Genomic DNA, 964,907 nt, shown 5'->3' on the forward strand with positions numbered 1-964,907 from the left:
TACACCCCATGACCTAGAGAGCCGTCTGACCTTCTCTTGACCAAGACGTCGAGGAAAGGTAATTTACCCTCCGTTTCAGTCTCCATAGTGAATTTGATGTTGGGGTGTATGGAGTTTAGATGCGTAAGGAAGTCAAGGAGTTTATCCATACCATGTGGCCAGATGACGAACGTGTCCACGTAACGAAAAAGCAAGTAGGTTTCCATTCGGATAACGACAGGGCTTCCTCCTCGAAGTTCTCCATGTACAAATTCACTACCACCAGTGAGAGTGGGCTACCCATGGCGACTCTCTCCGCTTGTTCGTAGTATTCTCCATTAAAAAGAAAATACGTGGAAGTCAAGACATGCCTAAAAAGTTCAGTGGTCTTCTCGTCAAACTTCTGACTGATCAATTCTAGTGATTCTCGGAGGGGTACCCTCGTAAACAAGGAAACGACGTCAAAACTCACCATGATATCTGACTCATCCAACCTGAAGCTATCAAGGCGTTTAACAAAATCCACGGAATTACGGATGTGATGAGGCCATTTACCCACATAAGGACTTAATATTCCCGTCAGGTATTTGGCCAACAAATATGTAGGTGCCCTGATGTTGCCGACAATGGGGCGTAAAGGTACCCCCTCTTTGTGAACCTCCGGGAGTCCATATAGTCTAGGCGGTACGGGACCTTGGGATAACAATTTCTTAGCGTCACCCTCCGGTAAATCTGCGTCCTTGAGAAGCGACCTCGTCTTGTTCTCCAGCTTCTTTGTGGGGTCAACGCTGATCTTCCGGTAGGAATAGTCATTTAGCAGGCTCTGCATCTTATCAGTGTAGTCCTTATGGGAGACAACAACTATAGCATTGCCTTTGTCAGCCGGTAAGACAACAATTTCAGAGCGCTCCCTCAGATCACGAATGGCCGCCCTCTCTTTACTGGTGATATCTGACTTCATCGGCTTGGATTTCGTCAACGCACGACAACTTTCACGACGTATTTCCTCTACTGATTCAGGCGGAAGTCGAGCTGCAACCTGTTCAACAGCACTAACAATTTCTGCGACCGGAGTGAACTTCGGGGTGGGAGCGAAGTTGAGACCTTTCTGCAAAACCGAGACCGCATCATCACTCAACACCATGCCACTCAAATTGATGACAGTCTTGCACGGAACCTGCAGAGATGGTTTGTCAAAGAGACGTGAGAACTTAGCTGTTTGACGTCCCGTTGCCTTCTTATGGGCGGAATCAGCTGCAACCCAGGTGGCACCATCAATCCAATCCCAGGAAAAAGAAGTGAAATTACTAGCCAGTTGCAAATGTAGTTTGAGTAATTCCTGTGAGATAAACTCAAGGCTCCGGCGGGTGAATTGCACTATCTCACGTACTAATACGAGGCTGGCTCGTTTCTTGATTCTCTTAGCTGCTGCAGAATCGATGTGATGCATAACCTTAGCAAAATTTGGAACAACATTCGCGGAACGACATCTCTTTAGAAAGGCAAGAGTACTTAGCAAACGACATCTACGGTGACGCAACTTTTCAAATTTCTTCATGCTGCGGTACATCTCCTGCCCGTAAAGTTGTATGATGTGATTCTTGAGTTTCTCCCGGCGTATTTGATAATCAAAATATATCCACGGGTGTACTTCCGGTCTACAGTGTCCGAGCACAATATTTCGGCGATCATACATGTCGCCATCACCTTATCTGCGTGTATTCCATATACAGGCGCACTCTCGGGGAAAATCGCCCGCATTTTGAAGAAACACCGGGTCGGTACTGTGTTTTGTCCTCCGAATAAAACTCGTGCACTGGTGGGGAGCTCCAAAGATGAACTCGGTTTGAGGAAGGCCGGCGTGTACCAGATTCCGTGTCAATGCGGCAAGTCGTATATCGGTCAGACGATGCATACCGTCGAGGATCGATGCCGTGAACACCAGAGGCACATTCGACTGATGTATCCGAGCAAGTTGGCGGTCGCTGAACATTGTTTGTCGGAAAATCACGCTATGGAGTATGAACGCACGAGGATTCTGGTACAGACGTCGAGATACTGGGACAGTGTTGTTAGAGAGCCCATCGAAATTCGCACCAAAGACGACCTCATAAACCGTGACTGTGGCTATAATCTTAGCAAGGCTTGGGAACCAGCGATTGGGTTAATCAAGAGTAAATCGAGCAAACGTATAGTTGCGACGACCACGGCGGACAGAGCCATCACACCGACGTCATCTCAGACGCCGTCGCAATCTGTTCCACCGCGCGATCGTGGCGCGGGGCGCGGACAGTGGAGGAAGCGCGCCGCGGGCGGAGGGTATTTAAATCGGCCGCCGTCGCGACCGAACCCAATTCCCTCTGAGCAGCCGTAGCGTACGGATCTCCGTGCCGGCACGATCACAAGAGCTCAGTCCGTCAGTTCACCTGATAATGGCGACATGTATGATCGCCGAAATATTGTGCCCGTTGGACACTGTAGACCGGCAGTACACCCGTGGATATTTTGATTATCATTTTTTTTTCAACATAATCTCCGTCCAATGAGACGGCCTTACTTTACCTATCTGGGATGGTCGGCGTAGCCGGTTAGGGTGGCTGAGTGGTTCTAGGCGCTACAGTCTGGAACCGCGCGACCGCTGCGGTCGCAGGTTTGAATCCTGCCACGGGCATGGATGTGTGTGATGTCCTTAGGTTAGTTAGGTTAAAGTAGTTCTAAGTTCTAGGGGACTGATGACCTCAGAAGTTATGTCCCATAGTGCTCAGAGCCATTTGAACCATTTGAAGGGTCGGAGTCGGAACCAACATCTTGCTGTATCAATAACATACCCATCATCCACGAGGGACTGATGACCCTGTAGTTTGGTCCCTTTATCCCTCAAACCAACCTATCAATCATCCATACACTGCTTCCCGTGGAGTGCATCCTTCATTGGGAAAAACAGATGGAAGTTGGAAGGCACGAGATGCGGTCTGATGGGTGGATGACGAAGAACAGTCCAGTGAAGCTTTGTGAGCTCCTCTCGGGTGTACAGACTTGTGTGAGGCATTTCGTTGTCACAGAGGAGAAGTTAGTTTCATGTTTGTGGCGACGAGCACGCTGAAGCTGTTTCTTCAATTTCCTAGGGTGCACAATACACTTCAGAGTTAGTTGGGAGGACAACAAACAGTATAACCCCTTCAGAGCTCCAGAAGACCGTCACCATTACTTTACCAGCCAACTTTTCTTCAGAGGGGAGTTGGTGTGGCGCCACTCCATGAATGTTATTTTGCTTCCTGTTCGAAGTGATAAAAACATGTTTCGTCCCTTGTGATGAAGTTCTAAAAAGATTATCACGATCAACGACGTAACGCGCAAGCATCTCCACAGAGATGGTCAGTCCTTCGTTAGTTAGCGAGGAACCCAACAGACACACGCCTTTGAGTAGTCCAAGTGGAGGGTGAGCGTGGTGGCACTACCAACAGAAACGTCCAGCTGAGCAGCGAGGTGTTCGACTGTGATCCGTCGAGAACCGCGAATGAGAGTGTCCGCACGTTCCAGCAGCGCGGGAGTCACAGCGGTGTGTGGCCGGCCGGCACGCGAGAGATCGGACAAGTTTGTGCTACCTTTGTGCGATGTAGGCTGTCTCGCTCAACGACTCACTGTGCTTTAGTTCACTGCCAGGTCTCCGTAGACATTCTGCAAGCGCTTATGAATATTGCGATACTCTTTTTTTTCCAAAAGGGACTCAATGACAGCTCTCTACTTGGAACGCACCTCGTTTACAGACACCATTTTGAAGGCTACGTATAGCGCAGTCACCTATTGGAACTACATGAAACCATAGGGCCTGAAGCGGGAATATTCCACGATATCCCACTACAAATACGAAATTTTTAAAACAGAAACTGGCCGAGAAAGAAAACGAGTTGCATTACTTACTGAACGCCTCTCGTATGTGCCGCTATGCGCAATGGCTTGTAACCTTCCCGTATATAAAAATTTCCTGTACAAAATTGACTGAGAATTGAAACTGATAAATTTTTGACGTAAGTAGCGCTACGTCATGGCCCTGTGAAATCAACCTGAATAAACTGAAAAATTCTTACCGCATAATGGTGTCGCTGGGTAACGCTATCTATATATCTGCTCCTAAATGGCACAGCTTAGTGCAATCCTGGCCTATCTACTACTACTAAACAGCATTTGTCTGAGATTTGCATTATCAGAAAAAAACTGACTTTGCTTGTTGACACAGCTGCATAGCTGGTCCTCTGATTATTAAACAACACATGACTATGATCTGGGAAAATTTATAAAATATTTAAATTCAAGTAAATGACTGGTAAAAAATTATGTTCTGAAAAACCTTATTATTGAAAGCATTTCTGCAAACCATTACATAAAAAATTGAACATTACAAGTCTGACTTAATTAGTGCTGACAAATCATAAAAAGACTGAAACAAATTCATATTAACATCTCAGACAACAAATTTAAGTACGCGCATGGCGATGAAGAACAATAAAGTTTACTTTTCACTACATGGCAATGAACTGCACTGCAGCAGCGTGTGATGTTACAAAATAGAAGTGATGTTGTTATTCGATGGAAAGTTGGAAATTGAGATTTAACTAACTGTTTTATCAATCACAATTGGCGTAAGAATCATGGATTGACCATTGTCATAAAATATTGCATTATGAGATGTGAATAGTTTTTACTTGCGGTTTCGCGTGGCTTGAGGCAGTCACAACTAGCGTGCTATTGATTAAGAAGGTGCGTTAGCGTCTTTCTAATTACTTCATGATCGTAGATACGATCATACCCGGTTGTGAAGTTATTGTTATGACAAAAAAATTTCCTAAGGGACCAGAAAGTTCTTAAGGGCGCAAAAACAACTGTAACATCACACAAAAGGGAAATTCGATATTAAAGCTGATGCAAGAAGACGATAAAACAGTTTTCTTTTTATCAATGTAACACGCACATTGGACTGCTGATCTTGGAGTCTGTAATATTAGCAAAATGCATAATTAAAATGAAAATAATACTGAGGAGATAATAGAAATGAGCACTGCTAAATGATTCAGTATTCCCAGAACAAATATTTATTATAACTAAAACATATATCGTACCTTAAGCTTAATACAACAATGACGGTAGATTTTTATGTCCATATCATGTCCATTGAGCGTTCTTTTATATAGCCATTGTCCTCTTGAGTCGCTCGTGCTTCGTCACGGTAAGTTACAACAGTTCTTCTTCCTACACTTCACTCAAAACTTAGACGGAACACGTTTTTAGTTATTTAGTAAAAATAATTAGATCAGACCGCCACAAATCTGCGTCCGTCTTACTTGAGAAAAACAGTACAAGTCCTTTTAGCGCTCAAGGCTTCATTTGTTCTCCAGCGAACAAAATAGTGAAGGATCGCATATCCATCCGTACTTTTCTGTTTATATTGCCGCCCAAAGACGACGAATTACATTATCTAGAAAATTCCACCGTCGCCATGCGACGCCTTATTATATATTAATCATTCTTTATAAACAAGTATTTGCCTTCTGGCTGAATTTGCTGTTTTAATTAAGCCAAAAATAGCGAATATCACAAGCGGCGACTGCTACTGCTCTTACATGGCTACCAACTGTACTGTAGCGGTGAGCTACTACGACTTCTGCTCTGTAGGAGCGAGCGATTATTACTGCTGCCAACACTGCTCTGACCTGCGATTCTATTGCAGCAGAGATGTTTTATATCGCAGGCAGCGCGTGAGCAATTGATCGAAATTACATTTGCTCCAGTAGGATAGTGAACATTAAACATCTTACATAATGAACCCCTTACAGGCTTCTGCGAGGTACCCAGTTCCAAATGTTAACTGACTTCGCCTGTAAATCATTTGATCGTTTACCTGGCGCCAAACGTCGTCGGTCGCTAAGCGAAACAGCGGCACAGTCAGAATTTGTTTGAATTAAGGTTCGTGACGGTCTGTCTGTTTTTGGAATCTAGTTTTAAGTTTCGTGATCAGCTAGTATCCCTACACAGTCCGTTTGCCTACCATATTTCAGCACGTTTCTGTAAAGTTTATGTTTGTGCTTCAGTGTTAAACCCGTTTAGACACCCTAGTTCGCTCATTCCTTCCTACCGTTTGACGTGCTGTTACGTTTCCACCTACGTACGATACGCAAAACGTCGATCAGGGTTTCCCTGCCAGTGGTTCGTGACGTTTTACTACGTGCCATAGCTCTTAGGATGTTGTTGCGAAATTTTATTGCATTCAAAGGTCTAAATCTTTAAAGTTTATCATACGAAGTATGTTACATTTCGACGCGATCTATCCTGGTGGGCGCCAATCTGCGAGTGTTTGCTGATAACGCTGTAGTGTATGGGGAAATGTAAGAATTGAGTGACTATAGGACAGTACAGGATAACTTGGACAGAGTTTTTATTTGGAGCGATTTAATGCGGATGAGTAGCAAAAACAATAACGTAATACTTGAATACATAATTAGCAGTGTGCTGCTTGATACAATGGTATCGTTCAAGTGCGCAAAGTTGCAAAGCGACATGAACTCGCTAGAGCATCCATTCCTGAGTACTGCTCCAGTGTTTGGTATCCACACTAAGTCGGATCAAAGACAATTATCGAAGTAATTCAACGAGGTGCTGGTAGATTTGTTAGCAGTAGGTTCGATCAGCTCGCTAGTGTTACGGAAATGTTCCGTGGCTCAAATGAGGACCAATGGAGAGAAGAAGACCTTCTTTTCGAGAAACACTATTGAGAATGTTTGGAGAAACGGCATCAACGTACATTTTGCACAAGAACTGGGAAGATAAGATAAGAGGAATCAGTGCCCGTGCGAAAGCAAATATACAGTCGTTTTCCCTCGCTCCATTTCCTAGTGTAACAGAAAAAGGAGTGACTTGCAGTGGTTCACGGTACCTACCGCTATTCATTATACGGTATTTTGTGGGGAATGTATGCAGATGTAGACGCAAATAGAAATTTCGAAACAACCTGAACCGGTCATCTCTTAAAATGCGAAGTAAATTTCATATCTACTTGTCGTTAATTAGAACGACAGTAATAGTATGGAGCACTGGTCTCCTTTCTCAACTCACTGTATATGTGTGTGGGTGTGTACCTGTGGGTGGGTGTGACTAGGGCTTCCCGTAGGGGACACTAGTCACCTGGTGCAAGTCTTTTTAGTTGACGCCACTTCGGCAATCTGCGTGACAACGAGGATGAAATGATGATGAAGACAACACGACATCTAGTTTCCGAGTGGGGAAAATTTCCGAACCAGTCGGGAAAAGAACCCGGGCTCCCGCATAGCATTCTACCAGTCTGACAACCTTTTCTTTCTCAAGAAACCACACGTAAAAAAAAGCGCCATAAAGGCAGAAAATTGTGACAAAATGATCAGGTACGCACTCCGGTAATGAATGAAAATAACTGACTTGTAACATTATGCCAAATAAAGGAACATCGGAATCTCCATTTCTCCAACAAAGGAGGGCCAGTCGTCTTCTGGAATCCCCAGTTCGTAAGGGTTCGTTCGCGTATACCACCCAGTTATGGAGGCAGACGACTCACTTAGTGAAAAGAAGGGTAAGGGCGCCTTGGTTACTTGGTTGGGTTCAGTGTACACACTGGTAAGAGGGGAGTTTCAGTTGTTATCTGCGACAATATCCGCCATGTTAATGTGGGAGAAACCGAGAGGTAAAATCAGAAGAGTGAGCTGATACGGATGAACAGCAGAAACGCAAATGTTCTCAGTGTGTGTCGTATCGAATAGGATTCCATGTCAGGCACTTCCCGGCTGGTTAGCCCGATGGTAGCAGACGAAATCAACTGGTGCGCTCAACGTTAGGCCTCTCGTGGTCTCGTCGAGGTTTCCAGAGATACATTTGTATCAGGCCTGCTGTAAAGATGTTCTTACCACCTTCCGCTCTTGCGAACTCATCAACCAGCAGTTTTACAGGCTTCGGAAATCTGAGTAAAGGCATTCAAGCACGGGGTCCCTACACTGGCAAGGGAGTAGTGTTAACAGTCAGCACCATCCCCTTCAAACGCCAAGGAGGAGGAGTTTAGTGTTTATGTCCCGTCGACAACCTTGTCATTAGAGACGGAGCACAGGTTCGGATTAGGGAAGGATGGGGAAGGAAATCGGCCGTGCCCTTTCAAAGGAACCATTCCGGCCTTAGCCTGAAGTAATCTAGGGAAATCACGGAAAACCTAAATCAGGATGGCTGGACGCGGGGTTGAACCACCGTCCTCCCGAATGCGAGTCCAGTGTGCTAACCACTGCGCCACCTCGCTCGGTCTTCAAGCACCGAACAGAGGACAAATGTTGATATTATGTTTTCCCAAAAGGGCAAAAAATCCCGACTCGCAGAGACACATGAAGGGAGAAGAGTGCACTTCGAATGGTTCCGTGATATTCTCGGAAATCCGTCACGCAGAGTTGGCCGGCTGCCTCCACCTCAGAAGAATGTGGAGAAGAGAGAACCTAGTCTACAAAATTACGTACTTTTTGAACAGGCAGTACTTTCGGCATCAGTAAAAGTGCGCAAAACCGTTGACGATCGATTTTAGGTCAGTGAAACAGAACATTGCATTTTTGCGTCTTGCTTCTCCGCATTTAGTACTGGCAGTACTGTTACAAAGCAATAATATAATATGGACAGATGTAGAATTTTCTCGAAGTCCTCTCCAGCCAGCACCAAGCCAAGCCACCGCAAGCCCGTGCCGCAACGACGACAAACCGGCAGAACGCCGACATTGCGGAAAGCAAATACTGACTCACTTCGCACCAGCGAGAGGTTGAATGGTAAACTCTATAACATGTACTCGGCGACGAGAGGGGTCACGTCGTTGAAACAGTAGCGCTTGATTTCTTAAGAGAGAATAAAGGCCTCACAAGAACACCAACCACCCCGCCGATATGGCGGAAAGGCGACAAGCTGAAAGCCTCGTATCGCGTTGAACATAACGTTTGGGATTTAATAAATGAATGTTATGTTAGACAGGAAGTCCCTTTGACGTTATTACTATCACCATGAGGGTTGAAATTACGAGATACAAGGACAATTTTCTTTCTCCACAACCTCGTCACTATCCGGCGGCTTATTCTACGAATATGAAATCTGAGGCAATTAGAACTGGCTGTTAAATAACGAGAAAGCTTTCTTTACCTTTTTGGTGTCTTTATTTTCCTTTCGAACACTACTAATTGCGATCGCCAAAATTATACCTGTATATGCTATTTTTATGTTTTAAATACGACAGAAGCCGCAGTTATAATTAATCACACTACGCTTCCATAAAAGAACAGTCGGAGACAAACGTCATGCGTGTGTGAGTTTTGTGTGTATGATTGTAAGAGTGTCCTTTCTGAAGAAGGCTTTGGCTGAAAATTTATATGAACACTTTTTTCATCGTGCCTGCCTTTTGCTCGGCGTGTGAGTAGCAATCTATCCGTTTCATAGTATAGTTACGCCCTCATGAGGTTTGTTGTAAATATTCCACTGCCCTTCAACAGGAACGGTGATGTACGTAATTATAATACCAGAAAAAAGTGTCATTCATTACGCCACATCAAGGCTGTCTATAACACAAACGGCCGGCCGAAGTGGACGAGCGGTTCTAGGCGCTTCACTGGAACCGTGCGACCGCTATGGTCGCAGGTTCGAATCCTGCCTCGGGAACGGATGAGTGTGATGTCCTTAGGTTAGTTAGGTTTAAGTAGTTCTAAGTTCTAGGGGACTGATGACCTCAGATGTTAAGTCCCGTAGTGCTCAGAGACATTTGAACAATTTTGTCCAGAAACAAGAGTTCACAGTGCAGCAACCAAAAGTTTTGATCAATTACCCCCTGATATATAAAATGCCTGACACACAGCAAAGTAAAATTTGAAACTAAGTTGAAAGAGTTTCATAACTCCTCCTAATCCGCGTATGATTGTCTATTACTGTATGTGTACATGGTGATAGCTAACAATTACTAAATAACATCTGTTTGTCTTTAATTAAAAAACGTAAAAACTAATAAATGATCAGTATGGAGGCATATTTACAAAAAAGTTGTTGTCACTATATAATGACTTGTGCCACATCATTTACTATTTAGCGTTATAATGATACATAGAACATGAAACTAAGTAACTATCTACTGGTATTTCACAAAGAACGGTATGGAGTTATATACTTTGAACACCTCAAAATGAAATTCGAAAATAAAGTCAAGCAGATGATCGATGTAAACGTAAATTACAATTGTGCTATGTTTGATTATTCCTGAAAAACTGACAGAGTTACCGACGAGAAATATTCCGGAAAAAGAAGCAAGTAGGCTTCTATTGGAAAGGTAGACCTACATCTTACACAGGTTTGGCTATCATTACTAGAAAGTTGCTACCATACACGTTAAAGCAAATTATTAGTTTTAATGGCTCTTAACCGTTTGAGACCATTATCTTAATCACATTTATTGCATTCCACAATGGTAGAAGATGTTTAAAAATTATCTCTATTTTATCCTGTAAGTTGCTTTCATTGGCTACACACTGAATGCCGCACAGTAGGTAAGATTTTAAAGTGAAAAGATGGCTAAACTATAGTGAGACTAATGCACTGACAGTCTAATAAAACAAGAACTGTGTTCTGCATGCAGGTATACATCTACGTAGTTCTGTTTCTCTGATATTTTAATAAAAACATGGAGGTAAAAAGAAGCAAGGTGACACTACGGACTTGCGGTGTACGCTGTTATGAAGTGTGAGTGGGAAAGGCCTGTCGTCACTTTAAGTAGCTCAAAACATTAGCAGACTACAGTTTACGATTGCTTCTTGTTCATTATTTCAGTCGTATGCTCGCAACAATTGTTTTAAAAACTAAAAATTATAGAGCTTATACGAATAACGTATTATCAGGAAGGCACTTTCGAGCGTTTTTCTGTTGAATGAGTATTTCATCTAGAAATACGGCACATTTGGTCTCGTTAATATAACATGTTTTTGTAGATATATTTCGAATAACTAAGAAGAGACGAATGTGATGTGAAAAGGATGCTTTCGTAATGCATTTTATTGCACTTTTTCTATGTTTGTATTGACAGCAAATGAAGCTGTTTTGCTTACTGGTATTACTTCTTGTTCACGTTTGCAAAAAACTTATCTAAGCGTCCTTTGTTAGCCCGTAGAAGTGTGCAATGAAGAAAGAAGCAGGGCGTGCTATCGTGCCCATGTCAACAAAGTTTACAAATATTGAAATGTCAAAGAAACAGAAGTGCATGCAGATTGAGTTCTTATTTTATTAAATTGTCAGTTCATTTGTCTCACTGTAATTTACACATCTTCTTACGTTGAAATCTTGACTATGATGCGCCACTCAGTGCGTGGCCAATAATAGCAATTTATAGGACAAAACAAATGATATAACATTTTAAACGCCTTCCAGCATTACGGAATGCTGTAAATGTGATTAAGGGAATGGTCTCAAACACTTAAGATCTCTTTAAGCGGATGTTTTCCTTTAACATGTATGGGTGTAATTTTTTAAATGATGGCCTAACCTTTGTAACATGTAGGCCTACCTTTCCAATAGTAGCCTGTTTGCTCCTATTCTCGGAATATTTTTCGCCAGTAACTGTCAGCTTTTCAGTGATAACCAAATAAGCACAACTGAAATGTACGTCTACTTTGACTTTTGAATTTCATTTTGAGTTTTTCAAAGTATAGAGCCCTAAACCACGCATTGTGATGTACCAATAGTCAGTTGGTTAGTCTGATGTTCCCTGTATGATTTACACGATAAATCGTAATAATGTGGAACGAGTCAGTATGTACTGACATGAATATTTTTTATAAATATGCCTCCATCCATGCGTATCATTTATTAGTTATTTAATTAAAGGCAGGCAGAAGTTAATCAGTAATTTTTACCCATTAAAGGCAGGCAGAAGTTAATCAGTAATTTTTACCCATTACCATTGACAAATTACATTAATAGACAACTTTTTGTGAAATAGGAGGAGTTATCAAAGGGAAACGTTTTCAGTTTAGTATCAGATTTTACTTTGCTGTGTGTCAGACATTTTATATATCAAGGGGTAAGTAATCAAAATTTTTGATTGCTGCATTGTGATCCTCTGTTTGTTCTACAGACAACCTTAATGTGGCATAATGAATGTCATTTTTTTCTTCTGAAACTGTAATTATGTACATTATTGTTGCTGTTGAGGCGCAGTAGTATATTTACAACAAACTTCATGAGGGAATAACTATACTGTGAAACGGATAGAATGCTACTCACACGCCGAGCAGTAGGCAGGCACGACGATAAGAATGTTCACATAAATTTTCACCTAAAGCTTTCTTCACAAAAGAAGAAAAGCACACATACACATCCATACAACCATATACACAGAACTCACTCAGACATAAGGCCGCTGTTCTAGCCAGAATCTTTTTTGAAGGGGGAGGAGATGTGAACAGTGAATATAATTATCGGCGAGAGCAATTTAGGGCATTAGATGCTGCCCCAACAATCAGCGCAGTTACGTAGCCATGTGTTATGCGACGGCGAGACTGTTGATGTCGCAGCGTTTGTGATCTGTTGTTCAAATGTGTGTGAAATCTTACAGGACTTAACTGCTAATGTCATCAGCCTCTAAGCTTACACACTACTTAACTTAAATTATCCTAAGGACAAACACACACGCCCACGCCCGAGGGAGGACTCGAACCTCCGCCGGGACCAGCCGCACAGTCCATGACTGCAGCGCCCTAGACCGCTCGGCTAATCCCGCGCGGCATTTGCGATGTGGAAGGCAATGAAAACCACAGGAAAGAAGACAGAGAATGAATACTGAGAAAAGTACGGCAAATATAAAGTCATATGAGAGTAATAAAACCATTACAATAAAAGTAAACACTGCAATAATAACTCGTATATACAGTACTGGCCATTACAATTGCTACACCTCGAAGATGACGTGCTACAGACGCGAAGTTTAACCGACGGGAAGAAGCTGCTGTGATATGCAAATGATTAGCTTTCCAGAGCAGAATACCCGTTTATCATCTGCATATATTCCTGGTGTAGCAATTTTAATGGACAGTAGTGTATTTCCAATCTTATGCAATTCAAAGAGTAGCCTAAGTTAGCTGTAATGTTTTCGATACTCAATATAATACACTCCTGGAAATTGAAATAACAACACCGTGAATTCATTGTCCCAGGAAGGGGAAACTTTATTGACACATTCCTGGGGTCAGATACATCACATGATCACACTGACAGAACCACAGGCACATAGACACAGGCAACAGAGCATGCACAATGTCGGCACTAGTACAGTGTATATCCACCTTTCGCAGCAATGCAGGCTGCTATTCTCCCATGGAGACGATCGTAGAGATGCTGGATGTAGTCCTGTGGAACGGCTTGCCATGCCATTTCCACCTGGCGCCTCAGTTGGACCAGCGTTGGTGCTGGACGTGCAGACCGCGTGAGACGACGCTTCATCCAGTCCCAAACATGCTCAATGGGGGACAGATCCGGAGATCTTGCTGGCCAGGGTTTGTTGACTTGCACCTTCTAGAGCACGTTGGGTGGCACGGGATACATGCGGACGTGCATTGTCCTGTTGGAACAGCAAGTTCCCTTGCCGGTCTAGGAATGGTAGAACGATGGGTTCGATGACAGTTTGGATGTACCGTGCACTATTCAGTGTCCCCTCGACGATCACCAGTGGTGTACGGCCAGTGTAGGAGATCGCTCCCCACACCATGATGCCGGGTGTTGGCCCTGTGTGCCTCGGTCGTATGCAGTCCTGATTGTGGCGCTCACCTGCACGGCGCCAAACACGCATACGACCATCACTGGCACCAAGGCAGAAGCGACTCTCATCGCTGAAGACGACACGTCTCCATTCGTCCCTCCATTCACGCCTGTCGCGACACCACTGGAGGCGGGCTGCACGATGTTGGGGCGTGAGCGGAAGACGGCCTAACGGTGTGTGGGACCGTAGCCCAGCTTCATGGAGACGGTTGCGAATGGTCCTCGCCGATACCCCAGGAGCAACAGTGTCCCTAATTTGCTGGGAAGTGGCGGTGCGGTCCCCTACGGCACTGCGTAGGATCCTACGGTCTTGGCGTGCATCCGTGCGTCGCTGCGGTCCGGTCCCAGGTCGACGGGCACGTGCACCTTCCGCCGACCACTGGCGACAACATCGATGTACTGTGGAGACCTCACGCCCCACGTGTTGAGCAATTCGGCGGTACGTCCACCCGGCCTCCCGCATGCCCACTATACGCCCTCGCTCAAAGTCCGTCAACTGCACATACGGTTCACGTCCACGCTGTCGCGGCGTGCTACCAGTTTTAAAGACTGCGATGGAGCTCCGTATGCCACGGCAAACTGGCTGACACTGACGGCGGCGGTGCACAAATGCTGCGCAGCTAGCGCCATTCGACGGCCAACACCGCGGTTCCTGGTGTGTCCGCTGTGCCCTGCGTGTGATCATTGCTTGTACAGCCCTCTCGCAGTGTCCGGAGCAAGTATGGTGGGTCTGACACACCGGTGTCAATGTGTTCTTTTTTCCATTTCCAGGAGTGTATTTGATCAATGTAACGGTGAGTTGTGACACACTCCTTACACCATTTATTTGTTTATTTATTTACTTTCGCAGGTTATTTGTCCATTTTGGCGATTTTCGTGGCTGCAGGTGACATTATTGCTGTTCGTAGGCACGGTGCCGTCGCAGCCAGTGCAGTTTGAGTGCTGGAATCGAAACAGCACTTGCTCCTGCACTGGCTGCTCGCACCTGCCGACGAACCTACCACCGGGTGTGACTAGAATCGACATGATCGGAGACGGTGTCAGTCCCTTCTATTTTCCCACCAACGTCTTGCCCCAGTACGCTAATGTCAAATCAGTCTTTGTCATCAACTACAGTATGGCAGCTGTCCGCTCTGGAGACCTTTCCTCCTTTGTGAATGCGATGGTGATCGGTCTATCAAACAACAGGTGAGTACCACTGATTCATCTTATATAGTAATTTCACCAGAGTAGATACCTGTCAAGCCCCTCTAGGATTTGTCACTGCCTCAACTCTGTCACACAGTTTACTTCACATCACTCATTTGCAATGAATGTGGATGGTGCTGTTTGCCGTTTCATGGATGCTGAATTTGAAAATGAAATCAATTTTTGGCTATAGGTCTCAGTTTTCTTGGGCAGTTTCAATATTCAGTAGTTTAAATTGCTCAAAAATATCCAGACATCTACAAAGAACATAAACCTCAGTCCAAAAATGTATATCCAGGAAATAAATGTCGTTTATCAGCAATTCCGATGAGTGACTTTTTTCGCTATAAATGAGTGGCGCTGATTCATAGATTCCCAGGAGACTTAGTCTGAAAGTAATACTTTTCCACAGCATGAGCAAATTTAATTCTGCTCCGATTTGTCATGCAGTCAGTCTCAAGGAGACACATGACAGTTTTAAGCTATTGCTCACGGTTAAACAGAATGAGAAATACAAATGGCATACATCTATAAATCTCCGGTTAATGGCAATTCTTTTCTGTATTCAAAACACTGTTGCTTTCTGTGCGTGTAGGACAGCGGAGACACAAATAAATACCATTATGGGACATATGGCCTACTAGGGAGGATCTTCTTTCAAGACAGAAGAATGTGGTGAACGTACCTCTTGCTCACCCCAGAAACGAGTGTCTACCTCCACTGCACATTAAGTTGAGTCTTGTCAACAGCTATGTGTGTGCTGTGGACAAAACTTCATGTGCATTCATATACATGCGAGAGGAATTTCCAACGATTTGTGGAGTTAAAACGAAGGACCGCGCGGGATTAGCCGAGCGGTCAGGAGCGTTGCAGTCATGGACTGTGCGGCAGGTCCCGGCGGAGGTTCGAGTCCTCCCTCGGGCATGGGTGTGTGTGTTTGTCCTTAGGATAATTTAGGTTAAGTAGTGTGTAAGCTTAGGGACTGATGACCGTAGCAGTTAAGTCTCATAAGATATCACATACATTTGAACATTTTTTAAAACGAAGGAATAAAATGTGAGACCACGAATCAAAGAATGAATGTGGGGGAAACATTTCCTTGGCTTCTTGAGAGATTTTTAAGGAATGGTATGGTCATCTTTCACAAGCGTCTGTAAAAACTGAGATCAGAAGTCTTCATGCACTGTAACATGTTACTTAAAGTGCACTTCTGGAATGATCATTTGGATTTTTTCTCGGATAACATTGCGCTGTTCGTGACGAAACTGGAGAAAATTTCCACAAGGAGATTTCTCAAATGGAAAGTCGTTACCAGTCAAATAGAATATCAAAATGTTGTCCGACTATTGCTGGTCATTAAGAAGCGATTTTGCTGAGGCAAAGTGCCACAGGAAAAGGCAAGCAAGTATTTTAGGTTCGATTCTTTAGTTTCATTTAGTCTGTTATTCTAGCCATAGATGCACAAATAAAATTAAACTTAAACGGTTAATAATTATGATTTTACCTTAATAATAGAGCTGTAATTTTTCCCGACATTTTAATATTTTAGTTTATGTTAAATAATTATTCAAATAGGAGGAAAACTGTATCTTGAGCCAGTTGGTAATCACCATAGTGATGGCCCAAGGGGCATTCTAATAGAAATTTACAATATGGAAATATAGATTAACCGTATAGAAATTCTAAGTAGGATCAAAATAATAAAAGTAATTTGTTGTTCTTAAATGGTTGGTAATATGATTTTTAGACCTATTTTGTTAACCGGAAAAGTTACTTTCATATGTGTTTATTTGGATGTTCAGTCTTTTAGCCCCATGTTTACATTCAATAAAATCTATTCATAAGATAGGATTTGTCCAATTATTTTAAGCTGTTGCTCATGGTACAAGACCACATTGTACCCCGAGCCAAATATGCCTTTTTTAAAGATTACCTTTCAGACACTGCCTTAAATAAATCATGTATTGCGATTCATTTGATGTGAAATAAGGCAGGTAATGAAATGGTTAAATAAGCACATCAAAAACTCAGTTATTTTGTCTGCTAAGACCGGCCGAAGCACGTGCTCGAGGTACTAGTCGTTCCTCTATATTGTTCTTGTAGCAGAATGGAAGATCATTTTTGTCGACCAGTGGTACCCTCTCCAAGTGTTTCTATTTTAGCTAACAAGTTTCTCTCTCTCGTGAAACATGTAGGACATCGGCGTAAATCGGGCACATCTCAAAAACTAGTAAATAGACAGTCTACTGTATCTCCTACCCTCAGCAACGCGCCTATAGAGACGGATCCGTCTGAGTAGGCAATACTGTGCAAACGAGGACGTTGGAAATTCTGCTATCGTAAAAAGTTACACAAATGAGAGATTAGTAGCCACTTTTACATATTTCTTGTTATTATGAACATAAGAGAAATTACGTTGATATAAGTGTCAGTGCACGTGAGATAAGGTAAATGGTGTAAAATGTGTAGCACTGCTGGTAGCAGACACGGCTGGGTTGTAGGCCAGCAGGAACAGGAAAAACTGGGTGCAGATTACCAGATCACAAGTTTTGTGAAACTAAGCTCTGGTCTTAGCCAGGTGACGGAAACATTGAAACAAAAGTATGGGGACTTCAATGAATAGGATCAGGTATTGAGGGAGCTGGAAGCAGCCCGGCTAAAAACGAAAAATGTAGTGTTCGGCACGACCTGGACAAGATAGGAGCGGCTGCGAATCGTGGATTTTGGTGAGGTACTGTGAAGCCATGAACAGCCCAGAGTTAACTCTTCTGTAAAGTGGTTGAACATGTAGCTGAGAGGACTTCTTCAGATGGATGCAAAATCTCATATTTGTGCTGTTACAGCAATTGGTATACGAAGATGGGATATGCTTCTCAAGGCTTACACCTGAATACAAGGGGTAATGACGAGTTAGCAAATCTGTTAACAGAAAACATAATTGGAGCCACCAGCACAGAATGGTAAATAACTGTGGTTACTGGGATCAGGTAAGAAACAGACATTAGCTCAAATTCAGAAATCAGACAGAAACACATAGAGCATCATACCTGAGGACAAGCAACTTGTTCATCCAGTGAACCCATAGGGCTCGACAGCAGAGGTGCAGTTGTGACGTGTACACAGCTTTCAGTGTTGGAAGGACTATGTGAGAGAATTTCCAGATAGTTTTGTTGAATGATTATGATGTCAATCATCACCCGAGAAACAATCTAATTAAACTGCAATCACCATTACATAATCAATTCCCTTCACCAAGGCTTACCAAATATACTGAAATATGTCTGATGCAAATCAGTATATTTAAAGGATTATCTATGAAAATTTGAAATAATGCTGTTTTGTACTGTGTTCTACGACGTGTCTGTTATGTGAAGAAATTTCGTTCAGTTTGTGTGAATGGTGTAAGAAAATGTCATGTTTTAAGCATTTATTTAAAGATTATCATTACTGTAATGATTTTGTATCATAATAATGCATTACTTATTATTTTAATTTAACAAAATACATGCATGTGAAACAGTAATTTAAAAAATGGATGCAAAACGTAAAATAACAATTTGAAACATAAAACAAATATAAGTAAAGTTAATAACTAGAATAGTGATAAATGTTTAGCTATCTTAATTAGGTGTAATGAAAACACTCTGACAGCACGCTGTGTACAGCTTATTTTCCAAAAGTCATATTTCAGAAACCAGCTTTATTACACAATGACTTATGTAGCTTGAAACCCTCTTTTAGTTATGTTGTAAGAAAAGATTTTGTTTTTCAAAATTAATTGCTGGTGGTGGAGTATTTCACAAAATTTCAAATTCTTACAATATTCGATTAATCAGTTGTAAAGAACATTAATTGCACATTAACACTGATATAAGAAAGGTTTTTTGTTTATCATCGTTTCGAAGAGTCTCCTTCCGAAGATGATATGGCACATTACCTTCCAGGGTGTGTTTTACGCCTTAAGAGTAAAACTATACACAAACAAAAAATTACGTTTCATTATTTTACTCCCTCTACACACCCGCCAATCTAAATCTTTTATTGGCACTTTGGAACGTTCCCTTGTCAGTAGGTTTTCGTATTTTGGACGTGTGTTGTTGAAACTCAAGTATTCTTACGATGAGTTTAAAATGAACAGATTGTTTTCTAAAAGCGCCCACTTATTTATTATGTATAACAGAGAACGTTAGACTTTCTTAATGTTTCAACACAGTGTGAAGAAGAATAGAACTTTCTGCAGTAAATGGTTTGTGGTTTAACAAAGAATGAAGATTATTTTGTTTGTATTGCATGTTATTTGACGGTGAAGGATTGTGAACAACAGGTAGCTGTAAGGATCTAGAACATTTCAGTGTACGAATTAAGAAATATAAGGAAAGCAGACTAAATTTAGCTTGACAGCATTAGCCTTCCTACCCAGATTGGTTCAGTGTATGATATATTAGTTTACAAATATAATGAATTACCTACGAAGACTGGGCAGGTATCAAACAGAGTAGCAGGGTGCATAACGTTTTGTGTACCTAATCAGTTAGCACCAGCAGGGCTTCACAGCCAGTGCGCTCTACGAGCAGATCATGAGCTTAGACGTGCGAGAAGCGGGTACTGTACCACGTCCATCGTGACGGGGACCGGGGTGGAGGGCCGTGTGGAGACTCGTGTAAACGAGGAAATCGATCCTGAGGGAAATACCTGGAGGACTCTAGACTGTCTGTGTACTCCGTGTCGCTATGCAGATCAGTTACTTCAAGCTGCAGATCAGCGCGAATTGGCCACTGGAAGCTTTTTTTCATTTTTCCCATTCAGTTGCGCTACGAATCGTGACTTATTTTCCAACATTCCTGGCGCTCACTTTGTAGACTCGGAAAACGCGAGCAGTACCACGGCAACACATTATTAATGATGTGTTGTTGTTGTTGTGGTCTTCAGTCCTAAGACTGGTTTGATGCAGCTCTCCATGCTACTCTATCCTGTGCAAGCTTCTTCATCTCCCAGTACTTACTGCAACCTACATACTTCTGAATCTGCTTAGTGCATTCATCTCTTGGTCTCCCTCTACGATTTTTACCCTCCACGCTGCCCTCCAATGCTAAATTTGTGATCCCTTGATGCCTCAAAACATGTCATACCAACCGGTCCCTTCTTTTTGTCAGGTTGTGCTACAAACTCCTCTTCTCCCCAATTCTATTCAATACCTCCTCATTAGTTATGTGATCTACCCATCTAATCTTCAGCGTTCTTCTGTAGCACCACATTTCGAAAGCTTCTATTTTCTTCTTGTCCAAACTATTTATTGTCCATGTTTCACTTCCATACATGGCTACACTCCATGCAAATACTTTCAGAAACGACTTCCTGACACTTAAATCTATACTCGATGTTAACAAATTTCTCTTCTTCAGAAACGCTTTCCTTGCCATTGCCAGTCTACATTTTATATCCTCTCTACTTCGACCTTCATCAGTTATTTTACTCCCTAAATAGCAAAACTCCTTTATTACTTTAAGTGTCTCATTTCCTAATCTAATTCCCTTAGCATCACCCGATTTAATTTGACTACATTCCATTATCCTCGTTTTGCTTTTGTTGATGTTCATCTTATATCCTCCTTTCAAGACACTGTCCATTCCGTTCAACTGCTCTTCCAAGTCCTTTGCTGTCTCTGACAGAATTACAATGTCATCAGCGAACCTCAAAGTTTTTATTTCTTCTCCGTGAATTTTAATACCTACTCCAAATTTTTCCTTTGTTTCTTTTACTGCTTGCTCAATATACAGATTGAATAACATTGGGGAGAGGCTACAACCCTGTCTCACTCCCTTCCCAACCACTGCTTCCCTTTCATGCCCCTCGACTCTTATAACTGCCATCTGGTTTCTGTACAAATTGTAAATAGCCTTTCGCTCCCTGTATTTTACCACTGCCACCTTCAGAATTTGAAAGAGAGTATTCCAGTTAACATTGTCACAAGCTTTCTCCAAGTCTACAAATGCTAGAAACGTAGGTTTGCCTTTTCTTAATCTTTCTTCTAAGATAAGTCGTAAGGTTAGTATCGCCTCACGTGTTCCAACATTTCTACGGAATCCAAACTGATCTTCCCCAAGGTCCGCTTGTACCAGTTTTTCCATTCGTCTGTAAAGAATTTGCGTTAATATTTTGCAGCTGTGACTTATTAAACTGATAGTTCGGTAATTTTCACATCTATCAACACCTGCTTTCTTTGGGATTGGAATTATTATATTCTTCTTGAAATCTGAGGGTATTTCACCTGTCTCATACATCTTGCTCACCAGATGGTAGAGTTTTGTCATGACTGGCTCTCCCAAGGCCGTCAGTAGTTCTAATGGAATGTTGTCTACTCCCGAGGCCTTGTTTCGACACAGGTCTATCAGTGTTCTGTCAAATTCTTCACGCAGTATCTTATCTCCCATTTCATCTTCATCTACATCCTCTTCCATTTCCATAATATTGTCCTCAAGTACATCGCCCTTGTATAAACCCTCTATATACTCATTCCACCTTTCTGCCTTCCCTTCTTTGCTTAGAACTGGGTTTCCATCTGAGCTCTTGATATTCATACAAGTGGTTCTCTTTTCTCGAAAGGTCTCTTTAATTTTCCTGTAGGCAGGATCTATCTTACCTATAGTGAGACAAGCCTCTACATCCTTACATTTGACCTGTAGCCATCCCTGCTTAGCCATTTTGCACTTCCTGTCAATCTCATTTTTGAGACGTTTGTATTCCTTTTTGCCTGCTTCATTTACTGCATTTTTGTATTTTCTCCTTTCATCAATTAAATTCAGTGTTTCTTCTGTTACCCAAGGATTTCTATTAGCCCTCGTCTTTTTACCTACATGATCCTCTGCTGCCTTCACTACTTCATCCCTCAGAGCTACCCATTCTACTGTATTTCTTTCCCCCTTTCCTGTCAATTGTTCCCCTAAGCTCTCCCTGAAACTCTCTACAACCTCTGGTTTAGTCAGTTTATCCAGGTCCCATCTCCTTAAACTCCCACCTCTTTGCAGTTTCTTCAGTTTTAATCTACAGTTCATAACCAATAGATAGTGGTCAGAGTCCACATCTGCCCCTGGAAAAGTCTTACAATTTAAAACCTGGTTCCTAAATCTCTGTCTTACCATTATATAATCTATCTGATACCTTTTAGTATCTCCAGGATTCTTCCATGTATACAACCTTCTTTTATGATTTTTGAACCAAGTGTTAGCTATGATTAAGTTATGCTCTGTGCAAAATTCTACCAGACGGCCTCCTCTTTCATTTTTCCCCCCAATCCATATCCACCTACTATGTTTCCTTCTCTTCCTTTTCCTACTCTCGAATTCCAGTCACCCATGACTATTAAATTTTCGTCTCCCTTCACTACCTGAATAATTTCTTTTATCGCATCATACATTTCATCAATTTCTTCATCATCTGCAGAGCTAGTTGGCATATAAACTTGTACTGCTTTAGTAGGCGTCGGCTTCGTGTCTATCTTGGCTACAATTACGCGTTCACTATGCTGTTTGTAGTAGCTTACCCGCACTCCTATTTTCTTATTCATTATTAAACCTACTCCTGCATTACCCCTTTTTGATTTTGTATTTATAACCCTGTATTCACCTGACCAGACGTCTTGTTCCTCCTGCCACCGAACTTCACTAATTCCCACTATATCTAACTTTAACCTATCCATTTCCCTTTTTAAATTTTCTAACCTACCTGCCCAATTAAGGGACCTGACATTCCACGGACCGATAGGATCCGTAGAACGCCAGTTTTCTTTCTCCTGATAATGACGTCGCCGCTGGGAGATCCGAATGGGGGACTACTTTACCTCCGGAATATTTTACCCAAGAGGACGCCATCATCATTTAACCATACAGTAAAGCTTCATGCCCTCGGTAAAAATTACGGCTGTAGTTTCCCCTTGCTTTCAGCCGTTCGCAGTACCAGCACAGCAAGGCTGTTTTGGTTAGTGTTACAAGGCCAGATCAGTCAATCATTTAGACTGTTGCCCCTGCAACTACTGAAAAGGCTGCTGCCCCTCTTCAGGAACCCCGCGTTTGTCTGGCCTCTCAACAGATCCCCCTACGGTACGGCCATCTGTATCGCTGAGGCACGCACGCCTCCCCACCAACGGCAAGGTCCATGGTTCATGGGGGGGGGGGAGATTAATAATATATATATATATATATATATATATATATATATATATATATATATATATAATATAGAGCATCATTTACATGGCAGACTAACTATCGCTTATAAAATCATGAAATCACTCAGCAGACAAGAAGATGATCTTATGCATGCTAATAGTATAGGAGAGAACGAATGGATACCTCACTATAAAAAATTATGGTACGATGATGCTCTAATTCAGACGTTATATGAACTAAATGACACAAAAGGCCTGGCCGACATTGATATAAGACAACTGACGGGATCTCTAAAAGCTAGAACAAAATAGGAAAATCAATGCTTTAGATGGTATTAATATGGAACTGTGGAAATATGAAGGGTTATTCCTACGTCTAAGACTTCTTCACATATTTAACAAATGCTGGGGAAATAAGAAGGTACCAAAACGTTGACTGAGCGCCAAAGTAATACCTGTTTTTGAAAAGGGCGGTAAAAATAAATGTATAACTATCGAGGTATAAGGCTCCTGGATTCAGCCTATAAATTATATGTCAAAATCCTGAATACAAAATTCAAAAATGTCGTGGAAAAGTTAATCTCTGAAGAACAATCAGGTTTTAGAAAAGAACGATAAACTTTTGACAGTGAGTTTACTCTGCAACAAGTTACAGAAATGAGGCGAGTTTGTTAGTGGAACCCTTCTTGCTTTTGTGGATTTTGAGAAAGCATTCGATAACGTGAATAGAGAAATGCTATGGGATACCATGGCTGAATGAGGTTACCGACGTCACCTCATAAATGCTTTTAAGAGTCTACAGAAAAACACCAAAATTGTTATAGCTACGGGAAATATTACAACAAAGCCAACGAACGCAAGCAAAGGGGGACGACAAAGATGTTTTTCTCCAACACGCTTCAGTATATATGTAGATGAAGTTTTAAGCAAATGGAAGATGTTGAACATAAATGGAGTTCTTTTAGAACGTGATGGTAAACTGAATGTAATTTTATATGCATATAACCTAACTCGGATTACAAGCAATGGAGATGAACTTCAGATACGAGTCTATTAAGTTGCAGCAAATAGCCTCACATTACAACCTAACTTTGTCGGTAGATAAAACGGGAGTGATGGAATTTGAGGGCAGAGAATCAGCAAGATAGTCCCGAATAATAAGATCTCGGAGCAAGTAAAACATTTTAAATATCTAGGATGCGAAATCACTTACAAACCTAACCATGACGTGGACCAAAAATTAAGAACATTTACATCCATGTGTGGAACAACCGTAAAAAGTTAGCTGAATAAAGCCAGAAAAAAAATCAAGTTTATGTTTTATAGCCGGCCGATGTGGCCGTGCGGTTAAAGGCGCTGCAGTCTGGAACCGCAAGACCGCTACGGTCGCAGGTTCGAATCCTGCCTCGGGCATGGATGTTTGTAATGTCCTTAGGTTAGTTAGGTTTAACTAGTTCTAAGTTCTAGGGGACTAATGACCTCAGCAGTTGAGTCCCATAGTGCTCAGAGCCATTTGAACCATTTTTTTTGTTTTATAAAACAACAGCAGTATCAACCCTTAACAGGCTCAAGAAATGAGATTTCTAAGGAGAGTAGAAGGTTGTAAAAGAGAGGATTGAAAAAGAAATGAAGGTATAAGGAAATAGGAATATGTAACCTAAACGAGATCATAAAGGGAAATAGGAGAAAATGGAAGGGACATGTAGATCGTGTGGGTGGTGAAAGATTGCCGGTAAACGCTCTAAATTGCAAATGCACTTGAAGAAGGAGTTCAGGGAGACTTTACAAGAGGTTGAACCGTAACAGCGATTTGCCTAATACATGAAGTGAGGAAGAAGAAGAAGAAGAAGAACAAGGAGAAGGAGAAGAAAAAAAAATTACTCGATAATTCTATATTTTCTATACTGTCTTTGACGCTGCTAAGATTGTCACATCTGTCTGTGTGACTGTGATAACTTTCACAAAGCGCTAAAGAATATACAACAAATTCATAAGAAATATTTTGCAAGCTGGCTTTGAACGTTATATGTCAGAGCCTGTGTGGGATGTTTGATTGTGATGTTTGACAACGGCACCATGCGTAAATGTTTGACCTGAGGTGGTCATAAACGTTGAGGTATAACTGCCAAGTACTCTTTTATTAAATCACAGACGATGAAAGGGCGCAAGGACTATATTAAAACCAGCACAGTTTTATAGCTCATCCGAACGGCACACTCACTTCATTTTTCTTCCTCTTCTTTCCTCTTTTCAGGGAGCTTCCTTTTAAGTTCCAAAACTTTTTGATCTTTCACTTTTTCTATTTCTGTATTCTTTGACTTGGTAAGACAAGTAATGCTTGTCTAAATTAGATTTACTGAAAGTGTTCAGCGTCTCATGATACATTAAACATTTTCTTTATCCATCTTCTTGTGTAAAAAGATGATACCTCGCACTGCGAAGTGAAATGCGAAGTCATTGTCGGGGTTACACAATGGCGACTCGTCATTGCTGCTCTTAGATGCCACCGCTGTCAGAAACGACCTTCCCCTGTTTCGCAGTTGTCGCTTCTACCGCGTCGTCGCTAACACACGGCGCATGCGCATTTACCTCGCTCCTCACCACGCAGCAACTTGTCTGCTCGCGAGTAAGACGGTGAACAGGAGCGAGTGCTTACTCTCGAAATCAGCGAGTTGTTAAGCCTTGCGCTAAGGGCTCCCAATGAAAAACTTCAAGAGGCTGTAGATGGTGTCTTTAGGGAGGAACAAATCGAGGATAGAAACCAGTGTCCGAAAGCGTCATCCAACGATGCTACAGAGCGTCAAAGTTATAGGCCCAGGCGCCTGCCAATAGGCAACCCCTTCGGCATCAAACGGGTCTTGTACGCTGACGGGTCGTAGGCGGAACGTCTCGCAACTTTGTTTGTTATTCAGTGACGGTGACTAATTGCCACGATCGTCAGTTGAGAACTGCTGCGTAGAAAGGCCTTGTCTCCTATGAATACGATGCTCTGTTGCCTCGCCGCTTTCGGACATCGATTTCCAACCTCAGTTCGTTTTTCTCCTGGAACCCTCTAAAGAACGTCATCGATGAGAACAGGCAAATACAGTATAGTTTTTTGCATCATACATGATACGCCTCATAGAAGAAAACATGCACATGAGGCTGTTTTATTACATTTAGTGAATTTAAGAGATAATTCTGGCGACTACAAGTTAAGGTGTCATCTGGAAATCTGTCACCGCAATGCTGTTTACTCATCACAGAAAATACAAAATGAATTAATAAACTTTGCGAGAATACAGGCACTGATATTAAAAAAGCAATGTCTTACTGTCTTGGCTGATGAGACAGCGAACTTAGCTGGGAAGGAACAGTTGTCAATAGACATGTCGTTCTACGGCGAAAGAATCCAGAAAGAATTTGTGAGTTTTGTAGATCTAAAGTCACAAGATGCCTCATCAGTCGCCGAAGCAACTAACAGTTTATTGGTCAGTAACAATCTTTCAGCAGACAACTTGTGTAGCATTTGCCTTCGACAGTTGGTTTACAGTGGCAAATAGAGAGAGCGGTGTAAAAGCTGTTTCAAGAAAGAAATGTTATCTTCCCTCATTCGTTCATTACTCAAGCCACAAACGCAACCTTGTTGTGAACGATACAAACGCATGGCCGAGAATTACGAAATAATTGCCCCCGTAAAAGACACGATAGAATTTTTTAGGGAATTAGCTACTAGTCGGAAGTACACTCCCAATTTATCACAAATGTGCGAGACGATATGGTCTGAAAAATACAAACCAGTCGGACTATTTGCTCAACAGTTCCCAGAGGTTGGGAGAGCTCCGGAAAAATTTTCTACGAAGGTATATTATACAGTGAGAAAATCTGCGCGCCATTTGCATTCGGTTATTGCAATGTCATTGTTCATGTTAGTGTACTGTTTCACGTTTTCCTTGTAAGCAAAAATTCAGAAGCAATCTGCCAAAAGGAAATGACAGCGAACACTGGCAACGTTCACGCTTAGTACCATATATCAAATTACTCATGTCATTTAATTATTCGATATTCAACAGAAAATACTCCAGCTTTTGCTACAAATAAGCTACGTCCCTCGAATATGAAGAAAACTACGTGCAGATCTGTTTAAAAATTTTACGATTTGTATGATATTGGCGGAGAATTAGACCTATGCTACAGATGGGGGGGAAAAGTATATACCTGAAGCTAAATTAACAGATATAGAAGTCACTGACGTGTTTAACGAAATCTTTTTCCCCTTGAATAAAAAAAAGCAGTAAGAATTTTGGTACTATTCCATTGAGAATACCATCATTTTTATTAGTACACTTCAAAGTGTAAAGACTTGGCTTTAGCAGTACTGTGAGAGAAGGAGGGTCACTGTTTAGTGTCTGATGAGTGTACATCGAAATTATGTAAACGTAAACTGTGACATGTTAGAAAAGAAAATAACTGACAAATTTGTGGCAAATCCAATCTAGTGTCACTACCTAAATTAGACTCAGGGGTCTACAGAGCTGGAAAGTTACTTTTGTAAAGCTGGAGGAACCGATGGATGTCTGTTAGCTTAAGGCAATTCTAGATTTAAATACCTAGAGCCCGTGTGATCTGCACAGTGTAATTTACTGGGGCATTCTGCCCCTTACGATGAGTCTGTGGCACTTGTTTGTTGTGCGTGTCGTCTTGTTGGCTATAAGGTGAGGCGATAAGTGAAGTCTTGGTAGCTCTTGATGAGGCATCAGAAATAAGTGGGGTAGTATTATTTACTAAGAAGTGTACTGTTCTTGTCACTGTTGGATTGTTGTTGTTGAATTCGTAAATATTAGTAAGAGTGATTCAGTGGCGAAATCAGAGACACAATGTGTCACCGGTGGGTAAGCTATGGAATCGTTAACTGATCAGGTAGCACATTAAAGGATAGAGAATATATTTGTCAGCAATAAGCTAGCAGAGAAAGATGAATAGTTGGGGTTGTTGTGAACCCTGTTTCACTCTTTTCCAGAATGTCGTCCGAGAGTATGGAGGATCCCTCGTCGTCACCTAACTTAGGGCGTTTGTCGGACAAACAGTTGCTGCAAATAGCAAGATTGCGCCTGTCAGGAGAAGCGAATACATTTGTACGTTGCAGGGAGGCAGTGGACAACACATAAACGTTTGAGCAACTCAGGCAAGGATTGATACAGAGATATAACAAGTAGAATAGTGCGCGGCTTTTTTCTTGAGCAGTCAAGTCTGATTTCTAAGAGCCTTATGAAGAGAGGGTTTTGCGGACAGAATTGGAAAACTTAATGTGATAGGTATGAGCTGACACAGAGTGATTAGGTAAACAAGGTGTTGGTACATAAAGCTGAGAAAATGACGCTTGAGGCTTTCCTGAGGAGCTTAGCGCCAGAAATGTCTGGGAGGGTGCGCACTGGTGCATCTGGGGATCTGTATCTCTCAGTTAGGCCAGCAATCGAATTTGAGGAGTCTGATGCTGTGACGGGGTTAAGAGATCGACGAAATATGTTTGCGGCGAATGTACGATGTTTAATTGTGGACGTTCAGGGCATGTGCAGAGGCAATGCCACCAGCCATGGAATAATATGGCTGATATGAACTATCAGTGGCTTTGTTGGAATGACGGTAGTGGTGGTATGAACCAGTAGCAGTATTATAGGAGTAATGGTAGGAGTGGTCTGGGTGAGACGGATACCCCAGAACCGCCGAAAGGCGTTCTCAGTAAAAGCAAATGCAATAAATACACTACTGGCCGTTAAAATTGCTACACCAAGAAGAAATGCAGATGATAAACGGGTATTCATTGGACTAATATATTATACTATAACTGACATGTGATTACATTTTCACGCAATTTCGGTAGTTAGATCCCGAGAAATCAGTACCCAGAACAACCACCTCTGGCCGTAATAACGGCCTTCATACGCCTGGGCATTGAGTCAAACAGAGCTTGGATGGCGCGTACAGGTACAGCTGCCCATGCAGCTTCAACACGATAGCTCAGTTCATTAAGATTAGTGACTGGCGTATTGTGACGAGCCAGTTACTCGGCCACCATTGACCAGAAGTTTTCAGTTGGTGAGATATCTGGAGAATGTGCTGGCCAGGGCAGCAATCGAACATTTTCCGTATCCAGAAAGGCCCGTACAGGACCTGTAACGTGGGGTCGTGCATTATCCTATTGAAATGTAGGGTTTCGCAGGGATCGAATGAAGGGTAGAGCCACGGGTTGTAACAGATTTAAAATCTAACGTGCACTGTTCAAAGTGCTGTCATTACGAACAAGAGGTGACCGAGACGTGTAACCAATGGCACCCCATACCATCACGCTGGGTGATACGTCAGTATGACGATGACGAATACACGGTTCCAATGTGCGTTCACCGCGATGTCACCAAACACGGATGCGACCATCATGATGCTGTAAACAGAACCTGGATTCATCCGAAAAAATGCGTTTTGCCATTCGCGCACCCAGGTTCGTCGTTGAGTACACCATCGCAGGCGCTCCTGTCTGTGATGCAGCGTCAAAGATAACCGCAGCCATAGTCTCCGAGCTGATAGTCCATGCTGCTGCAAGCGTCGTCGAACTGTTCGTGCAGGTGGTTGTTGTCTTGCAAACGTCCCCATCTGTTGACTCAGGGATCGAGACGTGGCTGCACGATCCGTTACAGCCATGCGGATGAGATGCCTGTCATCTCCACTTCTAGTGATACGAAGCCGTTGTGATCCACCACGGCGTTCCGTATTACCCTCCTGAACCCACCGAGTCCATATTCTGCTAACAGTCATTGGATCTCGACGAGCGCGAGAAGCAATGTCGCGATTCGATAAACTGCAATCGCGATAGGCTACAATCCGACCTTTATCAAAGTCGGAAACGTGATGGTACGCATTTCCCCTCCTTGCACGAGGGATAACAACGTTTCACCAGGCAACGCTGGTCAACTGCAGTTTTTGTATGAGAAATCGGTTGGAAACTTTCCTCATGTCAGCATGTTGTAGGTGTCGCCACCGGCGCCAACCTTGTGTGAATGCTATGAAAAACTAATCATTTGCATATCACAGCACTTCTTCCTGTCGGTTAAATTTCGCGTCTGTAGCACGTCATCTTTGTGGTGTAGCAATTTTAATGAACAGTAATGTAGGTGGTGTGAGATTTTCAAGTACCAGGGACAAGCAAGAAGTTACAGTCTTTCCTGGCCCCATGAAGTATTGCAGGAAATTTGTAAGAAGGTTTGCAAAAAAAAAAAATGGCTCTGAGCACTATGGGACTCAACATCTTAGGTCATAAGTCCCCTAGAACTTAGAACTACTTGAAACTAACTAACCTAAGGACATCACACACACCCATGCCCGAGGCAGGATTCGAACCTGCGACCGTAGCAGTCCCGCGGTTCCGGACTGCAGCGCCAGAACCGCTAGACCACCGCAGCCGGCAAGAAGGTTTGCAGATAGAACACTACTGCTTATACTATTACTAAGGAAAGGTATCCAATTTGTGTGGTCTGAGCACTGTCAGAAGCGTTTGTCGATTTAAGGTAAGCACTGACGTCGAGTCCAGTGTTGGTGTCCCCAGATTTTCGAAAGGAATTTATATTATCTTATGAAGCATCAAGCCATACTCTTGAGTCCATTTTGAGCCTGGAAGTCGATAGAACAGAACACTATTGCCTTTACGCCGAGACAACCGAATGGAGCTGATAGAAATTATTCTGTGACAGAGAGAGAGATGCTTATCCTGGTGCACAGAGTAACATAGTTCTGGTGTAACATTGAGATGGTACCAATACCAGACGAGCAGACAATCCCAATCGCACAAACGTCGTTGAATAGATGGGTGTCGAAATTTGGGCTGCTAGAAACAGTAATAACAATCCAGTGACGGACTTCATAATGAGCCTAATTGAGTGAAGAAATTAAGAATTAGTCCACCTCATCCTCAGTCAAATGGAAGGATGCAGTAGGTTCATTGGATGACTGGAAGGATGCTTAGTTATTATGTGAAGTCTGAGCATAAGGATTCGGACAAGTATTTATCTTTTGTGGCCAGTGTGCGTATTACGAAAATAAATACCAGCACTGAAGTGTCTCCATTTGAGGTGGTGTAAGGTAAGAAGATGCCATCGCCATTTTGAGTTTGGAGAGCGCCTTGGTGAGAAACATACGCATGCTTCGAATACATACGCTTGGCGCTATCTTTCCTTTTCCTATAAAGGGAAGGACATGATACGGTTCAAATGGTTCAAATGGCTCTGAGCACTATGGGACTTGACATCTGAGGTCATCAGTCTCCTAGAACTTAGAACTACTTAACCTAACTAACCTAACGACGTCACACACATCTATACCCGAGGCAGGATTCGAACCTGCGTCCGTAGCAGTCGCGCGGTTCCAAACTGAGGCGCCTAGAACCGGTCGGCCACACAGGCCGGCGGACATGATAAGGTGCCAGCACTGGTTCTCGTGATAGCTGTGCCTGCGTTGCTAATTTTTGCTCTCCAACTACTGTAGTTTCTGAATTTAGGGAAGTCCACTTACGATAAACAGGCTCTTCTAATAGGGAAAAGTGATTTTTAGTATCATATTTTAAGTACGAGTACCTTCTCCTTCATCTGAATGATTGAAAATTCGTCATCCTCCCAGATAAATAAGATTTTACAGAACTGATGGTATAATCAAACGAAACAGTTTTAGGCGTGAGTCACTTACTTCGCCACTACGCTGTTCGATGGTTCATACCGTCATTCTCAGGTGGAGAACTTATGGTGTCAACGATCGAAACCCGTAGTGCCAAAATAAGCAAGTGACTGACGCAGACAGCTGTTCTATTTGTATTTATCAACAGTTTCAACCGTCAAATGCCGTCCTTCATGGATGAAGTATTCACTGGTGGTATAGCCTACCAGTGGACAGTAGCATATCTAATCAAAAGATTACAGAAATTTGTATTTAATAATTCGACTGGGGAGAAATCGGTTACGGAGTTCGTCAATGAAGCGCGTTATCTTTAGTGTGACTCGTGTTTTGTTCACAGCTACCTTCCTTGCACCTACGTTTGTGCACTATTTTTTCTCACATATATAAATGACCTTCCATCAAACGCGTAATCAACAGATATTTTTTCAGATGATACTAGTATTTTAATCAATCCAAGCAAACGTACAGCAACAAACTAAACAGTGAATAATGTATCATAAGGTATTATTGCGTTGTTTTCTGCAAATGGACTGTCTCACTTTCACATACACAGTACATATTCAGTTCTCCACGCTTAATTAGTCCCAAATTATCTTTTTTTTCTTTTTTTGGCGAGTGAGGTGGCGTTGTGGTTAGCAAACTGGGCTCGGATTCGGGCGGACGACGGTTCAAACGCCCGTCCGGCCATCCAGATTTAGGTTTTCCATGATTTCCTTAAATCGTTTCAAGCAAATCCCGGGACGCTTCCTTTGAAAGGCCACGGCCGATTCCCTTTCCTATCCTTGACACAATCAGAGCTTTTCCTCCACCTCTAATGACCTTGATTTCCATAGGACATTAAACCCGGTCTTCCTTCCTTCCTTCCGAATTACCTTTAACAGTGCCAATGAGTCCACCAGCTTTGGGTCGTGGACGGGACGAAGTCATAATCTTAAATATTTTTAAAATTCGCTCGATTATGGAGGATATGCTCCAACCATGTGGAAAGAAAGCAACTGTTTCACGTCCTTCTTCCTGTGCTTCGGGGGATGGTGCACACTCCAAGGCACAGCAGTAGGTTCTACCGATCTTCTTCGCCATCTCCATCTTCACTCCTAGAGGTGCTTTGTCGGGTGATCCACAGAGGTCTTTGCAATGGTGGGACTTGTCACGTAAGCACACCCACGTAACAACATCTTTAGATTCCATAAATTTTCGATATGCGTAGCAGCTGTAATATAAAAAGGCCTGCCCTTGGTGATTGTAACAACTTCCAAACTGATAGCGACACTAGAACACCGCTTATCAAGCGCGCTACACGTTAGTGTGTCGTGATACACGTCAGGTGTGTAGCGAGATTTTGAATGTCTTCTAATCTTACGCACATAAAATATATAGATCCCATGATGTTTACAAACAAATGCCAGAGAGAACTGCATTAACTAATTATTTAATATGAAAGAAAATAAGCCGCGCGGCATTAGCCGAGCGGTCTAGGGCGCTGCAGTCATGGACTGTGCGGCTGGTCCCGGCGGATGTTCGAGTCCTCCCTTGGGCATGGGTGTCTGTGTTTGTCCTTAGGATAATTTAGGTTACGTAATGTGTAAGCTTAGGGACTGATGACCTTAGGAGTTAAGTCCTATAAGATTTCACACACACAAAGAAAATAATCTGATTTTTATTTCTTTGAAACTTGTGTGAAAGTTCATGGTGCAAGGGTAAAGAAGAGGGTAAGTTTGGGAGAGCTGAACCACTTTTGTCCTTCAGCATAAAATTTGTGTGTTTTTCAACTTTTTTGACTTCTGGCAGCATGTTCGTATAGAGTGACACATAAATTTAAGTATAATATACAGGGTGAGTCTCTAAGTACTGCCACCAAGAATAACTCCGAAAGTATGATTAGAGCTGAAAAGTTTGTGGAACAAAAGTTGCATGGGACAACGAGGGCAATAATATGACGTTGGTTTTTTGTTGCAAGGTGGGGTCGCTTCAGAGATATGAACTTTGTTTTTTTAAATGGGATGCTATAGTTTGGCACTTATTTTCTGATAGCGGCAATCGAGACGAATCCAATGATGAGTAACAGTAAGGTCTTTGAAGGTCAACGGAGGTCAAAAAGGTGGCATGAAGGTCCATTTACAGAAGCTGTTCGAATTGATGACCATTGCTATCAATGCAGTGCTTCAATCTTCTTATTGTCGACTGAGTGTTATTCCTTATCACTTCGGCACTTATCGAAGCATATGCTCTAACAATTCACTCTCGAATATCTTCAGGTGTAGTTGGAACGACTTTATAAATAATGTCTTTTACGAATCCCCTCAATAAAAAATCCAGACGTGTCAAGTCTGGCGAACGAGCCGGCCACGACACATCTCCTCCGCGTCCAATCCAACGATTTGGGAATTGTCTCTGCAACTGATTTCTAGACATCAGCGAAACTTGTACCGGACACCCATCGTGTTGATACCACAATCTGTTCCTTGTTCCTATAGATATTTCTTCCAATAACAGACCTAATATTTCCTACCATTAAGATTTCCTGCGATGAAATAGGGGCCTGTAATTCTGTCCTCCAGAATCACTCACCATACATTCGCCGACTACGGGTTTTGGTGTCCAACTTGCTGCAGCCAACATGGATTTTCAGTTTCCCAAAAACGCATGTTACGCATGTTGGTTTGGCATAAGAGCCAACGCCGTGTTACTAGAGGAGGCCGAAATGCACGCGTTTTAGCTCACGCAGGCTGGCGTGAGGAGGGAAGAACTATACTGACGTGAGGTCTGGAACATGACAAGGAATTAGAATTCAGAATGCGGACGTAAGTAGTTTGATACTTAACTTAAATCCATTAATGATGAACGTCGCTCTTGACGGTACATGATTTACAATACTGTCTGTTCAGAATTCATTCTAATTACTGAATATGGCGCCTTGCTAGGTGGTAGCAAATGACGTAGCTGAAGGCTATGCTAAACTATCGTCTCGGCAAATGAGAACGTAAGTAAACAGTGAACCATCACTAGCAAGTCGGCTGTACAAATGGGGCGAGTGCTAGGGAGTCTCTCTAGACTAGACCTGCCGTGTGGCGGCGCTCGGTCTGCAATCACTGATAGTGGCGACACGCGGGTCCGACGTACACTAATGGACCGCGGCCGATTTATAGGCTAACACCTAGCAAGTGTGGTGTCTGGCGGTGACACCACAACGCAAATTAACATTTCCATGGTTCATGAATGTAGTCTCGTCAGTAAATAAAATCAAATTAATAAATATGTCATCCCTCTGAATCTGAAGTTGAGCCCATCGGCAGAATTCAATGCGACGCATACAATCCGTATCAGTTAATTCTTGGTGGAGACTGATACGGTAAGGATGATATTTATGGCGATGCAGAACATGAACAACATAACTCTGTCTCATGCTAGATTCCCTTGCGATTTCATCTACATCTACGTGATTACTCTACAACTCACAATAAAGTGCCTGGCAGAGGTTTCAATGAACCACCTTCAAGCTGTCTCTCTACCGTTCCACTCTAGAACAGCGCGCGGGAAAAACGAGCACTTAAATTTTTCCGTGCGAGCCCTGATTTCTCTTATTTTATCGTGATAAACATATCTCCGTATGTAGGTGGGTGCCAACAAAATGTTTCCGCAGTCGGAGGGGAAAACTGGTGATTGAAATTTCATGAGAAGATCCCGTCGCTACGATAAACGCCTTTGTTTTAATGATTGCCATTCCAATTCACGTATCATGTCTGTGGCACTATCTCCCCTATTTCGCGATAAAACAAAACGAGCCGCCCTTCTTTGAATTTTTTCGATGTCATCCGTCAGTCCCAACCGATGCGAATGCCACACCGCACAGCAATACTCCAGAATATGGCGGACAAATGTAGTGTAAGCAGTCTCTTTAGTAGATCTGTTGCACCTTCTAAGTGTTCTGCCAATGAATCACAGTCTTTGATTTGCTCTACCCACAACATTATCCACGTGATCGTGCCAATTTAGGTTATTTGTAATTGTAATTGTAAAGTATTTAGTTGAATTTACAGTCTTCAGATTTGTGTGACTTATCGCGTAATCCAAATTTAGCTGATTTCTTCTAGTATTCATACGAATAACTTCACACTTTTCTTTATTCAGGGTCAACTGCCAATTTTCGCACCACTCAGATATCGTATCTAAAGCATTTTACAATTCGTTTTGGTCATCTGATGACTTTACATGACGGCAAATGACAGCATCGTCTGCAAATAATCTAAGAGGGCTACTCAGATTGCCTCCCTTAGGGAACGCCGGATATTACTTCTGTTTTACTCGACGACTTTCTGTCTATTACTACGAACTGCGACCTTTCTGACAGGAAATCACGAATCCAGTCGCATAACTGATGCGATTTTCCAAAGGCAAACAGTTTGGTTAGAAGTCGCTTGTGAGGAAGGATGTCGAAAGCCTTCTGGAAATCTAAAAATATAAAATGAATTTGACATCCCCTGTCGAAAGCACTCATTACTTCATGAGTATAAAGAGCTAGTTGTCTTTCGCAAGAACGATGTTTCCTGAATCCGTGCTGACTATGTGTCAATAAATCGTTTCCCTCGAGGTAATTCATAATGTTCGAACACAGTATATGTTCCAAAACCCTACTGCAAATCGACGTTTGTGATATGGGCCTGTAATTCAGCAGATTACTCGTTTCCCTTTTTGGGTATTGGTGTGACTTGAGCAATTTTCCAGTGCTTAGGTACGGGACTTCCTGTAAGCGGGCAGTTTTATATAATTACTAAATATGGAGCTATTGCGTCAGCATACTCTGAAAGGAAACTGACTGGTATACAATCTGAACCGGAATCCTTGCCTTTATTAAGTGATTTAAGCTGCTTTGCTACACCGAGGATATATACTTCTATGTTTCTCATCTTGGCAGTTGTTCTTGATTGGAATTCAGGAATATTTACTTCGTCTTCTTTGGTGAACGAGTATCGGAAAACCGTGTTTAATAACTCTGCTTTAGTGGCACTGTCATCAGTGACTTCACCGCTGTTATCGCGCAGTGAAGGTATTGACTGCGTCTTTCAACTGGTGTGCTTTATATATGACCAGAATCCTTTTGGGTTTTCTGCCAGATTCCGAGACAGGGTTTCGTTGTGGAAATTATTAAAAGCATCTCGCACTGATGCACGCTCTATATTTCGAACTTCTGCAAACCTTTGCCAGCCTTGGGGATTTTGCGTTCTTTTAAATTTGGCAAGCTTTTCTCGCTGCTTCTGCAACAGCGATCTGACCCCTTTTGTGTACCATGGGGGATCAGTACCAACATTTGTTAATTTATGTGGTACATATCTCTCAACTGATGTCGATACTACTTCTTTGAACTCATCCCACATATTTTCTACGCTTATGTGATCATATCGGAAGGAGTGGAGATGGTCTCTCAAAAAGGCGTTAAGAGCATTTTATCAGCTTTTTAAATAGATGTACTTTGCATTTTTTTTAAAGGTGGTGGGTGTTTAGATATTCAGCCTAACAGCAACTGCTTTGTGATCGCTAACCCCTGTGTTCGTCATGATACTCCCTATTTGTCCAGGATTATTTGTTGCTAAGAGGTCAAGTATGCTTTCGCAACCATTTACGCTTCGAGTGGGCTCATGAACTATTTGTTCAAAACAATTTTCTGAGAAAGCATTGAGTACAATTCCAGATGACGTTTTATGCCTGCAGCCTGCTTTAAACGTATAATTTTTCCAGGATATCGAGGGTAGATAGAAGTCGCCACCGACTATAATTGTATGAGAGAGGTAACTATTTAAAATGAGACTCAAGTTTTCTTTGAACTGTTCAGCAACTATATATTCCGAATCGGGGAGTAGGTAAAAACGATCCAATTAATAATTTAGTCTGACTATCAAGTATAGCCTCTACCCATATTATTTCGCAGGAAATATCTAATTCAGTTTCACTACAAAGCAAACTACCTCAGACAGCAATAAATACTCCACCACAAACTGTATTTAATCTATCCTTTCTGAAAACTGTTACGAAGTTTGAAAAAAATTCGGATGAACTTATTTTCGGCTTTAGCCAGCTCTCCGTACCTACACTACTGGCCATTAAAATTGCTACACCAAGAAGAAATGCAAATGATAAACGGATATTCATTGGACAAATATATTATACTAGAACTGACATTTTCACGTAATTTGTGTGCATAGATCCTGAGAAGTCAGTACCCAGAACAACCGCCTCTGGCCATAATAACGGCGTTGATACGCCTGGGCATTGAGTCAAATAGAGCTTGGATGGTGTGTACAGGTACAGCTGCACATGCAGCTGCAACACGATACCACAGTTCATCAAGAGTAGTGACGCGTATTGTGACGAGCCAGTAGCTAGGCCACCATTGACCAGACGTTTTCAGTTGGTGAGAGATCTGGAGAATGTGCTGGCCAGGGCAGCAGTCGAACATTTTCTGTATCCAGGAAGGCCCGTGCAGGACCTGCAACAGGCGATCGTGCATTATCACGCTGAAATGTAGGGTTTCACAGGGATCGAATGAAGGGTCGTAACACATATTAAATGTAACGTCCACTGTTAAAAGTGCCGTCAATGCGAACAAGAGGTGACCGGGACGTGTAACCAATGGCACCCCATACCATCACGCCTGGTGATACGCCAGTATGGCGATGACGAATACACGCTTCCAATGTGCGTTCACCGCGATGTCACCAAACACGGATGCGACCATCATGATGCTGTAAACAGAACCTGGATTCATCCGAAAAAATGACGTTTTGCCATTCGTGCACCCAGGTTCGTCGTCGAGTACACCATCGCAGGCGCTCCTGTCTGTGATGCAACGTCAAGGGTAACCGCAGAAATGGTCTCCGAGGTCATAGTCCATGCTGCTGCAAACGTCGTCGAACTGTTCGTGCAGATGGTTGTTGTCTTGCAAACGTCTCCATCTGTTGACTCAGGGATCGAGACGTGGCTGCACGATCCGTTACAGCCATGTGGATAAGATGCCTGTCATCTCGACTGCTAGTGATACGAGGCCGTTGGGATCCAGCACGGCGTTCCGTATTACCCCTCCTGAACCCACCGATTCCATATTCTGCTAACAGTCATTGGATCTCGACCAACGCGAGCAGCAGTGTCGCGATACGATAAACCGCAATCGCGACAGGCTACAATCCGATCTTTATAAAAGTCGGATAAGTGATGATACACATTTCTCTCCTTACACGAGGCATCACAATAACGTTTCACCAGGCAACGCCGGTCAACTGCTGTTTGTGTATGAGAAATCGGTTGGAAATTTTCCTCACGTCAGCACGCTGTAGGTGTCGCCACCGGCGCCGACCTTGTGTGGATGCTCTGAAAAGCTAATCATTTGCATAAAACAGCATCTTCTTCCTGTCGGTTAAATTGCGCGTCTGTAGCACGTCATCTTCGTGATGTAGCAATTTTAATGGCCAGTAGTGTAAAAACACTGCATCAGTATTTCGTAAAATAACCTTTAATACTAAAATTATGTGACTATACGATAAAACTTTCTGTCTTGCCAAAACAGAGAATTTGATTTTTCTTCAGAACTAACACAAAAATAACAGTAACACTTCTGCACCGCATTTGTTCACACATTAAAGAGTTTCTCACAAGCAGCAGGCGCTGCTCGCTAGAGTCGCATTTGTGAAGTACGATACAGCTCCGTCTCACCCAATGATCCAACTTTCCCCGGATTTACGCTACATAAAAATGTTTATTAGCTAAGACATTAATCGATGCCAGTGGTCACTATACCATACTGTGACTGTGTCCTCAACTTGATGAAAAGGATCCTTTCATAGAGCAGGGTTATTAATTATTAAATGCGCAGCCGCGCAACACTTGACCAGCGCAGACGCATCTATCTGTGTTAACTACGCGGGAGTGACCTCTCAAGTCACTTAAGCAGCCAAAACGTATACAGGTTGCGTCAAAAAAATGTATACACACTTTGAAGCGTCGTAGAAAATTTATTTCCAGTTCTACAACGTTAAATTTCTGGAAATGGAAAGCTTAAAGTCCAACTGGAAAAATAAATGTACTTTGCAAATGTGATTAATGTTCAAACTCGTGGCCTTCAGCATCAATACATTTCTGAGTACGAGTCACCACTGATTCCGTACATCGTACCAAAGTGTCCAATGAGATTTCTGCGCACACCGCCTGAATCTCATTCTAAAGTGTGTCGAGGTTACGTGGTTTACGTTTGTACACCTCATCTTTTACTGTGCCCCATAAGAAGAAATCCAGCGGCGTGAGGTTTTGAGAGCGTGCGGGAAACTCGATTGGTCTCCTGTGTCCTATCCACTGGCCTATCACATTGTGATCCAGGTATGCTCGTACATCCCTATGATAGTGCGGCGGGGCACCATCTTGTTGGAAATAAAACTCATCATTACCGTATAATACACGAATGGCAGGGAATATGGAGTCAGCAAGCATTGTTAGGTACGTTTCTCCAGTAACAGTACCTTCAAAGCGGGAAGGCCCAATGAGTCCCCTTGCAGACAAACCACACCACACATTTACACCAGGCTAATTCGCAGCCTTTTCAACTGTAATGTGAAGATTATCTTCAGCCCAGTACACACAATTGTGCCTATTGACAGTTCCATTGAGTTTGAATTGGGCTTCATCTGACCAAATTATGCTACCCATAAATCCCAGTTCACGTCACACCATCTCCTTTTAACCCATTCGCAAAATTCTAACCTTCGATCTGGATCGTTGTCACTTAGCTGTTGCACCAGCCTTGGAATGTACACACGAAACTTGCCTTTCTTCAGAATGCGTAGCACACTACCAGCACTTACATTACTCTTACATGCCGCTTGCCTTGAAGATTTTTGAGGCGAACGCTGAAACAGTTCCAAGACCGCAGTTGTGGAATCATCACTTGTAGCTGTACGAGGTCGTACTGATCGACCTTTATGCACATCACACACTGTTCCACGAAATTCGAATTTGTCTCGTAGACGTGTAATTGTTAACCTTGAAGGTGGTTCTGTACCATACTCACTTCTTCACTGTCTTCGAACCGCAGCTACATTCTCAAACTTCCAGTACCACTAAATTATCTGCTTCCACGCTTCAAAGCTTAAACGCACGTCCGCCATGTTACTTCCTTGCCACTGCTGCCACCTGCTGAAGAAACACAACGTTACTTTCTCACAGATATTTAACCTTGTAGAACGGGAAATAAATTGTCTATGACAGTTCAAAGTGTGTATACATTTTTTTATGCACCCTGTATATCCGTATTAATCAGGCGGGAGCGACCGCTGAAGGCAATTAGCTGTGTGTAGCTTTAACTTTACTACTCGCAGCCGCTATGGCGTTACATATTGTTATGCAGCGTAAAGCGTCCGCAAGTCTCTGGTGTCCGCAAGTCACGGCGTCACCTTCTTGCCAATGACGAGCCTCGCTTCATGGAGTTATTTGAGTGTTTAGAATGGTGGGTCGTGACTGATTGGCTCCCCAATAGTGGCTGCTTCTACGCTAATAGCTACAAACAACTTTCTGAGGAGGGAAACCACAGCTCAGAGACAATTGAAAAATCAAGAACCATGTGGTGTTTCCAAAAGCCACATAGCTGTATGAAGGTGCTTTATTCGCAGCTTCCGGTTTCACGTCAGTATAGACGCATCTTCAGGTTTATCTGGAAAAAATATATAAATGACAGTGTGAAACATTTGAAATAGTAGAAATACAAAGCCACAGTGTTGACATTCGGCAAGAATCAATGACGAGTATTCCCAATGTAGATGGACAATTACGGAGTCCCAGCTTTCTGGAAGTTAATCACGTTAAAAACCAAACCACAACGGTGAGTTGTCATAATAAAACTGAATATGCCAAAAACCCAAAAAGATGCTTGTAAAAATGTACACAGCGTGAGCGCTGAGTGGGCCAGGCCAAGTAGAAGACGGAGAAAAATTAATATTAAATGGAACATTACTGTGAACAGGGACAAAATGCCTAAAAGTAAGTAACACTTAGGAAAAGTATTATAAGTACACGGAGGATATTAACCTGGTAACCTACGAGGGTCACTCCAAAAGAAAAACACACTCTATTTTTGTAAAAATACTGTTTTCATTCGGCATGTGTGAAAGTTTTACAGTGTGTAGATACATCCTTCCCACTTGTTTTCAAACTTAGTTCAACCTGTTCCCGTGAGTGGTGCTGTCACAGCATGTCTTCAAGATGACTGCTACACTTGACGATCGTCCGAACGAACGTGCTGTCATAGATTTCCTGTGCTGTGAGAACGAGACAGTCGGGAACATCCACAAGAGGTTGAAAAAGGTGTATGGAGATGCTGCTGTCCATCGCAGTACAGTTAGTCGGTGGGAAAGCAGGTTATGTGATGAAAGCGGCCACGGCAATATTGAGGATTGTTCTCGCAGCGGCTGGTCTCGTACTGCACACACTCCAGACAATGTGCAGAGAGTTAACGAATTGGTGACTGCTGACAGAGGCATCACAGTTAACGAATTGTCGTGCTACATTGGGATATGGGAAGGAAGTGTTTGCAGAATACTGAAAGTGTTGGTGTTAAAAAAGGTTTGTGCCAGGTGGGTTCCCAGGATGTTGACGGTGGCTCACAAAGAAACAAGAAAAACGGTATGCAGCGAACTTTTGGAACAGTACGAGAATGGTGGAGATGAATTTCTTGGAAGAATTGTGACAGGTGATGAAACATGGCTCCATCATTTTTCACTAGAGATGAAGAGGCAATCGATGGAGTGGCATCATGCAAATTCTCCCAAGAAAAAAATTCAAAACCACACTTTCTGCAGGAAAAGTTATGGCTACGGTGTTTTTCGATTCTGAAGGACTCTTGCTTGTGGACATCATGCCAAGTGGAATCACCATAAATTCTGATGCATATGTGACGACACTGAAGAAACTTCAAGCTCGACTGAGTCGTGTTCGACCACATCGGCAAAAGCAAGATGTTTTGCTGTTGCACGACAATGCACGGTCACATGACAGTCAAAAAACCATGGAAGCGATCATAAAACCCGGATGGACAACACTGAAACACCCACCTTACAGTCCTGACCTGGCTTGGTGTGACTATCATCTCTTTGGGAAACTGAAAGACTTTCTTTGTGAACAAGGTTTGAAGATGATGACTCCCTTGTGCACGCTGCCAAACAGTGTCTCCAACAGGTTGGTCCAGAATTTTACCATGTGGGTGTACAGGCGCTGGTTCCAAGATTGCGTAAGGCAGTTGAGAGGGATGGAAATTATGTGGAGAAATGAAAATATTGTTCCTAAAGGATGTATCTACACACTGTAAAGCTTTCAAACATGTAGAATAAAAGATGGATTTTTTTTAAAAAATGCTGTGCATTTCTTTTGGAGTGACCCTCGTATATTTTATATTTCCTCCATTCTAGACGTTTTGATTCCATACTGGAGTATTATTTTTGGGATAATCTTTCCCGACTTCTCATAATACTTTTCTTAGACGTTAGCTGTTTTTAAGCATTTTGTCCCTGTTCACAGTAATGTTTTATTCATTAATAGTTTTTCCCTTGCCTTTTTCTCGACCTGGCTCATTCAGCAGTCATGCTGAGTACATTTTTAAAATAATCTCTTGGAGGTTCTGAATTTTCATTAGTTAAAACTTCCGGGCTGAGAGGCCGTGGTCGATCTGTAAAACTTCTTTTTCCAGACGTTTTGTTGCCAACTACGGCAACATCTTCTGAGGTGAGTCAACGTCTGGCTGCCAGGCCGTGGAGGTCCCGTTTATGTAGAGCGCATAGAGGGCACCACCACACGTCGCATGGGGCTAACTGTAAGTCTGTCTCTGTCTAAAGTCATTATCCTCGATTGAAGGTAATCGATTGTCACATCGTTGGTACAAAGTCGACCGCCATATCTTGTCTAACTTTAAGCCTTCTTCTTTTCTGTTTAAATTATTGTGGTGTTTCTGAATCTCTATAGCTTCCTTATACGTATGTGCATGATAATGCTATGTCCTGGCTAGTACGCTCGTGTCACTAAATTTTATTTCATGATCACCCTCTTTAAAAACAGGTTCCGCTACAGCTGATTTGTCGGCATGTCCTAGTCGACAATTTCTTTTATGTTCGGTTAAGCGGGTATACACAGTTCTTTTTGTTGTTCCAATATAAACCTTCCCACAACTATACGGAGTTTTATTACGATAACCACCATTGTGGTTTGACTTTTAACGTAGATAACTTCCCTAAGGCTGGGACTCCGTAATTGTCCATCTACATTATGGAACTGTAACCATTGAGAGCACTCGTCATTGGTTCTTGCTAAATGCCATCACTATGGTTTCGTATTTCTACAGTTTCAAAAATTTCACACCCTCATTTGTATTTTTTACAGTTAAACCTGAAGATGGGTCTATACGTGAAACCAGTGGCTGCGAATAATGCGGCTTTTGGGAGCGCCTCGTCGTTCTTAACTTTTTAATTGTTGTAATTTTTATGATAATTTGAATGGTTATTGGGATTGAGTATTGTCATTGTTATTCAAACGTTACTAGGAATCGCCTGTGGCCGGTGGCGAATTGGATGCTTCTCTTGTTTCGAAAGAGCCGCGTGGGTGGCTTTCGGTTTGCACCAGGTTGCCGGATGCTTGCTCAGTGGTTTAGAGAGTTCCCCGTGCGTATACTGTGCCAGCGTTCTGAGTCTTTGAGTCTCCAGTTCGTTACATACCGTGTGTGGCTTTTCGATGGACGCTTTGTTCAACCACTTAGGAAGACTTGATGCTACGCTTGTATAGTGTCGGCATTCTTACCCAGAGTGCTTTCCCAGTCGTTGAATATCGGAAGTCTCAAAGCCAGCTCTGGCTTTTAGTAATTCTGCCCGCGGCATTACTGAGAATGCTATTCATGCATCTACTCATCGAATAGTACAAGTCTTAAGTATTAGTAATGATACTTCTTTGGGATCTCTCCAAGGCCTTCGATTGTGTAGATCGTGGTATTCTCTAAGAAAAACTCAAGTTTTATGGAGTTGATGGTCTTACACACAGTCACTCTTAATCAAACTTGACAAACAGAATGAAAAAGGTTGCGCTGAATAACCGAGACAATGTTGGAAAGACAGAAAATTTTAGTGAGTGGGATACAATCGCGAAGGGAGTCCCACTTGATTCAATTTTGAGTCCACTCCTATTCCTTATATATGTGAATGACTTTCCACTTAACATTCAACAAGCAAAATTGATACCTTGTACAAACTATATTAGTGTAATAATAAATACCATCAGAGAGAAAGCAACAGCGGAATTAGCAAATGAAATTCTCCAAAGAATTATGAAATGGTTCTCTGAAGATGGACTCTCCCTAAATTTTGAAAGAACATACTACATTCAGTTCTGTACGTTACAGTCATACCTACAACTGATCAAGCAGATGTCAGTAAGCAGGGTAGAAAGCTTCAAATTTTTCTTTGTTCATATTGATGGAAACGTGATCGGGAAGAAGCATATTACTGAGTTTCTCAAAAAATTAAGTTCAGTTACTTTTGGTCTTCGTATTGCTAATCTTGGAAACAAGCGTATCAACCACCTGACATGTTTTGCATATTTCCACTCAATAATGTCGGACGGAATAACTTCATGTGGTAGCTCATCACTTAGGAAGAAAGTATTGCTTGCACAAAATCGAGCAATAAGAATAATATGTGCTGTTCACCCACTGATGTCATGTGTGTACCTCTTCAAGCAGCTTTGTATTTTAATTGCGCCGTCACAATATATATTTTCACTAATGAAATTCGTCATAAATAATACATCACAATTTGAGAAGAACAGTGATGTATGCACCTACAACAGATGAGGGAAAAATGACTTTTATTACCTACTAGCTGACCCGACAGACTTCGTCCTGTCAAAAAGATTTGTAATATGGCAGTTTTTTTGCCTACGTATTTAAAAAAATTCTCCTGAACAGAACCGTCACCCTGGTGATAGGGCGTTGTGAATAAAAAATAATTAAATAAAAGATATATAAGGATTTAAAAGTAAGTAATCGCTTTATTGTTAATCATGTGAATCATAATTATTATTATTATCATTGTAGTGCTTTGTGGTATACGATGTTTTTTGTTTGATTACCTGGCACATAGATAAACAAATCTGATGGTTTTCCAACACGGGAACAGGCAACATACAATTGACCATGTGAGAAACATGGGTTTTCTAGATTAATACCACAAACACTTAATGATTGCCCCTGGGACTTGTTTATAGTCACAGCAAAAGCAAGCCGCACTGGAAACTGTAGTCGTTTAAACTCAAATGGCACATCAGTCGGAATCATTGGGATGCGCGGTATGAGAACATCTTCTCCTTTATACTTTCCTTTGAGTATAGTTGCTTCTATCACATTGTTTAGTAATTTTTTTATCGCTAACCGTGTACCGTTGCAAAGACGCGGTTGGTTGATATTTCGCAACATTATAACCACCGATCCAACCTTTAATTGAAGATTGTGAGGTGGCAATCCTGGCAAATCCAGCGAGTTTAAAAATTCCGGTGGATAGTTGACTACATCATCTTGATTAGTAGCCGAATCAACTGATTTATATATCCTCAATTCGCCTGTAATTTGTTCTTGAATTTTGAAATTCAATTCATTTACATCTATGTTTTTTGCAGCCAGTATAGCTCGTTCGCTCAACCAATCATGGTTTCTGTAATTTTGAGAAACATCTGGAAACACCTTCTGAATAAGTTCATCTTTTGATCGAGTTAACTGACAAAAACTTTGAGGAAAGTTAATGCAGCCAGTCAACATGTCTATAGGAAATTTGCCATTACCAATGTCAATGAGTTGTTTAGAGAATATGTTTCCAGATTGGTCATTTCGCAACTCGACACGCATATTCTTGCTTAAATGAAGTACTTTGACATGTTTCCACAAATTGGAGGACTTTAGACATGCATTGAGTTCATCAGCTGGCGTTGATCGTGGAATCACTGGCAATGTTTGACGAAAATCTCCTGCTAATAAAATCATTGCACCACCAAATCGGTTATTATTGCTCCGTAGATCTTTTAAGGTTCTGTCTAAAGCCTCCAAAGATTTTTTATGTGCCATCGTGCATTCATCCCAAACAATCAATTTACATTGCTGCAAAACCTTTGCCATTGCAGAGTTCTTCGAAACGTTGCAGGTTGGAGTTTCATTGCTTTGCATATTTAATGGCACTTTTGGTGCTGAATGGGTGTTCGACCACCTTCAAGCAAAGTTGCTGCGATTCCCGACGAAACGAGTGCAAGTGCAATTTTATTTTGTGAGCGAATTGTTGCTAATATTAATGAAATCAAAAAAGTTTTTCCTGTACCACCAGGTGCATCTAAGAAGTAAATCCCTCCAGTTTCATCATTTGTTACTTTCATAAGAGTTTCAAATACATACTTCTGTTGTTCAGTTAACAGTGGAAGATTTGTTTGAATTAATTCTTTCAAAGCGTTGAGATCATACAGTTTTTCTCGATGCAACTCTTGGTTAAAAGCGTCATGCATTGGACGATTGGGCGCGGTCAGGCCTAATTGAATTAATAGTTTGTTTGACATTATCAAGCACATGTCCTCAATTGAAATCAATGCTTCATTGTAAATTTCTTCACTGATTTGTATATTTGGATTTCCCATTCTATTCCGTATTTGATACAAAATATCATCACACATATAATCTTTGTACTTGATCCACAAATCAATTGGGTTTGATGGGAAGCATGTAGATATGATTATAGAAAACAATGTTCGTATTTGATGAGCGTGTGATGATATTACAGCATCATTGAGAGTTTGCTCCCAATGAGCGTCATTTTCAAGCAATTGCAAACGTTGACAGGCTTCTCTGTAGGATCCACACAATTCACCATGAACAGTTCGTAACTGTTGGAATGATGTTGGGCCACGTACATCGACTAATAGCAGTCGTAAATAAAAACATTCATCATTGCTTGGATGTACTGAATAAATCCGGCCAATCGCATCGGTGGAATATACATCTGTATATCCTGGAACTGGTTTTCCTTGTTTCCGTCGTATAAATCTCCTTGAGGATTGATTCCAGGTATAATATTTTGGCATTTCAGAATATAGCAATGTTTGTGCGAAATGATCGTTTTGGCATGTCTCAAAAAAACTGGTTAATGTAGTAGATGGTGGCTGAGCAGCTCTTTCTACTGCGTTCTGTGCTGTAAAATACACTCTTTGTCCATTTTCTAAATGCACAGCTAAGTGAACAACAGAAGGGTGTCTCTCACGAATAGGAAAAGAAAATATTCGCCAAACTGCTTCATTACTACTGACATAGCGGCCCATTTGGTTTTGGGTAACTTCATCATTGGAATTCTCTGCACCAATTCCAATCACAGCCATATCACTCCCTTTGGTTACATATTTGCAAATGTATTTAATAGATTTCACTGAATGGCAAGATTCAACGTTGATGTGTGCTTTGAATGTCTTTGATAAAATGGGTGAATATGGAACAATCCAACGATTATCTATTTCAATATCTTGTTGATTTAATTTGACAATTGTTGATTTTCCATTGTCTGCTGTCGATCTGCGACGATACAATGGATAACCGTCATTACCAGTAATTGTTTCCGATATTAATGTCCGTGGATATCGTTTTGAACATTTACCATCCATCATACACGGTGAATTTTGATTAAGAGTTCCACAGGGACCATGTATCATGTTTTTGATAACTACCTCATGCAATCCAGGATCTACTTGTACATTAGGGATTTCAGCTGATATCACTGCATCAACTTCATTTGGCCTTATCTTTTCAACCAACCAAATCAAAATGTGTGCATGTGGCAATCCTCGTTTCTGCCACTCCACAGAATACATCCAGCAGCGTGTCTCACCAAACACATTATGTTTTACGATGAAATCCATTAAAGATTTCAACTTTTGTCTAAAGACTCTGGCTGTAATATCATGACGATCAATGGGTGATTGCCCAGGGAATAACTCCTGCTTGATTTCTATCCATTGCAGATTGCATGTAAATGTGATGAACAAATCTGCTGTACCATAATGACGAACATACGACATGGCATCTTGAGCATATTCGTGCATATGCCGAGGGCTTCCGATGTATGTTGCTGGAAGAATAGTCATCCGACCGACATTCTGTGCATTTCCATCAGTATTAATCGCATCTCGAAGGTGAATATACTCTTCAGATCGGAGTTTGGTTTGATTCAACCTGATGAATGTTAATCTCTCCGTTTCAATTTTTACATACATGTCAACAACATATTTGTGATATAATCGCCGACATTTCAATATGTGATTTTCTTCATTTTCCCGAATCATTAGGCGGTATGAATAATAGTTCATTGAACTGACTTTTTTGTTGGTTTCAGAACCTGTAAATAGATTTTCTTTTAATAACATTCAAATATAAAATTAAAATACATAATATAATGACTGAGATATTATCGCCATAGCTAAATTAATATTTTAGTTACCTGTAATGGGATTTATCATTTTTATTGAGAAATCGTAGCCATCTTCACCTTGCCAAAATATAATGGGATATTGCAGTGCATCATATGAGCGGTGTGTTTCCTTTATACGTTGTAATTGATCATTCCGACGATGTAAAACAATATCACGGGATTCCAAGTTTTCTCCAACTACAACGATAGCAACTTCATCAATAGTTGGTGCATTAAAACGTCTTGTATGTTGACCTGCAGGTGTTTTATCAGCTCTGATTACAATTTTGTGATTATCGGGTGGCATCAGATCCAGGGCAGTTTTAAACAATATAATCAATTGATTGTGTTGATGAAATAAAGTTTGTAATTGTTCTACAATAGACCTCTTTACTAAATTGTTATGTGCACAACGCAGATCAATTTCTTGTGGTGAATTGCCCATAAAATAAATTTGCAGGAATTTGTTGTCGCTATCTGACACAAGTAACAGTGAACCTGCTCTGTGATATATTTGCCCTTGTATCTGTAAATAAAATAAAATATTATGGTGTGGTATAAATTAATGGATTGTCAGTGATCAAACTTAAATAATATTTGATCTTAAAAAGTATATATTTAGTTTGAACTAATATCTATCAAATATAAAATATAATAAAAGTGTCACTGAAACTGAATCACCATATAATATGATGACTAAGTGATATATAAGTGATTAAGAAATTGAAGATTAGTGACACATCTTAACTTTTGTGACAGAAAATTTTGTTCGCTAAAATAATTATGAGTAACTGCTATAATACATACCTTGAAAGTTGGCATAAAATTTTCCCGAACTACATTTGTTGCCCCAAATGAAGTCATTTGAAAGCAATTGTTATATTGTTGGATATGTGTCAAAAAGTGTATAGAATCTGTTCCTATTCCTGAAACCAATGAGTACAATGGTTCTGGTGGTGGGTCCAATGGTATCAATTTCACTTTACCATTTGCGCAACACAATCCATTGGCTTCGTTTTTGTATTTTAATGCCTTACAGTGTGAGCAAACCGAGTTCATAGAACCAATAACAACACATTGGTAGTTACTGTAGTCAATTGACACATCGTAACTGAAAGCAGCTCGATTCAAACTTGCGCGATTATTAGTTGAATGTCGCGCTCGCGCTTCACGCGTTTGTGATATCCGAATTCTTTCACGTTCATTTCCGTCGTCACGTTCTTGTGCCGTACGATTAGATCGGTAATTAGCTTGGTTTGTAGCATTTCTGGTTCTTCTACCTAAATTGCTTCGTCTTATAGGAGGCATATCAAATATAAATTAGTTTTTCACTAATCACGAACTAAACAAACACTAACTAAGTAAACACTCTGCACAAAACACGAATTTGTTTCGTGTATCAGTTGACAAAAGCAAACTCAGTAGATTAGGTCACAGACAACATTTATTTTTTTTTAATTTTATATGACTTGAAGTCAAATCCTTTTAAGCCGTACGAATTGTAACGCGATTTTTGTTTGACTGATGTAATGACGTGGAAACTGATGCATTTTATCTCGCGTGCCGAAACTAATACAAAAGAAACGCGAGTTTCGGAACGCGACATTAAACTTCTCCAACTATGTATTCTGTGCTCCAACGCACACACGCACATTGTTTTGATAGATATGATCTTTGACGTTAGGAACACACCCACATTGCTTAGACAACAGTGAGTGCTTGTAATTTAATATGAACTTTATACCATAGCAATAAAGCTCAAATTGACTACGTTTTAGTTACAAATCATTTGTATAGGAAAAAGAAAAGGGCTATTTTTAGGGTTTTTCCAGCAATAATTCTAATTTTTCTCGCCGTAAAAACCATCCTTGAACTTCAACGAACATTTTAAAAAAAGATTTGGCCAAATTGGTCGAGGCGTTGTTGAGTTATGCGCTTACCAACACATTTTGCGATTCATTTTTATATTATAGATTGTTAAAGCTGCCAGTGGTTCAGGGAGGAGTTCAATTTGCAGCAATAAAATTTTTTGATCATTTGCCCAGTAACATAAAATGTCTGACGAGTGACGAAGCAAGTTTTAAATCTAATTTAAAATTATGTCTTCTCGAAAACTTCTTCTATCATATTCCATGACGAAGTTCTGCTTGTAAACTGGCAACGATTAAAAAAAAAGGCCCTGTTTTTAATTGTTGTTGCATGAGAAGCAATAAAATCATAATATGTTCACTAATGTTAACAGTAATCATGTATACAAGTCCTGTAAACTGTCTCGTTCCACATAATTTCGATAAAAGAATCGTTCAAATGATCTATGTAACTAACTAACTGAACTACCATTTCATCACCACTCTCTTGTATTGGATGACACACTGGAGATGCCGCTTTCTAAATATAGAATACTCGTTCAGTTTTAAATTTAACGGATGTTTGTTGGCATTAAGTCAAAGCTCATTACTTGCTATTTAATGTAGGCCCCATTTATTTACGAAAAGTACAGGGTGATTCAAAAAGAATACCACAACTTTAAAAATGTGTACTTAATGAAAGAAACATAATATAACCTTCTGTTATACATCATTACAAAGAGAATTTAAAAAGGTTTTTTTCCACTCAAAAACAAGTTCAGAGATGTTCAATATGGCCCCCTCTAGACACTCGAGCAATATCAACCCGATACTCCAACTCGTTCCACACTCTCTGTAGCATATCAGGCGTAACAGTTTGGATAGCTGCTGTTATTTCTCGTTACAAATCATCAATGGTGGCTGGGAGAGGTGGCCGAAACACCATATCCTTAACATACCCCCATAAGAAAAAATCGCAGGGGGTAAGATCAGGGCTTCTTGGAGGCCAGTGATGAAGTGCTCTGTCACGGGCTGCCCATTCTCTGTAAACTGTTTATACCAACGTTTAACACACCACCTATCAGGAGGTTTAACACCATACTTCGTTCGAAATGCACGCTGAACAACTGTCGTCGATTCACTTCTGCCGTACTCAATAACACAAAAAACTTTCTGCTGAGCGGTCGCCGTCATAGCATCAACTGACGCTGACGCCTAGTCAACAGCGCCTCAAGCGAACAAATGTACAACTAAATGAAACTTTATAGCTCCCTTAATTCGCCGACAGACAGTGCTTAGCTCTGCCTTTTGTCGTTGCAGAGTTTTAAATTCCTAAAGTTGTGGTATTCTTTTCGAATCACCCTGTAATATCGTCGAAGTGGCGCCCATCATTTCGGATGCACAATTCAAGTCTCTTCTCCAAATCTCCATCACACGGACCAATGTCACTGCAGGGATGGCAGCAATTTCTTGAATGACTGCGTTCTTCAGTTGGTACAAATTTCGCTGTTTGCGGTTACGAACACTACTCTAGAGGTAACGCTAACGCTGTGAAGTCTGTTTGGAAATTTGGGAGGCCAAGGAACATTGCCAAAACGTCAGATAATCTGTCTAGGAAACGAGTTTCGAAGAACTGCCGCTGAAGCGTTAGTAATGTGTGATGTAGCACCATCCTGCTGGCGCCAAACATCTTTGAAAGGGATTCTTCGTCTTCTCAGACATGATTTCAAGAACGTTTCAAGCATATGAATATATAGAGCCGAATTAACGGTGACTGTGGCCTCATTTTGTTCTAAAATAGATGGTTCAGTAATGGTAAAAGAGCAAGAGCACACCGGACTGAATTTTTATGTGTGTAAAGGACGCTGGTGAGAAAGATGTGAATGCTCAGGAGCCCAATAACGCTGGCTCTTTTTACTGACGGTCACATTTAAAGGAAAATGAGCTTCATCTCTCATCAATAAAATCACATTATCACTCTAAATCACTTGCATTTTGCAAGAAAAGTCTCCGCGTATAGCAAAATCAGTTGGCTTCAGTTGTTGCACATTAAGAAGTGTGTATGGATGGAATTTTAACGTGCGAAAATGCAAAATTCTTCTAACCAACTCACAATTAATTGCTAGCTACCAACCTGGGCTGCTGACTGTAACTACCCTTGCCATTGCAACATTTCCTGGCATCGTTACACTGCGTCTTGGCCCTGCTCGCTTCTTATCCATTATTTTCTCAGTTGTTCGGAAATGATCCACTCATCTGAGGATTATGTTACGACTCGTAAAACTCCGTGTCCGCCGAAATTGAACTGTACACAAAACACTCACTGTGTAGCCGTAACAGACTCAACTCGTCTGTCTTCCGTGTGTCACCATGTATATGGCATAATGCCAGAACCCCATCTCAATACGAGTGTAAAGCGCACGAGCTTTGAGTTCCCTCTGAAGAGAAATTCAACTTTTGATAGTTGTATACTAGGCTCCTGCCGGCCTGCCCAGTTCCTGGCAAAGGACAAGATTGTGTCCTTTTCGCCGTTTACACACAGGATACTGTTCCAAAAGTTGCACTAGGTGCCTACGTTGCGCTGTTTAAACGCCGTATCCAGCTGACATTGCTAAAGTATATGAAGAACTTTCGCGCCGCACATACTAGCCAGCTCTGCATTATGCGAGGGCTATTCATAAATTAACCTCCGACTGGCTGTTTAAAAAAAGAGGAAGCCGATAAACTGACGGAAAAAATCCCAACACCAAGAAATCTTTAATGCTTAGTAATGAAATTTTGGTAATGTGTTTGTCTTGGTAACGTACGAGGGTCACTCCAAAATAAATCCACACTTTTTTAAAAAAAAATCCATCTTTTATTCTACATGTTTGAAAGCTTTACAGTGTGTAGATGTATCCATTAGCAACAATTTTTTTCATTTCTCTACATAATTTCCATCCCTCTCAAATGCCTTACGCAATCTTGGAACCAGCGCCGCACGGTAAAATTGTGGACCAACCTGTTGGCGCCACTGTTTGGCAGCGTGCACAAGGGAATCATCACCTTCAAACCTTGTTCCACGAAGAGAGTCTTTCAGTTTCTCAAAGAGATAATAGTCACATCAAGCCAGGTCAGAACTGTAAGGTGGGTGTTTCAGTGTTGTCCATCCGAGTTTTGTGATCTCTTCCATGGTTTTTGACTGACATGTGACCGTGCATTGTCGTGCAACAGCAAAACATCTTGCTTTTGCCGATGTGGTCGAACACGACTCAGCGGAGCTTGAAGTTTCTTCAGTGTCGTCACATATGCATCAGTATTTATGGTGGTTGCACTTGGCATGATGAGCACAAGAAAGAGTCCTCGGAATCGAATAACACTGTAGCCATAACTTTTCCAGCAGAAAGTGTGGTTTTGAATTTTTTTTCTTGGGTGAATTTGCATGATGCTGCTCCATTTATTGCCTCTTCATCTCTGGTGAAAAATGATGGAGCCATATTTCATCACCTGTCACAATTCTTCCAAGAAATTCATCTCCACCATTCTCATACTGTTTCAAAAGTTCGCTGCATATCGTTTTTCTTGTTTCTTTGTGAGCCACTGTCAACAACCTGGGAACCCACCTGGCGCAAACCTTTTTTAGTTCCAACACTTCCAGTATTCTGCAAACACTTCCTTTCTCTACCCCAACGTAGCGTGACAGTTCGTTCACTGTGATGTGTCTGTCAGCAGTCACCAATTCGTTAACTCTCTGCACATTGTCTGGAGTGTGTGCAGTACGATTCCTGCCGCTGCGAGGACAATCCTCAATGTTGCCGTACCCTCATTCATCACGTAACCTGCTTGCCCACCGACTAACTGTACTGCGATGTACAGCAGCATCTCCATACACCTTTTTGAACCTATTGTTGATGTTTCCCACTGTCTCGTTTTTACAGCACAGGAAATCTATGACAGCACGTTGCTTCTGGCGAACGTCAAGTATAGCAGCCATCTTGAAGACATGCTGTAACGGCGCCACTCACGCAAGCAGGTTGAACTAAGTTTGAAAACAAGCGGGAAGGATGTATCTACACACTGTAAAACTTTCACACATGCAAAAAGAAAACTGTATTTTTACAAAAATAGTGTGCATTTCTTTTGGAGTGACCCTCGTATGTAAGTGATTCAGACTGCAAGTTCGCAGGTTAATGTACACTCGAGAAATGGCACTGCAAACGTGAAATGCTGGCTCAAACTGGTGTAACCCCCCAGAACGTTGAATGAAGGCATGCAAACGTGCGTGCATCGAGTCGTACATGTGCCGGATGTCAGTTTGTTGGGGGGGGAGGGAGGGGGGTGGGGAAGTACCATGCCTGTTGCAGTTTGTCGGTCAATACAGGGACGTTTAATGCTGGTTGTGGACAACGCTGGAATTCTCGTCCGATCGTGTCCCATACGTGCTCCATTATCTGGTGATCGAGCAGGCCAAGGCAACATGTCGACATGCCGTGGATCATGTTGGGTTATTACTGCAGAATGTTGGCGAGTGTTATCCTGTTGGAAAACACACCCTGGAATGTTGTTCATGAATGGCGGCACAACAGATCATGTCAACAGACTGATGTACAAATTTGCATTCAGGGTGCGTGGGATAACCAGGAGAATGCTCCTGCTGTCATATGAAATCGCATCTCAGACCGTAACTCCATTGTATGTCCAGTGCGTTGGCACGCAGACAGGTTGGTTGCAAGCCTTACCACCTACGTTCCTTCTAACCAGCACACGGCCACCACTGGCATCGAGACAGAACCAGTTTTTATCAGAAAACACAACAGACCTCCATCCTGCCCTCCAGTGAGCTCTCACTTGACAATAAATCGCAAATGGCGGTGGTTCATGGTCAGTGCGGGTCGAACTGCTGCAGCAAACAGTGACGCACCACAGCCCCGTGCCGAGCACAATCGCCTTTCCCCTGAGTAGCGTCGCGTGCACAGAGCATATGCTGTGTCGTCACGTGGCCGTCCGGAGCCTGGACTACTAGCGGCCATACGCTCCGTGACCACCGCTGCCCGCTGTGGTGTACAGTGGCTTCACTTCTATCAAGTCGGTGAGCTGATGTTAATGGCCCCTCTGTCGCCTTAAAGGCATTCTTGATTGACGTCACCTCACCGTGTCCAATCTCAGAGTTAAATAACGCTCACGACCATTGCAGCATTTATTTAAAGCAAACCTGGTGGCTGCTATCGCCATTCCTATGCGATGGCGCGAAATTTGAATAGAAGTCATCTTTCACATGTAGAAAAACACCTACCAACTATCGTTTATTACCCACAACTTCTTCTTCGTGTAGGGATTTTTTTCCGTCTGAGTATTTTTAGCGTCCCGTACCTCGATCAGTGAAAACAAAGTTGCGGCCATTTATATCAGATATTTAAATACTCGCAAATTCACCCATCAAAACGTATAGGCTACTTGCCGTTGGAATAATCAAGGAATTTGGCAAGAAATAAGGTTTCACATTACAAGTAACGGAAAAAAATCCGAAAATTATTTTTTTAATTGTATCATACATTGATAATTTTTTTTGTCATTTGTTATCAGATTGCCTGTCCGTCCGCCTGTTAAGATACCTTTTTCTGAGGAACATGTAGACGTATGATGCTTAACTTATTTCGGTTCCTAAGGTCTATGGCCCTTGGCGGTGTAAGAGACTTAACATTCTAAACCAAAACAATTAAAAGATATGGCCATGGCCAAACATTTGTCGGGCCATTTAGTTCCATAATTCCCCTCAACCAATAAATCAATAATCCGCAATATGGTGTCACCCACTGTCTTGAAGGAGAATGATTCCTTCGGTAATCATTCCGCTCCATTTGTTTTGGACTGACTTCTGCAGGTTTCTCACGAAAAACCTTTGACTTCACAGTATTCTCTCGGAATAATCTCAGGAAGTTTGTTATCTGAATTCCTTTACGGTCCCAAAAAACTGTGTGAGCGACGTGTGGGTACTATTCTGTCATTTTGCGCAACGGATTAATCTGAGATGTACCCTTTACCCTGTGGCTCCTGCAAGATGCAATTTCCACCCCCACACTACTACAGAAGTCAGACAGACGCTCCTAACGTTCTAAAGAGAAATGCATGAAAAACTTTCAGCAATAAATATCTTCTGGAGTCGTCCGCTGTAAGGAAATGACACAAAAATTCTCAAAATTTCGTACACAACTTGTGGGATACTTGGGTGCTGGAGTAGTGCTAGTTAGTGAAAAAAAATGAAACTAACGAAAGTTATTATTTATTTTGCAAAAATTCTGAGCAATCACAATGGCACTTTTAGTTCTGAATTGAACAAGTTATATCCTGGTTTTTTTCGGAATGTGAAGCTACCTCTCAAGGATAGGATGTGCTAATGAAATTTCTATACAAAGTTTAAGATGGTTGTTGACTTGGCAGAATGGCTGAGAGGCACGCCTACTCAACTTGAATAATTATCCTTTAGAAAGTTGCTAGGTACGGTCGAGGCTGTTGTATGTGAAATGCAGTGAAGTGTACGGTTGTGGAGTAAATATGGGGCTCGCAATAGCTGTAGCGCACAATACCGTAAGCTGCGATGACTGCTGTCTGCGCCGCTCGCTATTGACAAATAAGATAACTCTCGTTCTATCTGGATTGACCTTCGCCAATCAAACTCTCCCTACGCCTTGATGAAGTCAAGGACTCCTATTCGCCCCTAGTCTAACTATTGGGGTGGTACACTGGTCAGATAACCAGTCCACTGCGATGCCATTCAAAAATTCGCTCGCAGGCGTTAACTACAACTCTGTCCATTCACACCACACAATAAGTGTGGCGGCCAACACAGTGAACAACGCTTAATCGCAAGGACTCAGTATAGAGTTAATGCCTCCGAGCGTACACGCTCTCGTTACGTGTTCTCGCTCCAAGAGCGACAACGGAACGGCCCCTCTCAACGCCAGACGTGAAGGGGTATATCCTTCGGTCTCTTCCATTACTCCTTCAGCTCAAGGCGTCAGGAATATCGTATGCCAATCAGCATTGCTCTTCTAAAACGGGAGAATGACGTTTCGCTTAAGGCGACCAGTCCGGAAATCTGTAGCATCGGCGTTTGCTGTCTCCCTGCGAAAACCTCTGAAACTGCATGCTATGTTTGTAAAGAATGCGTAGGCTGGGCACTCCCACGCAATGTAGGGGAATTTGCTTTTAAGCTGAACACGGGGTCGTTCTCCCTTTCACTTGGGCAAACGCTGTCTGCTCTATGGCCGATCACTGGCCGACGTAGATAGGTTGACTCCAGGGGGGCGCAGAAAGCTATGCGCAGAAAGCAACGTGTTTTCTCAGTTGTGCGCATGACGTCACGGTGGAAACAGCTGTGCCAAACAGTATACAGTTCGAATTGTGTGTGATTGTTTTTCTTGTGTTGTTTTGTGTTTGAAGGAGTATTTTGATTGAATTCTTTCTTCTGAGGTACTCAGTCAACAGCGGAAACATTCGGAATTCGGGAGTGTTAACAGTTTTTGCTGTAACTGATATTTGATTCGGAACTGAAATAGTTAGCGATAGTGGACAGCGGAATCAACATTGTGTTCGCCAGCTCTATAGTTTATGGTTCGTCCTGTGAAATTCGTATTGGAGAATCTACAAGTGAGTGAGAAAATTAATTTTTACAATGCCAGGCTGTGCTGTAACGGGCTGTTTTTCCTACAACTGGAGCACAAAGGGAACTGACGTAATGTATCACAGTTTCCCGCGTAATGAAACATTACAAAATCCATGGTTGTCGAAATGTTGAGGGAAAGACAATGTAAATGTTGCGCATGCAAGAATATGTTCTCGCCATTTCGCAGAAACAGATTGCTTAAGGGATTTACAGTCTGAATTGCTTAATTTGCCCCGAAAAAGAATGCTCAAGCCAGATGCAGTTCCTTCGCGCAATTTGCCGTGCAGTAGTGCGACTGTCAATGTGTCACCCGCAACAGAAGACAGAACCAAACGGTATAAGAAACGAGAACTGCATAAGAAATCTCTGGAAACTCTGGAAAACCTGTCACCAAATAAGAAACATCATAATAAGAGCACATGTACAGATGACAGGTTTTTTTTTGAGACACAGATAAAGTTACTTTGATGAATACTATAGCGGCTTTAGAAAGAAGGAATGCTGTTCTTACAAACAAGTGTGTGCAACTTCGAGCTCTTAAGTAAATTCATTTCAATGCGATTAAATGAATAGTTTCTGATTTATTTGAGCCGAGGTTTCGAATTTCAAGTGTGTGTCAGTGTGGTTGTGATCTGACATTTTACCGATGTGTGAGGCATAAGCTGCGAAAGAATATAACTCATCAGTTTTAACTGTAATATTTTAGCAGCAGAAAAGCAGTTTAGACATCTCATTTCTGGTATAAACAAAATCTTCCGCCAAAAACTTGACGTAAACGCGCATGCCGTGTCGTCTGCTTGTGAGCGCTTGCTTCCACGCTGACGTCACTAGGCCAGCCAATGGCAGAGCAGAGCGCTTACTGCCCAACCTTGTTATTTAGTAACCTTGGTTGACTCGTCCTCTGAAGGGACCGGCCTCCTGGCCTGTGGTTTGCCTCTCCCAAACTAAAAGCTTTTGTGATCGCCGTGTCTCGAATGTGTGTGTGTACGCCAGACTCGAGTATTTCAACCTCGTTGCGCACTAGCGATTTACTTGTTATTTGCATATCGTTTACACGAATTCATACAACATTGACTTTATCTTATCGAGTTTGGGTTCGAATGAAGCGTCTTGATGAGCGGAATATGATTGTGAGGGCGGAATATGTAAGCAATGAAGGCCAGGAGACCACGACGTCTTACATACCTCCCTCCTTCTGACAAAATTTTTGTCTGGGGTTTGTCAATGCCAAGGGAAACATTGACAAAGTCACGCAAAAATTGTTCTTTTAGATTTTCCAATAAACTTTTCTCAGCCATTCTTAACAAATTTTTCTAATGATTTCTTTTATGTCTTTGTTTATTTGAGTGATCTGACTATCAATTCTGGCGGTCCCTTCTTCCATCTGGTTTTAACCTGTTGGATCTGTGTCTTAATAGCCTGATTATCCTGTTTCAATTCCTGATACTGTTCTGTCATCTGTGTATTCTGTTTTGTTACCTGTGTATTGATATCCTGATTCTGTTTCGTCATACTAGCGTTCATTTTTTGTAACATCTCCATGATCGCGTCCTGTCCTGTAACACTACCTTCTGCTGAACTATGTATTCTCGATCTATTGTTTTCTGCTCGGTCAGTTGCACTAGTTCATCAGTCACATCTAAATGTCTTCCTCGACCAGTTTTGTCTTATGCAACTGTGCGACCAACCTCGAATTTTCTGCACGCCTCCCTCACAACAGCATCATTCGTAACTGCTCCTTGCACATGACTCAATCGATAATGAATCTCGGAGGCATTGACTACTTCTGCCGCAGGAAGTAAATGACAGTACGTATCTGGAAACTGGCAGGGCAAGCAATAACGCCGTCCATTTTAATCACTAGCAGTTTACGCACTGATGAACGCCACAGAGAACGGACTGATAAACATGACTTTCAAACTCTTCTTTTCCAGCCATGCGAATGCTACGAATTTATAAGTCGGAGATTACTCTCTGAATAGCCCCCGTAAGAAATCTTATGCTTTTTGCTGCTTCTAGTGTACAGTGAGTGTATTCTCAGTATCCTTGATTGCTCTGCTTCATTATTAATTAAGAAATGTCCTTCCTTCTTTTTTTACAGGCTGAAATATATTGACGAATATATCATCTATTCCAACAAGAAACTGAAGCGGCTGGTCCTGAATGACAACCCAGAACTCCAGCTGGTTCCTATTCGTAGTGAGTCGTTGACAGACCTCTACCTGCAGAACTCTGGACTCAGCAGCTTCGACCCACAACTGCTGCAGCATCTTCCGGATAGGGGAAATCTGTATATCACCGCCAGGGACAAACTGCACTGTTCTCAGGAAACTAAGAACATCCGCATCCACTACCCAGGTTTCAAAGCGTACTGCAACGCCAAAACAAACGCCACTGAAAACAGCACTACCACCACCACTGAAAACAAAGCACCCTCAAATGCCAACTCTTCTACAATCTTGTACATATTACTTGCTGTAGTACTTGTCGCAATTCCGGCAGTTATATTTGTAGTTAAACGGCGGACTACCTACAACCGACTGGACCTGGGAACCGAAGAAGCAGGAGGTATCCATCGCGTACCCCACTTATATAATAAAAAACTCCAAATACATTATATCATAGAACGTGGACGTACTTGTAATATCACTCGTGAACGTATCACAGATTCAGGTAGCATGATAATTTTTATACAGCTATTACAACGTCTAACGGTTTTTTGGAAATCTATTACATATCCCCAAATGGGGAAAATATTAATAACGCAGTCATCACGGCTTTCTCCATTTCAGAGTTCATAGAATTCTTCAGTTGTAGGTATTCTAGCTGCTACATAACACGTAAGTTTTCGTACATAGAAACATATACACTAGTGGCCATTAAAATTGCTACATCACGAAGATAACGTGCTACAGACGCGAAATTTAACCGACAGGAAGAAAATGCTCTGATATGCAAATGAATAGCTTTTCAGCGCATTTGCACAAGGTTGGCGCCGGTGGTGACACCTACAACGTGCTGACATGAGGAGAGTTTCCAACAGATTTCTCATACATAAACAGCAGTTGACCGGCGTTGCCTGGTGAAACGTTGCTATTCCTCGTGTAAGGAGGAGAAATGCGTACAATCACGTTTCCGACTTTGATAATGGTCGGATTGTAGCCTATCGCGACTGCGGTCTATCGTAGTGCGACATTGCTGCTCGCGTTGATCGAGATACAATGACTGTTAGAAGAATATGGAATCTGTGGGTTCAGGAGGGTAACACGGAACGCCGTGCTGGATCCCAACGGCCTCGTGTCACTAGCAGTCGAAATGACAGGCATCTTATCAGCATGGCTGTAGCAGATCGTGCAGCCACGTCTCGATCCCTGAGTCAAAAGATGGGGACGTTTGCAAGACAACAACCATCTGCACGAACACTTCGACGACGTTTGCAGGAGCATGGACTATCAGCTCGGAGACCATGGCTGCGGTTACCCTTGACGCTGCACCACAGACAGGAGCGCCTGCGATGGTGTACTCATCAACGACGAACCTGGGTGCACGAATGGCAAAACGCATTTTTTCGGATGAATCCAGGTTCTGTTTACAGCTTCATATTTGGCGACATCGCGGTGAACGCACATTGGTAGAGTGTATTCGTCATCGCCATACTGGCGTATCACCCGGCGTGATGGTATTGGGTGCCATTGCTTAGACGTCTCGGTCACCTCTTGTTCGCATTGACGGCACTTTGAACAGTGGACGCTACATTTCAGATGTGTTACGACCCGTGGCTCTATCCTCCATTCGATCCCTGCGAAATCCTACATTTCAGCAGGGTAATGCACGACCGCATGTTGTAGGTCCTGTACGGGCCTTGCTGGATGCAGAAAATGTTCGACTGCTGCCCTGGCCAGCACATTCTCCAGATCTCTCACCAACTGAAAACGTCTGGTCAATGGTGGCCGAGCAACTGGCTCGTCACAATACGCCAGTCACTACTCTTGATGAACTGTGGTATCGTGCTGAAGCTGCATGGGCGGCTGTACCTGTACCCGCCGTCCAAGCTCTGTTTGACTCAATGCCCAGGCGTATCAAGGCCGTTATTACGGCCAGAGGTGGTTGTTCTGGGTACTGATTTCTCAGGATCTATGCACCCAGATTGTGTGAAAAGGTAATCACATGTCAGTTCTAGTATAATATAATCGTCCAATGGATACCCGTTTATCATCTGCATTTCTTCTCGGTGAAGCAATTTTAATGGCCAGTAGTGTAGGCGCATATTACTGGTTTTATTAATTTCAAGCATACAAAGTATCTGAGACTATACAAGTTTAGCATTTTAAAGTAATCGTCTCGTATATGAGTTCACGGAAAAGAAACTGTAGTTTTTTATAGCAAGCGAGATACAATTTTCACTTTGTTTTATATCAACTGTATCATTATAGAAAGTTAATTATGCACTGTAACTTCCAGAGACCAGAATAATTTAAAATGAAGCAGGAGATTATTATTTATTGTCTGCACCACACCATTAGGTCAAGGTCCTATCGGAAAAAGCCGGAATGAAGACCGTGGATCGTGGATGAGGTCTTCAACATTTCAAATTAACATTTATGTCAGACTAATTTTTTCTTTATATTTTTAATGTGAATCCAACTTACAATTGGAGTATAGCTTTTAAAATAACACACTAAGATCAGTTGGTTCGCAACAATGATTTCAGTTTGTGAAAACGAGAGAATAAAATACGAGGGGCGTTCAGTAATTAATGAAACCCTATTTTTTACAGCAAATTTTACATCGTATCATTCCCCACTCTTTTGGGTACAAAACGCTATTTTCTACATAACCTCCGTTCAAGACGACGGCCTTACGCCACCTTACTGGGACGGCCTGTATGCCCACATGGCACCACTCAGGTGGTAGACGTCGGGGCCAGAGCAGTAAATTCCCCGTCATCCACGCACTGCTTCCCGCAGAGTACATCCTTCAACACGACAAACAGGTCGAAGTCAGAACATGCGAGATCCGGACTGTAGGGTGCACGAGGAAGAACGGTTGTGATGAGACGACAGACGCCTTGTCCAACGACTCACGGTGCTTTTGTTCACTACCAAGTCTCCGCAGACATTCTCCAAGAACCGTTGAATACCTGGGTTTGTCTAGTTTTCCGCCAAAAGAATGTCTATGACAGTTCCCTGATTGGAACGCCCCTCCGTTATGGACGACATTTTGAAGGCTACTTACAGCGCCACCACATATCAGAACTTCATGAAACAGTAGGGGCTGAAGAGCATATACATGGAATTTATTCGCAGTTGCGAATGTGGCAACCATCAGTTAGCTAATGGAATGATGACACTGAACATTGGTGCCGGCCCGGGACTGGAACCCAGAATTCCCGCTTATCGCGAGTGGTCGCATATCATCAAACTATCCGAGGAAGACTCACGACCAACCCGTAACCTCCATATGTCGTCAACAATGCGCCTACAACCTGCACTCGTACAATTATTGTGTACAGGGTGGTCCATTGATCGTGACCAGGCCAAATATCTCACGAAATAAGCGTCAAACGAAAAAACTATAAAGAACGAAACTCGTCTAGCTTGAAGGGGGAAACCAGATGGCGCTATGGTTGGCCCGCTAGATGGCGCTGTCATAGATCAAACGGATATCAACGTTTTTTTTTTTAAATAGGAACCCCCATTTTTTATTACATATCCGTGTAGTACGTAAAGAAAAATGAATGTTTTACTTGGACCACTTTTGTCGCTTTGTGATAGGTGGCGCTGTAATAGTCACAAAGGTATGGCTCACAATTTTAGACGAACAGTTGGTAACAGAAACGTTTTTTAAATTAAAATACAGAACGTAGACACGTTTGAACATTTTATTTCGGTTGTTCCAATGTGATACATGTACCTTTGTGACCATACCATTTCTGAGAACGCATGCTGTTACAGCGTGATTGCCTGTAAATACCACATTATTCCAATAAATGCTCAAAATGATGTCCGTCAACCTCAATGCATTTGGAAATACGTGTAACGACATTCCTCTCAACAGCGAGTAGTTCGCCTTCCGTAATGTTCGCACATGCTTTGACAATGCGCTGACGCATGTTGTCAGGCGTTGTCGGTGGATCACGATAGCATATGTCTTTCAACTTTCCCCACAGAAAGAAATTTGGGGACGTCAGATCCGGTGAACGTGCAGGCCATGGTATGGTACTTCCACGATCATTCCACCTGTCATGAAATATGCTATTCAATACCGCTTCAACCGCACGCGAGCTATGTGCCGGACATCGATCATGCTGGAAGTACATCGCCATTCTGTCATGCAGTGAAACCTCTTGTAGTAACATCGGTAGAACATTACGTAGGAAATCAGCATACATTGCACCATTTAGATTGCCATCGATAAGATGGGGCCAGTTATCCTTCCTCCCATAATGCCACTCCATACATTAACCCGCCAAGGTCGCTGATGTTCCACTTGTCGCAGCCATCGTGGATTTTCCGTTGCCAAATAGTGCATATTAATCCGGTTTACTTTACCGCTGTTGGTGAATGACGCTTCGTCGCTAAATAGAATGCGTGCAAAAAATCTGTCATCGTCCCGTAATTTCTCTTGTGTGCCCAGTGTCAGAACTGTACACGAAGTTGAAAATCGTCGCCATGCAATTCCTGGTGCATAGAAATATGATACGGGTGCAATCGATGTTGATGTGGCATTCTCAACACCGACGTTTTGAGATTCGCGATTCTCGGGCAATTTGTCTGCTACTGATGTGCGGATTAGCCGCGACAGCAGCTGAAACACCTGCTTGGGCATCATCATCTGTTGTAGGTCGTGGTTGACGTTTCACATGTGGCTGAACACTTCCTGTTTCCTTAAATAACGTAACTATCCGGCGAACGGTCCGGACTCTTGGATGATGTAGTCCAGGATACTGAGCAGCATACATAGCACGCGCCCGTTGGGCATTTTGATCCAAATAGCCATACATCAACACGATATCGACCTTTTCCGCAATTGGCAAACGGTCCATTTTAACACGGGTAATGTATTATGAAGCAAATACCATCCGCGCTGGCGGAATGTTACGTGATACCTCGTACTTTATGTTTGTAACTATTACAACCCCTTCTATCACAAAGCGAAAAAAGTTGTCCAACTAAAACATTCATATTTCTTTACGTACTACACGAATATATAATAAAAAATGGTGGTTCCTATTTAAAAATCGCCGTTGATATCCGTTTGACCTATAACAGCGCCATCCAGTGGGCCAACCATAGCGCCATCTGGTTTCCCCCTTCAAGCTAGACGAGTTTCGTTCTTTGTAGTTTTTTCGTTTCATGCTTATTTCGTGAGATATTTGGCTTGGTCACTATCAATGTACCACCCTGTCTGTATATTCACGTACAGGGGAGACATTATAATTGAACGCCGCTTGCCCAGTGTCAGCACATAAATACGATATTGCCGTATTCTGAAGAACATTGGTACTGCAATATCGATGTGGGAATATTTCTTGATGTCTCATAAAATATCCCGCCTTTTATCAACCGAAACTGTTGTATTACTTACTGAACGCCTCTCGTACACACACATGTGTTATTTTCTTAGTTTTTATTTTACTTTATTTTATTTTTTTTACAGTCGTTCATATTTCTTATAATGAAAACGACGAGAATTTAGTTAATGCAGAGTTATTTACTCGAGTGAACAGTGGCTGGTGCAAAATACGCGACAATGTTGAACAAATTAGTAGGAAGTTGAGATTGTAGTACCTACAGGGTGACAATTATTTAAAAACATGAAAAAAACGTAAATTAATTACAAAGTACGGCGTGCACACACTTTATTCAACATGTAAACGTCACTACAAATTTAGGTTATGAGAGATTTTATATTTCTGCCATCACTGGCGATTATGTGGCGCAGACGAATAGCGAAATTCTGCATGACCCGTTGAAGTACGGGAACATCGATGCTTTCGGTGATCTCCGGAATGGCTGTTTTCAGCTCAGCAATGGTTCTGGGGTTACTGGTGTACTCCTTGTCTTTGACATAGACCCACAAAAAGGAGTCGCACGTCTTCAGATCCGGAGAGTATGGCTGCCAATCGAGGCCCATGCCATTGGCCTCTAGGTACCCCAGAGCCAGAATGCGGTCCCATAAGTGCTCCTCCAGGACCTCAAACACTCTCCTGCTTCGATAGGGTCGAACTCCATTTTGCATGAACCACATCTTGTCGAAATCAGTGTTACTTCCAAATCAAAAAATGGTTCTAATGGCTCTGAGCACTATGGGACTTAACTTCTGTGGTCGTCAGTCCCCTAGAACTTAGAACTACTTAAATCTAACTAACCTAGGAACATCACACACATCCATGCCCGAGGCAGGATTCGAACCTGCAAGCGCAGCGGTCGCACGGTTCAAGACTGGAGAGCCTAGAACCGCTCGGCCAACGTACCGTTCGGTATTCACCGTGTCATCAAGAAATATCGCGCCGATTACTCCGTGACTGGACATTGCACACAACACAGTCACCCGTTGAGCGTGGAGAGACTTCTCGATCGCGAAATGTGGATTCTCAGTCCCCCAAATGCGCCAATTTTGCTTATTAACGAACCCATCCAAATGAAAGTGAGCTTCGTCGCTAATCCAAACCATATTCACATCAAAGTCTTTTTCGTCAGTTCTGTGGACAATAGTGTTGCGGAAACACAACCGCTATTCCATGGCCCTGGGGGTTAATGGTTGATGGGTTTGAGTTTTGTGAGGGAAGGGATGCAGATCGTCCACAGAAATTTGTCGCAGTGTCTCCAGGTTGATTCCCGCTAGTTGTGCAGCTCGTCTGATCGATTTCCATGCGCTGGTTTGAAACACAGTGCGTGTCTTCTCGATGTTTTCAGGCGTTTCCACCCTTTTTTGGACGATCGAAATTGCCAACACTGTCACCACGAACATTACCCCTTCTCTGAAACTTGCGAATCAAACTCTTGATTGTTAGCACACTAGGACCGGTTGTCTTGAGCTTGAACTCGGTGTTAAACTTCCTTTGAGCCGCAGTTGGGCTTTTATTGCTCAATAGTAGGCCTTCACGAGCGCTATAGGCCAAGGGACATATTCACGTGCAAATGGCCGACAACAGCAAGGCGTGTGCGCACGTGCACGCTAATTTCCATCATGCCCCGCGGCCAACCGTGCAGTTTGAACGTCCTAACGCAAACCGTTCAAAAGTTATGACGATTTTATTTCATACCCTGTATGTTGGAGATTGCGGTCTGTTGCAGTTGTGTGTAGTGGTGTGAGGAAAGATCATAAGGGGGAACCCTCAATGTTGACCAGTAGCAACTCGTCAGACAAGCAATCAGCACATCAGATAGGATACAGGTAACATTCGTAAATACGGACGAATAACGCACAAAATCTACACACACGCAGATATACATATTTTAAAGAATTAAATACTATAAGTGAAATTAAATGAAAATAGAAGTGGAGAAGAAGCACACAGCCTTCGACAAACGATTCAACGGAACATAAGTTATTGTTTCATATCATTTTGTTAAACGAGCAGATCACTGACTCTCTTCTACTAACTCGTGGTGTACTTTTGCCACTGATAGTGCTTCTTAGTTGTCCATAAATATAATATACGCATTCATTCAGCGTCCTTGTGGAGATCAGTTATACATCTTATACACTGTTCGTTTCGAATCAACAGTTGGCAACTCTCGCATAGTTGGTCATTAATGATCCGTCTCGGCAGTGATCGTCAAACTGCGGCCGGCAGGCCGCATGCGCCCCGAATCAAGCATTCTTGCAGCAGACGGTTCACAGCCATATATTATATCAATACTCATCTAGCAACTAACAGCTGGAACGTCAACTAACGTTAAGAACCGCGGCCACTGCGGGTTAGAGCGTGTGAGAGGATCAATGTTTTATTCTTTGTCCGCCAGTACTGACAACTCACGGCCGTGCGCGACTCGTACCCATCATCCACTACGCCATAAATTTTGACACAGAAGTAACACGGATTCGCGAATGCGCATTACGGAGGTTGTTATCTTCAAATGCGGTACTTATTCTTAGCAGGAAATATGAAATTACACTCCTGGAAATGGAAAAAAGAACACATTGACACCGGTGTGTCAGACCCACCATACTTGCTCCGGACACTGCGAGAGGGCTGTACAAGCAATGATCACACGCACGGCACAGCGGACACACCAGGAACCGCGGTGTTGGCCGTCGAATGGCGCTAGCTGCGCAGCATTTGTGCACCGCCGCAGTCAGTGTCAGCCAGTTTGCCGTGGCATACGGAGCTCCATCGCAGTCTTTAACACTGGTAGCATGCCGCGACAGCGTGGACGTGAACCGTATGTGCAGTTGACGGACTTTGAGCGACGGCGTATAGTGGGCATGCGGGAGGCCGGGTGGACGTACCGCCGAATTGCTCAACACGTGGGGCGTCAGGTCTCCACAGTACATCGATGTTGTTGCCAGTGGTCGGCGGAAGGTGCACGTGCCCGTCGACCTGGGACCGGACCGCAGCGACGCACGGATGCACGCCAAGACCGTAGGATCCTACGCAGTGCCGTAGGGGACCGCACCGCCACTTCCCAGCAAATTAGGGACACTGTTGCTCCTGGGGTATCGGCGAGGACCATTCGCAACCGTCTCCATGAAGCTGGGCTACGGTCCCGCACACCGTTAGGCCGTCTTCCGCTCACGCCCCAACATCGTGCAGCCCGCCTCCAGTGGTGTCGCGACAGGCGTGAATGGAGGGACGAATGGAGACGTGTCGTCTTCAGCGATGAGAGTCGCTTCTGCCTTGGTGCTAATGATGGTCGTATGCGTGTTTGGCGCCGTGCAGGTGAGCGCCACAATCAGGACTGCATACGACCGATGCACACAGGGCCAACACCCGGCATCATGGTGTGGGGAGCGATCTCCTACACTGGCCGTACACCACTGGTGATCGTCGAGGGGACACTGAATAGTGCACGGTACATCCAAACCGTCATCGAACCCATCGTTCTACCATTCCTAGACCGGCAAGGGAACTTGCTGTTCCAACAGGACAATGCACGTCCGCATATATCCCGTGCCACCCAACGTGCTCTAGAAGGTGGAAGTCAACTACCCTGGCCAGCAAGATCTCCGGATCTGTCCCCCATTGAGCATGTTTGGGACTGGATGAAGCGTCGTCTCACGCGGTCTGCACGTCCAGCACGAACGCTGGTCCAACTGAGGCGCCAGGTGGAAATGGCATGGCAAGCCGTTCCACAGGACTACATCCAACATCTCTACGATCGTCTCCATGGGAGAATAGCAGCCTGCATTGCTGCGAAAGGTGGATATACACTGTACTAGTGCCGACATTGTGCATGCTCTGTTGCCTGTGTCCATGTGCCTGTGGTTCTGTCAGTGTGATCATGTGATGTATCTGACCCCAGGAATGTGTCAATAAAGTTTCCCCTTCCTGGGACAATGAATTCACGGTGTTCTTATTTCAATTTCCAGGAGTGTATATTGATGATGTTGTAATACAACGCAGTGAGTGGAAGAAAAATGACATTCAAGACATTTAGTGAACATTTGTGATTACCTCTCATACTGCGTAATGCATTTAAATATAAGTGCAGTTATTAATCAATTAATCGTCAGTTCGCACAGGCAGCCTAGAACATTTCGTCAGACGCTAACAGTGTCACAACTTTGGTGTCGCTGATGAGGGCGACACTCTGAAAACAGAGAACAGTCGACGTGAAATGTTGCGAATTGTGCAGACATTTAGCGATCAGTGCTTGGGGGCCAGAGGTCAACTAATCGCGCCCTCACTGGTTGTGGGCTCAGAACACTCTAATTTATGTAGGTTACCAGTTATTAACAACATGGATACACAAGAGGCGCGAGGTGCCACCTCATCACATCAGTATTTGTTCATGAGCAAAAACGTTTGACGACTCTAGACTCTGGACTCTTGTATTCTTGTATTGTTACTCTGGTTAGTTAAACCAGAGTTGCCACACGTCCAGTCCGCCCAACTACGGGGGACAGGCTTCCACGTGGCTGACGCCACCATTTTTTGTGTGTTCACATAATGTTCGGAACGTCACACGCATAGAGAGGTTCAAATGGTTCAAATGGCTGTGAGCACTATGGGACTTAACTGCTGAGTCATCAGTCCCCTATAACTTAGAACTACTTAAACCTAACTAACCTAAGGACAACACACACATCCATGCCCGAGGCAGGATTCGAACCTGCGACCGTAGTGGCAGCGCGGCTCCAGACTGTAGCGCCTAGAACCGCTCGGCCACTCCGGCCGGCGCATAGAGAGGTTCCAGTTCATTAAATGTTACATGGTAAGAGGCAAACACAGTTCTCAGCAGGCGCAAAATGGTTCAAATGGCTCTGAGCACTATGGGACTCAACTGCTGAGGTCATTAGTCCCCTAGAACTTAGAACTAGTTAAACCTAACTAACCTAAGGACATCACAAACATCCATGCCCGAGTCAGGATTCGAACCTGCGACCGTAGCGGTCTTGCGGTTCCAGACTGCAGCGCCTTTAACCGCACGGCCACTTCGGCCGGCTCAGCAGGCGCAAGTTAAGACTGTTTTCGTCAGATCATCTGCATCTGCTGAAATATTGTTTTTCACAGGAACAAACTTCCACTTATACTTGTTTTTATTTACAGACACTGTTCGTAGCTCAACAGTTATGTTACTGCTTGGTTTTAAGACTGCAACCGAGCCTCACATCCTGCTCAACGAACAAATGTCCGCCCCCGGTAGCTGAATGGTCAGCGTGACGGATTGTCAAGCCTCTGGGCCCGGGTTCGATTCCCGGCTGTGTCGGGGAATTTTCTCCACTCAGGGACTAGGTGTTGCACTGTCCTCATTATCATCATATCATCCTCATCGACTGCAGGTCGCCGAAGTGGCGTCAAATTGGAAGACCGACACCCGGCGAACGGTCTGCCCGACGGGGGGCCCTAGCTGTACGATTAAAAAAAAAAAATTTTAAAAAACCGAACAAATGGCACATACCTATGGTTTACTCTACTGACATAATCGAATACGTCGTACCTCTGCTCAAAGGCTCAACTCACATTCACACCTTTGACTGATATCGTTAGGGGCACATGCCATACATATTATAGGCAGAATGAGGTGGAACTGATACCATTGCTTGTTCCCGTAATAGTTATTAGTTCTTACATGTATACTTGAAACAGAGCCAGTATTAATAAAACGAAAAAAGTTAAAATAAAGCGAAAAAATAAAATTAAAAAAATAAAGAGAGAACTCTAACACTGGAAATTCCACCCTACATATGAGATACATTTCGAGCAAATTACTGTCTTCAAATCTCGTAGGCAAACAATCCGTTACCAATAGGTCTCAGAACATAAACACTAGAAACTGAAAGGAAAAAGCCAATCGAATATGTCAATACTTATAGTAGTCGTCATGTAAATTCCTTAAAAATTGCATCATTTAACCATCTACTCGAAGTCTTTGAAGCATTTCGTTACCATTTGAAGGCAAAAATATACTTGTGTCCATGACATCTAAAACATTAAAAATGCAAAGCAGAAACACACCTTAAGAACTACATTCTCCAATAAATAACATCGTAAGGGTGTTCTGGACATATTTGAATACGGTGTCAATTAACAGGAAATTCAGCTCATTCAGTAGTTTTTGAACATGTCGACAATTTATGGATAATTCACGTTATTCTGATACTTTTGAACATGCCACCAGTTAACGCAAATTCATATCATTTGGGTACTTTTGAGCACAACCGTAGTTTACACAAAAATTCAGGTCGTTTGGATGCATTTGAATATGGATGCCGATTTACACAAATCCAGGTAGTTTGTATGATTTTGAACATGAGAATAAGTTATGCAAAATTCATGTCAGATACTTTCGAACGTGGCGCTAATTTATGCAAAATTCAGATTGCTTGAAAACTTTTGAATGTAGTGCCGGTTTATGTACAATTCGGGTCGTTCCAATATTTCTGAACGTGGCACAAAATTCTAGTCCTGCAGACACTTTTGAACATGGTGTGAATTTACAAAAATTCAAATCAGTTGGGTACTTTTGAGAATGGCCTTAATTTACGCAAAATTCGGGTCATTCGGGTACTTTCGAAGTTCGAACCAGTTTATGCAAAATTCACGTCATTTGTATACTTCTGAACATAGCAATAATTTACGCAAAATTCATGTCGTTCGGATACTTTTGAACACAGCACCAATTTACAAAAAAATCTTATCATACAATGCTTTTGAAAGTAGCGCTAGCTTACGCAAAATACAGATCTTTCGGGTACTCTTGAACATTGGACCAAATTAAGCAAAATTCATGTGGTTGAAGGTAGCGTCAGTTTACGAAAAATTCACATCGTTCGGATATTTCTGAACATGGCCTAAAATTCATATCATTTGGATGCTTTTGAACAGGGTGTGAATTTACTCAAATTCGAATCATTGGAATCTTTGGTACATAACGCTGATTTACATAAAATTCATGTCGTTCAGATGCTTTTAAAAAGACTGCCAATTTACGAAACACTCTGATGATATGAGTAGTTGAATAAAATGCTGAATTATACAGTTCGTTTGTTCAGATATTTTCGAACATGGCGCCAATTTCCTCAAAATTCGCATCATGCAGATGAAGGTGGCACTAACGTATGTAAAATTCAGGTCGTTCGTATATTTTTGAATATACCATAAAAGACAGATTGTTCAGATATTTTTCAACATAGCCAATATGGTAGCCGTATACTGATTGTTTCATTCTGATGATGGGTAAAATACTGAGATGTGATTCGTTGTTTCATTTAAATGGCTGGTAAAATACTAGGCTGTGATTGGGAAAGCAAAATGTATATGTGCGCGTGTGTGTGTGTGTGTGTGTGTGTGTGTGTGAGAGAGAGAGAGAGAGAGAGAGAGAGAGAGAGAGAGAGAGTGCCAGAGTGTGAGTTTGTGCTTATTTTAACGTATTTTTGATAAGGCGATTCTGTGAATATGGAACGAAATTGCTGATGACGAGGCGGAAGTTTTGCTAACGTAACTGTTTCTCGCCCTACTGCCGGTTCAGCATCTCGCCCCTGCATCTAGGCAACCTGATTGTGTGATTTCATGCATTCGCTATTGAGCCTCGCATGTGCCAACACCAGCATTCAGAGTCTGTTGCTGTGGCCTGAATAGTAGGCATTCATACTACTTACGCTCCACACCGGTGATGTATGTGTATTTATAGCCATAAATATGGTAATTCGATGCCTTTGTTAGTAATCTATCTGGGAGCAAAGGTCGCGAAACTTCTTTTTCTCGTGCCTTTGTCCCACATCGGCGCAGGGCTGGTAGAATTACTATCTGATTTTGGGTGGTTAGTTTTCAAGGGGTGGCCGGATGCCCTTCCTATTGCCACCCCGTTACCCTCTGGGACCGAATACGCGTACCGCAACTGTCTATGTATAGTGTTCCTCAGAATGTGAAAACATCAAAGTTTCCTGAATGTTTGCTAATCGTGTAACTGGGGCGAAACCTGGACAGCAGCGTAGTATTCACCTAGTTGGATGTGGAAGGCCGCCTAAACGCTACACCGAGGCTGGCCAGCCTCTTCGTCAATCCACCGAGAGGGTTCGATCCGGGACCGGTGCACTATCCCATTCTTGAAGCAGCGCTTTGTCACTCACATCTATCTTCGAGGGTCAAGCAGTGGTCACCAAGATTTTAAGACGAAACTTGGAAATAGTTCCGTGTAAATTTAATGTTTTTTTATGATGTTAGTGAAGATTTCAACTTAACAGCAATTGACTGGGAGACAGGTGGTAGGGGCAGGGAATGTTGCGAAGTTGTTCTTATTCGAAAATTACCTTGAGTAGAGAACCGACACATGAATGTAACGTCTTAGATTTCCTGGCCACAAACAAATCTCCACTTTTTGAACGTACATTGAAGAGCTAAAGAAACTGGTACAACTGCCTAATATCGTGTAGGGCCCCCGTGAGCACACAGAACTGCCGCAACACGAGATGGCATCGACTCGACTAATATCTGAAGTCGTGCTGGAGGGAATTGACACCATGAATCCTGCCGGCCTGTCTATAAATCCGTAAGAGTACGAGGCGGTGGAGATCTCTTCTGAACAGCACGTTGAAAGGCATCCCGGATACACTCAATAATGTTATTATCTGGCGAGTTTGGTGGCCATTGGAAGTGTTTAAACTCAGAAGAGTGTTCCTGGAGCCACTCTGTAGCAATTATGGACGTGCAAGTTGTCCCATTGTCCTGCTCGAACTGCCCAAGTCCGTCGGAATGCAGAATGGACATGAATGGATGCAGGTGATCAGACAGGATACTTACGTACGTGTCACCTGTCAGAGTCGCATCTAGACGTATGAGGGGTCATATATCAGTTCGACTGCACACGCCCTACACTATTAGAAAGCCTCCACCAGCTTGAGCTGACACGTAGCGTCCATTGTCTCCATACCCGTACACGTTCATCCAGTCGATACAATTTAAAACAAGGCTTTTCCGACCAGGCAAGATGTTTCCAGTCATCAACAGTCCAATATCGGCGTTGACGGGCCCATGCGAGGCGTAAATCTTTGTTTCGTGCAGTCATTAAGTCCGAAAGCCCATATCGATGATGTTTCGTTGAAAGATTGACACGCTGACACTTGTTGATGGCCCCGCATTGAAATCTGCAGCAATTTGGGGAAGGGTTGCACTTCTGTCACGTTGAACGATTCTCTTTAGTCGTCATTGGTCCCGTTCTTGCGGGATCTTTTCCCGGCTGCAGCGATGTCGAAGGTCTGATGTTTTACCGGATTCCTGATATTCATGGTACACTCGTGGAATGGTCTTATGGAAAAATCCTCACTTCATCGCTACCTGGGAGATGCCGTGTCCCATCGCTCGTGCGCCGACTGTAACACCTCGTTCAAACTCACTTAAATCCTGATAACCTGCCATTGTAGCAGCAGTAACCGATTTAACAACTGCGCCAGACACTTGTCTTATATAGGCGGTGCCTACCGCAGCGCCGTGTTCTGCCTGTCTACATATCTTTGTACTTGAAGATCTCCCTATACACTAGACTCTCGCTAATACGGCCATTCCTGGCACATATGGGTGCCAGATTAGCGGAAGTGCCGGATTATTTTGTGTCTGAAATTTATTTTACTCATTTTTGTTTTGTTTTTTATTTCTTTTGAAAACATAGGGGATATAGTGTACTGTACTTTATTAAACCGAAGGATACAATTTTAAAACATAGGGGATATTCTTTAATAAATCCAAAAATACATTAATTTTCAAAGAAAACTTAGTCCTCGAGTGTATACTGTACATAATTATACACTCATATCACTCACTATGAAACATGTCCCTAGTTTTTAACTGTCGCAATGAGGATACGCGACGGTGGCGTGCTTTTTCACGCAACCGCTTTACAAGCATTGCATTGGTACTGCGCGTATCTGGATGTTGCATAATGTACTCCAGGAAGACCTCGGCAGCTTCACCACCAGCAGTGTGAGAAATCTTCATGCTCTCTCCTCCTGTGTCCTCTTCTTCATCACTTTCATCATAACTTTCTCGCACGCTTTTGATTATGTCTTCATCTGTTAAGGTTTGGTCCATGTCACAGTTTTCGTTATTCAACCACTTAGTAACATCTTCATCATCAATTTATTCTCCTTCTGGAAGGTTGTGGAACATGTCAGTGTAGAAAGTAATTGATAATTCCGAACTGACTGGCTACATCGCTGTCGCACGCTATTGGATCCAATTCGGCATCAAAGGATGGCCACAATTTTCTTCATGTCCTCATTATGGTAGCTCTCTCCACTTTATCCCATGCTTCGGCTGCTTGGAAAACAACATCAAGTATGTTAATTTCTTTCCACGCCTTCAGCATAGTGTCGATATAGTGGTTTTCACTTTCGTTCAGCAAGGAGACGAGAAGTGAATGTCGATAATGACGTTTAATTGGTTGCAAAACTACCTGGTCCATGGGCCGAATTAGGGCTGTCACTTTGGGTGGGAGAAAGAGTGCTTGCATACCATCGGATTTTGGAGAAACATCTGAAGGATGACTGGGAGCATTGGCAATTATAAGGACAGCTTTCAGTGGAAGCTTTTTCTTCTTTAGCTCTTTGCTCACTGCTGGTACCAATGTTTCATGGAACCACCGAGAGAATATTTGTCTGTCCATCCACGTTTTCTTCTGCGGGAAATACTGCGCTGGTAGAGTACATGTATTTATGTCAGTGTGTTGAAAACAACGTGGATTTTGGGATTTTCCAATCACCACAAGCGGTAGTTTATGACTGCCATTTGCATTAAAACATACCATTAATGTTACGCGCTGTTTCTGTTGCTTGTAACGACGAGCTACCTTCTCGTTCTTGGCAGCTAATGTTTTTGAAGGAAGCACCTTGTAAAAGAGTCCTGTTTCATCAGCGTTACACAGGGCACAAGCATTTAAATCTTCTTCCTCTATTATCTTCCGCATCTTGTTTAAAAACTCATCAGCATCCTTATCGTTGGCTGAGCGACTTTCCCAGGTGACTGTCAGCTGCCGAATGCCATGTCGTTTTTTCCAGTTTGATAGCCAACCTTTGCTCGCTACAAACAAATTACTATCGCCAAGTTGTTTGTTAAATGCAGCTGCTTTTTCCTTTATAATCGGGCCAATGACTGGAATTCCTTTACTGCATTGTTGTACGAACCATCTACAAACAGCTACGTCCAGTTCTTCATTCTCACTCTTTCGCATAACGTTTCGTTTTCCCAACTCACTCGCGCCCGGGTTCCTGGGTGCGATTCCCGGCGGCGTCAGGAATTTTCTCTGCCTCGTGATGACTGGATGTTGTGTGATGTCCTTAGGTTAGTTAGGTTTAAGTAGTTGTAAGTTCTAGGAGACTGATGACCATAGATTTTAAGTCCCATAGTGGTCAGAGTCATTTGAACCATTTTTTAACCCAACTCACTATCCATTTGTGTTGAGTACTGTCGAATAACATCTTCTTTCTTCCTGATGTCATAAATAGTTGCTCGTCCGACACTGAACTCAGCAGCAATGGCTTTCTGCGAAGAACCTGAGTTTAACTTATCTAAAATTTAGAGTTTCTGCTTGAGGTCTAGCGTAACGTGTTTCCTTTTAGAAGACATGATTCCGAATTGTAAAGAAAGCTACAATTTCAAATACAGTATATAAAGCATTGTTTAACTGAGCATTTTTTCCGCACGGTAATTCATTGTGCACGTGTTTTTGGATGTTAGCCTGATTACTGAGAGGCCGGAATACTGAGGGCCGGATTAGCAAGAGTACCAGTTTCTTTGGCGCTTCAGTGTATAACGTAGAACAGGGGATCATACAGCTGTTTTAGCATCACTAACTATGGGCGTAAATCAGAATCTAAAGAAATGTAGGAAAATATTTCTGCTTAATAAGTGCTTACCTGAAACATTCATCTCTGAGACTGAAAATGTTGAGTATCAGTCTACAAGGTTCGAGAGTATCGTAAAATACTACACAGATATACGACATTCACAGTTTTTAAGATACGGGAGAGACTCGGCCTTGGTTCAACAGCCGCGTTAAAAGCGGCTCCGAAAGCAAAGAGAGTTTCAGCGAAGATCTAAACATAGGCTAAGCCTCGTAGACAAACAAAAACTGAACAAAGTAAAAAATTACGTAAGGTAAGACCTGCGTGAAGCGCTTAACGAATTCGAAAGGAAAATTTTATCTACGGAACTCTAATATTTATTAAGTTAGTTAACGGATCAAAGCCATCTGACCAGACACTATGTGACAATAACGGCATCAAAACGGGGGATGACAGAAGGGCGAAATAATGTATTCCTTTTTCCAAAATTGTCTCACTGAGGAAGACCTTACCCCAGTTCCTTCTTTCAGTCGTCGACAAACGTCAAAATGACTTACGCTGAAGTTAGTGTCCGCTGGATAGAAAATCACTGAACGGACTAAAGACGACAAGATCTGACTGGATATCTATTCCCAACTGACTAGCTCTACACAATCGAGTCTCTATAGCCTACGCTATGATGTCAGAGGTAAATGACGCACGGCAATTCCAGGTATCAATCTAGCTTCCAGTGACTGTTCCCGACGATTTGTTGTGACGTCTGCCAGGACTTCAGTTATCTCCTATTTGTTGGAGCCGCTCGAACAATCCCCTCGTCCTCTGGTGGTGTGGTCCCCCTGGAAGAATCCGTAACTATTCCCTTTTGCAATGTTGACCTGAGTCCATCTCGTCACTAAGCATACTGCAGTCATTGTGTGTCCGATTGTTCCCTTTGCCTCCTCGATCTTTCTCAATATCAGCAAGATGGCGGCAAGCTTCACTTGTACGTCCTTAGGGCGAGCTGAGTTGCGATCTCTACCTGAAAGTTCCAGTAACGGTATACACACCCTACAGCAAACACACACTCGCAACATTCCTTACTTATACGAAAGGCGTTTCTCTGCACTAAATATAAGGTCGCAGAACGATTAAATTTTAATCGAAAAACCCCAAGGACGTGAAAATACCCTAAATTTAGTTTAGTAGCGTTCGATCAAGATGTTCATCAAGGATTTCCGTGACTGTGAGTCAGAATGCTTTTAGGAGAAGGACAAGGATCGAAGAGTCACCTGCTATCACTCTTATAAAGGCGTCTAGGATATTACTGAAAGAGGGAGAGAGAGATGTGTACACTCTGAATCCAGCTCTGATCAGTCTACATGAGATTTCGACGCTAGTTGAGTGGTCACACATGAGGATACCTCCTAAAGGCTTTCAGTGTGTTTCAGAGTTCACCCAACCGCGCAGTGTACTCAGGGAAAAATTGCTATCTGATACTAACAGGAATGTCTTTAACTGACTTCCTCTTGAGTATACCATCAAATGCTAACATCATAACCAGAGTGCCCAGTAAGAGATCATGATAAGCTTCTTATTTTTGTTGACTGTAGATAAAATATATAGCTTCATCAAACCATTCAATAATTTATAAGTACATTGTACACTATAATGGATACATGTGATGTAGCTGAGGAAAGTAGTAACTTAGGTATTAAACTCTAAATTTTTGGTGGCAGTCTTAACGAGAACTTAAACAGACAAGAAACGTTTCGTCAAGCAGTCTTTGCCTCGAGAATAGTTCTTATTTTTGTGGACAAGTGTGTTATTAACTTTTTGCTTCGCTTCCTTCCACTGATTCTGTGGGACACGTTGTTTTGTGTAAGATTTCACTTGCTCATGCAGCTTTCACAGTTATCAAGAAAGTAATTACAACAATGAGTGGAGCTCATACCGGCCCATATTATAAATATTTTCACGTGCCATCGTAAACGGTAATAATACCCTCGCAGTTTACTCTCACATGAAATTTGTTATTAACAAATCATCCGTTTAAGAGAACAGTAGCTATATTCACAAGTACAATTCTACAAGAAAAGGATAGTTTCTTCTATCTGAATTTTGGTTAAAAGCGTTATTAACTACATGTCTTGGCAGTCGATCCACAGATACGTATAAGACGGTTAAAAGCCAATATAAAATAGCGCAAACTCAAAGTAAACCCATATTTGATTGACAGATCCTTCTAAAACATAGTAGTTAGCTAGAAATGGCTAGTAACAACTTAGCGCAAGATATTTTATATTTTGTGTGTGTTGAAACGAAACCAGCTCCCATAGTGATATTACTGAAACAATTAGTTAATGGAGCTTATCTTTCAGAGCAGGCAGCTATGTTTAAATTATAATTAATTTGTTGTTGTCTGACGTTCGACTCTTCATCATTATATGCACAGATATCCTCACTGCATACAGACAAGCGGCCCATTCACTCTGTATTCTCTACCGTCTTATCAACATGCACTGTCCCCCATATCTCTCTCTTCGATCTTAACGCTCTTGTTCGACCAACGTGGCAGAAACAGCTGTCCCTGTTAGAAGAAAATCGTTTCTGTCCCACTCCATCGTTCAGCCACTTTCTCGAAGTCCTTCTCAACAGCAGGAATCCGACTGTGGAATAACCCCCCACCTTATATTAGAAAACTTGTAACACCTCCAGCTTCAGAATAAAGTTAATCATTTATCTACTAAAGCAACAGTGATGATTAACATTGTCCCTGTACACACTAAATGGCGCTGTACATCCTTCTTTCCAACCAGATCTTCCTCATTGCCCACCATTCTTAGCTGGTGCTTAATTTTCTTTTCCTCACAACTCCCTATAGCAGTAAAAGTCTATTTTTTTACACCTGTAATTTCTTTTTATGTCTGCCACTATCATTATTGTTATTATTGTCATTATTGTTATAATTATGATTAGTATTATCACGGTTAGTGACAACAGCTTCAGTAGTACAAAAACTGCCAGTTTAAACATTGTAAGTTCATAGTAATACATACACACATTGTCACTATAGACACTCAAATCATTTTAATAATATTTGTCGCATTAAAATTGTTATTTCTTAGATAACTATGACGTAAAAAAGGTGCTGCAATTGTGAAACCTTGGCCAAAGGAGACGACATGATGACCCTAATCAGGTCAGTTTAAGAAAAAAAATAAAAAAAAATTCAGTTAATGAATGCGGATACATAACATCTGTTGGCCTGATATTAATAACTGTCCAGGTTTTTAACAGTCGCTTGAGTAAAACAGAGTTTATTTTTTTTCTGTTTATTCAGTCCAAAAAAAAAATCAAAAATTTTTCCTAAAACAGCATATGGAAGCATGTGCGACGGAAGTAGAGTTTCATAATAAATGCTTCATAACAGTAAGCGTATATCGAGCACCTACAGGTAATTTTAATCTGTTCACAAATCACCTTGAACAACTTCAGGCCTATTTAAGAACAAAAAATAAAGAAATCATGTTTGCAGGTGACTTGAATGCAGATTTTCTTAAAAACGCTCCCAGCAAGAACCTATCAGAGTCAGTATCACTATCATTCGACTTAATTACTACGGTATACTTCCCACCTAGGGCAGCTAATTGCTCGCAAACAGCCATTCGTAATATCTTTATAGAAAGATCTAATAAACAAAATTATATTACAAAACCAATAATCATTGGCCTCTGGAGACTGTGACATGTAGTTTATTTCGTCGAATTTAAATACTGAACAGAATGTAAAATGTCTTGAATCTGAATTCATGCGGATGCTCAGTAAGCCGAAAATTGCTTATTTCAGGGCACTTCTCAAAAACATAACATCATGAATACGTTTCCGAAGTTTGCAAGAGTCGACAAGTGCGAGAATTATCGCACAGTCAGCTTAACAGCCAATGCATCCAAGTTGATGACATGAATAATGTTCAGGACAATGGAAAAGGAAATTAAAGATGTGTGAGGTGACGACAAGTTTGGCTTCAGGAAAGGTAAAGGCACCAGAGAGGCAGATCTCATGTTGCGGCTGATAATGGAAACACGCCTGAAGAAAAATCAAGACACTTTCATAGGATTTGCCGCCATGGGAAAAGCGTTCTACATGTAAAATGTTGCAAGATGTTCGAATTTCCGCGAAAAATGCGGGTAAGCTATAGAGAAAGACGGGTAATATATACACATCAAAAAAAGTTTTGCATCAACCCGGTTCCCAGAACTCCTGAAGACAGACGCTGACTGTGGATATTGTATCACAGACACAGTCTGTCTGACTGTTCAGAGATGTCACTAAACCCGCCCAAAGATGTAAACAATATCCACGAGCAGCGCCTATTAGACGGAGGGGGTCCGACAGCCGATCAGTTCCAGTCATTACACCAGGAAAGAGATACACGGCTCGTGTTGTCTGTAGTTCAACCATGCCTAGACGGTCAATACCGCGGTTCGATCGCATCCGCATTGTTACCCAACAAGGAAAGTGTCCAGGCATCTCAGAGTGAACCAAAGCGATGTTGTTCGGACATGGAGGAGATGCAGAGAGACAGGAACGGTCGATGACATGCCTTGCTCAGGCCGCCCAAGGGCTACTACTGCAATGGATGACCGCTATCTAAGGATTATGGCTCAGAGGAACCCTGACAGCAACGCCACCATGTTGAATAATGCTTTACGTGCAGCCACAGGACATCGTGTTACGACTCAAGCTGTGAGCAATAGGTTGTTGAATAATTCTTTTCGTGCTGTCACAGGACGTCGTGTTATGACTCACACTATGCGTAATAGGCTGCATGATGCGCAACATCACTCCCGACGTCCATGGCGAGGTCCATCTTTGCATCCACGACACCATGCAGAACGGTACAGATGGGCCCAACAACATGCTGAATGGACCGCTCAGGATTGGCGTCACGCTCTCTTCACCGATGGCTGTCGCAAATGTCATTAACCAGACAATCGTCGGAGATGTGTTTGGAGGCAATCCGGTCAGTCTGAACGCCTTAGACACTCTGTCCAGCGAGTGCAGCAAGGTGGAGGTTCCCTGCTGTTTTGGGGTGGCATTATGTGGGGCCGAAGTACGCCGATGGTGGTCATGGAAGACGCCGTAACTGCTGTACTATACGTGAGTGCCGTCCTCCGACGGCAGCATATTGGCGAGGCATTCGTCTTCATGGACGACAGTTCGCGCCCCATCTTGCATATGACTTACTTCAGGATAACGACATCGCTCGACTAGAGTGGCCAGCATGTTCTCCAGACATGAACCCTATCGAACATGCCTGGGATGGACTGAAAAGGGCTTTTTATGGACAACGTGACTCACCAACCACTCTGAGGGATCTACGCCGAATCGCCGTTGAGGAGTAGGGCAATCTGGACCAACAGTGTCTTAATGAACTTGTGGATAGTATGACACGACGAATGCAGGCATGCATCAATGCATGAGGACGTGCTACTGGGAATTAGAGGTACCGGTGTGTGCAGCAGTCTGGAGCACCACATCTGAAGATCTCGCTGTATGGTGGTACAACATGCAATGTGTGATTTCCATGAGCAGTGAAAGGGCAGAAATGATGTTGATGTTGACCTCTATTCCAATTTTCTATACAAGTTCCGGAACTCTCGGAACAGCACGTGATGCAAAACTTTTTTGATGTGTGTAGAATATGCACAATAACCAAGAGGGAGGTACAAGAGTGGAAGACCAAGAACCAATGCTCGGATTAAGAAGAATGTAAGATTGGGCTGTCGTCCCTACGGTTCAGTTTGTACATCGAAGAAGCAATGACGGAAATGAAACAAAGTTTTAAGAGTGGGATAAAAATTCACGCTGAAGGGATATCAGTGAGAAGATTCGCTAATGACATTGTTATCCTGGGTGAAAGTGAAGAAGAATTACAGGATGTACTGAACGGAATGGAAAGTCTAATGAGACCAGAATACAGACTTGGAGTAAATCGAAGAATGATGAAAGTAATGAGAAGTAGCGGAAATGAAAACCTCGAGAAATTTAACATCAGGACTAGTGATCACAATGTAGATTAAATTAAGGAATTCTGCTACCCAGGCAGCAAAATAATCCATGGCGGACGGAGCAGCAAGGACGCGAAAAGCAGACTAGCTGTGGAACAAAATGGATTCTTTGTCAAGGGAAGTTTACTGGTGTCTAACATAGGTTTTAATTGGAGGAAGAAATTTCTGAGACTGTACGTCTGGGACACAGTACTGTACGGTAATCAAACATGGTCGGTAGGAAAACCGGTACAGAAGAGAATAAAAGCGTTTGAGAAAACGGTGCTGTAGAAGAATGTTGAAAATTAGATGGAATTATAAGGTAAGGAATGTGTAAGTTCTACGCAGAATTGTCGAAGAAAGGAATATATGGAAAACACTGACAAGCAGAAAGCACATGATGATAGGGCATCTGTTAAGAAATCAGGGAATAACTTCGATGGTGCTAGAGGGAGCTGTAGAGGACAAAAACTGTAGAGCAAGGCAGAGATTGGAATACATCTAAAAAATAATTTAGGACGTAAGTTGCAAGTGTTACTCTGAGTTGAAGAGGTTGGCACAGGCGAGGAATTCGCGGCGGGTGACATCATACCAGTCAGAAGACTGATGACAAAAAATGGTGCTTCGACGGATTTCTACTTTCGTGATTCGTTGTAAAATAGGACGACATATTGGAAGGTATATGTATATCAAAGTGCATATCAAAGGGGAAATAGCATCCAAGCGTTGTTTGTGGTATGTGATCTTAATAAACTGCAATAGGGTAGACGGGAGAAAGAATTTTTAATTGGAATCCAAGATGGCTTATTAAAGATCAGTAGGAAGAATAAAATTCAGGTTGGATTCAGGGATTTGGGTCAGGGTGTCTGCTGATTTCCCTCTGAATTAAGAGGAGGAGGCTTTAGCGTAAGAATGGAAGGGCTATGTGTTGGTGAGTGAGCACCAGCTGAGCAACCTCTCTGAGGTAGAGAGGGAAAGTGGTGTGTAGCGTTATATGTTTGAGAGAAAAACTACGGTAATTGCAAAATATTGTGCCAACTGTCACTTCGACCCGTGGTGATGGATGGTATTTCGTCGCTATTATTTGGCCAGCAAGAGGAGGAGACATGGTGCCGGCAAATTCCTGATTATGGACAGATGTGTTAATGTGACTGATAAAACACCAGACATTTCAGCAGAATCTAATGGAATGTAGGCATGTGACGCGGTCCATGGTAATCCGGCCGTGTGATGCTTGTGCCTCGGTCGGGATGAATAGCTACATGTAGACAGCGGATTTCTTCCGCGCACTTATTATTGTCTTACCTTTGTCGTCCATAAAAAATTTTAAAAAAGCACAACAGTATCAGCACTTTCACAGTAGACGTCCACAGCATACAGGGCCATACTTGGCAGTTCTTGACAGGTCAGTAAACGAATCCATTGGGACTTTTCCCAGGTCAAAACGCTCGCTGCCAGAACAAGCGAGATTATATCTTCAGGACAGGGTGTCAGATGGGTTGCAGAATAATTACAAGACGTAGCCGAGCGGTCTAGGGCGCTGCAGCCATGGACTGTGCTGCTGGTCCCGGCGGAGGTTCGAGTCCTCCCTCGGGCGTGGATGTGTGTGTTTGTCCTTAGGATAATTTAGGCTAAGTAGTGTGTAAGCTTAGGGACTGATGCCCTTAGCAGTAAAGTCCCATAAGATTTCACACACATTTGAACGTTTTGAACTTACAAGATTTGTTGCATTATACAGTATCCAAAATATGTGAATAGAAATAAGTCTGAAATCTGAGTTACATAATGGAAATGGTAACAAAACCGGTAATTTTCTTTCAGTACAACAAACCAGTTAATAGCGGATGCATTATTTCCATCACTCTTTTGAGACGTTACTGTAGTTCATTGGTACTGTAAGGGAAACACACCACATGAATCACTGCGTGATAGATGCAAGTGGTGTTTCTATTTTTCCACAATATTTTCAGAATGCCACACTTGTTGATTTCCGGTTAGACTGTTCATAGCGAAAATGTCAACGAAAATAACGAAATATTTCACCAGTGTCCATTCTCTATCGCTTTTGTCGGTCACTAAATGGTTTCCAGTAATTTTCTCATGTGAATCTATTCTCTTTCAGTTATATCTACAGCATTTTGTATGTAAAATTGTCTTGCACTGGAGAGAAATTAAATCAGACTTTGTTGCAGACGTGAACTAACCGTTGATACTAGAAGTGTGAGAGAGTTCTGTAGTTCTCTGGACTGCAGGTACATTCTTTTGTTATTTTTTTTTATTTTGTGTTTCAGGTGGAATGCGGCCAGCCGTCATCGGTGTTCGGTGGCGGGTTACGGATAATGTATAGTGCGTGATGGCGGGTACTGCTGTATGCTGTTAATGAAATGTGAGTAAAGATAATAAATCGGTAATTTTGGTAGTGATGTTCGAATACTTTTGTGGGTACTTCATACTGTGTATGTAATCCAAAGAGAGATATTTTTTCATTTAATTTCCCTCTTTTTGTCTCGTAGTGGAGAGAAATTAAATCATACTTGGATGTAGTATCGATTTCCATTTGGACATGAATTTTTTTAATTTTATGCATTTCGTATTGCATCAAGGCTATATCTCTTAGATTGAACAGCTATGGTGTTAATGTTAATACAATATACATAAAGTTCATATAAAATTAATTGCATTCATTCCTGATTAGGAAAGTCTTAGATTAAGTCGATAAGATAGTGTTATCCATGTGAATAGAATAACTTTAAAAAAAAACACTTGGATGAATTACACATGAAAGAAAAAAGGTAATTTTTATAAACAGAATATATATCCTAAGTTTAAGACTGAAATAGACAGAAAAGTTTTCTAAATATTTGCAAGCAGTTGGCTATAAGTGGATATCTATTGTTTCCATCCAGGAGACTGCATCCTCAGACACCTCATGTAGGCTGTACAGAGTGCCAACATATTTCCATAGAGGACATTCTGTGACTATGTTGTGTGTTATTTGTCCGCAGTCATACTTGGCAAGTGTAGGAGGGCTGTGTAGTATATTCTTTATCATTGTGTGTTTCAGGTGGGCTGTTGCGACCCTTGGTCTGCCTCCTGTGGTGGTTTTAGAATACTGTATTGTACATGGTGATGGGTATTTCATACTATTTATGAAATGCAAATAAAGGTAAAAAATGGATAAACCTGGCGACGACCTTCGAATAGCGTGGTGCATTCTATATACTGTTTATGTAACACACATAAAGATTAAAGAATCTGACTTAACATCCCTCTCCATCTCTCGTTATTTTTTATTTCCGTTAGCATTGTTCTCCATGTGTCTTGTATTGCGTAAAACCCACTTGAAACCAGCAAAATCAACGATACAGAGTAAAAAAGCCTGGCTATTTCACTGAAGAAACCTCTTTAAAAATGTGACATGTTAATAGGGAACGAGAAACCTTGTTGATTTGTTGTACCCACAGGAAGAATGTTTTCTTGTAGAATATACAATCACTGAGGATGCTGGATGTAGCCTCAACTCTGAGATGAAGACGGGATATCGTGGCAGGCCACGACATAGCTGAGAGAAGACAGTACAGTTCAAGAATAACAGGAAATAAAAGTTAAATGTTCGTTGGTGAGCGCATCAACTGAGAGCGGCTGGACCGATTAGGCTAATTTTAAAAAAAATAGTCATATGAAGATTTTTAGGGGAAGGCAAATTGGGAAAGTTGCCCGAAAAATTTAAAAATATGGGAAAACCTGAAAATGCTTTTTTCTATGAGATTTTTGTATGAACTCTAGATCATAATTCACGATTTGAACAATGGAAAAGCGTAATTCTTTCTTTGTTTTCTTCGTTATGGTCATGGAAACGTTTTGAGGAAAAAGTCCAGGACAATTCCAAAGGAAAATTGGAAAATTTGGACAAACTGCAAAAATTATAATTTTTGTAGGCACTCTCGATCATAACTAACGACAGGAATGACGTATTTGGTTGAGGTTTTTTGTTGTGTTTGTTATACTCCCGGGGTGCAAATAACTCAACTGAATGTTTTCATTTGGGAAAAATAATGGAGAGTCTGGAGAAAAACCTATAAAAACGAAATCCAGCCTGAATTAAAACAAAATTACGATTATTTTTACTTTTGTGTTGTTTAACAATCTGTCCAACAAATGTAGTTATGTTATCTCCATTCCATTGCCACTTTATATCGCTACTACTGGGAGGTTCCTACCCCATTCTATGGCCTATTAGATGAGTGGCTTGCCAATCGAGTGCTTTTATTATTCGTGCATCAGAAATATATTCATGTTTACCTCAACGGAATGGATAACGCATCTGACTGAGAGCTATTGCACATTTATGATGGACTCACTCCAGCCTGAAAAGGCCACATTTGCTTCCTGTCGTATATATTTTATCTAAAGCTTGGACAACCCAGCAAGATAATGTTAAAATTATGTTAAAATACCTCAACAAAATAGCTCAACAAAATAGCTACCCACAACTCAATAATCGAGACCACTATTTGTCTCATATATCTCCACTTTTATTACAATAAATTCTTTCATGCTAATGTTGCAAAATTTCTTGCATTACACTTAAACACAATAGTAAAACAAGTGATTCTCCACCCAATGGGCATGATATAACATTAGCATTTTACTATTCTATGGTCTCGTAATGTTTCTATGTATTGCTACTGTACACTTTCTGGATTGGTAAGGAATCTTTTGCTACTTCACTCTCTCCCACACTCTCGTAATCTCATTCATTAGCAACATAACGAATGTACTGACTTTCGCGCTGTACTGGAAAAAACCATGCTTGACCCACGAAATTCGCTACTGTCTCATGCAAATCACACAGATTAAATACACATAATAAATCACACTGGCAATATAAAACACATCTCTAAAAACAAAATGTTTGGATTTGTACTCGTTCTGCTTTCCCACATCAAACAATAGTCACCCCAGATACACACGTCACTGACCCACGTAATAATTTTCCTACCACAAACTGTGGATGATTTATGTACATCTCCCTGTGCAATGCAACCCTCATGGAGTTGCCGGGTAGATGGCTGACTCATCTTAATTCTCTCAGAGTATCTAAATATCATGCTGGCGTCACACGAATGTACCTCATAATGGAAGTTGGAAGTTTCGGTACCTTAGTTATCTCACACACGGATCCTCAACTGAGTGCTAGGACAAGCACTTCTAATTCTTTTTATTGTCTCATATTCTGATTGAGACTCACACTGTACTTGTCTCTAATTCAAGTTCTGCACACGGAAATCTTAATTTCAACTAGGATTTACACACGTAAGTATTTCATCTTAATACTACTACACGCTGGTATTTCGTCTTATGATTACAACACGTGGTTTCTTTGTTACTTCCGAAGAATCCTATGTTCCCCATGAATTTTTACCTGCCTATCTTTTTCAGAACAATTTACATCAGCCTCCCACCAAAAGTTTCTGAAAAGAGAAATTGGTAGTTCATCTGCTCCTAGATATTCTACATGCATATCATTTTCATTTAACTTTGTTTTTCTGGAGCACACATAGAGCACGTCTTCACACCTCAGGAACCAGTGACAGAGTGCTGGAACATGGCCGTTCATCCGGTCATCCCGCACTTCCGCAGAAGTGGGGGAGGACCTTGCCACCGTATTGGTCAGCCACATTCCAGGCCCTCTGGTGGTCTGGTATGCTTCCTCTCTTTGATTCGGCCAAAGGTGACCAGAGAACCGTCTCAAAGATGATTATAGAATCTACCTTCACCATCTGTGGTCAGCAGACGACGAGGAATTCATTCATTTCACAAACATTACCAAACTGTATTCAGGGATCTATTTTAAGGAAGTGTACATCTGAATAATTAAACATACAAATTGCCCTTCTTTCCTACATTGGTAACTGGCTTCGGAATATTAAATAAAATGGTGTTATTCTACAAAAAACTCTGTTCTGACAAGAACAACAAAGTATATTGTTGTACATCTTTTCTATGTCAGGCAGTACTGTACCCTTTCACTACAGGTACAAAAGTCGTTTGACAACTCACTGTCAAATTGTGAATAAAGACAATCAGTGGCGAAAAATTGTTTCAGTTGTTTCTTTTCACCTGAATTGTGATTGTTTTCTAAGATAATCGTAATCAATAAATGAATTAGTTACCTTCATTTTGTGTGAAACAAATTAACATGCTTAGCTGCGAAATAATGTGGGTTTTGGAGTGATAAACTGTTGTACAGTAACAACAAAGTGAATCAACTGTCCACTTTCAGTTGAATTGTGATTATCCGCTTTGCACATTGTGTAACAGTCGATGTAACTGAACTGAACTGACACAATTTAATCGCACTGCAATACCACCAATAAGACGGAGCAATTTAGGTCGGTACAAACCAAACTAATGTCTGATCTAAGTGAACTGCCCAATGGGAAGGGCGAACTGAAATTGAACGGAATCGATTAACTCAAATATGTTCGGCAAGTACACAAAAAGACATAGAAAACGCAAACGAAAATGATGTCCATTGAACGAGACAACATCGCCAAGTAGAAACCAATAGGTGACAATGAATTTCAATAATCGTGAAGAAGACAAACAAATATTGAACTGAAAACTCATCGGGCAGCATCCGTTACAACGTCACAATCGATTACAGTGCAGACCACTGCGCTCCTACTGGATCGATGGTCGTTGTATGGCCACGCTATAAGGCACTGAAATACGGAAACGAAACCCCTGGATTGTGATGCGCAAGTGGTAAAGTCAAACTGGCCCCATTGGTCCCGCCTGCAGAATCAGTGCGCTCATTAGTTTCTGAACCAGGAACAAATTCCACACATTTCCTAACACAAACCCATAAATACAACAGTTGCTTCCAGATGATTTCACCTGGCGCAACAAATGTCGTTCTGGACAGTTTCATGCCCACTTTCAAGGTAACTGCAACGCAATTACATTTCAGATCATTCGACACCCGCACAACACACATTCACATCATTCGACACTACCACACAACATTCTAATTCGACGACAACATTATTAACATTATTATATCATATATATTACCATTTTTATATTATCTATATACACAAAAATTTATTGCTATTCGTTGCTAAGCGCATCAGATGAAAACAGCTGGAATAATTTAGCTACTATTTTTAATGCTCTGAATCGTTCAAATAACGTTTTTTGGAAGTGTTAATATGAAAATTCGAAAAGTCGGGAAAATCTGGAAGTGCTTTTTTCTTTGGAATTTCTGTGTAAAATCACGACCATAATCTCAGTTAAAACAAAGAATATACGTGATTTTTTTGTTTCATTCGTTATCGTCCTGGAAAAGTTTCCGGGGAAAAAATTCGGGTCAGTTACAAAGAAATTCGGAAAACTGGAATAAACTGCAAAAATCATAATTTGTGTATGAATACTCGATCATAACCGACTGTAGGAACAACGTATGTTGTTGATTCTCTTTTGTTTTGTTCGTTATGCTCAGAGGAGGGAAATAACTCAGTTGAGTGGTTCCAATTGGAAACAAAAATCTGGAAGATCTGGAGAAAAGGATTCCAGCCCAAATTAAAATAAAATAACATCTGTTTCTATCTTGTGTTGTTTCGCGACCTGTCCAACAAATGTAGTTATTTTACTTCTATATCAATTCCAATTTAACTACCTACTACGTGCCGAAATGTCGTTTGACAGCTTGTTATCAAATTATGAATCAAACCAATCGGTTCTATGGTGACGAAAATTTGATTCAGATGTTTATTTTCAGTTGAACTGTGCTTCTGTTGTAGGTTCATCGCAATCGTTTCATGAAATAAATTAAGTTACATTGTTTTACCTCAAATAAGTTTACACACTTACCTATTAAATACTGTGAATTTTCAGTTTAACTCGCTACTACATGTGCAAATGTCGTTTGACAGCTAATTGTCAAACTGTGAATCAAACCATTCGGTTACATAGTGACGAAAATTTGATTCAGTAGTTTATATTCAGTTTAACTGTGCTTCAGCTCATCACAATCGTTTCATAAAATGAACAAAGTTTCCACACTGTCCTGCAAAATACTGTAAGATAAAAACAGTAACCAGCCTGCTTAAAGTATGTAATATTACTATATTGGTATAAACTTTTATATATTTTTAAAAATGATTTGTGTGGACAACAACGTGATGTTTCATTTTCTTGCTTGCAGACGGTTTTTACAGAAAACAGGAAAGTTGTATTTCTGGCTTATCGGTCTAAGATTAGAGTACTAGAACAGAATCTGGTTTTGCATTAAAAATGAACAAGGCTCAAGTTAAGAGAGGGAGGGAGGAAGAGGAGATGAACAGAAGAAATAGACATAAAGTGCGAAACGGAGAGAGAGGGGTCAAGAGGAGATGGATTCTGATGTGCATCCAATACCCATTCACATTACAAACTCGTGATTTCTTTTTGTTTTCCAATGACTAGATTGAACCACAGCAATGCATGATTGGGCATAGCCAGTATATTATATATTTACCTTTACAGATTCAAGGGAAATTCACCACAAGAAGTAGATCAGCGTTGTGCACACAACAGTTCGGTGAAAAGATCAGTTGTGGAACGACTGTAAACTTTTTTCAACAAGACTGTGCATTCATTGTATCGTTCAAAATCGAACTGGACTGCATGCCATCTGATAATCAAAAAACTGGAATCAGAGCCGACAGGCGCCTGATGGAAAACACGCAAGACGTTTCAATGCACCAAAAATTGATGAAGTCGCTACTGTCATCATTGATGAAATTTTGGAATTCCGTGATATCATTCTACATTGGTGGAACCAACAGCTCAAGCATGCGTCTGAAACGCACTAAGCACTTGTTACAATACCCCATCATATTTTGGCAAGATGAAGGTGATTATCATTTCTTGCTTCGAGATACCATCAATGCTGACAGACATGCACAGAATGTCGACTGAATGACGATTCTCCCAGCAACGTACACAGTTATGAATATGTTGAAGACGTCCAATCTGTAGTGGACAGAAATTCAATAAGAGTTATTCCCTGGCCAGTCATCCATCGATCGCCACATCACTGCGAAAGTCTCCAAACAAGAATTGAAATCACTGATGTATTTCACTGTGGAGCATCGCGTTTTCGATGAAATACGCTCCTGGATGTATTCAGTGAAGAGACAGAAATACGGATTGTCGCACGCACATATTCTCATTTAGTTGATTTAGAAGACAATACCGAATGAAATCGATTATCAGCGGAAATTCCCGATTAAGAGGATTCAGGCTTGCATGAGGTAGTTACTAAAACGTGATACATGGCTCCTGTGGAACATTAAATAACAATTCTCCCGGTTTGGTGGACGGAAATGATCGAAGCGTTATCCACGGGGGTTAGCTGCAGAAACAATTTCCGAAAATGACTGATAATCACTATTTCGTCGCCGATCGACTTCTTGTACTCCATACCAATATTATAAATGCGAAAGCAACTCTGTTATGCTTTCACGCCTAAACCGCTGAAACGAGTATGGTGAAATTTGGTATGGAGATAGTGTGAAAGCTGAGGAAGAATATAGGCTACTCTAGAAACAGTGTAGTACAAGATATTTATTGATTAGAAGAATATAACGCGAAATACGGAACAATAATTACTCTTTGAAAAAGTTATTTGCTCTTTGACTCTGGATCTTTATCACATTCGTGAATATGCTTTCATTATTTTATTTGTTCCACATAATATGATTAAACGTAATTAATACTGCACTTATACAATACTCAACATGTTTAATCCATAGTTCTAATACCAGTCACAAGTCCTTCGCATTTTAGGCGTTGATAGTGACGCGTCTCTTAAAACTTCTGAGGGGCTTGAAGACGGTTGGCATTCGTCCCACGCTAGATGAGAAGAACCCTAGGTCATAGTGACGTAACGCTACGTCATCGTGACGTAAATAACCCAAATCGACTACATGAGTACGTGTATCGATCTTTGTAGTTGTACCACAGAGGTTGCACCGATAAGGTGAAAGCTAATTGTAAATAGATTTGTACAAACGAAGTGACAGCAGTTGTGTGGTATGCTCATCCCAGTTAAATTACTTATTAAGCTGTAATCTCAACAATTTTGGATGTTATTGTGTGTTTCTTGATGTAATGAATGTCTGAACGAAGGAACCATAACAATAACGAAAGTAAAAAAAAAACGAGTAGTCATTTAAAAAAAAATCAATTAAGTGTGCATAAATCATGTGCATAGAAACATGAAACAGAGAGAAATTAAAGTGTTTCGTATTTTTATAAAAGCCAATGGATTGCACATAATTCTTCTGGGCAGAAACGTTAAACTGAGAAATTAATGTGGTTCCGAAGATAATTCCGAATGTTGCTGGAATTTTAATTTTGCCTTCATGTAGCAGATCAACTCAGAAAATTTTGCTCTTCAGAAATAAATTATTGCTGATGATTACAATGTATTGACCTGTTATAATATATTTCATTATTTTTTTTATGCGTTGTATACTGTGAAAAAAAATAACATACAAGTCACATTAACCAGCATTTTAAGCAACTGAAAGCAGTGAACGCTGTCGCCATTTTCAGCTACTTATCGTATACTTATACCATGTCTATTGAGAGAATAAACAAACACAGTATTTCACCATCGCACATGAAACATCACTTAGTGCTGCAAAAAACAGTGGGCAGTTGAGGTTATTTTGTCAAGTAGCTCACCCATTGTGACAGTCAGTGTTCAACATCATTTGGCAACTACTAAGAAACTTACTTTTTTATACTTTATACTGCTTAAACATTAAAATGTGAGTAACAAGTATACACGAAATATCATTGTTTTTTCACAGTATGCATCGTATAAACAAAAATAACGAGATGTGTTATAGACAGGTTACATTATACATTATAATCATCAGCAATAATTTATTTCTGAAGAGCAAAATTTTCTGAGTTGATCTGCAACATGAAGGGAAAATTAAAATTCCAGCAACATTCGGAATTATCTTTGGAACCACATTAATTTCTCGGGTTAACGTTTCTGCCCAGTAGAATTATGTACAAACCATTAACTCTTATAAAAATACGAAACACTTTAATTTCTCCCTATTTCATGTTTCTATCCACATTATTTATGCACAATTAATCGGAGTTTAAAAAAAATGACTACTCGCGTTTTTTTTTACTTTCGTTGTGGTTATGGTTCCTTCGTTCAGATATTCGTCATGTTCTTGAAATAAACAATAACATCCCACATTCTTGGGATTAGAGCTTAATAATTATTTCATGTTTCTGTCTACACTATCATGCACGATTCATGGTTTTTTTTTATGACTACAAGCTTTTTCTGACTTTCGTTATGTTCATGAAATACGCAACAAAATCCCAATTTTTTTATTACAGCTCAATAATTAATTGTTTCATGTTTCTGTCCACATGATTTATGAACTATTCATCGGATTTTTAAAAAAATGACTGCAAGCGTTTCTTTTTTTTACTTTCGTTATGGTTTCTTCGTTCAGACATTCGTTATGTTCAAGAAACACACAGTAACATCCAAAATTGTTACGATTTCAGCTTAATAACTAATTCAACTGGGCTGAACATACCACACAACTGCTGTAACTTCGTTTCTACACATGTATTTACCTTTACCTTTCACGTTACCGTGCAGCCCCTGCGGCATAACTGCAAAGATCGATATACGTACTCATGAAGTCGATTTAGGTTTATTTACTTCACCATGACGTAGCGTTACGTCACTATGACGTATAGTTCTCCTCACCTAGCGTGAGATGAACGCTACCCCTTGGAGTCTCACAACAACGACGTAGTTTATATCTATACGACAGACAGAAAAATATTCATCTACATGTAGAAAAAGAGAGACTTTTATTTAGGTTGCATTTTATTATGATATACGAGCGCAGCCGTGGGTAACAGACGGAAACGTGAGGGCAGCTGACGTCATAGCACGTACAAATGTCATAAAATTCTCGCTACACCGAACTGCATATTATTTATTTTCATTCCTCGTCAGTTTAATGCTATTTAATAATTTTAGGAAGTCCACATTTTATTTTAGAGCCGTCACCATCACTCATAACTGATCTTCGGAAAATAGTCAGCAGCTCGTGGTCTCGTGGTTAACGTTGCTGATTCTTGGTGGCAGGGTCCCGGATTCGATTCCCACGTCGCTCGGATTTCACCGTCCCATGTGTGTGTATCATATTTTTACCATCATCGACGCGCAAGTCGCCGAATCGGCGTCAGATAAAAAAGATTCGCATCAAGCGGGCTAACATGCCAGTCGAGGTCTCCTATCTAATAAAACAGTACGCATATTTCATCTCATTTAACTGGCATGCTAGCGCAGCTGTGGGTAACAGTTAGTGGCAGATACATTTCCGAAGTAAATCAGCAAGAGTTTGCTGTTGATACTTGCTCTCAAAGACATTAAAAGCGAGTATTAACGTCAAATCTTGCCATTCCGTGAAATTCGTCAAATACATGTGCAAGTATGTCACGAAAGCAAGGAACATGACTGTGATTGGAATTAGAGCATAGAGTTCGGACGATGTCAGTATCGGATTGGCCGTTTTGTTAGCACTAATGCAGCTACGTGGCACTTATCTTCATTCGCCATTCATGAATAACATCGCCCTGTTGTTCACTTTGTCATACAGCTGGAACTTTTGTCATACAGCTGGAGAATGCTCCAAGAGTATATTTCACTGCGGAGAAAGCTTTGTAACGAGCCGGTAGACCGCCGTGTGCAACACTGACCAAGTGGCTTTTTTTTCCGCCAGAACGCTGCTATAACCCGAATATTAAACTTGGAATCAATTGTTAAATAAATTTCAACGACGGAAAGAAAGGAAATGCAGGTCCAGGTTATCCAGATGTATTTTCCACCGATGCATTAGGTCGAATTTTTACAACCCATACAACTAACGACGAGTATTCCTATTTGAGTTTACTACTGTTCAACATACATGGCCCAACGTGTAGAACTGTTAATGGTAAATTATGTGGCACATGTGGAGAAGTCTGTCAACGTTTGTGAGTGCTAGAGATCGACGCTCATTGGGATTACACTCTCGGAGATGCTATGATTTTGTGAAATGCTCATCAAATACGAACATTGTGTTCCATTATTACCTCAACATGCTTCTCATCGAAACCGATTGATTGGTGGGCCAAATACAACGATGAAACGTCTGATGATATTAGCATCAGATGCATATTGTGATATCAAACTCAGATTTGCAACTGAGTGATGAAATTCACAACGAGGCATTGGTATTGAGGACTTGCGCATGATTACTTCAGCTAGGCACGACTGCGCCCGATCGTTCGATACACGACGCATTTAATGAGCTGAAACGATAAAAACAATATGACTTCTATGCAACGAGAGACTCAGTCTGTACGAACAAAAATATGCGGACGACACTCTTTTGAAAATTGTGAAAGATTGAACTAGAAGGATTTTCTTCTTGGGCGCTCCCAGTGGAACTGGAAAAACTTTTTTGATCGCATTGGTTTTGGTAACGATTTGCTAGCAGAATGAAATTTCGCTTGCACTTGCTTCATTAGGAATTGCAGCAACGTTTTTAGAAAGCGGTCGAATACCTCACTCACGAGTTGCCAGTGAAACTCCAAGTTCAACCTTTCGAAGATCAGTGCGATGGTCACGGTTTTGCAACAATGCAAAATGATTGTTCACGATGAATGTACGATGGTGCATAAAAAGTCTTTGGAGGCATTAGACTGAACATCGCAAGATCTACGAAATAATCGAAACCGATTTGGTGATGCGATGATTATGTTGGCAGATCATTGTACCCAACCACTCCCGGCAATCCAACGGTCAACGACAGCTTTCCGGAAACTTTCTGGAAACAAGTAAATACACTCAAATAGAATATGAACATGCGTGTCGAGTTGCAAAACGATCAATATGGAGAAGTATTTTCAAAACAATTGCTTGACATTGGCAATAGGAAAAAGACTGAACTCATTCGAAATGTAAATAAAACACTTTGAGATTCATCGTGATTTCAAATGTAATGGAGAAAAATAAATCATTTGGTTGACATGAAATTCTGACTTAATTCAACTGAGACTTAAATTCTGGAACTAAACCGCCTGACTCCAAGACGATAACACCCCTGGAAAATCGCACATTTCCAGCATTTCAGCGTTGTAATACGGATAGAATCAATCTCGCATTCGAAATTTCTGGCGTACTGCTACCCATGGACACGATCATTAATAGATACAATTATCACTCGAATTATATATACTTTTTAAATTTCTACTTTGTTTACACGTTTCCAATAACTTTTCACAAATTCACAAAATGATCAGAATCAACTTATTACAATTTGGACGGAACAACGTCTGCCAGGTCAGCTAGTAAACAAATAGAATAAAATAACAGTCTACATGTTAAAAATAAAGTTTCCCTCACAGAAACACGCACACGTATTTCACCCGATCATAAGGAAACTGTCGAAACTGTAATCCTCATACCAGAACTCGCATCTAGTAATCTCTTGTCCCACTTTCAGATTACTGGAATTGTCTGAATAGAACCGGAAGAGAGATGATAAAGTTTCCACAAGGTAAGGAAAGATGGTGAGCAGCATCAGTCGAAAGGACGATGATTCAAACAAAGTCCGTTCTTTCTGAGTGTATTAAGTTTAACACACGTTGGTATATCTACGAACTATCATTCAGTTCAAAATTCTGGAGAGGACTTCATTTCTTCCAGCTTGCAGCAGATTACAGCTGATGTTAGGTTCACCAAGTAATTAATTACGTATTCCTCAATTCAGGTGTATGATGCACGGTGGAGGGCATTTGCACCAGTATTGCTGACTTTCTGCGCTGTTCAGGACAGGGAAAAATGACTCTCTATTTGCTTCTATATGTACCATAATTTCTCGGATCTTATTCTAATGACTTCTACAAGAGATATTCGACGGTCACAGCATTATAGTGGCACAGTTTTCTTCGAATACAGCTTCTCTAAATTTTCTCATCAGGATTTCGAGAGAACACCATCACCTTTCTTGGAAGGATTTCTAATTTGTTGTGAATGTAGTAACTTAATACTACTATTAATTCAGCACCTACATATACAGTAGCATAAAGCTGCTACAGTTTGTATAAAGCATAGTTTGTAGATGTACGTCTTGGATCACCTCTCAAACCTCTGGATCGATTTCATCCAACTTTGGAACAGAAAGAACAGGTCTCATGAGTATTAGCACCGTGTGGCCTATAACCTCCTAGCTCCAACAGGAACGGAGATGCAGGCAAATCTTGTTTTTTTTCCAGTTCAGGGCATACAAGCTATGTGCATGGGATGTTTATTGTGTGGGAACAGTATTGGTCTGCCACATCAATGTGTTTGCCTGGCAACCTTCTTGTCATGACTAAGAAAAGTTTTTGTTGGCCCTGACATGTAGGATGCCCTTTATTGTTGTAGTAGTATAGGCCTGATTCATCGACCTGCTTAGAACCGCAGCCTATATGTCAGGGGCAAATAAATGATTTCAAGCCTCTGATGTGTAGTGTGCCCTGCATATCAGGCTCGTGGTTTAGTGGCTAGTGTTGCTGCCTCTGGATCATGGGCTGCCAGGTTCAGTTACCAGGTGGGTTGGGGATTTTCTCTGCCAAGAGACTGGGTGTTTGTGTTGTCCTCGTCGTTCGTGACAGTGTCAGAATTGGACTGTGAAAAATTGGGACTTTGTACGAGCACTGATGATCGCACAGTTGAGTGCCCCACAAACCAAACATCATCATCATCCCTGCATATAAGGTGTGTTGTGGGAGTAGTAGTGGCCTGCTTTACTGAAATGTATTGCAGAGTCAATGAGCTTTGCTGGGAACAAGTGGAGATGGATAGACTAGGGCTGGACAAAGCGAGGGGGAGGTGGAAATGGACAGAGAAAGAGGAGGAGAGGGAGATCCATGGGGCAGGTGAAAGATGTAGAGGGGTAGTGGGCAGGTGGAAACAGAAGAGAGAGAGGCCGAGATGGAAAGAGAGAGTTGGAGGGTGATGTGGTGCCGCGCGGGATTAGCCGAGCGGTCTCAGGCGCTGCAGTCATGGACTGTGCGGCTGCTCCCGGCGGAGGTTCGAGTCCTCCCTCGGGCATGGGTGTGTGTGTTTGTTCTTAGGATAATTTAGGTTAAGTAATGTGTAAGGTTAGGGACTGATGACCTTAGCAATTAAGTCCCATAAAATTTCACACACATTTGAACATTTTTGTTTGTTTGTTTGTGTGGTCAGAAGGATGAGATAAGAAGATATGGTAAGAGAGAGAGGCTGAAGTAAATGGACAAAGAGAGAAGGAGGAGGCGATGAAGAGACAGAGAGACTGGGTAGGAGGAGATAGACAGATAGTGGGAGGCTGAGGTGGACAAATATAGGAAGGAGAGGTGATAGCAGAGAGGGGGAAGAGGAGGTATGTTCAATATATGTGTTGAACACATACATGGACGAAGTCAGTGGGAAATGGCTAGTAGTTCTGTGAAGATAGTCATTGTATACTTACTCCTTTTGCACTTGCGTTATGTGAGCGTCACTATAACAGAGATTCGGCAGCACTGTAGGAAATAAGAAATAGCATTTATAAGGAGTATGTTACTAAACTAATCACACTGGGTATAATCTTATGCATGGTATTAAAGTCCTAAACCTAATTCAGTGACATCTAAATAACTTTGTTGTCTCTTGGCGGTCCATGATATGGTCGCTATAACTGAATGTGTAGCGGGCAGTAAGACGAAAAACGAGACTGACGGAAAGAAAATGAAGGAGGCTGTTTGTTATTTCAAAAGTAATCACCACAACTTGAAAGGTGTTTGTCGATTCTTTTGTTGACGATTTCGTAACACTGCGGCAAGGAGAGATGAGCTACAGAGTCGTGTGGCAACTGTTGTCATAGGGAAGCTGGGCACGGGCAGAAATGATAAGCGAACAAATTAGCACAGTAAACACGAGCTTTACTTAACTTGTATTTCTCCAACTGTACAAAGACTCATAGTATAGAAAGAAACAGTGTCCATTTACCACAAGGTCAATCGACATCTACGTCTACATGGATACTCTGCAAAACACATTTAAGTGCCCGGCAGAGGCTTCATCGAACCACCTTCGCAATTCTCTATTATTCAAATCTCGTACAGCGCGCGGAAAGAATGAACGCCTATATCTTTCCGTACGAGCTCTGATTTCCCTCATTTTATCGTGGTGACCGTTCCTCCCTATGTAGGTCGGTGTCAACAAAATATTTTCGCATTCGGAGGAGAAAGTTGGTGATTGGAATTTTGTGAGAAGATTCCGTCACAACGAAAAACGCCTTTCTTTTAACGATTTCCAGCCCAAATCCTGTATCATTTCTGTGACACTCTCTCCCACAGCCGGCTGGTGTGGCCATGCGGTTTTAGGCGCTTCAGTCTGGAACCGCGTGACCGCTACGATCGCAGGTTCGAATCCTGCCTCGGGCATGGATGTGTGTGATGTTCTTAGGTTAGTTAGGTTTAAGTAGTTCTAAGTTCTAGGGGACTGATGACCACAGATGTTAAGTCCAATGGTGCTCAGAGCCATTTGAACCATTTTTTTGTCTCCCATATTTCGCGATAATACAAAACGCGCTGCCTTTCTTTGAACCTTTTCGATGTACTCCGTCAGTCCTATCTAGTAAGCATCCCACACCGCGCAGCAGTATTCTAAAAGAGGACGGAAAAGCGTAGTGTAGGCAGTCTCCTTCGTTGGTCTGTTGCATTTTCTAAGTGTCCTGCCAATAAAACGCAGTCTTTGGTTAGCCTTCCCCACAACATTTTCTACGTGTTCCTTCCAATTTAAGTTGTTCGTAATTGTAATTCCTAGGTATTTAGTTAAATTTACCGCTTTTAGATTGGACTGATTTATCGTGTAACCGAAGTTTAACGAGTTCCTTTTAGCACTCATGTGGATGACCTCATTCTTTCCGTTATTTAGATTCAACTGTCACTTTTCGCACCATTCAGATATTTTTTCTAAATCGTTTTGCAGTTTGTTTTGATTTTCGGATGACTTTATTAGTCGATAAACGACAACGTCATCTGAAAACAACCGAAGACGGCTGCTCAGATTGTCTCCCAAATGGTTTATACAGATAAGGAACAGCAAATGGCCTATAACACTACCTTGGGGAAAGCCAGAAATCACTTCTGTTTTACTCGATCACTTTCCGTCAGTTACTACGAACTGTGATCTCTATAACAGGAAATCACAAATCCAGTCACATAACTGAGACGATATTCCATAAGCCCGCAATTTCAATAAGAGCCGCTTGTGTGGTACAGTGTCAAAAGCCTTCTGGAAATCCAGAAATACGGACTCGATTTGAAATCCTTGTCAATAGCACTCAACACTTCATGTGAATAAAGAGCTAGTTGTTTTTCACAGGAACGATGTTTTCTAAACCCATGTAGACTGTGTGTCAATAGACAGTTTTCTTAGAGGTAATTTATAATGTTTGAACACAATATATGTTCCAAAATCCTGCTACATATCGACGTTAACGATATGGGCCTGTAATTTAGTGGATTACTCATACTACCTTTGTTGAATATTGGTGTGACCTGCGCAACTTTCCAGTCTTTGGGTACGGATCTTTCGTCGAGCGGACGGTTGTATATGATTGTTAAGTATGGAGCTAATGCATCAGCATAGTCCTAAAGGAACCCAGTTGGTATACATTCTGGACCAGAAGACTTGCTTTTATTAAGTAATTTAAGTTAATTCACTACTCCGAGGATATTTATTCCTACTTTACTTATGTTGGCAGCTGTTCTTGATTCGAATTCTGGAATATTTACTTCGTCTTCTTCTGTGAAGGCATTTCGGAAGACTGTGTTTAGTAACTCTGTTTTGGTAGCACTGTCTTCGGTAGTATCTCCATAGCTATCGCGCAGAGAAGGCATTGATTGTTTCTTGCCGCTAACATACGTCACATACGACCAGAATGTCTTTGGATTTTCTGTCAGGTTTCGAGAAAACGTTTCGTTGTGGTACTGTTATAGGCATCTCACATTGAAGTCCGCGCTAAATTTCGAGCTTCTGTAAAAGATCGCCAATCTTGGGGACTTTGCGCCTGTTTAAATTTGGCACGTTTGTTTCGTTGTTTCTGCAACAGTGTTCTATTCCGTTTTGTGTACCAAGGAGGATCAGCTCCGTCGTTTGTTAATTTATTTGGTATAAATCTCTCAAGTGCTGCTGATACTATTTCTTTGAATTCAAGGCACATCTGGTATACACTTACATTATTAATTTGGAACGAGTGGAAATTGTCTCTCAGGAAGGCGTCAAGGTAATTTTTGTCTGGTTTTTTGAATAGGTAAATTTTTCGCTTCTTTTTCGGGGATTTGGGGATTACAGTATTCAATCTCACTACGACGACCCTGTGTTCACTAATCCCTGAATCGGTTTTGATGCTCGTTATTAACTCAGGATTATTTCTTGCTAAGAGGTCAAGTGCGTTTTCACAACCGTTTACTATTCGCGTGGGCTCAGGCATCAGAATGTGGCTGCCTGTAGCAGTCATGAACTATGAAGTCGGAGCTGCAACTTGGTAGTATCTGGATACTTTTCTCTGGTGGAGGCTCCAAGAGCAAGTGGGCAGTGTAATTGCCGCTAGTCATCCTATATTGCGCCGACAGAGGTGCTTTTAGTCCAGAGCTGATGGAGGTGTGGCTCAGTGGGTACACACCATTGAGTCTGCTGGATACCACACATACATGGACGAAGTCAGTGGGAAATGGCTAGTAGTTCTGTGAAGATAGTCATTGTACACTTACTCCTTTTGCACTTGTGTGTGAGCGGCACTATAACAGAGATCAGTGTCTGATGGAAACCTGAAATTCCATTGCCCACTTAAAGATGCTGGTATGGTGGTATCAATGTGTGATACCACAGTTTCAGCTATCCTTTTTTCGATTACATATTTTGCATATCAATTACAGGACCGTTCTTCAGTAAATTTTCCTACTGCTCGTTGGTCGATTTCCATATCCCTCTGCGACATGCGAAATACTTAGGTTTCACTAGCGACGATCTTTGGAGTGAGTTTATCACCAAATGAACGTCTTGAACTTGGGGTGACACGTGAGCGTGTTGTGTTTGACGGAATGTGAACAAGCAGTTGTAATGTGGCAGTCAGCCTGTTGTTGTCAAATAAGAGTAGTCCTAACTGGGCTTGCCATGTAGTGCAGTGCGTGTTACTGAAAGCCAGTCAGCGCTGAGCAGTGTTGTGCGTAGAGAGCGTGTTATTGTGAATTAGTGCATTCATGGCGGTTAGTACTGTTTCTATCAGACAAGCTTTGGTCTGATAATTCTTTTACCACTCAGCGTGATACTGGTATTGATGTTTAGAGTGGCTGCAATATGAGTTTTAGAGAGCAAGCTATTTAATTGATTTTGCCAAGCACATTGTGCTCCTCTCTACGTATCCTGCTCAGCTATCTGAGGTAATGTCCTGCTGCTTTCATTTTCTTACGGTTTGGGTTGTATCTAATGGCAGTGTGACTTATTATATTTTCTTATGAAAGACGGAACAGAGCTACTGTTAGGCTGAGTTCAGTATTCAGCATTTGTGACGTCTGCATCCAATATTTAACCGGAGAGAGGGAGTTATAAACTCATTGTTTTCATTCACTAAACAGAAGGGAAATATTTCTGTATTTTTCTTAATATTGCCGATTCAGGAATCGAGCTAAATATAAGTGTATTAAGTGTAGCAGATGCTACGTGTTTTATTAATTTATGCAAGGGTTTGTTGTAATAATTATTCTGATAAACCAGAAATTTTTTTGAATTTTCCAGTTTCTGTACCTCGGTCAGACTAATGCTCCCATCTCATACGTTTTCCAAAGAAAAAAACCAACGACACACCACGAAGAAATTATTGGCGTAAAGCGGTAGACACTTTGTTTTCTGAAACTGTAATCATCCGTTTGTCTGTAAATGTACATCATATTTACCGATTTCCGTCCCATTTGAATAACTGCTTCGTGGTGTGCCATTATTATTTTTTTTTTTTTTTTTTTTTTTGTCTCGACGTATATTTTCGCCCCGTGGGAATGAGTGCTGTAATGCTCGCCATTTCGAATCATATTTCTTTTACACTTCGCCACTTGTTGTGGCGTCACTGGCAGAAACTCTTGTGCCTTTAGGAAGACCGATGCCTGAGGCATACAAAAACTTCTAGCGTCATACCTTGACAAGAGTTTTTCCCGAGAACCGGAGAAAATACTGATCCTACGATAAATCGTCAAGCAGGTCGAGGGCCTCTATATTTTTTTTAAAATTTCATTTTGTTCGTTGTCATTTGTTGTATCTGATCGGGGCGGACGTCCTAAGACACCCTTTTAAGTTCGTTGTTGATCTATCAACTCAGTTTTTTTTATTACAGGGGGCGGCTAACCCTCTAACCAAGCACGCTGACCTACCGTGCCGGCTATATACAGTCAGTCGTTGACCTGTCTGCTGCGGCAATAGAAGACAAGGAAAGGACTGCCGAAGTTTTGAATCTCACCTTTAAGAAATGAATCACAAAGGAGGATCGTACGAATACCGTCGTTTGACCGTAGCACTAACTCCCGTATGGGGGACGCAGTAAAAAGCATCCTTGGCGTAGAGAAGCAGCTCAAATAGTTGAAAACAAACAATTCACTAGGTCCGGAATGAATCTCATTTCGACTTTATAGAGACTGCTCTACGACACTGGACACTCACTTACTTGCATTTATCACTAATCTCTCGCCCAGCGGAAAGTTCCAAGCGACTGGAAAAAAGCGCCGATGGCTCTTTTATGTGAGAAAAGTAAATGAACGGACCCGAAAAATTACAGACCAATACCCCTAACATCGGTCTGATGCATAATTCTGGAACTTTTTTTCTGAGTTCGAATATAACAAATTTCCTTCAGACGGAAGAGCTTATGACCACAAATCAGCACGGATTTAAAAAGCATCGCTCGTGCGAAAATCAACTTGCCCTTTCCTCACACGACATCCTGGGAAGGACGGATGAAGGACAACATCCAGATATCTTATCCTCAGATTTCCGTAAAGCGTTTGACACGGTACCCCATTGCAGATTGCTAACGAAAGTACGTCATATGGAAAATATTTCCAGATATGTGAGTGTCTCGAAGACTTCTTAAGAGACAGAACACAGTATGTTGTCCTCGACGGCGAGTGTTCATCAGAGACTCGTAGGTATCGTCAGGTGTGCTCGAGGGAAGTGTGATAGGGCCGCTAATATTCTCTATACACGTAAATGATCCGGCGAACAGGGTGAGGAGAAATCTGCGGCTGTTTGTGGCGATGCTGTGGTCTGCAGGAGGGAGTCGTCGTTGAGTGACTTTAGCAGGATATAGGATGACTCATACAGGATTTCTAATTGGTGTGATGTGGCAGTTAGTTCTAAATGTAGAAAAGTGTATGTTAATGCAAATGTGGAGGAAAAACAATCTCTTAACACTCGAGTACGGCATTGGTAGCGTGCTGCATGACACATTCACGTCGATTAAATATCTAGACATAACGTTGAAAAGTGATATGAAATGGAACGAACTTGGAAGGTCACTTGTAGAGCAGGCGCATAGTCGACTTAGGTTTATTGGGAGAATTTTATGAAAGTGTGGTTCATCCGTAAGGAGGCCGCATATAATCACTCGTGCGACCTATTCTTGGGTACTGCTCGAGTGTCTGGGATCCGTACAGCTGGGATTAAAGGAAGAGATGGTTCAAATGGTTCAAATGGCTCTGAGCACTATGGGACTTAACTTCTGAGGTCATTAGTCCCCTAGAACTTAGAACTACTTAAACCTAAGGACATCACACACATCCATGCTCGAGGCAGGATTCGAACCAGCGACCGCAGCGGTCGCGCGGTTCCAGACTGTAGCGCCTAAAACCGCTCGGCCACCCCGGCCGGCGAAGAGATGGAAGTAATTCAGAGACAAGGGGCTAGATTTGTTGCCGGTGAGTTCGATCGAGACGCAAATATTACGAAGGTGTTTCTTGCACTCAAATGGGAAGACGACGTTCTTTCCGCGAAAAACTGTTGATAGAGTTTGGAGATCTGGCGTTTTAAGATGACAGCCGAACTACTCTACAGTCGCCAAAGTGTATTTCGCTTAAGGGCCACGAAGAAAAGAGGAATTAGGGGTCGTACGGAGACATAGACACTCGTTTTCCCATCGCTGTATTTGCGAGTGGAACAGGAAAGGAAACGACCAGTAGTGGTACCAGGCACCTTTGTATCGTCACGTGTTGAAGGTACTCGCCACGGTACTCCTCGAACACCCGATAGGTCGCGCAGTTTCCGAAACGCTCCTGCCGAACCTCCAGCCAATCACAATCAAACTCAGATAGACCGCGCACCTTCCTCATTCTATACGTGGTCAGCATTCTCACTGATATGACATTCACCATTCGGTGGCTTGCGGGTTATGTATGTATACATGAATATGGCTCTAAGCACTATGGGACTTAACAACTGAGGTCACCAGTCCCCTAGACTTAGAACTACTTAAACCTAACTAATCTACGGACATCACACATCCATGCCAGAGGCAGGATTCGAAACTGCGACCGTAGCAGCAGCGCGGCTACGGACTGAAGCGCCTAGGACCGCTCGGCCACCGTGGCCGGCTACATGAATATGCAGGTGTGGAGGTTTGTCACGATTGACGGATAGTATTTGTTGTATTTACCAAATGAGTTTGGTATCGAATATACGCTGATCAGCCAAAACATTAAGACCACCAAACTACTATCGATATAAATCCGTCCAGGCGATAGCAGCGTCACCTGACGACGAATGAATGCTAGTAAGACACACGCACGGTCCATGTCGTATCAGTGAGAGTGTTGACCGTGTATAGAATGAAGAAGGCTCGCGATCTATCTTTGATTGTGATAGGCCGGAGGCTCGGCAGGAGCGTTTCGGAAATTGCGCGACCTGTCGGGTGTTCGAGGAGTACCGTGGTGAGTACCTTGAACACGTGACGAAAACAAGGTGAATCCACGTCCAGGCGTCGAGGGGTTGGGCGGCCATCCCTCATTACAGATGTCGGACATCATAGGCCGGGCAGACTGGTAAAACAGGACAGGCAGCGAACTGTAGCAGAACTAACATCAGACTTAAGGGGCTCCGGAACGCCCTATACTTGCAATGTTAAAATAACGCTTATAAATTACATATTTCCTCACAAAGTATTTGAGGTAGGAAGTTGAACTTTTTACAGATTATTTATTGGAATATGGGCTACAACTTAACACAGGGATTTTACAAAATTTTAGTTCAGTTATTAAAGATGATTTTTTCTTTCAATTGTAATGAAAATTCACAACATTTTTTTGCAATTTTTTATTTATATATTCAAAAATATACAGTTTTTTGGAAAAAGGCTGTGTTAAATTATGCAGAAGGTACTGTGTAACATTTACTGAAAGTTTGAAACAAATATGTTTGGAAGATCCTTAGAAAACATGTAATTAGTATGAGAAAATAAAAGTTTTGGGAATCGAGCGACAAAGATTATTTTTAGTGCATTCCAGGTCCATAGGATGGATTATCTTCATCCTCTGCAAACTCCTCCTCCAGCTTCCTCTTGTTCCTCCTCCTGTTTACTCTTGCTTGTATTTCTAGACTCTTTACAGCCCTGTCTGCAGCCCGAAGGCGTTCCTTGTCTAAAGCAAGCATCGCTCGTTGTTGTGTTCGTAGATTTTGCTACCATTTTCTTCAGTTGCAGTTACTGCAACACTGTTCCAAAAGGTGGTCATGTATGAACACTTATCACATTTCAGTTGTATTTCACTAGCAAGTCCTACGTGCTTTATTATGGAGAGTTCCAGACCAACTTCACTACAATGAATACATCTTACACGGTTTGAAAAAATTCCTTTGAGAACCGACACATCAAATATTTCATTCACATCCGATTCGCCCATAAAACATTCATAGTTTTCACTCATTGAACCAAGCTTCTTCTGTGAAGTATTTTCTTTCCCACTTTGACTGCTATGGGCAGGTGTACTTGAGAGGTTAGGTTCACTCACTTGGTTATCGTCTTTATTGTTTACAGTAATAACACATACCTTTGGCTTTCCAACATTTCTCCTTTTCCTAAAAGCCTTCAGAGGATTTCTAATAACTTTACTTTTACTCATTATTATACCTCAACAAAACAGAGACTCCAGAAACAGAATTAATTACGAATATTTTCGAGATAACGACAGAGTAAATAAACATGAAACAATCGACAGTCACACCAGCGATATATATTGAACCATCGCAGGTTAGCCACAACACATACTGTAGCACACATCACTAAAATGTACCTGATGAACACGGACGTTAATAATAACACCATTTGACAGCAGTTTAACAGCGCCACAGTGGGTCACCCCCATGTAGAACACATTTTAAAAAAAATTTAAAAATAGTTGTAGTCTTCGGAATTGAATAAATTATATATCTATTAAAAGGTAATAGTCTGCAGATTCAGAAAACGCAAAAAAGTAAAAATTGAACTTTTCATGATTTTGAGCCTTTCCGGAGCCCCTTAAATGCTAGGCAGAGAACAAGTGTGTCTGAACACACTGTGCATCGACCACTTTTACGATGGGCCTCCTCAGCCATTGTTAACACCACAGCATCGGCAGCTAGGACTGCAATGACCACGTGACCATCGGCACTAGACTTTGGCGCAATGGGAGAGTGTTGCATGGTCTGATGAATCCCTTCTTCGTGATGCTGATAGGTGGGCGCAAATTCGTCGTCTTCCAGGCAACAACTCCTTGACACCTGCACTGCGGGACGGAGGCAAACTGGCGGCAGCTCCATTATGCTCTGGGAAACATTCGTGTGAATATCCATGGGTCCAGTGGAGTTCGCGCAAGGCACCATGAGGCCAAGGAGTGTTGCACACCCCTTCTCGACGGCAGTGGCATTTCTCAGATAGATAATGCGCCATGTCACAAGGCCAGGAGTGTGATGGAGGGGCTCGAGGAGCACAGTGACAAGATCCAATTGACGCTGGCTCCCCAACAAGCCAGATCTGAACCTGATCGAATACATGTCGGACGTGACTGAACGTGGTATCAGAGCTCATGGCCCACCTCTCCCCGAATTTACGGGAATTAGGGGACTTGTGTGTGCAGATGTGGTGCCGACTCCTTCCAGCGACCGACCAAGGCCTCATTACTTGCATGCCACAACGCTTCGCCATTGTTATTGTGGTGTGCGTACTGTAAGACCTTCGGTACACACACCATCAGATTATTTGACTTGTCGCTCTAACGAATTAGGCGAGTGTCAGCAATATGTCTCGTGGTCTTATCGTGGCGTGTTTTTCTTCTGCCGTTAGGTCAGACGATAGAAATGCCACTTGTACGCTTAGAGTAGCAGATTGAAAGGGACCAACTTTAAACAGAACTTGATTAATTTTCACACACATTTATTAAAACAATAACAAGCATAAAAATTACTTAACTTGATTCTGGATGCTATTTACAATTGACAATCTAAAGTTGCTTTGCTCTTGGTACGTTAATCTTATTCTCACATATCTCTGATACTTGACCTAGTGTCTATACATTTATCTTCGTGGCTTTGTACAGGAATATGATAATCTTATTAGGCGCAGACTGAAACTTGATTATAGACTAATGCAGACTAATGCAGACTGACGCAGACTCACTAATCGGAGGTCTGTACACTCGTTATAATACCTCGCGCGTTCAGGTATCACTGCGCGAGTGTGATCCGCGAGGAGAAAAGGTTCTACGTTAGCAGCAATCTCATTGGCTGCGTTACATATTAATACGCGGATCGGCGGAAGCAGAATTTGGTCCGTCTCGAAGACAGCACCATCTCGTAGGGCGGAGACGGACGAGCGCTGCGCCTGCGCTGTTGTTCTTAGTGGGGCGCGCTCTAGTGGGAAAGTTGTGTACGCGCTGACTACGTGGAACTATGTACCCAACAGTTATACATGCCAAAGGTAGACGTACCAGCTACTAGGTGCGTGGTCATAATGTTCTGGCTGTGCCTCCAAAGTCATATTGTAATTTTGTAGTAATGAGGTTAAAGCTTGTTTCTGTTCAGTTAAACTGCATAGTATACACACTGAAGCGCCAAAGTAAATGCTATAGGCATGCGTATTCAAATACAGAGATAGGTAAACAGGCAGAATATGGCGCTGCGGTCGACAACACCTGTAGAAGACAAGTGTCTGGTGCAGTTGTTAGATCGGTTACTGCTGCTACAATGGCATGAAATCAACATCTAAGTGAGTTTAAACGTGCGTTCAAAAAAATGGTTCAAATGGCTCTAAGCAGTATGGGACTTAACATCTTAGGTCATCAGTCCCCTAGACTTAGAACTACTTAAACCTAGCTAACCTAAGAACATCACACAAGTCCGTGCCCAAGGTAGGATTCGAACCTGCGACCGTAGCAGCAGCGAGGTTCCAGAATGAAGCACTTAGAACCGCTCGGCCACAGCGGCCGGCAATGTTAAGTTTATGGCAGAAACATGGGCTATATATACAAATGCAAACAACATAATTACATTCGAATTCAGAAAAAAGTTCCATAATTATGCATCAAACCGATGTTAGGGGTATTGGTCTGTAATTTTGGAGGGCGGGAGGGGGGGGGGGGTGTTCCGTTCAAATGGCTCTGAGCACTATGGAACGTAACATCTGAGGTCATCATCCCCTAGACTAAGAACTACTTAAACCTAACTAACCTAAGAACAGCACACACGTCCGTGCCCGAGGCAGGATTCGAATATGCGACCGTAGCAGCAGCGCGGTTCCGGACTGAAGCGCCTAGAACAGCTCGGCCACAATGGCCGGCTTTAAACGTGGGGTTTGAAACATAACAGTCTAATTGAAACCTATTTAAACACGTAAATTTTAACCAGAAACAGTAATTTCTGAGACAGAGGTGTATGGAAACATGCACTTGTGAAAAATTTACAAAGAAAATAATTATGGAATCTTAATTACACTAATGTGTCGAAGTGAGTTAATTGGTAGAAACATTTTGTATGATATGAATCTACTGTAATTAGTAAATATAACAAGTGTATTGTTAACATTTGATACCTAAACGTTTATATATACTACAATTACGATGACACTAGAATTCACTGATGTGTTAAATATATAAGAGTCAAGGTAATCATTGAAATGTGTCATTTGTTTTAGGATGAGAGTTTTAATTGTTAATTAATCAAAATATGTTTCTAAACAATGCCGAGGATTGTTCGGGATTGGTGGTGGTGGTGGTGGTTAGTGTTTAACGTCCCGTCGACATCGAGGTCATTAGAGACGGAGCGCAAGCTCGGGTTAGGGAAGGATTGGGAAGGAAATCGGCCGTGCCCTTTCAAAGGAACCATCCCGGCATTTGCCTGAAACGATTTAGGGAAATCACGGAAAACCTAAATCAAGATGGCCGGAGACGGGATTGAACCGTCGTCCTCCCGAATGCGAGTCCAGTGTGCTAACCACTGCGCCACCTCGCTCGGTGTTCGGGATTGTTAAGAAAGTATAAATAGTTACAGCCATGTTAGCAATTTAGGTCAGTACATTGAGTTTATTTAGACAGAAGGCATGTAGCCTGTTGACCTTGATTTATTTCATTATTGTAAGTATGTTACAACTTATTTCAGATTTGTCAAGATGCCTTTATGTGGTTTCAGATTGTAATAAATTTTTAGCTGAAACACAACACGATATTGAATTTTAATTTTACTTTTCCGAAGTTGGAATTTTTACAGTGACTGAGAATCTAGGACTTCTGCTGCGACAGATTGCCAGCTACGCTGACTAAAATCAACAATGTATAGTCTGCGCACAAGCAACGGGACACAACATATCTGAGGTAGCGATGAAGTGCGGATTTCCCCGTACGACCATTTCACGAGTGCACCGTGAATGTCAGAAGTCCGGTGAAACATCAAATTTCCAAGATCGCTGCGGCCGGAAAAATATCCTGCAAGAAGAGGGCCAACGACGACTGAAGAGAAACGTTCAACGTGACAGGAGTGCACCTCTTCCGCAAATTGATGCAGATTTCAATGGTGGATAATCAACAAGCGTCAGCTTGAGAACTACTCAAAGAAACAACATCGATATGGGCTTTTGGAGCCGAAGGCCCACCAATATATCCCTGATGACTGCTCAACATAAAGCTTTCCGCCTTGCCTAGGCCCGTCAACACAGACATTGGACTACTGATGACTGGAAACATGTTTCCTGGTAGGACGAGTCTCCTTTCAAATTGTATCAAGTGGATAGACGCGTAAGGGTACGGAGAAAACCTCATGAATCCATGGAGCCTGCATGTAAGCAAGGGGACTGTTCAAGCTGATGGAGTCTCTGTAATAGTATGGGGCGTGTGCAGTTGGACTGATATGGGCCTACTGATACATCTGACTTCCATCGCAAATTGGTAGCTGACATTGATCAGAAATCGGTAGCTAAGGTAGAACATTCAAAATTTCTGGGTGTATGCATTGATGAGGGGTTGAACTGGAAAAAACACACTGAAGATCTCCTGAAACGTTTGAGTTCAGCTACTTATGCTATTAGGATCATTGCAAATTTTGGTGATATACATCTTAGTAAATTAGCTTACCACGCCTTTTTTCATTCTCTGCTTTCGTGTGGCATCATATTATGGGGCAACTCATCATTGAGTAAAAGAGTGTTCATTGCACAAAAGTGTGTAATCAGAATAATTGCTGGAGCTCATTCAAGATCATCCTTCAGACACTCATTTAAAGAACTAGAGATCTTCACTGTAGCCTCACAATATATATATTCACTTATGAAATATGTTATTAACAGTCCGAACGAATTCAAAAGTAATAACAGTGTACGTGGCTACAACACTAGGAGAAAGGATGATCTTCACTACTGAAGGTTAAATCTAACTTTGGCTCAGAAGGGGGTAAATTATGCTGCCACAAAAGTCTTTGGTCACTTACCTAATAGCATCAAAACTCTGACAGATAGCCATACAGCATTTAAAAGGAAATTCAAAGAAGTCCTTCTACTCATTAGACGAATTTTTGGATGTAGTAAGTGGGTAATTTCCCCAACCCCCACCACAAAAAAAAAATTAAAAATATTAAGTGTCATGTAATATTTTGTATAATGTAATATCTCGTATATACACCTTTTATTAACTCGACACGTTCCACATCATTACGAAGAGTCGTATTCATGATCTATGAAACAAGTACCAATCTAATCTCTAATCTAATCTAGATATGACTCTGGCAGGTGACACGTACGTAAGCATCTTGTCTGATCACGTGCATCCATTCATGTCCATTGTGCATGCCGACGGACTTGGGCAGTTCCAGCAGGACAATGCGACACCCCACACGTCCAGAATTGCTACATAATGGCTCCATGAACTCTCTTCTGAGTTTACACACTTCCGCTGGCCACCAAACTCCCCAGACATGAACATTTTTGAGCGTATGTGGGATACCTTGGAACGTGCTGTTCAGAAGAGATCTCACTCTTACGGATTTATGGGCAGCCCCGCAGGCTTCATGCTGTCAGTTCCCTCCAGCACTACTTCAGACATTAGTCGAGTCCATGACACGTCGAGTTGCGATATTTCTAAGTGCTCGCGGGGTCCTACACGATATTAGGCAGGTGCATCAGTTTCTTCCTCCCCCCCCCCCCCCCACACCCCATGAACCATGGACCTTGCCGTTGGCGGGGAGGCTTGCGTGCGTCAGCGATACAGATAGCCGTACCGTAGGTGCAACCACAACGGAGAGGTGTCTGTTGAGAGGCCAGAAAAACGTGTGGTTCCTGAAGAGGGCCAGCGGACTTTTCAGTAATTGCAGGGGCATCAGTCTGGATGATTAACTGATCTGGCATTGTAACACTAACCAAAACAGCCTTGCTGTGCTGGTACTGCGAATGGCTGAAAGCAAGGGGAAACTACAGCCGTAGTTTTTCCCGAGGGCATGCAGCTTTACTGTATGGTTAAATGATGATGGCGTTCTCTTGGGTAAAATATTCCGGAGGTAAAATAGTCCCCAATTCGGATCTCCGGGCGAGGACTACTCAAGAGGACGTCGTTATCAGGAGAAAGAAAACTGGCGTTCGACTGATCGGAGCGTGGAATGTCATATCCCTTAATCGGGCAGGTAGGTTAGAAAATTTGAAAAGGGAAATGGATAGGTTAAAGTTATATATAGTGGGAATTAGTGAAGTTCGGAGGAACAAGACGTCTGGTCAGGTGAATACAGGGTTATAAATACAAAATCAAAAAGGGGTAATGCAGGAGTAGGTTTAATAATGAATAAAAAAATAGGAGTACGGGTAAGCTACTAGAAACAGCATAGCGAACGCGTAATTGTAGCCAAGATAGACACGAAGCCGACGCCTACTACTGTAGTACAAGTTTATATGCCAACTAGCTCTGCAGATGATGAAGAAATTGATGAAATTTATGATGAGATAAAAGAAATTATTCAGATAGTGAAGCGAGACGAAAATTTAATACTCATGGTTGACTGGAATTCGTCATTAGGGAAAGGAAGAGAAGGAAACGTAGTAGGTGAATATGGATTGGGGGTAAGAAACGAAGGAGGAAGCCCCATGGTAGAATTTTGCACAGAGCATAACTTAATCGTAGCTAACACTTGGTTCAAGAATCATGAAAGAACGTTGTATACATGGAAGAATCCTGGAGATACTAGAAGGTATCAGATAGATTACACAGAGGGGTCCAAAAAAGATGTATCCACTGTTTAAAAGTCCATAACGTGCAAACTAATTGACGGAATTGTCTAATTTTTGGTGAAAGTGTAGCTTAAAGTAGGAGTTCGAAATAGTCACCATTAAAACCTACACACAAACGATGCTGTCGAACTGCAGCACGAACTACTGACTGCAACGTGTTCAGTTGGATATTTGCCCATGAATCTACGATGGATTCTCGAAGTTCATGCAATGTGCGTGGCTTTTGTCGATAAACGACATCCTTTAATGTTCCCCACAGGTAAAAGTCCAGAGGAGTTAGGTCTGGGGAACGTGGTGGATACTCCACAGCACCTCTACGGCCTATCCATCTTTCTGGTAGATTTTCGTCGAGATACGCCCTAACACGATATTGGTAGTGGGCTGGGGCACCATATTGTTGAAAGTAAACTCTTCCGTCTCCATACAAGTCTCGGATGGCAGGTAAAATGGATATCTGAAGCATCTGAAGGTACACCTCACCGGTAACTGTGCCGTCAAAGAAGAATGGCCCAATCAAGCCCCGGTAAGACAACCCACACCAGACATTTACTCCTGGCAAATTCACGGCTTTGTCTACATGGACTTTCGGATTTTCGGCGACCCAGTAGATGCAATTTTGGCGATTTACTGCATTATTGGGTTTGAACTGTGCCTCATCAGACCACACAATCAACTCTGCAAACTCTTCATCGTTGCGCACCATGTTAGTAAACCACTCGCAGCACTCTATTCCACGATCTGGGTCCTCCTCTTTCATTGCGTGTAGCAGTCGGGGGATGTAGGACTTCCACTTTGCTGTCTTCAAAATTCGCCGAACACTTCAGCGACTCACTCCAGTTCCACGGGCACACTGTCTCACAGACTTTTGTGGTGAGCGAGTGAATTGTTGTAACATACGACGGGAGTTAGCTGGACTTGTTACTGTTGCGGGTCGTCCAGATCGTTGTTTGTTTACATCTTTAACATAGCCTTCTCATTCAAATTTGACTCGAATGCGAAGAATCGTTAAACGTCTCGGTGGCTCTGTTTGATACTCATTTCGCCATTGCCGTTGAACGTCATTAATGTTTTCGTACTTAAAATAACACTTCAAAACTGACTTCCTTTCATCGAATGTAACCCTTAAGCCAGCCATGTTTACTCGAGTAACCAGGTGCAACTAAGAACAAAACACTGACTATCTGGCGACTGTCATCTGACAAACAAAACAACGCAATAAAACGGGGTGTGTGGCGATTGCCAGAACTACAAACTATTACACTACCAAAGATGAGACAACTCCGTCAATTAGTTTGCCAGTTATGGAATTTTAAACAGTGGATACATTTTTTGGAACCCTCTGTATAATCGTAAGACAGAAATTTAGGAACCAGGTTTTAAATTGTAAGACATTTCCAATGGCAGTTGTGGACTCTGACCACAATCTATTTGTTATGAACTGTAGATTAAAACTGAAGAAACTGCAAAAAGGTGTGAATTTAAGGAGATAGGACCTGGATAAACTGACTAAACCAGAGGTTGTACTGAGTTTCAGGGAGAGCATAAAGGAACAATTGACAGGAATGGGGGAAAGAAATACAGTAGAAGAAGAATGGTTAGCTCTGAGGGATGAAGTAATGAAGGCAGCAGAGGATCAAGTAGGTAAAAAGACGAGGGCTAGTAGAAATCCTTGGGTAACAGAAGAAATATTGAATTTAATTGATGAGAGGAGAAAATATAAAAATGCAGTAAATGAAGCAGACAAAAAGGAATACAAACGTCTCAAAAATGAGATCGACAGGAAGTGGAAAATGGCTAAGCAGAGATGGCTAGAGGACAAATGTAAGGATGTAGAGGCTTATCTCATTAGGGGTAAGATAGATACTGCCTACAGGAAAATCAAAGAGACCTTTGGAGAAAAGACAACCACTTGTATGAATATCAAGAGATCAGATGGAAACCCAGTTCTAAGCAAAGAAGGGAAAGCAGAAAGGTGGAAGAAGTATATAGAGGGCCTATAAAAGGGCGATGTACTTGAGGAAAATATTATCGAAATGGAAGAGGATGTAGATGAAGATGAAATGGGAGATACGATACTGCGTGAAGAGTTTGATAGAGCACTGAAAGACCTAAGTCGAAACAAGGCCCCGGGAGTAGACAACATTCCATTAGAACTACTGACGGCCTTGGGAGAGCCAGTCCTGACAAAACTCTACCATCTGGTGAGCAAGATGTATGAAACAGGCGAAATTCCCTCAGACTTCAAGAAGAATATAATGATTCCAATCCCAAAGAAAGCAGGTGTTGACAGATGTGAAACTTACCGAACCATCAGTTTAATAAGTCACGGCTGCAACATAATAACGCTAATTCTTTACAGACGAATGGAAAAACTGGTAGCAGCCGACCTCAGGGAAGGTCAGTTTGGATTCCGTAGAAATATTGGAACACTTGAGGCAATATTGACGCTACGACTTATCTTTGAAGATAGATTAAGGAAAGGCAAACCTACGTTACTAGCATTTGTAGACTTAGAGAAAGCGTTTGACAACGTTGACTGGAATACTCTCTTTCAAATTCTGAAGGTGGCAAGAGTAAAATACGGGGAGCGAAAGGCTATTTACAATTTGTACAGAAACCAGATGGCAGTTATAAGAGTCAAGGGACATGAAAGGGAAGCAGTGGTTGGGAAGGGAGTGAGACAGGGTTGTAGCCTCTCCTCGATATTATTCAATCTGTGTATTGAGCAAGCAGTAAAGGAAACAAAAGAAAAATTCGGAGTAGGTATTAAAATCCATGGAGAAGAAATAAAAACTTTTTGGTTCACCGATGACATTGTAATTATGTCAGAGACAGCAAAGGACTTGGAAGAGCAGTTCAATGGAATGGACAGTGTCTTGAAAGGAGGATATAAGATGAACATCAACAGTAGCAAAACGAGGATAATGGAATGTAGTCGAATTAAGTCGGGTGATGCTGAGGGAATTAGATTAGGAAATGAGACGCTTAAAGTAGTAAATGAGGTCTGCTATTTGGGGAGCAAAATAACTGATGATGGTCGAAGTAGAGAGGATATAAAATGTAGACTGGCAATGGCAAGGAAAGCGTTTCTGAAGAAGAGAAATTTGTTAACATCGAGTATTGAGTCGTTTCTGAAAGTATTTGTATGGAGTGTAGCCATGTATGGAAGTGAAACATGGACGATAAATAGTTTAGACAAGAAGAGAATAGAAGCTTTCGAAATGTGGTGCTACAGAAGAATGGGTAGATCACATAACTAATGAGGAGGTATTGAATAGGATTGGGGAGAAGAGGAGTTTGTGGCACAACTTGACTGGAAGAAAGGATCGGTTGGTAGGACATGTTCTGAGGCATCAAGGGATCACCAGTTTAGTATTGGAGGGCAGCGTGGAGGGTAAAAATCGTAGAGGGAGACCAAGAGATGAATACACTAAGCAGATTCAGAAGGATATAGGTTGCGGTAGGTACTGGGAGATGAAGAAGCTTGTACAGGATAGAGTAGCATGGAGAGCTGCATCAAACCAGTCTCAGGATGAAGACCACAACAACAACATCAGTTTCTTTTACTCTTCAATGTATTCAGAAGATATGACGTCATAAACATTGACATGCGTAAAACCAGACTACCCTCATGGTGTTGTTGACAATGAGAGAACTTCCAACGAACTTTGCACACAATTCCAAATTTTTTCGTACCTTTTCTCGTTTACGTGATTAAGTCAAATATTGAACACAGTAACTCCTTTGTTAGGCAATCAAAAGTTTGAAACTGCTTTTTACATGGGAGTTCGACTCTTTAAAGAATCGCGGGCTTGCTGTTGACCGCACACTGGCATGAACAGTGACACAACTCTAAATTGCAGTACTTGCGAAAAATCGACTCAAAGGAATTTTAAAAAATCCAAACTCCGTCCGTACAGGCCATGGAGGCCTACCGGTACCAACCTGCCGCTGTGTCATCGTTAGCCCACAGGCGTCACTGGATGCGGATATGGAGGGGCATGTGGTCAGCACACCGGTCTCCCGGCCGTATGTCAGTTCCCGAGGCCGGAGCCGCTACTTCTCAAGCAAGTAGCTCCTCAGTTTGCCTCACAAGGACTGAGTGCATCCCGTTTGCCAGCAGCGCTTGGCAGACCGGATGGTCACCCATCCAAGTGCTAGCCCAGCCTGAGAGCGCTTAACTTCGGTAATCTGACGGGAACCGCTCTTACCACAGCGGCAAGGCCATTGGCTAAAGGCATTAAGTCTATTAAACGTGTGTTGAAGTAGTATAAGCTATCTTTAAATTTGAAGTAAGTACTGTTGACAGTAATTTCCATTATATTTTTCGTGCACGTTGGGGCAGTATACAGGTATTTTTGAATGACAAACTAAAAAGTGGCCTTCCGATGTGTGTCACTATTCTTGGCGGGGTGCGATATGTCTCAAAGTCTGTGTCTTGCTTGAATTTTAGTCCATTCATCACAAAATCTAGATGATTCTTCCTCGTTCTTTCTTCCCTAATACCTTTTCTATCAATATGGTGGTCAAGAAATCGTTGTGACGTAGCGTGTGGACAAAGAATTTTATTTTCCTCTTTTAGGTGGCAATTATCAACTCCCTTGTTTCATCTAAGTCCTACATAACAACCTGTTTCCATTTTTTGCCTCTCTGGCTTATTTTGAGCATCCTTCTCCACATCCACATTTCCATAGCTTCCTGACGTTGTACATCGTGTTTCATCAGGACCCATGTTTCCCAACGATAAACTGCATTGATGAATTTCATTTCTAGTTTTCATACTTTGTACCTACTTGTAAAAGTTGTTTCTTGCTACTGAAGGAATGTTTAGCGAGTCAGTTCTCCTTCTGATTTCTGAGGTGCACATATTGTCTTGATTGGTAATGCTGCCTAAGTAGCAGAAGTGACTGCTTTATTGCATTGTTATATCATCTGTCTTGACGTTTGTGTCTCTTTATTGGATTTTTTGTCAGTTATTATTTTCGTTTTTCAAGTGTTCATATTCAATTTTCCGCCCTTTATTGCTGCTGGTTAATTTCTAAACAATTCCCACTTGTAAGGCTTAAGATGGCTATTTTTTGATGATGTTATTGGATGTGTTAATATTCGTAAATCGAAATGATATATTTGACGAATTATGGCCGGAGAAGCAGTTGTTAGGCAACAGTATCTGTGTCTGCGATGGCAGCACTGTGGAGTCTTTGACAACCAGTAGTGGATAGCTGCGATGTGCAGCAGGCAGATTTTGCTTTTGTTGAGTGTACAGTCTAATACATGGACGCATTTTTGGAACTATTGAGTTACAGATTTATTTCGACGAGGAATGATGACTCAGAACAATCGTTGCATAGCATACGGACATGAAAAGGTTTTGAAATGAAGAACAAGGTATTATTTGACGAGGTCAAAAGTGCATTTTTATTTTTGTAGTCTTGCGTTGTTGGTCCACTTCATCCTCGTCACAGTTGAATTTTTGATAATTATTCTACTGATTGATCTTCTGACTTAATTTACTGTACCGTGGAAGTCATTAGATTAAATGAATTTTCATATTATAGTCTATAATTGTAATCTTAAATAAGTTCCTTCTTAACTGAAGTTTCATAACATAACGATTGAATCATGTTTTTCACTGGCATTCTGTATCAAGATTATGAACCCAATTTCCCTGGGCCAACTGTAGTTAGTATTTAGCAGTATTTTTTAACCTGTTGTGGAGTCTTGCTGTGTTGCTGTTTCTGTCAGTACCTCATTTTACAGGTGAGATTCACAATATGTACACTATGTGATCAAAATTATCCGGACACCCCTAAAAACATACTTTTTCATTTTAGGTGGATAGTGCTGCCACCTACTGTCAGGTACTCCATATCCGCGACCTCAGTTGTCATTAGACATCGTGAGAGAGCAGAAAGGAGCGCTCCGCGGAACGCACGGACTTCCACGTGGTCAGGTGATTGGGTGTCACTTGTGTCATACGTCTGTACGCGATTTCCACACTCCTAAGCACCCCTAGGTCCACTGTTTCTGATGTGATAGTGAAGTGGAAGTGTGAAGGGACACGTAGAGCACAAAAGCGTACAGGCCGACCTCGTCTGTTGATTGACAGAGACTGCCGGGCGACAGTTGAAGACGGTCGTAATATATAATACGCAGACATCTATCCAGACCATCACACAGGAATTCCAAACTGTATCAGGATCCACTGTAAGTACTATGACAGTCAGGTGGGAAGTCAGAAAACTTGGATTTCATGGTCGAACGGCTTTTCATAAGCCACACATCACGCCGGTGAATGCCAAACGATGCCTCGCTTGGTATAAGGAGCGTAAACATTGGACAATTGAACAGTGGAAAAACGTTGTGTTGAGTGATGTATCACGGTACACATTGTGGCGGTCCGATGGCAGGATGTGGGTATGGCGAATGACCGGTGAACGTCATCTGCCTGCGTGTGTAGTGCCAACAGTAAAATTCGGAGGCGGTAGTGTTATGGTGTGGTTCTGTTTTTCATGGAGGGGGCTTGCACCCCTTGTTGTTTTGCGTGGCACTATCACAGCACAGGCCAACATTGAGGTTTTAAGCATATTCTTGCTTCCCGCTGTTGAAGAGCAATTCCGGGATGGCGACTGAACCTTTCAACACGATCGATCACCTGTTCATAATGCGTGGCCTTTGGGATGTTTTGGAACGCCAAATTCGTCGCAGGCCTCGCCGACCAACCTCGATACCTCTTCTCAGTGCAGTACTCCGTGAATAACGAGCTGCCATTACCCAAGAAACCTTACAGCACCTGATTGAAAGTATGCCTCCGAGAATGGAAGCTGTGATCAAGACTAAGGGTGGGCCAACACCATACTGAATTCCAGCATTACCGATGGAGATCTCCACGATCTTGTAAGTCATTTTCAGCCAGGTGTCCGGATACTTTTGATCATGTAGTGCAGTTGTTTCGTTTCCTTTGCGCAATGTAGGTGCTGTCAGTTTCTTTATTTTACCAGGGCCATATGTCAGCGAAGAAATTTTCGTGTGTTTCAGGTTACGTTCCTATACAGGTCGACATTACAGTTTTTTATATATAGTTATGATTTTCGAACAGCTCGCACTGATAAAGTCTACTGAGCGTGAAATTATTGGTTTGCTTATTTATTTGCTTGTGAATGAGATCGGTTTTCAAGCACACACGATTCTTTTGAATTTCATGTAAATGATGTAGCTTTGAGCTCAGGAGCACATTTAGGCTGTCGGTTCAAATTTCCAGATTTGTATTTACGATAACATACAAAAAAGTAAAGGCTACTCACTTACAAGACTCACCACAGTTTCAGCCTAGAAGTTTGTGGATTCTAAATACAGCTCTGCCTCATCGGGAAAAAGCTACTGATAAACATTTCTTCCACCACCAGGAGTCGAACCGTTTAACTCAGGATAGATGGCCACGCAACTAACGCAAGTTAGCTACCCAACCCATGGAGACATAGCAGAAATAACATGATGTAGCGTCTGACTTGAAATACTTCAGGCGACAAGGTCAGTGCTGAACGGATGTCTCCACTCCCAGAGAGTGTAGCACAGCAATGCAGGCTGTTTGATAACTCTAGATTGATGGCAGGTTGGCGGCGAATTTTCTTGGTGTTACCTCTCGCTTAAGATACGTACGCCAACATGACTTTGCTGGAGAGCGTCTTTATGGGAAGAAAATGATTGCACAATTGTGTTCTATGTCTGCTAAGGAAGTCATGCGTTAGACTACCAGATGGAGTTCTACATCGCTAATGACTTTGTCGTCGATGGAATGTTAAATCCTAGCCTTCCATCTCTTTTTCTTTTCTTTTACTAAATAATTTGTTGCAGAAGTGGAAGGCCACATGTAGCTAAGGCGTACGGCCGTCTCGCTAAAACCTGTCACTGACAAAAGTTTCCCGTCAGTGTAGTGGCATTGGCGCAGTCACTATTGCACAACATCGCGTAGCAGCACCAGAGGCTGAGATTATGTAATCCTCGCGTGGTAGCAGCTTCCACTCTTTATTGGCGCCCGCAGAGCGTGTCAGCCGACTGCTAGGACCACATTCGGCCGGTTAGCGCGGAAGATACTTCTACGAACAGGTAGGTCGTAGCTTTATCGCGAGAGAGTGTGCTCGTATTTTCGGCCAATCTTTGTATTTTGTATGGAAGGCAGTGTAAGTGGTACGGCTGACTTGCCGCCGAAACTGGTGTTAACAACCTACGGTTTTTCAAGTATACCTGGAGATAACTGGTTGTAATTATTTTACTGCACCGCATACTTAGAACTGTCGAATGCAGAGGGAAAACACTGTGGCTTTAGCGACTACTACACAGCTTTGATTAGTGTAGTTGCCAGTATATCTACGGGAAATTACATCGGTTTTTATTTCTTGTCGCGATGGCTGTTTCGCCGCTGCTTTTCGGTCATGCCAGATGTGAGCCTTATAAGAAATTGTGGGAATAGATTCGCCAACTCTTCTTTGTCGCTACTTCGCACAGTTCTCATCCAGCTACAGAAAGAGACAATTGTAATACTCACCACGGGATAAGTATCGGTGGATAAACAAGACCTGTCAAGGCTTGATGAAAAAGCATTCGGTTTTAATCGTCATGGAGACTGTAGTAGACTAAGGAACACGCTGCATGTGGACTTAAATGCATCAGTCGCAAAGGAAAGCTGCCACTTTCTGCGTTAGAAGAGAAGGAAAACATTATGAACTTTCAATATCGAAGATATATGCTCTCCAGGAGTTGGTACGTATTCGAGCTATACGGCGCGCACTGCAGTGCAAAATGAAGTCATGGAATGATTTCAACATTCATTTGCTCGAATACTGTCCCTAATCTTACGCTTTACACAAGTTAATTTAGTTTTCAAAACGCATGTTTTTCAACATTTGTTAGGGCCTACATGTTACTATGTATCACCTTTTTCTACGCCGAAGAACATTAGAAATTAGAAGGCGTGAAACATCAATTAACATGACGGGATGTGATATAGATAGCGTCAAAGTTGAATATGTATTTATAGTATATTTCTTAGTTCTGCACTTTGAGCGGAATTATTACTGGATGTTTTTTGCTATTTATTTTTGTTGATATTCTAGGGCATTTATTTAATCGATCTGACCTTTTTTCACTTTTGGATTTTCAATTTTCATTGATAATCTATTATTGTTAAGTGAACGAAATTATTTTTGTGATTATTTTCTAACTTCTGTTCCTAACTAGTTGGATGCGCAGAACTTAATGATATGGTACTGTAATCGTAGATCGCTAAATCAAAAAGGCGCATCAAAGTTCAGAAACTATTTATAAGATACTGATGAAATACCCTTACCTTTCAGGCTTAAAATAATTTACTTCCAAAATATTGACAGGGTAACTAATGAACGCGTGAGACACAATAATTTTTTTGTATTTCCTGCTAAACTTTTCAAAAATGGTAGTTTCAGAATGTTGCTCCCCCTTTGTAAAATTTCTGCGGACGACCATGTGCAGTACGTAAGGTCTGGTCCGCAGGGAAGAGGACATCACACTATGCTAGCCAGGCATTCTCTGGATCTGCTAACGCAATACGTCTTTAGTGCCCACTTTTAAACCACTGTCTTTGCTGTGCAATTTTCTGTGCACATCGTACGTATTTGTTACTGGATAACGGGTAATCCACGATAATCGAAGCATCGTTTCGTTACTACTTGAAACGTTTCGCTAATCGCATGTTTTCTCACCCGGAAGCAGTTCGTGCCCTACTCGGGCCAACTCGTGTAGTTTGCGTATTCCTCTAAATCGTTATTCTCAGCGGACTCAGGGTAACGGAAACGCTCACTCGTCCACCTACTTCCGCGCATGCTCCGTAACGACTCTGTAGTTCCGTATTGCATCAGTTTCTTATTCTCAGCGAAATAAGTCAGTGACACTGAGCACGTAATACATTTGTCAGTAGCCACTTTTTCTTTCCCGTGCGCAATTTGTGTCCGACTCGGGCAGAATTTGCAGTATTCGTATTGACGTATCTCTAACAGCATGAATTCCGAAAACGTGGATCATGTTATATACAACTCACACTTTTCTCCCATGAATCCTAAAAGCTGTGGATCATGGTAGTAAGATAACTATATGAGGGCGTACCGAAAAGTAATACTTCTGAATTTCTAACTCAAAACTCTTGAAACTTTTTAAATGGAACAGACCATTAATGTTCTACATCTCTATTCTTCATGTCTACATATATATTTCTCAACGTAGTTACCCAGGCGACGAACACATTACTCCAAACGAGAGACCGATTTGTTGACACTATCACTGTACAAAGTCTGTCTTCTTTGACGGAGTAACAACCTCGGCTCTCATCACTAACGAAGTGATGTCCCGTAAGGTGGTCTTTAAGTTTTCGGAACAATTGAAAATCGTGTGTGGCCAAGCTGGTGCTGTATGCAGGATGTCTGATGACAGTGAACCAAAGGCATCAGATTGTTGTAGATGTTACAGCGTTCGTGTCTGGTCTAGCATTGCCATATTAAAGGAGAGGGTGTTCCATATGTGGACAAACTCTTCGAACTCGATTACACTACTCTGTTTCTCACGCACTGCCATAGTTATACACTGTCATGTTACATGCTATAATTCGGAGTCCTCTAACGGCAGAGGGTTGCAAATATCTAAGCATGAAGAATATACAATGAAGGGCCAAAGAATCTGGTACAGGTATGCATATTCAAATACAGAGACATGTAAACAGGCAGAATACAGCGCTGCGGTCGGCAACACCTATGTAAGACAAGTGTCTGACGCAGCTGTTAGATCGGTCACAGCTGCCACAATGGCAGTTTACCAATATTTAAGTAAGTTTGAACGTGGCGTTCTAGTCGGCGCACGAGCAATGAGACATAGCATCTCTGAGGTAGCGATGAAGTGGACATTTTCCCGTACGACCATTTCACGAGTGTACCCTGAATATCGGGAATCCGGTAAAACATCAAATCTCCGACATCGCTGTGGCCGGAAAAAGATCCTGCAAGAACGGGACCAACGACGACTGAAGAGAATCGTTCAACTTGACAGAAGTGCAACCCTTCCGCAAATTGCTACAGTTTTCAATGTGGGACCATCAACAAGAGTCAGCGTGCGAAACGTTCAACGAAACATCATCGATATGGTCTTTCACAGCCGAAGGCCAACTCGTGTACCCTTGATGACTGCACGATACAAAGCTTTATGCGTCGCCTGGGCTCGTCAGCACCGACGGAGGACTGTTGAAGACTGCAAACATGTTGTCTGGTCGGACGAGTCTCGATTCAAATTGTATCGGGCGCATGGACGTGTGCAGGTATGGAAACAACCACATGAATCCACGGATCCTGCATGTGAGCAAGGGGGCTGTTCAAGCTGGTGGAGGCTCTGTAATGGCGTGGGACTGCAGCGATATGGGACCCCTGATGCGTCTAGATACGACCCTGACAGGTGACACGTGCGCAAGCATCCTGTCTGACCACCTGCATCCAGTCATTTCCATTTTTGAATTCCGATGGACTAGGGCAATTCCAGCAGGACAAACTGACACCCCACAAATCCAGAATTGCTACAGAATTACCCCAGGATTACTCTTCTGAGCTTAAACACTTCTGCTGGCCACTGACCATTATCGAGTATCTTGGGATGCCTTGCAACGTGCTGTTCAGAAGAGATCTCCACCCGCTTGTACTCTTACGGATTTATGGACAGCCCTGCAGGATTCATGGTGTGAATTCCCTCCAGCACTACTTCAGACATTAGTCAAGTCCATGCTACGTCGTGTTGCGGCACCTCTGCGTGCTCTCGACAGCCGTACAAAAGATGGCTCTGAGCCCTATGGGACTTAACACCTATGGTCATCAGTCCCCTAGAACTTAGAACTACTTAAACCTAACTAACCTAAGGACATCACGCAACAGCCCTACACCATATTAGGTGCATCAGTTTGTTTGGCTCTTCATTGTAGATGTGGAATGTTAATACAGTTGTTTCATTTAAAAAGACTTCAGAGTAATCACATAAAAATTCGGATGCATTACTTTTTGAGCGAGCCTTGGCAGTATTTCTCTATTTCCGAAAAGCATTTGACTCTGTACCACACACATGTTTGTTATCGAAAGCACGATCTTATCGGTTATCGAGTGAAATTTGTGACTAGACTGAGGGTTTCTTGGTAGGGAGGGCGCAAGATGTTCTCTTGAATGCAGAGCCATCGACAGGTTTAAAAATAATGTTGGCTGTGCCGCAGGGAGGTGTTTTGGGACCGTTGCTCTCATGTTGTGTTTTAATGACCATGCAGACCCGTGGGAGAGTGTCTCACAGATGCTGAAGAAATTGAACTTGCAGTCACCTGAAGATAGACGCAAACTATCCAGAGGAAGCCTACTAAATAACAACCGCAGGTTTTTGCAGATAATGACGTTATCTATAGTGACCTACCGTCCGAAAGGAGCTGAAAAATGTTCAGTCGGAGACTGATAAGATTTCAAAGTGGTGCAAAGATTGGGAAATTACTTTAAATATTCAGAAATGCAGAATTGTACACTTCAAAAAGCGAGAAAACGTATTATCCTACGACTAAAGTATCAGCGATTCACAGTTGAAAGCCGGCCGGAGTGGCCAAGCGGTTCTAGGCGCTACAGTCTGGAACCGCGCGACCGCTACAGTCGCAGGTTCGAATCCTGCCTCGGGCATGAATGCGTCTGATGTCCTTAGGTTAGTTAGGTTTAAGTAGTTCTAAGTTGTCGCGGACTGATGACCTCAGCAGTTAAGTCCCATAGTGCTCAGAGCCATTTGAACCATTTGAACCACAATTGAAATCGGCCAACTCATACAGGTATCTGGGTGTAACACTTTGTACAGATATGAAATAGAACGATCACGCAGGCTCAGCACAGATAATGCAAGTGCCACACTCCAGTTTGTTGGCAGAATACTAGGGAAATGCAACGAGTCTACAAAAGATGTCCCTTACGAATCGCTCGTGCGACCCATCCCAAAATTTTGCTGCAGTGTGTGGAACCTCTATCAAATAGGTCTATCAATGGATATTGAACGTATACAGGCAAGTGCTGCACGAATAGTCACAGGTTTGTTTGATCCGTGAGAGTGCCACGGAGATACTGAATAAACGGAACTTGCAGAAACTTGAAGATAGATGCGTACTCTGCAGAGAAAGCCTACCTACAAGAATTCAAGAACGAGCTTTAAATGCATCGCTCCCGTAGGGGTCGTGAGGACAAGATTAGATTAATTACTACACGCACAGAGATAATTAGACAATTCTCCTTCCGCGCACATACGTCAGTGGAACGGGAAGAAGTCCTAATATCGGTACAAGGGGAACTGCCCTCTGCCACGCACTTCGCAGTAGTTTTCAGAGTATGACATAGAAGCACGTGTAGATCCTCCAATTTCTTACTCCCAAATGGATTTCGTAGATAGCGTTAGTGACTTGAGTAGGAACTGTGTCTCATTAGTTTGACCTAACGGCATCCTGTTTTATTTTTTAATTTTTACGAATGCATAAGATCAAATTTGGATTTGAGATGAGTGGAGAGACTATTTTACAATAATTCGTTGTATTATTCGTATGAGTCCATATGGTAGCTGTTCAGGGGATAGTGGGTGGGTACACTTTATCTTTGTGTAATGCAGTCGTCGTGGAGCGGAAAAGAAGAAAACGTTTTTTCAAAGAAGGGCCACGAAACGAAGAAAAATGTGATTTATGTCGACAGTTACATCCAAACAGATACCAGGCCGCGTGTTGTGCAATGAGGAATCCCTTCCAAAAAAAGTCAGAACAGATAAACTTCTGAGGCTTCGTAAAAATACGTAGAATGTGGTACGGTAAAAAACGACGTAGTCCTGAAATTTACTGTAAAAGATCTGCAGTATTTTTCTGTTGTGTAGCATTCAGGTATTGCTGAATTACATCACAGAACCTGGCATCCAGTTACACAATACCATCGTGATACTGGTTCACTTTATACTGAGTTGATGTCGATATGGCATTTTCCGCCACTTTATTTTAACAAATCGTACCAAAACGGTGCATTGTTTGGATGTCTTAATGCACCCGCGGCTAGAGACAGTTTTTTTTCCGTCGTACGCAAGCTACGATACGATAACCACCTCACAGGGCAGTTTATCTTAAGAACTATGAACTATCATATCTGATATCAAAAAATAATTTTAACTGCGGTAGTTGATATCGCAAAATAATAGTCTGGCTCAAATTTATCTGCAACTCCCGCTCCGCCAACTCTCGCGGTATTCATTTGTCAACAAACATCAAAGAGCTCCTTACCCAACGGCAACGGTATGTTTAACTTGCTTTGTACGTTATGACGTCCAATTACGAATGCAACGAGGAACGTATCCTTTGTAACGGTTACATGTCTCTACAACACCGAATACATTGTTACTTTTACAGCCCTAGACGGCGGCCCCTCAGCCTCTGTACAGAAAATGTTTTACTTTCTTCCTTACTTTGTGAGACTCGTGATTCGTCTTAGTTTTCAGTGCTGAGAATATGGGAGTCTGATGATTTCGTGTATTCTATATGGTAGGGCAGCCAAATTATTTTCGGGGAAAACCGGGATACTATCAGCTGGGCTCGAATGGTTTCCCGTCCTTCTCCCAAAAGTACCCAGGTTTCTCATTTTTTTTAATTTTTAGTATTAGTGTTCTGTTAAGCCGCTGATCGCCTACTTTCTATTAGTAGAAACGATAAAAACGAGTTTATTTATTATAAGTCTCAGCAGCCTATATTTCCTACAAAAAAATCACATATCCACTTTACAGATATTAAATGCACCATACATACAATTATGATGTATCCCAGCACCTCATCGTCGTCGTTATCACTTATCACCATTTTCATTACGCAAACTCTCTAACTCGAGTCCAAATAAACAGTCTGTTTATTTTACTTGTTAAATATATGTGTTTCAAGTTGTATCTAGTACTGTTGTAAATTCTTTATGTTTCAAGGTTGATATTTGTCTTCCGTCTACGTATCTGGCCACCAGTTTTTTGTAAGTCATCTACAAACTGTGGAGAAATAATAAATTATGGTCTCTCTATGTGACTTGAAGAAAATGTTGGCCTCCCAGACTCCAATGAAGAATGTTACTTTAAAGAACAGAAATTTCTGAATTGTACGTTGTTACCACGCACATCACTTTTCCGTTTTATAGTGAGGTCGGTAACACTCTTAAAGTTTCTTAAGTCCTCAACGTCTACTTTACAGACTGTAATGCTGAAACCACGAGTTAACCACCAGGTTATGTTGGGGGCACTCCTTCAAGATATCCCTCCTTCAAGAGCTTCTAGCTTTCATTAAGAAATGGGCTTCTGTATAGCCGCTGGACGTTCATACAGCAATGACAATTGGAGCTTTGGGCCCTTGTGAAAGTGAATATCAGAGAAATCGGCGCGAGACGGCTTTCCGCAAATTTTATATACGCAGCGCAGGGCTACACCACTGACAAAGCTGGTTCACCGTAAGATCAACAGATGTCAGGAGCATGCATACGCGAAACAATCTCAAAATCGACAGATGTGTGGTTTAGACCCTTCTGGTTTCCAGTGTCTCAAATTTATTGTGATTTTTCAAAATATTATAGCCATGGAATTTTTACTAAAATAAAATTAACGTAAGCTTTAAATATTACTAAGGTCTTGTAGATGGGAAAAGGTAATTTTTCATTGTTCCCAGCTCTCTTGATCATGTCTATTCTTTGAGACGTAGTGGCAAAATTACAGCCGATTTAGTTGTTGTACAGGTTCTGTAGGATGGCTTGCAAGAAGAGATTCCATTTCCATTCTGTTCCTTCGATCAGTCCATTGGATATTTATGAATGTAAATATTCTTTCTACTTTGGCGCTGTGGGAAGGTATTGCAAACAAATACCTTGCAATGGTTATCATCTCAGAGTGCTTCTAAAGATGGCCGAAGCTTTTAAAAAAACTGACTCACTTCTCATGACACTGCAATGGTGCTTTGTTTTCTTCATTTCACTTGTGAAGATTTTTTCAACCAAATTTGTGAGTGTAACGAATTGATCAAAGAGAATATGAGTCATCGATTTAAATTTTTTCCCCTTCAAATATCTTTTCAACACTTTCCCATTCTGGCATTCTCTTCAGTTACACCCAATCAAAGACTGTCAATAGTCTAATAGTGAATAAGAGAGGTGCTATACTTGTTCACTTGGTCTATACAAGAGTCGTACAGTTTGCCAATTTCTTTTAAGTCCTTTCCTGCTGACTGTTACTTCTGTTCTTAAGAGAACGTTTTTAACATTAAAATAAAAGAACTGCTGCTGGTTTCTCTTAGTTACAGGAGAATTTTTCACGAAGTCTTTTACCCCTCTTACATTTCTCGTGTTTCCCTCAGTTTCTTTTATTCCATGCTACAAAATGCTAAGATGGTTGTGAATTAACCGTAAGTCTTCTTCATTTAAGGGAGTCCTGAAAATTTTAACCATTATTTTGGGGGCTTTGTATTGATTTAGGGTAAAATCTTTTAAGATTTCAAACAGCCTTATGACTCGTTCAACTGCTAGAAATAATGTTAACCAGCGAGTTTCTGAGTGACACATTACATTCATACAGGATGTTCGGAAATTCCAGTTACAGACTTCTAGGACTTGTAGAGCGGAGTGAGTAGGTAATATCTGGAATAGGAACCCACGTCTGAGAAAGTCATCCAACGGCGAAGATATAGGCACTGGCGCCTGTAAATGTATCCATATACAGATTGATTCCGTTTTGATGTTAAAAACTCTCTAGGATGATGGAGAAGGATAAACGTATCAATTTGAGGTAAGGGTCCCTGTACCAGAAACGACCGAGTCGGAAGTTATAAGCGAAAACCTTTCTGTTGCCTGTGACAGTGGAATACATCTACTGGTACAATTGTTGCTAAGATTGTTAGCTAGGCAGCTTTCAAGGGTGGTGTTATGGACCGAAACGAGGAAAAAATGTTCAGTAAACATGGGCTCCAAAATGCATACCTAAGGAGCTCTGAGCACTTGCTCATCTTCTCTACTGTCAAACACATCTCTATTAAACAAGTGCTCATAGCTCTTAGGGTATGCGCTTTAGAGCCCGTATTTACTAGACATTTTTTTCTTGTTTTGGTCCATACTATCAAATCTGAAAGTTGCCTACCTCAAAATCTTAGCAACAACATTACCAGTAGATGCATTCCACTGTCAGAAGTATCAGAACGCTTTTCACTTATAACTTTAGACTCGTTCATTTGTGGTACAGGGTACCTTACCTCAAATTGACACTTTTATCCTTTTCCATCGTCCTAGAAAGTTTCTAACATCATCACGGAATCAGCCGGTATGTAGATGCATTTACAGGCGCCAGCGCCTGTAACTTTCACGCTCTGCAGTGGCGCTGGATGACGTTGCCAACATCGATTCCTATTCAAAATATTATGTACTCACTCACCTCTACAATTCATAGAATTCTGTAACGGCAATTTCCAACACCTTGCATATTCAGTCCCTACATAATCGCGAGAGTCCTTAAACAAACCTCTCTGTTCTAACTGTGTATATAGAAAAATACGAGAATATCTTCACAGTGGTAGTTTCAACATCACAGCTCAAACAATCAGCCTATGTCTGCATCCAGTTGCGTAAAACTTGTAGAGGACAGCCTGTCCCCTCTACGTGTTAAAGCAGTATTTCTTTAATTTGTTAAATACGTTGCATTCATCTTACCTCTTTAACCCTTTCAGACCCTACTTTTTTCTGGCGGAAGGAAAATTTTTATTTATGTGGTAATGCTCTTAGATGACTTTTTAAAGAATTTATATGCAAGTTTTATACAAAATTCTGTGCCTGTTTTCAAAACATATTTCGCACACTTGACTTTATTATATTGACCAAAATAACTAATTTCGAAATTTTCTCTACTGTAGTAATTAGTAAAATATTCATTCAATAATTATCATGCAAAATAACAATAACAATATTGGATTGTACGATGTAATATATCGAACCAACCACAACTGTGTATACTGTTGTTCATCATTTGCTACACTGTCTTGCTGATATTTTCACAATGAAGCCCAACAGTTGGCAGCACTTGCACAGGATGGAAAGATTGAACACTCACAAATGTATGCTTCAGGTTAACATTGGTAAAAAGTACTTCTGCTGCAGCCAGGACACAGTAAAATTTAATGTACACAATTGTAGCCAGAGGGTCTGAAAGGGTTAACCCACCAAAGTTGGTGTTCATATTATCTACACAAAATTCCAAACATTTATTTTCTTCAATATCAAACATTTCAACAGTATTCATGAGAAATGTAGTAGTTTCGTCAAATGTTTCATTTGGGGGGGAACACACCTTCAAAACTGAATTCCTTCACTAATATCGAACAACTGAACAACAAACCGAAATATTTTAGTATCTTTATGATTGCTGACATTAGTGGATATTCCGTAGAAAGAAGGCTTTTTTAATGTTCTCAGCGCTTTCTTTCAAACTCCGGGGTGCAAGATCTCCTCTTATTAGGACTGACACTTTAATTCTTTCCGACCTAAACTTTTTTGCAGTAGAAGAATCATAAAACATAACGCCATTAACCTTACTAATAAAGTCAGTACATGTCAAGGTCTGACGATGTTTTAACGTACGACAGGCTAGTGTAAGTTCGGCTGCTCGAAGTTTAGTGCCTTCACATAACTGAGGTTTTACAAAAAAATGTTGTAGAATTTTACTATAGCTCGTTGCATTAAATCTGTTAATGTGTTTCTTTGACTTGGCGTGACCAACTAAGTCAGAACACCGCCCCATGACTCATACTAGTAAAACAGTTGTATACCGAAAGCTCTGCTTCGTAATCAAAGTGACCTATCTTGATAACATTCCTCTCTTTACAATAAGTGTCACTGAATTTGCAGGTTCGTTTCGGCATTGCGTGTTGAAATCCAGTGGCAACAATAAGACTAGTATGAGGTGCCACCGTTACAGCTTGTCTGACATAATATCAAGAACTATGGTATTCTGATAATGACTGTCGTAATCGGCACGACAGTCGGACTGTTTTCATAACTCTTCTCAAGTTGCATTGCCTGCAACTGTTACAACAGTACGACGACACTCCAGCCACACTACCGCTTGAAATAAATAACTGTTTCACTGTATCAATATTGACATTGTGGGGCTATGGAGATTCGTGAAAATAACGTAAAATGCATTAATTTTTGGTGTCGTATACCGATTAATCGAGCGAACTCTCAAAAAAACTCATAGAATTTCATAAAGTACACAATAAGACAAAAAAAGGACGACGACGCAACATGATGGAATTCTCCGGATGGGAAGGAAATCAGTACATGTGATGTTAATATACGGACAAATAAACGATTAAAATTCCAGAAAAATTGAATGATTCATTAAGGATCGCCATGATTTAGTGCAAGAGCTTCAAAAATTGAGCTTGTCAATAACGCGTTGGTCCACCTGTGCCCCTTATGCAAGTAGCTAAACGGTTCAAATGGCTCTGAGCACTAGGGGACTTAACTTCTGAGGTCATCAGTCCCCTAGAACTTAGAACTACTTAAACCTAACTAACCTAAGTACATCACACACATCCATGCCCGAGGCAGGATTCGAACCTGCGACCGTAGCGGTCGCGCGGTTCCAGACTGTAGCGCCTAGAACCACTCGGCCACCTAGGCCGGCTGCAAGGAGCTATTCCGCTTGGGATTGATCGATAGAGTTGCTAGATGTCGTCCTCAGGGATATGGTTCCAAACAACCTCCAATTAGCGTGTTAGATCGTCAAAATCCCCAACCGGTTGGAGGACCCTGTCCATAATGCCCCAAACGTTCTCCATTGGTTAGAGATCCGGCGACGTTTCTGGCCAAGGTACCATTTGGGAATCTCGAAGCCAAATAGAAGAAACTCTCGTCCAGTGCAGGTAGGCACCGTTGAGCTGTAACGGTGCACCAAAGGGAGTACTGCAAAGAAAAGAAGTGGTACCCCAGACCATCACCTCTGGTTGTCGGGCCATATGAGTGGCGGCAGTCTGCTTGGTAACTTGGTATCCCATTACTGTCAAGGGCGTCTGCGGACCGGTCTCCACTACACATATACACACATACACACACACACACACACACACACACACACACACACAAAGTCTGTGAGGAGGAAAAGCTCGGACTCGGTCAGGAGAATCGAACTTGGAACCCCTCGAGCTAACTTCAGCGACGCTAACCACTAGACCCTCGATAGAGTCGTAGTGATACCCTTAGCACTCGCCATGGTTATTAGACTGATAGTCAAGCCATATGGATTGACTAAACAGAGCTGCAACGTTTGCTCTGGTACCTGGATTCGGCTAGTGTTTTACACAAGTGTGAGCAGCTGTTGAACCTAGTGGGCGGCGACTTTTGACGTGTTGCGAGATGTTGAAAATAGATCTGTGACAGTTTTCACTTATTCCTCTATCGCCTCGATAGTGATACACTGGCCTTCGAGCACCAAGGCCACAACTTCTCTTGCGATCCGCAGTTTTTCGTTGAGAGATGCTGTGCCACTTCGTTATTCATATTTGTCTGCCCACACTCTAGCTTCTAAGCCTACGTAACCACCCTCATATACAGAATGATGGTTTAATGTTACACACCGAGCGAGGTAGCGTAGTGGTTAGCACACTGGACTCGCATTCGGGAGGACGACGGTTCAATCCCGCATCAGGCCATTTTGATTTAGGTTTTCCTGATTTTCTTAAATCGCTTCAGGTAAATGCCGGGATGGTTACTTTGAAATGGCACGCTGACTTCCTTCCCCATTCTTCCCTAATCCCATGACACCGATGACCTCGTTGTCTGGTCTCTTCCACCAAATCAACCCAATCTCATCGGCGTGGCGATAGTCCACTTCCGTCTATATCAGCATCAATTATTACAGCGTTGTTCCGCTTCAAACGCAGAAAACGAACTATCGCTTGATACTCGGCTTTATCAATGCACGGCTTGTTTTGGCTCCCCTAGTGGCAAGAAACAAAATTTCTGCGCAGGAATTTGAAAATCTACCAGGATTGCAGACTTACAGCTGCAGACAAACAAAAAATTAATTACGTAATTTTTCCGAGGCGATGTTTGAAATTTTTGTGACTACTCCTAGAATTTTCTGATATTAATTCTGTATGTTACCCTTTCCTTCACCCACCTTCTTTTTTATTAGACTTTACTAGATGAGAGTCCGGAGTTGCCGGAATATGCATTTATTTCAGTCTTCTATTAGTGTACCTCCTTCTTCCACTCCTCTCTGTCAATCTCCTTCTTCCCCTCCTCCCCACTGGCCACCTTCTCCATCCATATCCCTCTACACCTCCTCCTCATGCCACTCTCATTGTTCATCCCCTTTTAATTCGCCCCCCCCCCCTACTCACTCTCTATCTGCTCATCCCCATTCTCTATTTCCATCTGCTTCGTTTTCCCCTATCGATCTCCTCGACTCCCCTCCGTCTGTCCATTTCCCCTTCCCCTGTCTCTGTCCATCACCTCCTTCCCCCCTGCTTGTGTCCACCTCCTCTTTCCCCCTCTCTCTCTGCCCACCTCCTCCATCCCTTCCCTCTCCACGTTATCACCCCCACACCAATAGAATGAAAAAGGTTTGCATTTGTAATATAGTAAATTACTATCATTATCGTTTCAGATCTGAAGATGGTTCTAGAGAAACCGAAACCGGTCATGTGAATAAACATTTTTGCAATCAAGATGGATTATAATTAACATTGTATGCCCATGGTTCCTTTGACTAAAAAGCCGTAGATATCGACCATCTTGTGCACCTGTTGAACTTGTGTGGCCTGTGCTGTGTAAGTTCTCTTAGAATCGATTTCGTGTCCACACCACATCACCTTGACTCCGGTGTACACATCGAGCAACTTTCCTGGTAAGACAGCTTTCTACGAGTAACGTGAGGATACGGATCCGTTCATTGGTCACGACTGTCCTTCGTGGCATGATGGATATAAACTCTACTGTTCACAGATGTCTCTAATGTATCCCTAGTGGTTCTCCACTTCCAGCTGAAATACTGGAATCCATTCGAGCGGTGTGTTCTACCTGTAGGTAGTGACACACTGTATGTGTGTTTACAAACATCAGGAATGTCCTTCCAATCGGTACAAGAACAGTCACAATAGCATCACACCTGCTCTATACATAGGAATGGGGCAACACTATTATTGATATGTGTAGTCTGTTTAGGATATGTTGCTCTTGTAACGGAGACTCAAGACTGATAGCTGGATCCCTCATCCTGATTTGTGTGTTTATTATGGTCCCTATGATTTCATATGAATGTAATAAATGAACGAAGTAAGTAAGTAAATAAATACCATATGAAGATACCAAGAGAACTGAAAGTCGAGGAACAAAACTAAGTGCCATGTGTAGTTATGTGGGATTTTTCTGTGAAGCGATTGCTCGCGATTATATGTAATTTTTCCAAACGGCATGATTCTGTTGCAGCGACAGCCATGCTTCGACTTGTTGGATGTATGCTGACACTGGTTGCTGGTGCATCGGCCGCCAAGATTCTCATCATCGCTCCAACACCGTCCTTCAGTCATCAGCTGCCATTCCACATACTGTCCAAAGCGCTGCTTCAAAGGGACCATGTTATTACCTTCATTACCACCGATCCAATGGAGGTATGGCCAAATAAACATAATTTAAAAATAAAGGGATGTCCATATACACTGATGAGCCAAAATATTATGACCACCTGTTTAATAGCGTGTTGGTCCACTTTTCAAACAGAATACAGCAGCGATTCTGCTTGGCGTGTATTCGAGAAGTCCCCGGTAAGTTCACGGAGGTATGCGACACCGTATGACACAGCTCGGATCAGGCCATTCCCATAAATTACAAGTCACTGTGTGCGCAGCTGACTCCCGATATGTGTTCCAGCGGGTACAGATCAGAAGTATTTGCTTGCCAAGACATGGATGTCAGTTTACTATCATGCCCTTCAAACCACTGCAGCACGATTCTGGCCTTGTTAAACGAACAGTTTTCCTGCTGGAAGACTGTAATATTTCTGGCTTAATCAGTCATCATATTAGGCTCAAAGAAGCTGTTCCCAGAGCAGTGGAGATGCAAGAAGTATATAGATGACGAAATGTGGTGTGAGGTACCTGTGACAGATGTTAGATTCGGATCCATTCCCGTGAGAAAGACTGCCTGCGTAAAGCTACTGCTCTGTGATTGGCTGCTGTGTTCAGAGCAAGGGCGCTAAAACTTTAAAGTATAGTTATTATTATTAGTTAAACTACTCATTGGAATGACTTCACTTTTTAATATAAATATCTCTCAACAGCTGAATATCAATCAGTCATTTCAGAATTATTAAAAACAAAAGACTGACGACATTGCAGACGAAGCACTTCGGAAGCGTTCGGGTCACGCCTTTTCTGGTTTGGCGCACGAAGTGTTTCGGGCTGTTCGTCACTCTGGATACGGCAGTCGAGGAGAACAGACATGTTGTCTGTCGTAGGACGTGTTTCCAATTTTTTATTTAAGTTCCTGTTCGTCACTCTGGATTAGGCAGTCGAGAAGAACAGACATGTTGTCTGTCGCAGGATGTGTTTGCCAGTATTCAGTATTAAACGTTTCACTACGGTAGTCATGAGGTACAGACACGTGCCACAAATAGTGTCAAGATACATTTTCGTAAACATTGTGTTTGATTATGTACTTTGCTGTATCAGAAGGTATGGAATTAAGATCATGTAGTCTTCTCGTGTAGCTATATTAAAATACGCTAGTGACATCCCAAAGAAGTGACACATTATTTCAGAACAGAACCTCGCTAAAAGTCAAGATACAGAACCTACGACCTACGAGCTGTTTTCTCCGCTGGGGACGTCAACTTGAAGACAGCAGGTTAGTGAACTATAACAGAACCTTCGTATTCCACACAGGTCAGTGGAAACAACTAGGCGCCTCACGTGTATAGCATGCAGAGAACAAATGTGCTCAGTGACACGTCGTCGTCCGCAGCTCGTGGTCGTGCGGTAGCGTTCTCGCTTCCCGCGCCCCGGTTCCCGGGTTCGATTCCCGGCGGGGTCAGGGATTTTCTCTGCCTCGTGATGACTGGGTGTTGTGTGATGTCCTTAGGTTAATTGGGTTTAAGTTGCTCTAAATTCTAGGGGACTGATGACCATAGATGTTAAGTCCCATAGTGCTCAGAGCCATTTGAACCTCCTCTCTTTCTCTGAAAGCTTGTTCCATTGGTAACACATGCTTCACTGAACTCATCTCCACCTGAAAGGAGCCAGCGAATAAAAAGTGACAGAAAGAGTGAAATTAGATACGCGCTGCCTACTCTTGTTGAACTGCGGTAGGCTTCTGTAGACAATCGAAAGCAAGCGAAGACTACAGTGGTTTTCCTAGTAGCTTTGGTCAGTTAAGACTGTAACCGAGTTATCCGTATGTTATGTGTGTTGCATACCAATTGGGCGTTGCCTAATTTCGATCACTTCGTTTGCGTATGCAGTCAGTCTCTTACTAGGTTCCCCTAGAAACCAGAATCGGTTAACCACCTAGAATTTTTTTACATATAAATTACTTTTTACTCCAATTCGATTAAGTACTTAAATTATCGTTCCAAATTTCTCTTTGGTTTCCCTCACAGTTTACTCAGTCTACAGATTGAACAAAAATTTGGACAGTCTACGACTCTGCTTCATTCCCTCCTCAGTAACTGCTTCCCTTTTCATGTCCTTCGAGCTCCTTTTTTTTTTTAATTTTTTTTAGGCATCAGGCTTCTGATGCCTTAACAGATTTCCTATCATCTTGTCCCTTTTTCTTGTCAGCCTTTTCCACTTATCCCTTTCCTTCCCATTCCGCGCAGAACCTCGTCTTTCCTTACCGTAATTGGTCCATCTAATTTTCAACATTCGTCTGTAGCACCACATCTCAAACGCTTCGATTACCTTCTCTTCCGGTTTTTCCACTGGTCATGTTTCACTACCATACAATGCTGTGCTCCAAACGTACATTCTCAGAAAATTTTTCCTCAAATTAAGGCCTGTGTCTGATACTAATAGACTTTCTTGTCCAGGAATACCTTTTTTGCCAGTGCGTCTAATTTTGATGTCATCGTTGCTCCGTCCATCATTGGTTATTTTGTTGCCTAGGCGGTAGAAATCATTAACTTTATCTCTTTCTTGACCATAAATCCTGATGTTAAGTTTCTTGCTGTTCTCATTTCTCCTAGTTCTCATTACTTTCGTTTTTGTTCGGTTTACTCTCAACCGATATTCTGTATGCATTAAAGTTTTCATTCCATTCAGCAGATCACGTAATTCTTCTTCTCTTTTACTGTAGCAATGTCATCAGCGAATCGTATCATTGATATCCTTTCACCTTGAATTTCCATCGACGTACAAGTCGCCGAAGTGGCGTCAAATCGAAAGACTTGCACCCGGCGAACGGTTTACCCGACGGGAAGCTCCAGCCACACGGCATTTACATTTATTTCTTTCTCTGTCCATTTCCTCCTTCTCCTCTGTCTGTTCATCTTCTCCTCTTCCATCTCTCTGCTTGTCTCATCCTCCTCCTGTCTCTGTCCATCTCCGCCTCTTTCCGTTATCCCGTTCATCTCCTTCTCTCCCCCCCCCCCCTCTCTCCATTTCCCCTCCCCTAGCTCTTCTCCTCCCATCTGTGCCTATCTCCTCCTTCCTCCTCGCTGTCTGTCCATCTCTTCGTCCTCCCTTCTCTCTGCACGGGATCACACTCACCTTAACAGCTGACTGGTGGTTCTTATGCCTACAGTATTTATTTCCAGATTGTAACTAATACATGTAGCAAATTTGATTGAATTCGTTCCAGGGGTGGCTTTGGTCACATACACACATATGAAACATATCTCACATGCATTTAACATATTTCACACATATTTATACATATTTCACATGTATATCCAGCGAATTTCGCCCTGCAGTTTCATTTTCACACAGTTTATTGTTTATAACGTCGTATCTCATGCACGCCCGCATCTCGTGGTCGTGCGGTAGCGTTCTCGCTTCCCACGCCCGGGTTCCCGGGTTCGATTCCCGGCGGGGTCAGGGATTTTCTCTGCCTCGTGATGGCTGGGTGTTGTGTGCTGTCCTTAGGTTAGTTAGGTTTAAGTAGTTCTAAGTTCTAGGGGACTTATGACCACAGCAGTTGAGTCCCATAGTGCTCAGAGCCATTTGAACCATTTTATCTCATGAACTATGAGCTGTACAGTGATATAAATTTGCAGGTACATTCAGAGGTACTGGTGCCTATGCCTTTGAAATATCTGTGGATACAGTCAGTAGAAAAGTAGTAATAAATTAAAATGTCAGACACGAGGCGGCAGTTTCTCATTCAGTGTTTATGATACCATAACTATGTGTCGTACTGTGATATATTTTGATATATTTCTCTAGTACATTCAGCAGAAAATGGGGATAAAATCTGTGAAAAGTATTGCGAATAGAGTTCATGCCAACGAAGTAATAAGCGATGTGGTAGTTTTCCATGCAGTCAATTTTTGACCCCATATATCCTGAACTAAGTGTTGCACAATGATGTAATTTTTCTGGTATTCGGTGATATATGTAAATATTGCTGCAAAATGTGTCACAAATAAAGTTAGTAGTAAAGAAGTAATAAATTAAAACGTCAAGCTTCGTGTGACAAACTTTTTTCCTTTCATCATTTTGTGGGGGTCGTCAGCGAGAGAAAGTTTCGTAAGGGTTTGAAATTATGTTTAAAGATCTTTGTAATTCTCCAAGTGATCTCATTCTCAAGTACTGGATAACTGAAGTATGGGTATTCTCATGTCGTGGGCTACACAGTTTCCCCACCCCCAAACCCTCCCACGCCCAACCCCCACCCCCACCCCTTTGATAGGCAGGTGGCTCCTACCCCACAGTGATTGTTTCCAGACACTAAATGATATGTGTGCTAACTTAGGTTGAAATCGGTGCAGTGGTTTAGGAGATGTGGGATATAAATCTACAGGGTGGTCCATTGACAGTCACCAGGCCAAATATCTCACAAATTAGCATCAAACGAAAGAACTACAAAGAACGAAACTCGTCTAGCTTGAAGGGGGAAACCAGATGGCGCTATGGTTGGCCCGCTAGATGGCACTGCCTTAAAAATGGTTCAAATGGCTCTGAGCACTATGGGACTTAACATCTATGGTCATCAGTCCCATAGAACTTAGAGCTACTTAAACCTAACTAACCTAAGGACATCACACAACACCCAGTCATCACGAGGCAGAGAAAATCCCTGACCCTGCCGGGAATCGAACCTGGGAACCCGGGCGTGGGAAGCGAGAACGCTACCGCACGACCACGAGCTACGGACGGCACTGCATTAGGTGAAACGGATATCAGCTGTGTTTTTTTTAAATAGGAACCCCCATTTTTTTTACATATTCGTGTAGTACGTAAAGAATTATTAATGTTTTAGTTGGACCAATTTTTTTGCTTTGTGATAGATGGCCCTGTAATAGTCACTAACGTATAAGTACGGTATCACGTAACATTCCGCCAATGCGGACGGTATTTGCTTCGTGATACATTACCCGTGTTAAAATGGACCATTTACCAATTGCGGAAAAGGTCGATATCGTGTTGATTCGTGTAGTACGTAAAGAATTATGAATGTTTTAGTTGGACCAATTTTTTTGCTTTGTGATAGATGGCCCTGTAATAGTCACTAACGTATAAGTACGGTATCACGTAACATTCCGCCAATGCGGACGGTATTTGCTTCGTGATACATTACCCGTGTTAAAATGGACCATTTACCAATTGCGGAAAAGGTCGATATCGTGTTGATGTATGGCTATTGTGATCAAAATGCCCAACGGACGTGTGCTATGTATGCTGCTCGGTATCCTGGACTACATCATCCAAGTGTACGGACCGTTCCCCGGATAGTTACGTTATTTAATGAAACAGGAAGTGTTCAGCCACATGTGAAACGTCAACCACGACCTGCATCAAATGATGATGCCCAAATAGGTGTTTTAGCTACTGTCGCGGCTAATCCGCACATCAGTAGCAGACAAATTGCGCGGGAATCGGGAATCTCAAAAACGTCGGTGTTGAGAATGCTACATCAACATCGATTACACCTGTACCATATTTCTATGCACCAGGAACTGCATGGCGATGACTTTGAACGTCGTGTACAGTTCTGCCAATGAGCACAAGAGAAATTACGGGACGATGACAGATTTTTTGCACGCGTTCTATTTAGCGACGAAGCGTCATTCACCAACAGCGGTAACGTAAACCGGCATGATATGCACTATTGGGCAACGGAAAATCCACGATGGCTGCGACAAGTGCATCATCAGCGACCTTGACGGGTTAATGTATGGAGCGGCATTATGGGAGGAAGGTTAATTGGGCCCCATTTTATCGATGAAAATCTAAATGGTGCAATATATTCTGATTTCCTACGTAATGTTCTACCGACGTTACTACAGGATGTTTCACTGCATGACAGAATGGCGATGTACTTGATGGATGTCCGGCACATAGCTCGCGTGCGGTTGAAGCGGTATTGAATAGCATATTTCATGACAGTTGGATTGGTCGTCGAAGCATCACACCACGGCCCGCACGTTCACCGGATTTGACGTCCCCGGATTTCCTTCCGTGGGGAAAGTTGAAGAATATTTGCTATCGTGGTCCACCGACAACGCCCGACAACATGCGTCAGCGCATTGTCAATGCACGTGCGAACAATACGGAAGGCGAACTACTCGCTGTTGAGAGGAATGTCGTTACACGTATTGCCAAATGGGTTGAGGTTGACGGACATCATTTTGAGCATTTATTGGAATAATGTGGTATTTACAGGTAATCACGTTGTAATAGAATGCGTTCTCGGAAATGATAAGTTCACAAAAGTACATGTATCACATTGGAACAACCGAAATAAAATGTTCAAACGTACCTACGTTCTGTATTTTAATTTAAAAAACCTACCTGTTACCAACTGTTCGTCTAAAATTGTGAGCCGCATGTTTGCGACTATTACAGCGCCATCTATCACAAAGCGCAAAAAGTGATCCAACTAAAACATTCCTATTTCTTTACGTACTACACGAATATGTAATAAAAAATGGGGGTTCCTATTTAAAAAAAACGCAGTTGATATCCGTTTTATCTATGGCAGCGTTATCTACCATGCCAACCATAGCGCCATTTGGTTTCACTCTTCAAGCTAGAAAGTTTCGTTGTTTGAAGTTTTTTCGATTGACGCTTATTTCGTGAGATATTGGGCCCGGTCACGATCAATGGACCACCCTGTATATTTACATATGTACATCCATCACCCATTTTCTATAATTTGTGTGGATTTGTAACACATCTATTTCAAATTTTGTCATTCATTTGCACTACCATATTTCTGGAAGAGTTCTGCCTGCAGGACGCCTTTCTTGCCTGTGATGTGTCAATGTACCGTTGTGGCCAACATTACTGACATTCAGTGCGACCAATGATCAGTGCTCGCTTATTTGATACATATATGCTGCTTGTTTGGTGCATACGTTAAAACAGGCACATATCGACTGTAAATATATGGAATAAATGGCATTGCTAATTCCTTATTTCTAGGTACCACGTTTCTAGGCTCCTAATGAAATTGCTTGTCTGTAGAGTATCGTCTGAGTTGTACATTGTTTAGCTGTTTAAGAACTTGGCGGCATTGAGTTGCAAGAAATAAAGAAGTTCTGTCTGTCACCCTTCTCCTGCCATAGAATTAAATTAGCTTCAGCTGGTAATCTGCTGCTCCCTGAACCGTGGAGGCAGCGTCTCCTGTCTCTTACGTCAGGGATTTCTGCTGCAGTGATAAATAAATAAATAAATTGATTAATGAATGGAACAAGGAGAGACAACAGAGCAGTAACAGACAAAAAAATGTTCAAATGTGTGTGAAAACTTATGGGACTTAATTGCTAAGGTCATCAGTCCCTAAGCTTACACAGTACTTAACCTAAATTATCCCAAGGACAAACACACACACCCATGCCCGAGGGAGAACTCTAACCTCCGCCGGGACCAACCGCACAGTCCATGACTGCAGCGCCTTAGACTGCTCGTCTGATCAAACGCGGACAGTAACAGACTGACAATAGCAGTTAAATATGATATATTATTAACGAAACACAGAAATGCGAGGCATTCTCGTCAGATAAAGTGGGAATTTGGTAGCCCACAATTTTGGACTACATGATGACACGCAGGCTTGCTGTGGGGTAGCCAAATGTACATGAAAAGACACAGAAACACATTGCAAGCCATGATCCCTTGTCCAGTACCTAGAAAGAAAATGAGAAAATCGGAGAATAACTTTGAGAATTTAGAATCGAGAGCTATAGTAATGAGCCACGAGTGAAGACGTAAAACTACCATGGGCTACCGTAGACTACCACAAATAAGCGTAGACTACGGTAATTTTCCTAGTACTGGTCAGTAAAAATCGTAACCGCGTTACCTACATATTAGGTGTGTTCCGTGCCTATTGGGCGTTACTTCATTTTGATTGCTTTGTTGGCGTATGCTATCAGTGGCTTAGTATATTTCCCCGTAGACTGGAAGCGGTGAACCGTCTACAAACTGAGTGAGGATACACATCAAGGGCTGCGCGACTTAAGGAACATTTTTGTTCTATGTACTCGTAATTATCCTCCTGAGTGTTACATAAAAATAAACAGTATTTCTTATAAAATGGAAATTCCTTATTCTTAATTCCGGTTTTATTCGAAAATTGATACGGTGAAGCAGAGGGATGGTGCAGTAAAAATTACAAAAAAATACAGCTTTACCTCACAGCACCAGAAAACGCAATGTCCTCAAAAAGGGGTAAAATATAAAAAGACAATCTCAAAACAAAAACAGGTGAAACATCGCTTCCGTACATCGTCAAGAGCTTATAAAACATATTTCTGATGTTCATAAATAGCTTTTGCACCTCTCAATAACAACAGAAAACTTTTTCCTTTGATCGTGACGAAAAACGTTCTATTGAGTACAAATTGACGTCAACAATAATATAGAATTTTTGTGTTTGTGAATGCAGACTGTACTTTCAACAAAAGTAATTGCTTTGGTTACATAAAAGCACAGAAGCTACAAGATAAACTAATTTTTACTACTTGTAAAATCCAATTTATGTTTGGTAAGGAGATAAAATACACAATGAACTAACACTGAACGATGTGCGGTTCTAATTATGTGCAAGGCAAACAAACAAACAAACAATATACAAAGAGAAATCGTCGACTCCCAGTTCCTCTTTTACACTTTGATTTACTATCTTTATATATATAGCTAAAGGCTACCTAGCCAATGACCTTCGACTGTGCGAATGCGCACAGGTTGCCCGAACTCTTACGGGAATCATCACCTTAGTGTGCGCGAGTAATGAGTGGATGGGCAAATATCTATTAGGTTCATAAAGTATGTAGATTTTGGACAGTTGGGAATGTGGGTCTCACGGGAAGCGTGCAAGGGATAAGTCCCTGCATTCGCGCTATTCACCAGTGTCCTCGGTGGCTCAGATGCATAGTCACCATGGTGTAGTGGTTATGATACTAGACTATTGCATGGAGGCTTGTGAGTTTAAAACTAACCTGAACTGTAAAATTAGACGCCGACGAGCACCGTCTTACGCGCCCCCTCAAACGAAACGTATGGCTCCTCATCCAACGAATCCTGAGCTTTTACCTCCGTGCCCCGCCAACGATGGTAACCCCAGAATTCTTGTTGTTGCCCCAGACATTTCACTACCCTCTTGCTAAGCACCATACACTCATCTGGTTTCGAGGACAGGCTTTAGAATACCTCTTTTAGAGTGGTCCGCGTACAGTCCTTGACTTCTGGTACGAAGTTGTGACCGCGCATAGCACCCTCACCCGAAAACCATCTTACCGACAAACTTTCGCCGGTTATTTCCGCAGCGTCTTCCTTGACCCCCCTCAAAGTTGGTGTGTACCATACCTCCCTGTCACATGATGCAACCACCCTTATCCCAGTTCTCATGCATCGACCAAAAAAAAAAAAAAAAAAAAAGGACAGAATACGTTATATTTTGTTGTATTTCTTTTTTTTCTAATATTTTTGTTTAACTAACCATCATTTGTGTATGTTTAAATGGTACCTTGAAGAACTGTTGCTGCTAGTTTGTTCGATAAAGATTATTGCACCAAAAAAAAATTAAAAAGAAAGGAAGAAGACAGAATATGTTATATTTTATTGTATTTAATGTTTTTCTAATATTCTTTTGTTTAACTAACAGTCATTTGTATATGTTTGAATGGTACCTTGAAGAACTGTTGCATTGTGTATATATATGTAATGTTTGTTTGTTCAATACAAAGCACTACGTCTTCAGGCCACAAGTGGCCCATCGGGACCATCCGACTGCCGTGTCATCCTCAGATGAAGATGCGGATAGGAGGGGCGTGTGGTCAGCACATCGCTCTCCCGATCATTATGATGGTTTTCTTTGACCGGAGCCGCTACTATTCGGTCGAGTAGCTCCTGAGTTGGCATCACGAGGCTGAGTGCACCCCGAAAAATGGCAACAGCTCATGGCGGCCCAGATGGTCACGAATCCAAGTGCCAGCCACGCCCGACAGCGCTTAACCTCGGTGATCTGACGGGAACCGGTGTATCCACTTTCTTCAATAAAGATAACTGAAAAAAAGGTGAATAGAGCGTCTGCCATGTAAGCAGGAGATCCCAGGTTCGAGTCCCGGTCGGGGCACACGTTTTCAGCTGTTCCCATCGAGGTACATCAACACCACCACTCGCCAGCTGAGGGTTTCAATTAATTATCATTTACTCTTATTTATGTTTTGTCCGTAGCAAAACTACCACTAGCCTTATCATTTAGTATGTTATTTATGTAGTGTACCAAAACTACCTAACCGTAGCTCTGGCAGAGTGCAACTCTGGCTATGGGTAATCACGAATTGTGAACACGCAGGCAGGGGCAGCGCGACAAAGATTACCACTATAGCATGTTAGATAATGGGAAGTTAATTCCTCGCAGTGAAAATCATATATTTACAGTTTGAACATGGACGGATGTGCTACGAACATTCTACCGCGAACGTCTTGACTAAATCTCGACGTGGCTGGGCATGGTTGCCTCCAAGGTGGTGGAAAGCAATACGTGCGTCACGAAAAAGGCATTAACCACAGTTCGGGTATTTTGCTAGCCACTAAGTCATGGCTACAAAGAGCAGAAAGAGAAGGAATTGAGACGGAGAGGATATCTCACAGCAGTTTTCTTACATCGGGTGCCGCACAGAAGTGTGCTTCCTCAGAGAGCGAAAAGTTCCTATGGTCAGTTTAACTGGGGGCAGACATGCCAGTTGTCGCTTAGGTTTTCTGCTGACAAGCAATTTGACCCGCCCACGCGCTGGTTGGTGGTCCTTGAGTGGCACCAGCTGTCCGACTACGGGAAGGGTTGGTGTCCCTCAGCGGAGCTGTTGTCTTGGCTTGAATTTTAAACTAGTGGCCACTGGCACTTCTGCAGATCTAAGCCATCTTGAGTATTTTATGGATTAAATTATTGGTGATGACGAAAACTGCTCCACCCCCGCCATTCGATAGTCCGCTCAGGAACCATGGACCTTGCCTTTGGCGGGGTGACTTCCTTGCCTTACTTTTATGGACAGCCACACCGTATTCGTAACCACAACAGAGGAATATCTGTTGAGAGGCTTGACAAACGTCTGGTTCCTGAAGTGGGGCAGTAGCCTTTCCAGCAGTTGCAGGGTCTACAGTCTGGATGATTGACTGATCTGGTCTTATAACATCAATCAAAATGGCCTTGCTGCACTGGTACTGCGACAGGCTGAACACGAGGGAACGCTATAGCCCTAATTTTTCCCGAGGACATAGAGCCGTACTGTACGATGACGGCATGCCCTTGGGTAAAATATTCCAGAGGTAGAACTGCCCCCCATTGGGATCTCTGGCTGGGGACTACTCTGGAAGATGTTATCAGGTGAAACAAAACTGAAGTTCGACGGATCAGATCGTGAAATGTTAGATCCCTTAATCTGACAGGTGGGTTATAAAATGTAAAAAGGGAATGGAGAGGCTGAATTAGGTAGAACTGGAATTGGTGAAGTTCGCTGGCAAGAAGAACAGGACTTCTGGTGAGGTGAATATAGGGTTACAAGTACAAAATCAAATACGGCTAACGCAGGAGTAGGTTCTCATATTGAGTAAAAAACAGAATATGGGTAAGCTGCTATGAACAGTATAATTAGCGCATTAGCATAGCCAAGATGGACACAAAGCCCGCACCCACCACAATGGTACAAGTTTACATGCCGACTAACTCCGCAGAGATGAAGAACTGAAGAAGTGTATGATGAGACAAAAGATGTTATTCAGATAGTTGTTGTTGTCGTGGTCTTCGGTCGAAGACTGGCTTGATGCCGCTCTCCATGCTACTCTATCCTGTGCGAACCCCTTCATCTCCGAGTAACTACTGCAACCTACATATTTCTGGATCTGCTTACAGTATTCATCTGTTGGTCTCCCTCTACGATCCCCCCCCCCCCCCCCGGCTCCCTTCGCCACACACTCAATACTAAAATGGTGATCCCTTGATCTTTCAGAATATGTCGTATCAACCGATCCCTCCTTCTGGTTAACTGGTGCCACAACATTTTTCCCCCCAGTTATATTCAGTACTTCCTCGTTAGTTACGTAATCGATCTCTCTAATCTTCAGCATTCTTCTGAAGTACCACATTACAAAAGCTTCCATTCACTTTTTATCTAAACTGTTTCTCATCCGTGTTTCACTTCCATTCTTGGCTACAGAAAGGAATTCCCGACACTTAAATGCATATCCGATGTTAACAAATTTCTCTTCTTCAGAAATGTTTTCTTGCCATTGTTAGTATATGTTTTATATCCTCTCTACTTTGGTCATCATTAGCTATATTTCTGCCCAAATAGCAAAACTCATGTACTAATTTAAGTTTCTTGTTTCTAATCTGATCCCCTTAGCATTACCTAATTTAATTCGATTACATTCCGTTATCCTTGTTTTTGTAGACGTTCATCGTGTATCCTCCTTTCAATACACTGTCCAAACTTTCCAGCTGCTCTTCCAAGTCCTTTGCTGTCTCTGACATAACTACAGTGTTATCAGCAAACCTCAAAGTTTTTATTTCTTCTTCTTGTACTTTAAATGTTACTCCAAATTTTTCTTTAGTTACCTTTACAGCTTGATCAAAGTAGATACTGAATAACATCGGAGATATGCTACAACCCTGTCTCGCTCCCTTTCCAACCACTGCCTCCCTTTCATACCCCTCGACTCCTATAATTGCCGTCTGGTTTCTGCACAAGTTATAAATAGCCTTTCGCTCCCTGTATTTTATCCCTGCTACCTTCAGGATTTCAAAGACAGCATTCTACTCAACATTGTCAAAAGCTTTCTCTAAGTCTACAAATGCTATAAATGTAAATTGTAGATTTGCTTTCCTTAACCTCTCTTCTAAGATAAGTCGTAGGGCCAGTAACGCCTGCGTGTTCCTACATTTCTCCGGAACCCAAACTTATCTTCCCCAAGGTCGGCTTCTACCAATTTTTCCATTCTTCTGTAAATAATTCTTGTTAGTATTTCGCAACCATGACTTGTTAAACTGTTATTTCGGTAATTTTGACACGTGTCAGCAACTGATTTCTTTGGAAATAGAATTACTACATTCTTCTTGAAGTGTGAGGGTATTTCACCTGTTTCATACATCTTGCACACTAGATGGAAAAGTTTTGTCACGGCTGGCTCTGCCAAGGGTATCCGAAGTTCTGACGGAATAACATCTACTCCTGGGGACTTGTTTCGGCTTAGATCTTTGAGATCTTTGTCGAATTCTTAGCGCTGTATCATATCTCCCATCTCATCTTCATCTACGACCATTTCCCTTTCCATAATATTGCATTCAAGTTCATCTCCCTTGTATAAACCCTCTACATACTTCACCTTTCAGCTTTTCCTTCATTGTTTAGGACTGTTTTACCGTCTAAGCTCTTGATATTCATAAAGCTGCTTCTGTTTTTCCCAAAGAACTCTTTAATATTGCTGTAGGCTATATCTATCTTTCTTTTAGTGAAATGCGCTTCTAAATCCTTTCATTTACCGTATTCCTGCTTAGCAATTTTTCACTTCCTGTCACACAATTTTTTAAACATTTGTATACCCTTTGGTCTACTTCATTTGTTGCATTTTTAAATTTTCCCCTGTCGTCAATTAAATTCAATATATCTTGTGTTATCCAAAGATTTCTTGTAGACCTTGTCTGTTTACTTATCTGCTCCTCTGCTGCGTTCACTATTTCATCTCTTAATGCTATCCATTCTCCTTCTACTATATTCCTTTCCCCTGTTCTAATCAACCGTTGCCTAATGCTCCCTAATGATGTACACCCTGTGCTTCCTACCATTCAACTCGTAATTTCATAAGAAATCCCAATATGTGATTGGCAACGTGGTTATAGTTTCCTTTTCCTCTCTCTTTCTCTCTCTCTCTCTTTGTAATGAGACCAGATTGGACAACTTCTGAGACTTCGCCACGTGCACTAAACATCCTCGAAAACTTTCTGAGTTACAGCTGGATTCATGATTTCTTGTCAGATAGCTCACAGTTGATACTAACTGACCTAAAGTCATCTAATGAATTAGTAGTGACATCAGGGTCTCCCCAGGGCCCTCTGCTATTCTTAATCTATAAAAACTATTTATGAGACAATATGAGCAATCATCTTAGAATGTTTGCAAACTATGCTATCCTTTATCACCTAGTAAAGTCATTAGCAGAGCAAAACGAACTGCAAAATGATTTAGACAGGATATCTGTATGGTGCCAAATGTGGCTGCAGACCCTAGACATAAAAAACTGTGACCTCCTCCACAACAGTATTGAAAAATCCATTAAATTTCTCTTACACAATAACTCACGCAGATTTAAAGGTTCTCGAATTAGCTAAGTACCTATGGATTCCAATTACGACCAACTTAAAGTGGAAGTTAGAATATGTTGTGGGGAAGGCGAACCGAAGTCTATTGGCAGAACACTTAGTACACGCAACAAATCTGCTAGGGATTGCCAACACTACGCTTTTCCGTCCTCTTTTGGAGTATTTCAGCGTGGTATGGGATTATTTACCTGGTACGACTGAGGGAGGACATCAAGAAATTTCGAAGAAGTGTAGATCGTTTCGTATTGTCGCGAAGTAGGGAAGCATGTGTCACGGAAATGATACGCGACTTGGGATGACAATTATTGAAACGAAGGCGTTTTCGTTGCAGTGAGATGTTTTCATTAAATTTCAATCACAATTTTTTTCCTCCCACTTCGTAAATATGTTATTAACTCCCACATGCGTAGGGAGAAATGACCATCGTGATAAAATAATAGAACTCGGCGCTCACACGGAGAGGCGTAAATGTTCTGAAACTGGTGCTATGGGCTCTCTATCAAACACTTATGTGTGGATTACAGAGTATTCATATATATGCAGAAGCATTGTTCCCAGCATGAAACTGGTTGCTTCTGTATGATATTTTCCCCACTATCATGGCTGAAAATGCTCGTAATGAGTTTGATTGACCGTATGCCTAATTATGACGAATTAACGCTTCATTATTTATCTTCACAGTCGCCAAATGTCAGTATTACCGAGCAACTACTGTTTGTATTAGAAAACCAATTAATGGATCAGGACTATCTGGATCTTCCCAGGATTTATTTATTTACGTATTTACTTTTATGGAATAGTGCGAAGTTCCACTTTCCACTTACCATTATTGGGATTTATGTCCTAATTGTCCCTAACAGGATTTTAGCTGGTTTTAGATAGAAGTTAAATCGATGTTAATGTTAATGTTTTGCCATGTATGGAACACATTATACGTGCAGAGCAGCTATGTACGTAAATGAATGGAAAGGGAACACACTTCTCGCAGAATGCAACACACCATGTCGTACAAATGAAAGTGGTCAGTTGCTGTGTACAACCTACTTCATAAGTCATTGGAAGTGTTGGGGGTTACAGTTCATCAGCCGCACACATCTACGGCGAGCTGCCCGACGGTTGCATAGCCTTGCCTGTGAATTTGTTTCCGGCAACATGGACCCCTAGCCTTCGTAGCTACCGATGATATTTTAAGAATCGTCCCTACTATTATAGGGTGTCATGTGGGGTTTCCGCAAATGTTCCCGAACTCTGTATATAGCGAACTTGTACTTTGGAGGCTGTGGCTGTTTGGATAAGGGCTTTTCAGGATTTCACCACCTGTAATGTTAATCTCCCTCCCGAAAGTGGAGTGCCTCGGAACATATTGTCTGCATTCCTTTCTCAGTTCCCTTGTTCTTTCCTAATCTTGGACGACTCCAATGCCCATAACTCTTTGTAGTGTGGGACTACGATCACTAGCCGTGGTTAAGACATCAGAAAATTACTGGCAGATCTCTACCTCTGCCTCTTGAATACTGGTGACTCCACATACTTCAGTGTGGTACGTGGGGCTTACTTGAGCATTCGTCTTTCTATTTGCAGCCCTGGTCTTCTCCCACCCTCGCAACGGAAGGTCCACTACTGCTTGTGTGGTATCGACCGCTTCCCAATCTTCCTGTCCCTCCCTCAGAGTCGCTACCCTGGGCATCTACGTACATGGGCTGTCCATAATGCCAAATGAGATGCTTTCACCTCCATAGTCGTTCCGAGCTCCATGCTAAATGGAGGCATTTACGAGGCAGTCCAGAATGCAACGGCGCCTATTTTATCGGTAGCCGACTTAGTGATCCGCTATTCTTTGGGACTCACCCATCGGAAGGTAGTACCTTGGTGGACCTCGGAAATCGCAGAGGCTATTAGAAATCATAGGTGAGCTCTCCAACGCCATAAGCGGCATACACCAATCGAGAACCTCACTGGCTTAAACACGTCCATGCCCGAGTCTGCCACTTAATAAAACGACAGAAGAAAGAATGCTGGGAATGGTGTGTTTCAACCATTGGACCACGTTTTCCTCCTTCGCAGGTTTGGTCGGTGATCAGATGCCTCTATGGAAACCATTCTTCTGCAGGTGTTCTTGGTGTTTCATTGAAGAGTGTTGTTTTCACTGAGCCAGCTGTGGTATCCAAACATTTTACTCTGCATTGTGCTCGAGTCTCTGCATCTGAAAACTATCAATCTGCCTTTTGTGCCCTTAAACAATGGATTGAACGATTGCACTCATCTTTCACTACATGCCACGTGGAGCCCTACAATGCTCCATACAATGGGTATGAATTCTTCAATACCCTAGCGCTTTGCCCTGATCAGCCCCTGTACCAGTCTACATCCACAACAAAATGCTCAAATATCTATCAGTGGATTGTCCACATCATCTCCTCACCATTTTCAACCATATATGGAGCGAGGATGAGCTCCAATCTCAATTGAGAGCATTACCGTCCCAGTACTGAAACCAGATTTGCCTTCCCTAGAGATGGACACCTATCGCACAATTAAAAATCTCTCCAATGTTATCGGCAAGTTGCTCGTACACATGGAGAGCTGGTGGCTGTGTTGGCACCTTGAGTATTGGGGTCTTCTGGCTCTGTCCCAGGGCGGTTTTCGCCAAGGCCTTTTCACTGCTGGTTTGCCTGGAGTCTGCCATCTGGACATTCCTTGACCAACATCAACACCATATTGCTGTCTTCTTAGACCTAGGAAAGGCTTCTGAAATCATATGGCAACACCACATAGTCACTACCTCACATGAGTGGGGTCTCTGGGACCTGCTTCCGATTTTTATCCATTCTTGTTACGTTGCACTTCCTGTGTTCGAATTGTTGCTTCCCACAGTACCCCATCTCACCTTCTATATGACAGAGAATTGGGCTTTGTAAAGCTCTGCATAAATGCCCCTCTCCTTTCAGAGGCCATTAATGGTATAACAGCAGCTGTGGGGTCTTCAGTATCACTCTCCTTGTATACCAACGATTTTTGCTTTTACTCTTGCTCCTCTAGTATGAGTGTTGCTGAATGCTGACAGTAGGTCACCATTCGAAAGATCCAATCGTGGGTTCTCATCCATGGCTTTCAGTTTTCCGCCGCCGAGACTCTTGTCACGCACTTCTGTCGCCATTGTACTATTCATCCACAACCAGAACTTTACCTCGATGACCACTCAGTGGGGTGGAGACTTATCGCATTTTGGGACTGGTCTTCCATGCTCAGATGATGTGCCTTCCCCTTGTCTGCCAGCTGCCTCAGTAACACTAGGTGGGGTGCAGACTGCACTACCCTTCTGCAGCTTTACAAAGCCCTGATCCTGTCCTGTCTTGATTATGGGACTCTGGCCTGTGGTTCTGGTTCGGAATTGCCCTCAGCACTGTGGACGCCGGATCTTATACACCACAGTGGGGTCCAATTTGCAACAGGAACCTTTGGAACTAGCCCTGTGAACAACCTGTTCACAGACACTGGGATCCCTCCACAATAGATCAGGTGCCAACAACAGCTACTCAATTATGCTGCACATGATCACAGTTCCCCTAAGCATTCAAACTAATGTGCCCTTTTCCCTAGTAGGAAGATTCACTTCCCACAATGGAGACCCAGAACTGGGTCACAAATGCAGTTCGACTGAAGTGTCTCATCCCTGAACTCCAGCTTCCCCCACTGTCGCCTCTTGTCAGGGAGCGATCATGTATGCATTCATGGCTTGTGCCCCAACATTGAATCTGTCTCGATTTGTCCTTTGGACCGAAAGCTTCAGCTGACCCCATGGTATTTCGGCAACTGTTCCTGGCTGACCTCGATGTGTTTCTCGGTCCAGAAGTGGTATACACTGATGGCTCAATGACTGATGGACGAAAAAGTTTCATATATATACATGCAAGGTTCAGTGAATTATGTTCCTTGCCAAATGGATGCAGTGTCTTCACTACTGAATCAGTAGCAAACAAAGAAGCCCTCAGCCAGGCTCATTCTTGCATTGGCGAAAAGCTTCTAATCTGCAGTGACTCCCTCAGCAGCCTTCAGGCTATAGACCAGTGCTGCCCTCGTCAACCATTAGTCGCGAGTATCCAGGATCTTCTTTCTGACCTCCATCAACCTGGATGGGCACTTGTCTCTGTTTGGACCTCTGGACATTGCATGACTACACTGTTCTTACAGTTTGATTTGAAAGGCTACAGGTGACTGTTAGTTTTTGCCTTGACAAGAGTAACTTTCACTTGTTAGCCTTACACTTTTCTACCAGGCGCATGAGTCTGCTAAATTGATTCAGCCTTTTGACAGTGGTCGTTATTGTTAGCCTGCACTGGAGGTTACCAGTTTTATCATAATCTAAATGAAACTTGAATGCTGAATTAATTTAATGAAATAGTGGCCCTGTCATTATTATAATCAATTATTGATGGGTGATTAATCTTTTTCTTGCTGGAGCAGCAATACTATACACACTCCTCCATGTGTAGCACTGTCTCAGGTAACGATCTTGGCAGATTCTAGCATGTGATAATCCCGTTCGCTGGTCATACCACAGACAAGTTTGACTCACCTATATAGCAGTGCACGCAAGATCAAACTTAAGGCAGCAGATCTGATACGAATAAGATTGCTCTTGGCACTGCGAATTGTTCAAGATGGCTGAGGTCTAAACTGATGGTTCAGCTAAGACTTCGACACAGGTTCCCTGGTCAAGACAAATGACACTGCAAAGTCACGCTCAGGGCCAGTGTCCCAAGAGCAACACACTTACCAGAAGACTCAAGACCAGAACCTCCTCTCTAGACCAGAGTCTGAATCAGAAGACCTCGTTTCTCCGCTCCTCCCTTACCATAAAACCTCGGTAAACTCGAAACAACTCACTCAACAGCACCCACAAGGGTTTTGTGCCAATCACAAGTCTCCACGAGCTCCATATCTCCCCTCTAATTAGTCTGCTCTACCCTCCAGCCAATCCAAATCAAATTTAATAATATTCTTTTCCCTGCTGGAGAAACAGCCAATCCCTGTATCGTAAATTCCTGTCCAGTAAAGAGAAGACATTATATTCCTAACTTGTTTTTCCACGACCACTTTAGCCAGCGAGTTTTGAATTTTCGTTTAAGCCTAAAATGAACAGCCCATTGATCACAGGGATCATCTGGATGGGCTGAAAGTTACAGCATGTCCGACCAGAGGCCTCAGCTAAACTAAGAGAAATGGTTTTGTGCCCAACATAAACCATCCCAGGTCTGCCAAAAATGATGCGTTCCATTCTAAAATTCTTCCAAAGGCCTGAGGCTTCCCAAAAACTCGGCAGGCTGAGGGACGACACCACCTGATGACTCTCTCGATAGCGTCTGGTATAAGGTGAACATGGAAACTCGCAAATTTGAATGGCCGCCATCCCTTTACACAATGTGCGTTTGTTGAACAGTCGAAATGCTTGTAAGGGCAACCTACTTCTCTCCAGCGTCCATGAGCCTGCTGTGGCCGGAGGCACCTAACAGGTAGATCCAAATAGGCAGTTTCTTCTGCCTCCACGGCCGAAAACATTGTCTGCACAATGGTGCGAGAAATTCTTGGGACCAGCGTTCTGTCCCCAGTAAGTGCTTTGAGATGTTCTCCTCCCCAAGACTTCACGTGACTTCCAAGCCCCAGATGTCCACTGCAAGATTTACTGTTAAATAACTAACTACTCTGCTTCTTCTCAACTCCAGAAAATACTATTTGAAGGAGAGTCACCATAAAGCTCCTGTATGCGTTAACAGTGTACATGCTCCCATCAATGCTGCTCATGTTCATAACTTCCTGTTGTCTCACAAAAATGATGTGTAGGGTGTAATAACAAAATTAAAGAGTAGCCTAGAATGTGAAAATAAGTGAGAGAGTGACTCTTCCTCTTTCAACATGTTAGGATCTCAGGGAATGAACATGCGAAATGCTTAGCAATGTTGGCTACGAGGATGCCGATTTTGGAATTGGGGGTCCCAGAACTGGACTTTCGCTGGAATCGACACAGTCAATTGTTGGATTTCTGGAACTCAGAATGATTCGTCCTGGACTTCTCAATCAAACTGAGGGCGATAAAGGAGACCACAACTATGTGGCATTCTTCCCTTCATGATTCTTGCAAAGAATCCACTGTCCTTTGTTGGCTATACGTTGGCTACACTTGGCTGACATACAGCCACATTCTCCTATGTGGTCTACCTTACCACTACTGCAGTGCTCACCTGATGGTGGTCCACATCTAGTGACTGCCCAAATGTGGCTGCTTTGTGACGATCTACATCTACATCATACTCTGCAAGTCACCTAATGATGTGTGGCGGGGGTACTTTCGGTACCACTATCTGATCCCTCCAACACTGTTCCCCTCACGAATAGTGCGTGGGAAGAATGATTGTCGGTAAGCCTCTGTATTGGCTCTAATTTCTCGAATTTTTTCCTCGTGGTTAATACGCAAAATGTGTATGGGAGGAAGTAATATGTTGTCCTACTCCTGAAAAGAGCTGTCCCGAAATTTCAATAGTAAATCTCTCCGTGATGCACAACGCCTCTCTTGTAACGTCTGCCAGTTGAGTTTGTTTAGCCTCTCCATAAACGCTTTCTCGCCAGCTAAACGATCCCATGACGAAACGTGCCGCACTGTTTTGGATCTTCTCTTTCTCCTCTATCGGGTCCACTTGACAGGGATCCCAGATAGATGAACAATGCTCAAGAATTGGGCGAACAAGCGCCTTATAAGCCACTTCATTCGTGGGGATATCTTAAACTTCCTGACATGATACATCTGGTGCTAGCGGATGACGCCAGAGCGGCTGTCCTGGTTTCACTATTCACCCACGAAGGTGGTTTCCAGTCGTCTATGTGAGGTAGGGCACTTTGGCCTCACTGACCGTCTGTGAGGCACTCCTCGCCTGCTCTGGCCCAGTGTCCGATGGTGGCCCTTGCTCAGTTGCCTGCCACCTTTTTATTCTACTTGTCCTTTATATTCATAGTCTAGGCTACTCTTTAAAGTTTGCCGTTTTTAATGTTTTATCTTTCCTCAATATTTAGCAACTTGTTTCTGTTGGTCGTTTCCTTGGGATAACGGACAGTGTGATGGTGCTGGTGGGGTGCAGAGGATGCGTCTCCCACCGCATACCATGCTCTTCTGAGGACCTCCAACTGCACTCTGAGCAGAGCGCCCCCCCCCCCCCCCCGCTCCCTCTCACTCCCTTACTACTTCTCCCTGATTTTGTCTCTGTCTTATTGCTTCTTGCTTACAATCGGACTTCCCAGGATCTGCCTTTTGTATCCTCCTTCTGAGGGTTAGCCCTGGTTCGATGCATATAGGATAAAGGGACTGACGACCTTGCAGTTTGGTCTCTTTGACTCCAGGAACCAACCAACCATCCAAACAATCTTGCTGGTGAAGTCAGTGTTTTTAAGTGTAAGTGACTAGTCAATTAGGCAAGCACCTTCAGGTATGGAGGGCAGTAGATTAGATTAGATCAAATGTGCTGTCAGATGCACTGGCAAATAGTGAGGAGATCGTCAAGGATGTAGAACATATCACAAAACGAGAACACACTATAGATATTTACAAAGAAAAGAGGTACACCAACGTTCCTTTCGCATAGACTAAGGGAAATTTTCGTTTTATATTGATGAATGTCATCTCTCTATGAGGCTTTACAGTCTGAATATTGACTCATTCGTTGTAAATTGGAAGAAAATGATGATGAAAGGTGTATATGAACAACAGTTTGGTTAATGCGAGACGATGTTGTCGACCCAGTGCATTTTTCTACATCCATGATATTATGCACCTTTGATGACGACTTTAAAGAAACTTGGTTTGTGCAGGAGCGTGCTGATCTCCTGAATTTGTCGGTAACGTTATCTTCTTCGTAAAGACAAGGTTAAAAATGCCCCAGGAAGCCCAGTTTAGATTCATTACATATTCCAGCGACGTGTTTCGCTTTTCTTCATATCTCTTGAATACCGTATAATTATTCACAGCTAAAAGATAGTTGCTGGCACTTTAAAAAGCTACCGATAAAGTAACATTTTTCACTTGTCAAAGACGAAAAGTTCTTGCGAACACCTAAAAAACTCTTCCCAACACTAAATAGTGAAATTATTTGTAGCAGGACAGTAACCAGCCAACTTATCACTTCAATTCTAATAAAATCGATAGTATTTTTATTAAGAAAATAATGTTTCTTGTGTGGATATGTTATTGTGGAATGGTCCCAAATTCTCTTGCATTGGCATCTTAAGAGGAATGTGTTTATGGGAGGAAGTACAGAGGTGGGGACAGAAGTCGTCGCTGTCAATACGTACGGCCATGCAATGGCTTGCTATTGTTTAAAATGAATTGTCATTGCTGCTTACATACTCATAGGGGTGTCCCTACGAACGTCTTTAAAAATGTATCCGCCCATGACTTGGGTTTTACACATACAATCACGTGGAGTCACAAATGTGTAATGCAAACTGTTTTCAGTTAGCAGCTAACCACGTAGTGTACTGGTCGTCCATCAAAGATGTTCTCTGCAAATGGGGATGAAACACAAGTATTTTCTGTAGAATTCATGAAACATCATGATAACAAGGAAAAAAATTTTTAAGAAGTGGAAATTAATAGTTTTTCCACTGTACGCTGTCTATGATCTTGGATTGGTTTTGCAGTTTATATTATATTATGCAAGTGTGCCGCCATCGTACGCTTATTAACTTATATGGATATAGTTCTGGCGATACCGGTCATGACCTTTTTCTTCTGTGCGGATGCACACGTATTCCCCGAACTCTTACGGGACTTGGTAAGAATGTCTTCCACGAGTAATGAGTGTGTTGGGGTAGGACACTACGAATGTAGTGTGTGGACATACAAGGTGAGAATGTGAGTCTCGCGTGAGGCGTGCGCGAAATAGTCCCTGCAGTCCCACTATTATCTGTGCCCTCGGGGCTCCGATGGATAGAGCGTTTGCCATGTAAGCAGGAGATCCCGGGTTCGTGTCCCGGTCGGGGCACACATTTTCACCTGTCCCCGTTGATCTATATCAACGCCCGTACGCAGCTGACGGTTTTAATATAGTTCTAATATCGTACACTCAAGTGGCAAAAGTCACGGTATACCCCCTATTGTCGTGTCGGACTTCCTTTTGCCCGATATACTGCAGCAGCTCGATGTGGCGTGGACTCAACAAGTCCTCTGCAGAAATATTGTGCCATGCTGCCTCTATAGCCGTCCATATCTACGAAAGTTTTGTTGGTGCAGGATTTTGTGCACGAACTGACCTCTCGATTTCGTTTCATAAATGTTCGATGATATTCACGTCGGGCGACCCGGGTAGCCAAATCATTCGCTCGAATTGTCCAGAAAGTTCTTCATACCAGTCGCGAACATTTGTGGCCCGGCGACATGGCACATTATCATCCATAAATGTCCCATAGCTGTTTGGGAACATCAAGTCCATGAATGGCTGCAAATGGTCCATTTGCAGTCAATGATCGGTTCAGTTGGAGCAGAGGACCCATTCCACTCCATGTAAACACAGTCCACGCCATTATGGAGCCACCACAAGCTTGTACATTGCCTTGTTGACAACTTGCGTCCATCAACCGCACTCGCATCCTACGATCAGCCCTTATCAACTGAAATCCGGACTCATTTGGCCAGGCTTTCCAGTCACCTAGGGACCAACTGGTAAGGTCACTAGTCTAGTAGAGGTGCTGCAGGCAATGTCGCCCTGTTAACAAAGACACTCGAGTCTGTCGATTGCTGCCATAACCCTGTAACACCCAATTTCGCTGCGCTGCCCTAAAGCGTACGTTCTTCGTACGTCCCACATTGATTTCTGCCATTATTTCATGCAGTGTTACTTTTCTGCAACCACTGACAACTCTACGGAAATTGTCTTGGTCATTAAGTGAAGACCATCGGCCACTGGGCAGTCCGTGGTGAGAGGTAATGCCTGAAATTTGGTATTCTCGGAACACTATTGACACTGTGGATCTCGGAATATTGAATTCCCTAACGATTTCCAAAATGGAATGTCGCGTGCGTCTAGATCCAATTCTCATTCCGCGTTCAAAGTCTGTTACTTTCCATTGTGCGGTCATAATCGCGTCGGAAACTTTTTTCGCATGAATCACCTGAATACAAATGACAGCTCCGCCAGCGAACTGTTCTTTTATACCTAGTGTACGTGATACTGCCGCCATATGTATATTTTGACATCGCTATCCTATGACTTTTGATACCTCAGTGTATACCAATATACTAAGCTGCAATTCGACATTAGATATAGCTTTTATTTTTCTGTAATTGTACTGCTCATTTGTTACACGTTCCATAAATCAATCGAACGATTATTTTATCGAAATGATGTGGAATACAGAATAGGTCCATACAACTAGTTTTAACATTACGGTACTTTTTTTCGTCCTACTCATGCGTCTCTTCTTAAAAAAATTGGGTTTTAGGCAGGATGCGCGGTATTAAGTAAAAATGTACACTAATTGTAGAAACTAAATATAGTGCATTTTCTTGAAATCTAAGGAGAGTCTTTTTCAGAGAACCTGTCAATAATTCTTTGAAAAACATCTTTAACAATTTTTCCTGTTGGCTTATTGGGATTACTTTAAAATTCTAAAAAAAAAAATTGTTACTGGTATTTAGAATCATGAGTTGCGACAACGCACATAACACTGCTGATGTTCTTATAATAAATATCTTATAAAAATACACGCGCGCGTTCGCGTATATATATATATATATATATATATACGACGTCCAAGTACGCAGAGGAGCAAACATTGATTCAGACCATTACCTAACTAGAATTAAAATCAAGTTTACAGCACGAAGAAGTCATCAGAAGAAAACAGAAATACAGAAATATGACACCAAGAAGATTAAAGAATCTAAAGTAAAAGAAGAATGGGAGAAGGAAAAGGCAAACACATGGGAAGAATTTCATTCTAAAATCACGCGAATAGCTAAGGAAACTATTCCCTTGAAAAAGATATTCAAACACCCTTGGTGGGATTCAGACTGTGAAAATGCATTGGAAAGGAGAAAAAAGGCATTTCAAGAATATAACAGTAAAAAATCACAAGAAAGTCTACATTTATTTAACGAGGTTAGAAAACAGGTTTCAAAATCTATTAGGCAAGCAAAAAGGAAGTACACAAAGGCACAACTGGATGCCATAGAAGAAAATTTCCAAAACTATAATACAAGAGACTTCTATAGAACTTTCGCAGATAAAATACGAGGATATATCCCTCAAAATTTATGTTTCAGAAAACCAGATGGTAAATTAGCCCTAACAAACCAGGAAAACTGTCAAGTATTGGCTCAATATTTTTCTAACCTACTAAATTGCCCAGAACCTAGTTTAAGGTTTCCCAAAGAAATCAGTGCCAACGCTCAACCGGATTCATTACCACCAACACAGGAAGAAATCAAATGTCACATTAAAAACTTAAAAAATAATAGAACATCTGGCGAAGATGGCATTGTTGCAGAGCTATTAAAAAACCTAGGACCAACGACGTTGCAAGAGCTCACAAAAATAATAACAAAAATATGGGAAACAGAAAAATTACCAGAGGATTGGAAATGTGCCCTTATTCACCCGTTACATAAAAAAGGAGACAGAACAAATGTCAATAACTACAGGGGAATCTCACTTTTACAAGTCACCTACAAAATTCTCTCAACATGCCTGCTGAAAAGAACACAAGAGCAGCTGGAACGCCAAATAGGTGATTATCAAGCAGGCTTACTCCCCGGTCGCTCATGCATAGAACAAATATTTAATTTAAAGACAATATTAAAACACAAAGCAATTAGAAATGCCCCCATAATTTGTACATTTGTAGATTTTAAGAAAGCCTATGACTCAATTGACCGGCAATCTTTGTTTAACATTTTAGAGGAACTTGGACTTGACTCCAAAACACTAAGGCTTATCAAAGAATCACTGACAGACACTGTATCTAAAGTTAAATTCAGGGGAGAAATCTCTGAACCTTTTCTCATAAAAACTGGAGTACATCAAGGTGACGGGCTATCTCCACTTCTGTTTAATATAGTCCTGGATAAAGTCATTAAGAAATGGGAAAAAGAATTAAAAAATCAATCCTACTGGAAACCAATCCATCTTGGTAGAACCAAAGACAACGTGGAGATATCTTGTTTAGCATTCGCGGACGACTTGGCCATACTTGCAGATGATGAAGAAATCGCCACCAAACAAATAGAGATCCTTAAGGAATGCGCGGATAAAGTAGGTTTACAAATTTCGTTTCAAAAGACAGAATTTTTCTGTACGAAATTCCATATACACAGTTTGAACACAAAATATGGAAAAATAAATAGAGTAAAACATTTTAAATACCTAGGTGAAATTTTGGAGCCAACCGGAGGAGAGAAAGTTGCACAGAAGATCAGACAACAGAAAATGAAGAGAGCATATGGTATGACACATGAAATATACAATAAAAAATGCATCTCCTCGAACACAAAAATCAGACACTACTGCGCAGTAATTAAGCCAGCAGCACTATATGCTAGTGAAACGCTCACACTCCACACAAAATGTGATTTAGAAAAAATACTAAAAGAAGAACGCAAAATTATGAGAAAGATTTTAGGTCCAAAATTAACAGAAGAAGGATACCGGATACAATCAAGAAGAACCACAGAAACTATATCAAACCTGGCAGCAGACATAAGAAGGCGAAGATTAAAATTTTATGGACATGTCACTAGACTTCCCCCCACACGACTCACCAACAGAATTCTCACTTACATAGAAAAAGTCAAATCAACAACACCATGGATTAGCCAAGTAAAATTAGATTTACAAAAAGCAAATATTGAACTTAAAGATGTCAAAGATAGAAAAACTTTTAAAAATAAGGTGGAAAAGTGGATTGTATTGTCGGAGAAGGAAGCACTAAAGAGACCAGGAACAAAATGGACAGAAGGAAGAAAAAGAAAACATGGAGAACGAATGAAAGAAGTATGGAAGAAACGACGTCAGAAAGCTTTGCGTGATCCTTCTGGGTCCATTCGCGATAAGTAAGTGTATATATATATATATATATATATATATATATATATATATATATATATACATATATATGTGTGTGTGTGTGTGTGTGTGTGTGTGTGTGTGTACGTACCATTCTATCGGACTTCGTCGAAATTTGAAGCGATGTAATTTTTGTTATCCATATTGTAACTATTTTAGGTATTTTTCCACTTAAATGCATTTTAAATTTATTTTGCCTTACTCAACTTGTAATCTCTTGATGAGCTATTGATATAAAGGGCCCATCAAAACCTTGTCTTTCCTTCTTGATACTCTTCCCGACCCATACACCTATAAACTGTGAAATATTGTAGTAATGGCGTTGAAGCTTGTTTCTATTCAGTTAAATTGCACACTATATACACTGAAGCGCCAAAGAAACTGGTATAGGCATGCGTATTCAAATACACAGATATGTAAACAGGCAGAATTCGGCGCTGCGGTCGGCAACGCCTTTATAAGACAAGTGTCTGGCGCAGTTGTTAGATCGGTTACTGCTTCCACAATGGCAGGTTACCAAAATTTAAGTGAATTTGAACGTGGTGTTACAGTCGGCGTACGAGCGATGGGACACATAATCTCCCAGGTAGCGATGAAGTGAGGACTTTCCCGTGCGACCATTTCACGAGTGTACGATGAATATCAGGAATCCGGTAAACCATCAAATTTCCGACAAGGCTGCGGCCGGAAAAAGATCCTGCAAGAACGGGACCAACGACGAGTGAAGAGAATCGTTCACCGCGACAGAAGTGCAGCCCTTCCGCAAATTGCTGCAGATTTCAATGCTGGGCCATCAACAAGTGTCAGCATGCGAACTATTCAACGGAACATCATGGATATGAGCTTCCGGGACCAAAGGCCCGCTCGTGTACCCTTTATGACTGCACGACACTAAGCTTTAAGCCTCGCCTGGGTCTGTCAACACCGACATTGGACTGTTGTTGACTGGAAACATGTTGCCTGGTCGGACAAGTCTCGTTTCAAATTGTATCGAGCGGGTGGACGTGTACGGGTTCGGAGAAAACGTCATGAATCCATGGACCCTGCATGTCAGCAGAGGACTGCTCAGCCGGCCGAAGTGGCCGAGCGGTTCTAGGCGCTTCAGTCTGGAACCGCGCGACCGCTACGGTCCCAGGTTCGAATCCTGCCTCGGGCATGGATGTGTGTGATGTCTTTAGGTTAGTTAGGTTTAAGTAGTTCTAAGTTCTAGGAGACTGATGACCTCAGAAGTTAAGTCCCATAGTGCTCAGAGCCATTTGACCCATTTGGCTATGTAATGGTGTGGAGCGTGCGCAGTTGGAGTGATATGGGTCCCCTGATACGACACTGACAGGTGACAGCTACGTAAGCATCCTGTCCGATCGCCTGTATCTACTCCTGTCCATTGTGCATTCCGGCGGGCTTGGGCAATTCCAGCAGGACAATGCGACACCCCACGCATCCAGAATTGCTACAGAGTGGCTCCAGGAACTCACTTCTGAGTTTAAACACTGTTGCTGGCCACCAAACTCCCTAGACATGAACATTATTGAGCATATCTGGAATGACTTGCAAGGTGCTCCTCAGAGGAGATCTCCACCCCTGCGTACTCTTACGGATTTATGGGTAGCTCTGCAGGATTCATGGTGTCAATTCCCTCTAGAAGTACAGACATTATTGGAGTCCATGCCACGTCGTCTTGCGGCACTTCTGGGTGCTCGCGGGGGCCCTACACAATATTTGGCTCTTCAGTGTACATTGCAATAGGCCCTTGGAATACACTCGCAGTTAGTTTTATGCCTGAAGACTTCTGTTAATTGAGAATGTCGTGCTCTGTGTTTTTTTTTTTTTTTTTTTTTTTTTTTTTGCTAGAAACTCATCAGCCAGTCACACTGCTGGTCTGACATTACGCTCACTCTTATTTTTTTCATTAGGCGACAGTGCCGAATTGTATCGAAGTGTTCCAGAAGTCAAGGAACACATCATCAACATGGGCATCGGTATCTCCTGCTTTCTGGGTCTCGTTGACGAACAGTGTGACCTGGGTTTTACACCATAGCTGTTTTCGGAACTTATGTTGATTCCTGCAGACGAGATTTACTGCTCCAGAAATGTGCGTGCATAAAGCGTGTTCCAGAATTCTACAACAGACCTATATATTTGTGCATCTGTTCGACGACCTTTCTTATAAATTGAAATGACGTCTGCTCTTTTCCAATCATCAGCAACACTTCGCTCCTCCAGAGACTTGCGGTACACTGCTGTTACAAGGGCGGAAAGTCCCTTTGCATGCTCTGTGTACAAGGGCTAGTGTTTTTAACCCCCTATTGATTGCGGAATTAAGAACAGAGTGAAAATCCGGTGAAGCTATGCGCAGTGTGTTACGCAGTGCCTGTAGAATGCTCGCCAATCGCGTCTTATTACTATTTTCAGTTCTGAGTGCACAGTAAACTCGTGAGTATGTTTATAAAATCGTGTCTTCCACCAAGTATGAAATCCTGCTGAGGGCTTTCGTTGGATTTCATGCAGTTCATATACCGTAACTGCGACGTGTTTCCTTCATCATGACATTTCTTGGCCCCTTACTGCAAGAAGGTACTGCGGTTACGATGGGAACTGTTTGGGCACCTACCCTGCAGGCCGCATTTGGCTCCCTCTGATTTTCATCTCTTCGCTCTCACGAGCCGCTGGCATGGACAACGACATTTAGACGAAAGTAGGGAATTGGCGGAAATCACAGGTTCTTCTATGGGAAGAAGACTGGAAAATTGGTACCTCACTACGACAAGTGACTAAGTTGGAGCGGCGATTATGTGGAGAAGTAGCTGGCAGATGTAGCTAAATGTTGCAAATAAAATATTATTGATTTCCACTGTGAATTCCAATTCTGCGACTGATCGGAGACAAAAACAGAGAATTATCCCTCTTAGAACTGTATTGGCATCCCATCATGTCCAGTGACCTGCCCTTTGTTGAGCGATTTCAGTTGCTTGTCTACACCATGGTCACTTATTCCAATTTCTGCCCGTTTATGTACGTGCGGTGTTTTAAAGAAGGAACTACAGCCTGACCTTTCTTTGGCGAACAGTTGCGCAAAAAGACGTTTAGTATTTCGGCGTTCTATCTGTCATTCCACCTTTCGATGCCATTAAGTTCAAAGAGTCTCTAGATGTATGGCTTCGACCCGTTTACCGCTTTAAGGTAAGACCAAACCTTCGGATATTATTTGAAGTCGGTAGATGCAATTTTACGTTTGAATTCGTTTACGCTTCACGCATGGCGCACCTTGCGTTAATTTTGGCTGCGTTCAGCTTTTATTTGTCTGTTAGGGTTTGGCTACTTTTACATTTACTTTAGTAGCAGATTTCGAAAACGGCTGTCGAACCACGAAGGGTCTTTCCCAACCCCACAACTATGCTCGGAACATACAGACAACCATAGGATGGAATTCTAAACGGTACTGTCAGTGTAAGGAAGACTGAAGGTAGCGTTGAGATGAGGAGATAGGATAAATGAGAAGATGTAGATAAGATCTAAGGGAGAGGAACGCATTTCGTCACAATTTAGTTCTGTCAACGCGTTATGCGTCACAGAGTGGTTTACCCTCCAATTTCCGAAAGCGTGCGTTCTAGAAGATTAAGGAAACGTGTTTTAACCTCCTTCCTCTGCCACTCGACATACACCTTGTGAAATGACAATGGCTGTAAATTTAAAGATCTCATATAGAAACATAACGATAGTCTATTTCCCGCGTGCCTTTCCCGGTTTGGGGAAGCGTATAATACCATTTACTTGTGGGGTGTATGCCAGATCATCTTACAGAAGCTGATTCAAACATCTGGTTGTACTAACTATTGCTTCACAATTTATTTATTCCTAAATGGAATTTGCCGTAAGTAATATTGTATGGTAGTCATGTCATGTCAATTTAGTTTTTGTATGATATCGATGTACACGTCAGAGAGAGAGCAATTTACGTTAATGTTCAACAATCTTTGGTCTTGTTGTGGCGCGGTCTTTACCTCTGCGCAGTCTGATACTTTTTTAGTTGAAGTGTAGTAGGTAATGGACGTATTTAGTACTGTTGTGTGGACTTGTTATTGTATCTGTTAGATGAAGAAATGACAGCAAGGATGAATATGATGCATATATTGGAAAGTGAAAAGAATATAAATTTTGAATAATGTTATTATTTTTTAAGAGAAGTAGTTTGAGGTAAGACTGTAGCACTGCGCAGCTAGGAATGATTATGGTCAGCTAGTCGACTTGCTTAGAGCTGAGAGAAAGACTATCCTACTTCCCTGACTGATGCGTTAACATATTAACTGACTAAGCTGTCTGGTTTTTACAGAAATTATCTGTGAACATTGTACCCTTATATAAATCGTTGTTGACTTTGTTAAGCGTAATATTGTTCACACCAATGTTATACGTAAAGATCACGCGAAGTTTTACTCTGTATTTTTGAATTCATACTTCATTCTGAAATCGTTGTCTTGGAATATCATTTCATAGGAATAGTTACTCTCCCCACCCCACTTTTTGTCATTACGCATTACCACATGCAACTGTTTGAATACGTATTTAGAAAGAGAAGTATAACTTAGACGCAGCCTGCTTGCTGTTTGTTGTTGTGTTTTCGAGGAATTTGCAACAATTTTGTCAAGATGCGAGGTAAGTAGAAATTTTGATTAGGGGCAGATAATTGTCTTACTTGAGTAGCGCATTTAACATAAAGTCAAGTTGCATTCAGATCAGTTACAATTCAGTTTATATCAGATTCTGTTTACTCAAAGTGTAGCATACTTGTGCAAATTGGATAATAGTTTGTGGGTACATGGTTTTTGATAATGCATAGATTTTATAAGCGGGAGATAAAGTTGGGCTAAATTTCAGACAGAAACAAAATATTGTGGCGAGGTTACAATATACCTGTCTTTCAAGCCAATAAATCAGGTCACAGAATCAATAGCAGGAATAAGGGAGCAAAGTGAAACTCCTTAATTGTGGACGTATCAGTTTCTCTCTACGTTTGTTGTTGTCAACCGAAAACAGTACTGACGACGGTGTCCTCTTCTTAGTTTGTGTCCGTAGCGTGAAGCAAGAGATCTGAAAGTGATCCAGTATTCCTACTTATTTTACATTAGGACGGTAGATTTCTGAACTGTATCTACACGGTCCAGTGGTTACGGCTTAAGTTCGACGTCGACGTCCAATAACCACCTTCTGGTGGCAGGTGGCAGCACTAGCAGTGGAGGGCATATAAAGCGTCTCGGGAGTCCACAGAGAACAGTGCAGTCGTTGTCGTAGTGCGAAAACGCAGCGATTTATCAGACGTCCAAAAGGTCATAATCATTGGCTTTCGGGCCAAAGATGGAAGCATATCCGAAACGACTAAGTCTGTAAACTAGTTCGCGTGCCGCCTTGATTAACGTGCACCGTGAGATATAAAACTTTCCCGGCGTACATATTGTTCCACAAAATTTCGGGCGAACTGCGTGATGTTTGCAACTTCCTGTCACAATATTTCGGCGCAGAGTCTTCTGGCCATCTTCAGGTGATACTGGCGAACACTCCCTGAGTTCTGGTATTTAAGGCCCCTCCGGCACATGCGTGGTGGATTCACCTGTCGTTCCGCGTGCGCTGCTTGAGCGCGTTCGAGTCTGCTGCGTCGCGCGACCTCCGTGGTGAAAACTCGCCGCATCGATGTCAATTCGAGTGTCATCCTGCGGTTCCATCACAGACCTACGCCGGCTACGGAGGACACGAAATTTTTCGACAGTTGGATTCCATGCCGAATTCAACTGGTAACCGCTGTCATGATTAATAAGAGACTCATTGTCAGATAGCCGTATTTCCATGGATTCGTTAATAACAGAACTCCAAAAGTTAGATGTATGGGCCACAATTTTTGTCTCATTGTAATTCATAGCATGACCTGTGGAAATACAGTGTTCTGCGATGGCAGACTTACAAGGCTGAAGAAGGCGAGTATGCCGCTGATGTTCTAGAATGCGATCCTGCACAGTACGCGTCGTTTGCTATATATAAAATTTGCCGCATTATTAATGAATCCGTGGAAATACGGCTGTCTGACAATGAGTCTCTTATTAATCGTGACGGCGGTTAGCAGTTGAATTCGGCATGGAATCCAATTGTCGAAAAACTTCGTGTCCTCAGTAGCCGGCATAGGTCTGTGATGGAACCACAGGAAGACAATCGAATTGACATCGATGCGGCGAGTTTTCACCACGGAGGGCACGCGACGCAGCAGAATCGAACGCGCTCAAGTAGTGCACGCGGAACGACAAGTGAATCCACCACGCATGTGCCGGAGGGGAACAAAATTCCAGAGCTCAGGGAGTGTTCGCCAGTATCACCTGAAGATGGCGAGAAGACTCTGCGCCGAAATATTGTGGCAGGAAGTTGCAAACTGTGGTGTGCGTACTGTAAAACCTTCGGTACACACACCATCAGATTATTTGACTTGTCGCTCTAACGAAGTAGGCGAGTGTCAGCAATATGTCTCGTGGACTTATCGTGGCGTGTTTATCTTCTGCCGTTAGGTCAGACGATAGAAATGCCACTTGCACGCTTAGAGTAGCAGATTGACGGTGACCAACTTTAAACAGAATTTGATTAATTTTCACACACATTTATTAAAATAATAAAAAGCATAGACATTACGTAACTTGATTCTGGATGCTGTTTACAATTGACAATCTGAAGTACCTTTGGTCTTGGTACGTTAGTCATATTCTCACATATCTCTGATACTTGACAAAGTGTCTATTCATTTATCTTCATGGCTATGTACAGGAATATGGTAATCTTATTAGGCGCAGACTGAAACTTGACTATAGACTGGGACAGACAAATGCAGAGTGGTACAGACCGGTGCAGACAAATGCAGACTGACTAATCGGAGGTCTGTACACTCGTTTAATACCTCACGCGTTCAGGTATCACTGCGCGAGTGTGATCCACAGGGAGAAAAGGTTCTAAGTTAGCAGTGATCTCATTGGCTGCGTTACATATGAATACCCGGATCGGCGGAAGCAGAATTTGGTCCGTCTCTAAGGCAGCGCCATCTCGTAGTGCAGAGACGGACGAGTGCTGCACCTGCGCTGTTGTGCTTAGCGGGGCTTGCTCTAGTGGGAAAGTTGTGTACTCGCTGACTATGTGGAACTATGTACACAACACAAACATCCTGCAGTTCGCCCGAAATTTTGTGGAACAACGTGCACCGTGTATGGCAAAATAGTGCTGTCCAGAACTGGCACCGAGGCAACAGTCGTGCAGTACAGGCCATGGATGAAATTTGTGGCGGATGGCTGTGGAGATGTGTACAGGTAAATAGAGGAGCAATTATTGAGCAACTAACCTGCCAGATGAACCAAAGGGCAACCAACAGTGTGTCCTCGACGACCGTGAACATTGTTGCGTATGGGCGTCCGCAACAGGCTCCTGATTAAAGCATCCACACTCTCTGCCTCTCATCACGACGAAGGCTGGAACTGGCGCGCCAGTAACACAGCTGGACGTGTAGTGAGGGCGATAGGGACCTTTTCGGATGAATCACGTTTTACACTCCAATGGACAGACGGCGGATCAGTTGGCATACACAGCTAGAAACATCTGAAAGCAAACATCCTGCAGAAATCGTCGGAGGGATCCTGGTCGAAGAAGGGAGCCGTTATAGTCTGAGGATTGTTTTCGTGGCCTCCCTGGGTGATCTTGCCATTCTGCAAGGCACAATGGATCAAAAATAGGCTGCATTTATTCTTGGGACCAGGTCCACCCCTATATGCCATTTCTTTTCTTCCTGTGGAACGATGTCATCTACCAGCACGACAATGCACGTGTCATACAGCTCGCAGTGTACGTGGGTTGTTCAAAGAGCACCGGGAAGCGTTTACTATACTTCCCTGGCCACCAAACTCCCAGAATTTAAAACTAACCAAGAGTCCGTGGGACAATCTATATCGAGATGTTCCGCCATGGGTCCTCAACCGAGAAACCCAGCACATCTACCCACACCAATGGAGTCGGTACCTTCTATAACCTCACAGACGCTCTTCCTGCAGTTCTCGCACCGGTCCACGCTGCAAATAATGGTTTTTAGACATGTGACAGGTGGTCACATTTATATGACCGGACATTCTCCCTTCAACATCGTGTAGTATCCTGCAGTAGGCATTGTAAAATACACTCTATATAATTGTTTCTCCTAACACGTCTCACATCCTTAAGTATCTCAAAACTATTGGTCAAAGGAACGAACAGTGCATCTTAAGTCGAGGCGTGAATATGGCTATTGCTGAAGACAATAAATTTCAACTGATATTGAAAATTACTTTTACACATTCAGAGAAATAAGAAACGATTCATCATGCATTTTAAAGCTACATTTCTTTTTAACTGTTGTCAACTGTACTATAGTTGCTGGGTCTGGTTGGTTCAAATAGCTCTGAGCACTATGGGACTTAACTTCTGAGGTCATCAGTCCCCTAGAACTTAGAACTACTTAAACCTAACTAACCTAAGGACATCACACACATCCATGCCCGAGGCAGGATTCGAACCTGCGACCGTAGCGGTCGCTCGGTTCCAGACTGTAGCGCCTAGAACCGCTAGGCCACAGCGGCCAGCCTGCTGGGTCTGGTTATAGGATAGTGCTTATATTACGAACATATGTGTTTGTGTTTCAGATACGCCATGAGAACTTCACTCAGATTGATGTTTCCGTCTCGTATATCTTCAACAGGAAGACATATAATTTCGTCAAGTTGTATGAGAATCCACCAACAGTCTCAGTTCAAATGCTGACCGAAACCGCCAATGCCCACAGTGAGCGGCAGTTAAGTGAAGCCGCAGTTCAGCAGCTGATAAGGTAAGCTTCTTTGCCTGAAAACTAAGTATAAATTTAAGCAAAAATGCAGTGCCAGTCCAACCTAAAGTATCGTTTGTTTTTGGAGAACGTCAAAAGTAAAAATAAGTTCCACATTCAAGCAATGAATGTTGAGGACATCTTCTTGAATGCAAATTGGCACCCTAGGCAAATGCGTAGTGGAAGAGGGGAACTACATATACAGGGCTATTACAAATGATTGAAGCGATTTCATAAATTCACTGTAGCTCCATTCATTGACATATGGTCACGACACACTACAGATACGTAGAAAAACTCATAAAGTTTTGTTCGGCTGAAGCCGCACTTCAGGTTTCTGCCGCCAGAGCGCTCGAGAGCGCAGTGAGACAAAATGGCGACAGGAGCCGAGAAAGCGTATGTCGTGCTTGAAATGCACTCACATCAATCAGTCATAACAGTGCAACGACACTTCAGGACGAAGTTCTACAAAGATCCACCAACTGCTAACTCCATTCGGCGATGGTATGCGCAGTTTAAAGCTTCTGGATGCCTCTGTAAGGGGAAATCAACGGGACGGCCTGCAGTGAGCGAAGAAACGGTTGAACGCGTGCGGGCAAGTTTCACTCGTAGCCCGCGGAAGTCGACGAATAAAGCAAGCAGGGAGCTAAACGTACCACAGCCGACGGTTTGGAAAATCTTACGGAAAAGGCTAAAGCAGAAGCCTTACCGTTTACAATTGCTACAAGCCCTGACACCCGATGACAAAGTCAAACGCTTTGAATTTTCGGCGCGGTTGCAACAGCTCATGGAAGAGGATGCGTTCAGTGCGAAACTTGTTTTCAGTGATGAAGCAACCGACTTAACCCCATGCGATTACTTTCTGTGGGGTTATGTGAAAGATTCAGTGTTTAAACCTCCTCTACCAAGAAACGTGCCAGAACTGCGAGCTCGCATCAACGATGCTTTCGAACTCGTTGATGGGGACATGCTGCGCCGAGTGTGGGAGGAACTTCATTATCGGCTTGATGTCTGCCGAATCACTAAAGGGGCACATATCGAATATTCGTGAATACCCAAAAAAACTTTTTGAGTTTTTGTATGTGTGTGCAAAGCATTGTGAAAATATCTCAAATAATAAAGTTATTGTAGAGCTGTGAAATCGCTTCAATCATTTGTAATATCAGGACAGTGAACTGTGGCTATATTGACCGTAAGGCTCGTCTTAGAAGATAGGTCAACAAATGAGAAACCTGCCTTTATATCATCTGTAGATTTGGAGATAGCTTTTGACAATGTTGACTGAAATACACTCTTTAAATTTCTGAAGGTAGCAGGCATAAAACACTGGGAGCTAAAGGTTATTTAAAACGTGTAAAGACATCACTTGGCAACTGTATGAGTCGAAGTGGACGAAGGGGAAGCAGTGGTTGAGAAGGTAGTGAGAAATGGTTGTAACCTGTGCCCAGTGTTATCCAAGCAAGCTATTAAGGAAAGCAAGGAGATATTTAGAAAGGGAATTAAAGTTCAGGGAGAGGAAATAAAAATTGAGATATGCCGATGACATTGTAATTCTCTCAGAGACAGCAAAGCACTCGGAAGTGCAGCTGAACGGAATGGGTAGTGTTGAACATTAACAAAAGCAAAACTATGGTAAGGGAATGTTGTCGAAATAAATCAGGCGATGCTGAGAGAATTACATTATGAATGAGACACTAAAAGTAGGAGATCAGCTGTGCTACTTGGACAGTAAAATAACTGATGATGACCAAAGTAGAGTGGATACCAGATGAGAAATGGCAATGTCGAAAAAGCGTTTCTGAAGAAGAAAAATTTGCTAACATCGAGTTTTATATGTGTTAGGAAGTCTTTTTTGATGGCATTTGTCTAGAGTACAGCCATGTACGAAACTGAAACGTGGATGATAAGCAGTTCAGCCAAGAAAGGACTAGAAGCTCTTGAAATATGGTGTTACAAAAAAACGCTGAAATTAGGTGTGCAGATAACGTAACCAATGAGGAGATACTGAATAGAATTTTGAGAAAAGGAGTTTATATCCTAACATGATTAAGAGAAGGGATCGGTTTATATAACACATGCTGAGACAACAAGGAATCTAATTACCAATTCAATATTGGAGGAAAGTGTGGGCGGTAAAAATTACAGAGGAGACCAAGAGATGAGTGGATGCACGTCCAGATGGTTTAGTTTAGTAATGTCACGTTCCTTAGATCATTTTCACTATTATTTTATTGATATGATGTGGAACAAGTAAGATTACAAGATATATATGCACACATGAATAGTGCTATAATTAATATTACTGAAAGTTTTAGTTCTTTACATGCAACTACATTTAGAGGTACATTTTTTTACTAGTTTTGAAACAGAAACTCGTCCATGGAATAGAAGGAATTGTCCAAAAGAAATGATTTTAAGCTAAATTTAAAACTTGATCTGCTACCTGGCAGACACTTTATGTTGTTGGGCAAATGATCAAAGATTTTTGTTTTGTTGAATAATGTATTCCTTTTTGAGCAACTGACAACTTTAGTAACGGATAGTAAAGGTCATTTTTCCATCTAGTGTTGTACGTATGAGCATCACTGTTTTCTGCGAATTGAGATTAATTATTTATAACAAATTTCATTAGCAAATATATGTACTCTGATGGTGCAGTTAAAATACCTAACTCCTTGAAAAGGTGCCTACATGACGTCCTTGGGTGAACACCACTCACTATTCTCACTGCTCTCTTTTGTGCAATCAATACTTTATGTCTAAGTGGTGAGTTACCCCAGAAAACTATTCCATAAGACATTATTGAGTGGAAATATGCTAAGTACGTCAGGAGTCTGATCTGTTTATTACCAAGACTAGCGATTATACGAAGACCAAAAGAAGCTGAACTTAATTGTTTGAGAAGCTCAGTAATATGCTTCTTTCAGTTCAAGTTGTCATCAATGTGAACACCCAAAAATTTGGAGGAATGTACCCTGTTAACTGAGCCCTGTTCATATACTACATCAATTGTCGGTATGACTATTCGGTGTACAGAACTGGATATAGTGAGTTTTTTCAAAATTAAGGGAGAGTCCATTTTCTGAGAACCATTTAATAATTACTTGAAAAACATCCTTAACAATATCTTCAACTGCTTTTTCTGGAGTGGGATTTATTATAACACTCGTCTCATGTGCAAAAAGTATTTGTTCTTCTTGCTGAACGTTAAGTGAGAGGCAATTCACATGAATAAGGAACAGCAGAGGACCCAAAATTGAACCCTGTGAGACTCCCTTTGTGACAACTCCCCATTCACTAGAATTTACCACCCTCCCAACATTATTTGAGTTATTCAGCACAACTTTTTGCTTTCTGTTCGTTAAGTATGATTCAAACGAGCTGTGTGTGTGGCCTTCAATTCCATAAAACCTGAGTTTTTTTAAGAGTGTAACATAATCCACACTGTCAAATGCATTGGAAAGATCACAAAACATATCAACTGGTGATAATTTGTTATTTAGAGCTTGTACTATTTAATGGGTAAATGTGTGGAAAGATCACAAAAAATACCAACTGGCGATAATTTGTTATTTAGGGCTTGTACTATTTGATGGGTAAATGTGTAGATAGCATTCTCAGTCGAGTAACCCTTCCAGGATCCGAACTGTGACATGCTGAGTAAATTACTTTCACTTAAATGTGAGACTACTCTTCAATACATAACTTTTTCGAATATTTTAGAAAATGTAGTCAGCAATGAGATTGGTCTATAATTATTTAAGTCACTCTTGTCCCCTTTCTTATGATGAGGTTTGACAACTGCGTGTATCAATCTGTCTGGAAAAATTCCCCATGCCAGTGAAGCATTACATATATCACTAAGGACTCCACTTATTAAATTAGAAAAACACTTGAAAATTCTGTTAGAGACTCCATCGACACTGCATGAGCTCTGGTTTTTCGGTATATTTATTATTCCCTTGATTTTAGTGGCGAATGTTGATGCTATTCTAAAGGCCTAAAGTCCTAGGGAATGATATTTTTAACATATTTTTTGCTTCTTCAACTGAACCATTTAATCCTATTTTTGCTGCTACATTCAGAAAGTGATTATTAAAAATAATTGCAACTTGTTAGTTACCACTCACAACACCATCATTTCCCTTTATTGCTATGGTATGCTGTGCACTGTCAGGTTGCCCCATCTACTGTTTGACAATATTCCATATAGTTTTAATCTTATTATCCTCATTATTAATTTCTGTCAGAACACATAAGCTTCTCGACTTCTTAATGACTTCCCTTAAAAATATTACAATATATTTTGTAGTAAGCAACTAACGTCGGGTCCTGACTTATTCTGGCCTGTACATATATTTCCTTCTTTCTCTTACACTATATCTTAATTTCCTTAGTAATCCATGGCTTACTTGACTTTGTAATGGCTTTTTTGGGTAAGGTTTCAGGAAACCAGCTCTCAAATATTGAAACAAATTTACGGTGGAACTAAGAGTAAGAGAAGGGGTCGGTTTATATGATACATGCTTAGACGTCAAGGAATCTAATTACCAGTTCAATATTGGAGGAAAGGTTGGGTGGTAAAAATTACAGAGGAGGCCAAGAGACAAGTGCATTAAGCAAGTCCAGATGGGTGTGGGTTGCATTAGTGATTTGGAAATGAAAAGGCTTCCACAGGGTTGAATAGCATGGAGAACTGCATCAAGCCAATCTTCGGACTGAAGACCACAACAACAACAATAATCGAGTTATGTTCAATAAAGATTGGTACTTACTATTTTCTAAAAATTTTACTTCAGAAGTTTCCTAATTCGCACTTTTTTATCTTCAGTATATTCTCCACCCATTGTGTTTGTCCCATCACCGTTATACTCCTGGAAGATGTGAGGAAGACCTTACATTGCACGCACTTCAAACTACATCTAAATCCTTCACTTGTAGGTTTCCAATATGAAAATGATGTCACCTATGGTCATTTTTCGCAGTGGGATAGAGGCAAAAGGTCACTCGATGCTAGGTCTGAAATGGAAGGTAAATGAGGTACTATACAAATGCGTTTTTTGCTCAAAACCACTAACACAGTTTGGGCAATGAGAGATCTGGCACCATCATGATGAAGCTTCAAACGCCCAAGAAGTTCTTTACTCTTCTTTGAAATATGATCCTTCATCAGTTAGCTCCAGTCCTGTCCGCAGTACGCTGCAGCGTCTATAGCACCTCTTGGAACTGTAGGAGTGTATGCCATGCCTTCGTAGCTGCAGAATGTGATGACTATTGCCCAGCTCTTAGAGTTATGTCCATGCACCTTTATTTGGAGGTGGTTGGCCACATTGCACACAGTCTGTGCTACTCTGTTTCATTTCTGGGTCACAACTATACACCCACGTTTCATCTGCAGAGATGATACTTTGCCTCCCTGCATCACCTTCATTTTCAAAACATTATTTTCAATAGTGGCACTATCAACATGATTTTGCCTTTGCTGCAGAATTAATCGTAGTATCTAGCATGTTCAACCCTGGACATGTGCAAATGTTCCTATAAAAGCATGTGAATAATTCCAATCGATTTCCTCAAAATTCATGCAAGCTGTCTGATAATCAGAAGTGGATCACTGTAAGTAATGGCTTCCCTAGTATTGATTGTTGTCTCTGTTAAGGCCGTAATAGGTGCCACTTGTCCTCGAGCAATTCGCAACTTTCCTGGCTGTATTGCAATGTCTTGTGCCAAGGAAAACAGGCTTGACGAGAGAGCATAGCAGACCAGCTGTCTTCACTTCATCATTGTTCAGGCGAACACAACATTTTATCGTGTAACGCTGCTCACGAAATGCCGAGACGTAATGAAGTTTGTAGACGCCAAAAATGCATAGCCACTTCCATTCACTTCTGCAACTTAACTGAGAGAGCAGAAGGAACAATACTTTGAGAATATGCAAAGTGTAACGCGTAGTTTTCTCAGGCGGCAGTACATGGCTGCCCTATTCACTGCAAGCTTTTCCGCGTTACCGGTAAACCCTATTGAGCATCCCTCGTATAAGGGATACGTCTGGATCAATTTGGCTAGTGTTGTGTAGCGTATTGTTGTTCCACTAAGGACCACCGAGACGAACGACCTCATCTGAAGTGTTAATCACTGACAACAGCGAGTCACATACACCAGTATTATATGTCTCAATTTCAAATTTCCAGTATTTAATGTTAAACTTAACTACTGGTTGCTTATTTAATTGCGTGAAACTTTAACTGGGTAAGTACTTAATATAGTAGTCCAGGGTGTATACGACCCGGGACAACCGGGAGATCCGGGAAAAACCCGGGAATTTTTTCATCCGGAAGAAAACCGGGAAAAACCCGGAAATTTTTTAGAATTCCGGGAATTTTTTGGTTTTAATCTTCAGTTACATTTTTATAAGTTTCACTGGTAAGAAACAATACTGTAATAAAGGATATTCATGTATCCCCTCACTACGGAATAATACTGCAGCAATTAAACATGGACGAGAGCAAAAAAAAATAAATAAATAAATAAAATAAAACTTAAGTTGCAAGTGAAATGCGCCATATACAATAATAAAATACAATGGTCAAAAAAAAAAGTCTGCCAACACCAAAATGTGTTAGAGGATTAGGATGATTATGCAATGCTTCATAACAACAAATTGCCTCCGATGAGTGTGAATCACAACTGTTTACATTAGATGCATTTGAGCAGTTGCGAGCGGGCTCATGGGCATGCGCAGTTGAGTCGTGCATGTGTAGTACCTTCTCCCGCTACAGAAGTGTTGCTGTTAGCTGTATAAGCAGTAGCATAAAGCAGCAAATTCATATGCTTGAGCAAAAAAAACCTTGTTTCACAAAGCGCCAAGTATCCAGCGCTCGTTGGTCTGTCGATTACTCATATGATTTTGAAAAGCATCCCTGTTGATTTTGAAACATATTCTAAGTTGATATCTGAATGAATCATAAACTGATTTTTGAATGTGTGCATCGTGTACGTGATGACTCTGCCAAGGGAATCCCCGTTGCATCTAGAAATAAACTTTCCTGCAGAGAGAAGGAGACGGGGCTATAGGAGCTGAGCGGACTAAAGCCAAATGGGTTAATGCCAATCGCTGTTTATGTGGTTGACTGGGTTAGCGAATGCTCAGCGTTGTTATAACTGCCAGCGAAATCCATAGATTCAGACTACCAGAATGGAAATAAACGACTAACGGGAATAACAGGTAAGAAAGATTATGTATTATCTTCTCGGTGTATCCAAGAAAACGAAATTTTGACAGAAAACTTTTGGCCAGACCGCTACACTAGTTAGGGCCAGTTGTACAGTCCCCGGAAGCAGCTGCCTAAGTTCTACTCTGGAAGTAGCGCGGAAAACGCGTTGTACGAACAGGTAATAACGCCTAACCGGAAAATAAACGTGGGATAATTAAATCGTTGATTGTGTCAGGGTTAGTGAAGTTAACCAAAAAAAAAAAAGTTTTGACACTGGCACGAATAGTTATAGAATTAGTGATGACAAGATTGTTAGAACGAGGAAGGAGAAGAAAGGGGGATTCACACAAATTATGGAAGAATATGACGATTCCAAATTTATATAAAGATTTCGTACTACTACTTTTCGATCTCATGCTTGAGAAGCTGGAGCGTATGAATGAAATGTAAAACTATTTCAGAATCTGAAGCTTTTTCCTTGTAGTATGCCTAATGAGCATTAGATATTGGTACTTTGTGACTTATATTCTGTCGTGTTATAAAAATGACAGTTTGTGCCAAAACAGTCTCGTTTATTTGGTGTGTGTTACAATTGCTGCAACGTTAGACCGACCTATTTCGTTTTATCTAGTAGGCAGTGACAAAATACACGTAATCAGCTCGAGAAACCACATCATTTTTGTCGGTCTGCTAAAGAAGTTTCGCTTTTATTAATTTTTTCCATTAAGGCAGTCAATTTATTTGAAACGAAGTGTTTAATTCCACACTATTGGCTAGTTTCAAGTGTTCGCTGCATTTCAGAAGTGGATGTTTTCATCTTCTATCACCTATGGCATTATGCCATAATAAAGAACCAAACATAAGAAAACAGTACTGCTACTCCAAGAAAATTTACATACTAATCTGCACTTTAAGCCGAATTATGCAGTTAAGTATGGTTCACGAAATTCCGATGCTTTTGGAGTATCCTCTGATGTCTTGTTTCTTTTATGACGTAATGTAAGATCTTTTAATGTTTTACACGTACGAACATACGGGCCTCCTGCATCATCGTAGCTGCACAAGTGCGGTGACGCCTGATATTTGGCGCTCTCTGGCAAGTACTGAAACGAACCCATTTCTAACAGGTCGCGGGAAAATATTGCGAATGGTTGTTTGAAAAGCGTTACTTTCAAAGTAAATTTCCTTTGACGCAAGATGAACTATATGTGAGAAAGTACGATGAATATCTTAAATCACAGAACGTTTGACTGTCATTTAAAAATCAACTCTTTGAGGACGGCCATTTTGAAAAATTTCGAGTCCAGATCAGACATTTATGTCGTTATTAAATATTTTACTGGCACATTTGTGTGATGTATCTTAAAGTGTAACGCGCCCAAAAAGATTAACATTATATGTGAAAGCTTAGCTTCTCTTGCAGCTTATTAATCTTCGAGACCAATATTATACGTGAAAGCTTTGTTTTCTTGTAGCAAAACTATGTATATTAATTTAAACGATTAACTTTCCCTATTTGTGTGCACGCGCTACTTAACAGCGATATTGCCATTGGCTGACTACATCACGAAAATATGCAGTGTACATGTTTCTGCATATCAAAGATCTTTCCAAAACGTGTTTTATTATTTTAAGGGGTGTAGGACGTCAAACGGGCCGACTTGGAGCAGGAGAGGCACCACAGGACATTTTAATTTCCACTGTCAATACTTTTACAAGTAAATTCATAAAACTTTGTCAGCATGATCAGGAAGGATTCAGGATTCACATTCGTAGCAGTGGAAGTTCAAAAATATAACAAAATAATTTTTTTACATGTGAAATTTCATCATTTTTTCACTTACTATTGGCTGCATTTGTTGCTATAGGTACACTTTTCTTCATAAGTAAGAGAGAGACCGTTCGATGAATTTCGCACAGCATACAAACCATACTTTGCATTACAAATACCTTCTTTAATCATCATCCAAGAAGAAGATATACTTGGAAAATGCCTGGTGACATTAACAGATATCAAATTGACTTCATATTAGTGAAGCAAAGATTTAAAAACCAAGTTAAGGACTGCAGATCATATCCAGGCTGTGATGTGGAAAGTGACCACATACTCGTTGTGATGACGACTGAACTAAAATTCAAGAACATTAAAAAAAGAAGTACATGTAAATGGGATTTGACAAACCTGAAAAACAAAAATACACTGAAGCACTATTAACTAGAAACAGACAAGAACACAAATACATAGGGCTGCAATGACATCCAAAGCAGGTGGGAAAAAATAAAAACTGGTATTTTAGAAGCAGCAGAAGAAGTAATAGGAAAAGAAAGGACAGAGAAAAGGAAGGAATGGATCACTAATGACCTACTAAATATGATGGAAGAAAGAAGGAAATTAAAAAATTCTGTGAAGAAGGAAGACCAAGAGAAATACAAGAGTCTGAAAAACAGAATCAACAGAGAGGCAAAACAACCAAGAGAAAAATACCTTGATGATCTCTGTATTTCAGTTGAGGACAACATGAGGAAGGGAGATATCGACAAGGCCTATAAATGTGTGAGACATTGCTTTGGAAACAGAAAAAACAAGTGTAGGGCTGTGATGGATGAAAATGGCAATATGTTGGATGAAGATGATGAAGTTGCAAGAAGTTGGAAACAATATGTAGGAAAACTGTACAGCGGACCAGACATGTCTGAAAATATCATGGAAGAAGGAACAGAAGTAGATGCGCACAACATAGGTGAACCTATATTAAAGGAAGAGTTTGAACTAGCTCTGAAAAAATTGAAAAACAACAAATCGCCTGGTATTGACAATATCCCAGCTGAACTTCTGAAATCTGGAGGAGCAAAACTGAATCAGGAGTTGTATAATCTTGTTTTCAACATGTACGAGCAGGGTAAAATTCCTACAGACTGAGAAAAACATTATGATCCCCATTCCAAAGAAGGCAAATGCTACAAGATGTGAAAATTATAGGACGCTCAGCCTAGTAACGCACGCCTCTAAAATATTAACCTCAATTATCCTAAAACGCGTAGAACAAAAAGTCGAAGCTACACTCTCCGAAGACCAGTTTGGATTCCGGAAAGATAGAGGAACCAGAGAAGCAATATTTGCTCTAAAACTAATAATAGAGAAACGACTAGATAAGAAGCTGAAAACATACATAGCTTTCGTAGATGTAGAGAAAGCCTCTGATAATGTTAAATGGGATAAGATGTTTGAGGTACTCAAAAAAGTAGGAATAGACCATAAAGATAGAAAAATGATATGAAACCTGTACAAAAACGAGACAGCAGTTATCCGTGGACGGACAAAACAAGAAGAGGGGCAGATACGGAAAGGTGTCCGACAAGGTTGCGTACTATCCCCTGTTATCTTTAACGTATACATTGAAGACGGGCTGAAAAAAGTAAGAAAAAATTCACAGACAGGTGTAGTAATTCATGGCCAACGAATAGATATGATAAGATATGCCGATGATATAGCTGTCCTGGCTGAAAGTGAAGAAGATCTTGTAGTCCTACTGAATAGAATGGATAAAGTTATGGGTGAAGAATATAATATGAGAATTAATAAAGCGAAAACAAAAGTAATGGCATGCGACAAAAAAGATCAAGTGAAAGTCCAAGTTCATGTAGGCAATGAACTGCTTGAACAAGTTGATAAATTTACTTATCTGGGAAGTAATATTACCAGGGATGGAAGGAGCAAGGCAGAAGTGAGAAGTAGAATAGCTCAAGCAAAGGCTGCTTTTAACAAGAAGAAAAACATATTAAAATCTAAGAGCATCAGCCTTGAAATCAGGAAAAGATTTTTGAAATCATATGTGTGAAGTGTGGCACGCTATGGGTGTGAAATATGGACTCTCGGGACAGAGGAAGACCAGAAGCTAAATTCTTTTGAAATGTGGTGCTATAGACGCATGCTCAAAATAAAATGCATCGACAAGGGCACAAACGAAGTGTCCGCAGCTCGTGGTCGTGCGGTAGCGTTCTCGCTTCCCACGCTCGGGTTCCCAGGTTCGATTCCCGGCGGGGTTAGGGATTTTCTCTGCCTCGTGATGACTGGGTGTTGTGTGCTGCCCTTAGGTTAGTTAGGTTTAAGTAGTTCTAAGTTCTAGGGGACTGATGACCATAGATGTTAAGTCCCATAGTGCTCAGAGCCATTTGAACCATTTGAACCACAAACGAAGTGGTTCTGGAAAGAGCAGGCGAGAAGAGAAGCTTCTGGAGTTTCAATGTTAAAAGAAGAGTGCAATTTACAGGCCATCTATTAAGACATAAAGGACTCCTGAACACAATCATAGAGGGATATGTCGAGGGAAAAAGACCAAGAGGAAGACCACGACTGAGGTTCATGGATCAAATCGTGAAAGATGTGGGATGTAACACCTATAAATAAATGAAGAGAAAAGCTGAAAGACGCACAGAATGGAGACAAGCTGCCATTGTAGCTGTTGCAAGCCAATCCTTGGATTGACCACTACAGAAGACAAACCATACTTACAGGTGTCTGAAACTCTAGAATCTATTTAATTTATGAAAAAATGAATGAGCTGATACGTTTTAAACTTTATGCTTAGAAAAAAAATCAAATTTTGTAGTTAAGTATCTCATTTTTTACCACAGTTTTTAAAAGATTTGGAAAATTCTAGAGTTTCATACACCTGTAAGTATGGTTTGTATGCTGTGCAAAATTCATCAAAGAATCTCTCTTACTTGTGAAGAAAAATGTACCTATACCAATAAATGCAGCCATCAGTAAGTGAAAAAAATGATGAAATTTCATATCTAAAAAAGAATTTATTTTGTTATGTTTTTGCACTTCCACTGTTATGAGTGTGAATCCTTCCTGGTCATGCTGACAAAGTTTTATGAATTTATTTGTAAAAGTATAGACAGTAGAAAATAAAATGTCCTGTGGTGCCTCTCCTGCTACAAGTCGGCCTGTTTGACGTCCTACCCCCCTTAATTGAGTTTCGTTTTTTAAGGGCCGGGAAATTCTACATCGGTGTATAGAACCATAACCATTCAAAGGATTGATAAGTTTTACAGTTCCGAGGAAAAGTATACTATCACATAACACGGAAAAAGTATATTATCGTCCGGGAGGAAGTATTTTTAACCGGGAAATCCGGGATTTTTTTTTTCTTGTCCACGTGTACACCCTGAGTACACTTTAAGATAGAAAAAAAGACGCACCAAGAAGGAATTATCTAAATGCGACGGAAGTCGGTAGATGTGGTGTACATATAAAGACAAGCAAATGCTTGCAGTTTCAGAAAAAATTGATAATTTATTGAAGAGAAAGAGCTTCACGAATTGAACAAATTAATAATGCGTTGCTTCACCTCTAGTCCTAATGCATTGATTGGCGGAGTTGGATGTCCTCCTGAGGGATGTCGTGCCAAATTCTGTCCAAATGGCGAGTTACATCATCAAAATACTTAACCAGAAGGAGGGCCCTGCTTATAATGCACCAAACGTTCTCAAATTGGGAGAGGTGCAGCGACCTTGCTGGCTAAGGTAGGGTGTGTTAAGCATGGAGACAAGCAGCAGAAACTCTCACTGAGTGCTAGTGGGAATTATGTTGCTGAAATGTAAGCCCAGCATGGCTTGCCATGAAGGGCAACAAAACGGGCAGTAGAATATCGTCGACGGACCGTTGTGCTGTAAGGATGCACTGGATGACAACCAGAGGAGTCCTGCTACGAAATGAAATGGCATCCCGGACTATTACTCCTGGTTGTTGGGCCGTATGGCAGGCGAAATTCAGGTTAGTATCCCACCGCTGTAAGGTGCGTCTTCAGACACGTCTTCACTGGTCATATGGGCTCAGTTCCAAGCGGGATTCATCACAGAAGACAGTTCTGTTCCAGTCAGTGAGATTCCAGGCCGAAGCCCAGGACACAGGTCGGATACCAGCCTGACTATCGCCCACTGCATGGCCCGACAACCAGAAGTGATGGTCTGGAGTGTCATTTCAATTCATTTGGCTGTAATCCGCGGGATCCTGTAACACAGCGGTAAGCTGACATATTCTACAACCCACTTTGTTGCCCCTCATGCTAAGCCATACTGAGCATGCATTTCAGCAAGATAATGCCCGCCCGCACAAGCCGAGAGTTTCTTCTGCTTGTCCTCACGATTGCCAAACTTTGTCTTGGCTGACAAGATCATTGGATCAATTTGGAAATGAGAAGGTTTGAAGCATTATGGGCAGGGCCCTCCAATCAGCTCGGATTTTTTCGTCACGAGCTGATCTTTGGGATCACAGAATAGCACTCGAATCCATGACTGCGATACTGTAGCGAATCTATGCTGAAGAGCCAACACCGTGTTACTAGAGGAGGCCGAAATGCACGCGTTTTAGCTCACGCAGGCTGGCGTAAGGAGGGAAGGACTATACTGACGTGAGGTCTGGAACATGACAAGGAATTAGAATTCAGAAGGCGGACGTAATTAGTGTGGTTCTTAACTTTAATCCATTAATGATGAACGTCGCTCTTGACGGTACATGATTCACAATATTGTCTGTTCAGAATTCATTCTAATTACTGAATATGGCGCCTTGCTAGGTCGTAGCAAATGACGTAGCTGAAGGCTATGCTAAACTATCGTCTCGGCAAATGAGAGCGTAAGTAGACAGTGAACCATCGCTAGCAAAGTCGGCAAAGTACAACTGGGGCGAGTGCTAGGGAGTCTCTCTAGACCTGCCGTGTGGCGGCGCTCGGTCTGCAATCACTGATAGTGGCGACACGCGGGTCCTATGTATACTAACGGACCGCGGCCGATTTAAAGGCTACCACCTAGCAAGTGTGGTGTCTGGCGGTGACACCACACTATGTCCTAGGTGCTCCGGCACGGTCTATGAACTAGACAAAGATGTAGTCAAGATGATGGCATTCACCTGATGAGCTTCATGCTGCTTGCCGCCAACCATCTGCCGGTGGAGAAACTAACTAAGTACCAACCAGTGGCGGATAGATAGGGCGGGGGGGGGGGGGGGGGGAGGAGTCGCGGGGCGTGCACCCTTTCCCCAGCCCCCGACCCCCCCCCCCTTCCGCGGGGCCTCCCGCATTGACACCCGCGCCGCCCGCGCCAGTCACCCCGCACACTACTAGTTAGTTTCTTTCAGCAGCCGACTCGACTGAATCGAGTTATCGAGTAGTTGTACTTTCCTATGTAGCACGCGCGTCCGCGTCATCGCATTTTATACGTTCCTGTCTGGCACAGAGATAGCTAACACACACCTACGAGAAAAGTCGCGACCATTCTAGTGATCTCGATACGTTATTCTGTCTGTCATTTGTTCGAGAAAAGTCGCGAATATTCTACTGCTTTCTTGTACAGAGTACAATGGAGGAGGATCGATTTAATGGTTTAGCTCTGTTGAACACTCACACTGACACTGATTGTCTAGCTGAAGATGTAATTAACCGATTCGCCAGGAAGAGCAAGCGCATAGAATTCATCATTTAAAGAAGAGAACCACAATTGTAACAATTATATCATCAGATGTCACTGTCTTATATATGTGTATAATCAGAATGAAATTTTCACTCTACAGCGGAGTGTGCGCTGATATGAAACTTCCTGGCAGATTAAAACTGTGTGCCGGACCGAGACTTGAACTCGGGCCTTTGCCTTTGCGGGCAAGTGCTCTACCGACTGAGCTACCCAAGCACACCTCACGCCCCGTCCTCACAGCTTTAATTCCGCCAGTACCTCGTCTCCTACCTTCCAAACTTCACAGAAGCTCTCCTGTGAACCCTGCAGAACTAGCACTCCTGGAAGAAAGGATATTGCGAAGACATGGCTTAGCCCCAGCCTGGGGGCAAAGGCCCGAGTTCAAGTCTCGGTCCGGCACACAGTTTTAATCTGCCAGGAAGTTTCACGTGTATAATCAGTTTAAATAGATCTTTCCTAACCTTTGCCTGTGATTTGATGATGATTTTTTTTTTTTTTTTTTTTTTTTTTTTTTTTTTTTTTTTTTTTTTTTTTTTACAGTGTAAGTAAAGGTAGCTCAAGATATCTTTAGCGCGTCCTCCTTGAGGGTTTTCTGTATCCGTCACTACTACCAACAACACCACATCACAGAGTGCTGCCAATACCGGACTTCCGCGCGGAAGCCAGCAGCAGGGACTCTTGGGATCCACATTCCTCTTCAACACTCAGGTGGCTTCGGGTGCTGTAACCTACCAGGGGTAGGTAGCAGATCATCCGACGACACGGCTACCGACACCAAGTACGCATCGGATGGGCCACATGTGTCATCGTAGAATTCTGAGTCGGACCGAATACACTCCAGTAGCCAGCCCGAAAGAGCCCTGCCTGTTCGCCGGCAGCCGGCCGCGGAGTCAGGGTCACTGACATCTGCTGGGCGCGCAACCGCTCAGCTGATTCGACCGACGTCAGTTACACTGAAGCGCCAAAGGAACTGGTACGCGCATGCGTGTTCAAATACAGAGATATGTGCCGTGGTCGGGAACGCCTATATAAGACAAGTGTCTGGCACAGTTGTTATATCGGTTACTGCTGCTGCGATGGAAGGTTATTTGATGTGAGTTTGAACGTGGCGTTATAGGCGGCGCACGAGCGATGGGACACAGAATCTCCGAGGTAGCAATGAAGTGGGGATTTTCCCGCACGACCATTTCACGAGTGTACCGTGAATATGATGAATCCGGTAAAACATCAAATCTCTGACATCGCTGCGGGCGGAAAAAGATCTGCAAGAACGGGATCAACGACGACTGAAGAGAATAGCTCAACGTATCAGAAATGTAACCCCTCCGCATATTGTTGCAGAATCAGTGCTGGGCCACCAACAAGTGTCAGCGTGCGAACCATTCAACGAAACATCATCGATATGGGCTTTCGGAGCCGAAGGCGCACTCGTGTACGCTTGATGACTGCACGACACAAAGCTTTATGCCTCTCTTGGGCCTTTCAACGCCGACTTTGGACTGTTGATGACTGAAACATGTTGTCTGGTCGGACGAGTTTCGTTTCAAATTGTATCGAGCGGATGGACGTGTACGGGTATGGAGACAACCTCATGAATCCAAGGAACCTGCGTGTCAGCAGGGGACTGTTCAGGCTGGTTGAGGCCCTGTAATGGTGTGGAGCGTATGTACGAGGTGTGGCTAGAAAAAAACCGGACTAGTACTGGTGAAACAATAAAACGAATGCAATAAGGCTGAAAGTCGCGTGGCCTGTCACGTGACTCTCGCTCCGCCTACTGCTCGAGTTTCATCTGCCTCCTGCACTCAGTCTGCCCGTGGCGTCTGTTTTAAGTAGTTGACGTTTTGTCTGTGCGTCGGAAAATGTTGAGTGTACAGAAAGAACAGCGTGTTAACATCAAATTTTGTTTCAAACTAGGAAAATCTGCAAGTGAAACGTTTGTAATGCTACAACAAGTGTACGGCGATGATTGTTTATCGCGAACACAAGTGTTTGAGTGGTTTAAACGATTTAAAGATGGCCGCGAAGACACCAGTGATGACAATCGCACTGGCAGACCATTGTCAGCAAAAACTGATGCAAACATTGAAAAAATCGGTAAACTTGTTCGACAAGATCGCCGTTTAACAATCAGAGCAGTGTCTGAGTTAGCAGGAGTTGACAAGGAAAGTGTTAGCCAGATTCTTCATGAAAGTTTCAATATGAACAAAGTGTGTTCAAAAATGGTTCCAAAGTGTCTCACAATTGAACAGAAGGAACGCCGAAGAATGATTTGTTCTGACATCCTGGAAAACATTGAAAGTGATCCCACCTTCTTACAAAATGTTATTACTTGCGATGAATCGTGGTTTTTTACTTACGATCCCGAAACTAAACGCCAATCGATGCATTGGAAAACTCCTGGTTCTCCACGACAAAAAAAGCACGAATGTCAAAATCGAAATTCAAGGCAATGATGATTGTTTTTTTTTTGACATCAAAGGGATTGTGCACATTGATTGGGTACCAGAGGGACAAACAGTGAATCAGCATTACTACATTAGCGTCCTGGCTACCCTACGTGAGCGAGTACGGAGAAAACGGAACGATTTGTCGAGAAAAAAGTCATGGATCCTTCACCAAGACAATGCCCCAGCTCACAGTGCGTTGTCAGTGAAGACGTTTTTGGCAAAACACAACATTCCCATCTTAGATCATCCACCCTACTCACCTGATTTGGCCCCCTGTGACTTTTTTCTTTTCCCTAAAGTCAAGTCAGCTTTGAAAGGAACTAGATTTGAGACTGTTGAAGCAATAAAAGAAAAAGCGACGGAAGTAATGTATGGACTTACCGAAAATGATCTGCAGCATTGCTATGAACAGTGCAAAATTCGTATGGAGCGGTGTAGAGACCGAGGAGGAGAGTACATTGAAGGAGATAACATGAAATTGTAAATAATTGTAAATAAATGCTTTTTCCAGCATCAGTCCGGTTTTTTTCTAGCCGCACCTCGTATTTGAAGAAATTTGTGACCCATGATGCGTCTAGATACGACTCTGACAGGTGACATGTACGTAACCATCCGGCCTCATCTCCTGTATCCATCCACGTCCATTGTGCATTCCGACGGGCTTGGGCAATTCCAGCAGGGCAATGCGACACCTTAAATGTCCAGAATTGCTACAGAGTGGCTGCACGATCAGTCTCCTGAGGTTAAACGCTTCCGCTGCCCACCAAACTCTCCAGATATGAGCATCATTGAGCGTATCGGGGATGCCTTGCAACGTGCTGTTTAGAGGAGATCTCCACCCCCTCGTACTCTTACAGATTTATGGACATCGCTGCAGGATTCGTTGTGTTCATTACCTCCAGCTCTACTTCAGACATTAATCGAGTCCATGTCACGTCGTGCTGCGACACTTCTGCGTGCTCGAGGGAGTGCTACACGATAGTAGGCAGGTGTACCCGTTTCTTTGGCTCTTCAGTGTATATCTGCTTGTGCAACAGCTAAAGTTGAAAATGTATATTTATGACGTTTCTCAGCGTTCTTTCCGCTGGAACATACTGTAAGGATCTTTATTATTAATTAAAATTTGTAAACAAACACCATATTACGTTAACAAGTGCAGACTATACGGAATTAATAGCAAAATGAAACTCAAGAGTAGAAATTGGCTACATCCAGGAAACAAGAATGTAGTGTAATCTTCTCGGCGACCTTGTTTTGACCTTTCGTCATGTAGAATGCGTTGTAGTTTCTTTGGTCTACCAAGATGACGACAGCTGGGTTCAGAAGGTGTACGCATATATTCCTGGTTCGAAGAATGTTCTGGAAAATCTATGTGGCTGTGAAGTTACCTTACAGGAGTATAGATTATTCCATGACCTTACTGGTGAACTGTGGGACAACAGTACCTTGCTGCAAAAACATTCGGGGCAGTCTGCTGGCCGTCTTCGGGCGTATGCAGGCGAACGTACGCTGAGCTTCCCTATATAATACCCCACTGGAGCAGTATGGGGTGACTACTTGTCACTGCGCATGCATGGCATGAGCACATATGCTTCTGATGCAGCTGCGTGCGCTGCTCCGAGCCCCTTCTGTGATGAACGCTAGTCTCATCTACAGGGTGTTCGGAAGTTCCCGTTACAAACTTCTAAGACTTGTAGAAGAGAGTGAGTACATAATATTTTGCACAGGAGCCCATGGCCGGGAATGTACAGGGTGGAGGGCTTACGTCGTCTGGTCGAGACTGTATAACAAATAGGTTCCTTTCGCAGTATGCAGATGCATTAGCTCCATACTTAACAATCATATACAACCGTTCGCTCGACGAAAGATCCGTACCCAAAGCCTGGAAAGTTGCGCAGGTCACACCTATATTCAACAAAGGTAGTATGAGTAATCCACTAAATTACAAGCCCATATCGTTAACGTCGATGTGTATCACGATTTTAGAACATATATTGTGTTCGAACATTATGAATTACATCGAAGAAAACTGTCTATTGACACACAGTCAACATGGGTTTAGAAAACATATTTCCTGTGAAACACAACTAGCTCTTTATTCACATAAAGTGTTGAGTGCTATTGACAAGGGATTTCAGATGGATTCCGTATTTCTGTATTTCCGGAAGGCTTTTGACACTGTACCTCAGAAGCGGCTCGTAGTGAAATTGCGTGCTTAAGGAATATCGTCTCAGTTATGTGACTGGATTTGTGATTTCCTGTCAGAGAGGTCACAGTTCGTAGTAATTGACGGGAAGTCGTCGAGTAAAACAGAAGTGATTTCTGGCGTTCCCCAAGGTAGTGTTATATGCCCTTTGCTGTTCCTTCTCTATATAAACGACTTGGGAGACAATCTGAGGAGCTGTCTTCGGTTGTTTGCAAATGACTCTGTCGTTTATCGACTAGTAAAGTCATCAGAAGATCAAAACAAACTGCAAAACGATTTAGAAAAAAATATCTAAATGGAGCGAAAAGTGGCAGTTGGCCCTGAATAACGAAAAGTGTGAAGTCACCCACATGAGTGCTAAAGGGAACTCGTTAAACTTCTGTTACACGATAAATCAGTCTAATCTAAAAGCCGTAAATTCCACTAAATACCTAGGTATTACAATTACGAACAACTTAAATTGGAAGGAACACATATAAAATGTTGTGGGGAAGGCTAATCAAGGACTGCGCTTTATTGGCAGGACACTTAGAAAATGTAACAGACCTACTAAGGAGACCGTGTACACCACGCTTGTCCGTCCTCTTTTAGAATACTGCTGCGACGTGTGGGATCCTTACCAGATAGGACTGACGGAGTACATCGAAAAAGTTCAAAGAAACGCAGCACGTTTTGTATTATCGCGAAAAATGGGAGTGTCACAGAAATGATACAGGATTTGCGCTGGAAATCGTTAAAAGAAAGGCGTTTATCGTTGCGACGGAATATTCTCACGAAATTCCAATCACTAACTTTCTCCTCCGAATGCGAAAATATTTTGTTGACACCGAACTATATAGGGGGGAACGATCACCACAATAAAATAAGGGAAATCAGAGCTCGTACGGAAAGATACAGGTGTTCATTCTTTCCGCGCGCTATACGAGATTGGAATAATAGAGAATTGTGAAGGTGGTTGGATGAACCCTCTGCCAGGCACTTAAATGTGATTTGCAGAGTATCCATGTAGATGTAGATGTAGATGTAGACGTACGTCAAATCTGGAAACCGCCGTCACATTCGTTCCATTATACAGAGTATCTCAACAGTCATGGTCAATATTGAGGGATATGTCCGGAATGATCCTTCGAAGCAAAAACGTCAAGGTGGAGGAGGTAGTGCGGACCGAAGCAGGAAAAAATTGTCTAGAAAACATGGGCTCTAAAAGGCATCCCTTAGGGCTATGAGCACTTGTTCAGTACAACAAACGTGTTTCGCAGTATCGAAGATGAACAAGTACTCATAACTCTTAACGTATGCACTTTAGAGCCGCGTGGTTTGAGGCGTCATGTCATGGACTTCGCGGCCCCTCCCGCTGGAAATTCGAGTCCTCCCTAGGGCACCGGTGTGTGTGTTGTTCTTAGCATAAGTTAATTTAAGTAGTGTGTAAGTCTAGGGACCGATGACCTCGGCAGTTTGGTCCCTTAGGAATTCGTACACATTTGAACATTTGCAGTTTAGAGACCATTTCAACTGCAAATTTTGAAATGTAACCGCCAATTACTTTGTCGCGCAAAGTTGTAGGTATCCGACTGTACTTGCATCATCATCAATAGTATCCTAGATCAGCAAGTTCAATGCTCGTATTGCGTCAGTTAAACAGCTGATCACATCTGCGTATAAAATGAACGATCGGGAGGTTTTGTCACTGTGTTGCAACGGAACACTATCCCAGTGAAACAAAGTAATTAGAAATACAGATAAACTGGTTATGATTATACGTAGGGCGTCGTCTAACCAGGAAGAAACAAGAAAATTCTAGGTACTGAAATTCAAATCAAATCTGAATACAATAGATATTTATTCGCTCAAATAACTGAACAAAAAATACACGAAATGACGAAGAATTCGCCGCTATTTAAACCAGTACAAAAACACGTACAACATTTGAGGGGGAGCTCTGTAGAATCTCAACTGAAATTACAAAATCTCCCTAACACAGTGTGAAGGTACCAATTTACCTGGAACACTCAGGTCTGCAGGGAGAAACGCAAAAAGCTTTCCTAATATGAACACCTCGCAAATGCAAAATTAACAAGTACAGGACTCAGACAAAAATACAGCTAATCAAAAGACACATGTTGCGTAGTAAAATCTGAAAAATTGTCACCTCTTCGGAAAGTGGATTACGCTTCCATGAAAAAGAGTGGCCCTTACAACTCTCCGAACTCAGCAAGCGTGCGCCTAACCCCGCCAGTGAGCACAGGGTTAGGACGGGCGAGACAGCTGTAGGAAAACGGTGCCCCGGGTAACCTCGAGTGCGTTAGAGGGCGTCAACCGACAAGGGCCTCCAGTTATGTTCTGTCAAACGAAAGGATTTTCGAACATTACTGGTTTCGAACATTATGAATTATCTTGAAGAAACCGATTTATTGATGAATAGTTACCACGATTTCAGAAAATATTGTTCTCGAAACTTCCTGGCAGATTAAAACTGTGTGCTGGACCGAGACTCGAACTCGGGATCTTTGCCTTTCGCGGGCAAGTGATATAGTGTAGAGCTCTTGCCCGCGACATGCAACGGTCCCGATTTCGACTCTCTGTTCGGCACACAGTTTTAATCTGTCAGGAAGTTTCATATCAGCGCACACTCCGCTGCAGAGTGAAAATCTCATTCTGTAATATTGTTCTTGTAAAACAAGTACGTCAAGTTATCCTTCATCAAATCTGACTCCCCACTGACTCCCCACTTCTTGAAAAATTCTACGTGGCAGAGAGGACTCGCAACCATTGCCAAAGTGACCAGTGAGAATATTCGCTTCATGTATTTGAATACAGGGGAAACCTGCACAAATTTTTCATTCTTGACTTACAGAACGAATCTTAACATGCTAGAGGTTGGTACCGACTGCTGGGCATGTTCCTCTTATTGTACCACACCTTGTCGGCAAAACATGGTGGCGAACAAGGCACATTTAACTGGATAACAAAATCTGGAGTGAAAGGCAACGAATTTTCTCACACCGGATGAGCAGAGCCACGGCGGTCCGTTCTTAAATATGCGTAGAGGGAGGTGAATCGTCACGCTCGTTGATACACTAGAGTCTTTCAGTGCCTTAGCGGCAGACTGCCTTCAAACGGGCAATCCATTGGCATTTGCTGACGAAAGTGTGGAGCAGGGGCTTATCGCACCCGACTTTTGCAAACTGCAGTGCCCTGGGGACCATATCCCTTCTCTAAAGCAGTGTGACTAACCTCCAGTGGTCGAGTCAGATCACAGTACACCATACCCGAGGCCAGTCGTTTCTAACAAGATAACGCGAAACCTTCTTCCTGAGTTGGAAAGCGTTATACTCTCCTGAAAAACAGCCAAGAAATAAGCGCAAAAATAATCAGATATCTCACAGCGATATGTGACTGTCACGTCACAATTTTTATCTTGTTTTGGATCATACTACCGCCTTTCAGTACATGGAAAGGACGAGACTGCTGAAGAAGAAATTTGTTTCGTGATTTTGAAGATGAAATAGTGCTCATTGTTCTTAAGATCTGCATTTTGGAGCTCATGTTTGCTAGACGTTTTTGCTTCAAAGTTTCGTTCCTGTAATACCCCTGGATATTGGCCAATTCCTCCTGGGACACCCTGTATATATGAATCACTCGAAATACGACTGTCTTAGGCCATGATCAACCCGGCCGGCAGTTGCCAGTTACATAATGCATGGAATCCAGTTACAGGAAACCTTAGTACTCTGCGTAGACGGCATCGTTCAGTGATTTTATCGTGTGAAGACGATTGGTGTGTTATCGAAAGAGTGAACTTTCACCACAGAGGGCACTCAGAGCAGTGGACAGAATTACAGCAGAAGCATATGCGCTTAAGAAACGCATGTGCAGTGACAACTTGGTACACCACGCATTTGCCTGTGGAATATTAAACAAGAGAGCTCAGTGAGCTTTCGCCAGTATACACCTTAAGATGGCCAGAAGACTCTACGCCGAAACATTGTGACAGCGAGTTACTGACATCTCTGAATAACTGGAGTGAAATGAATGGAAAGGAAATGGAATAGGAGAGAGAAAGGAAGGAAATAAGACTTCCAGCCGCACGGGGCCTTGAGGCCTGCAACGGCGAGAGTAGAAAATTTGTGCCGAACCGGGAATTGACCGTGGATGCCCCGCTACTCTAGACCGGCTGCCGTAACCGCCTGCGCCATCGGGACAGGGCTTCCGTCAGACCCAAAAGTCCCAACCTCCCGTTCAAATTTATGATTCCTGTAGAACCTCAGACGTTGGTTGTGCATCTGCACTGAAACTTTTTCATCAAACAGCCGTAGCGCCCACAGAATCTGAAACGGTACAGTAGTTTCCGCTCCATAAGCAGCAGGTTTCGCTGCTCACTCGCACCGGGAAATACAAACGGGTGCAACAGAACCCATGTGGACGGGTGGAAAGAAATGTGTCAGGCTTCACAATACGTATTTATATGTGTCGTGTATTATGCATTTCTTGTACGTGAATGTGAATCTGGACATGAACTTTCCTAATCCTCCTCACACCTTTCCATAAAGCGTGGCCAAATCTTAGTTGGGAAGTAGTTCCATAGTATAGTAGTGCCAACCTTACTCCTGGGCAGGGGTTCAGAGAGACAGCACAGGCACGTCAAAGTCAAAGACGTTCCAGTGTCACAAGATTTGGGGTGGAGAGGTTGGTCACGGCCAAGTGGTTCGACCATCCCCTCCACCGGTGCCCAGGAAGACCTGTGGGTGCCCGCGATATTCTGGGAGTGTTACAGAAGATGGGTAAGTGAGCAGACATGCCCTCAGTGCGTTTGTCTCGATGTTCACGCGTGGAAGAGAGGTGTTTGAATATTTGTAATAATTCTTTTATTTCCAGCTTCGGATTGTCTAAGGAAACGAATGTTCTCGTTTAATTTCGGAAATTTGACCCCCTGTGTTAATGTATCTGGTCCCCAGTTTGCCCATTATCCTCATCACATAGTGGATGTCCCATGTAAAGTATTGGGAGACTTTGGTGGTATACATTTGGCCAATGCAATTCCGTCATTCCCGTAGAAATGTGCGTGCAGATTAGTATATAATATACCCGAGCTATAAGTTGTAAAATTATAATATCTTTAACCACAACAATTGCTGCAATCGCTGTAAAGTCGAGTGATAATGTTTAAAATAAATAGGTAATCAATTGTCATCAATCTTTAACATACCCCAAAAATCACATAGGAGTCAAGTTAAAGAAATTCATTTAAAATAAAAGATATAGAATGCAGGGATCCACACATCAGCGTGTGAGCCCTCGAGCCCCTTACCTAGTATCGAACAGAAAGGGCACGTCCTCTAGGTAGCGCTCTCAAGCTCCCCTCCCAAGTTATCCGTTGCTAAATTTTCATTCAGCACTTGACGACATCAACTTTCATCTGGCGTCCCTAGGCAAGGAGGTTTGACGGTAATCTTTCAAACCTACGAGGGGTGTTCAGTAAGAAATGCAACACATTTTTCTCGGCCAGTTTTGGTTGAAAGAAATGTGGAATTTGCTGTGGGCAGCGTGGAATATTCCCGCTTCGACTTTATAGTTTCACGAAGTTCCATTGGGTGGCGGCGCATATTTAACCTTCAAAATGTCAACTGTAAGCAGGGAGCTGTCATTGAGCTGATTTTGGTACCAAATCAGAGCATCGCCGGTATTCACTAGAGCTCGCAGAACGTCTACGTAGAGCTAACACTGAATAAAACTTGGTCAGTCGTTGGACGAGGCATCTGTCATCATCGCAATAAGATCGCACAAACCTGTCCGATCCCCAGGATGCCGGCCGGCCGCACTCTGCTGTGACTCCTGCAATGTTGGGACGTGCGGACACTCTCATTCGAGGTGCCACAAAATTAATGCAAATGTACTTTTCTTCTTCATGATAGCCTGCCGTTGTGGCCGAGCGGTTCTAGGCGCTTCAGTCCGGAACCGCGCTGCTGCTACGGTCGCAGGTTCGAATCCTGCCTTGGGCATGGATGTGTGTGATGTCCGTAGGTTAGTTAGGTTTAAGTAGTTCTAAGTCTATGGGACTGATGACCTCAGACCCATAGTGCTCAGAGCGATTTGAACCATTTTTCTCCATGATAACGCAAGGCCTCACACAAGTCTGCACACACCCCGAGAGGAGTTCACAAAACTTCATTGGACTATTCTTCCTCATCCACCCCACAGCCTGGATCTCACTCTTTCCGACTTCCATCTAGTTGGCCCAATGAAGGATCCAATCTGCTGGAAGCAATACGTGGATGATGGGGACGTTGTTGGTGCAGCAAGACGTTGGCTCCGACGTCGACCAGCAGGTTGGTAGCTTGTGGGCATACAGGCTCTCCCAGTAAGGTGGGGTAGGGACGTCGCATTGAATGGGAATTATGTTGAAAAATAGGATTTTGTAGCTAAAACAGATGGAAATAATGTGGTGTATTGGAATCCAGAATAAAACCAACCGGCTTTCAGAAAAAAATGTACTGCATTACTTATTGAATGCCCCTCGCACTGATGACATCTGGCAGTTCGTCCGAAATTTCATGGAATGATTCCTGTGACTATTTGTAACAGTGGGTGAAATGTATCAATATCCATATAGTTTGGCTGCTCTATGGGATCTAATCTTCAATGAGTTCCTTCAGATGGGCATGACATACCTGAAGAAACTTGTGGACTCTCTTCCTCAACGAATTGAGGCCATTCAATAATGGCTAGAGGACTGTTGCACCGTATTAGCGTGATGTCTCATAGAGGTGACTAGTTTTTTGTCGAGTGTACATTCAGTCGTGAGTTTGTTGTGGTACTGATTTTGAACAACTGGTGGCTGGATTTCAGATCTGGTGAGAAGTTCGACTTGGTGGTGGTGGAGCGCCTGGGCTACTTCGCCTACTTTGGTCTAGTGCACAAGGTGGGGTCCCCACCACTGGTGGGTGTGCTGACCCTGTCGCCGCCGTTGTCGGTGTACCACAGCCACGGCAACCCCGTCAACCCGGCCTACATGCCCGACATGTGGCTCGGCTTCTCCGACCACATGGACTTCTGGCAGCGGCTGTACAACACCTACTTCTACCTGAGGCTGATGTACCAGTGGTTCTTTGAAATAGCTCCCATGCAGGAGGTGATCATGCGAAAATACGTCGGTCCGGATCCCCCGCCAGTCCACGAGACGGACAAGAATTTTAGTCTCCTGCTCATCAACAACCACTTCATCATGAACTATCCTCGGCCTCACCTTCCGAATATCATCGAACTGACAGGCATTCATGTCGCTACTGAACAAAAGCCATTGCCACAGGTAGGCACATTACAGAGTCTTAAAATTTTGGCTCAGTGTGGAACCGCGAGACTGCTACGGTCGCAGGTTCGAATCCTGTCCTTAGGTTACTTAGGTTTAAGTAGTTCTAAGTTCTAGGGGACTGATGACCTCAGATGTTAAGTCTCTTAGTGCTCAGAGCCATTTGATTTTTTCTTAAAATTTTGTTCTTGGAGGTACCTTACGTATCGTCTATGCAACCAGTTGAAGGCAGTTAGTTTGCTGCCATAAGCGTTTCGCTTCATTTGTTTGGGAAGCATCGTCAGTGGCCTGTAATACATGTTGCCTTTTTTTTACATACAATAAACGTATTATGTAGTAGATATAATATGCTGGTATATTACATTTTGTTGTGCCTTTCTCTTGTTTTTTTAGGTTAAAATTAACTTTTGTAGCACAAAGTTCGTAATGTGAACTTACCGTTCGGTGTTACGATTTCCTGCGCTGTTAACTCATGTGTGTGGTCTTGGAGATGTATTCGTCATTTTCCATATTCCAGCTGGCCGATTTCTGGCGTTCTTTCACCCACTGCATATATCACTTGTACTTTCGATTTTGTGATCAACATATGTGTGTTTTCTGTGTGTGTGTGTGTGTGTTGCCAACGGTGTTGTGTCTTTGTCTTTCTTTTGTTTTTGTTGTGGTTTGATTTTTTTTGTCATCTGTTGTGTGTGTGTGTTTATGTCTGTGTGGGGGGGGGGGAGGGGGGAGAGGGAGACATGGGAGAAGGAGAATCATTAATTATATCCTGGTTACATTTCGGTTTGTTATTTTTTTTAATCATATGGGACTTAACTGCTATGGTCATCAGTCCCTAAGCTTACACACTACTTAACCTAAATTGTCCTAAGGACAAACACACACACCCATGCCCGAGGGAGGACTCGAACCCCCGCCGGGACCAGCCGCACAGTCCATGACTGCAGCGCCTAAGACCGCTCGGCTAATCCCGTGCGGCTAGGTTCGTTATTGTTTTGGTGGCTAGCTAATCAGAGAGTTATTGCTTATATTTTGTCATTTGATTTTGTGACTGATGCCTTTTTTCTAGCTCTAAAGAAAATTTGTATTTATCTAAAGTTTAGCACGCATAGTACTTACAAGATAAACAGGGTGTCCCAGGAGGAACTGTCAGTATTCAGGGATATGACAGGAACCTTTATAGCAAAAATCTTCATAGGGACATACGTATTGTTCCGAATAGTTTCCAAGGTAGAACGCATTTAATCTACATTTGTTTTGGACTAGTGGTGAGGACGTAAGTGTGTTAACCACCTAACCTATCTGACGTTTTTTCTAGTCCAACCTACATCGTTGCTTGACACCTCTTCGCTCGGGATGTCTTTCTACCATTAAATTAGCCCGTTGGAAGTGCAGTAGTCCACGGTGTCTTGTGAATGACATAATGTGAGGTGTTGAGGGAGTAACAAGGAGAAGAATCGGTTAAAAGTGTTTGTACGAGTATATGCCTTAGCTAAAATGCCACACATGTACACTAATGAAGAATATGCAGATATGGCGCTATTTTTACGGCTTCTGCGACGGTAGTGCTCCTCCTGCTGTTGAAAACCACAGTCGGCGCTTTCCGAAACGTCGTATTCCTGACCGCAGAGTGTTTACCAGAGTTTTCAGCACACTGTGTGAAACAGGTATTCTTCCAAGTTCCCATGTTTCTTCACAACGTGTGATTCAACAACCTGTGCAGGAACAGCAACTCATTTTTGAAATCGTGCGATGTAATCCCACTATCAGCACACGGCGACTTTCTGCACGTGTCAGTGCCCCACGAACACGTGTATGGGAGAACATTACATGCGGAAAATTTGTGCTCATTTCACACAGAGCGCATCCATGATCTTCACATTGTCGACAGTGCCACTCGGCTTGAATTCTGTCACTGGTTAAATGACAATCGTACTTCGCTTCCGTTAATAATATTTAGAGATGAAGCCACGTTTACACAGAATGGAATAAACAACACAGGTAATAATCCTCTATGGTGGCAGGAAAATCCACACGCTACAGTGGAGACCAACTTACAAGATCGTTCTTCGATCAGTGTTGATCCGAATAAGTTGATAGGTCCAGCAATTTTAGAAGAACGAACGACGGGACAGAATTACTTGCCTTCTCTGAAAAATTCGTTTGTTGAACATCTTGAGGACGTTCCATTGGCCAGGCATTACTTTCAGCATTACGAAGCAACTCTACATTTTACCAGACGTGGTAGGGAACACCTCAACTGCACTTACCTAATGATTGTCTTTCTCGTGGTAGTACAATTAGCTGACAGCCAAGATCTCAAGACCTTAAGCCATTAGATTTCTGTTTATGGGGCTGGATGAAGTATGAGGTGCACAAACGGAAATCAGTACGCGAGAGGAACTATTTGGTAGCGTCATGGACGATGCTGCGATCATTAGCGAACGTGTAGAGGCAATCAGAACAATACAATATGTTCCACCAAGAGCACACAAATGCGTTTAAGTTGAAGGTGAGATATTCTAACACTTATCGTTAACTGTAAAACAGTTGTAATACGACGTTTGGTTCGAGGAGCACTCAATTGCGCCGTCATCAACGCCCATACGAAATAGCAATTTTTACGCAGTCCAAGTTTTACAAATCCAATCTAGTCACAGTCACGAATGGTAATGATGATGATGAGATGATGATGACAACACAAACACTCAGTCCCCGGGCAGAGAAATATCCCCAATCCGGCCGGGAATCGAACCCAGGGCACCGTGATCCAGAGGCAGCAACGCTAGCCACTAGACTACGAGCTGCTGGCAACCTTTGTAGTACGACGTATACGATAATACTTATAGGTGAATGTGTTAAAAATACGTATTTTTCAGTTTATACTTCACCTTCATGTTGTGTGTTTACTAACATATGTAAACCTGACAATGTATTGAATACTACCGAAAAGAATAAAAATGCACATTAAACGTGTTCTATCTGAGAGATATTCGGAACAGGGCATATGTTCATATGAAAGTTTTTGCTTCAAATGATTGTTCCTGTCACATCACCTAATATTGACCATTCCTCCTGGGACGCCGTGTTGAGGAAAAAGAGAAGTTGCAGCTATTCATTCAAGGCACACAGGTGTTGGAACGAAGAACTCCATTGGATCACCAGCTTATGCTCTTAGCTCACATTCTTCAACAAGGTGACTGATGGCCTTGGAGATCGACAGTCGCAGTTCTAGTGTTGGATGTTTTACCCATTCCTGTAGGTTATCTGCAAAAAATACGTGCCCTGTGCGAATTCTGTTTAAACTTTGCCATATATGACGATAGAGTTCAAAACCACCGGTTATTTCTGGCGGATCTATATGATCACGTAGATAGCAAAGAGCGTTTTCATGCGACAGTTCTAACCATTTGGTACTGAGACTGAGTCTGTGGACCGAGCGAGGTGGCGCAGTGGCCAGCACACTGGACTCGCATTCGGGAGGACGACGGTTCAATCCCGCGTCCGGCCATCCTGATTTAGGTTTTCCATGTTTTCCCCAAATCGCTCCAGGCAAATGCCGGGATGCTTCCTTTGAAAGGGCACCGCCGACTTCCTTCCTCTTCGTTCCCTAATCCGACGAGACCGATGACCTCGCTGTCTGGTCTCCTCCCCCAAAAACAACCCAACCCAACTGAGTCTGTCGCTAACCAGCTGTACAGCAAAGCGCTATCGTAGCTTTTGGGGCAGTGACCAATTTTCTGCCAGCTGGGTATGATCTGGTGGAAGGAACAGTTAGGGATAATTGATGATTTTATTTCTTTATGAGTTCTCCCTGTCTGTACAGAAGGAACGGAGCTATGTGGCTGAGTGCTGCAAACCAGTAGAGTGGAGTAGATAGGCCTGGTGCACCCAGTAACCATCCTCAGTGGGGTGTCCCACTGAAACCTCCCTGATTTCAAGGACCCAGGAGATAAAAACCATAGTATATACGACCATGATAAATGCACCCCATTGTAGAGCATCTCAAAGAATTTATATTCCCGCGTCAGAAGTGCCAAGTATCGTCGCCAGAGTGCAGCATGGTCTCACGAAGTGAGAATGACGACTCCACGGCAGCGTGCGCAAGCAGTAGTGTGGTTTGCAGAAACAAAATCGCCGATTACTGTGCAAAGAAATTATCGTCGTGCGTATGAATGTGATCCACCTGATGTGAAAACAATTAAGGAATGGTATAGGAAGCTTCTGGCAACAGGAAGTGTTCTGAAACATTCTGGCAGTGCTCGTTACGGAGTTTCAGAAGAGACAGTGGAGGATATCAGACAAACGTTTCTCAGAAGCGCACGTAAGTCAATTGGTCAAGCGTTAAGGCAACTTGATGTACTTCGATCAGCATTGCATCGTGTAGTTCACCAGCGTCTTCGTATGTGTGCTTACAAAGTGCAAGTTCTGCAACATCTGACGCCGAACGACAAACCACGCCGACAACAATTTGCTGCGGATATGCTGCAGCTATTGATATGGATGCCAGCTTCCTGGAAAGATGTTTATTCTCAGATTAGGCAACCTTCTTCACCTATGAGGAAGGGTTAATAGGCATAATGTTCGGATTTGGGGTTCGCAAAATCCGCACATTGTCATTGATCATGTTCGTGATAGCCCTAAACTAAACGTCTGATGTGGGATAATGCACGTCAGGACTCTTGGACCGTTCTTCTTTGCGGAACAATCAGTGAATGGGTCAGTGTATCTGGACACGTTGGAGTAGTCTGTGTATCCTCAGATATGAGACTTGCAACCCAACATCATTTTTCAACAACATGGAGCTCCGGCGCATTGGTCAACGGCTGTTCGCAATTTCCTTGATCGGAAATTTCCAATCGTTGGATCGTACACGGAGGACCCATTGCCTGGCCACCACGTTCACCCGAATTTACGCCGCTTGATTTATTTATGTGGGGATTTGTGTATGTGACCAAAGTGGTAGACATTCCTACGTTGCGACATCGTATCACTAATGCGATTGCAACAATAACAGAGCAAATGTTACAAAGAACTTGGCAGGAAACTGAATATAGACTCAATATTCTTCATGCTACAGATGGTTTACATGTAGTGGTGTATTGATGATAAATAAATAAATTCTTTGGGGTGCTCTACAATGTGGTGCATTTTTCATTGTCGTATCTACTGTGCTTTTTTTTTCCTGGATCTTGATTTGAGTGGGAAACCTGTATTTAACTGGACGTGTACCGTTTTAGAGTAAGTGCTATTCAACCGAATTGGTACAGAGCATTCAGCTACGGAGTAACCGGCCTCAGTGCTGAAGTCTGTAATGTGTTTGCTGATGCTCCATATGTAGTGTTACTAAACTTCTGAATAATGTTACTAAGGGTTCTTTTCTTGGAGCTTTGTTTGAAAGTCTGAAGTCACTCGTAGATATTTATGGTTTTTTTTTTGTGTCTGAGCGGTTTTTATTAAAATAAAGTACACGCTGACGATTTTCATATATGTTATTTAGATGAAAGCAACTTGTTTCAGTCTTGTTTATATTTGATGTAAGACCCATTTCTTGAAGTACTCTGTCGGAGTGGGCAAACCTTCTGTTAAAAGTGGTCTCGGTGCCTTCATATTCTTTGTGTTGGGCAAGAAAAGAAACTCAGGTTGCTCTCTATAAAAGCCTGTTGTTTCGCTCTTTTTTTCATGTCACTTAGAGCATTTGGTAATTCTTTACTGGTAAGAGGCAGGAAATTGTATGTTAAGCAGTGCATCTTTATTTAGTTTGTTAAACTTCCTTTTTTTTAATTTTGTGTGTACGTTGTTCATCTCGTGGTGGTCTAGAGAGAGATTTAATTCTGAGGGCTATCTGGCAACCTGAACGTCGGCATAGGCGGTAGCAAGATATACTGGTTAATTATCAACCACTACTGCACAAACAACTATAGAATTACGTCTGATGAGACAAAAATGTTGTCCCATTCGTCCATCTTCTAGGACTTACGTTTTTATTTTTATTTATTTATTCCATTCCATTGTAGATTGTTACTTATAATTTAAACACAGGCTGTACTGATTCTTACACAAATTGTCCAGTATACATTAATACTTAATATTATCCTACACAATACTACCTCCCATCACCAAAACGATTTCTACCATTAATAATAATAATAACAATAGTCAAAAATAATCTAAAAAATCCTATTTTGCAAAAAACTGCACCTACTACCAGATCTGTGTCTACTACTTTACAATAACTACAATTTTTGCCTGTCACATTCCACAATCGCTCCATTGCTCCCCCGGTCCACAGATAGGCCCTACCGGTTCCTTGGGTGCTGTGGAGGGCGTTTTGGTTGTATCTGCCTCTTACACTGTTTGCTGGCTCACTGGTTGCAGGGAAGGATTGCCCTGCTCCAAGAGAGCATTGTTGTTACTGGTAAGGTGTGCAGCCGCAATCCGATTTACGTCACATCGGTTCTTGTTCCGTGTGTGGCGGGACATGGCCCACTGCTGCGTTTCTCTCTGGTGTTGTTATGATGGCTGCACTTACGGTGATGGCAGTTCTTTTGCCGCTATTGTTGACCTCAGCTGCCTTGGCAGCGTTGCTTTGCCATCTTCTGCCGCAACCTCTCGTAATGCAGTAGACGGGGGGTTGACTGACAAGATAAAGCGCCGCCCAAGCCTTTCTTGAAACAGCATCGGCAGTGTTGTCCAAGATCTGTTACTCTGTCTCGCAACGCAATATCTTCTTGACACCGTGTCTTCCGTGCCGATTCACTTGCTGCCGATCAGTATCAGCAGCATCGGTATAAGTAAACATCCCCGGGTACTATGTTCTGGTGTACACTTTTGACTACTGGCATACTCGGAGGTCTGTCTTCTACCAGTTCGCTTCCCAGTAGGCGTCGTAGAGCACATGACTAGTCAGGATCCGTGTCAGGCCTCTTGAGGCTTTTAGGTGCTTCTATACTAGTCTCTGTTTCATATTTGGCTTAAACAGTAAGTCCTCTCATTGTTTCGGCATCCTTTCATCGTTTCCTCCATAGGTGCAGGATTGATTTTAAATTTGCTGCTTGCTTGTGGCCAGTGTTCCTATTAAGTTAAGCATTCCGTAACACTGTATTTTCTTCGGCCAACACGTCGCCGCTTTTTTTGGTATCTGGAGATCAAGTGGACACATTTCAAGTTTTACTTGCAAAGCCTCAACTGACACAGTGATGTTCTGGGATTATGCAATCCAGGAATCGTTACGATCAAATATCGCAGCAACAGTTTTAATCAGATCAGAAGCTTCACCTTTAGTTTTGCATGGACGCGGATGTTTCAGTGCAGACAGGCTGCGGAGGACTATGGCTCAACTAACACCCTTCCATCGCAGGCAAGGAGTGAGGCGGCTCAGTGGTACGACACTGGGATCTACACTACTGGCCATTAAAATTGTACACCACGAAGATGACGTGCTACAGACGCGAAATTTAACCGACAGGAAGATGATGCTGTGATATGCAAATGATTAGCTTTTCAGAGCATTCACACAAGATTGGCGCCGGTGGCGACACCTACAACGTGCTGACATGAGGAAAGTTTCCAACCGATTTCTCATACACAAACAGCAGTTGACCGCCGTTGCTTGGTGAAACGTTCTTGAGATACCTCGTGTAAGGAGGAGAAACGCGCACCATCACGTTTCCGACTTTGATAAAGGTCGGATTGTAGCCTATCGCGATTGCGGTTTATCGTACCGCGGCACTGCTGCTCGCGTTGGTCGAGATCCAATGACTGTTAGCAGAATATGGAATCGGTGGGTTCAGAAGGGTAATACGGAACGCCGTGCTGGATCCCAACGGCCTCGTATCACTAGCAGTCGAGATGAGAGGCATCTTATCCGCATGGCTGTAACGGATCGTGCAGCCACGTCTCGATCCCTGAGTGAACAGATGGGGACGTTTGCAAGACAACAGCCATCTGCATGAACAGTTCGACGACGTTTGCAGCAGCATGGACTATCAGCTCGGAGACCCTTGTCGCTCCATCACAGACAGGAGCGCCTGCGATGGTGTACCCAACGACGAACCTGGGTACACGAATGGCAAAACGTCATTTTTTCGGATGAATCCAGGTTCTGTTTGCAGCATCATAATGTTCGCATCCGTGTTTGGCGACATCGCGTGTATTCGTCATCGCCATACTGGCGTATCGCCAGGCGTGATGGTATGGGGTGCCATTGGGTACACGTCTCGGTCACCTGTTATTCGCATTGACGACACTTTGAACAGTGGACGTTACATTTCAGTTACGTTACGACCCGAGGCTCTACCCTTCATTCGATCCTTGCGAAACCCTACATTTCATCAGGATAATTCACGACCGCATGTTGCAGGTCCTGTACGGGCATTTCTGGATACAAGAAATGTTCGACTGCTGCCCTGGCCAGCACATTCTCCAGATCTCTCACCAACAGAAAACATCTGGTCAATGGTTCGTCACAATACGCCAGCCACTACTCTTGATGAACTGTGGTATCGTGTTGAAGCTGCATGGGCAGCTGTACCTGTACACGCCATCCAAGCTCTGTTTGACTCAATGCCCAGGAGTGTCAAGGACGATATTACGGCCAGAGGTGGTTGTCTTGGGTACTGATTTCTCAGGATCTATGCACCGAAATTGCGTGAAAATGTAATCACATGTCAGTTCTAGTATAATAGATTTGTCCAATGAATACCCGTTTATCATCTGCATTTCTTCTTGGTGTAGCAATTTTAATGGCCAGTAGTGTAAGTCAGATGGACGGTGATTCCGGCTCCTGTCTGTCCACTCAGATTTATGTAGCTCATGGTTTCCTTAGATCGGGATGTTACTTCTGAAAGGGGCCGATTCCCTTCCATATCATGCCCTAATCTGAGTTTGTGTCCCAGCTTTAATGACGGAACATGAAACCCTGATTTTCTCCCCTTCCTTCTTCGATAGACATCCTCGGTGTCACGAAGCAGCTTAAATCCGGTCCAGACTGTATACCAGTCAGGTGCCTCTCAGAGTATGCTGATAAAATGGCCCCATATTTAGCAATTACATACAACCGTTCGCTCACAGAAGGATCCGTACCTAAAGACTGGAAGTCAAGTCACACCAATACCGAAAAAGGGAAGTAGGAGTAATCCGTTGAATTACAGGACCATATCACTGACGTCGATTTGCAGTAGGGTTTTGGAACATATACTGTATTCGAACATTATGAAGTACCTCGAAGAAAACGATTTATTGACACGTAGTCAGAATGGATTCATAAAACATCGTTCTTGCGAAACACAACTAGCTCTTTATACTCGTGAATTAACGAGTGCTATGGATAGGGGATGTCAAATAGATTCCATATTTTTAGATTTCCAGAAGGCTTTCGACACCGTTCCTCACAAGCGTCTTCTAACCACACTGCGTGCCTATGGAATATCGCCTTAGTTGTGCGACTGGATTCGTGATTTCCTGTCAGGAAGGTCACAGTTCGTAGTAATAGACGGAAAGTCATCGAGTAAAATAGAAATAATATCCAGCGTTCCCCAAGGAAGTGTTATCGGCCCTCTATTGTTCCTGATCTCTATTAACTACATAGGAGACAATCTCAGTAGCCGTCTTAGATTGCTTGCAGATGATGCTGTCATTTACCGTTTTGTAAAGTCACCAGATGATCAAAACGACTTGCAAAATGATTTAGATAAGATGTCTGTATGGTGCGAAAAGTGGCAGTTGACCCTGAATAAAGGGAAGTGTGACGTTATTCACATGAGTACTAAAAGAAATCCGCTTAATTTCGATTACGCGACAAGTCACTCAAATCTGACATCTTTAAATTCAACTAAATACTTACAAATACCCTAAATTGGAACGATCACACAGATAATAATGTGGATAGAGCCAACCAAAGACTGCGATTCATTGGCAAAACACTTAGAAGGTGCAACAGGCCTAGTACAGAGACTGCTTACACCGCGCCAGTCCGCCCAATTTTGGAGTATTGCTGTGCGGTGTGGGATACGCATCAGATGGGACTGACGGATGACATCGCAAAAGTACAAAGATGGGCGGTTCGTTTTGTATTATCGCGAGGTAGGGGAGATAGTGCCACAGACATGATACGTGAATTGGAGTGGCAATCATTAAAACAAAGGCGTTTTTCGTTGCGACGGGATCTTCTCATGAAATTTCAGTCACCTGTTTTCTCCTCCTATTGCCAAAACATTCTGTTGGCACCCACCTACATAGGGAGAAATGATCATCACGATAAAATAAGAGAAATCAGGGCTCGCACAGAAAAACTTAAGTGCTAGTTTTACCCGCGTGCCGTTCGAGAGTGGAACGTTAGAGAGACGGCATGAAGGTGGTTCATTTAACCCTCTGCCAGGCACTTTATTGTGAATAGCATAGTAATCACGTAGATTTAGATGTAGATGTTCGATCGCAGACATCGACATAGCCTTTGTTAAACTATGAAAATCTTTTGCCTTTCGCATGACGTTGCCACCGGGCAATTTTGTCGACTGTTACATGTGAAATACACTCTGAGAAAAAAAAGCGAAGCACCATGAAAGAATTATCCGAATGCGATGGTAATCAGTAGATATGCCGCACGTGCCAAAACAAACAAATTATTACAATTTTAGAAAAAAAATGAATTATTTATGCAACAGAAAGAGCTTCACAAATTGAGCAAGTCAGTAACGCACTGGTCCGCCTCTGAGCCTTGGCATTAATTGACAGAGTTGTTGGATGTCCTCCCGATGGCTTTCATGCCAAATTCTGACCAATTGCCGCATTATATCGTCAAAATCCCGAGCTGGTTAGAGGGTCGTGCCCATAACGCTCCAAACTTTCTCAACTGGGGAGAGATCTGGCGACCTTGCTGGCCTAGGCATGGTCTGGCAAGCACCAAGACCAACAATAGAAACTCTTTCCGTGTGCAGGCGGGCACTATTATACTTAAATGTAAACCCAGAATGGCTTTCCAAGACGGGCAACAAAACGGGGAGCAGAGTATCATCGACATACCGGTGTGCTGTAACTGTGCGGCGGATGACAACCAAAGAGGTCCTGCTACGAAATGAAATGGCACCCCAAACCATTGCTCTTGGCTGTCGAGATGTACAGCTGCTGACAGGTTGGTATCCCACTGCTGTCTGGGCAGTCTCCAGACATGTCTTCGCTGGTCGTGGTGGCCGGGAATCTCACTGACTGGAACAGAAATGTCTTCAGTGACGAGTTCGGCTTCGCAGTGAGCCCAGATGGCTAGCGAAGAAGTGGCTAGAGACGCCCGGGACAGCAGTGGGTTACCAACCCGACTGTCGCCCGCCATACGGCCCGACAGCCAAGAGTGATGGTCTGAGATGACATTTCTTTTCATAGCATGAGCCCTTTGGATGTCATCCACGGCACCCTTACAGCCGATGGTACGTTGGCAATATTCAAACGCCACGTTTTGTTGGCCCTCATGGAAAGCCATCCTGGGCTTTAATTTTAGCAAAGTAATGCCATTCTGCACACGACGAGAACTTCAGCTACGTGTCTTCATGCTTGCCAAACCCTATCTAGGGCAGCAAGGTTGTCGGGTCCCTCCCCAACTGAGAATGTTTGGGGCATTGAGGGCAGGAGTCTCCATCAAGCTCAGGATAATGTAACTCGCCAGTTGGACATAATTTGTCACGATATCCCTCAGGAGGACATTCAAAAGCTCTGTCGATCAAAGCCAAGCCGAATAACTGCTTGCATAGGGGCCAGACGTGGCCCAATGCGCTATTGGCTTGCACAGCTCGTAAAGCTCTTTCTCTTGAATAAATCATCCACATTTTATGAAATTTTAATCATTTGTTTGTAAGTCACATCTTTCTATTTACATCCCATTCAGATAATTTCTTCATGCTGTGTCTTTTTTTCCCTTAGAATGTACCATCACAGTAGGAGACAAAGTAACAGAAAAGCATCAGTAATGAGGTTCGCGCCTGATGATGACAAAAGAAGAAATAGTCGAAATCTAATGACAATGTTCAGTCGTAATCGCAAATGACACTTTACTTCATTACTGGTAACCAGTTTCAGTCTTAGTAGACCATCTTCTTACCAGTGGATGATACCATTGGTGACAGACACAGACAGTCGACGGAGGTGTTGTACGAATATGTACTGGGAGGCACCAGTCATCGACAATGGTGTCACCCACTGGTCTAAGAATAACCCCGGTCACTGATAATGAAATAGTGTCATTTGCGATCACGACTGATTATTTTCATTAGAATGAGTCCTAATATGACTTCGAATTATTTGGATGACACTTGCATCTGTAACAAAACAAAAAATTAATTGCGTAATTTGATGTTTCCGAGGTAATGATTAAAAGCGTACGATTACCTCTCGTATATTAGTCTGGTTACTGTCAGCTGCATTAAAGACGTAATGCGTTTTGGTGCCCGCAGGAGGCAACTGCATTAAAGACGCGATGCGTTTTGGTGCCCGCAGGAGGTGCAGAAGTTCCTGGACGGAGCAGAGAACGGCGTCATCTACTTCAGCCTGGGCTCCAACGTCCGCAGCGACCAGATGGCGGAGGACAAGCAGAGAGCGTTCATCGAGGCTTTCCGGGAGCTGCCCCAGAGGGTACTCTGGAAGTGGGAGAGCGATTCGCTGCCCAACCAGCCCACCAACCTGATGGTCAGGAAATGGCTCCCTCAACAGGATATACTAGGTTTGCATCATACATTCTTGCATTTCAAGTTGGAGGACTGTAAATACGTAGAGCGGACAATAAGTAATACAACACATTTTCATTTTGAAAGCAGGTTAGTTTTATTCAGGATTCCAATCCACCACATTATTTTCCACTCTTTTGGCTAAAGAACCTTTTTTAGCATAATCTTTACGCCACCTTATTGGGAGGGTTTGTGTGTCTGCATTATACCTCTCTACTCGTCGATGTCGGAGGCAACGTCTTGCTGCATCAGTAATCTCCCCGTCGAGTGCATCCGTCATTGGGCCAAGCAGATAGAAGTCGGAAGGTGAGAGATTCCTGCTGTAGGGTGGATGAGGAAGAACAGTCGAATGAAGCTCTGTCAGCTCCTTCGCGTGTGCGGAGTTGTGTGATGACGTGCGTTGTCGCGGAGAACACGATGAAGTCGTTTCTTCGATTTCCTGAGGGTAGTACAGTGCACTTCACTGTTGATCAGTGCCATCGAGCGTAATAACCCCTTCAGAGTCCTAGAAGACCGTCACTATGACTCTACCCGCTGAAGGTGTGGCTTTGAAATTTACCTTCGGGAGAGAGGTTGTATGGCACCCCTCCATGGAATGCCATTTTGTTTCTGGTTTGAAGTGACGAACCCATGTTCATCACCTGTGATGGTGCTTGACAAAAATTGACACGATCATCCTCGTAAAGCGCAAGCAATTCGGCACGGATGACCTTTCGTTGCTATTTATGGTCTTCCGTTAGTCGGCGAGGAAACCAGTGGGCACACAGCTTTGAGTATCACCATCGGTGGACGAATGTGTCAGCACTACCAGCAGAGATGTCCAGTTGGGTAGCGAACTGTTTCCCTCTCATCCAGCGATCACCTCGGACGGGAATATCCGCACGTTCCAGCACTTCAGGAGTCACAGCTGTTCAGGGCCGGTTGGCACGCGGGAGCTCGGACGGATTTCTGCCACCTTTTTGTGATGATGACAGACGCCTCGCCGAACGGCTCACTGTGCTTTTGTTCACTGCCAGGTCTCCATGAACATTCTGCAAGCGCTTATGAATGTCTACGATGATTTGATTTTCCGCCAAAAAACTCAATGACAGTTCTCTGATTGGAACGCCCTCCGTTACAGACGCCATTTTGAACATTACGTATAGCACTGTCATCTATTAGGACTTCATGAAATTGTTGGGCCTGAGACAGTCATATTCCATGATGTCCCTATTCGCCATTTTCTCAACCGAAATTGGCCGGGAAAAAAAGTGGGCTGCATTATTTATTGAACGTCCCTCGTATTAGTAAATGAGACCCTGTAAGTAGTAGACGAGCTGTGCTATTTGATCAGTAGAATAACTGATTTTGAAATGTTCTCTGTATTCAGTCTCTGTGCCACCTCCATTGTGGCCAGGACACAGATGATGCAGAGGAGGCACATCTCTATCGCGTGATCTACAGGCCCAGTTCGAAAACACTTTCCATACAAGCGGCACATCAAATGAAGCCCCTCCCACACGCCTACCTTTCCGTTATTGACTTCCAGCCATGTCAGTTTTCGCCACTAATTGTGGTACGCACTGTACTCAAATCTTGCACTTGGGTGCCCCTCTCAGACTGGAGTCCCGCAGGCGGAAACTTCTGTCGCTTGGGCCTTAAATGAGCCCTGGCGATCTAAGCTCTTCAGCTGACGTGGCGTGAGTGGATCTTCCCAAAATCTTTCGTTGTGCTTTGAGCACACTCAAGGCTGTGTCTCAAGCCTTACTCGAATGGAAACCGCCATCGTTATTTGAAGTTCTGCGAGCTTCTTCGGGTGTACAGAGTGGTGTGAGGACTTGCGTTATCGTGGAGAAGGAAAAGTTCGTTTGCATTTTTGTGACAACAAACACGCTGTAGTCGTTTCTTCAATTTCCTGAGCTGTATGTCTACAGATTCTTCTAAAACACGATGCCAGCATGTGATGCCTTTTTTTGGTGACTTGGTGCCACTCTAACTCATGCTTTGTCCCTTGGAGAGACAGTGCTCCCAAATCTGACTTAAATTTTCCTTGTATGCGAGTAGCCACACATATCCGGTTCTTGGACAGTGTGTGTCACTGATGACGTCATCAATGATGTCACGGACTTTGCATGGGGGCTTAATTATTATTAAATTTGAAAATCATTTTTTTTATTTTTCGTAGCTGTATGTCCGTTACGCTGTGTCTCGTAAACGGTTGGCCCTGACTAGTATTATTACGCAATCTGACTGCATAGAACAACAACAAAGAATGAAATGAAAATTTTCGTTAACACAATTAATTAATTAAGTCCCCAGCAACTATAAAACCTACGAAACCAAAGCACAAGTGTAATTTTTCTGTGTGTGGGAGTGTGACTCAACGTACACATCTGGCACGGTTCTTCTTCAACAAGACAAGGAATTTTAAATCCATTTATAATGAAGTAACTAAAAAATAGAAATACTATAATTGCGTAAGGAAAGCAGAATTACACTCTAATACAAGAACACAAGCCAGATGCTTTGTTGACTGAACCTGTAATGGTGCATTATTTAAGACATTGAGATAATAAAAAGAAAAGGAAAAATTTTGTTTTCTTTTACTTTCATATATTGACGAAAAGCACTCTAATCATTAACATATTTCCACATCGACTCGTTACTATCACATCTCAACAAGAACTTTTCAGTATCACATCTCAGCAAGCACCGCCTACTACGAGTTCTCGACCAGCACTTTTCACTAGCACATCTCAACAAGCACTGACCACTACGAGTTCTCCCCAAGCACTGCCAGTGGAGGCGGCTGAATAATACTCTTTGGCGCAATCTCTGACGCTGTGGCTCAGTGTAGCCACCTTTCATATGCCCCTCCTCCACGGGCCAGAATTCGATGGTATTTTTGCTAGCATTGGTGGTGAAAATACCACCAAATTCGTCCACAAAAATACAGACAAAAATAAAAGATAATATTAATTCCTAAATATCACATAATTAGTTAAAATTTTGGCTTTGCACTGACCTTTCAATAACCTAATATATAAGATACAGTAAGCAATACAACTTCTTTTCATACATGTGACTTTACATAATAGTTTACACAATACACAAAAAATCAGTTTATACAAATGTTCACATAAAATGCTTTGAATGATTAAAAAAAACAAGTAGTTGATAGTTCCAGCAGTAGCACCCAGCAATGGTCAACAGGTACAAATACCAACAAGTGACATCATTTTAGTAGAAGCAGTCCATCAGTGGCACCCAGCAATGTTGAACAGGTGCAGACACCAACAAGTGACATCATTCAGCAGAAGCAGTTCCATTAGTGGCACCCAGCAATGTTGAACAGGTGCAGACACCAACAAGTGACATTATGTCAGTAGAAGTAGTTCATTAGTGGCACCCAGTAATGTTGAGCAGGTGCAGACAGCAAGAAGTAACATCATTTCAATAGAAACAGTTCCAACAGTGGCACCCAGCAATGTTGAGTAGGTGCAGACAGCAAGAAGTAACATCATTTCAGTAGAAACAGTTCCAACAGTGGCACCCAGCAATGTTGAGTAGGTGCAGACACCGACAAGTGACATCATTTCAGTAGAAGCAGTCCATCAGTGGCACCCAGTAATGTTGAGCAGGTGCAGACAGCAACCAGTGACATCATTTCAATAAAAGCAGTTCCATCAGTTGCACCCAGCAATGTTGAACAGGTGCAGACACCAACAAGTGACATTATCTCAGTAGAAGCAGTTCATCAGTGGCACCCAGTAATGTTGACAGGTGCAGACACCAACAAGTGACATTATTTCAGTAGAAGCAGTCCATCAGTGGCACCCAGCAATGTTGAACAGGTGCACACAGAATCGAGGAATCCGTAGCAAATGACAGATTAAATAACCTAACACAACAATATGAACAGTTAACTACTAAATGTGACAACACCGAGACACCAACAAGTGACATTATCTCAGTAGAAGCAGTTCATCAGTGGCACCCAGTAATGTTGACAGGTGCAGACACCAACAAGTGACATTATTTCAGTAGAAGCAGTCCATCAGTGGCACCCAGCAATGTTGAACAGGTGCACACAGAATCGAGGAATCCGTAGCAAATGACAGATTAAATAACCTAACACAACAATATGAACAGTTAACTACTAAATGTGACAACACCGAAACCCGAGTCGCGACATTTACAGAAGACGTAAATAAACAGAAAGATCAATTAAGTGACTCATCGGAAAGAGTTGAGGAGATTTCAGATAAATTGACAAGTGTTAGTTTAGCAGAAGGATTTGAAGAAAATAATTTGTTTCATTTACGGGATGCAACAAGAGAGCGCCAGGCACGCGAACTTGACAATAATCGACATTGGGACAGGGACAGTCGCAGTAGGTCTTTGTCATTGCACCTAGCAATGATGAACAGGTCCAGACAGCAGTCCATAATATTCACTATCACTAATCACACTGTTCATCAGAGTTTATAAGCAGAAATTAAACATGTCCTAGTGGCACCAATCATGTAGAAAAGGTACAAGTAACAGTCCATAATATTCACTATCCTAATCACACAGTTCATCAGCAGAAATTAATCATTTCTAAGTGGCACCCATTATGTTGAAAAAGTGCAGGTAACAGTCCATAATATTCACCATCACTAATCACACAGTTCATCAGCAGAAATTAAACATTTCTAAGTGTCACACATCAATGTTGAACAAGTGCAGGTAACAGTTCATAATATTCACCATCACTAATCAGACAGTTCAGGCATGAACAATAGTTTTAATCCACATACAAATGCTTTTACACACTAAACATATAAATTCTAATAAACACACAAATGATATCAGATAATTGTCATATTAACTATTACAAATATTTAAATATCAGTAAACCTATAATATTTATGGGTGTCAGTGCAAGCCACTACAAACAAAAAAGGAAATAGATTGGGACTAATTATTTGGGATTAGGAAAGGAAAACACACAAAACACACTCACTCATCTTTCATCCGCATTAAGTACTACTGTGTAATTGAATAGTGTTAACTGTGTAAATATAACTCTGTCCAAGATTTGATGTTCGACATGTGTATCAAGTAGGAGTGGCAGCAATGTATAACAGTCAATAATAGTTAGTCAACGTCATAGTCATCATGTCCAGACCAATGTTTGCCAAGCCAGATCAAAATGTACGGTTGTTGAACAACTGTCAGTGAGCCAAGATATGCAATTACTTCCTCTCTCCAAAAAAAAAGTATATACTGCTTAGTGATCTAACAAAGTGTGTGTATAGACTATCTTCCTTCTACTTTAGTGTTCTAGTCTGCTATCCTCATCCTCCTTGTTCCATATAGACCAACAAAAAAAATATGCTCCTCACTTACTTTACCTCTTATACACCAAAACTCCAATAATCATCAGCATCACATAATCTCAATACTTCAATAATACCTCTTACGTCGATACATATAAACCTTATCATTAATAGCATTTACCTTACCTCTTGTCCACCAAAATTCCAATAATCATCAACTTCACATAATCTCAATAATACCTCTTCAATACGTCGACACATATAAACCTTATTACAAATATCATTTCAATTCCATAACAACTCTTTCCTCTAGTCAGTCTCCTCGAACAAGTACAGATAAAATCCTAATGCAAACCTCATCATCCCATACAATCCGAAGACACACTGTCAACACACAACCTCTGTGTAATCCATCTGAGCCAAATCTTCTACTCATTATGAATTATAAACAAAGAAATGCACAGATGACCTCTAACAGACTTAATTCGAATAACTCTCAGTAATTAAGTACGATTACGGAGTATGAATGATCATAATATTTCACAGTGTGTACACCACTTGAAGAATTATGGCAAACAGAAGCAAACATGTGGAGTATTTCTTGTGTCAAGTGTCACTTCTTATTTCAATTGCTCACGAAAAATGCAGTGTAATGACTGTCAATGGTCTAAACCTAGTTTTGGTATGTCATGTCGTTAGCTTCCTTCCTATTAGCATACATTTACACAGCTTTCATAAAATCTCCAGCTCATGTGACTTCTATGAAGTTTCTTGTACTAATGTCGTTCGTCGAATTATAGCAGTTCATTTTCGTATCTTAAAAATATAAGGCACTGAGCGTAAGCAAAACAAGCAATAGCGAGTAAATATACCAGTAGAGAACAGAATGTCAACAAGTGGATGCAGCACAATTCTTACAACGAGGCTCTGCCAAGCGAACAATCTATAATTAATACAATGGTGTCACCTAAACTCTATGTTTATTCACAGTATATCAGCATTTCTATATACCAAATTAAAGAGTAGTTATGACGACAAAACAGAAATGTGTAAATATGCAATCCATAAGCAAGGCAGCAAATATGTTATCTAACATAATAAACAGGTCATTAGCATCATATCAGCATAAGCAAATAAATGTTCATATGTAATCTTAATAAGTAAACACGAAGGCGCAAGCAGATAAATCACAAAGTATAACTTACATACCTAACCACATCAGCACAATTAATCAGGTTACAATTATAATTTAAATAAATAAGCACAGCAGGCACATAATTAAAAAAATATGACATCAGTGAAAAAGCAGTGCAGCCAAGCGATGCATAATATATACAAATAACAACCCTGTTCATTAATAAAACATTGACAAAAATCAGCAAATGTACGCAAGCACGTCGCTTCACAAGTAAATTCATAGAACATGAAATTAGCACAAAGTATGAATCACGTAATCGCGAGCAGCAAATTACGTCTAAAGTACGTACCTAAGTGGAAATATGTTACCCGAAAAAAATGAACTCAATTAATAGTTACCTTTTTTAGTTTATTAGTTTCTTCTTCGAAATTACATTCTTCCTGAAAATTTCTCGATAGCAAGTCGTCTTAACGTCGGACACGCACAGAATTTACCTGAAGTTCTTAAATATTTTATAGAACCGTATCCTGAAAAATACTGAATGTTAATAACATAATTCATCAAGTCACTATAGCTTGATACTGAATTTAATCGGAGAAATTAAAATGTGTATTTGTTTACGGCTGTCAGTGCATTCGCACTGAGCGCTCGACCAGCTGTAGGCGCGTGACGTAGGAAGCAATTGTTTGCGATCAACGACTTGTGCGGCGCGCAGACTTGACTGTTGCTTTGAGTATATGCCGCCGCCAAAACACAGCGGGGTATCCTTGTATTCTCTGCATGTTTACATCTAGCTGTTAGTTTCTCAAAAGTATATCATTCCACAAAAATTTTTACGTTAGATATGTGATGTATTCCCTTAGAGCGTCGTGATTTAAGAGTTTCTACTTCAACAGTGTTATCGTGAATAATTTTGCGAATTCTATATGGACCGTTATAAAGCAGAAAAAATTTGCGACACAAGCCTTTTCCTTTGTGAGACAAACGATGAGACTTAATTAACACCTTTTGACCAACTGACAAGGTTTTTAAACGACCAGGATGTTTAGCTGATTTCTCTCTTCTAGCAGTCGCAGATGCAATATTTTGCAGAGCCAGGTTCACAACTTCAGAATGCCGCAGTTTCCATGAAGGCGGAAAAGGAACGATTTCAGATATGCGATTTGTCGGTGCTTTGTTTTTTTAATATCAGTATAGGCGGTAAAGAAGTTGAATCATTAGGGAGTTCATTCAGAATGTTTTGAAAAATATGAAGATACTGATCCCAAGTTCTGTGATTCTGATGACAATAAAGTCGACACAATTTATTGATATCCTTCATCCATCTCTCTGAAGCGTTAGATTGAGGGTGAAAAAGTGAAATGAAGATTGGTTTAATTTTACGACGCCGTAGAGTACGAAGCCAAATTTTAGAACGAAACTGTGATCCATTATCTGATATAACCTTATCAACATGACCCACTTCTTTAAGAAAATGTTTGATGAAAACATTAGATACTGAACGAGCTGTTGCTTTGCGTAAAGGTGTAAAACACACATATTTTGATGTCAACTCCACTGCTACGAAAATGTACGCAAAACCATTAGTAGAACGAAACACTGGACCGAACAAATCAATTGCAGCTATCTCCTTTAATTTCGCTGGAATGATAGGAAACAACGGCGCTCTGTGAGAAATTGTTGGCGGCTTAGCCTTTTGACATAATTTGCATTTGGCCAGAACAGATCGAATAAGTTTTTCCATATTACTGAAGTAGCAATTTTCCCGTAATTTACGAAAACATTTTCTGGGACCAAAGTGTGCATAACTGAAATGCGTATACCAAATCAGCTTATTAACCCACTCATCAGGAATACAAACTAACCAAACAGAGTTGTCAACCGATTTTCATTTAAAAAGAACTTTCCAGATAGTTCGCAAAAACGAGGTGTTGCGAAATTGTCCAATCTAACAAAGCGTCTAAGAAAATTACAGACACCAAGGAAACTACGAATATCACGTTTTGTGGTAGGAACAGCATAATTACAAATAGCGTCTACTTTCTCTGGATCAGGAAGAATACCTTCTGTAGAAATAATGTGACCGATAGATTTCACCTGAGAACGACCAAATTCAGATTTCTCCAAGTTCACAGTAATGCCAACTCTTGCAAAGATACGTAACAATGAATCCAAAATTTTGTTGTGCTCACTCCAAGAACGTTTAGCAATAATAATATCGTCAACATATGAAGTAATATTGTCACGAAGATAAACAGGTAAAATTTCATTTAAGCTACGAATGAATGCTGATGAAGATACAGTAAGTCCAAACGGTAATTTCCGAAATCACTTTTAGGTAAAATAGTCAATCCGGTTATTGTTTATCTACTGTCTAGATAGATTGATAGTCGAAGAGTTGTTTTGACAGATGCAAAGAATAGTAAAAGAGTAAGCAGTGGTGCAGAAAACTAAAAGGGAAATAGCACCACTACAGCTCGGGTCCCTATGCTCGCTACGGCACATATTCACTTAGAGTAGTGAATCCCCTGAGGACTTTAATAGCTGCACATAATTTCCAGTTTGTGACTTAGTGGCAAATTTGGCGGAAGTGCGTACGTAAATTGATCTAACCATGAACATGGATGTATGTCATTCTTAGAATTACGAAAGATCTTAAATTTCCGAACAGTCAAAGAGTGTTTATAGTCAAAGTTTTCTCCTCGTGGCGACAAAGACCTACTGCGACTGTCCCTGTCCCAATGTCGATTATTGTCAAGTTCGCGTGCCTGGCGCTCTCTTGTTGCATCCCGTAAATGAAACAAATTATTTTCTTCAAATCCTTCTGCTAAACTAACACTTGTCAATTTATCTGAAATCTCCTCAACTCTTTCCGATGAGTCACTTAATTGTTCCTTCTGTTTATTTACGTCTTCTGTAAATGTCGCGACTCGGGTTTCGGTGTTGTCACATTTAGTAGTTAACTGTTCATATTGTTGTGTTAGGTTATTTAATCTGTCATTTGCTACGGATTCCTCGATTCTCTCAAACATCTCCTCCTTATCGTGCGCACGTTGTAAATTCAACTCTGAAAATTTCTGCACTACCACACGATCTCTTTCTTCCTGTTCTCTATCCTGTTCCCTTTGTCTAATCTCTACTGCAATTAATCTATTATTGTGAGAATTAAAAATCGGTTGCGCCTCCTCTCTAACTTCCCTCTTTAATTCATCTTTCATGTTTTTGAAACATGTCCCCGTTCGTGAGCCTAACTGTGTTTCCATTGTTCCCATATCAGTTTCTAATTCAGATCGTAACTGTGATCCCACTGCTTTCATCTCGGTTATAATTGTTCCTATTTCTGTTTCAATTGTTCCTATTTTTGAGCTTAACCGTGTTGTCATTGCTCTTAATTCAGGTCCCACTGTTTTTAATTCTGATTCCAACTGTGATCCGACATTTAATATTGCACTCATTAACTGCTCCATTTCTTCTGTCGTTAACCACGTAATCTGAGAATTTTTCGATTGTGAAAAATTTTGAACTGTTTCCGGACTATTTTCCCTATTTATTAAATTGTTTTCAACACCGTTATTCATCATACTGTTGTCCTGTGTTGGCGAGTTCACCATGTCAACAATTTCGTTATTCTGACTATTCATCATTTTTGCCTGTTTCATTGACCGCGTAATCATTTACAAAACATAAAAAATTCGTCACTGTACGAAAATTACACACAATGACTCCTCATCTCCAACAATACCATTCACACAAGATGTTTCCCTCAAACACGATTAACGAACAATTGAAATAATTGCACTAAATTATCAAACCTGTAGACAAGGCAACAAAATTAAATCATGAAATACCATTAGAACAAGCACGTCGCATCACAAGTAAATTCATAGAACATGAAATTCAGCACAAAGTATAAATCACGTAATCGCGAGCAGCAAATTATGTCTAAAGTATGTACCTAAGTTGAAATATGTTACATGAAAAAATGAACTCAATTAATAGTTACCTTTTTAGTTTATTAGTTTCTTCTTGGAAATTACATTCTTTCTGAAATTTTCTCGATAGCAAGTCCTCTTAACGTCAGAGACACACAGAATTTACCTGAAGTTCTTAAATATTTTATAGAACCGTATCCTGAAAAATACTGAATGTTAATAACATAATTCATCAAGTCACTATAGCTTTATACTGAATTTAGTCGGAGAAATTAGACTGTGTATTTGTTTATGGCTGTCAGTGCATTCGCACTGAGCGCTCGATCAGCTGTAGGCGCGTGACGTAGGAAGCAATTACGATCCTGGCAGGGTCGCCACGTGCATGGGGGCTTAATTATTATGAAATTTGAAAATCATTTTTTTATTTTTCGTAGCTGTATGTCCGATTACGCTGTGTCTCGTAAACGGTTGGCCCTGACTAGTATTATTACGCAATCTGACTGCATAGAACAACAACAAAGAATGAAATGAAAATTTTCGTTAACACAATTAATTAATTAAGTCCCCAGCAACTATAAAACCTACGAAACCAAAGCACAAGTGTAATTGTTCTGTGTGTGGGAGTGTGACTCAATGTACACATCTGGCACGGTTCTTCTTCAACAAGACCAAAAATTTTAAATAGCATTTATACTGAAGTAACTAAAAAATAGAAATACTATAATTGCGTAAGGAAAGCAGAATTACACTCTAATACAAGAACACAAGCCAGATGCTTTGTTGACTGAACCTGTAATGGTGCATTATTTAAGACATTGAGATAATAAAAAGAAAAGGAAAATTTTTTTTTTCTTTTACCTTCATATATTGACGAAAAGCACTCTAATCATTACAATATTTCCACACCGACTCGTTACTATCACATCTCAACAAGAACTTTTCTGTATCACATCTTAGCAAGCACTGCCTACTACGAGTTCTCGACCAGCACTTTTCACTAGCACATCTCAACGAGCACTGACCACTACGAGCTCTCCCCAAGCACTGCCAGTGGAGGCGGCTGAATAATACTCTTTGGCGCAATCTCTGGCGCTGTGGCTCAGTGTAGCCACCTTTCAACTTCCTCTACCCTAAACCCATTTGACAAAGGCCAATTGCCCTACATATAAAATGCCGGGAAATTCTAAATATGGGAGAATTTCAAAAAGTAGCCCAATGGCGCTAGTGTGTTTCCAATGCAGACAGATTTCTCGTCCTAAGTATAAATTGGCGGCAAATCAGAATAGTGTATTGTCACGGTGGCTGACCTAGAATATGATGACAATCCAGTTCACACCTATTGGGCTATTTATAACGTCGTAGAATTCTGATGTACTACCCCAGATCTCGAATACTGTCTCTGGCTCTATGATGTCACAATCCAGCTCAGATGTGTTGGGCTGCTTATAACAGTGTAGAACTCCGACATACTGGCCGAGACTTGATATACTAGGGCTGGTTCTGTTACGTCAGAATCCAAATTCTGGAATGCTGGTACAGTCATTTCTAGGACGAAGAATGTGTGGGCAAGACCACGCCTGTCTGCTGACCTATTTGGCTTCTTTTTCCTCACCAAGCAGCTATTCAGTCAGAGGTGTATCATCACTGTTTCTCCTACAACTAAGTTTGGATCTCTCGACTTGAGTCTTTTTTTTAACAACAAAGGGGGGGGGGGGATAGAGGAACGGGCTCTCCGCCCTCACACCATCCCCACAACACCACTCATGATCTCGCGACGCTCCCACTACCCTACGTCACCACTCCTCATTCCTGCCGTCCACGAGTATCTATACTACTACACACTGAATTAGATCACCCCTCCCCCCCAAAAAAGTCCATTTGTGTTATACTTAAACAATCCCCACACTCCCTCTGACATTATAGTTTAAACAGTTCACCCCACCATACCAATTACCATAAGATCTAAACGACGAGAAAATCCAGTTATCCTAAATTTAAAATGATGCGAAATCTGCTGGCTGTCAAACTATAGACGAGTCGTCCTAACTTTAAAATTCAAAGGCCAAGTGATTCAGTCTGTGTGGTTGTCAAACATTCTATTTGAAACAATGTTGTCCTCACACCATGTGCGCTGAACGTTGGTGGAATACCAGGCAGCAGCAAGCATCACTTTTCTTAAAAGTTATGTGATATGCCTTTTTCTGAAATTATGTCGTCTCATCTGCACATGATGATAGGCTTTGTCTGACATTTTTTTAAAAGCAAATCGCCTAGCCACAACAAATTTTCCTCAGACTTTCCTTGTCAGCCTTGAAGTTCGGATCTGCGCGACGAAAGTTGGCATTTCTTTTTATTGTTCATAATATCGCATAAATTGTTGCCTACTAACACATCTATCTGTATCATCAGTAAGATGTTTACAATGTTGACTTTTTTTCTTCTTTGGGACGGATTTTTGAATTTCCTCGGTACCGTGTCCCGTCTGCCGTAATTTGCACACTGTCAACTTACTAAGCTTAAACGTGTCTTTCCAATTCCCATCACCTTTTCCTGCTATACTATCACTTCTTTCACCTTCTCATCGTCAATAAATCTAAATACGTCAAGATCAAGACGTAGAAACTGCCTGCGACAGCATTTTCCGCTATCACTTTCCGTTTTTGCACTTCGATGTCACAATGTGCGCATCTTCGAAACAAAACAGATCTGTACTTAGAGATGTAACACTCAATAGCCAATTCCGCTGACCGAAAGTAAGAAGAGAGGCTGTTGTAATTAGTTAATACAAACCATTGAGAAATCCACGGAAGTCTGATTTTCAATACATATATTTTTTAATGGAAACCTGTTGTTACTTTTAACACAAATGAAAATAGAAACAAATACTTAATCAGTGCCGTTTGTTACATTGTAAAATGTTAAGTACATCCAGAGTAATATGTAATGTAAAGTTGATGCTTGAAACCTCAGACGTTCAGTCGCTTATTGTAACAAACAAGATCTGTAGGAGTATGTTTACGAAGACTACGATGTTTACGAGTTTGGCTGTCTCAGTGTCTGCATGTTGCCCTTGCTGAATTAGTCCTTGTACTCAGAACAACAGTAGTACACTGTGTTACCGGACGTCTGTGATAGTGTCCTGTACGCAAGTAAGAACGGTTCAAAAATATTTCAAATGGCTCTGAGCACTATGAGACTTAACATCTGAGGTCATCAGTCCCCTAGAACTTAGAACTACTTAAACCTAACTAACTTAAGGACATCACACACATCCATGCCCGAGGCAGGATTCGAACCTGCGATCGTAGCAGTCGCGCGGTTCCGGACTGAAGCGAGTAGAACCGCTCGGAGACAGCGGCCGTCACGTAAGAACAGAAGTCCGCACAGCAGGAACTTGAGAAGGTCGAAAGTACAACAATGTGAAAAGTGTCGTGAGAACTGTGAAAACGGTTTATTCTAACTCCGAAAAGGCAGAGATGATACTCATCTATGGCGATTGTAGACAAAATGCAGCTGCACCCTGCAGGTTGTATGCAGAAAGGTACCCGGACAGAGATCATCCAACGCGCCGCACATTTGAAAACATCTACAAACAATTGTATGCAACAGGTATGGCTGCAACACGCAAACGGGTCCGTAACAAACCCATCACAGGAGAATCAGGTGCAGTTGGTGTGTTAGCTGCTGTTGCCGTGAACTTACACATGAGTTCACGTGACATCACTAAAGGCAGTGCAAAGAGTCAAAGTAGTGTAATGCGCATACTTGATCGTCACAGATTTCACCCGTATTATGTGTCGCTGTATCAGCAATTACATGGAGATGACTGTAATAACTGAGTGAATTTCTGTCATTGGGCATTAACGGAGAATGCGTTGCAGTTCTACCTGCTTACCGATGAAGGTTTCACAAACCACGGTGCAGTGCATTTACGAAACATGCATTACTGATCCGTGGACAATCCTCGCTGGCTTCGACAGGTAGAGCGACAGTTACCGTGGAATGCAAATTTATGGTGCGGAATCATTGGCGACCATCTCATTAGTCCTCACTTCATTGAAAGAACTCAAACAGCTGCAAAATACATCGAGTTTCTACAAAATGATCTGCCAAAATTGTTAGAAAATGTCCCGCTGGAAACGCGTATACGTATGTGGTATCAACAGGATGGTGCCCCTGCACATTCTGCAATGGACACTAGGGTGACCCTTGAGAGAATGTTCGACGGGCGTTTCATAGGACATCGCAGACGCATAAATTGGCCAACCTGTTCTCTTGATCTTACACCCTTAGACTTCTTTCTGTGGGGTACTTTAAAGGAGAACGTGTCCCGTGATGTGCCTACAACCCGAGAGGATACGAAACATCGTATTGAGTCAGCCTGTGGCATCATTACACCAGATGTACTGCGTCGTGTAAGACATTCATTATACGGTGGATCGCAAGTGTGTGCAGCAAATGATGGGCATCACTTTGAACATTTATTGGCCTGAAATGCCAGGACACACTCTTTTACACTTTCTAATTGAAAAAAGAAAATTGTAAGTTTAACTACATTCTCATGTAAATGTACATTTTCTTCTAACAAATCAGTGCCGTACAGTATCCTTCAGAGAAAAAGACTGATAAAAATGTTAGCATCTGGACGTAATGTGCTGTTCTAGTCTCTTCTGCACCTACGTTACATCACTGTTCTTTTGTATCCCTAATTAATTCGGTTCTCTCCAATACACACGATTGAGGAGTAGTTACTCAAGCGTCAACTTTACGTTAAAAATTACTCAAGATGTAATTAACATTTTGCACTGTAAGAAACGGCATTGATTAATTATTTTTTTCTATTTTCAGTTCTGCTAAAAATATGAACAGGTTTCCATTTTTAAAAAAAGAATAAGTATATGTTGAAAATCATACTTCCGTGCATTTGTCAATGGTTTGTATTAACCAATTACACCAGCCCCTGTCCTCACTTTCTGTATGCGGAATTGGTTATTCCGTGTTGTTGTGGTTTCGGAAGTGTTTCCAGTGATAATATTAGGTAATTCAACCTGTATATTTGTTGACTCCTCCAGGAACATACGCTCTCGGAACCGCAACTTCTGTCTCTTGATTTCGTTTATTATCTCTGTGGCGCTTTTTTGCTTACTAAATGAAGGTGTAACGCAACGCTCTGTTCTTCTATGGATCTTCTCTATATCCTCTATCAGTTCTATCTGGAACGAATCCCACATTCAGGAGCAATATTCTAGTATTGGTCGAACGAGTTTTCGTAACCTACTTTCTTTGTTGACGGACTACATTGCCTGAGGATTCTTCCAATGAATCTCAGTGTGGCATCTGCCTTAATGCCGATTAATTTTATGTGGTCGTCCCATTTCAAATCGTTCTGTATGCATGCTGCTAGATATTTTATTGAAGCAACTGCTTCCAGTGGTTGTTCTGAAATTGGGTAATCATACAATAAAGGGTATTTGTGTCTATGTATTCGCAGTCCGTTACATTAGTTTATGTTGACGGTCAACTGGCACTCGCTGCACCACGACTCGATCCTCTGCACGTCTCCCTGCATTTCGCTACAAATTTCTCCCGTTGCGACTTCTCTGCGTACAACACCTTCATCCGCAAAAAGCCTCTTAGAACTTCCGACGTTATGAGACTTCAGGGGGAAAAAATGAGCTGTTTTCTTGATACATATTCACGCAACTGAGAAGGAAAAAAAAAAATCACAAAAAGGTGAGTGTTGTGTGCTACGTAACAGAAAAAAGAAATGGAAGTTTACAGTATTTTAAAAAGTGTCATGTTCTCTAGACTTAGAAGACTTGAGGTCTAGCATACCCAACAATCATATTAGCTGATACGTAAATCAGTCATAATCGCTGATGTGTACCGCCGGCCGGTGTGGCCATGCGGTTCTATGCGCTTCAGTCTGGAACCGCGTGACCGCTACGGTCGCAGGTTCGAATCCTGCCTCGGGCATGGATGTGTGTGATGTCCTTAGATTAGTTAGGTTTAAGTAGTTCTAAGTTCTAGGGGACTGATGACCACAGATGTTAAGTCCCACAGTGCTCAGAGCCATTTGAACCATTTGATGTGTACCAAAGCTCATTTCACAGCAACCACTAGCGTATTTAGATGGTGTTAAACTACGAGGTTTCACGTCGCAGGATAGCAAGTGCGAAAGTGGAGAAGAACTAACTGTGCAACACCTGTGTCATTGGCCTCTTTGTCCATTTACCTGTTCAACGCAGGACTTTAACGTCCCCCATGGAAAATTATAAATGTCTGTGCTAGTAAACCTCTTACGTTATTTGATTTTCAAACAGCTGAGCAAAACTGAACGTACTTAGACATTTCTCTCTTTACTTATTCTAATGTATTCTGTATCTGTATAATATTATTCTTATGCCTTAAATTTGTAATTGTATAGACACCAGTTCTTCAAATTAAGTTTCATTTCACTGCACACGTTTCTGTTGGTCATAGTATATGCATAACATGTGAGAAGTTAAAAAATGTGGACTGTTAGCGTTTGCACGTGTGTTGATAATTCAGCAAGGGACCGGTTAACAGCAATGCTGGTTCTAAGGACATTCCAAAAAGTTTGTGAGTGCACAAGTGGTGGCTTACGGACTTGCTATATTGTCCGCAAGACTCTTCGGTGGTGATTGTGCACCCGCACAGTCGCAACAGATGGCTGCTGGCCATCTCTACAAGGACTACAGTGGGTCTACACCTTTGATGGCCCACCAATACCACTATTTCTACAAAGGCTGCAGTGGGTCTGCACCTCTGGTGGCCCACCAATACCATAATCTCTATAATCTCTACCAGTACTACAGTGGGTCTGCTCTGTGATGACCTACCTACTTATATTTTTCAAAACTTCGACGAATTCTGCTGCGGGTTTGCTCTGTTGTGGTCCATTACCTGTCTGCATGTCAAGAGTCAGCACTGTCTTTCCGTTGGAAGGCCAAGACTACTTTTTCAAGACTGCATGGAAATCCACTACTTCCGTGTGCATTTTCTTTTACTGCTCAGACTTTGAGAAAAAAAACTGCAATTACTAATGTGATGAACGATCAGGACTGACTTTATGAGAACAATTTTTGCTTTTGACCAAAATTCTATCAATAAGTGTGTGCATTTGACATATTTGTTACTGGTAATATAAAAAATTAACAAATAATCATTGGGCACTGCCCAAAACAATTTGTAAAATTTTTTGTGGGGAGCTTGGGGCCTATTTAAGTAGGCTCTTTAGGTTTTTATGCTGGTAACGCCACATAGATCTCTATGAAAATCACTGACTGTGCTGCGTGCAGTCTTTTGCTGGTTGGCATTGTTAAAATATTCGCTATTGTAGTGTTGGGCATTTGGATGTGAACAGCGCGTAGCGTTGCGCAGTTGGAGGTGATCCGCCAGCAGTGGTGGATGTGAGGAGAGAGAGAGCAGAAGTTTGAGAGCATCCGATTTGGACGTGTGTCCGTCAGAAAAAGGAAATTTGGATATATAATGACTTTTGAACACTATTAAGGTAAATACATCGTTTGCACGCTATCAAAATCTTTCATTTGCTAACTATGCCTATCAGTAGTTAGTGCCTTCAGTAGTTAGAATCTTTTATTCAGCTGGCAATATTGGAGCTGTCTGTATTGCAGTAGTTCGAGTAACGAAGATTTTTGTGAGGTAAGTGATTCATGAAAGGTATAGGTTATTGTTAGTCAGGGCCATTCTTTTGTAGGAATTATTGAAAGTCAGATTGCGCTGCGCTAAAAAAATATTGTGATGATCAGAATAAGTAAAGAGAGAAATGTCTGAGTACGTTCAGTTTTGCTCGGCTGTTTGAAAATCGAATAACGTAAGAGGTTTACTAGCACAGTCTTTTATAATTTTTCTAAGAGGACGTTTCAGGACGTTGTGCTTGTAAACGATATTTCCCTAGGTGTGCTCAATTTTGGACAAATATCATCCGATTTGCAAATCTGGTAGATGATATTTCTCTATGTTATTTTATTTTACAAATATATATATATACTATGTACGAGGGTTGCCCAGAAAGTATTGTACCGCCTTTTTTCTATAACAATTCTTTACTGAACGTAATGAAAATTACGCACACGAAAGAATGGTGTTTCATCTGCATACCCTATATTTCAACGTAATCTCCATCCCCTTCTATGTCCTTCCTCCACCGAGAAACAAGGGCATGTGTGCCCTGTCGGTACCAATCCTTGTCCTGGTGGCGGAGCCAGAGCTTCACTGTGAGAATCAAATGGCTCTGAGCACTATGGAACTTAACATTAACTAACTTAAGGACATCACACACATCCATGCCCGAGGCAGGATTCGAACCTGCGACCGTAGCAGTCGCACGGTTCCGGACTGAACTGTGTGAATCACCTCCTCATTATCTTCAAAATGTCTTCCACGAATGGCATCCTTTAATGACCCAAACAAGTGCAAGTCCGAGGGGACCAGGTCAGGGTTGTCAGGAGTGACAGCCGTGGATGGTCTCCCCGACCGCTGCAAATCGTGGAGCTCCGCCGAACCGCCTTCTGATGACCTCACCCTCCGTGCCCAGGGACTAACTTCTGTCGACAATAGATGCTCCATAGACATAGCTCAAGTGTTTGTGAATATTCCCCACAGTTTCTTTCTCTGCAGTGTCGTGTGACTAGAGCATCCCATCGGGTAGACAGTTCGCCGGGTGAAAGTCTTTCGAATTGACGCCACTTCGGCGACTTGCGTGTCGATGGGGACGAAATGATGATGATTAGGACAACACAACACCAAGTCCCTGAGCGGAGAAAATCTCCGACCCAGCCGGGAAACGATCCGGGGCCCTTAGGATTGACATTCTGTCGCGCTGGCCACTCAGCTACCGGGGGCGGACCTTTCTCTGCAGTGAGAAAGTCAATGGCTCACGTTGCTTGTAAGGTACATCATCTACAGAAGCCATTTAGAAACTGTCCTGCAGCTACGCTATCGGGTCGGAAGTAACGAAAACTTGGCGCGCTCAGTCAGGAGACTTCGGTGCACTACTTTCTGGGCGACCCTCGTATAAATGTGTGTCGTGTAAAGGTAGACTTCTAGCACAAGTAAAATGAAATAAGTGTAAGCTTCATGTTTGCTGGTTCTCATCACTTTGGTATTTCTAATGTTTGTCTACTTTCCATACTCTTTTGCAGTTTTACGATCATCTGTCTCAGCCGACAGTGCTTGAACGTACACATACTTAACTATATTTTTTCTCCTCCAAGTATTGTGCCTGTTGCTTTTTCTAATGCTTTGCCCTTTACCTTCTAAGTTAAAAGCACGATAACACCCCTGATGGTATCGACTCGCGCTGCACTGAATGTTCCAGAAAACCAGAGTACGGTTCGCCTTTCGACTCCTACAAACGTTTCCACTTTAGCTATTTCGTGAACACTTGCCGACTGTTGCTTCCCGTCGCTTAACCGATGGAAGGCATTTCGTCACTGAACGACCACTCGCCCGCTTCTCAGCGCAGCTTCAATGCATGTGAGCGTCTTTAAAGTGCCCTCAGGAGCTCAATATTTCTTCTTCTTCTGCTTCTGCATCTTCTTCTTCTTCTTCTTCTTCTGTGCAGGTATTAGACGAAGTTCCCTGTTACGGTACCCATTGTTACTGGGGTTTTCCTCTGTCTCTTCTTCCTTGGAACTTATTTCTAACCTCTTAGGGGTATCTGTTACTCTCAATTCTTTCTAGTTGTTCGTTCCATTTTCTCCTATAATCTAGAATTTTATTATTTAGAGCATAAATTTTTAGTTCTTCTCTAATATCTTTATTCCTTAGTCTGTCTTCTATTGTGCAGCGTTTAGCTCGTTTCAGGAATTTCTTTTCTCGTACCTGAATACGGCTTCCTTGCTTTTTGCTAATCAACCAGGTCTCCCTTCCAAAGACCAGTCTGAGGACTTCAATTGCTCTGTAGAATTTAATTTGAGTGTCTTCTCGAGTTTTGTTTTTAAGTTTGCTGTCAATTTGTCCTCATACCCGGCTAAATTTACTTAGCTTCACTCCTGTGTCTTTGCTGTAGCTATATGTCACCTCACACCCTAAATAACTGAAGTGATTTACTTGCTCTAAAATGTTCTGATCTACCACTGTTTTGGTTGTCATGTGTTCTTTCCCCATAAAGGCCATTGTCTTAGTTTTTTGTGTTCAGCTCTCCATGTCAAATTCAGCATTTATTTGTTTCGGTAACTAAATTCCTTTGCAAGGCCTCTTCTTCTTTATGCGCTAGGACCACTCCTTTCACGTAGGTAAATTTTAAACCAAGTTGAGGAGATACAACAGCCTTGTCGTACTGCTCGGTTGGTTGATATATCATTAGTCATTTTCCCACTGAGATCTAGAGTTTCCGATATTCGCGATTCGTCACTGGCTCCCAAAGTTTCTGTCTATTGACATTGTCAAAAGTTGTTTTAAAATCGATAAAAGCAACGCGTATTGCTTTATTATATTCTCTGCTTTTTCCTATCATCTGCTGTAAAATAAAAACTGCATTTATCGTAGAGCGTCCTTTCTTAAAACGCATTTGTTTCTCATGCAGTACTGCTACTGCTTTCGTTATGGTTTTAAGTCTTGTGCTTAAATCTTAGTATCCATCGTGTATGCTCCGTTTAGTAAACATATTCCTCTGTAGTTGCTGCGTAGGCTTTTATTTCCTTTTTTTTTTTAAAAAAACTGATGTCACTCTAGTAATCTTCCAGTCTTTGGGGATACTCTTGCTCTTCCAACATTCGTTTAAGAGTGTGGCACACATCATTCCTTCTCATCTACTGGTTCAATTTCAATTTCTTGTGCTGTATCATCATACCATTATCCTTTGCAATAATTAACCCATTGTTGTTTATTTCTACCTCCTATTTTTCTGTTGAGTTTAATGTTTTTAAAACTTCGTAGGCCATTTATTGCCTCCCGTGAACACCACTCTCGATACTAGAAGTAAATCTATCCCTGTGTTCTTGGTGTGCATTTCTTACAACACATTTAGCAATATTTCATCTCCCCTCATAGGATTGCGTCTCTCAGCCGTGGGGTGTCTAAAGTATTTCATATAGGCATCACGTTTTTCATTAACAGACTTCATTACATCCTCATTCTAAATTTTTAGGCCCTTTCTTTTCCTTATTTTTTCCATTTTACCGAGAGTTTCTCCTGCTACTCTATATATCAGATTCTTTAGATTTTGGCATTCTTCTTCTATACTATCCTTAGTTTGCAAGATTGCTAGCTCTTTATTCAATCTGCTTTGGGAAAGATATTTGATACTGCCCTCTTCAAGCAGGTATACTTTATAAACTGTTTTATCGTGTTAGTTACTTATTTGTTTTGTCATTTTCTTTCATTTCGCAAAAATGTCTATTCTGATTACTAGACAATGAACTGATCCTATATCCCGTCCTCTATAAATTCTTATATTTCTTATATCCCTTACTTGACCGGCTAGCTTATCATTTACCAAAATGCAGTCAATTATTGATCAAGACCCCTACTGACTCAGCTATATTTACGTATATCTCCTTTCTCAAAAAGTAAGTTTGTTATTTTTAGATTATTGTAAGTGGCAAACTTCTCAGTATTTTTCTGTATTCATTATACATCGGTTGTCCAAAAAACTCTATAATATTCGTTACTGGGATGTTTCCTATTCTGGAATTGAAATCACCCATTATAACAATCTTATCAGTAGCTCTGTCTTTATTCAGAGTCTTCTGTGGTTCTTCATAGAAGGTTCTAGACTCATCCTTTTTTTCTTTCTTCTGGTGCATACAAACGTATAAACGTGGCATTGCCTCTTCTCAGTTTCAGTGTGATCGTGAGTATTCTTTCACCTATGTACGTGCAATTATTGATTTCTTTTTCCCATTTCATATGGAGGAGTAACGAAGAAGCAAACAAAGGTGTGCCACCTTTGTTTGCTTCTTCGTTTTGTTCTACTCCGCTATAGAACGTTATCACCTGCATATTTATCATCTCTCACTTTCATTTTTGTTTCTGTGATTTCCACAGTATCGACATTCATGCCTTTTAGTATTAGTTCTAGTTCTGTCCCTTTTTTTGGAATTCCTCTGACATTCCAGGTTGCTACTGTGATGTGTCCATTGTTCAATATTTATTGCGCAATAGTATTGTGTCAGTATATTACGCGAAAGTGCAAGAGCACGAACGGCACGGCATTATTGCGTAATATTAATTCCAGGCACGCGTGAGTCAGAACTCTGCCTTAGTAGCGAACTTATCAGCGCCAGATGATTCAGATCTCGCAGCACTGCCATTGCAGTCGCTTCGTGCTGCGATCAGGTTACCAAGAGGAAGCTGCGAAGGGCGAAAAATTAGCTTGGAAGACGTTCACCATACTTCCGCACTAACATGCCAAAGAGAACTTGCAGCATAGGCAGATGACTATCGGGATTTTTTAAGGATGTACAAGGAACCTTTCAACGAAGTGGTGTACTTCTTTTCACCTTCGAGACACAGAAAGAATATTGTTTATATTCTCGTCGGCTTTCACTTTCCAGAAGGCTGGAAGCGATCTATGAACCTAAAAAAATATACATTATTGCAAAGGATCATTAGTTAGTGCTGTTTTGTATTTCTGCGATAAATTATTCTCGCTTCTGAAGCGAAAACATAAGCTGTTTCAGTGTTGTTTCCCTGCACTTAAACATATTTGTCGAAAGTGTTTGTGAATAAGTGTTAAACATGTAATCACACTGCGCCCCTAAATGCACTTCCTGTCATTTGTCTGTACTAATGTATTCATATACAGGGAGATTCAAAAATAACCGGTATATTTGAAACGGCAATAAAAACTAAACGAGCAGCGATAGAAATACACCGTTTGTTGCAATATGCTTGGGACAGCAGTACATTTTCAGACAGACAAACTTTCGAAATTACAGCAGTTACAATTTTTAACAACAGATGGCGCTGCGGTCTGGGAAACTCTATAGTACGATATTTTCCACACATCCACCATGCGTAGCAATAATATGGCGTAGTCTCTGAATGAAATTACCCGAAACCTTTGACAACGTGTCTGGCGGAATGGCTTCACATGCAGATGAGATGTACTGCTTCAGCTGTTCAATTGTTTCTGGATTCTGGCTGTACACCTGGTCTTTCAAGTGTCCCCACAGAAAGAAGTCACAGGGGTTCATGTCTGGCGAATAGGGCGGCCAATCCACGCCGCCTCCTGTATGTTTCGGATAGCCCAAAGCAATCACACGATCATCGAAATATTCATTCAGGAAATTAAAGACGTCGACCGTGCGATGTGGCCGGGCACCATCTTGCATAAACCACGAGGTGTTCGCAGTGTCGTCTAAGGCAGTTTTTACCGCCACAAATTCACGAAGAATGTCCAGATAGCGTGATGCAGTAATCGTTTCGGATCTGAAAAATGGGCCAATGATTCCTTTGGAAGAAATGGCGGCCCAGACCAGTACTTTTTGAGGATGCAGGGACGATGGGACTGCAACATGGGGCTTTTCGGTTCCCCATATGCGCCAGTTCTGTTTATTGACGAAGCCGTCCAGGTAAAAATAAGCTTCGTCAGTAAACCAAATGCTGCCCACATGCATATCGCCGTCATCAATCCTGTGCACTATATCGTTAGCGAATGTCTCTCGTGCAGCAATGGTAGCGGCGCTGAGGGGTTGCCGCGTTTGAATTTTGTATGGATAGAGGTGTAAACTCTGGCGCATGAGACGATACGTGGACGTTGGCGTCATTTGGACCGCAGCTGCAACACGGCGAACGGAAACCCGAGGCCGCTGTTGGATCACCTGCTGCACTAGCTGCACGTTGCCCTCTGTGGTTGCCGTACGCGGTCGCCCTACCTTTCCAGCACGTTCATCCGCCACGTTCCCAGTCCGTTGAAATTTTTCAAACAGATCCCTTATTGTATCGCTTTTCGGTCCTTTGGTTACATTAAACCTCCGTTGAAAACTTCGTCTTGTTGCAACAACACTGTGTTCTAGGCGGTGGAATTCCAACACCAGAAAAATCCTCTGTTCTAAGGAATAAACCATGTTGTCTACAGCACACTTGCACGTTGTGAACAGCACACACTTACAGCAGAAAGACGACGTACAGAATGGCGCACCCACAGACTGCGTTGTCTTCTATATCTTTCACATCACTTGCAGCGCCATCTGTTGTTGAAAATTGTAACTACTGTAATTTCGAAAGTTTGTCCGCCTGAAAATGTACTGTTGTCCCAAGCATATTGCAACAAACGGTGTATTTCTATCGCTGCTCGTTTAGTTTTTATTGCCATTTCAAATATACCGGTCATTTTTGAAACACCCTGTACATACGGCGTCGCTGGAGTTTCATCATATCTCCGTGAAACATACGAGCTTATTAAAGGAACCCGAGACAAAATGTGCCGCACTTCTTTGAATCTACTCTATCTTTTTTCTAATACTACGTAGTAAGGCCCCCAGGCTGATGAGAAGTATTCTAGAATCGGTCAAACGATTCTTTTGCATCTTCTTTTTTTCTGATTGAATCAAATTTCCTTAGGGTTCTTCCTATCTATCTCACACTGACGTCTGCCCACTCTGCGATTGCTCAGAATCGCCCTGTATGCATAGTCCTAGATATTTAGGACCTAAAGGTAGGGGCTGTTTCAGTAACTGCTCGGAAATTGTGTAATCGAATAATACCGGGGTATCTCCTCCTAAGCTACCTACCAAAAGTATCCGCACACCTCGTTGTAATGCAGACCTGGCCACTAAACGTCGCGGAACGCGGGCCTGCCGGTATAAAAGGAGGCGGGGAGTGCTGTATTGTCAGTAACAGCGGAACGGGTCGGACAGCAGAGCTCATTGGCATCGAACGTGGACCAGTCTACATCTACATCTACATACACACTCCGCAAGCCACTGTATGTACCAATACTAGTCGTTCCGTTTTCTGTTCCTCTCGCAAACAGAGCGAGGGGAAAACCTCTATCTGTTTCCGTACGAGCCCTAATCTCTCTAATCTTATCCTCATGGTCCTTTCACGAAATGTACCTCAGTGGCAGTAGAATCGCTCCACAGTCAGCTTCAAATGCTGGCCCCCTAAGTTGTCTCAATAGTGCTTCTCCAAAAGAACGTCGCCTTCCCTCCAATGATCTCATTTGAGTTCCCGTAACATCTCCGTAATATTTGCGTGTTGTCCGAACCAACCGGTGACAAATCTAGCAACCCACCTCTGAATTGCTTCGATACCTTCCTTTTAATCAGACCTGGTTCGGATCCCAAGCACTCGAACAGTACTCAACAATGGGTCGCACTGTCTCCTATATGCGATCTCCTTTACAGATGAACCACACTTTCCTAAAATTCTCGCCACGTGGGGTGGCTTACAGCAGTTTCAAAAATCTTCGAGAAGGTAATGTACTGAAGAGTGGTTAGGCTTTTCAACAGTAATGGGATACTTATTAAATCACAGTTCCGATTTCGAAAATGGTTATCCACTGAGACACAATATACAGTTTCACTGTCCACATAATGGAGTCTTTAAATAGTAAAATGTCACCAATAGGAATTTTCTGTGACTTGTCCAAAGCATTTGATTGTGTGAACCATGACATTACGTTACCGAAATTACAATTCTATGGTATAAATGGAATAGCATATGAGTGGTTTAAGTCATACCTACAGAACAGGAAGCAAAAAGTTTCCCTATATGGGTCAAGTGATTTAAATAACTTTGCCACTTCATTTAACTGGGGTTAAATTACATTAGGTGATCCACAGGGTTCAATCATGTGTCCGCTTCTGTTCCTGATATATGTGAACGACCTCCCTGCTTATGTGAAACAAGAAGCTGAACTGACACTGTTTGCTGACGATACAAGCATAATCATTAACCCAGTAAAAGAAACTCCAGTTGAAAATGGTACAAATAAGGTCTTTAGAAAAGTCATTAATTGCTTTTCTGCAAATGGGGTTGCTCTAAACTTTGCAAAAATACAGTACATCTAATTTTCTGCTGCTAAAAGTACAATTCCTTCAATAAATATCAACAGAAGTCAGTAGACGCGGTAGAGCATACTAAGTTTTTGGGTGTAAATACAGATGAGAATCTTTATTGGCAAATTCATATTTTAGATCTAAGGTGACTAGGTGCAGCAACTTTTGCAATTAGAATGAGTGCTAATTTTGTGGATATAGAAATTAGTAAGCTAACATACATATGGAATAATATTTTGGGGTAACTCAACATTTCGACAAAAAGTATTCACTGCTCAAAAGAAAGTTGTTAGAATAATGTGTGCGGTTCATAGTCGCACATCTTGTAGGCATCTTTTTAAAAGATTGGGAATTCTTACAACAGCCGCACAGTAGATTTACTCACTAATGAAATTTGTTCTCAACAGCATGGACCAGTTTAAGAACAACTGTGACGTTCATGATTATAATACAAGAAACAAGAAAGACTTACACTATTCTTTACTCAACCTACCTATGGCACAGAAAGGGGTAAAATATGCTTCTATAAAAATTTTCGATAAATTACCAGATGAAATAAAATGTCTGACAGCAGTAATAGCTTCAAAAATAAATTGAAATCATATCTCCTTGACACCTCCTTCTATACCATAGATGAATTCTTGAATAGGAATAAATAAATCTATAAATATAATATATGCACTTTGTGCCTTTTAAGGGAATGGGGTAAATAACTGAAACATTAATATTTAATTCTGTATTGTAATATATATATATATATATATTCAAAAATCTTGTTTCATATGTGCATTTGACAAGTTCCACATCATAACGGCTGCCGTACCGTGTGATTGATCAATGGAACACGCAACCAACTAACCAACTAACTAACTAACTGTCTCAGGCGTCTTGCCACGGTTCACGCGGGTATCCCCGTCGGAGGTTTGAGTCCTCCCTCGGACATGGGAATGTGTGTTATCTTGTTTCCAATTACTGCGGGATGAGCACTACAAAACATGTTTTCGTTCGTTTTTTATATGCATACCAGGGCACATTCTAGGAGAAACGGTGTAATTTCAGAGCAATTTCCAGTTCGCGTTTGAAGATAAATGGTGCAATTTTAGTGCGATTTCTAGCTCACATTCAAAGAGAGATGATATAATTGTAGTGTGATATTTACAGTGTGCTGTAGCACATTAGAACATGACAACTGATCGCCACTGCGTTGCAGCATTCTTATATACAACAGCATCAACGGCCAGCGGCCCCACGGAGCTACCCCCGTTATGCATCAGATCATTTATACGTAAACAGTAACAGCCATACACAACGCACCTTTCGTGTACTTCTGGAATTACTTTTACACCCACTGACCTAGCCTCAGGTAGGAATCACATATTGAGTGTTGTCTCTCAGGAAGTCCTGGTTCAGCCACAAAGCTGATCTTACACTCTGTAGGCTCGTATTCTCTTCACTAAACGACAGTCAGGAATTGTATCAAATATCTTCCAAAAGGCCAGAAACGCGGCATCAGCTTGAGTGCCTTCGCCTACGATGCTCTAGATCTCATAGACGAACAGTGCAAGCAGAGTTTCCGAATCCATATTTCGACTTTCATGGAGGAAATTTTCGTTCTCAAAAAACGCCATAAAGCATGAGCTTAAAACCTGCTCCATAATTCTAAAATAGATTGACGCCAGCGACGTCGTCCTATAATTACGTGTATAACCGATGCTCCATCTTGGAAACGGGAATGATCTGCACTTCTTTCCACTTGCTAGGTACCAGTCGTTACTCATCATCACAGGTATGTTATCCAGTACAGTTGCGTTAATACTGTTCAGCAGTCTTGGTTGTTTTTTATAGGACTTGGTGGCCTAGCATCCATTATTAGTTGATTTTCTATTTAATGATCTCTTATAATATCTTTGTGGAAACGGCCTTACCGCAGTGGATACATCGGTTCCCGTCAGATCACCGAAGATAAGCGCTGTCGGGCGTGGCCGGCACTTGGAAGGGTGACCATCCGATCCGCCATGCACTGCTGCCATTTTTCGGGGTGCACTCAGCCTCGTGATGCCAATTGAGGACCGAATAGTAGCTGCTCCGGTCAAAGAAAACCATCATAACGACCGGGAGAGCGGTGTGCTGACCACACGCCCTGCGTATCCGCATTCTGATCTGAGGATGACACGGCCGTCGGATGGTCCCGATGTGCCATTTGGGACCACATTTAGGAGAAGTCTCCATGGTCATGGAACGAGTCAATACATGAAATTATAGCACGATTGTAGAAACAGATAAAATGAAATATAAGAAACATATTCAGGCGACAAGTCGTTAGTTTAAATAAAGAAAATCAAGAATGTAACACTGGAATTTGCTTAATTTTTTAGCTCTTCCAGGAGCTCCTCGACAGAATAAAAGGAGTGAGCCATGAGGAAACTCTTCAGTTTAGACTTAAAAGTGTTTGGGCTACTGCTAAGATTTTTGAGTTCTTGTGGTAGCTTATTGAAAATGGATGCAGCAGAATACTGCACTCCTTTCTGCACAAGAGTCAAGGAAGTGCATTCCACATGCAGATTTGATTTCTGCCTAGTATTAACTGAGTGAAAGCTGCTAACTCTTGGGAATAAGCTAATATTGCTAACAACAAACGACATTAAAGAAAATACATACTGTGAGGGCAATGTCAAAATTCCCAGACTATTGAATAGGGGTCGACAAGAGGTTTTCGAACTTACACCATACAAAGCTCGAACAGCCCGTTTTTGAGCCAAAAATACCCTTTTTGAATCAGAAGAATTACCCCAAAAAATAATACCATATGACATAAGCGTATGAAAATATGCGAAGTATACTACTTTTCGTGTTGAAATGTCACTTATTTCAGATACTGTTCTAATGGTAAATAAAGCGGCATTTAGTTTCTGAACAAGATCCTGAACATGGGCTTTCCACAACAGCTTACTATCTATCCGTACGCCTAGGAACTTGAACTGTTCCGTCTCGCTTATAACATGCCCATTCTGTCTGATTAAAATGTCAGTTCTTGTTGAATTGTGGGTTAGAAACTGTAAAAACTGAGTCTTACTGTGATTTAGCATCAAATTATTTTCCACAAGCCACGAACTTATATCATGAACTACATTATTTGATAATGTTTCAATATTACACACAAGATCCTTCACTACCAAGGTGGTGTCATCAGCAAACAGAAATATTTTTGAATCACCTGTAATACTAGAAGGCATATCATTTACATAAATAAGAAACAGCAGTGGCCCCAGCACCGACCCTTGGGGAACGCCCCATTTAACAGTGCCCCATTGGGACTGAACATCATTACCACTCTCAATATTGCGGAGGATTACCTTCTGCTTTCTGTTCTTAAAGTAGGAGGCGAACCAATTGTAAGCTACTCCCCTTACTCCATAATGTTCCAACTTCTGCAGTAATATTTTGTGGTCAACACAGTCAAAAACCTTCGTTAAATCAAAGAAAACACCTAACGTTCGCAACCTTTTATTTAATCCGTCCAAAACCTCACAGAGAAAAGAGACTATAGCATTTTCAGTTGTTAAGCCATTTCTAAAACCAAACTGTACATTTGACAGCAAATTATGTGAATTTAAATGCTGCAGTAACCTTGTATATACAACCCTCTCGATAACTTTAGCAAACACCGATGGCATAGAAATAGGTCTATAATTGTCAACATTATCGCTGTCTCCCTTTTTATAAAGTGGCTTCACTACCGAGTACTTTAATCGGTCAGGAAACCGACCACTCCTAAAGGAAAAGTTACAGATATGGCTAAGTACTGAGCTAGCATACGTGGAACAATACTTCAGTATTCTGCTAGATAGCCCGTCATATCCATGAGAGTTCTTGGTCTTTAGTGATTTAATTATTAACTCAATCTCCCTCTTGTCAGTATCATGGAGGAGCATTTCAGGTAACAGTCTCGGAACACTTTTTTCTAAGAGCGCTATATGATTCCCTGTTGGGACTAGGTTTCTATTTAGTTCACCTGCTATATTCAGAAAGTTGCTATATTCAGAAAGTTGGCTTTCGTATGATGACTGAAATGTGGAGCTGTATTACGATATTCAGCGCTGAAACAATTTTGAAGGTCAAATTCAGTATTTATGCCTTCTCTCTGTCATCATCTGTTTCAGCATTAATATGCTCACTGAGTGATTGAACACGTGATTTCGATCTCCTTATTGACTTTACCTTAGACAAAAATTTCTTAGGTTTTTAGTGAGATCGTTCGAGAAAATTTTACTTTGTAATTCATGGAATACTTTTCAGACTTCTCTCTTCACCCTCGCTTTGGCTTTATTCAGGTTTTGTTTGTCTGCTAGGACGACGGAGATGAAGCTCTCTTTGGTTTCACAGCTACTTTCTAACATGGAGACTGGAACACATTGGGTCTTTTCCATTCGTCACAACCTTTCGGAACTTAATGTGTCTAAGGCATATTGTACAGTGCTTTTGAGTAGTACACATTTTGTCTCCACGTCTTCGTTTTCAAAGATGAATATTTGACTTCTCAGATATTCTGCAATTTGTCTAACATCACTCTTGCTAACCAAATTCTGCCAAACTAAAAGAGTGACTCACCAGAACAGAAGGAGGAAACTAAAAGAAACATCATGGCTTGAAAGGGTATGTGACATCATATCGGTGATTAAAAACTCGAGTCAGATTTACAAAACAGTTGAAAGTATGAACCAATTTACCAGTATGACGCTGATCCTCGTCTGGTACTGATACATGCACTAATTCGGTTTATAAGGGTGTCGTAAAGCCCTTGTAGCTTCTCCTGACGCGCGCAACTACTGTAACTGGCCCTTGATATCGTGTATACTGACGATGCGACAGACCTGATGTCGTAGCTGGTCCCTCACATGGTCTATCAACGACAGATCAGGGGTTCTCTTTGGCCACGGGAATACCTCAACATCACACAAAATTCTCATAGCGTTATGCGCCATGTGTGAACGACCGCATCCCTGTTCAAAAATGGCACCACGATATTGCCACATGAGCGGTAACACATGCTGGCTGACTGTGACGTACTGTTATGCTGTAAGATTTCCTTCACTCACAACCAACTGAGACCTGAAGTCGTAGCCATAAGTAACACGGATGTGTTCTCCACAACACTGAAAGAATGGAATCAACCCACAGGTCGCCTCCATATTCGCTGATGGTGTTCATTCAGTGTAGTGCACAACTGTGAGTCATCACTGAGCACAATGCAACGCCATTCATCAGCAGTCCACGGTTCTTGGTCACGATACAGCTCCAGAGGCAGCCACATGTGTTGTGATGCTAAAGTTGCCCATTCACAGCCCAATCAGTGTGACGATTCGCTCGTCGACTCTTCTGACTGTCTGTGGGCAACGGCGACTGCTTGGTGAACCCTGCCTGCCTGCACTGATGTAGTGTGGGCTGGCAGATGGCAGATTAGGTAGAGGTTCGCCAGTCTAACAGACACAACTGAACCATAGACCTGACCACAAACACATCGCCCACACACACAGGCGAATGGTTTGGGGCCGACTCTCTTGGCAGATGAGTCAGTCGACTGGTCCACCTGTGTATGGGAAACTTGACGATAGCCTACATGTGACTCAGTAATTCCCTAGTCCGGCTGTTACTAGTCCACTGTGCTGCTGGTCCACCTGTGTATGTGAACCTTGACATTAGCCTACATGTGACTCAGTAATTCCCTAGTCCAGCTGCTGCTAGTCCACTGTGCTGCTGGTCCACCTGTGTGTGGGAACCTTGACGATAGCCTACATGTGGCTCAGTAATTCCTTAGTCTGGCTGCTGCTAGTTCACTGTGCTGCTGGTCCACCTGTGTATGGGAACCTTGACGATAGCCTACATGTGGCTCAGTAATTCCCTAGTCCAGCTACTGCTAGTTCACTGTGCTGCTGGTACACATGTGTCTGGGAACCTTGACGATAGCCTACATGTGGCTCAGTAATTCCCTAGTCCAGCTGCTGCTAGTACACTGTGCTGCTGGTCCACCTGCGTATGGGAACCTTGACGATAGCCTACATGTGGCTCAGTAATTCCCTAGTCCAGCTGCTGCTAGTTCACTGTGCTGCTGGTACACATGTGTCTGGGAACCTTGACGATAGCCTACATGTGGCTCAGTAATTCTCTAGTCCGGCTGCTGCTAGTCCACTGTGCTGCTGGTCCACCTGTGTATGTGAACCTTGACATTAGCCTACATGTGACTGAGTAATTCCCTAGTCCAGCTGCTGCTAGTCCACTGTGCTGCTGGTCCACCTGTGTGTGGGAACGTTGACGATAGCCTACAAGTGACTCAGTAATTCCCTAGTCCAGCTGCTGCTAATCCACTTTGCTGCTGGTCCACCTGTGTGTGGGAACCTTGACGATAGCCTACATGTGGCTCAGTAATTCCCTAGTCTGGCTGCTGCCAGTCCACTGTGCTGCTGGTCCACCTGTGTATGGGAACCTTGACGATAGCCTACATGTGGCTCAGTAATTTCCTAGTCTGGCTGCTGCTAGTCTCTGACTAGAGGTGTGGGATTACACATAAAGTTAGAGAAAGACCATTATTTTTTTCGGATGGCAGGCATAGATGTGCTTGAAGCATAATATAGCAACTTTCCCTTGTGATGATCAGACGTGGTTTACTGAACCCATGTCGACAAGTATGCCCATCCTTAAAACCACGTGCGTTCTAACATCGGACCACTGTCACCTTCAAATGTCGCATAAATCTGGATATTGCACGATTCGACGAGCCCGCCAAATGGAGATCTATATTGAGGCCTCTTTGAAACTTTGTCAGGTGCTGCTAAAGCTGTCTCGTAGTACCTTTATGTACTTCACAGTGATCCAAGATTTGACACTGTTCACGTCCCTTGTATACCCTAAAAGCCTGGTAGCAACGCTAAACACAAACAATACTGATGCTTTTTGGTGGCTGTTCTACCTTTCACAGAGAATTGCAGCTCTAATCATTTACATACCTGTTGACAGTGCATATATATACAAAGTTACATTGCCATTCGACTATGTCTTGCGGGTGTTTCACTTTTTTCTCAAGCAATGTATTTTCCTACATTTTTTAACATTCCTGTTAATGCACATAATCACTGATGCTTTCGCACTCTTGTAATCGCTGTGGCCCTCCTCGACGCTAGCTATTTCAAGAAGTTCGGGTCTGTTAGTTACTACGTGATCCAAGGCAATGCTTCACACATTGGTTCTTTATCTATCTGGTTCAAAATGGTTCAAATGGCTCTGAGCACTGTGGGACTCAACTACTGAGGTCCTTAGTCCCCTAGAACTTAGAACTAGTTAAACCTAACTAACCTAAGGACATCACAAACATCCATGCCCCAGGCAGGATTCGAACCTGCGACCGTAGCGGTCTTGCGGTTCCAGACTGCAGCGCCTTTAACCGCACGGCCACTTCGGCCGGCCTTTATCTATCTACCACAAGTAATTTCCAGAGACAGCTTTCAGAGCAATCTCACACAAATCCATTTCTCTGACTCCGCATTTAACTGGCTGGATCTCCCATTCTTCAGATGTCAGGTTGAAGTCGTCCCTCACTACAATACTGCCGCGATCTAATGCGCGTGTCTTGCGGCGTAGCGGTTAGCATCGCTGTTTAGCATTCTACAGGTCCCAAGTTCAAACTAAACCCCCAGCAATTGTGTGTTATTTGGTATTTATCGTTTCTTGGTCATCAGTCCCCTAGAACTTAGAACTACTTAAACCTAACTAACCTAAGGACATCACACACATCCATGCCCGAGGCAGGATTCGAACCTGCGACCGGAGCAGTCCCGCAGTTCTGGACTGAGCGCCTGAACCGCTAGACCACCGCTGCCGGCACTCTCGAATATTCGAAGTTTTTTTGTACACAGCTGCACCCTCCATACAGAGGTACAGTTCTGTTCTGTCTGTACGTTGTCGTCATTAATAAACGTGCTTTCAGTCCTAAGTGCTTTACTCCACTGACTACCCAAGCCTTCAGATTTGGACTTGATTGTGGTTTCGACGAGACAATATCATGGTCAGGAAACTTACCCGTGATGTTCCCCAAACTTTGTCTGAACGCTCTGTTACTACAGCTCCTACCGTAGGACGACGATAAAAGCACCCGATTACCATGTTTGACCCATCTTTGAAGCTTACATTCAGCCACACTATTTCACCTTTTGAATCTGTAACAACCTCACTATATGCCATTGAGCTTTTTACGGCAATAAATACGTCAAGATTGACATCTAGCCTATCTCTGCATGTACATTTCAACCTGAATTTAATATTCGCTGCCGTTCACTTTCGGTCACAGCCAGCGTGTTCGTAATAAACGGCATGACGGCACAGATGCGAGAAAAAAATGCGCATCGCGAGGGTGCCGTGAATCAAACTAGGATGTAAATAGGGACGCAAAAACGGAAAAAAGTTCTGTTTGAGTGTAAGCACGTAGAGCACATAGAATTACCAATCGTACCTTTTGAGACATAACGACTAGATCCGTCGGGGTAGTAGAATTGTGTTCAAAGCTTTAAGATGTGTCTTATAGTCCATATCCACACGTAAATTTAATATACGAGCATAATGCTCCAGGAGTGATACTCTCTGTGTCTTAAGATGAGGCTTATAGTCCATTTCCACACGTAAATTTAATATACGAGCATAATGCTCCAGGAGTGATACTCTGTGTCAACTTTCATACGTAGGTCATAAATTTAAGCCAACTCCATTTGTCAGAAACATCATACAATTATAATGATTTCTTTGATTTCTGTAGATGATCTAAAACCCTCTGAAATCCCTTGTAAGAGATTTAGCATTACTTAAGTAGCATTATTTTGTGTATCGTATGGCATACATCACAATACTTATGCATTTTATACATAGGTTAATTACAAACTGACACCAAGACATTTAATATAATCAGTTACCTCCTCTGTTGTAGCGAGGAAATCGTTGAAGGTTGCCTTGTAGGCTCGAACCGGGCATTCTTCCACTATTGTTTTTCAGCACTGCAGTCGTAATTTGGTGTTAGTATCGTTCTCCATTAGTAGATGGTGTCAGCACATCTTCCGTGGCCAGTACGTAATTTGGTGTTAGTATCGTTCTCCATTAGTAGATGGTGTCAGCACATCTTCCGTGGCCAGTACGTATGCGGTTTAGAGTTGTCCACACTTTGCGTGACTGTCTGACGCCGGGCGGTTTCTCAGCTGTGATGAAACTTTGGCATTTTGGTGGGCAGTGTTCTTTCCAGTGTTGTTTCCACAGCTTATCGACATCAAAGTTGCAGTTCGTCATCTCTTTAGCAGGGAGTAATGCTGGTCTTCTCGATTTAAGTCTCCTGCGCTTCAAGTCATCTAAGTTGCTGTGTATGGGCAGCTGTGGGTTGTTAGTTATCTTGTTGAATTCACTCTCGCCGCATTTATGGGGGTGGTATGTGGCTCAGGGTTGGCAGCCATACAGGGGGCTTAGATTTTATTGTGCCACTGATAATGCACATGGTGCCCGCCAGGTTAGCCGGGAGCGCTAATGCACTGCTTCATGGGCTCGGGTAGGCGCGCCGGCCCCAGATCCAATCTACCTGACGGATTGCCAGCGTCGGCTGGTGTGCCAGCTAGCCTGGATGTGGTTTTTAGGTGGTTTTCCACATCCCACTGGGTGAATAATGGGCTGATCCGCGTGTTCCACCTCAGTCACATGATTCACAGACATCTGGACACGTTCACACAGTTCCATGGATCACACTATGCGCAGACAGCTGGGGTGTACTTCCTCCCGGGGGGGGGGGGGGGGGGGGGGGGCACGGGATAGCGGCAAGAAGGGCATCCGGCCAGCCCTTAAAAATTAACCTTGCCAGATCCGTTCTAAACATCCCGACCCTGCAAAACCGCGGGACAAGGCGCCAGTAAAAGAAGACTGATACCAGTTTATAGATGATGTTGCTTCCTGTCCTCATTTTATCTATAGTCTTTGTCAGGTGCTCCTTGTAAGAGAGTGTCCTGTCCAATGTGGCTCCTAGGTGTTTGGAGTATTCGTTATGGCTAAGGCGTTTCCCTTCAAAGATCACATTAAGCTCTCTTCTTGCTGAGTGGATGCAAAGGTGGAAGCATGATACTTCAGTCTTAGTCGGATTCGGCTGCAGTCTCCATTTTCGGAAATAGCCACTCAGCAGCTTCAAATCGGGGCACAAGGTGTCTTCAGTAGCCTCGAAAGATTCATGTTGCGCAGCTACAGCCCAATCGTCTGCATAGCCAAACTTCCTGGATTGTGTGTTTGTGATGTCAGAAGTATAAAGACTGAAGAACAATAGAGCAAGGACTGAGCCTTGTGATTGCCCATTGTTGATAATTTTGATAGAGCTCGTCTGTTCTCCAGTAATAACTTGAAAATCTCTCCCAGCAAACAAGTTATCGACGAATCTGATAATGTTGCCGCATGGAATTATTTGTATGAGTTTGTACAGCAGGCCTTGTCTCCAGACAGTGTCATAGGCTGCGCTCAGGTCTATGAATGTAACTGATGTTTTTTTGCTTTTTCTGGTAGCCTGCCTCTATATGTGTTGTCAGGGAAAATACTTGATCAGTGCAAATTCTATTAGGTCGAAATCCTGATTGTTCATCTGGAATTGATTCCATTATTTTCGGGCACAGGCTGTTATACAGGAGTCTCTCGAGCAGCTTGTATATGGCACTGAGCAATGAGATTGGCCTATAACTCTTCAGCTGATCGGTTGGTTTCCCTGGTTTAAGCAGTGCAATGATCTTTGAGTTCTTCATTTTCTGTGGTATGTTCCCTGCTGCCATTAAATCTCTGCAAGCCATTTTTTGGCATATTCCTCACAGTGAAGAAGGAATTCTGGGTGTATTCCATCCAATCCAGGTGCCTTTCCCTCTATGACACTCTTCAGCGCTTCTCTGACTTCATTGGTGGTAAATTTCGAGGGATACTGGTCCAAAGGTTTGCTGTTTTTCTTAAGAACACTAAGTTCACGGCATATTATTCTTGTCCTTTGGCACTCGAGATGTTGCCTGTATATGAGCTGAAATCCTATTTGCGGAAATATCTGTTGAGGTATGATGTAGTGTGTTAGTTCCACCTAGTTTTCGGAGGCGAGACCAGGCCTGTCTACTACATGTCTTGAAATCAAACAAATCAGCGGTTTCAATCCATTTCTCTCACCGTGTGTTGTCTAGGCTGTGCAGCAGGTCGTCTGCAATCTCAGGATCTCCACTCTCAAGGAATCTCTGATACTTATTCTCGCACTCTTTGTCCCATCCTAGTGCATATTGTTTACGAAACCTCCTTCGAATAGCAGCTTTCGCTGCACTTTTAATTGCACCTATGAGTCTGTCATAATTACTCGCTGTTGGGTGAATCCATCCCAAGTACTTATCCCATTTTTCCGCGTAGATATCCCACTTTGCCTTTCTGAAATTCGACCTTGGGCGTTGTATGGTTGTTATTAGTGGGATATTGATTCCAATTTCAATCAAGACTGAGCGGTGTTGGCTATGAGGGAAGTCTGTTAATACACGTCTTGTAGTTCTTAGTGGTGTATGGTTATTTCCAGCCGTCACAAAGCAGAAATCTAATTATATTCGCTGACCTGAATGTTCCTTGGTCCTTTGGGTCGAAAACTAAGAACAGGCTGTTACTCTCTGCCCAGTTAGTAAGAGCCTCGCCATTTCCATCAGCTGTTCTATATTTCCAGACAGGGTGGTAGCCATTAAAATCCTCCACGTATATTGCTGGGTGTGACAGGTATGGCAGGACGTCTAGAGGCCAGGGAATGGTTGGTGGTTTGTACACATTGCTCATTGACAGATCTCCTATCTTAACAACAACTTCATGTATGTCGCCATGGACTGCTGCCGAGCACAAGTGGACATCTCCAATCGATGATCGCACATACGCAGCCACGCTATATGCACGATGATACGTTGCGGCAACTAAGTTGTAGCCTGGAATCATACCTCTCAGTTTAAGTTGGTCTTCGTCTTCAACGTGAGTTTTCTGAACTGCAACGAGATCAATGTTGTCATCACATAAAATTTTACTTAGTACTTGGCATTTAGCCCAGCTTACTACTTCTACACTCCTGGAAATGGAAAAAAGAACACACTGACACCGGTGTGTCAGACCCACCATACTTGCTCCGGACACTGAGAGAGGGCTGTACAAGCAATGATCACACGCACGGCACAGCGGACACACCAGGAACCGCGGTGTTGGCCGTCGAATGGCGCTAGCTGAGCAGCATTTGTGCACCGCCGCCGTCAGTGTCAGCCAGTTTGCCGTGGCATACGGAGCTCCATCGCAGTCTTTAACACTGGTAGCATGCCGCGACAGCGTGGACGTGAACCGTATGTGCAGTTGACGGACTTTGAGCGAGGGCGTATAGTGGGCATGCGGGAGGCCGGGTGGACGTACCGCCGAATTGCTCAACACGTGGGGCGTGAGGTCTCCACAGTACATCGATGTTGTCGCCAGTGGTCGGCGGGAGGTGCACGTGCCCGTCGACCTGGGACCGGACCGCAGCGACGCACGGATGCACGCCAAGACCGTAGGATCCTACGCAGTGCCGTAGGGTACCGCACCGCCACTTCCCAGCAAATTAGGGACACTGTTGCTCCTGGGGTATCGGCGAGGACCATTCGCAACCGTCTCCATGAAGCTGGGCTACGGTCCCGCACACCGTTAGGCCGTCTTCCGCTCACGCCCCAACATCGTGCAGCCCGCCTCCAGTGGTGTCGCGACAGGCGTGAATGGAGGGACGAATGGAGACGTGTCGTCTTCAGCGATAAGAGTCGCTTCTGCCTTGGTGCCAATGATGGTCGTATGCGTGTTTGTCGCCGTGCAGGTGAGCGCCACAATCAGGACTGCATACGACCGAGGCACACAGGGCCAACACCCGGCATCTTGGTGTGGGGAGCGATCTCCTACACTGGCCGTACACCACTGGTGATCGTCGAGGGGACACTGAATAGTGCACGGTACATCCAAACCGTCATCGAACCCATCGTTCTACCATTCCTAGACCGGCAAGGGAACTTGCTGTTCCAACAGGACAATGCACGTCCGCATGTATCCCGTGCCACCCAACGTGCTCTAGAAGGTGTAAGTCAACTACCCTGGCCAGCAAGATCTCCGGATCTGTCCCCCATTGAGCATGTTTGGGACTGGATGAAGCGTCGTCTCACGCGGTCTGCACGTCCAGCACGAACGCTGGTCCAACTGAGGCGCCAGGTGGAAATGGCACGGCAAGCCGTTCCACAGGACTACATCCAGCATCTCTACGATCGTCTCCATGGGAGAATAGCAGCCTGAATTGCTGCGAAAGGTGGATATACACTGTACTAGTGCCGACATTGTGCATGATCTGTTGCCTGTGTCTATGTGCCTGTGGTTCTGTCAGTGTGATCATGTGATGTATCTGACCCCAGGAATGTGTCAATAAAGTTTCCCCTTCCTGGGACAATGAATTCACGGTGTTCTTATTTCAATTTCCAGGAGTGTATATTGATAAGGCAAATCTTGAAGATAGGTCCAACGGGCCTCGTCTGTTGGTTCTGAGAGGATCCTTTTCTATGGCCAGTCATAATGATTTGACTCATATCTGTGACATACGATGTACAATTAGCCAGGAGATCAGCGATCAAGATCGATGATTTCCAGAATGAGATTTTCACTCTGCAGCGAAGTGTGCGCAATCATCGATCTTGAAACTTCCTGGCAGATTAAAATTGTGTGCCGGATTGAGACTCAAACTCGGGACCTTTGCCTTTCTCGGGCAAGTGCTCTACCAACTGGGCTACCCAAGCACGACTCACGCCCCATCCTCACAGCTTTATTTATTGGGTAGCTCAGATGCTAGAGCACTTGCCCTCGAAAGGCAAAGGTCGCGAGTTTGAGTCTCAATCCGGCACACAGTTTTAATCTGCCTGGAAGTTTCAAGATCGATGATTGTTTGGCCACATCAAAGTGACTGTTCTTTAGCACCACCCGGGAGACACGTGTAGCTTATGGTACGGTATGGACGCGAACAGCCATTGTCTTAAGCAGTATTATCACGCTACATATTTTGTTTCATTAGTAATTTATATCTACATCAGTATTCTACAAGCCACCTGACGGTGTGTGCCGAAGGGTACTTCTAGTATCACTAACGGATTCCACTCACGAGTGGTGCACAGAAAGAATGATTCTCGAGAAACCTCTGTTTTAACTTAAATTTCTCGAATTTTCTCGCCGTCGTCATTTTGCGAGGTCTCGTATTGGGAAGCAGTAATACACTAAAACCAAAAAAGAAAAAGAAGACGCACCTCGAAGGAATTATCCGAATGGGAAATCGGTAGATGTGATACACATGTACAGATTACAGACAAACAAATGATTGCAGTTTCAGAAAAACTGGATAATTCATTCAAGAGAAAGAGCTTCACAAATTCGGCAAGTACGTAATGCACTGGTCCACCTCTGGCTATTACGCAAGCAGTTATTCGGCTTGTCATTGGTTGACAGAGTTGCTGGATATCGTCCTGAGGATATCGCGCAAAATTCTGTCCAAATGGTGCGTTAGATTGTCAAAATCCCTAGCTGGTTGGAGGGCCTTGCCCATAATGCTCCAAACGCTAACAGTTGGGGAGAGATCTACGACGTTGCTGGCCGAGGTAGGGTTTGGAAAGCATGAAGAGAAGCAGTAGAAACTCTCACTGTGTACGGGCGAGCGTTATCTTGCTGAAATGTTAGTCGAAGATGGCTTGCCACGAAGGGCAACAGAACTGGGCGTAGACTATCGTCGACTTACTGCTGTGTTGTAATCGTGCCACTGTGAAATGAAATGGCACCCCAGACCATCACTCCTGTTCTCGGACCGTATAGTCGACAACAGTCAGGTTGGTATCGCACTGCTGTCTGGGGCGTCTCCAGACACGTCTTCTCTGGTCATCGGGGCTCAGTTCGAAGTGGGACTCATCACTGAAGACAGTTCTATTCCAGCCAATAACACTCCAGCCCGACACCGCTGCAGACGGCCTGTTGGTGTACAGAGGTGAATGGTACACGGCTCAAGGGGTGCCGTGAGCTCAGCCCTCTTTCTGTGAGCCGTCTATTAATGGTTTTGTGGTCACTGAAGCACCAGTTGCACGTCGGATCGATGATAATGATGAATACGGGCTTTTGAGTGCCTGTCTGACAGTTCCTCTGTCCTCACCTTCTGACGTCTCTCTAGGTCGCCCGTTTCCTTCCTGACGCTGTGCTCGGCCATGGTTCACCTATTCCTGTCAATACCGTTGAATAGTGGCATCTCTCCTATTCAAATGACCAACAATTCACCGATTACTCCAGCCGACTTCTCTGAGCCCAACTACACACCCTCTCTCAGATGCTGACATCTGGGTACGTTGTTCACGCACCTGTCTGAGAGATATAGTTTTCGTCCAGCTGAGTACAGGGAATTAAATTCGTAAGGACTTTATGCCCTGCTATCGACATGTTTCCCATTTACTGTCCTTGCCAGCTGCGCGATGTAGTTGTGCTGCAACATCACACATTCATCCATTGGTCGACAAAGTTTGTAGTTTTGTATCATCCTTCGATATCTGTATGAATATCAGTTTGTGACCAATTTTTCTTTTTTGGTTTAGCATGTATGATTTTTACTTCTCCTGGAAAATATTCCCTTGGAATTTCAATAGTGAACCTCTCCGTGATACGCAACGCCATCTAGCTGGTTTGTCACGACCGCCATGATTTCGTATTCTGTGTCAATCTCTTCATTTCACAGTAACTCTTACGGCCAACATCCTCAGTTACTTGCTGCTTATATTCAAATCTTTGCCTTTGCTTACAATAAGTGCCCTGTACGGCCCTCTCTACTGCCCTGGAAGTTGTTCCCATATACTTCAACACTAGGGGAGCATCCAGTCCCTTTTCCGACACATTTCTTTCGTCGTCGATTCTGCGTAGAACCGCCAGATTTCATTATCCTATCAGTCCCCCTTAGTTCTCAGCATCCTTCACCACATTTCAAACGCTCTTATTCACTTTTTTTCCAGTTTTCTTACAGTCCATGAGTCACTTCGATATTTCCATATGTAGATTCTGTGGAATGTCAGAAATTGAGTGTGTTTTATTTGACGACGTGAGGGCAGACCTGGATCTCCCCCAGGACCTGCCCTTTATTTGAACTGTCAATGAGGTAAGTGCGGTTCGTACAACAGGTTTTGTGTGATGTCAGGATTTCTTCCCAAAATATTGGGTGTGCAATTTTTATGTGTCGCAGAGAGCCATTATTTCTAAGTAGTCACCCAGCCACAATCATCTGTCTCCTTGTTACTGTGTCTATACTGGTATATTACCCTAGTAATACTGCTGTATTTTGCCTGATATGTGGGTAGTCTTTTATAAATTTCACTACGCCACGGCTATATTTACAATACGCGTTTGGCGATACAGCTTGGTTTTAAATTTTATTGTTAGTTTTTAATAGATTTTTCACCACCTTGTCTCTACTTCTTTCAAGGAAGGGCGCTGATGACCGCGCCGTTTAGCGCCCTAAACCACTAATCATCACATCATTCTAGCACATTGGTGTATGTGGGATACTTGTATCTTCTTTTGGCGAGTAATGCGCTCCTTTCCTGTGCTAGTCTGATTCTTTTGTTATCCTTGTTTCGCCCCCATCCATTATATGACTTCCAAAGTTACAGAATCCCTTCATTTCATGTAGCAGATAGTCTCCAATTTCTACGCTATGTTTGTTGCTAATCCCATTTCGCAGTACATTATGCTTTGCTTGGATTAGACTGAATCGACAGTCTGTGCACAGTAGACCATTCATTCCTTTCAACAGGTCGTGAAATTCTCCCTCAGTGTCACAGGGGACTGCATTGTCATCAATGATACTTATCATTGATACCCTTTCACACGGAATCCTATTTCCACTCCTGAAGTTTTCTTTCATTTCCTTAACTGCTTCTTCGATATAGAAACTGAGCAGTAGAAGAGAAAGACAGCATCCACGCCCTATGTACTTTTTAATCCAAGAAATTCTCTTTGAGTCTTGTATTCTTATTGTAACATCTTGGTTCTTGTACTCGTTGCATGTGACCGGCCTTTCCCTTTAGAATATACCTATGTTTCTGAAGATGTCAAACAATTTGGACCACTCTGTATTGTGGAATGCTGTTTCCAGGAAAACAGTTGGTACTACCATTAACTATTGTTTATGTTCTTACAGCCCATCCAAACGTGCGGGTGTTCATCATGCAGGGAGGTCTGCAGAGCCTGAACGAGGCGACGTACCATGCTGTACCGCTTCTGGTTATGCCCTTCTTCTCTGATCAGGCGCACAACGCCGCCAAGATTAAGCAGGCCGAGATAGGCATCTGGCTCGAGTACAGTGAGGTCAGCAAGGAGACGGCTCTGCGAAACCTCAAATCATTGCTGAACGACAGCAAGTAAGTATGAAACAAGGCGTGACCTGTATAACCTCACACAAATGAGTCAGAGGTGTAGTGCACGCAGAATGCCGTGGCCGCTAGATGCGCAGTCGGCTGGGGAAGCATGGGGAGAGCGGCAGTGATGGGGGTTCGTCCAGAGCGTTGTAGGGGAAATGCTGAGCACTGGAGGGGAAGTGCCATTCTAAACTGAAGTCTACGCTCACATTTTTGTAAATATTAAGTGGAGCCCCTTCACCCCTACATTTGCATCGTGACCATTCAAAAAGATCTACTGTCATCTTTTCTTTTATTAGTATCTAAAAAGAATACCACCGAAATGCAGCGATCTATTTTCGCCTGCTTGTTAGCTATTTTTAATTTTCAGAAAAGTGTCACAAGTACCGAATTTTGAGTAAAACCTATACATTTCTGTAGTTGCCATGTCAAAATCTGCTTCTCTTGCCACACCACTGCAGAATTTACACAGTCTCACCTCACTAACTTGTTGTGCAGACACAATTGCGAGAGAACTCTGGAACCATGGTTTATTAAGCTTATTAAGTGAGGAACTGACGAAAAGTAAAGTCAGAAGCTTATAAAAAAGCACACCCTTGGTACAAAAAAAAGTGTAATGTCTTCACATACGTTGTTTCAGAACCCATAGCATTTCTCGGTCCACGAGCTATTGATGGCCCTTAAAAATTACATTCTTTCACCAAAAAAGTCTTCAGTTATTGGAATAACACGGTAGATAATGATGTTTTAGATAATAACGATATGGTGAAATACTATCTTTGTGTTCTATCATTTTTCAAAATCTCATTTCGATATATGAAATCGTTTACGAAATATGCGGAATTTTGTGGATATTTCACTCTGACCTTATCGCTGGTGAGGTGTGATCACAGATTACTGTTCTACATCAGATCAGTTTTCTCGAGACTGGTGATGGATATATACCTCTACCCAAGTCTAAAGAAAAATTCAATACGTTTGCTACATTTCATATGCAACAACATATTATGTAATATGCACAAAATGCAAAATCATAGCGACATCTATTTTTCAATGCACACTTTTCCAAATTTCGCGCAGTGTCTTACTTTCACGTAAATATGACAATAACTAGGACCATTAGCGAAATGAGGGGCGCAGGATCATGAATTTTTTTTACTGAATAGTTTCTGTAAAATCGTGCGAGAAAGATTGCACAGTGTGCATCTCGAGTCTGACACCCCTTCTGAACAAACTAATGAACTCATCCAGGGCTTTGGACGAAAACTGGTCATTGCACAACGGCCACCGTACCCTGCGTGAGCTATAGTTGTTGTGCTGAAAGAAGGGGGTTCCTGTTGCCTTCAAAAGCAAGCACCTGGGACAAAGGATTAGTCACCCCCGAGGCCCATGAAAATGGCAGGCCGCAGGGCGTACAACGCACCATGTGACACTGCAGGTCTTATGAGAGCCAGTAGCTGTCTGTGGCAGAGACCGAATAACTATTTCGGATGAGTTTAATAATTCTTGTCTGCACTTGTAAATGCTTGCAATTCTCGACAGCACACATCAAAGTTAAGACATTTAGGGGTACCTTTTCGTGACGTACTGATTTCCTGTGGACCATGCATGGAGCTGAGGATTCGTGAAGTATGGCAGACAAGGTGACTACTGTGGCATTACTATTTCATTGGTGGCCCGTATTTATCTGGACCCTGGTCACCCCAAGATGACGTCACACTTATAGCGTGTATCTCCACATTCTGCTTTTACAATGGCCTTGATTAGGAAAGGAAGAGAGTTCGAAAATTACTTCAGATACGTTATATACAGGCTAACTATAAAGTACATGAAACATTTTATGAAATCAGTTTAGGTAAAGGCTAAACATAACGTAACAAAAGGGACAGTACGTGAAATACAAAATCTCAAACTTTGTTTGAACAGGGTGCAAGGAAAGTTAGTTTGGAGGATGTCGACAGGGGCGCTATCGACCATAGTTGGTGAAAATGGCAGTGAACCAGAAGGAGAAAACATGTTGTGTGCTAGAATTTGCACTTTCCCAATCGGTAGTGAGTGTCACAGCACTTCTCCTGGCAAGTTTCATGTTCCATGCTGCATTGAACGGCACAGTGTACGCACCCTTCTTCTTCACTGAGAGAACTGAGAATGGTATCACCTATCTCAACATGCTGCAGTTGTGGTTCATGCCACAACTTGAAGCTGATAGCTGGGATTTAACTTTTCAGTATGATTGCGCCCCTCCACATTTCCCCAATTGTATACTAAATTACCTGAATCAGACATTGCCGTGATGTTAGAAAGGCCTTACTATGGCTGCTGACCCAACACTATTTGGGTAACCACTAGACTCACAGGACTTGATCTTTTGCGATTTTTTTCTTAAGGTGCACATCAAGGACAGTATTTATGTTTCAAAGACTTGCAACACCGCACCAAAGTAACTGTTCCTTTCGTCACTCGTGATATGCTGTGTCTAGTATGGGCAGAACTGGACTACCAAATAGACCAATTAGACGTGTCCCACATGACGAATGGTGGACACATACAGCATTTATGTACATTGTAAAAAAAAGCCGTTGAGACTTTATCGTTCACATATTATATCATATGTTACACTGCTATTGACCATTTATCTGCACTGAAGGGCCAAAGAAGCTGGTATAGGCATGCGTATTCAAATACAGAGATGTGTAAACAAGCAGAATACGGCGCTGCGGTCAACAACAATTATATAAGATGACAAGTGTCGGGCACAGTTGGTAGATCGGTTACTGCTGCTGCTGCACTGGCAGGTTATCAAGATTTAAATGAGTTTGAATGAGTTGTTATAGTCGGCTTACGAGCGATAGGACACAGCATCTCCGAGGTAGCGATGAAGTGGGGATTATCCCGTACGATCTTTCCAAGAGTGTACCTTAAATATCAGGAATCCGGTAAAACATCAGATCTCCGACATCGCTGCGGCCGGAAAAAGATCTTGCAAGAATGGGACCAACGGTGACTGAGGAGAACCGTTCAACGTGCCACAAGTGCTACCCTTTCGCAAATTGCTGCAGATTTCACTGCCAGGCCATCAACAAGTGTCAACGTGCGAACCATTCAACGAAACATCATTGATATGGGCTTTCGGAGCAGAAGGTCTACTCATGTACCCTTGATGACTGCACGACACGAAGCTTTACGTCTCGCCTGGGTCTGTCAACACCGACATTGGACTGTTGATATCTGGAAACATGTCTGGTTGGATGAGTCTCGTTTCACATTGTATCGAGCAGATGGACTTGTACGGGTATGGAGACAACCTTATGAATCCATCATGTACCCTGCATGTCAACAGGCGACTGTTCAAGCTGGTGGAGGCTCTGTAATGATGTGGGGCTGTGCAGTTGGAGTGATATGGGACCCCTGATAAGTCTAGATACTACCCTGATATGTGACACGTACGTAAGCATCCTGTCTGATCACCTACATCCATTCGTGTCCATTGTGCATTCGGACGGACTTGGGCACTTCCAGCGGGACGATGCGACACCCTACATGTCCAGAATTGCTACAGATTGGCCCCAGGAACACTGTTTTGAGTTTAAACAATTCCGCTGGCCACCGAACTCCCCAGACATGAACGTTATGGAGTATATCTGGGATGCCTTGCAACATGCTGTTCAGAAGAGATCTCCACCCCTTCTCACTCTTACAAATTTATTGACAGCCCTGCAAGATTCATGGTGTCAGTTCCCTCCAGCACTACTTCAGACATTAGTCGAGTCCATGCCATGTCACGTTGCGACACTTCTGCGTGCTCACGGGGGCGCTACACGATATTAGGCAGGTGTTCCAGTTTCTTTAGCTCTTCAGTGTATATCGATTCTTAGAAATGTTTCGTGGACTTTATAACTACCCTGTTAACTTGAAGCTATTTATTGGTGATTAGATACTGTAGAGCTATTAAACTGTGTTGTTGTCGTTTGTTACGTACCCCCCGCCCCTCCTTGACAAATAGTCACGGACATTTTCTAAGGGATTATTTTAAGATCGGGTGATTTAGCGAGACAGTCAAGGTGCAATAAGGAGCCTGAGTGTTTGTCAAACCAGGAACATCTGGGTGCAGGTCTCGAACATGGTTGTTGTCGTCTAGAAAGATGGGAGTGTCCACAGAATGCTTATCACGAAGCTGTAAAAGAAAAGGCAACACTTGGCCACCGAAAATGTCGACACAGACATCGTGGTTCATTTTCACGTTACCCTCAGTGTGTGGGCACTTGCCTTACATCATTTGAAGTGAGCTCGATTCCTCGGAAAGCCTATTTGTTCCATTAAAAGTTCTACTTCATCTCCCCAGATGAATATTCTTGAGCTCTTGAAGATGGCGTAAACCATTTTCAGTATTCGTTATTCTTTAACGAGATATTGCAAGAAGTATGAGACATCTTATGATCCGTGGCATCTGGAAGATAGCTTATTGACTTGAAACGTTGTAGTAACATCATGCGACCAGCATAAGTGATTTAACAGGAAATTGAAAAGTCAAATTAAGAAAAAATATTTTACAATATGCTGTGTCATATAAGAAATACTTTTGCATTATTAATTGTGTTACTACTAATTCCTTATGGTGACAATGTAAAATACTAACTTTGGTGTGGACATGAATCAGCTTTCTGTTTTTTTATGTAGTTGTTAATAGCAAGTTGAATACTTAAATGGTTTCAGTTCTCTTACCTTTTTAAATCTGATGGTTTCATTAATCACACTAGGCTGCAGAGTGAGCAATTCATTCTAGAATGAAAAGTTATATTCGTATGGCGAAAAAAGCACCCTGACAGCTGTAATGGGCTGGGTGCAACTGTTTCGCACTTCTACCATAGTCAGTCACATAACATCATTTCGTTCTCATATCTGTGGCAAAGCCTCAGTGTTGCCGTAGCTCTATAGATGGTTATTGTTTTCAGCTTTGGAAGCTCCAGCTACCATTTGCGTTGTCAGCTGTTGAGGTTCTTGTTTCGCCTTACGAAGTGACCTGCCCTTCATCAGAGACAGGCTGTGTGTTGCACATGTGGTTTTGATTGGCTAATATTCATGATGTTATAAGAAAAGCAGATTAGTCGCTCGTTTGTCTTAAAAGTTTTCATGAGTTATTTGATTAGAGGCGTCATGTGTTTTGGTGCATGAGAAGAACTGGATTGTGCCCAGTTCTCAGTTGCAAGTTAGATAAGGAAAAAACTCCATAAAATTGTGTGTAACACGGAATTACTATGAGACAGAAACTTTGAGATTATACAGTGCAACCTTGGAAAAAAATGGAAGATTCAAATTGAAAAGTAATTTCACTCTAGGTTTGTAAAGCAGCTTTTCCAAGAACTGTTGAAGAGAGCGTCCACAAAAAGAGATTGACTGCTTCCTAAACATTTCTGCATTCCATCTTTCAGTATATCTCAAGTGTGTGGGACCTGTACCAAACAGGACTAACAGGAATGCTAACCAAATCTTATAAGTGACTTATTCAAGTTAAGTCTGTTAATGCATTGTGGACGAGGGACAGCGGCTGGTCAAATATTAAACAAAGAAATTCGCCAAACAGCTTTGCAAACTGAGAAATTATTTTACTTTATTTTCGCTACCCGTTTCGGAAATTCAACATGCCATCTTCAGTATGCCAATATCAATAATTTTTGAGAGATGCATATGAGGTCTGAAGACGGCATATTGAATTGCCGAGAATGGTAGCGAAAATGAAGTAAAATAACTTCTCAACTTTCATGGCTATTTGGCGAATTTCTTTATTATATATCCAAGTTGATATGGACTCGGTATCACAGTGCAACTTAGCATTTTTCACATTAACACATCATTGCCACAGGTGAAAAAAGCTATAAATGAAAATGGAAACATCACGCCATCAATGCAGAATTGAACAAAGGCTTTTCAGTTAGAATGCCAGTACGTATCAACTGAGCCACATTAATTGACATGTACTGACTGGACATACCGGGTTTGTGTAAAAAGTATGGGAAAAGTTTGTGAAAACTATTTTATTTGAGATATTGCTACAATACCTCAAAATTCTTCGAAGTACAGGCTTTGAGCGTCAACACACTTTTACCAGCGGCTTTTCCATGACTCAGAGGTCCCAGGTCCCATAGTAGGCGGATTCTGGAAGGTTGTTAAGGGTACATGTGGAAGCTTCTTTTATGGCACTTAGAGTCCTATGGTGGGGTCCTTCTAGGGAGGACGTCTTTTGGGAATTGAAAATAGTCTGCTGGTACCAAGATGGGACTGTAAGTGCGTTGGGGAATCGTCATGATGCCACTTATCGTTGGGTAGTCGGTGACTTTGGAGCAGATGTGGCTGGGTGCGTTGTCATGATGCAATTCCTAATTTCCATCTATGACTGGCCTCACGCAGCCGACCCTTCTCTTCAGTCTTCTTAGCACTTCTAGGGAAAAAAGCACCATTCTCTGTCCACCCCACACGTACAAATTCAGTATCGAAGAAAACGATGGGGATGACTTTCACTCAGAATTTTCTCATTTGATCCTTTTTTAGACAAGATGATGCTGCAGTGTATCATTCAGAACTTCGTCATTTTGTTTCCGGCTTGTATTCGGATATCCAACTTCCATGCCTCTTGATTAAATTGTCCAAAAAGTGGATCTTCTTCAATGCATTGGAGAAGATCGTCACTAGCAGACACTCGCTTCTGCTTTTGATCGTCCACCAAGACCTTGAGGACAAGTTTAGCGCAGATCTTCCGGATCGCCAAATCTTCAGTAATAATGCTGTGCACTGTCGTCTTATTAGTACCAGTTGCATCTGTGACCACGCAAATACTTAAGCCGCTCTGACTCTAGCCTTCAATGTGGTTCTTGACTTCAACGTCCGTCCAGTGTGGGGATCGTCTTTCACACATCAAATGGATCAAATGGCTATAAACCCTATGGGACTTAACATCTGAGGTCATCAGTCCCATAGACTTAGAACTACTTAAACCTAACCAACGTAAGAACATCACACACATTCATGCCCGAGGAAGGATTCGAACCTGCGACCGTAGCAGCAGCGTGGTTCCAGACTGAAGCGCCTAGAACGGTTCGGCCACAGCGGCCAGCGTCTTTCACACTCTCTCGGCCATCTTTCAAGAGTTGAAGCCACTTAAAAACTGCAGTTTGTGACGTGCTTTCATCCTTGAACACTTGGCGAATCATGGCCAAAGTCTCCGTACCCGATTTCCCCAGTCCAGTACAAAATTTGATAGTGTACCGCTGTTCTATCATTCGCTGCAATTTGCGCTTGCACCGACCGAGTCACTCGACAGGCTTCCACCAATAACACATTCTTGCCTGAACGAATGCTCACCAGTGTCTGGCGCTTCGCTCGTGTTGAAGATCACATCCCCCACCATCGAGCATGCACGGTGTAAGCACTCTGCGTCGTACAGTCGCATCAATAAAAATTTGTTACCGATTCTTTCTATACAGACTCTGTACATGTATAGTCATTTACTAATGCGGAAATTATTATTACTTCTTATAGACTTCACATAAGCCACGAGCAAGAATTTAGCAGGTTCTCTTTTATTAAGGAAGAAAAGGCAGTAATAGCTTACAGATGTGCAAAGGAAGTGACACTTGAAGATATAACGAGCTTTTACTTTACTTCGTCTGACGGAATTAGCTACCTCCTCATAGGATCACGATACCCTGACATCTGTAGGAGTCTTCTGTAGACCAGGGTCCACAGCCTGTCTCTACTGAAATGTTACTAGTGCAGTGTATCTGAATGTTCTCGTTCTGAGTATGCAGTGTCATTGTTGCAGGTACAGGGAGAACATGAAGCGTGTGTCGGGCATATTCAGGGAGCACAAGTCAGACTCCGTGGAGCGTGCCGTCTGGTGGATCGAGTACGTGATGCGCCACCGGGGGGCGCCCCACTTGCGTAGTGCAGCTCTCGACCTGTACTGGTGGCAACTGCTGCTGCTCGACGTCATCGGATTCATCGTTCTCATCGCCATCTGTGCCTCTGCTGTCCTCTGTCTGCTTGTGTGGAAGCTGTCCGCCTTATTGACCTACAGTAGGGCCAAGATTAAAGCACAGTAGAGTAACTGTGAGAATGAGAAAGCTGTGATAGCTCTCCTGCACAGGAGAGTGTAATAGTTGATCCAGTGGATGAGAGATTGCTTAGCATTTGTATTAAACAGCTTCAGTGCAGTGCAGTAGCATAGCTTATCATGTCTCGCAGGGACTGCTGGGGCAATCCTCATCATGCACATGGACTATAGTTGAACTAAAATAATTTTTTGATCATGTTGAATGGTAGAAGACAGTTGCCAGCCAATTATCGGCCATTCTTAATCACAGTGAGATCACTGTGTTACCTTTTTTGTGTGAAGGTAGTCGTTATGTAATAATTATCACTTTAAGGAAACAGAGCTACAAGTTAGTTTTTAGTTTATTTCTAGGTACATGCCCACAATATGGTACATATTGAAATCCCACATCACAGTACTGTGACAAACTGCAAGAGAAGCAACAGCAAAGCGACACAACCCATCAATGAAGTGTAGTATTGTGCAGTAATTTGTTTTCCGCATTTGAATAGGTACAACACTGCAACAACTGTTGCTGAGATGCTGGAAGGTAACAATCAACCATCAAATGACAAGTAGGTATGTATTACAAACTCTTCCAGTGTGATCAAACAACCCTCAGTGATGAGAAACAATGTGGCAAAACATCTCTCTGTGAAGAACTGGAGATCAAAGGAGAAGCGGACATCCTGGTGCTCAGATGCTGGCATATTTTAGTGGGAGCGATAGTGGAAAATGTGATGATCAGTTATGGATCAATTTTTAGTACAGTGCACGATGTTTTGAATTTAATAATGGCTGTCACCCACTAGTTAACATGACTGATCAATCACACTCATACCAAATGATTGGAAAACTAAGGCAGCAGCAGAAGTTTTGCAGCTCTGTAAGGCCAATTCTTTAGCCACTTGTTCTGCACCAGCAAAATACATGAAGGGTCAAGCATCATTGGGAAAAGTGATGCTGTATGCTTTTTGGGAGCACCATGGCATGGTGCTAACAGATTATGCTCAAAAGGTACAAACTGTCACAGGAGAACACTACCAAAATCTCCTGACAACGTTTGTGAGAGGCTGTCAATATGAAGTATTGTGGAAAGTTGTCCAAAGCCCTACCTCATTCTGCAGAGAAAACTGACATGTTGCTTCTTTGGGCTATCAAATTTTGCCTTAACCTCCTACATGCTCATGAATGCCACAGAATGGTTCCTCCCTGTTTCCTCAGATGATGAAACCATTTGTAGGTAGGTGTTTCCAGAATGATGAGTTGATGATGTTTGGGGTAGCACTTTTCCTGACAGCTAAATGTAGATTTCTACCAACCAAGGTCTCTGAAATGGCATCTATAATTGGGAAACATTTGTCACACTGAAGAGTAGTTATGTAGAAGACTATCACCACTGTCAAGGTTTGTGTTCACAAGTACATTGTTTCTAAGTGACAGCTAAAACTTTATACCCCTCATACATACAGGCCAAGCATTGTAAAGCATGGATGGCTGCAAGCTGGCAACACTGTACCTCACCCCCACCTCCACCCATTTCACATCACTGCATTCTCAGCACTCATAGTTTTTTATTTGAGCTAGGGCATGGAGAGTGGAGATGGGCTAACACGTCATCATTAATCTTTGTTTCATAATGTAGGTGGCTTATATTACTAACAGACAAAACGAAAATAGAGTGTACCTACATTCTTGTGAAGCATCATGAAATGCCCCATTACTCATTTCTGAATAAAACAATACATAATAAAGATAACACTCAACAGAAGAAGAAACAGCAATCATGATGGCTACTATAACATCACTGCACACTATATCGTCTGATAATTAAGGTTGGGGATGCTTGGAAGCAAGTCAGTACTAGCCTGAAATCATCAGACATGCGATTTCTCATCTCCTGCAGCCCCCACAAGAAGTGAGAGGTTATCATACTGTACACTCATTGTATTGTGCAGCACACATTTTTCTTATGCGCAAGTGGTATAAGTGAGTCAGGTACTGATTGGTAACATAGATTTGTTTCCTACAGATTACTGTAATGCTGATATTCTTTCACCAAAGAGTTCTCAAGAGTTCACACATGAACACCCCTATGCAATAACTTCATGACAAATTATCTTACAGTGAGACAGATTGTAACAATAAATGTGTTTTCAGACAATTTTGTTTCAATGCAGAAATTCTTACAAGACCTTATATACTGTCCAGTCACATTAATATGACTACCTGCCAGAATCCTGAGTATCCACTCTTTGCAGTCCAGACTGCTGTGAGATGTGTACTCAGATGAGATCCCACGGCATGAATAGCCTGATCAAGATGTCCCCCAGATTCTGAATTGGGTTTAAATCCAGGGAGTTTGCTGGCCAGAGGAATATGGTACTCTCATTCTAGTGCTCGTCAAACCACACATGTACACTGCAAGCTGTGTGGCACACTGCATTGTCCCTCTGGTAGCTGCCATCATGCCGAGGAAAAACAAACTGCATGTAGGAGTGGACATGGTCTGCAAGGGTAGTTGCATACTTACATTGATCCAATGTAGCTTCCAGAATGACAAGATCACCCAGAGAATGCAAAATAGCCCCTTGGTTCATGTGGGCACTCAGTTGGTCAACATTGCACTTCTATTCACCCATATACATATCTGCAGCTGTTGCTCACCACTGTCATATATGACACATCGTGCACCACAGATGCCTCAGCATCAGTTTTGGATAGTGCCATTTTGCCTTGCATGGTATACTTCAGCTACAGCAGCACGCAAACCTATCACAGACTCAGACATTTCAGAAAAACTTCCAACCTTGGCCCAAAAGCCAATGATCATACCACTTTAGATGTCAGATAAATCACTCTGTTTCTGCATTACGACAATGATTGCACTGTTTTCCACATCCTGTTGACTCGCTTTATATACCCTCCACTGCTAGTGCTACCATCTGCTGTCTGTAAGTGATTATTGCTGGTTGACAATGAACATGGGTGCCAGCTACATTAATGTGACTGGACAGTGGAATTACCTTATCCCTACAGCCGATCCAATAGTAGTGTTTTCTGGAGTTACTACACAATTACCGTCTTTAATTAAATACTCCAAAATTCATGACTTTCAGTTTCACATATCTCTAGTGTGAATGCCATTACTTAATGGAAATTATGTTAAAGACTTATTTACACAATAGATTAAAAAACTATTAGAGGTAAGTGGAACCTATTTTTTTGGAAAGAAACTGAAAAAACTTGAGTCTGTGAAATTTGATTTTTGTGGCAAACCCAATTTAGTGAATAAAGATAACTGTAGCATAATCAGTGAAAGAAAATGCCTGACAGTTGCTGTGGGCTTGGCACAACTACTCTACATGTCTGTCTCAAATAATTGCATAACACCATGCCTCAGTGTTTTTGCAGCTTGAAGACAATTGTTGTTTCCACTGCAGCCACTTCCACTTTGTAGTTGAAATCTGGCAACAGTTCTATCAGGTACAGCCTGTGACAAGGCTCTTGCAGCCTGCTTACCACAGCACATGACACTGTAGCATATCCAAGTACCAGAAATTAAAGTTAATGGTGTCTCGACAACAAAGTGGTGTGGTCTATAATATAAGTACAATGATGATACCAATGAATAGCAGCAAGCAGTGCTCATCATCTGTGTTATGAATACGATGCTCAAGAAGGTCTTGGTGGGCATGCCTTGTCTACATGTACATACACTGAGGTGAGAAAAGTCATGGGATAGTGATATGTATGTACAGACGTTTTAGTTGTATCACACACACACAAGTTATAAAAGGCAGTCTAATGGCAGAACTGTCATTTGTATTCAGGTGATTCATCTGAAAAGATTTCCAATGTGATTATGGCCACGTGACTGGAATTAACAGACTTTGAATATGGAATGGTAGTTGAAGCAAGACACATAGGGCGTTCCGTTTGGCTCATACTAGGAAGGGAAATAATACTACCTAAAAAATAGTTTCAATGCACTTACTTGAGAAAACATGATTATTTTGCCTCCTGAAGGTAAGAATTCACCAGCAATTCTGTCTCATAATTCACTATTTTTCTCAGTTGAATTTCCATTTGATGCAACTACATTGAGGTTCATACAAAATAGAGAAAATATACAACAGAACTGTTTGTAAATTATAGCAGGATTAAGAAATTGTAATACCCATGTAAGCTAGCTAATACAATGCTAAAATGAAAAGATAACTCAGGTTGTGGAACTCACAACAACACTTTATAATTAAAGTTGGATTATGGCTAATGAAATTGAGGTTGAAATATAAATATGAAAAGGTAATGTACTAGCTTCTTTTATATTTCTCATTTGCACAAAAGATGTAATCCCACAGACATTCAAATCAAACCCAAAACAGCACTGAGGGCAGATACATAATAATGGGGTAACAGCAAGCTCCACATGTGTGTGTGTGTGTGTGTGTGTGTGTGTGTGTGTGTGTGTCAGCGACAAGATTATCATTGCCCTTGCAATCATTAAAACAAACAAATGTGGATAAAATCTCTAAAATTGTTGCATACTCATGCACTCAAATTGGCAGCACAATCACTTTATCTCCATGTATGAGTCTTGGTGTACAGTTACCTTTCCAGTTCTCAAATGAATATAGCTGTGATTTAGTGCAAATTCATCTGATTTGGAATGATGAATCAGAATGGACATCTTATTTTAATATTGTGCAATGAAGGCTTGTAAAGAGTTAAGATTAAGCTGTTAGGAGAGATGTGGCACAAGACCTAAATACAACTGTAAACAGTGATTTGGAGAAATTTATAGTTATTATAAAAGCTGAAAAACATAATAAAGTGCACTAATGAATAAAGAAACAATTGTCTGGTTTTCAAAAACCCAAATTATTGACAGTATTGAACTAAAGGACAATTTTAGCACCCATAATAGGATATAAAATGTGAAGACATGAAGGCACAAACAACAAAATATAAATGCTATAACTATGAAGATTTATTGAATGAGAAATGCAATGTCTTAAAAAGAGATTGTACAACAAATATCAGCAAAAGTAGAACAAGGCTAGTAGAACGATGCTGAATTAGGTGAAGAAACCAAAATTAGAAGTGTAGATGTGTGGAAAATAAGATCCTATACTCGCTGGAGAACAGAATGATTCACCATTTTATTATAAGATTGAGGTTTTATCACACAACACACTGATGCAAGAGACATAAATAACAGTAAATTAGAACAAGATGAAGCCCACTAACACCCAGTTAAACAGCTTTGGCTAAAGCTTCACAGAATGTCATTGGTGTAACTACCAATAGTCACCACAGAGCTGCCCCCCCCACCCTCCTCCACCCATCCTCAACCATGCGGTGTCTTGGGAAAGATGAGAAGCATCAGTGCAGCCGATGGAAGGTCACATGCTGTAAGGAGGCTGATGGTGCAGGATGAGGGTTTGATGACCACAAGGTGGCCACTGGCATCAGCACTGGCAAAATCTTCTTGTCATCAGCATCTGGTGCAAGTTTATAAGAATGAAGGAGCATAATGTGGGTGCTGGTTGGGTCATCAAGTGAGTGTAGGGGTGCTAGATCGTGAAGAGCATGCCACTGCATAATTGGAGGGTGAAGTCCTTGATGCAGTATGACTAAATGTTGACACAAAAGGTGGACAACTGGGTGGAGTGAGAAGTAAAGATGTTGAAGAAGGCACTAGGGGAGAAGGCACTTCATACGAAGTACTTGTATCTGTAGGTACACATGGTGAGAGTGTCGGGGAACCTCTTGAGTAAGACACCAGGAAGTAAGAGTGCTAGGAGGGAACACATCAGATGCAACACTCAAAATTGAGGACACACATGGTGAGTCGCACATGGGTGGCTTCAGGCTGAGACACTTGGAGGAGGAGGAACTAGGAACAAGGTCATCCAGACAAGAGGCCAAAGGGGTTTTGCTGTTGAGTGTCCGTGCTAGTTAGACTCTGTTGAGTGATAGAGTTTTGTGCTTCCCATTCAGGTGAACATCCATCATATTGTCTGTACCACAAAGTACTTTGTTCAGTCCTAAGTATGGAGGCTGCAAAGCCAGTTGATCTGTCATTGCAAAGCATAACTAACTCACAATAGTTGAGTTTCTCGTGGACAAACACACAAGGTATAGACTGAGCATGTGGAGAGGGGGGGGGGGGGGGGGGGGGAAGGGGGGGGGGGTTGTATGTTTGTATGTGGGCAGTGTAATAGCAGACATGTCCACTAGTGTTGTAAGCCTGGACAGAGGAAGGGAAGCAGAATGCTCAACACACTTGGCTGGAAATACAAGAGGTTCACTATATACAGGAGCTCAGCCAATGAGGCATTGAGATTGTCCTTGAAAGCGGTACATACATTGAGTGACACCCAAGGTAGTGCTTCAGACCAGGATCTATGTGACACTTATGGCAGCTTTCTAAGTGCAGTATCAGTGCTTGACCAACCCATTGCTCTGAGGGTGTTATGAAGTTGAAGTTGTGTGGAATTTGTTGGCAGCGCATAAGGCACACAGCTTGAAGAAAGTTAATTGCTCAAATTGCATCCCCTGGTCAGTCGTGATGGGGGAGGGGCAGCTAAAGTGGAAGAGCCAATGTGTTGAAAGCTCATACAGCTGAGTCAGCCAAACTGTCAGTCAGGGGCACTGCTTCCACCCATCAGCTGGCAGAGTCAATCATGGACAGAATGTAACCAAAACCAGCAGAAGTGAGGAGGGGACCTCTGAGATCAAGATGCACGTGATGAAACTGATCTTTACAGGTCTCAAAATGTCACAGAGGAGGTTTAGCATGTTGATCAACTCTGCTTCATTGGCAGCCCAAGCATGACAGTCGCTTTTCATTCCAGGCTATATAAAATGTTCAGACACAAGCAGTGCGGTAGCCTTAGTGCTGGTGTTCACCAGGTCATGAATAGTCAAAAAAGCCATACCAAGGAACTGTCTGAGGTCATGATAAGTTTTTGGTAGAGGCAGTTCATTAATAAAAGCTATGTGATCAAACATTAGATGGACTTCTTCGTAAGTGAGAATGTGACCAAGAAAGGTAACACTACAGCATCAAATTTGTAACTTACTGTGGTTGATCTCTATGCTGTTGGCCAAGGGAATTTTTAAATGTCTGAGATAAGTGCCTCTTGTGGCCCATAACAGCACTTGCACTGAGCTTGCGATGGTCTCCACACAGCCTAAAGGTACTGTCTTTCTAGAGATCCAGGTGGATGGGTGAAGACCAATTGCTATCAGGTACATGCACAATAGCTGCATCTAAAAGTTCCTGCATGGCAGCCTTTTAATTTTTTTAGCTGCAAGATGCCTAACTTTGTAACAGACAGGATGACCTGCCACCATGGGTAACCTTTTGTAAGTACATTAGATATCACAACAATGTGGGTCTTTCTAGTACATGTGAGTGCTGTATATACAGCTACAGAAGATGGGAAGTGATCTTCTTATGAAATTCTCATAGTTTTTAAGTCACTGACCTGAAGTGTCTGCAGCATAGGTGGCAATGAGGGAGCAGCAAATGCACAGTCGGAACCCTCAACAGGAGTTGACCAAGCAGAAGACAGGTCATTAACTATGCAGAAAGCATATGCCAGGTTGGCTGACATGGTGGCGATCAGCTGATGGAAGATGCTGTTGACACAGAGAGCATCAATGTCTCAGTGCTGAGTCACAAGCTCTGCCAGTGCGTTGAGGCTAGCAAGCAGATGAGAGCACTCAGAGGTAGCTTGAGCAAGGGGTTCACACTGAACTGCAGATGAGAGACGCGAAGGGGTGAAGGAATCAGGAATGCACACATCCAATGTACGGTGGACTAAGACAGCAGGATGTGGGTCAAAAGACAGACCAAAATGGTTTAAGAAATTGATCCTGAGAATAGCACCCATCACATCGACCACATTGAAGGTCCAATAGAATTGAAGATCTGGCGTAAGCTGAAGCCAGAGATCAGTGTCACCTTGAATGGTGTTATCAGGGCTATTAGCCTCTCAAAGAAATGTCGATGATGGAAGAAGGCTTGAAGGAGTGAGGGAGGGTGGGATGACACTTGAATCTACACTCATGTTTATGAGGCCCTCCATATTACTTGCTCACTCAAGCACATACAATCTCCTGGTGGAAGGAGACACAAAGTCATGACTGACTCTGAAGACAGCGCCCTGTTGCAGCAAAGCAGGACAAGTCTCCTTAACTGGCTTGCATGACAAGTTCGGGTGCTGCATGCACAGGGATTGACAGTTTCTTGTAGTATGGTCAAATGTCATGTGCAACTAGCATAGCAGGAGGTGGGTTGTGGGGCAAGGTGCGTGTCACCGACGCCATCTGTCAGGCCATCATGGTGACTAGTAGAGGCAGAGTGTGTGTCGGCAGCTGGATACAAGGAGGAGCAAGAGATGGTAGTGCAAAGGGCTGGCAGCTAGATGACAGCACAACACTGTCGGGCATTGTGCAAGATCATGCACAACCTCTGCCATACAGGTATGGAGAGAGGCAGCAGTTGAAACACTACCACCAACCTTCTCTGTCTGAGAGCGACTTGTTGCAGGCAGGAGTCAATGATGACAAATGATTTGATAAGCACAATCAATGAGCCAGAGCTGAGTGTCCTACAGCTGCACAGCGTGTGAAAGTAGCTGCAGCTGGAGGCCATGAAGTAGTCTGACCAACCACAATGCCCATAGAACAATATCAGGCATCACCTGCAAGTCCACAAGAGCATTTAACCTCTGCCAGAGCTGTGAAGTGGATTAGTCTCCTCTGTGCTCATCATGGATAATGTGCCAAAAGCATCTTCAGGGGAACAAGACAATCTTTCAATGATAATCACACAAGCATTGGCATATTTTGGAGGGGAGGGAGCGATCAAAATCAAGCCACTGATCAAGTTTATTCATTCATGTAGGTGGCTTATTAGGCACATGAATCTGGCATTGTTGTTGCAGACATCATTTATGCCACAGTATTGTCAATCAATGTGAGCATTACTTTGGGACTGTCTTTAAGCAGCTGAGGTAGCTTGGTAAAACATCAATGTGATATTATTCCACTGAGAAGGAACCTAGAGTAGAATGGGGTGGCGGCGGAGTGCCTGTCAGTCACATCAATGTGTTGGATGCATCTGGAACACATCCAAAGTGCAGCAACAATTGTCTGAGTGAAGCATTACCTGAGGCCCCAGTGCAGATGTGTGGCAGGAGATGGCACATGAGGAACAAGGCACAGAAGGCATGATTGAAGATACAATCAGCACGAATGGAACAGCCATAACTGTTGGGAAGCAAGTCGAATCATTTGGCTGCAACTAATCTTAAAACAAAATGAGGTGACATATTTCTTGTACAGAACATAAGTCTCTCACCACCTGTGATGGGATAGCTAAAGGCAGCGATGGATGTATCAATGCAGCCAGGAATGCACTATGTTCATGTTGAAATGGCATTTGTCCCCGAGGCAAAATGTCCACAAGATCATAGCTTCTGGCAGAAGCCATGGTGTGTGGTGGTGGCTTGGCATGTTGTTTCTGACCATTCAGGTTATGTACATGTGCCAACATATCTTGTGACAGGGCCTTATGATTCTGAGTCGGTAACTGCACCGACAAATACGCCTGTGAAATGTGGGTGACGTCTGGAGTGAAAGATGGCACCAGGATGCTCACAGAAAACTAATACATTATCTGGCCCTATCTATCACACATAAAAATAATATCCATAGTCAGTAAAATTGAGGTCGCCACTGGTGGAAATTGGGTACCATAATCGCAGGAGAATAGAATGATTCAATAATTTATTGTAAATTTGAGGTTTTATTACAAGCTAAAATAATGCAAGAGACAAAACAGTACATGAGAAAAAGATGGAACAAACTAGCAACCAGTCAAAGAGCCTCTGCTAAAGTTCAAGGAACTATTGCTGCTGTAACTACCAATAGTCACCACAAAGGTAATGCATAGATTAACATAAGAGGAGGGAGTTGTCATTGTATTTCTATGACTGTTAAGTGATATAATTCCTCAGACTGTCATAAATGCCTTCAGAAAATCACATAATTGGTTGTATCTATGTGGGTTAAAATCAAACATGGAAAAACTCATTTTGCACGAAGCTATCTTTGTGACTTTTTTGGGAAAGCTGTAGGATAAAAATTTATTATGGGCTTGGAGACTTGCTTACACAGTACCTCAAAAATAAATTAAACAGTCTGGAATTTGTGATGCTGAAATGGTACAATGCAATCAGCATGAAAAGTAAGAATGTAGTATGTCACAGCTACTTCAAATCAGTAATAAGATATGGAATCATATTTTGGGGTAACTCAAACAGTATGTATTCAATTTTAACACTTAAAAAAACATCAGAAATATGTACAGTGTATTTCTAAGGAAACTGTACATAAGTTAGCCTATGGCTGGGGTCTGGTGCCACTTGCCTATGTAAGTTAACTATTGCAGGCCACATACCACATTCAGTTGGAGTGCACCTGTCTTGTGCACAGTGATCTGGACCGTCAACTAGCCCCCCAGTGCAGCTCCGGGTGAGCTGGATAACTTAACACAACAAGTATGATTAATTTAATTTACCTATTGCCTACCTATCGAATTGATTACACCTCCAAAAAGAAGGTGACATGTGGGAAGTGTCAGGGAACAGCGTACGCACATTGGAGAAATGCTATAATTCATTAATAAACAATGATTTATTGTCTAAATGACACTTTCTCCTGCAACAGCCATAAGAGATCTGCTGCCAAAACTACTCTCCACATCACAGCAAGCACATTCTCTCTTTTTTTCGAGAGAGGAGCCAATCGTTGCTCTGCAACAAATTTTCTGCCAATCGAAACTCTTCCCACTTTTTGTACTGGCTGCCCAATTATAGCACTGATGTGTAAGTCACAACAGCCAATCATGACCTGGACTAAAAGCAGTTGTGGGACACTTTTCTGGAACGTTCTGCGTGACACCATGGCACGAATAAAGGCACAGCTTGGTGGTTGTGAGACCAACTTCCTAGAACTTGCATCACTATGCCTCGCCAACTGAAGCATCGTTCCCTATTCCAGTTCTTTAACACAAGCCATGGTTTCATGGCATCTACACTGTGAATGGAAAGCTATTTTTTGAGGTGCTAGTATTGTGGGTGTCAGAGTCTTCAAAAGACACCATCAATGGGTGGGGGAGTTCACAGTTCCTTCACCACATGGCTGACACTAAGGTTCTGGTGCCCATTGTCAGGCCAGGTGCAGCTGCATGTTTGTAATGCGACCTGCAGCCACCTGCTCTGAGTCTGCCCATCTCATCTCTCTGGCTCTGTAGCAGATCCATAAGAAATATTTTTGTGGACAAGAGATGGATTTTCCTATTCATGCACACATAGACTCCTCACATGTAAATTTGGAGCCTCTGTTCATTGCTATGTCCCTATCAGACTGACCAGATCACATAATGCAAATCAAAGTTCGATATGTGAAGAGACTGTATGGCTTTTCCACATATTGTGTAGGAGCCAGAAGGCCTGATATCTTTCATAACACCTTACTTACATCAGACATTTTGTGCAGTGTGTTTTGCACAATAAGTTAAGGTGGTGTAGTGCAATACCAGCAAAAAGGCTTACAAAACAATGTGTTTGAATAAACTGGATGGAGCAGAATGGTCAGAACAAATGAGGACTATTGCCAGTGTACATCTTAAACAACTAATTCCTCTCAACATTCACTCACACATGGGTCACATGCTACCTCGCATTCACTCACTGATTTGCATGGTGACTGGCACCAGGCTGAAGGCCATTAGCATGTTGCTATATGCCATCTTTCATGCAGCTGCCCTCGACCTACCTACCTAAGCCCCCAGCTTTTCCACAATTCCAAGACATGAAAGAATAATGGGACTCATACATGTAGCATTTGCAGCAACATTTTGCAGCATCTCAGATAGTGGACACCGCTTTGCTAAAATCCTTTTTCTTGTTTTGTATCAAGCCCAAAACTTTTCAGGTGTTTCAGAAACTTGCTCCATTAATGGACCCAGCAGCGATGATGTTCTTTCAGATCTCTGAGTTGATCAGTGCTTATTAACTCAAGAAAACCCACATTATTGCGTCCCATATGAATTTCACTTGTGGTAAAAGAAAGCAAGCCAGTCCCATTAAGCATGGGTAGCTGACCTCTGGCATTTAAGTCAAAGTGCAGGTTTATCTGTGTCCATTGTAAACAAACTTATGCCAACTTTCTGATAAGCGGAATTTTTGTTTTGTTTTGAAAGCAACTGTCCCTTCATTTTGTAAGCCAGTCAATCAGGCTCTAGCTCTTGGCACAATAACAGAGTGGCAAGTTAAGTGTTTAACTTTTTCTGTGTTTTCCTAATAGTATATTTATTAAATTTTGTGCCTGTTTATCTGTTTAAGAGGTTTAATCTTGCATTTTTGTAAGTGTAAATTCACTCAGTCTGTAGTGCAATAGTTGCTTGCTAAATAGCCACCTACATAGCTCATTAATGCATCAGCATGCATTGGAGAGCCATCAGGAGGGTATCACATTGCATATCTACAGTTGTCTGCTTTTGTAGTCCACTTATTCAGTTAGTCTTGCAAGGATGGCTAGGATATGTGATGCTGTATGCAGACGCAGTAGGAGCTGGCCACAATTCACAAACCGCTAAATGTGCTTTTGGCTATGGTCAGTCACCTTCAGGCTGCTGCCTCAGGGTGTAGCGGTGGTAGAGTATCTGGCACATAGCATGGGACACCTCAGATGTCGCTTGTTTTGCCCATGGGCTTTGCTTGCAAGGCACCTCCTAGTGGACCCAATGCAGTGGATCTGCCCTCATAGCAGGTTGAGTGACACAGAGGGTCAATCTGGAGACTGGCCACCTGGTTTCGCCCATCTGACCTGTGAGTGGATGGGTGACTGTCCTTCAGCCGGGTCCAAGCAGGCACAGTGGTGGGAGGGGTTTACTAGTTACTTGGAGCTCCAATGTTGAGAAGATAGTGTTCAAGTCTGGAACGAAAGCAATGTGCACTTGGTATTTCTGCTGGGGGGCCTCATCTGAGATGTGGAGGCAGTCTCCCCTGTGGCTATTGAGCATACAGGGTACAGGCACTGCATGTTGTGGCTCATGTTGGCACCAACAATACCTGTTGCATGGGTTCAGAAGTGGTCTTCTGTTCATACAGGCAGCTGGTGGAGGTGGTGAAGCCTGCTGGACTTGCAGGTGGGTTGCAAGCAGAGCTTGCAATTTGCAGCATTGTTCCCAGAGTTGATCAGGGTCCTTTGGCTTGGAGCCAAGTGGACGATCTCAACCAAAGGCTTCATCGACTCTGACAGTCTTGGCTGCATTATCGTGTGAAGACTTTTAGGACTCACCTTGATAGGTCAGTGGTGCACTACACAAAGGAAGCAGCTACTCTGGTAGCAGAGTACCTGAGGCATACTGATGAACAATCGCCAGTCGATGTGCAGAAAGGGAAGTCAAATGGCTTTCAGAATAAAGACACTTCCACTGTCACAATTTAATCAGTAAATTGTCAAAGTATTCATAATAAAGTTCCTGAATTTACTGTCTTCCAGGAAAGTTGTCACACTCAAATTACTCTTGTGACTGGTTGAAATCCAAAGTGGAATGCTCTGAGATATTTAGCAAGTCATCAAACATATATTGGAAAGATGGATTAGAGGCCATAGGCGGAGTAATGTTCATTGAACTTGACAAAAATATTGTCTCTTTTGAGGTTGTAGTTGAGTAAGTTCATTGTTGGATGTTTTTACTGGCCACCTGATTCTGCTGTGACAGTTATAGAGTCATTCAAAGAAAGTCTACGGTCAGTAGTGTGAAAAAAAAACTGGATCATGCGATATTATTTGGAGGTGACTTTGAACCACTGAGTGTACACTGGGACATGTATGGATTCATTGCAGGGAGTACAGACAGACAGCCTTGTGAAGTACTTTTTAACGTGTTTTCCAAAAACTGTCTTCAGTAGCTAGCTATACAGTCCATATGCAATGGAAATATTTGAGACCCTGTAGCTACAAACAAGGCTGGCCTTATCAACAGTGTCCATACAGAGCCAGGGATTAGTGATTATCATGTCATCATAGTGACTAAAGTTAGAAGGCTAGGAGAGTATTCCTGCTAGAAGGAGAAGATAAGCATTTCTTAAATTCCAACTTAGATGATGGATTAACATAATTAATTCCAGTATGCTGGAAATAGGGGAATTGTGAACAAAGTTAAAATGTATTGTAAATTGTGCTCTGGAGAAGTATGTGCTGAGTAGGGGAATTAAGGATGGAAAAGACCCACCATGGTGTAACATCATCATTTGGAAAATGCTGAAGAAGCAAAGGCTGTTGCACTCTCTGTTCAAAAGGTAACATACAAATGATGATAAGTAAAGGTTATCAGTGATTTATGCATCTGTAAAAAGATCTATACATGAAGCATACAACAACTACCACCGTCACACCTTAGCAAAAGAACTTGCCGAAAAACTGAGAAAATTCTGGTCCTACATAAAAGTGCTAAGCTGATCTAAGGTTCCTATCCCATAATTCATTGAGCATATGGGGATTAAGATGTTATGTATGGTAATATCAAACCCAACATTAAGTATTCGCAAGTTTATAACGAATTAACTTTATTTTGATCATGTCGGTACAAACACATCCACTCGAATACAGAGTTCAGAACACACTGAGATCAACAGTTTTCAAAGAAATTCGTTCTCAAAGATGAGGCGGTCGACTCTTGCAGTCGATAACCGCCACAGAGACCCCCGGCGATAGTGCGGGGCACGGTAAGGATGATGAGGAGTGTGTGCACCCGGCCAGCTGATGGCGCAGGTGCGCATGACCGATCGTGTTGTGGCAGGCGCTAGTGCGAGGCGCGATCGGACTGTTTCTCAATGTCTTGGTAGGCGCGACCAGCGGAGGGAAGGAGGTGCGGAAGGAGTTCACAAGTTGACCGTGCCATGCTGCTGATGGCACGGTGGAAGCAGAAGGCAGCGGAGTATTGGTGGGGAGAACATTGTCGTGCCGAGGATGTGCGGCGCAATGGGGTTTTGATCCAATCAAAGGCGCAGAGTGCATCGAAGATGCAATATGATGTATTGCCTAAGTGTTTGCCAGTTAGTGCTGCAGTAAGTGGAACGTATCTGGTAACAGTTTCTTATTGGCCATATGACATAAAGGAGCAAGCATGCTGTGGCTTAACAGGTTGCGTAAGAGATGCCGGATGAGCAACACTTGTGGTAATGACGGAGCTATAGAGGGGCTTGATGTTGCAGCAGGGGAGAAAACAGCAAGCTGCACATGACTGACCTTGGTGGCGGATGACTTCGGTGTAGATGGAAGTGTCACCTCAGAGTCCACGGATGATGAGTGTGTTACAGCGGTAGATGGCAGGGTGTTCCGAGTGGAGTTGACAGTGTCGGTGTTTTGATGTGCGAAGCAGCCGTGATCGAAGGTTGGGGGGTGTGGCCGTGAGCCCCGTGTATGAGGCATGGCAACGGCGAGAGGTGGTAGAAGGTGGACGTGGTCAGTGAAACCATGGTCGGAGCAGGAAGGCGATGAGACGTAATGTGAATGTGAAGAAGTCGAATCGGTGGACGAACTACTGGTCCATGGCAGAGAGGCAACACAATTCGATGGAACTGGAGCTGCGTGTGTGCTGTCGCTGTCAGCACTGCGGTCGAGTCGTAAGGGTGCAAGCTGTTCACGTGATACTGATGCACGGTAGTTTGTCGGAGTGGAAAGATGCTCACTCGTCGAAGCAGAAATGGCAGATGTGTTGCTCGTACATTGCAGAGGTAGTGAAGAGGGCGGCAAAGCAAGCGTCACTGGAATGTGGCTGGTTATGCCATGGTACAGAAACGAAGTGCCTGAAACTACCAAGGAAAGGTGTCAGCGGTGTAAATAAGTTGGTTGTATCACATCAGTAACATATAATTTCCACTTGAGGTGGCGTGATGATGACAGTTGTGACATCTGGACATAGATCCATGTAGCGTGATTGTCAGGGTATTAGTTGTAGCTGGTAGCAACGGTGAAGGATCATCAGCATTTGGAGGCAGAATAATGACAGGAGCATCTCGTTGCATGTCGTGCTCAGTCGGTGTCAGCTGCAGCGTGTGTAACTGATCTTGTAGCAACAAGTTGTATGTCGCAATTTGCTCACGTAGCTGTTGCAGTTGTTCATGCGGAAATGTATGTTGTGAAGCAGTCTGCTGTGTATCACTGAGTAAGATGGGGTCAAAATCAGAATCTGTCTCTGTCTCTGTCTCTGGCATACAAGACAAGGTCGAAGGCACAGTATTGACGTAACAGTTCGAGTAGAAGAGATCGTGTGTGCGATCACAAATGTGAAACTCAGTACTCTGCTGAGGCAGAGTGAGAACATGTTCACTGCTGTATCAAGCATTGATATGGCTGAAATCATCTTCTGGGGTGGGTGAACAAGTTGCGGGCGCGATCGAGTAGTGAATGGCCGGGCGGTAAGCTTGCGTAGTGTCGGCGAGTTGTTGACAAGATGCGGGTGTGGTAGCCGTGGCGGGATCCTATGTCATGCAGCTGTTTGTTTTGACTGAGTCGAGGTCAGTGAGCCAGCAGGCGGTGCCTGTGACGTCACTGTTGGTAGTGGTTGAGCAGAGTTGGTGCGGCTCGGGTGCTGCGTAGAGGAAGGCGTGGCACGTCCGGTGTTGCACTGAGGAACAGCCAGCATTGTCGTCGGTGTAATTGGTGCATTGTCATTGATCGGTAGGATGCCCTTGATGAATTTGTTCCTGTGATGTTGGTGACAGGCGCTGAATTAAAGCGGCTTTTGCTCTGGTGTACTTGTTACTCAAAGTGTCACAGATAATGTCCGTAATTATATGATGATATTCCTTTAGGTGCCTGAAGAGTACGAGGTATTTTTAACTTTTGTCGGTGATGCCATAGGAGGAAAATATATACTCCACGCCCATGAACCACATTGGAAGTTGGTCCGAGAGAAATGTTGGTAATTGAATGCTGCAAATGAGGGACAAGCGCGAAGAAGTGGCAGAAAAGTTGGTGCGAACATTCGAAATCTGGAAGACGGGCCGTGTGGAAACCGGGTCGAACGAATTTCCACATGGCGTGGAAGACGCGGTAGCTATGACGGGCATTTGTGAATTCGACCAGGCATGCGATTTAGCTGTAGTTCAGAGTTCGCGCGAACTGGGATTTACAACATAGTCCCTGTTTGTTGCAGTCCATTGTTTGGCATGATTGTCCGATGTCGAAACACTGCACTGACGAATGTCACTATAATAATTATCACACAAAAGCAAGTCAAAATTGTCCAAATTAATTGGCAAAAGAGCACTGCACTGTCCGGAAGTGAAATTACCGACGCGTTGAGCGGGTTTCGACAGATGACGTGTGCAGCTTGGTCGTATTGTCAATGTCTGAGAAGGTAACGAAAGTTACCAAAAAGTGTGATTCACATAAGAGTCGGGAATTTACACACTAATTACACTTCCTGTACACTGCATCAAGATGCGACAAGATGCAAAGTCGATGGACGTAGAAATCCAACAAAGGGTTGCTGCATTGTTTGTCCATGGTGATGTTCCAGTACACATTTCTGGTGTTGTAAGCGGTGTTCGTGAGTGTCAGGGTCACCAGTATAGGGATTGAGACATTACATACGGTAATATCAAACCCAACATTAAGTATTCGCTTGTTTATAATGAATTAACTTTATTTTGATCATGTCGGTACAAACACATCCACTTGAATACAGAGTTCAGAACACACTGAGATCAACAGTTTTCAAATAAGTTCATTCTCAAAGATGAGGCAGTCGACTCTTGTAGTCGATAACCACCACAAGCAGTTTGGTATGGTAGTAGTTGATAGGAACAGGAATGCTGAAGTTTTAAATTTCAGCTTATAAGAAATTGTTCACTCAAGACAGTCATACAAATATACCATCTTTTGATCATCACACAAGACTCCAGTATTGAGCAAATAGAAATAAGCATCCCTGGTGCAGAGAAACAACAGAAAGAGCTGCAAGCAAGTTTCAAGTCCAGATGGAATCCCATTCTGGTTTTACAAAGAGTGGATTGGCCCCTTACTTAGTTTGCATCTATCATGAATCTCTCACCGAGTACAAAGTCCAAAGCTACTGTAAAAAAACACAGGTGACTCCGGTATATAAAAAGGGTAAAAGAACAGACTCATAAAATTACCCACCAATATCCTCGACTTAGGTTTTCTTGATAATTCTTGAATATATTCTCCGTTCAAATATAATGAATTTCCCTTAAAAGGAAAAGCTTTTACCAATGATTCAGCATGGTTTTAGAAAGCATCATTCATGTGGAACTCAGTTTGCTCTTTTCTCACATGATGTTGGGGTTGGGTTGTTTGGGGGAGGAAACCAGACAGCGAGGTCATCAGTCTCAATGGATTAGGGAAGGACGGGGAAGGAAGTCAGCTTTGCCCTTTCAAAGGAACCATCCCGGCATTTGTCTGGAGTGATTTAGGGAAATCACGGAAAACCTAAATCAGGATGGTCGGATGCGGGATTGAACCATCATCCTCCCGAATGTGAGTCCAGTGTGCTAGTCACTGCACCACCTCACTCGGTCTCTCACATGATGTCCTGCAAACTATGGATGAGGAGCAACAAGTGGATTCCATATTCCTAGATTTCTGAAAAGCATTCTACACATTGCCCCACTGCAGATTATTAAGGGGAATGGTCCATGAATACCAGGGGAAACCTAAAAAAATTGTCCTTTTTCTAAACAGTGCAACATGAAGAATAAGATTTGTAATCTCATAAAACGCTTACCATCTTTTAAGACATCTTTTGGGAACATTTTTATGTATGAACCACAGCTTTTGCTGTCACACTTTTTTTTAATAAAACATGCTAATTCTTTATGTACATCATAGGTACATATTACTCAAAATACAAGCAAAGTAGAAGATTTATTTTTTCTGTAAGTTTTTTACACTTTTATCTTTAAAGCAGGCTATCGAGAAGATGGTGTTGTCATAAATTGTGGTACAAACATATGTTAAGTATGAATATAAAAAATTTTGGAAATGAATTCAGGGTTTTTCTTCAAAAAAGCATTTTATTTTCAGAGGTAAGTCACAAGAGCAGTCCACATTTTAGTTAATCATGCATTAAGACAGTATACAAAATTTCAGCTCTCTATCTTTTATAATTTTTACCCAAATTATACCAAAACATGAAATAATTTAACTTTTGGGGTATTCGAGTTAAAGTTAAGACTTGCTTTTTCTATTAAATTTGCGTAGCACTAATGCACCCAGGTCCATATTCATCATGTTTTCTATGTTTTTATTCCTTCTCATTCTTGCTTCTCTGGTGGCTTCCTACACTGATTTTTTTGCTTTGAAAAGTCTCCTTTTGGCAATGACTATTAGATCTCTCTGCATATTTAGTCCACCAGGCACTCCTATCAGTTCCATTACATTACGCCTTGACACTGCACCATTACTGAAACATAGAACAGCGTCTAGCATACCTATTTTCAAAATATTTAGTCCTACTAGAACAGTTTTTGGTATATGTTCCCATATACAGTTGTTGAAACATTCATTTGGATTTTTAGTCCTACCATGTAAGCATTTCTCTACTAATTTTGTGTCACTGAGATCCCTATATATAGGTTTTATAATTTACATTATACCAAACAGCAAAGAATGTTCATGGTTGTAGGTCTCACTTTTAGTGACAGCCACACCATGAATCACTGTCACTGGTGCATGACATGGGTTGTCATCTGTGGAGGATTTATGAAAGAATGTAGCACATATTGCCTTTTTTACTCCCACAAGATTTTCGTCTGTAAGCTGACCACATCCACTAATGCACTTACCATCACCTAATTTCTTTCCCTTCATATTCCTCAAGTTCCTCATCTTTTCTGGACATGTCCAACACATTCCATTTTTTCAATTTTTGTGTCAGCATAAGGTTTGGATTCACAAACGTTTTGGTGCCCTTTTGAGTCTCCTTCTCCTAGGTAAGATGTATCATCACACCATATTTCTTCAAATGGCCTATGAAATATCTTCATAAACCTTCAAATTCCACCCCCCCCCCCTCCCACCATAACCACTAAAATTAATCAAACGTTTATGATTTTCAGTTCCACTAGTACAGCCATGACAGTACTTGGTAATACATTCCACATCAATGACTTTACCATGGTCCAAGGAAGTAACTGTCACTACACCATTTAGGTAACTATGGCCTCTTCATTGCCAGGATGCATCCAGTACTGCAGATATACATGTATTGCTGTCATCCATGTCTACACTTTCCTGAACAGAATTTTTCATACTGTCATTTGCTACTTCTTCTAAAGTCTGTAAAATAATTTTATTGTACCTGTCAAACCTTGTAGGGGGAGGTAAGTCCAATAGAGCACAGATAATTTGTGCACTCCTGTGGCTACACGCCCCATAGCATATGCAAGTTTAATATATGTGTTATACACTCTATGTTTAGTTATGCCACATGTATAACCACATTCACTTAAATCATAAAAATTACAAACAATTGTTAATTTTGATGCACAATCTCTTCAAGCACATTTCTCCTCAACTACCTTCACACCACTATTGCCACAGTCCTTACACTGCAAAGCTTTATTTACTAGTTCTGATAGAACAGAGAGCTTAACAATAGCACAACCTGAATCAATAGTTGGCATCTCTCCATTACGAGCATGAATACTGTCAAGCTCTTTGTCCAAATATTTCAGTTTTAGCTTTGAAGCACTGGGTAGTTGAAGCTGATTCAAGTGTTACATCAGATTTTATTTCAGTATCAGCAGAGTTAATCCATTTGGTGAACCAATTTCCATAATATTTACATTGTTTAACACCGAACTTCTTTATTCTTTTCATTGCTTTCAAGTGGAATAAGAAACTCATACACACAATAAGAAACTCACACACACAATTACTTCACTGTAAACAAAACATTCACACCAAAACAACAGCAAACAATGACTAAACTCTCTGTATAAACAAAAGATAAGCAACTGTAAAGTCTTTGTAGGTTAGTAAACTTAAGAGTCTAAAAAGTCATAAAAATCAAGCAAATGAGAGTAAACCTTTATTTTTAACAGAGCTGACTGTGCGCCATGGGGGTGTTATGCTGCATGCAGCCACTTTTAAATTCCTCTAATTTTTGTTCTTTTTGTGGTCCATTTTCCTGGGAGTCAACTTTTTCTCATTCAGGAAACCACAGACAATTTTTTTTTTTGACAAAAAATTCAAAAATTGGTTTTTGGCAATTATCCACATACAAATCCACTGAACAAGAATTGGAATAGGTTCCCACATATGTGAATGGCTCAAAGACTTCTTAAGTGACAAAACGCAGTATGTCATCCTAGATGGCGAGTCTTCATCAGAGACAAGGGTATCGTCAAGAGTGTTCCAAGGAAGTGTTATAGGACCACACTTATTCTGTATATACGTAAATGATCTGGCAGGTAGGATGAGCAGCGATCTACAGCTGTTTGCCGATAATGCTGTGGTGCACAAGACGGTGTCATTGTTGAGTCACTGTAGAAGGGTACAAGATGATTTAGACAGAATTTCTGGTTGATTTGATAATGGTATTTAGCACTAAATGTAGAAGCATGTAAGTTAATGCAAATGGATAGGAAAAATAAACCCATAATGTTCAAATACGGCATTAGTAGAGTGCTGCTTGACACAGTTCACTTTAATTAAATATCTAGGCATAGCATTGCCAAACAACATGAAAAGGAACAAGCATGTGAGGATTGCAGTAGGGAAGGTGTATGGATTACTTCGCTTTATTTGGAGAATTTTAAGAAATTATGGTACATCTGTAAACCACACTCCATATAGGATACTAGTGGAGCCCATTCTTGAATACTGCTTGAGTGTCTCGGATCTGCACCAGGTGGGATTGAAGGAAAATACTGAAGCAATTTAGAGGTGGGCAGCTAGATTTGTTACGGACAGATTTGAACCAACATGCAGTTATTATGGAGATGCCTTGGGAACTCAAATGGGTATCTGTGGAGTTCTTTTCAAGGAACACTATTGAGAAAATTTAAAGAACCAGCATTTGAAGCTGACTGTAGAACAATTCTACTGTCACCAACATACATTTTGCATAATGACTGCAAAGATAAGAAAAGAGAAATTAGAGCTCCTATGGAGGCATATACACAGCCATTTTTCACTTGCTCTATTTTCAAGTGGAACAGGAAAGGAAATGACTAGTGCTGGTACAGGATACCATCCGCCAAGCACCTTACAGTGGCTTGCACAGTATGTATATATATGTAGATGTAAATGAAGAACCTACTGAAGTAAGATAAAGCAGGAGTGACTGATGGATGTCCTGCAGCTTATGATCCTGGTGAAAGCATGAGATAGTGTTATCTTTTGGGTAGCAGTAATAACAGATGTTGAGGTCTGAAGGGTAGGCTTGAGGTAGCTGATGTTAAGGTGGGTCCCAGGGCAGAACTTGCTCTCAATGGGCTGAGCAGTGACCTAAGTATCAATCCACAAAGGAATACAGGAGCACTCTCACATGGACATGTGATAATAGAGACACAAGCAGGTGCCTGCAACTTCAGCACTGTTTATCACAACCTGCATGTAACATATCTGTGTGGCTTGCATCCTACCAGACACTTGGCAGCTGCAGGAGGCTTGGCAATAAACAGCTCAGTGACTCTTCTGTTGAAAAACAGTCTTCTGAGGTAAGGCAGGGGTGGTACCCTGCTCATGAGGCATATGTGTGAGAGTAGTGTATGAAGACACAGGGCACCAGCCCTCCATATACTCCAGTTCAACACTGAATCAGGTACTGGGAAGATTATTCATGAATGCAGTGTGTTAAGCAACAAGCAGTTCCACCATGTGCCTTTGCTCTGTAGCTCATGTTGGATCACCTGTGGGACCCCAATCAACTTCTTGGGCTCCTTCTGTAATTGCATGTGGTTGATGGCAGTCAGTGCACTGTCAGATTATCTGAATGTCATGTGCTTGGCTTCTGCCAAGGTGGAAATGCTGACTGAGCTCTCACCCAGGTCTTGACAACTTGCTCCAGGTAATAATCTCCAAAAATGGCTCACAGTTCCCTTTGGCATTGTTTCATGCTTTCTGGGCCTGAAATGCTGTTACCCACCTCACATCACCAACATATCACCTGCCACTGAATGGGGAGGAGTAGTATATGATGCAAACCTTTAAAATGCAGTAAAAATTGTGTGTGGTGGACTCATCTGCAGACTTGTCACTGCCTCAGTGTCTCAGCATCTACAGGACCACGCCACAGCAAGGCAGAAGCCTGGCAGAGATCTTCAATGGGCAATAGACCCAGACACCGCTGCACCTGTTCTGTCCTCTGCCATGGCCCGAAATGCACTTGTGTCCTTCGTAAATCCACTGGGCAACCCCCTGTCACATACTTTTGGTTGGTGATCTGGATGTGTGCCAGCAATGGATACTAGGAGGCTGTTGTGCTCCCATCGTCAGCAACAGCTGTGCTCTCACTGGGGCACTGACCTATCATGTCCACATTCAGCAGCAGATGCTCGCAGAGTGTCTGCATGGAGGCACTGTTTTGCACCAAGGACCAGATGCCATGGGGTCTTTCACCATGGTGACATTGAGCAGCTGCCACCAGCTGCGCTGATCCCTCAACTGATGTTTGATAGCAGCTGCCTGAATGCCACCCATGTGCAGAAATACTTTGTCATTGGTGCACACCAAGTAGTGAGAATTCCTCACTGTCACCATATGTGGGGTCTTCATGCATCACCTGCACCACTTCCAGCCATATGCCCCGGTGTGCTGAAGACAACTGATAGTCAAACCTAGTAACATCAATGTCTCTTTGGATGCTGATGAAGCAACGGAGATGAACATTGTCAACAAACAGCTTCCTTCATGCTGGTACCACCACCACCACTGCCAAAGAGTCTCTTGGGTCACCCCATGGCCTCCTCACCTATACCAGCCCATCTCCAGCAGCAATCCTGTCTGGATGGCCCTCCACCTTCTTTCAGTGACACCTGCAGTGCCAGTTACTCAGAGGATATGAGGGAAGTTTTGATATGCCCATTTATACTTCCACAACATCTACACAATTTGTATTTAGTGCCCCTGACAATAGATCAAAATGAGAGCCCTTGATGCACTCACTGCCAGTGCTACCATCAGCTAAGTGCTCCCAGTGACACTCTGACACCATAGCTTCATTCTTTCTTGTGTCGGCAATGCTCAGAGTAGGTTCAACTTGGTGCCAAGGACTGTTCTGTGGTTTCAAAATAATGAATTTTGCCTATTATTAGTCTCTGACTGACTGCTATTCTTTTGTTAATGTGTAATTTTGGTGATCTATCCTTGCTGCTCTGCTTTCTTCTCTAATTGTTTGTTGTAATGAAGCTGTAGGTACTCCAGCATGGGTTAGTACAAAAATGTAGACACAGGGATATAAAATGCAATAGCTGAGTAAGATCGAAAGTCATTAGTACACTAAATTCAAGTTCCTATGGATCAGGATTGAAGTTGATGTTAATCATTATGATTCTCTAAATTACTGTATTTGAATCCTGGGCAGACACTTCACACTGTCTCTACTGAAATGGCATTAAGATGTTGAATGTTCATCTGATAATCATCATAGTATAGAATGTAACTTTCTGCAACATGAAACATACCATTTAAATATCATTCAGTAGGAGGAGGTTAATACAACACATCAAGAATAGAAGGAGGCTCAAGGAATAGTTAGCCTTCTTCACACAATGACTCATTCATTCATTCATTCATTCATACACCATGTTCCATAGAGCCCATCAAGAAGCAGAATCTTGAGGAGTGTGAAATGAGTGAAGGTGTACACACAATATCCTACTGCAGAACATATACTACCACGTGACATCAGTGCTTGTTTCAACACATGGACCATCTGGATTTTCCCCTTGACACCAAATTTGTGAGGAAACTACAATACATACTTATCTTTTGTTACATCAATCTTCATGTAGAAGCTGCACCATTCTGGATCTCAGGTTCCACTTTGTACAGGTATTGTACTTCAATAAGTTCTTGTGAAATAAAAATAAACCTATGGCCATATACTTTAGTTAATAACTTCCATTTATTAACATGTGGAGTAATACCAGATCAGCATAACAAAACACTGTACAATGGCTGACATGACTGTGTGACACTTGTCATAAGAGAGCACATAAAGAAACACCTGCCCAGCGTTACAGCAATAAAAAAATGCAACCAGTCAGTGCCTCAGCACCAAAACATGACTGACACACCATGAGTTTCAAATAAACAATTACATTTTGACCTCCTTATGAAGGCAATTAAAATGGCACAATGATTATGATAAAACTATATCAGATGACAGTGATTTTCATGAATAAATTTCTTGTTTTCATAGTGGACATTATTTATGGAATCACAATTTATGGTGTTGAGTTAACAGTATAGGTAATTTGACCCAGAAAGTTGTTTTGAAAATGCTAGGCAAAATTATGTTTTAAAGTTCACTTTTCTCTTGAGAGGGACTTTCCAAGTTTATTAAATTAAAAATCTAAACTGAATTCTGGTACTAACAAGAACACAAATCAGGTTTATTTTTAAGTGTCTTACAATTTAAATGTTTCATATTTCAGAAAAACACAATCAAGTGAATGGTGATTTGTAACACCCATCTGTGAATGTTCCTCTCCTCTGAGCAATTTTCCAAGCTCTATATAAATGTGTTTTACAGAAGGCTTCACTTAGGGTTTATTACACATAATCTTCACACTACTGAGAGGACTGCTTACACTAGTGTGCCCGATGTCATTCTCAATTCAGGATAATTGTAGTAGTAGTAGCAGTAGTTTTATTCATCAGTAGATCTCTTTTTACAAGGATATAGGACATATCAAAGTATTTACAAGTTTAGATCAAATTAAAATAAGTTAATTTGTATACACATATATTTACAGACTTCCAGTTAGAGACAATCGTTAGATTTACTCTTGGAATACAATACTTTCTTTACAAATAACTTATTAAATAATGTAATGCCACATTGTTCACTCATGTCTCACTATCAGTCACTGCACACACTATACACACATTGTTTCATAACACTTCACTCTCTAAACACACACACACACACACACACACACACACACACACACACACACACACACACACACACACACACCAGACTGGTGACCTCTGGGCCATTTTCTGTGCTGCAACTTCCAATTTGCTATCCTGAAAAACTGGGTCAGCATCCCTCCATGAGTGAGATGTTGAACTCAGAAAGAGGAAGAAGTGTTAGTATTGTGCTACGCATAGCTTGGGGGTAAGTATTTATAAAAAGGAAAAAAAGAAGGAGAAAACATTAAGTGAAGGTGCTTTGTGGAATGTTGGATATTTTATAATCATTATTATTACTATTTATTTGTATAACATTTTTTATCAAACCCCTACTCTGTTTTAGCTAAGTAATCCTTCAATGTATAAAATGTATTGCATAACAGGTACTTTTTAGCTGCCTTTTTAAATAAGTGTATTTTGGCAATTTCTTTAATCTTCTTAGTATTTTATTGTACACTTTTATTCCTTGGTAGAAAATGATGTTTTGAGTTTTATGTTTACTTTATCTTGGTAAATGTAAGTTGAGTCTATATCTTGCTGCATGGTCATGGACAGAGCTGTTTGTGCAGTAATTACAAATGTTATTTTTGACGTATACAACTGACTGGTAAATGTATTCACAAGGAGCAGTTAAAATCCCCAGTGCTCTGAACAGATCTCTACAATGAGCTTGACTAATATTTTTGGTTAATACTCTTATGGCTCTTTTCTGAAGTTTGAAAACTGTGTTCATATTTTGTGCATTTATTTCCCAAAAAAGAATTCCATAGCTAAGAATTGAGTGTACATTTGTATAATATGTAACTAAAAGACACTGCATGTTTCACACTGATGGCACAATTCTAAGGGCATAACATGCTGATGACATTCTGTTTGCAACTACCTTTGTGTTTTCACACCAATTCAACTGAGAATCAATATTCATTCCTAGAAATTTTGTATTTGTTACAGTCTATAGAGGTACCATCTACATTTAATTTAACATTGTCATTTTTCCTCTTCAAACTGAAATTCATGGCATTAGTTTTCTTTATGTGCAATGTCACTTTATTACTTATTTATCAATCATAAACTTCCTTGAGAGTTTCATTTGCTTTCTCAGCAAGGAGTTCTCTTGTTTTCTCAGTGACTATAATATTGCTGTCATCAGCGAAGAGGATTTTTTTCACCATGAGTAACACTACTGGCAAAGTCATTGATGTATATCAGGAACAGTATTGGTCCTAATATGCTACCTTGTGGAACCCCTGTATCAATGTATTTTGGTTCTGATAAGTGTTTTACTAAATGTTTAGATCTATTTGAAGTATGTTATCTCTACTCTTTGTACCCTACCTGTTAGGTATGATCAAAACCAGTCATTAGCTACCCCTCTAATTCCTAATGCTTCTAATTTATTTAATAGAACCTTGTAGTTGACTGTCTCAGACACCTTAGAAATATCCAAAAATATGCCTGTGACACACTCATCTTTATCAAGAGCATCAAGTACAACATTTGTGAGTTCTACTATGGCTGCCTCCATATTTTTGCCACTTCGGAAACCAAACTGTGATTTGCTTAACTGATTGTATTTATTCAGGTAATTCATTAATCTGTCTTTCATAATTGTTTCTATTATTTTTGAGAATGCTGACACCAGGGAAATGAGCTGCTAAATTCCTATGTCTTCGGCAATCCCTTTCCTAAGCAAAAGTACAACTCTTGCCTGTTTTAACTGCTTTGGAAATGTCCCTGATGTGAAGGATTCATTTGTTATATTTGTTAAGGGGCCTTTTATAATCCCTATGCATTGTTTCAGTACACACATTGGTACCTCATCTAAGCCTAATGATTTTTATTTTTTAGTTTTTGAATTGTTTTACTGACTTCATTGTCTGTGGTTGGAAGTAACATCATCGTATTTAATGCAACATTATTTACTGGTGTTATATTTGTTTGGGGGAATTTTTGGTCTAACTGCTCTGCAATACTTGAAAAATGCTCATTTACGTAGTTTGCTAAGTGCTGTGGATCATTTATTACTTTATCCCCCTCCCTTAGCAGTGTGTTATTCTGTGTTTGTTTGCCTCTCCTCATTTCCTTTTTTATAACATCCCAGACTGCTTTGCTTTTATTCTCTGCATTATATATTATTTTGTCATTAAATTACTTTTTGGCAACAATCAGCACCCCTCCTATAGATCTTTTTGTATCTACGATAGAAATTTAAGAATTCTAGATCATTGTGAATCTCTTTCATGGAGCTAAGGTGTTCAAGTGTTTGGGAGGACTTCTTAATACCTGCTGCTATCCATTTGTTTTTGTGAAATGTTGACACAGACACGCATACTTTTGGAAATGCCTTTTCAAAGTTCAATTTAAACAATGTGGAGAATTTAGAGAATTTCATATTCACATTGGTTTCCTTATACTCCTCATCCCAGCTTTGTTTTTCTAGTTCTTTTGAAAAACCTTTTATTTTTATTTCTGATAGATGTCATTTGTAGGCTCGTAGTTTAGAGAATGATTCTATGCCTGACTTTACTGTTGTTATTTGACAGAGATGGTGTGATAGTCTGAGATCTTTTACAGCTTAATCACATTTTTCCCTGTCCATATTTGTGCCCATATGGTCAATTACTGATCCAGTCATTGTAGTAACCCTTGTAGCACTATTGTCCAATACGGACATGCCAAAACTTTGAAGGATGTTTATGAAGGTGTTGCTGGATTCATTTATTATGTTAGTGTTGATGTTAATGTCCCCACACAGAATTATGCTGACCTTTGTACTTGAGACTTTATCTAGAACTTCTGTTAACTTATTGAAAAGTGTTCCACGCTACCACTGAGAGATCTATATACACACAAAATGATTAATTTCTTGGTGATATCAAGCCCTGTTAATTCAATAGCTGATATTTCAAAGTGTTTCTCTTCACTTATGGTACTGAGTTCAAGTCTTGATTTGAACTGTGTTCCTTTTCTGATATAAATGCATAATCCTCCACCCCTTGAAGTAGTTCTGCAGTAAGAGTTTGCCTTTTCATACAATGATAATTCTACATGTTGGATTTATGTGTCTCTACACCAGTGCTAAGTAATACAAAGTACTGTGTAGTTCAAAGATTGGAGCTCAACTTCTAAAAGTTGTATTTTATTTTTTGATTGATGGAGGATTGTTAAGTCTGTGAAATGCCCCATGTTACTCTTTCCAATGCTTTGTTTTTCTTTGTGACATCTGGTGCACGTGATGTTTGAGGTGTTAAAATCTGCCTTGTGAGTGATTGTTTCAGTATATTTTAAAGTGCTGAAAATACTCTTTAGGCAGGGAAACCTGTTGTCTGGATTTATCCTAAAAAAGACCTACTTTTCTTACCTATGACAACAGGTATTTGACCATGTGTGGCCTGAGATCCACCTCCTATACTTTCATGAATCAGCTGTACCAGTCTTCACTTCCCAGTCCTTTTTAGGTGTAGGCCATGCTTAGTGAAACCCCATCTGTTGCTAGTCCCAACGGGCACCAGAGAAACATGAGTAATGTTGGCTGTCCTCAGAGCTATCCCTAACCCCACATTGATTTGCCTCACAGCCCCATCAAGGTGTTGGTAAAGAATAAAATGCATTCTGTATCTTCTGTCACCTGAGCTTCCTGATGGCCTATAAATCTGAAAGTGTAACTACTGTTAATAAATGAGCATATGTGCAGATTACATTAATTTACATTTCTTTAATATCCTGTAAATGTTAAGATGGCATTTTAGTTACTCAAAACCACTGTGATCATTATCAAACTAGACTGACTGCTACTGCTATTTAAATTATTTCCAATCTACTGGTTTTTGATTACTGTATATCTCAGTCATGGTTCTAATTATGGCTTGTCAATAAACTTTGATCTCTTTGATAAATATAGGAATGTAGTATGAGTATTATGACTTTGAATAACTGTAGGTATTTCAGATAGTGTTTCAAAGTTTTCAATTTTGATTAGAAGGATATTTGATTAAAATGGAGTGTGAAAACTTCAAGTGAAACTTTTGGTACCCGGCATGTGAAGATAAATTCAATACCTGACTGGATTACTTAGTGAATAAATCAATACTCTGCCTAAGCTGTTATAGTGGATGCAATGTTAGCTGTCAATGTGAGGAAGTAATCATTGAATTTGGTACTGTATGATTTGAACTTGTCACCATTTCTGCCAGAACATTTCATTTGGATCACTAATTTTTTTGTTTATTATTTAATAATTTTCCAAACAGTTTCTGTGTTTTTCTTGGAGAATTTAATCTTTTTAGCATAATACATGAATTTTGCTTTTTTAATGACAGAATGGAGGATTCTACAATATTGGTAGCAATTGAGTTTCAAGATTGTTTCCTGAATTGTATAAATATATCTCTTTCTACTAAAAGGTACTTTAATTTCAAGAGCTATCCCTTTTATATTACTTCTTCTATGAACATTTGCCTTTATTTGTGTTAGGGGAAAACTGGACACTACGTGCAGTGGCAATAAGTTTAAGATAGAGTTAAATTTTCCATCAAATCTGTCTGCTTTATAAATTTTTCTGTACCATTCTTTCTATAATTGTTCTGTATGCATTGTAATAGTTATTAATTTTCCACATAATTACTGCAGCTTGTTGGGTCTAAAATCAAATTGATAGTTGGTGTTGCACTAAATCCTTGATTCATTTTGGGGAATTTTATTGTGAAGAACTACATAAAGTTTGTAATTAATAACTCCAGGTGTCCTTGATCAGACTATCTGATAGAAAATCAGCATTAAAATCTTCACAAGTAATGACTCTACAGTTAATTCTGCATAACCTGAATAAAGCTGTTTTTAGATGCTTTATGAAACTTAAGATACTGCCTGCTGGTGGCCTGTAAACTGTTGATGTTACAAGATTGTGTTTTTACTGATCAATTATCACAGCACAATATTCAAAAAGTTATTCAACACAACATGCATTAAACTGAAGGACTTGGAACTAAACTCCACTTCCCCTACCTTCTTATTGGTTCTACAGCATTATGAAATCAGCTTATATCGATCATGATGAATCTGTTCAATTTCAATGACTTCCATGTGATGTGCTCAAATGAACAACAAGTCTTCTGAAATTATATCTGTCATTTTATTTTCCTGAATGAATATGAAAAGTTGATCCTTTTTATCCATGAGACTTCTGGTATTTTGACAGAAGACACTAAATTCAGTGTCTTTAATACCCTTGGCTTTGTCCAAGAAGTAGTATTTTGTTGTGTTAGTAGCAAATATATTTTTTCTGCAGCTCTTTCACTTTATCTGATCCTAAAAAGATCTAGAGAACACCTTGGAAATTATTGGGGTAGGTTGGATACTGATTTGGAAAAACTGAATGAGTCTCTGTGAGACATCTCTTACCAGCATCATTGTGATGCAGACCATGCCATATATGATGCAATCAAGTGAGTGGTGATTTGTGACAACCATCTGTGAATGTTCTTTTCCTCTGAGCAATTTGCCAAGCTCTATATAAATGTTTACTACAGAAGGCTTTGCTCGGGGTTTATTATACATAATCTTCACACTAGTGAGAGAATTGCTTACACTAGTGTGATTGATGCCATTCTCAATTGCATGATGAAGGTTACAGTCAAAACAGTTACAGTTACCTGCACATCCTATTACTATTACATGTTTTTTCCCAAGATCCTTCCCCAAAGATCCTAAACCAAAGGTGGCATCACTGGGCCCTGTGTTTGGCTCAAAAATATTAGATATCTGGCAATCAATTCCCAGAGAGTTCTGAACAAGGTCTCACATTACCCTCCCATGACTACTATCCAGCAATAAGAGCATTAAGACTTTCTTTGCCTTCTTGGAACTTTTCTTGCCATACCTAGCTTATGCCTAATGCACTATACTGCCAAACTGCTTCTGAACTTCTTGAGTTGTCTGAATGCCTTTCTCCCCTCTTTCCCCGAAGAACTGAAGCTATTAGGAACAACCATTTTGAAGCAATCAGGCTTGCAACATCTCAGGATCTTATCCTTATTTTGAAGATTTGACTGTAATTCAATCTTCTGTTCTTGACCTAACATTATTGCTGCAGCATGTAAAATTGCTAATTCCTCTTGCAATACTGTCAAGTCAGCTCAAAGTTTCAAGATAACCTGCTCTTTTTCCAGTATTACATAGCAACAGTACAATTACTGCAACTCCAGAAATGATCAACATCATTCCTCATGAGATGAAAAGGCCAGATATGAATATCAACAATATTAGGAAAGGGATAGATTGCTACTCACCATGAAGATGACACTGGGTTGCAGACAGTCATGACAAAATGACTACTACATTTATGCTTCCAGCCAAAGCCTTCTTCAGAAGGGGACTGATGACCTCAGATGTTAAGTCCCATAGTGTTCAGAGCCATTTGAATCATTTAAACCTTCTCCAGAAAAGAAAAATGTGTACACATTACAGAAGCAGCCACACACCAAACACACAGCTGCTTTCTCCAGCTGCTCCAACCAGAATGTGTGAGATGTTCTTGCTTGTGTGAATGTGTGTGTGTGTGTTTTTCTTTTCTGAACAAGGCTTTGGGCAACAGCTTGTTTGTAACAGTCTTTTAGTCATGTCTCTGTGCAACTCAGTGTGTCATCTTTATGATGAGCAGCAATCTATCTTTTTCATAATATTGTTGTCGATCCTCAGATAGTGTTACAACACTGATATTTCTCACACTGACATTCCTGACAATTCTATGAAAATGCTGTGCAGGTCTAAGGCTTCCATTCTGTCCCTCATTGGCCAGTCTGGTGTGGCAGTTGTAGAAGCCGAAATTTTAAATTTCATGTTCAAGCAACCTTTTACACAGGAGAATCATGAAAACATAACATCATTTAACCATCAGACAGACTACCCTATGGACAATGTAGTAATAAGCATCCCTGGCATAGAGAAACAATGGAAAGAGTTGAAAGCTAATAAATCACCAGGTCCAGATGAAATCTCAATTTGGTTTTAAAAAGCATACTCCAAGGCCTAGCCTGCTTTTATCATGAGTATATCACTCAGCACAAAGTCCCAAGTGACTGGACAAAAGCACAGGTGACTCTGCTATATAAGAATGGTAAAAGAATGGATTCACAAAATTACAGACCAATATCCCTAACTTTAGTATGTTGCAAACTGGTCGACCTGCGCGCGTGAACTGGACGGGCACAGGAGACATTGTTGCAGTACCGGCGGAGAGGGGGATGCGAATCTTGAGCATCCCGTCGGTGCTTAACGTTGCGGTTATGGCAGCCATATCCACCCCATTTGGGATAGAGACTGTGCACAGGATAGTGATGTGTGACGTGGGTGTGGACCCACGTGAAGTATCCCCTATGCGGAGGATGAAGATGGATCCCTCGTGGAGCTGCGAGGAAAGCTCGTCGCATTGGCACTCAGAGGCGTTGATTGCGCTTGGGACGGTGTAATGTCACACGCAACATGAGGTTGAGCCTGAGGTTGTGGATTGTCACACGCAGTGCCTATTTGGAACAAGGGTAGAGTATCACCGTACGCAACCGCTCAGTTGCCCTCGGGTGTAGGCTCGGTGCACATACGATCATGGTGGGACGCAGGAGGGTGAGTGGTCTGTGTGGGATCGGGGTCGTCACCATCTGATGGAAGAACACTCGACTCGGGAGGGGTGTGTTACAGATTCTTCGATCGTCCAGGCTGGTTTCACGCGTTGGAGGGAATCTGTCTGTCAGCGACCACTGACGAGAATGTCCATAGTATTGTCCCTGCGAGCCACTACTCGATGTGGGCCAGAGTAGGGTGGTTGTAATGCCGGTTTGACTGTGTCATCCCGTAACATAACGAACTCACAAGAGTCCAGTGCCGCATGCCTGAACACGCGAGGGCGGGTATGTGGCTGTGGAGGAGGCATGCGGATAGTGGCTATGTGTGTCCGGACCCGTTCAACTAGCATGGGGAGGTCGGACAGGTCAGCGATTGCTTCGTCGTTGACGAACTCTGTGGGGAGGACTAGGGTCTCGCCATACAGAAGCTCTGCAAGTGAAGCCTGGAGGTCTGTCTTGTAAGCCGTGCGTATTCCTAGCATAACCCAGGGAAGGGCATCGCACCACTCACCACCGTGGCACATGAGTGCCGCTTTCAGCGTTCTGTGCCACCGCTCGACCAGTCCATTGCTCTGGGGATGGTAAGCCATAGTGCGGAATCTATCCACCCCACAGAAGATGCAGAGTTTGTTAAACAGCAGGGATTCAAACTGTCTTCCCTGGTCGGTGGTGATGGATGTAGGACAGCAAAATCGAGCTATCCAGGAGGATACAAATGCGCGTGCTATGGAATCCGCTGTGATGTCCTGCAGGGGGATTGCCTCCACCTAACGTGTAATGCGATCAATGCCGGACAGGATATACCTGAAACCATCCGAAACGGGTAATGGTCCTACGAGATCCACATGTACATGACGGAAGCGGCCTTTCGGGATGTTGAATTTACCTAGACTGGGTTGTGTGTGCCTGCTGACTTTGCTGTGCTGGCACTGTAAACAAGCACGAGCCCAAGTACGACAATCCCTCTTCACACCAGGCCACACAAAGTGTTCTGTAACCAGGTGCATAGTAGCCTTAGCACCAGGATATGCCAGGTTATGTAAAGTAGTGAACACTTGGCAACGCAGCGCAGGGGGGACAATAGGCTGAGCGATGCCCATGGATGTATCACACCACAGTGGCCTGGCCGAGTCCGGTAGGTTGCACGAAACGATTGAAGGGAAGTATCTGGGTCCTGTCGGAGGTTGTGCAATTCGGTGTCACTATCCTGTAAGTGGGCCAATTCATCGAAATTAATGGGGGATGAAATTGCAGTGATACGTGATAGGTAGTCAGCCACCACATTTTCTGACCCTCGAATGTAACGGATGTCTGTTGTGTATTGGCAAATTAAGTCAATTTGTCGGAACCTACGTGGGGGAAGGTCAGTAGCAGGGTTACGGATAGCCTCCACGAGGGGGCGGTGGTCCATGAAAATTGTTATATTCCTTCCTTCAATGTCTGTGCAGAAATATTTTACAGCTTCATAAACTCCAAGCAATTCTCTGTCGAATGCTGGCCATTTATGTTGAGCTGTAGATAATTTTTTGGAAAAAAACCGGAGTGGTTGAGTCGTGTCATTGACATGCTGTTGTAGGACTGCACCGATTGCGAAATCACTGGCATCCGCTGTAATCGAGATGCTGGCATCTGGCAAAGGATGGGCGAGAGTGACACCACATGCTAACGCTGATTTAAGGTCTTCAAAAGCTCTCACCATGTTGTCAGACCACGGTACTCGGCGACTGCCTGAGGTTTGTTTCCCAGCCAAAGCATCAGTCAAAGGGGGCTTGAATTGCTGCCGCCATCGGCAGGTTACGACGGTAGGAATTGACAGTTCCTAAAAACTAGTGTAATTGGCGAAACAACACTGGGAGTGTAGCTCACGAATACAGTCAACCCGCTCCTGCGGGGGGCATATACCATCCGAGGAGACTGTGTACCCCAGAAAAGTGGCAGCGGTGCAGCGGAGTTGTGACTTGTCATTATTGATCTCGACTCCATTATGTGTCAATAAGTCCTGTATCGTGGCCAGGTGGAGTTCATGTTCCCTGTCAGAGGGGGAGAAAATTAGTATGTCATCAAGGTATGCATAGCAATATGTGCAGTTAAAAAGAAGTGAATCTATAAAACGCTGCCAAGTTTGGGCCGCATTTTTGAGACCATAAGGCATGTAACAAAATTCATACAGGCCAAAAGGTATGATTACTGCTGTCTTTGGGATGTCACTCTGTTCCATTGGTATCTATAAATATGCCTTGCAGCAGTCCTAGACACTGAAGATTCGTGCTCCGCTAAGTACTTGCGCAAAGTCTTGTATGTGAGGTATCGGGTAATTCTACGGTATATTGATAATTTTCACTTATCGACCGTCTGACAGCAACTGAATAAAACACAATTTTAGTGCCATACACGTTTCGCCTTTATTTTCTGCAAGGCATCATCAGTGGCCTGGAATATGTACATATGTTAGCTATTTTATTTACATTTTTGTCACTGTGCCTATAGGTTATAAACAGTTCTGGTGGTTGGTATTTCCTATTAAGTAGTAATGTTTTGAACTGTACTTACAGGTTGCGTAGACAGTTTCTTACATATTACGCTCCTGTTGCATTTTTGGTGTTGTTCTTCTTCCTATGAGCGCCAATTTGCTGTTTTTTCCGCATTCCACAGCACTATGCACTGAACGCTTATTTTAATGCAATGTTTTGGTTTCTGTTGCCGACTGTCAAATGTTTTTGCCAAAGATCGAATATTACTGCCAAACTTATGAGTGTAACTATTGAAGTATCTGTGGTCTGTAGTATTACGCGCAACTGAGGAGGACAGGACCACAAAAGTTGAAGATATCGGGTAATTGTCTAATACCGTTCGCGCGTTGAGGTGACGATAGCTGCACAGGCGCACAGTGCCGTCCTTTTCGGGAACTAAATGTGTGGGGGAGGACCAGTTACTGTCCTATGGGCGAACAATACCTGTCCTTAGAAGATCCTCCACTGCGGCTTTAGCAAGGCGTAGTTTATGTGGTGGCAGTCGGCGCACTTTATGGCGCACTGGAGGCCCATCTGTCGTGACAATTTTGTGTGTCGTGCCATTCATGATAGCGTTCAGCTTGGCTGGCGAACTCATTTGGGGGCCGTTGTGAATGGGGATCGGTAGCACACAAGAGTCACTAACCTGATGTGCCAGGGAAGCTGTCTGCTTCGGTGTCGACAAAGTTCCACGAGGTGCATCTCTGGTGTCAGGTGGTGGCGGCGTTTGCAGGCGTTGTACAAGGCGTCATGCCTCGGTGAGGGCTTGTGTAGCCGATGATCTGGCATGGTTCCGTTCGACGTTGTGAGCATGGAGATCGTCGACTGCAGGGCGTTCGGGCTGGAGATGGGCGGTGGAAATTGTGAGGCTGTCCGCCAATGAAGAGCACTTAATGGGAGATGTGTCCAGGTCGTCGGGCAGCAGAGGGGGAGGGGGGGCCGAAGAGGTGACTGAACATGCAATGTGCGTGGACGAGGTGTGGTGCAATAATGCGGTTGACTGAAGATCTGGAGACAGTCCGAAGTGGAAAAGGAAGTCGATGCCTAATACTGGATCTTCGACATCACGTAGATGGACCAAGTGAACTGTTTACCAGGTATGACTTCAATAGGTAACTTGGCCAAAACCTCGACACGAAGTGTCGACTTATTTGCTGCTCGAAGGGACAGTTTGGTTGGTGTCGTGTCCTTTACAGAAAATGTGGGAGGTATGACACTAACGTCTGCTCCGGTATCGATGAGAAAATACCGGCGCGAACCTACATCCAAGGCGTACAGACGTCCTCGTGGGGTGGGGGATCTGACAGAATGCAATGTCTGTGGGTGCCCTTGCCTATATCCGCGGGCCGTGGCGCCTACTGCGGCCCACGTGTGGCATTTGGGAACGCGCAGGGCGGACGCCAGTTGCGAGCGGCGTCCCTGAAAGTGGTGTGAGACCAGCATATGCGTAAGTCGGCTGTACTCGTCCCGCCATGTGAAGCGTCAGGCGAGGGGAAGGTGGGGCGGGCAGGTGCTAGCCCGGTTGGGGTGGGAAGCGGCTGTTGCTGACCCACTGGTGGTTCCCGGTCTTGGCCGCTAGGTGGCTGCTGTTCCGTGTGCTGTCCACCATACGCACGCGCCCGACCTCTACCGCCCAACGGTGGAAGTATACACACAGGGTTACCAACCTCGGCGGTGTTAGACACTGTGCTGCGCGGGGGAAAGTGGCTGTGGCAAATAATGGCGTATGCCTGATCCGCCAGCCGTAGTTTATCCATGAGTGATGCTGTGGTATGTGGAAGCAAATGTAACTGTAGTTCTTGCAGCAACTTCACCAACCACAATGCCCAGAGCGCTAAGTTCGGCAGGATCTCGGTACCGACCTGTGCACGCAAGCGTCGCCACAGCTGTGAGGGTGTTCTGTCGCCTAAAGTCTCGTCGTAAATCATGTTGTGAATAGTATCGGCCGGCAGACGAGAGAGGTGTTCAGTAAGTAATGCGCGAGCAGAGGCATATTTGTTGCTCTTAGGTGGGTTCAGCAATAAGTTGGTTGGTTGGTTGGTTGGTTGGTTTTGGGGAAGGAGACCAGACAGCGTGGTCATTGGTCTCATCGGATTAGGGAAGGATAGGGAAGGAAGTCGGCCGTGCCCTTTCAGAGGAACCATCCCGGCATTTGCCTGGAGTGATTTAGGGAAATCACGGAAAACCTAAATCAGGATGGCTGGACGCGGGATTGAACCGTCAGCAATAAGTCACTGATGAGATCAGGGTGGTCGTGCAGGTGGTTCACTAAACACACGAAACGGGTGCTGTCGTCCGCAATACCATGTATGTCCAACATGTTGTCCACCAAGGTAAACCACGTCACTGGGTTGTCCGGTTGTAACGGCGGCAGCTTCGGAAAACAGCCGGGGGCCAGTGTTTGCGGGGCTGTTGGAGAGGCACGAAACGCACAGGGATTCTGCACGGTGTTCACTGGTGCGAAATGTGCCTCAGTGGCAGGCGATGTGTTGTGTTGAATGTCCGTTAGCTGTGTAGGCAAGACGTGGTATCCAGTCCTTGTAGGCACGGAATCTGTACAGCCACACGACAAGCACGGCGTTGCAGGCACAGGCGGGTCAACTGCCGGTGCAGCCGAAATCTCGAGCAGAGGCGCGAGATTGCGAATGAGCGCCGAGTGACGGTGCGGGACCACGGCAGGTGCGTTGCCCGAGGTGTGCGCAGGGTGGCAGGACGGATAGGCATATAAATAGTCCAGCACGGTTGGCGCGAGTGTCCCTTCGACCAGCGTGAAGGGGGGCACGTTAAACGGCGGTCGTGCATGTGGACCCAGAAACTGGCCAGCCGTGTGGTCCATGTTGTGCGGTAGAAACTCGGGGTTTCCAGGGTCCTGTGCTGAAGGGGCATTCTGTTGAGCGTAGAATGCCATAGAAGGTGTCCGCGACGATGTGTACAGCGCCCGGTGTGGTATGCCGGCAGAGGTTAGAGTCGTCCGGCCAGGCGAGGCAAACATGGGAGATACGAACATTCCCGGTGTATTAGTGGCACACGGGGTGAAACGTTGTGCTTCACAGTCGAATGTCCATTCTGCGGTCACGGCGTCGTGCACTGCCGTAAAAACTGGAGGCTGCGACATTGTCTATTGGCGCAAAACCGGTGATACAAAGCGAGCGACTGCAACGTATTTTCGCGACTCGGGGTCACCAATGTGGGTTTTTATGGCTATAGTGACGGTCCATGCACCAAAAATTCCAACTTATTACGATAAGGCACTTTTATTACGGTTCGTATATTTACAGAAACACAAGAAAAACAATGCACAATTTCACGACACGTGTATCACTAGTCAAGTCGCAGACGGGACTACCAAAGAAGCTCGAGTCTCCAAAGACCGTTTACTCTGTGCTTCGCCGGTGAAGTTACTGGCAGTTGACTGTCACCACACTAGTAATTGTACAAATTTACCAATGTTGCATAAAACTAAATAATATAACAGTAATGAAAAGAAATGTGGGGGGTAAAATACTATAGGGAGATGAATACTTAACTACACTAAGCAGATTAAAATGACTGTAGGTTGTAGGAGTTATGAAGATGTTAACCTTCAAGTGGGCATGCCCATGTGTGAAGTGTGTCAGCTCTTCCATTGTCGCTTTACAATAGTAAGCCCACACATATTCCTTCATTGTTGCTATAGCTAACACAGTAATAAGTTGTACTGTCATATGTCCATGTGGGCAGCGGTAATACAATATGAACAGTGAGCTAAGTGAGAAAAATTTTTACCATCTGTACAAGAAAATGGCCCAGATTCTGAGCAAGCAGCACAATCTCACAATCAAGCAGTTGTCTACAAGATAATTAAGAAGCAAATAAGTGCAGTTAGCTGGGGTCTGATTCAACTGTGCTGTTTCACATTTTAAGTGGGCCATTACTGTGGGATAACACTTGTATATGGCAACAGAGTGATATAATGAAGATTTTTTTTTTATTGTTTGATTAAGCAGTAATTTAGCTCACATAATGTAAACATATTTTAACACTGTTTGATAAAACGAAGACTAAACTGTGATTTTGCTCATACATCTTTACCTAGGTATCAAAGACTACTACTCTTTACATCTGTACAAAAGCATACAGCATCCCTACACGTTATAAAAAGGATGTGCCTGCTCAAAGATGAATAGAGTTACACAGAATACACTAGCATGGTGAACTGCATAAAACCAGAGTTTCAACTGAAGAGCACAACAACAGAAGCAGATAAATAATTAGTACAGTATAAAGATGTGCTATTTTATTGTATGCTGCAAGATTACTGTCAAATTTGGGAGGGCCCAGTTTAGCAGCTTTACAATTTCCAAAACTTAAAAACTGCAGAAACCAGAAGAATTTTTGGAGTGGTATAAAAAATCTCCACTCACAAGAACAGCTGCATGAACAGTTTGTATTTCTATGCTTTTTCACTTCTTTTAATAACAATTTTCAAACAAAAATAGTAAGTTTGGTTCTGAAAGGTGTAAAGGTGTAAAGTTATTTTATAAACCAGTCCAGTCTTAAGGCAGTAGAGGGAAGAGTATTTGATTGGGAGGGGAATGGCAAGAAAGGAGTTCGGATATTTTCCCTGTAAATTTTCAGGAACAGAAATAACTGTGTGCTTAATCAGTCAAATTAGTATATATATATATATATATATATATATATATATATATATATATATATATATATATATATATATATATATATATCAATATAATGGAAGGAAACATTCCACGTGGGAAAAATTATATATAAAAAACAAAGATGAGGTGACTTACCGAACAAAAGCGCTGGCAGGTCGATAGACACACAAACAAACACAAACACACACACAAAATTCAAGCTTTCGCAACAAACTGTTGCCTCATCAGGAAAGAGGGAAGGAGAGGGGAAGACGAAAGGAAGTGGGTTTTAAGGGAGAGGCTGACATCTCTGCCCAAACTCTTTGTCTTTAAATATGTCTGCTTGTGTCTGTATGTGTGGATGGATATGTGCGTGTGTGCGAGTGTATACCTGTCCTTTTTTCCCCCTAAGGTAAGTCTTTCCGCTCCCGGGATTGGAATGACTCCTTACCCTCTCCCTTAAAACCCACTTCCTTTCGTCTTCCCCTCTCCTTCCCTCTTTCCTGATGAGGCAACAGTTTGTTGCGAAAGCTTGAATTTTGTGTGTGTGTTTGTGTTTGTTTGTGTGTCTATCGACCTGCCAGCGCTTTTGTTCGGTAAGTCACCTCATCTTTGTTTTTTATATATATATATATATATATATATATATATATATATATATATATATATATATATATACTAATTTGACTGATTAAGCATATATATATATATATATATACACTCCTGGAAATGGAAAAAAGAACACATTGACACCGGTGTGTCAGACCCACCATACTTGCTCCGGACACTGCGAGAGGGCTGTACAAGCAATGATCACACGCACGCCACAGCGGACACACCAGCAACCGCGGTGTTGGCCGTCGAATGGCGCTAGCTGCGCAGCATTTGTGCACCGCCGCCGTCAGTGTCAGCCAGTTTGCCGTGGCATACGGAGCTCCATCGCCGTCTTTAACACTGGTAGCATGCCGCGACAGCGTGGACGTGAACCGTATGTGCAGTTGACGGACTTTGAGCGAGGGCGTACAGTGGGCATGCGGGAGGCCGGGTGGACATTACATCGATGTTGTCGCCAGTGGTCGGCGGAAGGTGCACGTGCCCGTCGACCTGGGACCGGACCGCAGCGACGCACGGATGCACGCCAAGACCGTAGGATCCTACGCAGTGCCGTAGGGGACCGCACCGCCACTTCCCAGCAAATTAGGGACACTGTTGCTCCTGGGGTATCGGCGAGGACCATTTGCAACCGTCTCCATGAAGCTGGGCTACGGTCCCGCACACCGTTAGGCCGTCTTCCGCTCACGCCCCAACATCGTGCAGCCCGCCTCCAGTGGTGTCGCGACAGGCGTGAATGGAGGGACGAATGGAGACGTGTCGTCTTCAGCGATGAGAGTCGCTTCTGCCTTGGTGCCAATGATGGTCGTATGCGTGTTTGGCGCCGTGCAGGTGAGCGCCACAATCAGGACTGCATACGACCGAGGCACACAGGGCCAACACCCGGCATCATGGTGTGGGGAGCGATCTCCTACACTGGCCGTACACCACTGGTGATCATCGAGGGGACGCTGAATAGTGCATGGTACATCCAAACCGTCATCGAACCCATCGTTCTACCATTCCTAGACCGGCAAGGCTACTTGCTGTTCCAACAGGACAACGCACGTCCGCATGTATCCCGTGCCACCCAACGTGCTCTAGAAGGTGTAAGTCAACTACCCTGGCCAGCAAGATCTCCGGATCTGTTCCCCATTGAGCATGTTTGGGACTGGATGAAACGTCGTCTCACGCGGTCTGCACGTCCAGCACGAACGCTGGTCCAACTGAGGCGCCAGGTGGAAGTGGCGTGGCAAGCCGTTCCACAGGACTACATCCAGCATCTCTACGATCGTCTCCATGGGAGAATAGCAGCCTGCATTGCTGCGAAAGGTGGATATACACTGTACTAGTGCCGACATTGTGCATGCTCTGTTGCCTGTGTCTATGTGCCTGTGGTTCTGTCAGTGTGATCATGTGATGTATCTGACCCCAGGAATGTGTCAATAAAGTTTCCCCTTCCTGGGACAATGAATTCACGGTGTTCTTATTTCAATTTCCAGGAGTGTATATATATATATATATATATATATATATATATATATATATATATATATATATATATATATATATATATATAAAATAGAGGGAAACATTCCACGTGGGAAAAACCTTAAAACCCACATCCTTTCCCTCTCCTTCCCTCTTTCCTGATGAGGCAACAGTTTGTTGCGAAAGCTTGAATTTTGTGTGTATGTTTGTGTTTGTTTGTGTGTCTATCGACCTGCCAGTGCTTTCGTTCGGTATATATATATATATATATATATATATATATATCTGTGTGTGTGTTTGTGCAAAGTACACCTACTACAATTAAAATAAGTTACAGTATATAAATAAATTTTTGTAGGTACATGTTTGCAATGATGGTACACATTGAAATCCTCACATCACTGTACCATAGCATACCACTAGAGAAGCTAAAACTAAATGGTGCAGACCATCGATAATGTGGAGCATTTTGCATTAATTTGGTTATTTTCCATTTGAAGGAGAACAATGCATCAACAAGTCATTCAGAGTTGGTGGAAGTGTGTGACAATAATGTTTCTTCACAAGACACAGTGGTTAGATGATTCAGATGCTTTCTCAGTGGTCAAATAAGTCTGAATGTTGAAGAATGAGGTGGCAGACATCTCCCTGTGAAGAACTGGCAATCAAAAAAGAAGTGGAGATGCTAGTGTCCATATTATTATTGTTTATCACTAAAAATGAACACATAGAGAAAGGCTAACACCATCAATAAGTTTAATATTCACAGCTTGATTTTAGCTTGCTGATAATAAAAACTTTATGACTACCCCTTGTACATAGAAGTCCATCTCTGTAGCTGACTGGTCAGATTGGCTGACTGCCATGTGGGGGGCAAGAATTTGATTCCTGGTACTACCAGGGCTTTTTCCTTGGTTAGAGGACTAGAACAGAGTGCACTCAGCCTTGTGAGGTCAACTGAGGGCTGCTTGATCAAACAGTAGTAGTAGTCATGGAACTCAACAATGACCAGGAGAGCAGCAAGCTGACCATGTGCCCCTCCACACAGCATCCAGTGATGCCATTGCCCAAGGATGACAAAGCAGTCAGTCAGGCCCAGTTGGCTCATCTAGGTTCAGAATGTGAAACTTTACCTTTTTTGACCTTTTATACAGAAGAGGGCTGAGGAATTTTATATAAAATGTGATTTTGAAAGCACAGCATGGCGGAATAGCTCCACCTGCTCTGATTTGACTAATAATGGAAATACAGTACAGTCCCATTAATCCAAACTAATTGGGACCAGACCTTGTTCGGATTACCGATTTGTTTGGATTAGCAGGAATTACAGTGATGAGTTTCTAGAATGAAGTATACCAAGCAGATAAGTAGGTACACCATGGTAACAAATGGGAACAAGTGTGGGAACAATGGCTCACTCTCACTCCCTGCCCTTGTTGTTGTGCATTGTTGAGACATTTGTAAAGTCTGAGGTCAGTGCACTGCCAGTTGGCTCACAAAGTGCTTAGTCACACTAGTTATCAATCGCTGGCATGCATAACAGTTGTATTGTATTCGTTCAGGTGTAGTGGTATACATATTTTCATCATGAGTAAACGGAAACATACAACGTTAATTCTAAAAAAAAAATTCTTTGAAGCAGATAGACAATGGTGAGAATGTATCTAAACTGGCAACAGAACTGGGTGTTGGTAAAGCAACCATTTGTGATTGGAAGAAGAACCGAGTGAAGCTTGAACAGTCCTGAGCAATGTCTTCGGGAAAAACTCTCAAAATTCGGCAGACTTTGAAACAGTCCCAGTACAATAAAGTGGATGAAGCTCTTTTCGTTTGGTTTATGAAGGAAAGAGAAAGGGGAACTGTTTTGAGTGGATCACTGGTTCAGGAGAAGGCTGTTTACATAAACAAGTTAATGAATAGTGATGAGTCTTTTAATGTGAGTACAGGTTGGTTGGACAGATTCAAAAAACGTCATGGAATCCGTCAGCTAACAATTACTGGAGAGAAGCTTTCTCCTCACCAGGATTCAGTGAAGGAGTACTTAGGTTAGTTTGAAAAAATGATAAGAGAGGGAAAGTATTCTCCCCAACAAATTTATAATGCTGACGAGACTGGCCTTAATTTTAGGGCATTGCCAACACAAAGCCTGGCATCAAAAGCAGAAGACCATGGTCCTGGTTTTAAAATATGCAAAGATCATGTGACTTTATTAGCATGCAGCAATGCTGCTGGTAATCACTAGCTGCCTTTAATGCTGGTCGGCAAATCTGTTAGGCCCAGAGCTTTTAAAAACTGCATCACGAAGTCCCTGCCCATATATTATGGCAACCAGAAAAAAGCATGGATGGATAGTAGCTGTTCAAAGAATGGTTTCATGGCCAATTTGTTCCCTCTGTTTCATGGTTTTCTAAGGAAAATCATTTGTCTCCCCATGCAATCCTTTTGATTGATAATGTGCCATCTCACCCCAGCACTGAGGAATTGTGTGATGGAGAAATTGTGGTGAAGTTTTTGCTGCCAAATGTTACACCACTTCTACAGCTGATGGACCAGGGTGTACTGCAAACATTAAAATTGATTTACAGAAAAAAGTTTTTAAGAATGCTGATCCAAGATGATAGCATTCCTTTAGAGGACAAAATAAAAAAGACCAATGTGAAGGATGATGTTTATTGTGCCGCTCAATCATAGCAGAATATTTCAGAAAATACTCTGAGAAAATTGTGGGAAAGCTGTGGACATCTCTTGAATTTCAGGACAACCTAGTTGAAAATGAGGAAAATCTTCTACAAATGATACAGATAACCCCTGGATGTGAAGAAGCTAGTGAAGGAGATGTAGATGAGTGGATGGCAGTGGATAGGGCATGTGTGGAGAACCTTACTGATGCTGATTTAGTTGCTGCCATGACTCAAGACCAGGAAGAAGTGGACTGCTATGATGGAAGTGACAATGAGCCTGAAAGTGACAAAGGAGAGCTGGTGCCAAACAGTGATGCAGCAGAAGCCCTTGACCTCACACTACATTATTTGGAGCAACAGCCCACTCTCCACCTGCTGATTTGATGTTTATGAGATGATGGCACAACAATGTGTCATATAACAGACTGTCTTCATTACACCAAAAAACAATGACTGAGTTTTTGTTGTCTAAAAAGTAGGGACAAGATGTCCACTGTATTTTAGTAAGTTTGACAGCTTTTCTTTCATTGTTATGCAGTGTTTAAACCTAATGCTTTCTTACCAATTTTTCTAATACATGTTTACTGTATTGTGTAAATTAAAACAGTGTGTATGTGCAGCAGATCATCACACCATTTCCCATACTTAGACTAAAATTTACATGTTCAGATTAATCGAACATTCGGATTACCGGGGTTCAGATTAGTAGGACTCCGCTGTACTATTATTTTTTTTCTTTTCATATTTCTTTTTCTCACTGGATATATAATCCAAATAAACATGAAATATCAAAGTTGTTTGTTAGGCTGCAATTCCCTAAACTTTATTGTTCGTAGTATAATTTGCATTTGATTGGATGATAACACTGAAAATATTTCATGTAGAAATACTTTCCTAAAGGAAACATTCATAACTAATGAGTCAAGTAAACCACTGTACTTAAAAATGTGATATCACTAATAACTGCTTTGTCTTAGGATAACCATACTCATTCAGTTGCCCTGTTTCTGTCCTTTAAAAATAAATCTTGCCTTTCTTCTAAATTTCATAATTTAAGAAATATTACCACTCAAAGATGTTCCATGATAATTCAAATTTTTGAAAGAAAATCTTTTGAAACTCCTGTGTTACTGTGTTGTTGTCCTATTTCTTCTGGTTCCAAAAATGTACAATTTTACTACAAAGAGATGTTAAGTAGTGAAATATTTCAAATGTAAAGATCATGATTCTAGAAGTTTCTTGTTGGCCTTATTGACCAATGGTGATGAAAATGCATGCCAAAAACTCTGCTAATAAAAACAGAACCATGCCAATTAAAGACTGTACTGCTATTGCTTAACCAAAATACTTCATGGGGTGACAAGTAAAAGTATTGCTTAAAATTCCTGTTTTTTATGTTGTATTTGTATATGTGATAGCTCTGTACTTAAATGTTTTGTCACAAGTTTACTATGTGACTCTTTAAACATGTGCTGAGAGCAGTGTCATAGTCAGTACTGATCGAATGCTCACTGTGTGAGGTTTCTGCAGGCAGTCACTATCTAGTTACAGTAAAGTCATGTGCATTAAGTCCATGTTCAGCACTGCATGAGTAAAGTCCCACAAATTCAGTAACCTATACCCAAAGAATTTGACATTTGTATATTATAGTTACAATTCTGAAAGTCTTTGTACAGTGCTCTCTTGTTTTGTAAAAATATAACAAGCTTTTTTACTGGCATGTTGATCATCATGAAGTTTTCTGTGTGAATAAATATGATTTAACTTTGAAGGTGCCAACTTGATAATTAAAATTATTTAAAGTGTTAACAGTACTACTGGACAAGAAATGAAGATGAAGATTAAGGCAGATCATGTTACTGACTTACGACTGCATGTGGCTAATAGTGGAGACCATAATTGAACACAATTTTCTGTAATTAAATGTCGGGGTGCGCCAATAGGAAAGGTGTTTTGTGTTTTTATGTTCCAATCAAATATATACACAAATATATATACATAAAAAAAAAGGTTTTTCATCACCTCAGTTTTGAGAGTCCCGGAAGCTGTACAGAAAATAGGAATAGAGATCAACATAAATATAATTTTTGCCTGTTTTATTGCTCATGAAAACCACACATTGCGTGTTGTACCACCATACAGTGAGACCTTCAGAGGTGGTGGTCCAGGTTGCTGTACACACCAGGACCTCTAATACCCAGTAGAACGTGCTCTTGCATTGATGCATGCCTGTATTCGTCATGGCATACTATCCACAAGTTCATCAAGGCACTGTTGGTCCAGATTCTCCCACTCCTCAAAGGCGATTTGGCTTAGATCCCTCAGAGTAGTTGGTGGGTCATGTCATCCATAAACAGCCCTTTTTGTTCTATCCCAGGCATGTTCGATAGGGTTCATGTCTGAAGAACACGCTGGCCACTCTAGTCGAGTGATTCTGTTATCCTGAAGGAAGTCATTCACAAGATGTGCACAATGGGGGCATGAACTGTCATCCATGAAGATGAATGCCTCACTAATATGCTGCTGATATGGTTGCACTATCAGTGGGAGGATGGCATTCACGTATCATACAGCCATTACAGTGCCTTCCATGACCACCAGTGGTGTATGTCGGCCGCACATAATGAAACCCCAAGCCAGCAGAGAACCTCCACCTTGCTGCACTCACTGGACAGTGTGACTAAGGCGTCCAGCCTGACTTGGTTGCCTCCAAACATGTCTCCAACGATTGTCTGGTTGAAGGCATATGTGAGACTCATCGGTGAAGAGAATGTGATGCCAACACTGAGCAGTCCATTCAGTATGTTGTTGGGTCCATCTATACAGCACTGCATGGTCTCATGGTTGCAAAGATGGACATCACCATAGACATTGGGAGTGAAGTTGCACATCATGCAGCCTACTGCACCCAGTTTGAGTCATAACATGACATCCTGTGGCTGCATGACAAGCATTATTCAACATGGTGGCATTGCTGTCAGGGTTCCTCCAACCCATAATCCACAGGTAGCGGTCATCCACTGCAGTAGCAGCCCTTGGGTGGCCTGAGCTAGGCATGTCATCAACAGTTTCTGCCTCTCTTTATCTCCTCCATGTCCAAACAACATCGCTTTGGTTCACTCCAAGATGCCTGGACACTTCCCTTGTTGAGTGCCCTTCCTGGCAAAAAGAAACAATATGGACATGATCTAACCACGGTATTGAGTGTCTAGGCATGGTTGAACTACAGACAACACAAGTCTTGTACCTCCTTCCTGGTCGAATGACTGGAACTGATCAGCTGTCGGACCTCCTCTGTCTAACAAGCGCTGCTCATGCATGGTTGTTTACATCTTTCGGCAGGTTTAGTGACATCTCTGAACAAGTCAAAGGGACTGTGTCTGTGATAAAATATCCACAGTCAATGTCTATCTTCAGAAGTTCTGGAAACCGAAGTGATGCAAAACTTTTTTTGATGTGTGTATTTATTTAAAATAATATCAGATCCATTCAGCCACCTGAAAGGTCTTCTAAATGAGGAAAGAGCCCAAAGAAAAAGTTTGAACTGAAGAGATGAAGGTTGATATAACATGTTCTAAGATGCCCAAAATTAGATTATTTATTAATACTTGTAGAAGGAAACAAGTATAATCACTGCAAGACATATACCCAACAGGTATCATACACCACTTAAATTGTTCCTTCTATGGGGCACATACAAAACTATAGGAATATCAGAACACAATACACTGCCATGCCTAATATTGTGGAGAAAACCTGCTGTCATTCAAGGAAGCATCCATTTGTTTTGGAATGTATCAATACGGGTCATGTATAGTATTCAAAGGACACTTACAGCATAATAGTGCAACTTTAGGCAACAGTGATGGATGTGGATAGCAATCATGCACCTTTTTCTCCAAAGTAGGCACAAAGGCTCAATAATATGGAGATCTGGTGACTGTGGTGGCCAGGGTCAATGTGACAATTCATCCTTGTGCTCACAAAATGAGTCCTGGACAATGCAAGCTGTGTAAATAGGGGTCCTCCATCTCGGAACACACCACACCCACTGGGGGACAAACATTGTACGATGGGTGGGACCTGATCAGCCACATATTCCATCAAAAGCCGGGTTATCTGTGAAACCAGTCATGTAATCTACAAGCTAAGCTGCAACCACTGTGCTGCATTCCATGTGAGCATGACAACCAATGTCTCTGTCTGCATGAATGGTCACCAACAAACTGTGGTCGAGAACCAAGTGGGCCACCCTGTTGCTGAGCATGCTGCCCAACACAACATCCTTCATTTCAATGACTGCTTCAAAGCCTGTGCCATGTTCATCCTTCCCACCAACACCAGATTTTCTGAACTGCACATTTGGGAACCATACCTGCAATACATCCTACATTCCTGTAACGGTCCTGGCCTCAAACTTCGTTAGTCATTTTTCTCACCCACCCAGCCCCTTCCCTGTTCCTGTTTCAACACTACACAACCCTCATTCCACCAATGCACCCAGTCTTTTTACTTCTCTCCTTTTCCACAACGCCCCGCCCCCCACCTCTCCCCTGCCCACTGTCTAAGCTCCCGACTGCACCTAGCTGCTCTACCCCCTCGCCCCATTGTCCTTGTGTACTCCCTAGCAGCATTTTACTGTCCCCCACCTCTAGCCCGCTAACCCTCCCAATCCCCACTCCAGCCTCTTCCTTAACCCCCACCCAGTTGCCACTCCCATAATGCACTGCTGCTGTTGCTCGCACTGTGGCTTCAGCTATCAGAGGCTGCAGTCTTGTGTGACTGAGTTGCATTTGTGTGTGTGTGTGTGTGTGTGTGTGTGTGTGTGTGTGTGTGTGTGTGTGTCTGTCTGTCTGTCATCTATTTTCAACAAAGGCCTTGATGGCTGAAAGTTTATACTGTGAGAGACTTTTTGTTGTGTCTATCTGCAACTCAGCATCTCCACTATGTGGTGAGTAGCAACTTTCTTTTCATAATATTGCTCACTCAACACACATTTTATTCCACATTGTGACTTAGTGGATGATATTTTTTCACTTTTTATATGGTACAAATCTTTAACCTGCTGCCTCTTGGAACATCAAACACTTCGGGTACTTTGGTTGTGGAGGAAACCACCATATGAGCGTCAACAATTTGTCCACATTCAAATTCACTTAGTCCTGACATAATTTACACACAATTACACAAAACACTGATCTGACCATGACTGACACCTGCAGTATATCAATGGCATTGCACAGGTGCCATTTGAGGTCAGATACAACAGTGTAACCTGCAGACTTGGCTAGCCTCTTCATTTATGTTCACAAATGCATTTCTCATGGTTTTTTCATATTTTTGTCCAACCCCTGTACAGATGAAAGACCACAGCATAAGCACCAATTGATGTCACTATGGAAATGAATAATAGCTGCTGCAACATTACTATCATCCATCGTAGCACCACTGCTCATAGGGCACTTGTCATCAGGAGCACCCTCTTATAAGAAGTAAGTATACTAACCTGTGATCACTGGAATGCATTTGGTGTCCCATTAGTGGAACTTCCTTCAGTTGGTATAAACTGGTTTTATTATGAATTCTCAAATAAATGTACTACAACACCACGTTTAATTTCTTTAAATGCTTGGTACATTTATTGATACTCATAGCCACATGATGACCAGTCTCCATTCTCATACAGGATATTAATCAATCTGACAATGGCTAAATGGTTACAGGACACTTTCACATTCTTCCAGAAGAGCATCACAAATTTCATGTTTAACTACACAGTCAGTAGACAGTACGTATTCTGATAACTGATGATACTAAACAAAAGCGCATGTAGTTGACAGAGAGAAATTAATACTGTAATTACAACAGAAGATAAACTTGAAGTGCTGTAGAGCTGAAAGATAAGATGTTCAAAAATATTCATATTTCTTCCAGGACAGACAATAATGGAAATGAGTGGATGGCATCGTTGGCCGGGAGGCCCTATTCGGGGAACTTCGGCCACCAAGTGGAACTCTTATTTCAGTAGACGCCACATTGGGCGACTTGCGCACTGGTGATGAGGATGAAATGATGATGGCGGTAGCAAAACACCCAGTCCCTGAGTGGAGAAAATCTCCAACCCGACTGGGAATCAAACCTGGGCCCGCTTGCATGGGAGACGAGCACGTTACCACCCAGCTAAGTATGCAGACCCAAACAGACATCTCACATATAATAGTGACATCTATGCCTTGACAGAATTTCGTGATATCTTCAATGTGTGTGTACCCTCGGTGTGACCTCTTGCATGAACCATTTGAGATGCTGCAAGCAAAGGGAAAATGGACAGTGTGGTACTGTGCAATGGTTGGATGGGAAGTGTGCTCAGAAGGCCAAAGTGGTAAAGGCAATGATCGAAGTAAAGCAGGAAATCTGGTTTCAAATCCCAGTCCAGCAAAAATTTTACCTCGTCGCCACTGAAGTACTCCAATGTCTACATGCGGCTGATGTCAGTATTTCTCTTTCATCAGACAACACATTGTCTGATGAAAAGTCTCACTTTACTTCAAACAACATATTTTTTTTGCCACAAGCATGAAGGGCTGTAGAAAGACAAATCTTTACTTCCATGAGCATTACTACAGGCAACATGACATATGTTTACTTCTGCTTTCTTTGTTACAGTCTGAAGGATAATACTGTGGCACATTACTACTGGACAAACATTTTCAGTGAAGTAACTAAACTTATCTGAAACCTCTCCTTTACAGCTGCTGCACAAATTTGTAGCGTCCCTTTGTTGTACTTTCTCGCTCAAATTCATTATTTAAATTCTATCTCTGCTGATTTTCAGGACATATGCTTGGTTGTTCATAATAGCACACTGAGCAAACAGGGTGGAAAGTTCAAAAATGTTGATTGATCAAATAATTGGTATTTATCTTGTAAAATTCTTCTTCATTGTTTCACATAATTCATGCCTAGGGGTTTTCTTTCTCACTTTATTGTAGAATACTGACAATATATTTGGATTTACAGGATTTCACAGGTTTCATCCTGTTGCATCAATTCTAATCAAAACAATGAACATGTTTTGGTTTTCACTTTGCTGATAAATTCTTGAAGTAATTTCACAGATTTAATATACTACTTTCCCTTTGTGGTTGACACTTACAAAAAGATACTTTTGAGCAGTGTTATCTACATCTACATCTACATCCATACTCCGCAAGCCACCTGACGGTGTGTGGCAGAGGGTACCCTGAGTACCTCTATTGGTTCTCCCTTCCATTCCAGTCTCGTATTGTTCATGGAAAGAAGGATTGTCTGTATGCTTCTGTGTGGGCTCTAATCTCTCTGATTTTATCCTCATGGTCTCCTCGCGAGATATACATTGGAGGGAGCAATATACTGCTGGACTCTTCGGTGAGGGTATGTTCTCGAAACTTTAACAAAAGCCCGTACCGAGCTACTGAGCATCTCTCCTGTAGAGTCTTCCACTGGAGTTTATCTATCATCTCCGTAACGCTTCTGCGATTACTAAATGATCCTGTAATGAAGTGCGCTGCTCTCCGTTGGATCTTCTCTCTCTCTTCTATCAACCCTATCTGGTACGGATCCCACACCGCTGAGCAGTATTCAAGCAGTGGGCGAACGAGTGTACTGTAACCTACTCCATTTGTTTTCGGACTGCATTTCCTTAGGATTCTTCCAATGAATCTCAGTCTGGCATCTGCTTTACTGACAATCAACTTTATATGATCATTCCATTTTAAATCACTCCTAATGCGTACTCCCAGATAATTTATGGAATTAACTGCTTCCAGTTGCTGACCTGCTATTTTGTATCTAAATGATAAGGGATCTATCTTTCTATGTATTCGCAGCACATTACACTTGTCTACATTGAGATTCAATTGCCATTCCCTGCACCATGCGTCAATTCACTGCAGATCCTCCTGCATTTCAGTACAATTTTCTGTTGTTACAACCTCTCAATACACCACAGCATCATCTGCAAAAAGCCTCAGTGAACTTCCGATGTTATCCACCAGGTCATTTATGTCTATTGTGAACAGCAACGGTGCCCCCAAGGGCTCAGCATTCATTTGCTGAGTACGGGCTTGGCGACCCTGGGGTCCTGAGCTGGGGACTGGTCGGCGCCGCCAGTCTCCTGTCACCGTAACCCCTGGACATGCTTCAGCGATCACCGTATGGCGCGGCGGTGGAATGTTGTGTGCTGCGGGGAATGGTAATCTTGGCTTGACCGCCTGGATTGCGAGGAAGGCCAACCTCTATAAAAACCTCTCAATCTTCCGGTGTGCTCTGCGCCTGTGAGATGCATGGCTGTTGAGGTAGAACAGTCGCAAGCGGGCCACCTCTGGGGCACCTGCCGCACCCCAGTTGTATAAGGCTTACTCAGGCATGCGGGGCTCTGTCTGAGTGGACCTTTAGTTCCCTAGCTGCTCGTGGGACCGCAATGGACCCTTCGACCTCTACATTTCCCCCTACCAGTGGCTTGGGTGGGCCACTGGTAGGAAAACACACCCCTTCGAAGAAGCGACTTCGTGCTGCGAGTCCTCCAGTGCCTAGTGTTGATAGAGATTTATCAGACTGTCGTAACAGAGCACATGCTGATAATCAGAATGTGTTTTTGATTATTAAACGGAAGGAGGGTATCTTTGAGAGGGTTTCTCCCTTTTACATCCACAAGGGTCTTGAGGGAATTGCAGGTACACTTAAATCTGTGAAGCGACTGCGCAATGGGACTCTGTTAATTGAGACATCTAGTTCCCGTCAAGTCACTTCTTTTCAGAAAGCAACCTGTCTTGGTGAGTACGCTATCAAGATCGAGCTCCACTCCACTCTGAACTACAGTAAGGGTGTTGTGACATGTAGGGACTTGGTGGATATCCCCACAGACGAGTTAAAATCTGAATGGGCTGATGAAGGTATTGTTGACGTGCAGCATATTATGAAACGAGTTGATGGGGACCTAGTCAAATCCAACTCGTTTATTCTCACGTTCAGTTGCCCACGCCTCCCAGAGCATGTAAAAGCGGGGTTCTTACGTTTGCCAGTAAGGCCATATTTCTCCACCCCAATGCGCTGTTTTAAATGTCAGCGCTTTGGGCATACTACGTTGGGGTGCAATGGGACAGCCACTTGTGGTAAATGTGGTCAGCCTGCCCATGAAGGAGCTGATTGTTCATCGCCTGTGAAGTGCATGAATTGCTCTGGGAGTCACCCTGTCTGGAGCCAGGTCTGCCCCATCTATCTCAACGAACGGAAGATACAGGAGATTAAAACATCTAAGCGCATCCCCTATGGTGAGGCCAAGAAGCTCTTTAAGGCCATGCAACCTCCTGTGTTTACTACATCTTTCGCTTCCGCTCTGAAAAAACCGGTACAACAGGCCACTGTTGCTACGCAAACGGAGGTTGCTAGTGTTAGCACTAATACCTGCGTTTGCCAGTGCACTTGTGCTGCTGCGGTTGTTTTGCAACCTGCGGCTCTCCCTGCAATGTCGGACAAGGCTGTGGTTGCTGACATTGGGGTACTTCCTCCCTCTCCCCATATGGGGCCTTCTGCCCAGGCGAGTCATGCTCCAACTGTTGACAAGGCTCTGCATTCTAAGCCCCCCAAGACAAAGACGCCGAAGCTGAAGGTTTTGCCACCTGAGAAGACTAGTCAGGGTCGGTCCGATGATGAAGCCATCGTACTGTCTGACATCTCCTGTGGCTCGTCATCGGAGCTGATGGACATTGATGTCGACCGGGGGCGATCTTCTCGCCCCAGGAATAAATCTCCGGCCTGTACGGGCTCTCCTCCAAAGCACAGAGGCAGGGTGAGAGTTCAGCCCCCCTGATCACTGGCTCCCATATTACAGTGGAACCTGAATGGGTTCAGGATGCATGTGGCCGAATTACAACTCCTTGTACGAGAGTGGCCTTTGTGCTTATGTCTCCAAGAGACACATTTTCGGGCCACCGATGCTCCTTCTTTACGGGGCTATACCGTATATCGGAAAGATGATCTGACGGGGAAAAGGGCAAAGGGTGGTGTTGCGGCTTTTGTCCATGACGTGCACCCCTCATCTGAGCTCCCTCTCGTTACAGACTTGCAAGCAGTTGCAGTTGACCTTCTTTTGGGTTGGAGGCTCACAGTCTGTTCACTTTACTTACCACCTCAGGATGCGATAGACTCTGAGGCTCTCGCAGACCTTATTAGCCAACTCCCCCGCCCATTTCTTCTTCTGGGAGACTTCAATTCTCATAATGTCTTATGGGGCTCTTCGACTACTTGCCCCAGGGGTCGCATTCTGATGTATGATGTCTGAAGAACTGTGCATCCTCAACTCTGGTGCTCCCACTCATTTCTGTATTGCTTCTGGGTCGTCATCAGCTATTGACCTTTCCTTTTGCTCTCCAGCACTCGCGGATTCTGCTCTGTGGGAGGTTGCTGCTGACCTCTATTCTAGTGACCACTTCCCCCTTTGGATTCGCCTCCTGAATGAGGCTATGGCATTACCAGTGCCGCCCCGGTGGCACCTCTGCCGAGCTGACTGGACACTTTTCAGCCAACTGGCTGTTTTGGAACACCGTGCCAGCGTCCACGAATGGGTAGACCATGTTACAGCCGTGATCTCCCATGCTGCTGAATTGTCGATCCCACGGTCATCCGGTCATCCCAAGAGGCGTCCTGTCCCTTGGTCGACCACTGAGTGCCGCTCAGCCATCCGAGCCCGCCGTGCAGCTCTGCGCCGCTTCCTGTGCCGTCCCTCAGCAGACAATCTTGCGGCCTTTCGGGTGGCAAGGGCCAAAGCGCGGCGAGTGATTAAAGAGAGCAAACGACGGTCATGGCAATCGTTCTTGAACTCCATCTTCCCCTCCACTAGTTCTACAAAAGTATGGGAAGCCATCAGGAGGATTTCCGGGAAACTCGGCCAGCTACCTGTCACGGCATTGCTGCATCAGGGAAGTCTTCTCACGGCGCCGAGAGACATTGCCCACACGCTGGCCATGCATTTTGCGGCATCTACCGCCACTATTAACTGTGATACAGATTTCTGCCGCTACCGCACTGACATTGAGAGGGGTCACTTGGACTTCCGGTCTCCAAATTCTGAGCCCTACAACTGCCCCTTCACAATGTGGGACCTGGATTCGGCGCTGTCTGTGGCTCATGATACTGCGCCTGGTCATGAACAAATCCGGTACAGCATGCTGCAGCACTTGTTACTGCCTTCCAAGGAAGTTCTCCTGAATTGTTTTAATATGATATGGTTATTCGGCACGTACCCTGACTCATGGCGGGAGGCGATTTTGATTCCCCTCCTCAAACCAGGGAAGGACCGAACGCATCCCAGTAGTTACCGGAGTATTGCTTTTACGAGCTGTGTCGGGAAGACGTTGGAATGCATGGTCAACCGTCGCCTGGTTTGGCTGCTCGAGACCAGGCAGCTCCTTAGCCCCTCTGAGTGTGGCTTTCGGAGATGTCGTTCAACTATAGACAACTTGACCCTGCTTGAGGCGGCCATCCAGCAGGCCTTCCTGCGTAACCAGCATTGTCTAGGTGTATTCTTTGACATTCATAAGGCGTATGACACTACTTGGCGCCGCCATATCCTCAATCAACTCCATGAGTGGGGCTTTCGTGGCCGTCTCCCCATCTTCATTCGGTCCTTTCTTTCCCACCGCCTCTTTCGATATAGGGTTGGTAATGTGCTATCTGATTTGTATGTGCAGGAGAATGGTGTTCCTCAGGGAAGCGTTTTAAGTGTCACCCTCTTTGCCGTCGCCATTAACAGTATCACGTCCACTATCCAGAGTCCTGCCCAATGCTCCTTGTTTGTGGACGATTTTGCTGTTTTCTGTTCTTCCTCCAGTCTTGTCACTGCTAGTCGGCAGTTGCAGCTTACGATACAGTGATTAGAGGCATGGACTGCGAAGACGGGTTTTACCTTTTCTGCAGACAAATGTGTGTGTGTTCATTTTAATAGTTCTCGACGTCTTTTTACCTCCCCTGAATTGCGTCTGAGGGACACCATTCTTCCTTTTAGCGACACTGTGCGGTTCCTGGGCCTCACTTTTGATTCCAAGTTGTCGTGGTTGCCTCACCTTAAAGACCTCAAGGTGCGGGCCCTGAAGGCACTGAATATTTTGAAGTGTCTGAGCCATTGGTCCTGGGAGCAGATCGGGCGCGGCTACTGCAGTTTTATAGGGCTTTCGTCCGATCGTGTCTTGACTATGGTTGCACCGTGTATGGGTCAGCAAGGCCTTCGTATGTGAAGATTCTTGACGCAGTACACCATGAGGGTATCATGCTGGGCACTGGTGCCTTCCGTACCAGTCCCATCCCCAGCCTGTGTGCTGAGGCAGGGGAACCGCCGCTCGCCATCCGGCGGAAACTCCTCATGGTGAGATGGGTGTGTCAATTTCTTGCCTGTCCTACCTCCCCTGCGTACCCTACCATTGCCCGACCGCCTATGGCACGTCTCTTTTCCAGTCGTCCCAGGGCAACGAGACCATTTGGGATTCGTGCCAAGCATTTGCTTGAGTCCCTTGGTGTGGAGCGTGTGGCCCCCCAACGACAAGGTTTTACTCGCCTGCCTCCCTGGTTGCTCCAGAGGCCCAGCGTCCTTTTAGACTTGTCGGAGTACCGGAGGAGCTGCACTCCTGCGTTTGTTTTTACCTCCTTATTTTATGATATTTTAAACCAGCATCCCGACCATGTACCAGTATTTACGGATGGCTCTAAACAGGGGGACTCTGTTGGCTGTGCTGTTGTTTTCCCTGATCGAGTCGTCAAGTTACGGCATCCTGCGGCGTTTACCATCTTTGATGCCGAATTGTTTGCGATCTTGCGGGCATTGGAGCAGATGAGATGTGTTCCCAGTCTTAAGTTCCTCATCTGTTCTGACTCCCTGAGTGCCCTTCAGACCATGCAAAACTTGTACCCAGCGGATACAGTCGTCCAGAACATCCATGATGCCCTACTCCACCTGCAATGGCAGGGGAAGGAGGTTTCCTTCTGCTGGGTGCCGGGGCATGTGGGTATTAGGGGAATCGAACTGGCGGATGTGGCTGCCAAAGATGCATGTTCTGTTCCCTCCCTCACGTTGTTGCATGTGCCATCCCCATCCATGCTCCCTCCTGCGTTTTCGAGTTCTGCGTCAGTGGGAAGAGGAGTGGCTGGCAGTCGGTGAAAATAAGCTGCGTCTGGTCAAGGCCACCACGTGGCCATGGCGTACGTCCTACCAGTCATGCAGGCGGGATGAGGTTCTCCTCACTCGCCTCCGCATCGGGCACAGTCCCTTAACGCATGGTTTTTTACTCCGGCGGGAGGACCCCCCAATCTGCAGTGCTTGTGGCGTCCAGATTACTGTCCGCCACATTTTACTTGACTGTCTTTTATTCTCTGACCAGAGGGCGGTGGTTTCTTTGCCACCGGATTTGCCCTCTATTTTACAAGATGACACAACGACTGCAGTTAAGGTCTTACGGTCTTGTGTCCTGTCCAACTTGTTGTCTCGGATTTTAGGGAGAGGGTTTTAATGTGCTGCTGGGTGACTGGCTCACCCAGGTTTTAGGTAAGAGGTCAGCCAGTCACGATTACCTCCTTGTTTCCCTTCGGTTTTTGTTCTCTTTTCCTTGTTTCCCTTCCTTTTTAGTGTGTTCCTTCTCCTCTTGTTTTGCCTCTATATGTGAGGATTTGAAACTGTGTCAGGTCTGTGTCTTTTAGCTGTTCTCCTGTTCGCTGTCCATCTTAGTCCCTTCACTGCATGTTTTCCTGTTTTTATGCGATTGGGCGCTGATGACCATGCTGTTTAGTGCCTGTAAACCTCAAACAAACAAACACACACACACACACACACACACACACACACACACACACACACACACACACACACACACACACACACCGAAGACTTCTCTCCATTGAGAATGACATGCTGCGTTCTGTTATCTAGGAACTCCTCAATCCAATCACACAATTGGTCTGATAGTCCATATGCTCTTACTTTGTTCATTAAACGACTGTGGGGAACTGTATCGAACGCCTTGCGGAAGTCAAGAAACATGGCATCTACCTGGGAACCCATGTCTATGGCCCTCTGAGTTTCGTGGACGAATAGCACGAGCTGGGTTTCACACAACCGTCTTTTTCGAAACCCATGCTGATTCCTACAGAGTAGATTTCTAGTCTCCAGAAAAGTCATTATACTCGAACATAATACGTGTATTCTACAACTGATCGACGTTAGAGATATAGGTCTATAGTTCTGCACATCTGTTCGACGTCCCTTCTTGAAAACGGGGATGACCTTCGCCCTTTTCCAATCCTTTGGATCGCTACGCTCTTCTAGAGACCTACGGTACACCGCTGCAAGAAGGGGGGCAAGGTCCTTCGCGTACTCTGTGTAAAATAGAACTGGTATCCCACCAGGTCCGGCGGCCTTCCCTCTTTTGAGCAATTCTAATTGTTTCTCTATCCCTCTGTCGTCTATTTCGATATCTACCATTTTTTCATCTATGCGACAGTCTAGAGAAGGAACTACAATGCAGTCTTCCTCTGTGAAACAGCTTTGGAAAAAGACATTTAGTATTTTGGCCTTCAGTCTGTCATCCTCTGTTTCTGTACCATTTTGGTCACAGAGTGTCTGGTCATTTTGTTTTGATCCACCTACCACTTTGACATAAGACCAGAATTTCTTAGGATTTTCTGCCAAGTCAGTACATAGAACTTTACTTTCGAATTCATTGAACGCCTCTCGCATAGCCCTCCTCACACTGCATTTCGCTTCGTGTAATTTTTGTTTGTCTGCAAGGCTTTGGCTATGTTTGTGTTTGCTGTGAAGTTCCCTTTGCTTCCGCAGCAGTTTTCTAACTCGGTTGTTGTACCACGGTGGCTCTTTTCCATCTCTTACGATCTTGCTTGGCACATACTCATCTAACGCATATTGTACGATGGTTTTGAACTTTGTCCACTGATCCTCAACACTATCTGTACTTGAGACAAAACTTTTGTGTTGAGCCGTCAGGAACTCTGTAATCTGCTTTTTGTCACTTTTGCTAAACAGAAAAATCTTCCTACCTTTTTTAATATTTCTATTTACAACTGAAATCATCGATGCCGTAACCGCTTTATGATCGCTGATTCCGTGTTCTGCGTTAACTGTTTCAAATAGCTCGGGTCTGTTTGTCACCAGGAGGTCTTATATGTTGTCGCCATGAGTCGGTTCTCTGTTTAACTGCTCAAGGTAGTTTTCAGATAAAGCACTTAAAAAAATGTCACTAGATTCTTTGTCTCTGCCACCCGTTATGAACGTTTGAGTCTCCCAGTCTATATCCGGCAAATTAAAATCTCCACCCAGAACTATAACATGGTGGGGAAATCTACATTATTTAGACATAATGGGCAAAACTCACCCAAATTTGACCACATGCAGCCATACACAACTTCTCTGCAAACTACACTACAGCAGCTAACTTACTTTATCCACAGATATTACACTTTGCAACAAGAGTGTTTGCAAATAGACTTATGCTGTCAACAGTAATGTCATTTTATACAAGTGGTGACATGTTTGATATCAGAAACCTTAGACCACTATCATTATTATCTGCATTTTCAATAATAATTTTAAAAAAATCATGTATGATAGATTACTACACTTCCTAAACAAAATCAAAGTTCTTATTAATGCACAATATGGTTTTAGAAAAGTGACAGAAACAGCTCACTTCAGTTTCCTAAAAATTGTTTTCCAAGCTATAGAGAATAAAGAACTAAAGAGTAGTTTGTTTTTGGACTTTTCCAAAACTTTTGACCTTGTAAATCATGATCTATTATTTTTAAAATTACTTAATTATAGTATTCATGATGTTTCCTATGGGTGTTTCAAGTCATATTTAACTGATAGGAAACAAAGTGCGGAAATTTGTCTAAGAGGTAAATCGTCAAATTCCTAATACAAAACAGCTAATTATGGGGTGCTCAAGGGTTCACTACTGGGTCCATTGTTGTTATTGTTTTTGGTAATGATGGACAACAACAATTTTCAACCAAAAATACTGTTATATTTCCAGATGATACCACCTTGTTTGTGAAAAGAGAGAATGATTACGAGTTTTGGAAGAAAACTGGCAAAACAGTAGACATAGCATCTGAATCAGTCTCTCCTTCTCATCCTGTCCAGTAAGTCTCCCCTGCCCCAGGGTTCTGGATGACTTTCATGAACTGTACCACTTTCCCTAAACCTCTCCAGTCCTTTTCCTTCACCCCTCTTCCTCCCCCTTCAACTCTTCTGGCAAAAGAAGGAGCCACTGGCTCCAAAAGCTTACGAAAGCTAAACCCTTGTGTGTGTGTGTGTGTGTGTGTGTGTGTGTGTGTGTGTGTGTGTGTGTGTTTGTTTGTTTGTTTTCTCCTGTTGCCACTTGGTGAATACATTTTTTATCTATCCATTTATATTGTCATTAAATCATACACACCTTTTACAGTTCTATAAGTTATTTTCGTTCTAAGAAACTCATCCAAACTGTAAAATGACCTTTCCAGAAGAAATTGCCTCAGATGCTCCCGAAAGATGGACTTTTTATCATTTAATATCTGGAGGGAGAGCATTATGAACTTTTATACCAGTGTACTGCACAATCTTCTACACTAATGCTAGAGTTTTACAATCTTTGTATAAATCATGACTTTTCCTTTTATTGTATTCATGATAGGCACTTCTTTTATACAACTCACTGTTTTCCTGATAAAGCTTGTAAATGAATCTAAATATTGTTAAGTGGTAGTAAGAGTGTCTAGTTTCCTTAGGAGGTTTCCGGAGCTACAGTCTACGTCACTCATTAGTCTTACATTTTTGGGCCAAGAATATTTTGTTTCCTAGTCATTAGTTTCTCCAAAATATAATTCCACAAGACATTAGTGAATGGAAGTATCCACAGTATGCTGCTTTCAGTACAAAGAGACATTGTTAAAGCTAACTGCACATCCATTGGTAATTAATATTCACTGTTGATAACTTCTGACATTGATTATCTTTACTTGTGTGGTAGGGATAATTATTTATGGTGTGAGTGTTCTCTTTCTGCATATGCCATATTATGGTTCATGGTCAGCATAGCCCCATCTAACGATGGTTTGAATTTCCTTGTACAGCACATGCTCATTGCATTTGCATGTTGAACGTGATGAGGTGTTCACCTGGCTAATATTGGCTCCTTTTTTTAAGAAAAGATAAGAGGTCACTCCAGCTATGTTTCCATATGTTATTTGAAAATTTTCTACGCCAGGAGAAACTCAAATTTTACATTGTAATGTATATTAACAACACAACTGTACTGATAAAGGGTAAAATTTTTCCATGCTAGATGCAGCCAGGAGAATAATGGAACAGGCTTACACCCAGCTGACAGCAAAGACCTAATGCCTTAATCTTACAAAAACTCATACTATGCAATTCCAAACAACAAGAAATAGAATATAAATAATTTACTGGAACTTTCCATTACAATATTTATACCCAGAAGTAGAGGCTTTTTGCTTAAAGTTTCTAGGTGTCCAAATGGATAGTAAGTGCAGGTATCATCAACACATTGATAAGTTAAACGAAAAGCTTAATTCAATTTGCTGTGCCCTTAGAAACCTCTCTCATTGTATTGCCTGTGGACTAGATTGCTAATACACTTCATATGTTTGCACTCAATACTGATTTACAGCATGATCTTATGGGGAATGCAGCTAACATAAAAAAATTATTTATTCACCAGAAGCACAAGCAGTAAGAAGACTCTGAAGGACCTAGGATGTAGTAGACTTGCATGAGAACACAAACACAGATGAGCCAAAACAGTATGATCATCACTCACCGTAAGACTGAATGTTGCCTTGTGGCATTATGGGCACATGCTGCAGTAATGAAAATACATGAGTGGAGAAGAGATTAATTGGAAATTGTTTTAGTGATGATGTGGGCCACAAATGGGGAAAACCACTGATGTAATCAAGACTGACAAAGAAGATGTTATTATGGCCTGGCACTTGGGAACAAGCATCTCCAAAATGACAGAGATGGGCGGCTGTTTGTGTGCTACTGCCATGAGGACGTACAGAAAGTGGTTGAAGGATGGTGAAAGCACAAGTAAGTGGCAAGGTTTTTGACATCCATGCCTCATCACAAGACTGTGTCAGCTCTAATGACAGAGTACAGTGCTGTTGCAGGCACAAGTGTTTAGGTGCACACAGTTCAGCGTACATTGTTGCACCTGCAGTAGACAATTCATGCATCACCCAACAACACCATCAGTTACAATTGCAGTAGGTACCATACCATCAAGACTGGACTGTGGATTAATAGAAAGGTGTTGCCTAGTTGCATGAACCATGTTTCTGACAATTTGTTTGATGGCAAGAAACAAGAGGAACCGTTTGACAGAATGATGTTGAGTGTTCAGTGAGTGTACAGTTGAAATTACTGTTATAACCAAATACGTCATTACTGTGTGATTATTAATAACTTTGCAAGATCACTACCTATGTCTATGTCTCTTAATATTTAAAAGGTAAAATAACTCTGGGCATTTAATAGTCTTACCTGCAGCAGGTTTACCTGGTAGCTTACGGCCATCAGCTGTAGTATTCTGGGCTTGTTGCTTGGTTGATTACATTTTTCTAGTTTTATGTACATATGTACTGTTTTCAATAAGCAACCAGTGTAAGAATTAACCTATCATTATTGAGAATTGTGCCCCAGTTGTTGGTTTGATTGTGTAGCGACCATAGTTTTGGTATATCCTTTTGTATACATTCTTCCAACTTTAGGTTTTAGAAGACAAGAAACGTCGGTATTTATGATAATTGCAGGACCAACGTTGGTTTCCGATGTTCCACACCCAACTGTGATCTTGTACCCTGTATCTTGGGTGCGTATTTGGGTTGAGGGAGTTGCCTATTCTGAGGCGCACCATTCGCTATCTCTGTCAGAGCCTGCATTGCTCGATCCCCGGACCTTGGTCTAGCCCTCCCACTCCCATTCCTACTTAATGATAAATCCAGACTTGAGTAGGACCATATCAAACTTGTGCTTCCATGGAAACTGTTGTCATAATAAAGTCACCATGGCAGTTGTGGGTTACATTAACGTTGTTGCATCCCTTCGTGTGTGATGTTTTCCCTGACAATGACAGCACTTTTCAGCAGGAAAGCTGTTCATTTTACAAACACAGAATCTAGCTGCAGTGGACTGAGAAGCATATCAGTGAAGTCATGTTGATGTCTTAGCCACCAAACTGGCTTGATCTGCACCTGATGAACCACATGTGAAACACCATTGAGTACCGACTGCATGCCCAAGAAACATGAGCCATAATTTACAGGAATTGCTTGATCTGTACATAGGTATCTGGTGACACATGCCTCCTAAAACATACCAAGGCCTTTTTGTATTCATGACATGCTGCATCATTGCTGTGTTACATTCCAAAGATGGACCAACATCCTATTAAGAAGAGCTTATAACATTTCTGCTCATCAGTGTACATTCCCTTATGGTATTTGTGTTTAACAACAAGACTGCATTTGAGATGAACTGTTGATTCACAAGCGCAGCAGTATAAGTATAAACCATTTTCGCACAGACTGTGCATCCCAATCTATGGTTGAGAATGGAGTTTTATACTCATGTGCAAAAATCTATATCAGGCTGCTAGTAGACATCAGGTAGGAAATTACAAATCCATAGATACTGAATCTCAAAGTAAAACAAAAACTTATTAGCCACTCCTTCTAGAATTTATCAGACTATATGGACTCAGGGACATACATTCTGCAAAGCTCTAATATTTATGTTAAACAGGTCTTGACATTCACAATATACAGGCAGCCATTAGTGATCCTCATAGATTTACATCTGTGCTATGACTGAAGTAGATAAAAACAGCAAATGAGCAGCACAAAATCAAGAGCAGCAATTTTGTTCAAAGAAGTTGTTTTTCCCCTCATATGCATGAAGTAATTTAGATGTAATAGATATAATTATCAGAGTGAGCAGATTATCACTAATCACAATTTGTTGTTAATAAGCTTTATACAAGTAGCCTACAAAGTTTGGTTCAAATGGCCCTAAGCACTATGGGACTTAACATCTGAGGTCATCAGTCCCCTAGACTTGGAACCATTTAAACCTAACTAACCGAAGGACATCACACACATCCATGCCCGAGGCAGGATTTGAACCTGTGACCATAGCAGCAGTGCAGTTCTGGACTGAAGCGCCTAGAGCCACTCGGCCACAGAAGCTGGCTGCAAAGTTTGCTTCTGCCTATTAGTGAACAGTTTATGTATTAATATATACTGATGTAAGTGGCTTTTTCTCAGGGATTCTGCTTTGGCAGTTACATACAGTACATCTTCCTAGAGCTTTCCCTGTTTATGTCTAGTCTATATAAATGAAAATGAATATTTCTTTGTATGTTTGTCATCTATGCATTCCTAAACCAATCATCTAATTGTGATGAAACTTTGGTGAGCTATTCTCCATTTGCCTGCAAAGGTTCCTAGCAAAATAAATAAATAAGAAAAAAATGAGTATGATCATAATTCAAGAGATGTGATAAACAATAAGATGCCACCATGTGACAACACCCAGATTCATGCAGGCACTATTTGGGAATGAGAGCACTTAACGACTGGCAATAAACTTTACATAATTTATAATTTTGAACCTCTACAAAAAATTTTCTGGCTGACAGCCCATACAAAATGATGATAGGAGAAAAGATTATTGTCTACTACATTTTCACTGCATATGCCATGAAACTGCTGCATGAGGCTGTGTCTACCAAAAACAGCTCTGAAGTGATTTCAGATGGTAAATGTACCTGTACAATAATTCCAACATTGAGAAAACCAAGTTATTCTTTAGATACTGTGATATTCCCAAGAAAGTGCCACAAGTACAAAGAAATTATACAAAACTGAATAACAAGGATAGTATCCTTTCCCTGTGGCAGCATGAAGTGCTGTGACATAAGTTATAAAGACAGAAATGTTTTAGTTTTAGCTGATAGCCAATGTCGAAATATTTCGCAGACAGTGAAATGAACAGTAACATAATAACTTTTGTAAAACCAAGTGCACCTTTGTATGACGTAACAAAGGACTGCAGTAAACTATTAGACACACTCACAAGAAATGATGTTATTGTCTTAATACGGGGTTCTAAAGATGTGAACCATAATAATGCTAAACAGGCTGTCAGAGAGACAGTGAAAGCCCTAAACAATTTACAGAATGTAAACATGATCCTCTCGAGCATGCCAACAAAATATGACTTAATTCCTCTATCATGTGTCAACATAGAAATCTTAAACACCAACAGGAAATTTCAGAAAATTGCTAAAGCATTTCTTAATGCATCTTTTCTTGATTGTAATTCTCACGAAAGGGATCATTATACTAGGCATGGCATGCAGTTAACCAACAAGGGAAAGTGATTTCTGTGTCGTCAAAGTAGAGAACATATTAGTAACATAACTAAGCAAAATGAGTCACAGACCACTCTATACAAGGTGTGCATGTGTCCTATATCTGTTTTTCTGTAGTGGTTAATGATACTAAGAAAATAAGTATTGTCATTTTTCTGTATTGCTGCTCAAAGAATTTATTGTATAAATTTTCATATAATTATGTACTCAAATGGCTGTATATGCTGTAAGAATATCATACTGTATTCGCAAAAAAAATGACTCTTTCCATGTCCTTGTGAACCCAACACAGTTGGACCTATGGAACAAAAAATAAAATCAATCAATCAATGCATTACTTCATTATTACTAACCCTATTCACAACATGTTTTGCATACAGTACCCATATGTATCACTAAATGTGCCAGCAAATATGTGTCACTGTATGATACATAGTTCAGAAGATCACGGCTTTCAGGGCGGGAAGGAGTGCGTGGTCCCCAGCACTAATCCTCCTGGCAGATTTGTGTAGAGCTCTGGTGAACCAGCCAGTCTGTGGGTGGTTTTTAGGCAGTTTTCCATCTGCTCTGGTGAATGCAGGCTGGTTCCCATTATTCCGCCTCAGTTACACTATGTCAGCGATTGCTGTACAAACAAGTTCTCCATGTACGCGTACACCACCATTACTCTACCATGCAAACATAGGAGTTACATTCATTTGGTGTGATACGTTCCCTGGTGGGTCCACTGGGGGACAAACCACACAATAAACCTGGGTTCGGTGTGGGGTGGAGGAGGGGTGAAGTGGACTGCGGTAATTGTTGTGGGGTTGTGGACCACTGTGGCTGTGGCGGGGACAGAGGCTCTTCATCATTTCTAGGTCCTCGATTAACATACAATACAATACAATAGTTCAGAAGATATTATGTCATAAACATTGAGATGTGTGAGAGATTGCCATGTCAGGCACAATGTTTTGTTTTATTATTTCTTCACAACTAAAGCTATTCACAAAACATTTGCCGAACGTATTTGCACCACAGTGCATAGTATCCTCAGGCAACAAAGATGTGTTGCTATTACAAAAAAAAGCCATCAGGATCATATCCTCTAGCAAAAGACTGGACCACTGTAAGCCTATTTTCACCTGGCTGGGCATAATGACTGTCTTTAGCCAGTGTGTGTATTTCTGCCTCATGTATATAAAAGAAAATCAAGGGAATTTTAGCATAAGACAAGAAATACATAATCATGACACTCGCTGTAAGAGGAACATTGAAGTGCCAAGGTGTCGCCTATCAAGTACACAAGACAGCTTTCCAACAGTCGCCCTAAAAATGTACAATCAACTGCCTCCAGAAGTGAAATCCCTGCTACCTGAATTATTTCGGAAAAAAATTGCTCAGGACTTGAAACAACATCCACTATATTCATTGGAAGAGTTTTTCAACAGCGGTTCTACTGAATGGACAAAATAATAAATATTGTTATGTTTTATGTATAATTTTGCCTAAATTTAATCTTCTTCTTACGCTAACTGCACATTTAATTTTGTGTTTTACTTAAAGTACATATTTTGCCAAAATGAAACTTTGTGTGTGTGACATTTTGCTTTATGGTATTTTCATTTGCTGCTCTGAAGTTTTACTTTCCTGTTTAGTTATATTTCATTCCCACTATGTTCTATGTGTTTTTGTGCATTGCATAAATATTTTCTTTTATTTGTAATATAAATTTTGTATATGTCATTGTATAAATGTTAGTTCATAAACATTGTATTTGTGACGCAGTCTGTCCAGCCATGGCTGGTAAATGACGAAGATATAGTAAAGTAAAGTAAAGAACTCTAGTAGAGGAGGCAAAGTCTGTGCTTTCACCACTTGTGATTAAGTAGATCATTTTTTTTACCTATTCCATGACTTCTTTGTTTTGTCAAGCCGAACAATGTGGAAAGTGTTAGAAAGAAGAAATAGCTGCTGCTATGTAGTAGCTGTTGGCAATGTGTAGATCCACAATTACAGGAAAGCTTAGGGGCAGAGTACCACACCACCAGCATTTTCAAACCAAATGCAGAGCTAAGTGATAGAGGCATTAGGCTCTTTATGCAATGATTTTTCAAAAGAGGACCATATAATGGTAGTGGGTGAGGCAGGAAACAATTTAGACAGGGATCTGGAGTGTGACACAGACAAGACTGGATATCTTTGTAGCTTCATTATAGATAAACACATCAAGTGCAGGAAGTATGAGGTTACTATTAATGTTGTTTACCATGTCATTAACATGCAATATTAACAGCATGGGCTCCAATAGTGTTCCACAGGGAACATTCAGAGGTACTTTCACTTCTGTCAATGAATCTGTCTTCAGGTTAATATGCTGCATCCTCTCTACCTAGAAATCTGGAATCCAATCACAAACTTGATTGCCTTGATCAGTGAGTTGCAGAGTGTCATTTGAAAAAAGTGAGAGTCTGGTTTTGCTTGATACATGTTTTCAGAATCCATGCTGGTTGGAATGAGGAGGTAATTGTGTGTGACATACCTCACTACATTTGAGCACAGAATATGTTATAAATTTCAATAATAGGCAAAACTGAGTAAAACTGAACAATAATTTTGTGTGTTACTCCTGCTACACTTCTTGTAGATGGCTGTGACCTGTGCTTTCGTCCAACCATTTGGCACAGTTATTTTGTTTGAGGGATCTACAGTGTACTTGTATTATGGTTAAAATGGGACCTAACTCAGCTGCAATTTCTGTGTAGAATCTGGCAAACATTTTATTGGGACTTGGAACCTAGTTTAATTTTGTAAGTTTGAGCTGTCTGTCAATGTCATTGGACAGTAATTTCTATATCACCCATCTATAGCGTGTTGTAAGAATTCAGCTGAGCCAGTATATTTGTACTATTCCTTTGTGAAGTAAAATTAGTAAACATAGCTTACCATTTCTGTTTTTGCTTTGGTAATCTCAATGTTGGTTCATGTCTTAGTCATGAGTGCCAAACACTAACACTGGCCTCTGAAGCCATCCAGCACGGAATTGTTCCTGAGAGCTGCATTTGCGCATTAGTCTCCACATTAGTTTTTTGGTAGAAAGTTAGCTATGTGAACTAGTAATCTCCAGTGCTAAATCTATACCATACATGACTTCTTGAATAGGAATAAATAAATCTATTAATATAGTATATGCATGTTGTGCCATTTAAGGGAATGGGGTAAATAATAGAAATATTAATCTTTAACTCTGTACTGTAATATATATACATTAAAAAATCTTGTATCATGTGTGCATTCTTGTGCATTTGATACGTTCCACATCATAACGGCTTTTGTACCGTGCAATTGAGCAATGGAACACGCAGCCAATTAACTAATACTGACCTGAAGATGGTTGTCAGCCAAAATATCATGGCAGGAAGTCGTCGTCATCTGGCTGCAATGCAGAAACTTCGTGGAATGCTCTTTGCGCCGGGAAAATTACAAGAATCACATCAGATACCTCTTCGGGGAGGAGATGGGAACACACATCCAGAGGTTGGAAAAACTACGTAGTATGCGAGTGAGATTGTTAAGTTCTCTTTTTTTCTGTTTTTTCCCAAGTGCCAGGACAATGGCCCCACCCTAGTTTGTCAGTGACACGTTTTATCAAGATTGCTACTGGGAAGTTCATTACACGTAAGGCAAGCCTAACAGTAGCGAAGGAGAGGATTCGTTTTACTCGCCATAAGCTGTACGCCATTTCAAAACAGCTGTGTATTTGCACTTGGAGAGTGCTTCCATTCTCCCTTGTCTGTCCTGGAAATGTATGAACGGAGTGAGCTGAGCCAAGTCTGACTGGGTCCGAAGGGAGTTGCTACAAGACAGTCTTCCAAGTTTGCCCACCTGTCATCAACGTTACCGGAAGAAGATGTTTTTTGATGCTCCGTGGTCAATTTTACCGATAAGTTTTTGTACGATGTGACTCTTTACGCCGGGACAATTACAAGAATCACATCAGATACCCTTTCGGGGAAGAGATGGCATCACACATCCAGAGGTTGTACAAATTACGTTATACGCTATCGAGATTGTTAAGTTCCTGAACTTTGCGCCGACAACTAGAACCTTGACTTTAACTAATTTTATAAGTACTGTCGAAGAAGTATTAGAACCCTTCATAGTGATACTGTAGAAGAAATAAGACACGAAACATGTCACGCACTTAAGAAAGCCCCACCTCAGAAGAGTAACATTCCCTTCATGGAAAGGGTCGCACTACACAAGCTATGAGATGATTCTCACACAATGGTCCTTCAAACGGATAAGGGAAACGCCACTGTGCTGTTACCATGTGAGATCCATAAACAGAAGATTCATAGCTTGTTGAGCTAACTAACCTACCAGAAGACTGATAAAGACCACATAGGGGAAGTACAAAGGAAAATGTCAGCTTTGTTGAATTCTTTTTCCAATCCGAAAGAAGTTGCGAAAAGATTAAGATCTTACAACTCTGTTCCGCCGCTTACACGTTCTTTCAAAGATTCAAAAAGAAGATCATCCATTATGTCATGTTGTGAACAATATCGGCACTCTGATATATTACTTTGCAAGAAATCTTGCATCTTTATTGCACCCTTATGTGTCATGCTCGCATCATATTTGCAATTCCAGCCCAAGTGTATCCCCCAACACATATAAACCGTCCAGATGCAGGAGAGGTAGGTTAGGTTAGTGTTCTTTATTTATTTTGGTTAGGAAACCGAAGTACAGATCGGTCCTAATTACGTAATTAATCATAATGTGCATAGCACTACACAAGCAGCGCTTAAATTCGCAATACATCTCAAAAATTGACAATTCCATACAACTTATGTTATCCTGCTCGGAAAAAATTCACAATGCCACTCGAAATGAGTGGCAGACATGCTCAAACTCACCTACAAGCTTTCGGGAAAAAAAGTTGGAGTGGAAGGTACTATCTTTATTTTTGGTGGGAAATATGTTCAACTGACGAGACGTTGTGTTGGACAGAGAGGAGTTTAATAAGTGCATTACCTGTAAGCATACAGCTGATGACTCTGTCCATCACCGTTTGATGTCAGAAATTGCTACAGATGCCTTGCGCTGCATTGCTCGACAATCACCCTCAGACCAGGTATTCGAAATCAGGAAAGTCAATACACACTACCACGACTGGTGGAAAATGCTTCACTGTTATAATTACAAATCGAAATTGTCGTGAAAAAATACAGCACTCATAATCAACAATTCACAATGCAACACATGTACTGGGGATTGGGAAAATCCTCATCCCAAAAGATTGCACCAGGTCAGAGGGGCAGCAGTTGCATGTGTGATCTCATCGATGCGCAATCTTGAACTAACCAATATAGAGCCACTCATACCTCCCCTCATCCCTCCCTCTCTCTCCATCTCCCACCCATAGGTAGGGATACAGGCCTGCTCTATCTTATCACCAATGGTCCACAAAGATATATATCTGATTGCTGTGATAACCTGTCTCCGGTCTGTGGAATATTTCTTGGAAAGACTGGAACAACAACGAAATTCCAGAGAACTCTCCAGATCGCTATTTCAGACAGACAGCTACCACCACTTCTGCATGCCACCAGCACCCTCCCAGCAGGTGGACAGCACCTTTGACCAACGGAGTACATGGCTGGGTGGTCCATATGGTCGATCTGCTCTAACGATACCGACATACACAACAGGCCGCAACACCAGCAGACTATAGAACAAAGCAAGATAAGTGACGGCTACCACAAGCGCGACTTTCTGTCTAAAGCGCAGCTGTGCCACAACCTCCCCCATATTGCTTCCACAAGAGCCTGTCTTTCTGTGATGGAGAGCACTTGTATTTAACTTCAACGCAATTCTATAAGCAAGCATCTATTTAAAAAATGACCTGTTTCCCCGAAAATAGGCGCAGACCATTTTATTTTAGTTTTGTGAGCAAAATAGGTATAGTTTTTACGCTTGGCTGCAGCATACAATTCAATTCGCATCTCTCTCTCCACCCACCTCCCATTATTTTCCGACATCCAAAGAAGTGAAAAAAAAAAAAAAAACCTGCAGCACTGCCGCCGATTACAGGTGACCAAAATACAGATGTATTAGCTGATCTCACACCCCCAATACATGTCCACCATAGATAAAATCGAAAACTGCCGACAACTGCAGAATGTTGTCGTAGTTTCGAAACTTTTATCATAGTAAAGAAAAAGCGATAATTTAAACTCCAAAGAAAAGCATCACTGTTAAATAATTTCTTTCAGTTTGATGGACAAAGTTATAAAAATTTCATAGCGTCCCTTGCGCTCAAATCGGTGTCTATAAATAAACTGTCGTGCAAGAGCATATTACAAACATTTCAGGTACGTGAAATAACATTACAGAATACAGCCTTTCAGTCTATTTGCCCAAATGTCTGAAAAACACAATCATTCTATGTTCGACAGCAACAAGCTATAATTCAAGAGGACGTTGTTGACTTGTATGTTATGGTAGGTCCTGTTTTACCAGTGCAATGAAATATCACACTGGCGTTAACGAAATGTAAAAAAACAAATTTTAAGAGCATGTTTGACATAGAACCAATTATCATTACTTGGTACAGAACCCTGTAAGACTCCTCCGAAAACAAGTACTTCTGCTTCCTGAAATTTGACATTTTTGCTCCAAACTCCCCGTTACCGCCCTGCATGTAAAGCTTCTGCCACCCATACTCGAAGAAGGAGTCCAAATCCAGCAGACTATCATTTGAAATAGCAGCAGATTCTTGAGTTCTAGTTTCGTAAGCAATTTGGTCATCACAGAACGGCCTGGTTCATGAAACCTACTCACGTGTTGGGAACAACACTACCTCAATAAAAGGAACCAGGTGGTGAGTTCAGGAAGTCATCTGTCAAACATACTCGAGGTTCAACATGGAGTGCCACAGGGATCTAAATTGGGACCACTTCTTTTCCTTGTACACATAAATGACTTACCAGGAAATATAGATGTAAAGACATATATGTATGCAGATGACACAACTTTTCTATCTGTAAACCATGTACTTGATAACCTTGTAAGTGATATAAAATTGGCAAAAGAAAATGCAACATCATGGTTTAATGCCAATGGTCTGCTATTAAATGAGGAAAAGACCCAGAATATGTGGTTCAGTCTATCAAAGACTACAAAAATAGAAAAACAAAAGGCAAAGTTTTTAGGTATTGTACTTGACAACAGTCTAACATGGAACTCTCATGTTGATCACATAGTGGTTAGGTTGTCAAAAGTTATATATTTGTTGAAGAGACTGATGTGTTGTGTGACATTTGAGTACGTAAGGACAGCGTACTTCGCCTTTTCTCAATCTGCTTTAAGGTATGGGTTAATACTCTGGGGAAACAGCAGAAAAATAAATGAAATTATGGTGATCCAGAAGAAAGCTATCAGAGTAATGGCTAAGGTAGATAATAGAACACATTGTAAACCATTGTTTATTAAATATAGAATTTTAACAGTATTTAATTTATATATTCTTGACAGTGTTAACTACATACTTGCTGAACTACCTAATTTAAGTGTAACAAATGAAAGGCATGACTACTATACAAGAACGTGTACTTCTCTGCTGTTGCCACAAAACAGATTAGCTAAAACTAACAATAGTCATAAGTATATGGCAATTAAAATATATAACAAATTGTCTAAAAATGGGTCAATCAAGCCTGACAAATTATTTAAAGATAATGTTCATAACTTCTTGTTAACTAATCCATTCTATTCATTAGAAGAATTTTTAGAAATGCCCAATATCAACTTAAATATGTAAAAATTTATTTTGTAAAATTAATAGGTTAAGTGAACTGACGAAGTCTATTGCATGTAACAATGCTGAATGACTAATAAAGAATCTGAATCTGAATCTATAATTCAAGTGCTGTCTACTTTGTAATTACAGGTTATGAAGTGTGAAAAACACCTATTTTTAAACACGCAATCATGACTATGACAAAGTCATGAAAACACATGATACCACTGACAACAGATACAGTCGATTTATATTAGACTTATGAGCAAAATCGATGTAGTCTGAGAGCATTTCACATGTTCAAATTACTAATTGTCATGAATGAGAGCATTAAATTAATTTCAAACGATTGACATACTAATACAGATCAATATCCATACAGTCATTTAGCACATTCGAGAGCACTCCACATCGTTATTTTGTAATATCCATAGTAGGTAAAAAACTATGAACTATCTAAATCCAGACTTTAACCAGTCATACCACTCTCAGTAATAGAACCTCCTATAAGATTTCACCACATCTCTCTCACCCAATGTATCGAAAAACAAATATTCTGCATGTTGACATCATGCATCTTACATATACATGTATTGCTCCAGTGGAGCAGGTGGCCAGCGATCGAAGTCACTTGCACAGACCTGTGTAAAATTTTGCTGACTTTACTGGAAGAAGACGATTTCCCATTGACAATCAATCACAAGAGAAGGTTCCTGTGTTGTTCTTTCACAAGCACTTTCATACATTGTTTTTCATCTGTAACACATCCAAGCAGTGCTTTACTACAGCTTTGTACACCACCATACGTTTTGTTTTTCGGCCAGACTTCGAGGTCTGTGTAAGGTGCTACACTGACATTAACACATTTCGATCCATTAGCTCTCACAGTAATCTGAATATCGCATGGTGTAAACTGTGCTGCTCCCACAGCACACAGGATGGTAGAAATAAAACACAGAGGTGAAGCATCTCACTGACAAAAATTGGAGGGCATCATAACATATGGAAACTGGAAGAGTCTGAGGCATTGTGGAGTATTTCCAAACAGCTATCCAGAGGTGATGACCTATACAGTTAATCTCATCTTCAGCAGTGACAGTGTGGCAGATGTCTCAGTGTTGCATTTCGAAGAGCATTGTTTCCTCATTTTGCACCCAGGTACACGACCACTGTGCAGGTATTGACCATCACCAGCAAGTGATGTTCACAGCACGTGAAGGGTAGTAGCAATAAAAAGAGGTACTGTTATCTTATTGGTGAAAAAAATGTGATCGGCATCACAGCGTATGGAAATAGAACGAGTCTACAACATTGAGGAACGCATCAAAACAACTGTATGAAGGTGTCTACGTTTAATCTATTGCTCCACAGTGAGAAGTAGCAGATGTGTAGTGTTCAAACAAGGCTCTCTCCCTCTCAAACAAGTGTGTCAGTCAGTTATTACGTTGTAATCAAAAGCATACCATTGGATGGATGGGATGGAAAAGACATCATCGATGTAGGAGGATATACTGTAATATCACTGCAGTTGATAGCGTGATCAATTTTAGCTATTTTACCAGTTGTCCTGTAAGTTCAACGCCAGCCAATTACACAGCAGAATGCTTTCCAATTTCTGTATCTTCGCTGAACTGCCCCTCAACTACTTTGCAAGTGCCATGTACTAGACTGTAAAGGCAGATAAGTGACTGTGTAGTATGTTCATTTGGTCATACACACACCAAAGTATACCAGAAAGCATCCTATACCTATGCCGTTAGGTTAGCTAAACATTTCGAGCATATCAATCATAGTGCAGAATTTACAATTACGAGTGCCCCTCTTTCCATGTGTGGATGGGAGTAACATTCTCGCATAGGTAGGATAAAGTCGAGATTGACAGATCCTCTCACATTGTCCATTGTCAACCCTCCCAGCAATACGGTCGCCAGTTTAAACTGCAACTGACGAGAAGCAGCAGGGTACTGTAACCACTTCATTCCACATCTTCTGAAGGAGCAGAACAAGCTGTGTCCGTAACTGCTGTTCTACACCAATCTTACCCACGGCACCCATCCAAGTGTACAAGATCTATCCAAATGTGTGCATGTCGAGGAGGTTAGCACCCTTTATCTGCTATCTTGAGAGCGTTGTTGTGATATAATAGATGGTTAAGAAGAAAAGTGGGGTTTATACATGAAGGAGCTCCAGATAGATTGAATTTGAGATAATTTACTTAAATCAACTGTGTTATCAATTCTGGAGTATTATTCCAGTGTCAGGAGTCAGTGCCAAGAAGGTACCAGCATGAGAGAAATCATCACAGAGCAAAAACACACACTTCTATGAATACATGGTTCTGCACATAAAAATTCTATATTGATAAAACCATATCGCCCCAAAAGTATTAGTCAAGGTAAATGGAACGCCCTTAATATTCTACTGCGGGGCATATATGTGTGACATACACTGAAGCGCCAGAAGAACTGGTATAGACATGCGTATTCAAATGCAGAAACGTATAAACAGACAGAATACGGTGCTGCCGTCGGCAAAGCCTATATAAGAAAACAAGTGTCTGGTGAAGTTGTTAGTTGGTTACTGCTGTTACAATGGCAGGTTATCAATATTTAAGTGAGTTTGAACGTGGTGTTATAGTTGGTGCATGAGCGATGGGACACAGCATCTCTGAGGTAGCGATCAAGTGGGGATTTTCCCATATGACCATTTCACAAGTATACCGTGAATATCAGGAATCCGGTAAAACATCAGATCTCCGACATCCCTAGGGCAGAAAAAAAAACCTGCAAGAACGCGACCAACGATGACTGAAGAGAATCGTTCGACGTGACAGAGGTGCAACCCTTCCGCTAATTGCTATAAATTTCAATTCTGGGCCATCAACAAGTGTCAGCGTGTGAACCATTGAATGAAACAGCATCAACATGGGCTTTCGGAGGTGAAGGCCCACTCGTGTACCCTTGATAACTGCAAGACACAAAGCTTTACACCTCGCCTGGGCCCCCTCAACACCGACGTTGGACTGTTGATGACTGGAAACATGTTGCCCGGTTGGAGGAGTCTCGTTTCAATTTGTACAGAGCAGATGGATGTGTATGGGTATGGAGACAACCTCATGAATCCATGAACCCGGCACGTCAGCAGGGCACTGTTAAAGCAGGTGGAAGCTCTGTAATCATGTGGGGTGTCTGCAGGTGGAGTGATATGGGACCCCTGATATATCTAGATAAACTCTGGCAGGTGACACGTACGTAAGCATCCTCTCTGATCACCTCCATCCATTCATGTCCACTGTGCATTCTGACGGACTTGGGCAATTCCAACAGAACAATACGACATCCCACTCGTCCACAATTGCTACAGAGTGGCTCCAGGAACACTCTTCTGAGTTTAAACACTTCCGCTAGCCACCAAACTCCCCAGGCATGAGCATTATTGAGCATATCTGGGATGCCTTGCAACGAGCTGCTCAGAAGAGATCTCGACCCCCAACTACTCCTAGGTTTTATGGACAGCCCTGCAGGATCCATGGTGTCAGTTCCCTCCAGCACTACTTCGGTCAGTATTTGAGTACATGCTACTTCATGTTGCGGCACTTCTGCATGCTCACCGGGGCCCTACACGATATTAGGCAGGCGTACCAGTTTCTTTGCCTCTTCAATACTGAACCACATACCAAGTTTTCTACCTGAATCACCATGGTGACAAACTTTAAGATGATAAAATTACATCCTTCTACACTATTCTGGTGTCCTAGGAAGTGACCGAGCTGTTCCTCACTATGAAGGTATCGTCAGTGTACATACAGTGCTCGAGCTGATTACAAAGCAACTAGAACGAAGTCAGGAGATTGCTGTTCTGAGCCTTGCGAAATTGATCGATTTTGTATGTCTTTTCGAGACGGAAAAATATGCACCCTAAATCACACTTCCCGTGTCAGTCCTATTTACTATTAGTAGTAGCGGTTTAATTAATAAATGTGACTATGCCTAACTAGGAAATAGAACGAGGAAGAAACGATATATACACTACGTGATGAAAAGTATCCGGAAACCTGGCTGAAAATGACTTACAAGGTCGTGGCGCCCTCCATCGGTAATGCTGGAATTCAATATGATGTTGGCCCACCCTTAGCCTTGATGACAGCTTCCACTCTCGCAGGCATACGTTCAATCAGGTGCTAGATGGTTTCTTGGGGAATCGCAGCCCATTCTTTACGGAGTGCTACACTGAGGACAGGTATCGATGTAGATCGGTGAGGCATGGCACAAAGTCGGAGCTCCAAAACATCCCAAAGGTCTTCTATAGGATTCAGGTCAAGGCTCCGTGCAGGCCAGTCCATTACAGGGATGTTATTGTCGTGTAACGAGACCGCCGCAGGCCGTGCATTATGAACAAGTGCTCGACTGTATTGAAAGATGCAATCACCATCCCCGAATTGCTCTTCAACAGTGGGAAGCAAGAAGTTACTTAAAACATCAATGTCCAATTTCAGCCTGTGCTGTGATAGTGCCACCCAAAACAACAAGGGATGCAAGCCCCTCTATGGAAAACACGACCGCACCATTACACTACCGCCTCCGAATTTTACTGTTGGCACTACACAAGCTGGCAGATGACGTTCATTGGGCATTCGCCATGCCCAAACACTGCCATCGGATGGCGACAATGTGTACCGTGATTCATCACTCCACACAACGTTTTTCCACTGTTCACTAGTCCAATCTTTCCGCTCTTTACAACAAGCGAGGCGTACAGACGTATGACACAAGTGACACCCAGTCACATGACCACATTCGAAGTCCGTGAGTTCTGCGGAGCGTCCCTTTCTGCTCTCTCACAATGTCCAATGACTACTGAGGTCGCTGATATGGAGTACCTGGCAGTAGGTGGCAGCAGAATGCACCTAATATGAAAAACCTTTGTGTTTGGAGGTGTCCGGATACTTTTGATTACATTGTGTATGTTTTCGATAGTTGATACATTGAGTTACCACCCACGCCCTGCTGCACGAAAATGCACACGAAGAAGCAGCAACTTCTTACGGGGGAGTAAACACCACGATCATTAGCCAAACGAGATGTAGCAATCTTATTGCCGTTCACAGTAGCATCACCACTGCACTAGTAGCATTCCTCTTGCCCACAGAAGTTCTGGTCTGATGGTTCAAATGGCTCTGATCACTTTGGGACTTAACATCTATGGTCATCAGTCCCCTAGAACTTAGAAGTACTTAAAACTAACTAACCTAAGGACATCACACAACACCCAGTCATCACGAGGCAGAGAAAATCCCTTACCCCGCCGGGAATCGAACCCGGGAACCCGGGCGCGGGAAGCGAGAACGCTACCGCACGTCTGGTCTGATGTTAGGTAGTTTACACACTCTAGGGAATGGCTTATGTCTGACAAATGCATTGATTCTTCTCCTTAATACTTAAGGAATAACTTTAATTGTGAGAACCAATCGTAATTCGGTAACATTAAGGAGAAGTATCAATGCACTTTCTAGACTAGATTGTTCTGTAGGATGAGAGGGCTGATGCCACGAATATCAGCCTTAACAGTATGAGGACGGTGTCGGGGCGAAATTGCTATAATATCCTACACATGAACAGACTAGCTAACATCAGACCAGGACTTCTGTGGGCGAGAGGAATGCTACCAGGGCCGTGGTGGTGCTACTGTAAACGGCAATAAGACTGTTACATCTCGTTTGGCTAATGATCGTGGTGTTTACTCCTTCGTAAGAAGTTGCTGCTTCTTCGTGTGCATTTTCGTGTAGCTGGGCGTGGGTATCAACTACTGAAAATATACACGTTGTTTCTTCCTCGTTCTATTTGCTAGTGAGGCGTAGCTGCATCCGTCAAAACCGCTACAAATAATGGTAAGTAGGGCTGAGATGGGAAGTGTGTCTGAGGATAAATACGTTTCCGACTTAAAAAAAGACGTGTAAAATCTATCAGTTTCCTAAGAGACAGAACAGCAATCTCCTGACTTCGTTCTAGTGTCTTTATAAGCAGCTCGAGCGATGTCATCGTAATGAATATAGCGCCCATTTCTGTAATACTGAGGGTGATGAGAGTCGTTAAGTTAAAGGTTACACATTAAAATCTTTTAAACATTCTTCAGACTCTCCATGTGCTAATGTAACGGGAAGAAATCTGAGTATGAAAAGGACCGTCTGCCACGTACTTCACGGTGATTTGTAAGTATCTAACATATTTCTCAGAAATCAATATTTTGTTTACCTTTGTTCCATTCTACATTTAACTTATTACAATATAAGACCATTTTGGAATCTGAACGCCAACACAAGCTTCCCGCGCTGTGATTTTCTACATTTCTGCCACAGTTTTCTTGACTGCAAGTTAACAGTGTTCATCCCCTTCGCACTTAGGTCATAACGTAGTTCTTACAATTCAGAATACAAAAGGGAAAATCTGTAGTTGATAAACAACCAAATACACCCCAGTTCACGCAAGAAAACTTACTAGCGGAAAAGTCAATTTCTGATCCTTAAATATGCAAATGTTTTCACAGGTAGCAATTGCAGAACGGAGCAAATTGCAACCTATGACAGAAAAATTTATTTCTATACTTTACTTTTTTAATCTGATTTCCATTACAGTTCTCATCACTACTTCAGGATTCGCAAATGAATGCCACAAGGATCACAGCATCATGTTTCCTGAGACTTCTTTGAATTCTGTATTACGAATTTTCGATGTGTGAGCTTCGAAAGTTTCTAATATAAACGTTCCAGCCTAGCTCTGACGGTAAAACAACAGAAAGCGGTCAATCGATTGCCCCTTTGTTCTACGAAGCGTGCCTAATTCATATTCGTGCATCACCTCCCCTCCGTGACTAAGATCTCGCACTAAAAGCCTGTTGATCACATATCTAGCTCTACGTCAGTGTGGCTCATGGCGGCAGAATTTTCATTACTTGCTCTATGTGAGGCAGTTAGGGGTATCAGCCAAAAATTCACTAATTTACTAATAAATGACGAACGCTGCGGCGCTTGCATGTTGGGGTGAGGGATCAGCTGCTACAGATCATTAACAATTGACGCGTAGTTGTATTCGACTCTTCAAACAAAATTATTTAGTGAACTATTCGCAGAGAAAACTTATCAACAAATGAAAACAAATGTGCGACGATACTATGCTAATTTTGTGTATATTTTGTGACGGTGCCACTAAGTCTTATTTTTTTAGGACAACATATAAAACAGATCTGTAGATGGTAATTGCTGACTAAAACCAGTAGTCTAAGCATAAAAAGTTTTGTGACCATTCACGGAAATAAAAGAAATTCATTCTACACTTCCTGGGTCACTCTCGCGAAAAAAAAAAATAAATAAATAAATAAAAATGCTTATATGCAACATGAACTATGGACCTTGCCATTGGTGGGGAGGCTTGCGTGCCTCAGCGATACAGATATTCATAATGTAGGTCCAACTACAAAGGAGGGGTGTTTATTAAGAAGTCAGACAAACGTGTGGTCCCTGTAGAAGGTCAGCAGCCTTCTCAATAGTTGCAGGGGCAACAGTCTGGATGACTGATTGGTCTGGCCTTGTAACATCAACCAAAATGGCCTTGCTGTGATGGTACTGCGGTTGGTGAAAGCAAGGAAAACTACAGCCATAATTTTCCCGAGGGCATGCAGCTCTACTGTATGATTAAATGATGATGGAACAGTCTTCGGCAAAATATTCCGGAGGTAAAATAGTCCCCCATTCGGACCTCCAGGCGGGGACTACTCAGGAGGACGTGGTTACCAGGAGTTCTGCGGATCAGAGTCTGGAATGTCAGATTCCTTAATCGGGCAAGTAGGTTCAAAAATTTAAAAAGGAAAATGGATAGGTTAAAACTAGATATAGTGGATATTAGTAAAGTTCGGTGGCAGGAGGAACAGAACTTTTGGTCAGGTGAATACAGGGCTATAAATACAAAATAAATAGTGGTGTGGCACGAGTATGCTTAATAATGAATAATGCGGATAAGCTACTATGAACAGCACAGTGAACGCATTATTGTATCCAAGATGGATACGAAGATCACTCACACCAAAGTATGCCAGCTAGCTCCGCAGATAAGGAGGAGACTGAGGAAATATATGATCACAGAAATTATTCAGATAGTTAAGGGAAATGAAAATTTAATAGTCGTGGGGGACTGGAATTCGATAATAGTAAAAGGAAGAGAAAGAAAAGTAGTAGGTGAATATGGACTAGGGGAAACGAATGAAAGAGTAAGCTGCCCAGTAGAATTTTGCACAGAGCATAGTTTAATCATAGCTAACACTTGGTTGAAGAATCATAAAAGAAAGTTGTATAGGGGGAAGAGACCTCGAGATACCGGAAGGTTTCAGACTGATTACATAATGATACGACAGTGATTCCGGAACCAGATTTTAAATCGTAAGACATTTCCAGGGGTAGATGAGGACTCTGACCACAGTTTATTGGTTATGAACAGCAGATTAAACCTGAAGAGGCTGCAAAAATGCAGGATATAAGGAGATAGGACCTGGATAAACTGAACGAATCAGAGGTTGTAATGTTGTAGAGAGTTTCAGAGGGAGCATTACGGAACAATTGACAAGAACAGGGGAAAGCAACACAGTAGAAGAAGAATGGGTAGCTCTGAGAGATGAAATAGTGAAGGGAGCAGACGATCAAGTATAAATCCTTGGTTAACGCAAGAGATAGCTACTGAATTTAATCGATTAAAGGAGACAATGTAAAAATGTAATAACTGAAGCAGGCGAAAGGGAATATAAACGTCTAAAAATGAGATCGGCGGGGAGTGCAAAATGGTTAAGCTGGAATGGATAGAGGACAAATGTAAGGATGAAGAAGCATATATCACGAGGGGTAAGATAGATACTGCGTAAAGGAAAATTAAAGAGACCTTTGAAGAAAAAAGAACCACCTGTACGAATATCAAGAGCTCAGATGGAAAACCAGTCCTGAGCAAAGAAGGGAAAGCAGAAAGGTTTGAGGAGTATATAGAGGGTCTATACAAGGGCGATGTACTTGAGGACAATAGTATGGAAATGGAAGAGGATGTAGATGAAGATGAAATGGGAGATATGATACTGCGTGAAGAGTTTGACAGAGCACTGAAAGACTTGAGTCGAAACTAGACCCCAGAAGTAGATAACAGTCCGGTAGAGCTAATGATATCCTTGGGAGAGCCACCCATGACAAAACTCTTCCATCTAGTGAGCAAGATGTATGACACAGGCAAAATATCCTCAGACTTCAATAAAAATATAATCATTCCAATTCCAAAGAAATACGTGTGAAAATTACCGAACTATCAATTTAATAAGTCACGGTTGCAAAATACTTACACGAATCCTTTGCAGAAGAATGCAAAAACAGGTAGAAGACGACTTCAGTCGAAACAAGGCCCCAGAAGTCCGTTTGTATTCCGGAGAAATGTAGGAACAACCGAGTCAATATTGACCCTACAACTTCTCATAGAAAATAGGATACGACCGCAGCAGTAGCGCGGTTCCGGACTGAAGGGCCTAGAACCGCACAGCCACAGCGGCCGGCTGTCGTGAGTGAAGCCTAATGACAAAAGTTTAAGAACAGGCTAGTGTGTGAAATGTTTTATTCAGACCGAATCGAACACGCGGGTTCAAAGCAACTTCCAAGTACTGTAAAGCGTGCACCCACCCTCGCGGACGCCGGGGAAATTTATGCAGAGAGGAAGCGTTGATGAGAAGCGTCACACTGGACGGCCTGGAACAAGTGCAGCCGACGCAGAATGGATATGACTGGCTTTTGAAAGTTCACCATAGAAGTCTGTTCCGAGGGCGTCACAGGAGCTGCAAATCCCTAAAGCGACTGTGCGGCGGGACCTTCGGAAACGTTGACAGATGTATCCATACCGACTGCAACTGTTGTACACATTGAAACCAGACGACAAGCCACCAAATACGCAGTTCGCTGTGGACGTTCTTCACCGTTTAGATGAGGGCAGAAATTTTCTAAACAATCCACCATTTTTTGACGAAGCAACGTTCCACGTGTCTGGTAAGGTAAATAAACACATTGTTCGCATCTGGGCCACAACCAGTCCGCATACTGTGACGTAAGGGGCACGTCACAGCCAGAAAGTGTATGTGTGGTGTTGTTTGATGGTTTATCGCAATGTGGGACTATTTCTTTCTCAGAAAAAGTAGTTGAGTGTAACAGTCACCTTGATATACTGGAGTCGCGTCACCGTAACTGGATGATTGCACCGACATAGCCGTTCTCCAACAAAATGGTGCACCGCCTTATTGACTCAGACCGTGCGAGATGTTCTGGTTCAAGTGTTTGCAGGTCGCTGGATTGAGAGGGGTGGCCCAATTCCCTGGCCTCCTAGGTCACCTGATATTTCACCAATAGTCATCTTTCTATGGAGGTAGGTAGAGAACGGAGTCTACCAAACGTCCGTCAACCACACCAATAATTTGAAAAATCGAATCGTTGCTGGCAGTGCCACAGTTGATACGGATATTTTGCGTTAGTGTTCATAGAGTTTGAATACACACTGGATATAATGCGTGCCACCAAACGCGCACGTGTTGGATTTGACTGAATGGCATAGCGTGTCGCGTTAGCCGAACATGGTTTTAATATCTTGTTTGTTTGAATGCTACGAGAAATTAAAGTTGTATCGTGCCTTTTGATACACGCTGTATTTCGGGAAGCTGTACGCTGGACAGGGACATAATGCCACTCTTACTTTCCGGGGTCGTGAATGAACCACAGCTGGTGCGCCTCCTATGCTGCTACGACAATGAAGCTGCGATAACGATTGTCGTCCTGACAATCCTTGCTGCTTAGTACATCGTCTCACTGTACGTGAGGAATGTGGATATATGCTGTCAAAATTGCTGGCTGCGGGAATGAAGAGTTATCGTGTTGTGCTCCCTATGGAACACATTTCCATATGTTGCACGCCATTAATATTGGAACGTCAGCAACGATAACAAAAAACGGGGCAAGTGCGAGGAAGGTTCCGTACGAATATACGTATATATATATATATATATATATATATATATATATATATATATATATATATAAAGTTCATCTACATGTTTTTGATGAGCGAGTTTGCGAGTATCAAGTAAGTGACATAAATGGCCGTATCTTTAGATTGAATTTTCTTATAAGCTGAAATTTTTGACACTACCGAAGGACTGTACTCCTTGATATTTTACGTAAATTTCTTCTTTATATCTCCACCCCTTCCTGAGAAAAAAAGTATTTTAACAGACGGACAGACAGACAGACAGACAGACAGGCGAAGAAGAGAGCTATCCTATGAGTTGGGCGGCCTTACGCATATCACAGGTAGATGGCAAAGTCATCGTTTTCATAGCTACGAGAGACTTCACTCTAGCTCATCCTATTAGCATGAGATGTTTGTAAATTTAATACACAAACCTTCCTAGTGAATCACTGTATCTGTTACTGAAAACCAGATAAAAATACCAACAGTAGATCCTCGGATTCTTGACGCGTTATGAATGCAATGTAAGCCTATAATGGAAAAAAAAGTTATTTGATATTGAATTAGACACCGCCCTTCATGTCGCATATTTTACCACACGCAAACTCACTCACAAAAACCTATAGGGTGCTTCCCGCTGCCCTAAAATGATGCAATTAGGGAAAAAGTGAGGTTTCACAGTACATCCAAACGAAAAAATCCGATAACTGTAAATTTGTAACTACACAAACGAAAAAAAATTTGTTTTTCATTTCTTATCTGTCTTTCTGTCTGTTCGTCCGTCTGTTAAGACTCCTTTCTCTTAGGAATGAGTTGACGTATCAATTTGAAATTTATGTCACACGTTAAGGTCTATAGGCTCTTGGAGGTGTAATAATTGTAAACTTTTAGGTCAATGCAACCAGAAGCTACTACCATTTAGGTAACATATTTTGATACTCGCAAACTCACTCAACAAAACGTATAGGATACTTCCCTTTGGCCTAGAATTAAGAAATTTGGCAAGAAGCAAGGTTTCACAGTACATGAAAAAACTCCGAAAATTGTAAATTTGTAATTATACCACACGAATTTTTTTTTTTCGTACCCGTTTGTCCGTCTGTCGCGTCCGTCTGTTATGACTCCGTTTTCTCAGGAATGGGTAGACGTATCAAATTGAAATTTATGTCACTTGTTAAGGTCTATACGACCTTGGCGGCATAATAAATGTGTGCTTCGAAGTCAGTGCAAGCAAAACGTGCAGCTATTTAGGCCATATATTTTGAAACTCGCAAACTCACTCATCAAAAGATGTAGGCACTTCGCGTTGAGGTAGAATTACGAAATTTGGCAAGAAGCAAGTTTTCACAGTGCATGTAAAGGAGAAACACGAAAACATTTCATTTGTGATTATATCAGATGATATAAACATTTTTTGTCATTTGTTAACCAACGTCAGACTTGGAATTAAAACAATCAGTAATTCTGCATTCAGGCCCATACATCTACATCTACATCTACATTTATACTCCGCAAGCCACCCAACGGTGTGTGGCGGAGGGCACTTTACGTGCCACTGTCATTACCTCCCTTTCCTGTTCCAGTCGCGTATGGTTCGCGGGAAGAACGACTGTCTGAAAGCCTCCGTGCGCTCTAATCTCTCTAATTTTACATTCGTGATCTCCTCGGGAGGTATAAGTAGGGGGAAGCAATATATTCGATACCTCACCCAGAAACGCACCCTCTCGAAACCTGGCGAGCAAGCTACACCGCGATCCAGAGCGCCTCTCTTGCAGAGTCTGCCACTTGAGTTTGTTAAACATCTCCGTAACACATTCACGGTTACCAAATAACCCTGTGACGAAACGCGCCGCTCTTCTCTGGATCTTCTCTATCTCCTCCGTCAACCCGATCTGGTACGGATCCCACACTGATGAGCAATACTCAAGTATAGGTCGAACGAGTGGTTTGTAAGCCACCTCCTTTGTTGATGGACTACATTTTCTAAGAACTCTCCCAATGAATCTCAACCTGGTACCCGCCTTACTAACAATTAATTTTATAAGATCATTCAACTTCAAATCGTTCCGCACGCATACTCCCAGATATTTTACAGAAGTAACTGCTACCAGTGTTTGTTCCGCTATCATATAATCATACAATAAAGGATCCTTCTTTCTATGTATTCGCAATACATTACATTTGTCTATATTAAGGGTCAGTTGCCACTCCCTGCACCAAGTGCCTATCCGCTGCAGATCTTCCTGCATTTCGCCACAATTTTCTAATGCTGCAACTTCTCTGTATACTACAGCATCATCCGCGAAAAGCCGCATAATGTCGCACCATACATTAACGCGCCAAGGTCGCTGATGTTCCACTTGTCGCAGCCATCGTGGATTTTCCATTGCCCAGTAGTGCATATTATGCCGGTTTACGTTACCACTGTTGGCGAATGAGGCTTCGTCGCTAAATAGAACGCGTGCAAAAAGCTGTCATCGTCCCGTAATTTCTCTCGTGCCCAGTGGCAGAACTGTACACGACGTTAAAAGTCGTCTCCATGCAATTCCTGGTGCATAGAAATATGGTACTGGTGCAATCGATGTTGATGTAGCAGTCTCAACACCGACGTTTTTGAGATTCCCGATTCTCGCGCAATTTGTCTGCTACTGATGTTCGGATTAGCCGCGACAGCAGCTAAAGCACCTACTTGGGCATCATCATTTGTTGCAGGTCGTGGTTGACGTTTCACATGTGACTGAACACTTCCTGTTTCCTTAAATAACGCAACTATCCGGCGAACGGTCCGGACACTAGGATGATGTCGTCCAGGATACCGAGCAGCATACATAGCACACGCCCGTTGGGCATTTTGATCACAATAGCCATACATCAACACGATATCGACCTTTTCCGCAGTTGGTAAACAGTCCATTTTAACACGGGTAATGTATCACGAAGCAAATACCGCCCGCACTGACGGAATGTTACGTGATACCACGTACTTATAATTTTGTGACTATTACAGCGCCATCTATCACAAAGCTACAAAGGTGGTCCAACAAAAACTTTCCTATTTCTTTACGTACTACACTAATATGTAATAAAAAATGGGGGTTCCTATTTCTTAAAAAAAACGCAGTTGATATCCGTTTGACCTATGGCAGAGCCATCTAAAGGCCCAACCATAGCGCCATCTGGTTTCCCCCTTCAAGCTAGACGAGTTTCGTTCTTTGTAGTTTTTTCGTTTAATGCTTATTTCGTGAGATATCTGGCCTGGTCACTATCAATGGACCACCCTGTATATGTAAGGGGCAGACAAATGAAAATGAGACAGATGGATAAATTACGTAAACGGTATATTGTTTCAAACGTAGTTGCCATAACTATGTTAATACATTGATCCCACTGTGAGGTAAGATGGACGGAGCTTTCACGGAAAAAAAATTTGCAGTTGCCTACAAAGCAAATCAACGGTCACGAATGTTTTTCTTCGGGGCTCCAGATATATGAAATTCGCATGGCGAGCGGGACTGCATGTAGGATTTGTAAGTGTAACCTAGCGAATCTTCTGCTGCGTAGTCGAAACAACCTTGGCAACATGCGGGCCGTAAAAGAGCTTGTGGCTGCGTCAAGATTAGAACGGTTTACGCCTGAGAGTTTCCCCGCATACAGCAGCCACGGGTCGCTTGACGGCGGCCGCAGTCCGATCAGGTGAACGCAAAGCGGCGCATCTTAACGCACGTTTCTGCTGTCGCACTGGTGCGCGTGAAATTGTTTCGTACTGCGATTTGACTTTCCGTGTGAAATAACATTGATAAAACGAGTGAACACCGTGCAGTTACGCAACACGCACAGGTTACTTTGAGTGCGTTTACCGACTTTCATTTCCTTCTTTGAAGTTCTAGTATTTGTCTTGAATTTACGAATCGGGTTTTACACTTTTATGAACGTTGTTTAAGCGTTACAAAATTGTGTCACAAGTGAAAAAGGTGTCATAATTGCGATATATTCTTCGCTTTGTGTTTTAAAGGGGTGAAGGCAGATTGAAACATTTGGGTCCTTTACGGGGCGAGAGTTATAGGATAAATCACGTTAGAAAAGCATTTTCTTGTTCCAAGAAATAACGTTCTGGCTTGATTAATTTCCCACATTCAGGAAGTTTCAATAATTGACATAAGTGATGAACTGGAATAATTTAACCTTCATACGTGATTTGCTTTCAGCATGGAAGGTTCTGAAATCGGGTGTAGAGCGCTGTTCGCAATGAGGCGATACGATGTGCGCTACAGTATGTGATACAACGTAGAAATAGCCGTCATCGACGGAGCGCATAGAAACGTTATGAAAGCGTCTTAACTAGTTCACACTGTTACGACAGCGATACGACACTCGCATTCGAGAGGACAACGTTTCAAACCTGAGTCCGGCCCCCCTGATTTAGGTTTTCCGTGATTTCCCCAAATGGCTTCAGGAAAATTCCAGGATGGTTCCTTTGAAAGGGCACGGCCGACTTCCTTCCCCCATTCTTCCCTAATCCGAGGGGACCGATGAAATCGGTGTTCGGTCCCCTCACCCAAATCAGCCAATCGATACGACACCGACACTAATATCTTTCCTGGAAATTTGTGGTAAGACCCTATGGGACCAAACTGCTGTGGTCATCGGTCCCTAAGCTTACACAGTACTCAATCTAACTTAAAGTAGCTTACGCTAAGGACAACACACGCGCCCATGGCCGAGGGAGGACTCGAACCTCCGACTGGAGGAGTCTCACAAACCGCGACAAGGTGACTCAAACAACGCGGCAACCCCTTGCGGCTCTCCTTCCTGTCACCTGGTGCAACACGGAGTGCAGGTCGCTCTAAGCAACTCGTGTCGTACGACACTCAGGGAGTGGAATTTCAAGTCATCCTATTTGCTTCAAAAAATGGTTTTCTTTAGATGAATCAAAGCTGCATCCGGCTCTGTAGTATGTTTCACTGCCAATCTTTTAGTTTTAGTACAAAAAAATAAAAACCACTGTTTTGAGATTACAGGTGGTCTCCGCTGCGGAGTATTTCTCATTCGCGCTGTACGTTTTGAGCCGCCGTTCACCTCGATGACGGCGTTTGTCGTGACGACCATCGACCTAGTGTTGCAAAATTGTGATTCACCCCAAGAGCCGACACGTTTCTACTGATCGACGGTCGAATCCCGACGGTCTCGTGTCCACTGCAGTGGTAACTGCCGATGTCTTTGGGGCAACAAGTGAACCCGTAGGGATGGTCTGCCGCGGAGCTCCATGCTCAACAATCTACGATGAAGTGTGCTCCGAAACACTTGTGCGTGCACCAGCGTTGTGCTCTTTCGGCAGAGGTACCACAGATCACCATCTGTCCTACTCTGCAGGGCAGACATGTCTCCGAACCCCACGTTCTGTGGTGGAGTGGTGGACTTACAATCATGTAGCGCCTTTGGAAGTTTCACTGTCCGTCCGTAGATGGTCACGTCAGTAGCACGTGAACATTCGATCAGCTTCGCTGTTTTAGAGATACTCGTTCACAGACTCTGTGTAATAATAATTTGCCCTTTTTCGAAATCGCTTATCTCAATGGATTTCCCCATTTGCAGCCGATATCTTCACTAGGTTGACCCCCCGTCGACGTCTGCTTCGGTTACTTTTTTTATCACCTCACGTGCCCGCAATGCCACCGAACGGTATTCAGTATCCCGGTGGGCAGTAGTCATAATGTTTTGGCTTATCGGTTTATATTGCTGCTTGAGAAACGTAGCTAACACATCTAAATTGTTTTTAACGGAGGAAGGAAAACCGTATGTCTTTGCAGTCTCGAGTAAATATGTGATACATTTTGGGTTCTGGCCGCGACGAGCTGGGACGCGCCATACTTGACGTTGTGACCGCACGCCGTTGTCTCGTGTTACTGCCGAAACAACCCGAAGCATTCACTCCCACTTGTAGTTTCATGCTGGAAAGACGTCTTGCCCTGTGCACCTGTTTCTATGCTGTGTGTAGTCGAAATCACGTTCACACGAGAGCACTGTTCAGAGATATCTTTCATCCAGCGTGTTGGGAAAAGCCCTTGTCTGTGGGATTACTCTGTGAAATCGCATTCGAGGGTAGATTTGTTGTGGACTCTGTAGCATCGTTTGTAACTCATTTTCTTCGGTGTTGTAGTTTCCTGTCCAGATAACAAACGGACGGCTTTGGTTTGTGATTGTAAAATGCTAATCGTATTCTAAAAAATATTTCGCTCGAAACCGAAATGGAGAAGCCCCAATTTAAGGTTCCGTAAATATTAATTGCAGGTATACAAACTGAGCAAGCCCCAGTTTCAGGCCAGCCTTGGTAGCCCAGCGGTTCCAGGCGCTTCGGTCCGGAACCGCGAGACCGCTACGGTCGCAGGTTCGAATCCTGCCTCGGGCATGGACGTGTGTGATGTCCTTAGGTTCAAAAATGGTTCAAATGGCTCTGAGCACTATGGGACTCAACTGCTGAGGTCATTAGTCCCCTAGAACTTAGAACTAGTTAAACCTAACTAACCTAAGTACATCACAAACATCCATGCCCGAGGCAGGATTCGAACCTGCGACCGTAGCGGTCTTGCGGTTCCAGACTGTAGCGCCTTTAACCGCACGGCCACTTCGGCCGGCGATGTCCTTAGGTTAGTTAGGTTTAAGTAGTTCTAAGTTCTAGAGTTATAGGGGACTGATGACCTCAGATGTTAAGTCTCATAGTGCTCAGACCCGTTTGAACCCAGTTTCAGTACTTCAGTAGTTTGAGTTTTAAATATTGATGAGCCACAATAACATCCTCTTAAGACAAGCTCATGGTTGCAACTGAGCTAGAAACGTGATTCGGACTGTCATTTTGTTTGTCGTAACGCTGGTCGCATAGCATATAAAATTGGCATATCGTATCGCCCCAGGGGGAAGGCGAGTGTCGCACCGATAAACGCCGCATCGTGTCGCCTCGCGCGACCTCGATGGCAATGAATCGGATCGAGCATCGTATCGCCTCAGTGTGAACCACATAGATTTGTTTCAGTGCCTTCAGTTTGCTCATTGAGCGCTCTTGTGCAGTACTGCTACAGGTGACGAGTTACCATGCCTTTATGGTAACTTCTTAAGCAGAAATCTTCCCGAGCAAAGGGCAGCGTTAAAAGATAATATTTTGCATATGGTGACACAAAAAGGAGTGTTGTGCACTACGAATTCCTCCCCAGAGGTGAGCCCATCGCAGCTGGCATTTGTTGCCAACGGCTGAGACAGCTTCCGGGTGGACAACACAACAGCTTCATGTGTCACTACAAATGATAACACGTCCTGCTGATTTCCCAAGCAAAACTATCCAGGGAAGTCATCCCAGGATCATTTATTCTTCCGATCTTGTGCCCTCAAATGTGCACCTCTCTCACTCGTTACCGAACGAACATCAAGCAAATTCCTTTCTAAACTAAAATGCACTTGACGGTGTCGCTAACTCTGAACGAGTAGATTTTTACAGGTATGGAATCGGTAAACTACCTGAGTACTATCATATTGTTTTATACAGTATAAGAGAACATATTGTTGATGATTAATTTCACGCGCTATGTTGCTGTCTCAGAACGTCGCACATTGGTAAAGAACGAGCGGGCAGCTGGGTTCGTTGCTCCTCAGAGACAAAAATGGTTCAAATGGCTCTGAGCACTATGGGACTTAACAGCTGTGGTCATCAGTCCCCTAGAACTGAGAACTACTTAAACCTAACTAACCTAAGGACATCACACACATCCATGCCCGAGGCAGGATTCGAACCTGCGACCGTAGCAGTCGCGCGCTTCCGGACTGCGCGCCTAGAACCGCGAGACCACCGCGGCCGGCCTCAGAGACACCTACTGGCAAGTCACAACTGGTGCTAAGATACGGTTTTAAACCCGATACGTAAATTAACGTGTACCCCAAGTTTTTCTCTTCTTTTGTGAAGGATATATAGTCGTGTGAAATCGGATGAATCTTTTTGGTCGCCACTGTGGCCAAGCGGATCTAAGAGTTTCAGTCCGGAACCGCGCTGCTGCTGCGGCCGCAAGTTCGAATCCTGGCTCGGGCATGGATGTGTGTGCTGTCCTTAGGTTAGTTAGGTTTAAGGAGTTGTAAGTCTAGGGGACTGATGATATCAGATGTTAAATATCATAGTGCTTAGAGCCATTAGAACCATTTTTGAATCTTTTTGAAACACCCTGTACTTCCTCTCAGTGTCGATTCTAGGGAATGATGATAAGCATTATGTAGTCTACCTGCATAGTGCAACACAGCTTCCATGTTTTCGACCGAGGCAGTGGTTAGCACACTGGCCTCGCGCCCTGTCACCCTGATTCAGGTTTTACTTGATTTCCGTAAATCGCCTCAGGCAAATGACGGGATGCTTCCGTTGAAAGGGCACGGTCAAATTCCTTCCCCGTCCTTCCTTAATTCGATGGGAACGATGACCTCGCTGTTTGGTCCACTCAACCAACCGTATTTTTTAATTTCCCAGAATGCTCTCTAACTGCTTGTTGTTGGCATAGTTGGATGGGCTTATTTTTTGAATTTCTCTTTCCCTGATTCATACCTCTCATTGCTGTAAGAATATTTCTAATTAGCTGTCATTATATCACCACAGAATGGTCATTTATTTGTCATTATGACACGCGACTGGTGGACACTTTATCACTGTCCGATTTGGCAGGTTCATGAGCAGTTGATGATAGGTTATTAGTAAGATATCCTGGAAACGTAAGAAAAGTACGATTTTGTCTTGTGTGCCTGAGATATCTTTTAAGGGTAGATGCGGGTCCTACGGTTCTGATGTATTTAGCTTTTAGTAACTCAGCGAAGGAGTACGTTGGATGGGTGTTTTTGCTTGTCTGAATAACACGACGAATTACTGGGCGTGACTAATTTTGCATTCTGATTTCAGGATTATGGTTGGAGAACCTCGCCCCAAGAAAACACAAGACGTTTCTTTGTCATTTTGAGCTTAGGTGTAGCTTTTAGTAGCTGTTAATTGCGGGCTGGTCTTAAGTGGTACTTCGAACACACTACACATATTCGACGGAAATTCTGATTGAAGATAATTGTTTTCCCTTTCTGTCTTTACCGATAGCAACATTACAGTTCGTAAACGAAATATTAATTACTTTTCCACCTTGCAAATAGTTATTTGATACCGAGATATTTTTAACTATACGGTGCATGCAGTTCCCTCAAACGACTGACTACCACATAGAGTAGCTCTCACTGTTTGAAAACCCTGATAAGCAAAGCTGAAAATAGTCACTTTAACTTCACGCTATGTTATTTTCTTTTAACTATCACTGATTCTATATCCATCTGTTCAGTCTAGGAAATATTGCCTGATACTCGTTAATTAATTTCAGTTTTTAGGAAATAAACTTTATCTGATGAGAAACGAAATTTTCGTCTTAGCGGCGGATTTCACTTTTCGTAAATGATCGGATATACAAATTAAATGAATCTGGTGTATATTGTTAAACACTTATTTTTACACACAAATCACATAAGCACTCACTTGTAGAGCTTATCTAGAAAGGAGCGTGTTTAACACCGAACAGAACAGAACAAAAACAAGCGTGCAATGATTGTCCGTGGCTTACATATTACGAAACAGTCTAACGTAGGAAGCTATTAGGTTTCCAAACTTTTGCGTTCTTTGCCTCTTTCCTTCACCTTTGTACTATGTTTATATTGAAAATTTCCAGATATTTTCTCGAAAACTTTTACTGAAGAACAAAACAACTAACCTAGGCTTTATTTCAATTACCAAAAAGTAGCTAGTGGTTACAGGGTAAACTATCTCAATGGGCATAAGCTAAACATGTAGGATTAAAATGCGCTGTATTTCCTAGACCGAGTGTTGTATTCACCACGTGCACCTGGCATCAAGCTCATAAATCTGGCAAGAAGAGAACCTACTGCTACCGAAAGTTGCTGTTATGTAGTGGTCTGCTTGCACCAACATCTATACAGCTTTGTCACAGGGCCTTATAAGGTTAGGCAACAGCTACGTGAAAAGCAGTTGACAACACAGATTAGTAACTGTTTACAATAATTTATTAATAGAAGTTCTACAATAACTGGATTATTTTTATTATTTATTTGCAGTTTAATTTTTTGCTCACTATATTTTGTGTTTTTCGTAACTCGCGAAATTATCTCTGCGATTCGAAGTGTGATCAAAAAGTAACGGGATTTCCCGGTTTTCTCAAAAAATCATCATTTATTGATCAATATCAACTTTGTTCCCTTCAAAGTAATCCCCCTCAGATATATCACACTTCTGACAGCGTTTTCCAATCCTGGAAGCACTTCTGGAACTTACTTTTCGTTATGGTGCTCAGCTCATTCAGCGATTCTGTTTATGTCTCATTAGTGTTGGCAAAACGACGTCCTTTCATGGTTCTACTTAGCCTCGGAAGTAGAAAGAAGTCATAGGGGGCGATGTTCGGCTAATGCCGTGGCTGAGATAATATAGCGGCTTTGGTGTTTACGAACAAATCACAAATAAGCATTGCGGTATGACCGGGAGCATTATCGTGATGCAATTTCCGTGAGTGGTTTTGCCAAAATTGTGGTTGTTTTCTTCAGACTGCTTCACACAAACGGCACATAAGTTCCAGGTAGTATTTTTTATTGACCGTATGACCATTAAGCTTGAACTCATGATGCACTGTCCCATTGTAATCGAAGGAAACAGTGAGAAGAACTTTCACATACGACCGAACTTGTTGAAAATCTTTCGGTTTTGACTCTTCAGGTAGTTACCGACGGGACGACTGGTTCTTGATTTCGACGTCATACCCGTATACCCATGTTGCCTGCCCGGTTAGCCGCAAAGGTCTAATGTACTGCTTTCCGAGCGGGAAGGCGTGTCGGTCCCCGGCACGAATCCTCCCGGAGGATTAGTGTCGAAGTCCGGTGTTCCGGCCAGTCTGTGGATGGTTTTTAAGGCGATTTTCCATCTGCGTCGGCGAATGTGGGCTGGTTCCCCTCATTCCGCCTCAGTTACACTATGTCGGCGATTGCTGCGCAAACACTTCCGCCACGTACGCGTACACCTCTGACGTGAGACGTTCCTGGAGGGGTGGTGGTGGGGGTAGGGGGGTCCACTGGGAGCCGAACCGCACAATAACCACTGAGGGCTACGGCGGCGACGAAGCCTCTCCGTCGTTTGTAGGTCCCTAGTTCCATACAATACAATACCCATGTTTCGTCGTCTGTTATAACCAGTTCTGGGTCGTTGTCCTTTCAATAATTCCTGAGCGACGTCGGTTTTGGTTGAAATTCAACAAACTTTGCTGCTACACGTTTCATGCCGAAAAAATGGCTTGATATGAGCCAAAGGATATCCCGACATTATCAGCAACCTCTCTGATAGTGATTCGGTGATTTTCCAGAACCATTTTCTGCATCGTCGTCAGTAATTAATGTGTTCGGACGTCCAGGGCGATTGTCGTCTTCAACGCCTTCTCGACCCTCTTTGAAACGTTTATACCTTTCGTAAACTCTTGTCTTACTCACAGTAAATTCGCCAAAAGCCGCAGTCATATTTCGAATGCGGTGCTGTACTTTATACACATCTGAAGCAAAATGTAATGCAAATTCTTTGATGCATCTTTTTCGAAATTAAAAATTTGGCGAGCATGTGAAAACACGTACAGCCTTTTCGACTGTCAACAATAAACTAAATATTCAAAAGAGCTGAAAATGCAAACATACATCAAGAATCTTTGCACCAACAAGAAAAAAGACTGAAAATCCGTTGTGTAAAGCCTGCGAAAGTAAAAAATTCCTGTTATCTTTTTATTACACCTCATACTTTGCGTCTTTCTGTTGTACTCATCTTCGCAATAAGCTCTTTGGGTAATCTCTCTATATGTTCACTGAGGTATGTTCGCTCAGCCAAGTAGACGCCTGCGCCGTTTTGGAACATTGAGGAGCTCTACGTTGAATGTGCATTCACCATACTGGTGCTGTTTTTCGTCGAGCTCTATTCGGTTTGATTTAGGAGTAAGGCTGAGTTTATTTGATGTTGGTATGATCTGGTTCGGAATTTCTAAAATGAGGAAGAAATCCTGTAGGTTAGTTCAGAAGTATATTCTGAAGTTCTGCACTGTTAACTTGCACGAGGATATCCTTCCGCGTGAAGAAATGGAGCCTCGTGATGATAAAAAGTCTTCTGTGTGTTTTACTGCGTCATTGTATAAGATACTTTAGTTGTAAGCTAAAAAACCGATGTTTCGACCGTAGTATAACGGCCTTCCTCACTGTCTGACCATGAGGAAGGCCATTGTAATACGGTCGAAACGTAGTTTATAATTAAAACATTTTATATAATGACGCGGTACAACACACAGAAGAACTTAAATCATCATGACACCGATTGCGGAAGCCTACGTAGTTATGTCAAATGGAAGCTAACTGTAAGAGTGAACCTCATCTTTTCAATCCATAGTGTTGTAGATTCAAGCTTTTCATCCTCTCATGTACTGTAAGTTGTTGTCTTGCTGGAAGTAGTGTATTGCGAGCATGTCTTTTCGTTACTCAGTCTGACAAACTATTCTCGTGTTTATCTCTTTGAGAAAGCATGTGTAGTGTTTACGATATCATGGTAAACACTGATACATTCCGCTGAGCGACGTCAGGCAAGTGTAAATATGTTTCATAGTGTTATATTATTAATTCTAAATAAATTATTGTTTTAAAAATGTTATATTTGCTATTTGTCTCATATTCTACTAGCGAGTCCAGACAAGGAGTTGCAGTGCTGTGCTGACGACACGGCAGCGCTTATATCGGTTGCTGTTGGAGTTGAACTGAAGGTGTCTTGAAATTAACATGAGGTTATTAATTTGTACCGACTATTGTATCTGATAACAAGCTGTGAAAATTGAAGTGTGTGTTCTGTCAGGTATGTGTGCAATGGCGATTCTTATTACTCAAAAACAATATGAAGAAGTATTGAGATGGCTCAGAAGTGACTGATAGTTTAATACTTATCTGTATAATATTTTGGGACTTACATTCAAACTTAAATGAAATTTTTTAGAGCTCTGATGCAGTCTACAAAATTGTTAAAAGAATGATAAGGACATTAAGGGTTTTTACTCATCGCGTGGGATCTGAAGTGATAGTAAATCTCTTATAGTGAATACTATGGCTCTGAGCACTATGGAACTTAACATCTGAGGTCATCAGTCCCCTAGAACTTAGAACTACTTAAACCTAAGTAACCTAAGGACATCACACACATTCATGCCCGAGGCAGGATTCGAACCTGCGACCGTAAGAGTCGCGTATAGTGAATACTTAATGAACTTGAATAATTAATTGTCAATTCAGTGTTAAAGCGCGAAGTGGACTTGTAGTGAAGTCTATAGGTGTCTAACTTAATTAATAGTCATCTGATAATTCCAGTGCAACAACGAGAATTACTGTATCACGAAATGTTTCGAATTCAGTTTTCGTGAATTTTGGGCCGAGTACTCCGAAGTTGGGCTACTAACGGGATTTAACTTGGATAATGGCTTATTGAAACTAAATCTGAATTCTACCGGTTTACTGCAGTCAGTTTAATCTCTCAGTGACAGATACTGAAGCGAAGTTTGTGCAAGGACACTTACGATTCTTGCTGCACCTGTTATCTCTGACTCCTTTCATACGTAGTTTGAACATTGGTCATTAACCTATGTTAATGGAGTCTATAGTGTGAAAGTTAATGGAGAGAGTTATTTACACGGTTCCGTACTCTGCAATCAGAGAATAACGAACTGTTTCAATATCGATTTATTGCAATGTTATTTGTTTCACAAAATTGCAAACTTTTTACCCACTAAGCGAATTCGGGATTCTACGTCCAAAATATTCCTGGTTGCACTTCTTGCCAGCAAAAAGGGTCTGATTTTGAAGAACTGGACTTTTTAGAAGGAGAATTAACTTCATGAAGCTTAATGTGGGTTCGTTTTGTTCCTGGTCGGACTACTATTGTGCACCTGTGGCGTGGCGAAACAAGGTCATAACATCAACTAAATTAGAAATAAGAAGTCCTTACTCGTTAAAGAATTTCGTCGTAAGAAGCCTTAGTTGACATAAGAAGTGAGTCGGAACAGCACAGTGTCTCATTGTAGACCAACTTAATTATTTGAGAACATATGTACTCATAGATGGAAGAAGATGCAATTGTCAGAATATATTTGAGAAAGGAGATGGACTTTTGATTTATGATGCTGGTATAATGGAATATTTTCGTAATATATAATGAGGTAAAAAAGGTATTACAGTTTTCTTTAACAACAATCCCTCTTGCTCACAGGTACAGTCAACAAAGTATCTGGCTCGTGTTCATGTATTAGACTTGTAATTCTGGTTTCTATGTGCAATTATAGTATTTCTGGTTTTTCAATTAGTTCGTTGTAAATGGTGTTTAAAATATTTTGTCGTATTGAGAAAGAACCGAGCCAGATACATGTACGTTGAGTCACATTACCACACACAGAACAGTTACACCTGTGATTTTTTGTTTCGTAGCTTTTATAGTTGCAGGGGAATTAATTAATCAATTGTGTTAATGGAAATTCCTAGTCATTCTTTATTTTTATTTTATGCAGTCAGATTGCGTGCTAATACTAGTCAGGGCCAACCGGTTACGAGACTTCGTAACCGGTCACACAGCTAGCAAAATTATTGCATTTGTTTATTAATATTAGTCTTTTCTTTTTAATTAAGCCCCCTTGCAATGGCTAACATCACAACTGTAACGTAGAGTTTCGCTCTTTTTGACGGCCGCTGCAGATAAGTGATGAGATACTAGCTGAGACATTGTCTTGAGGTATTTACTGAGTGCGGCCATGTATTTGCTCATATTTACATTCGGCTGTCAAATGTCCACCTGGAGGCTATTTCTGTGACGTCAGGCGGTCGTGTATTATAAGATAGTCTTTGTTGTATGCGCCCTGCCAGGAGTATAAACACCTTCCTTCAACAATGTAGCGCCTGTGACGTAGGCAGCTCGGCGCTCTTGTCTGTAGACTGCGTGGCGTGCCTTCTGGAGGATACAGGGGAGAAGAAAAAGAAATGTGTATCGATTTGAATCCACTGCTTGGTGCTCAGTGGCTCGGAGATCGCGTAAAAACTATAGATTCCCCAGTGGGTCGCTGGGTAAGCCATTCCAAAGGCCGGAGGAAATTGCCCAGTAAAGCACTGCGATGTTCCAACCAGTCTATGGACTGAGAACAGCTTTACCCACTGAAGGAGTTTTGTGTGGTGCCACGGAATAGCCTAGGACACTGGTGTGGTACAAAACTTACCGTAACACTTCTGCTGTTCATCCTTGTCAGTAAGGAACTGCGGGTTATCAATAACTCCCTGCTGGACATTTTACCTGTGTGACATCCTAATCTAATTCACTCTCTTCCAGTGGTGGGACGAAATTCGGCTTTGAATCAAAGTATCTGTGTCTCAGAAAGGAAGGTATTTTGATTTTGAGATATTCTAGCTCACATTCAGAATGCCGTACAACGAGCTCTGACCGCAAATTTAATTATTATAGTGAATAGTGTTTCAGTGTTCAGTGTCATATTGCTAATGCGTAATTTTTACTTTTGTTTATTAGTTATCAAACAAAAGAGAAAATAAAGCATTAGCATTGTGACTAATTACATAAAATATATGTATAACTTTTCCTCTGAAACAGGCACGGAAAAACAATACTGATTACGCTAAATCGTGAACGAATGTACACTCCAAGACATGAGGAGCAAATGGCGGATGTACCCTGTGCACTCTCTACAGATACATCTACAAAAGCGTCCTATTACAGGGAAGTTCTGACCAAGGTTTACGGAAGGCTTTTCTTGCTGACAAGGGGAGGCCGCCAATTGTGAAATTCAGATTCGATTCATACTGCGCATAAGAAAAGCTCATGGCCAGAGGTGTAATGTGGCAAAGCACCAAGATGCACTTCTCAGCCGTTGTCGAGAAAACCGACAGTCAAACCGTTGCGGTGAAATACTCTCTACGATTTACAATTTTCTACAGCGTTGTGGCGCAGCGGTAAACGCTCGGGTTTGTAGTCTGAAAGTCGCCGGATCGAATCTCGCGCCATGCAACTTTTTTTTTTTAGTATTTGTTTTTTGTAATTCAACTGTGTATATATACACACACACATATATATATAATTCCCGGCAATCAGTTGCAACAATTATGCATATAATAAGTTGTTGAAAGTCGTTTGTCGTGGAAAAACTGGCGACTTCGAACATAATTGTGTTTTCCGCAAACAAAGTTGCATTTCACAAATGTTACTAATTGTCTTCATAATGTTAACCACGTATAGTTAACGGAAGACGTAGAAACGATATTCCGAAACGAATACGTATAGCTTACGTCAAACGTTCGAATTTGAATAGAGACCCCACGAACACAAATTTGCTGTGGCAGGTATGAAATATAAACTCCGTTACTCGCTCGTTACACTTGATGGACAGATGTTGAATGGGCCGAAACGAGCCGCCGCATAACAGCGTAGTTGCCTGCTAACTTCGAAAGAAGGTAGCTGCGGTCCCTAGCGCAACTTATAACATCGTCGAAAATCAGTGCGGGCGTGAGAGCTTTGGTACACCCTGTTAAACAAACGGAAAAATGGAGGCGGTACAATTGGAGAGCGATCCGCCTTCACTAACATGCATAAGCAATTCATTAATAGTTTATATATATATATATTTGAATTACAAAAAACTAATAATAAAAAAAGTTGCATGCCGAGGGATTCGATCCGGCGACCTTCGGATTACGAACCCGAGCGCTTACCGTTGCGCCACGACACCGTAGCAAGTTATTAACCGTAGAGAGTATTTCACCGCAACAGTTTCTTTTAACTGTCGATTTTCTCGACAACGGCTGAGAAGTGCATGTTGGTGCTTTGCCACATTACACCTCTGGCCATGAGCTTTTATTATGCGCAGTATGAATCGAATCTGAATTTCACAATTGGCGGCGTCCCCTTGTGAGACAAATTCCGGCACTGGAATCTTCTCCCAGATGTTCCCAGTCGCCAATCACTCTTTCCCAATCCTAGCTGACCCGGATTTGTCTGAAAAGAACGAAATTACACGTTTGACATCACCTCACACATCACGTCTTATCCTTAAGGGAAGTGATTAAAAAAAATTAAAAGGTGCCCAGCGGCGCTTTCCTTGCTTATGTTTATGTTCACTATCTTAGGATGACTGCAGTAATACCCTCCAATAAAATTTTTGTGGGTGTGTGACTGTCCGTGGATATGATAGAACTGCTGGCGTTTCTGCCGCTGTTTCGGGCAATGTTAATCAGCTTGATTATTTATAGTATGTGGTTACTGATTTACATACACTGATAATCCAGCATTATGACCACCTGCTTAATACCGTGTTGTTCCATATTTGGAACGCAGTACAGCAACTATCCTGCGTGGCACACATTCGACAAGTCCTCGTTAGGTTTTCGGATGTCAAAGCACGTGTCATGCAGTTCCCATAAAATTCGTGCGTGTGGTTTCTGGGCGAGAAACGGGCACCCGATAGTGCTCTAGATGTTCTCCAAAGTGTTCAGATCACTTGAATTTGGCTGCCATGAAGTCAACGTGAATTTACTGACATGCTCGTCAACATACTGCAGCACAATTCTGACTTTGTAGCACGGACAGTAATCCTGCTGGAAGGTGGCGTTGACGTCAGCGAAGACATCAGACGTGAAGGGATGCAGGTCCTCTACAATAATCTCCATGTAGTCCACACCTGTCATGGTGGCTTCGATTACTACCAAAGATGCCATGGAAACTCGGGTCGGTCCCCCCCCCCCCCCCCCCCACCAAGCTTAATAAAGCCCCCACCAATGTGCGTCCATGGTGGGAGAGTGTTTTGAGTAGAGGTTCTCCTAGGTGAAGTCGTATCCAGACATAGCCATCATCCTCGTGATAGAATAACGTGATTCTTTCGGGCAGGTGACACGTTTCCACTGATCCACTGTCAAATCTCGACGCACCCGAGCACACTGCAGTCGTAATTGACGATATCGTTCGGTCAGTATACGAACGCGTAGGGGTCACCTGTCACGGAACCCCGTGTTCTACTATGTGCACTGAATGGTGAGCTCCGGAGCACATATGCCCGCCCCGGGATTGTAAACTTCCTGATCTTAGACACATCGTCGCCTACGCTGCTTTGTACAGTGGACAAGCCTCCATCCATAACGTTTTATAATGACGAATGGACATCCAACGTTTTGTCGGCTACTGAGAATCCTATTGTTCTTGAACCACTCTCCATTGATACTTAAGGCAATAGCAAGACACTAGTCGACCAGCTTCGTCGTTTCCGAGATGCTCTTTCCCATGCACCGCTCCAGAACAGCCTGCTCTCTGTCAAAGCGGCTTATGTCACAAAATTCCCCATTTGTGGTCCGTATCGTCTCTGTCACTATTCCCCATTCGTCTCTGTTCCGCTTATACACACAGGTGGACAATAGTATTCAGACACTGAGGGTAATCAAAGAAGTAAACCTTAAATGTGTTTTTAACTCAAAACACGTATTTTATTCTTTACAGAAGTGTAATAAGTATGTCAGTCTGAACATAGGCAGAACAACAAGTAACAAAACACGCCTTAGGTAAAAATAAAATAAAATCGAAATATACAAAGGGCAAAAGTATTCAGACACTCAGCAGTCAGAATTTGATAATGCGTCCCGTACAGGTACTATAGCCCTTAGTCTTTGTGGCGTGGAGTAAACAGTCTTTTACGTTATATCCGAACCGATATTCACCCATTCTTCTTCTATCACTGCAAGAAAATGTGTCAAATTGCTCGCATTTCGGTTGTGTAGTCTCGTTTTCTGTTCATTCCAGATATTTTCAATGGGACTGAGGTCCGGATACTGCGGTGGGGTAATGATGCGTTGAGGCGTGTTGTATAGGATCCACAGTTTGACAATTTCCGCGGTATGCTTAGGATCATTGTCTTGCTGGAAATAAAAAAGTCAGCTCCAAGATCCAACTTCGCTGCACTTTTCAGCAGATTTTGAGTATTTCGAAATAGACAAATCTGTCCATGGTGCCTCCCATAAAGACAAGCTCGCCAATACCTCCGGAAGACATGTATCCCATCACACTGCCGCCTCCATGTTTGATGGTTGCTTGCATATTTTTGTGCTCCCACTCTGTGTTTGCTTGACGTCACACTAAACTGTGGCCATCCACGTGGCTCAAAGTAAATTAGCATTCATCACTCCACATAATCTTGTACCAAAAGGTCACATCCTTACCTACAATATCTTCTACAAAAACGACCCGCTTTTTTGCGCTACGTTTACTGACGAACGGTTTGCGCATTGACACTCTGGCATTGTACCCAGCACTGTTCTAACACTAACTTCGGTACCAACGCCTTCTGCCAGTTCTGCCGCTATAGTAGGAGCCGTTGTCCGCGGGTCGATTTTCACAATTCGAAGTATCTTCCTCTTACAGCTGTTCGTGAGTTTCTGAAGACGTCCCTGTCGTGGAAGAGTGACGAGAGTTTTTTCTTCTTTCCGTTTCTGAACGATACTGAATATAGTTTTTCGGCTTCGGTTGACGACATTGCATATTTCTGCATTGATTTTCCCTCACTATGCAGCCGCACAATATGCCTTTGCTCTTCCACTGCGTTTCCCTACCTTTACGGGGCATGGCGCTAAGGTGGTCTTTTTTGACGAGACTTGTACTTTTCTGTAGTACGAGACAGTTGCCTTGCGTACACTTACTACTTGCTGCCGCCCAGTTGTGCCTTCAGATTGCAGTTACCTTGTCAAGCGGGGAGGTGTCTGATTACTTTTGCCCCCTCGTAGAACACCCGTCTGTGATGGTAACACAGAAATAATCGTTCCAGGTAGAAGGCATGGTGACATACTCATAGTCGAAGTCTTTCGAAATATTCCCTGCATTATGAAACATAAGCTGATACACATTCCGTGTATGCATCAGTCACAATTGACCGTTGCGGGCTTTCAAATAGCAAAAACTGCATGAAATGAGGTGGCCCTCAACTATGCATCCTCAGACTCAGAGTTGCAACAGTAAAAGTTTTGGCTCGTTTCGTTGTCTAGGGGCTGGGATACATAGTTGCCGCATTACAGGCCAAATACTGCTGAGTCTACAGTATACGGTAATAAACACATTAATCGAATGGTCGAAGGTTTCTATTACTCAGCAATTGCAAATTATGAAAGTAACATATAAATTTAGAAATGAAAGATTGCAATTAAATAAAATCTGCAGGTACTATCTTAACGACTTAAATTGATGAGCACGATAGGAGAAGCACTTTTGAGAATGCAGGCCGCGCGGGATTAGCCGAGCATTCTGAGGCGCTGCAGTCACGGACTGTGCGGCTGGTCCCTGCGGAGATTCGAGTCCTCCCTCGGGCATGGGTGTGGGTGTTTGTCCATAGGATAATTTAGGTTAAGTGGTGTGTAAGCTTAGGGACTGATGACCTTAGCAGTTAAGTCCCATAAGAATTCACACACATTTTAACATTTGAGAATGTGGTATATTTCTGCAAAACACTTATTGGCGTCGATGGTCCAGCAATAAAATAAAATATAAGTTGAACAAGAGGGAAACAGTAGATTCCTACAATACTTAATTAGTTATGAACAACACAGATCGCGAGATATTTACTTATAAATGCACACTGCATCTTCACTGTAGAAGCCACGGAAATCTCACAAGTGCTTAAGTCGGCATTCCAAAGTATTTCTATCTCCTGCTCAAACTGCTCCACACTCTCCAAGTCTCTGCCACGACCGAGTGTCCGTCGTGGCGTCACGTCCAGCACTTCCAGTGCCCTGTGCCGTTCTCTCCAGAACTGCCGTCCTGCCAGAACTCCCTCATGTCCTCTCCAGATACGATGCTCCTCCACAACCTCCATACGTCTCTCTTAGTAACGAGTGCTGTGATTGGCTAGAGCACTCCCTCCATGTCTCCAGCCGGCCGCGGTGGTCTCGCGGTTCTAGGCGCGCAGTCCGGAACCGTGCGACTGCTGCGGTCGCAGGTTCGAATCCTGCCTCGGGCATGGATGTGTGTGATGTCCTTAGGTTAGTTAGGTTTAAGTAGTTCTAAGTTCTAGGGGACTGATGACCACAGCAGTTGAGTCCCATAGTGCTCAGAGCCACCCATGTCTCCAAGCCAACGTACACTCACAAACATATTGAAACACATTCGCAAAACTGAATTTTCATATAAATACTTGAAATTAAATAAATATTCCTACGACTGGACCATAAACACGCTCTAACACACATTATTAGATACATGTTGTTGTTGTGGTCTTCAGTCCTGAGACTAGTTTGATGCAGCTCTCCATGCTACTCTATCCTGTGCAAGCTTCTTCATCTCCCAGTACCTACTGCAACCCACATCCTTCTGAATCTGCTTAGTGTATTCATCTCTTGGTCTCCCTCTACGATTTTTACCGTCCACGCTGCCCTCCAATACTAAATTTGTGATCCCTCGAAGTCTCAGAACATGTCCTACCAACCGATCCCTTCTTCTGGTCAAGTTGTGAAACAAGCTCCTCTTCTCCCCAATACATAGACAAATTAAATAAAAATGTATCAAAGGAATAGAACAAAAGGTAAGCCAGTAGCCTAATGTCTCTGCGCTTTCTAAAACACAGTAAATATTTAACCAATCTCTTCATGAATAGTATATATAGGATATAAATGAAGACATAGACGAATAAATATATTTATAAGCATGCTGTTAGCGTTTTTTTATGTCACTGTGGAGTACTTATGGGCTGACGCAATTAGTAGTAATCGGCCATTCTGACCTACAATAACTCATGTACTATTCAAGTTACATGCCTGTAATTCATACCAATTTAGGTTTAGACTAATAGCTCTCTAAAGACATGTGGATCGACGAAATCGGATGAACCATTTAGATTTTGGAAATTCGTTGCTGGATATTACTTGTGTAATTTACGGTCAGATACTAAACTTTAAACTAATAAATGTATCGAAAATCTGATTACACCATCAGAATCGTCATTCAAGTAATGGTAATGTACATGTTTCTTTTTGAGGTATCATGATTCGTCTGGCTACTATTAATTTCTATACGAACTGTGAAATTTCTGCCATTAAGATTTCACAATTTCCGCCATCTTCGGCACTCCCGGCGTGTCTCCTCCATCAACATGACGTCACCATGGGATTCCCAGCTGGACCCCTCTTGCTTCGGCCAGCGTCCGGCACCACGTGGTCGGCCTGCCGAGCGGCCCGCGCCCACCGAGTGGCTCGTGTGGCCACTTCTGCCTCAGAACACAGAATATTTTCAGGGCACGGCGACTCGCCCATTACCTCACACACCTCCACTTAGTAACATTCTGGCTTGCCAGAACGTTCAGAAGCAGCACCCTTCAGTTCACACAAGTACGTATAAAACAAATTTCAAAGACCAGAATTAAATGATTAAACGCCAGGCCAATAGGGTTTACAAGATCTTTGGAGTGGTGAGGGGGCAGCATGAATTGCGAAATAACTTAAACTAACACAAATTATGAACGAAACGACATATTAATTAAATGCCTATATTTCAGTTATGCAGTTATTTCGAAATAAACTAACACGAATTATGAACGAAACGGCATATTAAATAAATGGCTGCATTTCGGTTATGCATAATTCATTTTTTGGACAAGAAATAAATTTTTTTAAATGCTCTTTCTCTCGTGTGAGATTTAGTAAGGACTTCTTGAGCTACTCACTCAGCATTAAGGCGCCTTCTTGCATAATTTTTTTTTTTTTTTTTGTTGCACTACACAAGATCACACGGATTTTCGCACGAAATGTTGATCAACTCACATCAGTCTTTTGACAAAGTGCCTCGCGGAAATCATGTCTGCCTCTGAATTCCGAGCTCCCCGTTTATCATGACAAATTTGTCTACAACGAAACCCAAAAGTAGAAACCACTCAACAAACCACTTCCCAAAACCAACCAGGATCCTCGCTAAACACTCCCTCCAGCAGAAAATGGTACTTTAGGAACAAAGTCACAAGGCAGCCACTGCTTCCTCGGAACTTAGAATATTTTCAGGGCACGGCGACTCGACTGTTACCTCACACGGTGAGATACGCATATGACCTGTGTCTGAATACTTTTGTCTGCCCCTGTACGTTCGTTACTACATCATGTGACTGCAAGCCCAACAAGGCGGCATTAGGTCTAGCGATGGGCTGTGATAGTTGTGTTTTTGTTCGTTGGTTATAACACTGTTGTTTTTGTTGTTGTGGTCTTCAGTCCAGAGACTGATTTGATGCAGCTCTCCATGCTACTCTATCCTGTGCAAGATTCTTCATCTCCCAGTACCTACTGCAGCCTACATCCGTCCGAATCTGCTTAGTGTATTCATCTCTCGGTCTCCCTCTGCCATTTTTACCCTCCACGCTGCCCTCCAATACTAAATTGGTGATCCTTTGATGCCTCACAATATTCCCCACCAACCGATCCCTCCTTCTAGTCAAGTTGTGCCACAAATTTCTCTTCTCTCCAATTCTACCCAATACCTCCTCATTAGTTATGTGATCTACCCATCTAATCTTCAACATTCTTCTGTAGCACCACATTACGAAAGCTTCTATTCTCTTCTTGTCTAAACTATTTATCGTCCATGTTTCACTTCCATACATGGCTACACTCCATACAAATACTTTCAGAAACGACTTCCTGACACTTAAATCTATACTCGATGTTAACAAATTTCTCTTCTTCAGAAATGATTTCCTTGCCATTGCTAGTCTACATTTTATATCCTCTCTACCCTGACCATCATCAGTTATTTTGCTCCCCAAATAGCAAAACTCCTTTGCTACTGTAAGTGTCTCATTTCCTAATCTAATTCCCTCAGCATCACCCAACTTAATTCGACTACATTCCACTATCCTCGTTTTGTTTTTGTTGATGTTCATCTTATATCCTCCTTTCAAGACACTGTCCATTCGACTCAACTGCTCTTCCAAGTCCTTTGCTGCCTCTGACAGAATTACAATGTCATCGGCGAACCTCAAAGTTTTTATTTCTTCTCCGCGGATTTTAATACCTACTCCAAATTTTTCTTTTGTTTCCTTTACTGCTTGCTCAATACACAGATTGAATAACATCGGGGAGAGGCTACAACCCTGTCTCACTCCCTTCCCAACCACTGCTTCCCTTTCATGTCCCTCGACTCTTGTAACTGCCATCTGGTTTATGTACAAATTGTAAATAGCCTTTCGCTCCCTCTATTTTACCCCTGCCAACTTCAGAATTTTAAAGAGAGTATTCCAGTCAACATTGTCAAAAGCTTTCTCCAAGTCTACAAATGCTGGAACGTAGGTTTGCCTTTCCTTAATCGATTTTCTAAAATAAGTGGTAGGGTCAGTGTTGCCTCACATGTTCCAACATTTCTGCGGAATCCAAACTGATTTTACCCGAGGTCAGCTTCTACCAGTTTTTCCATTCGTCTGTAAAGAATTCGTGTTAGTATTTTGCAGCTGTGACTTATTAAACTGATAGTTCGGTTATTTTCTGTCAACACCTGATTTCTTTGGGATTGGAATTATTACATTCTTCTTGAGGTCTGAGGGTATTTCGCGTGTCTCATACATCTTGCTCACCAGATGGTGGACTTTTGTGAGGACTGGCTCTCCCAAGGCTGTCAGTAGTTCTAATGGAATGTTGACTACTCCCGGGGCCTTGTTTCGACTTAGGTCTTTCAGTGCCCTGTCAAACTCTTCACGCAGTATCGTATCTCTCATTTCATCTTCTTCTACATTCTCTTCCATTTCTATAATATTAAGAACATCGCCTTTGTATAGACACTCGATATACTTCTTCCACCTTTCTGCTTTCCCTTCTTTGCTTAGAACTGGGTTTTCATCTGAGCTCTTGATGTTCATGCAAGTGGTTCTCTTTTCTCCAAAGGTCTCTTTAATTTTCCTGTAGGCAGTATCTACCTTACCCCTAGTGAGATAAGCCTCTACATCCTTACATTTGTCCTCTAGCCATCCCTGCTTAGCCATTTTGCACTTCCTGTCGATCTCATTTTTGAAACGTTTGTATTCCTTTTTGCCTGCTTCATTTACTGCATTTTTATATTTTCTCCTTTCATAAATTAAATTCAATATCTCTACTGTTACCCAAGGATTTCTATTAGCCCTCGTCTTTTTACCTCCTTGATCCTCTGCTACCTTCACAATTTCGTCTCTGAAAGCTACCCATTCTTCTTCTACCGTATTTCTTCCCCCCATTCTTGTCAGTCGTTCCATAATGCTCTCCCTGAAGCTCTCTACAACCTCTGGTTCTTTAAATTTATCCAGGTCCCATTTCCTCAAATTCCCATCTTTTTACAGTTTCTTCAGTTTTAATGTACAGTTTATAAGCAATGGATTGTGGTCAGAGTCCGCATCTGCCTCTGGAAAAGTCTTAGAATTTAAAACTTGGTTCCTGAATCTCTGTGTTACCATTATATAATCTATCTGTAAACTGTCACTATCGCCAGGCTTCTTCCATGTACACAACCATCTTTATGATTCTAGAACCAAGTGTTAGCTATGATTAAGTTATGCTCTGTGCATAAGTCTACCAGGCGGCTTCCTCTTTCCTTTCTTCCCCCCAGTCCATATTCACCTACTATGTTTCCTTCTATCCCTTTTCCTACTATCGAATTCCAGTCACCCATGACTATTAAATTTTCGTCTTCCTTCACTATGTGAATAATTTCTTTTATTTCATCATACATTTCATCAATCTCTTCGTCATCTGCGGAGCTAGTTGGCATGTGAATTTGTACTACTGTAGTAGGCGTGGGCTTCGTGACTATCCTGGCCACAATAATGCGTTTACTACGCTGTTTGTAGTAGCTTACCCGCACTCCTATTTTTTTATTCATTATTAAACCTACTCCTGCATTACCCCTATTTGATTTTGTATTTATAACCCTGTATTCACCTGACCAAAAGTCTTGTTCCTCCTGCCACCGAACTTCACTAAGTCCCACTATATCTAACTTTAACCTATCCATTTCCCTTTTTAAATTTTCTAACCTACCTGCTCGATTAAGGGATCTGACATTCCACGCTCCGATCCGTAGAACGCCAGTTTTCTTTTTCCTGATAACAACGTCCTCCTGAGTAGTCCCCGCCCGGAGATCCGAATGGGGGACTGTTTTACCTACGGAATATTTTACACAAGAGGACGCCATCATCATTTAACCATACAGTAAAGCTGCACTAGAGACCACTATTACTACTGTAATGGGAAAAGACAAGCGTTAACGCTTTCAGCTATTCCCACAAAAAGGGTAAATCACAATGTTACTCCGACAAGATGATTTTAAGTTGACCGTGATCATGTTTGAATGTTAAGGAATCAAACTTTGTTTCGTTATCTAAAAGATTACTTGCTGACAGGGACCAGTAGTTAATTTAACAGGAATTGGCCCACCGTTATTCTGGTTGTCAAGTGAAGCTCTAGTTACGTAAATTAAAGACGGTCGCCAGATTAATTAGGCTATTTGATTCCAAGTGAATATACTCTTAATAAAGAAAACTAACTATTGTGTCTAGCCTTACTTGGGACTTCAATATGTTTTGTAAGTTGGACATGAAAGTAATAGAACAGTCTAACAAGTATTGTTAGAGTCGTTAACCATGAGCATCACAGATAAAACCTTAAAATGTGTTGACAACAAACTATCTCCCACTCACGTGCACTGTTATAAATCAACTGTAGGCTACCTTAGAATACCATAAGTAGATGTAGACTGCAGTAGTTGTCCCAGTATCATTGGTCAGTTACGATCGCATCCGTGTTACCTCTACATTAGGTGTGTTGCATATCTATCGGGCTTCAATTCATGTCATTCGCTTAACGTATGCAATCAGTGTCTTGCTAGATTCCATCGACACCGGAAGCGATGAACCGTCTACAAACTGCGTGAGGGTATATAAAGTGCTGCGTAACCTACGTAACATTTATTTTCTACGTAAGTATCCTCCTGTCTGTTACTTGAAACTGAATAGTATTTATATCAAAACTGGAACTGTCAATGTGTAATTCAAGTTTTATTCGAAATTTGTTGACTCCTAACATGAAACAGAGGGATGCTTTAAAAAAATTTAAAAAATCCAGATCTATCACATAGCGCAAGAAAACACAATTTCTTTTAAAAAATATAAAAAAACCGTAAACATATATATATATCAAACATGGCTTCAGTACTAATCAAATAACAACAACAATTACATAGATTTCATATGTCTGTGCATGCAAATTGTACTTCCATCAAAAGTGATTGCTCTGGTAACACAAAAGCACAAAGGTCACGCCATTAACTTTTTTTCACTCGTAAAATGCAATCTGTGTTTTGTACGGATATAAATTACACAATGGACTAACTCTGAATGATGTGCAGTTCTAATATCAAATAAACGAAGAGAAATCGGCCGCTACCATTTCTTACCAATGCTATCGGTAATCCTACCATTTACTACGTCAGTTATGCAGTGTACCAAAACTGCCCACCCGTAGTTTTGGTGGAGCGCAACTCTAGTCTGTAGCAAAGCAAGAAATAAAGTGTTCATTACACAATACCACTTACCTAGGAAGGAGCACAGCTAATTTTGAAATGGGGAGGCTTTAATGCTTCGCTACTGAAAGACAGTAAATTAGAAATAATTGTCAAACTGTCGTGCTAACTAACATGGTTACTGTTTGCTTTCAAATGGAACGTATACGTCTTTGCATTATGAAAATCGTAAGAGAAACATGCGGACTCAGAATGTGTTATGGTTTCGATAAGCTGTTGCCAGCTACATTTAAAAGAACACAAATGTCTCTAGAGTGATTATTGCGCTTCATAAACACCTTCACTGTGAGAATTACTGAGCTACTGGCTCAGCTTTTTGTGGGGAGGGACCCAGAAACTATCCTACCTACTGGCTTGGTTTAAGACAACCACTACAAACAAAATACAATTAGGATATACACATAAACATAATTATACGAAAAACTGACCAGGTGCGAGTACGACTAGCGCAGTGAGAGTTCCGTACAAATATAAGTCTGTATGCAGACGGTTTATCTATTCCGGGAGTCGTCGATATTATCGACTTTGGCCTGTTATCGACATTGATATCGGCAAGATATCGGTCCTAGGTAATACAAGGCTTTTGAGACTGTTTTAATATCAAGTCTGAAGTCAGATAACAAATGACAAAAGAAATACTTCTTCGTGTGAGAAAGTTACAGTTTAACAAGTTCGGGTTTTTCCCTTTACTTCTACTACGAAACATTGCTTCTTACCAAATTTCATGATCCTAGTTCAACGAGAAGTACAGTATAGGATCTGATATGTGAGTTTTCGAGCATCATAATACGTGCCATTAAATTGTGGTATCTTTTGACTTAATTCTACTGGATGCTTCAAATTTTTACACCGCCAGAGGACAACAGAACTTAATATGTGACATACATTTGAACTCGATACTTTACTCGTTTCTGAGGAAAATGGTTCTTAACAGTCAGGCAGACATATAAAGTGCTCCTGTAATTGTTCCGTTTTTAGTCTGAGACACGGAACTCTAACAAAGGCACTATCACAAACCTGCAAGCTAAATAATAATTGTGTAGACCTTCAAACTGCAATGATCAATAATTGCTTCTTATAACCACGATGCTTTTCCATTACTTTAAACATGGAGCAAAGATTTTTAATAAGAATGAAAATTAAATAATGTAACTAGGATTTTTTTCTTTGTAGTCATTCTTTTGAAATCCTTTAACTGTTCATTTTACTAATCACGTAGAGCATATGATACAAAAGACTAACTGAACACTTGGGAAAATTATTATTCCAAAAAAGTTCATAAACACATTTGAAACAGTAAATATTCTATAGTCTATTAGAATTCAGATACTCGGAAATATTTTAGCCCTATGAATAGGAACCTGTTCAGGTAAATGACTGAAGAGAAATCAGTGTTCTCGACAAGAAGCTGAAATCAGAGCAGTTATTATTTGAACATTAAGCACGTCACTGGTCCATTACAAAACTGTACAATACTAACCGCCGCGCGGTGTAGCCGAGCGGTCTAGGGGGCGTCTTGTCACGGCCCTTCGAAGGTTCGAGTCCTCCCTCTGGCATGGATGTGTGTGTCGTCCTTACCGTAGGTTAGGTTAAGTTAGATTAAGTAGTGCGTAAGCCTAGGGACCGATGACTTCATCAGTTGATTCCCCTATGTCCTTACCACAAATTTCTAGCACTAAACATTATTTGTGCTGAAGGTGGTGGCTGTGCCGATCTTCTGTGGCAAAAGTATGAAGCCGTCATACATGGTCATGGCTCTTGATGTAAAATTGCTCTATAAATTATATTCTGTTGTGATTCAGAGAAAACCAATAAATGCCATGATCTAGCAGCCAATGTACATCCGCATCCGGGGCATAATTAATCCAGCCTTGCGGCTATTCAGCACACAAGGTGTTACGTGCATAAGTGCTGAGACCACTGACTATATGTGCCACAAATACTTCTTGCAGTACTTCACGCCGACCCACCTTTTACATTCCCGCCCACAGTTTAACGTTGCTGGTGTTCCCTCCGAGTTTCACATCTGTATAAAAGTGCCTACCGTACGTATGAATCTGTTTTCTATATTCTATTTCAACACATCATTAACATCAAAGAAAACAGTTTTGAAAATCACATCGACAAATCAATTTTATTAACATAATTATATAGAGATAAGAGCAATTACTTCCATATGTGCTGAATCAAAGAACATTGAAATACAGATATTACATTCTGCAAAAGAAAACACAGAAGATACGTAAAAGAAATATAATCGTTATTGAAGGTAAGTGTTACGCGGTGTTTGTTATTGAGTATCTATCCCTCTAGTTCGAAACGACTTACGAAAAACAGTGTGTCGAGACTGGTTGATCGTATCGGGGGGGGGGGGGATATATCATATTCTTACTGGTAGGAATCTATTAATTTTTATTGGTTGTTATCGGAGAATCCGATGAAAGTCGTCGTCACGTAGAGTTCCTTGCGTGATAGGACTCCGCCGCCACCGGTTACTACGTAAGAAGCTCTACATCACGTTCCAGCTTTCACTGGAATCGCCGACGACAAAAAGATTACTACAGAATATTCCTAGCGGTAAACGTTTGGTTTTCTTGTCCTTTGGTCGTGTCATCCGATCGGCACTCTTAAGCCTAGGACGCCCAATAATTTTGAACTGCTAGAGGGACGCAACACGTCATGTAAAGCAGTAACCACAAACCACATGTAGTCATCCTGAAGGCTGCCGGCGATGGTAGGCGCTAGTAGGTAGTTTACCACATCACCATGTCATCACAAATCACAGCTGTTATTGAAATTCCTAACTTTGTCTGATGCTCGAAACTACAGACAACTCTTTCTACTAGATGCACATAGTGATTATATGCTACCAGGAAAGATAGAGCCTTATCATCAATCATTTGAATTTATTTTCGTTTTCCCCTAACGTGTATAAGTTCCTGGCCCATAATATCATTAATTTTACGTCCGTTGAAGGTTAAGATATCTGTGGTGGGAGCTCTTCTAAACTGCGTCATATTTTCGGTAGATAACAGTTCCAGTAAGTGAGCGAAATGTGATTCGGCTGTTTCTGTAAACAGGGGGCGGTGATAGATAGTGGTCCTTAACCAAGGATGTGAGTCCACTGCGCTGTGTTACAAGCTGTGCCTGGATTCCTCCTGTCCATTTTTAGTTGCACCAACGTCGCATTTTAATGCGAAATCTGCGGTTTCACATTGATGGGACGCTTAGTACTCGTCAGCTGGAGGTGAAAATACAGTTCCTGGTAGTCCATCGTTAACGCTTTAAGGCTACTCATTTTCATCGTGCTTTTATAATCGTTGCAGTGTGAGTACTATTGTTATGTGTTTGTATCTCACATATCGAGTTAGCACCGTAATAGAATGACGCCTAGAATTACGAAAACCGTGTGCGGTAACAGCGAGAAATTTTAGTGGTAAGAAAGCTCGTTCACGATTGTGATGGGGGCATAAAACTGAAAGTCGCTCGAATGGTACACTTTCTCCGTTAAAGCGTAAGAGCTGCTACTGGTGGATTGCCAGCAACACCTTTCTGCGGATACATCCCCTCCGTCTTTTTCCTTTGATTGGGGACGCCATCGAAACTTGAAAGAAACGTGTGCTGGTTAGTTAAGTGTTCCTTAGATCACATTCGCGACAAACGATATGACGTGTAGCGTGTCAACAGAACCTGAATGACTACTCAGTCCGGAGATATCTCGACGAACGAGTCAGGTGAAGACTGTTGCACGCCGATGTGCAGGGAGGATTCTACAAGAGTGGTGAAGCCAACTTCTCTACAGCATAAAGCCTTGACTCCCATCAGGCAGCACAGATGGAATAATTTTTGATCTACTACTGCGTGAAAGAGGATTTTAAACGTACAGTAATTGCAAGGGGAAAGGGAAGAAATCACTGTCAGAAATTTCTATAGTTTTATTGTAAATATGCTAAAACATTGAGATGTACCTACGTTTCGTTGTTTAGTTTAGGAAAAGCAGATTCTCAAATACACAACTCCCATGGTTATCCTCATCCTGTGGTTGTTGGTTGGTGTCCAGGGTTGCAAGTCGACGAACCTGTTTCATCACTGAGGTGATCTTGGCTTTATAAATTAACAACGAAAACTTTGATTGTTTGTTTATTATTGGTAAGTACAAAAACCACGATATATTGCCCCTCACTTAGTCAATGTTGGCAACATATTATTTAACAGATTCCAAAAACCTGAATCAAAATCTGTGCCTATGAGTCTTCAATAAGGCTATGCCACCTGTCAGGTGTGACTGATGTGCAAGACGAAGCTAACAAAGAGACAGAACACTGTTCTCAGATAAGACTTTCTCTAAGTTTGAAACCGCAATGAAGTTTCCTCAGTGGGACATTGCCACCCCGGTGACGAAGATCTGCTTAGGGTTACATATTAGCAGAAAATTTAAAAAAAATTGAATTTAGAAACAGCTGACAGAAGTTGGCAGCCGGCCGGGGTGGCCGAGCGGTTCTAGGCGCTACGGTCTGGAATCGCGCGCCCACTACGGTCGCAGGTTCAAATCCTGCCTTTCAAATCCTGCCTCGGGCATGGATGTGTGTGATGTCTTTAGGTTAGTTAGGATTAAGTAGTTCTAAGTTCTAGGGGACTGATGACCTCAGCAGTTAAGTTCCATAGTGCTCAGAGTCATTTGAACCATTTTTGAAGTTGGCAAATAATCTTGCACTTACCTCACACATTTCCAGTAAAACCCAAGATGGCTACAAAGAAATCGATTTTACAAGAAAAAAATGATAACATAACAACGACGACAGAACCTAGAAAAATGGTAACTGCGGTAGCGTTACCGAAAAAAGGGATCCTAAAACAGATGAAAACTTGAGCAAAGTAACTCAAATGTGAGTGAGCGTAACCTTTGTTGCCGGAGTTAAAAATACAATGTAATTAGAATAAAATTCTCATACTGCATAATTATTAATGTGCTCTTAGTAACGAATACCCATACAATATAATGAACGATTATGTTCATTCCATTTATTTACACATTCTTAATGAAAACGATAGATTTCTTTACGAAAATGGAAACATCATGCAACCTGAGATTGCCATCACAAGTCGTCTAATTGTTAGATACAAACCCATGTTAGCAAGGAACTTTACCACCGGTGTTGAACAGATAGATCACGAATACTCAACTTTTTTTTCATCTTGGTCATCCGTAATGCGTCTAGCAAACCAGAGTAGTTTTCTTCAGACAACGCCGGAACAACGAAGGGTACCTAGCGATTGGAAAAAAGCTCATGTATTCTCATTTTGAAGAAGGGTCAATGGGCAGATGCACGTAATTAAGGGCCTATATCGTTGACGTCAGTCTGTTGTAGAACTATTGAACATATTTTAGGATCAAGAATTATGACGTTTTTGAAGAACAAAAATGGCCTCTACAAAAATCAACATGGGTTCCGCAAACATGGAATTCATCGCGCGGTAGACAACGGCTCTCAGGTTACTGCCGTGTTCCTTGATTTGAGGAAGGCTTTTGACACCGTCCTGAACTGACGTTTAGTGAAGAAAAAAAAAAAAAAACGAGCTTACCGCGTATCCGCCCACATTTGCCACTTGATTCGAGACTTGCTTGCAGACAGAATTCAACACGGAACAAAATCGACAGATGTAATGGTAATTTCCGAATTACCACAAGGAAGTGCGATAGGGCAGTTACTGTCCACAATGTACATGAATGATCTACACTCCTGGAAATTGAAATAAGAACACCGTGAATTCATTGTCCCAGGAAGGGGAAACTTTATTGACACATTCCTGGGGTCAGATACATCACATGATCACACTGACAGAACCACAGGCACATAGACACAGGCAACAGAGCATGCACAATGTCGGCACTAGTACAGTGTATATCCACCTTTCGCAGCAATGCAGGCTGCTATTCTCCCATGGAGACGATCGTAGAGATGCTGGATGTAGTCCTGTGGAACGGCTTGCCATGCCATTTCCACCTGGCGCCTCAGCTGGACCAGCGTTCGTGCTGGACGTGCAGACCGCGTGAGACGACACTTCATCCAGTCCCAAACATGCTCAATGGGGGACAGATCCGGAGATCTTGCTGGCCAGGGTAGTTGACTTACACCTTCCAGAGCACGTTGGGTGGCACGGGATACATGCGGACGAGCATTGTCCTGTTGGAACAGCAAGTTCCCTTGCCGGTCTAGGAATGGTAGAACGATGGGTTCGATGACGGTTTGGATGTACCGTGCACTATTCAGTGTCCCCTCGACGATCACCAGTGGTGTACGGCCAGTGTAGGAGATCGCTCCCCACACCATGATGCCGGGTGTTGGCCATGTGTGCCTCGGTCGTATGCAGTCCTGATTGTGGCGCTCACCTGCACGGCGCCAAACACGCATACGACCATCATTGGCACCAAGGCAGAAGCGACTCTCATCGCTGAAGACGACACGTCTCCATTCGTCCCTCCATTCACGCCTGTCGCGACACCACTGGAGGCGGGCTGCACGATGTTGGGGCGTGAGCGGAAGACGGCCTAACGGTGTGCGGGACCGTAGCCCAGCTTCATGGAGACGGTTGCGAATGGTTCTCGCCGATACCCCAGGAGCAACAGTGTCCCTAATTTGCTGGTAAGTGGCGGTGCGGTCCCCTACGGCACTGTGTAGGATCCTACGGTGTTGGCGTGCATCCGTGCGTCGCTGCGGTCCGGTCCCAGGTCGACGGGCACGTGCACCTTCCGCCGACCACTGGCGACAACATCGATGTACTGTGGAGACCTCACGCCCCACGTGTTGAGCAATTCGGCGGTACGTCCACCCGACCTCCCGCATGCCCACTATACGCCCTCTCTCAAAGTCCGTCAACTGCACATACGGTTCACGTCCACGCTGTCGCGGCATGCTACCAGTGTTAAAGACTGCGATGGAGCTCCGTATGCCACGGCAAACTGGCTGACACTGACGGCGGCGGTGCACAAATGCTGCGCAGCTAGCGCCATTCGACGGCCAACACCGCTGTGCCGTGCGTGTGATCATTGCTTGTACAGCTCTCTCGCAGTGTCCGGAGCAAGTATGGTGGGTCTGAGACAACGGTGTCAATGTGTTCTTTTTTCCATTTCCAGGAGTGTAGTAGGAATCATCGGAAGCTCTTTAACACTGTTCAGAAATGATGTGGTTCTCTAGAACAAAGCGGCAATGCCAGAAGGAAGTATCGATTTTTAGAACGACCTGATGAATGGTGGAAGGTGACAATGAACTTGAATAAATGTAACAAATTGGTCATACGTATGAAAAGAAGTCCTCCTCTGCACAACAACACTGTTGATGTGAAATTGCGGAAACAGTATCTACCACAAAATAACCACAGCGACCTCAAGTGGAATGACCAAGCAAACCAAATAATAGGAAAAGCAGACGCAAGGCTGAGATTCATAGGAAGAATCTTAAGGACATGTAACCCACCCACAAGGGAAGTGGTTTATAAGGCGCTTCTTCCACCGATTCTTGAATACTGTTCATCGATCTGGGATGTTTACCAGGTAGGAGTGATAGAAGAGATAGAGAAGATCCGACGACAAGCGGTGGATTTTGTCACGGGATCGTTTAGTCGAAGCGAGAGCGTTGCAGAGATGCTCAACAAACCCGAGCGACAAAAGTCACGCAAGAGGTTTGCTACTGAAATTTCGAGAGAGCGCTTCCCGGGAAGAGTCCTACGACACATTGCTTCCTCCCACATACATATCGCAGAATGACGACGACTATAAAATACAAGAAATTAAGAGATAATACAGAGGCTTGTTGACAGTCATTCTTCCCACGCGCCATTCGTGAATGGAGCAGAGTAGGGGGGATCAGTTAGTGGTACCAGAAGCATTTTCCGCCACACATCATTAGGTTGCTTACGGAGTATAATGTACATGCAGATGAACGTTTAAGTTGTGACATTGCTATGCAGTCTTGAACATGCAGTCCTCTACAAATGATAGCTCTACAGAATCTAATCTTCAATGAGTGAATTCATTTGGGTAAGACATCCCCGAATTACTCTCTTTCTCGCCCAGTAGAAGTCATTATCGAGACTAGAGGTGTTGTCTCCTGTTGGTGACTATTGCGTATTTTCCGGTGATCTTGTACATAGTATTAACATAATTCACAAGAACGTTTTAATTCTCAGATCACAACACGTGTCCTTCCATGCGTTCGTTCCTTCCTGCTGTTAATTTATAATTGGTTAACGGTTCCGAAGCCTGCTGAGCAGTCATCCTCAGGACTTTGTTCTGGCCCCACATTTGTCCAAGATCTCCATCTCGGATGTCCCAACCACAACGTTTCGAAAGTTTATGTACGCACTCAAGATCTCCATATAATAAATGAATACCTTACAAAATAGGGGAATCCGAATGAAACAGAAGTTTCGACCTTCCATATAAATACAAACAGGCCCACATTCAACTGAGAATATACTCCGAAGGAACCCTCTTAAGACGCAGTCTGTACCCTAAATATCTCGGAGGAGCGCTTGACCTCACTTTGTACTACAAACAACATCTGGAAAATGTCTCACAAGAGGAGGCCGCCAATTGTGAAATTCAGATTCGATTCATACTGCGTATAATAAAAGCTCATGGCCAGAGGTGTAATGTGGCAAAGCACCAAGATGCACTTCTCAGCCGTTGTCGAGAAAATCGACAGTTAAAAGAAACCGTTGCGGTGAAATACTCTCAACGATTAGTAATTTTCTACAGCGTGGTGGTGCAGCGGTAAGCGCTCGGGTTCGTAATCCGAAGGTCGCCGAATCGAATCTCGCTCCATGCAACTTTTTTTTTAGTATTTGTTTTTGTAATTCAAATATATATATATATATATATATATATATAATTCCCGGCAATCAGTTGCAACCATTATGCATATAATAAGTTGTTGAAAGTCGTTTGTCGTGGAAAAACTGGTGACTTCGAACATCATTATGTTTTCCACAAACAAAGTTGTATTTCACAAATGTTATTAATTGTCTTCATAATGTTAACCACGTATAGTTAACGGAAGACGTAGAAACGAATACGTATAGCGTAAGTGAAACGTTCGAATTAGAATAGAGACCCCACGAACACAAACTTGCTGTGGCAGATATGAAATATAAACTCTGTTACTCGCTCGTTACACTTGAAGGACAGATGTTGAATGGACCGAAACGAGCCGCCCCATAACACCGTAGTTGCCTGCTAACCTCGAAAGAAGGTAGATGCGGTCCCTAGCGCAACTTTTAACATCGTCGAAAATCAGTGCGGACGGGACAGCTTTGGTACACCCTGTTAAACAAACGGAAAAATGGAGGCGGTACAATTGGAGAGCGATCCGCCTTCACCAACATGCATAAGCAATTCATTAATAGTTTATATATATATATATATATATATATATATATATATATATATATATATATATATACATATATTTGAATTGCAAAAAACTAATAATAAAAAAATATTGCATGGCGCGAGATTCGATCCGGCGACCTTCGGATTACGAACCCCAGCGCTTACCGCTGCGCTATGACGCTATAGAAAAATCATCAATCGTAGAGAGTATTTCACCGGAACGGTTTCTTTTAACTGTCGATTTTCTCGACAACGGCTGAGAAGTGCATCTTGGTGCTTTGCCACATTACACCTGGCCATGAGCTTTTATTACGCGCAGTATGAATCGAATCTGAATTTCACAATTGGCGGCCTCCCCTTGTCAACTAAAGTGAAAACCAAAACAAACATAATACAAAAATTAGCAAATACTCTTTGGTAGCTGATACCATCACCTTGAGAACCAGCAGCATCTCTTTGCTTTGCTTCGATACTGAGTGTTGCGTCCCTGTTTGGATCAATAGACCTCACTCATATCTCGTTCATGTCCACTTCAACCAAGCAATGAGATTAGTTACTAGAACGATCAGGATACTCCCCAGTCAGTGATTGCCCGTTCTGAGTAACGTAGCACTCAGACCAGACGTCTTACTGCTCTAAAAGCTCAGCTTCAAGAACGATCAAATAAGCCAACACTGAATATTCACGTCGATTCCGTCCAGCTTACTAACGAACATATCGAACTAAGACTTAAATCAGTAAATCCTCCAATTAGGAACACGACTTTGGAACATTACTACAGACGAGCAATGGTGATTACAATGGACAAAAGAAATATGTTCAGATGTGTGTCAATTTCTAAGGGACCAAACTGCTAAGGTCATCGGTCCCTAGACTTGCACACTACTTAAACTAACTTACGCTAAAGACAGCACACACACCCAAGCCCGAGGGAGGACTCGAATCTCCGACGGGAGGAGACAAGAAGTTAGAAACTATAACCTCATAAAAGATTCGACTGTCAAACTCGACCAGAGTAGAATGGTATAGTACAACTTCAACAGAAAGCGCACTGGACAGGGAATATGAAGTAAACCACTGTTTCAATGCGGAATGGCCGAAAACACTTCATGTAGAAAGTGTGAAGTCAAAGAAAAATCTTCCACATAGCCTTCGAATGGCCAAATAGACGCTTTTAAGGGAACTTGCCTAGCGTGCAACCAAGAGCGGCACCAGCAAAAAAAAAAGTGAATACTATTTTTAATAAAAAAGGGAGGTGGTAAGGAAAAGAGATAAGGAAAGGACAGAACACAGTTTATTGTCTATAATAAATCATACAATCACCGTTGATCTTTATTTTGCCATTACCGACTTTCGCCCATAAAAAGAGGTACCCATTAGCATTTAACTTCTTCTTCCTTCTCGTAGTCAAAACAAATGGCATGCTCGGAACAAGAGTACCATAAGGCTGTTTAGCCAACAGTCCTGTAGTCTCAGCAATACTCCATGTCTTCCAAGCCAAAATGTTAGCATCTGGAAATGCTTCAAGGCCACCATAATCTGCTTGATTGCCCCATACAACAGCAAGTGTCAACCAGGTACTACCTCCAAACACTGCTTGTACATCACAGGTAAAGTTCAGATGGAGTCCACGAAAAACATTTGGACCTCCAGTCAACTGCTGTTTATTAAACTGCCCAGCCAAGTCAATATCAATCGCCTTCAAACTGCGATACACAGGTACACTGCGCCGCCAACGACGACGGTAACCACGTCGCAGATGCATTGCTGCAGGATTAGAACCTGCGATCGTAGCGGTCGCGCGTTTCCAGACTGAAGCACCTAGAACCTCTCGGCCACAGCGGCCGGCACATGTTATTCACAAAATTCAGCGAGTGTACGTTGAGCTGTTGCGGCTATCTCAAGAGACCAATTCCGCGTAAAGGATAATCTTTAGTTGGCTGCCGAATGAGAAAGCTATGTGGCGCTCGGCCGAAGCGAGATGTGCTGGGTTGCAGAGAGGAAACTGGGCGACAGTGGGCGGAGTGGAGTCTAGTCTAGACAAGGGAGATCGGGAAGGCGCGTGCTTGGTCGTGCAGTGCAGCGACTGCAGCCGTGTTTTTCTGTGGGGCTGGTATGGAACGGTCGCTCTCTTTATCTTCCTGCCGTGGATTTGTCGCACGTTGCCTTACCCGTAACTGCCTTGGTTTCGTTCCGCGTTTCCCGATGGTGGTTTTTGGGCAGATTCGAAGGTGAAGATTTCTACTATTTGGAAAACTAGGGTATTACACGTTGCTAACACTCTTCGTCCCCATGCTCTGTGGTTGTTTCTGTCTGAATTGTGACTTGTTGGCTGTGTAAGAAAGAAAGTGACCTCTTCTTTGCTGCGACGGGGTTGCGCCCCAATATATTTGTAAATATATATTTTGTGTGCTATCGCTTATTCAGGCTCGTAAGTGAGCAGCTTGATTGACTTCTTAAAGGACTTTTGCTTTGCATAAGGAACACCTTCTGGTTACATTAAATACAAATTCTTCGCGCTGGCTCGCCTAATGTTGCATTTTAATGGGTTTTAGTATTGCCTACAGAGCTCCGCTAAGACTAAGCGTGAACTGTCACTGGGCGGTCACGCCGGTTGATATTCTGGACATATTAATTTATCTATCTGTGTGCTGACGGGAGCGGAGCAAACTCTAAGCTAAAGGCACGTTTGCTACTCCTCTTAGTATTTAAACCTTATTGAATTTCTGTCTGTAATATACGCCCCCTCAGGGATCTGGGCTGTATATACACTACTGGCCATTAAAATTGCTACACTAATAAGAAATGCAGATGATAAACAGGTATTCATTGGACAAATATATTATACTAGAACTGACAAGTAATTACATTTTCACGCAGTTTGGGTGCATGTATCCTGAGAAATTAGTGCCCAGAACAACCACCTCTGGCCGTAATAACGGCCTTGATACGCCTGGGCATTGAGTCAAACAGAGCTTGGATGGCGTGTACGGGTACAGCTGCCCATGCAGCTTCAACACGATACCACAGTTCATCAAGAGTAGTGACTGGCGTATTGTGACGAATCAGTTGCTCGGAAACCATTGACCAGACGTTTGCAATTGGTGAGAGATCTGGAGAATGTGCTGGCCAGGGCAGCAGTCGAACATTTCCTGAATCCAGAAAGTCCCGTACAGGACCTGAAACATGCGGTCGTGCATTATCCTGCTGAAATGTAGGGTTTTGCAGGGATCGAATGAAGGGTAGAGCCACGGATCGTAACACATCTGAGATGTAACGTCCACTGTTCAAAAAGCCGTCAATGCGAACAAGAGGTGACCGAGACGTGTAACCAATGGCACCCCATACCATCACGCCGGGTGATACGCCAGTATGGCGATGATGAATACACGCTTCCAATGTGCGTTCACCGCGATGTCGCCAAACACGGATGCGACCATTATGATGCTGTAAGCAGAACCTGGAGTCATCGGAAAAAATGACGTTTTGCCATTCGTGCACCCAGGTTCGTCGTTGAGTGCACCATCGCAGGCGCTCCTGACTGTGATGCAGCATCAAGCGTAACTGCAGCCATGGTCTCCAAGCTGATAGTCCAGGCTGCTGCAAACGTCGTCGAACTGTTCGTGCAGATGGTTGTTGTCTTGCAAACGTCCCCATTTGTTGACTCAGGGATCGAGACGTGGCTGCACGATCCGTTACAGCCATAGGGATAAGATGCCTGTCATCTCGACTGCTAGTGATACGAGGCCGTTGGGATCCAGCATGGCGTTCCGTATCACCCTCCTAAACCAACCGATTCCATATTCTGCTAACAGTCATTGCTCTCGACCAACGCGAGCAGCAATGTCGCGCGCTACGATAAACGGCAATCGCGATAGGCTACAATCCGATCTTTATCAAAGTCGGAAACGTGATGGTACGCATTTCTCCTCCTTACACGAGGCATCACAACAACGTTTCATCAGGCAACGCCGGTCAACTGCTGTTTGTGTATGAGAAATCGGTTGGTAACTTTACTCATGTCAGCACGTTGTAGGTGTCGCCACCGGCCCCAACCGTGTGTGAATGCTCTGGAAAGCTAATCATTTGCATATCACAGCATGTTCTTCCTGTCGGTTGAATTTCGCGTCTATAGCACGTCATCTTCGTGGTGTAGCAATTTTAATAACCAGTAGTGTAGTTACTGTTAATTCCTAATTGATAAGAATGTAGACTTATTTGGAATTGCCACTCATGCTTTGCTGTGCTGTTCAGGCGAAAAATGTTAAAGAGATGTTTTGTGTTGATTAGACGCGACACTCCACTGAAGTCTCGTAATTGAAGACACACTTGTATTTAAGCCAATTTGCTGGACATCCTTGTTAGCTTGGCCGATTTACTTCATGTGTGCATACCATACTTTTTGTTCAAAGGACTAGGTAAAGTTTGGCCGACCGCGTGTTTGGCCCGGTCGGGTCTTGCAGCCGACTAAGCAACCACGACTGCCTTTCGGAGTGATCTGTCGATCACACCGGCGGCTTGATATCCTGACGGACAACCCACACATCGGAATTATTAGCCAGTGTGTGTAACGAATGCAAGTGGTCCCCATTCTGTAATTAAAGCCTAATGCTTCTGATTTGCGGCCTGTACACAGAAGTTAAGATACATTAAATTGTAAATCTTTGCCAACTGTCTGATCTGTGTGTCGGTGTTAGTTGCATTTTTTTTTTTCCTCCGTAAATGGGCCTTGGCCTTTGAGAGCTTCGGGGGGGGGGGGGGGGGGGGGGTTAACTGTGGTGTCTAAAAATTGTCATTGTGGTATTTGACTCTGTATATCTCATAATAATGTGTAACACATGTTGCATTCTCTTGTACCCTGCAGAAGAAAGCGTAAGTGAGCCTCAACCATGAGTTCAGAGCTGAGATTTCCTGTTAAGGAAAGAATTTTTTTAAATTCTTGATCTTTTTCCTAGTTGTGTAAAGGATTCAAGATTCTGTCGTTTACTTAAAGGAGAGCGTGTATCTACTTAGAATGTTTAGCTGCCTCTAAAAATTTTTTTAGGTTAGTTTGGCTCAGTTAATTGGCATTAGAGCGCATGTAAGTTCACTGGAAGTATGAATTAAAAAATACCTTTAGTCACAAATGTTCGTGTTTTATTTAATACACGATGCATTTCGGACCCTGTGGGTCCATCAGCAGGTGTAACTTGTCTTAATACACGATCTGTTTTAGGTCTTGAATGAGATGAAATGCATGTTCCATATAATCCGAGAAAAGAGTTTTTAACTTTTTAACACGGCTATACACTGGTTTATCCGTTCTGTTCATGCACATCACCTCACCTAAGAGGCACAATTGTATACACCACATATACGACTGAAGGCCTGTTTCAATTCCTACTTCCAGTGTACTGAATATAGTCACATTTGCAGCTGCGAAATGCGGACAGAATTAGATCGTTTAAATTATTCCAGTTGTTTAATCCGTCCTATTTGTCTCCTGAATTTGTTTCTTAGTGTAATAAATTTGTATTTGTAATTTTTGCTAAAATGGCGAATGTTGTTGGAAATAAAACTCTTGGAGCGCAGTCCTTCCAGTTGGGTCCTTTCCTGTCGCCTTTTTGGCGTGAATTTCTCGCATCACGTGTTGTGCACATCCTGGAAACTGGACAGTGAGTTCCCTGTTGACTCACGTTTGCCAGCGGCCGTACCACGGGGCTGCTGCCTACGTATTTCCGCCCTTGGGCTGGATTAGTTTACCAGGGCCAGAGTGGCCAGTGACCGGCGCCGCCCACGCGGCGCATGGGCCGGCGTTGTTGCCGCCCACTCAGATAGCTGCAGCTGCAGTTATAGATAGCGCCAGCCGCGAAGCTGCCGGACGTCGACTGCATCGCTGGGATGAAGGTTGGACTGAGGCAGCCACTGCCTACAAAGTGTGGTGCAGCGTACGACAAGTGTAGTCCTACGATGCCGTGTTCCACTCTTTTGTAAGATGATACACGACAAGCACGGACATTTGCAGTATACACGTTAACGATGTGTAGAAAAACAAACTGAGCGAAAGAAAAATCGTCATAGGGAACAGAGGATGGGAGGGGATGTGGTAGTGAGAAAGATCATAGCATACAAAAAAATGGTTCAAATGGCTCTGAGCACTATGGGACTTAACATCTATGGTTATCAGTCCCCTAGAACTTAGAACTACTTAAACCTAACTAACCTAAGGACAGCACACAACACCCAGCCATCACGAGGCAGAGAAAATCCCTGACCCCGCCGGGAATCGAACCCGGGAACCCGGGCGTGGGAAGCGAGAACGCTACCGCACGACCACGAGATGCGGGCATAGCATACAATGCGGGTCAAAAGCGCTGCCTGTAAGTTTTCATCATTCTGACTAGTGTGATGCTTCCCGCCAAGACTTCCTCACCCGCGCCAAATTCTTCATCTCGGAGTGGCGTTTACACCGAACGTCCAGAATTACACCCTCTGATCAAAAATATTCAGACACCTATTAGTCGATATTATAAGAGGCGTTCGAAAAGAAACGAGCAGAGACATAATTACAGAAACCAGTACCTGTATTTTAGAAGTATTGACCCTGGTTGTTGAGACACTTGCCCACTGTGACAAGGCGGTGAATGGCTGTCTCATAAAATTCCCGGGCCCGCGATGTTAACCAGTTCCGCACGTACAGCTGGACGCCGTCGTCCGAGGTGAATCGTTTGCCCCTCAGAGCCTTTTCTTCTTTGACCAAGATGGCCCGCTTCTGATCACTTCCTGCAGCACGGGACAACAGCGAATGCCCAGCGTTATCCGCAAACCTTGACCACCCTTCGCCAAGCGATCAAATCAAAACGACCAGGCAATCTCAATCTCACCCGTGGGCTCATTCTGCTCCACAACAATGCAAAGCCTCATACGGCCAACACAGCCGCGGTATTCCTGCAGAAATTCAAATGGGAGGCTCTTGTCCACCCTCCATACAGTCCGGACTTCTCTCCCTGTGATTACGCCGTTTTTGGTCCCCTTAAAAAGGCTCTGAGGGGCAAACGATTCACCTCGGTCGACGACGTGCAGCTGTACGTGCGGAACTGGTTAACAGCGCAGCCCCGGGAATTTTATGAGATAGCCATTCGCCGCCTTGTTTCACAGTGGGGCAGCCAGGCTCAATACTTCTAACATACAAGTACTGGCTTCTGTAATTATGCCTCCGGCTCGTTTCTTTTTGAACGCCTCTTAGAATATGGAACGTGTCGACCCTTCACGTTTATGACGGGTTGAACTCTTTTGGGAAAACTTTCAGTGAGGTGCCTAAATATCTATGACAGGAGGGCAGCCTCTCCCGCCTCCCTCTCCGCTCAATACTATCATTAACGCATGACACGTAATGTACTAAAGCTTACAGCTTGTGAAACGAATGTATCAAGAACATTTTTCTCACACACTGCACCAGCTACGCACATATTTTGTACGTTGTAACACGAGTCTATGATGGTAAAACTGAGACGTATATATCACATATGCTTAAATATCTCACGGAAAGGTGTTCTCAGAGTTGTAGGTAGTTCACGAAATAGACCAGAAAGTGCTTCATTACTCGCAACAGATAAGCGAACTAAGTGGCAATAGAACACAACGGCAACGGTATAGTGGCTATTGTACTCCTGTAGGGCCTACACTGTTTTATTATTATTGTTATTATTGTTATTGATGCTGTCCAAAGTATTGCCAGTGTCAAGTCTTTCAATTTTTCAGTTCAGAGGTAAGGAGTCCAGCAATCAAGTGATTAACAAACAGTAGTCTTCTGTATAGTGTTCACATTTTGATTTGGCTGAAAGTAAATGAGGATGCAGGGTATGGCTGAAGGAATTCTCGCTAGGAAGAGGAGTGGTGCAGAGAGAGAGCGCGTTCTATAACAAGTGTCTACCATAAATGTAGATAGTTAGCTTTGATTATGAGAGGGATTTGTAGGCAACGCTCGAGAAGCACTGATGATATTGTTCGGTTTGTGGGGCGCTGAACTGCTCGGTCATCAGCGCCCGTAGAAAGTCCCAATTTTTACACAGTCCAATTTTTACACAGTCCAATTTTTACACAGTCCAATCCAGCTACTGTCACGAATGATGATGACGACGATGATGATGATGATGATGATGACGATGATGAAAACAACACAAACACCCAGTCCCCGGGCAGAGAAATCGTGAAGCACTGAGAACTGCTTCATATTCTATGAAAAGAAAAAGTTAATACAGTTAAGCAGAACCAATTATCTCATTGACTCACTAGCTCGTGGTTGAATAAAAACACCTACAAAAGTAATAATCAATTATCTTTCGTCATCTTAAAAACAGAAATACTCAAAGAAAATTATTTTTCTTTCTAAAGTTTAGTTAGGCGTTAGCAAATGATGGTGGAGGAAAAGGGTGGGGGCTCGGTATGCGTGGATCATCGCGTACTAGCTTGGATCCGATTGCACTCAAACTCAAGGCCAATGGCCTTAGGAAAGTGGGAACCACTCTTCTAACTCAGCCCAAAGATGTTCCATGGGGGTCAGGCTGGGAATCTAGACAGGGCAGTTCATTTCAGCAGTTTTCCCACAAACAGTTTCACGGAAAACGACTGCGAACAGTTCTTCTACTGTACGTAATACACAATGGTGTAAAATGTGTTCAGATCCTTCCCCACTTGCTGTTTTCTCAAGCACAACACGGGCACCACACCCTGACCATGAAGACCACCCCCTACCGTAACACTACAACCTCTTCCTTTCTTCACTCTTGGCACTAAACGTGATGGCACGTAACGTTCTCGAGGCATTCGCAAAACCCGAACTCTCCCATCGGATTGCCCCAGTGTACAGCGTGATCCATCACACCAAATCACTCGCTTCCAGTCATCCACTATCCAGCGGCACCACCTAAAGCGCCGCTTAGTACCGAATATAGAAACGTGCGGCTTATGAGGAGCTGTGCTCGATCTTTGTGTCCCATTTAACTTCCTACGCACAGTCACTGTGCTATCTGAACAGCTGGTAGCACTTTGAAACTCAAGTGTCATTCCTTTCGCCTATTTGATACGACTTTTTGCAACCAATAAGAGTCGACTAGTCAGATTTAGAAAGACTGAAATGTCCCTGATGAATATGTTACTCAGGTGACTCAGTACACGTTCGAAGTCACTGATCTCTTATGACAGATCCAGTGTGCTGTTACTGTTTCTCTGCTGACAACACGGTATTCCCCCGCCTTCTTTTAGGCTCGAGAGCACACCTCTCGCAACATCCCGTGATCGGTTCCACGTTACAGAGGGATGTAAGGATACTTCCGATCAGATTCTGTAATTGCTGCGTATATTCGAATTTCTCTTTTTCGGACAGCTCTCTCTCCTTCTGTGACTTGATATAATAACATGGAAGCTACTATCTGATAGTTGGCGAATGACACAACCGTCAGCAGATACTTTTTGATTGTTTCATTTTACTGCCACAACCGGTTTCAGGTTACCGTGCCCCTTTTCAGATGGCTAACATTGTCCATTATATGGATGTTTTGGTTAACAGCGTGTCGTATGCTCCACAATATATTCCAGTAGATTGCGGTTCGTTTCGTTGTGGTCCATGTGGTTTTCTGGTTCGATATGTACCACAACACACATATTGTAAGAAAAGTTGTTGTGGTACACTTCGTTGGAATGTATTGTGGAGCAGATGTTATGCTGTTAAGCAAAACATTTATCTAACGTAAAATTTTAACCATCTGAAGATGGGCCTGGTAGCCCGAAACCGCTTATAGCAGTAAAAAAAAAAAAAAAAAAAAAAAAGTCAAAGAGGTTTTGTGGCTGGTTGCATCATTCACCAACTATCACTAACGGCCGCAGAGTTCACAAGATCCAACATGGGTGAAATAACATTGTTCCTCAGTATCTTAACATATGTCCTATCGTAACATACCCACTACATCAGCGCAATGTATTTCGTGCTCCTTACAAATCAAAACATTTTCTTAAATGTATTAAGTTGCCATTATATTCAGAAACATAAGGTGACCTCTGAATTCCGAAATATTTTCTTCAGACATTAGCAGACGTAATAAAATGGAAGTATAGTTCGAAATCGTTGTTCCATTTTACCATCAATAAAACTAGCTGATGAAATTGAACAAAAGATGGTGGATATTTGAGTCTGGTTGATAGGCTGCAGGTAAGAGGGAAATTTCGTTACTTGACGTGAATTTACGCTACCTGAGCTTCCACTTGTTCTGAAACTTCTAAATTCGCGTGTCGACACTCTCCGCTCACGTAAATACCTTTAGAGCTTCCACTGTTATACCTGTTGCGTCTGATTTATTACCTCTTGCTGTTCCAACATTTTACCTACCGCACACAAGTCATCAAAATCTTCTTTGTTGTGGAAGCATGTAAGGTAAATAAAGGGAATAGGACTTTCATTTTTCCTTAGTTAACGGAAATGGTGCTATGCGCTCTTTCCCAGCATCAATTAACCGAATATATATTTCCTCCTTAAAAGTCGTCAATGTTTTTCTAATAGACATTCCAGTTCTTAAAAATGTTTTGCTATTTATGGGTTTACATATCGAGAGTGAAAGTTTTTATGTACGTTTGTCTAAGAACTGAATTGAGCACAGATTTATCGAAGTACCTGCGTAGAAGCTGCTTATCAAAGTCGTTATTCATAGATGAAAAACTTGCGTTTTACGTCAAAGCAATTTATTCGTGCTGTTCAAAAGAAGCAATTATCTAGTACAGCGCACCTATGATATGAGTTTTTATTAATAGTGCAATGAAAGGAGAACGAAACTGAACTACACTCCTGGAAATTGAAATAAGAACACCATGAATTCATTGTCCCAGGAAGGGGAAACTTTATTGTCACATTCCTGGGGTCAGATACATCACATGATCACACTGACAGAACCACAGGCACATAGACACAGGCAACAGAGCATGCACAATGTCGGCACTAGTACAGTGTATATCCACCTTTCGCAGCAATGCAGGCTGCTATTCTCCCATGGAGACGATCGTAGAGATGCTGGATGTAGTCCTGTGGAACGGCTTGCCATGCCATTTCCACCTGGCGCCTCAGTTGGACCAGCGTTCGTGCTGGACGTGCAGACCGCGTGAGACGACACTTCATCCAGTCCCAAACATGCTCAATGGGGGACAGATCCGGAGATCTTGCTGGCCAGGGTAGTTGACTTACACCTTCTAGAGCACGTTGTGTGGCACGGGATACATGCGGACGTGCATTGTCCTGTTGGAACAGCAAGTTCCCTTGCCGGTCTAGGAATGGTAGAACGATGGGTTCGATGACGGTTTGGATGTACCGTGCACTATTCAGTGTCCCCTCGACGATCACCAGTGGTGTACGGCCAGTGTAGGAGATCGCTCCCCACACCATGATGCCGGGTGTTGGCCCTGTGTGCCTCGGTCGTATGCAGTCCTGATTGTGGCGCTCACCTGCACGGCGCCAAACACGCATACGACCATCATTGGCACCAAGGCAGAAGCGACTCTCATCGCTGAAGACGACACGTCTCCATTCGTCCCTCCATTCACGCCTGTCGCGACACCACTGGAGGCGGGCTGCACGATGTTGGGGCGTGAGCGGAAGACGGCCTAACGGTGTGCGGGACCGTAGCCCAGCTTCATGGAGACGGTTGCGAATGGTCCTCGCCGATACCCCAGGAGCAACAGTGTCCCTAATTTGCTGGGAAGTGGCGGTGCGGTCCCCTACGGCACTGCGTAGGATCCTACGGTGTTGGCGTGCATCCGTGCGTCGCTGCGGTCCGGTCCCAGGTCGACGGGCACGTGCACCTTCCGCCGACCACTGGCGACAACATCGATGTACTGTGGAGACCTCACGCCCCACGTGTTGAGCAATTCGGCGGTACGTCCACCCGGCCTCCCGCATGCCCAGTATACGCCCTCGCTCAAAGTCCGTCAACTGCACATACGGTTCACGTGCACGCTGTCGCGGCATGCTACCAGTGTTAAAGACTGCGATGGAGCTCCGTATGCCACTGCAAACTGGCTGACACTGACGGCGGCGGTGCACAAATGCTGCGCAGCTAGCGCCATTCGACGGCCAACACCGCGGTTCCTGGTGTGTCCGCTATGCCGTGCGTGTGATCATTGCTTGTACAGCCCTCTCGCAGTGTCCGGAGCAAGTATGGTGGGTCTGACACACCGGTGTCAATGTGTTCTTTTTTCCATTTCCAGGAGTGTATATATGTCACACCTTTCTATGTGATATGTATGTTTCTTTCCACAAGAATGTTTAGCTTGGACAGTATTCTCCGATTATTGTCTTCATTTGTCATACGGAAAGATGGTTTTTGCAGAAAGTTTTAATGCAATTTGTTAGCTAAAACTTGGATTATTGGACTAGAAAAGTATATAACATAAAATGCAACCTATAACTTCGTTCATATAGTCTTTATCATGTTCAGTAAAGTAATAAATGCAAAGGAAATAACTTGAAAGATTAGTGCAGCTTACGAAGAGAACGTCAGTGGAGAAAACAGGGCGTTTGATTCCAGAGAGTCACTTACATGTGTGCGACTCAACAAGTTCAAAAGAACAAGCTAGCTCCAGTGAAGTCCTTTGAACTCTTCAACCCGTCTTAGTCCTCATCAGTCAACCAGGAAAGAGCAAATATGATGACACATTTGACCTTAGTTGGCAAAGTTAAAAATTTCGTTGTTTGGTACCACAGACTTTGAATAAAAACCTTCAAACTCAGTGAGAGACCAGTTATGCAGTTCTCCTCCCATACCATCAGGTAGTTCATGCACAGCGACTATCCACTGTTGTTACTAATGATCAAAAATACATTATGTCAACTGCACAGATAGGAAGAAGTGACTGATACCTAACGAGAAAATACGATATTGCGTGTTTAAGGCTTTGTTTAATAGGCGTTGCTTTCAAGGAATATAACCATAACTGCTGAGATTAATTGTCAATAACTATCTTTGATAACGAATATAGGCTATACCGTGTGTTTCGCCTAAGAGTTTTGTGCTGTGTAGATGGGGCCGTTCCAAACAACAATGTCAACAGAGAAAGCTGCTTTCTTTCTCAACAAAAATAATTCGGTACTGCATTCCCAATTTAGTGTAGCTTCGTATTCGCAATGACGATATCTGTTTTCAGGGACAACAAAGAACGAAGAATAAACTGTACTCAAGTAATGAGTGACTAGGGAACGATCCAATCTGACATTTCTAAACTTACCAGTTCTTTAAAAATGTTGTAAACTGCCAAATCCATAACTCGCCAGACGGTTGTAGAAATATACAGACTACCGTAGCCATAGCAGACAGCGCATTCGCAACGCGGCACGCTTGTATCGTCGGTTGACGACGCATCAGCAAACGGATAACGTGGCACAACGCGATAGTAATTTGCAAAGAAACTATCTGTTTCCGTTGACAGTTTCTCTGACACAGTTGTTCGCATTTACTACAGGGTGTCCCAAAATATGTACTAACGCTTTGACTGCTCATAACGTGCTTACTTTTTTTCAGGTATAACTAAAGGAACAGAGTGGCAGGAGAACAACATAGCTTTGAAGAGAGAAACTTTTTCCTTAAACGTTATTGGAAAGCTGAAAACGCAACGAAAGCGCAAAGACGATTAAGAAGGGAATTCAACAAACCACCACCAACACACCAGCCCCATTGCTCGCACCAGAGATAATTTTTAAGCAGATGAAACAGTTCACAACGTCAACAAGAAACGTTGTGGACGATAACGGACATCCACAAGCCCTAGAAAAGAAAAGCAGGTGCGGGAAACCCTCAATCGATTCCCACGGAAAACTCACGACAAGCGGTTCGGGACACAAACACATCTCAAAAGATTGCGTTCACCGCATCTCGAAGCATCTGCGCTGGAAATGCTACATACCGACACTGATCTGTGCTCTCAGTGAAGACGATCCAGACCGGATAGTTCAGTTCAGTGAATGGTACCTGTCAAAATGTGCAGAAGACGCAGGGTTTCCACGGAAAATGGGTTGGAGAGATGAGGTCACTTTTAAATTAAATGACACAATCAATCGCCGTGATTGTACCTATTTTGGGCCTGTAAATCCCCATGTTTCAGTTGAACAACATTTAAATTTACCAGGGTTAACAGTGTGGTGTTGGATATCAACACTGGTCACCATAGGATCGTTTCTTTTAACGCAACTGTCGCTGGTGAGAGGTATGTAACCTTGCTGCAGAAGTCCGTTGGTCCACACATTGAGGAGATGTTTGGTGATGACGAGATTTACTTTCAGCAAGATGAAACACCTTCCCACTACTTTCACAGTGTTAGAGCTCACCTCGACGCAGCTTCTCCAAACACGTGGATTGGACGAAAGGGTACCACGCATACCCAGCACGTACCTCAGACTTCACACCAGTGGACTTCTTTTTATGGGAATACCTCAAGGACAAAGTTTATAGCATAAAACCCAGAACAACTGATGCACTGAAATTGGAAACTGGAAGACATTGTCGCGAAATTCCAAAAGAAATGTGTCGTGCCGTTCGCGAGTCCATTGGTTCGCGTTATAAGCTTTGTCTGGAGAGTGACGGCCATCAGTCTGAACTTTGGAGAACACGATTCTTTAAGTACCTTTTTTCTGCTGTAATTCAACCATTCAAACTTGTCTCTGTGCTCATAAATAAAGTTTTTATATTTATTCAAAGTGTTAATACATGTTTTGAAACACTCTGTATTCATTCGCTCGAATCTGCAAGTAATTTAACATCTATAATGAACAGTTGCCTTTGCGGCTAAGTGTTAATACTGTAGATAAAACTGAATTAACTTCCTTTGTTTCTTTCGCATATGCTTGCTAATAGTGTCTGTCTTAATACAGGGTCCCAAGTTGCACAGTACTGTGGTACCCAATTGTTTTCAACATTGAAAAGGTAAAATATGAGGAATGTCGTATGAAATCGATATCATCTGCTTCTCCTGAAGACCTACACATGTGTCACTTATTAGTGAATCCCTTGGACATTCATTCGAATGACGATGACATTTAATTATAAACCGTGGAGACCTTAGAAGAAATAGGAAATAATTCTGACGATTCCATGAGCTGTGCTTCGAACGATGTTTATTACGCTAATCAATGTCCAGAACAATAAAGTAGTTTCTAGCCCAAAAAAAACATGAAGCGTAACAGATTTCAGTGACAAAGACAAGGTTGTATACTTTTTGGTGAAACGAAAGGATGCAAATTAAGCTGCGTGCAAAGCCGGTTCCATTTCGTATAATCTGAGCGTGAATGGTGTAAATGGAAGAAAGATTTACACAAAATACGAGTTATACGACAAAATGAAATTCGCAAAACAACGAAACACAAACTATTCGAAAGATGTAGAACTGCTCGTGAGCGTCAATGCACAGTTACCGAAGAGATCGAGGAGACTGGGCGTCTTGAATTGAAAGTGAGATGAACATCACTCATTTACTCTCATCGACTGGCTAAACACATTCCGGAAATTATAAATAAAACGAAGTCGCAGAATTACGAAGTTTATTTCAAGTAAACGCGAAGAGATTATGTCATTAATACGAAGTAGTACAGAGAAATTTGTGACTTTTCATTAACCCCTACAGTGCTGTCTGTAAAGCCAGTAAGTCAGGTTTCGTGCAACAACTGCGTGCAAACGACACTTCATTATCTCAAGTGAGAAAAAAAGAAAAAAAATCCTTTGTGCAATCAGTGAATGCTATGACACATTAGTATACAACAATGCCAGTGATAAGTATCAGTGGATTACTGTTTCCGCAGCTCTGTATGTATTTTCAGGAACCTCAAGGTAAATTAAGACCGAAAATTAAAAACAAAGGACTGTTCGGTTAGAAATGTAATCGTTTAGCAAAATCTGGAAAAAATACGAGAGAATAATTTTCAATATTACAACCGAAACGTCTTCATTTCAGTTGCAGAAAGTAATTCATTGTTTTTGTTGGACTTTTGACGTGGACATAACACCTGTGTCTTCAGGACGACGACATAAAGACTGATAATATAATTCCGATTCCACCCGGAGCTAACAGTGTGATTCAGCCTCTTGGAGGAAGGAAAAAAAAAGCCGAAAGCATTTTTCAAAAAACTCTCTGTAAATACAATTTCCGGTAGCTCTTCGTCATTTCAGGTTTATAAGAGTACCTGAATGCATTAATTTTTCCTCTATCACGGGTGCCTAGCGTAAGGAAAATGTTTGTTTTTGTCTTCCAATAGACTGCATTTTTGTAACAACTACAGGGAATAAACAAGGAACTGTTTCATTGTTAGTAAAATATAAATTATTCAAAAATCATAATCAATGTGCTACAGGAATTGTTTTAAAATAACTTACGACAAACTAGTTAGTCCCCATGGAAGTCGTCCACGCCAACTAAAAGGATCTCCGACACGATATTAGGAGTTATCTTATGACTTTTGTCACCTTAATGTAAATAATAAGTGTGCAGCTCATATAAAGGCATTCTATATCTTTCATCATGATTCTCCGTTTCACAACACTGAAGTTCACGTGAAGTGAGCAGTAGATAGTGTCTGATCAGAAGAAACAGTAAAATAAATGAGAGTGAAAGCATAAATGTTTCAACCGTTGCTGTTAGTTCCCTCGATAATCATCCACACGTAATTTTGTATTCTATGGTGCTTCAGAGTCTTTACACATAGAATTTGTGTGCTATTCCATTCATCAGCACAGGCTGACGGATTGCAGTCACACTTGCGGCGGATGTTATCCGGAAGCACTGCACTGGTCGTTCAGCACACCACCGAAGGCCTTTATGTACGTTTTGGAGTAAAAGGCGCTTGTGGTTTATGGACAATGGTAATCAGTGCAGTGGCAGAAATGCCACCCGGTCCAGCCCTTAGTAAACGGCGACTAACCATCGACGCAGATAGAAACACAACAGTAGCTGTAATCCAATGTGGAGACAGCTACTGTGTAAGCTACTGGACAACCCGTTATGGAAACTGGGACAAAAAGACTGTCGCCCCATGCTGTGTTCTCATTGTGTGATCCAGCACAGCTTGTTACTGCTTGTGAATCACTTCTGTCCACTGACTCCATACACATATCACTATCATGGCAGCATACCTAACAAGAACCGAAATGACACCGTACGGCCAACTCTCGTCCCGTAAATTGGTCACTCTACACAGTTGAACTTACATATTTCATCCTGATACCGTAAACATACACGTCGAGGAAACACCACTTGATTTGACGTTCTTCTCTTAATGAGATTGCCGCGACACTGACCTTTACATTTGTACAACTGTGGACGCTAATGTGTCTATGTGTGCTCCATGTCTGTTTAGTTTTAATAGTTTCTCGCTTGTGCACTGTTTTGCACATTCTCAGAGTTTAGATCAATTGAGACCATTGTTTCTGAGATAGTCAAAGTATTACAATCATTAATGTATATCAATGATTAATACCTGAATGATATTAACAGCCAATAAATAATTTTGCACCAGTAACGAATAGTTACAAACTCTTGCACTTTAGCAACATTTCATATTTGAAACACGAGATCTTTGAGAAACTTGAGAACTCTTCGTAATATAAAAAAAAAACACAATATGGGTCAATTATCTTTTTTATTTAGAAAAGCTAACTCGATCTGTATAACATTAAAATCATTATCGCCTTGTTGACAAACTGCATTTTGCAGCTGTACCTTAGGGTCTGAAGACGACCTTTGCACCAGGCCAAAATAAATTCTCTAAATACAAAATGGTAAGTTAACCATGAAACTTTTTACATTAAGACAACATTTATACCGTACCTTTGCCTATGGCCTTTCCTGTTGGCTTTTGTGTCCATAAATTAAAAAATTTTCGGATTTTTTTCCTTTACTTCTAATGCGAAACTTTTTTTTTTTTTTGCTAAATGCCATGTTTCTAGATCAACTGCAACTACCGTAGAGGTTTTGATACGTGAGTTTTCGAGTATCAAAATATGTTATATAAATGGCCATCTCTTTTGACTACATTGGCTTAGAAGCTTAAACGTTTTCACCAGCAAGAATTCGTAGATCTTAGAATTTTAGATAAATTTCAATACCTTTTCCTGAGAAAAAGAGGACTTAACAGGCGGAAAGTTTTTATTTTGTTTTGTTTCTAATATGCTTCACAGACAGACATCGAAACGAAAATACGATAAAGAGAGATATCTCCTTATCATTTAATTTGACAAAGATGAACTCTTTACAAGATAACAGAGGTACTTCAGCATCTGCAGATCCTTATCTCAGTAATTACTTATTGCACCAGGCTTCTCGTTTATATTTCTGAGAATTTTCAAAATCACCTTAAATTTATTTCGGAGAGCGTGTATAATCGCTCTTCCTCACAATGTTAATTTTAAAAAATGTTGTTTGTAAGGAATAAGATAGCAAAACTGAGAAAGAGGGATTATGATGTTTTGACGGCCGTAAATCAAAACTGGCAAAGCCTGTATTGGTGGCCCATTTGTAATATGATGATGTGTTACCGTGAAAAGACTGTTGAGAATCTCAATGTCTATATTGACTTTGTGGAAGGATTACTCTTCAAAATAACATTGGACTCCGTAGGGTAAAAGCTAAGTGATTAGAGTTTTAAATTTGATCGTGCAATTTGCACTTAAAGCTATACAATGGCAGCCGATCAGTTGCATCGTCATATTTATACGACCGACAAAATACCTCAGTGTGTTTTACATAAATGAGGAACTGAGAACTGAGAATACAAGCGATGAACGTGTTTCCTGAGGCAAACTGAGTAAATGACTGCCAAAGCTGAAGGGCTATTTATAAATTGTGTAATTATCGAAACATTAGAATTTTTTCCTAATGATCAGTTGCTCTGTGTTTAGTTATAGGTTGGTTAGGGAATGTAGTGCCCCTGCATTATTTTTATAATACACTTAAAATATAATACTCTTTGTATCTTAGAACTTTTTACTCGTAAAACGGATACGAGTGCGAAAATAGTTTATTTACTGTGGTATATTTTGAAGATTTTCTCTTGGTACAACATACGTGATATATATAGAACGATAAGTGTTCACTAAACAGCTAGGATATGTGAGTAATCAAAGTGCAATTAATATAACTAGATGAAAAACAACAGATTAATAACCAACAAAATTGAAAACCAGAACGAAAACATACTAGTGCGGATCCAACACATACGAAAGGTTATTCATAGTCCTTTTCCATAATCCCCTCACAGTCAGTGTCTATACAATCGTTATTATTGTCTTCTGTGGTATCTCTTGGAAAATGTTCTTCTTGGGCAACACTCCTGATTCTTTACCGTTGTGTTCTGTATTTTTCAGTCTTCCTCGCCCCCTTCTTTGACCACATTCTCTTCTTCCTAAGCTCCCTCTTCTTACACCCACGATAACTGCTGTCTGGGTGTGGGATATATTGTATAAGACTCATGGTACAGCGGAAGGATGCAGTTCCTCTCACGAAGTTCTTTCCGTTCCTCAAATTTTATTTCACACTCTTTTGATGCAAAGACTGCAGAAGAGGTATTGTTGGGTGACCACTATTGCGCCTCGTGCATTCCGCCTCTATAAACTCAGGATCACGGTTTAGCGGATACTTGAACTACTTTGTTAGAGGATTTTGTTTCCTGATTCAGATCCAACGGATATGCCTCCATGGTATTTTGTTTCCTTCTGTGTCTTAAACAATTTTATCGTTTGCTGTGGTATCCATGGCATTAATTGAAAGAAAGTTTTCTGTTTTCGTTTCCACCATGAAAAAGTTGCTGCTGACGTGCTTCACTGCTCCCATCGCTCCGCCTCCTTAACTGAGTGATCAGCACGTCTGACTGTCAATCACTGGGCCCAGGTACGACTCCTGGGTCGGATCGGAGATTTCTCGCTCGTGGACTAGATGTTGTGTTGCCTTCGTCATCATCTGATCCTCATCGATCAGGAAGTAGAATGAAAAGACTTGCTCGCAACTTAACGGCTGAACTTGCCCAAGTGGGAACTCCTGGATATCAATGCCATACGATCATTGCATTTTATTTTCAATACTTTCATCCCATCATTTTCTCGTGAAACTTCACTTGTAGCACTTGTACCCTCAGCCCTTAAATGTAATAGTTGACCTTCTTGAATGCCCATATTACAGCTGGAGCTTCCAGCTCAGTAGCCGAATATCCACGTTCACACTGTGAAAGTATTCGACTGACGAAATTAATCATGTTAACTTTAACTTTACCGATCCTTTCAGGCACTTGAAATAGACAAGCATGAATTACCGACAAGGCTGTGTCCGTGACAACATAAAAATGTAAACTGTTGTTGAGATGACACAAACTCTCAGAATTTACCAAAACATTCTTTATAGTATCTAAATCTACTTGACATTTTTCTGACCAGTACCATGATCAATTCTTCTTTAATAAACTTAACGTCTAGAAACAAAACGGGGAAAAAACGAAGAGAGACCAAGAAATGCTTCCATCTGCCATTTTGTTTTTGGATCTGGAAAATTTTTCCGTGCGATTACTTTATAGGGATCAGGCATTATTCCGTCAGGGGGGGGGGGGGGAGGATTTTTGTTCCTGAACATCAACAGTTGGTAGGACTGGCCCCGCGCTTCTGCTATGCTTAGGCGAGACCGTTAGAAGTGAGGACAGCTTGCTGTTGGATATTTCCCGCCATTTCGTCAGTAACGCTCACGATGTCTGGGCAACAGGTGCACCCCTCCAATGCGCAACGGCAATTATCAAATTTCTTGCTCGCGAAGGAGTTACAGCGGCGCCGGCCTGGGTGGCCGAGCGGTTCTAGGCGCTACAGTCTGGAACCTCGCGACCGCTACGGTCGCAGGTTCGAATCCTGCCACGGGCATGGATGTGTGTGATGTCCTTAGGTTAGTTAGGTTTAAGTAGTTCTACGTCTAGGGGACTGATGACCTTAGAAGTTAAGTCCCATAGTGCTCAGAGCCATTTTTGAGTTACAGCGGCGGAAATTTGCCAAAGATTGACTGCACAGTTAGGTGATAAAACATTATCAAGGACGCGTGCTTTTGTCTGGCATAAAAAATTCAAGGAAGGACAAGAACGCGTGGAAAATCAGCAACACGCTCGCCGTCCTTGAACCAGTATTACAGATAAAAACCATTTGTGCTCTTAAAGACATTATTGACGACGATCGACGGGCGATAGTATCAAAAATTTCACAAAAAGTCGGAATCAGTTATGGGAGCTGTCAAGCAATCATCACAAACGATCTACAGTTCCGTAAAGTGTGTGCCAGATGGGAAAAATCTGAAGTTGAGACGTTTGGAGATCTGTCAGAGGCTTACAGCAAGGTTTGCGGAAGAAAGTGATGCATTTTTGAGTCGGATCATCACCTGCGACGAAACATGCGTTCAGCACTATATTCCAGAATACAAACAAGCCAGTGAGGAGTGGCGGAGGAAAGGGGAGGCAGCATCAGTGAAAGCCAAGACTCGACAGTCAGCTGGCAAGGTTCTTTCAACGTTTTTTTTTTCGATCAGCGAGGCATTTTGCTGATTGATATTTTGCATGAACGACGCACAATCCAGGCTGCTTACTGCTGCGAACTATTGAACAAGGCGAGAGTAGCATATCGCCGCAAAAGACGAGGCCAATCGATTCGACAGGTCATCCTCCTCGACGACAATGCGCGACCCCATACTGCAGCTCTGTCACCAAGGTACAGGAAACGCACTGGACTACACTTGATCATCCTCCTTACAGCCCGGACTTATCGCCTGGCGAATTCCATTTATTTGGACCTTTTAAAGAAGCTCTAGGAGGGCGACGATTTGAAGATGAGGGCGTGGAAGACTTGGTGCGCAACTGGCTGGTGACACGACCCAGGTCCGTCCAGTAATTCAATGTTATTCTATACATATAATGTTACTTTATCTAGTAGACTGAGTCCTAGAACTGTGTCTAGAGCCAGATAAATATACCAGAACTTACAATGAGTCCAAACAGTAAAACGCAAAACTGATAACTTTTGCCATCGTGGACAAAAGTTGTGTATTTCAGAGATTGATCTGGCAGTAGGACCTGTCTATAGGAACAGCAGGGGTTTAGACTAGTCGTATAGTGTACTGTATGAAATTTTTGCAGTTGCCCTTCTAATCTTTCATGTTGTGTGAACTGGCGCTATTATTTTATTAACGGCACACGCGTTCACAACTAGCCATACATGGACATAAGATTTATTCACTGTTAGTAATGGACTGCAGTGCGGAGAATGTGATGGTTCAATACCTTTCCATTGAAGCATTCGTCTTATTTCTCGATCAGCAGCTTCTTGTCCATAAAATGAAGTAGCATGTACGGGAAAATGTGTGATGTGGCATCACGTCCATATGGTGCACATATGTATGTATTATGCCAGGTATCTCCTCGAAAACACGTTAGTATTTCAAAAAGTATGTTTCTTAATATGTATGTTGCTGTTCGTTGACATAAGAGCATTCCTTTGCTGGATCATGTATACGTGTTCCATTATTATCATTTTTACCATAGCGAGTTGAGAAACTATTTTCAGAAGCACTTTTTGCCTCTAAAAATTTTGTTTTAATGCCCTGCTTTGCTTACCGAGTTCAACTGGGGTTAAGTCAACTTTACTATCCTTGCTCTCGATGCATAAGTAACACTTACCCAAAGAAAAGTCTAAATTTACGTCCTTTTCTCGGAAAAACTCCTTTTCCAGCAAGCACTCGACCACAAGACCGTTCAAAATTAGAAATGGGCATACCACAGCTCCATTTCCAAAGGCAACATGTATTTGTATCTGCCACTTAACAGGTTGCGACGTATCACCTACAGCTCCGACAATATGACAGTTTTGTACCTGATAGGTCGGCACTTTGTCCATTAATCTCATTAAAGAAGTTCTGTAATGAAAGGTTGACAGAGGCACCTGTATTTAATACTACTGGGGTAGAAATTCTTCCCACTATGGCATGTATTGAGGCTTGTACTAAAACTTGTGTATGACTAGTATACATATAATGATCCATAGTTAATTCATCTCTGATATCAGTTCCATTATTATACCGTAATGAACTGACTTGTCTGCCTTGATTGCCAACACCCTATGGCACTACCGTCATCGGAGGGCTTAATAAGGTCTAAATTTGTCACAACTTGGTTATGGCTGGCCGATTGTAGTTTATGAGCCACATCATGGATATGACACGAGTGTTAAAGTAAATCCCAAAATAAATGTGCTCAAAAAGGAGTACATTAATCAGCAACAAAAATCTTTGATCATTTGCCCAACAACATAAAGTGCCTGGCAGGTAGCAGATCAAGTTTTAAACCTAGCTGTAAATAATTTCTTTTGGACAACTCCCTCTATTCCATGGACGAAGTTCTGTTTCAGAACTGGTTAAAAAAATAATGTAGTTACATATGTAGAACCAAAAATTTCACTAATATTAATATTAACACTATTCAGGTATATATATATATATATATATATATATATATATATATATATATATATATACTCTTGGAAATTGAAATAAGAACACCGTGATTTCATTGTCCCAGGAAGGGGAAACTTTATTGACACATTCCTGGGGTCAGATACATCACATGATCACACTGACAGAACCACAGGCACATAGACACAGGCAACAGAGCATGCACAATGTCGGCACTAGTACAGTGTATATCCACCTTTCGCAGCAATGCAGGCTGCTATTCTCCCATGGAGACGATCGTAGAGATGCTGGATGTAGTCCTGTGGAACGGCTTGCCATGCCATTTCCACCTGGCGCCTCAGTTGGACCAGCGTTCGTGCTGGACGTGCAGACCGCGTGAGACGACGCTTCATCCAGTCCCAAACATGCTCAATGGGGGACAGATCCGGAGATCTTGCTGGCCAGGGTAGTTGACTTACACCTTCTAGAGCACGTTGGGTGGCACGGGATACATGCGGACGTGCATTGTCCTGTTGGAACAGCAAGTTCCCTTGCCGGTCTAGGAATGGTAGAACGATGGGTTCGATGACGGTTTGGATGTACCGTGCACTATTCAGTGTCCCCTCGACGATCACCAGTGGTGTACGGCCAGTGTAGGAGATCGCTCCCCACACCATAATGCCGGGTGTTGGCCCTGTGTGCCTCGGTCGTATGCAGTCCTGATTGTGGCGCTCACCTGCACGGCGCCAAACACGCATACGACCATCATTGGCACCAAGGCAGAAGCGACTCTCATCGCTGAAGACGACACGTCTCCATTCGTCCCTCCATTCACGCCTGTCGCGACACCACTGGAGGCGGGCTGCACGATGATGGGGCGTGAGCGGAAGACGGCCTAACGGTGTGCGGGACCGTAGCCCAGCTTCATGGAGACGGTTGCGAATGGTCCTCGCCGATATCCCAGGAGCAACAGTGTCCCTAATTTGCTGGGAAGTGGCGGTGCGGTCCCCTACGGCACTGCGTAGGATCCTACGGTGTTGGCGTGCATCCGTGCGTCGCTGCGGTCCGGTCCCAGGTCGACGGGCATGTGCACCTTCCGCCGACCACTGGCGACAACATCGATGTACTGTGGAGACCTCACGCCCCACGTGTTGAGCAATTCGGCGGTACGTCCACCCGGCCTCCCGCATGCCCACTATACGCCCTCGCTCAAAGTCCGTCAACTGCACATACGGTTCACGTCCACGCTGTCGCGGCATGCTACTAGTGTTAAAGACTGCGATGGAGCTCCGTATGCCACGGCAAACTGGCGGACACTGACGGCGGCGGTGCACAAATGCTGCGCAGCTAGCGCCATTCGACGGCCAACACCGCGGTTCCTGGTGTGTCCGCTGTGCCGTGCGTGTGATCATTGCTTGTACAGCCCTCTCGCAGTGTCCGGAGCAAGTATGGTGGGTCTGACACACCGGTGTCAATGTGTTCTTCTTTCCATTTCCAGGAGTGTATATATATATATATATATATATATATATATATATATATATATATATATATAATCTTGTAATCTGACTTGTTCCACAGCATATCGATAAAATAATAGCGAAAATGACCTGAACAACCTTCTCCAATACATCCGTTCAGAAGGAACGTTGCCGAGCAAGAGAAGAGAAGACGACGCTGAGGCGCCAACATTTGTTACTTAAAAGAAGCCACTAATAAAAATACAGTCAAGCGACATACCTAAGATCAACGCTACCTTTGAGATCGGCAAGCTGTGAGGACGATAATAGAATGTGGGATTAGACGTCCTCACGTGTTTCCTTTCATACGGCAGTACGGTGACGCCATTTTTCAGTAGGCCATTGCTCGTCGACATGTGGCCCATGTGTCTGTGAACTATCTGCGTGGTGATCAGGCATTCCAATGGCCAGCAATATCCCAAGAGCTGACCCCGTGAGAACATGACAGAACATGTAGAGGACCAGCTCGGACGTCAGTTACGTCTTACTGCCAGTATACAGGATATCAATAACTGGTTGCCCAAAGTTGTGGGCCAGTTTGCAGTAAGAGAGCAAACAACGGCTTTATAATACCCTTCCCAACCCAATCAGTGCATACCTCCAAATCAGAGGGAATCCAGCGTCGTACTGACGAGTGACCCAACTTCTTGTTGAATTTGACTCGATATTCTAATCAGTGATTTCATTTCCTCCTTCCCTTCTGGGTGTTTCACTTTTTCTGCCAGGCAGTACACTGGTGCACAAGAAGTTTAATATAAGAGAAAAAACAAAAATTTCAAAGACGGGCATTATGGAGCTCGTTCCTTATGGCTGTGAAAGCTGGCCACTATTGAAGACAAACAGAGAGCGCTTGGAAAACATGGAAATGAGGCTGTGGGGGAGGCTAACGAGGACCAGATAGACAGAACAGCCCATGACGATGTTCTGAAAGAAATCGAGATATAGAAACTTCACCCAGGAAGGAAACATTTTGAGAAAGAAAACCAAGATAGAAGGTATTCAAATATCTATTGTAAGTAAAATTTTTATGAAATGCAGAAGTGAGAGAATGGTTTAGCATTTACAAGGTAATGCTGAAGACTCCATCAATCCCTCATGAGCACATCTCGGAGCCGGCCACGGTGGCCGTGCGGTTCTGGCGCTGCAGTCCGGAACCGCGTGATTGCTACGGTCGCAGGTTCGAATCCTGCCTCGGGCATGGGTGTGTGTGTGATGTGCATAGGTTAGTTAGGTTTAAGTAGTTCTAAGTTCTAGGGGACTTATGACCTAAGATGTTGAGTCCCATAGTGCTCAGAGCCATTTGAACCATTTGAGCACATCTAGGACATCATCGAGTGATACGTTCCTTCGTTGTACGAGCGATAGTTGATGACGGTGAAAGACTGGTCTTGCATCGTAATGGCTTCATAAGGCTTTCAGAATCTCGTGAAAATCTCGTCAACAAAGCCGTCGTCAGGCCAAAAATGGTTCAAATGGCTCTGAGCACTCTGGGACTTAACATCTGAGGTCATCAGTCCCCTAGAACTTAGAACCACTTAAACCTAACTAGCCTAAGGACATCAGACACATCCATGCCAGAGGCAGGATTCGAGCCTGCGACCGTAGCGGTCGAGCGGTTCCCAACTGAAACGCCTAGAACCGCTCGGCCACAGCGGCCGGCCGTCGTCAGGACAGAAGATGCTTCGGACTACTAGCTAGGTATGACTACTTTAGTTGCTCGTGAGTGTAACCAGCTTCCAGTATTAAACGTTTGGCAGTAGTATAAAATTACTTCACGTATATTGATAAGGACTGCATCGAAACTAGTACAGAAATCTACAGGGTGGGGCAAATAAAAGTGCCCCAGACGAGTGGATACGATTGGATGTGGAGTGCATGCATGTAACCACATCCCAACAGGTTGGAGCAACTGTCCATACAGACCGCCGAACCTTGGAGCACTGTCTTGATGCCTGACAGAGTTGTTAAGCTGGGTTTACATTAGCTAGTCGCTTGCAGAAGTTATTGCTGCAAGTTATTACGAGCCGCTTGCCGCTTTGTTTACACAGCAGCGCAAGAATTAAGCAAGATTCTTCCGCAAGTTCTTTGGCAAGAAACTTGCATCAACAACTTGCTGATACTGTTTACATATGCTTTCAGTACCACTATGACTGTCAGATGAAGTATAAAATGACAAGTAGGAGGGTGGGATATGCTGCAGCTCTTGTAATTGTAATGAAAAACGTGAAAAAGAAAAACAGAAGTATTTGGGTTAGAGAGTGGATAATGAGAAGATTGCAGAATGGTGCCTATAATTTTTTGCAAGAACTTAGTATCGAGAGCATGGATACTTTTGAAAACTTCTGCAGAATGTTCTCAAATCATCTGGAGTGTTTGTTGACATTAATAGCGCCCGTCATATCAAAACGAAACACAAACTTCCGTACTGCTATTTCAACAAAGGAACATTTGATAGTCACTCTAGGATTTACAACTACAGGTGAGCTACGAATGAAATAGGCCTTTTCATTTATTTACGTGAAACATACAACCAAAAAAAGTTTGAATTTTGAAATCTTTTCTTTGTAGGAGACTCATACAAGTCCCTAATGTACTTGTTTCATATTCCCGTCAGCACGACTTCTCTGATCGTAACCGATGTATGTATACCCATTTTTGACGTCTTGAAAAGGGAAAATTATTTGAAGGTATGTGAAAACACAACAATGAAATTAAATTTTTATTGAAATAAACTGCATTTTACAGAATGATATGCTTACAAAAATTTTTTCCCTAATGCTCATGATATGGAAAGTGACAAGGTAATTAAATAGAACATGTAATAATTACACATCGTCTTTTTCTACACTCCTAAAACTACAAGCGAGTGGATGCAGGTGGCAAAGGGGTTGTGTCTTCAAGTTATGCTACTTTTTCCGTGTACTTCTTTCACAGATGTGTCGAACATCGACGAGATTTCATTTAATGTGCTCATCTTCTTCACTTCATCCTTAAAGTCCCGGTTATGCACGTTCCATATTTCGGGGTAGCTCTCCACGACGTCAATAAAATGTTCTGTATCCTGCTTCATCCATTCCCGTTTCTCCTCCATTTCTGAAATTTGTTTGCATATAATACGTAAGATGGTTATATAAAATTAAGTCACCACAATAAGGAAAATGTTGGACATGATTGTTATGCAGACGACATACTTACTATAACTTGCGCTTCCTACCTGCAGGAAATAGAAATAAATCCTAAAAGCTGCAAGTTACTTGCAGATACTTCTAGCGTGGTGTTCACACTGGAAGCGGAAAACGTGCAGCACGTCACTTCCGCAATAAATTGCTACGGTCGCAAGTCGACTTGGCGATATGTTTACACTCGGAAATCGCGCGGCAAGTCACTTCGCACAAGTAAATTGCTGCAATAACTTGCTAGTGTAAACTCAGCATTAGCAGAGGTCAGTCTGGTCGCGGCTCTAGCCCTGTGTGATTGTGTGGGGAGCCCTGAAGTCTAAGGCGTATCGCAACAACCCTCATAGTCTTCAGGAACTGCAGCAGAACCTTTCGGATGAGACAGCAGCAATTCCACAAGTCTGGCTTTGAAATGCCTTAAGCAACTTGCTGACCAGGGCCCAAAAGCGCCAAGAGATGAATCCATTGTACTCTGGGGAACATTTACGTGGGCATCTAGGCGTCCAATGGAACTCGTGAAACGCACCGTGACGGACAAGGAGTATTGTACACTAGTTTCAAACCATATGGACCCCTTTATAACCGTCATGATTCCCAAGGACGGTGGTGTCTTTCAACAAGATAACGCGCCTTGTCACAAGGCCCGGAGTGTAATGGAGTGGTTCGAGGAACACAGTCGCGAGTTCCAATTGATGTATCTCCTTTCCTCTGCTGTGTTCCTTTGTGCCCTGGAACTCTGTTCCCCAGGACACTGTTATTTGCCCCACCCTGCACATAAATAAGAACGCAAATGTTCGTTCGTTCAAAATCGTAAATCTCCGAAAGTTCTTCACCGATTGTTTTGGAATTCCGACATAACGCTGCATTCGAATATGCGCGTGTTAGTACCTAAACAGCCGAAAAGTTCCAGACCGCTTTACTTCTTTTTTTTTTTTGCAGTACTCTTAATGAACATTCCGGATACGTATAGACTATGTACTTTTATTATATATATATTCTTCGTAGCACGCCTGTCCGCTTCGGACGCTGGCTATTCTGTCTTTATCAGTTGCAATGTGAAACAGCTCTTCAGAGCTAGTATTAAACCAAGATCTAAGGTTGCAGAGCCAGGAAATTCTTCTTCGTCCCAGAGGTCTCTCTCACTCGATTTTCCCTTGCTGGGTACGTTGAAGCAGTATATATCGGGTGATCAAAAAGTCAGTAAAAATTTGAAAACTGAATAAATCACGGAATAATGTAGATAGAGAGGTACAAATTGACACACATGCTTGGAATGACATGGGGTTTTATTAGAACCGAAAAAATATAAAAGTTAAAAAAATGTCCGACAGATGACGCTTCATCTGATCAGAATAGCAATAATAAGCATAACAAAGTAAGACAAAGCAAAGATGATGTTCTTTACAGGAAATGCTCAATATCTCCACCATCATTCCTCAACAATAGCTGTAGTCGAGGAATAATGTTGTGAACAGCACTGTAAAGCATGTGCGGAGTTATGGTGAGGCATTGGCGTCGGATGTTGTCTTTCAGCATCCCTAGAGATGTCGGTCGATCACGATACACTTGCGACTTCAGGTAACCCCAAAGCCAATAATCGCACGGACTGAGGTCTGGGGACGTGGGAGGCCAAGCATGACGAAAGTGGAGGCTGAGCACACGATCATCACCTAGCGACGCTCGCAAGAGATCTTTCACGCGTCTAGCAATACTTTGTTGTTTTTTTTCGGTTCTGATAAAACCCCAGGTCATTCGAAGCATGTGTGTCAATTTTTACCTCTCTATCTACATTATTCCGTGGTTTATTAAGTTTTCAAATTTATACTGACTTTTTGATCATCCGGTATATTAGTGAACTTTTGTTAGCAAATAGGAAACTTGACTTATCGGCTTATAACCAGAATACCAGTACAGAATCTGCACGTGCAGTAAAATAAACAAGGCTCAAGGTCAGAGAGTGGGGGCAGTAGAAGATGGAGTGAGTAAGGTAGGAGAAGATGGACATGGAAAGGGAGGAGGACGTGATGCACAGAGAGAGGGGAAGGAGGACATGGATAGAGAGGAGGGAGGAGAAGATGGACAGAGGAGAGGGGGGGGGGGTGAGGTGAGGTGAGGTGACGGACAGAAAGACAAACATACAGAGGGCAGGAGGAGATAGACAGAGAGAGGGGAAAGAAGGAGATTAGGATGTATATCCATTTCCTATACATATTAGAAAGGTATGGTTTCTCTTTCTTTCTTTTCCATTTAACCAGATAGCCACAGGAACACCTGGCCAACAAAAGCTAGATTTCAATAAAACATCTCCTGTATGAGACCATTAAGGTAACAATTGCAAGTGACTTTCATCAGGATGGTTGGTTCAAATGGTTCAAATGGCTCTGAGCACCATGGGACTTAACTTCTGAGGTCATCAGTCCCCTAGAACTTAGAACTACTTAAACCTAACTAACCTAAGGACATCACACACATCCATACCCGAGGCAGGAATCGAAACTGCGACCGTAGCGGCCGCGCGGCTCCAGACTGTAGTGCCTACAACCGCACGGCCACTCTGGCCGGCCAGGATGGTTGCAATTCAGCTTAGTGTCAATTAAAATTAATCAATTTACACCATAGCTAAAGTTGTTCGCTCGCTGACGCTGACCATTAGAATCAGTGGACACAATTCACCGTCGCCTACTGCATTGTTTGCCTCTAAAAGCGGTTTCTCCTTCTGTAAATTTGTTCTCCATATGTGTACTTTTATCCATAATGTGACCTCCATCACTTCCATAAACATCTACATTTACATCTACACTCCGCAAGCCACCTAGTGCCGGCCGTTGAGGCCGTGCAGTTCTAGGCGCTTCAGTCCGGAACCGCGCTGCTGCGACGGTCGCAGGTTCGAATCCTGCCTCGGGCATGGATGTGTGTGACGTCCTTAGGTTAGTTAGGTTGAAGTAGTTCGAAGTCTAGGGGACTGATGACCTCAGATGTTAAGTCCCATAGTGCTTAGAGCCATTTGAACCATTTGAAAGCCACCTACTGGTGTGTAGCGCAGAGTAGTTCTGGTACCACTACATTTCCGATTCCCTGCTCCATTCACCAATGATACGCGGGCAGAACGACTGCCGATAAACTCCCGCAAGAATTGTAATTTCTCTGATTTTCTCACCTCGATCATTTAGCGAGACGTATGTGCGAGAAAGTAATGTGTAGTCTGGCTCTTCTTGCAACGTATGCTCTTGGAATTTCGGCTGCAAACAGCGTCGTGACGTTCAGTACAAGGCCTCTCTTGTAGAGCATGGTTTAAAGAGCAGCTCGTCATCAGCTATTCTGCATTAATCCAACTTGGAAAGGATCCCAGACTCATGAACAATACTCGAGAATTGGCCGAGCGATTTCTTTCGAGAACGAATTGCATTTCCTCAAAATTCACCCAGTTAATCTCAATCTGGTATCGTTTTCCTGCTAAGCATTCCAAATGAGCGTTACGACAGTAGTCGTGGGGTCTTTTTCCTTCTGTTCACGTCGGGTATCCCTTTCGATACAAACAATTACGATGCAGTAGTAGGTTCCGCCAGAGTGCGGGAAATGTACGAACACTAACTTTGAACGTGGCTCGCTAACATCAATAGAAGAGGGTGGGAGGGGGGGGGGGGGGTCAGTACACTGTCTGTATATAGTACAACAACGTAACATCATAATGCTTATACCAAATAATTTAATAACAGATGAACTGAGTTTGGATCTGTTGGTTAAAATCCCGAAGCATAACAACATTGCTCAAAACAGACTGATTTTAACTTGGATATAAATACGTTTTATTTTTCGGAAGTGCAGTGTGTATGAGAATGATGACCATATACAAATAACTTATTGAATAACTGTTCAGTATCTATCAGCAAGGCAAAATCTGAATAACTATCTATCAGCAAGGAAAAATTTGAAATTACTTTGTACAGAGGTAACATTTACATCCGGCAGCAAGTGTTAAATAGTAAAGTACATCAGTGCCATAAACTCTCGAAAACCTGTATCACCCCTCCCCCTGCCTGCCTTTCCCTCTTCCACCAACCTCCCTCCATCTCCACGGGCCACATACTATTTAATTTGTTGTTTATTTCTTGTTTTTGTATTTTTAATCTGTAGAATAATACTTCAGATCTGTACTATTAACATTTTATTATTTTGATGTTCTGCGATCTCTCATCCAAACGCCTGTTGCATTGCAAATGTCATTTTTTAGACTTCTGTATTACTATGCATACAATCCTCATCGACATTCATTAAATAGTTTTATACTATTGTCAGATGTTCAATACTTGGAGCTGATTACACTTATGAGCAACTAAAGTAGATGTACCTAGCTAGTAGTATGAAGCATTCTCTACCCTGAGCTTCGTTTACTTCAGCTTTATATTTCGGTATAACCACAGTAAATTGTTCATCTAGGCTTGATATCGTTAGACAATAAATTATACCATTCTTACGATTATTGGTCAATGACCTAGCTATGTCTCTCGATCCATAATGCTAAATACTTGGATCATATGAGCCAAATGAAGGTTTTTTTAATATTTTCTTTATTATGTTATTAAAATTACTCATTAATGCTAAATACTTGGATCATATGAGCCAAATGAAGGTTTTTTTAATATTTTCTTTATTATGTTATTAAAATTACTCATTACATTGTATTATTTCCATGTGCACTGATGTACCACTTTTAACTGTATCATTTTATGTAATTTATTATCATAGTATATATGACACAGCGTAACCATATTTTCCCTGCTGCAGCCTAGTGGCAATTTTGTTTTCTTATCCCAGCTTTATGGCACTCGTTTAGCAGTCTGCCCCCTCATGTTGCGTACAGAACTGGTAACAGCCTTGTCCCTGTGCTACCTTCGCGCTTGGGTTGGTAGGAATGGTTTGTATTTGCACTTGCGTTCATGTTATTTGATAATTACTATCTAAAAAAGTTATAATATTGTATTTTTGTATGTCAGTTTGTTATATCATATTTCTATTTTAAATTCCTGACGCACGAGTCATGCGTACACATATGTCATACCAACACATGCAACGCATGAGATCAATAAAGTAATCCTTAACCTGCTCTATGACTTGTTTTGCGGTCTATCCAGCTTAACTGCAGATCTATGGATCTTTATCTCTCAATGTTTGCTAACATGAGCTTTATCATTCCCAGCGAAGCTAAGTTTTGTACCCATCAGTGCTGTTCCAACTAAATCCATCAGATTATAAATCCAAACTGCAATGACGTACAACAGAAACTAAAGTCGCTCATGGAGATCTCGTCACTAACTAAGCTACCTCTAAACATAGAAATCAGAATCCCGAGATCTAAAAGTTTATACTGAGACTCACTACACGAAAGTAACATTCGCAGTGTGCACACCGCCCATTATTTTACCGACTCCAGACGAAACCAAGACGAAAATACTCCGTAAAAAATCTCCAGACGCAAGACGTCAGACGATAAGACCAAAGACCTCACCCTGGACACTTATTTAAGAGTTCGGTCACAAGAGTACCCCTCCTTTCAGTGCGGATATTTTTATCCTCACCACCATTAATACTTTTCACGAAAATTTCATTCAAATATTTGTGATAAAACATGTTTGTGGGCTGTTTGCGATCTCTTAATAAAAATGCTTCTACATCATTTCAATAATATTAAAGAAATCTCAAACATATAAATCGTCACATCCAGTACTCGAGTATATATGATATATATAAATATTATACTATAAATCACAACTATAATTAATTATACCCTTACAGTTATTGGAATGTTAAGGAAGGAAACCTATGCTGATTAGATCATTCATGTATCTGTTGAGGATTCCATAGTGATGGTACTATTAACGTAAGCAAAATAAATTGTTTAAAATTTTTTTGTATAGTTTTAACTGTTTAATTAGGAAAGTTGCCTGTTCCTTATATAATTTTTCCTAAATTTGTTGGCCTTTGGTATTAACTATTTAGCCATATTTGGTGTACAGTATCTTGTATACAGCATAGGCATTAGAGATTACATTAATTCCAGTTAAACTTAATGGTATACTTTGTACATTCACACACTCAACACAGTCCGTATATCACAACTTCCCAAGTGGATCCTTCATGTCCTACTTTGTAAGGTGGCGTGGTCTCCTGACCTTCATTTCTTACATATTCCGTCCTCACGATCGTTTTCTGCACATGAAGATGCTTCATTCGAACCCAAACTCGATAAGGTAGAGTCAATTTTGTATGAATTCAAGTAAGCGATGTGCAAATCTAATAAGTAAATCGCAAGTGTGCACCGAAGTTGGAAAAGTCGAGGCTGGCGTACACAACATGACGGTCACAGGAATTTTCGTTCTAAAGAGAATACCAGCCCGCTGGAAAGACCGTCCCTTCAGATGGATGGGTCAACAACACACCTACTTTGGCCGAAGTGACCGCCCAGAGAGAAGACAGCTTTTGCCACAGCGAAGGGATAACGACCCCCGTATTTGACTTAAAAGCAAATTCCGCTACATTGTGTGGGAGCGCCCAGAAGACGCATTATTTCACAGACCGACTGCATAGCTACGGAGTTCTCACAGGAGGACAGTATACGCCTAACGGAGATGCAACAGATTTCCCCATTGGTCAACTTAAACGAAACGTCATTCTCCTGTTTAAAAGAGCAACGCTGATTGGCGGAATATTTCTGACGCAAAGAGTCAGAGGAGTGAGGGAAGACAGCAAATGATATACTCTTGCAACTTTTCCAGATAAAAGGGCCGTTCCATTATCACTCTTGGAGCTGGAACACGTACCGAGAGCGAGTGCACTCGTACGTGTATGCAAAGAGCGAGGAACAAAGTCTCTCCTCAGTACTTCACTCGGAGAGCACCTCTGTCGTTAGCAAATCGGAGTGACACTCTATATTGAGTCGCTTGCGATTAAGTGTTGTTCACTATGTTGGCCGCCACACTTATTGTGTGGTGTGAACACAGGTACAGTACTAGTTAAATGCCTGCGAGCGAGTATTGAGTGGCATCACGGTGGACTAGTTATATGACTGGTGTACCATGCCAATAGTTAGACTAGGGGCGGATAGGAGTCCTTGACTTCATCAGGGTGTAGGGAGAGTTTGACTGGCAAAGGTCAATCCAGATAGAAAGAGATAGTTGTGTTATTTGTCAGCAGCTAGCGACGCAGGCAGCAGTCGTCGCAGCTCACGGTATTGTGTGCTACAGCGTATGTGAGCCCCATCTGTCCTCCATAACAGTACACTCCTTTACATTTCTCACGTGACAGCCTTGACCGTACCTACAAAAGTTATTCAAGTTGCGTAGGTGCAGCTCTCAGCCATTCTGCGGAGTAAATAACATTCTTAAAGAAAATGGAAAAAAGAAACTTTCTATACTTTGTAAAGTAATAGCATTACTATCCATAAGAGGCAATCTACTGTTCCGAAAATAACCTGGAAATTTATTATTTTTTTATAAGAAAAAGTTTCACTTTATTTCTCAGAATTTTTTTGCAATAAATAATATCTTTCGTTCGTTTAATGTTTTTCTTACAGTAACTACAATACTCCAGTAACCAAGTATTCCATAGTTAGCCGGCCGGAGTGGCCGAGCACTTCTAGGCGCTACAGTCTGGAACCGTGCGACAGATATGGTCGCAGGTACGAATCCTGCCTTGGGCATGGATGTTTGTGATGTCCTTAGGTTAGTTAGGTTTAAGTAGTTCTAAGTTCTAGGGGACTGATGACCTCTGAAGTTAAGTCCCGTAGTGCTCAGAGCCATTTGAACCATTTTTGAACCACTAGTTACTTAAGAATATAGAATATTTTTGTGTCTTTTCCTTGCAGCGGACGACAACAGAAGACATTTGTTGCTGCATGTTTTTGAAGCAGTTCTTGTTGGTACATTAGGAGCGTCTGTCTGACTTCTGTAGTAATGTGAGATGGAAATTGTTTCTTGCAGGAGCCAAAGGGTACTTGTTGGATCAATTCATTGCGCAACTTGACAGAATAAAACCCACACACTCACAACTTATAACTGGATATGCGCTTATACTAACATAGTCCATTGTGGATAGCTGCCGAAACAGGTCTGTCAGAGATGTTGAGAAAGTCCTGCTCTGATCAATGCCTTGCGAAACTTGCGCTGTCTTTCATGGCGTAAACATCCTAGTGTAACTTGGCTGAGGTCTCTCAGTTTGGTGGATTTCGCAGTACGGAGGTGGTGAAACTTTCTTCCTATAAAGATCCAGAGGATAACAGCCGTAACCCAGCCGGATTCGCGTTATAGTAGTCGTATGATGTCTAGATAGCCTGATTTGGGAGAACCAGGTTTTTTGCGGAATTCTCGGCTGTATTGCAGCATAATGTCTTTGTGTTGTTGCGAGATCTCTCACGTCTGTGACGACTCTTGATGAACTTTTTTCTTTACGCCAGCAACAAGATCTGTATGTTGAGGCCAAGTGTCGTTTGTTTGGTCATCAATGACTCTCTGTTACGCCAGGTGGTCCGCCGACTCCTTACATGAAATACCTTAGTGTCCCTTGATCCACAATAACTGGACACGTTTATTTTGACTTTCACACTGGCAGATTAAGTTAATTACATCGAGCACATGGTAGTTAATGCTGTAGTTCCATTACTGCTTTTCCAGGTTTACCAGTGTACTCCTCGAATCCGTGACAATAAGGATATGGTCAACTGATGGCCGCGTGTCGAAGGACTTCCCTCCTTTTGCTTGTGCCTTCGCCCAACAGTTAAGCAGGGTGGGCAGGGTTATGGTCGAATTTGGCATGGTTAGTTTAAGGGGTGTCCGGATGCCCTTCCTGTCGCCACCCCGTTACGCGAATGATGACGACGACAGTGATGAAATGGTGAGGACAACACAAACACCCAGTCCCCGGGCAGAGAAAATCCTCAACCCGGCCGGGAATCGATCCCGGGACCCCCCGATCCAAAGGCAGCAACGCTAGCCACTAGACCACGAGATGCATACCGTCGAAGGACATCCCTAATCGCCAGAAATTCGGCAGTGAAAAAGCTGGCCTCCGTCGGAAGCTTAAACGTAGCCCAAAATTGTGAACCCCAACAGAAGTAACTAAAGTCGGTACCCTCTCTTATTTTGGAGCAGTCAGTGAATATTTTGACCATTGACGGTCATGTTGATGCAAACAGATGGGAGACGGCAGTGGAAGTAGTGGAAGTTCGATCCGAGCCTCTTGGATGGTTGTAGACCTGCGGTTGAATACTTCGTATTCCAAGCTAAATGCAGGAGGCAGAGTGTCTTTTATGGCGAGGGATATCATATATCTTTGCTGTCTGAAAATTTGAACTAGTAGAAGTGTCCTCCTCCTTCGATTCCTATAGTTTTCGTGAATGATGCAATTAAGATTTTGAAGCAGAGGATGGTTTGCGCTGCTCTCCTAAGGATGAATTTCTGAGACAAGAAAGTCCTCCGAAAGTGAAAGAGCATATTTCTTGCCCCCGCCGAAAGTGCATTCACAGGTGTAAGAATTCATTGCCCCAAGAAAGATTCCCATGTCGCGGTATTGCAGAGTATCGATTTTGCTTGGTAGAGACGTAGAGGCATTGCCATATAATGTGCATCATAATCCAATAAAGTCCGGTTCACGGCACGGCAGAGAGTGAGGAGTGTAACATCAGCTCTCTACCATACGCGGGATACCGTTCGTAGTATACTACGATCGACCGACCATGTAAATCAAATATTCCTCATGGCTTGCTCACGTCGGTCTGCTGTCGTCAAAAGAGTTCAAGCCATTTCACTGAGCTCCTCATTATATAGCTGGCATTACCCTCTTTCAGCTAGTATACGCAAGTGTGACTTTCTTGATGGGTTCAGCTGTCACAATTTGTTATGTTCAGTGAGCCCATACCACTCCTGCGTTTACAAAGCTGTCATTGGTTTCTTTCTAGCTTGCTCGTAAGGAATTTTATGCATTTTCATTAAAATTATACTGGTAACGATATTTCAAGACACAGACCCCTCTGTGTTAGCTGATCCCGCGAGAACCCCGCCGGAACACATCCCTCTTTCCTCCCGGGAAAACGCCGATGACCGCTGGACCTTGTGGCTTGCCAGCCGCCTTTGCCTGCGCTCAGGTCGCTTGTCATCGTCCATCTGACAGCCGGCTGCGTCAACAAATATTCACGGCGACCCACCGACGACCTGTCAGATTCAGTGCGCCCTGCGACAGTCGAACCAGCTGCTCGTAACATTACAGCATTCCACTTCAGGTTGCTCCGGATGGTTACTATAAATATAGTTCTAAAGCTATCGCAGGCTACCGTAGGTAATCATAAGTAGGCCCAGACTACGGTATTTTTGCTAGTAGCCTTGGTCAACTAAGTTCATGATCGCGTTACTTGACGTTAGGTGTGGTGGTACATATCGGGCGTTACCTCATTTCGATTTCTTTGTTTGTGAAGGCACAGGAAGCGGTGAACCATCTACAAAATGAGCGAGGATAAAAAAATGGCCATGTAACCTACGGAACATTTTTGTTCTACGTAATGATCTTCCTGTCTGTTACTTAAAAGTAAACAATATTTATAGCAAAATTGAAACTGTCAGTGTTCAGTTCCGATTTTATTTGAAAATTGTCGATCTGTTACGTGAAACGGGGGGAAGTTGTAGTAAAAATAAATAGAGATACAGATATATCACATAGCGCGAGAAAAGGAAATTTCATCCAAAAATGATAAAATTAAAAAAAAAAAAACACTGCAACAGAAAAACGTATCAAATAGCGCCTCAATACATTGTCGGGCTTACGCAGAACATGTTTGTTATTTATAAACATCTTTCCCACGTACCAGTATTAACAAGACACTCTTACGTTTTATCATGATGATGAACGTTCTACTCAGTATAAAATAACAACAATATTTATACAGATTTTTGTATGTTTGTGCAAGGAAACTCTCCTTGGATCACAGGCAATTGCTTTGGTTCCATGAAATCGCAGAAATTACGCGACTGATTAATCTTTGCTACCTATAAAATGCAATTAATGTTTTGTAAGGATATAAAATACGCAGTTTAATAACACCGAACGATGTGCAGTTCTAGTTATGTGCAAAACTAAGTTCTATGGGACTGATGACCTCATATGTTAAGTCCCATAGTTTTTTTTTATTTTTTTTATTTTTATTTATTTATTTATTTATTTATTTATTTATTTTTGCAAAACTAACAGTGAAACAAACAGAAAGCAAAGAGAAGTCGTCGAATCCCAGTTTCTCTCATACATTCCTTTGTGTTTCTTTTCCTACAAATGCTACCAATACTACCCGTAGTCCTACAATTTACTACGTCGTTTATGTAGTGCGCAAAACTGCAGTACCGTAGAACTCTGCTCTGCATTTGCTAGAGCGCAACTCTACTCTTAGGTATTTTACGGTAGTCACTCTTCCCAGTGATCTTTTGCCGAAAGTGTAATCGAACAGTAGTGGATCTTGTTTTTAAGCTTGTGGTACATTTCGGTTCCACATGAAGCGTCTAGAGATCTTATTGTATTGGCTGCAAGAGTAACAAGTCCAGTTTATCAACAAAATTTACGTGCTACGTCACGGTATAACATCCTGTGACGTAGGGCATAAATTCTGTTGTTGAACTGATCTTCTGTTCTTGGAACTGATACAATAATATCTGAAGATGGCTCGTGTTGAATCGAAATCAACAAATAGTTTGAAATTCAATGCATTGTAGACGAACAATAAAATATGTTGTACAACAAGAGATTGCTGACTTTTTCCGAAAAATACAGTATGTTAATATTTGCAAAGCAGTGCATCTCTTTTTCCCCTTTATGTGCAGTACGTTACTTTTAATTACGTCCAAAAGCAGTTGCACTAATCGTCGATCCTCTGCCGATCTTCCTGCATTTAGCTACAGTCTTCGGCTGTTACAGTCTTTCTACAGACAATCCGCCAGAACTGTCGGAGTTTTCCACGCTGTATTCTTGTGTGGATGTCAAGAAGTTTCCACGTCTCTTTGCCCAAGAACTCAATGACTGCTGTTTCAAATTCACAGTTCCTTTGAAAAAAGAAACATCTGTATGAACTACACAATTTTAAAGATTTAAATCCCTTTGTAAAGAAATTAGAATCATCGTTTTCTTTGTTGTGGCTTCTGATATTATCAGTGAGCTACAAAATAACTTATTATTTGTGTCATTCATACATGTAACTTTTGGTAAGTTTTATATAACATGAACTGATCATATTGTAACTACCTGCTGGTTATAATTACAGTGGAGCTACTCATGGAGATCCAGTGAGAGCCTTAATTATCGTATGGCAGCCAGCAGGAGCAGTTCTGGGGCTGTACGCTGCTTGTATGACGGTATGACAGCCACGTTGTCATTTGACGAGCCATAACATGAGTGAACAGTGTGGTTATCCTGAAGAAAGACCGTGCGCTGTTGATGAAAATGCTTTATGCGTATGGCAGCAACTATAGTGCTGCATTGAGAAAGTATCGCCGAGTGAAAGGTCTGAGGCGAGGCACAACGAAATTCGAAGACACGCATGAGCTTGGTGTGATATCAGGAAGAGGAAGGCGTACTATTCCGGTCAAAGTTATCGAGAAGGTTGCTTTTGCTGTAACTGACCACGCAGCATGTGCCCTAGATAGTGCTAATGCCCCTGCAGTGTCCATCCCATGGTCATCGGTACGGAAAGTTCTGCAGTCAATACTGGAAACTGTACAACATCCAGCCGGTGCAGCAACTGAAACCTCATGAACAGCAGCAACGTTCTGAATTTGCTCTTCGGTTTCCGGTACGGATCGAATTTGTGGGCAGGGAATGTTCTATGTGGTGACTAGGCACATTTTACACGTAAGACCGGACGCCTGGTGCAAGTCTTTTGAGTTGAAGCCACTTCGGCCACTTGCGTGTCGATGCGCATGAGATGATGATGATGACAACACAACACCCAGTCCCTGAGTGGAGAAAATCTCCGGCCAAGGGGGGAATCGAACGCGGGCCCATTTGCACAGCAATCGGTAGCGCTGGCCACTCAGCTGTCGAGGCAGACAGGAGTGCAGTGAATAGACAGAACTGCCAAATTTGGGGCACTGTTAAAATTCGCGCTGTGCATGAAGAGCCACTGCACTCGACGTATGTGCCTTTGTGGCGCGGATTCACAAGCGCCTTTATTCTCGGTCCCTTCGTCTGAAGACAATACAGCCAGAGGGCCTGTCAAGTCTACCGTGACGTCTGCACGTTATCGAGACCTCCTTGTACATTATGTGATTCGCGCTTTCGAAGAGCGCAGATGTGTGGAAACCACTGTTTTCATGCAAGATGAGGCAACACTTCACGTCGCTGGGCCAGTGAAAGATCTACTGAATGCAATATTCCACAAACTTGGTATCTTCAGAGGTTTTACAGATGCGTGGCCTGCAAGCTCACAGCTGACGTTTGGCTCTAGGGTATCTAAAAGAACGCGTTTACCAGGGACGCATCTGCTCTCTACTTAATCTGCAGGCCAGTACACAGGAACACATTGCTCAAATTACACTGGAACTGCAGCGAGCAACTGTTGATCACGTTATTTTACGGATGCAGCATCTCGTCGACGTCTCCAGTGTTCATATTGAACAAATTGTGTACTTTACATGTGGCAAGGGGCTTATCGACCATACGCCTGCTCTATGAGCCTCTTCCACTTCTGCCTGTCCAATGCGCTGTTTGTCCAGTTTCTGTTGCAGTTCATCCTAGTTGCGTCCTCCCGAATGTTATCCCGCCATCCGATGTGTAAGCAGCAGTAAATAATAAAATCAATATTATGCTTAGGAAATTGCTTGACCTTTTCTGTCCACGTCCCATTCTTAACCCATTACAAACGGAAACATTTCTCTTCGTCTTTATTGTATTCAAAACGCCAGATTTGCACCAGGTGACTAAAATTGGAACTAATTTTTTCCAGTTAGATCGTTTCCGCATTAACGTATTAGAATATCTACCAAGTTTCGCTGCCATACGATAATTACAGTTTCTCTGCCTCGCGATGACTGGGTGTTGTGTGATGTCCTTAGGTTCGTTAGGTTTAAGTAGTTCTAAGTTCTAGGGGTCTGATGACCATAAATGTTAAGTCCCATACTGCTCAGAGCCATTTGAACCATTTTTATAATCACAGCCCACACTGCACTTATGTGAATAGCTGCACCTTACTTATAACAACTCGGTACGAAGAAGTGGTCAGATTATAACGATTTTCGGCACATCAATCTCTTTCGCACTGTCGTCAATATGTAATTCGATACCCAATCGAAAGGGGAACTCATGGCCACGTTTCGTGCGATACTCGCCACAGCGACTCACCTGGACCTCTGATGCTGTCTAGGAACTGACCATGGGTTCAGGGTCCATTATCGATAAAGAAGTGCAAAGCAAATTCATCAAGGTAAATTTAGACAACATTGTCCGTTGAGTGCAGCGATCTGGTACTATACTTCGGTTAAAGCAACAGCCGAGATGGCAATAACATTTATTTATTATGATCGGTTTCGGATTATGCTAAAGCCATCCTCAGATTTTTTGGGCCCCTATGGTTAATACTTAGGCGGCTCCTAGATTTTTCACGTGATATCACGATCGTACACTGTGACTGACGACTGAGGCTCCACGAGTCAAATACTACGCAGTTCCGGCGCCGACTACGGATGAAATCTTCAACAGCTAATGGCAAACGCTTCACAAGAATTGAAATGTCGTTGAGAATGAGAGGAGAAACATGTCATGTATTGATATGACAAACACATCATTGTTATTCATTTTTTGTCGATAAACATATGAACTAGAGAGTAGTACGTGTCCATATAATTACTGCTCTTTAGTTCAAATGTGTGTGAAATCTTACGGGATTTACCTGCTAAGGTCATCAGTCCCTAAGCTTACACACTACTTAACCTAAATTATCCTAAGGACAAACAAACACACCCGTGCCCGAGGGAGGACTCGAATCTCCGCCGGAACCAGCCACACAACCCATGACTGCAGCGCCTTAGACCGCACGGCTAATCCCGCGCGGCCTGCTCATTAGTTTATTCGTTTACCGACAAAACATTAATAAGAACGATGTGTTTCACATGTCACTAGATGACACTGATTCTTCTTTCGTTCTCAACGACATTTCAATTTTTGTGAAGCGTGTGCCATTGGCTGTTGATGACGTGATCCATAGACGGCGTGGGAATTACATACTACTTAACCTGTGGCTCCACAGCCATCGGTCACAGTGTAAGATCGTGATATCGCGTCGAAAGCGTAGGAGCAGCCAGCACCAGCCATAGGGTGCCCAAAAAATCTGAGGATATTGATTGGCGACTCCATAGAGTGCTGTGTGCACAACGATCATATACGTGAAATTAGAAGGAAGGTCAGCGTTGGCCGTAATTTTGATAGTTTATTGACAGCAAAATCGATTTTCAATCACATAGTGATCATCTTCAGTGCTGTAGTGTACAAATTAAACTCATAGGCACTGGTGTCAAGTTATCATCAGTAACCAAAGGTATGTAACGATCAGAATAACTATGTGCTTGAAAATCGATTTTGCTGTCAATAAACCATCAAAATTACGGTCAACGCTGACCTTCCTTCTAATCTGCGGATAGCTTTCCATGATGGTAACATCATGGCTTGGAGGACTTTGAGTATAGCAAAGAATACAGGATTACTTGCTAAAGTTCCTTATGGGACACTTGTTCCAGATAAGCCATTTACTTTGTCTACAAGAACAAGCTCAATGCAGACGAATATCTTTTTACCTGGGCTAAATTTGGCAATGGTAATTGTAAAATAAAGATTAATGTTGACTGTATGTTCTATTACAGTCAATAAATTTCCTTTTCTTATTCCCTAATCCTCTCCTTTTTTTAAAAGTTATTTTTTGAGTTATTGTGATCGTTACATAGCTTTGGTTACTGATGATAACTTGATACCAGTGCCTATGAGTTTAATTTGTACATTACAGCACTATCAATAAGCCATCAAAATTACGGTCAACGCTGACCTTCCTCCTAATCTGAGGATAGCTTAAAATAAGCCGAAAGCAGTCGTAATAGACAAATGTTTTGCAATCTAGACTGTTGTTTTAACTAAAGTGCAAAACTTTGTTGCAGTACCATACCTTGAAAATACGTTACTGAACTCTGTTACTGACACTAAGGTTCTAGGCCTATGGGTACAAGATAATTTAAAATGGGACTGTCATATAAAAGAACTCGAGAAAAAACTTTCAAAAGCTTGTTATGCTGTGCGTGTGTTAAATAAAAGTGCAAGCAAGTCAACAGTTATTCAGGCGTATTATGCATACTCCCATGCACTACTTCGATATGGGCTAATCTTCTGCGGAAATTCAGCCACCAGCATAAAGACCTTTAGGATGCAGAAAAGAGCAATCAGGGCTATCTGCAACCTAAGAAAACTGGAAACATGTAGAGCACATTTCATCCAGATGAAAGTAATGAGCCTACCGAGCCTTTACATATATGAGTGTATCCTGTTCGCAAATGAGTATCTTTTAAACCAAACTGGACATCTTCAACAAAATAAGCATATACACAGCCACAACACAAGAAACACAAATAATATCCACATGTCACAGTGTAGAACAGCACTGTACCAAAAAAGTGTATCACAGATAGCAGTTCAGCTATATAACAGCCTACCCAGTGATTTAAAATCGAAGCAACATAAACATTTTTTTAAACATAATCTTAAGCCATTTCCAGTGGAAAAATGTTTTTACTGTGTAAAAGAATTTTTAAATTACAAAAAATAGCCTTGTAAACAATGATTATGTAATAATGGTTAAATTCAAATTGCTATATTTGTCACTTGTAATTTATGATTGTTAATTGTAATTAATTTTGTTATGCTCTCTCTCTCTCTCTCTCTCTCGGTGTGTGTGTGTGTGTGTGTGTGTGTGTGTGTGTGTGTGTGTTATGTGTTTCTGCTCCTTTCGCGAATTTGACTTATCCTATATTCAATGTACTGTTTAAGTATGTAATGAATCAAATGGACCAATAAATAAATGAATGAATGAATGAATGAATGAGCTAATACGTCTTTCCTAAAACGAAATGGGATGCATTTTGACGAAATTGCTCTAAAGGTTTCGGGATTAACCATAGCGATTTGCACTGTGGCAGAGCTTCTGAAAGATAGCGATTGCGTATCAGTACTGACGGTCCGTAATCGGATGCCCGCGGAACACCTGCGTCAGAGCTGCCGCACGGCTGGTTGCCCTGGCAACCGGTCGACCTGGCTATCGATCCGCGCACGCCTGCTAACGGAGGTAAAGCCGCCGCCGGAGAGGGGTAACTGGAGGCCGCCTGCCCTACAGCAGTGGTGCCCGAGTCCGTTGGCGAGTGGAGGGGGTAGTGGAGAGCTCATGGAAGGGGGAGGGGTGGGCGCGACCACCGCGGCAGCCGCTGGCGGCAACGCTCGCAGTGCCAGTGGCGAGCTGGCCTCCGCAGAGTGCGAAGTGTGTTGTGTCCGCCTTTCCTCGCACGAACCCTGCAGCGTACGCGGCGCGCGGACACGACAGCTGAACGCAAAAGGTAGGAAACAACAGCGGCGCGTCCGCGCTGTCTCGTACAGTGAGCCACGTGACGGTGGCCTGGCGAGTCAGTTTTCTGAAACGATAGCTGTCACGGCGTCGTTATTTACACTTCGGTTTCCCTTTCTGCGTGTTTGTGGGAGCGTGGATTGATGCAGCCTCAGACCACGAATTAACTACTTATCTACTACTACGACTTGGCTGGGCGATATCATGACAATCCTGTGCAAACGTTACTTATCGTCACCTAGCTGTAAGGAAGCTATCGCAGTTTGCCTTTATACTGACGAAAATCACAACAACCACACAGATACTCATCGAATTTGAACTGACGAAATGGTAGATAGGCTTCAGATTCATAGACGTTTTCACCTTACGTGATAATAAGATACCTTAGACATGACGGTGCAACCACAATGTTATCTATTGTTAGGAGATACGCAGATATATTTAAAGGAATTGCAGTCAGAACAAGTCTCCTAGTACTCATGTTTTCTTAAAATGTGTTATTCATTTTCAGCTAACCATTACCTTAAGATTATATTGCGTTTCACAGTTTGACTAATTCTCTAAACTATACACAGATAACGTCATCTTATGCTGTTTGCTTCATAAACGTGCTACTCATAATGAATTAACTTAAAGCTCATTTATTGCTAACGTCATATAAAGGCATTTTTGGTTTTGTGAACATTAACTTTGTTCCATAAATAAGGATTGTCGCTGCATAAAATAGGTATCATGCTAGACTGCAAGATATATTGTAAATAACTGTACTTCTGCAGCAAGTAACAATGCATTAACATAGGTTATCTGCAGTTTAATGTAGCTGCAATGCGTAGACCGAGAAAACATGTCACATTTTCAGCCTGTGATTAATGCTCTTTGAATAACATGAGTACGACGCAGGTCACATGTCGCCTTGTTAGTCAGCTACAGGAGGAATACCAAGGACTCCTACGGAATTTTATCATTTTCATTGACACAATGTCCTGATAATGTCGTGAATGTGCTGTACAATCACTGTAATTATATTTGGCATTTTACATGTATCTTTTGACAGTTTTTGTATACCATGGGCTGGTCATTTTGTAAATACAGGTTGTGTATGTGGCTCAGCAAACCATGTTTTCTGTATTACTGTAACTTTGACATATTTTTATATATCAATACATGTGTATGCACTCTCTGTCATCTTATTTCCTTTGAGCATTGTTCAATATAAACCGAAATCGGTTGCTGAATAGCAAATAAAAATCAAGTTCAGTTGTTGTACACAGAAATTCGTCAGCTGTTTCATAATCCTGTAACTGTATACACTTTACATTATGAAATTGGCATGCTTGGCGAGAGTCCCAACTTCATCTTCCGTCAACGCTCACGCTTTTGTTGATGCAACCTTCAATGGGTTTCTAATGCACTTGTAACTATCCCATATTTTTTGTACCTCTAACATGAGGACACTTACAAAGTGAAGCAATAATACAGGATATGCTTTTCGTAGCACAAAAAATTGCAAACTCTGTTGTTTTTAATGTACACTCGAGAACCCTACTTATAACGCTGTGAAGCGTCGCATCCGTTCTTCTTACTGCCACACTCCTTCGATACGAAACTTCTGATTTCCGTGATTGTTTTTGTCGAAATATACATCACTTGGTATTCTACAAGTCTTCTTCGGGACTATTTTGAAGAAGTGTAGAGCTCTGAGATATGCGTCATTCGTGCCACACTTTCTGAAACCAGGTTGTTAACTTGAGAGAGTGGTTGTTTAACATTCCTGTCGATGCTTTATTTGATTTTTAATTGTAAATGGTATATTATTTCGGATCTTGTCGATTACTGTGGATTAAATAAAGAAACGAAAAACTGTAACCCTGTTTTTTGCCAAAAGAAATACACTTACTATTTACATTCAGCATATCTTCAGTTTTAAGGTATGATAAAAACTTTCAGTACTGACTTCACACTTAAAACGCTTGAAATAAGGGCATTAACTGACCAACACCTTAATTACTCAAGACGCAAGGCAGAGTCTTGACTTTGGCCAGAAACAACCACTGTGTAGAGTAAAATGTTCTGTTTCATACCATATCAACCGTTATACTCAGAATTAATTCTACTGCCAACTCTTAACTAAGACATTGTGACAGCACGACTTGTTCAAAACTGACACAGGCTGCCTCATCTTGAATGGTGAATGACACTGTATACGAAGGCGTGCTAGAAAAGTAACGTCTCCTAATTTTTTATGTGAAAACTCAAAGTTTTTAAACATAACAAGCGTTTTTCATATTCTACATCTTCATTATTCTTAATGTCTACGGAACTATTTCTCAGCACAGTCACCCTGGCGACGAACAGATTTCTCCCGATGAGAGACGAGATTGTTGTTTGATTTTGTTGATGCAGCCACAGCCTGACCTCTGCTTCCACCGCTTCGTCGCTGTCAACATGAAGTTCTTGAAGGTGTTCTCCAAGTTTTGGAAAGAGATGAAAACAAAATGGTACCAAGTCGGGACTGTATGGGGGAGGATCGATTACTGTGAACCCAAGGCATCGGATTATTGCACATGTCGCAGCAGTCGTGTGTGATCTCAAGGATACGGTGCTTGATGTGTGGACGAACTCTTCGAAACTCAAGCACCGACACAGTTACGTTTCAAGACGTCACATTACTCGCTACAGTTCGGAGCCCTCTAATGCTAGAGGGCTGCAGAGACGTAGACATGAAGAACAAAGAGGTGGAACGTTAATAACGTTTGTTTTTATTTACAAAGCTTTAGGAATTTTCACGTAAAAAATAAGGAGGCATTACTTTTCAGCACGCCCTCGGATGTTGGTAAACAGTGCAAAGGTGAGCCCAACTGGAAGTGATAATCACAGCTTCCATGGCTGCTAACACATGACTGTTATGGCACTGACTTATTCTCAACATCGAAAATACACGAAATGATTGTTTTGGCTGAAAAAGAAGCATTTACTAAGATTTCTTAGGGTGCAAGAAGAGTATTTACGAATCTGAACGTTCGCGAAGTGTTAGGGTGGAGCGCTGGAATTCGCACACAGAGGAGGCCAGCCTCATTGGCAGTGAGACAGCTGGAGGCCGTGTCTGACCGAAGGTCTGACTCAGGGTGCGAGACGTGCTTGGAAGGGGCAAATTCCAAGGGCACTGGCCGACAAACTACTACCTGGACTGCGTCTTTCGTACATGCGAATTGCACATTTAACAAGGCCCAGGGAAATTCTGGTCGTATGTAAAGGATGTTAGTGACACCAAAATTAGTGTCCTGTCACCCCTGGAAGAGACCGGAACTGAATTTGAGAATAGCAAAGAAACTCAAGAGTACTGTCCAATTTAATTCTCGTACCACTGGAAAGATGAGTGAAGTATATTAGTGTCAATGGTTTCGAGAAACAGCTGAAGTCGTTAAAATTGAATGAAACCCTTGGGCCCGATGGAATCCCTAAAACATTCTATTCCCAATTCCCAGCCCTCTGTTAACTATAATCAATTAACAAACAACTGTGCCCAGTAATTGGAATAAAGTACAGGACATACCTGTCTACAAGAAGTCTATCAGAAGTGATTCACAAATCAACTGTCCAATGTCCTTGACAGAGGTATCTCGAACAAAAAGAGCTGCTCCGTGCCAATCAGCATGGATTTCGAAAGCCTTGATAATGTAAAACCCACCTCTCACTTTTCTCCTGAAGGCCGTTTATTAAGGCAGTCAGGTAGATGCAGAATTTCTCGTTTTCCAATAAGCATTTGTCTCAGTATAACATCTACGCATATTATCAAATGTACGATCATATGGGGTTTCACACGAAATGTGTGGCTGGACTGAGCATTTATTGGTAGAGAGGACGCGGGATGTTATCTTGGATGGAGAGTCAGCGACAAACTTTGAAGTAACGTCGGCATTATCCCAGCAAAGTGTGTTGGGTGGTTTACTGTTCATGCTGTATATTAATGCTCTTGTGGACAATGTTAAAAGTAAACTCAGACTTTGCGGAGATAATGCAAATATGTACAACGAAGTGCAGCCTGAACGAAGCTGTACAAATATTCAGTCAGACCCTGATAAGATTTCAGGGTGGTGTAACGACTGGCAGTTTGCTTTAAATGGTCAAAAATGTTAAATTGTGCACTTCAGGAAACGAAAAAAACATGGTGCCCTATGAATATAATTATTGAGTCGCAGCTGGAATCTGTAAATACTTGGGTATGACACTTAGCAGGGAAATGACGTGGAACTATCACTTAGGATCAGCTGCCGGTGAAACAGGTAGCAGACTTCGGTTTACAGGTGTAAAACTGCAGAAATGCAGTCACTCTACAAAAGAGATTGCTTACAAATCTCTCGTGCGACCCATCCCAGAATACTGCTGATGTGTGTTAGCCATACCAAATGGGACTGGAAGGGGATATTGAACATACACAGAGAAGGGCAGCACCAACGGTCACAGGTTTGTTGGACTCGCGGGAGAGTGTCACTGAGATATTGAAAGAAATGAACTGGCAGACTCTTGAAGATAGACGGAAACTATCCCGAGACAGTCTGCTAACAAAGTTTCAAGAACTGGCTTTGAATGACGACTAGGAATATACCATATCGCTCGCATAGAGACCCTGAGGATAAAATTAGATTAATGACAGCATACACTGAGGCATATAAACGATCATTGTCCGCGCGCTTCATACTTGAGTGGAACGGGAAAAACCTTAATAGCTGGTATAGTGGGACATACCCTCTACCATGCACTGCACAGAGGTTCGCAGAGTACGGATGTAGATGTATAAAACAAGAGATTTCTAGTTACTTGAGGGGACTAATCAATAGCTTACATTGTGCACTTGGGTGAGTCGTTTCGTGAATCACTCGTATAGAAACTCACCAATTTCGTTATAACGTCAAGTAAGAGGAAGCGAACACCTGCAAGAACGGATTAGTCTATCTGCCATCGAGTACTGCCTGGAAACGGAGTATACAGAGTTTCTATCCATTTTGCCTAAATTAAGAAATGTCATTTGAATCAAAAGGGTTGTGTCAACACACCTATCTGTACTGCACAAACGATTATGTATTTTGGGGCAAACTGCTGTTGAAACACATACACTGGTGAACTAAAACATTACGTCCACCTGCATAATAGTGTTTTGGTCCATATTTGGATCGCAATACAGCAACGATTCTGCCCGACATGGATTAAAAAAGTGCCTGGTAGGTCTCCGCAGGTATGCGGCATCAGATCTCCACGCACAGGTCACACTCCCGTGAATTACGGGCCGGTGGTTTGTGGGCGTGGAGCTAGCGACCGACAGTGTCCCAAATGGGTACCATCAGGTTCAGATAGAGTGATTCCAGTGAACAAGGCACCATCGTGACTCCACTATCGTGCTGCTTAAACTACTGTAATACGATTCTGGACTCGTGACACGGACAGTTATTCTGTTGGAAGATGCCGTCGCTGTCATGATAGACATCAAGCATGAAGGGATACAGGTTGTCCACAGCTGTCACGGTGCCTTCGATTATTACCACGTCTCCCATGGCGCTCCAGGTGAATGTCCCCCATAACATAGTGCTGTCCCCAGCGACTTGCGTACGCTGGGCGGTGTGCATTTCTACACTACTTGTCATTAAAATTGCTACACCAAGAAAAAATGCAGATGATAAACGGGTATTCATTGGACAAATATATTATACTAGAACTGACATGTGATTACATTTTCACGCAGTTTGGGTGCATAGATCCTGAGAAATCAGTACCCAGAACAACCACCTCTGGCCGTAATAACAGCCTTGATACGCCTGGGCATTGAGCCAGAGCTTGGATGTCATGTACAGGTATAGCTGCCCATGTAGCTTCAACACGATACCACAGTTTATCAAGAGTAGTAGTGACTGGCGTTTTGTGACGAGCCAGTTGCTCGGCCACCATTGACCAGACGTTTTCAGTTGGTGTGAGATCTGGAGAATGTGCTGGCCAGGGCAGCAGTCGAACGTTCTCTGTAACCAGAAAGGCTCGTACAGGACCTGCAACATCCGGTCGTGGATTATCCTGCCAAACAGTAGGGTTTCGCAGGGATCAAATGCAGGGTAGAGCCACGGGTCGTAACACATCTGAAGTGTAACGTCCAGTGTTAAACGTGCCGTCAATGCGAACAAGAGGTGACCGAGACGTGTAACCAATGGCACCCCATACCATCACGCCGGGTGATACACCAGTATGGCGATGACGAATACACGCTTCCAATGTGCGTTCACCGCGATGTCGCCAAACACGGATGCGACCATCATGATGCTGTAAACAGAACCTGGATTCACCCGAAAAAATGACGTTTTGCAATTGGTGCACCCAGGTTCGTCGTTGAATACACCATCGCAGGCGCTCCTGTCTGTGATGCAGCGTCAAGGGTAACCGCCGGCACGGTCTCCAAGCTGATAGTCCATGCTTCTGCAAACGTCGTCGAACTGTTCGCGCAGATGGTTGTTGTCTTGCAAACGTCCCATTCTGTTGACTCAGGGATCGAGATGTGGCTGCACGATCCGTTACAGCCATGCAGATAAGATGCCTGTCATCTCGACTGTTAGTGATACGAGGCCATTGGGATCCAGCACGGCGTTCCGTATTACCCTACTGAACCCACCGATTCCATATTCTGCTAACAGGCACTGTATCTCGACCAACGCGAGCAGCAATGTCACGATACGATAAACCGCAATCGCGATAGGCTACAATCCGACCTTTATCAAAGTCGGAAACGTGATGGTACGCATTTCTCCCCCTTACACGAGGCATCACAACAACGTTTCACCAGGCAACGTCGGTCAACTGCTGTTTGTGTATGAGACATCGGTTGGAAACTTTCCTCATGTCAGCACGTTGTAGGTGTCGCCACCGGCGCCAACCTTGTGTGAATGCTCTGAAAAGCTAATCATTTGCATATCACAGCATCTTCTTCCTGTCGGTTAAATTTCGCGTCTGTAGCACGTCATTTTTGTGGTGTAGGAGTTTTAATGGCCAGCTGTGTAGCAGCTGTTAACCTGGATGTAGGCATATCCAGTCACGACCACCGACCTACTGTGACATAAAACGTTGTTGATTCGACCACGCGACACGTTTCCACAACCTCGATGACCCAGTTTGCAATACAATCGTAAATTACCATGGGAACAACTAGGGATGGTCTGCTACGGAGCGCCACGCTGAGACAATATGTGCGCTAAACAGTGTGCTTGGAAACACTTGTGCCTGCACCAGGATTGTACTCGTCATCAGATCTGCCACACATCGCCATTGATTGGCTGATCTGGGGAGAGGGAACCAAACAGTCAGGTCATCGGTCCCACCAGATTAGGGAAGTATGGGGAAGGAAGTCGGCCGTGCCCTTTCAAAGGAATCATCCTGGCATTTGCCTGAAGCGATTTAGGGATATCACAGAAAACCTAAATCAGGCTGGCGGACGCGGGTTTGAACCGTCGTCCTTCCGAGTGAGAGTCCAGTGTGCTAACCACTGCGCCACCTCTATCGGTACACATCGCCGCCTATTATCCTGTAGAGAGCAGGCAAACTCTGACCTTCCCGTTCTGCGATGATGCCCAACACCCTGTCACTGCTCGTGGTCTCGTCACCCTTCAGTCGCTTTCCATAAATGCTCGCGATAGGAGCACGCGAACATCCGAACGGCTTTATCGTTTCCGACACGCCTCTCCTTAGGTGACGGGCTGTAGCAATCTACGCTTAATTGACGTCGCTTTTGTCACGCTTATGTCAGTGTATTTCTCCGTTTGCGGTCGGTATCGTTCCCAGAATGATTTGTCTCTCCTCTGCTCATATACGAGGGTTGTCCAGGAAGTAAGTTCCGATCGGTCGCGAAATGGAAGCCGCAGTGAAAACCAGGAACGTTTTATTTGCAACAGTTAGGTACACCTTCCACATACTTCTCTATATAGTCGCCGCTCCAACTTCGAGTGGTGTTGTAGTGTTGTATCAACTTTCCAATATCCTCGACATAGAAAGCAGCCGCCTGTGCTTCCGGCCAGTTATCTGCACTGGTCTGTAGCTTGTTGTCTGTGGAAAAATTTTGTCTTCATAGCCAGCGGTTCTTGTGGGCAGAGCTGAGACTCAGGGGGAGCCAATTACGGACTGTATTGTGGATGATCAAACACTTATCGGAAACGCTGCAGGAGCGTCTTCATTGCCCCTGCAGTGTGCGGTCGAGAATTGGCATGAAGAGTCCGCAGCTCGTGGTCGTGCGGTAGCGTTCTCCCTTCCCACGCCCGGGTTCCCGGGTTTGATTCCCGGCGGGGTCAGGGATTTTCTCTGCCTCGTGATGACTGGGTGTTGTGTGATGTCCTTAGGTTAGTTAGGTTTAAGTAGTTCTAAGTTCTAGGGGACTGATGACCACAGATGTTAAGTCCCATAGTGCTCAGAGCCATTTTTTTTACATGAAGGAGCTTCTCGTCAGATGTGTTATGTGGGCTGCACGACACAGGCGAAATCTCTAACCAGGCCCTCATACTTGGCGGGAGACGCTATTCCCTAAGCGTCTTTACGTGCTCGCTGTTCACTGAAAACTGTGAAGAGGGACGCGACACGATCGACGATCATACCAGAGACACTGCCCAATACATCTGTGCAAAGCTTTACCCGGTTTTCCCAGTGGTTTCCATTCTGCGACCAATCGGAAATTACTTTCTGGGCAACCATCGTACTTTCCTTACCACGTTACGTGCCCACAGCGCCAGCAGGTGGTATTCAGTTTCGCCGTGGGCAGTGGTGAAGGTCGTAAGCAGAAACTTATCCAGGGGGAGGGGTTAGGAACAAGACTTTGAAGTTGCTATTTTTTATATACCGGGTGATCAAATAGTCAGTATAAATTTGAAAACTGAATAAATCACGGAATAATGTAGATAGAGAGGTATAAATTGACACACATGCTTGGAATGACATGGCGTTTTATTAGATCCAAAAAAATACAAAGGTTCAAAAAAATGTCCGACAGATGGTGCTTCATCTGATCAGAATAGCAATAATTAGCATAACAAAGTAAGACAAAGCAAAGATGATGTTCTTTACAGGAAATGCTCAATATTTCCACCATCATTCCTCAACAGTATCTGTAGTCGAGGAATAATGTTGTGAACAGCACTGTAAAGCATGTCCGGAGTTATGGTGAGGCATTGGCGTCGGATGTTGTCTTTCAGCATCCCTTGAGATGTCGGGCGATCACGATACACTTGCGACTTCAGGTAACCCCAAGGCCATTAATCGCACGGACTCAGGTCTGCGGACCTGGGAGGCCAAGCATGACGAAAGTGGCGGCTGAGCACACGGTCATACCAAACGACGCGCGCAAGAGATCTTTCACGCGTCTAGCAATATGGGGTGGAGCACCATCCTGCATAAACATCGTACGTTCCAGCAGGTGTTTATCAGCCAGGCTGGGGGTGATGACATTCTGTAACATATCCTCGTACCTCTCACTCATCACGGTAGCAGTCACGACGTTTTGCTGTCCAGCGCCATCTGTCGGACATTTTATGAACTTTTTTTTGTTCTAATAAAACCCCATGTCATTCCAAACATGTGTGTCACTTTTTACCTCTCTATCTGCATTATTCCGTGGTTTATTAAGTTTTCAAATTTATACTGATTTTTTGATCACCCGGTAAGTGAGCTGGTCAGTTTCTAATCGTGTCATATCACCAGAAATAAATTTCATAGGTGACACAAAATACAGAGGATTAATGGTTATAATGTTTTGGTTAGTCTCTGTGCTTGTGCAGATACACACGTACGTCTGACAGGGATTTTTTAAACAATTGAGTATCTTAACAACCTCCTTACAGTGTATTTATCTACTGATGAGTTTCAGCGTACAAGATATTTTTAAGTACAGTGTGACGTTTGTTCCCGCATCATCCTTGATATTTTCTCCAACGGAGATGGCATCATGCAGCAAGATAACCATCGGTGTCACCCGTTACTGAAATTTAAATTGCTGCTGTATCTTCTACAGAAATCGCTGTCTTGTCCTAAGTTAAAATATGATCTGGGTGCAATGACCGTGACCGTGACGCGGCTCTGGGAATAAAAAAAGTACCTCTGCTGACTTCTCTGGGTCCGGAACATCGCGAGTCGATTGGATAGCTTCTCGTGGGAAATGTCCATGTTTCATGAGAGGAGGAACAGGTCCCGTTGCCTGTGTCGTTAACGATCCGAAACAGCGCAACAAAAAGTGCTGGAAAGACTGACCGGTTACAGACTTCTCGAACGAAAGCGAAAACGAGAGCGTTTAAACGTTCCGTCGACCGCCGTGCTCAGTTAACACTGTGTAGGTACGTCAGCATGATGCCCCTTTCCTTCCTTGTGCAGGGGTGCAGGAACAGAAGGGCAAGCACCAACATCGTCGTCGTCATATTGCGAGTATTCTACGGCTGTCACCACCTCCTCGCTTCCCGTATTCCACTTCCTTCGATCATGTCAGTCTCCTTCTCGTAGTCTTGTTGCACCCATTGCATCCCGGACATCTCGACCCAGCTCCTCCAAGGTCCACGACACCTTCTTCTTTTCGCTGGGGACCACTGCCACACTTCCTTTGGCCACTGTGTATCGTCTATCCGTTCTAGGCGTCCTTACCATGTCAGACGTTTGTCTCGATGGCGTCTATATTGATTTATCGATACCCATAGCCTCTCTATGTTGGTATTTGGTACACGATGGAGACGCCACAGCTGCGGCTCCAAAACTCATCTCTAGCGCAAACGACTTGTCTCACTGACGCTTCTCCTCCGTGTTTAGCGATGTTATCAACGTCCCGAGCGATATATCACCTGTCTCGTCCTTTCTGTTATGTTGTTACTCCAAAGGACCGAATTCAATGGTCACATGAAACGTCCTATTTTATTATTTAAGTCATCTTCACTTTTTCCTTTTGATGATGTCAAAACCACCAGATACTTAAGTCTTACATACCCTGATCTTATTGGTTCCAATCTCCACATTCCCTATGGTTCTATCGTTAACCTTCAGTTATTTGGTTTTTCTCAAGATAATTGTGAAATCCTGGCTTTAATATTCGTCTTTTAACTTCAGAAGCACGTACTCATCATTAGTTTGGTCACTTGCTATGATGACGTTTTCGTCATCGAAGAGATTTGTACTCCCACACCTTCACATTTGCTCCTTCACGCCCAATTTCCTTCTTCCACTTTGATTTTAAACAGCGTCGGTGCTGTAGCGCACACTTGGCGTAGTCCTTTTGTAATAGGAACCCCCGGTGACACTTAATCTCCTACTTTGACAGAACTCTCACAGTCCGTGCTTTGATGTAAGTAGGTGACAAGCCTTTTTTTTGCTCTTGTCCACAGGTTGTTTTGTGGTACCGTGTCACAGATCTTTCGCAAATCCACGAAGACTAAACAGGTCTGTATCTTCTGGCAATTATCTTCTGTATTAGATTCCGTAATGTCAATATTTCATCAGTGCATGAGCGCTCTGGCCTAAAACCACTCCGTTCTTCAGCTATTGTAGCCTCCAGTTCTATTCTTTAAGATCCTCCCATATAATCGCAATAGCGGTGGCATCACACTTATACCCCGGTTATTTCCACAGTTTTGCTTATTTCCCTTCACGTGCATTGAAGTAATAACACACTTTTTCCATTCCTTGGGTACCTATCCGGCTTTCAAACACTTCTTAAACAACCAGTCAAACACACCAGGCACAACCATAGAAGCTGCCCTTATTAATTCTTTGGTTATTCCACACGGACCTTATGGTTTTCCATTTTTCGTATGAAGCGCATGCAGTGAACGCAAATGTGACAGCTCCACACGTTGCTACAATCGTACCAGGTCCCTTCAAACGGTCAGTAAAATATATTCCTATTCCGCTTGGAAAACTGATAAAGCCTATCTCTAGACAAGATACGGTTATGCGTAATATATTTTTTCCAGAGATAAAGACGGTAATAAAGCTTCGTTAGCGTGGCAACCGATGATTCATTTCCAGGGTAGAGACACTAATTTCGTGTTTCAAAACAAGAACAAAAACCCTGTCGTTATTGCTGAGACAGCCAGCGGGATAAGGTAGCCTTTGGTGACTACGGAATTTAGTTGTATTTTGCACACTTCTCGTGTTCTGTACTGAAATTTTGTCACGAAAAAGATTCAGGACTATGAAAACTATCGTAATAACTTGCCAGAGGTGTATTCCGACACTTGTCAGTTTTCCGCTCGTCGACTCTGCTCACCACCTAGCGATATAAAAATTGTTATTTTATTATTGACGAGTATTAATACTTTATTAAGTAGATAAATTGTATTACATTGATACAGGTTAGCATATAAGGAGAACTGCTTTCTGCATTGCAGAGACACAGTCTAATGATTTTCTACATATGATCGAAACCGGTTACCATCGCTGTTTTGTCGGATGTTTTCAGAAATTTTTGTATTGGAATAACGTTATGTATTAGTCAGTTGGCTATTTTGATTGTGCTGAGACTATAAAACCTCAGATATTAGGTTGATGACTGGTTTCAGGCTAATAGGCGACAAATATTTGTTGGCACTGGTAAACAAATATACGTCAAAGATTGTATTTAAAGCCTCAGCTACGTCATCTACCTCAGTTTAATAAGCTTCAAATTTCCTTGTTTGCTGGCTGTTCAATCGTCTTCGATTTCCTAAACAGAAATTCCAGTTTAAGCTTGTAGCCTTCTATGGACTCCAGAGAGCTTTCTTTATGGGCGAGAGACATCATGGACAGGTACAAGCAACAAAAGTGAACGAAATACGCATGTACTTTATGGACAGACTGTACACACTTGGCAGTTGCTGGACAAGAAAAGCACAACGTGCCCACCAATACAGGAACGCTCCGCGATGACGTCAGGGCACTACGGACAATGAGTATGGCGACTATTGTTGCGCCTTACTTTGGCGGTGGTAGCAAACTGAGGACAGCTGCCGGAGGTGCGCCCACTTACAACAATGAACGTTGGTTACCTTTCAACAAGGTATTGCAAGACCACATCTGTCTATGCTATCGTGACCTACCTCTGTACTCCACACGAGTACAGAGGTAGGTCAGAACAGCAGTCTTGTGATATCTTGTTATAAGGAACGTTGACGTTGCCAACACGTTCTCCAGATCCTTATCCATTGAAAGCATCTATACAGGTATTCCTGAGAGAGTGGCACGCCGTAACACGCCGGCCACATTGATGAACTCTGGTATCGAGCTGAAGCATGTTGGAGTGCCGTACGCGTATCTGTCGAAGTTGAGTTCGACTCCCAACCAGGTTAGATGCCCAATAGGGTTAGAGCCACTGTTATAGCCAGACGTGGTACCGCCGTTCACAGTTTTTTCTATGCTCTGAGTAACCTATAAAAATACCATGTACCTTCCTACTACAATGTGCAGTGTTGTTATACACTGAAGTGCCAAAGAAACTGGTGTAGGCATGCGTATTCAAATACAGAGATAGTTATACTGGTTACTGCTGCTACAATGGCAGGTTATCAAGGTTTAAGTGAGTTGCAACGTGGTGTTATAATCGGCGCACGAGCGATGGACACAACATCCCCGAGGTAGTGATGAAGTGGCGATTTTCCTGTACGACTATTTCACGAGTGTGCTATGAATATAAGGACTCTGGTAAAACATCAAATCTCCGACACTGCTGCGGCCGGAAAAGGATCCTGCAAGAACAGGACCAACGACGACTGAAGAGAATCGTTCAACGTGACAGAAGTGCAACTCTTCCAAATTGCTGCAGATTTCAACGCTGGATCATCAACATGTGTCAGCGTGCGAACCATTCACCCAAACAACATCGATATGGGCTTTCTGGGCCGAAGGCGCACTCGTGTACCCTTGATGACTGCACGACGCAAAGCTTCACGCCTCGCCTGGGCCCGTCAACACCGAAATTGTACTGTTGATGACTGGAAACATGTTGCGCGGTCGGACGAGTCTCGTTTTAAATTGTATCGAGCAGATGGACGCGTACGGGTATGGAGACAACCTCATGAATCCATGGACCCTGCATGTCAGAAGGGGACTGTTCAAGCTGGTGGATGGCCTGTAATGGTGTAGGGCGTGTGCAGTTGGAATGATATAGGACCCCTGATACGTCTAGATCCGTCTCTGACAGGTGACACGTACATAAGCAATTTGATCAGTTGCATCCATTATGTCCATTATGCATTCCGACGGACGTGGGAAATTCCAGCAGGACAAAGCGACACTCCACACGTCCAGAATTTTTACAGAGTGGCTCCAGGAACACTCTTCTGAGTTTAAACACTTCCGTTGGCCACCAAACTCCCCAGACGTGAAGATTATTGAGCATATCTGGGATGCCTTGGAACGTGCTGTTCGGAAGAGCTCTCCACCTCCTCGTACTCTTACGGATTTATCGACAGCCCTGCAGGATTCGTGGTATCAATTTCGTCAGCACTACTTCAGATATTAGTCGAGTCCATGCCACGTGTTGCTGCGGCAGTCAGCGTGCTCGCGGGGACCCTACTCAATATTAGCATGGTTTACGAGTTTCTTTGGCTCTTCAGTGTAATTAAACTTTCGCTACTTGAAAAGGCCCCAATGAGATACGAGTGGTACTTCGCGAAACGTTGTGTGAACATTTATCAGACCATGTGGAAGAGAAATAACGAATAAATGAGTGAAAGAAATAATTTTAATTTTCACTTGAGAGAGTAGCACTGTTGATAGGTCACCATACTTACGTTCCAGTTTACAAGCGTTGCTCGATGTGATGACGATTTGCATCCACGATAGCCTGGAACCGCAATTGTTAGCAGCGCTTTTCGAAAGGAGAATATTGGAATGTACAGCAGTCGTGACACAGCACACAACTCATGCACTGCTCGAAGACAGCATATTGCTTGCAGCCATCTCAGCCGTGGCAACAATAACTTCTTCAATAATTTCTCACACAATTCGCCTCTGCCAGGAGTAATTCCCAAATCGTGAGTTAATTCGAACCTCAGGATCATGTTTCTTAACACTGGTGTGGGAAGACGACGTCTCTGTATTCCTTTAATGGGTCGATGCATGCAAAGAGTGGACGACAATGACTGGAAGATCAAGGACGAAGCTCTCCGATAAAAAAGGGTGTAAGAGAGGATTGTACTCTTTCACCTCTACTGTTCAATCTGTACATCAAATGAGCTATAATCGAGATAAATGGAACGTTAAAAAAATGCTTCAAATGACTCTGAGCACTATGGGGCTTAACATCTGAGGTCATCAGGAGAAGTCTAATGGAACCTAACTAACATAAAGACATTACACACATCCACACACCTGTGACCGTAGCGGTCGCGCGGTTCCAGACTGAAGCGCCTAGAACCGCTCTGCCACAACGGCCAGCTGGGACGTTAAAATGTAGGATTAAAATTCAAGCTGAAAGGATATCAATTATAAGATTCGCTGATGCCATTGCTACTCAGTGAAAGTGAAGAAGAATTATAGGATTTATTGAGTGGAATGAGCTATCTGATGAATAGAGAATATGGACTAACAGTGAATCGAAGGAAGACGAAGGTAACGAGGAGTAGCAGAAATGAGAACAGCGAGGGAGTTAAGATGAAAATTGGCGATCACGATGTAAGGTAAGTGAGGGAATTCTGCTTCCTAGGGACCAAAATATACCATGGCGGACGGAGCAAGAACGACTAGCGCTAGCAAAAAGGGCATTCCTGGCCAGGAGAAGTCTACTGGCATCAAACAGAGGCCTTAATTTCAGGATTTAATTTCTGAGAAAGTGCGTTTGGAGTACAGCATTGACTGAAAAACAATTAAATGAAAAAAAAACTAGCAGTATTGTTGCTGTTTTCATAAAAAAGCTTTATGACTACAGCTCCGCTCACAGTGTCCAGGGCCATGTTGACTGTCTGCAATGGCAATGCACACATACACTTGTGTTTCAGCCGTCTGCCTAACGGCAATTCATGACACTAACACTACTAAGAACGCAAATCCTGCTGCGCACAATCTATTCTATGAAGCTGGGTACTCATAAGGTAAACGGTTATCGGCCTACACTGGCTGAAGTAGCAAACGTTTGATATAGCCACTCTGTATACGGAACCATCATGTGTATGCGCAAAAAGTAAGATTTTGTTGTTTACTATCCTTGCTGGTGTTGCCTTTTAAATGTCCAGCAATGTATTTCGAGTTGTTGTTGAAGATTTTGAAGAGATTGCGTAATCACATTTTAGGGATGGACTGTACTCGCTCAAATAATGCTGGACTGTCTATTCACCTGGAAGAAAAATGGAGACCTCCTGGGCTTATAGATGAAATCTTCTCGAATTGTCAGGAGAGTCGTGGTTTCGTGTTGTCGCTACGTTTCGACGAGTTTCCTACTCTTTATCTTTCCCTGAAGAAGGAATGAAGTTCGAGGTTAAACGTCCCGGTAACGTCGTGGTCAGTAGTGACGGAGCACAAGCTCTGAAAGTCTCAGGGATGGGGAAGGAAATCGGCCGCGCCTTTGCAAGGGAACCATCCTGGCGTATTGGCTGCAGCAGTTTAGGGAAACCACAAGAAACCTAAATCCGGGTGGCCTGGACGTTGATTTGAACCGTCTTCCTCTCGAGTGCAGTCCAATGTGCCAACCAATGCGCCACGTCGCTCAGTATCTTTGCCTGAAGATAATTAGTAGGAAAATCGTCGAAACGTTGCGACATCACGACGCCCCTACCAGGCTCATAAATCGATAATATTTCTCCAAAATTCATTTTTTATACAACAATAAGTGCATTTTGACCTAAGAAACACCGCTTTTCGTTGCCAGTCCTAGCAGTTATCTCCTTGCCACTGATAAATTTCCACAGCAGGAGGTTCGAACTCACAAAAGCACAAGCGAAACGCACATCAGCACGATAACAACGTCATCCTATGTACATCTATACCAACGCAAGCCAGCTTGCGCTGCGTGGCGGAGGGTATTTTGTGTACCGCTGTCACGGCCCCCCACCCCCGCCCTCCCTTTCGCTGTTCCAGTCTCGAATAGATCGCTGGAGGAACGATTGCCGGTAAACCTCGTACGTGAGTGTTCGCTGTCAAATGCAAGAGGGAGGACATGCAGCAATGTGCTGCCGTAGCCGGTTGCATAACGTTGCATTATCGAACAGAATGGCAGCAATTTGGCGCGGCTGCACGCGCGAGCGATGATCACGTCGCGGCGCGGCATAGCCCAGCCGCTAGAAGGCCCGCTTTCTCCACGCGTACACTAGCCGTCTGTCTCGCGCCGAAAGGGCCTTCCTGGCTACTGCGGAACCACATCTGCGGCCGGGGCGCTCCTTCGCTCGTTCCACCGGAAACCTCCTTCGTGACCAGCCGGAATAATCGCATTTAGCCGTCCTTTTGCAGGGACCCAGTTACACTTTGCCCTCCAGCCTCGTTTCGTAAAATAGAAATTCCACTCCATGGTTATTTCCACCAGTTACCATTTCACACAGTGAGTATCTCAGCATCGCAACTCCTTTAAACATGTATTACAACAAATAAGTAAACATCAACACAATCCCGAAGATGTTGTTGTTGTGGTCTTCAGTCCTGAGACTGGTTTGATGCAGCTCTCCATGCTACTCTATCCTGTGCAAGCTTCTTCATCTCCCAGTACCTACTGCAGCCTACATCCTTCTGAATCTGCTTAGTGTATTCATCTCTTGGTCTCGCTATACGATTTTTACCCTCCACGCTGCCCTCCAGTACTAAATTGGTGATCCCTTGATGCCTCAGAACATGTCCTACCAACCGATCCTTTCTTCTAGTCAAGTTGTGCCACAAACTCCTCTTCTCCCCAATTCTATTCAATACCTCCTCACTATTTATGTGATCTACCCATCTAACCTTCAGCATTCTTCTGTAGCACCACATTTCGAAAGCTTCTATTCTCTTCTTGTCCAAACTATTTATCGTCCATGTTTCACTTCTATACATGGCTCCACTCCATACAAATACTTTCAGAAAACACTTCCTGACATTTAAAGCTATACTCGATGTCAACAAAATTCTCTTCTTCAGAAACGTTTTCCTTGCCATTGCCAGTCTACATTTTATATCCTCTCTACTTCGACCATCATCAGTTATTTTGCTCCCCAAATAGCAAAACTCCTTTACTACTTTAAGTGTCTCATTTTCTAATCTAATTCCTTCAGCATCACCCGACTTAATTCGACCACATTCCATTATCCTCATTTTGCTTTTGTTGGTGTTCATCTTATAACCTCCTTTCAAGACGCTGTCCATTCCGTTCAACTGCTCTTCCAAGTCCTTTGCTGTCTCTGACAGAATTACAATGTCATCGGCGAACCTCAAAGTTTTTATTTCTTCTCCATGGATTTTAATACCTATTCCGATTTTTTCTTTTGTTTCCTTCACTGCTTGCTCAATACACAGATTGAATAACATCGGGGAGAGGCTACAACCTTGTCTCACTCCCTTCCCAACCACTGCTTTCCTTTCATGTCCCTCGACTCTTATAACTGCCATCTGCTTTCTGTACAAATTGTAAATAGCCTTTCGCTCCCTGTATTTTACCCCAGCCACCTTCAGAATTTGAAAGAGAGTATTCCAGTCAACATTATCAAAAGTTTCTCTAAGTCTACAATTGATAGAAACGTAGATTTGCCTTTCCTTAATCTTTCTTCTAAGGTAGGTCGTAGTGTCAGTATTCCCTCACGTGTTCCAACATCTGTACGGAATCCAAACTGATCTTCCCCGAGATCGGCTTCTACCGGTTTTTCCATTCGTCTATAAAGAATTTGCCTTAGTATTTTGGAGCTGTGACTTAATAAACTGATAGTTCGGTAATTTTCACATCTGTCAGCACGTGCTTTCTTTGGGATTGGCATTATTATAGTCTTATTGAAGTCTGAGGGAATTTCGCCTGTCTCATACATCTTGCTCACGAGATGGAAGAGTTTTGTCATGGCTGGCTCTCCCAAGGCCATCATTAGCTCTACCGGACTGTTATCTACTTCTGGGGTCTAGTTTCGACTCAAGTCTTTCAGTGCTTTGTCAAATTCTTCACGCTGTATCATATCTCCCATTTCATCTTCATCTACATCCTCTTCCATTTCCATAATATTGTCCTCAACTACATCGCCCTTGTATGGACCCTCTATATACTCCTTCCACCTTTCTGCTTTCCCTTCTTTGCTTAGAACTGGGTTTCCATTTGAGCTCTTGATATTCATCCCAAAGATAGTGAGATATAAGTGAGAGAACTACCGCAAAATCACCTTAACAGCTCGCCCATCCAAGTCTATTGATCCTACTGTTCAATGTATGCTTCGAAGAAGCAATGGCAGAAATGAAAGAAAGATTCAAGAGTACAATTAAGATTCAAGGATATCAATGATAAGATTCGTTGATGAAATTATCCCAAGCGAAGTCAGAAATGATACCAGAACCTGTTGAAAAGAATGAAGACTCTAATGAGCACACGCTATTGAGTGTAAAACGCTAATTCCTGACTTTGACCATTGAGACCCTGGTAGCCTGAATGCAGAACTGCTGATTGCTGTAATTCCAATTCTGACGTCGAATAACAAATGAAGAAATTAAATATTTTTTATTGTGCTATAATAAAAAATTAACAGTTTGCATAGTGTTTCCTTTGGTTGTACTGTGAAACGTTGCTTCTTGCCAAATTGCATGATTCTAGGCCAACGCAAGTACCCTGTAAGGTTTGATGAGTGCGTTTGCGAGGATCAATATATGCGACCCAAATGGCCGTATCTTTTAGTTTAATTGACTTAGAAGCTTACGTGTATTACACCCCGAAGGACATAAAGGTCTTAGAATGTCACATAAGTTTCAACATGACATCTCTAGCTATTACTAAGAAAAAGGGGTCCTAACAGACTAACAATCAGATAAGGAATGACAATTCTTTTCTTGTGACTTCATTACAAATTTAAAGTTTTCGGATTCTTTTTCCTTTGGTTGTCTTGTGAACCCCTCCTTTTTCCTAATTTCATGATACTAGACTAATGGGTAGATTTTAATAAGTGATTTTGCAGTTATCCAAATATTTCACATAAATAGCCGTATGTCTTGATTGCATTGACTTAGAACTTTCAATTTTCTACACCGCCAGGAAACCTTAGGCCTTAAGACGTGACATAAATTTCAACTTCATACGCCTAACCGTTCCTAAGAAAAAGGATTTTCAACAGTCAGACAGACAGAAAAACAGACAGACGGACAACTAAGCGATGTTATAAGGGTTCCGTTTTTATCGACTGAGTTGCGGAACCTTAAAAAGCCAGAAGTAATGAGGGGCAGCAGAAATGAGATGAGCGGAAAACTTAACATCAACATTGGGGATCACGATGTGAAAGAATTCTGTTACACTGGAAGCAAAATAACGTATGATCGATGAAGCAAGGAGATGAAGTGCAGATGAAGAGTGCATTTCTTGTCAAAAGAAGTCTGCTTGTACCAAACATCGGCCTTAATTTCAGAAAGAAATTTGTGAGAACGTACGTTTGGAGCATGGAAGCGAATCATGAACTGTGCGGAATTTGGTAAAGAAGAATTCGGAACATTTGAGATGTGGTGCTACAAAAGGATATTGAAAACAAAATGGGCTGATAAGAAGTGACGAGGTTCTTGGCAGAATCAGTGGAGAAAGGAACACAAGAAGAAGGGAGAAAACAATAGGTTATTTGTTAAGACATGAAGGAATAACTTGCATGGCACCCGAGGGACATGCAGAGCCTAAAAGCTGTTGAGAAAGGCAGAGATTGGAGTGCATCAAAGAAATAATTGAGGGCGTTGAGTGCAAGCCCTACTTTGAGATGAAGATGTGTCAGCACAGAGCAGGAATTAGCTACACCACTTTTCTTTTATTAATTTACATAGCTATATGGCGGTACAACCCATGAACATCTACAGTTCTTGTTCCAGCCAATATACAGCACATCTATAAGTATTACAACACTGGTACGCGTTTAATTCATACAACAAACAGTGAAGCAAAATTGTAATCTCATTACAAACACCCGAACACAATTTCAGGCTGTTTTTCCAGTGATTTCAGTTCTGGTGGCGCACGACGAATTCAACACTGCAGAATAGACAGCTATCCCTCGATCAAATTCCAGAAGGTAAGATTTGGAACTTCGGTTGTACTTCATACACTGATCTTGCCTTATGAGTTCAATCCCGTCTCCAGCCATCCTGATTTAGGTTTTCCGTGATTTCCCTAAAATCGTTTCAGGCAAATACCGGGATGGTTCCTTTCAAAGGGCACGGCCGATTTCCTTCCCCATCCTTCCCTAACCCGAGCTCACGCTCCGTCTCTAATGACCTCGTTGTCGACGGGACGTTAAACAACACTAACCTAACCATAACCCTTATCAGTTAACGTTTAATGAATGTCAAGAAACCAAAACCCTGTCTTTGTGAAAAAACACCAAATTTAATCTGATTCCAGTTTTTTCAAATGTAATCGTCAGCATGTTTGCGATACTGTTTTTGCGGTTCGGGAACAGTTACGTTGGCTAGTAGGCTTCTTCCACGTAAACTTCAACGTTTTTGTTTATAACGTAGCTCGCCAGACCCGACATGCGTACAGACAGTTCATCAATAGACATAAAAGTTTTCTGGGCTGGGTATGATACCGCGTCATATTTTATAAAATTACTGCTGGAGAAAACCAACATTTCGGCCACTGCGCAGTAGACCCAGAAGAAGGCCGCTGCAACCGTGGTCGAAACGTTGGTTTCCTCCAGCAGCAGTTGTTTACAATATGACGCGGTACCACACCCAGAAAATTTTTATGTCTACTGAGGCTGGCCGCGGAAGCGTACGCAATTATATCAATTCATCAATACGTTCTGATGTGTGAGTTGGTGAGTATTAAAATATGTGATACGTTTGGTTGTAGCTTTGATTGCACTGACTTAAAAGTTCGAATAGGACCATAGACCTTAGTATTTGGTATTAAAATCGCCTTGATACCTCCACCTGTTCCTGAAAGAAAGAGATCCTAATAATTGGCCGTATGTTTTGGTTGTGTTTTCACAGCGCCAACGGACCGTAGATCGTAGCATTTGATATAAATTTCAAGTTTACTCCTCTGCTGATTCCTGAGAAGTAGGGGTCTTAATATTCGAAAGTACAGACAGACAGACAGACAATAAAGTGATCATGTAAGTATTGTTTCGTCGCCCCTGACGCTATCCGGGAGGTGACTGGTGGGTGTCTGTTGTTGTGTCCCAGGTGGCAGCCACAGGGAAACGCGGGGAAGTCTGTTTTTTTTTCTGCGGTACCAGCCGATCCCGTGGACGGTGGAACCGACAAAAGGAGACCGCAAGCGCTTTCACCGTCGCCTCGAAAGCGCCAGCCCGGGGACCGCGTGTCCAGCAGGGTGTGATGCGTGCACTCACGCCTCCAGGCCCGTCCGTGAACCCCAGCCTCCCGACACTGCAGTGAACCAACCTCCCAAAAAGGTTTAGAAGCGTCGCTGTATCGTACAGCGACAGTAGACAGATGAATGATCAGTCCACAGCCACTATTTTAACTTACTGGAAACAGTTTCTTACCGGCGCTAGTTAGTCAGCACATGTATCTGGTAAAAGAAACGAAATGCCGTCGTAACTCAGAGTGCTACTTACCGTTACTGCATCTGACTAGTTGGTTGGTTGATTTGGGGGCAGGAACCAGACAGCGATGTCATCGGTCCCATCGGGGATTATGAGGAAGGAAGTTGGCCAAGCCTTTTGGAGGAGCCATCCCGGCATTTGCATGAAGTGATTTAGGGACATCACGGAAAACCTAAATCAGGACAGCCGGACGCTGGTTTCAATCGTCGTCCTCCCGAAAGCGAGTTCTGTCTGCCAACCACTGCGCCATCTCTCTCGGTTTTGCTTGTGGTATGTGGCATATTCTGTTGGTCCACGAGACACGGAAAGCAGTAGATACAGGCGCCCGGGTGCACTACTGTTCATTAAAATTGCTACTCCAAGAAGAAACGCAGATGATAAACGGGTATACATTGGACAAATATATTTTACTAGAACTGTCATGTGATTACATTTTCACACAGTTTGGGAGCATAGATCCTGAGAAGTCAGTACCCTGAACAACCACCTCTGGCCGTAATAACGGCCTTGATACTCCTGGTCATTGAGTCAAACAGAGCTTGGACGGCGTGTACAGGTACAGCTGCCCACGCAGCTTCAACACGATACCACAGTTCAACAAGACTAGTGACCAGCGTATTGTGAGGAACCAGTTGCTCAGCCACCATTGACCAGACGTTTTCAATTGGTGAGAGATCTGGAGAATGTGCTGGCCAGGGCAGTAGTCGAACATTTTCTGTATCCAGAAAGGCCCGTACAGGACCTGCAACATGCGGCCGTTCATTATCATGCTGAAATGTAGGGTTTCGCAGGGATCGAATGAAGGTAGAACCACGGGTCGTAACACATCTGAAATGTGGCGTCCACTTTTCAAAGTGCCGTCAATGCGAACAACTGGTGACCGAGGCGTGAAACCGAGACATGTAACCAATGGCATCCCATACCATCACGCCGGGTGATACGCCAGTATGGCGATGACGAATACACGTTTCCAATGTGCGTCCACCGCCATGTCTCCAAACATAGATGCGACCATCATGATACTGTAAACAGAACCTGGATTCATCCGAAAAAATGACGTTTTGCCAATCGTGCACCCAGGTTCGTCGTTGAGTACACCATCGCTGGCGCTCCTGTCTGTGATGCATCGTCAAGGGTAACCGCAGCCATGGTCTCCGAGCTGATAGTCCATCCTGCTGCAAACGTCGTCGAGCTGTTCGTGCAGATGGTTGTTGTCTTGCAAACGTCGCCATCTGTTGACGCAGGGATCGTGACGTGGTTGTACGATCCGTTACAGCCATGCAGATAAGATGCCTGTCATCTCGACTGCTAGTGATACGAGGCCGTTGCGATCCTCCACGACGTTCCGTATTACCCTCTTGAACCCACCGATTCCATATTCTGCTAACAGTCATTGGATCTCGACGAACGCGAGCAGCAATGTCGCGATACGATAAACCGCAATCGCGATAGGCTACAATCGGACCTTTATCAAAGTCGGAAACGTGATGGTACGCATTGCTCCTCCTTACACGAGGCATCACAACAACGTTTCATCAGGCAACACCGGTCAACTGCTGTTTGTGTATGAGAAGTCGGTTGGAAACTTTCCTCATGTCAGCACGTTGTAGGTGTCGCCACCGGCGAATGCACTGAAAAGCTAATCATTTGCATATCACAGCATCTTCTTCCTGTCGGTTAGATTTCACGTCTGTAGCACGTCATCTTCGTAGTGTAGCAATTTTAATGGCCATTAGTGTAGATACTGTGTTCCTTGACTTCCGAAAGGCAATCGATAAAGCTCCGCAGTGTACAAAATATGAGCGTATGGTATATCAGAGCAACTGTGGGACTAGGTTGAAGAGCTTCTAACAAAACAGAGAACAGCGCTTCATTCTGAACGTAGAGGCAATCAGATGTAAAAGTAACTTCGGGGGTGCACCAGAGGAGTGTTACAAGATCATTATTTTTGAGAATATCTGTAAATGACCTAGTATATACCATAGGAAGTTCCATGAGGCTTTTCGCGGACGATGCGGTTGTATACAGAGCAGTCACGAGGCTATTAACTTGTAGCGAAGTGGAAAAAGACCTGAAGAGAGTCGACACTTGATACAGGCTGTGGAAATTGACCCTCCACATAAAAAAGTAACGTATTGCCAATACAAAGACAGAAACATCCTTCATTGTATGGTTCCACAGTTGCAGAACAATCGCTGGAAGCAGTTATTTCCGTAAAATATCTAGGAATATGAGTGTCGAGCGATTTCAAGTTGAACGATCGCATAAAATTAACCGCGAGTAAGATGTCAGACTCAGATTCATTGGAATAATCCAAAGGAAATTAGCCCACCAACAAAGGAATCGTCCAATCAATACTTGAATATTGCTCGTCAGTATGGGATCCACATCTGATAGTGGAACCAGAGATCTAAAGAAGAGCAGCACATTTCATCACGGAGATGTTCAGTAAACTTCAGTGGCAGACGCTGCAAGAGAGGCGTTCTGCATCACTTTGTGGTGTAGTGTTAAAGTTTCGAGAGCCTACATTTCTCCTACGTATACCCCGCGGAGAGACCATGAGATAAAATTAGAGAGATTCCAGCCCACACGATGGCTTACCAGCAATCGTTCTTCCGGCGAAACGCACGCGACTGCAACAGGAAAAGGGGAAGGGGATTCTGGTACATTAAAGTAACCTCCACCATACACCATAAGGAGGTTTGCTGAGTGTAGATGTAGGTGTAGACCTGGTCACAACAATGGACTAGTTCTGCCTGCCAGTGACCACTGAATCTTGAATTCATGTATAAATTGACTATTCTTTGAAACGGACGAAACTGACAGATTAAAACAGAGATCTGTACCGGGACACGATCTTAGCTCCTTGAGTTCGAGGTCAACGCTTAACACTGCTGTGGCGGAATAACGGGTAGACTGAAGGTGAAAGCCGGTCGTAGATGTTCTCAGATGGTTCAGTTGGTAACGCAAATCCATTTGTGGTTTGATCAGCCTAGCAGTTTCAACTTGAGACAATAGGCGACTATGTCAATGGACTGAAACGTATTTTGCGGTGTTGATCGGCCATTATAACATACATACACAGACGCAACTTACTCGTTTCTTGTTAATCATAATTGCTGAACATTTTCCACTTTCGCCGTATGTTCCCAGTAAAGCCTCATTGACAATGTTTCTTTTTTCCAAAAAGGTAGGAATTATGTCTTTAAGAGAATTATTGATCGAAAGTAACTTATTTCAGAACAATTCTATCAACAGTCAACGATCACAACATATTTTCAATACAACTGCATGTTTCGGCTACGCATGACAATCTTCAGATCTGCGAGGATTTAAACTTTTACGGCACTATGATGGCCATCTATGTTCAAAAAGATCAAAACTTGTGAATGTCGTGAAAATATTACGCTGCGATCGCTGATTCTTCATAAAATTGCTCTCAGATAATCTAATATTTCTCCTGTGTCTTTCCAAGTACAGCATATGAACTATGTAGTTTGTGGTCATATCAGTATCTCAACCCCAATTCGAAGATATCGGTGTCCGATTGGCAGCAACTCTCATTTCCCTGTTAAACTTTGTCGGGGATTTATTACTATCCAAATCAAGAGGGACTGAGTGTTTGTACTGATTTTAGAAAACAAGATTTGCTATCGCTTTCTACATCCTCTTAGCGTAAACAGTCATTCGCTTAAAGTGGTTCTGAAAACCTACGGGATCCTTGAATCAGCAAACTAATTATTGCCGTGTTGACAACAGCTACGTCATACTCCCTAAGTTTGTGCGCACTGCACGATGGAGGATAGCTTGTATCAATATTATCCACAGCCCTAATCTCTCTTATCTTGTTTCCACGAAGGCAGTACAAGTGCTACACAGTCGGCATCGAATTGTAGGCCTTTAAAGGTGTTTTGAGAAAAGTGAAGCCTTTGTTCCAATGAGTTCTGTTTAAGTTCTCTGAGAAGCCCTGCAAAATTTATGTGTGGTTATGGCGATCTCTTACGGTCTCGGTACTGCACTCTTAATTTTTCGACCATCAGCCGAGTTGTTTTAGATTTGTAGTACAGTATCCTTCCCTTATCGTTTTGTGAATAAAATTATATTCTGAAACTTTAATCATAGTTGTATTCCGTTAGCAATCGGGGTCAATGACAGCATGCAAACAAGCTGCAGTTAATCGTTCGGTAAAAGCTGGAAGTCCTTTATCCACGGCTGGCGGTAGAAGGCACCTAATCTCCATAAACGAATCAGACTATTCATGCAGATTATGAATAAGTGGGCTGTACGTTTTCATTAGTCTTCGTTCTATAACCTGAAGTTCGAGGACCAAGATATCAACTAAAATTCATCACTGTGCGTTTCAAACACATGAAGAACTGCTGAGGCCTTGTAACAGCGAAAGTTGTCATGTTTTAAAATGTCTTGTTCCTTGGGGAGGAAATCACCCTGGAAGACATGCAACAAGGCACAAAAGTGTTAACGAAACTACGTTAACTTAGTCAGTGCCTTCGGCAACATCCACAGTTCAGTGAGGGATAGTGCACACCGCGTGATGCAAGTACTTAGTAGTTGATTCAGTGGAAAACAGTATATCCTTAATGAATTGTAGCTCCACATCGGAGTGTGCGCTGATTCTAAACTTCCTGGCAGATTAAAACTTTGCACTGAACCGAGACTGGAACTTGATATCTTTCGCAGACAAGTCATCTACCTACTGAACTATTCACAGCTTTGCTTCCGCTACTACCTCTTCCACTACCAGTATCATGACGAATGTATCGACGTGATCTGACGAACCTCAGCCCTCTCATCGGGCAAATCATTTTCATTGTTTCGAGATGTGAAAATGTTTCGCGTCAACTGTAGTAGTAAATGACTATGCCGCTTGAACAATAACAGCAGATGTACGGAAATACTGCTGAATATTATTGATATTAAAGTGCTGTGAATTTGATCGATTTTTCTAGAGTTTCGGATGCTTATCGAGTGGTCCTGAGAGAGGCGAATGAAGTTATTCGTATACTGCTGCTATTATCGTTACAGGTCAGTAAACACCGCCCAAAGTCTGAGACTGACGCTGTGGAAGTTTAGTTACGAACCATTGGATGTGAGCGACACTTGAGAACTGATATTTTAGGAAGACTGAATAACGTTTCTACTCGAACTAACACACGGTCACCTTCCCTTCATCTTTCCTTGACTGGAACTGGAAAAGGTATGCCAAAATTGGTGTGAAATACCTTCCACCAGACGTTACGCAGTGGCTTTATGAATAAGTAAGTATATAATTTTGCATTGTATTCCCTGTAACAAAATGGTTACAACGACAGCAGTACCCATGAACATCCAAGGAGCCTCGATGTTCTCGCCGTTCTCGTTCTAGGTCGACGCGCCATCGCAGCCTCCCGTTTATCGGAGTTTATGAAATCAGCAGCTTTCTCTGTTCTCTCTATCCTATCCCCGGCACCCGTTGTACAGCTTTCGTACCAGTCACGTGCGTTCCGCGAGATTTCTGCTGTCTCAGTTGCAGGGTAGAATAAAGCTCAATACTTAAATACTTCTAGCCTCAAAGTAGTTATCTGAGATGCCTAGGTTCTGACGTAGCCACTCATCTACAGCTAAATACACACCTGTATCAATGCTATTAATTAAGGAAAATTATTTTAGTACGTAATGTTACTACAGGAATAGCACGTAGTTTTTATTTTATTTTATTTTATTTTTTTTTTTTTTGAGTTCTTCACTGTTGAGTATGACACATTGTCTTGGGTCGATGGTAGTTTCGTGTCATAATGGTAGCTATGGAATGAAACATCTATTTATAAGTCACACATGTATATATTTGTGAAATATGTTAGACAACTGCTTCACAAACACTGCTTCAAAGGGCTTCGGAAACTGGTAACGAAATCTACTATAAGAACTTCGAAATAACTGGTTCACAACTGCTTTCCTAATTCGCCTGGTATTGGCCCTTATGCAAACGAATAACAACCAAGAATATTACGTATGTTGTTTGCACTAGTGCAATTTTACATTTTAGATGAAGAATTAAATGTCCAAAGTGTATCAGCAATTTCTATATTGACAAAATTTGTTGTTTTTTCTACACGAAAATTCGTGAAATTTTATGTTTAAACAATTACCTCTGAAATATGAAAATTATAAGTAAAAGATTTAAGAACTTAAGTACCTTCATTTACTAACATACTAGTGCTGAAGCATTGTGACATCATACATAAAGATATCTTTAAATCCTGTTAAAAGTTTTGAATGTTTGAAACGTTTACGTTTTGAATAAATAACTATGTTGCTTTACAATGGTTTGCAGAAACTTCACGAAATTTCCCTCTGTATAATTTCTTAATTTATTATATGACGTGAAATGAAGAATTTTTGCCTTCTGCAGGTCATTAAATCACTGTAAATGAAATTCGAAAACGATTAATGTGTGTGACTGAAAGAATCATAAAATTTTATCGTGCACTTCACTTAATAAGTGTACCACCTACACCTACTCCTGTGGTATCGAGTATTTCGTTATATAGCTTTCCCAATAAGCAACTCACATCTCAGAGTAACGTGTAATTTATTCCAGCTGCTATGTGATGTCGCCTGGGAAAGAAAGTATGTGTTTACGGAATCAGATTTAATAAGAGTTCTTATCAAGCAGGGTTCCGTAAATCATTCTAAAGAGGAGACTTTGGCAAAGTGAAATCAGCGTCTGAAGGCCATGAAGCCGTCTGTGTGTTTTAGGTATTTTCTAGAATTTTATACGATAAGGTTACATCTATTTAAACACTTCGTAAATAGTTATAAAATAGTACATTGTTTTCCTGAAGGAGAGCTGCTATATTAGTAAGTTACAGCTGATGAGATCTGATTAACTTTTATATGAAATCAGTTTGCTGGTTTGCATAAAGTTAACATTCGAAAAAAAATGTAATTAATATCTCCTACTGTTAATCAAGGGATCACAAATTTAGCATTGGAGGGCAGCGTGGAGGGTAAAAATCGTAGAGGGAGACCAAGAGATCAATACACTAAGCAGATTCAGAAGGATGTAGGTTGCAGTGGGTATTGGGAGATGAAGAAGCTTGCACAGGATAGAGTAGCATGAAGAGCTGCATCAAACCAGTCTCAGGACTGAAGACCATAACAACAACACACTGTTAATCCATCACATTCATAGAATGGATTCTCTCGAACTAGTATTCGGTGAAGATGGCTAAGGAATGCTCTGTGATTAGATTTCATGCGAATTATGGAACTTATAAACTTTTCAATTGTCTTAATTGTGTGGAACCAGAGCTTAGAGGACATGTTTAGCTTTATTTATCTTTAACATTCATATTTCCCTTTACTCCGTATAGGTGCTTAATACTCTTCTTGCCATTGGGCTGTTGCTCTGCTGTAAGATGTAGTCTTCAAGTCTGATAGCGATAATAAGACATTTCTAGATGTTCCGTTTTGAACGGCAGTCTTCGCTAAATCATCGAATAATTCACCGTATTTAATGTTAACGTGTTCCTTGATCCTCATTATTTTTACTTCCTTCCCGAGATTTTCGTTTCCCTTGATGGACTACACAATGTCCATTAGGCATTATCGGTGTATCATTTTTCTTGAGAAGGGCGGGTGTCTGCACATCTTCGAGGAAGCTTCTACAATTTGCGAAATCAGATTTTTTTACTCAGATGTCCTGCAATTAACGTAAAGCTGCAAGTATAGCTGTGGTTTTATCATCATCATCATCATCATCATCATCATCAACAACAACAACAACGCTCCGTCTTTAATAGTTGAAATTTGGTGACCTATAGTACAATCCTCTTAACAGTCTGTCTCCATTTTTCCCGGTCTTCTGCATCTCGGAGTAGCTAGGCCAATGCTTGGTGTGTCTTCTCTTTTATCTGGCCTATCCATTTTCTCGGTGGTCTTCCCTTCAATCTTTTCCCTTCGACTTTGGCTTGGATGAACATCTTTCAGAAATTATCCTCCTGTCGTAGAATTACGTTACCAAAGAACTGCAGAATTCGCTGGATACAGATAATGGACAATCTCTTCTCCACCCTGAGTTCTTGAAGGATTGATTTGTTGGTCCGCTTGTTCATTCGTGATATTCTCAACCATCTCCTACATGTCACATCTCAAAAGCATCAATTCTTTTGCGGTCCTCTTCATATATTGTCCATATTTCAGCGCCGTAAAGGAAAAGTGGAAACAATAGAGATTCCAGCACTCTCAATTTAGTATTTCTGGTTAGGGATCGGTCTTTCCAAATCACTGTCAACTTCGATGAAGCCTCCTATCCCAGAACAATCCTGCGTCGTATTTCCTGTGCAGAACCACCCTCTGTCTGTACTACTGAGCCCAGGCACGCAAAGTGAGCAACTTCTCCACGTTCTGATAGTACATCAGCAGCTAGCAGTGATTCCTCTCTGTCAATTATCATGATCCTGGTCTTTTTCTTATTAACTGACAATCCAAGTTTCTCGTTTTCTTTCTCCATCCAGAAGTTCATTCATTTCCACTTGTGATTCTGGACACAGAATAGTGTCATCAACAAATCTTAAATTATTGATTCGCTTCATCCAATTCAAATCCCACCAGTCCAACCATGAACACTTTTTCTCATAACGTATTCTCTATAGATGTTAAATAGAACCGGCGATAGAATTCACCCCTATCTAATAACTCTTTTACGTAGTTCAAAAGGACGTAAAACAGTTTACTCTGATAGTAAGACAATAATCAGACTAGATGAGAGATTTCTGGTATGGTTAATAAGATGATGATGAGCGCCCATATCTGCTAGTACGTTACACAGTTCTTTCCGCTCAACACAGTTGAAAGCGTTGCTATAGTCCAAGAGACAAAAAACTGATAGGGTATTGAAGTCCCTAAATTTTAGAATTAGCTGTCTGACTCCGAGAATCTGCTCTCGTGTTCCTTTATTATGCACAAACGCAATTTGCTCTGGTGGTATTTCTTTACGTAAGTGAGTTCTTAGGCGTTCATGGATGACATTTAGAAGAATCTTGCTGGCGTTTGAAATTAATGAAATGGTTCTGTAGTTTTCACAACGCTGTGCATTTCCTTTCTTGTGAAACGTAATCATTACTGACGTGGTCCTGTCTTCTGTCAATGGTTGGTTATTACATATGCTGGTACACATTTCATACCTTGCTTTCAAACCAGAATCTCCAGATGCTTTGATCGTTTAGGTAATGATAAGGTTCCGCAGAAAAATCGAAAGTCTCACCTGAGCCCCATACAGACATGTAGTATATGCTTAAACGACCGTCGCAACCGGTCAGTATTGAATAGCATCCATCTAGTACGCTTCAAGATGAACCGGCATCATAAATCTATTGGTGAGAGGTGGAGAAGCCAAACAATATTGGAAGTAACTTAAGGAACTGTCCGCGAAGCACTCTTCAATTCTGTTCCTGACTGCTGTGGTACCCGTACAAAATTGGAGAGACGTAATAAATTGCTAAGAGTGAAAGAAGAGCTGTATGCTAGTTTGTTTAATCAGCATAAGAGCATTATAGACAAAGCCAATAATCTGTTGGAGGTACTTCTGTGAGGATGTTATCCTTCACGCAAAAGCTTATTCCTACAATCCTAAGATACACGAGCCAAGACAAGCCAGAAAAGATAACACCTCCCTCCACAGACATCCGACATAAGGAGCATTAGAGAAATTTGTATTCTCACGGGCTGAACTGATAGTCGTCCATCCCGGCCAAACATGAGTAACTTAGAAGTAGATATCCTCGGTGTAGCGAAGCAGCTTAGCTCACTTAAGAAAGGGAACGCTTCCGGTACAGACTGCATTCCAGAGAGATTCCTTTCAGAGTATACGGATACAATAGCTTCATACTTCGCAATCATACGCAGCCGCTCACTCGAAGGATTTGGACCTAAAGACTGGAAAGTTGCACAAGTCACACCAATTTCCAAGAAAGACAATAGGAGTAATCCGCTGAACTACAGACCCATATTATTAAAGTCGATTTGCAATAGGATTTTGGAATATATACTATGCTCGAACATTACGAATTATCTTAAAGGAAACGATTTATTGACAAACAGGCAACACGGATTCAGAAAGTACCGTTCTTGTGAAATACAACTAGCGCCTTATCCTCACGAAGTAGTGAGTGCTATCGACAGGGGATGCGAAACTGATTCCATATTTTTAGATTTCCAGAAGGATTTTGACACCGTTCTTCAAAGCAACTTCTAATCAAACTGCGTGCCTACGGAATATCTCTTCAGTTGTCCGACTGGATTTGTAATTTCCTGTCAGAAATTCGTAGGAATTGAGGGAAAGTCATCGAATAAAACAGAAGTAATACCTGGCAGTCCTTAATGACCGTTATAGGCCCTCTGCTATTCGTGATATATATATATATATATATATATATATATATATATATATATATATATATACGATTTAGGAGAATCTGGGCAGCCCACGTAGATAGTTTGAAGATGATGCTATCATTTACCGTCTTGTAAAGTCATCAGAGGATCAAAACCAAGTGCAAAATGATTTAAACAAGATATCTGTATGGTGATAATTGGCTCTAAATAATGAGAAGTTTGAAGTCATCCACATGAAAACTAAAACGAATCCGCTAAATTTCTGTTACACGATAAATCACACAAATTTCAAGAGTCAATCCAACTAATTACTTAGGGATTACAGTTACCAATAACTTGAACTGGAACGATTACATAGGCAATGGTGTGGGGAAAGCAACCAAAGAATGCGATTTATTGGCAGAACATTTAGAAAGTCTACTAAAGAGACTGCATACACTACGCTTGTCTGCCGTCCTTGGGGTGCTGTTGTGCGGTAAAGTACCCGCATCAACAGGGATCGACGGAAGACATCGAAAAAGGCCAAAGAACGGGAGCTCGTTTCTTACTATCGAGAAATAGGGGAGAGTATGCCACGCAAACTAGGGTGGAAATCACTAAAACAAAAGCTTTTTCTTAGCAACAGGATTTTTCACGAAATTCCAGTCACCAACTTTCACCTTAGAGTCTGAAAAGACTTTGTTGGCCCCAACTATATAGGGAGAAATGATCATCATAATAAAATAATAGAAATGACAGCTTGCAGGGAAAGATTTAAGTGATTTTTCCGCTTGCTGTTAGAGTGTGGAACGGTAAACAAATTGCTTGAAGGTGGTTTGATGAAGCCTCTGTCACACACTTAAATGTGAACTGTAAAGTAATCCCGTAGCTGTGGAAGGAGATAATCCATTGCAATTCAATAGTAGGGAGCTAAAAATGCTGTTGGAGCCCTTTATACGTTCCGCTGAACACTGTGCAGTTGATTGCGTACTTTTTAAATGCGTTACAGGATCCGTTACAGTTTCGTAGAAGGTTGAATTCAATTTTGTGGCAGCGACAAGAAATTAAAAAAGAATGAGTACAAAGCGATTAAGCTATTATTCCGTCTCTGTTGTCAGACAATGTTAAGCGGGTATTCGTTTTGTCCTGTATCGCCTGCTACAAGCGCCCCTCGTAATTCTTGCACTTTAGAGACTTCTCACCATGTCCCGGTGGCCTCTTTAGCTCCAGAACATCGATACTCTGACAACTGCCGGCTTCTATTGATACAGAAGGTGCCACTCTCTCTTCTCTTTGTTCTCTTTACGACGGTGGTGCATTTACGTAGAACAAAAGAAGTCGTTTTCAGCTCATTCATCCGCGGCTCTCTGGTGCTCAAATCAGAGTGCGAAAACGCGCTACATCTGTCCCGTTCGATAGACAATAACGCTGCGAATATCATCTTTATCGTATCACGCAAGTGATGGACTTGTTCGCCATTGTTAAGTCTTTCGCAGTAGCCTGCATAACAGACATTTCGCCCGACGTAAGCTAATGGAATACGCAAACGCAGATCATCGGTCTCTTTTAACTCTCCAGTCTCCGATCCTAACATCTAAGGACTTCTTTTTATTTTTATTTTATTTTATTTTTATTTTGATATTTTCTCCAACGGACATGGCATCTTGCAGCAAGATAACCATCGGTGTCACCCGCTACTGAAATTTAAATTGCTGCTGTATCTTCTACAGAAATTGCTGTCTTGTCCTAGGTTAAAATACGATCTGGGCACAGTCTCCCTGACCGTGACCGTGACGCGGCTCTGGGAATAAAAAAAAGTACCTCTGCTGACTTCTCTGGGTCCGGAACATCGCGAGTCGATTGGATAGCTTCTCGTGGGAAATGTCCATGTTTCATGAGAGCAGGAGCAGGTCCCGTTGCCTGTGTCGTTAACGATCCGAAACAGCGCAACAAAAAGTGCTGGAAAGACTGACCGGTTACAGACTTCTCGAACGAAAGTGAAAACGAGAGCGTTTAAGAGTTCCTTCGACCGCCGTGCTCAGTTAAGACTGTCTAGGTACGTCAACATGATGCCTCTTTTCTTTCTTGTGCAGAAGTGCATGAACAGAAGGGCAAGCACCACCGTCGTCGTCATCATATTGCGAGTATTCTACGGCTGGCACCTCCTCCTCGCTTCCCGTATTCCACTTCCTTCGATCATGTCACTCTCCTCCTTGTAGTCTTGTTGTATCCATCGCATCCCAGACATCTCGACCCCAGCTATTCCAATCTCGATCACACTTTTTTCTTTCCGCTGGGGACCATTGCCGCACTTCCTATGGCCAATGTGTTTCGTCCATCCTTTCCAGACGTCCTTACCATTTCAGACGTTTCGTCTCTACGGCGTCTATATTGATTTATCGATACCCATAGCCTCTCTTATGTTGGTATTTGAACAAGGTGGAGACGCCACAGCTACGGCTCCAAACCTCATCTTTAGCGCCAACAACTGGTCTCACTGACGCTTCTCCTCCGTACTTAGCGATGTTATCAACGACCGCGAGTGATATATCACCTGTCTCGTCCTTTCTGTTATGTTGTTATTCCAAAGGACCTAATTCAATTGTCGCACGGTCCTCTTGGAACGTCCTATTTTGTTATTGAAGTCATCTTCACTTTTTCCGTCTGATGATGTCATAAATCCCAGATACGTAAGTCTTACATACCTTGATCTTATTGGTTCCAACCTCCACATTCCTTATGGTACTATCGCTAACCTTCAGTTATTTAGTTTTTCTCAAGATAATTGTGCAATCTCGGCTTTCATATTCGAGGGTGGAGTAGGGGAGACGACCTTGACCGCCAAACCCCTCAGACATATCTGTAACTATCTCTCCTAGTGTTAAATATACAGCCCACTTTTACGAACGTGTACATTTATTTTCAACCGCCTTTCGTTCGCAGTGAGTGCACGCATTCTTCTGGAGTGTGGAAAGCGCCAGACAGCGCAGAATTACCGCGCGTTGCGGCTGCCTACACTTATCGGTTTATTGCTGTGTATCAGTTATAGTCGTTAGTAATCGCTCTTTGTTAAATAAATTTTATTGTAACGAACAGCACTTTCAGTTTTTCAGCAAGCACTATGATACTGAACACAGGTCCGCAGATTATAGATGCGTGAGCTAGCAAATTGATTTCTTCCAGTCATTTACGTCAACGTTAAGGAAAGGCGGTCTTTCTATAATATTTGCTTACTGAATGTATTTCCCTATGAGTCTCGCGTTATGTCTTTGTTTGATAAACTGGTGTACGCTTTTGCCGCTGAGTGATCAGCGCGCCTGACTGCCATACGGGCGACCCGGGTTCCATTTCCTCCGTGTTGGAGATATTGTCTGCCTCAGAGCTGGTAGGTTGATTTGTCGTCATCCTCATCATCGGCCGAACAACCTCAGATGGTGTTTCCCGGCCAAGAAGGTCATACGATTATTGCATTTTTGTGGTTTGCTGATCAACCTGTGGATCCACGGGCAGTACAGGATTCGTTGCTGAGCGTAGCTACGGCCAGCGTAGAATGTTCTCCTCAGGGAGTTAGGCGACAATTCCCTCAGCCCTCAGGCAAGCAACTGGAATGTACCCTGTGTATTTTTCCAGAATCCTACCATTTTCGAGACTTTTAGTCTCCACGCTAGTCATTCTCCGGAAGTTACCTTAGAAATTTAGAATTTGTAATACACAGAAATATGAATGCTGTTATAAAATGTTTAGAGAACAACTCTCAGAGAGTTTCTCGAGCAATACAGTGGCGAGGCAAGGAGACGGATTTCGTGTGTATTGATTAACTGTGTCCTGCGAAACATAGGTAATGTTCCAGATCTCTAACAACGAACACTGGGTTAAGGATGAGAATCAAAGAAGAAAATCTAAGGATCCCCTTACCTGGCTTTTGCTGATGACCTGACCCTACTGGCAAGGTTTCTATGCACTCCGTTTAATATCAAAGAAAACAGGTCTATTGATCAACACCGTGAAGACCAAATTCTTTATCAGAATTAAGGATGTCCCTAGAACGATGAGAATGAACGCAGTCAGCGTATCAAGAGAACCAGAACTGTAAAGTATCTTGGAGAATAGATCTCAGATAATGTCAGTGAAACAGTAGCTCTCGAATAAAGGCAGAACTACGCCTTAAAACATTTATCGATGAATATCAAACTAACACTACAACAAAGTAAACAGACCGACAGTCCTCTAAGTAGCATAGTTCCTGTTCCTAACCATGAAGGCTCCAATAAGAGTCATCAATTTAGAAGAAAGGAAATTCCTGCGAAAGGGGTAGGTCGTCATAGGGTCGACGGTACAGTCTTAATCGGAAAGTTTACCAACACGAAGAAAATTTCAAACATGCCATAAAAAGAAGGCAATTAGATTTCAAATGTCATCTGTTCAGAATGGACCCCCAAAGGCTGTTCTATAATATCTTCAGAATACACAAGGACGGTAAAACCACAGTGGATCTTTTAAATCGAGAAGGAGCGTGCAGAAGTTCAAGTTAGGCAAGACATAATAACTAAAAGGGGGTGACTACTATTTAGCTACTGATACCAGAACCTTCCTACCATCCATTACAGAAGTTAACCACTATGAGACCAGTGAATGGTCCAAGGAAGGCCAGATAGAGTTCAGCAGGAAAATGAGGGAATACTGGGCTTATGAAAGGGCTCAAGGTACTAAAAACAAAACAAAAAAACAGCTTTTAAACTGCACCAAGAGCACCAGAAGTAACAGACTGCAACAGTACAAGAAAAACACAAGCATCGTGATCCACAGGTTGCTCAAACTATTTTTAAGAAAAAGAAGGCCATATGGAGAGTAGGGGGGGGGGGCGGGGGGTGGCAAGAATAGCCCCCACCCCTTCGATTGTATCCGCACCTGCTTGCGAGGTGACGCTGGTGGGTTAACGCTCCTGTTCTCATAGGCCCTCGTTGAGCGTCTAGACTAGTGGTTCCTAACCTAGGAGTACTCACCACCTGAAAGGTAAAATGAAATTTTCAGATTCGATTCTGTTTGTCACGAAACTAAATTATTTTCTAAAGATCGTTATTATTATTACAATCTTGTAAGGCTCTAATATTAAGTTATCAATAATTACTTTTACTCAATTAGTAGGATTAATGCGATGGAGGTTACAGGTTCCTGACATAGTCCACCCACTACACACATACATTGTGCTTTGTCCCGTACATCGCTGAGGATAAAGTGAGACATTTACGTAACAAATGCTAAATATTTCAAGAAAATGTGTTCTATAAGTTGTAGATAGTACCTGCAGTTGTCCAGAAATTGCTTCATCACTCGCTTCGAAACAGATAAATGAAGTAATTAACAGCAAGACACAGCAGTAACTACGTAAGAGCTGCTATAATGCTATGCACAGTATTATTATTATCATCATCTTCACTTTCTCAGACGTTAAGTCCGGTTAAAAATGGAGTGACGCGGGCCTTGATCAAGCGTCACTTACTTTTAACTGTACGGTATGTGTTATATTGCATTTAGGAACTTTCGGGTAATTGAACATGTATCAATAATTACGGATTTCTGTAGCTGTATATATATGTTTGGATGTAGCTGTATTGCATTGATGTACTGGTGGATATTGTGTGGTATGACTCCTGTAGTTGATAGTATAATTGGTATGATGTCAACTTTATCCTGATGCCACATGTCTTTGACTTCCTCAGCCAGTTGGATGTATTTTTCAATTTTTTCTCCTGTTTTCTTTTGTATATTTGTTGTATTGGGTATAGATATTTCGATTAGTTGTGTTAATTTCTTCTTTTTATCTGTTATAATGGTTCTGTTCCAGTATAATTTGTATTCATCATTCTCCAGTACATTTTGTGGTGTATACTTGTATGTAGGAATGTGTTGTTTTAAAAGTTTATGTTGTAAGGCAAGCTGTTGATGTATTATTTTTGCGACATTGTCATGTCTTCTGGGGTATTCTGTATTTGCTAGTATTGTACATCCGCTTGTGATGTGATCTACTGTTTCTATTTGTTGTTTACAAAGTCTGAATTTATCCGTTGTGGTATTGGGATCTTTAATAATATGCTTGCTGTAATACCTGGTGTTTATTGTTTGATCCTGTATTGCAATCATGAATCCTTCTGTCTCACTATTATTATTATTATTATTATTATTATTATTATTATTATTATTATTATTGCTGTTACATTTAGTGGGTGTTGGAAGGAAACCGGCCGGAGTGGCCGAGTGGTTCTAGGCGCTACAGAGTGCAACCGAGCGACCGCTACGGTCGCAGGTTCGAATCCTGCCTCGGGCATGGACGTGTGTGATGTCCTTAGGTTAGTGCTCAGAGCTTTTTTTTTTTTAAGGAAAATGAGCATTGGCCGTATTTTGTTGTTTTATTGTCAGCAAAATCGATTTTCGGTCACTTAGTGACCATCCTCAGTGCTAGAAGCTATACTCTCTGACCGTTATGTGACAAATTTTTAACTTCTAGCACTGAGGATGGTCACTAAGTGACCATCCTCAGTGCTAGAAGTTATACTCTCTGACCGTTATGTGACAAATTTTTAACTTCTAGCACTGAGGATGGTCACTAAGTGACCGAAAATCGATTTTGCTGACAATAAAACAACAAAATACGGCCAATGCTAATTTTCCTTCCAATTGCATCCACTATTTGGTCGTGGTGCACACAACACGCCATGGAGTCGCCAATCAATTAGTGGCTGTGTCAGACGCAAAGGATTAACAGCCTGTAGTCTTCCAGTTTCTGTCAGTTCAGAAGTAGGGAGTGTAACATCAAGTTATTTACGAATAGTGAGTATAGTGCACACATTTTAACCTGGTCGATTTTAAATGGTGTTGTAGTGTGCAAGTCAAGTAAATGCCACGATGGATAGGAGTAATGCAGGGGAAGCATGTTTTGTAGTAAAGGTGTACCGTCACTGTTGATAGTTAGCATTCTTATCTGAGAAAAAGTTGTGAGTGGCACTTGCGATGCACCACGAATTCCGTCGTCATTCACACAAAAACAAACAAACTAACTAAATATCATTCATCTTTCATCATTATAAAAATAAAGCTGGTCGAAGAAAAGTCTTTCATTCTACAGTTTAGTTAGGTACTTAAATTCATCTACATCTGGATCATACGCCTCAAGCCACCTAATGGTGTGTGACGGAGGGTACTTTCGGTACCATATCTGATCCCTCCAACCTTGTTCCACTCGCCAATAGTGCGTGGGAATAATGATTGTCGGTTAGCCTCGATATTGGTTCCACTTTTACGAATTTTCTCTTTGTGATCAATACGCAAGATGTATGTGGGGGGAAGCAATATCTTGTCCGACTCCTCCTGAAAAGTACTGTTCCGAAATTTCAATAGTAAATCTCTCCGTAATGCACAACGCCTCTCTTGCAAAGTCTGCCAGTGGAGTTTGTTTAGCATCTCCGTAACGCTCTCTCGCCAGCTAAACGATCCCGTGACGAAACGTGCCGCTCTTCGTTGGATCTTCTCTATCTCTATGGGTCGTACCTGACTAGGATCCCAGATAGGTGAACAATACTCAAGTATCGGGCGAACAAACGCCACGTTGGTGATAATGTGGTGAGGAGGGGAGGCAACATACGTTGGGGGGAGGGGAAGAGCTGGGGTACTAGATAATGCCGAATTGCACTCGGGGGTAATGGTCTAAGAAAGGTTGGGAAGCACTAGTCTAGAGCAAGCCTGATGGCCACACCCCCTGCGCCGGGCGCGCCTTACGTTCGCGATGCACGCCCGCCAGCCAGCGTCCCAGATCCGCCAGCTGCGTGAAAGTGGTGCTGGCACACTTTGCAGGCCGCCCACGCCTGCTATCCTGCCTCCTCTTCCGAAACGGAAATGTCGACTCCCCGATAAGCTGTCAGAGGGTGCGGAAAAACGAGGATCTGTTGGAATGGATATCGAAGTGCTTTACTACCCACATTAGCTCTGTAGGCAACATGCTCTTACGTTTCCCCTCATTCATACAATGGTCCACATCATTTTTGTTACAAAGAATCTGAATGGAGTCTTTGCTAATTCGTGTGTGCTGAATTCGAAAATGAAATCAGTTTCTGGCTCACGGGATCATTTTTCTTGTGAAATGCTAACCTCTACCTACCGAAATCCTTCACTGCACACTGTTATTCCACTGTAGCTTAATTATCCCGCAGGTGTAATTGTAGAAAAATAATAGAAATATGTACACGGATCTCTTACTCATGATCTACTGTGTGGAACTCTACCTCCAGGAAAAGAAGATGGTTTTGCAGCACTGACACACGTAGAATCACGTTGTGCTAATGACCACTTGCATCTCAGCATTGAGAATTTTAAAACTGCTGTTGTTCTAAGTTTATGAAGATTCGTCGTTAGTGTTTTGTTTTAATCCAGCGTAAAAAAATGCCTCGTCTTGTGTAAACAGGGCAAGTACATTTTGTTAAGAGGGGACTTCAAAAAGTTGTTGCACATTATTATGACTGGCGCAGTAAGTTTTGTTGAATGTAGCATTACACTTCTAAGTGTCATGTACACATGACTCACAACACAGTCACCAAGTCTCTGTAAGCAACTGTCGGAATATCTTCTACATGTCGTTAAATTTCTTGACGACCTTGCAGTCAATGCTAATAGTAATCTCAGACTTTTCGGAGATGATGCATCTATGATGGAGGACTGCCTGAAAGGAAAAAAAAAAAACTGCACAAATTGTTAGATCTCGATAAGATTTCGAAGTGGTGGAATGGTTGGCAACTTGCTTTAAATGATCAGATAAACGTAAAATCCTTTGATCACAAAATCAACGAGTCACGACTGGAATCAGTCAGCCCATACAAATGTCGGGGTGTACCAGTTTTTACGGATATTGAATGGAACAATCACAAGGGCCCAGTCGTAGAGAAAGCAGGTGGCAGACTTCTGTTCGTTTGTAGAATACTAATAAGATACAACCAGTCTACAAAGGAGATAGCTTACAAAACACTCGTTCCACGCTTGCTAGAATATTACTCAATTGTATGGGACCCTTGCCAAAACACTCGTTCCACGCTTGCTAGAATATTACTCAATTGTATGGGACCCTTGCCAAATACACTGATCGCGGATGTTCAACATTTAGAAATAAGGGTAGCATATCATCACAGGATTGTATGACCCACTGGAGAGTATCACAGAGGCGAAGGAAGTGAATTGGCAGATGCACGAAAATATACTGAGAAAGGCTACTTCCAAATATTCAAGAGCCTCATTTACGTAATGACTCTAGGAATATACTACAACCCAGTACATATCGTTTGCGTGGGGATTGCGAGGCCAAGATTAATCAAGCGGCAGAGGGGATTTTAAGCAATCATCATTCCCGCGGTCTGTACGTGGATGGAACGGGAAACGCCCTAATAGTTGGTATAATGGCAAGCACTCCGTGTCATTGTCATGCACTTCACACTGATTTACAGAGTGTGGATGTAGATTTAGTGTAGGCAAAAATGTAGCCACGAATCGAGCATCACCTTATCGGGGAATACATGTTCGACATTTATCTTTGTAACTGGCTTTATATTTATTTATCGCATGGCCCATACACCCAATATTACTTAAAATACATACAGTAACACATGTAATTTATAAAAATACTTAAATTTTCATCATATTCAATTTTGTACGTCATTGCGGTCAGGAAATCGTCGAAAGGTCCACAATATGTCCTATTGGGACAGTCTGTAATAGTGTAGCGAAAGGTTGTCTTGGCCCCTCCATAATCGCATTTTGGAGACGGAACCTTAACCGATCTACAGAGAGAGTCTGTACTTTCGTAATTGGTGCATATTCTGTTAACCGTTGTCCTTGCTTCTGCGCGAGCTGGTAGAAGGCATGGAGTTTCTTTCTAATGTAGGGAAGGTTCTGCCAATGTGGAGAGCAATTCTCTGTCCAATCTCGTTCCCAGGAGTCGGTTAAGGTGAACTGAGACATGTGCACTTCCATGACTCTTTTTATGAATGATTTTCTCGGTCGAGGGCGGTCTCTTTCTAATATGACAGCGTTTTAATGGATACGGAGTTGCAGTTTCCCTCGCATGCCTTTAAAATGAGAGACTAGAGCTGCTTTCCGTCGAAGATCAGGAGGCGAGATGTGGCTGAATATGGGCTGCCGTTCCACGAGGTTTGATTTTAGTCATTCTCATTGTGTTGTTCAGCTGTTCGTCGAGCGTGTGTGTGTGTGTGTGTGTGTGTGTGTGTGTGTGTGTATGCGCACCACATTCCGCAACGGAAGAGACTAGTGCAAGTGCTGAAGTGCGCAGAGATTCAGCAGCGGTGACCCAAGGTGTTCCGGACAACATACATAACCCATACTTCTTGTAGGAAAGTATCCGTTCCAATATAATGCCTAGATATTTTGGATCCTGACAGTGGTGAGGAAGTCGGTTACCAAAATGGGCCTGCATCTGTCTACTTGCCGCTCTGTTACAAAATGAAAGCAAGCAGTCTCTATCTTGGTGGAGATTGGTTTCAGTCTTCATCCGAAAGTACATTCCCATTTTCGCCAGTTCAGATGTTAAGATGGCTTCCATTACTTCAAAATTTCGGTGACAAACTACCAGCACTCAGTCATTGCCTTTCCAAATTTACGAGATCTAATTTCACACATATTGGAGATGTACAGATCAAACAACTGCAAGGCGAGGTCAGATCCCCGAGGTAATCCGTAGTTTAGCGGCTTTGAAGTTCTTATCCCACCGCCAGAAACACGCGAAAAGACCTACCGGCAACATGCTATTAATAAGTTGGTCTGTTTTCTGCATGGAATTATTTGAACGAGTTTGTAGAGAAGACCTGGTCACCAGCCTGTGTCGTTGGCTGCTGAGAGATCTATTAATGCAGTTGATATTTTTAAACTACGAAGGCGTGCTGAAAACTAATGTCTCAGTATTATATGAAAACTTTTAAAGCTACTTAAACAAACAAACTTCATGAACAGGTATTTAATTCTCATCAGTCGACCCGGCGACGATCACCTCACCTCTCTCTGCTTGCAGTGCTTGATTGTTCGAAGCTCCGTCACACACATAGAGGTTAGCACCATCATTTCCTTCATTACGAGCACGAATAACCCAACGTCGCCAATCATCACATATAAGGCTTTCATTCTTCTATGGAGTTCTTATGGAGGCATTTTGTCCGCGGCTAGAAACTCGATTACAGCACGCTGTCTCACGCACCCACGTACGCTGACGAATAAACAATTGCAACGCCAAAAAATAACCAATAAAGAGTAATGAAATTTCAAGAATACATTCGTACAGGTAAAAATTTAAGTGATTAATATCCCAAGATCACAGGTTAATTAAGCGCGAGATAAGCCATTGCAAACGTGAAACGCTGATACATTAATAACAGGGGTAACCACCAGAATGTTGAAGCAAGCATGCAAACGTGCATGTATTGTTGTATAGGTGTCGGATATCAGTTTGTGGGATGGACTTCCCAGTATGTTGCATTTGATCTGTCAATACAGGGAGATTAATAGTGGTTGTCGATGACGCTGGAGTTGAAACTTCCTATCAGATTAAAACTGTGTGCCGGACCGAGACTCGAACTCGGGACCTTTGCCTTTCGCGGGCAAGTGCTCTACCGTCTGAGCTACCCAAGCACGACTCACGACCCGTCCTCACAGTTTCAATTCTGCCAGAACCTCGTCTCCCACGCGCCAAACTTCACCGAAGCTCTTCTGCGAACCTTGCGAAACTGGCACTCCTGGAAGAAAGGATTTTGCGGAGACATGGCTTAGTCACAGCCTGGGGATGTTTCTAGAATGAGATTTTTACTCTACAGCGGAGAGTGTGCTGATATGAATCTTCGTGGACAGGCATTGAGTCGTGCTTGGGTAGCTCAGCCCGTAGAGCACTTGCCCGCGAAAGGAAAATGTCCCGAGTTCGAGTTCCGGTCCGGCACACAGTTTTAATCTGCCAAGAAGTTTCATATCAGCGCACACTCCGATGCAGAGTGAAAATCTCGTTCTGACGCTGGAGTTCTCGTCCGATGATGTCCCATACGTGCTCGATTGGAGTCAGGTATGGTAATCGAGCAGGCCAAGGCAATGTGTCGACAGTGTGGAGAGCATGTTGAATCACAATAACGGTATATGTGCGAGCGTTATCCTGTTGGGAAACACTCTCTGGAATGCTATTCATATGTGGCAGCACAACAGGTCGAATCACAAGACTGACGAAGAAATTTACAGTCAGGGAGCGTGGGATAACCACGAGAGTGCTTCTGGTGTCGTAGGAAATCGTAACGCAGACCCTAAGTCCAGGTGCCGGTGAGATGTATCTAGCACGAAGCCAGGTTGGTTGCAGGCCACCAGATGGTCTCCATCTAACCAACACTAAGCCATCACTGGCACTGAGGCAGAACAAGCTTTCATCAGAAAACACGACAGACCTCCACCCTGCCCTCCAATGAGCTCTCACCCTACCCTCCAATGAGCTCTCTCTTGACAAGCAGAAGTACACTACTGGCCATTAAAATGGCTACACCAAGAAGAAATGCAGATGATAAACGGGTATTCATTGGACAAATATATTATACTAGAACTGACATGTCATTACATTTTCACGCAATTTGGGTGCATTGATCCTGAGAAATCAGTACCCAGAACAACCACCTCTGGCCGTAATAACGGCCTTGATGAGCCTGGGCATTGAGTCAAATATAGCTTTGATGGCGTGTACAGGTACAGGTTCAACACAATACCACAGTTCATCAAGATTAGTGACTGGGGTATTGTGACGGGTCAGTTGCTCGGCCACCATTGACCAGACGTTTTCAGTTGGTGAGAGATCTGGAGAATGTGCTGGCCAGGGCAGCAGTCGAACATTTTCTGTATCCAGAAAGGCCGGTACAGGACCTGCAACATGCGATCGTACGTTATGCTGCTGAAATGTAGGGTTTCGCAGGGATCGACTGAAGGGTAGAGCCACGGGTCGTAACACATCTGAAATGCAACGTCCACTGTTCAAAGTGCTTCAATGCGAACAAGAGGTGACCGAGACGTTTAACCAATGGCACCCCATACCGTCCTCCGGGTGATACGCCAGTATGGCGATGACGAATACACGCTTCCAATGTGCGTTCACCGTGATGTCGCCAAACACGGATGCGACCATCATGATACCGTAAACAGGTCGCAGGAAGACCGGGCTTCCTGCGTCCGTACATTCTCATGATCACCGCTGCCAACAGTCGTGTATCTATATTTTTGCCAAGCCTTTCTGCAGCATCGCAGAAAGAACATTCAGTTTCTGGTAGCCGTATTACATGACCTCATTCAAACTCAGTCAGATGTTGAAACCTTCCTGTCTCCTCTATACCTCTTTTGTTAATGATAACCTTCCCTTTTACAATAGCCTATGTAACCTTCCCTTAGGATTCCTATCTCTTGCTTAATAATAACAAATGAAATCTTCCCTTTGAAATTTATTCTCTTTCTCAATCTTCGCATACAAATTTAACTGCTGCTTTTTAAAAGTGATTTTCGGATTATTTCGACGAAACATAGAATGTGTCGTCGTCGAGGCCCTCAGTCGTTATCTTCAATAACCGAAAACTGTTACTTACCTTTTTTTACTTTTACTGGATCGCCATCTTACTGGTGCATCGAACTGTGACATGAATATACTTACTCTTTCTGGGCTTTCATAATAAGTGGCTGTATTTATTACCAAAGCTGAAGTTATTCTTTAATAGCAAAGCTGACGTTATTCTTTAATTAATTTGACTGAAGTTACGTAATTCATAGTTAAACTTTTTCTTCACAACAATAAAATTTTGCAGAGTTTTACGTTGATGGTTTTTGGGATGGATTATAATTAGAAATGCAATATTGCTGGCAAAAGTTAATTATATTCCGAATGAAATGATTTTACAAGCGTTCAAATGGGACTTACTTTTTACAATAATCTTACAACTAACAATGCACAAACATACCTTCAGTACTCTTGAGTTTCTCAAAAAATTAATTCAATAATATTAGTTACTCTTATTATAATAGTTAGCTGATGTCTCTGTACATCCGTTTATAATCTCTTGTAAATCATAGCTAGTGGCTGGCAGGCACACCACTCCTCTCATCCTCTCGCTTCAGACCTGCTACCGACTCGCTTCACTTCTCGCTTACTACTGACTTCCTACGAACGCTAAAGTCCGTTCTCTCCTGCCAACAATGCTTTCTGGTGCAGACAATCCCTGCTACCATTACAAAATGTATCACTGCGCGGTCTTTCCCGCTCTTTTCTTAAAATGTATCCATACGTGTTCTCTCCCGCCCCTTTTAAAATTATATCAATTGTCAACAATACTTTGGTGCTACCACAATTATTTCCAACATGACAAATATTATTATTCCTACTTAATCCTATTAATAAAATATAAACTTCTTTCATAAATTGTGATTTGACAATAGACAATAGAAATATACACGTCTTACAATGTTGATACTGCTGTCTTCGTCGCCTTACAGGCATTCTTCACTAAAATCAAATCACCAAGTCCGATCTCAAAGGTAAATAACGTTCACGACCGTTACAGCGTCTAATTAAAGCAAACCTGATTTGGATCCTCGTAATGGCGCTAGTAGTTCCACTCTCATGCGACTGGCGCGAAATTTGAAAAGACACAATCTTTCAGAAGTAGAAACACGCCTACCAACTCTCGTTTGTGTCACACAACTCCTTTTTGGTGTCGCGATTTTTTTGACGTCGGTATGGTTGTGTCACACGCCACCACGTTGGACGCTACAATTCGGTGCCCTCTATCGGCGGAGGATTGCACCTTGCGTCAGCGAAGCTTGAGAGTTGACCGGGTAATTATGCGTGAACTGCAATACCTCAACCGAAATTGAGAACAGAAAAAAAATTGTGAGGCATTATTTTTAAGCAAGCCCTCGTATTTTGAAAGCCTGCTTCTGTATCTGTCGTGAGTGACCTGGCTTTGTATAACGTGTACTACTAAAAAATACATTCGCTTGTCCCTATAAACAGTTCTCACTTGTCAATTCACTTGTCCGTGAACGCGAATCGAACCAGTTTTGACGCAAAGGTATCGATTCCTTCAGGTGGCGTGCCGACGGGTATCAATGCCGTCGCCATTAACAACCAGTAAACAAAGGCATGTCACGTACAGGTCCTTAATGAGATGTTCTTTCCTATTGTCCTTTTAATATGTCCTTAACATTAAAGACGATCTACAAATTTCTGATCGCTACTATTGTGCAGTGACATCAGTGGTGCATACGTCATGCATTCACGATCCGGTAAAATAAATTGTCTTTATGGATGGAGATAGCACAAAGAACCATGCATCTACGATTGCGTAATGTCTGTTCCTAAACTTATAGACGGCTCATTGATGGTTTGAATTGCAGTCTGGTTGTTTTCAGTTAGTGCTTGTGTTACCTTCCAAGGACAATTTACGGTGAAGCATTATGCTCATATTTTAGGTGACCAAGCGCATTCTATGGTAGAGAGGATGCTCTGCAGTAAGGACGGCGTCTTCCAACAACTTGCGTATGACGTTGTATACTCCCTTTGCCCGCCCACTCACTCGATTTTAACTATATTCACATGTCGTCACTCATAGGCAAGAGAAACTATTCCTTTCACGCTAGAAGGAAGTTCTTAGTTGATATTTTGACATCACGAAATATGAAAATTTAACCAATATGCTAGCTTCAGAATGCTTTACTTTCAACGCTAGCGATTCGGGAAATGCGACACTTACCACTTTGCCTCACTACGTGCACTGCGCATGACTTGAAAATGTGGGTGACACACACTACGGGTTCTGTTCATCTACTGTTCGCTGTATTACAGGACTAGCAAAGTATAAAGTTAATCCTTGAACCAATGAATTACATTTGTTTCTGTGCATCTGCCTGATCACCACACATGTAATTTTAAACTTTGTTAATTTTCTTTCAAAATAAAATACCAGTTGGCATCGGAGAACCAATGGCCAATAAAAAAACAGCTCCATTACTCTGATTTTTAATAAAAAAAACAGTTTTTGTTACTGAGACTGTAGCTGCACTGATTGTTCGCAGCGCAGTCGCGTAGTAAAATAAATTTCTAGATATTCTGCAGGTACTTAACTACACAGGGTGGTCCATCGATCGTGACCGGGCCAAATATCTCACGAAATAAGCGTCAAACGAAAAAAACTGCAAAGAACGAAACTTGAAGGGGGAGACCAGATGGCGCTGTGGTTGGCCCGCTAGATGGCGCTGCCATAGGTGAAACGGATATCAGCTGCGATTTTTTAAATAGGGACCCCCATTTTTATTACATATTCGTGTAGTACGTAAAGAGATATGAATGTTTTAGTTGGACCACTTTTTCGCATTGTGATAGATGGCGCTTTAATAGTCACAAACATATGGCTCACAATTTTAGAGGAACAGTTCGTAACAGGTAGGTTTTTTAAATTAAAATACAGAACGTAGGTACGTTTGGACATTTTATTTCGCTTGTAGCAATGTGATACATGTATCTTTGTGAACTTATCATTTCAGAGAACACATGCTGTTACTGCGTGATTACCTATAAATACCACATTAATGCAATAAATTCTGAAAATGATGTGGGTCAACCTCATTGCATTTGGCATTACGTGTAACGACATTCCTCTCAACAGCGAGTAGTTCGCCTTCCGTAATGTTCGCACGTGCGTTGACAATGCGCTGACGCTTGTTTTCAGGCGTTTTCGGTGGATCACGATAGCAAATATCCTTCAACTTTCCCCACATAAGGAAATCCGGGGACGTCAGATCCGGTGAACGTGCGGGCCATGGTATGATGCTTCGACGACCAGTCCACCTGTCACGAAATGTGCTATTCAGTACCGCTTCAACCGCACGCGAGCTAGGTGCCGGGCATCCATCATGTTGGAAGTACATCGCCATTCTATCATGCAGTGAAATATCTTGTAGTAACATCGATAGTACATTACGTAGGAAATCAGCATACATTGCACCATTTAGATGGCCATCGATAAAATGGGGGCCAATTATCCTTCCTCCCATAATGCCGCACCATACATTAACCCGCCAAGGTCGCTGATGTTCCACTTGTCGCAGCCATCGTGGCTTTCCCGTTGCCCAATAGTGCATATTATGCCGGTTTACGTTACCCCTGTTGGTGAATAACCCTTCGTCGATAAAAAGAACGCGTGCAAAAAATCTGTCATCGTCCCGTAATTTCTCTTGTGCCCAGTGGCAGACCTGTACATGACGTTCAAAGTCGTCGCCATGCAATTCCTGGTGCATAGTAATATGGTACGGGTGCAATCAATGTTGATGTAGCATTCTCAACACCGACGTTTTTGAGATTCCCGTTTCGCGCGCAATTTGTCTGCTACTGATGTGAAGATTAGCCGCGACAGCAGCTGAAGCACCTACTTGGGCATCATCATTTGTTGCAGGTCGTGGTTGACGTTTCACATGTGGCTGAACACTGTCTGTTTCCTTAAATTACGTAACTATCCGGCGAACGCCAGGACACTTGGATGACGTCGTCCAGGATACCGAGCAGCATACATAGCACACGCCCGTTGGGCATTTTGATCACAATAGCCATACATCAACACGATATTGACCTTTTCCGCAATTGGTAAACGGTCCATTTTAACACGGGTAATGTATCACGAAGCAAATACCGTCCGCACTGGCGAAATGTTACGTGATACCACGTACTTATACGTTTGTGACTATTACAGCGCCATCTATCACAAAGCGAAAACAGTGATCCAACAAACATTCATATTTCTTTACGTACTACACGAGTATGTAATAAAAATGGGGATTCCTATTTGAAAAAACGCAGTTGATATCCGTTTTACCTTTGGCAGCGTCATCTAGCAGGCCAACCATAGCGCCATCTGGTTTCTCCCTTCAAGCTAGACGAGTTTCGTTCTTTGTAGTTTTTTCGTTTGATGCTTATTTCGTGAGATATTTGGCCCGGTCACTATCAATGGACCACCCTGTATATTGTATCTCGAGGTAATTATAGAGAGGGAGAGATAATTTTTGTCCTCAAAGACAATATTATTTGTCGAAATGCTGGCGATAGTATAAAGTCAGGCGTTCACATCTTCTGTTCTTTGGGAAATGCACTATTTTGCGGAATTCAGCTGTAGACCTTTCTGGGAACAAAAGGAAGATTTTTTTTTTTAATTCGCCGTAACAGTACAGTGTAAACACGTTCAGTAGTTTATTAGGAACTTAACTTCCTGGCATACCTCCGTAAAAAAAACACTGTCATCAAATGGAGAGAGAACTCTCATGATGCTACTTTTGACCCAAAATGCAACTACCACTCTTGATGAGGTAAGGAAATGGGTGCGGCGTATGAGATGAATACCAAGAGGGCTAGAAGCACTCATTCAAGCTTCATAGAAGACAGTGCCGTTTTATTCCGAGAGCATCTTGTTATTTTGTAACTCTCCTTGGTGCACTTTTGTGTGGTGCGCTGATGTCCCGTGCGCATTCAGCAGAAACGATGTGATACTTCAGACAGAGGAGAATGGAGTAAGAAATTCACCGTATAATTGTTGAAGGACTCGTACAGCCATTTGCCTGAAGTGATCCGGAAAAACAAGAAAAGTCATGTGTAGATGGTCGTCTCCTTTCGAATGCGAGTCCATTGAATCGCATCACTACATAACAAAACCAGAATTAGTAAAAACGAAGGACATTTTCAGCAACGAAGTAGTCCCTGCAGGAATACTGTGAGAGCAACTCAACCGCCACTGTGAGTAAAGCACGATTTTCGTATAATCAGCATGAAGACTGTTTGTGCAGGAAGTAATTAACAATTTAAGAAATACTTCTGACAAGGCTCGATATACGTGAATACAGACGTATATATATATATATATATATATATATATATATATATATATATATATATATATATATATATATATATATTGACAGTTCGTTGCATTTACTTCGTGCCGATCCGTCTGAGCGCTTGTGATTAATGAAGTCTGCAGAGGTCGTGAGTGATTCATAGACACCTCAAGTTCGGTGAAACGGCCATCACGCAGCCGGTGAAGCGATAACGAGACTTAAAGAGCATTTCGAGACTAGATGGCTGTGACTTGTTATCGTCGCGACACAAACGAAATAGGTTTCAAAAGATTTTTATCTATCTTATCCCAGCTCAAAGGAGATAATATAAGCTACTGCCGTCTGATGATGGCGTGTGCGACGTCGACTCTGCCCCGATAGTGCAGAGGAAGTTGCAGACTTGATGAGAATTTCGACATCTCCAGTTATGGAATGTAACGTAGCTGAGTCTTTTCTTTCATTGTTGAACAAAAGAACTGTGACTAGAAGATGATAATGCAGAGCCGTAATTTTGGCACTGTGATTAACATGGTAATTATGAAGTCTGAGAAATATTTCCAAAAATCGGTGCAGATAAATGGCTAAAAACAACTTAACAAATGATGCAGTGAGTGAAAGACAAACACTCAAAGATTTTTTTAAACAATGTTTATAAGTGGTGTACATAATGACATTAATAAACCCGACAAACTGCAGGGGCGGATTCCTGACTGGAAATGGAGAGGAAAAAAAAAGGTCCCATAAACATGTGTCCGGAAATGCATCGTTGCCACTGTAGGTGGCGTTGACGAATGACAGTACCTCTGACCACGTGTCGTGTGTTCTTTGTGTACTGCAGGCTGTGTGACTGACGCAGTGTGCTGTTAGCAGCAGAAGGGTCCGGTATTGATGTCGGGAACACGCCGAGATGGTGTTTGTGTACGGTCAAGCAAATAGAAACGATCGAGAGACAGCGCGGCCATACATAAACAAGTACTCTCCAATCTCAGACACCAACCACATCACACAGCATTACAAGCCCTTTTTGGGTGTTGGTGTGATCATGGGTCCTTTTAGGCAGGCGCACGTGCAGGGAATTGTGCGTACACCAGATTTGGAGGACCGTGTTGTACAGCATATTGAGCTCTAGGCAAGTGGCCCGCCTGCATGGTGTAAGCCAAAGTACGGTTACGAGTATCCTGCTTGACAGTCGCTACTACCCTTATAACCTGCAATCCCATGGAGACCACTTTGAACATCTGTTGTGACGTGGATGCAGCTCTGTACTGTTATCCGGGATGATTTGTTGTGTAAGTAGGCTGTTTAGGTTTTTATGTTGGTAACGCCACGTAGTGCTCTGTATGAAAATCGCTGACTGCGCTGTGTGCAGTCTGTGGCTGGTTGGACTCAATTGTTGGAATATTCGCTTGTGTAGTACTGAGCACTTGGATGTGAACAGCGCGTAGCTTGGGTAGTTGGAGGTGAGACGCCTGCAGTGGTGTGGGGAGAGAGATGCGAGTGTTTTGAGAACGGACGATCTGGACGTGTGGTTCAAATGGCTCTGAGCACTATGGGACTTAACATCTGTGGTCATCAGTCCCCTAGAACTTAGAACTACTAAACCTAACTAACCTAAGGACATCACACACATCCATGCCCGAGGCAGGATTCGAACCTGCGACCGTAGTAGTCGCGCGGTTCCGGACTGAGGTCCTGAACCGCTAGACCACCGCGGCCGGCTCTGGACGTGTGTCCGTCAGAAAAAGGAAATTTGTAAGGCTGGATGTCATGAACTGATAATGTATATTACGACTTTTGAACACTATTAAGGTAAATATATTGTTTGTTCTCTATCGAAATCTTTCATTTACTAACTATGCCTATCAATAGTTAGTGCCTTCAGTAGTTAGAATCTTTTATTTAGCTGGCAGTATTGGCGCTCGCTGTATTACAGTAGTTCGAGTAACGAAGATTTTTGTGAGGTAAGAGATTCATGAAAGGTATAGGTTATTGTTAGCCAATGCCATTCTTTTGTAGGGATTACTGAAAGGCAGATTGCGTTGCGCTAAAAAATATTGTGTGTCAGTTTAGCGATGGTCAAAATAAGTAAAGAGAGAACTGTCTGAGTACGTTCAGTTTTGCTCAGCTGTTTAAAACCAAATAACGTAGAAGTTTTCCAGCACTGTCATTCTTAATTTTCAAAGGGGAGGTTTCAGTTGTCGTTGCAAGCCATCCATTTCCGGACACATATTGATAGGACCTTTTTCCTCCATTTCCAATCAGGAATCCGTCTCTACAGTTTGTATAGTTTATTAATGTACACTCTGCCTATGTCTATCCTTCGTCACCGGACACATATCTAACTGGCAGCACAATTCTGTCCGAACCGCATCTACACATCAGGAGTAACGGTAAGTACAGCTGCTGCTTTGCGGTGTCGCAAGTCTTTGCAATGTTCCTCCTCTATCACGGAATCTCAGAGTACCTCGTAAAAACACCCGCACTGCAGTGTGGTATTTCGTGTCACCAAGAGGCCGCAGCAATAATCACATGTTTCTCCCTGTGCGGGAATCAGCAATTGTGCGAGCACAGGACGTAGATACACGGTGACATGTGGAAATTTATGTATGTCCAACTTTTCACAGACGGTTGCGAGACCTCGACTGTTTAGTGTAGAATGTCAAATCAAACACTTTTGAACCGTTTAAATTGCTATTTTATTGTGCTACCAGTTTCGACGATATATTACGCCATCTTCAGGCCTCCGATGTGTAGAAGGATTCTCACCTGTGGTTCAATCAAAATACGCGCCAGCATTCGTTGCCTGGTTTCTGCAGATTTTTGAGACAGCGGTCATTTCAAACACCACCTGTCCCATCTTTTGTCGCCTGGTGTTGTTTGAAGTGGTCGCTGTCTCGAAATACCAGGCATTGAATGCTGTCTGCTGTATTGATCCTTCTACACACGGGACTCGAGGCCAGAAGATCGCGTAATATATGGCCGAAACTGGTCCAATAGAATAACAATTGTGACAGCTGAAAGGTGTTTGACTTATATTCTTTGGAAGTTGGGGTCGGTCCTGGAAGCTTGTTCGGATGGCCGAGTCTGTTGAAGCGGCCGCTCGCATAAAGCGGGAAATCCAGGTTCAGGCCCCGGTCCGGCATGGATTTTCATTGTCATCAATACATTATGCACCTAGAGTAGTCTGATCACAGTCGCAATTGCGAATACTTTTCTTGTTTTTAATGTAGTTGTCGATAGCACTAATGTCTGTTCCTTCAGATATGCATGCATGTTTGAAGGACATTGCAGAGTAGATCGTAAAAAAAAAGAAACAGTTACTGCAATATAATTTTACCACTGTCCTTGATGTACCCCCCCCCCCCCCCCAAGGAAAAGTCGGAGGCGTCACGTCCAGCGAGCCTGGTGACCACTCTTGTACCGCAATGTCAGTGCCGCACTACGGCCTGTCCAGCGATTGCTGTCTGTGCACCTCCACTCTTAATAACTTACGAAGGATTTTCCATCCATGGTGGAATATTCCACCATGTCCCGCAACAAATTCCGCATTACCTGTTGGAGGCCCACTGTAGAATCTGCCCATTGCCAATCGGTATTGAGCCTAGTGAAATAAAAGTCTGTGACGTAAGCTGGTGAATTGACTATCAGCCTGACTACAGACATAGTGCAAGGTGTCTGTTCGCCGCGGCACTAGAAGGGGAAGAAAGGTTGGTGGGTCCCTCACTCGGCCACCTTTTACCCCCAGGATGGATCACCGGTATTTATTTTGCAAGCACGCCGAGTGGACCTGGTGCAATTCTACAGGGATTGAGCCCGGGACGGAGTCTAGTGACAGAACCACCAGGGACGTAGCACTGTGAAGTGGGACAAGAAATGAGAGGAGGATGGTTGTTTGCGGGTCTCGAAACATTCGGGTCGACCGGCCGTTTTGGAAAAGACACTAAACTGTGTGAGGGACGTGGTATCGCGAAGACCCACGAAGTCTTCGTGTAGTTCCGACTGGTATCGGCACTGTACGTAACCTTCAAAATGGCATCTGTTACGGAGTTGCGTTCCAAGTAGAGAGCCGTCATTGAGTTTCCCTTGGTGGAAAACCAGAGCATCGCAGATAATCATAGGTACTTGCTGTATGTCTGTGGAGACCCAACTGCGAACAAAAGCACGATGAGTCGTTGGGCCTGGTGTGTTCCCGCTGGGTTCCTCGTCAACTAACCGAGGACCATAAAGAGCAACGGAGGACAACCTGTGCGGAATTTCTTGCGCTTTACGAGGCTGATCATGACTTTTTTGTATCGAACATCGTCATGGGCAATGAAACATAGGTTCATCAATCGAAGTGGAAAAAAAACGGCCATCCATGGAGTGGCCCACACTATCGCTCCTCCGAAGAAAGAGTTCAAAGTCGCACCCTCAGCCGATAATCTCATGGCGACCGTCTTCTGGGAGTCTGAAGGGGTTATTCTGTTTGATGTCCTCCTCCATTGTGCAACGAGAAGCTCTGAGATGTATTGCGCTACCATCAGGAAACTGAAGAAACGACTTCTCCATGACAGTGGAAGGCCTAACAAGTCTGCGCACCCGGGAGGAGCTCGCGAAACTTCTTTGGACTGTTCCTCCTCATCCTCCATGTAGCCCGTGTCTTACCCCCTCCCTCCCCCCCCCCCCCTCCTGTCTTCAATCTGGTTGGCTTAAAGGGAAGCTATATGCGGACGATGGGGAGTTTACTGATGCAGCAAAACAATGGCTGCGACCATAAGAGCGTACAGGCCCTTCCAGTAAGGTGGCGCAAGGTTCAAATGGCTCCGAGCACTATGGGACTTAACTTCTGAGGTCATCAGTCCCCTAGAACTTAGAACTACTTAAACCTAACTAACCTAAGGACATCACACACATCCATGCCCGAGGCAGGATTCGAACCTGCGACCGCACCGGTCGCGCGGTTCCAGACTGTAGCGCCTATAACCGCTCGCCCACCCCAGCCGGCGTGGCGCAAGGCTGTCGCTCTGAACGGAGATTATATTGAAAATAGGATTTTGTAGCTAAAGAGTGGAGAGTAATGAGAGGTAATGGAATACTTAATAATACCAACCTGCTTTGAGAAAAGAACATGTTTGCATCACTTATTGAGCGCCCCTCGTCGTACACAAAATGCTATCTATGGCTGGTTCGCCGCCATTTTCAACAACTACGGTCCAGGCCGTCCCTGTTGGTGGTGTTCCAACCTTGCCGGCACCAGGTTCAAAAAGAACTTTGAGAGTTTGCCTTTCTCGCATTGCATCATTTGTTCCTTCTTTTTTAGCTACTTGCCTATACTGATGTTCTAAAATGATTCATACACTTGATAGTTACCCGTATGTGAGAAACAAATCATTTTCCCCTCTACCGAAAGAAGCCGTTTTCTTCTCGACGAGCCGCGCGGGGTAGCCGTGCGGTCTTGGGTATCTTGCCACGGTTCGCGCGGTTCCCTCCGTCGGAGGCTCGAGTCCTCCCGTGGGTATGGGTGTGTGTGATGTCCTCAGCGTAAGTTAATTTAAGTTAAATTAAGTAGTGTGTGAGCCTATCGACCGATGGCCTCAAAAGTTGGATCCCATGGAACTCATCACAAATTTCCAATTTCTTCTTGACGAAACGGGCATCTTCGTTCTACTTACTATTACAATGTCGATTCAATAATATTAACAAACCAGCTGACATACACGACACTGTCCAGGTATTCATTTGGCCAATGTTCTGTTAGAAACGAAAACAAAAAAATGAACTGGATTTGCAGCGTAAAATCAAAAAAATATTCATTTCAAAGTTTTCGTAAAAGCACCTTTGAAATTTTGAAATAGCCGTAAAAGAAGAATGCATAATGTACAAATCTGTAAGTCTAATATCTAAATTAAGAAAAATAGTATGAAAAATATAACTTATGTGTAATGTTGATGGTGGCACCTGAAATGCCAGTAACTCAAAGATTCCATGTTACTGGGCTTCGCGGCAATTGTCAGATCAAATGAGGGTGCTGCACGATACATGGTAGATGTCTTTAATTTGATTGCTCATGAAATTATCAACTACCAACGTTTATTGCTTAGGACGTAAAGCACGTAAGTGCAGCGGCGTTAAGCCCGAGGAGTATGATAGCAGTTGGTACCATGCAGGTGACAGAAACAGCAAGGACTGCCGATTTAATAGTTGTGGTTCCATTTAGAGGACGAACGTCATTGGAAGGGTCGTGGCACATTGATTATTGTTGTTATAGTGTTCAGTGTGGATACTGGTTTGACGCTGCTCGTCAGTTCTGCATAATTACTGAAGCCTACAAGCATCTGAACCTGCTTGCTGCAATCAAGCTCTGGTGTCCGTCTACAATGTTCCCCACTCCCTCATCCCATACATACTTTCTTTCATCACCAAACTGATGGTCCCTGTCCTGGGATGTGTCGTGTCAACCGATCCCTTCTTAAAATCAAGAAGCGCCATAAATTGCTTTTCTTATCAGTTCGCTTTAATACTTCTTCATTATTCATACGATCTACCTACTTAATTCTCAGCACCCTTCGGTAACAGCACGTTTCAACAGCTTGTCTTCTCTTCTTGTCTGAGCTGTTAATCGTCCACATTTCACATCAATACAAGGCCATACTTCGGGAGGAATAGCTAAAGACTTCCCAACCCTTACATTTCTGTATGTTAAGAAATTTATACTTTGGAAAAACGCTTTCCTTGTTTTACATCACTTCTATTTTAGCCACCGTCAGTTATTTTACTGCCAAATAATAAAACTCATCTTCTACTTCCAGTATCTCATTTCCTCACCTAATACCCGCAGGATCGTCTCATTTAATTTAGCTGCTTTACATTATAATTTTATCTATGCTTTCACCGATATTCATGTTATCACCTCTTTTGAAGACAATGTCCGGCCCATTCAGCTTCTCTTCCAAATCCTTCGCCGTCTCTGTCAGAATTACAATGTCATCGGCATTCCGTTGCTCATAAAGGTTAGCAACGCCTTGTATCTGATAGATTATATGTGCGATTCTGCCGGAATAATACACAAGCAATTTGGCACATACTTACTAAGGGGTGCAGAGACACCATAAGTAACATTTTCGCACCTCGCTGCATGTACTGTATTGCGTTTGCAAGAGCGGACACTCCGTACTGATATTTACGGAGGTTCGAGTCCTCCCTCGGGCATGGGTGTGTATGTTTGTCCTTAGCATAATTTAGGTTAAGTAGTGTGTAAGCTTAGGGACTGATAACCTTAGCAGTTAAGTCCCATAAGATTTCACACACATCTCAAAATTTTTTTATTTTTACGAGTACTTGTAACAAAGTTACGCTTTGTAAACGGATTATTTTTAAGGCATGTTTATGTGGGTCATATCTTCTACACTTTGGCTAGGTTTCGCCTCATTTGTGACCTAACATCATCTGTCTTTTTTTTCCCTCGATTTATGAAATCTGGTTATCATGTGGCTTTGTCTTCGGCAACAGTGTTGGAAGAATACTGGGCTTTTCATGGTACATCTCCTGTTTCATTAAAAAGATTGAATAATCCTGTAATTTTATTTTCTGGACGCTGTTTTACTAATAGAGGATATATGCGAAATATTTAGATGCCTCACCGCTGCCCGACGCTCTCTTTCAGCGTTATATAAGTCAGTTCCGTCGGCCTGTAAACGACGTCGTTGACAAAGAGACATTAAACCCCTCAGCTGAAGATAACAGCAGTGGTTTCTCTCTCGCGCTGAGATCTGAAAACAGTCCCACCCAGAAGTGTGGGAGACGCTTACACGGGATGAATGCTCTGTGCAGACGTTCACCTGGATGCACCGTATGCAAATTAAGCTGTTGTTGGTAGTTAATTAAGAGCACCTTTCTCGTTGTTAGCGCACGTGATATAATTCTCCTGCAGTAACGTAATAAATACCCGGAAGTTTCCCAGTTCTAATTAAAGTTACTGTAACAGGCTTCGTTGCTTTATTGTTACGTTCCTGAAAACATCTTTACTCTCTTTTTATCGTTACTGGTTAGCGGTAATGCCACGATAATTTTAAATGTACAGCATCTACTAACCAGTATGTCTGAAGACATTGATAATGAATATGTAGTCTTTGGCGGTAGGAAGTTACGATGTCAGTTCGAATACTATTGACAACATAATCCTGGTCATTTTATCCCTTCGTAGTGGTGTTCAGTCAACTGAATACGAAAGTCTGAATTAGTGACACTCTAAAAAGAAAATATTATCCAATGTGTGCTTTCCGTTACAGTCATGATCAACTGACTGGAAACTTTCGCAGATATTGAAGGAAAGCTTCTGTAAAGTTTGGAAGGTAGGAGACGAGGTACTGGCAGAAGTGAAGCTGTGAGGACGAGGCGTGAGTCGTGCTTGGGTAGCTCAATTGGTAGAGCACTTGCCCGCAAAAGGCAAAGGTCCCGAGTTCGAGTTTGCCGGCACGGTAGCTCAGCGTGTTCGGTCAGAGGTTTATGTGCCCTCTGTAATAAAAAAAAAACTGAGTTAATCGATCATCAACGAAAAAAAACCGATGTCTTTCGACGTCCGCCCCGAGCAGACGCAACGAACAAAACCGAACAAAATGAGATTAAAAAAAAAAAAAAAGTCTCGGTCCGGCACACAGTTTTAATCTGCCAGGAAGTTTCGCAGATATTGGTTTGGTGCATAAGTTCGTAGAATTTCTGTTTTGCATGTTGGTATTCTTGTTGCAATAGGTTTATTTATCGAGTGGTATTTATTATGTGTGACTTACTGTTGCTGTTTGATTTCAAATATCGTCATTTTGTCATTTGGAGATAGAGGGTGGAGCTGTGGATGCTAGAACATGGAGAACCAAGTGAAGAAATATGAATATATCTGACTTACTCTTCTGTTTGCGGTGTGTAGAGGAGAGACAGCAGCGCCATGTAAGGGGTAGTGCTACTGGAGAGAGGACGGCAAGAAAATGTTTTCCCGTTTTAAGGAGGATTGTTTTGACATTAGTGACTCTCCACGTTCGGGAAGACCTTTGAGTATGATGAGGATCGTTTAAAAGCATTAATCCAGTCGAGTACTGGCAAATGTGATGAACTGCGATCAGTCCACCACTGTGCGACATTTTCGTGCAATGGGGAAGGTTCTAAAATCAGGAGCACGGATACAGCATGCTCTAAGCCAAAATCACAAAAGTCAGCAGGTGGCTCTGTGTGCGTCTCCGTTTGCTCGTTATCAGTTGGCTCGTGGACAACACCGGCTATTCCTATGCCGTATCGTTATTGGTGACGAGGAATGGTGTCTCTATGCTAACATAAGGAAAAGAAAGGAATGCTTGAGCCCAAACAAAGCGGCAACTCTACGTGCAAAGACCTGTGCGCGTCCACAAAAAGATAGTGTTATGTATTCGTGGAACAGCGGTGGTGTGGTGTACAACGAATTGCTTGCCCTTGGTCTAACCATCACTGCTGACATTTACTGTCAACAAGTGAGACGCAGCTCCAGATAAAGAGCAGGCAGATTGCATGAGCTTATGCTGCTCCTCGATAACGCCCGCCCGCTTTCTGCTGGATTGAAGAAAAAAGAAAAAATAGAACACTATACAGAGGTGGGGTTGGGAAGTCATTCCGTACCTACTTTATTCACCTGACCTTGCGCCATCAAATTTTTACCTTTTTCGCTCTCTGTTGAACAAACTTCAAGGCACTTCCTATCCGGCTGAAAATGAGCTCCGAACACGGCTCGAGGATTTGTTCAACTCAAAAGCACGTGATTTCTACAGTCACGGAATCAGAAAGTTATCCCAGCGTTGGCAGACTGTTGTAAAGAGTGAAGGAAAATACATTATTGGTAACCTACGTCTCTGTTACATGAATACGAGTTTATGCACAAATCCAGTAATACCCAGAACGCCCACTAAACGCAGTCTTAAAAGGAAAGAAAAAATCATGTGTCTCCTACACCGTCGAACGATTTCTTAATGATTAGTACTTTTTACGATGCCGGCCGGAGTGGCCAAGCGGTTCTAGGCGCTTCAGTCTGGATCCGCGCGACCGCTACGGTCGCAGGTTCGAACCTGCCTCGGGCATGGGTGTGTGTGTGTGATGTCCTTAGGTTAGTTAGGTTTAATTAGTTCTAAGTTCTAGGGGACTGATGACCTCAGATGTTAAGCCCCATAGTGCTCAGAGCCATTTGAACCATTTTATTACGATATTCTTCTTTTTTCAGTGTTAACGTTACAGTTATTTTCAATTGTCATATTCCTAACCTTTGGTAAAAGTTAGTAAATGACCAGCATTTTGTCATAGAAGCAGCTAAATCACATAGCCGCATTCTGTTTCTTAACCAATTATCGTGCATATGACCCGTTGAAATTGCAACAAATGAGTGCGTTGTTTCGACTTTATAATGAGAAGAAGGAGCCTTTTATTGTTGGTTTGTGCTAATAGTAGTTTAATTTCTCTTCTGGTTGAATATTCTGAAGATTTGCAAATTGCTTTTAGGAACAAACATTTAACGATAATCGGTGTAGCAACCCAAGAAACCAGGTGGTTACAGAAGCAACAGAAAAAGAAAAAATGATTTACGGATATAGTATTTTGAAATCTTCCAGTTACGGGTTTTGAGTTCGCCGTACGGTCCGACTCAGGCTTCAGTTACTCTTCAATTCCTCCCCTCTCTATATGCAGGGAGAGAATTCATTCTCAATCAAGAATGTGTTCACTGCGACATTGAAATACGCGTCTAGTGTTCAACTGCTATAGGCATCTTGGAATGAGGTCTTATGCCACTGGAATAGAGAAAGCAAACCAATTAGGGTCACTACGATGCTGAAGCAACCGTACCATCTCTAGGCCACGTGCTGTATTATTGCTGATTTCTACCAAGAGAAAGCGGCCTCTCTTCTTCAAGGTCAGAAGAAAGCGTGCGTCTGAGTGAAATAAGGAAAAAGGGGGGGTGGGGGGGAAGGGGACCAGTTAGTGGTATCAGAAGTACCCTCCGCCACACACCGTTACTTGGCTTGCGGAGTTTGATGTATATGTAGATGTAGATCCATTCATTCAGAAGTACACTCCTATGTAGAGCGTTTAAGACAGTAAGACAACTATTATATTACAAAATTGTTAAGGCTTTCGTGGCCACTCGACAAACGGAGGGTATCAGTTAGTAACTTATGACTATATTGAGGCAGCGTAACTGATGGCACGCAAATTTCTCGACTTTATTCATCCAATATTTCTGTATGGAAGAATTTAGTGCTTTCAACAAACTTGACAGACAGTTAAATCTTTTCGAAACTTTTCCTTGCTGACCCTCCCCCTTCCCGCTTCTCCGTCCCCACAAAATAATGAAAGGAAAAAGTTTATCGCTTACTACATTTTCGCGATCCGTGTAGTAAAATTGGGAATAGGGCATGACGCTTTAATTTATCACTTCTTCCTACTAACTCTATTCGCAACACATTATCGAGACAGTATCCATATATAACAATGAATGTACCTGCATAATTGTTTCAATGTACGACACATAATTCAGGAGATATGACGTCATAAAAATTGAGATGCGGAGAAAACTAGCTTTTCGTAAAACAGAGTGCGTATTAGGCAGACTATACTCATACAGTGTTTCATAATCAGAGCATTTAGCGACTAGCAAAATTTAAACATAATTACAAACCTTTTGCATCTTCTACCATACAGAGATTACGTGCCTAACGCCAAATACTTATATATTTGTTAAGTAACTAGACGATCGAAACTGTCTTACACATTCTTTAAAGAATCGAGGGTGGCAGAATTACTGGTTAATTCGTAATTAGAATGTCACACCAACGTCGCGCATTAGTGACCTCGGTCAAAACGGGGCGTCATGAAACAGTTTACGATCATGTAAACACGAATAATGTTGGCCAATACAAAAATGGTTCAAATGGCTCTGAGCACTATGGGACTTAACTGCTGAAGTCATCAGTCCCCTATAACTTAGAACTACTTAAACCTAACTAACCTAAGGACATCGCACACATCCTTGCCCGAGGCATGATTCCGACCTGCGATCGTAGCAGTCGCGCGGTTCCCGACTGAAGCGCCTAGAACCACTCGGCTGCAACGGCCGGCGTGACTAATACACTGGAGCGCCAAAGAAACTGATATAAGCATGCGTGCACAAATACAGAGATATGTGAACAGGCAGAATACGACGCTACGGACGGCAACGCCTATATGAGACAAGTGTACAGCGTAGTTGTTTGATCGGTTTCTGCTGCTACAATGGCAGCTTATTAAGTTTTAAGTGAGTTTGAATGTTGTGTTACAGTCGACGCACGAGCGATGGGACACAGCATCTCCGTGCTAGCGATGAAGTGGAGATTTTCCCGTGCCGCCATTTCACGAGCGTACCGTGACTATCAGGAATCCGACGAAACATCAAATCTCCGACACCACTGCGGCCGGAAGAAGATCCTGCAAGAATGGGACCAACGACGACTGAAGAGTATCGCTCAGAGTGACAGAAGTGCATCCCTTCCGCAAATTTCTGCAGATTTCAATGATGGACCATCAACAAGTGTGAGCGTGCGAACCATTCAACGAAACATCATCGATATGGGCTTCCGGAGCCGAAGGCCCACACGTGTACCTTCGATGATTGAACGACACAAAGCTTTGCGCCTCGCTTGGCCCCTTTAACACCGACATTGGACTGTTGATGACTGGAAACGTGCTGCCTCGTCGGACGAGTCTCGTTTCAAATTGCTTCGAGCGGATGGACGTGTGGGGATACGGAGACAAGCTCATGAATCCATGGAACCTGCATGTCAGCAGAGGACTGTTCAAGCTGCTGGAGGCTCTGTTAAGTTGTGGGGCGTGTGCAGTTGGAGTGAAATGGGTCCCCTGATACGTCTAGATGAGAGTCTGACATGTGACAAGTACGTAAGCCTCCTGTTTGATCACCTGCATCCATTCATGTCCATTGAACATTCCGACAGTCTTGGGCGGTTCCAGCAGGACAATGCGACACCCAACACGTCCAGAATTGTTTCGGAATGGCTCCAGGAACACTCTTCTGAGTTTAAACACTTCCGCTGGCCACCAAACTCCCCAGACATGACCATCTGTTCAGAAGAGATCTCCACCCCTCGTACTCTGGCGGACTTATGGACAGTCCTGCAGGATTTATCGTGTCAGTTTCGTCCAGCACTACTTCAGGCATTAGTCGAGTCCATGACATGTCTTGTTGCGGCACTTCCACATGCTACCGTGAGGCCTACGCGATATTAGGCAGGTGTACCATTTGGCTCTTTAGTGTAAAACAACTGGAAGTGGTTCTCTCTGGTCGCCACGAAATGCTCTGTAGTCAGTACACATGTTACCCAGTGAACCTAACATGTCTTCAACATTACTGTCGTGTTAGAGGATCCATTCGAAAGCTTCCCAGTCTCATTGAAATCATTGCATGTCATTGCATTTCATTTATTCCAACCCTGCTGATTGCACTTATCTGAGTAAGTTTACCTCAATAGTACGCCCGTCTCTAGCCCAACTGTCACCAAGACACTGCGAATTAGTTACCTCGGGCAAGTAGGATTGCCCTTAGGCACTGAAGTAAATACGAAGTATATACTGCTGAAAGATGGAGCGCACCCCGCCTCCACGGAAGTTCTCTTTAGTCGGTACACTTGCGACTCATTGTCAATCAAAGTAACGAACCAACAACGTTAGAGTCATTACTGTATTTGGAAGCTGCTCTGTTCTCGCTGTTTTGAGGATTGGTTGGCGAACCAGGCGTTCCCGTTCCGTATTAGTTGTTTTCCCCAATTTACAGCCATGTCTCTGCTTTTCATCCACAATGTTAGATTAAGATCAGTTGTAAGAGCCGTGACAGCTCACTATAGGGTATTTTCTTTACTTCCGATAACAAAGAGGTATAAACAGGAAGGTTTTTCCGTAACTGCGTGATGTTTTTCTTTCTTTCTGGTGAAAGACCGTATGGCTGTGATCGTACAAACTCTCGGTGGATTTTCTGACCCAGACTGGTTGCAGTCGGATATTATTATTTTTTTTCAAATAAGTTAACATGCTCGATGAAGTATAATAACATTAGGAATTAATCACAGAACTTGGAATTTGTGGGCTGGTGTCTAATTACAACGAAGCTGTTGGTTCTTGGGTTAACGACGTGGTTGCTGACACGAATTAATACATACTGTTTCGTCTCTGCAAAGAAAAACGTCGTCAGAGGATAGGGCGATAACGTGTTAAAATTCTCTCATTTCTACCGTGAATCCTGCTAATCAAATAATACTCGGCTGTAATACAAGAGCATTCAGTCTTGGTGGCACATTGATGTAATTGGGATGTCGCCTCACGAACATCTGTGTTTAAGTGACTTTTTACTGCTAAATGAACTTTCGTAAGTACGACTAAAAGTCGTGAGTGACGCTTGCGACCACATTTAATGATTTTTAATATGATGCTATAAAAGCTGATAGATCGCAATAAGTAGTCACTAGATGTTAATGAACTCCTTTATTTTCAAAACGCGTATTAAAACGTTTCGGCTTGCATTCACATTTGCAATATAAAAACGTGTTTTTAATTTAGCGGGTCATCTGATGAAGGGCTAAGCACGAAACGCATTATGAAAATAAAGCAGTTCGATTAACATATAGTGACTTCTTTTTGGGAGCTGTCAGCTTTCTTAGAAACATATTTAAGAATTTGACCTTATATAGGGTGTTATACACTTGTGTATACATCCAGGTGCAATTTGGACATTTCGTACTTATTGGTGAGTTCTGCAGGTGTTGATCATCTGAAAGCGCCCACAGAGGCCGAAATCGGGTAACAACGTAAGACTGTCCAACAGTTGCAGTTAAATAAAGGAAAAGTAACTTCATTTTGTTATTTCAGTCTGTGGTTGCAGTTTTCGGATATCCTTCACATGGAATAACTGTGGCAACTTGGCAATTCATCTTTCCATATCTCCGTTGCGGAAAACGAAGGTGATGACTGCTTAAAGGCGTTCGGCAATTTTGGATGAATTTAGTTTTATGATGTACGTTAAAAAACAAAAATAATCGAACTGTAACATTTCAGTTTATTCATTTGAACGGAACACATGAACTGCAATAAACTGCGCTACTGTCAAGTCCATAGCTGCATATTGAAGTGTGAAGTGGTTTGGCTCGAGTAAAAAATAACTTCATGGAAAAGTGAAACAACGCATTCTCATTTAAGTAGTTATTCTGAATTGACACACTGCGCTACTGATCGCTTCGATAAGCAAAGGGATTCTAGGAGCATTCTAGATGTCAGTCCTATAGCTTGTTTTATAGTGTCCGAAACAAATTCATCAGTCAGACAACGAGACAACTACTATGTATTTCAACCTATCAGACTGAACAATAATTAGCTCTCAAAAACTGCACGAATGATAAAAGCAGTTGGCCTAAACGTACAGCTGATGAGCTTCGGTGGTGATTTTTGGACTTGTTGAACAGCTGTGAGTTGATTGCACGATATCCACTAGGCTCAGGACCTACGTTCACGAGCGACACATTTTCCAAAAGTCGGAATGCGAATTTCAGAAACCGTTTCCCGCTGTCGTATTTACATGCTAAGAGGCCTGAAGCTGATTTGCTAACCCGCTCCAGTTTGTGGTTTAGTCAGCACAGTCTCTATTTGTCTTCAGTTAACTGTTAGAGTTAGCCAGCTTCACGCTCAGTCTAATATTTCCACGTCTGCTTCACTGTACAAAAGTCACTCTGTCCAAACCAGGTGAAAATTTTCACAAGCGTAACAACCTAAGAATCCAAACACGTTTCAAAAACGGGAGCGACAATCGATTGTGGAAGTGGAAAACCGGCAGTTAAACCGGATATTCAGAATCAACCAGTAACGATATTGGGAAACCGATTTATGAGTTCCGGCTTTGAGAGCTCCATCTGAATATTGAATCTTCAGGAGAGATGGACAGTTGTCAACGAACGTCCCAGGGCAAATATCGCCGGATTTTTGGTCCCTTAGCCAAGTTTGCTGTCGGCGTGAGCTCGTTAGTATGTACGCTGGCGGCCGTTAGGTTCGCTAATGTTAACCGCTTCCTGCTGCGGGCCGCGAGTGACATAATACAGTGGGAAACCCAAAGAGGAGTAGGGGTAGGTGCTGTGGGTGGCGGAGGGGGGTGGGGAGAGACGTGAGACAGCTTGCTGACTGCCGCCTTTGTCTGTTACGACACCAGACGCACGTCTCCCACCGTGGAGGCGGTTCCCAGTGCTCTACCGTTCCGTTCCGGCGGTACTCCCTTTCTGCACAGTTTGCCCCCAGCCGCGAAGCAGCGTAATCGTTGACATCCGTCTCTGATGCGAATGGTGTCCCTTCATGAAGAGGCTTGGATGCAGCGTTCGGTTCCGAGGGAAGAAATACCATTTCCACACTCACTCAAAAGTGTACATGTGTTTGTATAGAGCCTTAAATTCATCAGTATCCATACTTACGAATTCTTCTGAAACCCTATCTGTCTATGAATTATTTGAAATCTCGTTGCATGGTAGTTGACAATTACAGCCGGCTATTTGAGATTAATGAACGAATAGGATTTTATACCGAAAAACTTAATGAATGTCGATTTGATAGCAATTTAATTAAGTTAATTTAAATGATATTGGCTCTGAGGTGTATAAACATCGCGGCTTGAATTTATTTAAAATGCTTAAACAGCATTTAAAAATGTGCTAGGTTTTACCGAAATTGCTTACCGAACCAAGTTTTAATCACAGTAATTAAATCCTTCGAGTGACCTTTATTTGCATGGCCATAGGCTCCACGACGGAATTCTGATCCATTAGAATGAGTATGAGAGACAACTATAATTCTGTCTTTGGAATTATAAGAACCATTAGTTTCCCTCAAATGTCGTAGCTGATAAATTAGTTCGCGTTTCAGAGGCCTCATCTCTCAAATACGAATTTTGGTTCAAAAATGGTTCAAATGGTTCTGAGCACTATGCGACTTAACTTCTGAGGTCAGCAGTCGCCTAGAACTTAGAACTAATTAAACCTAACTAACCTAAGGACATCACACACATCCATGCCCGAGGCAGGATTCGAACCTGCGACCGTGGCGGTCGCTCGGTTCCAGAATGTAGCGCCTAGAAACGCACGGCCACTCCGGCCGGCCCGAATTTTGGTACGCGAATATCTTTCTCACGCTAAGGAAACACAGCGTCAGAAATCCAACAGCGCAGACGATTAAATAAGAAGGCAGCACCACTGTTACTTATATTTCCGATTCCGACCTACATAAGGGCATTTGTTCTATGAACGTGATGATCTTTACCCTTCCTTTGTACTCCGAATACCTTACCACAAATCATCAGGGAGAGAAAAAAATGTAGCTGTGCTCCACTGTATACAATTTCTTCACCAAGCAATCTTGTCGAAGGAACTTCCGCAACTGAGCATTATACCATGAGGTTGAAAATACTGCTGCATTTGCAAGGTTCTTTTATTTAGGACACCGGTCGTGTCCCAAATAAAAGAACCTTACAACTGTAGCGGTATTTTCAACTTCTGGCATTTCTTCAACATTGGGTCCCTGTCTTGCTTCTGTAATTCACTATTGTGCCATTGCAAACCAGTTGTTTTTTCTTTTATTTAGATAGCTTAGAATGGTGCAAAGGAGTGACACTATTCTGCCCGTGACAGATGACCGGACTTTTAGAAACTTGTCCTGTCATCATTTCGGACAGGCTTGATTCCTTCTCTTTCAAACGCACAGTGACTCGTCATTTATACGCAGCATGACGTATCACACATTACGTTCGCGAATATCAGGCAGGGCCACAGAAGTGCGTCAGCAATCCCGTTATATGGGACTTCGTCATTCGGTAACTCCTGAAACGGACCTAATGCAGCGCTCGCAAAGGAGGCAGGCTTGTAACACTGTTGGCATCATTCATAATACAAAGTAAGTGCACGTAGTATTACTTTTCCAGTAATGCTAACTTTTCTTGATTACAGAAAGTGAATGTCCTGCCATCAGTTTCCTGGCATACTTCCGAACGGAATTTAGTACGTTATGGTTGCAAAATACTGACAAGAATTATTTACAGAAGAATGGGGAAACTGGTCGGAGCTGACTTTGCAGAATATCGGTTTCAGTTCAGGAGAAAAGTAGGAACACGCGAGGCAGTACTGACCTTACGCCTTATTGTAGAAGATAGCCTAATGAAATACAAACCTATGTTTTAGCATTTGTAGATTAAGAGAAAGCTTTCGACAATGATGACTGGATTACACTCTTTGAAATTTTGAAGTTATTAAGGCAGAAATACAGACAGCAAAAGCTTCCTTACAACTTGTACAGATACCACACAGCAGTTATAAGGGTCTAAGGACATGAAAGAGAAGCAGTGGTTGAAAAGGGACTGAGGCAGGATTTTAGCCTAGCCCTACTGTTATTCTGTCTCTACACCGAGCAACCAGTAAAGGAAACCAAGGAGAAGTTTGGAAGGGGAATTAAAGATCAGGGAGAAGAAATAAAAACACTGAGGTTTTCTGTTTATATTGTAAGTCTGAGACGGCAAAGGTCTTGGAAGAGCGACTGAAAGAAATGAACAGTGTCTTGAAAAGCCGTTGCAACATCGAATTCAACAAAAGTAAAATAAGGTTAATTAAAATGTAGTCGGATTGAATCAGGCGAAGGAATTGCGTTAGAAAATGAGGTACTAAAAGTGGTAGAATAGTTTTGGTATTTGGGCAGCAAAATAAGTGATGATGGCCAAGATAGGATACCTCTGTTCCGAAACTATTCGTCCAAATTAACACAGGAGATAGAGAACATTACAAAAATACACATTTATTATGGTCCCGAACGGCAGTTTCTGATGCTAGGGTGACTTACACAGAAGCTAATGTATCATGCTAATTAAAGCAGTGGCATTCACAGAAATTGTTCGAATACGAGATCACTGGTCGGTGTACATGCAGTACATCGTCGGACCATTGACAGTCGTGTCCGTTCGAAAATTTCTGTCATGTGCGCAATGGTACCGACAGTGACGGAAATTGTAGCGATTAAGTTTTCTGTTTCCACAACGATTTCAGATTATTTAACAAAGCATTTTCATATTTCCCTCTACGGAAGTAGTGAGTCTATTAAATAAGCGTAATTTATGGCGTGTTACATGAAGACTCAAATAGTATGCCGTACGGTACCGTTGTCAATTAGATCTACTACTATTGCAGCAGAACATTTGACGAAACCAGTATTTGCCAAACAAAATAGTTTTGATCCTGACTGACAATAAATACTGAATTAATTCAATATTTTACATTACCAAACTTTCTGTGTCTGCTGCAGCCATCTTGCTTCGCCCCGTTCAGTACGAAGTAAAGGATGCTCTTTCTTATTCTGACCTGCCTGCTGCAATTTTGATGGTAACTGTCAGCACACAACGTTTTATTATTCTTTCTTTTCGCTGCGATGATGTAATAATGGATATAGAAAATCTTCTTCACTTGAACTTTTCTGGCGGACTAATCTGTGCCGGTGTGGGATTCAAACTTGGGAGTTGTTGCCTACGGAGACCGACTTTGTACTATGTGAGTAAATGGTCGTAGTAAGTAACATTTGATCTTTTGCAGTAACAACAGCGTCGGGCGCTCTAGTCTCTAACCAAAAGCAGCTTAACCTCTCGCAGATTTATGGAGGGAATTTTTAGATAGCTCCCGTAGTCTTCGTGTCGCGTGATGGCTATTTTGACTCCGTATCCTGGTCGCACGTTGTTGTATATTCCTGGCACTACCTGAGCTCAGTTATATCAGTCTTGATTTGCCGAGATTAGTAAGTTAGTTGCTTTTAAGTTCAGTGGCTCATGTTCAGTTTGTCTCACTATGCATGCGGAAAGAAGCCACTGATTTACGAGTTTTTAGACTTTAAATTTGTTCTTATTGTCTATGAACGCCGTATTTTTTCACTATGTGATAGAATGCTCTTATAAGCTGTATCATTATCCTGTGTTTTTCTATTCTAATGATCTTTTCGCTACAGAGTAGAAATTTTATTTCGTTCCCTCTCACAATTAGCTTCTGCACAAATCTAAGAGTTTTGTGAGATCCACACTGTTCCATGTGAGTGGTACGACATGTGATGCACATCTTCACTCCGCATGATACTTCCGTCCATTGCTTTAGAGTCTACTCACTAAGAGTTTTGTGGCGATCGTTGGTGATGGTTCATTTTCATGATATGTAACCTATCTCTCTGTGAAATACTGCACAAACACCATTTGGTAAATGAAATGTCAGTTGGACGAGGCGTGTTTTTTTAAGTAAGTACCGTTTTGAAATTTAAAAAAGAAATGCTAAGATATCTCAACAATTTTATTTTTACATGCACATCTTCACTCCGCATGATACTTCCGTCCATTGCTTTAGAGTCTACTCACTAAGAGTTTTGTGGCGATCGTTGGTGATGGTTCATATTCATGATATGTAACCTTATATATGTAACCTTACTTTTCTACATAATTTCCTTCAATATTGAGGCGCTTGTCATAATGTTGTACCAGTTTTTGAATACCCTCCTCATAGAACTCTGCCGCCTGACTTGTTAACCACTGCATCACCACTGTTTTGACATCATGTTGAAGACGCTGACCGCCCAGGTGTTTCTTCAAGTGCAGGAACAGATGGTAGTCACTGGGCGCAAGATCGGGGCTCTACGTAGGATGATCTAGAGTATCCCACCGAAAAGATGTGATCAGATCTTTGGTCTGATTCGTCACATGCGGACGGGCATTGTCTAGCAGCAAAACGATGCTCTTGCTCAACTTCCATGGACTGTTGCTTTGATTCTGGTGTGACGTAGGCCACCCATGTTTCATCATCCGTACCAGTTTGGCTTAAGAAATCATCACCGTAGTTGTGGTACCCCTCAAGGAAAATCAATGCACTGTCTAAACGTTTGGTTTTGTGCACATCCGTCAACATTTTCGGTACCCAACGTGCGCACAATTTTCGGTAATTCAAGTGTTCGGCCACAATGCCATACAAAACACTACGAGAAACATTAGGAAAGTCATCTCGCAAGGAGGAAATCGTAAAGCGTCTGTTTTCTCTCACCTTATTGTCCGCTTCCTGCACGAAACTTTCATTAACGACCGAAGGACGCACCCCACTCCGTTGTTCATCATGCACATTTGTGCGGTCACCGTTAAATGCTCTCACCTACTTTCTTACCATTCCATCACTTATAATGGTTTCTCTGTAAACTGAACAGATCTCACGATGAATATCGCTCGCCTTTAGACCTTTAGCACTAAGAAATCTTATAACAGCCCGTACTTCACAGTCGACGTGACTCACGATTATCGGAGGCATCTTAAACACTCAGTACACAACGCAAACAAGGAAGAATCAGACTGTAATGGCGTCAGTGCGCAGATTAAGGCACAGGCTTTCATGTAAAAATAAAATTGTTGAGATATCTTAGCATCTCCGTTGTTAATTTCAAAACGGTACTTATTCAAAAACACAAGAAAGTATGATCCTTAGAAAGTTCTCGAGTTTCGCATCTTCTCGGCGTGATGCAACAAATCACTGACGGTCGATATCTGGGCACTTTTCTCAATGTTTTTAATTCTATATAAAGCTAGGATTTTGTAACTCCCCAGTATTTCCATATGACAACTCCACTGATCAGCAGCAGTTACCAAAATCTGATCACAATATCGTGGATCCTATGATCGAGATTTGGGCCATTCATTACCATTGATCTTTTAAACGACAGTCATTTCTCGTCGTACGTCCAACATCGGCAGACAGAACTCCCATCTTGCACATACGTACTCTTAAGTGTCAGAACACGTTTGAGTGACGTATGGTGTGACTACTTTCTCTCCAGTGGCGGGGTTTCCGGCCATTAACCGAAAGGAAATGTTTCTCGGTGGCTATATGTAACGTACCCCACTTTGCTACGGTACGTGTGATACATACTGCTAATGTCAGTAGCAGAGCACTAAGAATCTTGCACAATACGGGCTGTGGCCTCAGCTGACATTGCGACATGTGCCGCAGCACTCTGATGATGGTTTCCCTCGTTCCATTCCGGAAATAGAGAATCTCTACGATTCCTGCCTGCTATCGACACTGATACTGGTAAGATATGGATCCCAGGGATTCTAAGACTTTCGAGAATGTTTTAATTTCAAGGTTTAAGCCGGATAACAAATGAGAAACATTTTTTTCATGTGATATAATTACAAATTGACAATTTCAGTTTTTTTTCCCTTTACTTGTGCTGTGAAATATTACTTACTGCCAGAGTTTATGATTTTAAGTAAACGGGAAGTACGCTAAAGGTTTTGACGAGTGAGTTTTCGATTATAATAGTATGTGGTACAAAAGGCTGCATATTTGAATTGCATTGATTTAGAAGCTTAAAATTTCTGCCCCGCAAGGGACTATCAATCTTAGTATGTGATATAAATTTGACCTTGGTACGGCGAACTATTCCAGAGAAAAAAGGTCTTAACAGACGGACAGACGAAGACAAACGGAAAAAAATTACAAATGTATTTTTAAATATAAATTAACAGTTTTCAGAATTTTTCCATTAGTTTTACTGTGTAACCTTGCTTCCTGATAAATGTCACGACTCTAGGTCAACAGTGATGAATGAGTTTTCGAAATCAAAAAAATGTGACAAAATGGCAGTATGTTTTGACTGAATTAGAAACTGTAAATTTTTACACCACCAAGGGACCATTGACCTTGACGTTAATTTGAACTTGATACCTCTACTCGTTCCTGAGAAAAATGGTTCTTAATCCGAACATACACACAGACAGAGGGACAGACAGAGAGACAGAGGGACAACAAAGCGGTCCTAGAAGGATTCCGTGTTAACAGATTGAGGCACGGAAACGGGTTGGGTTGTTTGGGGAAGGAGACCAGACAGCGATATTATCGGTCTCATCGGATTAGGGAAGGACGGGGAAGGAAGTCGGCCGTGCCCTTTGAAAGGAACCATCCCGGCATTTGCCTGGAGCGATTTAGGGAAATCACGGAAAACCTAAATCAGGATGGCCGGACGCGGGATTGAACCGTCGTCCTCCCGAATGCGAGTCCAGTGTCTAACCACTGCGCCACCTCGCTAGGTAGGCACGGAAACGCTAATAAAAAATGGTATTACGTTGTGCATCCAGAAAGTCTAGAAAAACTTTTTATTAGAGAAAACTGTAAGTCTTAAATTATCTTTGTATGTAGCTTTCAGCATTTTGTTAATACTTGTCATAGCTTCGAACAGCTTTTGTAAGTCTTTCTCATAGAACGTCACTGCCTTTGTTGTCAACAACGTGAGAGAATTTTCTTTGATTTCATCATTTTTATTAATTTTTTACCAACAAAGAACGTATTGTGGTGCCAAAAGAGATGGGAAGTTGCTAAAGGTGAGGCCTAGTCTGCACGGAGGGAGGGTGGTCAAACTAGCTCCAGTCAAAGATCCGTAAGAGCCCTCTTGCCTTTTTAGCAGTGTGAGGTCAGGCATTTTCAGACAGCAAAACAATACCGTTTGTGAGCTTTCCGAGGCGCTTATTCTATATTGTGCGACGCAGTTCCATAAACATCTCTTTCATAAACATCTCACAGAAAACAAATGCACTGACTGTTTCATCTCTTAGTAACACATGCATCTGCAGAAACCCGTCTACCCCAAATGGATGTGCACCTGACGTTTTGAGGCGTCAAGATTTGCTTGGCATTAGTCTTTTTTGAGACGCAGTGTGCCTCCGTTCCACTGACTGTCGTTTCGGTTGAGGAGTTTCATAAGCGGCCCATGTCACATCCTCAGTCACTATGTTATTTACGGAACCATTACCACTCTTGTTGTGATGTGTCAAAAAGTCGACTGCGCTGCCCAGACGCAATTTTTTTGTGTCGCTTTGTACGAGCATAGACACCCGACGAGCATACAGTTTTCGAAAATTCATTTGGTCAGAAAAAACTTTCATGCAGAAGTAATCTTCAAATTTGTGGAAAGACATTAGAAAGATCGGATACTGTAAACTTACGGTTTCTCCTTACGAGTTCTTCAACTGGACGAACGAATTGCTCACCACCATCGTGCACGCGATAATTCATTGAACTGCGGGACCCATTTCTTTGCTGCTCAATCATTCATCCCCTTTCCCCTGTAAACCTCGCAAATCTGTCCATGAATGTCGACTGGTTTAGAGCTCTTCACATTCAGAAAACGAATTGCACATCTGATCACACAAACGGCGAAATTTTCAATCAACTTCGTCACTCTACAGAAGCAGTATACCGCATAAACAACTCACAGACAACTCAAAATGGTGTCATCTCCTGCTTTCCTCAAACCACCTACCGCGCATGCGTCTTGTAGCGCTGATGCGGAAAGAAACACATACAAATGGAACTTACTTTGTGGACGTACTGCGTACGTCCATTCACCGACTGATAACATATTTGCAAACTTCTTCATTTAACCACACAAAACAGCGGTATTCTCAAAAAAATGGCTCTGAGTACTATGGGACTCAACTGCTGAGGTAATTAGTCCCCTAGAACTTAGAACTAGTTAAACCTAACTAACCTAAGGACATCACAAACATCCATGCCCGAGGCAGGATTCGAACCTGCGACCGTAGCGGTCTTGCGGTTCCAGACTGCAGCGCATTTAACCGCACGGCCACTTCGGCCGGCAGCGGTATTCTCAGTACGCTATTCACTGACACAGTAACACTTTCCTCTAGTATGAGATGGGACGTTGAATACTAATACTAATGTTGCTTCCTTCCTTCTTCTGGCACGAATTTTAAGTAAGCGAACATTTCAGTTTACATATCTTTAAAGAAACAAACCAATTTGCGACGTTTCTTTACTAAAAATATCTTCGTTTAGAGGAGATTGGTGTCAATGTCTTTTTTGTCATGTTGTAAACACAAGACATTTTCAGGAACATCTCTAAAACAATATTCCTGACATGGCACTTTGAACACCGTCTCTGAAATTAACTAGCGTCAAAATCTTCTTGGAACCTTAACGAGGAAACGGTGCAGTTGTGGCATTTTTGTTACCAAAAAAGTGTTTCCTCTTATCGCTTCTAACACTCTAACATTCTGTATACGAAAACTTTTTACATCCTTTACATAGAGCTTTTTCAGTGTACGTGCAAAGAGTTTCACAACTTAAGTAGGTACATTTAATTTTCATTATGCTATTACGCAAAAACTTCTAACAGTGGAATTGTACGACATGCAGAAGTAGTTTAATCAGTCCCTATTGCTGTCAATAAGGTATATAACAAGACCTCCTTGTCATTGTGCCACAATAACGGAATAAATGTGCACGCATCTCTCAAAAAAATGGTTCAAATGGCTCTGCGCACTATGGGACTTAACATCATAGGTCATCAGTCCCCTAGAACTTAGAACTGAAGCGCCTAGAACCGCACGGCCACCACGGCCGGCATGCATCTCTCAATCAAGCTTCTTTCTACTATGAGTCTGATACGTAAACTTTTTGGTTTTACAATGTTTGGCAAAAAAATGTAACCTCTTTGCTACGCAATAACAACGTTGTGTGATTGATGTGCAGTGAGAAGCATATGCGAATTTCAGTGGCACAATGCAGAACTCGTACTGCGCTGCAAGTTATTTTAATATATTTAAACCATATGCCGTGTCAGTTCTATAATTTCTGTGGCTAATTCACTTAATTATTAACAGTGCAAGTTACAGCCTAACATTTTGGCCGCATCTCACGCTGCTTCCCGAATTCGCCAACACTTACCACGAATAACAACTATGTAAAAGACACCTTCCACCTGATGATGATAGTTAAAGATCGAAAAGCTTAGTACATAAACGAACTTATCACAAAATATATGTCTGTTGTACGTTAATGATGATGATGATGAAAGAAGGACAGGGCGAAAGCCGGTGCCGGCACAAAGCCTAGTCTTCTCGAATAGCGAAAAGGGGGCCGCTAATCTTCGCGTCCCCATCTGACAGACTGATAGCCATCAACAGTGCTACATGCCCTCACTTCACGAGACACTGCGGAGAGGTCTGGAATAGAATCCAGGACGTTGGCGCAAAGACTGGTGATGATGAACTTTCCGCCACCACCTTGCCTTCCATTGCCGGCCAAATACTGGCATTGAAAAAACAGTTCGTCAAGTGAAGCGCTGCAGGCCTAGAGAAGGATGGTAGAAGGAATCCGGTCGCGGCCTGTTTAAAGAACCGTTCTGACAGTCGCCAGGAGTGATTCAGCAAACCGCTGAACAGCTAAATAGTGTTGGCTGGACGAGGATATGAGTTCCGGAATACAACAGCAGTGCTTTAAATTCTGCGCCATGTGACTCCTAACTCGTTGGTTAGACACTACGAAGAAGTGGGGTGTCACGCACTACTTGGCAGGTGTGTATAATTCTGTACCTCACTTGGGAGAGGGAAGGGGTGACATTTCTGCTGACGTAAAGGGCCCGAATCTCATTGCACCACGCTGTAGAAGAACTTGTGTTACTAACAGAGTTGCACGTGGCTCCTTTCCTAGCATAAGATCTTAAGAATATGTCTTTATATTATCATCAGAGTGTCGCTCATTCACAGAGATTCCTTTCAAGTGGACCTTCCCTTTCTTGTTTTTGTTTTTTGTACGTACCGGCAACTCATAGCCTGAACGTGCAGGATGCAGCGAGCTCGTAACGAGAGTCGGAAGTGACGCCACCGGAAAAACTGCTCTTGCGACCAGGTACACGATTCCGTCCGTCATTGACTAGGCTGTCGGCGAACTTATGAACGAGTTGCACCTGATGCATCTCAAGTATGCAACCGCATGAGTAAATCAACGGATCGGCGCAGATTCTCTCGCAAAACGTCTCTGGTCAACTTGAATAAAGGCCTGTTGGACGTTAGGCCGCTTCGTTAACTAAAAACAGCAAAAGGAACTCCGATTTTTCGACCGACTGGAGCCCGTTTTTGAACCGTGTGACTGCTCTCTTGAAAATCGATCCTCTGCATGTTGTGCACTAATTCGATTGTGGCACTAACGTCACTTTTGGAACATTAATGTACTGGCCAGTGTTCAGAAACCATGGGAGGGATTGTCGCTTTTGTTTTACATTTCTCGTTTCGTTTCATAGCATGATGCAACTTAGCTGCTAGAAGCATTTGTTTAAGGCATAGAATCATTGTGAGGGAGATAACAATGAAGAGAGAAGTAACTGTGCCGGAAAGCATTCGTTGCAGTGGCGTAAATTGTTTTGGGCCAACCATCTATCTTTAGTGTTATTTTTGTATAACTGTCCAGCGGAGAAAATAAATCTTAGACTAATTACCTGGCACTGTCAGATGGAGAGGACCTCTGTGTCAATGTAAAAAAGGATCGCAGTTGACACATATCCTGATTACTAGTTTCGGCAAAGTTATATTGCCATCTTCAGATGTCGGAGACGTGAAGTATAAAGCTATTACTTATGGTACATTGCCATCTGGCCATTGAAAATGGCCAGGTAGCAGTTTCTCATATGCAGTGGCTTTATACGTCACGTATCCGATGAATCTGAAGATAGCAATACAACTTTGCAGAAATTAGTAATCCAGCAATGTATCAACTATTTTAGAAGCTTTATTTACAAATAATAGAGAGTTGTACTACTAGTTTATATTCTGCTTTGTTTTTCGTTGAACGCAAGTTATATGGAACGACTGTTCAGCTATTAAAGGAAATTTTATTTCGTTATTACGTTTTGAAGTTTTTTGCATTGTAGTTCGACAATCTGTCTCTCTACTTTTTTTGTCAATGATGTTTTTCCTCTTTTCTCACTTGAAATATGCAAAATATTGCTTTGTCTGATTTGCAAACAGTTATGCTAGGAGTAAAAGTCGCATCAACGTACCTGCTTGAGAGGCACAGTAATATGTTCCTCCCAGTTATAATTTCAATCCAAAAGAACATCAAGAAAGCTGGGACATTTTTGGATACTTCCTATTAAAGCACTACATTAGTAGTCGACGTTATTCAATTTGTTGTACAGTTATGAATATAAGGCTTGTGTAGAAACTATTGTTAGCAATTTCTTCTTCTGATTTCTGTTTGATAGGATTAATGGCTTTAGTAGGGTTAATAACTCTCAACTTCCTGGCAGATTGCCGCGTGGGATTAGCCGAGCGGTCTGGGGCGCTGCAGCCATGGACTGTGCGGCTGATCCCGGCGGAGGTTCGAGTCCTCCCTGGGGCATGGGTGTGTGTATTTGTCCTTAGGATACTTTAGGTTAAGTAGTGTGTAAGCTTAGGGACTGATGACCTTAGCAGTTAAGTCCCATAAGACTTCACACACATTTGAATATTCTTCCTGGCAGATTAAAACTGTGAGGCGATCCGGCACTCCCACAAGGATTCGGCTATCTGCGGGCAATGCTCTTATCGACTGAGCACCCGTTCACGGCACATGACACATCCTCACAACTCTACTACCGCCAGTTCCTCAATTCTACTTTTCCAAAGCTAAGACAATGTTCTGGGTTCACGATCCGGTCTGGCACACGGTTTCTAACCTGTCAGGAAGTTTCCTAACAGCGCACACTCGGTTGCAGACAGAAAATTCATTCACGAGCACTGGCTGTGCTTGATCTACGTTAACAGGTTTAGCAGTGGTCCGAATGCTGAACCCTGTGGGAATCAGTTACTGTTATCTCCCAGTAACTAAACTTTTCTGTCCTCCCAGCACTGTCTGCGGAAGGATGCTTATTGAAGAGCTTCAGTGTATCTCGCGAACACCCAACAACATTCGTGTTTCAATCAGTACTTAAATAATGTCTTTCATATTACAACTACTCGGTTAGATCGAATATCGTACCTCTTTTTAAATATGTGTACAGCTGCAGCGTCTCTGTGGACGCTAGCAGTGCTGATGCCGATGTTCAAGAGAACTAGAGGGAGAGGGAGAGGGAGAGGGAGAGGGAGAGGGAGAGAAAGAGAGAGAGAGAGAGAGAGAGAGCTTCGGGTTTCCGGGTGAGCGCGCCAGCAGCGCTCAGTGCTGTGCCGTGGTGAGGTGAGACGAGGTGCGCGGTTAGCCTTGCGGAACTCGCGTTCTCCTTGCGGCTCCGAAGGCCGGCTCCGCTTCGGACCGCCGTCTGCACTTTCACCGGCGCCCGCCTCGCCTCGCCTCAGCACGCTTTGACTCCCGCTGCGGTACACTGCTATGCAGTTCCATATACAGGGTGACAAATATTGAACTATATGAAAAAAAACGTAAATTATTTACAAACTACGGCGTGCACACGCTTTATTCAGCATGTACATGTCACTACAGATATTCGGATTTAGGTTATGACACGATCGATATGACTGCCACCAGTGGCAATGAAGTGGCGCAGACGAATACCGAAATTCTGCATGAGCCGCTCAAGTGTCGTAACATCGACGACCTCCTGAATGGGTGTTTTCAGCTCAGCAGTGGTTTTGGGGCTATTGCTGTACACCTCGCCTTTAATGTAGCCCCACAAAAATGAGTTTACTGATTCGAAGAATATTGCATCCAATTGAGATCCATGCCAGTGGCCTCTGGGTACCCCAGAGCCAGAATGTCGTCCCCAAAATGCTCTTCCACGACACCAAACACTCTCCTACTTCGATTGGGTCGAGCTGCATCTTGCACGAACCACATCTTGTCATGTCAGGGTCACTTTGGATAATGGAGATGACATCTTCCAAAAACCTTCACGTACCGTTCGGTAATCACCGTGCCATCAATGAATATCGCACCGATTATTCCGTGACTGAACATGGCACACCACACAGTCACCCGTTGAGGATGAAGAGAGATCTCGATCGCGAAAAGCGGATTTTCAGTCCCCCCAAACGTACCAATTTTGCTCACTGACGAACGCGTCTAAATGAAAGTGAGCTTCGTCGCTACACCAAACCATACTATGAGAATACTAATTCCCATCATGCCCCGCGGCCAGCCGTGCAGTTTGAACGTTCTAACGCAAACCGTTCAGAAGTTATGACGATTTTATTTCATATAGTTCAATAATTGTCACCCTGTCCATCGGTTCTGTCCCACCTGCTCGTAAATCTAATCATACTCAGTCACTTGCACCAGGGTTCGTAGTCTCAACCATAACGTTCTGCCACTCGTGCTACCAGTAGATAGATTAGAATAGCGAGTTTCGGCTATGAAGAATAATGTACTCGACCCTAAAGCACATTATTAACCTTATCGTTTCTAGAATGAAATTTTAACTCTACAGCGGAGTGTGCGCTGATATGGAACTTCCTGGCAGATTAAAACTGTGTGCCGGACCGAGACTCCGAGTTCGAGTCTCGGTCCGGCACACAGTTTTAATCTGCCAGGAAGTTTCAACCTTATCTTTCAACCTTATCGTTTCATTTGTAAAACAATTTATATGTACATATCATACTTTGTGCATTGCTCCTTACATTCTACGTGAATGGAAACATAACTAATTAAATTTTATAACTTTATTTATAATGTTTCCACTAAAGTTGGTTACTTTTGCATGAAGATTATGTATAAAGTGAATCTGAATACTAGCTTTGCCAGTGATGTAAATGATTAGACTCTTTGGCTATATTTATGATATCTCTGTTCTTTCTCATTTGGCGAGGAGAGCGGCTTTAAGAGGCGAGGCATAGTGCAGAATACGTTGAAAAAGTCAGAAGGATCTATGCAATCGTAGTGAATAGCTGGAGTTCTGTAGCTCGTTGGAGTAGATGGAAATTATATTGCGAACAAGTTTTATTTCAGTGTTTAAAATGTTATTTTATCATAGTTAAAGTCATCCACTGAAGTATTACAATCCTGTTAAGTTACTAATTTCTTGGTACAGCAAAAACTTGAGGCAAGAATCATAATGCGAAGAAGAAGACATCTAAATTAACATAAAATGAGCTAAGTGCCAGAATAATGGAAACTATAGGTAAGGGGTTGGGGGTTGGGTTGATTTGTGGAAGAGACCAAACAGCGAGGTCATCGGTCTCGTTGGAGTAGAGAAGGATGGGGAAGGAAGTCGGCCGTGTCTTTTCAAAGGAACCATCCCGGCATTTGCCTGAATCGATTTGGGGAAATCGCGGAAAACCAAAGTCAGGATGGCGGGAGGCAGGATTGAACCGTCGTCCTCCCGAATGCGAGTCCATTGTGATAACCACTGTGACACCTCGCTCGGTCTACAGGTAAGATATCAACAATGAAGGAAAAGGTAGATTGTTACCTACCGTAAAGGTGACGCGTTCAGCTGCAGGCACACACAGTGAAAAGACACATATAAGCTTTCGGGCACAATCTTCACCACACAAAGAAACACACTCCATTCGTTCACACAAACAATCACACCTCACTTATAAATGACCTATTCCGACAGCTCGGGCCAGAATCCCCGTTCCTGTCTGAAACTTAACGTGTCATCTATCTCTTCCTATATTGTTGATATAAGTCTCAGAATAAAAACTTATTTATGTGCACATGTCTGCTGTAAATATTCCGAACACTGAGAGTGTGGTGTCACCGCCAGACACCACACTTGCTAGGTGGTAGCTTAAATCGGCCGCGGTCCATTTAGTACATGTTGGACCCGCGTGTCGCCACTGTGTGATCGCAGACCGAGCGCCACCACAAGGCAGGTCGCGAGATACGGAAGAACACTCGCCCAGTTGTACGACGACTTTGCTAGCGACTACACTGACGAAGCCTTCTCTCATTTGCCGAGAGACAGTTAGAATAGCCTTCAGCTAAGTCCATGGCTACGACCTAGCAAGGCGCCATTAACCGTATCTGAAGATAGTCTTATTTGTATTATCAAGAGCGATGTACCACAAGGATAAATAAAAGGCAAGTATTCGAGGAGCTGCATACTTTTCTTATGAGAATTCAATACTTATCCTGTTCCAGAATTCACGCCCGTCTGCGTTAGATAGCTTCCATTTCGGCCTCCTCTATCTACAAGGTGTTGGCACATTTACCAACACATCAGAGAGATATCAGTGGTTTACTACGTCAATGGAGATCTGATCTTCCTTAAAGGGGCGTCTTACAGAAGACGTATCAGTAAGATTTCCATCACTAACATACCTGGGTTCGAGTCGAAGAGCTTACCACATCATACAGCGGTAAAAACCTCTCTCTATGCAACAGTACTGGCCATTAAAGTTGCAACAGCAGGCACGATGGCAAATAACAGAAGTTTAATTGTTATGTTTATGTATTACAATAGGAAAAACACAAGATTGAACTTTTAGATAATTTTTGGGTACACACGCTGCGAAATCTAGTGTACAGAGCTCCCTGCTGCGGCAACAACGTCTCTTACCCGGCTGGGCACCAAGTCGAATTCAGCTTGAATGACATACACGGTACGCGAAGTTAACAATGAAGTTACTATGGAGCGTATGTTTTAATGACTGTAGGAGACAGTTACAGAATGTTAAATGGAGATATTTTTGATTCTCAACTAGGACTTGCGCTTTAAGATTGGAGTTTAATATTTGATTTCCTGTTAAAAAACTGTTAAACAGGTAACACCTACGGATTATTCGCTTCCTATCAGTCACACGTGACTGGCTACAGAATAGCAGTTAGCTGCCTGTTACATTCTGGATGGTGTAACGTCATTATACTACACACATAAAAAAAGTTTTGCATCACCCCGGTTCCCAGAACTCCTGAAGATAGACGTTGACTGTGGTTATTGTATCACACAGTTCCTTTGACTGTTCAGATATCACTAAGCCCGCCCAAAGAAATAAACAACCATGCATGAGCAGCGCCTATAAGAAGGAGGAGGTTCGATAGCCGATCGGTTCCAGTCCTTCCACCTGGAAGGAGGTACACGGTTCGTGTCGTCTATAGTTCAATCATGCCGAGACCGTCAAAACCGCGGTTCCATCGCGTCCGCTTTGTTACTTAGTGCCAGGAAGGGCTTTCAACTAGGGAAGTGTCCAGGCGTCTCGGGGTGAACGATAGCCGTGTAGTTCGGACGTGGAGGAGATACAGAGAGACAGGAACTGTCGATGACATGCCTCGCTCAGGCAGCCCAAGGGCTACTACAGCAATGGATTACCGTTACCTCGGAGTAACCCTGACAGCGACGCCACCATGTTGAATGATGCTTTTCGTGCAGCCGTAGGAAATCATGCTACGACTCAAACTGTGCGCAATAGGCTGCATGATGCGTAATTTCACTCCCGATGTCCATGGCGATGTCCATCTTTGTAACCACGACACTATGCAGCGCGGTACAGATGGACCCAAAAACATGCCGAATGGACCGCTCAGGATTGGCATCACGTTCTCTTCATCGATGAGTGTCGCATATGCCTTCAACCAGACAATCGACGGAAACCCGTTTGAAGACAAACCGGTCAGGCTCAAAGCCTTAGACACACTGTCCAGCAAGTGCAGCAATGTGAAGGCTCCCTGCTGTTTTGGGGTGGCATTATGTGGGGCCGACGTACGTATCGAAGGCGCCGTAACCGCTGTACGATACGTGAATGCCATAATCCGACCGATAGCGTAACCATATCTCGGCAGCATATATGCGAGGTGTTCGTTTTGATGGACAACAATTCGCGCCCCCATCGTGCACATCTTGTGAATAACTTCCTTCAGGATAACGACATCGCTCGACTAGAGTGGCCAGCATGTTCTCCAGACATAAACCCTATCGAACATGCCTGGGATAGATTGAAAAGGGCTGTTTATGGACGACGTGACCCACCAACCACTCTGAGGGATCTACGCCAAATCGTAGTTGAGGAGTGGGACAATCTGGACCAACAGTGCCTTGATGAACTTGTGGATAGTATGCCACGACGAATACAGGCAGGCATCAATGCAAGAGGACGTGTTACAGGGTACCGGTTTGTACAGCAGTCCCGACCACCACCTCTGAAGGTCTCGCTGTATGATGATACAACATGCAATGTGTGGTTTTCATGAGCAATAAGAAGGGCGGAAATGATGTACATGTTGATCTCTATCCCAATTTTGTGTACTGGTTCCGTATTATTGGTTATGCCCCTGAGAGGCGGCAAAGCATGTCACCTGTAACCCAGTTATCTGCACTGCGCAAAAGGACGTAGAGCGAACAAAATTAAAATTATTGATTCGCTTCTGAAGTACCTTTCTCCACACACAGACAATAAATCTCAAGGTTTCCTTGTTGAAAATCACATCAGTTTACTGAGGTAGTTTGTATGTTCGTACCGCATACCCCTTATTCCCTGCCGCCTCTAAGGGGCATAAACAGAGTTGTAAAACTACCGTAGGCTTTCGTACACTATAATAAGAAAGCGTATCCTGCGATAGTTTTCCTGCTAACTTTAGTTAGCTAAGATCGTAACCGCGTTACCTGTATGTTAAGTTTCTCGCACATCTGTCGGGTGTCACCTCATTTCGAACGCTTTTTTTTTCTTTTTTTTGCGTGCGCCATCAATGTCTTAACAGGTTTCCCTAGAAACCTAAAACGGCAAACCGTCTAGAAAATGAGTGTGAATGTAGAAAGGTCCGCGTAATCTGCGGAACATTTTTGTTCTACGTAGTTTTCTTCCCGTCCGTTGTTTAAAAAGAAACAGTGTTTATAGCGAAACTGAACCTGTCGTTGTTTAGTCCAGGCTTTATTCAAAAAATATTGATATGTATCGTGAAACAGAGAGGTGATGTAGTATAAATAAATTAGAACCACAGATTTACCATACAGTGCTATAAAATGCAATTTTCTCAAAAAATGTAAAATTAAAATAAATACAAAACAAAAATTTATCAAACATCGCGTCAGTACTTCGTCGAGCTTCAATAAAATATGTTTCTATCGTTGATAAATAATTTTCATAGTTATCAATTATAATGGTAGTGTCTTGCCTTTGATCATGATGAAAAGAGTTCTATTTAGTACAAAATAACAGCAATAATTATGTAGATTTTTTGTGTTGATGCATGTAACTGCACTTGCATCAAAAGTAATTTTTTTGGTCACCCAAAAGTGCAGAATTATGCGAGCAGCTAATTTTTTTACTTAGTAAATACAATATATCTTTTTAAGGATAGAAAGTGTGGTGTCACCGCCAGACACCACACTTGCTAGGTGGTAGCTTTAAATCGGCCGCGGTCCATTAGTACATGTCGGACCCGCGTGTCGCCACTGTCAGTGATCGCAGACCGAGCGCCACCACACGGCAGGTCTAGAGAGACGTACTAGCACTCGCCCCAGTTGTACGGACGACTTCGCTAGCGATGCACACTGACGAAGCCTCGCTCATTTGTAGAGCAGATAGTTAGAATAGCCTTCAGCTAAGTCAATGGCTACGACCTAGAAGGGCGCCGTTTGTATTACATTGCGTGTATCTATAGAGTCTCACTTGTATCGTCAATAGCGATGTACAACAAGGATGGATTAAAGTTAAGTATTCCAGTAGCTACGTACTTTTCTTTATAGCATTGATTACGTATCCTGTTTCAGACCTATCTCTAGTCTGCGTGAGCTAAACGCGTGCCTTTCGGCTACTTCCGAGTGGCGTGACTGTCTTGTCACGCCACAACAGAAAGTCCAGAATGGACTAACAGGGAAAGATGTGTGGTTCTAATTATTATGTGCAAAACAAACAAACCAAAAACGAGGAGAAGTCGTCGGCTGCCAATCATCTCTCTTACATGGATTTGTGTTTCCTTCCCTACCACTGCTACCAGTACTGCCGGAAATCGTACAACTTTCTACTTCAGTTTTGTCCTGTACCAGAACTACAGAACCTTAGCTTTGGCAGAGTTATTATAGGTAGTTTTGGCAGAATTATTATAGGCATCAGGCGCCTAGCGCCGTCGGGCAGCGTCGGCGAACATTTTGTCTCTAAAAAAGTTGTTCTCTGTGATGTGCTATAGTAGTGGCTTAAATGGCTCTGAGCACTATGGGATTTAACGTTTGAGGTCATCAGCCCCCTAGAACTTAGAACTACTTAAACCTAACTAACCTAAGGACATCACACACATCCATGCCCGAGGCAGGATTCGAACCTGTGACCGTAGCAGTCACGCGGTTCTGGACTGAAGTGCCTAGAACCGCAAGGTCACCGTGGCCGGCTTCTATAGTACTACTAGATATCTGATGAAAAGACTTTTAAACACTCTGTATATGTGATCAACAGCCATTTAACAGTCATTGCTTCTCTGGACATCGTAGTCTTTAGCCCCACATTGTAAGTTATCGTATGTATGCATAAATGTCATCCATCTACTTTCCATTAAGTCATCTAAGTATTTTATTACCTCTTAAAATCCAGCAAAGAACTTCCTTGGTCCGGCTTCTACACATTCGTCTAGCTCCGTGCCCAATCACTGAAAGACCTAAATCGAAAGTAGGTCCTTGGAGCAGGCGACAGTTCGTATAACTGTTGAGTACCTTCGGGGAGCCAGTGACAGAGAAACAATACCACCTCCTGTGCAAGTATGTGACACAAGTGAAATACCTTCGGAGATTGATAAGAATATAGTAATCCCAGTTCCAAAGAAGACAGGTGCTGACATGTGTGAATATTACCGAAATATCGGTTTAATAAATTACTGTTGCAAAATATTGACACTATTCACTTACCCCCCCAAAAAAAAAAAAAAAACAGGCAGTACGAAAGAAATGTCCGACGGAAATCGACAAATGTGGCGTACATCTACAGGCAAACGAGTTTCAAAAACATTCGACAATTTATTCAAAAGAAGGATCTACACAAACTGGTCAAGTCAATAACGCATTGCTTCTTCTCCGGCCCTTATTCAAGTTGTTATTCGGCTTGGTATTGGTTGATAGAGTAGTTGTATGGCCTCTGAGGGATATTGTACCAAATTCTGTCGATTGGGGCGTTAGAGCGTCAAAATCCCGAGCTGGTTAGAGGCCACTTTTAGCAAGATAATTCCCGCCTGCAAACAGCGAGAGTTTCGACTGCTTGTCTTCCTGCTTGCCGAACCGTGCCTTGGCTAGGAAATCTTCAGATCTGTAATAAAAAAAAAAAAAAAAAAAAAAAAAAAAAAAAAAAAAAAAAAGGGTTCAAGTGGCTCTAAGCACTATGGGACTTAACATCTCAGGTCATCAGTCCCCTAGAATTAGAACTACTTAAATCTAACTAACCTAAGGACATCACACACATCCATGCCCGAGGCAGGATTCGAACCTGCGACCGTACCAGGTCTATACATGTACGACATGTATATACATGTACGTCATGTCTACCCATTTTCGTCCCATTCTGATCCATGGTGCGTCGTTTTCTAGACTGTATTTTACACGCCTGTTTCATTTTATCCACACTGTAATTGAGTATAAGCTGCAGTCACGCTGATGCCTAAGTAGGAACGACAACAACGTCACGAGGTCTGTTTCGCTGGGGGCCGCTGAGCTGTGCCTCCGGCCGCGGCCAGCTACTGTGCGCCCGTGACGTCACGACGCCGCCGGCTGTTGGCTAAGCGCTTCCCGGCGCTGGGCCGCCCTTGGCCCCCTGCTGTTGCCGGCGCCTTCCACAGCCCCGGTGAGACTTGTGCAAAGTGTGAGAAACCCTGCCGCGTCGACCAGCGCCGCATTCTTTTCTACAGTCTCTGTGTTTCTTAATTTCCTGCTTTTGTCCTCTTGAATGAAGTACAAAATGTTCTACAGGAGTTTTGTCCATCTTAGACCGTGTCTCTCTTCACTTTCGTTATGTCAGGGTCTTAGTTATCTGTATTATTTACAGAGTTTAATTTCTCTATACTCTCTATGGAACGTGAGACGTCGACTACTGCACCTCCACATCACCGGCAATACTCTTGACGTGTCTAAGAGCGCGTGAACGAGCTCCAGTGTTTGGATTTCTGCGGATTCCCTAAATCACACGAGGCGAATACTCCCTCTTTCTCCAGTGTCATATAAAATGTTCTCCAAATCGTGGAGCTGTCTGTTTCCGTATTACAATGAAAAGAACATCGATGCACCTTCGTAACAATAAAAAACGTACACTCAAAGAGTCACACCTTTTGTTCGTCTTCTCGCGATTGTAGTACTTAATTAGATGGAGCAAATGCTGCTCTATTGAGGTGCTCTTCTCAAGCGTATCCGCGAAATCAAGGTAATCTATTGAATACCGTGCGAGAACACAGAGTCGAGCAGAAGCTTCAATGTAGCTGGCTCGTTCGCCAAAGTGTAAGTCCGCCCGCAGTGTGTTCGGGTGACGATGCTTTTTTCTAGTTTCCTACCAAATAACGAATGAATTATATTCCTTCGAGAAAAAACGTAATAATAACAACAATAATAATAATAATAGTGCATTCATAGCAATGTATAACGAAGAAATAATAAGAAACGCGTTCAAATGAATATTTATATATCGATATGTTCATGAACTTTCGGAATTTTAATTGTAAACCTCGTAGTGAGCAACAACGTCCATGTTGCATTGTCTGCCACTGGAGCTGGACAAGCATGTCTGTGACGATTTCACCATTACTAATCTTACGTAATATGATGGTCTGGTGACTGTTCTTTCGGACATGTCCAAAACATCAGACACAACGCGGAATCCGGAGCTGTGATACATATTATGTAAATTAAAGGGCCGGCCGGAGAGGGCGAGCGGTTCTAGGCGCTACAGTCTGGAGCCGCGCGACCGCTACGGTCGCAGGTTCGAATGCTGTCCTTAGATTACTTAGGTTTAAGTAGTTCTAAGTCTAGGGGACTGATGACCTCAGGTGTTAAGTCCCATAGTGCTCAGAGCCATTTTAAAATTGAAGGCGGAGGGGGGAGAGAGGAAAGGGAAGAGACTACCGACATCAACTGCATCAGGACTTTATGCGGAATGAGCGAAAATGTGTGCCGGACCGGATTCGAAGCCGGGATGACCTTCTTACTGGGCAGTTGCGTTAACTTCTGTGCCATGCGGACAAACTGTTTATCGCACTTGTCCGGAATACATCGGCACGCCTCTAGGCCGGCCCACATTCCCACCTAGCGTTACCAATCCGCAGTTCTTGTCCACGTTCCCCATGCTCGCTACTTTCACATTCCCGCAGGAGATCGGACGTAACTGTGCATCCACACTGAAGGTGGTGGATTCACTGCTCATCGAGGTGAATCAATTATATGAGTACGTGGTGTCTATCCCTTCTGTCCAAGAGGCAAAGGCTCGGCTTGCAACACCCTTATAAGCTTTTGAGACTGTTGCTGACCACACTGTACAGGCTAATTTGATAGTGTAACAGAGCAGCAAATAATGCGGAACCACCAATAAACGTTTCAAATTATATCCGCGGATCAGTACGTCGCGTGATTTGTCTGGCGCGCTGCACATTGTCAAAACTAAATGGATTCTTGTATCAGACGTAAGTGAGACGCAACGGAAAGTCCGAGACGCGGACGACAGCAGCGCTTCAAGGAGATTTCAACCGCCTTCCTCCCACATGCGGGTCCAGCAACATAGAACTGCCGTATGTCCGATGGTCTGTTCGGCAACGTGAACTAGCTGGCCTCACGTCTCGGCCAGGCGTATTTCATTGCATGACTATTCACTTTAGATTGGCGCTCAAGTTCTTCCATCAAAAAGAAATGGCTTATCGCTTTCCTATTCTTGCAGAACTCAAGCATTTTATTTCTGAAAACTTCCATTTACGTAAGTCTAACGGGATGCTGTAGTGCTTACGACCTCGTGTTCGAAAAGAGCGGGAATAATACCCCATTTACCCAGATTTAGGTTTAGAGTGGTCTCTCTACAGTAGTTATTCCGACTTCTTTCTCCGTCCTTGTCAGATTCCAGCCTGTCCATTGTGTGTGACCAAGACAGTTTCGATGGTCTAGTTCAAACCTATGTTTCCGTTCATTAGGATTTCGGTCAGACATTTAAATCGTACAATTATTAAGCACGGACTGGTTCTTTCCTTCTTTACTACCGCGGTGCCTCTGTGACCAGAGGCCCGCTCCCTTTCATAAGCGTGTTAAGCACATGAACAGGATGCTGTACGGAGAGGTCGTGCAGCCATCACCTGCCACGGACCTTGCGCAAACCGATCTCACACCGCACAGGCCCTCTACACGCTGAGTCACGACAGCTTTTCGTAACGCGGTCAACGAACGCGCTCTGCAGAAGTACCGCACACAGTTCCGTGATATGGCATTACGAAAAATTCTCAACTGCTCATTACAGATAAAGTGAAGTTGCACGATACGAAAATATCAGGTCGTGTGCTCATGAAAAGACAAAGGAAAGGCCTACAATTTGGCAGTTTACGTAGGCATGATATGCAGCCACGCGCTTTTTGAATTTGAAACGATTTATTGTATCATCAAATAGTTTACAAGCCACAGAAGGCTCATCATTAAATGGATTTAAAGGTGGAACAATTATTTTCTGGACCATGTGCAGCAAGACTCTGGGGTCGTGGTCACTGCATTGCGCCGGCCGAAGTGGCCGAGCGGTTCTAGGCGCTTCAGTCTGGAACCGCGTGACCGCTACGGCCCCAGGTTCCAATCCTGCATCGGGCATGGATGTGTGTGATGTCCTTAGGTTAGTTAGGTTTAAGTAGTTCTAAGTTCCAGGGGACTGATGACCTCAGAAGTTAAGTACCATAGTGCTCTGAACCATTTGAACCACTGCATTGCAGCTTGATTTCGATGACAATTTCATTCCAATAATGTACATTATATGATCTAAAGTATCCGGATGCTCCTGTATAATGCGAAATTGACCACTGGATGTCACGAAAAGCGGATCTACCAGTAAAATGTGGAGCGGGGATGGTTCAAATGGATCTGAGCATTATGGGACTTAACATCTAAGGTCATCAGTCCCCTAGAACTTAGAACCACTTAAACCTAACTAACCTAAGGACATCACACAACACCCAGTCATCACGAGGCAGAGAAAATCCCTGACCCCGCCGGGAATCGAAACCGGGAACCCGGGCGGGGGAAGCGAGAACGCTACCGCACGACCACGAGCTGCGGACAAGCGCGAAGGAATAACCACAATTAAACCAAGACCAGACAGACCTCATGCACCATCAAGCGAGGTGGCGCAGTGATCAGCACAATGGGCTGGCATTCGGGAAGACGACGGTTCAAACCCGCGTCCGGCCATCCTGGTTTAGGTTTTCCATTATTTTCCTAAATCTCTTCAGGCAAATGCCGGGATCGTTTCTTTGAATGGGCACGGCCGATTTCCTTCTCCATCCTTTCCTAATCCGATGGGACCGATGACCTCGCTGTTTGCTCTCCTCCCCCAAATCAACCAACAATCCTGATATACTGACGGCAGTATATCGTCGAACTTTGCGGAGAGTGCTCGTAAAAAATCGCATGAAATAAGCGGGAAGAGTCACGCGTGGTTTTCAAAGCGCTACCAGTCGTCCAGCCAGCTCAATGACTGTACGAAGTGAGTTGAGAAGAATGTGCGCGGTGGTCGAGCAACCCCTCATAAGCCGTACATTTTTTAGCCACCGCTAATCCACACTTGAAGTGGTGCAAAGGGCACACCCCAGAACAGCGGGAGACTGAAAGCGAGCGTTTTGGAGCGATGAATCACGCTGTACCCTGTGAAAATCAGTTGGATGTGTCTGAGTTTGGCGAATTCCTGGAGAACGTTACCTACTACCGTATGAAGTGGTAACAGTGAACAACGGACAGCTGCTGTTACGGTATGGAGGTATTTTTCGTGGTTAGGATGTGGTCCACTTATTGTGCTTAAGAAAACGCTAAATACTGATGAATATGAACATATTTTACACCACTCAGTAGACGAAGAGTTTGGAGACCATGACAATGCTCACTGTCATAAAGCATCGTTTGTGGGCAGTAACATTCCTGAAGTGGACCCGCCCGATATGAGAGAGATGAGTTGGACGACTGAATGAGATGATAATTATTCGAAACCCTCAGCTGCCGACAGGTGTTGTTGATATACCTCGATGGGGACGGCTGAAAATGTGTGTCCTGACCGGGACTCGAACCCGGGATCTCCTGCATACATGGCAGACGCTCTATCCATCTGAGCCACCGAGGACACAGAGGAGAGTGCGACTTAACTCTGTCACGCTGCCCACGACACCCACATTCCCAACTGTCCACAATCTACATACCTAATGTACCTAATAGATATTTGCCCATGCACTCATTACTCGCGCATACTAAGGTGACGATTCCCGTAAGCGTTCGGGCAACCTGTGTGCATATGCACAGGAGAACACGGGTTCGAGTCCCTGTCGGGGAACACATTTTCAGCTGTCCCCATCGAGGTATATCAACAACACTAGTCGGCAGCTGAGGGTTTCAGTTAATTACCATTTATTCTAGAGAAGCCGCACGGTCATCAATGGTATCCGTTCTTTCGAGAACAGTAACTATTTTCAAATATGAATGAGATGAGCTAGAACGCAGTAGAACCCCAGCGTCCAACAGCACTACCTTCACCGATTTCGGTTCGTCAGGAAGTTGGTTCAAAATGGTCCAAATGGCTCCGAGCACTATGGGACTTAGCTTCTGAGGCCATCAGTCCCCTAGAACTTAGAATTACTTAAACCTAACTAATCTAAGGACATCACACACATCCATGCTCGAGGCAGGATTCGAACCTGCGACCGTAGCGGTCGCGCGGTTCCAGACCGAAGCGCGTAGAACCGCTCGGCCACCACTGCCCGCTTATGAGGAAGAATGGGATTCCATTTCTCCACAGACACTCAGACACTTTATTGAAAGTGTCCTTAGCACAGTTGAAGCAGTCACACACCATACTGATGTCCACTGATTGGTGTCCGGACACTTGTGATCAAGTGTACATTTTAATCAGTCCTCTCCCCCCCCCCCCCTCCCCCCGCACACCACACATACACACAATACACACACAATACACACACAATAGTCAAGTGCACTTGATTTTACAGTAAACAAACATTTGTTTGTTGGTTCAAATGGTTCAAATGGCTCTGAGTACTATGGGACTCAACTGCTGAGGTCATTAGTCCCCTAGAACTTAGAACTAGTTAAACCTAACTAACCTAAGGACATCACAAACATCCATGCCCGAGGCAGGATTCGAACCTGCGACCGTAGCGGTCTTGCGGTTCCAGACTGCAGCGCCTTTAACCGCACGGCCACTTCGGCCGGCCAAAACATTTGTTTGTCATTTCCAGTTATTTTAACTGCTGAGTAATTTGTAACGTTAGTTACTCTGAATGCTAGCATGTCGCCATAGAAGTGTTATTCGATAGGACAAGTAAGTAACAGTGAAGGTTCTATCAACTTTCACAGTTAAATGATGCTGTTTGCCTAGTAGACACTGAGCAGCGGATTATTGGAGGTATGCTTTTAAAGCGCACGTCCTTGCCCCGCGCGCCTTCGTAGCCATGTAACAGCCGGCGCTAGCCGAGCGCCCGTAATCTGGCGCGGCTGTGTGTTATCGCGATACGCCGCGGCGGCCTTATCTGGGTCCGCCTCCAGAGCCAACACCAGCCGACACGTTTACGACGCACCGCGGGCCTCCACTGTTTGTCCCCCTCCCGTCACCCTCCTCCACCTCCTCTCCCTGCTGCTGCTGCTCCTACTAAGCTGCCCTCATCTTGTTTAATTACGTTACGTGTCCTAACAGCCAAGTCAAATTCGCTTTCGTTTCATGACATGAAACCTCTTTGGCCTTACTCACGACTGTTTTTCGACACTCATAAGCAAGCTCGATTTTACATGTGTTTACTTAACGTACTGTGAATAACACATACAGCGGATAGGCAAGATAATGTGAACTGTGGCAGTAATGGGATGGTTGTGTTTGACTGTCAACAGCTCGATTTTACATGTGTTTACTTAACGTACTGTGAATAACACATACAGCGGATAGGCAAAATAATGTGAATTGTGGCAGTAATGGGATGGTTGTGTTTGACTGTCAACAGCGCTTCGTACACTACTGGCCATTAAAATTGCTACACTACGAAGATGACGTGCTACAGACGCGAAATTTAACCGACAGGAAGAAGATGCTGTGATACGCAAAAGATGATCTTTTCAGAGCATTCACACAAGGTTGGCACCGTTGGCGACACCTACAACGTGCTCATATGAGGAAAGTTTCCCACTGATTTCTCATACACAAACACCAGTTGACCGGCGTTGCCTGGTGAAACGTTGTTGTGATGCCACGTGTAAGGAGGAGAAATGCGTACCATCACGTTTCCGACTTTGATAAAGGTCGGATTGTAGCCTATCGCGATTGCGGTTTATCGTATCGCGACATGGCTGCTCACATTGGTCGAGATCCAATGTCTGATAGGGAATCGGACGGTTCACGAGGGTAATACGGAACGCCGTGCTGGATCCCAACTGCATCGCATCACTAGCAGTCGAGATGACAAGCATCTTATCCGCATGGCTGTAACGGATCGTGCAGCCACGTCTCGATCCCTGAATCAACAGATAGTGACTTTTGCAAGACAACATCCATCTGCACGAACAGTTCGACGACGTTTGCAGCAGCATGGACGATCAGCTCGGAGACCGTGGCTGCGGTTACCCTTGACGCTGCATCACAGACAGGAGCGCCTGCGAAGGTGTACTCAACGACGAACCTGGGTGCACGAATGGCAAAACGTCACTTTTTCGGATGAACCCAGGTTCTGTTACAGGATCATGATGGTCGCATCCGTGTTTGGCGACATTGCGGTGAACGCACATTGGAAGCGTGTATTCGTCACCGCCATACTGGCGTACCACCCGGAGAGATGGTATGGAGTGCCGTTGGTTACACGTCTCGCTCACATCTTGTTAGCATTGACGGCACTTAGAACAGTGGACGTTAAATTTCAGATGTGTTGCGACCCGTGGGTCTACCCTAAATTCGATCCCTGCGAAACCCTACATTTCAGCAGGATAATTCACGACCGCATGTTGCAGGTCCTGTACGGGCCTTTCTGGTTACAGAAAATGTTCGACTGCTGCCCTGGCCAGCACATTCTCCAGATCTTTCACCAACTGAAAACGTCTGGTCAATGGTGGCCGTGCAACTGGCTCGTCACAATACGCCAGTGACTACTCTTGATGAACTGTGGTATCGTGTTGAAGCTGCGTGGGCAGCTGTACCTGTACACGCCATCCAAGTTCTGTTCTGTGTGACTCAATACCCAGGCGTATCAAGGCCGTTATTACGGCCAGAGGTGTTTGTTCTGGGTACTGATTTCTTAGGATCTCTGCACCCAAATTACGTGAAAATGTGATCACATGTCAGTTCTAGTATAATATATTTGTCTAGTGAATACCGGTTTATCATCTGCATTTCGTCTTGGTGTAGCAATTTTAATGGCCAGTAGTGTATTTGCATTCAGATATCAAGGTCGACGTGCAATGAAGACCTAACAGAGGACCAAAGAGGGCAGATTCTCGTGGCCCAAATAGCTAGAGGATCAGAAACCAAGACAGGCAACCTACTGAATGTTTCAAGAGCAACTGTTTGAACAGTCAAGACAGCCTACACAAAACATGGAAGGATATCATCGTGTAAATGTAATAGTGGGCGCAAAACAAAACTAAATGACAGAGATCGTCGTACGCTAACACGAATTGTACCAAAGCAACACAAAACTACGGCGGCTAAAGTGACTGCAGAGGTCATCAGCCATCTTCGAGACCCCGTATCTATCTACACTGTCCACCGAGAACTCCATAAAGGAATATTCATGTACGATCTGCTATACCCAAACCCTTGGTGAAGTCAGCCAACGCAAAGAAGAGCAAAACATGGTGTCAGGAGCATAAATCCTGCACGACTGATCAGTAGAAACATATCTTATGGTGCGACGACTCAATGTTTTCGTTATTTGCAAAGTCGCGGTTTGCCTCTGGAGAACGCCAAAAGAACCCTACAATCCTAATGGAGGTGGAAGTGTGATGGTGTGGGCACCATATCACGGTGTTCTGCTGGTCTCATCATTACTCTCAAGGGACGTATTACAGCCAACGATTATTTGAACATTTTAGGTGATAAGGTGCACCCCATGATTCAAATGTTGTTCCCCAACAACGATGCCACATTTCAGGACGATAGTGCACTCATTCACACAGCCAGGACAGTACAATCGTGGTATGAGAAGCTTGCAAATGACCTGCAGCGTCTTCCCATGACAGATGGAGCAAGGAGGGCATCAAAAGCAGACTATCAATGGGAAAAAGGGCATTCCTGGTCAAGAGAAGTCTACTAATATCAAATATCGGCCTTAATTTGAGGAAGAAATTTCTGAGATTGTACGTCTGGAGCATTGTATGGTAGTGAAACATGGAAAATCGGAACAGAAGAGAATCGAAGCATTTGAGATGTGGTGCTACAGACGAATGTTGAAATTTAGGTGGACGGTTACGTTAAGGAATGAGGAGGTTCTGCGCGAAATCGGAGAGAAAAGGAACATGTGGAAAACACTGATAAGGAGAAGGGACAGGAAGATGGACATCTGTTAAGACATGAGGGAATGACTTCCATGGTACTAGAGGGAACTATAAAGGGCAAAAACCGTAGAGGAAGACATAGATTGGAATACATCCAGCAATTGATTGAGGACATAGGTTGCAAGTGGTACTCTGAGATGAAGAGGTTGGCACAGGAGAGGAATCCGTGGCGGGCCTTGTAACATTACATGAGTATGTCCTATATAGTCGGATGTACTATGCGTCACGTGAGTGTAGGGGAGTCGAAACCAGTAGTGACCCATGACGTCAAATCAACTTGAGATTTTTTTATACATGTCATTCATTTCTAAATTTTATTGATTTGTTAGAGACTAAAGAATTTCATTATGTACAACATTTAATAGGTAATGAGTTTTAATGAGATAGATATAAATATGTTTTGACATAGCAAATAACCTTGTTGCATTATGCATGATATGTTTTCTCTTTGTAAGAAAAAAACTTCGTGTTGCTCGAGTGCGCGATCAAGTAGTAGTCGAGTGGGATCTGCTGTAACTTTCATATTAATTTAGAACCCGCAGTTGATTTAAAACTTATTCTAGGGAACCACGGCCCGACTTTGGCGCAAACAAATCGCGCGCGAATTCTCAAATATCGGCGTGGAGTTTAAGATACGCGGCTGAATATTGGGCGTTATCGTCGCGTGTGTGATTCAGTAACATTAACCGCAATTTACGGACATTAGCTTGATAATAACTATCAAAGACTTATATGAGCGGCATAGTAATCGTCTTGATGCTTAAAGCAAGCGAGAAGCGATGTACTGTCGGGATACGACAAATATTAATTCATTGCATAGTCAGCTTGTTGATACGTTGCTTAGCAACTGATGAACGGACAGCGATAGAATTATTGAAACAATGTTTTAAGAATTAATGACCGCTACACACAAATCAGAAACTAATTACTCTTAACTGTGAGTGACTTCTGTATTGGATGAGTTTTCTTTTTTATTTCGGCTAATTGGTATTAATAAACTTCTTTCGATGTTGAAACTTCATCAATGGTGTCGCACTCATTCAGTTTAACAAAACGATAGATAGTACTAGCTACGCTACTATTTATAGTTTTAAAAGAAAAAGAGAGCACATACCTGTTTTTCTTTTGAGAAATGTTTGTACTTCAGTCGTCAGTCTTCTCAAACCAGAGGCACGAGTGATGCTCCCTCACAGCACTACGATATCGTTAACCACCACACACATGTGCCCACTTCTCACTACATGTCTGCATTGAAAACCCTGAGATATAGCCGCGGTTCGAAAAGGAAGAAAGAAGAGGAAAGATCAGCGAAAGAAACGGAGCAAAGAGAGAAGGGGAGGTCACAGCCTCATCAAACCAGTCAGAAGACTGATGACACAGAAACAAAAAAAAGAAATACAAAAAACAAAAAAACCTGATGGCTGGTCATTGGGGTTAAGTTCGAAGCGGGACTCATCCTGAAAACCTATTCCGGGCAATGAGATTCCAGGCCGAGGACGTGTCTGGAGAGTCTCCGGATAGCGGTGAGGTACCAGCCTGACTGTCGCCGGCCATACGCCTCCACAACCAGAAATGATGGTGAAACTTCCTGGCAGATTAAAACTGTGTGCTGGACCGAGACTCGAACTCGGGACCAAGTGCTCTAGAAGACGAGATACTGGCTTAAGTGAAGCTGTGAGGAGGGGTAGCTCAGTTGGTAGAGCGCTTGCCTGCGAAAGGCAAAGGTGCCGAGTTCGAGTCTCTGTCCGGCACACAGTTTTAATCTGCCAAGAATTTCCATATCAGCGCACACTCCGCTGCGGAGGCATTTCATAGCACAAACTTTTTGGCTATCACAGTCGAATGTCGACGATATTCTATTCCCTGTTTGGTTGCCTTTCACAACAAGCCATCCTGGCTTTACATTTCAGCAAGATAATGCCCACTGCATACAGCAAGAGTTTTCTAATGCTTATCTTTGTGCTTGCAAATCGTACCTTGGTCAGCAAGCTCGCCGGATGTTTCCCCAATTGAGAACGTTTGCTGCATTATTGACGGAGCCCTCCAGCCAGCTTGGGATTTTGACGATCTAACGCACCAGTTGGCCAGAATTTGGTACGTTATCCCTCAGAAGGAGACCCAACAACTCTGTTAATTGTTGCAAAGACGAGTAACTGCTTGCATAAGAGCCAGAGGTGGCCCAAAGGGTTATTGACTTTCTCAATTTGAGTAGCTCATTTTCCTGTATAAATCATGCAGTTTTCTGAAACTGTAATCATTTTTTTTCTGTGCATGTACATGTACATCACATCTAACGATTCTCGTACCATTCGGGTAACTCCTTCGTAGTGCGCCGTTTTTTGTCTTAGTGTATATATTAGCTTTACTGTACTATTATTATCTCCGGAATTGTGCGCTCGGGCACATACAATAGACAGTTGTTTTATTCGCAGCTGATAGTACGTTGGCGCTGATTTTTGTAGAAGCCATATAAGGCCTAAATACTTTGCAAAATTAAAATCTCTCAAATTACAGTTGATAAACTTAATAATTAATTTTGTTATTTTTCAAACATTTTAGCAACTATTTCCCTTGTTGCAGGTAAGACGACCTCTACATCATTTGGCTGCGTGGTTCGTTGGTAAGTTAGTCGCTGATAAAACAACCAATAACATTTTTGTCTAATTTGTAGATAAAGCAGGGTTTGTTTCTGCTGGAGGCCATACACGCAATTGTATATTTCTTATAATACAGGCGTATTTTATAACGACTGTAACTATTTTGTTGTTTTTGAATGCACTATTAAGAAACAACTGAATTGTTGTCGTTCTTGTTGAGCTCGTACGACACTGTATTGAACTTCGAAGCAGGAGGGGAATTTGATTTAACATGTTTTTCGAATGGTCGGTAAGGATTGACAAAGATCGCATTCTACAGGAATTTTGTGAAATAATTTGAAGAAGCTACTGCTGGTCGTTTGGCGTCATGGCAGCTGACAAGTGTCTGGATATGTGCGTAGATGCTGTTCGGAATGAAAGTATTGTCCTTGAGGATGGAGGATGCTTCCTGAACGGCAGTAGGAATAACTGACAGAAGGCAGTGTCTTGCTTATAATATCAACGTCGGTCAGTAAGCAACTAAACTCAATTTTTTTCTGAGCTGTTTTTTGTCTCCGGGAATGGTAAAAAATCCTGGATTTTAAGACGACTCTTAGATTATGACGATAATACAGGGTGTACATAAAGTCCGGGAACACTTTCAATTATTTATTGCACAAGAACTAAGCATTGTACAGATGTCATACATATGGCATTTTGAAGAGAAACTCTGAAAGTTCTTTTACAAACATTCGATATGCGAACCATGAGTGACTCGGCAGACGTCAGTACGGTAATCGAATTCTTGTCATTCCCGTCCCAGCATGGCATCGTCGACTGTGGCAGTCTCTTCCCGCATTCTCTCTCGGAGCTCCGCTACGTCACGTGATAGAGGCAGCACATGCACCAGATCTAAAGAGAAAAAAGTCACACTGAGTGAGATATGGTGATCGGGGAGGCCATTTAATGAAACAGCTGTCCTCTTCTGTAGCACGGCCGATCCATCGATACGGCAGTTCCGTGTTCAGGTACCCACGAACTTCACGATGAAAATGGGGTGGAGCCCCATTCTGCTGAAAGATGAACGGAGAGTCGGATTGCATTTCAAGTTCACGGGATGCACGACGCACCGATTTCTTTGGACTCCTTATGAATGTGTCTAGTACACGCTCCACATTCACTTCGCTCACACTGGGACGTCCGCTTCTCTTTGTCGGGCACAAGCAACCCGTCGTAACGAATTTTTTGTGCCAATGGTAAATGGCCTTCCTCGTTTGTGATTTCTTACCGTACTTGGTTCTAAAGATTCGTTGAACAGCTGTAGCACACTTGTTTTTGTCGAACTCCAACACACAAGAAGCTCGCTTCGCACGGGAACTCGCCATATTTGCGACTAGCGCTGACTATCGGCTACGCTGTGGTGGTACACATTTAAAAAAAGCTTTCAGGGTCTCTCCAAAATGAAATATGTATGATATCTGTATAATCTTTGGTTCTTGTGCAATAAATAATTGGAAGTGTTCCAGGACTTTATGTACACCCTGTGTTGTGGGGTGAATGCATGTAGGGGTGAACATGGTCCCCAAGCATATATGCATACTTGTTCTGAGCCACTGTGACTTCCAGAATGACTAGTTCACTCTGGCAATGCCACGAAAACATTTCCCAGACCACAACGTTCCCTCCTCCGGTTTGGACCCTTCCGACATCTGTTGCAGTGTGTTTTGCTTTCAGACGCCAGCGACCAACTGACCAATCGAGCATTAAACGTGATTCCTCTGGAAAGACCACCTGGCCCCACTCAGTGGACATCCAGTTACTGTACTGGCATGCAAATTGCAGCCTTCGTCGCCGATGAACAGGACGCATGAACCAGGTGTCTGTTGCCGACGCCGATACGTAGCAAAGTTCACTGAACGGTCGGTCGTTGAGGAAACACTGTTGGTAGCCCCTTGGTTCATCTGGGCCGTCAGGTTATCAGCAGTTGCACGTCTATTCCCCAGTACGTATCTCCGCAGCCATCGTTCACCCCTGTTACCTATGTCCTGTGGTGCACCACAGTTGCATAGGCGCCGGTTTTGGATAGTGCCATTTTGCCATGCACGATGTGCTTAAAACATAACGACACACGAACATTTTAAAAACTTAGAAGTTTCAGAAACGCCTCAACACTTGGCCCGGAAACAAATGAATGTGCCCTCTTGGACGATAGATAAATCAGTCCGTTTCCGCATAACAACTACGAGTGCATCCCCTCAGACATGCTTTATATAGCCACTGATCGACAGGGGATCTCAAGTTGATTCCGTGTTTCTAGATATCCGGAAAGCTTTTGACACCGTTCCTCACAAGCGACTTCTAATCAAGCTGCGGGCCTATGGGGTATCGTCTCAGTTGTGCGACTGGATTCGTGATTTCCTGTCAGGAAGGTCGCAGTTTGTAGTAATAGACGGCAATTCATCGAGTAAAACTGAAGCTATATCGAGTGTTCCCCAGGGAAGCGTCCTGGGACCTCTGCTGTTCCTGATCTACATAAATGACCTGGGTGACAATCTGAGCAGTTCTCTTAGGTTGTTCGCAGATGATGCTGTAATTTACCGTCTAGTAAGGTCATCCGAATACCGGTATCAGTTGCAAAGCGATTTAGAAAAGATTGCTACATGGTGTGGCAGGTGATAGTTAACGCTAAATAACGAAAAGTGTGAGGTGATCCACATGTGTTCCAAAAGAAATCCGTTGGAATTCGATTACTCGATAAATAGTACAATTCTCAAGGCTGTCAATTCAACTAAGTACCTGGGTGTAAAAATTACGCACAACTTCAGTTGGAAAGACCACATAGATAATATTGTGAGGAAGGCGAGCCAAAGGTGGCGCTTCATTGGCAGGACACTTAGAAGATGCAACAAGTCCACTAAAGAGACAGCTTACACTACACTCGTTCGTCCTCTATTAGAATATTGCTGCGCGGTGTGGGATCCTTACCAAGTGGGATTGACGGAGGACATCGAAAGGGTGCAAAAAAGGGCAGCTCGTTTTGTATTATCACGTAATAGAGGAGAGAGTGTGGCAGACATGATACGCGAGTTGGGATGGAAGTCATTATAGCAAAGACGTTTTTCGTCGCGGCGAGATCTGTTTACGAAATTTCAGTCACCAACTTTCTCTTCCGAGTGTGAAAATATTTTGTTGAGCCCAACCTACATAGGTAGGAATGATCATCAAAATAAAATAAGAGAAATCAGAGCTCGAACAGAAACGTTTAGGTGTTCGTTTTTCCGGCGCGCTGTTCGGGAGTGGAATGGTAGAGAGATAGTAGGAGTGTGGTTCGATGAACCCTCTGCCAAGCACTTAAATGTGAATTTCAGAGTAATCGTGTAGATGTAGATAGTGCTGCTGTCTGGCGTCTGTGGTTGCTTATTGCCTTTTGTTGTCGAACACAGGCGGTGGTCGTATTAATGTAACTGTATCATGTATTACTATCATCATGTCTGAAAGCAGTACTTTCTAAAAGACATGAGCAATTATATCTCAATGACGAGATTAGCATTGACATAGCACTCCATAAAAGTAACATGTATTTTTCGTATATTTATCTCTCCAGCTAGTGCTAGGCAGAACGTGGTAATAGAGACTAACGTTTGTAGTGAATTGACAGCACAAGGCGAAGATGAAGGTTTACATGTTAAATGCCGAAAATTAAAAACAAAGTTTACAGTGATTTGTTACTGCTTTTCATTTGTGTAATAAATGCTCGGGAAGATTAAAAGATTCTAAATGTCAAAGGTGCCAGGTTTCCTGGAAGTGTCGACGACTAAGGAAAAATTGGCAGAGCATTTACGAAAGGAACTGTTGTACTGGAGTGATATTGTCAGACAATAAACAAGTTATAAAAGCAGGCACTTCAATTTCACGTCATTATGAATGTTATAGTTGTGGCACGATCTGCTGCTTGGATGTTGACGTTTAGTTACGGTTTGTTTTTTTCTCTAGGAATAGGCCAATCGAGCGATTCTGAAAGTGGAGCTTAAGACAGTTGTAGAGTTGAAGCTCACAGTATGTCACTACTGGAACATAAAACGGCATACGCCGAATGTGGCTCCCTTTAACGAATTACCCGGACATTCTCACGTAATTCTGAAAAGAACAGGAATAGGAAATTAGTGTGAGCCTGGGGAAGAACCAGCGGCAGAGCAATGAGACGCCGCGTTCGTCGTGAGAATGAAACGCGGCGTGAACTAACGCAGAGCGTTTGGATCCGGACGTTCACCTTCTGTGATCCCAGGCGGCTACACTGCAAGCGACGATCTGCTAGCCATTCCCGTTCCTTGTGAGCTGTTTCGTAACTTATAAGATGCGGTACTAATTCATCCGCGTCGATGCACTATCATTATAGATTTGCATTGTTCAGCTCGACCGATAAGTCGTGAGATACAGACCGAAGGGTGGTTGTAATTAAACTTTCGCGACTTGACCCACTGTAGACGGAAAGTTACCCGGCTTTATAGGAACACTGTAGACGGAGGGTTGAAACACAAACATCAGGGTGCATTTCAATTGCAGGCAATCACTACGGGTCTGTACAAGGTGAGCAAGTCTTTACTTTAAGTTTGTTTTATCAAAACAACGGCAATAGTGCTGCTGCTCTTCGCGCGTAAATGAATGCGGAGAGCTCCTCTTTTCTCAACAGGGAAACGTGAATCGGAAGTTCGAATTAACCGTCAATTTAGGAACTGTTGCTGGGAGAGGCTGACCGCCAACTGCGCCACAAATTGTTGAAGTTATTGTTGCCACGGCTGAGAACGTCCGTAGTAGTGCTTGATCTTTCGGCAGTGCACGAGCTGAACATTTTATGATCCGCCGTTCGGAAAGTACCGGAAAAGTTGTGAAATGGTATCGGTAGAAACTTCGACAATCTTGGATGCAGGTGGTCGTCACATTGAGCAACGTTTATAATCTGTAACGTTAACACGGTACGCAATTAATAAATGTTACTACCTCATTTGGAAATTAAAATTTGATTCTTTCAATGATTTATTCGTTATTTCTCTTCCACGTGTTGTTACAAATGTTTCCCAAAAGTTTCATTGTCCTACGGTCACTCATCTTTCATGGGAGTCAAGTACGGAAGTTTAATTGTAACACCCATGTACTTCTAGGTCGGACATTATCATGTAGCGTTTTAGAAGCTATGATAATGAAGGCGGGCAACATTTTGCATTTCCTTAAGACAGTCTTCAACATTTCTACTAACTAAATGCGGAACTCCGTCTCATTTATTGTGTGCTAATTTTCCCATCTCTGCTTCATCCAAGATATTCGATAATGTGCATTGTTTCTACACTTTGTTCACAGTGCTCCTTCTAGGTTCCTTATGCATTAGAAGCTTGCTCTCAATAAGGCGCGGTGATATATTAGAGTAGGAGGTTAAATAGTGTCTCGAAACTGTATCAGTACCTTCGTCAGCCGTATTATCTCAGTTTAAACTACACTTATGCTCATAAATTAAGGATGATACTGTTTAACGGTGAAACAACGCTCTGGTGGGCGGTTTGCGGGTTTAAATCACCTCGGGGCATGACCATGCGTTGCATTTGACCTGCGGTCGTCGCACGGTGGCGCTGGCAGCAGTCCACACGCGCAGAGGTGTGTCGGTGCATGTCAGAGTACGGGGCAGTGAGTAAGTGTGCAGGCGTTTTCAGGCGTGCTAATGGTGACTGTGTGTTGAAAATGGCTCAAAGAACACATATTGATGACGTTGTGAGGGGAATACTAGGGCGACTGGAAGCTGGTCAAAGACAGCAGATCGTACCAAGGGCCCTCCGTGTGCCACAAAGTGTGATCTCAAGATTATTGGCAACGATTCCAGCAGATAGGAAACGTGTCCAGGCGCTACAGTACGGGACGTCCACACTGTACAACACCACAAGAAGCCCGATATCTCATCAACAGTGCCCGGAGACGGCCGCGGAGTACTGCAGGTAGCCTTGCTCGGGACCTTACTGCAGCCACTGGAACAGTTGTCGCCAGACACACAGTCTGCAGACGAATGAGCAGACATGGTTTATTCGCCCGGAGTCCTGCAAGGTGCATTCCACTAACCCCTGGTCACAGGAGAGCCTGTAAAGCCTGGTGTCAAGAACACAGTACATGGTCATTGGAACAGCGGTCCCAGGTTATGTTCACGGACGAGTCCAGGTATATTCTGAACATTGATTCTAGCCGGGTTTTCATCTGGTGTGAACCAGGAGCCAGATACCAACCCCTTAATGTCCTTGAAAGGGACCTGTATGGAGGTCGTGGTTTGATGGTGTGGGGTGGGATTATGATTGGTGCACGTACGCCACTGCAAGTCTTTGACAGAGAAACCGTAACAAGTCAGGCGTATCGGGACGTCATTTTGCACCAGTATGTCCACCTTTTCAGGGGTGCAGTGGGTCCCGCCTTCCTCCTGGTGGATGATAGCGCACGGCCCCAAAGAGCTGCAATCGTGGAGGAGTACCTTGAAACAGAAGAAATCAGGCGAATGGAGTGGCCTGCCTGTTCTCCAAACCTAAACCCCATCGAGCACGTCTGGGATGCTCTCGGTCGTCGTATCGCTGCACGTCTTCAAACCCTTACGACACTTCTGGAGCTCTGACAGGCACTGGTGCAATAATGGGAGGCTATACCCCAGCAGCTGCTAGACCACCTGATCCAGAGTATGCCAACCCGTTGTGCGGCCTGTGTACGTGCTTATGGTGATCATATCCCATATTGATGTCGGAGTACATGCGCAGGAAACAGTGGCATTTTGTAGCACGCGTGTTTCGGGTTGGTTTCCTCAACTTATCACCAATACTGTGTCATGTGTGTTTCTTATGTGCCTATGCTATTAGCGCCAGTTCTGTGTAGTGCCACGTTGTGTAGCACTACAGCCTGCAATTATTCTTAATTTATGAGCATGAGTGTAGTACTGCTATCACTGCCGCTGCTGCAGTTTCGGCAAGCGTCACAAATATAATGGTAGACCAAGACTCCTTGTCCACTTGTCGAGTATGGATCCGAATTCCAGCACGAAGCCCAGTTTCAGTCATGTTCCTTTTGTGGCACCAGCCATTGCCATCTGCTAATCCCCTTGAGCCCTTACGTCGTTTTGTCGGATTTCTACTCGTGTGTAGTCAGCAGATGAAGAAGAGCTCAGCGAGGGAGGTAGTCACCATCCCAATGAGATGTTTCGGGCAGCAGTAGACCAATCTCGAGTGCGAGTCAAGGCTGTTGTGGATTAAACAACGTAAACATGACACGCACTAAACGAATTAAAATTTCTTTCATTCGATTCATTATTTGTTATTTCTCTTCCACATGTCCTTGCAAAGTTTCATTGTTCTATGATCACCAGTTTCTCATGTAGGCACTCTGAAGCAGCGGAAGTTTATAATTAAACAGGGTGATTATAATTAATCACCCTGTACATAGCAAAAGGGCCAGTGCACGATTCCTAGTCGATAGTGTTGAGTACGACTTCACACGCAATGGTAAGTGGTGTGGCAACTGCTATCGTATGAAATCTGGATAGGAGCAGAAATGATCAGCGAACAAGTTAATACAACGAACACAAGACTTCCTTAACGTGTATTTCTCCAAACAAACGAAGACTCAATGCAAATAATGCAACAAGAAATAGTCTAGTTCGTACAACAGCAACAAAGGTGATGACGGAGCCGCGACTAGGTGGCGTCAGCCTGTTGTCCCATACTGAAGTTGCTCTAAGCGCAAGTCGGTTGCCTCCAGACCGTCACGTACTGTGGCGACAGAGGGCTTTCATAATCCAGAGCCGTTGGAGCTGTGGCTCAGTGCGTGTGCTCCAGTGGTCCGCCGGATCCTGTACAACTACTATTGGCATCAAACGAAAACTGGCAATTCCATTACCAACGTAACGACGCCCGTGGGGTAACATCTATGCATGATGCCACAGATATTAAATTTTTTTACATCTCCTTTCTCCTCTGGCAATCATTTATGTATGTAAAAAATGCTTATTGGTTCAGAGTCTACGATAAACTGCATGTCCACTCATGTAAGGGGTAGTTACGAAGTTTAAAGTATCACCTGTAATTAACTCACGGATTAGGCCTTTGGCCTATTTCGACAGGCTGGCTGCTGCGTACAAGCCATTATGAAGAGTGATCTATGCTCACGGGACATGTGATCAGCATGTCGTCAGTCCCTCCAGCCGTCATTGCCACTAGATGAATCCTGGAGATACCGTTGCTTCTGTATCCAAGCAACTCCTCATCTGGCCTCACGGGGCTGTGGGGACCCTGTTCCAGACCTCCCTACCCCAGAAAAACACGAGGAGGTACCCGGAATCGAACTTGGGCCCTTCCTCACCTAATGAAAAAACTCCGATCATTCGGCTAAGCAGGCGGCCAGAAAAAAAAGCAAATTATTTTTTTTGAAATTTCAGTCATTTTTATTGGCTGAGGTCGAGCAATCGTGCGTTAATTTAACTACAGGCTGTATGTATAGGGACCTCGGTTGCACAAAATTATTTTCAAATTGACCATGGTTTCGATAGTACTAAAATAAAAATTTACATAGGATTACGTAGGAAATATGATGACATGGCTTGAAATACAATATACTTAATACGATTACTTCCATAAAATGTACGAACAGTGTACTTACATTTAATCATACCAGGGCTGAAAAACATCTGAGCAAAAATTTTCTCGTCAAATAGAAATTGTCACAAGAATAAAAATAAAAATTTGAAAATGTAACATGTTTGTCAACTGGATAAAATATTCCATCGAAATACAATGGTAGCCGCGAGGCCGCTTAGGACCAAGAACTGCATCAAACCGCGTCTACCGTCACACTAGACGGCTAACAGGCCAAGGCAGCCACGAGTTGGACACGAAAACAGACTCGAGTCATCTAGCAAGAAGTGATCTAATTACAGAGAAGAGCAAATGAGGCACTGCAAGACAATTTTAACGATTACAGGTAACATCAGGAACCAGTCCATGGAACTTAGAACATACCGTAACAGTCTTATTTTACAAAAGAAATACAGTTCAAATAATGTGCACACAAAACACTATAATTGGAGGGAAAATGATGTTTAAAAGTCTACATTGAGGAAAGTATCGCCCCTCAGACAATTTTTAATTAGCGGCTCTATACCTTGAAAAAGTTTTTGTTGCGTAATTGCAACTGTTCGTTAAGAATGAGACCGTCCTTCAGGGATAAGTGTTTAAAAATCTCTAGCTCTTCTAATATGTTAAGCCTAAAGCCTTTTTTCTCTGATTACAAGATCTGGACGTCTTTTACATCTTTAGGATTACGTCCTGTGATTGACAAATGGTCAGCGAAAGTTGAATTGTGAACATCGGTACCTTTTTTGCGTAGAAGATGTTCCTTCGATCTTGTCGAAATAGCTCCGCTTGTTTGGCCTGCGTAATAGGCGGGACAGTTGCCGCAAATCATTTTATTGACACTAGAATTCTGCAAAAGAGAAAGCGTAGGTTTCAAGTTATGTATGATGTTACTTTTTAAAAAAATGATTAGTGCAGAAGGCTACTGTACAGTTATATCTATTTTGAAGCAGACGCTGTATCCTGTAAGAAATTGGACCCAGAAATGGTATAGAGAAATTTTTTTTTCCTTTTCATTAAGTTAATTATTAGAAAGGCCTAGGGCAGCGATTCTCTGATTGGTTCTCCTACTAAAATGTTATCTACTATAGAAGAATTATAGCCATTATTGACAGCAACAGTTTTAATCAGACTGATTTCAGAATTGAGATTTTCACTAGAAAGGGGTGTGTAGATGGCCCTATGAATAGCTGAATGAAAAAAGGCCTTCTTATGAGAATGCGGGTGTACTGAAGTGAATGGTATAATTTGATCAGGACTGGTTTCTTTACGGAAGATATTGAAGCTAATTTTGTCGTCTTTTATCATAAGAGTGAGATCTATAAAGTTTAACTGCCGGAACTCATTTTCGCGTTCACAGGTGAAAGAAACATTTTCATGAAACTCGTTGAACACATTAAAAGGCCTCTTGTAAATGATCAAGATGTCATGGACGTATCCAGCGTATGAAAGACTGTCTATAGTTGACGCTGAGAAATTACTGAAAATTTTACTTCTAAGGAATTAATGAACACATCTGCAAGAATTCCTACTGGGGGGTTCTCCATTGCAAGGCCATCTAGTTGCTGATATAGTTTTCCATTAAACTCAGAATAATTGTATTTCACTACAATACGAAGTAAATTAATAAGATCGGTTATTTACTCATCAGGTAAATCTTTTGTGAAGGTTGCAAGAACCGGCACATTTGTGTAAAGATTTTTAAATTCAAAGGAAATTAATTTCATATCTTTCTCACAGTGAACGTCTAATTTCATCAACAAAATCTTGACTATTGGAAACAATATAATTGCTGTGGAGAAAACGAACTATTTTTTTCAATATATCTTGCAAGAATTTGGCTAAGTCGTGATAGGCAGCGTTCATATGTTGGAAATTGGGCGTATCGGATGGTCTTTTTTATGGACTTTAAAATGAGCTCGTAAATTAGGCGGCTGTGGATTCATATTGATTAGCTGCTTTTAAAGGAAAAAAAAGTTTAAGAAGAGCTTTGGCATCGTTAATAGCGGTTTTGTGGAAGATTTACGATCTCACGCAAAACAAGGTAATCCTTTGCTAGTAACAATTCCCTTTCAACACTCTTGTCCGCGCTCTGTTCCGGATTATCAGGGATAAGGCTGCTGCTTAAATCGCAGGCAGCCGTGTTAATGCAGCTTCTTCCGAGACAAGGAAGTACGCCAATATGCCCAAAGAGCATACATTTCTGCTCTGTGGGTGTGCGCCAACGGCGATCTCACGTTGGTAACACTGGTTCCCGCCTGATCATATTGGGCCCAGCAAGTAGTTGGAAGGGTGACCGACCATTCGGAGTAAACCAGGTGCCGTTGGCTTTAAAGACACGCAGTTATCCCAAGCGGTGTCCAGTTAAGAAACTTGCACCAGGTCGTGCTGCCACAGGACATTTCTATGAAACGAATCGGACCAGAGGATTAACGACGGAAGGTCGGTGCGCCGACCAGCCTGCATACGGTTTTTCGGCGGTTTCCCAAGTCCCACTCGGTGAATACCGGAATGGTCCCATGTTCCGCCTCAGAAAAAAGCTACTCAGTCATTCAGAACTTTCTCAGACTTGAACACAGAGTTTACTGTGTACACAGACAGTTTGGGTACGCTGCTTTTCCTGGGAGGGATGGGAAAGGGGGGGGGGGGGCGAGATTGAGGACTGATGATGACCTTCGCCGTCTGTTCTCCTTAAACACTTGCTCAGCATCAGCATCGCCATCACGTTAAGCCTTCAGATCGCAAGAACGACGAGCGTTTAACAGCAGATCAGCACTGCGAAAATCCGGAAAGGTATAAGACTTGTTAATTACGGACTGCACTCTAACGGAGATACCTTTCACTAGCAACAAATGAAAATAACGTTTCAAATAAATCAGAGAACACAAAATGACCAACGTTTACTGCGCGCACTACTTAATATTAAAATACCTTTTTATAGAAATGACAATTAAATAGACACCCTAGCTGCAAGCAGGCGTTGATACACTTCATTGGGGACATGTTGAAAATGTGTGCCCCGACCGGGACTCGAACCCGGGATCTCCTGCTTACATGGCAGACGCTCTATCCATCTGAGCCACCGCGGGCACAGAGGATAGTGCGTCTGCAGGGACTTATCCCTTGCACGCTCCCCGTGAGATCCACATTCCCAACATGTCCACAACACTACATTCGTAGTGCGCCTAATAGATGTTTGTCCATCATTTTTATAACACAACTTTTCGAATACACTCAGAAAAAAATAAACATTTTAAACATTAAAAGAAAGGAAGAAAAGTAACACAACGAAACACATCGTCGGAGACGGCTGATTTTGTAAGATTCTCTACATTCAGCCAGAAATTGTGTTACAATTGGGGCTAGCGAATTTAATTTTCTATTAAACCAGATTGGTTTAGTTTCGTTCTGTATCATTACCGTGCCTTTCCAGATTCTTATTTCCTTTTCTCCGGGACCCTTCAACATAAATTCGTAAATGCTTATGTTTATATGTATGTGTGCGTACTTGAAGATGAGCAAAAAATTGGAAATTTGTGGTAAGGTCTTGTGGGACCAAACTGTTGAGCTCATCGGTCCCTAGCTTACATACTACGTAATATAACTTAAACTAACTTACGCTAAGGACGACACACACACACACACACACACACACACACACACACACACACACACACACAAACGCGCGCGCGCGCCCGACAGCCGAGGGAGGACTCGAACCTCCGACGGGGGGAGCCGCGCGGACCGTGACAAGGCGCCTGAGAACACTCGGTGAAGATGAGCGAGCGATCTGTCGGAATATAGCGGTAACGGAAAAGGTTTCTTGCTCTATCAGTTCTGTCTATAAGATTATAAAATAGTTCTAAAAGGAGGAGGAGCTTACCAACAACCATGCCGAGAACGCACAATGACGAGGGGTTGTCTCAGTTTACTGTAATTTCAGCAAAAGTCCAATTACACTCCAGATAAAATAACAATCGACAATAATTTTAAATATTAACAGAATAAGAACTGCGAGAACTATCAACTTACATGTATTTAGCCTTCACATACATTTACTCCTTCGCACTAAATTTCTTAGTGCACCCCTGCTCTTGTCGAAAAGGTCCTCCGGAGCTTTGGCGGCTCCTTTCATGTTCTTACTGCTCTGTTATGACTTGAAGTGAATCCTACGTTAGGCGCACACGTGGAAGCTATCGTCGATTTCAGCCCAACAGCTTCCACGTGCCCCGCTGTTTTGCGAACGACATACAGCTGAAGCTGCACTGCAGTCTCCAGTTATCAACGTATCTGTATTTCGCAACTGTAAGCCCAAACAGTAATTCTAGCCTAGCCAGAGTTCCGGTCTCTTCTGGTGCAGCAGCAGACGCATAAGGCTTCTTGCCGTGCTTGTTGCTGTGTTCGTAATGTAGTAGCTGTTGCCGTATAGTATCGTAAACAGTAATGGCTCGCAAACTCACATATGGGTTATAATGAAATAAGAATAGCTGGTACTAAACAAAGGCTATTCTTCGCCAAGTTCCGTTTATAATCCCTTCCGTATGGCTTTATACACTTTACATGCCAGCAACTGAAAATGAAGAAAACTGCTGTTTGACTAACAGTCCAATTACGTGCTTATCACTGCCGAAATGCGATATCGAAGAGCAGTAACTAATAATAATTACTGAATAAGTCTAGTAAATTGCAGGGCAAACTATGCAGTTTCGGGGTAGCGTTGCTACTGTAAAAAGAGCATTTCGCAGGCACTACTCCTAATGACAGGCATGGGAAGTGTGTTATAAAACTGTTATTCTGCGTGTAGTTTACGGTTGCAGGATGTGAACATATACAGGATGTTTGTTTTAACTTTAGGCAACTAAATATATCGAAAAAAGATCTATGTGAAAAGTTAATGTTAGTAAAGGAAACCTCTCCTGCGTTGGCGGTGTCAACTTCATATTTTCAAGCGGGAACCCCCAGCTTTTTATTGTAGACTATCGAACTCGCCAATGCTTCGCAACTGCTAAATATGTAGGGGAATTGTGTATACGTCCTAATCCCCTCCTCTGCCTCCCTCTCTCTATCCGTCTCCTCCTCTTTCCCCCTCTCTTTGTTCATCTCCTCCTCCCCCTTCCACTGTCCATCTCTTCTTCCCCTATTCTCTATTCACCCTCTCACTGTCCATCTCTTCATTCCCCCTTCCACTGTCCATCTCCTCTTCCCCCCACTCTCTCTCCATCTACTCGTCACTCCTCTCACTGTCCGTCTCCTCCCTTCCCCCTCTATGTGACCATTTTCTCCCCCTCCTTCTCTCTGTCCATCTCTCTTCCCCTCTCTTTCAGACCACGAGTCTTGTTTCTTGTTATTGCAAACGAAACCTCCATAGGGAAATGAAATCATTGGTAAACTGGTTGGGATCTCTAATATAAGGCGTACAGGACATACCTCTCCAGCTGTTGGATCTGTGAGGACAGTAGCTACAATGACAGTATTTCACGCAGTTTTAATCTGAGAGCGGGTAGGACTGCAAAGTTTCGGATAATTCAGACTCCGTAGTAGTAACCTAATCATAAGTCAGTAAGTTATAAATACAACATTCCTCTTTCCACCTGTCTGCGACAAAAAAAAAAAAAAAAAAAAAAAAAAAAAAAAAAAAAAAAAAAAACTATTGAGTATACGATTTTTTGTTTTAAAATTGTTTATAAGGGGTAATTGTGTACGTGGAATAAACAGTTTTGTTTAATGGTTTTAATGGCTTGATATCTAAGTAAAAACTGACTGCAAGAAAGAAAACGAAATTGCACATTTTGACACCAGAGCATTTTCTATTTCGCTGTCCGTTTTATCAGAAATTCTGTACGTTGTTGTTTAAAACAGTATATAGACTACATCTATCGGAATGTTAGTAACGTATCGCATAACCGTTTCAAGCAAAACGGTCGAGAGCTTTCGAGATTTTTGCTAATTACGTTTCTCCATTATACATCATATATATATATATATATTTAAAAATATGCAGCCAATGTGTGTCTGAATGTTTATTAGATAAGTTGGTCAAGAACATTTCGAGATTTTGGCTAACAAAGTTTTCCCTTTATGGATTACATGTATTCAAAAAGTATGTATCCTACGACCATCCGCATGTTTATTGGTGTATACTGTAACAAAATGGGAAAAAATCGATGAAAAGCTTTCAGAGAAATTTACTGATATTTCCCCTTTATGTATTACGTATATGTTTATGTACCATATACATTTAAAAACACGTAGCCTATGCCCGTCCGAACGTTTATTAGAGTATCGCGTAAAAATCTGATCTAAACTGGTCAATAACTTTTCTAGAGTTTTGCCAAATAATCCCTTCTTATGTATAATTTCCACATTGAAAAATATGTAATGTCCGTCAGAGAGTTTGTTAAGAGTGTTGTGTAAACATTTGAAATGAATCGGTCAAGAAATTTTCGAGTCTTGCTAAGATATATTTGTGTATCTCATATATATTTAAAAAACGAAGCAGCCTCTGTCCTTCCGGAAGATTGTTAGAGTATCACGTAAAAATCTGAGGTAAAGCAGTCAAGAACTTCTCGATATTTTTTTGGTAACAATGTTAAGCTACACTACCGCCACATTTCTTTGACTGAGATTTTCATACAGATACACCATCAAACTGCCCGACTTTTCCGGTGGAATTTCCAAAGATTTTCTTCCTTACGAACCGTGTCCTGATAATTGCGACCACAAAAAGAGTCAGCCAAGCCGATCGAGTCGTTCCGCAGTGATGATCTTTCACACATGCGCAGCTGATATACAATTCCGAGTCGACTCCAAAAAATACGTACGGTTTACTGAAGCCATTGTTTCCCATTCGTGATAGACGGTGCTGTAATCGACAATATCAAGTATTTTTATTTTCCCAAAAGACTAGGACACATTGAGTCTACAATTCATTTACGATGTAAATTTAAAACTTTGCGTTCTAACGGTTGATATTAACGTTGAAACGTTAGTTGAATGTTGCAAATGTGGTTATACAGTACAAAAAATGCTGCTAGACACTGACATTTCTGGCTAATAGGCTATTATTATGGTAATACAGTTTTCCATTCACTACGGGGTTAACAGGTGAGTCCCCCGACGATCTGATTGCTTGATTTCAGTGGCATCAGGTGCCCATTATTTGCAACTCTACAGTAGGTAAGTGCGCAAATAAAGGTATTTGATACAATTTTTGCTAATGAAACTGGTAATTTCATTCTTTATTACCTGCATCTTGGGAGATTATGGTTGGAAAGATGCTAACTTGACACGTAGCATAAGAAAGACGAAATCAACGTCTGTAAACCGTCGGAAAGTTGGCATAAAAATTTTGGGTCTACATCTACATCCATACTCCGCAAGCCACCTGACGGTGTGTGGGGGAGGGTACCTTGAGTACCTCTATCGGTTCTCCCTTCTATTCCAGTCTTGTATTGTTCGTGGAAAGAAAGATTGTCGGTATGCCTCTGTGTGGGCTCTAATCTCTCTGATTTTACCCTCATGGTCTCTTCGCGAGATATACGTAGGAGGGAGCAATATACTGATTGACTCCTCGGTGAAGGTATGTTCTCGAAACTTCAACAAAAGCCCGTACCGAGCTACTGAGCGTCTCTCTTGCAGGGTCTTCCACTGGAGTTTATCTATCATCTCCGTAACGCTTTCGCGATTACTAAATGATCCTGTAACGAAGCGCGCTGCTCTCCGCTGTATCTTCTCTATCTCTTCTGTCAACCCTATCTGATACGGATTCCACACTGGTGAGCAGTATTCAAGCTGTGGGCGAACAAGTGTACTGTAACCTACTTCCTTTGTTTTCGGACTGCCGATTAAAAATATTTAGTCCTAAGACTACTGATACGATTGCAGTATGTACAGTGCCTAACAAACACTGATGAGGCGCACTCTTCGGAACCACAGAATACAGACGGTGAAGCACAGCTACGGTGTCGGTTTACTTGCCGCCTCGCTTCGAAGTGTACCAGCCCGACCGCGGCGGGAGAATCGTGAACAGTTCCAATCGCTGATGTTCCACTTCCTGGTGCACGCAACTCGTGCTGTGTCACCTCAGACGCCGCTAAAAGCATCCATCAGTCACGGATACGGTCTGAGGCTGCAGTCTCAACCCGTTAGAAATGCCTTTCGCTGCCCATTGTTCTAAAGCATCTTCTTTCCCGGCTTAACTTGTTGGACCTACGACGTGAGATGATCGAGTGAAAGCTGTAAAGAAGTGGACAACATTTGCACGTAAAAGTTAAAGACACCATTTGGAGCAGAAACGGCACAAGGCAGAGATTCGAATTCGGCGTGTAGCGAGCAAGAAAGCGAAACCGACCATAGGAACTTCCGCCGTCGTGAAGTTAATGACATGAAACTAGCACAAAGCACTGGTGAATAGTGTGATATATCTGACGAGACGAAAGGAGGAATTCGAGCTGCGAGGAACAGAATTCATTCGATTTCCCTTTCACCTTTCAATTCAGTGGCGTCTCTTCCTTGAAGGTTGCTTGGAAAGTATCCATAAAATTCTTTTGCATTGTAGACCGCGTCGCATAGAAAAACGATGAATCAACGTCTGTGTCTACTGCAACCGGTATTCATGAGAGTATGTAACACTACTGAGACTGTCCCGGTAAATCCCCCGATCTTCATCCTACACAAAATGCCGGGAACCATCTGCAGCAGTATGTGAAACGTCCGAATCGTCATTTCCGCAGTTTGGTAGTTCTACGGTATTCGATGATCAAAGTGTGCCTTCATCTGGTTGTAGCATATATGAAGGTACTTCTGTGTTCTGTTCCTCGTCGACTTTATGTTTTCAAGGCTAGGGCTGGTGTTCCACGGTATCGTTATGAACTAATGAACAAAATACGAGCGTAGCAAATATCAGAGCAATTGTGCGATCGGATTGTAGAGTTTCTCGCAACAGAACACGGCGTGTCGTTCTGAACAGAGACAGGTTCTCGGACGCAAAAGCAACTTCCGGTGTGCCCCAATTGACTTTTTCAGGACTATAAATTTTTACAATATTTATGTTAATCACCTAATAGGTGCGCCTAGGCCGTAATTTTCATTATATAATTAGAGCAAGAGGACTAGTTACGACTGCCTTCTATAACTATCTTCAGCTCGTTCGAATCATAAAAACTAGTTGAATATGCATTGAAAAACATCATCATTAGCTACATTATGGGCAAATAAGATTAGGACAATATGTAGTTCAAGCTTCATCGAGACAGCCAGGTTGTAAACCATAGTCTCCCAACGTACAGGTATTAAAGAAGAAAAATGGCCAGTTGCATTAGTGAAAACTGCATCAAATGCCCATTATTTGCAACTCTACAGCAGGTAAGTGCGCAAATAAAGGTATTTGATACAATTTTTGCTAATGAAACTGGTAATTTCATTCTTTGTTACCTGCATCTTGGGAGATTATGGTTGGAAACCCAGCTCAGTCTCGATGAAACTTACAACTACATACTGTTCTAGTCTTATTTCCCCATTATATAGCTAATGATGATGTTCTCTATTGCATGATTTGAACGGTCTGAAGACGATTGTAGAAGGCAACTGAAATAGTCCTCATGCCTTCAGTGTATAGTGAATAGCCTAGTCTACGCATTACGTTTTTTTATATTAAACTTTTTTATTTAATAAATTACGTTAACACCGCTGTTCATTCCTGACAATTTCAGGCTTCACTAGCAAATAACGTCGGAAGTTCAATAAGACTTTTCGCGGATGATACCATTGTATACAGAAAAGTCGCAAGGCCATAAAATTGTAGCGCAGTACAGGAAGACCTGCTGAGGATGGTCAGTCAGTGCAGGGAGTGTCAACTGACCCTCTTCATAAACAAATGTAACTTACTGCCACTACGTAGACAGAAAGCCCCGTTACTGTATAATTATATGTTTCCAGAAAAAACACTGGAAGCACTTACTACTATTAAATATCTAGGAGTATGCGAACAACGTAATTTAAAGCAGAACGACCATTCAAAATTAATCGTGGGTAAGATAGACCCCAGAATGAGATTCACTGGAAGAATCCTTAGTGAATATAATCCATCAACAAAGAAAGTACGCAACACTCATTGGACCAATACTTTAATAATGCTAGTCAGTCTGGAATCCGTACTAGATAGGATTGGTGAATATCCTAATTTCTTTACAGTTTCATTTAGCAAGCGCGTTCCGGAGATGCTCACCCAGCTCTAGATGCAGACGCTGCATACGTTCTAGAAGAATGAACCAAAATATTGTTTCTTCCTACGTATGTTTCGCGGAAAGAACACGAAAATAAAATCAGAGAGACTCCAGTCCACACGGAGGGGTGCCAGCAATCATTCTTCTCGCCAAGCATACGCAACTGGAAAAAAATTCCGTTTTGTCTTCTTGACTTTAAAACGTAACCCCACCTTGATGCTCTCGTCAGTAACAGTCTTTAATAGTTTCTGCAGATCTTCGAGTCTGCTTGCAAGTTGGACAGCGTCGTCAGCATGTCTTATGTTTTTGAGGATAGCTCCACTAACCGGTAGTCCTCGATACTTACCATCAAGACGGTCTCGGAAAATCTTTTGCGAATAGATTTTGAAAAGTAAAGGGGAGGGCATGCAGCCCTGGCAAGCTTCTTTCATAATCAGTACTACTTCTGACAACTGATCATCGATACACGTATCAGCACTATGGTTCCAATACAGTTTCCGATCAATCGGATGTCACGATCGTTGTTCCTAGTTCACCTAAGATATTCTTCAGTTTGCCACGGTTTGGTAGCTTTGGCACAGTACTTAAATGACGTAGTAAACGGTAGGATTAAAATTGGTATTGGTAGCATTGTTAGGGAACGAAACATAAATGAAAGCGTGATAGAGAAGCTGTGAACCGACGACTTCTCTTTGTTTTGTTTGTTTGCTTCGCACGTAGTTAGAACCGCACGTCTTCCGGTGTTAGTCGTTACAGAATATAAATTGCATTGTATATGTCTTGTGACAGATTCATTTTAGCCAGGAGATCTTTGAGATTATCTGGCTGCCTCTGCTTCTTGGACCTCTGCTTCTTGGCTTCAGATATTTGCCTTGAAGTGACGGTTCTTTAGCACCACCCAGAGGACGCGCTCTCATTGGGGATCGTCAGCAGACAGTCCCCGGGTATCAGCACTCGGTTTGGTATACTCACCAGCAGAGTACTCTGCGCCTCTCTGGCTTTATAGTCCACACGTGAAAAAGATAGCCGCACAACTCAACGAGGCCATCCGCATTATTAGTGAGTCAAGATGACCTACTCTCACATACTGGCTACCTATCTTGAGCCACATTCCTCCTCGTCCTATCAGCGCTCTACTGCGTGAATGCCAAAAGATTGCTAGTAACACCGACCTTCAAATAGTGAACGACGTATTTCCTGCGGGGCGAAAAAAACTAAGACCAAGACATCGCACACTCATCACAGCCAGGACTCCCATGGAAAGTGAATTCAGTACTGTCGATGAACGGAGACGCTGCTGGCAAACAAAACTATTGCCCACATTGCTTGAAGCTGCCCTGCATCCGGATGAAGCCCCCTGGATTCGAACAGCCTCGGGCAATAAGGTCTATCTTGCACCGCATCCGAACGGGCCATGGACGATGTGCAGACACACCCTACAAGTGGGGCAAATCTTCATCACCATCCTGTGACCGTGGTGCGGAACGACAGAACAGTTGCTGATCTTGTATCGACATGTCCCGCACTTGCCTTTCGAAGATTTCCTCACAGCGATAAGTGATGTTATGAAGTACATAAAAGATCTTTATATCCGTCTATAGCTGTTGTTATTTGTGGTATTTTATGCTGGAGAGCTGTGCTTAAATGATGATGTGTTGTAATTTTTAATCTTTGTGTGTGTATTGTCTTACGATAAATAAATAATGCATTTCAGAAGTAATAAAAATTATTTGATCTCGTAACTTCTGCACTTTTATGTAATCAAAGCAATGATGAAAGTCACTTTACATGCACAAACTTAAAAATCTATATAATTACTGTTCCCAGTTTGTACTCAATAGGACGTTTTATGTATCATGAAAGGCAAGAGTTTGCTGTTATTATTGATAACTGCGAAAGATGTTTATGAATTGAATAACAAATATTGAAGCAATGTTTCATTTTTTTTTTTTTTTTTGCTTTAATTTAAGGGGAGTAGGACGTCAAATGGGCCGACTTGGAGCAGGAGAGGCACCAAACGACATTTTAATTTCCACTCTCTATACTTTTACAAATAAATTCATAAAACTTTGTCAGCACGACCAGGAAGGATTCAAGATTCAAACTCAAAGGAATGTAAGTTCGAAAGTATAACAAAATAATTTTTTTTTCATGTGAAATTTCATTATTTTTTCACTTACTATTGGCTGCAGAGGGTACCCGTGGTCTAGGGGTAGCGTCTTTGATTCATAATCAAAACGTCTTCGGTCCCGTGTTCGATCCCCGCCACTGCCTAAATTTTGATAAATAATCAGCATTGGCGGCCGAAGACTTCCGGCATAAGAAGTCAACCTCATTCTGCCAACGGCCTTGTCAAAGAGGGCGGAGGAGCGGATAGAGGTTCAGGGCACACTCTTGTCCTAGGGGTGGGAAATTGCCCCTAAAGGCGGAAGAATCAGCAATGATCAACGACATGAGGATGCAGAAGGCAATGGAAACCATTGCATTAAAGACACGTAACGTGTATCCACAGGACATGTGGCCTGTAATCGAAGAAGTGTCATGATGATCTCTCCATTGGCAAAAGATTCCGGAATACTCCCCCATTCGGATCTCTGGGAGGGGACTGCCAAGGGGGAGGTTACCATGAGAAAAAGATTGAATAATCTACGAAAGGATAACGATCTACGAGTCGGGGCGTGGAATGTCAGAAGCTTGAACGTGGTAGGGAAACTAGAAAATCTGAAAAGGGAAATGCAAAGGCTCAATCTAAATATAGTAGGGGTCAGTGAAGTGAAGTGGAAGGAAGAAAGGATTTCTGGTCAGATGAGTATCGGGTAATATCAACAGCAGCAGAAAATGGTATAACAGGTGTAGGATTCGTTATGAATAGGAAGGTAGGGCAGAGGGTGTGTTACTGTGAACAGTTCAGTGACCGGGTTGTTCTAATCAGAATCGACAGCAGACCAACACCGACAACGATTGTTCAAGTATACATGCCGACGTTGCAAGCTGAAGATGAACAGATAGAGAAAGTGTATGAGGATATTGAAAGGGTAATGCAGTATGTAAAGGGGGACGAAAATCTAATAGTCATGGGTGACTGGAATGCAGTTGTAGGGGAAGGAGTAGAAGAAAAGGTTACAGGAGAATATGGGCTTGGGACAAGGAATGAAAGAGGAGAAAGACTAATTGAGTTCTGTAACAAGTTTCAGCTAGTAATAGCGAATACCTTGTTCAAGAATCACAAGAGGAGGAGGTATACTTGGAAAAGGCCGGGAGGTACGGGAAGATTTCAATTAGATTACATCATGGTCAGACAGAGATTCAGAAATCAGATACTGGATTGTAAGGCGTACCCAGGAGCAGATATAGACTCAGATCACAATATAGTAGTGATGAAGAGTAGGCTGAAGTTCAAGACATTAGTCAGGAAGAATCAATACGCAAAGAAGTGGGATACGGAAGTACTAAGGAATGACGAGATACGTTTGAAGTTCTCTAACGCTATAGATACAGCAATAAGGAATAGCGCAGTAGGCAGTACAGTTGAAGAGGAATGGACATCTCTAAAAAGTGCCATCACAGAAGTTGGGAAGGAAAACATAGTTACAAAGAAGGTAGCTGCGAAGAAACCATGGGTAACAGAAGAAATACTTCAGTTGATTGATGAAAGGCGAAAGTACAAACAAGTTCCGGAAAAATCAGGAATACAGAAATACAAGTCGCTGAGGAATGAAATAAATAGGGAGTGCAGGGAAGCTAAGACGAAATGGCTGCAGGAAAAATGTGAAGACATCGAAAAAGATATGATTGTCGGAAGGACAGACTCAGCATACAGGAAAGTCAAAACAACCTTTGGTGACATTAAAAGCAACGGTGGTAACATTAAGAGTGCAACTGGAATTCCTCTGTTAAATGCAGAGGAGAGAGCAGATAGGTGGAAAGAATACATTGAAAGCCTCTATGAGGGTGAAGGTTTGTCTGATGTGATAGAAGAAGAAACAGGAGTCGATTTAGAAGAGATAGGGGATCCAGTGTTAGAATCGGAATTTAAGAGAGCTTTGGAGGACTTACGGTCAAATAAGGCAGAAGGGATAGATAACATTTCATCAGAATTTCTAAAATCATTGGGGGAAGTGGCAACAAAACGACTATTCACGTTGGTGTGTAGAATATATGAGTCTGGCGACATACCATCTGACTTTCGGAAAAGCATCATCCACACAATTCCGAAGACGGCAAGAGCTGACAAGTGCGAGAATTATCGCACAATCAGGTTAACAGCTCATGCATCGAAGCTGCTTACAAGAATAATATACAGAAGAATGGAAAAGAAAATTGAGAATGCGCTAGGTGACGATCAGTTTGGGTTTAGGAAAAGTAAAGGGACGAGAGAGGCAATTCTGACGTTACGGCTAATAATGGAAGCAAGGCTAAAGAAAAATCAAGACACTTTCGAAGGATTTGTCGACCTGGAAAAAGCGTTCGACAATATAAAATGGTGCAAGCTGTTCGAGATTCTGAAAAAAGTAGGGGTAAGCTATAGGGAGAGACGGGTCATATACAATATGTACAACAACCAAGAGGGAATAATAAGAGTGGACGATCAAGAACGAAGTGCTCGTATTAAGAAGGGTGTAAGACAAGGCTGTAGCATTTCGCCCCTACTCTTCAATCTGTACATCGAGGAAGCAATAATGGGAATAAAAGAAAGGTTCAGGAGTGGAATTAAAATACAAGGTGAAAGGATATCAATGATACGATTCACTGATGACATTGCTATCCTGAGTGAAAGTGAAGAAGAATTAAATGATCTGCTGAACGGAATGAACAGTCTAATGAGTACACAGTATGGTTTGAGAGTAAATCAGAGAAAGACGAAGGTAATGAGAAGTAGTAGAAATGAGAACAGCGAGTAACTTAACATCAGGATTGATGGTCACGAAGTCAATGATGTTAAGGAATTCTGCTACCTAGGCAGTAAAATAACCAATGACGGACGGAGCAAGGAGGACATCAAAAGCAGACTCGTTATGGCAAAAAAGGCATTTCTGGCCAAGAGAAGTCTACTAATATCAAATACCGGCCATAATTTGAGGAAGAAATTTCTGAGGATGTACGTCTGGAGTACAGCATTGTATGGTAGTGAAACATGGACTGTGGGAAAACCGGAACAGAAGAAAAATGGCTCTGAGCACTATGGGACTTAACTGCTGCGGTCATCAGTCCCCTAGAACTTAGAACTACTTAAACCTAACTAACCTAAGGACATCACACACATCCATGCCCGAGGCAGGATTCGAACCTGCGACCGTAGCGGTCGCGCGGTTCCAGACTGTAGCGCCTAGAACCGCTCGGCCACATCGGCCTGCGGAACAGAAGAGAATCGAAGCATTTGAGTTGTGGTGCTATAGACGAATGTTGAAAATTAGGTAGACTGATAAGGTAAGGAATGAGGAGGTTCTACGCAGAATCGGAGAGGAAAGGAATATGTGGAAAACACTGATAAGGAGAAGGGACAGGATGATAGAACATCTGCTAAGACGTGAGGGAATGACTTCCATGGTACTAGAGGGAGCTGTAGAGGGCAAAAACTGTAGAGGAAGACAGAGATTGGAATACGTCAAGCAAATAATTGAGGACGTAGGTTGCAAGTGCTACTCTGAGATGAAGAGGTCAACACAGGAAAGGAATTCGTGGCGGGCCGCATCAAACCAGTCAGTAGACTGATGAAAAAAAAAAAAACGTTGCATTTGATGCTATAGGTACACTTTTCTTCACAAGTAGGAGAGATCCTTCGATGAATTTTGCACAGTATACAAACCATACTTACAGGTGTATGAAGCCCTAGAATTTATTTAATTAATGAAAAAATGAATGAGCTGTTACATTTTAAACTTCATGTTTAGAAAAAATTCAAATTTTTTGGTTAATTATCTCAATTTTTAGCGCAGTTTTTAATAGATTTGGAAAATTCTATAGAGTTTCATACACCTGTAAGTATGGTTTGTATGCTGCGCAAAATTCATCGAAGAATCTCCTTTAGTTATGAAGAAAAGTGTACCTATAGCAACGAATGCAGCCAATAGTAAGTGAAAAAATTATGACATTATACATGTAAAAAAATATATTTTGTTATATTTTTGAGCTTCCACTGCTATGAGCGTGAATCCTGAACCCTTCCTGGTCTTGCTGACATTGTTTTATGACATTGTTTTAAGACGCCGATCAATTGCTTCGAACGTCTTCCTGTCGGGACACCGTTCTGGAAATCTGTCTCGATACAAACGCACCGCGCCACGGCTATTGCCCCGTGCTAATCCATACATCAAATGGGCATCTGCCAACTCCGCATTTGTAAACATTGCACTGACTGCAAAACCACGTTCGTGGTGAACACTAACCTGTCGATGCTACTTACTGATGTGCTTGATGCTAGTACTTTAGAGCAATGAGTCGCACGTCAACACAAGCACCGAAGTCAACATTACCTTCCTTCAATTGGGCCAACTGGTGGTGAATCGAGGAAGTACAGTACATACTGACGGAACTAAAATGAGCTCTAACATGGAAATTAAGCGTTTCCGGACACATGTCCACATAACATCTTTTCTTTATTTGTGTGTGAGGAATTTTTCCTGAAAGTTTGACCGTACCTTTTTGTAACACCCTGTATATCATCACTCAGTTTCTAGACGGTCCGCTGCTTCCAGTTTCTCTGGGAATCTAGTAAGACACTGTAGGCATACGTAAACAATGCGATCGAAATTAGTCTACGCCCGATAGGTATGCAACACACACAACGTATAGGCAACACTGTTAAGATCTTAACTGACCAAGACTACTAGGAAAAGTACCGCAGTCTACGAATACTTATGATAGGCTACGATAGCCTACGGTAGCTTTACAATTTTAGTTCTGTCCGAATTAGTGTTCTCGCTCTCATGCACTAGATGTTGATGGAACCTTAAACCATAGCTCCTCTTCCTCTCATGGGAAAGCGGTGAAAGCGTGCGCGAACTCTCTCCGACGGAAACAAAAATGTATCCGTTCCGTGAGCCGATCGCGGCACGACCGCTTAGCGCTCTCCGTATCCCGTAGACACGCGAGAAGAAACTGTCTGCGGGCAACGAGGCTAGAAGAAGCCGCGACGCCATCGGTTCCGCGGCGCTGCTAATGGTGCGGGTGCTGCAAAACAGGGCACCGACACTCCGTCTCCCAGAGACTTGTTTCCGGCGGCTGTCGCTGAACTCATCTGCTATCCGTTAGCCAGGGACCGCCGCGCCGGAGCGTGGCGGCTGCCTCCACTCCACCAGCTGGTGACTCCCACAGCTGTACGCTTCACCGGCGGGCGACGCGAAATCGGAAAGCGGCAAACGAAGCCCTCGGGGCAGCTGTGACGGTGGGATTCGTCCCGTCACCCGATCATCACAGTGCATACGTTTCCTGGCGCGCCGCGGTCTCTCGTCAGTCAGCCAGTGTGGCGGCGGTGCTAAGACCACAGAGACGACTTTCCTCGTTGTCGGTTTCTCCGACAGATTTGCGCACGCTTTTCATTTCCGCCATTCCCGAAGGCGGCTGAGGTATTCTACAGATGAAAAAATTTTTCGGCTGGGCTTCAATCCTTAATAAAGCCAGTGCAATTAAATTATGGAAAATTTTAGAAAAGACCAGTGCGCATCAGAATCTAAAATACGTATTTGAAAGTACGCACATACACAACAAAATCAAAGAACGAAAAGAAAACCCGTTCGTGCCAGTTAAGGGTGTTCATTATCACCCACAATAATATACAGGGTTATTCAGCTGCCACTACCGATTCGTTTTATGAAACCTGCACTACATTTGTGCCAGGAACGGTATCAAGACAGGTGACAACCACGTAATCGATATACACTACTGGACATTAAAATTGCTACACCAAGAAGACATGCAGATAAACGGGTATTCATTGGACAAAAATATTATACTAGAACTGACATGTGATTACATTTTCACGCAATTTGGGTGCATAGATCCTGAGAAATCAGTACTCAGAACAACCACCTCTGGCCGTAATAATGGCCTTGATACGCCTGGGCATTGAGTCAAACAGAGCTTGGATGACGTGTACAGGTACAGCTGCCCATGCATCTTCAACACGATACCACGGTTCATCAAGAGTAGTGACTGGCGTATTGTGACGAGCCAGTTGCTCGGCCACCATTGACCAGATGTTTTCAATTGGCGAGAGATCTGGAGAATGTGCTGGCCAGGGCAGAAGTCGAACATTTTCTGTATCCAGAAAGGCCCGTACAGGACCTGCAACATGCGGTCGTGCATTAGCCCGCTGAAATGTAGGGTTTCGCAGGGATCGAATGAAGGGTACAGCCACGGGTCGTAACACATCTGAAATGTAACGTCCACTGTTCAGAGTGCCATCAATGCGAACAAGAGGTGACCGAGACGTGTAACCAATGGCACCCCATACCATCACGCAGGGTGATACGCCAGTACGGCGATGACGAATACACGCTTCCAGTGTGCGTTCACCGCGATGTCGCCAAACATGGATGTCACCATCATGATGCTATAAACAGAACCTGGATTCATCCGAAAAAATGAAATTTTGCCATTTGTGCAACCAGGTTCGTCGTTGAGTACACCATCGCAGGCGCTCCTGTCTGTGATGCAGCGTCAAGGGTAACCGCAGCCACGGTCTCCGAGACGTCGTCGAGCTGTTCGTGCAGATGGTTGTTGTCTTGCAAACGTCCCCATCTGTTGACTCAGGGATCGAGACGTAGCTGCACGATCCGTTACAGCCATGTGGGTAAGATGCCTGTCATCTCGGCTGCTAGTGATACGAGGCCGTTGGGATCCAGCACGGCGTTCCGTATTACCCTTCTGAACCCACCGATTCCATATTCTGCTAACAGTCGTTGGATCTCGACCAACGCGAGCAGCAATGTCGCGTTACGATAAACCTCAATCGCGATAGGCTACAATCCAACCTTTATCAAAGTCGGATACGTTATGGTACGCAATTCTCCTCCTCACACGAGGCATCACAACAACGTTTCACCAGGCAACGCCGGTCAACTGCTGTTTGTGTATGAGAAATCGGTTGGAAAGTTTCCCCATGTCAGCACGTTGTTGGTGTCGCCAACTTTGTGTGAATGTTCTGAAAAGCTAATCATTTGCATATCACAGCATCTTCTTCCTGTCGGTTAAATTTCGCCTCTGTAGCACGTCATCTTCTTGGTGTAGCAATTTGAATGGCGAGTAGTGTAAGTTCAATCTCAGAGCTTTGGACGACTGTTCGCGAACGGATTGGCCATGAGTTACCAAGAGGTACGTTATTTCTTCCACACTTATTTAAGTGTCTCCAATCCTCCTTTCTGTAGAGTGCCGTAGTCATGTAGATGTGTTTATACGTTTATTTCGTTTATAGTACGTAATCTTACGTAAATGTTTCGGAAAGTGTGTTTCACCATCGAAAACAACGAAATTAACTAGATATACTAAAATGGGAAATGTAGAAGTAACGACTTTCCAGTGTATATCCTCCGGATCGTTCATGAAATTATGTAATATAGGCGGAATAACCTTACTGAGACATCTAAAACGTGTTTGAGTACACCGCTAATTTCACAAAGAAAGATTTGAGACACATGGAGAAGAATGGCGGAAGTAATGTATATCTTGATCAAAAAATACCGCGTAACTCTTGATTCCAAGCTCTGAAAGGTACGTCACATCGATTATGTGGTTTTCGCCTGTCTGGATACTGCTGGAAATTGTCAGCAAACGCTTGTTGTTCAATTGCTCGAAGCGTCTTGGTCACGCGTTGTTGGATTTCCGCAGCGTCTGTGTTCTCAGCTTTCTCTTCAAGTAACTCCACTATATTAACACAAGCTCACTGAAGCTATTTTGTTTACTCACGTAAGAGAGTTATACAGGAAATGCTGAGGAGGTATAGTGTCTCTGTAAACTGAAAACTGAGCAGTCCTCGTAGTGGGGGAAGTTGCCTTCTGTGGAGGAACAGTACAGCTGCCGTATAGGGTGATTAAGAATCAATTTCCCCTCTAGCAGCGTAGAATAATGTGCACAGGCTTACGTAGATTCTGCCTATTTGCATTAGTATATATCTGCATTCGATGTAGTGTTACCGCAGTTTGTGGAAAATAAACGCTCGACGGCATGTGTGTGTACCGAATCGGCAGTGATTCGTAAGACACACTGCGGAGGATCGGTGCAACTTTTTGAAACATCCTGTAGTTGCTTCTTATGACGTAGTGGTGTCGACGGGTTGGGAAATCACCAACTCGATCTTCAGTTTGCAGACTTATGAAGGATGGGAAGTCTATGAACACAATCCAGCAACCTCTCTTCCCTAGCACTTGTAGCCTTGTAGCCCGCACATCCCCCCCCCTTCCCCCCCCCCCCCCCCTCCTCTCGCTATTACACTCCCAGGACACAATTTACCCCTTAGTACGGCTCTACTGCGCTCGGACGTGATTCCCAAATTTAAATTTTGTTTTTAAATGACTTAATTTAAAGATAAACGTTCATTTAAACCGTTAAAGCAATATTCATAATGATATGTGGTTTTGCTATCCCCTGCAAAGCGTAAACTATTAGTTCTAGAGATAAGAAGGATACTACCTTTTTGTCGGAAATTTAATGTAGTTTAATTCGGAACCGGAAAACATTTCCGCTAGAAACCGCGTATTTCAAGTTATTTGAGGAAAAAAAACACAAAAAAGTGACCTTTAAACACCACCCCACTCTACACTTCACTAATCAAGATTTTCAGTATATTGCTTAGGACACTCGCTCAAAGCAAAAATTTGTGATTACGTAGTTTTTTCCAGTAATTTCCATCGATTACTGGACTAGTTCGTCCATAGGTTTTCAATAGTGACTCTGAAAGTATCAAAACGTGCGACGTAAGTGGCAGTATCGTTTGATTCCATCGGCTTAGAAGCTTAATTATTTTTACACCACCAACGCCCATAGACCTTAGTATTTGACATAAATTTTAAATTGGTAGCTCTACCAGTTTATAAGAAAAAAAAAGACGGACAGCAAAGTGATCCTGTAAGAGGTCAGTTTTCACCGATTGAGGAACGGAACCCTAAGAACATGGAATAATTAAACCAAGAAAGTTTTGTCAAATATTCTTATTAAATCTCTTTATTTACGATCGCATTTTCGGTTCTTTCACCATTCTAAAGTAATAGCTTATTATGATGTGCGTCAGTGCTCATTGATTCCTACTGTAAAGACGTAGGCTTCTGCTACCGTCTCAATCTAGTTGAATTTCTTCTCAGTATCTTACGAGATATTTAAAACGATAAAATAATCGGCACTTCGGCTATGCTGCAGTGGTCTCTATCGGGGCGTAGGTTAATTAGACTGGAGAGAGGCTGCTTCAACATGTTTCATTTCTAAAAGCACCGAATTACCACCATCATCTTCGATTTTATTTGCTCTAAAATACCATAGTCTTTGTTAGGAGAGAGGGATATGTTTCCTAGAGCGATTTTCAAATGCGTGTCTTTCGGACACTTCTTCAGATACTACTGCATCTTTGCAGTAAGTCTGAGATCACTATTAATATTGTGTGCCGCAGGCCATTAATGTACAACAAGGGTAGCAACATTTTCCTATACCCATCATCAGAAAGACCGGGGGACGCCAGCTGTTACTCTGCTTTTATTAGTGTGTAAATGAATCCTTCAGATGTATTTAAAAGTGGTTTTATTTGCTATCGATATCGGTGCTGCAACGCAACATCTTCCGGCCCATGATAAACCGGCTAATCATGGCTTGTTGATGTGCTGGCGCTGTCAGTAGCAAAAGCAGGAAGGACTTCATCATGGCGGACATCGATTTGATTGTGCCCTCTATAGAGACGCATATGGTGGTTACCCGGTTATCAGCACGATTATTCTGTACAATACACACACCTGAAGGTGGTATATTGTAGTGCGAAAACAGGTAAGAAATGATGGAAGCCTTTAAATACAGTTGAAGGATTTATTCATACTGAAAAAAAAAGGAAGAGTCCCAACTCACTTTACTGGGAAACGCCTGAGGGTATTTCCGCATCTGTCAATGATTCCTCATCCAAGACAACAAGACTACGTGCTGCGTCCCCCCTACAAAGGAGTCCTCAATCCAGTCATTTCCCAACAGTGAAGTATCAAGGGATTTTGTTGCACTTGAGTAAAACCGAGCATTTGGATGACGTGAACATTTCATGTCTAAAAATGGCTCTGAGCACTATGGGACTTGACAACTGAGGTCATCAGTCCCTAGAACTTAGAAATACTTAAACCGAACTAACCTAATCACACACATCCATGCCCGAAGCAGGATTCGAACCTGCGATCGTAGCAGTCGCGCGGTTCCGGACTGAAATTTCATGTCTTACGCATGTTCATGTCTCGGCGCGCAGTAACTGATCGATTACATTTCGGGATTTGCAGCCGCATAAATTCTAACTCTTCTTCGAATACTTCGGCCTTATACCTTTTTGCCACCTCCAGTGTGAGCTCACAGACTGAGGCTCCAGTGCTTATACCGTCGTTTTAAGCCGCAGATTCACAAACACCTAAGGCGTTGGTCGGTGACAAAAAATATGCATAAATTGAATGTGTGGCTATACGTTCGATTGTGGCTGGGGTAGTGATGCAGCATTATTAGATGCACTATAGCGACAACTTTGCGTGCTTATCAATAAAAGCGCCGGCCTGTATGATTTTTTGAAGCCGCTATTTCTGCTAATTAAATTCTGCACTAAGCTAATTTCAACTCTTCTTTCACAAACGAGTCCCAAAAAAAGAAGTCCATGCTTGAATTTCGACAGTTTCATACCTCTTTAGAGTGACCGATGTCGAAGCAATGGTCTGGCACACCCGATTTATGGGGCAGTAAGAACTGAATATACGAGGGTTGGAGCTTTAATAGTGGCAACTATTTATTTGCAGATCGTACAAAATAGATACGTGTTTCAAAGTTTTAATGAACTTCAAAGTAGTCACCAGCATTGTGTATAGCACTTTATCGGCGATGTGGAAGTCGTAAGATACTCTTAGCAGTACCAGTTGTGTTGACATCTGGAGCGGCGCGGTCTATTGCCCGACGAGTTTGTAGCGGTTCGGAAGCGAACACCGTAAAGTGTTTCCTTCAGTTTAGAAATCGAGGTCTTAGGTCAGGGGAGTGCAGTAGATGGTATAGCACGTAGCAATCCCATCAGTCAAACAAATCAGTGACAGCTTGCACTGTACCTGCTTGAGCATTGTCCTGCAAAATGATGATCAAGTCCTGCAGAAAGTGTCACCACTTCTGTCTCTAAGCTGGTCGCATGTTGTGTTCCAAAAATGAACAGCATAGAGACAGAAGTGAAGACATTTTCTGCAGGATCTGACCATTCTGCAGGACAATGCTCAAGCAGGTACAGTGCAAGCTGTTACTGATTTGTTTGACTGATGGGGCTGCTACTGCACTCCCCTGACTTAAGACCTCTTAAGTTCAACTCGATTTCTAAACAGAAGGAAACGCTTCACGGCGTTCGCTTCAGAACTGCTACAATTTCATCGGGCAATAGACCGCGCCACTCGAATTTTCAACACAACTGGCACTGCTGAGAGTATGCTACGACTTCCACATCGCTGGCAACGGGTTATACACAATGCTGGTGACTACTTTGAAGGTCAGTAATACTTTGAGACACTTATCTATTTTGTACTAGCTGTAAATGAATAGTTGGCACTATTGAAATTCCAGGCCTCTTATTTAGGATGTTGCGTGCATCATTCATGGACTGTACGAGTTGTCTGCCCGGTAACACACATGGGTCTTGTGATATCCAGCGTTGCGGAGCATGACATCTCTGACAGAACCAAAAATGCTGTCGTCTTCTATGGAGGGTGACGAATATCTAGAACTTTGTGCTTTGTGAGGATCCGACCTATATTTTAGGACGGGTTTCCCGTATATGACAGGATTAATCGATACATTTAAATCTTTTGTTGTCTTCTTTCTCGTTCCTTATGTCCACCTTATGTTTTATTCGTGTCGCCTTACGTATCTGTTGCGGAGAATACCCCTCTGACAGCAATATGCTACGTGCTCTGTGAAACAAAGTTCCGAGGACACCGTTCGCAGACGAATAATGTAAGTTATGCGGCCGAAATATTAGAAGAAGAAATATGCAGTTGTACTCCGGAAATTTAATGGATCACTTTATTTCCTTTTTGAACTCGCTAAGCCCTTGGACACTGATTTAGCCTATGGGCCACCTTACGGTGTGTGGGGGAGGGTACCTCTTGTGTACCACTTTCACATTACTACTTTCCTGTTCCAGTCGTGTATTGTTCACAGGAAGAACGATTCGTGGTAAACCTCTGTGTGGGATCGAATCTCTAATTTTATCTGCATTATCTTTTCGCAAGATACGGGTAGGAGGAAGAAATATATTGGTTGACTCCTTTAGGGACGTACCCTCTCGGAATTTTAACAGTAGAGCGTAATGTGACAGAGAACGCCTATCTTGCACTGTCTGCCACTGGGCATCTCCATGACGCTTTCGCTCACAGTAAATGAACCTGAGAAGAAACTTACTATTTCTCTTTCGATTTTCTATAATTCCTCTATCCTGTCTGGCACGGATCCCAGACTGAGAGCAATATCCAAGTACTGGTCGAACGAGTTTTTGTCTACTACTTCCTTTATTGATAGACTACAGTTACTGTGGATTCTTCCCATGAATCTTAATCGGATATGTGCCTTACATGCGGATTAATTTTATGTGCCCGTAAGCTTCGCTTCAAAATCGTTCCGTACTCAGACTATTAGATATTTTATGGAAGTAACCGCTTCCAGCGATTGTTCAGCCAACGTGTAGCCATACAATTAATTGTCTTTCTCCCTTTGTATTCGCAATACGCTACATTTGTTTGTGTTGAGGGTTAGTTGCCACACTCTGCACTAAATGTCGATCCTATGCATTTCGCTACAATTTTCTACCGTTGCGACTTCTCTGTATACAACAGCATCATCCACTAAAAGCCTCATGAAACTTACGACGTTCTCTGCTAGATCATTTACATAACGTGAGAGGTGGTGGTCTTACAACACTCCCTTGTGGCACGCCCGATGTTACTTTTGCATCTGAACACTTCTCTCCGTTCACAATGACATGCTGTGTTCTGTTAACTAGAAACCATTCAGTCTAATCACATCGTCTGATATGCTGTACGCTCCTAGTTTGTTCGTTAGGTGGCAACAAGGAAATGTGTGTAACGCCCTCCCGAAGTCAAAGAACACAGTATCTACCTGAGTGTATCTACTGCTTTCTTCGGTCTCGATGACGAACATAGCGAGCTGGATTTCACACGATCGCTGTTTTCGGAACCTATGTTGATTCCTACAGTGGACATTTTCCGTCTCTAGAAATGTCGAAACAGCGTAATACCAGTAATGGAACCCGCTACCTGGCCTCCACGCAGCGCGTGCGTGAGCGCGTGCAGAGCATTCTAGTAGCAGCCTCCCCTCGGCACGCAGGAAACGCACTCTTGCCGATTTGCTGGCTCGGCGGCTGCGGCCCGCTTTTGTCGCGGCCCGCGTGCAGTGCGGTGCCTCTATTGTGCGTCCCGGAGAAAGCTCCACTCACCGTATCGGCGGCGCGCCATGGCTTTCTGATTACAGCCTCTTCAAGGCTGGGGGCCCACGGACCTGCCATGGCCCCCTTTTGTGTAAGCGAGCCTCTTCTTTCACCCAGTGCGAAACCACACTCAGAGGCTGTGTCGATCGCGGCAAACAATGGAAACTTTGTCAGATAGGGCGTGTTGATGGGCTCTGGGAGATACCGCTCGCATCAAGAGGGGATCATCGGTTTACCGACGGCAGGTCGGCTGCAATTCTTTCAGTTCATCTACTTTCTTCGTGGTTGCATCTGGTTGAACGACCTGTAAATCTTTCACGTGCCTCTAATAGGGACACGTTATCGAACGTAGGAACGTAGGAAAAATATCACACTAAAAAAAAAAAAAAAAAAAAAAAAAAACGATGTTGTAGTAGACCATTAACGCCACCCTGGCCGCCCCTCCACATCCGACACATCCGATTATTTAAGGAATTGAGCTCCTCTGTGTAAAACCTTTAGAATTTGAAATGGTTTTATACATAGTGGCAGGGGTAAAATACAGGGAGCGAAAGGCTATTTACAATTTGTACAGAAATCAGATGGCAGTTATAAGATCGAGGGACATGAAAGGGAAGCAGTGCTTGGGAAGGGAGTGATAGAGGGTTGCAGCCTCTCTCCGATGCTATTCAATCTGTATATTAAGCAAGCAGTAACGGAAACAAAAGAAAAGTTTGGAGTAGGTATTAAAATCCATGGAGAAGAAATAAAAACTTTGAGGTTCGCCGATGACATTGTGATTCTGTCAGAGACAGCAAAGGACTTGGAAGAGCAGTTGAACTGAATAGACAGGGTCTTGAAAGGATGGTATAAGATGAATATCAACAAAAGCAAAACGAGGATGATGGAATGTAGTCGAATTAAGTCGGTGATGCTGAGGGAATTAGATTAGGAAATTAGATACTTAAAGTAGTAAAGGAGTTTTGCTATTTGGGGAGCAAAATAACTGATGATGGTCGATGTAGAGAGGATATAAAATGTAGACTGGCAATGGCAAGGAAAGCAATTCTGAAGAAGAGGAATTTGTTAACATCGAGTATAGATTTAAGTGTCAGGAAGTTGTTTCTGAAAGTATTTGTATGGAGTGTAGCCATGTATGGAAATGAAACATGGACGATAAATAGTTTGGACAAGAAGAGAATAGAAGCTTTCGAAATGTGATGCTGCAGAATAATGCTGAAGATTAGATGGGTAGATCACATAACTAATGATGAGGTATTGAATAGAATTGGGAAGAAGAGGAGTTTGTGGCACAACTTGACTAGAAGAAGGGATCGGTTGGTAGGACATGTTCTGAGGCATCAAGGGATCACCAATTTAGTACTGGAGGGCAGCGTGGAGGGTAAATATTGTAGAGGGAGACCAAGAGATGAATACACTAAGCAGATTCAAAAGGATGTAGGCTGCAGTAGGTACTGGGAGATGAAGAAGCTTGCACAGGATAGAGTAGCATGGAGAGCTGCATCAAACCAGTCTCAGGACTGACGACCACCACAACAACAACAACATGTATAAAACAGCTTCAAATGGATGATTGCTTGTTTGTTAAAATTTTCCCGGCTATTTAAATGCTCGTAGAGATTTCGGGGTTGCAGTCGATCGTTGTAAACCAGTCTTCGATGGGTCACCTGAAGGTGACAGACAGGCATCCAGTGGAAATATTTCGGAGTGAAGTTTACGACGACCGGCTGCAATCCCGAAGCCTCTCTGAACATTTAATGCGCTGGGAAAATTTTAAATTTCACTGTTGATTACTTTACAAATGAGTTAACGTATTAAATACTTGACGTTAACCTAGTTTCTCGCCCATCTCAATGTTTATACGTCATATCTGCTGGACTATGTGTCGCAGAATATTATTATTTTACAGGTGCATTCAGTGGTGTATGTGGACGGAGCCTGCAAAATGTATTACGAATAGCGTTAGCACTAAAGGATTAATAAATTAAAACGTCATACCTTATGGTGAAAATGTACTGCATGATCAGCGAAAATGTGTAAAGCGATGAACTTTTCTTCCTTTCATTGTTTTTTGGAGATAGACAGTGAGAAAAAGTTTCGTAAGGATTTGGAATTTCGTGTGAAGTTGTTGGAAGTGCTAACGAACATCTGAGATATTACAGGAATCAGAAATATGTGAGTTGGGAGGTAGAAGGAGGAGGTCGTCGCGGTTCGACGAGAGAGGGTTTGGGAATTTGTGTCCGACTTAAAAGCGTATGCGGGTGGCAGAGACATTTAAGGAGCCGGCATGGTAGCTCAGTATGTTCGGTCAGAGGTTTAGTCGCCCTGAGTAACTGGATCAACGATGAACTTGAATGGGTGTCACGGGACGTCTGCCCCGAACAAATGGAACGAGCAATAACGAACAAAATGAGATTTAAAAATGGGCAACCGTTCTAGAGAAGCGGAAAAGGAACATCTGGGTTCGAGTCCCACTCCGGCAGAACTTTCAATCCTCGCCGTTGCGTTGCCGCAATGCCGCGTGCGCTTGGAAGTCATTGCTTCCTTCGTGTCGTTTTTGCATCACGTCTCCTTTCCATTCCTTTCTCCCAGTCATTCGTCAACTGAGAATTGCGTCCCAAGAACGCTGTCTACATGTCGTTAGATTACTTTCATGAGCCCACGCAGTACTGACTCCATGGCTTATGTCAGAACATAAAGAAATTCAAGCCTACATTTACAGCATTTGTAAGCACTTCCAACATACAAATGTTGGAAGTGCTATGTAGCGCTCTGCATTAATAATTCTCTCAGCGCTGTGTGCACTCTGTGGCTGGTCGGACTCAGCAGTTGGAAGTTAACAATTAGCGGTGACGGCACTTGGAAATGAACAGCCAGCAGTGATAGAAGTTGGGAGTGAGTAGTCAGCAGTGATGGAGGTTAGAGGTTAATAATTAGCAGTGTTGGAGGTTTGCAATATTAGCGCGCGCGGACGATCTGGACGTGTCAGACTTGGAGACTGAATATTATTCATGATTATATAATTTTTGGAACTGTATGTCATGAACGATTATATAATTTTTGAACTGGTTGTGAGATTATTAAGGTAAATACATATTTTGCTCTGCAACAAAATCTTTCCTTTGCTAACTGCATGCCTATTAGTTGTTAGAGCATCCAGTATTTAGAATCTTTTATTTAGATAGTAGTATTGCTGCTAACGGCATTGCTGTAGTTCGTATAATGAAGATTTTTGTGAGTTAAGTGACTTATGATATGCATGGGTTATTATTAGGATTTCTTCTATTTCAGGGTCATTCTTTTATATTAATTATTTGAATCCACGTTATCAATTTTAAACCAGTCAGATCGCGTTATCCTTGAATATCATGAGTAATTAATGAATAGGAAAAGTTTGAATTCTGTTTGTCAGGGCGAATTCTGTAGGTCAGTGCTGAAATGATAAGAATAAGAAAAGAGAAAGTAGGCTCAGTTAGGTTCAGTTTCACTCAGCAGTTTGGCCGGCCGGTGTGGCCGAGTGGTTCTAGGCGCTTCAGTCTTGAACCGCGCAACCGCTACGGTCGCAGGTTCGAATCCTGCCTCGGGCATGGATGTGTGTGATTTCCTTACGTTAGTTAGGTTTGATTAGTTCTAAGTTCTAGGGGACTGATGACCTCAGATGTTAAGTCCCATAGTGCTCAGAGCCATTTGAACCATCACTCAGCAGTTTAAGTAAAATTTTTGTTAAGAAGTTTCACTTCCTCAGTTATTTCAGTCTAAGTAAGTAAAATCATTTTTAAAAAGTTTCACATTACTAGAATAAGTTAAAGCTTTTGACAGTGTTGACTGCACGAAACTGAAGGTAGCAGGGATAAAATACAGAGTGGAAAAATTTTGTGCACAACTTGTCTGCAAGGCAGTCACAAGAGTTGAAGAACATGAATGAGAAGCAATATTTGAGGAGGATGAGAGACAGGTTAGTACATACCAACGGTGTTATTTAATCTTTACATTGCGCAAGGTGTGAAGAAAATCAAGGAGAAATTTGGAAAGGGAATTAAAGACCAGAAAGAAGAAATAAAAAGTTCCAGTCTTGCTGATGACTGAAACTCTGTCAGAGACGCAAATGACTTGCAAGAACACTTGAATGGAATGGGCAGTGTCTTGAAAAAAGGTTATATGATGAATATGGAGAAAAGTAAAAGAAGCGTAATTGAATATAATCGAATTAAAACAGGTACTGCTGAATGAATTCGATGAGGAACTCCGACAGAAAAAGTGATAAGTTTAGCTATCTGGGTAACAAAACAACTGACGACTCGCGAGGTAGAGCAGATACAAAATGCAAAAAACTGGAAATTTGTGGTAAGGTCTTATGGGACCAAACTGCTGAGGTCATCGGTCCCTAAGCTTACGTACTACTTAATCTAACTTAAACTTACGCTAAGGACAACACAGACACACACACCCTAGGGAGGACTCGAACCCCCGACGAAGGGGTGGGTGGAAAAAAGGGGGGGTGGAGCCACGCGGACCGTGACAAGAAGTCTTAAACCGCGCCGCTACAAAATGCAGATTGACATAAGGTATAAAAGGGCAGTGCATTGGTGTCATTTGTACCTAGGTAATTCGTGTGTAAAGGTTTCCGACGTGATTATGGTCGCATGACGGGAATTAACATATGAACGCGGAATGGTAGTTGGAGCTAGATGCATCGAACAGTCCATTTCGGAAATCGTCAGGGAATTCATTATTCCAAGATCCACAATGTCAGAAGTGTGCCGAGAATCCCACATTTCGGGCATTACCTCTTACCACGGACAAGGCAGAGGTCGGCGGCTTCACTTAACCACCGAGATCAGAGGCGTTTACATAGTGTTGTCGGTGCTAACAGAGAAGCAACACCGTAGCCTGGTCAGATGAGTCCTAATTTCAATTGATGGTAGGGTTCGAGTGTGGCACAGATCCCACGAAGCTATGGACCCAAGTCGTCAACAAGACACTGCCCTAGCTGGTGGTCGCTCCACAACTGTCTGGACTGTGTTTATGCGGAATGGATCATTGACTGGACATGGTTATGTTCGACTACTTGGAAACCATTTGCTGCCATTCGTGAACTTCATTATTTCAAGCAACGATACCATGTCACTGGCCCACAGATGTTCACGACTGCTTTGAAGAACATTCTGGACAATTCGAGCAAACGATTTCGCCTCCCAGATCGGCCGGTATCAATCCCATCGAAAATTTATAGGACATAATCGAGAGGTCAGGTCGTGCACAAAATCCTACACTGGCGACACTTTCGTAATTATGGACGTCTGTAGAACCAGCATGGTTCAGTATATCTGCAGAGGACTTCCAACGAATTGCTGCGTCCATGCCACGTAGAGTTGCTGCAATACGCTGTACAAAATGAGATCCGACACGATATTAGGTAGTATCCCGTGACTTTTGTCACCTCATTGTAAATTTAAGCGTTAGGAAGCCTTTTCTGAAGGTGTTTGTATGAATTGTAGCGCTGCAAAAGAAGTGAAATGTGGGCGATGAACGGTTCAGACAAGAAGAGAATACATGCTTTTCAGATGTGGTGCTACGGAAAAGAGCTGAAGATTAGAGGTGCAGATCATACAAGCAGTGAGAAAGTACTGCATCGAAATGTGTGGTATACCTTCACTAGAAAAAGATCATCATTTTGGCAATGCAGAGTTGTGTGGCTGCTAAAAATGTAGTTCGAGATCAACCCTCGACTGCATTAAGGCTGTTGAAATAGGTGTAGATTGTAGTATTACGTTGGTGAATAAGTCTGTAGCTTTTTTGTCTTGCATGTTGGTGTTCCGGTTGCTATGGATTTATTTATGGATTGTCATTTTTTATTCGTAGTTCAAGTTATGTACTGTGATTTTGTCATACAGAGATAGTGAGGGGAGCTGTGGACGCTAGAAAATTGAGTGTCAAGTGGAGAAATCGGAACATTTTCGACATATTCTTCTGTTTGAGTTCAGTAGAGGGACGACAGTAACGGAGGCAACCAGAAACGTTTGCACACTGTATGGGGATAATGCCACTGGACAGAGCACGGCAAGAAACGGTTTTCTCGTTTTAAGGAGGATCATTTTGTATTTTGACATTAGTGACTCCAAATTCACGAATGACCGTTTAAATGGATTAATCCACAATAATCCACGTCAGTGTATTTGAGAACTGGCAAGTGTGACGAAATGTAATCATTCCACCGTCGTTCGACTTATGAACGCTGTGGGGAGGGTTCGGAAATCTCGTTTATGGGTACCGCATGCTGCAAGCTGCAAGCTAAAAATTACAAAAAATCAGCGAACGGGCATAACTGCATCTCTGCTTGCTGATCGTCAATTGGCTCGTGAACAGAACCGAACGTTCCTATCATGTATCGTTACTGATGCCGAGAAATAGTGTCTTTATGCTAACATAAGGAAAAAAAATGAATGGCATGATTGAGACCGAACAAAGCAGCAAATCCCCGTGCAAAGACGTGTACGCATCCACAAAAGATAATGTCATGCATCTCGTGGAACAGCGAAGGTGTTGCTTGCCTTGGGTGTAACCATCACTGGCGACATTTATAGTCAACAGCTGAAACGTCTTGCAGACGTAGTCCTAGACGAAGAGCAGGAAGACTGCATGAAGAGATGCTGCTCCACGATAACGCCGCCGGCCGGGATGGCCGAGCGGTTCTAGGCGCTACAGTCTGGACCGCTATGGTCGCAGGTTCGAATCCTGCCTCGGCCATGGATGTGTGTGATGTCCTTAGGTTAGTTAGGTTTAAGTAGTTCTAAGTTCTAGGGGACTGATGACCTTAGAAGTTAAGTCCCATAGTGCTCAGAGCCATTTGAACCACGATAACGCCTGCCTGCATTCTGTTAGACTGACGAAAAACACTATACAAGACTTATCGCCTGATCTTGCGCTCTCAGATTTTCACCTCTCCCGCTCTCTGTCGAACAGCCTTCAAGAAACTTCCTTTCCGGATGAAAATGCGCTCCTGACATGTCTCGACGAGTTACCCGCCTCAAAACCACGTGTACTCGCTTAACTCGCTTAACCGAAAAGTAACATCAGCGATAGCATAGTGTTATAAATAGGAAAGGAGAATATATTATTCATGACTAAAGTCTCTGTCATGTGTACCTGTTGTGCTTATTATTATGGAAAAAGGCTACGAACTTACGCATCAACCCAATAGTTATACATAGATGATGAGGCTTGCGCAGTATAGAATAGTGTAGAGGGCCGCATCAAACCAATCTTCAGACTGAAGACAACAACAACAACAACAAGCGCTGAGGCTTCTGGTGTAGGTTTAGTGACGCTCAGTACTTAGTCAAGGTACTCATCGATGTGGGAGTATGATGTGGCAATGCGTGTGCGTATGATGTTCGCTCCACCCTCCAGCTGTGACCCTGTGATAACTGTACGGAGCACGGTTCTCGTAACACTGTAGGGGCGCACCGCGTTACAAGCTCCTTCGCGGCCGTTGTCAGCGCAACAGCCGGAAATCACCGTAGCGTGGGAGGCGCACCAACAAGTGTATGTGTCGCGTCGTGCCGTGTTGCTACGAGCTGCGGTTTGCAAGCGGGGGCGCACCGGATGTCGCTTAGCCACATAGCGGCAGGCTAAGTCACTCCTACGGCTTCCAGTCGTCGGTAGTGTCGAAAACCAGCACCTGCGCCGTGGGTCGGCCGGCACTTGACTCCCGCGCTTCGGCCACAATGGCACCAACATCCGGGAATTTCGTCGACGACAGACTCCGGTCTAATACTGCAAATGTTTTCGAATCAGTACTCCAGTAGGTATACGGTCTCAGAGCAAGCGATCGCAACGCCCGAACGTACGGCGGTGGACGGAATTAACATCAAATTTTTTTTCTTCGGTCAAATTGAGCCACATTTCCACACGCAAAACGTGAACTTGTACGTAAACTTAAAGGCGTCTGTTGATTCAGCCACCCAACATTTCGATTGCATATTTTTGCATGTCGATAATGCAAGAGTTCTTTGGTATATTTTCCGACCGCTCGCTGGTCTGTTGTTAGGGAAAATTCTGTAGGTCAGTGTTTAGTTAAAAAAATAACTAAAGAGGTAGTTTCAACATATTGAAACACGTCCACGCCCTCCAGCGACCATTATTATGGAGGAGAGGAACATCCTACCACAAGAATGTCTTACCAAAGATGTGGCGAGCATGGCAGCACTTTGCAGAGCATGCTTTGCTGTCCGTGGTGGTCACCCACCCTATTAAGATTGATGTCCCGCTTTTTGTATTGTGTAGGGGGCCAGCATGAATCGCAGTTTTATTGTAATTCCGACTGAATAAAACTGTCATTTCTGTTAGTCTCATTACGTATTTCTTTCATTTACCTTCTGTACTGTACTGTCCTGCACTGTAGTACATTCTATGTTGGTCCAAGTTTAAGTCAGCTATATTACTCGGCAGTTACTTACAATTATCATGAGAAAGTTACTTTCGTTCTCAAGTTTTGGACACCATCGTACATCACTAAACATACCCCGCGATCCGCCGTACGGTGCATGGAAGAGGATACATCTTACCACTGCTAGTCATCCCCTTTCCCGTTCCACTATCGAATGGAGCGATGGAAAAAAGACTGTCTATTAGCGTCCGTAGGAGCCCAGAATCGACTTATTTCGACTTCACTGTCCTTACCCGAGCTGTATGTGGCGTCTATGATTATTCCGCATTTTGTCTCAATAGTGTTTCGGGAAGTGATCACCTTCTTCGCTCTAGTGACTCCCATCTAAATTCACAGGGCATTTCCACAATACTGGTAAGTTGACAGAATCTACCAGTAACAAATGTAGCAGCACGTCTCTGAAGTATTTCGGTGTCTTCCTTTAATCAGGCCACACTGCGATCACTTGAGCAGTACTCCAGAATATTCTGTACGCCGTCTCCGTCACATATGAGCTACACTTTCTTAGAATTCTCTCAATAAACCGATGTCGACTTATCTCCTTCCCTACAAACGACCTTATGAACTTGTTGCATCCACTGGCACTTTGCAGCGCTACGCGTAACTTCAAGCAAACATAGCGATTTAATGTTATTACTGATGTGAAAGTGTTTCCCATCAACTGTCCAGCAGTGTAGCACAGCCAATAGCTGTCTCTCATTGCAGCCTGATCCGAAGTTGGTGGTGTTCCGCAACTGCCGCGCTCTCAGCTTAGGCAAGGCGAAAGTACAGTACTTCAGCTGCGAGCCTGTTCGGAGCGCTCGCAGCTTACGCAATAGGCGGGCCCCCAAGCCACAGCAGAACAATACGACGCCAGGGAACCTCCGGCGCTCTCGCCTGGAGGCTGGGTACGTCCGCGTGGTTACCACGCAATACTTTCTCGCAAGCATACAGCTCTGCATGAACCGCACTCTGTATGAAGCTTGCCTGGCTTTTTAAGGACAACCAGAGGTGGTACACTTTATGAACCGAAACGTTGTGACCAGTCGCTTAATAGCGTGTTAGTACATCTAGGAAACGCAGTCCAGCATTGATCGTGCTGTTGTTGTTGTTGTTGTTTTTGTGGTCTTCAGTCCAGAGACTGGTTTGATGCAGCTCTCCATGCTACTCTATTCTGTGCAAGCCTCTTCATCTCCGAATAACTACCGCAACTTACATCCTTCTGAATCTGCTTAGCGTATTCATCTCTTGGTCTCCCTCTACGATTTTTACCTTCCACGCTTCCCTCCAGTACTAAATTGGTGATCCATTGATGCCTCAGAATGTATCCTACCAACCTATTCCTTCTTGTCAAGTTGTGCCGCAAATTCCTCTTCTCCCCAATTACATTCAGTATCTCCTCATTAGTTACGTGACCTACCCATCTAATGTTAAGCATTCTTCCGTAACACCGCATTTAGAAAGCTTCTATTCTCTTCTTGTCTAGACTGTTTATCGTCCATGCTTCACTTCCATACCTGGCTACACTCCATACAAATACTTTCAGAAACGACCTCCTGACACTTAAATCTATACTTGATGTTAGCAAATTTCTCTTCTTCAGAAACGCTTTTCTTGCCATACTAAGTCTACATTTTATATCCTCTCTACATCGACCATCATCAGTTATTTTGCTCCACAAATAACAAAACCCGTTTACTACTTTAAGCGTCTCATTTCCTAATCCAATACACTCAGTATCACCTGATGTAATTGACAACATTCCATTATCCTCGTTTTGATTCTGTTGATGTTCATCTTACATCCTTCTTTCAAGACACTGTCCATTACGCTCAGCTGCTCTTCCAGGTTCTTTGCTGTCTCTGACAGATATACAGTATCATCAGCAAACATCAGAGTCTTTACATCTTCTCCGTGGATTTTAATTCCTGCTCCAAATTTTTCTTTTGTTTCTTTTACGGCTTGCCCAATATACAGATTGAATAACATCTGGGATAGGCTACAACCCTGGCTGTCTCTCTTCTCAACCACTGCTTCTCTTTCATGCCCCTCGACTCTTATAACTGCCATCTGGTTTCTGTACAAATTGTAAATAGCCTACCGCTCCCTGTACGAAGTAACACTCATCGGTACAGTGGTGAGTTCTTAGCTTTACTCTTGGCGGGGCCGAGATGATACAACATATAATATACTAGACCTGTTTATTACAACTTGAGCAAGATGAAATACTTAACTTTGTAACAATCGATGTCCATAGAAATGTCGTGAGTGTTTATTATTGTCTAGTCTCTCCTCACAATTGACTGCAAATGTTTATGCAGAGTTCTGTCTAATAAAAATTATACACTGCTAGCTCGGTAGAGAGACGATGCTGTAGTCTTCGGCGATGACAGTTGACTTTGCTGAGCGACACTGGGGTCAGATGTAAGCAAGCGTGCTGATGCATTAGCGTACGGAGACTCTTCTGGGCGTGACTACGCCACCGTCTCTCATTCACCGTTGCTTCTAGCAGCCACTACGATTACTTGTGGTTTCGTCGCGAGGTACCATTCTTACCTCCGCACCGCGCTCTTTAGACGACACTAAAGATACTTCGTGGCATGCGTTCGACAAGTCCTCTTAGGTTTATGGAGGTTTGTGACACCAGATGTCTACGCTCAGATTACGCAGTTCCTGTGAATTACTAGCCGGTGTCTGCCCTGGTAACTGAGTGGTCAGCGCGACGGAATGTCATACGTCACGGCCCGGGTACGATTCCCGGCTGGGCTGGGGATTTTCTCCGCTCAGGGACTGGGTGTTGTGTTGTCCTTATGATCATCATTTCATCCCCATCGACATGCAAGTCGCCGATGTGGCGTCAACTCCAAAGACTTGCACCAGGAGAACGGTCTACCCGACGGGAGGCCCTAGCCGCACGGCATTTCCATTTATTACCAGCCGGTGATTTGTGGGTGCAAATCTGACGCCAGATAGCGTCCTAGATGTGTCCCATCGGGTTCAGCTCAAGTGAATTTGACGGCCAAGGTAGCAACGTGACGTCACTGTCTTGCTCTTCCGACCACTGTAGGACTATTCTGGCCAGGGTTCATCAGAGACAAACGAGTCGTCAGGAGTGGTCCAATGAAGTGTGATACAGTAGGATCACTATTATTATCTATATACATAAATGTTCAGGCGGACAGAGTGGGCAGCAATCTCCGGTTGTTTATTGATCATGCTGTGGTGTACGTAGAGGTACTGTCGTTGACTGACTGTAGGAAGATGAAAAATAATTGAGGAAAAATGTGTAATTGGTGTGATGAATGTGAGCTCACTCTAAATATAGAAAAATGTAAGCTAATGTAGATGAATAGGAAAAAGCCTCACAGTGATCAGATTATTAGTGTCCAGCTTGTCAGTCATGCCTATTAGATATGTAGTCATAGTGGTGCAAGGAGAGATGAAACTGAACGGTCGTGTAAGAATTATAGTGGGGAAGGCGAACGGTTCACTTCGGTTTATTTCGAGACTTTCAGGAAGTTGTGGTTGATCTCTAAAGGAGGCCGCAAACTAAATATTAGTAAGGCCCATTCTTGAGTACAGCTCGAATGTTTCAGATCCCACCAGGTCGGTTTGAAGGAAGACATCGAAGCAATTCAGAGGCGGGGTTCTCCGTAGCGCAGCGGCAGCGTTACCCCCTACCCGGGATCGATTCCAGGGGACTGGGATTTGTGTGTCCATCATTTTCATCATTATTGACACGCAAGTCTCCGAAGTGACGTCAACTAAAAATACTTGCAATACGGCGGCCGAACCCCGAGGGGGATATCCCGGCCAACAAATGCCGTACGATCATTTGTTTTGTTGGTGGGGTACTAGTCTTTCTACATCTGCATCTACATCTACATACATACTCCGCAATCCACCCTACGGTGCGTGGCGGAGGGTACCTCGTACCACAAGTAGCATCTTCTCTACCTGTTCCACTCCCAAACGGAACGAGGGAAAAATGAGTGCATATACGCCTCTGTACGAGCCCTAATCTCTCTTATCTTTGTGGTCTTCCCGCGAAATGTAAATTGGCGGCAGTAAAATTGTACTGCAGTCAGCTTCAAATGCTGGTTCTCTAAATTTCCTCAGTAGCGATTCACGAAAAGAACGCCTTCTTTCCTCTAGAGACTCCCACCCGAGTTCCTGAAGCATTTCCGTAACACTCGCGTGATGATCAAACCAACCAGTAACAAATCTAGCAGCCCGCCTCTGAATTGCTTCTATGTCCTCCCTCAATCCGATCTGATAGGGATCCCAAACGCTCGAGCAATACTCAAGAATAGGTCGTATTAGTGTTTTATAAGCGGTCTCCTTTACAGATGAACCACATCTTCCCAAAATTCTACCAATGAACCGAAGACGACTATCCGCCTTCCCCACAACTGCCATTACATGCTTGTCCCACTTCATATCGCTCTGCAATGTTACGCCCAAATATTTAATCGACGTGACTGTGTCAAGCGCTACACTACTAATAGAGTATTCAAACATTACAGGATTCTTTTTCCTACTCATCTGCATTAATTTACATTTATCTATATTTAGAGTTAGCTGCCATTCTTTACACCAATCACAAATCCTGTCCAAGTCATCTTGCATCCTCCTACAGTCACTCAACGATGACACCTTCCCGTACACCACAGCATCATCAGCAAACAGCCGCACATTGCCATCCACCCTACCCAAAAGATCATTTATGTAGATAGAAAACAACAGCGGACCTACCACACTTCCCTGGGGCACTCCAGATGATACCCTCTTTTATTACAGGTAGGTTCGATCAACACTCAGGTATTATTGAGATGCTTTTGGAACTCAAATGGGAATCCATAGTGGGAAGGTAACGTTCTTTTCTAGGAATACTGTTATGAATGTACAGAACCGGCATTTGAAGCTGACAGTAAAACGATTCTACTACCGCCAACATACATTTCGCATAAGGACTGTGAGGATAAGACAAGAGGTGATAGGGCTTATACAGACGCCTCGCTCTATCTGCAGGTGTAATAGGAAAGGAAATAGCTAGTATAGGTAAAGGGTACCCTCCACCAGGCACCGTATGATGCTCGCGGACTATGTACGTAGTTTTAGACAGTTATTCTGATGAAAGATGCCATGGCCGCCGGGGAGGGTGTTGAACGTGGAAGTGTGCAGGTGACCTGCAATAATGTTAAAATTGCCTACAGATGCCGTGCTACCTTCAATTACTACCACAAGTCCCATGGAAGCCTAGGAGAAAGTCCCTCTCAGCAGTATACTGTGGAACGGTGCATGTTCTGAGTAGCCGTTCGTCTGGGTGACGGATAGCCGCACACGACCATCGACCTGGTCTAACAGGAAACGTGATTCATCCGACCAGGCGACACGCTTCCATTGATCCACAGTTTGATCTCGATGATTCCATACCAACTACTGTTGTAACTGTCGATGTCGTTAGGTCAACGTGGTAACACGTAGTGGTCATTTGCTGCAGAACCCCCTGTTCAATAATGTCCTCTGAACCAGTGCTTGATTTCTGAACTTTTTTTATTTAATAAAATTGCAGCCAAATAGCCATATACAGTTACTTCGCTTAACATTTTACATTTACATTTTACATTTTTGCATATTCATTTATCGATTTCACTTTTTTACTGCACAGTTCTATGTGATATCGTTCACAGGCTTCGTTACACAGTTCACATACACATGTTGTGGTTGGGTCGTGATAAGTTCTGTTTTTGCAGATTAGATGATGAAAGCCGTGAGTAAAAAGTCTAGTTACGACATGTCGCTGTTCGAAGTTTGGTGCTGTCCATGAGCGGTTCGTCATTGCTTCGGTGGCATAGAACTCCGGTCATATTTTTTTCTCGGTTGTCCTCCATGATCTTCAGTTTCTTTCTGGAAGCCCTGGTGTGTGGCATCATATACCGAAGTCTGATGTTTTCAATTAGGAATGTCTCTCTCGCTAGCAGGTACACTAGTCTAGATCTTGTTGTCTTTGAGAGACCTAGTGCTCTTTTTAAATAGGTCGATTTTACCTTTTCTAGTGTTTCTAGATTTTTTTCTGTCAGGTGGTCCCATATAACTTCCATCCCATAGGCCAGGATTGGCAAGATTTTTGTGTTGAATAATTTCATGGCTGTTTCTAGACTGAGTAGGCGGATGTTTTTGATGTCCTGTATTGCTATTATTGCTTGGGCTGCACGTTCTCTTGTATGTTTTGTGAAGCATTTGGCTGTTGGTTGCAATATCACTCCTAGGTATTTAAAGTCTGATGAGATTTTTATTTTTTGTCCTCTGATGCTGATTTCCGCATTCTTGGGTGTTTTGCCTCCTTTTCTGAAAATTACCATTTCTGTCTTTGTTATGTTTATGTGTGGTTTGTGTTCACTGCATCATTTGTCTATTTTCTCAATGATCCTCTGCAGCTTCTGTATATTTGTTGAACCTACGGCTATGTCGTCAGCGTATGCGTGTACTTATACATCTTCTTCATTTTCTGCAATTCGGAGTACAACTTCAGTGGCAAGAATGTACAGCAAAGGGCTCATTGGGTCACCCTGTAAGACTCCGTTCGACTGCAGAATGGGGTTCGAAAAAGAGAGATTGTCTGATATTGTTATTAAGTTGTATTCGAGAATTGACTTGATTATTTTTGCCCATACGCTATCTTCTCACATTTTGTTCTCCAGTTTTCGAGCTATGAGATCTCTTTCCAGTAGGTCAAAGGCTTTGGTAAAGTGTATGAACACTGTGTAGAACATTTGTTTCTTTTGTAGCGCTTCGTCGATGTTGTTTAGAAGAAGCCTGACTGCCGTAAGTGTTGATCTTCCAGATCTGAAACCCATTTGTCGTTCTGGGAGATGACTGTCCACAGATGCTTTGGATTTTTTGTGTTATTATCTTTGAAAACATCTTGAATTGAGTATTTTCCAGGGCTATGCCTTTGTACTTGTTTGGGTCCATTGGGTCTCCTCTACTTTTGTAGAGAACTTCAATTGTCGAGTGTCTCCATTGTGTCGGAATTCTTTCAAGTTCCAGCCATTTGTTAAATAGTTTGGTCCATACGTGTTGAGGGGCGTCTTTTGCAACTTTTATATGTTCATTATATATATTTTCGGGTCCTGCTGCTTTCTTGTTCTTCAGTGCTTTTATTACTTCTTTCACATCTTCTTCACTTTTCTGAACTTTTAGGTGCCGGAAAGCACCTCTTTAACAATACAGTCTCCCCCTCGCCCCTCCCCACAGCCATCAATATGGCTTGCGACAAAACTTACAATGAGAAATCATTTCTTCCAAAAATACAGTTCTGAAATTTAGAATTGTAAAACATAATTTCTCATAGTCTTAACAATAAAACCACAACATGTAATATAAACAACATGTGCTACCGTCTGTTCCTGTACCAGTGTCACCTTACTCCCAAGTTCTGCTCTATCAGCAGACGTTGGTAGTCTTCGTGACTATAACGTTATGTTTTCAACTGCTGCCAGCCGCAACTTTCAGACAGTTGCATCGTAGTTACCCGGTGAACGTCTGTCCAGTTTTAATTAATACATCATTTAGCGATGACTGATTAAGATATTCCTGACTCGTCGGCATCACGTACAATTCCAAATGCTCTAAAAGATGGGAAAAACAAAAAACGATGTGAAGAGAGACACGGAATTAAATGTTTAGTAAATGCTTTAAGCGTCTTTTCTCTTCTACTCATTGAGTTGTGTTACAACTGGACTGCTTGAACTTCATATTCGTGTACTACAAATGACGATGTGGATCTCGAAATACTGAATTCCCAAACGATTTTCGAAACGGAATGTCCGAAGCGTCTAGCTGAAACTACTATTCCGTGTTCATAATCTATTAGTTCCCGTCGCGCGGCAACAATCACGTCAGACACCTTTTGGCATGAATCACCTCACTGCAAGTGACTATTCTGCTAATGCACTGCTCTTTTATGTGTTGTGTACGCGATACCATTTGTATGGACGCATATCGCTATCCCATGACTTGTCACCTTAGTGTGTATCCACGTTTCCAGACAATATCCATTCCGTTGAACTGCTCTCGCAAGTACTTTGTTGTCTGGCAGAAAGTCATCGGCAAACTTCAATGTTTTTATTTCTTATCGCTAAACTTCTATGTACACACGTAAATCTGGTAGACATTTCTCCAACGAACTTGACAGTTAACACATACTCTTAAACATTCTGAAAAAAAAATTTTCTCGCTGACACCTCCCACAAAAAATGAAAGATAAAAAAAATTGTCACTTACTACAATTTTGCTGTTCATGCAGTAAAACTTCAGCATGAGCCATGACGCTTTAATTTATTACTTCGTTATCCCTATCTCTATGCGCAACACATCGTCCAGACTGTACTCGCATATATCATCAAATGCACCTGTAAAATTATATCAGTGTACGACTCATAGTTCAAGAGATATGACGACATAAACATGGGAGTTCTATTCTTTGAAGAACTGGATGGTGGGGGAGGGATGGGAATGTGTGTAATTTTGAGCACCACAGTGACGCACTGATAAGCCTTTCACACTTCCATAAGGAATAGGCTGTCCTGAAATCCAATTTGAATGCCAGTGATTTAAAACCTGCAACAGCTTTCCAACATTTCGTTGCGCAGTAGAAAACTAAAGATCGGGGAAAAAAGGCAAAACTAGTTTCTGACGTCGTGCCATTGAGGTAGGCAGCGCGGATGGCATAGCAACGAGCAATTATTCTCGTTGTCACGTAAAAGAACACAACCTTTGGCCATTTCTGAATTCTAATAACGTTCGTCACGTTCTTGGAAAGACAAAAACTGAAATAACCTGTAAGTACATGCCAGGAGCAAGTCATTATAAAGTAATAGAAGCACGTTGTTTTTATCGCCGACCACTTCTCCTCTGAGAAACAGGATATTGCTACCGTATTTGAAGCTAAATATACCTTTCATAATGGTTGCGAAATGAATAAAGTAGTGAGGTAGAAGCTTCGCATAAACCGATGCTAAAGCTGTAAGAATTAAATTTATTGTCCTGCTGACACTAAAAGTGGTTAGGATAAAGCGTATCACCCATCCTAACCTCGCTCCCCCTCCCATCCTTTATCCACCCTAGATTTGCTTTTAATGTTAATCCTCTTTACTGTGTGCTAGCATAATTTTTATAAACCTGTTGTTCTGATAGTAAGCCAATCCCTCCTCCTCCCCCCATCCTGCCACACATTAGTCCCGTAATTTCCTATAGGCAGCCCAATCCGTTTTTAATAATTTCTGGTTAACGTAAAGGGCTGAAAGTCTTCTTGGTAATACATAAATATTGCAATTGGTTTCAGATGTATTGTTGGAATTAACAGTTGTACAGTATGCGGCAAGTGTGTAAATACACAGCTTATAAGACACCAGGCTACATGCGTGACCTCTGTTTCTTTCCTTTTCTGATATTGGTTTTTGTGAAATAATATTTTTAATTTAGTATTGGGTGTTAACAAGTGTAGTTACAAGCACAGCATGTTTTTGGCTTTATGCTGCCCTATGCATGCAACTTGTTCTTATTTATTGAATTACTGCTTTGTTGATCCACTGCTCTCACTGTATGTTATTGATGAGCAATTATATTATGGCGGCTCAACAGGTGCCTCCTGTGTGTTACTTCTGCCCCCTACACTTCCTTCCCCCCTCCCCCCCCCCCCTTTAGCCCACAACTCTTTATGTTTTAACACGTTTCATATTTCTTGATAAGCTCACCTTTGTTTCCATAACATATATTGCTAACCATTAAATATCTCAATCACAGCCCCTGCCTCTCACAAATCTGTATTTCATGCTGTACCTAATTTTTCTGTAAATAAACGTCCAATTTACATTCTAATCCTTTCACACTTCCATAAGGAATAGGCTGTCCTGAAATCCATGAAATTTATGAGATACGACATTATAGATTACTATCATCATTTTCTTTAGGCCATTGGCCCACTGCAACAGGGGCTCGGCCCAGTTACAATGGATTTGACAATGTTAGTGGTGTCAGAGGGAAGCCAGATGCCCTTCCTGTCGCCACCCCGTAACGCCTCCTCCGCCAGGGTGGAATTTGTGTACCCTATCTGTCTGTGTCTAGTGTAAGCCATGGAATAGTGCGAACGTTTTCAAATGTCTGTGAATCATATAACTGAGGCAGAACTTGGGGACCAGCCCGGTATTCACCTAGTGGGAAGTGGAAAACCGCCTAAAAACCACATCCAGGCTTGTCAGCACACCTGCCCTCGTCGACAACCCGCCAGGCGGGCCCGATCTGGGACCAGCGCGCCTTCCGAGTCCAGGAGGCAGCCCATTAGCACCCTTGGCTATCCTTGCGGGTACATTATAGGTTACTATACGATGTTTTATTACATATTTTTGACGTTTGTAATAGCTATTTGACTATTTACATTACTAGAAGATCGATGTGATACAAAATCCCTTTATTGTATGTACGGTTGTAGTTACGTTATGATGACACTGAAACCCCACTGCTGGCTAGCTCGTTTGGTTGATATGATTAAAAATCATTAGTTCCCTCATGTTCACTGAGGCATGATACATAACCTTAAATGAGGTTAACTCGATGTCCTTACTTTTTATTAATTTGACATTGAATGTTTTCCAAATCTTCCCTGCAGCACACATGTAACACCACTGTATGCGTTTTTTATGCTTACGCTTTGCTGATACCGTTTGTTAGTTACGTTTTTTGTTAAGCCATTTCACTGCTTACATCATTTTAAATCTATGTACCCCAAAATATTCCAAAGATCTCACGTACATGTGAGACATGTGCATATTATCGATGTTACAGCTACAGACATTCTCTTATGATCTTTGGCCAATATTCACAGCAATTTGCCTTTGATCTTTGCTGTTAAAAATTTTTTACTACAACTTCATTACAGTTTTCTTCAGTTTGAAATGTATGATCGTGTTGTATACGTCTCCTACATTGTATCTGTATCTTTTGGAGATTATTTATTGCAACAAAATCTATGTTTTCCTACATACGTCGAAATTGTTCACTTCAAATGCTTTAGTGAAAAGCTGGTTACATCTTTTAAGTAATTTCTGCCTTATTTAAAGCCGTAATTTTTATTTTGTCAGCATACTGTGACCTGTGCACTTTAAAGGTTCTGTCTGTCGAGCTTCGGCTTGATAATGGTACACTGATTGAAACTGGTAGCAATGAGCATAAAAATAAGCAGCTGATGGTTATCTACAATGACGTTTCGCAGTTATTTGACTGGTGTAAAGCCCAATCTCATCACAATTCCAAAAGAAATCTAATAATGTCAAACGTCGACCTTGACTCGAGGAAGAAATTTCTGAGTGTGTACGCTTGGAGTACAGAACTGTATTGGCGGAAATCATGGACTGTGGGAAAACCGGAACTGAAGACGAACTAGGAGTCTGAGATGTGGCGCTGTTCATAGATGTTGAAAATTAGGATGATAGAGGAGATGAGAGGAAAACGGAAAGAACAAGTAACTGAGGACGTAGATTGAAAGTGCTACTCTAAGATTAAGAGGTTGGTACTGAAGAGGAATTAGTCTCGTAGCGCATCAAAACAGTCAGAAGCCTCACAGCGTGTGGGGGAGGGAAGACTGGCGTGCTACTTTTAGTAAACACGAACACCGATTCGAATTCTAGCCTTTGTACAAATTTTCATTCATCGCATCAGTCTGCATGTACACATAGATGTTTGAGACTTGAAAGGGTCTCTGAAACAGTAAAGTTTCATATCTTTTTAGTTACAGTGAATACCTTCACTGAGCCTCTTCTAGATTACAAGGAATATCTCCCACTGCGTGTTGAAAGATTTCAGTAATTAAAATCAGCCCATACTCACGTAAGGTGATCAGGTTGACAACAGAAGGTTTGCTTTTTTCTTGTCAGTGTACAACAGCCACGCGTTATTTGTGGTAAGTTGTGGTAAGACATCAGAACAGCAGTGAGCTCGCGATTGGCCACCGCCCTTGGACAGATGCCAGACCATCCAAGGACTTCCTGCTGGCAATGTGGTTCCTACGCTGCCCGTGCCGGTAAAAGGTGCAAGAAGATTACTAGTTGCATCGCGAAAGGGAAACTTTAACACGATACAGGACTAAATGTTGCTGTATGAGAAAGTCTCACCTACAAACCGTTTGAAGTTCGTGATTAATATCATACGAGTATTTCCTGATGGCTTTCGTGTCGGGATCTTGTGCTGACGTTTGTATAACGACTTTCCTGACGTTTCACCATCACGAGCGACTGGCATTGCCAAAGGTTCACTTTCCATTGCTAGTGGTAATCTTCTAGTGGTAATCCTCTAGAGGAACATCAGAAAAATCGTTAAACAAACGTTGGGTAAAGATCTCGAGACAAAAGTCAACAGGTAGTACCGACATTTCAACAAGTAGCCACGACAATTTTGTTTGTATATAATGTTCATCCAGTTTTTTACAGCCTCTTTTGAATAACAACGAAGTGGTGCGCAGAAGACACTAAAATTTGAATTTTATGTATGGAATCGTCGTGGGTACGTAGAACCAGACTTTCGTGCCGCACTACACACTTTTCCTGACTACGGCTTCGCTTTGAATGGTTGAATTTATCTATGCTGCACACATTTTTATGTTTGGTTTGCGGTTTCGTAACGACTGAATGGCTAGGTTTGTCTACGCTACGCGTATTTCCATTGTTTGGTTTGCTGTTATGTGACGACTCATCCGAAAGAGCAGTGTGTACATTTAAGTATTTGGTTGTAGTCTTAATCTTGGAAAATTCGTAGGAGAAATGTACACAGTTTTAAAATAAACATTTTGTGCGTATAACTGAGATAAACCCCAAACATACTTGTGCAAGCGTTTCAATAAACGGCGAGCATCAATACTGATAAAACAGTTTGCCATGACTGTCTTTGGAATCACTTCAGAAAATGTTAACGGGGTAACGGATCTGATTCTTGGAGATCCTAGTGAAATGTTCAAAGTATTTTAACATTTGGAAAGTGTATCAACGAATTCTGTCAGAAGCGGAGAACGTGAGGAACTCTACAGCTGGCTTAGTACTGAAGGACAAATGCTGGACCACAAACAGGGGCACCATCCAATGAAAATGCGCGGATTCTGCAACAAATCACATAGTCCACGTCTGCGATACGATTATGTCCCTTTAATTTCGTAGTTTTATTTCGCCATTTCGTCTTTAATATTCTCGTCAGATAGCCTTATCTGTTGTAATGTGACTAATTTTTTTCTTTTAATGAATAACGTCTCCAGATGCTAAAAAGTCATTTATTTTAGTCCACGACGAACTTCAGCATTCGTTTTCAACCATTTTCTAGTGGAATCAGAAACTGACATTGCATTATACAGTGGATATTTAAATGCTTTACATTGAAGGAATGTAAGAGTTTCGACATGACAAATGTTAAGTTTTCGCATTTACAGCTCAAGTACACATACAAAAAATATATGCCTTTCATTACTCTGTGGTGAAACTACATCAAATGATTACGAAAGAAAAATCGGGGTAGATTTTAAAGTGATGTGCCCAGTAATATCGTAGGAAACGAGCGTGTCACAATTATGGAAACTGCACATTTTGACACATTAAAGATATTGACATGCTTCAGCATTTTTAAGGAATTACATTTTGAGACGTTCGAAATTTTAGACTGTGTTCTTTACCGATGAGAATCTACAGGCACTTGTTTAGTTTTAATGAAATTCTAAAATAGTTGCTGTGGGTATAGCGTCCGAGCTATCAGTAACGCGGCGCTATATTTCCAGGAGACTGGTGTTTCTCACTGTGTACTGCTAGTTGCGAGGTTTTTCTCTGTATTTTTTCAGGTCAGCATAAATTTCTATTTTTTCATATATGTCCGGAAGGTATCCCTACCCGACGTTTACTTTCTTAATCACTTTACGTTGCTTCACCACAGCACAATGCAAGCTACATTTTTCTCTTTTCTTCTCCTGTTCTTATACCATACAAGAGTAAACTTAAAATTTTTCAAATCAAAACTCCAACATTCCTGTAATGTTAAGCACTTACATATTCATTATATCGTGCATTTACAAAGTCAGTTTGCGATTCCTCTAGAAAAAGGTTTCAATACAGAAGTTGAAACAGGGAGTGGATTTTGTAGCAGCTGGAGCAGCAATTCATGAATTCAGTACACAGATGCAGAGCAGGACCGCTCCCCCAACGTGGAGAAACTTCAGCCGTATTAAAATGAATCCAAAACGCAGACCAGACAGTAATTTGTTTTCTACTGAATGTTGAACTGAGCAGACACAAAGTGAGAGGTGTGTTCAAGTTTTTGTTCCGCATTTACTAAAATGAATGGTGAGTTTCAAAATACTTTGGCGTGAATTTCATTAATTAATAACCAGTTCAATGATTTTACGTTTATGTTGTTAGAAGAAGGACGCAGAAAGAGAGTTATTCTGAAATGAAGAAAAGAATTCTTTCACCAGTTACCGTACGTCAGACAAGGTGTAAGTGCAGATATTTTTATATGTCGTACCTTAATGTGAACCCACACAGTCTGTTGATTGTTTTTCCTCTGTATGAAACAGTCTTCCCACAAACACGTCACAGACTTTACGATCCGGTGCTTTCTTCAAGGTGGTACTGCACCACTAAATGGACTAATCCTGTCACTATAGATCAACCATTTGGATCCGCGAGCCCACACTTCAGCACCTCCTGCTCAGGGGAAAACAAGCGTTAACGATTTGCCGCCTGTACTTGGAGGTATAACTAGTATAAAAGCAGATATTTCTGTTGGTGACTGAAAGCTGTGTACTGAACAATATTACATCAACATTTACGTCTTTTTCAGGCGTGATGGTCAGGTCCCGCAGAAAGTGTCAGCAAATCTGTCTTTAAGCTGGTCGTAGATTGTGTTCCAAAAATGAATAGCATAGAGACAGAAGTGATGACACTTTCTGCAGGACCTGACCATCATTTTGCAGGACAATGCTCAAACATGTACAGTGCAAGCTGTTACTGATTTGTTTGACTGATGGGGCTGCTAAGTGCTGCACTCCCCTGACTTAAGCCCTCGTGAGTTCAACTCGATTTCTAAACTGAAGCGAACACTTCGCGGCATTCGCTTCAGAACTGCTACAAATTCGTCTGGCAATAGACTGTGCCGTTCGAACTGTCAACACAACTGGCACTGCTAAGAGTATCCTACGACTTCCACATCGCTGGCAACGGGTTATACCCAATGCTGGTGACTACTTTGAAGGTCAGTAAATCTTTGAAATACCTATCTGTTTTGTACGATCGGTAAATTAATAGATGCCACAATTAAAGTTCCAACCTTCGTATTTTGCTTTAGAGAGCAAAGCATACCTAATAGTCTGAATCCTTCTTGACTGTCCTCTTTCGAAGCTAGAAGTGCTACAGTTTCGCAGGGTGATTAGAGCCCTTTCGCGAAAAGAAAAAAGGTCATGCCGAACTCTTAGGTGTCCTTAATGAACGTAATTACATGGTATTTTAATCTCTGTCCTATTTTTGTTCTGCACGCCTCATTAAGCTGTTTTCAATTTTCCTTCCAGCGTTTTTTAGCGTAGAGACGGAAAGTAATTCATGATAATTGAGTTGCGGAAGTTGCTTCGCTTTAATATTCCACAGACTTCAGGCTAATTTTGTTCCTTCTCATCAAGAGTGCCATTAGCTTTCTGTGGTCGTAGTAGGATGTGAACATAATGACCCATCATCTCTACAGTACCTCACAAGAAGCGTAAAGTTGGGACTTAACAGTCGCTGCCTTACTCTGTCGCAAAGCATCGGGCTGCTGCTTCTCGAGACACTTTCCTAACTTGAAGTTATAATGAACTGTAGACCTTTCGCTGCTTACAGGCGTTGATAAATATCAACGGGGACAGTTGAAAAATGTGTGCTCCGACCGGGACTCGAGCTCAGGACCTCCTAATTTGTACGCCAGGGCGCACAACTGAGTACTTCGTCTCGGTTTCCAAGTTGCTAAACTGTAACTTTTCTTCCAAGTGAAGGTAGAATTTAACAACACTATGTCTCTCTTTGAGACGAGTGGTGGAGGTGATTTCAGCGCTTCCGAAGTTGAAAGCAGCCTTAGCGTTACTCCATTCAAGGTACTAAAGTAAATATTAGTGTTGCCCTCCTGCTGTGATCACGCATGAAAGTAACAAATAATTTACAAATAATTATGCGTTCATAAGAAGTGTTCGAAACTGAGGCACTATTGATGCTATAGGCGCTGTCTTTCTGCTGGTTGCTAATCCAACGGTGTTTCCTGTTCTGACACCCTGTCTTCAGTCCATGAACCATGAAACTGTTGACTGTAGGTTATGCTGGTTTTCTACATCCACATCGGCATCGACATACATACTCCCCAAGCCACCGTACGTCGCGAGGTGGAGAGTACCCTGCACCACTACTACTAATTTGCTTTCCTGCTCCGCTCGCAAATAGAGCGAAGGAAAAAAAGACTATCTACATGCCTTCATATGAGCCCTACTTTCCTGTCTCTTATCGTCGTGGTCCTTGCGCAAAATGTATGTTGGCAGCAATAGAATCGTTCTGTTTTCAGCTCGAAACGCCGGTTCTATAAATTTTCTCTATAACGTTCTTTTTCTATGTATGGTACACAAATAGTTGTGATGATTCTCGTGAGATCTCTACAAGGCAATAAACAGATGCAGAAAAAGAAGAGACAAGATAAATGGTAGGAAAAGAGATCGCGAGAATAAACGCCAATGTTTAAATTTGAAGTCTTCAAAACCCTTCGGCAGTGGCTTATAGAGTAAACGCCTGAATGCTAAACGGACGTTAAGAGTTTGTAGTCTTATTCACATCTAAACCGTTAGGAAAGGAGCTTCAGTAAGCATCACACGAAGAAGGAGAAGTGAACCAGCTTTTCCCTCGTTCAAGAAAACATCGCATCATTCTTAGACAGCGATCTAGGGAAATCGTGGGAATTACAAACCACTATACACTGTCTGGACACTATCGATGGTAGTGTATTGTTTTAAGAAAACATACCAACGTTCGTACACAATTATTCAGGGGACTCGCGGACATTATAATGCAGGATAATCAACTACCCTCATGCTATCGACGGTAATAGGCCTACATCGACTGCATAGCGACTTCTCTCTCGCCCCCCCCCCCCCCCCCCTCTCTCCGAATAATCGTGAGATGCGCCAGCCTCGGATCGAAACCGCCTGGCGGATTAACCACCAGGGTCGGTGTGGCAGCCAGCCTGAATGTGGTTTTCAGGCAGCTTCCCACCCCCACCCCCTAGTTGAATACAGGGCTGGAACCCGTCCGGCCAAGTCATTTCAAAACCATGCAGACCCTGCGTAGTTACGGGACAAAGGAACACAAAAATAAGAAGAACAAGATCGGCGTGAGTGGCTCCTTTCGCACACATCGATTAATTTTCCAGGTTATAAGGTATCAAAAAATCTCAAACGGAAGGATCCACTCCAATTATTATAGACAGAAAGATACATCAAGTGCAGTTTGTATCGCGTCGATGTCAGAGCAAGAAGAAAAAGAAACTAGTGTCAGACACAACAATTATCAGAGAACAAAGATTAGTATAACATCAATAAGTTACACATATTAGTTCTTCAAAGACTTTGCTTTTACATAAGTACAACCAAAAGAAATAGATTTTTAATGTTATTTCAATAAATAGACAAAATTACAATCGTGTTAACTTAGTGTTACGTGGCAGTCCACAAGTAGGGGTATCATTTGATATTGTTACTATCTCGTCACTTCACTATTATTTAATTACTCACAAGACTTCACCCTGTGTCTTTCTATAAAGATATTTTGTAGGCACTCTTCGCGAAGCAAGCGATGTGCCTGCCCCAGCTTTCATCCTTCCTTTCCGTTTCTTATTTCGTATCCGTAGTATTATAATTCAAGCCATCTTCTGTGACATTTAAATAATCTGCGTCAGATTACGTTAGATACGTGGATATATGCCTTATCACGAACAGTCACCGTAACCATGTTTTCCTCACGATAACGCCTCCTGGCCCTGATAAACCTTTCAGTGTCACTGCTGTTTCGAAGCTCTGCAATCATGCTCGATACAGCTCGTGTGTATATTCTGAGGCGGTATCAAGTATGTAACGAGATTAAGCACACACTGTTTCAACACCTGTTGCAAATTTATTGTAACGTGTCCATAATCATATTATTTGTGATCCGTTGTTGTTATTCATACCAGTACCTCACGAGCGTCACATGTCTGTCACTCACAAATTAGATTTTCAATAAGAAAAACAGTCTCGGTTGCAAATTAGAAGCAGCTTTATTGACGCGTTCTGCTGTATTTACAACTGAGATTGTTTTTCTTAATGAAAATGTGTCACTAAGGTTGCTGCCCCATAGCCATGGAAAGAGAGGATTTATATCATGAACTAGCTGTAAGCGCCCGCTCGTTGCTATGGCTCAGTGTGATTAGGTGGAAAAGAAAGAAAAGATACAGCACACGTTCATAATATTTATGGCAATTAGATATACGTCTTAATCTCCTCCTTTCCCCTATCTCCGTCTCTCTCCCCCACCACCTTTCCTTTTGCATCTATCTCCTCCTCCTGCCCCCCCCCCCTCTCTCTCTCTCTCTCTCTCTCTATGTGAGTGAGTGTGTGTGTGTGTGTGTGTGTGTGTGTGTGTGTGTGTCCATCTTCTGCCCCCCCCCCCCCCCCCCGCCATCTTTCCATCTCCTCCTGACGCCTCTCTCTCCTCCTCTCTGTCCATCTCCTCTTCCCCCTCTCTATGACCTTGAGCCATGTTTATTACTGCATATTCAGATTCCGTAGTAGTATTCTAGTCATAAATCAATAAGACATAATTACAACGTCCATATTTTCTAACAACGTTTCATTATATACGTGTCTGTGTAAACGTTTATAACAGTAACATGTGAAACTTTGAAGTAAATAGGAAAGGAACATTTCCATATTCTTGGTAACAACGTTTTCCCTTTATATATATATATATATAAAGTATTAAAAATATATATTAAAGAATTAGGTACCTAAAAACACTCCCGTATTAGAACTCAACTGTGTGCGAAAATTTCAAAGCAATCTGTCAAGTTTTGAAGAAACGAACATTTACATTTTTAGTCCATTGCCCTCCGTAACACAAACTTAAATTCATGTCTTCAGCTTATTCCCCCCTTCTTAAATCGACGCTACTGCCGAGGCTCTCCGTTATTAGACTAGCACTCTAGCTTTGAACGTAATGGGGAACTGATGCTATTTTTATTACCTATCGTTAGCCAGGCTTTATTTCGATCTAAGTTTTCCATAACTTCCCTAAATCTCTTAAGGCAAATACCAGAGTGGGTCATTTGAAACGGCACGGCTGACTTCCTTTCGCATCGTTCTCCAATCCGAGTTTGTGTCTCTAACTTCTCTTCGATGCTTGGACGGGATGCTGACGTACATGTCGTGTGACTAGGGCCTCCCGTCGGGTAGACCGTTCGCCGGGTGCAAGTCTTTAGATTTGACGCCACTTCGGCGACTTGCGCGTCGATGGGGACGAAATGATAATGATTAGGACAACACAACACCCAATCCCTGAGCGGAGAAAAATCTCCGACCCAGCCGGGAATCGAACACGGGCCCTTAGGATTGACATTCTGACCACTCAGCTACCGGGCACGGACGGGATGTTGATGTTTGGACGGGACGTTAAATCCTAATCTTCCTTCCGTCAAACTCGGTCAGCAGAGGTCTGAAACACCGTGCAGAGTGTTGGATGTTGCAGTGCTCGTCGCATTATTTAGTGACTGTGTCTGAGTGAAATAATGAAAGCTTAAAGTCTCGTGTATGTCGCGTCATAAGGAGCAGAGCATTAACTTAGAGACAAAGGCTGGATAGAAAGCACAGTAGTCATGTTTAAGGAACCTGCTTTTCGTTCGGCTAATTGTATAAGAAAAACCACGGGAAACCAGAATCGCCGGCCGGAGTGGCCGAGCGTTTCTAGGCGCTACAGTCTGGAACCGCGCGACCGCTACGGTCGCAGGTTCGAATCCTGCCTCGGGCATGGATGTGTGTGATGTCCTTAGGTTAGTTGGGTTTAATTAGTTCTAAGTTCTAAGGGACTGATGACCGCAGCAGTTAAGTCCCAAAGTGCTCAGAGACATTTGAATTTTTGAAACCAGTATCAGGGTGGCTGAACGGAGTTTCTAAGACTCCATTAAACAATGCCAACCTCAGACCGCTGTGCTACTTGCGCAGTTGACCGTGGTCGCTGCCAAACGAGCGGCACGTGTGGCTGGTGGTCCGCCAATGTCTGCGGCGTCAGAATGAGTCAACATTGACGTTGGTGGGTCTCGCTACTGGAGACAATAGCGGTGATGGGGCTTAACGACTCGGTGTCCGCAGGCAGCAATTCCCTCCGACGGACCGCTGGCCATCTGGATATCAGCGTCACTTCCTGCCACGTGTTGCCTAATCTACCGAATGTTGGCTTGTATTCTGCCCACAGTTGGAACCGGTGACACGACCTACGATATGGTACAATGTGACTGACTTTCCATCTTTCTTTTTCTGCCTTTGTAATGTAACATATCTGTACATGGAAAAGTTACGAAGTGCTAGCACACCCAAGGTTACTGATCATCAACGCTTACGGTCGGACTTACGAGGTTCCGAAGACGGCAAATTTTCGGTGCCAACTTGGGGTATTGATACTGACAGTAACATATCGACTAGGGGTAGTTAGACCAACTGTTTCTAGTAGCAACGAGAAATCTTGTCGAGATTAGTCCGCGAACACAGTAGCGGAAGAAAAACTACATTTTTAAAAGGACGAATTCAGTATTGTGAATTCCAGTAAGAAGATCAATTCCACAAAGTGACAGCTGAACTTAGCATGTGTGCAGGTACACAGCACCAATGTAAATCACTCGACGAGAACTTCATAAAAACAGCGATCACTGTGAAATTGCTACTGACAAACGTCTTACGAAGCAGGAGAGAGCCAAAAATGAAGAATTTATAATGATTTGGATGGTCATACTGTGGAGTTACGACGACGTCAACAAGCAATAGAAATACTGCGCCACAAACATATGCAGATATGATGTATCTGTTGCACGTTCTACCTTCGTGTATCCATTTTCAGTCTCATAAAAAAATGATTCAAATGGCTCTGAGCACTATGGGACATAACTTCTGAGGCCATCAGTCCTTAGAACTTAGAGCTACTTAAACCTAACTAACCTAAGGACATCACACACATCCATGCCCGAGGCAGGATTAGAACCTGCGACTGTAGCGGTCGCGCGGTTCCAAACTGTAGCGCCTAAAACAGCTCGACAATAACGGCCGGCCTTAGTCTCATAGTTACTAGCGATTCAAATCTGTCGATACTTTATCGCACAAGAAAGTTCGACCGACTATCACTGGAATGAGCGTACAGACAATTCCGCGCCAAACCTACTGGTCAGTGCTGTGGAGTGTTGGCCTCCGGAATACGAGTCTAGAGCCGTAACTGCTGCGCCAGCTCTGTTGGTCGCGAGAGACGAGGCAATCAGCAAGTGGCGCCCAGGGGTGTGCTGCCGAGTGAATGGCGTGCCCGGGGCAGCTCGTGGTGCACGCGAGCGGTCGTCGACCTGGGCGAGTGTTGGTGTGGTGCTGGAGTGCTTTCCTCGCCTCAGGCGCTTCCTCACTTCTCGGATACGACATCGGCAACCGTGCGCGTCTAGAGGCGAGGTCCCGTAGTGCGCAGCGTGTCAGCGTAAAATTATAAACTGGCGCAGCGTGGAAACGCGTTTTGTTACTGTGTGGTGCCGTCGTAAAGCCGGTATTACACTATCAAATTTCTTTGTCAAAGATTTGATCAAAGATGTGATCAAGTATTCCGTCAAATTTCTTTGTCAAAGATTTGATCAAAGATGTGATCAAGTATTCCGTCAAATATATTTGTCAAAGATTTGATCAAAGATGTGATCAAATATTCCGTCAAATATATTTGACAAAGATCTTTGACGTAGCGCTAGAAGGGGTATTACACTGTCATCAAATTTTTCGTCAAAGTTCAAGATGGCTGACAACAACTTGTTATTAACCGCAGCAGTTGCACGTACCGCAATTGCATCGTGTGCACATGCGGAAAAGAAGTGGTGGAAAAAAAGGAATCATACATACGTGGTTGACAGTCTTAAATTCCTGTGATTACAACTTGATAATAAATTCAGTTGGGAGGAGCACACCACAAAACTGCAGAAAGGCCTTAACAAATCTGTATTTGCAATTCGAGTGTTAGCAGACATAGGCAACATAAAAATGAAAAAGCTTGCACACTTTGCCTACTTTCATTCCATAATATCATATGGTATAACATTTTGGGGTAAATCTTCAAGTCAAACAGAAGTTTTCAGAGTCCAAAAGCGTGTAATACGTATTATTTGTGGAGTAAATTCACGGACGTCTTGCAGAAACCTCTTCAAAGAACTGGATATACTAACTACTGCCTCTCAGTATATTTACTCCTTAATGAAATTTGTCCTAAACAATATATCTCTTTTTCCAACAAACAACTCAGTTCATACATACAATATCAGGAACAAAAATGATCTGCACAAGGACTTAAAAGCACTTACTTTAGTTAAAAAAGGGGTCCACTACTCAGGAACACTCATCTTCAATAATTTGCCAGCAAACATAAAAAATTTAGTTACCAATAAAGATCAGTTTAAAAGGAGCCTGGAAGACTTACTAGTGGCCAACTCCTTCTACTCCATTGACGAAATTTTTAATACAAACAAATGATATATTGTATTTATTCATACTATTAGTATTTTTATTTCAGCTTAAAAAAAAAATTGACATGTTCCACATCCACGAGGATCTCCTCAGCACGGATCTATGGAACGAAAAACTAATCTAATCTGGGTGAAGCCGTGGGTTTTACGACGACACGATAAAAGCATTCAACAAAACTTGTTACGTGAGTTTACAGTGGAAGACGTCAAGTCATACATCAGTTACTTAAGAATGGATGAGCATACATTTCTGTATGTGCTCAGTGAAGTGTATCCTCATATCACAAAGCACAATATTCACTTAAGAACTGCTACATCTTCAGAAGACAGGCTCACTGTAACACTCCGATTCCTTGCTACAGGAGAGGGTTATGTTAGGTTAGGTTAGGTCTCCAATTCTCTTAATCTATTTTTGTATTCAGGGTGCGCCTCATCAGCTTCATACATCTCTATTAATTTTGTAGTTGTCGGCACACACCAATTGTATTTACCGGCAATGCTTATAAAAACACTACAGACGACGGAACGCTGCAGCGATGCTAGCGCTCCAAGTGGTAACATGTCACATTCCAGTGAACAGAAGACAAGCGATTTATTTGATCAAATCTACAGCGAGGCCCTAGATTTGATCAAATATTGGACGACATTTGACAAAATTCCTATTACACCATCAAATATCTTTGACAAAGATTTTTGACAAAGATATTTGACAAAGAAATTTGATAGTGTAATACCGGCCTAAGGAACTTTCGAAACACTTCTATGACCCGAAGTGAGACAACGAAAATACTCGCCGCAATATAAATGAAAATCGGTGTTAAATGGAAATTTACAAAATGAGAGATGCCGTCTAATGCGACATAAATATGCTCGGAACTATAGGAAAAGTGAGTCAGAGGAAATCTCACGCCGAAAAGTATTTAATAAGCTTGACAAGTGCAGTGCCGAGCGAATGCGAAAGCCGCGACAGCGTCAATAAGAAAACGAAAAAATGACAAGGCGAAACTTTAGCTGGCCCATCGGGCGCACAGCGGCCAATGATGGTAGAAACATCTACGGATCATGTGCAGGCGTCGTTGGAAGGCTATAAAAAAACAAACAGTGTTAATATGTAAGGAGATGGCAACGTGACAGCGCCAGACGAGTATGTTAATGATCAATGAAAAGGACCTCATCTGTACTATTACACATTTATTGTGTTGCGACCAGTCTCGTTCGTAGAACGTCTTTCAGGTTTCTAGTTTTAGTCTTGACTGTTGAACCGCGAAGTTTTCTCTGTTTGCCTTATCAGGCATACAGAAAATAATCTTTATCGTGCTGAGCACCACAACTAAAACTAACGTCAGTGAAAACTACCTCAGCTGCCTTACACAACATGTGTGTAAACACAGAGCTGAGGTGGTTTTCATAAATCATTAACATTAGTGTCAGCTGTGGTGCTCAACATGATCAAGTTAATTTCCAGGCGAGTATTTACCGCCACCACAAAATGTAGCAGTGTTGTCGACCGATGCTAAATGCGATAAACTTGTCATTTATTGATTCCGTAACCATTATACTATTCTGTGAAACCAGTGTATCGGACATATTTATAATTAAAATTTAAATTAATACGTAATACTTGTTATGATTTAATCTCGGCGTTTTGACGGAAAACCTAATGCGCGGACCCGAAATGGACATACAGTAATTTTTGGGCTGCGCGCCAGTTTGGTTCCATTCCATGTAAAAATTGCGGTATCGGTCGCCATCTGGTCGGCCGTACTTTGAAATACGCGCTCCGCCAGTTACGCCGCCGCGTTTCCTACAGCCACCACCTTGCCACGAGGGCGCTGCCAACGATATGCAAGAATCCACTCTTCAGAGCTCCAGCGACAGGTGTATTTACGTTCGTCATTCGCTGACTGGCCCCATTTAGTGTGACTGCCAATTGAATAACTTTTACAGACTTTCATAGAGCCCAGGGCTCAACATTTTCTGAATAGAAGTTGTATTGAAGAGTGACAGATTCATAAATCTTTTGCATCTGTATGTGTGTTTCAACTGTTAGCGCCTGACGTTGCAACGACAGCTGTAGTTCGGTATTTTTTTTACTACTCTCTGTTAGATATAGAATAAATTAATATATGAATTCTCTGGTCATGAATGGCAGCTCTTCCTCGCTCCTGTATCCACTAAAGAACCACACTGTGTGCAAAGAAAGTCATAACAAAAACCAGCTGTGAACAATTTTGGCTCAGTAGGGTAAGCGAAAGGGGTGCCCCTAGACCATAAAAATCTGAAAATTCCAGAAAAAAAAGATACCTATTAACTTCGTAAAATATTACTTCTTTATTACAAAATGTTATTCAACACCTAATATACGGCGGTTGTTTGCTTCAGACTCCTTAACTGAACGCGGTCTCATTTCACAGATCATACTGGTTGCACAACGTCCCAGATCAACGATTCTAAGAGGAATGGGGAGACAGCAAGCGCTTGCCGCACCATACCAGTCGCTCTGACGCAGGGTCAGCATTGTTAGGAACGGATTTGGCAAGTTTAGTGGAAAGGGGTGGCCGGATGCCCTTCCTGCTGCCACCCCGAACCCCCGGGGACGAAATTAGTGTGCCCCTGCTGTCTGCGTCGAGTGTAATTAATGGAATATTGCGAGCGTGTTCAGATGTCTGCGAGTCGTGTAACTGAGGCGGAACGTGGGGAACAGCTGGTATTCACCAAGCGGGATGTGGAAAACCGCCTAAAAACCACATCCAGGTTGGCCATCCGCCGGGCGTATTCGATCCGGGCCGGGTGCGCCTATCCGAGTCCAGTAAGCAGCGCATTAGCACTCTCGGCTAACTTGGCGGGTTGTCCTCCTCTTCGTTTATGGGAGATAATTTATTTGCTGGAGCATCACTCGCGTGTAATGCCTGTGAGTGAACTTCGTGGAAAAAAGAAAACACTTTTTTTCATTTACAGTCTAAGGAGATGTAAATTAACTGTCCCTTGAAGTGTCCCACTAGCTGTGTAAGAATTGACGATTTGTTGGGAAAAATCACGAATTCCATTGCAGAAGCCGAGAAATGCGCAACAAATTTAGAAGCTCTATATTATAGTCGATGGGAGTAAAAAAAGCTGAAGAATTTTTAAAATTAATTGCGACCATTTTTGGCGAAGTACCGTCTTGTGGAGTATGTTTCCGTGCTCTGGAGTCTAACCATCTCGCATGGTGAATGGAGGAAACTATTATTACTTAAAGCTTCTGTTCCGTGATGAATCTGAATTATCACTACAAGAAGGCAATACGATTTGTGATATTCGTAGAAGTAATAGGTGTTCGATCGTAATGTTTCTTATGTAGCTTCACAAACTTTGGACTATAATTTATGGAATATATCTTCTGAATTTGCAATCTTTGCATTCTTTGATTGTAATTTGTCATCAGAATACAAAATAAAAATTCCTGAATGTGTTGAATTGTCAAACAGAATCGTCAGAGGATTCAAGTAGAAATCGATCAAATCAAATCTCGGAAACTATCGATAAATGAATAGAACTGTCTGTTTCTAACAAAACAAGACTAATTTTTTTACCGGATTTGACTTGAATGACAAATTATTTACGCCTTATCCTCTACAGTGGCGCGAAAATGACGATTTCGTCAGCAATCTACACCCAGTTAATAAACTGAGTGTCGCAAATGATTACGCCGAGAGACGCGTCAAGCTCATCGAAGACAAAAATAAATTATTTTGTTTAAAAAAAAGAAGAGTAGCAGAAGCAGAATGTCCTTTACGTGGGATGGAACCGGGTTATATCAATTAGTTTCCAGAGCATAACAATGGAGGCTTAGTCAAAGAATAAGGACTTTTTTTTAAGTGGAGGTCATTTTATCGTTTTGTTTACTTGACAAACATTTTGCGTAAGTGTGTTGCAGACTTTCTTTTCGTAATGTAAGGACCGATTCCACTGCTCCGTTTTCCTGTTGAATCAAAATTAAACATAACTAATTTTTTGTCCGACATAAGAAAAATAGAGGGTAGCACAAAGAAAAAATCGAACTTGAAAAATAAGAGCCAGCTTACTGTCCAGTTATCCAGATGTTTTAAATATTTTCCTATATCCCTTGAGGAAAATGTTGTAAAGATTTTGTGAGAAGGACATGAGAAATATCCATCACTATCGTTGCCCGATGCGAACTTTCTCTCCATCTCCAAAGGCGGCATCCTTGGTGGGGCTTATACTATAATGTCCCTTCCTGTTTCGCTCCAACGTACTCTGTGTCCACCCCTTCCTCATATCGCGGCTTCTCACACTAATACAGTCGGTAAAAGCACTTGTGACCGGGATTAAGAAAGATCAGTCGGAACGAATGGACGTCATAATTATGACAGAGTCAGTACCCTCCCCCTTTCTCCACACCCAAATGAGTAAGTTTGTTACATTTTCGACGTTAGACATGTAAAGCCTTCAATGCGGCAAAAAGCTTAGAAAAGGTTTGAAATGGAGTTTTAAAGTTCGTTGGAATTCGCTAAGTGCTGTCGCTATCAGACATTTGAACAGTATGCTCTGGGTAACTTCCACACCGCTTAGGAAAAACTAGCTATCCACGCATCTCCATGTTTATGACGTCATGTCTCCCGAATCATGTGTAGTACCACGTTATAATTTTGCAGCAGAACTACATTCAATGCTATATCTTGATACTGTCTGCAAAATGCGTTTCAAATAGAGTTAATAGTAAAGTGGTCTACATCTACGTGAATAGTGTGCTATTCACAATTAAGTGCCTGGCAGAGGGTTCAATGAACCACCTTCAAGCTGTCTCTCTCTACCGCTCCACACACTAACGGCGCGCGCGAAAAACGAGCACTTAAATTTTTGTGCGCGAGCCCTGATTCTCTTATTTTATCGTGATTATCATTTCTCCCTTTGTAGGTGGGTGCCAACAATGTTTTCACAATCGGAGGAGAAAAGTGGTGGATGAAATTTCATGAGAAGATCGCGTCGCAACGAAAAACGCCTTTGTTTTAATGATTGCCACTCCAATTCACTTATCATGGCTGTGGCGCTATCTCCCCTATTTCGTGATAATACAGAACGAGTCGCCCTTCTTTGAACCTTTTCAATATCATCCGTGAGTCCCACCTGATACGGATCCCACACCGCACAGCAATACTCCAGAATAGGGCGGACAAATGTAGTGTAAGCAGTCTCTTTAGTAGATCTGTTGCACCTTCTAAGTGTTCTACCATTGAATCTCTGTCTTTGGCTGGCTCTACCCGCAACATTATCTATGTGATCGTTCCAATTTAGGTTATTTGTAATTGTAATCCGTAAGTATTTAGTTGAATTTATAGCCTTCAGATTTGTGTGACTTACCGCGTAATCGAAATTTAGCGGATTTCTTTTAGTACTCATGTGAATAACGTCACACTTTTCTTTATTCAGGGTCAATTGCCGCTATTCGCACCTCACGGATATCTTATCTAAATCATTTTGCAATTCGTTTTAGTCATCTGATGACTTTCCAAGACGGTAAATGACAGCATCATCTGCAATCAATCTAAGACGGCTACTCAGATTGTCTCCTATATCGTTAATATAGATCAGGAACAATAGAGGGCCTATAACATTTCCTTGGGGAACGCCGGATATTACTTCTGTTTTACTCTATGACTTTCCGTCTTTTACTACGAACTGTGACCTTTCTGACAGGAAATCACGAAACCAGTCGCACAACTGAGGCGATATTCCATAGGCACGCAGTTTGGTTAGAAGACGCTTGTGAGGAACGGTGTCGAAAGCCTTCCGGAAATCTAAAAATATGGACTCAATTTGACATCCCCTGTCGATAGCACTCATTACTTCATGAGTGTAAGGAGCTAACGGTGTTCCGTAAGAACGATATTTTCTGAATTCCTGCTGACCATGTGTTAGTAAATCATTTTCTTCGAGGTACTTCATAATGTTCGAATACAGTATATGTTCCAAAACCCTACTGCAAATCGACGTTTGTGATATGAGCCTATAATTCAGCGGATTACTCCTATTTCCCTTTTTGGGTATTGGTGTGACTTGAGCAACTTTCCAGTCTTTAGGTACGGAACTTTCTGTTAGTGAGCGGTTGTATATAACTGGTAAATATGGAGCTATTCCATCTGCATACCCTGAAAGGAACGCGACTGGTGCTAAAGTGTTACCGATAGGCTTTTTTCCTCTCATTATTTCGTGTGAGGCATCGGCGAGAATAAATTTAGAAAAAACTTGAAATTATGTGTACATTTTATTGGAAATCGCTAAACCGTCTCACTCTCCATAACTAGATGAATATAATCTGGGTAATTTGTACGCCATGAGTTACGCCGCCTAATGCCACGTAAAGAGTTTATAACTTTAATACTTGTACTATTATATTTAAAATTTAAGGAGGAGGAGGAGGAGATTAGTGTTTAACGTCCCGTCGACAACGAGGTCATTAGAGACGGAGCGCAAGCTCGGGTGAGGGAAGGATGGGGAAGGAAATCGGTCGTGCCCTTTCAAAGGAACCATCCCGGCATTTGCCTGAAGCGATTTAGGGAAATCACGGAAAACCTAAATCAGGATGGCCGGAGACGGGATTGAACCATCGTCCTCCCGAATGCGAGTCCAGTGTGCTAACCACTGTGCCACCTCGCTCGGTTTAAAATTTAACGTAAGATCATTACAACAAATTAAATTCTTAAATCCGGTCAATAACTACGCGAAATATAGAAAACCAAATTTTTGTCACCCCTGGAAGCTGTTAGATAGCAACCTTTAACGGAGACTTTGAGACGGCCTTAGCCGTTTAGTAATATAGATACGGCTTTAAAGATAAACAAAGAAGGCGATGGGAAGCATAAATAAGCAAAACAGCTTGGATTATTTCAAAACTGGGAATGACACAGGTGTAGGGAGCAAAAGGATTCGGCACAGCAGAAAAAAAGGTATCAGAAGTAGACTGGTCCAGATGAGGAAAACTTTCTACAGTAGAAGAACGCCGCTGTTGTCTGATAACGGTACGGAATTGAGGAAGAAGTTCTCGAAAGTATATGTTTGGGGGACCATCGGAATTCTACAGAAGATACTGTGAACATCTTAAAAGTGGTGCTGTCGAAGAACTGAAAATTAATTGGACAGATAAAGTGCTAAAATAATAAATGCTAAAAAATAAACGATGGAAAAAGTCAACGGAAAACCGTTATTAGGAAAAAGAATATGTTAGTGGGGCATCTGCTAAGGGATTCAGGAATAGTAATTTTACTGCTCGCTCGAATCGGTAACCTAAGAATGCTTTCTGCACATTTTCAGGGTAAGCAAGAACGTAAAATAATGTGTTTATTCTATGATATGTTGTAAGCGTACTGACCTGCTAATCATGTTTCGCCGTAACCATTTTCATCCCAGAGTCCAATCGTCGATTCAAATGATTTTGAACTGAAGTTTAAAATTAGTATACGTTTCATCGTCGAAGCAGATTTTTAAAGTGTTTTTGCGTCTATTATCATTGCCTATCTCGATGATGATCAGCGGTATATCAGTTATCACATGCTTCACATGACAGATCGGTAAACTCGAATGCAAGTGGCAATAATACTCTGCTTACACACTACTACAGTTCGCGGTGGACTGACTTTAAACAATCGGTTATACTGACTGATACAGAACATTACACACTGACGTTAACTACCGACTGTTGCTTTGTGCAGAAAGCCAACAACATGTGAACACATCAGACAGAGAAATTACTTTGATTAGCAGCTGGCTCAGTGCCAAACTGGTACAACCGATAGTTCTATTTTATGTCACGCAACTAGAGGCTCAAACTGAAATTTGCAAAAGCCCACCATGAATTTTCTGGGAAGTCAGACTTTCTAATTGGAATATCTCATAAACTAGCATGTTATTCTAGCAAAATTATGAATTTTTAGAAACAGAAAATCTAAGGCTGCAAAACTGAGACACTAGGTTTTTGAAACATTAAGACTGTAAAATTCGAACATTCCCGAATTTGCATGACGACAATAACCTTGAATAAAGGTAACGTTTCAACACAGTTTTAAGGAAAGACAAGGTGATCTTAAGAGAATAAGGGCTCTCAATTGAGTTGTGCCAGTGCTAAAACCATCCTTTATTTTTCAGTGCTCGGATTTTTCAAGAATTATAAATTTTGAATATTTCTTTAAATAGAATGTACTATTACTAGCAGGCTATGAACTCTAAATCGAATATTAAAGTTTTGAAAAATATAACGCATGGGAATTTGTAGTTCTCACATATGCATGTTATGTCTATTACATTATGGTACAGATAGGAGAAAAGAAAAATATGTTTTGTTTATGTTGGGAGTGGCATATAGCAAGTGAAGCATTCTACCGTGCTACGTTTCAACGTGTGTTCGTTAATCCACTTTATGAAACAACACATCTGTTAACAAAAGCTATTCCATAATAAAATTAGAAAATGATCCTACCTGCTTCATTCAAGTAGTATTAATCGCAAGTACGAGAATAAGCGATTTTGAAAGTTATTTTCAATTAGCATTTACAGTAGTAGTGAAGTAGTTGCCTAGCTCAGAGATTGCCTCCTAACGCTTATTTGTGTTTGTGTTGCAGGTAAGGACTTGTCCTCTATGCCGGCAAGGTTTGTCGGTAAGTTGCTGCCCGCTAGCCTACTGAGCAATAACACACGGCGAAAACAAACACAACAGCCAAGCGGTTCAAGGAAGTGAGTTCTTGAAACAGCACGTGCCCTCATGTGAAAGCAATGAACTACTTCAGAGGGACTCACGGTCGCGCAAGGTTGCGAGGACAAAAAAATACGGTCAAGAAACTGAAAGAGAGAGTAGCTTCTGACCTTAAGATTGCCTCAGCAACGCAAGCAAGCGGGTAATAAATGCAGTGTTTCCTAGACATATTTTCCTTGGGTGTTTCACTCTAACCACAACAAGCATCCCCAGAAGTCAGAAATCTCAGCAAGAAAGCACTTGCTGCAATAGAAAGACACACGCATTACTTCAACAGCACCACACAGAAAAACAAAGAGAGACCAAAATGAACACCTAATATCATATGCTCTCTGAGTAGCCTAAAGGTATTTTTAACTTTTCCTCTGATAAGCATAAATTTATACCGTAAGTTATCTGTTTGAAAATGGATCAAATGGCTTTAAGCACTATGGAACTTAACATCTGAGGTCATCAGTCCCCTAGCCTTAGAACTACTTAAACCTAACTAACCTAAGGACATGACACACACCCATGCCCGAGGCAGGATTCGAACCTGCGACCGCAGCAACAGCAGCGCGGTTCCAGACTAAAGCGCCTAGAACCGCTCGGCCACATGGTCCGTCTTAGTCTGTTTACTGTGCCAATAAAATTTAAACCTTATATATATACTAGCGTTTGTGGAAATTGCAACACCAAGAAGGAAACGCATGAATTCAATAAATTCAATGCCACAAGTTAGGTACATGACAAGTAGCAAATAATTACCTCTTCAAATCTGTACATGTCCTCTGAGCCCTACTATTCAGTATGTCGTGTGGCCAACACGCGCTGCAATTAGAGCTGCTATATGCCGTGGCATTGAATCAATACGGTTCTGAATACGTTCCTGAGGGATTTCCCTCCACGCAGTTTGTATCCGAGCCCACAAATCCGTGACACCAGTTACCGGAGGACCGTGACGCACCAGGTGCCGATCAACCATAACCCAGACATGTTCGGTGGGCGACATGTCTGGCGAACGTACGGGCCAGGTAAGCAATAGTACCCGTCACTCTTCGAAGAAGGCCTGTATATTCCTCGCAAAATGTGGCCGGGCATTGTCCTGTTGAAATGTGGCCTGTGGAGATGCCTCAAGCAGGAGGAGTACCTTAGGCTCCACAACCTCCGTTATGTACGGGTTGCTGTTCAAATTGCCCGCAATACGTATGAGGCGAGATCGGTTGTTGGAACCAATGGCGCCCCAAACCATCACACCTGTCCGCAGCTCGTGGTCGTGCGGTAGCGTTCTCGCTTCCCACGCACGGGTTCCCGGGTTCGATTCCCGGCGGGGTCAGGGATTTTCTCTGCCTCGTGATGACTGGGTGTTGTGTGCTGTCCTTAGGTTAGTTAGGTTTCAGTAGTTCTAAGTTCTAGGGGACTGATGACCATAGATGTTAAGTCCCATAGTGCTCAGAGCCATTTTTTGCCATCACACCTGGTGTTTGTCCACTATGCCGCTCTACAATGCAGCCCTCTAGGTTGGGCTAACCACGGTATCGCCGGACGCGTATGCAGCCATCACTGTAGGACACTTTAAAGCGGGACTTGTCCGAAAAGATTACATGTTGCCTCTCTGCACCCCAGTGACGGTTTACGTGCCCATTGCAGTCGTAAGAGCTTGTGGTTTCTGGGCAGTGAAAGCCGACATAACGGCATACGTGCAATCAGTCCAACCTGCGGAAGACGGCGACGAACCGTCGATGCAGACAAGTTCACACCTGTTGCAGTGCTCCAGCGACGAGCCAACACTGTGGATGATGCTGTACGGTCCGTAATGGCCATGCGGACAAGATGGCGGTCATCCCGTGCTGTGGTCATGTTCCGTGGTCCAGTTCCCGCTCGTCGCTGCGTGCGACCTTCCTCTATCCACTGCTTCCACACATGCATTGCTATCGTAGCAGCATGTCTTGTGCGAGCCGAAATGTCTCGGTATGACAACCCCGTTTCCCGGAGACTAATCATTCTGCCCCGTTCGAACTCTCTTACATGCCGACATGGCTCCCTTTGACGTCGACGAGGCATAATGGCACTCACTGTATTGTCTCCACCTTGTGTGACAGCTCTGCACCGACTACACCAGGCGCAACACCGACCCTGTCGGATCGACACGAGAGGGCTCTGCTCGGCCTGTGTGTACCCCATCTCGCTGCAAAACGTATCACGTATTGCTTGCACACCCGTCGCTACTTCCACCAAGTGTGGTGCTATTTGGGCAATTCATTCTCTGTGTTGTATTTTTCACAAACGGCAGTGTACTATTCAGTCTGACTGAACTGTCGTTTACTAAAAAAAAAAAAAAAAAAAGCACTTTAATACCGTTCGTCGTGTAGTCCATAAATAAAAAGTTCACTGTTACAAATATTTTTTTCTACCACTAACCGTGTTTGATCTCCCACGTATTTTCTTTGCTTAACATAAGGCACGTGAGCTCGTCCATAGCTGGGAAACTAATCACAACTTTGCCTAGTGAACAATCTTTGTATTGTAAACAAAAGCATTACAGGTAAAGCACATGCCTGAGGCTGCAATTGATATGAAGAAATTTGGAAGTGTTGTTTAGTATTTATTTATTTATTTATTTATTTATTTTTGTAGCACTTCAACATTCCACGTATCGCCCTGAAAAGGCCTAAGGCTGTTCACTAGAACAAACGTAAGTGTACGATTTGACTTATCGGATGCACGCATATTAGCATATTTTGGTATCCACGCAACATTAAAGGGGTGCTAAATACTCTAATACTCTCATGCAGTACAGGAGCGGACACTGTGCTGCTGACGAATATACGAGGGCTATTCGGAAAATAAGTTCTGGTCGATTAAGAAATGGAAACCACCGTGAAAATCCGATGAAGCTTTGCGCGTATATGTTGGACAGTGTCTCTAATACGCCCGTCGATCGCGTTACGTCGCTCGTTTCATTTCTCAGCGCAGGGTGAGCACGTAAAGATGCCTAGAAGATAGTGACTCCCACCAAGTATGAGAGATTTCGCCTGAGGTCTTGCATCCCACATAATTGTCATACGGTTCCTTCTGCGTGACAATTCTCGTCTACACTCTGTAGGGGCAATTAAGTCGCTCCTGCAGCGTTTTCGATGGAAAAATCATCAGCCACAATACAGTCCGTAATTCGTTCCCGCCGAGTTTCATCTCTGCTCACATGAATTGCTGGCTATGAAGACAACGTTTTGACACAGATAACTAACTATAGATTAACTGAGAGAACGTGTGGAAAGTACAAGAGGCAGGCATTTATGACTGGAGTATTGGAAAGTTGGAACAACACTACGACAAATGTCTAAGGCGGACTGGTGACTAGAAAAGTGGGCTTGAATGTGTACCTAATTGCAGCAAATAAAATATTTTTTATTTTACCAGTGGTTTCCATTTCGCGACCGATCGAAACTTTATTTCCGACTAGCTCTCGTATTACTGTAATTGAAAAAAGTTAGGCATCTGAAGATGGGCATGATAGCCCGAAACTGATAACGGCATTAAAATAAAGCTTTTTAGGAGTATTTGTGGGTGCTTGTGTTCTTCACCAACATCCTCTAGAAATGTTGACTATGAAATTTCATTTGCTCTAGACGTTTCATACTGGCCACTAAATTTTATGTCTGCGTCAGTACACCGCCGGCTACTTTCTAACGCACTGTAGAAGTATTTCCGAGTCTGCTCCAAAGGTATCTTTTACTCGTGTTCGTCTGTGTTAGCGCACGAGTGAGGTCTGCGCTGCGTTGACGCACTTACTGCGGCCTGGCAGGTATGGAAGCAGACCTTGTACGGAACGTCGTGCGTGCTGCCAACAACTAACCTAGAAAAGAAGCAGGCGTCGCTTTCTGACAAGGCTACTCAGACGTGACAACTTCGGCCCACAAAACTTGAGTCATCGGTTTTTAAGGACACGAGGCGGATTAGATGTACATACAGGGTATTTCAGGAGGAGTAGTAAATATTTGAGGATGTGCTAGTACAGACTAATTATTATAATTTTATCATGGTTTGGGGCCACAGTCATGTAATAAATTTTAAATCAGTTTCGCCAGTTGACTGTATAGATCGTTTATTTTCCTATACAATCATAATTTCTGCCTTTGGTCGTTTTCAAATGCCACAATGTTGGGCGTGGTCAGATTTCTATGAACGGAGTCATTGTCGAAATATACAACAAAGTTCAACATATTTCGACGATGACTGTTTATAGAAGTCTGATCATGCCAGACATTATGCTGCTTGAAAATGGCCAAAAGGCGAAATCCTGATTGCACCGTAGATTAAACGATCTATACAGTCAAATAGTGCAACTTTCATTTTAGAAGCAAATGATTATGTTCAAAGTCACCTTCCCACAAGCTGTGGGTACCGATTGCGCTTCTCGTGGAAATAGCACTATCCATGTCAAAATGGCTCTGAGCACTATGGGACTCAACTGCTGAGGTCATTAGTCCCCTAGAACTTAGAACTAGTTAAACCTAACTAACCTAATGACATCACAAACTTACATACATACCCGAGGCGGGATTCGAACCTGCGACCGTAGCGGTCTTGCGGTTCCAGACTGCAGCGCCTTTAACCGCACGGCCACTTCGGCCGGCCTATCCATGTCAACAAAGATCCATGCCAACTGGAGGAGACTATGATGTGCTTTCAATATACCGACAGCTGAGTAAGTTTTCCACAACGTTCCACACACCTTCTATTGAAACACATAAAAAGAACTACCTCTCGTGAAACTAGACCGACTTTCCATGCGCTTCTTTGTTAAGAAAGTGTAACTTTGCTGACGTTCAGTGGTAATCAGAGGAAGTGGATCGTTAAATAGTTGTCGCGAGCGGAATGGCTACGTTTGTGAGAAACGTCACACCCAGTAGGGATTGAGGCGGAACCTACGCATGCAGCATGTCGCCCACATCTGCGGCAGGGCCGTCTGGTATCCAGTTTCGAAGCTCTCCGGTTCTTACGCCCACGCCTAACCTCTGCTCTTCATTCATCCGGAGTTTCGCCACCGGCTGTGAGCCAGTTGTGTCGCAACCTACTGCCACCCGGAAACCTCTCGTTTTGGGAACTAGATGGGCAGTTTCGACTTGCACACCAGCCTTCCTGGGACTCGTAGTCTCAGCAGACCTGCACGCTCCGACGTGCAGGCGAAAATGTCTGTCAAGGGACACACTGTAGAAAATCGCGAAACTCCCTCACCTACTTTGTGCAGTTTCTACACCGATCAGAGGCTCTAGGGTTCAAGGACATCAAGGATAGCTTGGAAGTCTTTTAAACATCAGTACCTGAGTTCAGACTATTAGTCGGTTTTAATAAATGATACGTTCCTATTCAACAACCATACTGTCATTTACAGGTTCTCTTAAAATGTTGGAATTATCCAGTGAATCAGTGTGCACGGCCCGAACATATTAGCACAGTCTGGTAAGTGTAGTTACTACTTCTACAGTGCTTGACGAAGAAAGTGAAGCACTCAGAACGGAAGGAGAGAACTGCACGGATTGAGAAGCAATATGAATTTATTTCAGTGATTACAAAAAGAATCCATTTTACCAAGGACTTGGCAGTATGTGTCCTTTTACCAGTATGACGTCCGCCCCTGGTAGCTGAGTGGTCAGCGCGACGGAATGTCGTACCTAACGGCCCGGGTTCGATTCCTGGCTGGGTTGGAGATTTTCTTCCCTCAGGGACTGGGTGTTGTGTTGTCCTTATGATCCTCATTTCATACCCATCGACATGCAAGTCGCCGATGTGCCGTCAACTCTAAAGACTTGCACCAGGTGAACGGTCTACCCGACGGGAGGCTCTAGCCACACGACATTCCCATTACCAGTATGACGTTGCATCTCCTCCTGGTCTGTATGCATGGTTGGGAAGCCTGTCAGAGAGCCAGTGTATCCTCTCCTGAGGCAAGCTAGCCCATGCCTGTTGTAACTGGTCCTTGGTATACCAGATAGTGAGAGTGGGACGGAGTTGATGTTCTAGCTCCACACACGTTCAGTCTTGGGCGAATCTGGGGTATCTTCCTTGTCATCAGGGTACCTCAATATCACGCAAACAGTTCACAGCGCCACATGTCATATGTGGACAAGCATTGTCCTGTTGGAACATGGCACCACGATACTGCAAGTACTGTTGTGCGAGTCAGAGTTCTTTTAATGACTGACAGCCTTGGCCTGAAGTCATACCCGATGACTCCCATACCATGACACCAGGAGTAGCACCGCTGTGTCTCTCCAAAACACTGGAAGGATGGAACCTCTCTCCAGGTCGCCACCGTAGTCGCCGACGACCGTCGTCTAGTGTAGTGAAGAATCGCAATACATCGCTGTACGCCGGCCGCGGTGGTCTCGCGGTTCTAGGCCCTCAGTCCGGAACCGTGCGACTGCTACGGTCGCAGGTTCGAATCCTGCCTCGGGCATGGATGTGTGTGATGTCCTTATGTTAGTTAGGTTTAAGTAGTTCTAAGTTCTAGGGGACTGATAACCACAGCAGTTGAGTCCCATAGTGTACAGAGCCATTTGAACCATTTTGAACATCGCTGTACACAATGCCATGCCATGATTACATTCACACATTTGTGAATAAAATCTGGACTGTAGAGCAATGGTTACCACCTTTCTGACACCATTGGCCCCGAGTGCAATCAGATATTAGCTTATATACTCCGTGTCCCCGCCCCCCTTCCTCCAGCGGCCCAACATTAGTGCCTAACTAAAATTTATACTGAAAAAATTCTATGAGTACTTACATTTTTGAAACAGTGTAATATAAATAATTTCTAGGGTTTGAGTGTATTTTTTGTTAATGTGTTTTATTATTAATGAGTGAGTGAGGTGACTGGTGTGGCTTATTTCCAACAACTTTTTTATACGAGTGTCATGCTCTAAGTATATTCCTGTCCTTTTTAATTTTGTTTCATTGCCATCACAACCAAAATTTTGATTCCACAGCTTAAAGGTTTAATGCGTTTGCGTGTGATGTGTGTTTGTAGTCTGGTTGCTTGAATTAATGATACATTTACAATGATTAATTACTCTTTTGCTCAAATACTATCACTAAAGCATGACAGCATGTGGTGGAAGCTACATTAGCGAAACCCATTAATGAACGGCGTCTTCTAAACACATAGTTTGTTTTGCACATGCATCTATGTAAAAGTGACGTTTACATATAACTAATGCTAAACACCTCATGAAAATTTCTTCTCCAAATTGTGTGTAGTTTCTGCAATGGACTAGAAATTACTTTATCAGTCACTTTGAAACAGATAAACGAACCAAGTGATAGTATGAGCAGCAGAAACTAACACACGTAACAGTTACTATTGCACTGTACACAGTATTAATATTATTATTATTATTATTGGTGGTAGTAGTAGTAGTAGTAGTAGTAGTAGTAGTAGTGACAGTTGTCAGACAAAAAGCATTGGCAACCTAAAGTCTTCTACTTTCTGCCCATTTAGAAGCAAGGAATCCATCAATAGAGTGATTTACAAATAGCAAGTATTGTGCACATTTTGAAATTGGATGATTGTAATGAGTCAAGTGCAATGTGTCCGTTGTTGGCTACAGCACAACCGCACACTGATGCCATGTGCCTGGACTGGTCTGGCGGTGAAACATTTCTGAAAAAAGGTGTAGAAGTCATAGAGTCAAATGGAGGGTGCTGGGGTGGGTGAAAGAGTGATCCAAGGGAGGCCAGTGCTGCAGATTTCTATTCTGAGGAGGAGTTCCAGGTGGCACACACGATGTGTCGAGAGTTGCAGTCTTGGAAAATTGTGTGTGTGTGTGTGTGTGTGTGTGTGTGTGTGTAGCAGAGTGTAAGTGTACACGTGCATATGTCCAAGTTCTCTTTTCAAAGTAATGGATCGATTTCAATCAAATACGGTACAGAAAGAATGTTGTGGGATTTGTAACTGTTTAACTCCAATAGGAGCAAGATACAAGCAGAAATGTGTTATTTCTACCCCCCGATATGTAGGCTACCTGGCATGACAGGCATGTTGTGTGGGAACAGTATTGACCAGCCCCATCAACCTGCTTTGAAGGCCAACCTACAAGTCAGGGGCATGCAATAGTTTTCAGAGGCATGGATGTGTCTTTGAGTAGTATCAGCCTACTTTATCACTCTACTTTGCTTTACAGCCTATATGTCAGGCGCAAATACATACATAATTTTCAAGCTCCTGATGTATAACTTTCCCTGCACGACAGACATATTGTGAGAGTAGTATTAGTCTGCTTTTTTGGACTGTATCACAGGGGCTACATGTGCTGATGACCATGGCTGGGGACATGCTGAGACAGATAGACGAGAGGATGGGCAGAGCTAGGGGGAGGCGGAATTGGTCAGAGGGAGGAGGAGGAAGAGATGAAGAGACAGAGTGGAGAGGGGGGGGGGACAGACAGAGTTGGGAGGATAAAGTAAACAGACAGAAGATGGAAGTGATGGACACTCTGAGGAAGCGGTGGTGTATTTGGTACCTAGAAAATTTCCTTTTACCACTCAGGATGTAGTTACCCACAGGTTGGCCACCACTGGTCTAGAGCCACTACATTACAGAGTACAAGAGAGATAGTCATAAATTTTGTCACCTCGAAAAAATCGAGCTCTGGCCATAAAACTTGGTGTTTATGTTAGTCTTTCTCTATGTATTCACTCCAATCCAACATATTGTCTCCAACTTGACAAAGACTTTAGTTATAGAATTCGGAATTTTGTGTGTTTAGGAAGCATTCCAACTTGGATATCACCTTGTTATCATTCATCACTAGGTCGTGCATCCCACACAATGGTTTCTTCGCCCATGAAAGTAGAAAGAAGTCACGAGGTATCATCTCAGGAGAGTATAGGGGGGTTGAGACGAAATGAGTGACTTTCCTGTGCAGAATTAGTTGAGCCACTTTTGTGGAGCAGGAACACTCCCTTGAGGAGCTTCCCTCTACTCTTCGTCTTCTTAGAGTCACTCATCAGGAGATTTCGATACTATACTCCTGTGATAGTTTGACCCTTACCACAACATGGCTGTCCCAGGGACACACTTCACATCACCTTGCTGGATGTTGGTTGAATCCTCGCCTTTTCGGCTGTGGTGAATCCACATATTTTCACGTAATGCGTTGTGTGGTGGTCATAGTGACACAGCCAGCACTCGACCATGGTGGTGAGACAACTAAACAAGTAATATAGAGTGGCGTTACACATTTGCTGCCTCGGTTCAGAGGGGCTTTTGATGGCTTTCAGCAGTCCCGAGGACCAGCTGGTGGCGGCCTTTGTCACATTCAATATATCGTGCAAGATGTTGAAAATTTATTCATGATTGATTTTTCAGTTTTTTCGCATTCACTTTGATTCTCAGGGCCTCTAGTTCTCTTGTGATTCCCCGGTTCCTGATAAAGAGAGGGTTTCGATATATTTCTTTGTCGTTCAGAATTGTCGAGTGTCTGCCTTCCCCATAGCCAGATTTACGCGGTCACTCCATCTTAATTCGCTCTGGACAAAAACTCTTAGATATTTGGAGGTTGTGACTAATTCCAGCAATACTTCTCTAATTCCGCCTTATGCAAAATGAAGTGTGTTTCTATTTGAACTTGTCTATAAATGTTTCAATACTTACGAGTCACTTTATGGATCTCAGTGCTGGCTCAAATTCAGCTTTGTGTGAAAATAAGAAAAGTGAAAACAAGTGAAAATCAAACATAAAAAAGAGGTGGAAAACAGTGTATACAATCGCAAAGGAACTGGAAAACCCACCAAAGATGCACAACTGAACGTAAAATATGTCATGCCGTTGAAACGATAAAACGCATAAAACAAACCATTTTCACAAGTAGGGGAGAGCCGGGCAAAGTGACCTTGCTGGATATCAGTGTTCGGATATGCATGGGTGATTATATTCTGCAACTATTGAAGTATAATAACGAATAGTGTTATTTTCTTTCAATCACATTAAGTACTTTAAGCAATTCAGTTTTCACAATGTGGCAAAATGCTCAGGTTTCGCGACATAAGCGGACGAAGTGACCCCTTAGTTTTAATTTCAAGAGTAAGGGAGGAAAAGCTGTTTTTTCAAAGAACTAAATATATTTTCATGAAAACATGATTGGAATTATAGTTCTTACAAACAGCAGTCAAACTGGTTTTTTTTTTCAACTCATTTACATAGTTCGTGAGCCCAGACGGAGCACCATTGGTACTTTATCAACTGCTATTTTGGCCATGAATCTGAAATTTCTTTTTTTCAGTACGTACACTCTGTGTCTTCATCGTTGTCATCAGAGTTGTTCAAGGATTGGGTTTCCTGCCATTCGCAGTTTTATTTTCACTGCCTTTTTTCTCTTCGGCTACTTTCCGTTTTTCCTTTCTTCTGTTTCTCTATTCGCCGCTTCTAGATCACAGTTGTAACGACTTGCTGTACCGCCCCGAAGCCCTTCTTTCATCCTCTGCTTTTGCGTTTTCCCAACACAAAATGACTTCAAGTCACCGCCAAGATGACCACTTTGCCGGACTGACGCCATTACAAAAAAGCTGTATACGCTGTAATAGCATAACCGAAATTTCAATAACAGAAGTAGGATTATTAAGTCAAGACATGACATTTTCAGCACAGTGAAATTGAAAAAGACACCTCACATTCCCCCTCCTCAACAATTACGCAAATTGTCCACTTACCATCATCATCATCATCATCATCATCATCATCATCATGTGTTCTGCACTAGGGCAGACATGTCGCTCTCCATACAGTCTTGTTATTCCTACGCTCTTAGTTTTCTCATAATTTGTACTATCCACAATCTGGTATCTTATGCGACCTCTTCTTCTTCTTCTTCTTCTTCTTCTTCTTTCTGTTCCACTCACAGTTCCTTTCATAGCATCCATCTGTAAACAATCTCTTCTCGTCCAATGTTCAGGCCAATTGAGTTTCCTCTTCCTGATTACCCTCCTCCTGTCAACACCTTCTCGATTCTCTCTTTCTCTACCCATTTTATCCCTTCCATCCTCTTACAAGCCCACATTTCAGATGCTTCCAATCTTCTTTCTTCCCCCTTCCTCAGTGTCCATGTCTCAGCTCCGTACAATGCCACGTTCCATATAAACCACTTCGCCAGTCTCGTCCTCAGGTCGCTATCTATGTACCTACATATAAGCTTCCTTTCTTATCAAATGCGTCCTTAGCAATTGCTATAAGCGTTTTTACCTCCTTATTACATCTTATGTCGTTCAAAATTATGCACCCCAGATATTTGAAAGTACTGACTTGTATACCTTCCTGTCCCAATTTTACAGTTGTTCTTACTTTTCTTTCACTTATCATAATTTTGTCTTTTTTTTTATTAATTCTCGTTCCTAATTCCTCACAGGTCTTATTTGATTGCTTTAACATTCCAATCATAGTTCTTTCGCGCTCTGCCAAGAACACCATGTCATCTGCAAATCGAATGCTTTCTATCCATCTACCACCAACCCATACTCCTCTATTTAGTTCCAAACATTTCTGAATAAAATGCTCCTTATATATGTTAAAGAGTACTGGAGACAGACAGCAGCCTTGTCTCACTCCCCTTCTCACTGTGCTTTCCTCTGTCATCTCATTTCCAAACTCTACTATTTTCTGTTGTAGGTATAGGTTCTTAATTAGCCTTGTATCTTCCAGTCGATACTGTTCTTCCCAGGAATACCCATTAATTTATTCCATTGTTCTCTATCAACGGCTTTCTCCAAGTCATCTGTTTCATTGTCTCTTTCACCTATAGTTCTCATCTTATGCCTCCTACATCATCTCTTGTCACTTTCCCTCTTCTAAATTCATGATGTTCCTCTGCAATACTCTTTTTCAATCTCCCGTGAAGTCATCTACATGCCGGATACATAAAATCTTCAAAAATTGTTATAACCCTGAGGAGCAGCACAGCAAACAGATGACTAATACCTCCAGGGAGAATAAGTTAAAACATTTCCCGCGCGCTGCCAACATCTTACAGCCCTCAGGACCCGGATAGGCACTTTTTCCGCCATGGCCAGTTTGCCCGGCTCTCTCTTAGTGTAATTTCAGAAATTTCAGGCGTCGAAACGCATCTGGGTACACAGAAAAAGAAATACGATGTGTTTTACTTAAGGCGGAGTTTAAAAAATTTAATTGGTAAACACAGAAAAAAGTCAACTGGAGCTTCCAATATGAGGAAGATGATTTTCTTCGCTTAGCTACTAGTAATGCACACTTGTGAAGGTAAGCTCAACAAAAGGCAAATAGCAGGAGCATAGATGTCGCATCAGTGCTGTTCCTTTACTGACCAGTGCGATACTGTCAGGGCTGAGATAGCTGGGAGGTCAGCCACGTCCCCTGCCTCTCGAGTTCTTCATTGTACTTTCACAGATAAATGTCGAGGACAAGGCGACCCTTTTCCGCAACGATTGTATCTGCTTGGAACGAATTACAAGCGGTAAAATCGTGTCTCAGGTTCTAAACTGAACTGGGGAGAAAACCTTTATGGTGGAGCCTGACTAATACTGTAGAAGGGAGCTGTTAATTAAACATCCTGAGGCATCAGGGAGTCGCTGGTTCCGTAATTGAAGGAAATGTAAATGTGTGTTTGTGGGTGGGGTAAGGCGTTTAGGGGAGGGGGGAGGATAAAACTGTCGGGGGAGATCAAGCCTTCACTACAGTATCGGGTCCAAACGGATGCAGAGATAGAGAGGCGTGCACAAGATAGACTAGCGTACGTACACATTCGTAAATGCATCAAACCTCTATTCAGACTGAAGACCCCAGCAATACCAAACATTTTGATTATATGGTGCTCCGAATGACGATTTGCGTCTGTGATCTAAATTTGCAGTTTATGTAGGTATGTTATGCAACTAAAAGCTTTTTTTAAAATTTGATTCGATATATTGTGCTACTGGCTAATTTTTCCAGCCACAGTAGGCCGTTCATCAGACGGACGTATTACAAGACATTATAGCTGCAAAATGCATAAATGATTTGTGAGTTGTTGCTGCCATTTTTCAATGCTGATACTAGTCTTGGTAAGTGCATTTATTAGTTTATACTGTCTGGGGCTTTTCGGGCTTGCGCCTTTCCCAAAGGCTCTACAAGAGAAATACATGAAAAGTTATCAGTAAAAATACGTTGGCACGGTTACATAAAACGTGCTTCGTACAAACGGAAGAAGCAAACGCTCAGCGGTAAACATTAATCAAATACATGCAATGCACTTCGTAAAAAAGAGGCAGAAGTCACCGAATATCTATAATATGTTCTTAGGTAAAACGAAACAGAAGTTGTCAGACATGGATACAAAGTGTCTAGTCTACATTATTTGGTGACATGTGATGCAAACTGACTCACTGTACTTATGTCGCATCACATTGCCTTTATGCTTTATCTATTGTATCCCGCTTTTACATCCTTTTACCCCAGTTTTTATGTATTGTTTGTTCTATATAGAATATTGTTGTTACACAAGACCGCTAGATTTTTTTAATGATACTTCCACAGTGTATTATTTCTCACAATCTTTGAATAGTGAGGTGCACATTGTGCATGATCACAAGATTTGAAAGATGCTAATTTTTACTATTTGCACACTCATCTGATTAATTCCTAGCCTTAGATATACTACGTTTTGTACTTTATTTTATACACTAATACTGACCTCTGCAAAACTGTTTCATACAAAATATGCTTCCTGTCATTCTGCGTGTAACTTTGTAAATTTTGTTTTATCTTATGGTTGTAATATCAATATGACGATTTCGATGCTTTTATATATGCATTAATGAATACTAAATCACGCATTTATTGTAATATTTTATCGAATAGGTAACTGTTCACTTACTGTAAGTACGTTTTTATACACTGACGCCACCTTGTAGTGACAATTTCCGCCAGTCTCCTTATCCCAGAAGGGTATTTGTTAAATAATAAACTGGGTGATGTAATAGATAAAATGCGTTCTTTCTCATTTAGAGCTACACTGTATGAATCAGTGGCGTTTGCGAAAATAACGAAAATGTAGGCATAAGTAACAAAATGTGTACGAAATAGAGATGTGGTTGTTTTTTAGGTTACTTGAGTAGTAATTTTTTCTTGTCGTCTTCAGTCCGAAGGGTGGTTTGATGCACCTGTCCACTTTACACCGTGCAAGGATCACAGTGTCCATGACAAAATCATTTCAGTAATTAACATTTTAATCAACCGGCACACGAACACAGTATTTACGTGTACTTTGTTACACAGTGAACACATACTGAACGTAAATACAAACAAAGTTATTCTGTAGTTTAATGAATCTCATGTCAGGGATCGCGATGTGGCAAACCGTAATATCCAGCATTCTCATACTCTTGTAATTAAGTTCAGTGTGGATTTTGTGTGAAACCCAGAACAACTAAAAATACTGGATGTTTCTGTGTAAGCCGATTAAAATGTAAATCGGAAATACTTTCTTTATATACTATTGCAATGAATTTGTCGTGGATACTAAGATGGAGAGAACCGTGCAGGAAGAGTAGTGTGGAGATCTGCATCAAACAGTTCTTCGGACTGAAAACAGCGAAAACAACAACAGTAACAATAAAATGCAACACAATGTAGGTATACCTACGAAATTTGAGGAAAGAAAGTTGGTCAGATGTATAAATAAATGATTTGCCTAAAAGTAAAATAAACCAGGTTAGAGAAACATTTGGCAATCACTTGAATGATGCTCCAACTTACGGACAGCAAGAGTAACTTAAGGAGGTCACCGAGTGAAATTCCGCAAGACAAATATCCTGTAGTACTTCTTAAAATTCTACGATACTAAGTTAAACATTCAACTTTAAATTCCCAATCGGTACCTCATTTGCTGCACAGGATTAGAGCACAATTCAAAGCCGCATCAAATAATTCTTTAATCTACTTTATCTCTTACTTTTAAACAAATCATTTCACAAAGCATTGCCCGTTTACTTTTTGATCTTTTTTATTTTGAAGTTTTTTCAAGAAGCATGAAATATATTTAAATACTGGTTTCAATCGCCATCGTATTATTTTTATAAGTGTATACATCACGAGAAAGCAGAGAAGTTTCCGATTATGCTGTCACCTGATATTGCTTGGCACTTCATTTACGTAGCTAGCAGCACCTGTTCGCGAAATATTTCAATTTTCCCCTCAAATCACTAAGTTTTTCTTTATTACCCTGATTGGTTTCAAGAAATTAAGATTTTTCTTTTCAATCCTAGACCTCAAGCTGTATACCTACTTGTCCATTTCTCACTCTTCATTTTGCTATGAAATTTCGGACAAAAATCTGTTGTCTAATTTCCAAAGAGTCTTATTTGACCAAAAATAAAGATTTTTTGGAGTTTTTGTAGAAAACTCAGGTTTTGAGATCGTGGCTGTGAACAAAATAAGGGTTGATTCTTGCAAATGCGAAAACAAGAAACAGCAATCATTCATAATGCTATTTACTCACAGAAATAGCGTTGTTTCGGGTTTCATACCGACAATTTCTTCTTCAGACTGTTGTTCTCGTCTACATGCACATATACGTGTGTTTACATTGGTTGACAAAAAAAAAACAAACAAACAGCCACTAGTCTGTGCATCAAGAGCTCATCTTGCCATCCAAACCAGCGCAGGTCCACGTCAAATCGCCTACGTAAAACTCCACTTGAATCAGATGAACAACAAAGAAATTATCATCATCAAAATACAAACCTCATATGATAGACAAATTATCATAAAAGATAAAAAATGAAAACAATGCTTCTCACCAGATACCTATCCCAATAACACCAAAGACCGTAGAAAGCAACAGAAATGTGTGTCAGTGTTTCTTCCCCCCCCCCCCCCCCCCCCCTCTCGAAAAAAACTGCAAACATTAATATAAGCTTCCACACAGATCACAAACGTCATAACAATCTTTCACACAAAATGTTAGTTATATACAAATTCAGTTGCCAAAGCTGCAACTCTTACAGTATAGGACAAACGGTTCAAAGTATGTTTAGACGCCACAAGTTTAAACAACCCACCAACATCTACTTTTGCAGTGCACGAACTCCAACTAAGATGGAGTAAAAAGCATTGAAGACCACTTCCAAATGTTGCACCATGCTAATAAATGTAACCTTATGAATCTATTCGAAGATACAGAAATGCCGGCCGAAGTGGGCGTGCGGTTAAAGGCGCTGCAGTCTGGGACCGCAAGACCGCTACGGTCGCAGGTTCGAATCCTGCTTCGGGCATGGATGTTTGTGATGTCCTTAGGTTAGTTAGGATTAACTAGTTCTAAGTTCTAGGGGACTAATGACCTCAGCAGTTGAGTCCCATAGTGCTCAGAGCCATTTGAACCATTTTGATACAGAAACATGTATATACGTAAAAGCAAATCAAGGCATCACCATCTCAATGAACAGACTGCGTTAGCCAATGCACATCATCTAAAAAAATTCACTCAACTACTTTCCAATTTAAAACATGAACACTATTGCCTTTCGGAGCAACATGCTGATCGCAACTGAACATGAAACGGTGCACTAGAGTATAATAGCTTGCTAGTCACATTGTAATACAATATTCAAAAGAATTTAAACTTTCAGCTAACCATCATACGTTAATATAGTGTCCAATGTCTTAATTTTTATTTATTACAAACACTTGCTTCGTACCACTTTGTTCACTACGTACACAGCCTTTGTTCACTACGTTTACAGCAATATTTACGTAATATCAATTTGAAACTTATTTTGGTTTCTACATTTGTAGAGTTTATTTGTAATTAATACTGACTGAATGTAACAAGCATGTAATGTAACGTTTTCACTTCGTTAATTTTCTACTGGCACATCACTGTACCTATTGTAATAAATATGAGAGAGAAATTCTTTCTTATTGTTGTATTTGTGACATCGCCAGCTTTGTACTTGTTTTCCGGTGTGGAAAAAACGTTTTCGCGCGCGCGGGCGTGTGTGTGTGTGTGTGTGTGTGTGTGTGTGTGTGTGTGTGTGTGTGTGTGTGTGTGTGTGTGTGTGTGGTGGTTTGATCTATGTGATGTACATGAATCAAATATGGGCTTCATATACTAGTAAATTTTTCGCGAAGACAAGTAAACAACATAGTAATCAAGCGCATTTTCGAAGTAAATAATCGTAACAACAACTCAGACTTAAAGAATGATTTATATTGTGCTTAACCGTTATTAGGGACAGTTACATTTAAACAGGTCGTTCACAACATTTTTGCCTGTAGGGTACCACCGTCCAAGAGATCTTTCGCCACAAGGGAAATAAAGGGCCAGAAACCACTGTAAACACAAATAATTGTGTATTTATACGTGAAAATCCGTCTGAAGATGGACCTGACGGTTCGAAACGGTTAACGGCGCTATTTGTGTAAATAAATGATTATCAATAGTTGGTTATTGCTGTTTCCTTCTCTGTAAGAACCAACCTGTATGAATATTTTTTGTTTCGTTGACATGTCGTTAAGTTATAGCTACACTTCCGTTACGTCCGGCAGCACCACGATCATGGCATGTAGCTGCACTTGGTCCAGGAAATAACGTTTCCGTAGTACGACTATCTAATGATGAGCCTACTGTGGCTAGAAAAGTGGTTAATGGTACAATGAATCGTATCAAATTCAGAAAGTGTTTGGCTGGGTATCATGCGTAAACTGGCAACAAGTACCGGGTGGTTATAATTAAAGGGCAGCTACTCACGAAGTGCCAGTATGGGATGTAAGTATAGTATGGCTGCGAAACTTGGTAAAAAAAAAAAAAAAAAAAAAAAAAATAGTTCCAATTTTGGACACAAGGTGCAAATCTGACGCTGTACGGCACCTCGTCGATTTCTCCAGTGCTCATATCGAACAAATTGTGTAAGCGGCCGTTAACAATAAACTCAACGTTACGCATCCCTCGCTTGTTTGACCTTTCCTGCCCACATCCTGTTCCTAATCCATTCCATATGAAAACATTTCTATGTCTTTCTTGCATTCACAATGTCAAATTTACACCTGAAGGTCAAATTTGGAAGTTTTTTTTTCCAGCGTAAATCGGTTCCATGTTAAGGCAGTGGAATATTTACCAAGTTTCGCTGCCATGCAATAACTACAGCCCACACTGGTCCTCAGCGTAGCTGCACTTTAATTATACCCACTCGCAATGTTTTGAAGATGAAGCGGTGTAACGTTCGTTCCTCACGTGTGTGCAAAGTCTCGGTACCGCCGCTTTGCTGCAAACCGAGGCGCGACAGGCGACTGGAGTGCCGCCCTGGACGGCGCGCAACTCGTGACCCACTTGCTGTCGCCATCGCCTGCGCCGGCTCGCGGTGACCCAGATGCCGGCGGCCGCAGACCATCGGCGGTGTGCGCTCGCCGGCTACGCCTCAAGGACAAGGTCGCCGTGGGCTGCTCGGCTCCTACTCAGCGGCAAGCAGGCGCGCGCTCTGCAAAACACCGCCGCTCGGAAAGTACGCGCTGCGCTGCTCGCGTACGTCTCGACCTGCCCGTTGTCAGATTCGGAAACTGATCGCAGTACGCTTCTGGTCGGTGCCGTCTCGCGTGGACAGTAAACACGCCTCACCTGGCTGTAAAGGCACGTACGCCTATTTCGTATATGTAGACGTAGGACACCAGGAAGAAAATCTCCCGATTCGTGCCGCGCCGTAGTTAGGATCGGTACAACCCTAGTGCTGGCGCTAGGAGGAGAAATTTTGTGGAAACTAACTGTTAGATATGCCAGCGGCCTTGCCGTAGTGTCAACACTGGTTCCCGTCAGATCAGCGAAGTGCTGTCGGGCTTGATAGCACTTGGGTGGATGACTGTCTGGGTCTGCCAAGCGCTGTAGGCAAGTAGGGTGCAGTCAGCTTTTGTGAGGACAAATGAGAAGCTACACTACTGGACATTACAATTGCTACACCAAGAAGAAATGCAGATGATAAATGAGTATTCATTGGACAAATATATTACACTATAACTGACATGTGATTACATTTTCACGCAATTTGCGTCCATAGATCCTGAGAAATCAGTACCCAGAACAACCACCTCTGGCCGTAATAACGGCCTTGATACGCCTAGGCATTGAGTCAAACAGAGCTTGGATAGCGTGTACAGGTACAGCTGCCCATGCAGCTTCGACACGATACCACAGTTCATCAAGAGTAGTGACTGGCGTACTGCGACGAGCCAGTTGCTCGGCCACCATCGACCAGACGTTTTCAATTGGTGAGAGATCTGGAGAATGTCCTGGCCAGGGCAGCAGTCGAACGTTTTCAGGACCTGCAACATGCGGTCGTGCATTATCCTGCTGAAATGTAGGGTTTCGCAGGGAACGAATGAAGGGTAGAGCCACGGGTCGTAACGCATCTGAAATGTAACGTCCACTGTTCAAAGTGCCGTCAATGCGAACAAGAGGTGACCGAGACGTGTAACCAATGGCACCCCATACCATCACGCCGGGTGATACGCCAGTATGGCGGTGACGAATACACGCTTCCAATGTGCGTTCATCGCGATGTCGCCAGACACGGATGCGACCATCATGATGCTGTAAACAGAACCTGGATTCATCCGAAGAAATGAAGTTTTGCCATTCGTGCACCCAGGTTCGTCGTTGATTACAACACCGCAGGCGCTCCTATCTGTGGTGGAGCGTCAGGGGTAACCGCAGCCATGGTCTCCGAACTGATAGTCCATGCTGCTGCAAACGTCGTGGAACTGTTCGTGCAGATGGTTGTTGTCTTGCAAACGTCCCCATCTGTTGACTCAGGCAGCGAGACGTGGCTGCACGATCCGTTACAGCCATGCGGATGAGATGCCTGTCATCTCGACTGCTAGTGATACGAGGCCGTTGGGATCCTGCATGGCGTTCCGTATTACCCTCCGGAACCCACCGATTTCATATTCTGCTAACAGTCATTGGATCTCGACCAACGCGAGCAGCAATGTCGCGATACGATAAATCACAATAGCGATAGGCTACAATCCGACGTTTATCAAAGTCGGAAACGTGATGGTACGCATTTCTCCTCCTTACACGAGGTATCACAACAACGTTTCACCAGGCAACGCCGGTCAACTGCTGTTTCTGTATGAGAAATCGGTTGGAAACTTTCCTCATGTCAGTCCGTTGTAGGTGTCGCCACCGGCGCCAAAATTGTGCGGACAGCGGAATAGTGAATTCCATAATGCTTTTCGAACTGCTTTCAGCTCAAACTACCAGTCCGTTTTCAAAAAGTCTGTTAATTCCTGTCGTGCGGTCACCCTACGTCTGATACATTTCCACAGGAATCACCTGACTAAAAACCACCGCTCCACGAATGCACTTTCCTTTTATACCTTGTGTTCGCGATACTACCGCCTTCTGTATATGTGCATATCGCTATTCCATGACTCTTGTCACCTCAGTTCGATTGGTCTAGTAGCATTGGGCGGAAGAATCATATAACCAGAAATTCTCTCTCTCTCTCTCTCTCTCTCTCTCTGTCTGTCATTCGGTCTCGGAAGAAACAAGGTAACTGACCGACCGCCGTGTCTTCCTCAGGCTATAGGCCTCACTGGATGCGGATATGGAGGGGCGTGAGGTCAGCATACCCCAGTCTCGGCCGTTGTCAGTTTTCGTGACCGGAGCCGCTGCTTCACAGTCAGGTAGCTCCTCAGTTTACCTCCCAAGGGCTGAGTGCACCCCGCTTGCCAACAGCGCTCTGCAGACCGGACGGTCACCCATCCAAATGATAGCCAAGCCCGACAGCGTTTAACGTTGGTGATCTGACGGGAACCGGTGTTTGTGGCAAGGCCCTTGGCGTAAGCAACAACATTGTCCTGAGACGAAAGGGAGAATTGCTTAATATGCAGAAGAATGGAAAAGAAACTATCGACTCCTATGCATCTTAGATTAGATTGCCGCAATTTGTATGTAAGCAGTTGAGACGAACGGAAATTGACACCATCTGCAACGGCAAGTGTATGGTAAAGAACGGTTCTTTTGAGGGTAATATTAGGACCGGTCACTATTGCAGTGTATGGGTGTTTTTTGTTCTTCCTGATTTCTGTTGTACTGGTGGATCCTGCTGCCTGCTGAGATTCGCCGAAAGCGACATTTCCTGGTAAAGAAATCGTCAACCAAATTCAAAACCATTGTGGGCAGCCGTAGGAGGAAGACGGATGGAGAAGGGGAACAGTCTCGGCTGAGTAATTGGTGGTGGGGGGGGGGGGGGGGGGGAGGGTGTGGCAAGGGAGACAATCGTGCAGTTGCCAGAATTACGTGAGCAGCAGCCTTATGATTCATCACATCAAGCCTGACGAAAGGAGGAAAACTTAATTATTGTATGCGAGCGGTGAAAGGCAGTGCGCTGCATGAGTAATGCTCGAGAGAGAGATTCTTCGCGTATGTTACCTCGGTTATTCGCGTTTGCCAATGAGAGGTGAAGATGACACATCTAGTCCTGTTGGGAAACTACCTACAGAAAACCAAGTTCGCCGTATAACGCTGCCTATACCGTAACTTGATGGGACAGTCATGTATCATTCATCGTGGGGTTGATCAGCCCGTATGGAATGAATGAATGAACTGTCCGAATTGCACCTGTTTTTCAAACATCCACTATTATGATTCGTTTCGGCAGACTGTCATTTTTAGACTGTATCATAAAACAGTTATTTTACTGCGTAAATCCGTCACGTGTGCTGAGCTCTGACGAGCCTTTTAATCTCTTACAAACTGAGCAAATAAATGTTTGTGTCTTGGACAATTCCAGCTTCGCTATTCTGCAGGAATCAGAAAATTTGGTCGCTTCCACTAAACATTTCAAGTGAGAGTGATACTGGTACCTGCCAAAAGGCTGAGACCAAAAACCTGTAAAATTATTCCGTAGCTAGTAAGGTCGCTGTCAGGATGGTATACAATGTCTTTGCCCGTTACCTGTATTTCGTATCAATACCTTAGATTTTTAATTTGATCGTTTCATTCGTCTGTGGGCTACTACTACACAAGTTCCTTCGCTTCTTAAATTCTTTTTTCTTTCGTCAGAATTTTTTTCTTTCCATCACTCACTCTTCGTCGCTCTTATTTCGAGAACATTATTCGTGTTGTTCTTGCTTTCTCATCGGAAGGATATGCCACTCTTGCTAATTTTACTCTGCACGTCCGTTTCCTGTATCCTCTTTACTGATCCCAGAAGTCCTAGATCCTGCTGTACGTCTTTCACACATGAGATTTGTGTTCTCTGGGGTAAGTCAATAGCCGGCCGCTGGTGGCCGAGCGGTTCTGGCGCTACAGTCCGGAACCGCGCGACCGCTACGGTCGCAGGTTCGAATCCTGCCTCGGGCATGGATGTGTGTGTTGTCCTTAGGTTAGTTAGGTTTAAGTAGTTCTAAGTTCTAGGGGCTTATGACCTCAGCAGTTGAGTCCCATAGTGCTCAGAGCCATTTTTGGTAAGTCAATATCTTATTTCCTCCTCTTTCTCGTTTCATTCTTTTGATGTCCGTAGAAATTAGGCCTTCTTTTATTTATTGTCGTTGAGGTGTTTTCAACCTTTGAACACGTGCTCGATCGTGTTGAAAGATGCAGTCGCCATCCCCGAATTGCTCTTCAACAGTGGGAAGCAAGAAGGTGCCTAAAATATCAATGTAGGCCTGTGCTGTGACAGTGCCACGCAAAACAATAAGGGGTGCAAGCCCCTTCCATGAAAAACACAACCACACCATAACACCATCGCTTCCGGATTTTTTAATAATAATTTCACTGAGAGATCTGTTGGTAATAGCGGAGTGTTTAATTCGGAGAATGGTTTTATCACATAGGTGCGTCCAGACAGTTTAACAGCAGTCACTTTGCTGCTCTTAGCTGACTCGCAACAGCACCAGAACACAGTAACGTGACTAAACGCACTTGGCACTTTTCTACCCGTGGGAAAGCCCCACACACATCATCAGTGCCACTCAGGTCACGGGTCAGATTCCGCTTAGTCTGCATCGTCTTCTGCGTCCCTTTCAGCATGGCAGTAAGGACGAGGTGACGATAACAGTTTTGTTTCAGAGCCAAGAGCAGCACTTTACGCTAAACATCTGCAGTTCTTTAATGTTTTTTTATCAGGATATATGAACTGCACGTCCTCTCTTCCGCTTCATTAAGCAGTAGCCAGACATTTTTATTTTTCTCCGTGTCCTTACTTAACAAACATAGAAGAAGTAAACAATAGCTACAGTTTCCATTCTCTCTACATTGCTTGGTTGGTCTTTTACGAGATGTGATAAAAATACGGTTAGTGAATTTTTTTATCAACAGCTACTGACGCTACAACCATTTGATGTCATTTGGCCGATAGCCTGATCCGTTGAGATAATCAGCGTCAAGATGGAACGCGTTCTGACATGTCAGTCAGCGCCCAAAGACGCTAGAGGGAATTTGTGTTTACCATGTCTGTAGCGCAGCATGGATGGCGAACAACACGTTAACATTAAATACCGTTTCACGTTGCAAAAAAGTGCCAAAGAAGCTCATGAAATGTTGAAACTGGTGTACGGTGATAACCTATAACTCTGTAGGCTGTTTACAAATGGTATGCGCGACATAAAGGCGGAAATGAGTCGGTAGAAGACCAGCAACGTTTTAGACGTTTCTCGAATAACTATTCGAGAGCTTACCGAAGAACTTAGCATGTCGTAGGGATTCGCACAAAACATTCCAACCTATAATTTCCAAATGATATGAATGAGTTAAAATTTATTTCCCGACTTTTGAGTAATCAACAGAAGGAAACTCGTGTGAAAGACTGCACGGAGTTGAAGCATCGTATTCATACAGATCCAGACTTCGTGTCCAAAACTGTAACTGGAGATGCAACATCGGTCCGTGGATATGACTCTGAGACGAAAATTCAGAGTTTCCAATGGAAAAATAGTCAGTGTTCTTACCCTGAAAACGCATATCAGACAAAAGTGCCGATGTGAAATTCTGTTTTTGCTTTTATTGTCTACTTCTTTATTAGAATTGTGATTTTTTCTCTTCTTTACAGAACTTTTTGAGTTTTAAGCAAGCCACGCTGCGGGGAAATGTATGTATTCGGTTGCTTATTTGCACATCGCACTGCGAAGCGCGTCCGGTACTTCGATACTGCTGCTTACCAAAGTATTGCTTCCGATTTTTTGGAAGGCTCGTGCTGTGGTCTAGTTTGAAACGAACGATTACCTGGCGCACATTTCTGCGGTATTTCCCCCATATGACGCAGTGCGCTGTCGCTCGTGTTGTGTTGACCTTGATGATAAGAGCAAGGTCGCCGGCGTATCGACCGGACGACGAATTGTATGGAGGCCCCACAGCCATAGCCGCTCGCACGAGGTGCGTGCGTGCATTCCGCGGTGGCTCCCAGACTATGAAATGTAGCCTCATAGTACATACAAGTTACTCGTTATTCGTGTACAGAACCTAATCTTTCCATCTGGTCGCAACCTTCTGTTTTACCAGCACAGAACAAGGCCTACATTGCAACCAATAACATTTTGCATGGCTGTAATTTCATGTCCACTTGCCTGCTCAAGCATAAACCTTCTGATAATTATACTGAATTCTTCAGGACTAAAGTTACCATGAAACCATGCCCGTAAATCCCATGAATGGGACGAAACGTGACATACACTATGTGATCAAAAGTATCCGGACACCACCAAAAACATACGTTTTTCATATTAAGTGCATTGTGCTGCCACTTACTACCAGGTACGCCATATCAGCGACCTCAGTAGTCATTAGGCATCGTGAGAGAGCAGAATGGTGCGCTCCGCGGAACTCGCGGACTTCGAACGTGGTCAGGTGATTGGGTGTCACTTGTGTCATACGTCCGTACGCGAGATTTCCACACTCCCGAATATCCCTAGGTCGATCGTTTCCGATGTGATAGTGAAGTGGAAACGTGAAGGGACACGTACAGCCCAAAAGCGTACAGGCCGACCTCGTCTGTCGACTGACAGACCGCCAACAGTTGAAGAGGTTCGTAATGTGTAATAGGCAGACATCTATCCAGACCATCACACAGGAATTGGGAAGTGCATCGGGATCCATTGCAAGTACTATGACAGTTAGGCGGGAGTTGAGAAAACTTGGATTTCGTAATCGAGCGGCTGCTCATAAGCCACCCATCACGCCGGTAAATGCCAAACGACGCCTCGCTTGGTGTAAGGAGCGTAAACATTGGACGATTGAACGGGGGGAAAAAACGTTGTGTGGAGTGACGAATCACGGTACACATGTGGCGATTCGATGGCGGTGTGTGGATATGGCGAGTGCCCGGTGAACGTCATCTGCCAGCGTGTGTAGTGCCAACAATAAAATTCGGAGGCGGTAGTGTTACGGTGTGGTCGTGTTTTTTATGGAGGGGGCTTGCACCCCTTGTTGTTTTGCGTGGCAATATCACAGCACAGGCTTACATTGATGTTTTAAGCATCTACTTGCTTCCCACTGTTGAAGAGTAATTCGGGAATGGCTTTTGCTTCTTTCAACACGATCGGGTTCCTGTTCATAATGCACGGCCTTTGGCGGAGTGGATACACGACAATAACATCCCTGTAACGGACTGGCCTGCACAGAGTCCTGACTTGAATCTTATATAACACGTTTGGGATGTTTTGGAACGCCGACTTCGTGCCAGGCCTCACCGACCGACATCGATACCTCTCCTCAGTGCAGCACTCCGTGGAGAATCGTCTGCCATTCCCCAAGAAACCTTCCAGCTCCTGACTGAACGTATGCCTGAGAGAGTGGAAGCTGTCATCAAGGCAAAGAGTGGACCAACACCTTACTGAATTCCAGCATTACCGATGGAGGGCGCCACGAAATGTTAAGTCATTTCAGCCAGGTGTCCAGGTACTTTTGATCACATAATGTACGTCCGGTCGTTTAAAATCGATCGAGTCAAGTCTTGTAGCGATCAGCAAATACTTGTTTGAGCACTAGTAAGTTTCCACTACATTTGTATTACGTTTGAAGTGACGTTTAAAGAACCCCTAATACCATACTCCCAACATGTTAGAGTGCGCTTTCACCTAAGAGAGCCACATCCTGTTGGCTGTCGAACTATGTTAGGTTGCCGGGGTTAACGCCCCATCGACGGTGCGCTCATACAGCGCTAAATTATATAATCTGTAGCGATGACAGACGTCAGTCTAACCGTTGTTAATGAACTGCTTGACCGTGAGATAAAAACTGTCGGGTATGTCTGCACTTTACCCTCGAGAAATGGACGCTGAGGAGGAATAGAGGGCACAAATTTTTGCTTGAACATTGATATTTGAACAACCTAGACATTAATACTGGTTTAGAAGTAGTGTGAAGAAAGAACCGAATTGGTTAATCGTTTGCAAGTAGGAAAACCTTCTTCGTTGCAGTCGAGGGACAGAAAATGACGTGGAACGTCGACAAATTATTGATATCAATGGGAGCATCGCAGCAGTCTTCAACTAATCAGAGATGATAGGGAAGTAACGTCTAGGATGATAGAAGAACCGTTACACATCCTCCAAAACTGTTTTTGTGGATCTCGCATGAAAATGTGAACAAGTGGATACGTGTGCAAGATTTGGCCTCCATGCCTTGACACTAATGAGAATGGGTGTCCAGCTGCGTCTTTTTCCCATGAGTGGCTGTAACGAGACAATGTAAATCAATCACTGGCAACAAGACAGCGTTTCGTCTATGAATATGAAACAAAACGTCAGTCTGTAATACGAATATCTATATTCTCTATACTTATGTCATAACTTCTTTGCTTGCTTTAATTAGTGTGACGTCTATATAGCCATGCTCTATAACATAAGATCTATGTAAATATTTCATTCAGAATTCGTGACATTTAGGTAATTATAATTAATCAATTGATGTAATTTCGAAAGTAATGTGCTATAAAAGAATGAAAAAAGTTAAAACTTTACTTGTAATACTGGATCATGCATAGGTCGTAATCATGTAAAGCGTGAAGGAGTGTCCCTCGGCAATGAAACTGACTTGGTGGGAATAGAAAATTGCAAGGCTCCTTTATGGCAAGAGTTAGTTGGTGGCTGGCCGATATGGTGTTGACATCTTGTGGACCGAACGTGGCAAGAAGAGCGACAAGATTATGTAATACACCCCCAGATGCGGTAGTAATTTGGCTGACTATCCATGGCATACTTTAGTTAGCTCTGTACTACGAAAATCCGGCATTAAGAAGAGAGTTTTCAGAGTTTGTTAAAACGCAAGATCCATGGATACTTTTGCGGCATTTTTTTTTTTAATAGCCATAGGATATCGAAGCGGTCACAACCTTCATCTCAAAGTATCAGTTGAGTACTGTATATCTGCATGGACCAGTTCTGCAATTTCTGACTCAATAATAAATTTGTGTTCTTTAAACTCTTTAATGAGTCCCGTATTTTATCCTTAGTCACTTACCTGGACAGGGTCCTATTCCAAATGCTACGATATTTCCGACTATCCTGTATTACTGAACTGAAAAGAAGTTATCTTTCTTAACAAAAGCTAATTAATTTGTGGAGTAATAAAGTTCATTATTATCCAGTGGGCCTTACCTATTTTTCATAAAAGGATAGTTAAAGTTTCACCAAAGTAAAGTTACAGAAAAAAGATTTAAAGCACACAGTTAGATGATTTTTATTGAAATCTCTGTTCAGTATTACAGTTACTTGCAAAAGCTGTGATGACTCTTAATAGTTACTGGCTAGTAGCTTTGAAGTGTTATGCATAAGGATTAATTATTGTGCAGGTTTGGAAGTAATAGTGTTTATAATTTCGTATGTATATAGTTAATAGTGCTTCTCATATTGTGTTGCGACTAAAATGTTCAGCCTTAATCTGAACCTACTGACAGATTAGTTTCTCGATCATCATGGTAATGGTAAGAATATATTACCGTCCTAAGTAAATGTGATTAGGTGAGACCAGGCGAGATGCCGCATAGGTCTCTCACAGAAATGAGAACAACAAATAAACGGTACGAACTGTGTTACAACAAAGATATTCAAGACTCAAAACTTCCAAAATGCAATGCAGGAGTCACAACATGTGGTACTTGTTTAGAGCAAACAGGAGGTATTTGCGTCTGGAGGTCCCTTCGTTATACTTTGCTGTTGTAAACGGACTTTACACCACGAAAGAGACACAAATTTGAATACAGAAAACAGACATGTCAATGACGGGACACGAGGGAGGTTTGAACGCGCGATCTCCCCCTTCGCAATCCAACACCATAGCCATATAACCACGATTTCGTAGCCAGTCACAATCAGCGTTGCACATCTTCAGTTTGTACCCTTCAGTATTCCTATTTTGCTTTTTTTCTCATAATTCGGGACATCATCTTTCTGTTTTCATGCTTTAGCTCTGTTCAGTTGTTGACGGGCCATCTTACCATCAAATCTGAAGGGGAGTTTCTCTGTTTAGTATAGAGTTTTTTCTAGGATCGTGTATCTTTCACGTAGAAATAACGATAATGATTTGCAGAAGTGCTCCTCCAGAACTCTCGCACCACTGCAAAGGGAAGTGATGCAAATATTAGTGTCAATGGTGTTGAGGAGCAGATGAAAGCGCTAAAATTTAGCAAAGGTTCAGCACCCGATGCAATTCCCATCAGATTATTCACGAGTAAAGCTACCCATATCGTTGTTAACACACTGACACCCTGGAAAAACCAGCGCGAGATAGGACCGAGCGGTACTGAATGCAAGCTTGAGGATCAAGAGTAAAGTAGGCTTTACTGTCGTCAACAGTAATTAGCGTGAGTGCATGGAAGAAGTTTGTCTCCGAACAAGACACACAGAGCGTACCGTCAACAGTGTCACTACTGTACAAGTATTTTCAATGCAATACCGGTAAAAAAGGGTAAGAAAACAGACAATATGTAACTAATCTGTAAGAAACCACCCCCATACCAAAAAAGTCTGAAATATTCGTGGACAACGTGCGAAATTTTGCCGGTGAAGTTCTGGTTCACACAGTATACATGCAATTTCGTTATAATGACAACGCATCATACGCTGATCCACGAATAGGATTTATTTTAAAACGTGCTTTGTTTTCCATTGTATTTTCTGAAGCTCTGGTCATAAGTAAATAAAGAAAATTTTTACTCATTTCGTCTGCTTCGATCATTATCGTAGATAATAAAAAGAGACTTAAATGTCTCGGGTACATGCGCTGATCAAGCAAAGCTTTATGGTTTCTGTGCCACGACGCGATGCTACCCATTTGCTGCCAATTTTGCAACAGTATGTTTTGCCTGGATTTGTGGCAAGCTTACAACATCATCATAGGTAACTTGGGCTACAATCATGTGACTGTTAATCATTCGCTTTATTTTGTCGACTCCTTTACAAACGCAATCACAAATCACGTGGAGTAAGTCTGGCAAAAAGCTAAAGAAAAAAAAATAAAAGGCGTTTCGGAGCTCACCGTGCTATGCTGAATAACTACTTGGCGGAATTTCTCTGGCGTCAACGTTTTGGGGAAATCCATTCCACAATTTCACTGAGCATGTTCGAAAAATCTATCCTAATGCTGCAAATTAACTTGAGCTTTAATATATATCTGTGCAAAATAAACAAATATGATATTTTGAGAAAATTTTGTTATTAATTCCATCTTTTTTTTTAAAAAAAAGATATGGTTTGAAATTCCGTGCATACATATGCAATACATCTTTTTGATAAAAAAATTTTGAGACAGTTAATTGATCTTTTTTTGCATCCATATGAAAGTAAGTACTTTTTTGGTGACGAGTACATCAGATATGACTGTAACACAATTTTTGAAATATTTTTTTTGTATTCCGTGCATATATATGCTTGTATCTTCAGAAACACGCGCTTCCTTCAAAAATAGGTACTTTTCTCGTGATCAGCGCATGTAGCCCCTAAACTGCATAAGTGCCAATGTCTCAGAAAAACATTTAATTATAAGGTCTTATAGATCACCAATGGTACAAGAACGTCCCATTACGTCCAATCCTATGGTGCTTGCCAATATCGGAGAGCCCTGGCAGTAGTGACAATATGTAAGGGAAAAATGAATTAAAGTTTGTATTGGTGGGGAGGGCACTCAGCTTAGGTAGTTGGTGCAGCTATAATGACCATCGTAGCCGGCACGGTAACTCAGCGTGTTCGGTCAGAGGGTTAGCTACCCTCTGTACTAAAAAAAAAAACTGAGTTAATGGATCAACGACGAACTGAAACCGGTGTCTTGCGACGTCCGCCCCGAGCATATACAACGAACGAAACCGAACAAAATGAGATTTAAAAAAAATCGAATGGCATTGGTGTAATTGTTAGCATTTTTCCCTCGCAAGCAAGAAGACCCGGGTTCGAGTCCCCGCCGCAGCACATATTTTAATTCATTTCTTCTGCTTCGATCATTATCGTAGACAACAAAGAGACTTAAATGTCTCAGGCAAACATTTAATTATAAAGAAAATAAAGAAAAGAAAGTTCTGCCAGAAATAAAAAAGCTATAATCACTTCTGACTGTAAAAATTTAACCATTATAATTGTTGTTCGAGCATATCCGGTGCTTTTCATCAGGACACCACATAAAGTCGGGTCGGCGCCGGCCCTTGACCCTTCTACATGCTGGGCAAGTGGCGGAGATGGGTCAGGTGGATTAATGGACCCTTCCTGAACCTTTTCTGGGTGTAAATTTCACTACGTACAATTTACAGGACACCAACTCGACTTATCGAATGCAATCCCGCGGTTTGGATAGCAAGAGGGTTGAAGTGATGTACCAGTCCGAATCACCGCTGTTGTCGTGCTGCTGCTGATGAGAGCAGCCAGTGGTGCTGTCTCGTTATTCACTTTGAAGCTCGTTCAGGCGCCTACGGGACGCGCCGTACACTCTGTGGAACCCGTAAACGCCCTCGCGACACGCGAATCGCTGGAGGTCTAACGATTTCCGAGATCGATTCAGAGCGCTGTCTGGTCAGCTTCGTATGCCGTCGTGCTATTAATCTAGGGTACTGTCACGCAAAGGGGTTGTTATGCAATGCGGACAAACAGGTCGAGGACCCTACACTTAAAATTCAGCCAGACGGGCGGAAAATGCCTGCAGTAGGTGTCATTACACCGTGTAATTATTCAGCATGCGGCACATACATCCGACGCTTGTAGGTTTGTAGTGCAAGTTGTGGAAGGGAAATTACTGAAGGAGCGTTTCACCAATAAGAAGTCACCGCCGCGGTTTGTGAATTATACAGATACGTATCTTTATACGTTAGCTGTAGAACCGCCCATAGTTTAACAAAAATATGGAACATATTGTTATTCTCGTTCTGATATGCTATTTTCTCAGTTAACATAAACAAGTTTTCGGACAGTATCAGTACAATTTGCATTTTGTTAGCTGGTGATGCGCCCGTATGCACAAAACTAGAGTCATAAAAAAAATAAATGAAACACACTGACTTTGACAACAGTTATACTTCTTATACTTGTTGGCAGCTTTCCTTCAAGGTGGATCGGCGTACGGTAATGTGCATAAACAAGAATACTAGATTACAGTAGTATTGCTTATCTCTTACAGACCATTATATTTTTAAGAGAGGGGTGTAGGAAGAAGCGATATGATGAAAGAAAAAACGCGTGAAATCTGTTCTCGGAAAGTGATCGTAGGACTTAGCTTTTCTTGGGTCGTCTCTGCAAAAGTCCAGTGTATCGTGACGTACGTATTTATTAAATAGCCACATCCACAGTAAAAAAAAAAATCATACTAGAAACTGAACTTCAGTTTGATTGTAGACCAGTAACAGAGCTAAGAGAAGCCAACGTAGCACTCAAGAGTTACCTAGAAAGAAGTTTTTGAGAACTACACAGTTACGTTGGAAAAACAGAAGAATGTACTAAAACACACAACAACCAAAGCTCGAGGATAGAAATTAATGGAGAATTGAAAAATAGGAAAAATTGGGGTTGCTTATTTTTACTATATTTGCCTTTAATCATATCATCGAAAAACTAGGAACATCTTCAAAACAAAAATAGCTGTAGTTCAAGTGAACAAAATTTCCATTCATCACTCACGATTTGCGGATGTTATCGCCTTAGTGAATAACACGTACAGACTTTAAATCTGCAACAGCTCTAAAAAAATTTTATTTAAAATTACTAGAAAAATATCAGATAAAGATTAAATCAAAAATGGGAAGAACACCTGACACTAAAAGCGAAATAAGCAGTAACTGTATGCATGTCGTTATTTAGGAACCCTAATTATCGAAGACAACTGACTGCATGGGAAATAAAAAAAAGAATGCATCTGGAAAATATGCTTTCATTGAAACATTCCTAGCGAACAAATCGTTTGGAAAAGAAAAAAGGACTAACAGTTTTGTAAGACATTCGCCTGCTGTCTATGTTTGCAAAATCTGGACATTGTTGATAAAACAGTGGAAATGCGGCTTTGGAGAGGGCTAGCGATAATAAGAGGTACAGTTTTGAAAGGAATCAAAAATATGAAAAAAACGTACTGGACATTTATTTAGACAAAACGTCTTTAACAATTACATAGAGGAAAAATTTGGTATAGAAAAACAAACGGAGGCCAAAAAAGAAGGCGAAGGAAATATGTTGGAAGAAATTGGCATTTTTCACTTCATCCGTGTTTATTTTATTAGTACCTGACTGACTTCTATCTTTTACACCATTTTCAAGTAGTTTTCTGGAGGAGGAAAATATAGTTATCATAAAAAATGGCAGCGTCTTTAAATTTAAAGCGTCTTATTCGTTTTGGTTCATAGTGCGCTGTATTGTTGGTTAGGCAACTGTCACATTAACAATTTTAATGCGTGTGTCATATTTCTCTGCTGCAGAAAATAACTTGGAAATTGCCTAAAAGGCAGAAATACGTCTGTACCAATATCATAAATACAACAGAAGAAGAATCCCACCTTTTTTAAATAAATTTCTAGCTGTGGTAACTACTATGACGAAAAAATGTGTTGGAGCTTGTAAAATATCATAAGTATCAATAAATGAGGAACACTGCACAAAACAGAGAAGAGTAGTTGCAGTTACTCATCTTAGGCTTTATATGTTGATTGATTGTGAAGATCCAGTTTTTCCTATATATTCTTGCTGATGATTCCCGTGTCAATCTTCGTCAGCAACATGCGAATTCTCTCGCCGTAGTCTGCAGATTTACAATTGCGGGAAGAGGGAAGGGACACGGTCAAGGTCGCGTAAGCCGCCATTCTGAGATGCCTTCAGACTGCGTGCTGATGATGGATTTCTTTTCATAAGAAATCTGTCCTTTACGTAGTGAATTCCACCGAAAAATTTGTTGGATTTATGTTGTGAACTTACACGAGTCAACTTATTATTGAAAAATAATAACGTATAAATACTTTCAAACTGTTGAACAATTACCGTAATAGGTGAATTAAGGGGACCACACCGTGGTTCAGGTCGAAAAAAACATCGATTTTCGGTTTGCATCATATTTCGATAGATTAATGTTTTATTTAAGTACTCTGAAAAGAATTTTGCTGAAAAAAATTTTTTTTCGACCATTTAAAGAGCATCTTCCTACCACGTGTGTTTATGTGCCACGCCCACTTTTCTGTCACCCAGGTTTCTGCATATATTTTAGATCTTTATATCCCCTACACAGCACGTTAGGGATTTTTTTTACTCCCGAGTGTGCTGGCTATCCTTGGAATGCAACGGTCGGTATTCTTTTGTTTCTGCTGTTTGTAAACAACACGCTTTCAAACACGCGGTTAGTTTTGTTCAAGTGTGATTGTGAGTAGTTGTTATACTTACGTTTGCAGTGCTTTTTTACGTGTGTTTTGTTGTGTTTATTGAAGATGACGAAACGTAAAGGCATTTTCAAGAAACGACAATTTAGAGGAAACAAGTTTAGAAAGCTTTCTGTACAAGAGGTTATGTCGCGTGGCAACGACGTTTCTAATTTTAATTCTTCAACAATTGCGTCATCAAAGGAGCTCTCACCATTTCAAGAGTGTTACAACGAATTTACTATAAGTACAAGGGGTGCAGTTACATCATTATAAAGTTGAGAATATTATCAGATGTTATTTCTAAATGTGTGCCATGTAGACAGTGTGGTGAGTTAGAGTGTGAAAATTTGTGAGAGTGCCAGTGGGAGAAAAGGCCTAGCAAGTGCTTTGGATTTAATTTGCACTAAATGCTCAGCTGTGATTTCATTTATGAGTTCTTAAAAACCAGATGCAAGTGGCCCTAATGAAATCAATACTAGATAAGTTTATGCTTTACGATCCACTGGCAAGGGTATGGCTGCAGGGAGAACATTTTGTTCAGTGATGAACTTATATCAAACACGAAATAAATTTGAAAAACTGACTGCAATATTAGAGAAAGCTGTATGTGAGGTCAGTGAGGAAATCATGAAACTGGCTGCTAGCCAAGCAGTGGAAGAAAAGATCGATGTTCGGATATTGTAGTTGCACGTGATGGAAGTTGGCAGAAAAGAGGACATACTTCTCTGAACGGAGCAGTGACTGCCACGAGTGTAGACACCGGTAAAGTGGTAGATGTGGAGATGATGTCTAAATATTGCAAATGTTGTAAAGTCAATGAACATAAAGAACACAACTGTGTGGCTAATTTTAGAGGAACAAGTGGTGGTATGGAAGTTCATTGAGTACAACAAATATTTCATCTCTCCGTAGAAACAAGAGGCGTACGGTACATCATATATTTGGGCGATGGTGACAGTAAGGCATACAACAATGTGGTGAACTCTAAGCCATATGGGGATGCCATTATTAGCAAAATAGAATGTGTAGGCTATGTTCAAAAACGTTTGGGAACAAGGCTGAGAAAACTGTTGATACGAGGGAAAAAATTAGAAGTTGGAAAATTGTTTCCAGAATGAGATTTTCACTCTGCAGTGGAGTGTGCGCTGATATGAAACTTCCTGGCAGATTAAAACTGAGTGCCGAACCGAGACTCGAACTCGGGACCTTCGCCTTTCGCGGGCAAGTGCTCTACCAAAAACTGTTGATCAGACAGGGGCGGTTAACTAAAACTGAAATAGAAAACTTGCAGGTATACTATGGGCAGGCAATTAGGAGAAATAAAGAAAATCTGGAGGCAATGAAGAGAGATGTTTGGGCCATGTTCTTCCGTAAGTCCTCTACTAATGATAAACTATGTCATGGATTGTGTCCATCACGAGAAAATTCGTGGTGCAAATACGATAAGGCTCAGGCAATTGGAGAATCTTATTCTCACCAGCATTCTCTTCCTGCTGTTGTTATTACAGCAACTAAACCTATTTTCAGAGACTTGGCTCATCCAGACCTTCTAAGGAAATGTCTGCATGGGCAGACACGGAACCCAAATGCATGTTTGAACAGCATAATTTGGAACCGCCTTCCTAAAGCTGTATTTGTAGACATGCATACAATGAAACTAGGAGTTCATGATGCTGATATTACGTTCAATTGTGGTAATATTGAAAAGTGTAGGGTACTGAAAAAGCTGGGAATTAATGATGGTGAAAATATGATCACTGGGCTGCAACATTGCGATAAAATGAGGATAGCCGATGCAGACAGGTCTGCATCTAATATGGCCAAGAAAGCAAGACAAACATCTAGGGAGGTGAAAAAGAAGCTGGAAGACCTGCTAGAGGCCAAAGAAGGACCATCGTATGCAGTAGGACAGTTTTAATTAATTGTAAGTAACAAATTTCAAAAGTTTTTTCTTTAAAGTCAATTTCCCGCAAACTAAAATTTTCAGTACATATGCCCCATTATATCAGAAACTATCATGGATAAATGAATGAAATTTTCAGAGACTCTGCATAACATAAAAAGCTCTGGTACTACGTTAATTAATATTTCCCCATTAGGAAGTTCACAAAACAAATTTTCTCCATAAAAAGGTACTATTTTTTGCTAATCAATTTAAAAAAGTATTTCTTAAAAAGTATAAAATGGATAAAGTAGATATTAGTAGACTGAAGCGCCTAGAACCACTCTGCCACACCGGCCGGCTGTGACGGTAATACAATACTGGCCATTACAATTGCTACACCACGAAGATGACGTGCTACAAACGCGAAATTTAACCGGGGGGGGGGGGGGGGGAGAAGATGTGATATGCAAATGATTAGCTTTTCAGAGCATTCACACAAAGCTGGCGCCGGTGGCGACACCTACAACGTGCTGACATGGGGAAAGTTTCCAACCGATTTCTCATACACAAACACCAGTTGACCGTCGTTGCCTGGTGAAACGTTGTGATGCCTCGGGTAAGGAGGAGAAATGCATACCATCACGTTTACGACTTTGATAAAGGTCGGACTGTACCCTATCGCGATTGCGATTTATCGTATCGCGACATTGCTGCTCGCGTTGGTCGAGATCCAATGACTGTTAGCAGAATATGGAATCGGTGGGTTCAGAAGGGTAATACGGAACGACATGCTGGATCCCAACGGCCCCGTATCACTAGCAGTCGAGATGACAGGCATCTTATCCGCATGGTTCTAACGGATCGTGCGGCCATGTCTCTATCCCTGAGTCAACAGATGGGGACGTTTGCAAGACAACAACCATCTGCAGGAACAGTTCGACGTCGTTTGGAGCAGCATGGACTGTCAGCTCAGAGAATATGGCTGCGGTTACCCCTGACGTTGGATCACAGGCAGGAGCGTCTGCGATGGTGTACTCAACGACGAACCTAGGTGCACGAATGGCAAAACGTAATGTTTTCGGATGAATCTAGGTCCTGTTTATAGCATCATGATGGTCGCATCCGTGTTTGGCGACATCGCGGTGAACGCACACTGGAAACGTGCATTCGTCATCGCCATACTGGTCTATCACCCGGCGTGATAGTATGGGGTGCCATTGGTTACACGTCTCGGTCACTTCTTGTTCGCATTGACGGCACTTTGAACAGTGTACGTTACATTTCAGATGTGTTACGACCCGTGGCTCTACCCTTCATTCGATCCCTGCGAAACCCTACTTTTCAGCAGGATAATGCCCGACCGCACGTTGCAGGTCCTGTACGGCCCTTTCTGGATACAGAAAATGTTCGACTGCTGCCCTGGCCAGCACATTCTCCGGATCTCTCACCAATTGAAAACGTCTGGTCAATGGTGGCCGAGCAACTGGCTCGTCGCAGTACGCCAGTCACTACTCTTGATGAACCGTGGTATCGTGTTGAAGCTGCATGGGCAGCTGTACCTGTACGCGCCATTCAAGTTCTATTTGACTCAATGTCCAGGCGTATCAAGGCCGTTATTACGGCTGGAGGTGGTTGTACTGAGTACTGATTTCTCAGGATCTATGCACCCAAATTGCGTGAAAGTGTAATCACATGTCAGTTCTAGTATAACATATTTGTCCAATGAATACCCGTTTATCATCTGCGTTTCTTCTTGGCGTAGCAATTTTAATGGCCAGTAGTGTATTTGTGCCTGTTTTTTCATAGTTCTGTACACTTCCTTCCTGTTTTGATGCTTGGGATGTGCTCAGTTTTCGACGGGATCTCTACTGGACCACTTCACCACTAAATTTGAGGGAGGGGGGGGGGGGAGGCAGTTTCCCTAGTCAGTACTGACTTGTGATCTGTTACTCGTAGTTCTGAACTACGTAGTCTGTTGTTGTTTTGAACCCTGTAAGAAGTTGCGGCGATTGAAAGCGTAAACAAAACAACGACTGCCCTTGGTGGAATTGACACAGGGGCGGCGGATCTTATGATGGCGCTTAGTGTCTGCGAGGCGCGAAGGAGGCGTCGCAGCAGCAGAGGCGCGTGCCCGGATACGCGTGAGCGCCCGCTTTGGGCAGACAGGTGCCGGCCGCGGCCTTGGCTGCTCCCCGCGTGTTGTCGTAGCCGCGGCCACAACGCGCCAGTCACTTGTCAACTCGACCGCCAGCCTAACTGCTTTCGTCGCGACCTGCCCTCTCTGTGCGTACCTGCAGCGAACTCTCGATGTTGTCAGCCGTTCTCAAAGACTACAGTTGTACTTGGCACTAGCTGCCGTGCCCAGCGTTGTCCGGGATGTTTAATACACTACTGGTCATTAACATTGCTACACAAAGGGGAAATGTAGATGGACAAATATATTATACTAGAACTCACATTTCACGCAATTTGGGTGCATAGATCCTGAGAAATCAGTACCCAGAACAACCACCTCTGGCCGTAATAACGGCCTTGATACGCCTGAGCATTGAGTCAAACAGAGCTTGGATGGCGTGTACTGGTACAGCTGCCCATACAGCTTCAACACGATACCACAGTTCATCAAGAGTAGTAACTGGCGTATTTCACGTTGCTCGACCACCACTGACCAGACGTTTTCAATTGGTCGGAGATCTGGAGAATGTTCAGGCCAGGGCAGCAGTCGAACATTTTCTGTATCCGGAAAGATCCGTACAGGACCACTGTTCAAAGTGCTGTCATTGCGAAAAAGAGGGTACCAAGACGTGGAACCAATGGCACCCCATACCATCAAAAATGGTTCAAATGGCTCTGAGCACTATGGGACTTAACATCTATAGTCATCAGTCCTCTAGAACTTAGAACTACTTAAACCAAACTAACCTAAGGACAGCACACAGCACCCAGTCATCACGAGGCAGAGAAACCCCCATACCATCACGCCGGGTGATACGACAGTATGGCGATGACGAATACAAGTTTCCACCGCGATGTCGCCAAACACGAATGCGACCATCATGATGCTGTAAACAGAACCTGGATTCATACGAAAAAACGACGTTTCCCCATTCGCGCACCCAGGTTCGTCGTTGAGTACACCATCGCAGGCGCTCCTGTCTGTGATGCAGCGTCAAGGGTAACCGCAGCCATGGTCTCAGAGCTGATAGTCCATACTCCTGCAAAAGTTGTCGAACTGTTCGTGCAGATGGTTGTTGTCTTGCAAACGTCCACATTTGTTGACTCAGGGATCGAGCCATGCGGATAAGATGCCTGTCATCTTGACTGCTAGTGATACAAGGCCGTTGGGATCCAGCACGGAGTTCCCTATTACCCTCCTAAACACACCAATTCCATATTCTGCTAACAGTCATTGGATCTCGACCAACGCGAACAGCAATGTCGCGATACGATAAACCGCAATCGCGATAGGCTACAATCAGACCTTTATCAAAGTCGGAAACGTGATGGTACGCATTTCTTCTCCTTACCCGAGGCATCACAACAATGTTTCATCAGGTAACGCCGGTCAACTGCTGTTTGTGTATGAGAAATCTGTTGGAAACTTTCCTCATGTTAGCACGTTGTAGGCGTCGCCACCGGCGCCAACCTTGTGTGACTGCTCTGAATAGCTTATCATTTGCATATCACAGTATGTTCTTCCCATCGGTTAAATTTCGCGTCTGTATCACGTCATCTTCGTGGTGTAGCAATTTTAATGGCCAGTAGTATATCTGCCACACAAAGTGACGGCTCTGCCTCTTGTTGATACTCGTAGGGAACGCAAGCCGTATGGGAAACTCCAGTCGCTTTAAATCGAAGGAGATATTTTAATTACTGGTTGCCTGTGGTATGCGACTAATGATTTCGTCTTCATCTATATAAAAGCTTCGCCCAAATGTTCATTAATGGTCGAGTAGAAATAGCTCGTTTCCTGTCGTTCACTGTCCCGTGAGGTCACTCCTTACACCATTTAAAGCGTCACTTAGCAATGACAACAGAAACGTCTGGCTTATGAGGAGCTATTCGATCATTGCACCCTTTTCTTTTTGTCTCTCGACCAGTAGACCAGTTACCGCAATGAAAGGGCACAGAGTTATTCCTTCCGCTAATTTCATACGATTTTTTTTACAGCCACACTCTGCAGTGCTCGACGGTGACTGTCAATACATTAGGTCTGCCTGGGCTTGTTACTGTTGTGATTATTAATTCGCATTTTCACTTCACAATCACATTGCCAGCAGTTGACTTGGGCATTTTTAGAAGGGTTGAAATGTCCCTGATGGATTTGTCACTCAGATGACATCCAATGACTAGTCCACGTTCGAAGCCACTGAGTTGTCTGTCTAAAACGTGTATGATTCAGTGTGTTAACCAGTTTGCGAGAACGAGCACTGCAGAGAACCAGTAACTCTGTCAGCATCTTTCAGGGCCTGTCCGCATGACTGAATACCACAGATACATTGGACTTCCTGTCTGGGGTGGTATAGTGAAAACAGCGGGGAATCAGACAGTTTCGTCAGCGTTCAGATCAAAAAGCAATAAAGATACCGTATGTGTAGGAATATACAGCGACATATATGTTTACGCCAGCGAACCCACGGGCAAATAAGCCAGCGAAACCACGGGCAAAAATTTAGTAATCAGTAACCGTTACTCTTTAAAGAAATTGTTAAGAACGTCAATTCTTGCACCCTTCCTGTTTTTATTCGTCTTCCTTTCACTGTACGTCCTGGTGTGTCGGAATGCAAGCCACGGTGCTTTACTTTATATAATGGGCACGTAGAACAGAGGTGTCAGGTGCCGAACACGCCACATCATCCTGCTACCTGTTAGGCAGACGTGCATGCTCTGCGTGCGTAGCACAGCTTTGCCTGATGTGGATGTGTGCTTAGTCGACGTAGTCATCGGTGGACTGCCTACACATACCTTTACAGGCGCATGATACGCGGAAGTAATGTATGTGCTGTAGACGTCCACAAGAATGAGGCTTGTCGCTGAAATGACACAGAGAAAGTTGTTGATTTTCTTACCCTTCATTACGGGATTTGAATTAAAGCTCAGGCTGGAAAGAAATCAATGATATGATTTGGTGATGATATTGCTATCCTCAGTGAAGGCAAAGAAGAATTACAGGATGTGTTGAAGGAATGAACATTCCAATGAGTGCAGAATATGGACTGAGAGTAAACCGAAGAAATAAAGTAATGAGAAACAGCAGAAGTGAGACTAGCGAGAAGCTTAATCTCAAAATTGGGGATCACAAAGTGAACGGAAATAAAGAATTCTGGTACCTTGGGAGCAAAATAAGCTATGTTGGACAGAGTAAGGAGAATATAAAAAGCAGACTAGCAATGATAGAAAGGTCATCCCTGGCCAAGAGAATGTATCAAACTGAGGCCTTACTGTGTAGAAGATGTTTCTCAAAATGTACTTTCGGCTCACAGCATTGTATGATAGTGAATCATGGACAGTGAGAAAATAGGACCAGAAGAGAATCGAAGTATTCGTGATTTTGTGCTACAGAAGAATGCTGAAAATAAGGTGGACTGATAGGATGAGTAGGCTCTCCGCAGAATGAGAGAGAAGGGAACATACGGTAAACACTGGCATGAAGAAGGGGCAGGATGACAGGACGTGTGTTCAGACATCAGGGAATAACTTCCATGGTAATGGAGCTGTAGAGGGTAAACACTGCAGAGGAAGACAGAGATTAGAAAACATCCAACAAATGATTGATGATGTAAGATGCAAGAGATGGACTGAGGTGAAGAGTTGTCGAGCTGGATAATACCATTCAGAAGAATGGTGACAAAAATTATATTTGAGGAGAGCTGCGCTCATTAAAAGTGAACTGCGGAATCAGTTACAAACTGTGATGCGTAAATTTGCTTTATTGTTCGTAGTGTGTTTCGAAAGCAGTGTCACGACAGCTGAATCTTCAGTGGTGGACCGTTGGTGGACCGTTCCAGAAGTGCAAAGCTACAGATCAGTCTGTCACCGAAAACACTTGCGAAGGAATGCTTGTATCCCAGCAAGAGCCTCAGACTCCACAGAAATGTCTTTCCGAAAAAGTGTCACTCGGCGAAGTGTTCCAGCCCAGCTCCGACCAACTCCCCAAATTGTTTAATCATTCAGGGCTTTTAGCAAACTAACATGAGCAGCAGAACCCAGGCATTGTCAGCATCAACCCCATTCCTGTTGTCAGGATTCCTCTGGAAGGAGCTGCTTCCAGCCCGGACTTCTCTCGTGTTTATTTACAACTGGAAAAAACCGACGTCTTCGGAAAGTCGCTGGTCCTTAAAACACACAGGCTCTGATCATAGTACTCAGCTGACGTCTCGGGAAAGTCACTATGCGTTAAACCATCCAGTAGGCTGAAATCACAAAACTCAATTTGCATTAAGAGGGACCCCCATGGATGCGCAAAAACCCACTCGTCAACTGCAGACTGGCAAAAGCCAGAATCCATTGAATATTGTTCATGATAGTAAAGACGACGTCCCCCATCAGGGTCATATATCTGGCCAGACTCAAACGGAACAGAACACCCTTGCCCCAATTAACATTCAAATCGAATAATTATCCCTTCGAAGCTTCATCTCAATAGGCTCTTTAACAATGTTGCAATGTTGCGAATCCTCCGTCTTACATTGCCGGACACCTTACGTAGGTGATATCACAATTTCGATTAAATTAATTTTATATTGGGATGTAACGTTTGCTATAGACATCCCAGTATAAGAGTTTTGATTGCGCGTCCCAGAATAGCGGCACAACTTGCAGAAAGTTGTGCAGCAACAACGTGGGCTATGAGTGGGGTCCGTCGCGGCCAGGTAAGGCACAGACAGACAGGCGCAGTGGGACACGCAGGTAGCTGCCGGAAAAGGCGAGCCACCACTTTCTCCTCGGCGCTGTTAGGGGCCGCCTGGAATGCAGACATACATTCCTCAGCACTTCCGCGCGCAAGCGTCACAGTCTCATAGACCGCAGCCAGCCAGGTACCTGCACCCATCAACTATAATACGGTCGTCATTGTCACTTGGGCATTTTTAGAAAAGTTGAGCTGTGCCTCACGGATTTGTTACTCAACTGACTTCCTAATGATGTTCCTTAAAGACTCCTAAACATGCGCATTATTTAATGCTGTGATTCTAATTACCTATAGTGAAGAGAAGAAAAAATAATTAGGCACATTGGTGACGCTCAGTGAGAGGGAGGTAGAGACGCACGATACGATAAATAACTGAGACAAAGCCCTCCATCATCACCATTACCACCACCACCACCACCACCACCACCACCACCACCATCACCATCACCACCATCTAACAATGGAGACAACATCTTGTTGAAGTAGTCAGTTTGTGCCCCTCGCCGTCTGTAACATTTGCTTGTATTTGCCGCAGTTTATTCCACTGATAGCACTTTGCAATATGGATGTTCCAAGTCTACATCTTAATTTTTTCCCCAGGCTTTTTCCATTCAAGTTATTTTTTATGACGCTGATAAGCCCAATTATTTTTTCTCTGACCACGTTAATCAGTGTCCTTTCCTCTTTATTTGAGTGTATGTTCACTGTATTTCCTTCCGGTTCAGGATGTTTTTTAGTTCTCCACAGCTCGGTCGCTACTATTTTTTTTTTCTTTTCATGTTTCCGCGAAATCACCTTTCGTACTCCAGATGGGTCAAATCTTCCTTCTAACATTTAAATACCTAATACAATAGCTAGGTTTTGCAGCATATTTATGAAGAATGAACAATTTATTACTCTCTTTCAGCTCACGTAAATCTAGGAGGATATGCAAATGTGAAATAGTTTACCTAAGCCCTCTGTCTTAGGCTAGATTCTAGCCGAAGTGTATTTCCACATACAACATACGTAGGTCAGCCGTAAGTCGGTTCGAGGAGAAATAAAGCTTTACTCTGGTATAGGTGTACAGCTACGCTACCTGGACCGAGACGCCTGCTTGGTACTATATGCACCACAAATGCCGTTTCCGGCCACCGTTCTCTCACATTCTAGGACATTTCTCGAATATTTTTACTAGAGATTTCAAAGCCAACATTAACAAACGCTGTATCTCTGTAATTGTCTTCTCAAGAGCTGCCAAGTGCATTTATAAAAACTATAAGGTTCCATTTAAGAGACCCTACTTGCTTCGATATCTCCGTTGACACCACCGCAAAAGAAAGAAAGGCCCCTCGACGCTCTAACATCTGCCGAAAACCGCGTTTCGAAATGTGGAACCACTCACGGAAAAAAGGGGGTGTTACGTCTTACGTGACTCGCCCTGAAACGTTGTTAGCAAACAGGAAAGTTGTATTTACGGCTTATTGGTTTATGATTACTACTACAGAATACAAATTTGCAACAACAATGAACTAGGCTCAAGGCAGAGAGAGGAGGGAAGAGGAGACTGACAGAGCACTGGGAGAAAATGGACATAGAAAACGGAAACGAGAGATGGGTAGTGCGAGGGGGAAGGAGAAAGAGAGAGGCGAAAGGAGAGGGAGATGGACAAAGAAAGGGGGTGGGGGGAGATGGACAGAGACAGGGGAGAGAAGATCAGGACGTATATCCAATTCCCATACATATGAGAAACGTGTGCTTTCTTTTTTTCTTTGTTTCCCATTTAAGCAGACAGACACAGCAAAACTTGGCCGGGTACATCTAGTAAATAAATAAGTAGAGAGAGGACAGCCTTGTCCGACACTTATCCTATCCTCTTTCTTAGTGCCACTGATATCTGTTTCTGTGCTGTGAGCATAGGCCGGCAATCAATCTTATATCTCCCAATCATTTCACATTTTATTCAATTATCCAAAGTGTATCTTCTACTCTGTTCCATCAAAAGCCTTTTCTAGGTCAATGACTACGGCATGCGTTTTTCTCTCCATCTCAGTTCTTCTTTCTAAAAACCTTGGTAGTGTCATTATAGCTTTCGTGGTTCCTTTTTCTTTCCTAAATCTAAATTGGATAACTTTAGTATTTATTCCTTCCTTAACTACACCGATTAGAATTTTTTAAATCATGGTTTAGTTATCCCAAGGTTTTATAATTTGATCAATGTAGGCTTTCCTTTCTCTGCTATGATAATTGTTTTATTTTTTGTATTCCATTGGTGTTTTCTATCCTACCAGCAGTTTTTCTTTCGCCTTATTTCCAGTATTCCTTAACTCAGCAGAGATGTTATCTGTACTAGTCTCTGTTCTTGTTCTAGTTGTTGAAAGCATTGTTGAATTCCAGTTTAGTAACTGATAGTCCTATGAATTCATTTTCCACGTCTTCCATTGTTCTGATGCAACATGAATCATCTCTGATATGTTCTCTATCATATAGTGCTTCAATGAATTCTTTCCACTTACCTGCTATTTTTTCAGGTTCAAATAAAAAGTTACCTACAAAGAGTGCGAAATAATTTTTGCAGATAGGTTAGTGGGAAGTATTGGGCTAAAATCCATTTCTGAAATTCATCCTCGTTGATCGGTCCTACAATTTTCTCACAGTTATCACAGTTTTCGCCTCTGAAAATGCATGTACATTGTCTGCTAAAAAGTATTCGCACCCACAATAGTGGACATTAACATGAGGTGTGCCCACCCTCGTCTCTATGATGGCTTTATTCTGTTATGGACATTTTCAATTAGGTTGAATGTCTGTGGAGGAATGGAAACCCGTTCTTCCTCAAAACCGAAAGCGGAGAAGGCATTGGTGTTGGACGCTGGGGTCTGGAGTGAAGTCAACCTTCTAACTCATCCCAACAGTTTTACGATGGCTTGACGTCGCAGCTCCGCAAAGGCCAGTTAATTTCAGAAATGATATTGTCCACAAACGATTCCCTGACCGATGCTACTTTATGCCGAGGTGAGCTGCCGATACAATCAACCATTGTCTCCAGACCGTATTTTTACAGTACTGTGTAGCAATGCTATATTTAGGGTTTCTTTAAGCGCAATAGTGAGACCACAACCTATTCACGAAAAACACCCGGATACTATAATATCACCCCTACTGTAGTTCACTGTTGGCGGTATATATGATGGTAGGTAATGTTCTCCAGGCATTCCCCAAATCCAATCCTTCCATCGGACTGCCACAGAGTACAGCGTCATTCACCCCTACAAATCATTCGTTGCCAGTCATTCACCCCTCATTGATGCTGCTCTTTACATCACCTCAGGCGTCGCAAGTTGTGAGGATCTGCTCGAGCGTTGTACACCACCTTTTTACTTCCCTACGCACAGTCATTGTCCTAGCTGGACTACACTTTGAACACTTTGAAACTCAAGAGTGGTTCTTTCTGCTGAGTTTTTTTTTTTTTTTTTTTGTTTTTTTTTTTTTTTTACAACACATTGGGCAACCCTCAACAGTCTCTATCAGTACATGCATGGTCGTGGTTTAGCTGAAGTTGTTCCTTCGCGATTCCACATCATATTAATTATTTGGCCACTTGGGCAGCTTTAGTGGGATGAAATGTCCCTGTTGGGTTTATTACCCAGGTGCCAAGTCAATGACAAGTCCACGTTCGAAGCACTGAGCTCTGCTGTTACTGTTTCTCCACTGACAACACAATACGCACCGCCTCCATTTATATTAGCAGATCCATCTCTCGTGATAACTGTTGGTCAGTTCCGCATTGCATGGTGTTGTCCGTTTACTTTGGATCAGAAAGTTTATATGTCCAAAATGCTGAGGGACACCGTCATTAGGAGCCCCCGTTGAACTGCAGATTCCACTCAAGCTGCCTGGCTAAGTCAATCCAAGGGTCGAAGGAAGACAACAGCTTACCATTTTCAAAAGGAGCATGTGGTGTTCAAACTAACTTTTTGACTGAGAACAGTTTTGCGCGTTTCGGAATATTTTTCACGAAGTCTTTGAGCAAACAACTGGAGGCAGCGTCTGCCGTAAAATATCTGGAAGTAACTATCCGGAGCGACCTTAAGTGGAATGACCACATTGAACTGATAGTGGGAAAAGCAGACACCAGACTCAGATTCATAGGAAAAATCTTAAGGAAATTTCTTATCCACGAAAGAAGTGGCTTGTAAGGTGCTTGTTCGCCCGATTCTTGAGTATTGTTCATCTATCTGGGATCCTTATCAGGTAGGACTGATAGAGGGGATAGAGGAGATCCAACGAAGAGCGGCGCGTTTCGTCACGGGATCGTTTAGCTGGCGAGAGAGCGTTACGGAGATACTAAACAAACTCTACTGGCAGACGTTACAAGAGAGGAGTTGTGCATCGCGGAGAGATTTACTATTGAAATTTCGGGACAGGAATATTCAGGAAGAGTCGGACAACATATTACTTCCCTCCATATACATCTCGCGTATTGACCACGAGGAGAAAATTCGTGAAATTATAGCCAATACAGAGACTTACCGACAATCATTCTTTCCACGCACTACTCGCGAGTGGAACAGGGTTGGAGGGATCAGATAGTAATACCAAAAGTATTCTCCGCCACACACCATTAGGTGGCTTGCGGAGTGTGATGTAGGTGAAACGTGATACGTGGTCGCAGCTGCCAAATGCTTTCTACCCTTAGAAAAGCTAATGCTTAATCTTTAATGACTTCACTATCAGATTCTAAAATTCCGTGACGCTAACAAGAAAGGAGATGTGTGTGTGTGTTTGAAGGACGGAGAGACGCGTTTGGTTGGCAATATTGGTACAAGGAGAATATGTTATCAAACAGGAACTCCTAAAAATAGACGTAATGCAATTATTGCACATAGATCGACAGTAGCTGTTTCGTAAGATATTACTTTGTGTTCAGTAACACATATTGTTAACTACTGAACTTCGCAACGTGGATTCATTGATGTGGTAAGTGTACAGCCTGTGTACCCTTTCGTCGTTGACTTGATGCAATATAGGAAGAAGTGCTTTATACCCGTTCCGTGTACAAAAATGGTGTTCTGTGTCTATGAATGACTAATCGATAGTCACGGCGATGATCCATTTTAGAACAAAATCCATGCTGCACCATTAGTGATGAACACGTCCATTATCGTGTCATAGGCAGCGAGGAAGAAGAGAAAGAGTAGAAAGTGGATCTCTCCTTGTGTAGAGCCGAAGCAAACTCACTCAGGTATTCCGGCGTATAAAATGTTCTCAAGTTTCCAACAAGCGCTCGCTGTTAATCTGTACGGATTTCGCTGTAAAACCCATGTGGTGTCGCCGGATGTCGTAATGATGATAAAGCAGTGCAGATCGATGGAACCAGATGTTAAACGGTTAACTCGTAATATTGGAGTATTGCAGAATCCCGAGAGGTAATGTTACCATGTAACAGAATGTGACCATGGTTTTAACTGATACTAGTGTCCTTATTGATTACGGGAATGATTCTTCGACTTCAAGTAACGAAATACCTTGTTGTTACGACCATGTACGAGTCCAACCAACTTTTTACTGTGTCTAGATGGGTATCGGATGTCGGAAAGACCACTTAAACGCTACTGTAATTCATTATATAGTTGAAATGAAAGCAATTTGGTATAAACAACTGAGCAATGGTAGAAACAGCACGACAGGAAAATTTGATGAATCTAAATCTGCAAGTGATCTGAGTCTTTTCTTGAATCCGTTGAAAGATTAAAACGAAGTGTCAGCGTATAAACATTCCCGTGCGTATGTGCATAAACTGATGCAGCTATCAAATCCAACCAGTGACCAGCATATTCGTCGTGTCTTTCTATGTCGGTAGTGACGCACATGGAGACCGTCGAGGTCAGTATTAGCGTCACCGTTCCCTAATGGGCAGCTTGTTGTATGGAAGCAACTGCTGCTGGTCATCCACTAGCGCCAAAGGCTTCACCCGCTCCTGCTTTTGTTGTCATCTGTAGTCGCTCTCTATCACGAACATTGCGTCGTTGTCAATGAATTTCTTCGGTGTTCCTCAGTCTCACGTATTTTTATTTCTTTTCCAAGTTTTCACACCCAGCCAGACGTCCGGATACTTTTTTGCCATCATAATTGGTTAGGACTGTTCGACCCAATATTATGAATATCACAATTCCAAATCTACATGGTATTCCAGATCTTTACGTTCAAAATTATATAGACGGTAGAGGATCCTAAACTCTGTAGGTAAGGTAAAATTGTCCACAATAAGTAGGTTGGTTTGAACACCGCAGGGCTTCACTGGTGGTTTGCCCTTGACTTACTCCGAACTTTGAACGGACTTACCCTGCCAGTTACGCGCAGACCTACATTCTAACGTGCATCCCAAACCACGGTGATAAACAGCATTTTAACACATGCACATCTGAAAGAAGGATAACTGACAAAAGTGGGTTGGGAGATTGCGTCCTGGACTGATTTAGCGCATGGCTACATCGCTAAAAATTAATGTTTAGAATTAACTGATATTTTAAACTAATATATGGGCCAAGAATATAACCTATTGAGCACTCAGTCGTCACCAGGAACTCTATTGAATTGCCAAGGAAAGCTGAAAGAGGACATTTTTGAACTGCATGGTAAACAGTCACAACTTGCAGAAAGTATTTTCTTCCCACTGCTCAGAGAATCGGCACACCTGTTTCTTATGTGGTTAAGAACAGATCAGATCTTGTGTAACAGTTCAAAGATAGTCGGCTTCGTATATATGCACGACATCTGAAGTTGTTCCGTTGTAGCATTAATCTGCCATGTGTGTCTCCGATATTCATTAGTATTGAAGCTGTTATTAGCCAAAATCGTTGCAATTTCCAGGTGTGAGCTACGAGAGTGAAACCTCCCTTTACTAATGATTAGAATGTGTGCTTGGACAGCGAGGTAAGCGTTTTTCTGTAGTTTTTTGTGCTTCCATATAAGAGCACTTTTCTCCCACAGAGGAGGTGGTATAAAAAGTCCTGTGTGTGTACTGGGACCTGGAGAGCAATATTCCGCGACCAGAGCTGAAGTACGAAAAGTCAATGCAGAGGGGCCCCTATCATATGCCATAGAGTTTCTGGAAAATGTTATTTCACCTTTTGATTTTGGCATCTGTTCTTAATAGACGTCATTATCAACTGTGCATCCTTTAGATATTTCAGACTTCTCTTAAGTCTGAGTAGTTTTCGTTAGAAGTAGGCCATGAGCTCTCCATTCGCGAACTAGTTGTTTAGATGAAACGTTGAGACTTCTGTCTTAGCCATATTTGGGTGGAACCTCCTTTTGCGGAAATATTTACCAGCAATTAGTAAACCACTAGTCAATATGGACTCAGTAATTTGAAGATCTACATGGCGGATTGCAAGGAACTAGTCGTCAGCATAGCCAAACTTTCTTGACGTGTTATTAGTGTAAAGAAATTTCCAGAAATTCTCTAAAATAATCTTAAAAATCTTTAATTTTTTAAAGAAATGAATGATAATTCTTAAAGGTGTTAGCTGCATATAGGTTCCTTTATTAGGCAACACAACCGGTCTCACGTAATTGTGCATAATAGCGAGAAAAAGGAGCAGGTTTTTACTCATCTTTTCACTTCACAAAACTAGAGAGAATATACGATTTCCAGCGTTCAAGGTGTAAACCGATTAACTGCTCAACGTACGAAAAGATTATCATCGAAATGGTAAACTTCGAATTTTTACATCGCAATGTCAACGACGATATCGTCAAACTTATCGTTCCAACACAATACACAGAGAACGAGAGCAAATCACAGCAAATTAGGACATATAGGGCACAAACAGGGGTAATGGGCATCACTGTACCAGCAAAATACCTAGGTAACGTCCGCTTGCCTAGCTGAATGGTAACGTGCTTGCCTGTCATGCAGAGGGCCCGGGTTTGATTCGCGGCAGGGTTGAAGATTTTCTCCGCCCGTGGACTGGGTGTTGTGTCATCATAACCGACGCGCTAGTCGCTCAATGTGGCGTCACCTTAGGTGAGAATTGCAGCCGGCGGCCGAACTACCCCGAACGGGGCCTCCCGGCCAACAATGACAGAGGGTGGTGGTTGTTATGGTCTTCAGTCCAGAGACTGGTTTGATGCAGCTCTCCATGCTACTGTATCCTGTGCAAGATTCATCATCTCCCAGTACCTTCTGAATCTGTTTAGTGTATTCATCTCTTGGTCTCCCTCTACGATTTTTGCCCTCCACGCTGCCTTCCAATGCTAAATTGGTAATCCCTTGATGCCTCAGAATATGCCCTACCAAGCGATCCCTTCTTCTAGTCAAGTTGTGCCACAAATTTCTCTTCTCTCCAATTCCATTCAATACCTCATTTGTTATGTGATGTACCCATCTAACAGGGAACGAGAGCAAATCACTGCAAATTAAAACATATAGGGTAGAAACAATGGTAAAGGACATCGTTTAGTGAAAGATGTCACTCACCAAAGTTGTTACAGTAGACTTAAGGTTCAAGAAGTTGACTCATTAAATGTAATCCTAAAATGCAGTCCACATTAAATGAGGATTGCAGTTAGCACATACAGCGACAGTTTATGTAAATCACCAGCAGCAAAACATGAAAAAAAAAAATTTAACAGACTGTGAACGAGCATGAATAGAGAGAAAGTGGGACAGCAAGCGAATACTTGTTAATCCCGAAGAATTGATAAAAAAAAACTTTTTGCAAACATACCAAAAAAATCTGTGCTAAGCCAGTGGTAGGGGAGCTATGAAAGTTTAAAGTGGTCTTCCGGTGATGGGGTCTTGCACCAGGCTATTTAGCGTCCATCTTGTAGGATATCCGTTACAATGGGCTGTTGTGACAGTCACAAGGTGGAAGAAGTCCCTGAGACGTATTATGAACGCGGACCAAGCAGGCGTGACGTGGAGCAAAACTAGGTATACACAAGACATGCCGGGGAATGGTAAACAGAATGTGGTTTAGTGATAAACAACTGAAAATTGGGAGTCGTGTTACAGGACAAACATAAATCATAATAGAAAGTGGTGAGTCAGAAGCACTGTAGTCGTTAAATAAATTAAATTGGTAGTGTAAACAGCACGAATAAAATAAATTTTAAAAAAATTTAAAATGTTTACAAAAAGTGATTTAATGCTTCTGCACTATGCAGGCATTAAAAGCGCAATATACATCTAGTATGCAAGGAGTTAAGATGGTCGATTGGATGAGTTCAGGTAGTCGAAATTAACCAAAATGCTACATTGTATCTTGATATGGTTTCAAAAACAAAATGGTTCAAATTGCTCTGAGCACTATGGGACTTAACTTCTGAGGTCATCAGTCCCCTAGAACTTAGAACTACTTAAACCTAACTAATCTAAGGACATCACACACACCCATGTCCGAGGCAGGATTCGAACCTTAGACCGTAGCGGTCGCGCGGTTCCAGAATGAAGCGCCTAGAACCGCTCGGCCACTCCGGCTGGCGATATGGTTTCAGGGACTTTCCACATATGTACAAATGGAACAAGAGAAGGGCTCGTTCTGATCCTTTACTGAACTTAGCTGTGACCTCTTCAATTTTCAGAACACATGTAGCTTCAGTCGATGGTTGCACCGACCGGGCTCAAGACTTGAGCACTTCGGTGCGAAAGCCCGGGCGTTGCGACATCTCTGCAGCGGCACCTTTCGTGACTTGAGAGTACTGACAGGCGCGATGTCGTGCGCCACGCCCCAAGATGGCGCCGCGATACGGCTCTAGGAGTAGGCCAGCAGAGGGCGCGACGAAGAAACCGCAAGCAAACGGCGCGGTTCTGAACTGCTCCTCACGAAGATGCTTAGGGCAGCCACGCCCCGTGAACCGGAACAGGTCCGCGCAATTGTCCAAAGGCAAATGTCGAGGACGTAGCGCCTAGCTGTCTGCTCCCCGACGAATTCCTCTGCCGACCTAAATGTCGACTGCAGCCGGTTTTCGCCAGCTTGAAAGGCTGTGTTGCTAGTGGAGCTTCGTCCTACGTATTATCCGACAACGTGAACTGAAGACCTGGTCAGGGTGGCATCACTGTCATGGTCACGCCCGATAAACAGGGTAGGAAGGCAGTAACAGCGTCCGAGGGGCATTCAACAAGTAATGCAACACTTTTTTCTCGGCCATTTTCGGCAGAAAAAGTGCGGACTTTGTGGAACATCGTGGAATATTCCCGCTTCAGCCCCTGTAATTCCATGGAGTTCCGACGGTGGCGGCGCTATACGCAACCTCCAAAACGGCTCCTGTAACGGAGATGCGTTCCTAGCAGACAGCTGTCATTGAGTGTCTTCTGGCGGAAGAATAGAGCATTGATGATATTCATAGGCGCCTGTAGAATATCTACGTAGGTCTAGCGGTGAACAAAAGCACGGTGAGTCGTTGGGCGAGGCGTCTGTCATCATCGCAACAAAGTAGCGCAAACCTGTCCGATGTCCCGCGTGCCACCCGGTCGCACGCCGATGCCATCGTTGCAGTATGTTAGAGTGCAGACATTCTCGTTCGGGGTGATCGACGCATCACAAACATCTCGCTGCACAACTGGACGTCCCTGTTTGTAGTGCTAACACACTCGTACACCCTCTGCATGTCCACCATTACATAGCTGGTCACGGGGCCTCGGCTGATCAGTACAGAATGTCGAATTGAAACACTTTTCAGCTGTCTAAACTCCCAAATTGTTATTTTATTGAGCGACCAGTTTCGGCGATATATTAAGCCATATTCAGGATCCCTGAACGACGTGGAGGACGATTCCCAACTGTGGTCCAGTCAAAATAGGGTCCAACCTTCAATGACTGGTATCTGTAGATGTTCAACACAACTATCCCTCTGATTGGTTTTAGCCAGGATTCCAATACACCATAGTAGTCTCCAATCGCAATTGATGATCGAAGGGATCGCTGTGTCAAAGATCTACGCATGCCAGTCACTGAATGCTGGGCCCTATTTTGACTGGACCACAGGTGGGAATCATCTTACACGTCGTTCGGGAGGCCTGAAGATGAAAATATATCGCCGAAACTGGCTGCTCAATAAAACACTTTGGAAATTTAGACGGCTGAAAGGTGTTCTCATTCGACATTCTCATTCGTCCACCAGTTGGGATTCTCGAACGTGGGCGCCCGTTGGATTCCTCGCCACCTACCGTAAGGCCATAATGTGCAACGAAGAACCAACTGTAAGGATTTGCTTGCGCATTACAAAGATGATCGTGACAATGTTTTTGTCAAACATCGTCAAGGCGATGACACGAAGGTTCATCACTTCGAACAGGAAACGAAACGGAAGTCCATGGTGTGACACTAGGCTACCTCTCTTCGGAAGAAAAAAGTTCAAAGGCACACCCTCAGCCGGCAAAGACGTCTTCTGAGACACTGTAGGGGCTATTCTGTTGGGCGTCCTTCCATACGGTGCAACGATCGACTCCGAAATGTATAGTGCTCACTCTCAGAAAACTGAATAAACAACGTCAACGTGTTCATCGCCACAGAAATGCAAAAACACTTCTTCTTCTCCATGACAACGCAAGGCCTTACAGAAGTCTATGCACCTGAGAGGAGCTCACAAAACTTTATTGGACAGTTCTTCCTCACCCACCCTACAGCCCGGGTCTCGCACCTTCCGACTTCCACCTTTTCGGCCCAGTAAAGGATGCACTCCGCGGGAAGCAGTGTTTGGATGATTGGCAGGTTATTGATGCAGTAAGACGATGGCTCCGACGTCAGTCAGTAGAGTGATACCATTTTCGCATATAGGCCCTCCTAGTAAGGTGGCGGAAGGCCGTCGCATTTAACGGCGATTATGTTGAAAAAAAAATGGCTCTGAGCATTATGGGACTCAACTGCTGAGGTCATAAGTCCCCTAGAACTTAGAACTACTTAAACCTAACTAACATCCCCGAGGCAGGATTCGAACCTGCGACCGTAGCGGTCGCGCGATTCCAGACTGTAGCGTCTAGAACCGCTCGGCCACACCGGCCGGCTATGTTGAAAAGCAGGGTTTTGTAGCCGAAAGAGTGAGACTACTATAATGTATTGGAAACCACAATAAAACCAGGCTGCTTTCATAAAAACGATGTTTTGCATTGCTTATTGAATGCCCCTCGTAGGTTGCTGTACTCTTAGGAATCGAGCGCTGTCGCACGCTGCACTTCGTAAATTTACCGATTCGTCCGTCGGGTTCGTCACAAGTCTTCCTCTTCTGAATGTTGATTGTTGCAACCTTTGAGTAGTTTTTAACAATTTTGCACAAGACGAGTGACTCAGATTTTGATTTACTTCTTATTTCAGTGTCTGTATCGATAAGTAACAGCTTACATACACAGCGTGACAAAAAAAGCAAAGCATCCAGATGGGGTGGATGCAACTAAATGAAACTTTGTGGGTTGAGAGGGTATGTGATGTTATTGCAGTGATTACGGAACTAAGCCGTCTGTTGTAGCCGAACGGTTCTAGGCGCTTCAGTCTGGAACCGCGCGATCGCTACGGTTGCAGGTTCGAATCCTGCCTCGGGCATGGATGTGTGTGATGGCTCTAGGTTAGTTAGGTTTAAGTGGTCCTAAGTTCTAGGGTACTGATGACCTCAGATGTTATGTCCCATAGTGCTCCGAACCATTTGAACAATACTGAGTAAAATTTACGGAGAACTTCGCAGTAGGAGCCCACTTGCCAGTGTGACGTTGTAACCATTCTGACCTGGATGCATGCACTGATTAGGTCGGGAAGTGTGTCAGGAAACTGTTGCATCCTCTGCTCAGGCAAGCTGGTCCACAGCTGTTGTTAACTGGCCCTTTATAGTATGGATACTGGGAGTGGGACGGAGTTTAGGTACGAGCTGCTCTCACATTTCTTCTATCGAGGACATAAGTGGGGGTCTTGGTGGCCATGAGAGTACCTCAGCATCACGCAGACGGTTTACAGAGATACGTGGCATGTGTGGGCAAGCGTTGTCCTGTTCAGAAATAGCACCATGATACATTCGCATGAGAGGTAACATACGACGACATAGGATTTTTGTGAAGTGCCATCAGAGCTCCCTCCATCACTACCAGTCGTGGTCTGTGTTCACAAGACTATTACACCAGGAGTAATACCGCTGTCCACTCCAAAACATTCGGAGAATGGGTCTCACCCAGGTCGCCACCATGATCGCTACGACGGTCATCCAGGATAGCGCAGCATCGGGAATCATTGCTGAACACACTACGTTACCATCCATCAGCAATTCACGCTTACCGGTCACATCACTCCAATCAATCTCCGATCAATGAGGTTGGGTGACACAATGCTGGAGGGAGTCCATTGCCTGTTGGACGGATGGCAGGTGCTGGTGAGAAGGGTTTACGATGTGCTTGCTTCTCAGTATCGCGATGCTCCCTTGTGGTGGTCAGACGTGATTGACCGGAACCTTGACGACAAGTACGTCCAGGCTCACGTTCCCATGCTGTCCAACATGGGGCGACTGTCACATCGGAATTCCCCACGTATCTGGATACCGAGCATTTCAACCAGCCGGCCACACGTAGAGCCACAATGAGGGTCCCCTTTCAAACTTTGTCAGTTGTTGACAACGCTGTCTCACATGAATATGCGGCATCATCTTGCCCTGCACAGTGACCATCAAACATCTGACGCTGTACTACCAGGCTTGGTGGCAACATGAACAGGAGCAACGCTAATGCACTCTGGTAACCGTTCTTTCAGTCAGGGAGAATTGCAAATCTAAAATATTTATGTACCTGCTGATGGTGTGTACATGTACGAATTTACATTCAGTTGCGACCGTATCCACTGCGTGGTTCACTTATTTTTGTCAGGCAGTGTAGTAAACTTGCACTTTTACTCGTAACATTACAAATCGGTGAATTCAAAAAGACTACGACGAGTCTGAATCACACAAAACCACTGGCAGTAGTACATTGTCCATTCTGAATACAAGTGCCTGTATATTACGTTAGCTTATTGAAGACATTTTATGTATTGACTAACGCAATAACTCTATTCGTGGCTAAAGACGTGGACATTATTCGGTAATTGCTTAACATAGACTGACTACTGCTTTGCGCGCAGTGGTTATCTGAAGACATTTATCAAGAAATTTTAAATGACGCAGGTTTTAAATTTGAGGCACTGAGAACCATAAGGGAAGGTCTGACATTTTGAAACCAAGCCTCAACATTCTATAGTTCTTATGAAAAAATAATGTACCCGTTTTACGTTAAAAATATTAATTAACATTCACGATTATATTCATTATTAGTATCAGTTCACAGAATTTCCATACTTAGACTAGTAACATAGCGTCTTTTGACAGTTTGAGGATTGTAATTAATGTGACATTAGAATCAGAACAGAAACAATAGATACCAAATTCACCAAGCACAGAATTATGACCTATTCCAACACTTTATGATCCTCGTTATTTTTCTTGAAGTGCATTCTATGACTTGAGGTTCAGCTAAAACTGTCGATATAACTCCGATTATGAAGTATTACTTCTAAGTACCTGATGTAGACGCTGATGCCAACTCTAGACAATAACTGATAAGCGCAAGTGCAACAAAATTATGCTTTCTGCTTAGGGCCAATATGGAAACGAATATCCAAGTAATCGGCGAGACAGCTTTTCATGAAGTGTGCGCTTGTAGATGCAAATAAACCTGGTTCACCACAAGCTCAACAAATGTTGGAAGCATGAATACATGCTAAAATCTCAAAACTGATGACTGTGTGCTTTACGCCCTTATGGTTCTCAGCGCATTTTCATTTGTAACACACACAGGAAAAGTAGAGGATACCTATATAAATTAGTTCAAAAATGGCTCTGAGCACTATGGGACTTCACAGCCGTGGTCATCAGTCCCCTAGAACTTAGAACTACCCAAACCTAACTAACCTAAGGACATCACACACATCCATGCCCGAGGCAGGATTCGAACCTGCGACCGTAGTAGTCGTGCGGTTCCGGACTGCGCGCCTAGAACCGCGAGACCACCGCGGCCGGCTATAAATTAGTCATAGAGGTTATTTCAGTTAAGAGCGGGTTAGATATTCTTAACTTGGTTTAAATCATTAGTTGTGTTTCATGTAGCGTAAGAATTTAGGATGTGCACTTGTATCCTTGATATTTAAAAAATCCGCCAAGAATTTACTGCAAACTCAAATTTTCTGAATTTGTTTTGTTCACTAACATTTTATTTTAGTAAAATTTGTGCTACAAGTCCGTGACTGATGACTCTTGGATTAATCAGATTTCAGAATAGTCAAAATGATCTATAGACGACGGGAGGAGGCCTTTTAGATACGGTATGTCAATGATAAAAGGGAGGATTATTAGTTGGTCAGTTTTGAAGTACACATGAATAAGACACATTGAATATTTCATCAGAGGAGATGTTTCTACTTACAATATGTTATCAGCAGTGTGCAACATGTACACTGAATAATAAACCAGGTTGGATTAGAATGTGGGTATTTCATTTCTACATAGTACATGTATTAAGTACGGAACAGCGAGTAAAAAAAGGTGGTATACATACACTCCTGGAAATGGAAAAAAGAACACATTGACACCGGTGTGTCAGACCCACCATACTTGCTCCGGACACTGCGAGAGGGCTGTACAAGCAATGATCACACGCACGGCACAGCGGACACACCAGGAACCGCGGTGTTGGCCGTCGAATGGCGCTAGCTGCGCAGCATTTGTGCACCGCCGCCGTCAGTGTCAGCCAGTTTGCCGTGGCATACGGAGCTCCATCGCAGTCTTTAACACTGGTAGCATGCCGCGACAGCGTGGACGTGAACCGTATGTGCAGTTGACGGACTTTGAGCGAGGGCGTATAGTGGGCATGCGGGAGGCCGGGTGGACGTACCGCCGAATTGCTCAACACGTGGGGCGTGAGGTCTCCACAGTACATCGATGTTGTCGCCAGTGGTCGGCGGAAGGTGCACGTGCCCGTCGACCTGGGACCGGACCGCAGCGACGCACGGATGCACGCCAAGACCGTAGGATCCTACGCAGTGCCGTAGGGGACCGCACCGCCACTTCCCAGCAAATTAGGGACACTGTTGCTCCTTGGGTATCGGCGAGGACCATTCGCAACCGTCTCCATGAAGCTGGGCTACGGTCCCGCACACCATTAGGCCGTCTTCCGCTCACGCCCCAACATCGTGCAGCCCGCCTCCAGTGGTGTCGCGACAGGCGTGAATGGAGGGACGAATGGAGACGTGTCGTCTTCAGCGATGAGAGTCGCTTCTGCCTTGGTGCCAATGATGGTCGTATGCGTGTTTGGCGCCGTGCAGGTGAGCGCCACAATCAGGACTGCATACGACCGAGGCACACAGGGCCAACACCCGGCATCATGGTGTGGGGAGCGAACTCCTACACTGGCCGTACACCACTGGTGATCGTCGAGGGGACACTGAATAGTGCACGGTACATCCAAACCGTCATCGAACCCATCGGTCTACCATTCCTAGACCGGCAAGGGAACTTGCTGTTCCAACAGGACAATGCACGTCCGTGTGTATCCCGTGCCACCCAACGTGCTCTAGAAGGTGTAGGTCAACTACCCTGGCCAGCAAGATCTCCGGATCTGTCCCCCATTGAGCATGTTTGGGACTGGATGAAGCGTCGTCTCACGCGGTCTGCACGTCCAGCACGAACGCTGGTCCAACTGAGGCGCCAGGTGGAAATGGCATGGCAAGCCGTTCCACAGGACTACATCCAGCATCTCTACGATCGTCTCCATGGGAGAATAGCAGCCTGCATTGCTGCGAAAGGTGGATATACACTGTACTAGTGCCGACATTGTGCATGCTCTGTTGCCTGTGTCTATGTGCCTGTGGTTCTGTCAGTGTGATCATGTGATGTATCTGACCCCAGGAATGTGTCAATAAAGTTTCCCCTTCCTGGGACAATGAATTCACGGTGTTCTTATTTCAATTTCCAGGAGTGTATTAAGACTTGCATTACATCAATTGGAGATATTCGACTACGCTTCATTTCAACGTTTATAAGCCAGTACCTTCCTTAGCACTATAATTAAACGTTGATCTGCACTTCCTTTTGACAGTACTACTCACACACGATCACTTCGACAATATTTGTTCATTGTGTGATGTGAACAAATTCACGTTTCGTCTGAATAAACCATTTGCCGCTTTTATTATGATGCTTCTCTTTTTTCGTAAAACTCTAATGTACTGTGCCTTACATTCCTAGTCCTCTCGTTTGCACATGCTGACTCATATTCTCGCACCTTTCAAAGCCAAATCCTTTAGACACGACACTTTTTCTGCAGTTTCCTTGCTATTTTTGCGAGTTTTTCGAGAAACGGATATTTCTTTGTATTGTTGATAATATTACAGAAATCTCTACCTAATAACACCTTTCACCATATCATCAGTGGGACATCGTGATGTACCGTTTACTCTTCATTCAGGTGGATACTTGACTCTCACTCTGCTCAGAAATCGTATTCATCCTTCATTAGTCTACACTTCATTGACTACTTCTTGTCGTCTCCCGTCCAGGGACTGACTGTTTTGATACAGCTCTCCATGCTGCTCTATCCTGTGCAAGCCTGTTGATCTCCGAATAACTACTGCAACCTACATCCTTCTGAATCTGCTGTGTGTATTCATCTCTTGGTCTCCCTCTACGATTTTACACTCTATGCTTCCCTCCAATACTAAATTGATGATCCCTTGATGCCTCAGAACGCGTCCTACCAACCGATCCCTTCTTCTAGTCAAGTTGTGCCACAAATTCCTCTTCTCTCCAACTCTATTCAGTACCTCCCCATTACTTACGTGGTCTACCCACCTAATCTCCAGCATTCTTCTTAGCACCACATTTCGAAAGCTTCTATTCTCTTCTTGTCTAAAGTGTTTCTCGTCCATGTTTCACTTCCATACATGGCTACACTCCATACAAGACGTCCTGAGACTTAAATCTATAACCGATGTTAACAAATTTTGCTTCTTCATAAAACGCCTTCATTGCCTTCGTTGACCTACTCAGAGGTTTTGCTTGCCCTTTTCGTCACGTTTTCTGGTCATAAATGTCATCCCGTTTTCCTCATCAATAAATTTAATGACGTTAAAAGCAAACCGTTGCCCCTGCCCACGAAGGCATCTGCCGTGATCACTGTCTTGCCTGCCCTGGAAAGTAGCATTTCACTCTACTTGACCATGTCTGTACCTATTCGCATGACCCAAGTTACACTGTTGAAGCAAAACATTTTGATAACTCTCTTAAAAGCGTGTCGGCCATCCTTTGGAAATCAGTAAATCAGTGATTCTGTGTGGTAAGGATGCAAGTCCTTGGTAGGTTTCAGAATTAAGTGGCACCAGATGTCTACGTGGGGTTATGTAATTCCTGTAAATTATGAGCCGGTTGTTTTTGGAGTGGACGTGGAGCCTGATAGCGTCCTAGATGTATTCCATCGGATTCAGATAGTTGGTTGGTTAGTTTAAAAGAGGACGGGAGGGACCAAACTACGAGGTCATCGGTCCCATGTTCCTAATAAAACAGTGCCAGAAGTGTGAGAGGGAAACGGACGAAACACACAACACAAAACGGAAAGAAAGGAAAGATCACAAGAACGAAGGAAAGGCAGCGAACACTAAAAGGAACAAAAGAGGACAAGAAAAAACATAGATGCATGAAACAGAAGAGAATAAAAAAAAGAAGCAGATTACAGTGGCTGGCCGACCAAGAAAATAAAAAGAAAAGCCAGCCACCCTGCAACAGATTAAAACCTCCACCCTAAAATCACTAGAGTGGAAAGACAGAGGGACAAAGGACATGCGCTAAAACTTAGATCAAATGATAAAACCCATCGTCGCGAATAAAATGTAAAACTAAATCAGCCAATGAAGCGTTGTCAGATAAAATGAGTGGCAACGAGCCCGGTAACCCAAGATTTCGTCGCTGGGCAGTCAAAGTGGGACAGTACACCAGAATATGGGCCACTGTCAACCGAGCGCCGCACCGACGCAGAGGTGCGTCTTCACGGCGCAGGAGGTAGCCGTGGGTCGCCCAGGCGTGGACAATGCGGAGCCGGCAGAGAACCACCGAGTCCCTGCGAGAGGCCCTCACCGAGGACTTTCACACATTCGTGGTCCCCTTAATCGCTCGCAGTTTGTGGAGCGTACTAAGAATTTGCCATTCCGTCTCCCAATGCTAAAATACCTTGCGGCGTAATGAAATACGCAGGTGAGTTGCGAGGATGCCCATATCCAGAAGTGGTCTCCGTGTAGCCTGTTTGGCCAACCTGTTAGCAACTTCATTCCCTGGGAGTCAGACGTGACCAGGGGCCTAGACAAACACCACTTAACGACTGGACCGTTCCAGGGCGTAGATGAACTCCTGGATGGACGCTACCAAAGGATGACGAGGGTAGCACTGGTCGATAGTTTTCAGGCTGCTCAAGGAGTCAGTACATAAAAGAAAAGACTTCTCACGGCATGAACGGAGATACTGAAGTGCACGAGAAATAAAGTGGTTTTCCACACCACCCTTGCAAATGCTACGTTCACACTACAAGCAAATTTACGACAAGTGTTTCTACTTTTACCTCTTCTGGACTTTAATTATCTCAATCCGAAGATGGTGTGTCCGTACTTAGTGTAAACAAAATAAAAACCTGATTCATTACCGAATTATCGAGCGTACGGTACCTTTCCAATCTCGACGATGTATCCACAGCAATCGTAATTGACGATATCATTCTGTCACGCAGGGGTCGTCTGCTGCTGAGCCCCAAGTTGAACAATGTGCGTTGAACGCTTTTCTTCGAAGCACTGTACTTGGTCGTTATATCTGCCACAGATGGCAGTCTGTCCCGCTTTGCTGGGCGGGCAAGCCTCCGCCTCCACGGTCTGTAATTTGGCGTGGACGTCCAACACTTTACCTCCTATTCATGATTTCTTTCAACCACTTACCAAAGTTGTTCACGATATTAGCACACGAACAGCCGACAGACTTCACCATTTGGGAGATGCACTTTCGCAGGCGCTGGGCCACCTGGCAGCATTCTTTCTTGCTGTGTGCTGTAGTAATAATCCTTTGCCTCGTCTGTGTGTGACTGGAGTACAAATGTTTATTATATGTACACTGTAAGAAGTTTCAAAAATTGTCGTACTACTTGCTCACAAACTAGATGTAATCATGACGTTTTATGTTTGAAACTACAGTACTATTTGGGTTATTGCCGGAAGCCAAGACTATATGTGCAACAGTATTTAACAAGTTTAATTAAAAAGCAGCTCTTGAATCATCTCCGAAAAAAATTAATTCTACTTGCTACTGCCTGGAAGAAAAGACTTCTGCAGCTTGATAGTGACACCTGTGGTTACTTTTGGTTTTTCCTATCATTATATATATATGGTGTATCATAATTAATGGCAAGTACACGATACTAGAAGCAAGAAAGTCTCAATAAACATATGGCCGAAAACGCATACCTTAAGAACTACGAGCAATTTTTCATCTTCGATACTGTGAAGCTAATCTCTTCTACTGCAAGCTCTTTGCTTTCCACATTTTGGTAAGTGGTAGTATGGAGCAAATGGTTCAAATGGTTCAAATGGCTCTGCACTATGAGACTTAACTTCTGAGGTCATCAGTCCCCTAGAACTTAGAACTACATAAACCTAACTAACCTAAGGACATGACATACACCCATGCCCGAGGCAGGATTCGAACCTGCGATCGTAGCGGTCGTGCGGTTCCAGACTGTAGCGCCTAGAACCGCTCGGCCACTCCGGCCGGCCAGTATGGAGCAAAACAAGAAAAAATGTCCAGTAATCATTTACTCTAAAATGCATACCTTGAAAGTTACCAGCAATTGTTCATTAGAAGAGTTGTGTTTCCAACTAGCGAAGATGAGCACGTTCTCATAGCTCTTAAGGTATGCATTGTAGAGCACATGTTTACTGGACATTTTTTCTTATTTTGGTCTATACTACTACTTCCCAAAATGTGAAAGCAAAGAGCTTGTAGTAGAAGAGATTGGCTTCACAGTATCGAAGATGAAAAATTGCTCGTTGCCCTTAAGGTATGCATTTTCGACCCTACGTCTGCTGAGTCTCTTTTGCTTCTAGTATCGTGTACTTTCAGCTGTATGCGTTTACGTCATTAATTATGATACGCCATGTATGTAAGACATTAACTGCGAGATACATTCATTAAAATGAGAAAGAGAAGCTGATATGGAACAATCACATAATAGATACGCTCGCACGGTATCTGATGTATATGATTTATCAGGCTGTGCAGTAGGGCACCACGGACCCAGCTGTAGCGAATACAGGCAGTGCCCTCGGTTCCTCGGTGTGCCGGCCCCTTGCTGACGACGTCAGTGTCATTAGTAGGGGCGGTACGATCTTATCGGGACGCGTGTTGTTATGGCCGTAACGATGTCCAGAGCTGACCAACATAAGCCGTGTGTGTGTGTGTGTGTGTGTGTGTGTGTGTGTGTGTGTGTGTGAGCGCGCTCACGCCCATATCGTACATTACACCACAGCAGAGGCTGCTCCTCCGTGTCAACCTTCTGTTCCACCACTGGCTGACGACAAACATAAGGCAGGGTCAGCCACTCGCCTAAAACGTGTGCCACACCACCAACGATCGTCTAGTGTGTGGCCAGATGCTGTACGGGTGGTATACACTGAAGTGACAAAAGACATGGGACCGCAATATGCACGTATACATATGGCAGTAGTATCGCGTACACAAAGTATAAAAGGGAAGCGCATGGGCGGAGCTGTCATTTGTAGTCAGGAGATTAAGGTGGAAAGGTTTACGACGCGGTTTGATTCCACTACGGGGATCTAAAGACATTGAAAGCGGAATGACAGTTGGAGCTAGACGCATGGTACATTCCATTTCGGAAATCGTTAGGGAATTAAATATTCCGCTGTCCACAGTGTTGAGAGTGTATCGGGAATACAACATTTCACACGTTAACTCCCACCACATACATTTCAGTGCCCGATAGCCTTCACATAACGACCGAGAGCTGCGGCGTTTGCGAAGAGATGTCAGCGCTGACAAGAAACACTGCGTTAAATAGCCACAGAAATCAATGTGGGACGTACGGAGAACGTATCCCGTAATTTGGAGTTAATGAGCTAAGGCAGCAGACGACCGACGCGAGTGCCCTTACTAATAGCACATCACCTGCAGCGCCTCTTCTGGGCTCGTGAGCATATGGGTTGGACCCTACACGACTGGAATACCGCGGCCTGGTCAGGTGAGTCTCGATTTCAGTTGGCAAGAACTGATGGTAGGATTCGAGAGTGGCGTAGTCCCCACGAAGCCACGGAGCTAAGTTGTCAACAAGGCACTGTGCAAGCTGGTGTTGGCTCCATACTGGCGTGAAGTCCGTCTGCATAGAATAGACTGGGTCATATGGTCCATCTGAGCTGTTCATTGACTGGAAATCGTTATATTAGGCTACTTGTAGACTGTTTTCAGCCATTCATTGACTTCATGTTCTCAAAAATTAATGCACCGTGACACTGGGCCACAATTTTTCGCCATTGATTTGAAGAAACAATTCGAGCCATTGATTTGGCCATCCGGATCGCCAGACACGACTCATCGAACATTGATGGGACGTAATCGAGGGGTCAGTTCGTGCAACAATCCCTTCGCTGGCAAAATTTGTGCAATTATGGACGGCTGTAGAGGCGACATGTCTATATTTCCAATGCCTTGCTGAGTCCACGCCGCGTCGAGTCGCTGCACCAAGGTGGGCAAAAGGAGGTCCAAAACAATATTAGGAGTTGTCCCACGACTTTTGTCACTTCAGTGTAAGCTGTCAAGGTCTTACAAGGAAAGTATGCACGCAGTATGTCACCGATTTTAATATCACTCGATCTTTGCTCTAGTACGATGCGCTTCTTAAGCGTCTTCTACAAATCAAAGCTCAAAGTTTTACGAGCGTGCTGAACACCGTACGAGAGCGCCAGCCGCGAAACAGCAGTGTGGCAGACCGAAATTCTGAACGTACTACGATCTAGTCACTCACTTTTCTCTTCTTTTTTTCATAGTGTTCCACCAAACAATTGCATCGTTACAACGCATCACGTGTCTTCAAGAAGGGACAGTAACGGTGATAATCAATACAGTACATTCGTGGCAAGCTATAATCCAGATATAATAAGAAATGGAGAGGAAACAGTCATACCAACACAGTCATGCACGTATCGCAGTCAAGTCATGTCTGGCTACTCCTATTTTGAACAATGTACACTATATTTGCGTTATGCGCACGAATACTATATCGATAAATACGCAGTTGTATTTGCTGCGGGTTTACAGTCTCATAAAATTCTTTGAATGACTTCATTTTCGCCATTGACTGTGCGTTTATTTAAAAATCCACTACTGCAGTCTCGACCTTGTGGTCATTTTTAAGTCGGTAGCAGGTGCTGTAAGTACAGCAGTTATCAGTAAAAGTAATAAAAATGAAGTTAGTCTCAGGTGCTCGTGTCAGCCTTATTCACACACCCATCACCATTACGTGACAGACAGCACAAGAACATTATGAGATACCAATAAAAACAAAATGATGGCGTATGTGGTGAAGGTTGGCATGAGCTCTAGAGGCTTGTGCCGTTATTACACCTTTTACTGAGAACTACTGCTGTGCTTACAGCACATGTTACCTCCTTGAAAGTGACCACGAGGCCAAAATATTATTAATAAACGTACAGTCAATGGCGAAAACGAAGTCTTTAAAAATATCGATAAATAAATGTTCATTTCATACCAATTCCTCATTACCCCTTGTGATGTAACTACCTACATCGGATTTCAATTTGGCACTACGATCCCCGATCACTGAACTACGTAACACCGGAGGTACTTTTTTCATATTTACATCATTTTGTATTATTCTTGACGAATCAGGTTTGCCAAGGTTGCTAGTAATTCTTTTTATTACTGTTACCAGTTTCGACAGATCTATGCTGTCATCATGGGATCTTGTCCCATTGTAACGACAGCGTAGATCTGTCTAAATCGGTAATACCAATAAGAAGAATTACTAGATCTCGGAAAACTTGATTCTTCAAGAATGCCGTAACTTTCAGATCGACCCCAACGACTGACGTAATGTCAAAAACATATTACATCATTTTTCTCACAGAAGATGTTGCATTCAACTGTGGTTATATATTTCCTGTATGTTTTATAGTTTTTTTAAGTTGTTTTCAGTTTTTATAACAGGTATAATAGTTCCTCGTAAATTGTTTCAATAAGTTTTGAATAAAATATTTGAGACAGTAAAAACATGTTAAAGAAATCATACATGCACAAGCGAAAAGAACACGCTTCTGTATTAAAAATTTTATCAATAGCTCACGCACGTGCAACTGCTGCAGTATTTTTGTCTCAGTAGCAGTATATTTCTCATTTGTTGTTAGTGCTATGCTAAAAAGTTGTGAATTTTTCGGAAAGATACAACGAAATTATGAAGTTAATGGAAGCAGAAATGTTTATATTTGCGTCTGTAGTCGTGCCCGGGAATCATCCCGTGACAGCTGAGTTAACGATGCAGTATTTGTTTTGTGTTTGTAATGCACTCGGCAAGTAAGTTAAATCACTGCATTACCAGTTTCAATAATATAGCTATAAATTTTTCAAATTTGAGAAGTATTGTTAAAAATTTCAGGGCAGTAAGTCGACACGTTATAACCTCGCTTAATCTCACCACGAGTGTACCACAGTCGCTGACATTATTTTCGTCCTTCCCGCAGAAACATAGCAACACAAATATTTCGTTGAATATTATAAAAAGAAACAATGATGTGACTCAAAACCAGTACGTGCAGAATTCCGTTCTGCAACTTTCACGACTGGCCAATGCTGCTGCACAACGGCTGCTGCTGTCGTATGAAATCCAACAGGCTCGTAACACTCTCATCCTCGCTTTCTCGAAAACGCTTGAGAAGCGCCTAGTGCTGGAGCAGCATTTGTTATACCTAATTATATACTACAGTCATGCGAAAGATTGCAAATTCATTGACCTGTTGGGGGTATGTTCCTCTTGTTAAGTGAATTATAGCCTTTCGCCTTTTGCAGCTACATTATGTAATTTTTAATTCGACCTAACGTGCTCGCATCACTAGCAGTCAATGTGAACTTTTTATTTCACTTGGACTTTAGTTGAGAAGATATAAAAATGTTACATTTTGTTATAGCTATGCAGTATCCAAATCTGCTGCCTTCTTACATTGCTCAAGTGTATTCTCAAATATATTGGTGTCAGTTTTTAGTTATTCAAAATACTGAATTTCATCGCGTTTCAGTAGACGGCAGTATTATTTATCTGTGCAGGGTTCGTGCTGATGTACTGCAGTCCCAAAATCACGCCTCTGTGCGTTTGTGCGTTGTTGTTACCATTATAAACGATGCGTTCGTCTTTTGTTTACTTCCAAATTTCTACTTAAATGCCTGCTTTTTCAGAGCAAATTTCGGTGTGTTTATGCGTATACGTGATGTATACTCATCAGTAAACGTAACAGCTGATTATTCCGCATCTCTTTGACAGTTATCATCCACTGACTTCGAAGTTGCGTATCGAGCCTATAAATTACACGTTCGAAAGCTGGCCCATAACATTTGTTTCAGTTTCAAAAAGAGCACAGCATATTGCAGAGAACTATACCTTTCTGCGTTAGTCTGTGGGTTAATAAATCACATCTGACGACATTTCCGTATACAAACGTTTCAACGAACTGACGTATTATTTAACATTTTCGCAATATTTCCAACGACGCTCGGCTGATATCCATTCCTACCCGCGTTCTCTCTCTCTCTCTCTCTCTCTGTCTCTGTGTGTGTGTGTGTGTGTGTGTGTGTGTGTGTGTGGTAAAAATATTACACGACACACACACACACACACACACACACACACACACACACACACACACACATTTATTTATACTCCACTCATTGATCATCAATACGTTATGCAGCCGTTTAGTAATGTAGCCGCCCGCACAAAGTCCTGAAGAGTTAGTAAAATTTAAAAAAAAGCACTGCTTATTAAAAACACCGCAGACCGGAGGACAGTCTATTTAGGAAAAGTGGATGAATGGAAGATAAAACCGTACGTCCCACGGCATTGATAACTCGTTCATGCAACTTATCGCATGTACTAACTTACAGTTCTGAACATGTAAATGCATGTAATTGCGACTGGGAACCGATGATCAAGCAGCTGATCACATTTTTTTTCTTTCAGCGGATGGTAACGTAGGTTACCAACCGTTATTGTGTTACACTGCAGCTATTTTACACGGAAGAGAGAGAAGCGTCTTACCTGGTCCACGGACATAGTCTGACCGCCTTGAATCCGTTACAACCGTCGTGGAGAAAGGTTGCCATGTCCTCGACATTTATTTCTGAAAGCACAATGAAGCACTCGAGAGTCAGGGGGCGTGGCTGACTTCCCAGCTATCCGAACCCTGACAGTACTGCCCAATACGGTAAACAAAATACGCTGGTGGTACATCCACGCTTCTACGACCACATTTGCTTTTTGTTGGGTTTAGGTTCACGTTATTGAATGCAAACAGAGAGGCTAGCAGCTAGATATTTGTTCTCCTCCATACACCTGTTGCTAGTCACTTTCGGTTAGGAGAGTTTCTTTAAATCCTAAACTAATTACAGAATTGGCATTATAGGTATTTCCAAGTTTTTATAATTCGTACCTCAGTAAAGAGAGGAGGCTGATTATTGTGCCAGTAGACTACAAATAAAAGCGTAGATTTCAAATCATTGAATTTGTTTTCCTTATGTAATTACGAAACCTAAACATGACTGCATGTGTTGGATTAAGTGAAGCGAAATGATAAACTACTTTTGATTTCCCGAGGGTGACAAGCATTCATAAAATTTAAACGCAATATTTGTACCCGTGGGCCTTTTTTTGCTTTGAAAATTTCTCAAGGATAATTAACGAAGCAGATGTTTTCACACAAGAATGCTAATCTGATTCGTACAGTGATTCGTAGAGGTCAGTTACTGTGACAATGCAGTTTCATAGACAAGTATGAAAATGTAGTTTTAGTAATGTTACTTTATATGAAGAAGACATTAAGAACGCTTCAATATAATGGGATATAATTTAAATCATTGATGTTCGTATGAAGAAGCAGTCACTATACATAGTAAAAGTAAAATAGCTGTCCCATTGGCCGCTGTTATAAAGTCGTGATATTTTCTTTAACGCTTAACCTCTCAGGTCTTATCGTAGATGCTTAGTCACTGAGTATATGTATTCAGCTCTCTGAGCGGCGGTATATCCCAATGTTCCTCGTTGATGCGCCATTCTTCGAGGCTTCGTTCTTATTGAGCTGGCTTTGAATCAGCAGATTCCGGCCTTGTGTACGAGCTCCTGGATATTTAATATTTCTGCGTGCATTGATTTCAGGCACCGAAGTTAATTGTAGATTACAAATTGTAAACTTAAAAAGCCCGTTTTGTAAATGGCCAATATGTAGCTATATAATCACTAAGAGCAACATGTTTTTGAACACACTACACATCATACTGTGATAAGACAGACATGATCCATGGCACACGAAAGTAACTAAACTCTTGGTGAATTTACTGTGATGATTTCACCTTTGTTTTCAAGACTACCAAATTTCGTAATTATGCTTTGTACAATAAATTACTCTCTGAGTCCAATGTTTTATGCTTCAGCACAACAGTGACTTCAGTACGTGGATATATTTCGTACGTTCTGATGTTTCATTGGAGAAAACAGATTTCCAAATTTCCGCGCCATTACCGCTGAACGGTGCATCTATTAACTACCAAAATACCAGGTAACTCAAAAGTTACAAATCTACAAAAATAATGTAAAATACGACACTTTGGACCACAAATATTTTTACTGAATAAAGGTTCCACTAGTGTCTGTACGTTGAGTAAAAATCGCTTTGCGATACCTACCATATTTTTCGATTTTGTGACGTTTCAAGTATTCTATTTGAGTCACTCGGTGCTTCATGCACACGGAAGCAAATGATCGTAGGCATCAAGTTACTGACAACGTAAGTTCTATTTTTACTTATTTTTTCTGTTTAAGAAGTAAGTGATATAGAATCTGAATTTTCGAGGCAATCCTTCACGACTAAGTTCGCATAATATTTTGGCCTCATACAATCTCACAGCAATAAACTATGTAAATCAGAATACTCTGTTGGTATATAAATAATAACAGTAATAATCATGAAACAAAAAGAGACGCCCAAGTACTGTAGCAGACATATGCTTCCCCAGAATTAAACGATTAATTGTGATTTATTTTAGAACATTTGTATTATTTGATATTTCATGTAACAAATTATTGTCAGTGGGTGTAAATGCTGATTGTTGTGTATTTAATTACATAGTGGTGGCTCTTTTGCGAACAATAAGACACAGAAACATCTAACAGTTCCGATAGTTTTGCTTTCTGTGTAAGTATCTTGGATTGTCTAGATTGAAACCTGACATCCGTAAGGTAAGCTTTTTGTACATCTGTCGGAGGATATCCATCGATGCAGGATATGACTGATACCGTATCCAATCGTACTGAAATGGACCTAGTCTGTAGTTCATAGTAAACACGCCATTCCACATTTAAAAAAGCAGGAGGGAGAAGGAAAAAAAAACAGAGTATCAGTAATTACAGTAGTTATTCAGGTTGGTCAGAAACAGTCTGAGAAGCTTACAATGATGTTGCAGGATATTTTGTGCTGAGATATCACTGCGAAGGACGGGAAAAAAATAAAATAAAAATAAATACGTTGCACCATTTCCGAGTTAGCACTGAAGTTAGCCAATCAGACCACTGCCCGCACATATTCAAGTGGCCGGCCAGAGACGGTGTTGTCAAACGTGCCCTTCGCCCAGAAAAAACTGAACAAGAGAGCGATACATAATTGAATATGAGATGGTAGTAAGGACCGAAGCCGAGCCAAAGAACAGTTGACACTAACCGAAGAACTCGGTGCAAAATAAGGATAACGTCACTTCCTCCCGTAACATATACCAGCCCCTAGAAGTTTTAGAATCTTATCCCTTCATCAAGTTAATGGGAGAAAGGGACAAATACTGAGAAATTGCTGTTTTTCACTGAACATACAGAGTCCAGTCACATTAGTGAGACCACTGCCTACATTCAACGTCGGATTTTTTTAAAATGTGGGTTATCCCCTCCTTGCACTAAGGCCTTCTATTGTTTCCGGCTTGATTTCGCGCGTGCAGCGACCTGATTGGATAACTTCAATGCTAAGTAATTCGGCGCAACGTATAGAATTCTTTTCTTAATTATTTCTCAGCATAACCTACCCCGCAACAGTCTTACACGCTTTTCAGACTTTTTTACGACCCTGCGCACAGTAGGCCTATTTGTCGAAGTTGGGCAAAAGTCGGCACGCTACGCAAAGGACTTGCGTAGACCGCAGCTTTCTGCAGCGTATTCTGGAAACGGCATAGAACTTTCGTACCAATCTTCGGACGCGCATCGACTGGATGCCTGATATAGTATGAAATATTCTATCCACCGGCAGCAAGAGCCAGAACGTCCGAGTGAAGGAAGGAAGTGTCATGAAAGATAGACAATGGCTTGAGTGACACGAGTCGTTCTTTCTTATATTTGATACTTTATACGTGCCGTCGTGCAGTTAGGCAGCTGTTCGTGTTTGTAAACTGAAATGTCGGTTATCTACATACTGGACACATGATTTAAAACTTTTTTCGCAGTATGCTGCAATGCGATTTAAGCTTTTTCATCTGGTGACGATTCTAAATAGTTTAATTTAACGAGCAGCAACTGTCCGTAGCGTCGGAGAGTGTTAATGCTGCGGTAGAGAATTAAATTTTTATTCATTATAGTTTCCGAATGGTGTGTGAAGACGGTTTTTGGCTCGTAACGTGTTGCGATATTAAAAAGATAAAATATTGAGGGAGCTTCAGCTTGGACTTTTATCTTTAGTAGTTTCCAATTGTTCTGTTGATAGGACGTTGCCTGTGAATGAGAGGTGTCTGGCTCGTGTCCTGGAGGGATGCACAGTTACGATCCGCTCGTATCAGCCTCACTCTGAAATATCACAGTGTATACTCAAGGCATATGTAGGCACACCAGACAAAAAACCGCTGCTTCAAACAGTGCCAGTCAGTTCCTAGGGGTTAAGGCAGGGCGATTTTGCCGACTAGTGGAGTTGCAGTAAGAGGCCTGAGCTGTCATCGAACAGGAGTCGTGTGCGTGTAGCCTTGTGGACAGGGCTGGTATATTCTTGGAAGACGGAATGGTTCGCAGCATTCTCGTCGAGAAGACGCAGGATAAAGGGCAACATATGGTCACAGAGTATGTTGAAATAAATATCGTGGTTCGTGTTCATGGTAACCTTCCTACACAGGCCCGAGTCATGTTACGAAAAAACCAATAAGACATCACAGGACTGCGCCCGGTCTGAACTACGGCCGCAAGGAATTTTCGTTTTTTGGAAATAACATTATTTATTCGTCTCCATTAGAGTTATCAGCTTCAAAGTAGTTCCAATTACATATTACACACTAATGCCAGCGCTTCGTTGAGGCTCCGAAACACTTCTAGTGCGCGAATGATGACATCTCGCTGTTCCACAACGTCAAGTTCTCCTTCTTCCAACGTTGTTGACGGGCACACTTCTGAACGAGTTCAAGAATTCAGGTACATGGTTTCCATACCATCAAAAGTGAAGTGACGAACAACGATTAATAAAAACTAATCGCATGTTCTTTAGCCTGAACAATTCGTTCACGTCACAACTGACATCACATAAAAATAAGATCCAGCTGTATATGACACCAGTACGGACAATACTTTTATATGGCTGTGAACCCTGGGCGTCACCAGCAATAACTGAAGAAACAATCCGTCTCTTCGAGAAAAAAGGTACTTCGAAAGAGCAATGGACCCGTCTACAATACCACGGAACCTAACTGGGAATGCAGAAAGGAAGGAAGGAAGAAAGAAAGAAAGAAAGAAAGAAGACCAGTACCGGTGATCTGGAAAACCACACATTGACCGAATATTAGGGCGCAAGAGGGTATAGTGCTTTGACCACATCCTTGGAGCTAACAGATCCCTCCCATACCGACTTCACCACTCTCAACTTGCCGGAGAACGCCCAAGGGGAGATGGGAGGATAGAGTATTAACAATTCTTGAAGCAGTGGAGCCGACAGTGGTGGAACACGAAGCTGAAAATCAGCATAGGTGGTTGTACCTAACTGACCTTTTCATAGTGTTTTTGTAATGTATTATAATTTTTTATAGAGTGCTGTTTTTCTCCTTTTGGTTTTTTGCTGATGGCCTTAAAGGCCCGTTGATGCAATAAACGATGATGAGCTATTTTTTTTATCGAGTAATGTTTCTCATCAAGACACTGTTCCGAGAAACACCAACTCTGCAGAACATTTCAGCAAATACTTTAAAAATGTCTAGAAGGAAAAGCAATTGCTTTATTTACAACTCAAAGAATGACGGTTGCTAGTAGTTCTGAGTGTTATCAGACCGGTGGCAGCACTAGTTACGACAATATGAAGCTACCCGGCTTGACCCGCATACCCGATTTTACCATATTTTACCATATTTCCCCTACTCTTTTAAGATAAGTAATACTTTGACCAGTGGCTTTATTTATGAGAGTTTCCATCGCTTTATATCTTCAGTGTGTTTGCTTGAACCAGACTCTGTCCTCGTAGTTATACTTGTGTCTTCGTGTTGCAGGTACTGGTGAGTGCAGATGACACTCGGTGCTGGCTGCGACGCCGCCTCTGAGACCCTTCGTCTGCCGGCAGACCGTGCAGTGTAACGGTACGGTGCGTCTTGTCTAGTGCGCTGCTTACGAGAGGTCATCCAAGCTGCTGCCGGGACAGCGCGCCGATCTGTCCCCCACGTTTCGAACCTAAGCTCGTCTTCAGGCAACCATTCAGAAAACAAGCACTACTAATGCAATTACGCTTATAATTTATCTTCAAAACAAACAGAATCTCTGAGGTATGCACGTCGCTGACATGTAGGTGATGATAGTAAAACCTCCAGCACCGCAGAAAACAGATGTTCCCATGCCCCTGATAGTATGTCACGTTTTACATAAAGCCACCAAAATAACAAATACTGACACAGCTGACACCAGGAATAGAGATAAACCTGGCATTAAGGCAAGGCTGTAGTATGCTGCCAGCGCTATTCAACATGTATCGGTATATGAATTACGATGTATTTTGCTGACGACCAAATAATCATACATGACAATAAATACTATAAACAGCAATACACAGATTAAACAGTATTAGACTAAATTATGACCTGAAGATATCAACAATAAAAAAACAATGGCCTTTGTAAGAAATTACCCCATAAGAATTAAAATAACCATCAGCAACATAATAATAGAACAGATATTAGGCTGTGACCTTACTTTTGGGAAAGAGAAAGTCATGAGAAAACAACTAGAAACATATACGTGTACTGTAAGAACTAATGTAATCATAGCATTACCGACAGTACTGTTTGGAGCAGCAAGAAGGACGTCAAGATAAAAAGACTTAAGACAACTTGAAACATCAGATATGAACTCTAAACTGTGGAATGCTACGTAAGAGAAGACAAAATAAGAAGTAGGGAAATAACGAGAAATACAGCCATGAACTGTAAAGTAACACAATGAAAGCAGGATTCGGAAGAGCATCCTCCGCATGTGTCACCTCGTAACCTCAAAAAATCCATTGGAAAGGGATGGAATACAATCTTATGAGAAGGAGTGTAGAAACGCCGAAAAAGAGATTGTGAGATCGGAACAGACCATGAGGCATAATCCTGAATAGGAAGAAGGACTTGCGAATTACATCCCTCTTCAAATCTCCAAAAATTTGACATTTTGCCCCTTTCCTGAAGAAGATCGTAGCAGAGAGCTCGAATAGTGTTTGGACAGGAGTGTGACAAGGCCCAACAGCTGGCAAGATTTTATCGTAATCACTCATGTATGTTATTAGCAACGTACATACCCCCAAAGTGTCTAAACCTTTTGAGTTCCAGTGGTTTGTGCCTGAAACCATGTTATTGTTGTTGTTGTCTTCAGTCGTGAGACTGGTTTGATGCAGCTCTCCATGTTTCTTAATTTTTTTTTAAGTACCAGCGCCCTTACCATGGAACCACCGATGCTGTTGCAAGACACATCTAGTGGTACGTTGATGCACTACTACAAATGTAGTGCTTTGTAGGAGTCGGCGCGGAGATGTGCTACGTGATTGTAGGAAATCAAGACATGCGTTTTATCTTTTCTTTTTTTCTTTTCTTGAGTAGGTATACTGAGGTGGTCATTGACAGTCGAAACAAGTAAATCTAATGCTCACTATTAACACATCTAATGTTAAATGTTACTGTAACGTAAATGTAAGTTTGAACTGCTGCTTTTATAAATGGTTTCGAAATGAACGCCTATGCTGCTGCCAGCGCACCCCATATGGGGCAGTGAAATTCAATAAAGAAAAATAACAAAACAGGGAGTCGGTATGTGGTTTTCACAAATAATTTAATAAATTTTAGGTTCTTTTTGCTTATGGTGTAGAACTATAATTTACTTTTGTCAGCGTGTATTCATGGAAGCTTCGAGATATCTTGTTCCGTCCAGGAAAAAAAGTGAACTTGCTTTCAAATAAAACGATGGGTGGGTGTCTTAGGGTTCCAAAGTGAAAGCACTGCTTTAAAGCAATTGACTATTGCCAATTATTTATTCTATTCCTTGCTTACTAAAGTAATAAACGTTAATTTTGTGAACAATTTTAATTTTTTTATATTGTTGGGATTCGAAGTGTTAATCGACCTGTCTAATTGTGTCCTGTGGACAATGTACAGCAAGGACACCCACTTGGACATCTTGACGCGACACTTCGTCAGGAGATATGGCATGTATGCTCCTGCTATAGTTTAACCCTTACGAGCATAATCTGTTAGTACCACACCGTGGGAGTCCCACAAAAACATTCATCATGATCTTTCCCGATGATGGCTGAATCTTCGCCATTTTTGTCGGTGACGAATCCGCATGTTTCCAGTAGCTGCTTTGCTAATTTGTCTCGGGGTCATGGTAATACGCCCAGCACTCAACCTTTGTGATTACAAGGCTAAAGAAGTACTCTGGATTGGCCTGAAACAGCTGGAACATTTACACTGCTGGCTCAGTTAGACGGAGTTTTTGAATGGGTATGAGCTGTCGCAGAATTCAGCAGACATCGTTTGTCGTGTTGAAAATGTCGTGCGAGATGCTGAAAACCGATCCCTGTCTGACTGTCACTTATTCCACTTTCGCCTCGTTTGACATACGCTGATTTCCGAGGGCCAGGGCCTGTACTTCTCTTGCGAGTCCCATTTCTTCACAGAGAGACAGTCTGCCACTTCATTCTTCATCATAGACTTGTCTGATCGTTCTGGAAGCGCCTGCGCCATCTAACTGCTGTGTATTATGATATTGCGTTGTTGCTGTATACTTCCACAACCTTACCATGGAATGATGTGGTTTGGGCACGGAATGGTGGCCCCCTTCAAATGCAGAAAACTTACTCCACTTTATCAATTAGCTACATGATTTTATTCTAACTCTTTAGCAGCGCGCTACGGTACTTCGCGGTGTGATTTCAGTGTGTACCACCGCTGCAGACAAGTACCTACAAACAGAACAACTATCTGTAAGTGGTGATCAAAACTTCATGCCTATCCCTCGTATTTCTCCCGAGTGTTGTTTACACCATCAACGGTAATCCGTCCGCCGGATGGGGTATTCAGCTCCGCAGAATTCTTGATACTGTTTCTGTGAAGTAAGACATCGCCTTTTTGACGTTACCGTGCTTGTCACTTTATCCGCATCCATAACAAAATAAACTCAATATTACTCTCCAGAAACACTTGCCACAATCATTCACACACACTATTACGCACAGGGAACAATATCTATCGGTCATGACGTTGTATCTGAACCACAGGTATGTAGTATCGCGCTCGCCTGATTCTACGGAAGCAGGGGCGTGGTGATTGAATGGAATGATAACTTATAAAAAGAGTAGAAGGTTGCTCAAGTGATATAAGTGTTGCACAAGACACAAATTCCATTCGTAAGTCACTGAGTGGAAAAGGCACTGGGCAGAAAAAAGTCGAAAAAGAAAGATCACGATGCGTCACTTCAACAAGGAGGAAGGAAAATACTGAGAGCGGATATACCAACACAATCCTCCTCTGAGGTGAAATATCATTATGCGTCCATTAGGAGGCTACCTGGAATCCCCGATAACGTCACCTTTGCAACAACAAAAAAAAACTTCCATTTACCTTGTGGCACGCTGAAACATTGGGCCCGCATACTGACGAACATAAATACAACCATATCATAACAGACAGGCCTTTACGGATCTGAGATGGAGACTATTTTTCCTGCTATGTGGGAAAGGATAAACTGCACAAATTCCAAGGTATCTACAACTACTTAAACTCTAATAGACAAACACACTGAAGCCGGAAAGCTGAAGTATTCATTAAAACGAAAATAGCAGATAGGTAGGTAGTGATGTCCGGCGCAGATTGAACACCTCTTCTGCACTTATTCTATCAAGTTTCTGATTAATTTTTGTGCAATTGTTGATGTTCTTTCTCAGAACGTCACAGATTCCTCGTGATGACTTGTTAACAAAAGGTTAAAACGGTATATCTTGACGCCGGCCAGTGTGGCCGAGCGGATCGAGGCGCTACAGTCTGGAACCGCGCGACCGCTACGGTCGCAGGTTCGAATCCTGCCTCGGGCATGGATGTGTGTGGTGTCCTTAGGTTAGTTAGGTTTCTGTAGTTCTAAGTTCTAGGGGACTGATGACCTCAGCTGTTAATTCCATAGTGCTCAGACCCATTTGAACCAATTTTTTTTTTTTTGTATATCTTGACCTACGTCTCTCAAAGCTTACAGGTCAACTACTAAAAAATCTACTGTACTACCCTATCTCGTGGTACGAAACGTCGTAACATCTCTGCAGTTCGTGACAAAAATATTTCTTCGTGTGAAGAAAAGAAATCTCCATTTTGACAGGATATGCCACACACTATATTCACATTTCCCTCCTGCCGTTTTATGACCAAACCCTAGTTTTCAAGTACGTTGCGTGTGAGTGTTTAGACATTTAAGACCGCTCTTCAACGGTTATTTCAATCTGTGTACACTGAGAGCGTACGTTTAACGTGTGTTTCGAAACAAATTATTTTTATCCTATACTGCAGATCGTCATTTGGTTTCAAGAAATCTTAACGAATTAAGTAGCTGCGACATTTCACAACTGTGAATGCTACACCAAAGCTGTGTATCCCGCTGCTGGTAGTATTCCACGTCGAGATGCCTTACCGAGCAGGATATCCATTTGCTTTCTCTTTCCTCTCTTATGTACATCTCACCTTGTCCTTCACTTTAACAACTTTCATTTAAGCCACACGTTTACGTTTTCGTGACTCTCAGACGTCCCTCCGCATCTCCCCAGTTTTAGCTTTTCTCTGGCAGTGTTAACAGTAACCATTCGTTACTGCCGATGAGTGAAAAGACGCGCGCACGAGTTGTGCTTCTGATTGCCGATATACCAGTTCCAGATGCACTATTAGTGCAATTTGTGTCTGTGGACAGGTACTTTTACTCGCACTGTGTCTCACAAATTCTTTAAAACAAGCAAAATGTTTTTCTTACTACTGTTACGTTTTATTCAGTGTGAAAGGAAATTCGCGTTTCTGACGAATACAAAGATTTCAATAGAAACTGCTGTTACGGTACGTCTGCGCTAAGTAACTCATGTACAGTGCAAATTGTGAAAATGAATCTCACCGATGTGTCGCATCAAACGCTATATCCAGCACTTGGACATTTCAAATCTTTTAAACAATACCGATGTGTCGCATCAAACGCTATATCCAGCACTTGGACATTTCAAATCTTTTAAACATGGCAAGGTTGTCAATCCAGTCGTCCTCGCATCAATGAATCGGACTGACAACTCAGCTTTGTTGGTATGTGGCGTAATGTACAATGCGTTCCTGACGTATCCCCTTAAGAAAAAAAAGAAATACCATTAAATCTGGCCATTTTGCCATGCACCAGGGTCTGCTACAACTGTAAGGTATTCCTCTAATTCGACACTTAGCTTTGAATTCGTTCCAACAGTGAAAGTGAAGGGGATTCATTATGAAGGGAGCAGAGGTGCTGCTCAAAGCTGCTTTCCTCTGTACCACGATAAATAGAAGAAAGGTTCGGTAAGTTTTTGTTTTTAACGAATGCGCCCTTAAATAGGAAAGCAAAATATTTTTTCTGCCTTAACATGAAGCTGAATTGTTCAAGTTATTCACAGAAACTTGTGAAGGTGCCCAGGAGAACCTAAAAGAAGCTTCTAAGTGTTCATATAAAAGTAGAAGCTCACAAGTTTCTTGGTGGAGGGTGCACCGTTTCATCATCAGCTATTGCCGATGCTCGATGGATTTGTGATAAGGTACTATGTGACGTGGACACAAGAGGTATTTCGTTCTATGGCTGAGCCGATCTGCAAGTGGGTACGTTCTAACGAACAGGGTATGAACTATAAGAACCTGTCAACCGATGGACAACACATGCGCCAATTTACCGACACTGTTAGCAAATGGAATTTAAAGATATTGAAGGCAAGGAGAAGCTAGAAAAATTAGCATTGCCTGTAAGAAAGAAGTATTTTTATAAGACCTCTGAAATGATATCTCTTAACACAAAAATGGGTACCCACTCGACAGAACAAGTTAAGCATCCTTTGTAATATTTACTATAAACAAATATTTTATATTTTATCTCTCTCTCTCTCTCTCTCTCTCTCTCTCTCTCTCTCTCTCTCTCTCTCTGTCGTTCAAAATGTTTTGCTGCATGTCTGTCTTGTAAAGTGTATCATTAAGTGGTTAGTTTTTGTTTAACGTGCAGAAATTTATTGTTTCCTTGAGAAATTCAGGGCTACTATAAACAATTCATTCGTTTTCAAAGTTCTATATTTTCCAATGTATTATATGTACAAATATGACTGATTCATGAACGCTATGGGCTAGAACAGTCACGTAAACAGAGCAAAACTACAGTGTGGGCAGTTTTTCTTCTGTGAGAAGATTGGACGGGTACCTCTTACGTTGAAGTGCTGCAGTTGTGATTGTTTCCGCAACTGACTGCTCATTCCGAGAGTTACAACTTCAAACAAGACGGAGCACCCCATCATTGGAGCATCGATGTTTATCACAACCTAAAAGATGAACTTCCGTATTGCTGGATTGGGCGTAGAGGTGAAGGTGATGTGGCTCTGTACCCTAGGACTCCAAAAGGTTGCCTGACCTAACGTCTTGTGACTTTTTCTTTGGCGCTACTTTAAGGGTCGTGTTTACCTACCACAATGGCAAGAACACTGGAACTGTTCAGAGAACGCATCAATGGTGCTGTGATGAACATTGACAGGATGTTGCTACGTAAGGTATGGAACAAACCTCACTTCCGCTTGAACGTGTGACCAGAAGGCGTGATTTTGCGGTTTTATTCATGTTTCAAATCTGTACATGTATCACTTTGGAAAATACAGAGCTTTGAAAACGAATGAATAATTTATAGTAGTCCTAGCTCTATTTAAGAAAGGTTTTGTAAAGCTGAGATATGATAAACACGTCATTAAAATTACGACAGTCTATATCAGTAATTTTTATGCCATTCAGAATGGAAGTGTGTGTTGGGGACAACGTTAAGTTGCAAGAAATATATCAAATGATTGATGATGTTGGTAAGCTTCTTATGTAAAATCTGGGTAAAATCATAATATTTTTTTTATTTTTCACGATTAATTCATACGAATTACTTGACTAAATTGAATTTGCTCAATTCCCCGTAATTCAAGAATCCTTTCCTTTTTTTCTTTTTTCAAAGTAACCTGGCTTAAAATTAAAAACAGAGCAATGTAACAATTATATTTTCAAGCTGGGTAACTGAAGCACGCGAGCCAATTTTTTTCTGTTGATTTCGTTTATCAGCTTACATTAATGAGTAAAGGATCATTCTATGTTTCCCATCTTTTTCCTTATGTTGTACATAAATTATCTAAACTATACATACCATAGCGTAAAGAATGAACAAATTACACTGCTGCACAAAAAAGTGGTTCATTTACATGCAGAGGCTCATCCGACGACATTATTTAGGACGTAACATCTTAATGGAAAATACATCGGCATGACGATACAGAAGTATAGTTGTAACTAATAAATTTTGTGAAGTTTTGTTGGTGAAGATATTAGTTGTGGATTAGTAGTATTAATAGAAGTTGTTGCTTTTTTAGTAGAGAGAGAATTTCGAGACCGCTGTTAGTTCTATAAATAGTTCTACTGGTGTAGCTGAACTTAGGTAACGTAGACGTTTAGTTTTTTCAGTAACTGTAAAATTTTAGCGTGAGTGAGAAATATGGTTTCTGTCGTAAATTTGTGAGTAGTGGGTTACGGTGTGGAATTGTGCGAAGTATTTTCATTTGGGGGGAATGAGGTGGGCATTCTAGGCTGTGCATCCATTTTCAATAAGCTACCACAAGAACTCAAAAATTTTAGCAGTAATCCATGCGGTTTCAAATCGGAACTGAAGAGTTTCCTCATGGGGTCACTCCTATTCTGTTGAGGAGTTCTTTGGAAAATTAAATTGATTCTTATGTTGATTGCGTTTAATTCAACTTATGGCTTAACCTTTTTTGGTTCATAAAGATTTTATTTTTATCTGTTATTACTTTCATGTTGTAATTTCATGTACTGATACGTTCCATGACCTTGGAGATTTGCTTCTCAATTTGGTCCTACGGAACTTGACGAGTAAATAAAATAAATAAATGCACCCACGAGCTCACGACAGTTCAGTGTAATGCACATAAATATCGTATAAATCTTTTCATTGGGTTATGCAGCTGCTATACAGTGTCAAAGACTAGAAGCACTGACATATAACACGTGTTGGAGCCGTTTCCTCATTAGCTTCTCCGTGGTCCGGAGTGTCTAAAAGTGTTTTACCTGATTAGCCTTCTCTTGAGAACGACTTTATTCGTATTCTGGGAAGACTTATTTCTTACTTTAGCTTCAGATCAGTTCGTAAGTGAGACTATAAGTATATCCTTACAGCGAGCGTTTATCCCTCGCGATGTGACGGCGATTTCTGACAGACGGTGTCGCTTCTAGCTGTACATCAGGCGCTGCGCAGAACCAGCTGCTTTTGCATTCACTTCACCTGTGTGTTTGCTCGGAAAATTTCTATGATGCAGTGTGACGCAAGAGTGCGTGACTTGTTCTGTTTATCTCCTCCTCTTCTCTCTTTGTTTGAGTTCTTCTCTTTCCTAGTTTGTTTTTGTGCTGAGCAGATTCTTGGAAGAAGGTCGGGGACACGGTCAAGAAAGCTGTGATATACGGGACTGCTTGCAGCCACATCCTAGAGCAATCTGAACGCTTCCGACTCCAGTGTTAATACCGCGAGGAGATTCATTATAGTGAGCCGATGATGGATTATAATACCTGAAATTTTCTTCATTAAACTTAACTGAGCATGCTGAAGTAAGATCCCTAAATGTGAAGTCTCTTCCATGTCGAGGGCACTAGGCGGAACGTGATCTCTGACTATACAAGGGGGGCAGGATGGAAGAAAGGACCATCCTGCCTGTCATCTAACGACATTCAGAGAAACTGCGGAAAATCTAAATCATGATGACCATGTACGGACATATTGTCTCTTAGGATTTGTCTTTCCAGACTTCTCCCGACAGTGTTTACCTTGACGGGCTCTTTTCCAGACTTTTTAATCGGGAAGTCATAGTTCGTTTCCCTCAGACTTACATCCAACGAAGAAGAATCACATGAGCGTCCAGCATGCGATCTCTTCAGTCCACGACACGAGTGATGGTGTGTCGCAACGGTTGATGCTGGGGCCTTTACTTTTAACCCCCAAAGTGCCAGTCGTAAACGACATGCCCATAGCACTCTATGCAAACGACCCTGCAGTCTTCGGACGGATCATGAACAACTGGTGCCTTAGCCGAAACCTCCGCAATGTAATTGGACCACCTGAGCGTAGAAAACCACACACACACACACACACACACACACACACACACACACACACACACACACGCGCGCGCGCGCGTGCGCACGCACGCAAACCATAACTCACACCGATAAAAGTTCGTAGGTTACTACGACCAGTGTCATTTTGAATAACATAATGTTGGCTATTAGGCCGCACCATTATCGAACCCTAAAGCAGTTGAATTTTCGATGTTTCGACCGTCTTGCTGTGGGGCCGCTTCTGCATCAGACGCTGCGCTGCACCCTAAAAAGGACTGCAGAAAGTTGGTTGAAACGTCGGCAGTTTACTTGTCTATATTTTGTAATAATGAGGCCCAATACCAAAAATTATTGTTCTCGTATTTAACAGTACTCACGCTGCCTGTTTGTGAAGTTAAAATATGTTTCAAAGATATTTTGATTTCTCAAACAAACAGTGTGCGTGTGTGTGTGTGTGTGTGTGTGTGTGTGTGTGTGTGTGTGTGTGTGTTTTGGGGGAGGAGGGGGGGTTATTCGGTAATAAAGGAGGCACAGAACCTTAAAACGCCAAAAACATGAACTACTTAAGTAAATATTTGCACTTGTCAACGTGAATTCTCGACATGCATCGTGCTAAGCGTGAAAAAATAGATAACTGGTGCAGTGTTTCATTATTTACATCATGAATTAAATTTGTAATAACTGTGGTTATGGAGGACAATTAGACGCATTTGGTGACATCTCAGTGAAGTCCCTCCTTGCTCAGCTCAAGTCGTAATGTTAAAAGGCGCTTCCTGCGCCCTGAGGGGTCATTCATTACGCTCTGTCAACCCGAGAGCACGGGTCGTTAAACGGAGAGCCCTGATGAGGGCGCTGTGGGCGGCTGACTCACTGCTCTGTCGCATAATACAGCCAGTGTATTCTGGCGGAGCTCCTCTGGGCAAGTACCAAGGCGTGCGAAGGCTGCGAAGAAACGCGAGTGGTATTAAAAAAAAAGTGGTAAGGCTGTTTTACTTTACTGGTTACAGGACAGTGGCTATTATCGTCGAGTTGCCGAGAACGTACGAATGCGTTGCTCACCATTAAAAGGTGGCTTGTAACAAACGCCAGATCTACAGCTGCAAATCCGTAATCCGTCCCATCCTCTGTTATGGCAGTCCCGCCTGGATATCTGCCCCCAAATTGTGTAAGTCCTTCCAGATCCTCGAGCGCCACACACACTGCCTCACCTTCCGTATATGCCTCCTGTCCCCCATGCAGATCCCCTATGACCTGATCCCTTTCCCAATCTGCTCCTTTTCCTCTAACATATCTGCATCCTCTGCACCTCCCACTGACATGATCCCCTCATCCCCTGGTTGCTCCTCTCCTCTCCAACCCCCACCCTCTGCCGCACCTTCACTGTTGTGTCCCTCCTACCCTCTACCTCTACACCCTTTACCCTCCATCAACTCCCCCTCACTAATGATGCCCTCTCCCCTCCATTTACCCCTCCTATGAACTCTGATCCTTACCTTCCCCTCCCTCCCTTTGTCCTTTTCACAAGCACCCCTCCCCCTACCCCCTTCCATCCTGTTCTTTCCCCGCTTACCCTCTCTCTGACACCCTTCTCTCTCCCGAGTCTTGATTTCCCCTCCACTGCCTTCTCCAATCCTCCTCGCATCAGTCCCACACCCCTTCTTGTATGTCTTCTCTCCATCGGCTTCCCCTTTTTTTCTTTTACTCTCCTCCTCCCTTTTTCTATGTCCTCTCCCTCCATCGGCTTCCCCTTTTTTTTATCTTCCCTCCCTTTATCCCCCTCATTGGGCCGGATCCTCCCCTCACCCCCATCAGCCACCGTGTCGCCTCTAAAGTGCTGTTTCAATTGAATGTTCAGTGTTGTGCGTCCCCTGTCAGTGTTGCGAACACCCACCACACTGTCGCTAGTTGTATTTCTTTTTTATCTCATGCGATCAGAAACCAGACTGTCGCCGTGTTTTTTAATTGTGCCTATCTACTTACTGTGTTTTCGTCCGCATCGTCAATGCGGTGTTTTTGTATTTCCACTTCCACAACTACTGCCATTTTACAGTTTCTTACAATGTCACCGTTTTATCACCTGTTTTTCTTGTTTGTTTATATTGTCATTATGTCTTTTTTAACTTGTCTGTAGGCTGTAGAGCGGCCTATTATGCTGCTGCCAGCTCCCCCCCCCCCCCCCCCCCCCTGCCTCGGGGGGGGGGGGGGGGGGGGAAGGGAAATCGAAACGCAATAAAGGAAGGAAAAAGACGCCAGACTGGGATGAAGTGTACTTACATGTCTGGGTACAGGATTATTAGCATTTCATCGCAGTCACACAAATACATGTGAAGTACAATCATCTACATTCTGTACGTAAGGAAAGTTTACTCAGTGAGTTTCTCATTCATAAATAGCTTTTGAATGTCATTTGTTTGTGAGAAGCTCTTGTTGTGGCTCCTGTAATAAGTAGAAAAGCCTACTAGCAAGTGGTGGAATCAGACAGCGACAGGATACTGGCCTATCGAGACTGGGATTAATCGCTGCACAGCATGCAGTAGCTCCTCACATTGACCGGATTCTCACGACTGTCAAGCGATTATGGGATCATTGGGTTCAGGAGGGCAATACGGAAGACCATGGACGATCTTAACGATACCACACGACCAGCGCGAGAGGAGGCAGACGTATTGTTGGCTCTGCAGTGCTGGATCGTGCAGCCACGTCACGTACTTTGAATCAGAATAAGACATGCATCTCCACACGTCTAGACGTCTGAAACACCAGGGATTGTCGGCACTGTGACCATTGTTGTTGTTGTTGTTGTTGTTGCTGCTGTTGCTGCTGCTGTTTCCCTTGACGTGGCCCCCGAAAGAGAAAAGAGCACAGATAGAGGCGCGTCCAAAGAGAGCACTGGACACAGGTGTGGAACAATGTCGCCTTTTTAGATGAATGCCGCTTCTACGAGCAGCAGCGCAATTACTGCATCTGCGTCGAGGACGGTCAGAGAGTACGAACACTCGTATTGGCTGAGACCCTCATTGAGCACATTAGTTTTCTCTGAGACATTTATTTCAGTCAGTCCTCTGCATAGTCGGTAAATATAAGGGGCAGTCAAAGGAAAACGGCACAGACGCAGGAAAAGTAAGTGAACTATTCGTTATTTCAAAGGAATCGCCATAAATGTCCCTACATTTATCCCACTGTGAGACAAGACGGTCAGTGCCTTCTTGGAAAGATGTTTGTGGTTGCCTACAGAAGCATTATTGTACCGAGGTGTACACCTCCTCGCTAGAAGCAAATCGACGGCCACGAACGTCTTTATTCAGGGCTGCAAAAATAAGGAAATCGCGTGGGGAGAGATCGGGACTGTATGGAGGATGTGTAAAGGCTTCCCAGCGAAATTTTTACAGCGCAGTCTAAACAACGTTGGCAACATGTGGACGGGCATCATTCTGCAACAGAATGATGCCCTTTGACAACATTCCTGGTCGTTTGCAAAAATTGAAGTGCGCCGTGAATTCCAAAGTGTCAAAGTAGCGCTGTAAGTTAATTGTGGTGCTATGTTCCAGAACGTCAACGAGCAATGAAAGAAAAATGTCATCATGCTTTTTCCGAAGCTGGTGTGCACGGCTTTGGATTTTCTCGGTGCGATTGAATCCATGTTCTTCCCTTATTGACTGACTTTCGTTCTCCGGCTCATAATGATTACTCCATGTTTCATCTCCCATGATAATGAGGGGCACGAAATGATACTCTTAATCGTGGTACTGTTCCGGTTACGGCAGTGATATTGAGGTTCTGTTCAACTTCAGCTCCTCTATTATGCTGTGGGGAACCCTACGCGCACGTATTTTTCGGAGCCTTAGACGATCCGTCATAATGACGTGAGCTGTTACCGCAACAGGTGCTCAACATCCGCAATCGGTGATTTCTGACGCCGGCACCCACCGCGATGACGACAGAAGGGGGCAACGATACGATGAGACTGTCCTGGCCGTCTGCTGTCTTTGTGATACCCCACCTTCTCGAAATCTTTGATTCCACGCAAATACACACGCACGTGACATACTGTGTTCGACACACGCAGCCGATATTCAGGCAACAATTTCGCTTCTTGACACTCCTTCCGCACTCATAAACGGCACTACACATCGCTGTTTCCCTTTCCCTGCCTCCATAGCGAAGTCGGACATACACACGACTCGCTGGCATCACGTCGAGTGCGTCTAACAAGCAAATGGCGCAGCAGTGAACGATCACGCTGTTCCTTCCTGATTTCTCTCTAGAGGGCACTTCTGTACACACATCTACCTGCGTTACACCGTCCACGCCATGCTCCTTATACAGAGCAGTCAGGCACAGTGACAAAAGCTTTTTAAGGGTTTTGTAGGGTAGTGTATGCTGAGAAATAATCGTTCACCTCCACTGACTGCACGTTCCAACATTTCAGGAGTCACAGCTATGTGCGGCCATCCGCCACGCGGGCGATACGACAGGTTGGCGCGACCTCGTTGCGATTATGACAGACGGCTCGCCCAACGACTCACCTTGCTTTTGTTCATTGCCAGGGCTCTGTAGACCCTCTGCAAGCGCCCATGGATACTGGCTATGCTCTGATTTGCCTCCAAAAAAAGTCAATGACAACTCTGCTTGGAACGCCATTTTCGAGGGACGAATATCTATCGGAACTTCATGAAATTATAGGGACTGAAGCGGGAATATTCCACGGTGTCCCACAACAAATTCCGCCTGTTTTCAGCCGAAATTGGCCGAGAAAAAAATCTGTTGGATCACTTACTGAACGCCTCTCATAGATGCGTTAAACACTAAAGGAAAGAAGTTGCATTCGTCATCCTCATTAGGACCCAGCACAGTGCACTGTGGTAAGAGAAGGCACTGGATACACTTAGGCGGCAATTTGTACAGCACCTGCTATGTTTCTGCTGTGTTAAGATCAGTACCTGTGGTCTACAATCGAGATTCCATTATATCTTTCAACAAAACTACGTAATGCCGCATGGTCCTTTGCTGTTCCGAAGTAAACCTACGTAGAGGATGATCGACTGTTTCCCTGGCCACCATCTTCTCCACATTTTCCGTTACTGAAAACATCTGGTCATGGGTTTCCGAGAGACTGGCACGCCAAGATTCAGCAGCGAAAGTGGCTGACGAATTCTAGCACAAAGTAGCATGGGTTGTCTTACCCTTATCTGTCAACCACGCTTAGTTCGACTCGATATCCAGCCGCAAGAGCGCCACCGCTGTTGCCACAGGTGGCAGCTCTATGTACTAAATGCGGCAGCCTGTACACACCCAAGTGATCTACAAATTAAATAATACATTTTTCCTACTGTACTGTATATCGACAACAAGTAAACTTTCGTTATCTGCTATTCATCTTGGTGAAGTTATTATAATGACCAGCAATGTATGTGTTGCATGATTCTACTAGACGGATTGAGGTTTTAAAAACCACCACAGCGCCACCACTGCTGTGGTCAAAGCGACAGGCGTCATGAGATCCGTGGATTGTCAACATAGAATTTCGATGGTTCTTGATTTCAGTAAATCTTTCGATATTGCCGGTGCGCACATTCTACTTATATCAGTAAATGACTGTGAGGTCCTGTCGAGGCTCAGAAATAGTTTGTGACTCAGACGTAATCAACAGCTCAAAATGAAGGAACGGAAACGATTGTTCCTCAAGGATTAGCGTAAGATCAACTTTTATTGTCTATATGCATAAACGTCTTACTTTGCATGCTCTTTCTCGGTAATTACCAATGTTATGCAGGCGAGCTTCAGTTAGAACGCCAGACCTGAAAATCTGAACGTGGCAGTCAACTTATTATGGGGGGTCTCTCACCTTTCAAACACCTGAGCCAAACGAAACAGGACCTACTACCAAATCTCAAGGTTTCCTATTATCCCACCAAAGGCTCATCGTGTCACATTTGCACTAATCACATCCACACAACGTTGTAAGTAATCAGGAATCCCTTTAACCCATAGACAGCCCTTGCATCCCAAATACCGGTGAGAAGAATATTTTTGTCCCCACTAAGAGTCGAGCTGGCAGCTTAGGAATCTAAAGATACTGCACTAATATCTGTTAACTGTATCAGCTCGTGTGGCAGGTCAAACGTAAATGGAGATTTAATGCTTTGAAACTTTGATTGGGGATAGTTTAAAAAAGATGAGTATGGAGCGCTTCATGATGTGTGGACTAGATCACGTTTGGTTGCTGATTCTCAGTGCTGCCAAGGAAAATCAAAAATGTGCTGTGAAGAACTGAATCATTCCTTGGATTCCTACATACTGAAGTGGTAGTAATAAAAAGAAAAAAAATTTTCGTTAGTTGATAGCAATCAAATTTGTAAACAGTTTGTGGTTTTCCTGTAATACCAGGACGACAAAACTTTGTCTCCCTTTAGCAGCAAAGCCTCGCATCAATATATAAATGCTTCTGTCCTTGCTAATTCTGTCTTTGTTTTCTAGATGATCTGATCCAATACGTAAACGCAACAGCCTGCATAAAATCTTTCACGTTTATGCGCGAACTCGTTTGCAATGTCTTACAGCCTGTAAACACGCAATGCGCGATTCACTTGGCTGCTACAAGGATGTCCCGTTAGCTGCCTGCTTATTTGTTTACTTTGCGAATAAGACGCTGAAGCTGCCAAGGACGCATCACTTCGTCCGTTTGCGGTAATTGCCCAGTCACGTGTTGTATGCTGTTATCTCCTCTTTCTCATCCGAGTCGTCATTTCTCTGAACCCGGCGTCCGCCTAATGCATGCCTGAGAGGTGGCGCTCATGTCTGACATAGCTGGTTCTAATCCTGGTGGCTGAAGAAATTTTCGCCGCCATTATTCGGCCGGCAACAAGAAGAAAAAGACAGCGTAAAGTCCCTGATCACCAAACTTTCTGACACTGTCATTGGTGAACCTGCTGACAGCTTCAATAATCTTCAACATCTTGTCTCCAGAATCAACTGAAGTAGTGAGCGTTACAGCCTAGAAATCAATATCAGTAAAACAATATGAATGTTCAATAGCAATATAGACATACTAAAGTGTCATCTCGATATTAATGGAAACATATTGAATATCTAAACAAATACATGTATCTAGGACTAGTTTCGAACGCTTTCGTTCATTTTCAAACCATTGCTTGCCTTAAAAGTACATCATTAGTCAAAAAGAGGAAATAGAAATATCAAAGTGCATAAACAGTTTTCTAGAACTCAACGTAGGTAACAGTGTGTGCTAGAAAAATATATGAACTGCTACATAATATTTGTATTTTATGTTTTTGGTAACTACATACTTGAAATGTAGGTGAAGGTTTGAAAATGAACAAATACGTTTGAAACAGGTCACCATTAACTCTTTTATATACGTAAATAAGAAAAATAAAGAAGATAATTTAAGTTTTCTAATATGTATCAGTCTCTAGACTGATGATATATTTTTAAACATTTTATTGTTTCTTGGCATTACCGGTGTTGAACATTTAACTCATCCCATGGCTGCATGGGATTTACAGGATGAACTAGGAATGAGCTGCTGATTGTATTAAGAGTCGTAGCGCGAATGAAAGAGTTTCAGTTTCTTCCAGGGCATTGATACACTTATGACGATGAATGGTATTCTTTTGTCAGCACAATAACGAAAGTATAAACTTGACGTATAGTATGAGTCATTTTCACCTGGACACTGAACAGTCTTCTCTCACGTAAAGACCACATGTACCCACTACGTATTTGGGTCTGAAACATTGGTGATTGTGCTGATAAAAGCATGCCATACAGTAACATGCATATCAACAAAATCTACGTTCTCTCCCAGCACCCTACAAGACATTTGAACAGGCAGGGGTCGCACACGTGCAGCGCTCACATTACCCAAACTTCACTCATCCAGTATTTGAGAATGAGACCAGTTATCGGCTTCCAACAAACTACACACATAACTTTAAACTTTTAAGAAAAGTTTTCCCGCTGATGCACCACACAAATAATGAGGTAAAAAGTCTATTGCTGATTACGTTTCCGTAGTTCGTGGTGTAAAACTGCAGCGCATGGGACGACTTTTTAACTTATTACTGATTTATTAGTCACTATACTCGCAGCACATTTTTCTGACAGTATGCACTTATACAATTTAATGTGCCTGAACCATCACCCCTGCCCTGGCGTACGGGACTAAAAGTCCCACCGCCACACCCTCACCTGCCCATGTTAGGCAAAATTTTTCTGCCTGACTCATGTAGTACTATCACCGTCAGAGGGTGGTACGGGACTACAAGTCCCACCGCCACACCTCCAAAGCGAATTGCAGTGACGGAGTCACTGCTCTGTGGAAATTTACTGCCTCACCAACACAGTTAGACCGCAATAGACCGGTGACGCTGTATTGTAACATATCACCCCGGAAAAAAAAAAAAAAAAAAAAAAAAAAAAAAAAAAAAAAAAAAAAAAAAAAAAAAACTGAAAAGTTTGTCACTGATTGGTATAAATGGGGATCCCAAAACAACACTGACAAATATTAGTGACAAATCCCATTCATGAACACAAGATAAAGATCTACAGCCAGCATGGGCTCTAAAGCGCATGCCTTACGAGTTAGGAGCACTTGTTCATCTTCGATACAACGAAAGACATCCCTTCTGCTGAAACCTCTTTGCTTTTAATGTCTTGGGAGGAGGTAGTAATGGACAAAATAAGAAAAAAATATCTAGTAAACGTAGGCTCTAAAATGGATACCGTAAAGCTATGAACATTTGTTTAATAGAAGGGATGCGTTTCACACTGCTCCTAACTTTTCTTTTATTTTTTCCAACAGTCTTCTGACTGTTTGATGTGGCCCGCCACGAATTTCTCTCTTTTGCCAACCTCTTCATGTCAGAACAACACTTGCAATCTACGACCTCGGCCATCTGCTGGACGTGTTCCAATCTCTGTCGTCCTCTGCAGTTTTTATCCTCTACCGCGTAATCTAGTACCATGGAAGCTATCCCCTGATTTAACAGATGTCCTGTCATCTTGTCCCTTCTTCTTGTATCTTCCATGTATTTCTTTCCTCTTTGATTCTGCGCAGAACCTTTTCATTCCTTACCTTTTCAGTCTTCCTAATTTTCTACATTCGTCTGTAGCACAACATCAAAATGCTTCGATTCTCTTCCGTTCTGTCTTTCCCACAGTCCATGGCATACAATGCTGTGCTCGAAACGTACATTCTCAGAAATTTCTTCTTTAAATTAAGACCTATGTTTGATACTAGTAGACTTCTCTTGACCAGGAATGCCCTTTTCGATAGCGCTAGTCTGTTTTTGATGTTCTCCTTGCTCCGTCCATCGTGAGTTATTTTGCTGCCTAGGTAGCAAAATTCCTTAAATTCGTCTGCTTCCTAACCAGTTCTGACGCTCCTAAAGTATGCATTTTAGACCCCATGTTTACTAGACATTTTTCCTTGTTTTCTTCAGTTTTTCCTCATAAAACATGGAAATCAAAGACCCTGCAGTAGGAGAAATGTTTCGAAGATGAACAATTGCTATGCTCTTAATGTACGCGTGTTATTACCTATGTGTACCAGCAATTTTTAGTTATTTCTGTATATATAATCTGTTCCTGAAGTTTCTTTTTTTGTGAAACGCTATACTAAATGGGATACGACGTCATAAACGTTGAGATGAGCCAAAAATTAGTATATCTTGAAACGGAGATCAAATTACTACAGCATACTATTCCAGTAGCATTTAAACGAAATTTAGAACCTTTTGTAAACGTTTTCACTCTTTGAAAGTTTTAAGTGGTTAATGTGAAATATTTAACAGAATAACTTAGTTGTAAAGTAATCAGTCGTTTGAAGCTCTTATGTACAGGTATGGGAGCAGGTCGACTGGGGTTATTGGTTAAGACGACATCTTACAATCTGTACATTACTGGAAAACACTTCCTCACTGAAGAATTTTAGCAGCCAACAGATCACGCTCAGAGAGGTTGGTTAGGAAACAGCTGAACGTGGTGCTGTTAACGAACAACAACTTCTCCTCGCAGTCAACGGTGGCGCTTTCGTGCCCGACCTCTTTATCACATCTCGTCGTTCGGTGGAGCTCGGGGTGAATAGAAAGCCAGGTCGGATCTCATTAATCTTCCATCGGCGTTTGCGTGCATTGTTCCACTAACGACATCGCCATTTCAAGAGCTTCTGACTGTAAGCACCACACCGTGAAACGCAAGGTATAATGGTGCATTTTCGTTCCTAGCCCAGAGCGGAAACGAGACCTATGCTCCTCGCTGAGACGATGAAAACAGAAAAAAATAAAATAAAAAACGAAAACCCTGACGCAATAAAGAACTTTGACTCTCATACTGATGTTTTCTTACATAGTTAATTTTTTTTGACGTGAACAGACTATGGCTGGCGGGGCTCTCTCTCTTTTTATTGTGCATTTGTCCCGCATAGGTGCAGGATCAGCGTGATTATGAACGGCTGTTTGGATGACTAGTTTAAGGGGGCGGCCAGATGCACTTCCTCTCGCCACCCCATTTCCCCGCGGGACAGAATATTTGCACCCAACTGTGAAAGTGAGCGATAGTTTACTAAATATTTGCGAATCGGAGCTGAGGCGGGACTTAGGTGTCTGCCCGGTATTCACCCTACAGGACGTAGAAAACCGCCTAAAAATAGTATCCAGACTGGCCAGCATACCGACCCCAGTCGTCAAACCGCCGGGGGAATTCGATCCGGGGTTGGCGCACAAACCCATCCAGCAAGCGGCGCTTTTTTAAAATTTATTTTTCTATTGCGCTATCCGGTTTCTTTAAAAACTCTGCATTCCTGAGATTACCTAAAACTACAAAAAGGAAGGGAAGCTAATACCACCGCCACTTTTACCATAAATTTTGGATAAGAAAATCCAAAAGAAAAGCTCCACCACTTCAGGCGGTTGCCCCTGTCACGAAAGACCCCCATAGCAAGAAAGAGGGATACAAGGAAGCTGCCCTTTTTTAATAATATTTATTTGCTATTTATTGTCTTCTTTATCATGAATGAATCCATCTCCGTCGCACCAGCATGTCCTCGCAAAGACTGTAACCGCCTTCAACATCAGCGGGAAAGGAAATCCCGCATGGTGCCGACACATCAGAAGATCATCGATGCACGTCTTCTCCGAAGTGTGTACGAATAACTGTTGGGGGGGGGGGGGGGGGGGTTGCAGGTTGCAGTCAGGAACCGCGAGACCGCTACGGTGGCAGGTTCGAATCCTGCCTCGGGCATGGATTTGTGTGAGGTCCTTAGGTTAGTTAGGTTTAACTAGTTCTAAGTTCTAGGGGACTAATGACCTCAGAAGTTGAGTCCCATAGTACTCAGAGCCATTTGAACCATTTTTTTTTTTGGGGGGGGGGGGAGTAAGGTCTGTAAAATGGAAGAAGGGTCACGTCAACTGTTCCTTGCACGGATGATCCAGCTGCGAGAGGGATTGCGAAAAGTGCTCCGGAGAAAGTTCGTGAAATATTGTTGGTGCTTTGGATATAATTTTTAAGACCTTCGTTATGTAAAAAGATATGGCTCGTTTGTGAATAAATCTCTCACCATTTTGCTCTGCTTTGTTGCATTTACACCATGAGTCATTTCCTGTGGCTTTTATCGTCTGTCCAAGAGAGGTTAAAAAAGTGCCCATACAGCTTTCCTCTTATCTTGAACGCTGCTAACATTTTACCTGACCACCACGCCACAATAATTTTAGATTTGATCTGTGATACATTCTGTGAGTCTTTTCTTACTCTCTCACCCTGTGCCAGCTTACCATTTGTTTCCCTTATATGCAGTTTCAGTCGTCGCAGCCTCATACCCATTCGCTTTTGTACAAGGCCCATGCACTCCATTTCAGTGATAGTTAAACTTCCTCCACGTGGCTTCTCTTCCATAACTGCTTTGAAAGCTTTTGAATCTTCTCTCCTAAATAATTAACGAATCTTACTTTCTTCAACTGTTCAGATCGTTGAAAAATGATCACGCCCACACAGTGCTTTGTTTAAACGAATGAATAAACCAGAAATAAGGCCTTGATATATACGTAGTATTTGTCACTGGGAAGGGGAAAGTCAGCAGACTAAGAAATGGTGTTCTCAATACGGACTTTAACCTATTGCGAGTAATGGAATTCCTTATCTATGTCAGTTCCTAGATATGTGTATTTATTTACTTATTGACGTTTTAAGGCAGGTAATGATTTGAAAATGAACGAGTACGTTCGAAACTAGTTGCCATGAACTTCAACGCGAACGCAAAGAAGACAGAAAAATAAAGAAATAACTCTGCATGAAGTTGCTGGTCCTTCTGCCAACATAATGCAGGAATTCCACTTATACTTAAGTAACTTTAAATCAGTTCGCTGCGCCCCGAGTTCTTCGCATCTACGGCCAGAGAATAAAACGAAGAAACAACGTTTCGCCAGGCGGAGTCTTCAGCAGTTGTATCTAGCACTGCAGATAGCATGCATAATGATAAGACACCGTATCATCTCTGAACTCCTCCTCCCTCCTCGCATTATCCCTCATCTTCGTGGGGTTATAATTAACATGCATTTGGCAATGTTAGTGGCGGAGGACTTGGCCCATCCTGTCGCCACCCCGTTACCCCCTAGGACGGAAATCGTGTACTCCATCTGTTTGCAACTACCATCGTCCGTGTGAAAGTGTGACAACGTTTTATAAATGTGTGCGAAATTTGTAACATAGGCGGGACGTGGCTACCAGCCCGGTACTCACGTAGCGGGGAGTGGGAAACCGCCTAAAAACTCGTCCAGGCTGGCCTGCGAACCGGCCCTCGTCGTTAAATCGCCAGATGTATAAGATCCAGAGGCTGGCGCGCCACCCCGAATTCAGAAAGCGGCGTACTAAAGCGCGTCGCTCTGGGCGTGTTAGCGTATTACGTATGACATTGTAATTAATTACCTATTCATCATTTTCTTACTTGAAAGACTAAAACTTACTATCGGACGGTGGCCTGCAAACCTGACCTCTATATGTCACGCTCTACCAGTGGAACCAAACGAACTCGTCTTGTGGCCAGACACACCCCATTCACTTTCCAGCTCTCATACAATTTTTAACGCAGTGGTACTGTCAAGCCCAAAACGCACTTGACAAGGCCGCAGAATCTGTCCAAACCAGTTATCACTACAAAGGAAGAGAGAGAAATAAAACTGATCTTTTAATTTTGATCGCAGATTCGAACTCCAAATAAAATTCCGAGTAAACTGATGCCGAACTCAGAAGTGGAGGCCATCACGTTGGTATCACGGATTTACATCATACTTTGTACACCTTTAGTAGGCCAACAAAACAACATAATATGCGAGTAGTATGATGCACTACTCTGGCAATTCCTAGAAAATCGCAAAAGAAATTATACACGTCTAATGTATGCTTTGCGAAGGTGGCTTCCCGCAACAAAAATGGCTCTGAGCACTATGGAACTTAACTTCTGAGGTCATCAGTCCCCTAGAACTTAGAACTACTTAAACCTAACTAACCTAAGGACATCACACACATCCATGCCCGAGGCAGGATTCGAACCTGCGACCGTAGCAGCAGCGCGGTTCCAGAGTGTAGCGCCTAGAACCGCTCGGCCACTCCGGCCGGCTACTTCTTAATCGATATTTTTTTCGTGACTGGTCAATTTCTTTTAAATTTATATGACATTTTAGAGGTAATAATGAAAAAATCACGTGCTTTCTCATGAAGTGGTAGTGAATTTCATATATTATTTGACTATTTACTATTTTTAGTTAAATTTTGAAGGACGAGGAACAGGCTGGAAAATCCCAAGTTAAACCTCGATAAATAATGATTAGAATGACGTTATTCAGCAATACAGTAACACACAATGTGCCAGACCACAGTACAATTACTCGTCGGATGTGCTCTCGGCAGGATGCTATTTATAATACAGACAATGAAAACATAAATGGAAACGGCATCTACTACATCGAATGAATTCAGTTTTCCCGCATTTACAGGGACTGTTCCGAGTTCCTAAATAAAAACGCACCTCGTTGACATTTTGAAAAATTTCTCGTTCTTCCGATAGTTTGGATGCAAATCAAATATGACCAGTAATGAAAAAGCTATAGATTAAAAATTAAGTTGGAGTGGGAATCGAACCGGCACTTCATATACGTTCGTCTCACAAATCTCGAACGCTAACCATTTTTTTATCTGATTTTTTCGTTATTGGTCGTTGTATTTTTTCTGGGCGGACGTCCCATGACGTTTGTTGAAGTTCATCGTTGATCCATTACCTCAGTTTTTGTTCATTACAGCGCAGCTAACCCTCTGATCGAACACGCTGAGCTACGGTGCCAGCATCACTTGACCACCATCAAACAATCCACCCCTACGCACAGATTCATGCGTCACATAATAGACACGTGTAACTTCTCTTACGACTTGCTCGTAACCGCCAGAATAGTGCACTTGCTACATTATGTTGTTTTAATGGCCTACTAAAGGTGTACAGAGTTCGAAGTAAACACGTTATCTCAACGTCGGGGCCTCCCCTTGTCAAACCTTTCCGTTAATTAGTTAACAATTCAACATACATACTTACTGAATTGATAGTACAAAATTACTTTTCCCAAGTTCACAGACATTACCGAGATGTCTAGATAGAGGACCATCGGTTGGAGGGTCCAGGACAACCTTCCCCGTTTAATTAATATAGAAAACGCCAAAGACGGTGAAATTAGCTTGGTTTTCTGGACGTTATTTCGAATAGTCATTGAAGCCACGTGGTGGCGGAGGCATACACAGTTTTACCGCTATCTGAGAATTCGCGCCAGTTAAGGTCACCCAACAGGGTCACTCCACCCCTGCAAAGAACTTTTCGTGTACCACGGAGGTGCACCGGAGGCGACCGACCAAGTTTTTAAATAAATCTGGGAGCAGCTGTCCAGCCTATTCCGCTGCAGTTTGTAAAGATGTCAACATTGCGAGGTTCGGTGTACGGCCGTTACCGCCATTTAGTGGCTAGTGTTTCCCATTACCTTAGGAACAGCGTAGTTCAGTCATCCGCGAACCACTCGTGATGTTTGAGAGTTACTAAGCACGCCGCAATTACAATGGTTGCGACTGTACTACCGCTGCGCCTGCACGTGAAAGTATTGGAGCTGCAAATCGACATGTAGCGTGGTAAGCTGTTTTGACCGATCCCTGTTAATGTTATCGTAAGCGTAACCCATGGTTAGTTTCTTCCCTTGTAGTGATACCTTTTACTTCATTTCCGTGCTCACTTGGGGATAGTCTTTGGTCTGAACACAGTTTTGTTGTGTGAACTTGTGTACTTTAGACTTGTCCCACAGGAAGTCTATTGCTCGCCAATGGTTACATTCTGTGAGTGACGATTTATGGAAACTTGCGACAGGGCTATAACTCATTTATGTTTTCATTCTTGAATATATGTTGCTCCAAAAAGCCGCCCCTACTGCCCAAATTCCTCACTAGACGATGAAACACTTGCTGCAAGAAACGTAGTCACAGACTGTTGACAGAAGATCGGCATCTGCGTAATCTGCTAGGAAACAATGTTAGTCGGCGCTAATATGCTACAGAGGCCGAAATGCACGCGTTTAATCTCACGCAGACTGGCGTGAGGTCTGGAACAAGGTAAAGTAATTATCCTATCAAGAAAAGAACGTAGCTGCTTGAATACTTAACTTTAATCCATAATTGGAGAACATCGCTCTTGTTGATACATTAATAACAATCTCAATACAAACTGGTAATGGCGCCTTGCTAGGTCGTAGCAAATGGCGTAGCTGAAGGCTATGCTAACTATCGTCTCGGCAAATGAGAGCGTATTTGTCAGTGATCCATCTCTGGCAACGACTGCTGTACAACTGGGGCGAGTGCTAGGAAGTCTCTGTAGACCTGCCGTGTGGCGGCGCTCGGTCTGCAATCACTGACAGTGGCGACACGCGGGTCCGACGTATACTAACGGACCGCGGCCGATTTAAAGGCTACCACCTAGCAAGTGTTGTGTCTGGCGGTGACACCACAGTTACATCCGTCAACACCCAAAGGCCACAACTCCGAAGCACGTCTTTCCCGATGCCGCTGCGCTGAACCGCGTCGCGTGGTTTTTGCCAGATATCGGGGAGTATGACTTCTTCACCTTTAATCCTCGAAAGCATCGAGTACTGCCGCATGCGGGTGGGACACGTGACTGCTCGCAGCCAAGTGGGGCCAGCTGCCTCTCACTCGCTACCGCCTTGACCCGCTGCCCTCTGCGCATTGCGCAGCTCACACTTCATACCGCTCATGTGCTTCCCCAGACGGCTCTCTGTCATCTGGCACAAATCAAAACACTACGCCTTCATCAACTGCTGGCTGGTGAGCGTCGGCCCATAGGTGCACTGAGGAAAGTGCAAAGTGTTACACAATGAAGCACCAGTAGTAATTTGCGTCCTGGGTGAATTTTGTTCTATGGGCATTGGGTCCCGTACGCTTCCTGCGATTTATTGATTGCCCAAGGTTTGGAAGGGTTGCGCCCAAATGAAGTTTAAGCACTATTCGTAAAATAGATCAGACGACTTATTTAAAACTACAGAACAATGCTGAAATGCAATCTTCAGAAAATATTTAGAACAATTTTAGTGGTGATAATATTTCGATTAGTACAGAATATGCGCCTTTAGGCTTCGTTAGAGATTTGAAATTATTTAATTATTCTGAATTGCTATTGCAAACTAACGCCCAAACTGTACGTGATTTGACAAGGATTACTAAGCAGTTTTTAGACTTTACAGGAATGATAACTAACTTCACTAATGAGAGACCCAAAAGCGGAAAAATCAAATGCTCCGAGAGCTGTACCAAAGTTAAAATAAAATATTACCAAGAAGAACAGTTACAGAATAACAGTGGTACCGTAAACACAAAAAAAAATGGTTCAAATGTCTCTGAGCACTATGGGACACAACTGCTGAGGTCATTAGTCCCCTAGAACTTAGAACTAGTTAAACGTAACTAACCTAAGGACATCACAAACATCCATGCCCGAGGCAGGATTCGAACCTGCGACCGTAGCGGTCTTGCGGTTCCAGACTGCAGCGCCTTTAACCGCACGGCCACTTCGGCCGGCTCCGTAAACACAGAAACATCAAAATTGATGCCACCAGCCTCAGCCGCCCCGATGGGAGTATACCATGTCCGGTGCCAACTGGCCAACTGACCTGCCGTACTCACCTTTAGGCTAAGCACATGAGCAGAATACTACTTAGAATTACACATGACAAATACCAACTCAAGGCTCCGACCGCAATATCGAATGTGAGTTCAGTTTTGGACAGATCGATGAAACAAAATCCGCAGTAGAACGAGCTAAGAACGCAATGAGTAATTATTTTTAAATTGTTATCTGCCTCTCTTTCCCTCCGGAGTAGTGAATGACTCGCGAGGAGCTCCAAAAAGAGTCAGGTTAGACTAATGACAAAATTTAAGGCGAGAGGAGAAAGTGCACAAAAAGTAGCAGAAGGTGCTATAAAATATAATTCGAAAATGGCACCGCATGCCGCTTTTAAAATTGAACAAGCACACCCCAGAACGAAAGCGATACTGTTCTCCCGGCTAATTTGCACTGTACTCTTCCCGCGAGAAGGAAGCAAGTTACACAACAGAGGGGCCCCAAACAAGTAGGCCTGCTCGATTTCATAGTTTAAGATGCTCGAACACAACAGCAAAACCAATACCCACAGCACTAACGTCTTCCACAGGAAATAATCGACAACGTTAGTACGACCGGTACCCCCAAGTCAACGGTTAGGTAAATACTAGTATTATGCTCTATCACACATAGAAAAACTCAGAGTGGACACATGTACCGCTAATGCGGGAACACTTACAAACCACTGTAGAACTTAGTCAAATATCGGTTGCTGACAGTAACTAGTAACCGCTATGATTCTGGGTCTAGTGATGCAGGGGATACAACCCGTCGGCTTTGACCAATGACGTCATACATTAGTCATAGATAGTAATGTCTTCACTTCGAGGCATAGATAGTAAAACAGTTCTGTGTTCCGGATAAGCGCTATCATTGTACATTAAAATTATTCGCAATGATATTGAGGTAATTTGGAGTATTAGTTTGTTATTGTAGAACAATTTATACTGTCTTATTTTCATTTATAGGAATGGATTTGTCTGTTTGTGGGTATGTACTTTTCGTTACTGTCTGTCTAGGCGAGCTTCGGTTATTCATCGATATTTCCGTGTGGTAAGTTCACTTCTCCATTTGCTTCTTTCACTGTATTTCACTATTTTGACATATTTGACTGTTTTATTCCAACAATATGTGTATTTTCGTGTTGTGAAGTACGTAACAGAAATTTCTCAGCTGTCGATCTACTTTAGTTTCCTAGCACTAGTATCAGAACGACATTTTCGAATGTGTACTTGCTTATATCACAGGCGAAACCCCTGACAACTGAAATTTGTGTCCCGTCCTTCACTTCGCCTTTACACTGAAGACAACTAAAATGTGTATCCCGTCTTTCACTTCGCCTTTACACCGACTCTATATATGTCAATTGGCAAGATACGAATGTTGCGTTTAGCTATATAGCTCAAGTTACGAATGGGATCCTATTAGCGTCCAAGGCAACAAGAAAACTGTACCCCATAGTGAAGTACGGGATACAAATTCTACATGTGTCGTCTTCTTGTCTCCGTGTAGTTCAGTTGTGGTACAGGTTGCAAATGTAACTTACGTCTATTTCCACCTTTTCGTTACCAGTGTACATATGTAGAGGTCTTCCTGGTATTCATATATTACATACGTAGGTCCTTCTGTCATCAGTAGTACTGATATTTACGTAAGGAAGGACTGTTAGTAATAGCGGAGACGAAATAAACATCTACAATTTGTATCCCGTGTTCCACTTAGGGTTTACTGAAGCGGAGGATACATCGTTCAAGTGAAGAACAGGACAGTAATGCTAGTGAAAACGAAGACATCGACTTACGACAAACTCGTATTCCGTACTGTAATTAAGCAACACACTTCGAATGAGCTTTTAATTTGTATCCGGTGTTTCATTTACTGTTTAGTGAAGCAGGGGATACATAGTTCAAGTGAACAACAGGACAGCAATGCTAGTTGAAACTAAGAAATCGACGTACGCTGAACTTGTATCCCGTACTGCACTTAAGCAATACAGTTCTAAAGAGTTTCGAGAAAAAACTGACTTACATGTAACGTGATGTATTCTTTGCTAGTAATATATTTCATTCATTTCTTTTCATTGTATTTTGCGGAGAAATACTAAGATACAAACACGCGATATCGTTAACGTGAAAATGCTTCTGGCCCTTATATATGTGAAGTATAGTTTTGCTCTCTTGCATTCCTTTGTTTCTGAACATTCTTCTCAGCTCTTTCACCTTTGTAATACATGCTCTCTGGCCAATTCTGACGTCATTGGTCAAAGCTGACGGGTTGTATCCCGTGCTAAACTAGACCCACGATTCTGGTAGGAACCGTTACTGCGGTGCCATTAACTTGCATCGACAACCAGTTAAATGTAGCATAGAAATGGAACCGTAGTTCGAACAAATCATACCAAGTATGCGCTCATCGGATTCTTAATAAGCACTGAAGACAATCGAGCTGAGTGGCGGTGGCAGGACTGTCAGCGGACGTAATTCCAACAGGTCTCACCACCAACAGCCGATCCTACTGCAGATAGACCCGATCTTTCGGATAGCTCTGCTCCTTTCTAACCAGACGTCCCAATCAGCGTCACACTCTCCACGGTCCGCGTCCTGTGTGACCACGACGGCTTCTATTGGACCTAGGAGCGTTGGGAGTCAGAAGGCCGAGGCCTAACTCCCACAGCTTCAGTCTGCGATCGCCACTCAGGTCCCTCCGCCTCGCCTCACGCCGTTCTCTCAAATCCGCCTTTTCCAGCATCGGCGCGCCTTCGCACTGACCTGTTCCGGGCACCAGAATTTTTGCCTCGAAGACGTGCTACAATTTATCGATAGGCTCAAGGCCGTGGTCCTAGGCGTGTTTCTCTACCTAATTTGGGAGTATCACAAGCCATGAAGGCTCAGATAGCAATATCAAACTTCAAGAAGTTCAGCAAGCTGGACTGTTCACACGTATCCACGCAACGGTCGTGCCGTGACGCCATTTGACTGGTGACTAAGTTCGCGGAGTCGCGCAGTGACGTCATCAGGCCGCTGTCTAAAGCTGCGGAACAGTGGCACCGACATCGAGGGACTCCGGCGAAGACCGACATCAGGCGAAGACGCCAGTATGTGTCTCAGAGCAACCGATCTCAACCCTCGGAAGTACAAATTTTAGATTAGGGTCGGTGGAATACAGGCCTGTTTTCTTCTGTGAAATCGGCCGATGTTTCCAAGCGGAAAACTTGCATTGCGAGAAATTCGTAAGTTTCGTAGAAGAAAGGAGTATTTTGAAAGCTGAAGGTGAGAAATACAGTGTCCCATCACAATGTCACCGTAACTTTGGCGCATGCGACGTGAAACGCCTGAAAGGGTTCAGCAGGGAAGAGGGGGCGTTATGGTCTAGGGATTGTTTCCGTTTCATTCCGTGGGTGATCTAGTCATTCCCGAAGATGTAGCTGACCACCACCATGGACCATGTCGACCCCTACATGCGGTATGATTTTCCTCGGCACAAGGGCGTCTTCCAGCAGGACAATGCGAAGTGTCATACAGCTCGCAGTGTATGTGCGTGGTTCTGAGAGCTCCCCTGTCCTCCAGACTCCCTGGATTTAAACGCTATCGAGTATCTGTGGCTCCACCTCGATCGAGCTGTTCGCGCGATGGACCCTCAACCGAGAAACCCAGCGCAGCTGGTCACGGAACTGGAGTCGGCATGGCTCCTCATCCGCGTATGTACCTTCCAGAAACCTCACTCTCTTCCTGCACGTCTCGCGAAGGTTCAGGCTACGAAAGATGGTTATACAGGCTTTTGGCAGGTGGTCAGATTGATGTGACTGGACAGTGTATGGTACAGAATTTGATTCGGGATCTGCGGCCTGAAATCGCTGCTTAATTGGAAACCACAAGTTTCGAACACGTTAAAGATCCAATAATAATTGAAAGTTACACTGTTTTACAGTACGCACATGACGGGCGCGAGCGCGCGTGCGTGATGCGTGGCGGCGCACCTCTGTGAAAGGCCGCTAAGTGCCCAAGTGGCGGTCAAGTCGCGCGGCTACAGACGCGCCATGGGGAAGGGTTGCTTTCAGCTACATGAAAGCAGTGCTGCTGGACAGACTCGCTGCTACTGCTGCGCGGCTTCCGTCGCCACAGCTCTCACCATGGATTCGCCGACACGGGCCGACGTTACGGAGCTTATGAAGGAGAAGAATTGGGACTGTTTGCTTTATTTAGCAGCAAGACTCCCAACTTGTCCAGTTTGTTAATCTTTTCTGTTAAAGTTGTTTGTGCGCTTTTGAATTTCTATGGCCTCGGTGCACATCCTAGCATAGTATTGGTTGGAAGGATGTAAGGAAGGAAGATTAAGATTTAACGTCCCGTCGACACTGAGGTCATCAGAGACGGAGCTCAAGCTCGGAATGTTTCGAGGATGGGGAAGAAAATCGGGCGTGTCCTTTCAAAGAAATCACCCTGCCCGTTCCTCTCCAACTCCCATGAGTAGGGAATAGAGTTGTGAAACTATTGTAGGCTACCGTAGTTCATTGTAAGGGAGTGTTGACTACGGCAGTTTTCCCAGTAGTTTTGGTCACTTAAGATCGTGCCGTCGTTCCCTGTACATTAGGTGTGTTGCATACTCATCGGGCTATATCTCGCAGCCATGGCTCTGTGCACATATGCGTCAGTGTCTTGATAGGTTGTCTAGAAACAGGAAATGGTGAATCGTCTAGATACTGAGTGAGGGGATGTAACGGGCTGGACAGCCTGCGGAACATTTGTCCTAAATAGTTAGTCTCCTGTTTGTCACTTAAAAATAAACATTATTTCTATCGAAATTGAAACTTTCAGTGTGTAATTCAGGTTTTACTCGAATACTGTTGATTTTTAACGTGAAACAGAGACATGTAGCAAAAATAAAAAAAATAAACGCAGTTTCGTCAAAAAACCTATGAAAAGAACAGAAAATAAAGTACATCAAATATCGCTTCAGTACTTCGTCGAGCTTATAAAAAGCACATTTGTTATTCATAAACAATTGTGGAATTAACCAGTAATAACAGGAAACACTTTTTGATCATGATGGAGAACCATCTATTGAGCATACAATAAAAACAATAACTGAAACTTCCTGGCAGGTAAAAACTGTGCCGGACCGAGGTTCGACCTCGGGAGCTTTACCCTCTGTGGGCAAGTGCTCTACCGTGCTACCCAAGCACGGTTGTACCTCTGCCAGTACCTCATCTCCTACCTTCCGAACTTCACTTCCAGAGCACTTGTCCGCGAAAGGCGAAGGTCCCAAATTCGAGCCCCGGTCCAGCAAACAATTTTAATACGGCAGGCATTTTCTTATCAGCACACACTCCGCTGAAGAGTAAAAATTTCATTCTCAACAACAATTACTTAGATTTCGTATGTCTGTGCTTCTAAACTATACTTGCATCAAAAGTAATTGCTTTCGTAACAAAAAAGTGCAAAAGCTACGCGATCAACTAACTTTTGTTACCCATAAAATGAAATTTATACTTTGTTAGGATAATAAATACATAATGAACTAACACTGAATGATGTGAGTTTCTAATTATGTGCAGAAAAATGACGAAAGAAACAAAAAAAAAAGAGGAATCGTCGGCTTTTATTTCCTACCAATACTACCGGTAGTCCTCCTCCTTACTACGTAATTCACGTAGTATACCAGAACTATACGCCCGTAGTTTTGGTAGAGCGCTACTCTTGGAGGGAACAATAGATGTGCGAAAAAAAAATCCCGCGCACACAAGCATACGTTAATTCTATTTGTCTCTCTGACTCGAAAAATGTTATTCGTGCAGATAAAAATGTGACCAGAATTATGCACTGCTTGGTCCATACTTCTGTCGCATCATACTGACCCAGGTAAATCCCTCGGGCATGGGTGTGTGTGTGTTTGTCCTTAGGATAATTTAGTTTAAGTAGTGTGTAAGCTTAGGGGCTTCTAACCTTAGCAGTTAAGTCCCATAAGATTTCACACACATTAATAAAAAAATTGACTCAGGTAAAAATGATCCTATTCTTATCGGGGTTTTCAGAAAGGATTCCCTCATTGCCAGAAAGCTTAAAATCCTCTCTCAACTATCCCCACGTAGGAACGGATCTGTCTCTCCCCCAATTCGTTAGGATTTAGGAGAAATGAACAGAGCTGTAAACAAGCCTAATCTGAAACAATCCGCCTTTACTCGACAGGTAAACTAAAGTAGAAACAGAGTAATTAGTTCATTATTCATTTTCGTGGTCGAGGAGTTATTAACAATTGCGATATCTGAAGAAACTGTTGCTCCAAACCTTGAATTCAACTGGTCATTCCCAGCCCAAAAAGAAACTGTTACATTCTGTCGGCATCGCAGCAAAAGGCGAAGATCTGTTGCATGGTGACAGGCATCTGAAGGTACTAACTTGAGTCTTCTACCGTGTTACAAAATCAGCGAAAGGTCAGGCTGTGAGTTTTCCGTAGACCACATTGAACTGTACATCTGGTCGTATCTAAGGTTTGCTTCACTACCGAGCGAGGTGCTGGACTCACATTCGGGCAGACGACGGTTCAAATCCACATCCGGCTATTCTGAATTAGGTTTCTCGTGATTCTTGTAAATCGCTTCAGGCGAAGGCCGGGATGATTCCTTTGAAAGGGCACTGCCGATTTCCTTCTCCATCCTTCCCTAATCCGATGGGACCAATGACCTCGCTGTTTGGTCCCCTCCCCCAAATCAGCCAACCAACCATGACTGCACTGAAAAATGATTTAAATGGCAGCTCTGCTGCTATATAATAGAATTCTCGCTTTGCCGTTCTCCACGAAACTGGACGATCTCATTTGAGCAAATGCCATGCTGCCGCGGTGTTATACCTTCGAGCTGAGCCTCAGTCACGGAGTCACTGCATGTGCTGAAATGAAACCATGCACGTTTCTCTTAGCAAGCGAGTCTCGTTTCCATTCGAGGCGTTACTAGCCTTGAGTGCGCTTTCCGTGCAGTACTCTTGACCGGGATTTTAGTCAAGGATTTGTAGCTTTCACGCCCACCGCTGGAACGAGTTAAAACACAGAAACACGCTTCGTAAAGCGAACAACACATTTCAAACGCAATTCTTGTTTTCCGTGTACTGTATCTCGTTAATACCTTCTGCACACTTCTCAAAATCACAGTCAAACGTATTCTTCACTTGAATCGCGGCCTATGCAAAGGGGCGAAACAGTGACTTTGATGAGGTCTCTCGTCGACGTTTTTAGTTTTTTGATGCAGCCTCAGTACACTTCGCACTCCATCTGTCGGTGAATAAGACAGGGCTATTCAATATGTTCTTCAGAAAATCGACAAATTAGCGTACCTGTTGACAACGAAAGTCGTGCCATTTCCAACGAAGACTATGATCTACCTGCATTCATAGACGCTGCTTGCTCCGCATACGGGATTAAATGTAGTTTTGATACTGAGCCCACAGTCAGTGCGGGTTCAGTCTTTTTGTACAGACTGGTTTGCACAAATACCGCGCAGATTCGGTGTTACTCATACGAACAATACTAGATAGTTGATCGTACAGCAGCCTCGAATATGGTCTCCTATGCTGTTGCAAATATTTACCAGGATTCTTCCAATGAAGTATAGTCTTTCATTTGCCTGTCGTGCACTGATTTTATATCTCTGTTTCACTTCATAATGCGTCATACTGTTTACCTTGATATTTAATGGCTCTAATGTAATAGCTTTTCGAAAAACAGCATCAGGCCTTTTGTACTTCGTTTCGCTTAGATCAGATTACGTTTATAATATTTTCAGTTGGGTTAACCCACTTACATTTTAACTGACCTTTTATCTATTACTTTTGCAATACTGCACGTCACTGCAAAATAATTCTTTCGACACGCTGTTATTCGCGTAGTCTTCGGAAGTCTACCACAACGTAGTGTCTACCTACTTGTGCTTATCCACGATTTACGCCAACTTTGGAAGGACAGTTTCTTTTTCTTGAAAGTGCAGTACTTTATTGAAGATCTGAATGTGTTACAACACTAACGAGGTAGGAATTCGTTAGCTTATGTGCATTCCGAGTTTCAGTGGAAGCGTGAAGCAGCAACGGGGTTGAGTTCATTGTAATTGTCATACAGACGGCCCAAAGGGAAGCGAAATCTTGGCAGGTGTTAGTTTGCAAGCGTTCCTCCAACGTGAATCAGTTTCGGCGAAGCGTCTGCATGAGTTGGCGGTCTCGTCAAGTTACCTGACTGCGGTTGCAGCGGACACGTATGCATGTGTTCCTCTCTGATGTGTTTTACAGACTAGGGAACACAGAGGGCAGCATATACTACATACGCACCTGCATACTGCGAATCACTGTAATGTGCATAGAAGAGGGTATTTTTTACTGTAGCATACATTACCGTCCCTCATCTTTCCAATTGATTGTGAGAAGAATGAGTGCTTGCACACATCTATGCAAATTGTATTTACCTAATTTTACCTGCACTGTCTCATCGAGATAGTTGAGTTGAGAAGAAGTAATTTATACCCGGAGAAAGGTATCTTGAAGCTTTCTAAGGAAAACTCTTGCGAGACAGACGTCTCTCTTCGAAGGTCTGCTACCTAAGATTTATCAACCTTTGCTCTTGCGCTCTATCGCCAACCAAACAAAGCTACAACATTTCGCACCACGTTTCTTCTGTTAACTCATTCTCCCCTAACAAGCTGATCTTATATGCCTGACCTTTTTGCCGGTGTAGTACAGCAATTCGACCTGGATGGATTCAACAAGTCGTTGCAAGTCTCTGCAGAAATATCGATCCGTGCTGCATCTATAGTCGTCCATAACTGCAAAGGTATTGTGTCTGCAGTATTTTGTGCGCGAACCGACCTCTCGACAATGTTCCACAAATGTTTGATGGGTGTCCAAGTCATTCGCTCGAAGTGTCCAGGATGTTTTTCAAACCAACTGCAAACAACTGTGGTCCGGTGACATGGCGCATTGTCATCCATAAAAATTGAAGTCCATGAATGGTTGTAAATGATCCGCAAGTAGCCGAACAGAACCATATCCAATCAATTAACTGTTCAGTTGTAACAGATGACCCACTTCATTGCACGTAAACACAGCCCACACCGTTATGGAGCAACCACTAGGTTGCAGAGTGCCTTGTTGACAACTTGCGTCAGTGGTTTCATGGGGTCTCCGCCACACTTGAACCCTACTATCAGCTCATACTTAATGAAATCGGGACCTCCTGTTCAGACCACGGTTTTCCATTCATCTAGCGTCCAACCGATACAGTAACGAGCCCAGGATAGGCGCTGCACGGGATATCGTGCTGTTAGGAAAGGGACTCGCGACGGTCGTCTGCTGCCTTAGTCCATTAACGCCAAATTTCGCCGAACTGTCCTAAGGGTTACGTTCATCTTCCGTCCCACATCGATTTCTTCGGTTATTTCAAGTAGCATTGCTTGTCTTTCAGCACTGACAACTCGACGCAAACGCTGCTGCTCTCGGTCGTTAAGTGAAGGCGGTAGGCCACTACGTTGTCAGTGTTGAGAGCTAACGCCTGAAATTTAGCATTCTCGGTACACTCTTGACACTGTGGATCTAGAAATATTGAATTCCCTAACGATTTACGAGTTGAAATGTCCCATGCCTCTAGCTCCAACTACCATTCCGCGTTCAAAGTCTTAATTCCACTCGTACGGCCGTGATCCCGTCGGAAATCTTTTCACAGAAATCCCCGAGTGCAAATGATAGCTCCGCCAATGCATTTCCATGTTATACTTAGTATCCATATCGCAAGACTTTTGTCACCTCAGTGTACTTAAGCAGTATTCATGTATGGACCATACTACTGGTCTACATACAATCTGTTAAACTGCATTTTTCAGGCGTCCTCCAAATGATGTCTTTTTCGTTTGCTTTACTTAACGCTGAGCCTGTTTGTGGGTCCATTTTCCGTCTCTACAAGTAGTTACTCCCAAATATTTGTATGACATGACTAACTAACCAATTAGCAAAGGATACCACAATTTTAAATTCCGCAAAGTTCACCACTTCACATTTCCCAATATAAATAGTTGCCAAATTTTACATCGTTCTGATATTTTGCCGAGATATAACAGGATACAATTGCTTTATAGGTAACTCACCCATCAGTGCAAAACCTGATATTGCAGATAATACTCTACGATAAGTTAGTAGAAACATGTGCAGCAATGGCCCATTACTCTTCCCTGGGCACACCAGCTACTATTTTAGGGAAAGTAGAATGCTGTCCGTTCAGAATAACGTGGTGCGTCCTGCTGTCAAGAAAGGGCCGTTTTCATCCCGGAAATCACCTGAAGTGATTTGGAAAAACCTAAATCATGCTGGCCGGCCCCGGATTCTCTGTTCTCCCTAATACGAAACCAATTTCTTAACCACTGCATCACTTCGCACGGGAGGAGCTACATTCAGAGGACCACTCTGGTAGATACAGGGGCCATTTTATACTTTATGCTGGTAGCTCTACTATTAATGCAAGTTATCCCCTTAAGTAACACAGGTCCTGTTATGCTGTCCCTTCTGTCAGTGTTTCAGGTATGTTCTGTTCGCCGATTCTGCGGAGACCTCATTTCGTATGTTATTAGCCTATCCCCTTTTCAACGTCCATCTGCAGCACCACATCTCAAACGTTTCTTTTTTTTCACATTTTTCCCACAGTCAATGCGTCACTAGTGCGCTTACAATGCTGTGATCCAGATGTTCTCAGAAATTTCTTCCTCAAATTAAGGCCGACGTGTAACACTAGTAGACTTCTTTTGGCCAGGACTGCCCTTTTCTCCTACAATAGCCTGCTTTTCACGTTCTCCTTGCTTCTCCCATTGTGTAGTTTTTGCTCTCTAGATAGAATTTTTTAAATTCGCCGTCTTTGTGGTCATCAAGTTTGGTAAGTCCATCGCTAGTCTTATTTCTGCTAGTACACATCGCTTTTGCCTTTTTTCTGGTTGCCCTCAGACTATTCATTCGATTTAACAGGTCCTGCAGTTCTTCCTCACTTTCACTGGGAGTAGCAATTTCTTCAGGGAATCTTATCACTGATAGATCTCCACTCTGAATTTTAATGCTTCTCTGGAACCTTTCTCTCAATCCGTCATTGCTTCTTCTATGTGTAGGTCGAACAATGGGGGTGAAAGACTACTGCCCAGTCAAACCCTTGTTAGTCCGAGCACTTTGTTCTTGGTCTTCCATTGTTCAAGTTCCCTCTTGGCTCTTGTACAAATTTTATAGTATCAGTCTTCCCCTAAAGCTTACTTTTCTCAGAATTTCTAATACCGTGCACCATTTTACACTGTCTAACGATTTTCCACGCTCTACAAATCTTACGAACGTGTCTTGATTATTCTTAAGTGTTGCTTCCACCACCGTGCGCAATGTTTGAACTGCCTCTCTGCTGCCTTTTCTTTTTCTGATGCCAAAGGGATGGTTGTCATCGTCACGCCTTCACTTGCTCGATACGAATTCTATGTGGTCGTCCCGGAAGACGTGTGCTTCGCACGGTGAAACAGTGAAAGCTGTGTGGCGCATACTGTATTCGGCAATGCTGGCACATCTATCCTGAATGACGTAACCCGTTCTCGCGCAAAACGGAACAGGAAGCGAAAATCGAAATTTTACTGTTATTTATGAGCTACAACTTAGTACGAATTATAAATGCGGCAGACCCGTTTCATACACTGTTTTAGATTTCAGTCGGCTGTCAACGGACCTGTCGAACGGAAGCTACTCTTTGTCGCCTAATTCAAATGGCGCCAAACAATCGAGAGATATTGAAATTGCTTGTCCGGTTTATGGATTCCAAGGGGAATTGGAAAGGAGAGAGATTCTATGTAAGTGAAGGAAAGCCTCTAAAATTCAGTACGGTATCCCGTTCAACCTACGTGTTATATTTCATCGGAGTGTAACACATACAGGCGTTAATCGATTTTGTTTCATCCTAGTTTCTCTTAGTGCGCTTCAGTGAGTTGTCCAAATGTTCGACCAGAGTAAGCTAAGAAGTAAGACTCGGCTTTAACGTCTCGTCGACAACGAGATCATTAGAGACGGTGCCCGAGCTCGGATATGGATTTTCGACGCATGGGGAAGGAAATTGGCCACATCCTCACAGTTGCATTAAACGATGGGCACTACGGGAATTCTAAATTTGGAAGGACATATGGAGATTGGAATCGCCGTTATCAGCACTGCGCCACCTCGGTCGGTGGGTGTGACAGCGGCATAATATAAAACAGAGTTTCAAAAATATTCGTCCTAGATCGCAGGACTACGTCTTCCATGGGAACGAAGACAGCCACTTACGATAGACAGGAGATACATTATCATGCCTAACACGATGTAGGAAAACCGTTGGCATTTAAAACAGCTTCCAATCGTCTCTGAATGGATACATATGGAGCCAGTACGGTTTTCAGGTAACTATGATGGATGTTGATCGCGATGTTCATGGCGATCACACGCCCTCCTCTCCATAGCAGACCTCAATGGCTCGATAACATTGAAATCTGGTGATCATGGTGGTCAGTGGAGATGCGACGGTACATCCTCGTTCTTACAAAACCAGTCCTGGACGATTCGAGCATTGTGAACAGGGACCCTGTCTTCGTGAAGCACAGCATCACAGTTGGAGAACGACTAAAATGGTCACTTAAACCTTGGCTCTCATGTGACCGTGCAGACTATCTGTGGGGCCCATGTATATGATATGGCTGACCAGATTGCCACCGAACCCATGCCATATTTCATCCTTTGGACATAAACTGGGCCAGAAGTTGGAAACAGAGAAACAAGACTCATCCGACCAAATTTCTTCCGTTACTCCAAAGCCCAGCTTCTATGGCTTCGGCACCAGGTTTTCCTATCCCAGGAATTTGCATTACTGATGAGTGATGTGGAATTCCAGTTTCTCCTGCAATCCCAAAAAATGGTTCAAATGGCTCTGAGCACTATGGGACTTAACATCTGTGGTCATCAGTCCCCTAGAACTTAGAACTACTTAAACCTAACTAACCTAAGGACATCACACATCCATGCCCGGGGAAGGATTCGAACCAGCGACCGTGGCGGTCGCGCGGTTCCAGACTGTAGCGCCTAGAACCGCTCGGCCTCACAGGCCGGCTGCAATCCCAAGCTTATGGAGTAACCTCCATGTTAATTTCGTGCTGGTAGGGTTCGCTAGTGCGACATTCAGTTCTGCAGTGATTTTTGCAACTGCTGTCCTCTTATCTTTCTTCACAATCCTTTTCAGTGACCGACTGTCACGATCACCCAACACACACTCTCGCCCATGTTTTGTCTTAGTGGATGACGTGTTTCCGCATTCGTTGGATGCGATACGAATCTGCGATAAGGTGTCTTTTGAAACACAAAACACTTCGGCTTCCATGGTTTTGAGAGCATTCACCGGGCATTTTGTCCACGTTTGAAGTAACTTGACTGCGAAGTAATTACACAAAACACTGTTCTGAGCACGACACGAGACTGACATTGAGGACACTGCACAGGTGCAGTTCCTGGTCAAACAAAACAGTGACCCTCCCAGCTAGCATCTGCATTTATGTTGAACCATGCGTTTGTGGCGGTGTTTCCATGCGTTTATCCGACCCTTGTATATATCAGAAGACCTCTGTCGAGACCGACTCTTATCGTGAAAGCATGCGCTCGCAAATAAAAGGGAGTTGGCTGATGCAGCAGCTAGCGCACCACTTCTGGCGCCCTCACCGAAACTGTTGTAGCATCCTGGCTGTGTGTCGTGGCGTCACGTAACGGAGAAGCGCCTCGGTCACTGGGCGTGTCTTGTCGTGTGTACCACAAGCGCGCCGTTCCAAGTCTGTGCTGTCGGCCCGCGTAGCGGCGCGTCCCCGCTGCGCAGCCCCACGCAGCCCCGATACTCGTCTCCGGCTCCTCCTCAACGTGCAGCGTCTATCTCTAGTATCTGTCAGTGCTCTCATAGTAGCCCACCACACGGAATCTAGTCAGTCATTTAACATCTACCGGGTGATCAAAAAGTCAGTATAAATTTGAAAACTGAATAAATCACAGAATAATGTAGGTAGAGAGGTACAAATTGACACACATGCTTGGAATGACATGGGATTTTATTAGAACCAAAAAATACAAAAGTTCAAAAAATGTCCGACGGATGTCGCTTCATCTGATCAGAATAGCAATAATTAGCGTAACAAAGTAAGACAAAGCAAAGATGATGTTCTTTGCAGAAAATGCTCAATATGTCCACCATCATTCCTCAACAATAGCTGTAGTCGAGGAATAATGTTGTGAACAGCACTGTAAAGCATGTCCGGAGTTATGGTGAGGCATTGGCGTCGGATGTTGTCTTTCAGCATCCCTAGAGATGTCGGTCGATCACGATACACTTGCGACTTCAGGTAACCCCAAAGCCAATAATCGCACGGACTGAGGTCTAGGGACCTGGGAGGCCAAGCATGACGAAAGTGGCAGCTGAGCACACCATCATCACCAAACGACACGCGCAAGAAATCTTTCACACGTCTAGCAATATGGGCTGGTTCTAATAAAACCCCATGTCATTCCAAGTGTGAGTGTCAATTTTTACCCCTCTATCTTCATTATTCCGTGGTTTCTTAAGTTTTCAAATTTATACTGACTTTTTGATCACCCGGTAAATCTACACCGATACTCTGAAAATCACATTTAAGAGCCTGGTAGAGGGTTCATCGAACCACCTTCACAGTTCTCTATTATTCCACTTTCGTCTAGCGCGCGGAAACAATGAAAACCTATATCTTTCCGTACGAGCTCTAATTTCCCTTATTTTATCGTGGTGATCGTTCCTCCCTATGTAGGTCGGTGCCAACAAAATATTTTCGCATTCGGAGGAGAAAGTTGGTGTTTGGAATTTCGTGAGAAGATTCCGTCGCAACGAAAAACGCCTTTCTTTTAATGATGCCCAGACCAAATCCTGCATCATTTCTGTGACACACTCTCTCCCATATTTCGCGCTAGTACAAAACGTGCCGCCCTTCTTTGAACTTTTTCGGTGTACTCCGTCAGTCCTATCCGGTAAGGATCCCACACTGCGCATCAGTATTCTAAAAGAGGACGGACAAGCGCAGTGTAGGCAGTCTCCTTAGCAGGTCTGTTACATTTTCTAAGTGTCCTGCCAATAAAACACAGTCTTTGGTTAGCCTTCCCCACAACCTTTTCTATGTGTGTCTTCCAATTTAAGTTGTTCGTAATTGTAATACCTAGGTATCTAGTTGAATTTACGGCTTTTAGATTAGACTGATTTATCGTGTAACCGAAGTTTAACGAGTTCCTTTTAGCGCTCATGTGGATGACCTCACACTTTTCGTTATTTAGGGTCAACTGTCACTTTTCGCACCATTCAGATATCTTTTCTAAATCGTTTTGCAGTTTGTTTTGACCTTCTGATGACTTTATTAGTCGATAAACGAAAGCGTCATCTGCAAACAACCGAAGACGGCTGCTGAGATTGTCTCCAAACTCGTTAATTAGGTAAGAAACGTCGAAGGGCCTGCAACACTACCTTGTGGAACGCCAGAAATCGCTTCTGTTTAAAAGAGCACACTGAAAGCTTTGGAGACCTGAAGGTGGTGTAGAACTGTGGTAACAGGCAGTCATGTGACACTGCACCAGTGGTTTAAGGAAGGACTGATTTGTTGTGTACCAGTAGGTTGCGTGGAATCAGAGCAGTAAGGTGAGTCGACGTCGAGACCTGACAGTATAGCTGGAGCCACTAAACTACTTTACGCTACCATAAGTAACCGTAGACCACTGAAGTTTTCCTAGTAGTTTTGGCTAGCTAAGGTTGTACCTGTGGTACCTGAACCTTATGCGTGTTGCAAACCTATGGAGCGTTACCGAAAAACGACAGATTTCTTTTCATATGCGATCAGTGTCTAACTAGATTCCACTAAAATCTGAATGTCATAAACCCTCTGGAAACAAAGGATATATGAAGGGTCGCCTACGGGACATTTTTGTTCTACATCGTTATCCTCCTGTGTTTCTTAAAAATGAACAGTATTTATAGCAAAATTCAGCTTTTCATTGTTTAATTCAAGTCTTATTCGAAGATTGCTCGTTTGTAAAGTGAAACAGAGGAATGTTGTAGTAAAAAAGAAAATACAGATTTATCATATATTAGTAGCTCTAGAAAACACCATTTCCTTAGCAAAGAGGTAAAATGATATAACTGCAAACAAAAACATCAAACATCGCTTCAATACTTCGTCAAACTTACATCCATAAAACATGTTTGTTATTAATCAGCAACTGTCCCAATTATCAGTAGTAACAGGAAACTTTTTCCTTTCTCCATAATGAAGAACGTTCTGTTGAGTACAAAATAACAGCAATTGTATGTCTATATTTTATGTTTGTGCGTGTAAACAGTACTTGCCTCAAAAATAATTGCTTTTGTTACATAAAAGCGCAAGAGTTACGCGATCAACTATGTTTTGCTACTTACAAAATGGTCCCGGCGGAGGTTCGAGTACTCCCTCGGGCATGGTTGTGTGTGTGTTTGTCCGGAGGGTAATTTAGGTTAAGTAGTGTGTAAGCTTAGGGACTGATGACCTTAGCAGTTAAGTCTCATAAGATTTAACACACATTTGAACATTTTTTACTTACAAAATGCAATTTACTTTCTGTAAGTATATAAAGTACACACTGAACTAACACTGAACGATGTGCGATTCTAATTAAGTGAAAATCAACCAAACAAGGAGAAATCGTCAGCTCCCAGTTTCTCTCTTACATATTCATTAATGTTTCTTTCCCTACCACTGCTACCAACACTACAGGTAACTACCATAGCTTTGGTAGAGCGCAACTCTAAATATGGCAGAATAGACTTATCGCGTTTGCACGTGTCCATGACCACAGGGGGAACGAAGGAGCCCGATTTATTGGTGTATCAGCGCGGAGTGACCAACGTATCTGCAAGGAATGGCGTATTATTAATCAAAATCCCTATACTAGTTACTGAGATTAGGCTTAACGTACAGGCAGGAAAAGGCGGTAGGAAACTAATTTGTAAAGTACTTAGTGGTTATAATTAAAGTGCAGCTACTCACAGAGATCCAGAGTGATCTGTAATTATAGCATGGCAGCGGAACTTGATAAATATTCTAATGTGTTAATTCAGAATCGATTTACGATGAAAAAAATTAGTTCCAATTTGGCCAACAGGTGCAAATCTGGCACTCTGAATCCAAGAAAGAAAGACCTACAGAAACTTAATGGAACAGGAACGGGGTTTAGGCAGGGAAAGTCAAACAAGTGAGAAAGGCTTAATGTTCATTATATTATTAACGGTAGTTTACAAAATTTGTTCAATATAAGTACCGAAGACGTCGACGAGATGTTGCATCCATAAAACGACGTGATCAACAGCTGCTCGCAGCAGTTGCAGTGGAATCTGAGCCACGTGTTCCTGTATACTGGCCTTCCCATCAGAGACCGATCGTGTGCCTGGTATACCCATTCTTCTAGATATCCACAGAGCTAAAAGTCATATGGATTCGTATCAGGTGATCTTGTAAGCCATACGTGTGAAAAACCTATGGAGATCACACGTTCGTGGAATTTTGCATTAAGCAGATATTTCGCTGGGTGAACGACATAAGGTGTCGACCCAACATGCATGAAAACAGTAAGTTCCACAAATAAATGGTTCAAATGGCTCTGAGCACTATGGGACTCAACTGCTGTGGTCATCAGTGGTCCCTAGAACTTAGAACTACTTAAACCTAACCAACCTAAGGACATCACACACACCCATGCCCGAGGCAGGATTCGAACCTGCGACCGTAGCAGCAGCGCGGCTCCGGACTGGAGCTCCTAGAACCGCACGGCCACCGCTGCCGGCAGTAAGTTCCACACAATGCGCTCTTTCAAAGAAGGATTCACAAGCCATACAAGAAGTCTGGATAGCGTGCACGGTGCACTTGACAGGGGCTGGGTATATTGTCTTCAAAGGGCAACGGCGTGAAAATAAAGGTTCCTGTGAATCCGCACGGCACAGTCACAGGCAGAAAGAGCAGTGGCTATTCGTGAACATAACGCAGTTTAACAGTACCACAAAATCGGTAGTGTAAAATGTGGCTCTTCACTCCATAGAATATTTTCCGGCCAGATCTCATCAACTTCGATCCGCACCGAAAATCGAAGAGGAAATTCAGAAGATTGCTGTGGATCATGAGATTTCAGTTGCTCCAGCGTCTGGGGGTGGGACCTGCCGAGGGAGAGGTCGGAGATGATGGAAAAGGAGCAAGAGGCAGCAGGGGAGGCGGCGGGATGAAGAGAGTGTGGGCGTCAGCAGGTACACGAAGAGGCAGGAGACGAAAGCGTGGATGCCATCCCCCCATATGAATAGTGTACAGCGCTAGATTTGCACCTGGTGGCCACACGTGAAACTACTTTGTTTTCCAGTGTAAACTGGTTTCGCATTAAAGCATTTGCATAACTACCCAGTTTCGTTGCCATACGATAATATTACAGCCCACTCTGGATCTCTGTGAGTACCAGCACGTTAATTATAACCACTCGCTACAAAAACATGTGGGTAGATGTAAAAATTATGGTAATAATAATTTCGTGTGGTTCAATGGCCTGCTGCAAGTCAGCTGCAGCACACTTAATCGACTTGAGTGTCCTTAAGCTACCCCCGTTACCAAACCTATAGTTTTACGTGGAATACGAACGAAGTGTCGTGCCTAGCATTGATATGTCAATGCTAGGTTAAAAGGGAGGGTGAATGAAAACTCCCGGACCAACCATGATTCGATCCACAATCTTTTTATTTACAAGAACACAATTTACCGCTAGACTACCATGCCCGACATACACACTGATCAAACTTCGCTGCTTTCTAGAGTTGCAGCGCCTGTTTACTTTGCTGTATTTTTCGCCAAATACCGCCTCCTTTGTAGCTGACCGGCTCGTAACTCGCATCAGTGCCACGAGATGTCAGTCCAAACGCCAATTAAATATGGAACTTATAACAATACATATGTTAGACTCTCACCATTATTTAGTGGTAATAAATGATATACTCAGACCTTTCTCGTGAATCAGTCTATTAGTGAAAACCATATTAGTCTGAATATTGAAAGAAACCACGATGAAGGAGTTTAATGTAAAATGCTTGTACCATATTTTAGCACTGGGTGGTTAGAATTAGAGTGCAGCTAGTCACAGAGGTCTAATGGGTTTAATTATCCGTATGGCAGCGGAACTTGGCAGATATGCTAAAGCACTAATGTGAAACAGATTAACGCTCGAAAAAAAATTAGTTGCAATTTTGGCCACCTGGTGAAAATCTGTCGCTATATATGCAAGAAAGATGTATAAAAATGTTTGCATATGTAATGGATCAGGAACGGGCGTGGGCAAGAAAGATCAAACGCGTGATGAAGACATAATGTTGATCTTAATACTAACCGCCACTTACTCAGTTTGTTCAATCTGAGCGCCGGAGAAGTCAAGATGCTGTACGGCGCAAGATTTACACCTGGTGGCCAAAACAAACTAATCGCTTTCCAGTGTAAATCAGTTCTGCACTAACGCATTAGCTAGTCTTCGAACTTTTTCTGCCATGCTATTATTACAACCTATACTGGACCCCAGTGAGTAGCTGCATTTGAATTACAATCACCCGGTACATTAGTGTTATTCGGAAAGTAAGGTCTGAATCGCCGTAGCTTGGAAAATTTGTGGTAATATGGGATCAAACTACTGAGGTCATCGGCCCCTAAGCTTACACACTACTTAACCTAACTTTAACTTACACTTAGGGTGCGCACACGCACACACACACACACACACACACACACACACACACACACACACACACACACACGAGAGAGGACTAACCTCCGTCGGGGGAGGGGGGGGGGGGGAGCCGCGCGGACCGTGACAAGACGCCTCAAGACCGCGCGTTTACCCTGCGCGGGTCGCCGTAGCTAATGGAATGTTCTGCTTACACTGAAACGCGCATACACGCTGGCCCCTGCCATTCCTTGTTTGTCAAACGACGCCGCTTTCATTGGTATTTCCGCAAGGTGTCGTTTATAGTGTCAGTTTACAATTTTTTTAAATAATTGATCATAATTGTCAAACACAGGCAGTGATTCGGTTTCTGATGGCAAGAAACGTTGCAGCAGAGAAAATTCATCGGCAGCCAGGTAAGGTATATGACCTCAATGCGATGAGTGACAGCGAAGTTCGTAAATGGGTGGGTGAGAGTTTTCAAAGACGGACGGGGAAATGTCCATGACGAGCCGCGATCAGACCGACCATCAGTGATCTCAAAAAAATTTGGTCAAGGCCACGGTCGGAAAGATTTATTAAGTCCGGCAATTTACAACTTCAACTACAGCTTTGAAATTTTCTAATGTGGGGAGAACAGCTTTGCAGAAAATTGTCTCAGAAAAGTTAAATTTTCGCAACTTGTGCAACCGTGGATTCCAGGCTGCTTAACGAGAAACACAAAATGGAAAGAATGGCTTGTGCTTTTGATTTTCTTGGGCCGATATCACAAATAAGGCTACCAATTTTTAAAGAATGTCACAGGGGACGAGATGTGTGTCACATGACCCCTCCGTCTAAACGTCAGTGAATAGAATGGCGTCACTCGACATTTCCAGTCAAAGTCAAGGCCAACCGGACAGCCTCAACATGCGAGATTTTGGAAAACGTGTTTTGGGATAGACACAGACTCTTGTTAGTCGCATTTACGTAGCAAAGGACAACAAATTCAGCCGCTTACTGCGCTATGGTGACTAAATTTGATGCGCAATACAGACTAACCGACGTGGGCTTCAGACGTATGGAGTTTTGTTGCTACATGGCATTAAGACACTGACATTCACACTCAAAATCTGATCAGATCTTTTGGTCTGGAACAGATTGTCCGGCTACCGTACAGTCCACACACTTGGCGTCTAGAGATTTTCATTTGTTCCGCTACCTAAAGGAGTTGCTGGTGGCAAGCGCTTCGTCACAGATGACTAGGTGACAGAAGCAGTTGAACACTGATTATTCTCCCAGACTGCAGACGTCTATGACTTAGTAATACAAAAACTTGTAATACATTGTGGCAAATGTGTAAACAAATATGGAAACTATATAGAAAAATACAGAAGAATTTTATGAATTAAATAAAGAGTTTCCTGGAAAAATCTGTGATATTTTATGTTTTATAGGAAGTCGGACCTTATTTTCCAAATAACACTCTATAACGTATACATGGAAAGTAAGGCAAGGTTGTAAAAAGTGGAAACATATCAAATGAGTCAAGGAAGAGAGATTAGTTAAAGAAGTAATCAGTTATAAATTATACAGGAAAGATGTTAGACGATGGAGAAACAGATGGCTTACGTAAAGACAGAACAACCTGTAGACATACTCCATGAAGAAAAGAAGAAGAGCATCATATTTTAAAGCTGATGTAGTCCAGTGGGTCCTGCCTAGTGTGGCGCTGTGCTCTTGGTTGTCATTTTGGATCACTAAAAACAGGATTCGCTAGTATACACTCTAAGAGAACAAGAAAGGACGCACCACGAAGGAATTATCCGAATGGGGCAGAAATTGATAGATGTGATTTAAATGTACAGACAAACAAATGATTACAATTTCAGAAAAAATTAATGATTTGTTCAAGAGAGAGTTTCACAAAGTGGGCAAGTCAATAACACGTTGGTCCACTGGCACTTATGCGAGCAGTTATTCGGCTTGGTACTGATTAACACATGTTGGATGTCCTTCTGGGGGATATCGCGCCAAATTCTGTCCAACTAGCGCGTTAGATCGTGAAACTACGGAAATGGTTGGCGGTCGAGAGTAAGGCAGGTATCTCATCACCATCCTGGACGTCACCAGACGCGTCTTCGCTAGTCGTCGGTATCAGTTCAGCGGGACTCATCACTGAAGACAGTTCTACTCCAGTCAGTGAGGCTCCAGGTCGAATACGTGTCTGACGACGCCCCAGACAGCACTGGATACCAACCTCACTGCCGCCCACCATATGGACCAACAACCAGGAGTGATGGTGTGCGGTGCGATTTCATTTCATGGCAAAACCCTTCTGGTTGTCATCCGCGGCACCCTTACATCACAGCTATACGTTGACGGTCTTCTACCCCCCATTTTGTTGCCCTTCATGGCAAGCCACCCTGGTCTTACATTTCAACTAGATAATGCCCACTCGCACACAACAGTGGTCTCTGCTAATGGTCTTCGTGCTTGCCAAACCCTACTGTGCACAGTAAGGTCTCTGATCATCTTCCCAGTCATCCGGCCGGAGTGGCCGAGCGGTTCTAGGCGCTTCAGTCTTGAACCGTGCAACCGCTACGGTTGCAGGTTCGAATCCTGCCTCGGGCACGGATGTGTGTGATGTCCTTAGGTTAGTTAGGTTTAAGTAGTTCTAAGTTCTCGGGGACTGATGACGTCAGATGTTAAGTCCCATAATGCTCAGAGCCATTTTTTTCTTCCCAGTCTGGAGCATTATAAACAGGGCCCTCCAACGATCTATAGCGCCAATTGGACAGAATTTGGTACGATATCCCTCATGAGGAGACCTTGACCATCAGTCAATACCAAGCCGAAAAACTGCTTGCATTTGGGCGAAAGATGGATCGGTGCGTTACTGAGTTGCACAATTTGGGACGCTCTTCCTCTAGAATAAATCAGATTTTTTCTGAAATTGTAATCATTTGTTTGTCTGTACATGTACGTCACATCTACCAGTTTCCGTCCCATTTGGATGATTCCTGTCTTTAAGTGTACTTGTCCCTGGACGTCTCGTAAAAATAACACATATTGTAAGATAGACGGCATGGAGTGCAAAGCCGCTATTTCGACGCCGTCAGTCTTTGTACAATATGCGCTCGTGGTGTTTCATTCGAATAATTTGCTGCAGCCGTCCACGGCTATATGCGGCGCAGGTGGTGCGAGGCGGAAATCGCGTGGGCGGGCACAAGTGTCAAGCGTTGCCCGGGCAGCCGGTGCGGGGACGGAGCACAAATCCCGTCTCCTGGGAAACCGCAGCCAGACCCCGGCTGCCGGCGCCGGCGTGATCAATAGCAGACAGCACCGGCTCCGGGCGCGACAACTGCGCGGGTCGATCGGTCCTCAGCTGTGGCGAGCGGGCGGGACGCCACCGGAGGCTGCGACCTACGGCAGCGAGCTGATCGCGGGCGGTGACTGCGACGCGGCGCTGCCTTTGCGTTCACAACGGTGTATCCAGACTATCGAAAGAGTGGGTGGGGGGTGGAAGGAGATAAAAATATGGGAACAACATAGCCGCAACACATACCAAGCCCAAAATGCATTCAAAACAGCCAACGCTCTTGTACAAATAGAGGTCATGTATGAATTTCAGTGACATACATCATTCTTCCTGAAAAATAAGGCCACGTTGAAGTAACGGATAAAGTTCACGCAGCCACCACAAAAGCTCTATAATCTTGAGATCTGGCGACCGTGGTGGCCAGGGGACATGCGGTAATTCATTCTCGTTCTCACGATACCACTTCCGGCCAATGCGAGCTCTATGACCAGCGGTCCTGACCTCGTGAGGAACAAATATAGTAAAAAAATGGTTCAAATGGCTCTAAGCGGTATGGGACTTAACATCTGAGGTCATCAGTCCCCTATACTTAGAACTGCTTAAACCTAAACTAAACTAAGGACATCACACACATCCATGTCCGAGGCAGGATCGAACCTGCGACCGTAGCTGCAGTGCGGTTCCGGACTGCAGCACCTAGAACCGCTCGGTCATAGCGGCCGGCTACAAACATTGTACCATAGGACGTACGCGATCAGCCAAAATGGTCACTTTTTTTCATTTTGTTCGTTATTGATTGTTGTGTTTGGTCGTTGCGGACGTCGCAAGACATCCTGTTCAAGTTCGGTGGTTGATCCTTCCACTCAGTTTTCTATTACAGAGGCCAACCGGCTCTCTGACAGAACACGTTGAGCTACCGTGCCTGCTATTCACAAAACCTTGGTAATAACGTGACCTTGTAGAGTATCCATAGAGACCATAGAAATCCCCGATACGGCTGCCCAAGTCATGACCGACTCCCCGCCGTATTTCCCTCTTGGGACACAAACTTATCGCCGTCCGCGGTGGAAGAGTGGTTCTAAGCGCCTCAGTCTGGAACCGCGCGACCGCTACGGTCGCAGGTTCGAATCCTGCCTCGGGCGTGGATGTGTGTGGTGTCCTTAGGTTAGTTCGGTTTAAGTAGTTCTAAGTTCTAAGGGACTGATGACCTCAGATGTTAAGTCCCATAGTGCTCAGAGCCATTTGAACCATTTGAACTCAAATTTATCCAAAAGCTGGAAACGGTGTGAAATAAGGCTCATCCCACCAAATGACTTTGGAAGCCCGGTTGTATTGATTCACCATCACGCTTTCCTGTTACAGGCATTTCCATCACTGATGACTTGTTCTGCAATTCCATTAGGTTGTTTCACGAGTGCGATATTCAGTTCTACAGTGACTTTTTCATCTATTGTCCTATTTTTCGCCACAATCCCCTAAAATGACCGTCTGTCTGGATCACGCATTTTATTCGGCTTTGTGGGTAAGCGGTTGGTCTTCGTACCACATTGCCTGTATACAGTTTAATTCCTCTACACCATCCCTCTTGAAACAGCGAACACTTTGGCCCTCTTTGTCGTGAATGCACCCAGCATACGAGCACCAGCAATCTGCCGCCGTTCGAATGCGCTCTGCTCCGACACAATACACTCAACTACACAGAACACTGTTCTGGCCACGACTGATACTTGCAAAGTCGTGCCGGCCGCTGTGGCAGAGCGGTTCTAGGCGCGTCAGTCCGGAACCGCGCTGCTGCTACGGTCGCAGGTTCGAATCCTGCCTCGGGCATGGATGTATGTGATCTCCTTAGGTTGGTTAGGTTTAAGTAGTGCTAAGTCTAGGGGACTGATGAGCTCCGATCTTAAGTCCCATAGTGCTCAGAGCCATTTGCACCATTTGCACTTGCAACGTGTTGAGGACATTCGACAGGTGCTCTTCATCGCCAAATATGACAACAGTCTGCAAACTTGGCTGGCATCTGCATTTATGTTCAAGCATATATTAATCTCGCTGTTTCCATGTTTTTGGCCAACCCCTGCATACTCCGACAGCCATCTTGTGGTCTTCGGCGGAGGGTACTTCCTGTACCACAGTCACTTCTCTTCCTTGTTACACGCTCGAATAAACTTAACTGATGTGCACAGCAACTGTAAAATTTATTAAGGATGGATAGTCGCAGTCCACTTGTTTTTCTGTATTATTCTTGTCCATAGCTCGTGGTCTAGTGGCTAGCGTTGCTGTCTCTGGATCACAGGGTCCTAGGTTCGATTCACGGCCCGTTGCCCAGGCACTAGGAGATCACCACCACCACCACCACCACCACCACCACCACCATCCGTGACAGTTGCTAGATTCGATTGTGTAAAAACTGCACTGTAATTATTGGGATTTTGTACGGGAGCTGCTGATCCCACAGTTTGGCGCCCCACAAACCAAACATGCCGTTTTGTACTCACGACCCTCCATGCAACCACTACACCACAGCTGCTTTTGCGACAATATGTACTGTGAACAGAAACGTTCGTGTAACACTGACTTAGGGTAAGCCCTGAAATTTCTTTCAGGTCTGGCTTGCCACTTCAGGCTTATCTTAACTTGGTCAGGAGATTGCGGTTGGTCCTCAGGAGGATAAGATGTTAGTGCCACACCATGGCAGTCACAAGAAACATTCACCATCACCTTGCCCAGCAATGGTTACACTTTCGCATTTTACGCAAAATTTCAATTACTTGCTTAGCTGCTTTGTCACAGGGTCATAGAGATGCAATCAATACTCATCCAAATTGGTTTGATGGCTCAAGTCGTCGTATTGGTGGACCTGACCATATTGCCTCGGTTCAAAATTTTCTTGTTTTCCTTCCACTTTGTCCCGTGTGGAAGCTTCTATACGAGCTAACCACTATCATACGATTACACGTTGTTACTGTAGACTTCCGCCAACTGAGTATGAACTGTCGTAGCGTTGTTCCTCTTCATACGCAGAAAACGAATACCATACTAAACTCCGCTTTATCAACAGACTCTGCCATTTTATTTTTGCTGCTTTAGCAGCGTGCTACATTAGTATGATACGGGGTTCACTGTGTAACAGTACTGCTGATGTATATCAGCAAACATATGAATAATATGTTACGTAGCTTCTTTCGAGATGATGGTTAAAACTTCGACTGCCCCTTGTGTAGGTGCCTCCCCTATTCTCTCTCTCTCTCTCTCTCTCTCTCTCTCTCTCTCTCTCTCTCTCTCTCTCTCTCTCTGTGTGTGTGTGTGTGTGTGTGTGTGTGTGTGTGTGTGTGTGTGTGTGTGTGTCTACGGGGTGGGGGAGGTCAGTTGAAATCTGTCCATAAATTGGCTTCTTCGAAGTCTCACCGAACTTTATAAACGCCCAAGATCACGTAATTCACATGTTCCAGGCAATCTGGTGACATTAAGTACGAGGTCTGTTCAAAAAAAATTCCGGAAGTTCGTCCCCAAAATTTTATACGCTTACGTTTTACTTATTGTGCATGGTGTCCTTCGGAATACTCTCGTCCACAACTGATAGACCGCTTCCAATGCCGTTTCCACTTCCAGAAGCAGTCTTGGTACGTCTCTTGCTGGATGGCGCGAAGCACTATCTGTGAATTTTCTTTCATTTCGTCTATCGTCGCTAAAATCTTCGTCCTTTCAACGGAGTTTTCAAGTTTGGAAATAAAAAAAAGTCCGCAGGGGCAGGTCTGGAGAGTACGGAGTATGGGAGTATGAGGCAGCACAGTAATTTTGTTTATTGCGCAACAGTCACGCACCAACAGGGATGAATGATACGGGTGCCTTATCGTGATGCACGCGCTATGAATTGTCTCGCTACATTTCAGACCGTCTCCTTATCACATTTTCTCGCTGGCGTAGCAACACGTCCCGATAGTACCATCGATTAACAGTGTCCCTGTGACACGAATGCATGATGAACTAATCCTTCAAAGTCGAAGAAAACTATGAGCATGGCTTTGACATTTGACCTGACCTGAAGAGCTTTTTTTGGTCTTGGAGAACGTTTCCCTACCCATTGTGAAGATTGAACCTTGGTCTCAACATCATAACCATAGACAGATGTATCTTAAGGAATATCTCGCTTTCATTTGCGCCAACCAAAAGCTCTTCACAGATTGCGAAGCGAGGCGAAGATCTTTCTGGATTTGACTTATGAGCCGTGGGACAAACTTGCCGGCAACACGGCGCATTCCAAGATGCTGTGTCAATATTTCACGACAGGATCGGGCTCAAATGTTACATCCTTCTGCAGTCTCTCTGCCTGTAAGTCTTCTATTGGCACGCACAATTTCGTTGACATTCCCGACATGAGTGTCGTCAGTGGACGTCGAAGGGCATCCTGAACGAGGGCCATCTTTAAATTCCGTCCGGCCATCTTCAAACCGAGTGAACCATTCGTAACAACGAGTACGACTTAAGCACTCATCACCGTAGGCTTCCTGCATCATTGCGTGTCTATCTGTAAAGGTGTTCTTGAGTTTGACGCAAAATTCAATGCAGACGCGTTGCCCCTCTAACTCTGCCATCTCGAAAATCGCAAACTGTGCGAAACAACGTTCTACTCAATACAGCATTGAACAATAACAGAAATACACCAATAAGACTCACCAGTTACACGTTAAACACAGGCGTGTACAGGGATGCCAGCCGCATTTCACTTCAACGCACGAAATTACGAATGTTCTGCGATTTTTTGAACAGACCTCGTATTGTGCCAGGTATCAGAGTCGTTCTCGCACGATATTTCGGTAAGACGACTCGTTACCTTCATCAGGTGCTGCCTGAGGCACACTCCAGATGGCGTAAAGTCAGATTTGGAAGGAAATGCCGTTGCCAGCCGCAATCGGGCATCGAAATAATTCGATAATGAAAAAAGAAAATGTGTGCCGGACCGGGACTCCAACTGATCTCCCACTTCACGCTAACGGTTGGTTGACTTAACCGCCTCAGCCATCCGGACACGCTTCCCGTCCGACCAAAACTTTGCGAATACAGCTGGTCAGGCCTTTCAAGCAATGTCCAATGTCAACGGATAGTGTCGGTTTGTTTCCCATTTTGAAATAAATTTTTAAAACGGAATTTTGCATCCCCATTGAATAGAGGGGTCCCAATTACTCTAGTGCGGTATTCGTTTTGTGTGAAATGCGACCAACAGTCTGAACTCCAGCAGCGACAGAGAGCGCTGTTGCATGGCAGTACCAGTGAGCACGAGCAAGGGCGATGCTTTTACTGCTCGAGTACTTGGTATTCTTGGTGTTTTACTGTTCCTGTTAACACTCGTACATAAAGCGAATATAGCACTTCACTAAAGTGTCTGTTGCCATATTCTTAGAAAGCTTTTTCGAATGGACGCTTAAAATTCCGCATTAAAGATTATTATGTTCGTAAGGGAAAAAACACTGACATTTTGCACCGACATTGGGCGTAGCGTGAAAGACGTGACGATCTTTTTTTATTGACTCCAACCACACATTGCAAAAACGAAATTGTAAGTATCTGCTGAAGCACTGTAGAAAACGCTCTCGACAACACCTAGAAGAGACACCCAGTACATACATGCACAGCATAAAATCGTGTTACTTGCTCCATGCAGCAATACGAAAATGAGAACCAGAAAGGTAGAAAACTTTTACGTGAGACTCTCATTCTCTCACGTGTCTGTCTGAAATAGCCTGAAAGCTGTCTAACAAGCTACCTAGTACTCCGCTACCACCCACCTCACGCAGCAGCTTTGCAAAACACGCAAGTTAGTTGCTGCGTGACCGGTACGATTTTCCAGTCGATCGCGGGCTCTGCGGCGTTCGTCGGGTATAAAGCGAATCGGTTTTGCCAGTGAACGGTACTCAACAGAGCGGAAATTTTGGCGAGAGAAGGGAACACGTGCGTGGCAGCGGAGAGCCGCCCTAAAGCGTATCGCGTGGGGAATTAAACACCGCCTCTCGAAAGAGAATCCCGAAGTGTGCTACGTTGGAAACATGCAAAAGATCTCCGAAGGTAGCATTCTTGTCTCCATATTACCAGAGTGCTTCTCTCTTCCTCGTACAAACGGCAGTCTACAAAAAAAAATGGTTCAAATGGCTCTGAGCACTATGGGACTCAACTGCTGAGGTCATTAGTCCCCTAGAACTTAGAACCTAACTAACCTAAGGACATCACAAACATCCATGCCCGAGGCAGAATTCGAACCTGCGACCGTAGCGGTCTTGCGGTTGCAGACTGCAGCGCCTTTAACCGCCACTTCGGCCGGCGGGCAGTCTACAGGATGGACAAGGAGAAATCGTTAGTACTCAGCGATTTGACAGGAACGATCATTCGAAGCAAATAAAGTCTAGTAAACACGGGCCCTAAAATGCATACTGATGAGCTATAAGCACTTTATCTTCGGTACTTTGAAACAAATCTTTACTACTGCAAGCGCCTTTGCTTTCCACATTTTCGGAGGATGAAAGAAAATTTGTCAAAGATGGCCTAAAATGCATATTTACGAGCTGTGAGCACTGTTAAGTAGAAGAGTATTTCTCAGTAGCGAAGACGAAAAAGTGCTCGTAGCTATTAAGGTATGCATTTTAGAGCCCATATTTACCCGACTTTTTAGCTTCTAATGGTCGTTCCTATTATATTCCTGAACACTGAACATTCCCCCTGGGACACACTGTACAATTCTAAACAGTTACAACAGTGCAGGTTGCCTGCCTAATGGCTTCCAGGGGCAACAAAATTATTTCATGCAATTACTGACTGAATTTAAAAATTTGAAATTCTATTATGATCTACTCATAGGGAGAACCAAGAGGCAGTTGAAGTGAGGGAGCCACTGCTGTCAACATTATTATTTTGTATGTTTATTGCACACATGGTTTTCTAGACGCCACATTCGTTCACTTACGTGTGTATGAAGTCTTTGTGATGCATTTGATGTAAACGCTGTAGGAAAATGAACCCTTGGCTACCATTGCAGGTATTTTTACGCGCGTGTTCGTTCGTCTTTGCAAAACCCCCACGCACCTTTGAGATGTGGTGGTTTGTTGTGTCTTCTGCTATTAGGCGGAGCCATTGGCTACCCAAAAGTCGTAAACAAAACATGTATGAATCCACAAAAATTCACCTGGTGATAGAGGTTTACACCTGTGAAACACGTCGTGGAAATAAATGTGACTCGTAACAGTAAAACTGATTTTCTATTGGTCACAATACTGTTTACCAGTAGTGACATTAAGAGAGCTCCAAAAATTAAATGAACAGTTACACAAAGAATATTTTTCTAAGGACATTTCAGTTGTGCTGGGTTAATTTACACAGGAGTTCTTGAAAAATTAATTTGTGAGACACAGTAATGTATATACCACGTGTCTTTCATGCTGCAAAAGACAACTATGAATTAGTCTTTATAAAACATGTCTGAAGTTATCTTTACATTGCCAGTAGATCGAAATAGTATCACTGCTGTAAGGACTAGACCAAGCTACTTGTATAGTGTACTGATGGTTAGAATTCTGATTCAAAGCCTGTATTTTAATAAAATTAAAGGTTTAGTATGTAGGTCAGGCCTGGCCAAGATTTTCGCTCCCAAAGCGCGCTCGCACTCAGAGTGCATCCATGTCTGTTCAGCCCTCCAGTTTCCCCCACCACTACACTATTCCTATCAGGTGCGCGACTGAGACGGCTACATGCTGAAGGCTGCACACATGGGAAGCTTAGGAAGACATGTTTACAACACAGTGCATACTTTTATAAGCAGTACTGATTTTCAACGTTTTATTTTCCTGCCAAAGCAGTAACTTTTATTGAGTAAATAAGTGCATCATATAGTGCTAATACAGTGGGCAGAACTATAGGAAGCTTTATATACATTCTAATGTAAGCTGAGATATTTATAAATTTATACACATTTTGATTTTAAAGTGTGTCATGCGTCTGGAACTGTGGTTCTTGATAAACACTTGCAGTCGTAACGTGGAAACTTAGTGAATTGTGTGATGTCTAAAACAGCACGATCATTGGGTTCGGGGTGAAGGGTGAAGGGTGAAGGGTGAAAGCATTTGCGAAACGTCTAAGTTTGTAAACTGTTTGCGCGCAACCGTGCTTGTAGTACACCATGCCTGCCAAATGGTGCCATTCAAAACTGGCGCCGAGGCAATTCATTGACCATCAGCGAACGTCTCTGCGTGTGGGCCTCCGCAGCAGACGCCTCGTCTATGCGCCCATCCTGACAGCTGTTCATTGGCGACGAAGGCTGGAATCTGCACGCCAGTACCGCAACTTTATGTCCATTGAGTGGCGACAGCTGCTTCTTGAGACGAATCACTTTTTATACTGTCGGACAGACTGCCGACGGCATGTATGGCGTGAAACGTCTGAAGCAAAGAGGTCCAAGCCAGAGAATGGAGCGTTTCGGTCTGCGAAATGCTTTCGTGGCGATCCCTGGGTGATATCGTCATTCAGCACGGTACAACTTATTAACCCAAGAATTCAAATACACGTTGGGACCATGTCCACCAACATGCAGTGTCCTTTTCTTCTGCTATCTACCAGCAGGAAAATGTGTATGTCACAGCTGACAGTGTTCGTGCGTGGTTCGAAGAGCGCCTGAATGACTTTACCGTACTCTCCTGGTCACCACATTCCCCGGATTTAGTTCCAGTCGAGAATCAGCGGGGCCACCTCGATCGGGCTGTTTGTGGCATGGATCCTCAACCAAGAAACCTAGCGCTGCTGCCCACGGCACTGCCGTCACCACGGCTCCACGTCCCTCTCGGTATCTTTCAGGACCTCATTGAATCTCTTCCTGCACGTCTCGCGCTGCAGAAGGTGATTATTCAGACTTTCAACAGATGGTCACGATGTGACTGGACAGTGTATAAAGCGACACATTAAGAACAATTAATTCCTTGTTGCAGCTGTTTGCTGATGATCAGGGTGTAGTACATAAGTTCAATCAAACTGCCGCTAAATACGGTATGCGAACATCGACATTTAAAACAAAAGTAATGGCATTTCAAGGACTACATCCCACGAGAGCTAGAATTGCTGTAGATGGACAAATAACTGTAAAAGTAAGAGTTTAAATATCTGTGGTGCAGTTTTAAATTTCCGACGTGAGGTGATTTAGAGCTGAAACTGCCCAGAATCAGACGTTTCTGTGGTACTATACAACATACATTAAAAGGTAACGTATGGAAAGAAACAATTACACTTTAAATAGTAAAAATATAGACAATCGCAAAGAAGTCATTTTATTAGGAGACCTAAAAGCCAAACCAGGATGGAAAGTTAATGACAACATAGTGGGTCAATATGTTGAAGAAACCATAATAATGGTGAAAGACTGATAGAATTCTGCAAGCAAAGTGACTTCAGAAATTTGAATGGATGGTTCAAGCACAAGGACATCCACAAATACACATGGACGAAATCAAGCGTTAACCTCCAATGTAAACTATGTCATAATAAAGCAAACAAAGCTAGCAGTACAAGATGTGAGGGATATGCGGATCAGACCATTTTATGCTAATTTCTAGGATATTATTCAAGTTTATCAAACACACAGAAAATCACGTTCACCGAGCAAAAAAAAAAAAAAAAGGCCCTGAGCACTATGGAACTTAACTTTAAGAGGTTATCGGTCCCCTAGAACTTAGAACTACTTAAACCTAACTAACTTAAGGACATCACACACATCCATGCCCGAGGCAGGATTCGAACCTGCGGCCGCAGCGGTCGCGCGGTTCCAGACTGTAGCGCCTAGAACCGCTCGGCCACCCCGGCCGGCACCGAGTCAGAGAAAGCCAATAATATTCTATGTAATTTACAAAGCCTTGGCCACAGTTCCACTCATTTCTTGTGTCAGCAAAGGCTAGCAGAAAAACTTGCTGCCGTTGAAACCTCTGCAGATTAGTTGTATGAGATGGTTAAAGAAGCCATCCATAATGCAGCTTATGAAGAACTAGGAGAAAAAGAAATCCAAAGGAGTAGTAGAATATGTGATGAGTGGTGGAACCACTCGTTACAAGAGAAGGTAGAAAGTAAGAAGAAAGCTTGTAATAAATGGTTGAACTCGGGATCAGACGATGATTGGCGGGAATACAGAGAGCAGAGAAAATACGCCCAAAAAACAATAATTAAGGTAAAAAACGAAGCCTGGCAGAAAAGCGAGAGAAAAAAAAAGCATGGGGAATACACAAGCAAATAAAGCCTGGAAGTTATTGAAAGTAATGAGAATACAGAATAAAGCTAATGCAGATATAAACCCTGATTAGCATGCAGGATTGGTTACAACACTACCAAGGACTTCTGAGAACAGAGCGGCATTCACTGAGAGCCCACCAGACATGGAAATCAGTAATGATGATATACCACCGATAAACATGAAGGAAATTAAAACTGCAATTAATGCCATGAGAAACAAAGTCGCCAGGTCCAGGATTAATTTATACAGAACTGGTTAAAGCAGCACCGTCAAAACTGAGATATTTGCGGTGATTTTTGACAAATGCCTTAGAGGTGACGAAGCCCCAAAGGAGTGGAAAAAGGCAACAATTACATCAATATTTCAGAAGGGCAACACGAGCACCGTGGTATTAGTGTGATGCAATCAATGGTGGGAGTCTATGGCCGTATCCTAAAGAAGAAGATAGAAGAAGAAATAACTAAATCTGAAGAACAAAATGGATTGAGATCTGATGGCTGCTGTACTGATTGAGTATTTACCCTCAAAAATCTAGTGGAGAAAAGGACAACAGGGGGCCTTACGACCCACCCTGTCTTTGTAGACCTCCAGAAAGCTTACGACACAGTTCCACAGAACAAGCTGTGGGCAGTCTAATTGATAATGGCGTGTCACCGAGCTATATGAAAGCTGTCAGACTCCTCCACCAAGGTTGTACGGCAATGGTAAAAGTGAGGAATCAACTGTCTAAAGAGTTTAAGTTGACAAAGAGACTACGTCAGGGATGCACGCTCGCCGCTACAAATGGCTCTGAGCACTATAGGACTTAACTTCTGTGGTCATCAGTCCCCTAGAACTTAGAACTACTTAAACCTAACTAACCTAAGGACATCACACACATCCGTGCCCGAGGCAGGATTCGAACCTGCGACCGTAGCAGTCGTGCGGTTCCGGACTGAGCGCCTAGAACCGCGAGACCACCGCGGCCGGCTCGCCGCTACACTCTGAAGATCTACCTAGAGGAGGCATTAAAATCCTGGAAAAGGAAATGCTGAGGAATGGGTATCCCCATAGACGATGATATCATGTTCACTTTATTTTTTGCTGACGACCAAGTGTTAGTAGCTGGAGATGAGAAAGTTGCGAATTACATGCTCCGCAAATGAAAAGAATATGAAAAATGGGGTCTTGTCATAAAATTACCTAAAACAGAATAGCTGAAAGTGGGAGAAAACGATGTTAACGACTTACAACTCGGTGCTGATACTACTAAAGAGTGTTATAATTTTAAGTACCTGGGAGTGACACTGTCGTCCAATGATAGAAGTATGGATGATATAAACAATAAAATTGGCCAAGGCAAGGGAGCCGTAAAACAACTAAATGATGTTCTCTGAAACAAAAATATAACGCGCCGTACAAAACATACCATCTGCCACACAGTTACTGAAAGTATCACAACATACGGTGCAGAGTTATGGGTACTAGCTCATAGGCAGAAAGATCGCCTGCTGGCTGTCGAGATGCATTTCTGAAGACGGAGTCGTGGATATTCCAGTCTTGATCATATTAGAAATGATAGGATCAGAGAGGTTATGAATGTAGAAAGCACAATCCTAGACTACATAGAAAGGAAGCGACTACTCTGGTATGGGCACTTACAGCGTCTGCCAGACAAGATGACCAAACCGTGTATGGCAATGGCCTCCACATCAAAGAAGAAAGCACGGTAGACCTGCGAGATGCTGGAAAGACGACGTCAACGAAGCAATGGCGGCGAGAGGTCTTAATGAAGGAGACTGGGATGACCGTGAACGATGGAAATTGGAATGCGAGAGGCGGTAGTAGCCGTAGAAACCTCGCTCATATATATTTATATGATAAGTACAAACGTAACTGGAAACACCGTGTCCAAAGAATGTCTGAAAATTGTATAAATAAAGTTGCAACACTGTGTAACCAAACAGTAAAGAAAAACGTTGGATGCCTCTTAAATAGATGACGTGAACAATTTGGTGATTTAACAGGCAAAAAGGCGTAATCCTTGACGACGTCAACGATGATTCTATTACGTAGTTAAGTGTGGCTTTCAGTTCCAACGATCAAAGCGCAGATATGTCTGCGTTGTGAGCTTGTCCTGCCCTGGTCAGTTGACAAGTTACTGTGTAACGTATCCAAGTACGTATATTTGTCTATAGAGGTTTGTTCGATTTTTAATTTAGTATCCAAGTATTTTATTATCCCCGTTTCTTTCTTTTTATGCAGATCATCTCACGACTTGGTAATAAGTCGAAATCGGTACGACTGTATGATGTAAGACTGAAGTGAATAATAACAAACAATATTTCAGTATCTCTTGGTAATGTAATTAAGAAACAGACATTTTTAATTAGATAATAAATGTAATAGACACGTGTTGTGCTGACAGACGCCAGCACGTAGTCCCATAGTGTCCCTGCTTTCGTGCAGCCCACGAATTTAACTGTAACATTTATTTAGATGCAAATTCATTGATTAATTGGAGTGGCTGTTAATAAAATCATTAAAAATTCGAAGCCGAAGTGCAAAATGCAAAGCCTGAGCGTGCCATTAAAAAGCGCGCTTAAAGATGATTAAGAAGAGTTGGCCACATAAATTTATACATTAATTTTTCAACATGTCTTATTCGATGTGCGAAGCCAGCTGTTATAAAATATCTTTTCAGTGGTAGTAATTTTTTCAATTTAGAATAAAAATGGTGACGCGGGAAAGGGAGGGAATGGTACCAGATTATTTTAAGGACCGGCACAGCTCTGCTCATTGTATTTTGCTGGTTGTCTTCTTTCGTTGTTGGCTATCTTCGTCTTTCTGCTGGTGGTTGTTGCTCGCTGTCTTATTTTGTTGTTTTTGTCCGTGGCCCTTCTTTTGTATCCGTTTGTGCAGCAGCAGGTAATTTTGAAGTCTGAACAGTGAGTCGGACTTTCCTTTAAATAACTCATGGTAATCTGTCAGCTCGAGTTTTCGCGACTAATATTTTGCGAGTGACCCTTTCGATGATGCAGTAGAGACTTAAATGTAGTTGAGGTCACTTTGGTGATAGATCCTCCCTGAATTCAACATACAAAACTTCTGCGAGTGGTTACTATGATGCACAGCAGAACGGGAATGTATTGCTACAGTTTTAGTAAGAGACTTCGGGTGAGTTCAGACCCATAGGGACTTCAGAAATAGCAACCCTCACTTTTATGACTGATTTTGAGCAAATGCCTTGTATTTGTTTGTGAATATTGGAAAAAATTGGAATGATTTAAAAATAATTAATGGGATTGTGTAGCATCATAATTCCCAGCCTCTTTGTACATGGTAAGACCAGCATTTGTCAATTTGCGACACAGTGGATGAAAAGACAGTAATAATGTAATATTTCATTTTTGTAAGTAGATATCATCGATTGAGGCTCTTTTTAATGTTTCATTATAGTTTTTGTAATTAATGTTTTATTACAAGATAGCTGCACTCGGCCATGCATTGCTGTTACATGGAGAAGAAAAGAGAAAGATTTTGTGCTGGCGTTATTAGCAGCAGGTAGTGTAATGATTTTCTGAAACTGGACAGCGTTTTGCTATTGCTAAATATGTGCGGGTATTCGATAAACAGAGTGTTACGAAACTATTCGTTCAGATTAAAACAGGAAATAGAGGACATCAAAACAGACTGCTTATGGTACATACAATTCCTGACGGCAATTTCGATGCTAGGGACTATTTATACAGAAGGTAGTTCAACATGCTAATTACAGCAGTCGCACTCACAGGAACTGCCCGAGTGCTCGACCACTGGCCTGTATGCACGCGGTATATCGTGGGAACAATTAACTGTCGTGTCCGCTCGCAGATCTCTTGCATGTCCGCAATCATACGAGCAGCGATGGCAATTCTAGCTACGAGGTCTGCTGTTTCCGCAACGGTTTCATATACTAGCTGCTTCATATGCCCGTAGACACGTGAGGTCAAGTGACCTGGGTGGTAAGACCACAGGGCCATCTCGGCCGATCCATCGATTCCCGAAAGTGGCTCTCCAATGATACCTCAATGCAATGCTGAAATACGCTGTCGTCCCATCGTGCTGGAAGTACTCCCCGTTCCTAACATTCATAAATACATTCTCCAGCAATTTTGGCAACACGCACGAAGATGCGGTATCTCCAGTCCGTTAAGTCGGAATGGAAGAACGTATGGTCCGATCAATGTATCACCGAGAATGCTGGTCCACACATTAACACCGAATCTCTGTTGATGTGCATCTCTTCCTCCCCACCCTCTCTGTCCATTTGCTCCTCCACCCTCTCTCTGTTCCTCCCCTCCCCCCCCCCACACCTCTCTATCCTCTTACCTATTTACCTATCCCTCTGTGACCTTGAGCCTGATTTATGCTCACTGCAAACGAAACCTTGATTGGGAACTGGAGTCGCTTAAATTGAATTGGTAAATCGGTCAGGGTCATTGATATATGATCCATGAAAGAGACCTCTCCAGCTGCTGGGTCTGTGGTAGATTCAATGACAGTATTTCGCATATTTTTAATCTGCGAACGCGTAGAATTACAAAATTTCGGACGATTCAAACTTAGTGGTAGTATTATAATCACCAGTCATAAGCCCTATTTAAATCACTGTCGTTCAAAGAAAAAAAAATATGTAGTCCGCATCTATCTGAATGTTTTTAGTATATCGATAAGACTAAGTAATTCCATCAAGAACTTTTCGAGACTTTTCGTAACAATGTTTCGCCTTTATAGAATATCGTGTAAAAATTTGAAGTAAATTGGTCAAGAACTTACCGATGTTTTTGGTAACGATTTTTTCCTTTATATATGACATTTTTATATATTACTCTCGGTGCTCCAGTACGTACACAAAAACACGCTCGAATTCGAATGGAACGTTGTACCAAAATTTCAAAGCAATCGGTGATTAGCTCTGGGAGATTAAAGTTTCTGTACAAACGAACATTCACATTTTTTAATAACGTTTCTCTTTACGAATTACATATTTTTATGTTACATATGGCGCTCCAGTCGATGTATACAAGGACTCGCTATTCTAGTGCAATATTGTGTCAAAATTTCAAAATTACTTTCAAGTTTTTGAGAGTACAGACATAGACAGGCTGAATTTTTATACATTACTGGCCATTAAAATTGCTACACCACGAAGATGACGTGCTACAGACGCGAAATTTAACCGACAGGAAGAAGATGCTGTGATATGCAGATGATTAGCGTTTCCGAGCTTTCACACAAGGTTGGCGCCGGTGGCGACCCCTACAACGTGCTGACATGAGGAAAGTTTCCAACCGATTTCTCATACACAAACAGCAGTTGACCGGCGTTGCCTGGTGAACCGTTGTTGTGATGCCTCGCGTAGTGACAAGAAATGCATACCATCACGTTTCCGACTTTGCTAAAGGTCGGATTGTAATCTATCGCAATTGCAGTTTATCGTATCGCGACATTGCTGCTCGCGTTGGTCGAGATCTAATGACTGTTAGCAGAATACGGAATCAGTGGATTCAGGAGGGTAATACTGAACGCCGTGCTGGATCCCAACGGACTCGTATCACTAGCAGTCGAGATGACAGGCATCTTATCCACGTGGCTGTAACGGATTGTGCAGCCACGTCTCGAGCCCTGAGTCAACAGATGAGGACGTTTGCAAGACAACCATCTGCACGAACAATTCGACGACGTTTGCAGCAGCATGGTTATCAGCTCGGAGACCATGGCTGCATCACAGGTAGGAGCGCCTGCGATGGTGTATTCAACGACGAACCTGGGTGCACGAATGGCAAAACGTCGTTTTTTTCGGATGAATCCAGGTTCTGTTTACATCATCATGACGGTCGCATCTGTGTTTGGCGACATTGCGGTGAACGTACATTGGAAGCGTGTATTCGTCATCTTTATACTGGCGTATCACCCGGCGTGATGGTATGGGGTGCCATTGGTTACACGTCTCGGTCACCTCTTGTTCGCGTTGATGGCACTTTGAGCAGTGGACGCTACATTTCAGATGTGTTACGACCCGTGGCTCTACCCTTCTTTCGATCCCTGCGAAACCCTACATCTCAGCAGGATAATGCGCGACCGCATGTTTCAGGTCCTGTACGGGCCTTTCTGGATACTGCTGCCCTGGCCAGCACATTCTCCTGATCTCTCACCAATTGAAAACGTCTGGTCAATGGTGGCCGAGCAACTGGTTCGTAACAATACATACGTCAGTCACTCCTCTTGATGAACTGTGGTATCGTGTTGAAGCTGCATGGGCAGCTGTACCTGTACACGCCATCCAAGCTCTGTTTGACTCAATGCCCAGGCGTATCACGGCTGTTATTACGGCCAGAGGTGGTTGTTCAGGGTACTGATTTCTCAGGATCTATGCACCCAAATTGCGTGAAAATGTAATCACATGTCAGTTCTAGTATAATATATTTGTCCAATGAATACCCGTTTATCATCTGCATTTCTTCTTGGTGTAGCTATTTTAATGGCCAGTAGTGTAAATGAAGATGGGAGACTCCTCATCCTTCTCTGTTAACTCAGTACTGTCAGCACTAATGAGCGATAACATTACGACCAACACCTACCGCAAGACTGAACTTCGCTAAGTGGCACTGCGGGCACGCGACGTGGTAAGGAAAGTACACAGGTAAGACCTGGGCAACTGGCGATTCGTACAAGCGACGACTAGGGACGCAGCTGGAGAAACCCACTCTCAGAAGCTACTTTGACCGAGGCCAGATTGTTATGGCACGGCGCCAGGGAAACAGCATCTCGGAAACTGCGAAGCTGGTCGGCAGTTCGCGTTTTCCTGCCCTCAACATCCATGGAAAGTGGTAAAAAAGACAGAAACCACGAGCAGGTTACTTGGTGTTGTACGTCCAGGCCTTATCCCGGAACGTGGAAGTCGCAGTTTTGCCCACTCTGTGAAGCAAAATATGTAATGATTTGTGGAAGATACTACCACAGGGCACAATGCTTGTGCAGACACAAACATTTCTGACCACATCGTCCAGTCCACATCGCTAAACATGAGGCTCCACCGCAGACGACATCTTGGTGTTCCCATGATGAACCAATGCCATTACGGTTGCATTGGGCACGAAATCATCGAAATCGGACAGTGGATCGATGGAAACGTGTCACTGGTTAGATCATTCACTTATCTTATTGCACCACGTCCATAACAGCGAACGGCAGCTGGAAACAAGCATCTCGCCACGGACACAGACCGGCGGAGTCATTATTATGCTTTGATGAACATTCACCTGAGCTTCCATGAGAACTCCGCTGCTAAGCGAAGACACTATAATAACTGCATACTATGTGAACATTGCTACTCTGTCGAAACCTGACATTCTGAGCCCGCGGCTGTGTACAAAATACAGGTTGATTCTTACAGAAAAGACAACAGCAATCAGCCACTTTTTACAATGCTATTTATTTAAATAAATAACGTGAAATAGCCAATGTAGATGAACATTTCACTTCGAAACCGGTAACGGCGCTGTTTAAATAAACAGCATTGTAAGAAGTGGTTGAGTTGCTGTTTTCTCTTTAAGAGTCAACCTGTATGTGAACATCATTGCTGTGTCTCTTCATGCTTGATTTCTTCCCCAACGGCGAAGACATCTTCCAGCACGTTAACTGTCGGTGTCACTAGGCCAGAATCTTGTGTCAGCGGTTTGATGAGGATGGTAGTTAAGTCACGGTGATGTCTTCGTTACCATAATCGCCTGATCTCTACCCCATGTCCGCAGCTCGTGGTCGTGCGGTAGCGTTCTACATCCCACGCCCTGGTTCCCGGGTTCGTTTCCTGGCGGGGTCAGGGATTTTCTCTGCCTCGTGATGACTGGGTGTTGTGTGATGTCCTTAGGTTAGTTAGGTTTAAGTAGTTCTAAGTTCTAGGGGACTGATGACCATTGATGTTAAGTCCTATAGTGCTCGGAGCCATTTGAACATCTACCCCATGGAAAACATCTGGAACGCTATCGAACGCCAACTCCATGCCCAAAAACGTTCCATTTAATTTAGGGGAATCGCTTGACCTGTGCTACTGAGGAGTTTCCGAATCTGTGCCAAGCTGAATCGCTATGGTCCTCTTCCAAAGGTGGAACAACACGTTATTAGGCAGGTGGTCATAATGGTTTGCCTAATCAGGGTACTTACCCAATGTTGTCAGTCCGTAAATGGAGAGGCGACATGGTCGTTAAGAAACTCGACTCAAATGTGAGAGGAACCTCGTTTAAATCCCGGGCCAGGCATCCAAATTTAGATCATTTTTTAAGATGGGTGGTTCTTCTAAAGAATACAGCTGATTTCCTTCCTCATATTTCCCTACCCCAAAATGTGCTTGGTCTTGAGATCTAGCAGGCACTGAAACGCATTCGGTTTCGGTGAGGGATAGAGCAGGGGGGAGGGGGGTCAAATGGTTCTGAGCACTATGGGATTTAACATCTGAGGTCATCAGTCCCCTAGAACTTAGAACTAATTAAACCTAACTAACCTAAGGACATTACACACATCCATGCCAGAGGCAGGATTCGAACCTGCGACCGTAGCGGTCACTCGGTTTCAGACTGAAGTGCCTAGAATCGCTCGACCACAGCGGCCGGCGGAGGGTGGGGGGGGGGAGGCGCGGGGAAGGAGGGTGGAGAGTTACAGTTTATTGCTACGGTCTTCGCTCGCTTTTCCTGTGCCCCTCCTAATGTACACTGCCAACCATTCTACTGCAACAACTTGTCAGTAGACTGAACAACCACATTTTGCACCGCAGGCCGCTGCGAGACGAGCAAAAAGAGTGTCAGTGAGGTCTTGGAAGGTACCCACAAGCATGAGCAGCCAGCTGTGCTAAATTGCTCTGTCGAGGACCCATCGCACGAATAGACCGATCGAGGTGGCCCCACTGATCCTCGACTGGGTTTAAATCAAGGGAACCTGGTAGTCAAGGGGGTATGGTAAACTGATCCTAGTGCTCTTCGAACTACACACGTACACTACGAGCTGTATTATACACTGCATTGTCATGCCGGTAGCTGCCATCGTGCCAAGCAAAACAAACTGCATGGCAGAGTGGTCCCAAGGATAGGTGTATATTTGTGGTGATCCAGTGTGTCTTCCAGAATGACGAGATCTCACAGGGAATGCCACGAAAACATTCCCCAGAACATATACATCCCCTGTCCGGCCTGGACGCTTCTGACGATTGTTGCAACATGTCTGGTTTCAGACGTTTCACGCCGTACGTGCCGACGGCCATCTGTACGGTGGAGAGTGAAACGTGATTCATTTGGAAGGGCCGCCTGTCACCACTCATTGGAGGTCCATTTCCGGTACTGGCGTGCAAATGCCAGCCATTGTTGTCAATTAGCAGCACTCAGCACGGTTGCACGAACCAGGCGTGTGCTGCGGTGGCCCATACGCAGCAGCATTCGCTGACGGTCATTGAGAAGTGTCTTCTGGTAGCGCCTTGGTTCATCTGGGTGGTCAGCTGCTCAACAGTTGCACGTCTGTTAGTTCATATGGTTCAAATGGCTCTGAGGACTATGGGACTTAACATCTATGGTCATCAGTCCCCTAGAACTTAGAACTACTTAAACCTAACTAACCTAAGGACAGCACACAACACCCAACCATCACGAGGCAGAGAAAATCCCTGACCCCGCCGGGAATCGAACCCGGGAACCCGGGCGTGGGAAGCGAGAACGCTACCGCACGACCACGAGATGCGGGCTGTTAGTCCATACACGTATCTGCAGCCGTCGTTCATCCCTGTCATCTATGGCCCGTGGTGCATCAGTTTCTTCGGCGCTGCCTTTGGAAAACGCCGTTTTTTAACCACGGCGGCACGCTAATATTTTTCAAACTTAGCTATTTAGGAAATGCTTCCACTCTTGGCCAGAAAGCCAATGATTACGGCCTGTTTGGACGTCAGATAAATCTCTCAGTTACCACACTTACGACAACGACCGCATTGTCTTCCGGTATCCCGAAGCGCGTTTTATACCCTCCACCACTACTGCTGCCACCATCTGCGAGTGATTATTGCACGTTGACGTCGAACATTGGAAATTTAGGGGAATCGCGTGAGCTGTGCTTTAGAGCATCTGCTCTCGCATACCCCCGGAGACCTACCGAGGAGTTTCCGAATCTGTGCCAAGCTGAATCGCTATGGTCCTGTTCCAAAAGTGGAACAACACGCTATTAGGCAGGTGGTCATAGTGGTTTCCCTAATCAGTGTACTTACCCAATGTTGTCAGTCCGTAAATGGAGAAGAGAGACCGATAGAGGCAACATGGTCGTCAAGAAAATCGACTCAAATGTGAGAGGAACATCACTTAACTCCTGGGTCAGGCACCCAAATTTAGATCATCTTTTAAGACGGATGGCGGTTCTTTAGAATACGGCTGATTTCCTTCCTCATATTTCCCTACCCGAATATGTGCTCGGTCTTGAGATCTAGCAGGCACTGAAACGTAGTCGGTTCTGTTAGGGGAGCGGGAGGAGGGTGGAGAGTTACAGTTTATTGTTACAGTCTTCCCTGTCACAATATGACTGGGCTGTGCTCAAAACGAACGAATGTAGGTCCCATTTATTAATAAATAATTTATCTACAAAGTAACCACAAGAATGGAATGAGGCATTGCTTCGCAGGTCTCGCTTATTTCAGTATATCAGTTGTCTATAAAATTACATAACAAAGGACCGAACGCAGTTCTTCGCAGCACCACCACTTCTGAAGTTAACAAAGAACTGAAAAATGTTGCACGAGTGTAGAATTATTTGACAGACGATAACGACGAGTTAGAAGTGGCAGTTATTTGCATTTCGCAGAAGCTTAAAAATAGCTTCCCTTCCATTGAGATGCCGATAATAAATTCAGTCTGATTCTCAAATATGGACAGACAAATTCCATTGCGAATAAACATTACCATTCAGTAGACAACAGTAATCAGGTTATACTTGTCGACACTTGCTAGTGTAAGACAGCCTGTATTTATAGCTGACCTGCCATAAAAAGTGGTAATTAAACAGTATCAGTACATGACTTTCCATGCAAGAATAAATAGTAATATAAAGCAAGGGCTTAAACACTGTCAGGGAAACAGGGAAACACGTGGCAACAGGCTGCCAGGATTATAATCTTAAACCTTCATTTGTGACAATTAGGTACAGACTTGACAGAAGTAGTGTCGAAAGTATGTGGATACAACGAAAGTGGGCGCCGATTACGTAAGAAAGGTAGGATAGCATCGAACTAGCCGCAAGACGGGTAGAAGAAAGCTATGGAGCTATGCTCATATCTCGCCGTACCATCGGTCCTCGAGATTCGCCCAGCTGGCTGGTCGCTTTAAAGGCCATGTTCATTGTTAATCGCCGGGCGGCACAAGTGGAGCATAGACTGGCAGACGAGCGGCAATTTCCGGCGGACCTGTTGCACTGAGCAGCTGGCCGCCGCCGACACCACCACCAGCCTATCGAAACCCACCGAGATGCTGTGGATGACATAGTCTCAGCTGGATACGACCGTGTCCCAGAAAAGATTCAGAAAGTTCATTATTAAAAAAACTGATAAAACGTTACCCTAAACTACTCCCTATTTATAACGACGTTAGTAACTTCGTGTATTTTTCGACCCAAAAAACAAACTTTTGTCAGAATCATTCTGGTCAGAGCGGTCGGAGATATCAGTCCTGTATGCGCGATGCGCGAGGTATTCTTTTTTGTATGAGTGATAGTGTTTTCTTTTCTGAAGGCTATAGCTAAAAGATCAATCTGTAACCATCTTTCCCTTGTGCCTGTGTGTAATTCTATAGTAATATTTACAGTGAGTAGCCATCTATCCTTTTCATATCGTCGTCGTTCGTTATCAGAAGTGTTTTTCATGCCATACTGTCTGCATTTTTTATCCTCTCTACTTCAACCATGATCTGTTATTTTGCTACCCAAATAGCACAACTAATCACTACTTTTAGTGTCAAATGGCTCTGAGCACTATGCGACTTAACTTCTGAGGTCATCAGTCGCCTAGAACTCAGAACTAATTAAACCTAACTAACCTAAGGACATCACACACATCCATGCCCGAGGCAGGATTCGAACCTGCGACCGTACCGGTCGCTCGGTTCCAGACTGTAGCGCCTAGAACCGCACGGCCACTCCGGCCGGCTACTTTTAGTGTCGTTTCGTAATCTTCCTCCAGCTGCATCAAGTTCTTTTTAAGTCACTATCCACTTCGTTGAAATGCTCTTACAAATCATTTGATGTCTCAGTAAGTCATCTCAGATTTCTGGAGTCCACAGTTCCTTTCATATCTCAGCTATCTTTAGGTGGTCAACTTCGTTTCCTGTTTCCCTCGTTTATCCCCCTTCAGACCATCTTCAACCATCTGTTATCTGTTCGTTCTAAAAGGCCATAGTATAGTAAATTATCCTCTCAGTACCTTCCATTGTGTTTCTTTCTACTTTCATCACTTTCTGATTTCTTCAGTCCTGATGTGGTCTGATCTTAGGCTCCAGTACTTTGTCTACTGTAAAGCATTTCCACGGCTAACAGTTGATACTTTTGACCAGATAAACGTATGCTTTGTGTTATCGTTTTGTGGCTAATGCCTTTCTTTTCGTTTGCGATCTTTTTACTCCAAAGAACTGCGTTTAGCTCTCGAGTAACACATTTCCTTCTTCTGATCCTATTTTTAATATCTGCTACTTTCTTTGTATCCGCGGGTATACTTACACCTCGGTTCCGGTATCTGAAAGAGAACAACGTTTAATACTGAAATTCCCAACATGTGACTAATGCTGCTCGTCATATACTCAATTTCTTTGTGCTTTTTTTTTAAACAGTCTTCGGATTTCTCAGCATATAGATGGCATACTTGCAGAAGCAACATGAATGCCTTTAGCTGATGACCGAAATATATGGAAAAGGCTGGAGGAGGCGTTTATGTAGCAACAGACTGCGAATGGCTGATGATGAACGCCAGTGACATAGGCGTAAGGCCCATTTTGTTCGCGTGTTGGTCATGGACAACGTACAGTGAGGTGACAAAAGTGATTGGATAACTCTTAATATCGTGTCGGATCTCATTTTGCCCGGCGTAGTGCAGCAATTCGACGTGGTGTAGACTCAACAAACTTTGGAAGTCGTCCTGCAGTAGTAATGAGCCATACTGCCTCTATTGCTGTCCATAATTGCGGAAGTGTTGCCGATGCAGGATTTTGTGCACAAACCGATTTCTTGATTATGCCCCAAATGTTCGATGGGATTCATGTCGAGCAATCTGGGTGGCCAAGTCATTCGCTCGAACAGTACAGACCGAAGGAGGTGGGGCAGCGGTTAGCACTCGACCCGCATTCTGGAGAACGACGGTTCAAATTCGCGTCTGGCTATCCAGATTTAGGCTTTCTGTGATTTCCTTAAATCGCTCCATGCAAACGCTGGGATGGTTTCTTTGCAAGGGCACGACCGATCTCCTTCATTTGCTTCACACAAGCCGAGCTTGTGTTCTGTCTCTAATGACCTCGATGTGGACGGGACATTAAACCCCATCTTCCTTCCTTTCTTCGAATTGTCCAGTACGTTCGTGAAACTAGTCGCGAACTGTTTTGACCCATTGACATGGTGCATTGTGATCGGTAAAAATTTCAGCTTTTCTTGGGAATATGACGTCCATAAATGGCTGCAAATCGTCTACAAGTAGCGGAACAACCGAAGGACAGTCCATTCCATGTAGACATAGCCCACACTACTATGGAGCTATAACCAGCTTGCACAGTGCCTTGTTGTCAGCTTGGGACCATGGCTTCGTGGGGTCTGCACCATACCTTATCGTCGGCTCTTACCAACTGAAATCTGGACTCATCTGACCTGGCCACTGCTTTCCAGTCGTCTAGGGTTCAACCGATATTGCCAGGAGCCCAAGCCATAACCAGCTTGCACAGTGCCTTGTTGTCAGCTTGGGACCATGGCTTCGTGGGGTCTGCACCATACCTTATCGTCGGCTCTTACCAACTGAAATCTGGACTCATCTGACCTGGCCACTGCTTTCCAGTCGTCTAGGGTTCAACCGATATTGCCAGGAGCCCAGGCGCTGCAGGCAATGCCGTGCTGGTAGGAAAGGAACCCGCGTCTGTCGTCTGCTGCCATAGCCCATTAACGCTAAATTTCGCCGCACTATCCTAACTGCTACTTTCGTTGCTCGTCCCACCTCGATTGCTGAGGATATTTCACACAGCGTTGCTTGTCTGTTAGTACTGACAGCTTTACGCAAACGCCACTCGCTGCCCTCGTTCGGCAAATGAAGGGCGTCGGGCACTCCTTTGCGCATCGTGAGAGGTAATCCCCGAGATCTGGTATTCTCCGCACACTGACACTGTATATCGCGGAATATTTAATTCCCCAACGATTTCCGAAATGGAATGTCCCACGCGTCTAATTCCAACTACCATTCCGCGTTCAAAGTCTTAAGTCCCGTCGTGCGAACATAATCACGTCGGAGACCTTTTCACATGAATCACCTGAGTGCAAATAAGGGCTCGGCCAGTGCACTGCCCTTGTATACCTTGTGCAAGCGACACCACCATCTGTGTAAGTGCATGTCGCTGTCCTATGACTTGTCACCTCAGTGTGTAGCCCGTAATATTCCGCCATGTATGGATGTGCTGCAGCACAAAATATCGGTCTCAGAGTTTAGTCACTGACTTATTCGGAACCTACTGAGTTTTAAAAAAAAGCTATTTTTATTACGTTCCGATTGTGGAAGTTGTAGCAGACGTATGGTGGGAACGCTGTCTGCCATTTGGCAACTTCCTCTCGTGCCGGAACCGCACCCAGCTGGCATTTCACGTAGCCCGCCAGTGTCTGCTCTACCGCCGCCGTCTCCCGACCTGTGGCATAACAGATGGCAAACGCGGACGCCGCTCGCGTGCAAGCACAAGCACGTACCTCCGTTTTCGTACGTTATATGAACTCCTTTGTCAAAAGCAACAACTATTCCTACAGTCTTAAGAAACACATGAGATGTACGTGTCGCATTGTACACACTATCTCTTCTTCCGCTAATGATCATCCTGTTTCACTACGATAACAGATTAATATTGGTTATTGACAACACATTATTTACTTAGTGACAAAATTAGTGATTCGTAGAATAACTGTAGATTAAAGTATATCGGTTCAAATCGGAAAATGCGAGAGACGAGAAATATTGTTTTACTTGTTCAGTTATGAGACACGGAAATGGTATGTCATCGGGTATCGATTCACAGTCAAATACTTAGTTATCCTTCAAGTCTTAGAAGATCATGAGGTCACTTAAGTGACATACTAGGGGGAATAGAAAGGACGTTATCGACGTGGAAAAACCAGTCGTCCTACAGGCACTAATTAGGTTTCTTATGTCGCTAATTGTTGCACAATCTTTTCAAAACATCGAGATGGAAAGTCTCGTTGTCTGACGCTGTGGAACGAACTCTGAACAGAAGTGCCTCAAACATCGAAAGTAATAAACAGTCTTTTGAGGTTGGACTTCATTTGACAAACCTTTTTTCGGGTGAGGCGAAGCTGAAATTTCTCGCTGGCTTGCGTTTTCATTCGTTTCAGGGTCGTCCTGTGATATTCGGATCATTTCGGACTGTTTTAAAGCACAGCACGCTTCCACTGCAGGTTGCCTTTGTGAATAAGTTGGTAGTAGAGGGAAAAATTTGGTAGCCTCCGTTCACATCCACAAGTCTTCCTCTAAAACTCTCATGAACTGAAGTCCAAGTCGCGCCAGACAGCTTCACAACTTCAATGGCCGGTTGACTGGTTCCTGGAAGATATCTCAAACTTTTCAGCGTTTTTATCGGGACGGCCATGGGAAGACGAACACAGTGAAATTTGTCATCCATTAACATTTAATCTCTTTTGAAACGGGAAACTTAGGCTAGGCGTAGAATAGCAAACTTATGACGTTAGCTGTTTAGTCTCAAACACATAATGAGTGTTGTGTCTAGACAAGACAGCCTAGACACAATGAGAGGAAGCCGAAAGGCACGCGCTTAAACTCACGCAGGCTGGCGTGAGGTCTGCAACAGGATACGTAATGAATGATATAAAGAAACGTACGTAGCTTCTGGAATACTTAACTTTAATCCACAATTGTAGAATATCTCTCGTTACGGTACATGCTTCATAATATTAATTATCAATTGAATACGGCGCCTTGCTAGGTCGTAGCAAATGTAGCTGAAGGCTATGCTAACTATCGTCTCGGCAAATGAGAGCGTATTTGTCAGTGAACCTTTCCTTGCAAAGTCGGCTGTACAACTGGGGTCGAGTGCCAGGACGTCTCTCTAGACCTGCCGTGTGGTGGCGCTCGGTCTGCAGTTACTGACAGTGACGACACGCGGGCCCGACGTATACTACCGGACCGCGGCCGATTTAAAAGGCTACCACCTAGCAAGTGTGGTGTCTGGCGGTGACACCACAATGAGGACCAGTGGCAACTTCAAGAGACACCAATGACTCACTGACATATATGAGGGATGTTCAGTAAAGACTGGCATTATAATTTCTTTCCTTCCGTAAGTGCCGTTTAACTACGTACTCCAATCGCTAGTCACAACGATGGCTCTATCAGCTGAGTGTTTGTAACCTGTAAGAGTGGCTCCTTTTCGTGAACACCGTTATGCAATAAAGTTTTGTGTTCCCTTGAAGAACAGTACTGGAGGTCCACCTACATAGCTGGGTGTAACATGTTGGCCTCCCAAGTAAGCGGGTCCGGGTTCGAAATTTTCTCCGCTCGAGGACTGGGTGTTGTGTTATTTCATCCTCATCAACTGCGCGCAAGTCACCCACTGTAGCGTCGATTGAAACAAGACTTGCACTTGGCTGCTGAACTTACCCAGATGGGGCCTCCAGGCCAACGATGCCATACGCACATTTCATTTCAGTATCGAAACCTACGACGATTTGAAGAGAGCTTATTGGAACTCTGAAATATCTCGCTGAATATGTCTCCGTTGGCCTCAAGCTTTCAAAAATGGCCGGGAAATGCTAAATTGCAGTGAGGAGCTGGTGCACCTGTTACTGAAATAAACAACAGTCAGCACAACAGGTAGTATTATTTGTAACGTGAGTCATCTTGCATACATTCCTGGGATATCAATTAGGAACACACAAACAATTTTAAAACATTTGCAAATGTCTTTAGTATGTGGACGATGGCTACCGTGACTGCCTTCTCTACAGCAAATGCAAGCCTGCGTGGATGTGTGCCGCTATTGGAAACAATTTGTCGAGGGCGAGGGCTATGCTTGGTGGCAAAACATCGTCGCTACTGGTGAAACGTGGATGTACACTTTATGACCCAGAGATGAAGCGGAGTAGCACAGATTGCGTGCAGCGTGGTCAACTCCACCACAAAAAGGAGGACCGCAGAAATCAGCCGATAAGGCCACGGTCGTCTATTTTATTATCGGGGGATGACACACTCACAGTTCCAAGACGCCCTACAGTCACGGCAGATTGCTATGAAGACGTTCTGAAACATATGATAAAGGAACAACCTCTCTTTACAATCGAAGCTTCATCACGACAATGCCAGGCCGTAATTTGCTAATGCTGTTCTCGAGTTGCTAGCACAAAAATGGATTTCTATGGTACCCCATCTGCCTTATAGTCCAGACATGGCCCGTCAGATTTTTTCTCGACCAGACTGCCAAAAAATAAACTTAAGGGACGTTCGTTTGTCAACGACGCCAAGGCAGTGAAACCCTAAAATACGACTGTGAGGAGGGTGTCCTGCAGGTCTTCCACGACTGACGAAGAGGGTGGGATACATGCGTTGCTTTGGGGGAGGGAGTATTACAATGTGTATAGGTGATTTTTTACAATAAACTGTTGTACGTGCATTAGTGCCAGTCTATTGCACACCCCCTACCACCATCTGAGTGAAAGTAAGTAATAGGCATTAATATTTTGGATATATATATATATATATATATATATATATATATATATATCCAAAAGAACAGGTACCATCGGTGACCATGCAGCGCGTTAGAATGAAATTACAATGAAATGAAACCCTTAGCTGCTTACAGGCGTTGACATACGTCGACGGGGACAGATGAAAATGTGTGCCCCGACCGGAACTCGAACCCAGGATCTCCTGATTACATGGCAGACGCTCCATCTGAGCCACCGAGGACACAGAGGATAGTGTAACTGCAGGGATTTATCTCTGGCACGCCTCCCGCGAAACCCACATTCTCAATATATTGCCCCGCACTGTATTCGTAGTGCCCCCGTCCATTATACTCATTTCATTGTAATAAGTATTTTAAATACAGGTACCATCCATTTTCACATCTCTTATCACTTTCACACTAGAGGACTGTGGCAGAGAACCTAGGCTATGTGTGTCTTGTCTGGACAGCTCTGGCTTTTTTCTGTTTGTACATACGGATGGAGTCGACAGTTGCTACTATACAGAACGCTACAGAGTAACTGACAGCGGCGCTCCCCTGTGTTGCAGAGAGAGAGCGCGGGCAGCGGGCAGCCAGGCTGGGGTGAAGAGAGTCCATGGAGAGAGCCCCACGCACCGGCAGCAGCTCTCCAGCCGGCAAAGGGTCCTCGGACTCCGGATCCAGCTCATCATGAGCTGGACCACCATCGTCATCATCTTCGCTGGTGAGTACACCATTTAACAGCATGAGCCAGATGCTTCCAGAAAGCGCAGTGAAGATTATTCTTCTCTACAATACAGGCTGGATTTTAAATGCCAGTATTTGGCCAGCAAAGGGAGGAGAGGTGGTGGTGTGAAGCTCCTGATCACCAGACTTCGAACCAATGTACTGGTTTCAATACCAAATCTCTTTCCTGTTGTACAACGCAACTATATAAGTAAACGGGAAATGCTGAACAATGCGCTACAACAGCGGTCTGTTCTCGCTCCCACTTTATTTTATCATTATACGTCAGATCAGTCTAACACTTCTGCAACGAAATTTGTACACTGATGACCTAGCTCTACTATCTCTAGCTGACCAACAGACTGCGAAGTCACCGAGAGCATTTTAACAGAACATCTGTCCACTCTAAATGAGTAATTTAAGATATGTAGGTCTTTATCAGAGCTTAATACGGCTGAAGCTGGTTGCTGTCATCTAAATAACAGAATAAAATCTGTCAGTTTCGTACCACAATACTCAGACATCTACCTTTCAAACAGCATTCTGTAACTAGTGCCTCGAAGGTAATTACAACAGCTTGTCATATCGAAACCCACACTAGCTCTTATTCAACAGTTCACAAGAAACGCCCTCACTCTCAGTAACATAGGATTGAAATTGTGGAATAGAACCGGCGCCGCCGATCGCCGATCACCCCTTCCCCCCCACCCCACGGGTATGTACATCACGTGACGCATCGATCGCCGGCATGAACTAAATAAGGGCGGGAAGAATCAGAAAAAGCAAGTGCATCCGTATCAGATTGACAACACGTATAACCAGGATACACATGTTAGAAGCCACTAATAAATAATCCGTTGCAATGTGAAAACGTTAAACCAAAGCTATGAGACATGTTTTCAACACGAAGTGCTAAAGATATCGCAGTGTCGTCTAAACGGTAAACACTAACCCAACAAAAGCTGTGGAAACCAGGGTGATGACAAACCTCGGTAAAAGAAACGGGGTGAGGGCGGTACGACATGAAACCTATGAAAGAACATACCAGAACACTACGTGTGTTATCGAGGCATTAGAGGTACGCGTGTGCAGTCTGACGCGTGAAAACGAACACCCGTCATGTACCATCAAAGAAATGTAAAGAAGTAAGAACTGAACACTAACACTATAATGCCAACAAATATAGTGTAGCAACCATCGTGGTTACATGTCGAAGACTGAAGCAATGAGTAGGTCAAGGCAATGTTAACTTCCGTCATATAGAACGTGTGAAAAAAAACTAGAAAGGTACTAAACTGAAAACATCCTTCCCATCTCAAGAATAATAACTGCAGCCTAAAAAAATGACGTTAAAAACCAACAAGTATACGTAAAGACATATTCCTGTACATGTTGAAAACCAGTAAAACTGTATGTAGTTACGTCTACTGTACGAAACTGCTAGCGAGAAGTACAGTCACAAACAATATTTATGTATCCCTCGTAAAGTTGCGTGTTATATATACAACACATGAAAGCGTTGCAATCAGTACTTAGTCGTAACCAGTGAACTATGTTAATGTATTCTAATATACAGCCAAACAAATGTAAAGAAGAATCCCACTGCAATTACCAGTGAATTAAATGATCAAAAACTTCCAACCTGTTGTACATTAGTCTACAACCATACTTGAGGAAACCTAGGTGTATTTCAAACAGACCAATCTTAAAAACTTGTTGCACAAGCCGTAAACGTTAGTCATGGTATAGAACACCTTATGTGAATGAATACTTAAGAAGGGCGGGAAGAATCAGAAAAAGTGCATCTGTATCAGATTGAGAACACGTATAACCAGGGTACCCATGTTAGAAATCACTGATAATAAATAATCCGTTGCAACAGGTAAATCCTTCTATTACAAAAACGACCAAAAGAGAAAAGGAACAGTGAAAGAGCGTTCGACGTTTATGTACAGCCAGTATATATGACTTATGCAAGGGGGAAATGTGTTCTGGTACATTATGTGCAAACATTGCTACATTCTTAATTACAGAAAATGAGAATTTGAATGCAGCGACCTGAACGTCTACCATCCTTAAACATAATCGTACTCTTTACACTTATACCGAAGAAGGAAAAAGGAAAACAAACTCGATTCTATGGAAGTACATATTGTAAGTAAAACCGTACTATAAATACTTACAACGAAGAAAGGAAAAAGAGAAAAACATATAATCTCGGTAATATGAAGATGCGTACTCTCAAGAAACTGGTTGACACGCGCTCAAAAGCTGAGGTGAATGTTATGCCACAAAACTTAACACTAAAAACGTGTGGAAAGCAACATAGGAACGAAAGTTTACCCTGCCCGACGTCTAGGAATATTCTCACCTCTGGTCCAGTCAAAATAGCGGCCAGCATTCAAGGACATATCCATAGTTTTCTGTTCAAAAGAAATAAGACGTAGGAAGTCAGAATCGAAAGTAAACGTAACTGAAAGAACCACAAAAGATAGAGGAAAACGCATTTACCTACTAGACAGAACGATCTCTTCGATCATCACGTGCCGACAGTTACACAAACATTCAAATGAAACCGGTCAAAGATGAAAAATCAGTCAAAGAAAGATATCTCAGGTGCACGTCACTATCGATCTTGGGGATGTCATGCAAAACTATCGTAACCAAAAATGTGGCCAGAAATCACTGGGTGAATATCGTACGCGCAAACAAAACGGAAAATAGGAAATGTCCGTATGTTGATAATAACAACTATAAGTCCGCTGTCGCAGGAAAATATGCTCAGCACCAAAGTCGACAGGAAAAGTCATTTATATCAAACAAGATAAACCATCATAAAAGATAGCCAGGGAATTACTAAGAAATACATTTAAGTAGTGGAAATTCGTAATGGTTCCCAATAAAATGTATGCATACAAATCTAAGTGCATACGAAATTACGGAAACAGTCGAAAAACCATTTGTTCTTGGATTCTGCATGTTCATTCAGTAAATTCATAGCCTCCTCGTGTAAGGGCATGAGATTTCTAAATCTTCCGAGGAGTCCATTGTACCTCTTTTGTCTGGGAAACGTAAAACTTTAAGATTTTCATTAATATCTGCAGCAGTATGCCTCGTTGTTTTTAGGTGTTCTTTAAATGTTGTTGTGATCTTCAGTCCTGAGACTGGTTTGATGCAGCTCTCCATGTTACTCTATCCTGTGCAAGGTTCTTCATCTCCCAGTACCTACTGCAACCTACATCCTTCTGAATCTGTTTAGTGTATTCATCTCTTGATCTCCCTCTACGATTTTTACCCTCCACGCTGCCCTCCAATACTAAGTTGGTAACCCCTTAATGCCTCAGAACATGTCCTACCAACCGATCGCTTCTTATAGTTGAGTTGTGCCACAAACTTCTCCCCAATCCTCTTCAATACCTCCTCATTAGTTATATGATCTACCCATCTAATCTTCAGCATTCTTCTGTAGCACCACATTACGAAAGCTTCTATTCTCTTCTTGTCCAAACTAGTTATCGTCCATGTTTCACTTCCATACATGCCAACTCTCCATACAAATACTTTCAGAAACAACTTCCTGACGCCGGCCGCGGTGGTCTAGCGGTTCTAGGCGCGCAGTCCGGAACCGCGCGACTGCTACGGTCGCAGGTTCGAATCCTGCCTCGGGCATGGATGTGTGTGATGTCCTTAGGTTAGTTAGGTTTAAGTAGTTCTAAGTTCTAGGGGACTGATGACCACAGTAGTTAAGTCCCATAGTGCTCAGAGCCATTTGAACCATTTGAACTTCCTGACACTTAAATCAATACTCGATGTTAGTAAATCTCTTCTTCAGAAACTCTTTCGTTGCCATTGCCAGTCTACATTTTATATCCTCTCTACTTCGATCATCATCAGTTATTTTGCTCCCCAAGTAGCAAAACTCCTTTACTACTTTAAGTGTTTCATTTCCTAATCTAATTCCCTCAGCATCACCCGACTTAATTCGAGTACAATTCATTATCCTCGTTTTGTTTTTGTTGATGTTCATCTTATACCCTCCTTTCATGACAGTGTCCATTCCGTTCAACTGCTCGTCCAAGTCCTTTGCTGTCTCTGACAGAATTACCATTTCATCGGCGAACCTCAAAGTTTTATTTCTTCTCCATGGATCTTAATACCTACTCCGAATTTTTCTTTTGTTTCCTTCACTGCATGCTCAATATACAGATTGAATAACATCGGGGAGAGGCCACAACCCTGTCTCACTCCCTTCCCAACCACTGCTTCCCTTTCGTGCCCCTCGACTCTTATAACTGCCATCTGGTTTCTGTACAAATTGTAAATAGCCTTTCGCTCCCTGTATTTGACCCCTGCCACCTTTAGAATTTGAAAGAGAGTATTCCAGTCAACATTGTCAAAAGCTTTCTGTAAGTCTACAAATGCTAGAAACGTAGATTTGCTTTTCCTTAATCTAGCTTCTAAGGTAAGTCGTTGGGTCAGTATTGCCTCACGGAATCCAAACTGATCTTCCCCGAGGTCAGCTTCTACCAGTTTTTCCACTCGTCTGTAAAGAATACGCGTTAGTATTTTGCATCCGCGACTTATTAAACTGATTGTTCGATAATTTTCACATCTGTCAGCACCTGCTTTCTTTGGGATCGGAATTATTATATTCTTCTTGAAGTCTGAGGGTATTTCGCCTGTCTCATACATCTTGCTCACCAGATGGTAGAGTTTTGTCGGGACTGGCTCTCCCAAGGCCGTCAGTAGTTCTAATGGGATGTTGTCTACTCCCGGGGCCTTGTTTCGAATCAGGTCTTTCAGTCAAACTCTCCACGCAGTATCGTATCTCCCATTTCATCTTCATCTACATCCTCTTCCATTTCCATAATATTGTCCTCAAGTACATCGCCCTTGTATAGGCCTCTAGATACTCCCTCCACCTTTCTGCTTTCCCTTCTTTGCTTAGAACTGGGTTTCCATCTGAGCTCTTGATATTCATACAAGTGGTTCTCTGTTCTCCAAAGGTCTCTTTAATTTTCCTGTAGGCAGTATCTACCTTACCCCTAGTGAGATAACCCTCTACATCCTTACATTTGTCCTCTAGCGATCCCTGCTTAGCCATTTTGCACTTCCTGTCGATCTTGTTTTTGAGACGTTTGTATTCCTTTTTGCCTGCTTCATTTACTGCATTTTTATATTTTCTCCTCTCATCAATTAAATTCAGTATTTCTTTTGTTACCCAAGGATTTCTACTAGCCCTCGTCTTTTTACCTACTACCGTGTTTAATAAAATTGTTCCTAACAACAGGAATGACCTCCTTTTTGAGGACATTAATATATATATTTACTGTGTCTGAAGAAACCCATTTGTAGTTGCTTGGTATATGAACATTCTTAATTATCTCAACAAGGACATACGGGTTTTTATCCGAAAATTGCTACTTGAATACATAATTTTCGATTAGAATATCATTCAAATTATTACAGTGTTTGTAAGCAGGATATTGATATGGTTAACAATGAATTTCATTGGGTTGTTCATTTTATGAATCAGGCTGTGCCCTTAAAGTAAGTGGTCTGTGGCTTAATAACTTCAAGAGCTCTACAAACTCTGTTACTGAACAAGAAGAACGTAGTAGTAAGCACGCTTTTAATATATTTCAGTAAGTGTTTAGTAGGGTCGCGTTCAAGGTGTGAAATTCCATTATTCTCAAAAAACTTCTTAACCTTAGCAATATACTCATTCATATGTAATATTACTAAGGTATTCCCCATATCGCTTTTCAAAACCACTGTCTTATGCTTTACCAATTTTTGATTAATACTGTGCACTAGTTCTCCATCATTACTGAATTTATTTGTGTTAGTTTTCTTACTTCTAGTACAGTGTTCGGCAATTGACTCAGCAACTTCCTGATCAGTAAGTTCTGCTGTGTCTTACTAACTTTACAGTACTAACACACGACAAACGTGTTTTCGGCGCAACTTCTTGTCAACAGCATATTTATTACTGTGTTGCAATAACGTTAACTCATTATCACTAAATACAATGTCTGTTTTATTAATTATTCTGTAGTAAAATAAATGACCACTCCAGGTATATTCAGTTTCATGTAATCTATGCTGTCTACGTTTCAATTTACAAATTTTCTTTTCTTCGTTGCTAACTATAGTATGCATCCTATTATCTAGTAAATCGTTAACATGATGCGTTGATCGATCAAACTGCAGGGGACTCATCATTTTACTATGTTGCAAATCGGGCGGGAAGGAGCGCCTGGTCCCCGGCACGAATCCGCCCGGCGGACTTGAGCCGAGGTCCGGAGAACTGGCCGGTCTGTGGATAGTTTTTAGGCGGTTTTCCATCTGCCTCGGCGAATGCAGGCTGGTTCGCCTTATTCCGCCTCAGTTACACTATGTCGGCGATTGCTTCGCAAACAAGTTCTCCATGTACGCGTACACCACCATTACTCTACCACGCAAACATAGGGGTTACACTCGCCTGGTGTGAGACGTTCCCTGGGGGGTCCACCGGGGACCGAACAATAAGCCTGGGTTCGGTGTGGGGCGGCGGAGGGGTGAAGTGGACTGCGGTAGTCGTCGTGGGGTTGTGGACCACTGCGGCTAAGGCGAGGACGGAGCCTCTCCGTCGTTTCTAGCTCCCCGGTTAACATACAATCCAATACAATACAAGTTGCAAATGATCCAAGTAAACCTGTTTTGGAAGGAAATCTTGTTTCTGACACAGGTGTCTACGTTCAAGCCTCATCCACAGTCTCCCAATCCTTTGCTTTACTTTTTGTGCTATCATATGGTGTCCCCGAATCTTCACTTCGGCGTAGGTGTGAGTGATGACTTCTGAGATATATCTTTTGTTGAAGTGGATCGCTGTTGCTGCGTTCATTAACTTGATTTTATTCGCATGCATTTATGGAACTATTCCATTACCAGTCTCTGTATGTCCATCTTTATACAGATGGTTGGGGGACCTCGACTGTTTATGACTGGGAATTTAAACGGCTGAAAGGATTTTGATTCTACATTCTGTACTGAATAGCCGAGGTCCCGCAACCTTGTGTATAAAGATGGACATAAAGCAACATTGACTCAATACGGAACAACAATCAGTCGCAATCGCATTGGTTTTTTTAATAGTCTTGCATCTCCAGATTTCAGCTGTAAATAGACATCTTCATTGCATCTGAGTGAGTTATAATTCAATAAACTCCCAGCAGAACATTTCACCATACGACTTCATTGGTGTATAGGCAGAAGGAAAATGGACTCTTTTTAATACCTGCATTGACTTTATTCTTCGTTGATGGAAATGTAAAGTAAACAAAGAAATGAAGGTAGCAAGTACTTGAATTTGCTTCTATGCAGAAACGCACGCACACACACACAATCACGCGACCTTCCACTTAGAGTAAAACAACTTAAACAACAACATTTCAATATTCCACAGAAACGAACACACACACACACACACACACACACACACACACACACACACACACACACACACTGTCATGCGATCTCCCACTTAGAGTAAAATAACGTAAACAACATTTCAATATTCCACGCGTAAATAAGATTTCTATACGAAGTTCTCGACGGTTGCAGATGACAAGCTCGAAAAGAATAACACCTGTACAGAAAGCTATAGGAAGTGTTAAAAAGTTTTTGCTTCACTTTGGGAATACTTTAATTAAAGACTGAAATTATGTATGTACTGACAGTAAAAAGTAATCCTTGCCATTATTTGACAAAAAGAAAATAAAAGACCCACTTAAGATGCTGTGACTTCTGCGAAACATATCTGGTAAAAAAGTACAAAACATTGTCTTTGCTCAAGGAGGAAGCTATCAAAAAACAAATTTATTTTTAAGAAAATACGAACACAAACGTGTGTTTCATCCTCAAGATGAAGAAGGACAGTCAATGCACACGCGCCTTAAGAGAATGTACTGTTCACTCAACAGTGTTGTACATTACAGAAACTGTTCAAAATAGATAACAACACATTCAATACAGGCGTAACTGTAGAAAATTCTGGCGCACTATGCCAAGGACAAACCTCATCAGACGTTGCAGATGTCCTGCAGAGAAATGTTTCTTCGTCGGAGGCTGGTGTCACATACATGAGTGTTTTGATCTGCTCTTCACAAAGAAAAATGATCTTCCGTTCTTTTCCAACGGCTGGTGTACGTGGCATTGAGTATCTCAGGTACTTGTGCAGAGTAGTGTGCAAGTGCTCCCCCTAGCTGCATCCACATCTGACGACGCATGTTAAGTGGTACATTATCTTTGGTAAGGCGCGTGTGGCATTGATTGTCACTATTGTTCCTGACACTCCAAAGCTTTCGATGGCCCAGGGTTGCTTCCAAGACCATAACTTGCTATGCACTTGAGTTTGAGCGCGACCTTTTGACTCAACTTGTGTTTCTGTTACACCCAATATATATAGTTGGTCAAAGACACTAATGCTTATTTTTTTCTCCCACTGGATGAGTATAGTCTGAGTAATCGTTAGGCCTTCTTAAGAAGGGAGAGTTTTCACGCATCTCAGTGTTTATGATGTTATATCTCCTGAACTATGTGTCATGTAATGATATAATTTTGCTGGTACATTCGGTGCTATATGTGGATGATGTCTGCAAAATGTTTTGCGAATAGATTAGTAGTAAAGAAGTTTATTTTACTAATGTGGCTTACATGGTCATTTTAGTCTTATTTAAGGACTTCATAGATAAAAGATTAAATATATACAAAAATATAGGTAATAAATAAGCAAACAAATATTATAACTGAATATTTCGGTCTCTTAGCCACTCTACAGCTCTTCGTGTCACCAAATGTAGCTCTCTGAGTCCATCAGGAAATTTTCGAAGTCTACTCTCTTCAAACAGGTGCTGCATAGTTTTCTCAGGATCACCACAGTCATACGCCGGGGCATCCGGGACCTCCATTAATACATACAGGCATCACATTTTACATCCCTTGTACGGAATCGATTCAGGGATTTCCATAGTTTTCTCGGAAGTGCAAATGCTATCACACGTTTGTTATGGCCTGTTATAAGACGAGAATTATTCGGAGAGAACTTCTGCCAAACCTCTTTCCATACTTGGCAAAAATCATGTAAAAGAGGCGAATCTTGCGTTGACCGGTGTGGTCTTCTACATTTGAGTCTTCTGGCAGATATAATCTGTAGTTGATTATATAGAAGGGAATTCTGGCTAGTAAAACACTTTTGGGACTCCCTTATTGCTGCTGTTTCTCGTCACATTGATGGAGGTGCAATATTACAAAACAAATCAGCCCTGGACATGATGTTGATTTAGCACTGTCACTGATTATTCTCATTTCTTAACGCAGTTTGACGTCAGTTATGTGTACGTGTGCATTATTTTTCCATGCTGGAGCAAAGTATTCTACCGTGGACTAAATTAATGCCAATGTGGTAGTACGAAGAATATCTGCATTTGCGCGCCATCCTGACCCAGCCAGTTTTCTGACAATATCAGTTTTGGTGTTCACCTCTTTTGCTGCGGATTCTAAATGGTTCTCAAAGGTAAGAGTCCGGTCTAAAATGCCCCCCAAGTATTTTGTGTATAGGTTGTGTTCCAGGGCAAAGTTTCCGAAGACCACATTTAATTTGAGGTTTGCCTCACGTTCATTATTATGGTAAGCATTTACCTCCGTTTTAGACCGATTCGGTTTCAATCTCCAGTTCTTGAAATAGTCGCCCATTATGTGTAAATCTGTGGTCAGATGCCCTTCACACTCTTCCAGGTTTCTTGCTTGATAAGCTAGTGCTAGGTCGTCAGCAAATAGTATATTTTTTTTGTAGCGCTAGTGTTGGGCATATCGTTGGTACAAAGATTAAGAACGGCGGTGATAACACAGAGCCCTGCGGTAGCCCATCACTCAGCCTTCGCCATATGCTCCCTTTGTTTCCAAGGAATACTTGAAATCGTCTGTTGCTGAGGATGCTATCCATTTAATTAACTAACTTTTGTATGGTATGATTTATGCAAATTTAGGCAGCAGACAACGGGCCATATAGTAACGAAGTAATAAGCAATAATTTTGTGCAGGCTGTCAGCGAGAAAAATCGCAAAGTGTTCACATTCTCAAATACTGCATCAACGTAGTGTAGATTATTTGCGCGCCTTGAGTTATGCTACCACAAGACATAGACACAGTTTGTGACTTGAGTATTACTAGACAGTGTGTTAAACCTTTAACATAAGATTATACCTCGCAATGAGGAGATCATGATAGCATTTTAAATTTTCAAATTAGGTCAGTGTTTATGTGAAATATGAAAATTTCGTTGTCGCTGGAAGCCATTAGATAGGTAACTTGCAACTGAAACTGGATTATCGTTTTAGCCGTTGAGCGATGGAAATATAAAAATACAGAGTTACACAGAAGTCACCTAAAAATCTCAGTTTAAGTATACTACGAAAACGCTTACTCCGTAGAGAATCCTATTCTATGAGAATGACAAGTGTATGTCGTAAAAAGACAGTCAAATAAGGAACACCATGGATGATTTGTAATTTTCTCTTTGTCTGTTCATTTTTACATCATCAATTGCTTACCTTTATTCTTTGTAGTCTGTCTGATTAAGGGTTGAGCAATTTACTATGTGTATTAGATTGCTCACCAATTTTATTTTCTACGAAGTTCATGAGCTACAAGTTTTACCTTTACACGTGTGTTAAACACAAATCTATGACTCAGCCTTCCGTGAATGAGAGAGCCTACTTAAATTTCGTGACTACAGACCGTAAAGAAGTTTTAGCACCTAACTCTCAGCCTCATATTTCGTTTATCGTCTCCCTCAATTTACCTGATTGCTGTTTCCTTTCTTCTGGAAGAACTTCTTAATGGAGGGTCGCGTTCGTGGTGGCACTTTACCTGAGGGGATCGTCTTTACTGATTGTGTGTGAATGCCACCTATTAACCAACGTCGCATCCTGCATTGTGCGTTCCCATCGTTCATGCGTGGAACAGTGATCATTCTGCTCGTGTTTTGCGTGCTCGTGTAAAACTGCGAGAAAAAAGTGGTGGAGCACGGCTTAGCATGAACACTACGAAAGTGCATTATAATCGACAAAGCTGACGACGCGTTACCTTTAAGAACCGCTAGTTCTTTATCACCTCTTCTCATGACAAAAAAAAATAAAAAAATAAAAAAAATTGCACAAGTGGAAGCCTAGGGTACAACAGCAATCTTTCTCAATAACTGTGTTCCATTTCTCATGGACCGCAACATGTACAATGCTGCCCAATAAATTTGCAACATACTAATGAGATTTCACTTGTTGTGCTTATTCAGTACAGTAGGAATATGTGGTGGTATTCGGCACTAGGATTAAAGGCTGCGCCGGATTGATTAAGTTACAAAAAGCAAAAATTAGTACATTTATTTTTTCCAATAACCTTGAAAGAACTTGACAAATGGCAACAAAAAGGTTTTGCAACGCGAAATTCATTTGATGTCAAGCAATTAAGAACTTATACTTTTACAGTTATATCCAAAATGTGTCGTAAACAACAAGGTAACACTCTTCAACCACTGTAAAGACAAAACTAACTAGGATTTTCTGAAAAATTTAAAAAGGTCAACAGGTGTTAGAGGAGTGTATTTAAAAACCAGACCATTTTTGGAAAAGCAGTGTAATGATAGTAAGAGCAATATCTAAACAAGGCTACGAAATGATTCTGACATAAAAGTCAGATGTTCAATTATTCTTCACTGGTTTCAGTTTCAACCCCCCCAATCTTGACACAGGCACGTCGTTTAAATATCTAAACTTAATGTTGCAAAGCGATAAGAAATGGAACGAGCATGTAAGGATTGTAATAGGCATGGCGATTGGTGGGCTTCGGTTTATGGGGAGAACTGTAGGAAAGTTGGTTCATCTGCAAGGGACACCACAAAAGGACACTAGTATTACCCATTCTTGAGTACTGCTCGAGTGTCTGGGTTCTGTACCAAATTAGAAATCGAAGCAAATTAGATGCGGACTGCTAGATTTGTTACCGGTAGGTTCGAACAACACGCAACTATTACAGAGCTGCGTCGGGAACTCAAGTGGGAATCCCTGGAGGGAAGGCAGCAAGCAGAATTGGAAACTGACTACCGAACAATTCTATAGCCCTGAATGTTCATTTTGCGTAAGGACTACGAAGATAAGATAATGGACGGCAGGGCTCATACTGAGGCATATAGAAAGTAGTTTTTCCCTTGCTGTATTTTCGAGTGGAACGCAAAGGAAATGATCAACACCAGTACATGGTACCCCCCCCCCCCCCCACCAGGCACAGTACGGTGGCTTGTAGATGCAGATGCAGATCGGGCCTCACTTGGCTGTTATTAACATTCACCTGTTTCTATTACACATACGGACTGATAAACAATCAATCCTCGTCAGTGTCTGCAGGCTGTTCATAAATTCAAACTAACATTGAATATGACGGAGACATAATATACACTCAGGCTCATAAATTAAGGATAATTTCAGAATGTGGCTCCACACAACTTGGCACTGTACAAAACTGGCGCCAATAGCATAGACACATAGGGAACACACACGACACACATCCGTAAGTCCATGGTATTGGTGATAAGTTGAGAAAACCGTCCCGAAAAACATGTGCTACAAAACGACACTGTTTCCGGCGCATGTAACTCGACATCAATATGGGATATGATCACCATGCACACGTACACAGGCCGCACAACGCGTAGGCATACTCTGGATCAGGTGCTCGAGCAGCTGCTGGGGCATAGCCTCCCATTCTTGCACCAGTGCCTGTCGGAGCTCCTGAAGTGTCCTAGGGATGTGAAGACGTGCAGCGATACGTCGACCGAGAGCATCCCAGGCGTGCTGAATGGGGTTTAAGTCTGGAGAACAGGCAGGCCACTCCATTCGCCTGATACCTTCTGTTTCAAGGTTCTCCTCCACGATGGCAACTCGGTGGGGCCGTGCGTTATCATCGATCAGGATGAACGTGGGACGCACCGCACCCCTGAAAAGGCGGACAAACTGGTGCGAAATGACGTCCCGATACACCTGACCTGTTACAGTTCCTCTGTCAAAGACACGCAGAGTTGTACGTGCACCAATCATAATCCCACTCCACACCATCAAACCACGACCTCCATACAGGTCCCTTTCAAGGACATTAAGGGGTTGGTATCTGGTTCCTGGTTCACGCCGAATGAAAACCCGGCGAGAGTCACTGTTCAGGCTATACCTGGACTCGTCCGTGAGCATAACCTGGAACCACTGTTCCAATGACCATATACTGTGTTCTCGACACCAGGCTTTACAGGGTCTCCTGTGACCAGGGGTCAGTGGAATGCACCTTGCAGGTCTCCGGGCGAATAAACCATGTCTGTTCAGTCGTCTGTAGACTGTGTGCGTCTTGAGACAACTGTTCCGGTGGCTGTGGTAAAGTCCCAAGCAAGGCTACCTGCAGTACCGTACTTCGTGGCCGTCTGCGGGCACTGATGGTGGCATATCGGTCTTCTTATGGTGTTGTACGCTGTGGACGTCCCGTGCTGTAGCGCCTGGATACGTTTCCTGTCCGCCATAATCTTGAGATCACACTTTGTGGCACACAGAGGGCCCATGCTACGACCTGCTGTGTTTGACCAGCCTCCAGTCGCCCTAGTATTCTACCCCTCATAACGTCATCAATATGTGTTCTTTGAGCCATTTTCAACACACAGTCACCATTACTACGCCTGAAAACGTCTGCAAACCTACTCGCTGCACCGTACTCTGACATGTATCGACACACCTCTGCGTATGTGGACTGATGCCAGCGCCACCGTGCGACAACCGCAGGTCAAATGCACAGCATGGTCATACCCCGAGGTGATTTAAACCCACAAACCGCCCACCAAAGCGTTGTTTCACCATGTATCAGCATTATCCTTAATTGACGAGCATGAGTGTATTCCGTGAAGTAACCACTTGTTGGAAACGCAGATTGTTGGAGTACTGAATATGCTAGAGCTTATTGTCTGTGATTGAGAATAAATGGGTGTTAAATTTTTTCACTGCTTTATTGTTATGATCCTGTTACGTTAGAATAAATTTTCATAATGAGCCTCACTGCAGAGCCAGCATCGATGTAGCAGGGAGTCCCGTATTCGCTGGAAAATGCCTGGTGTGTTCTGTATTTGAGTGGATGATGCAAGAATTCTTGCAACCAATTCCACCTCCGAGTCACTAGGGTAGAATGCACGTCGGCTTTCATATAACCCTAGAGGAAGAAGTCTAATTGGCTGAAGTTTGGGGGTCTTGCAGACCAATGTACACATCCTCTCTGGCCGATCCACCGGACTGCCAAAAGTACTGGTTATTACTGCACGAACTGGTCCTGCAAAGTGGGCTTCATGGAACTACATCGTCCTTCTGATATCCAAGGGTACTACCTCCAACAACGTCGACAGGTGAACTTCCAAGAACACTCTGCGCATTGGCCACCTGAGTCAAGCAGGCAACATGTAAGGCCCAAGCACATAGACGACCACGAAACCGTCCCACTTGTTTACTGGAAAACGTCTCTAATGACCTTGCACAACTGTAACATAGTTCAAATGGCTCTAAGCACTATGGGACTTAATATCTGAGGTCATCAGTCCGCTAGACTTAGAACTAGTTAAACCTAGCTAACCTCAGGACATCACACACATCCATGCCAGAGGCAGGATTCGAACCTGCGGCCGTAGCAGTAGCGCGGTTCCGGACTGAAGCGCCTAGAACCACTCGGTCACAGCGGCCGGCCCACAGTTGTAATACGTGGGTTTTCATCAGACCAGAAATGCGAACTGTGACCATTATAAATGCCTTCCCTAGAAAATCGAGCGTCATCTGTAAACATAAAAACTTCAGGAAAATGAGAGTGCTCATTAGTGTGTTGCAGGAATCAGCGTACACACTGAAGACGAGGTGGACGGCCATTTGGTCCCATGGACTGTTCTCGCATAGGACGATAAGGACGAAGCAGCTGTCCACGCAAACACATCCCATACTAGACTATGGCGAATACCGAGCGCAGCAGCAATTGTTCGTGTACTTGTCTCTGGATTGCTCTCAATGTGTAACAGCATTTCTTCCTCAACGTTAGCTTACGCACCGTCCGTGGTCTGCCGGCATTAGACCTGCTTACCCTCAATGTGCCGGTATTTCCCTGTCGATCATGGCTTGCAATGAACGTGCGACAATGTGGACATCAGCGAGCAGGGAAACGTTCGTGGTACATTCGCTGGACTCCTCGGCTGTTTCCTGCAGCCACACCGTAAACAAAGTGCATTTTTTGCGGTTCTCCCCTTGTATAGCGCTCCATATTGACACTGTTGCTGTCATGCAGGCGTTGATGATACCTGCTGTTTACTGACTCAGTACATCACACTAACATTTGGAGTAAGAACACTATGCACAACGACTTTTATCTGCTCCCCTTGTGTATTATCTAAGAGTGCTCAGTACTCATGCAATATATGAATTGACGACACACGGTTGCTTTACGAAATATATTTGTTTTTATCTCCTGTATCATCCCTGCTAGTTTGGTCACTGAATTTTTGAACATATGAATAGTTTACGTCGTAACTAACCACGAAAATGTTCACCTGAAACAGTTCAGTACTAGCCACAGGACACAACACCATGTTAAATATTAGTTTAAATAGATTTAAATAATAACATTGTGGTAGGTTGCACCAGTAAATATATAACGAAACCTGCGACATGTAACATGACCGGTACACGAGAAAACAAGTTAGATCAGTTTTCGTGGAACTAAAACAGTACAATACTGCTGCTAAGCGAGGACAAAATTATCAAAACATCAGTCTACAGCACCGGATGGAAGTACTACCTCTCTAGGCACGTGTTAAACAAATCTACTTGCGGGACTCGCAGTAAAGTAGCCTAACCGTCATGGCGGATACTCAGTCTCAATAGTCCACACTACACCAGCGAGCCTCACATTCCAGACGCCATCTCTGCACGGTTTAAAAAAAAAAAAAAAAAAAAAAAAAAAAAAAAAAAAAAAAAAAAAAAAAAAAAAAAAAAAAAAAAAGCAACTACGCACCACGAAAGAATTATCCGAATGGGACGGAAATCCGTAGATGTTATGTAAACGTACGAACAAACAAATGATTTCAGTTTAAAAAAAGATTGATGGTTAATTCAAGAGAAGGAGTTTCACAAATAGAGCAAGTCAGTTACGCGTTGGTCCATCCCTGGTCCTTACGACATTAGTTATTCGGCTTGGCACTGATCGACAAAGTTGTTAGATGTCCTCACGAGCGATATAGTGCCAAATTTTGTCCAGTTGGCACGTTAGATCGTCGAAATCACGACCTGATTGGAGGACCCTGCCCATAACTTTCCAAACCTTCTAAACCGGAGGGGGGGGGGGGGGGGGGGGGGGGAGATCTGAAGCGCCTGCTAGCCAAGGTGCTGTTTGACAAGCACGAGCACTATCAGTATAAAATTTTCGCCGTGTGGGAACGGAAATTATCTTGCTAAAATGTTAAGTCCAGAATGGCTTGCCATTAAGGGCCACAAAGTGGGGCGTAGGACATTGTCGACGTAATGCTGTGTTGTAACGGTGCCGCGGGTGACAACTAAATGGGTTCTGCTATGAAATGAAATGACACACCAGACCATCACTGTTGGTTGTTGGGCCATAGCCGGCCGCTGTGGCCAAGCGGTTCTAGGCGCTTCAGTCCAGAACCGCGCTGCTGTTACGGTCGCAGGTTCGAATCCTGCCTCGGGCATGCATGTGTGTGATCTTCTTAGGTTAGTTAGGTTTAAATAATTCTAAGTCTAGGGGACTGATGACCTCAGATGTTAAGTCCCATAGTGCTTAGAGCCATGTGGGCCATATGGCGGGTGACAGTCAGGTTGGTGTCCCAGTGCTATCTGGGGAATCTCCAGACACGACTTCGTTCTCACTAACCAGAACAAAATTGTTTTCAGTGGTGAGTCATGCATCAACGTGAGCCCCAATGACCAGCTAAGACGTGTCTAGATACGCCCCAAACAGCAGTGAGACACCAGCCTGACTGTAGCCCACCATACGGCCCGACAACCAAAAATGATGAGTTGGGGTGCCATTTCATTTCATACGTAGTAGGGCCCGTTCGCCTTTCAGTGCATACAGTTCAGCAAGATAATGTCTGCCTGCAAACGTCTAGTGTTTCTACTGCTTGCCTTCATGGCTGTCAGTTCCTGTCAGATGTCTCCCCAGTAGAGAGTGTTTTAAGTATTGTGGACAGGAACATTCACCCAACTCTGGATTTTGACGACCTAACGCGCCAGTTGGTCAGAATGTGGCATGATATCCTTCAGAAGGACCTCCAACAACGCTATCGATCAATGTCCAACAGAACAACTTTTTGCCTAAGGACCAGAGGTGGGTCGACGCATACTTGCTTTCTCTTGAATAAATCAACCGATTTTTTCTGTAATTGGGATCATTTCTTTGTCTGTACAAATACATCACATCTACCGGTTTCGGCCCCATTCAGATAATTCCTTGGTGGTGTGTCATTCTTTTGTCTTAGAGCGGACCCGAAAGGAAACGGGGCTGCCTGCACCGCTGACAGCCATTGTCGCTCGCACTCTGCAGTACACATTCCTCTGCTCGGCTCACCACCATATTGCCGACCTTGCTCGGAGCTGCGAGATATCGCATTTACCTGCAGAGGGAGCAAACACCATCTTCGTCCAGCTACTCAGTGCTCTAGAGTCATGCCAGCCAATTTACCAAAATAATAATCGTCTAGGGCGTCTTGCCACGGCTCGCACGGTTGCCCCCGTCGGAGGTTCGAGTCCTCCCTTGGGCATGGGTGTGTGTGTTGTAATTAGTGTAAGTTAGATTAAGTAGTGTGTCAGCCTAGGGACCGATGACCTCAGCAGTTTGGTCCCATAGAACTTACCACAAATTTCCGAACTTTTTCCTGGGTCAAGACACGTGACATGACTGTGATCCTGCACTGCCGAATGCACCCCTTCTCGGGCGCTAGTCGTGTGGGAGCATTAAGATCCCACATGGCGTTCATTACGGGTTTCTGAAACAGTCAATTCCATACACACGTGATAGTCATGGGATCCCTATCTACGAGAGTAATGATATTGTGAAATGATAAAATCGCAGTCTCAGTAGCTTACGATTCTGCCGCTGCCCATTGCCGACGTAGATGTTTCTCCTTCTTAAAGGTGGTATAACACCATCTTATCACGAACTTCCAACACTCAAATGATTTCTGAATGATAACTCCGATGTGTAAAAAATGGTTCAAATGGCTCTGAGCACTATGCGACTTAACTGCTGAGGTCATCAGTCGCCTAGAACTTAGAACTACTTAAACCTAACTAACCTAAGGACATCACACACATCCATGCCCGAGGCAGGATTCGAACCTGCGACCGTAGCGGTCGCTCGGCTCCAGACTGGAGCGCCTGGAACCGCACGGCCACTCCGGCCGGCGCTCCGATGTGTAATTTTTCTTTATATGCAGAACGCAGATGGCTTACTCTTGCATACAGGGTAGCTACAATTAAACTTACGCTACTTGAGCCGGTGTATACGGAAAACTTTTTTAACATATTCCTATTGTCGCCCGCCCTGCTAGCCGCGCGGTCTAAAGTGCTGCTTCCCGAGCGGGAAGGCGTGTGGATGGTTTTGAAGGCGGTTTTCTATGTACCTCGGCGAATGCGGGCTGGTTCTGCTTATTTCGCCTCGGTTGCATTATGTCGGCCATAGCTGCACAAACAGTGTCTCCACGTACGCGTGAACCGTAGTTACTCTACCACTCGTCAGTGGAAGGGGGGAGGGGGGGGTCCCCTGAGGGCCGAATCGCACAATAACCCAACCCTAGGTCCGATGTGAGGCGGATGTGGAGTGTGGCCTGTTGTGGGGTTGTGTGAACCACTGAGGGCAGCGGGAGGAAGCCTCTCCGTCGTTTCCAGGTCCCCGGTTTAATACACAGTACACATGGTTACCGTACCCAACTTTATAGGAGTGATGTTCTCAGCATCAGTGTGCATTACGGTTGCAGACAGTCAGTATGGATCTGGACAAGATGAGCGGGGCTTCACCAGAGCCGGCCGAAGTGGCCGAGCGGTTAAAGGCGCTACAGTCTGGAACCGCACGACCGCTATGGTCGCAGGTTCGAATCCTGCCTCGGGCATGGATGTGTGTGATGTCCTTAGGTTAGTTAGGTTTAAGCAGTTCTAAGTTCTAGGGGACTTATGACCACAGCAGTTGAGTCCCATAGTGCTCAGAGCCATTTGAACCATTTGAGCTTCACTAGAAACACTCTTGTCTAAAGACAACAGCATTAGTTCTGCTGCTCTTCGCGAGTATCGACGCATTAGAGGAATACGGAGCTTCTTCCGCAACGAGGTTGGGGAAAATGATTCGGAAATTAGACTTAACTGGCGGTTTGGGAATAGCTCCTGGAAGAGACCGAAGGCCAAATGCGCCACAACTTTGTGAAGAAGTTACCGTTGCCATGGCTGAGAATGTTGGCTACAATATGGGATCTTGAAGCAGCACACGAGGTGCGTCACGGCAGCTGAACAGACCATGGTCCACCGTTGTTTCGCGCTGCGGAAGAGCAATCACTACTGTGGTTCCAGGTTGTCGTGGATGCCAATGGTCATCACACTAGGCAACATCTGTAACTGGAAACGTAAACGTGGTGTGCAATTAACAAATTTTACCCTCTCAAGGGAAAATTAAAATGTGTTTCTTACAGTGGGTTATTCGGTCTATCATTTCCGCATGGCCTTACAGATGCTTCCAGAAAGTTTCATTGTCCTAGGATCACTCATTTGTCGCCGGGACCGTCTCAAAAAAAAAAATCGTTCAAATGGCTCTGAGCACTATGGGTCTTAACATCTGAGGCTGAAGCGCCTAGAAACGCTCGGCTACACCGGCCGGCGGGCCGTCTCAAGAAGCGAAAGTTGATAATCACGCTGTACTTTGTACGGTTACACTGAAATTATAATCATTTGCATATCCAAGCATGTAGCCCACTTCATGCCAGTTGGACATCTTCTTCTAGTCCAGTTATGCCACAAACTCTTCTCCCAAATTCTATTCAATACCTCTTCATTAGTTATGTGATCTACCCATCTAATCTTCAGCATCCATCTGTAGCGCCACATTTCGAAAGCTTCTATTCTCTTCTTGTCCAAACTATTTATCGTCCATGTTTCACTTCCATACATGGCTACACTCCATACAAATATTTTCAGAAATGACTTCCTGACATTTAAATCTATACTCGATGTTAACAAATTTCTCTTCTTCGGAAACGCTTTCCTTGCCATTGCCAGTCTACATTTTATATCCTCTCTACTTCGACCATCATCAGTTTTTTGCTCCCCAAATAGCAAAACTCCTTTACTACTTTAAGTGTCTCATTTCCTAATCTAATTCCCTCAGCATCACTCGACTTAATTCGACTACATTCCATTATCCTCGTTTTGCTTTTGTTGATGTTCATCTTATACCCTCCTTTCAAGACACTATCCATTCCGTTCAACTGCTCTTCAAAGTCCTTTGCTGTCCCTGACAGAATTATAATGTCATCGGCCAACCTTAAAGTTTTTATTTCTTCTCTATAGATTTTAAAACCTACTCCGAATTTTTCTTTTGTTTCCTTCACTGCATGCTCAATGTACAGATTGAATAACATCGGGGAGAGGCTACAACCCTGTCTCACTCCCTTCCAAACCACTGCTTCCCTTTCATGTCCCTCGACTCTTATAACTGCAATCTGGTTTCTGTACAAATTGTAAACAGCCTCTCGCTTCCTGTATTTTACCCCTGCCACCTTCAGAATATGAAAATTGCAGTTATAAGAGTCGAGGGACATGAAAGGGAAGCAGTGGTTGGGAAGGGAGTGAGACAGGGTTGTAGCCTCTCCCCGATGTTATTCAATCTGTACATTGAGCAAGCAGTGAAGGAAACAAAAGAAAAATTCGGAGTAGGTTTTAAAATCCATGGACAAGAAATAAAAACTTTAAGGTTGGCCGATGACATTATAATTCTGTCAGAGACAGCAAAGGACTTAGGAGAGCAGTTGAACGGAATGGATAGTGTCTTGAAAGGAGGATATAAGATGAGCATCAACAAAAGCAAAACGAGGATAATGGAATGTAGTCGAATTAAGTCGAGTGATGCTGAGGGAATTAGATTGTCAAAAACTTTCTCTAAGTCTACAAATGCTAGAAACGTAGGTTTGCCTTTCCTTAATCTAGCTTATAAGATAACTCGTAGGGTCAGTACTGCCTCACGTGTTCCAGTATTTCTACGGAATCCAAACTGATCTTCCCCGAGGTCGGCATCCACCAGTTTTTTCCATTCGTCTGTAAAGAAATCGCGTTACTATTTTGCAGCCGTGACTTATTAAACTGATATTTCGGTAATTTTCACATCTGTCAACACCTGCTTTCTTTGGGATTGGAATTATTATATTCTTCTTGAAGTCTGAGGGTATTTCGCCTGTCTCATACATTTTTCTCATCAGTCTAACATTACAATATTGTTATAATTCCGAACCTCCTCAAGTGCGGTACTCGAGTGGTATAGGCTTTTGTTATTTTCCTTCACCTTCCGATGGCGCCAATTGAATATGAACGCACCATCAAAAATCTCGGCACGTAAAATGTAGACCTGATAAAAAGTCACAGACGCACCTGACCGGAAAATAGTTAACTATCGCCGCAAAACTGGGTGACGTGATTTGCGCCGTGGTTGTATCTGGCAGTTCGGAGAAAGGCAAAGGCATACCACCTGTTATAGGAATGTCGTTAGTAACGCACTAAGGTGTTCAAACCAGCCTTCGAGCTAACGATAGCTATACTACTGACTGGCTACTTGTTGGCGCTCAGTTCCGTCGGTATCTGCGTAGGCAGGCTGCATTCCGATGTTTGCTGGCTGCGGACGTGAGGCGAAAGCTGCCCAGTGTGGGAGGGAGCCAGAGCTACCTCCCTGCGCTCCGCCCCGCATTCAAACGACCTGGCCCGCCGTACAAAGCGAGGGCCTCGTGAATGATTACAACACCACTTGCACCTCAGTGGAATACGCGCTCGCCATCAAACGCTGCGGAACAGATACGGCCAGCTGGAAACCCTTCTTCCGATCTTTGTCTTCCGTGGACCTCTTGACCTTTTTTCGGTAATTCTCCACTCTTTCCTTCCCGTTTCCTGTGGCCAGATTATCTTGCCATTACTCGGTTTCACTGACAAAACTGTCGTCAGTTTCCAGCAGCGTCGAGTGGTTAAATACCACAGGTGCGATTGTTGATGCAGCCCTTGTACTGTGTGGTCAGGAAGAGTCTGAAAAGCTTGCAAGGGCGTTGCAGGTCAGATTATGCTGAGACATAATTATTAAGAAAAAAATCGATTCGTTCCGCTGTTTCCATGTTAATTAGCATTGGAATTCACCAATGAGGACGTTGCGTGCAGATTCAAGAGGCTCGCCAGTTACAATTAGAGTCAGTTGCTCTCATAACTAGATGATAGTTCACTAGACTACTCAGCTTTTGCCTCGGGTTCGGTCCGTACTACTGTGCCATGTCTGGTTTCTATGTGACTCTCTTGGTCAGCTTTAGGAAACCAAACGAAGAACATGTTTTTCTGGTGGGCCTCTTGAATTCGGCCGCGCAACGACGTGATTGGCTAACTTCAATGCTAATTAACTCAGAAATGGCGTAACGTATCGAATTTTTTCTTAACTATTACTTATCGGCGCATCTAACACTGAACCACCCTTACAAGCTTTTGAAACTGTTTCTCTCATCCTGAATACTCGTAGTGACGCTATCATCTGTGACATCATTGGTCACCGGTCCAGCGCCTCATAATGTAACACCTCGGTTGCAAGATAACCACGCACGCTTCAACCTTCCGATTGGTGGGTCCCAAGCTGTGCCTCGCTGTAAGTCACCGTCTTTATTGAGGGTGTTACCAGAATTTTTTTCTCGATATTTTATAACATTACAATCTACAAATATCCACTAATCTTCATTACAAAGTAATCTGGACTGCGTAATAATATAAAAGACAGAAATAACTGAAGGAACTTTAACTAAGCACAATATCGAACGTAAAACGTATGGGGGAACAGTCAAAAACATTTGAATAAAGTCAGGTGTAAGACAAGGAGATGTTTTGTCTCCTTTACTTTTCAACTGTGCCTTGGAGAAGGTGGTGGGGTAATAGAGGAAATCCATCAGTTCTAGTGGTGTTCAAGTAAGAACAAGTCCAAATGAAATAAATTGTCTTAGACTGTCCACTTTTTGCAGATGATGGAGAAATGCCAAAGAAAAAAACCATAGAACTAAAGAAACAAGCAGCTGAAATAGAACTAGAAATATAATTTAAAAACACACAGTTCATGACAAATATCAGTGATGCCACCAAAACTCGTAAAATTCATAGCATCAAAATATCTAAAACCAATTATTTTTATATCTAGGAGAATATATAACGAGGGGTACAAAGCAAAAAGTAGCAATATAAAGTAGTGTACGTAAAATGGGAAGGACATTCCATATGACATAAAACATGTATAAAAAAGTGTTTGTCTGGAACACAAAAATAATACACTATAAAATAATGATAAGGTCCAAAACGCTATATGTAGTAGAAACACTCAAACCAACAAAATTTGGGGACCGTAAAATGTTGGTCAAAATTGAAAGAAAAATTGTGAGGAATATACTGCGCCAGAAGAGTAACAGTAATGCGAAATACAAATTAAGATCAAACAGGGATCTCTATTAGAAGGTGGAAAAGCTAATTGATATAGTGAGGAAAAGGAGACTACAGCTTTATGGACAGATATGCCAAATGGATAATAACAGTCTGCCTAAGCAGATGTTCAACTTACTAAACAGCCACAAATTCATGCCAACATGGTTCACTCAAATTGACAAATATGTAAAAAATACTATAATATTAGATAAAAGAACATTTTTTAGAGAAGCATTACAAGGAATTTGAGGAAAGAAAAGGTCAGCACATGGAAGGAACCGGTCCCAGAAAGAAAAGGCACAACGCTCTTGAAGGATGAAGGCACACAGAAGGAGAGATGAAGTTGGTTTACCGTACCTTCTAAAATGGTTATTAGAGTAAATACACAAATTATCTAGTGCATAATGTTATAATCTCCACGAGGTTGCTTTCCAATTATGTTATTGAAGAGAAGCTGAAGTTCTAGGGAATTATAGCGAAAAGGAGGAGGATCTGTAGAAGCTCAACGCTTGATACATGGTCGATTCTCAACGTAAACGTAATGTTTTGCAATAAGTAGGCCGAAAGAGCCTTACATGACTGGTGATGATTCGCTGGCAAAAGTCACTATCATAAAATATATTACTGAGAGTAGGCTACTCAAACGACTTAAAGTTGAAAACCACATAAAATTGTTTGCAGGAATTACATGTCACACACAGCTTCATTGTTACCTGTATCTCCACTCCTATTAGAGCTAGGATGTTATGAACCCCATAGTGCTGATACTCTTGAGACCTGCTGTTTCTGTGGCTAATTCAGTTTAAATCGATCCAGATTTTTGGGAGGAGACAATGGCAAACACATGCACTCGTGTGGCTGTAATAGCAAACAGTTCTTGGATCCCTCACAGGCACAGTTTTCAGTGACATTTTCGATTCCTCATTTGCCTCTTCTGATATAAATTTAATGACACTCTGTATAATCATACATGCCTGATCATGAAGAACTTTTCCTGCACCTACGGTTTACGAAGCCTCTGGTACTGCTACATGCAGCTACGAGACAGCAACGACAATGTTCAAAATGCACAGATTATCAGGCAACAGTCAGCTGAGGGGGCCACCCTTTTGGAACACAGGGATGGACTTTCCAGGCTCTCAACAACAAAATGTGTCTGTCCACAGGGTCTACCTTACCTTGTGTGACCTCTAGAGTAAGTGACTTTTCGACGAATATTGGGCTAGCTGGTAGTAGGGTAAAGGGACGTCAAATTGGCAATATTTGGAAATGACTTTCCATTTCTGGCACTGGCTTTACCAAAAGAAATATCCCAGAAATCCTTAGCTCTAGGTGGTGGAAACTATTTTTATTTTAACTCTGGACAAAATACCCCAGATAAAAAATGATCACCTAATACATCTTCTATTTCTTAGCCCTATCCCGTTTCCTTTGGCTATGTTAGATGTAGAGAGCGGCTGGATGCCCTTCTTGTTGCCATTCGTTCCTCCCAGGGACGGAATTTGTATGCCCCATCTGCCTGCCTTTAGTATTAGCCCATGTGAGCGTGTGAGAATATTTTAGGAGTGTTTCCGAATCTTGTAACTGAGGCAAGACATGGATACCAGCTCGGTACTCACCTAGCTGAATGTTGGAAACTGCTTAAAAACCACATCCAGGTTGGCCGACACAAGGTCACTCGACATTAATCCCCCAGGTGGATTCAGTCCAGGGCGAGGATGACTCCGAGAATCCTGTAGGCGCCTTGCTGAGGGCTGGGACTTACGTAAGACTTTTTTGCTCTCAGACAGTTTGGTACTCTGATACCACTCACAGAATTGTTTACACTAGGGGCCAAAGTTCACTGGTAATTACTTCCTGATAGTTCTTTCCGAACACATTCTTTAAGTGTTTGAGAATCTTGTGAGAGCAGGCGTCAGAAAGTATTGTTTTGAAATGATAATTAAATCGACAACCTAGCTGCAAGCAGGTGTTGATATCCGTCATTGGGGACATGTTGAAAATGTGCGTCCCGACCGGGACTCGAACCCGGGATCTCCTGCTTACATGGCAGACGCTCTATCCATCTGAGCCAGTGAGGGCACAGAGGATAGTGCCCCTTCAGGGACGTACAAAATGGGTCTGATGTTTTTATATGTTATTTCCGGCCTAACATGGTTTATGGTTTAAGTTTAGAATTTTCTAAATTAGCCAAATGCTCGTGCTGTTCGTGCAGTTGATTTCTTCGCTCAGAGACACCCTAAGGCGACGTATTACCCCTCAAAACACGCAGTTTCTCGGGTACTTTTATTTAATGTGTGCCTCAGTAGGGCAAAATATATTACCAAGATAAGGTAGTGTGATACTGTGAAATAAGGCACAAGTCTAGGAGCCAATATGACCGCACAGTACTCTCCAAGTACTCTAAAGCCCTTCCGACAATGTCGGAATATTTTTTTCTTGTCTGAGAATTACGGCGAGCAGCTGATGGACGGTGTCTATACAAGAGGTGTAAAATCGCAGAGCATGATTATCTGACATCTTCCCCACTCTCGGACACAGCCTGAAAGCTGCCTTACGCTGCTGTTTACAAGACACGTATTACTCGCAAAAGCTCTCCGAGAGTGAGAAACTCTTACCTGTACAGCTAGTTTAGCGCGCGGCTATCAGGACGGATCAACACCTAGTGAAAGTGAAATTGTGATTCCTTACGAGTATACAAAGTCGATGACCTCCTCGACCTGTACACGGTAAATACGTCTCTAACGAAAGCAGGCACTACGGTAGTTGGAAAGATCTATGTTATATGCCATTTCGAGTCAGACTGCAAAATTCTTTCCTAACTAACGTCCATGACTATCGTTGAAGCTGAGGGGACGTTAAAATTGTAAACGGGAGCTAGACTGTCTGCTCCAGCGGGTGCTTTTTGTACCCGATCACGAAAGTATCGACTGCGCGCTGACCTTCTCCGCTTCAGTAGAGTGGAAATCGAGGCTGTGAAAGCCGCATCGATCGAAAACTGCAAGGAGGCAGAGAGGCGCGGGTAGCTGCGCGCAACAGGCGGCGATTTACGGCTGAACTGCCGCTTCATCACCCGGCAGCTGGCGTCTTTCCAGTATTTACGGGTTGTTTGAGGCCTTTGTGGTGGTTTACTCGAGTGGCACAATAGCTCCTATCAAAAGTGGAAACCATGGAAGGGTCATTTGAGGCCTTTGTGGTGGTTTACTCGAGCGGCCCAATAGCTCCTATCACAAGTAGAAACCATGGAAGGAGTTTCTGTTCCCTGTAATCATTGAAGCATCATACTCGGCCCCTTTTATAGGCGTCAGACAAACAATGAGTTGGTACTGGTTAATCAAAGGGCAGGAGAACGGACCCACAAAATTTCAGATCAATCCTTGACCATATTCTGAGTTCTCATATAATAAATTTCCTTGAGACAGAGAAGCTTATGTCCACGAATCAGTATGATTTTAGAAAGCATCGCTCATGCAAAACTCAGCTTGCCCTTTTCTCACATGACATACTGTGAACTATGGCTTAAAGGCAACAGGTAGATCCCATATTTATAGGTTTCCAGCAGAGTTTGACGCGGTGCCCACTGCAGGCTGTTAAAGAAGGTACGAAAATATGGAATAGGGTCGGAGATATGTAGTAGTAGTAGTACTAGCTTTATTCATCCGTAGCTCTCTTTTTACAAGGATATAGGACATGTCAAAGTATTTACAAGTTTAGACCAATTTAAAATAAGCTAATTCGTATACACATGTACTTACAGACTTCTAGTTAGAGACACTCATTAGATTTACTCCTGGCATACAATACTTTTTTTACAGATAACTTATTAAATAATGTAATGCCACACTGTTTACTCATATCTCGCTATCAGTCACTGCACACACTATAACACTATACGCACATTGTTTCATAACACTTCACTCACTACACTCACTGCACACACACACACACACACACACACACTGGTGATCTCTGGGCCATTTTCTGCACCGCAACTTCCCATTTGCTTTCCTGAAAAGCTGAGTCAGCTTCCCTTCATAATGAGTGAGATGTTGAGCTCAGAAAGTGGAAGAGGTGTTAGTGTTGTGCTATTCATAGCTTGGGGATAAGTATTTCTAGAAAGAAAAAGGAAGGAAAAAAACAAAGAAAAGGAAGGAAAAAAACATAAAGTGAAGGTGTTGTGTGGAATGTTGGATGTTTTATAATCATTATTATTATTATTTATTTGTATTACATTTTTTAATCAGACCCCTACTCTGTTTTATCTAACTAAGTGGCTCGAAGACTTTCTGAGTTAAAGAATCCAGTATATTGTCGTCGACAGCGGGCGTTCATGAGAGACAAGGGTATCGTCATGAGTGCCACAGGGAAGTGTGGTAGGTCCGCTGCTATTCTCTGTATACATTAATAATTTGGCGGACAGGGTTGGCAGCAGTCTTCCGTTATGTGCTGATGATGCTGTGGTGTACGGTTAGCTCTCGAAGTTGAGTTACTGTAGGAGCATACAAGACGAAAGCCAAAATATCTAGTTGGTGTGATGAATGGCAGCTGGCTCTAAATGTAGAAAAATGTAATTCAGTGCGGTGAGTGGGAAAAACAAACCTGTAATGTTCGGTTACAGCCTTAGTAGATGTCCTGCTTCACACAGTCACGTCGTTTGAATATCTGAGCGTAACGTTGCAAAGCGATATGAAATGGAACGAGCGTAGGAGGATTTTGATAGGAAAGGCGAATGGGCGACTTCGGTTTATCGGCAAAATTTTTTGAAAGCGTGGTTGATCTGCAAAGGAGACACCATATAGGACGTTTATGCGATCTATTCTTGACTACTGATCGATTGTCTGGGAATTGTACCAGATCGGATTAAAAGAATTCAGAGGTGGGCTGCCAGATCTGTTATTGGTAAGCCGGCCCCTGGTGGCTGAGCGGTTCTAGGCGCTACAGCCTGGAACCGCGCGATCGCTACTGTCTCGGGTTCGAACCCTACCTCGGGCATGGATGTGTGTGATGTCCTTAGGTTAGTTAGGTTTAAGTATTTCTAAGTTCTAGGGGACTGATGACCTCAGCAGATAAGTCCCATAGCGCTCAGAGCCATTTGAACCATTTATTATTGGTAGGTTCGAGCAACACGCTAGTATTACGGAGATGCTTCGGGGATTTTAAAGGGAATCCCTTGAGAGAAGGCGATGTTCTTTTGGAGGAACGCTATCGAGAAAATTTAGAGAACGGACATTTGACTCTGAGTGCAGAACGATTCTGTTGCCTGCAACACACATTGCGCTCAAGGAACATGAAGACAAGAGACGAGAAATTAGGGCTCGTAATAAGGTATATAGATAATAGTTTTTCCCTTTCTCTATTTGCGAGTGGAACAGGAAAGGAAATAACACGTAGCGGCATGAGTTACCATTTGCCACGCGCCATAAGTTGGACTCCGGAATATCGATGTTGATGTAGGATCAGGACTAAACATGGGAATGGAGGTGTAAAGGTAGGGCATAGTCACAGAAGATTTACATTTATGAGGCGTGTTGAAGAGAGAGGTCTTCATTTAAAAGTAATTACCAGAGGCCTGAGCATAACTATCCCACTGTTTCACGAGCCGAAGCATTGTATGTTCACAGAATTCCTGTGGCTATAACACTAGCAAGTCCTCCACTGTGACCTTCAGTTCGTTGTGTGCGAGTTGAACTCTTCCCTTCCCTTTGAGATGCTTTTTTTCTTTTTTTAGGGCATAGGACTGCAGGGCGGATGCTCGGGCTGATCCCACTTGAACTCGGTTGGCCGTTATAGTTTCTGTGTTATACTTTCTGTGACCTTGGAGACTAGTGGACGCGCGTTATCGTTATCCGTGAGCAGCCCAGACCGTTTGCTCTTGACGGCCTTGCCTTACCCACCGTGTGTCTCACAGTACACGCCACTGTTAATTGTTTTTCCGTGTTCGAAGAATTCGATATCAGGCATCGGCGGTGTAAAAGATGGTGGGCATCACCTTGTCTGCTGAGGGCACAGTTTTGAGAATTTTTTATGAGGAGGTAACGATGCATGATTCGCGTTCATGGATGTCTCAACACGAATATTTCGTACCTTTTCTTTTGAATAATCCTTATAATGAAGCAAATAAGTGCTTTTGACTAAAATCGGAAGAAATGAGTGCTCTAATATTGCTCATCAGGTACCACTGTTTAACTGCTTAACCAACTCATCAGCTAAAAAACTAGTTATAAATATATCTTTTTGTATTTAGCAAGCCTGCATAGGTCAGGGTGTAGCGAATGAGAGAAACCTGAGCAATCAGAAGTGATAGTGGAACATGACGACGTTTCCATAGTCTGTAAGTGGCAACATGTCGATTTGTAGGTGCAAAGTGTGGGCCCAACGGTTTACCTTCTGATGACATAAATGCCGATGGTAATTTATGGATTTATTTATTTGTGCATTTATTTCACCTGCCAAGATAAAAACCTTCTGGTCCTCCCTCATCTAACAAAACTTTTTCAGGTAGTAAACACTGCAATTTGTATGGTACAGAACAGAATATAATAATACTAATAATAATACGTATAGTAATGAATATGTGGAATTTAAGAAATTCCAGTCTAATTAATAGTAAGCCATTTCTCCAGTACGTTCCTGTCGAATGTGTGTAGTCGCATCTAAAAGTAAAATAGGACACCTGTACAGACCGAATCAATAGGAGAAAAAGTGTACTGCTTAGAGGAAGAGAGAGAAGTAATTGGGTAAGAGTATGAGAGGGGATGAATAACACAGAAGTAGAAATGGGTGAGAAAGCACACAGAGGGAATCTGGGTCGGTGATGGAAGATAAAACTTTGATCTACTCTTGAATGCAGAGTACCTAGTTTTAGATACGACGCAGGTGAATGTAATGTCCAAGACATCAACGCGAGTTCTCTGTCACGCTCCAGCAACCACTGCAGCACGATTGTGGCCTTGTGACTCGAGCAGTTATCCTGCTAGAAGATGCCATTGGCATCGGTAAAGGCATCAAGCATAAAGGAAATCAACATGACTGCAATAATGTTCACGTAGCCACAGCTTTCATGACGTCTTTGATTGTTACAACTGATCCCCCCAGAAGCCCACGCCAGTGTCCACCATACATAATAACGTGTAAGCCGGCCTATGTCCACGCTGCGGTTCACGTTTCTACCGGTTTTTTGCCTAGATGACAGTGTATCCACACACAACTGTCGACCTGATGTAACAACAAACTTGATTCATCCGACCATGCGGCACGTATCCACTGATCCACTGCCCAGTTTCCATGATCACGTTCCTCTGCAATCGTACTTTTCGATACCGTTAGCAAGGGAACGTGTAGGGATTGTGTGCCGTGGAGCTCCTGCCATAAAATGTGCTCTAAACGTTGTGCTGCGATACTCTTGTGCCAGCACAGTACTTGTACGCTGTCGTCAGATCTGATACAGATCGCTGCCTATCTTGCTTCACAGAGCGGGCAAGTTTCTGACCGCGATATACCGTGACGAGGCGTAGATATCCAACACCCTGTCGCCTTCTCACCGTTTCTCGCCCTTCAGCCACTTTTCACAGATGTTCATCTCAGTAGCTCGCTAACATTCAACCAGCTTCGCCGTTTCTAGTAGGCTCATTCACAGAGATAACGATGTGCGCTTTGTGAAAGATGTTTTGCCAGTCGATTTCCTAATCCGCTGCCCGTGTCGTCGCTAGAGTGATTCCCCAATCGCCTCTGCTCCCCTTATATACAGGACTTTCACATACAGAAACACCACGAGAAGTGTATTCTTGAATATAAGTACAGCTGCTAGCCAAGCCTGCAATTTGCGCTGTTGTACAGGGTGTTTATAAATGAATATCGTGGTTTTAACGCTTTATAATATTTATTACATTAAGCTTACAGTTATAAATGTCAAATGAAAGAGGAACTCAAAGAGTCGAGTTTGGCACCACTGCGCATGCGCAACGCGCAATGTTTCTGCTGCTATCCGCTAGACAGCGGTAGTACCGAAGATGGCGACTAGTGAACAGAAAGCGTTTTGTGTTTTGCAGTTTGCAAAGACCTAATCTGTAGTTACTGTGCGACGTGTGTTCTGGCTGAAGTTCGGTTGTGATCCTCCAAGTGATAGTAACATTCGTAGATGGCATCATCAGTTTGAAGATACCGGCTACCTTTGTAAAGGGAAGAGCACAGGACGACCAAGCGTCGTTCACGCATAGCCCAAAGAAATCAGTCCGGAAGGCTAGTCGTGAATTACAAGTTCCCGTGTCGAACTTTTAAGAAAATGCGTACAACTACGTCCTTACCGTTTACAGTTATTATAGGCTCTAAAGCCGACAGACCACGGATTACGTGCCAACTTCACAATCGAAATGTTGTTTTATGATGATGAAGATTTTCTGGATCATGTTGTCTTCAGTGATGAATCGACCTTTCACCTTAGTGGACATGTTCACACTTACAATGTGTGCATCTCAGGCTCAGAAAATCTTCACAAACTGGTACAAATGCAACGAGATTCCCCTAAAGTGACTTTTCTGTGCCGTATCCTGGCGGAAAGTTTATGGGCCTTTCTTTTTTGGTGAACCTACTGTAACTGGCACTTCTTACCTTGATACACTAGAGCAATGGCTCTTTCCTCATTTGGAAGAAGATGAGTCAGAGAACTTAATTTTCCAGCAAGATGGTGCGCCACCTCACTGGCATAGAGAAGTATGCGATTGGTTGAACTTCACTGTACCCAAGCACTGGATAGGCCGCAAGGGGCCCAATGACAGGGCTTGCTTTGCATGGCCTCCATGTTCACCTGACCCTAACGCCATGCGATTTTTTCCTTTGAGGCTTCATCAAGGATCGCGTGTACGTGACTCTGCTACCAGCAGACCACCCTGAATTAAGAAATCAGATTGAAGCAGCTGTTGCTACAATCACTGAAGACACTTATCAACGTTTGGGAAGGACTCGGCTATAGACTTGATGTGTGCCATGTGACAAATGGTGCACACGTTGAACATTTATAAGGTTCTTGGTAAAACTGTTTGAGTTCCTCTTTCATTTGACATATCATTTATAACTATAAGTTTAATATAATAAATATTATAAAGCGTTAAAACCCCGATATTCATTTATAAACACCCTGTATTTCACCTCGAACGGCACCTGTACAGTATCCTCAACACGTTGAAAGTGTCAGTCGGGGTCAGAATACTGTTCTGTATGGCTGTGAGTGCTTTTGTCGGAACTAAGTGAATTCGAATGAGGGCAGGTTGTTTGTGCACATATAGTAGGTGCTTCTGTAACGAAGGTAACCAAGTGTTTGGTCTTCCAAGAGGCGCCGTATCGAAGATTTATATCACATATAGGGAAAGCTGAAAATCATCGTCCGCTAAGTCACAACGTGGAAGGAAGTGTGTGTGGAGCGATCGTGGCAGACTGTAACTGAAGGGAGGTGAGTGACAGCTGCAAAAGTCACTGTAGAACTCAACGTTGCACTCGCGAACCCTGTCAGCACCGAAACTACACCAAGAGAGTTCCACGAGCTGTAATTACAAAACCACACTTCAGCGATGCAAATCCCCATAACAGGAGAACGTGGTACCGAAGCTACAAAACGTGGACTGTGCAGAAATGGAAGAATGCCATTTGGTCGCATGAGTCTCGTTTGACACTGTTTTCAACTTATGACCAAGTTTACGCAAAGTTAAACGTGGCGGGGGTTCGGCTATGTTTTGGGCAATCATATCGTGGTATTCCACAGGCCCCTTGGTTACTCTGCAAGGTCGCATTACTGCCTAAGATTATGTGACCATTTTGGCTCGTCGGATCCAGTCCATGTTACAATGTTTGTTATTGTATGATTACTGTGTTTCAATACGATAGGGACCCCTTTTCACATAGTTCGCATCGTCAAAGACCAGTTTTGTGAGCACGCGAATTAACTGTCCCATCTCCCCTGGCCATCGCAGTCAGCAAATTTCAGTTTTGTTGGGCCTTTGACGTCGACTTTGGAGCGAAGGATCCATGGTTGCTGTCACCACCATTATTGTTACCAGAAATTGGCTTTAAAACCATACAGAATCTGTATTTAGCCATTCCGAGACATCTTGAACTGTTTTCTTACACAATATTAGGCATGGAAATCTGCTATGTTTGTGGTGTCCATTTTGTCAGCTCCTCTGTACTTTCCCACATCCACGCAAAACTAACGTCATTTCATTTAGCGGCGGGTGGTGGTATAATGTTTTGGCTAGTACTCTCTGTGCAGTATTATTTCATATACTCGTACAAACTATTCCTGGAACAGAGTGTTGGATTTCTGCGGTCAAGTCGATTTACATGCTGCAAACACATGGACGAAAGTAAACAAGTACATCTTTTTATTCCATCATCATTATTTTGTGATTGTAACTTTATCGTTAGCTGTGATGCTCCAAACATCAAGTTCGCACAAATTCAGTGACCAGGGCGTTCTAAAAGCCATGCATCATTCATTCCGAACGACTTTCGGAAGAATTAAATTTCTTTGATATTACGTATTCTCAGTCTTCTGCATTAAATGTCTAACTGCCTTAGTTTTCATTGCCAGCGGCGTCAGAAATCAACACTGAGTCGACTAAAATGTTGTGCTTGAGGTTCCTAATTACTTTTCGAATTGTATTTCTAAGTTACACGAGATACAGCGTTGTCTCTCCGCGGAAGAGGTCACAGAGTAACTAAGCTTTACTAGGTTTTAAAGTTGTTAGTAAGGAAAAGAACTAGAGGGAAACAACGTTTTCTTTGTTGCTTATTCTGTCATCAAATGTATATTAAAACCTTGCTAAGACACATCTTCTAAACTGTGACTGTAGTCATTAGGTAACCTCTTTTTTCTCTTGTGTTGAAACGTAGAATTTCGACCACTGCTGTTGCGGCCATTCTCCCGAGAACAATGCTGGTAGTAAAAATCTTTACGTTCTTCACTCGGTACGGGAATATGTTCTAGCAGCAACGGTTGTTAGGCCGAGTTATTTACCTGATATCTTTTGTCACGGCTACTGCAATAGCGTAGTAAAAGAAAGTACAAACAAACAGCTGAATTACGGCACATACGTGTGTACGCGGGCGCGAGCGTAGGTGTGTGTGTGTGTGTTTGTGTGTGTGTGTGTGTAGGAATCTGGTGATAAATAAGATAACAAGGTACTGTGTATACGAGAGGCTGGATGGCTAGGTGTTACCTCACCTACCATGTTCAGTAAAGTAGAGCCGCCTTCCAGAAGAACGTTCTGTTCGTTGTTTAATTCCATCTCGTATTCGCCAAAACCATGCAAGTATAGATAGGATATACTTTTCGAAACTCGAACTCAAGAACCGAATGATTTTAGAAAGTTATATTTTTGGAAAGAATGTTTGTTCTAACACGGCAAAAAAATAAATGGCTCAGAGCACTATGGGACTTAACTTCAGAGGTCATCAGTCCCCTAGAACTTAGAACTACTTAAACCCAACTAACCTAAGGACATCACACACATCGATGCCCGAGGCAGGATTCGAACCTGCGACCGTAGCGGTCGCGCGGTTCCAGACTGTAGCGCTTAGAACCGCTCGGCCAAACACGGCAAAGCAGAGAGTTTCGCAAGAGCAGCGAAAGTTTTTAATAGATAATTTAATTCAGTAGGTAAAGCATTTGAGTTGGCCAGACGGATGCAAGAACGCTCCTAGATAGAATTTTGTAGGATTCTTCTAGTACGCGGACACTTTCCTGTTACACAACATGGAAGGTACTTCAGCTTCTTCTGAAGGACTGGTCGAGACGTATGACGACAAGTTGCACAAAATAAACCTGACCAAAAAAAATAATCCATGGTCCTTAAGATAGGATGGTAAGATATCTGTAAAGACATGACGGAATAACTTGCATGGTACTGGAGGGGACTGTAGAGGGTAAAAATTGTGGAGGAAAACAGAGATTGGAATATATCCAGCAAATAATTGGCGACGTAGCCTGCAAGCTCTATTCGTCGCGGAGAGTATCAAACGAATCAGAATACCGGTGACTAAAAAATAAATAAATAAGTAAAAAAAGGAAAAAAGAAAAAAAGGCAACCCAGAAAATTTGGATTTGCTGACGATTGTGCTATTGCTGTGAACCACAAAAACCTGGGCGTTCCTCAGACTGTCTCGACTGAAGACCTTCAAAGTGTTGCAAATACTGTCGTAACTGGAGGTTACACCCAAGTGCTGCCGAAACAGAAGTCGCCAGTTTCCACATTAACAACAAAATTAATAACTTGAAGGGAAACAGCTGAGCATAACACAAGTCCGCGTTATGTAAGAGTACCTCTTAACAGAATAATCGGCTTTAAGAGTACTTACTGAAAACTACCGCTGTATGATGGGAAGAAACATCATCTTGCAGGAACTTTGTGGAACAACTTGAGGTCTATCAGCTCCAACACTAAGAAATTCTGCTCCTCGACTGGCGTACCCAGTAGCAGAATATTGCTCTGCAGTCTGGATCAACAGCCCATACACCAGACTCGTCGACACTCAGCTTGACCAGCCTAGGCGTAAAGCTGAAATACTAAACACCTTTCTCCAAAGCTGTTTCACAGAGGAAGACCGCACTGCAGTTCCTTCTCTAAATCCTCGCACAAACGAAAAAATGGCTGACATCGGAATAAGTGTCCAAGGAATGGAAAAGCAACTGGAATCACTCAACAGAGGAAAGTCCACTGACGGGATACCAATTCGATTCTACACAGAGTACGCGAAAGAACTTGCCCCCCTTCTAACAGCCGTGTACCGCAAGTCTCTAGAGGAACGGAAGATTCCAAATGATTGGAAAAGAGCACAGGTAGTCCCAGTCTTCAAGAAGGGTCGACGAGCAGATGCGCAAAACTATAGACCTCTATCTCTGACGTCGATGTGTTGTAGAATTTTAGAACATGTTTTTTGCTCGCGTATCATGTCGTTTCTGGAAACCCAGAATCTACCCTGTAGGAATCAACATGGATTCCGGAAACAGGGATCGTGTGAGACCCAACTTGCTCTATTTGTTCATGAGACCCAGAAAATATTAGATACAGGCTCCCAGGTAGATGCCATTTTCCTTGACTTCCGGAATTGTTTGTAAGGCGGCTACCAGGTTGAAATTCATTGGGAGAGTCCTTAGAAAATGTAGTCCATCAACAAAGGGAGGTGGCTTACAAAACACTCGTTCGACCTATACTTGAGTATTGCTCATCAGAGTGGGATCCGTACCAGATCGGGTTGACAGAGGAGATAGAGAAGATCCAAAGAAGAGCGGCGCGTTTCGTCATAGGGTTATTTGGTAACCGTGATAGCGTTACGGAGATGTTTTTCAATCTCAAGTGGCAGACTTTGCAAGAGAGGCGCTCTGCACCGCGGTGTAGCTTGCTGTCCAGGTTTCGAGAGGGTGCGTTTCTGGATGAGGTATCGAATATATTGTTTCTCCCTACTTATACCTCCCGAGGATATCACGAATGTAAAATTAGAGAGATTCGAGCGCGCACGGAGGCTTTCCGGCAGTCGTTCTTCCCGCGAACCATACGCGACTGGAGCAGGAATGGGAGGTGCTGACAGTGGCACGTAAAGTGCCCTCCGCCACACACCGTTGGGTGGTTTGCGGAGTATAAATGTAGATGTAGATCAGAGGAACCATCAGGAACTCTTCATCTTTCTGGCTGCCTGTTCTCATGTGGAAGTTCATAAAAACAGCTCGTGATCCTTATTTCCCTGTACATGAGGGCACTCCTGCACTCAATAAAAACAGACTTCCCTCCTATCGTCTATATGTACAGGGCGCATAACTTTTGGTGGACAACGGAGTAACAGTAACAGACATATGGGCAGAAAAATGGCAGAACAACGCCACCTCAGAACAGCTTAAGATGCCCTGCATCTTGTCCAGGTCACCAGGTTTTGAAGATATGGTATGCGCTCAACGGAAAAAGGACAAATGGAGGAAGCTGTGATGACTTAGTGCACGAATGGGGAGCAACAACGTCGCCTATCTGTGACAGTTGCGGAACGACAAGTTCTTCAGTATAATATACACACGAGACCAAAGCGATCATTTCCTAGCCATTCGAAGGAGTTCGTGGGGACCATAAAAACATCAGTTGAACTTAGCAGATGGATATGTATTTGTGACATTCTGCATTTTATAAAATTAATTCGTAATAATGAATTTTTTGCATGTTAAATATGTGTATGCCTATTATTAAAGGAAAAAGTTTTACCGTGTAACGTGATGCCACTCACATGTAGAAGTTCTGCAGTACTGAACTGGGGTATGAAGTTTGTGCACGAAGGTATAGTTCAGTGTTCATTTACACATGTCTTCAATGCTAGTATAGTCCTAGATACAGTAAACGGTAACTAAGCACTTGTATTACGCCCAAACTGGCGACAGGAGATGAGTACAGCGACACTCGCTGAAACAGTGACCTGGTACTGTCTGACGATTGTCTTTACGTATTGGCTCTGCTGAATGCAGCAGTCTGCTTACACTCCCTTTTAGCGGATGCATGTATACTTGGGAATTATTTGTGTAGTGCTAGGTGGACGCATAACATAGTCAGTGTCGTGTGCGCCCTCTCTGGAGTCTAAACTTACCATCGTTGGGCCTTAGTTCTAGGCAGCTCTGCGCCCTTCTGTGTAGGCTGCGTCCCACATCTCCTGGAGGATGCAGTACATCACATTATGACAGATGCCACCTACAAACAGATTGACGGCTCTGATGTATACCAATGTACCCAAGTCGACCTGCCAATGTTCCATTCGTCTCAAAGTCATAATTAGGGCGCGATATATTATTATTTTGTTTTTAATGTTTATGTCCGATGGAAAGCTATTAATTACTGTCTGTAAGATAGACTGTAAAACAACTTGTAAGGATAGCATTCTTACCAAACCATTTTCTAACAGCTAACTTTGATCACTATGCAATAAGTAGTGTACTACCTTCATGTTAGAATCAGGAATTTCGTCGTTTTGGACATTCGTGCAATACGAGGGCAGCGAAGGAATGCATCGCGTTAACACGCTTTCCATAAATTATATTCATTGTGAATCTCTCTTCTTGTCTAAAACAATAAAATACAGTCAGATGAAGAAATTGTGCTCCGTATTGGCACAAAAAAAGAAATGGCCTAAAGTTTAATACATTTTGTATCAAAACAACATACTGCTCCAGTGCTTTAATTTCGAAACCACTCATAAAAGAAGGAATACATAGTCAGATTTATATTCCACTAATTTCAAGTCTACTTACTTTCACTGTCAGTGATCTCAATATGGCCATTATCTAAAAAAACCGCATGTCACAATCTCCTACAGTCCCATTGCACAATTTCTGTGCCGACTGATTCTTTGAACGCTACAAGTGACTTCTAAAATGCATGTATTTCCGCAGCAAGCAAAACCGAATTCTACGAGAAGAGTCGTGTTTGGACAATTCCCCCTTCTAGAGCTTGTCACTCGCGACTAGACACGATGATTGTGGTTACCGCGAGAGCATGTTCCCCGGGGTTATATTCGTAAAATGTCATTCTTTAAGGCAAATCAGCAGCAGTTCGCAGACATAAAATAAAGTAAAGCTCTTCCGATCCTTAGGCAACAAAGGCACACGACACGTTAATTTACTACAATGCTAGACAAAAAAGTGAAGTGATCACAGAAACGAGTCAAATTTACAAAGAAATTCTTATAGTAAGAGTCCTCTTATCAGTGGTAAGTTCCTATGGGACCAAATTGCTGAGGTCATCGGTCCCTAGGCTTACACAACTTAATCTAAAACTAATTCACGCTATGGACAACACACACACCCATGCCCGAGGGAGCACTCGAAGCTCCAACGTGGGAAGTCGCGCGAACCGCGGCAAGGCCCCCCTAGACCGAGCGGCTACCACCCTGCGGCTACCTCGCGCGGTCCTCTTATCAGTATGTTGTTATAATCCCCTTTGGGACATTTCAACCCTTCTAAAGCTGCTGAATTGGAAACGTGAAAAATAGTTACTGTTTCTTTACTGACAACACAATGTCTCAGTGTCTGTTTTCCCACATTGAAGCATCCCGTGGCTATTCCTGTTTGACTTCAAGCATGAGCCGGGCGTTGTGGACGAGTGGTTCTAGACAGTTCAGTCCGGAACCGCGCTGCTGCTACGGTCGCAGGTTCGAATCCTGCCTCGGGCGTGGATGTATATGCTGTCCTTAGGTTAGTTAGGTTTGAGCAGTTATAATTCTAGGAGGCTGATGACCTCAGATGTTAAGTCTCATAGTGCTCAGAACCATTTGAACCATTTCAACTTCCGGCATGCCTTTAATGATTTATTAAAATGGCGGTGTGTTATGAATCTGAGTGAGTGTTTGCATCTATGGATTGAAGTCTATAATCAGTTATAAGCTAAGCTGTCTGTTGAGCGTGCATATGTTTTTCTTATCTAAAGCGTCAGGGTAACGTATACCTAACTGATGAATGAGAAGGTGGAGCGAAAGGAAGATTTCTCATACAGGTTTTCAGACTACTTTATGTATATGAAAGTGGATGTGTGTGTGTGAATTCCTAAGGGACCAAACTGCTGAGGTCATCTGTCCCTTGACTAATACACTACTTAAACTAACTTATACTAAAAACCACACACACACCCATGCCCGAGGGAGGACTCGAACCGGTGGGAGGGGCAGCGCAATCAGTGACATGGCGCCTGTAACCGCGCGGCCACTCCACGCGGCTTGAAGGTGGCTGGTTCGCGTAATGAATCCCTGATATGTGTTTGTGGCGTGTATCAGTTCAAAAATGGTTCAAATGGCTCTGAGCACTATGGGACTCAACTGCTGAGGTTATTAGTCCCCTAGAACTTAGAACTAGTTAAACCTAACTAACCTAAGGACATCACAAACATCCATGCCCGAGGCAGGATTCGAACCTGCGACCGTAGCGGTCTTGCGGTTCCAGACTGCAGCGCCTTTAACCGCACGGCCACTTCGGCCGGCTCGTGTATCAGTCGGTGTGTGCGATGATGTGAAGGATTTTGCTCCGGAGACACTGCAGTTCCTGCAGACGTGTACTTGCAGCCCTGGGCCATATGTCCGATCCGCTCGGAACCGTTGGCCAGTTGACGCTCTTGTATAATAGTCTTCAGGTGGTGTCTGTCGATAACCCTCTCCCGCCCCCCCCCCCTTCCCGTACCCTTAGGAGCTTCTACAGTTGGCAGAGAGCAGCACAACCGTTGCTTCTCGTCCTGTTGATTTGCTTAGTGAGCGTCAGGCGCCTATTGAACTGTAAACCCAGATACATTGCCGGAGCGTTCCATTCTAACAGTTTGTCAAAAACAGAGATTTTACTTTCTGGGGGAGTAAATTATTTTGTAAATATGATTGTGGCGCTCTTTTCTTTATTTAGCTCAACACTTCAGATGTTGCACATCTGGGTGATAGCGTCGAAATGTTGCTGTGCTTTTTGGGCTATGAAGTTTCCTGCTGCTTTTATACCCCGATGTGTCATCAGCCTATGAGATAGTTTCAACATGTCGTCTGCATAGAGGGTAGTTTCATGACCAGCCAATTTTGGCCTATCAGGGGTATGGAGCGTGTAAAGCACAGGGCCCAGAACTGATCCCTGCGGGATCCCAGTCACATCATTCTCGATCGTAATGACATCTTTGCTGCGCCTAACAGAGTACTGCCTTTCCGCCAGGAACGGGTCAGTCGTGCTTGTCACGTGTCATCGAATGTCTGTGATAATCTTTAATGTAAGCCATTATGCCAGACTTTGTCGAACGCTTACTCGATGTCTAGAAAGACAGCTCCTGTACCGTGTTTCCTATCCCGCGCATATATGTTCCATCAGATGCAGGGATTGATGGACAATGCTATGTTCTGGACGAAAGCGAAACAGCTCAGGGGTGTAATTACATATTCTTGGAGACATACTGAGTCTCAGTTTTAACTTTGATAAGGATAGAAGCTGAACTAATGAATTAAAATTTGTGCCAAAGCTTGGAGATGAACCTGCTGTCCAGGTTACTAGACAGAGGCGATATACAGTGCTTCACCCTGGCATCATGGCTAACACAGCTGCGCGGAATACACTAGTCTAAATCCTTTCCTAACAAAATGGTTCAAATGGCTCTGAGCATTATGGGACTTAACAGCTGAGGTCATCAGTCCCCTAGAACTTAGAACTGCTTAAACCTAACTAACCTAAGGACATCACACACATCCATGCCCATAGCAGGATTCGAACGTGCGACCGTAGCGGTCACGCGGTTCCAGACTGAAGCGCCTAGAACCGCTCGGCCACAACGGCCGGCCTTCTAACAAAAAATTCAGTTCACACCTCGGCCCATTTTGATTTTTCTCTTCTTAAATCATTATAGCCGAGGCTGTCTGGTATTGGAATAGCACCCAGATCTTAGGTAATGGGGGAATCATGCCTGTACCTCAGGCATATGTGATCTAGTGACCTGATGCAACTGCATTTTCCTGGAGCCATATTGAGTTTCAACTTTACCTTCCGTGAGGATAGAAGCTGAAGAAATGGATTAAAATTTTGGCCAATCTGGGAGTTGAACCCAGAGCTCCTGCTTACTAGGTAAATGTGCTATCTTCTACACACCTTGGCTTGTGGCTAACACAGCTACAGTCCCGGAGTTCGCACAAATTTTAATTTATTTCAGCTTCTATTCTTATCGAAGGTGAAGTTGCATCAGATCAAGAGATCACCTACAGTTGAGGTACAGGCAGAATTTCCCATTACGTACAAAGTGGGGGTGCTATTCCAGTACTGGAGTGTCTCAGCAATACAGACGATTTAAAAAGAACATAATCAAGATTGGCTGAGGTGTGAATTGAAGTTTGTATTAGGGAAGTCACTGACTAGGGTACCCCGTTCAGCTGTGTTAGCCACAGCATCAGCCAAAGACACAGTGCCATTGCTGTAGTGGGCAGCACATCTACCTAGCACAAATTTTAATTCATTACTTCAGCCTCTGTCTTTGGGTTCAGGGATGATTATGTTGCTGTCTTTGAGGAATTGCATGAGGACTCGCTACTGACAATACAATACTCCCCGCCTCCTTTTACACTGGCTGATCCGCATCTTGTGACATCTCTTGGCCAATACCGCATTACACACGGGTGTCCGGTTACTTGTGGTCAGGTAGTGCACACCAGCAGCCAGTGGAGCCGTGGAGCGACGTTTGGAGTACAGCTGTGGGAATACCCAGCTGAGGCGTGCGCCGGCTGAGTGCTGACACATACGCCCACGCAGTGAGCGGGCGCTGCTGCGCGGCGAGCGATCGCGTAACCCAGATCTGGACGCAGTGTCGTGATCTGCCGCCAGGCTAGTACACGGCACTCTACTGCACGGCTCGCCGGACCGCTACTCGGCCCTGGCGCGCAACCCGATCACTCGCTGAGCAGCGGCGAGCGATCGTATAACGCGCCAGCGTCCTGCAGCCGCACACCAACACTTCGACTCTACCTGTCTAGATTGTCGAAAATCGTTTGAAAATGCTGACCAGAATACACTATTTGGAACTCTTGAGTTAGCGGGGAAAAACACTGGGGCTGCACACGGTGTCCCAGGAGGGATGGTCAGTATTCAGGGATGGGACATAAAACATGACGGGAACGCTCAATTGAAGCATAATTTAATATGGACATTCGCCTACTGGCCGGCAAGTACGTGTCTTACCAGCCCAGTCTCTTTGAAGTTTTATTGTGACCATCCCACCCCATTGCTTCCAACCTCTTTGCTCGCGATGTCTTTCTGCTATAGCAATAGGAATGGATCCAGAACTGAACCCTGTGGGGGCTCCCTTTGTAATTTCTACACTGTCACTAAAATTTTCTGTCTTTCCAACATTATGTGAATTGTTAAGCATAACTTTTTGCATTCTGTTTCTTAAATACGATTCAAACCAGTTGTGTATAAAGCAGCCAGTTCCATAAATAACAATGTACATTAAATGTGTTCAATCTCGGAAAATCATTCGGAATAGCGCAGATGTCCATATTAAGATTTTTCCTTCAAATGAACGTTCCTGTCGTATCCCTGAATACAGGCCATTCCTTCCGGAACTCCCTGTATAATGCAGGCTTTCACGGCCTTTATTTACATCCCTGCTGACCTCAGTTATATAGCATTACGCCGAAGTTTGACGCATGTTCCTGTGTCTTGCGTTTCGTCTCCTAATTTGTAGACATCCTCAGGAGCTATAAAGAATTCTTTAGTTGATTTTCGAACTCAAAAAAGCTCAGTAAGCTGAACTGTTTATACTTAAGACACAACGGTCCTGTAGTGGCGTTATCTGACTGCTGCTAACAAGACGCGGTGTCTCGCCGTTGCGCCCAAATGGATCAAATGGCTGTGAGCACTATGAAACTTAACATCTGAGGTCATCAGTCCCCTAGAACTTAGAACTACGTAAACCTATCTAACTTAAGGACATCACACACATCCATGCCCGAGGCAGGATTCGAACCTGCGAACGTAGCGGTCGCGCGGTCCCAGACTGAAGCGCCTAGAACCGCTCGGCCACACCGGCCGGCGCATATTATTAGGTTCAAAGTTTATTTTCATAAATTCCAATTGCGACTTCACTTTGCAATTTTCTAAGCAGGTCCACATGCAGCTTTTCTGACGTCGTCTTGGCGTTCTTTTATGGCAACACTAATCATAATCTGAACGATCAGCTCATTTCTTGTGTTTGCAGACTTCTCCTTTTAACCATACCAGTAGAATAAGTCTGAAGAGATAAGGTCTGGCGACCTTGGTGGCCAAGAAACGTAACCATCTCTGATGATCCTACATCTGGCGATTATTAAGTTTAGCTGACAAACACACTACTGGCCATTAAAATGGCTACACCAAGAACAAGTGCAGATGATTAACGGGTTTTCATTGGACAAATGTGCTATACTAGAACTGACATGTGATTACATTTTCACGCAATTTGGATGCATAGATCCTGAGAAATCAGTACCCAGAACAACTACCTCTGGACGTAATAACGGCCTTGATACGACTGGGCATTGAGTCAAACAGAGCTTGGGTGCCGTGTACAGATACAGCTGCCCATGCAGCTTCAACACGATACCACAGTTCATCAAGAGTAGCGACTGGCACGTTCTGACGAGCCAGTTGCTCGCCACCATTGACCAGACGTTTTCAATTGGTGAGAGATCTCGAGAATGTGCTGGCCAGGGCAGCAGTCGAACATTTTCCGTATCCAGAAAGGCCCGTACAGGACCTGCAACATGCGGTCGTGCATTATCCTGCTGAAATGTAGGGTTTCGCAGGGATCAAATAAAGGATAGAGCCACGGATCGTAACACATCTGAAATGTAACGTCCACTGTTCAAAGTGCCATCAATGCCAACAAGAGGTGACCGAGACATGTAACCAATGGCACCCCATACCATCACGCCGGGTGATACGCCAGTATGGTGATGACGAATACACGCTTCCAATGTGCGTTCACCGCGATGACGCCAAATACGGATGCGACCATCATGATGCTGTGAACAGAACCTGGATTCATCCGTAAAATGACGTTTTGCCATTCGCGCACCCAGGTTCGTCGTTGAGTGTACCATTGCAGGCGCTCCTGTCTGTGATGCAGCGTTAAGCTTAACCGCAGCCACGGTCTCCGAGCTGATAGTCCTTGCTGCTGCAAACGTCGTCGAACTGTTCGTGTAGATGCACTTGCAAACGTCCCCATCTGTTGACTCAGGGATCGAGACGAGGCTGCACGATCCGTTAGAGCCATGCGGATAAGACGCCTGTCATCTCGACTGCTAGTGATACGAGGCCATTGGGATCCAGCACGGCGTTCCGTATTACCCGATTCCATATTGTGCTAACAGTCATTCGATGTCGCCCAACGCGAGCAGCAGTCTCGCGATAGGATAAACCGCAATCGCGATAGGCTACAATCCGACCTTTTATCAAAGTCGGAAACGTGATGGTACGCATTTCTTCTCCTTACACGATGCATCACAACAACGTTTCACCAGGCAACGCCGGTCAACTGCTGTTTGTGTATGAGAAATCGGTTGAAAACTTTCCTCATGTCAGCACGTTGTAGGTGTCTCCACCGGCGCCAACCTTGTGTGAATGCTCTGAAAAGCTAATCATTTGCATATCACAACATCTTCTTCCTGTCGGTTAAATTACGCGTCTGTAGCACGTCATCTTCGTGGTGTAGAAATTTTAATGGCCAGTAGCGTAGAATGTGCAGGGGCCTGTCTTGTTGGAACCCTTCCTTGTAGCCAAAAGAACAGTTTCCAGCAAGTGGAAGCTCGTCCAGGAAAGTATAGATAATGAGACCCTGTAAGACGATGCGATAATGGTATGGGCCCAATCAACTAATGTCTACCATTTTACTCCACATATTTGCAGAGAAGAGTCCTTGGACATGTGTCTCCACGAATGCACGCCAGTTTTCATCGGACCACTGAAGTCAATGACGAGTGCTATTGATAACGTCACGACTGAAAATGGCTTCATCAGTAAACAGTATTAACGAGATTATTCGGCGAGTCCGCAGCTCGTGGTCGTGCGGTAGCGTTCTCGCTTCCCGCGCCCGGGTTGTCGGGTTCGATTCCCGGCGGGGTCGGGGATATACTCTGCCTCGTGATGACTGGGTGTTGTGTGATGTCCTTATGTTAGTTAGGTTTAAGAAGTTCTAAGTTCTAGGGGACTGATGACCATATATGTTAAGTCCCATAGTGCTCAGAGCCATTTGAACCATTATTCGGTGATATGCAATTAGCCAACATCAGAATTCCAAACGTCGCTTTCATCTCCTTCCCAGGGGTGTTAAATCGGCTGTAAATGCTGGAGAGCTATACATATGGATACAAAGATTACAGTACCACTACACGTTAACATTTAAGCGCAGCACTCAGCATAAAATAACAAAAATGACGATAGCTATATATGGATATGAAGATCTTTTACGTATTTTATAATATCACTCGTCGCTGTCAGAAAATCTTCGGAAGGACCTATGTAGGCACGTGCAGAACATGTCGATACAACATGAGCAACTGTCTGTCGTTCTGTACCACAGTTACATGAAAGTGATGAAGATTTTCCCCACCTGTAGTGAATGTCTGCACATCGTCCAAGGTCCGTTCGGATGCGGTTCGAGATGCTCCGAACTGCCCGATGCTGGTCGAATCCAGGGGGTTTACTCTGGATGCAAGGCGGCTCCAGGCATTGTGGAGACAGTTTTGTTCCCAGCAGCGTTTCCATTCATCGATGATATTGAAGAGTTTCCATGAGAGTCCTGGCTGTGATAACAGTGCGATGTCTTGATCTCAGTCATTTTCACTCCGTAGGGAATACGTCTTCCATTATCGGAAGGTCGGCGTTATTGGCAATCTTCTGGTATTCTCGCAGTAGCGTGCTCTTCCGTCTGGTTTCAGGAGGTGGAATGTGGGGGGGTCAGTGATTTTCACCTGCCTCGAGATGACTGGGTCTTTGTGTTGTCCTCATCATTTTATCATCATTCATGAAAGTGGCGAGATTGGACTGAGCAAAGGTTGGGAATGTGTATGGGCGCTGATAACCGCGCAGTTGAGCGCCCCACAATGCAAACATCATCATCATCTATCTTTTTCACGTGTGGACTATTAAGTCAGACAGGCTCACAGTACTCTCGTGCTGAGTATACTAAACCAAGTGCTGACACCAGAAGAGTGTCTGCTGACGGCCACAGCGAGACTCACAAAGTTTACGAAGAATGTTGCTTCTGGTCTTGAGCTTAACAGATGTTCGTGTCAAGCGCTCCTTGAAAGAAAGTGTCCTATCTAACGTGATCTCAAGGTATGTTGGACGCATATTATGATGAAATTCGTCTTCTGAAAATAGACATCAAGGGCTCTGTGTGCCATTCTACTGGACAGATGAAAACATGAAACCTCTGTTTTATTTTAGTTTGGTTGTAGTCTCCATTTACTGAAATAGTGGCTTAAGTTGTCTAGATCAGAAGTTAGGGTTTCTTCAGTCGTTTCAAAGGTTCTGTGTTGGGTAGCTATTGCGCAGTACTCTGCATAACCAAATTTTCTGGTCTGTGTTGGAGGAATATCAGACATTTATAAATCAAACAAGAGAGAAGCAAGGACGGATCCCTGTGGTAAGCCGGTATTCAATACTTTTGAGCAGCTAGTGTCTTTTTCTGTAGTTACTGTAAATGTCCTTTCAGTTAACATGTTGTCAATTAGTTTTGTTTCCATTACAAAACCCATATACAAACACCTTCGTACTCAGTATTTGTAAACACAAAAAAAACTTTGTGTTCTGCCTTACGGCAGGTTTTGTAATGTGGGAAGCCTCGTCAGAGTGGTCCACCGCATGCGTCTAGGGGAGTGATTCCCGTGGTGGTTTCCCGTTGCCTTCCACTGATGATGATGAAATGGTAATGAGGACAACACAACACCCAGTCCCTGAGCAGAGAAAATCTCCGACCCATCCGGGAATCGAAGCCGGGCCTCTGGGCATGACAGACCGCCGTGCTGACCACTCAGCTATCGGGGCGGGCTTGTAAATACAACACGTTTGTAAATAGAGTTTCGTTACTTTAACCAGTGTAGACGCATGGGTAACCAACATTATGGGAATATGTTCAGACTGTGCGCTGCAGGACTTGGGTTGCTGCTATTGTTAGTGTCATGAGTTGCCGCTAGGAGCCAGTACTGGTACGGCGACGTAGGGATGAAACACAAACAAGAGTGTACAGTGTCCATTACAGTTGCAGAGAGTAAATATGTGTCTCAACAGGGTGAGCAAGGCCTCACTCGTAAACCGGTTTTATGTAAACAAAAGCAATACTGCTGCTCCTCGTCGCTAGCATCGAGGAATTAAAGGAATACGCAGAGGCCCTCTTTCAGCACCGGGAGAAGTTCGATCTAACTAGCGATATGAGAACTGCTCCTGGGCGAGGCCGACAGCCAATTGCACCACAAATTTTTGAAGAAGTTATCTCCCCATGGCGGAGGACGCTGGGAGCAATGTGCGACTTCCAGGCACTGCACGAGCTGTGTCACGGCGGCTAAACAGACCATGGTCCACCGTTGTTTCAGACAGCAGCAGAGCAATCTCTCGCGCGGTTTGTTGATGTAGATGGTTGTCACACTGAGCCACATCTGTAACCTGGAGCGGTAACATGGTAGGCAGGTAACAATGTTACCCTCTCATGTAGAAATTAACTGTAACTGGTTTCTCCGTTATTTCTCTTCCACATGATTACAAATGTTTTCACAAAGTTTCATTGTCCTACAATCACTCGTTTTTCATAGCGGCCCGCTCAGAGTGGCGAAAGATTGGTTATAACCACCCTGTACAAGCGGCATGCTTAAACGATTCAGTGTAATAGGCCAGAAAACCATCATCATAATCATTGTTGGAAAATTCAACTACACTACCAGCAGCACAACTCCACAATTTGCACTTAAAAAAAGAAATGACAATCGAAAACTGGAGTACAAACACGCGAAATGGAAATACGGGGGGCTCAAAAAGTCTCTCCGCAGTGCCATATGATTGTTAGCCGCTCGTGCCTTATGTTCCAGTGAATATACCGAAAGGAAAGTCAGTGAAATATAAGTTAATAATTTATTGAATATTCATTTTTACTTACAAATTTTCACATTAAATGTTGAAAGTGTCCCTCCCCCCCCCCCCCCCCCCCCCCCTCCTGTTGTTGAATACATAATTCAATTCGTCTAATCATGTTTCCAAACAAAAGCTGTAACATTTCTTCTGTAATAGAAGCAGTGAAAGTGATATTGCAGTTTTCAATTCATCGATGGTTTTTGTACGGTTTTTATAGACAGGTGCTTCCGCTGCACCTCAGAAGAAAAGTCAGGTGCTATTAGGTCAGGCGATCGTGGAGGCCGAGGTCCTTGTGAATTTAAGCGATCACCAAAACAATCAGCAAGCAGCGATATTGAAACGCGAGCTGTATGCACGGTTGCACCATTTTGTTGAAAATAACAGTTCAGTATTACACAATTTTAGCTATGAGCCGGTCCAGAGTATTACTGCAGTATCGTTGTGGGTTTACTGTTTCGTTGAGAAATGTGTGACCCTAAATCCGACGTCTAGAAATTGCAATCCGAACTCCTACTGTCAAAGAATGAAATGGTTTCTCATGATTATATAATGGATTTGCAGTATTCCACATACGAGAATTTTGTGAGTTCGTGTACCCGAATAAATGAAACCACGTCTCATCCGTGAAAAACGTTTCATTAAGAACATCCCTTCCATTTTGTTGAACGAAATTTTTGAACCATTGACAATAATGCAGTGTCTTGCCATGATCAGTTCTTTTCAGTTCTTGCACGACTGTCACTTTGTATGGGAAAAGTTCTAATTTTTTCCTTACAGCTGTGTGGGCCGTTCCGACACTAACATCAATTTCCTGGGCGAATTTTCTGACGCACTTGTTCGGACTCATGGACATTTTATCGGAAATATCGAGTAGTTTATCTTCAGACAAAACGCTGGGACGACCACTTCACGGTGCATATGTGACTGAGCCCGTACTTCGAAGTTTGTTAATCAAATCTCGCACAGTATCGAAATGTGGGAGTGTTGTCTCCGGGAAAACTGAATTAAATGTATGATGAACTGAAACTGTGCATTTACCGCCAGTTTTGAACACTTGTTCGACTAAAAACACACGTTCTGCAATGGTTAGCATTTTAACAGTGACAAAAACGGAACAAACGAACAAAGGAACTAAACTTAAACGTTCACGTCAACACTTACGACACACACCAACGATACTACTGACGCTGACTGAGATAAACGAAACAGTGGAATGTTGGGAGAGTCCACTTGAGGGGAAGTAACCCAGGCAGGCGAACAATCATACGGCACGCGCGGCTAACAATCATACGGCACTGCGGAGAGACTTTTTGAATACCCCGTATATCTGTGTAACCACATGTAACTTTGTAACAAAAAAAAGGACGCGATCACATAGAATATATTATTTTGATTAGTCCATACTACCACCTCCAATAATCTCTATTTCCCCTGCAACACTCACATTTAGTTTCGGGACGTGTGTTTTTCACGTTTCGTTTTTGATCTTGCGAGATGTAAATATCCATCGTCCCAGCGTCCTACCCGTTGTCGGTAGATACTATCAGAGCTGATGCAACATGACGTCCATACCATTAGTGTTCCCGCATGCGGAAGTGGCGAAGCTCATACAGCTACACACGCTGGTCCAGAGAGCGGATGTAGGAGTGGGGAGGGCATGCAGCGAGCGTGAAGGACGCAGCAACGCGCAGTTTGGCGGTAAACTAGCTGCTGGCGTCTTTTGCGAACGAAAGCGCTTCTAAGAATGCAGCTTTCTAGAGACAGAGCAGAGAAAGGAGACACCAAGCCCGTTGTTCATTTCCATTTCACGCTTTCCATTTTATAATGTTTTCCGGTTTTCATTTAAGTGATATAACAAAGCAAGAGTATGGAGCTCACATATCAACCGAAGTTCGCAGCACCATTTCCATTAAATGAAATTTGAGGTCCCATCTCTTTGCTTTCTTTTCCGCTATGGTGACTCCAGCTGCAGATTTATAATACGAGAGGCGTGTCAATTGGATTAATACAATATACTGAAGTTTTTATGAAAATTCCTAATGTTCCAAATTATTCCATAATATATTGAAATACACTGAAGAGCCAAAGAAACTGGTAAACCTGCCTGATACGAGGGTCACTCCAAAATAAATGCACTTTTTTTTTAAATCCATCTTTTATTCTACATGTTTGAAAGTTTTACATTGTGTAGATACATCCTTTAGGAACAATATTTTCATTTATCCACGTAATTTCCATCCCTCTCAACTGGCTTACGCCATCTTGGAACCAGCGCCTGTATACCCGCACGGTAAAATTCTGGACCAACCTGTTGGAGCTACTGTTTGCCACCGTGCACAAGGGAGTCATCACCTTCAAACCTTGTTCCACGAAGAGAGTCTTTCAGTTTCCCAAAGAGATGACAGTCACATGGAGCCAGGTCAGGACTGTAAGGCGGGTGTTTCAGTGTTGCCCATCCGAGTTTTGTGATCACTTCCATGGTTTTTTGACTGACACGTGGCCGTGCATTGTCGTGCAACAGCAAAACATCCTGCTTTTGCCGATATGGTCGAACACGACTCAGACGAGCTTGAAAAATGGTTCAAATGGCTCTGAGCACTATGGGACTTAACATCTGAGGTCATCAGTCCCCTAGAACTTAGAACTGCTTAAACCTAACTAACCTATGGACATCACACACATCCATGCCCGAGGCAGGATTCGAACCTGCGTCCGCAGCGGTCGCGCAGTTCCAGACTGAAGCGCCTAGAAACGCTCGGCCACACCGGCCGGCGACGAGCTTGAAGTTTCTTCAGTGTCGTCACATATGCATCAGAATTTATGGTGGTTCTGCGCATTGTCTGGAGTGTGTGCAGTACGAGGCCTGCAGCTGCGAGGACAATCCTCAATATTCCTGTGCCCGCTTTCATCACGTAACCTGCTTGCCCACCGACTAACTGTACTGCGATCGACAGCAGCATCTCCATACACCTGTTTCAACGTCTTGTGGATGTTTCTTACTGTCTCGTTTTCACAGCACAAGAATTCGATGACAGTACGTTGCTTCTGACGAACGTCAAGTGTAGCAGCCATCGTGAAGACATGCTGTGACGGCGCCACTCACGGGAACAGGTTGAACTAAGTTTGAAAACAAACAGGGAGGATGTATCTACACACTGTAAAACTTTCACACACGCAGAATGAAAAGCTGTATTTTTACAAAAATAGAGTGCATTACTTTTGGAGTGACCCTCGTATCATGTAGGGCTCCCGGAAGCACGCAGAATGCCGCAACACGACGTGGAATGGACTCGACTAATATCTGAAGTAGTGCTGGAGGGAACCGACAACATGAATCTTGCACAGGCTGTCCATAAATTCGTAAGAGAATGAGGGGTGGAGATCTCTTCTGAACAGCACGTTCCAAGCCATCCAAGATATGCTCTATCATGTTCACGTCTGGAAAGTTTGGTGGCCAGGGGAAGTGATTAAACTCAGAAGATTGTTCCTGGAGCCACTCTGTAGCAGTTCTGGACGTATGGGGTGTCGCATTGTCCTGCTGGAATTGCCCAAGTCCGTCGGGATGCACAAAGGACATGAATCGATGCAGGTGATCAGACAGGATGCTTACGTACGTGTCACTGTCAGAGTCGTAACTAGACTATCAGGGGTCCCTTATCACTCCAACAACGCACTCTCCATACCATTACAGAGCCTCCACCAGCTTGAACAGTCCCCTGCTAACATGCAGCATCCATGATTCCATGGATTGTCTCCATACCCGTACACGTCCATCCGCTCGATACAATTTGAGATGAGACACGTCCGACCAGCCAACATGTTTCCAGTCATCAATAGTCCAGCGTCGGTGTTGACGGGCCCAGGTGAGACGCAAAGCTTTGTGTGGTGCAGTTACCAAGCGTACACGAGTGGGCCTTCGGCTCCGAAAACCCATATCGATGATGTTTCGTTGAATAGTTCGCACACTGACACTTGTTGATGTGCCAGCTATGAAATCTGCAGCAACTTGCGGAAGGGTTGCACTTCTGTCACGTTGAACGATTCTCTTTAGTCGACATTGGTCCCGTTCTTGCAGGTCCTTTTTCCGGCCGCAGCGATGTCGGAGATCCGATGTTTTACCGAATTCCTGACTTTCACGGTGTACTCGTGAAGTGGTAGTAAGGGGAAATCCCCACTTCACCGCTACCTCGGAGATGCTGTGTCCCATCCCTCATGCGCCGACTGTAACACCACGTGGAAACTCACTTAAATCTTGATGACCTGCCATTGTAGCAGCAATAACCGTTCCAACAACTGCGCCAGACACTTGGCTGTCTCATATAGGCGTTGCCGACCGCAGCGCTGTATTCTGCCAGTTTACATATCTCTGTATTTGAATACGCATGCCTATTCCAGTTTCTTTGGTTCTTCAGTGTATTATTTTTAGGCCAAAACTCAGCATTACACGAGATGCAATAAATGACACATATTTCTTAATATTTTTCCAAATGTCACTTACTTAATTTTCCATGAAGCTTTATTATTCACTAAATGGAAAACTATTGTTATGTTTCAAAAATATTTTTGACTTTTCATAAATGCCTTTATATTTTCTAAAAACTAAATATTCGCTGCCCTTTATATGTGCCATATTTCAAAATTGTTAACTTTATTTTCGTAACTATCTAGATACCCTTTCGTTTGTATTTCTGAGAATTTTGTAGTAGTGTTTAATGTAATTTCATTCAAATTTGTCTTATTCTTAAAAACAAGAATTGATTTATTTATCTATTCGCCTAATAGAAGCTTCTAGATGCTTTTGGAAGCAACAAGGTTTTTACGTACATGAGATTCGCGCCAAAGTGATCACTTCAGTTCTTCGTTTCGGTTCAGTCACTTCTTGTGATCTCTTTGTCAGACTGCGGATATACTGTGCACAGACTGTATGGTTGCTAAAGAAAAGGTGCATGTCGAGAAGCTCTGCAAGATGAGAATGTAACTTTTTACTTGTTACTGTAAAGATATTTGTAAAAATTCTCCAAAATAAATTAAAAAAACTCTTTAAATTTTTTTCTGAAAACGAATGAAAATTCTTCAAGATCACATTCGCTGTATACAGGTTGTTTTATTGGGCTACGCAAGACGTTTCAAACCATTATAAGCACAACTGCAGGTGATATGAAGTTTTCACTTCATATGGCAAGAGAGAATGGACGATGTCCCAACGTTTAAGTTGTGAACCGATTAATGGCGTAGCCTCTTAAACCATTGATCATCGAGAAGCTGAACTTTAAATTTATACATTTCGATGATCAGCCATTTAAGAGATGCAAATGAAGCAGTGGATTTTTTTATTATAAAGTTCACAGGCTGTTTGAAAATATACCTTTATTCCACATTCTCAGGTCATGATCACGGCATTGATACATACAATTCTGTAAGTGCATCAGAACGTCATAAATTACGCAGGATAAACCAGAAAAAGGGGCCTCATATATTTAGTATTTAGAATAGCCTATACAATGAATGTCTGCCACACCGAAAAGCTAAACACTTCATAGTGGAAAGACAACCATAAGAAGTTGTGATACACTCGCTAAATTACAAGTATAGTGTGAAAACGACCGCTTCAGCTGTCCGATAACATTTATTTATAAACCACCTAGTTTCGTGGTGTTAGAACCACATGTTCAGGATTACAATTGTTTATAAACAACAGAAAAGCTTATAAAAGACCCTGTTTCCGTTAAAAATATAGTTGAGCTGTACGCAAAAGTGTATTGGAAAATTATAAGCTCACATTTAGTTCACAACGTAGTTGAAGCGATAACCAACAGACGGCCCAACATTCTCTGTCCAATTGTAATTAAATTGTTCAACCTTCAAGAGGTCTGTAGTGAAGTTAAAATACAGCAGAACGCAGGGACCATCATTGCGATGAAGGAAACTTAGAATAAGGCTAAAGCGGTAAAGTGTAAAACAAATTATACGTGTAGTTGATGTAAACCTGCTGTAACCTGGTAAGGTAAGATAGTTCTCTAAAACCAGACACTGCCTAAATGTGCGATAGGTAACGAAAGTCATGTCTGGATAAAATGCTGCTTGTAAATAGAGGATCATCGAGATAAAAGAAAGGCTGGATAAACGGAAAATTAAAAATGTTGTATGGCCGTTCCAAAGGCGTAACATCGTCGTCACGGCATGAGGCACGCAGAGGTCGCCAAGATTGCATCTAAGCTAAACCGGGGATGGTGCTGATAAGGAAAGCTGGTGCATGCGCGTAATAACTTGTGCGACGTAGGAACAAAATCATAAAATTAAAAATATTAGTACAATGATGCCGACCTGAGGTCGGAACCGATGGCAGAATAGAGATATATTTTCAAATAGATTGTCTACCATAGACTTTATAAGATACTTACTTATTGTTATATAAAAATATTTAACAGTATTGGAATCATTTTTCAGATCTTGAGCACAATAGGTTAAGAAGTGAAATCAACCGTTCGAGCAGGCGGCTCCACGGAATTCGCTGTGAAAACAGTGTGGAAAGCGAAGGAAGGCCGATCCAAGGAATTAGTATTTGGAAATACTTTAAGGGTAGCATCACCATCAGACGTACAAACAGCGACAGAAGGACAAGAAGAGCAATTGTTTTTAGCAGCTGTACGACTGTCTTATGCTGTAGAACGTGACATTTGTACGCCTCTTCCATTCATGTAGACGTATCATTGCAGTCTCCGTGCTTCATATTGAACCCGCGCCGCCTGCTAAGTAATTTCCATAGTATGAAGGTGTCCACTTAGCCTCCAAAACATAACGGACAAGAAGGTCTACAGGCAAGTCACTGCCTGAGAGAATGCCCCTCCATGTATTGACGTTCAGTGACGAGGTCGACAGAAAACGGCGCAGCGGTCGGTTAAAAAGAAGAAAGGTCTTGAAATTTTTTATACTTAAATATGCTTGCATCAAATCACCCAGTTGCGTACAATTGGAGATTGTTCCTTTTGACGCACTTTCTGTCCATGTCGTCTACAAATGCTTGGTCTTGTACAATGTGGGCTGGCTGCATTTCACTTGTACCTCATGCTCCAAATGAGCTCTCTAGTGCCTTGTTCTACGTGATCAAAATATTCGTTGCATATCCTTGAAGATACACTATCTCGAGAAATATTAAAGTTACAGAACCTTTCAAAAATACAATCTTCAGGTTTTTCATGAATCAAGTTGCAAGTCTCTACCAGGAAAATTATATTTTCAGAATTTGCCTCCTATATTGTCAATATCTTTCTACGTCAATCTTAACCGACACATATCAAGAGTATAACAGTCTGAACACAACACCTGTCATCTACGATCTTGTCTCTCTCTTCATTCACTACAGTCTAGCAATCAATCTTCTGCCATTTCTCCATTATATGTGCTTAAAAAACTCTGTACAGAATGTTATAAACGGCAGTTGCTTTTTTAATGCTCATGTTTTCATATGAAACGTTGATTCTGGTCCGTTCTACTTTATCTAAATTTGATTTCGCTTATGTTTGTCTTGCAGAATACTGTTAATAGATCCGTGGCTTGGCTGATATTGTTCATCCCACTACCAAAAAAAAATCATTAACTTAAAATTGTACACGTTAATAAAAGAAAAATAAATAACACTGTATTCTGCTTCAAATTATCGAGCAAATAGCTGTCAAAAGTAACACAAGAAAAGAAAAAAATGGTTCAAATGGCTCTGAGCACTATGGGAATTAACATCTATGGTCATCAGTCCCCTAGAACTTAGAACTACTTAAACCAAACTAACCTAAGGACATCACACAACACCCAGTCACCATGAGGCAGAGAAAATCCCTGACTCCGCCGGGAATCAAACCCGGGAACCCGGGCGCGGGAAGCGAGAACGCTACCGCACGACCACGAACTGCGGACCAAGAAAAGAAACTATATAACATATTTACAAATATTAAGTAAAATTTCGGCAGAGTCTGTCTTGCGTAAATCAGCTGCATGATGAGTTGCCAATTTATGAACTTGAAATTTATCCCAGACTATTAAAGATACGTTACAAAGCAGCATCAGCTAGTTTCGACTGTTATTGCTTAAAATTTCTAAATGAAGTTATTATAAACTGCAAATAAATTCTATCCTAAAGTTTTAAACATGGCTGCTTAGTTCAGTGACCGTTTACAAATTAAAGTTAAAGCAATTACAGCCCTCGGTTACAAAATTTAAATCTTTTGACCAGGTTTCAACACTTCTGTGAATGCCTTCATCATAAATTAAATATTCAAATTGGCCTATAACATAAGTACAAATTTATGGGAAATTTTTTTATGTTAAAGTGTAAGTACTGACTAACAATAAAAGAAAGAAACAGTACTTGCAAGTCACATATAAGATAAGTATCAAATGAGAAAGACTTTAGTTGAAAAAAAAATGGAAATCTGTGGCTAGGGCCTCCCGTCGGGTAGACCGTTTGCCTCGTGCAGGTCTTTCGATATGACGCCACTTCGGCGACCTGCGCGTTGATGGGGATGAAATGATGATGATTAGGACAACACAGCACCCAATCCCTGAGCGCAGAAAATTTCCGACCTAGCCGGGAATCGAACCCGGGCCCTTAGAATTGTCAGTCTGTCATGCCGACCACTCAGCTACCTTTTTTTTTTTTTTTTTTTTTTCATTAAAACATTTATTAAAAAAAACAATGTTACACATTCCAAATACATACTAAGTTATACATACATGAAGTTATTTAAACAAAACAGTTTGATCATTTCAATTATGCTGACGTTAAGGAAAGACAACAGAACATTGTGTTACTGACTACATTACCAGAAAGAATTACGTTAAACATCAAGAAAAAAAAATTTTTTTTAAGGCATTTAAACTTCAACCTGAAGAAGTAAAATCTGCACTTTGAATTACATGAGCTGCAATCTTTACAGAAGCATAATTTCTTTATGATGGATATCAACAAGTTCGTGGGATAATTTTAAATATAAAACAATTTAATAATCATATTAGGCAATTTCTGAAATACTTGAGAATGGCGGAAAGGAGATATATATTACATTTATCAGATAGAATCTCATGGTTTTAACCAATCGATAAGAACATTTCTATAAAAACTGTCTATTTCCAAATTTCTAGTATAACCAATAATGCACCTTCAAGGTATTGTGTTTTGACACTATTAGACACACATCTCAATGTCACATAAGTTCTGTACATTAGCTTATAAATTTCAAACACTACTCTCTGAAGTAGAAAAAGCACACATCATAAATATACTGTAAAATCGTAAATAGTATCCTTAAGGTAACTACAATACATCATTGTCAACACAGCCTTCTTTTTTATATTAACCAATGCCCATTCTTTCAAATACAATTTTTAACATATTGCCGAACTTTTTCTTGTGATTCGAATAGCTTCTAATTTTGTGGAACTCACACAGCATGTATACCTTGAACTCTATGAGGCTATCGGATCCTAATTTGTTAAGGACGTAGTTAATAAAGTTGCCCAGCAACCAGTACACAGCGTTATTTTTTGCTTCTGGGAAATAGCGTGCTTCAGGCCTGTGTATCAATGACAGCGATACATACTCAGGGGATGTTCTTGTAATCAGAGCTATTTGCTCCCGGATCCACTTCCAACTATTCATGTGACCACTGCAAGTATATCTATGAATTACTGTGTCAACTAGATGGCATTGTTGACATAAATTTGTTTCACAGAGTCCAATTGCATGCAGTCTTTCATTGGTGCAAACTATGTTGTTAACCGTCTTGTACCATGACGTTTTTATATTAGACGTGAGCACATTAGAACTAATGTTCTTCCAAATCTCAGTCCACTCAATGTTTGGAAATTGTCGTTCTATTTTGTTCCTTCCTTCGCTTTTCTTTCGTTCCCGCATTATGGCTCTCGATGTTAAGTGTCGGGACTGCCTGAGTTCGACACTGGCATAACTAAACTCAACATAGAAAATCCTCACGTGCTGTAAGCGACTGTTGATATTCTGCACGTCAATCGGGGGAAGCAGGCTTGGAGGTTTAATGATCTCGAAAAGTTGGCTGGTTATGCTTTCTCGCGAGTCTCTTATTAAATTAACTTGCCTTTTGATAAAAAGAGCAGAGGCTTTATCCGTTATATCAGTTAATCCTAGTCCACCATTTTTAGGATCTAAAGTGGCTACTTTAGCAGGTACTCTGAACACTTCACCTCTCCACAAAAGTTGGTGATTTTAGACATTATTCTCCTCGCTATCATTCTCGGTATTGGAAACAGCTGGGCAGTATAATAAGCCTTAGAAAGGATGCATGAGTTGATATACTGTGTTCTTTGAACTTGGTTCATATAACGAGCTAAATTCTCTACAATGGCTCCTTGCACTTTATCTGCTGCAACTTTCCAATTTAAAGCCGTCATTTTCATAGGGCATGCTGTCAGGGTGATCCCAAGTGTTTTATGTTGTGGGACTAATTTTGCCCACTCGACGTTTATATTATCAAAGCCTCTGAGATTTAACATCTTACTTTTTTTTTCGTTTGCATTGGCTCCAGATGCTCTACAGTACGAATCAATCACTGTTGCTAGCGTGGTTACCTCATCATTGTTCCTTATAATGACCCCTATATCGTCAGCATAGGCTCTTATAACGGTTTTATTTCCTGATAATGTTAAGCCTTTTAATCTAGCATGGACATGGCGGAGGAAAGGTTCCAGCGAAATTGCGAAGAGCGACATGGACAGAGGACTTCCTTGAGGAACACCTCGTTGTATTTGCATCGGCCTGGATTGTTGACAATTCACCGCTATTTTAGCATTTATTCCAGTTGCTATGTTCTTAATCAACTGTATGACCCTATCGTTGAAACCTATTTTCTTCAATGTCTGTAGAAGATATTCATGATTTACTACATCGAACGCTTTATAAAAATCTAAAAACAATAAAGCACACTTTATGTTTGTTACCGAAGTTATAGCAATGATATCCCTGAATTCCGCTAGATTTTGAAAAATGGTTCTGCCTTGCGCACAGTTCTGATGTTGACTAATAATTTTATCTGTAAGGCATGAAATTCTCTTGTTTATTATTCTAGCTATTAATTTATAATCAGAATTCAGCAGTGAAATTGGACGAAAATTATTTAAATCTTTTTTTCCATTATTTTTGGGCACCAGAACAATTTTACTCTCCTTAAACTCAGCCGGAATCATTTTACCCTGAATAACCTCATTTACAATGTCCGTGATTTTCGCACCTACTATTGGCCAGTAACGGATGTAAAACTCTGCTGGCAGACCATCCGGTCCTGGGGATTTTTTTGGTGGTGAGGCGCACAGAGTCTCATACACGTCTTCTTCACTGACAACCTCTAGAAAATTTTCGTTGTCATCTTCTGTCAGCTGTGGGGCTAGGATGTCAAGGAATTCTTCCAAGGAAGCATCACTACTTTGATGTACAGAATATAGCTCGCAATAGTAGCGATAAATCTCGTTCATGATATCGTGCTGGGTTCTGAGAGTCGTACCGTGTTTTGTTCGAATTTCATCAATAAAAGTCCTTCTCCCGTTTTTCGTATGCCTCACTAAATGATATAGGGAAGTAATTTCATCTTCTGACACCGAATTTGCCTTCGATTTTATTTTCAACCCTTCCATTTGACTTCTCTTGATATTAAGTAACTTGGCTTTGACTTTTTTGATGTCTGCTATCCGAAGTGAGGAACCTGCGGAGACTTGATCATATAGATCTCTCAAAACGGAATAGTAATACTCTATAGTGCATTTCATTTCCCTTGCGCTCTGGGCACTGTATTGAATAAGAACTTTCTTCAACTTTGGCTTTGCCATTTTAACCCACCAGTCAATAGCAGTGGCATATCTACTACTGGCTCGCAGGCATATTGCCCATGTTTCTTTAATCAGATCTTCTAAATCATGATTTACTAACAAGGAAGTGTTCAAATTCCACTGATTCTTGAATCGGTGAACTGGCTGTCTTTTTAGATTTATGCAAGCTAAGACACTTGAATGGTCTGAAAAGTACGTAGGAATGGTTTCTACTTTTGTCACGGAAGTTTCAAGATTTTTAGAAATATATAGTCTATCAATCCTGCTACGTGATGTTGCCGTCACATAAGTGAACTCAACAGTGGAGGGGTATTTGATTTCCCATATATCTTTTAATTCTAAACCAGTAACTATTAGTTTTAGTTCACTTGAGAAATTAAAATTAGGTAACTGATCTTTTCGATTTAAAACACAATTAAAATCACCTCCTAGTAATAACTGTCTTGGCGATTTCCTTAACAAGTATATCAGGTCATCTTTGAAGAAACGTGCCCTGTCAGCTCGATGAGAACTTCCTGAAGGGGCGTACAAGTTGATGATAGTCACATCATAGATATTTAGTCCTATTCCCCTTCCGGATTCCAGTCGTTCCACCTCGCTTACTGTAATCCCTTCCCTCACCAAAATAGCTGTTCCAGCACTTGTTTCGGGAGACACATTTATGTAACTGACAAAGCCGGGAATTACCAAGTCCGAAACTAGAACTTCTTGTAATAGGGCAATATCCGTCGCGGATTCGTACAGAAATTCCTTAAGGGCCGATAATTTCAAACCGGTCGTGATTTTATTTATGTTTATAGTGGTGACAGAATAAGATTGCGTCATTGTGTTTTCACTATGTAGTTGTTTTGATGAACTAATTTAGTTTCCTTTGGTTCAGGGTTCAGCTAAGCTGTAACAGTTTTCTCGGAAGGCTGAACATGGAATAACACTTCCATCTGTTTATTAGTTACTGTCCCGTTTTTTTCTGCTTCTGATGTTTTCTCTTGTAACGCAAGCAGAATGATTTCCTGGTAAACTTTCTGATTTTTCCTCCAGTGATTCGTGTACGACCGTTTCGGACTGAACATTCTTTGGGCTTGGGTCGCCCCTACCGGATTTTCCCTTCCCTTGGTTACGAGCTACATTCTCATTTGGTTGCGTCGGTATTTTACTTCGCGGCTTATCTGGAGCAGCAGCAGACGCTTTCGCAATTTCTGTTGCCGGCGCCTGCCCTGAGGTGTTGACCGTGATTTCAGTTTGGCCACCACTTCCTCGTTCTTTATGAATTTCACTCACTTTCTGATCGAGGGAAACAAATGGAGACTGCAGTTTTGCAACCTCTCCCTGAATTTGTTTATTATCAGATAGATTCTGATCTTTGCAATCGCCTACTGCACCTGTTGTTTCTTGCAAATTAATGCTGTTTACATCCCCTTCATTTTCTGGTACCGTATGTGTATTATCTTTCTGTTCATTAGTTTCCATTCGCATTTTGCCTTCAGGTTCCTCTGCCTCCTCATCGCACTGTTTTTGCTTGCGTAGTGAGGGAGTGGGACAAGACAGCTCGTCCTCTGAACAACTATCAGTTATCTCCAGAGGTCGTTTTTTCGGTTGCGTTTCAGTTTCACGAGTAGTGGCAACAGGGTTTCCTTTTGTTGTTAACGGGGGAAATTGACTGTTATCGTGAAGGGACACATCAGTTTGGCCTGCTGCGTTAACATCCTCAACCAGTTGTTCCGGGCTATTCTTTGGTAACAGATCATTTAAGGTAAGCTTCTGACGCTGTATCAAATTACTTTTAAGAACAACAGTTCGCCGCGGACATTCCTGTCTGAAGTGGCCGGTTTCGTTACATATATGACATGTAGCTTCCTGACCTGTATAAACAATTTGTGCCTTATACCCACAAACAGTTATGTGGGACGGAATATTCGTCTTAACGTCCATCTCTACACTGCGGACACCGTTAAAACACTGCAGTTTAAAGCGAGGCGACCATCTTTCATTTGCAATTGATTTAACGTCTCCGTAGTTTGAAAGAGCTTCCTTAATCTTATCATTTTCAATTTCAATGGGAAGATTCAAGACACGAACTGTTTTGTAATGAATGTCCGCTCTATAGATGGAAACCTTACTTTTATAACCATTTCTATGCACAAAATCTACTTCATAGCCCCACTTTCGTAACACTTTATCAACAGTCGAAGCACTGATTAACTTGACAAAAACACAGTATTTTTCCTGATCCAGTTGCCAGGTATGAACGGTTTCAGAATTTAGTCCAATTACCTGTGTAATCCAGTCATCTATTTCCAGGGATGTCGGCTGAACAGGACGGGATTCCTTGTCAAACGCAAATACCAGAGTATTCTTCCTGAGGTTTGTAGCCATGGTTAATTCAGCGAAGCAATTTCGGTTAAACAACCGAAATTCCACGTAGCAGCAGCAAGACCAGAAAGAGCGATCAGATCACAAGGAACAGGAACGAACACGGAGATTAACGGACGGACAGCACTCGGCGAAGCACAAGTACAGCGATGTAAACACTGAAGCGCTACCGGGGCGGACAGACTTTAGTTACAAATGGAAGGCGAGCCACTATGGGCTGCTCATACCCATTAAAGCCACAGTTAGCAACAGATCGAGGCGCCCGCGTTAGGAAGTGCGTGCAGGTGAACATTACACCAATAGTGCCATCTAGTAGCCGTAAATATAAGTAGGCTACTTAACATTTAAAATATAGACAGCTGAATATTAAGATGAACAGTATTTAGTACATGAACTGATAGGCAAAGTTTTATTTGACAACAGCAGACATGGTAACTTTTTGTTTATGTAAAAGCTTAGAAATACAGTTTGAAGACCGAAAACTGATTAACAGTACAAAAAGAAGCAGTACTTACACGTCACGTATAAAATAAATACTAATCGAAAAAGCTTTAGTCACACTTTTTAAAGTTCATATACTAAATACTGTTCATCTTCAGTCTGTTGCTTCCTGTGGCTTTATAGCTATAAGCAGCCCATAGTGGCTCGGCTTCCATTTATTCTTTTTGAATTTTTGTGACTAAAGCCTTTCTTACTTGATATTTAACTTATACGTTACTTGTAAGTACTGTTTCTTTCTTGTACTGTTAGTCAGTACTTACACTGTAATATAAAAAAAAATTTCCCATAAATGTGTACTTATGTTATAGGCCAATTTGAATATTTAATTTCTGATGAAGGCACTAATAGAAATGTTGAAAGCTGGTCAAAAGACTTAAATTTTGTGACCGAGGGCTGTAAGTGCTTTAACTTTAAATTTTATCCTATTTATTCCTCTTGTCCTATTCACCAAATTTTACGGTATCTTTTTCTATTTAGCCATATTTGTGCCCACCATTGTCATACGCCGATCAACAGCTCATGCGGAGAACGCCTGGTGTTTGCTACTTGCAAATCGCAATACCTGGTTTGGTGGCTTAACCTTCAGTGAGAACTCTATTAAAACACGTATCGTGAATTCCAGACGCTAGTAAATCGTATTGGTCTGCTGTCCCACTTAGGTCTCTGCCACTGACGGTCTTGAGATACAACTAAACTGTTTTACAAGGCCTCACAGCAACAAAGAGAAGAGGATTATTTGCCAGTTTCACTAAAAAGTGTTTAAAGAAAGTAGATATGAGAAATGTGACCTTTATCATACCAGTCGGAGTGTAATCTAGGAGGGATCATTAAGTAAACACTTCTTCACAGAAATGTATTCCTCATTCCTAGATTGGGAAATATTTCTCTCATTTGGACGCTGCGGTCTCAGAAATAATACTCAATTCGTGTCCTACTGCGATATCATGTTTGGATCTCGTGTGGTTGTCTGGATCCGACTAATACCGATGAATTTGCCGTTCGTTTTTCTGAGTAATTTCGAGACACGACACTTTTATGTGCAATTGTTCGTATTGACTGATAAAACAGATGGAAGTGCTGTGAAATGTCATCACTGTAATTTTGTCGCCTCTTTTAGAGTGATGAGGCAGATCTGCTTACCTTAATATGATTATCACCATGCAGATGTATCTGAGTAATGCGAGCGCTCGAAACAATGTTACAGGTGCTAAATGAATTTCGTTGACAGCCAGATTCGAATTTAGTCCGTACGCTGGATTGCGAAATGAAAAGCTATCTCCCGTCACACAATGAGTAACTAGTGCTTTATAATTTAAAACTTAACTAGTTTTCTGAAATATGAAACAGTTTTTCACAATGAAAAGATCACATTTCGTTAGCCGTCTGGTAACTGTACTAGGGAAAATGCTTTTGAATGATGTAACAATAAATGTACGTCATAGTGTGATACATCAGGCATAACTTATACCTCGTTATATTATTCGCGCTATTAAGTCCGTTAATTGGACTTTGCTTAGTTTTAATGCGCTTAGTTAGTAACGATTTTGTGAAGCACGAGGAAATACTTACGGCAACTAAACAGGAATAAGAAGATCATTGTAAAAGGACAAGCCCTAAAAACACTGAGCCTGTTTGTCAAAGTAAAGGTGGGACGTTTCATGAATACGAACTCCTCTTCCTTCCACCACGATACGTCTCGAGAGTGCATTTCTGTATCTTGAGGAGAAAATAAGCGAGCTGACACTAACGGCACAGGGCATCTGTCATATTGCAAAATAATCAGTTCACTTACATTAGCCGGCCGGGGTGGCCGAGCGGTTTTAGGCGCTACAGTCTGGAACCGCGCGACCGCTACGGTCGCAGGTTCGAGTCCTGCCTCGGGCATGGATGTGTGTGATGTCCCTAGGTTAGTTAGGTTTAAGCAGTTCTAAGTTCTAGGGGACTGATGACATAAGCAGTGCTCAGAGCCATTTGAACCACTTGCATTAGCCGGCCGCGGTGGTCTCGCGGTTCTAGGCGCGCAGTCCGGAACCGTGCGACTGTTACGGTCGCAGGTTAGAATCCTGCCTCGGGCATGGATGTTTGTGATGTCCTTAGGTTAGTTAGGTTTAACTAGTTCTAAGTTCTAGGGGACTTATGGCCACAGCAGTTGAGTCCCATAGTGCTCAGAGCCATTTGAACCATTTGAACCACTTACATTAGTCGTACATTGTAACCATCGGTTCCTTTAATCAGCGAGTGCTTCTGTTATATTGTTAAGTATTGGGTCAACTCACGTTCGTCGTACGATGTATGCAGCTCTTGCATTAATCTGCGAGTATTTGGTGCGGCGTGAGCCATCACTTACTATAGTAGTTTACACTGTTTGTTCCTATTAGTGTTAGTGACATGCTATGCATCTTAAGTATATTCTTACGTCGTTTCAGCCTACATATTATAGGTTCACTGTAATTAGAACCTTGCTGATAATATAGACACAAATTACACAAAGACAGTGACGTTCCGGACATAGAAAGCTGTTTTGTTATTCTCTACTTTCATTAAAACTGGGTTTATTGTATCCCTCAAAGGTCGCTTAGAAACGAAAACAATGTGTATAAAAAATGTAAGTTGTAAATTATTTCATTTAGACGAAAATGCATAAATATAGGTCGCTTCTCATTTGCACTTCATTGCTGTCAGCGCTAATGTTGTTGTGATACACATTATATGCTATTGCATACGACGTATACAGTAGATCGTTAAGGTTTTATGTATAGTAGTCAGAAACAGTCAGAAAGGCTTGTGAGGGTGTCGTAGGGTAGCATGTGCTAAAAAATAACTGCTAAGAAAAGAAATTCGATACGTTGCGTCGTTTCTGAATTAATTAGCATTGAAGTGAAGCCAATCAGGCCGTTGCGTGACCAAATTCAAGCGGCCCGCCAGATACGGTGTCGCCACACAAGTATTTCCCTTAGTTTCCTAAAAGCGAACGAGAGAGCGATAGATAAAATTGCACATGTCACAGCAGTAAGGATCGAACTCGAGACAAAGGCTGAACAATCTCGGAGCAACTGATACTCATTATATCTGGCGGACCGCTTGAATTGGCGAGCGCACCTGATTGCCTGGCTAATTTCAATGCTAATTGACTCGGAAACGGAGCAATATATCGAATTATTTTTCTTAACAGTTGTTTTTCAGCAGAACCTTCCCTGCAACAACCTTACAGGGTTCTCATATTGTTTCTGACCACCCACTATATGACTATCACAACATGCTCATGGTTACAAATAATGCACAACATGTACAATCGTAATGTAATTAGTCAATGAACTCTTAAATACCCTCGGCGTCACCACAGCTTCGACTTATAAGCAGTAATCAGCTGCGTAGTTGCCAGTATGTTGAGCACCTCCACACAGAATATTAGAACTAGACAGTATACATTGAACACTGACGGTGTTCGGTACATTTTTTGTCGATAGTGTAATATACTTTAACAAATGATAAAGAGGTAACACTGTATAAATGTATCGTACTCAAGCATTTCCTTTATATGATCACCGTTAGTACTACTACCTTGTGTAGCACTTTCATTTTCACTGGCTTATGAAGGATTTTGTGCTATTTGACGCCATAAGTTCCATATCGCTGTGTAAGCTGTTTTAAATATTTTGTGTGAGTAGATGTATTGTGTGAGTTTGCGTGAACATGTATACCAGGCAGCGTTGTATTGACAGTTAAATATGAAATGCATTTCATGTTTTCTCTCCTCCGATATATAGGACACCTGAAAACGGTCTGAAAGCTGGACTGGCTGTAATAAAAGAAACATTTCTAGCAGCTCGTGACGATGAACTACGACACTTTTTGAAAATAACGGTGTTACGAATGATTAGAGACAAAGTATAAGTTCCAAAAGGACACGAATAGAAAGGAAAACAGGGGTTTTCCCATCAAAGGATCCATCCGAAGCGATCTGCGTAAACCGGAAACTACGAAAAATCCAAATGTTGTTGGTCTGACGAGGATTGAAACTGTTCCTGAACGCATGTCCAATTTCTTGTCACTACGGCACCTCACATTGAATGATCTCCCAATTGATAACGAAGCGTTCCTTCTTTTGTCAGTGACTAGATACGGATTCACAGGGTTGCGGCCAGTGGCTGTGCACACAACGGGGATGTCAGTTACTTTGTTGGCAGTGACGTTCATTCCGTCCGCCTACGAGCGTCTACATCTACATAACTATTGTGTAATTCACACTTAAGTGTTGGGCAGGCGGTTCGCAGAAGCACTTTCTGATTGTTTTCTAAGTGCGGAGTATTGTCACTGACCATCGATGCGTTTCGAAAAGAGTACATTACCGTCCATAGCTGACCATGTGCATTTTTTTCCATTTGATACGGGGCAGTTTCAGCAGATTAATTCCGTGTGAAACAGCAACACTCTAATTGACTAATAACAGTGGATTACATGTTGCAGTTTCACAAGCACGTCAATGCTGCAAAACCGTTGCCACGTCTGTGAGCCGTGAAGTAAGAGTTGGCATTGTTAATTACATGCTTGAAGCCTCAATTCCACGGCTTTTCGGTATTTTTTTTCCTCGTGTTTGTTCAGAGCATGTTCGTCCCGGATATCTCTCTAGAGCTCGAGGGCAGAACTATGGAGTTACCGGAAAAGAGAAAAAAGGAGAATCAGTTGTGCTGCGAGTCATTCAAGTGTCAAATCGAAATGTTTTCAAACACGCCCCGCCTCAGAATACTCTCACCTTCTCTTGTTTACGAAGTATGTCAGTAACTTCTATGATGCGAATCCCGTTTCAGCTGAGTATACCATCACTCTCAATGAACAAAGGTTAATTTAACATATAAGGGGCGACCAAAAACTTTTCGTTTGAGGGCAATGCTGCGGCGTATACGCAACATAGTGCCACTCCAATGCGGGTATATAAGCACCATCATGGAGGCAATCGATTAGAGTGGCATTTGTGTCTTTCCAACGTGCGTGCGGTAAATAAGGAAACGTGAAATATGACGATGTTATTACCAAATGCGTCCAAACATGAGCTGTTATTCTCTATTAGTGTCGTGATGTCTGCCACCTTTCCCCAGTATCTATTCATATCAGTGGTTTCCTGCAAGTGGGGTCATAATCAATATCATTCTATAGTCTGATACTGCGTTGAATATCAATATGAGATCCTGACGGCATATTAATATTTGTCACGCCCACTAGCTGGGCCAAGCTCTTCTCATTCATGCCACCTGGAATACGAGAACTGTGTGATGCAGCTCAGGCGTGGAAGCGAAAAACACATCCAAAACGTCACATAACCTCCTTTTGCCTGAACTACAATCTCCGCACGCTGCGGCTTAAACAACTACATCTACATCTACAGGGATACTCTACTAATCGCATCCAAGTGCCTGGCAGAGGGTTCATCGAACTACCTTCACAATTCTCTATTATTCCAATCTCGTATAGCGCGCGGAAAGAATGAATACCTATATCTTTCTGTACGAGATCTGATTTGCCTTATTTTATTGTGGTGATCATTCCTCCCTATGTAAGTCGGTGTCAAAAAAATATTTTCGCATTCGGAGGAGAAAGTTGGTGATTGGAATTTCGTGAATAGATTCCGTCGCAACGAAAAACGACTTTCTTTTAATGGTTTCCAGCCCAAATCCTGTATCATTTCTGTGACACTGTCTCCCATATTTCGCGATAGTACAAAACGTGCCGCTTTTCTTCGAACTTTTTCGATGTACTCCGTCAGTCCAATCTGGAAGGATCCCACACCGCGCAGCAGTATTCTAAACGAGGACGGACAAGCGTAATGTAGGCAGTCTTCTTAGTAGGTCTATCACATTTTTTTAAATGTCCTGACAATAAAACGCAGTCTTTGGTTAGCCTTCCCCACAACATTTTCTACGTGTTCCTTCCAATTTAAGTTGTTCGTAATTGTGATACCTAAGTATTTAGTTGAATTTGCGGCTTTTAGATTAGACTGATTTATCATGTAACCGAAGTTTAACGAGTTCCTTGTAGCACTCGTGTGGATGACCTCACACTTTTCGTTATTTATGGTCAACTGCGACTTTTCACACCATTCAGATATCTTTTCTAAATCGTTTTGCAGTTTGCTTTGATCTTCTGATGACTTTATTAGTCGATAAACGACAGCGTCACCTGCAAACAACAGAAGACGGCTGCTCAGATTGTCTCCAAAATCGTTTATATAGATAAGGAACAGCAAAGGGTCTATAACACTACCTTGGGGAACGCCAGAAATCACTTCTGTTTTACTCGATGACTTTCCGTCAATTACTACGAACTGTGACCTCTCTGACAGGAAATCACAAATCCAGTCACATAACTGAGACGGTATTCTATTAGCACGCAATTTTACTACGAGCCGCTTGTGTGGTACAGTGTCAAAAGCCTTCCGGAAATCCAGAAATACGGAATCGATCTGAAATCTCTTGTCAATAGCACTCAAACGCTTGATTGATCCTTGTATCATTTGAAAAGAGGCAAAACTGCGAATCGTCCGACCACACTATACGATTCCAGGCAGACACTGTCCAATTTCTCTGTCGTTGAAAACGTGCCGCGTCATGTTCAGCTGTGAGCAGTGGCCTTTCGCGAGGTACTCGACTCCAAATACCCTTCGCCTGCAGTTCGTTTAGCAATGATCGCTAGGAAACTGGTTGAGACAAACTTGCATTGACTGTCACCAGCAGTTCCTGTCGGATTTGAAACTGGCTGACATTGACAAGGTGTGACACTCACCGCCGCTCACTGACGGTTAGGGTCTTTATACGATCATTGTTCTTACATCATATTAAACGTGTAAATAGGCTGTTTAGGTTTTTATGCTGGTAACGCCACGTAGCGCTCTGTATGAAAATCACTGACTGTGCTGTGTGCAATCTGTGGCTGGTTGGCATTGTTGGAATATTCACTATTGTAGTGTTGGGCAGTTGGATGTGAACAGCGCGTAGCGTTATGCAGTTGGAGGTGAGCCGCCAGCAGTGGTGGATGTGGGGAGAGAGATGGCACAGTTTTGAGAGCGGACGATCTGGACGTGTGTCCGTCAGAAAAAGTAAATTTGTTAAATTGGATGTCATGAACTTATATATATATATATATATATATATATATATATATATATATAATGACTTTTGAACACTATTAAGGTAAATACATTGTTTGTTCTCCATCAGATCTTTCATTTGCTAACTATGCCTATCAGTAGTTAGTGCCTTCAGTAGCTAGAATCTTTTATTTAGCTGGCAGTACTGGTGCTCGCTGTATTACAGTAGTTTGAGTAACGAAGATTTTTGTGAGGTAAGTGATTCATGAAAGGTACAGGTTATTGTTAGTCAGGGTCATTCTTTTGTAGGGGTTATTGAAAGATTGCGTTGCGCCAAAAAAAATTGTGTGTTAGTTTACTGTTGATCAGAATAAGTAAAAACAGTAATGTCTGAGTACGTTCAGTTTTGCTCAGCTGTCTGAAAATCAAATAACGTAAATATCAGTACAGTAATTCATAAACTTTTCGGGGACGTTTCACACAGTACAGTCACATTAATGTAACCTCCTGCCAAACGCCTAAATAACCACCTTTTTCAATGCGGACGTGAAGGACGAGTGTCAGTGATGTTCTGGAAGGTACCGACAGGGATGTGAAGCCATACAGGCTCCAGTGCCGTGGCCAGCTCCTTTAGGTTTCTCGGTTGAGAATCCATGGCGCGTACAGCTCGATCGAGATGGTCCCAAAGACTCTCGAGTTTGAAGGGCAGGGGAGTACGGTAAACTCATCTTGGTGCTCTTCGAACCACGCATCTACGCTGAGAGCTGCGTGACATCTTGCATTGTCCTGCTAGTAGGTGCCATCGTGCCGAGGAAAAATAAACTGCATATACTTGTGGACATGGTCTCCAGGGATAGATGCGTACTGGCGTTGATCCATTATGCCTTCCAGAATGACGAGGTTACCCAGGGAATCCTTCGAAAATACTCTCCACACCACAGTATACCCTAACGATGATTGTTACAGAGAATTCGCTCTCAGATGTTTCACGCAGTGCACGTCAGCGGCCATCTGTACGATGGAACATAAAACGTGATTCATCCGAAAAGGCCATCTATCTCCACTTATTATTATTACACCACTGGCCATTAAAACTGTTACACCAAGAAGAAATGCAGATGATAAAGGGGTCCTCATTCGAGAAATATGTTATACTAGAACTGACATATGATTACATTTTCACGCAATTTGGGTGCATAGATCCTGAGAAATCAGTACCCAGAACAACCACCTCTGGCCGTAATAACGGCCTTGACACGCCTGGGCATTGAGTCAAACAGAGCTAGGATGGCGTATTCAGGTACAGCTGCCCATGCAGCTTCAACACGATACCACAGTTCATCAACAGTAGTGACTGGCGTATTGTGACGAGCCAGTTGCTCGGCCACCATTGACCACACGTTTTCAACTGGTGAGAGATCTGGAGAATGTGCGGGCCAGGGCAGCAGTCGAACATTTTATGTATCCAGGAAGGCCCGTACAGGACCTGCAACATGCGGTCGTGCAATGTGCTGCTGAAATGTAGGGTTTCGCCGGGATCGAATGAAGAGTAGAGCCACGGGTCGTAATACATCTGAAATGTAACGTTCACTGTTCAAAGTGCCGTCAGTGCGAACAAGAGGTGGCCGAGACGTGTAACCAATGGCACCCCATACCATCACGCCGGGTGATACGCCAGTATGGCGATGACGAATACACGCTTCCAACGTGCATTCACCGTGATGTCGCCAAACACGGATGTGAGCATCATGATGCTGTAAATAGAACCAGGATTCATCCGAAAAAATGACGTTTTGCCATTCGTGCACCCAGGTTCGTCGCTGGGTACACCATCGCAGGCGCTCCTGTCTGTGATGCAGCGTCATGGGTAACCGCAGCCATGATCGCCGAGCTGATAGTCCACGCTGCTGAAAACATCGTCGAACTGTTCGTGCAGATGGTTGTTGTTTTGCAAACGTCCTCATCAGTTGACTCAGGGATCGAGACGTGGCTGCACGATCCGTTACAGCCATGTGGATAATATGGCTGTCATCTCGACTGCTAGTGATACGAGTCCGTTGGGATCCAGCACGGCGTTCCGTATTACCCTCCTGAACCCACCGATTCCATATTCTGCTAACAGTCATTGGATCTCGACCAACGCGAGCAACAATGTCGCGATACAATAGCCGCAATCGCGATAGTCTACAATCTGACCTTTATCAAAGTCGGAAACGTGATGGTACGCATTTCTCCTCCTTACACGAGGCATCACAACAACGTTTCACCATGCAACTACGGTCAACTGCTGTTGTGTATGAGAAATCGGTTGGAAACTTTCCTCATGTCAGCACGTTGTAGGTGTCGCCACCGTCGCCAACCTTGTGTGAATGCTCTGAAAAGCTATTCATTTGCATATCACAGCATCTTCTTCCTGTCGGTTAAATTTCGCGTCTGTAGTACGTCATCTTCGTGGTGTAGCAATTTTAATGGCCAGTAGTGTATTATCATTGTTTTTTTAACGTGTCCTTACAGCCGTCTCAATAGCGGAATGTCATTTATTATGATATGAAGCAAGAACAACACAAAACCCAATCCCAGAGAAGAGAAAATCTCCGAGCCGTTTGGAAATCGAACCCGCGACCCTTCGGTTAGCATTCCACCGCGCTGACCCACTTAGTGGGCGTACAGTTGCGGTACTGGCTTCGCCGATGAACAGCAGTCAGCATGGGAGCATGAACCAGGCGCCTGCTGTGGGGGCCCGTACCCAGCAAGGTCGCTGAACCAACGTTGGTAGCCCCCTGGTTCATCTGGGGGACTCAATGTCAGTGAGAACACTCTAACATTACAACGAAGATCTGGCTGGAAGCGAACACAGTACGTTCGCCACTGTTCTCTCTGAACCCACTATTCTCTTCAGCTGGCAGCTAGATTCAGTCCCCCATCTAGTGCTCTGTTCCGCAAACTTTCCAACAAGAAGCGTTCGGCTCTGAGACGGGGTGGCCACGCTTTCTAGCAATGCTCGCACGGCGTTAACGTGTCGGAATGGAAGCGTGCGCCCCCGTAGGATTCAAGTAACAATGCGCCGCGTGCTGCAAGTGCTCCACAGACGAAAGAAATCGAGAAACTGGAGGGTGATTAGCGTCGCTTCCACTGTTTAAGCTGCCAGAAAAACAAAGAGAGTCGAGTAAGGTCGTGGTCGTTATACTGCTCTGAGTGAATTTCAAAATCTTCTTCCCCTCATAGTGAGACTGACCAATAGCACCCAGTACTTTATACCGGACGGCGAATGACAGAGAGAAACAGAAGTAATACCGCGTGTGTCCTTAGAAAGTGTAACAGGCTCAATAGTGTTTTCAATACAGTACACTCAAACGATGTATCAGACAGGATCAGCATCGCTATAAGATTGTTAGTTGACTATGCTGCTATCAATAGGAAAGTTTACTCGTCAGACGATCGTAAGAAAATGTACACTGCGCAGCTGAATCAAACCATCACTTTTTCCAGACCCCTTAATTGTCTTCTGTTGCGTACGCAGAAGTTCCAAATTTGGCTCAAAGTTGCCTTCAACCTTTCTCTGTAATAGTGCAAAAGCGTGGCGCTCTGCGACGCCATCCTTGGGCTCGACAATGCTTAATGCAGAAAGATGTCGACACGTCTGGAAAAAAGGCCAGTCCTCAGGACGACAATTTGCAGTGCGATGAGCAAAAGGACTACGTTTTTGACAGCCTGTGACACTGCTGACGACCTCGTACGTTTGAATTTATTCCTGAGGACATTGTCACTCTCATTTCCATTGACTGCGATAGCACCCGTTTGGAGTGCAAAAAAATGGCTCTAAGCACTATGGGACTTAACATCTGAGGTCATCAGTCCCCTAGAACTTAGAACTACTTAAACCTAAGATCACACACATCCATGCCCGAGGCAGGATTCGAACCTGCGACAGCAGCGGTCTCGCGGTTCCAGACTGACGCGCCTAGAACCGCTTGGCCACACTGGCCGGCTTTGGAGTGTAAAGCGACCACAATTTTTGCTGTCGTGTACAGGAACCACTCAAAACTTTTCGATGAAAACTGAACGTGATCTGAAGCAGCAGCAAGGGGTGGTGGTTATGCTTTTTCAGTCGTCCTGCTTCGTGTCGTCCTGCGACACGAACATAGGGGTGCGATATTGATGCATGCGTGAATACAATGGTAAATGGTCCCCCTAAGACCACTCAGTTTGGCAAAACCCCCGATGGCTCCCGCACAAATTTATTGAGAATTTTAGAAATGAACAGGTACAGGGACAATATGCAAAGAAATCTTATGTGCCTGCAGGTGGGCAACGTCTTGACTCCTCTACGCTTCCAGGAGCCTGCCTGCAGATGCATAAGACTACTTTACAGATTGTCGCTGTACGTTTCTGTTTTAAAATTCTCAATAAATGTGAGCAGATGCCACCAGGGGGTTTTGCCGATCTTCAGAATCTGAGATCGAACGTTGCCTTTTTATTCACGCCCGTCTCAATGACGCACCCCTGGTTCTGAACGGTCCCTAATGCTTCCAACCTTCACACGAGAACAAAAATTGCGGTGACCCTGCGCTCCTGAGGGGTCAGATCACTTCCAGTGGAGATGCAATCCCACCTTAGAGAAGGTTTGAAACGTCAAAGGTGTTAGCAGTGTCAAAGGTCGTCAATGACGTTTGCTGTTGTTCACCCCACTGCGAACTGTCGTTTTCGACTGCAAGATGTATGGGAATCAATGCCCCGTGGAAAGGAGTGGTTTCATCCACGCTCTCTATGCTATCCCTTGAAGCCTTTTCGCGTCTGTTCTGAGAACCGGTGGGTCTCAAATGTTTTCCTCGGCCGTTCATAAGAAAAACGCGTCATTTCAACGCACGGCGTGGCGTTCTGATATCCATCGCATAGACGTCTAAAGAAGGGGTTAAATGTTAATAAGAGGGGTTTTGACGGTATTGGTATCGTGTGACACTTGCACGGTAGAGTTGGTCAGAGTTTTGACTGAATTTGGCGCCACTGTGACGTCATTAATCTCATGAACTTCTGAGGTCTGGCCTTTTTTTCGCATCTGTCTGAAGGTCGCCGTGCCCGAGGGTGACGTCTCAGAACGCCACGCTTGTCGTACTGTGCAATGTAGAGATACATGGAAAATTTTCCGGTTGGTTTAATGAATGGCATATCTCGTAAGACGAGGATAAACGTAAGATAACACTTGCAACAAACGAAAACAACCCTATAGCGTGTGATTACAAAATTATATTTGAACATCTTGTGCTCGTCGCATCGTGTTACTACACACACCAAAAAAAGTTTGCATCACCCCGGTTCTCAGAACACCTGAAGAAAGACGTTGACTGTGGATATTGTATCACAGACACAGTCACTTTGACTGTTCAGAGATATCACTAAACCCGCCCACAGATGTAAACAACCATGTATGAGCAGATCCTATTAGACGGAGTGGGTCCGACAGCCGATCAGTTCTAATCATTCCACCAGGAAGGAGGTACACGGTTCGTCTTGTCTGTAGTTCAACAATGCCTAAACAGTCAATATTGCGGTTCGATCGCGTCCACATTGTTTGTACCAGCAAGGACTCTCAACAAGGGAAGTGTCCAGGCGTCTCGGAGTGAACCGAAGCGATGTTGTTCGTAAATGGAGGAGTTACAGAGAGATAGGAGCTGTCGATGACATGCCTCGCTCAGGCCGGCCAAGGCCTACTACTGCAGTGGATGACCGCTACCTATGGATTATGGTTCGGAGGAACCCTGACGGCAACGCCACCATGTTGAATAATGGTTTTCGTGCAGCCACAGGACGTCGTGTTACGACTCAAACTGTGCACAATAGGCTGCATGATGCGCAACTTCATTCCCGATGTCCATTGCGAGGTCCATCTTTGCAACCATGACAACATGCAGCGTGGTACAGATGGGCCCAATAACATGCCGAATGGACCGCTCAGGTTTGGAATTGAGTTCTCTTCACCGATGAGTGTCGCATATGCCCTCAACCAGACAATCGTCGGGGACGTGTTTGGAGACAACCCGGTCAGGCTGAACGCCTTAGACACACTGTCCAGCGAGTGCAGCAAGGTGGAGGTTCTCTGCTGTTTTGGGGTGGCATTGTGCGGGGCCGACGTACGCCGCTGGTGGTCATGGAAGGCGCCGTAACGGCTGTACGATTCGTGAATCCCGTCCTCCGACCGATTATGCAACCATATCGGCAGCGTATTGGCGAGGCATTTGTCTTCCTGGACGACAATTCGCACCCCCATTGTGCACATCTTGTGAATGACCTCCTTCAGGATAGCGATATCGCTCGACTAGTGGCCAGCATGTTCTCCAGACATTAACCATATCGAACATGGGTGGGATAGATTGAAAAGGGCTGTTTATAGACGGCATGACGCACCAAACACTGTCAGGGATCTACGCGGAATCGCCGTTGAGGAGTGGGACAATCTGGACCAACAGTGCCTTAAAGAACTTGTGGATAGTATACCACGACGAATACAGGCATGCATCAGCGCAAAAGGACGTACTTCTGGGTGTTAGAGGTACCGGTGTGTAGAGCAATCTGGACCACCACCTCCGAAGGTCTCGCTGTATGGTGGTACAACATGCAATGTGTGGTTTCAATGAGCAATAAAAAGGGCGGAAATGATATTTATGTTGAGCCCGAGAACTCTTCGCCAGATATTTATGTTGACTCTATTCCAATTTTCTGTACAGGTTCCGGAACTCTCGGAGCCGAGGTGATGCAAAACTTGTTTTGATGTTTGTATTTAGGGATAACACAAAGCGATGTGAAATAGAACGAACAAAAAATCAGTATTATGGAAGACGAATAATAGAAACAGGAATGGTTCTGGTGAATCCAATGCATTTGTAAAGAAGATCGTATACAACACTCCTCTGTGACTAATTTTATAATAATGTTCCAGTGTTCGGAATCCCTATCAAATAGGCATAACAACAGACGTCGAAATAATACAGACGATTCGCTACAGGTCTATACAGACCATACTAAACTCTAGGTAACAGCGAAGAAACCTTGGGAAAAGGAGGAATTTCTTCAACTCATCGATGAAAGAATTAAGCACAAAAATATTTAGGGAAAGACAGAAATACAGCACAGTGAGTCACTTAGAAATGACTTTAAAAGTGTAGTGAAATCAAGGCGAAATGGCTACAGGAAAAAGAAATAATCGTCGGAAGAACTGATTCAGCATATAGGGAAGTGAAAACAAATGGAAATTTCATCGTGAAACCAGAGGAGAGAACGGATTGATGGGAAGAGTACGTTAGAGGCCTCTATAAGAAGTAGGACTTGTCTGAGAAAACGACAGAAGAAGAAGTTGTAATCGATGTGAAATGCATAAGGGATCCAGTATTAGAGCCAGAGTCAACAGGCTTTTGGAAAACTTGCGATCATGTAACGCAGAAATTATAGTCAACAGTCCTCCGAAATTTCTAAGTGGCAACCAAACGACTGTTCAAGTTGGTGTATATAGTCCATGAGACTGGTGACTTACCCTCAGACTTATTGACAAAATATCATCCACACAATCCCGAAGACTGCAAATACAGAAAAGTGCGAGAATTATCAGACAGTCAGCTTAACGGCTCATGTATCCAAGCTGTTGACAAGAATAATATACAGAAGAACGGAAAATAAAACTGAGGAGAAAAGAAAACTGAGGATCTGTTAGATGCCGATCAGTCTGGCTTTACGAAAGCGCCAGAAGAGCAACTGTGACTTTGCGCTTGTTGATGGGAGCAAGACTGAAGAAAAATCAGGAACATTCATAGGATTTACCGACGTAGAAAAAGCGTTCAAAAACGTAAAATGGTGCAAAATGTTCGGATTCTGATTAAAGTAGGTGTAACTACAGGGAAAGGTGGGTAACATACAATATGCACAGTAACCAAAGGACGGCAATAAGAATCGAAGACCAACAAAGTGGTCGCTTTAAAAAGGACATGAAAGAAGATTACAGTCTTAGCCTCTACCGTTCAATGCATACATTGAAAAAGCGATGACGGGAATAGAAGGAAGGGAGGCTCAGGAGTATGATTAAAATTTAGGCCGACTGGATTTCAATGATAAGATTCGCTGATGACGTTGCTATCCTTAGTGAAAGTGAGAAGTAGTAAGGACATGTTGTGCGCCTTCGAACAGGCGCCGTCGTCTATAACTTCGTCGCTCTGTAGCATTGTTGGATGACGTTTCTGGACATGGTCTCCTGTCCTCGATTTCTTCCTCAACACAGCGTCTACAACCTGTCGAAGTATCTTTCTGGGATACCCTTCAGATATTAAAAATTTCTCTTTCTCAGAAACGTTTTACTTGCCATTGTCAGTCTGTCAGTAAAGAGCCCCAATGTTCGTCCTTGACCATTGTTCCTGATCTCAAGGTATCCAGTTTAGGTTCCTGTGCCTTAAGTGTCACCCTACGCACCCAGGACAAACCATGTTTGTTCTGCGTTGCGAAGACTATGAGAAGCGCGCCTGAGCTGGAAAGTCGGAGACCGGCCGTTTATGCTGGCCGGCAGCGGCGTGGGCGACGACAAGTGGTACTTGACACGCGCCACCTTCGCCCTAGCTGGCGACCGTGCCAGGCGCGCTGATTGCTGCTGCCGGCGCCAGTAATTCTGCTGTCACTCACCTACCGCTGCCGTTCTGCGCCTCCCAGTACTAGCAGTAGAGAGCAAATACATTAGCGGTTCAAAAACTGGTTTGTGCCATGTGCACATTTGCAAACCCACATGGCCTAAGATTCAGTGGAAGTAGGGAATCAAGGGACGATCCTTATGAAACTAAAGAAACTTCACTATCCAACAATGAATCTTTCACCCTGTAATAGAGTGTAAAACACTCCCTATTAAACCCACCGTTCTTGAATTGTGGATTGTAGCCTAACAGTTTAAAATACTTTGACTGTGTGCAACTGATAAAGGCTGATTGGTTAATATCTGAATATGAGTTGTTTCTTATCAAAATCAAAAAAGCTAATTAGGATGTCAGGTAGCAGTAATGGGTACATACTTTGTTGTTAATGTTCTGTATCTTTTGTCTAAACAGCACAAATGAGGCAGTTATGCTCTTCGCCTGACAAAGTAATAACAGTAGACCCATCACAGGTCGCCTATTAATGTCGTCATACGTCAGCATTCTTCCTGTGGCACTGAATACACAGTCCTCACTATAAGCCAATTTTTGACTGTCCGGCGCGGTTGTCGCGTAATCACGGTGCACAAATCAACACTTAAACACATCAGATAAATCACTCAGTTAACGCCATTTACATATTTGATGGAGGTCAGGCCCACGGCTTTGAGTGACACACACAGCCGTTAAACAATTGTCAACGCGGTCGGCCATCCTGCCAAAATCCGGCCTGCTCGCTTAGCAGCCAACAGCTGACTCGGAATCTCAACACTCTCTACTCTCTGGCGCATTGGGTGCTCGACTATCGATAGTACCTACTGCGACCTGCGTGAGGCAAAGATACACTACTGGCCATTAAAATGGCTACACCAAGAAGAAATGCAGATGATAAACGGATATTCATTGGACAAATACATTACACTAGAACTGACATGTGATTACATTTTTACGCAATTTGGGTGCATAGATCCTGAGAAATCAGTACCCAGAACAACCACCTCCGGCCATAACAACGGCCTTGATACGCCTGGGCATTGGGTCAAACAGAGCTTGGATGGCGTGTACAGGTACAGCTGCCCATGCAGTTTCAACACGATACCACAGTTCATCAAGAGTAGTGACTGGCGTATTGTGGCGAGCCAGTTGCTCGGCCACCATTGACCAGACCTTGTCAATTGGTGAGAGATCTGGAGAATGTGCTGGCCAGGGCAACAGTCGAACATTTTCTGTATCCAGAAAGGCCCGTATAGGACCTGCAACATGCGGTCGTGCATTATCCTGCTGAAGTGTAGGGTTTCGCAGGGATCGAATGAAGGGTAGAGCCACAGGTCGTAACACATCTGAAATGTAACGTTCACTGTTCAAAGTGCCGTCAATGCGACCAAGAGGTGACCGAGACGTGTAACCAATGGCATCCCATACCATCACGCCGCGTGATACGCCAGTGTGGCGATGACGAATACACGCTTCCAATGTGAGTTCACCGCGATGTCGCCAAACACGGATGTGACCATCATGTGCTGTAAATAGAACCTGGATTCATCCGAAAAAATGACGTTTTGCCATTCGTGCACCCAGGTTCGTCGTTGAGGACATCATCGCAGGTGCTCCTGTCTGTGATGCAGCGTCAAGGGTAGCCGCAGCCATGGTCTCCGAGCTGATAGTCCATGCTGCTGCAAACGTCATCGAACTGTTCGTGTAGATCGTTGTTGTCTTGCAAACGTCCCCATCTGTTGACCCAGGAATCGAGACATGGCTGCACGATCCGTTATAGTCATGAGGATAAGATGCCTGTCATCTCGACTGCTAGTGATACGAGGCTGTTGGGATCCAGCAAGACGTTCCGTATTACCCTCCTGAACCCACTGATTCCATATTCTGCTAACAGTCATTGGATCTCGACTAACGCGAGCAACAATGTCGCGATACGATAAACCGTAATCGCGATAGGCTACAATACGACTTTTATCAAAGTCGGAAACGTGATGGTACGCATTTCCCCTCCTTACACGAGGCATCACAACAACGTTTCACCAGGCAACGCCGGTCAACTGCTGTTTGTGTATGAGAAATCGTTTGGAAACTTTCCTCATGTCAGCACGTTGTAGGTGTCGCCACCGGCGCCAACCTTGTGCGAATGCTCTGAAAAGGTAATCATTTTCATATCACAGCATCTTCCTCCTGTCGCTTAAATTTCGCGTCTGTAGCATGTCATCTTCGTGGTGTAGCAATTTTAATGGCCAGTAGTGTATATTGTTCTCAGTACGTAAGGGGCGGTTGACTCCTTACAACTGGGCGGTGTTTTCTGGTAAACTGAAACCATGTGATGGACTGGGACTCGAGCCAGCAACCTAACGACCTGGCTTTCTGTTCTCCAAATCACAGAAGATGGACTAACGCTCTTGAAAGAAAAAAATCTGCGGAGAAATGGCTTACCTACCGGGATAGGCAGAAATATGGAAACAGCAAAAACACAACACATTTCCATGACAAAAACAGCATTGGAAAACCGCTTCCAGTCTCCTCGAAAAGGATAAATACAGGTCCTGTATGGTTTTGAAGGGACTCTTATATCATTCTTCCTGTAAATAGTTGTCATTTCAGGTAACATTAATGGAGGTGGGTAGCGACCTTGTACCCTTCAAAGAAATCAATTAAGGCCTAATAATACTGAAACTCGTGAGTTCATTCTCATGCTCACAAAACCAGTCCTGGTTGATTTGAGTTGTGTGAACAAGGGTTCTGTCGTCTTGGAACACCTACCAGAATAAGGGGACAAACATTCTGCCATGGAATGAAACTGATCAGACTCAGTGGTCACATAATACTTGGCAGCAATGCAACCTTGCAGAGCAACCATCGGGCACAAGGGATACCATGATACGGCTGTCCAAATCGTCACCGAATCGTCGCCATGTTTCTCTTGAGACGTAAACTCGTCCTGAGGTTGGAAACAGTGTGAAACAAGACTCACCCGACCAAACGACATTCCTCCATTGTTTCGTTTTCCTGTTACAAGTATTTGCATCACTGATAAGTAGTTTTGGAATTTAAAGTCGACCCGCAGTTCCCTGCTTATGGAGGCATCCCTACCCACGTTGTTCTGGTGCTGACAATGTTCGCGAGTGCGGCATTCAGTGCTGAAGTGGGTTTTGCAGTTGTCGTCCCCTTATTTTCCGTCACAGTCCTTCTCAATGACCGTCCATCACCAGTGCACTACACACGCTTTCGTCAGCATTGTGACTTTGCGGTTAATGTTTCTCCGCTTTCCCTAAATGCTGTATACATCTTCGATACGGTGCCTCTTGAAACACCAAACACTTCGGGTACGTTAGTTACGGAACCACCCACAGTACGAGCATCAACAATTTGTCCACGTTTAGAATTCACTTATCTCCGACTTAATCCGCTACACAGAACACTTTTCTGACCACGACTCACACTTACAATGTATTGAGCCCATTTTACAGGTACCGTTCGTGGTCAAGTATATCAGTGCAACCTGCAGTCTCGGCTAGCACCTGCATTTATGTTCAAGAATTCATTTCTCTCGGTGTTTCAATATTTTTCTCCAACTCCCATACAATCTAAGGACTTGTTTTCAGGATGAATCTTTTACTCTGTAGCGAAGGCAGGGTAGTGTGCCCTTTCGTGAATCTTTCCGGAAAATTAAAGCCCAGCGTACTTCCACTATGAAGTACATTTTCTGTTGCCATTTCATACGCGCCGAGACCTACGAGAAAGACATGCCGCGGCTCGTACGTCACGAAGGTAGTCCTGTGCTCGTTCGCTCGCTCAAATCAGCAGACCATTTACGTTTCTAGGCCTGTTAACTCGTAATTAGGCGTGTCCGTAGAAACTAAAACTGAAACTTCCACTGGACTCCGCTATTATGGAATCTTACTGTTATTAGACCTATAATGGTGGGAAGTTATGGAATCTTACTGTTATTAGACCTATAATGGTGGGAAGTCCTTAGGCCTCCTTGAAATATGTTACGCCTGGCTGTACTGGAGTACAATAAAATTAAATCATGATAAAATGATTATCAGTTGCATAAGGTACCACTTCCAGCATGTAACGAGTACTGTTAATCAGAAGAGACTAAATCCTATAAACAAGTCGTTATACCATTTATATGGGGTATTGATCTTAAATTAAATTTTGCTGTAGTATTGTTAATCAGTAAAATTTAATAATACCAGACTCCAGCGGAAGATGCAATTCTTGTTAATACTTACACGCTCAGCTGGGAGTTAACATGTACAGAAACGTATTTTGTACGCTGAGCTGAGTGAGCGAGCGAGTTCAGGACCACCTTCGTGATGTACGCGCCGCAGCCTTTCTTTCTCGTGGGCCTCGCATACGCGCACTGTGACGCAACTGTTAACCGTACCGCAAAAGAACTGTGTTTGCAAGGAACTCAGGACATGTACTCTCTTCTGACAATGCGCCACTCCTGTTGCGTAATTATCTTAGTATGGGACGACATGCGTAACTTACTTTTTGAAGTACCCCTCGTACAGAGATATAGTTGCATAAAAATGAAAATAAAATAAATGAAAACACAATCAATAAGTTAATACTTAATAAACAGCGCAAAAGCTAAATCGGCATGATGTGCAGAATGTTAAGATAGTCACGTTTCTGTATTTCGGAAATTATCGCAGAAGGTATCTAACATCTTCAAACCGTTTAAAGTTGAAGCAGGCAAAAGTTCCTTTCATTATTGATAAATGCCAAAGTTGTTTGTGAGTAACGGAAACATGTTTTATGTAAGTTTGACGAAGTATTGAAGTGATGTTTGATATATTTTTGTTTTGTATTTTTTTTCTTTTTGTGTAATTTTGTCTTTTTGTTAGTGAAACTGTGTTGTCTAGCGCTGTATGACATATATGTATTGTTCTCTTTATTTTTACTACATACAATCTTCCACTGTTTCAGGTTACAAAACAAAACTTCTCGAATAAAATCTGAATTAAAACATTGACAATTTCAATTTTGCTGTAAATACTGTTTACTTCTAAGGAAGAGACAGGTGGATAACTATGTGGAGCAAAAATTCTCTGTATGTTACCTGGTCCATTACATCTCCTCACCCATCTTCTAGATCAGGGGTCCCCAAACTTTTTAGTCCGCAGGCCATATTGACTCCTCCGCGAAGTCATAAGGGCCGACATCTACCCAGTTGGATTACAGCACCCTAGCACTCCATGATCACCCTAATGTAAGGCTAAAGGAAAGATGAAATCGCAAAAATCTAAGATTGTGGAAATAGCTAGCACTGAAACGAACTACGATTTTTATTTAATTACATAATTTTGATTTGTTGGAGGAACCTGACAGAAATTCTGGTGTATTTTGTTCTGGCGAATTTCACCGACAAAAAAGTATGTCACTGCACATTCTTCACGAAAGTGTCCTGCAAAGTTAACGAAATCTCAAAATCATTGTTAGCAACACTATTACTGCAAGACGTAACAGAGGTAGAGTATGTCAACGCATTGTTATTTCAAGCGGCGCAACAATAACTTTAGTTATGTAGTCTTGTAGCGAGTAGTAGAGCCAATGTCGCGATGTATTGGTCGCGATAGGCCTCGAAACTCAGTTGTTGGCAATATAGGTACCACAACAAATATTTGGCGGGCCGGATACCGGGGATGTGCGGCCAGCTAACGCAGGCCGGTTTGCCGGCCCTCGCGGGCCGGTTTCTGCCCGCGGGCCGTAATTTGGAGACCTCTGTTCTAGATGGCTCACCACTTTCGATTTTTTAGGGGAAACCAGTGAGACACTGATCGCATGCGCCAAGAAAGCGATCGTTATGAGGTAACGCCTGATAGGTATGCAACACACCTAACGTATGCGTAGCGCGGGTACGACCTTACATTGCCCAAAGCTGCTAGATAACTACTGTACTCTATGCTTACTTAACGATAGTCTATGGTAGTTTTACAACTCTGGAGGTGTCCTTTTACAACTCCGGAGGTGTCCCTAAGCTAGCAGCTAAGACATGGCGTCCGCCTCCGCGTGTTACAGGGCTGCTGAGCGCGGAGCTGCGAGTGGTGGGCGCTGACGACGCGGACGTGGTCGCCGGGGGCGGCGCTGCTGCTGGCCTCTGCGACGGCGGGCGCGCCGAGTGTGCGACGGTGGCGCCGCGGGTCGGCCCGCCGCCGCTCATCGCTGGGCCTGGTCAGTACACTCACTTCACTGCAGGGGTGGCGTTTATCGCTGGAACAGAGGTTTTCGGTTATATCGTTTCTTTTTTTCAACGCTACCTTAACATAACTGTTAAAAGCGCTCATAATAAACGCTCATAATAAACGATTTTCTGTAATAAAAGATCTTCGGTTTTCATTCCTATTATTTTCTTTACCCGCCACGTTAGCCGAGAGCGCTAATGCGCTGCTTCGTGGACTCGGGTAGGCGCGCCGGTCCCGGATCGAATCCGCCCGGCGCATTAACGACGACGGTCGGTGTGCCGGCCAGCCTGGATGTGGTTTTTAGGCGGTTTTCCACATCCCCCTAGGTGAATACCGAGCTAGTCCCCATGTCCCGCCTCAGTTACACGGCTCGCAGACACCTGAACACTTCCGCGTTATTCCATGGATTACATTAGTCGTAGACAGTTGGGGTACACAAATTCCGTGCCGGGGGGTACGAGGTGGTGGCAGGAAGGGCATCCGGCCACCCCTTAATCTAACATTGCCCAATCCGATTAACCGTGCCAACCCTGCGTCCCTGCAGGAAAAGGCACAAGCGAAAGAAAGAAAGTAATATTCCTATTATTTTCTTTAGTAAACGCTAAAATCTAACAAAGATTGAAAAATCTTTCCACCCTCAGTTTCAAGATACATACAGGGTGGTGCAAATAAAACCCGTGTAATTATAAAGGAAACACAGTGAAATTTCACAAATGAAGAGCTGAAATGGACTTTTCGTTCATTTACAATGAAAAATGCAGTGAAAAATGCAGGGTGTAACAAAAAGAATCATCCGATATGGCACGTCTATATTTATGAAACTAATAAACATATACAATGAATTTATTTTTTTGACGAACTGGAAACTCAAACTTTTTCATAAGTGTTTAATATGCCACCCTTGAGAGGCACTGTATATGTCAAAGCAATATTCAGATTGTTCCCACACTGCAACGAGCAAGTCTTGAGTTACACCTTCCCTGGCTTCCGTGGCTGCTTTATGCGATGTATCAGTTCATTCATTGTTGTTCGTAATGGCGGCACGTAAGTCCCCACAAGAAATAATCACATATAGTCAGGTCCAGTGACTATTTTTTTCATCATGGAGTGGTTGCTGACACATTATGTTACTGTTGTCTTTTCCCCAGTAGCTCGTGTTCTGTGAATTCATGTGACAGGAAAGATGCAATCATGCTTCATCACTCATGATGTGATGGAAAGGATCCACCAAACCATCTTTGATGTTATTCAGAAGCCCCGTGCAGTAATTTCCACGTTTCTGACTATCATCCTCCTGTAACTGCTGCGTAACCGCCACACAATACTTCTTCAAATTAATACTTTTTTAAAATTTCGTTTTTGTGGGGATCCACAGAAAATGGTTCAAATGGCTCTGAGCACTATGCGACTTAACTTCTGAGGTCATCAGTCCCCTAGAACATAGAACTACTTAAACCTAACTAGCCTAAGGACATCACACACGTCCATGCCCGCGAGAGGATTCGAACCTGCGACCGTAGCGGTCGCTTGGTTCCAGACTGTAGCGCCTAGAACCGCACGGCCACTCCGGGGATCCACAGCCTCCAGATGTTTAGTTAACGTGAACATGGTCCGTAGTAGGCTGTAATGCAATTTTTATTTACTCGTGCGATTAGCTAATTGCGACTACTTCCCACAAGTAATCGAAATTAGCTAATCGCACGATTAAATAAAAATCACATTACAGCCTACTACGGACCATGTTTACGTTTATTAAGACTTTTTCAACATTACTGGCAGCACCCTTAATTTACATGTACCTTAAATGAAGCAACAAATTTAGTTACCAGTCAGTGTTTATTTATCTCCACAGTCTAGTGGAGAAAAACAACTCAAATGTAAATCCACCAGATGACGGAGGTTTAAACCTTTGAAACGCGACGTGGAGATAAATAAATAGTGACTGATAACTGTAAATTTGTTTCATTTAATGTCAATAACAGTCACGGTAAAGCCTAACCTAAAATGTTTGCATTTAAAGTTACATGTACCTGTTGGGCGAATATACGTGTAGACTTCTTTGGGCTCTGAATAATTCTTCGGCGAATGTCTGCAATAACTTCTGGTGCGCGAACTGAAGGAATTCTTTATCGTTTTACATTTTGCACAGATCTGTAGGTGCATCAATTTTTATACAGACTCTGTATTGCTCTCTTTGCTGGTAATCTCTAAGTGGATACTTGACACCGAAAATTTCGCGAGTTACCTTAATCGAACGTATTTTCACATATGCTTCCACAATTTCAGTTCTTCTTTCTATCGAGAAAGTCATTTTGCAAAGGGAAACGTCTAACTTCACTGAAATAAACTGAAATCCTGACAGAAGAATGCTAAAATCGATTACTGCAGAAAACTGTACGTTGCTGTAGCTGTTTAGTCTAAACATTGCATTCACATTCGAAGAGGAGACGGGTTACTTTTAACTGCACCACCTGTAGAATCTTTTATTATTATTTTGAGCTTTTCCTCATTACAGAGGTTTATCTCCAACATAATAATTTACTTGGAAATTACAATACAAACAATAAACGTTCTTAAACTATATTTTCAAAATATTCCTCCAGGTGTTTCGATCTTGTGTGTCCTCTTCCTCTGCGCCCATTCTCCTCATTGTGTGCTGTTCATTTTGTAGCCAGGTGGTCATTGGTCGTCCTCTTCTCCTTCTCCCCTCCGGTTCCCACTCCAGTATCAATTTTGGTATTCTGGTTTTCTCCATTCGTCGTACATGCCCGTACCACTGTAATTTCTTCCTATCCACTACGTCATATATTCTTTCTTTTATTTCCATTCTCCTTATTATTTCGGTGTTCCTTATCTTTTCTTTCCTGGAGATTCTTGCCGATCTTCTCCAGAAGTCCATCTCTAGAGCTTGTAATTTTTTAATGTGCTTCATGTTAATTATCCAGCTCTCCGTTCCATACAGAACCACACTCTCTAATATGGATTTGTATATTGATTTTTTTGTTCTGCTCATTACATTCCTGCTCCGTAACACTGAGTTAAGCATCCCAATGACCCTCCGTCCGCTACTAATTCTTTTATTGATTTCTGACTCTGATTTTCCCTCGATTTCTAAAATGGATCCCAAATAACAGAAAGTGTTTATCTTTTTGATTTTCTTTCCTTCAATGTATAGCTCATCTGAATCATTAGTCAAGTATTCTGTTTTTTGGTAATTAATCTTCAAACCCCAAGTTTTGTATGCTACTGCTAGTTGATTGCACATATAGTTATCATCCTCCCCATCTTGTGCTACGACTATTTGATCATCAGCAAACAATAAATGATGTAGGTAAACTCCATCTCTTATTTTTAATCTCATACTATTACATTTACGACACCATGTTCTAAGGCTAATATCTATATAGATTTTAAATGATGATGGTGACATGGGACAGCCCTGTAAAAGGCCTTTGCTTGTTCTAAATTTCTGTGAAAGTTTATTACCAACTTTCACTTGGCAAATGTTATCTTTATACATCTATTGTATTATTTTAATCAAGGAAGGGTTTATGTTTGCCATATGTAGTGCTCTCCAAAGTAATTTTCTTGGAACAGTATCATACGCTTTTTCTAGATCTATGAAAATTAATCCTATATTTTTTGATTTTTCCCTATGTTTCTCCAAAATCTGTCGTAATGTGAAAATATGGTCTACACATGATCTCCCAGCCGTGAATCCACCTGTAGAATCAAAATATTAAATTTAATAGGCAAGTAAACGAAAACTTAGTCTGTCCACCGTTCGATGTTTTTCTCGAAAAGTGACTGAATAATACAAAAAGTCACCAGTATTCGTCTAGTGGTTCTAATTTTTGAAAGTCTGCTCAAAAATCATTTTGTAATCGACAATCATACTACTACTTGGTTATTACGAATAATCAGTGCTAAAAATGGAAAACTAAGTTTGATGATCTCTATTTTACGTGCTAATTTGTCCGTTTTCAAGAGCTACAACTGGATGTAGACGCAGTCAGCGGTCAGCTACTTTGTATTATTATTATAAACTATGAATGGATTGTTAACTTTTATGTTTTCTCCTATACATTGTCGCAAGTTTGTTTGGCTCCTGCGGTTTTTAACCTGTTGAAGCAAATAGAACATTGTACGTCATTAATACTGCACTTCATAAAATACATCCAGATTGGGTGTGGTGCCATTCTGTACATCTGATATCTGATGACGATAGCGAGAGACTACCGTATGTACCACATGGGGTAAGTCACGCATACTGTATCTATGCGTGTACCATCAAATAGCTCATGTGCTATGGCATTATTGTCTCAGCAATGCTGTACCAGTGCTTATGCCATGTATTGTTGCTAGTTTCTGGCGGCATTATTTTTAAAATTGCACCGATCGCTTTTCCTATTTTCTATATGACACAGTATTTCAAAGAAATGGAAATTTTACGAATAAAAATTACTTGTTTGTTAAAAAAGATTTATTCAAAAACCAAAAATGTTAGTTCTGCTGCTAGGGCTAACTGATATTTAATTTTTTTACCCGATTATTTGTAAAAATTTAGAAACACCTATTATTACCGAGAGCAAACAAGTAACGAAAAATACCGAGAACCAAAATAACGGTATCGGTTTTAAGCGGGCGGATTTTCCCGCTGCCGGCGTCTACCCGACAAGCACATCTCCTAATAACCCAATGCGCATAAAACAGCAGAAACTTTATGTATGTTATACACAGCCACTCATTAAAACTGCAACAGCAGGAAGGAAAGCAAATAACGAAAATTTACATGTTTATTCATACAGTGAGGTATGTAGCGGGAAGAATACATGAATAAGTAATGTGCAGGTCATTTGTGTGTATACAGATGCGAAATTCAGAACACAGATGTGCCACCTCGGGCCACAACAATGGCTCTAATGCGGCTGGGTATCTGCATCTGCATGACCACCCTCCAATTCACAATTAAGTGTCGGGCAGAGGGTTCATCAAACAACCTTTAAGTTTTTCTCATCCGTTCTACTACGACAGACTGTTTAATAGACCTGTTGCATCTTCTAAGTGTTCTGGCAATAAATCGCAGTCTTTGGTTCCCTTTCCCCACTACATTATCTACGCCATTGTTCCGGTTGAAGTTATTCGTAGTAGCAACCCCCACGTATAAGGGGTGATCAAAAAGTTTCCGTTAGAAGGCCATACTGTCCAGAATCGGTATGCCAGTCAGACAAAATCGCCATGAGCACTGAGGCAATCATCCCACCTCCGCACCAGCTTCAAGATGCCTTTTTGGTAAAACAGCGTGTCGTGCTTCGTGAAGAAGTCCGAAAGTGCCAACTGCAATGTCTGATCGCCCGAAAGGAATCGTCGACCCTTCAGTGGCCGAAGGCGTGATAATCACGTGGGGAAAGATCAACAATACAGGGTGAATGCTCGAGTTGACGTCACTTCTGCGTAACGACATTTGCGATATGGGGACGTGCGTTATTATGAAGCAGCAGTACTCCCTATCGAAGTTTTCTCGGACGCTTCACCTTAATTGCACTCCATAAAAGTTCTTCATTCCGTAATGGATATCTACCGGTGTTTGTCCTTCGGCAACCAAGAAGATCATAACAGTACGTTGCTCCTGTATGGACGTATTTAATAATAACGTCGCCATAGTTCACGTTTCACCATTCACTACTCGCACGTCGGAAAGAAACGAATACCATAGTGAGCCCATGCCTACATGTAGGTGCTTATATTCTTCCATCGAGTTGCGCCATGTTGCATATACGCTGCAGCAACGCCCTCAAACGTAAACTTTTGATCGCGCCTTATATATGTGTCTTGAAAGGAGGATATAAGATGAACATCAACAAAAGCAAAACGAGGATAATGGAATGTAGTGGCATTAAGTCGGGTGATGCTGAGGGAATTAGATTAGGAAATAAGACACTTAAATTAGTAAAGGAGTTTTGCTATTTGGGGAGCAAAATAACTGATGATGGTCGAAGTAGAGAGGATATAAAATGTAGACTGACAATGGCAAGGAAAGCGTTTCTGCAAAAGAGAAATTTGTTAACACCGAGTATTGATTTAAGTGTCAGGAAGTCGTTTCTGAAAGTATTTGAATGGAGTGTAGCCATGTATGGAAGTGAAACATGGACTATAAATACACTCCTGGAAATTGAAATAAGAACACCGTGAATTCATTGTCCCAGGAAGGGGAAACTTTATTGACACATTCCTGGGGTCAGATACATCACATGATCACACTGACAGAACCACAGGCACATAGACACAGGCAACAGAGCATGCACAATGTCGGCACTAGTACGGTGTATATCCACCTTTCGCAGCAATGCAGGCTGCTATTCTCCCATGGAGACGATCGTAGAGATGCTGGATGTAGTCCTGTGGAACGGCTTGCCATGCCATTTCCACCTGGCGCCTCAGTTGGACCAGCGTTCGTGCTGGACGTGCAGACCGCGTGAGACGACGCTTCATCCAGTCCCAAACATGCTCAATGGGGGACAGATCCGGAGATCTTGCTGGCCAGGGTAGTTGACTTACACCTTCTAGAGCACGTTGGGTGGCACGGGATACATGCGGACGTGCATTGTCCTGTTGGAACAGCAAGTTCCCTTGCCGGTCTAGGAATGGTAGAACGATGGGTTCGATGACGGTTTGGATGTACCGTGCACTATTCAGTGTCCCCTCGACGATCACCAGTGGTGTACGGCCAGTGTAGGAGATCGCTCCCCACACCATGATGCCGGGTGTTGGCCCTGTGTGCCTCGGTCGTATGCAGTCCTGATTGTGGCGCTCACCTGCACGGCGCCAAACACGCATACGACCACCATTGGCACCAAGGCAGAAGCGACTCTCATCGCGGAAGACGACACGTCTCCATTCGTCCCTCCATTCACGCCTGTCGCGACACCACTGGAGGCGGGCTGCACGATGTTGGGGCGTGAGCGGAAGACGGCCTAACGGTGTGCGGGACCGTAGCCCAGCTTCATGGAGACGGTTGCGAATGGTCCTCGCCGATACCCCAGGAGCAACAGTGGCCCTAATTTGCTGGGAAGTGGCGGTGCGGTCCCCTACGGCACTGCGTAGGATCCTACGATCTTGGCGTGCATCCGTGCGTCGCTGCGGTCCGGTCCCAGGTCGACGGGCACGTGCACCTTCCGCCGACCACTGGCGACAACATCGATGTACTGTGGAGACCTCACGCCCCACGTGTTGAGCAATTCGGCGGTACGTCCACCCGGCCTCCCGCATGCCCACTATACGCCCTCGCTCAAAGTCCGTCAACTGCACATACGGTTCACGTCCACGCTGTCGCGGCATGCTACCAGTGTTAAAGACTGCGATGGAACTCCGTATGCCACGGCAAACTGGCTGACACTGACGGCGGCGGTGCACAAATGTTGCGCAGCTAGCGCCATTCGACGGCCAACACCGCGGTTCCTGGTGTGTCTGCTGTGCCGTGCGTGTGATCATTGCTTGTACAGCCCTCTCGCTGTGTCCGGAGCAAGTATGGTGGGTCTGACACACCGGTGTCAATGTGTTCGTTTTTCCATTTCCAGGAGTGTAGTTTGGACAAGAAGAGAATAGAAGCTTTCGAAATGTGGTGCTACAGAAGAATGCTGAAGATTAGATGGGTAGATCACATAACTAATGAGGTGGTATTGAATAGAATTGGGGAGAAGAGGAGTTTGTGGCACAACTTGACTAGAAGAAGGGATCGGTTGGTAGGCATCAAGGGATCACCAATTTAATATTGGAGGGCAGCGTGGAGGGTAAAAATCGTAGAGGGAGACCAAGAGATGAATACACGAAGCAGACTCAGAAGGATGTAAGTTGCAGTAGGTACTGGGAGATGAAGAAGCTTGCACAGGATAGAGTAGCATGGAGAGCTGCATCAAACCAGTCTCAGCACTGATGACCACAACAACAACAACATATATTTAACTGAATTGACAGCCTTTAGATTTGCGTTATTTATCGTGTTACTGAAACTTAGGGGATTTCTTTTCGTATTCGTAGGATAACATCACACTTTCCATTATTCAGAGTTAATTGCCACTTTTCACGCAATACAGCTGTCTTGCCAAAATCATTTTGCAATAGGTTTTGATCTTCTGATGACCTTACTAGATGGTAAATGACAGCATCATATGCAAACGATCTAAAACGGCTCTTCAGATAGTCTACTAAATTGTGTATGTCGATTAGGAACAACAGAGGGCCTATAAAACTTATTTGAGGAGATATCACTTCTGTTTTACACGACACTTCCCGTCATGAAGAATGGCGTCAGTCTAGAAACATGGAATCAATTTCAGTTCTCCTGTAGATAGTACTCACTACTTCGTGTGAATCAAGAGCTAGTTGTGTTTCATAAAAACGACATTTCCTGAATCCGTGCTATCTGCGAATACTGCGTTTTCATCGAAGTATTTCATAATTTTCGACCACGGTATATGTTCCCAAACACTACTGCAGATTGACGTCAGTGATATACGTCTGTAATTCAGCGGATTACTCCTATTTCCTTTCATTCCGTACTGCTTCAACTGCAACAGAGCTGAATAATCGCAGTAGTTGAGACAAGCTGTCTTGAAGGGTGCAGTGACGGACACGTAATCTGGGTTTTGCGGCGTAACTGAGTGTCTTTCTATCTGGGTATGAATGAAGACCCCGCAGGAATTCCAGTTGGTACGCGAGGAGTCTAGCATAAATTTGTCGGGATATTCCAGGATGTGGACTTGGTTTGTAGTGAATTTTGTTAAGGGCGGCGAGATAATCGTAGCCAATCTAATTCAGACTCGTTCAGTAATGCGTCCATGGATGTTGGGTGAGGTGAGGATGACACCGGAATTGGAGTCTCAGGTCAGGTGTGCTGGGGTGTGGGACTCTGGTCACTTGAAGGGTAGTAGTAAACCGACGCCACCCCCCACGTTCGGCAGGGTAGTGGCTATGGATGTCAAGATCTGCGGCAATAATATAGATGGTGAAAGTCTAGGCAGTGTGGGAGAGGAAGTAGTAGAGTATAAGGTGATTGGGCTGGATGCAGAATGGTGATGCAATTAACCAAGACATTTTTTAGGTGAATGATAAGGATAAGGTGTTTGGCAGGATGGTTGTGGCAAGATGAAGATATTACAGAGGTAGCCAGTTGCTGTGCTGCCTCGGTTTATAGTATGGAGATTATTTGTGCAGTGTAGGTTGTACGGTGTCATGCGGATGTGTGATACAGTTGTAGAAATGTTTTGTTTAGGACATAAGCATGGATATTGTGATGAGTTGGATCATGGATGAAGAGTATTATGCTAGGGCTGAGGAAAAGGATATTATGAAACAGCATGGTATGATTTTACCATGCTATGATATGTTTGGTAACGAAGTGGTTTTGGCGAAATATTTTAAACTGGAGATTCGAAACAGTTGAAGAGGAAGTGAAATTGATCTTGGAGTAGGTGCCCTAAGCGTTAAGATAGAAGACGGATTTAGTAGTTGACCAACACTTGGTTGACCAACTTGAAATATAGTCTCTTGATCTGGGATCCATAAGAAGATGGATTAACCCAAGAGATATAAGATACTCAGAGAAGAGCGGAGCAGCTCGCCACGGTTTAATCAGCATGAAAGCATCACAGAAATGTTTCCAGTGATAGATGCTACAAGAAATGCGTGGTGGCGCATGAGGCTCTTACTCACGAAATGGCGGGAGCTCGCTTTCCGAGTCAAGAAATATTTCACTTCTTCCAGCAGACATCACCCCTTGTGACTGTGGCGGTACATTCAGAAAAAAATTAGGCTTATGCAGAGGGATACCGACAATTGTTGTTTGAACGTACCGTCCACGTTTGGTATAATAAAGGAGACAGTTTCCATACACATTGCTGGCCAAAAGAATGAAGCCTTGTAATCTGCCCCCCTCCTTCCTTCTTCCATCTGTTGTCCACATTAAACAATGTCCAGTCCAAGTAATTAATAAGCAAAGCCTTTTATGAAGATTTGAGAGGAGCGAAGACCACAATAAACTTTTGCGTTTACTTAGCTTGTCATGTTGAAATGGCTTCAATTCTTCTTGGCTAGGGGTCTGATTCTTGAAGCTAAAAATTTAACATCAGGTCCTCGCAGTTGGTTTGAACTAAATAAATTGGAAGATTCATGTTGCAGAATTTTTTACGTGAATATATTTTCTACTGATTTTCTCACATTTTAGTATATCATTTAGTATTTTGATTTTTAACCTTAACAAAGCCGAAATTTTACATCGTTCGCACCTCTTACACAAAAAGACGTCCGATCACGTCAAAGGCAGGTTTACGACTCTCACGCTCTGCGGAAACAACAATATTTCAAAGGGTTTACAATTTTTCTTAACAAATGAGTTCCTACTAGTTTTCGTTACGTTATTAATTTCTATTATTATTTCATAAATGAAGCCAGAAATAAAAGTAGTAAACAGTACAGGATTGCGTTATTAATAATAGAAATTTTAAGTGTGCAAATAACTCGTAATTTCAAATGTTTCTAAAAAAAATTAACTACACATTCAGAACTCGTACTTGTCGATTGTAACATCGAAACTAAAATATTTTATAAAGTGATTCCTTTTCATAAATTTTAGCTTGAAATATGACACACTGTGTATAAAATTTGAGAAAGTTTTCAGGAAAACAAGTAAGATAATATTGAGCTGTCCAAAATTCGAATAAAAATACTTATATCGACAACTGTTGTTGAGGAAAAGTATTGCTAGAGGAATATGTCCCGTTACAGCGTCCAGAAGACTCGTTGGATGTTAATGTAACTTCGTACACGAGCACACCGCTATTGGATAGGTAAATGATTAGAGTCACGGTTCTCTGTGACAGATACAACGGCGACTAGTGTTGTTAGCAGTCCTGGTAGGTTGTGTAAGAGGCGAGAACAGTATTAGGTGTAGAATGATCACTACGAAGGACACGGAAATGTCACATACTGGTATACGACAGCATTATCAGCATCTTACAGAGTTTGAAAGGCTCCTCATTGTAGGTCTCCATTTGGCCAGATGGTCGACTTGTGGAACAACCAGGTTTGTGGGGTACTTCGACGTGACAGTGGTCCAGTGTTAGACTGCATGGGAACGTGAGGGCAGTCATGGTTCCTCTAGTAACAGAACAGAGCGAGACTGGAGCTCACCGGCCGACGAAGTCAATAGGAAATCGTCAGAACAAAGCAGACACACACAACAGGGACATCTGATTACAGAGACCATATGGCGAAATACCAAACCCAGAGGGCACAACCAAATTGCATACCAAAATGTAGCCAGACTATCAGCGACCAGAGCAATGATGAATAGATAAGCGATCACAAGTGCTGTTGGAACACAACTGCGTCCTGAGCCGGTCAGAGCCTTTTTTTCTTTTCTTTTCTTTATTGTAATTTCATTCCCCTAGTTCATATGTGTAGGGGAGGGCTGGCAGCGGCACAGTCCACTGCTCTTCAGCCAATTGGCTTTACAAAAATACAGAAGGGGGATTACATAAAAGGGGGGGATAAAAAGGGGGACATAAAAAACACAGTAAATGGAGATGATGGGAATTAAAATGTACACTGAAAAGGGGACATGCCCTGGGGGCAGTTAAAAAGTCGACATAAAGTTAAAAGAACACAGCTGGCAAATCAAAGTGCACTTGAAAAAAACACTGGAGGCAAACACAAGTTAAAAATCGGCCACAGGATAAAAATCAAACAGAGCATGACACTTAAAAAACCACTAGAAATAATGTAGCACTCATGAAGAATAAAAAACCACTGGTAGGGACCTATTGAGGGACTGGAGGCTGGAGAGGAGGGAAAAAGAGGGGAGGAAGGTGCGGTGGGGAGGCTGGGGGAGTGGGAGGAAGAGGGGGGGGAAAAGGGGGCAGGAGGCGCATCAAGGGGCAGGAGAAGGGCAGGGCGGAAGATGAAGAGGGAACAAAAGGCAGGGGGGAGTGCAGAGACACTGAAGGGGAGCACAGGAGAGGGAGGGGGTGCAGGAGGGGGAAAGCCGCTCAGGAGAAGAGAGGGGGAGGAGAGCGAGTCCTGAGGGGGAGGCAGGAGGAAGGTGGGGTTAGAATTGGTAGGAGGGGTAGGTGTCAGGACGAAGTTCATCATCCAGGATGGCTAGGTGGTGGAAGTTGCGTTGGGAAAGGAGGTGGAGGGTGTGGAGATTGGGAGAGGGTGGGACACAATAGTAAAGGCACGGCGACAGAAGGAAGGTGGATACCAGGGTGTGGGGGAGGGGAGGGGAATCGAGTCGGTGAGCAATATACAGGGTGGGGATGTGTTCAAGGAAAAGGAGAAGGTGGGGGAAGGGGATGATGTCACATAGGGTGCACATGGGGGACGGAAGGTGGAGTGCATGGTGCTCGAGGGTTTAGAGAGCGTTATAGAACCTGGGAGGAGCAGAAATCCAAGCAACGGCATAACACAGGATGGGGCAGATCAAGAATTTGTGGGTGTGAACGATGGTGGAAGGATGCAGACCCCGTATCCGGCTGGAAGGATTTTCAGGAGGCAGAGCCTGTTGTGGGCTTTGTGTTGGATTGTAACTGGTCAGAACCCCTGCGCTGGCCGCTTTATAGGATCACCATGAGTGCCGACAGGACGGCACGTGCCCCGCGTTTAGCGCTGTTGCGGCGACAGCAGCGCTCACACACTATAGGAGTGCGGCTGTCGTCTACGTCCGTGCCTTCTGGCGGGCTGTCAAAGCTGTCGGCCTGGGGTACCAGACTCCCAGTCGACAACGTCTGACCACCGCAAGAGGGAATAGCCTTTTATTGTACAACAAGCACATTGCAGCCCCTACGAATCTGTGGTTACTGTCTGAGAACAAGTAGAGGACTGTCGCACCATTGGTCACGGACTACTAGCAGCCAGACTAAGGAATTACCATTCCATGCATAGGCTGTACAACAACACAAAGGGCTGCATTTGGAGTGGTGCCGTCACCAGGAAGCATGGACTGGTGTCACATTGTGTTCAGTGGCTAATCGCTGTCCGGCACTATCCAGGATGACCATTTTTGGCAAGTATGTCGGCGATCTGGGAAGAGATCGCATTCTTCCAATGTTTTGGAGAGGCACAGCGCTGCTACTTCTGGCGCCGTAGTGGGGGGAGCCATCAGGTACGATTTTAGGTCATAGCTGGAAGCAACTGAGGAACTTCGACTTCACAACTGTACGTCGTGGATATCCTGCATCCTCAAGTGTTATCACGTGACAGTATCAAGATGCCATTTTTCAATAGGAGAATGCTCGTTCACACATGGCACATGTCTCGATGATCTGTCTGCATGGTGCTGAGTCAATACCAGAACCCATATATCAAGCACCAGTTCAACAGTTACATGTCAGGAGAGGATATAGTGGCTCTACGACGCTCTTCCCACGTGAAACAGTACATGCACCTAGGCCACAGGGGGAAAGTGGTGGTGGTGGGGAGAACTATAAAGACATGCCGATAAGTAGGCACATAGTACCACAGGTCTCTGTACATTTTATTCGATTTTGTAATCACTGAAATAACATCTAATACCCTCTGCATCTTAAAGTTTCATTTAGTTTTTTCCTCCCTCACTGGGCGCTTCACTTTCTTCTCAAGTTGTGTATACTGAGGAAATACAAACTTCACGTTTGTAGCATGTGTAGATTGAGAAAAATCACTTTACAATATTGACTAGAATACACTCTTTGTAATTTTGAAACTATTGGGGATAAAGTAGCGAAAGATTATACGAGTATTTAAGACTTCTACAGGAATCAGACTGCAGTAGAAGGATAGGACGTGGAAGCAGTAGGTAAGAAGGACTGACAGGTTTGTTTCCTATCCCCCATTTTATATGTTCTGAAACTATTTCTTTGGAATGTTGTATGGAGTGTATACTGTATACGAGCAACAGATTACCAGCAAATATGATGGTTTTTCACACCGGCAAAAGAGACAGATTTATTTTGTGAAATGCTTTTCAGAGTGACATGTTGAACACAAAATGTAAAGGACAAGTGATGTATGCAATGTGATGAATCAAATGTGGATGATAGAACGCCGGAAATCGGCCAACAGGAGCATTGAGACTAATGAACATATCTCCAGAAACACATATGGGTTAACAGCGCAGGAAGTCACCACTGAAGATGTTCCACAACTAAAAGAAGCAAACCACGTATGGCAATAAACAAACTGTCTTCAATTAGTTGCATAGATGGAATATACATCAACGAATTTTGAAGCAACTAAGGAACGACCAAAAACAGAAAAAAATGACTACATTTTATATGTGTTATGATTATTCCTTTATTTTATACGTTGCCTGACAAAAAAAGTGAAGCACCCAGAAGGGAAGGAGAAAAAATCCCGGTCTGACTGAGTATGTGGCGTTATTTCAGTGATTACAAACTCGAGTCAAATTTACAGAGAACTTAACTGTAAGAGTCTACTTATCAGTTCGGTGCTGCACCCACTCTGACCTGGATGAGTGCACTAACTCGGTTAGGAATGGTGTCACAAAGTTGTAACCTCTCCTGAAGCATGCTGTAGAGCCATTGCTATAACTGGTCCTTGACATCTTGGATCCCTGAACTGGAAGGGAGTTGGCATCCGATCTGGTCCCACATATGTTGTATTGGGGTCAGACCTGGAGATCTTGCTGGCCATGAAAGTAAATCAACATGACGCAGACAAGTCATAGAGACACGTGCCGCGTGCGGACGAGCACTGTCCTGTTGAAAAATGGCACCATGATGCCTTCGCGTGAGAGGTAACACCTGCGGAGGTACGACGTCTGTGGCGTACCGTTGTGCCAATCTAAGTTCCCTCAGACACCACCAGCCGTGACCTGAAATCCTATCCGATGGCTCCCACTTAATGACACCAGGAGTAACTCTGCTGTACGTCTCTAAAAACTGTAGCAGTAGGATCTCTCCCTAGTCTAGTTGCTGCTAGTCTCCGATCGGCAATGGAGGGTGACGCGGACTGCTGCAGGGAGTCCGTTACTTGCGCTCGGATGGCAACGGAGATATGAAGGGAATGCGATTTGTTTGGTGTACAGTACGGCATTTCTCCCTCGTGGTGGTCAGATTTGGTCGACCAGAACCTTGACGACCTGTATGTCTGCCCTCACGTTTCTTTGCTGTACAACACTTTTCATGGTAAATAAATGTGTTGTACTTTATTAATGTTTTCATGTTTTCTACGCGCCACTGTGATTTCCGACAGATGGACCGGCCAGCCAAATGGAAACCCATAATGAGGCCCCTTTCAAACTGTCAGGTGTGACAATAACACTGTCTTGCACGAGTACGTAGCATCATCGTGTCCTTAACAATGATCATTCAACATCTGACACTGTTCAAGCCTCTCATATACTCTACCAGACCTGGTAACAACATTGAGCGCGAACATTCCTCATGCATTGTTGTGGGCGTTTTATTGCAGAGAATTGCAACTCTGATCATTTACATATCCGCAGATGGTTTGTACTTGTACAAAGCTAAATTGCGATCCGGCTATGTCTTCTGCGTAATTCATTTTTTGTCTGACTGTTTAGATTGTTAGATTCTGCAGGACTTTCTGTGCATTGCTGTATAGCTTGCGATCTACAACTAAATAATGCTTTTGTAAATTTGGTTGGCGATTTAATAAATAATTTTATGTACAAGAATAATTTTGCTGAGAAAAAATATTTCGTCACTATGTTCTACGAACACGTAGTATCTGTCCTGATGTGTTACGGAAATACACGAACTAACGCTATATATACTACTCCCGCAAGTTACAGTTCTGAACTTCACAGACTACAGAGTTTACACTGCTGCTCTCTATAACGGTATACGGTGTTTTCGGCTAATTTCGTTATAATAATTTTTACTTAAAACTAGTGTGTCATATTTCAAAACTGAACGAATGTACACACTGATGAGGACGCAAGAGCGCTGAAACAGGTTTGGGCGTTTAAAGGAAGTTTGTCTGCATAACAGGCATGCATGAATTCCTACACTACTGGCCATTAAAATTGCTACACCAAGAAGAAATGCAGATGATAAACGGGTATTCATTGGACAAATATATTATACTAGAACTGACATTTGATTACATTTTCATGCAATTTGCGTGCATAGATCCTGAGAAATCAGTACCCAGAACAACCACCTCTGGCCGTAATAACGGCCTTGATACGCCTGGGCATTGAGTCAAACAGAGCTTGCATCGCGTGTACAGCTGCCACACGATACCACAGGTCATCAACAGTAGTGACTGGCGTATTGTGACGAGCCAGTTGCTCGGCCACCACTGACCAGACGTTGTCAATTGGTGAGAGATCTGGAGAATGTGCTGGCCAGGACAGCAGTCCAACATTTTGTGTATCCAGAAAGGCCCGTACAGGACCTGCAACATGCGGTCGTGCATTATCCTGCTGAAATGTAGGGTTTCGCAGGGATCGAGTGAAGGTTAGAGCCACGGGTCGTAATACATCTGAAATGCAACGTCCGCTGTTCAAAGTGCCGTCAATGCGAACAAGAGGTGACCGAGAATTGTAACCAATGGCACCCCATACCATCACGCCGGATGATACGCCAGTATGGCGATGACGAATACACGCTTCCAATGTGCGTTCACCGCGATGTCGCCAAACACGGATGCGACCATCATGATGCAGTAAACAGAACCTGATTCATCCGAAAAAAATGACGTTTTGCCATTCGTGCACCCAGGTTCGTCGTTGCGTACACCATCGCAGGCGCTCCTGTCTGTGATGCAGCGTCAAGGGTAACCGCAACCATGGTCTCTGAGCTGATGGTCCATGCTGCTGCAAACGTCGTCGAACTGTTCGTGCAGATGGTTGTTGTCTTGCAAACGTCCCATCTGTCGACTCAGGGATCGAGACGTGGCTGCACGATCCGTTACAGCCATGCGGACAGAGTGCCTGTCATCTCGACTGCTAGTGATACGAGGCCGTTGGGATCCAGCACGGCGTTCCGTAATACCCTCCTGAACCCACCGATTCCATATTCTGCTAATAGTCATTGGATCTCGACCAACGCGAGCAGCAGTGTCGCGATACGTTAAACCGCAATTGCGATAGGCAACAATCCGACCTTTATCAAAGTCGGAACCGCGATGGTACGCATTTCTCCTCCTTACACGAAGCATCAAAACAACGTTTCACCAGGCAACGCCGGTCAACTGCTGTTTGTGTATGAGAAATCGGTTGGAAACTTTCCTCATGTCAGCACGTTGTAGGTGTCGCCACCGGCGCCAACCTTGTGTGAATGTTCTGAAAAGCTAATCATTTGCATATCACAGCATCTTCTTCCTGTAGGTTAAATTTCGCGTCTGTACCACGTCATCTTCGTGGTGTAGCAATTTTAATGGCCAGTAGTGTAGATTCAGAAACAGATACACTGTATGCTTGATATGACGATTCGTCTGAATGTCCTGATATAAATCCAGATAGCTCCTTGAAGTGTGTACAGATCCCGACACTAATATAAAGCCCTATTTGAACTTTAATATGAATCAGAGGCCTGAGTCTGTATACTTGTACTCGCTACTTTATCTCAACTAAGCTGACTTCGGAGTAGATCGAAGACTGAAGACTCTGGAGACTCGAATGCGCAGCTATAACGCTGGAGCCCATACACTGGAGACTGGAAGCTGCTTGCGGCGGCCTCTTATCGGCGTGGCGTGTGGCGCTTGAGTCACCGATCCAAGAGAGCGTGTCCCTCAAGTGGCCGGCGGTTGAAAGAAGCGGTCACATTTGGCTACTTTACCCGGTAACTTACATAACTGCTACTGCCAACTTCATATAGTGGAACGATGCCCCCTATGTGATAGCGTCTGCTGATGGTACCACAAAGTACCCACTGCAGTTGTAGAGGTCATCTGCTTCAGAGTCCCATGTTCAACAAGCGCTGAAAGGTGTGCTCCGGAACGTGCCCAAACCAGAAAACTCTGTCATCAGATCTGCCACAAACCGTCACCTATCTTGCGTTACAGTCCTGGAAAGTCTCCAACCTTCCAGTTCTGTGATGAAGGGTGGACGTCCAACACCTAGTTGCCTACACGTGGTTTCACCGTCCTTGAACCACGCTCTGTAGATGCTTACGAGAGTGGCCCGCAAATAGCCGACCAGCTTCGCCGTTTCCGAGATACTGGTTTCCAGGCGCCGCGTCGTAACAGCCTACCTCTTGTCAAAGTGGTTTACAACAGTGGTCTACGTCATTCATTCTCGAGGTAGACCGTGTCACAATGCTTCGTCTCATCAGTTAAGTACCTCCTACATGAGTGAGCCTCTCAGAACAGTAAATGTAGCAATGAAACATTTTTGCTGATGAAAGCTGTGTGTCGGACCTTAAGGACTGGGTCGTGAGTCATGGCTGGATAATTCAGTCTGTGAAAGACAAAGGTTCCGGGTTCGACTCCAATTCCAGCACACAGTTGTAATCTGCCAGGAAGTTTCAAAACACCTCACACTCAGCTACAGAGTGAAAATTCGTTCTGGAAATGTATGTTGTATCTCTGGAGCCTTACCTTTATTCTACGCTTAGAGCAAATTGTGCCATTATACCGACTGAAACAACACTTTCTTTTCACAGGCGCCAGCAACGCGGCCGAGCTTCCAGCGCCAGGCGGTGGCGCAAATGCAAGCAGCAAGGGTGGTAATCGACTTGATCTCGATGGTGCTGGTGCGGGCTCTGTCGTTCGTGCAGAAACTCTTGGGAGTGCCGTCCAAGGCGCCGCTCTTCCGGAAAACCCCAACGGCGCCCAAGTAGAGCCACTCAAGCAGGCCACAGAAGCATCTCCCACAGAATCTGTCACAAGTTATGGCTGGAAAAAGTCCGGGTTTGTACACTCTGCGAAAGAAGAAACGGAGAGCGACAGCAAGCAGAAAGACAGCGCTCTCGCTCAAGATGATATGGAAGCACAGACAGCCTCTTCTACATTCCAAGTTCCAGAGGGGGAGACTGTTAAGAAAGACGTCAGTAGACCACCAGGCCTCCAAAGTAATGAAAATTCGCCGACGTCGAGGTATATGAAGCCGGAATCTGAAGACGAGAATGCCAATCTGGGGTCGATATTGGGTCCAGACAAGGGCAGTCCAACCACAGTTCAGCCCTACGTTGACCGAAAATCAGAAGCTACTCAATCTGGTTCCAGAAATATAGTGACTCAGCCTCCGATGGCAACACACGCCTTTTCTGATCAGAAGGTTCCAATGTCGGACGACACGTTCCCCCCAGCTGCTCGAGTCAATGAAGGTTCTCCAATGTCTGCCAGCTTGCAAGCACAGGATGCAGCTGGAACAGACATTCGGGTGGAACAACATGACAATCCTGGCGAAACAGACACAGTAGCAGCTTCAACCACAAGGAAGCCAGTAATGAAGATAGTGTCTGAAGGTGTTATACATCCATCCGCTATTCCTAGTGGCCGCTCCGTTTCCCTTCCAAGTAATCTTATTCGATCACAGGTTGCAGAACCGGTGCTTCAGGATACTATTCTTGGCCAAGCTTCAGAACCTCAGTCGGCTCATCAGACACATTTAGAACCTCCATCGAGCAACCATAAAGCAGAGTTTGGTGAACCCGCTGCTGATTCTAAGGTCTTGCACCGGCCTCATCCAGTTGACACAGTCCACCAGGAACTGGAAGACACTGCCCCGGGCTTTTTGCCTTCTGCTGGCCGGGTAAAAGTAACTACTACAAGTCGTTCTGGAAGTCCTTCAGTGACAGCTGATGTGACGTACCCTCCCACTGCTATTGGAAGTGAAGTTGTATCTAATGCGAAGATTAGTCGCCTGGTAGATCCGGTACGACAGGAGCTTGAGGATCCCACACCGGGACCCTCTCAAGTCGCAGGAGGACTGGGTTCCAAAGTCACTGTACGCAACAGTAACACTGCCGCGGCTGCTTCGCCTGTGGACTCGAGAACATTACTTCGGTCCCAGCTTGTGGATCCTGTTCATCAGGAACTTGAAGATACCACGCCGGGTGTCATGGTTAAGTCAGCAACAAATGGCCCTCAGACGACAGAGGCGACTGCTCACGATGGAGCCAGCAAGGTTTGTTCTGCAATATTTGTTAGCTTTCTGTTGTCCCTCCAGCTCTCTGTACATTCTTCTCGAGCTTCGTTATTCGAAATGTTCAGCTGATGTAATACAATGTTTCACTAGTACTCCTATCTTCACTCAGACTTAAGACGTTATCATCTCGCAAGTCAATTAGAAGACGTTTGCAGACATAATGAGGAAGATTATGTTTCAAAGGGCACAAAGCGATAAGCTATCAAAAGACTACATTATTAACTAGTATCTCAGTATGTGTAAGTTAGCATATTTTGCTGACACAGACGGAAAATATACTGTGGACGAAAGAAGGTTCTCAGAAATCCACATGTATAGTTATGTATGCATTACGTTTCACGCGAACCGCAGTTTTCTCAAAGTTAAAATAAATAAAAAATAAATAAATAGTGAACATCTGTTCTGTTTCCGTAACTTCTTCACACACCCTGCTACAGACACGAATGTAGCTCTTGAGAATGAAGTTTCAGCTTGAAAACTATAAAAATAATAAATTTACAGTGACTTATTATTATCAAATGTCAAAACCTAAAACTGAAGAAACTTTTCCAGGTTTATAAGCCGCATCATTTCGGATAAAACACTCAAGCTTTTGACGGCAACCTGCGCCATCGTCATCAGTAGTAAGAAACCTCCAGCTACCAGGACTGGTATGATGTTCCCCTTATATTGGCATGATTGCAACATCTGTCACAAATCAAAGAGCCGAAGTGACACGTTCATGGAAAGCGAGTTTCGCAGTTCGCAGCAGCTCCAGTCCACTGTGGGACCAACGACGTCACATCCGCGGTGGGTTAACGCCACGTTTGAAACTGCCACTCCCGCGTCCCTACAAGCATCAAGGATCCGCCTTCGCCTTCGTTCAATATCCAGAATCCGCCCCATGTGCTACTAAAAGTGTACCCCCTATCTCTGTTAAAATATTTGCTGTTAAACTTAATATCTGTCGCGTCCTCTATAACAGAATCCGAGTGTGATGACGCACGGACTAAGACTCTCTTCAAGTTGTATTTTACGTCCATTTTTCAGGTGACGCTCAGCTATGGCCGACTTATCAACCTTTCGTTTAATATCTTGCTTGTTTTCAGTACAACATTCCAGGACACCATACGTACCGGCTACTCGAAGAGCTAAATCGTCTTTAATAGTGGGGTAACGTATCTAGTATCTTGCTTGGGAGGTGGACCGGAACATTAGTCTCACACCAAGCCTCTTCAACAAGCGTCCTAACTTGCTGCTCTTTGCTCCACAGTACGCCAGGAATGCATCCGGCCGATTCACAAGACCTCCTTCGTCGGTGGCACCAAAAAGATTTAGAAATGTCACCCTTTCTGTAACCATTCCCTCTGAACAAGCGTCTCAAATCCTGCAATTCAGACTGGAGGTGGTCCTCATCAGAAACAATCTTTGCTCTGTCTACTGATGTGTTCAGGACCGCTTTGGATATAGAACGAAAGCAAAGACGGATGCATGGCGCTCGTAGGAAGTCAGGGACGGCAGTTTAAAATGTGGCGCCGTCCCCTGGGGCCACGTGACTTCACTAGTCCCACTGCGGACCGGAGCTACTGCGAGCTACAACGCGCTTTTCGCAATCGAGAAGAGTTTATTGAGGCATGCCGCCGAGAAATACTCCGAAGACTCTTAACCTGAACCCAAAAGTTGGTTCGGACACTGCAGTGCTTCACTTGACCTGTATCATCGTACTGGAAGCGGTAAGCTGTTACCTTCCTCCGACCTTTGAATCTTCCAACCCAGCCAGTTATAGGGAAACCTACACTTTATCGTGGATCTCACGGTGGAGCTTGACATTCTTCACACTAGCAAATTATTCCTCAGGTGAAAAAATCTATGACAGAATAAACCCTGGAGCCAGCTGTGTATGGAAAAAGGAACCCTTATACCGATAGTTTAGCACTATCTTATTGAGCCACATGTGCATCTAAATTTTAATTTGTTTTATACTACATATAAATCCTTATGCTACAAGAAAGTATATTAGCTAATTTATGTTACGATTTGTTGTTGTTTTTGTGGCCTTCAGCCCAAAGACTGGTTTAATGCAGCTCTCCATGCTACTCTATCCTGTGCAAGCCTATTCAACTTCACATAGCTGTTGAAGCCCACATTCTTCTGAATCTGCTTACTTCATTCATCTCTTTATCTCCCAGTTCTGTTCACCACTTCCTCATTAGTTACGTGATCGACTCACCTGATCTTCAACGTTCATCTGTAGCACAACATTCCGAAAGCTTCTATTCTCTTTTTGTCTGAACTGTTTATCGTCCACGTTTCACTTACGTGCATGACTACACTCCAGACAAATGCCTTCAGAAGAGACTTCGTAACACATAAATCTACACTCCTGGAAATTGAAATAAGAACACCGCGAATTCATTGTCCCAGGAAGGGGAAACTTTATTGACACATTCCTGGGGTCAGATACATCACATGATCACACTGACAGAACCACAGGCACATAGACACAGGCAACAGAGCATTCACAATGTCGGCACTAGTACAGTGTATATCCACCTTTCGCAGCAGTGCAGGCTGCTATTCTCCCATGGAGACGATCGTAGAGATGCTGGATGTAGTGCTGTGGAACGGCTTGCCATGCCATTTCCACCTGGCGCCTCAGTTGGACCAGCGTTCATGCTGGACGTGCAGACCGCGTGAGACCACGCTTCATCCAGTCCCAAACATGCTCAATGGGGGACGGATCCGGAGATCTTACTGGCCAGGGTAGTTGACTTACACCTTCTAGAGCACGTTGGGTGGCACGGGATACATGCGGACGTGCATTGTCCTGTTGGAACAGCAAGTTCCCTTGCCGGTCTAGGAATGGTAGAATGATGGGTTCGATGACGGTTTGGATGTACCGTGCACTATTCAGTGTCCCCTCGACGATCACCAGTGGTGTACGGCCAGTGTAGGAGATCGCTCCCCACACCATGATGCCGGGTGTTGGCCCTGTGTGCCTCGGTCGTATGCAGTCCTGATTGTGGCGCTCACCTGCACGGCGCCAAACACGCATACGACCATCATTGGCACCAAGGCAGAAGCGACTCTCATCGCTGAAGACGACACGTCTCCATTCGTCCCTCCATTCACGCCTGTCGCGACACCACTGGAGGCGGGCTGCACGATGTTGGGGCGTGGGCGGAAGACGGCCTAACGGTTTGCGGGACCGTAGCCCAGCTTCATGGAGACGGTTGCGAATGGTCCTCGCCGATACCCCAGGAGCAACAGTGTCCCTAATTTGCTGGGAAGTGGCGGTGCGGTCCCCTACGGCACTGCGTAGGATCCTACGGTGTTGGCGTGCATCCGTGCGTCGCTGCGGTCCGGTCCCAGGTCGACAGGCACGTGCACCTTCCGCCGACCACTGGCGACAACATCGATGTACTGTGGAGACCTCACGCCCCACGTGTTGAGCAATTCGGCGGTACGTCCACCCGGCCTCCCACATGCCCACTATACGCCCTCGCTCAAAGTCCGTCAACTGCACATACGGTTCACGTCCACGCTGTCGCGGCATGCTGCCATTGTTAAAGACTGCGATGGAGCTCCGTATGCCACGGCAAACTGGCTGACACTGACGGCGGCGGTGCACAAATGCTGCGCAGCTAGCGCCATTCGACGGCCAACACCGCGGTTCCTGGTGTGTCCGCTGTGGCGTGCGTGTGATCATTGCTTGTACAGCCCTCTCGCAGTGTCCGGAGCAAGTATGGTGGGTCTGACACACCGGTGTCAATGTGTTCTTTTTTCCATTTCCAGGAGTGTATATTCCCTGTTAATAAATTTCTCTTCTTTAGAAGCTATTTTCTTGCCATTGCCAGTCTACATTTTATATCCTCTCTACTTCGCCATCATCAGTTATTTTGCTGCCCAAATAGCAAAACTCTTTTATAACTTTATGCGTCTTGTTTCCTAATCTGCTTTCCTTAGCATCACCTGATTTAAATCGACTACATTCCATTATCCTTGTTTTGCTTTTGTTGATGCTTATCTTATATCCTCCTTTCAAGACATTGTCCATTCTGTTCAAATGCTCTTCCAAATCCTTTGCTGTCTTTGACAGAACTACAAAGTCATCGGCGAACCTCAAAGTTTTAGTTTCTTCTCCCTGAAGTTTAATACCTACACCAAATCTTTCTTTTGTTTCCTTTACTGCTTGTACTATGTACAGTCGTGGACAAAACGAGAGAGACCCCTCGCCTTTTCGTTATGCTGATCCGCACTGCTTTAAAGTCTGCTACACAGCATAACAGGCAAAGCCACGAAGTGCTACCAGCATACTATGCAAGTTCGCTCGGCTGATGTGCTGAGATAGCTAGCACTGGAGAAACTCGAACTTCGAAGACGCCACAGCATCGTCTGCCACCACTTCATGGGAAACGAAATACCTCAAGTATAAGCCAATGTGTTGTATTCGCACATCTGTGACTATGACTTGGATATAAAGTGTAGTTATGGATAGTACGTATGCTCAGATTGCGAATCTAACATCATGAATAAAGACAAGGGGAAATGAATTAGGCGTTCTTCCTCTTCCGTAACATCAAATATATTTTAGTTATTCTTTCTTAAATGGACTGCGCAGAAAATCATTCGCCAGAAGTGAATAACTTTTTAGTAACCCCAGATGATATTAACAGCTTGCCGGCGCGGGTCAGCCGTGCGCTCAACGGCGTCATATCGCAAACCGCGCGGCTCCTTGCGCCGTCAGTTCGAATCCTACCCCGGGTATGGATGTGTGTTAGGTTCGGTAGGTTGAAGTAGTTCTAGATCTAGGGGACTGATGACCTAAGCAGTTTGGTGGCATAGTTCTTAGAGCCATTTTTTGACCTTTCGCGTAAATTTTCTTTACATAAACTGCCGTATCTTTAGATTGCATTGACATAGCTCACTTTTTTACACCACCAAGGGACCGTATACCGCAGGAAATGCGATACATTTCCGCTTATTATGTCTACCTGTACTCGAGGTAAACGGGTTTTAAAGGTTGGGTAGACAGATAGACGTTCAAGAACGTCAGACTAGTAAGGGTTCCATTTTTACCGATTTACGTGACGAAATCCTAACAACGAAAATAGCTACCACAGTTACTGAGGATGAGGACCGCATAATAATTTCCCCTACTCTTTATTCGAAATGTTCCAGTTTCAGTCGATACATCAGCATATTAATCGTAGCTACGCTTTCGATCCAAATCATGTTTACAGGAATGCAAATAAAATCCATTTGCCTATACACGTGGCACTTCAGATCCCACTATTAACGCCACCGCGTTTTAGATGTGCGAGCGTTCCCATTGCTAGCTACCTTAAGGAACGCTTCGGCTAATGAATGTTTTCTGGCTGTGGGACGTCTAATGGAGAATTCGAAACATTGTAGAATACGTTTGGCACCTAAGTCGCCGTTTATTTCCTGGGGTCGTGCAGAATTATTCCACTAAATTTACTCGCTAATAACAGTTTTTGTTATTTCGATAAACGTCCCTAATGACTGTCACATAGCGGTGACATAAACGTAGACAATTCATGTTTTTAAATCCAGAAAACTCTGTGCAACAGAAATTGCAGATCATTTTCCCATTTTCGTTCCGAAATTGCCGGCTTATTCATGTCTGGGGTAATAATAGAGGGCTGTTTGCCTGGGTTGTCTGCTAGCCTAGTGAAAGGTGTTTGCTACTGCAAGGGAGGTCTGGTTTGTTTTCGGTTCTAATCTCGATGGAGGCAGATAGACTATCAGTAAGGGAATTTTAAGAAATTCTCGCGCCCCCAATACGTTTTATTGCTGCCTTTATTCTGTACCGGCGCCCTGTGAATGTCGATACTTGTTGCTGCCTACTTTTTCCGCATCTGTCAGTAATTGAATTGACTTAAGTATGGCACTGAATGATTTTTAACTGAATTTCGTTATGAATCTTCACGCATCGCTAAATTTGCACACTTTCGTGGTAGGTCAGCAACGGTAATCCGGTATGACTGGTCTAAACGTTGACACAGATCATTTCGCGGCCGAATGCGCATAATATTTTGCTAATTCGTAACGATCTGGGGTACTTTGTCTTACTAAAACAGTTATGTTATCTCGATAAGCTGAAATTCATTTTTATTAGTACAGTTCATACTAATTAGCGTTTCTTCTTTCATTGATATCTTATATTTAGATGTTGTGTTTAACACACTAATCAGCATTAATACAGTCTTACACATGATTGAAAACAGTCTGACAAATTTCGGATAGTTTTTCAATTTCACGCCTGTGCATAATATGTTGGTAGCACTTCGTCGCCTTGCCTGTTATGCTGTGTAGCAGACTTCAAAGCTGTGCGGATCAGCATAACCAAAAGGCGAGGGTCTCGCTCTTTTTGTCCACGACTGTACATATTGAATATCATAGGGGATAGGCTACAATCATGTCTCTCTCCCTTCTCCACCACTGCTTCCCTCCCATGTCCCTCGACTCTTATAACTGCCTTCTGGTTTCATTAAAGGTTGTGAACAGCCTGTAGCTGTCGGTATTTTACCCCTGCTACCTTCATAATTTCAAAGAGAGTAATCCAGTCAACATTGTCAAAAGCTTTCTGTAAGTCTACAAATGCTATAAATGTAGAGTTGTCTTCCCTCAACATATCTTCTAAGATATGTCGTAGGGTCAGTATTGCCTCGCGAGTTCCTATTTTTCTCCGGAATCCAAACTGATCTTCTCCGAGGTTGGCCTCCATCAATTTTTCCATTCATCATTAAAGAATCCATGATAGCATTTGTCACCATGACTTATTAAATTGATAGTTCTGTAATTTTCACACCTGTCAGCAACTGCTTTGTTTGTAACTGAAATTATTACACTTTTCTTGAAGTCTGAGGGTATGTCGCCTGCCTCATATGCATTGCACACCAGGTGGAAGAGTTTTGTCATGGCTGGTTCTCCCAGGCTATCAGTAGCTCTGACGGAATATCGCCTACTCCAGGCGCCTTGTTTCGACTTAAATCTTTCAGAGCTCTGTCAAACTGTTCTTGCAGTATCACATCTCTCATCTCCTCTTCATATACGTCCTCTTCCCTTTCTATAATATTCCTTTCACGTTCATTTCCCTTATATAGACCCTCCATATACTTCTTCCACCTTTCAGCTTTCACTTCTTTGCTTAGGATTGGTTTTCCATCTGAATTCTTGATATTTATACATCTGCTTGTCTTTTCTCCGAAGACGTCTATAATATTCCTGTAGGCAGTATCTGCCTTTTCCATACTGAAATATGCTTCTAAATCTTTACATTTCTTTTTAGCCATTTTGCACTTCCCATCAATCTCATTTTTTTAAACGTTTGTATTCCCTTTCACCCGCTTGATTCTTCAATTAAATTCAATTTCTCTTGTGTTATCCAAGGTTTTTTACTAGGCCTTGTCTTTTTACCCATTTGATCCTCTTCTGTCATCTTCTACCGTATTCCTTTTCTCTGTTCTTGTCAACCGTTGCTTAATGCTTCCTCTGAAACTCTCAACAACCTGTGGTTCTTCCAAGTTATCCAGGTCCCATCTCCTTCATTTCCTACCTTCTTCCAATTTCTTCAGTTTTAATCTACAGTTCATAACCAATAAATTGTGCACTGAGTCTACACCTCCCACTGGAAATGTTTGGTTCCTAAATCTCTGTCTAACCATTACACAACCAGTCTGAAACATTCTGGTGCCTCCAGGTCTCTTTCATGTTTACACCCTTCTTTAATGATTCTTAAACCAAATGTTAGCAATGATTAACTTATGCTCTGTACAAAATTCTACCAGATTGCTTCCACTTTTATTCATTTCCCCCATTCCATATTCGTCTACTATTTTTCCGTCTCTCCGTTTTCCTGCTATTGAATTTCAGTCCCTCATCACAATTAAATTTTCATCTCCCTTAGGTATCTGAATAATTTCCCTTATCTCATCATACATTTCTTCAATCTCTTCATCATCTGCAGAGTTTGTTGGCATGAAAACATGTACTGCTGTGGTAAGCATTGGCTTCATGTCTGTCTTGTTTACAATAATGCGCTCACTATGCTGTTCATTGTAGCTTATCCACGTTCCTACTTTATTATTCATTATTAAACCCACTCTTGCATTACTCCTATTTGACTTTGTATTTACAATCGTGTATTCGCCTCATCAGAAGTCCTGTTCCACCTGCCACTGCCGGCCGCAATGGTCATGCGGTTCTAGGCGCTCAGTCCGGAACCACGCGACTGCTACGGTCGCAGGTTCGAATCCTGCCTCAGGCATGGATGTGTGTGATGTCCTTAGGTTAGTTGGGTTTAAGTAGTTCTAAGTTCTAGGGGACTGATGACCACAGTGTTAAGTCCCATAGTGCTCAGAGCCCTTTGAGCCACCTGCCACCGAACTTCACTAACTCCAACTATGTATAACTTGAGAGTATCCTTTTCCCTTTTTAAATTTTCTAACACACCCATCCAATTAAGGGATCTAACATTCCACACTCTGATCCGTAAAATACCTTTTTCCTGATGACGCCATCCTCCTGAGTAGTTCCCGCCCAAAGATCCTAATGGGGGCTGTTTTACCTCCGGTAATTTTACCCAAGAGGACGTCATCATTATTTAACCATACAGTAGATCTGCATGCCCTCAGGAAAAAAATACGGCTGTAGTTTTCCCTTGCTTTCAGCTGTTCGCAATACCAGCACAGCAAGGCTGTTTTGGTTGATGTTACAAGGCCAGATCAGTCAACCGTCCATACCGTCGTCCCTGATTATACTGAAAAGTCTGATGCCCCTCTTCAGGAACCACACCTTTGTATGGCCTCTCAACAGCCCCTCCATTGTGATTGCACCCACGGTATGGCTATCTCTATTGCTGAGGCACGCAAGCCACCCCACCACCTCATAGTCCTTGGTTCATAACCTTTTTTGTAGCTGATAAGCAACTTTATCCGATCAAGGTGAAAAATGCTGAGGATAAGAGACAGAAACCTAAGGATGTCATGAAATTATTACAGAGAAGCTTGTGATTTTTTGATAAACTTCAGTGATTTAGCAGTTCGGTTGGGTAATGCATGTCCTCGGCGCTGCTGTTAAGGTATGCCATGCATAGAAGTTGTTACACAAAGGCAGCGAAAAATGAAGGTAAAATTTGACTGACAGAAATCTTATTTTGCACAGCACATGAAAAGCAAGCTTCTACAGACAAAAAGTATGGCATTGTGCAGAGATTTTATGAACAAATCTAAACTAAATCAGTATGTAAGTTAATAGCGAAAACTACCCATGTAGTTGATAGCACATGCTGTTGTTGTTGTGGTCTTCAGTCCTGAGACTTGTTTGATGCAGCTCTCCATACTGCTCTATCCTGTGCAAGCTTCTTCAATGGGCCCATATTCTTTGGGTTCTTGCACCACTGTTCCTTCGTTTCGAGGATGAAGTAGAGCAATTTTTGAAAACTAGATATATGCAAAAAAATTTCAAAACTGAGTTAGGCATGGTAATGGCATAATATTGACCTTTTACATCAACACCTGAACCAAGTTTTAGTAAATGTTGACTACTGCTGTACGTATGACCACTCCAAATCACATGGTTTTAGCAAAACATCATATATGCATTCTTACAGTTACAGCAGAAGCCAACAAATGCAATATAATTACACTCTAATCTCTCAGCTCTCTTTCAGCAGCAAGCAATTAACAATAATGGAGTATACTGGATGCCTTAAATGATTTTACTCATTGTTGTAGCGATATTTACTGGTGGAATAGTGTTTCAACAAGACGTCATTGTCATCAGAACACCTGCAGCTCACTTTTCCATTAGTATTCAAATGGCGCACACCTATAAGTCTTCAAAGAAGCATTGCAAGCAGAAGCAGAACTGATGATGATTCTTATGATTCTGAAAACGGCATGCAGGTTAAAGAGTGTTTCAATAGGAGGAAATCCCGATTCAAGAATAGCTTACATAGACCTGAAACACAAAGCAAAAAAGTGTAAAAAGGAACTTACCATTATGTGCAATCATGGACTTGAGGTTTCACCTCCAAAAGCTAAAGGAATGAAAGAGTGCAAAGCTGCTGGACTCTCCTCTGAAAATATTCCCCAATTAAATCATCACGTGACATCATTAAATAAAGTGAATCAAGATGAGTTTTGGTTAAAATTTCTTGATATTTCCTCACCTCAGTGCAGAGTAGTGGTCACCCAGAACGCAAAAAGGAAGAAAATAGTGACAGTGGAACATACTATTAGAAGAAGGGATGATGAAATAGTGCCTGTTTGTGCTGCCACTTTCCAAGAAGTATCTAGCATGTCAAAGAATACGTTGTCCTATCTAGCAAGCAGGTTCCATGAAGGAGGAAGGTTGCTAAAGGAAAGTAGAGGAGGCAATGAAAGAGGAAAGGATCATAAGGAGGTAACTATTGCTATTAAGAATGATATAAAATAAATATAAATGCAGAGAGAGCCATCATGGTCAGGGGAATACTACGAGAGGTTATTTCCCTTCGGATCTCACAGCCAAGAAAATGTTCAAGAGATCCTGTCAAGAAAAAAAAATTGGAACTGAAACAGTGTTCTTTATCAAAATACAAGCATATCTTATACAAAAATTTCAATCTGTCATTCAGGATACCTCATGATGATACCTGCTCCACGTTTAAGGTTGGTCTAACAGAAATATGTCTTCAAAATAAGAATGCACTGCAAACTAGACACATATTACATAAAATTCATGCAAAGCAGTTTTACGATATAATGAAGGAATGTACTCCAACTGTCATTGAGATTTGCATTGACGTGTAGCAAAACCAGCCTATTCCAGTCAGTGACGGTTTCTGATCTAGACAATTATGCAATCTGTGCACACTAAGGAGCAAAAAGACATCATTTCCTACAACTGGTTGGAGACAGAATCTTCAAGAGGACACAATCAAATTGCTTCATCTTTGCTGTACTTCCTTTCCGACTTAGGTAAAAAAACAATTAAGTGATGGCGCCAACACAATGCATCTGTGGGTTTTATGTGGTGTTGAACCATAACAACACCCTTTTAGGATCAAAACAACATTTGTTTCATCACTTTATAGAGCGAATACAGAAAGATGGCTGCCGAACATAGTACTAGAACACAAAGACAAGAAGACAAAACCAAAGAGCATAGTCAAAAAACTGTGGATTCACATCAAAGACACCACACATCTCTTCTCAGATTCTTGCAACAGCTAAAATAAAAAGCACCGTACAATGGCAATGCTTATAGCCTTATTGAAAAAGAGCACAAAATTCAATACTATGCATAACTTCTTCTCTGTTCAGGGCCATACCTACATGCCTCCAACCGAGTGTTTTGTACACTCCTGGAAATTGAAATAAGAACACCGTGAATTCATTGTCCCAGGAAGGGGAAACTTCATTGACACATTCCTGGGGTCAGATACATCACATGATCACACTGACAGAACCACAGGCACATAGACACAGGCAACAGAGCATGCACAATGTCGGCACTAGTACAGTGTATATCGACCTTTCGCAGCAATGCAGGCTGCTATTCTTCCAAGGAGACGATCGTAGAGATGCTGGATGTAGTCCTGTGGAACGGCTTGCCATGCCATTTCCACCTGGCGCCTCAGTTGGACCAGCGTTCGTGCTGGACGTGCAGACCGCGTGAGACGACGCTTCATCCAGTCCCAAACATGCTCAATGGGGGACAGATCCGGAGATCTTGGTGGCCAGGGTAGTTGACTTACACCTTCTAGAGCACGTTGGGTGGCACGGGATACATGCGGACGTGCATTGTCCTGTTGGAACAGCAAGTTCCCTTGCCGGTCTAGGAATGGTAGAACGATGGGTTCGATGACGGTTTGGATGTACCGTGCACTATTCAGTGTCCCCTTGATGATCACCAGTGGTGTACAGCCAGTGTATGAGATCGCTCCCCACACCATGATGCCGGGTGTTGGCCCTGTGTGCCTCGGTCGTATGCAGTCCTGATTGTGGCGCTCACCTGCACGGCGCCAAACACGCATACGACCATCATTGGCACCAAGGCAGAAGCGACTCTCATCGCTGAAGACGACACGTCTCCATTCGTCCCTCCATTCACGCCTGTCGCGACACCACTGGAGGCGGGCTGCACGATGTTGGGGCGTGAGCGGAAGACGGCCTAACGGTGTGCGGGACCGTAGCCCAGCTTCATGGAGACGGTTGTGAATGGTCCTCGCCGATACCCCAGGAGCAACAGTGTCCCTAATTTGCTGGGAAGTGGCGGTGCGGTCCCCTACGGCACTGCGTAGGATCCTACGGTCTTGGCGTGCATCCGTGCGTCGCTGCGGTCCGGTCCCAGGTCGACGGGCACGTGCACCTTCCGCCGATCATTGGCGACAACATCGATGTACTGTGGAGACCTCACGCCCCACGTGTTGAGCAATTCGGCGGTACGTCCACCCGGCCTCCCGCATGCCCACTATACGCCCTCGCTCAAAGTCCGTCAACTGCACATACGGTTCACGTCCACGCTGTCGCGGCATGCTACCAGTGTTAAAGACTGCGATGGAGCGCCGTATGCCACGGCAAACTGGCTGACACTGACGGCGGCGGTGCACAAATGCTGCGCAGCTAGCGCCATTCGACGGCCAACACCGCGGTTCCTGGTGTGTCCGCTGTGGCGTGCGTGTGATCATTGCTTGTACAGCCCTCTCGCAGTGTCCGGAGCAAGTATGGTGGGTCTGACACACCGGTGTCAATGTGTTCTTTTTTCCATTTCCAGGAGTGTAGAACTGAGAAATCTTACAGGAAAAAGAAAGAATCTTATTTCCTAAACAAAATTATGATATTTCAGAAGAGGATGGTACTTGCAAAGTTTTAAACACAGACTGGACTGTTAAAAATCTAAAAGAGGGCACAAAAAGTACTAAAATCCAAGCTACCATTCTAAATAAACAGCCAGTATGTCACTTCATGCAAAAAAGCAAAGAAAATTGTTAATATGTCAGTAAGTGATACATACTTGGGAGATCCAGTATAAGTTGACATCTGGAGTCAAAAGAAATTGTGCTGTCCAACAATGATAATATGCACCCTTCTACCAAAACAAAACATGGTAAGCAAAGAAGAGAAGAAAGATGAGTCTGCCTTGCTACAGTATTTTGAAATTCCAGCTGATGCAAAGGAGTTTTACAAAAATGTCCTAGATGAATAATGTATAGATGCAAGAGGTAAAGCTTGACAATAACAATGTGATTGTCACATGCAGTAATTTTTGCATTATTCATTTCATACTTCATTTAGTACTGATAATAATGACATAAGCTAAACAAGTATGTTAATACAGCCATCATTGCTAGTATTGTATTATACCACTGTATTTTCGTTATTATTTTCTCTTGCTGATCCTATTTAACAATTATTTGGAGGAATCAGTTGTTTCAATGGGAAAAGAGGCATCAAGGTAAGCGGACAGGAAACAGAACAATATTCATAGATACATGCTGATTCTTGCAGAAAATGAAGAGACGGTGATTCAGATGCTAAATGACCTAAATTAAGTCTGTGTAGCATATGGTATGAAAATTTAAAAAAAAGGGGCAAATGTCTTGGCTATAGACTTAAGAGAAGAGTGAAGTATAGTTAGGTCCTGAAACCACACAACAGGTGAGAGCAAAACACAAAAGAGGTGAGAGCATTCAAGTATTTGGGGAGTTGGGTTATGGAAGATACACATTGTGAACAGTACATAAAATTCAGGTTGACACTGGTGAAGGAGGCATTCCAAAGGCAGAAAAGACTCTTAGCTAGTCATTTGTATAAAAAGTTAAGAAAGTGAGTAGTAAAATGCCTGATATACATCATGGCCTTGTATGGAGCAGAAACATGGACATCAAGAAAGCAGGATGAGAGGAAAACTGAAGCTTATGAAACATGGATATGGTGCAGAATGGAGAAGATCAGCTGGACTGATGAAGTTGGGAATAAGGAGGTATTGAGAAGAGTGGGATAAGATTGGAGGATGCTGCTGATAATGAAGAATAGGAAATTGGCTAGGATGTAATATGAGACAAGATTGCCTTCTAGTCAAAGCAACTGGAGGTTTTATTCCAGGGAAGAGATGGAAGATCAGAAGAAGGTATCAGATGCTGAATAACATTTGCAGACTGCAAGGAGGGTATCAGAGAATGTAGAGGACAGAGAAGCATGGATCTAAACCTGCCACAAGTCACATAACCAAATGATGATGAGCCCACCTAATTTTCAACATTCTTCTGTAGCACCACATCTGAAACACTTCAGTTCTCTTCTTTCTCAGTTTTTACACCATGATTCACTCCATACAGTGGTGTGCTCCAAATGAACATTCTCAGACACTTTTTCTTCAAATGAAAGCCCATGTTTGATACTAGTAGATTACTTTTGGCCAGAGTGCACACTGTATCTGTGATAGTTTACTTTTTCTGTTCTCCTTGCTTTGTCTGTCATCTGTGATTTTGCTTCCAAGGTAGAAGAATCCCTTTACTTTGTCTCATTCTTGGTCACAAATTTTGTTGTTAAGTTTGTCACCAATCTTATTTCTGCTACTCCTCATTACTTTTGTCTTTCTTCAGTTTATTCTCAATCCATATTATGTGATCATTACACTGTTCATTCTACTCAACAGGCCCTGTAATTCTTCTTAAGTTTTACAGAAGATAGCGATGTTTTCAGTGAGTCTTATCATTGATGTTCTTCCACCCTGTATTTTAATCCAGCTCCTGAAATTTTGTTTCATTCCCATCATCGTTTCACCGATGTATAGATTTAAAAGTGCTGGCAGGCAAAACATTCTGTCTCTGTCTTAGATGATTTTTAATCCAAGAACTTCATTCTTAGTACTCCATTCTTATTGCTTCCTCTTGGTTCTTGTACATGTTGTATTTTACCCTTATTTCCCTTGATCTTACTCTTATCTTTCTCAGAATTTTGAATATCTTGCATTATTTTACCTTGTCAAATGCTTTCTCTAGATCGACAAGTCCTATGAAAGTGTCTTTATTTTTCCAAAGTCTTGCTTCCATTATCAAGCACAGCATCATAATTGCCAGTCTAGTGCCTTTACCTTTCCTAAACCCAAACTTACCGTCATTTAACAGATGCTTGCTTATCATTGCCACTCTTCCAGATATTATTCTTGCTAGTGTCTTGGATCCATAGGCTATTAGTCTGATTGTGCGTTAGTTCTCCCACCTATGTGCCGTTGCTGTCTTCAGGATTGTATGGATGATATTTTTCGAAAAGACTGATGGTATGTTTCAAGTCTCATAGATTTTGCACATTAATTTGAATTGTTGTTTGGATGCCACTTCCCCAAACGCTTTCAGAAATTCCAAAGGTATATTATGTATCCCTTTTTTGTTAATTGATTGCAAGTCTTCTGACCACTGTTGATGTCTGACTCTAATACTGGATCCCCTACGTCTTCCTTATTGATTCCCATTTCTTCTTTTGTCACATAATGAGACATCTTACTACTCTGTGTTTAGCAATGGAATTCCCACTGCACTCTTAATGTTCATGCACTGCTTCTGATTTCACCAAAGGTTCTTTTGATTTTCATATATCTGAATTAGTCCCTTCAGTGACACTTTCTGTTTCAATTTATTCGCATTTTCCTTGTAGGCAGTTAATCTTGGCTTCCCTGCACTTTCTATTTATTTCATTCCTAAGTAAAACTTTATGTTTCATTCTTTTGCTGATCAATTGAAGTATTTCTTCTTTTGCTCCACATTTCTTTGCAGTGATTTTCCTAGTATCTGTGTGTGTCTGTCTAACTTCTAACATTACCGTTTTTAGAGATGCCCATTCCTCTGACCGAACTGCATACTGGGGTGTTCATTGCTGCAGTATATCTATAACCTCGGAGAACTTCGAATACATCTCATCTTTCCTCAGTACTTCAGTAATTGATCCATGTCTATATCTGCACCTGGATGTCATATCTTTCCTCAGTACTTTGGTAATTAATCCTTGTCTATGTCTGCCCCTGGATATGCCTTACAATTCAGTATCAGATTTCAGAATCTCTGTAAAGCAGTTAGAATCCATCCATCACTCCAGGCCTATTTCAAGTATTCCTTCTCCTCTTGTGATTTTTGAACAGTCTATTCACTGTTACTATCTGAATTTTATTGTGGGATTCAACTAGTCTTTCTCCTTTATCAATCCTGCTACTTCTGTTTTGATAGCCCAGTGAAATATATTTTTCCATTTGTTAACTGTTATCCATAAATAGCATCTGGAAACCAGGTATAGTATTTCATTTTCCAGTTTTGTCAGCACGGTGGTCATTTTTCATCAATTAAATGTAGGTGATTAAATTCTTGTTCAATCCAAGGTTTGTTTCTGCTTAGCTGAAAATTTTAAAGGCAAATATGAACCTAACAACCCAAACATATCTCAAAAATGGTTGGATGTTTCACTGAAGTTAAAATCTGGCATATATACATTTTCAAAATCAATTTTGGGGTGTTTACATCATCAATCAGAAGTGATATTGGGTAATTAGATAATGAACACTGGTTTAGGAAGCCCCTAATAATCGTAGCAACTATTTACTAGTAGTATTACATGTGCATGATTGTGCAGTATCTTAAAGAACTGAAAATAATAAAGCACTGACATAAAACTATACAGTTCACATTTTTTAACATTTTAAGAGTACATTTGATGTACATTTACTATCCCACATTTTATATGTTAAAAACTGTCTCAAGAGTTTTATTTTCATTTTCTGTTCCACAGTGGTCTCCTGAGCATTATTATGAACTTGCAACACAATGTTGATGACAGAGATTACATTGTTAACAAAGCTTGCTTAAGAATCATTTGTTGATATTCCTATGCAATAAATGATGTAGGGTACTTCTTTAACTAAGTTTTATCAGCTGGGCATTTAGATCTTTCAATGCAGCCACATGTGACTTTATGTATAAAACAAGAACAATGAGAAGATCACAAGCAGATTTTCACAACAGAATCAACTGTGGCTTTTTCACTTTTGAAAGAGCAAGCCTCAACTGAAGAGCAAAATAGAAAAGAGTACAGCTTCCAGATGAGGATAGAGACTCTAAAACAAGCTTGAAATACCTTTGGTGTACTGCGCTTCCACTGGAATTTAATATTCAAATTCCCCGTCCAATGCGAAAATAAAATTGAAGATAATGAGATCAATGTACTTACTCATGGCAGGCATAGGTCAATCAATATTTTTTATTTTATTTACTTCCCATAATTCTGAAACTTTGTTAATTCATTCTAAAAGTGTTTATAGGTACTGCTTGGCTCTTAATTATTTCTTTCCTCAGAAAGGCAGCCTATAGAGGAAGGTAGGATATCAGTAAACTGCAAGAATTTCATGAATTTCTATATATTCAGTTGGAGTAAACACTCATGCAGAGAATGGTATAACTTATATTTTCAAGGCTTCTAATGTAGATGAAGCATCTTGTGTGCTATGGTGGCTGCAATGTGTTAAAGATCTGACTCATCATTATCAAGTCTTCCAGTGTAAGTGTTCATAGTAGATGATCTAATGAATATCTGCTAAATATTCTACCATAAAATCATGCTCTCCACCTCCAGTCCCTTGCAGTTATCTTTTCTCATGCTGAGGAGGACTGTGGACCACTGTTCAGCATTCCAGTAAAACTGAGAATTTTGGTGATGCCAGCTTGCGCGATGGGTAGGGTAATGGTAAGGAGACTGGGCTTACTTTTAAATGCAGATTCATGTGCTCATCCAGGTGCAAATTTTCAATTTACAACTGAAAATGTTTACTCTACATCATAATGTGTTTGCTGTACTGATCATGGAAAAGAAAGAAATCAGAGAGTATAACTTAATGTATGACACTTAGTGTATTCCTCTGTGAAAACATAAATGAGAACATTGAGCCTAATGTTCTCATGCTGTGGACAGAACAGTATTAATGGTGGAAGTCTAGATTTTAAATCAGCAAATTGACAAACATTAAGCTGATCAGAAACTATGTGTAACTAGACCTTCTCCTTTTGCTTGTCAAATTATACTAACCAAAACATTCTTTGTGGTTGATATTAGAAGTAAAGTGAGTGGGCATTTCATTAAATGAAGCTTACTTTTGTTTGTCATTGTTGCATTTAAGTTTAAGAAAAAGACAAATCCAACACCACAAGGGTAGGGTGTACTGCATGTAATACACTGAGTTTTCAAAAAAATTACAGTTAAGAGGGGCATCAGTAATTTGAAAACATTTTCAGTGTTAAATTAGAGTTTTTACAGAAATGCATACATGTACATGGAGATATATTATAATAAAAAATTGTTAACAAGATGTTTTCATTTTTCAGTTGCATTTGTAGGGCATGTAGTTGTATGATGTTGAATCCTTTTTATGAGTTTTCCACTTTTTCTATTATCTGTGTACCAGAAACTGTAATCATTATGCTCAGCCTGGTTAAAAATTAAAATAAATTATTATTGTAGGTGGACGTTTCTATGATGAAAAGACTATCCCAACTGCATGTGTTAGGTAATAATTTGTGTAGAGGATACCCACATGATTTGTACATTGTGATTCAAATTTGTTAGTATACATTAGACAGAAGGCCTGTTGGGATATAGGGAGTAAAGTATATGATAATCTCTAATCACTTGTTTCTTTGTACATTCCTGCACTCTCTGCTGTGTAGTACCATCATTAACTATGTTCCAATAAATACAGGGACAAGACTTAAAGGTGGTTTAAGAATGATTAAAACTGCAGCAAATCCTATTCCATACACATACATACAAAATCATTACTCCAATAACACTTAGCTAGTGGGATGCTCTTAGTCTGAGTTCAAGTAATTTGAAATAAATCACCAATTTGCATAAAAGCAAAGCTTTATTGGTGATTCAGCACTGATTTTTATCTTAAAGTTTCAAAATTTAGTAAAAACTTCAACATACAAATTTACACTTTCAGAATGAAATAAAATAAATCAACATACAAATTTATATTTTTTTCTGATAGAGGAAGTTCTTTTGTGAACATAATAGATTTAGTATCTGATAAAATATCAAATGTAGGTAGTTGTACTAGTAGTCTAGAGATTGAACCAAAAAGTGAACTGTGGAGAGCAGACTTCAACATGATAGAACATGGTAGATTTTAATGTGTATCACATTTACAGGTGGCATTTGAATTCACTAACCATGTGTCAGTGATATATAATGAGACAGGTGCTGGCCCACCAGCTGACAGTATACGAAGGGATCTGTTGGTAGTAAATGGCACTAGATCTAGCTATGCCACAGCTTTTCTACACAGTGTGCAACTAGGTGATGATGATGATGATGATGAGTCACACTCCACTACGGCACATGGTGGCAGACAGGTACATATCTCCTTACATAACTAATTTGGTACTTTACTCAACAATTTGCAGCACACAGTGATTTGTGGGCATTCATTGAAATGAACATTTTATCATGCAAGACATTTACATTTAAACAATAAATTCTGAAACATCACAATAAAAGGGGAGCAAATGTATGTTTGTTTGAACAATATACATTGTTTCTGATTTTATTTGCTACAGCTATAGCTTACTATAATCTTCAGTCTTTTCTCTTTTTATTATCATTTATAACTACATCATAGAGTTAAAACTTGACTGAATGCCATCTACCTGCAATTAACACTCTTTGTTTAACATAAGCAAACAAATAAGTTTAAATATCTGTTTTACCATGACAGATCGCAAATAAAAAATTAGGTTATTTCCAACTCTTTATTTGTCACATTAAGTATGATGTTTAAGTATTTTATTTGTTTCAGCACACAGTAATATAGTTGCTAAACCCAAACTAGTTGAAGAATCTTAGGTTTCTTAAATTTTATTAACGTATACTAGGCAAAATGCATTAATATGGAAAGTACAGTGAAAATCCTAATGCAGAAAATGATTCACTTGAGATATGCAGTAGCAAATAGTCTGAACTTCATTTGCTAATTCTAAAGAGGGTATCTTAAACTGAGAATTAAAATGATAAATTATAACCATATCTTAAACATGATTATAGCAACTTGCAAAGAAACAAACAAACAACTATGCTGGTTAGTACTTTTTCACGAGGAGTAACTCCCAGAGTAGCTTGTAGAGACAAAAAATAAATAATGAAAATTTGGCAAGATTGGGGATGGATGGGGTGGCGGGGGGTTCCCAAAACCCGTGTAAATAGGAACACAACTTTTCTGTAAAGGAAAGGAGGTAAATAACTTCTATACAGAATTTCACAAGTTAAAAATTGTTGCGCCATAAAAAAAAAGATTCATTATTTTTCCACGTATTAATGTGTCACATCAGAACTGCTAACACATTTTGTGAGCTGTTCAAAGTCTTTGATGGTGGGTTAGAATATCAACATTGCAAGGAAAAGATAGACTGTTACTTACTGTAATTGCAGACAGGTACAATTAAAAGACACTTACATATTAGTTTTCAGCCACAGCCTTCATCAGAAAAAGAAAGAGAAGCGCATACACACACACACACACACACACACACACACACACACACACACACACACACACACACACACACACATTCACCTAATTTTATACAGTTCCACACAAAAAATAAAACTCCAGAAAATATAGTAATTGCTGATGACAACCAAGAACTAGAACAGGTGCACTCCACTAAAATCCTAGGGGTTCAAATTGACAGTAGACTCAACTGGGAACAGCATGTGTCCCTTACTCTAAAAAGGCTTTCATCAGCAACTTTTGCTTTAAAAATAATTACTCATTTTGGGGACGTCAACATTTTAAAATCACCTTACTTTGGATACTTTCACTCATAAATGAGTTATGGAATAATCTTCTGGGGTAATTCACCAGCCTCAAAAAAATCTTATCTGCTCGGAAGAGAGCAGTCAGAATCATGTGTGGGGTACCTCCACGAACCTCATGTAGAAAACTTTTCACACAGTTAGGAATACTGACTACAACATGTCAGTACATATACTCTGTGATGAATGTTGTTAATAAAGACTATGCTCAGTATGAAACAAATTGTTCATACCGTAACTACAATACTAGAGGTAAAGATGATCTACATGTCGAACTAAAAAAATTACCACTTATACAGAAGGAGGTAAAGTATACTGCTGTAAAGACTTTTAATTCATTGCCTAATTATATTAAATATACAAGAGAAAATGAAACGCTGTTCAAAGGTACATTAAAAAAAAAAACCTGCTTGACCATCCACTGTACTCCTTAGATGAATTCTTTTCCAGAAATAATGCACTCCCTTAATAATAGACGTATTTAGTCTCTTAGTTATTAGATGGATGATACAATATTATGTTATTGATCATTGTATTATATTGCTATTCTGTAGCATTAATTGTATTTGTACAATTGTATTGACATGTTCCACATCCAGGTGAATCATTTGCATGTACGGATCCATGGAATATGCATACCAAATAAATAAAAAATAAAATAAATCACACAATGCATGCACACCTTACACACACAACTGTCATGTCTGGCAGCTCGGGCCAGAATGTGTGATTTCACACAAGCAAAAATGTCCTGCTGCTGCCCAAAGCAGACATTAAATGTTATACACTAAATGAAATACCATGTGTAAAATTCATGGGATTCAGGTGAATAGAAATTTAAAATCAGTTCACTCATCAGTCCAGCATACAGTTACAAGATCAGTTCAACATACTTTTCTTTAAGAAGCATCTCTCATTGTGTTTATTTTACACATTTTGCTCCATGTTGTCATGAAATTACCCTCTGGGGTAGTGCACCTAAAGTATGGTAAATAAAATGTTCATTCAGCAGAACTGTGTAGGAAGAATATCTTGTAGAGCAGATTCCTTTTGAAGGACATCTCCAGAATCACGTTACAAGACACAAATAATTAAATAATTTTCATGTACACTTTTTCTCCTTGTCTTGGGTTCAGTATGGAGTTACTGTAATGCATTCCAGTGCAAAGGTATTTTAGATGTTCCCATCTAACATAAAATAAGAAACTGGGACTATGAAAAGAAAATTTAAAATGTGTCTCATGAGCCTTTCTTTCTACCACTTACCATAGGTGAGTATCTACACCATTCAGGAATTGAAAAGTTAATGAAAAGTAGCTGTTTTGTTTGTAATGGTACATGACAAAGAGCAAACAGGGTGTTATATTTACAGATGTAAGTAACCATACCACTGCAGTCAAGTACATGTTAAGCTACCAAAATGACATAAATAGTATCATTTTGTATAACTAATAAGGGAGCAGCTTTTTTCATAGTAGCAGCTTTCTTTATAATTTGCTTGATTAAATTTAGCTGGCATAAGCATGAACAGTATTAAGCAGTGTACTGATAGTTTAATGTTAACACAATAAACAAATTAAGTTTCTGTGATTTCATTTTCTTTTGTTAATCAAAACCTTCCATTCTGATACTCAAGCTGCTTTCATTTTCTCCATGGCCTAGGCCACTAATTCATGTTTCTGAATGCTACTGGACCTGGAGGTAGTTGATTCAAATCCTGACAGAGAATGAAATTTTCCTCACCAGTATTTAGCTGGCAAGGGGGGGGGGGGGGGAGTTGACAGTGTACAGTTCTTTATCACCCTATCTTGCACAGATATCCTGGATCAAAGCACAAACTTATCCACAGTGTCTCAAGGAACATGAGCATGCAGTACCGTTGATGGTGACGCATCTGTAGTAAGGGGATTTAAGCTTGCTAACCACTTTGGGACTATTTGAGAGGAGAAGGCTATATTCATCCTCTATCAACAAAAATCCAAACATTGCACTAAACTGTACTTGCTTTCATCACTGTCACTCACACTGGAAAAATTCACTTAAGACACAACACCTTCCATACTGCTTCTCATGCTCCTTTCATTTTCTCCACAGCCAAAGTCACTAATTCATGTTTGTGGGTGGTAGTCAACTTGGAGGTAGTTGATTCAAATCCTGATGGAGATTGAAATTTTCCTCACCAGTATTGAGCTCACAAGGGTAGGAGAGTTGGTGGTATACAGTTCCTAACCACCCTATTTTGCACAAATATCCTGGATCAAAGCACAAACTTCTCCACAGTGTCTCACAGAATGTGAGCATCCAATACTGTTGATACTTGTCATACTGTCTGGTAAGTCTCTCCAAGCCCCCTTCTTTTATGTTTGAGTCTCCTCCCATCACTTGGTGAGTAGATTTTTTTATCTATGCAATCACATTATATTTTCAAAAATTTATTATTTTTGTTGCTGTTAACCCAAAGGTTGATATGAACACAACATTGCTTACTAAACATGGTCCTATGCCCTTGCCTTCCTCTGACCTTTGTAATGACTCACTCAGCCAGTCATAAGGGTCCTACATTTTAACATGGACTCTAACCAATGGTACAATTTGGACTAATGCAAAATATGGAAAAAAAGGAAAACATAAGTATTCATAGCAGTGCTACTCTATTGGACTTGTGAAATGATTTCTATGTTTCCTGTTCATCCTACCACACGTTATGTGATTATTTGTGTGTGAATGATTTCATTCTTTGAAATTAATGGCCCCTTTCTCACTGGCTGACCAACTATTTTTACCAGTAGGGCTTATGTGTTAAGTTTTCAGACTTTAGAAACCTGTCTTTTGCATTCTGTGATATTCATTTTTTTCTCTATAATTTCATTGCTTTGTTAATTTGTTGGCAATATGCATACTTCTTTTTTCATTTTACTCTTCCATTACAGAAGAAGGAAGCTTTCCTGTGAACACCCTTTAAGTTGGTTACCATCTCTGGACTCTGCTGTAAAACTGATTCTGAACTTACACTTCTACTTTACCCAGTTTAGATTTTTACGCCTAGCTTATGTAACATATTTTTGTTTTTCTGTATGTGCACTGGGCAGTCAGAGATGGAGTCATCATTTGAAGACTCAGCAATTCAGCAAGAAAAACAGATTCCTCAAGATGCAGAAGATGTAGTGAGACCAGAGCCACTACCACTCAGTGCCATCAACAGTAACGACAATGAAACCAGGCATGAAGATGTGGCTGTCAGCCTTCAACAGCAGCTGCATGCACTCAAATCTGATGGCTTCTCGGTGAGAACCAAATGTCAACTGTTCTACTTCACATATCCTTGTGTAATATATTTTTGTGGTCACATAAAGTTTCAACTCTGTGGACTTTTTGTCTCATTATTCTGTCAGCTTTGTTTCTAATTACTTTCCATTGTTACGTTTATCTATAGTTTCCAGTAAAATTGATGAAACTTCTTTGCTCACTTAAAGTGTTAATTGGTTGAAAAGTGGCATGAGTAGAAATAGAAAATTGGTTGATAGGTGACAGAGTAAAGTTCCTACACCAATGGCTGATTTGTTTTATTTATTTGTTCCTGTAAATTTTGTATGTACCTACGCTGTATGCAAGTTATTGCACATAAAATTTATCTACTTATTGATTTACCAGCTTACAAAGTATACATAACAATAGATTATTTATCATATGCTTTACAATTAAAAAATTTTTATAAACCCATATGATAAATTTACAGTATTCCATAAATGAGAGAACAGTTTTGCTGGCCATTGTAGCCGAGCAGTTCTAGGCGCTTCAGTCTGGAACCGCGCGACCGCTACGGTCACAGGTTCGAATACTGCCTTGGGCACGGATGTGTGTGATGCCCTAGGTTAGCCTCTATTTTATCAGTTTCCATTTAGCACATGCGTGATCAACAGTGACTAGATAGATAATGTCCAGACGTGAAATTTATTTTCATGTTCACTGAATTTTTATAGTATTGCTCTCAAGGTTGTTCTTCTGACTGCTTTCACATTTTGCTTGTCATATTAATCTGCAGCTATACTTCCTCTGTTTTAGGTCAGAATGTTTCAGTTTTACTTAAGTTTTATGCTAACTGTGCCGTAAGCATTCTTTCTTTCCTATAGTTTTTAGGTATTTTGGAAAGGCATACAACTGACATTTGAATGCATAGTGCTTCACAGAAATTCTTTACCATCACAGTTACACAAGTCATCAAATAATTATTTATTATGTTGGGTGCTGACTGTCATTGGAGAAGAATGAGGGTGTGCATTTCAATACCGTTACCTCCATATATATGAGGCAGATTCCAAAACTAAGGTCCAATGATGAATATGATGAATATTTAATTGATGGTAGGCGTGAACGAAGTTTCACACATGCAGCATGGTCCACCAACTCTTTAGGAAACTACTACAGGTAGGTTTGATTCAGTAGTCATTTGCCAGTTGGTGAGAGCAAATCACAATACCTGAGGTAACCATAGATCCCATCAGTTTTGAAGTGCAGGGTGTGATTAATTTTTTTCTAGCAAAAGGGTCTTTAGCTGCTGAAATCCATGGCTGGTGTATGGACCTGAAGTAATGAGTAACAAACAAGTCCAAAAATGGCGTCGAGAATTTCAAACTGGCAACAAAAAAGCTGGCGATGAAATGTGGAGTTGGAGGCCCATTTTTTGGGCTGATGACATTGTTGATCAAGTGAACCAAAAACTTCGAAGTTATCAGAGATTGATGGTTACTGGTCTGGCTAATGCATTCCAAAATGTTGCTCAAACATCAGGCCTAGTATTTGGGCTGATGACATTATTGATCAAGTGAACCAAAAACTTCAAAGTTATCAGTGATTGATGGTCTGGGTAATGAATTTCAAAATGTTGATCGAACATCAGTTTACAATATTGTCACTGAAAAACTTGGATATCACAAACTGTGTGTGAGGTGGGTTCCAAGATGCTCACCTCAAAGGCCAAAGAATGTGTAATGCACAACAGTTCTTAGAGTGCTATAGGCAAGATGGGGATGACATATTTTCCCACATTTTCCCAGGCAATGAGATGTAGTTGTCGTACACCAACACAGAATTGAAAGAAAGGCAATGCAGTGTCACCATTCAAGTTCACCCAAACCAAAAAAGTTTAAGCATTCTCTCTTTCTGACTCTAGGTGATCTAGTATTGCTTCTTCCAAATAACCATTCTTCTGCCATTTTTTGGATGAAAAAGGCATCTTTTTGATTGATTTTGTAGAGCATAGGTCAACAATTACAGCAGATGTAGACCTGAGATCCAAAATTGATGCCAGGGGAAACTGTTGTCTTACATAATCCTGCTTTATGTCAATGCAAGACCTCACAGCACTGCCGAAATCAAGAAGAAGAGTCTAGATTTTTGTTGGGACTTTGCACCAAGCAGCTGTTTCCTCTTCTTGCATTTGAAAAAGTGGGTGGATGGACAATGATTTCAAAATGATGATGAACTCGAGACATGTTACCAACTGGTCCAGTTCCCAGCTGGCAGACTTCTATGCAAAGGTGCTAAGGAAGCTGGTGCAGCATTACAGAAAGTGTATGGATGTGAACAGTGATTATGTGGAAAAGTGAAGTAGATACACAGTAAAATATTACTGTTATATTTTTATGATCTTAGTTTAGAAATATACCTTGAATTATTTATGGGATTCTGTTAGCTTTTGAAAAGAAATATAGTGGGTATTATTAATTTTTAGACCCCTATCAGAATGCATTAAGGAATGAAGTTTCAGAAAGAGATACTTTTCGGAGACATCGTAAATTAATTAAGTGGTGCTGTTCCTTAAATGTAAAGATGAATGTTATTTGGTTACTGTTATCTTCACCATATTCACTAACATATCAGTGTGTTATGCACTTGGTAATACACAGAGTAACATTTTTTGTAACAGACACAGCCACCTGTTAACACTGTGAAGCCATCTTTGGACAAGGATATGGCAGCTCTTAAAGACCTCAGATCTGGAGCAATTCAACATCGGACAACAGTTGAACCTGTTCCTTTAAACCAATATTCTGTTCAGTCAAAGACAGACAGTGATCAAAACAAGGCATATGGACAACAGGTACAGATTCTTGATTCATCAATTTGTTAATTGAGGCATGTATTACACTGTCAAACAATTTGAAAAAAAAATTTTTTTTTTTAGGTGAAGACCATGCTCCAGCTTTTATAAAACATATTATGCAAGTACTCCAATACTTTACCAAAGATTTTACAAAACATCTTTTGTGAATGATTTTTAACGGAGTTGTACAGTGTAATTCAGGCCACAAATCTAGGTGATCTAGTATTGCTTGTTCCAAATAACCATTCTTCTGTACTTCCTTACAGTTCATTGAAAACTCCCTCATACTGTATTAAAACAAACTATGACCACACATGATTCAAAATGTTCCATTTGTACTGATGCTGTCAATAATTTGATCACTGATTGGAAAGCCCTTTCCTGTCTCTAATAGAATTATATGAGGAGGGGTCAAAAAGTTTCTAGCCTAACAAACAAAAAATGACTGAAATTTCATAATACCAATTTATTTTTCAATATAATACCCATGTACTCTAATACACTTGTGCACACGCTGAGATAATTTCTGCAAACTATTCAAATAAAAGGTCTTTGATATTGAGTCCAACTAAGAGTTCACAGCATCAATCACTGCATCACCATTGTCAAATCATCATCCTTTGATGTCTTGTTTTAGGTGTGGGGCAAGAGAAATGTATGGTGGAGCCAATGGCAGATGACATAACAATTTGAACGTACAGTCACGCAGTTTCCAGTGTTGTGAGGGCTTTGTGCTCCGGTGCATTGTCCTGATGCAAAAGAACTCCACGTGCCTTTTTATCTTTATCTCTTCTCTCAAAGGCTGCCGGAGGGTGCAACAGTATGATACATTGATATTTATGCCCTTTTGCAAGTAATCCACCATAATTACCCCTTCTACATCCCAGAAGACTGATGCCATCACCTCACTGGCTGATTTTTGCGCACGGAATTTTTTTGGGATAGAGAATGAAGGATGTTTCCATTGTTGTGACTGTTGTTTTGTCTCAGGATCAGAGTGGTGAACCCATGTTTTGTCCATTGTCACATGCCTTGCAAGGAAGCCGTCTTCATCTGCTTCAAATGTAGCAGACGATTTCTTCATGACACTGACATGCTCCTTCAACTCTTTCGGGACCTACTGAGATGAAACTTTCTGCATTCCCCATTTCCAAAATATCCATAACAATGTCATGAGCATGCCCATGGGAGATTCCAAATATGGTTTCAATGTGCTACAACATTGTTCAATGATCTTGCAAAATCATATCATGAATTTCACTCACTGTTTCATCAGTGGCAATGGGGACAGGCCTTCCATTCCTTGGTGCATCTTCCACACTCGTTCTTCCATGTCTGAAGTCAGACACCCAGTTTTTCACTGTTGCATGAGAGGGAGCACTGTCCTTAAGTGTATTCCGGATGTCCTCTGCAATTTCTTTGGATGCCATACCCTTCAAATGAAGATACTCAATCACTGCGCTGCTCTTGATTCTCTTGATATTTGCTATTTTGCTTATACTACAGTATACAATGCATCCTAGTGGCAAACTAATGAATTTGGAGCCACAAAATTTGACTTGCATACCCACAACAAGTCACCATAAAATGAGGTGGTGTTGTTTGTGTGAGACATTACAGTAACTATCTCGGGCCAGAAACGTTTTGAAGACCCCTTGTACAATGCAATCAGTAAACCTCAAGACTTAAATTTCTTCTCTCTGAACTTTAATTCCTGTTACTAATTTCTCCTCGATTTCCTTCTCAACTTGTTCATTGTCTAGGTTGAATAACATGGAGAATAGGCTACAACCCATCACTCCCTTCTCAACTGCTGTTTCTTTTCCATGTCCTTTGACTTTTGTAACAGCAGTATGGTTTCTGTGCAAGCTGTAGATAATATTTTGCTTGCTGGATTTTATCCCTGCTGCCTTCAGACTCTGGAAGAGAGTTCAAATGGTTCAAATGGCTCTGAGCACTATGGGACTTAACTGCTGTGGTCATCAGTCCCCTAGAACTTAGAACTACTTAAGCCTAACTAACCTAATGACATCACACACATCCATGCACAAGGCAGGATTCAAATCTGCGACCATAGCAGTCGCGCGGCTCCAGACTGTAGCACCTAGAACTGCTCGCCCACTCCAGCCGGCCTGGAAGAGAGTATTCCAGGCAGCATTGTCAGATGCTGTATTTAAATCTACAATGCTTTGCTTTCAGTCTATCTTCTGAAATAATTGTTTAGGTCATTGTTGCCTCTCATGTTCCTATACATAAATGGAACCCAAACTGGTCTTTGATGGAGTTGGCTCCTATTAGTTTTTCTTTTCTACAGTAAATAATTTGTGTTATCATTTTGCATCTATGACTAATTAAGCTTTTCATTCTATAATATTCGTACCTGTCAGCACCTGCCTTCTTTGGAATTGGAATTATTACATTCTTCTGGAAGTCTGAGAGTACTTCACCTGTCTCATATATCTTGCATATCAACAGAAATACTTTTGTCATGGCTGGCTGTTCCAAGAATCTCAATAATTCTGAGGGAATGTCTTCTATTTCAGGGGACTATTATTGACCTGCTTCTTTCAGTGTTCTCTCAGATTCTTCTTGCAGTATTCTCAATTTCACCTACATTCTCTTCCCATTTCTATAGTGTTGTCTTCATGTTTATATAAGTTTACTGATCTGTCAGCTGGATTCCTCAGAAGTCTTCTTCTGCTTCTTTAATTTTTTCTTCTTCTTGAGTCTACTTGATTGCTGGAATGCTCTGAGTAATTTTAAATAACTGTGCACAATATCACCAAAGTAGGTTTTCAGTTTTATGCATATATATTAGCTCCATTCTTGGTTGATGGTAATCAGCTGTTGTGTAGCAAGCTTCATACTGATATCTTAACAGATCAGTAAACTACATAAACCCCAAGAAGACTAATAGCATTTTACAAAGTGACATTAATACATTGTCTATACTCAGTAATTGTTCAATACAAGTGATTGTAAATTATTATAGCTCATCACGATTGACAATACACTATTGACTGTACATAGTACTGCCATGAAACTTTACATGACTGAAGCTTGGCAGTGACAGTCTGTACAAACATTACCCCAGGAAAGCACAACCAGGTCTGGCTAACAAGGAACTTTACATGATGAGTGCTAGGTGCTGACTGATGAGACTTTATGCATATTGCCTATTTAAAGAAATGCATAAGACGTTTTTACAATGTTTTAAAATGCAAAGTTATTACTTATTTACTTTCATTTTATTTTACATGACTGAAGTCTTTTATTTTTCATCACTCTGTCAATGTTAGGCTCCTTGTATAGTTCTTTAATTCTGTATTGTGACACCTTCTGTGAATTGTGAATCTCCCTTGTCCAGTACTTTCGTCCCAGACTGATTCATACATTTTCCTGAGGACCTTTCTCTCAAATGTAAGCAATAGGTTAAGATCTTATTTTTGTGTGCTCCAGGTCTGAGAACCATACAGGCATTATTAATATTTCATATAGTCTTGATTTTAGTTGTTTCTACATTTTAATACTGGGTTTACCAATTAATAGCATCTGTTTCCCACCTGCATTCTTGCCTTAATCTCTGCTTCAGTTGAGGTTCTTCATTAAGAATCAGTCCAAGACATTTGAATTCTTTCGTGTGTTGATTTGTGGTACATTAGACTTTTGGAATTATGAAACTTACTTCTATGGTCATATACTCAGTCTTTTCAGTACTAATTCGCAGCCACAATTTCGATGGCACTGATTCCAGGGTCTGAATACTTTTTTTTTTTTTTTTTTTTTTTTCACTTCTTCTTGCGTGCACAGTATTAGGGCAGTGTCATCTGCATAGACAAGTTATATTCTCATTATTGATTTGAAAACCTTAAAAGTTCTCTTTGTTGAACTCTTTAACTACCTTTTCAAGTGCCACATTGAAAAGAGCAAATGGCAATCCATCTCCTTATCTTAACCCTGTATCCAATTGGAAACTTTCTGTCATTTTATTGCCTGTCTTAATCATAGCTTTCATGCCTCTATCATTACAAGTCTCACCAACTTCTCTGATTGGCCAAATTTTGTCATGGTTTTTAACCAAACTCATTCTATGGATCTATTATAAGTCCTTTTGAAGTCATTGAAGAGAAGATGTAATTCTTGGTTGTATTCATACATTTTCTCCCAGATCCGTTTTAAGACAAAAATCTAGTCATGGTTGATTACCCTGTTTGGAAACTTCCTTGGTACTCTCCAGTAATTTCTGTTTCCAGTGGTTTGATTCGTTCTGGGAGACAGTTGGGGAAGATTTTGTAGCAGCTGTTATGTGACTGTATACCGCAACAGTTGTCACATACTGATTCATCTTTCTTTTTATGGATGTAGCATGTCACGGTTACCTTCCACTCCTTCAGTATTTCCTGGTTTGTGGATTTAGGAGCAGTGGGCTTTGTCTCTAGGCTTGAGAAGTTCAGCAGGAATTCCATTCTCTCCTGGGCTTGTACCCTTCTTAAGGTTTTTAAATCCATACAAATTATAAAAATGGATGTACATATTCACTCTGTTAAAAAAGTATCTGAACCTTTCTTCTTCCCCCCCCCCCCCCCTTTTTTTTAACACCTAATAGACGTGAATCTAGTGTACCTGCATGAGCTTTATAGTGTCACTCACTGGCAAAGCAGCAATCAAGTGAGATTGTTTGTACTGCTAGCATCAGTTTTTCATTGTAAGGGAAACGGCAAAACAATTGGAACAGTGCTACTGCACCAAATTTTGCCAGAAACTGGGTGACAGCCAGGTGGAAACCATTCAGAAGATACAGACAGCTTTTGGTGATGATGCTATGGCGTTACACAGATTAAGGAGTGGTACAACAGGTTGAAAGATGGCTGCACATCTGAGGAGAGTGAGCCACACTTCGATCGGCCATCGACATGCTGAAATGACCAGGTCTTTGACACAGTGAATACTATGGTGATACGGAACTGTCATGTGACTATCAGAGAAATTGCAGAAGAGGTGGGCACCAGCACTTTTTCAGCACATTCCATTGTGACCCAAGATTTGGCCATGAAGAGAGCATTGGAAAAATTTATGCCAAAGCCGTTGCCAGCAGAACAAAAGCAACTTCATGTTGAAGCCTCATATGTCATGCTGGACTCAACAAACAGTGATTCCTACTTTGTGAACACCATAATCACTGGTGACGAGTCCTGGGTGTACACATATGACCCAGAAACCAAATCCCAGTTGTTGCAGTGGCAGCATTCCTCAGCACCAAGACCAAAGAAGGCCCACTGAGAGTGCAGCAATGTCAAAGTGATGCTGACTGCTTTCTTTGACTCCCATGGTGTGGCACACTGTGAGTGCACACCACAACAATCACCAAAGAGGATGACCGGGATGTCCTCCATCACCTACATGATGCTGTGCATGGCAAGAGATTGGACTTGTGGTAAACAGGAAATTGGTGTCTCCATCATGACAATGCTGGAGCACATTTCTTGCAATTGATTCAGACATTTTTGGTGAAAAACTAGATTCCAGTGTTTCAACAGGCTCCTTACTCTCCTGACATGGCCCCCTGCAGTTTCTGACTGTTCCTGAAATTCAAGAGGCCTTTGAAAGGAATGTGATTTCAGACAAGGGAGAACATTATGGCAGTAATGACAGATGAGCTAAACTCTATTCCAAAAGAGGCTTTTTTGATGTGCTTTCAACAGTGGCTGCACTACTGGGATAAGTGTGTGGAAACCCAAAGGGAACTACTTGGAGAATGATTACATGTCCAGTGATCCAAGTAAGCCAGTCCCCTTCAAGATCCCCAGCCTGCCCTCCTGCCCTCTCCCCTTCCTGGCCAAAGGTTGGATACTTTTCTAACAGACCTCATATTTATGTATGTGTGTTCCACATCTCCCCCTAAACCACTGGACAGATTTCAACCAAACTTGCTACAAATATCACTTACTGTCTAGAAATACTCACCCTGGGAGTAAGAACCACCTATCTATCGCAGGTGTGGGGGTGGGGGTGGAAAAGTAGTGTAGCTCATGGCACGCGAAGATCCATACTATTCGTCTAGTAACTGATAATGATGACAACAATCTTTAAACATAATTTCAAACCTTTAAAAAACTTTTTCCCACTGACAGCTGTCACAAAATGAGTCACGTATTCCACTGGATGTATCTACACTATCGTATTATTCTATGACACATGTTCAGGAGATATGACATAAACATTGAGCAGTGTGAAAATGAACCTTCAGGATGAAATTCACTAGATATGTGTTCAAACACATGATAAATATGTTAAATACATGTGAAATATACTCAACATGTACATGTGCCAGCCAAAGCCATGAGTAAAAAGCTCACCTTAAACCCCTGGAACGATTTCAGCCAAAATTGGTACACATATTAGCTACAGCATGGAAAGAAATAGTGTGGTATTAAGAACCACCAGCCTCAAAATGGGGTGGGAGTAATAACCAGGAGAGAGAATGGAGATGAGGAGTTGGACAGACAAAGAGAGGGAAGTAGGAGATTGACATAGATAGGGGGAGGAGGATGTGGACAGAAAGAGGAGGAAGGGTTAATGGCCAGAGAGAGGGGAAAGAAGGAGATGGGCAGAGAAAGGAAAGAGAAGGAGATGGACAGAGACAGGGGAGGAAGAGATGTGTAAAGAGAGGTGGGAGGAGGAGATGGATAAGGAGAGGGGGAGGAGGAAAAGGACAGAGAAAGAGAAGATAAAGAGATGGATAGTGTGGGGAGGAGGAGATGGACAGAGAAAGGAAAGAAGAGGAGAGAGCCAGAGACAGGGCAAAGGGAAAGATGGGCAGAGAGAGAGAGGGAGCGGGAGAGATACACTGATAGATAATGGAATAAATACATACCAGGGCAATTCCAGGTACTCAGCTAGTATGACATAAAAGATAGGAAAAATAGATGGTAGATCTACATACCAGGCAGTGAAGATATTTCAAGTAACAAGTGGTAACATAGCCTTAAATTGGAGTAACGGATGTAGCAGAAGGTTGGTCATGCATAGTTACAAGCTGGATTTAAAAAAAGTCCACCAAGAAATTCCTGGAAACTCAAATTTTCTAATTCTAATATTTCACTAACAAACATGCTATCATAGGGAAATTACACATTTTTGGAATCAGAAAATCAGGGCTGGGTGTCTGAAAGGATTACATTCTGTGACTTGAACATTCTGAAATCCAATACGTTTGAACGTACATTACTTTTTTCATTAATCAGTTTTTAGGAAAGATAAGATTTTCTTTACAACGACTAGAATGAAGGCTTTCATATAGTGTATGTCAATCCTAAAACAGTGAATTATTTGTGAAATTGAATTTTGAAGTATATGAGGTTCCAGAGAAACACGAATCTTGAACATACACTCCTGGAAATTGAAATAAGAACACCATGAATTCATTGTCCCAGGAAGGGGAAACTTTATTGACACATTCCTGGGGTCAGATACATCACATGATCACACTGACAGAACCACAGGCACATAGACACAGGCAACAGAGCATGCACAATGTCGGCACTAGTACAGTGTATATCCACCTTTCGCAGCAATGCAGGCTGCTATTCTCCCATGGAGACGATCGTAGAGATGCTGGATGTAGTCCTGTGGAACGGCTTGCCATGCCATTTCCACCTGGCGCCTCAGTTGGACCAGCGTTTGTGCTGGACGTGCAGACCGCGTGAGACGACGCTTCATCCAGTCCCAAACATGCTCAATGGGGGACAGATCCGGAGATCTTGCTGGCCAGGGTAGTTGACTTACACCTTCTAGAGGACGTTGGGTGGCACGGGATACATGCGGACGTGCATTGTCCTGTTGGAACAGCAAGTTCCCTTGCCGGTCTAGGAATGGTAGAACGATGGGTTCGATGACGGTTTGGATGTACCGTGCACTATTCAGTGTCCCCTCGACGATCACCAGTGGTCGGTCGTATGCAGTCATGATTGTGGCGCTCACCTGCACAGCGCCAAACACGCATACGACCATCATTGGCACCAAGGCAGAAGCGACTCTCATCGCTGAAGACGACACGTCTCCGTTCGTCCCTCCATTCACGCCTGTCGCGACACCACTGGAGGCGGGCTGCACGATGTTGGGGCGTGAGCGGAAGACGGCCTAACGGTGTGCGAGACCGTAGCCCAGCTTCATGGAGATGGTTGCGAATGGTCCTCGCCGATACCCCAGGAGCAACAGTGTCCCTAATTTGCTGGGAAGTGGCGGTGCGGTCCCCTACGGCACTGCGTAGGATCCTACGGTCTTGGCGTGCATCCGTGCGTCGCTGCGGTCCGGTCCCAGGTCGACGGGCATGTGCACCTTCCGCCGACCACTGGCGACAACATCGATGTACTGTGGAGACCTCACGCCCCACGTGTTGAGCAATTCGGCGGTACGTCCACCCGGCCTCCCACATGCCCACTATACGCCCTCGCTCAAAGTCCGTCAACTGCACATACGGTTCACGTCCACACTGTCGCGGCATGCTACCAGTGTTAAAGACTGCGATGGAGCTCCGTATGCCACGGCAAACTGGCTGACACTGACGGCGGCGGTGCACAAATGCTGCGCAGCTAGCGCCATTCGATGGCCAACACCGTGGTTCCTGGTGTGTCCGCTGTGCCGTGCGTGTGATCATTGCTTGTACAGCCCTCTCACAGTGTCCAGAGCAAGTATGGTGTCTGACACACCGGTGTCAATGTGTTCTTTTTTCCATTTCCAGGAGTGTATTAAAGAAAATGTGTCTTTGTGAATGTTATATTCTGCTGTTATCAGCCATCAAATAACTATACACTGAATAATAAAGTTTTGAAAAATATAACTCAAACAAGAATTTTTTGATTTTATGTACACACATGGCACATGTATTGCCTACGCAAAAGAGCTGAAAAGGAAAAAAGAATAATTACATTAGTGGAGGGACTGGGTCAAGCATATCACTTTGCTACATCTCAAGATCATTTCCACTGTATAGCCCATCTGTATATGCCTTCTATCTTTCAGCCTTCCAATTTTATCTTAGTATTGGCACACCATCTGAGCTCTGGAAATTCATACAGGTGCTTCCTATTTTTCCAACAATTCTAACATTTTTCATGGTGATTTAAAGTGAGAAGGAGCTGTACAAACTTTCCATTTATTTTACATGAGGTGACTTACTAGGGATTTGCAGACAATCTTCTTTGCTGGCTAGCTGGCTGCTGGAAAACTCTCTTGGATTTGTGTCTGTAGAATGATGCTAGGTATGGGAATATTTAAGCCTCTCTCTCTACTTGTGAAACAAGTAGATATGTGAACTTTAATTTTCGTCAACCAACGGTATATTTGGAATCCATACAGAATAAAATTCTCACTTTCCACGTACATATACGACTTCCAGTAAGCCACTCACTCCGTCCAATGTCAGAAACAAATTTAATTACATTTACAAAGGAGTTGACTTAAAAACCATGACTCTACTTCACATGAATCATAAAATAGATCTTGCCTCTACCAAGGCTGGATTAAGAGTTCACAAGATTACTTTTTCAACTGTTCTTCTTTCACATAACAATAGTCAATGACATAATAGGCACAGAGCTGCATAAAAGCTCCATGGTTCTTCCTCTAAAACATCTATGGATTGCCAGACAAGTACTTGTCAGCGCCGTTCGACCATTGTGCCTACTTTCTTCTCATGACCGACTTTAAACCTGCACACACAAACATGTGATGTTCAGTAGGTAGGATTTTACCATCCCACACTCGTATCTAGAATATCGTGTGTTAGAGATGGTAGAAGGCTGAGTGGTTCTAGAATTTACATAGAAATTCTTGAATCACTATATATCCCCCCCCCCCCTCCCCCCCAGATCGATAACACGATATTTTATACATAATCCTTATGCAACTAATATCACACATAATAACATTTTATATTTCAACAGTATACATTTCTTTCTTTTTTTTTTTTTTTTTTTTTTTTTTTATCTCCACATAGGTACGCCTGCCCTTTATACATAGTGAATACTGAGTAAGCCCCCCTTCTCCTTTCTGAGTAGGCCTCACGGTTCATTACTCTAGTATATATTTCTATGTATAATATAATTAAGTATTTTCTGGTAAAGATATAAATCTATCTTAAGCTTCACATTTATTCTTTAATACATCATTTACTCCCTAGAGTCTTCTTCTACTTATCAACTTCTATACTTTCAATAGATACTATGTCAACATATACTATTCATGTCCCACTATCCTTCAATTCATTAGAGGATTTATTATAGTGACATTTCTTATTGATCAGCATGATTAACGTTATCTCCTGCTTTCATTTTCTCTCTTTGCTCGTGCCTCTTTCTTAGTTTATATACCCCTTTTCTTATGTATATTCGATGTAGAACCATCATAGCTTCCTATATTTGTGTGCATATTTTTCTAGATGCACCCACATTTTCCCCTAAAACACTTGGCAGTTCTCACACTGTGACAGGCTTCCTAGTCTGTAATTGTATGTTTGTGTCTAAGTGTATACTTGTGTATATGCAGATGTGTGTTCATGTAGTCTGATTCTTTGGCTTTCTTATCTAAAGATAAGATGTAGGTTATTAGAAACCATGGAAATATGGAAGGACTTCAATGACAGAAGTTAATGAATATGGAAAGAGGGAAAAAATAGACAGGTCCTCAAATGAGAAGTAAGAAAGGAAAAAAATAGATATGGATGCTAGGATCGAAGAAGAGAAAGAAGATAGCCCCAAAGACAGGAAACCCTTCTCACCCACCTTCCCCAGGATCCCTACCTCTCAGGTACTTGAGTGAGATGCCGGAGGAGGTTCGGTGTTAAATTGTCTCCTACAGAATGGACTTGTCCGACCTTCACCGTCGAAGTCCCCGAAGGAAATACTAGCAACCCTATGGAAACTTCAAATGGTGAAGAATCAGGCTCATTTGTTAGTGAGGTGTGCTGTGTGTTTCGTGTTAGTCATGATTTATCTGTTCATGTAAATCATGCTCTTACCTATAATACCCACTCCTTTCAAAATTTTATACAAACCCTCCCATCTATATCACATCTCATAGAAAGTATAAAATACTCTATACAAAATAGAAAATCTATACACTAAGGTATAACAATTGTTCAGCTAGTCACATCTTATTATTCTTTCCATAAATATAATAATCTGTTCAGTTTATTTTGTCTAGATACCACGTTTTCTGTGATTTTCTTAAGTTGTCCTCTATTTTATAGTCATATTTAGTTTTTAAGCAATAAGACTCCAGGACAGTTCTAGATTTTAAAGGATAGATGACAGAATAGCTTAAAATTTTAAAGGAATTTTCTGCCGGAAAACTATTTTAGAAGAAACATCGAAAACAACTCGGGATCCAACGTTCGTCACTCCGCCCGTTAACTCAGAATGTTAATGTGCTTGGGGGATAGATGACACAATAGTTTAAGATTTTAAAGGAATTTGGTGCAGGAAGACTATTTTAGAAGAAACGCCAAAAATAACTTGGGATCCGATGGTCGTCACTCGACCCGTTAACTCAGAATGTTAACATCCCTGGGGGATAGATGATTCTGCCCAGGTCCCATGGATCTGATACAAACTTTTATTGTGCACTGTCAAACCAGTAATTTTCTTTAAATTTCTTTTGAAAGTCTTCCCAGGAAAAAAAAAATTCAGTATTTACTGTAACCCATTCTGAGGCTTCCCCGAGAAGGTACCCCACAGCAGATTTGATTTTCTTAGAATATTCCCAATTTTTTGGTAATGCTTGGTTAAACCTTTTTAAACGTAGGACCTGATTGAGGGAAAAAACAAGGCCATCGGAGTTGCTACCTTCTGGAAATGCTGACTGGACACGGAAATGAATGAATGACTGTATTATTCATAGAAACTTCTTATTTGCATTCCTTTTTTCCTTGTTGATTATCAGACTTACTCTTACATTACCACTGTTTGACTTTGTATTGGTATACCTGCATGCACCTGACTAGAAGGCCTGTTCATGAACACAGAAGCTGAATTATCAGGACTTTCACAGCACTGTGACTATAGAGCAACACATTTTTCTCCTTTTTCCTTTCCTTCTATCTCTCTATTCTTTACAAATCTAAACAGTATGAAAAAGTGGTGCTGAGAGGTGCCCACACGTGTATGAGCTGTGAGAATATATATATATATATATATATATATATGACCGGCAATCTTTGTTTAACATTTTAGAGGAACTTGGACTTGACTCCAAAACACTAAGGACGGGTATACACTCGCACACACACATATCCATCCACACATATGCAGACACAAGCAGACATATACAGAGGCCACAAACTCTTTGTCTTCAAATATGTCTGCTTGTGTCTGTATATTTGTGGATGGATATGTGTGTGTGTGCGAGTGTATACCCGTCCTTTTTTCCCCCTAAGGTAAGTCTTTCCGCTCCTGGGATTGGAATGACTCCTTACCCTCTCCCTTAAAACCCACATCCTTTCGTCTTTCCCTCTCCTTCCCTCTTTCCTGATGAGGCAACAGTTTGTTGCAAAAGCTTGAATTTTGTGTGTATGTTTGTGTTTGTTTGTGTGTCTGTCGACCTGCCAGCACTTTCATTTGGTAAGTCACATCATCTTTGTTTTTAGATATATTTTTCCTACGTGGAATGTTTCCCTCTATTATAATTATATATATGTGTGTGTGTGTGTGTGTGTGTGTGTAATTCTGTTGTGGAATAATTGTGTGCCTTACTGTTACAACCTCAGGAACATGCAAGTGGTGACTTGACAGAGAGAAAAATGAACAATACATCTGTGGAGAGTAAATATCTTGAAGGATCAGTTGAAGGTGGTGTGTTAGTAGAAAACTCAGATATCAGACAAGTAAAGATTGCCACTTCTGCTATTCCACCAACAACAGCCAAGGACAAAACATTGGGAAAAGATGAAGACTTCAAAAGCAAAACGAAAGCAACAATTGATAGTCTCAATAGAAATAAAAAGCTCATAACAGCAGCAACTGCAAATTACAGGTAAAACAGCCTTTCAATAAAATTAATCTATGCTACATTTCTGTATAAACTTTTAAATGAAAAAAATTAAGTTATCCACCCATGAAACTATATGTGCTGATCAAATTTGGATATCATTATAATTTTAACTGTAAGATATATCAAAGACAGTAAATTTGTATTATCTTTTCAAATGAAGATATTTGTATTATTATTAAAACTGTATTGTAATGTTTAGTTCCATATGCTGTTTTAATGAAAACTAAAAATGGTTTCCAGCAACTCATGGACAAGGATTCTGCCACTTACTAGCATCAAACCACAAACTTTCAACAAATCTGAGTCAGAAGATGGTTTTATTAGTAGCCAAGAAAGAGAGAAATATGTAGTAGCTGAAGAAAAGATGTTGGACAGTACTAATGATTCACAGGCTGAGTCAGCTAGAATAGAAAGTCTCTCTGATTCTTCTGGAACTATACATGAAGAGATGAAAATGATTCCAATTCCTATTTCAACTGTGATACCATCAACTATGATTAATCACAGACATGAAAGGTATTTATATTATATAATATAATTACAACAGGGAAAATCTGGAATGGAACAGCAGTATTAATTAAGATAGAATGCTACTCACCACATTGTGCAGGTATTGAACAGCTAACAGGAACATTTAAAAATGGACTGTCAGATACTTTTAGTTATCAGATAGTTTTCATAAAATGAAGAAGTGCACACATACTCATTCATAAGTGGCCAATTTAAACACACTGCCACTTTCCAAAGGCCTCACCTTTTGTCTTACCCACTATTCAGTGTTTCTAGGTTTTTAAAGATCTTGTCCTCGTGTCCATGGTAGAAACACTTTTTCACTTCAAATCCCACCAATCTGACTTGACCCAAAGCCAATACTGATTCCTGCCTCACCCAATTTACTCCTCCATCAACCTGTGCCCCCACCTCTTTCTCCATCCATTCATACATGCACATGTTCATCATCCAGTGACAACTTTCCAGAATTTCCTTACCTCAGACCTTGCCTAACCGCCATTCCTCAAATCCCTGAACATGAGAACAAGCCTCACACCTGTAGATATAACTGAGATCCACCACCTGAATACTGATCTCAACCTTTCAGTCCCACCTGCTACCAAATGCTGCACCACTGTTGTTATGAACCACAGGGATTACCTGGTTGAGCAACTCTGCCAGCTTTCTGAATCATCCACTTACAATCCCTGGCAAAGCAATCTCACACAACAAATCTCTGGCTTTGTTGAGCAACATATCAACTATTACCCATAACCTACCCACACAAAACACACTAACTATTTCTTCTATCAACTCTCCACACGTCCTGTCATTTTAGCATCTAGCATCCTGCCTATCACTGTCAGTGCCACCTCCCTCTACACCAATGTCCTCAATATCCATGGCCTTACCACCATTGAGTACTTCCTTTCCCAATACCAGACTGTCTCCACCTGCTCACTGTGATCAACTACATCCTCATCAATAAATATTTTTCCTTCGAGGCACCACTTAAAAGCAAATCTCCACCTCATGCATGACTCCATCAGTACCTCCATTCACATCAAATGTACCAACTACCAACAATATCTTCATTTTGACAGCTGCCACCCATTCCACACCAAGATGTCCCTTGCATACAGCCTAGCAACCCACGATCATAGCATCGGCAATGACAAGCAGCACCTCTCTAAATATGCTGAGAGTCCCACCAAGCCTTCACAGACTGAAATTACCCTCCCCACCTTCCTCAGAAACCAATTTCCCATGTTGTGTCTCCCTAGTCATCTATCATCCCCAATGGGTAAGTGTCATTGAAATTGTCTCTCATTTGTTAGGAAAATCTGTAATTAAAAACTCATCATGACTTTTTCTTCCAGCATTGACCATTTGGAAATACGGAAGCGTCCGATCTAACCCGTCGGCTTTGACTAATGACGTCACAAATATAGCAGAAACGACAATTCCAATATGGCGGATATAGAAACGTTGCATACGTATCACAAAGACGAAAACACATAGAAAAACAACACACACAAAGGTTTCACAAGAACAATCTGCTAACATTGATAGCAAACAAAGATAATAATAAACAAGTGGTACTCAAGGCCAGGCAGGGAGGGGGGGCTGCGCCCCCCCCTGACCCCCCCCCCCCCCACCAAAAAAAAACTCCCAACCTAACCTCGTATTCAGGGTTACGCTACAGATCAATGTGTAGGTCAATCAAAAGATAAAAAAAAGAAACAAATAAAAAAAAAGAAAAAAACAATATTGATTCATTAGACATAACGAGTAGCGACAAAACATATAGACCATAAAGATTGAACAATCTAATGGCAAACTGATAAAAGCCTCATAGACGACGTTAAAACAAAAAGTACAGTAAAAAGGTAAACTATATATTACAGGCCCTAAAACTCCTACTAAGGTAACATCAACGAGGCAACATCTACAAACACGTCACACTCACAAACCAAACTCCGCGCCGTAATGACGTCACACACCACAACACCCTTACGTCACGAGTCAAAGCCGACGCGTGAGATCGGATGTTGACCCGACCATTTTCATGTAGAACTGTTTTGGTAACTTCATATTTGACTTAAATTCTTCAGAATTTCCATTATGCAATCTGTTAACTGTTGCGATCATGTCCCAAAACTTTTGTAATGGTTAATATATGTGAACAGTTCTGAATGAAAAAGGAAGCTGCCAATGTTTGGTGGGACAGTCATTTTTTACAACATAATTAGTTTTGATACCTACTTTGCAACAAGGCATACCACAAGACAAACCACTGCAGTTTCTAAGCATATAAGTTGCTCAACAGTTAGAGTATATTAGTCTATACTCTTTTGAATGCATCCTCTTCTTTCTGTTATGGATAAATTAGTGTTTGATTATAATGTTCGGTCTTGTTCATTAATATAATCTGCTCCATGCAGTTCCCTCCATCCAAGTTGTCTTTTAATATTTCAGTTGTGAGTTATCCATTCAAAATCTTTCCTAAACTTGATCCATTTATATCCACAGAGTAGACAACTTGAAAGCTGAAACAATAGTTCATGCTGTAGATGAACCTGAGGAAGAGAGTAACACTTCTGGCAGCACTAATGTGTCACCAGTACCTGCAGTTTTACTGCAAGCAAATAGTGGTGGATGCGAACTCAACAACACCTGTAATGGAACTTCAGGTATGGAAAAAGTGGTCAGTTTTTAATCATAGTTATCTATGAAATGCAGTGAATATAATGCACTGCACTAGAAATTTCTGTTAATAGCTTTTATGAAAATATACCATATTTACCCCAATTGTTTAACATTATATCTAATCTAAGCTTATGCCATTTTGATAATGTTGTTGTTCCAGTCATCAGTCCGAAGACTGGTTTAATACAGCTCCCCATGCCACTCTATCCTTTCTGAGCCTCATCTCTGAATAACTGCTGCAACCTACATCTTTCTGAGTCTGCTTACTGTATTCATCTCTTGGTCTTTCTCTATGATTGTTACCCCAACACTTCCCTCCAATACTAAATTAGTGGTCCCTTGATGTCTCACAATGTTATCTATCAACCAATCCCTTGTTTTGGTCAAGTTGTGCTGCAAATTCCTTGACTCCCCAATGCTGTTCAGTACTTCTTCATTAGTTACATGATTGTCCCATCTAATCTTCAGCATTCTTCTGTAACACCACATTTTGAAAGCTTCTGTTCTCTTTTTATCCAAACTGTTTATCATCCATGTTTCACTTCCATACATGGCTACACTCCGGATAAATACCTTCAGAAAAGCTTCCTAACACTTAAATCTATATTTGATGTTAAGAAATTTCTTTTCTTTATAAATAGTTTTCTTGCCATTGCCAGTCCACATTTTATATCCTCTCTACTTTGGTCATCATCAGTTATTTTGCTGTAACTCTTCAGGCTTTCCCGGCGATCTAATGACATCTTGGGTTGTCGGGTGTTCTGCCAGATATTAGCGTCGTACTTGCACAATATTTCAGTCATGTAGCTTGTAACCTTCATCAGGTGCGACCTGAGACCAGTCTCAGGTCACACCTGATGAAGGTTACGAGCTACGTGACCGAAATATCGTGCAAGTACGACGCTGATATCCGGCAGAACACCCGACAACCCAAGATGTCAGTTATTTTGCTGTCCAAATGGCAAAACTCATCTTGCTTTTATTGCTGTTCATCTTACATCCTCCTTTCAAGACAGTCCATTCTGTTCAACTGCTCTTCCAAGTCCTTTTCTGTCTCTAGCAGAATTATAACATCAGCAAACATCAATGTTCTTATTTCTTCCCCCTGAACTTTAATTCAATTTGATAATACAAGCAGAAATGAAATAAACAATAAGAAATAGTTTACACCAGTTTTTATCATAATATTAATTTCATGTGGCTCACTGGCCTGGTGTTAGTCTTTCAATTGGACACCACTTCAGCAACATGCATGGACCTGACCTACCACAATTATCCAATTGGGGATAGGGGATCTGCAGTTTAAAGTAGAATCTGAATGACATGTCATTTCTGGTTACTCCTTACATGATTGAGAGGTGAAGACTGGATTAAAACGCAGACTGAAAAATGTAAGGTCTGACTGGGATTTAATCATGCTACCTCTTGGTAGCCAGTCAAGTGCTTTACTGCTAGACCACCAGGCCCAATAATAATAATAATAATAATAATAATAATAATAATATAATAATGACTGTAGGATTATCTGGAATGATAGTTTCATCTAATGAATGAGAGAGGAAAAAAGAGGCAATTTATTATATGCAGGCAGCACTAAAGTTGGAAAGCCACTCGCCTCCACCCTCTCCCCCACCCCAAAATCTTGGTTGTGACAGATGGCTCTGTCTGTCATGAAGTGTGAGGTCCAGTTTAGGTTTAAAGTTTATAATTTGATTGTTGATTGGCAAAGCAAATGAATGTGACTGACCTGTAGCATAACACAATGAGTTATGTTTGCGCCATATTTAAATGCACCTTGCCATACTTAATGTGCTTTCAGCTATCAAAACTAAAACTGTGTTGTGAAGTCAGAAAGCATTCAGTCGATAATGGACAGGTCTCTGATGAGTATTTTGATACATGTTACATACATATATTGTGCATAAACTATGACAAATGTGAGGAAGGGATCTATTATGTAACTTTCACCAATATTTGGATGTTTCTTATTTATAATCTTGCTTGTCACAAATATGTTGTTGTTTCTTCAACATATGTTCCAATTACTGAGGTTGTGGTTATGGAGAGCCCTAAGAACACAAGGTTTGTTTGTTTGTTTACATACATAAAAGATTTCACATCTGTATTGACATGAATATGTGACAATATTCCTTCATCACTTCCTTCCAAAAAGTCATCTATCCACTTCTTTTTCCATGGTTGTGTAGGACTTGCAACTGACACACCTCCTTTCATTCTCATCTTACCTCACGATTAACGTTGATAAAATTGCTGCACAAAACATGTAAGTATGTCACTGGTCCCTACCTAGAATTTTACTGTCTCCTGAAGAAACATACATTATTGTTGAATATTTGCCCAATTGTAAAGTCAGTTTACATCCAGCAACAAATGGATTCAGGCAAACTGCAGTTTGAACATGGCAGATATTCATAAAGAGCTAGGTATGCAACTTACTCTTTTGTGGTTGACAGCATGATGAAATTTGCTGCCCAGTTACCTCTCTCCTCCTCACATTCATCCTAGTTGTCAGAAAAGCTGGTGTCACTGTTCCCGCTCCAAATCTTCCAAATTCTTCAAAATAATTTTGCATGGGATGTCAATTCCCAAAGCTTCATCTGTAAATGTAAGACAACACTTTATTAACCTACTAGCTGACAGACCCTGCTTTGCCTGGTTATTCATTTTGACAATCTTCTGTTAGAAATGAAAACAGAAAATGAACTGTGTTTGTAGTGAAGTATAAAAAAAATTATTTTCCATGTATTCATGTAAACACCTTTGAAATTATGAAACAGTAATACAGAGAAATATGCGTAATATCAAATGTGTAAGTACAGTATCCAAATTAAGATATATGATCCCAGACAGTTTCTGCATGCTGGGTTTAAGTTCCATCCTATGTTTACAAAGTCATTTTCTAAACATTTGTATGGAAATGCATTTTTGTAGCACTATAAATGGCTATTGTTCTTGCCTACAGTCATTTGCATTTCACAGTTGAAAGCTATCAAAAGCACTGCCAGGTATCAGGGAATCAGGAATTTCCTTAAGGTGACTCGAATGTAAATTAGTAGTAAAGAATAAATGTATTAAAGCTTCATGCACGAGGCAACATTTTTTCACATATCTCAGTGTTTGAGACATCATATCTCTTGAACTGCATGTTGTACAATGATATATTTGTATAGGTACATTCAGCCGCATATGTGTATACTGTCAGTGAAATATGTTCTGATAGTTAGCACCAAAAGAAGTAATAAATTTAAACATCTTGCATGATGTGGCAGTTTTTCATGCAAGTCATTCTTTATGAGTTGACATTGCCTGATCCATGTGTCATCCAACAATAGCACATGTGGATACTTTTGTAAAACCTTGTCATCAGTTTTGTAAAGGCCTTGTTGCTACTGCTGGGGAGGCCGAGTTGCCACTGTTGTTATGGTAGGCTGAGTTTGTGAGTTTGTGAAACAGCTTTTGGGGAAGTACCCCACTATTACAATTTCTCCCAGCAACTATTACACAGGTGGGTTCCAGGGTCAGGTAACAGAGTAGGAGAACAAAGGTTCTACAACACTCCAAGACATTAGTAACAAAGACACGCAAAAGAGTTAAAAGGGCTTTGCTTATCTTTGTGCGAATAATGAAGTTTGCAGTACTACATGTAATATAACACAAAAAAGACTCTCAGTGGCTAAGTGCAAATAATCATAGGTAAACTTTAAAATACTTAGCAAATGCAATTTACAATATCTGTTCAATTCTAAGAGTTCACTAAATGACGTTCCCTGTGTAAGTCAGCCCTGGACAATGATCTATAACCAGGTGAACTAGAGCTGCTCTTCTATCTTCCAAGTAGGCTTCTGTCCGTTGTCATCAAGTCATTGGTGGACTGCATTCAGTTGACAATCGGCCGAGGTGAAGTCGATATCTTCATCCTCAGTGTCACCCTTGGCGCTGGTGGAACTTGCACAAATGGCGAGTCACTATGGTACTGGCACCAGCTCATATCTTCATGCCTGTGGTGCTTTTTCCCAGGCTGTGTCTTGTTAGGATGACATAGCTCTCCTTCCCCCCCCCCCCCCCCCCCCCCCCCAAACCACTGCACCGCTGTCACATATGGTCGAGCACCATACTACCAGTGGGGGGGATGCGTGGCTGTTGGAACCAGTGTTGGAGTGACAACCGGTGCTGTAGCCAATGCCAAGTCACTGCTTGCACCCCAACAGCTGTCCTGAGACTGCAAGGGAACACTGGCTGAAAAACAATGCAGAGGGCGCATCCCAGCACCCACAGCAGGGCATCTACTTGATGGCGTGAATCTGCAGTGGCATCTTCCTGACTGGAGGCCCCTTGGTAGGCATCAGCGTGGGGTTGACCCAGTGGTGATGGCAGGGCAGGTGTTGCTGGACGTTGGCTAGTGGATAGATATGGCATCAGTTCAATGTCCATTAACTCGAGGTCCGGAAACAGCATTGCATGACCCCACTCTGATGGATGGCACTCAGGTAGCATCGACCAGGAAGTCCAGGAATCTGTGAACATACAAGAAGTGCCAGAACTTTGCCAGCAACTAGGGCAACTTTGATTTAGGTGCCATTTCTGCAATCCATCAGAACCTTGAATCTGAAACATGTGTGGATCAATTGAACTAGTAATGACACCATGCTCCCATGACTTATTTCTGCCATAGATTCTGTAAAACACGGGTTGGCTAATCTGATATGTTGGCTGACTGGAGTCTGCAGGTGCTGACCACAGTGGGGGATGGAGCAAATGCTAGAGTGTGCTTTAGTGTCACCCATGTAGCAGTTCTGGGGGCAAAGGGCCATTGCGGGGTTGGGAGTAATAAGTGTACAAGAAGTTTGTCCACTTGCTGTTTCAACATGCGAACAAAATGGTCAGCTGCGCCAGTCAATTGTGGGTGGAATGGTGCTGATATGAGATGGTGTGTGCCATTTGCTGTACAGAAATCTTCAAATTCTGCAGAGACAAATTAAGGTCCGTTGTCCATGACAAGCAATTCTGGCAGAACTTTGATGCAGAAAATGAACTAAGGTGCTTGCAAAGTGGAGCAAGGGAACAACAAAGGGGACTTTACTATATGCATCAACAACTACTAACCAGCATGTGTTCCAGTAAGGGCCAACAAAACGTACAAATGCTGCCAAGCCTCCTCTACCTTGGACCACTCAAAAAATGTTGTGGAGGGGCGGCCTGATGTTCTGCACACATCTGACACTGTTCAGACATCCTTTCTATTTGCACATCCTAGCCAAACAATGTGCAATGTCTGCATGCTAAATGATTTGCCCAGACAGTGTCAGTTTCGTGCACATCAGTTTGAAAACACGCTGCTTCAGAAGTGTCAAAGTCAGCATCAGCTCCCATAGGTAGACATGAGAGAGCATCTGCATTTGCATGCTTAGAAGTGGGCTGATATATGATCTTGAACTGGTAGTTGGAGAGAGGAAGAGCCAATTGTTGCAATTTCTGAGCAGTACAAATAGGAATTGGTTTGGCCAGATTGAAGAGTGACTGCAAAGGCTTGTGATCAATACAGTAGAGGATCTAAAACTGGGTCTTATGGTATCAGGTGTCAGTCACCAGAAGCAAACATTGTGGGGGACACAAAATAAGGAGCAGTGTGTTAGAGACATATACTTGTAATCTGTTTATGTTCATAACAAACAACTACTTGCTGTTTAGATTTTGGTTGGAATACCTTGAAAACAATATTCATTTGTGTATGAGGTGACCATGGTGCAGTTTACCACTGCTTACAGTTTATGAAGTGGCGCCTCTCCGCCCTTTTAAGTTTCACTATGTACTTCTACATTACATTTTTCTTTTTGTTTAATGAGTGGGTAATTTGCTCACTATATTAGATATAAGATTCTTCCAGTATTTCTCTAGAGTCTTATGGTTACATGCTATATTTCAGACAAATGACTACTTACATTTGGAGATTTTTAGGTATTTTTTTAACAATACATAAATGTATGTCTTATAGAAGATAAGACATGTTGATATTTTACATTTATTTGTCTTCACTAATATTTTTACCCAGTTAATTACATTTGATTGAATAAAAGGAATTGATAACAAGGATGGAAACAATGGATGCAATGACATGGAATTATATCTGCAAAAACTGCACAGACACACTGACTCCACAATGTACTGTATATTTTGACTAATAATGTCTGCTAGACGAGGACACAAACCTAGATCTCTTGTTTCTTTCTTTATTTCTTCATTTTTCCCGAAGCAGTTACCATAAGTATTATGTACATGATGAAAAGTGTTATATAAAAGAAAGTAAATGAAATGAATGTTTGATGACAGCTACAGACTTGGCTGAAGACTTTCATTGCCACTGATGTTTCCAGCAGAGGTTCCGCCCATGGGGTACATGAGAGTGACACCATTGTGGTAATGGAGTTGGAAGAGGAGTTTGATTTACCCTGCCAATTGACATACATCATTTGAATGATGATCCTTCACCACCCCTATATCCCCAGTGGATCTATTCTCACATACCCTTTTGGAGAACCTCTGGTGTAAACATCAGTGAAAATGAAAGTCTGAGTCAGATCAGGAAGAATGCTCACACGGTTAAGCCAACTGTGCATGAAAAGCCAAAAATCTGAGTCTGAGTCTGATTCTGGTAAAAATTATTTATTTGTCATCTGATATTCATAGTATTATTTTATGGATCATTTGGCCATTAGTCTGTCTTTATATGATATATCAATTATATTATGAAATTTATTTTGGAAAGCTGTTGTGAAACACAGTTCATCACTATATTGTTGGATGTTAATGCTAATCTGCTTAATTAGTTGGGCTGTGCATGTTGCTCTTTATCATTACCGGTATACTTTCAAGATTTGATTTTTATGCATCTTTATTTTCATGTCTTTTGTTTTTATTCAATTTAATACTTTATTACAGCTGAAAATTACATATGTTAATGGTTGTGACCAGTAGTAATTAATGACCATTATATATTTAAAAAAAACACATTCAGAAATGGTGTCTGTCATGATGAACTGTACTATATTAATTTTGTTAAGAAATTAAAAAATCATTTTTAATTTGCATCATTATATGGAAGAGTCACTTCTCTTTGAAATGTTCTTGCTTGTATGTAAGCCTTAAGGAAAGTATTTAGTGTGATGTTAACATATGGATGCATAAATCTGTGCAGAGATTCATAACAATGGACACATGGAATTGTCCCCAACAACCATTGTTTTTGAAACTTCTACCACTGCAGTAACATCTATCAACACTGGTTCTCCAATTGCAATAAGGGGTGAAATAACAACACCAAGTGGAGATGAGAACTGGACAGTTTCAACTATGCCAGTTGAAAAGTCAACCGTGCCAGAAACAACAGAAATAACTTCAACAGGTAAATATAATTATGATTGTAAATATACACTGTGTGGCTCATACTAAAGAGAAATGTTAAGAAACTACAATGGAACATAGCACAAGCAAAAAGTAGACGGATGACATTTAAAACAATTGTGACTGCAAATTCAGCAGATAGGTAGTCAGATTGGAAATCACTGAGAGGAAATCCTGTAGAGAGAGAGAGAGAGAGAGAGAGAGAAAGAGGAAGAAAGAGAGAGAGAGAGAGAGAGAGACTGGGAGGGGTGGGGGGGGGGGGGGGTGAGGGAAGGAATTGTTACTAAATACATAATTTCCAGCTAGTATGAATATAGATGTTTGTATTTGTAATAACCTGAGATCACTTTCATCAAAAAAATCCTTGTGTTTGAGACATGTAGCTCTTTTATCTTATTTGCAGAAAGTTATGGATTTGTTTGTTAGCTCATCCAGAAGTGATTACTGTAGCTTATCAAATTAAAATGGATTTCACTAATGAAACATTACTTATGTCACTGATTTTGCAAAGTTGTTGTTTCTTTATTTAAGGCTTCATAAACCTGTATATGAGCTTAAGTGGACATGTATGGACTTATACACCTTGCAGATATGCCCTTCACATAGCAACATACCCGTTTCAGGCAAAATAACATTCCAGTTCACAGACAAAAACTATGTAAGGGACATTAAACTAAAAAGTCTTTAGTCCATATTCAAATGTGCAGTAGCTGTACAGGGTGATTCAAAATGTTGTGCACAAACTGAAGGAGCTGACTGAAATACAACAACTTTGGAATAGCAACTTATGGTCCTTGAAGTAATCCTGAGCCAATGAAAGCCTTGGAATGTCAGGAACAGCAAGGATAATCAATGCTTACTGACCTTAAGTTCAGTAAAGATAATATACTGTCTAATGGCTGTATTTAGAACAGGCAGTACAGTGGTTCTTTTTGTTATTCATTATATATCATCATATTTAACTAATCATGAATCCATAATTATTTTCTGTTTCCTATCATGCTATAGTTTATCAAATTTTACCTTGTTTCCAGCATGTGCTTATTGAAATATATTTTTTGTATTTGTTGTTGACTAACATGACTCTTTGTCTGTAATTTTCAGATTCATATATGGACACCACTATGTATACAACAGTACAGCCAGAAGCAACATCAGGTCTGATCTCAGCTGCTCCTTCAGTGATCAAAACTGTAGATAACTCAACAGAGAAACCACAAGATACTCCTCTGACAACAGAGTTTTACAGCATGACCACAAGACAGACAGACAGTGGTAAGGATGAAGCAGTCACATTTCCAACCACAGAGAAGATGGATGATGTGGTAACAACAGTGACTACACCGATACTGGTGCCAACAGAAAGGGAGACAACAACTAATAAAGAGGGGAGCCAATGGCTTTATGGAGATCAACCACAGGTTTGATGATCAATCAATTAATTAATTTGATATGTAACACAACTAAAAGTGTAACACAATTTTTGTCAGTGTTAGGAAACATTGAAAGTTGTTCCTAAAATGTCCACCTCCTTAGCTGAATGGTCAGCATATCTAACTGCCATGCAGGGACTCAAGTTCAGTTCTTGGCTGTGTTGGAGATTTTTTGTGTTCAGGGATTGGATGTTGTGTTATCCTCTCATCATCATTAACACACAAGTCAACCCAATGCAGGGTCAGCTGGAAAGACTTGCAACTCGGTGACCAAACTTCTCCAGATGGGGACTCCTGGCCACCAGTGCCTTACAATCATTTCATTCATTTTTCAAGGCATTGCTAAAGTGGGAAATATTTTGACTGTATTTGACTTGTTGATTCATTCATTACTGGTAGCAAAATAGTGTTTTAAACAATATCAGAGTTTTGTGAATTGGATAAACCCACTTCAAGTTGTGCCAAATGAAATTGCTTTTATTGCCAAAGAAGGTTGAAGAGGAATGTACAAAATCCAACAACTTTTGGGAAGTTCTGAGATAATTTATTCTTTTTGAAAGTATAAAATTCTGAGGAAACTCATTATGAGCTCACTGCGATATGTGAAGACTACACCCTAAAATATGACTCTGCAATTACAAGCATATACAATTTTACTGGACTACTCTTTTGCATATCCGTGTTAAAGTAAGGTGAAGCTATCCACAACCCTAAGTTTCATTTGAATGCTGCTATGATTTACTAATCATGGTTCTTTTGAAAGTGGTGTGCATTTGCCTTTTTCTGATCTTTGAACTCAATTACTGATGTACTCTGAACCATGGAGACAATTGATTTTTTTTTCTCATTAATGAATTATTTCTAGTGATGAAAAAAAGTAATATGTGACAGAAAAAATCTTTGGGCTAACTGGAGATGGTACTTCAGCCCTTTGGATTTGTTGCTTGACACTGATCCATAGAGCCATCAAACTACTCCCTTACTAGAGTACAAAATTCAAACTGGTGCTCCCTATAGAGAAAATAGAAGCCAGAGCAATCATTTTAACAGAAAAAAATAGAGAGCAACTTCATTAAGAGCTTATTATTGTGTATGGTGACAGTGTCACAAGGTGTAACTTTGTAAGTAAGTAACGAAAGGGTTTCTAGTGTGGGAAAATACTCCTGAAAGATGAGCCAATAGTGTTGGACATCTCTCAGACAGGACCCAGGAACTGTCATGCAGGTGGAAGTCCATGCCCTTAATGACCACCACAGTTCAATTGGGTCATTAGTAATGAAGGTGTAGATTAATCGTCAGCTATAAACTTTTAGATATACCAAAGATCTCCATTTGGTAAGCACAACATTTGCTCACCTCTGGGGAAAAACAGCAGTGATAATAAGTGGCAGCCAAAATGAAGGAGCTCCACTAGCCTTATCTTGGTGGTGTTGTATGAGTGCATGATCATCATGAATCAATATTGATTGTAATTATGACTTTAAGATCAAGTAGCAGATAAAACCGTGAAAAAGTTAAGCAGAACATTAATGAAAAATGTGATCACAGATATGCCTTTTGGAAGGAAAGGTTGGTTTATTTTTTAAAGGGGGTAGAGGGAAGCTTACCATGGTATACTGATGTCAGGTTATGTCAGTAAGTGCCAGACAGCTATTGTAATATATTACCCATCCTCCTTATTCTAGCAATGAGCCACCTTGTGACTTCTTTCTGTTTCCATTTCATGTATATTTCCGGGATGGCAAAGTGACAAGAGGAGTGGACAATTTCTCCTGTAGACAAAATGAGTTGTTCAATCACAGTATCCTTTATTTAATCCATATGTAGGACAAATGTGCCATTTCTGTGATGAACATGTGAATAAAGACTATCTTATTCTGGAACCATGACTCTTGATTATAAAATCATTCTTTCACAGTGACAATACAAACTTCATGACTGCCCCTTCTATAACAGCATAATGGAATAAATGTGAAGAGAAAAACTGTATTTACATCACACCCATGTAAATAAATTGTAATATATATTGTCGCTCATGATACTTTCCCGACAAAAGTAAATTCCTTTTTCTAGACACTAAGTGAATTCACTCATTGTATAAAACACAGATTCTGTAAATATAACATTATAACATCTAAAATATTAATTATTAAAGTGGTTTTCCTTACAACTTTGCTTTCATAAACATTTGGTCACTGATCCCACTTTGAAATTTGAAACAATGTAAATGTATTATTTCTTTGGACATCTGAAGTAATTAGACCTCTCAGACAGTGTTAAAGAAAATCAATTTTTTACAAAACTTTCATGTTGTAGGAGCTTTGACTGATTTCCAGTTATCATCCTGTCCTCATTTCTTCTTCTTCTTTTGTTTCATCCTCTTTGGGGTATGCTGGATCAATCATTTCTTTGTGCAATGTTCTTTTCTTAGGGCCCAATATTTCTTCGTTCTTTCTAATCTTCTTTTCCTCTCTTCTTCCAATTCTTCCAAGATGAAGAGTTTGGACTTTTGCGTAGATTTGTCTTGGAACCTTATGTTTTCATCTTTAGTAATTAATTTAGCTGTTCGATCAATACGTGAATTTTCTGAAATCTTTTATTCTACTAGGTCTTTCTCAGTTTCTTTAAACCAGTTGAGTTTTGTTTTGTGGTTACGGAAAAAGTCAAAGATTTGTTTCATTAATCTGAGGAGATAATCATAAAAATTTATTCTCCTCTTTCCCACAGTATCTGAAAGTTTTTCAATTTTCTTGTAGAGAGTTTCATTTTTGATGTAAATAATCTTATTGTATTGAAATTTTGGTCCTACAATTTTTCTTAAAATTTTTCTTTCCTTTAGCTCAAGTTTCTCCATTTGGCCTTTGAAATTCATGTTTAGTGTTTCTGCTTCTTACAGTGCTTCTGGCTTAATCACTGTCTTGTAATGTGTAATTTTGGATCCTCATGAAAGGTATTTTTTGATGTATTTATTTTTTGTTAGTTGGAAGGCCAATTCGGGTTTATTTATTCTGGATTCCATTGCTTTGCTTTCCCCAGCATTCCAACTAATCCAGTCCCTGAGATATTTGAATTCTTTTACTATTTCAGTCTTTTATTCTTGAACTTTGAGGTATTTACATGAATGCTTGATGTTTGTCAGTATCTTAGTTTTTTCAAAGGAGATGTGAAGACCAATTTTAGCTGCTTGTTTCTTTAGTTCAAGCGTTTGCTCCCATGTTTCTTCCATTTTTTCAGCAAACAGGGCCATATCATCTGCAAAAGCAATGCAATTTACTTTAAGATTCTTCTTTTTGCAACACAGTCTTATACCACTCTTAATATTTGTGTTCCATTCTCTGACTAGTTTCTCAAGCACACAATTGATCAGCAATGGTGCACTCCTGTTTTTATTTCAAAGGCTTCTGATAATTTGCCCATAAATTTAACTTTCAAAAATGTATTTGTAAGGGTCACTTTTATAATAATAGCTGTTTTCTTATCCATACCCATTTCTTCCAGGACGATAATAGAGATTCTCTATCAGTCAAATCATATGCTTTTTGAAATCAATGAAGGAGATTACATATGTCTTTGCCTTTGATTTTTGGTATGCCATGAGGTTTTTGAGGTTTAGTATTTGTTCCGAACATGATCTACGCTTTCTAAAACCTCCCTGATATTCCCCAATTTGTGGGTCCAATTGCAGCTCTGTCCTATTCAAAAGGACTTGAGAAAGAATCTTGTATGTTATATCCAGCAGTGATATTCCTCTGTAATTGTTGGGGTCTGTCTTCAAACCTTTCATGTGAATATGGTCGATCAGAACTGTTCTGCATTCTGTGGGGATCTGTTCTTCTTTCCAGATTTTATCGAAAACACACTGTAGGGATGAAAATTGCATTTTTGTCAGCTTTTTTCCATAGTTCGACCACTATTTGGTTTTCTCCATACGCTTTGTTGCTTTTAAGTTCTGAAATGGCCTTCTGTAGTTCTTCAGTCGTCAGTGGATCTGAATTTGGCTTCTCGAGGTTATTTCGGGTGGATTCAAAATTTTCAAGGATAGGTTCACAATTCAAGAGTTTCTCAAAGTAGCCTGCTAGTATTTTGCAATTTTCTGCATTATTGTGAGCGATGGTCCCATTTACATCTCAAAATTGGAGGGTGGATGCTTTGTATCTTGATAACCTTTGTTTGAAAGATCTGTAAAAGCTTCTTATGTCATTTTTAGTAAACTCTTCATCAATTTGGAGGAGAGTTTTGTTTTCATGTGTCTTCTTAATCCTTTTTATATTTTTATCTACTGGTTTTCTAACTAGAATGAAATTCAGTCTGCTTTCTTCTGTTTTCTGTGATTGCCAGTTTTGCCATGCCTGTTTTCTTGTTTCAGTGAGGGCATCACATTCCAGATTCAGATCATTTAGCAATAGAAAAATTCAATTTCAGACCTAAAAAGTATTTAGGACCTGACAATACAGATATACTCGCAATCTTCTTCAGATTGGATACCTTCTTACTGGTACCTGGCGCTGGAACGGAACCAAAAGTGCCAGAAATATTCAACAAATCTTTGTAAACCAGCATACGTCTGCGACGTTCGTCGGAATTAATCTTACGCCTAGACCTACAATTAAGAGACAATGAACCATAAGGTACTAAATAAGAACCCTCACTAATAACAATAATTTCAGACAAATGTACAGTACGAAATGCCAAAACTTCATGAGATGTAAAACTTTCCAATCCAGTTCTAGAAGCATCATGACAAACAACAGCAGCGAATGTAATCCAACCATTACCTATACTACTTGATTCAGATGATTTAGCAATAGAAAAATTCAATTTCAGACCTAAAAAGTATTTAGGACCTGACAATACAGATATACTCGCAATCTTCTTCAGATTGGATACCTTCTTACTGGTACCTGGCGCTGGAACGGAACCAAAAGTGCCAGAAATATTCAACAAATATTTCTACATCATATCTTTTAGAATAACAATAATACACACTCAATTCACAATGACCAGAAAATGTTTTGTACACTACTCTACTCGTTGACTTAGCTGTAGGTTCAAATCCACTCAATGCAACAGCAACTTTAGGTTGATTCTTACTCTCAAAATACGGATTAGCACAATTCATGCGTCTCTCCATTTCATCCAAATTCTGAACTGATAAGTCTTTACTAATTTCAACAGAATTTTTAGGACGTAAATAATGTGTATATGTAAATTTGCAACGTCTTGGTGATTTCCATTTAATATATGGTGTGCTCTGAATTGCTAATGGAAATAGACCATGCTTATGATAACATGCCACAAGACATTTTTCAAATAAACCTGAATGTTCAAGATCTAAATTGGCTGACGTCCGCGTGCGCTTGGATCATGAGCTATAAATAGCTGCTGATGCAACCTCGCGCATTCATTATATGAATAGCATTATTCGAGAATGGGTCGCCGTTTTGGATATCGCCATCGCAGACGTATGCTGGTCTACAAAGATTTGTTGAATATTTCTGGCACTTTTGGTTCCGTTCCAGTGCCAGGTACCAGTAAGAAGGTATCCAATCTGAAGAAGATTGCGAGTATGTCTGTATTGTCAGGTCCTAAATACTTTTTAGGTCTGAAATTGAATTTTTCTATTGCTAAATCATCTGAATCAAGTAGTATAGGTAATGGTTGGATTACATTCGCTGCTGTTGTTTGTCATGATGCTTCTAGAACTGGATTGGAAAGTTTTACATCTCGTGAAGTTTTGGCATTTCGTACTGTACATTTGTCTGAAATTATTGTTATTAGTGAAGGTTCTTATTTAGTACCTTATGGTTCATTGTCTCTTAATTGTAGGTCTAGGCGTAAGATTAATTCCGACGAAAGAATTTATATTTGGTCAAAAATAAGTGGTACATCTAATATGGAAGATTGTGAATACAGGGTTATAAATACAAAATCAAATAGGGGTAATGCAGGAGTAGGTTTAATAATGAATAAAAAAATAGGAGTGCGGGTAAGCTACTACAAACAGCATAGTGAACACATTATTGTGGCCAAGATAGACATGAAGCCCACACCTACTACAGTAGTACAAGTTTATATGCCAACTAGCTCTGCAGATGACGAAGAAATTGAAGAAATGTATGACGAGATAAAAGAAATTATTCAGGTAGTGAAGGGAGACGAAAATTTAATAATCATGGGTGACTGGAATTCGAGAGTAGGGAAAGGGAGAGAAGGAAACATAGTAGGTGAATATGGATTGGGGGAAAGAAATGAAAGAGGAAGCCGTCTGGTAGAATTCTGCACAGAGCATAACTTAATCATAGCTAACACTTGGTTCAAGAATCCTAAAAGAAGGCTGTACGCATGGAAGAATCCTGGAGATACTGGAAGGTATCAGATAGATTATATAATGGTAAGACAGAGATTTAGGAACCAGGTATTAAATTGTAAGACATTTCCAGGGGCAGATGTGGACTCTGACCACAATCTATTGGTTATGAACTGTAGATTAAAACTGAAGAAACTGCAAAAAGGTAGGAATTTAAGGAGGTGGGACCTGGATAAACTGAAAGAACCAGAGGTTGTACAGAGTTTCAGGGAGAGCATAAGGGAACAATTGTCACAAATGGGGGAACGAAATACAGTAGAAGAAGGATGGGGAGGTCTGAGGGATGAAGTAGTGAAGGCGTCATAGGATCAAATAGGTAAAAAGACAAGGGCTAGTAGAAATTCTTGGGTAACAGAGGAATTTAATTGATGAAAGGAGAAAATATAAAAAAGCAGTAAACGAAGCAGGCAAAAAGGAATACAAACGTCTCAAAAATGAGATCGACAGGAAGTGCAAAATGGCTAAGGAGGGATGGCTAGAGGACAAATGTAAGGATGTAGAGGCTTATCTCATGAGGGGTTAGATAGATACTGCCGACAGGAAAATTAAAGAGACCTTTGGAGATAAGAGAACCACTTGTATGAATATCAAGAGCTCAGATGGATTCTAAGCAAAGAAGGGAAAGCAGAAAGGTGGAAGGAGAATATAGAGGGTCTATACAAGGGCGATGTACTGGAAATGGAAGAGAATGTAGGGCGATGTACTGGAAATGGAAGAGAATGTAGATGAAGACGAAATGGGAGATATGATACTGCTTGAAGAGATTGACAGAGCACTGAAAGACCTAAGTCAAAACAAGGCCCCGGGAGTAGACAACATTCCATTAGAACTACTGATGGCCTCTACCATCTGGTGACCAAGATGTATGGCACAGGCGAAATACTCTCAGACTTCAAGAAGAATATAATAATTCCAATCCCAAAGAAAGCAGGTGTTGACAGATGTGAAAATTACCAAACTATCAGTTTAATAAGTCACAGCTGCAAAATACTAATGCGCATTCTTTACAGACGAATGGAAAAACTGATAGAGGCCAACCTCGCGGAAGATCAGTTTGGATTCCATAGAAATGTTGGAATACGTGAGGCAATACTGACCGTATGACTTATCTTAGAAGAAAGATTAAGCAAAGGCAAACCTACATTTCTCGCATTTGTAGACTTCGAGAAAGCTTTTGACAATGTTGACTGGAATACTCTCTTTCAAATTCTAAAGGTGGCAGGGGTAAAATACAGGGAGAAAAAGGCTATTTACAATTTGTACAGAAACCAGATGGCAGTTATAAGAGTCAAGGGACATGAAAGGGAAGCAGTGGTTGGGAAGGGAGTGAGACAGGGTTGTAGTCTCTGCCCGATGTTATTCAATCTGTATATTGAGCAAGCAGTAAAGGAAACAAAAGAAAAGTTCAGAGTAGGTATTAAAATCCATGGAGAAGAAATAAAAACTTTGAGGTTCGCCGATGACATTGTAATTCTGTCAGAGACAGTAAAGGACTTGGAAGAGCAGTTGAACGGAATGGACAGTGTCTTGAAAGGAGGATATAAGATGAACATCAACAAAAGCAAATCGAGGATAATGGAATGTAGTCGAATTAAGTCGGGTGATGCTGAGGGAATTAGATTAGGAAATGAGACACTTAAAGTAGTAAAGGAGTTTTGCTATTTGGGGAGCAAAATAACTGATGATGGTTGAAGTAGAGAGGATATAAAATGTAGACTGGCAATGGCAAGGAAAGCGTTTCTGAAGAAGAGAAATTTGTTAACATCGAGTATAGATTTAAGTGTCAGGAAGTCGTTTCTGAAAGTATTTGTATGGAGTGTAGCCATGTATGGAAGTGAAACATGGACGATAAATAGTTTGGACAGGAAGAGAATAGAAGCTTTCGAAATGTGGTGCTACAGAAGAATGCTGAAGATTAGATGGGTAGATCACATAACTAATGAGGAGGTATTGAACAGAATTGAGGTATTGAACAGAATTGGGGAGAAGAGGAGTTTGTGGCACAACTTGACTAGAAGAAGGTATCGGTTGGTAGAACATGTTCTGAGGCATCAAGGGATCATCATTTTAGTATTGGAGGGCAGCATGGAGGGTAAAAATCGTAGAGGGAGACCAAGAGATGAATACACTAAGCAGATTAAGAAGGATGTAGGTTGCAGTAAGTACTGGGAGATGAAGAAGCTTGCACAGGATAGAGCAGCATGGAGAGCTGCATCAAACCAGTCTCAGGACTGAAGACCACAACAACAACAACATGTAAATTAATATGAAATGTGCACTTCTTGGTTGTATTATTTCCTTTCACTGATGGGATGTGAAAGGACTGAGTGGTTGTACACCTTTCTCGGGGTGTATATGCCCCAGGACAACCACGAAAAATTTGAAACATTTTCGTCCAGGAAAAATCTGGGAAATACCTGGGAATCTTTTAGAATTATGGGAATTTTTTGTTGCATCAAAAGCTTTAGCATGAAGACTATTCAACGCAGGCCCCACCAGAAAACAACACCCACTTGAAATGGTGCCCATTAAGGGTCTTAACTTTCTTGTGTGCTGCCGAGAGCTACTATGCACTTAAAAATGCAGTCAATAATTATTAAACTTATCTGAAATAGTTACTCACTTCCTGCCAGAGACATCTCCTGGCACTTGTAAGACCTGTACTGTCATGTGCTGTGATGTACCCACCATGACCTGTCTTTCTTGTGGGCCTCCTTTTGATGAACATGACATTACAAGTGTTTACATTTCTAACAGATCACAATAAAATATTGTGAATGGTGGTTTGAGAAACATTACTTTCAAAGTAAATTTCCTTTTCTGCAAAATGAATTATGTTACATGCGATGAATTTCTTAAACCACAGAGCATTTGACTCTCATTCAAAACTTAACACTTTGAGGACCAGCCATTTACAAAAATTTCTGGATCAGAAGACTAGCCATTATTTAAAATTTTACTGGTACATTTGTGTTTGATACAACTTAATGGGTAACACATGCTAAAAAAGACCCAGATAGTTTTTCATATTTCCTTTATAAATTACAAACTATGCAATAAGGATGGCAAAAAGTATAATTATCTTTCAAAAAAAGAAAAAAAAGGAAAGGGGGTGGGGTGGGATGGGGGATGTGAGGTGAGTTCTTCAGCAATTTCGCAAGTAATGGAGTGTTCAATGGAAAACTCAAAGTGCTTGTGGAACATGTATTCAGCCAGATAACCCACAGAATGTTTGGTGAACAACACTGAAATTTACAATCATGCTTGTCAGAAATATTCTGCTGCTACAATTTAAACTGTGCTATTAGGATCCTACCCTACCACATGCTCAGAAAAAACAGCAAAAAATATTTGATGACCAGTATTATGTGTGAAAGTCTAGCTTTTCTTGATGAAAAATATCATCTAGTAGTCATATTTTGCAAAGAAAGAATACATATTAGGACACCATATTTTTCCAAATTCAAAGCTTGCTGCCAGGCCACTACTGAGGTCTCTGTTTCCATATTGTAGCATGAGCATAGCGCTTCTTATATTTTGGTGTTATGTGTTCAGAAACTACTGTGGTGTACTTAGTGAATTCAAATTTATACCTTTTTAATACCAATAAATGCTATGTCAATTTACTATGCATTAAAGATCTTTCCAAAATGTGTGTTTTTGCTGGGAGTGCTGGGAAGTTCTATGCCGATGTATAAAACTTTACCATTTAAAGGACTGATATGTTTTACAGTTCCAAGGAAAAGTACATTGTCACTTAACATTGAAAAATGTACTTTTGCATGGGGTATAGTGTATTTTCACCTGGAAAAATAAGCATTTTCACCCAGAAAAAAGTATATTTTTAACCAGTAAGTCTGTGGAAAATCCAGGAATATTTTTCATGGCTGTGTATACACCCTGTTTGTGCAAGCTTTTACTAGTCTAATTTTAATTTCAATTAAGGGACTGATCTATAGAGGCTGAAGAATATTCATAGCTTCTGTCACGGATTTTGGAGTTTTATCAATAGGCTCTTCTGAGACACATGTCATATTTCCTTGAGTGTGTTCCAGTTAATTTTTTTTAGCATTTCTGTTTACACCCTCTCACCAAACAAGGCCTAAGACCACATTGTCTTTCTTTGTATGTCTTTGATGTTCTCTGTTAGCCTGAAATGGGTTCTGTACATTTGAGCAGTATTCAAGTATGGGCTGACCAGTCTTTCATGGGTAAATGTAAGTTTCAGAGTATCCTGCAAATGCACTGAACTCTGCCACTTGCTTTACCTGCAACTGAGTCTATGTGATCTTTTCACATAATTTATCAATAGAATGTTACTACCAAGAATTTATATTTCATGACTGTATTTGTGAGTCATTAATCCTATAGTTAAACGCTACCTCCCTTTTAAATTCCATAAATGTAGAACTGTATCATAGGAACAGAGATGTCACTAGAATAAACAGTACTACCTCTCATTCAGCTTGCAGGATTTTTCTGTTCAGCTATCTGTATAATCAGAGAACTTGTGAAAACATGGACGAATAAGGTTTCTTTTTAATTTGGTCCATAACTTGTAGGGATTCTCAGTTTTTTGTTTTATGTTAGATGGGATTGAGTTGAAGACCTTCATATTAGACATGGAATCCACTCTAACCTAAGATGCAGAGGCAATATCTACAGAATATTATTATTTATGCCCTGTATTGTGGTTGTGCAGATTACAATACAGTGGAAACTGATTTTTGTTTCTGTATAGTAGAAACTGATTTTTGTTTTTAGTGGCAAAGACCAGTAAAAACTAAATGCACAACAGAGTAATGTGAGAATTTCTCAATCTGTGAAGAGGCTTTTGCAAAATGTTTGATTACCTCCTTTGTACAGTGGTTTTACTGCACACTTTTGAAGAATAAACATTGTTAATTTTGCCAGTATTTCTGAAGAAATAATTTTGTAAGACACGGAGTGAAAATATATAAAATCACTTAATTTTAGAAAAGATAGAAAGAGAATGTAAAAAATTAAACCCAGCTGGAAAATGGCTGGATAATAACACAGTAAATTAAATTGCATATGTGAAGCACATTGTTCAAATAAGTGATAGCAAAGAGGATTTGCAGTTCATGACAAGTTCTTACAGAAATATTGCAAGGAAAACAGCTTTAGAAATTAATGAGGAGCAAACTGAGTACATGGTCATGAGTAAGACAATCAATGATGGTCACCACAACAGTTGATGAATTCACTTATAAAAGATTAGACACATTTAATTATTTGGAAGTATTTTTAGTGAGTAGGATAGAAAGGAAATGGAGACTAAGGCAAGGGTCTCAGCCACAAATACAGCCAATTTTTGGCTATGGTATATGCTCTGCAGTAGACCAGTTTTGAGGTCAGACTGTACCACAGTGTAATTCTCCCAGTAGCTCTATATGGGTGTGAAATATTTACATTAAGGAAAGTAGATGAACAAAAACTGCTAGTCTTCAAGAAGAAGATATTAAGGAAAATATTTGGCCTCAAGACAAACACCTAGCTACAGGAAGGGAAGATATTAAAAAGCCAGGAACTGGCAGATCTATGCATACAAGCTGATGTTGGCTGAAGGATGAAGAAAGGAAGACTGATGTGGGCAGAACACTTAATTAGGATGGAAGAGGAAAGACTACTGTAAGATTATCAGGATCTGTGGAGGACAGAAGGGGCTGATGAGAACCACAGACAGGATGGAAGGACAATTGTGACAGAAATGCAGAGAATGGACCATGACAGTCAGGAACAGAAATGACTGGTGGAGGAATGTAGAGCATGTATGTGGTCTCACAGGCCAAAATGGAAACTAAGAAGAAGAAGAAGAAGAAGCCAACAGAATGATCTCCAAGATGACAGAATGACAGCCAGTTCTGAGTGGAGAACATAAAGTACTGAGATTCTTGATTAGTTTGTCTGTATGTTCTGGTTTTTTGTCTATATATGTTATTGTTAGAGAGGACACATCCTGTTATGTGACTGGCCATTGTCAAACATAGAAGTAGCTTCTGGAGTGCTCCAGGGTAGAGTGTTGAAGCACTTGCTGTTCATGTTGTATATTGATGACCTAGCAAACAATATTACTAGTAATCTTGACTTTTTCCAGATGATGCAGTTATCTGTAATGAAGTACAGTTAGAAAAAAGCTACACAAATATTCAGTCAGATCTTGATAAGATTTTGGACTGGTGTAAAGTTTTTCAGCTTGCTTCACACACACACACACACACACACACACACACACACACACACACACACACACACACAAAAAAACATTGAGTCATAGTTTTAATTTTTCATCTCATACAGATACTTTGGCGTAACACTTCGTAGGGGCATAAAATGGTAAAATCACATAGGTCATAGGTGCAGTCATAGGTAAAGCAGATGGCAGACTTCAGTTCATTAGTAGAACACAAGGGAAATGCAATCAGTCTACTAAAGAGATTGCTCACAAAACAATTGTGCAGCCATCCTAAAATATTGCTCTAGTGTGTGCAACTTGTACCAGATAGGATTAAAATGGAGAATGATTGTACAAAAATGAGTGAAGTGCAAATGGTCACTTATTTGTTTGACCCATAGGACAGCATCATTAAAATTCTGAAGAAACTAAACTGACAGGCACTTGAAGATAGATGCAAACCATTCCATGAAAGCCTTACAAGGTTGGACTAATTAAAGTGTGCACAAAAGTTTAGGAATCATTTTTCCCATGCTCCATACGTGGATGAAATGAGAAGAAGCTCTAATAACTAGTACTATGCTAGTTCCCCCTGCCATACACTTCGCAGTTGTTTGCAGAACATAGATTTAGATGTATGCATTTTAGGTGGTTACCCAGCTATACTCCAAAGAATTTTATGCAATTTTTTGTGTGGTATGTGAATATTAATGTCTGCTTCTGGTAAGAGCAAGTCAATTTTTATATATCTAAATAAGCACAATCTGAGTTTATGTAAGATCAAGTCTATCCATTTCTGCTGTTGTATAATGTAGCCTATCAGACTGAACAATAATGACGTATATTTTTCTAAATGCAGGAGGGCAGCAATAACAATAGGTGGCAGGAAGAAGCTACTACAATAACCAAAGATGGAGCTATGGACACAGCTACATATGTACCTGAAACCACTACGGAACAAGATTCTGACAAAGGTATCACAAATTTTATAGACTGATGGAAGCCTTAGTGCTGCAGTTGGACATTTGCACTGCTAACCTCAAGGATGGCTGACATGTAGAGTATCATTGCTCATTAGCCACAATGTAAACTTTTTATACAAACTTACATATTTGGATATTGTTGAACATATCACAGTGATACTGAAGGCCTGTGTGTGTATAGGAATAACTATGGGCGGACAAACAGACAATCAGAGTTAGATTTCTTGATGTATAATCATTGATTACGTTGTCAAAAAGTTTAATTTCAACTGTTGTTCAACACGCATTGCATACTAACTATTTTATACTAATTTTGGCCAAGAGACTATTTAATAATGTAGGTATTATTCATAAATCACTAAAGAAGGAAAAAGAGAAAAAGAAAGAGAGAGTGAAAGAATCATATTTCCTCACACTCCTAACTTACTGCAACAAATTTTATGAACATCATAAACATTTACACAAATTATGTTAGTAATATAATTTTATAATAAATGTTAAAATATAATTGTCTCAGTGAATATTTTCTTTTTTTCTTAGATTTGTGCCTGAGAAATACGTAAACAGACATGTACATTACTTATTGAACCTCACTCTCCTTACAGAACTGAATGAATGGGATGTACCTGATAAAAGTGAGACAGTGACTGCATTTTGTAGACTCAGCCTTCTGGCATCTGGAGAGCAGGTGTGTCTATATCTGGGAGGGCTTCCCTGCAATATTGCTCAAATTCTACAGCAGTACACAGGAAGGTAACACATGTCATTTGTTGTTTGTATGCAGTGACTAAAATTTTTATTTATGCTACATTATGATCATTCATTACACATAGATAAAATTTCCACGCAACACTGTACAAAAATCGTACAGTGTGTGAGACCAAATGTAAAATGATGTGCAATAATACTTTTGCTACTGCTGTTGCTGATCTTCTTTACATATATAAATTAAAGTCCCTTGCTTGCCTCTGATTAATCTCCGGAACTATTGTAGAGATTTGTTCATAGGAAAACCAGTTTATGAGAAATGTTTGTGTCCACAATTTACAAATATTCTGTGGCAAATTAGCTGAACTATGAAGACTTAGTAAACTGCCACCTGTGAATATGATGCCACTGCCATCTAGCAGTGAATGGTAGAACTCATTGGACTCACAGCTTTATGTGAAATGACTCTTCAGACTGCCAGTTTCTGTTTGCCGCAGATTAGCAGTTGCAATTTATACTCATAATTCACTACAAATTCTTTGAAAAATGTGCAGCAAGTTACTGAACTTTGAAATATCATAATAAATATTGTAGGGAAGCAGCCTACTCACGCTGTAGTAAATTCACATCATTTTCCATTGTGTGCCAGCCAGTCTGCTGTAACTAGCTCTGACGTCATAAATGTTGCGCAATACTTTAAAAATCAAGCAAAAGAACCTAAAACTTTTCTAGCATGCCAGAAATAATGCTAAATTAATGTGTGTTAAATATCAGTTCGATAACTTCAGTCATTTTCGAAATTTGGGCGTTTTTCTGAAAAAATCATTGGCGCAACAGAAAAGAGCTAGAGACTTCAAAATTTATATTTAGATTCATCTTTCATAATGATTTAATAATAACAGTACTTTGGATTTCACAAATGAAGACTTTAGTGGAAATTCATGATTTTGTGGTTTTCATCTCAAAACTGAAGGAAGCAAGATAGATTAAGTAGGCTAATAAATAAGGCTAGGATGTTTAGATTTAAATAGGTTGGAGGTCCGCTATGATTATGAAGATGTGTAAAGTTTCTTTTTAATACCTATAAAATTATAGCGATAGCGGATCTCAAAAGGGGCAGTTCAGAGCTCATCTACTGCGTGCAGTGTAATTTAATTAATTCTCTCGCCCAAAGTATTTAACTTAGCCACATCAAAATTTTATTATCAATACTTACCTGCGTGCTGAATGCACGTTTAAATTAAGAGCTTCTTCGGCCATCAGCAAAAGAAGCTATAAATTATTATGTAACTTGAAGTGGTGCGTTACTAGCCCAGCGGCTAGTCGAGAGAGCCGAAAAGATCAGGCGTTCCCTTCGCCGTCCGCACTGCGGGTTTATATATAAGGACGCTGCGCGAGGAAGGAAGGCCCCAGTTCTCTCCAGACGCTGAATGACACGCCATCTGTGTCGGTAGTCGCGTCGCATCAGTGTATCTGCTACAAACAGCCTCGGGAACCATGAAAACATTTTATGTGAAGTGTTAATTCTGGAATGATTTTCATTATCTAGCTTCAGTTTGCGTATTGTCGTATTTTCAAGTGCCGTCGCGGGACAGACATTCTACCAAATATTTAGCGTGGCGTTTGATGAAATATTTTCATCAAATTATGGCGAGCATTCTTTTTAACATTTAATTCGGACATTTATAGTTGCATTAGCTCATTAGACTCTGAACTGCTCTGTTAGTTAGGTTGTAGGAATACTTGTGTTTTTTATCAGTGAATTTCAGATTATACTCAACTATTTTGGAAAACCGTTTTTGATTAGAAATCCCGGACAATCTCCTAATTCCTCAGAGCTATAAGCTGCAGCTATAATAGTATCTCAATTGAAGTGGGCACTAGGATATCTAATTACTGGCTCCATGTTTTATTAAATCACTTTCTGGGTGCCAAGAAGTAAATAGAGAGCCAGTGTTGAGAACGGCGAAAGACAGCATTAACAACATACTAAAAGCCAGAAACTGATTCTACATGCAAGTGTTTATCCAGCAATTAATTTTTACAACTAATCCGCCGCCCCACAATATGACCAATAATGAAAAGATAACCACCTCATCATCAGACAGTGATGTGAGACTTAAAATGTGAAAGTATCTTTAAGCAATATTTTTCTTGTAATTATTTGAGAACAACTGCACAGCAAAAAAAACATGTAAATCTAACTTCTGTTTTTATTTTATTTTACTTTTTATAATTAACTTTGCTTCATTTACTAACAGTATGTTCTTTCAGCAGCACTGCAGATGACTCGATTTTCAGCTTTCTGCTTTCCTTGAATCAAATCTAGATGCAGATATGATTCTTTGTCGGCCACAGTGAAAAAGCTGCCACATTCTGCAACAAAGAATTGTGGCAATGAGTTTCAACAGTGCATCACAGTGTGTACTAAGATTCACAAGAATAGTGGTCACAGGAGCTCAATATCATGGATGTTTTTTCTTATTTTTTCTTTTATTTGTGCCATCCCAGCCAGCTTCCAATACATATTGAATTACTCCAACACATATACACCCAAGATTCACATACAGTACTCACATTGGTTGTAAACATATTTCTTACATCACAAAGTGCACCCATCATTGTCATGAGTGGTCACTCCAAATGTCAATCCAATATGGAACACGTAACAGTCATGCCTCCAGACAACTTTCTGGCATGTGCTGCTTACATCACTCATGTTATGTGAAAGTGATGATATACAGTTACCTAATGTTGTTCTCTGAATTTTAACATAACTCTATCCAGTAGCCCCCAAAGAAAATACTACTGTGCCAGATACATTGTCTGACCCTGGATACATAATGCTACCTGTATCATGCTGGGCTGGGTCAATAGTATCATACAATTCACTCAAGGATGAACCTTATCTAGCATCACAATGTCTGGTATCACCAACAAGAAGAAATAAGGGAGACACCAAAACACAGCTATACTAAATACACTGATGAGTCAAGACAATCATTACCACTGCTTAATTGTTTAGTACACAATGAGTACAACAAAAATTTTGTGTGACGTGGATTTGACAAATCTTTGCTAGGTTTCTGCAGGTATGTGGCACCAGGTATCTGTATATATGTCAAAAAATTACCATAAAATAAGAGCCACTGGTTTGTGGGTGTGGAGGTTGCACCCAACAGCGTGCCAAATGTGTTCCATTGGGTTCAGATCAAACAAATCTGGTGGCAGAGACATCTACATGAGTTCACTATCATTCTCCTCAAATATATGTAGCATCATTCTGGCCTTTTGACAAGGACAATTATCCTGCTGGGAGATGCCATCACTGCCAGGAAAGGCATCAAGCAAGAATTATTTCCAATTTGTTTCTACTTCGTCTAACTTATGTCTCTTAACACCTTGTGTCTGCAACACTGCCAGGTAGCATTCAGTGTTGTGGAGGGCAGTTGTCATAATGTTTTGGTTCATAAATGTATACAGCAATAAGGTTTGAAAGATGCTTTCACACAGAATGACCCTTTTGTCATTTTTTATCTGAATTGCAGGGTAATTATGTACCAGCAAGTAGTTATCCATATGCCAGGGAAAGAGGTGCGATGTGATGACATTACTAGAGAGAGAACTCTAGATGTCTATATACAAGATGAAAATGGTTCATTTGATTATGATCTAAGTGTGTTGCTGAAAAGGATCTGGGATGAAAGCCACCCATCACTTCCATTTCAGGTGAGATGTAGTAATTTTCTGTATTATGTCAGAAAAAGACCATTAAAGTTTTAATAGATAGTCATATTATAATTCAGTACCTCTTCACGTAATCAGACTGAGCAGCATGCTTACTATTGTGCCCCTGAAAATTACATCAGAAACCACTCTGTTAATGCCCAACAGGAGCAGACATTTATCAAATATGGTACACTAAGTAACATGCTATTGTTTTACTTACACTGCTGTACAATGTAGTTAATGAAATTTTAGGAGTACCGGTAATATAAAATATACAATCATCGTTGTTTCTTTTTATTACATGTATAGAGTTATACAGCTATTTTCACCTATCACACTGAAACTCATGAAGTTCAATATTTCATCCTCAGATTCTCAACATGGAGTTAGTGAAGGATGGCCTAAATGACACTAGCACAGCCCCTCCTGACCCAGGTTTTGAATCAGATCCCAATGGAGAAATAACACCAGGTCTCTTAGCAGCTATTATTGTGGCCTGTATAGGAACTGTCAGCTTACTCCTGCTTTTTGGCTTAATGGTAAGTGCACTGTGAAATCTGAATAGTATACAGCTAATTACCTCCACAGCTAAATTGAGAAAATAATATTCAGTTTTGAGAAAATAGGCATATAGCTTTGTCACACACATAAATGGTTCTTGCTTTTCATTATTCTAATATGCAGAGAAATTCTCTGTGCATTCAGGTACTGATGGTGCTATCTGCTTTATCAAAAATTTGATGTTTAGTGTATATGCACCAGGATCTAAGTTGTAAGTTACGGGAAACCAGTGTCATGTTCTTAGTCTTTCTTGTCCTCTTTTATTGTCAATGAAGAACCTCATCAAGTACAATATGAAGAAAAACTTATGCATTTGAATAACAAGTCATGGTGTAGTATTTAAAATCAGGATACTGATAGTGAGTCTGAAACTTCAAACCCTGTTCATTGTGTACTAATTTGTCACCTATAGATGTGTTTCATTTTGCTTAAATCAAGTTTAAGAATAACTGTTCATTTAGCTGAAAACTTAAAATTTAATAAAAAATCAAGCATTCATGAGAAATCACCTACTGATGGAAAGAGTTTAGAAATAATAATGTGCAATAATAGCTAAAAATAATATTGTATATAATTTTTGTTAATAGAAAAGACTTACCAGTTTTCTTCTTAAATCCATCAGTCTGATTAGAAAAAATGTCATAGAATTCTTTTTTTATCCTAAAATGAAATATTAGGAGAGATGTGCTAGAAGTACTACTGGCTTCTTTCACATGACAGAGTGCTTGTGAACTACAATGTTACCTATAAAGCATTCTGACAATGATGTCACACTCTTAGATTACCTATTGAACTTATGACATGAATCAGATGGTATAAATACTGCATACAAGCAGCTATTCTAGCACCTTTACAGTCTGGATGCTGTGAGTAATTGGTTCTAATGTGGTGGGTTGAAGAAGTGCAAGATAGGTGAAGGTCAGCGTGAGACAATACGTAAGGAGGAGGAGGGACAAAAGGGAATGAAATAAAAGACTTCTAAGAAAACAGTGTGCTGCAGAGTAGCGGACCCATTAGATACAGAGGTCAAGAAGGATCGTGCAATGCTTGCATTGAAATATCTTCTGCACTGCAAGGATCTTCTGTCTTCACAGTTTGATCCATCTTCTATGTTGCCTCCCTGCATTTTTCTTCCCTGCTGAATGGATAGATAGATACTTTTCAATCCATAGATGCATAGTGGGCAGATCCTCAAGGACCTTTCAGTCTCCACAGAAACTTTGATTCATATGCTTCTTTATTTGATTTTTCCCCCTTTTGAGCAGAGAAGTATTGCATCATGTATTTAGGTAATCCATCATCAACCATCTGCTGCAAATGTCTTCTTCCATTTCTCTATGTATTTTTACATTTTATTGATTAGAGCATGCATATACAGTTTGTATCATATATCTTCATTCGTCTGTCTGCCTTGTAGAATGCAGCTTTCCACAGTAACTTTGTTTCAACTGATTTTTTTGCTTTTCCTTTTGAGTGGGAATGCAGCTTTCACATACATGTAATGATGTGCATTACCATTGATTAGTGGAATTTTAGCAGTGTGTCCTTTCTGGTCTTATTCAGTAGTGTTTAGTGCATTCCACCATTTATACATGGTGTGTTGTGTAAGATATGACATCTCTTATTATGTCAGTGGTTCAAGGTACTGAAATGAGGTTGTCAGAAATTGATAATAAGTAGAGTAGATGTTAATTTTGGTATTTGCAGTAATTGATATTCTTAACTCTTGTTCAATGGAAATACTGGCCATTTTTTTCTGTACTTAATGGTATACAAAAGATCTAGAAAATATGATAACAGTGGTACAATGTTTATCAATGATGGTGTTGTAACTTTTCTAAAAATACCTTGAGGGAGATTCTAAAATTGAGAGGCCAGGTGGCTGGAGTCCACCATTGCCACCTCTGCCAATACACAAGAGCTCTCATCCCAGTCTGAATTATTTTATGCAATGAAAAATAAAAAAAAGGATAATACAATAAAATTCAGCATGTCCTGGACCTACTTAACTTGACAGAAATACAGGGTTTACCATAATTTTTGCAAATGAAAGTCTGTCCTGATTTTTAGCATATTGGAAGTGACTGAAAGTTATGCCAAATAAGTGCATATCGTCATGTTTAAGTGAACAGTTTTGTGGAAAAAGCTACATTTCCAGAATGAAATTTCACTCTGCAGTGTAGTGTGTGCTGATATGAAACTTCCTGGCAAGTTAAAACTATGTGCTGGACCGAGACTCAAACTCAGGACCTTTGTCTTTCGTGGGCAAGTGCTCTACTGATTAAAGTAAAGCTGTGAGGATGGGTCGTGAGTTGTGCTTGGGTAGCACCGTCAGTAGAGCACTTGCCCGCAAAAGGCAAATGTCCTGAGTTCACATGTCAGTCCTGCACACAGTTTTAATCTGCCAGAAAGTTTCAAGTGACATTTTGTTTTAAGGTTTCCCTTTTAACTCTGCATCACAACTTTTGCTATTTACTTTTCCCAGCTGAAAAAGAAACATCACCCACTTTATATGGTGTTCATATTTTTGGAGAAAGATTCTGTTTCAATGATAACAAAATTTCCATCATAAATAGATACTGTTCATCATTGCCTATGTAAACATAGTTACATTATCACAGTGATTATATTTTCTCATGACTTAATACTATATAAATGATTTTAAACAACTAGCTCTCCATTTACAAGTGTCTTTGTGTCTAAAAACTGATTTAGTTGGCTTTATTTTATCATGAACAGTACATTTTCTCAATTCCATATGGTATCAAGTTAGCATTGAGTCATTAAAAGTACCTGTAATTTGAAGGAAATGTTGGTTTCCTAATAGTTCATTTAAATTACTGATAATTGCCAAGGGATCAGAAGCATTAGTGGCAGAGACAGCTTTTTTAAGTATGATGTAAAGTGTGTTATTTTCCTTTTGCCACCTTCTTCTACAACATAAACACTAATCACTGACAGAGGACTCGCAGCAAATCTTAACATCACTATTATTAATGTTTAGTTTATGAAAAGTCTTTGACGACCACTTTTTGTTCACCGTAACTCCTATATATCAATATGATCATCTTTCTTCTGTAGCCACATGACATGCAATATGAAACAGATTTAGACATTGACAGTTGATAGTGAACTGTGTAGCTGGGTAACCGATATTAATCTTAGGTGCAGTTTCACAACTGATGTAAATATAGGTCATGCCTGCATTGAACAACATGAGTCCTGACAAGAAAGCATCGAGATTGTTTGCAACTGAGGAACTATTTGTCATGGTGTATTACTGTTCTATTACTGTACTGTTCTGTTGGGCTTAAATTGTGTCCACATGTTTCTTGACAGACTGGATGAGGAGTTCACTACTGAGTTTTTGAATGTATATTGTCATGTAAAATTTCACTTTGGATAGCAGGCAGTATTTTGTTGATTGTTAACTTCCTCTAACATCAAGTAATACTTGTGCTGTGTAGTTATTGAAAGTTATATTTTATTGTGATTAAGTTAATTAAAAGACTCTGCAGTTAAGTGAGTGCTGAGTTCTTGTTTTAAGTGGACATGATTAAGAGTTTATGTTATATGATAACCTGAAGGGCTAACCTGTATAGGCCTAATTTTTGCAGCTCATAAACAATTAAAATTCATGTAATATAAAGTATATAGAGTGATTTAGTTCTAGTTTTAAGTATACAGCCTGTGTTCCAACACAATACAATTGTGGATGTGGCCATAGTGTAGTCAGAAGGGGAGTAGTATGTGTAGATGTTAGGTTGGAATTCCATTGTGGTGATTGTAGTAGAGAACTAAATGGGAAACTCATTAGGTCTCTCCCATGGAACCATAGGCTCTGCAGAAAAGACAAGTGAATCACAAACAGGAAGCAAAGATTTGTACCCTTCAGTGTTCAGCCAGGAAAATAAGTGTAGGTTACCAAGGAAAGTGATTAGGAAGAAACAAGTCTCGCTGCTGGGTAGTAGCCATGGCAGGGGTGTATGCCAAATGGTACAGGAACGGGGAACCATGTCACAAATATTGGGAAGTCAAGTCCTAGTGTTAGGTAGGTGAGAGACAACATAGAGAAATAGTGTAACAAATCTGCGTACCAAGTTAACTGAGAACTGAGATGGTTGCTGCAGTCTTTGGAGAGAACTCATATGGGAACTATCCTGACTTATACTATTGGAAGATGGGAGTACACAAAGCATGATCCATGTCTTAATAGAAAGGAGAAAGACAGGTCAGCAGATTTGTTAGCTGAGACGATGGGGGAGGGGAAGGGGCATGATTACACATGAAAAAATTCCTGTATCTGCCGGTGTGAGAGAGACAAATTGAAATCATGAAACTTCCTAGTAGATTAAAACTGCATGTGTTGTACCAGATCTTGAGCCCAGAACCTTGCCTTTCAAAGACAATGCTCTTGCCAGCTGAGTCGTCACAACACAGCTCATGACCCATCCTCACACTTTACTTCTGCCATTACCTTTCTCCCACTTTCCAAATTTCACAGAAGGTACTGGCAGAAGTAAAGCTGAGAGGACAAGTTAGAAGCTGTGCCTCAATGGCTCTGGGTTTGAGATTAGGCCCAGTACACAGTTTTAATTTGCGAGGAAGTTTCACAGTTTTAATTTATCCCTTTTAGCTGTGTAAATGGACCTCAAGTAGCAATCTTTTCGCAGAGAAAATGTATCTTATTTGTAGACCTACTGACACATCCCAAATATCTATTGACACATCCAAAATCATAGTGAGCTGTTATAAATATGATCTGTGGAATAAGCAACAAAAAATACTAAGCTAAACAAACAATCATCCATGGGATAAGAGTTTCCTAATTTCTTCAGTAAGATTTATCCACTTAAGCTAGGTAATATTTTACATAAAATGTTGCATCTCGTGATTCTTTCAAATGAGAAAAATTGTATTTACAATAAATAGGAATTAAGGACTCAGAACAAAACACATAAATTTAAATAAATGGCAGACATAATCCACCTCATGGAGCACACTTGGAAGAAGGCATATGATATGTAGACTGGTAAATGGTTCTTTTGTTTTGTGTAACTTTGCATCAACAATCAGAAAAGTAGCAACGTGGAATAGCTCAACTTGTTCTGGTATCACTCCTAACACAGTTACTATTTTTATGTAATCTGTGTACAGCGTTTACATGAAATGTCAAAATACTTTTACAAGATGCTATTTTTGATCCTTATTGTTTAAAGGATAACTTACTTTTGGTTGATGGTTGCAATATAATTTTTCAATATAGATGGGTTTATTTAAGGAAGTATTATGTAAAACCAAGGGCACTCAAACTCTGACCTAAAACATATTTTTCTTCTGTGCAGATATCCACTATGTCATGTATCAAAATTATATAGTTTAGGAAATGTTATTATTGCAAAATGTTTTTCTCATAAGAAACACAAGATTAAACAAATATTATAATGAAAAGCCTTCATAGCTCCAGCATGACCATTTTGAAGCCCCAGTTTTTCTGACTATAAAAACATTATAAGGAAAGTGTTTTAGTTAATGAAATATTCAAGTTCAAGATTTAGTTTCTTGAATAATATTTGAAGATTTTTCCCAGGGATAAGCAATGATGGGGTAGATGGGTCTGCCACCCTCACCCTCCTACTGCTGTGGCAAAGAAAATCTTTCCTTTGTCTGCAGTTAGTGCAATATCCCAGTCAAGGACTTGTGCCACAGACTTTAATTTACTTTACTAAATGCGTATTAACTATTACATATATATCCTGCCTTTTATGCCATTATTAAAAATTTTAATACTTTGCATCTGAAAATCTTATAAATGCATTGTAAAAAATTACCTGCTTGGACAATAACACACTCAGGCATGCTCTAGTGGTCACCTCAAGGCATTCAAGTTCAGTCAGTTGCCAGTAATGTCTCAGGCAATCAATTACAGCCTAACAGTGTCAATCACCTCTGATCATAAATAATTAATCACTTATTGTGACTCTTGATCAGTTGACCACCAGCAAATCATTAGTTATGGGTTTATAACCACAATAATAATTTGCATTTGCCACTTGTATAAATAGATCAGCCTCCAATGAGTCTATATAAGGTATTAATCTGATTTTGTGAAAATAAATGGCCATTGTGAACTTCTAGCTGATCATCATTTGTGTTGTTATTAAAATAAATCCATACTGGCTGTATTTTAATTTTTCAAGTGTTGCCTTATTTACTGAAAACTGTTACTAGCATCTGTTTTATTATCTACTGAACCAGAGATATGACTTCAAATAAGGTAAGCAGATCGGCAGCCTTACAAGTCCATTTAGAAGACATACAGATCCCTAGAGTCAATAAACATAATAGCCTGCATTCGGAAGAGCGTGCTGCTCTATAGATATTATGAATACACTGTTGATTAAACTGAAAATAGAAATGAAATCTGTTCTATATTTTTTGTTACTGCTCACAACATTCTCCTGAAGATGAACAATAAAAAATTTTCACTCTTTGTGAAATATTGTAGTGAATTTGCAGAAATCTACTAAGTAAAATATCTTAAAACCAGTTGTTTGCCATTAATGTGTTATATATTCTTTTTCTTCAAAAGGTTTATGTAAGGCGCCGCCAGAAGCATTTCAACTATGGACAACGCTGCACTCCAGTATCTCTTGATGCTTATAGTGTTGACAGCATCTCTGTTTACGACAGTGTCAGGTCACGGAGGAAAGGTCTATTCAGATCATCAAAGAGATCCTATGGAAATCTAGCTTTTGATGACCCGGTTAGTTATTCTCAGCAATTTTACTGTTCTGTTTTTACTGTGTTATATTTCTTAACAATTACAAGATTTGTTCAGTTTTGAAGAAGAAAGCCTTGGGCAGATTCATTCTACAGTCTTTAAAAAGCAATCACAAACATGTTCACTCACAAGTTCATGTTTCACCTACTGAGAATCTGTTATGTCATCTTCTGTACATATCACATACATGGTTAAATCCTCAGTGTGATACAGACTCAAGAAATTGATACACTAATGAAATTAATTAAAAATGCATGAAATATAGAATAATTTATTAGTAGCCAAGAATAATAATGATCTTTTTTATTTTTCAGAACTCTCCTTCACATCCAATGAACTTTGCAGGTTTGGCAAATTTCAGTTCTGATACGTCTGGACTGCAAGAAGAGTTTGAAGCTGTTCCACAAGTTACAGTTACAACAGATGAACTCCCAGATGGTGCTGATGTGAAGAATCGATATTCTAATGTCATCCCTCTTCCAGAGACTCGTGTACATTTAACTGCAAAAGAAGGGGAGCCCCTCTCAGATTACATCAATGCCAACTATGTCAGGGTAAGAAGTAAAAGAATTTGGAAGTATGTCTATATTTACATGTTTCATACTGTGACTTATATAAAGTCTATCATAGTAACTGAGTGAGTAAAGTATCGCTGCTACTGATGATCTGAAGTAAGTTACTCAAATTTTACTTTCTCTCTCTCTATCAAGCACTGACTTGAGTGCACTCACATCCATTGTACTGATGTAAAATGAATGCAATTTCAGGACTATAACTTAGCAGATAATCCATCTTGTCTTTGGTGCACAGTACACTAGTTACTCCTCGCTTCCTTAGATTAAAGAAGGAAAATATCTGGTTACATTTCCAAAAGCAAGCATGAACTGCACAGGCAACATGTTCCATGTTCATCAGTAAAGACTGTCACCTCAGATCACAATATTGTGACAATATTGTCACAATACTGTGACCTTATGCAGTGTTCTCAGGTCGTATGTTGTTACATATTTTTCCCTGGGCAAGTGTATGATATGTTTCTGAATGGATTACTCTAAACATCTAGAACCAGAAACTGAGAGGAAGAGAGATTTAGGCACGCATATGCTAAGACCCCTGCACTACATGAAAAAAAAAAAAAAAAAAAAAATTATAATCAAAGACAGCTAAAGTTTTGCGAAAGTACTGAAGAAGAGATATTCTTGTTTGTAATCTGCTGTTCAGGTTTCAGTCCTAACTGTTTCTAATAGCCTGTGCCTTTGCTGCTGGCTTTAATTTAGCCACTTTTGCACCACCTTTCACAACTTACATAAGTCTTTTTTTTTTTTAAACAATGGGAAATCCAGCGTGGGATAGCAACTATATGTAAAGGATAGATGCTAATCACTTCATAGAGAAGGCACTGAGTGGCAGACAGGAGTACTAAAAAAGACTGCTGGATATTATTACCTACTGGACCAAGTCCATCAGACACAAACAAAACAAAACACACACACACACACACACACACACACACATTCACAGAGTCATGACTCACACTGAGGTAAGACCACTGCCCCTTCTGGGCATTAAGGGCTGACTGCAACTGTGTCTGAAATGAACAGCAGTCTTTGCTGGGATGCATAGTGGGGGTACAGAAGAGGTGTGAGGTTGGGAGGGTGAGGAGTAACATGGTAGGGTCAGGGGCAGGAGAAGATGCTAGTGCTGCCTATGGGAAGGTTCGGGGATCTCTTGGGTGACAGGATACTAGGCTGCAATGTGCAGTGCCAGGAGAACGGCGGTGGGGGGATGAGAGTGTGGTTCATCTGTAAAGCTGTAAAGGAGTCTATGTATAGAGAGTACTAGTGTGGCCCATCACATAGACACTGAAGCAATTCAGAGGTGGGATGCTAAATATGTTACCAGTAGGCTGAACAGCATGCAAGTATTATGGAGATGCTTCATGAACTCAGATGGGAATCAATGGAGGGAAGACCTTTCCACAGAATGCTGTTGAGAATATTTAAAGAATCGCTGTTTGAAGCTGACTGAAAAATGGTTCTACTGCTCCCAACATGTATTTTGCGTAAGGACCTTAAAGATAAAACAAGAGAGATTAGGGCTTATGCAGAGGCACAGTCATTTTTCTCTTGCTTCATTTGTGGGTGGAAAAGAATAGGAAATGTCTAGTAGTGGTCAAGATACCCTCTGTGATGCACTATACTATAGCTTTTGTAGTATGTATTTAGATGTAGAGAAAAGCAGCAAAGGGGAAAGGACTATTCAGGTGTGCTAGCAGGATAGAAGGTGTACGTAGTGCTGGACTGGGAGCAGCTAATTGGATAAGCAGGTTGAGGACAGGGACTAGCAAAAGTTGAGGACAGCAGGGTACAGCAAAAAGGATATATTGTTGGAAGAATTTCCTCCTATGCACTTCAGGAAAGCTGGTGTTCCTGACAAGAATCCAGGTATCTGGCAATCTTTTTTCTTTTGTCTGTGTCTCCTCTATTTGGTGAGTAGCATTTATTCTTTTCATTTTGTTGTTACACATCTCTCTTACTTTCTCTATAATGAAAGATACTATTCTGATTATAAAAATTTAATGCTTCTTCAATTGTAACTGTTTGCTCTACTTTCTTATATTATATGAACAAATGTACCCAACTTAAGTTGTATAGAGACGTTGTTACCAATATTTTTATTCATTAATAAATTATGCATGTTATAGACTATTTCTTTAATAATCCTTTTTTTTCCAGGGTCCAAATAATGAAGAGAAATTCTATATTGCTTGCCAAGCACCTCTTCAGTCAACAATAACAGATTTCTGGCGTATGGTTTGGGAACAACAGACTAAAGTCATATTGATGATCTGCAACCTGGTTGAGAGTGGCTCTGTGAGTTTTACAAATTTCTGAATTACTTTATACATGTGTCTAAATCTAAATCAATCTTTCTTTATATCCGCACATGTAACTTTCTATTCACACTTTGAAGGAGGAGGTCACACAGTTTGGAAGAATTCATTTGCTCTTTTCAAGCCAGTTGATTATATTCATTATTTCTCACATTTGTATTACAAATTCCAAAGAATATATTACAAACATAGATAGTTATTCACATTTCAGTTTAGATTATGGCTTTTACAAAAGTGCTTCTTCCAATTTAGTAACACAATATTGAACACCTTACCCCAATATCTACCACATAACTTTCTCCCAGCTCACTTGTGTTATAACATATTCTACAGTTTTATAACTAATATTTTCATGTTACCTGCACTTTGCATTTTAGCAATGGTAGAGTGTACTTATATCTATATGTTTAATAGTTACTTTTCCTTGCAGTGTAACATTCTTAAAATTTAACACGTACATGTAAGTCTCAGTCTGCCCTTTCTTTTACAGCGCACAATGTCTTAACTCTATGTAATTATCAAAATGTATGGGAAAGGTCTCAATAAAGGGCTTCTGTTGAGGAGGACTGAACATGGCAATTCCAAATTAAGTTCTTGTTGAAATAGAGGCCTAAGGATCATGTATTATCATTTAGTCTTAGTAAGGAATCCCATGGTGTCAATTAGATGTCTCTGAGTGCCTTTTTTTCCAGACTCATAAGTCTACAGGATATGACAATGAAGTTCACTGATTCATTTCCAAATAAATTTCTGTTGAAAAAATAAATATACTTTTACACTTCACAATTCAAAGTATTCCTTCTGAACTTAAACACCCTTCTCCATACCTGTTTTCCATTCTTCTGAGTGATTTAAAAATTGTAATATTAAGATAGTGCTCTTCCATTTGAAACTCTTGTTTTAGAATGATTAACATAATCTCCTGACTCATTATAATGATTTGTGATACATTTCCTACCATGAAGCAGTGATCTGAGTTTCACTTGTTTACCTTGTGCATGGAGATGGCATTCATGGGATTGTGAATGGTAACAGGACATAATGCTTTCTTATCATTCTGCTTAGTTCTTAACCTCCTCATACACTGAAGAATGAATTTCTCTTCAAAAGGCACTCACTGTAACAAGTTTCACCATTTCACTGTTTTCTGTGTTTATTTGTCGCACTTCACAAGGAATTCATTCACAACTCACTGATCTTCAAAACAACAATCCCTTTATATCATCACAATTACCAAACATATGTGCTAAGAAAATAAAACTATGCTCAGCACTATTTGACTGCAAGAGTCTAATTATTATTGAGATTTTTGGAGCATGAAGAAACAGTCACGATAATCAACATTTGGTACTATCCACAACCATCATGAGGTATGCTTCTAGCATTTTCACACACACACGCACACACACACACACACACACACACACACACACACACACATATGAGCTATAGTGTAGAGTACCACATTGTAATACCTAATTGTTTAATATTGTATCATCAGTGTAAAGTGCTAGCATTCCATCAGAGTTATTATGGGTATGTCTGATGTGTAATTCTATCAAAATGGAAATTACCTCAAGAAAACTATGAATATTCAAGGAAGCAAAAGAGAATAGAAATGTGTCCTTGGAGTCTTTTGTGATGGCATACATGAATAAAATGTTCTCGGTTTTCTAGCTGCATCAGTTTGAATAATATCCTTGAGCTTTCAATGGCCATCTCCGCCATCGTCATCAGGAGTTCATTGACTGCCGGGGCTGTTACAGTTTCTCGCTTATATAGGCATAATGGCATCATCAGCAGCCAATCAGATCGACCCATGTGGTGCATGTGCATAAGTCTACCTGGGTAGTGCCAGGGGCAGGCACCATGTTTGAAACTGCCCCTCCTGCATCGCACATCTGTCTTTGCTTTCTTTCAATGTCCAACACCCGCCCCCATGCCCTGCTGAGTGTGTATCCCTGGACTCTGTTGAAATTGTTGTTGTTTAAACGAATCTCGGCCCCTTCCTTTATAACAAAGTCCCAATATGTAGATGCATGAGCCAACACTTTTGTATTTTCGAACTGTATTTTATGTCTGTTTTTCAGGCAATGCTCCACTATGGCTGACTTGTCAAGCTCACTTTGTTTTAATATGGCACTTGTGCTCAGTACAACACTCTGCAACCATGTGAATTGTTTGTCCAATACACATGGTGCCACATTCACAGGGTACACCATACACACCAGGCACCCGAAGAACAATGTCGTCTTTAACAGGGTGCAAAATATCTCGTATCTTGGGGGCGGGCCTCTCCTCCAGGGTCCAGTTCTCTGATGCCTGCTGCCAGGCCTTCCTGCAATGCTTCACTCTCCCCAGTGATTCTGCTGCCTGCTGGGCTGGCGCATGTGGGTCCCTCCACACCAGTATCCCTGGTGTCCCCAACCAAGTGGCCGGAGCTTTCACCATTGGGACCATTTCACTGTATTGAGAAAATGGACATTGAGATGCAGCCAGAGCCCTTGTCACTGGTCCTCTCTAATGGCACTTCATGAGGGAGCAGCTGCCTTGTGTGTCCATGGCCATGATATTTCTGCCCCTACTCACCAATTCTGGCCAGGAATCTCCTTCCGCTGCCACTGTCCTTGCCTGCCACATCTGCTGCAGAGGCCATGGGTGTATCAGCATTTGTCCCAGTGCCCACAGTGGCAGAACGTCCTTTCCCCCAGGGGAGGTGTGCTGTAACCCTGTATATAATACTTGAATATGTGCCACAGAACCAGGTCGGTGGCATGCTACACTTTGAATTTTCTGCCAACGGCATACGCTTGGACTGGCTACCAGAGGCCACATGCCTTGTGCACTATATGTCATGCTGTCTACTGGAGTTCTCCATAAGTGCTGTGCAACAGGCATTCAATCTAATATTGAGTTCTTACTTATTTTCAGCAAATGCTAGTATCAGTTTCTGTGTCTGTGGTCTCATCTGTTGTTCACTCTTATGCTGAAGAAGAATAAACTTTGATTAATTGTTGCCATAATGTTGTTTATATCTTACATTACAATACATAAGCAGAAAAAAAACAGAAAAATGAAAACAAAAACATCAAATACCATAAGAAAATCTCTTTTGGGACTGTTTCTGCCCTTGTGTGGAATTTCATGATGACAGTGACCACCCTGTTCATTGCCCACACCACTAATGATAAGAGTAAATTCAGGTGTGATTGCAAAAAGTGTATTTTTAGTGACATATTTTTGACATATTACATTGCAGCTTTTCATACTAATGTATTACATTATTGACAATTTTCTTGAATTTTCCTGATTTGAAGTTTTCCAGAAAAAAATAGAATATTTTTAAAGTATTGCATGCTGTATTCTATTTGTCCTTTGGTACTAATTCATACTGAATGTCTTAAAAAAAGTACTCTAATCAGTGGGCCATAAATGTGCCTTCTCTCACATTTTTTTGTACCAGACTGGAATGATACTGGGTACTGACTGAAGCTTGTTCAAGGGTTGGTTTGAGAATTAGGAGCATGTGTTGGATATGGGTGGGGGATCTGTTTGTAGACAAGATTTGGAGGGTAGTGCCTGTAAGCCAATGCTTTGGTAAGACCTTCAGCACAATGCACTTGGGAATGATTGTCACCGGAGATGACTAACTGCATGGAACAGACTTTTCAATATGGAACTGACACCAGCTGTCAAAATGTTGGTACAGCTGTTGGTAGTTTGTACACTTTAAATGGAGAAAAGTTTTGTGGGACTATGGGAGAGGTGCAGTTCAACATCCAGTGAAGGCAGCCCACACTGTGGTGTATAGGCCTAGGCACCTAGCAGGAGACATTGTTCCTGCTGCCTCTCTGCCTTAGAATAGAAATTCTATTTTACTCATAATCTGTAATTTTAAATCATTCTGTAATTTCTATATGTCTTTTCTTATGTGTAGAAATGACCATTAACTTAACGATATATTTTCTCAATAATTCCCTGAATGTTAACAACTAATATTTTCTTTACTCTTTCAGGAGAAATGTGCTGATTATCTTCCACCATCAGAAGTGCTTGATTGTCACAGACTGTTTGGTGACTTCCAGATCACTCTTAAAAAGAGAGAAGAGAAAGAAAAATATGTAATTTCAACACTTCAGATAAAGGTATACACTTCAAGCATTGCAAGAGACCACAAATAAAAATTTCATTCATTTAAAGGTTGTAATTAGGTACATAATTAGGATTTACAAGTCTTTTGCAATTAATAAAGTGCTTCTTGCAGTTATTATAACATACTTTTTGTGGTTATGTCTGTCAATCTGCACTATTATCAACAGCTATCCAATTTACACACCAATGGAAAAAAACTTAAGAGATGACAGACTCTTTAGGACAAAATGTTGATGGGTGAGTGATTATGTAAAAAGTAGAGATGACTAGTTGCTCAGAATATTCTTGTTCTGCTTCACAGTCATTTCTACTTTTTGTATGTCTATCCACTACTCAAAAATTGGTCTCCAATGACTGTTCTCTCACGCACTATTTATTTTTCACTTGTGGCTTCCCTTTGGAATGAATTACCAAAGATGTAATTGTATTTCACGGCACCAAGACAGTGACAGCACAAACTGAGATGCCCTCATGGTGATTTTAATGCAAAATAAACATTGGTAGATTTGATATCAATTGTTTGAAAAGTGTTCTTTTTTTCCGTTCTGACATTTAAATTACTTATCTCCAGTGAAGCTTGCAAGGTCAATTATCTTAACAAAAATATAGGGCAATTTCAAAGTCATGTATATCAAGTTAACAATTCTTTTTAATTTAATCATTGTTACAATTACATGATTCTCTGTACTGCCAAGTTTTTTTTTTCTCAACAGCAACAACTTTTTATTGTTGATCAATGTTTTATATCTTATTCTCACTGAATTACTTCTAACTTCAGTGTCAGCAGCTCTCGGTCTTGTGGTTAGCGTTGCTGGCTCTCAAACGTGGGACCTTGGGTTTGATACACAGCCAGGTTGGGGATTTTCTCCATTCAGCATGTGTGTGTGTGTGTGTGTGTGTGTGTGTGTGTGTCAGCCTCACCATCATGTCATCCTCATCAATGCACATGTCACTGAAATGGTTTCAAATAAAAAAGACTTGCTCAAGGCAGCCTAAGTTCTCAGAAGGGGATTACCAACCAAATATACTATATGCGCATTTCATTTTTCTAAACTTCAGTGAACAGTCCCATTTTACTCCATATTCACTTTAGTACCTTTCTTCTCTCTTGAAGTCAGAGGAGGTGAGTGCCATTACAGCAAAGAGGTACCATTTGTCACAAAAGAATAAAATTATGCAGACTTTCCATGAGTGTTTTGACAACAGTTTTCATTTAATGTGATTTATGGCTCTTGCAGTCACTAATATAGTCCTCGGTTATATTTGTTGTGCAATTTATGTTAAGAAATGGCTTATACTAGTAGTCTCATACAACATAGGACTTAAAGAAGAGCATTACAATTGTGAGTACAATCACCACTGAACGGTTTCTTCATGAAGTGGACGTAAACATGAGAAAAATGTGTCCACGTGAACAGAACTCGTATTCTGTTCATAAACTGTAATCCATTTATGTTCCACCTGTACATTGCTAACAAGTGTGACTTATGTAGTTTATGTATTAAAGCAGTACTTGCTTCCTGTAAAAGCTACAGATTGTCAGTTCGTCTCGTGTAATTAATACATAACCAGACTGAGATTTTCACTCTGCAGCAGAGTGTGCGCTGATACGAAACTTCCTGGCAGATTAAAACTGTGTGCCCGACCGAGACTCGAACTCGGGACCTTTGCCTTTCGCGGGCAAGTGCTCTACCAACTGAGCTACCGAAACACTCAGTTGGTAGAGCACTTGCCCGCGAAAGGCAAAGGTCCCGAGTTCGAGTCTCGGTCGGGCACACAGTTTTAATCTGCCAGGAAGTTTTTTAATTAATAAATAGATACTATATACATTATTCTGCTACAGCTTTGTCAAATAGTTGACTATTTTTAAATTTATTTATTTTCTTCATTTGCAACAAATGTTTCATTTTGTTTTGCAGAATCTAGAGTCCAACCTCTGGCGAGAGGTAACACACATGTGGTTTGCTAGCTGGCCTGAACAGGGAGTGCCTGAGGATCCAAGCCCACTGATTGCATTCCTTATAGAAGCAAGATCTCACATGCGTAATGCACCTGGACCACACGTTGTACACTGCAGTCCGGGCACAGGACGCACTGGAACCGTCATTGCCTGTGACATTCTCATTCGTGAATTTGAAAGAACACGAAATGTAGACGTGCCACGCTGTGTATATCGCCTACGCAGGGATCGAGCAGGAGCAGTCAAGACCAAGGAACAATATATTTTTATATATAAGGTAATGCATAGCTCAGATACATGTTATACCTCCAAATTATTGCTGCTTACACTTGACAAAAATCAAATATTGAAGTGTATGGTTCAGGAGTCATGGATACAGAATACTGATTTATAAGGAATTACTAGCCATCTGGAATGGTGCTGTTGAAGATAAATACTTCTCAACAATGTGACCAAGGAAAATATTGTTACAAAAAAAATCTATAATTTGCAATAGCAGAATTATTAATTTATTAATATTTAAGAAAGTGAGTTAAACAATTTTTCTGCAGTATCCAACTTGATGGCAACTTCAGTCAGGGCACTCATAATGGATGAGAAGAAAATGAAGCAAAATAGACTACTATGAGCTTATGCCAAACGGATGGCGTCAATCAATGTGGAAACCATAATACCGATTATGAATCAACTGCTATAAGTGCCAAGTTCAAAATACTTAAGCCACCAACTGACCTCAGCCAATATTTAGTCTAATTTGGCCTTAGTTGTCTTGTGTCATTGGCTTTTTACCTGTCAAAACCCATTTTATCCTGCTGTTGCAAACACTCTCCATCCTCCAGCAAAACTAGAATGTGGATGAATAAAAAACTTGAAGTGATACAATTCATTTATTCATTGTGTTCCATGCAGGCTTCCATGAAGAGGAACATTTTTAAGTATTTAGAAAAAGTCAATGTATAAATTGAGAGAAGGAAGTGTTAGGAACCAATTTTGCATGCTGTGTTAATAGTTAAGTAGCACTAAACTGCTACATACTATTTATTTTTGCTTATAAAGGTATAGTGGTCAAAGCAATATTTGCAGGACAGCTTAAAAAAAGCAGCTGCTTCCTCCATTATACTAAGCAATGACTGTTTTTACCAATATTACTGCTTGCTTAAAGTTTGTATGATGATAAGCCTCTTCATCAAAGTCCATCATCAGGTTTACACAAAAGTAGACTTTCCTATGAAAAAGAATTAAATCAGCAGAGTAAACATGAAAATTATTATATGTCTTTTATTGAGGTTAAGCAAAGTTCTTAGGAAACTGGTTTTTATTATAACTAACAATAATTTTATTAAGAAGAAAATGTATTGCTGGTGTTAGAATTTTGACATCCTTGACGGTACCAAAAAGAAATACAGCTGTCAACATGAGACATATGAATGTAGCTAAACTTACCTGTTTAAGAAGCCATTTAATTCCATTTATCCAATCTGAAATTAGCCATAGTGATTAATTGCTGACCATATTCTAAAATATGAGAGAGAGTAGAAAATAGTTATTAAATCTTACAGTTATAATCTTTGCAATTTCTCCTCTTGCTATATTTCTATTAGGATTTGTTTTAACAATACTAAGAAAGCTAAGAACAGCAACTATTCACATATCATTTAATGATTAGTGTTACATAGAAACTCACAACAAATCCAGAAATCACATTAGCCTTTCAGGTACAGTATCACTGATTTCAGACAGTGGAAAATTCAGGATGGAATGTAACAGTATCATGAAAAGGATAGTTGCTACGCACCATACAGTGGAGATGCTGAGTCGCAGATAGGCACAAGAAAAAGACTGTCACAAAATAAGCTTTCGGCCAACAAGGCCTTACACACACACACACACACACACACACACACACACACACACACACACACACACACACACTAACTATCTTTAAATGCAATAATACTATGAAAGAGATAGATTGTGACTCACTGTAAAGATAACACATTGAGTTGCTGACAGATATGATAAAAAAATTTTAACACGTAAGTTTTCGGCCAAAGCCTTGTCCAGAAAAGAAAAAAGCACACAGATTCACACATGCAAGCACACCTCACACACTCATGGTTGCTATTCCTGGCCACTCTGGCAGAGTTTGACTGGAGCGGCCACAGATAGTGCTCATGTGTGTGAGGTGCGCTTGCTTGTGCAAATGTTTGTGCATTTTTCTTTTCTGAAGAAGGCTTTTGCTGAAAGCTTATATATAACAGTCTTTTCATCAAGCCTGTCTGCATTTCAGAATATCATCTTTACAGTGAGTAACAATCTATCCTTTGCATAATATTGTCAATATTCCAACCTGGACTTTTCATTGTTTTATAATGCAATATTATTCATTCTTTGACAAACTCAATTATACCCCTCACCAGGGTTTCATCACCTTCTAATTATGCTATGAGGTTGCAGATATCTCACCCAAAATCCTCCCTCATCACCCCAGATGGCATTCCATCCCCACTTAAGCTATTCTGTATGCATCTCCATGAGTGCCAAACACTGTATACATATAACGTGAACATGAACATCACCCATTTACCTGACATTTTCTGCAAATGTGAATGCAGCTGCTCAGATGAAGGATAAGGACTTCAGAATGAAATTATAATAAAAAAGATGGGGAAAAATCTGATCAGCAATTGGTAGCAATCATAACATGAACAAAAGACCTGCACAAAATGGGATCATTGACAGACTGAATAATATGAGGGGGAAGAGGGGAGGGGTGGAGGAGATCAATTGAAATTTCATATTCTTGCCTAAATCTTACTGATACACATTCAAATGCAATCTTTTGCATCTTCAGTAGAAAGTAGTGAGACAGACGTATGAAGGTATAAAGACTGTCAGCTGATAATCTGTGGATGCAACCGTAAATTAAGCTGTTCCTTGTCAAGCAAATTCTCTGACACCTTTGCTCTCTGTCTTCTATTTGAAGCAAACCTTCATTTTATTGCTGCCATTAGGCTAACCATGGTCTGTTTGCTATGTAGAATTTTCTTATCATGTTCGACTGTAGTTTTCATATATTGCTTTGTTTTTAAGGATTAGTAAATGAGTAACTTAACCAACTGATTTCTTTTCATGTTTTCACTAATATTTTAATATACGTTTTCTGTTTCTTGTCAGGTTCTCAATCATTATGCAGCAATGCTCACTGGTGGAGTTTTGGATTCAATATGAATATTTGTGTGCAAAGCAAAAAACAAAAAAACTTTAGTTTGTCAAGATCATGATGTTCCAGAATTTGAGAACTGTCATTGAAGCCAAAGGAAAAAGTATTATGAATGGGGGCCAATATATTTAGAGAGATGTATTCGCGTCCATAAGGATCTGAGACATGATAAGATCATGTGTAAATGATGTGTTTTGTGTGTATGTAGTGTCCTGGCTTCCTCATATGGACTGCAGTTGCCTGTAGCAGTTTTGTCAATGAGACAGATGCACGAAATCACCTACTGTTGTTACAATTCTCAAATAATTCCTTTGTCTTTTCATGGATACTCGAATGCTCTAAGTGCTTTTTATTAAGTGCCCTATTTAACAATTAGTCACCGAGCACAGAAATTTTTCTAATGTAAGAGGCTTTGATAGAATTAGTATCATTAAAGGATGAATCAGCAGAAACCACCACACTGCTGCAGTTACTTTAACATATTGCTTTGAAAAAAATGAATTAAAGAAAAAAATATAAGTTTGCTTTAATGCACTTTGATTCCCATTTCTCTGTTTTAATGGGATTGTCTGTGATATAATTTTAAAATTTTTAATTTTAAGCAGATGACTGATTGATTAAAAAATTATTTCTCTTCTGAAAGTAAAGCATTCTATCTGCATGCAGATAAGATTATTCAGGCCACAATTATTTCTGGAGGATACTCTCTAGGCAGCAGCAAAATGCCTGCCACCAGCTACAACAATTGTGTAGTTATTTATTCTTAATTTATTGTGTATCACTGTATTATATAATATATCAGAACTGTCAATTACTAAGATTTGGAACGATACACCAGCTATTCATTCATCCAGTAGAATGTCAATGTTGCTTGATACTTTAGTACTGTATTTTAAAATGCAATACATGTTCTCCAAAAAACTTAAAAAGATGTGAAGAATATCTAAGGAATGAAGTAACCACTCACCTCTCCACTCCATTTCAGTCCAATATGTGACCTATGTTTTTTATTTAATCTTTTGAAGCTGAAGTGTAAACACTTTTAGGCCATTTGAGACTACTGTTATGTGTATAAGATTAAAAAATGAATTTATGGAAATTTTATCTGATGTTTACTGTATTTGTAAATAATACATTTAAGCAGATATTTTCATATTTATATTTTGTGAAATGACTGTGTGATATATGATTGTTACCTACATTAGAGATAAGGACAAAGCCTGTAATCTGTACATAATGTTTATGTCACAGTGACAATTTCTCACAATTAGCTGCACTGCAGTTCTGAGTTAATCAGGCTGTTAGTGGCAGTTAAATTATATAAATTTGTTATGTACAAAAGAAGATCCTGTCATATGTAATGTTGGTCATATAAAAATATTACTGAAGTTTGTCTTAAGTTCCTTTCATGCTTGCTACCACAACATCTCCAAAATCCCTTCATAGTTACCATAATTCCTATTCCCTAAATTTCAGGTTATCTGGTCCTGTTTAAATAATTCTTATTATCAGTGAGTAAGCATCACCTTCCATTGCAATTTCCTCAGTTCTTAGAAGATATTCTAATATCCTTCCATGTTATTTCACAAATTGATCTTGCCCTATTTTGCTTCATATATTTGTAAGCATCATTAGTAGACTGCACTGACTGAAAAAAATAACAACACCAAGAAGAAGTTTTGCGACATACATGAAAGTTGGTAGATGTGTTTCTACATCTGAAAGATTATGTCTATTCAAATTTTGCACCAGTCACATAACAGTAGCACTACTAGCACCACTATGAGGACGCAAATTTAGGTTCCTTTGAACATAGGCTGTAACAGTTGTTAGTTACCTATGAGACAGCTTAGTTGATATTAGTCAAGAATGCTTTTAAGGCAACACAAACACCATTATCAATACCTCACTGAGTTTGGATGAGGTCATGTAATAGGGTGACAAAAAGCTAGATGTTCCTTCTGTCATAGTGCAGAAAGACTTGGCAGGAATTTAGCCAACATACATGACTGCCGGTAGCAATGATCATGAGGACATACAGTCACAAGACAGCCAGGCTCAGGATGACCACATGGCACTACCGAAAGGAAAGATCATCATGTTTGGCATATGGCTCTGGTCCATCATAATGGATCTGCAGCAGCAATTTGAGCAGCAGTTGGTACCACAGTGACACAACAAACCATTACAAATTGGTTACTTGAAGGATATCCCTATAGCGTGCTTTCCACTAACCCCAAACGTCCGCTATTTACAACTTCAGTGGTTTCAAGTGAGAGCTCATTCTAGGGCAGGGTGAGGTCTGTTGTATTTTCTGATGAAATCTGGTTCTGCCTTGGTGCCAGTGATGGCTGGGTGAACCCAGGAGGAGGCCAGTTGAGGGCATGCAACCAACCTGTCTGCATGCTAGGCACACTGGACTTACAACTCAAGTTATGGTCTGGGTTGTGACTTTAGATGAGAGCAGGAGCACTCTCATGGTTACCCCACACACCCTGGCTGCAAATTTGTATATAAATCTGTTGATTCAACCTACTGTGCTGCCATTTATGAGCAGCAATCCAGGGGGTTGTTTCCAACAGGATAATGCTCATGCACATACAGCTGATGCAATCCAGTGTGCTCTACAAAGTGTCAACATCTTGCGTCTCCAGTTGAGTACATATAGGTCATCATCTGAGACAACTCCAGCATCATCCACAAATGGGTATTGATTGACCAAGAGCAACAGGCATACAACCCCATCCCACAACCTGAGATCCAACACCTGTAGAACACAATGCATGCACATTTGCATGATTGCATTCAAAATTCTGGCAGTCACACTGGTCATTAATGAACCAGCATTTTACATTAGCAATGGCTTATCTCGCAGTTACACTAACCTGCAATCTTGCGATGTTAATCACTTAAATATGTTATCTAGACAAATGTATTCCTGAAATTTCATTGCTCTGCATTAATTATTTTTTGAAGTTGTGCCTTTTTCCATCAGTGCAATTGTTGGCAGCCCTGCACCAGGCTAGATGTGCAAGTTTTTACATGCTTGTGAAGATAAATTGTTTAGATTGTAATAACAGCTATTTTACAGCAGCTTACTCATGCAGAACTAATATGGGAAAAGAAGGATTTGTTACATATATTAAGGCACAGCAGAACTTCAAAAACCTCGAAAGGAGTAGATTATGTAGCGATCAGCACATACAAATGTGTGCTAGTGAACTAATACTGAAAAACTGTTTGCTTTTAATTGTAACTATATATAGATCCCCAGTGGGGAAGTTTGAACTGTTTATGAGGTATCTGGATTCCTTACTATGCTATCTGTCAGACAGCAGCAAGCAGTTAATACTCTGTGATGACTTCAATGTAGATTTTCTAAAGGAATATGATAGAAAAATGATCTGGGAACCCTATTTTGATCCTACTATTTTATGTCAGTAATTACCTTTCCAGTGTGTATAGATAAAGACAAGAGGACTCTAATTGATAACATTTTCTTTGGTGAAGCTCAAAGCAAGAAAATAACTGTTTACCCACCAACAAATGTTCTCTCTGACAATGATGTACTGTTAGTTGGGATAAACAACACACTGTCTTACAGTATTGATGCTCCTCAGTGGAAATCAGTTAGAATAATTGATAACTCCAGGATGAATGTTTTTAAGAATAGTTCACAACAACTGATCTGGGATGAAATATGTGATGAACCATACTCTAACATAAAATTTAACCTGTTCCATGACAAATACATATCATTACATGAAAATAGCTTTCCACATAAGCTAATCAGATAGAACAAAAAACAAATTAAAAAATAAAAAAAAACATGAAAAGGAAAATGTATCCTTTTCAAAATTACTAATAAAAGTAACTAAAAAATCAAGGAACATGCACATAATGTCAGAAATCAGTAATTCCGACAACAGGCTTAAGGCTACATGGAATGTAATAAAACAAGAAACAGGACAAACAGCCACAAAGCAGGATAATGTCACTGTTGAACTGAATGGAAGTAGAATAAATGATGTGTCACACATTGCAAATATGAATAAAATCTTCTCAGTTTTCAAGCCACATGAACTGAAATAAAATTCTTGAGCTTCCAACAGCTATCTCTGCCATCACTGACTGCCAAGGCTAACATGGATTTCCACTTATATAGCCATGATTATGAAGTCTGGCACAAATAAGAGAGGGCCAAAATGACACGTGCACTGAAGGTGAGTTGGGCAGCTCATAGCAGCTCCAGTCTGCCACAGGACTTAGTGACGTCAGGTGGTGTGAAGGTTCGGCACCACATTTGAAACTGTCACTCTCATCTCCCTACAAGCATCAGGCATCTATCATTCCGTCCTTTTGACACCAAAGCCCACCCTAATACCCTCCTAAGTAAGTATCCCTGGTTTCTGTTAAAATAGTTTCTGTTCATTCTAATCTCAGCTGCTTCTTTTAGAAAGGAATTCCAGTATGTTGACACATGAACCAAGACCCTTCTGTTTTCAAAGTATATTTTGTGTCTGTTTGCCTGGCAATGCTCTTTTATGGCTGACTTGTCGAGCTCCCTTTGTGTAATATGTCAGTTGTTCTTGGTAAAACGTTCTGCAACTGTGTGAACAGTCTGACTTATACAGATGCTGTCACATTTGCAAGGGGCACCATACACACTGAGCACATGAAGAGCTAGTTATCTTTAACAGGGTGCAGCATATCTGGTATCTTGGGGGTGGGTGAGAATACTGGTCTCAGTTCATGTCTCCACAGCATATCTCCTAACTTGCTGCTCTTTGCCCCGCTGTATGGCAGGAAAGCAGCCGGCTTGGCCTCTTCTGCTGATTCATAAGGCATCCTTCTTTGGTGACATATGAAAGCATTTGCAATGTCTCTCTTGCTATAACCATTCTCATTGAACGCATGTCTCAAGTGCTACAGTTCAGACTGTATGTATCGGTTATTGGAAATAACTTTTTCTCCGTCTATTAATGTGTTCAGAACTGCATTCTTGTGTACAGGGTAGTGAAAACTATCAGTATTGAAGTACTGATCAGTGTTCATTGGTTTCTTGTACATTGAATGACCAAGTCGGCCTCCTGCCCTTCACTCAACTGAAATATCCCAGAATCATAGCTTGCCATCCTTCTCCATGTCAATGGTAAATTTAATGTTGGGGTGGACACCGTTCATGTGATCAAGAAGCTGTTGCAGTGTATTTTAACAGCG

At 42.4% G+C, this 964,907-nt stretch overlaps 3 protein-coding genes and 2 non-coding genes across 5 annotated transcripts; 3 read left to right on the forward strand and 2 right to left on the reverse strand.

Moving 5' to 3' along the window:
• Positions 1-60,605: 60,605 nt before the first annotated feature.
• LOC124622923 lies at positions 60,606-87,584 on the forward strand. Its single transcript, XM_047148711.1, has 4 exons — positions 60,606-60,643; positions 60,947-61,413; positions 86,612-86,706; positions 87,385-87,584. Exons 1-3 carry the CDS (start codon positions 60,606-60,608, stop codon positions 86,665-86,667), a joined length of 561 nt encoding a protein of 186 aa, XP_047004667.1. The 3' UTR covers positions 86,668-86,706; positions 87,385-87,584.
• A 36,643-nt stretch (positions 87,585-124,227) lies between these two features.
• On the forward strand, positions 124,228-268,141 carry LOC124622173 (UDP-glucosyltransferase 2-like). Its single transcript, XM_047147817.1, has 7 exons — positions 124,228-124,294; positions 138,733-138,914; positions 175,076-175,257; positions 201,444-201,903; positions 214,384-214,606; positions 258,242-258,461; positions 266,275-268,141. The coding sequence occupies exons 2-7, from the start codon at positions 138,741-138,743 to the stop codon at positions 266,552-266,554; spliced, it is 1,539 nt and encodes a 512-aa protein (XP_047003773.1). The 5' UTR covers positions 124,228-124,294; positions 138,733-138,740; the 3' UTR covers positions 266,555-268,141.
• A 167,161-nt stretch (positions 268,142-435,302) lies between these two features.
• LOC124621817 lies at positions 435,303-959,710 on the forward strand. The gene is made up of 22 exons (XM_047147256.1): positions 435,303-435,396; positions 763,729-763,883; positions 849,803-849,955; positions 868,596-870,061; positions 889,266-889,469; positions 894,018-894,212; positions 896,855-897,028; positions 909,795-910,060; positions 910,319-910,594; positions 913,103-913,263; positions 920,493-920,699; positions 921,803-922,119; positions 935,554-935,668; positions 936,283-936,430; positions 939,934-940,114; positions 940,486-940,653; positions 947,268-947,441; positions 947,774-948,013; positions 950,195-950,332; positions 954,369-954,497; positions 956,424-956,741; positions 959,642-959,710. Exons 2-22 carry the CDS (start codon positions 763,850-763,852, stop codon positions 959,693-959,695), a joined length of 5,118 nt encoding a protein of 1,705 aa, XP_047003212.1. The 5' UTR covers positions 435,303-435,396; positions 763,729-763,849; the 3' UTR covers positions 959,696-959,710.
• Positions 529,327-529,401, reverse strand: Trnat-ugu. The gene has a single exon. It is a non-coding gene; the product is annotated as a tRNA-Thr (tRNA).
• On the reverse strand, positions 548,055-548,129 carry Trnat-ugu. The gene has a single exon. It is a non-coding gene; the product is annotated as a tRNA-Thr (tRNA).
• Positions 959,711-964,907: the final 5,197 nt, after the last annotated feature.

Source organism: Schistocerca americana, chromosome 7 (assembly GCF_021461395.2).
Source record: "Schistocerca americana isolate TAMUIC-IGC-003095 chromosome 7, iqSchAmer2.1, whole genome shotgun sequence".
In the NCBI taxonomy this organism is placed as follows: domain Eukaryota; kingdom Metazoa; phylum Arthropoda; class Insecta; order Orthoptera; family Acrididae; genus Schistocerca; species Schistocerca americana.

What these genes read in the sequence shown, in the direction of transcription:
- LOC124621817 (XM_047147256.1), top strand. Translation starts at nt 763,850, where the DNA reads ATGAGCTGGACCACCATCGTCATCATCTTCGCTG. An exon ending in TTTATGGAGATCAACCACAG is followed by an intron (nt 922,120 to 935,553) that starts GTTTGATGATCA and finishes TTCTAAATGCAG; the next exon opens with GAGGGCAGCAATAACAATAG. An exon ending in GGAACAAGATTCTGACAAAG is followed by an intron (nt 935,669 to 936,282) that starts GTATCACAAATT and finishes CTCTCCTTACAG; the next exon opens with AACTGAATGAATGGGATGTA.
- LOC124622173 (XM_047147817.1), top strand. Translation starts at nt 138,741, where the DNA reads ATGCTTCGACTTGTTGGATGTATGCTGACACTGGTTGCTGGTGCATCG. An exon ending in GCAGTTCAGCAGCTGATAAG is followed by an intron (nt 175,258 to 201,443) that starts GTAAGCTTCTTT and finishes GCTGGATTTCAG; the next exon opens with ATCTGGTGAGAAGTTCGACT. An exon ending in AACAAAAGCCATTGCCACAG is followed by an intron (nt 201,904 to 214,383) that starts GTAGGCACATTA and finishes TGGTGCCCGCAG; the next exon opens with GAGGTGCAGAAGTTCCTGGA.
- LOC124622923 (XM_047148711.1), top strand. Translation starts at nt 60,606, where the DNA reads ATGAATCTCGGAGGCATTGACTACTTCTGCCGCAGGAA. An exon ending in GACTACTTCTGCCGCAGGAA is followed by an intron (nt 60,644 to 60,946) that starts GTAAATGACAGT and finishes CTTTTTTTACAG; the next exon opens with GCTGAAATATATTGACGAAT. An exon ending in GGGAACCGAAGAAGCAGGAG is followed by an intron (nt 61,414 to 86,611) that starts GTATCCATCGCG and finishes TTTGTGTTTCAG; the next exon opens with GTGGAATGCGGCCAGCCGTC.